Source organism: Mauremys reevesii, linkage group 5, assembly GCF_016161935.1.
Source record: "Mauremys reevesii isolate NIE-2019 linkage group 5, ASM1616193v1, whole genome shotgun sequence".
NCBI classification, from domain to species: Eukaryota; Metazoa; Chordata; order Testudines; family Geoemydidae; genus Mauremys; species Mauremys reevesii.
The window spans coordinates 5,268,093-6,419,620 of NC_052627.1; the positions used below are offsets into that span (position 1 = coordinate 5,268,093).

At 43.7% G+C, this 1,151,528-nt stretch overlaps 1 protein-coding gene and 4 long non-coding RNA genes across 22 annotated transcripts; 2 read left to right on the plus strand and 3 right to left on the minus strand.

The window, feature by feature from the left end:
• Positions 1–2,562: 2,562 nt before the first annotated feature.
• On the minus strand, positions 2,563–33,910 carry LOC120405567. The gene is made up of 3 exons (XR_005598678.1): positions 33,832–33,910; positions 20,031–20,120; positions 2,563–2,856 (listed from the first exon to the last, which is right to left on the minus strand). It is a non-coding gene; the product is annotated as an uncharacterized LOC120405567 (long non-coding RNA).
• Positions 33,911–91,814: 57,904 nt separating this feature from the next.
• Positions 91,815–934,595, plus strand: ADGRL3 (adhesion G protein-coupled receptor L3). Of its 13 annotated transcripts, XM_039540338.1 has the most exons (26): positions 91,815–92,138; positions 242,544–242,610; positions 386,469–386,723; positions 449,314–449,527; positions 551,924–552,033; positions 603,227–603,241; positions 605,320–606,120; positions 671,988–672,068; positions 739,186–739,488; positions 743,350–743,453; positions 753,557–753,742; positions 756,865–756,903; positions 781,922–782,105; positions 783,828–783,950; positions 788,300–788,508; positions 789,197–789,373; positions 808,810–809,019; positions 815,151–815,371; positions 828,381–828,447; positions 829,940–830,031; positions 854,793–854,961; positions 859,872–859,997; positions 865,171–865,267; positions 896,208–896,336; positions 900,031–900,048; positions 902,701–905,056. In XM_039540338.1, the coding sequence occupies exons 3-26, from the start codon at positions 386,669–386,671 to the stop codon at positions 903,501–903,503; spliced, it is 4,533 nt and encodes a 1,510-aa protein (XP_039396272.1). In that variant the 5' UTR covers positions 91,815–92,138; positions 242,544–242,610; positions 386,469–386,668; the 3' UTR covers positions 903,504–905,056. The 13 variants fall into 13 exon arrangements, with proteins under 13 accessions (XP_039396272.1, XP_039396269.1, XP_039396270.1 ...); XM_039540335.1 differs by lacking the exons at positions 896,208–896,336; positions 900,031–900,048; positions 902,701–905,056 and adding an exon at positions 932,321–934,595 and having other exon boundaries at positions 739,183–739,488; XM_039540336.1 differs by lacking the exons at positions 896,208–896,336; positions 900,031–900,048; positions 902,701–905,056 and adding an exon at positions 932,324–934,595 and having other exon boundaries at positions 739,183–739,488.
• Positions 524,904–566,207, minus strand: LOC120406077. Of its 3 annotated transcripts, XR_005599073.1 has the most exons (6): positions 566,175–566,184; positions 565,014–565,078; positions 554,928–555,018; positions 553,548–553,640; positions 552,168–552,225; positions 551,444–551,602 (listed from the first exon to the last, which is right to left on the minus strand). It is a non-coding gene; the product is annotated as an uncharacterized LOC120406077 (long non-coding RNA). The 3 variants fall into 3 exon arrangements; XR_005599072.1 differs by lacking the exons at positions 551,444–551,602; positions 552,168–552,225; positions 553,548–553,640; positions 554,928–555,018 and adding exons at positions 524,904–525,314; positions 526,444–526,612 and having other exon boundaries at positions 566,175–566,207; XR_005599074.1 differs by lacking the exons at positions 551,444–551,602; positions 552,168–552,225; positions 553,548–553,640; ... (1 more) ...; positions 565,014–565,078; positions 566,175–566,184 and adding exons at positions 524,904–525,314; positions 526,444–526,612; positions 540,513–540,537.
• On the minus strand, positions 899,817–907,666 carry LOC120406078. Its single transcript, XR_005599075.1, has 3 exons — positions 907,565–907,666; positions 906,124–906,176; positions 899,817–900,034 (listed from the first exon to the last, which is right to left on the minus strand). It is a non-coding gene; the product is annotated as an uncharacterized LOC120406078 (long non-coding RNA).
• A 127,104-nt stretch (positions 934,596–1,061,699) lies between the features above and the next one.
• LOC120406695 lies at positions 1,061,700–1,132,852 on the plus strand. 4 transcript variants are annotated; one of them, XR_005599488.1, is made up of 5 exons: positions 1,061,700–1,061,981; positions 1,063,911–1,064,076; positions 1,092,144–1,092,297; positions 1,096,157–1,096,262; positions 1,131,060–1,132,852. It is a non-coding gene; the product is annotated as an uncharacterized LOC120406695 (long non-coding RNA). The 4 variants fall into 4 exon arrangements; XR_005599486.1 differs by lacking the exon at positions 1,131,060–1,132,852 and adding an exon at positions 1,101,732–1,102,296; XR_005599487.1 differs by lacking the exon at positions 1,131,060–1,132,852 and adding an exon at positions 1,101,736–1,102,296.
• The last annotated feature ends 18,676 nt before the right edge of the window (positions 1,132,853–1,151,528 follow it).

The following is a 1,151,528-nucleotide window of genomic DNA, read 5'->3' on the forward strand; positions in this document are numbered from 1 at the left end:
TCTTTTTTATATATTCTAATGTCTAAAGAAAACAATAATGTATTCATGTATAAATAAAACATGATATTAGTCTATGGGAGCTTTAAAGCTCAACAATAAGATGAGATTTCCTGATGCAGATCCACACAGTAGCTGCTGGCAGGGCACGTCCTGTGTTTTGCCAGGCTGTTTGATTCTATCTCCCTTAGACATGTATGCCCTGAAGTCAAGGGCCATGTGGCTGCTAGTCCTTCCCAACCTGGGGCGTCCTGCTCCAGCACTTGGTGCTGATCTCTCCAGTGTCGGCATACAGGGTGTGCTGGAGCATGCATACTGATTACATTGGAGGGTTGAGGACACTGTCTTGCTGTTCTTCTCACTGACGCAATGAGAGCATGTCGTTAGTGACATTTTTTTACTCTAACCTTACAAAAACCACAGAAGCCAGAGCCTGCGGTAAGCTGCAGCCTGCTGCTGTTTATTCTTCCCCCTGCAGGCTGGAGCCTCGCCTTCCAAGATAGAGACTGGCAATTGGTCTCTGCAGCCACACCCACATCCTTATGCAAGGAGAGCTGCTCCACACACCTGAAGGGTGAGGAAAATCACTATCACTACTATATGGAAGGAGAGGTTCCACCTTGAAGCATATACAGATGTTGTGTCAGGAGGAGCCTTTGTGCAGGCTCGGCCGCACTGTCTTGAAAGCTTTGGCATAGAAGTCCTTATAACTAGCCTGTTTCCAGAACACGTTAATCGTCAGCTAGAGTTTACTTTTACGGGTGATGCACATCAGAGGAACATACGACTGTACAAGACCGCCTGGTCTCTGCTGTCTCGGGCAATTCCGTCATGCAATCCTGTTCATAACCTCATCAAACTCCATTTTAAGACTAGGTAGGTTGTCCCCTCTCTTCCTATAGGAATGTTGTTCCAAAACCTCACCCCTCTGATGGGGTAGAAGACTGGTCTCACCACTTGCGTACTGCCTCACGACTGGGTATGTATAGCACGGGGATGCCCAACCTATGGCCTGCGGGCCGGACACGATCCACCAGAGCATATCATAAGCCTGGGAGGCAGGGTGTGGGCTGTCAGCCCCAGGCAGCTCTTTATTTGTGATTTGGGAGAGGGTTGGGTGTTCTTTGCTGTTTTTCCCCTGATTTCTAGAATTCTGATACATGTTTTATGCACTGGTTTCTTCCTTTGTTTTTAAATAGACATACTATACAGAGAAATCACCTAACTTACAATATAAATCAATGCAGGTGACTTTAAATCTCATTAAAATATGTAGACTCTGTCTGGCCCAGAGAAAGTTGTGCTTAGGTTTATGTTGCCCTCTTGTGTAATAAGGTTGGGCACCCCCAGTGTAGCAAATTCTCCTCCTCTAGTCAGTGGTGGATTAATGATTTTGCCACCCCTAGGCCCTGAAATAATTGCCGACCCGCCCGCCCCAACCCCACCCTGACTCCATCTTTTCCCCGCCCCCATTCCAACCCCTTCCCCAAAGTCCCCGCCCCAACTCTGCCCCCTCCCTGCCCCTATTGGATCCCTTCCCCAAATCCCCGCCCTGGCCCCGCCTCTTCCCCCAGCGCACCGTGTTCCCCCTCCTCCCTGCCCCACGAAACAGCTGTTTTCGCGGCTCAAGCGCTGGGAGGGAGGGGAGAGAAACAGGCCGCAGTGGCACATTCGCAGAGGAGGCGAGCTGGAGCAGGGGAGCTTCTCCGTGGGTGCTCAAATTTGCTGACGTAGGCAATAATACGCCACTGCCTCTAGTGCTCTCTGCTGCCACCATGTTGCCCCTGTGGTAGTCTGCGTTGTCCCATTGCTCTGACCAGGTCCCCGCCCCGTCCGAGGTAACAGAGTCCAATAAACTCAACTCAGAACCACTCTTTGCCCTTATCTGAGCCCTTCCCTCCACAGACCAGTTCTTCTCTCCCTTGTGGCGGGGTGTCTCCGCCCCACCTTTCCCAGTGGACTGGTAAGGGAAGCCAGGCCCTTTCACTCCTCTGGGCTCCAGGCCAGCAACCCCATGATGAGCAGCTAAGCTCTGCTCACTCAGGCTCCTCCCTGGACTGTTCCTATCTTGGCCTTTCTTCAGGCCCTTTTCTGCAGCCCCTCCATAGGCTTACTGCACATCTGCCTGGCTCCAGGCCTCTCTCCCTGCCTCTCCCGCATTCATCCGGGCTTCCTCCCCTTATGCTCCCGCCTCTTCACTTGGGTCAGACCCATACTTCTGCTGCAGCCGGGAGCATTAATTGTTCCCTGTTTCTAGTTAACCCTTTCATGACCTGGGTGGAGGTACACACCCCATCCCAGCTGATTAGAAAGCTTCTTCCAATTTCCAGCCTAAATGCATTCATGGCCAGTTTATACCCATCTGGTCTTGTTCCCCCATTAGCATACTCTAATTGATGAGGCAGTTCATATATAATCACAGAAGTAGCCATGCCTATCATTTCTGTCTAAGAACGTGTATATGTTCTTCTCTATACACAGTGACCTGAACATATTATAAACAGTGGTTTACATGAAAAGAGTGATTTAATATGCTGCTTGTTACCTTTGTTTTTGCAGTGTGCTTTTCAAATGAGAGGATGAACTATGATCCCTGGTCTGTCCTTCCACTTGTTTCTAGACTTTTTTCCCTTAGTGGCAAGCTTGTTAAAGCCATGAACTGTCAGACTCAATTATTCACAATGCATCTTAATAGGCTTTGTAGTTTTTCTTAAAAGAGAAAAGAAACAAAAAAAAATCGCCACCGGGTCAATTGTCCTTTCTTGAAAATTGGTTTTGTGGAATTCATCTCCCCCCAGGAGATTTGAGGCACTCCTGGAACTGCTGAATAATTGACGAATGTTTTCTCTTGGGACAAGACTAAAATGAAAGAAAATAATGCTGTAATCCCTGCACGAAAACAAACTTCAGTCACCACCTTTGGTGTAAGAGGCTCATATGTCCTTTTAAGATCTATTTTGAGATCCTTTTCTCTCACGTCGCCATTTTGTGTTAGCGCTAAGAACTGGCTGCCGTCTCTCCAGAGCTCATGAACTAGGCAGGGATGGGTCAGCACTGGGCTGAGAAGCCTCCAAGAAAAGTCCCAGGTGATATAGAAAGTGATGCTTGTGGTTTACGAGCTGCTACTTTCCTCATGAAAGGTATGTCTACACTGCACATATCTTACAATGGCATGTAGAGTACATACACAGCTATAAAGTAGCACAGACACTTATGCGCTGCTTAGGCATGTATGGTAAAGACACACTGGAACCTTTGGAATATGTTATCTAGTCTACACCCTTCATCTGTGCCTCCTCCATCTACAGGACTGGTTTTAGCAGCACACTGTCCTGTTGCAGGAATCTTTCCCCACTGCTGGGAAAGGCTCTAGCAACAGGGAACTGCTCGAGCCTTTCCCCACTGCCTCCCTTGCCAGCATAGGTGCCAACTCTGTGAGTGCTCTGGGGCTGGAGCACCCACGGGGGAAAATGGTGGGTGCTCAGCACCCACCGGCAACCCCCCCCCCCCCCCATCAGCACCTCCCCGCCCCCCGGGCCTCCCGCAATCTCCTGTTTTGCAGCATGCAAGAGTCTGGGTGGGGAGGAGCAAGGACAGAGCACACTCAGGGAAGGGGGCGGAAAGAGGCAGGGCAGGGGTGTGGCATTGAGGAAAGGGGTGGACTGGGGGCAGGGCCTAAGGTCAAGCACCTGCCAGCACAATGAAAAGTCGGTGCATGTGCTTGGCAGAGTCTTTCACTGACGGGTGTTAGCAACCCACTACAGTGTGGATGCAGCCTGCTTTTCACTGCGACACATACCCTCCATGCCACTCCCAGTGATGTGCTATGTAAACGTAGCCTAAGCGTCTCTGGTATGAATGCACAGCATGGTACTATGTGCCACTGTGCTGACCGGAAAGCCACTTTTGGATGGCAGGTAGAACCAAGGTCCTGACGAAGACAGAGATGATTAACCTTACTGTAAAATCAATACTTTTTCAATGAAAAATGGCTTTTTGAACAAAAATGTATCTTTTTAATCTTTGAAATTTTTGACAAAGATTAAGTATCATTTTTGGGTTTTGGTCAAATTATTCTGCTATCAGTTTTGCTTTTTAGTTGAAAACTCATATTTTCCATAGAAGTTTAAAAAAAATCCCATATTTTTCATCTCTAGTGTGTGAACCCTATAGGCCCCAATCCCTCAACTGGATCTGTTAACCCAGACCAGCAGGGCTCCTCTAGGACACAGGAAGTCAAAGGCAGTCTGTATGGGCTCACCCTATCAATATCCAGCAGGTCTGATAAGATTAGGGTCTAACTAAGCAACAAGATAGCACAAGACTACTATCGTATTTAAAATGGAAGCACTGGTTTCTGAAATAGCATGGCTGAGTTGTTAAACTATTAGCCATGTGCTTCCGTATAAGGGCACCAAAACACTTGGTTTAACAAATTTAAACAGACACTATAAAGGTGACATTTATTTTATCAGCATAAAAACATCTCGTTCGAAAAATATTAGATTCTTAGAACAGGAATATACCACTGTTTTTTGTATTACAGTTTTCAGTAGAATAAGAGAAATGCTTATTTTTCATATCCACCAATGTACACTATATTGTAATTTTATCATGTCATATTGTACCAATTATGGAGACTCATTCAGTATTTCAAGTGAAGCCTCCACTGAAGTTAAGGGAAGCTCTGTCTGATATGTCAAGTATTAGAACTAGGTACGCAATGTTGTTGTAGATGTGTTGGTCCCAGGATATTAGAGAGACGACATGGGGGAGGTAATATTTTATTGGACCAGCTTCTGTTTGTGTAGCTCAAAAGCTTGTGTCTCTCACTGAGTTCTTCTTCAGGTCTAGGGCTTTGGCTACACTTGCATTTCAAAGCGCTGCCGCGGCAGCGCTTTGAAGTGCTAAGTGTAGTCAAAGCGCCAGCGCTGGGAGAGACCTCTCCCAGCACTGTCCGTACTCCACCTCCCTGTGGGGAATAACGTACAGCGCTGGGAGCCGCGCTCCCAGTGCTGGGGCTTTGACCACACTGGCGCTTTGCAGCGCCGCAATTTGCAGCGCTGGAGAGGGTGTGTTTTCACACCTTGCTGCAGCGCTGCAAATTTGCAAGTGTAGCCAAGGCCTAGGAAATGCACTCAGAGCCTCAAAGCTAAATACACATTGGAACAGATTATTTAGCATAACTAGTTAACACATTTTTCAAGGGACCATGCAAGGTGAAGTGCTCAATTAACACCTCTCCAGTCATAGGGGGAAAAGGAGAACAAGCAATCACTGTCTATCTAACTCAGTCCTCATCCTGAAAGGAAACCTACAAGAGACCAGCCTAGAAGTTTAAATTCATAACTTTGCTAGATACTAAAAACCATGGACTGAATAGACACACTTGGATTTATGGCTTATTTCAACAGTTCCCTGTCCCCTTTCGCCCTCTATGACTGAAGAGATGGGAACAGGTCAATTCACTTTGAATGGCCCCTTGAAATGTGTTAACTGCTTATGCTAAACAAACAATCTGTTCCACTTTGCATTGAGCTGTGACACTGAGTCCCTTTTCCAGACCTGAAACTAAGGCTTTGGCTACACTTACACTTCAAAGCGCTGCCGCGGCAGCGCTTTGAAGCGCTAAGTGTAGTCAAAGCGCCAGCGCTGAGAGAAAGCTCTCCCAGCGCTGTCCGTACTCCACCTCCGTGTGGGGAATAACGTACAGCGCTGGGAGCCGCGCTCCCAGCGCTGGGGCTTTGACCGCACTGGCGCTTTGCAGCGCTGCAATTTGCAGCGCTGGAGAGGGTGTGTTTTCACACCCTGCTGCAGCGCTGCAAATTTGTAAGTGTAGCCAAGCCCAGAGCTATGTAATCTCAAAAACTTGTCTTTCACCAACTGATGTTGGTCCAATAAAAGACATTGCCTCATTCACCTTGTTTCTGTACAACTAAGGCCTTGTCTACACTACAGTTTTGTTGACAAAAGTCAAGTTTCATCAACAAAACAGTGGAAGTGTACACACAACTATGCTCCTCCCACCAATTTAACTCTCATAGAATGATAGAATATCAGGGTTGGAAGGGACCTCAGGAGATCATCTAGTCCAACCCCCTGCTCAAAGCAGGACCGATCCCCAGACAGATTTTTTCCCCAGATCCCTAAATGGCTTCCTCAACTCACAACCCTGGGTTTAGCAGGCCAATGCTCAAACCACTAGAGATATCCCTCAGTGGTTTGAGCATTGGTCTGCTAAACCCAGGGTTGTGAGTTCAATCCTTGAGGGGGCCACTTAGGGATCTGGGGCAAAGTCAATACTTGTTAGTGAAGGCAGGGGGCTGGGCTCAATGACCTTCTAGGGTCCCTTCCAGTTCTATGTTTGCTCTCCGGCTACACCAACATAATAAAACCATCGACAAGCAGCACAGAGCTTTTCACAAGAACGTTAGAGAGACACAGTGTCAGTATAGACATTACGCTTGCTTATGTCACCCTAAGTAGCTTCCAGAAGGTGTCCCACAATGCCCATCATGACTGCTCTGGTCAGCAGTTTAAACTCCGCTGGCCTGCTGCCAAGTACACAGGCACACACCCTCCTTTAAAGCTCTGGGAATCTTTGAAATTCCATGGTCTGTTTGCTCACCTCACATCGCATCTTCCCAGCTGACCATGCTGTCTTTCTGCAGCAAACAGGCTCCCGTGTAGAGTACACTGGAGTTCCTGGATCTGTTGGGAAAGGAGGCTGTGCAGTAGCAGCTCCAATCCAGCCATAGGAATTTTCATACCTATGAGCAGATTGCTCATGCCATGGATGAGGAAGGGCATGAAAGGGACAGCCAGCCATGCCATGCTAAGATAAAGAAGCTGAGGCAGGTGTACCAGAAGGCAAGGGAGGCCAACTGTTGCTCTGGTGCAGCACCAAAAACATGCCGCTTCTACAAGGAGCTTCACATCATCCTCAGCAGTGACCCCACCTCCACTGCCAAGAGTCCCCTGGATACTTCAGTGGGACTGAAGGCAGCGGCCAGCTGAGTCAAACCCAAGGATGAAGTGGTGGACAAGGAGGTCAAACTGGAGGAGGGGGTGGGCCAAGCAACAGGCTCGGCTGGTGGCATGGCAAGCCAGGACCTCTTTTTGACTCCGGAGGGGTCTAGCCAGTCCCAGCAATCCAGCTCTGGCATGCCTGAACCAAGAGAAGAGAGCTCTGGTAAGCACTTATTTTGCTTTGTTACTGCACGGTTACATGAAGTAGAGGTGTCCTATAGTTTGTTACCTGGTACACATGGGAGAAGGGATTGAAATTAACAAGTAGGTAATGTTTGCATCTGCTTTGCATTCCCCTGTGCAGCTACGCAGTGTGGGCCCCGAGGAAAACTTTCTTAATGCACACCAAGATCTCCTGGAAATCCTCCACAGAGATCTCTAGAGAACTTTCCTGCAGAGACGCTGCAATTCTCTGCTGAAGGTTCCTTGGCAGAGATGCCTTGTTTCTTCCCCCATTGTAGGAAACTTTGCCATGCCAATCAGCAATTACTGCTGGAGGAACCAAATCAGCACACAAGCAAGCAGCATACAGACCGGCCTGAAGCTGCTCGCATGTGGGAAAGGTACACTTGCATCTTCGATTACCCTCAGTAGTGTGATTTCAGATTCAATTACACCCACCTGTGGAAACCGGTGCCAGTATTCAGAATATTTAGTCCCCATGCATTTATACTGGTATCCTTCTGAAACCATCCAGACTCTTCATCCCATCTTGCACCCTCTGCCCCTCCCCATGTTTAGTGCTCTGGCCACACTGTGTGCTTGCTCAGGGAAAGTGAGAAAGAAGTGTATGTAACTTTTATGATTCAAGACTGTGAGTGCACACACAATACTGACTCTGTGTATTGTTTCTTTTGCTTCTACAGATGTGCCCTTGAGGACCAGCTCCTACCCACCGACAGAGCGCCTCCATCAGATAAGGAGGACATGTTTTGGGAACTGCTGTATTCATCAGATCAGGCCGATAGCAAGCACAGAGCGTAGAGAGAGAGAGACAATAAATGAGAAACTACAAATGGATAGCCAGGAGAGGAGACAGGCTCAGGAGCAGATAATAAAGCTCATGGAGGACCAAACAGAGATTGGGCTGTAGGTGGAACATATGTGCACTTGACTCCCACTGCAGCCCATACAGAACCTCCTTCCTTGCCCTCCCCAAACTCCCCACACACATTCCTCTCACGTTCCTAGCCCATCGCAGTAGCCCTTGCACACCACATCTAGGAACATTTTCCATAATGACAGCTGGGCTTACACTCAGCTGTGAGATCCTCACTTCAGAGAGTGCTGCTCACTGTCATGTTCCTTGTAAGAAATGTTAATCTGTGTATTGCTGTTTAATAAAAATTGAGTCTTACAAAGACAGTGATTCTTTATTTGTGATCCACACAGGATGGTTGCAACAGAAATTCAGACAGTGGCAATCACCACATTTTTCAGACTATAATTAATGCTTAGCAGGAATCATTACAGGGGTCATTCAAGGTGGCGAGTAAACAATGCCTGGCTCAATTAAATACAGAAAGATGCATTACTGGGCTCATTGATTCAATGAGCCTTCCTGATTCAAAGAGCCCTCTGTTGAGCCTCTCTAATAGCCCTGGTATCTGGTTGCTCAAAGTCAGCCACCAAGCAATTCACCTCAATGTTCAATCCCTGGGGAAACTTTTCCCCCTTGGCTTCAAAAAATGTTATGCACAGCACAGCAGGCTGCTATGACGATGGGAATACTTTCCTCATTAAAATCCAACCTGCCAAAAAGGCAGCACTAGCGACCCTTTAATTTGCCAAATGCACATTCTATAGTCATTTTGCACTTGCTGAGCCTGTTGGTGAAGTGCTCATTGCTGCTGTCAAGGTTTCCAGTGTATGGCTTCATGAGCCACAGGAGTAAGGGGTAGATCTCCCAGGATCACTATGGGCATTTCCACATTCCTTATCAGAATCTTCTGGTCTGGAAAGAAAGTCCTGTATGCAGCTTTCTATACAGGCCAATGTTCCTGAAGATGTGTGCATTACGCACCTTACCTGATCACCACACGTTGATGTCAGTGAAACAACCCTGCAATACCATAAAGAAGTAGTCCTTTCTGTTGATGTACTCTGTTGCAAGATGGTCTGGGGCCAAAATTGGGATATGCGCAGAGGTGAAAGTAAGCCGGTACGGGCTGGTACGGAGGACCGGTAAGAAAAGGAGACTGCCTGAGGGAGGGAGAAGCCTGCCCCCTGCATAAGAATAGTTTAAACTCAGCTGTTCCCTGAGTGGTTCAACCCCCGGGGGTTAGGAGTGGTTTTTGGCATCCTTGTTAATTTCACTCACAGTATCTGGTGAGAGGAGGAAGGGTGTGTTTGACCATGGCAGGGGCAGTCCTTTTCTGCTCCTGGGATGAGGGGATCTCTCCAATACTAATATACACAACAAATACAAGCATTTGGCTGCACAGCTTAAATCCAGAGCTAATAAAAGCAGGTGGAAGGGGAAAAGTCACTGTCACATTGGTTTCTCGTCTCCTCCCTCCCCCTCCTCCAGCCAGGCTGCAGAAAAGGCTCTGCATTCCTCCTCCCCCCCAGCAGGGGTTCTCCTCTAGGCTCTAGCTTGCAGTAGGGAGACTGGCTGAAATGCCTGCTGCTGCTGCTGCCTGCATAAGAACAGTTTAAACTCAGCTGTTCCCTACACAGTTCAATCCCCAGGTTAGGAGCCATTTCTGGCATCCTTGTTAATTTCATTCCTAGTTGTTGTTGGTGCAGGGGGGGGATGACCATGGCAGGGGCAGTTCTTTTCTGCCCCCGGGGATGAGGGGGATCTCCCATATATAAAAAACACAATCAAAATCAGGAACCATTTCCAAGTTCAAATCTATCCCATTCCCTCCCCGGCAGAGGATCATGGTTGTGATGTCCAAACTGCTTGCAGATCCTCTTTGAAATGTTACTGAACTGTGCAGGGAACAGCTGAGTTTAATCTGTTCTTATGCAGGAGGCAGGCTTCTCCCTCCCTCAGCCAGTCTCCCTCCTGCAAGCTAGAGGGAAGCCCCTGCAGCTGCTGAGTGCCAGGCAGGGAGAAAGCACAGAGCCTAGTGTCGGCAGCCTGGCTGGAGGAGGAGGGAAGACACGGAGAAAAATGTGACAGTGAGTTTTCACTTTTTCAGGCTTATTCCAATAGTAAAGTTTTATTACAAACACTACTGGTGGTAGTAGTAATAGTAGCTTTATTTTCTCTATGTCATGCAATGGGAAGGATCCATGAAGTATGTAGGAGAGGTGGGTTGCTTGCGATTGGACCATATGGGTAAGAAATGTAAATTACTTTTGCCCCTGCCCAAACCCCAGGGCTCCCAGTCGCCTCTGCAGCTGCTAGCTCCGGGGGTGATTTAAAGGGCCCGGCTCCTAGCTTCAGACGAATCCCCAAGCCCTTTAAATCCTGATTTAAAAGCGCCAGGATTTAAAGGCCCCACCTCTTCTGATAGAGGCCACGCCTCTTCTGGTTGAGGCCCCTCCCCCTCCACAGGACTCTGGAGTACCAGTAAGTCCTTTAAGTTACTTTCACCCCTGGATATGCGTGCCATCTATCACCCGGTTGCAGTGAGGGAGTTCCATTACCACTAACATCCACTATTTCCCATACATTGCCCAAAGTCACAGTCCTTTGTGGCAGGAGGCGATTAATAGCCCTGCATACTTGAATCACTGCAACCTCAACAATGGACTTCCCAACTCCAAACTGATTCACAACTGACTGGTAGCCACTCACTTTTCCACTGTTAGGACAGTTCTCATTTTTGTGTCCTTGCGCCGCAAGGCGGGGGTGAGCTCAGCACACAGTTCCAGGAAGGTGGACTATAAGGTGGATAGAAAGCTGATTAGATCGTCGGGCTCAACAGGTAGCAATCAACAGCTCCATGTTAGGTTTCAAGCTGACTGCCAGCTGGTTTCAAGCGGAGTGCCCCAAGGGTCAGTACTGGGGCCAGTTTTGTTCAATATCTTCATCAATGATCTGGAGGATGGCATGGACTGCACTCTCAGCAAGTTTGCAGATGACACTCAACTGGGAGGAGTGGTAGATACGCTGGAGGGTAGGGATAGGATACAGAGGGACCTAGACAAATTAGAGGATTGGGCCAAAAGAAACCTGATGAGGTTCAACAAGGACAGGTGCAGAGTCCTGCACTTAGGACGGAAGAATCCCATTCACTCTTACAGACTAGGGACCGAATGGCTAGGCAGCAGTTCTGCAGAAAAGGACCTAGGGGTTACAGAGGATGAGAAGCTGGATATGAGTCAGTGTGCCCTTGTAGCCAAGAAGGCTAATGTCATTTTGGACTGTATAAGTAGGGGCATTGCCAGCAGATCGAGGGATGTGATCATTCCCCTCTATTTGACATTGGTGAGGCCTCATCTGGAGTACTGTGTCCAATTTTGGGCCCCACACTACAAGAAGGATGTGGAAAAATTGGAAAGAGTCCAGCGGAGGGCAACAAAAATGATTAAGGGGCTGGAGCACATGACCTCTGAGGAGAGGCTGAGGGAACTGGGATTGTTTAGTCTGCAGAAGAGAAGAATGAGGGGGGATTTGATAGCTGCTTTCAACTACCTGAAAGGGGGTTCCAAAGAGGATGGATCTAGATGGTTCTCAGTGGTACCTGATGACAGAACAAGGAGTAATAGTCTCAAGTTGCAGTGGGGAAGGTTTAGGTTGGATATTAGGAAAAACTTTTTCACTTGAAGAGTGGTGAAGCACTGGAATGGGTTACCTAGTAAGGTAGTGGAATCTCCTTCCTTAGAGGGTTTTAAGGTCAGGCTTGACAAAGCCCTGGCTGGGATGATTTAGTTGGGTTTGGTCCTGCTTTGAGCAGGGGATTGGACTAGTGACCTCCTGAGGTCCCTTCCAAACCTGATATTCTATGATTCTAAGGTTGCTTTGCACATCTGAAAGATCTGTAGCCACTCCTCATCATCCCTTACCTGCATCACAATCCAATCCCACACTTAGTGCTTGTTTCCTGAACCCAATTGTGACGATCCACCATGTGTAGCTGCTCCATGAATGCCAACATCAATCTTGAATTGTTTCTTTCCATGGCACACAGCAGGACAGGCAGAATGGATTACTGTTCAGATTCGCAGCTCATGAAATACTGCAGGATCAGTGCTCTTAATGGTCATCATGGTGAGTAGTGCAGGATCCATGCTTTCAGGCAGAGATAGCAGGAGCAAAGTTTACAGGGGTAGTTGAAAAATGGCATTTAATGCAGTCAGAAGCCCTTGGAATTATGTGATGAAGAAAACTGCACAATGGAGGGGGATCCCACACCCCTGATGCACTGTGATCCATTTCCAGCACTCCTAGCAGGAGAAAGTGGTGATTTGCACAGTGGGATAGCTACCCATTGTGCCAGGTGCTGTACAAACAGTCCTTGGCATGAATGTTGGCAGAAAATAAAATTACAAAGTTACATAGATGAGTATTTGCAACAACAAAAAAACCCACAGTTTTTACATTTGCATGTACCAGAATGCTGTCAGCTTACCCCTCAGGGAACAGAAACAGCATCATATGATTCAGCTAACCAATCACAATCGAGCCAGTAGACAATCCTGAACACACCCATTCCTGCATGCAGTCCAATTAGAGTCAAAGAACGTGCATGTGGCAGTATGTTCACAGGCTCAGCACCACCATAACTCAAACAGCAAATATGGAACACTCAGAACCACGTGAACAATCTACGGAGCTTTAAAAGCCATCAGCAATTTCATCAGAGGATCTCTCATGATGAATACATTTGAGGAAATCATCCTTGTAGATACTCCACAAGCATAAAGAGACTAAATACATCTAATATGTAATTGGTTGTGAATTATTTGCTTTTGTTCTAGCACTTATTTTCACTATATAATCTCTTATTCTCTTTCCTCTTATCTTTCCTTTAATGTTACTTGGTGTCTTCCATTTGTGTGCCTCTCTCATTGTTTTATGTTCATGGTAAATCAATACAAATATTCAGACACTTAAACACCTCATTAAAATCTGCTTGTAGTTTTCTCTACTCAGGCTCAATAACGCCAATCTGTTCAATAGCTCATAATATGAAAGCTTCATCAAACTTCTAACTATTGTTAACTCATTGCTGTGGACTCTGGTCCAGGCTCTGCTACATCGTTAGTGTCACGGGAGGGATTTTGCCCCACAGCTGAGACTAAGCAAGAGAAGATAAAACCCAGCAAGTGGCTTCCTTGGAAAGAAAAGCTGCCGCAGAGAGATCAGATCCTGTGGTAGGAGCTCCTGGCACAGGGGGAAGAGAAGAAGAATGGGAAAGACCTCTGGGCCCCTGCAGAAAAGCGAGCAGAATATGAATGTGGAATTGCATAGGACAGTTTTATTGTGTTTAAAGGAAAAAACATGCTCTGAAGGAAGGGCTAAAAAAGCCTTCAGGTGTGGTATTAATCTTTCCTGGGCTGGGGAGACAGGTCACCTGCCCTACATTTAGGTTAGGGAAGCAAAACGTACAATAGTACTCTCAATGCGGTCATACTATCACTTTAAATGTACTACCAATATCTGTGCTCTCAGTCACTGCCTGCGGTATGAAAAACGTTCTCTAGCCAGTGTTGTATATAGGACAGAGAGCTTCGTTGAGTCATCTGGAAAGAGAGCAATTTGGAGACAGCATTTACATGCTTATGAATGATTGTTTCATCTTGTTTGTGAGATATATACCCATTTCCTAGAATATTTATGACATCCATGTCCAATTTGTGACAATTATAATCACAGGGTGCCACAACCTTCACAGTGATTAAAAGGAATTTTTAAAAAAAAAAATTAAGCTATTGGAGCAGCTCATCTGAATGGGAGAAGGGTGGTGAATATGCACAACAGGATGAGGTTCACAGGGGAGGTCTTTAATGGATCCAGGGCCTATACCACTAAGCGCTTTGGGGGAGAATTTCCAAGGCACACAGTGGGGCTAGATGCCCAGCTCTAACTGTGAGCCCAAATTTGCCTTTGAAAAGCTGCCCTTTTAAAATAAGCCTGCCACTTCATAGCAACCATTTTAATGAATCCATAGCGAACACAGCAGGATGATCTCTCCTCGGAGCAAGTGATGTTAAGGAAGGTATTTGAAGGACTGATGGCAGTTGTGACTGCTCCATTGACAAGCAGAATGTCTTAATGGGACCCTCACAGAGCCTCTAGCTCCTGCTCTTGGGTTCTTGGTGACTCATCCTGGATTTTGTTTTCATCTCTGGAGGCCTAAGAGGTTGCGAACTTTCCTTGAGGACACAAATCTCAGCCAAGTCCTTCGTGAACAGCTCCTTTCCCATATGGCCATTTGTAGGATGGCCTGGTGCTACATGCCTATGCAGCACGGGGCAGCTTATGCCTGCGGTGGATCTGGTCAGCTGGAGCATTACAGCTGTGCTCCATGGCCTGGAGAGACCCTACAGTCGAATCATAAATTTATAGGTGATCCTGCCTTGGTGCTGGCGGGTCTCTGAGTATGTAACTTTCTCCCCCGTGACAGCTGTCTGAGTCCAAGTCTCCCCTCCTTCAAACAAACCTTAACGCTGCTCTTTAAAGGTTCCCCCCCCGACCCATGTATTACTATTGTTGCCATTCACATCAACTCTGTTCTCATGCAATAATTCCCTCTTCAGTTTATTCCTTTTATTTTAATTATTTCATTTTGTTTTGGGAAAGTTTCATTGTTATTTTGGTACAGACAACTGGACCGTTTATAGAGCTGCTGCTAATAGTAAATAAATAGTAATAAACATGTGGCACTATACAAGTGGAGCCAGAAGGAGAAGTGATGCAGTAGCAGGGCTAGACTGGGCATAGTGTCCACGGAGACCATAATGTGCTCAAGAATGCTAGCAGGAGAGCCCTCAATGACTCCCTCTTCCCTTGTTCTACAGAGATTGGCTGCTCTCTCCTCCGAGCTGTTCTCCAGCCTGCCGCAAAAAGGTCTAGTGCACAAGGAGTCAGGGCAACGGCCTCAAAAGCGGCTACACTAGCAATGCTAGCCATTCTCGTCCCTTGGAGCCCAGCCGTGCAACGTGTGGATACCCCCTGGCTGTACCTCTCCTAATTCCATATTTTGGCTTTTCCTGTGCAGAGCTAACATGAGAGTGCTGAGCACCTGCATGATCCTCTCTGAGCACAAGATGGCTCTACAGATACTTTAAGAGAAGCTGCTGCCGTCAATATGAACTGGTCACCGTCTCCGTTGAAGAACTAGTTGGTATGAGCTTCACTGGCACCATCTTGCATGCTCATGATAAGCTGCTACAATCTGGTTTGTATTATCATTTTATGTGTAAGAGTCAGCGTCTAAATACAAGGCTAAAGCAGCAGCGCTTGAGGCATGAATTAAACTCCCAAATGGAAATTTAGAGTCAAGGTTTTCACTCTGTCCTTAGTTAAACCTGCCGTTGTAAGGCACAGGCGAGTCTCCAGTCTGTGTGTTACAATGTTCTAGAAAGAAGGGAAGTGAGGGTGAGCCCAGTTGGCTTGACTCTGAGTTAATATCCTTGGTGTTACTTTAACGTTAGCCCTTGGGTATGTAATTTTAAAGAGCCATGAATACTGGTAATAGAATACAACTTTCTACACTATAATATTAAAGGAGATCCGCTACTGGATGTACAACGTTAGATTCCTATAGCCCTTCCAAAAATAGTGAGGGAAAAATACAGTGTGCTGTACTCAGGCTATTCCGTGTCTACAGAAGAGGTAACCCTATTTACCAGTGAGGACAATGGATGGTGGGAACTATATCTGGGGGTGCAGAGATACACCCATGTATCCTTCACCTAGGGGACAAGCTGGGGCTAGGCTTCCCCAAACCTCTGCTAACGCTCCCTGCCGCAACCCTGGAGCAGAGCCATGATGGAGCTCAGAGCTCCTCCGGCCGGCCTGAGGCTCAGGGCTGCTCCAGGCACCTCGCAGCTGGGCTGGGGCTCAGAGCTGCGCCAGGCACCGGCCAGGGTTCGGGGCTTCACTGGTGGGCCGGCTGGTGAGAACTGGGGGCTAGAAGGGGCAGAGTGGGGGCGGGGCCTCAGGCAGAAGAGGTGGGGCAGGTGAGCTAGCCTCCCCGAACAGGGGTTCCACGCACCACACTAGAGCAAGATGAAGCAGAAATGAAACAGCCAGTGGAACTCCACCCTTTCAAAGAGTAGTGGTGGTTCTGCTCCAGGGTACACCCTCACTCTAGTGACCCACTCCTCCACAAAGCATTGAGCTGTAGGTACTACCCTGCCTTTCAGCTCTCTGCCTTAGTTGTCCCATCTGCAACATGAGGTTGTTAGCAGCTGCCTGCCTCACAGGGATGCTATGCAGATTAGATCGTGTTTGTCAGATCCCTTTGAATGACTTAATGTGCTATGTAAGTGCTAAGTAGTATCATTATCCAACCAAAATGCCCTTACAAAGCATTAAAAGTGACTACCTACCACCTTACTCTTCTGTTTAAAAGAAATACTATTTTTGAATTGCTATCATCCCCAATTTTACAGTACTGGTTATGAGGTTTCTAAAAGCAAGTTTGCACAATTCCTTCTTTCTTAATGCAGCAGAGGAGAGAGTACTAACAGAAAATGTATTCCTTTCCTTCTTCCCTGTCCCATCCCTCTTCCAGATTTTCACTCAGAAAACATTTTGGTTCATAAACTCCATTATTCTCCTCAGCACACAGCCTCCCATGCAATTCACCAATCTGAAAACATTTTCACCAACAAGAATATCAGTGCACTTTACCTAATATTACATTCTTCCCACTTCCTTGATACAGAACAGTGAAACTACCCAATAAGATACAGTAACTTAAATCCTTGAGCTTCCTGAACACATTTTGGATAATGGAAACTCAGAACAAAGCTTCATATGCTGATTACTAGGTTTGCCTGAAGCTAAAGATTTTCCCTTCTATCCACCCAGTATAAATGAAAGTGTCTAGAAAACTTTGCTTAAGACCCTTCAAAAATGAAGAAAGCAATACACAGTGGACCAAACCATGACTTCAGTTAGAGCTTTACAACAGTGCTGTGGAAGGTGGTGGTGTTTCCTTGGTGTTAAGAAGGGCAGGTTTTGACCCAAGAGCGTGGCTATTTTCAGTTGTTCAAATGTCTTTACCAGTAGAGGTTGTATGTAGAGCACTTTCCCAATCATTCCCTACAGGTGAACCATGTGTTTTCTCTGAAGCACTTAGAGAGAGGACCCCACCAGTCCAAACATTTATTAAAAAAATCACTCCTCTCTAGAAGGTTAATGCATCAGTGACTTAGACAGGTTGAACAAGCAGAGATGAAATATTCCTTTCCTGACCATGTACACTTCAGATACTGCTAATATATCTGGACAGCCAGAGCTGCAGCCACTGTACATCACAGTAGTCCAACACTGAATTCTTGAAAGTCATCTTTTTTGCTAATATTTGCATGTTATTTATTTTAAAACCCCTTTGACAAATCTCTGCTTTGTTTAAATAAATGATTTCCCCATTTTCATTTTGAATGAGGACATATTATTTCATAGAATCATAGAAGATTAGGGTTGGAAGAGACCTCAAGAGATCCACTAGTCCAATCCCCTGCTCAAAGCAGGACCAACACCAACTAAATCATCCCAGCCAGGGCTTTGTCAAGCCTGACCTTAAAAACCTCTAAGGAAGGAGATTCCACCACCTCCCTAGGTAACCCATTCCAGTCTTTAATACCCTCCTAGTGAAATACTGTTTCTTAATAGCCAACCTAGATCCTCCCCCACTGCAATTTGAGACCAGTGCTGCTTCTTCTTAGGGGTCACCAAATGAAATTAATAGGCAGCAGGTTTAAAACAAATAAAAGGAAGTTCTTCTTCACGCAGCGCACAGTCAACTTGTGGAACTCCTTACCTGAGGAGGTTGTGAAGGCTAGGACTATAACAATGTTTAAAAGGGGACTGGATAAATTCATGGTGGCTAAGTCCATAAATGGCTATTAGCCAGGATGGGTAAGAATGGTGTCCCTAGCCTCTGTTCGTCAGAGGATGGAGATGGACGGCAGGAGAGAGATCACTTGATCATTGCCTGTTAGGTTCACTCCCTCAGGGGCACCTGGCATTGGCCACTGTCGGTAGACAGATACTGGGCTAGATGGACCTTTGGTCTGACCCGGTACGGCCTTTCTTATGTTCTTATGTTCTGTCATCAACCACCACTGAGAACAGCCAAGCTCCATCCTCTTTGGAACCCCCTTTCAGGTAGTTGAAGGCTGCTATCAAATCCCCCTTCAGTCTTCTCTTCTGCAGACTAAACAATCCCAGTTCCTTCAGCCTCTCCTCATAAGTCATGTGCCCCAGCTCCCTAATCATTTTCATTGCTCTCTGCTGGATTCTCTCCAAATTGTCCACATCCCTTCTGTAGTGGGGTGGACCAAAACTGGATGCAATACTCCAGGTGTGGTCTCACCAGTGTTGAATAGAGGGAAATAATCACTTCCCTCGATCTGCTGGCAATGCTCCTACTAATACAGCCCAATATGCAGTTTGCCTTCTTGGCAATGAGGGCACATTGCTGACTCATATCCAGCTTCTCATCCACTGTAATCCCCAGGTCCTTTTCTGCAGAACTGCTGCTTAGCCAGTTGGTCCCCAGCCTGTAGAAGTGCACGGGATTCTTTCTTCCTAAGTGCAGGACTCTGCACTTGTCCTTGTTGAACCTCATCAGATTTCTTTTGTTCCAATCCTCTAATTTGTCTAGGTCACTCTGGACCCTATCTCTACCCTCCAGCGTATCTACCTCTCCCTTCAGCTTAGTGTCATCTGAGACCTTGCTGAGGGTGCAATCCATCCCATCATCCAGATCATTAATAAAGATGCTGAACAAAACTGGTCCCAGGAGCGACCCTTTGGGCACTACACTTGATACCGGCTGCCAACTAGACATCGAGCCATTGGCTCTCTTGGTTTCAAAAGGAGGTAGATGAGGTTGATTTTGGTTCTAAGCAGGATTTTGAACCTTATTATATTTGGCTTTGTGTATTGGCCAAGAAACTTACTGATCAGAGGCACCAGTAATGGTGGTAACCGAATGCTGTTCCTACTAACGGGCTGAATTCTTTCTTTGTCAAGGTGGTGTGAGCACCTGCTAGTTTATACTAGTTTCATCCTAGATCAGAAAGCAAAAGGTCAAAGTGGAACAGAAAAGTAGATGAAGCATTGTCCGTGTTCCCAGGTAACATCATTTTCTGATTAAAATTCGTATACACTTGCCTTGCAAGAGCTTAGTCATGGCTGTGAAAGCCAGTCTAGGAGCTATGCTGTAATTAGTTCGGGAAAAAGATAAAAGCCATTAAATATATATTCAGCATGTTAGTTCATGCATTTACTAAATAGGATAAACAAAGATAGCATCATACTTTCCTGTAAAACAGCCTGGCCACCCAAACACAAGTCCAGTGAATGGTTCCAGTTACACTAATGCCAAAATCTTTAGAACTACTACAATTAGGAAACTATTGAACTTTAACAGGAGTTTTGGAATTTTCAGAGAGTTATCCAAACAAAGATGCATCTCTTGCCGAAGAGTATGTAACAGTAGGTTGAAAAAAAATGCTATCTGGCCATTTTTGAGCAAATCAAATTTTCATTTTCATGGAATTTCAGTTTTACAATGAAATAAAGAAATATTTGTTGTTATTGTTGTTGTTTTGGAGGTGGTTGTTGGAAAACTAATTTCAACCACAATGAACATTTCCCAGGAAAACTTTAATTCACATCACATCAATTTTTCAATGACAAATGGGTTTGATAAAAAAAAATTTCCACAGCTGTAATATGCAGCTAGAGATGGGAAGATTCCCATTTTCTTCAATAAGCTTTGGATCAGACCTCAAGAGGAGAAATTCTGGTCTTAGGTATAACCTGTGTAATTGCAGAGTAACTCCGTTAACTTCAATAGGAGCTGCTGAGTGCTCTGCATGTTTAGAATTCACGCCACAGAAGGAGCTAAATGTGGACTAACCTTAGGCTCTCGTTTTGAAAAATTCTTGGCCTAAATGACTACAGAAGATGCAAGGCAGTGGAGGAGAGTGGAGAATCAGGTCCAATGAGTCTAGGAGAAAAAAATCCATGTTTTTTATTTTCAAATCATCAATAATAATTCAGTCACCTTTATATTAATGGTACACAATTTATTAGCCCTGTACAAACTATTAAAATTGGAAAACAGTAACCAAGAGGAGTAAACCTACCATTTCAATGTTAACAATTGGAGGAAGTTTTTAACCAATGTTTTTTCTAAACAAAAAAAAATTAAAGCTTGAAAAAAATTTGAAATTGATATTTCCACACAAAAAATCAATTTCAATTAAACCCCATTTTCCTCACACAGACGGTTTAATTAGAAGTTTTCTGACTAGCTCTGCACACTGATATTTCTCTTTTTATATACAGCTTTTTTCAGCACAAAACACTCACTGGAATAAAAGTCCTTTCCAGTAGCCATACTCTTTGAGAACTGCACAACTATAATTTAAAAGGCTTCATATACACACATCAAAGGGGTTCTATGATTTACATGAGTGAAGCTGGGTTAGTTTGTTGTGTCATCTTAACCTCAGAAGCAAGAAGCAGCTTGGCAAGGTAAGCTGGGGCGGGGAAGCCAGGAGGGGACCAGGGAGGGGTGGTGCGGCCTAGCCCAGTCCTGCTCCGGCTGAGCGCCCCAGCTTCGGCCCGCGAGTGGCCAAGCGCCCCGGCTCCGGCCGAGCAGCTCCGTGCCCAGGCCCAGCCCAGCGCCTCCGTCTCCGGCCGCAAGCAGCTCCATCCCCGAGCGGCCCCGGCCCAGCGGTTCTGGCCCCGAGCGGCCCCGGCCCAGTCCTACTCCATCCGAGCGCCCCGGGCCTGGCCTGGCCTGGCCCAGATTCTGGCCGAGCGACTCCAGCCTCGGGCCGGGGCCAGAGCCACTCAGCCAGAGCCTGGGCTGCTCAACCAGGACTGCGCTAGGCTGTCGCAGGGCTGGGCTGGGCCGCACCGCACCTCCCTGGAGCCCTCCTCGCTCCCCCGCCCCATCTTAGCTTGCCAAGCCTGGCTCCGGCCAAGCGGCTCCCCCCAGGCCTGGTCCCTGCCAAGCGGCTTTGGGTCAGCCCCAGCATGGTCCAGCGCCCCCGGCTCAGCCTCCAGCATGGTAAGGGAGCAGGGAGGGGGTGTTGGAAGAGGGCAGGAGAGTTTGGGGGGGAAGGGTGGATAGGGGTCAGGGCAGTCAGAGGGCAGGGAACAGGGGGATTGAATGAGGGCAAGGGTCCCGGGGGGCAGTCAGGAAGGATCAGAGGTTGGATGGGGTGGTGGGGGCCAGTCAGGGGCAGGGGTTCCACTTCCAGGGGTAGTCGGGGACAGAGCGAAGGGGTGGTTGGATAGGGCAGGGGTCCCAGGGGGCCATCAGGAATGAGAGGAGGGAATGGATGGGGTAGGGATCCGGGGGGGTGGGGCGTCAAAACATGTGGGGGGTTGGATGGGGCAGGAGTCCCAGGGCAGGCACGACCCCTTCGTGGGGTGAGGAGGAGGGAACCGGTTGTTAATTTTTTGGCAGTTCATCACTGATCATATCCCCCCTTTGTCAACTCTTTTCCAAGCTAAAAAGTCCCAGTCTTATTAATCTCTCTCCATACGGAAGCTGTTCCATACCCCTAATCATTTTTGTAAAATTTTACAGCCTGTAAGTCCATTCAGTCCTACTTCTTGTTCAGCCTATTGCTCAGACAATTTCACCTGAAAGTGAGAACAAACACTCTCATGGCACTGTTGTAGCTGGCATTGCAAGATATTTATGAGCCAGATGTGCTAAAGATTTGTATGTCTCTTCATGCTTCAACCAACATTCCAGGGGACACGTGTCCATGCTAATGACAGGTTCTGCTCAATAACAATCCAAAGCAGCGTGGACCGACATGTTCATTTTCACTATCTGAGTCAGATTTCACCAGCAGAAGGTTGATTATTTTTTTTAAGTGGTTCAGGTTCTGTAGTTTCCGCATCATAGTGTTGCTCTTTTAAGACTTCTGAAAGCATGCTCCACACCTCATCCCTCTCAGATTTTGGATGGCACTTCTCAGATTCTTAAATCTTGGGTTGAGTGCTGTAGCTATCTTTAGAAATCTCACATTGGTACCTTCTTTGCGTTTTATGGAATCTGCAGTGAAAGTGTTCTTAAAATGAACAACATGTGCTGGGTCATCATCTGAGACTGCTATAACATGAAATACATGGCAGAATAAGGGTAAAATAGAGCAGGGGACATACAATTCTCCTCCTAAGGAGTTCAGTGATAAATTTAATTAACACCTTATTTTTTTAAATGAGCATCATCAGCATGAAAGCATGTCCTCTGGAATGGTGGCCGAAGCATGAAGGGGCATATGAAAGTTTAGCATACCTGACATGTAAATGCCTTGCAATGCCAGCTATGGAAGTGTCATGCAAATGCCTGGTCTCACTTTCTGGTGACGTAAATAAGAAGACAGCAGCATTATCGCTTGTAAATGTAAACAAGCTTGTTTGTCTTTAGCGATTGGCTGAACAAGAAGTAGGACTGAGTAGACTTGTAGGCTCTAGAGTTTTACATTGTTTTGGTTTTTTTAGAGTGCAGTTATGTAACAAAAACAAATGTACATTTCTAAGTTGCACTTTCACAATGAAGAGATTGCACTACAGTACTTGTATGAGGTGAATTGAAAAATACTGTTTCTTTTGCTTATCATTTTTTACAGTGCAAATATTTGTAATAAAAATAATGTACTTTGATTTCAGTCACAACACAGAATAAAATATCTATGAAAATGTAGAAACACATCCAAAATATTTAATAAATTTCCATTTGTATTCTATTAACAGTGCAATTAAAACTTTGATTAATAGCGATTAATTTTTTAATCGCAATTAATTTGTTAGTCATGTGAGTTAACTGTGATTGACAGCCCTTCATATATATCTATACACACACACACACACACCCTTTGTTATATATTGGATGGATCACCTAACCATTAAAAAAAAGTGTTTTGAAAATAAAACCCTTTATAAAATGTCTATATTTCAGAGCTCTACCCTCATGATTTTTTTTTGGGGGGGGGGCGGGGGTCGAGAAAGGTGGAGACACAATCCGCTTTCCTGTTAAAGCTTTTAAAATGTATTTATTTCAGAGGACAGTTCTGCCATGGCTTAGTATCCACTCGTGATCCTGAGCAGGTCACTTAGCCTTCTGTGCACCTCACTCTCCCCCATCTGTAAAACAGGGATAGTGTTTCCCTGCCGGTGTAAAACACTTTGAGGTCTACAGCTATAGGGTGCAGTAAAGGTGCAACCTAAGAATCTCATGATGCCAACAGAGGGGTTACAGAAATCTCATGAGCCTGGTGTGTACATTCTAGCTCAAAGAATACTACGTGAAGTCTCAAATGTAAACCAGTTTCACGCTGAGCATTAATATCATTGTAAAATATATGTACAGACAAGAAGTAAGGAGTAACACATACACACTGAAAATATGGTTTGGTTTTTTTAAATCTGAATCAACCAAATTCACCACCAAAGGTGAAAAAGAGGATTTCCTACAGACGGGAGATAAGAAATGGGTTTCTGTCAGGACATAAATTAAGCATTGTAAGCTAACAGAATGTATGCCCATTGTAACCGGGTGCAGACTCACCCAGCAGCACCCCCTGCTGGTCATCTTGGGGAATTAGCTTCCAGCCTCTGGCGCGCCCCCTGTCGGCTAGTGCCACGCTACCACTGGCCCCTGTGTCCCTCCCGGACCCCAGGTGACCCTTTCAGTGGGTGCTGCCCCCTGGCAGTACCCCCACTATTTCTCCAGGTCTCCCCACTCAGGGGAATCCCCAGCCACTACTCCCACCTCACCTCAGTCGTAGGCTACTGCCACTCACCAACCCACCCCTGCATCCTGGGCAGACTGCAGTGTCAGCCACTCATCATAGGCAAGGTTGGGTCTAGACCTGCTGCCTCTACCTATTGCTCAACCCCAGTACTTGTCTTAGGCCCTCAGCTAGGCCCACAGCCTGGGGGTTTTCCAGACTGGAGCTCCCCAGCTCCTCTAGCCTTCCCCCAGCCCTGCTCCACTCCCAGTACCCTGCTCAGCTCCCTGCAGCCAGGCCCTTCTCCCACTATTAGCAGCCTCTTATAGGGACCAGCTGGGCCTGATTGGGGTGTGGCCCCAGCTGTTACTGCCTTCCCCAATCAGCCCAGGCTTTCCTTCCCAGCCTCAGCCCCCTCCCAGGGCTGGCTTTAACCCTTCCAGGGCTGGAGCAGGTGACCGCCCAGCTACACCCATTTATATACAAAGTCAAATGGTAACAAAGGTGTAAAATCAACAGGAATTGAATCCACAGGAAAAAACAAGCCCTGGGAGTTATCCTGTCTCTAAATAAAGACAATGTCCTGTGGAGGTATTGCTATGAGGCAAAGAAGACAGCCTCGTATCCTGCACCTAAGACGTTAATGGACAGCGCATGTACGTTCATGAAAACAGGACCTCAACCAGCTGTGGTTGAAAATGTTGTAGAGGACTTTGGGCGAGAAGCTTCTTCAGACAGGAGGTTGGCGGTTAAGTTTAATCTCCAGCAAGCGTGTTACATTTTTGTTTTGCATGTAACCATTCGTTTCTAAAATGTTCTTACTCACTATCACTTGAATCTTGGCTATCAAATTTATTCTTGTTTTCACAATAAATATATTGAAGTGCTGTGATGTTCAGCATGGTGCGGATCCTGCGTTGACTCTTACAAGCTGGTGTGTTCTGTTCCTTTGGGAACAGCAAACCTGATAGTTCTGAGAGAAGCCAGTGTCAGGGGCTGATATCAGAGGGGGGAATGCTTCAGAGGGTTTCAGGGTGTAGTGAGCACCTATTTTTAACCTGCAGGCAAAGTAAGGGCTGGCATAGCCAAGAGAGGGCTTGGGTACACACCTAAGCACCAGCAAGACTCCCTCATGCTAGAGGCAGAGGGTAACAAGGTGCCTCACAGTCCTGGGTACCCCAAGAACCATCAGAAATGGTGTTCTTATTAATATTTATCCTGGCTGGTTGCAGTGTAACACCGCAGGTGACTTAGCCAACCAGAAGAATTTATGTTAGTTCTCTTGTATAGCACAATCTAAGGTACCGGTCCTGCAATGACTTACACCAGGATTATGCAAAGTTGCTGAAGCTGATGAGGCTACTCACAATGTGTAAAGTTAAGCAGGTGTGTAAGTCTTTGCAGAATTGGGTCCCTACTGTTTTAAAGTAACAGTGGTGTGGGCACTTTCTTACACTTAAAAATATTTCCTGCCCATCGTGTCACAGCCATTCTATTATCTGCCTGTATCAGTGTGAAATCGAAGTATCTGGAGGTGGGATTGTAGCTGTGTGAGTTCTGCAGTGCTGTACATACAGCAAAGTGAAACAATTAAAGGGCCTATCCAATGCCCACTGAAGTAAACGGACAGGCTCCTGATGATTTCAATGGGCATTGGAGCAGACCCTAAGTGCTAGAAGAACACGTTCTCATGCTTGTGGCAACAGACACCTGTTATTGACACAATTTGGAAATCCTAACTGCAGCAAAAAGCCATCCAAACCCAAGCCCCAGCCTCCCGCTGTGCTCCCACAGTGGCTTCAGACCAGTACTAAATCACTGCAGAGCACAGACATCTCAAAGAGAGTCAGAGAATACACATGGTAGTAAAAGACTTTGCGGAGGCATTACATAATGATAATCAGTTCAGGAAGCCTATGCTTTCAGCATTGAAAACTAAATGAAATTTTAAAGCCACAAAGCAAAGCAGAAAGAAATAGAAGAATGAAGGCTCTGGAAAAGTAAATGGCAAATGATGTAATTCAACTTCAATTTGTGGTGGGGTATTTGGCAAAAAGAGTAACATAAATGGAGAAAGAGAAATACAGTCTGTAAACAGATTTCTGTATTCATGTCCTTGGGTGCTAGCACTGGGCCAGATCGTTCCACTGAATTCCGTGCACAGATGTGCCCGTTCTACAGCACTGCCTTCCCTGAGTGGGTAGGGGATATGAACAGCAAGACACGAAAACAGGGCTTAAAAGATGAGCACGGTCCCCCTCCCCTTGTCATCCTGATTTGCAGCCAGAAGCAACATCCACTCTTCTGCACCATCCCTCTGTGCTGGTGCTAGAGTCCAGGGAAAGTATTATCCTGGAAGCAGGGATCCAGTGGGATAATAATACTATATAGCTCCCGTATAGCACTTTTCATCCATCGCTCAGTAGCACTGCCAGGGAGCTAGCATGAGCAGTGGGGTGTGGAACAGATGCAGAGGCATAGAGCTCTGCATGGATTCTGGGAGCTGAGCCGGCTGCTCAGCCAGTGGGCCCCACATAGGACCCATCCCCAACAGAGCAGAAGCAAACACACACAAGTGCCTCTCTAGATGGGGATAACAGGGCCCTGGCTTGTTGAGTCCAAAAGATTTTTAAATCCTGGATCGCACGTTAGACAGGCTAGAAGACAGATCATTGAAAACATTCCCTTCCTCCTCTAGTTAGAAATATTTTTTTAACTTAACTGAAGGATTAGATATCAGCACCCAGGTTTGTGATGCATTGTGTCATCGACATAATGAATCCCTCATTTCCCTCTTTTCCACTTCAGTCAAGCTCTATCAAATGCTCTCAAACCATTACGGTAACAGTGTGATGACAGTTTAATTAGATCAAGACTTTGCAAGAGGAAGAATACTGGAAACAGAGACAGTTACGGATTACAGTCTGAGCCTTCGCTACCTACCCCTCTTCCAGCCCACCTACATCCAGTGCTACCTCAGGAATGCCAGGAGAGAAAGACATTTCCCCCCTCCCCCACACACAGATAATGTATCCCATTTGAGGGTTATCAGTTAATCTAAATGACAGGGGTTACAGTGTCAGCCATTCTTTCTGTCTCCATATTTCTGAGAAGCAGAATACTGCTTTTGGCATTCCAGGAAGGCATTCGCAGAATGAACAGTCAAGAATGGTAATGCAGAGACACCTAAGGTGAAATTCTGACCCCAGGGAAGTCAATGGCAAAACTCCCAGTAACTTCAGTGAGGCCAGGAGTTCAGCCCTGGGATTTTCATAAAGAACAGAAGAACACATTAGATGGGGAGGCCACTATTTTAAGAATATTTATAACTAATAAGCCTGTAGTGCCACTCAGCTGAGTGTCTCAAAGAACCTGACCATCATTCACAGACTCCAAGGCCAGAAGGGACTGTTACGATCAGGTAGTCTGACCTCCTGTATAACACAGGACAGACAACTTCCCCCATCAAAATTCCTAGAGTAGATATTTTAGAAAAAACATCCAATCTTGATTGAAAAATTGCTAATGATGGAGAATCCACCATGAGCCTTGGTAAATTTTTCCAATTGTCCATCGATTAATTCAGGCTTGCAGCACTACCACTGAAGGAGCTATCATGTCCATTTTACAGGTATGTAAATTAAAGTACAAAGGATGGAATTCACAAGGGGAGGACTTAGTAGTTGCAATGTTGAGCACTGTAGTCCTTAACTTTTATATGCCTGTGACACAGCCTTGGCAAAAGATCCCCTGTTCTTTGCAAACATTTCTTATTTAGACCTTAGGAACTCACTATACCAAACATGTCTAGCAGGGTATTTATCTATAAAAGGTAACATGCATGGTATACAAGCAGCTCATAACTTGTCAAGATTCATGAACTTTGTGAGATGCATGTACAGGTAATATTTAAGGAATAGTGTATTTATACTGAAAGTATGCTCTATGGACCTGGAGTAGAAACTGGTCACCAGGAGATAGTATATCTGAGTAATGGCCTGTTTGGGTAAGAGGGGGACTTGTCATGCCAACCTGTTTGCAATGCAGGCCTCAATTGTTTAGCCTTGCACAGTACTAAGACTTTGAATGGGAAACCATCAGAGGCAATGACAAACAATCAAAACCACTTAACAGCAAAGAAGAAATTTAAGATGGGGGTTTGCCCTATCTGTGAATAGAAACAAAATGTCGTTTCAATATAACAGACTAGGGAGAAGCACTCTTTATCCTTTCAGTGAGGAAACCTGTTGCAAACATTTTCCTGGATCCTGGTTCTTGTGAACTAGCTAGCTCAGCAACTGACAACTTTGGGCAGGAAACCTATTTTCTTAGATAGAAAACTATTAATAGTAACTATTAATAAAGTGTAGACCCAGGTTCATGTTTTATGATTTTGGTTTTGGTTGTTACCGTTTGTTTTCATCACTCTCTTGTTTCTGGCTCAATCTTTATTCTCTGTTAACTAAATCTACCTTTGTTTTACTATAAGTGGTCACAAGTGCTGTGCAGTTTAAGGTAAAACTGGTAAACTGAGGCACACTACACTTCTGGGGGAAGAGAAGCTGGATTCTGAGACTAGCCAGTTCAGGGGCTGGCAATCACGATGGAATGATTCAAAGTGCACCTGTTGTTAACCTGCAAGGCAGAGGAAAGAGTTTGAGTGGCAGAAGGGCTGGCAGCATCAGAGAGCTGACACCCAGCCACCACTGGAGGCAGGGTGTAATAAGGTGACCCACAATCCTGGGTCAAAGTGCCCTGCCACCAAGTGGGATTCATGATCTGGAGTTAGCCGTTCAGACTCCCTATACAATGCATGGGGAGAGATAGGTGCCTAAAAGTAGGATTCACAAAAACCTGCAATCTGAGCAGGGAGCCACTTAACCTAGCCAATAGGAAGTGCCAATGAGAGCGGTAGACCTGGTGTCCCACCCCGGAAGAAGAGAGACAGGCGTTTCTCTCTGCTTGGTATCCCCAGCCATGACTCCTTTCCTGAAGTTAGGCACCTAAGCCAGAGCAATTGAGGTGCTGCTGTCTCCCCACCCCAATAACTTTTAGCCCGCTGATTAGAGCACTCATTCAGGATGGAGGAGACCCAGGTTCAAATCCCCTCTTTGCCTGATGTGCAGACGAGATTGAATGTGGGAGTTGTCTCTCCACAAGAAGACCCCAATGGTGGATCAGGCACATATACAGGACTTTCTAGTACTCTGCGGCTGTGAAGGCAGATGAGGGCGGCAGCAGGAAGGAGGCCCCTGGTTGTCTTGGATCTCCTTGCCACTGGTCAGGGTTTTCCTCCTGTCAAGTTTTGTGGGGTTACTACCTGCGCACCGGTTTCCCCATGTTAAAATATTTCACGCGCAGGCCTCTCTCTCCTAGGAGGGTGCCCTAACCCCCAGGCTATGGCAGAGCTCTTTCCATCTCTCCTGTCGAAGCCGTTCCACTTTGTACAACTCCTTAAATATGAATTAGATCAGAGAGAGAGAGCGAGACCGGCTCTATGTGCTGGTGGGTAGCGCAATCACCCAGGAGGCAGGAGACTCAGGGATCAGTCCTCCTCTGCCTGTGGATATTACTTATTTATATGCAGTGGAATGGCTTCAACAGGGGAAGTTGAAACAGCCCTGCCTCAGGGTACCCCCTCACCCAGGGCACTCCTTAGGAGAGGGGAGACCCAAATTCAGTCTCTTCTCCAAGGCAGCCAGAGGGGGGAATTTAACCTGGGTATCCCATATCTTGGGTGAGGGCCCCTAACCACAGGGCTAAGGTTTATTAGCCGGGGAAGGGAACCATCACCACCACCTCCTCTGGCCATTCTGCATGGGATTAGATGTTCTCTTAGCACATTGATCAGCTTAGGCCCCAAAGGCTAGCTAGGTGTGGGAATGTCTCATCTGAGAATCCTGCCATGATTTAGGAGCTCATCTCCCGGGTGGTGTCAGGACCGAGGCAGCTGTGTGCACGCCCAGTCACCAAATTTTAAGTTTCCATGATTAAAGTCCCTGAAAGGCACATAGTTGCTAAGCTAGGGGGAGGGGGGGAGCGTGGTGAACACCAGCGATGCCTAAATGTTGGACTTAGGGGCCTAGCTTCCACGTTAGGCACTTAGGGCTGCCTTGTGAATCTCACCCAGGGAGGAACTGGTTTGCTCCATTTAGTGGCAGAGAACAGAGCTTAGGGATTTTGACCCATCATAGACCTCACTGCAAAAAAATAACCAGTCGCAAATAAATGTTACCTTTGGCACTAGTTTCTGTGGGACAGCACACTATTCAGTCAGTAGAATTCAGAAACCCAGAGCTAGTATGTTTTGCAGATCTTGTGCCAGCATCTTATTGCTGAGAACCGTTCTACAGTATAACTGGGTAGTTAAATAACTGCTTTTCAAGTGCATATTTAATCAGCACTTCTCCCTCCCACCAGTTATTTGATGCTCTTAATGTCATACATTTTCTGCAGTATTCCCGGTTCCTTTACATTTCACGTCTGCTGACTCACAGAAAGTCACATTGGCATTGCTCAGTGAGTTTAGATGCAGGGCTGTAAGATTAAAGGCATTTGCTGTTCTACTGCTACTATTTCCTACCTAGTTTCTAAACTAATCTGCACTCATATGTTGTTAGATGTTGGGAAAATGCCTGCTCCGACCTCTGCAAGTACATTAGAAGGGAAACTGTCTCTTCCTCACATGCTATTCCCCATCTAGCACTATCAGGGCTCTGTTACTGTAGTAATGGAGTATCTCACAGTCTTTAATGTATTTATCCTCCCCACACCCCTGTGAGGTCGGGCAGCACTATTAACCCCTTTGCACAGCCATGGAGCTGAGACACAAGTGACTTGACCAAGGTCACATAGGAAAGTCTGTGGCAAAGCTAGAGATTGAACCTGGGTCTCTCAACACCCAGCCTACTGCCCTAATCAGACCTTGCTTCCTTTTGACACAGCACATAACAGCTAGCAAACAACCTCACCACAAGGGCCCTGCTCCTCCCTCACCTGGCAGTCAGCAGCAGGCACATGTGACTCCTTTTCTGGAGCAGCAGGAAGGTGTGGTTTCAAGGCCCATGCTCCCCACTTGCTTCGGGTCAGCCTGCTCAGCACACCAGAGGCTGCTCCATTCCAGCCACCATAAGACTGTGCCATAGGCCTTGATCCAGAGGCCACTGAAATCAATAGGAATCTCTCCATTGACTCAGCAGGGCCAGGATTTCACATACAGGTTGAAGTGATGCAAAAGACAATCAGGTGTATCCTTTCCCCATCCATTAAACCTAAGCTACAACTACAGGGTCAAATGCTGGAGTCTTTAGGCTTCATTCTCCATTCACCTACAGTGTTGTAAGTTCTGAGTAACTCCACCGAGCTATAGCTGGATAACAATAGTCTAAGGAAAAGGGAAGTGAGCACCTTGTGAAATCCTGATGCAGGAACGTCTCCTGTTGGAGACACTGATGTTTTGCCTGAGCCCATTACTGTGATTCTTGTACTTTCTCCACTAACATTTCCCTGTAAGTAACTGATTGTTAATTGCTTACAAGACAGATACTTTGTATTGCATGTTGAACATTACTGTCACTAGGGTCAGGTGACATGGTGTCATAAACAGTTAGTTAAGGTTTTTGTCTACCTGTAAAGGGTTAACAAGCAGTACCTGTGGACACCTGACCAGAGGACCAATGAGGAACAAGATTAATTAAGAGGGTCAGACATCTTGTATATTGCTCCATCTTGGGGACAGAGATGACACATGGCTTTTCACTTAATTATCAACCTATCCTGCCTCGGGGAGAGCCATCAGTACCACACTATGGCCATGTTAACAATATCTGAACCAAACTCTCTTCTTATCTAAACCAAAGTAAGTCCAGAGTAACTTCATTGACTCCTGTGCATCACACTTACTCCAGGGGGACTATGGCTATGTCTACGCTACACTGAAAGAAAGCGTTTCTGCTGGTGCTGGAATGACATTAGCTATGCTGACAGAAGCACTCTTCCAGCAGTAGAGCTGCATCTGCACTGGGTGAGTTTTTGACATGGCTATGTGATTAGGGGAGTGGTTTTTCACACTACTAGCCAACAGAGCTATGCTGGTATAAGTTAGAAGTGTAGCCCACACCCGAAAGCACAATTTGGTTTTCTGTGTTACTGTGCTTGATGTTTCCTGTCCTCATGGAACTCATTTTGAATAAAAGTACTCATGTCCTCTCAGCTTTAAGAGCTTCATTTTTAAATTTTAATGAACATCACACGAGAGGAAAAAACCACACACATAGCCGCTATTCAAAATTAGCTTTTTTGGGGTGCTTTGGAGAAGAATTTCACTTCTCTATAGCCCAACTGGGACTGAAAGCCATCCAGATTAGCAGCATATACTGAAAAGCTTATCATGTAACTCCCAGCTCTGAAAGAAAGCTTTTTACCTTTTGTCTTCTGCTAGGCTTTTCTTTTGAATGTATAGCACATTAATGGGAATGCACTATTGAACTACCTTGCATAATACAAAGGATCGTTGCTTAAATTATACTTAAATTACTAGTAAAGAAGCTGAAGGGGTCTCACCTCCTAGGCTTTTATGAGCTCATCATAAATAAGGCTGCGATTATTTCACTGAGGTTGCAATAGTCACGGATTCTGTGACTTTCCATGTATCTTCGTAACTGCTGTAGTGGCTAGTGCCGCTGATGTCAGGGCCACCCGATCTGCTGATCCCAGGGCCAGCTGCTTGGGCGCCCAATGGCCAGCTGGCTGGCCACAGGCAGTTGGCCCCAGGGACTGCGCGAGCAGGGGCAGGTACAACTGGTCCCAGGGACTGCCCAAGCAGCAGTCCTGGGGGCCACCCCGGGGCCAGCCGCACTGCCTGCTGCTTGGGTAACCCCGGGCAGCTGGCTCCAGGGACTACCATAACAGCAGTCAGTGTGGCTGACTCTGAGGAGTGCCTGAGCAGCAGTCCTGGGGGTGCCCTGGGGACCGCCCGAGGAGGAGCAGCCCCAGGATCACCCAGAGGCTGTCTGGAGAGCGGTCCCTGGGAGTAGCGGCTGTGGGGAAGTCAACTCCCAGCACTGGAGCAGGCTCCTCCCAGAGCAGCAGGGCCCCAAAAGTAGAGATTTAGTCAGGGGTATTTTTGGTAAGTCATGGACAAGTCACCACCTGTGATTTTTTTATTTATTGTCCCTGACCTGTCCATGACTTTTACCAAAAATACCTGTAACTAATTCTTAGCCTTACTAATAAAGCTATGGTTTTTCTCAAGTATTTGTTCGTTCCCCCATTTAACATATACCTTGCTTGCTTCTGTGCAGAAATACTGTAGATAGGGTGACCCACCATTGGACCACCCCTAACAAGTCTGGGCATAACAATGCTTTTGTCTCTAGCACCCCCTGCTGACTGTCACTCCTTTCTTGCAACTCAGCTTCTGGACAGATCACTTTTAGTTCCACCTCTTCCAGAGTAACAAGAGGTCTGACAAATATTAGTCCCAATCCTTATATCTGGTCTTTGGCCTTCAACTCCAGGCCCCTTCACTCAGGGCTTTCAGTAGTTTTTATTCCCTTCTCAGAGGCCACATACCCTCTCACCTGTGGTAGTACAGGAACCAAGACCATACACCCAGTAGCCAAGGTCTGCTTCATCAGATTCCTTGCTGTTGCCTCCCTAGACTCCTTCCTACTATAGCCTGTTTTCAGGCCTTCTTCCCAGCTCCTTGTCAGATCCTTGTAATGAGTTACACATTCCAGGGCTGTGTTCTGGGGCCACCACAACCCTCACATCAAGCAGGGTTCCACTCCCCAGGCCTCCCTGCCTATGAGTCCTATCCTTGCAGGGCTCTTCCTGCTCCTGGGACCAGCCTCTGCCTGGGTGAGCCAGTTCTTCCCCTTTACCTCAGGGCCCTGCACAAGCCTCCGACCCAGCAGGATATCCCATCTCTGGCCAGTTCCATCACAATCTTTTCTGTACCTGTTCCTGCTGCTTCTTCCCTTTCCTCTGCTGTCTACCACCATACAGTGGCTGCAGAGTTCTCACTGACCTGTGTTCCTTCCATGACAAAGAACCAACTCCTTCCCAGCTGGGTTTGATCACCAATTATGGCCAACACCCCGCCAGGTGCCACACAGTGAGGTAATTGGACTTAGGCTCCTGCCAACCCGTGGCTAACCAGTGTAGGGTTTACTCAGAAGGCTCCTCTTCTCCCTCTTCCAGTGCTGAGTGTTCTCTATATGAGATTCACATTCTGATCCAAACTCAAGCGTGTGGCTGAACTACAGGCATTGAAAGTCCTCCAGGCACAGGGTCATAATGTCAGTGTACATGGTGTGTGGCAGTTGTCCATAGAAATACCAAGATGCAATGGGATACATTAAGGAGAAGATTTTAGTCCTAGGAACACAAGCAAGAAGCTCTGGGGGATGGATAGCTCAGTGGGTTGAGCATTGGCCTGCTAACCTTAAGGTTTTTGAGTTCACTCCTTGAGGGGGCTGTTTTGGGGAGAAAATCTGTCAGGGATGGTACTTGGTCCTGCTGTAAAGGCAGGGGACTAGACTCAATGATCTTTCAAGGTCCCTTCCAGTTCTATGAGATAGGTATAGCTCTAATTAAAAAAACAAAAAATTGAGGTAGCCTGACTCCAGAGAAAGGTTCTTTCTGACCCCAATTAGTTAGAAGTTGATTTATGCCCTGAAGCTTGAGGGTTTAAGTCACTTCCAAAACTCTAGTTTTTTATTATTGTTTTGGTCTTAAAGTGGTTTTATTTATTATCCAATCCTCTTTGAATCTTTTGGCCTCAATGATATCCTGTGGCAATGAGTTCCAAAGGCTAATTGTGCATTATGTGAACAAGTATTTCCTTGTATTAGTTATGAATTTCCTGCCTTTCAATTTCTTCAATTGCCCCCTTGTCTCTGTTTTACAAGGCTGTGACTAGAGGACTGGAACCACCTCCTCTGTAACATTCTCCACCTTGTCTCCAGACTGATTGTCCAGGGTGTGGAACATGGAGAGCCCCTTATAGCAACACAATGGCCCAGACCGTTCCGCTCCATTCATGGGGGTGGAAATCCATGCTGGGGCTGTGGAAGGAAGAAGAGTGAGCAGAGCATAGTCCCCTGTTGAGTCTGAGGGATTGCATGCAGAAAGCCCACTGGGCATTGTTGCTTGAAGCAGGGTTAACTCAGAGATCCAGCGGAGTAGCACATGGGGGCAGCTTTCCATTCAGGATGACTCTGACCTCTGAAGTCTGCAGGTGCCAGAGCGTTGGGAAGCCATTTCTGTCTAAGCCAAAGCAGCCCCCTCGGGCTTCCCTTCCCCCAGAATCTTTGCAGTACTGCATGCCCACCTCGCCAGACCCCAGCCCTGACCCCGGCTTGTCCCCTGTGCCAGGGTTTGGGAGGCAGGCCTCGGAGGGCAGTCTTACAGCTGTCTACTACAGCGCCTGCCCCAGGGAAGTTGTCCTCCAGCTGAATACAGGGCTTTGATGGCCACTTTACAGTATTGCAGCCCTTTTAACATGGCATAAAGAGGCCAGTGGGGGGTTAAGTATCTCACTCTATAAATTCGCCAATGCCTTCTAATGAATGGAATATATTAAATGTGGTTGGGTGTGACAATTTGCCCTCTAGTGGCTGCAAACGCAAAAGAATAAACCCCCTATGCAGGATGGACCAAATTCATCCCTGTTGTAATGACACTGATGTCAATGGAAGTTACAGCAGAGATTAAACTTGCCCCGAGGATCACTCAGTGCCTTAAATCCATTAATGAGTTAAGTTTCATAACATGCCAACGAAGTAAGCATGCATTACTATTCCCTTTTTACAGACCAGGGAGAGCAATGCCTGGGAAAGGAGGACGCTGGAAGCGTGTGATCTGAGTGTCACTGATTTCCAGATCAAGATTGGTTCAGATTACAAGTTAAAAAAAAGTGTGTGTTTGTTTTTTAAATATCCCTAAACTCTGACAATTCACCTCCAGGTCTGACAGTGAGATCAGGTTCTTCCTTGCTTCTGCATCATTACCAGGAATGAAGGTTTCACAAGGCAAATTCTGCCTTTATTTACAGCTGTGCAACTCCTTGGTCATCAGTGGGGTTGCAAAGATATATGTGAGGGTGTAATTTGGCCCACAGTTTCTAATCAATCCTGTGTACATACCTAAATCCTAATAGATGACCATGCAACTTTTAAATGAAATGTAAGCCATCCTGGTCAGTATTAGAGAGAGTTAAAAATTTGGGTGTGTTTTGATGTTTGTTTTTTCAAAACTGCAAAATTCTGAAGGAGCAGTAAGAAATTCAAAAGGCATTTGTGACTTTTCTTTATCATGCTTATCTGGCCCCCTACCACACCTCTGCAAGGTAGGGAAATGCCGACAGAGTCTAAGTGACTTGCTAGAAAGCTTTTGGCAGAATATGGAATCAAACCCCAGTCTCCCAAATCCTAGATCACTGGACCATCCTTCTCCTCTTTTTTAAGTATCTCTACTTAATACTTTTCTGGGTCATGTCATGGATGCATGCAGAAGCCAGAGACGCCTGTGTGTTTACAAGCCGGATAAAAGTGTTGTTAGTAATAAGGCCCTAAAATTGCACAGGGCAGCGCCCCCTGTGGGTGCAGTGAGAGGTACAGCGATTACCTTTTTATTTCCCTCGCAGTACAGTTTTCATTAACAGCAGAATTTAGTTAGCCCCCATCATTAAATCAGAAGTGTGTGGTTGTTACCCTAGGAAAGCTAGCAGAGGTCCGTGCGGATGTAGTTCCTGCCTGATATGTTAATCGGCATGCATGGGTGGGGAAAAGGTACCTGCAACGTTCTCCATGGTGCAGGTAGCAGAAAATGATCCCAATTAAGTCATTGGGTGGGGCAGCATTGCAGAGACTGGGGACGTGATACTCCGGGGTCATGGCCTCCAACCATCCGCAAGGGCCCTTCACCTCTGCTGTCTTCAGTGGGGGGTTGGTGGTCTGCTCCACTGCTGCTCCTCCTAGAGGCTGTCACCTTATCTCCTTGTTTCTTGGGGCACCAGGTGTCACTCCTTCAAACAGGCCCTTATGGTGGCCCAGTGTGGGCACTTCCACCGCTGTCAATGGGCTCTTGTGAGGAGACAGCAAGTGCCTGGAGCCCAGGGGAGTGGCAGCTGAGGAGCCATCCCACTTGCTGAGGAAAGTGAAAAGATATCCCCTCCCCACAGTTGCTAGGATAACCACTGAGTGCCCCTAGAAACCATGAGCTAGGAGGGATTATCAGGCATCTCCTCCCCATCAGACGTTTGTTAGGGAACCATAGGCGGTTCTCTAGTTACCATGCCGGGGGTTCTGCGGTGTGTCTGGCCGCGGCTCAGACACCAGCAGTGGGACAGGTCCCTCGCTGCCCCAGAAGACCCTTCTGTATTGGAAGAGGCAGTACCAAGTGGCTTCCATACTCGAGTCTGTAGCAAGGGCACCAGCCTCCTGTCTGCTCTTGCTCCTTAAAAAAGCCTGTGATGCAATTTGCACGAAACTGGTATAATCCCAGGTCAGTCAAAACAAAGCTCATGCACCTCCCAGCTCCCCCAGTCCAACCATTATCTCCTTCCAGTGCGTCAGTTATCACACTTACACCTAACCCACCACTGTCCCAAGATCTGGGGAAACCAAGGCTTCCAGGCAGACAGCCCTGTGCTTCTGCACTGCCTCCTGTAACCCCCTCCCTCGACTCCCATGGCAATACAACTCCTGCAGGGTCCATGCTCCCAGGGGCTCCCCTGAACCCACCTCAGGAATGGAAGTCACTATGTGGTGTCCACACTGCACAAGATAATGTCACCATGGTTTTGCCCCACTGTATGGCTGGGAGAACAAACACTGAGAGCAATCATCCCTCGGTACATACAAAGCCCTGTCCACCTGATGTAGCCATAGGGGAGTTTCTGCAGGGTTAGGTGAAAGGGGACAATTCCAGAGTCACGGCCCCACTTCTTCTACAATGACCCTGTCCTGCCCCAGAGTCCCCGCCACTCAAAGTGAAGGGGACAATCCAGCTGCTGATGTTCCACGCCAAAGCTAACATGGACACACTGTACAGATGTTCATTCAGTTTCAATTCAGAGTCCACTTCGGTGGGTATTATCTGAGCAGCTGGACCAAGTTTACATCAATATGGGAACCTTAGCATTCAATTTTTGTGATTTACATGCATTTAAATTCTGAGCCTCACTCTACTGCACTAATGTTGTCATTGGCATTTCATGTCATTCATTCCACTAAGCTGAACAAGCCGGCCACTTTCTAAACTCTTAGCAGTGTCAGTAGTTTCACTACCTCTTGCTTAAACATAAAGAAAAGCCAAGAGGTTGCCTGCCTTTAAAAGCACAGGTTTAACTCTTGAAATGGGTGGTGGTAAAGCATTGAAAGAATGCGCATGCTTTTGTGCCTCATCATATGTTGTGCTCCTATTATCAAGAGGATAATACAAAAATAATCTATTACAAAATTAAAATTCCCATTGAAGCACAAATGTGCACAAGACCTGTTATCACTAGAGACATCAGGAACATCCCAGTTGTCATCCAAGATTCTCTAGATTTTTAAGTGAAATTATTTTTTAAATGATTTTTAAAATATCAAGGAAATATACTGTTAGGAATTGAAATATTATTGATATGATAACATGAGAATTCAAATGATCCTAGACTTGGAGAGATTCTAATGTCTTTATTCGTGCAGAGTGGCACCTTACTCCTTGAATAGTCTTGCTGATTTCAGCAGATCTACTCACATGCTTAAAGTTAAGCACATGCTTAAGCATTTTTCTGGATCAAGGCCAGAGTGCTCAGCAGCTAGCATGATTAAGCCTCTAGTGCCCAATTGTGCAACACTTACTATACTGTGAGTTGCCACAGAGACTTCAGTAGAATTATATGTGTCAGTAACTGACCACCAATATCAGTAATGATTGCACAATCAGGATCAAAGGAAGGAATCTTAAGAGTGGAAGCATTTAATTTTACAATATATCAGTAGCTACCACTGGGCAAAAAAAAAAATTAACAAAAAGATTTTTAAATGAAAAAATCCATTTTTAAAGACAATGAAATATTTCTTGAAAAATAGTTGATATTGTCAATTATTCTCTGAACTATTTTTAGGATTTTTTTAAATTAAAAAATAATGTTAAATTTTTGGTTTAACGAAAAGCCTAGTTTTGGTAAACAACCTTTTTATAACCATTTTCAATAATATTTTTGTTTTTAAATAAAAAACAAAATCCAAAAACCTAAAGGTGTGTCCATTTCACAAGGAAACTACCAAGTTTGGGAAAATTGAATGAAATTAGTTATTTTATTTTGCTTTTTAAAACAGTAGTAACATTTTTTGTTTACCAAAAATGGTTTTGGTAAATGAAAATTTGATAATGTTTTCAATAATTTGATTTTAAAATTAATTTTATCTGGGGAAAAAAGAAAAATGGGTCTCTTGTTCATGAAAACAACTTCAAAGATTCAGAATTGGTCATGAAACTAGTTTTGTATTTGACTAGTATTAATAATAAACTGTCTTATTACATGCAAAGATGAGTTACTTTTAACATTGTTACTCTTGCAACTTTTAAAACTTCCACAGCAAAGAGAATGACATAGAGGTGTAAAATGGAAAAAGATGAAAGATGCTGCACAAGGGAATTTCAAACCTGATAGCCTGAGGGTTAAGCATAGACTGTTAAAAGAAGAATCCAATTAAACTTTAAAACAAGGATGTACCAAATTGCCCAACTGTAATAAATTCATTCTGTACGGATAAATTAAAACAACAATCCATAATAAACACATGTGCTTCTTAAGCACATCAAATTAATTTAAGTGGATTGTTTTATTTAGAGTTTAAGAAAAGTTCTCTCATTTGGGTGGTGGCCGTAGCTGTGTCTGAGTATCTAGGCCGCTACCTGAGGATGCAGAGACATGCAATATGCAACAACTCAGAGAGGATCACTTCATAAAAAAATAAAACTTCTGTATAAAAAATAATAGAGCACTGCGTGGCTACAAAAAGGTGTATCTACATCCAATCCGCGATTCACAAAACTTGTCTGCAGATATCTGCAGATTTGCAGGGCTCTAGACAGCTCCACAGGTCACCGCACAGCAGTGATGCAGGACTGTGTCAAGCCCCCAACCTCCCCCCAGCCCCACTTCTCCCCAGATACCTCCTGCCCTGCCGCCCACTCCTCCTTCCCCACTCTGGGCAGAGAGACTACAACTCTGAGCCTTTCTATGAAGCAGATACTCCTGGATTTGCAGGGCTTTTGTAATAAAACCATGGATCGAAAGCACACCTCATTATTAGACTTCAAAGCCCAGACCTGGAGCTGTGTTTATCAGATGATTTCGATAATACTCTAATGTTTTATTAAACTTCTGGTTGGTCACCAGCATCTGGTGAAATACAGGCCACCCCGGGACCAGACTTGCTAATGAGCTCAGCTTCCATTAGGTACCCAAATGAAGTAGCCAGATTTCCAAAAGGAAGCACCCTTCAGCTCTCCTAAGAGCAATGGAAACAGCTGGGTACCGGGAACTTTGGAAAATCCAGACACTTATTTGGGTGTCTAAGTGAGAGCAGCTGAGTGCTGAGCTCACTGGAAAATCGGGCTAAATATGTGGAGTGAAAAACCTCTTAAAGTCATTTTTCCTTGTAAGTCAAGGCTCACTATGGCCGCAATGCAGCAACGTGCTTACCCAGTAGCTTAATTTTAAGCACAAGAACAGTCCCAGTGAAGTCAATGAGACTACTCATGCTTCAAGTTAAGTAAGCAGTTCTGGTCTCCCATGTTTAAGAAAGATGAATTCAAACTGGGACAGATGAAGAGAAGGACTACGAGCATAGGTGGGGGTTCCACAACCACCATTCCCAAGAGAAGGAGACGGGTGGTGGTGGTTGGGGATTCCCTCCTATAGGGCACGGAGTCATCCATCTGCCGTCCAGACCAGGAAACTCAAAGTGTGCTGCTTGCTAGGAACTAGAATTCAGGATGTGACAAAGTGTCTGCCAAGACTGATCAAGCCCTCGGACTGCTACCCCTTCCTAAGAAGCAGCAAAGAATCCTGTGGCACCTTATAGACTAACAGACGTTTTGCAGCATGAGCTTTCGTGGGTGAATACCCACTTCGTCGGATGCATGTAGTGGAAATTTCCAGGGGCAGGTATATATAAGCAAGCAAGAAGCAAGCTAGAGATAACGAGGTTAGATCAATCAGGGAGGATGAGGCCCTGTTCTAGCAGTTGAGGTGTGAAAACCAAGGGAGGAAAAACTGGTTCTGTAGTTGGCAAGCCATTCACAGTCTTTGTTTAATCCTGAGCTGATGGTGTCAAATTTGCAGATGAACTGGAGCTCAGCAGTTTCTCTTTGAAGTCTGGTTCTAAAGTTTTTTTTGCTGCAGGATGGCCACCTTAAGATCTGCTATTGTGTGGCCAGGGAGGTTGAAGTGTTCTCCTACAGGTTTTTGTATATTTCCATTCCTAATGTCTGATTTGTGTCCATTTCTCCTTTTCCTTAGAGACTGTCCAGTTTGGCCGATATACATAGCAGAGGGGCATTGCTGGCATATGATGGCATATATTACATTGGTGGACGTGCAGGTGAATGAACCGGTGATGGTGTGGCTGATCTGGTTAGGTCCTGTGATGGTGTCGCTGGTGTAGATATGTGGGCAGAGTTGGCATCGAGGTTTGTTGCATGGATTGGTTCCTGAGCTAGAGTTACTATGGTGCGGTGTGCAGTTGCTGGTGAGAATATGCTTCAGCTTGGCAGGTTGTCTGTGGGCGAGGACTGGCCTGCCACCCAAGGCCTGTGAAAATAGGAACTATGTTAGCAATTCTGCAGTCATACAGTACAACCCCTGAGTTTACCGATTCATTAAAAATTCTTGCTAATGAGCTTGCAATTTCATGTGCCAGCTCCTTTAATATTCTTGGCCCTCTGATTTTGTCCCATTAAGCTGTTCGAGTTTGGCTTCTACCTCAGATGTGGTAATATCTACCTCCATATCCTCATCATAGAATCATAGAATCTCAGGGTTGGAAGGGACCTCAGGAGGTCATCTAGTCCAACCCCCTGCTCAAAGCAGGACCAAACCCAACTAAATCATCCCAGCCAGGGCTTTGTCAAGCCTGACCTTAAAAACCTCTAAGGAAGGAGATTCCACTACCTCCCTAGGTAACCCATTCCAGTTCTTCACCACCCTACTACTGAAAAAGTTTTTCCTAATATCCAACCTAAACCTCCCCCTCTGCAACTTGAGACCATTACTCCTTGTTCTGTCATCTTCTACCACTGAGAACAGTCTAGATCCATCCTCTTTGGAACCCTCTTTCAGGTAGTTGAAAGCAGCTATCAAATCCCCCCTCATTCTTCTCTTCTGCAGACTAAACAATCCCAGTTCCCTCAGCCTCTCCTCATAAGTCATGTGCTCCAGCCCCCTAATCATTTTTGTTGCCCTCCGCTGGACTCTCTCCAATTTATCCACATCCTTCTTGTAGTGTGGGGCCCAAAACTGGACACAGTACTCCAAATGAGGCCTCACCAGTGCTGAGTAGAGGGGAATGATCACATCCCTTGATCTGCTGGAAATGCCCCTACTTATACAACCCAAAATGCCATTAGCCTTCTTGGCAACAAGGGCACACTGTTGACTCATATTCAGCTTTTCGTCCACCGTAACCCCTAGGTCCTTTTCTGCAGAACTGCTACCCAGCCATTCGGTCCCTAGTCTGTAGCAGTGCATGGGATTCTTCCATCCTAAGTGCAGGACTCTGCACTTGTCCTTGTTGAACCTCATCATATTTCTTTTGGCCCAATCCTCTAATTTGTCTAGGTCCCTCTGTATCCTATCCCTACCCTCCAGCGTATCAACCACTCCTCCCAGTTTAGTGTCATCTGCAAACTTGCTAAGGGTGCAGTCCACACCATCCTCCAGATCATTAATGAAGATATTGAACAAAACCGGCCCCATTTGTCATCCTTCCATCATCCCTAAGCTCCTCATTAGCCTTATTAAAGACTGAGGCAAAGTATTTATTTAGATATTGAGCCATGCCTAAATTATCTTTAACCTCCATTCCATCCTCAGTGTTTAACGGTCCCATCACTTCTTTCTTTGTTTTCTTCTTATTTATATGGCTATAGAACCTTTTACTATTGGTTTTAATTCCCTTTGCAAGGTCCAACTCTACATGGCTTTTAGCCTCTCTCACTTCATCCCTACATGTTCTGACGTCAATAAGGTAGCTTTCCTTGCTAATCCCACCCATCTTCCACTCCTTGTAGGCTTTCTGCTTTTTCTTAATCACCTCTCTGAGATGCTTGCTCATCCTGCTTGGTCTACAACTCCTGCCTATGATTTTTTTCCCCTTTCTTGGGATGCAGGCTTCTGATAGTTTCTGCAACTTTGACTTGAAGTAATTCCAGGCCTCCTCTGCCTTTAGATCTACAAGTTCTTCAGTCCAATCCACTTCCCTAACTAATTTCCTTAATTCTTTAAAGTTAGCCCTTTTGAAATCAAAAACCCTAGTCCCAGATCTATTTTTGTTTATCCTTCCATCTAGTTTGAACTGAATTAGCTCATGATCACTCAAACCAAGGTTGTCCCCTACAACCATTTCTTCTATGAGGTCCTCACTACTCACCAAAACCAAATCTAAAATGGCATCCCCTCTTGTTGGTTCTTCAACTACTTGGTGAAGAAATCCATCAGCTATCACATCCAGAAAAATCTGAGCCCTATTATTATTACTAGCACTTGTCCTCCAGTCTATATCTGGGAAGTTAAAGTCTCCCATGATCACACAATTCTCATTAGTGTTTACTTCATTAAAAACTCACAGGTGAGTGAAATGATTCCTGTACAAACTTTGTAAAGCTTTTTGGATTCTTAAGGATAAAAGTAGCTAAAAGAAATTAAGCTTTTTGTTATTGCTTGAAAAACAAAACATTGTTTGCTTTTGCTATTGAAATCTGACAAAAATGTGAATTTCTATTTTAATCATCAATGGTTATTACTATTTGAACATCAAACTGCATAAGTATTAATAGACATAGAACTGTCCTAAGGCCTAAAAAAGAACTACATGATCTGCTGTAGGAGCCGAGAGATTGCGTTAATTACTTAAAGCCACTTCCCTTCTTTGTGTAGTAAAAGCCTGATAAATATTTAATTGTTTACCAAAAATATTCAAGGAGGGCTTAGAGTTCACGGAATCACTGTGGGAGTAGAGATGTGTGGAGCCACCCACTTTAAGTAAGGACATGTGACCAGGTATATACACCCGTCACTGGCCACGAGGGGGTTAAGGCAGTGATGAGCTGGAGCCGGTTCTCACCGGTTCGCAGGAACCGGTTGTTAAATTTAGAAACCCTTTTAGAACCGGTTGTCCCAGGACAACCGGTTCTAAAAGGGCCGCCCTGCCCCCGGCCCCAGCTCACCTCTGCTTCCTGGGCTCCTCCCCTGAAGGCTCTGCCCCTCCCTTCTCCTCCCCCTCCCCTGCTTCCCATGAATCAGATGTTAGCGCGGGAAGCCTGGGACTGGGGAGGGCTCAGAAGCAAGAAGCAGCTTGGCAAGGTAAGCTGGGGCGGGGAAGCCAGGAGGGGACCAGGGAGGGGTGGTGCAGCCTAGCCCAGTCCTGCTCCAGCTGAGCGCCCCGGCTCTGGCCCGCGAGTGGCTCCGCCTCTGGCTCTGGCGGCTCCGGCCCAGTCCTGCTCCGGCTGAGTGCCCCGGGCCTGGCCTGGCCCGGGCCTGGTTGAGCAGTGCCGGCCCCAGCCCCGGCCGAGAGGCTCTGGCCCAGGATCTGGCCGAGCGACTCCAGCCTCGGGCCGGGGCCAGAGCCACTCAGCCGGAGCCGCGGCCGGGGCTGCTCAACCAGGCCTGGGCCAGGCGAGGCCCGGGGCGCTAGGCTGGAGCAGGACTGGGCTGGGCCGCACCACACCTCCCTGGAGCCCTCCTTGCTCCCCCACCCCATCTTAGCTTGCCAAGCCTGGCTCCGGCCAAGTGGCTCCCCCCGGGCCTGGTCCCTGCCAAGCGGCTCTGGGTCAGCCCCAGCCTGGTCCAGCGCCCCCGGCCTGGCCTCCAGCATGGTAAGGGAGCAGGGAGGGGGTGTTGGAAGAGGGCAGGGGAGTTTGGGGGGGGAGGTGAATAGGGGTCAGGGCAGTCAGAGGGCAGGGAACAGGGGGACTGAAGGAGGGCAAGGGTCCCGGGGGGCAGTCAGGAAGGATCAGAGGTTGGATGGGGCGGTGGGGGCCAGTCAGGGGCAGGGGTTCCACTTCCAGGGGCAGTCGGGGACAGAGCGAAGGGGTGATTGGATAGGGCAGGGGTTCCAGGGGGCCATCAGGAATGAGAGGAGGGGTTGGATAGGGTAGGGATCCGGGGGGGAGGGGTCAAAGAATGTGGGGGGTTGGATGGGGCAGGAATCTGGGGGGGGTGCATGACCCCCTCGTGGGGTGAGGAGGAAGGAACCAGTTGTTAATTTTTTGGCAGCTCATCACTGGGTTAAGGAACAGTTACGGGCTAAGCAGGCCCCACCCTCTGCCCTTGCTGAGAATGCTCAGGTTGGAGGCACCGGAGGTTAAAAGTCAGCCAGGCAGCTCAGTCTGTGGTTGGCAAGCCAGGAAGAGGAAGTACCCTGAGAGCTCCCCAGGAGGACTGCATTGAGCCAGTGAGCAGGGGAGACACAGCACCCGTTCGCTGGGACGAGGGCTGGAAGCCCAGAAGGTGACGTTCTCCAGAGTTGGGAGGTGGCCAAATGGGACACAGGTATATCTCCATATATTATTATTTATTTATTAATCTAGTCTATCTCATAGAACTGGAAGGGACCCTGAAAGGTCATTGAGTCCAGCCCCCTGCCTTCACTAGCAGGACCAAGTACTGATTTTACCCCAGATCCCTAAGGGGCCCCCTCACGGATTGAATTCACAACCCTGGGTTTAGCAGGCCAATGCTCAAACCACTGAGCTATCCCTCCCAGGAAGAGGCCTGGGGAAGCTGACTGGAGGCTGACACTCTCCAGAGACAGGTGAGCAGTCAAACCAGCCTTACAGGACTCTGGGTTGGAAGCCGGTGGAGTAGGATGGGCCCGGGGTCCCCTACGCTGCCTGCACTGTGGCCAATGGGAGGGGCTGCCACCTTGTTAAATGGTAGCTGCTGGTTGGGAGTCCCGTACACCACCACCCCCTGATCATAGGGCAGGAAAAAAAGAAGCATCCTCTGACTGATGGGCATCTCTGATTTTTTTTCTTTACATTTGTTTGATTGCTTCATGGCTGCTGCCCACATGTCTCTCTTGCCCTGCATTTACCTCTTCATTTGCTGGTGGAGGGCAGCACTAGCTAGCGGCATGGGTAGGTATCCTTGGAGTAACAGATCTCCCGCATGCTTACCGCATCCTTGGAAATATACAGAGGGCCTCCACAAGAACACAGAGAGACAAATTTCAGGAGAGGAATGTTGACAGAGTTGCTGTTCTCCATGACATTCTCTTCAGGATCCTGCAGAAACGTAAGCTGGAAATCCTGCAGCATTCACGGTCACCTGACACAGCCCTCTCAGGTGGAAAATAGGATAGTGCATAGCCATCGGGAGAGTAGCAATGGTAGGGAAAGCTCCCTAGGGATGGAGAAGAAAGCTATTCCCAGTGATAGCTTGATGCTTCCTGGGTTGAGGTCTGCTTCCCACCCTGCCAATATGGAACTTGCAGCTCTTACCCCTCTCACAGTTTAGAGCTCCTAATGGAACTGACTGAAGAATGCAGTGTTGTAGCTGTGCCAGTCCCAAGATATTAGAGAGAGAGAAGGAGGATGAGGCAATATCTTTTATTGGACCAACTTCTGTTGGTGAGTGAGAGAAGCTTTTGAGCTCACGCAGAGCAATTCTTCAGGGCTGGATGGTAATAGCATTGTAATTTTCTTTCAAATATTAAAATAGCAAAACTGTTCTATATTTTAAAAGAGCTTTTGTTGTAAATAGCTTTCCACCCTGTCTTTTCCCACACACCACCATTCTTTGTTTCCTCCTTTCAGAGGAATGCCCTCTGTTCTGTAAAATTTCACAGCTCAGTAGCCCAATTTGCTTGTTATTCTACTTTTTCAAAGTAGCTCCCAATCTCTGTTAATTCCTTTTTTCTGTAACTCCGAATACCTGAAGAAGAGCTCTGCATAAGCTCAAAAGCTTCTCTCTCAGCACCAGAAGTTGGTCCAGTAAAAGATGTTACCTGACACACTTTGTCTCTCTGATTGAAGAATGGCATTTCTGACCCACACAAAATGCCAATATTTCAACATTTGTTTTCATCCCAAATCAAGCTGGAAAGTCAAAATATTGAAACTTTTCACAGACTCTCATGATGCACTGTGGCAGTGCAGCAGCAGGCAGAGACCACTGTGCATTGTGGGAGATGTAATCCACCTACAAAGCAGGGCCCACAGTGGAGAAGAATCATAGGGAGGGCTGGAAGGGAGGGCTGGACTAAGTAAACCTAGACCATCTCTGACCATCCAATGACAGGGATTTCACAATGTCCCTTGAGTAACAATGCGGCTTCTGGTGGGACACAACTGAGAGTATCAATTCAGGACAAATTGTTTAGAGTACGGCAGTTACAGCCCAAAGCTGGAATTCCTTTACGCACACCAACCCAGCCAAAAAGAGAAGACTTTGGTTTTACCTCACTGGCTAACCAGAAGTCATACAAGCAAGTCCCTCAGATACTACAGTTCCCTTGTATCACCACCAGCACCACTCCTTATGGGGACGAATGGTTATGAAAACCAATACCCCAGTAAAAGAAAAAAGGTTCTCCCAATCCCAAAGGACCAAGCCCCAGACCCAGGTCAATATATACCAGTTAGATCTCTTACCCACAAATCACGCTCTTGCCAATCCTTTAGAATCTAAAATCTAAAGGTTTATTAATAAAAAGAAAGAAATATAGATGAGAGCTAAAACTGGTTAAAGGAATCAATTACGTACAGAGCTGGCAAAGTTCTTGATTCAGGCTTGTAGCAGTGATGGAATTAACTGCAGGCTCAAATCGAGTCTCTGGAGTATATCCACAGCTTGGATGGGTCAGTCAGTCCTTTGTTCAGAGATTCAGTGTAGCAAAGTTCCTCCAGAGGTAAGAAGCAGGATTGAAGACCAGATGGAGGAGATCCAGCAGCCTTTTATAATTGCTTGCCATGCAGCCTGTGCTTCCTTTGTTCCAAAAACAAGCTACACAGCACATGGCATGGAGAAACCTTAGGGTTCTGTCCATAGGCATGTCCCTGCATACCTTGCTGAGTCACAAGGCATATCTGCCTTCTCTCAGTGGGTCAGCTGTATAGCTGATGGTCCTTAATGGGCCATCAAGCAGGCTAGGCAGTGCTGATGCCAAATTCTCTGGGGTGTTACCCAGAAGCATAGCACAACTTTGAAATACAGACAGTATAGAGCCTATACTTATAACTTTAAATACAAAAATGATACATGCATACAGAGAGCATAATCATAGCCACAAATCATAACCTTGTCATAGACACCTTACTTAACCTCCTTTGTACAAGATTTGGTGCCACTACATGACTTTGGTTGCAACAATGCTCTACACGGTCACAGTTCATGTCAATAACATCACCCCTTGGAAACCTGTTCTAGAGCTTTACTACCCTGACAATTAGAAAGTTTTTCCTAATATCTAACCTTGATCTCCCTTGTTGCATAGTAAGCCAATGGGAGGACCTGGAACTACAACTCCCATGAGATACCACAAGAGCTCTGGAAGATGCAAGAGGCTAATTTTGACCCAAAAGGAGACATTGTTTTGATTTTTCCAGTGGAAAATCCTGGCAAAATTGATCTTTCCCAAGGAAAAATATCAAGTTTTAACAAAACCCCATTTTCCATTAAAAAATATTTTCTCTGAAATTTTCCAACCAGACGAATCTGCCAACCACCAGTCTTAGAGGAGGCAGTAGCTAAAACTCCACACGCTCTGCAGTGCAGCTTTAACGGGGTTGTTTGTCTCCCTCCAGGGTTTCTTCCATGGAGGTCCTCTGAGCACTGAAAGTCTGGGGAGAAAATACACTGTCCATAGAAAACACCATGTTGCCTACTGGAGGGCTAGACAGGCGTGCAGAAGAAAGGACATTGTTTATTACTAGAAATACTGCCACTCAACACTAAATTTCCTAAGCAACTTTGACATTATACAAGAGAGACTCCTTTAGTCTGTACAATATAACAAGTGTCGTCACAGAACAGCCAGAGAAACAGATTCCAAATTCAGGAGTTCCATAGATTCCAGTGCCAGAAGGGACTATTCTGATCATCCACTCTGACCTCCTGCATAACACAGGCCAGAGAGCCTCACCCAGTGATGCCTGCATCACACCCAGTAACTTCTGGTTGAGCTAGAGTATTATCCAGGTGTTGAAAAGAGTACAGCTCTGGTGATCAGGTCTCCTTATTACCTTACTGTATTGAGACAAGGCACTGTAGCCAGCACTTGTAGACCCCCAATCCTAGAAGCTTTTAGAGAGATGGAAATCCTAGATGAGCACATACATCTAAGCCATTGAAAAAGACTTCCCTTAAAAAACAAGTGACTAGCTCAATGGAGCAGAGTCTTTTCCAGGAGCTTTTAAGTATCGACTTGTTATGGCTGTTCTTACAAAATCATGCTTGTGCTGGAGCCTCAGACATGCACACTTCTCATTTATGAGAGCTAGTCAACAAAGACCTGCAATCCCGGGAGTGATGACTATTATTAACATGAGTCGATATTTTTGAGACACCAGACGAAAGGCTTTCTCTGAGGCATCAAGGAATGAAAGCCCATTAGCAGGTTTGCCAAGTTTCCTTTCCCTCTCCAATTTTAGGAGCTGGCTTTTCAAGGATATGGCTGTAAATGACTAGGCCAGTGGGATGTAGACCCAGAAATGTAAATGAGCAGGGCAAAAAAACCCTCAATACAAGTATCAGAGGGGTAGCCGCGTTAGTCTGGATCTGTAAAAGCAGCAAAGAGTCCTGTGGCACCTTATAGACTAACAGACGTATTGGAGCATGAGCTTTCATGGGTGAATACCCACTTCGTCAGTTGCATGTAGTGGAATGCATCCGACGAAGTGGGTATTCACCCACGAAAGCTCATGCTCCAATACGTCTGTTAGTCTATAAGGTGCCACAGGACTCTTTGCTGCTGTTAAATACAAGTGACCCAGAAAACCAGTGTTTCTACTGGAAAAGATAGGAGCCTACTCTTCATTCACAAAGAGGCTTCAGCTTGATCAAAATAATGTTTAAGGACCGGCGTTGAGTTTTACGGCTGCTATGCATGATGGCTGAGGTCTTACAAAGGAAATAATGTGTCACGGTCTTATGCATATTCTTATGGGAGAAATCTTGAGTTGGTATTATCTAAAACAGCAGTTTTCAACTAATGGACTACAGCACCCTGGGCGTGGGGTGGGGAGGAAGATGGTCATGAAAGGCAACTGGATGGAAGCAAAGCACTGAAAGTTTCATTTCAGTGTAAAGCAAAGAATTTCATTCCCCATACCCCCTTCCCTTTTGAGGATCAAGGACACTGTCAGACCCCCAAAACATGTGCACACACATGAATTATACATGCTTATCCTTATCATGGTGAACAAGGAACCATCTACAAAATGACGCAGCTTATCAGTGGTAAACAGCAGACACCAACAAACACTCTCATCAGGAACAAACAAGGACACCTACTAACAACCGAAAAACAACAAGAAATGTGCTGGGCAGAGCATTTCAAAGAATTGCTGAACAGGGAGCCACCTAAAGAGGAAGCAAACATCCAGGAAGCAGAAGAAGATCTTGGTATCAACACAGACACCCCAACTAAGGAAGAGATCAAATCCATCAAGCCATCAAATCCTTAAATAATGGGAAAGCTCCTGGCAAGGATAACTTGAATGTAGAATTGTTCAAAGTAAATCCTAAGTTAGCAGCATCTATCCTGGCCCCCCTATTTACATCAGTCTGGGAAAGGGAAAAAGTGCCAGATGAGTGGACCAATGGGTCTATAGTGAAGATACTAAAGAAAGGAACTCTCAGTGATTGTAATAACTGGTGTAGCATCACACTTTTATCTGTGCCAAGCAAAGTATTGTGTAAGATCATAGTCCAGCGTATAGCAGAGGCAGTTGATAGCATTCTCAGAAAAGAGCAAGCCGGTTTTCAGAAAGCGCGTGGATGCACAGACAAGATCTTCACTCTACGAAACATAATAGAACAATGTGTAGAATGGCAACAGCTGCTCTACATAAACTTCATAGACTTTTTGAGAAAGCTTTTGATAGCATTCACAAGACCAGCGTATGGTGCATTGTGCAGGCATATGGAATCCCCTTCCGTATAATCAACATAATCAAAAGCTTTTATTTCAACTTTACATGCAGTGTTGATCACAGTGAGCTCAGTTTTGAAGTCAGAACAGGAGTATGTCAGGGTGTCTCATGTCTGCAATCTTCTTCAAGATTGCCATCGACTAGGTAATGCAGCATACAACAGAAGACATGCCAGGAGGCATTAAATGGACACCCTTTGTGGGAATAGAATGTGAGATGCTGAGATTGTTTAGGCTTCTGGGCTGGGAATTGTGTGTGAAGGGCTGGCCTTGGGCTCGTTCTCATTGGCCAGCTAATTGTGAACAGGATGATATGATAATTACCCTATGGGTTACAGCTGTGGCTGTGTGGGTTTAATTAATTAATTAGCAATTGTGATTGCTTACCATATTGTATATAAGAGCATGCTGGGAATGAATAAACGGATATGCATACACACACACGCTCTCTCTCTCTGCTTGGGATCACATTATATGCTGAACTTTGTTCCTGCTCTTCTGCGATGCAACAACCCTTCTCATCCCTTAAAGATCTGGCCTTCTCAGAGGATCTCGCTCTCCTATCACATACCCAACACCATATACAAGAAAAAACAACTCGACTCAACCCATTCAGCCAGCAAATTGGACTGAAAATCAACTACAATAAGACCGGGATCATGATCTGCAATATTGCCTCACCATCACCAGTATGGAGAGAGGATCACGTTCTCACCAACATAGAAACATTCACACACTTGGGCACCACCATCAGCCAGAAGGTGGAACAAGCCAGGACATCCAGAACAAAATCAGTAAAGCCAGGAACACCTTCAGGAGCTTAAGTACAGTCTGGAAATCATCAGCATACAACACCAAAACCAAGCTCAAGATTTATCAGAGCTGCATACTTTCAACATTACTTTAAAGTGCAGAATGCTGGGGACTGATTAAGTATGACATGTCCAAACTGTCTTCATTCCATACAATCTGCCTCAGAAAAATCCTCCGTATCTTTTGGCCCAGAACAGTCTCAGACCAAGATCTATTGACACAGTGCAGCCAAGAAGATATGAACACCATCATTGCCAGGAGCCGTTGGAGATGGATTGGCCATGTGCTTCAGAAGGAAACTGATTCCATCACCAGAGTAGAAATAAGATGGACACCTGAAGGCAAGCAAAAACAAGGCTGCCCAAAAACAACATGGCGAAGAGCTGTGGAAGCCAAGCTGAAAAACCTGGGGCAGAGCTGGGGGACCATTGAAAGACTTGCCAGAAACAGACAGGAGTGGAGGAGCTTTGTCACTGCCCTAAATGCCAGAGACATAATATGAACATGATGATGATGATGATCCTTAGTACATTTGTATTCTTACTTTTATTGTGAAGGGGGCCTTGAAAGCTTTTGGACTTCAACGAAAGGGTCATCAGTCTAACAAAGTTGAGATACTTGCCTACAGGCAAGGAAACTTCTTTCTGATAGTGCACAGATAGTGATGTTCACCATCAGTCACTGAAGGAAAAGCCCCAGAGAGAGCATAAGTAGGGGGAAGTCGGAGATCAGGATGGGGGGCCTAGTGGTTGCAGCAAAAGTCACAAGTCTGGAACCAAAGCTGAGGGTCAGAGCCTGAAGCCAGCTACCAGAGCTGAAGTCAGAGGTTAGGAATCAGAGCTAATAGTCAAAAACAGGTTACCTGGAGTGAGGCCCAGCTAGATCCAAAGCGGGACCCTAAGACTAGCACAAGACAGGCACTATCACAGGCAGGGTGAACGTTCCAAGTATCCGTGAACTGCTGCTGGGCTTACGAGCAAGCCGGCTGGCTTCCTCAGGCAAGGAATTGTATCTGGTGCAGCCCAGCTGTGCTTGTCAGGCTACCAGGAGACTGAGCTTGTCTAGCTGCAGGGCCTTATTCCTACCAGTGGGTAGGTGAGGTTATGTGAAAATGGTCCCTCAGCCTCAAGGAAATAGCATCTGACACCACCACCCACACACATACAATTACCAATAGCATCTTACATCTGCTTTGCACAAAAGTAACACAAGGGGCAAGGCTGTGGACAAGCAGGCTCCATACATAGACATGTGTTGTCAGCAAAGCAGGAAAAACCATCCAAAATCCCCAGGGTGTGTTAACCTCCAAGACATGCTGCAAAGCTCGTCTTTTCAGGGGAGCTATTGTAGAGGGAGATGGGGCACAAAGGGGGAGTGCTCAGCATGATGAGATATTTCCTTTTATCGGTGCTGTGTGGCCCGTCTGTTTAGCTATTCTCATACTTTGTGGGGTTGCCACTGGTTCCTTCTCGTTATATCATCTGTGAGTGGGATTTTTCAGAAGAGTTCAGCCTTGAGCTAACTCTGCTTCCATATAAGCCATTGGGAGTTCTACCTTCGTCTTCAATGGGACAAGAGTTCTCTCAATACTGGGCGCATTTGAGAATCCCATCCTGTGTTTTTACATGACTGTCACCATTATTGGTGCCTAGAGCAGGAAACAGGTCCCTTTTTGTCACTACTGTTACTAATAGTACAATGATTCGGTTTCATTGTGGAGTCGATTTGACTCAGCGACAGCCTTTGCTCAGGAGAGACCTGGATCATTATTAGGGTGCATTGGGGGAAGCTTTCACTGCATCCGTCTGCAATCTGATGTGTTTGTCTGAGTGCTAGTCCCTGTTTGTTTGAAGACAGAAAGTGGACTTCTGGCTTGTGAAAGCTATTGGAAAGTTCCCTCTTTAGCCTCAGATCAGGTGTCGCTTGGTCAGTACTACGAACTTCCCACTCCTCATTGTACTCTAATACCTGGCTCCCGCACTTAGCAGGAGGCTCCCACTCCAGATAGCAGGGCAGTGAGATTTCTAGATCATTCAGTCCGTGTGCTTTCCAATGAGCATGCCAGCGAGCCTGTCGATTACTGCTAATGGAGGGGATACTTTCCACAGCGGGATACCTGTCATCCAGGAACTGGAAAGAGACCAACTCATGTGACTTAGGCCACAAATGGTCATGATTTTCAGTTACTTTCCATGAGCTTATATTAAAATAAAGATCACACAGGGCCCAAGACCATCATGGATACAGCGCTAGGTCCTCAGCTGGATTTCGATCAATGAGGCTGTGATAAGTAGCAATAAAAGAGAGTCTTCAAAACCTTGAGTCTGTAAGTGTTCCATTCAGTTGGCTAGAGTGTGCATCTGAAATGCAGGAGACCTCTGTTCACAGATCTTCTTCCTTGCTGGAGGACAGGGGTGAATTGAACCTGGTCTCCAGAATCCTAGCTGAGCACACTAACTACAGGGCACCACAACCCTACCACTACCTCCTCCAGCCATTTTATGTGGAACAAGGCAGGGGCCTAACTCATTCCATCAGGAAATGCCTGCTGTGCCTAAACTGCCTGACTCCAGGTGACAGGTTCCAGTTTGTGGATCGCTAAGCTGCCTCCTGGCAGCCTGGACATTGGCACTTATCTCTGAGAGCGGGGCAGGGCTTAGCGCACTCACTGTCAGGGACCAAGGCCCAAGCTGAGCCAGTCTCCAGGCAACCTAATGAGCACACCTGGCCTGTAGCAAGCTGCCTGATTGGCTGCACTGCCTGATTGGGGGAAGAGTCAGCTATAGCTTTGACAGCACCTGTGTCTGCCTTGGATTTGCCTTCCCCTCGCTTCAGGTAAGCTGGCTCTGAGCTCAGCCCTGGTTCCTGACTTTGGCTCTGGTCTCTGACCTTGGACCCCCTTTCCTGGCTGCTGATTCCTGCTCCAGCTACTAGGCAGGAGCCCCTGCATTCTGGTCCTTGAAACTCTCCTCTTGTCAGTATCTCCCATTGACCAGCTGAGGTGGCTCCCCACTTAGCATGCTGGCTTCTGTGGATCATGTCTGTAGGCACCTCTTTGTCCAAGGCCCTGTATAGGAAGCCTAGGTGCCTACCTTGGCTTTGAAGTTTGCAGTGCTGTTCCTGGATTTTCTAGGTGCCTAAAATTTAGGACCTGTGGTTTTCCACCAGGAGCCTTCCATTTTGATGCATGAGGCTTTTGCTCTTAGGCAATCTCTCTGCACATACTTTCCTTTCAACTCTAGTGGCATTCATTAAATCCCCAAATTAAGAAAATAAAATATTAATAGCTCTTCAGAAAGCTGCTCTGTGCTACCCAATGCTCCTTAGAAAAGATAAGTACTCAGAGCAAACCCTTAAAGGGACAGAGTGGGGTTTTCAAAAGTAGCTATGGGAGTTAGGATCAAAATCTAACTGAAAATCACTGGGATTTGTGCTCCTGAATCACTAATATGCTTTTGAAAATTCTGCTCAGAATGTTCATTCAAAACACACATTTGTCTCACAGTTTTTCATTTACTCATATTAACACTCTTTAAGGATAACTAAAACCAGAAGAGAAGAGCACAAAAACCCCTTGTCTCTTCCTGCAGCACATGTGCACCTGACAGCACGTGAGTGTCACCGGGGATGCTGCTGCTTGGGGGCACTTTGGGAAATCTGACCCGTTATACGTAGGGCCCTACCAATTTCAGAGCCATGAAAAATGTGTCACAAACCATGAAATTAGTCCTTCCCTGTGCTATCGGATCTGGGATTGCCTCAGCCAGGGGACTCCTAGCTGCAAGTCCCCTCCGGACTGTTCTTACGAGAGGGGGGAGATCAGACCCACCTCCGAGTTCCTTCCCCCTGCTGCAGGAAGCTCTGGGGCTGGGTAGCAGCCCCAGAGGTTCCTGCAGCTGGAGGAAGCTTGTGGAGGCAAGTCCAATCTCCCTCTGCTGCTGGGAGCACCTCACCTGGGCTCCTAGCTGTGAGTACCCGCCGGGCTGGGGAGGGACAGGACTTGTCCTCCCCTGTAGGGCTGCTGGGGGGTGCGGAGATCAGCCCCACATCAGGTACCTTTTGGGCTGGGACCCCCACAGTTACAGCACCATGAAATTTCAGATGTAAACAGCTGAAAATGTGAAATTGACCAGCTTTAAAACCCTCTGGCCGTGAAATTGATCAAAATGGACCATGATTTGGTAGGGCCCTAGTTATAGATGATGAGTTCTTATCTTGTCCCGTTGTTTATAGTCAGTTTTACATCTGTCAATAGTCAGTTTCATTTCCTTTCACTTTGGTCACTGCGTGAACAAACTGGTCTAATATGTGCATTGCTGAAACAGGTGCTCACACGCTTGCTCTTCCTAACAGGCCATGGAAGGTTTAATGGGAGCTGCTTACATTTCTGGAGTTAGCCGGATGCTGCCAGTTAATTATCGTATCATTTTGTTGTAGATGTTGTATGGGCCAGATCCTCGGCCTGTGAAAAATATCAGCTCCATTGACTTCCATGCAGCTATGATATTTTAGCTGAAGATGATTTAGTTGGGAATTGGTCCTGCTTTGAGCAGGGGGTTGGACTAGATGACCTCCTGAGGTCCCTTCCAACCCTGAGATTCTATGATCTAACACTAAGTACTTAATTTCTAAATCCTCATTTTTTAGGAAGAGTCATAGAATATTTATATAACCCACAAGAGCCAAGCCTGATAGGAGGGTTCAGTAAGCCAGAGAAGCGGAGTCTTTCCCACCATGACCCTCACCCAGACAGTATCTCCTGACATGGCAGGAGGGAGCAGTGGTATTGGAATGACCCTCAATATCTGGTGGAAGCAGAGGGTGACTGGGGGAATTCAGGACCCATCCACTGGATCAGCAAAGCAGTGGTGGGTGCTGTTGTGTGTATGAAACATTAAGAATATGAGGAAACAACAGGGAAAGAGCTGGGTTTCAAATAATGTTTTTCACTAACTATATACAAACATACAAGGCCTAGCTACTAGAGCTGGTTGGCAAAATGTTGTCAAAATATTTTGACAAACAATGTGTTTTTCATCAAAATCAAAACATGCCAATTTCAATGAGCTTTTTTTTTGAAAAACTGCAAAATGAAGCATCTCTATAATGTCAAAATGTCCCGTACAGACACTTTTTGAATGAGACATTTCAATTTTTCTTTTCAAAATGGATTTTATTTATTTATTTATTTATTACAAAAAGGTTTTAAATGATCAAAATCGGAACAAAATGTTTGGGTTTTAGTGGTACAAAACACTTTGACCTGATTTTTTTTTCTGAATTTCATTTTGTGAGAAGTCTGAACAATTTGGTTTTGTTCTGGTTTGGAATTTACCAAAAAAAAAAGGGGGGGAGGAAATGGCAGAATTTCTTGCAAAATGGAAAATCTGGTTCCTGCCCAGCTCTACTAGATAAGAGCAGCAGTGTATTTAGTTAGGTCCCTGCGACATCTGCAGTAGAAGACAGGAAGGCTTGTAGGGGACTATCAAACTACTTAAAGGGATGCTACCCCACACGCTACAAGAAGAGATGGTAGAGGTGTTTCAGGATTCTTCTGCTGAAAGAACAGCAGCGAGACATGATTTGTATTGGAACTGCAGGGCTAGCATGGTGCCTGCTTCTGGAAAAGTCCGTTCATGTTTGGGGAGGAAATAGTTCTTAGCACTGAGAGGATCTCACCAGTAACATCCCTTCCAGTGTTCAGAGAGATTCTGCAGAAAGGCTGGAGGTTCTAATTCTTGCAAATGTTCCAAAACACTTTTGTATACTTTTCTCTCTTTTCCTCCAGTGTGGCCCCCTCTAGCTATTCCCCCGGAATGTAAGGAAGCCACTAATGATTACAAAATTTAAAGATTATTAATTAAAGCTAACTTACATCCTAACTCCAGGGCCTGGCCAGCCTGCCTGATATTCTTTAATGCAGCTAATGTGCTGCACACACTGAAATGACTCCCCTGTTACTTGTCTGTGTATTTAAGCAAATAAGATAATAATGTCTTGGAATTTCTTATTCAGAGCAGAAATGAAAAGAGGCGTCTTTCTTTTGCTGCTTTTGTTTCTCACTAGACATTCTACAGAGCCTTTTCTTTGCTTTCAGTTTCCTCAAGTACATGAACACCTGCCTAAGGAGGTGCTCTGCCACATGTCATTTTCAGTAGGAGACAAGACGGGCTCTGGAACTGGTGATAGGATTCAAACATGGTGACACTCTTAACCCATAAATGAAGCTTTGGGGTCACTCTGGGGTTTTGTTTCACTTTGGACCAGATTCTCATACCCTTACTCATGCTGAATAGTACCTTCTCGGTGAGTAATCCCATTGAACTCAATAGGGCCACACTGGAGTAAGGAATGGGTACAACATGAGGAAGGGTTTTGCACCTTGTCTACTCAAGAAATTATTCTGGAATAGCTACTCCTCATTAACTATTCCTGCCTAACTCCATGTGTGGACCCTTATTCCAGAATAAGAGTGTCCACACATTGAGTTAATGTGCTTCAAATTCCCCCTTACTTTATTCTGGATTAACTTTTTTATGTGTATCCAAGCCCTAAGACTCTGATCCTTCGAGTTAGTCTGAGCTTTCACATGGAGCCCAGTGTAATGGGTGGCACATAACTGCACCCCTTGACCCCAAAAAATCAGATCCTGAAAGCAATTGTGCCTGAGACACACTTGGCAGAGGTGTGATCTAAACTTCAGATTTACCAGCATTTTTGTGTCCATTACGAGTTATTTGATTTTTTTTCCCCTCCCAACATACAGTTGTGCAAATAAAGCTCCAGTGTAGCTGTAGTTATACCAGTTTAACTGTGCTTATATCAGTATAGCTTATACTGATTGGGGGAACGCAAAGCACTACTGTACTGATATAACCATGTCTAGATTGGGGGGGTAGCTCAGTGGTTTGAGCCTTGCTCTACTAAACCCAAGGTTGGGAGTTCAATCCTTAAGGAGGCCATCTAGGAGAAAAAATCTGTCTGGGGATTGGTCCTGCTTTGAGCAAGGGGTTGGACTAGATGACCTCCTAAGGTCTTTTCTAACCCTGACATTCTATGATTACAGGCAAGTCTCATCTTACACACATTTAACATGCACAAATTCAGCTTTGCATGGTCAACAAAAAAAAAGAGAAAAATAACAATTGAAATACTGTACCTGTAGTGCAGGCAATTCTGCCCATCATTACACTCAATGTAATTTTGACTATACACAGTTTTCACTTTACGCACTGACAGAAGAACGTACCCCAGTGTAAGATAAGACTCACCTGTACTGGGTTTTTCTGGTATAACTATACTATCAAAACCCTCCTAGCTCAGACATAGGCTAAGGATCAGTCCCTCTGGAGTTCCTCACTTCCCTGCGGCACAGGGAATACGCCCATTGTCAGATGCAGTGTGCTCCCCACACTATATATGCCAGCTGGTGTGGTGTGCGGGAGCACTGGTTCTTCCTATTCCTTAGCCTATCTGCTTCTGAAGGGGGGGGCCTTTGGCGAGAAGACTTTGTTCCCCCTTCTACCCAGACCCAAGAACTGGCAGCTCCTAAACCATGGGGACAGGCCAGGACCCAGCCATCGTCTTGCTCACAGCAAGAAACTAGTGTTTGCCTGCAAGCCTGACCTCAAATGGAGTCCCAGCATGGCTTGCTGTAGGACTTTTTTGAGCCACTTCCAACATCTCTGCAAACATTTTCCTTCAGCAGCAGCCCAGCAGGCCATTGGGTTCTATTTGCATTACTGTACAAATACTTTCTGCTGTGAACAATGTAAGAAATCATTGCCTATTGTGTCTGAGCTCCCGTAGTGTCTTCTTGAAAGAGAACCAATTCTGATATAGTAAAACATTGTGCAGGAAACCTAGTTCTATTTCATTTTTTATTTTCTTCTTCTGTGATCTAGTGACACAGAGTAATTGACACTGTATGCTGACCTCTTGCACAAATATTACTGTTTCTGAGTCATCTGAAATGGAATTTCCTCACTTTAATACCACACCGAGTTTTCTGTAATATGCTGAAGAGGAAATTGGTGAAGAACCTCTTAGGCAGCCACTAGTTCCATCAGCAGGCAATGACAAGGTGACCACTCATAAGCATTTCACTTAGCTGCAGGAAGGCACCTTGCTCACATGGTCCCCTAACACTGGGTTATCAAATTAACCAGCTTCTGCCCACTGAGAACACTGCGCATTTATGTAGCCACTCAGATCCCAAAGGACCCTACATCTCTTTGCAAATATGTCTGTCTCTTCACTGAAGGAAATGACTTCCATTGACATGCAGTTGCTGGGGTGACATGTAGCAGCTCCATAACAGTACATAGCAACACTAAACACAGAACAGTAACAGAAAATAATTTATCAGACTGAAAATAGAGAGGGAATCTAGATATACAGCACATAATGTAGTTGGAATTTAAGCCTGGTGTAAACATGGTTTTTGAAGCCATATAACTATATTGGTTGGGGGGGGATGTTTTTTACCAATATAGTTACGATGATACAATCCCTAATGTGAACACGATTAGTTATACTGCTGCATATCTCACACTTATGCCTTTCTAGTCCATGTACGTCACGGGGCAGTTAATGGGGAGTTCAGACTGCTCCATCTGGGGTAACTGACTGTGGCAGGGGCTGATTCAACAAGCACCTGGGCCTAATAAAGGCCAGTTAATGGGAAACTCCTGTAGAGTGGAGCTCCCGTGAGAGGCCTGAGTCAGAAGACTGAGTAGGGAGCCTAGAGAGGAATCTCTCTGGGGAGCCTGTAAGAGGCGCTCTTAAAGAGGAGAAGCTCCTAGCTGGAAGGCTGCTGTTGGCAGGCACCCAAAAGGTTCTGGTCTTAGCCATGGGTCTCCCAGTCACTGGCTGGAAGCCCGGCCTGGCAAGGATCACCCCTGTCCTTGGAGCAGAATCACAGGGAATGGACCTCCCTGACTCCAGAGAAGGATCCTTCTCTAGTAGAGGCAAAAGGCCTACCAGCAGGGGAAGAGAGCAGTACCGAGACACCCCCTGGGGAAAAGCCCAATTAGAGGCAAGCACTGGACTCAGGTGGGGGACAGATGAACTAAAAATGACTCTGGTCACCCAGCTGAGATGTTGGGATGAAGGCTTGGTTCATATTCTGTGTTGGCTTTTCTGTTAATCAATGAAACCCTCCACAGGGGGCATGTTCTTTAGCATCTAACAATCTGTCTGGACTTGTTGATACCCTGGGTGAGGGAAAAATCAACTAAGGGCCTGCCCTAAAGGGGGTGAGCTGGGTCATCCTGGAATGATGACAATGCAGAACACAGGGCCTTCCACACTGCCTTCTGTCTTGGCCAGTCTCCTGCTGCAGTCCTACCTCTTTCCCATGGCATTTTGATAGCTTTCAGTTCTACTTCTATTGTGCGTTTCCATGTCATCCTTGGTCCATCTCATCACCTCTTGCCCTGGAGGTTCCAGTCCAACACCTGCCTCATTATTCAGGTCTGTCCTCCATGTATGTCTTTGCCATCTCCATTTTTGTTCTGTAATCTCCAGTCTTATGGGTTTCCTTTCCCCTCCTCCAGCAGAGCTATAAGCTATATGGATAGAAACACCTTTAGGTTGATATAACTACATCCACACCAGGGTGGGAGGAGAAAGTACCATTTTAACTATCCCAGTATAGTGTCAGGTACAACATTTGTGTGCAGACAAAGCCTAAGAAATGTCATGATGGTGGTGATGATTTAGTTTACTTTATTAATTCAACTCCAAGAAATAGGCAGTGTTCTTTACAGAACATGGACTAAGGCAAGTGCAGGGCTGGCCTTACCATGAGGCGAACTGAGGTGGCCGCCTTAGGTACCAGACTGCGGGAGGCGCCACTAGGACCCAGAGTGTAGAAAATTGTGTCTGCTGCTGGTGCATATGTATTCTGTCTGCTCTAGATGCACAGAGATGGTGGAGTGCTGTGCTGGAGGAAGGAGGGCACAAGAGACATAACAGACAGGCAAGAGAAAAGGTGAGAGGAATAACAGAAAGCAGCAGGAGCTGCAGGGAGAGAGAGGAGGAGGAGCCTCTTATGTACTTCTCTAGCACCCCCAGGAGCCTGGACTGATTAACACCAGCTTCTCAGGGAGCGTCCTGTTTCCTGCTGCTTCCCTCAATCCACTTGAGGAGAACAGGCAGTCAACTGAAGTAGTAGGAGCCAGTTAGGCCCTTAAGATGCTGATATCTTCCCTCACTCAGACTCTGCTACCAGCCTGCTTATTTGTCCCCTTCAATTGACTGTTGAGAGCCACTGTAGCTGGCACAGAACAGCAATCATGAGTGAAAGAAGAAAACGCCCCTCTGGGGCAGCATTCAGAAAAAGAAAGAAACCAAAGGAACCTTTTATATCTAAGCAGGAAGGAGCTCTCCTGAGATACATAGACACAAATGTTCACGCTGAGCCTTCCGGCCCCAATGAGGATGTGAGTGGTGAGGAGATGCCTGATCTTCCAGTTAGTCAGAGTGCAGATGACCTGCCAGCTACTGCAGCATCCATATCTCCATCTCAAATGGATGTAACCGTGCACATTCCTGAAGAAAAGTGTAGATCAGAGAAGAGTGTGGTGGAGGCACAAGAAACAGCTGCTGATGAGTTTAGTTCCTTAAGTCTAGATGATCCAGGACTGTGGACCCACTTGAGCAGTAGCCTGAGGGACTTCCTTGTACTGCATGGGCCACAGCAAGTGAAAAACTTCATGTTCCCCAAAGACAATAAAAATAGAAGTTTCCATCCAACACATTACTGGTGTGAAATCCCCAAGGGTGACAAAGTGGAGAGGTGACAAAGAGGCTTATGTACTCAAAAACCCAGAAAGCTGCATACTGGTTTTGTTGCAGACTCTTCCAGTCTAATGTTCCAGCCACATTGGGTTCTACAGGAACAAAGGACTGGAAAAATCTGGCTAGAAATCTGGCATGCCATGAGAAGGCAGCAAATCACCAGAGAGCATTCCATAGGTGGAAAGAGCTTGAGATGAGACTAAGGTTAAAGGCCACCACAGATGATCAGCATCAAGAGAAGATTGCATCAGAGTCTCTTTACTGACAAAATGTTCTGAAAAGGCTCATTCCCATTGTGAGAATGCTTGCTACCCAAAACCTAGCACTGCATGGCACTTCAGATCACCTGTATGTGCCAAACAATGGAAACTTCCTTAAAATTGTGGAGCTGATGGCTGAGTTTGATGCTGTACTCCATGGGCATCTAAGAAGAGTCAACACCCAAGAAATTTACACACACCACTACCTTGGAAAAACAATTCAAAATGAGATCATACAGTTACTGGCAACAAAAGTCAAACAGAAGATTGTGGCTGATCTGAAGTCAGCAAGATATTACTCTGTTATTCTGGACTGCACACCTGACATCAGCCATATGGAACAAATGACTTTAATGGTGCGTTTTGTAACAACAACAGAACCTAGTGAAAATGTCCCTGCAATGGTGACTGTCAGAGAGCATTTTCTAGAATTTATTGACATTGATGATACTACAGGAGCTGGTATGATGAATGTGCTTCTTAAAAAGCTGGAAGATATGGGAATTACAATAGCTGACATGAGAGGTCAGGGCTACGATACTGGTGCCAACATGAGAGGAAATAACATAGGAGTGCAGACATGGATCTGAGAGTTAAACCCTCAAGCTTTTTTTGTCCCATGCAGTTCTCATTCATTGAACTTGGTGGTCAGTGATGCAGCATCAGCTTCTAGTGAGGCTGCTGAATTTTTTAATGTAATTCAAAGCATCTATGTATTTTTCTCTGCATCAACTCATCAATGGCAAATTTTGAAGCAACATCTGGGAACATCCTCTCTGACACTGAAACCACTGAGTGCCACACAATGGGAAAGTCAAGTGGAGGCGATTAAAGCCTATCAAACACCAAATTGGGAAGATGATGCCATAGTTGCCATTATGGAGGATAATGCTATGACAGAAACTGTTCATGGGAGAACAGTGGCAGAGGGAAATGGAATCAGAAACATACATAACTTCAAATTTCTGTGTGGCTTAGTGTTGTGGCATGACATATTGTTTGAAATAAATGTTGTCAGCAAGAGACTCCAAGGTGTTGACCTTGATATATCTGGAGCAATGGAACAACTGGACAAAGCAAAGTCATACCTACAGTCTTACCGGTCAGATGAGGGATTTCAAAGCGTTCTGAAGAGTGCACAGAAGTTGGCAGAGGAACTTCACACTGAAGCTATTTTCCCATCCATTCAAGAATACAAGAGTCACCAAAGAAGAAGACGACATTTTGATTACGATGAACGGGATAATCCCATAAGAGACCCCAAACAACAATTCAAAGTTGAATTCTTTAACCAGGTGCAAGATTGTGCAATACAGTCAGCTGAAGAACATTTCATGCAGCTCAAGGAACACAGCAGTATATTTGGGATGTTGTATGATATTCCAAAACTCCTCAGTATACCTGAAGAAGACCTACACCAGCAATGCAGGGCACTAGAGACAGTGTTGACACATGATGACATGTGTGATATTGATGCGAGTGATTTAGGTGATGAATTGAGAGCCTTTTCAAGATGCATCTCAGCAGCAACTCCAAAGGCTGTTCTGGAATATATGTGCACAAATAAGATGGCACCCTCTTTCCAAGTGCTTTTGTTGCTCTGCGCATACTTCTAACACTTCCTGTAACAGTTGCAGTGGAGAACGCAGCTTCTCCAAGCTGAAGTTCATAAAAATACATCTACGCTCCACAATGACACAGGAGAGGCTGGTGGGCCTTGCAACCATCTCAGTAGAGCATGAGCTCGTCCAGATTGTGGACCTTCAGGAAGCAGTTCAAATCTTTGCAACAAGGCATGGAAAACACCATTTTGATTATTCAAACAGATTAAAATGCCAGTGTTTACTATGCAGACAAGAAAAGTTACATTTGCTGTTCAGGCGTTTGAAAGTTAAGTGTGACTTAACATTTTTGAACCAAGGCATTTTAAGTTGTCAGTTCTCCTTTATCGGGGTATGTAGCAGAGCAGTACCATGAGAGGAGTAGAACAGGAAGAAGGCAGAAGTGAGACCTTTCAAAATTTTGGCCCAAGCGAGGGGGCGTCACTTGAGCTCCCACCTCAGGTGCTAAAATGTTGTGGGCCAGCCCTGGGCAAGTCCGTGGCCTCAAGAGTTCTGAATATAAGGCAAGAATTTTCAAAGGCCCCTAAGGGATCAAGGCACCCAGCTCAATGACATTCAGTTGTCCAACTCCCTTCAACTCCTCTGAAAATCTCATCATAAAAATAGCCAACACACAAAGGAGGGGGAAAAGACTACATTTGGGGGACATGCCCATTTGCCCTTAATTTTAGTCCTGCTCAGCCCTTAACTGTCACTTGCTAGATATATATTCCTTTCTTCCTTTTCTGACCCAAGCCCTCATCACTTACCCATGCATTAGCTCCTACTCGGAGTCTGTTTTTGAGGTTCACCTTCTCCTTTGCCCCTCTCTCTCCATTCTTTTTTTCCTGGCCTCTTGTCACAGCTCACAGCGGTTTTTGGAATGTTAAGTCAGCTGATGTCAATAAACTCTCGGTGTGTGAAGGTGTTTGGTTCATGCACCCTGCCTTATAGCTCTGCATCTTCTTCTCCAGGCATCTGGGATTCACCTGTGGCTGATGGATGTAGCTTTCTCTATTGCACATCAGTGCAGGCATCTGGTAAGATACCAGATCTTGCAAAAACTTCCATGGGATCTTTAATGATCCCAGGTTCGCCAGATTTCAGACAACACCTCTGTTGAAGGGTGCCTGGCCCCTTTAAGGGAAAATGGCACAAGCTCTACCTGTGGCACAACTAATTAGTAGATTCCCAACCTGAAGGGGGTGGGGAACTACAGGGTCCAGTGATAGCTTAATGGACACCTAGACCTCAAAAAGGGATGTGAAAGATCAGTCAGGGTTGTGGAACTACAGGGAGCAAGCTGGGTTGCTGCACAAGGCCCTGAAGGATGTGAAGGGACTTCAGGGAATCAGACTGTGAGAAACCAGGGGACGGCCAGCAGAGCAGCAGAACAGTTGGTTTCTCTGAGCCAGAGAGAAACTAAGAGCAGGGGAGTGAGTGGATAGACATAAGGGAGCTGAGAAAGTGTGCAGAAGAGGAACCCAAGGGGGAAGAAAGAGCTTTTTGTTTGTTTGGATATTTGTCCAAAGTGGTCTGGACCAGATGTGAGACTGACTTAGCCAGAGGGCTAAGTTGTGGACAGAAACAGGCCACGGCAGGGCCAAGGAGGTCAAAGCCCCTGTAATGCCGTGCTCTGATGCCAGGGAGTGCTACAGCAGTGGGTGCAACTGCCTACAATCTCCTAGATATAGTCTGATCTCAGAGTGAAAAGTGCCTGCTCTATACAGTAATAGGAGGTAACTTACAGAGATAGAGTAAAAAGGGAAGATTGGAGCCAGAGAGCATAAACTACTGAATGAGTTCAGAGTGCAGCAATACTAGGAAATCAGTTTTCATGGGAAAAAATGTGGGGATTAAGAAGCCTAGTGAATAAGGTGCAAGATTTGGAAAATGTGAACATATACCAATTATTTGGTCCAGATGATACACATCTCAGGGTATTAATGCAATCAACTACAAAATGTAATGTTAAAGCTGGTGGGAAAAGGATTTCTTTAGCTGAAAATTTCAATTTCTTTTGGCAACCAAAACCCAATTTCTGGCTGGACTTGCCAGAAACTGAAAAAATCAGTTTTTGATTAAAAATACAAACATTTAAAGGAAAATAGACACTCTGTGAAAACTGTCATTTCACCAAAAACTCAATTTTCCATCAAAAGTTTCAACCACAATTTTTTCAACCAGCCCTATTTACTCTGTCACGGATTACTTCTGAAAACTCACACACAACTTGTGAGCTATCAAAAGATTTACTCCTGGAGGAATTCTGCACCACTGTGCATGCACAGAATTTATGTCCCCTACAGATTCATTTGTTTCCCTGCAGAAAAATGACTTTCTGACAGGGAAGCAAAGGGAAGCCAAAAGAGCAGTCATGCAACCCTCCTCAGCAGTATGTTTCAGGTGCCCCGGGCAGCCAGCAGAGAGGTAAATCACTGAGTGGCAAGAGGCAGGACAGGGGAAGACCCAGCTGGTGACTCCTACCCTGCGCCAGGCTCAGCTGCTAGTCCTGGCTGGGCTGGGATGGATGGAACTTCCTCTCCCCTTGCACGGCATCCAGGGCTGGGTCAGACACACCCCCAGATTTCTCCCCCAGCTGCAGGAAGCTCTGCAAACTCCTCCTCTCCTTCCCCTGCTTCCTGCACCTATGGCTCCTCAGCAGCAGGGGAAGGGATCCTTGTACAGGAGCTGCTCCCCCATTTACCCAGCCCCTGTGCATCTAGACTCCCTCATACCCAGAACCTCTCGCCAAGTGTCACCACCCTCACTCAGAACCCCCCATGTGCTGGGGGGAAGCTGCACAGTGATCTCCCACCTCTGTGCAGCCCCATGGCCAGAGCTCCCCAGGGCCAGGCTGGAGACTCAACATTTATTTGACAAATAAAATTTGCAGAACTTTGCAGAATTTTAAAATATTGTGCACAAAATTTTTAATTTTTTGGTGCTGAATGCCCTCGGGAGTAAAGAAATGAACGTAGTACAGATTTTCAAAAAAGAAAAGGAAATCTGCTACCCTTGCAATCATCATCCCTGATTAAATAAATTCAGACTAAAGAAACAAATATTAAAAGAATAGTTGAACACCTAAAGATAAAAATGTGGACTCTATGCAACATGGTTTATAAAAAAAAAATCTTATCAGACAAAGTTAATTTCTTTTTCTTAACAGAATTACAAAAATCAGTGGACGAACGTGTGTGATATATTTAGATTTTACTACAGCATCGGCTATTGTTTCTTACAATATCTCTTTAAGAAAAAGGGTAAACTAACCCAGAAAAAAGAATCTAAAAATAGTCTGTGTAAATACTGCAGGAAGGTGGATGAAATCATGCACTTGTGCAAATGTATATCCAGCTAAATAGTCATGTCAAAATGATCATGTGGACATCTTTAAACATCCTTGAGTTCCCTCTTTTTGTTTAGAAAATTTCACTCATCATATCAGGAAGCAGAAACAATGTCACGTGACTTAAGTAACCAATCACATACCAAAAATAATGGGTAGTGAATGCTTAAAGACATAATCAAAGCAACATCCCACAGACTGAGTTATGTTTACAGAGTGTTTCTTGAATTTTACTGGTTTGTTATTTTGAATTTTTTTCAAAGACGTTGTAAATAATTCATTAAAAGAAAAAAGGGCCAAATGCATTCATAATTTAGTCACCAGCTCTTTTCAAGTGGATTGAAAGCTGGTTAAAAAGGCCAGAAAGGGGTAAAGCTAAACAACAGTACATAAAATTGAGAGAAGTTACTTGATCGCATAACAAACATTAGTGCTAGGTCCAGTCTTAACATCCTCATTAATGATCTGGAATTAGGAATAAACAGAAAATGAATGAAATTTTCAGGTGATACTAAATTGGGAGGAATGGGAGGAATTGTGAACATCCACCACAAAGAAAGCAGAATAATACAAAGGAACCTAACCACATGGACAGAAAATAACAATGATATTGAACTGGTAAATTCAAAGGTAATATGGTAAGGAAAAATTATCTACATTCATACTTAATAGAGGAGAAATATAAGAAGCAGTAATGAGGAAAAGGCCTCAGGCTGAGAATAGACAGAAAGTTAGACAATGTTGGTTGAGCCTCAGTTTGTGTAAAGCAGAATATCTCAACTGAGCTGTTGGTGAAGAAGTTAGTAGAGTCAAATAAGCCCACGTACACCAGCTGAGGATCTGGCCTTCAATTTGCAATGTGATAAGGTAGCAAAAAAAAAAAGCCAGTGCAGTTTGGTGTTGCATATTCAGATGCACAACATCACAATGCAGGGAAGTGAAAGTTCTTCCAAATTTGCCTACAATAAATGGTGATGTTCTTTAAGGTGCCTAACCCAAATTAAGGTGTATGCATTATAACATCAGTACCTTTTAATCCTGCATAAATCTGTGAAATTACTCTTTGAAATACCTCAGGAGCAGAGCTAATACCAAAAGGTATTCCTTACACCATTTGTAAACTATATGTTTGTTATAAATCAATAAACTAGAGCTTGACTCACTCACCTTTACTTGCCAGATTGTGTGTTCCACACCTAATACTGAGAAATTTTGCTGCTGAGAGCTCAGATGTCACTTTGGCAGTTTTCACCAGATAACATTCACATCTTTTGGGCTTTACTTAAATAGCATGAATCAATGCATATCCTTGGTTTATTTATCTTTTTTAATTCCAGCCATAGAATTAACTGAGTCTATAGGTTGTATTCCTTTTTCAATAAGTCCCTGCTTTTCCATATTGTCAGCATCACAGTTTACTATACCTGTGAGAGAATGAGATTTTTTTTCTTGCTGAATTAATAACCAGAGTTACAGACGTGTTTATCTGGAATTCTTCCAGCTATCATAGGCCTTGGAAGGTATCTGAGAAATCATGTGTCTTTCTGCAGTCCTGAATAGGACTGGGCTTAAGTATTTCCTGAATTGGGGCCAAAGTGAATATGTGATACTGGTTTTTAATACATGTTGTAATAGTTACTTACCCTTGTACTGTTCGTCTCTCTTCAATTTAAATTTGGCCAATTACAAAGACACACACTCACACAATAAAAAGGGGGTGAAAACACCTGAGAACAGAAGAATTGAAATGAAAACCTAAAAATAATAATTTTTAGTTGACCAAAACATTAATTGAAAAATAAACAAATGAAAAGTCATTTTGAATCAACCTGAAATGTTTCAGTCAATTCAATATAATTTATTTTATTTTTTTAGTTTTTTGTTTTGACAAAAAATATTTTTTGGTTCAAATCCAGCCAGATTTTTTAAACTGAATATTCCATTATCCATTCAGTTCTACTCAACACATCCCAAGACCAAGACCGAAGTCTGTGGACATTCTTATCACATCCTCCTGATAACAATCAGCTCAGAACTGTGAGTTAATGGGCAGTGGGACTTGAGGGCCCTCTACATCCGGTTGGTTGTGCTGAACACCTCCCCTGTTGTTAGTTATTCCTTAACATTATCATGAAACTTTGGACTTCATTGATTCAATTGAATGTGGCTCTTGTGAAAGGTGTCAGATTTCCAGCCCTGGAGACTGCAATAAATTATTATCTGTTGTTATTATTTATACATATTTATACCCATATAGAGTAATGCATAGCATTTATAGAGTTCCTTATATGTTAAAGCACTGAGTAGCAATGCAAGCATCCGTCTTACTCTCTCTCACCCATCCACTTTCCCTCAACAGTATTCTGGCAGGATCACCTCTAGAGCTGAGAACACAATTCAATATCCATGGTCATTCATGTGCAATCACATCCATTCAGCCCTCTGCTAAAACTACCAGCAAAGGTGGCAATTGGGATGGTAACATTATGAGGTGAGCTTCTGTTCACTACAAATTAGATTTGGGAGCTTTCTGTTCCACACCGGGTGTAAGAAATAACTATACTTTGCTTTAGGACAGAAAAAGTGCCCCAGGGTCTAGATAGCCATGGATGCTTCAAATCATAACAAGATAACTCAGCACTCTACAGGTGTTTATCCATTGATTCAATTTGCAACATCTGTCGCATGCATGTCAGTCAATGGAAAGGCAGCAAACATCTGGAGGCACAAGGGCTATAAAATCTCTTAACAATAAAACTTCCACTCTCTTGGAAAAAGGCAAAAACCAAGCCTTGGGTGGCTAAGAGAACGAGGCTTTAGTGGGTCACCTATTCTATACATGCTTAGAGCTAGTAGAATCCCACCAGCACAAGCCTAGATAAAAGAACTAATGGACCTTCTGCAACACTAGTGTGAATGGCTGGTATGCAGCACAGCTGACAACGCAGGAAATGGTGGCCATAAAAAGAGCATGTTGGAATTCAGTCGTATTTATAGACTTGGAATAGAAACATTACAGAGCTCAGTGGAATGATGTTGCCATCCAATTGTTCATAAATCTCCTGCTAGCAGCTGAGTCCTCACTCCCCTTTCACACGCAGACACATGCCACCCACATGCACATATGCATACTCACAGATACACACACACTTTTCTGCATTCTTTCTCAAAGAAGAAGGCTGTTCTACAGCTTTAGGAAGCTTTGCACGGAAGAGTAGGGCATGATCTAGAGGAAGCTTATGGTGGGCATCCAAGATACTTGGACGAGTGATTAAAAAGATAGAATTTGTGCCAATCGCAGCATATTTGACAAAGTTTGCCTGCCAACTCTGTGGTATCCAGCTCCTTTCAAATGTCATTAGCAAACATGTAGCACTGTGTAGTAAACATTGTGGGGAAATAGCCATACTGCAGTTCGTGCATAGCTTGTAGTAGCAATTTGGAATTGTGGCATGCGTTGGAGGCAAATGGCCACATTCTCCTCTGGTATAATTCAGCATATCCCAGTTGAAGTCAGTAGAGCTATTCCAATATACACCAGCTGAGAATCTGTCCCATTGTTGCATTATTTCTGGGGGAAAACTCAGCTGCCGATCTGTCCTTGCATCCTAACACTGGTGGGATGTTTGAAAGGAAAGAACAAGCCAACAGCAAAATGCTTGATTCATGTGCCATAGTCAAAATTAATACTATCTCCACCTCATATAGAGCTAAACTTTTGGATAGATACTGAAACACAAAGGCTGAATTCAAAGAACTTCCCATTACTCAAGTTTTCAGGTACAATATAATTAAACATTATCTGGAATATTGAAGAACACAGAAGATGAACAGTACTGTGTTTGGGGAATCAGACTTGAAGCTTCCATTAGTGTTAATAGAAGTTGTTGGTCTTGACACAAAAGTGTCTAGTGATTTTGGATGCCTCAGTTCATGGGTAAACTTGAGACAGCGTAAAAGGGCTTATTCTGAAAATGCTGAGTTTCTATACTCTTTGAGTATTAGTCCCTTCTAAGGTATTTCAAACTCGGCACCAAAACAGTTTTGAAAAGTATTTCAAATGCTTTGGAAAATCATGGTCCTAATTCTCTGTCCATTGCACTACTCATATATTCAATGTATAGGTGTTCTTCCTCTTTCTTGCCACTTTCCTATTTGAAGTCAGTAACTTTTATAGCCTTCTTCCAAAACTCATGATTGTATGCCTGGCTGTCATGCAAATTGGTCTCTCTAAGGTCCACTGATGTCCAGTCCATGTTCAGAGTCTTTGGCTTTCCCATTGGTTGTTTTCCATCCATGATGATTGCAAGGATCATCCCACTAATATAACTCTCAGGTCTCCACTGGACATGTTCGTATTAATATAGCTAAGCCTCCCTCTACTTGTTTTCAGTTGGGGCAACCCAGAGCAGGACCCTCACAACCTCATTTTCTTTTTTTATCATCGAGTGTCCAATCATTTGACAATCTCAACTTCTCCATTTCTGTGGTTGAGAGTATACTGATTTCTTTTCTTGTGGCTGGCCAAGTCTCAGTTCTGTACATTACGATGGCTTGAATTACAGTTTTATACACTCTATCATTTAACTTTATTGGTATCCTTTTATCAGAGAGAAATGGGATCAGCTCCCACCATTTGCACCAATCAACTTTGGTACAAGACCGTGCCATCACTCAGAAAGGCACCATTGTCAGCAATCATTAGATCCTTTGTATTTAAATGCTTTCATTCTTTTAAGCTCTCTGCCTGTAATACCCTTTATAGTGGGTCCTCCTCCCTCAGTTATCAAAGCTCCAGTCTTACCAATGTTCACTATAAGTCCCACCTGCTCAAAACTGCGTTGACACTGGTTTGCAGGATCTCACAATCTTCTGCACATATCACTAAGGCCTGAGCTACACTAGCAGGTGGGGTTGAACTAAGATATGCAACTTCAGCTATGCTATTCATGTAGCTGACGTTGAAGTATCTTAGTTTGACTTACCTGGCCGTCCTCACGGTGGCGAGTCGACTGCCGCAGCTCACCCATTGACTCCACTTACTTCTCCTGCTGAGATGGAGAACGGGTGTCAATTCGTGGATCGATTTATCGCGTCCAGACGAGACACAATAAATCGATCCCCAATACATCGAACACTTCTCACCGATCCAGTGAGTAGTATAGATGTACCCTAAATTAACAGCTAACAGCATATTCTAAGGGGGTACCTTTCATATATTCTCACTTTTCACACCCCGATGTAGAATAAATACACCTCTACCCCGATATAACGCGACCCAATATAACATGAATTCAGATATAACGCAGTAAAGCAGCGCTCCAGGAGGGTGGGGCTGCTCGCTCCAGTGGATCAAAGCAAGTTTGATATAACGCGGTTTCACCTATAACATGGTAAGATTTTTTGGCTCCCGAGGACAGCGTTATATCGGGGTAGAGGTGTATAAAATCAGAGAATTAAAGTTAGTTTACATTTGGTTAAAGAAATAGGTGTTGTAAAAAAATCCCTGAAAATGGTGAGTTATAAGGTCAGAAGGAATGATATAAGGAGGCTGTCTGGCTCAAAGAATAACTAATGAGATAAGGGGAAGTCTATAGAAAGAAGGCCTCTGACCATCAGGGGTGACTGCAGATGGTTTTAAATAAGACAAAGAGAATCTATCTTAAAAAGAGCCCACATGCAAATGTTCTCTCTAAAATTAGGGCCTACCTGAACCCAGGTGTAAAGAAAAAGTTATTGGTCAGCAAGAAGGAGGGGAAGAGATAGTGAGGAAAGGCCTTGGGGAGAAATGAGGTTGTAAACCTTACCTGGATGAAGACTGGAAATAAGGGTGAACTGTCTCAAATAGATTTGTAGCTGAAGTCAGTAACTGGCAATAACATCACTTGTTTGTTAATGGGTATAAAAAGTAAACTCTTAAAGAGTTCATTGCTAATACCTGCCTGACCATGTTCAAGCCAACTAATATGGGTCTAAGCAGGGCCGGCTCTGGCTTTTTTGCCACCCCAAAAAAGCAAAAAAAAAAAAAAGAAAACACGGCGCAGCGGGGGAGGGGGAAACAAAACAAAAATGGCGCAGCTGGAGCGGCAAAGCAGGGGTGGGGGGGGAGAAACAACGGCGCGGCCAGCAAAGCAGGGGAAAAAACAAAACAAAAAAACCCTACACGGTGGCCAGAGCCACGGTGCAGAGGGACTCCCTGTGCTGCAGAGTGCGCGCCCAGTTTAATGGGGAGGGGGAGGGAGCGGGGGGGGGAGAGAGAAGGGGAGCGGCCAGCGCTTCAGCGGGGAGCTCGCCATGCAGCCCCGACTGCCGCGCCGCCTACTGGGAGGGCTCTGCGCCACTCCAGTCGGCGGGGAGGGAAGGACGTGGGCTGCCCTGCCGAGTTTGCTGCAGGGCGCTCCCCTCCTCCGCCCCCTACAGGGCGGCCAGAGCAGCGAACAAAAGAAAGAAAGCAAGAAAGCAAGCAAGCGGCCGTGCCACCCTAGGAATGGACGGGATGCCGCCCTGTAGAATCTGCCGCCCCAAGCACAAGCTTGCTCAGCTAGTGCCTGGAGCTGGACCTGGGTCTAAGCACCTCTGGGATTATCCCATTTGTAAGTTTCATGAGCTAATGCTTATAAATGTTTTGCTACTGTTTGGATGTAGTAAATGGCTTGGTTTTTTAGGATTTTTAGGCATGTATAGAGCAATTGTATAAATACAATTTAGTCTTTGGATTTAATAAAGGAATTTATGGTTAAATTAGTGTTCTGGTATTATCCTGCAGAAATAATAATAATTCCAGCGTATGACAACTGCAAACAAAAAACGGCTCAATGCTGCCTCCTGATGCAGGCCAATGTTTATTGGAAATTCTCTGATGTAGCCGCATTTGGCTTTGACTATGGTAGTCACTCCATCATACATAACCTGGATTAGATGGACAGATCCTTCTGGCACGCCTCTCCATTACAAACTTCACCAAATTGTTTTGGTACATGATCACACACCTTCTCCAAGCCCACAAAGACCATACCCAGTTGCCATCTCTTTTCTCTGTACATCTCCATGAGGATTTGTAGAGCAAACATGGTGTCAATTGTACTCCATCCTGGCATAAATCCATGCTGACCATTAGAATCATAGATTATTAGGGTTGGAAGGGACCTCAGGCAATCATCTAGTCCAACCCCCTGCTCAAAGCAGGACCAATCCCCAAATGGCCCCCTCAAGGATTGAACTCATCAACCCTGGGTTTAACAGGCCAATGCTCAAACCACTGAGCTAGACCATTCTAAATTTCAACTGTTCCATGCAGATGCTACTCAACAATCTTCTCCCATACTTTTATAGCATGTGACATCAGCTTAACTTAGGGTGACCAGACAGCAAATGTGAAAAATCGGGATGGGGGGGTAATAGGAGCCCAGATAAGAAAAAGACCCCAAAATCGGGTCTGTCCCTATAAAATCGGGACATCTGGTCACCCTAGCTTAACTGGGCGATAATTAGCACACAGTGTAATATCTCCTTTATGTTTAAAAATGGGCAACAAAGAGCTTTCATGACATTCATCTGGAATTTTCTCTTTCTTAGAATACCATTGAACAGACATAAAATATGCGACACTTTCCCTTCCCAGATTCGTTAGCACATCCACTGATACTTCGTCATGTGCTTCTACAACCTCTTCCTCCCGTACGCAATCTGTTATGTCTGGTTTGGCTTATGTGTTCTTTGTTCCTCCCTTGGAGTCTCCTCATTCATCACTCTTCAATAAAATCACTCCAGACATCATAGATTGAGTCACCATTCATTTTCAGTATGCCACGTTCATTTCTAATATAAGCAAACTCGTTTGCATCCCTCTTCGTTTTCTTTCTTGCCTTAGCAAGTTTGTAGATGGGCTTTTCTCCATCATATCCTCCTAATTGATTGTATAGCTCATCACAGGCCAAATTTTTAGCTGTCACAACATTCCTTTTGACCTCTTTTTTTGCCTCCATATACACTGCTCAAGCCACTGGCCTGCCATTTTTTAAGTTACCTTTTTCTTCTCAATGAATTCTTTAACTTGAGGATTCTGCCACCAAATATCCCTTTGTATCCTTTTCAGTTTCATCAATCCTAAGAAGTCATGTGCCATTTCCAGCTACATTAACTTTAGTTTGTACCAGTTGTCCTCCACATACCCCTGTGTGTAGTCAGGAAATATATGCATTACTTCTTGTTTAAAGATTTTTTTCATTCCCATCTTTAAGTTTCTACCACTTAGGCCTTTGTGGTGCCTAGGGGGTTCAGCTGTTTCCAAGCTTCTCTGCATTCTGATGTCCATAAGAAGTCTGCATTATATCACAATGTAGTTGCTGGATATTACTTTACAATTGATTATTCATGATCACTTCTTTTAAAAAGAAATTCATTTTGGACTCGTGTCCTCCACTGGCTTAGGTTATGAGGTTTTCCCTCTTCTGAAAGTGTGTGTTTGCAGTCACCAGTGCCAGACAAGTCTGTAGGGCCATTTCCTTCTCCAAATTTCTGGTTCCAAGGCTGAGCCCTCCATAGACTGTTTCATATCCAGTCTTTGCAGTTCCATGTGCGTTTAGATGTGCTCCCATAATTATCTTCTCACTGGATGGTATGTTTCCAATTAAGGCACAACTCATCAAAAGACTCCTTTTTTTACCTTTGATCATCTCCTAACTGTGATGCACACCCCTTTACTATACGGAGAGTTACCTCTTCCCAACACAGTTTACTTCTCATCAGTTGGTCCGAACTTCTGGTAACCTCTGTTACGTACCTCTGCCTGGTTTCATCCAGAATAACTCCAATACTATTTCAGGAGGTTGAAATCCCTGAATAGTAGATTTTTGTAACCCTTCACTAGTATCTTCGCTTTACAACCTTTCCATTTAGTCTCTTGTACACATCCCATATTTACTCTTCCCATCTTTAAGATCTCATACAGCTCCAGGCTTCTTCCCGTCAGCATTCTTACGTTCCATCTTGCATACCTTCGCTTACTCCACTTGCTCACTCACTTCTTTAACTTTAGCAGCCCTTGCCCAGTTACAGCGATCAGGCCAGGTGATTCTACGTCGCTTGTGAGGAACGCTCTAGCCCTCTGAGGGACAATTGACATGGACACCAGTTCACATAAGCATATCTATTAGACAAGCTTTACAGGTCAGGCATCCAAGCCTAACCTCCTTAGTTTGCAGTCGGAGTTTCCCTTCTCCTGCATGAGCTGCCTACCGAGGCTACCGAACCCAACCTGCCCCAGCAAGATTTATTTTAAGGCAGTTTTTATTCACCTTGATGTCCTCGTCATAGGGCCGATGTGGCAATTTATTTCAGTAGCCACATTACCAGCTACATCACACCCTGCTGAGAGATGCCACCACTTGGTCTGTGACTGCTTGTTGGATATTCACAACTGTCCTCCATCTGCAGAACGTTCTTCTATCTACCGCCTGGGAAAAATTCTCATTCTGATTGACAAAAGTCACTTTTCTAGCCTCTTCCTGATTTTTCCCACAGCTTAGTATATACTCAGATGCACCTTGTGGTACATGTGACACACAGAGGAATCTGGCTTAATCTGGAAAACTTCCTGGAATACAGAGCTGAGCCATTTATCTCATACCTCAGAAGAAGACACTAGGTAGGGATGATTTGAGTGGGATGGATTTTTAAAAAACTGAAACTGTCAGTGAATTCCTTTACCCAAATCAGACTACTGGTTAGCACATAAGTGCAAGCTCAAAGACATACCAGAAACGCACAAATGTATATGGGTTACTGTTGGTCAATCTGCAACCCATGCTACATGCCAGTTATTTCACTTAATATGCATAGAAGCTATAGCCATAAGAACAGAGATAAATGGAGGAGGTTTTCAAAAGTGCTGAAGGGATTTAGGAGCCCTGTTCCCATTGACTTTCAATGGGATTAATGCTCCAAAAATCCCATAGGGGCTTCTGAAAATCTTCCCCAGTTATAGACCAACATCTCTGGCTCATTTGGCTGGCAGTCTGGGCTAAGCTAGTATTCTAAATGGCTAATATGTGACCCTTTCTTTGTGTTGGTTGCTAACACTACATATGGCATCTTATTTTCCTTTATGTAACATTTTTAGCTACATCCTGCTCATTTTTCTTTACCTTACACAATTGTATTCCTCTTATATATTAGAAATCTCTTCTTAATCCCCCCTTTTTTGGAGTACAAAACTAACTGGGTTAACCTATAGCCCTCTTTATAAACATTTAAGACTATCCCGCATTCCAGCTGCCGTCTTTGCACATCTGTCATCTTGTCAATAGCCTGTAATATGGCACCCAGCATTTTCCACAGTCCTTCAGGTGTGATGGTTTCTGGAGCCCTTTGTATATTTCTATAATCTCTTCTGATTTGTTCTGTGCCTTTGATACATCTCAGGGTTTTGTTTACTTTCTTTATTGCTGCCAGACACTGCGCTGACTATTTTAAGATTACATCTCCCATCAATCTCAGATCCTTTTCCTGAGAACCTTTCAGAGGGAGTTTGAAAAGATTTACAAAATGAATGTGAGACAAGAGTGTGCGGGTCCATTTTACAGAAAAGGGTGCAATATTCCTTTGAGAACTGGTATAATATGAGGGGCAGTAGGAAAACAAAAGCTAACTTTTTTTTTTTAAATAATTTCACTGATTTCTGAAATGAAGCCCCGGAGGTAGAAAGATCATAGAATCATAGAATCTCAGGGTTGGAAGGGACCTCAGGAGGTCATCTAGTCCAACCCCCTGCTCAAAGCAGGACCAAACCCAACTAAATCATCCCAGCCAGGGCTTTGTCAAGCCTGACCTTAAAAACCTCTAAGATGCCACAAAGGATTCAGAAGATAGACTACATGTCTGTATACAATAATCCATTGTTTAAAGCCATGATTTTCAGCATTATCCCTTTGGCTATGTTTTGACCCAGTCTTATTTGATGTATGTTTCTTCATGTTAAACTGCATGCACCACTAATCTGGCTGAGATCTTCCTTTATCTGTGTTTCTTTGAATGGAGTCTCCTTATTTGGTACAAACAAGTCTACTCAATTTTATTATTTGCAAACCTGTATGCCTTGCAGCATGTACTTTGCTCCAGGTGAATGTGTGTAATCTGCAAAGGATAGGGAAAAAGCAGAATGTCATGCTGATTGGTGGTGGTGGTTTCTTCCTTGCATCCATCCATCCATCTATCCTAATTCACCCATAACTATCGCATTTAGTACTTAAAATGATCAGAATCAATTTAACATCACAGTGTGACCTTCAGAAAGGAAGTTAATTTCCTATTAAGTTTAGAATTTCACCGTTAATACAGAACATACTAAATTTATATCATCATGGTTAAAGTCCTTGGGGAGGACAGCTTATAATGTTGACTTCTTTCCCCTGAGAATTTGTGACTCTTGTTTCACAAATGGCTTAAAACCTCCTAATGGTGTCAATGTAAGACTACCACTTTTCCTACTTTTCTGGTCTTACTGTTGCTTGCGGGGAGATAGCTAAGATAAGTGGTTACAGCTGATGCTAGTATTGTAGATACTGCTAGCTAAGGATACTGAAAAAGCAATATGTCCACATTCCTTAAAGGGTAATGCAATATTTCTTCCATGAGCTCAGCTTTCATTCAAGCCTAGCATGCAATCTGAACTGGAAACTTCTTCTGGACATCAGCTTAATGCATATTGTATGTTAATTCTGCAACATATGCCTGAGAGATTTCCTCCCTTCCTTCAGCTAATATTTTGGAGTTTATCATAACATGTACAAGTTCCTAATCCACTAGAAATGGGTATTCTTTGATGGGATGGTTGACTATACCATACACAACTTGAAGACCAAGGCATATACTTTGATTTTATGAATCTTGAGAGCCTGGAGCAGCCCCTAATATATTCATTAAGGGCTGTTCCAGACTCTTGATGTATATTTTTACAGTTGCCTCTTCTGATCTAAGTAGCTGGCCAACATACAGGTCCTCCCAGAGTTGTTCCTGTTAGGAGGAGAAATTGATGATACCAAGTCAGGCCTATTCATTTGTGCAACCCTGTTTATTTACAAAGAATGTCCTGATCAAGGGATGCCCAATCATGAGTTGGACCCCCCAAATCAGGAGATTACTTAAAACAAATTACATCGTGTGTTTTTTCCCTCTGTTTTTGATCTTTGAATGCCACCTGCCCATCCCGCATGTGTGGGTGACAATTAGTGTTGCCAGCTCTCCCTTATCAGGTAAGGGGATTTTGGCCTCCACTGTAGGATCTCACCCCCACATCTGCCCAGCAGTTAATTCTGCCCCCCAATCTCAAATCCTATCCAGCTCCTCAGCCTGACCTCTGCTCTTCCTGGGGTTCTTCACCCCCATCGCAGGGCTGGGGGGTGCTTATAGTAGGGAACCATTCTTCCCAGGCTGGATGGGCAGCTCCAGGGCCACATGCACATACACGGTGCAACCTCTTTATTTTGTATGTGCAAGGCAGCGCATTCCCCCAAAACTGACAGCCCCTTGTTTTTAAATACAGAAGGAACTTTTTGAGAATTGACAAATGAATCCATGATTTGGTTCATTAAAGGACATAGTTTTTAATCAATTTTAAGGTGTTCAGCATCTAGTCAGTCTTTTTTGTCCCACGTGGTCTCAGGAATGGAACAATGCAGACACCTTACACGTTCCATATAGTTAAAAATTAATTGAAATCTAGTGGATGGGCTATAGTTGAAGGAAATAGGTTGTAATGAACGGAAGTTATTAATTATTGTTGTCTCTAATTGCTATGATTATGCAGACTACAGAAAGACTCGAGCTAACAGCTCCAGTTAATTCTGAAGTGGGGCCATTGTGAGATCAGTGGTAATTCAACCAGTCACTGCCTTTCCTCCCCAGCTAATTTACAGGCAACATTTCTCCTGGCTGTAATAAGTCAGTGGTGTGAGAGCATCTGAATACCTGTGTCAAGAGCTCTGATTGTTCGATTGCTTGGTCCAACTGACCCTGTTTTTAAAACAGCATGCAAGCTTGGTCATCCGTGCCTGAAAGCCTCCCTGTGACGCTGCTGACTAAGTTCCACTGTGCACTGAGGCAACACATCCTCCTCCTGAGGCAGGAGTGCACTGGGAGCACCTTAACTACAGAGACACTGGGACTCGGGGGCTGTCCCTCACTCCATATAACAGCCAGAGTCACTAACATAAGCCCTTTGAACAAATAAGTCAGTTGCAAAATTAAGGGCTAGTACTCTTTGTCCACTTCATGCTGATCTCGCAATGCAAAGGGGGGTTACCTGGCTGGTGTGCTTTGGCTGAATCTGCCCTTTAAAATTAAAAGAAATAAAAGTTTATATACTATATATTCAATTCTTAGAAATACTGCATGTAGCTTCCTCTTTGGGTTTCTTGTTCAGCCTTTGTGTACTCAGGGCCGGCTCCAGCATTTTTGCCACCCTGGAGAGTTTACAATCTGAAGCACTGACCTAGAGAAGATGGGATGAACTAAAATCAGCAGAGATGGTTGAATCAGAATTTTGTTGATTGTCCCCAGTTAATTTGGGGGAGAGAGAGAGAATGTGTCTGATATGAGCTAGTTTTGTGGGTAGTCCTGGGTAAAATTAGTCTTTAAAAGGGAATTTAAATAGGAAGAGGGCAGAGAGCTGGGATGAGAGCCGCACCCTCCACTCCGGCCCTTGTACACTGGATAAAGCAGTGCAAAGGAGCTCTATAGGTGAAAAGTTCCAGTTGTGGGAGAATTGCCCCAGTGCCGGCACTGAGGGAGACAGCTCCAGGGACCCCCACTGATGACTTGGCATGTGGGGCATACTAGAGCTGAGCACAGGTGCAGGAGGGGGCATGTCAGGAGCGAAGCTGCAGCATGCCGTGCTCTTGCGATTTCAGGTAGTGCTGCAGCTGCTGCAATGTAGACACAGGGCCGGCTCCAGGCACCAGCAGAGCAAGCAGGTGCTTGGGGTGGCCAATACAAAGGGGCGGCACGTCCGGGTCTTTGGCAGCAATTCGGTGGCAGGTCCCTCTCTCGGAGTGAAGGACCTGCTGCCAAAGAATGAAGCGGTGGCGGTAGAGCTGCCGCCGAAGTACCGCCGATTGCGGCTTTTTCCCCCCCCCCCGCCACTTGGGGCAGCAAAAACACTGGAGCCGGCCCTGTGTAGACAGGCCCCCAGGACTGTCTAAATTATGGCTGGGGCAGACCTGGATCAGGAGAAGAGTGCAAAGGTGACTTAAAGGCACAGGACAGAATCTCAGGCTGGTGTACTAGGACTGAGTGATGGCTCAGTGCATAGAGGCAGCAGGGAAGAAGGCATGTGGGCCTTGATTCAGCAAAGCACTTAATTTTTAAGCATGTGTTTAAGTCCCACTTAAGGTAATAGGACCTAAGCATGCACTTAAAGCTAAGATTGTGCTTAGTGCTCTATTGGATAAGGATGGATTTATTCATAGATTTATAGACTCTGCGGACAAAAGGAACCATTGTGATCAAGACTAGCTGTATAACGCAGGCCAGAGAGCGTCTCCAAAATAATTCCTAGAGCAGATCTTTACAAAAAACATCTAATCTTGTTTTAAAAATTGCCAGACACTGAGGATCCACCATAAAGCTTGGTAAGCTGTTCCAGGGGTTACTCCCACCGTTAAAAATGTAGGTTTTATTTCCAGTCTGGATTTGTCTACTTTCATCTTCCAGCCATTGGATCGTTTTATCTCTGTCTCTGCTAGATTGAAGAGGCCATTATTAAATATTTGCTCCCCATGTAAGTACTTACAGACTGTATACAAGCCACCCTTTAACCTTACCTTTGTTAAGCTAAATAGACTGAGCTCCTTGAAAACAATGAGGAGTCCGGTGGCACCAGACTCCTCATTGTTTTTGTGGATACAGACTAACATGGCTACCCCTCTGATACTGAGCCCCTTGAGTCTATCACTATTAGACATGTTTTTAATCATTCTTGTGGCTCTTTTCTGACCCTCTCCAACTTACCAACCTCCTTCTTGAATTGTGGGCACCAGAACTGGACACAATATTCAAGCAGCAGTCACACTGTTGCCAAAGCCACAGGTAAAATAATCTCTCTCCTACTTGAGATTCCCCTCTTTATTCAATCAAGGATTGCATTCACCCTTTTGGCCACAGCCTTGCGGCATATTCAACTGATTATCCACCCAACCCTCTGACTTAAAGGTAAGCATGTGCTTAAGTGCTTTGCTGAATCAGGGCCAAAAACAAGAGTAGGAGAAAGAAACAAAGACGATGCCAAAGCTGACTTTGGATCAGTCTCCCAAACTCAAAAAGAGTCTTTTAATGTGCGTTGGATCAGGCCCTGGTGTAATGAAGCTGATATGGAGATATGTGATATGAAATGAGAGCCATGTTGTAGGTCTGGGTCCAGTTGTGTGGGATCTGGAAGGAAATGTATGCTATGTATTTCTAAAATCATTTGATAGTATTGACATGTTATAGGTGTTAAATTTTAAAAGAAAAATATAGGCAAGGAGTTCTGAACAATGATGAAGTAATGAAAACTTTGTGAAAGATGCTATTCATAAAGAGTAGGGGAGGCAATACTTAGCAAATGTGAACCTATACCAATCAGCTGATCCAGGTGACGTGTATCACAATGTTAGGGAAATTGGTAGCTGAACCTTACAGCCACAAATATTTCTGAAACATTACAACAATATCAGGAGGTACTAGAGAATGGCAGAAAGCAAATGTGGTACCAATCTTCAGAAAAGAAAAACACATTAATCTTGGCAGTTACAGTCTGCTAAATCTAATTTTAATCCATAGTAAATTAATGGAACAATTATTAAAGATCTACAGGTACTTACCTAAAGGAAATGGAATCATAAGCGAAAAACAGACTGTGTTTGTACAGGCACTCAGATGCCATGGTGAGGTGTGTCACAGTTAGACAGACAGAGAGCCAATGGTGCCAGACAAGCTTGATTGCTTTGTTTGACAGAATTACAAAATTAGTGGATGAAGGAAACTTGACACGCTTACTAGATCTGGAGTTTAGTAAAGCATGTGATAGCCTCTTATGGAATGAAACCTGACTCTAACAATTAACTCAGATTGGCTTGGATATAAAAAACTGTCACATGGATCAGGAACTGGTTGCTATCCATGTGGCAGCATTCATACCTAAGGATATCTACTTGTGGGATACTGCAGTGATGTGTATCTTATTTAAGATCTTCATTAATGATCTTGAAGGAATATGTAAAAGGAACGTTAATTACATTTGCAGAGGATACTAAAATGGGTGGGTGTTGCAAACACTCACGTGGAAAGAAATAACACAAAAAAACCCTAGAGAAATTAGAAGTATGAGCAGAAAACAGCAAAATCATATTCAAATAAATCATTTGGGGAACATAATCTGAAGCACTGATTTGCTGTGGGAGACAGAATTCTGGCAAGCAATAATGCTGAAAAAGCATTTGGACTGACATGCCTATATAGTTTGTTCAGTAAAGTACTGAATTTTTAATCTGAAGGCCCAGGATTCAAGCACCTGTGTAGACAAAAACATCCGGATGCTAGGACAATGAGTGTAGTAAAAGAATCTGAATAGTCATGAAATTATAGAACTGTTTTGATGCCAGGCCATTTTTTAAACTTGTCACTGTGACTTGGGAGCATCACATCATTTAGCACCAAAGAACAATATCTCTTTATATGTATTTGTGGATAATCTAAGCACTATACCCAGATGCACAGACACTCTTTTCTTAACCTGTGTATTACATAATGTTTAACATTCTCTTTAATCACATGTCGAGGTGTTACTTAATATTGCATAGCAGAGTTCTATTTGAAAATGAAACTCTCAGGATAGATCTTATATAACTCTTAAAATCTAGTTTTGTTTCCCTACTGAAATTTGTCCTATTCCTTGGCTCAAATACTTCTGTTTTGCTCTTCCAGGTGCTAGAATATAGGCTCTGATAATATTATCAAGAAAGCAAAGCATTAACTTGTTCTTTTTTGTGCGTTCGCTCCTCTTTTCTGCTCATAGCACACTAATAATGACTTGAGGACCCTGATTTATCAAAGTAGTCTAACTGGGGTGAACCATAAGTACAGGAAAACTTCTGTACTCAGGATAATACTTAAGCATGTGCTTAATTTTAAGCAGAAGCTTAAGTGCTGCCCTGAGTAGCAATGGAGTTAAGCATATGCTTAAGTGCTTTCCTGAATCAGGGACCAAGTTAGGCAAGCAGGATTTATCCCATTGTCCCATAAACAATATTGGGAGTACAAGGACTGTGCAGATGTGTCTGGTGACTGGGATATAATTTGGTATACTATTCATTGTTATATTCATGGCATACGGAAAGAGAAGTTAGACAGAAATACAAAATGCTCTCGCTAGAAGGTTGCAATGTAACGCTACTTAATTTCTTAGGATTCAGAGCAAGAACACACAAGAACCAAAAAACAGAGAGAAAACTGGCTGCTCCCTAAAACACAAGCACAACTCACCTCACCTTACTCTAAGCTGCTGGCTACAGGCTGACTCCTGTCATTCCCATGCTTCCCTACAGAGCCCCCTGGCTTGTAAGCAGGACCAGGAAGCCCAACTCTTAAAGTGGTAGCTTGAAATCCTAACACAGTCCTCACTACACCACTCTCATATATGAACAGGTACAGTGGTGCTATGTACCTTTATATTCCTGATTTGGTTCTCTAGAGGGGAGTCTGCTGACTAAGGGATGCTTACCCTGCAGTTCATGAAGTCACTGGGGATCTTGGGTGAGGAAAGACTGCAAAGATGTAGCCCTGGGTGCTTTGTAGAATCAAGTTTACTACTTTTTAAAAACACCCCAGAAGCACTTGTGTTCTATACATGTGACAAGTTTACCTCTATATAGTTTTTCTGCCTTTTCTTATAGAAAACATTTCAATTTTACATCATTTGCACAAAACAAACAAAAAAATCTCAAGAAAAATATTAATAATTTCAGCAAGCACTTTCCAGCCCCAGGCCCTTTACAAACATCTAAAATATAGTAAAGTATAAACTAACAATAACAAGATTATACTATTTGTTATTACTTACAGCTGCATAGTTATAATTACCAGAAGGGTGGAGGCACACAGCCCCCCACCTTAAGCTTTCAACGTGGAGAGAGACAGCTGTGTTTTTGTCCTTCTCCCCATCGGCGTATAATTTTTGGTGGTGTCCAGAACGGATCCAAGCAGAGCTGTCCTGTCCATAGGACAGACCAGGGCAACTGCCCCAAGCCCCGCGCTTTGGGGGGCCCCCGGCTTCAGGGGGACGCAGCGTCCAGGACCGCCTGGGGGTTTAGCCGGGGGCCTGGCACCAGCAGCAGCGAGCAACCTGGCCCCAGCCCACTCCGCTCCGCCCCACTGGCTCCCGGTGTCACTCGGGGGAGGGGGTGGAAGCTGGAAAGAGGCGGGGTGGGCGGTTGGCAAAGGGGTGGAATGGGGGCAGGGAGGGGTTGAGCAGGGGCGGTAAGAGGCAAAGTGAAGTGGGGTGAGCTGGGGCTGGGTCTCTCGCTGCTGCCGGCACCAGACTCCTCGCTCCCCCATGCCATCCTGGACCCCACATCCCCCTGAAGTGCGGGGCCCGGGGCGGTTGTCTCAGTCCGTCATAAGGATGGGATGGATCTGAAAATATCAGCCCAAACATTGGCAGAGGCAGGCCCATGTTCCTGAATATTGGTGGCGCACGGGCACCAAGGGCTCATATAACTCGCCACCTATGCTTCTCCCAACTCGAATCTAGCTAACCCACACACCCTTCTCACCTGCACTGCCAGTCTGCTTCCTCTCCTGCAAGGACTGCAGGGGGAACTCCTGGAGGGCAGGTATTGGAGGGGACAGAAGGCAGACCTAGGAGGATGGGGTAGGGTAGGGTGGGGTGGAGGTGTGGAAGCAGGAAGTGTGGGAGTGGAAGAGAGACATAGATTGGGAGGATGAAAGTTGAGTACGGGGGTGGGGAGTAAGAGACTAGGGGGAAGGCATGGAAAATGGGGTAGGCGGGGACTGAAAGGGATGTAAGTGGGCACTGGGGGAGAAGTTAGGTACAAGGTTGGAAGCTGATGGGAAGCACAGGCAAAGATGACACAAGGGGAACCCATGGGATAAGGTAGAGAGGTGGGGATCTCGGGCAAAGATGGGGATTTGTTGGAAAGCTGTGGGGAGGCAGCTGAAGCAGAAAGAGGAGAGCAGTCAGGAAGAAGAAGCAGTGGAAAGAGACAGAAAGCTGGAGGGGGTAGAAGGTGTTACTGGAGGCTTTTTAATATGTGCATATGTGTAGATAGGTGAGTTATGCAGGTAGTTAACAGAAAGTGCATCATTTACTGGCGTACAAAGATATGTTACATTGTTTATGAATTTGTCATAGCAATGAAGTTAGTGTTGCACACTGCAAATAGCTCCCAGATTGCAAAGCTCTTAAAATGATGTGAGCTGCTGGAACGGTTTTAAAGCGACTTGTTGCTGAGTGTCCTGACACCATCCAGCATCTTTACAGTATTGCTAACCCTCCAAATTCAAAACCCGGTAGTCAGACCCCCAAAAGTCAAGAGATTGGCCTCCAAGGCAAGAGATTTATTTTAAAAAGCCCAAAGAATTATACTGTTTTTTTTTGCTCTGTCTTGATTTTTGAACTCCCCTTATCCACCATGTCTGTGCGTGTATGACTTAGTGTTGCCAGTTCTCCCAAATGCATAGCATGGTGCTGGCCCCCACTACTGGCTATCTGATGGTGTGACAGTCCCAGTGTCTCCCCCAAAAATCTAATTAATTGTGTTTTCCCCCATCCCTACATCTACCCACCCCCTAGACCATCAAGTAAATATGCAGCTCCCCAAACCTCAGTGCTGCCACCATATCAGTACTGCCCTCCACCTCTGTCCTCCAGCAGTTGCAGAAGTTCTTCACCCTCCTCTCCCTACCAGTCCTGGCACTGCAGGAACATAAGAGCGGCCATACAGGGTCAGACCAAAGGTCCATCTAGCCCAGTATCCTGTCTTCCGACAGTGGCCAATGCCAGGTGCCCCAGAGGGAGTGGACCTAACAGGTAATCATCAAGTGATCCATCTCCTGTTGTCCACTGCCAGCTTCTGGCAGTCAGAGGTTTAGGGACAGCCAGAGTATGGGGTTGCATCCCTGACCATCTTTGGATAATAGCCATCGATGGACCTATCCTCCATGAACTTATCTAGTTATTTTCTGAATCCCATTATAGTTTTGCCCTTTACAACATCCCCTGGCAACAAGGTCCACAGGTTGATTGTGTGTTGTGTGAAGTACTTCCTTTTGTTTGCCTATTAATTTCATTGGATGGCCACTGGTTGGTTATGTGGAGAAGTAAATAACACTTCCTTGTTCACTTTCTGCACACCATACATGATTCTATAGATCTCTATCTATCTTGGTCATCTCTTTCCCAAGTCCTAGTCTTTTTATTCTTTCCTCATACGAAAGCTATTCCATACCCCTAATCATTTTGTTGCCCTTCTCCGTAGAGGGTGACCAGATGTTCCATTTTGGCCAGGATAGTCTCTTTTTAAAGCTCTGACCTGGCTGTCTCGACTTTTTTTGGCAAAAGTGAGCATTGATCTCATTTGCTCTTGCCAATTTGATCAGTTGGCAAGAGGAAATGGGACAAATGCTCACTTCTGTCAAAAAGTGGGGTGTGGAGGAACATGTAGGGGGAGCGAGTGGCGATGCCAGCCCCACGCAGAGGGGGAGGCAGGGCTTGGGTGGGGGACAAGCAGGGCTCTACCAAGCAGTGACGCCAGCTCCAGCCTCCCATGGGGGGGGGAGGAGGGGAGGGCTAGCCCAACAGAGTGTCCAGAATGACATGCAGTATTCAAGGTGCGGACGAACCATGAATTTATTTAGTGGCATTATGATGTTTTCTGACTTCTCATCTATCCTTTTCCTAATGGTTCATAACATTCTGTTTGCTTTTTTGACTGCCGCTGCATATTGAGTGGATGTCAGGGAACTATTGACAATGACTCCGAGATCTCCTTCTTGAGTGGTAACAGCTAATTCAGACCCCATCATTTTGTATGTATCACTAGGATTATGTTTTCCAATGTGCATTACTTTGCATTTATCAACATTGAATTTCATCTGCCATTTTGTTGCCCAGTCACCCAGTTTTGTGAGATCCTTTTGTAGCTCTGCACAGTAAGTAATTTTGTATGGAGAGGGGAGAGGAGAAGAGCAGAGAACTGACTGATTCATTGTATGAACTGCTGGGCTCTTTCTGCTCCCTCTCCCTGCTTCCTCTCAGTAGCCAGAGTTTTGTGGGATGGGGATGAGGGGAGAGCTTTGCCTGACTCCTGCAGCCACCCTGATTGGCTGCTCTTCCCTTAGGAGGCAGGGCAATGGGGAAAGCAGCCAATTAGAAGGGTGTTTCCTCTTGAGCATGGCTGAACATCCCACCTGAGTGGGAGCTTCTTAGACTGGTTCCCTCAGGGGCTAAGATCTAGTTACTAGTAATAACCCTCCTGTCAGAAGAGCTGGAAGAGGAAGTCCAAGGAGAGGCAGGGTAGGGAGGGAAGAGAGAAATATGCAGCCTGGGGTGGGAGAGAGGGAAGAGGATGGAATCTGAGACCCCTTTTGTGCAGAGGGAGAGGAAGCTAAGGGAAGCTGAGAGGTTGAATGGAGGGGTAGGCGAGGCAAATAGAGCTATGGTCAGGGTACCAGGAGAGAAGTGGGGAGAACTAGGAGGTTTTGGATGGTAGGAGCAATGGAGAGAGGAGTGAGACAGGAAAGGTATGGAAAGCTTTAGGGACAAGGTGGAGAGCATGGGCATCAGCTTCAGATTGCAGCTGAGGAAGCCTGGAGGTGCATGGTGTTGTAGGAGCAGCAGTGATCTGTATGCTATGTATAACCTGTATGTTCAAAAGGTCTGTTACGCCTCCCCCCCTCCTTTGTCTCCTCTCCCTCTTTGAATACCTGTGAAGTGGCTTTCCCTTTTCCCCTTGCTCCTGGAATTAGGTTGACCAGACAGCAAATGTGAAAAATCGGTATGGGGGTGGAGGGTAATAGGAGCCTATATAAGAAAAAAATAAAAAATTAGGACTGTCCCTATAAAGTCGGGACATCTGGTCACCTTACCTGGAATGCTTGTGGAATGAATGGGCTGGTTCAACAGCTGGAAGATCAGAAGAGCTCCCAGGTAGACAAGGTATCTGGGACTCTAATTAGGCAGCACTCACACGCCCAGTGCATGGGCATTTCACTGACACGGCCCAAGGTGGAGTGTGACCAACCAGACACGGCCAAGTCATCTCTAGTCGTAGGCCATGAGGAGCAGGTCCGTAAAAGGGGAAGGGGCCATGTGCTCGGCAGTGCACTCACAAGATTGTACCTCCTGTGAAGGCCCTTTGCCCAGACTGCCTGGCCAGTGGTTCCCCGCGTTACATTCCATCCTGCCTCAGGAAAACTTACCTTCGTCGCACCATCCATGGCTGCTCTGTGGGACACTTACCTTGAAGGATCCTGACATCTCCAGTGCTGTGCCTGTCCTGGGAGCATGAGTATGTGAGTGTGACCCCTCCCCTTCTTTTGAGTTTATCTATCAATATAATAAACGTGTTGCTTTCTGCCAAACTCTGGTGGGTCATTAGTGCACCCTAAGCTTACTAACTGGCCCAATTTTGGGTAACACATGCTGCTCCAGGAGCATGGCCAAAAGGCAGTGCTGAAGTTCAGGAGTGCTTGGGTGGAGAGGGAGGAAGAGTGGGGTGACCATGGGGGCATTGTGCTGTTGTGCAGGATAGGGAGGGGGGCTTTCCCTTCCCCTCACTTTATTAATAATAATGAATATGTGTATTCTTTGCATTAGAGATCCCCCTCAGAACAGGGTCCAGTTGTACTCTCCCATACACATGGTAATAGACAGCCCCTTCCTCAAAGGTCTTACAACTTCACCTGCTGGGGTGCCACAGGAAAGGGACTCCTCCTGTCTGTGCCTCAGTTTCCCCTGCCCCCCCCCTTTGTGTGCTTCGGGGGCTAAGCTGGTAAGCTCTGTGGGGGCAGGGTCTGGCTCCGGGTGTGGGCATATACAGCGCCTAGCACCGCGGGGCTGCAGTGGGCGCTAAGGTGCTACACCCCAATACTCCGCCCCTAAGCCCGGGGGGGGGGCTCAGGGCGCCCCGGGCGAGGGTTAGCCGCCAGCGCAGCCCCCCGCCTGCCCCCTCAGTGCGCGTGCCGCGCGGTAGGTGGAGCCCGCGTCCGCGCAGCCAGCACTGGGCTCCGGAGCCGGGTTTTGCGTGCGGCCGCCTGGCTCAGGGCTCCGCGCCGCCTCCCGCATCCCCAGCCCGGCTCGCTGCTCGCTCGCTCGCTGCTCCGGGGCTGCAGGCGGCGGCTGGTTGCCGGGCTCCCGGCGATGAGGAGGAGGCTCCCGCCCGCCCGCAGCTGCCCGGCTCGCTAAGCGAGCCCCGCTTGGCGCACGCCGCCCCGGCAGGGGTGGGCTCTGCCGGCAGGGGAGGGCAGGAGAGGGGAGGGGGCGGCAGCGCAGCCCCCCAGCGCGGGCGGGGGGCCCGGCAGCCCCCTGCAGAGCCAGGCGGCCGCGCGGCGGGGAAGGGGGCTCTGAAGCGCAGCTGGTGCCGCCGGCGGAGGAGGTGGAGAAGGAAGGCGCGGGGGGAGGGGGGATGGTTTTCTCTCCTGGTCTCTCTTCAGCGGCGTCTTTGCTCGGCGAGCAGCGGCAGCCCGGGGAATGACTCTGCCGCAGCCGCAGCCGAGCCGCCGCTCTGCTCCCGGGGGTGCGCGGGGCCGCCGGCCGCTGCCCTAACCGCGCTGCGAAGTCGGGCCAGGAGCGGGGAGGCGGCGCCGCCGGGGGCTGAGGGAGCGGCAGGAGCAGGCGGCGAAGCAGCGACTCCGGGTTCCTGCCCCCCGGGGCTGTGACACAGCGGCCAGCCCGCGCCCCGCGCCCATGGCCGGCTCCTGCAGGCAGCTCGCCGCCCCCGCCGCCGCCGCGGCAGGTTGCTGAGGAACTGATGGGGACTGAGCGCTCCGGACCCGGCGAGGACTGAAGGTAACTGCTGCTGCGGGCCCCGCCACCGCCTGCCCCCGGGGCGCCGAGCGGTGCTGGTTCCCCGGGATACTTTCCTCCGGGAGCCGCGAGCGTGTGTTGTCCTGGAAATCGCGCTGCGCGCATCCCGGGCTGTGCCGCGCCGCGCCGCGCCGTACCGCGGGCAGCGCCTGGTGCCCGGCCGGCGGGGAGCGGTGCAGGTGATGGCTCTGGGCTGCAGGGAGGGGTGGCTCGGGTTCGGGAGGGGGGATAAAGGAGCCCCGATGGGGTTTTTATTCCCCCCCCCCAGGCTTCCGAGGCAAGGCACCGCGCCTGGCTGCTGGGTTTGTGGGTGTTCTCCTGCGAAACGCCGGCTGTGCAAACCCGCCCGTGGCTGGCTGCAGGCAGGGATGCAGGGAAGGGTGGCCCCGATAAACCACCACTTCCCTGGGCGGCGTGCGAGGAGGGGGCGCCAGCGGGGCTATGGGGCATGCTGCTGAGCTGGGGGGGAAGAGGTTTTCATCCTACCTTCCCCAGCCTCTCCGAGCACCTCCGCACCCGGCAACGGGGAGAGACCCGGCTGAGGTAGACCACAAAGGATTTTAAGAGCCATCCAAGCGTGTCCCCCCTCCTTCCTTGGAGAGCAGCCCCCTTGCCTGCTAGAGGAGTAGGGCTGGCGTACAGCAGAGCCAGAGGGGCCGGCACAGAAGGGTGGAGAATGAAAATTACATCCCTTTCTTGAGCGCTCGCTTTATTTGCCCATTTAATTATTTATTTGCCTTTCCTTTGCAATCATCCTGTGACTGTTTAACTTGGAAATCTGGTTGCACGGCTGCTGATTGGTACAGGCGGTGAGCCCGGTACAGGAACCCGTCTCCATAGTCTAGTCTAACAAAGCTCGGCGCATTTAGTGCTCAGGAGGATGTGAGGTGCAGCGCCCCAAAATCTGCACTGTGTCCCTGGGATTTCGTCTTCGAGGGCTGGAGCTCATTAACAGACTTAAGTACAGTGTCGCCAATGGCAACAATATAGTCCAGGATCAGTTGTTTTGTTCATCCCCCACCCTCCCCATAGATGCACAGATGTTTATATTTTTTTGCGAGAGAGACTGGGAGCTAGCTAGAAAGGGAACCTCTCGAATGGGCTTCGCATGTGATTTTTCTCTGCGGTAGTTAAAACAATTTGTAAACAGCCGAAAAAATGAATCGCTGTGTATCGCTGCAACTATCGTAGCTACAGCCAAAACAACCGATGTCTGTTGTATTTACTTTCCCATTCACATTACTCGTTAGGAAGTATTAGACTTCTTGCACTCCGGGTTTGGATTCCAGGCAGCCAGCTGCTTAGGAAATGTGGAGATGGCTAGAGCCAGGGCAAGGGGGAAATGCCTTCTGTGTCTTTATAAGACAGATAGGCAGCCTGCTAGTTATAATTGCTTTCTGTATTGTTGCACCGGTTATTCCAAAGCATTAGATCAAGATTTTCAAAACCAAGCCAAGAAAAAAAAATCATTCTTCAATGAAGTCTTTTGAAGGCTTCTCCATTATCATTTTGAAATGCTCTCTAGTAAGAGAGGTAGGCAATACTAGCTGTTCAATATTGAGAAATAGTGTGGGTTTTGTGGAGCCAATATATCATCATTTCCAGGGTTTGGGGTACAAAAATGCTTCCACTGTGTATTCATTTTGGAAAAATTCTTCTATAGTTTTATGGGCTATATAAGGTGTACAAGTTAAAGGAACTGCTGTCCAAAAAAAGAGAAAAATCTATGCTGTCCTTATTTAATAGCAAGAAGAGAGAAAAATCCATGTATCGGTGCCAATGTTGGTTACAAACTTAAGGTTAATGCTCTATTATGACTTGTTTTTCTTAAGGTAGAAAAACTCACCTCATATTGCAGTAGCCGCAATATTAATAGTGGTGATACAATCCCTTTGTTGTGATTCAAACTGCTGCTGTTTTGGTGTTTGTTATAAGCCTGGTTTCCTTATTTAGCGTAGAGCACTAAAGGTAACTGTATTGTCTCCTGTTACTACACCAAACCAAAACAACAACTGAATGAACACAGATGCAAATCCTTTGTATATCCATTTCCAAATGTGCTGAGGTTCTTAAAAGGAAAACATTGAATTTTGACTCACCCTTCACTTAGTTTAATATGTAGTTTATCTTTTGGAATGCATGGGGGAAAGGAAACATTTAATATTACTATAAAGCGTGTTTAATTGCAATGCAAGTTAGCCAAAGAAGAACAGTGAACTGTAATTTTTGAATATATAAGCAATTTAATACTGTTTAGCAAGCGTAAGGTTACCAAGTCTCCCTTCAGCTATTTTGCTCCACAAGACAGGAGTTGGTTGTTGAGGGAACATGGAATGATTTGTTTCTCAATCTAGAAAATTCATCCTAAGTGTCTCCAAGGCTGTACATTTGAAGATTTGGTATCATCAATGTCCTTTGTTTCCTAGCAGTATGTGTTCCATAGTATTCATACATTCCACAGGTTGTGATGTCATCAGAGTTGTGTCCATCTCTATTGTAGGGTTTAGCCGAAGGTGATGTGGTAGGAGTGCTTGAGTTTTATTTCCCAGCTGCTCTTGTTAATTAAAGAATACAGCACACACCCTGTTGCTTCCCTGAGATACAGTTGGTTGTATTGTCTGCAGACGATAAAAGAAGTGATTGCTTCGTTAGGTATATGTAACATGTGAGCAGAGTTTAGGTGAAGATGTAAGACCTCCCGTTGAATCTACTGACTGGACAGTGGTACATTTTGCATGTGTTACAACATAGTAAATTACAAAGCTCCTCAAGGTATTTCACAGCCTTGTGAGAGAAACCAGGTTATTCTTTCCATGAAGCATAAATTGGAAGATCTTTAAAAATACTTGTGCTAGGTGAAGCCTGTTATATTTAATGGGGTTTGGGGGTGTGTGTGCTTTTTTCAATCTCCTTTTTGGCGAGTTTATAAATGTGTGGCATGAACCTCTTTAGCCAACACTGTTGTTTTATTAGACGTAATTTCTGGTGATCTGAGAAGATTAAAGAACATTAAAATAGATTTGTTTCCATTATTTTCTAATTCCTTTAGGATTTATGGGAGTGGATAACCTACAAAACAATTAAGAATTAAGGATGGGCAAACTATATTAGTATTTGACATTTGTATAGCATGTCTGACTTATACACTTGGTCAGTGTGTTCAACCAAGAATATTTTCCCTGCCTTGAGGCTTTTTCGTGTTGGAAGCACGAACAAGTACAGTGACAATAAAAACAAGTATGAGATATAGAGAAGAGTGTGGTCATTGGAACAGGAATGGGGACATTAGAACTGGGGACATTTCAGGAACTTTTGATCTAAGTGCATGTGGGTAGAGGGGAGGGCCGGTGTGTATTTACTAGAGGATTATTTTACACTGTCCATACCTGAAATAAGGTGCAAAGACAGGTGAAGGAGGTGGGGCTGAGAGAGCAGGAAGGGGTTATAGGAAGATATAGGGTGTGTAGACTAGCATGGAGTTTTGGCCAGAAAGGTTACCTGGACTGCAATCTGTTCATTTAAGTTTCACATGAGTGCTGGCTCTGTATTTCTCCCGGAAAAAATTAAGTTGCATAGTAGATGTGAGAGGGTCTATGCTAGGATCTAGGGTGATTCTGGCTAGAAAAATCATTCTGTTGGTATGCTGCTATCTAGGGAAAATCCAGAAATAATGCTAAAAATTTTGATCTCAGAGATGCTCAGGTCATGCTGAGTGCAGGGTCTCATAATCTTAGTAGATTATTGGGGAGAATTCTGGGGCTGTTGGATAGCATAGAGATGCACAGAGACCTGCCACTCTTTTGCTGTTGTCATTGGTTGGGCTGCTTGTTGTAATGGGATTAAGAGGCACTTACTACATGTGTAAGAACTCAAATGACCTCACTCCAGTTCCTTGAACTTCTAGCTGTTCTCTGCTGCTGTCTTTTTCCTCCTACAGCTACCCAGTTGCTATAGCAAGAATACTGAAAATGCACTGTAGCTATATCTATATATAAAAATGTAAATATTTATAGTGTGAAGAACCGTGTTCTGGCTTTGTTTGTAGCCATTTACTCTCCTATGGGATATTTATAGAACACTGGGACATTCTGTGTCACTCTTAAGTATGGCCATGCCAACCTCTGGTAGAAAGTTTTCACAACCGCTGTTTGGCAAGCTTTTCAAGGTACAGCTCCTAACTCCTTATGTAGACACCTATGCAAGTTTTCTAATTTTCACAGGCACTGAGCATCCAGCAGTAAACCATTGATTTTTGAAGACTCTCAGAGCTTCTGTGTACTCAGTACATCTGAAAATCAGGCCATCTACTTTAGGTGCCTAAACAGAGCTGTAGAAGCCTGACCATAGGCACCCACTTTTAAAGTCTTGGCTATTTATCTCTAGATAAACTGACTTAAACTCAAATCTTTGTGATTCCTTACATCCTAAAATTGTATTCCATTGTCCATACTGTAGCTCTGAGTTAGCTGTAGTTGGAGTAATGCACAAGATACCTAGTTTAAAACACTTGTCATTTGTCATATTCCTGTATGCTGGCCACGGTGCTTTAAAGTTGGTTTGTGCGGGGACCAACCCCGATCTTAAGTTTGGTTGTCCCCAATGAATACTGGCTTCTAGCTACAAATTCCTCATTAATGTCAGCAAGAAGCAATTTCATTCCAGATGTGTTCGTGCTCCCCCTAAAGTCACCAGTGGCAAAATTTCCATTGAATTTAATGGGAGAAGGTTGAAGCCTGTAATTAAGTATCTATGTCAGTATAGGGCCAACTGGCAGAGGTGAGGCAGAAAAGAAATGTGATAAATTGATGGGCCCATTGTGCAAATTATGAGTTCCTTCATTTAGTGGTGTATATGAGGAAGCTGAAGCATGAAGCCAGCTTCCATTTTCAGCTGCAGGATGGATCTGTTGGTCATTCAGTGCACCAAAGGTTTGTTTATGGTAGGGTAGAAGCTTGCCTGGCAAGCAATAAAAAGTTCAGTTTCTCTTTTCTGGGCTACTTTTGTGATTGTACAACAGCACTGTCCAATGGGATATATCCTAACTGATTGAAACCACCATTCATTTCCTCTAGGAGAGACTGGGATAACTTGGTGTACATAGACTAAAACAAAACACATTTTAAAATGTCTTTGTTGCGGATCATGGTATGGTACAAATTAATACAATACAATATTGCAATTCTGCCACCAGTTAATCAGAATTTCATTGCCACATTTTTTCATTTATACTTCAAACAATTTGCATACCCTTCCAAGGGAATACTACTGAGTTCAGCAAGAGTTGGATTGGCCCTGAGGGGTTGGAAGGCGGGTACATGTGTATAATATATATGTATGCGCGTGAGTATATATTTGAACATATAAGCCAACAGATCATTTTGTTGAAAACTTGAGCTGTTGGAAAATATTGTGACTTCTACCACATCATCTGTAGTTAAACACTTCAGTACAGAAGTGCACAACATCTGACAGCATAGTCTGTAGAATATATTGTGTGCAATTGAAACAAATTCAGCTAGGAAACCTAACACAGATCAAGTCTTCGGTTTCTGGTTTTTTGGAACCACTTAGAATGAACAGTCAAGATGGAGAAAAGAATATCTATTGATCAAAATTGAAAATGACTGACACTCAAAGGAGACCTAGCTACAGTATTGTTTCAAATGTATTTCTGTGTATTTTCAGCATCACTGTTCTAGCAGTTGATATAATATCCTTGTAAGAAGCAATATTTCAGTCTTAATGAACCAGTATAAATAATTGAGAACTTGAAGTCTGCTCTGTGTATTTTTAAAACTATAGTGAGAACATATAAATGAAAATCAAGATAGGTTGCATTTCATGGGTCATGAAAGGAATCTTGCTCGGAGGAGAGTAAAGCTGTATTTAGAAGCTGTCACAGTTTGATATTAAATTACGCATATTATTTAAATGCCTAATTGTCATTAAGTTTACCTAGCATCTGTTAAGATATAGCATAACCACGTCAATTTTATGAAATGATACCTTTTATTTGGTAAATACTACAGTTAACATTTCAGTGATTAAGCAGGAGGAATTCTAGTAATTATGAACTGAATACTTCAAATCTAACTCCCATTGCAGTCAACAGCAAAACTTTGACTTCGGTGGATATAAGTTTGGGCCCTTGGTTTAATTTTTCTCACTACATTTGCTTTAAGGAGATTAAGTCAGATCCTCAACTGGCATACATTAGCATATGCTGATTACACCATCTGAGAATCTGACCCACTGTATCTGAACACAGCTATGGGAATTGAATGTTTCTGAAACTTAAGTCAAACATCAAGACTAAAGGGCCTGATTCTACAAAAGAATCTCCATGATTGTGATTTTATGACCATGCGGAGTCACACTGAAGTCACTGGGACAGTGTATGGGCATAAGGATCTTTGGAGGATTACTGACTTAAAGTGTGTGCATATAAGTGGCTCTGTTATAATTAGGTCCCTCATAAGGAGTTGAAATGTTTGATTCCAGTGCCCCAAAAGCTGATTTCTCCTGTTCTGAAGACTGACCTAAAGGAGGTGAAGCTCTGAGCAATTTGTAAATCTCCCATAAACTACTTATGTTTTTAATAATCCATATATACATACACACATTATATAATATCTTTTTAAAATATGTCAGTCTTCTCCCTCATGACCCTTTCAGCCATCCCCCCCACTTACCAGCCAAGTAGCTAGTTATAGATGTAAATCTACTATTTGAACTTTTGAAGGGGACCCTCTGCTCAAAATTAGAGGGATAGGAACGTTTGGCAAATCCAGTGATTTCTGTTAGACATGAGGTAACATTGTGTGGAGAGAAAATGTTGTTTTGCTTTTTAGTTTTTCCTTTGTTCCTTCCCTTATGTGTTAAAGGTGTAGGTATGAAGAAAAGAAAATCTTGGGTCAAAATGCTCAAATATGTCTGCTTGAAGTTAAACAACAGCATTTAGGCACCTAAATAAAAGTGGCTCAATTTTCCGAAGCACTGAGGAGCCACAGATTTAGTTGAAGTCTGTGTTGGCCCTTGTTTATGTATTCCTGCAGCCTCTTCCCACTCTGAAGTGATTGGACCCAGTCCATCTTCCATTGTGGTCACTGGGAATTTTTCAGCTAGCTTCAACTGGAATGGGATTGGAACTGTAATCTCATCATGAATGTACATTTCACAACTAGCAATGGTGGCATCCGAGGATTGACTTCAACTGAGGGATACATTGCAAAGAGCCATTAATCTTACGGAAAACTTTGGGGGGGAAAAACTATTTAAAAAATGGACGGTGACGCATCATTTTGCCAGTACCAGGACTTTTATGTTTTGTTTTCAAGTTTATCACCAGCTTTTTAAGCTTTGTATTAGTGGAGTTAACTGGAAATGAGCAAAAACAACAACAAAAAAACCATGATTTGAGGGATTTCTTCAGTGGATGGCACTCATACCCCCCAAAAGTTTGCTTACGGCACTGTTGTAAAACAAGATGAGACCTTGCATCTCAGATTCCAAAGTTGATTTAAATCAGAAAGCTCATTTTGTGCAGAAATGAATAACATTTTTTAAAAGCTGGGGATAAAACATTTAAATTAAACAGCTGTATCCGTATATGTGTGGGTCTGCTTTCCCATTGGAATGAGGGAAAGGCTGTACGTTAAGGGATACTAACACATGAAGCTCTGGAGCAGTTGACCTTTTTTAATGTACCAGTTTTGTTGTGCTAGAGTATGCCACAAGAAAAGGGAAACATGAAGTAGAAACTTTACCCCCGTTCTATTTGATCGGCTTGTATTGCTGTTTACAAGTCCTGCAGAGGCAGTGTGTGTTGCTATTCAGTACAGCTCCAGAAACTGAGCATTAGCTTAAGCCTGTGAGAATAGGGGAGGGACCAAAGCCCAGTTTTTGATGTTCTGCATGGGTGGGTATCCTGAATACTAAAATGCATTCCATTGACAGCTGACCCCGTAAGGAGATTTTTCAATGGCTCCCTGTTTTTTTCCACCTTCCTTCCCTCAAAGCTATTCCAAAGGCTGGTGGGGGCAGGAGGGGGGGAGAGTCCTCATAGTCATCTTTATGAATAGATTTCACCGCTGGGTAGAAGTGAAGAGGGTTTCAAAGATTGTGTTTAACTCCTTTGCTTTCACAGAATTTTTGCCAGTATTTGTGCCACAGTCTGACACTTTGTCAGTTCAAAATGATGCAAATTCCTGTCAATTACTTCAGGGAGGATGGCTTTTTTTTTTTTTTTAATGAGCTTTAAATACTACAATTTTTATACCAAAAATGTCTGCCATATAACTTAAAACCCTTGGTTGCTGTTTTATATATGTATGTATTTGTTTATTTTATTTAGTTGCATCTGTATTTTTCAATAATAATAGGGTATTGGGGACTATGCCAAATGGATAGCTGAGTTAGGCTTGGCTTTGATGTATTTACTCACATCGAGTAGTACCTTACTCCTCATGTAGCCCCATTGATAGGACAGTTTGTGATGTAAGGTGGTATTCAGTGTGAGTGAGGATGTCACCATGTGGGCCTTGAATCATTAGAAAGAATACAGTATGTACTCCATTTTCTTCCAGAGGAAGTGAATAGTGTGAGCGTGATACATCATTGATGTTTCATAGTGTAAAGCTGCTGCAGTGGGAGGTCATTTCTATCTATTATCTTTAATGGATACCATTTTTCTTTTTTTTGAGGGAGGGGTAAGAAATATTAAAAATTAAATATTGTTTTTTTAAACCTTGGTTCCAAAGTGATGTATGCATTCTTATGCCAAATTCAGTCTGATAGGTGTTTTAAATAGCTCTCAGCTTGTTTTATGGAGAGGTAAATTGTTACTATACACAAGTAATCAACAGTTAGTACTGTAGCGTACTTGGTGGATCATTAGAAATGGATTGACCAATCAGGACCTGCCTATAAATAGTACGGATGTATAACAAACACAGTGTGAAAGATGGCCCTTCCACGTAGAACAGTGTTAATTTTGGAACCTTGGACTTCACGCATAAAAATAGAGTGGTGTTCTAGCAGTCCTAATTTGCCAAGAAATGCCGGTGTACATCCCCTATCCATCAAGGGCTCGATCCTGCTGTTCTTTCTTCAGGGTCAGACTCTGTTTCCCTGAAGCTGAGTAGAACACCTTAGTCTCAACAATCCCATTGATTTCAGCGGGAGTATACTTGAGGAGTAAGATAACACTTGGTGTGAGACAGGATCTGGCCCTCAGTTTTTACTCGGGCCTTATTAGGCACAGCTCTAATGACTTCATCAGCAGTTTACCTGAGTCAGACCAGAGGGTCTGACTGTCCCTTCCCGTGGGAAAACCTGGGTCTCCAGCAAGTGTCCTGTTGCAATATGGTTCCCTTGGAGAATGTGTGACGGGGCTCCTGCACCAGACACTTCGTGGCCCTGTGTGCACTGTTACGGCGGCTCCCCATTGCAGGGGAAGAGAATACAGTTTGGGTCTGTATTATCCTTCCATCCTGATCTTTGGAGGGGGTCAGTTTGTTTTCCCCCCATAAACCTGGCCCTGCCCACTCCGCCCCTTCCACCACGTGGATCCCAGTACCCATAGAACATCTTCCTGAGAAATTTGTGTGGGAGGGAGAGCTCTGGGTATGGAGAATTGCACAGATGTAGGGGCTGCAATTTGGCCAGGAGTAAGGATGTCCAGGTTTGCCCCAGAAGTCATGTAGTTTTGAGGCAAAGCAGATCTGTCTCTGTAGCATTGCTCGAAACATGAAAAATTAGATCATAGACTTAGCCTGTATATCATGCAGACTTCTGTCAGTGGCTACTTTATCTCCATCACATCACATAGTGGGAATTTGGGCTGGCTGGTACAAATCATAATGTCCAGAATTCTTGGGCTGATTCCTGCTGTTCTTAGGGGATAGTCTTGCTGCAGTCAAAATAAATGGCAAGCTCACATTGTGTGTTCTGGCCACGATTCCTTACTTAACCCAAACTCCAGCTTACTGCAACAGGAGCAGTAGCCAAATAATGAGTGGACGATCAAGAAAGGAGAGCTCTTTTTTGTAACTTACCTATATGTTATAACATCTACGCAGCCATTGATGTTGGTGGTTCCTTATTAACTACTGAGGTTGTTAATTCTGTCATCAATCTACACACAATATATTGATTTAGCAGTGGTGGTGTTAATACAAATGAATTATATCACAATGCCTAAGAGCCTCGATCATGGATTAGGACCCCATTGTGTTATGCCTTTATGTCAATCATACTTGGATAGAATGTGTGCAGCTGTTTCATTTAAAATGAAGGACTGCCACAATTTTGGGCAAAACTATGGTTAAGTGGCTGGAGTAGACAGGTCCGGAGAGTAGCCAGCACTTACCAGAAACCCTAATTAGTAGAAATCCCATGTACGCTTGACCTTGGCTATTGAGTCAACCCTCAAAGAAGAAAGAATGCTAAAAATTAGTATGCCGTCAACACTGCACTTTTATTATTTGACGTTATTAAGCAAACTTGGTGTGTATTTCTTTTTTGAAGCGTTTGATTAAATGTGTGATCTTATCTTGCTGAAATAGCCCGCTGGGCTGCAGACACTGGTGTTCAGAAATGAAATTTGTTTAGAGCCTCTGAACAGACATTTATTCAATGAGACCTTTCTTGAATAATAGATGACAGTGAGATAGCTGTGCAACGACGGGTTTTTTCCTGCATAGAGAGGGTGATGAGAGAGAGAGAGAGAATGAACAGATAACACAAGTGCACAAGAGCAAATAGGCTGTATGCACGGGAAAATCAGTCTACCATACTTTGTAGCAGAAATGTGAAACCTTACAAAGGTTGTTGTTTACCTCTTAGGACCTGATCCTGTAGAGTCATATAGGTGCTTAATTTTATGGACTGTATGTCAGTGTATCATGAAGCATATGTAATCCTTTGCACACGTATTTGGTTGTATATAATAAACATTTTTGCTTAATTGACATTTACAGCCTGGGGCCAGATTCAGCTACCATTGCTCACAATGAGTAATACTTTGAGTAGACCCATCAGAACCACTTGTGGAGTAGGGTACCAGTACAGGTGACATAATCTGGCCCTTAGTATTTACATGTTATGTTAGATCTGATGTTGCTTAAATATGGACTCTAGATAAATGTTCTCTTCAACTTCTCCAGGTTCTTGTAGATTCCAGTAATATACAATCATAGTGCTTCCTTATGAAATCACAGTTACTATGGCACTTCCAATCTAAGTATGGTAAATATACTCATTCCTGTAAAGTAGTTCATGGTATGTTATCTGATGTATGCAACATATGTTTTTTTCCCCACCAACACACTTCATTGTAATTTTCTGTGTAACTCCTAGGTTCACAGGGATGAGATTTCATTGAGTGTTTGGCGTGCATAGGATTTCCAACTGCTGACACATGGTTATGTTCCTTACTTTTCCTTGTATGTGGGGCTGACAATGAACATAAAATACCTGGCAGTATTTTTACATAGTTGAAATGGAAATGGAACAGCTTCATCAGGAGAGACTGAGGCAGCCCCACATCAGAGTATCCCAGAGCCCAGTGGTTAGAGCAACCTCCTGAGAGATGTGGGAGACCCTAGTTCAAATCCTTTCTCCTCCTTTGGCAAGCTGGGGGCATTGAACTTCGGTCTGCCATATCCCTGGTGAGTGCTCGAACCACTGGGCTAAAGGTGGGCCCCTCCTCCTGCTGTTGTGGGTGGGGTGAGGTAGGTACCTAACTCATTCTCACAAGGAAAAATGTAGGCGCCCAAAGAGCCTGACTCCGGCAGAGGCGTTCCTGGCTGTGGATCACAAGCAGAGACAGGCACTTTCCTACAGCTTGGATTTAGGCACCTGTCTCTGAAGCAGGGCTGGGCCTCTCCCGTTGGCTAGCATATGGGGTTTTTCTTGGTTTTTCTGGGGCATCTACCTTTCCCCATGCGTTAGATCGGAAGCCTAGGTGCCTAACTCAGGCTTTGGGGATCACATTATTCCTGTCACTTTTTAAAAGTTACATGTTGTGTGAGCATCCCAACACCTAAGTCTCTTTGTGGATCTGGACCTTTATTACTTTCAATCACACAGAAATTCTTCTTTTCTCAGCATAACTAATCCCAATGGATGTGAAATATTTTCCTGGAGATTCAGTAGGTTTAATGTAAAATACAGGAATTTGTGCGTCTGGGAGCCCAGTGCATTCTGCTGTGACTTTTGATTGGCCTTGCTAGGAGATTACTTCTCACTATCAGGCTACTGGGACAGTGAGTTGCATTGTCTCCTAGTGTATGGGAAAGAGAATCATTGATAAGTATGTGGCATATAGGAAGCTTTCCCCAAGCATGGTTTTGAGGCACTTGTCCACAAATCTGCAACTAGATATCATAGGAGCAGTTTTTTCCACTATAGGAAGAGTGTGGGAGTTAGAGATGGGGAACACCAGAATGAGCTCTTGACTCATATAACCTCAAATGGCTAATTTTACAGAGGTTAATTTTATAGAATAACAAGGGCCATCAAAATCATCATCCCTGAATTCCTGGATGGTGTCATTTGGGCGTAGTCTGGTGTTGATGGCCGGGTGGAGCTGTGCCGTGTTGGGCGAGCTCAGGAAAGGATTCCCCGTGGTTGCTCTGCAGGAACATGATCTCTAATACAGCTCTTTTCAGAGCTAGGGTGACCAGACAGCAAATGTGAAAAACTGGGATGGGGTGGGGGGTAATAGGAGCCTATATAAGAAAAAGACCCCAAAATTGGGACTGTCCCTATAAAATCGGAACATCTGGTCACCCTATCCAGGGCACAGCTCCCTGGCCTAGGTGCTGATTCCATGGGTGCTCCGGGGCTGGGGAAAAAAGAGTGGGTGTTCAGCACCTACCAGCGGGCCCCGCTGATCGGTTCCTCCCCCTTCCCCCAGCGCCTCCTGCCTGCTGCTGAGCAGCTGTTCAGTGGCGGACAGGAGGCGCTGGGGGGGAGGGGAGGAGCAGAGGAGGGAAGAGGGTGCGCTCAGTGGAGGGGGTGGAATGGGGCGAAGCAGGGGTGGTGCCTTGGGGGAAGGGGTGGAATGATGGTGGGGCCTGGGGTGGAGCACCCGCAGGGAAATCAGATAGTCGGCGCCTGTTCTCCCTGGTCATATGCCCACTCTCATTCACTCCACTGGGAACTGGAAGGGGCCCTATGCACCCGTGAGTGAGGATGGAAGGAGCAGTTCCTGTGCTCACTGGAGTGTAGGGGCTGCAGATGGGCCTGTCTATTACGTGCACTGTGTAAGAGGCAAGGGAAAGGACTCTTCTGTCCTCTCCACTCACCTGCCTGAGGGGTAGGCCCTAAGGCGAGACCCTGCATATGGATGTATTTTTACCTTAGAGCCTTTTTCTCACCTTCAGGGAAGTTTATGGTCCTATTCCACTGTACTATTGAAATTGGAAGTCACTAGATAAAATGAAGCTGGAAACTTGGCCAGATTAAACCCTATTTGCCATTTAATTTTCTCTAGAAATACACGGCCTAATTAGGTTCTCAGATAGTGGCCCTATAGGAAAATTGCAAAGCTGAGCCTCTGTAAAAATCCTGGTAATGTGTTTCTGAAATTTTAATGATCATTTGAAATAAAATGCACATCTTCATTTTTCCTCTTTAGGTGAGACACTTCAGAACAGCAACATTAAAAAGAAGTATTAATACTTAACATTGTAGCTACTAAAAGGATTGTAAAGTTAAAAGGTCCACTGCAGACAGATTTCAAGAGTGGCTTAAAAAAAAAAAAAGAGTAAATTTTATCTGGCATCCATTGAAGTTTAACGGAAGTTAAGTTTTAATTAAAAAGGAAGAGTGCAGCATGGTGGTGATTGGGTTATGTGCCTGTGGTGTAAGTCTGTGTGCACATGCAAGTCCTGGCTCGCAGCCGGAGACTGCAGATTGCATTGCAGCTGCCCCTTCCCCTTTTCCGGTGCTGTCCGAGAATTGGTTGCTCTGGCTGCTTGTTGCTCTGTCTCGCTCCTGCTACTGAGAGGCAGATACCTAGGCTGCACTCCTTATCTTTCTTGTGCTGGGTGGAGGGAAGGACGGAGGGATGGCTCCTGTTGGGCCGGGTGAGGTGAGCAGACAAAGGAGCCTGGATTTAAGAAGGGAACTGGTTGTGGTGGAATTGGGATGCCCACTGGGTAGTGAAGACGGGGGCTTCAGTTTGGTTCCACACTTTGCACTGCCACTAAATTCATGCAATTAAAATAATAATAAATTCATAATAAGGGTGTCAAAATCTGTCCCTACTGTGAGCTGCCCCTCTTTCCAGATGTGGACCCATTGACTTCACTGCGGGCTACTGATGGAGTTAAGTATTGTTCAGCACAAGTAAGGGACTTGGATTCTGTCCCGTAGTGAGCGCTCACAGCACAGAATAGTCAATAGCACAGGGCCAGGTTCTGCCACCCTTCCCGAGACTGAATAGCACTTGATGAGAAGTCTTGTTGATTCTAGTGAGGCTGCTCACAGACTAAGTTGCTACTCAGCGTAATGACAGCAGAGTCAGGCCCACATTTATTGACAGTTGTTCACTTTGGAAGGCCTTGCAGAGTCTCTGTGTTTCTGTTACAAGATGCTAGGAGAGTATTATACTCAGGCTTCTGGAGCCTTGTGTGTGCAGGAGGTCAGCGTGCTGCCGATACCTGAATGTCATGCCACTATGGCCTCTGCTTTCACAGGCGTTTGCAAACAAACAAAGAACCCCCATCCTCCAAACACCTGAATTATTGGTGAAAGTCTGTTTGAAAAAAGACCACGGGCTGGATCTTCAGCTGACAAACCACCCCCTTTGTTTTAAGGCCGTAAGACTGAAGCTGAGGATTCTGACTGTGGCAGTGCCTTTTTAAAGGGTTTGTTTCCTCAGCCTGCTCCAGTGCAAGGTAAAAGAGTCATGGTCCCCGTACTACAGTAAAAGCTAGTGCAGAATAAAGCAGCACACTTGATAGGTGGCGCATCTTGCTGTGACCATGTTCAAATGGTGCTTTGTGATCTGCTTTTGGGCTTTTGAGTGCAGAGTAAAGGGTTGGTATTGATGCATAAAGCCCTAAGGTCCAGATCCCCCAAGGTAATTAGGCTCCTTACTTCCTCTGAGTACATTTGAGGATCTGGGGCTAAATGACCAATGGCCTGCCTACCTGAGAGATACTGCCTCGCTCCCTATGCTATAGTGCTGCAGTTTAGTTTGAGTGTCTGTGCAGACCTTGACATGCATTTCCCCCCTCCCCCCAATCTCAGAAGGAATTGTTCAGAAGGAATTGCTGTCAGGAAGTTCTTGGGGGGGGGGGGGCTTTTCTTGTGGAATGCACTCTATTCCCCCCTCCCCCAGCCACCTTGTGCACAAGGTCTCAAAGCTGTTGACTTTCAGTGAGCACTCCTGCAAAGCTCTCCTTCTTTAAGAGCTGTGGAGGAAGTCAGTGCTACACAAAGGGTGACAGGCAGGCAAAGTGAGGAATTTATTATTATTTATTTCTAGTATTGCGGTAGCCCCTAGAGGCCAGGGCCCACTGCAGTAGCCCTGCACAAACATAAAAGAGAGGGATGGTACTTGCCCTGCAGTCAGAACAAACGAAGTAATTTATTAAGCTTGTGCAGCTTGGCTATTTGCTTACCCTGTTTTTGAGGTTGCTGCTTGATTTATGTGCATATTGCTTACATTGAATCATTGTTTCTTAAGTTAGTATAGCTGCCTAGGGTGCAAATTAGGCACCTGTTGTCATTTATTAAATACATCCTCTATAGACTTTGGACTCCTATCTGTGGCTGACAGGAGAGGCTATCTAGTCTCTGTTTAATCAACTGTTTCTAAGACATCTATCACCTTGGTATTTATGGCCCACTTTTGCATGTTTCTAACTTTTTTTTTTTTTTTTTTTTTGGTCTCTTGGTAGAATGGGAGCAGTTAAAGATGTACATGTTTGCAGGGTAGGCATTGAAGGTTGAGCTGCTTCCACGTTAAACTCTGTACCCTGCTCACTGGTGTCTTGTTAGTGATTGGGGAGGGAAGTTGAAGATCCCATTGGTCTCAAAAACTGTGTCCTGGCCAGCGTTCCCCTTTCAGTAAAACAGGTTTGAACTTCCCAAGTGCCTTTGCCAGTCTCCAGGTATGCAGTGACTACTCTGTTTTCTTTCACTCCCTGCACCACCGTTCTCTAACTCATTACACAAAGTGCTTTTCGAGATCCAGAGTATGAAAAGGTGATATATAAAGACTTATACCACTATAATGTGGTGAAAATATTTAAATTAAGGAAGAGGACATCTTTCGTCAATAGGGGCACATAGAATAACAATCAGTAGGAGTGCCACTTTGTGTAACATAGACCAGTGCTTTCTGTAACCAGCCTTCAGCAGCTGGAGAGGCACTTCATCATTTGATGGAGATGCTGGGAGCCACAAATTAATCACATCATGATGTCTTGATGTTTCTTTGCAATATTCGTGTTGTGCTGTTCAGCAATATGGAGTGATGTTGCATGGTAGAAACAAGACATCCGCATGGATTGATGCAAAAAGATAAATGAACATCCTTGCATCTCTTTCCATTTTATGACTACTGCAAAAGTGGGAAGGGAGGAAGCCTTGTTTTCCTTTTTATCTATTGCCCTGAGAGAACCGTATGGTGACTTGCCTGCCTGGTGCGAAGGTTGCGGATCTCTCGAGGCATCTAGATAGACTTATGTGTAGTGCTGGGGAGGAGCCGGTGGTCGTGGTACATGTAGGTACCAATGACATAGGGAAGGGTAGGAGAGATGTCCTGGAAGCCAAATTTAGGCTGCTAGGGAAGAGACTGAAATCCAGGACCTCTATGGTGGCATTTTCAGAAATGCTCCCAGTTCCACGCGCAGGGCCAGGTAGGCAGGCAGAGCTTCAGAGTCTCAATGCGTGGATGAGACGATGGTGTAGAGAGGAGGGGTTCACGTTCATTAGGAACTGGGGAAACTTCTGGGATGGGAGGGGCCTATACAGGAGAGATGGGCTCCACCTAAACCAAAGTGGAACCAGACTGCTGGCACTAAACATTAAAAAGGTTGTAGAGCAGTTTTTAAACTAGGAGATGGGGGAAAGCCGACTGCTGCAGAGGAGTGTGTGGATCGGACACAGACTTCTCTTAGGGGAGAGTCTGATGATAGAGAATCTCCAGGTTATAGTCAGGAGCAGAGGAATGAGAAGTATAATGTAAGGGCCGGATCAGATGATAAACAGTCACATAAAAAAGAATCTGGCACATCAGAAAAAGGCAGGCTAAAAACAGGGACAAGTTTTTAAAGTGCTTGTACACAAATGCCAGAAGTCTAAATAATAAGATGGGTGAACTAGAGTGCCTTGTGATAAAGGAGGATATAGATATAATAGGCATCACAGAAACCTGGTGGACTGAGAGCAATCAATGGGATACAATCATTCCGGGGTACAAAATATATCGGAAGGACAGGACAGGCCGTGCAGGGGGAGGAGTGGCACTATATGTTAAAGAAAGTGTAGATTCAAATGAAGTAAAAATCTTAAGCGAATCCACAGGTTCCATAGAGTCTCTATGGATAGAAATTTCATGCTCTAGTAAAAATATAACAGTAGGGATCTGTTATCGACCACCTGACCAGGACAGTAATAGTGATGATGAAATGCTAAGGGAAATTAGAGAGGCTATCAAAATTAAGAACCCAATAATAGTGGGGGATTTCAATTATCCCCATATTGACTGGGAACATTTCACTTCAGGACGAAATGCAGAGATAAAATTTCTCGATACTTTAAATGACTGCTTCATGGAGCAGCTGGTACGGGAACCCACAAGGGGAGAGGCGACTCTAGATTTAATCCTGAGTGGAGCGTGGGAGCTGGTCCAAGAGGTAACTATAGCAGGACCGCTTGGAAATAGTGACCATAATACAATAGCATTCAACATCCCTGTGGTGGGAAGAACATCTCAACTGCCCAACACTGTGGCCTTTAATTTCAAAAGGGGAACTATACAAAAATGAGGGGTTAGTTAGACAAAAGTTACAAGGTACAGTGACTAAAGTGAAATCCCTGCAAGTTGCGTGGGCCCTTTTTAAAGACACCATAATAGAGGCCCAACTTCAATGTATACCCCAAATTAAGAAAAACAGTAAAAGAACTAAAAAAGAGCCACCGTGGCTTAACAACCATGTAAAAGAAGCAGTGAGAGATAAAAAGACTTCCTTTAAAAAGTGGAAGTCAAATCCTAGTGAGGCAAATAGAAAGGAGCACAAACACTGCCAACTTAAGTGCAAGAGTGTAATAAGAAAAGCCAAAGAGGAGTTTGAAGAACGGCTAGCCAAAAACTCCAAAGGTAATAACAAAATGTTTTTTAAGTACATCAGAAGCAGGAAGCCTGCTAAACAACCAGTGGGGCCCTTGACGATGAAAATACAAAAGGAGCGCTTAAAGACGATAAAGTCATTGCGGAGAAACTAAATGGATTCTTTGCTTCAGTCTTCACGGCTGAGGATGTTAGGGAGATTCCCAAACCTGAGCTGGCTTTTGTAGGTGACAAATCTGAGGAACTGTCACAGATTGAAGTATCACTAGAGGAGGTTTTGGAATTAATTGATAAACTCAACATTAACAAGTCACGGGACCAGATGGCATTCACCCAAGAGTTCTGAAAGAACTCAAATGTGAAGTTGCGGAACTATTAACCAAGGTTTGTAACCTGTCCTTTAAATCGGCTTCGGTACCCAATGACTGGAAGTTAGCTAATGTAACGCCAATATTTAAAAAGGGCTCTAGGGGTGATCCCGGCAATTACAGACTGGTAAGTCTAACGTCGGTACCGGGCAAATTAGTTGAAACAATAGTAAAGAATAAAATTGTCAGACACATAGAAAAACATAAACTCTTGAGCAATAGTCAACATGGTTTCTGTAAAGGGAAATCGTGTCTTACTAATCTATTAGAGTTCTTTGAAGGGGTCAACAAACATGTGGACAAGGGGATCCGTGGACATAGTGTACTTAGATTTCCAGAAAGCCTTTGACAAGGTCCCTCACCAAAGGCTCTTACGTAAATTAAGCTGTCATGGGATAAAAGGAAAGGTCCTTTCATGGATTGAGAACTGGTTAAAGGACAGGGAACAAAGGGTAGGAATTAATGGTAAATTCTCAGAATGGAGAGGGGTAACTAATGGTGTTCCCCAAGGGTCAGTCCTGGGACCAATCCTATTAAATTTATTCATAAATGATCTGGAGAAAGGGGTAAACAGTGAGGTGGCAAAGTTTGCAGATGATACTAAACTACTCAAGATAGTTAAGACCAAAGCAGATTGTGAAGAACTTCAAAAAGATCTCACAAAACTAAGTGATTGGGCAACAAAATGGCAAATGAAATTTAATGTGGATAAATGTAAAGTAATGCACATTGGAAAAAATAACCCCAACTATACATACAACATGATGGGGGCAAATTTAGCTACAACGAGTCAGGAAAAAGATCTTGGAGTTATCTGAAGATGTCCACGCAGTGTGCAGAGGCGGTCAAAAAAGCAAACAGGATGTTAGGAATCATTAAAAAGGGGATAGAGAATAAGACTGAGAATATATTATTGCCCTTATATAAATCCATGGTACGCCCACATCTCGAATACTGTGTACAGATGTGGTCTCCTCACCTCAAAAAAGATATTCTAGCACTAGAAAAGGTTCAGAAAAGAGCAACTAAAATGATTAGGGGTTTAGAGAGGGTCCCATATGAGGAAAGACTAAAGAGGCTAGGACTCTTCAGTTTGGAAAAGAGAAGACTAAGGGGGGACATGATAGAGGTATATAAAATCATGAGTTATGTTGAGAAAGTGGATAAGGAAAAGTTATTTACTTATTCCCATAATACAAGAAGTAGGGGTCACCAAATGAAATTAATAGGCAGCAGGTTTAAAACAAATAAAAGGAAGTTCTTCTTCACGCAGCGCACAGTCAACTTGTGGAACTCCTTACCTGAGGAGGTTGTGAAGGCTAGGACTATAACAATGTTTAAAAGGGGACTGGATAAATTCATGGTGGCTAAGTCCATAAATGGCTATTAGCCAGGATGGGTAAGAATGGTGTCCCTAGCCTCTGTTCGTCAGAGGATGGAGATGGATGGCAGGAGAGAGATCACTTGATCATTGCCTGTTAGGTTCACTCCCTCAGGGGCATAGGCGGCAGGTTTGTATAATTTTTGGTGGGGCCCAAAATGGTGGTGCCCCCCCCCCACTCCCGCCCTGTAAGCCAATATAAAATGAAGCTACAACGCGTCAGTGCCACAAGATTACACGGTTGGAGATGGGGTTGGGGGTTCCTGGGGCCAGTCACGGGACACGGAGCTGGGGGGGTTGGATGGGGCAGAGGTTCGGAGGGGCAGTCAGGGGACAGGCAGCAATTGGATAGGCATGGGAGTCCAGGAGGTTTATCAGGGGACTGGTTGGAGGGGCCTGGGGGTATGTTGGGTGGGGTCTCTGGAGGGGGCTGTTGGGGACAAGGAGAAGGGAGGCTTAGATAGGGGCTGGGGTCCCAAGAGGCAGTTAGGGGCAGGGGTCTCGGGAGTGGGTAACGGGGGACAAGGACCAGTGGTGCTTAGATAGGGGGTAGGGGTCCTGGGGGGCAGTTGGGGCAGGGGTCTGGGGAGGGGGCAATCAGCGGCCAGGGGCTGGGATTCAAAGGGCTCTGAGCTGCTGGCAGCCGCTGGGAGCCCTGAGCCCTTTAAATCCCAGCCGCCGCGGCTGGGATTCAAAGGGCTCTGGGCTCTCTGCCCCTGCGGGCAGCCCAGAGCCCTCCGATTCCCAGCCGCGGCTGAGATTTAAAGGGCTCTGGGCTCCCCGCGGTTGCAGGCAGCCCAGAGCCCTCTGATTCCCGGCCGCGGCTGGGATTTAAAAGGCTCTGGGCTCCCCGCCGCTGCCGGCAGCCCAGAGCCCTCTGATTCCCGGCCGCGGCTGGGATTTAAAAGGCTCTGGGCTCCCCGCCGCAGCGGGCAGCCCAGAGCCCTCTGATTCCTGGCCGCGGCTGGGATTTAAAGGGCTCTGGGCTCCCCGCGGTTGCAGGCAGCCCAGAGCCCTCTGATTCCCAGCCGCGGCTGGGATTTAAAGGGCTCTGGGCTCCCCGCGGTTGCAGGCAGCCCAGAGCCCTCTGATTCCCAGCCGCGGCTGGGATTTAAAAGGCTCTGGGATCCCCGCAGCAGCGGGCAGCCCAGAGCCCTCTGATTCCCAGCCGCGGCTGGGATTTAAAGGGCTCTGGGCTCCCCGCGGTTGCAGGCAGCCCAGAGCCCTCTGATTCCCAGCCGCGGCTGGGATTTAAAGGGCTCTGGGCTCCCCGCGGTTGCAGGCAGCCCAGAGCCCTCTGATTCCCGGCCGCGGCTGGAATTTAAAGGGGGAAACCTAGCTCCAAATATTGGTGGAGCAGAGCCCCTGATTTTGAATATTCCCGGGGCTTTAGCTCCACGAGCCCATATAAGTTGGCGCCCATGCTCAGGGGCACCTGGCATTGGCCACTGTCAGTAGACAGATACTGGGCTACATGGACCTTTGGTCTGACCCGGTACGGCCTTTCTTATGTTCTTATGAATATAGGTCCCTGTTTCATTTATATTTTGGAAGAAGTCATCATTGGGAAATGGATCTCATCTTTCCTATTGCTAGGTCTATTTGCTTGGTGCTTCTTGCTCATGTATTATGGAGAGACAGTTTCCTTTTTCTAATTAAGGTGAAACATGCTTCCCCTTATAATCCCGATTTTGACTATTTCTCCAAAATCTTCAAAAAGGTCCTTTCCGCTTCATATTTTTTATGTTTGGTCTCTAGCCAGCAGAGAATATTTTTTGCCAAAATTTTGCAGTGATTCAGATGAGTCATTTTTGAGATGGAGTTTGGACTTAGTAAAATAGGTCTTAATCAAGTTTAGAAAATTCTAATCCCCCGATGCACAACATTTTACCTCAAAAGTGACTTTGCCTAGAAACTTCAAATGAAGTTAATGTAGTGCATTTAATTTTGAATTGACTATGGGCATACCTGAGAAATAATTCAGTGGTGATTCAGGAATGTTAGAATAGTCTGTGGAATGCTGGGCTTCTATGATTTCATTTTTCAGAATGTGTACTCTAGCCATTTTCCTAACAAACAGACAGCGTTCAAATGTATACCATATTTGCTGCAGATTGAAGTCAGCAAAGTTCAAAATTGGAAATAAGGCACAATTTTTTAAAGAGGGTAATTAACTATTGGAACTGATTACCAAGGAAGTGGTAAATGTTCAATTTGCTGGGATCTTTAAACCAAGAATTCTAAAACGAATGTGCTAGTTAAGAAGTTGAGTTTCATGCAAGAATCACTAGGTGAAATTCTGTGTTCTGTGCTGGAGTTGAAATTAGATGATCACAATGGTTCCTTCTGGCCTTAGAAATCTATGAATATGTAAAGTAAACCCAAACAGAACCCCAGAGTCAACTCATCCCAGCCCCCGTCATGATTTGTGCTCTTGCTAGTGAATAGTGCAAAAATGTTCTGTGGATATTCAGTTGAACTTTTACATGAATTTACTTCAGCCGTGTTTACACTCCTGTTTTGTTTGCTTTTTGTGAATATTTGAATTATCACATTTTGCTGGTGTGTATTGTTTATGGAAAGCAAATTTCAAAGTTGCACTGTGAGTAGTTGTGTGGGAATTGTTTGCCTATTTGTCTGCCCAGGGACCAGAAACAGTATCCTGTGACTTCCCAATCAAATAGCGAGCATACTGTCAGAGAAAAGTTTGCAGTCAAGTCATAGAATTTAAAACATTTGCAGAAGAATCTGTTGAGTGGTTGTGAACTGGAGATGTTGATCTGCTCACTGATCCTCCATGAATGAAAGAAGAGGTAAAAGTACTCTGATGAATTATTAGTTACGAATTATTAATTTATCTCTACAAGCAGCAAGAGCACCTAACTCAGGAACGTACTTCTGGCATCTTGTGCCCCCACTGCACCCTACCAAAAGGAACTGTGTAATAAGGAGAATATATATATGATCCTGCAGAGGTTCGCCTTAATCCTTCCTGGGGAAGTGAAGTCCCACTGAGTTGAATGTATTGTGAAGTCATTTCTGAGATCTAAGGAGTTAATTAAGATACCAAGTGGCAACAGTTATACAAGTGTCTTTGGACACAGTTAATGGTTCAATATATACTCCTGGGGGAATTCTGTGCCACTTCACAGTACAGAATTTTGCAGAAATTAATATTTTTTGTGCAGAACTTTCTTTCTCCCCACAGAAATGGGCTGCAGTGCTGCTGGCTGCCAGTAGGGGCTGCTGGACCAGGTAGAGCCCAGCTCGCACATAGAAGATTGTGCCAGGGGGAGGGAATGAGGGATGGCACGCAGGAAGATCCACACAAGTCTGAGACTGAGCCAGACTGTTCCTTTATCTGGATTTCTGGACTCTGGGAGGGGGGCATCTGGGCTGGGAGGGCCATCCAGCTGAACTCTGGGAGGGTGCAGGTATCTGGGCTGCGGGGGGTAGGGGGGCATAGCTAGGCTCTTGGGAGTAGGGAATTTGGGTGTATTGGCTGGGTGGGAGGGCTACAGCTGGGCTCTGGAGGGGAGGGGTTGTGGGTGTCTTGCCCCCCAGCTAGGCTCGAGGGGGGGGGGAGGAGGGACAGAGAAACAAGAACTGGGCTGTCATAGGAGTTGCTTTAACTTTCTACTCCTGGGGGGATTTTTGTGTGTCTGAATTATTACAGACATACTTGCTGACAGGTATTTTGAAATAAATTACCAGAATAATTGAAACTGGCATGATTATGTACTGTTATGTTTGACAAAATTTTGCAGAATTTTAAAATATCACGTGCAGAATTTTTATTTTTTGGGGCAGAATTCCTCCAAGAGTAAATATACACAAACTACCTACACCAGAGTACGAAACTAATCTACATGCTTTGTCTGCATGCTAACCAGGATGGATAAAAGTCGATGAGATAAAAAATAAAAATAAAATGTATTGGATTTTTATCAGATTTGTTATTTAATTTTTAAATTAAATACAAGTTTAACAACTAAAAGTATTAAAATTAAATTTGAAATTGACAATCTATATTAAGGCCTAAACTTACTATAATATATTAAAATTAATTAAAACAAAATATAATATTACGCAGTGCATGTTTGCTGTCAAATTTTAAAGAAAATCAATTCACTGAACTGGTGGAAGTCACTGGCTAAGCAGCTGGAACCATAGTTTGTTGATGTGTTAGAACAGCTTCTGACAGCAGTAGCCTCTTCTGCAGATACAGAGAGAATATTTTCTTTGTTTCAAATGGATTCAATTTCTTCAGTTCAATAAGTAGTTTATTGAAAGTTAATAAACCAAGTGGGAATTGAAAAAGCAGGAAAGCTTGTTTTTTTCTTCCACACTGAATAAAAAACTAGGTGTGAGAGGGTGAGATCTACTAGTTCTAAAATCTTGAAGACATGGTGACCAGAAACAACAAGTTCAATTCACTAACCCCAGCACACTAACTGTTTAATAAATCAGTTAGTTTTAAATGCAAAACACGGATTGATAAACTTTTGTGTCCAGCACTTCTAAGATAGTTTTATTTAATTAAAAATGCTGTTTGTGTGCATTTTTAATTGAATTTGAATTTCCATGCAAATAGAGTTTGACACACATCACAAATAAAAAATTAATCATCTTGTAAATAACGAGCACATCCTTTGCCATTTTCTAACATAATAAAAATGTAAAAAAATAAGAATCTGAATAAATGTTAAGCTATATAATTGTTTACATAAATATGTATATCTGTAGTGTGTCCTCCTGGTTAGCACAAAGAAACACCAAATTTAGTGTAAAGGATGTATTTAGTTGCAAATCAACATATTTTAAGGGCTGCTAACTAATGAGAATCAACCTTTCTTTAGAAAAATAGATAACAACTACAAATGCAAAACACAATTAAAATTGATTATTTAAATCAAGGTTTTCTGCTTGCTGATTTAAATTGCTTTGATTTAAACCAACCCACCTTGACAATAACCTTTTGTTATTTCATGAATTGCACTTGCTTTTGGGAAGGTTTGTGAATGAAACCAATTATTTAATCACATTTCGATTCGCCACTTAAAAGGCGGATACATAAAGTGGCTTCCTGAATCGTATGATGTGCACAATGGGCCAATGGCTGCAGATTTATGAAAGACCTTAGAAGAGTTATTTTTGGATCCAAGAACATCTCTTACATACTGGACAAGAAAGGAAGAAGGAAAGGAAGGGAAGTTGAGAGGTTGCTGTTAATGCAGGGGCAGAGTTACGTTATTTGGGTGCCTTATCCTTATATTTCCATATGTACAAATGCTTGGGGTATTTTTTGCATTTATCCATGGCTCTGAATTTCCTGGCTTCCAATGGTTGCTTTTCCATGGTTGCAGTGGTCTTATAAGCTTGCATGTTTGTTTTTTGCTTAACCCTTAAATTACTGAACAAAGTTCTTTGAGGGTATCAAGGAACTTGGAAAGCTTTCCAGGAACCAGTGGTCTGTGTACTTTGCCTGGTGTGCAGGCTAAGGAATTGAAGTACCAATTGGTAAGAGAACCTAGCTTGGGCATCCACTACAACCTGCCAAAATGGACTATGTCATAAGCACCAACTGCAATGCCAGTTAGACTGATGGAGCCCAGAAGTGCCGTGGCTAGGGCCCTAAAGAGCCACATACTATACAGACAGAGAGCCATGGGCTGAGGTTCATTTGTGCAGACGGAGAGTCTGTAGAACATGAAAGTGGTTAGCACACATTGATTTTAAAAGGCTTTTGTGTCGATGCTGGAATTCGATGCATAGGACATGGGTATACTTCTGCCTTGTCTGTTTATGCCACAGGTATCTCCTTAAGTAGGTATTTCTATTGTACTACCGCATTTTCTGTGATAGAAATGGAATTTTTTTAATAGCAGAAGAAATAGAAAACCAATCTCTAGGGCCTAGAAATTCATTTCCAATTTTAAATTTAATCTGTGTGGCAAACTTGTACCTAATGCTACAGTGTCAATCCAGCGAATGGCTGAAAGTTTATTCAAATACATTGAAATAACATATGGTCCTTAAGGGCCCTGGACCCTTGAAAAAAACTCTCCATTACTCCCAAGGGCTGGTGGCTGATGTTGAATTAGCATAGGCACATACCTTGGATGCTGCAGAAATAAACAAAAGCACAGTGGAATCTGAATGACTGGCAATTTTCCCTCTGTTGTTTTTAGCCACTTGTAAACAATTAATCTGTGCTCTACATATTGTGAATATATAGCTTGTGAAACCCATTTATGTGTTTTTTCTACTCTCCTTTTCTTTTTTCATAGTAACCTTTCCACGTAGAGACACTGTACCACCAGTCATAAAGATTAAAAATGTAATTAAAAGCAATTCTAAAGAGATGTTAAAAAGGCAAAGGATTAGTTAATACATCACGATATGCATTGACTTCAGTAGGAGTTACCATTATTATCTGTGTAACAGTAGTGCCAGCTAAGATCAGGTTCTTTTGTGCTAGGACTGTGCAAACACATAGTGGGTATGTGTATGCTGCAATCTGGAGGCCTTATTAACATCTTTTTCTTTATAGAGGTTGTAAACTAAGGGCAAAACTATGTCTTGGGGATGGGCACATGAGGAGAGAAGAACAGAGGCAGCTGAACAGCAGTGGTTCCTTGAGTCAGTCAGCCTGCAGTAAAGATTCACACATTCTCATGCTAGAAGGGACCATTGTGATCATCTAGGGAACTTGCCCAAAATAACGCCTAGAGCAGGTCTCGCAGGAAAACATCCCTCCTTGATTTAGAAATGGTCAGTGATGGAGTATCCACCATGACTGTTGGTAAGTTTCCAGTGGTTTACTCTCACTGTTAAAAACGTATGCCTTATTTCCAGCCTGAATTTGTCTAGCTTCAGTGTCCAGCCATTGGATCATGTTAGACCTTTCTCTGCTAAGTTGCAGAGCCCATTATTAAATGTTTGTTCCCCATATAGGTGCTAATAGACTGTGATTAAGCCACCTTTTAACCTTCTCATTGTTGAGCTAAATAGATTGAGCTCCTTGAGTCTATCACTATAAGGCAGGTCTTCTAATCCTTTAATCATTATTGTGGCTCTTTTCTGAACTGTCTCCAATCAGTCAACATTCTTCTTGATGAAGATGAAGGCTGGGGGCCTCCAACGTGCACTCAAGGTCTACATGGCCCTTCAGTGCTGCTTCCAAAAGGAGCAGAATGTGTTCCCCTCCATAATGTCTGCTGTGGATGACAGAATAGGTACATGAGGGTTGGGGCTATCTCCATGCTCCTGCGATCAATGGAGAGATCCCACTGGCCTGGTTTTCTGAGGGCTCCCAGGTCCACCCTCATTCTAGCGGGAACTGCAGCTGACTAGCCCCTTTGAAAATCAGACCCCTGCCATGTTAGTTGGGCTCTGTGCCCAGAGCTCCAGAGACTGCTAGATCAATATATCTTGCCCTGCTTCTGCAAGGTTATATTCCTTCTTCCCAATTCTGGCATACTCATATAAGGCAGGGTAACATTTTTCCTTTACTTTGTGTAGAGTCATTATGAAACTCACGCAGAACTACAGAAATCTGAGACTTAACATGAGGGAAACTGTAATTCCAGTGCCTTACACAGAGTCCTTTGTGTACACAGCTCACAGCACCAGCCTATCAGTATTGCAAACGTGATGCGCTAAACATACTGTCCCAGTTTCTAACTACTTCATGCTGGTTTTCTGCCTGGGCTGTTAGTTTTATTTTTTAAGCAGGTGACTACACTCTTAAGCTGCCATTTCTCTTGAATTAGACATAGGAATATGCTTATGTGGAGGAATTTATTTGTACTAACATAAAAATACATGCTGCAGCAGAATAAGCGAACAAAGGAACATGCTCTGCTCCTTTTATTTGACTCATGAGATCCTTGCACTTCAAAGGTGCTTACTTAATGTCATGCCAGTATTTATGGACTCTCTAGTAGCTGTTGCATTCAATTAAGAGCTAGTGACCTCAGTATTCTACATTACAGTATGTAAAGCAGATACATTTGTAAGCCACCTTCTACTATAGAAACTGTGTTTTTTTTAGGCTTTGCCAAGAAAAGAAAATCACATGTATACTGACAATATGTTTTGTGTAATACTATTGTTTGTGTCTGCTTTTATGTGACTAACACAAGCTTATTTTGTGTAAATGTAACATGTACATCTTTTTGTGTGGCTAAAAGGAAATTAAACAGAAGCAGTTAAATACTGCATACTGGATAGTTATGAAGGAATGTTTAAAACTCCTTGTGTTCCAGATAATTTTTAACTGAAAATGTCATTGAGTTTTCACTTAATTGTAGTTTTCAAATTCACTTTTTCATTTTACATGTAGTTGTAAATGTCCGATTGGAACAATGAATCAAATCGAGCCAGTGTAGTCTTGAAGGAAAAAAAACCCCATGTTTAATTTTTTAGCTTTGTTGTTGAAAATAAGTATTTATAGTGCAGATGTTTTACTATATTCTGTTATTACTAAGAAGGCCTTTGGCTTCCTCGTTTTGCCAACCATGTTTCAAAATAAAATCCCTGAAATGGACAATTAATATATATCTTGCCCTCTAACGCCTCCATATTATGATTCAACATATATGTTTCATTGCAATTGTTTTAATTCAGTGACACTCTATATTGCTCTTATCAACATGGGTTAAATGTGATATATCCTCATTTAGGTGTTTTGTTTTGTTTTTAAATTTTGTGTCTATTACTTAGCAAAGCTGGCATTAGCCCCAGTCCCTTGTGGCCAAACAAAATGCTATGCACAGATCTGCCTGCTTGGATTAAACAAAAACCCATAGGTATATCTCCTTATATTTTCTATCTCATAGAGCTGGAAGGGACCCTGAAAGGTCATCGAGTCCAGCCCCGTGCCTTCACTAGCAGGACTAAGGCTACGTCTACACTACCCGCCGTATCGGCGGGTAGCGATCGATTTTTCAGGGATCGATATATCGCGTCTCATCTAGACGCGATATATCGATCCCCGAACGCGCTTCTATCGATTCCGGAACTCCACCGCCCCGAACGGCGGTGGCGTCGTCGATATGGAGAGCCCCGGACATCGATCCCGCGCCGTGAGGACGGGTAAGTTATCGATATAAGATACTTCGACTTCAGCTACGTTATTCACGTAGCTGAAGTTGCGTATCTTATATCGATTTTTCCCCTTAGTGTAGACCAGCCCTAAGTACTGATTTTGCCCTGGATCCCTAGGTGGCCCCCTCAAGGATTGAACTCACAACTCTGGGTTTAGCAGGCCAATGCTCAAACCACTGAGCTATCCCTCCCCAAAGTGTATATAATTTGAAACATGCATCAGAGAGGTCCTGATTTGTGAATGCACTTATGCATGATTTTTTCTATCCATTACTTTCCAGGACAGCACCTACACATATGGCCAAGTCCCATGGGATTTAAACACTTGCTTAAATTTAAGCATCAACCTTTATTACTGGTATATCTCTCTTTTTTAGAATGTGTTTATTTTTTCAGATTTAGCAAATTCTGAAAAAAAAACCAAGATAAAATATAAACAAATCCTAATTGTAATAAAGAAAATACTTCCGGTTGGATCCTGAAGGTAAATCAGGATCCAAGTTAATAGAGCTTTACTATTTGTATCTAAAAAATAAATTGGTTGCGTTTGGGGCAGCATATTAACACTGTTTTTAAGTTAAGGACACAGTTGAATAGTGTCAGCTAAAATTTGATTTGTTTTAAAACTATAATGTAGGGAGCATTTTCCTCCCAGATTCTCAACCACAATCTTCATTTTTGCATATTTTCTACTCTTGTTGTGAGAAACTTAAAAATTAATTAGTTTAATGTGGGCTTGTGTTCCCTCTGGTTTTGCAGCATCTGTTAACACAAACTGTTCCTAGAACTGTCCTGACTTCTGTGAGGTTGATTTTTCAAGGTTTTTTTTATGTTAATTTCAAGCTCCATTAGAAAAATCGGGGCATGGGGAATGCTTGACATACGTATGTAAAAGGACAACAGTTGCAAAGAACAAACTTATTCTCAAGCTTATTCTCTTTTAACAATGAGAAGTTAAAAGTAACACATAATAATTTGATTTTTTAAAAACCAAAATGTTTAATAAGTGTAGATTGTTTTCAGTTCATCAATGCCACTCTGCTGCCGCTCCTTATATTTAAGTAATGTGTTAAAACTGGAGTCAAATGACAACCGTAATTTTTAGCGGTCTGTGTAAAAGACAGTGTAACGGCGCGGGACTCACTCCTGTGACACCTCCTGCTGGTTGTCTCTGGGAATTAGCTTGTCCAGCTTCCAGAGCGCCCTCTGCAGGCTGGTGTTCTGCTGCCGCTTAGTCCCCATGTCCCTCCCAGACCTGGTGCCCCGGTGACATCTGGAGTGCTGCCCCCTGGCAATACCCCCATGCTCTGCCTCTGGGCTACTGCCAGGCATCACCAAGCCCCTGCTCCCTGGGGCGGACTGCAGTGTAAAAGCCACTCATCATAGGCAAGGGGGTTTTGGACCTTCTGTCTCTGCCTGCCTCCTAGTACCTCTATGGGCCTTGGACCAGGCCCTACAGCCTGGGGGGTTGCTGGCCTGGAGCTCCCCGGCTTCACTCCAGTACCCTTTAGGACTCAGGCAGCCAGGTCCAACTCCCTCCTCAGCTAGAGGGAGCCTGCCTGCTCCTGGCCCACTGCCCTCTTATAAGGGCCATCTGGGCCCTTATTAAGCCAGCTACAGCTGTGGCTGCTTCCCCAACCAGCCTGGCTTTCAGAGCTGCAGCCCTCCCCAGGGCTGCTTGTACCCTTCCAGGGCCGGAGCAGGGTGACCACCCCGCTGCAGACAGTCATGGGTGCAAGTATATGTAGACCAGGGGTTCTCAAACGGGGGGTCGGGACCCCTCAGGGTCGCAAGGTTATTACATGGGGGGGTCGCGAGCTGTCAAGCTCCACCCAAACCCCGGGTTGCCTCCAGCATTTATAATGGTGTTATATAAAAATGTGTTTTTAATTTATATTTAAGCGAGGGTCACACTCAGAGTCTTGCTGTGTGAAAGGGGTCACCAGTACAAAAGTTTGAGAACCACTGATGTAGAATCTCTGGAGAAAATTCCACAGGTAGCAGAAAGCTACTATGTATTACTCGGAAGCTGTAGCAGTTAACCAAGCTGGCAAGTATTATCTGTGTGTGGATTTTGCCCAACTAAATGATAAATTCAGTAAAGTATGTGCCAGTAGTTCCCGTGGCTAGTATTTTCCGTGTCTCTCTCCCACCAGCCTGCCCTTAATCATTGAAGAGACCTGTTCCTTGGAGATAGGTGAAAGATCAGGAAACTTGATGGACCGTAGATCTTTATTAGGAATTCAAGCACTATGTATTTAGTTCCTTTCACCTCTTTCACAGGAGGCAGGCGGACTCTTTCTCTATGGTATGAAAAGGTATGAGGGGTGGCTGGGACATACCCTCTTACCATCAAGCTTTCAGATTCCATACCTTTTCTGACTATTTAACATTTTTCACAGAGCTAGAGTGGCAAGACCCCTCATTCCATTTCAGCCCAATCTCAGCTTCTAGAGGTCTTTATGGCATTGCATCATTGGCTAACCATTTGTGTATCTCTAAGCTACTAAGACATTTCTTGAGGCAATGACTATCCAGGGAACATGTCCCTTAGCAACGGAAAGGGGGGTGTGCCTTGGTATAGAGAGTTGTGGAACATGGGAAGTAGAAAGTCCATTTAGACGACAACTTCTTTAAGTTGTTTAACAGCTCTCTTTCATGAAGGGCCTTTCTTAAAATGTAGGACCCTCTTCAGCAGGCTGAATTAATTAGCTTTGCCTTCTGCAGCTTGTTTCCAATGGAAGGAAGTGGATGAATACTTCTGGATTGTTTCTTGTGTGGCCATTTTAGATATTCAGTTGAGAGAAGGTATGTAGTCAAACAATATCCATAAGGGTAAAATTTGTCAAGCAACTTTCCGGGGTTAATATTTTTTCTGCATTACTCATTGCTAAGGGGAAACCGGTCTCTTCATAAGGTAATGTTTTTTTCTGGTAGGTTTTCTCTAATAGTAGCATTTTTTTTCATGTGAAATGTTTGGGACATACAATTTGTAGGTATTTATGCTGTGAGCATAACTTGAAAGAATGTTTGTCATTTTAGCTCCATTCCCGATGTTGCTGCAGCTTACATTTTTTGTAAATAATAAAATATGTGTATTGACATTTAGTGAATGACATTTAGTTATCCTCTTCATGTAATCACTCTTTCTGTTTAAAAGAAAATCGAAGATTAATAAGCAGTAATTGTTGCATTCAATCAACATTGGTGGTGTTTGAAAGCCAGAATTACAAATGCTGTAGGATTTGTTCTTTTCATTGGTCACTAGGTATTGTGTGATCTGTTGGTTGACTGGAGAGAAACTGAAGTAGGGTCCTGATTCAGCAAAGCATTTAAGCATGTGTGATAATGTGATTAAAATTTCCCTTAAAATAAAGTATGAGTGTGAGCTTAAATGTGTTGCTGAATTGGGCCCAAGAGTCTGACACTGCAAGACATGGACTTTTATTTCAAGTTGAGGTGGCTCAGCACCACACAGGAGGTGCTCAGTGTGCTGCAGTAATGGGTCCAAATACAGCAGGAGGAACTGGTGAATATTGCATGTTGAGCAAAGTAGAACTTAAACAGTTTCTCTTTGCTTGCAGGTGGTAAAGAAAGTCAGACAGCTTTGCTTTGGTTTAAGGTTGCTTTAGAATGCATCCCTTCTTAACAAACTCAGACATTTACTGAAGGTATTTCTCCTGTTTTAGGTGAGATGAACTTTTAAAACTATTACAGTAAATTGGAGACTAGTAAATTCTGTTTCAGGATGGGACAAATGGAAAGTACTCCACTTAGGAAGGAACAATCAGTTGCACACATACAAAGTGGGAAATGACTGCCTAGGAAGGAGTACTGCGAAAAGGGATCTGGGGGTCATACTGGATCACAAGGTAAATATGAGCCAACAGTGTAACACCGTTAAAAAAGCAAACATAATTCTGGGATGTATTAGCAGGAGTATTGTAAGCAAGACATGAGAAGTAATTTTTCTGCTCTACTCCATGCGGATTAGTCCTCCACTGGAGTATTGTGTCTGGTTCTGGGCACCACGTTTCAGGAAAGATGTGGACAAATTGGAGAAAGTCCAGAGAAGAGCAACAAAAATGATTAAAGGGCTAGAAAACATGACGTATGAGGGAAGATTGAAACAATTGGGTTTGTTTAGTCTGGAAAAGAGAAGACTGAGAGGGGACATAACAGTTTTCAAGTACATAAAAGGTTGTTACAAGGAGAAGGGAGAACAATTGTTCTCGTTAACCTCTGATGATAGAACAAGCAGCAATGGGCTTAAATTGAAGCAAGGATGGTTTAGGTTGGACATTAGCAAAAACTTCCTAACTGTCAGGGTGGTTAAGCACTGGAATAAATTGCCTAGGAAGGTTGTGGAATCTTCATCATTGGAGATTTTTAAGAGCAGGTTAGAAAAACACCTGTCAAGGATGGTTTAGATAATACGTAGTCCTGCCATGAGTGAAGGGAACTGGACTAGATGACTTCTTAAGGTCACTTCCAGTCCTATGATTCTATGGAATATAAAGTGAGATATTTGTAATCTCTTGCACTGCACTGATCTTTGATATATTCATTGTGGCAATTTTTATGGAGTCATTATTGATGCTATGTGGAGGTGCACTGGGGTGAAACAATTGCTTCTGGAAGAACGGGGATGCTAGGTCTGCTATTTCTAAGGGGTCTGTTGCCTACCTGGATTTTCATATCCTAAATCCCATTGGATGAGACATATAAGGTAATATATGAGTGTTATTCAGAGTCATATAAACATTGATCAGATCCAAGAAGGTGTTAATCTCTGATTTATACCTGTGCTTGATTTTTTTTCTTGGTTATAGCAGAAATTTCAGTAAAATAATATTTAATCAAATTTCATTATTTCTCCTATTTTTGTTGGAAAATGTTAGCTATTGGAGCAAGTTACTGATGTAAACTAGTCTGATGTTAGTTTTATACAAACTAAGGTCAAATTGATATACTTGAACATAGCTTCCAGTAACTTAAACAGAGCCATGGCCTATTTATACCTCCAGAAGACCTGGGCTTTGCTGTTAGATTTTGTATCTTTCACAAAGAGAGTGTATGTTATGTGAACTCTTTACAATCCAAAGTAATAAAAAAGATAAAAATTGTCACCATGTCTTCCTTATCTCATCACAAGACTGTTTCCCGAGTAAAGTATGCACACAGACTTTAGTCCAGTGAAATATGCAGATATAATTTAATTTGCATACATTAAAAAACTTAGCTTAATTAATGATTTAAGATTTTTTTTTTCCAGCTGGAAGCCTCTTTCACATTTTTCCTGATTTGAATTGCCTATTCTATTTAAATCAAGCTTTGATAGTGTTTCTTGTGCATTACAAAATTATACTAGTAACTTTGTTACACCTTTTATCAACATGACTAATTCATAACTGGTTTCAGTGTATTATTAGCTGTAGATGTATTGTAGAGTACCACTTTTCCCAAAGTAGAAATTGTAAAGTGCCTGTATGATGCAGTTTCTTTAAAAGAGTGTCCAGGGATAGCCCTATAGAGTATAGAGATACATATGGTAGATGAAGATAAGAAATACACCACGTGTGAAAAGAACATTTTAATATTAACATGGAGAAAAATGCAGTATGCCTGGCTTGTGATTTCCTTAGAAATACGAATATAAACCAGCACACCCAAGGCAAGGTTCTGTTTGTTGCATGTGTTAGTAAAGCAACACACAGGAAACGTTTTAAGATAGCTCAGTGCTAAATAATTTAAGTACCTTATTTTATTACTGTCCTAACATGAATTTTAAATTTTGCTATTTTCAGTGTGGGTTTCTTATTTTTCTTGTGGGGAGATAAGAAAATTGGACGTTATTTGATATGTGACTACTTGCCGTGTCCCATATTCCATCAATAGATATCCTTCTGGAGTATAGTAAGTGTTATGGCATACCATAGCGTTCCATATTCACTGCAGTCAGAATTTCCAATTTCTGGTCATCAGCAATTTCTTCAGAGAAGCAAACCTGAAACCTCCTTGAAAAGCACAATAGTCCATCTGGTCCTCAAAAAGCCAACAGTGGATGAAGATATTCTGTTAAATATCATCCCATCTCCAACCATCCCTCTACTGCCTCCCAGCCTATTTGCATTGTGAGTTCAAGGCCTTAGGTCCAGATCCTCAAAGGTATTTAGGCCTTAGTCCTGAGCTTCAAGGCTGTCAGTAGGGTCAAGACACAGCTACCTCAGCAACTGCACTTTCTCCTTCACCTGCCAAGACAACTTTGTTCCTCCAGGGTAGCGCAATCCAGGAGAACCAGAGGCGTCGTTCTCAGTTAAATAGGTCTGGCTATGAAATCAGATTCTAGAGGGGTCTGGCTGCTTTCAGGGCATGCTGCGGAAACTCCTTCCTTAATGAGACATTACCACCATATCCAAAGTAATAAGGGAGAGAGTTTAGGGGGAGCAGGAGAAAGCCGCAAAGACATGCACACAGAACCCTGTCCGTCCTGGGAAGGTACAGTGCTAAACAGTGCTCAAGTCTGTACAACCCTCACTGATCCGTGAAACACCCACTACCATAATATCACAGTGGTCTGGGAAACCCAAAGGTAGAAATGACCAATTTGCTTTGCCTGTCTAGGCTTTGTTCACCCACTCTGCTGGTGCACGGACCTCTGTGCCCCAGGGCTGGGTGTTGGTGCTGCTGTGGTATCCAGCACAATGCTGCACTGTGTGTATGTGGTGTCCATACATTTCATCCTGTGTGATACTGCCATGTGCAGAACTGAGGAGGGTGACAGAGGAGGATGATTAGTCCCTCTCTGCCTCTAGGATATGCAACCTCAGACAATGGGGCTTCTGTAGTTCAGGCAGTGTAGTGTTACTGCTGGAGAAGCTGAGACTCAGAGGGGTTAAGTGTCTTGCCTGGGGAGGGCTGTGGCCTCACAGATTAAGTGTGGCCCTGAGAGTGGGAATAATCATTTAAAGGTTTACAATTTTCATGGCAACTGATCTGATTTTATTTATTATATTTATGTTTATGCCAGCAGGAGCACCGTGTCCAGGGCAGAGGGACACCAGGCAGCTCAGCAGCATGTCTGGAGCAGGAGTGGGGAGAAAGAACCCTGCAGCAGGAAATTACATGCAGGGCACGGATAGGACCAGGAAGAGATGATTGTGCTGCTGTGAGGGAAGAAGGGGTGCTGTAGATGGGAGGGCAGATGAATGAAGAGCAAAAAGAGAACGTGGGATTAATTTTTTTTCCAAAAGGTGTAACTCCCTCCCTCCCCTACACTTTTCATAATGAAAACTGCTGAAAACGCTCACCCACTTCACATGTAAGAATTTGCTACCAGGGTGTTACGCAGTTGTGGAGGCACCTCTTTTAAGAGGTGGTCACACTATAGAAAAAGCTGGAGAACCCCTGCTCTAGATAAACTCACTGATTGTTTCTTTCAATCATTCTTCACATTATACCCCAGCTCTCTCTTCTCTGTGTAATGCACCTGGCTAAACATGCAGAGATTCCGAGACACCATTTACTGCAAGCAGTTAGGTGATAGAATGTAAACCAAGTTGTTACAGTTACCAACCTTGGCTCAAATCCTGCAAACACTTATGTGTGTGCTTAACTTTTTAGCATGCAGATAATCTCATTGACTTAAATGGGGTTACTTGGGAGTTTAAAATTAAGCATGTTCCACAAGTGTTTGCAGAATTTTAGGGTAAGGTTCTTTTCAAATATCAGTAGTGTTGCAGTTCCAAACAGAGAGGGAGGCTAAAGAAGAAACAAGTGGGATGAGAAGAAAAAGTTAACACGACTCGCTGAGAACAGACAAAATAATGCATTGCTGAAAAATCTTGTTTTCACTGAAACATACACCTCTACTCCGATATAACGCGACCTGATATAACACGAATTCGGATATAACGCGGTAAAATTGTGCTGGGGGGGGCGGGGCTGCGCGCTCCGGCGGATCAAAGCAAGTTCGATACAACGCGGTTTCACCTATAACGTGGTAAGATTTTTTGTCTCCTGAGGACAGCGTTATATCGGGGTAGAGGTGTATTTGCAAAAACATACAAATGCCGACATTTGCTCTTGATCACTCTCAGTGTTGCACTTTGGTATTAATTGAACAAAGAGGCTAAAATTCCTACTTTCAGTGGATTCATTTTGTTTTTTGAATTTTGCAAATTGATTAATATTTTCATTTGAAAAGTGATGCTGACTCAGCAGAGGATGTGATCTTCTAATTAGCACGTCAGGATTAGCATTAGCCTTGAGTTGTAATTAGCATATGTACACATAGCAAAAGACCTAGTCTAAGCTTGGCAGCAAGTACAATAAAATTATAGGTAGTGCTCTAACTTGGCTCTTCCCAGCCCTGTGTCTGGACGTTTTGGGAGAAAAGCACAGTGCACAAATGTTACGTTGGGCAACACGTGAATTCTAGTGGATTAATTTCCAAAAGAAGAATTACATACAAATGATTGGCATGTGTTATGCATGTTAAATAACCACTTTTATGGGCCTGTTGGAAATTAATATAGGTAATTGTCACACACTGACACTCTTAAGCTTAAGGCATTGCAGCGGCAATAGTTTCTTGGCTAGATCTGCTAGGGCTGATGCATACAGATTAATGTTTCTGAATGTAAAAATAGGGTGCATCTCTAGGTCATTCTAGTCCAATTTTGATTAACTTGAAGTCCTTTTTGTGAAAAGCATGATCTCACACTGCACGTTTCTCATCGGAGATTATTTTTGCAGTGAACATTCATCGCATAGATGGTATGTAACTTTAGTGTCCGAAACACTTCATTACATACTGGCACCTGGGCACTGGAGCACAATATTCCCCCCCCCCCAAAAAAAAAAAACCCCAAAAACCCAACCCATTGTAATAAATCTGTACACACCCTTCAAGCTCAGTGCATAACTTAGGAATTACTCCAATTGTGGGTAATGGAGAGCAATAATATCTAACTCTTGTACAGTATTTTTCATCAGTAAATATCAGAGTACTTCGCAATTTTTAATGTGTTTATCCGCACAACAGCCCTGTGAGGTAGAGAGAGATTATCCCCACTTTACAGCGTATTGTGTCTGCTGGTGATGCCAGCTAGTTCCACTCAAGCAAGCAAGAAAAAGCAAGAGATTTGGAACATGACTGAGCACTTATCACTCTTCGGACATACTCTGAGAGGTTTATAGGGATTCTAACATAGAAGGTAGTGGAATCTGAATGGGAATGGAGAGCAGGCTTTTCCTCCAATGGTGGTGATAAACCAGCTTAATTCAAAATAGATGGAAAGTAGACATAAGTGCTTGGTGTTGGAAGTAAGAGCTGTTTGTCATTGAGATAGTGGGGAGGGGGAGTATATCAAATCGTGTTTTATCCATGCAATTAGGTCAATGTAATTGAAGCCAGTGGTGATTTTAGTGAACATTTATCTAACAAGTTTAATTCACTTCAGTGCATCTAAGTTTTAAACATTAAGGGGAAAAAAGCAACTCAAACAGGATTTTTTTAGAGAGAGAGAGAGAGAGAGAGTGTGTGTGTGAGAGACCTGGGTTCTAGTCTCAGCTCTGCCACTGTTTTGATGGGTGACCTGGGGCAAGTCACAGCCCTGCTCTGTGCCTCAGTTTCCCCAATTGTGAAATGGGGGGTAATGCTACTGACCTCCTTAGTAAAGTGCTTTGAGATCTGCTGATGGAAAAACACTAGGTAAGAGCTAGGGATTAGCATTGGTTCTGAACTAGACCACCTGAGCAATTTATTCCCCTTCAGTTTGCCTCTTGCTGATCCCTGTTTGAAGGAACTCTCCGTGTTATGGACCCAACATGTCTTTTTGGATGGAGCCGCTAAGAAGAAAGAGGACAGCATGGACCTGACTTAGAAATGCTTTCTTGAGTGTTTGCTACTGTTGCTTATTTGCAAGGAAGCTGGCCTGTGGATTCAGAGACGCATTAAGAAACATCCCTTTTCCTGAGCTGCTAATGTGGTCTGAAAGTGAGAGCACGGGTTTGGCAATCCAAAGTCTGGGAGTCTGTTCCCAGCTCTATCACAGAGGTTGTAGGCAAAGCTTCACAGCTCTCTGCCTCAGTTCGCTGGTCTGTAGAATGGGGGTATTTGCAGTGACTCATTAAAACACATAAGCATATGCTTCACTTTAAACTGTTCCTCCTTGTTCAGCCCAGTTTTCAGTTCACTTGCCCTAATCCTTCCCTTTCTGCCACCTCCCCACTTTTGTAACATACTGTTGACTTTGTGAAATGGAATCAAAGGTCAGTAAAATTTACCTTTCTGGAATTAAATGGGGTGTCTGGACTGCATTTTAAAAGCCTGACTAACATGAGCTCTTTGTAGATCGGTGGTTTTTGCAGCAGGCATTCATTTTTCATGAATAGCACAGCCAGTAATGCAGAATATGCATAGAAATTCCCAGTGCACAAGTTATTATTAATGCCTCAAGGCTGTTAGCATATAGTTTGTCCAAAATTGTTTAGGAAGATTTTCCTATCTGTTGTGTAAATATAGAACTGTGCATGTAATTTTTGTCTTCTGAGGTTAACACTTAGCCACTTATAGATATATTATACGTCCCTGAGATGTTTCAAAGACAAGTGTCTTAGTCATAGTCAACTGGCCCAATGAGAACAGATGAATTTCAAGATATGCCAAGTTAAAAGTGGTATAAATTGCCTGATGTAGAAGGGAAAGAAAATTAATCTCTTTAAGATTGTTTAATTTCTCCAACAAGACCCTTTTTAAAACACACTTTTGACTTCCCTATTTGACTGTTTCTGAAGGCAAAAAGAAATGGTTTCAAAGACCAAATCCTTTCAAGTTGTTGACCTTTCTTTGAAAGGTCATGTTACACTTTATAGTAGTGCAAACCTTGAGAGATCATTCAATAAAATAACATTAAAAGCTATCATATATCTGATTTTCAAATGAAGAACTAGCACATCTTACCTTCCAGCTGAACAAATAAAACCTATAGTAGTTTTATTCTGTGATCATAACATAATTGAAATGATATTATTTCAATGTGCAATTCAATAAAACTAACCACAGTAGTGGGGTTATTGATTTAAATTCAGTTAAAGCAGTTGAAATATTCAGTTCAAAATATTCTGATTAATATCAGCTCTGGTAATATGATTTTCCGCATTCAGGAGCAGAAAATAAATTATCAGTCTGAAATATCTGATACAACCTTGAGGAAAGGCTTGCTTTTGTACAGTTGGCCTGATTGGTGTAAGCTTTTAACTTTTGATAGCATTCTCTTTTATATTGCCTGTGTTTCAGGTAAATACTTGTTGCATGTTAACAATTGATCATTTAATTACACTTGGCCAGATTCCACAAATACTTTGTTTGAACCAGTTGCTTGTAGGCATGATATTTTGTCATGTAAACTTGAATGCTCTTCTGAACCAAAGGGAAGATTCTCTGGTAATTACTTGGTATTTCCAAGTGTAATTAGCAAGTTATCTGCAGTGAAGTCCAAGTACAACATATATAGTCATCATGCAAGTAAATAAGAGCTTTCATGGTGTTTTGTGAATTGTAAAATAGTGTTGTCCTTTTAAAATGCTAATTGTAATACCCCAGGACAGTCTTAACTTTCCAGGCTAGTTCCAAAAGGTCATTTATACTCTAGGAAGCTATGGAGTAGAACAGGGGTCAGCAACCTTTCAGAAGTGGTGTGCCGAGTCTTCATTTATTCACTCTGATTTAAGGTATCGCGTGCCAGTCATACATTTTAATGTTTTTAGAAGGTCTCTTTCTATAAGTCTATAATATATAACTAAACTATTGTTGTATGTAAAGTAAATAAGGTTTTTAAAATGTTGAAGAAGCTTCATTTAAAACTAAATTTAAAATGCAGATCCCTCAGATGACAGTGTGAGTGCTACTGAAAATCAGCTCGCGTGCCGCCTTCGGCACCCGTGCCATAGGTTGCCTACCCCTGGAGTAGAACATTTCACATGGGGAGATATGAAAAAATGTACTCTGCCTATCTTTGTATATTGCCTCTTACTCTGTGCTCCTTACCGTAGTATTTAAGCACCTTCCAGTAGTGCATTAAGCAACATAACTAATGTCTGTCAGGTGTTGTTGGTTCTCTCATCCTCTCCCCAGAGGGAGAAGTGTGTGCAGTGGAGTGATGACTTATTTCAGTAGGTTGGGGTTGGGAAATAATCTAGTCCTGGGAGGCTGAAGTGCCCTTTCCCCTATTTTTACCCCACTCCCAGGAAGACCCTAGATTATGGCCATTGTCCCTGTGTCTGATGTTATTCAGTCATCACCACCCCTTAACCAGCTATAGAGGGATCATGACTAAATGACATGGTGACACACACAGAGGCCAGTGCCTAGAAAATCTTGAATACTGGTGCTCTCTTACAGATTATATGTGAAACCTCTCCAAGACAAAATGGATCCAATGGTTGTTTCATAAGTATTCTTTACATCCCACCCACGTTAGGGGACTCGGGGTGGGGGGACAGGGAACCATCTGGAAACAAGGAAAGGAAGTGATGCTGTGCACTTGTAAAGCTAAACTGACTTACAAAACTGAAGGACACATTTCAGTTCAATCTTTGTGCTGCTCTAGCAAAGAGACACAGGTGCTGGCTTTTTCCTTTGTCTGGGGGTGTTCAACCCGCATTCAGCCCCAGGCCCCACTCCCACTTCATCCCTTCCCCCAAGGCCCCACCCGGCCCCACTTTTTCCTGCCCCACTCCGCCACAGGCCCTGCCCACTCTACCCTTTCCCCCAAGGCCCAACCCCCACCTCCTCTCGCCCCAGGCCCCACTCCACTCTGCCTCTTCCCGCCCAGTTCCGCCCCTCCCCTGAGCACACCCCATTCCCGCTCCTCCCCCCAGCGCCTCCTGCATGCCACGGAACAGCTGATCGCGGCGGGTGGGAGGTTGGGAGGGAGGGGGAGGAATTGATTGGCAGGGCCACCGGCAGACCGGAGACACAGAAGGGGAGGAGGGGAGTTGGCTGCCAGTGGGTGCTAAGCAAAGTTGACGGCTGTGCAAAGCGATAAAAGACCAGGTTAGGGTCAGACCTTGGCCTCCTGCACTGAGCCCAGGAAAGCAAGGTTTGCACAGGGGACCTTTGTGCAGGCTGGGGGAATGCAATCCTCACTCACAGTCCAGCTGCAGGGTGTGAAGCAGCAGAGCTGAGCTCCACTCCCAAGGAATGGGGTCACTTCCAGGCCTCCTGCAGTCGTTCCCAGCAGAGCGCACCAGAACAGGGAGAAAGGATACCGGGACAACTTTCAAAGTTACTTTTGGTTCACAAGATTTGAAATGGACGCATTCAAACCCCCCACCCCCATTCTGTGATTTTAATGGAATTTTTTGCATGTCAAAATCCAGTTTGCACTGGAATCCAGTGCAGTTTTTGGTAAATGGAAAACTCTTGATAATGATTTAGGTAAACCTTTTTATTAAAAAATTGTAGGAAAAAATGGAAAATGCTGATAATATTGACACACGTTTGCAAAATATTTAGTTTTGTTTTTGGGGTGTGTGTTTTGATGCACTTTATCACACAGAAATTTTTTTTATCAGTTCTACCCCCCGCCATGCAGTCATGGCTCCAGTGATCCCACCTCCCATATCCCTCGCTCCCCTCATTGCTGTGAACCCTTGTTTTCTGCCATGCGAGCAGTGTACAGATTCCATGTCTATCTTGCACCTATTGTCCTCCTCACACCTCCATGAAGCTGCAGCAGTTCTGCTGCTTTTCAGGCCTTGACCTCCTGATCCTAAGGGTACAGTTTTTGCCCGTAAGGTCACTTTTCTATAGATGTATAGATTTCAAAGAAAAGGCTTCTCTCTCTTCTTGCGTTACTAGTGAAATGCTTCTTAATTCACAAAGTTCCATGTACCTATGGTTATTTTCAATTAGATGGATGAGGTCAGAATGGCTGTTTATCTGATGCTTTCATCAAAGTGATAGAGCTAAGGTTGGATTTGCGGAAGCACTCAGCATTGTACTAACTCAGCTCCCACGGACGTCACTGGCAGAGTTAGACAACTCTGAGTGCTTTTGAAAATCTCACCCTTGACTTTCGCAGCTTTTACCTATGAGCAATATAAAATATACACATTCTTTTTCATTCCCTATTTTAGCAGATCTATTGTATACACTGTGGCTCCTTTTACTTTTGTATAACTTGATTGCAGCAGCATTTTGCTGAGCCATTGTACTCAGGATAAATGAGCTACATTAAATGTATGAAGCTGGCTTTAAATCTTTGACCTGGTCTATTAAGTTTTACTTCTTCCCAGTGAACATGTATTCCAAGATTTGTTTCATAACATGTGCAATATGGCGGTGATGAAATAGTTAATAACCAAAAGCATGTGGACAAAATCTTAAATGAATTTAAAATTAGATTCCTTGCATTTTTCTAAAATGCTTTTATATTCTTAGAGACATAAGCCAATTTTTCTTTCAGCAGCACATCTAATCAATTTCAAAGTGAGGAAAAAATAAAACTAGAGCCAGTGGTAAAAATGATTCCTCCTTGAAATGTTCGGAGTGCTGGAATTTTATTTTATAATTCCAGCTAAGGAGGACTGTGCCCTAAAAAGCAGAGACTGAATAGTGTCTAAATCTGCTTTAGGAGAGAGCTTGTTCATCAGACTATACCTCACTTTCTTTTATCTGTCACTCCGTAAATAATAGGGAGAGTTCCTTGGTTGGTTGTACCCAACATGTACCGAATATAGCTTATAATCAACCAGCTGTAGCTGTTCTCATTCAACCACAAAATATCTTTCTCCTGGCAGATCTGTTCTATGTTTTTTTATCATATGAGCCGGGCAGAACTGTATAGTTTGTACAGTAACTTTATTAAACTTCAAACCAAATAGGGACATATGGAATACATTTTCCAAAGACTATTTTTGCACCTGCAGATTAGAATACTTGAACGCATAACTGTGCACATCAGTGGCACAGCTTGTTTAAGCGCTGACCAACAGGCATATACGCTGCATAATCGTGTTTTGGAGGATTTGCACATATAGATAGTTAGGTGTGCTAGATTTGCACCCACAATTCCGTTGCAAGTTGGAAAAAGTGAAAGGGCTGATTTTGTAGTTGCAAAAAGGGAGGACAGGTCTCAGCCTCATGGAAAATGTGACCTCTGTCATGCACTGGAAATTATATGCATATTTATATTATATGCATATGCACATGCTGTATTTTACAAACTCATTGGAGGTTGAGTTAATAAAATCAAAAAGCTCATAAAATGGAACATCTCAGAATCACAGCCGGTATGGCGCATAAGTTGCAGAGTGCTGCATTGAACCACTATCTTCTTGTCCTTCAAACCCTTGCAGAGTGATTTCAAATACACAGAAGGTATTTGAATGTGAAGGGCTGTTGACCTGTTCTTCATTGACATCACTTCGGTTATGTGATACTTTTCCACTGAGAAAATGGCTCTTTTGACTGGTCATTTTAAAGACTGGTATAGAGATTGGTTCTGCTGTAACTTGTTTGCTCCATGTGTGGCAACTTACATTGTAAAGGACCCTATTCTGCATACTTGCTCACCTGCATCTGGGAATCAAAAGTTCATGAGTTTTAGGTCTAAGAGTTTCCCTGGCATTTTCATTGAGGAGGTGGGTAGGGAAGAAGCCAGAGATTCTACCAGTCTCAAACCTACAGATTCCTGAGATAAGCATGGGGCTTCTGGGTAGCTCTCAGTCCTGTGTATGTTCTGGAGAAGGAAAATTCCTTTCACCAGACCCAGCATTTCCCAGAAACATTTGGAAATGGCTCCTGATTGACTCAGAATAATTCAGAGGCAGAGTCAAATGTGTGTCTGTTAGCCATGCATGTAAATGCATTGAAGTCTACTTTCTCTTGTTATATTGCTGAGAAATCGTACCAGGCATGCACAAAATGTGGATTATTTTCCCCCCCAAAGGCCCATAACTGGGTTGAATAAAAACCAGTTTTCACTGGACAACTCAGACACTTCTCAATGAGCGATATGTCCATATTAAATTTCAGCTCTTCCCTAACCCTTGGCTTTGCCACACAAGTCTAGCTTCAAAAAAAGTCACAAGAATATTTTCCATACTCTTCCCAGTGCTAGTGACTTAACAGCATTTGCAGATGCTCTTCTAAAAAGTGACCTTTGGGAAGAGAGCCAGCCTGGAGAATTTCATCCTGAAAGATGAACATTTTGGAAAATTAATAGTAATTGAAAATGAGTTTAGAACAGATAGTTTGCGTAAATCTGTCAACCATTTCAAAGAGCAGAAGTGCAAACCTGAGTCTAGTTGTTAATTACATTTCTGATGAGGCTGTTTTGAAACAGAAATTATGATTTCACATTCTGTCACCGTAAACATAAGGCTATCATCACAAATTCATATTTTTGCTACTTGCTCTTTATAAATCCTAATTTTCTGTTTTAAAGTTAAACAGTTGCAGATAAAAGCACTTTTGAATGATGATGGTGTAAACTTATGCAGCGCCATTGAAGTTAGGGGAGCTATATTGATTTACACCAGATGAGGTTCTGGTAGTAAATGTCAGCTTCTTTTAAATGAGAAAATGTGTGAATATCTGATTAGTGTAAGAGAACACAACATATATGTATTGTTTTAAAGAACTGAAGTCACAAAGTTTTTGATGTCTGGTGTAAGAGGGTTAAATTGTTTTCTCTAAAGAGTGAAGGTTGATACTTTGTCAAGGTACCTTATGAAATATAGTAGCCTAAATACACTCTACAGAGTTGGTGATGTATTAGAAGCTCTCGGTGTTTTCCAGAAACTACTGATTAAAACTCCATCATCAAATAGAAGGGAAGGCTCTGGTGGCTTCCCGGCTGCCATGGAGACTTGTCAGACATTCCTATCAAACAACTGAGTCCTGGAGCTCATAAAAATATTTCCGGACAATGGGCTAGATCTTTGGCTGAAGTATATCAGTGCAGCTCCCTTGAAGTAAACAGGGTTATGATGATTTACACTAGCTGAGTATCTGTCCCATTGACTTTCACAGATCTATGCCAGTTTACACCTGCTGAGGATGGGGCACAATATTTTTGCAGTGGAAAATATTGAATAGAAGTAGAATCTATGATTCTATGAAATACTCCAGATTGCATCGAGTCAGATATTTTCAAAGTAAATTCCCAGGGAAAGGAATCTGACTCACCCTCTGCCCACTACAGTGTCTTACCCACAATCCATTTCAAAAGTCACATGTTGAAGTCCATCAATAGACTCTATATATTGTTTCAGGAATGGGCTGTAAACGTATCCAGTGAACCACACTAGTTGATGTTGCCTGTTTCCTTGCTTGTGGCTTGAAGAAACTGGGTTTGTTTGAATGGAAGGAAAAAACAGATTCCTTTCTCCCTTTACTCTGTAAGCACATGCACTGCTAAGACAGAAGCTTTATCACAAACTCAGGGAGATAATTTCTGCAGAGCTGTTTTGTGGAATTGCTGGTAGCAATTTGCAGAGTCCTACTGGCTGAGCTACAAAGTTACAGATGATTAACACACATGTTCACTTCTGCGCTAGATGTTGACCGAGTTTCCTGGAGCATGAGTTATTTGCTGTCACATTGTTCAAAGTTTTAGAAAGATTTGTGTTTTTGTTATTAGGTTTAGATTTTAAAAGGAGATGTTGATTCGATCATGTCTGCTTGACCTTGACAGTCACCCAAGTTGCAGAATAAGCAAGATTACAGGATAGTCTGTGTCTAAGAGTTCCCCTAGAGTTTTCTCATGCAGTCTTGCCATAGTGTGGCCTATTAAAGTGATAGAAAACAGAGTCTCATTAATAAAAATGAAAGCCAATGCTTTTGTAATCACTCCAATTTTTGGCTTCAGTTCATATCGCACAGCACCATGCCATTCAGTGAATGCGCTCGTAGCATTCTGCACAGTTCCATGGGATCTGTGGTATACTCGAATCCTTTAGATCCTGCTGAAGAGCTAAGGGAATCTGAATGTTATCATTTGGAGATATTCAGAGGCCGGATCCCTCTATGGGCCCAATCATCTCACACTGAAGGCAACAGGACTTCCATTGACTTAAGTGAGGGCTGGATTAGGCCACTCCTTTCTTTACTGGGTATTGAAAAACCAGCTTGCCTGGAAGTTGGCTCCTTCTCTGGCTAGAAAAGGTGGAGATAGGGAGCAGAGCAAAGGTGCAAAGCAGATCAGGTGCTGTTTCTTTAAGAGAAGAGAGGGTGGAACTGGGTCAAGGTGCACAGTTGGGGGGAGGGGGCAGTGGGCCTTTTGCCTACCCAGGAAGGCAGCAAAAAAAGTCCTGCCCAGAGGTGGTGGTGGTCAGAGTGGGGAATGATTTGTTTGGGAGGGTTATCAAAGTGAGTGCGGGAGCAGGAGAATTAATTTATGGGGGGGCACAGGAAGGGCTGGAATTGGATTTTATAGTGGTGGACATGAAGCTTTGCTAATATGAATTTAAAAAGGCCCGCAAGGAGGCATGCAGGGTTGGTGATTCAGCTATTTTTGCCTGGGGCTAAGACTAATACTTGCTTGAGAATGTGTCCCAGTAAATTTTCAAGCCCTGAGTATTGTGTGCATGCATGGACATAAGTATAATTCAGAATGCCAGGGTATATTCCTACCCTGAGCCTCTTGTACCAATTACTTAAGGGAGACTTTATTGGTAGTTAGCCCCTGAGCCTTCTGTTACCTGTTGCTCATTAAAGGAGCAACTGTCCAAACGGAGTGCCTCCCTCTGCCCTGGAAGGAAATGCCAAAATGTTTTTGTCTTGTTTCTTCCACCTTGGTTATAGAGCTCATCCGTTTGCACCATGTATGAATTGTTAACAGGTTAGCATTTTTTTTCAGGGTAGCACCAAACGATTGATTATAATGTTGTACAAAATTAATTGAAACACAATGTAATCCCTGTTAAGGAATGTTACTGAAATGAGCTTAAAATAGACCCCAGAAGAAATAGTTGAAATTTCTCAATAGAAAAGGTTGGCAAATTTCCTGTGCCAGTCCTCCGAGATGCTTTCTTTTGCCATTAAAATATGTTCAGTTTGCTGTGTTCTCTCTCAAAATGCCTGCCATGCATGGGGAAGGAAAAGCATCTTCACTATCATGTTCATATCTGCCAATGTTTTGTGCTCCTCTGTGCAGATAATTGGGGTCAGAGCCAAACACTAACTGATAGGGGATGAGTTATCCCATCATTGTTCATTACCAGGATCCTTGCACCTTCCTCTAAGGGCTTGGCTACACTTACAAATTTGCAGCGCTGCGGCAGGGTGTGAAAACACACCCTCTGCAGCGCTGCAAATTGCGGCGCTACAAAGCGCCAGTGTAGTCAAAGCCCCAGCGCTGGCTGTCCGTTATTCCCCATAGGGAGGTGGAGTACGGACAGCGCTGGGAGAGTTTTCTCCCAGCGCTGGCGCTTTGACTACACTTAGCGCTTCAAAGTGCTGCCGCGGCAGCGCTTTGAAATGCAAGTGTAGCCAAAGCCTTAGGCATCTGGTGCTGGCTACTGTCAGCGATGGGATACAAGACTAAATGGGCCTTGGGTGTAATCCAGTCTGGCAATTCCTGTGTTTTTATCATGGATCTAAGACTGAGAAGCTTTACCCTTTTGAGTTCCTGCCAGGCACACAGTCTCCATAACAGAGTATAGATGGCAGTTCATTTCTCATATGCATCTTGTATGATGCTTAAGGAAATCTCTTTTTAAAAAAAAAAAAAGAGAGAGAAGCAAGTTGTATCTGTGGTGTGGTTCCATTCCTAAAGCTCTCATTGCTGCATTTGGACAGCTCAGAATTGTTTTATTAGCATTCCTTTCAAGCTGTGTTTTGGGGGCTCCTTGTTGGCGAGAGTCACTGCACACTTTCCTGCGTGAGATGGGGAAGCTGAACAAGGCCGTCTCACTCCAAATCTGAAAACCACTCTAAATACGTGGTATCTCTTCAACCCCGCATTGAGGGGTGGTTATTGTGCACCCTTCCCAGGTGAGGAGGCTGCAGTGCAGGCGCGTTTTGGAATCTGCAGAAGGCAAGAGCTGCAGTTCACCTGCCTGTCCTGTCTATTCCTGGTTTGCAGTCTGCTGCAGCACACCCCAGAGGGATACCACTTACCTTTTTACAGCACTTTAATCATCTGTTCATTAAAGGGCACCTAGACCTTCCATTTCTCCACTCAGCACTGTCTCATTCATTCACTTCAGTTCTCCAAGCTTTCTGTTAGAGCTGGTGCAAAGCATTCAGTTCTTAGTGCATACTAAACACATGTGAAACAGTACAAGCAAAATTAGTGGAAAGACAAGCACCCCAGTTTCACACCAGGTTCAGGTACAGCCCTACTCCACAGTCCTTGCTATTTTCAGGCTTAGTGGCCATGCCTGTCAGTTATCCCTACATTGTTCATTTTTTTTCTGCTTTCAGGGATCTTTTAAAGAAAAGCAGGTAATTTTGAGGTTGAAGTCAGACCAAAGTTTTCTCTGGTAATATGAGTCTCATTTTAGAGAGTTGGCCGTTAATGTTAGGCCTCGTCTGCACGAGAAAGCTGCACCGGTTTCACTTAAATTGGTTTTTAAAACTGTTTTGCTAAACCACTGCCACATCCCATGTGGACACTTTCATTTTGGGTAAATAGTGGATTGTTTTGTTTAGCTTAAGCCTCTTCCTATGCGACTGAAGCGAAACCCAAATAAGCCATCCTGAAAGCAAAGTGTCTGCACAGAGTTTGTTCTTGTTTGCTAAATTGGTTTAAAATCACACTGTTATCTAAACCAGTGAAACTTTCTCATGTAGACAAGGCCTTAGGCACCTGTTTGCATTTAGGTAGTTTCAACAGTGATTAGATGTATAGCTTTATGCAGCCAAGTTCAAAAATTGGGTTCTAGGGCAAAAATATTGAGCAAATATAGGGGTGGACAGACCTCTCATTTCTTACTTGTGCCCATGGCTTTACTTTTCATGAAAATGTTGGGCCATGTGGTTGCATTTGAAAGTTACAACTCATGTAGAAGTGACTTCAGGACAATTGGGTTGTAGCCCGACCTTGTTGGTGTCTTGTGGGTGGGAACACTTGCCATCTGGATTGAGTCTGATCCTTTTTTTAAGTAATGTCTACCACATTTTAAAAAGTAAATTGCTATTTGGAAAGTTAAAACCACATCTTACTGACAAAGTGGAACTCAATGTGGACAGAGCAAGCTTCTGGCAGCCTGAACACGAAGTACAGTGACCTTTTTCAGGCTCTGGTTCCTGTTTCAGCTTTGGGAAGTCCTTTTCTCTGACTGCAGATAAATAGCCTTCCAATCAGAGGCTAGATGACTGAGATCAGAACACAACTAGAAGAGCTGCTGTGTTGCCCCATGCTATGATTCTTCTCCTGACTGGAACCATTTTTTTCCAATTTACCAGAAGGGTGGCTTGGAAACATGCATCTCCAAGAGGGCAACATCTCTCAAAGAAAATCCTTTGGATATCAAACCTGGGTGAAAAATGACTGTTTCCATGGAAGTATATAGTTCTGAAGAGCTGAGACCAGCCTTTTAAAGCAGCATCTGTTAACAGGCGCTCATGGAAGTGCGTTTCAGTAGTGCTGAGGAACAACTGTGTAAAGATATAATTATCTACCTTTGTGAAAAGTTGACCTAGGCTGTGATGAATCTCTTTGCTTCATTTTGAGGTTACCGCTGCTATTCAGCTCTGGCCTTGTCTTCACTGCTAGGAAAGGTATATTTTTGACCACATAATGTATTGGGTAACCAAGAATTGGGCCTCATCTGCTAAAAGTTGTAAAATGCTATAAAATGGGATTTATTTTATTGTGCTTATTTATGTAGGATTTATACATCAAGCCATGAAAGGCTTTAAAGTCAGTAATTGTAGTGAGTGCCATTCACAATACTATCTGTTAGGGTAAGCATTACATTTGATAAAGTCTGACTGTCACCTTTGTGCGAGGTGAGGACAACGCCCCGGCAGAAAGAATGAACTAATGTTTGACTAGATTTCTAAGACTCAACCCGGTTTTTGTATGTTAAGGCACAGAGGGCCCTTTCTGCTTTTCAGTGTGGGTACTGTGAAATGGGCACAGACCCGTGCCATCCAGAATTGGCCTGTCAGGGTGGAAGTAGAGTGAGATTCAGTGACATCAGTACCCCACCTGAACCTGGGAAACCTTTCTACATCAGTAGTGTACAGTTGGCGTGGAGAGAGGGCAGAGAATCGTCAGTTTGGAAGGTTTTTTCTTTGAGGGACAAGAAGTTAAGAACTGAGAAGGCTCAGGTGTGCATGGCAATAAAGTCTCCCTTAACTACCTGGTCTGAGAGATGCAGGGTGGGAACGTCCCTGTTTCAGGATGGAGGATGGTAGGTGTAGCAAGGGCATGGCTGTTCTACATGTTATCATTCGCCTAAGGAGGGCCCAGTGGAATTTTCCGTAGACACAAATGCTGAAGCTGTCAGCATGAACATATGTAACAGCCTGCTCTCTACGCTCTGCCCTTGGAAGGGGCTCATGTAGCACCAGTTTGGGTGAGAACACTGCTCCCAACAAAGTTATGCTGCCATGTGGGGAGAAGGCTGGTGCAGAGGGGCCCCTGCTCCATACAGATATCCTAGATGTATGTACTTGGAAATTCCAGTGGTTCTTGCGATGTTTGTGGAATTGGAGGGCCATGTCCCGTTCCCCATGAGAAGGCCAAGTGAGATTGTCCTCCTTGTAGCATGATGCCTCAGCAGCTCCATGGCTTCACTGTTTTCTGAGTTGCTTCTGAGTTTTTCTGCCCCAGGGGGTTGATATGTAAAAATCCAACAGTTTGCGGCATCAGGACCTTACTCTGTAGTAATGAAAGACTTACACATGTGCTTAGGGACCAAAGAGGAATGTGGTTAGCAGCATACCTATTCCATTTTATTGGAGAGAATGGACAGGCCCAACTTTAAACCATGTAAAATGCATCCTTGTGAAATGGTGATGAATGTCCTAAAAATGCCTGCAATGCTAATGAATAATAAATACCTGACCCCGTTTCACACAGAGCTGGAGCATGTTTTAATATGAGGAGTAAATGCTTTTGTACTCAGTGGCTGGGTGACGGCAAATGTATTTCTGAGATAAGGGCACCAGAAAGAGTCTGGCATGCCGCTAGCATCTAATAAAAGTTGTCGTTAAATGTGGTGAGAGTATTACTCTGTGTTACTGTGTCAGTTCCAGCTGCAGGGACACTAACAATGGCCATTCAGTTTCTAAAATAAAAAAGGTCAGGGTATGGGGTGCCAATGAAAGGGAAGTAGCTGAATACCAAGGTGTTCCTAGGAGTGAAGTAGCACATGCTAAATTATGAATGGACAGCAAAGCTATTGTACTTGCAAACAGGCTGGTGTTTCTTTATTTATAACCAATTAGAGCAGATTTGGTCCAGGTTAATTGCTTGGCTTTCCTCTTACAATAAAAAAACTGTAAGCAGTAGAGAAAAGGCTATATGATGTTTTGGGGGAAATGGTGAGGAATGGGGACATGAGGACCTGCCTGAGAGTGCATAACTGTGTGGATTCAGACACAAGATGGCAAGTGTTGAAGATTATTGCTGCAAAGGCAATGGTAGCTGGTTGCTAACTCTGAATTTATTCAGTCTAGTGACAAGTACTACTCTGGAGAATTGTTAACGGTTGCAGACTCTGATTTCATTCAGTTAAGCTGGTGGTAACCTTTTTAAAGAACTGCTTGGGACAAAGCCAGTAATTCTAGTCGACTGGATTTTAGAGGAATTAAATAGGAATTGCTACAGCCCAGAAAATGCACCAGCTTGCTTTTTATGTTATTTTTTTCCCTTTCAGGCAAGAGCTCTGCTTCTCCTCTGCGAAAAGGGAGCGTGGTCTCTTAGCTGCAGCAGAATGGGAGTGTTGCAATCCTGTTGCACAGGACGGTGCTGTCTGTTGCATGTGACTACAGCTCTACATTCTGCTCTGGGATAGCACACTACGCTTGCACCAGTGTTAATTGGTGTAGAGGGTCCAGGCCCTCAGAGCTATGTCTGTTCTAATTAAGGGCTCAGTGGGGTTGCATAGGTGTGGCTCCAGGAACTGTCTCAGTGAGTGTAATTGCCTCCAGGAGCTCCAGCATGATTGATGCAGTGATGTGTGTCTGGTGTCACCCCCTTTCCGGAGGTCAGCACACACTTCCTTCGGTGGCTAACCAGCGCAGCAGGCTGGTGGAGGGGGACACCATAGTCTTATCTCCTCCCCACTCCCTTGTAAGGCGCTACAGGACTAGAACTTGGGAGCTTCTAGGCTGCTGACACTTCCACGCTGCCATTGGAAGCTCAGGCTGGGTTTTTGTTGGAGGACCATGTGAAGCTAAATGCTGCAGGACCTACCACCCAGCGTGGCCTGAGTAATGGCCCCCCGCAGCTGACTGATTGGCTCGTGCTGGTATATGAATGCATGCGGAGCTGTCAGAGCAGTGATGCAGACTGCTTGCTTCCGCTTCAGACCTTGCCTTTCTGTGGACCCTAGACTCCAGCTTCTGACCGTGGTTCGGCCCCAACTCTGCTGCTTGCCTTGTGTCGCTAACCTGGTGCCTGACTCTGACTCCTTGGTATCCTGACCTACTTTGACCCTGTCCCTGCGACGTGTCTCCTGACTGCCACTTGGTAACAGAGCGACACACACAAGTCACCTTGCCTGGCCTGGCATCCTCTCTGCCCCCCTTTCTGCAGGACGCACGTTGCTGTCCTTCTGCTGTCCTTGAGTTCACATGGACGCAAGGAGCACAAAGATGGCCAGTCATGTGCAGGGGGCAGCTTACAAAGTGAACTGGGCTTCTGTCAGTGATGCCAGCTCCAAGCCTTCAAAAATCATGAGTCAAGTCCCCCAAAGTCATGAGATTTTAAAGAAATGATAAATGTTGGGTTCTTTTTATTTGCCTTCTGAGCTGTTTGCCTTGAGGGGTCATGCGTACAAGCTTTTCTCTGCAGTGATGAGGTAGGGCTTTAACAGAAGCATCCGGTATTGCAAGACATGCCCATGATAAAATGGCAAGGGTTTGCAGCACTGTGGGTGCAATGAGTCTCTCGTATCGTTTCATTTGTCACGCCCACCAAGGATCCGATCTCGGTGTCAAAAATAAGGTGGAAATAAAAGGAAAATTAGTTATTTTCAAAGCTTGTACCCCGAGAGGATGGCCCAGTGGTCAGAGGGAAGGGACAGCTATGTTTGTACAATGGAGTCCTGGTCCATGACTGGACTCCTGGGTGCTATGATAATACAAACAGTAAATAATAATAGCCTGGGACTTGGGAAACCCAGGTTGAATTCCCTGCAATGCCACAGACTTCCTGTGTGACCTTGGGCAAGTCACTTGGCCTCATTGAGCCTCAGTTCCCATCTGTAATATGGGGATAACAGCACTTCCAGGTGTTGTGAAGATGAATTCATTAAAGATTGTGAGGTGCTCAGAAACTACATTCATCAGGGGGTGGGGTACCTAAGTACCTTAGACAGACTGTGTCATTAGAAGATATTTGTTTTGTGCATTTACTTCATGATGTAGGCTATGTCTCCACTTACGGTGGCGTGTAGAGTACAGGCACTACATGTGTAGCTATGCGCCGCAGCGAAAGGCAGGCTACGTCCACAATGGTCTCTGCTGTGTGTGGCTGCTTCTGGCAGAGAGAGACTCCGGCAGCGGGGAGGTAGTGGGATGCTACATTGCTGAAAATAGCAGTGTAGACGGGGAATCACTGCTTGGGCATGCAGAGAGCCATGAACGGTATGTACCGTGGGGGTTCAGGAGTGTAGGGAACTGTCCTCTGCTCTCCTAAGTAGTGCCTCACTGCTACACTGCTGTTTATACCCAGGATGGGGTGTGTGTGCAGCGTCAGTACTCTACGCGGTGCCACGAGTGTAGACATGGCTTTTATTTTTAATTCACTCAGAGATTTAAAACAAATTCGAACCCCCCTTAAATCTGAGTCCTTCTGTTGTTTTGGTAAATAGAGACTGTTTCAAAAGTGTATGCCATATAAACTATGGGCCAAGGTGGGTCCCAAGTGAGGGAGTGTGATGCAAGATACAATCATACAATCATAGAATATCAGGGTTGGAAGGGACCTCGGGAGGTCATCTAGTCCAACCCCCTGCTCAGAGCAGGACCAATTCCCAACTAAATCATCCCAGCCAGGGCTTTGTCAAGCTTGACCTTATAAACCTCTAAGGAAGGAGATTCCACCACCTCCCTAGGGAACCCATTCCAGTGTTGCAGCAATCTCCTAGTGAAAAAGGTTTTCCTAATATCCAATCTAAACCTCCCCCATTGCAACTTGGGACCATTACTCCTTGTTCTGTCATCAGGTACCACTGAGAACAGTCTAGATCATCCTCTTTAGAACCCCCTTTCAAATAGTTGAAAGCAGCTATCAAATCCCCCCTCATTCTTCTCTTCTGAAGACTAAACAATCCCAGTTCCCTCAGCCTCTCCTCATAAATCATGTGTCCCAGACCCCTAATAATTTTTGTTGAGCCTTAAATGTTCCCATGCAGCGATAAAGGCCCAGATCCTCGAAGATATTTAGGCAGGAAGTTAGGCATCTGCCTACCTTTAGGGATCTGAGCCAGAGTGCTTAGGGGGTGCAGTATGTCATGTGACATATCCATCTTCCCGTAAAACCAGCAGCATACCATACACAGTCTGGAGAGTGGAATGGGGAGGAAGCTAGCGGAACAGTGGGATGGGGTCAGCTGGGAAACCATTTGCGATGGATGCTTCCCAAGCTAAAGGCACTGAAAGTTATTGTTGCCAGAGGTGCAGCCTGTGGTGTGCTGGCAACCTAGATAGTTGACAGGCAATTTATTGTAACAATTCCCTCGAGCTGCTGACAGTTTACCAAGTACAATATCAGGAAAGGTCATTTACTGCCCACGGAGATGCTAGGCCCGAGGAGATATTGAGGGGCTTTTTTCCTGGCTTCCACAGATTCCCTATGGTGGTGTCTGTCTGTGTGTGAAGTTGGGTGGTGGGTCTTTATCAGTGTTACTCTGCCCTGCTGCTTTTTGTATTGCCAAGGGCTGAGCTGGAGGGTGTTTGTCTCCATGTGCCCCACTCCTTCTGACATGTACACTTGTGCATGAACAATGGCCTGCTGCATTTCAAGTTGCTCACCTGGTTTTTGGTCACTCTGCTCACGCCATCTCATTCCTTTTTCTAGAGGAGACCATTCAGCCCTAATGGTATGTTTGGTAAATGTGTCATTTTAGGGAGTGTTACTGAAAGCAGCGTCAAGTAGTAATGGCTCCTAAGGTAAATTGGAAAATCTCTCATGGGAGACTTTATCCTTTTGATTCACTAATGAGAGCATCACACGTCCACGTGGACACCTGAAAATTGCAGGTGAAACTACTCTGCTAGATTTAATGCACGGATCCAGTGAAACTATTATTTTACAAAATTAAAAAAGCCCCCCCCCCATAAATAAATACAAAAGTAGGCTCAGAGGGCCTAGTTCTAAACCCATTAATGTCAGCAGGAAACTTTCCTTTGACTTTCATAAGCTTTGAATCAGTCCCTGAAAAAGCATACTATTGTTTTGTTGCAATTGTGTTGCAAGTGACAAACAAAGAGTTCTGTGTAAATGGTGTTTTTAAAACCATTGCCTCCAGGTTGAGGCTTTGAAAAGACAGATTCTTTTCTCCATAGTCTTGCATGGTGACTCACATGGGTGAGAAGCACTGACATTCCACTCTAGTAGTTTTTTATACCTGCTTCTCACAGGTATAAATCACAGGGTGATTTGACTACTGGGTAACTGAGAATCAGCCCCATGTGCCCTAAGTTTCTGTGCAAGTTTTAAAAATGCTATAAAGTAGGATCTGTTTTATTGTGTATTTAGGATTTATATAAAAATAAATAGACACACCTATCCTAAGTGCTAGGCGCCTCTGACACAAGTTACAAGCACAATAAAAATTAAAGAGCAGCTTTACCCTCCTTTCTGACAGCCAACAGAGCTTTGCTTTATCAAAGGTAATGCTAACCCTTAAAGATAGTATTGTGAGTGGTGCTCATTATGGTTATTGATTTAACCAATCTTCTATGCACTGGTATGCCACAAGCACATCTTTCATCTACAGTACTATTATTTATTTGTACTACAGAGCTTCCAACCAGGATCAGGGCTCCCTGCGGATACATAGTAAAAGAAAAGCTCTCCGAAAAGCTTACAAACTTTTACTGTGTAGCCGCATTTTTTTTAATCCTGTGTAACTCTGGGATAGAGTGTGTGAATGATGCTACAGGCTACAGATGAAGGCTTCAGCTTGCACTGCTGATCAAGGTGAAATTTCCAATGTTCCCAACTCTCTGAATTTCTGTTGTAAGCTTTCAGTATTTGGTATTTTTCTTAAAGCCCCGGCTCCCAGATTCATGTGTGTTAACAAGAGAATCTCAGCTTTCATTTAAAATGTAAGTTTCTAGCCCTCATAGTTGCAGAGAAAAGTTTGAAAATATGAACCGTATAGACTATGACATCAATAAAAAGATCCCCAAAATTGTTGTTTTATAAAAATCTCATGACTTTAAAGCCAGTCTCGTGATTTTTGAATATATCAGGTTGGCAATATTGAATTCCCTATAAGACATTGGCTACAACAAATGCAGTGAATTTGGGCAGGACAGCAAGTTTGTTAGTTTCTCTTTCATCTTGATTTTTGCTCTCTTCCTATGGCCAATCACAATAACTGCAAAAGAAGGGTAATTATTTAAGTGGTTGCATTGCTCTTCTAAATACTTTCTTGGGACCTTTATTTTGTCTGTTGAGTAAAATGAGAGTTTAAATTAAAAGCTCCAGTTTGTGAACTATATGTGACTCAAACTATGATAAATTACTAAATATACTGGATTCCATGGTCTTTTGAACAAGGAAATATAGCTCATTGCAGAGCAAAGTCAGTTTCCAGTAAATGGAGTATAGTGACAGTGAATAAGAAGACATGAGAAACTACTTTCAGTCTAAAACATTTGGCCTTCTTCACTTTATTACGACGCTAAATGAGATTTATTTATTTGATGTATTTATTATTTCTTAAAGTGTCCATCCCCTGATGGATTATCTGGAATGCAGTACCAGATATTTAAAAGAAAGTTGTGCAGCCAGCACAGACACAACAGACCAACAGAACTGGGCAAGGCAGATGGTAGGAATCCAAAATGGAGGGCTGGAGACAAAAGGATGGTAAAAAGGGAGATAGACTTGACTTCGCTGGGTCAGCATCAGAACCCTACTTGGGGAAGGATGGGGTCCAGGAGCTGAGACGGTCCACTTTTGGTGGTGAAGACATGGCCTAACGAGGGTGGAAGTTCAAATATTTTAACCTTTCTCCTGCTTTCAGCGAATCGATGAAAATATCAGTGAGTTCAGTAGGAGAAGGATTATATTCTATTTGCAAGACAATGAGCCCCATTTTGGTTGTATGGATAGATGTGGCCCCTTGCTTTAAACAACGACAACTTGAGATAAAAGCTTATGGAGAAAATGATGAATGCAGTAATTTTGGATTAGAATTTACCCTTCCTGCCATGCCCACATCAAGTGTAGACAAGTAAATTTTCATAGTCCTTTTAAAATATTCTGTTCTTTAAATCCATGGCTTAGGTGTGAGATGATTGCTGACATTTCAGCTCTGTCTTCGTACTATATATTTTTAATCAGGAGCTAGTGCCTGACTTTAAATAAACACAGATGAGTCAACTCAGCTGACTCCAGTAAGTAATAATGAGGATTGCGGGTTTTATTCTTTTCAGTATAATTAATAGCATAGTATATGAAGGACCTTTGCAAAGTAACTTTTCTGTAAACTCATTATGGTGCATTCTTCTATAAATTGGTATGCAGAATACAGCTGACTACATCCAGGATCTTGCATAACCAACATCATCATGTTTACACTTGACAGGAATCTTATATTTTCCTGAACAGACTTTCACCCTCTGCAGTTATACGGTTATTGTTTTTTACCAAAAGCAAGACTGTTAGGCAGAGCAGGGCTTCAAAAGAGGGGTGGTATTATATCAGAATACTAATAAATGACATATTCCTATCTTCCCTACTCCACTCCCAACTGATTTGTAACAAACCTTTTAACAGGCCACAAAATATGCAGGCCAATTGCAGAAATGTGTTTAGCTTCATTTTATAGTATTTTTTGCAACACAATGACAGAATAAATGTCCCACATAGCTAATTACAAATATGCAGCACAAACAAACATGCAAAGTGGTATATAAACAATGTTTTTGTTTATATACCAATGGTCTCAAGTTGCAGAGGGGGAGGTTTAGGTTGGACATTAGGAAAAACTTTTTCACTAGTAGGGTGGTGAAGAACTGGAATGGGTTACCTAGGGAGGTAGTGGAATCTCCTTCCTTAGAGTTTTTTAAGGTCAGTCTTGACAAAGCCCTGGCTGGGATGATTTAGTTGGGTTTGGTCCTGCTTTGAGCAGGGGGTTGGACTAGATGACCTCCTGAGGTCCCTTCCAACCCTGAGATTCTATGATTCTATGATTTTTATAAATATAATGCTGTGAATTCCACAGCTATAAATAGCATGGATAGAAGGAGTGGGTGCATGAAGGAATTAAGATTATATATACACAAACTACATAACCTATATGCTAGATATTGTATATTACTGTATCATATTCATGCAACTGCTGACTGCAGTATTTCTCTGTCTTAATTATATACCAGGGAATCTTCAGAACATGAAGTGGTAAACATTCTATTAAAGTAGGAATCCTGGGCATGATACAAATGATGATCAGGAGAGCTAATTACTAAAACTTAACTAAAAATAAGTGGTTGCCTAGCTCACCTTCTGAAAATCCATCAACCCTTTGTTTTACTCCCAAGCTACCATTTCTATAGGTAAAAATACATATGGATCAGCCATATAGAAATAATTATTAAATCCCTTCTAAATCACTTGAAGTTTATCTGGAGAAGCTGCTCATATAGAGGGAAAGTGAGCCTTTATGGTCCACAAAAAAAACAGGAGTACTTGTGGCACCTTAAAGACCAACACATTTATTTAAGCATGAGCTTTCGTGAGCTACAGCTCACTTCTTCGGATGCATAGAATGGAACACACAGACGGGATATTTATACATACAGAGAACATGAAAAGGTGGAAGTATGCATATCAACAGGCAGAGTCTAATCAATTGAGATGAGCTATCGTTAGCAGGAGGAAAAAAAACTTTTTGAAGTGATAATTAAGATGGCCCATAGAAGGTGGGTCCAGTTCTGCAAAATATGGACCTGCTACTGTGTGCAGGATCCATTTCCCACTCCGTCCCTCTCCATCCACAGACCAGAGGCTGGAATTGGCTACCAGTTGCTGTGATGCTGTTCAGAGGAAATCCAACCCCCCAGCTCCCAGATGCACCTGGATAGCTCAGGCAATCATTCATAAGTTGTCAAAACAGTGCTGCAAAGAAAAATGTGCCTCTGAGCTGTGTAGAGCATGCATGCACTGAGCTGCAGCCTTCTGCATCCTTGTTATCCCTCTGTTTCACTGAAACAGTACTTCGTAATTGGAATACTTCAGCTCCATCAGTGCTTCTGTTGTGTGGTGACTGTTACTTCAGCTGTAAAGCTGGAACATTTCATCACTGTGATAGGCTTAATGCACAGCGCTTTGGGCCCGCACAGAATGCGAGTCACTGCCCTGATGTTCCCCCACCTAATATACCCACTTTTAAGCCTGTACGGGGGTAGAATCTTCCATTGTTTTAGCCCGAGCGAGGTACAAACCACTTTGCACGCTGGTGCTCCTGTGCATGTTGCCTGCTGCTGGGATGCAGAGGCAGTAGTACTGTCAATTCCTGTAAAGAATTTGCCCTAAGAGAGAACATTTTTGAAGTCAGGCTTGTGTTTCTTAGGTTACATTTGGGATTGTGTGACTGCGTTCATTCCCAAGGCCTTTTTTCCCTCCCTTCCCCATCTCATATCATATAACACAATAATATCTGTCTGCATGAAATAAAAACCACAATAATGAAGCTATACTTTCCTTCTTGGATCAGACCTAATTAAGTTTTGTTTTTTTCCCCCAGTAGTCTTATGAACACCCAGGTGCCGGCTTGGAATCAGGTATAACTTACATGCTGCTTTAGGCATCAGGATGTTTTGCTGGCAGGTAGAATATTGGCAGCATTCTCTAGCAAACTTTCCTGAAATAGAGCTTTAACTTCAAGAGAGAAGTCACCTTGGCGTAACGTGTCTGAAGAACGGACGCTTTAGTGGCTTACCGTTTTCTAACAGTGTGCTGCAGAGTCAGTATTGACAGCGAGGTCAGGCCTCAGCGGGAGGCACTGCAGTCAACACGGGGGCCAGAGACAACAGTTGCTGCCATCTGAGCCATCCTGCCACCTGTCCCACTGGTGTTGGTCATTGATCAAGATCTGGCATTTACAGAACTGATCTGATATCCTGTGCATTAAGCTTGTATCTATACTTGAGAAATGAGATGTGTCCCATGCTATTCAGAGAGTAACTTTTCAGTCTAAATTACTTGTTCAGTCAGAAAAATGGATCTTTATTGATACGCCAGTGCAAATACTCAATACCGCAGATCTAGATTTTAGCCTCCAGTGGCTTACACTGATGATCATCCCTGCCCTACTTCTGTGGCTTGTGTTTTGGTCCAAGGGCTTCCTGCTTGCAGGCTCAAGCTCTGTTCCGTGAGCCTATGTGTGTGTTGGTTTTTTAAACAAAACCTAGGTGCAGTTGAAACTCTCAAATGCAATGTCATCCCAATTTATTTGCTTTATGAACTGTTTTTCTGGTTGTGCAAAAATCACAATTGGTAACTTTAACCCTGATTTTAGAGGAGTTTGTGTCTTGCATGTTTTTACATTGGGTCAGTTTTTCAGTATTGTGTACATTACCTTTTAGCATGCCGGCATAGTATCTGTTCTGGGCAGGTGATATTTTTTAATTGGAATATGTTTACTTTTTTTTGCCAAGTTCTTCCTTAATTTATAGCTTCATCTTAACTTAGTTACATTTATTTTGTGTGTTTGTTTTTCTTTAAATCTTATAAAAGTATAAAAAACAGGTGGTTGGGGTTTGTTTTGGGTTTTTTTGGATCTCCAGTTCTGTCCAATCTTTAGTTAATTTCATCAAGCAGTAACCTGGTGGGTTGGTTTTTTTCAGAGCCTGCTGACTGTTTGAAACACTGTATCCAGAAGCATGGCTAGATTCTTCTTTCTTACAATCAGCAGACATGCTACAGACCACCTTTCTCCTCCCTGGGTCTGAGGCTAAACTGATATTAATAGGTTTAAAGATTATTTCAGAGTTAATAAGAAAAATGTTCAGTTATTTGTATCACTCCTGACAGATTATGCAAATATTGCCTTTATTGTAACATCTTGTACACTTCAGATATTAGATGTCCTTTGATAATTTTACAAGCTGTGTTTTGCCTAATTATTTGATTCCTAATTAATTCAGGTTACATTTCACATCAGGACAATACTCTGTGCAGTTCTATCTGATGTGCCATAGATGCTTAGGAAGGAATTTCCGGCAAGTATGGATTCCTAGGCTTGTATGGGCTAGCAGGCTGCTTGTGGCAATAGATTTCTCTCACACCAATTAAAATAGCAGGTGGATGACTTTGCTGTCAAGAACCTGGCATTTGATTCACAAGGTTAGCGCAAGATATGTGTTAGCGTTTCAGTGGGAAACTAGACTCTGGGTTGCCAACTCGCGTGATTTTATTGTGAGTTTTGCAATATTAAGTGTTTTTTCTTAAAGCCCCTCAACTTCTGGAGTCCTGCGAGAAGCTCAGCTTTCATTTAACCTCCCCAACCCCCAAGTTTCTAGCTCTGTTGGTTGTGGAGAAAACCTTGAAAATCAGACCCCTAACAGCTCAACAGGTAGAAAGCCAATAGGAAGACTCCCAAACATGTTCGATTTTTAAACCAGTCTCATTTTGGGGAGCTTGACTTGTGATTTCTGAGCACTTGGGCTTGGCAATCCTGCATTAGCTGGCAATAGCAAGGGGTAGTCAGAGCGGCCCCTACCAAACACTTTGGGGGAAAGAGACTGAGGCGGCAAGGCCCATGTGCTCACTTTCCTCACCATTTTCCACTCAAATGGGTCAGCAGTGATCTGCTTGGCCAAGGATCAGTCCATGAAAGGCCTCAGTACTGCTCGAGCCAACAGCAGCAGGGGACGGGGCAAGAACTAGGAAGGGCCATCTCTCCCCCTCATACACAAACTCTGCCCTTGGAGAGAGACGCTGATGAGGGAAGTGTGGTCTGAGTTACTGCTGCCATTAACTACATGGAGCTGTATCCCTGCCCATCCCTCGGAAAGGTCGCAGATCTCTCTAAAAGGCAAAAGCAACTGAGCGCTGGCAGGTACTTGTGGTTCATCCCCAGTGTTTAACTGTGGATGGTTTGTTTAAAGGGGACTTAACTTCCTGGGGAGAAAATGGCTGTGACTGGACCAAAGGCGGCAGAAAAAGTGACTAGCAGAGGTCTGAGTCTATTAGGGTTGTTGTTTGGATTTTATTTTTTTGAAGTTATGAAATAGAAAAGGTTAATAGAAAAGGGTTAATATATATATAAATACATTTGGGATTAAACAGAGTCGGGGGGTTATTAAAAAACCCAAACCAATGACCACCCCACCACACACCACAGAAGGAGGCGAAGATTTAAAAATAATTGGAATTAGACAAAAGTAGATGGGCGAGGGGGAGGGAATAAATTCATAAAACTAGGAAAAGAAGGGGGATATTTTTGTGTAAAAAAAAAAAAAAAAAAAAAAAAAAAGAAAGAGGTTAAAATGAGGAAAAATTGAAATAGGCTCCTGCTCACATGACTGCCATTACCACAGTCTGTTTAACTGATTTATCTCCACAACACCCTTTGATTATCCCCCTGATACAGGCTGGAAACTGGGGTACAGAGAGACCAGCTGATTCACCGAAGGTCATGCAGGAAGTCTGTGGTGGAACAGGGAATGGAACCCAGGTTTGCCATGTCCCATAACTGTGGACCATTCTTCTGTGGGTCATACACAACTCATGCTCTAGCAACCCAGGATCTCCCCTCTGTAACTGTTGTCGTTCCCCTTTGTGTGTGTTATACCCACTCATTGCATCTCATCATAAAATTAGATTGTAAGCTTGTGGGGGCAGGGGACCATTTCTTTCAGAAGCTCCAACTCTGCCCAGACTTTTTGCATGTGCTAGCATTGCTCCGTAGGAATAATCCCATTGAAAGCAATGGTACCGTTCAGCTTCACTTGCTGTAAGTCTCTGCAGGGTTAGAGGCTATGCTAGTATACTGCTTATTAACACAATGGGGTGCTATTGTGAGTGAGGCTCTGAGTGCTGCTGTCACTGTGATTTTAGGAACAATAGGATCACTCATGGCACCAGTTTTGTTTTGGGTTTTTTAGCAGTACCATGCTGACTTAGCAGAATAGTTTTGCAGGACAGTCCTAGAAGCTCTTTCTAAACCCCTATTTGGGTGCTTGGCAGGAATCTGCACATTTCCTAACGTGTGTGTATAAAAGTGGCCTTTCTAGTTGCTGTTCCGTCTTCCAGGAGTATAAGTGCCTGGGGAAGGTGAGCCATCCCGAAGCCTCTTCCTAGGATCAGCAGCAAAGCCAGCTCTGAAAATCAGTTCTGCCTTTTGTTGGAATCAAAGCCTCGCTCTCCTAATTTTATCTGTGTCCATGTCATCTCGAAGAGGTCCAGCTGCACACCTTTGATGTCAAACAGGCAATTAAATATTACCAGAGCAGGACTGAGAGTTTCAGGAAATGACCTGCCTTATTTGTACTGTGTGGAAATCATAAACTGGGATCTAAAGCAACTGTTTTCAGGTGGGGGGAACCTACAACTGATGGAACCCTCTGAATTTCAGCAGGATTCTCCGTGGACCCTGAGATCAACGAGGCCCCTTGGACAGATAGAGCCCAGACTAGTGCAGCATGGCTTTTGGATAGGATATGTGACATGTTACTGCAGCTGATGCTGTTGCCAGCTTTTGCGTCCTTCATGCATTATTTAATAACTTTTGCTCATGTGGGGGGTTTGTTTGCGATTTTAAATTTCTCTCCCTTATGTGGGATTCTTTCTGTGATTATTTATTAATCACCGAGCAGCCCCAGTCATGGACCAGACCCGCAGGGTGCTAGGCACTGTACAAACACACAACAAAAAGATGGCCCCTGCCCCAGTGAGCCTTCTGCATTCTATGGATGCATGTTGGTGGCTAAGAAGGGGGGGGGCTGTTTTCCCACGGCTGTACACGGGGGTTCTCAGTATTCAGGGCTTCCGACAGAGGTAATTGTGTTTTCCCCTTTTGCTTTCTCTCTCTCTCGAACTCCTGAGCTGCCGCACTGGATTTAATGTTTTAAATCTGCAGAAGTCAGTGTGTCGAGGCTGAAAGATACATTTGGCTTGGCAAATAAAGCTTTTGCTCCCGGCTGGTGGGTGGGCTGTGCTTGAAGAGTGCCTCTCAAATTTATGGGTATCAAAGCCATTGTGTGTGAATGTTATTTTACAAATAGGGAAAATTGTCCTGATCACTTATCAACCTTGTTATGTTTGTTCAATCTCGAGTACTTGGTATCTTTTTAAAAAGACCAAAATTACTCAAAATAACTGGATTTGCAGTAGTGAAAGTCTGCTGTGAAGTAATTTTGCAATCATGTTGTTGACTGAGACTGCTGTATGTTATATTTCTGTTCCAGCTGTCTCCTAAGACTTTCTGGAAATGAGATCTTCTACCTCATGAGCGTGTCAAAGTGACTGCATTTTAATCCAAATGTGAAGAGATCAGTCAATTTAATTTTCTTGGTGATCAGCCCAGCCCTAGTGGCTTTCACAGAGCGTTCAGTTAACTTTGCTGTAGGATTTCTCTGTAATCTGTGCTGACTAAATTAATGTGGGACAGTCAGATTTTTTCTGTTTGGGGACAGTAATTTTGCTGTTCATGCCCATCTTTCTATTCCGGGCCATGGGGAAGGTTTCATTCTCCATGCTGAGTACTTTGACTTTGGATAGAAACACAAGGTCGATATGGGGAGATATAGCCACACTTCAACCTTCTGCTCAGTCTGTCATTTCTTCCCAATGGGACATATTCATGCCTCAATTGCACATACTCTATCATCAGTGGTTCAGGAGCGTCCGAAGTCAGAATTTTGCCCACTAAACCCAACTTCCACATTTCCCAAGTATTGGTAGCTGCACTGCAGCAAATTCCTCTTTAGTAGATCTAGATTGGGGGGGGTTAGAAAATCACTGGAGTCTACTCCATCCTCTGAAGGTTTAGTGGCATGCTTTCTGAAGTGTGCCCAGCTCTACAGTTAGAATACGGCATGCTATTTTTCTCTAAATGCTGAGTGTGAGAATGTAAGGTGTTACCCATCAAGCTGTTGTGCCATGCTTACTTATCAGTCCAGCAGTTCATGTGTTGCCTGTCCTAATGGCAGATAAGCATTGTTTTTTTGCAAACCAGCTGTGGTTTATGCAAGAGAGAAGTGAAGTTAAAGCAGTAGTTCTATCCAACACACTCTCCTTTCCAAGAAAAAGGTTTCCAACAGATAATTCTGTGCATTGCTTATGCAACAATAATCTATGGGTGAATGAATGGAAATGTTGTCACTGATCAGTTCTTTGCAGAGGCTGATATTGGTGAGCTCTTGAACAGCTATGTGTTTCCATTTAGGAAATGGTTTGACGCTAAAAAGAGATTAGAAAAGTCTACCCTTGATATAAGGTCAGTAAAACTACAAAGAATAGCAGCTCCTCCTCTGAAAGTAAAACATGAGTGGAAAGTAGAAAATGTTAGTAAAGCAATGACATTTGACCTTAGGCAACAGGGGTTGAGTGGTAAATATTTCATAAGAGAAAATCTTTTCCCCTCTTCATTTTAACAGGGCAAAACACGCTCAATTTCTGTCTCCATTCTAAACCACCCAAAGTGATTATTCTGTTTGACTCTTGCAGAACTTAGATAATTTGACATTACACTACTAAGGCCTGGTCTACACCTAAATATTAGATCAGCCCAACTGGATCGCTCAGGGCTGTGAAGAATTTTGCACCTTAGTCAACCTAATCCTTAAGGTAGATGTGGCAAGGTTGACCGAAGAATTTTTCCACCAACCTACCAGTAGTTACTGCCTCTCGGAGAGTTGAATTGATGAGAGGAAAACCTAGAGTTGCCAATTTTGGTTGTACATTTTCCTGGAGTTTTCATCACATGACATAATTAATTTTTAATTATAGATCTTTAATTTCCTGGACACTCCAGGACAATCCTGGAGGGTTGGCAACCCAAAAACCCTTCTGTTGATTTAAGAAGCTTCTGTACTATACTATAGCATTACAGTGGTATAGCTGATGGGAGTTATAAATCTGTAGCCGCTGTAGTGTAGACATGGCCTTAGATACACTAAAAAATATACTGTGATTACAATCAAAGTCAGTGTTCAGAGAGAATTTGATTTTTGGGCTGCGGGTGAAGTCCTTTTGATCTCTGATGATTGTACTACTTCATGCTGTATTTTAAAACCAGTGATTTTCAGCATGAAAGAAATAATGAGAAACACAGGATAACTGCTTAGCCTGTATTTCTAGTAGAGCTTTTTTGAATAAAAAGATGTTTGTCGTAAAATGGCCTTTTTTACAAAATCAGAATTTTTCAATAAAAATTACTGGCAGTGCAAAATAAAATTGTGCCTATTTTTCATTTTTTTCAATTTTTGTATGAAAATGTTGAAATTTTAAATTTTGATAACATTTTGATGCAATTGTTAATGCCAATAAAACTATTAAAAAACCCCAAATTGGAAAAAGGTCCATTTTGAACATTTCAAAATTAAAATTTTGAAAATTTTCACAAAAAATGTTTTCATTTTCTGACAATCTCTTCTTTCTGGAGACCTCTGAACTGTTATGGAGAACTACACTGAATAATCAAATACCCTGCAGACCTTTGCTTTTCATTTCAGATGTTTACTTGCAATGAGAAATAAAAGGATGTCTACTTGACAAGGTATGCTTCCATATGTGCTAAATCTGGGCTTTTACTAGTGGGGGAGAAACAGTTTTTACAAGTTTAGTATTGGAAAGAGCAATGATGCATCAAAAAGGCATATTCCACTCAGAATTTAAAAACAGGCAAAATATATTCAGTTGTAGCATTTACTATTGCCATTAGAAAACACAGAGCATTTATTCTTCAGGGATCAATTTTGAGTCACTGCAACAACAACCACTGAACTGGGTTTTGGGGAATTAAAAGGTTTATGTTTAATTTGTTAGCTGCTGAACTATTAACTTATTAATGTAACCCATCATAAACCAAGATTTTCAAAGAAGTGAACCTAAGGAAATTCAGTAGCAGGGTGGGTGGTAGTAGAGCTGATTGAATAATTGTATTTCTCTTTCAAGGCTGAATAGAAAATGCGTCCTGCTCCCCTTGACCCCCCAAAAAGAGAAGTTCAGTTCAGTTTGAACCAAAATTGAATGTTTCGGTTTTTTCACACTGAAGTGAAAATGCTTGTTCAACCCAGTAAGAAACTTTTTTGAATAATTTGATGTAAAACAATATTTTTCCTTTTTTGTTTAGTTTGGGGTCATTTTGGGGTGCTTTTTCACCCTTTTACTTTTTTTAAAGCTAACTTTTGGTGGGAAAACAACCATTTTCAAACAAAAAGCTGAAGTGTTCTGTTTCAAAAGAATACACATTTCAAAATTGTTGAAATGAAATATTCAATTAGAAATGGCCAAAATGAACCATTTTGACTTTTTTGAGATTTTTTTCATTTTTTTTTCAACTGAAATGATTTGCCGAATTTGACGTGAATTCACGAATAGTTTCGGTAACCAAAAAAATCATTTCTTTGGTGAATTTACTATTCACTGAAAAAAATATACCCTGCTGTACATGCTAATTTCACCAGTGCTGGGAATCCTAACCCTAAAGTGTATGTTGTGTCGCATAGGCTACTGAGGGCTTATAGACACTTTGAGCAAGGATATTATATTCTGAAATCTTGGTGCCCATCTCTCTTTTTAAAATCATAATATAATCTTAAAGTTGAAAACACCTTTAACAAGTGAACATTCTTTCATTCATGGTAATGAAGCAGGATGTTTCAACCGGATTCTTTCCGCAACTGCTCTATCTCTTAATGAGATGTCTTGCTTCTGAGTGAGAAACCGCCAAGACTGTGTAAGTGAAAAATGTGACAGAAAGTAATAAAATTAGATATTTGACACACAATCATGATGAGCTGCTTTCATTATTATGACAATCCTTATTTATTTTCTGTCATCATGTTGTTTTCACTGTTGTTATGAAAATCAGTCACCCAAAGGGAATTGTTTCTAGAGACATGGAAAAATATTCCCCCCACTACTAAGTGATAGGAGGTAAAATGATCAATATTTGCTGTGATGAGTATGGAGAGGGACATTTTGAAAACCCCTTCAGTGACTTAGGCACCTAAGTACACAACTTTCAAAAGTGACTTAGGCCCAGATCTTTGAAGGAATTTAGGCACCCAAACCCCATTAATGTCAATGGGAGTTAGAGCCACAAAAGTATTTGTGTCTGGGCCTAAGGAGGCTAAACGCTTCTCTACACTGTGTGTTAGTCCACACTAGAGGGGTAAATTCTTCAGGTGTAAATAGCTCAGTTGTTTGAGCATTAGCAGGCTGAATCCAGGGTTGTGAGTTCTAATCCTTAAGGGGGCTGCTTAGGGGTCTGGGGCAAGAAAATCAGTCCTTGGTCCTGCTAGTGAAGGCAGGTGGCTGGATTCAATGACCTTTCAGGGTCCCTTCCAGTTTTGTGAGAGAGGTATGTCTGTCTATCTATCTATATATATTCTAGTGCTCATTAGCATGTTACTAACTGCCCCTCTGTGCACATTAATGTAATACTGTTTGAAATGGGCTACATTCATGTACTCTAGGGAACTGTTAGTGAACACCAGGAGGGGACCCATGGGCCAGTCAGTGTGCAACACCCTGTGTGCATTAGAATTTCCACCCCTTTAGTGTGGACTAATGCGCACAGTGCAGACAAGTCCTAGGACTCATTGCGTGTCAGTGGAATTTAGGCTCTGAAGTCAATACAGTGCTTGTGAAAAATGTTATCTAAGGCTTTAGGAGTGCAAGTCCCACTGAAAGCCCCTGGGATTTGTGCCTCAAAGTCCCTTAAGCACTTGACAATCTACCCCCAAATGATTGTGAGTTTATTTCCTTGACTGAAACCAGACTGGCCTCTCTGTGACCAAAGGTCATTCTTCACCATAGCTGCCCATCGTCTTTCATTCAGAAAGTTGAAGCTGCCCAACCGTTCATGTGTGAGCATTAGCCAGGGGACGAGACGCTACTTTTCCCTAAAGTAATGTCAACATTTTAATTATGGAGATTTAGGAAAAGAGAAGCATTTTTCCAGATAATACGGAATGTATTATCGCTCCTTAGACAGGCTGGGAAATCAGTTCTTATGTTTTTTGCAAAATAAATTGGCAGGCAAATGGATCTAACATTGAGCTGCACACAGGGAAATACTGAGGGGAAATTGAGCTGCACAGAGGGAAATACATGAGCTTGCTGCTGGCCACACTGATGTGAAAAAGAGCCCACTGAGCTTCTGCAGGGCTTTCACAACTCACCTCCCGCAAAGGCTAATCTGGTGCCTAAATCTGCTATTAAAATGTGCAGTTGAGATTGTTGGAGCTGTGAGGCAAGGCCCGGGTCTGTAGAAATCCCCATGTGTGGAAAAAATCTCTGGTTTCTGATGAGTTGGGAATTTAACAGATTTTTCTCTTGATTTTTTTTTATTTTTTATTAACCTTTACAGTTTGACTGGTTCCCAAGTACCAGGTAGTGTGATAGAATGAAAGAGGAGAGTCCAGAGAAGAGGTGACTCCACCAACCTCCTTCGTTAATCACATGTGGTAGGATACAATAAAGTGATATGCAGACTTTATGAAATCTAAAAGGATCATCATGAAAAACAACTAGGGCCAGATTTTCAAAAGCACTCAGCACCCAGAGGTTTCTGTTTTTCCTTATGCCTATGAGCTGTTTGGAAAATCTGACCTTTAGGGTGAGCACTTTTGAAAATACAACCGAATTAGCATACCAGTGAGATCCAGACTGTGGGTTTATTCATAGTGCTCACAGATGTATGTTTGGAACTTCTTGATGTTTTGTGTTAAAATAATGTTACACACTAAATAATGATGTAAGCTTGAAAACAATGCAAACATAATGCTTTGCTCCAGAGATTCTTTGGTTATTAGGATAATTAAGGCACTTGTTAATATCCTTCAATTTAGGATAAAAAATGGTGTTTGCTGTGTAGTGCTGTTGGCTAAAACGGTTTGGATTCTTGTAGGGTAGCTTAATTATTTATTTATCAAATTTAACCCTGCATCTGTAAAATCATTTCACTTTAATCATCTCTCTCATGCTTCTGAATGGCACTCTTATGGGATAGCTAGTCTTACCATAGAAGAATAGGACCACATAGAATAATAATATAACCCCATTTCCCATTCACCAACACAGCTTACAGAAATTTTTAGATCTGTCTTGTTCCTATCTCAGGCTTCTTCAAAGCAAAACTACAGAAGTAAGTAAATACTTTCTTTAAAAATATTTCTAAAGACAGCAAGTTATGGAGCAAAGCCCAGATTTTACAAGAATATGTCAGCCTGGTGTGGGAGCCTGTGAACTGCTGGTGAAAAGAAACCCAAAGTGTCTTCATCACCATGCTATAGTACAGTAAATGGAAGGGACCCAGCAACCCCTGCTGGAGTGGCAGTGGGTCTCTGCCTGCCCTACGCAGATCAGCATGGAGGGCAGCATAGGGGTGAACATGCAGCTTGTTGGCAAGGTCCCACTGGATGTGTATTTCCCTGCATAAGTGGTGCGTTGGTGTTATTCCAGTCCATAGGCTCTGAGTAGCAGCTGTTTGGTCCTAGCACACTGGTTTCTGTGTAGAGGTTGGATTTTGTGCCTCTCTGCTGGCACTTCACTCATTACGGATAGTGTCATTCTCTTTTTAACGATTTAGAAGTTTTAGATAAATGTTCAATGAGCAATTTTCATTGCGCTTCTGGTTTCTCTTCCAAGCTCTCTCTTTTCATCCATTTGATTGCAGAGAATTCATGAGTAATATTACAAATGTATTTCAAAGCAGCAAACTGCCATTGACTTCCAGCGGAATGTAAGCTGTATTGTGGAAGGCTAAATTACATCATGAGTTTTGAAAACAGAGCAGATATCTACTCAAACAGGAGCTGATGCTCGGCTCTAATAAATCCTCAAAGCTGGCTCCGTTTTTTGTTACGCTGGATGGCATGTTCATGTATCATTTTTCTCTTCATAGGACCAAAGTGAACGTTTTTAAGTGCATGTCGAGTTTGATTCAGGTAGACAAGTGTCCAGAACAAGGCTCTCCTGTAACACAGTGTAGGAAGGTTGGCTTGTAGTTTCCATGCAAAGCTTTGAGTTAATAAGCTATAAATGTCTCGTGGGCTCCAATCCTTTAGTGCAACACTCCCCAATTAAAGTTTTACAAACCTTACGACCTAAAAATCTATCTTTGCGGTCTATTATCTTCCTGTCTAGAATTCTGCTTAAAAATTAGACAGTCAAATGTGAAGATTTTTAGCTCACTTTTATGCAGCAGAGCCTGGAATTTTTAGAATAATTATTTTGCTAAACATGCACACAAATCCCTTTTAAACAGCTTGGGTAAAATCCTGCCCCCACTGACATTAATGTGAAGACTTCAACTGACATCAGCAAGGCCAGAATTTCACCCCTTGCATGTAATTATAATCTTTAGTTGGTCATGCTTCTTCCATAGCTCTTTAAGGCCCTGCTCCAGCACACTGTGTTAAACCATTTTCTGCCATGTGGATGTATTACCAAGAAGCCAGTTCATTACAGAATCCACTCATATTCTGGTCAGATTTCCCTTAAATCTCTAGATATTCCTTTTAAATCCACAAACTGGCTCAAAGTTAGGGTTGAGGGAACAAGTTCAGATAAAATCAGAACTGCCCTGAACTGTTAAAATGTTTCTGAAGAGCCAGAGGCTGTGCTAAACTATTAAAACAAAATTCCTTTCCTTGGCCACTCTGCACTATCCATATCTAGTCAGGACCAGAAGCTAAGTGCTAAGATAGTGTCAGGGAAGTTGTTTCCATGATATTCCTCCCAGTCCTGCAAATACACGCAACCTTCCACAAGTCATCACACTAAAGTCAATGGGCTACTCGCGTGCATGAAGTTTCTCCTTTGTGTAAGTGTTTGCAGGGTTGGGGCCACAGACCTTTCACGGTCGCTGCTTTGGAAAGGCCCTTTCTCAACACTAGGGCTCTTCCTTCAGCCCCACCCACATGTGTTTGGTTTGTATGCAAAGCCTTGGCCCCTCTCCAAACAGCGCTCATCCAAGAGTGGAGCAGGCGTTGGCGCAAGCTGCTCTAGCTCTGCAGGATCCAGCTGAACTGTGCTGCAGAGCAGGATTCCCCACTCGGGGTTGCCTCAAGAACTGTGGGGAACAGCAGAAAAAGCACATGCTTCCTGCTGCCATATGCTGCGTTGAATCCTTGCCCCCTGAATCTCTGGTGACTGCAGTCCTGGCTCGCCAACCAGTATGGAGCACTGTTCGTCGTCGAGGATGACTGGCCGTATAGTCATGGAGGAATTGCCTCCCAGCTTATAGAGCAGTTTGGTACATTCTTCAAAGCAGCTACAAGAAGCTGTTCTAGTTGCAGAGGAGAGAGAAGATGCTTAAAAGTTCTGTTATGAGGGCCAGCACAGCATCCATCCTGTTTCACTGGAGAGCTCGCCACCTCTCTCCCCTTCAGCACTTTCTGCTTTTCCTGGAGAACCTGAGAGTTGTAAAATCTCAGCAAGCTATTGACTGTCTCATTGACTATTGGAATGAAATAGCTCACGGAGAACAAAAAATGGTCCTATCATAGAGCTACATCTTCTCTGGAGAGAGAAGCAGATGGGGACTTTGAAACTGATGCTTGGCTGTAGCCAGTGCCATTATTCACTAGCTTTCATGAGCAATACAAAAATCCATTCTACAAAAACAGAGAGTCTCTGTCTTCTGACCTTGGTGTAAAAAAGAAAGGAGGAAAATGACTTGCAGCAGAAGGCATAATATTTAATTAGGAAGTTAAACTTCACTCTCAGACAACTATGTCCAGATGTCTCACATGAGAACTTTTCCAGGGCCTGAGTACCATTAGCTGAGCTGCATGTAGCTAAGAAGCTTCCTGGGAAACTAGGTAGGTCGTTAACAGGTGTGGGGAAGAGAGCAGGAGCTGTAAGTATTCTATTGATCCCTCTAGACCTGCAGACGGATAGACTCTTTCCCTTTGATTTCTTTTCTAGGACTGTAAGTCCTCAGGGGGACCTTTTGACGAGAACATTTTTCAGTAATCGGTACAGTTACATTTTAGCCCTAGTTATGTTTGCTGACCTTGTCCAGTGTTGGTGGCTGTTCGTGTCAGATTCCACCTGCAGCGGGATCTCTCCCCTGTCAATTGACTGAGCTGTAAGAATGGTTTGGAGATCTTTTAGCTGATGCGTTAGCCGTGAACAGCTTAGCTGAGGGAATTTTTCATGTACAGCAAAGTTGTCAGCAAAATTGCAAGACAAACTACCATCAGCTATCTCCCTTATCGACTCTGGGCTGCTTAATTTCAGTTTCACTCTGCTAAGCTAACTATGTTGTGGACTGCATGTAGTTGTATTGTATAATTCTGTAACCACATTGTCCAATATTATTGTTATTGTGTTAGCTGATTCTGAAATGTCATTATTTACCAGTAGTACTATAGCGGGTGCAAATGCATAGACAGGAACGGTGATGCTACTTCTCTGCCACAGTCTCCCTCTCTGGCCTTGGGCAAGTCACTTTGTCTCTCTGTACGATAGTTCACCATCTGTAAAAATGGGGATAATAGCACTGTCCCAGTGCACAGGGGTGTTGTGCTGGTAAATGCCATATATCTAATCATGAGACGCTTGGATAAAACAGTGATGGAGCCAGAAAAGTACCATAGATAGGTTCCAAGTAGCACCTCTTCCAGTTGGGGATGGATTTCAGCTTCCACTTTACAGTAACGTTTTTCATTCCTTATAATATACTTAAATTCCCAATGTATTTTTTTTATGGGGGATCTCTGCCTAGAAGGGAATATGAAGAGAAAAGATGAGAACAAAATTCAAATGTTATGGTGATAAGCCCCATAGAAATGCCCATAACTAAATATTTATTGATATTGGCAAAACTGTCAAAAATGATGAATGATTCTGGGTACCTCGGTTCATGGGTAACTTGAGGTACTTGAAAGGGGCCTGATTTCAGAGAGTGGTGGCATCTGCCTGCCAAAAAGCAGCTCTCTTTGAGATGTGTCCAGCTGGGCACCTAAGAATGAAGGCATTCAACAAAGTAACTTGCCCGTTTCTTTTAGAAGACAAACAGCGTATGGTAATAAAACACAACCACCTTGATCACTTTTAGCTGATGACTGTATTTGAACCAAAGTGCTATAATATTTTGTAATGACAATAATTATATAAGCCATTGAGTTATTTGACCATTAAGAGAGTTAGCCTCAATGCAAAACATATGGAAATATTACACTGTATTTTATGGTTCAGATTAATAAGAAATGCTTACACACACAGTAAGCACTCTTTTATAGATTACTCAAACACAAGCTTGATGATGCATTGTACACAAGTTTTAGAAAACTGTGGACCTAAGCAAAGATTTACTGTATCAGCATATGAGTGAGGGGAGCAGAGCAGAGTGCAAATAAAGTAGAAAGATGGAATTGAAAAGGCAGTTTGGGCAAATATCTGATCATGTCCATATGGTGGAGGAAGTATGGTTGGTGAAGTGACGGGGCCATTATCTCCTCAGTCCACTAGGACAAGTTAATGACAACCAGGAAAATCGTTTGAAAGGTCAGATGCAATCTCACTGGATAGTGCTTGAGTCACTGATGGCAAATACCTGCACTTCAAACTTCAGAGCTAAATTCCTCCTGTCTGCAGAAACTTTAGTCTAATGGAGAGAAATGTCCTCAGCCAGGCTCCAATTCAGCAAAGCATTTAAGGGCACGCTTACGCACGTCCCTAGGCAGGAAAGCACGTAAGCACATACTTAACTTTTAAGAATGACCCTGTTCCAGTGGCTAGGGCACTCACCCGAGAGGCGTGAAATGCCTGTTCAACTCCCTTCTCCTCATCAGATGGGGGAGGGAGGTTTAACCTGGATCTCCCACATCCTGGGTGAGATCCCTAACTGCTGGGTTAAAGGTTATAAGGTAGGCAGCCTCCTCCTCTCACTCACCTCCCTTGGCTGTTTATGTGGAATTAGATGTGCCCCATCCCAGTCTTGCAAGAAATGGCATAAGCACGTGGCTCCTGGAGAGAAGTTCCCAGCTGTGGATTGCAAGCTGAGATAGGCACCTCCCTCCGGCCTGGACGTAGGTGCCTAATTTCCAGAGCGGGGCAGGGCTTAGCACACACCCCTGGCGCTGGCATCTGCTGTTGTCTACTTTCCGTGACACTCTACCTTGCATATTGACTTGTCTGGATTCCTGTCTCTCCCCATGCATTGTATAGGGAGCTAGATGCCAGCCCCTGGCTCTGAGCACTGCAATGCCTGAATCCCTTTGTGGATCTGGGCTCTTCACCTGTGGACAACTTAGCTGCAGCTGCAGTTACTGTTCACCAGTTCACACCTAAAGCTTTTCAGAGCCTCATGATGTTCCAAACTGCTAGAGCTTTGAATAGAGCTGCAAATGCAAATTAAAAAAGTTTCAATGTGCTGGCTTTAAACGTTCCTAACTGTAAAGTACTGAATCATTATAGCTCAAATATGGCTTGGGGTTTTTTTTACGAGTCTGAATAAGATCTATGAAAGAAAACCAAAGCTGAGAAACAGTGGTTTGGTAGCTGTAAAGGTCTGATGTTTTAAATTCAGCAAATGTATCCTTTGCTGAGACATCCTTAACAAATGAATCCTAAGAGGGTTTCACAACACTGGACAGAGGAATTGTCAGCCTCCTATATTAACACATGAAACGCTCCAAAGTTTTAAACTACTGAATTAATTTCCTTCAAGGTTGTTTGATTTTCTAAAGTCTCATGACCTCCACTGAACAAGCTTGGCTTGTGGCTTCTACCTCTGTTTTTGACCTATACGTGGGGCAGACCATGTGCAAAAACTGTTTTCTTTTCCTAAGTGTGTAACTCAAACACATGTGAACTGACTGCCTCCCAATAATTATAAATGCATTACAGTTCCTATGAAAGGTAGCACTCTCTTCCCCCTAGTCGTCTGGTTTCTTAGAGTGACGTTGATTGATTCCTTTTGCACTGGATGTAACTCTCACATAGTTGTTGGTGGATAGCCTTGTTTAAACAGGTGTGTCTAGCAAGATGCTTTGCAGGAAGTGAGATATGAGCTCCTTCTCCAATGCGTTCTGTACCAAGAGCATTCTTGGAGGGAGCATTACAAAATGACATCTGGGGTCCAACAGGCAAAGAGTCATGGTGGTCCATGGGGTGGGCTACATAGCAAGAGCTGATTCCTGAGGTCATTGGGCACTAGCCCATTGAAGAGGAGGGCCTTGAATGGCACGTTCAGTTTGACTGGCAGTGAATGAGGCATGTGCCATTTTCAGTTTAGAACAAACTCAGTCTAGTCACATGCCCAGAATTAAAATTTCTCATTAACTCATGGCTAGCTGTTTGCTGTTCTGAAAAGAACATTGTACTGTAGAACAAGACACACCTTTTACAGGAATTTGGCGTGTCCACTTCTGACATTCAAATGGAATTTAATTTTTCCCTCTGCCAGGTCAGAGAGAGGCTTCTGTTGAGATCTTTTATTTTATTTTATTTTTCTCAAGGGAAATTTTGTTTTAAATGCCTCATCCCTTTTAATCTTCTGGAGAATTGTGGTTCACGCTTGTGGTCACTAAACCACTCACCATTCTTTGAGTTGACTAGCAAAAGGATAATGCAGATTTCTTACTCCCAATATCAATACAAAAAGCCAAATTAGCTATTTCCAGATTTTACTTTTCCTGAGCCCCAATGTTAATAGCTCTTGAAAAGTGGTTGTTCCAGTTGATAGTAATAATCATCGCACTGTGTGCTCGCGTGTCACCGGGCCAGCTAGAGGAGAAGCTTTTAGTAACATACAGGTAAGGTTACAATCATATTCCATCTTGTGGTCATTGCCTTCTGCGGTATAAATGATCTTGTTAAATGTGATACATTCCATTTCACTATATTGACATTTCCATTTTTGTGCGATATACCTGTCTGGTAAGCCTACCTTTAATGTCTACCACAAGCATAAAAATCATCATGGGAAAAGGAAAGCAGCCCACTTGAAGAAATGATAGGTAATTGAGTGTAGTATTACTTCTGGGAAAGTTTTATGCTTGAACAAATGTTGCCGTTTCTCAGAGCCTGTATAAACCTTGGAATGTGTTCTGTAACCAACCTAATAAAATGGTGGCCACGCCGTGAGAAAAGATGCCACGCTACCCATGGGGAACGTCATTCCTTTTTATTAGTTTAAGCTATGGCTCTTTTAAAGGAGACATAGTCACAAGGAGCTGAGACTACGTTATGCTGGGCCCTCCTCTTAGCACCTGAATTTAAGTCTTTATTAAGCTAGTTTGGAGATGCATTCAGAGCCTTTTGGGAACAGTGCTCCACCTCAGAAGATCATACTGTCTTAAACAATGAGGCACCTTTTAAGAAGCTGCAGTGCAAGAGATGGCAGAATTTAAAATGCAGTCATTGCTATAATTACCAGTCTGCCCTATGGGAGCATGCTGCCAGTGAATGGGATATACCGTGGTGACAGCGTGCAGGTTATAGGCTATCACTATGAGTTGCAAGGGGTTTTCGGGTCCTGGGCTTGCCGGGTAGGAGCTTTGTAGGATAGTGTGTGATCTGGGTCTGGGAACAGTTAGTATGCAGAGAGCTGGCTGAGAGTATATTGGGGTAAGTTGTGCCCCTCTGCCTGAGGGAGCAGCCTGCTTGGGGTGTCTCTGCTTTTGTATTTTGTGTATTGGGGTTCTGGATTCTAAGAAAGAAAGTAGTGTTACGTTGCAGCCTCCCAGAAGGAGTATTCTATGTTTTTATCCAACTTTTGTGTATGTGCCATGATCCTAACGTGAGGTCAGGGGCAGCTCCAGGGTTTTTGCCGCCCCAAGCAGCAAAAAAAAAAAAAAAAAAAAAGCCACGATCGCGATCTGCAGCTCTACCGCCACCGCTTCAGTCTTCGGCGGCAATTCAGCGGCTGGTCCTTCGCTCCGAGAGGGAATGAGGGACCCGCCGCCGAATACCCAGATGTGCCGCCCCTCACCTTTGGCTGCCCCAAGCAGCTGCTTGCTCAGCTGGTGTCTGGAGCCGGCCCTGCACAAGGTAAGTAGACTACTGTACTCTTGTGTAAGTTACAGTTGGTGGTAAGTTCCATGGTTCCTCTCCCATTAAATGCGAAAGAAGAGGTACAAGAAGAGAAAAGGAGGACTCGTTAGTTTGTTTGCAATTGTCCCTCTCTGCTGCGGGGTGCACTACCATGCTGTGATGCACTATCACTCCGAGTTCTACTGCTTCCTAGAGGTTTGCACACCCAGCTCCCATTTATTTTAATGAAATCCAAATCCCTGGGGACTCTAACCCTCCCCCTTCCCAGATAGCCAGTAGCGCCAGGCTAAGCCTGATGACATTTTTGCCTCTGGCTTCTGTAGGGTTTCTCTCTGGGGAACTCCCAAGGAGCACTTGCCCCTGTGGCTCAAAGGAAAAGGTTCAATTGCTGGAGCTGGCAGGCAGGGGAGGGTGCAAATGCCCTAAGGATAGTGGCTTCATAGACACTTACAATAAACTGTTGAATTCATTCCTATCCTGATTTCTAGGGAGCACCCCAGTAGGGTGATGCACAGCTAGGCTTGTCCCAGGGGGCTCCTCTAAAGTGCCTGGGATCCTTTCCTTTATTAGAGAACAAGTAATTATCATCCACCAGGATTCTTCCTGTTCTCTCATCTCGTCCTCCCTCTGTGTTTGTTTGCCCCCTCTTTCTTTGTCCAGTGAGGAGCCTGCTGCCACAGCTGCCTCCCAGCGCTCTGCTCCTGGCCTGTCACCCATCCCCGCTGCCAGCTACCCAAACGTCCCCTGTGCAGCCAGCTCCAGGCTGTGCCTGCTGCTCCTGGCTCTTTCCCAGTCCCCACTCCCCTTTGCCTTCCAGGTGTGGTGGCCTTTTCCCCCTCTCCAGATGTCATGGGGGCCTCTGCTGACTAGGCAATGAATTGGATCACACAGTGGGCCACTCCCTGCAGGCAAGTCAGGTGGGAGCAGGTACCCACTCATGAGCTAGCAGGTACTCTAAACTTGCTGTCATGTTTCATCATCATTTGAGACCTCTCCTTCCTGCTTTCTTCGTAAGTCACTTCCTGTCAGACTGTGGTAAGATCTAAAGGCCTGTTTAGACACTACACTATATCATACACGTTATGCTATGCCAGTTGTTGCAACTAACCACTAGAACAGGGGTAGGCAACCTCTGGCACGTGTGCCAAAGGTGGCACGTGAGCTGATTTTCAGTGGCACTCACATTGCCCAGGTCCTGGCCACCGGTCTGGGGGGGCTCTGCATTTTAATTTAATTTTAAATGAAGCTTCTTAAACATTTTAAAAACCTTATTTACTTTACATACAACAATAGTTTAGTTATATATTATAGACTTATAGAAATAGACCTTCTAAAAATGTTAAAATGTATTACTGGCACGCGGAATCTTAAATTAGAGTGAATAAATGAAGACTTGGCACACCACTTCTGAAAGGTTGCTGACCCCGGCACTAGAACCTTGTGATTAAGCTTTTATCATGTATGTGTCTAGATGTAGGTACTTATCTGTCCCCCGTCACCACAGTATCTGGGCACCTCACAGTCTGTAATGCATTTATCCTTCCAGCATCCTGTGACGTAGGGCAGTGCTATTATCCCCATTGTACAGATGGGGAAAGTGAGGCACAAGTGACTTCCCTAAGGTAGAGCAGAGACCTGAAGCCCAGTCTCTCGAGTCCGAGGCTGCTGCCCTAGATCTTCCTCCCTGCCTCCTTACTAGCTAAAACTGACATTTGGAACACAAAGTGGTCACAGAACTTGATCTTGCCTCTGCTTACTTCAAAGCCAAACTGGGGTTTGTCCGAGTAAAGAGAACTGGATCTGGGTCAATAACCCTTGAACAGGTTGGGTGAAAAAGTATGAAAATTTAAATTAAAAAAAAAAGTCACAGAAAGGTGAAGGCTCAGGGGCCATCTCCTGTGATTGATGTCCAGCTGGTCCCTTGTGAAATCAGCTGGATGGACTCTGACCCTTGTGTGACATTAGTGCATGCATAGGCAAAAATGAAAATGCTCCTCTCTTTCTCATCTGGAACCGTCCCACCTGCTGCTGCTAGTCTCCCCTAATGTCCTCCTGACCAAACCTTTGTCTGTGTCCCCTTCCCACCCTGCGCTCCCTGCTGAGCCTCCAGGGGAAGGAAGCAAGATGCTGGAATAGTTCCTCCACTTCTTCTCAAAAACTCCCACACTTTCACAGGCCTTGGGTGGCAGGCCAGTCCTCGCCCACAGACAACCTGCCAACCTGAAGCATATTCTCACCAGCAACTGCACACCGCACCATAGTAACTCTAGCTCAGGAACCAACCCATGCAACAAACCTCGATGCCAACTCTGCCCACATATCTACACCAGCGACACCATCACAGGACCTAACCAGATCAGCCACACCATCACCGGTTCATTCACCTGCACGTCCACCAATGTAATATATGCCATCATATGCCAGCAATGCCCCTCTGCTATGTACATCGGCCAAACTGGACAGTCTCTAAGGAAAAGGAGAAATGGACACAAATCAGACATTAGGAATGGCAATATACAAAAACCTGTAGGAGAACACTTCAACCTCCCTGGCCACACAATAGCAGATCTTAAGGTGGCCATCCTGCAGCAAAAAAACGTCAGGACCAGACTTCAAAGAGAAACTGCTGAGCTCCAGATCATCTGCAAATTTAACACCATCAGCTCAGGACTAAACAAAGACTGTGAATGGCTTGCCAATTACAGAACCAGTTTCTCCTCCCTTGGTTTTCACACCTCAACTGCTGGAACAGGGCCTCATTCTCCCTGATTGATCTAACCTTGTTATCTCTAGCTTGCTTCTTGCTTGCTTATATATACACCTGCCCCTGGAAATTTCCACTGCTTGCATCCGAAGAAGTGGGTATTCACCCACGAAAGCTCATGCTGCAAAACGTCTGTTAGTCTATAAGGTGCTACAGGATTCTTTGCTACTTCTCAAAAACTGTTTCCTACCTTGAACACTGAGGTGACACTGAGGGAGGTGGGGACACCAGAAAGGTAAGGGAGGGCATAGAGGGAGAGAGAATGATAAACTAAGAGTGTGCACGGAAAAAAGAACAAATTCCAGTGTGTGTGAAGAGACTTGGACAGAGCAAGGAGATTTGGGGGTGCAGGGGCAGGGCAGTGTGCATGTAGGTCTGGTTTGATCGGGGAGAGGGAAGTGCAGTACTGGGTGTGTAATTTTGCAGGGAGAAGGTAGTGTATATGTGGGAGGGATTCGGTGGCTGGCTTCTAATTCAGCTGTAACATTTTAGGGGGGAAGAGAAAAAATTGAGACTTCCTCCCCTCCTCCCCGTATAGTGCCCCTGAAAAGTCTGCACAACGTTCTAGTTTGCAGTATAGAGGTCTAGTTAGCAACACAAACTTTAATCGGTTGTTAGCACATAAGGTAAAATATCATCTCTGGGTGTTGTGAAATAATAAAGTCAAGCTGCCAGCTTGTTCCTTTATGACAGACATCTATATTTCCGCCAATGCCTGCTCCCGGAGGGCACTGTTTGTGCAGCGTAGTATGCAGATTAAACTGAGCCTTGCTCAAAAAAATAAATAAAAAAAAAGTATACATCTTCCAACAGAGCCCTGACAAATAGAATTGATAACTTCTGTATATGAAAACATAGGCTGAGCAGGAAGCAGCTGTTATCGATTATTAGGAGTAAATACGAATTGACAGGGTAGACAGGAACGGCTCTGAATCAGCAGTTCTGTTCCATTGTGTCTTGCTGATTAAAGGTCATTTAGAGGGCAGAGGGACATGCTGGTTGGGCCTATTGTGTCCGTCTGCACATTAATGACCACTGAGATCACAGGCAGTTGGAAAAACACAGGGCTGAATTCTGTTCTCAAATCCAACTGGGTAAATGCAGAGTGACTCTACTAAAGCCAATGGAACTACCCTGGGTTTGCCCCTGGGTAACTGAATATATGCCCCCCCCACCCCCCTTTTAATAAAATCCTGGGCTTGGTTCACTCCTGCTGACAGGTAGAATTGCCTGTCCCTGAACCAAAATTGACCGCTTGGCCCTGTGGAGGGATTTGTCCCTGGGGAAGGCTGTGGCATCTGGTTGGGAGGGAGGTCTTATGTGACAGTTCCATATTGGCCGCAGGTTATCTGCCATTTGCCCTGGCAGCAGTTGGGGATATAGATGGGTAGGGCAGTAGCCTTTCCCTGACTTGAACCATGTCGCTCTGTCATAATTGGCTCATGGTTGAGCCTCCTGTCACTGATGGCAGTGGAAGTAGGTGGCAGTATTGGAATGTTTGTATCTAGTCCCCGAGGTTCCAAGAATCTATGCAAAACGTCTTATGCTAAAGATGAAAATGTCAGTGTTCTTTCTAGCTGGACAGCATTGCATGGCATGTTCTTGGCACCTGCCCTGGCTCATATGTTCTTGTTTCTTAACATGGTACAAAACGCGTTACTGGTGTATAACTTGCTGTTTTGTCTCACTCCAAACAGGCTTGATAAATATAGTAGCCTCGTGTTTTCATTGGCAGCTTCCCACACTGGCTGGCAGCACAGGCTGACCTGAAGAAGCAAGGTGTCGTGTAGGGTATGTCTACACTGCACAACTCTTAGGACGTCATGTGGATAACACATGTAACTAGCCCTGCCAGCACACATATAAATAGCAATGTAGACAGTGAGGTTCTGCTTAGGTGAGTAAAGACATTCCAGAACCTTAGGGTAAGTACCTTGCATGCTCTCTACTCACCCAAGCAGTACCTCCGCCGTCTACACTGCTTGCTTTTTTTTTTTAGCAGTGTAATGTTCTGCTGCCAGAGCCTTTCCTAACTGCAGGGAAAGGCTCAGTGCTGCTGGAGTCTTTCCCTACTGCTTTCCAGAGCCTTTGCCGCCAGTGGTGTGCAGTGTGGACATATCTCTAGTTTTACCATGGGTATGAGAGCTAGATATTCCTCTAGTCCAATCCCAGCTGTGCCACTGATTTATCCTTTGGCCTTGGACAAGTCACTTTATAATACTCTGCACTGACATAGCACCTCCTGTTTGAAGATCTCAAGTTGCTCTGTAAACATTAATGAATTAAAGTTCACAGCATCCCGATAGGTGAAGTATTATTGTTCTCATTTTCATAGCTGGAAGGATTCAGGGACTGTCTACATGAGGGATTTTTGTTCTGGTGTGGCTGCTGTGATGTAGTTAGGCTATGCAAAACCCTAGGATAGATGTAGTGCATCAGTACAAAGCAGGGATTGTAGTGGTGGGTGCAATTTAACTCTGAGGCTAAGCTACACCAGAGCAAAAATCCCTTGTATAGACAGACCCTGAGGGGCATAGAAAAAATATGCTGATTTGCCCAAAGTGTCATGGCAAACGTGTAGCAATGCAGGGAGCAAAAATCCACATTTTCAGGGGCATGGTTCTGTGTGTTTTAGTCACCTCACCATCCTCCTGCACTTAAGTCTATACTGCAATTAAACACCCATGGCTGGTTGTGTGAACTGACTTGGGCTCAAGGGGCTCCGGCTCAGGGACTCCAGGAGGGGGGAGGGTCCCAGAGACCAGGCTGTAGCCCAAGCCTGAACATCTACACTGCAGTTTTTAGCCTTGTCAGACCGTCAGCTGCAGTAATGCTGCATGTCTTTTATTCCAGTGGAGATGTACCGTTAGAGTCTCTGTTCCTTGTCGGTGCAAGGAGGATTTATTTCCTTACCCACCTCACTGTGGCATTGGGAAGGTTGATTAGTTAATATTTGTAAAGTGCTTTGAAGATGGAAAGCACTATGTAAATGCAAAGTGCCTGATTTTCCCCTCGCAGTGTGAAATAGGTGTGATGTGTCAGATTCATATTATAAGGCCAGAATGGACCATTGTGATCATCTAGCTTGACCTCCTGTACCACACAGGGCACAGAACAACCCTGAATTAATTCCTGTAATGTCACTGATTTCAGCGCTGTTATTCCTAACTCTAAAGGGAGAGGAGATATTAGAAATACAAGTTGAACATTTTTATTCTCTGAAACTAAATGCTTATTTTATATATGTGTGTGTGTGTGTGTGTGTGTGTGTGTGTGTATTTTTCACTTTTACACCCAAAATATTATCAAGTATAACAAGATTCACCCTGCCCCAATAAAAATAAATAGGTTTGTGTTTAATGCAAATATTTTAGTTCTTGTTCAGCTTTGGGAGGCCGCACGTGAGGGGGTAACACAACTTAGCATTGTGTTGGAAAGCAATGATGAAAAATCAGAACCAGATCACTACTAGCTGAGAGGCACAGGAAATGAAACAGAAGGTAGAATGACCCCTTTGCCAAGGAACAGGTCTTTCAGGTTGATGGAATGTCAGGAGAGAGGAACAAAAGCAAATGCTTTACTTGCGCTGAGTAAATATCTTGCAAAAGTAGGAGTAAGGAAACCTTTCAGAACTCCATATGCCTTTCAGCAGACCTGCAGATTTCAATACACATGAGAAATGGAAATCAACAGCTAGACTAGAGACACTGCCATGCCTTATATTTTGAAACATAAATTACCGTTGCTGTAGACTAAAGGATAAAATGGGGTTGACAGTGGGGATAATAGGTCTTGGACTGGAATTAAGAGTTTTCTTTTAGACAGTAAACTAAGATTACTGCATGTCAAAACACAAAGTGCTGAGCAAATGTAAATAACAGAAGGCTTTACTTTGAAACCTTAGGGTTGGTGAACTATGACTGTGGTGTTTCCATAGTTTAATATCAGTATCAGACATGATATTGTGTGATTATAGCTAAGGCTAGAAAAGTAAGCATTCAAACAGACATGCCATGCAGCAGAATTAAAAACAGGTGTTAAACCGCATTTCAAAGACATTATAACTGGAAAATGTATTTTTTTAAACTGTCCAAACCTCTATTGTTTTACATGCCTTTTCTCTATGCTGTGTATGACTATTTGATACCCAGCTTCTGAATCTATTACCCTTTGGGCAAATTCTCAGCGTTGCTAACTCTTGTGATTTTTGTCATGAGTCACATCATTTTTAGTGTTTTTCTTAAAGCTCCAGCTGCTGGAATCACGGGCTTGCAATGAGAATCTCAGCTTTCATTTAAAAAACAAAAGGAATAACTTTATTGTCCTCATAACTGCAGAGAAAGACTATGAAAATGTGAAGTGAGTGTACCCTAAGGCTCAAAAGCCAGGAGATAGATAAAAAGAATCCAATATTTATTTTAAAAAAAAAAGCCTCCTGATTTTTCAAGCCAATCTCCTGATTTTGGGGAGGGGCAGACTTGTGATTTTTGAACATTTGGGGTTGGCGATTCTGATTTCTGCTCCTGCCTTTCCCATTGCAATTCAGGGAGGTGGAGCACGTTTGTCTGAGGGTATGTCTACACTACCTGCCGGATCGGTGGGTAGTGATTGATCTATCGGGGATCGATGTATTGCATCTTGTCTAGACGTGATAAATGGTCCCTGAACGCACTCCCCATCGACTCCACCAGGGTGAGAGGCGGAAGCGGAGTTGACGGGGGAGCGGCGGCCGTTGATCTAAGTCGATCTAAGATACGTTGACTTCAGCTACGCTATTCTCGTAGCTGAAGTTGCGTATCTTAGATCGATCCCCCCCCCAGGGTAGACTAGGCCTGAGAGTGGGATATGGGCTATTGCATGCCAGAATTAGACACCTTCTACGGAGTAGTCAGGGCACACAAACCCAGTGAAGGCCCATCAAAGGCCTAACCCTAACACTAACCATCACTCCTCGTGGTGCTGTTATCCCTAGGGCCTGCTGGCACAGGCCGCAGTGAAGGATTTTGGTGCAGGGGGAACACAGGGTGGATCTAAAGATGCTTTTTGCCTAGGTAATGCTGCACATTTTGAGCAACCAGGTCTGTTCTAACTTGTCGTCCTTCTACTGCTCTGTTTTGTTAGAGGAAATTAATAATTATAATCTTCAGGATATAGGATCAAGTCTAGCTTAAATCGATGAGGCTCACTTTGAAGTTAGGGGAAATGTACTTTCTTACACCAAGGCTGAATCTTGCCCCAAGAATGAAATCCTGGCCCCTTTGAAGTGAATGGCAAAATTGACTTGAAGGGGGCCAGGAGTTTACCTTTAGCACTTTTGCAGCATTTACAGTTAATGAGTTTTCTGTATCATGGCAAACTGTGAAGTATAAACCAAAGGCAACATGGGCCTGAGCCATTGCTAATTGCAGTGGGGAGCACATGATAGCTACGTGGGTTTGAAACATTTTGACTGTATTTTCCCTATTAAGTCCTGATACAAAACCAGTTGAAATCAGTAGGAGTCTTCCCATTGTGTTCAATGGGCTTTGGAGCAGGATCTTAGCATAGAGCATCATGAGGCAGGTTGTTTTGTTGCTTTGTTCTTATATAAAGATTTGTTTCTAAAGCCTAGAGGGGAAATATAGCTAGGTCTGAATCCACAAAACAACTCCAAGTTTTCAAATTAATCCCCTGTGCTACAGAAGATAATGCGGTATAATTGTTTCAGGCGTAACTGTAGAAGACAAGCCATGCTGGGTCAAAGCACTCCGCACCCACAAATGAAGCCAGAGTTTCAGAGGAGGGTCATTTTGAGAACAATGGAATCTGCTGGGTGCTGAGGCCTTTTGAGAACACAGTCGTTTCCCTCAGGTGCCTTAATGGCATAGCAGGAGAGCTGAGCTTTAAATCAAGAGTTGAGGCCTGCAGTAACTCAGCCTATTATGGGAGTGGCTGGGTGATCAGGGGTGGGCAAACTTTTTGGCCCGAGGGCCACATTGCAGTTGCAAAACGGTATGGAGGGCCTTCCCAAACAGCCTGCCCCCCCCATCCGCCCCCTCCCACTTCCTGCTCCCGGACTGCCCCCCTCAGAACCCCCGACCCATCCAACCCCCCTGCTCCCTGTCCCCTGACTGCCCTGACCCCATCCACACCCCCGCCCCCAGACAGCTCCCCCTGAGATTTCCCCCCCATCCAACCGCCCTCTGCTCCTCGTTCCCTGACAACCCCCTCCCAGGACCCCCTGCCCCTAACTGCCCCCCGGGATTCCACTCCCTTATCCAACCCCCTCACTCTGTCCCCTGACTGCCCTCCTGACCCCTATCCACATCCCCGACCCCTGACCCCGGGACTCCCACTCCCACTCCCAACCCTCCCTGTTCCCCATCCCCTGACCGCTGCCCCAGAACCTCCATCCCATCCAACCGCCCCCTCCTCCCTGACTGTCCCCTAGGATCCCCTGCTCCCTTACCCAACCCCCCCACTCCCCGCCCCCTTACCAGCAGCAGGAGCTTGCAGCTGCGACACCCAGCCAGAGCCAGCTGTGTTCCCCAAGCTGCCCAGAGGGAGCGGCAGGCCAGAGCGCGGCCCACGCAGCAGCATGGCTGCCGGGGAGAGGGAGCAGCAGGGGAGGGGCAGGACGGTCCCACGGGCCGGATGTGGCCCGCGGGCTGTAGTTTGCCCATGTCTGGACTAGATGATTGTGCTGGCCCCTTCTGGTCTTGAAGTCTGTGGGTAAGTCTACACTGCAATAAAGAACCCCATGGCTGGCCCGTGCTTGCGAAGGTGACCAACTGTCCTGACTTTATAGGGACAATCCCGATTTTTGGGTCTTTTTCTTATATAGGTACCTATTACCCCCCACCCCTGTCCTGATTTTTCACATTTGCTGACTGGTCACCCTAGTGCCTGCAGACTCTGTGGGGCTCTAAAATTGCAGTGTAAACATTCAGTCTCAAGCGGGAGCACAAACATCTACACTGCAGTTTTATAACCCTGCAGCCCAAGACCCACAAACCCGAGTCAGCTGACCAGGGTCCGCTGTGCGTGTTTTATTGCGGTGTAGACATGCCGTATGAATCTTTGAGCGCATGAAAAACTGGTCCTAATAGTGTTTTGGTGTCCTCCCCCTGCACCAAACCTCTTTTTAATGCACGTCTCCTGATTTAGGATGTCCAATTCTGATGCTAAACCAAAAATGTTTTTGGCTGGTGTTTAATTTCTCATGCTTGACAGCTTTCACAATAAGAAGTCTTTCCCGTTCTTTGCACCCCAGCACGTCTTCGTTTACTGCTCACATGACAGAGTTTTTTAATTTGAGTTTCTGTTTATTTGGGTAGCAGTTGTGAGTACGGAATGACACTGTAACAAGTTTACATCTTTTGCTGAGTTACTGCGTACTCCTGCAATGAGCTACCTGAAACAAAGGTGCTTGTTTCTTGTCATGGTCAAATGCAAGCTCCTTGGGGGCAGGGACCGTCAGTTCTGTGTGTGTACGACACCAGGCTCACTGGGCTACGGTCCATGACTGGGGCTGCTAGGTGCTATTGCAATAAAACAATACATGTGATTGATCACAGTGTGTTTAAAATCTGTTTGTTTAATGTTAAATCTCAATTAATTTTTAAGGAGGAAAATAACTGCATGTTAATTGTTATGTTCCAGAAGAATCTAAGCAAACCAATGTCCTTACCTATGGGAAGATGTTTAAATGTTCTCTTCCTTGTAGATACTATTTTTTCATGAAGGACCAAATTCCCCTTTGTAAGTAAGCAGGCATGACTCCCCTTGTAGTCAAATGCCCCCTTTTACACCAGGGCTGAATTTTGTCTGAGACCCCTCTGGACCTTGAGAATTACTTACATGGGAAATCCTGTAACAGTGTCAGAATTGGAATAAAAGCAACAGAAGCATAGTAATTCTGCTTACAATATGTTAACCAGAATACATTCACAATTCTTTCTACTTAGGGACACAATCTGCTTGCTGTATTATGCCAGTAGAGATAACCCTTAATTCCTCTCCTATCCGGTTTTTGAATCATTTTGTTAAACAAAGGCCTTTGAGTCTTCCTTTGTTGCTGAGAACAAATGGTGAGATTTTCGGAACTGTAGCTACTTTTGTTATTCACAAATTCCAGAGCCTTTCAAAATTCATCATCATTCACATTCTCAGCTCCACCACACAATCAGTCATTATGTCAGCAGCTGCCCGGGGAGTCTCACTTCGGCTCATTCAGCCAAATAATAAGCATCAGGACAACCACTTCTGCATTTAATAATAATAAATAATTATTAATAAATAAATAATTCAATAAATGATTCATAAAATAAGGTCCTTACAAGCACAGAGCCATGTTGCTGTCTTTTGCTTTTTGACACATCTTTGCCTAAAAGTCAGTTCTATGTTTGCGGCACAACTCCTCACTCTGTTTTATGCGTATATTAAAGTAAATATGTGCATTTCAGGAAATTAACTGATTTTGTCTGAGCGATGCTTCAGTAATGCAAAAGCTTCTAAAGGCTTTGCTTTCCAAACAAATTATAAGACTCATTCTGCAGTTGTGACATAGGGAAAACACCCTCTTAGTGTCAGCAGGAGTTGGAATTCTGCCCAATTTCAGGATGTATTTGTATGGCATTATTTTACACTAGCGAAACTTCTTGGAAGTTCTTATGCGTTTTAGCTTGCTCACATGTTCTACTATACACAGCTCCACTGCACCTTTACTGATATGTTAATGTATGTTTGGGCTATGTATTTAATACATCCCATCAAGTAATATGATGATGCTTGAATCATAGAATATCAGGGTTGGAAGAGACCTCAGGAGGTCATCTAGCCCAATCCCCTGCTCAAAGCAGGACCAATCCCCATTTAAATCCCCTCTCCCCCCTCACCGATTGAATTCACAGCCCTGGGTTTAGCACGCCCATGCTCAAACCACTGAGCTATCCCTCCCCTCAAAATAAAGATTTTTGCCCCAGATCCCTAAATGGCCCCCTCAAGGATTGAACTCACAGCCCTGGGTTTAGCAGGCTAATGCTCAAACCACTGAGCTATCCCTCTCCCTCCTAAGGAGTGTAAATGGGTAAAAAGTCACTGATCTGGCTTTATGTGATTAGGTTTTTTATTAAGTATGTGTAGGAAGCAGTGCAGAGCTAACTAAAACATCACCAGCATGTTAGTGTGATGCTTCCCTGCTCCTCCTTCCTCATGATGAGGAATGTAATTTTCAAAGTGAAGCAGGATTATTCTTTCCAGTTTGTAGTGGCCTCCTGTACAGATGTATGTAAGTGTGAAACAGAAGTGGAGTCCAAATTGTGGTTGCTGTAATCTGCACGGTACTTGACTAATCCCAACTAGATTGATCCAGATGTCTTGCTAGCCAGAAGTCTTAAGCGATAGCCAGTGTTACACCATGTGTGTGCCATTGCCTCGTTCATCTAAATAAAAATTGGATTTAAACACTGATGTAAATGAACAAGGTAAAGCTGCAGTTTGCTTTTCAGTTACGGATGGATTTGGATGAATCAGCCAAGAAGTGATAGAAATAATGTTAAAAGGTCTTTGATTTCTCCTTTGTTTCTCATAACAGCAGGGGAATGTCTTACATTCTAGAGGGTTTTTTGCATTTGTCCACCCTGAGAAGCTGTTACCATTTTTAACTGTATATTTTAATGCAGGAGCAACCCTTCTGAACAATCTTGATTAGACTCTTCTGTTTAAACCTGAGTGTACGGTCCATATGAGACTTTCTAATCTAACCCATTCTTGGTCCCGTTAACTTATTGGAGAAAAAAAAAGAAAATGTAACTTAATTGTATTTTTGGCTTATTCTTTTGAGTAAGGCATGGAGAGCGTGTTTATAACAATTACATTATTTTATTTAAACATTGCATAACATAGCAACAACAGCCGCCTGTAAACTGCTGCCTGCCACAGTCTGTCCTGCCCCCTGCAGGCAGGAGCTCAGAGTTGGCATCCACTCGTCTGCGAGAGAGGGTGGGAATTGCAGCCTATGATGTAGATGGTTTGCAATGTCTCATGACTGAATAGGCCAGACAGGAGCTCTACCTTCCAAAAAGCAAGGTGACCTTTGGGCTTTGCAGCCACACCTCCATCATTACATAATAATCACAGCCGCTCCACACAGTGGATGCTGTTAAATTTTACCTTCAGACATGTTAACTTTCTTTTTTCTAGCTTGCGTCTGAAAGTGAGAATGCATTGCTTTCAAATCACATTGAACTAGTGATTTGCTCTCAAATTGTATTATTTTATGTATGGTCTGTGTGCGTTCAGATGTCTACATGTTAGATTGTAAACTGTTTGTTTGTAGCCGGTGCCATATCTTTCTTTTCTGCTTGTATAGCAAGTTATCCATGGGGGTCCTTACTCTGAGTGGAGGGTCTATTGCAACAGAAATAATAGTTGTGTTTCTTCTTGCAATCTGAGGCCCTGATCTTGTAAAGCACATGTATGGCTTCAACAGGACAGCTCCTGTGCTTAAAATTGTACATGTTTCTAAGCATGATGCTGGCTCAGGGCCAGAATGCAGTAAATGATTAGGACCTGTACTTTGGACCAAACTAATGGTGTATCAGCACACAGTGTGTTTATAAGCAGGTTACACAGTGTAAATTTTCTGTGTTCTTCATCTGTATAAACTACAGAGTTGTACATGTCAATACAGGCCTCCCTTGGCCTGAGATGCATGGAAGAGGCCATGCGTACATAAGCCAAAATATAATAGAGACTGAAAAAGATGGAATGAGACTGGGAACTATGCTGAGTGTATAGATCACGCTTGTTAGACACCCTTACCTGTGACAGCGTTGCAAAGCTAGGTGCCTGCGGATGAAATTAGTATGCTTGGTGAAAAAATTGTTCTAACGCACAAGAATGATTTTTCTTTAACATCAGGCATATGTGGTGACCTGTTATCATTTTTTAATCTTGAATAGTTGTGTTTATCAAGGCTTTAATGGAGCACAGTTGGTGGGCAAATCATTTCCTAGTGATTCTGAGCTGTGTGGTGAGGAAAGATGAAGAATCATAGATTAGAGAAGGCTTTATTCTTCTCCACAAGTAATTGGTGAAACATTTCCCCCGTGAAACACTGATTTACCTGTGTGGCTTGTCAGCAGCAGGGATTTCATCTGGGATTTCTGGTTCTTAATGCAGGTGCCACCAATACCTGAGCTTTAAGATCCAGCTTTGTTAACCAAAATGTAGCAGGCTTGTCAAACTCTTGCTGGCCTAGCCACCACCAGGGCAGATGGAGTGCTACCTGCCCACCAAGTGGCACAGCTTATACTAATTTTCTCACTCTCTTATGTCTGCTTGGAGTCCCACTCATCCATGAGTGTCTTGTCTCCCCACTCCTCCTGTTTTCCCCTTTTGCCTGAAAAGCTTCAGGGCATGATACAAGGTACATCTTTCCCCCCAGGTTTTTGAAAATGATGAAGGGAGAATGTGGTGAGGAGTTGTTGGAGAGGCAGGGCTGATGATGGGTTCTACATTGAACAGAATTGCTGCATTTTAGTTTTACTGGAGTGTTGTTCTTGAGTTACGTCAAGGGCTCCAAGACTCTATGGATAGTTGGTCTTTCTTAGAATTTGTATAATCCTGTTGCCCAGAATGTGCAATTGCATCAAGAAAAGGGACGGGGACAGGGCAGAGATATTTCATTTGCACGTCTCCTGGAGCAGGCACTGTTTGAAAAGTACCAAATGTTTTTCTCATATTTTTTTTTATAATGTCCCATTAATTTTTTCATTTTTTTAAATGAAAAACTGAAAACCATTTTTTTTTTCAGTTTTAGGTGAAAACAATTTAAAACTGAAAAATGTTGAATGAAAACTAAAACTTCTTTGGGAAGAAAAAATTCATTTTGGTCAAAAAGCCTTTTTGTGTGTGTGTCAAAAAATAGTCTGACTTAGGCATGGTTGCAAATACTGTGGGGCAGGAGTAGTCAATAGGTGGCCCCTGGGCAAAATCTGGACTGCCAGATGCTTTTAAACGGACCCCCAAATCTTTTTATTTACTTACTATTGGTTATTTATTATTTTCTCTAAAGTCTCTGGTTGACTAGACCTTGACCAAGAAATTTGGACCTTGACAAAAAATCGCCCTGCCCCCCCGCCATAGGGCATGTAAGGCCAGCATGAGTCTGTCCCTATGGGGGGCTGCTAGACACTGAGGTAACGCACCCTGCACCCTATCAGAGGGTAGTGAGTTTCCCACTGGCCTACACTCCTCCAGAACCCTCATAGGCGTCCCACAATGCCTTTGGAGCCTCCCACTGGAGCCCAGTGCCTACCTGCCCACCTGCTAATGGTGACTGTCTTTGTAAAAGCAACACTGTTGCCCAGGCCTAGTAGCACAGTGGATTTTTGGGTGTGATATTTAAAAAAAAAAAATTCATAAAGAAACAATAAAGATACAAAAAGGTAAATGATGTACAGCTTGTAACTGAATACTGCATATTTAACAGGCTAGCCAATAAAATTATATATTTACACGACTTTACAACTTGTCAGTGTTACAAGGCTAGACAATACAAACGTAGACAATATAACACAGTCATAACATGTTGGGGGGTAACCAGAAAAGAAATGACATATATAAGTAGGCAAAAAAGGCTAGCGTGTGAAGGAGGGAAAGAGTGTAGTGGTCAGCTAGAATAGAAGTCCGACATTATTTCAGCCGTCTCAGCATTTTTCATCTAAATGTATCAAGAAATGGAGTCCAAATTTTGTCAAATTTATAGAATTGCTCTCTAGTCAACAAGCTATTCTTTCTTTTCCTGCTAAGTCAGACAGGTCCAAATACCGCTCTGTTCTGGGCAGAAGCCTCTCCTCCATGTTTGTAAGATCATGCGCTTGGTGATCATTGCAGCCCTCAAGTACCAAAGTCTTCATAATGGAGTTAAACCTACTGTAGCAGGTACCTCACCTATGATATAATTTTCAGCTGATGTTTGGTTGTTGAAGCCAAACACTGTTTTCACTCTCGTTTCCTTAGCCTCTTCCCACAGCTGCCTGGCTGTTGTACAGTCCCATAGCATATATACCAAGTTTTCTTTTTCTTTATTACAGCTCCAACAAATATCAGAGGACAAAACCCCATTTTGCACAGCCTCTGCAATGTCCAATACATTTTGATTAGAATCTTTTGCTGTCAGGCATAGTCTGAGATCCACAGAGAAGGATTTTTATGTAGCCTGTGGATTAAACCTAAAACCTAGAGGCTGATAGGAAAGATGAAGTGCGTGGGGGAGGAACCCTGCCGGAGAGGTCAAAGGTCCTGGTTCCCACTCACAGATGCTGGGAAGGGGAGCTTGCCTGGACTCCTACCAGGATGCTTTTCCTGGACCCTGCTCAGCCCTGCATGTTTCATATTAGCCTCTAGAGTTTAAGTGTGTGATTCATTTGCAGTTCCCTTTAGCCTTCCCTGCAGCTAGAAAGGAGAAAGGGTTGTCCTCTTCTTTTCCCCACCCCATCCTAGTTAGCATGGAAATGGGTCCACAAATCTCCCCCTTTTTGGTGAGTTGGCTGCTGCGATTTTACCCCACTTCCAGCCTCTGGATCCTTCTCCCCAGGAATGGTACCAGCAGTGCCTTCCCCTGCATCTATCTAACAAGCAACAGCAGACTGAAACTGAGCCTTGTCAGATTCATTGCTGTCCGCCATGTTTTGAATAGCATGGAGGAGTTGCTTGGCAAAGTTCTGTGTGTCAGTAGAGATGGGAGAGCTGTCTGCTTGCAGAGTTAGGAACATAGCACTGCCTCGGTTCCCATCTTCAGGGCTGCGTTTGCAAATATAAGAGCTGAAAACTTGAGGCCTGGTTCCCTTCTCATTTGCATCAGTTTCAGGCTTCTTGCTCTGTTGACTTCAGTGGAGTTACCACTGCCTTATGCTGGTGTGAGTAGGATCAGAGCGAGTTCTTTGGTCCTCTAAAAGCTAGAAGCTGAAATTCTGCAGAAACTGATGAATCAGACTCTCCACTTGCTGGCAAATGTTTACTACTTGTCGCTGGTGAGTGGGAGGGAAGAAAACTTGAAGCTCTCCTTTGAGAATGTTGCTTTTTGCTGATGAGGTGTCAGTTTAAAGCTGAAATCACCCTGGGATTGTGCACTACAAATTTATTCTTCCTGGGACACCCTGATAGCTGTCTCTTTGAGTTGTGGAATTGATGTTCTTTCTGTGACTGTGGTCCAGATCCTGCAGTCTTGGCTTAGCCTTGACTTTGATGGAAATGTCACCTGTAGGATTTGGCCAGAGATTAATGCCTGGAAGATGTTCAGTTAGTTGACCCAAGAGTGAGGAGTGTCCTCATTGCTTTCAGGTCTCTGTAAGTCAAGAGGCCTCTCATTTCAGACAAATATTTACCTCTACCCAGGTGGATCTGATATGAACCGACCTTTTTATTGCTGTAATTTACTGACATAAAAAATGTTGTATCATGAAACTGTGATTAGGGAATTCTCTGTGACAGATCTGAGCCTTATAACACACAAAGCTTCCCCTGCATTTCTGTCCATTAGCTTGAGTCTCTATTAGACGCTTTGAGGGCAGGTGTTGCACTGTTAGGCGATGAGGATTTAAATCTCTGGCGATGTTATTGGCAGATGATGTGAAGCTTTATAGGCATCAGATACGTGTGGGCTGCAGTAGTTTTTCCATGGAGTTAACTAGCTTTATGAATGGCAGTTAACTAGCTTTATGAATGGCTTTAAAAGCATGTATGTTAAATTATTAGAAACCATACTTGGTCCTTTTAAATTTACTGTGAGTAGAGAAACCAACTAGCGTATCTGCTGTTATTAGAATGAATAGGCCATGGGAATGCATAAAATATATTTTTAAAAGGTATTAAAGTATTAAAAACTGTGTGGGTACCGTGTTATAATGAATGAAACACTGGTAATTGGCTACATTACAGTAAATTGGAAGCTGCTGTACATATGGCTGAATTTTGTGTAGGAGTTGCTTGTAATGCGTATCGTGTTTTTCAAGGGTGAGAGCATCTTTTCCTGGCGAAGGTAGCAGCTGTGACTGCTGTGCACAGATGTGAAAAAACACTCCAGGTAAATGAGAGATGCAGTGTTGTTTGAAGAGCAGCTGCTGTTAATTGTAGAATATTTGTGCAGGATCCCTCCTACTTTGTTTTGTAGACACCCTGGCGGTGAAGGTTGCTTCTCTCTGAAGAGTGTTGTATTTTAATTAACCAATTGTTTCCTTGTTTGTTGCTGGGATTCTTGGGGGGTAGAGGCAAGGGTAGTAATGTGCAGCTATGTATATGTGTATTTTATTTTAATCAGATAGAGATGTAGCTCTCCAGGGAATATTTCTGGCACTTTGTGAAACATTCCCTCTGACAAGCCTGGGTACAGTGCAGTCCATTTGCTTTTTGTTGTTGCTACCTCTGATATAGCGATTAATGCCACACCCAGTAATGCAGGTTGTGCTGCAGGAAAAACAAGCACCAAATTAGTCGCAGCTAGTGATGTAAACTAGCGCTTTGCCTCTCACCTGAGACGTGATGCTTTAACGGGAACAGTTAAATGCTCCAGGAGTATTTCTGATCCTGGAATGTTTATTGGGTTTTGTCTATTTGCCTCTTTCTAAAATTAAATCCTTTTCAGCAGTAATTGATTTTTGGGAAGGAAGGGAAAGTGTTTTGGTTGAGGTTCATAAATGGGGGTTTTGCTCACCACATTTGGAATGGGAGTTTTTCCATTGGGATTCATGGCTCTTCTCTCTCTCCTTTTTAGATTACCGCATTCCAATTCTAAGCAGCGTAGCTGCTGCTAATAGAATAGAAGGTGTTTGCAAAGCCATGAGTGTACCAAACCTCAGAAGGGAAGGGTTGAAAGTTTCTCCTGCAGGCAGAGAAAATGAGGGGCCCCAGACAATCTGGTGGATGAATCAAGTCAGATGGTGAGAAGCCTGCTTCCAGCTCCTCTGTCACTGGATACTGGTGCTTGTGGCTTAGTCAAAGAAAGCAGAGCCCCAGGCCTCAGTCACAATTGATTAACGTGGAAGGCTGGACGAGGTATGCGTTCTTTTTACAGTGTCAAAGAGACATTGTATTTGTTGTCAGTCATGATTTTTTTCTTTTAACAAATTATTTTGGTACATATTTATAGCAGTAGGGTGCATGCAGCATGGCAGGTAGGCATATCTCCATGAGTTGTCCTTTCCACTTGCCTTTAATGTTATACTTTTCTATGACTCTTAAAACATCCTAGAAATGTAAGTTATTCCATGAACAAAGTGAAAGTTTATGCACTGCAAACCACTCTAGGATAGTAGTATCTAAGGGCTTGGCTACACTGGCGCTTTACAGCGCTGCAACTTTCTCGCTCAGGGGTGTGAAAAAACTCCCCCCTGAGTGCAGCAAGTTACAGCGCTGCAAAGCACCAGTGTAAACAGTGCCCCAGCGCTGGGAGTGCGGCTCCCAGCGCTGTAAGCTAATCCCCACGGGGAGGTGGAGTACCTGCAGCGCTGGGAGAGCTCTCTCCCAGCGCTGGCGCTGCGACCACACTCGCACTTCAAAGCGCTGCCGCGGGAGCGCTCCCGCGGCAGCGCTGTGCAGCTCTAAGTGTAGCCATACCCATATATAGTCTCATCTCTGTTTGCCAGAAGCTGGGAATGGACGACAGGGGATGGATCACTTGATGATTCCCTGTTCTGTTCATTCCCTCTGGGGCACCTGTCATTGGCCACTGTCAGTAGACAGGATACTGGGCTAGATGGACCGTTGGTCTGACCCAGTATGGCCGTTCTTATGTTCATCGCCCCCAGCTGACCTTCTCTATGCTATTTATTATATTGTATGCTTCTGGTCTCTTCCTTCTCTAATTAAACATCCTTTCAATCATTCCTCCTATAGAAGCTTTTCCAGGCATTTCTGATCATTCTTTTTTTCTGTCTCCAGACCCCTTCTATTTCTGCTGTAGCTTTTTTGAGACAGGGTTAGCAGAACTGAACATCGTCTTCCAGATGACCTTCTATGCAATGTCCTTATCCTCTTTAATTGCTCCTTTAACACCCTGGTAGTCCAGCTGATTCCCAGTTCTCTCTGATTCACTGCTTCTGATATACTTAGAAAAAATTGTGGCATATATTTTTCAGCTGTTGGTTCTGCAGGTTCACTCTTACCTCTCCTAATTTTTATCTCACATTTTATCTGCCATAATTTATGGCCCTTTCTGCTGCCTTCATTTGAGCTGCATTTCCATTGGCTAAAAGATACTTGTTTGTCTCAGACTCAGATAACTTCGTAATCTTGCCATTTAACCATGCTATGTGTATTTCCTCTTGCCTTCCTGCTTCTGTTTTTACTTTAGAGGTATGCATACCTTCTGTGAGTCAATTGTGCCATGCTTAAGGAGCCTCCATTCTGGGTCTATGGAGTTCACTTTCCTCATTTTTTACTTCCTCATTGTTTGGGAAAAAAACAACCTTTTTTAATTTTAGTGTAACTGGTTTTGGTAACTTTCCTTTCTCGAGGATATTGAGGGTAATGATACTGTGGTCACTATTATAAGTGTTTCAGTTATAGTTACTTTGGGTTAAGTTGAGAATAGCCTCTCATCGGATGTATGCTGGAGCTAGCTATTTACAAGAAGCAGTCCTTTAAGCTATCAGTAAATTACTTCTCTAAATCACATCTCAGTGTGGCATTTGATCCATTTAGATACAGGTATTTGAAGTCACGCGTTATTACTGTTTTTCAGAGTCTCTTTGATTCTCCACATTGTACACTCAATATCTTTTTCCTGTTCAGAAGGTTACGTTTAGAGTTGATGGAAATTTTTCAGATGAAAGGGGTATTTTTGTTGAAAAATGGCCTCATTTTGAAATCAAACATTTTGTAAAAAATCATCAGCATTATCGATATTTTTCATTAAGCACAAACTGTTTCACAATTTTTTAAAATGTTGTTGAAATGTTTATTCTTCTTCGAGTGAATGCTCATGTGTATCCCACAGTAGGTGTGCATGCTCGCCATGTGCACCGGTGCTGGAAGTTTTTCCCTTAGCAGTACCCGTACTGGGGGAACACCGCTGCGACCCCTGGAGTGGCACCTCTATATCGTGCTATAAGGGGAGCCGCGTGCTCCCCCCACCCTCAGTTCCTTCTTGCCGCTGGTGAAGGTAGTCGGAACGTCTTGCTCCAGCCTTGCTGCAGCTTCTCTAGTGACCTTAGTGGTACAATTACTTTTAGTAGTTTTTCAAGTAGTTAGAGTGGGCTCAGGGCATGCCCCAGGCTTCAAGTCGTGCAACTCCTGTCGCCATTATATGCCCAGAAGTGATCTGCATGCTGAGTGTCTCTGCTGCTTGGGCGAAACTCACGTGAGTTAGTGCTGCAAGATCTGCAGGTCATTCAAGCCGCAGACTAAGAAGGAGAGGGACATCAGGCTTCGTGCTCTCCTGATGGAATTGGCACTGGCCCCTACCCCGGCACGCCGAATGGACTCGGCGCCCGGCGCCGCGGCTTCAGTGCATAGCGAAGTCTCCTCCACTAGCCGGCACCGCTCCCCTTCCAAGAAGCAAGGGAAGACTTCTGTCTTACAGCGGCACCAAGAAAAGGAGAGGGGTGAGGCTTGTCCCGAGCTGGGCAGCCCTAGGTCCCCCCCGGACCCTAGGCCTCCGACTTGTGTTCAGCACAGCAGCCCAGTTCCGTCTGCATGTGCCTCCCCTGCGGAAAGGATGCCATTGATGCCGGAGGCTGCATAGGCTGCGTGAGACATATTGAGCTTATCGATACCTGGGGCACTGCCGGTGTCAGGCCCTGAGTCCGGAGAGAAGCTGCCACTGGGCGCTCATCCTCCCTGGCACGGCGCAGCTCCTGCTCCGAGGACCGCTACTTATCTCGTTCCACACGGTCTTCTCGTGGCTCATGCCAGCCCTCTACCCCAGTCAGGTTGACTGGCTCACCTCTCGAAAGGGAGTCTCGAGGCCCTTCCATGCAGCACGGCGACAGTCGCAGGCACCGTGACAGGCACCGCAGATGCTCTTCTTCGCGCCACAGCTACCGCAGCCTGTCCCAAATCCATCAACGTTGACGGTCCCGCTCGATTTCCTGCTCTGCCAGGCATCGCACTCGGGACTCCTCTCGCAATTCACTGGCACAGGAACATTGTAGCTCCCGGCGCCGGGGCGAGTACCGGAGCAGCACTTCCGACAGGTACCAGTCCTTGATGTCAAGGTCCTGGTCCCGTGGAAGGCACCGTCATAGGCGCCATTGCTCTCGCTGCTCCTATGAGACTGTGCGCTCGATGGTGACCTCAGCATCGGCACCTAGCCGCCCATCACCAGGTTGTGCGGCTCAGCCGGAACAGACGGCACCACCAGGCCCCCCAGTCGGTCAGTGGCAAGGGGCACCGTGGCAAGGACAGTGGTGTCAGTGGGCACCGTGGCTGCAGATGCCCGTCCAGATGGGAACCTGCTCGATGGCTAGAGCATCCCAGGTGCCTTCAGCCTCCCCTTCTCGGCAGAGGGACAAGTCAACAGGTCCCGAGTCGGTGGCCCCGCCCCCAGACTCCAACCTCGGTACCGCCCTAGACTCTCGGCTCCGCACCAGCCCCCTCTCTGGCACCTCTTAGCGGTTGGCTGACCAAGAAGGAGAACTGAGTGGACTTGTAGGCTCTAAAGTTTTACATTGTTTTGTTGTTAAGTGCAGTTATGTAATTAAAAATAATCTATATTTGTAAATTGCACTTTCACAATAAAGATTGTACTACAGTACTATTATGAGGTGAATTGAAAAATACTATTTTTTTGTTTATCACTTTTACATTGCAAATACTTGTAATAAAAATAATGTAAAGTGATCACAGTATACTTTGTATTCTGTGTTTGTTATTGAAATAAATATATTTGAAAATGTAGACAAACACGCAAAAATACTTACGTTCCAATTGGTATTCTGTTGTTTAACAGTGCAATTAAAACTGCAATTAACCATGAATAATTTTTTTGAGTTAATCTTGTGAGTTAACTGCAGTTAATCAGCAGCCCTAATTATGGCCCTGAAGTCCTTTACCTACCTGGCCCCACATGTAGGAGTAGCAGCAGAATCATTTCATAGAAATAGAAAAATATACCTATTTCTTTTTCTTTTAAAGTGATTTTTTTTTTGAGGGCCGAGGGAGGTTGGTTTAGCAGCTCCAAAGGGATTAACCCTGCTCTTGCAATCCAGGGGAATTAACCCACTTCCCTTTAACCTGCAGATTTGATTGGTAACTCTTTGTTCAATCAGGATTTCTCTGTATTAAATATTACCCTAATGTGATAACAAGGGCAGGGAGTAGACATTAGCAACCACCCAAGCACTGTACAATGACTAACAAAGAACTTTTCACTTAAGGCTTGTTTACACTTACTGGAGGATACACGAACAGTGATTGATGCATTGGCGGTTGATTTAACAGTTTAACAGTCAATTTAATCGATCACAGATTGTTCTCCCATCGACTCCTGTACTCCACCGGATCGAGACTAGTAGGGGGAGTCAACGGGAGAGTGTCTCCCGTTGACAGTGCATAGTGTGGACCCCACAGTAACTTTGTCTAAGCTACGTCGATTTGAGCTACGCTATTCACGTAACTCAAATTGCATAGCTTAGATTAACTTTTCCCTTTAGTGTAGACAAGCCTTAGGTTTTGAAGTGGTGCTTTGGGGCTGAAACCCTGGGGTGTGGTCAAGCCAGGATGGGGCTATGTGTTGAACGTGCACCATGAAAGAAACGGGATGTGCAACATGGCTGAGAGCCACAACTTTTTCATTCTTGGACTTCTGAATATTGAAAATGACAGGGTGGGGTTTTCTAAAGCACTTGCTGGTGGCCTAACTCTGCTCTTATTAAAGAATATGCATGAAATCGTGGCCCCACTGATGTCAGTGGCAAAACTTCCATTGAGTTCAGCGGAGTCAGGATTTCATCCAGTGATGGGAGCTCTGCTGCTGACTCTAGTGGACGCAGAGTTAGGCCAGCATTGGCTTCTATTGCAAATCCCACCCTTATCCTATGAACATAAGTCTTTTGTGTTTGATAATCAGGTGTCCTTTTACCAATGAGACACACTTTGGAAGTAAGCATATTACGTAGATAATTATTTCCTCTGCTTATTTATTATTTTCTAAATAGTTGATGATGTACTGTTATACTAGAACTCTTACACTGTGACTCTGTATCCAGGTGAGAAAATCTGTGTTTTACTTGTGCTGTTTATTGCTTGGAAGATGATACACAGGCTATTTGCATTCAGATATCCAAAACGACTTTCAACTATTTGGTTAAAGCAGAAAGAAGTTGTTCATAACAGACTGAGATTTTAATAATTTAAACTAGCCTTCCACTTAGGAAAAACTATTAACAATATGTATGAAAGGGAACTGACTTTTGTGTAGGATAACATTTCAAAACATAACTACTTTTCATAGATTTTCTTAGAGTCTTTGGACTTCTCTAGTATCAGATTTTCTTCATGTAGCTGGCTTTTTTCCTGTGGTCTCAATACAACTGGAGTTTTTCTGAGTTGAGTGACGTGCAAATGTTTGCATATGAATAAATTCATCTTTTTTAAATTTCCCAGTGGGACTCTTAACTATGCTTAGTCTGTTTATCCACTCAAATCGGCTGTTAGTGTTTTAAAACTTGAAATCATAACTGCATCTAAATTTCACCATGAAATAAAATATAAGTGAGGACACATGTTAGTAATCAAAACAAGTTATTTAAAAGAAGCTCTTGTGTTGCAGAAAGAGAAATCTTTTGCAGAAAAGTATTGACAGGCTTTGATCAGTAAAGTGTTAGGGCAACATTTTCAAATGCGGGTACCTAAATCTGCATTTAAGCACTTAACTAATTTGACCTGGTTTCCAGAGGTGCTCAGCAAGCTGAAAATCAAGTCAAATTATTTAGGTTTTTAAATGTGGATTTAGATACCTAACCTTAGCCAGCTGGGTTTGATCATTTTGGCATAAAGCATATAGTTGTGTGGTTGGAACTGCAAAGCTGTTCATGAGTCTGCTAGAATTCTACATCTTACGTTATCTGAGGCCCTTCTCATAATTAGAAGTGCCCAATGAAGAGAGTGTACTTATGCCACTTTCTGCTGGATCCTTTCATTCCACCAAAGGAAGTAAGTGTCAAAAAGAAGTTTCCTTCCTGAGTCAGTCCTCCTCTCCTGCCCCTTTTCACTTGAATATGCAGTTTGTGGGGCTAAGGAGTAGGTCCATTCAGTAAGCAAATGGAGCAGTGATGCTGCAGAAATGAGAATTCTCACCTGTTCATTTTATTTCTCAATTCTGCAACACCAGCTCAGGACAACCCTTCCTGAAGCTCAGAGACAATTCAGTAAAGTTAGGAAGTATGGCCAAGACTTTCAAGTGACAGGTGATTTTGGGTGCCTGAGTTATTGGAACCCAACTTGAACCACTATAAAGAGACCTGATTCTCAAAGAGTGAGTGCTCAGCTCCCTCTGACAATCAGGTCCCAGTACGGAGTCATGAGTTGTACACCATGATCACCAGTCTCTTTTGAAAATCTTGGCCATACTTCCTAACTATACTCCTGCATGTATTCCCCTCTAGCTATGGGGATTAAACAGCCAGGTGTTGGTTAGATGTTCTAAAGAATTGTAAGTTACAGTATATTACAATACTGTGGTGGCCATAGGAAAGATACGGGGACATATTGTTGGGGATTGGGAGTAGAGGAGATAGAAACGGACTGTTGCTATCACTTGAGAAAGGAGGATGAGCTCATCTGTTCTGCTTTGGTGTAAAAGGTTGCAGAAACCTAACAATAAGAATTTAATACCTTCGGTGCTAAATAGGATTTTTGTGCTTTGCAAGCCTCGGGCTTATTTCTACTTCTAAGCCACTCTGAAGTTACTGAATTCATTTGGTGTATTTTTCCCACCTGCATATGTTAGCACAATAATAAAAAAGGATACCTGTGATCCTGTTGAATGTGTGCACACAGTGCTGCTGTATGGTAGCCTGCATTTTCTAATGACTCTTACTTTTTTTAATCAGTACATTGAAACTTTACCGGCTCTGCCACCCAGCTGTATTTTCCAGCAACTGGTTCTCACTGCAGGAACCATCCCTTGTTTTAAACCAAGATGAATTTTTGCCTTACTGTGTCTGGTTATTTTCTCACTTCAGTGTTTTTAGATGTGTGTACATTGGGAATTCAGAAATGACAGCAAATGTTGTTTAGATTGAAGAATTTACCCTCCCATTTTAAGCTTTCATTGCTAATTTTACCTTGCTTATTTTATTCTGGGACTTTGTCCTATATTTGCTTTTTAGCGGGTTGAAAGATAAGCAGCAGCATGAAAATGGCATGCTCTGGCAACTTGCATTTTTAAATGCTGTTAGTAGTTCTCGTGCTTGCTGTCAGGTTTGTGCAGGGTCATTTTGCTTATTTTAGTTTCCTGGATTACAAAGCTTTACTGCTTTTACTGTTACCTTCCAACTGGCTCCCACGTGATCTTTTTGATGTATGAGATGCAGAAAATGAGAGAGAGTGAGGGAGACTGAGAAAAGCACAGTTGCAGTTGGAAGAAGAGATTATAAATGATAGGACTCAACAAGTCTATAAGCAGAAGGAATTCAGGAAAAAAACAATAGAGCTAGTTAAAGCAAATAAAGAGAAATAGAAAAACGTTAGATTCAAGCATATGCTAACATATACCTCTTTATAAATTGGTGCGGTTTATATGCAAATACAGTAGAAGAAATCCTGGCCCCATTGAAGACTATGGCAAAAGTTCCATTGTTTTCAGTGGGGTCAGTATTTCACCTATTAATGCTTTTTGTGGACACCTTGATTATTGTTTATATTAATATGGTAGAATAGTTAGAGTGTGAGATGGGAGGCAAGTGTTTCACAGTCTCTAGTGTCTTGCCATACTGCAGTCATTGGAACCAACGAGGAATAATATTCTATTTCCCTGTAAAATGAGGTGCACTTTTCCAGCATTCACTATAAGTAAGTTTCATTTTAGCTGAGCTAGAAATAAAAATAGTATAGTAATTATCAGCTCTAGTGCTAGTTTTCGGGATTGGTTTGTAGTGAAACATTTTACTCTTATTGTTTAAACTTGGTGGGAAGTTCTAAATGTGTTTTGTGAAAACTCTCTTGTGACCTTTTTCTTTATTGTATATAAAATCTTTGTTGAGCATGTATTTAAGGTGTCTAAATTTGGGCACCCAAAAATTGCCAATGAAAGTTCACCATTAGAAGTGGTGCTATTAACTGCTTAGCTGTGAAGCGTTGCCTTGAGTAGTTACTGTAAAGCGAACTCTAAGGTTGCTGTTGAACTTTGTGTTCTGAGAGGCAGGATGGTCCAGTGGTTAGGACAGTAACCTATGATCAGAAAGAAGTGGGTTCCAGCCCCTCTTTTCCTTTCTGAAATGGGGTAAGTCACCAAGTTGCTCTGTGCCTCAGTTTCCCATCTGTAAAATGGGGACAATAGCACTTCTCTGCTTCACAGGGATCTTCTAAGGATTAAAGATTGTGAGGTCCTTGGACGCTATGATAATGCGAGGCCATATAGGGACTGAAGACAGATGGAGCCAATGCTTTCTGTCTGGAAGAATTTCTAGAACAAACTTAGTTAACAAGCTTATTTTGAAATGTTTTGTCAGAGAAGTTGAGAGGGTCATGAGGGCTCTAGGGAGGTGCTGCATGGGAGTTCACTCGGCCTCCGTTTATCTTCTCTTTTAATGATCATGCAGCTAGTGATTTATACATGGCTGGTTCTAGGGATGGGCAGGCAAGGCGATTGCTCTGGGTGCCAACTTCCAACAGGTGCTGAACTGGCTGCTTTTTCCTTTTGCTCCACTGATTTTGTGCATGCTTAGCCACTCCAGGGAGCACTGAAAACTCTATCCGTCTTGCCAGCAAAACGCCTGGGGACAGCCCAGGATTTCTAAGTCAAAATGAATTGGATCTTGTGTGGTGTTCTCCTCTTCCTGAATGTGGAGAGCCTGCCAAGGCACCTAAAATCCAAACAAATATTGCAAAGGGCATTTCTAGCTGGTGGGATCAGTGTCAGAGAATGAAAGATGTGTGTTGGATCTCCTTGGAAGTCAGCCTCAGTAACAGGTTTTCTCCCTGTTAGACATATTTTTAAAATATCTCTGTTATGTTGGTCAGAAAGAGTGATGCTTAAAACAAGCATCTGGATCGCCTCCTGGAAGCCATGAGTAGCATACATAATACACCTCTACCTCAACATAACGCTGTCTTCGGGAGCCAAAAAAAATCTTACCACGTTATAGGTGAAACCGCGTGATATTGAACCTGCTTTGATCCGCCAGAGTGCACAGCCCCGCCCCCTGGAGCACTGCTTTACCACGTTATATCCAAATTCGTGTTATATCGGATTGCGTTATATCGGGGTAGAGGTGTACTTTTGAAAGCTGGGGGAGCCAAGTCATAGTCTTAGAGACAACTCAGGAACTGCAGGAAAATCTCAGGAACGGTTGATGTGGGAGTGCTAGAATAATGCCATGCCTGTGGGTGGGTTGCCTGATTGTGGATTGAACCTGGGACCTCTGGATATAAAACCCTAAGCCCTGTTGGTTGGGCTGAAAGACCCCTCCCTCAGTCAAGGCTTTAGCAAGCTCATCATCTTTTGTGTGGCCCAGTCACCACTACAAGAGAAGGAGCACCACCCTGAGAGGGTGCGGGTTACTTTGTGAGAAGGGAAGCTGTGTAAGTACTTCATGCATGTTGGGTCTACGCCGCTACAGGATTCCCCTGTGCAAGGCCACTTTGTCAGCGGGACACTTAAACCAATTGTACATCTGCTTCGTGGTGCAGGAGCAATGTGAAGCAGCGTCAATGGGTGGTCCAGTGCGGGCCACACCTGCAGTTAAGCTGATGTTGTTCCATTGACTTGAGTGGAACTGCGCTGATGTACAGCAGCTGGGTCTCTGGCTCCCTTGACACCTGGTTCACTACGGCTGGCTTACAGCAGCTGGGAATCTGGACTTCTGAAATAAATAATTAAATAATGCACTTCGTGTACATCTGGCTGTGGCTAAACCTTCCTTCCTTCGTTAATTAGCTGTCTGATTACCTGTAGGCATGCTGAAAGTATTCCTTTTGAGGCGATGCTGGCAGCTCCTCCGTGTCTGCAGAGTATTCCTGAGAGTTGTCATTTACTCTGGCCCTGGCTGTCGTATACCCAGGGCTGGCTCTAGACCCCAGCGTGCCAAGCGCGCGCTTGGGGCGGCATTTTGCCGGGAGGGCGGCAGGCGGCTCTGGCGGACCTTCCGCAGTCATGCCTGCGGATGCTCCACCGGAGCTGCGGGACCAGCGGACCATCCGCAAGCACGTCTGCAAGAGGTCCCCCGGAGCCGCGGGACCGGCGTGCTTGGGGCGGCCAAATTCCTAGAGCCGCCCCTGCGTATACCTGTGAAGATGTGCTGGTTTACTGTACTGGGGCATGGGCTGTGGCCTTTAGGACGATGTCTGGCTCAAGTATCCATTGTCTTCACCTGCCAGGGCTGCCATTAACTTGACTGGGAGCAGAATCTGGCTCTGAACTTGACCACTGCTGAGGCCAGGAACCAAGGAGGGGACACTTGCCATTTGACACATAAGATGGCCCAGCTGTCACGACCTTATTGTTCTGAATTTATCAGGGTAACACCCGGCATCATCTGAAACTGGGTGAGGACATGCTAGACCTGTCCATACCCTCATTTCAGAGCTCATATAACAATGAGCTTCTGTTCCTCGTCTCACCTACACCCAAGCCTGCCGCTGTGCCCAAACTGGGCAATCGGCAGATTTCACATCGGGCCAGCATGCTTCTTCTGATCCCGCCTCTGCTGGCACGGGGTGATGGGTTGACATGCTCTTGTTCAAGAGGGAGGCTGTATCGCCTACTTCCCAACTGGCACTTGGATTCCACAACAGCGTCTCTCAAGAAGGATGGTGTGCCACTGGCTGACAAGTGCTGCAACCACACTAAACGCCTCTCCTGGTAGATAGCACCAGCAGTTAGAACTAGTGCCCTGTTCTGTGCAGACATCGTAGGGAATCTGTGAACAAGAAAGGCCGCCAATACAGCATATACATACGGTAATATCTAGACCCACAGGGAGTGAGGTAGGAATAGGAATATCTTCTACCATATTTCCTTGCTTTTGGAGGATTCACTTAGTCTCATGGGCGTAAATTTTCAGCACAGTGTGTGTTGTGATTGAGCTGTGCAACTCTTATTGGCCTTAATGGAAATCTCTTGGCTCAATCCCCACACTCTGTGTTGAAAATGTACCCCCTAATGCTGCCATACTTTTAGACTATCAGAGACGCTAAACCAACACTATTACAGTCTGTGGTATAAATACATAGTTAGACAGATTTGAAAACATTTACTCAGCAGACAGAGAAGACAGCAGTTATATAGGTCTCCAAATTAGTGCTCTGCAGTGTACAGATCTGTAGTTTGTGCGGCAGCTCTTACACAGTATGAGGGAGAGAGAGCTGATACGTTTCACTTTGCTCACTGTGCTCAACAGAAGCCGCTCTGGGAAGAACAGAGCCTGGGTCCTGTGCATGTGTTAAAACCGTGCTGCATGTTTTGTGAAGTGCTTTGAGCAGCTCTCAGTCCAAATTCATGCCTAGTTTGCAAACTTGGGGGCTCAACTCCCCTATAGATCTGAGCCAAACAGAGGACACGTGACGAGGGGCATGAGCATAAGTGCATGAGCCCATGGTCTCCATATACCCCACCCCCTTGTCCTGTGGTGCGCTGTGCCGAATCAACACCTCCCTCTTGGGGAGATCAGCGGGTGTTTGCAGTCATATTTGGAGAGTCCTCCTGGTCCAAGCAGCAGTAATTCTTGGTTGGATTTCTGATCAGAATTGTGCTAGACCAGAGGGAAGCAGCCCATGCAGAGAGATAGTTCACCTGTGACCCTCTCATCCACCGTCCCAGAACCCACCCTCCCTGCCACTGAATTCCATGGTGTCTGGGGGGAACAATGGAGAATGCCCTTGTTGTCATGTCACTTTGGCTTCCCTCCACTTCTCCTCCAGGTCGGTACGCGGCACACTGCAAGTGGAGAGCAGCACGCAGGACTGTGGAACCAAGTGCCCTATCATAGGTGCCCATGTCTGACAACTGGGCATTGTGTTTTGTCTTTCATTGACCTAAGCATTGTCCTACTTTCAATGGTTTAACACCTGTGATTTCAAATGTATGTTTTATTCCATTATACTAAAGCTGTTTCCTCCTAAGACCCAGAATGGTTAGAAATAAATAGTAACCTATCGTGGCAAGTGGCAGGTCTACAAAGAACATGCCATCACTAGTCATTTTCCTTTTACAAAGGTAGCACCAGTATGGGCTGGTATTGTGTTGTGAGAGCCAGAATCTGTGAAATACGTGGGGGGAAAGAAATCATATGCATGCGGAGCAAATCTGAGAATTTTAATTAATGGAAGATGGGAGCATAGGATCAGCAATTCATGCAAAGTCTCTCTTTAATACAAAGCTCTTTCCCTTAAAGAAATAGGGAGTGGAGGGAAATCTAACTTCAGTTGGATAGCTTGAATGATACAGCAAAAAATGATGATGAAGTACATGCTTTAAAATGTAGGGGATATTTTCATTATAGAACCCACCTTTAAAAAACATGTTCTGGGATAAAAAAAAATAGTGGCCTCTTTGTGTGCAGGCTTTTATTTGCCATGGTTGGGTAGGCTATTGAATCCCAGTCCTGCCTGAGCTTCACTGTGTACTTGATGTTCTCCAGAGTACCTCAAGCTGAAAATCGATTTCCAGTCAATACTGTGCAATGATTCGACCCGCTCCATAATCAGCCCCACTCTGTGAATGAAACTCATCAGGGGAGGCCTGATTATTGTCTCTGTTAGGGTTGACCTGACTGAAAGGGCTATCTTGCTCTCTGAAATTCGGACACTTGGGATGTTTCCTATCAGGAATTATCTGTGCTCGCAGAAAGGCCTAAATTGAGCAGACATGAAGTGGCTGGTGCTTTACTGATTTATTTATTTTTTTTCCCCACAAGTGGGTAGAGCAGGGGCAGATACCACCTTAGCTCCTGTGTGCCGAGCATTTGAGTAACACCGCTCTAGTACACATGCAGCTTTCTCTGATCCTGGTTCTAGTTAACTTTGGCGCACACCGAAGGATTTCTATATGAGCTTTTTATTTTTATTTTTTTTAAAGAAAGCTCATTTCAGATTATGCTAAGTCCACAGAGGAGTTTGTTTACCTATTTAGGGCTAGATCACGCCTTTCAGGCCATTTGTACACACAGGAGTTGCACTGATAAACTAAAATTACTTTCAAAACCAATTTAGTTAAGCCCGCCTGAACACTCTTTTGTATTGGTGTCAGACTTGGTCCACTTTCGCTCCCATCTGTACACTAATGACACAAGCTAAACTCCTGTAAGCCAGGCTGAAATCATTTTAAGAAGGTCCAGACAGGAGTCTGCACCAGTTTAATGATATCAGTTTAAAAGCACATAGTTATTCCGGTGGAACTGTGTGTACAGAAGAGGCTTTAGACACAGTTCTGTGCTGTGGATGGCAGCACAGGGGGTAACCCCACGGGTACTACCTCCCAGGAATGCTACTGTCACTGTTTCCCATTTGGTCAGGGAGGCCTGGGCCACAGGACATCACAACAGCTCTGTATCAGGTTCTGTGCCCTCTCCCTATGAGTGATGGAGCTAAAGCCATGGCCTCATCTATACCCCCCTACTCCCCAACCTCTTTTTGGATAGTTGCTCCCCGAAAGGAAGAACTCAGCCGCTGTTCCTGAGCTGCCCTGAACGCAAGGGCTATGATTCTGCTTTGAGCAACTATGGACCAGAAATGGTGTGTGTGTGTGTGTGTGTCCCCTCCTGTGCCCTTACAGAACTATGTTACGTAGGAACCTAACAGACTGGCCCTGAATAAATACATGGGAGCCCTGAAATGTCCACAGAGCAGCAGGAATGATTAGGAACAGTTGTCAGTCTATGGACAGTGCAAAACACAAGACAAATCCTTCTACTCCCCAGCTACAGCATGTGACCATCATTTAAAGTACACCACCCTGGGAGATACGCTAATCATGTAGTATGGAATGTATTTTAAGTTCTACTGCCCGCAGGACATTTTGTGCCAGCACAGTAAAGGGCCCGTTAGTGTTTTTGCAATGAAATGGTGCCATGTGTTGCTCATTTTTAAATACTTCTTTTCTTACATGACCATAAATTTGCCCTCTTTCTTCGACCCTTACACAGGACCATTGGAGATCCTAAACACACAAGACCCTGGCAGTTTACCCTCTCCCCTCCCACTAGTATACGGATTTCAGCTGGGCTGATAATATATGTATTGACAAAGTCCAGTGTCCCCTGACATGAGTATATGGCACTGACTTGTTAGACTTTATTCAGAAGCATCTCTTTAACAGACTCAAGTGGTACTATTTTTAAAAGTACTCAAACCTGTGTTTGTGTGCTAGCAGTGTGGGAATATTTTTAAAAGTCAGGAAGGGCGCAGGGGTATCAGAAGTGTGCGTTTCTGTTTTGCTCATTCCCAGCCCATGCAAGTTTTGCTGGCAGTGCCACGCCAGAAAACGTTGCCTTAATGAAGAGCAATATAGTTAATCAATAGTTGGGCCAGTCTAGTTTGTGGCACCAGACTGGAAAAAATCCATCTTTATGGACAGCTGTACCGCCACTGACTTGACAGAGCAGGGATGAAATCCTGGTCCTGTTGAAATCAGTGGCAAAACTCCCCTTGGCTTTAGTGGGGCTAAGATTTCACCCCACCGTTCTGTTAAATTTAGGCACTGGAGGCTTTAATATGTTGAAACCAGTGGCTCTTCAACCAGACTGTCTACCCGTTCCTTATGTGCTAAGCTGATAACACTGATGTAGAATTACCGTATGTTGTTAGGACCCCTTGTCCTGCCCTCATGGAAGCCAAATGGCAGTTTTTCCCTTGGCTTCAAAGGATGCAGAATCAGGCACTTAGTGCACAATATCGGGTATAAGCATTTAAATAGCTTTTTTTTGTAGGGGCTCCTTTAGCACATTGCATATGGAAACCTGCTTCTTGCTTGGGGCGAGCATTGTCAGTGGGAGTTTCTGTCAGGACTAGAACCTAGGTCTGAGAGGACAGTGGCTGCCACTGCCATACTGCCACCTAGCAGCTGTGAAGGGCTTCTATGCATTATCACTGACCCTGTGGAGATAAACACCACGTCGGAAGGCCGGACTGGCAGCTTACCTTGAGGCCCTTGATTGGTCCAGGTGCCCCATGTAAGCTCAGGAGGTGTCTGTGCAGGAGGGGATTCTTCTGCCAGCTGTAGCAGTGGACCTGTCTCTTGGCTCGCTCATGTGCTCCTGGCTCTGACCTTCAGCGCTGTTCCTGGCCTCTGACCATTGATGCTCTGGCCGTTAGGCCTGACAGCTCAAGCCCTGATTGTGATGGTCGGATGTTTTCCGGGGAACACAGAGGAGGAGGTCAGCCATGATCATCTTTGTTCTCAGACCCCACAGGGTACTGGGGCCTGTGGGCAGGAGGAGGAGACACTAGATGAAGAGAAGGGCATACATCAGACCCTCCCCCCTTTCCAGGCCCTGCAGGGAACATCGATCAGCCCAGCCTGAGGCTGCACCCACTTTCCCGTGGGACGTTTTCCACACTGTGGCGCAATAGCAGGGCAATTGCCTGGTAGGCAGTTCTTACACTCACAATGGAACTGTGCTGCAGGGGAGATGGAGGGGCCCTGGAGCTCCTGCAGAGGCATGGAAACATCCCTGTCAGCCCACCTCTGCACATCCCCTAAGATCCGTGGGCTGTGAATGAAGCCCCTTGCGCCTTCTTTGGAATGACAAAACCACACTCTGACTGAGGAGATCTGGGGAATGCCTGCCTGGCCACAGCTCACCCCACTGTAATGGACAGACTTCTCAGTCTATTCGCTTTCAAGTGGAATCTGTTGACTGTGGGTCAGATGCTCAGCTGGTGTAATTTGGCGTAGAGTTATTGACATCGGGGTGCTACTACACCGATTCACACCAGCTGTGACTCTGGCCTGGCATCTACTGATGTTCCTGTATTAAATATTTTCTCCTTCTATGGCGGCACTTCTTGCTCAGAAATTCAGAAGTAGTGTGAGCAGATAAGTGATTTTGATGGTTCAGGCAACAGAAAGAATTATGTGATCTGTTATGTTGAGGATATAGAATTTATAGCCTTATGAAAGGTTCCAGGATTGGGTGCTGGTTTATGAGGGGGAGAGAGCACTCAGTGGTTTGAGCATTGGCCTGCTAAACCCAGAGTCATGAATTCAATCCTTGAGGGGGCCATTTAGTGATTTGGGGCAAAAATCTGTCTGGGGATTAGTCCTGCTTTGAGCAGGGGGTTGGACTAGATGACCTCCTGAGGTCCCTTCCAACCCTGATGTTCTGTGATTCCATATATATGTATGTATACTCCATAGAATAACAACTGTCTGCCATTAATGGTCAAACTCTTAATCTGTGTGATAAATATTATGATTGACAAAGATGTAAATGACAGGATTTATTCCCTCCACTATTGACCCCAAGAAGCTAGAGTTCATCTTTGCTGCCTTGGTCAAGAAATCCATTTGGTAGAACAAAATATACTAAAATATTGCACAGCAAACTCAGCACGTGGCTATAAAAATGCCATTGAATATCACATTTGAAGTGAATTATGCTCAGAACAACTGTTGAACTTAGCTAACCTTTTTGAAAACTTCCAGAGACAATGTAAGGGCTAACCTCCTCCCAGTGCTGGTATAACTAATGTTGAATGTGTTAAGAGGTGCAAAAATGTGGATGTGTTAAGTGGATATGAAGACATACCCCTCACAGTACATTAGCATTTAAGAAGAGACACCTAGGAATTTTACTCTTTGCTCATGCAAGCCTTCCTAGTGAATTCCATGGGATAACTCACTAGGAAGCACCATGAGGTGTTCCTTCCCAAGCCTGGATGTGCGCCCCCAGTAGACTCTCAACAAGGACTCTCTGCATCTGCTGGTTTCCCCCCAACCAGAGGGTCATGCCCACCTCCCTAATGCCCTGGTACAGATAACAAGCTACAACTGCCGCAATTAGTCAGCAGGAATTTTATTTGGGTTTTTAACTCCCTTTAACAGCATGGCAGGGTCAGCTGGGGAGTTCTGCAACCTTATGTAGAAGTGCATCTGTGACATGCATCCGACGAAGTGGGTATTCACCCACGAATGCTCATGCTGCAATACGTCTGTTAGTCTATAAGGTGCCACAGGATTCTTTGCTGCTTTTACAGATCCAGACTAACACAGCTACCCCTCTGATACTTATGTGGGATTGTATATCCTGCTGTGCTGGCACAGGAACACATGCCAAACTGGTATTTTCACCACCAACCAATTCCAGGTAATATAGGTAAAGAATGTTTCTTCCTGGAAAGGTACATAAAATGTCTTTACAGAAGAAAACCGTTGGTTTAATATCACTCATTTAGGATTCAAAGAGGAAGGATGGTCTTGTGGTTAAGTCGCTAAACAGGGAATCAGGAGATCTGTTTTCATTTCCTGGCTCTGGCATAGGTTTTCTGTGTGACCTTGAGCAAGTCAGATACGCCCAAACTTTCAGAAGTGACTATTGACATTGGATGCCTCAGATTATGGGGCCCAATTCGAAGCATCTCACAAGGACTTGATTTTGAGAGGGTGGGTTTTCAACACCTTCTGAAAATCAGGCCACTTCAAGGTGTGTCTCGTTGGATGAGCTGACCCAAAATCTCTAGTTCTTTCTGAAAATTTAGGCCATAAACTCTTTGTCTCATTTCCCCATCTGTGAAACAGGGGTAATGATACTTCTTTTGTCTGTGCCTGCTCTGAGTGGTCTAGATTGCGTAGCCCTCCGTTCCGCGACCATCTTTTACTCAGTGTGTCTACAGTACAATGGGGCCCTGATCTTGATTGAGGTTCCTAACTGCTACCATAATACAAACGATAAATGGGAGGAAACCCAAGTTCCCTCTAAGCTGCGCAGCTGCTCAGCAGGCTATCAAATGCCGCGCACTTCGATGCTTCCCCCCCCCACCCACCCACCCACTGCTGCGCTGCTCCCGGGAGTCTCCTGCTTGCTATGCAGAGTGGGGAGGGGAGGGCGGGCACTGATGTCAGCGCCTCCCGCCCCCCTGCCTGCCGATACCCCATCTCTGCAGAGCAGGGGCATAGGATGTGACAGAGCTCAGGAGTGGGGTGGAGGAAGCTTGCTGGTGGCTGCTGCAGTCTGCTTTGAGTGCCGGTCTACCTATAAGGGCAACATACTTAAAGGGGCAAACACGTCTCTCTCTCTCATACACACAGTCTCTCATACACACTCACACTGTGTGAGTCTCTCTCTCTCTCACACACACACACACACTTTTTCACACTCACCTCTCAACACATACTTGTGGTGTTGTTACTTCTTGGTACTTCCTGCAATGCACATATATTCTCAGTAATTTTATTCTTTCAAAGTGCTGTTATTTGAGTTTTTTGACTGGTCTATTCATTTCATAATTTTTATTTCTCTCTTACGCTTAAATTTAATTCCTTGAGTAGTGAGTTCAAAAATGCTTAACCTGTCCTGGCTGGAGTAATTATCCCTATGGTAACTTTTAAAAAATGTATGTACACCGGACCCTCGCTAGAACGTGCGTCTATATAGCGTGAATTCGCATATAATGTGGTCACAGCCATGGATCCCAAATTTAATTACTTTAATTGCAATTCATTTTAACGCGGTCCCCGCCTTAACGCAGTACCGCGCATGGATCCCAAATCCCGCGTTCTAGTGTATTGTATCTAGGGTTTTTGTTTCTACTGGGGGTGCACATCCACACATTACCTTGATAATTTGGTGCACATAAAAAAATTCATTCCACACATGGATGGAAAAATATTAGAGGGAACATTGGAGGAAACCATGGTGCATGTTGTTATCTCTCATAACCAGTGTAACATCTTGTGCCTAAAAGGCTACCATATCAGTGGCAAATTGGTCTCAGGCAATCATGAGTCAGTGTAGCAATTAATAGGTGATATGTAGATTGTCCAAACTTTCACAGTTTTCTTTTAGTGCCAGTTCTGGATATCCCAATCTACATAATCTCATTACCTGCTGAAGCTTTTTATATTTTCATTTAATCAGTTTAGTGGTGCAGCATAGTTCCAGCAAGACAGGCTGAAGAAAATAAAATTGACATGCAAAAGCCCTTGAGGTGTTCAAGGTGCTATACTAAAATAAAGAATTGCTATTGAAATTTTTGTAAAGTTGATCACATCATTGCTTGAGTTACTGAATCAAAACCTTGAATTCTTGTTCTAAGATCCATATTTAGTCTTAATTTTGTTTTGTGGCTTTCTTTTGTTCTTACAAATGTGTACTGAAAGAACCACATTCAAAGTTATAACACATTTTAGCCAAGTGGCTTTAGACCCATTTTTTAAAGCAAATTTGAGCAAAATGGGCTAGAATTAGTCCCAAGAATTGATCACTTAAAAGTTTAGAGGTAGAATTTTCTTTTGATAGGCAAAATATACATCTGTGTTAAAATAGTTTGGCAGTAAAAGGATGTATATATTTTAGATGCACAGGGGAGTCTCACTCTACTGTAAAATTGAGCATACTGGTATTTCTGGACTGCTCTTCAACAGCTATTGAGTAGTTAACTTGACAAGTTCAGTGTAAGGGCTGGGACACAAAGCAGCATTCCTAGGAAACTTAATACAGTACTTAGCACATAATGCTGAAATGCTTCCACTCAAAATAGTGGGAATAGTCAGATTTCAGTTGCAACAGGCAACTGAAAAGTTTTTATACCAGTGATCTTCTGTGCCATCCTTGTGTTGTAACTACTCTGATGAAGGTGAGCTTGGATCCTGCAGTTTAATTGAATGAGGAGCCCTTTAATTTCAGGTTCTGGGTAAAGTGCTCCTTTCCTGCACATATAGAAAAGGGATACTTCTCTTATGGCTGTATTCGATTTTCACTTACAACTCTTTCTTGCCTACATCACATCCCTAGTAACTGTTGCTTACATCTGAAATGGGTTATCCTGTATTTGTGCTGTTATAAATACATGGGATGCTACAAAACTGAGCTAGTCTCACATATGTCCTTTTTGTTTCCATTTGTCCTAAGAGGTTGATTTGTTTGCGGTGTTTGATGGAACAGTTTGAAAAGTCCCATTATATATCTGGTGGAGGATGAGTACACCCGTTAGATCCAGTGAACTTGCTTGGCTCAAGTGCTTTTAGGCTCATAGGGGAAAGTCTGAAAAACGGTGTTTTTAAGCACAACAGCCTCTTTTTATTTTCTGAGACGATATTCCCACTCCTCTTTCTTCTGGAATTAGGAAGGTCTTTGTCACTCCTGATTAAGTTTATTCCAGTAATGAAGAATCACAACATGAATTTTTAAATGGTTCCACTTCATGCTTTATTTATTTTCTAGAGTGATTATAAATGCATGAGAAAATGTATGGTTACTCAGGACAAATTTATCATTAGGCAATGATTTTTATGTTCTAAAGTTTACTTATACATCTACATGCCAACATGTTGAATGGTGTGCATTTTGGACCTGCATGTCCCTTCCACTTTTGGCTGCAGGGAGCAGTTGCAATTTATACAAGGCACAGAAGCAGAGATGGTTTATAAGACATAGGAACAGCAGCTTGACTGATGAAAAAGACAACAAATGGATGTCTCTCTATTTCATGCTTTAATAATTGAATTTAGCCTCCAAATTTAGCCCAATAACTCTTAAGGGCACAATTGGATTTTCTGCAGTGTTTGATTGTTAGACTATTTACTAGCTTTCACAGAGAACCTTGAAATATCATTTTAAAATGTGTTCCCCGAGAATCTGATTCATCTTGCATCCTTGTAGCAATCCTGTCAAACTCCAAACTTCTCTCTCTCTCGCACACACAAAGCACACAGACAGTTCTTCCCATTATAACTGGACTTAGCTCTGCACAGAAAAGTAAAAAAAAGGCCAGATCCACTAGGAATGTCTCTTCTCTGATGCTATCTCCCTGACCAGTGGGAATGGAGAAGTAGCTGGCTTGTGCCCTGAAACATTACGGTTTCTATCCTTTCTAAGTGTGTCTTAACATCCTATTTAATACACTTGTGGATGCTCTCATTATCCATACAAATGTCTGACCATCTTATGAAACCTGCTAAGCCCTTGACCCCAGCAATGTCTTGTGACATTGAGTTCCGTAAGTTAATTATGTGCTGTGCCATGGGGTGGGGGGGAAGAGAGAGAGAGTGTGAACAAACAAAACAAACCCCTCTAATCAGTCCCACATTTGCTACCTTTCTGTTTCACTGACTATTCCCTTGGTCTCATATTTGATAAAGGATAGATTGGAGCGCCTGTTTTACCATTTGAATACTATTAATTATTTTGCGTACCTTTCTTGTGTACCCTTTTATTTCTATTCACTCTGTGCTAAGCTGTCCCAATATTTTTAGTCTCTCTTCATCCAGAAGTCTCTTCGGGCAGCATCTGAACCCTCGACTGTATTTGCTTTGAGGCACGGTGACCAGAATTCCATTGATACGAGGGGATTACAAAATTGCCTGTCTCATTCTCTGTCCCATTCCTTATGCATCTTACTATGAGTGAGGGAGGGTAGTCCAGTGGTTAGGGTACTAGCCTGGGACTCTAGAAAGAGGAGTTAAGTTACCTGTTTTACCACAAGCTTCCTGTCTGACCTGCAGCCAGTTGTTTGGTCAGTGGACGTCTTCCCATTGTCCTCAGTGGACTATGGCTAAGGCCCCGAATGCATAATTGTAGCTGTGATGCAATACTCATGTACAAACAACAGTATCTTAATCCATCTGGGTTAGGGCTGTGCGTTTGTGAATGTCAGGCCAAGCTGGTGTGCATGTGGTTGGATAGACACTAGAATGTATTGAAAGTTGTTGGGGGAAACTGAGGCATCTGAGAGTGTTTTGTATTGATGATGAAACGGCAGGAGAAGTATATTTTGTTGGGCTGCATGTAAACATAGACTTGACTGGTGATTTCCTAGATTTTTGGGGGGAGAGTTTCAAAAGGGCCCAAGAGATTTAGGACCAGAAGTCCCAGGTACTTTTGAAAATCTCCTTCCTGAGCAACCTTAACTTACGATTCCTAAGTATTGTATGAATCCATGTGTGTATGAATCCATATCTTATATACATCCACGTCGCAAAGCACTTTATGGCAGAGTGGCTAACTTAGTCCCAGCATCCTGACCAAATTCCACTGAGTAATTACTTTCTACTTCCTCAAAATTTCCCTACAGTTTTGACGCACTATGGCATTCTAATTCACTTCCCACTCAGAACTGTTGTATAATGTTGCTGTTCAGACTTTGATTCAGCAAAATAGTTAAGTACCCGCCTACCTTTAATTATCTGCTTATGTGCCTGGTTGAATTAGGGCCTTAGTGCTGAGGTGGCTGCTTTTCAGTGATGGGCAAAATGATCTTATAAAATCTGTAAAACACTTTAGGGAATCCTTGGCCGAAAGTTGCAATATAAGTATCTGTCATCATTACTATTATTGTTTTATTATTCTCTGGACTTTCCCCCTACGCTAGGATAAGATGGACCACACTAATCTCAATTCTTATCTGGTGTTCTTTTCATTAAGATCAGGATAGAAAACTCTACCCTATGAAATGGTTGGTTAGCTATGAGATGATACTTTAGAGTTTATTTTTCATAGTGCACTAAGTATATCCTTGCCTTAGGCAGTACAAGACATTGTCATGCTGTCAGAGTACAGAGGTACCAATTTAAAAAAGTTTCATGTTCCAGCCTTAAATTCAGTGAGATGGCAAATGAATCTGGTGGAAACCTTTAGGCATTCGACACCTTTGTAAATAATACAGAAAAAAACGTAATTTAGCAAGAATGCTGATTATGCACAGTGTCCCTCTGCTGTGCTGTCACCCACACCCTCAACCTTATAAAAACAGCTGTTAGAAAGAGGATCTGTGTGCTGTAAATGGAACACCATCAACTTTAAAATCACCTACCTGCTTAACTTCTTTTAACCTGCTGTTACAAGTAACACCTAAAATGACTATGATTGAGAGAGGAAAAGAATCTTTCTTATTCTGTTCAGTTTCTTCACTTCACAGTTTTGCAGCACTTTGCAAAGAGTCATTTCCCCTGTTTCTTCTCTATATTTAGACCATTTCCACCATTGTTTTTGTGTGTGTGTTTTCACACAGGAACAGGGAAGAAAAGAACACTTTTAGAAATAGGAAAATGACACTAAAATGGCAAAACTGGTAAATGTGTAGTACCTGAAACTATCTTTAATTCTTTTTTCTCTAATTAGAATATATTTCAAGTTGGTCATGTCCTTTTAAGCATGAATTATATATCCAGGTCCTAAGCAAACTGGATGCCAGGTGTGCTATTTATATATGCAACCACTACAAAATTTGAATAAACGATTTACAAGGTCCTTAACTTGTGATCACATCACAGCGCTAAGGTGTACTGTACCTCTTTGCTCATTGCTTGCTCTCTTGTAAACATGCCAGGCACCTCTGCGATGCTATTTGATCTTTAAGTGATCCAATGACTTTCCTGACAGCTGCATACTGTGTACTCACTTAGCTGTCCTTCATGAGTACGGAACATCCATTATGCACAGGCGAGGCAGGAAAAAGGGGCGGACATAGAAGTGGAAAATAAACACATGGGGATAATGTTTTCAAATGTCTTTTGAGGGGGAGGGGCGTTCCCCTTGTCTGTCTTGTTCCGGGCCCCACTGCTAAGGATGGAGATGTAGTCTGGTCCTTCTCCTTATTGCTTGCTTGGGAAGGGTGTAGCTTTAAAGGGATTATTGTCTCAGCAGATCCACTTTGCTCCCTGAATAATGCATGGTTGGCACTGTGCTGGCACAAGGGGTCAGTTGTGACCCTACATTTCCCCCTGGCCATTTCGTGCAGAGGTGGTCTGAACAAGCTGGTACAGCCCATGATCGGGCAAAACTTCCCATTAGAGACAGCGGGAAATTTCCTGCAGCAGTCTGAGAGGAAGGAGGGTCCAATGGTTAGAGCTGAGACCAGGTTCAGTTCTTCTCTCTGTCACAGACTTCCTGCACTCTGTGCCTTAGCTCTCCCCAGTAGAGTGGGGTAACGACATTGCCCTACCTCACAGGAGTGCTGTAGTGATTGTGAGGCGCTCAGACATGTCAGTAATGTGGGGCTGATAAGCATGACAGACAGATGCTTTGCCTTGTCTCTTGGCTGTCTCTTTGTTTCCTTTCAGGCAGTAAGTTAGTTTTTCCTTACAGACCCTGTTAGGGCACCCAGACCTCAGAGCATTCCTATTAGGGTCCTTTCCCCTAAAACACCTTGAGCAGAAAGGGTGAAGAGCTTGTGTGTGGCTTGGTGGGCCACCTCCTGTGCTGTGTGGAGAGAGGTGATGAAAATAGCCTGAGGGACAGCTACAAACCAATGGGCAGGGGCTTTTCTTTGGGTTGTCAAATATCTTGGAGCCCGGAAAGAGGGAGTTTAGGAGGCGGAAAGTACTGAACGGAGCCATTGATCCAATGTCAGAATAGATCCAATGTGGTGTAGGAGATGATCTCTGCTGTGCTGCTCACTCCTCTCTGCTGTGGTGGATGAGCTCTCTGTGACATGCACCTTCCTTTTCCTTCCCCATCCGTGAAGAGTTAGCATTGGAGCATGCTCAGTAAGGGTTGACAATTGTTCCTTTCCAAGTGGAAATAACGGGGTTCCCTTTAGAAGTGGGAATGATTGATGAGATGACCAACCTGAGGAAAGAGAAACTTTCTAGCTGCAAACTAGTTCAGTCCAAAATCTCACATAGCCATGACCCTCTGAAGCTTGGATGTTGGAACTTGCCTGAGGTTCTAGGGGGGATGTGGAATGATGCTGCAGAGTTGGTGCTCCCTTCTTCTGAAGCCTCTCCAGCTAGTTCTCGTCCCTTCTTCACTCCTACAACAAGAGGGGATGATCTGGCCCTTCATGATACACAACTTCAGATAACCAACACCCCTGGTTGCCTGAAGGTCTGTTTGTTCTGACAGCAATAAACACTACAGTTTCCTGCCCTTCTGAGAAACTGATTGCTGTGACCGATTTGGATGTGTCCAGAAACATCTAGATGACTGTATTTCTAAGGTATTCTAACCTTACTTATGTTTTCCATAGCAAACAATATCTTGTACTGACAGCTGCAATATAGGCTAGCTGAAGAAGCTTGAATTCTTTTTCTTTTAGCTGAGAATGGTAAACTAAGCTTAGTCTCTGAGAAGTCAGTTCTGTTTCCTAACCTTTTTCTCTTTAGCAAACAGGCATCTTTTCTTTCAGGTGGTGCAAGCATATACCCAGCCCTGTAACTAACACACGTGCAGTGTATATTGATATTACACATGCAAAATCTATGTTACAAATCAAGAGCTCAAAATTTAGGAAATGCCAGAATTAAAGCTGCCCGTTGGTGCTACTAGCTCACTTATATAATTAGTTGGCAAAGCTGGCCCTCTAGATTGATAGCAATTATGCATGATGAAATACAGGAGACGTCTGGGACCATTCCTGGCTCTCTTGCTGCCTGGGTTTGTGGATTCAGGTGCACGGCATGAGGATTTCCTACCAGCTGACTCCTTCTCCGAGAAGGAAGCTCACGTGCATCCGGGAGAAGGCAGCAGAATTCAGCAAGGAGAGGAAAATGAGGATACGTGTTTCTTAAATAGGAGGGTTGGGATCATCAGGACGTCTTTTGTTAGGTTGGCTGCAGGTCTGAGGAAAAGCCATGCGCAGATGGCTGAAGGGCGCGCCATTGCATGGATGTGTGCATGTTTATGCTGGCTGCCATACTGTAAAACTATGAGAGAAAGAAATAAGCTGCCAATGTGTCTTCTTGTAGAGTCTGTGTTTCAGCACAGAGTATGCCCGTGGCAGATAAAAATATCTGACCATATAAGCAGTGTGGCAGCATTCACTCCATACCATTCCTGAAGGGGTTCAGGGAGCTAGATGGGCCAATTAACCACACTGGCAGCACCTGGAGGAGAGCCAGGGCTCAACAGTACTTAATGAAGGCTGAAGCTCACATGGACAGCAACAGGCAAGGCTTCTATAAAGCCGAGGCTGAGAACCGAAGGGGGTTGCAGGGGCAAACAGTCTGCTATCGCTTCCTGACGGGAAGGAGGTGTTTTGGAGATTACAGGGTCTGGCAGGTACCCAAAAGGGGAAGCAGCCATGGGGAGTGGAGGGAGCTTGGACAGATGGTACGCTTAGAGGTGCCAGAGGATAGGAGGAGGAAGTAGGACAGAACCCAGGGAAGCAGCAATCCGGTCTGGGAGTAAGTAGACCCTAGTTGTGGAGCACAGGGTCCCTGAGCTGGAAAGCAGAGCAGAGGGTGGCTGGGCCTAGATTCCCCGATCAGCCCCTGGGGAAGTGGCACAGCCTTGGGCGTAGGACTGCCTGGAAGGGTAGAGGGACAGCTTGTGCAGAGAGACATTCACAGACCCTGGAAGGGGGCGACTAGAGTGAGCTGGCCAGAGGGCCAAGTCACGAATTGGGACAGCCAAGCCACAAAGAAGAGGACTGCCCTGAGTCCTGGAGAGTACGCTTGAGACACTGAGGGCCTGCAGGGAGGGGTGTCTGAGCATGGCGAGCTAATCCCCAGAGGAGCCAGGAGGGAGGTGTGCCAGCTGTGAGTAGTGACCCCTGTCACAAGCAGGACAAGGTGGAGTGTGTGTATTTTGGTAAGGTAGGGTCTCAGAGTGTTGTTTCAAAGCAGAGTCTGACATAAAATACACAGTGGAGCATAGATGTCTGTCCTGCAGAGTGGGAAAAATACCTTTCATCCTTTCCCCCAAAGGGTATGGGTGTCCGGCTGTTCAGCTTCTGGCCATATAGGTTATTTTAAACATGTCTAGGGGCCTTCAAGGCAGATTCTCTATCCTGTTCTGCTCCCTTTGCGCCACTCAGGCAATGCAAAGGGAGTGGAAACCACCTGAACACTACTACTAGGGGTTCACCTGGCAGCAGGGCAGTTGCCCATGGGCATAGGCAATGTTGGAGAGTGCTACATCAGCTCTGCCCCAAAGGCCCCTGCTGCTAGGGGTGTGCTGAAGGCAGAGAAGGGGGCTGTCACAGTTCCGGGCAGCTCCCTTGCATATCCCCTCTCTGTTCAGCAAGGGCACCCGCTCTAGACTCCTGGCTTCTCAGCTGTCAGCTCACTTGCATCTCTTTCTGAGGCTGTACGATCCCCTGACTGTACTGTGATATCCCCCAGCAAAAGACAGACTGCCTAAGTTAAGCCTGCTTCAGCTCTCTTCTCAGAGGCTATAAACAGCATAATTGCCCAAAGTTAAGATACCACACAGTTCTTTCTGAGCAGTCACATTTATTCTCAAGGAAAAGCCACTTCAGAGAAAACGTATTAAAAACAATAAAAGAACCTACATCCATGCTAATTAGTTTACCAGAGATTACCCCTTCATGCCAACCAGGGCTTGGGTTGGTGATTGGTCCTGCAATCCCCACACAGGGATTTTTCTGTGGTTACAAGTTCATCACAGCTTCAGCGTAGAACGAGCACCCAGCCTAGGACAAGTCCTTCCAGCAATTCCCTAAGGGGAGTCACTTTGTGACAATTTGGAATAAATAGGCAAGGAGCACAGTTGGGGCAGTCTACAAATGAGATACCTCTAACTATTTGTCTTAATCATAACGAAGCAAGTGTTTGGGCTCCAATCCTAGAAAGAGTTGTCTGTCAAACTCATCGCAGCAAGGGCCAAGATCTGAACAACGGACAGCCCTGTTTGTCAGGGACAGAGAGAGGAGACTTCTCTTTGAGGGAGGTATTGGTCAAAGGTTTTCTAGAGGGGAGCTTCTGCTATGATATCCCTGGTTACATTCGAGTTCCGTCATGAGACAAAATAAATAGGGTGAGTCAGCAAGAGGAGGATTCACTTAATAGGTTCTGAACAAGGCAGGAGATTTCCATCGCCATTCAGCAGTGAAAACCTGCCGCCATCAGAAAACAATTTAAAATCCTGGAAAATGATTGGGGCGGGGGGGGTTTCAAAGCCACCTAAAGGATCTGAACACCCAACTGCCATTAGAAATGTATGAAAATTGGGCATCCCAGGACCTGTGGCTGTTTTAAAAATCATACCCAAGATGTAAATCCATCTCTTTAGGGCCTACCTGTCAAGGGTACCGTATGGGGAGGGATGTCAGAAGTTACCTATGTTCCATAGAATGTGGTGTCTCGTCACTCGTTTTAAAAATAATTATTTAAAAGAATCCCCCAAACTGGTTTTCGATGGAGTTATTTCGGCTAAAGGAAAGAACACCACCTCAGTGGTTTAGTATGCCAAGGGCTGTGAAACTTTGGTCTAATTGTGGTTGGGGGCTTGGCTTATTGGTGGCTGGGTGGTGTTGGTGACATGTGATATGCAGGAGGTCAGATCAGATGAGCTGGTGGGCCCTTCTAGCTTTATATACTATGACTGTATGACATCATTTTAAGTTTCCTTCATGAATAGTTTCGGGTCTTGGGAGTCCCATGTTTAGGCCTTGGCACGTTGAGAATTATGGTATTTCTTCATACAATGCACAGTCAATCTGTGGAACTCATTGCCAGGGGATGTTGTGAAGGCCAAAACTATAAGAGGGTTAAAAAACACATTAGGTAAATTCATGGAGGTTAGTTCCATCAATTGCTATGAGCCAGGATGGACAGGGATGCAACCCCATGCTCTGAGTATTCCTAATTTCTGATTGCCAGAAGCTGGGAGTGGACAATAGGTGATGGATCACTTGCTTGTTCTGTTAGTTCCCTCTGAAGCACCTGCCATTGGCCACTGTCAGAAGACAGGATACTGGGCTAGATGGACCACTGGTCTGACCCAATATGGCTGTTCTTATGTTTGGATTGTAGAAATCTGAAGAAAGTCCTAATGGTGACACCAGCCTTCATCACCCACTTGTTAAATTGGGGTGAAGCAGAGATTCTGCCTCACAGGCTAGACAGGGTACAATAATGCACACTTGACTTAAGACTGTATTTCTGTGCCCATTATAAACCACTTTCCCGGTAGCTCGTAACTTTTAGAAAACTTGTTTCATTTTAAAACAGATACCCACATGCTTCTCCCATGCTGCCTCTCCCACTTCAGAGGATTTTGCCATAAACACCACATTACTCTCCTTAAAACTCTCCTTTGCTCTCATGCCTACAAAAAACATGGCATGACATGAGACTGCAGCCTATCATGCTGCCCAAAATTGTCTCATTGTTTCCCTGCGTACCTTGTCTGTCTCCACCTGTTGTCCACTGTCTTATATTTTAACTGTATGTCCTTTGAGGCAGGGACTGTCTCTTTGTTCTGTGTTTGAACAGCACCTAGCAGAATGAGGCACTGGTCCATTACTAGGGCTCCTAGATGCTACCGCAGTGCAAATATGGTTCTCCGATAGAATGGTGATACAGGCAACATAAGAAGCTATTTAGAATATATGGATAATTATTAATAATAATACCACATTAGCTGTAGATGTATGTTCTCCTCTTGAACCATCCATGGCATTGTCTTGACATTAATGTAAATTCTGCCAGGTGTCGAACAGTCTATAGCTCATAGGCTGATTCCAAGAGCGTTCATTGTATTGTAGCCCTTGCATGAAGCTTTCTTGTTACTAGATAGCAAAGAGTATGCACACGTTCCTTTTTCTTTTCTCAGTTGTATAGCTGGACATATCCCTGTTGATATGGTCAAAGATGCACAGAATAATCCAGACTATTTACTCTCCTAATTGCTACATTAAAAGATAGAGATGTGTTCTGTAAATCTTCAAGGATGAACATTAGAAGTTCTCTGATGTTCTGGAAAATAGACACTGTTAAAATGGATCCAAAAGGTCTTATCTGCAAAGACTTTTCCTTCTTTTCTTTTTTCGTCTCTTTTATTTCGTTGATTAATATATCATTTTACGAGCTGCATTCACCACATCCTGCCTGCTAGATGACTCAGACTTGGAAATTTTCATGACAGTTGAGATGATGCAAAGCAAAATTTTTGCACAGTGCCTATGGCTCTCTCAATCTTAAAATAGTCTCAGCCTTCCAGACCTCAGATATTGGTTAGGTACCTGACTGAATTGTTGAGGTCACAAATCAGGTTGAAACATCAAGCCCAATAATAATAATAATAATAAATAATTAAAAAATCCTTAAGAAAATGAGTGTAATATAGATTCTCAGGAGTTAGGGAACCACAGAGTTCCCATATATGCAGCACCACATGTAATTCATTAGTTTGTATTTATGCTTTGAAGATGAAGAGCACTATATAAATGCAAAGTTTTACATTCCTATTTAGTAGAGCTGGTGGAAATATTTTTTGTTGAAACGTTTTCTTTTTGACAAAAAAAGACTTTACACTGAGAACAAACATTTTAATTTTGGTTCCAGTTTTTACTAGATTGTCAATTAAAAAATTGTGGAAAATTTATGGGGGAAATTAAAAAAATATTTCCCAGCAAAACGCAATTGGCATTTTTGGACAAGTTATGATATTTATCATAATTTGATCACAGCTCTGTATTCTGGATGTTTTCATTTCCCCCATTGGGGCCACACCACCTGTCACCATTCCTAGTTCCCTATGATTGGAGTAAACCATCTGTATGTCTCCAGGATAGAAAGGGAGAATGTTCCTAGCAGGTGTATGTCTTCCAGCCTCCTGAATGTCAGGATACTTGTGGTAGAGCAGATGGCCTCTGGTCGTCCATTAGCTGTGTCTGTCCGCAGTTACTGGGCTCAATGCAGAAGAACCTGTGTTATAGAGGACATCAGACTACATGTTTAATGGTCCCTTCTGGCCCTAGAATCTATTAATCCAGTGGTTCTCAATCTATTTACCATTGTGAGCTGCATATGCAGCTCTCAGTGTTATGTGGGCTGCATCCACACAGTAAATATATTACCTGTATGGCCTTGAGGATGTCACCTGGGCCACAGCTGTGTGCTAATTGGGCCAGGGGTTGAGAACCACTGATCTAATCTGTTTATCCAGGCCTTCCCCTCCCCCGAAATGAGTGTCTCAGATAGGCATGATGTCAATATGATGATATGTGGAACAGAGCACTATTCCAGTATAGGGTGGCAGAATCTGGCCTTTATTGACCACTTACCTGATGCTTTAATATCTATAGGGGTCTGTGTCAAAGTGTTGCAAATAAGCCTCCATTTTTCTTTCTACCAGAACATCTTTGGCCCTGTTGCTTCAAAGCTCATGTGAATGCGCCTTATTTAGACAGGTAGCCCTGTTGTTTTCAGTTAGTATAGACTACTCACCTGATCCAGGGTTGTAACACCAGAGCCTTTCTGAACATGCCACTGCTGAAAAGATATGTGAGGAGGGCTTTGTTCCTCTAAAAATTCTAGGGTGAGAGTGTCATCCCTGCTACTGTCCCTGTACATTGCTTGTAAAAGCCCTGCAGAGCCGGGGGAAGAATTCCATCCCCTGCCTGGTACAGGCGCCATCTAGGGTGTTTAACTTTGTAAGGGGGCAGGAAGAAGGGTGTCAGGGTTGGTCAGTGCTGAGGACATTTTAGGCTGCACTGCTACTGACAGAAAGCCCAGGTCAGGTTGTGGTAACTTAGACCAGCCCACTCTGAGTATCTAATTTATATGGGGGCCTTTCCATCTTCTGGGGTAAGCCAGAAATTGGGAGAGTGTAAACGTGTCTCCCCCGCCTCACCCAATCCAGGGGCTGTGATCTCGGTGCTTTGTCCCCAGGCAGTGCAGCACTGAATATCAGCTCTTAATGTTTTTCACCTTTTCAATCCCAAGCATATATTAAAACAGAGAATATGAGTCATCTGGTATATTTAAGAGCAAACCTTCAGAGAAGAGATCTCTTAAATTGTCGTTTCCACTGGAAGTAGATAAGCTTATTAAATATGCAAAAGCGAACGTGTATATCAGGCAAAGCCGACGTATGACCAAGCAGAGGAGACCAGTCTGAAATATAAAATATATGTAACAGTGAATTTAAATACCATACTAAATCATTGCCGTGCCATTTTATTGGACATTGTTTCATAAACTGTGAAAGCTTTAGCTATCATATAAATCTGTCTCTTAATAGGCGGTGGTTACATTTCTTTATAATTTATTTCTCTGATATGGCTCAGCAGAAATGTGCCTTCCATGCAACTTCATTGATATTCCACATTTTGTTGATTACAGCAGCTCAGTTTTTTTGCCATTCCATCTCCACTGGTTCCATATGAGGAGTATTGTCTTGGTGGTGATGGAAGAGGAGTCGAGCTATGGGAATGCATGTGAGGGTCCCAGCCTTGTTGACCGCGGGCAGGGAAGCGGTAGACTTTTTGCTAGTAGACTGTGGGGAGTACTGAGGTTTTGTAATTAAAATGGACTTCCAGGGACCATTGTGCATTAAGAGTGGCTCCAGTAAAAATGTATACCAGTGCAACTGAGATCAGAATTTGGCTTGTGTCTCATTAACATATATTTTAATAGTAGAGTTGAAATGCATTTGATGATGGGTCTTGCACTAGTGTGATGTGTTTAAACGGGAAACTCTGGGACATTATGGGGTGGCTTTCATTTCAATGCAGTCTAATTTTAAACCCTGTAATGTAATTTTAATGCCCCATTTTGCTGTTCAGAGTAACTTTAACCACGCCATGTTTTTCATGTATATAAACAGAAGTTGCTCTAACCGCCATTGAGACCGTGCACTGTCATGATGTAGCTCATGCTACTATTTTGAGTGCTTAGCAAAGTCACTTGCTATGAACATGGAAATAGTGGTGGGTTTCTTCAAAAAAATATTTAAAAGATCCTGATTTACTTGAATCCAGTTGGTCAAAGTTTAGTGGTATTGTACAGTATCAGTGATGGAGAATGCTAGACAACTTTGCACTCCACGTGGCTTTAGAGATGTTTCAGCTAGAATGGCCTCTTCATAGCTGTTTGGTCTGTAAAGACTGATAGTATTCTAGGGAATGAAGCCTCCATCCTGCTGTCACTGAAGTGAGTTAGTGTTTTACCATTGATTGCAATTGGGGCAGGATCTTTACAAGCTTGCTAGCCAGTTCCTTTTTTACGTTTGTTTCATCCGGTGGCTACGCACAGGCTATGGAATTGAAGATTTAAAGCTTTTATGGGGATTAAGATGCGCTATAGTGCAGACTGATGATGATACAGTCCTAATTTTTACTGATTGCAGACCTGTGTTTAAACTGTGTGACTGCTATTCTAAATTTGCATATGATCTGCTCACTAGTAATGACTGAAAATTTGAGCCGTTGATACATAATATGCATGAAAATAGATTACTTTTTTAGGGTTTTCTTTTATTTGTGTGCATAATTCTACATAAAACCAAATAAAAGGCTTTATCCACAGTAGAAATATTGCTGATAATACAAAATACTTGATGAGAACATATTGCCACGCAATATTCTGTTAAATGACGACCACTGTTTTTTCATAAAAGCAGCAAAGAGTCCTGTGGCACCTTGTAGACTAACAGACCTATTGGAGCATGAGCTTTCGTGGGTGAATACCCACTTCATCGGATGCATGTTTTTTCATGCCGTTCAAAGGATCATGTTCTTCCTTTTCAGTTGTCTGATGTTTTTTCAGCCAACATTCTTTCTTTGGTGAAATGTTTTGAATGTCTGTGGAGAAGTACTAGTGTGAATAGCTCTGAGCAGAGATTTCTCCATGTTTACCACAGTTGACACATTTTGGCTAAACTATGTCTGTAATGAGTCATGAGAATAAGAGGGAAAATGGAGCTGCCAGAGGTTTTATTTTCTTATTTTGGGTCAGATTATCCGTGAAACAAATTTATTTTCTTGGTCTTCCAGTGGTCCCACGTCTTCTACCCATAGTGACGTTGAGTAGTGCCTACTCCTTGGAATCACCTGGGGCCACTCAAGAACAAAGGTACTGCCCACCATGGGTAGCAGTTTTGTATGCATATCACATGGTTTAATAGCCATTTTATTTTCATGGTATTTTCTTGCTGTAATCCATAAAGCTCTGGAACTCTTACCCCTAGTAAGACAAGACCTGCTGCCTCTCGATTTACTTTCTGGATTAAGTTCTGGTAATGGAATGTCTGTTTGTGTCTTGCATTCTAGGAGCTGGCAGGCACCACGCCCAGTCCCAGAGCCATTCATCCTGTGGGGCACAGAAGCAGGCAGAATGTGTGTTTAGGCAGAGGAAAATGCTCAGAGGTTACCTCTGCTTTTTCCTCCACAGTCATTCTAAAGCTTGATACTTAGACTGTAAACAGTTTGGGGGGGCAGGGGACTGTCTTTTGTTCTTTCTGTACAGCCCCTAGCACAGCAGGGTCCTGGTTCATAACTGGGGGTACTACCTCAATACAAACAATAAATAGTAATGTTCTATCACCAGCTGGTGTCCCATTTGGAGTACCTACTGGAAGCATTCATAATCCCCTCATCCTTGCTTTAGCCCAGCCATAATGTTGCATTTTTAGAATCCTTGTATTTCACCTACCTTAAGGGTCATGAGCTTATTTCACCTACCTGAAGGAGACCACTTTTCTTTCTGTCATTAAAGGCGCTGACGCTGGCTCCATGCTACAATTGTACAGCTCTTAGAACTTGGCGCAGAGAGTTTGACAGGCAGCTGTGTCTTTGATTTTTACCCCCAAACACTTTTTTTAAGGTTTAATATTTCATTAAAAGTGTACCTCGGTTTTGCATATTCAGAGTGCAGTACCAGTGTGTGACTGAGACTCATCCCTAGATAGCAAGACATCTCAATGGCCAACAACTACCTTTTGTGTCATTTCTGGACTCCTTTCGTGATGTTTGCATGTTCTTCCCTAGTCTCTGTTCTGCCTCCTCATTTCACGTTTCAGCATCACCGTCATTTGGCTTTTGTTTTATTATTTTTCCTTTCTACTCTTTTCCTTCTCTAAAACCCTTGAAGTAAACTGGAGTCTTTCCATTCACTTAGGTAGGCCGTGAATCAAACCCTAAACTCTGTCAAGCCTTAATGTCTGTACCTAATGGGACAACCCCATAACTAAAAGCAAAAGACTGTTTATATCTAGGGATGACTGTTTCTCTACTACTGGGTAACCCATATTTCCGGAAAGATGTTGGGTGTGAGTTGCTTATCCCATGTATGAAAAGCTTTGAAAATGCTCAAATGTAAAACAATGAAAATTGTTTTTAAAATCAAACTTGGCTTGATATTTATTTCCTACAGAAATCTAAAAAATAAGCCCAAACTGAATAACATTACTGCAACTACTGAGATATGCTTATGCGAAATTTTGAATATGAACATATTGATAAAGTGAACTTTTTTTTTTTGAGCAGACTGAGTTCAAACATGGCTGATTCAGTTTGCCTAACTTTCTCAAAACAACAGCAATAAAACCAAGAACCCTACATCTGGGACGTGGCCAAATATGGAAAATATCAGCCCCAAATGAATTTGATTTCCTAAAACTTAGAAGCTGCAGGAAATGTGGGCTTGAGTACAGAAATTCAGTCTTATCTAGTGTGCACCGCTACATGTGTTATATGCTAGACCATGGGGCAGAATCTGTGCTTCACCCTGTTCTGGTGTCTCTGTCAGCAAAGGTTGGCTTTGTGCAATATATTTTTGATTACAAGAGGGGAAGGTATATGTAGCTATTTGTGATTATAGAATCTATCAATTTCAAATCTAAAACTGAAGCCAATCTAGTTTTTGGGAGAGGATGGCTCATCCAGTGGTTAGGGCACTAGTCTAGGGTTTGGAAGATCCTGGGTTGGTTCCCTGCTCTGCTACGTATTTCCTGCATGATCTTAGACAGGTCACTTAGCCTCTCTGTGTCTCAGTTCCCCATCTGTTAAAGGGAGATAATAGCACTGCCCTACTTTATAGGTATGTTGTGAGGATAAATTCATTAAAGATTATAAAGCACTCTGAGATCTGCTGATGACAAGTAGAATGTAGATTCCAACCATCCCATCCAGAGTGTTTACAGAATGTAAATATGTGTGTAATTTAGCATATACATTTTAGAAGAGGATGAAAGGGAGCTAAATTATTACCTGAAGCAAATGTGTAAGAACATGTATTTTTACTTGCTTATGCATGTTTTCTTATAAATATGACAGGCTACTAATGATAATACATAATTAAATGAATATTAGATTAAAGGATTTGTAACAAATGCAAATCTAATTGGTTAATCCAGTTATGTTTGTGGGGGGAGGATAGCTCGGTGGTTTGCATGTTGGCCTGCTAAACCCAGGGTTATGAGCTCAATCCTTGAGAGGCACCATTTAGGGATCAGGGCAAAAATCTGTCTGGGGATTGGTCTTGCTTTAAGCAGGGGGTTGGACTACATGACCTCCTGAGGTCCTTTCTAATCCTGGTATTCTATGATCTAATGTGACCAGTATTTTGTTGGAAAAAATACAATTAGGGCCCAGACTAGGAAAGCACATTCTTAACTTTAAGCACATCACTAGTGTAATTGCAGCCAGAGACTGCTCACATGCGTAAAGTTAAATGTGTGCTTAAGAGCTTCGCTAGAGGGGACTTAATGCTGTGTTTTAAACTCTGGTTCAGGATGGCACTTAAGCATAGGCTTAGGTCCCATTGAATTCAGTAGGATTTAAGCACATGCTTAAAGTTAAACATGTTTAAGTGCTTTCCTGAATTCCCTTAAGTGGTAAATGCATCTGTAAGTTAAATGACAGATGTGTGTTAGCCACTGGCTTGAGATGATAACCCACCCTATTTGAAATGCAAAGAGAAAAGGAAAGCTGTATTTTTGTTATTTGGTCAGGTGTGTCTAATGAAAACTGCAGCTCCCAACTACAGAACTCTTTGGTCACGGATATTTAAGAAAGTTATTATAACACTTATTCTTGTCCTTTCCCTGAAAAAGTATGGTCAAGATTTGCAAGATGCTTTGTTTATGCTGACTGACTGCAAGCAAAACTTTATAATTTATTTATTTATTTTTAAATTTAGGATGTAACCAAGCAAATAAATTTAAAAGGCAAACACTAAGACTGTTTAGAAGCAGTGACCTTGTCAAATACACAGAGAAAATGTGTTAGCCAGAATGGTGTATGATCTACTTCTGTGTACCAATACAGGTGGTAATTAGAATATAGTTGATTTCTCTGGAATGAGAAATGGAATTGATTTGCTTCTTGGTGGCTTTTTATATTTCACAACTTGGAAGTTTGTTGCCTTTGTTTTTCCTCCAGAAGAAGCAGCAGCTTTACTCTAAAAGCCCCTGGGAATATTCAGTGTGTTTAGCTTTGTGTTCAGTGTATTATTAGCACACCGACAAGTTGTCTATTTTGTTACTGGCTTACACCGATCACAGTAGATCCGTCCGTATGGGATTCCACACTTCAGTGGGAGATACAGTTCAAGGCCAAAACTTTGATCCTTAGATGTCCAAATCCTTATTAAGGCATACTATAATTATTACTTTCAGTAATCTGAAGAAGTGAGGTTTTTTACGCACGAAGGCTTATGCTCAAATAAATCTGTTAGTTTTTAAGGTGCCACTGGACTCCTTGTTTTTGTGGATACAGACTAACACAGCTACCCCCTGATACTTGATATAATTATTATTATTTATTATGTTATGATATATGTGTACTATCATAGCGCCTAGGAGACCCTATCAATGACTGGACCCCATTGTGCTTGCTGGTGTACAAACACAAATGGCCTAATTTCCAGGTGTCTTGAGCACCTGTAGCTGCCATTGGCTTTAATGGGAGTTGTGGGCATTCAGCAGCTATGAAAATCAGGCAACTGTTATGTAGATGCCTCATTGTGGATTTAGGTGCCTAACGCTGAGGCACCCACATTCAAAAAGGTTGGCCAAGCTCTTTTAAGAGTGCTTGCTCCCTTGTGGTTAAGATACATATGTCACTTCACTGTAGATTTAACAGCAGTATGGGCAATTGCTCCAATAATTTTCCCATAAATCAGCCTGTTTGCAGTTTTAAGGTGTAACATCTCATGAAGCACAAGGGCTTCATACTGTACAAATGTTATATGAGTAACTGGAAAGCACGCAGCCCCTGTTCTGAAATGAGATAAAGCGGTGTGTTTTGGTACCTCGCAGTTAGAAATTCAGATCCTTAGAGTTCTCACTAGTTTGGATTAGGGTGTATTGAGTTTTGTTTTTAGTCTCTGCTGTCACTTTTGGGGATGAAGAAAATATTTTTGTTTGAAAAAAGACATATCAAAAAGGTACAGCTGTTTGAAAGTTACTCAGACATATGGTGTATTAGAAATAGAGCCAGCTGAGATGGATTAGCAGGCTGAGTTCAAGTGAGGAGGTCAAATATGCAAACTGAATGCAATTTATCTTATGGTACTGCAGTTCATCACATAGCTGTAGAAATAAAGAAATAACACACACAATAATTTAAGAGTAACTGGAAAAAAAGGTGAAAACAATAAAAGGCTTCTGATGACATCACATCACACAAGTGACTTTCATAACACCTGTACCCAGCGATGTCTTTATGTGTATATAATATATTTCTGTGTTCTTTTAGAATTCACAGGTCAGAATAAAATGATTGCCCACTACTCCTGTATATTAGTGTGATGTACATTCCTACTAGGGAAGTATTTCCAATAGTTTCCTCTGGTTGAATTTTTACAACTGAAGTGACTTTTAAATGGCTTTAATTTTTTTTTTACACAGCTTTAAAAGCTTGTGGGTTTGCCTGCTCCCACAAAAACCTCAGGGGAGCAGATGATGGTTAGGTGAACACTGTTAAATTTCCTTTACCGAGTTTCCTCTGAATTCTTCAAGCAGCGGTTCCCCAGCATGGAAGAAGCAGGAGTTGTGGTCCCAAAGGCTATCAGTTCCCTCAAGAGCTTTAGAGATTTTAGGGGTTCCGTGAAGGCACAGGGCCATCTGCACAGAAACTTTGTGCATCCACACTGGCTTCAGAGCCCTGAGTCCCATTACAGATACCATTAAAACAGTTAATGTTGATAATTGCTTTGTTATCAGGAGGTTTCAGAGTTCCCATTCTGTTTAGATGAATGGGGAAATGGTATCTTTCCTAGAGTTTCTCTGCAGGCTATCCGCAAATTCAGAAATACAGCATTTTTATGGGTTGTGATTGTCAGGGTATCCTCACAAAAAATAGAAAATGGTTGGTTTTTTTCATAAAAGTTTGAATTCCACATAATACTTGAAATTATTGAAAATCTTCAGAGCCTTAATCCATGCTATAGGGCAGAATTTCTGATGCATGTGCTTCCAGTGATCCTGCTTTTGCACTTGTCATGGTGACCCTCCATCATATCAGGATTTCTTAAATACATTGCAAGGACTGGGGCATCCACTGTAAAAATGAAATCATAGACTACCAGGGTTGGAAGGGAGGTCATCTAGTCCAACCCCCTGCTCAAAGCAGGCTCAATCCCCAGACAGACTTTTGCCCTGATTCCTCCATGGCCCCCTCAAGGATTGAACTCACACCCCTGGGTTTAGCAGGCCAATGCTCAAACCACTAAGCTATCCCTCATGGTCATGGCACACATAAAAATACAGACCTGCTGGTAGACCCAGGCCGGGCTATATTGTTTTGCGATGTAACAACTTTTTTATTTTGTTAGCTGACAGTCGGATATGGGCACATCTGTTTTAGTGTGTGTGATTAAATCAGTCTATTGCCAGGGAAAAATCTGTCCTTCAACAGGATATTTATGTATCCCTGGCTCAGCACTTGCTGAGTTTGCTAATGTCACAAACATGGCCGCTCACATGAAGGAAGAATTGTGACTGCTAGAGCATGAGGAATAAAAGATCAAGATAATTTTACATTTCAGTCACATTTGATACTAATTTTTAATGATAAACTACATTTTCAGAAGTCTGCTTAGGTGGCATACATTTCAGTTAAGCATATTGGTGTCACGTTAATAATAAAAAAGTACGACAGGCCTATACCGAGATGTATACGATGTAGAGAATCAGAGCTAAACATAAATTACGAGATGAGTTTTCATATAGTGCAGCCTTGTCACCAGTGGGGAATCATTGACTAAGTGGAGTGAACCACTTTCTCCCCTGGAGCCACTGTGATGAAATGGACCATGGTGGCACTCTTCTAAGTGAACATCAGCACTTATAGCCCTGATCAAATGCCTGTGGAAGTCAAGGAAAGGCAGCTACTGACATCAATGAGCTTTGCGTCAGACTCTTAAACAGGGCTGTAACAGAGTCATGGGGCAACATGGGAGGTACATTTTGCCCCCATGCCGCTGATATGTTAGCCCTGAAGATGGGAGGCATTATGAACAAACCGGCTTTTCTTTCTTCTTGTGATTTCACTTTAACTGGTTTGGTGAGGAGCATTGGCAACATCAGAGACTTGCTTATGTCAAAGTTATTTTGAGACATGATCCTTGCATGACCCCTTGAGTTTGCATGTCAGTAACTTTTCCTTACCTCAGCTAGGAAATATTAACTAGAACAGGTGACCCCCCCAGGTTGCATATTTCCCAATGCCTCCACAACACCTGCTCGGTTTCCTGTTATGGTATAGTGAGCTTGGTGCCTGTGAAGGGTGCTGAGGAGTGGATCCTTTGGTCAATAAAACTGGGTAGCAGCCCTTTGAACATTCCCAGGCATCACTTCCACTGTGCCTTAGTTGTTCAATCTTTGGACTGGGTGCTCACTCTTCCAAGAAGGATGTTCGTTAATATCAGTTGTGTGGCTGCTTTTTGTGATTTGAAATCCTGTGTAACGAAGTTGGGATTTTCAAAGGGGCCAAAGGGAATTAGGCACTTAGGCCCATCACCTCAAGGGTATTTTGGCATCTTATTCCTAATGAAATCAACAGCAGTGAGGTGCCTAAATATTTGTAGGGACCTGGTCCTGAAACCCTGTTGCAACTCAGTATTTGCAATTCACGTTAGTAATCTCAGTCATCCATGTGATTAAACAGCTGTCAAAGTAAAATTTTTGGTCACTGCTAACTAGAGTTAAATTAGAACCATCAATTAATCTGGGCAGGGCTCTTCCATTATGAAATCCTTGAGACACCTCGTTCGCACAGTTCATCTTTTGCTAATACACAGTTGGGCTCAGAGATGTTATAAAAGCTCGAGATCTAAATCATAAAGATGCCCAGTGTGTGTGAAAGAGCAAACATGGAAATAAATATGACTTTGTACTGAAGGACAAGTGCAGTACCGGGTTTGTAGTAATTATCTGTGTGAGCAACAAAGAATCCTGTGGCACCGTATAGACTAACAGACGTTTTGCAGCATGAGCTTTCGTGGGTGAATACCCACTTCTTCGGATGCAAGAAGAAGTGGGTATTCACCCACGAAAGCTCATGCTGCAAAACGTCTGTTAGTCTATAAGGTGCCACAGGATTCTTTGTTGCTTTTACAGATCCAGACTAACAGGGCTACCCCTCTGATACTTATCTGTGTGAGGACATTAGCATTTAAAAAAACACTAGGCAGGCGTGAAGAAACAGAGATGCTATTTTTAGTTTAGGGTGCAGGTGCTTGTTTGGGTGTTCTGTGGTAGGTTTACTGTTTTTTGTAGGAATTGAGGGGTCTAGATTTTTATCATGCTACATGCTTTATGGCACATTTAAATGTCTATAATATAAATAGCTTTGCCATCAACAGGCATAAATGTCAGGCTATTGACACATTATAAAGGTACAAATGGAATGTAATCTGGCATGCTGGTTCTGGTGTTGAGACTTAATAGTCCATCTGTATCATTTATCCCAGTGGGAAATAACACAGGATGTTGCCTTGTAATTTTTTACTACTGTATAATAAAATGTAACCGTAATAAATGGTGTCTAAGCAAATAACATAGCAGATTCTGGCTTGTATCCAGTTTGTCTTCACCACTTAACTTAGTTCAAGTTTTTCCTTGAAGCAGCTGTGTATTCTAAAGGTTCTGACTGGATACGGTTTGCATTTGGCTTTCTTTGTAATGTAGTAGATAGCAGAGGAGGAGACTGATACCAAGCCAGATCAATCCCTTATCCACCGTAGGTAGAGTCCCTGGAGTGAGACAGGCGAGAGATTCGTCCCTCCATTTTTTTCATTTACAGACTAAATCCAGGGTCTCTGCCCTGTATTTCTGTCATTATGCCTACTCTAGAACTTTAACTCCTGTGCCACATGTCCATGCAGTGGCACTTTGATAGCTTTGTTATAAGAAATGGGTTAAGGGCTTTCTTCTGCAGTGAGAAGAAATTGCATATGTCCCCTAACTCATGTGGAATAGACAACACTATGCAAATGAATATAGAGACAGGGCTTTGGTGAAGTCTTGGTTAAATTTCACTCCTCGAGTGTTGCCATTCCAATGACACCACTAGGAATATGGACTGTTTTCCACTTTCTAGCCTTCACTAACATTTTACATCATCAGGTTAAAATGCCAATCTCCTTTTTCCCTCTAATGGGTTTGGGGCAAAGTTGGATTGGTTGGGTCACCGGCCAGAAAGCAGTGCTGCACGCCGAAGTCATACCCAATCTGCCTGTGTACCTCTGTAAACCTTGCCCTTCTCCCCTGTCCCACACTGATCCATAGACAACAGCCTCTCCAGAACCATCGTCTGCTCCCTGTTTCCCATTGAGAGAATGCTTCGCATCCCAAACTGGGTTTTGCTGCACCTAGGAGTCAACCTGCCCTGCCCTGCCCCTGGCCTGCTGGTAGAGACATACCCTACTCTGCTTCCTCTCTACCCCACTGTGAGAGAGACAGCCCACCTTTGCTTTACTTGTTAGCTTCTCCCGCCTGTCCTGTCTGCCTCTCTGACGCAGCTGGCTGGCTTTGCAGGGTTGATTTTTTTTCAGGGGAACTGTTGCTCCGGGGGTGTGTGTGTGTTGCTGATGACACTCCTGGTGTTGCTTGGTTTGTATTTCTCCGGTGGAGGACAGTAAGGCGACAGGTCACTGCTCAGGTCGGGTTGCCTCATTGCTGGCCATATGTGGCCGGGCTTCTCTGTATCTCCCAGAGTCACTGGAATAGGCCTCCCTTTGAGATGCAGTTGCATGCTCTCCAGCCTATGGATTTTGGTACATTCCTTCCTTTGCTGCACTTCAAAATGGAGGCAGCCACTAGGGAAACAATTTTTGCAGAAAATTCCTAGATGTAACACAATACTGACTCGGAGGAGCAGCCCAAGGACACTCTCTGCCTAATGTGAAGACAGCGAACCCTTTAAGGGCAGTATATTGGGTGAAGCACAGTGCTCAAAGCAGCACTCTCTGGGATGGTGTGTGCCTCAATGCTGGTCCCTGCCATTTGCCGTGGTTTTAAGATACCAAATGAGCCCTTAGTGTTAGAGGTTAGAAAGTGCTCAGCACCCGTTTTGGCACCTGAGCAAATCTGGATGCTGAGCAGTTTCTAACATCTGGCCCTTAATATTGCAAGTGTAGAAAAATACAAAACCATTATTCTGTGTGTATTCGAGTATTGCAGATTTGTATAAAGGGACAATTAACATTGAAATGAAAGAGGCTTTTGAGTCATCAAGTAGATGCAACAGACTGTATCATTTTCTTGATTTTCATTTTAATGAGGATTAATCATTTTTATCTCCTAAATACTTCACCAGGAATTTACACGAAGCAGAAGAGTTTGGAGAGTGTTGTGCCAACATAATATCCAGTGCTTGAAGAGCTGTTAAAATATATTGCTGGGAAAGTGCTGTTAACTTAGCTGTAAATATTGCGTAGTTCCAAACTGTGGATCAAATTCTGCTCTCCTAGATGTATGAACAGTCCCCATGGGCTGCAGTAGGTGTCAATCTCGGGTGAAATCCTGGCCCCACTGAAGTTAGTATTCACTGCATGTATTTTTCAGAAGGCAGAATTTCACTTTGAAATCTACCCTGCTTACAGTGATGGTGTGTCTTTTTCTCTGGTTGGCTTTCTGTGCTTTATAATATGCAACAAAGAGTCTTGCTATGGGAAGAAAAACTGCTGTGTGGACTGGAGGTGAAAATTCTGCCCTGTAATTTGATCTTTTAAAAAATGAGTAATTTTCTTAAACAGTAGAAATTGTAAATATTTCCTGCTAACTCTAGCAGAACCAAAATTGATCTGCAATGGGCCCAAAGGGATGTGTCATGGGTAGGTTCTAAGCTTGTAGTACATTCACATAATGAGTTTGAAAATCATTAGGCATTAGAGCAAGGAGGAGAGAGAGAGAGAGACAGACAGACAGCAAAAATTGCTGAAGAGGAAATTGTTCGGGAAACGTACCAAGTTATCCTTGGGTTAGGGAAATGAGCTGCTCCGTTCTTTACCGCAGAAGTGTTAAAATGAGAGCCAGCATCCCCTCTGCTTCAAATCATTACTCTGTTATGTCTGTGCTGTATTTAGATTGCTAGACTGAATCCTCTTCTGGCCACTATGGGTCTGCGTCTGTTCCAGGTGAAGTTAATGGGAGTTTACCATTCATTTAATTGACAGCAGGATTGGTGTTACTGTAATGCACCATGTTACAGAGGATAATGTACAGTGTTGTGATACACAGCCATAGGGGTAGGCTCTAACATATTTTAAATGGTAAACCAAAGTAATCCATAATATGAGCTACAGCCAATTGCCTCTGATTCTTACTGAAGATTAATTTAGCATTGCTATTAATATTTTATGTGCTAATATTGTTTGCGAAGGCTAAAAGCTTTATTCATTTTGCACACTTTTACTTTTTCCATCCTTTCTTTGTGAAATGCAAAATTCTCTCTCCTTTTCAGATTAATTGTATAGAAGGAAGTTTAATAAAATTCCAGCTACACTGTCTTGGAAGGACTTCGCTAGTAATCTGCGGAAAATATATCACATTTATTTTGACATTAGTATGTTAGATTTTCAGGAGAAAGATAGTTAGAAATGTAACCTTTGTAATATCACCGGTTACATATTAATATTTGAAGTATCTAAACACTTACATATGAGGGACTCGAGTTTCTGACTTGCAAATGTTACTGTAGATTTACAGTACATAATCCTATTAAAATTTAAGAGCATGAGATAAAATGGCCCATTTACCTTGATATTTGTGCATATCTAGTTAGACCATTTCTTAAAAGTTGTAAACATGAGGTCGAGAAGAATGTGTGAGCATCAGCCTCTCTGTGGAAAGTGGCAATTGAAGAAGAAAGAGCTAACGAGATCGATATGTCTCTAATGTACCCAGCAAGTGTGAAACCATTCCTTTGGAAGATAAAAGAAAAGTGTAGGGGTAGCGGTGTCCATGTGGAGAGAGGAGTCATTGTTTCTCTATGGAGCGTTGCACAAATTCATGCATAAGAAGTGTGAGAAGTAGACTTGCTGACGCCAGCACAGCATCCTGTCTTAGCACTTGACCCGGCTTGTATTGGCAGGGCTGAATTGAGGACATCTGTGGCCCTACACACACCCACCCTATGTGGGGACCCGGGCTAGTCCCACCTAAATGGGAGCTGAGCTCTGGTGTAAGTCGAGCCTCACAAATGGCAGCTGAGCACTCTTGAAAATTTGCCCCTTGGTGTAACTGTGTCAACCATGTTTCATTTGTGTGGCTGCATATGACAGCTAGGTACAGTATGAATTGTCTGAGCTGCACTTTTCATTTGATAAATCAAGTTGGTTAGTAGTTGACCGGCTTATTACTGGAGAGGCAGCATGACCTACTGGCTAGGAAGCTGCACTGGGAGATCGGAGAGCTGTTTTATTCCTGCTGTGTGAGCTTTAGCAAGTGCAACCCCCTCTCCATGCATTTATTTCCCCTCCCACCTTTTGCACACCTTGTCTATTTAGATTGTAAGCTCATTGAGGGTGGTTTGGTTTGGTTTGTTTATTTGTTTTTAATAGACCAAAAGGGCTCTGAATTCCGTTGAAGCTTCTAGGGGCTAGTGTAATGCTGCTAATAATTGTTAACTTTAATAGCGATCATCAAAATAGTTCTGTAGTGGAGGATGGTAATATTTGTGGTTTAAAAAGCGTGTTGCATGTTTGTTAATGTAGTTCTAGTAGGCTGAAGTTGATATCGTGATCCACAGGACTGGTACAGCAAGGGCAGTGACAATGGAAACTTCCCTACGCTATCCCATGATTGGTTTTTGCCATGACCAGGATCTAGGAGTTCTTCAGATTGGGTGGCTGTTTGTTTCTCTCTGCTGAGACTTAGGGTACGTCTTCACTACCCGCCGGATTGGCGGGTAGCAATCGATTTCTCGGAGTTCGATATATCGCGTCTCATCTAGACGCGATATATCAAACCCCGAACGCGCTCCCGTGGACTCTGGAACTCCACCGGAGCGAGTGGCAGTAGCGGAGTCGACGGGGGAGCCGCGGACATCGATCCCTCACCTTGAGAACGGGTAAGTAATTCGAGCTAAGGTACTTCGACTTCAGCTACGCTATTCACGTAGCTGAAGTTGCGTACCTTAGATCGACCCTCCCCCCCAGTGTAGACCAGGCCTTAGTGATAACAGCCGTGGTTTTTGTGTTGTGGGCAGCAATCTGCCATATGTAGGACCAACTCTAAATATTTGTAACGCCTCGCCAGTTAAAACTGAACTGCACGCACCAAGTAACTGAACCAAATGCATTTTGTAGAACAAAATGCTCCTCATTCACTGAGTTCACTTACTAATTTACAAAACTCACAACAACCTCAATTTTGAAAAGTGATTTTTTTGGGGTGTCTAATTTGTCGCACCTTAAGGGACCCTGATTATTAGAGATTGGATGCTTGGCACCTTTTAAGGTGTCTAAAGTTGGGCACCCAAAATTGAGACTCACTTTTGGAAGTTTAGGCCAGTGGGTCTCCCAGCATTAGTGTGAATGTTCAGTAGTCTTCTGTTTTGCAGCATTGGTTGAGTAAAACAACCTATGCTTACATCATGTCTATCTTGTTGAATTGGTAGAGTAGATGGCATTTATCATTGCTTTTTCTAATACTACCATCTGGGGTGGTGTGAAAGTCAGGAAGACACAATAGTTTAGATTAATTGTCTTCATCTTGGCACATGTAGAGACTGAGTGGTGCCCTTGCTCCGTCTACACAAATGCATTAGTCTCAGTAGCAGAGGATATGGAGACATGAACCTTTAGAGCACCAGCAGGGCCATTAGCAGGAGTTGACTGCATTGATGCAGCTGTGCTATCCATTTAGCAGTAATCTTGGCAGTTGTGGCCTGAGTGTAGATTATTTAGATTATTCCCCCACCGTGTGATGTGGGATGGAGTGAGAGGGACAGGATTCCCCACTTAACATGGCTCTTCATCAAAGAGTCCTGGGTGATGCCACTTGTCAAAGTTGCAAGATGCACCTGAAATCTGTTGTGTCAGGCTGCAAACAACTGAGTTAGAAACAATAAATGGTTTTTGAGAACACATTGGACAAGTGCAGAGAGTGGGGGACTAAGGCCATGGCTACACTTGCAAATTTGCAGCGCTGCAGCAGGGTGTGAAAACACACCCTCTCCAGCGCTGCAAATTGCGGCGCTGCAAAGCACCAGTGTGGTCAAAGCCCCAGCGCTGGGAGCGCGGCTCCCAGCGCTGTACGGTATTCTCCACAGGGAGGTGGAGTATGGACAGCGCTGGGAGAGCTCTCTCCCAGCGCTGGCACTTTGACTACACTTAGCGCTTCAAAGCGCTGCCGCGGGAGCGCTTTGAAGTGCAAGTGTAGCCATAGCCTAAGACTTGGGGAGTGGCTAGCTTGAGTGGGAGCGGGGAAGAGGGAACTTCTGGTCTGTGTGGGGAATTAACTGTAACTCCTCTTAATGTTAACAAGAGTCAGAGTTAAAACTACACCCGCTGTATTTAAACTATCCTGGGGAGAAGAGGATGGGATACCACATACTTTCCATGAGTTAGGGCATCAGATGACTTTGAATCCGAGCAGTTCCTCTGCCCTGCCAAATACTTTGCAAAGTCTGTCCAGCACACATCCATTTTGTTGGTTCCTTGTGTGATTAAAATAACAAAAGGAATCCCCAAACTACCTTTGAAATCAGCACGTGAATACTGTGCAAAGGCCAGCTCAGGGTTATGCATCTGGAATTTGTGGGGAAGAATATTCTGTAGCCAGCATTCTAGCCTTATAAGAGAAGATGCCTGGGGGTGAGGGGAAACATGCACTGAATGGGAACCTGACACAAGAGAGCCATAAACCACTGTACATTGTGCTACCTGTACAGTTTTATATACAGGGAAATGTGAAATCAGGGGTGTTGTAAATGAAATTAAGAGCCTGTTGTTTGAATTTTATTTGAAAAATTGTTGCCAGGTAATTGGGAGGCAAACTAATATTAACTTCTTGAGACTATTATGGCAAACCATTGTTTCTGCCATATAGTGCTGCAGTCAGATAAAAGTTATTCTCCAGTGGTTTTTTAAAGCATAGTGTAGTGGCTGCTATAATATATAACTGCTGTAGTCCAACCAAATCACACTGTTTCTAGAAATAAAAGCATGTTGGATGTTCCTCTTGAGGAGTTGCATAGTCAGTTCTGCACTTGTAAAACCGTATTTCCATCTCAAAATCATCCACTTTGAATCAGATTCCAAGACTGGAAGCAGTTAGCATCTGGTTCTTTCATGGGCAGGGTAAAATGACAGCTAACCTTACCTTGAGCCCAAGTGCACAATTCTTTCTTTTTGCTGAATAAAGACAGCAGGATCAGACCCCTTATAGAAGTTCACATTAATTGTTCCTTCTCGGGTGTACTTGTACGCTATGGACAAACGGCAGCCTGAAGGTTAGTGTCATGGGGCAGCTGCCCTGCGTGGGGCGTTAGGGCTCAGTCTTCCCGTGACTGTCTTACGAAGGTCCCATCTGGGGGTAACTGATTGTCCCAGGTGGCTGATTAGTCAATGCGCATCTGGACCTCGTAAAGGTTCCCCAAGCTCAGTGGGGCACTCCTAAGGGAGGGAAGACGCTCCTGTGGAGAGGAGCTCCCAGGAGAGGCCTTAGCCAGAGGGCTGAGCCGGGAGCCCAGAGGGTGAGCTCTCTGGGGAACCCACCAGAATGGGGAGTGTGTAAGTTGAGAGCCTCCTAAATGGGTGGCAGCAGTTGGCAGATATCCAAGCAGGGCCAGATTTCCAGTTAGGTACAGTAGGCACGTGCCTAGGAGTGCCTTACCTCTCTAAAATTGTATACAACATGAAGGACAGCTGTAGGCGGGAGGGAGGGGGCACTAAAGATGCTGTGCTTGGGGCAGGGGCGGCTCTAGGCACCAGCGGGCCAAGCGCCCGCTTGGGGCGGCATCCTGGGGAGGGCGTCATTTGGCTCCGGTGGAGCTCCCGCCGGCATGCCTGCGGGAGCTCAACCGGAGCCGCGGGAAGACGGGACCCGCCGCAGGCATGACTGCGGCAGGTCCGCTTGTCCCGGGCTCCGGTGGACCTGCCGCAGGCATGCCGGCGGGAGCTCCACCGGAGCCAAATGACGCCCTCCCCAGGATGCCGGAGCCGCGGGAAGAGGGGACCCGCCGCGGGACTGGGGAAGGGCGGCGCAGCGCTCCGCGCTGCTTGGGGCAGCCTACTTTGTAGAGCCGCCCCTGGCTTGGGGCCTGTAACTGTAGCCCTGGTCTCAGCCACTGACTGGAAGCCTGGCCTGGCAAGGGTCATCCCTGTCCCTGGAGTAGAGTCGCAGGGGATGGACCTCCCTAGACCCCTGACTCCTGAGAAGGATCCTACTCTGGCAGATGCAAGAGGCCTACCAGCAGAGGCAGAGAGCAATACCGAGAGATCTCCTGAGGAAGAGTGTGGTTAGAGGCGAGCAATGGACTCAGGTGTGGGACAGATGGGCTAAGATCGACCTGGTCACCCAGCTGAGATGTTGGGGTGAAAGCTTGGTTCATGTTCTGCATTGGCTTTTCTGTTATGAAATGAGACCGACCATAAGGGAGTGTTCTTTAGCATCTAGCGATCTGTCTGGACTTGGTGAAACCCTGAGTGAGGGAAAAGTCAAGTAAGGGCTCATCTGCCTACAAGGGTGAGTGCCTGGTCAGCCATGAACCATGACCTATAGGCTGCAAAGTCCACACTTAGGTTCCTAGATAAATTTGCCTGATTTTCAAAAGTCTTGATCATCTTCAGCTACAGTTGACTGCTCTTTGGCATTGCTGTACATCTAACCAGATAAGATAGCGTAAGAATCCTAGGCTAACCACAAGACCAACCTTCCTTTCACAGTGCCAAAAGAGCAGAAGAATATGAAGAATTGGGTTGAAATCCTGGCTTTGCTGAAGTCAAGGACACAGCTCCCATTGGCTTCAGTAGGGCTAGGATTTCACCCATGTCACCTTATATAGCTCCATTAACTGACCAAGGTTCAACATTGTTGTGCTGAAATTTGCTATCATTTTATTCAGTGGGGTCCTCACTTGTGGACGGATATCCCTATTCAGAATAAGGCTCATTGGGCATCACTTCAAAGGAAAAGAGCCTCTAATTCCTGGATATATCTCACTCCAGTGGTGAAATCTTGACCCAGGGAAGTCAGTGGGGCCGGAATTCCACTATAGGTTGATAGTTCTGAACCCCTGCCTTACCTCTCACACCCCCGACCCGCTCCTTGGTGGTCGGGTAGGGCAAACCCCCGTGTACTCAACCCCGCTCCCCACCAGTGGGTGGAGGAAGACCGCATTCCCCTGGACCCCGTCCCTGGCAGAAGCTGGCAGGTGGCAGGGGAAGCCCCAGCACCGGGACCCCCTGGGACTGGAGGAGCTCTCGCTACCTGCCACAGCCTCAGGGCTGGGAAGCTGTTACTCCTTCTACAGCCTAAGGCTGTGGCAGGGGGATAGAGTCTTGGGGCTGTAGTGGGTGAGGGGGGGACCCTGGGTGGAACTGGGGCGAGGCTTTGTGGAAGTGGCAGAAAAGGGTGGGGCCATGGGCAGGGTCACATGCAGAGGGTGCAGGAGCACAGGTGGAAGGGGTGGGGAGGGGCCTTCCACTTGTTCTGGCTCAGGGCCCCAAGAAACCTTAATCCACCTCTGCTTGGACCACCTCTGGTTTGAGATCTGACAGTGTGTAGAATGAAATTTCTTGATAAGCACATAGCAGAGAACTTGGAGTCTGGTAGAGGAGATGACACAGAAGAAATCTCTTTCCAATGAAATAGTCCATAGTATGAAAGATTTAGAAAAAAACGCTGCTTTAGGTGATTCCTTGGCAATGACTAGACTTCATTAACACTGGATTCCACCTTACTGGGACTTAATGGCTTTTAATTTCTTTTTTGTCATTTTAATATGTGACTCATAAATGAAACAAGTCATTGTCCCCTCCCTGTACATTATAGAAATGTAGTAGATGTGTAAATAAGTTTGGAAAGAAAACTAAGGCATAAGAACTCGTTCTGCACCTCTTGAATGGAATAGTTGATATAAAATGGAAGCAGGCTTGCACCTTAGAATTATATAAATACACAAATGTTTCTGATATGTAACAGAAGTACATAGCCATTTCTTTGCCAATGTTCTTTTCTCTTCTTTTCTTTCTAATTGGCATTGAGAGCTGTCAGTATTTTCTTTAATCTGGGGGAGGTATGCACCATTGTTTCTTTCTGTAAAAAGATATGCTATGTAAATATTCACATTAAAAATTCACATAGTCCTTAATAAACCAGATCTATATATTCCGGAAGCACTGTGCTCATCGGTGTATGTTGGGAACATGTATCAGAAAAACATTTTCATAGCTGTGTAATAAGTCCTCAGAGGCAAGTGTAAATAAGCCTAATTTTTTTCTTTTTTTTTTCTTCCAGAAATGCTGATTTCAGTAATTTGCAAAAAATAGCGTATGGATTTTTAGCAACTGAAGAACAAGATAAGGTAATTATTAGTTCACAGAGTCTAGCCTTCTTTGTTAGCTGTTGCAAAATGTTTGAAACACTGGTATAGATAACTGTTCAATGTGTCACACTGTGCAAATCTATAGCAATACTGTCATTGCTTATGGTATTAGAAAATTTCATTTAATAGGCACAGTCATTTCTTTACAGTGCTCCTTTTCCATAAGAGCAATATGGGAATAAAAGTAACAAAACAAGATGTTGATGAAATAAAAAGACGCAGACTATCACACTGTGAAATGATACAGTATGCATATGGGTTAAAGAGGTGAAAGAGAAAAACAGGTGTTCATACGCTCCAGTGAAAAAGGCTGCGCAATCATCTACTTTTGCTTTGTTCACCTGGTATAGCTATTTAGTATTCTTGTATAGCTTTGGGCAAGTGTGGAGGTCACTGTTTCAATCTCTAGCATGAAACAAAATGGTGGTCATCGCTCTTGCATGAGCCATACTGCTCAGGGCAGCTCCTGACTGAAGGGATTGCAAACAGCAGAAGGGGAAGCCATGTACGTTACTACAGCCTCAATCTCTAGTTTCTTTGCCAAGCTGCTCTGCAAGGAAAGAGCCTGCGGAAACATTTAAGGGATTCTTATGAGACATTATTTCACTGCTCTCTTTTGAAAAATGCAGTGGAGTGATGACTTAAATTGTCTACCTCTACATTGCTGCATCCTTGATAAATTAGCACAGCACACTTCAGTAGTGATCAATAAGCAAAGACAGCAAAAATAAATAGACTAGAATATTACAAGGATATCTTTTGTTATGTAGGCATGTGTAGGCTTTAGAAATGTATATATTTCTTGTCTAGAAGTAGATCTAGCTCCTCATTCATCAGGAAAGGCTGGTAGGGGGAAGTATGCTGTGAGAGCAGCAGAGCCTTTGATCACAGCAGAGTCCTGAATAGTGGATGGGGCTTCCATGATTAGGGGACCTATAAAGAAGCCATCCAACAAACAGAGCTGTAAACAGGAGAGTTTGAGAGGGAGTTTGTAAGGGGAATTTCTGGAAGGGGGTGTGTGGTGTTGTGGTTTTGTTTTGCGTATGGGTTGGTTTTTCTCTTGCCAGGAGTTTAGGCGGGAAAACTATGACAGATACAGAGGCAGCAGTGGTTGTGACCCAAGGAATGGAAGAGACAATGAAGATAACTGGATGTGGAAGCTATGGGATGTACATTATCCTGGGGCAGGGACCCGAAAAGAGCTTTGTTTGTTTGTATGAAGTGCTTATGGAAGAGAAGATCCAAGGTCTGGAGATGCAGGTGGAAACTATGGACTGGAGAACTGTGACGGGAGACTGCTGGGTGGGGAATGTGGCCAATGGAAGTATGTGACTGGAAGAACCAGGCAGAGGTCAGGACCGGCTAATGAAGGAGAAATAGCTGAGTTACAGGTTTGCTGAGTTGGATAATGAAGGCGTGCAGCAGGCAGTTACAGAGGTGGGAGAGAAAGGAAGAAGAGAAGAGAAGAGTAGATGGTCCTACAGGAAGAGGGGATGAAGCAGTAGAGATAGCCAGAGTTCAGAGCCTCAGAGGAGAGAAGATGACTCGCAGAAGATTGCAAGGAAGAACAAAAAGAGAAGAGGACTGGGAGCCAGAAAGAACAGGAGGAGGAAGGCCAGAGAATCACACCAACCCCAGGAAGAGGCAAGTCTACATCACTGAGGACTCCCTACTAAGAAGAACGGACAGGCCTATCACCAGAGCTGATCTGGATAACAGAAGGGTGTGCTGTCTGCTGGGAGCTTAAGGTACAGGACGTGGATCTGAGTTTGAAGTGGATCCTAATGATAGCAGGAAGAAAGCCAATTATTGTCCTTCACATAGGAACAAATGGTACTGCTAGATTTCTGCTGGAACACATCAGGGGAGATTGTACCAGGCTGGGGAAGACGCTTAAGGAATTGGAGGCCTGGGTGATCTTCAGTGGAATTTTACCTGTCCCTGCAGGAGAAGAATGAAGGCGAGACAAGATTATGATGATCAACAGATGGCTCAGGCAGTGATGCTATAAGGCGGGCTTTGGGATGTTTGACCACTGGGAGGCATTCATGGACAGAGGACTGGCACAACTGATTAAAAGAACTTTAAACTAGGAGTTCAGGGGATACAGAGGGGAAATCAAGAAAGATTGATGCAGCAATGGAGAAAGGAACAGTAGAGGGTAGGAGAATGGACATTGAGAGGAAAGATTGTGCCAGTACCGATAATGCTAACAGGTAGGACAACCTTGGTTCAGATGATCATGAGCTAGTTCAGTCTAAATTAAATGGAAGGATAAACAAAAATAAGTCTGCAACAAGGGTCTTTGATTTGAAAAAGGCAAACAACAAATCAGGGAATTAGGGGGATGGATTGGACTGAAGAACTCAAGGATCTGAATGTGGAGGAGGTTTGAAATTACTTTGTCAGAGTTCCTGAAGCCTGCATCCCAAGCAAGGGGGGGAAAAATTGTAGGGGAGGGTTGCAGACCAGCCTGAATGAGCAAGCATCTGTGACATACCAGGGCACAATCAAGAGTATTGAGTCACTGTGTTACCCCTGCCCTGTAGCCTGGGGGCCCTTTATAATGTCTTGCTGCTCATAAACAGCCTCCAGCATGCAAGTCACTCCCAGCAATGTCTGTGTGTGTGCTACAGCCAGCCAGCCACCCTTTGGCTCTCACCAGCTTTACAGATTATCACAGGGTGACCCCAGCACACTCCCAGTCCCACGTGTTCTCCCAGAGACGCATGTCCTGTACTGCCCAGCCCTCTCCTGGATAGTGCAAATACACTGAGTGTGTTATTTCTTTCAGGGAATAATATGCATACAACTTGCTACCCTACATGGCGTTACCAGACACTTCAGCTTGAGCACGCTGGTTTAGAGAAAACAACTTTATTAACTACAGAGAGAGAGAGAGAATACAAGTAATGAGGCATAAAAGTCAGAAATGGTTACTTGAAAACTGGACTAATAGAAGTGGGATGAAATTTAACAGTGCAAAGTGCAAGGTCATGCACTTATCAGCTAACAAGAAGAATTTTTGCCAAAAGCTGGGGATGTATCAGTTGGAAGCCACAGAGGAAGAGAAGGACCTGATGTATTGGTTGATCACAGGATGACTATGAGCCGCCAATGTGATATAGCTGTGAAACAGGCTAATGCAATCCATGGATGCATCAGGCAAGGTATTTACTGTAGAGATAGGGAAGTGTTAGTACCATTATACAAGGAACTGGTGAGACCTCATCTGGAATACTGTGTGCAGTTTTGGTCTCCCATCTTTAAGAAAGATGAATTAAAACTGGAACAGGTGCAGAGAAGAGCTATTAGCATGACCAGAGGAAACCTACCTTATGAGAGGAGGCTCAAAGAGCTTGGCTTGTTTAGCCTACCAAATGAAGGCTGAGAGGAGATATGATTGTTCTCTATACATACACCAGAGGGATAAATACCAGGGAGGGAGATGAGTTATTTAAGTTAGAGACCAATGTAGACACAAGCACAAATGGATATAAACTGGCCAGCAACAAGTTTAGGATTGAAATTAGATGAAGGTTTGGAAGAGCCTTCCAAGGGGAGCAGTGGGGGCAAACAGCCGAACTAGTTTCAAGACCGAGCTTGATAAGTTTATTGGGGGGGAGGGGGGTGGTATGATGAAACTGCCTACAATGGCATGTGACCCAACTGTGACTGCCAGTAGGATATATCTCCAGCAGCCAGTGATGGGACACTAGATGGGGAGGGCTCTGAATTACTACAGGGAATTATTTCTCATGTGCCTTGCTGATGGGACTTGCGCTCAGGGTTCCCTGATCACCATATTTGGATCAGGATGGAATTTTTTCCCAGAGCAGATTGGCTGAGACCTGGGGGGGGCAGGGTGTGTGTGTTTGCCTTCCTCTACAGCATGGGTCACAGGTTGCCTGCAGGTTTAAACTAGAGTAAGTGGTGGATTGTCTGTAACTTGAAGTCTTTAAATCATGATTTGAGGATAACTCAGTAACTGAGCCAAAGGCTAGGGGTCTGTTACAGGAGTGGGTGGGTGAAGTTCTGTGGCCTGCAATGTGCAGAAAGTCAGACTAAACCCAGACGTGACCATCATGATCACCTAAAATCTGAGTCTATGAAACATACGGCTGCTTCAGGTCCTTTTATAGGGCTGTACTGTGTTTGCAGTTTAATACCAAATACATACCTGGCAAGAATACATGCACGGGAAATGTATGGACCAAATGTTTAGCCTCCAAAAAGCATTTAAATATAACTGTATTGGTCTTTTTACAGAAATATCACCCTCTGTAGTTTCTGCTCTTACAGATTTCAATTGCCTTGCTAATGATGATGGGTGAAATTCTTTTAGCAAGTAATTGCATTAGGAATTATAATGCTGTTTAAAGCTCCATGAGAACTTCTGTCTTTGAGATCTCCCTGTCATCCAGCCTAGCTTGCTTTTTTTCTCTCCACCTGAAATGATAATTCAGAGACAAGTTATCTGTAAATGGTAATTGGGGATAGTTGTCTATTAGGATTTGAACACTCATTGTTCTGAGTTCATGCTGTATTATGCATGTCAAAAAGAGAGAATCACAATCTGATTTTTTCTAAAATCATGTAAGTCCCTGAATTTTAAAAAAGGGAACAATAAAAAGGTATTAATGGCCCCTGTAGAATTATATTCTAGATATCCTGCAGGTTACAATAACATGCTATATGTTGGCAAAGAGAACGATTATGCTGCACTATTGTATTTTACTTGACATTTTGATTACTTGGTGCTCTGTTATAGGAAAGTGAAATATTAGTCCCTAACATAGCTGAGAAATTTAAAATAATTTCAGTGAAACCATTCATTTTTATTTATTATGTTTTTGGAGTGCTTACAGTTGTAAATCAGATTTTAAATTCTATTGCTGTTTTCAGAAAAATAAGAAACTAAAAAATGCCGCAAAAATAGAGCATGGCTAAATGCTTTCCAAGGACTTGGAAAGTAACCCTGTATGCTGTAATCCTCAAATATCTGAATTATTCCCATTGCTTTTCTGAAATGCAGTAGACACTCTTGATTTAGAATGTTAGTAGGAGCAGCGCAGTATTGTAAGAAAATAAGACTATGCATGGTGCAAACAAATAGTAATTGGTATTTATTGTCATATTTGTCTATTTGATGAATATGTAACATTTATTAGCCTCTCTCATTCTCTCTGAGATGAGGCAGTAAGTAGTGAGCAGTTCATTTTAGCTGTGTAAGGATTCCTGGCTAGTCATTTGGCTGGATAAACCTATAGGTGTAGGTCAGCCGTGCATACAGTATGTACTAAGTTTAACAGGGTTTTTTACATTTTGTGCAATGTGGCACTAGGTAACGGAAGCTCTGGTTGAAGTATGTTTTGTACATTTACGTTGTTCTCCATCACGTTGAGCAAATCCCAACTGGTGTGTGTGAGTTCTTCTAGGATAGTATTTTCTGCATCTGTCATGATGGACCACTTGGGCTGAATCCCCAACCATATGAAATAGGAGTCTGACTCTTGAAGCTTCATACATTTGGCATAAGAGTCCCTTATAACCTCAGAAACCAGGATTACTCAGAGATACTGAATTCTAGAAACCTGGCTATGTTTTATTCTCTGCATGACCAGGCCAAAGTAAGAATTTCCAGGGCTCAAGGGCATTAATACCACTCCCATCTCATTTTGTATTCAGTGCCTTTTTTTAACTGGTTGGCCATGACATTAAGATTTCTAATTAATTTAGAAACCACAGGCAGTTGAAGAGAGTGAACAATGTAATAACTGGGCCATCGGGCAGAGTAAAAGCACATCAATTATTCAGGCAGTCTTTCCTGCTCATTCCATTCCTGTAGATGTGCTTGCTGTCAGTGTGTGTCAGCCATCCAGCAAATGCCCTTCAGAATCTACATGCATAAACACTGGCCTTTTGAAATCTGCATGAAGACAACTTTAGCATTTGGAACGATAGCTGCCAGTGCAATGAGGACAATGTGAACTGTCTGGCTGCTGCTTAGTGCCTTAAACAACATTTTGAGTTTCCAGTCAAAACTGACTGTATAGCAGGAACCTCTGGAAGGAATAACTAGCTCCTCAAAGAGGTTAGCCATATCCTAATCATTGGAAAGTAATAGAACAATATTACTCTAAAATGCTATGCGTGTTTGAATGTATTTTTCTCTGAACAGATGAAGACCAATATCTTTTAGAAAATATCAGCCTCTCGTCTTATTTCTCTGAAATTCCCAAAGTGCATAGTACATGGATTCCACAGATAGTTCCCTGGGAAATTACCTTGGCTGGAACAGACACAACTACTGTATTCAGATGACTCTTAGTAAGTAAAGCAGTGTTCCCACCAAATGCAGTCCTTTCTGCTTTTTCTCAGTCACAACCATCGCTTTAAGCAGAACGTTACCCCATGTGATTCAGCTTAGAAGCGTGAAAGTTTGAAAACTAAGATGTTTTTCTTCATGTGACTTACTAGCTTTTAAGGAAGCATTATGATCATATAGCGAGTCTGACCTCTAGCATCGCACAGGCCAGAGAATTCTACCTGTGATTCCTGCATTCGGCCTGATGACTTGCGGCTGGGCTAGAACATGACTTTTAGAAATGCACACATTCTTGATGTAAAGATTTCGTATAATGGATAATCCACCCGAGTGGTGAAATGGAACTGCAAATAAGGGGCCAGTCCTTCTGAAGTGAGGTTTTGACACTGACTTCATTGGGAGTGTGAGGTTCTGTTCTGAATTACAACTGGCACTGTCCTGTCTAAGCCTGTTGTTGGGGGCAGCCATATTGCTTTAAAAAAGTGAGGTGGTTTGTGACAGCACCAGTACTGTATTGATGTTACTAATGATATAACTTGCTGGCAAAATAGTCACTTCCAGCTGCAGGTTTGGACATGCTAGTTGTAATTAATAGTGGAAATTTAATTCTCTGATCTATGTGACCATTTAAGAATCAGTTCTTCCCATGGAAACTCTTTCAAATCTGTCTCACTGTTTGCCTGAGCAAAACAGAAAAAAAAGTTTTGCCTTAATAGACTTGGCTGTAACTTAAACACTTGAAATGATATTAGACATCCTTTCTCCATTAGCATTGCACGTTGATCCTGACCATATACCAGTTGAGCCTAACACAGGCTCAGTGTTCATTAAATTAAAGGAACTAAACTCTGTTGACAAATGCTTTGGCTAAATGGTGCCTTCAGTGTACCGAGAACAAGAATGCAATTAGCTGAAATGTATGTTTACAAAATTTTAATTCCTGGGGAGTATCTTCTCAAATTGCCTGTTACAGTTGTTTGGCTGGCGAGCTTTCCAAGGATTGTAATTTGACAGATTTTGTAAAGCTTGGTTGTAACACATGTACAATGGAGTATTTAACTGACCTATTATATATCTGAATAAAACTAAAGAATATCAACTCTGTAGACAGACTGTATGGCTACATGCCCCTTCACTGTCTCCAAAAGTAAATGCACGAGCCTTCTGACTTGTAAAATTATTCCAACAACAGGCTTTATGGATTCATTTTTCTAATTTCCCTCACATCACAATTCTTACTGGATTTGATCTTCAATCCTTAAAGGTGTCTTGGTCTCACAGTGCCAAAGTCCTTGCAAGGAGTGGATTTGCGTTTTGCACGCAGAGATAGCGCAGAGGCCTGTATAGTTCGCTGTAACTGGAAACAGGAGGCCTTACTGGGCTAGAAAGTCTAAAATTTGGACTGCATTTTCAAAACCATCTGAGTTACTCAGGAATGCAGATCTCATTGAAAGTCAATGGGACTATTGTGCTTCTAAGCCACTCAGGTGCTTTTGCAAGCTCCACTCTTCGGCCTATGTTTTCTAAAGTGACTGGTGATTCTGGATTCCTTGTTTTTTTGGGGTATCCAGCTTGAGTCCCGGGCATGGTTAGGGGTGAGGGGTCCCAGGAGGGGGTGATCAGGGGACAAGGAGCAGTGGGGGTTGGATGTGTCACAGGTTCTGAGGGGGGCAGTCAGGGGTGAGAAGTGGGAGGGGGCGGATGGGGGTGGGGGCCAGGCTGTTTGGGGAGGCACAGCCTTCCCTACCCGGCCCTCCATACAGTTTTGTAACCACAATGTGGCCCTCGGGCCAAAAAGTTTGCCCACCCCTGCCTTAAACTCATCCTTTTCATTACTCAGTATTTTAAAGACTGTATACTCCTAAGTGACACTTAAGGTAACTAGAACTGCTTCCTCACACCCCTTCAGTTTGTTTACATGGTCATTTGACAGCACTCTGTAGGAAGTCCATTGTACTTCTGTGTGGAAGGGCAATTCTACTAGCATAATAATGAGATCACACCCCTGCATTATTCTGGGTGGAGCTGCAGAGCTTTCTGAGTTGGGCTGAGTGTGACACTCCGTAAACGAGATTAATAATTAATACTCTTATTTCTCAGTAGTAAATTGATAGGTTGCAAAGAGGCTAGCAGTGGGGTGGGGGGGTGGGAGGGGCAGGAATTCCGTCTTTCTCTAGAGCCCTACATGGAGGCAGAGAGAATCATATGCTCTGCTAAGCATCCAGGACTCTTGCAGGAGTCAGGGAGGGGAAGAGCAAAGAGGTTAGAAAGATGTCCCTCTTCCTAAGACCAAAGTACAGAATTAGGGAGGGCCTCATTCATCACAGGGACCAGCAAGATCCCAGAGCCTGAAGGAGAGGGCATGTGGGATACAACTGAGTCACTGGGCTCTTCCCTGGGTTTTGGCACTCTCAGGGATTGGAAGCTACCCCAAGGGAAGCAGCAGAGCATAAGTTGTTCCATGAAGATGAACAGCTTTCTAAAAGCATTGCAGCAGCTGCATTTCGCCTGGAGTCGTTGTACCTACTCGCTGGGGCATTGCACCTCTGCACAATCTCCAGGATCAGACCAATGATGGAAAAGCCACAAGCTGGTCCCACAGGTTGATTCAGTGCTTAGGCCTAGCTCCTCAAAGGTATTCAAGGTATTACAGTAGAGTCTCAGAGGTACGAACACCAGAGTTACGAATTGACCAGTCAACCACATATCTATTTGGAACCGGAAGTACGCAATCAGGCAGCAGCAGAGACCAAAAAAAAAAAAAAAAAAAGGCAAATACAGTACAGTGCTGTGTTAAACGTAAACTACTAAAAATATAAAGGGAAAGTTTTAAAAAAATGATTTGACATAGTAAAGAAACGTTCTGTGTTTGTTTCATTTAAATTAAGATGGTTAAAAGCAGCATTTTTCTTCTGCATAGTAAAGTTTCAAAGCTGTATTAAGTCAGTGTTCGGTTGTAAACTTTTGAAACAACAACCATAATGTTTTGAACAGAGTTATGAACAACCACCATTCCCACCGTGTTTGTAACTCTGAGGTTTTACTATAACTTGAAAGTTAGGAAATCTTTGTATCTCACAAGTCTGTCATGTAGTTGAAAGATTATAGTAAGGCCAGAGAGAGGGGAGGGAAAATAGCAGATAAGAAAATGTTGTAGGCAAAACTAAAATACTTCATGTTGCTTTTAATTTTCATGGTCCTGAATATTGATTTTGATCTCACCTTGTACTGTGTAGAGTTTATGGTGTGGAAAGAATAAGGCATTTTGAATGTGCATAGAAAAAACCAAAATGGTACATATTAACTTCAAGCATTACTAAAATGTTACTTTGTGTGCTAAGAAGCATTGTATCAGTATTTATTAGTTCATTTTCTTCTTACTGTAAGCTAGAACACAGATTTCTTTGCAGCTGTTTTTTGTGGTTTCCATTCAGATGAATAGTGTGTTTTCGACTTATTGGGCAAGTAAGCATTTCATGGGCTTGAATGTCTGGTGACAAACATTAAACAGTTACCAGAATAATGTAATTTGCTTCCTACTTACTGATTGCAGGATATAAATGGAATACTCTGTATAATCTGTTTGGCAATAGCTTATAGACATGTTGAATGATGGAGAATGGACTAATAAAGACCAAGCTCTTGATGGAGTTTGGGCTACAATTTATCAGCCCCACAGCAATTGGAATAACACATGGCTTCGGTTTTCTGATTCAGTGTTTCAGATACCAGGGACTGGTTTGCTGCCTTCCTAAATTGTGTCAGGGAGATCTCAGGGACCAGTGTCGGTCCATGGACCGGTAGCTGAGAAACACTGCTCTAATTCACATGATGGCAGGAGGTGTGAGGCTTCAGAGCAGTGCTGCAGTGTAATGTCGAAGCATAAAATGCATGGAATGTAATAGGCTTGTAAAGATGGTTGCGAGTACAGTGCTGCTGTTGCCTGTGCTGGAAGCCATACTTACTGGGCCATATTCAGTTCTTGGTGCCAATGTGTTTAGTTGGCAGGGCACTAGACTGCGATTCAAGGGACCTGGGTTCTGTTCCTGACTCTGTCACTGATGTGCTGTGTGACCCTGGGCAAGTCACTCCATCTCTCTGTGACTCTTTCGCCTCCCACCTTTTGTCTGTCCTGTCCACTTCAGTGCTTTGGAGCAGGGACTGTCTCCTACTATCTGTTTCTGCAGTGCCTATCACAGTGGGGTCCCAATATCAGGTGATGCCCTAAGGGGCTACTGTATGACAGATAATAATAAAGTATTAATTCTCAACAGCGTAACTGGGGGGGGGGATTTGGCAGAGATTATTCAGTTATGAACAATGGACCAACTCTCACAGCCCTTACAAAGGTCCCACTTGGGCCTTTTGATCATCTCACGGAGGGTCCTCTTAGTGTGTGGATCTCATTTCCTCCTGTGCTCATGGAAAGCGGGGGTAACCTGTTTCCCAGCAACATTTCCCCTTTCCCGGGACACTGCAGAGGGTGCTCCATGAGACCAGGAATTCATGTGGGGGAGGGATGGACTAATGGACGAGTGAGTGAACTAGGGTGACTCCAGGCAGGACACATGGGGCCTGGTTTTTAAAAGTCTTTAAGTGTCTAAAGATGCAGATAATGTCCTGTTTTCTTTCCTTCCTCCTCCTCTCCCCCACAAGTCCACATCCAGGTGGGACTTCCGTAGAAAGCTAATACAGCCAGCCTTTGTGTTCCTTACCAGATCCCCCAGTACAGGACACCTCTCAGGACAGCCACCAGGTTTGTGGGTCCAACCCTTGATTTTTCTCACAGGTTGTGGAAGGAAAGCGGGGAGACAAACCCCATCTCCCCAATAGAAGGCAGAGGGAATGCCACAAGAGGACCCTTACTCTGGCCCTGATTCAGCAACGCACTTGACTTCACTGGGAGCTAAATGTTTTCTTAAGTGCTCTGCTGGATCTGGGTTATCGGTGTGTTAACACCGAGAGGTATGATCAGGACCTCCCTATTCACACAGTGCCTACCCAGGCAAACAACCAGTGTCTCCATTAGGACTAAATTTTTCTGGGCGAGGGACTGTGTAAAAACTCAGTAAGACCTTTGGGATTTGGTCCCAGTCCAACATTTTTTAAAACATTGTTATTTTTTTAAAATTTATTTTAAATATTGAAAATGACCAATGTTTTCTGTTCTAACTTGCAAGTAAAGTTTTCTGGGAATATGTAGATCTCACAGAGATCATATTCCCCAGACAATACGCGGATATATCTCAGATGACAGGTAATTGCATTATTAGGAGGATGGCCCTATAAATGAATAAGGTGCATTTATTTGGGATGTAAGAAGATTTCTGCTGAGATGGTGGAAATCCTCCCTTGTCTCAGATTTTACTTAAATCTTTGCCTCCCAAGTGTGAAAACTGTTCCTGAAAGAGAAGATACCTGCTCAGATCAAGACACAGAACTATAACTGAAGACAAGAAAGGACTTATGTTCTTATGTTTATGTTCTGATGGAAATGAAAGGGGGTGGAATTCTCAGTGCGGATGGCTTGAGGTTTAGTTTTTCACACGGCATGTGATATTCATTAGGAAACGACATGGCCGACTGCGTCACCTACAGTTACTCGGTAGGAAGGTTAGCTGAGTGGAAGTGCAACATTTTCCTGTATTCTCATTCCCATCTCTCCCCCGCACTCCCCACCAAGGGCTCAATTGTGGCTTTGCCGCAAGTAAGGGCAGCAATTTGTTGTGCTGCGCCAGACCTGGGGAATGTATTGTGACTCAGTCTGGTTCCCTGCCTTACTCTGGGGTGAGGTGATGGAGGGGGATTTATCTTTTCCAGCCCTACGACTGGCCCAGTTACTTCCCTGGGTGTGTCAGCTCAGCTGCACTGGTTGATGCGTGGAGCTCTCCGACCCTGTTGGCCTACTTCCCACCCACATGCAGACATTAAATCTTCTCTTGCCCCCCTGTGGTGCAGGTAGTCTGTGCAAGGGAGTGCTTTACCCCTCCTGAGCCCTGTTCGTGCGTGCATAACTCCATTCACGTCTGAGTCTTAAGGTCTCAGAATGTAGCAATTTGATTAAAGTCTAAATCAGAAAAAGTCTTAAAACCGTGTGTCCTTCCATGCAAACTAAATTGAAGGGTTTAAATGCACTCAGTTTGGCTTAGTCATTTCCCTGCGGTTCATGACTGTATTTTTATATTTAGGCTGTGTACTTTGTGAAACAAACTGAATTGACCTGATGATTGGTTTCACAGAAGTTGTACGGCCTGAGGATGAAGTTTGAAGGGTTTAGTACAGTGTAGAAATGGCAGTGCCAATAGAACTGCAAGGGCCTGCTCCTGCTCCCATCGAAGTCAGTAGAAAGACTGAATTGAATCAAGGTGCAGATATGTAGTTTGTACTACAGGGGAGTGAATAGCAATGCCCACCAAAGCGCTGCGGTGTAACTCCTCTGTGTGGATGCACGAACGAAAAGGTTCCCACTTTGCATTAATGTTGTCCTGCTTGAAGAGAACTATGTGAATATGAACTTAACAATCTTTTTGTTCATGCCGCAGTGTCCACATCAGGGTGGTATGGTGGAGCACCGTGGGCCCAGGTGAGAACATGCCCTAAATGAGAAGGAGCAAAAATTCCTCCGTGCAGTGGCATCCCTTACAGCATAGCAAAGTGACGTTACCGTGTGTATGTTTCTTTACTGCAGAACAGAGAGGGCCAGCTAAAGGCAAGCCAAAGTGAAGGGACCCTTCTGAAAATGTAGGCTCCACATTAACAGGCCCTACTTCTAGATTCCTAAAAATACGAGAGAAAAGAGTCAATCTGATTATATTAATATAAAGATATTTTAAATTTAATAGCTTTGGGTACATTTTTTTTACAATAAATATATCCCAAAGGAATAATTCTATTTTTAAGAGGAGTTTAGTATTATGATGATATGAAAGTGTATAATTTATTATTCCAATTGGAGGTGAAGGAATTTAACATGTCAGATTCTCTATTCATTACTCCAGCAGTCAGGACTAACAGGCTGTTCCTTCACATATGCTGTCAATCATTTAGATAGACCAATTATAGATTCAGGTTTGGGTTTTTTAAGTTTTAAAAGAAAAAATTACAGAGGAATAAAGTACAATACATGAATGGGAAAAAGACCTGAGACAGGAACGATCATCGCCATTTTTATAAGCTTATGGCCGCAAGTCTAATGTTGCATTGAACCTCATCACTATAGATTGTTAGCTTGATGTCAGAGATGATTCTCCTGTGGCTCTGTGTAGAAGGCAAAAGCTGTTATGCCAATTAGAAGTATATCCAAAAAACAACAACGTTGACCAGGATTTTCAAAATGGAAGGCCTAAAGTTAGGCTCCTAAATCCATATTTAAGTTCTGCTCCTGCAAAAAACTTACATGCCTACTCCTCTTTCCATATTGTAAGCAGTACGATTGGCTTCAGTAACACTAGTCACAGCATGTGAGGTTAAGTGTATTTGTAAGTCTTTGCAGGATTGGGGTTGTAGGCTCCTAATAAGGCCCTATTCCTGCACCATTGAAGTCAATGGGAACAGGATCAAATCCTAAATTACCTGGTTTTGAAAAGTGCTGTGTAGCCAGCCCACTGACTTGGATGGGAGCTGATGGGTGCTCACTACTTTTGTAAATCAGGTCCATTACTTAGGAGTGTAAGTGTGGAGTTAGAGTCTACAAATCTCATCTTAAAATTGAATGAGTGCTTAAGGGTATATTTAAAACTAGAATACTTGTGGTGTGTATTTTGGTCAACATAGTTTAATTGGTTGGGAGCAGAGATAGGCCCGCTCTAAGTGCTTTAGAAAATCTCACCCTGGATTTCTAGGGGTGAAGGCCCAGAGCCTCATCTTGTTATGCCACATCATTCTGGGGAGGAAGAAGGGATATATTTTTCTAATTAGAGAAATTTCAAGTGAGACACAGAATAGGAAACAAACTGGAGGAGGACGATCTGCACTCACGTTAGCAAATATCCAGCTTTGTCCAATCTCCCAAACCGAAAGGCTGATGCCCTAAATTTAATAGATTCAACTGTGCCTTCAGCTTTTCCGCATCACGCACGACTGGTGTGTAACAACGGGCACCCTGTCTTTTAGACGATGTGTTACTGTGTTATGGTGATGCCATCATATCTGAAGTGCGGCAGCATCGCTCCACGTGCCAGGACTTCAGGTCAGAGCCTTCAAATTGACAGCCATAAATTTCTTTTTGGTTTTGACTTCTCTGAAACAAGGGCATGAAGAAATTCTGTGGCTCTTGGAATCATTGAAATCTCTTACACTGGGAACCAGTTTCCTTTTTTCCATTTGGTATTTAAAATGTGCAGCACGGGCCATATGCTGCCGAACAACTTGAGTCTCTCTCTCTCAAATGTCCAAAAAGACTGAAGGTCACTCGTGGTCTTTATATGGTGAGAACTCCATGAGAATAATTTATTTAAACTTTTTATAAAAGCAGCTTTTTTCATGGCCTCAGTCCAGTAAACACTTATATGCTTACGTATCTTAAAGCATATGAGTAGGTCTGTTGACTTTCATAGGTTTAATCATATGCTTAAAGTTAAGTATGTGTGTATGTTTCTGCAGGATTGCGGCCCATGTTTGCAGTTTTCTTGTATGGTACAAATGTGGCTTGCAATATTTGTCTACATATATTGGCAACTTGTAGAGGAAAAATAAAGTAGGAGTGAATGAGATGCCCTTTCTGTTGTATGATAATTCCTTCAGGCAGAAACATCCATTTCAATATACAATGTTAAGACACTATAAAAGTGTCTAGTAATTATTATTTGAGTATGTGCTTAGTGTGTATCCCACCATAGTGCATGTGTGCCCAAGGTATTAGATTGTTTTTGGAATACCCATGTCTGTTCAGGCCATGCATGCCATGCATGGGCATACAGGGCAGAGCAGTTGTCACCCTCTCTCACTTCCTTCTTATTACCCATGGCAGAGAGATGGAAGCTGGTGAGGGTCTAAACTAATTTTTGTGAAGAAATCCTTCTTCACATTTTTTAATTTGTTTATTTTTTGGTGGCCATTTAAATACAAATAAAAGGCCTACAGGGTACCGCCTGGACACTGCTCCCTGTACAGTGGGGTTAGGCACCCAGTGCCAACCACCACAGTGGACTCTAACGATTCAGGGTTTAATCCCTGCCTGACCTGTAGCAGACTCATCCCCCTGGTTTGTGGGTACAGACAATATCTTTTCTGTCTGAGGGAAGGTACATCCCCCTTGCTGCATAAATCCTTCTTGTTGAGGACTCACAATTTGAGGGGCATGCGGCTAAAACTTTACCTGCCCGAGCAATCGCCACATGTTGCCTCAGACCTGGCGGAGACATCTACCTCAGCAAGTGCCTCTCTCTCAGCTGGCACCGCACTCTGGTCCTGCATCGAGCAGAAGACAGGGAGGAAAACCCTATCAGAATTGGCTTGGGGCTCATCAACACCAATTGTTCTGGCAGTGGGGCTGCCAAGGCAGCCGATGCCGACACTTCCTTCTGTCACCAACAGATCCAGAGCTGACCTCGGCAGCAGTGAAGTCCTCTTGAGAGCTGACACCAAGAGGTAGGACCAAGTGGAGACCAGCTGTGGCTCCAAACACAGAAACGCTGCCCATAGAAAGGAACAAAGACATCGCTGCTCCTGGGACAAGGCGTCTAAATGCACTGCCCGAGGAGTGGTGTTAAGCTAGATGACACTGCCAGCACTGGTACCAGCAGTGGCACTGGCACCAATTACGGGCCTGAGGTGCACACACCCACACCGAACTGTCATTTGTCCTTATGTGGCAGTGGGGCCAGAGTTGAGAACATCACCCCTCAGCACCACCACTCTCGGAATATTTCTCTTCATCACCCCTGCTCGATCACACAGTCCCACTGGTGTCAAGCGGGGATGCCTCTGCGCTGTGCTTTGAAAGTGGCTTTTGAGTTGGTACAGGAGACCTCCCTCCAGGGCACTGACCCAGCAGAGACATGAATGCCAATGGGCTGATCCGCCAAACCCAGGCCAGTACCCAATCAATGTGCCACCTTGGCCATACTGGCCCTAGTGGGGACCATCATGCCACATGTCCCATAGCAGGCCCCCTTCCTGCTGATCCAGGAAGCTCGGGGGTCAGGCCTACCATTGCTGCCTAGACTATCAGTGCTGATAAGGTAGTCCAACCAGCCCCTGGATACCCTGACTCATCATGGAGACCCTGGATATGGAAATGATGGTCATATTGGAGAGATCCCCCAAACTCTTTGACATCCTAACTGCATCAGATCCTGCTAGGATCACCCTGGCCTATCAATGAAGGCGTGCTGAAGCTGGCTAAGAGCTCCTGGGGAACCCTGACCACAATTCAGCCAATGTACAAGGAGGTGCAGAAATGCTACCAAGCACCCCTAAAATGTTCAAGCAACAAAGAATCCTGTGGCACCTTATAGACTAACAGACGTTTTGCAGCATGAGCTTTCGTGGGTGAATACCCACTTCTTCGGATGCATCTTCACTTGCATCCGAAGAAGTGGGTATTCACCCACGAAAGCTCATGCTGCAAAACGTCTGTTAGTCTATAAGGTGCCACAGGATTCTTTGTTGCTTTTACAGATCCAGACTAACACGGCTACCCCTCTGATAAAATGTTCAAGTACTTTTACTTCTCCATCCAAACCCGGCGTTGTTAGTAGTTGCAGAAGCACCCATTGGTCTGGAGTGGCGAACTGCAGCCAGTGGGAGCCGCGATCGTCCGAACCTGCGGATGCAGCAGGTAAACAAACTGGCCCGGCCCGCCAGGGGCTTTCCCTGAACAAGCGGCAGCCCTAGTTTGAGAACCACTGGTCTAGAGCTTGGAGCCATCAGACTGGCCTGTATGGTACATCTGCCTGCTCTCCAAAACTCAATAGTATAGAACTTCACAGACAGCATGACAGCCATGATTACATGAACAAGCAAGGGGGTACCCACTTCTCCCCACTCTGCCTGGAAGACATTGACTTTGGGAATTGGTGCCATTGGAACGAGGTAACACTGATGGTCCTTCACCTCCTGGCAGTGACTTAGCAGACTTCCTGAGCCAGAAGTTAGTGACCAACCAGGAAAGGTTCTTGCACGGATCAGGCACAGAAGCAGCCTTCCATCAATGGGGATTCACCACAATTGACGTATTTGCCATGAAGGATAACACACAGGGTCAGAACTTCTGCTCAAGAGGAGGCCTGAATCCAGGGTCGCTCTCAGATGCTTTCCTCCTGCTGTGGAACAGTGGTTGGCTGTATACCTGCCCACCAATCCCCCTGATTTTCAGAGCAATCTCCAAGATGAAGAGACAAAACCACAATCATTCTGTGGCTCTATCATGGATGAATCTGTTTCAGCTTCCAGATGTCCATTCCATGCAGGAATGTCTCATCTAGTCTGGATCTGCACCATGGATGGGTATTCTACCCAAACCTGAACTTACTGCAGCTGATACCTTGGCTGGCTCTGAGCACCATGGACAGAGACTGCTCCCTACAGGTCCAGGAGACCCTGATACAGAGCAGGAAAACCTTTGCTGGAAGAATGGATTCTTTAAAATGTCAGAGAGGTTCTCAATATGGGCAGCTCAGAAAGGCCTGGGCCAGGCTTCGATACTGCACATTCTTGACTACTTACTACATGTCAAGGAGACTGGTCTTTTGCTCAGCAAAATTAGAGTCCATCTCACAGTGATTTCAGCTCATCACCACCTATAAATTGTGCTCAGTTTTCTCTCATCCCACAGTATATTAAAGTTTCTTAAAGAGCTACTACACACTTACCCACCTGTCAGAGAACCCTCTCCTGCCTGGGATCTCAAAATAGTCCTCCAGAGAGTGGAGAGCCTCTATTTGAGTCTCTTTCTGAACGCTCCTTGCACCACCTCGCTCTGAAGATGATCTGACTCTCCTGGCTGAAGTGATAGTGACTAGGTGTGATGGGCTCCCTGGGGTGCAGTCTGGACTGTGGGACCGCTGAGCCCTCTGTCCCACCAATTTGGGCTTCCTCTCACACTGTGATGCTGAAGTCAAGTTACAAGTCTCTGGCAAGCCCTGCACTTACACAGACACCCAAAGGCAGGGACACTCCCAACTGAGTTACATGAATGATCTCCCTGCCACTCATGAATCATCGATAGAGAGGTTCCAGCCAATTTCCCCAGCTCCTCAGCCTTGCACCCCAGAAATATACCATTTTGCACTGCTCAAGGTTCCTTCGGACAGTGCAAACTCATTAATAAGTTTACCACTTCTTCATAGGAAATTGGACATGCACCAATTTGAAGATACACAGTTACTGTAGGGTAAGGAACTGTTCTTTAATGCTTACTCAATGGGCCTGAACCTGATCTCACTTACACAGGCTTTAATTTGGCATAACCCCACTGACTTTGATACATTTACTCCTGACTTTACTCTGCTAACAGGGAGACTAGATCAGGCCCGCTGTCTAGAAGCTGTTCACTAGAAAATCATTCTACTTATTACGAAGGAATAAATGCACTAGGAAGCTACAGTGTGTTTCCAGTTTAGCATGATAACGTGCTTCCCTTTATCATAAGCATGCACAAATGCAGCCCCATGGTCTCTGATTCTTCTTCTCTCTTTGCATGCCAGGCTTATCCAAGAGAAAAAAACAATCAAATTGGAAGGCACTTTATGCTGCTGAAGAACCTCCCTTTGGCATATGTTCAGAGGATGAAGGTGCTTCTCCTTCTGTAAGCCAGGGATTCCTGGTGTGAGATGGATGCAAGCTGCTTGTGTCTCTTCTCCTTCCAGGAGCAGCTGTGTTATCGTAAGCCCCCTGAGGAAGGCAAGCCTGCCAGTCTCTATAATATTTAAAGAGTCACTTTGTCTCTCTTTATAACTACTTTAGTTTAGTCAAGTAATGGTTTCCTCTGCAAATCAGTCTTTCTTTTAAGCCACGTGTTCACAATTTTAAGGTTTTAAAAAATCCTGCATAAACATTTTTATTCTTTAAAATAATCTGCAAAAGTGCAGTCTCTTTTATAAGTGCACGTGGTTGTATACCACATTAGAGTGCACAAATTAAACCTCTTCAATCGCTTTATATGCTTATGAGTTTTATGTACCCTCACACCCACCAAGTAGATCTAGTCTATACATGTAATTGACAAGTGTCTTCAAAATATTTCACCTGGGATACAATCTTGGTATTAGACTTCAGAGTATTGTAGCTGTAACCTTATACAGACTCTGCCGAAGAACAAAGGTCATTATTTCGGTGTATTTGTGTGCTCGCCACTGTACGTACATGTAATGAAAAGACAGTCCCTGTCCCCAAACACCTTACAATCCAAACGTAAGATGAGAGACAACAATGAACAGATCGGGCAGCACAAAGCATGAGCGAGATGATGATGGTAAGTGTACCATGCCACGATCGCAGCAAACCAGCTGCCTAGTCAGGGCCAAGTCATTTGTAGGCATCACAGCAGAGGTGAGTTTTAAGGAGAGGTTTGAAGGAGAATAAAGTACTGTCATGGCTCTGCAGCTTTTCCCATGCATAAGGGGGTGCATAAGAGAAAGCATGAAGGTTATTACTTTAATATAACCCTGTGTTATTTATTTATACATAATCTTGATAGTAAGGCAAAATAATAATGAGCCATATCCTCTGCTACAAGTGGAACTATGCCAATTTACACCAGCTGAGGATCTGGCCCAGCATTTAGCACTCACTCAGTACTTTTTATCTTCAGACTGCTTCCAAACATTAACTAATTAACCCTGCTGGGGAGCATACAAGTAAGTATTATTATAATCATCTTGTAGATTGAGAAATGGGGGAAAGCGAGTGAGGTGGCAAGGATATTTTCTTGCTAGCAAGGCCTGTAGTTGGGTAGGCGTTGCTTTTCAAGGGATAGGGTGTGAACTCTGCCTCTGGGCCAATTGCCTCTGGCAGAACCAGGCTACTGGGATTTCCCTGGCTGCCGGCACCCTAGAGACCATGGGCTAGATTCACCAAAACAACAACAAAAAAAGGATGTAAGCATCTAACTGCCACCTTAGGCACCTCAAAACCCCAGGATCAGGCCCCACAGGGATTCACAAAGCCCAGCACAGCTGCCCCCAAACCCTGTAGGTGCCTAAATTTGCTTGGCGCCTAAATGTTTGTATGAGGGGAAGTAGGGATTTGAACTTGGATCTACCATGACTTTTGTGAGTCTCTAAGCCACTGGGCTATGGGATATGCTGGGGTGGGGTTCCCTCATCTCGCCTATTGAAGCTGTTCCACTGTGGCTCAATAGTTAATAAAAGTCATTGGAGCAGGAGGACTGGCCCTGGGTCTCCCACTGCCCAGATGAATGCTCTAACCACCAGGATATGGAGTCATTCCCGTGACTGTCCCCCCTCTGGCCCCATTAATCTTTCATTACTGATTGAACTTGGAACAGATTCAGTAGGTGAGACTGAGAGACCCCGCCCGCTGCCACACACACATCAGAATATCCCATAGCCCTGGACCCTCACCTGAGAGATGGTGGAGTCTCTTTCAAATCCCTTTTCCCCCTCAGCTGGAGTGGGGACTTGAACCATGGGTCTCCTATGTCCCAGGTAAGGACCCTGGTGCCTGGGTTAAAGTTATCAGGGAGAGGGGCCTTCTTGCAAAAATGGTGTAGGCGCCTAGCCCCCAAGAGAGTTCACTGCAGAGAATCCCAAGCAGGAGGCACCTCCCTGCAGCCTAGACATAGGCCCATATCTCCATGAGAGGGGCAGGGCATAGCACACACCCCTTGTCTTGGCATCTCCCATGGGCTAGCTGAGGCAAGGAGCTGCCTAGCATGTGGATGTTGTGAATCCCATTCTCAGGTGCCCATCTCTCCCCATCCATTGTATAAGAGTCCAAGGCTCCAAAAGCAGGTTTTGTGAATCCCAGTGATTTTCAAGGAGCCTAAAAGTTAGGCGCTGAACCGATCAGTCTCATCATGCCTAAGTTTCTTTGCTCATGTATATAGTGACTGAGTAAAATTATGCTAGTGCATCAGGGTTGGCAGGATCTGGCCTTATACTATTAAAATATCATGGCAGTTTATTATGTATGTTCATCATGAGTCAAGAAATAAAAGTAGTTGTAATTATTTCCTGGTTTACTTTATGTGTGTTGCTGTGGAACACCAGACAAAGTGCTAAATGCAACCTATTGAATGTGAACACTGAGGCCTAGTAAGGATGCTCTGAAACATTGCTTTTCATTTGAGAAAGGTGTTACATCTGCTGTGTTTATATTAGATGTACAATACCACATCAGCTGAATCAGTGACTGTATTCTTGAAAAGAACCTCTAGAAGATGACATTTAACAGTGTGAAATAACTATTAGTTAACTGTGAAATGTCAGTGTAATTTGACTGAAGTTGAATGAGTCAGCTTGAGGCTGGGGTGGACTCTCTGCTTCCTGACCTCCCCCGTCTTTGCTGTGTGTTAGGAAGTGAAGCAGTGTTTTGTTGCTTTCAGGATTACAGAATTTCAAACACTATGAAGATGCTGTTCTTGGCCCTGCTCCTGCTCCCAGTTAAGTAACTGGGAGTTTTACAATTGGCTTCAGCAGGAGCAGAGTCAAACCCACAGTGTCAAATCCTCAACTATTACGGAGGACCATTTGCATTTTCCCCCAGTCCTGGCACTGCTCTGCCCCAGCAGTCCCTTTTGTGAAGGTTGCTCGCAATGTTCTGCCAATGGCCACAAGAGGCATCACTGTAGATAGGGCACATGGGAGAGTCCTACCTAGAGCCATAGGAATTGTCAAATGGGATCAGATCCACAGTCCATCTTGCCCAGTATCCTGTCACTGACGGTGACCAGCACCAGTTGTTTCAGAGGAAGATGCAAGCAATCCTGCAGGACGTAACTGGGATACACTGTCCCAGGCAAGTTTTGTTTTAAACCCCATTAGTTGGCTTATGCCTGAAGCACATGGACTTATATCCCTTCCAGACCTCGTGTTTATTAATGTTCACTGGCCATGCCTCCTATTCTACTGGTTGGGAGGTAGGGGTCACTCAGGAGCTGCTCTGCAAGAATACCTGTGTAGTCAGGAGCTATTGGTTCTTCTGACATAATTTATGTTGGGGTGAGGCTGTCCTGAGAAGCTTTTATAAGACCCCGCAGTGAAAGTGGCAAGGGTTCTCATTTGCCTGGCATGTCCAAACACAGACAGCTGCTAGTGGTGTTCCCTTCGGTGTTGTTCCTCTCTCCTCATGCCACTTTTTGGTATTTTAAATCTTAGATTTGGAAAATGGATGTGAGTGAAAAGACATGGGAGAGCTTCATTTCAGAGAGTAGTGGGACTGTAAAGAGATTCCTCTGGATGGAAATCTGCAGTGGATTGAATCCTAATCCCTGCTTTGGCCTAAAAACTGTCTTCAAGATGCTTTATAAAATTGGATTTTAATATATCCTCTCCCATCCCATGCCCCTGGCATACTCAGTGGAGATTACTCTGATGTGGCAGATAAAGTCAGTGTATCAACAGTTATATTAATGTAATTTGATTGGAGAAACACCCTAGGACTTCTGAGTTGGCTTGAATGGGAATGGAAGACAGCACCACACAGAATCAAGCCCATAGCGCATTATAGGATTTGGGCTTGACTCTGCAGACTATATTCAGATGAGTAATCCCATGGAAGCTAATGAGACTCCTTGCATGTGTCAGGTTTAGTAGTAGTTAGAATAATCAGAACTTCTTAAAATGAAAGGCAAATGCATTTACAACAACATATTTTAGACTTATTTGGAGAGGCATCTTGCTGGAAAGCTCCTGGCTCTGGTACAGTGTACTGAAATGTTTTGCGTATAGATCTAAAAGGGCTGTCTTCTGAATTTTATTTCTAAAGTGCACAATAATTACATTATTTTGTAAGAGATTGTAAGAGTTTATGTAACACCATTTATATTGTTCTATACATATAAAAAATCCCAAGACTGCTGTTTTCCCTGCTTTTAATTTCCTACCCTTTATATGACTTCAACACATGTCTGAGTGCCTGAATCTTTCTTTCTAGCCTTGAGACAGCGCCATTGCTAAGTTTTCAAATGGGTGATGTTAGGCTCTCTTGAGGCTGCAATCAGATATGTTTATATTACATTTTAGTGTTTCGTCACTTCTTGCCATCTCAAGAGTGAAAAAATATACGTAATGGGCCTAGATCAAGTGGATTTTTGTTACAGTCCCAAAGCAGAGAGAGGGTTTGTAGATCTCTAATTTAGTTGCATGTTTCTAATTTTATAGGCTCCTCTTGTTAAACAATTTTTAGTGTAACTAAGAGTTGTATTAAACAAATGGCCTGATGATTCATGAAGAGGGTCCTTAACGGGAGTTAGAAATTTAGTCTCCAGCTGGTTTCAGTATAATCTGTGGTAATATACCCAAGGTCAGAGAACAGCTTCATCTTCAGATAACAATCCAGTGGCCAGAACCTCCCCACTACACCCAGGAGTTCTGGGAAAAACCTGGTTAGTGGCTTCTCCACCTGAGTGGAGAAACAAGTTGATCTGAGTAGCATAAACCCTAAAAAAAATCCATCCCCTTTGTGAGAGTCGTGTGAGCCTATATTGTGGAGACGATACTAATGATTAGAGGCTGCTTCACTCCTACCCTCGTTGTTCTCAGGTAAAGGATAGAAAATGTAGCATGTTCCCATGTGCAGTGTTTGGTTTGCGTGATTCCCCACTGTTCAGAAATGGTGGAAGGTTTGGCAGTCCCAAGCCAGCAGAACATGGGGAAGCATGGCAGTGTCTCTGAGCAGGCCCCTGTGACTCTCGGCTCCTCCCAGAAGGCCTGACTTTGGACCCCTGAAAGCTGTTAGATGCTCAGCCTAGATTTTATGCTGGCTGTTTCAGTGCGTAGGCTACTTCCTTCAAATAGAAGTTACCAGAGGATTACCCCTCCCTGGTGTGGTGTTTTGATTATCTAGGGAAGAACTCAACTGGAGACAGCCGGAACAGGCTTCCCAAAATCTTATTTCTTGCCTTTGTCTCACAGCCAAGCATAGGGTAAGAAATCAGTCAGTCAATACAGATGCATCAGAGTATCAGGAATAATATAATAATAATTGGAGATATACCTATCTCCTAGAATTGGAAGGGACCTTGAAAAGTCATTGAGTCCAGCCCCCTGCCTTCACTAGCAGGACCAAATACTGATTTTTGCCCCAGATCCCTAAGTGGCTCCCTCAAGGAATGAACTTATAACCCTGGGTTTAGCAGGCCAATGCTCAAACAACTGAGCTATCCCTCCCCCCTCTATCAGGAATAATCTTTTCCCAGAAAATTACCTGCTTTATAGTGCACAGAGCTGGGGTGATGAATATCTTCCCTCACCCCCACCCTTCTGCAAGGTTACCACTGAATTAACTCATGACCTGCCTTGGGATTTGCAGTCTACACCTACCAACTAGGCCTGCTCATGGATGTCTACACTGCAGACTAGTGCTAGTGGGGTTTGAGCTAGTGTGCTAAAAATAGCAGTGTGGACATTTGCTGCTTGGGCTAGCCGCCTGATCCTCTAGGTGTGAGGCTCAGCTCCAGCATCCACACTATTTTTAGCACACTAGCTTGAGCCCGGCCAGTGTGAGTTTGTCTACTAGCTGGGAGGCTTGCTGCTAGCTGCAGTGTCGCCGTGTTCCCCTGCCTTGAAATGGGCCGTGCACAGCATACCAAGCCAAGCGCGTGTCTAGAGTGTCACTTCAGAAACTACCAAGGATTGTAAGCACTGAAATGCTTGTGGAAAAATCCGCCAGAATACTGAAAGGAAGGAACTTCATTTCAGACTGCTGGTTAATGATGATTGGTTTCTATTGTTTAGTCATTGTGCATTCCCACTAAATATGGGTAGCTGGGCCGTAAGTCCATCCTCAAGCTGATTGCTTGTTTGAATCTGAAAAGCCTCCCATAGTTCCTTGCCCCAATAGTGATGCCACCTTTTATTATTATCTGTTTGTGTGTTGCTTTGCCTTAGCTTACTGTGTGAAAGCTAGTGGCCTGCTGGCTATGCAAATTGCTCTGAGAGCTTTGTTTGTTTGTGAGCTTTATGCAGATTAACTTATTTGACAGTAAAACATTATCTTGGCTAAACATGGAAATTCTGCTTCTGGCCTGTGAAAAGTCACTTTATTTAAATAAGAAATTTGCATAATATGTTCTTGAATGAATTACTGGAGAAACAACTCCTGGAGTTTACATTTTGGCTCAGTTTCATCTCAAGTTTGAGCTGTAGCAGATTTTGGTCACTTCTGTGTTGTGCAGGTTAGAGCTGTGATCATCCACACAAAACATCATCAGGGCCAGATTGTGCCCTTGAGAGTGTGCAGCCCACATGGCCCAGGGGGAGCTTTGGAAGCAGTGACTCACAGGCAATGATGTAGCAAAGCTCTGAAGCAGGTGCTTAGCTTTAGGAATTTCAGCAGTCCCACTGAAATCAGCAGAACTACTCCCATACTTAGATGCTATGCTTAAAGTTCAGCATGTGCATAAAGACTTTGTTGAATCGGGGCCATAATGCCAGACGTTGCAGTATGCCATGTGAGCATGCTTGCTGCACCACCCCTTAGAAGAGTGCTCTGCACGCTGCCTTCGCAGCGGGGCAGTGCAGAAGAGGTAGGGGATGACATGATCTTGCCTTCTCTTTGGATCACCTGGCACCAGCCACTGGGCTAGATCAGTCATTGGTCTGCCCTGCTATGACCATTCTTCCATCCCTGGGCAGGGAGGGCAATGGTAGGAGAAAGTACAGGGGCACAAGCAAAGAACAAGGGCAAGCCACAATCCAGTTGAACATAATGGGGGTGGGGGGGGGGGACCACAGGAATCCATTCAGACTCAGTAAAATAACTCATCCCTTGCAATAGAGATGTTCTTTAAATGTCCCAGGGAGAAAGCTTAAAATCACTTAATCAGCAATATGTGCACAGACCTGATTAACAAGGGGCGGGGGTGAAAAGAGAGAAAAGAAAATCCAAGGTCTAATTTTAAAAATTATTTAATCTACTTAAGTGGCGTTAAAAACATGCAATTAGTAGAGTATGCAAATGATTACACAAGCAGAAATTTAGTATATAATTGTAAATTATATAGACAGCTGCAGGATATCAGTAGACATATGGCAGAAATGTAAATAGTTTGCTCACACTTCAGTGACATCCTACAAAGCTGTATGTAAACTTTCCTAAGTGAAGATAGAAAAGATGATTTACTAGGAGAGAGAATTTCCAAGAGAAAGAATCACTAATATAATAATCTGAACCTCATGCAATATAAAAAAAGCTCCTTTTTGCAACATTTTAAAATGCAGCCTTTAATTATACTGCATTTTCACATAGTTTATGTACACCAAGCAAAGAATCAGATGCCTTTAGAAGGTATTGATTATCCTATTGCTGAAACAGTTGTAGATCACAGCTAGCTACTTCTCCATGGGATTTGTATGCTTTCTTCAGTAGAAATTTATGGCAAATGCTTCATTTGTTAAGGCTTAGCAGAAATTATGAAGCGGGGTCTAAAGGGAGAGTAATTCAACAGTGAGAGTTAAATTCCTGAGTGTATATTCATATACCATTGGCCAAATCATATATTTCATACTCCAGCAGAACTCCCATCAAAGTGAATGGGGGATATGACTGTGGACCAGCTGAAGGGGCTGGTGTTGCACACATCAAAATGTAAGGCTCTAAGGCCAGGTCCTAGAAAATATTTAGGAGCTGTGACGGGGTGGGACTCGCCACCTTGGCACCTCCTGCTGGCCGTGCTGGGAATTAGCTCTTGGTTGCTGGTGCGCCTTCCTCTAGTGGTGTCTCACCGCCTTCGCTTCTCTGCTCCACCTCTAAGACCTGCGTCACTCCCTGGACCACGGCATCCTCTTCTGGGCATGGCGCTCCAGTTGTGCCCCTTCGGGGGGAACCGGCTGTCTCTAGTCCATTTACTTGCTGCTGTGGCTTACTGCAGCCCTCGGTCTAGCCCCTCACCTCCAGGGGTAAACTGCAGTCTGAATATTGGCCACCTCCTCTGTGGCAAGCAGGGGAAAGGGGGGAGGGGGCAAGCCCGCTCACTACTCCGGGCCCTGACCCAGTGGCCACGTGCTGCTGCTCCTCTAACTCCCACTGTCTATTTCCCTAACTTCCCCATAGCCCTAACCCCTTCCCAGCCCTTTGTATCAGGGGCCTCAGCCTGGCCATCCTCAGGCTGGTGCTCCCTATGGTTTCCCTGACCCTGCCCAGCACTGCTCTATCTAAGGGACTCCTCTAAGGCAGCCAGTGCTTCTCTCTTGCACTCCAAGGAGACACTGCTTCTGCTTTGTTGAGCAGCCCTTCTTATATGGCCATTAACGGTCTGGAGGATGGTGTGGACTGCACCCTTAGCAAGTTTGCAGATGACACTAAACTGGGAGGAGTGGTTGATACGCTGGAGGGTAGGGATAGGATACAGAGGGACCTAGACAAATTAGAGGATTGGGCCAAAAGAAACCTGATGAGGTTCAACAAGGACAAGTGCAGAGTCCTGCACTTAGGACGGAAGAATCCCATGCACTGCTGCAGACTAGGGACTGAATGGCTGGGCAGCAGTTCTGCAGAAAGGGACCTAGGGGTTAAAATGGACGAAAAGCTGAATATGAGTCAACAGTGTGCCCTTGTTGCCAAGAAGGCTAATGGCATTTTGGGTTGTATAAGTAGGGGCATTTCCAGCAGATCGAGGGATGTGATCATTCCCCTCTATTCAGCACTGGTGAGGCCTCATTTGGAGTATGTGTCCAGTTTTGGGCCCCACACTACAAGAAGGATGTGGATAAATTGGAGAGAGTCCAGCAGAGGGCAACAAAAATGATTCGGGGGCTGGAGCACATGACTTATGAGGAGAGGCTGAGGGAACTGGGATTGTTTAGCCTGCAGAAGAGAAGAATGAGGGGGGGATTTGATAGCTGCTTTCAACTACCTGAAAGGGGGTTCCAAAGAGGATGGATCTAGACTGTTCACAGTGGTAGAAGATGACAGAACAAGGAGTAATGGTCTCAAGTTGCAGAGGGGGAGGTTTAGGTTGGATATTAGGAAAAACTTTTTCACTAGGAGGGTGGTGAAGCACTGGAATGGGTTACCTAGGGAGGTGGTGGACTCTCCTTCCTTAGAGGTTTTATAAAGTCTGTCTTGACAAAGCCCTGGCTGGGATGATTTAGTTGGGGATTGGTCCTGCTTTGAGCAGGGGGTTGGACTAGATACCTCCTGAGGTCCCTTCCAACCCTGAGATTCTATGATTCTATGATCCCTGGCCCTGATAGGCTGCTCCAACAAACCTTCCCCTGATTGGCTCTATACAGGCCCTCCTCCCATTGGTTGGGTTTTGCGCAGCCTTTGTGAGGGCTGCTTTAATCCTCCATCTTCCCGTGTGGGGCAGCCGCCCCACCACAGGGGCCTATCTCCCAATGAGGATTGGGGCCTCAGTATTTAAGTGGAGTGCAGTGATATTAGCTATTGGATTACACTGGAAATCAACCAAACTGTCAAAACATTTAGCATTGTTTTGTTAGGGGCTGCCCTCCCTGTGCTTTTTGATTCATCAGGGCAATAAACAATTTGCCACTCCACAGCTATTGAACAGAGAGAGGGTTTCCATCTTATAGATTTTGACTAGTTGTCATGCAAGAGTAGATGATATATGGTACACTTCTTAACTTGAGTTCTGCATAGATTTCTGTTCCCTCCTTTTGTAGTCAGTACCAAAATTTTCAAGGTTCAGAAAACTCATTATTTCTGCTTCGCTGGTAAAGTTCAGTGGTTTAATTCTTGTAAATGATCAGCTTTCTTATCGTGTTTAATTTTTTTTAAGGATACAGAGATTTTTTTTCTGGAATAGAAACACTAAAGAGAGGAAAATCAAAAAAATCCAGACCTCAAGTAATGTTTTAAAAGTACATTTCACTAGGGAGTTTTCCTTAACGATCTTTCAAAAATGACATGATGGAAAATTTGGGTCATTAATCACTGATGCTATCTCTTTGTTGGTCTTATGAACATTTTTTTTTAAATTAAGATTAGCATCTGGTTCAGGCTACAAAGTATTTCCAGAATTGTAAAACTTTCAGTAACCATGAATTACTTAACAAAATGTGTGCAGAGTTAATATTAAGAAAAAGGAAAAACACTACTAGCATTGTTCTTTAATAGGTGAGCTTATCTGCTGTAATTGCTACATTATGTCACTGGTATTTCCTTAGGCTAATAACTGCAAAACATGATGCACAAATCATTCCTTGAAATCAGCAGTCATAGAAATATACTATAAGGTTTTATATTACAACTGAGATTGAAAGCAACAAAACTGATCTTTAACAGAAAAATTACTTGAGAATGATCTGAGTGCCTTGCATTGAATTGGCGGGTTTGAAATGCTATGAGTCAAGCTGTTCTGAGGCGTTAGCAGTAGGTCACTGTAATTCCACTTTTATTTGTAAAGACCTAATTTCTAATAGAAATTATCCCCAGTGCTTCTAAATAAGAAATTGGACGATTTTGAATATTTAACCCTCTGCTTTGCACTCATGAAGTGTAACAGGAATGGATCTCAACGTGGGCCTGTTGGGTCTGTTTCCCTCCAAGTCAGGGTGATGTTCTCTGCCAAAGAGCTGTCTCTCTTTCCCCCTGCTCTCCCAAAATATCTCAAGCTGGTGTTCCTATTTCCAGCATCTGTTTTCACAACTCTGCTTGGACAGGGACTGTCCTAAGAAAAAATTTCTCAGTGCTCTGCGTTATAGGTCAGATTTCTGGTTTTGTCCATTTACAGAACCAATCTTTTACCGTGTCCTTTCTGTACCAAAACTTCCTGAATGTCAGTTTGCCCCAGATGCATCATAACTTTCCAGAAAGGGAAAACACAATAGGAAGAGAGATGTAGCAAACAGCAGCTGGTTGTTATAAAATGGGCCTTTAAGGAATGCAGCTATAGTTTTGTCTCCCAAATATAAAGGGCCAATCTCAGCTTGACATGATGGGAGAGTGGGAGAATTCCTAGAAGATGGTAAACCTGAACTGCAGAGAATTAGTGGGGACCAAGAAGTCATAAATGAAGGTGCCTTGGTGTTTGCTCTATATCACAGGGCCTTTCCAGTTCAATGTGGAACAAGTTTGTTTCCTGTAATATCCAGATTGAGTGGGCTGTCCTCTTGCGTGTAGTCAAGTGAGCTTCTGGATCATTGTCTTGCCACAGTCCAGCAACTCTGGGATCTTTCTAGATGTGGGTAGAGCAGACATCACAGCCACAGGCGGGTGCTCAGTTACCCATCAGGGCTGATTCTCTCTCTGGTACGCTTGTGGTACCCATGGCTCAGAGTGTTACAGATCCCGCTCTGTGCCCGATTGTAACGGGGTCACACTCTCCTCTCGTGAGTGCCCCCTGCTAGGTGTGTGTGCCTGTACTCTTAGTCTGCAGTGATTTCTGGTGGTGGTTTCTCTGGCAGGTTTTCAACGACACAGCCCTCCAGCCGAGTCACACACAGTCTGTTTGTGAAACAAACAAAGCCCTTCCAAGGTTAACAGTCCAATAGGGGCCTATTCTAGTGCCCTTCTGTTGGTATCTCTGTAGCCCTCCCTGGGCTAAGTCTTTAAATAGTCCCAGCCCTGGTATGGGGCTATGCCCCCACGGCTTCCTTCCTGGAGACACTGTCTTCGCCTGCTCTGGGCCTTTCTGATCCTAGCTGGGCCATTAAACAATAAGTGAAAACACCAAGGCACCTTCCTTTATGACTTCTTGGTCCCCACTAATTTTCTGCAGTTATATAGAGTTATAGAGTGATATAGAGTTATCTATCTGTAGATAGAGTTATCTATATCACTGCAACTCTCTATCTCTGCAGTTCAGGTTTGCCTTCTTCGGGGCTAATGCTATTTCCCTAGTGGCTAATGTGTGTGTGTGGGGGGGAAGGGCAGGTCCGCCCACTACTCAGAGTCCCAGCCTAGGGACCTTATGAATAGCAGCCACATGCTGCTGTGCCCCCTTTAAGCACCTTCACAAATGTTTCACCCTTACAGTAGGGCTGAAGTCTTTTACTCAGTCCCAGCAGCCAGCTAAATGCTCCTTCTTGATCCCCTAGTCCCTGCCAGCAACTGCCTTGGGCTCAGTGCCAGCAGCGCTCCAGCAGCTCCTTTTTGTGCCCCTGGTCTCTGCCAGCAACTGATCTGTCAGTGGTCCTGCTGCTCCTCAGCCAGCAAGGAACACAGGTCTCACTCCTTCAGCTCTAGGCATCAACTGACTGTCTCTAGCTCGTTTCTTTTATATGGTCCTCCTGGACCCTGATTGGCTGCTCCTTGCAGTTTCTCTCATTGGCTGCTTCCCCTATAGCCACTCTAGGGAGCTTGGAGGACTTCTCTACTGCTCCTTTCTAGGACAAGGTGTGGTAGGACCATGAGGCCTCCAGCCAGGGGCCACTGGGCCTAAAACACCTTGTCACACCAATTCACAGAGTTTATGGGCACTCTGGCTCCTAAGATCAAGATGCAGTGACTCATATTCTCAGTCCTTGCGACTTGTTAGACTTGTGCTACAGGCTACCATGGTGTCCTGGAGCAGTAGGAGAAGGAGACCTGTTTCCCAGGAGCAGAGACAGGCTCCCAGGGAAGGGGTGTGAGTGTTTTGAATAAGGGAGGACCAAGCTGGGTGGTTACATTATTCGTGAGGCGAAGGGAGTGGAGCAGACCATGAACCATTGGTCTCTGAACAGGCTGGTCCTTCCTTTCCCCTATGAGAAATACACCAGCCAAGCCGGCTGCTCTGCCCTCTGGGAATCAGAGCTGGAGGGAAAGAGCATCTGGGAACCAGAGCAGCAGTGGAGCCTTGTAGCGGGTAGAGCCAGGTCTTCATTAAGTGTATGGTGGAGGGGTGGGAGGCATTAACTGGGGGGGTGTGAGGGAGGGGAACTGGATAAACTGCACTGGGGCTGAAGGACCAAGCCCCCTTCCTTCTAGTTGTTACCCAAGGGCAAAAGGGCACATGGGGTACAGGGATTCCCTGGGTTCACCAAAAGAATGTCAGGTAAGGTCTTTGCTGAAAGCCTGTTTCACACTGGTCTTCATAATGAGTGTGAGATGTCTGTATGGAGAGAGACTATGTGAGGAGTTATGTCTGTGTGCTGGAAATCATGTTGTCTAGGTCTTGTAGTGAAAGGCAGGCACTCAGAAGTAGTGTGTCTTGAGACAAACTTCTCCACTTCTCTCCCTGGTGGATCATTGTATGTCTGACAATAGAAGTCTATTCCCATACTAAGGCAAATGCTAATGAAGAGTTGGTGGTACCTTCAGAAGGAAATTAATAGGAAGAAGTAAACAGCTGAGAGGCGGGGGCATTGAAGATCAGCGGTCTGGTCTGGGATATCTGGTGGTGCAGAGGGACGCCTGGGCATTGTTTGGTATGGGAAGACAAGCTGTTCATGGGCTTGATCTTATGAAAGAGGAATCTCAGCCATCCTGGTTGAAAACACTGGGAGAAGGACTTGGTGTAGCTATTCTGTAGGAGACGGGAACGTCTTGTGAGTTAAGTTTGGGCTCTAGAAAGCATGTTATGATTCTCTTTTATGTGTAACCATGTGTTTCCAATGGTTTTGCTTACTCTCATTTGAATAAGCTTCTATTTGTAGTGAAAACAAGAATATATATGTTGTGTGCGTGAAGCGGGGTGGGAATCCTGAGTTGGATCTAGGAAGCTGGTGTGCGCTGTTCCTTTGGGAGCAGAGAATCAGTGTGCAGTGAGCTGAGCGGATCAGGGGGTGGGTGCTCCAAAGGGAGGGCGCTGGAGTTGGTGTGAGCCGATCACTAACCTGCACCAAGAGAGCGGGGTCTGCGGGGGCCTGGCAGGCCGGGCTTGTGTTGCCAGAGGCAGGGAACTGATCCCCGGCAAGTCCAGACCAGGCTCCCTCATACTAACGGGAGGTGATAGTGAGGTGCCTCAGAACCCTTGGAATCCCTGGGAAGGGCCTCACAAGTGCCCCATGAGAAACCCAGAGTTCTCTGAGCAAACCCCACAGTATCCAAGCATCCCAGTACTCCTCCATCATTGATAAAACTGGTGTATTTTACTCACAGTGAGGAAGCCGCCTTAAAACAGACGTTATCATTTACAAAACTTTAAAAAAAATTCCATTATCTATAAATTGTGGTAAGATGCCAGACTAAGTATTCTTGGCCATTTGTCACATGGGTTACCACTGGTCAGTTTGAAGGCTGAGGGATATGAGGAGGAGTTCTGATGATCAGGACCGATTCACCAAAAATCATGACTTTCCAGCAGTTTCTGTGTCCTCTTTCTCTTCTAGCTTCTTGTTCATAATTTGCCTTTCTCCTTTCAGCTCTTCAAATTCATACTTCTTTGGCCCAATGGACTTAGGCAAGGGGTGAAATTAACCCATGTCTAGAAGTATATTCCTAGATTTTTTCCTTGACTAGATTTGTCTTCTCTCCTTCCCTTGCCTAGATTTAAAGCCTGCCAACCATTGCTCACCCTGACCCCTTGAAATGCCAACTGACCACTTGGCTGACTGAGTTCAACACCCCAAGAAAAAAGGAGACTATGTCACATAAATTTTAAATTATTTACTATCAAAAATGCATCTGGCAAAACTGAATAACTTTATAAAAACTATCAGAAACCTGGCAAGTTTAAGGTAGTTACTAGAACAGATCCTTCTATTTGTGTGAGACGGATAAGAAAGTCTTTTCTGCGGGAACACTGAATATTTTTCTGGTTGCTTAGGAAGAATTTTAAAATGTCTGCTTCTCCTTAGATGCAAGGATTTTGTCTGTGACAAATTAGAATTAGAATGAAAGGATTGTAAGGGACTTTCTATAGGTGTGTGAAGGAAAAGTTTTGCTTTGAAACTGTATTTTTCCTAAATAAAAGCACAAATAAAACAGACTGTATTGCAGTTACCACTCCTGTAAGAATTATCACATACATTTTTGAACACTATAAACTAAGCTACTGAAATAAAAAAAAAAAAACCAACAACAACAAACCGCTGAACCTGTTATTTGTTCATTACCTTTGGTTGCCAAAGAAATACAAAGAATACATCAGATGCCAAAATATGCGCATGGAATTACTAGGTGCTGCAAAATCAAGATGCAGCCTGCATTGTTTCCTGAGAAAGTTGCGATAAGCTGCAGACACAGGTCAGCAGAAAAGAAAAGGTGTTGTTTTTTCATTGTGAATAGACCCCACATTCCTTGCTTTTTGTTCTTCTGATATGACAGTTCCTTTGTTATTCCTTCCACCTAAAGTCTATCATGTCATTCGGAACAATGGTGCCTTTTTGTAGCAGATGACAGATGTAGCATTCTTTGCCACAGGACTGGGAGCATCTTGCTGCTTTGTTCCTTCATTAGCCTGTCGTGTCTTGTAATCAAAGTATAAAGATGCTTTTAGTCATACGTATTTCTAAAGTACGGGTTGTATACAATATGAGCTGTGTGTTTTAAATGAAGCTCACTTTCTAGGCGGAAGTGAATCCCTTTTGGTAAACAGTATATTACAGTTCAAGGCCTTGTGAAATCCTAACTTCCTTTAGCAGTCTGGGCTTTTTGCTGGCTTATTCTAAATGCTGTATCCCACTGATTGTGCCAAGAAGCTCAATAAACATTGGCCCCATCCCCCCTCCAACTTTTATCTCTGCAGACACAGATCATCATTTTAGTTACAGCGGTGCCCATTTTTCAGTCCAACTGGTGTCTCTGTTTGCCTAAGCAATGCAACAGAAGTGGTTTGTGGCAGGAGGTCCCAGGCGGACCCATAAAATAGACTGAATTATTTTGAAGACACCTAAGGGACCTCAGCAGGAGTCAGACTTATGCCACACTCAAGATCTGATTCTTGATACGCTGTAGAAATATCCTTTGTAGGAACAGTATTCAGCCGCCACCTTTGAGTTGATGTGGGAGGGCAAACTAAAAGATGGTCTGGGTAAAAAGAACTTGATGCTATCAGACTAAGTAAAGTATAGTGAATATCTTTATTCTTCTAATGCATGATCCAGCACTGATTGGATTAGATTCGGCATTGGTCAAGGCCCCATAAGAACACTTAGAAATGAATTCCTGAAATATTAAAACATATTTGTTAGCTTCTCCCAGTGAAAGTGCAGGTGGTACGTATATAGTGTTGTTAGCAGCACAGCCATCACCCCCTTCTTCTTTCCTTCCAACCCGAAGTTTCTGTTCTGCTGTCCTGCTGTCCTGTTCTCTATAGGTTCATACAACAGTGTCATCAGCATCCTATCTGAGTGCTTTCCAGTAGTGCATTAAGCAGTGTGACCAACATCTGTTGTGTTTGGGATTCAGGGGGGATTATTTGAATACTATTTTTGAATACTATTTTTTTCCATGGTGGAGCTACCATGAAATTGTAGATTAAAAGCAGTGCATATCTGCAATTTATTTTTGTTTAAATGACTACCTTCCTATATTTCTATTCCTTTTCCTCCTCCCTTCCATTTTCACTTGGTATCCACCACATACTTATCTTCTCTCTTTGAAGGAGTCTCTTTTCTCCTTCCTGGGCGTGGCTTCTGTCCCTCTTCCCTTCTCTGCTGGCCCTTCTCTTCTTCTCCGTCCTCCACCTGGTGGTGGCTGCAGTGCAAACTAGCCTGCCTTGGCACAGTCTGCACTCGGGGGGGATGAGGAGCTGTGCAGATTCAGGGCCGTGCTTACACAGGCCTCAGCAGCCACAGTCTGTACCAGCCTGTGGGATAAGTAGTTGACTGGGAGATGGAAGGAAAGGAGCTAGGAGCGTCTCTAAGGCATTGTGAGGAAACCTTGGGTTTTTGGACAACTTTTTACTGTTGTTGTTTTTTTTGCGGGGGCGGGGGGGCAGTTGATAATAAGTTGAAATTTTCTGTGGAAAATTTTTGATACAAATGTTTTTTTTTTTGTTTTGTTTTCCTAGAAAGTACATTGCTATTTTCTCATTAGCTCTACTCCTGACCTTAGGGAGACCACGGTCAGGGAGGGGAAGAGATGCCTCTGAGCCAGCACTGGTCCGTCCTGGCAAGGGATCCACAGGCATTGGTACCCCTCTTGAGGGGATGATTTGTGCCTTGAAGATTAAGGGCAGATTTTTGAAGGGTATCAGCATCCAGTAACTCCCATTGTTCTGAGTGATGTTCTCAATGGGAGCTGCTAGGTGCTGAGAACTTGGAAAATCCAGGCCCTATTATGGAGCACTAAATCCCTCTGAAAATCTATCCTCAAATGATTCCATCTTAATCCAAGTAAAGCAATACCTTGCTCTGCTGGAAAGAAATATTACTAATGAATCTTGGAACCTACTTGTTGATAGAAATGGCAATTTCCTGCAATATCTTGGGCAAACCTTAATGAATTAAGTTTAAGTGTCTTAGAAGCTCATTGTATTATAAATGCAAATGTTTGTGTGTTGTTGTGGTGTTGCATGTAACTTTTCTAGGATCCATGACTAATGTAAACTTTGGGAAGTGTGACGAGCTTCAAAAGTCTCTTCGAAACAATGTGCTAGACAAAGTTAAGTGGGATTTCTGGGAAATACTTGGGAGGAGAGGAAGGCAACTTCTCACCTTCAGACCTATCTTTGGAGTTGTGCCCTGAGGAGAAACCTGTTGTCTGCTGATCACCTGTTACATGAAGATCAGACCAGAGATCCAAACTGGTTAAAAGAGTGAGTCTCAGATTCACGAGTATGCTTGTTCTGAGCTAAGAGCTGTTATGAACTTGTGACCACAAACACCCCTTGGTAACGCTTGAAAACACCTTTATTGGAATCAGGAGGTGAGCTCTGATGAGCTTATTAGCATGTGTGTAGGTTCTCTTATTTTTTAAATATACAAATTTTCTCTGTAGTACGTTTACCTTAAGAATAAATGTACTTGTTTAGAAAGCTCTGTGGTACCTTAACTGTGGGTAATTATACTGTTTGTAGCCTCAGAGGAGTAAGCAAAGCAGGCCTGCTGAGGAAGTCTGTATTATTGGTTTTTTTTCCAGCTTCTACTTGTTGATTGCCTTGACAACCTACCATCTGGGCTCATATATGTGGAATTTGCATATAAATTACACTATTTACTAATGCATAATTTTTTTCCATTGTTTTGGGCTGACATATTTCACTGTGTGTAGAATTTGTGTGTTTTGTCATCTCTCAGAGAAAACTCAAAAGAGCTTATTCATATGTACCAGGCATTTTAAAATGCTCTTGTCGTGTCTATATTCAGAAAAGTTTGGGAACAGGGTAGTCTGTCATCCAATGTGTACTTTGTACTAAGTTTGCATTTTGCGTTTGTGTATAACTTACACGTGAAGGACAAATTATGTATGTTCAGTTTTCAGCAAGCTAATGTAGTTTGGTTAGAGCTGCATACAATTATGTAATGAATTCTTCAGTGTAAAAGTTACAGCCTGGAGGTTTCAAAGTGGAATGTTGATAAAAGATTTCTAAAAGATTTGTGGCTGAGTCCACTTATAAAAATAAATCTTTATCCATTTTTGGCATAAAAGAACCATTTTGATACAAACAATAAAATATTTAAAGACTCTCAGAACTATTTTCATTCTCGTTTACATAACTGCCCATAGATCAAGAGGAAAAATTATTTCACCAGTGAAAGCTCATTTTCATTTTAATAACAAAACTGTAATGTCCATTTTTATTAATTTAAAAACATTGTTCTGTCTGCATCTGATGGCTTTTATTTTGCCAAGGTATTTCCTGACCCTAAGCTTGACTTTTGTAAATAGTCTGCTGAAGCCTGGCTTACCGATATAAAATGTGGCTAGCTAGTGAACTTATAGAACTGCAAGCAAACAGCTTCGACTCTCCCTAAGGTACAGGTAGTTTCAGCTATGTTTGTGACACTGGTTTCTTTTAATAGATGTTTTTGGTTTGCTTTCTTGTGGTTTCTTGACCTGTTCTTTTTCTTCTGCTTCTGATATTAAAGAATCTCAGGACAGTGACTGCTGATTTGTACCATATATACATCAATATCTGTGTTTAACAAGGTTTCATTAAGGGTATACATTCATTTTTTGGGCTGAATTTCCTGTCTTTCACTGGTTCAAGAGACTTGTAATGTTTTTTGCACCGTAAAGTAAGTGTTTTCCTTTTGGATATGAAGCCTTTTAAAATAATTGCGAGTTCGGTATTCTTCTCTAGCATTAGCTAATGGGCTTTTGAATCAATGATTCTATGACTGTTATGTTTCTGATGTTCCAGAGAAAATAAAACAAAAGTTTAGTCTTTTTAACTCCATCTTATGTTCATAGCCAAGATTTTTCAAAAAGAGACGTGTAAAATAAGAAACTTGGTTTTTAAAAGGGCTAGGTACCCAGAAGCTCCTATTGGCTTCTGTATGAGTTGTTAGGCACTCAGCAATTTTAGAAATCAGATTGCTTCTGTAAAATTTTCAGAGGTACCTAAGTGACTTAGGCGACTCTGTCCCTATTGGCGTTTAATGAAAATTAGATCCAGATCCTCGAAGGGTTTAGGCACTTAGCTTCCACTAATTTCAATAAGAGTTAGGGACTTAAATACCTTTTAGGATCTAGCCTTGAGTCTGCTTGGTTATCTGGTCACTTTTGAAAATTTTGCCCTCGGAGCCTAAAGTTAGACTTCTGTTATTGAAGGTCTTGGCTATGGAGAATCAAACAAAAAAGTAATAGGTGACCTTTGAAAAGCAACTAAAGGATTCAAGTCATTTTTGAAAAATTCTGTCTGGTCCTCCAAGGGTGAAATCTTGGCCCTATTGATGCCAATGGGAGTCTTGCCATTGGCTTAAATAGCCAAGGATTTCACTGAATAGGATTAAAGGGGCCATGTGCCCTGATACAGTTTAAGGTTACAGAGTGAATAAAAACTTCCTACAAAGGCAGCCTTAAAAGTCTGAGCCAGAACCTCCTACTTGGTATGAAGTCATCCCTCCTGGCAATTCCAAGAGAGTCCCATGGAAGAGATACTGAAAAGATCAACAAAAAGCATAAATGGGGGCATGAGCTATGGAAGCATGAGTGTAGCCAGGGAAAAGTCACATTACGCTGTATTCCTTCTCTCTTTCTAGGGTAACTTACTACTGAAAATACAAAGCAAGTTGTTGCTTGTCTGTCCAGCAGCAACTTGCTGTTGGCAGAAAGCCACACCTTGGACTGGGATGAAAGCACGCAGGGCCATCTGCAAACCTAGAGTGTGTATGGACTGTACCTTTCACTGCTAAGGACTGAGATACTGCTGATTACAGGCTTCCTGAGCTCTTAATCTAAATGCTGCCATATGGGCTGTGGTGGTTCTTCAAGGAGGTTTTATCTATATTTTTGGCTATTTTCAGGGGATGGGTGGGTGATTCTGAGCAGGACGCTTATTATAAACGTTATTTACATGATCATCAAGGGTCTAATTCTGCAAACACCTGTGCACATGCAGCACTTTACTTGTGTGGGTAGTGACAGATCAGTAAAGTGATGCATGTGCTCATTGGTGGGGGAGGGATAGCTCAGTGGTTTGAGCATTAGCCTGCTAAACATAGGGTTGTGAGTTCAATCCTTGAGGGGGGCATTTAGGGAACCAGGGTAAAAATCTGTCTGGAGATTGGTCTTGCTTTGAGCAGGGAGTTGGATTAGATGACCTCCTAAGGTCACTTCCAACCCTTATATTCTATAATTTGTAGGAGCCCTGTTCTTTAATAGATTTGAATCAACTGCTGCCCAAATTTATTAGTAGCACTTCCTAGCATACACTATATGAGACTTGGCTAGTCCCTACTGTGTAGCTGTGGACAGAAAATGATAGGATTCTCCTGCACAGTGAGGATGATGGCTTCCTGTTTACAAAATAGTGACCATTAGGGGATCCCAGATTCAGGAAGTAATGAGCTATAATTGGCCAAAGTGTGTTGTTCCTATATCCTACCCAGAGGGGAGGTAGCATGATAGAGCCTGTTTTAATCAACTTTAATTAGCTCATTTCTTTATTTTGCCTTTTGTGGTGACAGAAGTCCAGTTTTATCATATATGATCAAAGTTATCTTGGACAAGACAGCTATTCCATAAGCCTGATCTTATTCATATTACATTTTGTACCAAGTGATGTCCAACTCAGCATGTCAGAATGGAGATTACAGCTGTTTGATGTCCACATTAGCAGCTTTGCTTAAACCATACAACTGGGCAAAGGGATCTTTGAATAAATGCTTCTTTGACATCAAAAGCAAAACACAATTAAGCCAAGTTGTGTAGTTTCTATAAATTCACTTCACCCACCCTCTCTGCGAGGCAGAACTTGATGTGGTTTTAAGTGCAAATTGAAGATGAGATAATAATTAGCATGTTGATCATTTGTCACCTTAAGAGAGGAGAGGTCAAGTGTAGTCTGCATGAGAACTAGTTTGCCTTGCGTTTCCCCCTTGTAGTATTTAATTAGCTTTTCCCATGCACTGTTGGGGGGAAAAAAAGAGATGGTATTTTGAATGAGGAAGTTTGAATAACTGGTTTGAATAACTCATCTGTATGACAATTTTTTCTCCTTCAGAACATATTTTGTATTGGTTAACAGGCTTACTCCATCCCTTTGCTCCTCTTCTGCTTCAGACATGTTTGTAACTTGCCTGTAAAGGTAAGGAGTTTGAAATAGTTACTGCTTTTTTAACAGAAATATGCAGCTGTTACTAGTTTTGATAAGTAAGGGACTTACTCAGTAATTTAAAAATGACTGCACAGAATAGTAAGAGTCTGCATGTTAGAGGAAATACCCAAAACAGAAGGCTTGCAGCTTCCACATTGTTCTCCAGGAATACTTGTACATATTTACATAAGCAGTTCTTTTAAATTGATGAATTATTCCTCGGTTTGTGCTGGTAATATTTTTGTTTTGTTTGGGCACATTGTTCAGCTTTTATCCAAATGAAAAACACTAGATAACCAAAATTGTATATGTTACTTAATAACAGTGATCTATTTTCAAACTCTAAGATAGCTGTGTAAATATGTATACATATCAAGTATCAGAGGGGTAGCCGTGTTAGTCTGGTTCTGTAGAAGCAGCAAAGAATCCTGTGGCACCTTATAGACTAACAGACGTTTTGCAGCATGAGCTTTCGTGGGTGAATACCCACTTCTTCGGATGCAAGTATTCACCCACGAAAGCTCATGCTGCAAAACGTCTGTTAGTCTATAAGGTGCCACAGGATTCTTTGCTGCTTCTTATGTATACATATGCCATTAAATGTGCTGCTTTCATTCAGCTGAAAATCTTTCCTTCCAGACTTACCAGATAGCTGATGATGGCAAAGCCAAGTCAGATCTGTTCTTACCTGACTGTCTACATCTGATTTATGCTGCCTGGTGCTCAAAACAGCCATGATGCAGACTATTCTAAATGAAGCTAAATTGGCTGAATCCCAAGCATTTGATGTACGCCCACTTGTCCATTTATCCTCCCCCTTAAACCAGTGTATCAATATAGTTTTAATTCCTATACCTGGTTGCTTTCTTTGCCTGCCATCCTCTCATATCCTGGAAACAGCTTCTATTATGAGTAACAAGGAACTACAGTGCTGGAGCCTTAAATTTCCAGATGCCTTGTAGGAACAGAGTATAGTTTTATTTTTTACAGGAGCTCTGTGATATTCAATGGAACTGACCCCACAGGGCAATGGATCCTTTGTGGGAGGGTTGGAACTGTAAGGCTCCAGTCTGGAACATCATGACACTTTTTTAAAGTAATACTATTTAATAATACAAGATGGCATTGGAACAGTCTTAGGTAAGTCACTAACAAATCAAAATGCAAACTGAGGTTCTGTTGGTTACATGGCATGACATACCTTAAACATTTATCTCTCCTGTTCATTACACATCTTCTAATGCTTCACAATTATATAATATTTTCTTTAAAGCAACTATGATTTTTTTTATAAGAGATCGTTATGTGCAGCTAGTAGGGTAAGTAACTTATTAGGTTATTTTTGTTCCAGAATACAATTTACATATCTGCATTTTCAGGTATATACACGTATATGCAGATGTGTGTGTGTGTGTGTGTGTATGTGTGTAATATAGCATAATGTAATGGAGAACATTTCAGTAACTTGTTGGTAACATGAGTGTTAAATTGTTACATTAATTAACTTATTGGACTCTGAACTATTGTTTAGACTTCACAAATTATGGGGAAAGATGAGCCCTCTGCTGTGCAGGTTTGCAAGAGGGGGGAATGAGGAACAGCATTGGGATGTGATGCTAAATCCTTCATCCATTAAACCAAAGACAAAATTCTCAGCAACTTCAATGGGTGCAGGATGGTAGCCGTAATCATCCACTGATCATTAACCCATAAACTTGCTAATACCCCAGCTCATGTACCTCTATACCTAGTGCTGCTGTTGTCTGCAAGTTTGGCCAGCCAGAACTCGCTGTGCATATGCTGTAGCAATGATATGCACTAGAGGGGAGTGACAATGGCTTTTTTTGGGGGGGGCGGCGGCGGCGGGAAGCATCAGTAAGCTGTGCTCCCTAGTGCATCCCCCAGTACACTCACAAAATAAACCATCATGCTCTGAGCTGACCTGCTTTGTCAGGCTGGCTCAGTCCAAAGCGAAGCTGTTTCCACTGCATTTACCCACACCCGTAGGTGGATATGTATGGTGAGGCCAAGATTTGTGTTTGCAGTTTACACATGTGATGCTGCAAAACTAAAGAACAGGATCACTTTTCCCATACATACATACTTTAAGAGTAATGCCAAAGTTAAAATTGCTTCTAATTCCTTTCTTTTTGTCATCTTTATTTTATCCAATAATGCAAAGATCTCTGAGAGGATTGCGCAACCTGAAAATGTTAATGTTTAAAGTTCAGTGAGTTTTGAGTTACATGTGAACTAAAACATCATCTTAACATTTTCCTGCCCAAAGGAAAATAATTATTTTTCATTTGCATATAATTCAAAAACTCCTGAAGAAATTTTGCTCACATTTTCCAGAACAGTTCACCTCTGGGCTAAGACTAAACATGGAAACTTTCTGTCCACAAAGGGAATTTTTCAGAAGGTTCTGAACATGTGAAAACAGGCAGTTATAATGAAAGCCCCAATGGAGCCTAAGCAGAGCAAGTTCTGCCAGTCTCTTGCTAAATTACTATTCTGTCTTCACAAAAAATAATGTGCAGTTTAAGTTCTATTCTGTGACTGAATGTTGAGGAATTGGAGATTGAGGGACAGATTTTCAAGAGATCAGCATGCTGCAGCTCCCATTTTTTTTAACATAGGCTTCTTGGTGGGGAGCCTTTTTTGAAAATCGGGGCAAACATGGGCAAAACAAAATGGGAAGATTTTGCTAAAAGCATGTGCAGCTGCATGCTGTCCTGTTCTCTTACTCCCAGGGTACATCACTGGGAAGAGCCTGCTGATGGGGGCAGGGAGCCAGCTATACCCTTTCATAGAATAACAGGGCTGTAAGGGATCTCAGGAGGTCAACTAGTCCAACCCCCTCCTCAAAGCAGGATCAATCCCCAGACAGATTTTTACCCCAGATTCCTAAGTGGTCCCCTCAAGGATTGAACTCATAATCCTGGCTTTAGTAAGCTAATACTCAAACCACTGAGCTATCCCTCCCTTGAGGGGGCCATTTACGGATCTGGGGCAAAAATCTGTGTGGGGATTGGTCCTACTTTGAGCAAGGGGTTGGACTAGATACCTCCTGAGGTCCCTTCTAACCCTGATATTCTGTCGCCCTTTGAACTGCTGAACAATAATACTGTTCTGTCGGGTAACGTCTGGGATGCACCACAAGTGTCAAGCTACTGGTGAAATCCCCAGTTTGCACTAAAATGCTCCTACGGGTAGAGGGCTGGGTCATACCTTCTTGAAATTAAAGTCACTGTGCCTCTTCCCTTTGAGTCCTGCTGACAGCTGTGCTTGTGTCCCAGAGATGTTTCCACTGATCATTTTCTTTTGGCCCCAAACTCAGTTTCATCAGGGATTTCTTATATGCCTGCTGACCTGCATTAATCTCTAGAATAATATACTGGATACAGGTTGCAATAATTGAGTTGGTGTCCATCATACAATTGATTCTGTTACCTTTACACTCCTTTCCCACCTTTGTAAAGGGATCGTCTTTGTTCTGGTCTTTCTGCCATTGCTGCGTGGCCTGTAATAGACAGTTCTCTCACATATTTTCCCATTTTGGCCTACTGCGTGAAGAGCAGAAATTGGGAGATGTAACCTAGGCATGTCTTGGAGTCTGGAGAACGTTGAGTTCTCTCTTTCTCTCTCTTTTATTCCACTCGATTTGATATTCCTAGGCCTCATCTCTGCTCTACAGTGCTGTTGATACACCCAACCATATTCTCCTGGGGAACAAAACTGCTTTAGTTATTCAGCAGAGACTTGTAATAATTAGCCAGCACTTACATAGTGCTTTGAGCCTCCATGCACTTAGCAATGTTAACTGGTTAATGTTCACAGTACCCCATTGCTGGGGATAAGCAAGTATTATCCCCATATTAGAGAGGAATAGATACCGTGGCTGAATTACTGGGGGAAATTCCCTTTCACTTACACAGGGGTCTGCTGTCACCAGGTCGACACAAGACTATTAATGCCTCCATCTTCAAGGTATCTTCACTCTTTAATATTTGAAATTACTTGTAATAAACAAGTTGCCTTTGCTACAGTTAATACAAAGTGTTTTTTAAAAAATTAATTCTTCACCCCCCTTGCAGTTTGTACATTACGATTGGAACCTCTTTGTTCTCTGTGTGTGTACAGTGCCTAGCGCAGTGAAATCCTGGTCTGTGACTGGGACTCATAGGTGCTACTGCAGTACAACTAATTAATATTAATAATGGCCATTTCCTGTTTACAGTTACAACTGATGCAGTTAGCTTAAAGTATTCCTATTGCTGATGAATACAAGAGATGTTCTCTCGGTTACATGGCCTCATTTATTTTGTTCAGGAGTAAAGCTTGTGTATTTACCATAGCAACTCGCATCGCATGAGACCTAAAGCAAGCTGTGATTTAGGACGTGCCTCGTCAAAGCAGTTTTTCATCCATCTACAATGTGTACGATGTTCCCTTTATATGTTGCTTTAAGTAAAAGAGATGTTCTAGTCGTTTTAAAATAAACTTTAATTTTAAGAACAGGAGTACTTGTGGCACCTTCGAGACTAAAATTTATTTGAGCATAAGCTTTCGTGGGCTACAGCCCACTTCATTGGATGCATGCAGTGGAAAAATGCATGGAGTGGAAAATATAGTAGGAATATCTTCCTACTGTATTTTCCATTGCGTGCATCCAACGAAGTGGGTTTTAGCCCACGAAAGCTTATGCTCAAATACATTTGTTAGTCTCTAAGGTGCCACAAGTTCTCCTGTTCTTTTTGCCGATACAGACTAACATGGCTGCTACTCTGAAACCTTTAATTTTAAGGTGTGTTATGTGAGTTTTCTTCTTCCTATCTAAAGAGGGAGATCAGGGTGTGAGGAACTATATCATAGAACTGTGATGCATTGACACTTCACTACTGTGATGTCTTCATGATTTCAGTCAGAGCACCCTGGCTGTAATGAGACACCTGTGTGGAGTCTAGGTCCACATCTTCCTTAGAAGCTTGCCATGAAACCTCATTCTTTTTTGGTTGACAGCTGTCCCCAGGATGGTGATTAGTTTAGTTCATTTTGCATGTTAGTTTCAGTCAGTTTAAAATGTGCAAATTAATAGCACAGACTGAGGGCAGGATTCTGATGCAGTACATTGAAAGTACAGCTGTAATTCAATTCTGATTTATTAATTAAACCCCACCCCAGCACTAGAGGCTGCATTATGTGTGTTGGTTGCCAACTCCCTGCAGTATAAATGCCATCAGATGCATAAAGTTACAAATTGCTTTCATAACTTTCACAACTAATTGGTAATCACCCTGCAGTTAATGGAACAGGGAAAACACCTCTTGCTAAATGCATTGTCTTCATTTCCTCCTGCATAATTTCCAGTATGGAGAGATCATATTCTACACTGGCCAATAATAGCAACACTACAAGAAAGGGCAGATGGTAAATTTCAACCATATTCTTGCTTGTGTTTCTCTCTTTGAGTTCAAACATAAATATGCTAGTCAGTTCTCTAATGTCCTTTGTCTGGTGTTGCTTTGTGCATAGCCTTAGCGCTTTACTGCCAGTTAGTTTCCAGTAAACCTTCCCAGCTAAATTTAAGTGATGTTGCAGACAAGTTTGCCAGAGGCAGTCCTGCTAAAGAGTGGGCTCTGTGCACTCACACAGATGGAGGATTATTTTCTGAACTATAGTCACCTATAATTTTTAATTGAATAACTCTCCCCTAAAAGTGCAATTAACCCAAACATTCAGAGCACCTTTATAAAACTAGTTGAGTTGGAGAATTACAGCTTGTGATAGCATAATTGTAAAAGTCTCCTCCCATCCCCCAAATTGGGAAAGCTACAAGAACTTGCCTCAGGAAAAGTTCCATAAAATTGTATCAGCATTTAAGAATTAAATTAGTGGCCAGCAGTTGACAGCAAAAGAATTAAGTCTATGGCACTGGACGATGTGACACACTTTACCTCTATCTATTGATAGATTTCACAGGCACTAATGTTCCCTAATAAACATCTGAAGGTAATTTCAAAGCGTGGGAGAGGTTAGCGGAGAGAACAGAATGGTGGTTTGTAGTTAAGATTGCCCATATATTAGATAGCTCTGACAGAGCGTGTAATTAACTTTTTAAGTGTTTATACTAAAGAATAAATAACTAGTAATACATAAGGCTTGTTATAAATGTTTCAAATAAACTCTGCTTGTGCAGGATTTAATACAGCAACTTGAGATTTTCCAAATTATTATTGTTTTTAAGAGAAGAGATTTAGGCACAATCAGTAGCTTTGTTCTGTCAATCTACAGAGAAATTTTCAAAGGTATTTAATGCCCATTGAGGCACCTAAATGGATTGGCCTGATTTCGGGAAGGTCACAGCATGGAGGCTCCAACTGGGCATGTGCTTAAGCAGTCTGTGGAATTGGGCTCCAGCAGTTCCTGTTCTCAGTAGGAGTTGTTGGGTGTGGAGTCCTCTGAAAATTTGGCCAGTTCACATGGGTGCCTAACTGGGAGCTGAGCTCTCTTGAAATAATGACCCTAACTCTTCTACGATCTATGATTTTATAGGCAGTGTGTCAGAATAATAGAGCAGATTCCTACACACAAACACAAAGCAACAAAGAGGAAAAACTTCTAATATAAACATTGGTACTGTCTATTTGTTATGTTCAGAAATGTTATTGTTGCACAGACTAATTCAAATATTTATAGCTAGTATTTCAGCCAGCACTTGGCTTGCAGCAGTTGCCTTCTTTCAAGTCTCAATTGAGTCATTTTTAGTTTTACGCTGAGTATTTCTTTCTGTGCTCTGTGTAACCTTCTTATACAATGAAAGGCAAGCAAGCAGGTGGGTGTTTGGGATGTGCTGAAAAATTGGGAGCCAGACCCCTGCTGATGTAAATTGAAGTCAGTGGAGCTGCTGCAGCAGCAGGGCATTTGGTCCTTATTTCATTACTGGTGCAGTTTATACAGATGCAAAAGGCCATAAGGCCCAGTGCCCCAGTTAAGACAGTGCTGAGGGCAGAGGTGGTGGGAGATTGGAGTAGAGGTGGAGGAGGTAATCTGATGTTACATAGATACTCTGCACTCTTCCCCATGGGACATGCACCCTCCACTGGGCTTGCTAGGGCTGAGAAGATTACTCCAGGGTTGCCCATGACCAGCAAATGTGGTTTTAAACACCACTGCCTTTGTCTGCACTAGATGCTAACCGGTGTTTAAAAATGTGTTAATTATACCTCATCCCAAATGCAGCTGGTGGCAGACTTGCTCATTGTCTTTGTTGGAATAGTCTCTTTCAAGCAGCTTAGTTGCCACTCTGGGGCCATGTGGAAAGCATTTCTTCTCACTTACCCTGTATGGTGGAATCTTTGAGTTGGGTAATGGGATCTGGATTTGCCTTTCACTGTAGGACTTAAATGGTAGATGTAGGACCTTGTGCTCCTCCTCTACCCCGGGGGGATTTAACCCTCGCTTAGGAGAATGCACATATAGGCATTTGAACATTTTACATGTTTTCTTTTACTCAGTGCTGTTGTAGCCATATTGGTACCAGGATATTGGAGACACAAGGTGGGTGAGGGGATATCTTTTATTGAACCAACTTGTTGCTTCTTGTTCAAGCTTGTCTCTCTCACCACACAAGTTGGTCCAACAAAAGATATTCCCTCACCCCCTTGTCTGTCTTTTACTCTGAATTTAAATTCCTTGTGATCTAGTGGAGAGATAAAGAAGCAATAACATTGTCAACATTGAGGAGCGTGGTATATATTAAAAGGCGATAGTTTCCATTGAGCAGTCAGAAGATGATGGCATGAAGTTATTGTAATTATTGTGATGAGAATTGTGCTTTCAAAGACTCTTCAATTATTGCAAACTGCACTTCTGGGATATGTATGGGAAGCAGCCATTTTAATTAGGAAGATACGCTTGGAAATGAAAAGTCATGTTTAACGGTAATTTCCTTTGTGAATGTTTTACTGACCACTAGAATTTATTTATCACACAGTCCTCACAGTAAAATAGGTATTTATAGGTTAGTTTTCAGTTAGAATCATGACTTGTAGAATTGAAGTGATTAATGGTTTTATCTGTATATTGGTTGGGGTAGTCCTAGGGAATGATAGGCCAATTAACTACTTCAAGGGGGTCCTGACTGAATATTTTGTCTTTCTAATAATATAATATAAGTCAAAAATAAAATGGCAACTGTGCTCTGATTTAGAAGAGGAAAATTAAGAGGTATGTTTTCTATAGTACTTTAGCAAATCTGAAGCATGGATGACTGAAGATGTTTTAACAAATTTAGATTTAAAGAACCAAGTACATTTTTGCCTGTCAAATGCCATTGAAGTTCTTTATAAATAATTAATTTTTAAAAAAAACCCATGATGTGACTCCGTGATTCTGAATGGAATTTGGAAGGAGTCAACCAGTGGTGACAGATTTATGATATAAGTATGTGTGACACCAGACTGGCTGTTGAGATGGCTGGGCAGATGCATAAGGAACATCATTCCACAAGGGAACACTGATTTACAAGAAGCTAATTTTTAGAAGAGTGGTAGGGAATAGAGATTAAAAGAATCAACACCGCTAGCTTAAATTATTGCAGTAGACGTCAGTTGGGAGTTTGGGGAATATATTCTTATTCTGTTGCCCAGAGATTTATGCATATAACGCCGATTAGTTTTATTAAGTTCCTTACTGAGTTCTTTGTTCCCATCTGCCTCAAGAGATTTTTACCCTATTAGCATTTGAAAATGCACTGCGATATACATTTTAACAGTTTCCGAGAAACTGCCTGACCTAAAGTCCGTAACATTTTAATACTGGAAAGAATTGGACTTAAACATCTGTCTGGATATGAAATTGACAGAGAGGAGATAAGAGCTAGTGGTAGCATTGTCTGGAAAAGCTGTAAAATGTCACAATAGATGCACTAATAAAAGTATTTTTGATGCAGAGTTTTAAGAAGCTAGTGTTGCGATAAGATTCTTCTTTTTATTGAACCGTCTTGCCAGAAGTATTTATGCACAGTCAGTATTCTAAGGTGGGTGGGTAAATCCAGTAGGAAATGTGTGTGTGCACGCATGCGTGCTGTTCGGCAAGCTAAATATTTGACTGACAAATACTAATCCCTATGCAAGGTGACCAGGAACCCTGCAGCTGGTAGCATACCCCCTGGTGACCCAGGTGCACCTGTAAGTCCTGAACACGGGTCTTTTGCTCTGAGCTGCATAAAACGGGGGGTGGGGAGGAGGGGGGAGAAATCCTGATAAACCCACTCCCCTGTCTTGAGTCAGCAGAGAGAACAGACATCTTGTCAGGCTCCCGACACCCTCACTTTCTTGTATTCAGTTGTCTTCAGGCACGTGTCAGGAAATTGGCTGGCTTCCCCCACTCTAACTAGAGCTTTACAGGGGTGATGCCTGAGTCATTCCTTCCACTCAGATTTTCATATAATGGACGCCTGGCTGCTCCTGCATCCTGTGTTTTTAGGGACCCGGAATGTAGGCCTACTCCCTCTACCAAAGCCATCTTGTCTGCCCCATTCTACAGCAGCTGTGGCCAACACATCACTCCTGCTTCTCCTTCAGGTCCCATAGAGACACCCCAGAGTTCACGGATTTAGTGCACGCATCCCAAAGACTTGAATGGGCCTGAGGGAGTTGCAATTGAAGACCCTTACAAGTATAGAAGTGTATGTGCGCTCTAATGGGCCTGCGCTGTCGGACATTCAGTTCAGGAAGAGTGGGAGAGACGGCAGATTCCCCCCTCACCACCACCACCTGCAACAAGTCTCTATCCAGAGAGGGGTTAGGTCAGACACACATTTATATTTGGAAGTCTGAATACAAACATCTTGTGGATCCAAATGATGGGCTATTGCTAGTCGCTTCCTTCTAAAAATATTCTACATGTTTTTCACTTTGAAAATATTTAATTATCCTTAAAAGAATCTACAATATTTTTACTTTTCCAGGTCCATAGGAACCCCCCGCCAGTGATGAAAAGGGCTGACATTCTGATTCTCAGGTTTTGTTTCTGTAATAGAGAATAGGGGGATAATGGACACACACAGAGTAGTTTTTTTCAATCTTCTCATCATGGCAAGCTTTATTATTGCTCTGAATCCCACTGGCTTTTATTAAATTGTGCTACTGTTTGAGTTTGTAATATCAGTGCTTCAAGAACAGCCCTCTGCAGCAGTTTTTAATAGTCTACATGTTCATTGTTCACCAAGTGATCTTGAAAATGAACCAAACTTTTAATTGATCCAGCAAAGTTGCTAAGTTTGCTACTAAGCCTGATATAATATATATCAAATCACACAGATTTGAGATCATCCTTGATAATGTACAGAGGGGTGAAACAAAGTGCCTATAACATCACTCTTGGATTTTCTTAACAAAATGGACTTTGGAAATTCAGCTTCAATTCAAGTTGCATTTGTAACATAAAAGTGTCATGCTGTATGGTCCAGTGGGAAATTTCCATGGCATTCGGGTTCTTTCAGAAGTGTTAATCAAATATTCAGGTGCGTGCACACATAGTTTCCAGCTTTAAGTAGATAGCACTTTGGTTCAGTTTGGTATGAAAGTAACATACTGTTGTTACTGGTACCTTGAAGAAATACAATCATTGGACTATGGAAATATTAAGCTATTTTGAACTGATGCTTAATGATGTGACAAGTAGTTTTTAATTTAGTTTCTCTCTCTCTTCTCTAAAACTTGATGTGGCGATCAGCAAATCATTACGAGGTGGGTTTGTCTTGACCTGTTTGTGGTTCTGTGCAGTACAGGTGACCTTTTCAAAACTGCCTAAGGGATTATGACACCATTACATCTAAGGGGAATTGGGCATCTCAGCCCTGTAGGTAGCTGTGAATATCTCAGCCTACATTTGTCCTCTATTTTTCCTTCCTTTTTTAAAGCACAAAATGTAAGGGCCAGATCCAGGGATTCAGCATGCAACCCAAAGATTAAGCTTTCTGCTGGGTATCCCCATGAGGAACCAGAGGAACAGATCTTCTTCTTTCAGGATGCTATGGTGCTGCTCCAGATGCCACTTTGACTTGGTGCCCATATAGTACTTGATGTTCAAAACGTGACCCTGATATTGGAAAGTTTTGGCAATGGACCCACTATCCCGCCCCCCCATCCCTCCCCCAAGCACTAAGTTCCAGTGGAGCTGCTGCCATGTAGAAGTTGCCCAATCCCTTGAGTCTGACAGGACATCAAGTGCCCGCATTACTTCTGCCAGAGGGAGCCCAGAAGTTTCTGTGCATATAATGTTATTTTATTGATTTTCAATATGAGAACCACAAACTCAACAGACCCTCACCCCGACTGCCTTTTGTGATGAGTTTTCTGGTGCTTCGTCTCTATGAAGAAACTTCTCATTTGTAAAAATGTTATAAATATTCCCCCAACACACAATTGAGCTGCGTCTACACTAACACTTCTGTTGGTCAGGAGCGTGGGAAAAAAACACACCCCTGACCAACATAAGTTGCACCGACAAAAGCACTGGTGTGGACAGTGCTATGTTGGTGAGAGACACTTTTCTGCTGACATAGCTATCTCCAATCATTAGGGATGCTTTACTTATACCGACAGGATTGCTCTCTCCTGTCGGTGTAGAGCGGCTACATGGGAGACCTTATTGCGGTGCAGCCGCAACGGTACAACTGTGCCATTGTAAGGTCTGTAGTGTAGACAGAGCCTTAGCCTGTGGAATTCATTGCCACAAGACTGTTCTGTTCTGCAAAGATTCCTGTACACTGAACATCATAATAGAATCATAGAAGACTATGATTGGAAGAGACCTCAGGAGGTCATCTAGTCCAACCCCCTGCTCAAAGCAGGTCCAATCCCCAACTCAATTATCCCAGCCAGGGCTTTGTCAAGCCTGACCTTAAAAACCTCTAAGGAAGGAGATTCTACCACCTCCCTAGTATGTGCATTCCAGTGCTTCACCACCCTCTTAGAGAAACAGAGTTTCCTAATATCCAACCTAGACCTCCCCCACTGCAACTTGAGACCATTACTCCTTGCATCCGATGAAGTGGGCATTCACCCATGAAAGCTCATGCTGCAAAACGTCTGTTAGTGTATAAGGTGCCACAGGATTCTTTGCTGCCATTACTCCTTGTTCTGTCATCTGGTACCACTGAGAACAGTCTAGATCCACCCTTTTTGGAACCTCCTTTCAGGTAGTTGAAGGCTGCTATCAAATCCCCCCTCACTCTGCTTTTCTGCAGACTAAATAAGCCCAGTTCTCTCAGCCTCTCCTCATAAGTCATGTGCCACAGCCCCCTAATCATTTTCCTTGCCCTCCACTGGACTCTCTCCAATTTGTCTACATCCTTTCTATAGTGGGGGGGGGGGGCCAAAATTGAATATAATACTCCAGATGTGGCCTCACCAGTGCCAAATAGAGGGGAATAATCACTTCCCTCAGTCTGCTGGCAGTGCTCCTTCTAATGCAGCCCAATATGCTGTTAGTATCTGACAGAACTGAAGGAAAGTGTTTAGCAGGATTTGGTGGCCTGTTCTATGCTGGGGTGTCTCTCTGAGGCTTGTGGGGGCCACTATATGGCAGGTCAGCCGCGGGGGTCCTAATTGCTATGTTCTCAGCACCACACCACCCTTGCTGCCTGGACAGACAACAGCTGCAGTGCTCTGGACTGGAACTGAGGTCAGAGCTAGACAGGGTGTGGGGCTGGGCTGATTCCATGGAATGGGGGACTGAGCGCCAGGCAGCAGCTGTTTCTCTCTCTTGAACTCAGCTTCCTGTCTGTCCTGGACACGTAGTAATTAGGAGCCACTGCCCGCCCCACAGCGGCCCATGCAGGCCCACAAGAGACACTGCAGCATAAAACCAAGCACAGAGTCCCTCTGCACTAGATCCTTGCAATCCAAACTGAAGGGACCCGACTACAAGTGTTGGGTTCAGGTGTGGCAGGAAAACAACTTGATGCGCTCAGGTCTGGTTCGGGTTGGCTGTGGTCTGACTGGGTTCGGGTCAGGTTTTAAAATTAGGCCTTAACAGACCTTGTCTTGTCACTGTCAGCAACGGGATACTGAGCTAAATGCACCACTGGTCAGATCCACTATGGCCATACCACGTTCCTGTCCTTTCAACCATATTGCATTATCAGAAAGTGAAGAACAAATGTTTTTGTTGCCAAAAACCAAAAATTGCATTAGGATAACATGAACCTGTCTGTTGTTTCAAGTCACACACTTGGCTTGTGTGCTGTCCTGAATGAGGGCTGGCCATGAGAGGAAGAGTGCTTACTGGCCATTCACAGCGTAAGGGCCTGATCCGCAGTCCTTTCCTTGACTTCAGTGGGTTTCGGATTAGGCCCTAGGTTGTTTTCCTTAACTTCTCGTATATATCCTTATGAGTGATGTGCGCTGAGACGCCACACGTACAATTTTAATTGAAAAGCTGTTGGGGGAAGAGGGATGGTGTGTTCTTTATTCATCAGCTGGAGAGCCTATTTGGTGAAAGAAGTAGTTCGGGACTATTTAGAAAAGCTGAACGAGCACAAGTCCATGGGGCTGGATGCACTGCATCCGAGGGTGCTAAAAGAGTTGGCCGATGAGATTGCAGAGCCATTGACCATTATCTTTGAATAACCATGGTGATCGGGGGAGGTCCCGGACGACTAGAAAAAAGCGAATGTAATGCCCATCTTTAAAAAAGGGAAGAAGGAAGATCCAGGGAACTACAGGCCAGTCAGTCTCACCTCAGTCCCTGGAAAAATCATGGAACAGGTCCTCAAGGAATCAATTCTGAACCACTTAAAGGAGGGGAAAGTGATCAGGAACAGTCAGCATGGATTCACCAAGGGCAAGTCATGCCTGACTAACCTAATTGCCTTCTATGATGAGATAACCGGCTCTGTGGATGAGGGGAAAGCAGTGGATGTGCTATTTCTGGACTTTAGCAAAGCTTTTGATACAGTCTCCCACAGTATTCTTGCCAGCAAGTTAAAGAAGTCTGGGCTGGATGAATGGACGGTAAGGTGGATAGAAAACTGGCTAGATGGTCGGGTTCAACGGGTAGTGATCAATGGTTCCATGTCTAGTTGGCAGCCGGTATCAAGTGCAGTGCCCCAAGGGTCGGTGCTGGGGCCGGTTTTGTTCAATATCTTCATTAACGATCTGGAGGATGGTGTGGACTACACCCTTAGCAAGTTTGCAGGTGACACTAAACTGGGAGGAGTGGTTGATACGCTGGAGGGTAGGGATAGGTTACAGAAGGACCTAGACAAATTAGAGGATTGGGCCAAAAGAAATATGATGAGGTTCAACAAGGACAAGTGCAGAGTCCTGCACTTAGGATGGAAGAATCCCATGCACTGCTACAGACTAGGGACCGAATGGCTGGGCAGCAGTTCTGCAGAAAAGGACCTAGGGGTTACGGTGGACGAAAAGCTGAATATGAGTCAACAGTGTGCCCTTGTTGCCAAGAAGGCTAATGGCATTTTGGGTTGTATAAGTAGGGGCATTTCCAGCAGATCGAGGGATGTGATCATTCCCCTCTATTCAGCACTAGTGAGGCCTCATTTGGAGTACTGTGTCCAGTTTTGGGCCCCACACTACAAGAAGGATGTGGATAAATTGGAGAGAGTCCAGCAGAGGGCAACAAAAATGATTAGGGGGCTGGAGCACATGACTTATGAGGAGAGGCTGAGGGAACTGAGATTGTTTAGCCTGCAGAAGAGAAGAATGAGGGGGGATTTGATAGCTGCTTTCAACTACCTGTAAGGGGGTTCCAAAGAGGATGGATCTAGACTGTTCTCAGTGGTAGAAGATGACAGAACAAGGAGTAATGGTCTCAAGTTGTAATGGGGGAGGTCTAGGCTGGATATTAGGGAAAACTATTTCACTAGGAGGGTGGTGAAGCACTGGAATGGGTTACCTAGGGAGGTGATGGAATCTCCTTCCTTAGAGGTTTTTAAGGCCCATCTTGACAAAGCCCTGGCTGGGATTTAGTTGGGTTTGGTCCTGCTTTGAGCAGGGGGTTGGACTAGATGACCTCCTGAGGTCCCTTTCAACCCTGAGATTCTATGATTCTATGATTCTATTTTACAGCCAGTGTGTGTACGGTAAATATGGTTTTCATTAAAAAGGAAGCATTGATCTTATCACATCGATGATAGCTCAGGAGTAGAAAATATTGGCACTTATTGCAATAAAGTCAATGTTGTGATAAGTTCTTCCTTTTTAATAGAAACCTTTGCACTATGCTTTCTAAAAAACATAGGATTTTGGGATTGGCTTGATCTGAGCCCAGTATGTTGGCCCCACCGCCCCATTATAACCCTTGTTAACTTGTCAAGTACATAGTGGCTTATAAAATTTTAAAGCTAATAGGATGCTCTCTAGGGATCACAGCAATATAGTAGATGTTTGAGTGCTTCCTAAGATAAATAAGTCATGAAGTCATGGAAAGTTGCAATTAAAGGAGCAAAATCTGTATTTTTGAAATACCGTGCTTGGTCTCATCTGGCTTTAACAGATAATCAGGGCTGGATGATGTCCATACTTAAACTGGAGGTATCCAAAGGAAAAGGGAGTCTGTGGAACACGTCTCTCTTTTTGGGCATCAGACTGATATTTACAGATCTCAAAAAGGATTATTGTTGATAGAGCAGATTCTCCTTCAGCTCAATAGATAGACATGTTGCTTTTGGATACCAAAGTCCCTGATTCAATTTCTTGCTGGAATGGCTTCCTCATAAATAAGGATAATCCTTCATTTGATGTTTACTCAGTTGGTGACCTTCTTGTATTCTGCAGAATTCACATAAGACATTGCAGGTTATGTTTCTTTCCAGAATGCACTTTTGCATTAGCTGTTGTGATTCAGATGGAGCTTTCATCCCCAGTCCCTATTTTCAGGGATTTATAACTTTCACAAACCATTAGTTTTGGGAGCAAAATTTCTCAGATCTGGTCTCAGCAGTGAATTTGTTTTTCTGGCGGAGTGAGCAAAAATTCCAGCCAGCCATATTTGAGGATTGAACATTCCCATGAAAAGCTCGATTCTGAGCTCATGAAGTCAATGGAAACTTAGACATTAACATCAATGGGATCACAGCCGGACTCTGAGGCTTTAACTGTAAATACCTGAGTAGTCCCATTGACTTCAGAAGCACTACTCAGGTGTTGAAAGTAGAAACATATGGAAATGTTTGCAGGAATGGGGCCCCCCTTAGGTATGTTGTTTGGTGCTTGTTGTAATACATTATTTCTTGTTTTTCTTTAATTTCTCCTTTTTTGTCTTTGAAAAAACAATAAAAATGCAAAACACATTCAATATTAAAGCAGAGGTTTAACTGCAGACAAGTCAGGACATTTTATAATCAATGTTTCTGCAACAACATTCCATCTCCGTTGTACGTGTACACTATAATAAGGTATTTTACTATGTGGTTACATAGACACACACAACACAGAGATAAAGATGTCTAAACACGGGCAGTTTAAACTGAACACAGACATACAGAATTATGTTTACTTAATTGGGTTGGGTCAGATGTGCTGTGTTTTTATGTGTGACTGCTTCTCTTTGAGTTCTAGTCTTACACAATGCTCATCGCTGTACTATCTGAGCGCTTCTCAATAGTGCATTAAATAACGTGACTAATCTCTGCCCCATGTTGTTCCCTCATCCCCTCCCCATGGGGAGAAATAGTGCTGTGGAGTGTCTTGCACAGGCAAGCTTTACCCTTCTTCTAGAGAGTTCCATTGTGCCACAGGAGCAGAGTTGTTGGCCATGGTCTTCAGGCTCTTTTTTGGTAGCCTAGTGCCAGACCATTGAACACTTTGAAGATATGGAGCAAGAACTTGCTTCACTTTTTTGTGGAAAGCCAGTGTAGGTCGTGGATGACAGGTCTGATGAGTTCCTGAGGAGACGTGCTGCTGCTGTGCTTGTGTTGCACAAACCGCAATTACGTTCCAGTGGGCCCCATCCTGCACCCTGATGAACACACATTGAGAACCCTTTGGGTAGAGATCACAACCCTTCCACGCAGCAGCATAGCTCAGCCAAATCTCTGGCCCCCATTCCCTACCTTTGTGGTGTCGAGGACCTGACACCTCTACCTTTAATGACTCTGTTTCTAAGCCATTGCTGTTAAAACAAACAAAAACTGATGCTGTTGAAACTGCTCTTTAAGGATTTGAGGATGCTAGTGAAATAAAGGCATGTGTGCTTTGGCATAAATCTTTTTGAAGAAAGAAGAAGTGGGGGACGGGGGGGGGAGTGTCTTGCTTTTGTCAATTCACTTCAAATTTACACGGAAGTGACATGCAAGGATGAGATTCTTGTTAAAGCACCACCACAACTATCCCCTGTGGAAGCAGTAACTACTTGTCCATTTCCATGTCTGCTCCTCAGCTACATTTTTCAGTAGCTCAGTTCATTGTGCTGCAGTCAATAATAGTGAGCTTGCTTTAACCAACTGCACTAAAGCTTAATGTTTGGCTGTGCTAATTGGTGGAGTTTAGCGATGAGTGACTTGGCAAAGGTATGAAAGAATTACAAGGGATTTCCTTTGTATTTGTATTAACAAGGAGCCCTAATATATACGCGTCTATTTTGTTTTTGTTAATACTTATCACTCTATGTTTAAAGAGACAGAGCAGTCTGACCTCATGTACACAGACCAAACTTCAGAACTCACCAGTCAAAAATTACAGCTCAAACTTCTATATGTTGACTAGCCGACTTTTCATTCTCTGGACTACTCCATAATAAAGCTTCTCATTAGCTACCTTCCTTCCATGGACCAGTGATGGTCTACAAACTGCATCTGGAGAAGAGCTTTTAGATGAGATAGCAGCATCAACAGAGATTCATCATGAGGGTCAGTTGCAGTTCACATTCGTTTATACTCTTTGTGGACAAAAGATTTGCAATGCCAAATGTCAACCACTGAACAGGCTAGTCAAGATGCAAGTTTTAGAAGAATAATGAAAATGAATACGCAGTATTGGGTAAGTGCTAACAATTCAAGAGTTATCCCTGTCTGTGTAATATTTTCAAAGGAGCCTAAGGGAGTTAGGCACCTGAATCCCATTCAGTCTAACCTTTAAGTTGATAGATCTCAAATATAGGCAGCGATTTCCCTGGCACAGAGAAAATGCCCCTTAACCACATCTGTCCTCTCCACCAATTACTCCATGTTGCTGCCAAAATCACTCATGTTCCCTGCTACCACCCACAATCCCTTGCTCCAAACCCCACCTATCCCACATTCCCCCACTCCCTGCTGCCCTGCCCATCTCAGCCAACAACCTCTCCCCAGCTAGCAACCCTCTGCTACCCCCATGCGAACCACCCTGTCAGCCCCTCCCAACTGCCTCTCCATAAACGGCTGCCTCCCCTGAGCCTGTGCATTCCCCATCCATTGCTCTTCTGCTGCTGTCTTCCCAAGGACCACTGCTGCTTAGTGCTGCCTTCTCTAGACACAGTTCTCCTAAGCCCCATGCCTATCACTGCCCAGTGTGCGACCCACTAACCAGCCCTTGCTGCCCTCTCTGTCTCACTCATGTCTTCCCCTGAACTCCTAATCAGCACCTTCTCAGGGGTGCAGATCTTCTGTCCAAATGATTTGGGGAGATGTAGTTGGATGAGGGAGCCTGGCCTATAGAGGACGGCGGGAGCATGAGGCACACAAATTACAACTACCATGAGGCAAAATGGCCCCTTTTGGGCCAAAATGTTTTTTGAACTTCTGCCCAAAATAGCTATTTTCTGCTGAGGAAAGCCCCATTTTTTGACCAGCTCTAATTTTAAACTAGTGATTATGCTCAAACTGACATATTACCATTCTTTTTAGAAAAAGCTTTAAAGGGGTTAAGGTTCCATTTAAAAAACCCAATCAACCAACCGAGCATACAAAACTAGGCCATTGTGAATCTTACAGGACCACAAGTGAGGTCACTCAGAGAACTTTAACTCTGGCCCTCTAGGACTGTTGCACTTCTGTCTTAGGTTATAACTTTAAATCTGGAGAAGGTACTGAAGTTTTATGGTGTGTGGGCGGATTATGGAAGATGTGACCTATGAAGGATCAATTTTAGAAATGGTTTCAGACAGAGATGCTTCTGATACAGTGAGCTTTGGGTTTTCTGTGTAAGGGCCATAACATCATGACGGCGCTTGTTTGAAAATGTTACAAGTAGGTGAAGAAGGGCAGCATTTGTGGCAGGGCGGAAGCGGGGGATGACATCTCTGTAGCACAGCAGAGAAGACAGATAGCGTGGGGATAGGCTGTGAAGGGCCTTAAAGGTGAAGACAACAAGTTTCTGTTTGTTGCCATACCAGAGAGAGAGAGAGAGAAGGGGGAGCCAGCGAAGAAATACAAAGCGGGGTGACATGGTCAAACAACACACTAGAAAAAGGATCTTTGCAATAGCATTTTGCATGGGTGAGCATGGGGCAAGAGACTCGAATGTTGCATTGGCCAAGATGGTGAGAACCTGGATGAGTGTCTTAGCTGCATGAATGGTGAGGAAAGACTTTATCTTAGTGATGGAACTTAAGTGGTGCCAGAGGCCTTCAATCTCATGCAGACAGTGTAACTTTAGCTTTCAAATAGTTCTATTGAGTTCCATGGGCTTGAATGTCCCTTGGGATGTGCAGGTATGCAGGGGCATAAAGGAGGGGGGTAAGAATCCCCCTTAAACACCTGTGTAGCCTTCCTGGACATTAGTTCTGGGTGTTCAGAAGTAATGGGATGTTGCATGCCTGCCACTCCACCCTGGGGAGGTGGGTAGAACAAGCTCATAAGGAGTGGCAGTTTGCTTCTAGCATGGACCAACAGCAAATTATTAGAGCAAGAGGAAAAAGGGGAGGGAATTGTGCACTGCTCCTGGGTAGCTCGTCGTGCTCTGCCTCTCACACAATGGGACTACTGCAGTTGTAAAGTGTCTCTCAGCTGTAGGGCGAGTCACAGAATGGGGCTGCCCGAGTATGGAGAAAGGTCATCTGGTCACTTGTGCAATGAACCTTTGTGACAGATAATTGTGTCACAGAGCATCTCTTTTTCCGTGGCCATGTTACGGTTGTTTGGAGCCCTCACTTGTGGCTTATCATGGTTCATACTTTTTCCTCTTTGTTATTTTTGTTTTTAAGTGAAACCTTAAGTTATTGGTTGAGCGTGTTTTTTTCAAAAGCAAGAGTTAAATGGCCAACACCCATCAAAAGTCAGTAGAAGATGGGCACTTAACTGCCTTAGTTGGCTTTTAGAAATAGCATCTTAAAAGTTTGTGTCTAAGTTTTGTTTTGTTTTTTTAAACTGCTTTTAAGGCTTTTTCTGAAAGGACTGACGGAACATCTGTTCAACCTTAACTCCAAGGTAATGGTATTTCTTGGGTGGCTGTTGTACTCATGATTTTATAGATTTTGTTTTTTAAGGCTGAAAGGAACAATTCAGATTAACTAGTCTGACTCCTTGCATAATACAGGCCATAGAATTCCATCTAGTTCCTGCATCAGGCAATATATAGTGTATACACCAACATGCAGTAAATCACGGTTCCTTCTGACTAATTTCTCCCATTGTTTTCAGGAATATTTAGATCCATTTTGTGCTATGTGAAACTCTGATGGAACTTCCTCAGAGACACAAGCAATGAGAGGAAAGGTGACATGAAAATCAGACCCAAATATAAAGTGTCTGACACAATGCTGAGATTTGCTAGTGGAAAGTCATTGTAAGAATGCTTAATTGGTTCTACAGAGTAAATTAGTATGTAAATGTTTGTAGTTCTGGGCTGCTCGGAGAAATTTCATTAAGAGGAATATGACTATGAGAATTAATTTTACTTACATATAATCAACACTCAGAGCTGACAGGCACCGAATAAAGAGCGTGAAGCACCATGTGATGGGGTCTGCTTACCCCGCACTAGCCCAGAGTTAAGCCCATGTTATTGACAGTGGAAGTCCCGCCTCCCTGGCAAGACTGGGCATGCTCCAAGTGCTCTAGTAGTATAAAGGGAGGGAGACCAACTCATTCTGGGGTGGAGGCTGCAGGGGAAGGACCTGCCTGGGACGCTCCTGCGGAGGGCCAGCCACAGCCTCTGACTGCACTGGGAATCGAAGCTGTCCACGGCCTGCCTGCACCCTGGTCACTTTAGGAACCCCTGGAGATGACTGGCCCTGCTGAACGCAGAGGACCCAACATCTCATGGGAAACCCCAACACAGACTCTGGTAGGAAGTGACCCAGGGAGGGTGACGGAGTGGTACCTCTCACCAGGGGAAACTCAGTGTGTTTTGGTAGGACCCCCTCCCACTGAGTCAGCGGCAAGCCGCTACGCCACTGTTAGGGGCCTGGTGGAGTCGGATGGGCCTGGGCCCCCCTACTGGGTTTGCCCCACCCCAAAAGGGGTGCCCCAATGCTTTGTAGACTCTGGCCGCGAGGCCGCGCTGTCCTGCGCCCAAGGGCGGCGCTGTAGACTCTGGCCGCGAGGCCGCGCTGTCCTGTGCCCAAGGGCGGCGCTGTAGACTCTGGCCGCGAGGCCGCGCTGTCCTGCGCCCAAGGGCGGCGCTGTAGACTCTGGCTGCGAGGCCGCGCTGTCTTGTGCCCAAGGGCGGCGCTGTAGACTCTGGCTGCGAGGCCGCGCTGTCCTGCGCCCAAGGGCGGCGCTGTAGACTCTGGCCGCGAGGCTGCGCTGTCCTGTGCCCAAGGGCGGCGCTGTAGACTCTGGCTGCGAGGCTGCGCTGTCCTGTGCCCAAGGGCGGCGCTGTAGACTCTGGCTGCGAGGCCGCGCTGTCCTGTGCCCAAGGGCGGCGCTGTAGACTCTGGCTGCGAGGCCGCGCTGTCCTGCACCCAAGGGCGGCGCTGTAGACTCTGGCTGCGAGGCCGCGCTGTCCTGCACCCAAGGGCGGCGCTGTAGACTGTGACGGATAGGCCATGTGGTCCTGACCCTAGGGGCGTGGACCGTCACACACCACAAGGGCATTTGTTGCTGCATTACCTTCCTTTTTTGTATTGCATATCTGTGAATATATTTCATGAGACTAACCTTCTCTCACTTATCATGAATTCCTATGTAATTGTGCCCACGAGGTGGCCAAGTGTAGCAGTGCATTGGTACATTGAGTATAGATAAGCATTACTGGCCTGCATCTGTGCCAGTAATGACCAATTAATGACCACTGACGTAGGCTAATGAGAAGCCAGGGGTGCTTAATGCTTTAACGAGTTATTGCCTGACCAACAAAGAACTATGGGTGGGGTGGTGTTATTATTTCTGTGGTGGTTTTTAATGGATATTTCAGATGAGTCCAAAACGGACTGCACAGGTTGGTGGATTGTAATCACCTTGTACATCCAGTCTGTGTGTGTTCTTTGCAGCAACAAATGTGCAAAAATCCCAGCTCTGATGGGAAATGATGAGCGATCATTAAGCAGCCATTCAGCGCGGTGGGCGGTCACTCTAAGGACAGTGGGTGGGAGTTTTTGAAAGTGTTTAGAGCTGGTGTAACTTGTCTCCTGTTGAAACCAATGGGAGCAGCTTGGGTGATTAGGAAAGTCAGGACACTTTTGGGGCCTAAATATGGATCTAGGGATCTCATTTTCCATTTTGAGAATCTTGGCTTATTTTGTTATTTGTGGTTCCCTGATGTTAATATACATGTCAGTTTTATTTTGTACTTTGTGTACTTGATTCTCCTGTGATGTTGAATGATGTAAATCAGGAATAGCTGCATTGAAGTTAATGGAAATTACTGTGAGAATATAAACAGGCCCTGTAATAATAATATACAATTTCATAAACTGCTGCCTGAGAAATTAGGGAGACCACTTGCCAGCCTGTAGGGCCAAGAGTGAGCTCAGTTCTGCCCCAGTGACACTCGTTCAGCCCCATTGACATCATTAAGGTTGCACCGATGTAACTGAGGGCAGAATTTGTACTGCAATCTTGCCAAGTACTTAAATAGGTGCTTATCTGTTCTCTGCCTGTGGCATACAATAGTCTAGTCTCCTGAGGGCTGGAATACTTTGGTCTAATTCTGGTTGTCAGGTTTAGCATGTGGGTGCTGGGTGGCCTGTCGTGCACCACGGGTCAGACTGGATGATCTGGTGAGTCCTTCTGGCCATAAAGTCTATGACACTGTGAGGTGAGTTGTACCATTAAAGTCAATGAGTCTAACCACATCTTAAAAGGATACACATGCTCTGTGGGATTGCCGACATAGCTGGAGCATAGTGTTGAAACAAAAGAGGAAGAGCAGGTGAGAAACAGAGGTAATGTAATCCTAAATGTAGGAAGCTAGGGACTCGATCTTGCTCTCATTGACTTCAGTGGGAACAAGCTCCAGCCTTAGTTTAAACGAGACTGTGATACTCCACCCATAAGTGGTTTTCACAGAGACTGTGGATCTGACAGTGCCTCCTTCACTCTGACCTGTGGGGACCATCCAGAATGTTTCCTGTATGAGCGCATTCACCGTGGGTGTGGGAATTGCTTGGTCACCCTGTATGTCTCTCAGCAGCTAGTTAAAGTCAGTAAGGGGAGAACACTCTTTCCTCATACCTGCTAAGACATAGCGAGAGACAGGGGGGAAATACTCCATCCTTTGCAGCAGCCAGGCTAAGAGATGAGAAAATGAAAGAATAATGGGAGATCCCTTCTAGCAGCCAGGGGAGGGCATAAAGAAGAGAGACTCCCTCCTTTCCCAGAAGTTAGAACCCCAAAGGGCTAATCAGAGGAGGGAAACAGACTACTGCAAGCATGTTTCTAGCATAGCTCCTCATTGGGCCACTCTTGGTGCTTTGTTACATCTCCTCAAATCACTGTACGTAAACAGCTAATCAGAAGCACAGGAGAAACGTATGTTTTCCATTGCATGAGACGACGACAAATTAAAATGAGTTCATTGCTGTGTTGACCAGAAGACACTGTACAAGGCTTCAGAAATAAGCCAGTGTGGCTAAACTCATAATGTTGCTGATGTGTTCTCCTTTGACCATTGCTTAGTTTTCTTGTATGATTGGAACCCTTACACATCAGGGGTGAAATCTTGGCCCTATTGAAGTCAATGGCAAAACTCTCATTGACTTCAGTAGGGTAAAGATTTCACTCCATATTTATACCATCATATGATTACTATGACTGGATTTTCTAAAGAGCCTAGGAATTAGATGCTCAAATCCCACTGACTTTCAATGGAAGTTGGGTGCCAAATTGCCTTTGGTTCTTCTGGAAATGTCCTCCTATGTATTTTTTAAGATATAAATTACTCTCAAGTGATGTATAAGTGAAACAGATATTCTATCTGTTGACGTGATTTGTAATGTACAATACCAATAAATGGGACTATTTAGAGTGATAGTTCAGCTAGAGAAACAAGGGGACTTTATACTGTTAAAAGAACTTGGGCATTGGGAAGCTGAAGGCTATGGCACTTACTACGGCTGCTAAAAAAGGTGATTCAGAGAGGCTAACTGGGAAGCACCATCTGCTGACTCCAGGTGTTACTGTGACACGACAGCTAGCAGTGGACTCTGTTTAGTTAGGGGGAAAGTATTGCTGAGATTGAGTGACACAATGAGACTTGTTACAAAACTAAGAAGTGCAAGTGAAAGAAGGAGATGACACCACGGCTGAATAGGGGATGATCAAAGTAGATTTTGCTCACCACAGACTCAAACTGTTATTTTGTCCTGTTCTGAAATGGGAAGGCTCAGATGTAGCAGTTCAAAAGTTATGGTCATGTTTATTTTAGCAATTTTAAATCTGTAATCTTCATTGCCCAATTCTGCTTTCAGTTACCCCGCCTCAGGGATCCTAGTTTTCTGTGATTTAACCCCCCCCCAATTCTCCAATAAAAAACATAAAGATTTGTGGTTTTCTGTGTTTAAAATGAAATGCTGAACTTTAGTTTCAGTAGCTATATCTATATCTATATCTATCTATCTATATATATATATAAATGAACACAGTGTTTTATTGACACAGTGGAACCCCATTTATCTGATCTAATTGGGACTGGGGCCAGATGAGATAATAAAAAATGTGATTAATCCAGCGAGCTTCAGCCCTGGGTGGCAGGGTTCAGGATTCAGCGGGAGCCCCAGCTTGGCTAGTATGGAGAGCTGGATAATGGAGGCTCGGATAAATGGGGTTGTACTGTATGTTTTTATTTTTTCACAAAATGTAAAAACTAAAGATTCAGTGTAAAAACACAAATTCTACATTTTTCTGCGGCAAACAGATTTCCAGGATCCCTGCTCAGCTCTAATTCCTATTGACTTTAATACAGTCTTTGAAACACAGTTGAAAAATGTATGAGTATCAGCCTCATAGATGCTAATGGCCCCTCTCTGCTCTGAGAGACCCCGCCGTGAATCAGGATCTCTGTAAGAGGCAGAAGCGGTGCTCAGGATTCGTGCTAGTGTAAATGAGAGCAGAACTTGGCACAATCCCTGTATGTACAGTTGCAGTCATTCCTTGACATCCACTGAGGTTTTCTTTAGTTTTCCAGGATGTTAGACATTGGGAAGGTGTCACATACTGTCAGTTAAGCTTCAGATATGCTCCTGCTTACACTTATTTCCTGTGCAAAATCAGGGATAGTTCTGCCACCTTTAGTCACATTGACTAGTGCCTTACTGCCCAAATAGACTTGCTGATTTCGGTGGGATTATTCACTAGACGATACTAGTGAACTGAATAATGGTGGCAGAATCTGCCCCTTGGAGACATTTAGATAAAACATATTATGTATAATATAATGCCCACTGAAGATCGTATTTTGAAACCAAAGAGTAGTGGGGGAAATGATCGGCTAAAAGCTCCCATCTGTTTTCTTTGACAATAATGGACCCTGACTCTGCTCTCTCTCAGGTTTAAATCTGGAGTAACTCCACTGAGGTCGTTGTAATCGCACCTGTGTAAACTAATGTAAGTGAGAGCACAATAACCTAATCCAAGGTCGTTTGGCCTAAATTAGCTGCAGCTGGGTTGAGATTTCATTTAAACTAAGATCTTGTGACCCTCACCAGTGACAGAGCTGTAGATATAACAATAAGGGTGATGAGTTTGGATAAATATAAGGGAAACATATTTTGAACTTTAACAATTTCTGTTCTTCATATTCACTTTCAAATTTAAATCTTACTTAAATGTAGTTGGGGAGAACTCCTGAGGTCCTTGAGGATATTATTCCTGCTATTTTTGCATTTTTCTTAATATTTTTGTATTCTGCAGTGTTTGGCAAAACGTGTCAAAGTTAAGAAATATCCCATGCTTAGTGCTGCATTGTGGGCACAAATTATATTGTCTCAAATAAGGAAAGTTGCCTGACACTGAGCTGCATAAGCACAGACCTGGCTCCACGGAAGTTAATGGAAGTTTTGTCATTGGCTTCAGTGGGCCCAGGATTTCACCTCTTATGTTGAGGGGTTCTGTATCCTAGGTCACAGGGTGATGTGAGCTTGTCTCAAGGCTAGATCCTTCCTGATTTATGCTAAGAAAAGCTATTGGACAGCTAGGAATACAATAGTGCAGGGGTCGGCAACCTTTCAGAAGTGGTGTGCCGAGTCTTCATTTATTCACTCTAAAGTAAGGTTTCATGTGCCAGCAATACATTTTAACATTTTTAGAAGGTCTCTTTCTATAAGTCTATAATATATAACTAAACTACTGTTGTATGTAAAGTAAATAAGGTTTTTAAAATGTTAAAGAAGCTTAATTTAAAATTAATTAAAATGCAGCGCCCCCTGGACTGGTGGTCAGGACCCAGGCAGTGTGAGTGCTGCTGAAAATCAGCTCGCGTGCTGCCTTCGGCACACGTGCCATAGGTTGCCAACCCCTGCCATAGTGGGAAAAAAATTGGTTTTGGTCAGAGGATACTGTTTAAGCCATTTACAGTGCTGGCCATTCTAAAGGTTCATATTTTTTTTAATGTTTGGTCTAAGGATTTATTTCTTTTATCTAGATGCAAGAGTCAGTTTCCTAGCTTTTGGCTTTAAATGGCAATGTGTATCAGCTCGCTGGTCGGGAGGGTACATTGCATTGCTCTATGGGACACACAAAGGTTCTGTTTCCAAAGCAAATCATGTTGTTATTAAGGTGACGGCACATCGGTGAAGAGCTGCATTTTTGCCTGGAATAACCATTATGGAAACAGAGTAGTAAATCCTGTGGCAGCCCACACACCTAGAAAGAAGTAGCAGCAGCCATACCTCATGCATGTTGAGGGGTGTTCCAGGGGACAAGGTACTAGCCTGGAAATCAAGAGGGGCCGGTTTCTATTCCCAGCTCTGTCACTGACCTTGGGCAACTCTCTTTCCCTTCCCATCCTTTGTGTGTCTTGCCTAGTTATGCGTCTGCCTGGTGCCCAGCAGCATGGGGCCTTAATCACGGTTGGATACTCTAGGCACTACTGTCAAAGAAATGAATAACTACATCAGGCGGCAGGGATAAAGCACAAGCCAAAGAAAACCTCTGGGTAGCTGTGAATTTTCTGAAAATTGATATCCTCTTTGTAGGCCAGCTGGTTCTTACCGTCCAGTAATAATAATGCATACGTAGCACTTTTCACCCAGAGATAGCCAGTCTCATCACAAAGATGAGTAACTATCCAGACCCCTGTTCTTACAGATGGGAATACTGAGTCGAGAAGAGATTAGTGACACGGTGAGTGGAAGAGCTGGGAATAAGAGTTCTCATTACCAGTCCCATGTTCCAGTCACCCTGCTGTCTCCCAAGACAGCTGTAGATATTAGAACCTACTGCCTTCACACTGTGTTAATGGGAGTCAGGCGCGTGCATAGACTAATACAATTGTGTGATGATCCTAGGCTTTGTAATATTGGCTTCTTTGCCTGTATCTTTATGATGTTTATTAATGAACTTTTACATGTTATTTGGGCTGTACCGAGTACCAGGAAACATAGATGAGTGGTTTTTTTGAATTGCCAGACAGCAAAAAGAACATGTTATAATAACAAAACGAGACAAATGGGGGAACTCTTGTAAATACATGATTTGAAAGCAAATGTATTTATATTCAAGGCTAAAGAAGAAGAAAACAATTATGTGAACAGCCCACCCCCAGTTGCTTTGGCCATAGAATGCTGGGCGTGCACTGTGTGGCTGAGAATATAGAGGTTCTGAGAATGCTCAACAACTTCTCCTAAGGGAAAGGTTAAAAGGTTGATGTGCTTCCCACTGGGATAGGTGGGATGAGATCCTTATAACTGTTGTTACACAGCACTGCAGAGTGTTGGTTATGTGAGATCCTGCGGGATCTTTTGTTTGATTGGAGTATGTTTTCTGGTAACCCAAAACCAGATTGTGGTTCTACCACAAACCCGGAATAAGGAGCAAGCAGCTGTGTAGCACTCCAGGGACCATATTGTAACTTAGCTGGAATATGGCTGCTGGTTCCTTACTTGCCCCAAGGAGCAAGTAATTTCCACCAGCTGTATATTGGGGTACATTGCTACATCCTCCACACTTGCCAATATGAGCTGACGGGCATGCTGGGGACCACAATCAAGTCCAGCAGAGGATGGGGAGGACAGTCGCATGGAAGCTGTTGTTCCCCCGTCCTGCTAGCTGTGATACAGGTACCCTTGTGCCTCTTTGTGCAGGTGTGTTATGCAGGTCACAGTTGTGCCCCAAATATGTTGTTAATATTTAAAATTAATGATCACTAATGTCCTCAGTAATGTCATTGAATCTGGGTGTGAAACAAGAAATTGAAGATGAAGGTAACATTGTGCAGCAAATAATCCTGTTGCTCTTTGAAAGGGTTTATAGTGCTTTGACTATCCAGGGAGAAGCAGAGGCAAGAAACAACGAGGTTGCAGATAGCTTCACATCTCCAACCTCCTTTTTTCATTATTATGCAGTGCAAGTGCCTGTTGGCACAAGGACAAATTCCACTGTAAATTATGCGTGATTTACATGAGAAGCTCATTAATTCTCTCACACCAGACTTAGGTAGTTCCATTTGTAAAAGGTGTCATTTTAAACACTGCCCAAATATATTTCCTTCTATCTGCTGACTCAGTGTGTGCTAAAAGATGATAAAACAACAAAGCGGGTGTATTTTTTTTTAAGTAGATTTACCTTTCAGTTTGGAGGTCAGGTTTGCTACACACTATTGGATGCAGTGCTGTTGTAGTCCTGTTGGTCCCAGGATATTAGAGAGACAAGGTGAGAGAGGTAGTATCTTCAGCCCTGAAGAATAGCTTGCTGTAGCTTGGAAGCTTGTCTTTCTCACCATGAGAAGTTGGTCCAATAAAAGATATTCTCTCCCGCACCTTGTCTCTCACACAAATTGAGTCAATGTATGTTAATTTTAACAGTCTCAGGGCAGGTCCATACTCACCTCACGGGTTGACGCGGTGAGTTCGACTTCTCGGAGTTCGAACTATTGCGTCTAATCAAGACGCGATAGTTCGAACTCCCCGCGCACTCCGGTCGACTCCGGAACTCCACCACCACGAACGGCGGTGGCGGAGTTGACCTTGGAGCCGCGGAGTTCGACCCCGCCGTGTCTGAACGGGTAAGTCAGTCGAACTAGGGTACTTCGAGTTCAGCTACGCTATTCGCATAGCTGAACTTGCGTACCCTAGTTCGACCCCCCCGCCCTTAGTGTAGACCAGGCCTCAGAATGTACTCACAGAGCTGGTCCTAATATTCCTTGTTAGCACCTCCGATTTTTTCCTTCTCCTGCCTGACACCAGCGTTTGTTATGACTGTACATCCATAAACCAAACGTCACACACTGGAAAAATAAACAAGTGTTGCCAGCAGCAAGATTCCACAAGTGCAAATTAAGCAGTGAGATGTGGCTATGATATCCATAGTGTCTAAATTACAAGCGGCAATCCCGTTGCATTGAAACGTGTGTGTGTATGTTCTATAGAGGTGTGTTGCCAGCTGAAATTAACACATTATCTCTTTCATGATGTGACAGCACTTATAGATTTGGAATCCTTTTGTGCAAAGGCAAAATCATTTAGTACAATTTGTGTTCATTTCAGGTGTCATTGCTGTATGCGGGCCAGTGTCTGCTCCCAGCGACACCCAAGTGAAGGTGAAGTAACAAACAGCCTGAATACTCTTAACAGTGGGATTTTCAAAAGCAGTCATTGGCCCAACTCTGTTAATGCTGAAACTGCCATTGGCTTCAGTGGGATTAGAACCAGGCCAGGGCTGAGTGCTTTTCAGAATCCCACTCGTATTTGTGCTGCATATATAACATTTGCATGACAGAACAATGCAAAAATCCTACTTAGAATGATTTTCATCACCAATTATTTTCATAGGCAATGCCACACAAACAGGCGTTCTAAGTGCATTCACCACCCACGGGTCTTTTCCATCTAATAGCCTGAGCCCGTTACAAAAGTAATGTTGAGCTCAAAAAAAGCAAGAGCAGGCCTGAAACTAGCATTGTGGTTTTATAGGCAAGCAAGTCTCTGCAAACCAAGACGTGTTGGGGAGGGGGGGGGGTGCGTAGGGATAGGGCAAATAAGGAAGTCAGACATGTTTTTTTGCAAAGGAAAAAAAAAAGCACGCTTTTGCTTCTCACCTATACTGGGTGTATAAATTTGACTGCATGGGAGGTGTTCATAGCGGTTAAGCCATGTGTGGCCAACTGGCATACAAAAGAAGTCTGCAGTGGAATCTATACCTGCCCTTGATATTTCTCCTGGAAAGATAGTTTACAACCCTGACAATCAAAGGAAATGTCTGAGACTCGAACAACGAGTTAATACAGTCCATAACTCTCATTTAACCAAACTGCAGCATTAGCAGTATGAACATTTCACATAAGCTGAAAGAACTATATGCTCATTTGCAGTTTTTATTTATTGTTTTAATCCAGCATCTGGATTCAATTGTTTTCTGATGTAGAGCTGGCACTGAAAATCAGATGATGGCATAAGTGTTCTATCATAGATTCACATGCGGCATGGTTTCAAATTGCTAACAATAATTATTTAAAATGGGCAGTTATTCTTAAAAATGTTCAGGCTGATTCAAGCAAAAAGAGCGGGACAAGCTGCCAGACTCACCTTTGAAGTCTCTGGCCTAAGGAAACTGTTCCTTGACATCTCATTACTTTTCTCCTGTTATTAAAAACAAATGTAGACCTCCTGCACGTAGATTAAATGCGGCACAAATTTAACACAATTGAGTTACAGCAGTTCAGAAGAAGAAAATAGGCTGCATTGTTGTTAAGCTTTGTTTGCTAAGATATCATTCTGAATATTTTATGTTTTCTAAAGTAGCAACACAGGACAAGAATTATTTTTTCTGTAACTGTAAATCCACTGTGATATCCATACAATTATATACATATTGAAACAGTGTCACTGAGGGAGAAAACTACACCCACTATCCCTTTCTAGCCCAAACATCTTCAGGTGGTGTTCTTCATACTTGTTTATAGTGAATGGGTTTGGCTGAGGAGCAGAGTGGAGGTTGTGTGTGTGGGGGGCAGGAATTCATTAATCCCTAATTTATAAGTAGTCCACAGCAGACCTTCTATGACCTCTGTTCTGCCCCATGGCTGGAAGAGTTGCATCACTTGTATCGGCTTTATGGCCACTGATTCCATGTAATCGCACACACAGCTGGCCTTTTTTTTCCTGACAGAAAAGTTTTTTTTTTTCCGAAAAGAAAATTTCCACCAGAAAATGTTTTGGTTTTTAAAAAACAAAACAAAACAAAACAACAACAACAAAAAGAGCAAACATTTGCAAAACAAAACTGAACTTTTTTTTTTTTTTTACAGAAAAAAATGTTTGGGTTTTGGTTTAAAAAATGTTTTTCACTGAAAGACTGCAAGACATTCACAGGAAATTTAAAACCATTTTCTTCAAAATCCCCTACAAAAAAATAGACCAGCTGCATCTCAAACCCAATAGCCACCCCTCCTCCATTTCCTCGGACTGTCTCCAACTCACCTTATGTCAGAGCCCAAGGAGAGTGGAATAGGGTAGAATGGTGGGCTGATGTGGTGGTGGAGCAAAGACCTTGCAGAGTGCCATCTCTGAGATCACCACCACTAGCAATAGTGCAATGACATTTAGAGGCGTCCTGACAGAGCTCATGGCAGAATGAGACTGCACAGTGATTAATGATCTGGAAAAGGAAGTGAAAGGTGAAGTAGCAAAATTTACAGATGATACAAAATTATTCAAGACTGTCCAAAGCTGACTGCAAAGAGTTACAGGGGGATCTCACACAACTGGGTGACTGGTTAACAAAATGGCAGATGAAATTCAGTTGATAAATACAAAGTAATGCCCATTGGAAAACATAATCCAAACCACACATATATAATGTTGGGGTCTAAATGAGCTGTTACCACTCAAAAAAGAGATCTTGGAGTCACTGTGGATAGTTCTCTGAAAACCACTCAACATGCAGCAGCAGTCAAAAAGGCTAATGGAATGTTAAGAACCATTAGGAAAAGGATAGAAAATAAGACGGAAAATATCATGTCACTATTGGTAGTATGGCCACACCTTAATTATTGTATCCAGTTCTGGCTGCCCCATCTCAAAAAGAATAGAGTGGAACTGGAAGAGGTTCAGAGATGCGTGACAAAAGTATAACTGGGTTCACAACAGAACTAGATAAGTTCATGGAAGATAGGTACATTGATTGCTATTAGTCAAGATGGTCAGGGATGGACCCCCATGCTCAGGGCAACCCTAAATTTCTGAGTACCAAAAACTGGGAGGAGCACACAGGGGTGGATCTGTCCAAAGTTGCCCTGTGCTGTAGTTCTGTTGCCCTGAAGCTCTGGTACTGGTCACTGTTGGAAACAGGATACTGGGCTAGACAGAACATTGGTCTGACCCAGTACAGCAGTTCTTATGGTCCTGTGATTATGCTGCATTGGGGCTTTTTACAGCACATACTCAATGAGTGACTTCCACCCTATTAGCTGGTCACTACGTAAACTCAGTGTAAGCAGGCTGGGTTTTACTATATGAACTGAAGAACATTTTCCTATAGAACCTTTTTTTCACAACCCCAGCACTCACACAGCTATAGCACGCAGTAATTTATATTAATTGGTTTATATTGGCTGTACATTAGATTTGGCAAAGCGTTTTAAAATTATTTCATGTTCTTCCTGAGAAAACTCTCTGAAAATTTTTTCTGTAATTTATTTTGAAACTGTCCCAAATAATGACATGAGGGCTACCCTCTGAAAATGGATAAATCCTAAAGATAGATTTAAAACATGACATTCCCTTGGACGGGCTGAAGGCCAGATCCTCCTCTTGTGCAAATCAATGACACTCCAACAAAGTAAATGGACCTGTGCCAATTTACACCAACCGTGGGTCTATCTTGGGTGCATAATATCATGTGAGTTACCATGGCTCCTCGGGGTCATGTTGTAACACAGTGTCATTTCCCAAAGAAGTCAAACGCCTTTGAGATCCCTCCCCCACCTTTAATATACAATATTCAGTGAAACTTTTTTACTTTTAATTGAGGGTAGATATGTATTTGTTTGTGACTTTTTCATCTGATGTAGCTATTGTTTGTATATTATTTCTATTAGAGTAGTCCTTAGGGGGCCCCCATGCAAGGTGCATAGTTAGACAGTCCCTGTCCGGCAAAATGTACACTCTATACAGACAAGACAGACAAAGGGTGGAAGAAGGGAAGGACTATTTGCCTTATTGTACAAATGAACAGCTGAGGCAGCCTAGAGATTTTTAAGGTCCCAATTCGGCGAAGACTTATATACGTGTATTACTTTACACATGCGAGCAGTCCCATGTGGAGAAATAAAATGGAAAATCTGTCACAGTTTGTACTTAAGTTTATGTGGGATTTACGCTATATGATAGTTGAGGCAATGTATTTGGTAAAGTAAAATAAATAAAACCTATAATGTTTCTTGAGAAATACTCTTCTGTATAGAGAGAACATTTAGGTGTCTGTTCATCTGTTAATATGAAAAAAGAACTCCCACATTGATAGGAGGTGAGAGCCTAAACCTTGTCTCTTTGTGATTGTGCAGCTGAGAAAGAGAAGAGACAAGAAACCTCCCTAGACGTTTTAAATGTGGCATTCCTATGTAGTGAGTCATGCATTTTTATTTCTTAATGTTACTATATAATATACATTGGCAACGTATGTAGGTCATTTCATCAAAAGCAAATCACTGAAGATTATCTGTAGTTAATATTGTGTAAAATGAGAGGGGGAAAGGGTATGACCTGTAATATGACAAGGTATTAAATTTTTACGTCAAAGAAATAATCTGGACTGCTGTCCGGCTCTCGATTGTTTTGCCAAATAGATTTCAGCTAAGTGAGGCAAATGTTGATAGCATAAAATTAACGTTGCAGGCACTTCACTTTAGTATGTTGAGAGACAGCATCTTGTTTTAGGCACTGATTCAAGAAAGCACTTAAGCACCTGTTTAAATTTAAGCACATGCTTTTAAATCCCTTTGGCTTCGGAACTTTAAACATGTGCTTAAAGTTAAGCACATGCTTCAATTAGAGCGGGGAGGGAAACTGTTTTATGAGATTTCAGAAATGTTCCCTTTCTGCACTGGGATGAACGTGAGTCGTTCTGAAGCTTTTAATGAAAAAACAAGACAGAAATGACACCCACCCCATACTAGACAAAGTCCTGGTGATCAGCTCACTTATCTGGAGTGTGGGAGACATAGGTTCAAATCCCTGCCCTGCCTGATTTGGAATACAGACATGAGCTCAAGTCTTCCCCAGACTAGGTGGGGATCCCCTAATCTCCAGTCCATTGGCTAGTCTGGGATGGATCATTCTCTCTCAAGTTTTGACCAGAAATTCAACCTTGGACTAGAGAACCCTTCATGACACGCGTTTAGTGGAATCTAACCCTTTCCTGTGAAAAGTTTTGGTTTGGATGAATTGGCATTGTCCAATGAAAACCTCTTGTGTTGAAAAATTCTTGATCAGTTCTAGCTTAAATGCTTTCATGAAGAGTGATATTTTCCTGAACCAGGGCTGTAATGCTGAAGTACAGTCTGGAAAAAAAAAACAGAATAACTAAACCTTGTGGTCTGTTTCTCTTCTGTTACGCTGGTTTTCTGCCAGTGTAACTCCATTGATGTAGCAGAGTGACACTAGTTTAATGGATTGGAGAATCAGGCTCTGGGGTTTTGTTTATTTTTAAATAGTCCTTGTTTCAATGCCATTTTTTACATTTTCCTTGCTAACTGTTAAAAACATCACTGTAAAATCCATGGAATATGAGACTGCTCTTTTTCTGACATGGTGTTCATTTAATTGAGTAATTGCACCATCATATATCTCAAGTATCATCGGCCCAATTTACTGGAGGAGCCCTGGGCCACTGAGAGCTTTGTGTAGTCCACTTTTGTAACTGTGTGGTGATTTACAAAGCAGAGCATCAGACCACTGCGCAGCGGAGCTGGCGTTCCAGATAATGGAGATATTAATAAAGAGAATGAGAAACAGTTGCTTAAAGCATCTGAACCTGTAAGTACAAACAGACCAGAGGAGACTCAAAGCAACAGGAGATTGACATCTTTGTGACAATGCCCACACTAGACTTGGGTTTATAAGTTCTTAGGTGGGTAAATCATATAATCTACCCACCCCTTATGTATGGGAGTGTGTCCCAATCCTGGTATGATAAGCCGCTGCCACCTTCTGAAGTCTTGTGCAATGTCTACAAGGAGTGACTTCATATATTTTTTTAAGTTAATGGATTTCTCCAAGATTGCTTCAATTTTTCGAGGTTTTCTAGTGGGTTATGTCTAAGCAGTATTTGTCTTTAAAACCATAGTCCTGACAGCGCTAGGGCTTCTGTTCAACTTTCATCCCATGAGTAGTCCCACGGAAGTCAAGACCAGACTAAGAACTATTTGGGAGAAGCATACTAGTTCCTAAAATGGCTAGACAGGTCTTTCATTCTTCTGCATTTTGTAAATCTTTGTCTCTGGTTAACAAGAGTTCTTTAATCAAAGTAATATGAAACAATAGTGAGATATGAAACTGTGGGTAAAATTCTGTTCTCAGTTACATGGGTGCCATTTTCTCTAATAACCAAATACATTTTTAAACATGACTTCCCAAAGAGGTGGTGGGGGCTGGGCACTAGCTGTGGTCAATCCCAAATGGATAACATCAGATTGAGGCAGAGCAGAGCTATCGACAGAGCCCAAGATGTGCCCCAAAATCCGTTATATAAACTGTAAAATTTGGATGCCTCGATGTCTTAGGGGACTTGTATCTGAGGATTTACTGTAAATTTGAAGCACAAACCTTGCTCCAGCCCTGAGTGATGAACAGCAATTTTTCAAGGCAGTCTGGTGCAGCATGTGGCTGTCAGAACACTTGGAAAAATCAGATGATAAACAATAAACTGGCCTCAGCCTTAAGTATTGGTATAGTCCCGCTGTAACTTCTATACCCTGTGCTCCTCACCATCATGTCTGAGGTCCTACGTTGAATTAGAAGGGAAGATGTGCAACGGAGAGCAGAAGTTGGCCCAAAATGCTTCAGTCATGAAGTGCAGAGATAAATGTTCATACAGCGCTGACTGAACTCTCAGCATCTTGTCGCTGTTCACTGGGGTCAGTGGGAAAAAAATGGGGTGGATTTTCCTGCGGGCAGTCTCTCCTTTGACTTTTCCGAAGTCTTGGTCATGAGTCTGGCTGAGGTAGTTCCGAAGACTACATTTTGTAACGGAGAAACAGACGAGTGCTTCCCATCCACTACAATAATAGTGTCTAATATTAAATAAGAGAAGCCATTAAGGGAGAATCTCACATGTCATGGAGGCTAGGCACTGTTATGAGTACGTTCCCCCTGCTTAGTCTGCCTGCTGAATTCATTACACGCTATCGCAATGGATAAAGATTAGAACCTTGTTTATATTTCTAGGAACATTTTTGCTGAAAGACAGATAAGTTCAATATAACTATTTTTCCTACTTCTTATTTGGTTTCTGGGGCTCAGACAGACAATGGAGGCAGTAATTTCAAAGTCATGCAGTGTAGAAAGGATTTACTGTCACTTTCAATACTATTCAGGAAACAATGTGCATGCAGCCTAGATAGCTCATGATAACTTATTTGTGTTTGAAAATGGCATATTGAATAGGCGTAGAAGAAAACTGCAGTTCTAAAACATGGGGTTTCCATCTTCTCTAGGATAAGAGATGTGTTTATAACACATGCCAGCTAGCCAGTGTTGTGATCCCAGTGTAGTCAGGAGAATATGTATTGGCACATGTGCAGTATGGTACGGATTGGATCAATCCCTAGGAGCTAACACATGCTAAAATATGAACTGCCCTGCCTACTCTAGGGTTTGTTAGTTAGCACATGTTAAAAACACATCTTTTATCCCAGTGAAGAGAAACCTTCCTGAAGTGGGAACCCTTATAAATTGGGGGAAGTTCTGAGCCTGGTTCTCTACTACAACTAGCAGTCATAGAATCATAGAATTCAAGATCAGAAGGGACCATTATGATCATCTAGTCTGACCTCCTGCAAGATGCAGGCCACATAAGCCGATCCACCCACTCCTGAACTAATTCACTCCCTTGACTCTGCTGTTGAATGCTCCAAATCATGATTTAAAGACTTCAAGTAGCAGATAATCCACCAGCAAGTGACCCCTGCCCCATGCTTCGGAGGAAGGCGAAAAACCTCCAGGGCCACTGCCAATCTACCCTGGAGGAAAATTCCTTCCCGACCCCAAATATGGCGATCAGCTGAACCCCGAGCATGTGGGCAAGACTCTCCAGCCAGACCCTCTGGAAAAGGCTAACAATATCCCAACATTGACTCTTCGTACTAATTACCAGTATGGCACGTTATTGACCTATTGACTAAACCCGTTATCCTATCATACCATCCCCTCCATAAATTTATCCAGCTTAATCTTAAAGTCATGGAGGTCCTTCGCCCCCACTGTTTCCCTCGGTAGGCTGTTCCAGAATTGCACTCCTCTGATGGTTAGAAACCTTAGTCTAATTTCAAGCCTAAATTTCCTGACTGACAATTTATATCCGTTTGTCCTCGTGTCCACATTAGCACTGAGCTGAAATAATTCCTCTCCTTCCCTGGTATTTATCCCTCTGATATATTTAAAGAGTGCAATCATATCTCCTCTTATCCTTCTTTTGGTTAAGGAAAACAAACCGAGCTCCTCAAGTCTCCTTTCATACGACAGGCTTTCCATTCCTCGGATCATTCTAGTGGCCCTTCTTTGTACCCGTTCCAGTTTGAATTCATCCTTCTTAAACATGGGAGACCAAAACTGCACACAATACTCCAAATGAGGTCTCACCAACGCCTTATATAACGGGACTAGCACCTCCTTATCTCTACTAGAAATACCTCGCCTAATGCATCCCAAGACTGCATTAGCTTTTTTAACGGCCACATCACATTGCCTACTCATAGTCATCCTGCGATCAACCAGGACTCCTAGGTCCTTCTCCTCCTCCGTTACTTCCAACTGGTGTGTCCCCAGCTTATAACTAAAATTCTTGTTAGTCATCCCTAAATGCATAACCTTACACTTCTCATTATTGAATTTCATCCTGTTACTAATACTCCAGTTTACAAGGTCATCCAAATCTCCCTGGAGGATATCCCGATCCTTTTCTGAATTGGCAATACCTCCCAACTTGGTGTCATCCGCAAACTTTATCAGCCCACTCCTACTTTTGGTTCCGAGGTCAGCGATAAATAGATTAAATAAAATCGGACCCAAAACCGAACCTTGAGGAACTCCACTGGTAACCCCCCTCCAACCCGACAGATCACCCTTCAATACGACCCTCTGCAGTCTCCCCTTTAACCAGCTCCTTATCCACCTCTGGATTTTCATTTCGATCCCCATCTTTTCTAATTTAACCAGTAATTCCTCATGCGGTACCGTATCAAACGCCTTACTGAAATCCAGATATATTAGATCCACCGCATTTCCCTTGTCTAAAAAATCTGTTACTTTCTCAAAGAAGGAGATCAGGTTGGTTTGGCACGATCTACCTTTCGTAAAACCATGCTGTAATTTGTCCCAGTTGCCATCGGCCTCAAGGTCCGTAACCACTCTCTCCTTTAAAAATTTTTCCATGACTTTGCATACTACAGATGTTAAACTAACAGGCCTGTAGTTACCCGGGTCACTTTTTTTCCCCTTCTTGAATATAGGAACTATATTAGCTAATCTCCAGTCAAACGGTAGAACCCCCGAGTTTAGAGATTTATTAAAAATCATCGCTAACGGGCTTGCAATTTCACTCGCCAATTCCCTTAATATTCTAGGATGAAGATTATCCGGGCCCCCAGATTTACTTCCGTTAAGCTGTTCAAGTTTGGCTTCTACTTCAGATACCGTAATGTCTACCCCCATATCTTCATTCCCGTCAGTCCCTCTACCACTATTCCTTAGCCCTTCATTAGCCTCATTAAAGACCGAGGCAAAATATTCATTTAGATATTGTGCCATGCCAAGATTATCCCTAATCTCCACTCCGTTTAAAGTTTTAAGCGGTCCCACTTCTTCCTTCTTGGTTTTCTTCCTATTTATATGGCTAAAAAACCTTTTGCTATTGGTTTTAATCCCCTTCGCTAGGTCCATCTCCACCCGGCTCTTTGCCTTTCTCACTGCTTCCCTACACCCTCTGACCTCAATAAGGTAGGTTTCTTTGCTGATCCCTCCCATTTTCCAGTCCTTGTACGCTTTCTGTTTTTTCTTAATCACCCCTCTGAGACGCTTGCTCATCCAGCTCGGTCTAAAACTGCTACCTATGAACTGTTTTCCCTTTCTCGGGATACAGGCCTCTGACAGCTCCTGCAACTTCAACCTGAAGTAACCCCAGGCGTCTTCCGCCTTTAGATCCCTAAATATGTTAGTCCAATCCACTTCCCTAACTAGTCGACTTAATTTAGTAAAGTTAGCCCTTTTGAAATCATAAACCTTAGTCTCAGATGCAATTTTGTTTATCCTTCCATTTATTTTGAAACGAATTAGCTCATGATCACTCGAGCCAAGGTTGTCCCCTACAACTATTTCCTCAACAAGGTCCTCGTTACTCACCAAAATCAGATCTAAAATGGCATCCCCCCTCGTCGGTTCAGCAACTACTTGATGAAGGAATTCATCAGCTATCACGTCTAGGAAAAGCTGAGCCCTATTATTATTACTAGCATTTGTTTCCCAATCTATATCCGGGAAGTTAAAGTCTCCCATGATCATAGAGTTCCTATTAGTATTTACCTCCTTAAAAACATTAAAGAGCTCTCTATCCATATCCAGGCTAGATCCCGGCGGTCTATAGCACACCCCAATCACTATCCCAGGGGACGCTCTAGTAGTTTTCTTCCCCAATGTCCTTGTGCAAAATGTGTGTAAAAATTGATGTAAAATGCAAACAAATCAGAATGGCAGCACTTCATACCCACTTTGCACTCGTTCTGAGCAAGCATAAACAAGCTGCAGTGCAGCAGAAATTCTGGCCCTTTGTGTGTAGTGACTTACGCTGCCTTCCCTTGCTTTTGTGGGGAGAGGGAAGCATTGTGTGCAACTTGCCTGACTCCTCTTCCTTCTGTCCCTAGCCTGCCCTTCCTCCCTGCCTCCCGCAACACCATGAAGCTTCAAGCTGATGGAACAGTCATGCTATGAAGTGGCACTCTTCCCATTTCCAATCCTAAGTGTAGATCCTTGGGTGCAAGCTACACTCCATTAAAAGAAATGGAGGGGAGCGCTGGGGTTGGACTGCAAATCTGAATGCATATGGGGTATAGTCCCTAGGATACTGTAACTGTATGCCACTGATCACATCTGTTATGCCATATTCATTCAGCAAAAATGTAATTGCCTGGAGGTGCACACACATATGGAATGGTTAACATACCCTCATGCCATCAGTTTCCTTTAATTTCATTTTTTCTCTATAAAATGGTTAGAGCGGCTTATGGGGGAAAAAAACAATAAAAAGAATAATACTTTAGCCGAGCATTAGCTACAGTATGCTATATTTGACAGTGTTATGCTTTAAAACTAGGATGTATTGACTCCTTTTTTTCATTAGATGCCATCAATTTGGACATCTTCTGCTTTTGCTCCTTTTGATCAGGTTGAAGGACCAGTCAGGATGTATCCAATTTTGATGCTTCCGTCTTTGTCAGTTGTTTTGCCCTCCAGTTTTCTTTTATGCAGACGGACATGGAGAAGCTGGGAAATGTAGCAAAGTGAGCAGGAAATACAGATGAACTTCATGCTGTTACTGGCGTAACTGTCTTTCTGTAGAGGAGAATGGAAAATGTAGAATATGCCAGTGAAGCTTATATTATCATTTTGAGTCTCTGTGCTGGAGGGAAGGGGATTCTGTCCCTGAGTACTTTGCAGGGATGAATCTGAATGTTTTACATGGTAGCTAATATATTGATATTGAAACTGGGTAGCGGTGGAGGGCGGGAAGTTCCCAGAGCTTTTTTCTTCAACTGTACATTTACCTTCAGAAGATGGTCAAATGGTGCAGACAGTGGGAGCTGTCCTGGAGAATTACTTAGTACATATTGTCTTCAAACAGAGCTATATTAGTGCGAACTCGGGACTTCGTTAGTACCTGCAGCATCCGCCTGGGGGAGTTGCAGCACAGCGCTTTGATGTGCACTGCTATTCCCGCCACTGTAGTTGAAACTGTGGGGCTGTGTAAGTAGGCATTTTGATTGTAAGGTCTTTGGTGCAGGGACCTATGGAATCAAAATACATCTCCAAGGCAATGGTGAAAGAACAATGGGATCTCTTCTTCGAAAGACAGACTGGAAGTCAGAGGTTTGGGCACTGCTTTTTGCAGGCTCTTAGTCTTTAGCTTTATAGCGCGTCTAATAATAAACTTTCTTTTTCTGTATGCTGCTCATTAGTCTAAGGTAAAATGTTACTGTAGGACGAGAAGATTTCTGCTATTACTGCCCTCAAGATACACGGCTTGCGTCAGGAAGCTTGGTCCTGAGCTATATTAAAAAGAAAATATTTTGAACACCTTTTCCACTTTCCTTTTGATATCAAAACCACCACAATTCCCTTACTACAGTGAGCTTTTGGATCTCCACAAAGATAATATTTTATTTTCTGGTAATTTTTCAGTTAGAGATCAAGATCCATCTGCTGTGAGTAAAATAATCTGAGTGATGTTCATCCTGGGATTCTTATTTTCCCAGTCTTTCTCATATGACACACTATGGAAGGAAATCTTTAATGAGTTTAACAGACGTTTTGCAGCATGAGCTTTCGTAGGTGAATACCCACTTCGTCGGATGCATCCGAAGAAGTGGGTATTCACCCACGAAAGCTCATGCTGCAAAACCTCTGTTAGTCTATAAGGTGCCACAGGATTCTTTGCTGCTTCTACAGAACCAGACTAACACGGCTACCCCTCTGATACTTTAATGAGTTTAATGTTTACCGTTTGAGAAATGAGTGCATCTGAACTGATCATGCACAGGGCTAAGCTACATGTGGACTTTGACGGGAAATATTGGTATTACTTTCATGCAGATGATGCCAGCTGAGCTTGAGAAAGAGAGAGCTCCCAGGAATTAATTTTTAAATGAAGAAGGGGAGATTTGTTAAATGGATTGTTTATCTGTAGGCAAACCACAATGGATATAGAGCTAAAAAACAAAGCATTAAAGATGGAAGAAACTTACTAGATTATCTAGTCCACTCCATACATTTTTTCTAGCATAATATATATATTTACTGTTCTGATCGGTTCAATTTTAACTGACTCAGGTGATTTTCCATCCCTTCCCATGGATGACTATTCCAGAATCTATCAGAGTGATGGCAAATACTGTAACATTCCTGCTTCTGTTAGTTGCACAAGTTGTGCACGTATAGAAGTCAATGAAGTCTCTTCTTAAATAAGAGGAAACTAAGTACATGCACCCACATATGCAAAATGAAACGTGTGTAGGTTTTACTTGTAGTCTGATAAATGCCTAAGGGGGAGGGAAATTACATTTGTATGGGTAGAATTGTTGAATTATTTTAAAACAAACAGTATATAAGGAAATACAGAAGGAAAAGCTAATGATATAAGGGAAAACAATGGATTTTATGTGCTATTTCTAAATCCTGATAATCAGCATGGAAGTGGAGGGAAGCTGAGAATAATCAATATGCAGCTCTTTGGCTGTTAAATGTAGATATGTAGCTGAAATCACTTTAACTGCAATAGATCCTATTCCTGACGTTCACTTCACTCTCTAGAAATCAAGAGTTTAGGAATGGCCCCCTCTTAATTAAATCACTGTGCATATGGCTATAACCAAACACATTATTACATATGTTTCAAAGTAGCAGCCATGTTAGTCTGCATGTAATTATTACATAGTTTTTTTTAGCATTACCAGTGATGGGCATGCTCTGTAGTGTCTTTAGAGCAAGGAGTCTGGGAGCCAGGTTTCCTAGATTCTGCTGTTGATTGAGTTACCTGCTTGATCTTGGGCAAGTCACCAAGAATATATCTCCACTGCATTGCCACCTGGGTCTGTGCGACCTGGGCTTCTGAACTTAGTGTTTTTTCCAAGCTCACGCTTGAGCATCCACACTGCATTATAAACCTGGGTTTACAGTTCCTGGGCCTGGGTCTCACAGAATGTGTCCATTCTGCACTACGCAGACTTTCTGATTCAGGTCTGCAGCTTGAGCTGTGTCCACACTGCAAAATGGCAGGCCTTGGAACTGAGTCTGTTAGCAGGACTCAGGCTGTAACTACCCTCCTAGCAGGATCCTAGGACCTGGGTCCTGAGTGCTTACTGAGCAGAGTCGGACTGAGCTGTGTGGGTGGGGAAGGGGACACTTTGGCTCAAACCTGAGTCTGAGCCCAGGCTTATGTAGTATAGACATACCCCTTGTGTGCTAAATTTTCCCATCTGTAAAATGGGGATTAGAATGGTTATAATGGTCCTGCTGATAACAGGTCATCTTAATTAATTAGCCTCTTAGAGCTGGTATGGCATCTTCTCTGTATGTATGTGTATGTGTGTGTATATATATATGTGTATATATATATATATATAATATACACACACACACACACACTCTTCGTATATGTTCTATTCTATGCATCCGATGAAGTGGGCTGTAGCCCACGAAAGCTTATGCTCAAATACATTTGTTAGTCTCTAAGGTGCCACAAGTACTCCTGTTCTTTTAATGGTTATGCAGTTTTGTAAAGTGCTTTGAGATATTCAGATGAATACGTATCTCTGTAAGTGATAAATATTTTGGTCTCAATCCTGAAACTGTGCCCATAGATTTGCAGGACTGGGGCCTAAAAAAAGGCTAATCCCATAGCTATTGCAAATGTCGGTTTGTACAGTAAGACTGCATCTTGTAATGTTAATTATTGCAGAAACCATTACTAGACTTGAGCAAAATACAGCTTTTAATGGTCACTATTTTCCATGCATCATCACCATTTAACCTCATTTATGAAGAAGTTAATGCTAGAATAAGAGAGACCTCTTGCTGTGCATTGTACAAAGATGTCTAGCTCAATTATTTCATCTTCTTAAAAGTCCTGTGTTCATCTCTTCACCAAACAAGAGCTCTTTCTCTCTGACCAGCCCTACCACTCAACTTGGCAAGATTCAGCTTTGGAGCTTCCATTGTAGCGCTCTGAGTTTAATTTTTTAATAAAAGTTTCAAACTCTACAGGAAAAGAAATTTTATGAATGTTCTAATTCACCCTCCCCCCCCGCCGCCATTCCCCACGAATGTCCCCAATTAGTTACTAGGGCCTGAATGCACAAAAGAAGTTGGGTGTTGGGACACTCTCACAATGCCTAATTTTTAAGCATCTAGAAAATCCCTGCTTCACAAAGCCTGAACCTGGCGCCTAGGCTCCCTGTGAGATGAATAGGGCGAGAGATGTGCTGAAGAACAGGAGTCACAAAAGCCAGCATGCTAGGCGGCTTCCCACCTAAGCTAGCCAACGGGAGATGCCAGCTAGAGAGTTGGTGTTAAGCCCTGCCCTTCTCACGGACCTAGACACCTATCTGCTTGTGAATCTCAGCTGTGAACCCTCACCTGGAGTTAGGTGCCTGTGCTTTTTCAGCAGGAGAAGGACTAATGGCTGTTTAAATATTTATCCACCGTGGAACAGTCACTGGGGCAGAGAGACAGAGTGTGGGAATGCCGCTAGTCGAGTGGTTGGGGCACCCGCCTGGGAGGTTGGGACCCTCTGGGTCCTGTTGTCAGTGCTATGGCAACACTGCTCTATGCTGCTGTTCTCGGAGTGCCGACGTCAGCTGCGCTAGCAGGGAGTGCAGCTTGCCCATTCAGCAGACCTGAATGTTGTTCATACTGAGAAACCACAGGCTCAGTTCGGTGGTGAAGGAGCACGGCCAGGTTTATTGTCCACAAAGCACAGTACCAGCACCCGGCTCCATGGTTCCAGGTACGCTAACTTGTGTGCCTGTGACAAGGTACCTGCTCAGTCAGCACACCAGGATGCTGTCCGCTTGGCGAGTAGTTCTCATTTTATACATTGATTCAGACAAAGTACTCATTGCGCTCCAGATGTTGTTTGTTACCACCCTTACCCTTAAACCTGATAGTTTGAGCAAAACATCCTTACCCCTTATCCTGCCATCCCACATGTCACGGGGTGCACCGCTGGGCTGGCACCTCCTCCTGGTACTCTGGGGATTAGTCCAGGCCAACACACACACCCCCAATCCACGGTTGGCACATAGTCACTTCGTCTCGGCTGTTCACCAGCAGTCCCAGGAACTGCAGCACCCTCCTCATGGCTCAGCCACTATCTGTGTCCCCCTCAGTAGCCCTAAGCAGTCTTCCCCGCTCGCTGCCATTCGCCCAGTGGCTGGTCGGGAAACCTGCCCTCTTCTCCGGGTTCCAGCCCAGGGACCCCAGCTCAGCAGTCTGCACCTTCTCCCTCTGGCCTCACTGCTCTGTTCCTGGGCTGCTTCCTATCACTGCTTCCCCATTTTTTTCCTGGGCCTGCCAGTTCCAAAAGCCTCTTCCCAGGGAGTGATTGCAGCCTGCAGTCTCCACTCATTCCTCCCTTTCTCCTGGGAGTGTCTGCCTTTTTCCAGTAGCCTCTCCTCCTTTCAGCTCCTGGGATTTATAGCAGCCCCCACCCCAATTCCTGCCCAGCTGAGCCTCCTTAATGAGCAGCCTAAGTGATTATTTCGCCCATCTGGCCTCTGTGAAACCCTGCAGGGTGAGTGTGGGGTAGTCACCCCATCACACCAGCCTTATTTTACTCAGGGTCGGTGTGTTCCTGTTCTGTCTCCTAGGAATGTTTTTACACCATTACCTGAGAACTCTGGGTGTTCCCATACCATTCTCTCAGGTCAGGAATGGGCTTACTTGGTATGAGCTAATACCTGGTGCATTGCCATTGAGCCAAGGCCAGGCCTACTCTGGTTCACAGCCTTTGGTTCACACTTTTAGTTATGCCTAGGGCTCCAACCAGGTCCAACCACTCTTTCATTGGTTATCAACTGCAGAATAGCCCAGAGCGCAGCAATAAAAAGTCTTGTCTGGGTTGGGGGAGACCCAGGTTCAGCCCCCCTTCCCCCCGCCACAGCAGGGGAAAAGATCTGAACAGGGAGTCTCCCCCTCTTAGGGGAGTTATAAGGTGGGCACCAGAACCACCACCTCTGTTTCTGCCTGGATTTTGAATATGGCCCAATCCGGTAGGTGGCCTGTGAGCAGGTCTACCTGATTGGGCTCCCCAGGTAACTTAGGTGGACAAATCCCTGTCTTACCCTGGTTTGTGAATTGCTCTGGGGCTTAAGCAAGAGATAGGCCTAGAGGGCCTGCTCAGAGGCAGAAACATAAGTACCTAGGGAACTTTTACCCTGACATCTTAGGTGCCGAGTGAGTTTAGGTGCCTATAAGGGTTAAGTGGGAGTTTTATGCATCACAGTGGGCCCGAAACTGGGACTTAGGTACCTAACTCCTTTTGTGCATTCAGGCCAAAGTCACTTTTTTCTTAAGAAGCAGAATTTCTGCAATAAGTAGAGCAACTCTCCAAATTCTGTATATATGTTAGGAGAGCTCGGGCTGAGAGTTTGCCCAGTGGGAGAAACTGTTGTGTCATGATAGTGTATCATCATGGTGCAATGCAGTGTCATGATGTTACATTGCAGTTGCTGATGTAACTCAAACACATGGTATGTGAATGTAGTGCTTCGGAGTCCCTGAAAGTTTTTTTTCAGGATTTATAAGCATCCTGTAAAATAGGCTTTCAGGATGTGGTAATCAAATTGATTATAAGGGGGAAAGGGAGAAAGCAAACAGAAATTAATGCTAAGAAATTCCAAGTTAAGCTGAATCTGCACTCTTATCTCATGGCTTTGTGGGGGGAGGAATTGCAAGAACATGTAAATGACAGATTGCCTCCATTAACATTCAATTCCTGACATTGGGGTGGGGGGATTAAAAAGATTTGCGAGTATAAGAGTGTTTCTTTGATTATTTTTTAGTATTTAATTTCCCTGTTTTTTTTCTTTAATGGGAAGACATTAAGAAGCAGCCTTCCTTTATGGGAAGTTTGAAAGCCTTGAGTTATTTTTTCTTGGCCTTATATAATAAGTAAAATATAACTTTTAATTAGACATTTTTTCCTTGCCTTAAAAACAATTTCCAAAACTTTGTCTAAGAGTGCAGAATTAAAGCTTTTCTTTATTTGCATTCTTTATTGTGGCTCTTTGAGAGATGTCAAATAAATAAATAATGCATGTATATTTTATTGATTTATTTACAGAGACTAGAACAACTCTAGCATTACATGCTCCATTTTAAGACCTGTTCTACAGTGTCAGTAATAAAAAGGTATTTTGAAAAGTTTACTAGTCAAGAGTTTCAAAAAAATGGGCCTAACTAGTTGTTAAATCCATATTTAGGCATCTAAATAACGATCATATATAAAAGTGCTGTGCACATGGACTGTCCAGTTATCAAACTCCCCCCCTCCCAGCATATCTCAAAAATATCTCAATCTAAAAGCTTCCAATCTGCTTTAAATGTAATACCTTGATGAGCATCCATGCAAACGGAACTTGCTAGGTACTAAGGTTTGTATTCCATGGAGGTCTCTGTGAACATTTTTAAATCCATGGGAGATCCTGCAGATACTACATGAATTGTGAGAGTGGCTGGCTAGTTATAAGTTATGTAGGACCAATAATTAGGGAAGACTGTGAGAGGATTTGCATTTTAAAGCTAATTTTAACTATCTCATTCTCAAAACAAGAGACACCCCCCTGTCCCCCGAAATCTCCTTTCCCTCTGAAATTTGCCATGAAATTTTTTTTGGAAGAGGAGGAAATAGTTAGGGAAAGGGTGATATTAATCTGACACAATGTCTAGAGAGAGAAAAGCGTGATAACAGGTTTGTCATTATTCGAAAAGTCTTTTAATGTTCACCGGAACATTCTACCTCAAAGATGGCTCGGACTAGAAACTCCACGTAATTTCTCATTCATGTGTCCTCAATGAGATCTAGTGCACAACACTATTTTTAGAAAATTGGGGGTGGGTGGGTGGGCAGATTTTCCAATGAACTCAGCAGCTCCTAAGAAGAACAAAGGGAGCTGAGCTTTTCTGAAAATCTAACCATGATGGTCTTCAGGTATTGACCAAGAAGATTACAGGTTTTTTGAGTGCAGTTTGTTCTTTATAGGGTAGCACATACGGAATTTATAGATTTAACATAGAATCACAGAAGTGTCGGACTGGAAGGGACTTCAGTAAGTCATCTAGTCCAGTCCCCTGCACTTAAGGAAGGACTAACTAATAAACATGAAGCCACAGACTCAAAAATATACTTCTAAGGAGCTTGCAAGGTCCACAGGCATTGCCTATGGAGCTTACAAACTTAATAGGTTTTTCCTGCTGCTGATATAAGGTGTGCAGGCTTTAAATTCTGTTCTGATTACTGCGAACCCCTTGCAACATTTGCAAGACAAGCACTTCAGAGACTGTGATGGCCTGACTGCATCTATGCACCTTATAATCTCTACAGCCATCACCTCTAGTGCAAATTAAAATACTCCCTGAGCCCTTCATTTCAGGTTTTATTGAGCTGACAAACTCCTCTGGCAAAATGATACGTTATGTAATCTTCATGAGTTAGTCATTCATTTCAGGGCTCATGAAATTTAAAAGCCCGTCAGGCCAACCAGAAGTACTCGTAAAGTCTGAATCTTTCCTTTCCAGTCCAGAGATTTTAAAAACTCCAACAACGAGCTGATGGCCATTATATGGGTTATATATACATTGTATGGGTTCCTTCATGAAAGGGTTTGCAGAGTTGACAAATCCTCTGGTAAACTAGTGGGCTAATGTTACCTAGCACCCAGTTTCTTCTGGGACTCCGTTAAGATTTATAACAGCCCTGAATCCATCCTTTTAGGAAGTTTACCAGTTCCATGGGGAAACTCACCAATGTTTATAACTCTCCTCCACTCTGCATTGCTGTGGATTTTCTTCCTGTGAGTGGCACCCGTCTCTTCCACTTGAGACCAGCCAGCTTCCACCTGCAAACAGACAATTTTGGAAACATTGACTACAAGTGAAAATGTAACACATTGTACAGTACAGATAGTGACTTGCCTTTGTCCTCCATGGTACATAAGTGACCTAATCTGCAACTGTATGTTTTGTGTGAATTGGATAAAGGTGTATATGTGCTCTTTGTCTAGTGGGTGGAGTTTAACACTGACATAAGTGAATATGAAATTTATAGTTGAGATTTCCAGTCCAAATGGAGTGGATAGAGTTGGGAGGAAGGTTAGGCTTTCTGAGCATAGGGGAATAGAGCATGGTGTGATTTCTAGACTGGAGGTGGACACGAAAGTACAATATGCTGTGGTTTCTTGACCACAAGAGGTGTTGGGATAGGGAGTTAGGGTGGATGTGTACTCTGTGAGGTGAGCGTGTGCGTATATAGATAGGCCCCATTTCTAGGACTGAAACAGTTTGGAAGTGCTTTGCTGAATATGGGCCATACTGGGGTAGGGTTCATGAGTTATGTGAAAGGCTGTCTGTAGACAAAGGCTGGCTGGAGCCATTGGGGCTGGATGAGAATTTCTTCACTTTCAGAAGTTTTGTTTCATAATGCCAGTGCTCTAACAACACTGGGACGGTGGATATTTATTACGAACAAATCTCTACTGTGATTAAATGCTTTATCTGAGATTTTCATTAGCATCAGTCAGAATATGCTCTTATTTTGACTACTGCTGGAAAAGTTTAGAGTCACATTGGGGCCCGGATTTAAGAGACACGTTGACTTCTCTGACATTTTGTGTATCTTCAAAAACTTACCTTGCAAATTACCACCAGCATTTTGACTTAAATGTAAAAGGACCCCTTTTAACTATCTGTTGGTTTTCTTAACACAACCTGCACATCTCATGCTTGTGTGTCCTATTTGGTATTAATGAAGTGTCAGAAAATATTTTCACAGCTGGGGTAGTGCTTAATGAAAGGGTTAGATGTCGGTAAAAGTTTGGTGATGGAGTGGCTTGTCTGGAGAAGCACAGGAGTGGTTAAGTCAGGGTCTGGTTGGATGAATAAGTGGCATCTGCTAGTAGGAGGCGGCGTTTTCTTTTTCTAGATGCTATCACTGCTGAACTCTCTGGGCATGGCCAGTTAGGTGAATGGAGAACTGTATGCCCATGAGGTATAGAGGAGAAGTTCAGTGTGGCAAATACATTTCATTTACCTGCCAAGCTATTAAGGAGCAAGGGGTAAGATCTGCCCCTGCCCCTGTAGGCATGGAGCAGAACTGGTGCAGTTCCAGCACATGAGGAGAGCACACACTGATTCATGCACGATGCGTGCCGCAGAGATCTGCTGTATAGAAGCACTTTGCACTGCAATGCACAGGTGATGTGGCGTAGTTGGGCTGGGGAAAGGGCAGGGATGAGCAGGGCGGGGTTCATAACAGTTCTTGCTGTTCCTTGTGCATCTACCCAGCACATAACATGCAACTCAGGCTGTATCCTGAGCTCAGGATTTATCCCTCAGCATTAATTGCTTTTTAAAGTCACAGGGCCAGATCTTTGCTTGCTGTAAATGGGCGTAGCCCCATTGCATCCAGTCGAGCTAAACTGATTTATACCAGCTGGGGACTGGGCCCATAATTCCTAAAGCTACTGCCTGACTTCTTGCATGTTTGATTCCCTTAAACTCTCTTTTTAGGACATTGCTCAGATAACACACAACACGGACAAAAGATTTTTCAGTTTAAATTTTACTTTGCGGGGGAGATTTATTTGGGGGGGGGGATGTAGTTAGGATGTTATTGTTTGAAAGCTGTGATGCAGTGGTACAGGGTATTAGAGCATGGAGAGCTTGATTTATAACCCTGAATAGTTAATGGGACTAAGTCATAAATTACAACATTAGGCTTGCTGCAGGTTTGATTTCTGCTGTATCTGGTGCAAGACAGTGGAAAGCAGGCTAAGCAAGCAGCCTGGTTTTCTTTATTCACCCCCCAGCTTTTTATACACAGAGTTAACATCATTCTGAGAGGCCAAAAAGAAACATTTTAATTTCAAAATTACTGAAATTGAGAAGAATAGACTTCTTTCCTGTTTTTTTTGTATTTGCCAGCAGCCCAACTCCCCATGTATGCGTGACCACTGCACTATGGCTCCAACTCTGAGTCATTAATCAATGCCAACATTAGTACAGAGATAAGGTTAGGAAGTAGTAGGAGTGACCGGCAGGATAAATTGCCTACAGACAAACTTGAACACAGAGATGCTCTAATATTAAAGAACTGTTGGGAAAGTAGGATATAGGATGTTACTGCAGCAAACACTGGGTATGTGTATTGCTCTGCAATGCTGTGATTACAGTGGCTTCACTAAGATGCACCCAAAGGCATTCAGGCTCATATCTTCACAAGCATTTAAGTGCATAGCTCCCACTGAAGTCAAGAGTTAGGTGCCTAAATACCTTTTGAGGATCATAGAATATCAGGGTTGGAAGGGACCTCAGGAGGTATCTAGTCCAACCCCCTGCTCAGAGCAGGACCAATCCCCAGACAGATTTTTGCCCTAGATCCCTAAGTGTCCCCCTCAAGGATTGAGCTCATAATCCTGGGTTTAGCAGGCCAATGCTCAAATCACTGAGCTATCCCTCCCCCCGAGCTGGAGCTGGGCCTCGGCCTCAGCCCCCTAAAATTTGTTTGACTACCTACTGTGGCCATAATTCAGATCCTACGAATGGGAGGGCTGGTATTTTCTGTACTTGTAGCCTCAGATCTTTGAAAATGTCTCCATATTTTCATAGAAACACTAATGCAGAGCCCCAGTGGGGAAATGAGAATTGCTGCCATGGTGTGCTGGGTAAAGGCTGTGCCTGCTGAATGAATGACGCCCTGCATCAGAATAACCTGCAGACAGTCTTGTCTGTCCACGTGCCAGCCGTTTCCATGGGTTGCTTCCCCTTCAGCTGAATTCAAAGTGTTTGTATTAAATAGAGAAAGGAAATAGTCAGTGGGACTCCTCATGTACCTGAAATGTAGCACGTGTGTAAATTAGTGGAGGAGGAAGAGCTCAGTGGTTTGAGCATTGGCCTGCTCAACCCAGGGTTGTGAGTTTAATTCTTGAGGTGGCCATTTGGGGATTTAGTTGGGGTTGGTCCTGCTTTGAGCAGGGGGTTGGACTAGATGGCCTCCTGAGGTCCCTTCCAACCCTGAGATTCTATGAATCTCTGAAAGTTAAGAATGACAAGGTGGGAGAGGTAATATCTTTTAGCTTTGATCTGGAGGGGGAGGGCTTGCAAGGCTAGGGAGAGCATAAAGGCAATGGAGTATTTAAAGCGAGAAATTAGGGCACAACAATTGTTGATAATATACATATACTTGATCTTCCAGCCAAAAGTAGGGATGTTGGTCTAGTGGACAGGGCACCCTATGTGGGCTCAAGAGACTTGGGTTTAATTCCTGGTTTAGCCTCAATTCCTTACCTGTAAATAAGGTGAGAACTTGCCTGCCTCAGAGGATGGGGTGACAATACAGTGCATTAATGATCGGAAGGCCCTTGAGTATTAAGGTAACGAGCCATATACTGAGAGAGAGAGAGAGAGAGGGTACTTCAGTAATTGTTTGAAGGATAAATTAGTAACTTGTAATAAGGAAGTCACAAAAAAACCTACCCACCCTCTAATGGCAAAGTGTAGCAGTTATAGATTTGGGGCACAGTCGGTGCTGGTTGGTATTAGAGGGATGCTAACAATTGCTCTAGGTATCGTGTTGGCTCATTGTATCCCCTCCCAACTTTAGTTAAAGAGTAGCAGCCGCCCTCTGTCAAAACAATGCTTGGAGGTGGGCGAGGGGGTTTACACCCTTTTGGCAATAATTTACTTCCTCACCTGGCTTCTTAGTCAGTTTTCTCCCAGACTGGAAAGTAAGGGCTGTTAAGTGCTTCTCTGATGCTAAGTTAATTGTCTGAAAATAAGTGCCTGAGGGTGGATCAAGTATTGTCTCATCAGTATTCCGTGCCAGAAAACAAAAAGCGCGAAAAGAAACACCAGGAACACAGGAAGACAAGTAGAAGAGTAAGAGGAAATATGACACTGCTGTGCAACTCCCCCATAACCCACTCTGAGTATAAGCAGCCAGCAAAGTGTTCCTCATACCCTCCTCCTTGTTTCTCCTTGCTGCATGGGACAACTGTCATGAGGTTGCTTCTCTTCAGTGCAGTGCAGCGGGATTTATCTTTTTTCCCTTGAGCAAATCTGGAGTGAAATCTTTAACCTATTTATTGTTCCTGTTTTCAGATATTGCAAATCCTTAAAATGCTACTGCTGATATTGTTTCCTTTCCCTATTTCTTTGACTTACGGAGATGCTAACCAGGTGTTCCTGGGTTTCCCTTTAGCGATTCACGGGCATCCTTTGACTACTTCACAGGATGACTTTTAGTTAATTTTTAGACAGAGGCCTAGTTGTGGTAGCAGCCATGAAGTGTTGATGCAAACATATTAATTACAGGACGGCATCTTACATCCCAGAGATTGGAAAACCCCAGTTAGATCATAAGCATCCATCCATGTGCAGATATGTAATATAGTGTCCAGCTGGAGGAATAGTCATATTTGAAAACAATACATCTTATAATTTTTCTTTTCTCTCTGTCACATGAAAAAGAAACCAAGAACTATAGCCAAGCTCTGTAATGAGAGCATGTTTGTTTGAAACTCAGGGATGGATTTTCATAGAGTACAGCACCCAACAGCTCCCATCGAGGCAGGTAAATGAAATGGCCAGATTTTCAAAGGGACTCAGAGAAGAACAGGCGCAGCGGAGCCATTTTTGAAAGGTTGTTTTGTTAGGTGGTGAAATGGCAGCTGAGTTATACTCAGGGCCGGCTCCAGTGTTTTTGCTGCCCCAAGTGGTGGGGGAAAAAAAAAAGCCACGATCGGCGGCACTTCGATTGCAGCTCTACCGCCGCCGCTTCATTATTCTTCAGCGGCAGGTCGTTCCCTCCAAGAGGGACTGAGGGTCTTGCCGCCGAAGAGCCGGCTGGGCCATCCCTCTCCGTTGGCCACCCCAAGCACTTGCTTGCTGTGCTGGTGCCTGGAGCTGGCCCTGGTTCTACTGAAAAATCCAGGGCTTTGGAGCAGAGCGCGGAGCAGCTCCGGAGCAGTGGAGCTGCAGGTTTTTGTCTGGAGCTGGAGCGGAGCCGGAGCACAGCTCCAAAGCCCGGGAAAAATCCATTGCCAGCTGTGAGTGCTGGGCATCAGCCTGGTCCCGCCTTATTAATAGATTTGGTTCCAGTGTGTAAACGGATTCATGCCCGCTTGCTTTACTGACTGAAGTAAATTTGTACTCCCTTCTTTGCTCCTATTAGAATAGCAGAGCCAATACAGTTTCATATATAAAACCCTTATCACTTGTGATGTCTGCACTAGAAGGTACTTGCCTGACTTTCATATCCCAATTGCAGGACTGGTGGGTAGAAATACAATCCATGTACTAGTAAATTGAGGAAATCAGATATAAACATGAAAATATACTCAGCAATTTTTAGTCACTTTGGAAAATGTGCATGCACTTCAAAAGCCCCTTCTAATTTTCAACACTGATCTCTAAGCCAGTAAAGTTACTCTCCTTTGCTTGACTAGTAAGCAATGAAAATAAATAGAATATGGTTGGAAAGCATTTGAAAATCATTGCCGTTTCCTTAATAAATGCTCGCAATCTACATTTAATGTCTCTCATGCACAATCCTTGACTTATGCCAAACCTCCACATTTCTCTACTATCCATCTCTGAATGTTACCTTTCACTCAGTTATTACATGCATTTCAAAGGTGCCCAACACCTTAATGTCTGTGCATCTGTCCTGTAACTCATTCATCAGGCAATTTCAGGCTCATAACGAATAGCAGAGAGTCTGAACAGCCAATACACTACACCAAGCTTAAGACTTAAAGAAGTACATTTGGACTCATATGTTCACCAATATTCAGCCAGTAGGCTTTCATTTATGCCTTTGCCAATGCTCACACAATAACACAAATTTAATAACATCCCTGAAGAAAAGTAAATACATTTAACATTGGTAATAATTTGACTATTGTTGCTGGCAGCAAAGAATGAGTTTTCGAGGCAGCCCAGTTGTCATATCCCAGGAGGAACAATGATGATGAAAGAAGCATTGCAGCATTCTCCAGCACACATTTGATCCATCAATCATCCAGACAAAGTGTGAACTCCAAAACCGTTAAAGTGTGAAATCCTCTCCTTTACTTAGACCTTTGAGTTTACTGGCTTTAAAGAAAACAAGTGAGTCAATTAAGAACAAAACTGAAAGTGGAGAGAGAAAAAAAGTATTACAAATATTAACTTGACATATTCAGGTTTGTTTGATAAGGTAACAGACTGCTAATATTTAATTTTAAAAGCCTGGCCACTCTTCAAAGCAAACTTATGAATAACATAAGTCATATTAAAGCAAGCTTTCATTAGGCAACAGCTTTCTCATAATTAGTTTCAGCAGAAGAATCTGCTCTTAAAGAAATTACAGCATTACTGTTCTTTGGTAACAGAACTTTTTGATAAAGATCTTTTTTTCATAGGGTAACTCCAGAGAATCTTGGCATTTCATGGTGAGATAAAGTGGGACTTACACATGCTCGGCAAAATTCAGACCGGGGACCAACTCTGTGTTGAGTTACATCCCATGAGATTCCATGGACTTGAATGTCATGATAGAATTTAGACTCTCCATTCAGCGAGCAGGTGTGGTTTCTGGGGAAGTCACGTTCTTTAGTGATGGAAATGCTGGTGTTAGTTACCCATTGAATGACTTGTCAGAAAAAAAGGTGTGTGTGTGATGGGGTAGCTTTGATCTGGAATTCATTAGGTGTGTGTGAAAGGAGTGTAATTTACATGCCAAGGCGGAGGAATGGGGGATAGTAGGAACAGCAGCTAAGAGGAGGAAGTCAGAGGAGGCAGCCTCCCTACCTGATATCACACCCATTGCACGCCCAGATCGGTACAAATTGTACTACTCTCCTGCTCATACACATTGTCTGATCAATTTAAATCCAGTGTATGACTTACAACACTCTTTACCTTGCCAGAGAATCGGACTCGTTGTGTTTACTTTTCCCTTGGTATTTCCTTCTCTCCTAAATTTCATTAAGAAAATGGTTGTTGGCTGTTGGAAAAATAAATGGCTATAAAGATGGGATTTTCAAAAGAGGCCAATGGAGTTAGAAAGTCTGATGTAACCAAGTTATTATTTCTAACCCTGTGTAATCTCCTAACATGTTAAGTATTTGACACGGGGGAGTAATCATCCCTAGTTCTCTGTAATGATGGAAGAGTAGTGCATATTGTATTAATCTTTGGAACACATTTATTTTAAGTGTCTGCACGCTGGAATTCACATCTGTATTTTACCAGAGTTTGTATATCCTGGGTGAAATGAACAAAGTGTGGAAAGAAAAGAGTTCAGAGGTAATATTAGAAAGAAGCAGTAGAGACGTACCATATCATAAAAACATAAGAATGGCCATACTGGGTCAGACCAAAGGTCCATCCAGCCCAGTATCCTGTCTTCCGACAATGGCCAATGCCCTGTGCCCCAGAGGGAGTGAACCTAACAGGTAATGATCAAGTGATCTCTGTCCTGCCATCCATCTCCACCCTCTGACAAAGAGAGGCTAGGGACACCATTCCTTACCTATCCTGGCTAATAGCCATTAATAGACTTAACCTCCATGAATTTATCTAGTTCTCTTTTAAACTCTGTTATAGTCCTAGCCTTCACAACTTCCTCAGGCAAGGAGTTCCACAGGTTGACTGCGCTGTGTGAAGAAGAACTTCCTTTTATTTGTTTTAAACCTGCTGCCCATTAATTTCATTTGGTGGCTCCTAGTTCTTATATTATGGGAACAAGTAAATAACTTTTCCTTATTCACTTTCTCCACACCACTCATGATTTTATATACCTCTATCATATCCCCCGCTTTGTCTCCTCTTTTCCAAGCTGAAAAGTCCTAGCCTCTTTAATCTCTCCTCATATGGGACCTGTTCCAAACCCCTAATCATTTTAGTTGCTCTTCGCTGAACCTTTTCTAATGCCATTATATCCTTTTTGAGATGAGGAGACCACATCTGTAGGCAGTATTCAAGATGTGGGCGTACCGTGGATTTATATAAGGGCAATAAGATATTCTCCATCTTATTCTCTATCCCTTTTTTAAATGATTCCTAACATCCTGCTTGCTTTTTTGACTGCCGCTGCACACCGTGTGGACATCTTCAGAGAACTATACACAATGACTCCAAGATCTCTTTCCTGATTAGTTGTAGCTAAATTAGCCCCCATCATATTGTATGTATAGTTGGGGTTATTTTTTCCAATGTGCATTACTTTACATTTATCCACATTAAATTTCATTTTGTTGCCCAATCACTTAGTTTTGTGAGATCTTTTTGAAGTTCTTCACAGGCTGCTTTGGTCTTAATTATTTTGACCAGTTTAGTATCATCTGCAAACTTTGCCACCTCACTGTTTACCCCTTTCTCCAAATCATTTATGAATAAATTGAATAGGATTGGTCCTAGGTCTGACCCTTGGGGAACACCACTAGTTACCCCCTCTCCATTCTGAAAAATTACCATTTATTCCTACTCTTTGTTCCCTGTCTTTTAACCAGTTCTCAATCCATGAAAAGATCTTCCCTCTTATCCCATGACAGCTTAATTTATGTAGGAGCCTTTGGTGAGGGACCTTGTCAAAGGCTTTCTGGAAATCTAAGTATACTATGTCCACTGGATTCCCCCTTGTCTACATGTTTGTTGACCCCTTCAAAGAACTCTAACAGATTAGTAAGACACGATTCCTCTTTACAGAAACCATGTTGACTTTTGCCCAACAAGTTATGTTCTTCTATATGTCTGACAATTTTATTCTTTACTATTGTTCAAAATCTCCACATCCATTTCCAGCAGGCAAGAGAGTTCACCTTCTTGACAGCTTTCCCTTCAAGGTCCTTAGTTCAGCTGTTAATTGGTATGCTCATTAACAGATCCACTATGAGGAAGTGGAGCCAAATTTATATTCTGTCAGCACTTCCCGGGAGGAGCATGCTAAACAAATAAGTTTTTCACTATCTCTCCCTGCTTCCTCATGATGGCTCAGGTTTGCAGGCCTGCTATAAACCCCAATAAATATAACAGCCATTTAATAACTGATTGCCCCAAGGGATTTATGTAATCTCAGGATTACAAATGCTAATTCCTTTCTCCAGTCATGTTTCTGTATTTATTGATTGGTGAACTGGCTGTAAAACTGATTTAAGCTAATGGCAGCACACACCCTGGTGGGTGGAATGCCTGTTTGATGACAAAACACTGGTTGGGCGGGGTGATGCTGAGCCAGTATTTGAAACATTTGAAAGGGAAGGGGCTGGGAATCAGAAGTAGTTACTGTCGTTAGTACAATTTCTCTGATAATTACAGTTGCCCTTTTTATTGTGCTGCTTCTGCAGTAAAACCGTTCTAGCACAGCATATCTCTCTTCCTCCCGCCTACACTCGCAGGAAACGTGCACCCCATTGCAAATGTTTCTCTTTCTTGAATGTTAATCTACTGCATCATAACCTTCCTCACAGGGCCACTAGACCATTTGGATTTGCGGGCCCGAGACTGGATTTAAGTGGTGGTCAAATATGCAGCAGAGGCAGTGAAACACAATGGTGCCTTTCTCCTGGAAGGGCTTGTGTTCTACATGCAGATGGGTCTTCTTTAATATTAAGCCAAGGCACAGGGCATGTGGGCTGCCCTCTGGATCAATGACAGGGAGAGGAGCAATGGCTAATCTGGAAATTCCAAGGATGACAACCACCACCCTGAAGAACCAGAGGAACAGCCGTGCTTCTCCTGCATTCTGACTGAAAAGGTGGAGAGGGAAATTATACGGGTCACTGCCCAGTTGCATTGACGTTAGGGAAGAGGAGGCAGGGAGCTTTATATCCCACAAAGGAGGCTGTCGTAATGTAGCTGCCTGTGGTCTCCTTGAGCTGAAAAGGAAGGCACCTTTGATGCCAGCCCCTCACACCCAGTGGCTTGTGGGTGGCGCAGAACCCTGGCACCCTGCACAAAAGGTAGCTGCAGAAGGTTGGCACTGGGAGGAGTGAGCTCTCTGCCCTTTGAAAAAAAGTGCATCAGTGGCCACTGATGAGCTCGCTTCCCCAGTGACTGCGGGGGGCATGATGCCTGTCTTTGTATTACAGGGCATAATGCCTCCAGCCGGTGCTGATTGGTGTCCTCAGCCCCTGTGCACCACAGCTTTAAGGCAAACATGTCTCTATATAATATAATATCCTGCAAACACAAGTACATAGTAAGATTCCAGAACTGTCACTCTGTGTGTCACTCTGAAGCCTAGAATGTCTGTTGAGTCAGAGCAAAGCAATGGCAGCAGCTACAAACATGGTGGCGAGCTCTTTTTGTTCAGAAAATCCTGCTTTTGTGGTCTGCTACCATCCAATGTTTAAGTTTTTAGTCATTTTGACTTTATGAATTACACCCACGCAGTGTTCAGCTCAGGAAAGCATGTATCTACGCCATACTATGATTCTTCGACCACTGTGATAGCAGAGGTAACACAACCAAGCACCATCCTTACTCTGCAGTTTCTTTGCATGTAACAATTTCATTGGTTGCATGAGGGAGACTGCACGTATGGTGGAATTCTTGGCCCAACTGCCAGAGGTCTTCAGAACCACCCATGCAACAATACAACTAGGACACACAATAACCCCAAACACATGCAACTCCTCACTGCAGCACACACTCCTCAGTCACTACCCACACAAATCAACACAAATATTCCAGGATTGTCACTCTGTCTGTCTGTGTCACTCTGAAGCCGAGATATTCTAAACAGAAAGTACCCTCAACCATGCTTGGAAACAGGATTGGGGCCTCAGAGACATTAACTGAGCCCTGAAAGGGTGAAACTCAAAGCAGTGCAAGGAAGTGCGAGGGAATGTGCTGTAAGAGTTAAGGAGTGGAAGTGCTCTGCTGATTTACAAGGAAGCCCCAGGTAGCCTGTTAAGCCAGTTTTCCATCAGCTTCCTGCTGCCGGAGTGCCATAACCAAACCAACTGCCAGGGTGACTTGGGGCTGCATGTTCTCAAAACTCTTACTGAAGACCTGAGAGTTATATGGCATGGCAGCTTATTCCGTGAAGGGAAAAGAATCAAGTATGTGTATGAGTTTAATCATTAAATAATTCTTGTAAATTTTGGGAAAAAAAAACTGTAGAGAATCTTATTTATGCTGGGCCTGAGTTTCAGAAGAGCCGGGGCGGCTCTATGTTTTTTGCCGCCCCAAGCACGGCACTCAGGCGGCCTTTGGTGGCGTTTCTGCGGGAGGTCCGCCGGTCACACGGATTCAGCGGCGGTTCTGTGGGTGATCTCCTGGTCCTGCGCCTTCAGCGTGCCCCCCGCCGAATTGCCGCTGAAGCCACGGGACTGGCGGACCTCCCGCAGGAATGCCGCCGAAGGCTCCCTGACTCCTGCCCTCACGGCGACCGGCAGGCTGCCGCCCCCGGCTTGCCGCCCCAGGCATGCGCTTGGTGCACTGGTGCCTGGAGCTGCCTCTGGTCTGCGCTCAGCACCCTTTGAAAGCAATGAATGGGCTGAGCACTTGTGAAAATATGGCCCGCCATGTCTTAATGCGTTATAAACTCAAAGGCACAGCATCACACTTTTTTCATCCCCCTGTTTAGCTCCCCTCAAAAACAATAATATAAAGGCAGAGCTGCTTTACAACAAGAGTATCAGTTTAACAACAAGGAGCGTTTCAAATACACCTAAGAGATGTGCTCCCATGTGGAGCTCCTCAAATGGCAATGGGACTTGTGCTCCTAAATTCCTTAAGCTATTTTCCCTCTCTCTTTAAGCTGAGTCCGCTAACTGGCCAATTGCTTGGTCATTAGGTCAGAGTGGCAGTATATAGAGCACTCTTTAAACCCGAAAAATGACTTCATTTCCAAAGGCAGCAGTGAAATAAATCCCTGATGTGGGGGTTGCTCAGTTTGTTATATTGTGGATATTTTAGTATTACCAATTTAGAATTAATGAACATGGCGGAAGTGCTGTAAATGGTGATTCATAATTTACTGTATGGTATTGCTTACTTTTTTTGATTTGTGACTAGCTACTAAAGAAACATAACTCAAGTTACAGCTATAAGATGTAGACAGATGAAAATGTATGTAGGCTAGTCTATATTTAAAGCAGTCTGTGAAGAGCACATCTAATAAGCCATCTTTTTTCTTAAAATAAATGAAATGAAGTTGAACAAACGCAGACTAGAAAACATGAGACATCAATGAGCTACAGTCAGTGTTTGTAATGAAAAATGTGCACTTAATTCCCAGAGCAGAGAATGCAGGTGGTAGAGTGTGTGGAATGCCTTTGAAAGTGTTGCATGCCAGCTACATCTGAAAGATATCAAAACCAAATCTCCTCGACAACGCTGGAACTCCCATCAGCTCTGTCAGAGAAATCCTCTCAAAGTGGCTGCTGGAGAACAGCAGACAGTAAGCAGAGTTGAAATGTGTTTCATCCTAATTTCAGAGCTGAACATTCCCCCACAACTTTATTTGAGAACCAACATTTACAATGTAGCCTTTGTGATTTAAAAGATTGAGCCACCCAAGCCCGTCACTTCCCCTTTCTCTATAACAAGCTGCAGCAGGTGACCTCTTGGAAAGGGTGCAGATGTCTACAAGCAATGGCCACTTTCCCATGCATCTTCTCCACTGGAGATACCCCCGCCAGCAAAGCAGAATGGCCAGGGGCAAGTGGCTGCAAGTTTTCAGGCTCTCTGCGCTACTGGCCTGCCTACCACACGTGCAGTCTCTCATCTGTGGGGTCTCCAAGCCAGAAGAATGTTCCAGCAGTAACTTACTGTGGAGCATTTTCATCATATGGAATGTTGCCCTGAAAGCGAGACCAGGCCTCTTAGACAGCTATTCCCAGTCACCTCACCGGGTGGGCCCGTCACCCTTTATGGGCGCTCAGTTCATACATATTCTGCAGCCACAGAAGGGCAACAAAGGGCCATGTTTCTTCAGAGAATCCCACCCCATTTCCAAAGAATTCTGAGACTTACTGGCCCTTGCTTTGGTGCTCACCTCTCCACAGAGTTGAGTACAGAAGCAGAATGGAGGCATTAGTAGTTATTCCCAAATATATTAACATATGCTGAATTTTCTTTTCATTTGGCTTTCTTAGTAGCAGCTCAGAGCTTCCTGATTTGGAACCAGCAAACGGGCTCGTTCTTTCAGGACAACAGGAGTGGGCAGTGGACACTGGATAAAGACATTGTCCTCGTCTGCTTTTATTGCAAATATACAGTTTCGGCAGATGGAGCTGAATGCCAACATGCACATACGGGCTAGATGCTGCTCGGGGGCCTGAGGCTGATCACTACTCAGGACCAGGGGTTTTGCCACCCCAAGCAGCCAAAACAAAACAAACAAACAAAAAAAACCACACACACAAAAAGAAAAAAAAAGCCGTGATCGCGATCTGCGGCAATTCAGCGGGAGGTCCTTTGCTCCGACCGGGAGTGAGGGACCCTCCGCCGAATTGCTGCCGAATAGCTGGACCTGCCGCCCCTTTCCGGAGGAGCCGCCCCAAGCACCTGCTTGCTAAGCTGGTGCCTGGAGCCGGCCCTGTCACTACTGCTGCTGTCCGGGTTGCAGTTCCCAGCGGTCGTTTTTCCCGTCTGATTTAAGGTTGAGTTGTGCCTTGAGGGCACAGCCCTATGGTGAGAGTAGCGTGGAGGGCAGCACTGTCTCAGGGACACAAGATGTCTCCCAAGCCCTGTGCTGCACAGAGGGAGCATGCCTGCTGTTGCATGACTTTACTGCCCTTATACACTGGTTGCACTCTGTGGGCTGGTGCAATGAGTGGTGGAAAGGGTCAGCATCATGCCTCCCTTTGGAGTCCTGGATGCCCCCAGGGCTGCACAGAGGGATGGCAGAGGTACTTGGTCCTTTCACAGCCTTGGCCCATCATGGTACCTTGGAAAGGGCCAAGAGCAACCAGCTCATCAGACAGATCATTAGATTTGAGTGTCCCTGCATTTAGCTGTAGAAGCCTTGCCAGGGTAACTGGCTGACTCCAAACTTAATTTTGTGCCAGGGTCTCAGTTCTCAGTCTGAACTGCTCTTGAGCCCCAAGCTTAACTAATGGAACGGAAAGCGACTCGCACGCGTGACTTAAAACCGGCTCATCAGAGGGACCAGATTCAGTATGATGGATTGGGGGGAGGGATGAGCAATAATTACACTTTAAAACAAAATGATTATCAGAAGATAATTAATCGTGAACATTAAGATTATCCGATTAATCTTTGCCGCCCGGCTGAGTCTCAAAGGCTGCCAACATCAAAACGGAAGTAGCGTCTAAAAGGCAGCGGTTGGGGTGGGGGAGGCAGCAGGAGGTGCAGTGTTGCAGGTGTGAGCAGAGATAAAGGGGTGGGGCTGGAGGGGGGGGGGTCCAAAGCACTCGGTGTTGCTCTGATTATGCACCGGTGGGAGTTTTACCACTGACTTCCGGAGGAACAGAGGTGAGCACTTTGAAAATCCTCCTAACAAGACAGATGGGTGTTTTAACCATAAATATGTAAGTAGCAAATTACGTCACATTATCGGAGTGCCTGAAGCGATGCTGCTGGTGCAGCCTGGAGAGAGAGGACAGAGATGCAGGGTCACATTTTCAGAAGTGTCTCCAGGCTTGTCTCCAGGCTGGGGTGTGAATCTACCCCACACAGGCTGACGTCACTAACTGTCCATGTGGACCACGCTGTGCTCGTTAACTCATTAGTGTGCTTTGACGTCGAGGGCCCCATCAGAGCGCACGGATGAGCAGTTAATGCATGTCACAGTTAGTGTGTGGCAGGCTAGTGTGCGGTAGATTCACACCCCAGCTTGTCATGGACTAAATGTTCATGTAGACAAGCCCTAAGTCACTTAGGAGCTTAAGTTCCCTTTTCAGAAATGATGTAGACACTTGAAAGTCAATGGGACTTAGGCTACTAAGTCACTTGGGTGCTCTTGAAAATATTACTCAAAGTCTAGGAAATTAAACAATTAACAGACCATACATATTTTTCTTTACAAGCTGGTGAAACTGACTATTATTCCAATGCATGAGCCCAATACTAAATTTGCTGACATCAGTGGGCATTTTGCTGCTGACTTCAATGGGAGCAGGTCCGAGTCCCTCGTTTGGGATTGGAAAAAGGCGTTACAGAAAACTAAAGGCCTATACAGTATTACGCCTTTTCATCCTGGCCTCTCTTCACATACATTTAATAGCTCTTGCTCATTATGCTATTTACTGCCGTATACAAGTTAGCATTGCCGTCATTGTTTTAAACATGTGCGTGGGACTTGTCCCGCCCCACAGTAGGCACCTCACAGACTTTATCTCTGTCTCCTCCACTCCCCGTTGTGTGCACCTCCCTTTTCTCCTTCCACGCAATCTCCTCACTGCTGGAACAGCTAGGGCAGCATTCCTGTGTTTCTCCAGTTCTCCTGTCTCTTCTCCCTGGCCCCTACCTCTTAATTTCCCCTTCCTTTGCTGTTCAGTGGGGTTTTTTTGTTTGTTTTTTTGTTTTTTTTTCCTGTAATTGTGCTACTTCAGTCATCACAGTGCACTGAGGATACAGTTTGTATGAGAGATGCTGTACCAAATATAAATATATTGGATCATGTCCCTTTGGCAGGCCTTGTGCTTCAACTGAGTGCGCAGTGCATGTCGTTGTTTATGTCAGGCTAACGGATCTGTGGTTCACTTTGTCCCATGATGTGAGGCTCCTGTCAGTACGTAATGTGCTACGTATTCTCCAGTTAAATATATTTTGACAACTCTGAGTGGCCATGATGTGTGTGCAAGGCATGTGTTGCACCTTTTGTTCAGCCACAGTCGCTTTCCCATTCATCGCGCTCTGATCTGGGCCCAAAACTGCCGGCAGCTCTGAGAGCCATGTGGTGCCTATGTGCCTCCCCAGAAGAAATGCCATTTTGCGCTGCTAGGCAGGTTACTCCGTTAAGTCTACCCACCATCAGGTTTCCCTTCTTTTGACCCTGTGACCGCACTCCTATCTCTGTTATTTCATTAGTTGTCCCCCGAAATCAGTTGGTTTCCAGGTCCTGTAGATCCTCCCCTTTGGCTGGGGGGGATCCTTTAGCAGTGGCCGGGCTTCCGCCCCCCCACTTCCTGGAACCCAATAGGATTAGCTTAACTTGTTTCGCAACCCCCTTTGTCCTGCTGCCTTTCTACATTTACTCCACAGTGAGATCAGGGTGTAGTGGAGGTGTTGCAGATGTGCCTCATCCTTACGGGGTCTCTTATGTTACTTTGGACTCGGTTTTACAATTTATTTTGTAAATTAATGCAGAGGAGGATGAATTACAAAAAAATGAAATGCTTTGTAGCTTACTCTGTCTTAGAAAAGTACTGCTTTCAGCACTCTCAAAGTGTTCTGCCAGCTGATCTCTCTGAGGCCACAAGCTTAGACGTTTTTGTGGGTAACAAAAATATACAGATTTATCAAAGTCCATACTTAAAAAAAACAAATGAGGAGTTGTGGATTTCAGGAGATTCGGTAGGCCCTTGGGGGTAGCTGTAAGAGGAGAACGGCAATCACGGGGAGTGTTGCTCTAAGAGGATTCAAAAGAACATTTTGACAACCATGCATTTCAGAGGTACCTGCAGAACCACCAGACAATGAACAACTCTCCAATCCATTTGGCAAAGATTTGGAGTCAGCCAGACTCCACTTAAGATACATGATGGCATTTCAGTGAGTGATGTCATATTAAGGCTCAGCACAGACACAGCTGGGCCCCAAATTCAGCATCCAGATGAGGAAAGCAGGAAGGTCAGTGACTGGTTAGTAGGTAGTATGGCAGGGAGGTCTCGAGAAGATGTCTACAGACTGTCAGCTACTTCCACACTAAGACCTTGATTCAGCAAAACATTTAACTTTGTCAGTGGGACTTAAGCACAGTCTTAACATTAAACATGTATTGAAGTGTTTTGTTGTATTGGGCCCAAAGTCCCTTTCAGAATGACAGCTCATCTCCAATCCTATCTATTAATTTAGTCCCCCACCCCCAGGGGACATTTGGGGCCAGATTCTGCAACCCTTAGTTTTCTTAAGAAGCTCTTACTACTTCAAGCAGCCCTGTGGATTTCATTGGGAACTATTGTATGATATGCACCATTCAGTGAGTGTGAGTGGGTGGCAGAATCTGTCTCATTATCTTGTGTGCTGTATTAAAACTTTGTAATTAAAAGGGAAAAAATAGTTTCAAGGCATTATTTTTTCATATAATTTCTCTCAACAAATGTATCTTTCTGAAAGAAGTCGTCAGCACTGAGTTTATCTCTGCACAGAAGGAGAAACAAACACTGGGTATGACATCAACTTCATTCTTTCTCAGGCTTGGGAGATAACAATATAAAACATGACATTTAACATCAGGCTTTTCTAAAGGCTTCCTGATAATTGTGAAGGATCCCTTTGTTTGAACCAGTCACTTTCACAGCTCTCCTGCAAAAACTTTGAAGGGGAAGATGGAGAGAGACGACCCCTCCCACCTGGTTTGGCAAATTGCAGAATGGGGTCAGTTTAGCATTGTGCCTTGCCTTGACAGTGACATGTTGGTAGGAGGAATGGTTTATGCTGCTCCAGTCCTTGTTCTTTTCCCCCATCAGAACCAGAAATGAGCAGGTTCATTATCACAAACACACAAACTTGTGCTAAGATTTATGGTTGCCTCAGATTAAGTGGGCAATTTCATGGTTTTGAGAAACAACATAGGGTGCTTATTACCATCGCTTACCATGCTGAGGAATATTGTCTCATTGTCACCTTGAGCTCTCCCTGCCTGTTTGCTGTGTCCACGTGTTGTATCTTAGATTGTGAGCTCTTCAGAACAAGGTCTGTGTGCTTTTGTTAGGTGTGTACAACATGCAGCGCAGTGGGGCCCAGATCTATGATTGTGGCTCCTAAAGGCCACATAATTAACCATAATTAGCCTGGGGGAAACATTTTGATTCAGTGTGGGGTGCCACATGAACTACAGATGTACCAGCAGCACTGTCAGGCAGCCCCATGTGACAAGGTTTCCCTTTGGTGGCAATGTATATTGGGCCCTCCATGCATTGCCAGGCTTGTTTGTCAGCGTAAGGGCATGAAGTCAATGTAGGAGTTTTCTTCAAATTAAAATAAAAGTTCTCTTAGTTAAAGCAGGGCTTTATTTCAACCCTACAATGAATGGCAGCTATTATTTATGCGATACTAGGTGCTAGATGCCTCATTGTTCTAGGTGCTGTAGGTACATATGGTGAAAGACAGTCTCTGCCCCCTAAAACTTTTGATCTAAATAGGACAGCTACAAGGTGGGAGGGGAAATGAAGGCACAGAAAGGAGACGTGACTAGACCAATGTCAAAATAGCAAGCCAGTGGCAGAAAGAGAAATTGAATGGAGGTCTCCTGAGTCCGAGGCCAGTGCCCTACCCACAGGACCACTCTCCAATAGTAGCACACAACAAAATAATGCACTAGGCAAGAAGAACCCTTGCAGTTTCAGGGAATTAGACCAGGAGTAGGATTTGGAATATAGTGTAACTTGTATTGGAGGGAGTTTGGAGTCCCCTCGCCCCCTTAAGGATCATTTTGAATTCTTAGGGTACGTCCATACTACCCACCGGATCGGCGGGTAGTGTTCGATGTATCGGGGAGTGATTTATCACGTCTTGTCTGGACGCGATAAATCAGTCTGCTAATCAACGCCCATACTCCACCTCGGCAGGAGGAGTAAGCGCATTCGACGGGGGAGCTGCGGCAGTCAACTCGCCGCCGTGAGGACGGCCAGGTAAGTCAAACTAAGATACTTCGACTTCAGCTACGCAAATAGCATAGCTGAAGTTGTGTATCTTAGTTCGGACCCCCTCCACCCCACCCCAGTGTAGACCAGCCCTTAGATTCAAATGTAAAAATGCAAAGTGAAACTCAGGTTTCAGGTTGACCCCATGCAAAGTTGTCTATTTACATGTGGTTTCAAGTCAAAACTATAAACCCAGAAAAGGATCTTGTAGGTTATATTGCATCACAAATTGAATGAGTCAACAGTGTGATGCTGTTGCAAAGAAAGAACCATGCCAAATCAACCTGATTTCCTTCTTTGACAGGGTTACTTGCCTGGTGGACATGGGATAAGCAGTTCATGTGACATACCTTGATTTTTGTAAGGCTTTTGACACAGTCCCATGTGACAGTCTCATAGGCAAACTAGGGAAATGTGGTCTAGATCAGTGGTTCTCAAAGCCGGTTCGCCGGTTGTTCAGGGAAAGCCCCTGGCGGGCCAGGCCGGTTTGCTTACCTGCTGCGTCTGCAGGTTCAGCCGATCGTGGCTCCCACTGGCCGCGGTTCACTGGTCCAGGCCAATGGGGGCTGCTGGAAGCGGTGGCCAGCACATCCCTCGGCCCATGCTGCTTCCTGCAGCCCCCATTGGCCTGGAGCGGCCAACCGTGGCCACTGGGAGCCGCGATCGGCCGAACCTGCGGATGCAGCCGGTAAACAAACTGGCCTGGCCTGCCAGGGTGCTTACCCTGAACAACCGGCGGACCGGCTTTGAGAACCACTGGTCTAGATGAAATTATAAAGTGGATGCAAAATTGATTGAAAGACTATACTCAAAGTGCTGTCAAACTGGGAGGATGTATCTAGAGGGGTCCTGCAAGGGTCAGTCCTGGGTCCAGTATTATTCGATATTGTCATTAATGGATTGTTGAGTGTGCTTATAATATTTGTAGGTGACACCAGGCTGGGAGTGATTGCAAGTACTTTGGAGGAGAGGATTAGAATTCAAAATGACCATGACAAATTGGAGAATTGGTGTGAAATCAACAAGATGCAATTCAATAAAGACAAGTGCAAAGTACTACATTTAGGAATGAAAAATCAAATGCACAACTACAACCTGGGGAATAACTGGCTAAGTGGTAGTAATGCGGAAAAGAATCTGGGTGTTATAATCGATCACAAACTGAATGAGTCAACAATGTGATGCAGTTGCAAAAAATGGTAATATCATTCTGGGCTGTATTCATAGGAATGTTGTATGCAAGACACAGGAGGTAATTGCCCTGCTCTCCTCAGTGCTGGTGAGACCTCAGCTGGAGTACTGTGTCCAGTTGTGGGCACCCCACTTTAAGAATAATGCAGAAAAATTGGAGAGAACCCAGAGGAGAGCAATGCAAATGAGTGGAGATTTAGAAGACCTGGCCTGTGACGAAAGGTTGAAAGAAATGGGCATGTTTAGTCTAGAGAAGAGAAGGTTAAGGTGGGAGCTGCCAACTTTTCAAATGTGTAAATGATTGTTATAAAGAGGACAGGGGTCAATTGTTCTCCATGTTCACCAAGAGTAGGACAAAAATAGTAGAGTCGTAGAAGTAGGACAAATAGTTAGCAACAAGGGTGATTTACGTTAGAGATCGGAGAAAACTTTCTACCTCTTAGGATAGGTCAGTAATGGAGCAGGTTACTAGGGAGGTTGTGGATTCCCCTCACGGGAGGTTTTAAGAATGGATTAGACCAACAGCTGTCGGGGATGATCTAGGGATACTTAATCCTGTCTCAGCATGTGAGTGGGCGGGGGGAATAACTTGCTGAAGTCCCTTCCATCCCTGCTTTTCTATGATCCCACCTTGGCACCGATGAGGAAGCCAGGGCTATCTGAGTTTATGGCCCTCGCTTGAGAGATGGGAGAACCTCGGTGTGACATTATCCAGGGTACAATCTGGACTGATCCCCTCTCTTCTCCAACCTGGGGTGCCTTTTACACTGCTTTGCTGTGAGAGCAACCACTCCTGGTCTGCTCACACACAGCCTCCAGAATGTAAATGACACCCAGAGTGCTACAACCATCCATCCTTGAATTACACTGCAGAACAACACCAGTAAATTCCCGGTCCCAGACTTTTCCCCCAGCAATGTGCATCTTGTACTGCCCAGCACTCTCCTGGACAGTACAAGCTGATCTTATTAGTAGAAAACAATATGCACAAACCCTGTATCCCAAATGGAGTTTCCCAAACAATTCAGTGTTTGGTGTCTAGATAAAACAATAAAAGAAGTTTATTAACTACAAAAGATGTATTTTAAGTGATTACAAGTAATGAGGCATAAAAGTCAGAATTAGTTACAAGAAAATAAAAGTGAATCGCAACTAATGCCTAACTTAACAAGCTAGAATGAATTTAAAGCAAAGGTCTCCCTCACCACATGTTTTAGCAGTCTTACTGGCTGAACCTTTCAGTCAGGATCTCTCTGTGACGTTACACTCCATATTCTTTATGGAAATATGCTTAAGATATGGATATGGCAGAACTGAGATATACTTTATGCAAGATGGCTCATCTAAGATATCATTGGAAAGGTTATGATTTACTGAATGTGATTATCCAATTTGTATGCCTGTATCATTTCTGTATCTGAAGTTAGGAATATTGACCACATCTGTATTTCAAATGTGCTACTTTGGGTGTTACCCACAATTAGCCCTTTAGGTACAACAATGGAAATGTGAGACAGAGCTCATGGGCCATTAGAAAAGACAATGGGACTATGAAAGAGCTTAGTCTTCCTGTGGATGCTCCAAACAGCCTGCAAGGATTCGCTGCTATGACCCTGCAGAGACATGGGTCTGAGTCACCTAGTGCTGGACCCCACCCCCTAGAATGCCGGGGTTTTTCCACTGGAAGACAAAAGGGTTCCTGCCATACACAAAAACTATACAAGGCAGGGGAGTGACATCATCGAGGTTCTCCTCTGCTTCCCTGCCCAAAGAGACACTGGGAAACAGCTGGAAGCAAGAACTGAACTGGGGGTGTGGGGGAAGAGTTGAGCCCAGGCTGGAAGGGTGTCTAGCCTGTGAGTAATAATACCTGATGTTTCAAGCTGCAGACCAGTGCAGATGGGTTTCAAGACTCTGTAATCTGCCTGTGACAATACACCTCTACCCTGATATAATGTGACCCGATATAACACAAATTCGGATATAATGCAGTAAAGCAGTGCTCCGGAGGGGGTGGGGGGGGCGAGGCTGCGCACTCCGGCGGATCAAAGCAAGTTCGATATAACGCGGTTTCACCTATAACGCGGTAAGATTTTTTGGCTCCTGAGGACAGCGTTATATCGAGGTAGAGGTGTATTTGGGGTGAGAAATTACTAGTTGTAACCAGTTTCTTTAATGAATCAAGCTTAGTTTGCATGTTTTGTTTTATTTGCTTAGTAATGTGCTTTGTTCTGTTTGCTATTCCTTTAACCCCTTAAAATCTGCCTTCTATAGTTAATAAAATTTCTTTTGTTGATTATTAAACCAAGTTTGTGCAATTTCTAACGGGGGGAGGGGCAAGGAAGCATGCATATCTCTCTCCACGTTGAGGAAGAGGGGGAATTTTATGAGCTTGCGCTGTGCAGATTTTTCTATACAGTGCAAGACAGTATTATTTTGGGTTTATCTCCCAAAAGGGGTGTGCATGTGAGGGCTGGCTGAGTCCTCTCACACAGAGCTGACTTCAGTCTGTGTCTGCAGCTGGGTGTGGCCCTACCTATGTGTGTGTGTGTGTGTGCTGCAAGAGGCTGGAGAGCCTAATTCAGTGAAACAGGGAGAGGAAATCCAGGCTGGTGGAGCAGGAGAGGCTCAGTGAAACCCCAGTACATCAGGTGGTATCCCAGACGCAGGGGACGGGGTGGTGTCCAACATGTCACACCCTCCCACAGTCCAAAGCTGTTTCCTTTGTTCTTCATGTGTTGTGGATGCCGTGGAGAGAGAGAAAGGGAGGAAAACTTTGGGACATCTCCTCTCTTACAGTCTGTTCTCTTATTAGAGAAAAATCTGTATCTGAGGTTCAGGAGACAGAAAGTCTGTGTGGATGGGAACCCCCAGCTCTTTCTTTGTCATCATGTAGATTTTCACCCACATCCTCTTTCTTGCCAAGGAATGGCCATTTAACCAGACAATAGCCCGTTTGATTTTGTTGACACCTCGCTAAGGCGTCGGCTAACCTTTTGTTTCTGTGGAACTGGTTTGTGACTCTTCCGTATGTCTTTAGTAATATCATATAGTAGAATCCTATGACTTTACATATGATGTTGCCACGCATATTTTACCAGGACAATAATGATCAGTAAATCATGAGTTTTCAAGTATCTCACCAGGAATACTTTGGATGAAATTTATCATAGTCTTGTAAAAGGGGTGAACATATAGGCTGTTACATTCAATGAACCTTTCAGTGGCTGAGTTTTAGATTTTAGTTGAATCCTGAAAGCAGGTCAGTTTAGTGCAAATTTTTGTAACAAAAACACACACACTATTTATAATCCTTTAATTTTCACTTTGGACTGTAGAGCTCTCCTGAGGCTGGAATAAATAGTGACCATAAATCAACCCCCAGAAATGAGCCAAACTCAACAGGTCACTCTTTTTCATAACTACCCAGTCCAAATTAAATGATCCTGTTGACCTGTCTCTTTCTCTCAGAGAGACCTTTATGATGTTGCACACATATAAGCAGCACTTATAACAACCCAAGATGAAGAAAGAAATCAATGAGAGTTAATGCTTTTTTCTCCTTTCTTTTGGAGACTTCTACCACCTTCACTGTCCTAGTCTTCCCCCGCGTTTAGGTCTGGATTCTGCCAACATTGCTCTCGTTGAGTGGTATCTTGCTCCACAATGGGTTCCTTCATAATCAATAAGGGCTACTTGCAGTGTAAGATGGTTAGGGCCTGGCAGAGCTTAGCCCGGAGGTAGTACAGGTGCATGGTAGAAATAATAACAGAGGGGTCTCATTGGACCAAAGCTGCAAGGAAAGTGACCACTGGTAAAAGCCGCTGTACACTAGTGGATTAACTGGGAACCAGGAACTGCTGAATTCAAATCCAAGCACTGACACTGATTTCCTGGGCAGCCTTGTGTATATTTCCTAACTTCTCTGTCTGTTTCCCCACCTTTAAAATAAGTATAATTACATACATTATAGGGGAGTTGTGAGAATGACTTGGCGGATAAATGTTTGTACAGCACTACAGAGACTCAGAGTCTAAGGCCAGACAGGGCCATTAGATTATCTAGTCTGAGCTCCTGCATGACATGGGCTGGAGAATTTCATCCAGCTGCTCCTGTTTTGAGCCCAATAACTTGTGTTTCAAAGATGTACAACAGAAATGCTATTTATTATTGTTAATTATTATCAATATTATAACCAATACTAGTATCCATAAATCATCTTAGTTAATCTTTGTGTCATGCTAGCATCTTGAGGTCCCCAATCAAGGATTGTCCTCATTGTACTAGGTGCTGTACACATACATAGTGAATGATAATCTCTGCCCCGAAGAGGTTAGAATAGACTCATAGACTTTAAGGTCAGAAGGGGCCATTATGATCATCTAGTCTGACCTCCTGCACAATGCAGGCCACAGAATCTCACCCATCCTCTTCTATAACAAACCCCTAACCTCTGTCTGAGTTATTGAAGTCCTCAAATTGTGGTTTGAAGACCTCAAGCTGCAGAGAATCCTCCAGCAAGTGACCCATGCTCCACGCTGCAGAGGAAGGCGAAAAACCTCCAGGACCTCTGCCAATCTGCCCTGGAGGAAAATTCCTTCCCGACCCCAAATATGGCGATCAGTTAAACCCTGAGCATGTGGGCAAGACTCACCAGCCAGCACCCAGGAAAGAATTCTCTGTAGTAACTCAGATCCCAACCCGTCTAACATCCCATCACAGACCACTGGGCATACTTACCTGCTGATAATCAAAGATCAATTGCTAAATTAATTGCCAAAATTAGGCTATCCCATCATACCATCCCCTCCATAAACTTATCAAGCTTAGTCTTAAAGCCAGATAGGTCTTTTGCCCCCACTACTCCCCTTGTTAGGCTGTTCCAGAACTTCACTCCTCTAATGGTTAGAAACCTTCGTCTAATTTCAAGTCTAAACTTCCTAGTGTCCAGTTTATATCCATTTGTTCTTGTGTCCTCATTGGTACTAAGGTTAAATAATTCCTTTCTCTCCCTAATATTTATCCCTCTGATATATTTATAAAGAGCAATCATATCCCCCCCCCCAGCCTTCTTTTGGTTAGGCTAAACAAGCTAAGTTCTTTGAGTCTCCTTTCATAAGCCAGGTTTTCCATTCCTCGGATCATCCTAGTAGCCCTTCTCTGTACCTGTTCCAGTTTGAATTCATCCTTCTTAAACATGGGAGACCAGAACTGCACACAGTATTCCAGATGAGGTCTCACCAGTGCCTTGTATAACGGTACTAACACCTCCTTATCTTTGCTGGAAATACCTCGCCTGATGCATCCTAAAACTCCATTAGCTTTTTTTAACGGCTGTATCACATTGGCGACTCATAGTCATTCTGTGATCAACCAATATTCTGAGGTCCTTCTCCTCCTCTGTTACTTCCAGCTGATGTGTTCCCAATTTATAACTAAAATTCTTGTTATTACTCCCTAAATGCATGACCTTGCACTTTTCACTATTAAATTTCATCCTATTACTATTACTCCAGTTTACAAGGTCATCCAGATCTTCCTGTATGATATCCCATTCCTTCTCTGTGTTAGCAATACCTCCCAGCTTTGTGTCATCTGCAAACTTGAAGTGTACGACATGGGACAGCAAGTGGATACAATTTGTGGACAGGGGGCATACAAGCTAATAGTGAGATTATTATAAGTAGTGTGACTAGTTGTGGTCACAACACCCCAATAGTCTAAAACTACTTCCTCAATGTCTTTCTTTAACATAGTCAGTGCCCCTGAAAATCAAGTTTTTTGTACACCCAGCACAACATCCAAGTTTGCTGTAAGTATAAAAGGTTCCATTTGTCATCACAGTATGAAATGCCATGCTAGATCTCAGTGCTAGTGTCCGGGTTTATGATCTGCCTGGTCCTCACCACTGTCATCTACTTCCCTAGTTAGCTTTGTGCATGGGGAGGACCCCAGTACCTGATATTCCTGGCAGAGTGGTGCATTGGGGAGGGGGATGACAGGGCAATTTCCTTCAATAACCTTGGAAAATCTCATTGAATTAGATTCAGGTATCTTTGGAGTCCATTTCATTAAATAAGAACAGCCCTACTGGGTCAGACCAAAGGTTCATCTAGCCCAGTATCCGGTCTTCCAACAGTGGCCAATGCCAGGTACTTCAGAGGGAGGTTGCAAAGTTTCATGTGTTATTGTAGGCTCTGGGAGATGTTATGAACTTCAAAGGGTTGTACTGAACATGGCCGACAAGAAGGGACTTTTGGACAGACAGTACCAAGTGCTTTGCTTGGGGGATCTCTAGTGGGAGGTGAATGCACCAGTTTTGGTTATGCAGAAACTCCGCGTCTTGGAGCTATGTCCTGAGGATGGAGCCATTGTCGATGGTTTATCCCTTTCTGGAATCTGAAGCTCAACGGGCCACACTATGTAAAAGAGAGACTGAAAAGCATGGGGCTGCTTGTTCTGAGCTGAGGCTGTTATGAACTTGTAACCACAGGAAAAAGCTTGGGTGGGATTTGAAGGACTGATGCCTACTGGACTCCTGTTGGGTTTGGGGTTGATTTCTGGTGTGTACCAGAACCATGTAGTCAACACTGAAACCTAGGATCTTCGGGCAATGTCTTGGGACAGCCCCTCTGGATTCTAGATCAGGACTTCAAGATAACAAAAGAAGAGTCTGCTGCCAGAAAAGCCACCCCAGGGTCTACCTTGAGCACAGTACATGGAGACCACATATTGAGTGAGTGGTGTGTGAAACTGGTATAGTTCAGACATGTGCCATGAAGCTCAACCCAAACTATCAGGATGGTAGTGCCTTTATTTAAAGAGTTCCTGGTAACTGGTGAAAGGACACACCTTGGTAGCATAGTCACTCCCAACAATACATCAGGAGAGCTACTGCCCAGAAGGGGTAAGTATTTTGGACACTAGATATGTCTAGTTCTGAGCTGATGATCACCCAAAATCCTATTGTTGTCCAGGCCTTCTAATTTATGTTTGTAAAGTGTTTGCATTTCACTGTGCGCTCTCAAGGGCGGCTCTAGGGATTTTGCCACCTCAAGCATGGCAGGCAGGCTGGCTCCGGTGGTTTGCCTGCGCACGGTCCGCTGGTCCCGCGGCTTCTGGGAGGTGCCTGCGGGAGGTCCTCTGAAGCCGCGGGACCAGCGGACCCTCCGCAGGCACGCCTGCGGGAGGTCCACCAAAGCCGCGGGATCAGAGGACCCTCCACAGGCAAGCCGCCGAGGGCAGCCTGCCTGCCGCCCTCACGGCGCTTGGTGTGCTGGGGCCTGGAGCCGCCCCGTGCGCTCCACAGGGTAAGGAAGAGGGTAAGACCTAGGAAGGCAATTGCTTCCTCAGTTAGAATTAAATGTATGTCTAGCCTTAGGAACTATGTTTTTTTTAATAGAAACTCTTCTGATTTTTAAAATAAGAAAAGGATAAGGGGGAGACAGATATTTAGAACCAACTCTTGGTGGTCTATAGGTCCAGAGGCATTGAGGAGTTCAGCAGCTCTGAAAATCAATCTCTTGTTAAAATTTAGCTTTATGATTAAAAGCTCTTTGCTTTATTCCATACAAAATTAATGTTATTAATTTGCACATCTAGGGATTGCGTCCACATATATTGATTGTATATTGATATTTTTATTCTGTGATTAAAATAGCTCTGCCTCTTTATACTACTTTGGCATAATTAAATAGTTAGCTATCCTGTACAGCATTTGGTAATTCATCCCCTTACCTAAGCTTTACGATCTTTCTTTTTAATTAATTAGGGGTGAAGCCTGCTCGCCTTGAAATCAGTGAGAGTTCTGCCATTGACTTGGATGGAACTAGGACTTGGGACTTACCATTGACTTCAGTGGGCTCTGGCTCGGGCCCTCCTAGGGTGCTTTGAAATTAGGAAGTGCTATATCCATGGCAGGATCAGTATTATTATGGGTAGACAGCCTCGTGCTAGCCCTGTTTGAGCTAATGCACTCAAAGGAGCAGAGTGGAGGTTGCAGCTTGGGCAGCAGCTCAGGCTCTGAAGCCCAGCCTACCCCCTTGGATTGATCTCGGAGGGCTGCCCCGAGTCTCTGCCGGAGCCACAACAGCCACCCTGCTATTTGCAATGTGCTAGCTCAAGCGAAGGTCTTTCGACGCAGCTGAGAGGCTTGCTGCGAGCTGCAGTGTAGACAATACCCTCTATGTGCTGCTTTGGCAGTGCAAATCAGCCCTCAACCCAGTTTAAAGACTCCTAGGAGTACTTCCCTGGAGCAGGGGATTCCTCTGGTGCTGAGGGAACACTGTAGCATTCCCTCTTTTTTTCAGGTGCTGCGGCTAGGGCTGGTGGTACGGCTAGATGCTGGAGCAACTCCTTGGAAGCTCAGGGGAATAGGTGCAAAGTGGACTGAAGTGTTGCCTACTCTTTCAATTTTATCATAAGTTGTGTTATTTGGTGTTTTCCTTAAAGCCCCAACTTCTGGAATCAAGTGATTACATGAGACTCTCCACTTAAAATACACACATGTGCATGCACACACACACACACACACATTAAAGACAAACATCCCAGAATGTGTTGTTGTTTTAAAAATCTAATGTTTTTTGAGGCCAGACTAGTACTTTTTGAATGCTCAGGGTTGAGAATACTGAGAGCAGCTTTCAGGCTGCTCTACGTTATATGGTGGGGTGTGGCTCAGAGACCAAGGACTGGAGGAGAGTGAAGTTGTCATAAAACCACCTTTGCACTACTCCTTCTTGATCTGCATTAGGTGCAAAAGGCTGGACCTGAGAACTGGACCCTTAATTATTCCAAACTTTGTGCGTTTCTGATTTGTGTGCATCTGCCATTCTATTCTGAGAAATTAAAACCAAATAAATGATTGGCTTAGATAGCTTAGGAAATATAACACCTTTCCAAAATAATCAGAGAAGCTAGTTATTAAACTCACCCCTTTATCCATGGCTTTAAGATTGTTACCTTAATTAAGATAGGAGAGGTGTATGGTTCAATCCAGATATTCATGAACTATGTACGTGGTTTTGTAGGGTTTCATGAGAAGCAATATAACTTAAAAAAAAAAAAACAACCCAACAACACTGTTTACTGGTGGTCAGTCCACCCATGGGTGATAGGTTTCATCATTATCTGCTGGCAGAGAATTTAAAACCAACAGATCTATTCCTTGTGGAGATAAAGCTCTTGCAAGCAGCTAATTATCAACTCATCTGTTTTGATGTTAACATCCTCTTGGCCTCTGAGAAGCAACTATTTTAAAACACTCTTGTGTCAAGAACTTGGGACTATATCCCTCTGCTTGTTTACTGGCTTGGCAGGCTTGCAGTCAGGGGATGATAGAAAGGTGCAGATGTTTTACAAAGTTAGCCCACATGTCAGCGGACATATTTATTTCACTATTTATAGAGTTGGATTTCCATGCTGAAGGACTATTACCTCCTCCTGTACAAACACAGGTCACCCTTGCAACTCTGCCCATTAGAGCATCGTGTTAGTTGCAGAGAAATAAGAGAGGAGGATTTGCACACTTTACCTCCTTTCCACTTGCACTACTGGGTCTTGCATTGGGGTGGGAAATGGGAATAAACTGTGGTTCTGTGCCGAAATAAGGTTTTGCGTGCTTGGCCTGCATTGCAGTGGTGTTTGACAGATAGCCTGCAGTGTGGGGTCTGCTGTGCATTTGCAGTGCTGCCATGACATTAAGAAAGAGAGGCGGAGATGTGAGTTTTGGTGGAACAAAGGCCAGTAGTTTTATCAGACACCAGAACAATCAGATGGCATAGGCATGTAATCCATGTTCTATTCTGAGAGCTACAGAGCTTCTCATCCTCCTAACTGTACATACAGTTTGCAGGTGGTACTACCCCTAGTACTTACATTTGCTGATGCTAAACTCTTTAGAGAAAGGGCTCTGCTTTCTTCTATGACTTGCTCAGTTCCAAACACACTGTTGGCACTTGAGAAAAAAATTATCTGCTATGAAGAGGACTCAAAAGGTCACGTCCTCTCCCTACCAGCCTACCTGGCCTGCAGAGAGGTCTCTTGCCATCAAAACATGAGTGGGTGGAAGATGTTAGATAGGTGCTTTCCCAGTGGGGCAATGATAGGTGATACCCCCATTCCTCCAAAAATGTCGCCAGCAGTGTCACCACCTGCCACATCTCTCTCTGACCCAGTTTCTGAGATCTCGCAGTTGCAAAAGGCATTGAGAGCTTCCCTTCAAACCCAGCCCGGAATGGCTGCTGGCCATGGAAAAAAAATATTTTATAGCTTCTCCCAGACCTCAGTAATGCTACCTCTGTTCGATTCATGAAGTGTTTACCTCCCTCAAGATACAGTAGCATCTGGCCAGCCTCTTTTGTACTTCAAGTTAAGTGGAGCTGGATGAGGCCAGCGCCTTTCCAATGACAGGCTTTTTGGGCTCCATGCCCAGCTGAAAGCTGCAGTCCCACTTGGACTCTCTCTTTCCAGCCCCAGGCACAATTCTGAGGCTGCAGCTCCACATTGCTAGTGGCCACCTGACTCCTGGGAAGGGATAATAATGCCAAGGCAAAAACAGACACATGGCATGAAACCGAGTGAACAAGGAGCTCCTCAGAAGATGCACAATACCATCCCCCCACCATTTGTGTCTCCCAAACTTCCCTAGCCACTTAACATTGTTACCCGAATCCAACAGGGATGGGTTCCAAACTGATTGGGGGGAATCAAAAGGAAACTATGGCTGTATGAAACGCCATGGAGAAATGATACCTTGTGATGAACTGTTCACCCTCTTTGTACGGTGCAGAGCCTGACATCCGAGGGAGAGTGTATAAACCAGGGGCTGGCCAGCTACACCAGAATTCACACATCCCATTAGTCAGTCTCTGAAAAACACAGTAGTTTCACTTGTATCCTCTCGTCATTAAATTTTGTCCAACCATATCCTTGTGCTAGATTCCCTGCCAAACAGAGCAACCACATGTGCTTCATATATGTGATAAACTTCATCTTCTCTTCCACTATCCCCACATCTTCTCCTTGTTCTCTTCCTCCTTGTGTGTCATGTCTAATCTTAGCTATTTCCGGCTAAGGACATTTCCTCTGCAAGCAAAGCAGCTTGTGCGTTTTGAGAGCTGTATAATAAAGAATTATTAGTCGTGTCCCTCCCACTCTAAAAGCTGCAAAGAAAGTAAAAATAAACACTGAATGGAACAAAAGATAATCAAATCTTGATGAACAAACCCACAAGCAGTTAGCAGAGTAACTATAATGTCTCCAGACATCTGTCCTCTCTCCTCTGCCAACTCTCCATATGGCTTATCGTTTGTATGCTGAAAGCGAAGAGGAAATCCCCCATGAAATGTATTGCTTTGTTTGATGGGTCCATGCTCTGCCTAATCATTGCCATGATAAAACCCTGAAATTGGCCTCCTCATGCTTAGAGTGATGGAACACTTCATCAAACCAAAACCCGTCACAGGCGAAGAGCCCAGAAGGTATCTGGTATCGCAGCAGGGTCCAAGCCTGTGCAGGGGATGGAGCAGTCAGTGAGCACAACTTTGTTTGTAGGGAAATTTACCACCCATAGAAAAACCCAGATGGTTGGAATCAACTGGGGATACAGGTAACAGCCAGAATATAGACTTCATATTGCAGATATCCATCATTGTCTTTTCCCAGCCAGAGAGTCCAAAGACTGACGTGATCTGCTACTCCTCCAGCCTTCCCCTCCTGCAAAAGCAGGTCAGTGTAAGGTACTATTTGTGTTTTAAGACTCCCAAGTTCTACTGCACAGAACTAGCCACAGCAACAAGAAGGAAGTATAAAAACAATAGCTGGCTAGAAAGAGAGACATTTTTAGTTTCTTCAAAAAAAGTGACTGTTTTTATCGGAATATCTAGAAATGTGAACATTTTTGACCAGTTATACTGCAAACTCTATGTGATACAGTGACACACATAGTCTATGATTCTATCAGGGTTAGAAGGGACCTCAGGAGGTCATCTAGTCCAACCCCCTGCTCAAAGCAGGACCAATCTCCAGACAGATTTTTGCCCTAGAACCCTAAATGGCCCCCTCAAGGATTGAACTCACAACCCTGAGTTTAGCAGGCCAATGCTCAAGCCACTGAGCTCTCCCTCCCTTCTGATTATGTCTTGCACTGTAGTTTATCCTGTTCTGTTAGACCTTTAAAAACATAGGAATTGCCAGACTGGGTCAGGCCACTGGTCCATTTTTTCCAAAGTCCTCCCTCCAGTAGTGACCAGCACCCCCAGCATCAGAGAAAGAAGCCAAGCACTGGGCTGATATGGGATAACCTGCCTCCAGGGGATGTTTCCTCTCAATATCTCAGTTTCTGCTATAAATCTCTAATTTATTTAGACATTTATAAAATTTAAAATACTGTGATGCTCTTGGCCTTGTAGAAGTCTTGTGACAATGAGTTCCACAGTCTAATTGTGATCTGTCTGAGAAAAGTAATTCCTTTTAGCAGTTTTGCATTTACCCTGTTTAAAATTCATTGCATGCTCCCTTGATCTTTTCTTATGACACTATGACTAACAGTTCCACTTCTACCTTCTCTACACCATTCACTATTTTGTATACTTTTATCACGCCTTTTAACATTGTTTTAAATGCACTGTTTGTTCCATGAGTTTACAATGAGCTATGTGCTGCAGTAGTACATTTTGCTTATTAGAAAAGGCATCTATAACTCACTCATGCTTTGACAGTCATTAATTACTGGCTCCCTTTTGGGCCTGTCGGATAAATAGATTTCACTCTTACTTCTATTTTCCACAAGCAGTGATGTTCTTCAGGTCTGTCATTCCCCTCCCCTCGCCCTTGAGGAATATAAAATTGCTTGTTAAATTAAACAAACTGCTAGCTACATGCCCATTAAATCTTAACTAACCAATCAAACAATGCAACATTTGTGATGCTAAAAATGTGTATATATAGATACACTTACTGTAAGAATTGTGTATATATACATACAATTCTTACAGTAAGAAAAGAAAATGTTTATGTCCTGAGAAAGAAAGTAAAGCATTCTAGAAAATAGAAAAAAAAATGAAGTAAATGTCTTTGGCTGCGCTATAATTGCAAATTCTGACTGAGTTTGCCATACACCAAGGCATGTCTGGTGTTCCTTCATATGTCATTGAGTAGGGCTGCAGCATTTATTATGGGTCACGGTCCAAAAGATTATGGTATTCTGCTCATGAAGAAATTCATTTGAATCATGGGATTTTAAGCACAGATCATTTGTGCAGAAAGGGGATAAAATAAATTGGGGGAGCCATTAACAACAATGATTAAAATTTATTGCAGAAGTACTATAATTGGTACCTCAACTGAGAGAGAAGTGAAGTACTCCAAGCTAGTTGTATTAAATGTTAATTTCTAAGAGGCTGACAAAGATTTATGGCTTCTTTTCTGTAAGTCCCATTTAGTCCCTCGTGGCACTACATCTTTCCTGATGCATATAAGAAACAGTTAGTGTTAATGGCAAGACAGTTTCTGTCAAGGATACCTTTAACATTTGAATTTTTTGGGGGGGAAAGTAAGCAAGTCTTAAACCACTTTCTTTTTTAAATGATGAATGATGTCTGCAAAGTGTGCCGTAGGTGTCCATTAACACTCATTAAACCCACAACCTAGGTCGTCTTCATTTGGGGAAAAATGCCTATCTAATTACAAACTCTTCTGATGATGCTGGTGTCTTTGGACCCTTCAGGAATTTAAGTCTCAGACAAATCTAAGATATTAAATCTGGAGCCATGAGGCTTCTGCCTACCATTATTATAGCCTTCCTGCACATGTGGGACTTCCTGTGCTAAAAGGCATAGGTGTGATGTTGTCATCTTTGAAGTGTATTTAATACCTCTTATAACTAGATATAAAAGAACACAGAGGCCTTAATTCTCCTCTCGCTCATACCGGTGTAAAACAGGAGCATCTCCTCCATTGATTTAAATGCAATTACATGAGTGTAAAGCCAATGTGATGGGAGAAGAGACAGGCCCAGCTTAGGACCTTGTGTAGCTTTATATACTTGGGCAAAGTGGATGAACAACAGGGCTTTCTTTTCTTCAAAAATGGATGTTGCAGATTGGGGTCCTGCTCTTGTCAAGTTACAAACAGCTCAGAGTTCGTCTTCTGGTAAGCACCTTGTGTTGTTTATTTCACAGTGTCCTCCCCACCACTTTTAGGGAGGCATGCAGCCCTGTGTTTACAATAACACATACTCCTTAGCTTCTCTGGCCAAGGAGGAAGAAGATCCCTCTAGGCTCTGACTCTGAAATCCTCCCTCTCTCTTTCTCTGTCTTCTCTTTGCACTTCCTTCCTGGGTCTTTTCTACCTTCTGCCTAATAGGCTAATTAGCCTCTTAGTTCTTCTCAGCCCATCCCAATCCATCGATTAGTGACAGCTCCTCTGAGTCAGGCCTCCTCTAGAGCCATTGATGAGAGCTGCAGTGACCAGAGTGCAGGCTCAGCCACGAATGCCCAGTTCTCTGCCACAATGGGCTCAAAACAAAATGTTGGTCCCACCGCCATCATCCTGCCTTTATTTTTTTTTCCTTTTGGAAAAGGAAGGGGAAGGAGGGAAAAGTTGGGGGAAGAAGAAACTAAACAAAAATCTTGTTCTGATTCTATTTGATGGTAACTGAAAATTTTTCATTAAAAAAATGGAAAATTTTGAGCGATCTAAAAAAAAAATGGTGACAATGTTTGAATAGTACAAAAAGGCATTTTTTGTCAAAAAGGAACACAACTTTTTGGCCATCCCCAGTGTGAAACACTGCCAGATCATAATGGTGGCATTGCACACCTGCCGTGCACTGCCTGAGTCGCTGCCCAAGCCAGTGGAGAATCAGTGTATTATTCTCTACAATAATCCTTCACATTCTGGTTCTTTCTGTTAGCCTCCTGGGACTCATGTTCATAGTTCAGAAGTAACAGAATCTGCTCACACCAGCCAAGAAATTCTGCAGTTCTGTGCTGATCTTTTTGCTCAATCTTTTCTGACGTTGGTAGTTACGTAGCTGGTATTTATTGTTTTAGCAATGCGCTTATAACCTAGCTCTTTTCTCACCACAAGCCTGGTTTCAATGCATGCAACCATCAACGGTGTGCAGGGGGAGGGGTCAGCACAGTTTCAAGAATGGCCGAGCTCACTGGAGATGAGAAGACCAAAATGGCTGAAAGGTATACAGCCCCTTACTGGGGTATTCTGTGGTCAGCTAATGCTTGTTTATATCTCCTTGTGTGGACTTAAAGTATTTAATAATCTGACCTCTCAGTGTCATGTAGCAATTTATCCATTGTACACAATTCTAGCTATCTAATATATCCTGAATGTGCCTATGGTAATTTACGGGTTAAGGTTACCACCCCATAGCTTTTGGGACTAAATTATTTGATATTTTGGAGTTAAAAACCTGTTCTGAAATAAGATGGAGATGTATTTTTCTATTGACTGGATAAGCAAAAGCTACATTAATAAACAGGAGAACAGTCCAGCAGAGTTCAGTAAATCAGACCTTAATTACTGATATTTGAGGAATGCATTGATGCCTTGATTTAAATGTTGTTTAAGACATGTTTTGCTATTTTGTTTTGTATACACTACCATGTTGTCAGCAAGAACAATTATCTGCCAATCAAAGTCAGGGCATACCAGTACACTGCTAAAGATCACCTTGTTCCGTTATCTCAGATTGTCATAATAAAGTTTTCATCCTGATAATGCTGTAGAAGAATCAATTAAAACCTGTTTTATTCTCACCATACAGTATTTTGACACACATGACAAGCAGCAATGTTCAGATGAGGTTTCTGTGCAGTTTTCTAAGTGATACATGATTTCAGTGTTTTTAAAACTATTAAAATTAGTAGTGTTCGTCTCCACTTCAATTTTTTTTATAAGGGGAAAAAACTCAGAAACTGGAGAGAATAAGGTGGAAATGTAATACATTCTAGAAGTAAAAATGGGTTAGAACTGCTACAGAATGAGTAGATTCTTACATCACAGGTCCCTTGGTTAGAGGGTTATCAATATTGGTGCTGAACAATATTGATTTTGCTTTTCTCTATCACTATAACATAGGTCTGCTTTATACCAAGGAAATAGAATTCATATGTCTTCAATCCACAGTGATTTTCAAATGGATTCCCCTTGGAATTGCAAAGACCTATGTACAGAGTTGTTGGATTTGTACAGATGAGCTCTTGCTACTCTGGTCATCCTTAAAGACTTTTCAATTTTGCCTTTGCTAACTAGAAAACGTGATCATGGTATTTATGATGTTCCCTATTTGTCCCTATACTGTGTTAACATTAGTTACAATGACAGTGGAATTTCTTTAAGGGTGGCCACTGTATTTGATATAAACTACATCAATTTAAAGCACACCTAAGAGACATACGAAAATGTGAGCGGCGTTAAGGAAGGCTCAATTCCAATACAGTCTTGTAGTGTATTGTGGTTATTCCGTGAAACTATACATGTGGCACTGGCTTCATTGGATCGGGTGAACCAGTCTGAGTGACGTTCCATCTGACACTGGATAAAGTCACACTGCTAAGTGGGTGCTGATAGTCTGTAGGTGCTGGGTCCCTGCTGAGTAAAGCACTCTGGGGAGTAAGGAAGGCAGTTACACTGATCACAAGTTATTCAGGAATCATGTTTTTAAGGGACAAATCAGTGATAGCAGCTTTAATAGCAGTTACCCTGACATGAGCTTTTGGGGCTAGAGTGCTCACCTGGACAACAGAGCGGGGCTGTTCTAAGGGATTGCACAGCATCAGTCCCTTGGAAAGCAGCGTGGACAGACTCGATTGAAAGAACACGTCAGTCTCACCCCTACCTTTGAAAAGTGAACATGAGTGAGTGTGTTTCAATGCAGGTAGAAGGTAATGTACAGAGAGAGTGGTGTAACACAGAGAGCCTCACAGAGAAGAGTACTTGAATTGATTGTGTGCCTCTTGATAGTTGCATTATTGGGATACTGATCTGCTTCTTGATCTTTTTCCTCTTTTGTTTAAGTAGCTCTGACGTTAGGAGGGATGGACAGAAAAGGGTTCTCAGCCCATTCTTGGCTGTTTGCAATGAGGGAGTTTTCTGCCTCTGAGCAGGTTGGTGAGAGCTAAGCCAGGTGACAGCGGGAAGTGAATGTTTCATTCAATAGCACAATGGCCTTGTGGCTGAATGTGTTGTCTTTTCCCGGGATAATTCCCAGTCACTTATTAAATGTGCAGATTGTTCCTGAGAGGGCTGTGTGCTGGGCGTCTTGTCCTGGACTTTTCTCCACCCACCTCCATAAAACCATCTGCTGCTTCTTGCTGGGACCCCAGTCCTTGGTTGTCTGCAAGGGTTTATGGGAATGGGATTATGGGAAGAAACGGTGATGCAGGTTGGAGTGGGGGTGCTGGGCAGTGGTTGTTAGGTTTGAGGGGCTATGTTGGGGAATGGTGCTGTGGGGGTCGGAGGCTGAGTGCGGGGTACTTAGTAACAGGGCACTGTGTGGGCATTGGCTCTGGAGGCTGTAGCAAGAGGGGGCTGGTGGCAGAGGAGAGAATATTCCCTTCCCTCCTTGCAGGGGGTTCAGCTCCAGGGAAGGCACTTCCGAAGGAAGGCGTAGAGCCGCTTGGGCAATCCAGCGGATGGAGCCTGTCTCCAAACCTTCCCCAAGAGGCCGTTGCTGGTAGTACTGTGAGTGGAGGGGAGGTGCAGGCAGCAGTAGGGGCGTGAAGTGTACTTCTCTGCTCCTCCTCGTCTCTCCTCTCAGATCTGAGTTACCACGTGCGAAGAAGCAGGCTGATACTGGTATAGAGAGGGGTGTTGGGCATGACTCTCACTAAGGGTCCAAAGTTAGCGGTTTTGGTTAAGGCTGAAAAATGTTTATTTTTTCCCTCCATGTCCCTCTCAGCATAACTGACTCCTGCTCACTATAATCACCCAGAGCCCTCGCCCAGCCCCGGGGTCATGGGGACGGTCAGCAATGGGATTCTCTAGGATATACTCCAAACCTAACTCACATACTAAACCTGGGGTCAGGGGCAGCATGGTTCCTCCCTCTGCCTCTAGCTACAGAGGTGGGGTCTCAGCTGCTTCTTCCCTCCTGCTTCAGTGGGCTTACCTTGGTTTATACATGGGGGTAGATTTTGGAGGTTGTCTTTGGAAGGGAAGGGGCTAATGACTGACTTTGCAGAACCAGGCTCTGTACACCTCAAGACCTCCTAGGTGGGAGAGGGCTATTGGGAGCCCTTCAACAAAATCCAGCCATGCCTCTGAAGGGAAAGATGGGGTGATTTGTACCTCTGCCCCTACACCCCCCTTGCCAGAGATGACTTGATTTTATCCCTCAGGCTCATACTTCTGAAGACCGAATGTTTTGCCTTTTGAATGGATCAGATTGCTCCAAATGAAGAGGCATTTTTAGAAGGTGGGGGGGGGAAAGAAGAAGAAAAATTACAACAGGAGAGGAGATACCTAAAAGGTTCCCATCCCTGTTCCTTGTCAAATGCACACGCTGCACACTCTGGTGCATGAAGAATAGTTTCTCATGGATAAATAATAAATACTTGCCCTTAGTATAAAGCTGCTTGCCAAGCAGAGCTGTCCAACTCCCTGCAAGCATTTATGCCTGTGTTATCTCCACCCGTCACTCCTCTGCACTCTGGCCTATGCACACCCTTGGCATAGATTTTGTTGTTGTTGTTGTTGTAATCACAGACTCAGAAGACAAATGACTCTGGAAACTCCTTGTTAAAATATGGGCACCATGTTGCTTACCCTCCACACCCTCTCCCATCCAGCTTGGGTCTTCAGCCCCCTAGAATTGAGATCTGCTGAGATTTAGTGCATTGGCTTTACATCTCTGCATTTGTCACCAAACTGACAGGCTGCTCCTGCCGCTTGAATCCACTTGATAAAGGCTGGCGGCTGTTTTTGTCCAGGTAGGGGGCGATCTTTGGCTGGGTTTTTGCCATCCTGATTCATGTATAGTATAATCATGAATCCGAATAACCAAAACTGTATTCAATATATCCTGTACTCCCAATGGAAATAAAGGTCGAGAGAGAGGGAGCACTGAGTAATGAACAACTAGATTGGGAGAGGGATTGAACCAAAAAACGAATAGCCCTACTGAGTGAGTGAGTGAGTAGAACTGGAAGAAGGGGTGGGCAAGCTGAGCCGGAGAATGTTCCTTGATAGAAAATGAATGTTAGGAATCGTCTTTTCTTTTGTTGTTGGCAAAGTTAGATCAGTTAGAGGTCTCGACCTTCCTTTAATTGAAAGAGACTCTTCTTTTTCAATTCATTTATAACTTGTTTTGGGTCTCTTCATGTATCGTCATGCTAGAGAGAGACTGCTATAAATGTAAGGTAAGTGTTGGGTGAAAGGGCTGTGATGGCAGACTTTTAGCCATCAGTTGGCTCTGTTAGACAGATTTCCCATCACAGCCTATCTGTGTTCTCTCTTGCTCAATTCCTGGCTGGAGCCAAGTGCTAAAGAATGACACAATATATCTTTCTGCACAATTTGCCAATTGTGGTTACTTTTGAAGCCCGGTGCTCTATGTGAATCTCCCTTCTAAAGGGGAGAGTGCAGACAAAGGGGTGATTGCTTTAACAAAACATTAGAAGCTTTTCTTTTTCTTTTAAAGTAGACACTCCTAGTAGTTACAACAATTATCAGTTATTGTCTGTCCTGAATGGCTTTTCAAATTATTGGACGAAATATTACTTTTATAACCATTCCTTTTGCAGCCATGATCATAAAGTACAGGGACAAAGCTTCATAGCCACTATACTTAGGGTGAGATTTTCAAAAGAACGGAGTGTTGTCCTAAGTCTGCTTATTGATCAATGGGAGTTTTACCATTAACAGGAGCAGAGGTAGGCCGGTACTGAGTGTTTTCGAAATTTCCACCTGTGGGGTGTCTGAAACATGAACTTACTCTGTTCTCCATAAAAGGGGATTCTCCCCTCCTACCCATTGATCTCACACAATAGTCTAATGCGTGGAACAAAATTTGGCTACCTACAGAGCTGTCTTGCAAAACACAGCAGCTGACACTTCCATGCACCAGACAATTTATCTTACTGTACAGGTGACACAGATGCTTATTTACTTCTCTAGAATCAAACATAGTATCCAAAAGTAACCATTTTTTCCAGACCGGTGTGACATTTTACCTCTGCTTAATTATGCCACTGGACTGTGGATAAAATCAGAAGCTTGGTTTTCCTTGTAATAATCCACATAATCCAGTAATTCTCTAAATGTATTAAGGCAGAAGATAAAAAGTCCTATTCATGGAAGGGCAAAATATCCAAACAGCTTTCTAAAGAGCCATTCTAACTATGCATTTAATTTCATTCTCATACTTTGTGTTATTACCAGAGCCTAATTGAATGATATCTTAGCATTAGATGCCTGACTAGCTGCTATTTTGAAATTTGACTCTATATCTCTCTCTATGTGTGTGTGTGTGTGTGTGTGTGTATAACATTTGTTTATTTTCATAGATATTGTTATGTTAATTTTTTTTTAAAGTTGCAAAGTGTCACTGAAAGGTTTCAAACTTTTGTAAAATTCCTTCAGTTTTGTAAACTGCAGTTGAGATTCCTAATGTAAGTAAAATCGCTCACAATGGCCCCCATCTGACAAGGACTTGCATACTTGCTTAATTTCATGCACTGTGAATTTCAATGGGAGATGGATGGCTAACTCCCATAGGCTCCTTTGAAAATCCAAGTTTATGATTCATCCCATTGACTTCAGTGGGACAACTCTTAGTGCACAGATGTATGCACACCCTTAATTTTTGGAGGACCACACTGTACAGAAGACCAGTAAAGGATGGTGAGAATAGCATATTAAACTAATTAGTTTTATAAACATATACTTTTTTGAAAACTCAGCACTGGAAAAGTTTCTGCAGAAAATATTCCAACTTTGCTTTAAAAAAAACAACAAAGAAAAATATAAAAAGAAAACCTGATCTTGGTGTTCATGGTATCCAGGCAATCTGTCTCTCTTCATATATGTAGTCAGTAGAACTATCCATAATACATATGGAAACTAAATAAATAGAAAGTGTGGAAGAAAGATATACTTGTTTTGTCTTCTGTAAAGTCTCTCTTTAAAATGTTAGAGCAGAAATATTGCATCATCTGCTTGGAACCTTAGATAACCTCCCTCGGTAGGAACAGCCTTCAATTCCCCTTGGAACTTTTAGTGACTGATACTCTATAATGGGCCATTAAGGAATGTGTTTAATTTGAGGCTTATTCAGGCAAGCACATCTTAGATTGGCTAATTTCAAAATAGGTGTGTTTTCTCTTTTGGCTGCTTAATGCCCGTACTCTGCCTATGAGGCATGAAAAAGAGGGAAAGCATATCACATTCCTTATTCAGCCACCCAAAACCAGTTCTCTTCTTTAAAAGCATGCTTGTCCTGATTGTCCTAGCAATTAATTTCTGCAAGAAAGCACTCAAGGAATTAATTATATTTCAGCCTTTCGCCCACCTAAACGTTTTATTGTTTAGAAATTTTATAGTACCCTTTAAAATGGGCACTTGCTTAAAATGGTTTGTTTTTCTTTGAAAGAAAAGGTGCTTTCTATTTAAAAATCAGATTTTGGAGGGTTAATCATTCACCTAAAGCCCCAGCTTATGCTTGTTAAAAATGCCATAGCATGTTTTGCAAGAATAGGGGTTTTAACCTAGAGTTTGTGGTGAAATTCTAGTTGGTTAATGAGTTCTATGTATCTAAATTCCTCCTGTAGATTCAGTTGGAAATGCTGGACTTCACTTACTTTTTTTTAAGTGTAGTATTTCTGGTACATAATGTCTGCCTTGTTACACCCAGAGAATAGCAGCTATTTCATTGTGGGGCAGTGGATCCTAGGACTGTCAAGTGCTTTGGCATCCTTCCCAAGGGAAGGTACCATAGGATTATAAGGTATTCTTTATTAACGGCAAAGAAGGTGTAGTTGGTGACCTACATTCTGATCTTGAGACCAGTGGACTGATCCTGGATTTATACTAGTGTAACAACTCAGAAACTGGCACCAATTTAGTCATTTGGACATATTGCTCAGAAGGTGGTTGTGCAGTGTTAGCCAAATTCTCTAGTGTCCTCCTAGCTACTGAAGGTGATGGGGAGGTGGCATCCGAAGGCGTCAGTGGGAGCATTGCTAGTGGGTTCAGTGTCATCCAGGTTGACCTATAGAATTCAGCCCGGTGGTGGTAATCTTGGAAGAGTTGTAGGGGAGTGATAACTTGAAGCACTCTTGCTAGTGATAGCTGTTGGGTCTCCGTGACAGTGTGAGTAGCTAAAGCTGACACACCACTCTGTGCACTTTAGAATTGGGGTAGATTGATGAGGTGATAGTTTAAGTACCAAGTGATTAACTAATTAGCTGGCTAATTCAGATGGAAACACTTAAAAGAGAGACAGGTGGGGGGAGCCCAGAAGGAAGGGCTGGAGTATCCCAATAGCTCAGAAAGATGAGATCTTGGCTCCCTTATGTCCTATGCCGTGGTAGTAGGAAAAGCCTGGTGGAAGGGCCTTGTGCTGGGGGGAAGAAACATTTGTAGAGCACATTGTAAATAAAGCACTGGGTGTTGACCTTGCCACTGGTGTGCGTTAAGGACTGCACTGTTTGCAGTGAGGATCCAGGGTGAGAGAACCCTATCCCGTCACAGTCTCTTTAGACATGACCACGGTTTCTTACAATAATTGTAAAGAAAACAGATCGGTACCTAAGAGAGGAAAGATGGTCTTGTGTGTAAGGTAACGAAGTGGGGATTCAGTTCTGGATTCAGTTCTCATCCTTGGTGTGGACTGTTCTGTGTGGCTTTGAGGAAGTGACCAAAGGACAAAGGTGGCTAAAGTTTGGCTTCTCAGCCCATATTTAGGTACTGAAATAAACGGGCTGATTTTCGATCAGGCTGAGGCCAGCTGAAAAGCAACACACTTGAGTGCCTAAATTTCAAGGTTAACTTTAGACACCCAAGTTTGAAAATTGTAGCCTTAATCTCACTGAACCACTGTTCCTCTTCTGCAAAATAGGGGTAAAATTATCTTTCGCCCACCCTTTGCGTATCTTGTCCATTTGTATTGTAAGCTTTTTGGGACAGGAACTCTCTCTTATTATGGATACATACAGCACCTAGCACCATGGGGCCTTGGGCTGGGCTGTGGCCTCTAGACACTACTACTGGGATGCAAATAGTAAATGTGCCGACACAGGAAAAAAATGCAGTAGGTAAATATTTGTTGTTTCCAAAATCAAAGGAACCATACTTCATATCAGTTATAACATGAGGAAAATAGTGTGTTTAATGTGGAAAATAACCTTTTTCTTTTTCTTTTTAGTACCACACTTGTTTTTGCTTTAGGGAGCTACGTGTGTGTACGTGTCATAGCAACCTTTATTCTTATTTCTGCTGCTTATTTAATTTTGTGGACCTATCACATCTACTATTTAGATTTAATAGTTCTTGGTCTCCATATTTATGTTTTTCCCTCACCCAGAAATTTCTTGCTGCATTACTGCCCTTATCTCTCTATTTAACTCTGTAATGACATTGCTTTACTCAGCTGCTTCTCCAAGTCAGACTGCATGAACATGCTTTGTATGTTTTTCTCACTAGATCCCTTCCCTACCACACATGCCCTCCTCTTGGGCTCGTCCACTGACTTTGGGAATTGTGTGTCAAGGACCCAAGATGAGTCATCCTTCTAATATGGAGAACATTCATCCTGGCCACTTGTGTTAAGACGTGAACTCAGATTTCTAAAACTTGGTATTTCTCACTTATTCATCCCTGTTTTTTGAGAACATCCACAAAAGAGCTGATAAGATACGCTCAACCAGGCAAGGTCAGGAATGGTTTGAGTTTTATTCCTATCAATACCATTCTTAATTTGTATCATTTGGTTGAATAATATAACCCTCCTAATGTTTTCCAAGCCAGTTACACTTAAGTAATCACATATACTTATCTTCAGCATAGACCTAATTGATATTATTTCTCACTGAAAACATCAGTGATGGCAAATCTGGTCCTATTGGCTTGCAGTCTATTAGAAATAAAATTATATTAAATGTCTTGTGGGGTGTGAAGAAGTTAACTCAAGGAGAGTTTGCAAGAAAATCATCCTGGTGTAAAACATAAATCTGTTTTAGATTTAAACTACATGTCACCTTCCAGCCAAAAATAGCAATGATAATTAAAACCCAATTTGCTACTAAACATTAATAGACATTTATTATATCACAACAGATTGGAAAGACAATTAAACTTACCTTTTTCATATAGAACTTTCTCCTTAAAAATTGTTACCCACATGGAGTTTGTTGCTATCTCATTTGCCAGTAATGTTTATTCACACACACATTTTCACTAGTTTAAAACTGCTTGATCATTGATCTGATTGTCAGCATTTTTTTTAATCAAAACCAATCTTGGGTAAACTATTCTTTAATTACAAAGCAAAAAAATAAAGAGTGGGCACAATTACATATTCTTGGTTTGAAGAAACACGTATCTGAGTTATTTATTGTCCATTTGAGAAGGAAATGGTGACTATAAGCACAGCTCAAAAATGCGCTGATGTGACTGGTGTCCTGCATTTATGCAAAAAGGTCAGTGTAGCTGACGAGCCAGGTTCTGGTCCTGTAAAACAAACAGAAAAATATTAATGAAGGGTATGAATGGAGATACAAAATAATTAGGCAAGTCTGATCTGAGGTCACAGCAAGGTAAGGAAATCCAGAATTAAAGATAATCTTCTAGCCATGGCGAATGCCATTATAGCCAAAGTATTGTATTCACCTGTTCCTGTCTGTCAGAGGGCTAGAGCCATTGGGCCCCTGAACCTAATGATCATATAGACTGCAGTGTCTGAAGTCCACACTCAGGGAGGTCCAGATTGCCTCAGCTATTAATTTATTTCTTTTTTTTGTAGTCTATTGTTAATATACTAAGAGCATACTGTGTCTGGCCCATGCCTGTTGTGTTGGGCAGGGGGATGGGTAAGTAAGGGCACCCCCCACTCCCACCCCCCGGCATGATGCATAGAAGGGTTGATCACAATATTTTCCTGTGAGCAAAGTCTCCTTGGTGCTTCCTCCCTTTGGGGAAGAAATAGCTCAGACAGGGGTAGGGAGGAGACTGTGCCATAGGCCCTCTCACTCCATCTTGCTGGCAGACCTGGGCAGATGGGCTGAAGGGCGCAATCTGTACCATCCTGATGAATGGCACAGTGTATGCTCATGCACCTGTGCACGACAGACAGCCCTCTTGGTGCTGTGGGGCTCTGCGCAACCCCATACTCGAGTCAACTGCAAATTGCTCAGTCGATCCCTGTGTCTGTTCCAAGGCCCTTTGCTTTCTGTGATTCTGGGTGGAACTTGGGGCTAGCTGTAGAAATGAAGCTGAGGACAATCAACGGTGTTCAACTCTGCTCTCCATTCTTACATTGGCAGCCTTTGGTCAGCATGGGTTAAGGAGCGCCTTTGTAATGAGGGAGAGGTTGAGGGACACAGGGCCGAGAGGGAAGGCAAGAAGGAAAAGGAGATTAATGATGCTACGGAATGATTTAAACAAATTAAAACCATTTCATTTAATCAGTAAGCCTAGAGACACTTAGTTGAAGACATTTTTCCTAACTATCAAACTTAGAGGCAGCCACTTGATCTTTCATTTGTTCCCCATACTTTTCCTTACCATACTTACTCCAACAGAGTCTCTCTCTTTATTTCTGAATTGAAAGTGAGACCTAATGCAGAATCTATGATATCACAGTTATACCTGACAAAACACTTGAGTTTAGGGAGGACAAACTGGACCTGTGTGAGAGAGATTGACAATGCTAGCAAAAGGAAGTTAGAATTGCACTTTCTGAGCATATATCTCTGTAGACATGCACATGTGTGCATCTGCCCACACCAGTACATTTAGTTTTTCACAAAATAATTGTAAGGGATGCTTTGCATGTATGTGTGAATAAGCAGCATTGCCAATCCCAAGTGTTTAAATATTATGAGCCGGGCCCCAAGGAACCACGAGATTGGCTTACAAATAGGGCTTTCAAACAATTTAAAAAAAAATAATCATGATTAACTGTTAAAGAATAACAGAATACCAATTTAAATTTTTTATAAATATATTTGGATGTTTTTCTACTCTACAGTGTAAAGTGCTCACTTTATATTATTACTTTTTATTACGAATATTTGCACTGTAAAAAAAAGATAAACAGAAGTGCAATCTACAGATCAAAGCATGAAGAGGCATACAAATGATTAGCATATCTGCCACATAAATTCCTTGCAACACCAGCTACAACAGTGCCATGCAAACACCTCTTCTCACTTTCAGGTGACATTGTAAATAAATAGTGGGCAGCATTATCTCCCATAAATGGAAACAAACTTGTTTGTCTTAGCAATTGGCTGAACAAGACGTAGGACTGAGTGGACTTGTAGGCTCTAAAGTATTACATTGTTTTGTTTTTGAGTGTAGTTCTGTAAAAAAAAATCTGCATTTGTAAGTTGTGCTTTCATGATAAAGAGATTGCACTACAGTATTTGTATGAGGTGAATTGAAAAATACTATTTCTTTTGTTTATCATTTTTACAGTGCAAATATTTGTAACAAAACATAATATAAAGTGATCACTGTACACTGTATTCTGTGTTGCAATTGAAATCAATATATTTGAAAATTTAGAAAAATATCCAAAATATATATAATAAATTTAAATTGTATTCTATTATTGTAGAATCTGTGCAATTAAAACTGCCATTAATCACAATTATTTTTTTTAATTGAGTTAATCATTTGACTTAACTGTGATTAATTGATAGCCCTAAAAGTCACAAGATTTATAAATGACAGGTTTCAGAGTAGCAGCCGTGTAAGTCTGTATCCGGAAAAAGAACAGGAGTACTTGTGGCACCTTAAAGACTAACAAATTTATTTGAGCCTAAGCTTTTGTGGGCTACAGCCCACTTCATGGGATGCAAACATACATTTGGGGTTGTATATTATTTGCCTTCTGTTTCTTGAGTCCCTATTGGTTACATTTGGGTCACATTTTCCAGCTTTTCCCTGTAAGCATGAAGGCTAGAAACTTCCGTTAAAAAAAAAAGAAAGTTGAGATTCTCACGATTCCAGGAAAATACCCAATATCATGAGACTTTCGATACAATCGTGAGATTTGGCACCACTGGTGCAATGCTAGAGAACTGTGGCATTTCCTCTTTGTACAGTAGAAAAACTACAACTGGATAGGTGCTAGAAGTTTTGTGATATTTTAAAATCAGCGATAAGTCTCCAAAGAGAGAGTGTCTGTAAAGCCAAATAGAACCTAGGTTAGAACGTGACTGTGAGAACTGTTCCATATTATGCTGAAATGGGATTGCCCCAGACAGCTAGAGGCCTGGGGTGCTGTGAAACTTCTGATGCAGAACTGGACTCTTTTCCCCAATTGTATATTTCCCTGAACTTTAATTTGTTGACAGTGTCTGATTTGCTTGATTACTGTGAATTTATTTCCTGACAACTGGGAGACCCTCTACTTAATTTTTGCAACTCCAGCTTATCCAAATGCAGTAATGTCATATAAATATTTTCATCCCTTACAACATTCTCAAACTAGCCCCCTCCAGTAAATTGAAGTACAGTTGCAAGAAGATGTTGATGGAAAAGTAGCTGGTAGTACCATACCTAGTTTAGTTATCAGTTGAACCTCGAAAATATCAAAAGGAAATGAACAGGAGTACTTGTGGCACCTTAGAGACTAACAAATGTATTTGGAAATTTAAAAGGAAATGGAGACTGACCAGCCATTGATAATGTATTTCATACTGGTACTTCTAGAAAAACTGGGTATAATATCTTAAGATCATGCATTGGAAAGTCAAAATCATCCCCACCTTGTGCTCCCCTCCTCCTGGCAACACCTCCTACAAATCTACAAGTGTTTCCTTTCTGATATCAGAAAGCAACTTGAAAAATTCCGCTCTAGGAAGATCTCATGGCATATTTCATTCTGAGATTGATGAAAGGGGAAATCAGGGAAATGTGAACTTAAAAAAAAAAAAGAGAGAGAGAGAGAGAGAAGAAGAGAAATATTTGATTTAAAAACAAAAGAGAGAAGAAATATTGTGGTGATTTCTTATGACGAACTCTGTGACCAAATCCAGACTCCAGTCTAACTTGAGAGAACTCAGGGAAATGGAAAATGTCTCTGACTCAATTGGGGTAAGTCTACACAACAGCTCGAGGTGTGATCCCTGGCTCGGGTAGACACAGGTGTTACCTCTATTCACCCTGGCACCTAAAAATAGCAGTGCAGCCACAGCAGCATGCGTGGCAGCTGAGGCCAGCCACCCCAGTACAGTCCCACCTGACCTTCCGCTTACGTCCTGGGGCAGCTAGCCAGTGCGCTACTCGAGTACAGCTAGGGTGTGTGTGTCCACGCGAGCTGGGAACTACACTTCCCAGCTCAGCAGTGTAGACGTACACTTGGAGCCAAAACAGTTTCTAATGCACACAGCTCACTCTCTAATTTCATATGAAACCGCCGAGCTCTGAGTCGTGAACCTGGAGTCAGGGAATAAATAAACCGTAGATTGCTTAAGTTTCCCTTTGACCTTAAGAAAGGGCCAAAAAAGGATATGTAGCCTACAGGGGGAAAAAACAGTAGACTTGGCTGGTCTGCATTTGTGTTTGCTTGTCAAGGGCTTGCTAAATCTGAACTGAATTAACTCTGTTAACATTTGACAGTGACCTTGCATGTTGTTTTGCTGTAAAGCTATTACTACTTCCAAAGGATTCGTTGCCGTTTTAAATTATAGGTTAAACAGGTGGTGCATGGGACTATATTTGATTCAAGAACAGTCCCAAGCTGTTCGGGCTGCTCATCGCAGGGGAATGTAAATAGCATTGTTGTGATATTTGAGAAGCTCTGATAAACTGGTATTTATGAGAGGTTGCCACTGTTTTTGCTTACTGGACACCTTTGAAAATATTTATCAAGAGAAGCTGCACAGATGGTACGTAGAGGAGGAGTAAAGGGATGGATTTAGTGTAGTTAAATAACATACTGTATAACAAGTGAGTGGCACCCAAACTTTCGGAGCGAGTGTTCTGCTTCACTGCAGGAAGACCTGGGCTATTTGCTGCCTCCCATTTAGGGATGTAGGTGTGAACATGCAGTGGACAATTAGGGCATGTCTACATGGGGCACTAGTGAGCCGTAAGCCAGGGTGCAAATGTACAACGCCCTAGCTTGTCATGCAGTAATGTCCCATGTGGACACTTCTCCAGGGCAGTAGAAGTATCGTAGTGCACTTTGAAGTTTTGCTGTTGAAATAAAAGGACATCAAAAGCGTGCTACAGGAGTTTTAGTGTGCTGTAGGGGTGTTCAGGTGGGATGTTCCTGTGCAGCAAGCGAGTGCACTGTAGTCACATCCTGCTTGGGGTGCACTCATGTGCCATGTAGGGAAGCCCACAGCTATTTAAAACCCTGTTCTTGCAGTGTAGAGACTGGGGTTTGGAGCAGTCCAAACTCTCTTAAGGGTTAGTGAATGAATAATGAAATAAGCAGGCAACTGTTGTGCTTACAGGCCCAAGGGAGCAGAATTGGGATCCACAGTAGAAAAGGGGAACTGTCTAGCTGAGCAGATGGAAAAGTTGTGTTAGTAAGACAAGTAATTTAAAAAAAAAAAACGTGAATGTTTCTTTTTACTTTACATTAATATTGTTGGTAATTTAGGCTTTTTTTTTTCAGAAGGTATATTTTTTCCATTTTGTTGCATTACCCCTCCTACCTCTCCCCCATACTGAGTGAAATTATGAAAACATTTCCTGAAGTAGCTTCTTGTTAAACGACAGATGTTGAAAATGGAGACCTGCATTCATCATGGGGCTAGATTTTCCCATAATCACTAGCATCAAAGGGTTAATTACTTGCAGGCATTTTCTCTTGCAAACAGTGAATTTAATCAATATCTGTGTAAAGCATTCAGCTTATTTTCCACTAAGTAAGCAACTTTTACAAAAGACAGAGATAAGAAATTCAGCACTGTTTTTCTATTAAAGAATACAAAGCTGTGATGCTTTGTTTGTTTAAAACTATTAGGCAAGTCGTGTCTTGCTGGCTGTCTGGCTGACTAACTTTAGTGCTACTGAAGATCTAAAGAAAAAACTAACAAATCACGTTATTATTGGGTCCTTCCAAAGCTGTTTGCTCTTGTGCTTAATTTCAGTATGTTTCTTCCATAGCTATTAAATTATATCCATGCATACTTAACAGGGATAAAATCTCATCTATGTTAAATTGGATATTAAATTCACTTTTTTTTTTTTTTTTAATTTTAGTGATTGATAATGGGGCTGATTCTTGCACTTTGTGTGGTCTTTTACCCCTGTGCACTATGAACACCTGTTTGGTTATGTAACAGTTCCAAATCAGAGTGCTGGTATTTTACACCCACTTTGTACCACTGTAAATCATCTCACATGGTTCAAGGCATTGGCACATCCAGTGACTCAATGAGGTTTGAACACATTTTATTTGTGCTGCTGTAATTCCGCTTTGAGGTCAGCACATCTAGCCATTGACTAGATCTTGTCAATTTCCTTATTTCTTTTTCCTCCCTTAGACTAATGTCATTAAAGTAACACAAGGACTCCTTGGTGTGCTGGTTGACATAAAGCACTGAAGAATGAACTCGTTAGGTGTTGTATCCATCAGTATATCCATAATGCCTTTTAAAGAACGGTCATCTTGAACAACTATCACTCAGTACATTTTTAGTTCCTAATGCCTTAGTTTCCTTTGGCTCTCCGCTTTTCAGTCAGTTCTGTTCTGAAGAGTTGTGTTTTTGTAGCTGCTAGTGTGTAAATCACTTTAGTGTGATGCTTGACAGCAGATCAGGATGTGATGCTGATGGTGGCATCACTGCAGCCAGAAAGGTCAGTGTTCAGCAGAACCTTCTTGTAAATTAATGCAGCATGTCTTTGCTTGGTGGTTCAAATCCAGACCCCTGTAGGGCAAATGTAACTTTTAATTTGTTTGCCTTGGAGGTGTATCCCTTGCTTGCTATCGATAAATTGAATGTTCTGCGCTGGACAATTCAGAGCTGCTCTCTCTTATTGTCTTTGGCCAAATATTACCTCCAGAGAACCCAGTAGATGGGATTTGTTTTATTTTGCGAGCCTCTTTCTATTTCTTGTAATGCTTCTTTTGAGTGTGTTCCTCTAAACCCCCCACCCCATCATCAAAAGGCTTGACCCCTAATGATTTCATTTTTACCCTACAAACCCAAACAAAGCCTGAAAACTTGCATAATGCTGAGGTCTGATCTGAGCAGAGATCATCACTAGCAGTGTGACCATAAACAAGTCACTTGACTACCCACTAAGCTTGGGCTTCCAGTCATCCCAGCTGCAAAGCTGGGTAAAAGCTTTGAAAAACAAGTGCCACCATTCAGGTGAGTGAGCAAATGACAGCAGGGAGAAAAAATAGCTCAGACTAAACTGTGTACAAGCAAATATTTTTTGTTGGAAGCAATGATACTTGATTATACAGAGTATAAATCAGAACAATGTGGGGTTTGATTTAGCAGGGACTGAAGGGCAAAACAAAGGAAACACTGTTATTTCCAAGCTTCAGAAATATACCCAGATAGCAGTGGCATGCAACAAGCTTTTTCATATGCTTTTTGGCTCACACTGGGTTTTGTGTAAGAACCAAAGTTGGCAAAAACAGCAAGCATTGCTCATACAAGAATAGCCTATGCTGATTACAGATTTTGGTGAGATTTTTAATTGGGCCAGTGCTGTGAAGGCTACAGAGTCTTGGGACTTCAAAACAAAGCTGTCAAATATTTTACAATTGATCATATTTTAAAAATCGGTTTTAAGCAGAAATCACCACTGCAGTCAACAGGGAATTTAAGCTTAAAATTGGTGGCATGATTTAACTCTATAGTTGTTTTCTTCAAGGTTTGGTTCACTATATCCTTCAATCCTTCTCTATGAACCACAAAAAATGGTGGCTAGTCAGAATCTTTCTTGCGAAGGGCTGTCCCTTTGGTGGGGTCACAAGGAGAAATAGACAAACCCACCCATCCCCCACAAAAAAGCCTTTGCAAGCCAAACATCTCAAGAAGGAGGCCTGTGGTGCATGTGGCAGGGTACATCTGTGACCATGCATGGGGCTGCTCTGGCTGACGTACCTGTGGCTGGGACTCTGTGTCAGCACAGGAGAGCAAGGGGAAGGAAGAACTCCCCTTACTCCTCGCTGAGGGCTCCATACTCCCTATTCCCTGCTTTGCAAAGCTGAGCTGGCATTGGGTGTGTTGTGATTTGCTGCTGCTGTGGGACAGCAGGAAGTTCCCACCCACCTAGAGTAAAGGGGGAAGCAGAGAGGGCTGGTGCCTCAGAGACGCGTCGGAGTCACAGCGCCTTCTGGGGCTACTCTTGGGACAGGGCAGTTTATGCTCCGCTCCTTGCTCAGGGCTGTGCTGAAAGGCACGGTCGAGCCCAAGTGCCTCACTGGACTCTCACATGTGCAGTCACTTGATGTGCACATACAACCACAAGTGCATGCTCTCCTGAATGTATTGGTGCCTATGCTTTGGGTCTGTATGTCAGGCATTGGAGCAGGAAAGTGGGTTACTGGGGTTAAAATTCACTGCTGTGCAGAAGGCTTCCATGAGGTCTGGCCACCACATAAAGCCATTGAAGCCCTTCTTTGAAAGAGTAAGTGGGACATAAGTGATGAACAGACTCGAGTGCTGGCCCTCTGCACAGGGGTACATTGTGTGTTCCTACCAAACAGCTAAGAAAGGCCTGTGAGGGGAGTGGTTCTCAACCTTTTTCATTTGTGGACCCCTAAAATATCTCGAACGGAGGTGTGGACTCCTTTGGAAATCTGTTGTCTGTGTATATAGTTGAATTCTGTTCAGTCAGTTTTCAGTCTGTCTTTCGCAGACCCTCTAGACATAGTCTGTGGATCACAGATTGTGTTAAGGGAGCCAGTTTGTGCTTAAACCTGCTGTCTTGATTGCCATGCACTAATCACCTGGTTTTGTTACTGACCTCGCTCTTTCTCTTTTGTTTGTAGGTTTCGATTCTGGATATTGGTTGTGGGTTTTTTTTTTAATTTTTATGATTATTATTTTTGGTTGGCTTTTTTCCCCTTCCCCTGTGGATGTGAACTGAAGACCTACGGAGGAGCTCTGGACGAGGGAACAGGAGGACGCTTACTTCATTTTATTTGGAAACACTCGTTGCCGCGGTACCTTCAAGTTATATTCCACAGTCATGTGGTCATCACAGCTGCTGTTCTTCACAATGCTCTTAGCACCAGCAGTGCATGGTAAGAGAGAGGTGGAAGGAGTTGGTGGGGTGCTTAGGTTTTTTGCCTATATAATCTGTGTGAAATTGTTTTTTCTAGGCCAAGGGGACCTAAGGCAGTGAGGAAGCCAAATCCCATTGAAACTCAGTAGAGTTTGGCACCAAACTCCTTTACACCTCTTTGCAAAGCCCAGCCTATATTATTGCAAAATAGGCCTGCAGTAAAAAAACATTATTTGGCCTTAGGTAAAAAAGCTGTTTATGAACTAAACTGCTTGATGCATGTGAGGTCACTTTGGAGATTTATATTAGACAGTCTATGCAGTACCTTATAGCTGAGCTTCTGCCCTGCGCTCAGGACCAGCACCCAGGGTAGGCACCACTTAGTCACACCTTCTACTGGGCCTGTGCATGGGGGTTGAATGCCACTCTGTGACTAGATATCTCTGAGATACATTGTACAGCGTAACCTACCCTAACCACAGCTGTAGAGAGGATGGGATCTCACTAAATTACCATCACTGATGCCTACATATTAATGTGCCACGGTGGTCATCCTATTTTGTATTCTCTTCAGCAAGTAATTATAATCTATTGTTCATCACAGATTAAGGAAAAGTGAAAATGGATCCATCTCACTATGTGGACAGGGCTTATAGGGCAATGTTTGTAACAATAGGAACCCAAAGTTAAGCGCCTAAAATAATTGGCCTGATTTCTAAATTGCTGAGTGCCTAGAAGAACATGCTGTTGGGAGGTGAGGGAGGGGGTCAGCATTTCTGAAAATCTGGCAACTCCATTTGGGGGCCTTAAGGGGAGCTGAGCTCTTTTGAAATTCTGGCCTTAATGTCAGGTCATTGGGAGCACCCTGGACAATCCAAGCCATTGACTTAGGTGTAGGCTTTAGGCTCCTATGTTTGAAAATCTTGGCGAGAACTCCACATCCACTCTTTGCATGTGGCAGTTTCCCAGAGCTAAGCCTTTAGAGTTAGACTTTTAGTGGGGAAGGAAAAACAACAAAAATACATAGTGCATCAAGTCTACTGGCATCGCTTTTACCACCTTTATGCCCTAGAGCGCGCACGTGCTCTCTCTCTCTCTCTCTCTCTCTCTCTCTCTCTCTCTCTCTCTCGTGTTTAAGCAGACTTCCCCACTGATTTCAGAATTTTAATTTATAATTAAATGGTGTCAAAAAAAATTGTGGCTGGAAAAAAACCCAAGCTATTATGGAAGGAGCTGTTGGTTCTACTCAGGAAGTTAAATGGTAAATGTTGTTTTGCAAATCTTTATAATTAAACAATATTAATAGTTAAAGCAATTAACAATTTAAATGCCCCTCTGGCAGTTTTGGTTTTAGTCAGAATGCCAGTGTAGCCTGAGAGCTTGCTTGCTAGTTTTGCTGAATGAAAATGCCAGAAGAATACTAGGAACCAAGTTGCCTCACAAATGAGCAGACACTGAAGATGCAAAAAACGGGGGCCTGATTTTTCCCACAGATCTGCTCTTTGGAGAGTCATTTACTCCTATGCAAACTGAGTGGAAAGCATAGCTGGTGTCAGTGGCTCCACAAGGGGCTTATGAGTCTGTTACAACTGCAGCACCTGGCTTTTTGGTTCAAGAGGTATGAGCTGTGGTTCAATCCCTGCTGGTGGCCAAGTCAGCAGCCATCCCACCAGAGCCTGGCCCCAGTGCCGTTCATGGTGTTTCTGCTAGGAGGTGGGTAACAAAAGTAATTTGTGAGTATTCATTTAGCCTAGTGTAGGGGGAAGGGTGCACCCACTAAAAGGTGAATTACACAGAAGGTCAGAGTAGATGATCTAATTGTCCCTTTGGGTATCAAAATCTACAAAGCTCAATACCTGCTGCCCTTTCTGGCCCTATCCCGCACCATTCGCACAGCAGTGTCTCCATGAGTGGGGTGGAGGAAGCAGATTCAGTGTGGAATTTTCTGCTCTCCAGCCTGAGGATCATTCTGGAGAGTTTGTAAGTGCCACACAGCAGCCAGAATTCAGCCGTGTGCTAAATATGAAATTAGTCTGGTTAAGATCTTCTCATTCTTGTCTCCTAAGAGATCTCTTTAATGTAGACAGAAAGTTTGCCTGGGAAGCTGTAAGACCGTATCAAAATTTAATGCTTTGGATTCTATTGTTACAAACTGTGAAAATATCTGGTGATCTGGATAATTCTAGGGATGTGTATTAACTGGTGAGGTTTTATTTGTATTGGGGTATTTTTGAGTCCTATTTTTAGGGTACTCTGATTGCCCATTCTTCCATATGCAGCTTGTAAATTACAGTTTGTTCTTGTATGTTGGGACAATGGAAGGATCGCTGCTTTTATACATATATATATTTAATCTAGGCATGGCCAGTTCTGCCATACATTTGTTTTTGTGGCTACATTTTCCCACCTCCGATAAATGTGTAAGGTTCAAAGTGACACCGTTGTGTAAGAAGACGTGCCAGGCATACCATTTCTGGGTGCATATTGTGTGCTTAAGGTTGTGATGTCAGGTGTGGGGTCAGAGGACCCTTGACTGCACTGCTGTGTGAGACGAAACAACCCCCTAGAGTTGCTGCCTGAGTGGGATGCTTTCATGTTGCTGTTCAGCAGAAATGATATAGGGAAAAAACCTCAATTGCTGCATTTCCTTGGTGATATTGTCATGGTTGCTGCACTATAAACATCCTAGGGTGACAGGATGTCCCGATTTCATAGGGACGGTCCCGATTTTTGGGTCTTTTTCTTGTATAGGCTTCTATTACCCTCCACCCCCATCCCGATTTTTCACATTTGCCGTCTGGGCACCCTAAAACACTCAGACACAGATCTCCTTTTGTCCAGCGCTGCTTCATGCCTCACATACCAGTGAAATTCTCCCTGCCCATAGGCCTGTCTACCCATTTGGGCGGCAGTGGGACTGAAGTGCTGCACAGGACTTGTGCTGGCCCCCGTACCTCTGCGCAAGACCATAATCTGCTACTTTATTCAGTAGGAAACTCCCCCACTGCAGACCTGTTTGAAAGATGCTGCTGCTGCCCTAATGAAGCCTGTCAGCCCAAGAGCTGACCCTTTGCTGTGTTAGCTGCACCCAGTACACAAAGTTCTAGAGTTAGCGGAAGTGGAAAACAGCAACGTTAAAAGAAAAACTAACTTTGGAGGGCTCTGGAATGAGGGGAAGTTGCCGCTGAGCTTGCTAGGGTTCATAGGAGCCATGCAGTATCTGTGGGAGATGCGCATTTCAGGCCAGACTGCAGCCCAAAGCCATTGGCTCTGCACTGCATTTGGGGAGGGGATGACAAGGGGTCTGCTGCACTTCCTCTTGGGGGCTCTGCAGCACATGGCACCCAGCTGGATCTGCCACTCTTCGAAAGGTGATGAGTGGAGAAGGGAGTGTAAGACCATGGCCCTGCACCCACCGCTGCTGGCCCCCTTCATTGTCCAGGGAGCACAAGGTCCAGACTTGTGTCTGGCCTTTGAACAGGACTTTCAGGGAGCAATGTGCACCTGAGCAAGCCCACGTGCAAGCTGTCCCTTAGCCTGTTCTGGAAGAAGCATGTTTATCGTCATCAGAGAATGACCTTCTCAGATGTTACAGCCCCTCCTCCCCAACCCCACCAAGTAACCTGCCCTCCCCCCAACCAGGTGGATTTCTTTCTGTCTTAAAATGGGTGAACAGACAGAGACTCCATGAACCCCATTTGCTCTAATGCCAGTCTAATGTGGAAAACACTCAGACACTGATGATGGGCAGCAAACCCCTAGGCTGCCCTGGCGTCTTATTTAAACCCAAATGTATTGCTAAAGGTGTGTTTAGATGTAAAGCTTCTCAGTGCATTGTATAAAAACAAAATTCAGACTTCTGCATCACTAACCAGCAGGTGCAACGCAGGTGTGTGTGGTCTGAAATTACACTGATCTCTAACCAGATAATGATCTCTCACTTTGAACCTCTTAATAGCTCTGAAAAAGTGATGCAAACCTCTGCAGCCCCGAGAGATCTATACACTGAATGTCTTGTCACATGATTATTTTTGGTCCCATTTTGGATTTCCAGAAACCAGGATGCCCAAGAGGATTTGTACTCCAGCCAGATCTAGCGCAGTCATTTTCAGCTGACCTCTGTATATTTAGGACATGGGCTACCTTGGCTTTCTGTTTCAGAGAACTAGTCTAAGCTGGGCCTGAAGTACTGTCACTGTTTGCAAGCGGAAAAGCAATTTGCAACCCTGTCCAGTCCTGCATTGCAGCAGCTGGGAGAAGAGAGTCCCACCTGCTGTTCTGTTCCCAGCCTTCCTAAGGCCTTTGTACCATTTTACTGCCATTTTTGGTGGGCAGCCATGGTGGGGGTGGTGGGGCGGGGGGAGGTCTCTTCTTTGTAAAGAGATGGCATTCACAGGACAAGCTGATTTCTCACTGCATTAGCAGGTCAGGGTACAGGGCCAGGTTCTGTGTTGTTTTTGGTGGGAGCCTTGGAAATATTTATTACTCAACAGCACTGGAAGTTGTCTGGTGACAATGATTCTGTTAAAGCAATCAGCATTATTTTCTTGGGGAAATACGTGATGCTAGCAAGCTGGTCCTTGGTGATAGAGAGCTGCTTAATGTGAGCTGAATGTTTGCTTTCTTACTTTTGGAAAACTGCAAGCACTGCCACCTTTTAAAATACATACTATGTTTCTTTTATACTTGTACAAGTGTTATGTTAGCTTGTGAATGGTGGGTAATTGCCTTTTGTATGCTACTCTTTATATAGTCACAATGAAATACAAGAGACATGTTTTATTAGTTGTGAAATAGCCAAGTTGACATCCAGGCTTCTGCCTAACTTCATTGTTTTAAAAGATTAATCATCCTTGAAATATTTATAATATTTGCTAGGCCAGGCAGTTGGTATTACTGCAGCAAAGCCACCATTTTTATAGGAGACGGGGTGATGAAAGAAAAGCTTTTCCTGGTAAAAGGGCTGACCACAGATGTATACCACAGTGTTTTTATTAGCAGCACAGTACTAAATTCAGGAGTATTAAATTCTCCAGCTGATGGCGGTCTGATCTATAAGCCAGTAGAGGGTGAAATTCAACCCTGCAAAGGTCCTATGCACCACTTAATTCTCACTTAAGCCATTAAGTGGTGCAAAGGGCAGTGTGCAGGGCCCTCTCTACACAGGGGTGAATTTCACACAGAGTAAATAGGGGAATTTCTGGGTTTTTTTTAATCCTTCTTCAGTGTTCTGCAAACGTGCCTGCTCAAAGAGTTCATACACACCAATGCATTATGGAGGCTGAAAGCAAGCAAAATCTTTTTTCACTTGCAATCCACAATGTTCGCTAGGCACATACACATTTTTCATGAATTTCCCAGATCTCTCACACGTAGAAAACTAGATAGTAGCTATGAGTTGGCAAAGCATTCTGGCTATGAACATGCAAATAAATGTATCAAGGGATTACCACCTCCCTTTGCATTTCAAATATGTATGTTACATAGATCCAGAACACATGGGGTTTTTTGTTCTGGACCAAAGCATTGTACAACACTGATTTAGATTAGTCTACTTGCTCTCACTATTATAGAAGGAAAGTGGGATTCTTAGTGAATAATCTGTATGCCACTACCCATGATATGTGACCAGCTTGTAGCTGTTACATGGCAAGCCTGGTGCCTGAGACCTGGCAGTCAACTCAGTGTGTGTGCTCTGAGTTCATAGTGGTAATTAAGCCATACAATATGACAGCATGTGAATTACAGTGTGGTAATTCACCCCCAGAGCATTTAGGCACAAAGGATGGAGGCCAAATGGCCTTTGTGTATCGAAGTGTGAATTATTGTACCACAATTTACTCCCCATCACATTTGACTGCAATTTTAAAATGTTTTTGTTTTAATTTTTTCCAAAGTTATAAAATGCCCCAAAATATAGTATTGAGAAGTCTAACACACTTTCACAGGAGAAATTTTGCTGGGAGAAAATGATTGGAAAATGCCTTAAAACCTTACATCTAAAATGTGTTCTGTTCTGCAGGAAAGGGTTGTCTTAATGATAAAAATGCAGTGTTGTTCATTGGAATTCATTCTGTAGGTCAATAAATCCTTTCTGGGACAGGTAGTCATGGGTTGCTAACATCACTGCTTCATGTGCTCATAGCCATGTAGATAAGTTTTTTTTAAAATCAAACAAACCTGTGATACACAGGGTATGAGAGTAGGTGATCTAAGTGTCCCACCTGGCCTGAAACACCATGAAATTACAGAACACCATTTTATTGTAGAGTAATTCATCTGCCATTCAAACAATATTAACATTTTTGTCGGTTATGGGTGGAGCACCTGTAGCTAAGATTGCCTAAGTCTTCCCGTTATAACCCTCTTTTCTCAGTGTCTTTTTAAATAAAATTAACAAGAGACCATTGCATGTTTGATATTTTATACACTCTGACTACAGATTGTGAGCTCCTGGAGCGTGGAACTGTTTTCTTTGCTTCTTGTCCATATGGCATCTGGCACAATGGGGCCCTGATCCTCAATTAGGTTCCTCGGTACTACAATAATACAAATAATGGATAATAACTGCCAATATTTACCTTTATGAGAGAGGTGTCCCTGTTCATTCCTGTTCTTTCCCTCCCTTCTAAGGTATTCCTTTCTGGATTTGTTACAGTATTTATACCTCTGTCTGTCTTTCTTTCTTTCTTTCTTTCTTATAATGTTCTTAATGCTGAAATGTGTAGCTGAAGGAAGGCAACCCATTAGTGGCTAGCCTGGCCCTTGCCTGCTACGCAGTGTACATGAGGAGCCTCATCCCACCATAAGGGCTGGCTTGCAGTCAGTGCACATGGGAAATGCAGGAACTGTGTGTTACCTGCCTCTCTGGACATGCATGGCATTCCGAAGGGGTTGGAGCCATGCCAAGGGAGATCAGTACAGCAAGGGGAGGGAGGAGTAGGCTGCATCCCATCTGCATGCTTGGGAACTAAGAGGACATTTGTCTTCCAATTCCTCCCCAAATCCCATCAGGTCCACCTGGGATGCTGTGTTCCACACTGGCCTTATTGTTGTGCTTTGCCTATATAGCAGAATTGAGCCATAACTGTCTGAGCAGTTGTCTAATAGTTTGTCATATTACTGCATATTCTAAAGCTACTCTTCAAAAGGTGGCAGTAGCATCCATAATAGAAATGACATTTGAAAGTGCTTTAACTTCTGGAAACGTGCTGAGCAATGAGATTCTGTGTGGCACCCCATGGGATAGGGATGGCTGATGGCTCCTCCTGATCTGGAGGCTGGAGAGACGCTCCCTGGCATAATTTAGATTGTCCCAATGGCCTGTCTAACTTAGAGCAGCCTGGGCTCCTACTCTCAGTCTCTGCTAGGGTGGTGTTTCTGAAAGGGTGCAGTACTCAGTCCCCTCTGAGCCTGGAGAGCTCTGTCATCGTCCTCCTCCCTGCTCACGTGGAGAGTCCAGTGCTGGCGGTGGCACTAACTGCTCGGGGAGCACACGAAGCACTGTGTGCCCAGCCCTGGCTCAGATGGGGTAATTGCCTTGCCCTTTCTCAGAAACAAGCACATCTTGCCTTCAGTCATTTGCTTTTTTGGAGCCCAACACATTGCACGGGGGTGGGAGGAAGAAGTTCAGACCACGATTGGTGAGGATAATGTATTTGCTGCTCTGTCATGCATTGCTGCTCACCTTCAACCTGTTCTAGAAGTAAGTAGCTACTGCTCCAATTAGACTGGGATTGTTCTTCTCTTATTACAGCTTAAAAATTGGTGATGGTCATTTATTAATGTTTAATTTTATTATTCTAAAACTGGAGGTTGCAAAGGGCATGATTTAGTAATGAGAGTGGATCCCAAATACACCGTCTGCATCCTGTCTTGTGTGGTGCACTCTCTCAGGAGAATGCTATGCAGTAGTTTATAAGCAGGCCCTTTAGGCTGGCTACAATAGTGCAGAACAGTTGAAATGGCCCTGGTAGCTCAGCAGCTTTGTAAATTACAGGCTGCTGTGAACCTTGCTGCATGGCAGAATCTCTACAGGCAGATAAAACTAGTGTGTCATTATAAAAAATAGAAGGCTGATAATAATCACACAGGATGTATACCACATATATCACCTAACACATCATCTCTGTTCCTTTTAATGTGTGGCCCCTCTGCTAGGAAAGAGGATTCAGGCATTAAGGCTGACAAAATCTCATGTGGAAAGAAGTCCTGTTATTCCACTGGCTGAGACACAGATTTGCTTTGCAAGACAGAAGTCGGCCATTAAAATAACAAGATGGATTTATGGCCAAAACCTGTTTATCACTGAAATAATATTTTGCCAACTTATTTGCCCACATAGCAGTGTGTAATTGGCAGCATGTTTCATGTGAGAATGTTCTTTTTTAATAGCTGAATCCCATCCTCCATCTAAATCCAGGTCACTGAATATTAAAAACCAAGCAAAAATCTAAACTTTTACACAGGTGAGTCATCTAAAATGTGAATAATGGAAGGGTTCTATTTTTAACACTTCCATTTCACTGACATGAATTGAAATCTGTCCTGTCATTGCCGTCTGTGATCTTACAGGCATGTTTAATTTAAAAATTTACTATAAGTTATCATTGTGAGGGATTCTGGGGACTCAAAATTAATGTTTGGTTGTTTTACTTCATTTGATTGAAAAAAGAAATTGGCCTGTTGGTCAGAAGCCAAATACATAATAAATTTATATAATCAGTAGACACCTTCCAGCCTGCATGCACCGCTGACAGAACTGCTTGGAAGTCATATATTATAATATCAGACAGCCATAAAAATAAATAAACTTTAGTTGCTTGTTTCTGTGCACAGCGAAGAGAGCACGCTGAGCTGGCGTGGCACGGATACTGACTTTGCGAGCTGATAAACGCTAATTGGTAAGTGAATATTCTGACAGGGTCTTAACTCTTTAATCCTTTCTACTGCTGCCAGACGTGGAACGATCACCTTGATACACTCCAGTCCTCTCTTCTATTTAGGCTGGAGTACTCAGCGGAGCTTTAGGGAGTTGGGCACACAACTTCTGCTGGAATCCAACTGGATTTGGGCGCCAGACCTAATTAATTAGGAATTCAGTTGTCCAAGACATACTGTTGATAGGATTTACCATTAAAACTGCTAAAACAATGGAACGAGAGCACTCTTATAGCAAGTAAAACAACTGTCACCTTTCAATGTGGATTGCTTTCACCTATACTTTGATGCGTCTGTCGTGTTCAGTTGAATAATCATGATGCCCCTTACCATGCTGAAGTCACAAGTTGAGCATACAGATTTCATAGTTCCAATGAGCGGAAGGGGGCATAACATCCTATTTAGATACCTATCTGCCCTTCTTGGCTTAGCACCTTACAGTCTATTAATGTGTATATCCTCATAACACCTGTGTGAGGCAGAGAAGTGGTGTTATCCCCATTGTATAGATGGGGAAATGAGAGACGGGATAGAAAAAGTGACTTGGAACCTTTGGCAGAGCTGGGAACTGAAGTGAAGTCTTGCTTCTGACTTCCATACATTATATGGTCTTTGTGCATCTAGAGAACTGGATACTGGTGAAGGTAGAAATCCTGTTGGGAAAAACACAAATTATTTAGATTAATCCTGTGTGCATCAAGAGTTGATTCATCAAAAGTAATCATGTCCTAGCAGATTGCAAACCTTGTGGAAAAATATGGTGTCCCATGGATCAAACCTCTTGATAAACGTTGCGGTAGATGGATAAGAATAAGGGCAGAGTGGCACATAATCAGGTCACCTAGTAACGTTGTAATGATATAAAATAATTACAGATAAAAATGTCCTATTAAAATTATAATGCTGTTCACAAACTTGAAGAGGTTTTATGCATCCTTTTTTGGCTACAATTATTGCAGACTTATTCAGGTGTATTTTATAGATAGTCAAGTGCTTATTTTATTCCTGACATTTTTTTCCCCTGGTGGAATCTTAGTCTGAGGTTATTCTTTAAATATGCAAGCAGACAGTAATGCAATAAAAAATATTTGCAAGTCAATTTGCAAATGTTCATGCTGGGAATAAACAGCCCAAGTACCAAAAAACCCACCAGTAACCCTTTGGTAACGTTAACAGGGCAATAGAATCGCTGTATGGAATCCATGGTTTGGCTTGCTGACCTCATTCCTCTGCTCTGCCAAATATGTAAGAGATCGTCTGCCTCAGTGTGGGGATGGACTGGATGAGCTTTTGAGGTCTTTTCCAGCCCTACAGTCCTATGAGTCTGTATAGTCCCTCTTTAGCCAATCTTTTCTATTTTCCTTAGAGTTTAAAATCTCTAGGGGCTGCATGGCGATACCTTTTGGCCATACTCCAAAAGTAGTGTGGTTATTGCATGGGTGACCTTTCTAATCTCAGGGTTAAGTATGCACTGAGACTCAGAAACCAGCGCTGTGGGGGCAGAGGAGGTATCTTTTGTTTTAATACAATCCCCTTTTTTGGATACTACATTTACAACGTGCATAAAATACTTGGCCCCCGTGTTCCTCCCTGGACCCTGTGCCCTTTTAACTGGGGTGCTCCGGGGAGGTGCTGGCATGTCGAGCTGTATCATCCCTTGTTGGCCAGTTGATCGAATGGAGCCGAATATAACATTTAAGCAGGTCCTGTGTATTCATTATTGCTCTGGAATGCCATTGTGGTGAGAAGTTTAAAGTAAGGCAACCTTAGGGACATAAGGAAACTGAGACAATGAGATGGGAATGGCAGCAGTCATCAAACCATAGTATTGCTGTTTTGTTTTTTTTAATGCATTAATTGTATAGAAGTCAGTCTGTAGGGTGTGTGCATCTATAGAAACTGGGCTTCTGAATAAAAGTGGTCTGAGTATAGATTGTTTTGGCTTCTTCCTCCACTCCCGCTTAAAAATACATACACATCGAGCTCCGATTAGAAATTGTATGATTTACATTCCCCTTAATCTGCATATCTTGATGTGATTTTCACTCTGGAGCTGCTGCTACTTCCTCCATTATTTTATTTGTATATATAGTCACTGATTGATAGTGTTTATGTTAGCACAACATTATTTGTGCATAATGATATTAATTTAAAATAATAGTAACCAATCAGGTAATCTGGAAATATTTCAAAAGCTAGTTAGAGCTGTGTAGAAGCATTGTAACAAATTATATGCTTTCTATAGACGTTTGATTTTTTCATTAAAAATGAAAACCCTAAAGCTGAAATATTTCAGCTAAACATTTAAATATTTTTATACGGAAATGTTGCTGTGGTGATTCATGGCACCTGTAGTTCCTATTGCCACATGTCCCCTGTAGACAAGCAGACTCACCCCTGCAGCGCTGCCTGCTGGTGACTTTGGGGAATTAGCTCGATTCAGCTCTGGAGCGCCCTCTGCAGGCTAGTGTTCCACCTGTCCTCTGGCCCCCATGTCCCTCCCTGGACCCCGTGCCCTTTTAACTGGGGTGCTGCCCCCTGGCAGTACCCGCACAGTTCTGGGTCTCCCCATCCCAGGGGAACCCCCAACCCACTATCCCCATCTCACCTCAGTATATGGCTACTGCTAGTCATTGTCTAGCCCCACACCCTGGGGCAGACTGCAGTATCAGCCTTCTCATTACTGGCAAGGTTGGGTTTGGACCTGCTGCCTTGGCCTGCCCCTGGGCTGCCCCCTGCAACCCACAGTACCTGTTAGCCCAATGCTAGGCTGCAGCCTGGGGCTTTCCAGGCTGGAGCTCCCCAGCTCCTCTGCCTTTCCCCAGCCCTGCTCCACTCAGGCACTTTGTCTGTAGCTCCCTGCAGCCAGGCCCATCTCCCTCTACAGCTAGAGAGAGAATCCTGTTTGCCCCAGGGGCAGCCACTTTCCCCAATCAGCCCAGCCTAAAAGCTGCTTTCTCCAGCCACAGTCCCCTCCCAGGGCTGTTTTTACCCCTTCAGGGCAGGAGCGGGGGTTCACCCCGCTACATCCCCATTCTCCTCTGTGGGCTGGGTTCCCCATCCAGACCACATTTTCCATGAGCCATCATGGCCAGGGAATGCCATGATTCACCACCTCCCTTTTCTAAAAGGTGAAATTGTGGTGCATTATGGGAGATGAAGTCCTACCAGGGCTATCTAGAGAGAAGAATGTGGCCATGAGGCACCTAAACTACAGCTCCCATGACACACTGGGGCAGTATTTTCAAATCAAAAGTAATTTTTGGGGTGAAATTTTCAGTATTCAGATTTCTGCTGAAAAAAAAAAATCTGACAAAAATCCCATGTTTTGACCAGTCCGACAAACCCTGAACTTCACCAAAAGCTTGATTGACATTTGCTAGTAAGCATCCATATGCAATTGTAGTTGTAAACTATTTTCAACTCAGTAATTTGTTATTTTTTGCATGGTTTCATCCTTGACCTGTGGGGAGGGATAGGTCAGTTGTTTGAGCATTGGCCTGCTAAACCCAGGGTTGTGAGTTCAATCCTTGAGGGGCCATTTAGGGATCTGGGGCAAAAATCTGTCTGGGGATTGGTCCTGCTTTGAGCAGGGGGTTGGACTAGATGACCTCCTGAGGTCCCTCCCAGCCCTATGATTCTATATTTTAAAAAATTCTTGGTGTTTTCTTCTATGTTCTGCCATCAGGGGTGGCTTTCCTCTACTGTTTGACTTTATCCAAATCTAAAATTCAAAGCTAAATTTGGAGCCCCCCCCCAAAAGAATAAAAATAAACAAGCTCACACATATACCTGTGAACGATACACCTTTAATGCTAATACAATTTAATTGTCTCATATGCTGTGGGGGAGGGGTGTACAATGCAATATCCTACTAAAAGGGCAGTTAAAAACCAAACAACCCCCCGCCCCCAACCATAGGTCTTATTGGCTGATGACAGTTATAACATTCTGGCAGTCTGTGTAGTTAGATACTACTATGTATCCAGTATAGCTTCATGTTTGAGATCTCATCAGGGGTGTTATCCTTTAAAGTTTGTCCTGTGCGACAAGTCGAGTCCCAGTGCGGCATAGGCCTTGAAGGTATTTCCGTATTGGCTTGAACCCTTCGTAATGCACCGTCAACACTGGAACTCTCCTAGGCATAACGTGATACATGGCAACAATATATTTTTTAGGGCAAATATAACCACTGATGCGTAAAAGCAAAGACAGTTAAAGATATGGTGACCAGACAGCAAGTGTGAGAAATTGGGACAGGGAGTGGGGGGTAATAGGAGCCTATATAAGAAAAAGACCCAAAAATCGGGACTGTCCCTATACAATCGGGACATCTGGTCACCCTAGTTAAAGAAGCTGCTTAGTCTTTAGCATCAATCCTCACAAAGTCCTGGAAGAAAACGGGTGCCTGCTGTAATTGCACACCAGCATTCGCACATGCTGGTGCTGACTCAACTTCCTGTTGGCTTGCAGAGCAATTGTATGACGAGAACAACCCCTGTATTCTCACAGCCAACCAGTGTAAGGATGTGGTACAGTATTTACATAGAGGCAAGGGTGGGTGTAATGCAAATGTTATGATGCCAATGAGGATATATGATACTGCCATTGAAATGAAATGCTATAGGGCACAATTAGAGACAGGGTTTGATTTTCACAAATTTCCTGGACTTGACACTAGTTTCCTTAATGTGACATCTCTTTGTTCATACAGAATATCAAAATGGCACTTAAATTACCCTTTGAGTAGAGAAGGTAATAATAACCACGCATTATAATATGTTTAAAACACAGTGTTGCTTCAGTCAGGGTTTTAGATTTAACTTTCAAATGCTTTTCATCTGCAGATTGCAAATTTGACAGACACTTTTTATTGATTTTAGCCTGCAAAGACTATTTAAACTTCCTAAACGGAACAGTGTTTATTTGCATTTGGCAGGAGTTTGTAGCACAGTGAATTAGCAGTAAACTGATACTTAAGTTCTGATGTATATAGAAATTAATTCTCACGGGTTTTGATTGTCCGCTTTTCTCTATGCCATCGTGTGTTTACACAAAATGTATTTCTTTAGAGCAGGGAATCCTTTTTTTCTGTTCAGGAGCTTGAATCAGACTTTGCACTGAATAATTGGCACAACTCAACAAAGCCGTGTATTAAATAAAAATATAATAATATTGAATGAGAGTGCTTTAGTGCACCAAGCAGATCATCTTGTGTGCCCTTAGATTCCATATAAGTAGAACAGATCAATGTTGATCTATAGTATATATTGTCTGGATGTGCCTAGTACAGAATGGCTATGCTAAATATTATATATGAAATTAAAAATCCCACTGTTAACACAGCATTGAGTCTGTGGAGTAAGTAATCAGAAATTAAGAAATGTAAAAATCCAGGTTCCATCAGCAAGGCTAAGTTGGCCATATTGCACCTGCTATCTAATGTAATATAGTGGGAATCTGTCGTCATCACACTTATGCTGTAAACTCTTAGGAGCAGGGGCTGTCTCTCTTTATCTTTCCACAACACTTAGGAAAATGCAGCCCTGAACTCTAGGCGCTACCATAACAGTCATGGTGAGCTCTTACCATTCCCTACTCCCTCCACCCAGTTGTGCATTTTAATTAGGGCAGTCGATTAATCACAGTTAACTCATGCGATTAACAGAAAAAAATAATCACAATTTAAAAAAAAATCATGATTAATTGCACTTATAACAATAGAATACCAATTGAAATGTATTAAATATTCTTGGATGTTTTTCTACATTTTCAATATTGATTTCAGTTACAACACAGAATACAAAGTGCACAGTGCTCACTTTATATTATTTTTTATTACAAATATATGCACTGTAAAATGACAAAAGAAATAGTATTTTTTCAGTTCACCTCATACAAGTATGGAAGTGCAATCTCTTTATCGTGAACATGTAATTTACAAATGCAGATTTTTTTTTGGTTAAATAACTGCACTCAAAAGCAAAACAGTGTAAAACTTTAGAGCCTACATGTCCACTCAGTCCTACTTCTTATTCTGCCAATTGCTAAGACAAACAAGTTTGTTTACATTGATGGGAGATAATGCTGCCTGCTTCTTATTTACAGTGTCACCTGAAAGTGAGAACAGGTGTTTGCATGACAGTTTTGTAGCCGGCGTTGCAAGGTATGTACATGCCAGATACGCTAAACATTTGTATGCCCCTTCGTGCTTTGGTCACCATTCCTGAGGACATGCTTCCATGCTAATGAGGCTTGTTAAAAAAATAATGCGTCAATTAAGTTTCTGACTGTCCTCCTTGAGGGAAGAATTGTATGTCTCCTGCTCTGTTTTACAACATTCTGCCATATATTTCATGTTATAGCAGTCTCGGATGATGACCCAGCACATGTTCATTTTAAGAACACTTTCATAACAGATTTAACAAAACGCAAAGAAGGTACCAATGTGATATTTTTAAAAATAGCTACAGCGCTCAACTCAAGGTTTAAGAATCTGAAGTGGCATCCAAAATCTGAGGAATGAGGTGCAGAGCATGCTTTCAGAAGTCTTAAAAGAGCAACACTCTGATGGGGAAACTACAGAATCCAAACCTCCAAAAAAGAAAATCAACCTTCTGCAGGTGGCATCTGACTCAGATTATGAAAATGAACATGCGTCAGTCTGCACTGCTTTGGATTGTTATCAAGCAGAACTGGTCATCAGCATGGATGCATGCCCTCTGGAATGGTGGTTGAAGCGTGAAGGGACATATGAATCTTTAGCGCATCTGGCATATAAATATCTTGCAACGCTGGCTACAACAGTGCCATGTGAATGCCTGGTCTTACTTTCAGGTGACATTGTAAACAAGAGGAAGGCAGCATTATCTCCTTCAAATTGTAACCAACCTTCTTTGTCTGAGTGATTGGCTGACAAAGAAGTAGGACTGAGTGGACTTGTAGGCGCTAAAGTTTTATATTGTTTTATTTTTGAATGCAGTGCTTTTAGTACATAAGTCTACATTTGTAACTTCAACTTTCATGATAAGGAGATTGCACGACAGTACTTGTATGAGGTGAATTGAAAAATGGTTTGTTTGTTTTTTAAGTGAAAATATTTGTAATAAAAATAAATAAAAGTGAGCATTGTACACTTTGTATTGTGTTGTCATTGAAAATAATATACTTGAAAATGCGGTAAACATCAAAAAATATTTAAAATAAATGGTATTCTATTGTTGTTTAATAGCGCGATTAATCACACGATTAATTGTGATTAATTTTTTAATTGCTTGACAGCCCTAAATTTAATTATTTTTAATCAAAATGGGCTCCATGCCCTCTCTCCCCATCAGTCATTGGCTGGTGCTCAATTGAGGACTGGGGCTCTGCCAGAGCTTGTTTTTAGACTTTGGTTTTGAGGTGCCCTGGGCGATACCTTTTGGCCATACTCCAAAAGTAGTGTGGTTATTGTAAGGTTGTTATAAACGAAATAACAACTGCTCTTTGTGTGTGTGTAGGGGGCGGGAGATGCGGGAGCAGGGAAATGGGGGTATCTAGAATATTCTCCCCCCAGCAACTGTGTTTAGGGGGAAAACAAAACCAACCCCCCCCAAACACTACCGATCCTATTTATTTGCTGTATCCTGGTGTATACTAAAGCTTTACATTTTTAAGGCCAGATTTTATGAAGTGCTCGGCACCTACCAGCTCCCATTGAGAACAGTGGGGAATTCCCCACTACTTCTGTCCCCCTGACAGCAATGGGAGCTGTTGGAAGCTGTTTGAAAACCTGGTTCGAAGTCGCTTTCCAAGAGTACTAATGCTCTAGGGATAAGAGTCAGTTGAGGCAGGGACTGGATGAAGGGTGACTTCCACCAAAGGCAGAGAAATGACCCCCATGCACCCACTGCACAGCCATGTGAACCCTGGGCATTACCATCTTTACCTTCATTCTTCCGGCACCTTCAGTGTTTGACTTTTTCTTGAATAATTATAAATATTTCACTTCCTCAACTTGCTGCTTTTGCTTTCCCTTCTCTTCCTTTCCTGTTCTTTCACCCCCTCTTTCCATCCTTTCTGTTGCATGTCTAGTATCTCTCCCTTTGTCCATTTTTGTTTCCTTCCGTCTCCTTTTCCTGCATTGCATTTTCTCCCTTCTTTCAGCCATGGGCTTTCAGTCACTCCCCACTCCTCTTGACCTCTGCTTGCTGTTATTGCTCATTCCCCCATCTCTTGTCATTTCCAAAGCACCACAGACTATGATTATAGAAAAGCTTTCCTTTTGGTAAACGATGACCAGGAGTTTGTTAGCGATATAGCTATATTTTTTCTGGACTGGCTATATTGATGGCAATCTGGGGCAGCATCACTGCATTAGATACAGTGCCTGCACTGATGATTTCTATGCAGCTTCTAACCTTACTGTGATGCAAATAACTTGTGCCTTTAATGTCAATAGCTATGTCCTGTGGAAATGCTGGGAACGTACACAGAGGGAACAGTTCATTGGATTCATGAGGTTTAGAAAAAAAGTTTTCCTATTTAAAGTGTTGACATTTTCCTTCTGCAGCATCCGAGCCAGCTGTCAGATGAGTTTGGCTGGAACCATACCGTATGTGCTGGTGGGAGTCAAATCTTTATCATGCTTACAACTTCTGAAGACCCATTAAGCATCATTGTCCCTTGTTGGCCAGTTGGAAGCAGGGGCTTAGCAATAACACAGTTTTGCCAACTCTTGTGATTTTTATCACAAATCTTGGAGTATTTGGTTAAAGCCCCAGCTCCTGGAGTCAGGTGACTAAATGAAACTCTCGACTTTCATTTAAAAATGAAATGAGTTTCTGGTCCCCAGGTCTGTGAAGAAAAGCTTGAAAGCACAACCCCTAAAAGCTCAGAATATGTCTACATGGTAGCTGCAGGGGTAACTTGCAACTCAGCTTGAGAGATGTACCAGTGATAGTTCGATCAGAGATACGGTGCCAAAAATAGGACTTAGCCATGGAGGCTGTGAGTGGCAAGAGGGGATAGCCACCCCCAGTATGATCCTATCTGAGATCTTAGGTACATATTCAGGTCAGCTAGCCCCTCCCGCTGCTTGTGCTGATGTGGCCACGCTCCTATTTATAGCACACTAGCTCAGTCAGAGCTAGCACCGGTATGTTTGAGTTGGAAATTACACCTGCAGCTACAGTGTAGACATATCCTCAAACACCAACAGGCAAATAACAAGGAACCCAACCTATATAATTTTTAAAAGTCTCATGAGTTTTAAGCCAGTCTTACGATCTTTGGGGACTCACGATTTTCAAATGCTTTGGGTAAGCAATATTGTTACCGTTTGAGCGGGCCTTCTGAATTCATTACCTGGTGCTTATGCTTCTAATTGAGTGCAAGAAAAGGTTCAAACAAGGGGAAAAGGTCACACTGTAGGCTCAAAAGGGAGGGCAGAACTTCCTGTACACAGCATGGGAAATAAGCGGAAAAATTGTGAGGCCGCCCCAGTTCTCCCACTATCCTTGTGTGCCATGTGGCTGGTTGGTTTATGTTCTGCAAAAGCAAACCTAAAATGGCCTAGGATAGTAACCAGCCCTGGAAACACACAACCTCATCAATGATGGAGAAGAAGTACATCCCCATTCCTTCAGTCCCAGCCAAGGAGCCATGTGGAGTCCAGTAAGACCTGTAACCCAGTCACAGCTCCCCATTACCTGGCATAGGTGCTGGCACACAGACATACGCTGTGGGGAGGTTATGCAAGGGGAATATCAGTGAGAGAAATCAGACAACACAGCAGCACGAAGAAGAGCAGCTGATGTAGTACAATCCCCAGAACAATATGCAGAGATCTTGTGCAATATAGTTATAGCAGTGAGCTTGTCCAGTCACTTCCTTCTGTAGAGTCCTGGCTGCAGGATACCTGCGTCTATGGATGTGGTTTATAATAGTGCATTTGGGGCCTTTGCAGTTAAATATCGTTTTCTTCATTTGGTTGTGGAAACAACAAAAAACCAAAAACTTGAGGTGATATCATGATGCTATTGAAGTCAATGGGAATTTTGCCCCCAGTGTTAGACACTGTACCCGCGTATAAGAAAAAGAATATGTCTGCCTTGAAGAGTTTATATGGGGAGATTTTCAAAGGCACAAAGAAGAGCAGGTGCCGTTCTCCCGCAGTCTGAGTAAAGAGTCTAAGTAAGATAAAGAGTGAAACAAGAGACAATTGTAAGGGAAGGGGAAAGGGCTATAAATATGGCCCTCATTCTGCAAAGATTTACTTCTGTGGTCCTTACTGCTGCCCAGGCTGCCTGTGTATGGCATCATGAGCCACTGGAGCAAGGGGTAGGCTGGGTCTCTCAGGATCACGATTGGCATTTTAACATCACCAATGGTTATTTTGCAGTCTGGAAAGAAAGTCCCTGCTTGCAGCTTTCTGAACAGACCTGTGTTCCTAAAGATGTGCACGTCATGCACCTTTCCTGACCGTCCCACGTTGATGTTGGTGAAACGGTTCCTGTGATCTACCAGCGCTTGCAACACCACTGAGAAGTACCCCTTTCAGTTTATGTACTCTTTGGCAAGGTGGTCTGGTGCCAAGATAGGGATATGCATTCTCTCGCCCCACCGCAGTTAGGGAATCCCATTGTGTCAAAACCAGCCACTATGTCCTGCGCCTTGCACAGAGTCATTACCCTTTTTTTGCAGAAGTCTGTTAATGGCCCTGCAAACTTGGATCACAACAGATCCCACGGCAGATTTACCCACTCCAAATTGATGCCCCACTGACTGGCATTCCAAGCTTCCACGGAGCTATCGCCACTTGCTTCTCCACTGTCAGAGCAGCTCTCATTTTAGTATTGCTTTGGTTCAGGGCTGGGGAAAGCTCTTCACACAGTTCCTGGAAAGTGGCCTTATGCATTCAAAAGTTCTACATCCACTGCTCATCATCCCATAGCCACATAATAATGCGGTCCCACCAATCAGTGCTTGTTTCCTGGGCCCAGAAATGGCACTCAGCCATGTCAAGGTGATGCGTGACTGTTGCCAGCAACTGTGAATTGCTCCGTTCTACGTCTTCCAGCAGGGCCGCTTGCATGGCATCACATTGTTCCGCGAGGCGGCTCCTGTATCTGCTGTGTAAATACTGCAGGATAAGGTGCGAGGTGTTTGTAATGCTCACAAAAACAGTGTACAGCTAAGTGGGATCCATGCTATGGCATCTGCATGGGTAACCCAGGCTTACGAAAAAGGGTGTGGAAAAGGCTCGGTTTGTTTGCCGTTGATTTCAGGGAGGGAGTCAGGGAGGTAAGTGCATCATGGGAGGCAAACACCATGTCCCCATAAGCACTCACACCAATGCTTTGGTCCCATAATGCATCACAAGCCCCACCCAAAATTCCACTCGTCTACGTGCACTGTGGGATAGCTACCCACAGTGCAGCGCTGCGTGTGTTGATGCAAGCCCTGCTAGTGAGGATGTGCTCCGCCGGCATACTGAGCATAGTGTGGACACACAAGATTGACTTGCTTAAATCAGAGGCTCGATGTCGATTTACATAAAGTCGACTTAACTTTGTAGTGCTTCACATTTTAGGAGATTTAACCCATCTTGTTGACTTGCAGTTCTCATGTTATCCCTATCTTGTGTCTTTTGTAAGCCAAGATTGCTAATAGTGGCTTTGTGGGATGAACTAATAGGGAGTAGAGTGAGACCTCAAATTGATTTTCTGATCTGCAGTGTGAAAGATCTCGGTGTGTACATTCTTCCATTTCACCACTTTTTCCATTCATTATTACTTTACTTTAGTTGGATCAAGCATGTATTTTTTAGCAGCCACTGATTTGTAAGTAAACAGTTAGCGGAAAGTCTGTAAGAATGGAGAGGTACGAATCTCTAAAGATTCATTTCTTCTTTCAATTCTTATTTTTTACTTTGTCTGTTCAAGACACATTACATTAGACTGCCTGTTGTGATGCATTTTAAATGTATGTCTGGCTAGGAATGCAAAATAATATCATTCTACCAAACACACAAGAAGAGGTAGTTCAATGAGAAGTTATAACACACTCCTGGTGCCATGTCACTTGGAAAGGAAAGGTCATATACATACCTTGGTGGTACATCAGTAATGAATGGAGGTACCAAAAATGCAAAGTAAAGGTTATGCATTTGTATTTGTCGACATAGCTGTCTCCAGAAGTCTATCATTAATTAGAGAAATATTCCACTACAAATTATGAAAATTAGCAGGAGACTGATTTCAGTTACTCTCATTTGCTCTCATTAACACTTTAGCATAATGCACACTGCAGTCAAATAAAAAATGGAACCTTTATTTGTGTCTTTTGAGAGTGCCTCAAAAAAGCGCCTTGATTTACACTCTACTTTTTAGTCTAATTAAAACTGATGATTAAAACATGCAAGTCCCATAAGATGACTCTGCTAAAGTGATTTTTTAAAATAAATTAAATAATGTTAAATGTTCAGGGTTATACAGTCTAACTAAAGAATGCTATCACTGTAGCTCATTACACTGTGTGTTCAAACTCCAGTAATTATCACCAACACCTCAGCTGGTGGTGAATATTACTTTATTGAAGAACATTGCACAAACTTGCTAAAAAGACCCAAACAAGTATTCATGTTCAGAAAGTCGTGACCTTAGGCTTTGATCCTTCAGTATTGGAAAATTGATTGGCTTATATTTTCTCAGATGCGGCCTGTGGTGCAAAATAAATGAACAAAAATTTTGTTGTGGTATTTCTTCTGCTTCCCCTGTGTTATTAATATTCATGCTTTTGCTAAGGCCGTTTTAAAATATATTCTTGCTTTTGTTGCTTTTCGCTGTAAATGGTGTTTCCATGTGTGTACTGTTCAGTGCTTCTACCAAAGGTACGGAGATGTTCACGCTGTCACAGTGCAGAATCAGCTGTATAATTTGCTTTGCAGACTCAGGAGGGCTTCACCTTTCACAGTGCCTCCTGCTGAGCTGAGATGCTGGCAGTAGCAAGAGAGATCAGCACATCAAGAAAAACACTGTATGCAGATCTTACCCTTTTCCACGGCACTGCTCCCACTTCCATAGACTGTACAGTGAGCTCTCCAGGGAGCTAGAAGTAAAACTGGGTGAATTTTTTGGGCCTATACTTTTTTGGGGGGGAGAAATGCAGATTCAGTGACCCTGAAACATTTTGCAAATGTTTGTTGCTTTTGCCAAACTGCTCTTGTCAAAAAGCAAACAAAAACTGTATTTATTTTTCTTAATAATGAGATGTTTGACTTTTAAAAAGAGATTTCCTTTGCTTTTATGGGATGGGGAGCACTCAAGCTAAACAAAATATGTTAATCCTGAAATGAAATGTGTGAATTAAAAAAAATGTTCTGGTTTTGGGTCAACCCGAAACTAAGTAGTTTTCCAGTTTTTCAGAGTTGCCAGTGATCTGAAAAATCATTTATTTGCACAGCTCTCATTCTGAGGCTGTGAGGATAAGTAGTCAGATCAGGAAGGAATGGATGCATATCCCTCCCAGCTGGTCCCATGAAGTTCAAGGTGAAAATGTATTACGTCCTGTATTACTTTTCCATAACTCTCTTTCTCTCTCTCTCTCTCTGTGGCGCGGAGCCCATTTTTCAGAGGGGGTCATGGGGCATAGGAGTCAGTCTGTTAGAGGATGGAATGAGGAGAGACCCAGATCCAGTGCATTCAGATATCCCAAGCAAGCTGCAGACCCCCAGGGATTTGTGTGTTTGATGGCTGGTTCTTGACAGAATGATTCAAGAGGAGACTCTGCAAAGAGAATAAAGCTTGCAGAGATTTCCTACCTCATCCTGTGTGTGTGCTCCGCCCTATAGCACCTCACAGGAGCTTTCAAGACGGAGCCTTCAATCACGTGAATGCAGCCTGTCTTGTTCCAGTATAATACAATTTGTCCTTTAAAATGCTGTGTGAGCTCTCCTGCTTTTATGTGGTACTATAGCATCACTCTAGGTTAAGAGTTGTGTTCTGCTGTCGTATTAATGGTGCATAAGTTGGGTTTGATTTCATATTATATTTTTGGTGAGTGATTTGGACAAGCCACACAATTTGGTTTATATTCAAGATATATCAGCCTGTGAAATGTTGTGGAAGACCCTTTGCTGAGTACCTTCCAGGCCCATTGACTTATATGGGAGCTGAGACCATGCACCGTTTCTGGTCACGTTACCTGTACATGATGGGGAGGTAGAATGTGTCCTTTGTGAAGGGGAAAAAAATTGAGCTGAAAAGACTACTACTAATGGCCAAGACTAGTAGCCAAAAACTCTTGTCTGATAACAAAACAGTTAACAGTGTAAAGGCCGAAGTGTGTGCTGTAAAGTGTTAGAGGGCTCAGTATCCAAAATGTTTCCAGTGGCTGGTCCCCTGAGCCTCACTCCTGCCCCCCCCTTCAAGAAACCACACAGCTAGTTCCTGGGAAGGACCTTGAGGTTTGTACTCCCTCTGAGGGTATGGCTACACTTGCAGCTGTACAGCGCTGTGAGTTAAACCTGTCTTCGTATAGCTGAGTAGGGAAAGTGCTGCAGTCTGTCCACACTGACAGCTACCAGCGCACTGTCGTGGCCACATTTGCAGCATTTGCAGTGGCATTGGGAGAGGTGCATTATGGGCAGCTATCCCAGCATTCAAGTGGCTGCAACGTGCTTTTCAAAAGGGGGGGGTGGTGGAGTGTGACAGGGAGCGTGGCGGGAGAGAGAGTGGGTTTTTGGAGCCGACGCTGTGTCAGCTCCCTGCCTTGCAAGTTCTGACCCTCCCTCACCCCTCTCTCACTCAATGAAAGCAAACAACAGCTGTTTGTTTTTTACTCACAGACCAGATAAGCAGCGGATCCCCGAAATGGACTTCAAAATGCAGACGTGTAGCAAGGGAGATTTGCTGATGGACTGGTTTAAAGCTTGTAATGTCACTATTAAATATCAGGTGCTATCATTTGTTGTGATTGTGTAAGAATATTGAGCAGGTTGTAAAATACCAGTGGTAAAATATTTTCATAGAGACATCAACTGCCTTTTTTCACATCATTCTATTTTGAAAAGTAGAGAGTTTTAATCCAGTGTGCTTAAAAAGGATTCAAGAAACTACAGAAACAGATATCAAGGTAAACTGAATATTTAATTTTGCTTGTTTTGAAATCAGTGTCCTTGAAATGAATTTTGAGTGCACTCTATTTTACATCTGAAATAAAATAATAATCCCTCATAAATGTATCTACGGTGTATGTTCCCATTTGTCTCAACTACTCACTATTCTTTCAGAGAAAATCTTATTGATTCTGCTTAGATTTCCACTCTTAGTTGTGGCGTAAGTATGCTTTTTCATGTCAGACTGGCACACAGGTCTAGATGAGGGCAGTCAAGTGAGTAAAAAAGCTAATAGTGATTAATCGCATGACTAAAAAATTAATCGTGATTAATTGCATGATTAAAACAGTTAATCGTGATTAATCGCATGATTAATCACACTGTTAAACAATAATAGAATACCATTTATTTAATTTTTTTTATTTTTCTACATTTTCAAATATATTGATTTCAATTACAACAGAACACAAAGTGTACAGTGCTCACTTTATTTTTGATTCCAAATATTTGTGCTATAAAAACAAAAGAAATATTTTTCAATTCACCTTATACAAATACTGTAATACAGTCTCTTTATTGTGAAAGTTGAACTCACAAATGTAGAATTATGTTGAAAAAAAAAGCATTCAAAAATAAAACAATATAAAACTTAAGAGCCTACAAGTCCACTCAGTCCTACTTTTTGTTAAGTCACTCAGACAAGTTTGTTTACATTTGCAGGAAATAATGCTGCCCACTTCTTCTTTACATTGTCACCTGAAAGTGAGAACAGGTGTTGTAGCTGGCGTTGCAAGATATTTACATGCCAGATGTGTTTAAGATTCATATGTCCCTTCATGCTTCAGTCACCATTATAGAGGACATGTCCATGCTAATGAAGGGTTCTGCTTGATAATGATCCAAAGCAGTGTAGACTGACGCATGTTCACTTTCCTCACCTGAGTCAGATGCCACCAGCAGAAAGTTGATTTTCTTTTTTGGTGGCTCAGGTTCTGTAGTTTCCACATCGGAGAGTTGCTCTTTTAAGACTTCTGAAAGCATGCTCCACACCTCATCCCTCTCAGATTTTGGAAGACATTTTGGATTCTTAAACCTTGGGTAGAGTGCTGTAGCTGTCTTTAGACGTCTCACATCGGTACCTTCTTTGCATTTTGTCGTATCTGCAGTGAAAGTGTTCTTAAAATGAACAACATGTGCTGGGTCATCATCTGAGGCTGCTATAACATGAAATGTATGGCAGAATGTGGTAAAACAGAGCAGGAGACATACAGTTCCCCCCACAAAGAGTTCAGTCATGAATTTAATTAATGCATTTTTTTTTTAATGAGCGTCATCAGCATGGAAGCATGTCCTCTGGAATGGTGGCCGAAGCATGAAGGGGCATACGAGTATTTAGCATATGTGGCACGTAAATACCTTGCCATGCCAGCTACAAAAGTGCCATGCGAACGCCTGGCCTCACTTTCAGGTGACATTCTAAATAAGAAGTGGGCAGCATTATCTCCCGTAAATGTAAACAAACTTGTTTGTCTTAGTGATTGGCTGAACAAGAAGTAGGACTGAGTGGAATTGCAGGTTCTAAAGTTTTACATTGCTTTGTTTTTGAATGCATTTATATAATAAAAAAAATCTGCATTTGTAAATTGCACTTTCACAAAGACATTGCACTGCGGTACTTGTATGAGGTGAATTGAAAAATACTATTTCTTTTGTTTATCATTTTTGCAGTACAAATATTTATAATAAAAATAATATAAACGGAGCACCGTACACTTTGTATCCTGTGTTTTAACTGAAATCAACATATTTGAAAATGTAGTAAAACATCCAAAATATTTAATAAATTTCAATTGGTATTCGATTGTTTAGCAGTGCGATTAAAACTGCAATTATTTTTTTAAATCACGGTAATTATTTTGAGTTAATTGTGTGAGTTAACTGATTAATCAACTGCCCTAGTCTAGACAGAATTGTTCTGTAAGTTCAGTTATCGAGGCACACTTTGAATGGGTGTAAATAGTGACCGAGACCCGCTGTGCATCTAGCTCCTTAATGGAAAGTCTGGAGAATTGGAAAATATACTCTTAAAATTCACAATTTCTCTTGGCCTCACGGTAGTGAAAAATGAATTGTCCATATGCTTTTGGTGTTTTGTCACATGCTGAGCATGGTTGTTGGTTAGCTGGAACCCTTTTCGCTGACAAAGAATGTCGCGGAGCTAGAGAAAAGCCAGAATGAGACACACTTCGCACAGGTCACCGATGTCTTTGTCTCTTTCTTCAGAGTACTTGGTCCAGTTATCCACAGATTGCAGTACTGGGCTAAACCCTCCATTGGTGTAAATCCATTGTTGATCTATGCCAGTTTGCACCAGCTGAGGTTCTGGCCTGCTGTATAGTCTAAGAATTGTGCATACACTGGGCGTGTAGCAGCATCCAATTTTCTGTCTGTTGCCTCTGTTCTAATTTATGCCGGAAATGAGCCTTTGTCAGCAGGTGAGCCTCTGCATTCCTTCCTCATCTTAAAGATGCATACACAGAAGAAAGACACCTGTTAGGACACCTATCTCTAATTAGCAATTTAGGACCCCAGTCAGCTCCACAGAAGTCCATGGAAAGACTCTCATTGACCACTGTGGGGATTTGGATCAGGCGATTCTAACGGCTCTCATCACCATGGTATCTGAGTGCCTTGCTGTCCCCCAGAAAGCCCTAATTATGTGATATGTCACTTTGGACCATGACTGTTTGTAGTTGTATTCCCTGGGGACTGGCCTTCCATGGAAAGGGTGATCCGGTGATTCGGGTGCTAGTCTCGGGCCTGAGACACAGACTCAGTTCCCTGCTCAGCTATGTCCTGGGGATGTGCCCTATGTAGATGGAGGGTGATTTTTTCATTGATGTAGTTAATCCAACTCTCTGAGATGCCGTGACTAGATTGATTGAGGAATTTTTCTGCCTATCTAGATGTGAGTTCTGTTGAGAAGGGGGCTTATGTTGATCTAAAGGCTTCACCCAGGTCGTGACGTTTTTTACAACCCTGAGCGATGTAGCTAGGTTGACCTAAGTTTTAGATGTAGACCAGGCCTTAGTCTCTCTGTACTGAAACTACCCATCTATACATGGGGATAATGCAAAAAAAAGCAAATATCATTCTGGGATGTATTAGCAGGAGTTGTAAGCAAGACACGAGAAGTAATTCTTCTGCTCTACTCTGTGCTGATTAGGCCTCAACTGGAGTATTGTGTCCTGTTTGGGCACCACATTTTAGGAAAGATGTGGACAAACTGGAGAAAATCCAGAGAATAGCAACAAAAAATATCAAAGGTCTAGAAAACATGACCTGTGCGGAAAGATTGAAAAAAAAATGGGGTTGTTTAGAAGATTGAGAGGGGACATGTTTTCAAGTTCATAAAAAGGTTGTTACAAGGAGGAGGGAGAAAAAATTGTTCTCGTTAACCTCTGAGGATGGGACAAGAAGCAATGGGCTTAAATTGCAGCATGGGCTGTTTGGACATTAAGAAAAACTTCCTAACTGTCAGGGTGGTTAAGCACTGGAATAAATTGCCTAGGGAGGTTGTGGAATCTCTGTCATTCAACATTTTTAAGAGCAGGTTAGACAAACCCTTGTCAGGGATGGTCTAGATAATACTTAGTCGTGGCAGTAGTGCAGGAGACTGGACTAGATGACCTCTTGAGGGCCCTTCCAGTCCTACGATTCTATGATTCTATAACAACACTGCCTATCTCACAAGGGTGTGGATTAAAAATTGTGAGGTGCTCACTTATTGGCATTACTCAGGTACTGGGAGCCATATAGGATATATAGAGTTAATTTAAAAACGTGTTAAATATTTACATTTATTCCCATAATAATTTTACTGAGTGTTTTTTGGACTGTATTAGTGCAGCATTCCTAGGTATGGAGGCAAATATCAGATGACATATAACCATTTATTTTCTTTCCTATTGAAGGCTAATGATTTCCATATGCATTTTTAATTTTTCTTTCACTGTTACCAAACAAGGCATGCAGATAATTTAGAAGTTTTGCTTCCTTATTGGAGGAAGTCTCCAGTTTAGCAAAATTAGGTCTGTTTTAAGATCTCATTCTCATAATAAAAGGAATGTGAAAGGAGTTTCACTGAGTTAATGAAAAAGAGTTTTATTATAATAGCTACTAAAGGTGAATTTTAAAATTTATTTTTTAATGAAGCCATGGAAGGCATGGGCAATATTAACTGTGTGCTTAGATCTCCTTTTTAAATGAAAAATACATCTGCTGGTGTCATTTTTGTTAATGTATTTAGTAAATAATTTGAAAAGTGAAGAGCTTCAGGAAGGAGGCATGGAATTAATAAGCAGAGAGACAAAACAATAGGTTTAAATTGCATGGTTCCAGTGAAAGATTGTAATTGTCTTTTAACTGTACAGAGCTCACGGACCCTTCAACAAGTGTTTAATCTTCCAAACTGTCATAAATTCGCTGTGTGGGGAGCTGAAAATGAAAGGGGCAGTCCAAAAATGGCTAGTGGTTTGGTTAAGCTCCGCAAGTTTGCATTCAAGGAGTTTCTTTCACATCTGTTCTATTGTGGGGGGCAGAATGTGTCCTTTCTACTCCATCACCTACTGCCTAAATCTGTGTTCGTGCCTTGAGCCACATTTCACCTTGGCTATTACAGCTTTTTTTCTGTGTCCTCCTGCTGACGTCCTAGCTCTCCCCAGTCCATCCATTACAGTGCAGTCCCACTGATCACAGCACTTGCCCCCTCCCATGAATCCCTTCACTGACTTCCCTGTCTCTTTCTGCATCATGTTCAAGCTGGGCAACTGCACCTTCGTAGCTATTAGAGAGACAAGGTGGGTGAGGTAATATATTTTATTGGACTCATGTCTCTTGGTGGGAGAGACAAGCTTTTTTTGCTACAGGAAATGTGATCTAAGGTAGCCAGTCCAATACAAGATATTACCTCACCCACCTTGTCTCTCTAATATCCTGGGACCAACACGGATATAACAACACTGCAAACCTTCATAACTATGCTGTTCCCCCTAATGTATATCTCAGTCAGTCCTGTCTCCTTACTTTTCCCTCTGTCTTTCCCCCCATTCATGGCTTCACACCTTTTCCATGCCCTTCTGCATTCAGAGGCGCCTCCTCCTTAAAATCCTTTTCTTCTGCAGCTCCTCACTCACCTGATCTTGCCTGCACACCTTCTCACACCTGACTGTCGCTCTCTGTTTTGGTCAGTGTCAGATATTAAGGTCATCTTCTTTGCTTGATAAGGTGCCATGTACATTTATGGCCCTACAGACATAAATTATAATAACAGGGAGAGCAATATAGCAAGGTGGATCTGGGAGGAAAATTTGTGCTTGAAGGGTTGAGAGTTTATAACTGTTCCTTATGAAACTTTGTCCCTTGTACTGTTTTGACAAACTCTGTCACTTTGGGAAGGGAGATTTGAGGTCATGAAACAATTCATAAATCACTTCTCCCCATATCCCTGCTTAAAGTGAGCTGATCCCGTTGGCACTAAGAGACCAGCAGGATGCTGCAGTGCCACATTAATGTCAAAAGCATTGAGATAAATGACAGCTACATTAATTGAGTAGGCATTTGGGCTCAATTTGAGATTCTAACGTTTTTATAGGTGCACCGAGGGGTAGCAGGGAGAAGTGTGTTGAAATGTATTGGCAGTTGATATTAGCTGCTAGGAACATTAATGTAAACACAGATGCTGTATCTGTAAGTCATGAAACAAAGGTGATGATCTTGTGTGTTGCAACACGCCCATCTTGGAAGGCTACAACTGTGTGTTGCAACTGTGCCCATCTGTTTCTTTAGCTACTGTGAAGTTTAACAAGAGCAAGAGGATACAAGCAAATGATGATAATATCTAGCTCCTATATAGAGGTTTTCCTCAGGAGATCTCAAAGCCCGGCACATAGGAGATCATTATCCCTGTTTTACATATGGGGAAACTGTGGCATAGAACAGCAAGTGATTTGTATAATTTCACCCAGCAGCTGAGCTGGAAATGTAACCCAGCCCCCCGACTAGTGTTTTATCCACTAGGCCAGACTATCTCCTGCAATAAATCTACATGTCCAGTAGCTTTTGAATAAAGTATAAAATCTGTTTCTTAAAGTCCTTACTTGCATGACCTATTACAATTAGCAAATGCAAGTTGTTTTTTAGCCTTACTCTTCTACCCTACTCACAACTGATATAACGCATCTGAACTTTGGCCCAACCCCATTTCAAACCAAGGTGGGTCTTTCCAGTACATGAATCAAAGCTTAACTCAATGGGTGGTTTCACTCCCCTGAGTGGATCGCTGCTTTGTCTTTTCTCCCCACTGTAAATAGGAGGGTCCCTAGTTCAGAGAATTCAGCAAGCCCCAAAAATCAAATACTTGGCACAGCTGTTGGCCTCTCTTCATGGTAGATTCTCAGAGTCAGAGGGAATAAATATGGAGGTCACCAGTGGAGATAATAAACCATTAAAAAAAATGACTTGGTTATTGTACTCATAGTGTGAATGACACTAACTATGCTTTAAAGACATGGTAGAAGTGATTATCACTGTGTGGGGGTGGGAGTTTATCATCAGGATCATTAATAACCTGGGACCCAGGTTCTCAAATTACAATTGGCTCCTCAACAGCTGTGACCTTCATGATTTGCTCATTATTGTTGATCTCACTAGTTCACTCCCATACCATACCTCTCTTCAGAAATAGTTCCTCTGACAGCGCTGACCCCAAGGGTCCCAGTGAGAAATTAGTCTTCAAACAGTCATTGTTACTTCTGCCTATAAAGTGTAACACTTTCCTGTATTAAAAATGCAGTAAATTGTTAATACAGCCATTGTAAATCCAGCTGTTCAGTCAGATCCCAATTAGCGTGATGGCTGTTAGACTTCTGGATACTCCTGGGAGCAGTTTATAACTGACTAAGCTTCTAAACAGTTGCACACTCGCTCATAATACTGAACTACAGTCTGCCCTGTGTTGAAACTGTTCAATTGGGTTGTACTTCTCAAGTGAGTTATCGACCGAGAGAAGAATTTAGATCATCAGGTTTTATTCGTCTGAAAAAAATCTTCACCAAAAAAACCAAAAACGAAACCCAAACGCACCACAGGAGTGTGCCAGAAGTGTAACCTCCTTCCCTTCTCATGCTGTCTTCTTGGGAAAAGACACTTGGTTCCAAAATGACATTGAATTGGGGCCTTGGTCACTCACACCCAAGTATGCTCCGTAGAGCTGGGGGGACAGCATTCTGTGGCAGCTGGTGGAGAGGGAAGTTGTCATTTGTTTCCAGCGCCTCAGAGCTGCATGTGAGGTGAAAGTACCAGTCCTAATTAGCTCTCAGGAAAGCTTTACTGTTGTCTTTACTGAGAGTCCTGCTGCTATAGATGTCTCCAGACTTGAATCCTGCTGCACTTGCTGCCTGAGATGGCTTTGGACTGTCTTGCTGCTGGTGGTGATTTAGAAATCTTTGGAGCTCTTTTTACTTACCCAGCCAGCCTCAAGGACTGAGGGTTAGTGTAGACATTTGGAACAGCTTATTGTTTTTATTACCCCCATGATATTCCACTTGCTAAGAACTGGAGCATATGATAAGCTTTGTTTTGTTTTATATTGTGTCATTTATATTTAATATAAAGATGTTATGTAGCATTCATAATTCTTGTTCATTATTCTTATTTGTCACAGAAGTTTAAAGGCAGAATGTAGCCAGTCTGGATAGTAAAGGAACTGAGCATGGCCCTTCTGCTGTAACAACACAATTACCCTACTTAAGAAATAGCTATGGGTAGGAAATGGTCTTAGAATCATAGGGTTTGAAGGGATATTTCAAGACTAATTTTGATAATGTGGCTTCTTATAATTGGTTTGTATTGTGTTGCACCTGTGCATTTAATTTCCTGATTGCTCACACTGCTTTTTACACCAATAAAAGAAGAATACCAAAATATACATTAACCACATCTGAGAGAACTAGCAAACCAGGTTTCCTTAGTTAGCAAGAATTCAGCTTATTAGTTTGTTGTGTTGGGTGGGTATGTTTCACAACAGGCCAAATTTAGTTGCTCTTCACAAATGACTGTTATCGTACTTGAAACTGAAATAATAATGGGGCAATATGGCCATGGCTTATTTGCTTTCTGAAGTCAACTACCAAGTTAATCAGAGTAAAAATAGCATGTATGATCTGAAAACCATATTTTGTTTACCTGACTTCAAGTCACAAACTGCCATTTCCTTAATTTTTAGGAGAGGTGGATATTATAATAATCCTCTTTTAATAAAGCTCTTCTCATGCTTTTCATCAGTAAATCTCAAAATGTTTTACAAAGGAGGTTGGTACAATTGTCTCCATTTTACAGATGGGGAAACCAAGGCACAGGAGCGTGAGGTGACTTACCCACAGTCACACGTGAAGCTGCAAGTAGAATCCAGCTTGCTTGAGTCCAGTGCTTTGTCCAGGAGGCCATGCTGCCTTTCTCAAGGTTGGCCAAGTGGTTAGAATGCTAGCCTGGGAATTGGGAGACACTGGTTCAATTCCTCGTTCTACTACAGACTTTCTGTGTGACCTTGGGCAAGTCACTTAGCAGCATAGGGCCTTGTCTGTACAATGGGGATATTAGCACTACCCTGCCTGGTGGGGCTGTTGTGAGGATAGTATGTTAAAGACTGTGAGCGAGGGGGGCCATGCAAGTACCATAGATAGGTGTCCTGCAGATGGAGGCATTTCTGATTAGGCTGTAACTTGTTCAATACAAAGGAAATGTGGAGATTCTCTAATACAGAGCTGTTGGTCACTGGCATGATTATTCTTTGCCTTCAAGGCCTAGCTCAGCTGTTGGCAACCTATGGCATGTGTGATTTTTAATGGCACACTGCTGCCTGCTGGAGTCCTGGCAGGCAGCAGCATGCAATTAAAAATCCTGCCCAGCCCGGCCCGCTCTTCTCTGCCCTCCACTCCCCCTGTGGGGGCAGGGAGCAGAAGCATAGGCATGCACACGGGGTGGGTAAATGGCCCCACTGTCCCAGACCAGAGCGCTGGGCCGAGTGCAGCAAGCCGCCGGCCCTTCCCCCTCTTTCCCCCCTCCCCTGGAGTCATGTCACCGCACACGCAGCGCTCTGAGGGGTGGGGCTGCGCGCTCCTGTGGGGCAGTGTTTGGCTCTGCGCAGAGTAGAACGTGCTGCTAGGAGCCTCATGGTAAGGAGTCCGGGGCCAGCAGGGTTGAATAAGGGGTGGGGGCAGTCAGGAGACAGGGAGCAGGGTGGGTTGGATGGGGGGTGGGATCCTGGGGGGGGGGTGGTTAGGGGAGGGTGGTCTCTGCAGGGGGCAGGCAGGGAGCAGCGGGGGTTGGATGGGTCAGGAGTTCTGGGGGTCCTGTTAGGGGGCGGGGAGCGGTTAGATAGGCATGGGAGTCCCTTGGTGTGTGGATAACGGTTGGGGCAGTCAGGGGACAGGTACGGGGTAGGGTCCTAGGAGGGCAGTCAGGGGACAAGGAACAGGGAGGCTTAGATAGGGGGTGCGATCCTGGGGGGCAGTTAGAGGCAGGGGTCCCAGGAGGCAGTAATAAGGGGACAAGGAGTGGGGGGTTGGGGATTCTGAGGGGGGCAGTCACCCAGCCCTCTGCCCTGAGCCCCGACCCCCCACACACACACCCAGCCCTCTGCCCTGTTCCCCGCACCCCCGGACACCCCCCAGGCCCCTGCCCTGAGCCCTGTACCTCCCTCATGCACACCCAGCCCTCTGCTTGACTCCTTCACCCCTCCGACCCCAGCCCTGACTCTTGCACCCCCCCACATACCCAGACTCCCCACACCTCATGCACCCCCCACATCCTGACTTTTGCACCCCCCAATCACCACCCCCACCCTGAGCACCAAACGGGAGGTCCTGCACCCCCACTCACATTCCCACCTGCACCCCTCACACCAAATGGGAGCTGCCCAGGTAAGTGCCCCCACACCCAAACCTCCTGCCCCAACCCTGAGCCCCCTCCCTCATTCTAGCTCCTGGGCAGACCCTTCACCCCTAACCCTGTGCTCGGTCCACTCCCACCCTCAGCTCAGTGCAGAGAGAGGAAGAGAATGGGCCAGAACCAGGGAGAAGGTAGGTACTCACTGTATATGGGCAGGGCCGGGACCCCAGACCGGCAGCGGGGTGAGTGGGTCCGGCAGCCGGGATCCCAGCTGGCAGGAGCCGGCAGATGGAACCACTGAGTGGCAGTGCGCTGAGCTGCTCAGCCTGCTGCTGGACTGGGGTTCCGGCTGCCGGCCGCGCACAGCCCGCTGCCCGTCTGGGGTTCTGTCTGCCGGACCCTTGCCAGCCGGGGTCCTGGCTGCAGGCCCTGCTCAGCCCGCTGCCGGCCTAGGTGAACAGAACCCCAGACCAGCAGCGGGTGAGTGGGCCGGCAGCGTAAGATCAACATTTTAATTTAATTTTAAATGAAGCTTCTTAAACATTTTGAAAACCTTGTTTATTTTACAATACAACACTAGTTTAGTTATATAATATATAGACTTAGAGAGAGAGACCTAAAAAACGTTAAAATGTATTACCAGCACATGAACCCTTAAATTAAAGTGACTAAATGAAGACTCGGCACACCACTTCTGAAAGGTTGCCGACCCCTGGCCTAGCTGTTCTTCCTATCAGTTATCCCATCCAGAAGTGCTTTCAACTGTGGAAGGTGACTGCTTTCTTCAAGTCCACAAAGGGACATTCTAACCTAACAAGCAGTATTAGTCACTTAAATTGAGGATTTCTTGAGAGACTGCTGTAAACAATCTGGAAGATACATATCAAGTTTTGTTTGAGGCATGAGAACACATATTGTAGGTCACTACTTCTTGAAAAAGCCCCTTGTGAACATGATTTTATTTTTAGTATTATAGGAAATCAGTGTGAAAATGTGTTCAGGATGTTGCTAATGTCAGTAAATTTCCAATCTTCTTATCGATCTTGTCAGTGTCTTGCTCTTTCTCCATCAGTACAACAAAATACAAACTAGTTTGACTGTTGTCCAGTGTGCAGACATCTTTCATTTTGACCCACGGTAAACTAGTCCCAGCGCTTCCTGGACTGCAGTGACAAGTGCCACCCATAGAGTACTGACGTGGATTTACTGGGGGTGGATATACTGATATTTTCAATTGTCGGTATCCGACACTTGATCAGACATATTGTGAAATGGTGCAGTAGGAAACCATTATAATAATTAAGACAAGACATTTTTTCTCATAATCCGAATATGTGGAACTGTCTCTGAGATTTGAGCTGATTCCATATGCTTTGGTGTGCTCCATCCTGCACACATTGCTAGTTTTAATAATCCATGGAACAACTGACTAGTTTGCAGCCTTCAGAGCCAAAATGCTCTGAATGGAATGCTGTTTCCTCTTAAATCAGCATCAAAACTTCCATGGTCTTCAGTGTGGCCAGGATTTCACTCCCTGGGTCAGATTCAGCCACTATTATACACACCAAGATATGTGTAATCCCATGGATTTCAGTGAGTCAGGGGTGTAAGCAGGCTAAAATCTGTTCTCCGATCTGTAAGGTTGCCTGATGAAACCAGACATCACAGGAAATTCAGCCCCCGACACCAATTCAAGTTTTTTAGCACACACCCAATTTAGGCATGCAAGATGTCCTGCTGAATTCAGTGAGATTATCAGTGTACTTGAAGTTACACACATGCATAAGTGCCTTGAGAATTGAAGCATCTGTGGTTATAGGCTTTGTAAAGTACAGTGGCATAGAAATGAAACGCACTATAGCCATATTTTGCTTTCCCATGCCAGATTGTGTAAATCAGCTGTGTTCACACCATTCCATGAGTAGGTTTGCATTCTTTGTAGGATGCTATCCTGTTCTGTGGGGCTTTTTACTTTTGTTTGTTTGTTGGTTTTATCCTTGCCTAACTAACCGTAAAGCACATATTACTCAAATTCCTAAAATATAACAATTTAGAAAGCTCTCTCAAACAATCTGAGACATTAAGATCTCAGTGTAATTACAGCACTCATTATAATTTGCAGGGGAGGTGGGGCGGGGGCAAAGAAAGACAGTCAGAAGTAATTCAGGGGCCAGTTGCTATTAAGCCATAGATATAGCTTTTTAGCTGGAGAGCTGCTTATATCGTGCAAAGTATGTAAATGCCCTTACACAAAAAATATTATCCTTTTGGCCTTATTTGTTTGCTGCTGTGGAGACTCTGTGACCCTGTAATGTATCATTTCCAGGAACTTGCTTTCTGTATTTCATGATTGATTGTAAAAATTGAGGGCCTCTGTAGCTTGTTTCTGAAATGACACTCCAGTTGTGTTTGTAGTCCGTGACTGCTTTCGTGTTACAGCACTCACATGCAGTTTCACATACCATGGTAAGAACTCTAGAGTGGGAGGTTTAACTTGCGGTTGGTAAACCCATAATTGCAATGTTTTGTGGACAAAGATCACATCATGTACAGTTTACACAACATATACATTCAATTAAAGTTTGGTAAGTTTTTGCCTCCAGTGCTTGGGACAAGAAGGGAATCCAGCCTGAATTATTGCATGGATCCCATATGAACCTTGTTGGAGAGGAAGCAGCAAAAGCTGAGTGATTTGTGTTAATAAAATCCATGCTAGAGATCACGGGGAAATGTTTTATCATCATCCAGAACTACTGTATCTTTGTTATGGTGATTTAAAATGGCAAGAACAAAATGAAGCCTCGAAATTAATTTGACTGTTAAAATGTAAAATTGCCTTGATCTTAAAATAGGGCCACGGAGCCCAATTAATTCTTTTTATACATCGATATAACCGTGTGACAGCTGCACCTTCCTGTCGGTTATAGGATGTGTTGCATTTGATGAATAGTTATTGCATAATTAGGCCTCCAGGATGGTGGCCGAGCCCCAGGAAGATAACTAGAAACTTGCTGCTCTAAGGCTTGGGAGTTGGGTTTGGTAGAAGTTGTGAATCCATGGGCTGGAGGGGGTGTCCAGTAGAGGGGGGAAAGGGCAGGGCAGGACTCCTGTCTAGAGTGAATCCTTGTTGTAGGCCAGAACTCCTCCCTGCCCCTTGCACATGGGCTTCTAGCCAACCCTACTGCCAACAGCTGGTTCCTGGGCCAACTGACAGAGTGGGGAGCAGAAGCAGGGAGTCGGAGGGTGAACCCAGCAGGTTGTGTGAGGGCTGCAGTGTGGAAGGGGAAGGAAGAACCCAGCTATAGAGGCACAAATTAAACACTGTGATTCTTGTATTGAGGAAACAGGCAGCAAAGTTGAGGCAAGTTGTGGGAAGACTAGAATTACAGTGTATTTCTTTCTTTTTCCCTTCATGGTGCCAACACCGAGAAGGGCATTATCAGGTCTATTTCACAGGAGTGTTGTGAGTGTGAATAAATCAGTCTTGATGAGGCACCGTGAGTTCCCTGGAAGGAAGATAAGATACACTACAAGAATGAATTCCTCACCAGTAATTATCTCTGTCAGGATACCCACTTCCCCTATTCCGCTTCCACCTGGCTCCCTTGCTGTCTGTATATATGATAGCTGCTGCTGAAGGACACTTCTTTAGGGAAGGAGGGAAGTGTCTGGCAATATGCACCCACCCAGAGTCTCTCTTGCCTCCTGGATTTCTGGTCAGTGATGGTACACCCCACTCCGCACAGACTGCATGGGGAGCTGCAAGTGCTCAGCACATCTGGAAAGGAGGCTGCTTGTTGATGGTTGATTTAAGTGCCTAATTTTGGACACACAAGTTTGAAAAAAATGTGCTCAAAGTCTATAACGTAAGAGTGTTTTCGAAATATGGTCCTCTGCGTGACCTCTCTTTCTGCTCCTCCTGTCTGGCCATGCCCATGATTACATTTGGTCTTAGTGTTTGAGGTAACAGGACAAACATTAAAGGAAAACTTTGGAGCAAAAGCAAATGGGGGGAGGGGGTGCGCTGCAATTATTTAAATGGTTAAAATAAGAGATTACCTGGGAAACTGGAGGTGTGTGATTTTGTGTAATCACTGGTGGTTATTTTCTGGTCTCCCTTAGGCCCTGTGCCACCCCATCCTAACAATGTTAGGGGGAGAGGTGACTGTGTTTTTATCAAATAGATTAGCCTCTCTGGACGCTGGTGATTTGAGTCTGCTCTGATTCACGTTTGCGTTTTTGTTCTTTCTTTCTCCTTTCTCCCTCCCCTATCATTTTAAATAAGTCTGAAGACCCCTTGGGAAAGATAGAGAAAGCCAGTACCCAGTGGGCTGGCTGCCTTTGCTGTTCATGGACAGTGTTCTCAGTCCCTCTGACAATACAAGCTATTTTGACCTTTGTTGTCTAACCATTATACCCACTTTGTATCATGAATATTACATGTGTGGCAGGGAAGTTTTGTAGATTGCATCTGAGATGAAATGATTGGCCTGGTGTGCAGTAGAGACAGCAAGCTGATGTGGGGCAGTGGGGGAAGGATGGAAAGCTAAAGTCATTCCCTTCTTTCACGTCCCTCATCCTAAAGGGAAAACAGCAAAAAAGATGGAGCTGGTAACCATTCAGGCCATATCTGCACTACAGCTGTACCCCTATTTTTGTATCCAGGTTGTGACACATTTCTTTTTACAAGGTTGCAGCAAACCCCATTGAGATGTGTCCACAGTACAGCTTTCTTTTCTTTTTCCCACCATGTGCGTCACCCGTGACTGTGTCCCAGCTGCTACCACAGCCATCTTTGGATGAGTGAGTTCTGGGACAATCTGGACAGACGTAGAGTAGCCAGGAGCTTAGCTTTCTTTCTCAGCTGCACTCTGTGTGTGAAGGTAGGATGCAGCAGTGTTCCACTCCAACGCCGGGAGTCCCAGAGGGGTCTTTTGAGTGATAAGCTATTTGCTGTGCTTGAGGACTCTGTATGTGGAGTTGCACTGCTCAGCTGAGGCTGGGTTCTCTCTCTATCCTGTCGTGAGTTAGGATTTACAGTAAAACTAAAGGACCAAAATGCAGAATCTTTCCCACTAATGTCTTATGAGTTCACAGCAGGTGATTTACTAATTGGGACCAACTGACTTCTTCATGGCCATGCCAATCATCTTTCTTGCAGCAGTATTGTCTGTCTGTTGGTCACACATGCCCACACCATTCCCTCTGTCTTCTTGCTTCACTCCTAGCAGGTGTGCTGCTCATGCTGGTTGGCCAGTGTTCTGAGAAGCCCCTGAAGGGAATGGAAGAGCAGCTCCTGGACATGCATTTTAATGGGTCACTCACTCCAAAGTGGGACCCTTGAACAGCTGGATAGAGCCTAATGATCCCATTGGCATTGGCAGGAAATCTGGGCCACTTGTGAGGAATGTGTTTATTTGTGCATGGGATAATTTACTTCTGTGTTTGCTGCTTCCGACCCTTTTCTTCAGTGCTTTGAGTTTCTTGTGAGCAATTCCCTGTCTTATGGAGCAATTTCCTCCATGCTGACTGAATTTTCCATTGTGTGGGTGTAGGTAACTGGGAGGGAGAGATGCTAAACCTTTTCACAAATTGGGACTGGCCTGCTAACCCCATAGTGGCAGGCCAAAGCAATGCCAGAAGGGGGCTATCACTAATGAAGACACATAGTTTACAATGTTTTCCTCATGTGAGGGCATTCTGTTATTGCTCTTCGTTAGCCAACGTTACTATTCCACACTGAGTGGTGGAGGGAAAGCAGACAGGGCTGCCGGTGGAGTGACTCTCTCCCAGGCATAACTTAGAGACATGGCCCCAGGTGGCTTCTGAGCCGGGGCAGAGTCAGCACTGGACCTTTGGAGAGGCACGTCTAATGGGAAGGTGCAAAGGTGGGTTTTGTGCTGCCTGGATTGTTGACAATTGTAGGGGCCACAGTGGTGCCTGAGGTGAGTTAGAGCAGCCCCGGGGGCACTCTGAATTGCGGCAGCCCCCCATGGCTGCCTGGGGCTTGTGCAGTCCAGGCTCCCCAAAGCACTGGGTGCTGTGGGCACACCCTTCTTGCCCTGGTCCATCTCCAGCCCTGCCCCAGCAGCGTGGCCTGCAAGGAGGTGCAGGATGTGTAGGATCACCTGTGCTGTCCCTGTGCCGTCAGAATTCTTCCCTGGCCTATCGAGGGCCCTTCCATGGCATGTGGAGGCCACAGCAGGGTCCAGGATTGAGCACGGCACTCCTGCATGCAGCCTCCCATCCTGTGTGCCTGTAGCGTAGCCAGAGCTAGCTTCTCAGTGGGCGGGCAGGTTGTGCTGGCTGCAGATCAGCCTAGACTCTGTGGGGCCTACTAAGCAGGGGCTGCTCCCTACTTCCCTTGCTGTTCCCAGCCGCAGCGGAGAGGGAAGGCGTGTGTGTGTGTGTGTGTGTGTGTGTGTGTGTGTGCGCGCGCGCGTGGGGGGTGGGGGGGGGGGATTTGGCAACCTCAGTGTCCCGCAGGCAGGGTCGGTGAGGGTCTGTGGGACAGGGCAGGGGAGAAAGGGGGAACAGACGGAGCAGGATCTGTTGTGGAGAGCAGGGGCTAACATGGAAATGGAATGGGGGGGAGGTAGGGGCCATGCGACCTGAGGGAACCCTTCCTCCAGCTTCACTCCCACCCAGCAACCACAGCAATCCCTGGGGGTGGTAGTGGTGTGCATTATCACAACGCCCAGGAGCCCTGGCATGGACCAGGCCCCCATTGTGTTAGGTGCTGTACAAACTCAGCATTCATCTAGCTCCCCTCCTTTGGCTTCCTACGTGATCCCCCACCCCCATCTCTTCTGAGAGGTGTAGATGGAAGGTAGGCCTGCCTCCCGTTGCTCGGGGCAGCCCTGGGAGGGAAAGGCAGTGTCAGTCCCACACCTCCCAGCAGCACCAGACCTGGAAGGCTATCTCAAAACTGAGATGTGGATTGTTGGCAAATTAGCTCTTTTGCATCATCTGGGCTGGGGAACACACTGCAACCGTGCACTTCCCCAAAGCAAGGCCTCACCTGCCACTGGCCACTGCTTCAGAGGAGACGTGAGCAGGCTTCTCTCAGTGGCAGAGCTGGAGGCCAGAGTACTGCTGAGTCAGTCCCAGCATTTAACATAATTGAAAAATCAGTTTGAGGTAGGAGGGAGGGGAATTAAAGCCCCTATGAAAACCTGACCTATGGGTCTGTGGAGGTGAGAACTTGGCAGTGTATCAGGAATAGGAAGGATGAAAAAAAATAAGTGGAATATTCGCTGTCAGACAGAGAGGATGTATCAAGTGGAGTCTTGTTCTGAGTCCCAAACTATTCAACATGTTCACTAATGACTGGGAGGATGGACTGGAGAGTGTGCTTGTAAAATTTGCAGATGATATTAAGCTGGTGCGTGTGTGTGAGCACTTTGGAGGACAGGATTAGATTTCAAAATGATCTAGATAAATTGGACAATTGGTCTGATATAAAAAAATGAAATTCAATAAAGACAAGTGCAAAGTATTGCACTTAGGAAGGAAAAATCAAATGCATAAATAAAACATGTGGAATAAGTGGCTAGGCAGCAGTACTGCAGGAAAGGTTCTGTGGGTTATAATGAGTCACAAATTGAATCAGTAAAACGTGATACAGTTGTGAGAAAGACAAATGTCATTCTGGGATGTATTAACAGGAGTGTCGTATGTAAGAGACAGGAGGTATTTGTCCCATTTTTCTTGGCCGTGGTGAGGCCTCAGCTGGAGTACTGTGTTCAGTTTTGGGTGCCACACTTTTGGGAAGATGCGAGCAAATTGGAGAGAGTCCAGAGGAGATCAGTAAAAATGACAGGATATTTAGAAAACCTGACCTATGAGAAAAAATTGAAAGAATTTGAGTGTGTTTAATCAAGAGAAGAGAGGGCTGAGGGGAGACGTTAACAGCCTTCAAATATGTTAAAGGCTGTTACAAAGCAGACAGTGATCAATTGTTCTCCATGTCCACTGAAGGTAGGACAAGAAGTAATTGGCTTAGTTCGCAGCAAGGGAGATTCAGGTTAGATTTTAGGAAAAAACTTTCCAACTATAAGGGTCGCTCAGCACTGGAGCAGAATATGGAGGAAGGTTGTGGAATCCCCATTACCGGAATTTTTTAACAGCAGGTTAGATAACCTCCTGTCAGGGCTGGTCTAGGGCTACTTAATCTTTCCTCGGGGAGGGGGACAAAACGACCTCTTGAGATACCACTCTGCGCTACATTTCCATGACCGTGATTAAGGTGAAAAAAGGTGCTTGTGTTTGAAACATTTTATTTCATTTTAGATCAGTTCTTTTAACTTAACTTTCCTTTTAACCTACTCTAACACCTTTTTAAGGTTGCCAGGTGTCTGGTTTTTTATAGGAATGCCTGGTCGAAAAGGGACTCTGGTGGCTCCGGTCAGCACCACTAAAAGTCTGGTCGGCAGTGCAATGGGGCTAAGGCAGGCTCCCTGCCTGGCTCCCGGAAGTGGCCAGCATGTCCGTCTCCTAGGCACAGGGTAGTCATGGGGGCACCATGCACCCTGGCCATGCCTCCTCCCAGGGGCCGACATGCCAGTCACTTCTGGGAGCAGCCAGCCAGAGCCTGCACCCCGAAACTCCTACGCACCCCAACCCCCTGCCCCAGCCCTGAGCCCCCTCCCACACCCCAACCCCCTGTCCCAGCCCGGTGGCAGAGAGTGAGGGTGGAGGAGAGGGAGGGGGAGTGGAGTGAGCAGAATCATGGCCTCAGAGAAGGGGTGGGGCAGGGACGGGGCAGGAGGGTGGGGCAAGGGTGTTCAGTTTTGTGTGATTAGAAAGTTAGCAGTCCTACTCCTTTTGCACGCAAAATTGATACAATTTTTGCATTGCTGTAATATTTGCACAGGGCCATTTTCTAATTATAATTATTTATGGAACATCACAGGAGTACATGGCACCTTACAGACAGAAGTGAAAGGGCCTGATTCTCTATTGCCATGCACCTTGTGTAATCATTTACTCCTCTGCAAAGTGGGTGTAAAACACTCCCATTCTAGTGTTTTGCACCCATTTACTCCCAAATGACTATACAAGATGAATAGCATAGGCCCATAGTCCCTGCTCAAAGAGTTCATATTCAGAGCCAGATACTGATCTCTCTTACACGGTTACAAATCAAATAATCCATCACTGTGGATTTACACCAGAGTAACTGGTTTTAGAATGTGCTGCAGAGTAATCACATTCAGCTGCTCAGGGTGCGTGATGTTTGGGCTATCACATTGCTGTGCTCAGCATTTGGCGTAATGCCGAATTTACCCCCGGCATGATGATATCCCAGCAAGACACAGACCCGCTGCAGTGTTTTATTGCCTAAATCTATACATTAACTATAGAATATTATTGTTGCAGAGTCACTGGATCCCTCAACCCTCATTGCATACAGTATCTGTTACACCAAGTAAACATATTTCAGAGTAGATTGTGTGACAATATTAACAACAGATTTACCCTCCTTCTGAAGTCTTCGTTTGGTCAACTGCAGTGATATGTTCTGGGTTCTTAGCGGCTTGTCTTTTATAGCACAGGAATCTGATCATCTTCTCCCTGTCTAGCATTACTAGAGGCAAGCTGTTTGGTTCTCTTTCTCACGGGCAACTGCAGGAATCAATCACAGCTCCCTGATGTGCAGAGTAACAAAGGCTATGAAGCCCTGTTCATTGATTCAAAGCCAAAGTGTATACTTTGATTTCAGAGAAACCACACCCTATGAGAGATTTACAAGGTTAGTTTTGAGTGCTCTTACTAGTTGTGACTCTTGAGATCTGGAGCACTTTGGCATTAGAGAAAAGTGAAAGAGAAGTAGTCAGGCCTGATTTAATTTTACATTAATAATGACTTTTAAATGCCACTATAAGGCAACTGTATCACTAGAATGTTTGCTGTGTTGTTGTAGCTGTGTTGGTTCCAGAATATTAGAGAGACAAGATGGGTGAGATATCTTTTACTGGACCAACTTGTGTTGGTGCGAAAAACAAGCTTTCGAGCTGCATAGAGCTCTTCTTCAGGTCTGTGTAGTGGCAAAGCGTGTCTCTTTCATCAACGGAGGTTGGTCCAGCAAAAGATATTACCTCACCCACACTGTCCCTCTTCTAGAATGGTAAGACTGCCATTTTAAAATTGTAACTCTGGATAGGGTATACATTGGTAATTAATGGGTTATCAACCTTTACTGATATTTTGATTAAATCATGGAATATCAGGGTTGGAAGGGACCTCAGAAGGTCATCTAGTCCAACCCCCTGCTCAGAGCAGGACCAATCCCCAGACAGATTTTTACCCTAGTTTCCTAAATGGCCCCCTCAAGGATTGAACTCAAAGCCTTGGGTTTAGCGGGTCAGTGCTCAAACCACTGAGCTATTCCTCCCCCCCACTCCATTTTGGATTGAAGGACTCCAACAAATCCTGGTGCCAGAGGTTGTAATGTATTGTGTGAGTCAGGAACGTATTAGTAATACAAACAACCAAACCATGCATCCATTAAGGACTCATAATAGAAATTTGTTTTGGGTTGCATGCTCTGTACATGGATTCATGCTAATTAAAGATGAAGTATGTCTTTCAAGCAGTGTGTGTCTATGGGAGCACGTATATACACAACCTGTATCTTTAAACACATCTATTTTTAACTTAAAGGTGAACTGAAATACAAATATAAACAGCTCCTTTAAAGTCCAAAACATTAACAGAACGTGAGCCTGCTGCAAAGCCACAAATATACACATGCTGAAGGTGAAATCTATCTCTGTGGACTAATCACGGTAATGAGCAATACATATGGCAATACGTGCTTGCGGCATGCAGGCCTTAAATAACTTCGACTTGGCTCCATGTTCAAGTGCATGAGCCTGGGTTTGAACTCATTCTGATTATACAGTCTAAGGGAAATGAAGAGACAGGTAAGAGAAGGCAGGGAAAGGGATTGGTAGAGGAATAGAGGACAGATCTGATGATCTATAAACATTTCCCTCTTTATTTTATATTGCACGAGTCTCACATCAAAGGTTAAGTAACCTAACATAAATTAAGAGGTTAGCTAACAGACTTTGCATTATCGTAGCTCATTAGCTAACCCTATTAGAGAGCAAAACTACTGATAAATAGCTGTGAATAAACTGGGCTTCCTTTCAACAAGCTTCCGTCCCTATTGGTGCCTGTCACTGCGAATTCAGTGCATCTTCAATAAGGAAGAGCTACTGTATGTGATAAACAGTCGGTGAGAAACAATTCACATGCTAAAGCCATTCTCTGTATATCACACAACAACAAATTAAAAATCTTTTGAATTATGCAGAGCATTGCTCATTACTAAAACAGAACTCTGACCTGAATCTCTCTCTTGATTTGCCCTCAACAATTTCTTCCCTCTCCCCAAGCTGTCTGTGTTAGGCCCACATAGATTTTAAAAAGCTACCCCTGTACTTCTTTGCCAACTCAGAAAAAGTACGTAAAGCTTATATATAAACCTTCAGTGCATGGACTGGCTTCTGAAAAGCTCTCTGGAGACCTCTCCTGGGTGCCTTTTCAGACTCATGGAAATTTTAAATGTTCCACCTTAGATATTTCACGCATTCTTAGGAAAGAAAAGTCTGTTTCAAGACTCCATCGTCTCATTAAGAATTGATCATGTTGCAACCTTTTCCTATTCACTCCTTCCACCAGCATGTGAGTCAGAACATCAGACACTTTTTTCATTGAACTTGGGAGCACAAAACCTTCCTCTTTGTATAGTATCTGCATCCATGTGTCGCTGTGTGGTCATCTACAGCACCAGGCTGGAACATTTCTATGTCACAAAGACCTATTAACCTCCTGATTATTGTCGTAAGTGGGTAGGACCACTCCTGTGCTTGCAGTGAAGTACGTGCTCAGATACCTTGCTGAACTGGGACCTAAAAGCAGGATCTAAAGTTGTATGTTGGGGGTTCCATCCAAAGTATCTTTGGTTTGTGATTTAACTACTAAGCTGGATCTGACTTTAATGATGTTTAAGGCCCCAATCTAGAAAAACACTTAGGCATATGCCTGGCTTTAAGCACACGAGCAGTGTAGTTTATTTAAATGGGACTCAGTTGAGCATGTGCTTAAACGCTTTTCTGGACCAGAGCCTAAGGCTGGATGTTTGTTGCAACCACAATTATGGTGACCAAAAAACTAGTGAAAAGCCACCTTGTTGTCCTCCTTCAAATCCGTCCTTGAACCTTTCCTATGCTGTGATGCCTGTAAAAACTCAACCCCGGCTATTTCGCTGGTGTGCTGTAACCATTTCTTTCCTTGTCACACATCCGAGCAGGCACCCCTTCTTGGCCACTCACTAGGACTGCTGTAGGGGGAATCCAGGCCTCTGGGCTCTGCACCCCTGGTGTGTTTCAAGCTCCTGAAGCTTGAGTGGAGTCAAGCCACTGCCCCAGTCTCGGGGTTCCTACACATGCGGGGGTGCAGATCTATCTGTCATCACTCTCTGAGAGCTGGAACCCACTGTCCAGCCGCCTGAACCCAGATAAGGGATCATCGGTGTCCAGGCAGGCAGGGTCCTCCATTCCTTTGCCTCCCTTACCCCTGCAGCAGCCTCCCTCATCTTAATTTGGTGCAAAATAGCTCTTTCCCTGCCTGAGTCCCGTTATAGTCTCCTGCTGAGGTCACCTGCTCCTTTTGTTCTGCTTCTTGGTAACTTCCCATTACTCTCAAGCCCCTGTCCTTTCAGACAGGAGGAGGAAGTGTCTGTTCCCTAGCAGAGCAAACCTATTGCCCCCAAGATGTTTTACGCCGAATGGATGATCGCTGAGTGCGGATCACTCACCATTGTCTCTGGCCTGGCAGACTGACTGGCTAACTGAGGATGGATCCACATACATGTAGACCAGGGGTAGGCAACCTATGGCACGTGTGCTGAAGGCGGCACGCAAGCTGATTTTCTCACACTCACACTGCCCAGGTCCTGGCCACCGGTCTGGAGGGCTCCGCATTTTAATTTAATTTTAAATGAAGCTTCTTAAACATTTTAAAAACCTTATTTACTTTACATATGACAATAGTTTAGTTATAGATTATAAACTTATAGAAAGAGACCTTCTAAAAACGTTAAAATGTATTACTGGCACGTGAAACCTTAAATTAGAGTCAATAAATGAAGACTCGACACACCACTTCTGAAAGGTTGCCGACCCCTGGTGTAGACTTTCCCTCACATAGTCATTTCCTTGTGCAACTCCATCAGTCATCGACAATTCAGAAGTGGAACAGAGAGAACCTCCAGGTAGTCACACTGACCATCACCATCTCATTGTTTCCTTGTGCTCACTCTTGTCTCTTTGTTGTCTTGTTCGTATGCTGTCAGGTTTGCAGGGCAGGGACTGTCTTTTTGTTCAGTGTGTGTACAACGCCTAGCAAAATGGGTCCCTGGTTGGGGTTCCAATGTGCTATGTTAATACAAATCACTGGTGATGATTGTAGGGATTTTTATAAAACATTATGGTCTTTTTACCCAGTTAATGTTATTTTATAGGCTTTTAAACTACAACCCGCAGCTTTTGTCACGGAAAAAAGAATGAAAATATCGCATGTTGTGATGTTTCTTGTTTATTTTAAATGCAAATTATGACTTTTGGGGTGGATGGGGGATTCTATCATGATGAAGCCACTATGGCTTTTCCCACTTTTTTGACATGACAGCCAGCCTTAATGATATTGCGCTGAGATGGTGTGTCACCCTGCCCTGTGCTCCAGAGGTTGAAAATGAATAGCAAGCGCTGATGGAGCTATGGATTTTTGAGGCTGCATCATGATGAGATGTCATTATACAAATGTCTTCATGTTTGCGTCCAATCAGTCTGCCAATAGGTCGTGGTTGGACCCATGTGAATACATGGAGTTCAGAAACATTCTTACGGTTTGTGGAACTTTTCACCCAATTCTGGTGAATCTATATTTCATAGATTCATAGATTCTAGGACTGGAAGGGACCTCGAGAGGTCATCGAGTCCAGTCCCCTGCCCTCACGTCTAGACCATCCCTGATAGACATTTATCTAACCTACTCTTAAATATCGCCAGAGATGGAGATTCCACAACCTCCCTAGGCAATGTATTCCAGTGTTTAACCACCCTGACAGTTAGGAACTTTTTCCTAATGTCCAACCTAAACCTCCCTTGCTGCAGTTTAAGCCCGTTGCTTTTTGTTCTATCCTTAGAGGGGAAGGTGAACAAGTTTTCTCCCTCCTCCTGATGACACCCTTTTAGATACCTGAAAACTGCTATCATGTCCCCTCTCAGTCTTCTCTTTTCCAAACTAAACAAACCCAATTCTTTCAGCCTTCCTTCATAAGTCATGTTCTCAAGACCTTTAATCATTCTGTGAAGAGTCTCTTTTCTGAAGTCTACAGATGAATTATCTAATACTTTACATTAGGGCTGTCAAGCAATTAAAAAGATTAATCACGGGATTAAAAAATAATCTCAATTAATTGTGTGATTAATCACACTGTTAATAATAGAATACTATTTATTTAAATATTTTTGGATGTTTTCTACATTTTCAAATATGTTGATTTCAAATACAACATAGAATACAAAGTGTACACTGCTCACTTTATATTTATTTTAGATTACAAATATTTGCACTGTAAAAAACAAAACATTTTTCAGTTCACCTAATACAAGTACAGATATACAGTCTCTTTATCATTAAAGTTGAATATACAAACATAGAATTATGTACAAAAAAATCTGCATTAAAAAACAAAACAATGTAAATCTTAAGAGCCTACAAGTCCACTCAGTACTACTTCTTGTTCAGCCAGTCGCTCAAACAAACAAGTTTATTTACATTTGCAGGAGATAATGCTGCCCATTTCTTGTTTACAGTGTCAACTGAAAGTGAGAACAGGCATTCTCATGGCACTGTTGTAGTGGGCATCGTAAGATATTTATGTGCCAGATGGGTTTAAGATTCATGTGTCCCTTCATGCTTCAACCACCATTCCAGGGGACATGTATCCATGTTGATGACGGGTTCTGCTTGATAACGATCCAAAACAGTGTGGACTGGCACATGTTCATTTTCATTATCTGAGTCAGATGCCACCTGCAGAAGGTTGATTTTCTTTTTTGGTGATTTGGGTTCTATAGTTTCCACATCAGAGTGTTACTCTTTTAAGACTTCTGAAAGCATGTTCCACACCTCATCTCTCTCAGATTTTGGAAGGCACTTCAGATTCTTAAACCTTGGGTCAAGTGCTGTAGCTATCTTTAGACATTTCACATTGCTGCCTTCTTTGTGTTTTGTTATATCTGCAGTGAAAGTGTACTTAAAGCAAACAACATGTGCTGGGTCATCATCCAAGACTGCTATAACATGAAATATATGGCAGAATGCGGGTAAAACAGAACAGGAGACATACAATTCTCCCCCAAGGAGTTCAGTTGCTAAGTAATTATTGCATTATTTTTTTTAATGAGCATCATTAGCATGGAAGCATGTCCTCTGGAATGGTGGCTGAACATGAAGGGGCATACAAATGTTTAGTGTATCTGGCATGTAAATACCTTGCAACGCCAGCTACAAAAATGCCATGCGAACGCCAGTTCTTACTTTCAGGTGACATTGTAAATAAGAAGCAGGCACCAGTATCTCTTATAAATGTAAACAAACTTGTTTGTCTTAGTGATTGGCTGAACAAGAAGTAGGACTGAGTGGACTTGTAGGCTCTAGAGTTTTACATTTTGTTTTTAAGTTCAATTATGTAACAAAAAAAATCTACATTACTCATTTGCACCTTCACAATAAAGAGATTGCATTACAGTACTTGTATGAGATGAAATGAAAAATACTATTTCTTTTGTTTATCATTTTTACAGTTAAAATTTTTGTAAAAAAAAGAATACAAAGTGAGCAGTGTACACTTTGTATTCTATGTTGTAATTGAAATCAATATATTTAAAAATGCAGAAAAAATCCAAAAATATTTAATATATTTCAATTGATATTCTACTGTTTAACTGTGCAATTAAAACTGCGATTAATCATGATTAATTTTATTGAGTTAATCGCTTGAGTTAACTGTGATTAATTGACAGCCCTGCTTTCCATGCTTTTAGCTGCCAGGCCTCATCTAACGATGGATTTTACTGTATGCCTAGTGTGAGCTGTGCTGGACCAGGCTACTGAACTTTGAACAAGGGAAAGGATTTCATCATGGATAGAGCTGTGTGGGAAATAAACAAAAATTGCAACACACATGCACACAAAACCGGGGGGGCGGGAATCCAGCAGTTTCCTGATAAGTGAAACATTGTGCAGCTTCCCATCAAAGGCTTTACCATTTTCTGCTAAAGTGGGTGATGTCTGCAGGCAGAAGACTGCCATTTCCCTAAAGAGCTGCCTGTTTTCTCTGTGCTGACTGTGATTTTATTTTTAACCCAGGGCAAATGTGTGAAATTTTCAGTTTAGTCCCAGGCTTTAATTCCACTTCTATTTTTTAATCAATGAAACTCCCATTGGTGGAAATGGCGAAATTTTGTTATTGGCCAGATTCACAAATAGTTGCATATATTTCTGCATTTCTGAGGCGATAGTTAGAATCATAGACATTTTTTGGGTGAAATTCTGACCCCATTGAAGTTAGTGGGAGTTTTGTCATTGACTTTGGTTGTGCCAGGAATTCACTTTTGGCCTGGGTGTTTAGCCTAAACCAGTTTAAAGGATTACAAGTAGTGGCTTGACATGGGTATGTTGGGTTTCCATTGTCAGGTGAATATCACGGAGATACTGTTAATTTATCTGCTTCTGAGTGTCTGACAATAGACTAACCGATACTGTGCATTGGACTGTGGAGACGCTAGTTAACAAGTTCAGGCCTGCACAGAGCAGAGACGGAGGGATCCACTGATAAGCACCCAACTTCAGAAAAGCAGGTGGCTTCAAGGTCTCAAGTTGAGCACCCCAGGTCCCTAGGAACCGTTGGAAATTTGAACCTTTGGGTTTTGCCAGTTTTCCACCCCAAGCCATGCAAATCTCTACCAGTTTCAGGTTTCTTTATTAAAGGTTCACACTGTTATAGCTAGTGGAAAGAACACATTTTCTGTAGTTATTTATGGCAGAGACTCAGAGAAACGGCGATGTCTAAAGCACCAAAACAAATCCATTTGTTATTTTAATGATCTACAGTTAAACTATACGACTAACTGAATCTGGCTAGGTTTCAACATCTGGATAATTTTCAGTAAAATGAAGTAAGACGGACTGAATCTTGTTCTCCTGACTCCTGTGAGTGGTGCTTTTGGTTTTGGCCCCCAGACACCTATCAGTTTTTTTTGGAACTCCAAGAAGTGTCTAATATGGATGGCTAGATTCTTCTTTTTCTTTGTCTCTGGACAATTGTTCAGATTTCATACAGCTCCTCTTTCTGGGCAATGATATAAGAATAGATTTAATGCAATAGTAAACAAGTCCATAAACAGTACAAAGCAATCCTTATCTCACCATTCATCATTTCTTTATAATGCAAATATTTTTACAGGAGCTTTAACGTTTCCCTTTAGGGACTACTCAAGGGACCACAAATCCAGATTAAACTTTAACTTTGAAGCGATTTTAGGAATACATTACTTTAAATCATTTTATGCTTCAGTAAACTCCAGATGCACCCAGCTGGTCTGACTCTCATCTCTTTTACAGAGTTCTCCATACTTTTGTGGTTCCCTTGACTTAACTGGGGCAGCTCCTGATTTACACCATAGTGAGAGAAGAATCAGACCTTGCTCTGTTGCATTGTACTATTTCCTGTCACAGACTGATTCTAACGTAGACCACTAAGGGATCTTATTCTCCTCACACTTACACCATTTCTGCAGTATAACTCCATTGATTTTGTTGGGGCTGCTCCTGATTTATGATGGTGTAAATGAGAGGAGAATCAGGTCCTTAAAATTTGTATTTTTCCAGCTCAGGACCTTTGACTTGGGATTGCCACACCCAGATAGTGAGCCAGATTTCAATGCTGGTTACAGATTCTGATGTCAGTTACACCAGTGTATGTCTAAAAAACTCCATTGGCATCAGCGCTCCAGAGTTACACCAGTTTAACAGAGATCAGAAATTGGTCCATTGTTTTAAAGTTGACATAATCATAAAGAAAAGTCTAATATCAAGTATATAATAATATTTACTTATAATAAGTAAATAATATATGATTCAATATAAACTATAATTGGGACTAATGAGGAGAATTATTACTTTTTTCTCTTTAAAAGCTTGTTCTCTTACAATTAAACCCTGGGCACCAGTCTGTTTAAATGCCTTTATGATTATGAATACTGTGATGGTATAGAAAAGTTTTATCTAAGCAAAAAAAACAAATCCCAAAACCCATCCTACTGAAGACTTCTATAAAGAGCTACAGTAGAGTCATTTAAATTGTAGGTGTATTTTGTTATTGCTGGAATTGTACTTGCTTCACCACATTAATTTGTCGCATGAAATTTGAGGCTTCAAGGTTGTGCAGCAATGTCAAAGCCAAAGGCATGCTACCTTTTGAAGAGGCAGTTGTGTGTCTATCCAGATCTTCTGGACTTAGCCCCAAGTAACTCTGACTTGGATGCAATACTATATAACTGTTCATGTTAGAGTAGTGCCTGGAAGTCACAGCAAAGGCCAGGGCCCCTTTGTGGTAGTACCATATGGACACATAATAAGAGGCAGTCCCTGTTGCTATGAATTTACAATTCAAGGGAAGTCTTAATGTCTGCATTTTATGGATGAAGAATCAAGGCCGTACAAGTTTGTGACACAGGCTCACATAGCAAGTCTGTGCCAGAATTAAACCCCACTCTCCTCAGTGTAAGGATCTAGGGATTAGAACCCATGTCTGAAGAGCCTGGGATAGCTGATGTTCCCACAGTGCCATCAGGAAGCAGTGCAAAGGCACAGCCAGGGAGCTCTGTAGAGAATAGGCACCGCAGAAAGTACCACCCAAGAGACCCATAGTGACTGCACCCCGAACCTCTCTGATTGGCGAAGTGCCCTATTTAACCCTGGAGGGTGCCCCATGAAGTTGTGTGAGCCTGCTGGGACTCCAGACCTTATCTTGTCTCCTGAGCTCTGGCCTCCGACCCCAGCCTGACTTCGCTCCCGACTCTTGCTTATTGAACCCAGCACCAGCAGTTTCTCTAACTCCTGTTCACTGACTGTTGTCCCTGACATGTGGACCACAGCTCAGCTGTGACCACTAGGCCAGACCGCCCATACCCTTACACAGAGTCTCATTCCAGGGCCTCCAGTACCAGATCATTCCCTGATACTAAGGGGTTGTCCAAACTGGGAATTTAATTTGGATTAAGGTAGGGAGTGAATTTAAAGCACAGTAGCTATTCCTAATTAATTCCACATGTGGACATTCTTATTCAGGAATAATAGTGTCCACAGACAGGACTATGCAGCAATAGTTATTTTAGAATTGTTATTCCTGTGTAGATATTCCAGGATAACTCCATGTGTAGACTAACCCAAAACATCAGTGGTGCTTGCCTGGCCTGCAGATACCCCTGGGAAACTATATGTTGTGTGTCCAATTTCCTTCCTTCTACGGTAACTCCTCACCTAAAGTCATCCTGGTTAACGTTGTTTCGTTGTTATGTTGCTGATCAATTAGGGAACATGCTCATTTAAAGTTGTGCAATGCTTTCTGATAACGTTGTTTGGCAGCCGCCTGCTTTGTCCACTGCTTGCAGGAAGAGCAGGCCGTTGCAGCTTGCTGGTGGGGGCTTGGAACCAGGGTGGGCCGACAGCCCCCCATTGGCTCACCGCTCCCCTAAGTTCCCTGTGCAGCAGCTGCCCAACAGGCTATCAATTGCCGGGAGTTCAGCTGTCCCTCCCCCCACTGCCATGTGCTGCTCCTGCCCTCTGCCTTGGAGCTGCTCCCCAAGACTCCTGCTTGCTGTGCAGGGGAAGGAGGAAGAGGGAGGCTAATGTCAGGGTGTCCCCCTCCCCGCTACTCCTCCTGCCCTGCGCTTACCCCTTCTCCATATAGAGCAGGGTGGGGACAGGACTGGGCTCAGGACAGAGGGAGCTTGCTGGCCACAGCTGCTGTCTCAACTGCCTGATCTTTTTAAAGGCAGTGTACTTAGAGTGGGGTCAGCGTACTTAAAGGGGCAATGAGCATCTCTCTCTCTCCAACACACACTGTGTGTGTCTCTGTCTCTGTCTGCTAGGCTGTCTCCCCTCCCTCCATTCGTGTTGCCTTGTAGAGTGTGAGGCCACATTAACAACGTGTTAACCCTTGAGGGCTCAGCCGAATTCTAGTTCATAATTTAGCAGTAAGGCATTCCCTGGGAAATATCCCTCCCTCTTCCACCCTCTGACTCCACCACCTCAACCAAGCTTCACAATCATCATTGCTGTGTACAGTATTAAATTATTTGTTTAAAACTTATACGCTGTGAGTGTGTGTGTATATATATAATAATATAGTATTTTTTGTCTGGTGAAAAAAAAATTCCCTGGAACCTAACCCCCCCATTTACATTAATTCCTATGGGGAAATTGTGTGTTTGTGTTTACTGCGCTCTGCTCATTTGCCCCTTCTCCAACATAAGGGAACTGCATAGTTCAGACGCTCCAGCGTGGCCATGCAGGGACATTTATTATTTCCCACTCACATAGTCTGGGAGTGAATCCCCAGTGAGGGTCACTTGAGTTTTCTAGTGGGATAGATGAAGCAGCTAATGGCACCATAGTCTATATGGAAGGAACATAGATGGAAGTTGATGTTAGAACTACGGTCCTTGTAGCTGTTTCTTGTTTGGCGTACAGCAGGAAGCTCCAGCTGGCCAGGTTACGGTTAGGGCTGCAAAGGATAGTGGGGTTAGGGATGTAAAAGAGTAGGGCTCTCGGGGCTAGTTTAGAGTCCCCAGCCAGACTCGAATAGGGACCTTTTAACTCCAGTAGCACAGCAGGAAAGCCAATATCACCTCAGACTACTGCGGCTCAATCACCGAGAACAGAACGTGGTTGTTTGACAGAAACAGGGAAGCAGCCTGGGTCCATTTTAGCAGGGCACAGAAACACTAGCTGAGTTTCACATGATTTACATTCCAGTAACAGCTGGGACTGAACATTGCACTGGTCCCAAGTCCAGGGCATGGTACCAGTGCACACAGACACTCCTGGACAAAATTCTGCTATCCGAGGAGCCAATGACAACTCTAAGGTCTGTTGTCCCATGAACAGACTTTGAACCCTTTTAATACCATTATTTATATTACACTGAGATCGGGGCCCTGTTGTGCCAGGTGCTGTATATATACATTGTAAGTTCTTCTTACTATCTAAGGGCCCGATTCAGGAAAGCATATAAGCACGTTTACTTTTAACCATAAGTGGCTTATGTCCCTTTGAAGTAATTTTCTGAAACGGGATAGACTTAAGCATGTGCTTAAGAGTTTTCCTGAGTCAGGGCCTAAATAGACAAGGCAGGCAAAGGGAAGGAAAAAGGAAGTATTATTATTTCCATTTTACAGAAAGGGAACCAAGGCACAGAGAGATTAATTGACTTATCCAAGATCATCCAGGAAACCTGAGATAGAGTGGGAATCAAATCTAGATCTCCTTTCTGAATCTTGCAATTTTACCCCAAGTTTTCTCCTGTTTGGTGTTTTACTTAAATCCCCAGCACCTGGAGGCAAGTGATTAGGTGACAATCTCAGTGTCAATTAACCCCCCCCCGCGCAACATTTCCAGCCCTGAAAAGCCCAAAAATATCACCTGAGTGAAACATAAAGGTTCAGAAATCAGATAATAAATAAAACCCTTTGGGGTTTCTAACCTCATGATTTTTAAGTCAATCTCATGATTTGTGAGGGGCTGACATAATGGCACTGCTGAAATCAAGTGCCTTCACCACAGGACCATCCAACCTCCCCTAGTGCACATTCACTGCATCCCAGTGCTATACAACATTCATTCTTAGCTCCAGGGGCGGCTCTAGCTTTTTTGTCATCCCAAGCACGGCAGGCAGGCTGCCTTCCGCGGCGTGTCTTCGGGGGGTCCCTGTCCCGTGGCCTCGGCGTACTCGCTGCCGTATTGTCACTGAATCCGCGGGACCGGGGACCTCCCTCAGGCGCGCCACCGAAGGCTGCCTGACTGCCGCCCTCACAGGGACCACCAGGCCACCCCCTGTGGCTTGCTGCCCCAGGCATGTGCTTGGAGCGCGTGCTCGTGCCTGGAGCCGCCGCTGGTTAGCCCTGGTGGCACCTGAGACAACAGACTTTAGAAACGCATCCTTCAGATCACTATCTCATTACAGACTTGGACTTGAATATCTCAGAGCTTCTATCAGCCTCTATCTTGTGAGCTACTAGAGTTAAAGATAAATGTAGGGGCCTGATTTACTACTTTGTTACTCTGGTTTTATGCCAGCGTAGCTCCAACATTGGAACCAAACCAGTGTTAAATTAGACTAATGCCATGGTGAATCATGGCCTTTATACAGAAATTCCACACCCTGATCATGATATTGCTGGCTGGTGTGGCAGAGGCAGGACAGGATCAGCCTGGGATCTTTAACCCTTCCTGTTCTGGGAACAGTGTAGTTTGGTTTTTTTCCCTACCCCACAGCAGTAACATAAGCAGAAAGGGATGCACAATTAAAGGGGATTTGGAAAGGGAAGAATCCTTTTCAGATAAATAAACATTTGCGGTAATAGTCTTTAAATGAATTTTCACTTTCCACTAATATTCTTCTTGATGACAAAGGCCAGAGGGGAAAAAGAAGCATTTAGAAGTATGTTTATATACTGCAAATTAGGGCACTAGTAATACTTTATTTTAAATAGAAAGAGCCAAGTATTCTAAACAAGGCCTCAATTCAGTAACGTGCTTAAGCCTACGCTTAACTTGAAGTAAGTGCTTAGGGCCCAATGACTTCAGTGATTTAAAGTTAAGCACATACTTAAGCAGTCTTCCTGAATAGATTTTTTTTTCTGAATGAAGACCTGACATGGGGATGTCAGCTAGTGAGTAATTGCAAACACAAAAACATTTCCCTGAATTTGTAGGAGGAAAATGATGCATTGCACTTGAATTTGGGAGCAGTACGTTATTTAACTGGGCAGGTCCCATATTTTTACCTCGATAGAATTACAGAAAATAATTATTTATTTGCATATTCATTTTTCTGCATCATTGCCCCAACATGTACACTTAAAATGCACTCTGAAAATCTGGCTGCATTGTTTTTTCAGGGAAAATTTGAATTCTAATTAAAAACATCAACCCACAATTTCTTTGAAAGTACATCTGCTGCCATCATGCTTCTAACTGTAATGAAGCTCAGCAAGTCTGTAGCAACCGAGAATACATGTAATTTAAAGGATATTTTAACATTTGATTAAGTGGAGCAGTAATAACTACAAGCCGATGCCCTGCAGGCATGACAAGAGGCAATTATGTTTTGAGGTCAAAAGTGAAAGGGTCAGGAGGAAAGCGAAAGATTTTGATGACTTGTTTAATTTTCCAACTCTAGAAATTAACAAAGAAGAAATTCTGTATTGCCTAGATAAATCTTGTCATTACCTGTTGCCATCTCACCCTCAGTTACTGCTTGGCCCTGTGTAATTTCAGCAGCACAAGGTTCCATCGTAGGTTGTCCTGGATGTCGTTACAAAAGTTAAATTGTCACCACATCTGCCTTCAGCGGTGTTGAGTAAAACACCGTGCTGCAATTCTTACTGAGCGCTAGCCAATAAGCAAGGTCACTGAAATTAACCAGAGGATGGATAATAGGACAGTTCTAACATTCGGATGTGAAGAGACACTAGCCTCTTATTTTCACACCTCATATCCTTTAGGTCAAGATTTTAAAAAAGAAGAGATTCCTGCATCTGCATTTAGGCTCCTGAATAAGGCACTCGATCTGAATATCTGAATAAGGCGCTTGATTTCAATAGGAGCAGTTGGGTACTGAGCTATTTTGAAAATCAGTGTGGCAGGAGGCATTTCAGAGTCTTTGGAAGTTCTCACAACATCCAGGAGTCATGCTGAGTCTGTGTCATTCCTGATTTTGTCTGAAATAGAGCACTTTACCCCGCTCAGACGATGTGTGCCCCTGGATGCTCCCCACTCCTGTCTGCCCTACAAATGGACAATCAGGTCACTTATTTAGGAACCTCAATAAGGATCTGTGTGTGAGATGGAGATTGTAAAGATGGGTGGGGGAGGCATTGTTTTGAAATTGCCTGGCTCACAGGTGGTAGGTTGTACTAACTGCTGCTGAACTCTGAGGGTATATTTTTAAAGTTATATCAAAGGAGCCTATAATATATGGATAGGCAGCTTATTTTTTTAAAGAAAAAGCATTTCTGTAAATCAGACTATGGGATGCTTGTAATGAGTTTTATCCTTCTTGTTTGGATTTCGACATACGTGATTTCATAGCAGAAATCTTTGCAATTCATAGAGAAATCAAGGGAAATTGCTTAAGTGAGGTTATTATATAGGACCAAAACATTAAATAATAATAATAGTTTTGCTTGAAAGGATCTCAAAATATCAAACACTTGAAATATTTACTGCAGCCATCATGAAAGATGAACATGATATGTGCTACACTAATATTTGGAGGAAGCAGGAAAGGGCAATCAATAGTGGTTTCCATAAAACATAGCAGCCTTTGGTTATCACACTGTGGTATCTGAGATACTTAATTATTTCCTCTCTCTGTTGAAAAGAAAAGGTATTTATGGTGCCTGAGCTATTTCCTCACACTAGACCTAGAACATAACTATAGTTGCACAGCACATGTGGGATCTCTATGTTAATGTTGTCTTTTTGAGGACCAGCACTCATGTCCCTGGGAAGTTATTGTTTGAGTAGCCTAGGTCAGAATACTGTTTTCCAGTACATTATAAATAATGTCTGGTCATGTTTGAGTCTGGCACAACATGTGCTAGGGCAGCGTTCGCTATTGTTGTCCCTTAATGGGAAGTAAACCATAAATGTTTCTTTGGAAGCGCTATATTTGGGGATTAACTTTGAGTGTTCGGCAGATCAATGCCGTGCAGACTCCATCTTCCTTGTGTGTCTTACACTAGAGGTAAGAAACTGAAATGTACTCTCACACTTAATTGAAAAACATGCATACTGCTTTTATTAATCCTCTGTACATTCATGGTAATTGCAAAATCAAATTCTGCAGCATCATGAGCCCAAATATCAAACTGTTACTGTCTGTAAAGTCAACTTCTGTAGCGTCAATTTGAGATTAGAGCAATAGGCTCAGACTGAAATCTCTCAGTTAAACATATATTCTAACAAAACCATGTTATTAGTAATAACTCCCCATCTTCAATTTTCACCTGTTGTGATACGAATGAGGTGCAAGTTTGCAATTCGACAAATGTGTTAGATTTGTAAACATGAACACCAGATTGGTTAATTTCTATTTGTTTAGGTTTGGTATTCTCTAGCAGCTTCATTTTGAACTCCAATTTAATTTAACAGCATAGATTTGTTTAAATAAATAAAACAACCCAACAACTTGGAGGGGAGGGATAGCTCAGTGGTTTGAGCATTGGCCTGCTAAACACAGGGTTGTGAGTTCAATCCTTGAGGGGGCCGTTTAGGGATTGGTCCTGCTTTGAACAGGGGGTTGGACTAGATGATCTCCTGAGGTCCCTTCCAACCCTGATATTCTATGATTCTATGAACTCTGATCAAGTATAGAAATCAGAAACCTACTTTGGAAAGTATTTGATTTAGAGCTCATGTATATTGAGATGGCTACAGGGGGTGGAAGACATACTTAGACCATGTCTCTCAAGCTGCTGAGACATGGTCTAAGTACCTCCTTGTGCCCCAAACCCCCAAAGTGGGGCAAACAATGACCAAAAAGTCCCTCTTCATTGCAACTTTCCTCTTCATTGTGTGTAAAACACAGATTGCTACTGTCTGCCCTAAGAGAAAATCAAGATTGCCAGAGGAGCCAGCCAACAAACAACGCTCCAAAACTCATCCAAAAACAGCAGACGTTGGTTGGACTCTTCATCTTGCCACTATCTCTGGCAGCTAATAAGACTTGGCTGAGGACTTGGCACTAGGAGGGGATGAAGTCAGCCCTATCTCTGTGCTAAAATCCACCATTCTGTTCAAAAAGTCAGTGATAGGTATAAAAATTGCTTCAGTGAGAACTTGCACAGCTCTTCCCCAAAAGCTGGCTGCCTTTGAGAGGGGCCAACACCAAAGAAAATGTGTGCAAACAAGAATACTTCCCTGACCACTTTTTAGCCCAGTGTTCCACAAAGCAGGGTGAACTTTCAGACCTTGTACCTTTGCAATTGGAGCTGTGCAAACCCTTCCAAATGTACTTTAAAATGGAGTTGCACGTTTTTTTTGTGTGCGAGAACCACCTGGGTTGGCAGGCACTGATGTTTCAACATGTTCACATTTAAGCAAACATGGTTCCCATCCCTCCTGCCCTCTATGGTTGAGTTGAACTCTCTGGTGAAGCTAGGGTTGCCATCACATGACATAATCTTTAATGAAAGATTAATTTTGAATTCCTGGAGTCTCCAGGACAATCTTGGCAGGTTGGCAACCATAGGGGCAACAGAAACATCAAGAAAACAATAGAATTCTGATCTCTGGGAAAGACTGTTCCTTGTGTAAAACTGGGATACATTTATTTTATGAGCTAAAACATGAGTTAATACTAAGTCAGATAATTAGAGGAGGAGTGCACAGCCCTCTTTCTGGAGTTCACAAGGATTAGACCACAGCTCTGATACAACAACAGAACTCTGATCTCAGGGTAATCCTTACCAACGTCTAAATGCCAGAATATATTTACTGGAGCCAAAGTACAAATGCATGACAAGGTAGTGTGCACTGATAGAACACTGTACAGAAATGAATATAATATCCTGGGATGCTGCTTGCCAGTCAGTCACTCAGACACAGAGGTGAGGACAGGAAGAAAATATATTTTCCTTGGCTGGATCAGAGGACCCTTCTCTTACTTAAAGACAGAAGAAATGGCTTCTGCTAAACAGGGTCCTGATCATATGGGAAAAACTCAGTCAGATCAAGAACACAGGAGAAATTCAATGTGACTTGATGCAAAGAGTGTGTCATGTGATGTATCCCAGTGGACCAAGATCAAAGATGAAGTATACCACAGATTGCATTCCCATACATTTCATAGTTATCCACATATAAAATTTACTCAGATTTCTAGGAACATTTGAAGGACCTGGGCAAAATTCAGATATTCACAGATGCAGTTCCGGGGCTGATTTTGAGTGCTTTGTTGATGGGATTTTGAAAAATACTCAGCATTGGCCTAACTCTGCTTCCATTGAAACCACTGGAAAAACTGAGGGAGGTCATTAGGGAAATGTTATCTACGGACACTGGCAAAGCCATGTTCCCTCACAAAGAGTGCCATGCAAGAGAGACAGAGCACACAGAATCCTGGCATTTAAAGCCTCATCCAAAAGATAATTTCCTCAGTTAATCAAGAGCAATAAAGAGACGTGGAACTTGGTAACTCTGTGAACCTTTTCACATAGGGATGTGATCATTCCCCTCTATTCAGCACTGGTGAGGCCTCATTTGGAGTACTGTGTCCAGTTTTGGGCCCCACACTACAAGAAGGATGTGGATAAATTGGAGAGAGTCCAGCGGAGGGCAACAAAAATGATGAGGGGGCTGGAGCACATGACTTATGAGGAGAGGCTGAGGGAACTGAGATTGTTTAACCTGCAGAAGAGAAGAATGAGGGGGGATTTGATAGCTGCTTTCAACTACCTGAAAGGGGGTTCCAAAGAGGATGGATCTAGACTGTTCTCAGTGGTAGAAGATGACAGAACAAGGAGTAATGGTCTCAAGTTGCAGAGGGGGAGGTTTAGGTTGGACATTAGGAAAAACCTTTTCATTAGTAGGGTGGTGAAGAACTGGAATGGGTTACCTAGGGAGGTGGTGCAATCTCCTTCCTTAGAGGTTTTTAAGGTCAGGCTTGACAAAGCCCTGGCTGGGATGATTTAGTTGGGTTTGGTCCTGCTTTGAGCAGGGGGTTGGACTAGATGACCTCCTGAGGTCCCTTCGAACCCTGAGATTCTATGATTCTATGATTCTATAGGACGCAATAATAAAATAATTTTATGCTTAAAGTTCTTGTAACTTGTGACGGCTATTTGTTTAAAAACAAAACAGAATGTCCTCATGGTGTAATACTGAAGGAAATAATATATCTAGCTCTTTTGTAGCACTTTTCAATCAGTAGACCTCAGAGCACTTACAGAGGAGGTCAGTTTCATCACCCCCTTTTTACAGTTGGGGAAACTGAGGTACAGAGTGATGAAGTGACTTGTCCATGGTCACCCAGCAAGTCTGTGGTAGAGTCAGGAATAGCACCGAGGTCTCCTCAGTCCCTGTCCAGTGCTCTCTCCACACTGCAAGGGTAGTCAAGTATGAGTATCACCCCGTGCCAAACCCTTTAGAAAAGGTCTTACTATACAGTACAAAAATAATAAAAAAGACAGTGTTCCTTCTCTTAATCCTATTCTCCATGATGAAGATAAATGCTTTGTTTTATCCTCTCTAGCTTTCAGTCGTGCCCCCGTTCCTATGGCCGTGGTCCGACGGGAACTGTCCTGTGAGAGCTATCCAATAGAACTTCGCTGCCCGGGAACAGATGTCATCATGATTGAAAGTGCCAACTATGGTAGGACCGATGATAAAATCTGTGACTCTGATCCTGCTCAGATGGAGAATATCCGCTGTTATCTGCCAGATGCCTATAAGATTATGACTCAAAGGTACGGTATTTAACATTCTTTGCTTGTTGGATGTTTGATTTAATCCAGTATGTATTTATGCATTGCTGTGGTGTTGCATGAGATTATACAGGTACTGGGAGTTTGTGTGTGTGGGTACAGTGTAATAGTCATAAGCTGTGAAATGAGCACATTTCATAGTATGCTAACATAAAAAGAGACATGCTATAGCTAATATTTGTGACTATTGGTAGGTCACTCTGATTCTGTCTCTTCCTGTGCCTTGATTTTGTGTCCCAAATGCATGAATATTGAGGCATTTATTATCTAACAGGAATCCTTTTCTCTTGTGCTCCTTTCCCTTTTCTTGTGCTGTTGTCATACAGAAGGTTGTAAAGCTGATTTAAGCAATACACGCTGTTGATTACTTGCAGTTTGCTATGGTCATTAGATTGATACAGAAGCTAAGATCCCATGCAAGATGACTTGATTTATGCTTTTATGGAAACCTTTCTAAGATAGGAGTCACGTGTACTGTATCAGCTAAGCTGTAAGTGCCAATCCTGAGTTTGTACCATTTCACTCGGAGGTGTCCACCTACATGGAGTTTATTGTAGGAGTTTATTTGCAGGACCTGGGTCCAAAAATTTAATCCAACATGATTGTGAAAAGCAATTGTTAAATGCTAAATATTTCAGGATATTTTCTGGCACTCAAAATGTTTGCGAAGGATTCACAAACTCTTGTTCCTGTTCAGTTAATCACATTCAATGTGTTTCTCTTTGTAACTACACACAGAATTTTTAAATACAGTTTATTATTGATTAAGAAGTAATAAAATCTGCATTGTGTGGTATTAACAATATCAACTTAGGCAAAGTATGCTCACTGAAGTCATGACAACATTTATGATTAATGATTAAGGTAATGTTATGTTTTGGTGTAGTGTAATACACTTCTGCCCTTCTCTTCTACTGAATGAAGCCACACGAAAAAAAGTAGTTTTCATTTGTATTTGACACATTAATGTGGGTTTTTTTTTAGCTTTACTTAGAATGGTTCAACATTGGGGGTATAAAGTTGAAAATACCAACTGAGTGGTCTTGCTTGACAACTGTTATTGTTGTTGCATATGGAAAGTAAGCCCTTTTGACTCAGAATTTCTGTGTGTTTAAATCAAACCCTTAAGTGCAGATTTTTATTGGGGCTATCTGTGGGAATTTGTTCATTACATTTCTTCTTAAAATAAAGAGCAATGGCAACAACATCAAAGCAGCTGGTTGCTTGGTTGTGGTGGGATTGTAGTGGAGTTACGATAATTCTCTTGTTGAGGACCTTCATGGCTTCAAATAGAAGCCGTTAATCCATTGAATGCAGGCAGCATAAAAAAAGTTCTGCCCCCATAGGGCCAGAAGCAGATATATTTTTTTATCAGAGAGGTAGCCGTGTTAGTCTGGTTCTGTAAAAGCAGCAAAGAATCCTTGCATCTGACGAAGTGGGCATTCACCCACGAAAGCTCATGCTGCAAAACGTCTGTTAGTCTATAAGGTGCCACAGGATTCTTTGCTGATATTTTTTTTTTTATCTGTTGGTGTCCACCATGTCCCAGCTTTTTTCTCAAAAATATATGAAGAAGGCCTAGTGGCTGCCCAGCATGCTGCAAATCTGAATGAAGTGTTAGCGGTGAGAGTCAGTGCCAGGACCTTGAAAGATAATGGTGTGTCTGTGGGCTTTAAGAAAACCCTATTTTGATTATTAATCTCTAGCTGTTGTTGCCTCTGCCTGATCCAAGTTGCTTAGCAAAAACTCATTGGGTTAGCAGAAGACTTTTGCTCATCCCCTATCCTTCTCAATAGTGCAGGTGATGATGTAGTCATTATAGGTAGGGTACTTTGGTTAGAGTGGGGAAGGTAAAATGGATACAGGGAACCCTATTAAATAACAGTGTCCATGGGATCTGGCCAAAGCCCATTGAAGAGAATGGGAGACTGTATAAAGCATAGCCACTTAGTCCATTTGAACAGATGGACAATTGTAATGGACTTTTTGTTAAGACGTACAAAGTCACAGTATTAACTAGACACCTCTGAATTTCACAAAAATAACCGAAACATAGTTTTCATTGTAGGAGCAGAAAAAATGGTTGGCATTTTTATACCATTTAAAAAAAAATCTCTATTAATTCAAACAGCTGAAACAATGTTACATGACAGAACTAACGCATTCCCAGTACACCGGTTTTCAGCCCAGAATAGATGTTTACAGCTGAACCTCAGAGAAGAGTTGTTTGCACCAGATGAGCTGACAGAATGGGAAATGCAGCAGCTCTAACATTGCCATTTTGTCCTAAAAAGCATCTATATGTTGGTAGGTTATTGCTTATGACCAGTGCCCCAAATGCAAAATTCATCGGTTCAGCAGTTTTTATCCTGGATTCACAAATGAATGTAGATTTTAATTCCATGAGTTTGGCTTTATTAGTAATAATAATATTAACAACAACAATAATAACAAAAGGACTGGAAACCAAACTCCTCGTGACAGTGAATCCCATGCAATGCAATCTGCGCGTGAAAAGGAAATCAACACACATGACATACACCTCATTCACATGTTGATTAAGTACTGAATTAATAAATACACAGTCCCACTGTAGGTTTGGTAGGAGCTCTATGACTGTAGTCAGTTCTTAATCAGCATCTCTGTGTCCCCAGTTTCATATGTATTATGTTATTTCTGTGGGTTGGTTGTGAAAGCAAGGAAGTGTGTGTGACAGAAGTGTAAGTGTGTGAAACAGCATGTGAGTGATCAGATTTATGGTAGATATTAAAAAAATACTAAAAAACCATCCAAGTGAGTCTGTTCCTTTCTTCTCTGTTTATTTAAATTAATTTTGTAGCTGGAAAGATGGGGTTATTTGGGAAGGGACCACCATAAATCTGCGGGTGTGTTCGTGGAATCTCCTGGGCAGGGAGAACACAGGCAGTGCTTATTGGAAGTGTTGCAGTACAAATCTCAAAAATCTTCAGAGTATTGGTCTAGCTAAGGAAAGTTTAAACAGCTTGTGGGGAGCTATTTTATAGGAAATTAAATCTCTATGGCCTCTCCATTCCGTTTCTACACTTGCCAGCTCTTCCTTCCAGCATTAAAGCAGCAGATGCCCATAAAAGCCCAGAAAGTCCATTTTGGATTGAAGTTTGTCTGGTATAATTAGAGAAAATTGTATTTCATAGAATGTTTGCTTTGGAGAAATGACTTTCTGAGGACTATAACAAATGATTGAATCCAAACCGTGTCCATTATAAATGGAGTGCAGTGTACCATGGGAGATTGTACTGTTCTCCCTCGAGCAACTGTGCCACAAAATTAACATATCATCCATCCAAGCAGTTGGGAAGAGTTAGGCAGAATTGGAAAAAAACTGTCATAATTTCATTTAAAAAAATAATCTTTGACTTTATGGCATTAACATTGCAAATGATTTTATTTTTTTTTAAAAAGCAGAAAAGTCCTTTGATTTGTTTCTCTTGAGTTTCCCCTTTGGGTACTTTGTCCCTGTAAGAGCCCAGATCCAGCAGTGCATCTAAGCCTGTGCTTAACCTTAAGGATGTGAGTAGCCCCCATTGAAGTCAGTGAGGCTGTTTGGATACTTGAAGTCACACACATGCTTACGGCACCTATTCAGTAAAGCATTTAAGCCCGTGTGAAGTCTGTCCTTATTCAGCAAAGCACTGAAGCACGTGCTTAATGTTAAGCATGTTCCTAAGTGCTTTGCTGAATAGAGCGGGGCTACTGAACCAGAGACTGCCTAAGTATATTGTTGGACCAAAGCCAATGGAAAGAAGGGAATGCCAAGGAAATGCTCATTCTAGGGTTTTGCAAAATATGTATATATTGGGGTTTTCCTCACTGTATTTTAATGCTTAACGTTAAACAAATCAGTTCACTTGTGGTAGCCTTTCCATTGGGCTTTGACCTTATGTGTTTTAATCAAAGGGAGGGGGAGGAGGAGGAGCAGTGAAGTTAAGAAAATACAGAGGAATATTGATTTTTTTTTAACGGTAAAGGTAAGCTCAGTATTTTCCAATTTTCTCAAAATATCAGGGCCGCTGGGATCCTCCTCCATTTGAACCACCATGTGCGGTCAGCGGGTTGGCTTATAACCAGACTATACCAATAGGTGGAACAAAAGATCAAGGGGGAAGCGTTCATAGGCCTGAACAGCTGTTTTAGAATCAAAGCAAAACTGCTTATGCCTTCTGGAGGCCCAGCGTATTGATAGCCATTATATGGGAGTGCCCTTCTCTTCCCTACATTGCAAAGAACCCCGTTTGTGTGTGTGTGTGTGTGTGTGTTTTTTTTTTTTTTTTCTCCTCCTTCCTCCCTGTCCCTCTGCCCCCACCCCACCATGGGACAGAATGGCCTGGAGTAAGAGACAAGTCAATGGGAATATCAGTTTTTTCATGTTGTATTGACTTCCAGGCACATGCTGGTTGTAGCAGAGTTTGATTCTACGAGATGTGGAGTGCCCTCAACTCGCCCTGTCACCTGAAGGAGTTGAGGGCACTCATTACCTTATAGCATGGGTAGATAACGAGGAAGCTGTCTGACACAGCCAGAAAGACATGGCTGAGTTTTACCATCTCCCGAAGACTTGATTGTTAATATGTTTTGGTTGGTTTCTGTGGAAAAAAAAATCAGTCTAAAAATAATGTGATTGATGATGATTGTTAGCAGCAGCATCATCATGTGCATTTTGCGGCAGGTTCTGTCTGAAAATTTAAAAAAACACTTTTTCAGCTCTTGGTACAACTTACCAAGGGTTCTGGTGGATTCTCCATTGTCTCGATGACCACTTAGAAAAGATCTGCTCTAAGAGGAATTACTTTGGGGAAGTTTTTTGCCCTATATTCTACAGGAGGTCAGACTAGATGGAATAATGGTCCCTTCTGGCCTTGGAATCTATGAAAATAGACTAAGCTCCCCTTATGCAATAGAAGAGGATTGTTACCTTATTGTACAGGGGGGACTGATGTGCAGTGAGGTTAAGGCCAACAATTTGTACAAGTGGCTACTAATTTGGAATGTCTCTGTTTTGGGGTGCCCCGTTGGCACCTTTGAATCAAGTGATGTGCTGTAGGCCCCATGGGAAGTGTGTGGAAGGGACACAGATCACCACACACCTTGTTTTATGCCTTAAAGAAAAGACCATGCTTCCACTAGGATTGAATTAGAAGACTTCAGCTAAGTTGTAGCACAGTTGTGTCATGCTCTACAAAATTAATGACACATTTATCAGAAAACAAAATGGAATGTTGTTGCACACCTCTGTCACAGGGATGTCGTAAGACTTAATGCACTTGTGTATGAGCCACAGATGGAAGGCAGGATAGATAGAAAAACTATTATTATTGATAACTGAAGCATTTCCAGTAATTGGTAGGAATTGTAGATTTTACCCAAGAGAGAATAGAGAATATTGAGATTCACACGGCCCTAATTCTGATCTTTGAACCTCAAACAAAACCTTAACAGAATTCTGGTTAGTCTGTTATATGTGTCTTGCAGAAAAACACTTTAAAACAAGGCACAAAGTATTTATTTGAGGAGCCTCTATCCCAAGCTTTAGCAATCTGTATGTTGTAATTAAAAAAAAAATCCATAGACAGTTCTAATGGAGCAATATGCATGAAACTTCCAAACCGTCATGCCTACTCCAGCCCTCCAGCACATCAGAAAAATACTCTCAGCAAGGAAGAGAGCTAGTACCGGACTGTCAGCCTGAGCACCTCCGCTGTTTGCAGTTGCCATGGTAACAGATATGTAGCGGGGGTGGTTTTTAAAGTACTGCAGTTAGGTTCCAAACCATGTGAAGCTTTATATATACAAAATAATACCCAAGACTGCTCTAGTTGCCAGTGCAGATGAAAGTACTCATCTTAATAAGCAGGCCAGCCATGCACATTCCTGACTGTCTTAAACATGTTACTGCTCCCATGCACAACTCTTCGCCATGATCTGGTTTTAATGTGACAAAGGCACAAACAGCTGACATGGTCCACTTCCAAAAGGAAAGCTCTCAGGCTTCTTGAGAAGCACAGATGGAAAAGAAGTGATCTTGGCTACTGCTGTTGCCTGAATGTTTAGGAATAAAAAAGGATCCAACATGACACCCAGGCTGTAATCCTGAGTAATAAATGTCAGACAAAGCTCCCTCTTTTGAGGGACCTGATGTCATCTCTTCCAACTCTAACTATTGCTTTCTCCATCTTGACAGCATTCCTTCGGTCTTCTCTTAATTGAGCCTTAGCCAGCTAGCTCTCGCCCATAATCCAGCTCAATCTCTGAGCCAGGTCTGGAAACATGTTGATGGAGATCAAAAAGCATAAGGACTTGAGGTAATGTTGGAATGGCCTCTTCTACCATCTCAATGATCATTGCCCTGAAATGAGAGACAAAATAAGGGATTATTGGTAGGATTGGCTATACCCAAAGACAGATTGTGGAGTAAGCACTCAACTATTGTTTCTTTGCAAGAAGCTACTTCAGTCCAAAACAACTGCAAAAACCCAAACCACAAAGAACAAATGAACAAATCCATGCCAGAGTAAAAATAACACAGGCAGCAGCTGACCAGCAGAGTGGGGGTTATCCAATTTATCATATCACATCACATGCAGCATGTTTGATTACTTTGTGGTCAGGCGGCATATGTGTGCATTTGGTGCAAGCAATTCATGGTTCTCTGAGAATGAGTATGGACTCTTGGGACCAGAGTGGCTGAACTGGGAGACCTAAGGGAGACAGAGAAGTACATAGATGAGACTGTTAGAGATGCAGTAGAGCAGTTCCACCGGCAGTTTGACAGTCTCTGGCTGTTGAAGAGTGTGAAAATCTTGGGGAAGGAGAACATCAAGCAGGAGTGCAGGTAAACAATCCTATAGTTGCAACCTTCCTTGCAGATGATGTCATGGTATTCTCTTGCACTGAGTATACTCCTCTTGAAGAGAGGACTCCTGTTGTTAGGAAGAGACAGGTAATAGTAAAGAGGGATTTGATTATTAGAAATGTAGATAGCTGGAATTGTTATGACCAGGAGAACCTCACGGTGAATTGCTTATGGTGTGAAGGTTGCAGACCTCTCAAGACATCCAGATAGACTTATGTGCAGTGCTGGGAAGGAGCCTGTGGTCGTGGTACATGTAGGTATCAGTGAGATAGGGAAAGATACAAGAGAGAGATCCTGGAAAACAAAGTTAGGCTGCTAGGCAAGAGATTAAAGTCCAGAACCTCCATTCTTTGGAATGCTTCCAGTTCCATGCACAGGGCCAGTTGGACAGGCAGAACTGCAGGATCTCACTGCATGGATGAGACTTCGGTGCTGGGAGGAGGGATTTAGGTTTATTAGGAACTGGGGAACCTTTTGGGAAAGGAGGAGACTATAGAAGAACGATGGGCTCCACCTAAACCAAAACAGAACCATGTAAAATGGAAGAGGTTGTAGAGAAGTTTTTAAAGTAAGGACTGGGGGAAAGTCGACATGGTTTGGACAAAGACATCCCTGAGAGAGGATTTATTAAAGAGGATATTCTATATCCTAGTAAAGAGCAAGAGATAGAAGTTGATAAAGTACAGATGGGAACTGAAGAGAAATGAAAAAGAGTCCCATTCAATTACATCACATGAAGGCAGACAGCTAAAAAGTGACATGTATAAGTGCTTGTATACAAATGCTGCAAGTCTAAATATTAAGATGGATGAACTTGAGTGCCTGGTATTAATTGGGTATATTGACATAATAGATCTCACAGAATCTTGGTGGAATGAGGATAATCAGTGGGACACGATAATATCAGGATGCAAAATATATCGGAATGACAGAGTAGGTTGTGCTGTTGGGGGAGTGGGCACTATATGTGAAAGAAAGCACAGAGTCAATTAGAGTAAAATCGTAAATGAATCAATCTGTACCACAGAATCTCTCTGGATAGAAATTCCAAGCTAATAATAAGAGTACAGTAAGAGAAATATACAACTGACCACCTGACCAGGATGGTGATGGTGATTGTGAAAAGCTCAGGGAGAGGCTACAAAAACAGAAAATCCAGTAATAATGGGGAATTTAAACTATCCCCAAGTTGCCTGGGAGCATATCACCTCAAGACAGGATGCAAAGATTAAATTTCTATTCACCATGAATGACTGCTTCTGGGAACAGCTAGTCCTAGAACGCACCAGGGGAGATTCAATTCTTGATTTAGTCCTAAGTGGCACACAGGATCTAGTCCAAGAGGTGAATATAGTTGAAATTCTCTGGAATAGCAATCACAATGCAATTAAATGTAACATCTGTGTGGGGGGAGGGGGAGGCAGGAACAAAGAGACCCACTACAGTAGCATTTAACATAAAAAAGGGGAACCACACAAAAATGAGGAAGCTAGTTACATGGAAATTAAAAAGGAACAGTCACAAAGGTGAAATGCCTGCAAGCTGCGTGAAATCTCGGGAGGGGGCAATCGGGGGACAAGGAGCAGCGGCATTTAGATAGGGGGTGGGGTGCCAGGGGGCAGTTAGAGGCAGGGGTCCCGGGAGAGGGGTATCAGGGGACAAGGACAGCGGTCCTTAGATAGGGGGTGGGGATCCTGAGGGGCAGTTGGGGCAGGGGTCCGGGGAGGGGTCGATCAGCGGCCGTGGGCCGGGATTCAAAGGGCTCTGGGCTGCCCTGAGCCCTTTAAATCCCAGCCGCAGCCAGGAATCTCTGCGGGCAGCCCAGAGCCCTCTGACTCCCGGCTGCGGCTAGGATTTAAAGGGCTCTGGGCTCCCCGCCACTGCGGGCAGCACAGAGCCCTTTGATTCCCGGCCGCGGCCAGGATTCAAAGGGCTCTGGGCTGCCCGCAGAGCGCTGTGTTCAGGGGATTTAGAATCCCCCCCGCGGGCCGCACAGTGAGGCTCCGCGGGCTGCATGCGGCCTGCGGGCCGTATGTTGTGCAGGCCTGTTCTAAACAAATTAATCAATAAGAGGACCAAAAAAAAAATGCCACCAAAACAGCTGAGTAAAAAAGGTCGTTAGAAGCCAAAAGACATCCTTTACACATTTGAAGTGAAATCCTAATGAAGAAAATAGAAAGGAACATAAACTTTAGCAAGTGACGTGTAAAATTATAATTAGGCTGAAAAATAATTTGAAGACCAACTAGCAACCCCCCCCAAAAAACCTAAGAGTAATTTTCTTTAATTACGTCAGAAGCACGAAGCCTGCCATACAATCAGTGGGGCCACTGGACAATTGAAGTGCTAAAGCAGCACTCGATGAAAACAATCCTATTGTAGAGAAGCTAAATGAATCTTTGCATCAGTCTTCATTGCAGAGGTTGTGAGGGAGATTTCCAAACCAGTGCCGTTCTTTCTGGGTGACAGATCTGAGGAACTGTCCCAGATTGAGGTGTTAGTAGAGAAGGTTGGAGAACAAAATAATACATTAAACGGTAATAATTCAGCAGTTCCAGATGGTATTCACCCAAGAGTTCTGAAGGAACTCAACAATGAAATTGCAGAACTATTAACTGTGGTATGTAACCTATCGCTTAAATCAGCTCCTGTACCATATGACTGGAGGATAGCTAATGTGAGTCTGATTTTTAAAAAAGGCTCCTGTGGAGATCCAGGCAATTACAGGGCGGTAAGCCTAACTGTAGTACCAGGCAAATTGGTTAAAACTATAGTAAAGAACAGAATTATCAGACACGTAGATGACCACAACATGTTGCACAATTCCCCGAGGAATAGTACATAGATGAGTATGCTAGGGACCTCTACTGGGACCATATTTATAAATGATCTGGAAAAAGGGGTAAATAGTAAGGTGGCAAGGTTTGCAGACAATGCAAAATTATTAAGGATGGATAAGTCCAAAGCTGACTGTTAAGAGTTCTAGAGGAATCTTCCAAAACTGGGTGTCTCGGCAAGAAAATGGCAGGTGAAATTCAGTGTTAATAAATGCAAAGTAATGCATATCAGAAAACATTATTCTGAGTCTACCTATAAAAAAGATGGGGTCTAAATTAGCTGTTACCACTCAAGAAAAAGATCTTGGAGTCATTGGGGATAGTTCTCTGAAAACATTTGTTCAATGGTAAAGCAGCAGTAGTCAAAAAGGGTAACAGAATGTTAGGAACCATTAGGAAAAGGATAGATAATCGAACATAAATGTCATAATGCCACTATATAAATCCATGGTACGCTCACACCTTGAATAATACATGCAGTTCTGGTTGCCCCACTCAGAAAAGATATATTAGAATTGGAAAAAGTACAGAGAAGGGCAACAAAAATGATTAGGGACATTGAACAGCTTCCATATGAGGAGAGATAACAAGACTGGACCCCTTCAGTTTAGAAAAGAGTCAACTAAGGGGTGATATGATAAAGGTCTATAATATGAATGATGTGGCTAAAGTGAATAAGGAAGTGTTCTTCACATAATACAAGTAGCAGGGCCACCAATGAAATTAATAGGCAGCAGGTTTAGAATAAACATAAGGAAGTATTTCTTCACAGTCAACCTGTGGAAGGCCAAATGTATAAGTGGGTTCAAAAATGAATGAGAGACGTTCATGGAGGATAGGTCCATCAGTGGTGATTAGCTAAGATGGTCAGGGATGCAACCCCAAGCTCAGGATATTTCTAAGCCTCTGACTCCCAGAAGCTGGGACTGAACAACAGAGGTTGGACCACTCGGTAATTGCCTTGTTCTGTTCATTCCCTCTAAAGCATTTGGCACCGGCCCCTGTTGGAAGTCAGGTTGGTGGGCTAGAAGGACCATTGGTTTGACTGGATGTGGCCATTCTTCTATTCCTGCCTTCCTGGAAAAGAGCTGCTGATCATTCCCCCAATAATGAACAGACTAACTTTCCCATTGGCCTTCAACATCCAAAAAAGACATCAGATGGTGTTGTAGGTCGGCCATGGGCTGAAGCTGACTCAAGAACTCAGCACACAGGACTGGCTGAAATTTAAGCAGAGAAAACTCCCAGTTTGTCCTTTTAGCCATGTCTGCTGCCATAGAAGCTGATAGCTCTGACTCTTCAAAACAAAGGAACCAGGTAATCCCTCTCATCACACAGTGTGTGTATCTGTTACTGTGCAGAGATCACCCCAGATCAGCAGACTGTCCACCACTGGGAATAGGTTTCCTGATGAGTGCCTGGCACACACTCTAGTAGTGGAAGTGAGAATTAAGCCTCCTTTACCTCTTGCCAAGTCTCCATAGAAGATTTTGATATGAGTTGGTACCTCCTTTTTAAAATGTGTTCCTATTCCTTTTCTGCTGTATGGTTTCACATGAAGATATCCTCCAGTGATAAGTGAAATAACACTAAGTTTGTTGGGGGTAAATGTAAATGTGCGTTTGAGGGGCAGATGGGAGGGCTTGTATGCTACTGTGTCAGGATTGGGCTAGAAATGTCCTCTGCATCCTGAAAGCCTGTCCTGCAGTGGCTGAGTGAGCAAGGTGCTTGACTACTATTCTGAACATCGTGGGCTCAAGTCTCATTCCATCTCATGCTGAAAGGCCACATTCACTTCACCCAGCTGCAAAATGGGTACCTGATCCATTGGGTTAGAGCAGTCAAAGGCAGTTGGATGTGAAGTCAGCCACCAGGGCCGGCACCAGCGGAAGAAGCATGGGCCTGAGGCAGCACATGCTAAGGGGTGGCATTCTGTCCATTCTTGGGGTGGCATAGTCCAGCTGGTTTTCTTTTTTTTTTTTCCTCGGGGCGGCAAAAATGGTAGAGCTGGCCCTGTTGGCCACATCGCTCTCTTGTGTACCATTGACTGTGAAACTGGTGTGCCTTTACTGCATCAGCCTGATGAGCCATTGGCATGGGGGAACTCTGACTTCCATGGTGGGTTGTTTCATGAGTGGATGAGCACTTGAAAAATGGTGTGGTGGGAGCATGGTGGGAAGATGCTCCTGTTAAAATTTTCTCCTGAGTGTTTGAGGCTTCTTGAGAACATCAGCTACTAATTAATACCTGTGCAGGAAGAGTTCGGCACAGAGGGAAACATTGCTGAGATTGTAGCATGCCAGCTGAAGAAGGTGTGCTGCATTTTTGTTATTACCTTGGAGCATATGTGTGCAAAAGCACAGAGCAGGCATTCCGTTAAGTGCAAATGAGGGATGAAAAAGATTAAATCTGAAGAGCTTGGATGAGTGTCTTACATGACCCCCTCTCCCCAATGCACAGTAGGATTTTCTGACCATTACTTGTAGTGGAAAATGTCCCAGTCAATCTATGTAACTAAAACAGGGTGCTAGCTTAATAAGGGCCAGACGGGTGTGTTTGTTTATATGGGGACATCCAAGAAAATTAACCCAAATTTAGTAAAGGTATGAATTTGACGTGGATTAGTTAAACCACATTAAACTCCTGTGTGAAAATCCTCATTCAGAATTAAAGTAGCCTTAACTGGGTTTAGTTTAATTAACTTTCAAATTGAATTAAGCTAAAAAAGGGCACTTTAATTTTGAATAACAGCATCCTCACAGGGATTTAATGTGATTTAATTAATCCACTTCAAATTCACACCTTTTGTTAATTCAAATTAATTTTCCTGGTTGTACTCATGTAGCTGAGTCCTGGCTACCTTTCTCCATGCTGACTAGTACCCCGTTCCTTGGCTAATGCCATTGAGATTGGTGGGTACGGTATTACTCAACATGAGGATTGCAGTCCAGCCCTGCAGCTATTCTTCTCCACAGTTTCTGAAATACATGCTGTATTATCCAATGCATCCCCTAAGGTTTTCAAAAGCAGGAGAATGAAGTTAGGCGTTCATATCCATATTCATAGATTTAAGCAAGTGGTCTGATTTTTCAGAAGTTCTGAGCACCCAGCAGCCTCCATTGGATCAGCCTGCATCCTCTTCCCTTGTCCCACTGCAGTCACCCAGGGCAGAATGGCCCCCTGAATGTCCCATAGTGTATGTAACACACATCCCTGGTGACCCAACAGTTGAGGTGGGATTTCTGATTGTCAGTAATACATTGATCTGAAGCATTGTGTGCTAGGCACACATGAGTCATATTGATTTATATAGTCTAAAAATAACAAAGAACCCGGTGTGTGTATATTGCTAAGGATGAGTACAAAATAATAGGAAGGCAAATAGGAACAAAATAAAAAAACCTGAGGCATTAAATGAGTTACACCTAGCAAGGGCGTAAAAGGAAATAAGAAAAGGTTCTATAAATACATTAAGAGCTAGAGAAAGTCTCGGTCTTTTTAGTCAGAAGGAAAGCTAACAACAGATGGCATTAAAAAGGCTGAGGTGTTCAATGCCTATCTTTCTTACGTCTTCACTAAAAATGTGACCAGATACCGAACACTATTAATATTAACAACAACGGGGAAGGAATACAAGCTCAAATAGGGAAATAACTGGTTCAAGAAGGTTTAGATAAGTTAGATGTATTCAAGTTAGCAAGCAGGGACTGATGGAATTCATTCTAGGGTACTTAAGAAACTAACTGAAGCAATCTTGGAACCATTAATTATTATTTTTGATAACTCATGGAGGATGGGTAAGGTCAAAGAAGATGGCAGAAAGGCAAACATAGTACCTATTTTTTTTTTAAGAAAGTGGAAAAAAGCAGACCTGGGGATTTACAGACAAGTCAGCCTCATTTTGATACCTGGAAAGGTATTGGAACAAAGAATGAAATAATACACTTGTAAGTGTCTAGAGGATAATAGGATTTTAAATAATAGCCAACATGGATTTGTCACGAACAAGTTATGCCAAACCAACTTAATTTTGTTCTTTGACAGGGTTACTGGCCTCATCGATGGGCGGGGGAAAGCAGTAGCTATAATTTATCTTGGCTTTACTAAAGCTTTTGACACATTCTCACATGACATTCTCATAAGCAAACTAAGGAAATGTGATCTAGATGAAATTTCATTGTAAGGTGGGGGCACAGCTGGTGGAGAACCCATCCTCAGAGTCGTTATCAATGGTTCACTGTCAAACTGGGAGGACATGTCTGATGGGGTCCCGCACGGGTCTGTCCTGGGTCTGGTACTAGTCAATATTTTCCTTTATGACTTGGATATGGAGTGGAGGGCATGCTTATAACATTTGTGGATGACACCAAGCTGGGAGAGGTTGCTAGCACTTTGGAGGACAGGATTAGAATTCTGAATGACCTTGACAAATTAGAGGATCAGTCTGAAATCTACAAGATGAAAATCAATAAAGACAAGTGGAAACTTATACATTTAGGAAGGACAAATCAAATATCCAACTACAAAACGGGGACTAACTGGGTAGGTAGTAATACTTCCGGAAAGGATCTGGGGGTAATAGTGGGTCACAAATTGAACGTGAGTCAACAATGTGATGTAACTGTTAAAAATTGTTGTATGTTTGTATACCACAGGAGGTAGCAGTCCCACTCTGTTAAGCACTGGTGAAGCCTCAGCTGAAGTACTCTGTCCAGTTTTGCGTGCATTAAGACAGTAAGAAAGATGTGGACAAATTGAAAGCAGTCCAGAAGAGAGCAATAAAAAAAAAAAAGATTTTGAAAACCTTTGACCTCTGAAAGAAGGTTAAAGAAACTCTCCATGTTTAGTCCTCAGAAAAGAAGACTGGGGTGGGACCTGAGAGCAGTCTTCAAATATGTTAAGAGTTGTTATAAAGAGGACTGTGATCAGGTGTGGCCCGTGTCCACTGAAGGAAGTACAAGAAGTAATGAGCTTAATCTGCAGTTAGGTAGATTTAGGTTAGATATGAGGAAAAACTTTCTAAGGATAGTTAAATATTGGAACAGGCTTCCAAGGGAGATTGTGGAATCCCCGTCACTGGAGGTTTTTAAGTACATGTTGGACAAACACCTGTCAGAGATGGTCTAGGAAGTATAGTTGGTCCTGTAGCCCTACATTTCTGTGATTGTGTATGTGAATGTGTGTGTGCTGTGTTAGCCCTCTACTTCATTGTCTGTCTTGGAATAATTACGAAAGTGCCCGTGAGGTAAGGGCGAGACAAGCTGGGTGAGGTAACATCTTTTATTGGACCAGCTTCTGTTGGTGAAAGGAACAAGCTTCCAAACTACACAGAGCTGTTCTGCAGGTCTGTGAAAGGTACTCAGCGTCACAGCTAAATATGAGCTGGGGCAGATGGGTTAGCATAAGTAGTTAACAAATGTTCTAAGGGACCATCGTGACTGACAGTAGTATTTCTGTTTCAGTGTATTTTCTTTTGTACATATGAGCTTAGTTGGTTTGTGCCTGAGGTCACAGAAGGGTTTTTACACAGAGGATAGTGTATTCTCCAGGATATTTCAAAGCTTTCATTCAGTGGATTTGATGACATCATTATTCATTGAACCATTGGGGTTTTACTGTATATCCATTTGTAAAATCCACACTGGCCATACCTGCATGGGGAGATGAGAGGGGTGTGTGTGTGTGTGTGTGTGTGTGTGTGCATAGAGAGAGAGAGAGAGAGATCTATATGTCTGTATCATAGAAACCTGGAAATATATCTATAGATACCTGGTGCATGCGTACATTTATGCACACTTGCAGCTCGACAGCCATTTTGGCTTTGTGTTTTTGCAACCACGCAGCTAGTTTTAAATATTTTTTTCAACTTTAACTTTTTGCCAAAATATCTAAACGCCATGTGATGGCAAACTCAAAGAGGATAAAACGCAAGAGGGTAACAGTGGGTCTAGAACTGCAAATCATTTTCTTCCAATGTCAAAAATTAAAATAAATGACACATGTAATCATAATTGACCCTCGGTTCAACATGATTTTGAAATTAAAGGATAAATTTTGCCAGCAACATAAATTATTGTTTATTTCAGTCTCTCAGGAATGCGGGGAGGCAGGGAGTGGTCTGAAAAGATTTTACATTAAATCAGTGACTAAGGAAAAGGTTTACTCTTGTTCTGATTTGGGAGGAGTATTTTATTCATTGGTAAGTGGAGAGAATGCTGTGTGCATGAGGTTCCTGCCAGAATCTATGATCTGGAAAAAGGCAGATTATGGGATTTATGATCAGAACCATGCTCTATGCACTATACACAGAATAATACATTGGTGTTAGTTATATACGGTGGAAGGTTTAATTCAATTGAGGAGTCCTGCTGACATCATAAACTGAGAGACAGCAAGTAGTTTATGAGCAGCAGTAGAACCTTAGGACTGAATTATGGTCTTGGTATTCGGTCTGCTACTGGCTATTGCAATTTGTATTACACAGTATATTATACAGTTTTACTCAGTGTAGACCCAGTGACAAAGAAGAGGAAAGTTTATTGCCCAGACAGTGCAAGGGGTAGAATTTGCTAATATAAAATATACTGTACTGCAAAGTTAACATAAGGGGAAGGAATTTAGTGTAAGAAAGTAGAGTTGACTTGGAGCAAAGGTGTTGGAACAAGAAATTCTCAGCATAACTCTAGTGGTCCATAGAGGCCAGTATCCTGTCTCTGGCAGTGCTCAGTACCAGATGCTGCAGAGGAAGGTATAAGAACCCAGCAGTAGTAGATGGTGGGATAATCTCCCACATTAAATCTCATTCTGATCTCTAATGGTTTGAGGTTGGGTTAAACCCTGAAGCATATCCATTTCAGATTGTTCATGATCATGAATTATGATAACTCTGAATAGTCTTGATAACCGTATAAATATCTAGAACCTTTTGGAATCCCCTTAAATTCTTGGCCTCAACAGCCACCTGTGGCAATGAGATCCACAGTTTTGCTGTGTGAAAATGTGTTTCCTTTTGTCAGGTTTAAATTTCCTACCTTTAATTCCATTGTCTGTCCCCTGGTTCTTAGTTACGAGACAAGGAGAACAAAAGCTCCTGATCTAGCATCTTTGTGACATTAATTCTTTTACACGCTTTTATCATGTCCCTGCCTATTCATTTCCTTTGTAAGGTAAACAGTCCCAAACTTTTCAGTATCTCCTGCTATGAGACTGATTTCCAGGCTTTGATCATTCTTGATGTTCTTCTCTGAACCCCCTGTAGTTGTGAAGTGTCTTTCTGAGATGGATTGATCAGAACAGTATACACTATTCTACCTCATTTATTTATGTAAAGGTGTTATAGTAGTTGTAATAGTCAACATCCCATTCCTTACGCATCAGAATATTTTGTTTGCTTTTCTGACCACAGCTGCACATTGAGCAGAGGTCTCCATTCAGATATCTACAGTAATCAGCTAATTATATCAGAGACATATATTATTTAATCCAAATACTTTTAAAAATGGGACTTTGGCTCCTAAGTCACTTAAATGTTTTTTGACCATGTTACCTGTGATCTAATTTGGAGCTTAAATACACCATTTTGGAACAGCCTGCCTGAGATCAAGACCGATGCCCTGAGTTTTTTAACTCATGTGTTTTAATAAGAGTGATTTACGGTAGTTTTGAAGCAGTCTTCACTTAAAGCTAATCCATGTGTGGGAAATTAATAACCATTGGAGGGAGGAAGTAGCAGCAAGAATGAAGCAGAAAAGAGGGAGTGCCAGAAACCATGTCAGTCGTTGGCTCTGTTGTCTGTCAGTCTTCAGTGAGAAGACAAACCTATCATTACCAAATTAATATACTAAGGGTGAAGAAATATAATTGAGATTAAAAAAAAATCCCCCGTCTTCAGGTTTTTACTTACATTCACATTCACTATCTGCCTGTGTATGTGTACATATACATACATACACACACAAATATATTGACCATTATTTAATTTTCACGGCTCTAAAAAAGCCATGTGCTGGGACAGAATACTCTTTTCATGTCTGCTTGAATAATCAGGAATAATTTACAAAGTGGAGCATGGCCACTAAAATGAATGAATAAATAAGTGAGTTTATGGAAAAGTCCTGCCAAGTCTATTTGGAGGCTCTTCTCCATAAAATAATTAATTCATGTTTTTAATCATGTTAGTTCTTTCAGTGTTTCTTTGCAGTTGGGTGTCTAAATAGCTTCACCATGAATTTCATTTCCTCGGTGTCAGTATGGGAAATCCTGATTGTGTAACCTGTTTTGCCCTGAGGTTACATCTTAATCCCTTTACCCCAGGGAACACCCTTGGATTTGGCAAGTACTGTGAGATTTTTAAATGTGTAACATATTGATAACATGTATATGCAATTAGGGCCCTTCAGGTTCCTATTTGAATTCTGAGCATGTAGGACATTTTTGTTCTTTCAGGGGAGAAACTTCTCCATCAAGTTTTTATGCATAATTTCATTCAAGGAAGAATAAGACAACTCTGGCATAGAAACATGGACTAAGAATCCATCACTTATTTTATGCTCACAAATGTTGTTAAAGGTTTTATAGAAAAAAATAGGACATGTATCAGACCAGCAACGCTCAATTCCAGCATTTCTTGGTGAGAACTGAACTGAAACAGAAATAACTTAATGTTAAACAACTTAAATCCACATCTGGTATGATGGTAGGAGGGAACCATTTTTTTATTTATTTATTTTAAGGTGTTGGAGTGTGAGATGTCAGAGATGATGGTCATTAACAGCAATAGGTCGCCCTGAATTGATCTTGAAAATGGTTGTGAACTGCTGGTGTAGATGGAGCTAAAACATTTTCAATCCCACTACAGAAAACGTGATTTGAAACATCATGGCATTAAGTGTCAAGAATGACCTGACTAATGTTGCTGAAAATGGGTCTGCCCCATCGAGGCTAGCAGTTAAGTGCTTTTCAGAAATAATTCAGATGCATTCTTTGATGACAAGAGTAGTCAGTGAAAAGCTGGTTTCCTAATGTATCTATCTGGCTGTATGCTAAGCTTTCTGCGGTACCAGTTACTGTGCAGTATTTACAGAGCAATAGGAAATAAATTATAGGTTAGTTAGATTAAGAATTTGAGTTGTCTGTATAAAAGCTTTTTTTCCTCCTAATTCCCATTGCATAAGAAAACTGTATAAATATATTCTGTAAGTAAATGTGTACATATAAATATACAAGGGGTGTGTGTGTGTGTGTGTATCTATATGAGAGAGAAATGTACAGCAAAATGCATACAAAGAAACAAAAATAAATTACATACTCAACAGTTTTCTAAAAAAAGGCACTTCAGTGCTAACACCTATTGCATCCTTGGAGAGTTCTCCACCAAGCAGAATAGATCTAACATTGAAAGGGAAAAGAGTATATCGAGTAGGAAGCTATAGCAGTGCACCAAAACTTAGCAAGGAGATAATGAAATGACTATGCTAGCTATGCCACGAGGAGCTGAAAAATGTGTTTATTTTACATTATGTACATTATTCATCTTTTAACATGTCCGTATTTTACTGTGATGATTATAGGTTTATTTTCAAACTGTGAAAGAAAGAAAACTCCACCAGTCCAAATTTTCATTAGAATTGTTCTGCTTCAAAACTTAATTTTAAGAGGCATTTGCATACTGCTGCTCTTATTTTGCACATAAATATCATGGACACTTGAGCTCCGCACCTCCAAACCATTCTGAGTCTTAAACGTCCGCTGCACACAGTGAGATAGTATTTTGAAGAGCCAAGTTAATTTGCTAATGACAGCCTCTCTTTGGCCAATGGAACTTGCCTCACAGGAGAATTTAGCCATTGGATTATATCTGCCAAAATCCCCCTGGTACACCTCATAGATTATTCTATTAAATTTAATATCCACTCGCTGTTAAGTAGTGGTAAATGCTTCTGATTTTGCTTCAACATTTTCCATTTCCTCTTCATGTTAGATCCACTCTGCTTTGCAGAGGACTCCCCGGCTTTGCAATAGGTATTAACCTCCAAATCCTTTTCTTTTAGAACAATTCCAGGAAACCACCACATCTCACTGTGAACTGTGAAACCAAGAAAATTGTCTGTGTAATTCCAAATGGCTGAAACATCCTTGTAATTTAGCTGCTGGGTGGCACAGACATATTTTGGTTGTCTACATTAAAAAAAATGTCCAGATCCTCAACAACTATAAATCACGCTAACTCCATTGAGTTGAATGAGACTGCATTGATCTACAACAGATGTGTATCTGGCCCTGTAAACTGTAGATTTCATGCAGCTATAGTAGGTGTCTTCTGCTTCCAGAAAGCCTCAGAGATATTGCCACCAGTTGGCATAATTAGTGCCGATTCTTTTTTCAGTGGATTCCTGTGATTAGTTAATTAAGTTATAAATGCAGCAAGATGTGAGCAGACATGCACACACGGACACCTCTTTGAAGTCAGTGGAACTTGTGAGTACGTGTCTGATTGCCAAGTCTGGCATCAAGGCACTGCCGGCAATATGCTTTGAGGCAAACATGAGAGAGAGAGACGGACGAACATCTTGAGGCAGTGGAAGATGTGATACAAACAGTAATTAGTCAACTGCAAAAGGTTTGTATTTCCAATTGGTTTGAGACAAACATCTCAGAGTCTGGACAGTTACTGTGATTGTAAAAACATGTTAGCAGGCCTTTCTGCTGTCCTTGTGCCCACCTCCCTCCCTCTTATCAGTAGTTCCCAGATTCTCCCACTTTGTGTGTTTTCCTCTTAGGGGTTGGCTAGACTAGCAGTCTTCCTTTAGCATGTCTCCTCTTCACAAGATTGGGCTCTGCCATTCAGCGCACTGTGACCCTAACAGCATCTTAATGCTAGAGGGTGAAGGACTTACTGATATCGGGTAAAAAAAAGATAGTGCTTTGTGGCTTAAAAGATTTTTTTTTTTTTTTTGAGTAGCTAAAGCTCACTCTTCTTCATTAAGAAGAGAGCTTAAAGAGCTCAAAAGCTCACAAAAAAAAAAAAAAAATAAATTAATTAGTTAGTAGTGCTGTTTTTTTTTTTTTTTTTTTAAGACTAACAAATCTGATATCGGGTAGTGAGTTTTATCTGGCCTGGCCAGTTCAGTGTACCCCAACTCTCCGATGCCATAGCTGTATCCAGGTATGATGTAATGTATCAATAGAATGCTAATAACAGGCTGATCTTTAGTATTATTGTGTGGTGTATGTATGGAGGACAAATGTAAAATTACAAACATATTGGGAATTATGTTCTTAAAGTGTGTCTGCCAGGCAGGGCTGAAGTTACTCCACCCTAGACAAAGGAATGTGGCTTTGCCATCTTGAGGGTACTTCCAAGGTAGTTTGAGACAAAGGTAAACAGAACCATCAAGCCAATAAGAGGAGGAGATAACCACTCAGCATCACAGCACAGGGGGGCGGGGGAGATTTCAGGAACAGATCAATTTGCATTTTAGCAAACACCAGCAGGGGAAGAAACCAGCATGGAACTTCCTTCATCCCCAGACTCCACAGCTCCTTCCTCACAACCTGAATTAATTTTACTGGGAGCGTAACATACAGCAGAATCCATTTCAAAGGTTCACTGGACTATAAAAGAGAGGGGCAAAGAATCCCAAGTTATCTTTCACTGAAGATCTTGACCAAGGCAGTGGTCAGTCATTTTTCTGGAAGTGTGGTAAGAATCTGACCTTGAACCAAGACTGTAGTTGTGTTAAGTCTAGTCTCTAGAAAGTATTTTTCACTTTTATTTCTTTGTAATCATTACTAACTCGGTCCTTTGTACTTGAACTCCCTTAAAATCCCATCTCCTCTTGTTAATGAAGTTGTTTTATTTTTAATTTAAACCGACCCTGTGCTGTGTTTGAAATGAAGTGTATGTTAACTCCAATGAATGTGATAATTTGTGCAGTTAGTCTCTTAAGAGATGTAGTCTAACCTTATTATTTCTCTGACTGGTCCAGGAAAGGGCTGGACTTTGCAGAGCACATGGGTTTTGAGAAAAGCCAGAACTGAGGGTTTGGGGTCATCTTACCAGGTGGAAGCAAGGATGGTGGATACCAGAGCATGGCTGGGGTATAACAAGCAGGCTGCTGGATCAGCGCTCTGAGCCACAGCTGCTTAACACACACACACACACACACTCAGTGCTTGCTTGTCCACTGGCTGGCTCTATGCAGGCTCTGAGCCACAGCAGCAGAACATTTAGTGCATCCAGGGTTACAGGGCAGGCAGTGACACAACCTCTCATTGGGCTGGACAGCACTCCAGCATGTGACACCTCCTACAGTGTTTTCTTCTCAGCTCTTGTACTCATAGAATCATAGAATTCAAGATCAGAAGGGACCATTATGATCATCTAGTCTGACCTCCTGCAAGATGCAGGCCACATAAGCCGATCCACCCACTCCTTTAGCTAGCGACCCCCTGCCCCATGCTTCGGAGGAAGGCGAAAAACCTCCAGGGCCACTGCCAATCTTCCCTGGAGGCCAATTCCTTCCCGAATTGTACTGTCCTTCCTCCTTTTCTATTCGGGAGGGTCCTGATGCTTTGGGACACTCTCACTAGCCCTTGTGTTGTGCCTGCTGATCAGGCACTTTTCAAGTTTACGTTGTTAGCCCTTCAAGACACTGACTGTCTCTCACTATGAACGTGTACAGTGCCAATCACAATGAGGCCCTGATCTCCAGTTGCTATTGTAGTGCAAATTATACTAATGTTTAAATAATTTCACACACTGCCTCAGACTGCATTGTGGAATAGTAATACCCCTGAGCATATGGGAGCCTCCCCCCTTTCAACTATATTTCAAATGGACATTCATGCTTCACGGAAGCTCCAGATATGCAGGACTGGCCAAATTCTGTTGCAGGTTGCAAGGCACACACTTACATGAACTGGCTGCAAGTACTGCTCAGTCCTTAGCCTGGTCAACTTTTGTAAAGATGTTTACTACTCTTTGGAGCAAAAACACTGAGGCTATGTCTACACTGGAAACCCTGTGCTGGCATAGCTGTGTCGGCATGGCTGTGCTGGCATAGCTCCCTAGTGTAGATGCAGTGTGTGCCAGCAGAAGTTTTTCTGCCAGACTAGGACATCATTTTCCTAAGGACATGATTTATGTTGACAGAAGGGTATTTTTACTGAACTCAAAGGGATTATTCATGTGAAAATAGTTAGTCTTGTGTGGAAGGATTTGCAGAATCTGGCCCACTGATTTCTAGTGTCTCATGCTGCTGATCTCATGAGACCATGAAGGAAAGAAAGAGAGAAGGAAGATAAAAGTGCAGGGAACCAATAACAGAGGTAGCTTTAAAGCAAATCCTTCGTTTTAAAAATGGTTCTTTTCATAATGTAGTAAATTCATTAGTTCTGCACAGTGAAGAAGGAAGTTGATTTATGACTGTAACCATATTGAATTGACAAACAAAGCTTCCTGAAATGTAGTGGCCAAAATTAAGGCCTCTACAGGCATCAGTAGATTAGAACACTTAAAACAATGTAATCATTTATATGTTACAAATGGGAGAAGATACTTCTAGAGCGATATGTATTACTTCAAACATATTTTAATATACAAATGTTTGCCCTTGTACAGATGATTGTAACAGTTGACTACTGATAAATGACCAAATAAATGGCCAAGGGTGACAGATTAAAATTAGGGTCACATGTAACAGATGTGGGAGCCTCCTTAATCCAATTAAACTTCTAGAAAGTCCAGCAATTCAATCCAGGTTGGAAGAATGGCTAGTATTCTTCCTATGCTTCCTATTTGTCTCTGCTGTAAGACATAATTAAAAAACGGAAAGGGAAGGTGTTGAGTAGCACTATGTAAACTAGGCTTAAAATATTGTGAAACATGCATGTTGTTATTATTTATCATTTATATTGCTGTAGCACCCAAATCAAGTGAGGCCGTATTACACTAGGCACTGGACAAACATAATTCCCACCCTGAAGAGCTTACAGGGTTAATATTTGTTACAAACTATCACATCACATTGTCTAGGCATTAACCTCTTAAATGGAAGTGGCTTTGGTTTAGATTCTTCTCTTTAAATTGGGTGCTATCCCAAAAGGCCAGGAAAAACAAAGGCAATTTAAATTGTTTAATACAATCTGATAAAGAGAGGCAGAAGGGATGGCTCGGTCACTTGAGTGTTAAATTAAACTTGTTTTTGTTGTTCTTGATGGATTATCTGTTTTAATTTTATTATAATTTTTTTTTATTTTGTTAAGAGGGGGAAAAAAAGGAAACGAGAAATCCATGATTGGAAGAATTTAAATAATAAGTTGTTGCTCATACATACAATCATTATACAAGATTATTTTATTGCTTATTTTTGCTACATTTATAAATGTATTGTAAGATTCCTCCTTTTTGCACGGAGAGAGAGTGCATGAGAGAGCGAGAGAGAGCGCATTGGAGTCAGGAAGCTTCGGGGAACAAAGGGTTTGAATTCTGTGACTCTGGTCTGTAGGTAAAATGAAGGTGTTGTGCATTCCTAAAGAAAAGAGGGCTAATCTTGCATGGGCATATCTCAGACTATATTAATTACACACATCTTTGAGGGGCCGATGCTGATGAATGTATGGGAAAGCTCTTTACTTTACTTCAAGCAGCCTCAGGAGCTTTAGTAGTGTAGCTGAGGTGTCTATAAAGGAAGATTCCAGTTGCATTATAGTGAGGGAACAAAGGACTCTTTTATTTAAAAAACAAACACTGATGGTTGATCGGGGCCTGATCAAGCCTCTTATGAAGATCTGCACAACATATTGTGAATTGGAGTCTGTGCTGGGAGTGGAGCCACTTCTCAACTTTCTCTAGGTCTGACTCCTGCCAGAGTGAATTCATTATTTTTGCGGTTACTCTTACACCCACAGTACATGCCAACATCTAGTCATGCACCACAAGTTTTAATAACTATGGGTAGCAGCCAAGATTTTTCCAAAGTGCTGAGCATCCAGTAGCACCAGTTGACTTCACTGACTCATAGAAATATAGAGTTTGCCACACTAGATCAGGACACTGGTCCACGTAGTCTCTAGCAGCAGGCAGCACCACTCGTTTCACAGGAAGGTGCAAGAAGCCCTGCAGCTGGAAGTAATGAGAAAACCTCCCCTCTGGGAAAGTTTCTTCCTAACCCCTGTTAGTTAGAGATTGGCTTGGGTTTTAAAACATTTACTGCTGTATATCTGGATATTCTTGTTGTGCAAATACATTTCTAATAATTTTATGAATCCTTCTAAACAGTTGGCTTCAATTTTATCCTGTGACAGTGAAGCCCACAAGTTAATTGTGCAAAAAATGACCTTCCCAACACCTTTGCCAGGCATTTTACCTATGCAGACGACATCTGTCTGGCAGTACAGGACCAGGATTTCAGTCATCTGGAAGAAATCCTGCATGCTGATGTGAAAGAGACGGCCCACTGTTGCAAAAGATGGAAACTTCAACCTAAAAGACAGTTTCCAGCAACTTCCGTCTCTACAGTCCATCTATACTTCCTGAGTGGGCACAGGCTGATCATGACCCAACGCCTGGGTATCTGGTGTTACACGGGACTGTACCTTGACTTGCAAGGAATGCTTTACCAAGACCTCACTGAAAATAAAGACAGGAAACAACCTGATCAGCAAACTAGAGGGTCCTACTTGGGGAGAAAATGCACACACACTAAAACTCTGTAGCAGAGTATTGCTCTCTAATGTGATTCAGGTGTCCCCCCCCGCTCCCCAGTGCTAATAGACACTCAGCTGAATGAAACCATGTGTATAGTGACAGGTACCAAGAGACCAGCCACCCTGGCCTGACTGCTGGGGCTGTCCAGCGTTGTCCATCCAGACATCAGGCAACAAGTCGCTGTGCAGAATTGCTCCTTAAAGTGCAAGACATGCCACATCTGCCCCTGTTTTAAAGATGTGTTTAATCCATTGAGACGCCATTTTAGCTCCAGGCACCCCATTTGGGTGGTTGCCCCTAAGGATCCTCAATATCCTCTCCAGCTGGCATACTAGGTGGCAAGGACAAAATATACCCTAATATAAACCTATTATAATAAATCAAATAATCAAACCTATCAGAAAATAAGAAACATATAAGAAAAGATCTATCTATCAGCAAGCAGGCTAGCCTTAAATGTATCTCATGTACCTGTTATGTATGTCAATTCATTGCCAGGACACTTCTGTGATTGAAGTATTTACCTGTAGTCAGAACTTCCCCTTAAACTCTATTTTGAGTATACTTGCGGTTTTTCCGTTGCGCCCTTTATCTGTTCAAAGATCATAGGTCTCAAACCGTATGCGAACTTTGCTGAAGCTAATGTCTTACATGATACAAGCCTGTATGTTTCTTGCATTACTGCTTAATATAATGCAAACCAATAAATATAATGAAGGCAAACTAGCCCATTGGGCTACAGTTGTTGAGAAGGTAAGATCCCTGCTCTGAAGCAAACACACTGTTAACATGTCAGGCTGTGAGGACAAAGCAATGTGAACTTCCCAAACTCGCTGCTCCTGGAGACTCAGCCCCGAAATTGCATCAAGAAGAAGGAAAACTTTAAGGGGTTGATACATTGTTGTTGTGGTTCTTTTGCTATGTATAATAGACCTACTGCTCGGAATAAGAGTTGGAGTCATTCACAACACTCCATTGCCATGTGACAAACCACCATCACTGCCTGTCTTTGTAACAAAAAAACTTCAAAGAAGTGGTAGTCGGTAAGTATAGTTGAAGCCTCTTAGGCATTCAGCATTCCAGAGACCATCCTGATAATGGCCATCTGTGCACTTACCTCAAGGCTAGTGATGGCCTCTCTCCAAACTGTACAGCAGCAGGCATTTTCTGAAATGGAATGATCATACGAAACAGTGCCATGCAACCGCGACTGTTTGTGAGGCAAGGGCGGCTGATATATGTGATCGCTATGTAATCAGTGTACTCGTCCCCAGGCTGTGACCACTATGTCAGAAGGGGTGAAAAGGAGACGTGTGTGATTGTGTTAGGTAGAACGTGGCTGTTAACGTCAGTGCAGTAGGAGGCTGGGGAGTGCTTTTGTTCAGCAGCACCAATTTCATGGCTAATGTACACAGTGTAAAAAATGAACACCTAGGAAGGACAAGGTCCCTTCCCAGATGAGAGATGTCAAAGAGAGTGAGGAAAACATTGTACTAAGTCATCCCAAAAAGGCAAACAAAAGCACGACAGCAACCTATCAACTGAGACAGTCCAGCTGCAGCCTCTGTCCTACCCGCATTCTGACAGTTTCAGTGGCAGTGTCTTGCAGGAGAGTGGGAGGAACATTCTGTTATCCCGATAGCAAACTCAGCTGCTGTTCAGGAGTACATAGTGTGCGTTTAGTCGATAGGCTTAGCTTCATGGTCAAACAGCGGGGCAGCACTGAAACCGCGTAGGGATGGAAGCTCATCATGAAAGGAATCGGCTGAAAACATATGTGAGTTTGTATGACAGATGCCAATGCCCTGTTTAATCAGCCTTCTTTTTCTGAAATTTAAGGTCACCAGGTTTTTGACCCTAGGCAGTGGAAGCTATTGAGCAGTTCAATGAGCAAAGTAACAGAAGAGAGATTCCTTCTGTGTGAGGCAATACATGTGTGCTTTGGATTAATAGAGAACAACAACAACAACAAAAAATGGCACCACAAAAATCATGGAGACACTGAGACTGTGCCTCAATGTCAGGTGTAAATTTGTCTCTTGACTCCCCACAAGCCATGTTGATGCTGAAAGATAATTTTTCAGCTAATGGCAAAGTTGTGCTAACTGTCCCCATTCAAATTACTACCCCAAACTTCCCATGCTGCAGTCTCATTTTGATCAGTCTTGTGAACGGAGAGAATTCCCTCTGATGACCGCTGAAATGGTTACTGGTATTAACTTGCCATTTTTCATTCTATTTCCTGCTTAGTGGCAGTTTGAAATAATTAGCATGGGAGATATGTGTATTTTAACATTTATTTGTACAGGACAGATTTCTTGGGAACATTAAATAAAACTCTATGGCCCAGGACAATGAGGCAAATGTAGTAGAAAATTCAATATTTGCAATATTTCTTTGTAATATAGATGATCGTATCAAGAGATGTGAAAATTCTTATAATCTATTTTGTGATGCTTCAGACATTAGAATGGTATCATGGAGGAGGTACTGGTCTTTCTATTGCCAGCTTTTGATTCTAAGCTCAGGTTTTGACTCTGTCTATTGCTCAATAAAAGGTGTTTTGCCCTTGAAATTTGGTAAGGGATTTGGCCAGAGAAAAACATTTTGGCCAGCTCTGAGGTTCCTGCCACACTTCACCTGTGTGTGGTTCTGTGTCACCATCTAGGAAATAAGGATAATGGCATTTCAGTTGCCTTGCAGATGGGCTGTTAGGGTTGCAGCACAGTGCTTGAGAATGCAAAGTACTTTACCGTCGTCCTTGTTATTAGCTGTTATATGGGCATGGTCATCAACCTCACAGTTCGTACATGTGTTAGAGCACTAAGAATGTCCTCAGGCGGATAGCTTAGTACACTTCCAAAGTGCACTCCGCTAATGCGCACAATGGCATTCCTAGTGCGCAGTAGGAGTGTCCACACAGGGAGTTAGTGCACAGGAGCTGGGGTACACCAGCTACTGTGAGCATTTTCCCCATGCAGACTATCACTTAGCCAGCCAGTCGGCCTCCTTTCCCCCCGTCAGAGGGAACTCTCTGTCTCCCAACCGCTGTCTTTGGCTGGTCCCTGGTCCCTCCAGGGGTTCTGTCCGCCAGTTCCTCCATGTCATGTCTTGTTGATGTGGCTGTGAGGAGGGCCAGCTCTCCCTCCCCCAGCAAGTCCCCAGGGCTGACAGGAAGCACCTTGAATCCCATCCCACAGGGCTGTCAGTGAGAGAAACTCCCACAGCACTTAAGCCTGGGGGGAAGCAGCATTTCAGAAGGCCTCCTGCAGTAGGGAGGGAATCCTTTCTGGTTGCCTAGCAATCACACTCAAGCATTTACTGGGCTTCACTTCTTGGAGTGGGACTCCACAACCTCCCTAGGTAAGTTCTTCCTGCGTTTAACTATCTTTGGGTTGGAAAAATTCTTCCCTAATATCTAACCTTAATCTCCCTTGCTACAAACTAAGCTGATGACCTCAGTGGATTTGGAGAACATTTGATCACCATCCTCTTTGAAACAACCTTTTACATATTTGAAGACTGTTATGTCCCCTCTCAGCCTTCTCCAGACTAAACATGCCCAATTCTTTCAACCTTACCTAGTAGGTCAGGTTTTCTAAACCTTTTTCATTTTTGTTGTTCTCCTGTGGACTCTCCAATTTGTTCACAACTTTTCTTAAAGTGTGGTGCCCAGAACTGGGCACGCTACTCCAGCTGAGGCCTCACCAGTGTTTAGCAAATAGGAACCGTTACCGCCTGTGTCTTACAATGCTCTTGCTAACGCATCCTGGACTGAAATCCCCCCACCCCTTTAATTGTTGACTTGTATTCAACCCCCAGATCCTTTTCAGCAGTACTACTGCCTGGTCAGTTATTCCCCATTTTGTAGCTGTGCATTGGATTTTTCCCTCCCCGGTGTAGTACCTTGCATTTGTCTTCATTGAGTTTCATTGTATTGAATTAGCGATTTCAGGCCCTGAGGCATAGTGCAGTAGCATACTGAGTTCAGGTAGTAGCAGGTGGACAGTGCACATGGTGGGCCCAGCACTGAGGCACAGTCAGGATTAAGCTTATTCTGATCTATGGTTTCTGAGAGGCCAAAGGATTAATCTAAACGGCAGCAACAAGTATGGCTGCCTACCTGAGGATTGTGAGATGTTGGGGATGAAGGGACATTTGGGAGAGGAGAGGAGCTGAGGAAGAGGAGGAGGAAGGCATGTGGGATTAAGGTAAGGGGGGGATGTCTGTTGGAGTTAAGCAGAGAGGAACTATCTCTTTGTGAGAGGTCAAACCTGTTGGAGGATCTATACCCCAGTCAATCTCAGTCTCCCTGGCTGTGGGAGAGGAGGCAAGCCTTTTGTGTTAGCACCTTTACAGTTCAAAATGAGATTGCTCCCATAAAGTGAGATGTAATTTAATTCTCTCTGAGAGCCTCGATTCAGGCAGGGCTGAGACATTAGAGCTGCTTTACAAACAGTCCGATGACTTCACTCTGCATTCATTATCCTTGCCCATTCTCTTGTCACTCCTTCCATTTTCCAGTTGATAAGAGCCTTCTACCTTTCCATTTGGCCAATTAGATGCTGTAAATTCAGCGACAAGGGCAGCATTAAATTTCTAGGACGTGTGACTTATCATGGAGCTCCTTCCATGTTGCTAACAGTATTTGATTCATACTGAAGGAAAATTGATGAGCTGAATCCTCCTCACATAACAGCTTCATTGTTAACATCTCTTGTTCTCTCTCACCCCCTTTTTTCCCTCCCATTCAATTTGTCAAGCACACTTTAGGCAATCAAAGGCCAGAAAATCACTTTCATTCTTGAGGAAGATATTCTGTGTCATTTTATCTAGATCCAGAACTACTAATTCTCTGAAGAAAAGCTAATAGAAACAGGGACTTAGTGCAAGAGTTGCAGTTTCACGGTGTCTCGCAAGTCATGTTAATGTGGAACTGCAGAGATGACAACCCTCCATTCAAGATTAAAGAAAACTCCCTTGCACGCTTGAGAGGCTGTGGGTACAATTACCTTTCCGCTTGTGTTAGTGTTTGATGCACAAAGGCACAGAGCCAGCTCTGACATGTAGTAGACTGGTAGGAAAGCAGCTTTCAAAGTGTGTAGTTTACATGCTGTGGAATGTGCACATGTGGATGTAAAAGAAAAGAGAACTATAAGGCGTCAAAATGAGCTTTTAACAAATTCTAGACTGGCTGTAGCATCAGCATGAACTGAAACGTGCTCTCACAACATAGGGAAGGCAGAATTCCAAAAGTGTGTGTTGTGTGTATGTTAACACTGTGTTTGTGGATTGGAAGACAGGTCGAGCTCCTCAAAGCTATGTAGGCACCTAACTCTCGCTGACATAAATGGAAGTTAGAAGCCTAAATACCTTTCAGAATCTGGGCCCCAGTCCCCACTATGGAATGATGTGTTAGTAACTAATTCTATCAGGGATGCTGGAACAATTTGTATAGTGCAGGTGCTGAGAGCCATTGAACCAAACAGTAAACCCTGTATATAATGGAACCCACTTCAAGTCAGGGGGTGCTGCCCCCCCCCCACACACACTCCTAGTCCCAGCACCTATGAATTCTATTGCAGTGATATTACTAGTACCCATTTTAACTCTCTCTTAGCAGAACATGAAACCAGTAATGATTATCTATTAATCATATAGGCGCAGGCCTAGGTCAAGAAGAGCACTTAAACTCTTAAGGTCCCAGAAAACACCTGTACACATGCTTAATCTCGCTGGTGTCAATGGGACTTAAGCATGTGCTTAAAGTTAAGGTGGGTTTTTAGCAATTCTGGTCTGTATGCAAGAATGGATGGGAATATTAGTAATTATAATATTACACAGTTATGTCAATAACAAGTTGCATTTGATGATGTTAGTGGTTTTGCAAAGGATAATTTCTGTAACTGACCTGTTTTGCAGGTTGTAGTGGGTATAGCCATTGGTCCATATGGAAACCACTTTATAGACATACTTCATGGACATACACTTTACATCCCCAATAGACTCCTATGGCACATATGACTTCAAGGCAACATGCCTATCACATAAATGGAATCCAACTTGAATAACGTATATCACATGACATGTAATGAAACATGATGGAAAATCTAAATGTCCCTGTTTCTGCTCCAGTTGAACTGAGAATTTTGCTCTTGGCTACAATGTGAGCGGGAAGAGGCCCAAAGAAACTTTGGGATAGATCCTTAGCTTGTATAAGTGGTCATTGCGCCTCTGATTTACACTAGCTGAGGATCTGTACTTTAGAGTGGTGTTCTGCCCATTTTCTTGGGACATCTTAAAGTTCCACATTGTAGCACTATCTGTCCATTTATTTATAATGTGTCACTGCATCCATAAATGGTACTAGGAATATTCAGCCATTTCTTTTCTCAGTTTCTCTGCTATCTTCAGTGGATTTACAGAGATAAATATCAGGCCCCTGATGTACTTTTACTAAAGGAAGTAAATTAAATTATTTCATATACATAGTAATCTGGCTTCCCCCCTCTTCCTCACATTATCCCTGCCCTGGCCACCACCTGTCCAGGAACATTACAAAAGAAGGAAAGAGGAAAAAGAAGAAAACTGCTGCCATAATTTAAATCAGCTGAATGGGTATATGTTTTCTACTTATATTTCTTAATATGTCTCTTGTTTTAGCGGTTGTAACCTGTCAAGGTTCTCTCTGTGGAAGGAGGTGTCTTTATAAGGCTGGCAAAAGTATGGATTCAGGGGCGGTCCTAGACTAGCTGCCAGCAACTGGTGCTCCAGGCGAACCATACAATCGGCGCCCCCACCCCCAAGCCCCAAGGGTTGATCTAGGCTGAGGTTTTTGGTAAACTGGGAAACATTTTGCCCCTTTTTTCCTTTTAATGCTTTTTATGCGTGGTTTTTTTTTTAAACCGAGGCTTAATTATTCGGTTTGTCCGTCTGTCCAACCAGTGTTTCTGAGATCAGATAAAATAGAAACACAACATTTTCAAAATAGATTTGTACACAACAGCTAGATGATATTTCAGTCTGATTTCAAATAAAAATGCATTAAACATGTTAATTATAATTTTTATTATTACAAATCCAAAACTGTCCATTACTCTATCTTGCTTTAACTGCCATTACCACCACATCCAATATAGAAAGAAATAAGAAAACTCTTCAATGAACTTTAAACCTGTATGTACAAAACACTCTGAATAAAAAAAAAACACTCTGTGTTCTTAAAACTTGACTTTTCTTGCTTGAAGTTTTGAAAATTCAGTCACTAATTCTTTTACATCCAGTTTTCCAGCTATTTCATGCTTTATTGACATTGTGGCAAGTCCAACAACTCTCTCTTGCACCATTGTTGAACGCAGATATATTTTTATCAATTTTAACTTTGAGAAGCTACGTTCCCCACTAGCTACGGAAACTGGCAATGTTAAAAGAATGTGTAGAGCTATAAAAATGTTTGGAAAACTGTCTGTGAGTTTATTTTCACAAACAAACTTCAGAACTTCTTCAGGAGTGTAATGTTTCTTAAGTTGTCTTGAAAAAGCCTGAAGCTCACTACACAAATCTGTAGCATCAATGTCTTTTGAATTTTCATGAGTCAATACCGACTCCAGTTTAATACAAAATTCTCTTATCTGTTTTGCTGTTTTCTTTTGCAAGCTGTGGATATCATAAAGAAAGTCAAATACTGACTCTAGCTTCTGCATCTGTTGACATCTTTCATCAACCGAGTGAATGACTGCGAAGTAGAAATTCACTTTGAACCTTTGTTTTGGATTCTGAATGGGTGTGTCTCATCCTTCATATGAAAGCTGCTGTTTCTTTTGCCGAATGAGAAATGGCTCTGGTTCAAATTCTGTCGGAAAGTCTGTTTCTTCAGCAAGCTCGAGAGAATCTACCTGTGTTCTTTCGAACCCTTCATCATTTCTGAATTCCTCCAGAATATTTTTAGTTTGCTGCAGTTTTTGAATAGCAGAATGTGTGTTCAAGTTCTTTTCCTGAAGCTGCTTACTAGTGAGGTTAATTTCAAAAAGGATATTATGCTACAAAATGAGTGAAGTCACAAATTTGAACTTGGAAAGGTCATTTGCAAGAGCTTCTGCATCTGAATGTGCCATATTGCCAGATGATCCAGTAAAGGTAGTATCATCAGAAATTTCAAGTAGGGCATCATAAATGTTTCCAAGTTCATAGCGAAGAGGCTTCAAAGCATCAATGCGACTCTTCCATCTTGTCTGACTAAGTGGTTTCACAGTTAGAGAATTCACATGGCGAGTCAGAATCTCCCAACGGCATGGTGAGCCTGAGAAAAACACATAAACACGTTGCACCAGGTCAAAGAAACTGCTTGCCTCCAAACAGCATCTAGCAGCATTATTGACAACCAAATTCAGAGAATGTGCACTGCAAGGAACGAAAAAGGCCCTAGGATTGAGTTCCATCATTCTCCTTTGCACAGCTTTTACAATTTTCTTTTTAATGGCATTTGCTAGGATTTGAATCAGTTCATTCTGCATATTTTTTCCTAAGCAATGAACCTGTATTTCATGATCAGTTATTTTACGTAGATGCTCCTTCATGACTGGATCAAACAAAGCTAGGTATTCAGCAAATTTTAAAAAGTTTCCATTTCCTGGAGTGTATAATTTTTCATTTCTACTGCAGCAGCGGAATGCTAAATTTTGCCCACTGAGAAGATATGTTTTTCCAGTCCTTTGAACCATTTTCAGTAAGTGATGCACCAGTTGCTTGATTTCTAAACAACTTGCAGCAAAAGCTAAACACAGAGTCCTTTGACACTGAATATGGTAACCAGTTTCAATGCATTTATTTCCCATTAATGAGTTTCCTCTTGTAATGCTGAGCAGAGAATTTTCTTTTATCTCCATCCTTTGGGAAGGGAAATCCATGAACTTGTTGAGGTCCATGTTCCACGAGAATTTGCCACACGCTGTCATCACATCTGGGCCATGAAGCTGGGTCCTCTACTGTAACTTGTTTGTAATGTCCTCATCCTTTCTTCCTTCTACTTCATTTACTTCAATTTCTGTACGTGAATAAATTTTCTCCACTTCCATATCAGTCTGATGCTGTGAGCTGCCTTCATCTAGAAGTAAGTTTCCAACATCTTGAGTTTCCAAACTGCTTTTTAATGGATGTGAGCTACCCTCATCTCGAAGTAATATACCTTCATCTGGATGCTGTGAACTGCTTCCATCTTTATTTAGATTAAAGAGAAGATATTTCAGGAAGGATCCCTGCTGTTTTGCTTGGTCCTTTTCCTTCTCAGCCTTTTGTTTGCGATACTCAGCTCCTGACAATTTTCTTTTTCCTCTTTCTGCCATGGGGCATTTGAATATTGTTATGTAATGTGCTCCTGACTACAAGCATTTTAGCGTTAAGGATGGCTGACACACCACATGGTTGGAGGTTTAAACCACATTGCAGCCATCCCAACACATCTTTTCACTGCTTAAAGGTTCAATGATTAGTAACATACACTCACTTACCTATTAAAACAGTTAGTTACAGCGTTTACACGGAAACAAAATGGCCTTTTTCGACATTATAACCCCACACCAGTTGTTTGGAAAGTAATCCCCTTCCTCACAGTTACCCGCTTGTCGTGTGATGTCATGACTTTCATAGTCTGTTAAGCGTTAACGCTGTTACTTTTCTTTTATGGACCTTATTTATTACATGTGAACCAGTTATAACAAAGAAAATTCATAATTATACAGCCCGATAATAATGCTAAGGTTTAATAACGCTTAAAGATGCTCACATTTTGGATTTATAATGCTGAAACACAATTTTCCACAGTATTGGCTCGATTATTAACCATCTACCTGTGACGTGTGTTAAAATGACGGTTTGACTTGCGATATCTCTGCTCTACATGAATTTCTGGCTATGCGACTTTGATGTATATTCGAGTAGGTGTCACTGGCATTGCAGCTCTTGCTGCTGGTGGAAGTGTTTCATTGTGGCTGAGTTATTGCTTATCAAAATTGCAGAGTGGGTCATCTTGACCCTATGTCACAAACTGAAAAAAAAAATCGCTAAAATATTATTTATTTTTGCAATAAATAAAAGATTTGACATATTAATTAATTCTCAGAAATGTAGAGAATTGAATTATAATTCATATTCCCTCCGTACATGCAAGGGATTTGAAGTAATGACATCTTCATTATTTCATTTGTATTTTTCTTTTCTTTTCTTAAAATTTGATTTTTTTTTCGTCGAATTTGGTGCTCCATTTAACTTGGCACCCTAGGTATCTGCCTAGTTCACCTATATGGACAGACTCCATTTGGAATTTTTTTCCTGTAGTCCAGACTCACAGTCCTGTAAAGCAGTTGCTTAGTTTGAGAAGAATTTTATAGTTAATAATTCTGGGTTCCACCATTTTTGCTCCCGTTCTGCTGCAGTGACCTGTGTTCCAGCCCTGTATTCTCTCTCTCTCGTTTACTCACTCAAACTGCAACAGAACATCTGAATTACAAACACCTCAGGACTGGAGTATCAGAGAGGTAGCCATGTTAGTCTGGATCTGTAAAAGCGGCAAAGAGTTCTGTGGCACCTTATAGACCCATAATGTTTTGGTCAGAGTTATGAACATTTCAGAGTTATGAACAACCTCCAGTCCCGAAGAGTTCTGTGGCACCTTATAGACTAAGAAACGTATTGGAGCATGAGCTTTCGTGGGGGACGACGAAGTGGGTATTCCCCCTCGAAAGCTCATGCTCCAATACGTTTGTTAGTCTATAAGGTGCCACAGAACTTTTCGGGACTGGAGGTTGTTATGAACATTTCAGAGTTATGAACTCTGACCAAAACATTATGGGTGTTCTTTCAAAAGTTTACAGCTGACGATTGACTTAATACAGCTTTGAAACTTTACTATGCAGAAGAAAAATGCTGCTTTTAACTGTCTTAATTTAAATGAAACAAGCTCAGAAAGTTTCCATACCTATTAAATCTTTTTTTTAAACCTTCCCCCTTTTTTTTAGTATTTTACGTTTAACACCATACTCTACTGCATTATTTTTTAAATCTCTGATGCTGCCTGATTGCATACTTCCAGTTATAAATGAGGTGTGTGGTTGACTGGTCAGTTTGTAACTCTGGTGTTTGTAACTCTGAGGTTCTACAGTGCTTGATTCATAATATATTTTAAAAACTTGAGTAAACTGAGGCATAAAGGGCATAGTGAACGGATAACAAATTGGGTTATTGTGTTTGCCAGATGTGATCTTGGGGCTTTTTATTTGGGGGTTTATTTAGAATTGTTAAATATTGTTAAATGTTGTTTGCTTGTTTGCTTGTTTTGGGTATCAAAAATGCATGAATGCAATCATTCTGAGATGCTAATTCTATTCGAGTAAAAAAAATATAGAGAGAAGTTGAATTGTCAGTCATGTGCACTTATTATGGATGTTGTCTTAGCTTTCAGACCTGTAGATTCTGTTGTGTTTTTAATTTAGATAATTGGATTTGGAGTTTTTTGAGTGTTTAGGTAATATTTTCACCCTGGCTGTCTTCTGGTACTCACAGCAGCATTTGTTTTCTCCATCAGGGACTTTTTTTTTCTTTACACCTTCTCTCTAATGTTCTTTGTGTTACAGTAGAACTCTCTGCAGAATATCCTTGGCTCCAGGCACCGATCCAGCCCTGGTGTTAGCTCGGTGGTACTGATTTGCTTTAATCCCTTCACACAGCTAATTTATTTTTTACTTACTGTCTTCGGGAGATCAGAGCTAATTATTTTGACTGCAGCTGTGTGTGTGTCTGAGAGAGAGAGAGAGAGAGAGAGAGCAAGCATTTAAAATTGCAGTGCAAAAATTCTTTGTTGCTTGCATTAACTGTTTGCATTTCCACAGATTCATGGGCTCTGTTACACTTCTGGGTTCGTATTTAAGTTTGGGGCAAAGATACTTCCCTTACACATCCCAATATGCTGTATATGTGTCGTTTTCTATTATGCAAGCCATGTAACCAAGCTGCTGTGTAAGTTTTTTTTATAAAGGAACCACCTACTGTACCTATCAGCTGGCAGTGGCGAATTTATCTTCACTCCAGTGTGGCTTTCACTGATCCCTTTCCTGAAAGTTTACAGACATTATGGTTCAGGCATGCAGCCAACGGAGAGGATTTGTGCTGGTGTTTCTTTATTTCAGTGCCAAAGTAGGATTAGCTTGCCCTGAAAAGAGGAAAGAGGTGAGCTAGAAATGCTTGACCTGGTCTTTACCAGTTAGTTATTCTCTATTTATTTTTGAGCATTCCATAAGCCTTTCTTTACTCACGTTGGGTGCGAATAGGTTGAAATCCATGAAGACCTGCTAAAGCCATACAAATCTCCTTGCCAACTTTATTAAACCCTATCTGCCACCTCTCAGAAAAGGAAGGTGCCATGCCATTTTCTCCATGAGACTTTGAGATTGGTTTTAGAGCTTGTTTGTGGATAATTCACGTTCTGTGAGCAACATGTAGGAAGAGACAAATTACCATAATTCATTAGCCCACTTTTCTAACTGCATCCTGATGACTTCCCGTGACTTTGCACTGTGTTTAAAGATCTCCTTGTTTGCTTTTGACTGTGTTTGGGTGAGAGCTGTAAATTCTCTGTAACCTACTGTGGCATGAGCATAGAAAACAGGGACAACTCTTTGATCTCTGACATGATATCAGCAGGGGAGAAAATAAAAAAGCACTTTAGATTCAAGTTGGATTAAATTAGTTGAAATGTAAATTGACCGAGATTTGGCAGCAGATGTACAGTATAAAATCACTAACCCTTTGAATCAAGTATGAGTGTTTTCTAGTGATGGAAACAAATTTGCCCTAAAGCTTTTGTCTAAGAAAACTGGCTGCAATTCCAGGCAGAGAACATAACATTTGCATGCCAAAACTAAGGATTTCTAGTACTATGAATGCATTAAAATAATCATAATAAAAATAATAATAAGGTGACTTAATACATCTTGTGAGAAGCACTTTATTTTCATTTGGAACTCATAATATTTATTTTATCTGCATTTCCTATTAATAGGTTATTGGGCTATTTTGAACCAGAAACAATTTGTGCCTTTCTCGTTGTATGACAATTTGGTCTGTTTGTTGATTCCTTCCCTAGATTGCGTACTAAACAAAAATAGGGTAGTTCATTTAACAACTGAAATATTGCAAGATGTAAATCCATAATATGGACTAGCACAGTAAATCTTTAAATCTTCGCAGTGTGTTTGATTAGAATATGCAGAGTATGAACAGTTGCATTGACACAACTAAAGCCACTCTGGGGTCTCACTGTTTCAATGATCAGTGAACTAAGCATGTGCCCGGCACTAGGCTTTAGGCCATACTTTGAAGGAATGCACATCCCGCCAAGGGGTTCAGCTTAGCAGACCACAATGTAAAAGTCAATACATACATTTCTATACCCAGTAAACACTATGCAAGCTTCTTAAATATTGGTGCAAGTACAGAAGCAAGGAGCCTTTAAGGCCTTTCGCGTTACCTGCTATAAACCTTCCTGGAGAGATTTGTACCGGAGCCTGTCTATAAGAATTTCTCACATGGTAGAATTGACACATATTCTAAACTGTTTGTGTGCAGATCATTTGTGTGAGAAAACCAAAAACAGCTTTTCAGAGAGACTAAAGATGCTGGTTGACGTCAGAGTGGAATGAGGATATGGAGGTAGAAATTACCACTTTCATGGTGGAAGTCAAACTCAGACAGCTTGATAGGACTAAATCAGGGGTGGGGAGGTGTGGGTGGGGGTGCCAATACAGAGGACTATCTCACAAGAGGATCTGGACTACGTTGAAAACTGGAGTAATAGAATTAGGATGAAATTTAATAATCCAATGTATAAGGTCGTACACTGAAGAACTAACAACAAGAGTTTTTTGTTATAAGCTGGCGTATCAGTTGGAAGTGATAGAGGAGAATAAATACCTGGGTGTATTGGTTTATACAGGACAGTGTGGGCCCCTTAATGAATGAGGGAGGCAACCTAGTGACAGAGGATGTGGAAAAAGCTAATGTACTCAATGCTTTTTTTGCCTCTGTCTTCACGAACAAGGTCAGCTCCCAGACTATTACACTGGGCAGCACAGCGTGGGGAGGAGGTGACCAGCCCTCTGTGGAGAAAGAAGTGGTTCGAGACTATTTAGAAAAGCTGGACAAGCACAAGTCCATGGGGCTGGATGTGCTGCAGAGCCATTGGCCATTATCTATGAAAACTCATGGTGATCCAGGGAGGTCCTAGATGACTGGAAAAAGGCTAACGTAGTGCCCATCTTTAAAAAAGGGAAGAAGGAGGATCTGGGGAACTATAGGTCAGTCAGCCTCACCTCAGTCCCTGGGAAAACCCTGGAGCAGGTCCTGAAGGAATCAATTCTGAAGCACTTAGAAGAGAGGAAAATGATCAGGAACAGTCAGCATGGATTCACCAAGGGCAAGTCATGCCTGACTAATCTAATTGCCTTCTATGAGGAGATAACTGGGTCTGTGGATGAGGGGAAAGCAGTGGATATGTTATTCCTTGACTTTAGCAAAGCTATTGATACGGTCTCCCACAGTATTCTTGCCAGCAAGTTAAAGAAGTTTGGGCTGGATGAATGGACTATAAGGTGGATAGAAAGCTGACTAGATCGTCGGTCTCAATGGGTAGTGATCAATGGCTCCATGTCTAGTTGGCAGCCAGTATCAAGCAAAGTGCCCCAAGGGTCGGTCCTGAGGCCGATTTTGTTCAATATCTTCATTAATGATCTGGAGGATGGCGTGGACTGCACTCTCAGCAAGTTTGCAGATGACACTAAACTGGAAGGAGTGGTAGATACGCTGGAGGGTAGGGATAGGATACAGAGGGACCTAGACAAATTAATGGATTGGGCCAAAAGAAATCTGATGAGGTTCAACAAGGACAAGTGCAGAGTCCTTCACGTAGGACAGAAGAATCCCATGCACTGCTACAGACTAATGACTGAATGGCTAGGCAGCAGTTCTGCAGAAAAGGACCTAGGGGTTACAGTGGATGAGACGCTGGATATGAGTCAACAGTGTGCCGTTGTTGCCAAGAAGGCTAATGGCATTTTGGGCTGTATAAATAGGGTATGGCCAGAAGATTGAGGGACGTGATCATTCCCCTCTATTCAACATTGGTGAGGCCTTATGTGAAGTACTGTGTTCAGTTTTGGGCCCCACACTACAAGAAGGATGTGGAAAAATTGGAAAGAGACCAGCGGAGGGCAACAAAAATTATTAGGGGTCTGGGACACATGATTTATGGGGAGAGGCTGAGGGAACTGGGATTGTTTAGTCTTCAGAAGAGAAGAATGAGGGAGAATTTGATAGCTGCTTTCAATTATTTGAAAGGGGGTTCTAAAGAGGATGGATCTAGACTGTTCGCAGTGGTATCAGATGACAGAACAAGGAGTAATAGTCCCAAGTTGCAATGGGCGAGGTTTAGATTGGATATTAGGAAAAACTTTTTCACTAGGAGGTTGCTGCAACACTGGAACGGGTTACCTAGGGAGGTGGTGGAATCTCCTTCCTTAGAGGTTTATAAGGTCAAGCTTGACAAAGCCCTGGCTGGGATTATTTAGTTGGGAATTGGTCCTGCTTTGAGCAAGGGGTTGGACTAGATGACCTCCCGAGGTCCCTTCCAACCCTGATAATCTATGATTCTATGATCACAGGATGACTATGAGCCACCGATGTCATGTGGCCGTGAAAAAGGCTAATGCAATCCTAGGATGCATCAGGTGAGCTATTTCCAGCAGAGATAGGGAAGTGTTAATACCATTATACAAGGCAGTGATGAGACTTCATCTGGAATACTGTGTGCAGTTCTGGTCTCCCATGTTTAAGAAAGATTAATTCAAACTAGAACCAGTGCAGAGAAGGGCTACTAGGATGATCAGAGAACTGGAAAACCTGCCTTATGAGAGGAGACTCAAAGAGCTTGGCTTGTTTAGCCTAACCAAAAGAAGGCTGAGGGGAGATATGATTGCGCTCTATAAATACATCTGAGGGATAAATAGCAGGGAGGGAGAGGAGTTGTTTAAGTTAAGCACCAATGTAGACACAAGCACAAATGGATCTAAACTGGTGAACAACAAGTTTAGGCTTGAAATTAGATGAAGGTTTCTAACCATCAGAGGAGTGAAGTTCTGGAACAGCCTTCCAAGGGAAGCAGTGGGGGCAAAAAACCTATCTGGCTTCAAGACTGAGCTTGATAAGTTTATGGAGGGGATGATATGATGAGACTGCCTACAATGGCATGTGGCTTATCTGTGACTGCTAGCAGCGAATATCTTCCAACAGCTGGTGATGGGACACTAGAAGGAGAGGGCTCTGAATTACTACAGATAATTCTTTCCAAACTGTCTGGGTGGTGAGTCTTGTCCACATGCTCAGGATCTAACTGATTGTCATATTTTGGGTCAGGAAGGAATTTCCCCCCAGTTCAAATTGGCAGAGACCCTGGAAGGGTGGAGGGTGGGGGAGGGGGTTTGCCTTCTTCTGCAGTATGGGGCTTGGGTCATTTTCAGGTTTAAACAAGTATAAATGATGGATTCTGTGTAAATCCTGTTTACATCACAATTTGAGGAATTCCATAACCCAGCCAGAGGGTATGGGTCTATTGCAGGAGTGAGTGAGTGAGGCTGTATGACCTGCAAAGTGCAGGAGGTCAAACTAGATGATCATGATGGTCCTTTCTGTCCTTAAAGTCTAGGAGTCTATTGTAAGGAAACATATATGATATTTAGGCTTGAAGAGCAAGATTTTCAAAATTGGAAGCCTAACTGTATAGCTCCTAAGGTGAGATTTTGCGAAGTCCTTAGTGTTGGCCTAACTCTGCTTACATTGACATGAGTGGGAGCGGAAAATCTCACCATTAAGGGTACGCCTGTGACAGCATCTCGAGTAGGCATCGCTGAGCTAGCTTTAATCTAGCTAGCTGGGATACTGGAGCAATGAAGCCATGGTAGTGCAGGCTTTCCCTGTAAGTAATTACCCTGGGTTCCAGGAAATGCACAAGTCTGCTCTGAAGCCCGTATAGCCATGGCTTCACAGCTCCGGTACCTGAGCAACCTAGATTAAAGCACGCTTGGGTACACCTAGCTACTCAAGCTGCAGTCACACCTTGTGATGGCAGTGTAGACATACCCTTAATCTCTACTGAGGTATCTTAACTAAATAGCCTGGTTTTCAAAAGTGTTGTGCACCCAGCAGCTCTCACTATCGCCTGAACCCTTTGGGTGTGTGTGTGTGTGTGTGTGTGTGTGCGCGCGCGCGTGTGGTGTTCACATCATAGTGGAGGGAAACGATATACATCAATGCTGATGGAGTCACCATCAGTTTAGGTCAGGAATTCTGCCGGCGTTGAGGGTGCTCGTGACCGAGGACACAATGCCAGGTAAATCAGTCATTATACACCCATCCCACCTCGCCCTTTCTCTAACTAACAAGCCGGATTCCTACTTGGGTACGTCGCTGAGGTTGGAGGAAGTACAATATATTGCAGAATTAGCACCCCTCTGTCCCCTTGTAGCCCTCCTATCTTTTTCTGTACCCAGCCCTCCCTCTGGATAGGCAGCCTTTGGGTCGCCTTTACCAGGGAAGTTTGACTGTGCAACCTTACCCCAATCTGTCCATGTTTACGTCATTGCCAAGGATGTCTCTACTTTAAACAATGCCTAACTGAATTATTAAACTGCAGCCTATCCTGTATTTCCAGATAGTCTGATTTAGAACCCAAGCATCTGTATAATTTAAATTTGTGATCATTTGCCCCAATAGCTATCATAACTGCTAACAATAAATTACAGGCCCGGCTTGCAAAGCATAAGAATATCTAGCTTGCTTGCGTATCTGCCAACAGCTTCCTTTATACCCATGCATGTGGAAGCTGGGATGATTTAGCTAGTTCAATCAATAGAACAGAAAGAGAAGCACTATTCACTTCAACTCATGCCTTCTGATCCTGCAAACACACGCAAGGTACTTCCGTCCATTCGTGTTTGCTGGATCAGGAACCGTAGTTTGCTTTCTTGAAGCTTTCAGGATGAAACCTTAGCCACACTGAAATCAGTGGGAGCTTTGCCATTGAGGCTATTAGAATCAGGGCTCCACCCTCGCTCTGTAGAAGAAGTACTGGTTTTCAGACCTAGTAGTGGCAGCTTTTGTATGTGAAAGACTCAGCTTGCCTTTAAAACAAGTACGTTTCTCGCCCTTGTTGCAGAACAAAGCTTGAAAATGTGATCCCTAAAAGTTCAAAAATCAGAAGGCAAGTAAAAAGAACTGTTAAGCCAATTGCATGATTGGGGGTTGGTGGGCTGGCTCATGATTTTTGAATGCTTGGGATTGGTGATATTATGAAGTTGTCCCTAACAGCAAGTTTTAGCCAGATCTAATTCTGTTAGATAACTTTTAAATTTGGACCTTTTTACATGATTGGCTATAATCAGCGGACTGTAAAATGACAAACAGAAAACAAAAAGCTTCTCACTGACTAATTATGAAATGCATTTGTCTCACTCCACAATAAAGCACTGTACTAAAGAAACACTGATATTACACTGTGAAAATAGCTATTATAACAAGTACATCTGTATCCAGTTTATAATTTCACATAGTTTTGGTGGTTTTTACTGTCGTATTAGCCATGAAAATTGTGCAGAACTCAGTAACCATAAATATAATCTAGGTTTTCAATTAAACGTCTCCACTTACAGATCAAAGTTTTAAGAAATGGATTTGACTGCAGCCATGTATTTTGTTTTCTTACAAGATATTACGTTAAGGTATGGGCTGGGAGGGTGAAAACCCTTTAACAGTTTGCATTGAGCAATTAATCATTCTTTGTCCTCCAGACACGGTATAATAATAATCTCAGCAAATGCAGCAGTGCTGTTGCTGTGTTCCATCTTCTTCATTCTTTTGTCTTGCAACTATATCCAGTATGATCAAATAGCTCACACTGTCATTCCTATTACACAATGCCTGAACAAGGTGGCAAATGCTTTTTTTTAAACTATGCCAAAGTGAGTCAAAATTCATTGAAAATTGTTTTCTTCAAGCATTCATTTAAAGGGACAGAGTTTTCTTCTACCTGATCCTTGGGGGTGTATCCCCTGACAGATATATATTGCCTTCTGGGGACCTTGGAGTAGTGAACCAATTTTTCTCCCCAGGGAAAACTACAAAAAACAACAAAAATAGAACCTGTTCTGTTTCATATGTAAAGGTTGTGATGACATCAGTGTTCTTTTAAAACTAAGTCATATGTAATGCCATTCTCATGTACACAGTTGTTTAAACAACTAGATCACAAGAGCTCATTATGGTAAACTTGGTGTATTAAAGTTTTCTGTCTCAGGTGTTTCTAGGTTATAAGTATAACCTTTATCATGAAAGCTCACTGATAACGCAAATTCATGATAGTTGGGAGCCTGTCCTATCCCACCAGTTAAGTCAGCTCATCATTCTTTACTAGCTAGGGAGGGAAGTCAAAGTGGTGGTGGACATTCAGTGTCACATTTTCTTGGGAGTCACTACTGAGCCAGTTCCTCAGCATGGTGCTAAAGGGCACTGGGCAAGTGTATTTGGAAGAGCTATAGAACGGGGGTGCTGACTGCACTGAGCTTTTAAATGTCTGTGGCATGTTTTACTAATTAGGCAATTGTATTTTGTCTATTTAAATTCACCCTACAATTTCAGCTGGAAGCAGTGTTCTTCACTTCCTGCCCTAATCTGTTACGTATTGTTGCTGTGCACTGTTTAGCACCTGCCACATTCCTCCCCAGTTTGAGATGTACCTAACTGATGAGTGAAGTAATTCCTATACATAGACTTGGCAGAATCTGATGATTTTTTAAATATTTTGATGGATAATATCAATGTTTATTTGTAAACATTTTTTTTTTCAATGTTTATTTGACTTTTCAGAGTTGTGAAAAATTATGGGTGGGTCAGATTGTAGGGGGTCAGACAATAATTTACTGACAGTAGGCATTGAGATTCAAGAGGTTGAAGCTTTACAACCATTAAAACATAAATTGCCAACACCACATGTCAAAGTATACGAGGTAAATATCCTGACATCAAACACTAAGTTCTCAAGGAGCATTTTTCTTTCTTTGACTATCTGTAAAGGTTGATTATTATTGATGGAAATATTTATTTGTCTATATCTGTATGTACGGTGAAAACTGACACTCACTGACAAAAATCTAATCCTTCTAAGTCTACCTATAGGTGTTCTAGTCTGAGGTTCATTCCAGTTGAGAAGCACAACAGAAAGTTATGGATTATTAGTATCAACTTCCTTGTTGTTTTTATTTGGCAGCGGTGGTTGTGGGATATGTGTGTGCGTGTGCGTGCGCGTGCGCATGCACAGGGTGGGGGGAAGAACTGATTCTTGACTGTATAATCGTGTTGGTCCATTGTGAACAATGGCTTATATCATCACCCCTGGTGACCGTGATGTCACTTGCCTCATATGCTTGTACCGTTAAATGCTGTACAATTCTATTTGATATTACTGAGTTATGCGCCTATCTTACTAGCTCACAGAGTAAATAGATGTTCTGTACTTTGGATGCAATTGATTTGGTCACATCCAAACAAGCATAGTTCAAGCTGCCAAAAGTTGGATCACTTGCATTGGACATGTGTCCTAATTGTATCAGTGTTTTGGCATGGTATTCTGTAGAGACTAATTTCAAATTAGTCATATTTCAAATGCTGTCTAAACATACTAGATTTTCCATCAATTACTATGCTAAATCTTTGACAGACTCTCTGCCCATCTTTGGGTAAATGCCACCTCGTACTTCCATTTGAACAGCCAAATGGAGACGGGCAAAATGAGAACTACATTAACTTCCCAGGGTGTAGTGAATGTGAAGCATGGGTAATTTCAAAGTACAAGTATGTTTGAGGTCTCTGAGCTTTGTTGGCATTCTGGTATTGTACAATACAATAGCCCTTGATTGTGACAGAGTCTCTTTAAATGCTTTGCCATCAGTTCTTTCTTCTCCAGTTCCAGGTGCTAGCACTCACTGTGGTGTATAGTGAAGTTTAAATAATGATATAATAAGGGCATTTTTGGATTGGATACAGACAGACAGAAAAATTATTTTATTGCAAAACAAAAAAAAAAAAATCTTTGCTTAGCTTACTATTACATCCATCCTGAACACTTAGATTTAACGGTTTTATTTTTTTTTATTTTTTTTATCTTTATACAGTTGAGTTCACTACTAAACTTTCTTCTTTTCTTCATCTGTGTCCAGTGATGATGTTTTTTTTTTTTCTTTTAAAAAAAAAAAAAATATAAGAAAAATAAAAAAAAATTTACTTTAATTTACTATTGAATGTATTTTCCCTTTTTTCCTTTTAAGCCTGGTTTGTGTTTCAGGTTTCTTTTGATTTTTGATATGTAGGTAGTTAATATAATTATAATTATATATGTGGAAATGAATAAAAAAGTAATTTCCAAGTCAGTTCAAGATGTTATGGGATTGGTGAAAACCTGCTGAAGTCAACAGAGTTTTTAAACAGGCAGGAGTTTTCCCCACATACTTACATGGTAATGAAGATTAAAGAAAAAAAATATGTCTGATCAATGGATGATAAATATGTCGAATCGACAAATAATAAATAAAAAAAAAAAAAAAATTAAAAAAAAATTAAAAAAAAAAATATGATTTCCATTCCAGGGTTCATGATTTCTTGTTCCAGGGTTTAAATTTCTTTTCAATATTTTTTTAAGTGGTTAGATATTAAAGAGTATTAAAGAGTGGAGGGATTTTAATTGGTGGAGGCATAGTTGATTTACCACAATTGGTTCTTATTGCTATTTTGGATACAATGTTATATTAAATAGAATGTAACTTTGCAAATGCAACAGTTTATAATAGTTTATAAGAAGATTTCTGACTAGATTTGATTCAGATGAAGGTTCTGAAAGGGATTTCCTGAAAATTAAAATCAAAAAAAAAATTTTTAATTTTTAAAATATAAATATTTTTAAAGGAAATCAAGGACATTTTTGGATTTAGGATTATACATCGATAGGTATACCAGAATACTTGTCTATACTAGAAAAGTGCAATGGTAAATAGCCAATTTATGCTAAACTGACAAAAAAAGCAAAAAATCTAAAAAGTCATCAGTCTTAATCTATCAGTTTTTATCATCTCAGTTTAAATAGTTTTTTTAGATATGTAGAATAAATGGTAATGAAATCAAGAGATCAAGGGGGGGAAAAGAAAGGACACAGGGGGAGGGAGTCCCACCACCTCACAGGACCACCAGGACCAGTTTCTTTTTTTTTTTTTTTTTTTTTTTTTTTTTTTTTTTTTTAAATATGGAGATATGCCTATCTGTTTTTCTTTGAAGGGGATTGAGTCTCTGGAGGAAGATTGACCCCCAGATGCCTAAACCCCTCCTCCCTAAGATTTCCCCAACCCATTTTTTTTGCCCCCCCTGGGTTTAGGAGGCCAATGCACAAACCACTGAGCTATCCCCCCAATCGATAAGGGGTCACATTTTCAAAAAAAGTGCCTAAGGGTATGTCTACACTGTACAATTAACAGGCTTTACTCTTGATTTTAGCCCAAATTCCCCTACCATCCCCCCCCAAACCTCTGACCCAGGTTTGGAGGTGCTTTAAGGCCAGACTAGCTTACAGGACTTGGAATATAGGTTAGAACCAGGTTTCCCCTTGTAATTTGGCCTAGAACCCACCCATTATGCAGTGAGGACATGGGCTAAAGCACTCAAGTGCTGATAGTCCTCCAGTTTCCCACAGTTCCTCCCAAAGGAGAGGCCAGACAATTACACATTTGACTGGGAAAGAACCCTAGAGTGTCTCAGAACAAAGAAGCGCGGAATATGCCCCCAAACACACCCAGGCAATTGCAGAGACAGTGAGGACACAGTAGTGAGATTAGAGGCTTTGCAGTATTGCTGTTCACACCTGGTCTAGTCTAACCTGGGTGCTCAGAGCTGAGTTCCAATCATCCCGGTTAACTATCTAATGAGGAACAGACTGTTAGTGACTTAGCCACATAATTCCCAAGACTTTCATTGGAATTTAGGCTAAGTCACTTAGATGCTTTTGACAGTATGACCCAAGGAGGGAGATAGACTTCTAAGAACGCTTTTGTAAATGACAAGTGATTATTTTACTTTATTTTCAGTAATTGAAATTGCCATTTCTTGGCATGATTTTTTCAGTGGAGACCTCCCTCTCTTCGCCTCCCCCCTCCTGCCCTTTATTTTTAAAGAGAACTGTTTATTAGCTTTACTTGAGGATAGTGATCCATCCGTGCCATCCCCTGTCATCCAATCCCAGCTTCTGGCAAACAGAGGCCAGGGACACCATTCTTGCCCTAGTGTAGTATAGTGTACTAGTTATTCTTAAGCAAAATGTATTTATTATGTGGCAGTCACATAGAATTAACATAGAATGAGAGAGTTGCTTTTTAACCCCTAAACAGGTCTGAACAGCAAAGAAGCGTGTTCATTCAAGACATAGTGAAAATAGAAGGCTATATTGTTTAAGAATGACTGAAGGAAGCTGCAGTCTGTATTACTCTTTCCACCTTTCTTTACCCCAAAATGACCATCTTAGGAGGAGCCTTCATTCACTCTTTAGATGTGTTCTTTTTCATTGGGCCTGCTTTGAGGGGGATGGGGGGAAAGAAACATTGTTGAATGGCCCCATATGAGGACTGGTCCTTGTTGTGGCAGTCAGGTTAACGCATGACACACACACAGAGCTACAGTTCTTCCAAAATAAGAAATGTATCAACCCAAACAAGCAGTGACATCAGTTAAACAGGATTGGTTACAATAAAGGTTTGGGGGATGAACTTGAATGTACAACATACTCTGAAATCGGAGGCTCTGACACTGCAATCACATCCATGCAAGCAGATCCCACTGGGCTTTGTCAGGGTTCAGTGAGTGTGCCCACATAGATCCCCATGGAAGACTGGGGCTGAAATTATCCTTGTCTCAGATAGATATAGTGTTCTCAGACCTTCAAGAGAGCATCCATCACTATACTGGTGACACCAGGCCACGAGTTCTCATACCTTGTGTATTTGGCAGTAGAGTAAAGGATTAAATGGAAATTAAAATCCACCTGGAAAGGATTTCTATCATCCACTATGGATTTGGAGTCAATAAGGTATTTGATTAATGCAGTTAATACAAACTTTTATCATACCCTACTGAAAATGATTAGCTATGGTGGCTAGAAGGTCAGAGAGCGATGGTGAGGTTAAAATCGCTGATTCAATTCTGGAATATTTTGCTTTGAATTAAGTAGCATTTGAGTGTGGCATTTCAGCACTTTTAATTGGAACTAGCTGCTTAGTACCACACTTCCTTTATTTTTCAATTTCGGAAAATACATCTCATGTCACGTTCTGTCCCAGTCACAGTTTGCCCCCGTTTCTCACTCTTGCGTTATAAGTTTAGCAATTTCTGTTAAAACAACTATTACCTTTGTGTGTTTTGCCTCCATGCATTATAATCAAGCGATTCCACCAGCATCATGCCATTAGGCAATTCATCTGAAAGAATCCAGATCTCCCTAGACTGGCTGTGAAATTTCTGTGACTCAGTTGCAGCAGGAGACCAAGGTACTTTATTTTTCTTTACAAAATAACCATTTGAGGTTTGTTTGGCCTTTTTCTTGCTAGCCTAATACAGGCAGGCCTGTGGTACTCCATTTGAGAGCAGTATTATCAAGTAGTGAGTTTTTAAATGGAAGTTTTATTCATTTCATTTATAACTAACTGATTCCCTCCCATCTCGTTAGACCCACTCTTCCATCCTTCTCGGTCACTTCCTGGCTCACTACTTATGCTCTCTATCGCTGCTGTTATAAGCCACTTCTCTCTATCTCCACTGGATCTTTCCATGTCTGGCTCCAAATTGCTCTCAGTGCCTCTTCATACCCTGATTTTTGACCCTGTCTCACTCTTTACTCATCAGCCTTTCTTTCCTTAGCCCATATTCAGGAAAAGGTGGTCTTTCCTTGTCCCTCTGGCCTGCCCATTCCTGTGCAATCTACTCTGCTGCTTTGATCTGGCTTTTGACTCTATCACAGTAGTGCTGTTATTAATCTCTGGCCTGGTCTACACTATGCGTTTAAACCAGTTTTAGGAGCGTTAAACCGATTTAACGCCACACCCGTCCACACTAAGAGGCCCCTTATATCGATTTTAATGGCTCTTTAAATCGGTTTCTGTACTCCTCCCCGACGAGAGGAGCAGCGCTAATATTGGGATTAACATATCGGAATAGGGTTAGTGTGGCCACAAATCGACGGTATTGGCCTCCGGGCGGTATCCCACAGTGCACCACTGTGACTGCTCTGGACAGCATTCTGAACTCTGATGCACTGGCCAGATAAACAGGAAAAGCCCCGCGAAGTTTTGAAATTCATTTCCTGCTTCCCCAGCGTGGAGAGCTCATCAGCACAGGTGACCACGCACAGCTCATCTGCACAGGTAACAATGCAGTCTCCTGAGAATCGAAAAAGAGGCCCAGCATGGACTGCACGGGAGGTATTGGATCTGATCGCTATCTGGGGAGAGGATTCAGTGCTAACAGAACTGCGTTCAAAAAGACGAAATGAAAAAGTATTTGAAAGAATTGCAAGGTCTATGACGGATAAAGGCCACACCAGGGACTCACTGCAGTGCAGAGTGAAAGTCAAGGAGCTCAGACAAGCCTACCAGAAAACCAAAGAAGCAAACGGAAGGTCCGGGGCAGGGCCAAAAACATGCCGCTTCTATGCTGAGCTGCATGCTATTTTAGGGGGCTGCGCCACAAGTACCCCACTCCTGTCCGTGGATTCCGAGGTGGGGGTTGTAATCTCTGCCATAGCTGAGGATTATGTGGACGGGGAAGATGACGATGAAGGTGAGGAGGACGACCTTGCAGAGAGCACACAGCACTCCGTGAGCCCCAGCAGCCAGGAGCTTTTTCTCACCCTGACGGAATTACCCTCCCAACCCACTACCCCAGACAATGAAGCCATGGAAGGGACCTCTGGTGAGTGTACCTTTGCAAATATCAAAGATTGTTTTTTAAGCAAGCGTTTTTTAATGATTGATTTGCCCTGAGGACTTGGGATGCATTCGCTGACAGTATAGTTAATTAGAAAAGTTTGTTAACATGTCTGGGGATTGAGCGGAAATCCTCCAGGGACATCTCAATGAAGCGCTCCTGGAGGTACACCAGAAGCCTTTGCAGAAGGTTTCTGGACAAGGCAGCCTTGTTCCGTCCACCATGGTAGGACACTTTACCACGCCATGCATGTAGCAAGTAATCAGGTATCATAGCATGGCAAAGCATAGCTGCATATAGTTCCGGTGATTGCTGGCATTCAAGAAGCATCCGTTCTTTGTCTCGCTGTGTTATCCTCAGCAAAGTGATATCGTTCAGGGTAACCTGGTTGAAAATCAGGAATTTAAGTAAGGGGGATGGCCATTTTCCTACTGGGTTCGTGGACTGCAGCAGCCTAAAAGAAAACCCTTTCCTGCACGTAGCCAAGCGGGGGGAGGGGAGGAGTGAAATGCCGATGATCTTTTTCGTGTTTGGTCAGCAGGGATCTTCCCCAAGCTACCAGACAGGCAGTGGTGGGGGGGGGAGGTGTTGATTAGCAGGGAGCTAGCATGGTATTAGCCATGCATTGGGGGGAGGAGTAAATCACTGCAGAAGCCGAAAGACAGTGGCTTACCATGGCCGCATGCAAGCTGAATTCTGATGCCCGGACCTGTGTCTGTGAGATCTGTAACCCCAGAGCTGCAGGCACTCAGTATTAAGATGAAAAATGCGACCTTGTAGGGAAATCACATGTGCTATGTAAGGTGAATAGTGCTGTTCACTGTGAAAGAGTATAACCATTGTTCTGTAAAATGTATCTTTTTAAATACTTCTCTCCCTCATGCAGCTGCAAATTTTTCAAGCCTCCCTACTCCATCCCAAAGGCTAGCCCAAATAAGGCGGAGGAAAAAGAAGACGCGAGATGAAATGTTCTCGGATATTATGGAAGTTACACGCAAGGAAAGAGCTCATCTGAATGAGTGGAAGGACGTGGTATCAAATTACAGGAAAGATGCCAGTGAATGTGAGGACAGGAGAGACACCTGAGATGAGAGGTGGCGGCCAGAAGACCGGCAGGAAAATCAGAGGTGGCGGCAGGAAGATCAGCGGTGGCGGGATGCAACTCTGGGGCTGCTGCGTGATCAAACTGACATGCTCCGGCGTCTGGTGGAGCTTCAGGAATGGCAGCAGGACCACAGAGTGCCGCTGCAGCCCCTGTATAACCACCCTCAACCCTCACCATGTTCCACATTCTCCTCACCCAGACGTGTAAGAACGCATGGGGGGAGGCTCCGTGCACCCGCCCACTCCACCCCCGTGGACAGCCCAACCAGAAGGCTGTCATTAATGTGAAATTTTTTTACTGCCCTTCTCCATCCCTCCTATCCTCCTCCCAAACTACACCCTTACTTCTCTCCCTCTTTTTATAATGAATTAATAAATAAATCATGATTTTTAAAATATAGTGCCTTTATTTGCATAAGTAAGCTGTACTCGAAAGGGGAGGGGGAGTTGCTTACAGGGAATGAGTCAATCAAGGGGGGTGGGTGTTCATCAACAAACACAGCAGTCACACTGTACCCTGGCCACTGATGAAGCTCGTTTTCAAAGCTTCTCTGATGCGCACCGCTTTCTGGTGTGCTCTTCTAATCTCCCTGGTGTCTGGCTGCGCATAATCAGCGGCCAGGTGATTTGCCTCAGCCTCCCACTCCGCCATAAAGGTCTCACCCTTACTCTCACAGAGATTGTGGAGAATACAGCAAGCAGCAATAACATAGAGGACATTGGTTTGGCTGAGGTCTGAGCGAGTCAGTAATGTGCGCCAGCGCGCCTTTAAACGGCCAAATGCACATTCCACCACCATTCTGCACTTGCTCAGCCTGTAATTGAACAGATCCTGACCACTGTCCAGGCTACCTGTGTATGGCTTCATGAGCCATGGCATCAAGGGGTAGGCTGGGTCCCCCAGGATAACAACGGGCATTTCAACATCCCCAACTGTTAATTTCTGGTCTGGGAAGTAATTCCCTTGCTGCAGCCGTTTAAACAGAGTAGTGCTTCTGAATACGCGAGCGTCATGAACCCTCCCTGGCCATCCCACGTGGATGTTGGTGAAACGTCCCTTGTGATCCACCAGTGCTTGCAGCACCATTGAAAAGTACCCCTTGCAGTTTATGTAGTGGGTGCCCCGGTGCTCCGGTGCCAAGATAGGGATATGGGTTCCATCTATCGCCCCCCCACAGTTAGGGAATCCCAGTGCAGCAAAGCCATCCACTATGGCCTGCACATTTCCCAGAGTCACAACCTTTCGTAGCAGCAGCTTAGTGATTGCTTTGGCTACTTGCATCACAGCAGCCCCCCCAGTAGATTTTCCAACTCCAAATTGATTCCCGACTGACTGGTAGCTGTCTGGCGTTGCAAGCTTCCACAGGGCTATCGCCACTCGCTTCTCTACTGTGAGGGCTGCTCTCATCTTGGTATTATGGCGTTTCAGGGCAGGGGCAAGCAAGTCACAAAGTTCCATGAAAGTGCCCTTCCGCATGCGAAAGTTTCGCAGCCACTGGGAATCGTCCCACACCTGCAACACAATGCGGTCCCACCAGTCAGTGCTTGTTTCCCGGGCCCAAAATCGGCGTTCAATGGATAGAATCTGCCCCATTACCATCAGGATCTCCAAAGCGCAGGGGCCCGCGGTTTGAGAGAATTCTGTGTCTACGTCCTCATCACTGTCATCGCCGCGCTGCCGTATCCGCCTCCTCCTCGCCTCGGTTTGAAGGTCCCGGTTCAGCATATACTGCACGAGAGTGCGCGAGGTGTTTAAAACATCCACGATTGCGGTATTGAGCTGAGCAGGGTCCATGCTTGCTGTGTTATGGCGTCTGCACAGTTCACCAAGCAAAAAAGGCGCGAAACGGTTGTCTGCTGCTTTCAGGGAGGGAGGGGTGAGGCTGTACCCAGAACCACCCGCGACAATGATTTTTGCCCCATCAGGCACTGGGATCTCAACCCGGAAATTCCAAGGGGCGGGGGAGGCTGCGGGAACTATGGGATAGCTACGGGATAGCTACCCACAGTGCAACGCTCCAGAAATTGACGCTAGCCTCGGACCGTGGACGCACACCACCGATTTAATATGTTTAGTGTGGCCGCGCACACTCGATTTTATACAATCTGTTTTGCTAAACCGGTTTATGTAAAATCGGAATAATCCCGTAGTGTAGACGTACCCTCTGATACGCAAACCAGTTAGCTGTTCCCTCTGATCACAGTTGCCTCTGTTTACCTATCCTCCTTTTTCTTATTGCAGTTTTCAATACTATCGATCACCTTCTGCATCCTGAGAGCCTTCAGGAAGAAGTCAATGTCTCATTTTCTCTCCTTCTTGGAATCCTACTTTTCTGACTGCTCCCTTTTCATTTCTGGTGGAAGCTCTACATCTTCCTTTTGCATCTCCCGTACTCCAAGACTCTGTCTTTGCTCCCTCCTCACACCCCATCCACCCAGTACCCTATCTCTAGTATGTTACTTTGCTAGCCTTCAGCCTTAGACTCTACTTTTCTGGAAACAACACCTAATTGTACATCTCTGCCAATGCATTCACAAAGCCCTGTCTGCTTCCCAGCACATGGGCATCTTATGCTTCCTACCACCTAATCCTTCAAAGAAAGAAAGTCCTCCTCTTATTGGGTATAAAAGCCCAATCCTACTCCCCTGGAGTCCTATTTGTATCTGACTTCACTCTCAGTTGAATTCAGACATTAGAGCTGGTCAAAAAAATGTTCTGTTCTCTGAAAAAAAAAAAACAAAATGGAACTTTTTGAGAAAATATCTGTGTGATCCAAAAAACCCAACCCGTTTTGTTTGGAATAAAATTTGATGACATTCTAACTTCACTGCCCCACAAGGCCAGACGTCTTTGCCTTACCTTGGATCCCCAAAGCGCTTGAACCTCTCCGAAGTCTTTTCTCGTGTAGTAATGTTGTAAAGCTATCATCCACTGTACAATACGGGCATTGCCAAAATGCCCCCACTTTGATCCTGCCTCTGCTCTAATCCTCCTCCAGGCATGAGTTAGTTCCAGTTTTGATTATTCATAGATTCTAAGGCCAGAAGGGACCATTATGGTGAATATCACAGGCCACAGAACTTTTCCAAAATAAGTGGCAGTTAGTGGTTGTTTATATGTACGACTGATAGCATATGTTACACCCTATATGTAGGTTATTCTTGAGCTTGGAAAGATTATATTTTCATCAGTAAATGTTGGTAAACATTGATTTCACTGTATACACAGAAACCAATGGAATTTTTTCCCATTTGTAATAATTGAAATTTACAGTTAGGCTAAGTCAGAAAAATGTTGCCTGAGACCTTATGAGAGTGTGATGTGAGGATATTTATTTTGTATATTTAACATGTAATGTTGACAATTTGTGTTTTAATGGTTATAAAGCTTTAACATTTTGAATCTCAGTGTCTATCAAATGATTGTTTGTCGCCAGTTATTATCTGACCTCCCCATAATTCCCCACAACTGAGAAAATTAAAATCAATAAACATTGAAAAAATGCTTAAAATACACATTGATATTGTCAGTCAAAATGATAAGAAAATAAAACTTGAATTCTGCCAAGCTTAGTTAGTCTTAAGCAAACGTTGGAAATGTTAATACAATTAACAATTAAGAGAGGCAGCGTGGCCTAGTGGGTATGACACTGGTGTGGGAATGTGGGTTCAATCCTTATCTTTGCCACTTGTTTTGCTGGTCGATATTGACTTCAAATATTTATGTCACAGTTTCCCCATCTGTGAAATGGGGATAATTATATTGACCTCCTTTGTAAAGCACTTCGAGATCTACTGATCAAAAAACACTATGTAAGAGCTAAGTATTGTTGGTATCCCTCAGTATTATATCATGACAATGTTTTTGTTTGTTTTTAAACAAATAACCTTCACAACATACAAGATCTTTAAACCTTACAAAGAGGAATGGTACTGTTTAAAATTTATCCCAAGAGTCACCAATAAATCCTGACCATGAACCAACTCTGCAGGTTTGAGTAATCAGGAGTTCTGTTAAACCCTTTGCAGAATTTCTGCATTTTAGATGCTCAAATGCACTCCTTTATTTTCCTTAAAATTCAGACCTGTAGAGATCCCTCCAACTGCTCCAACAATGGCTGGGATCTTCTTTGTTTTAGTTTTCCATTGTTCCACTTTGTGTCAGAGTTCTTCATTCTTCGCCATCTTTTCTTGTTCCTTTTTGGTGTTTCTGTCTGCTGCTCTGGCAATATCAATTAACATGGGCTTGTTTATCGTCTTTTCTACAACAGCTGTGTCCAACCTGTTTGCCTGCACAATTCGGCTGTGACAGTTGCAAGATCCCATAAAATCTTAGCCTCTTCTGTCTCTAGAGCACTTTCAATTTGGTGGGCGTAATACTGCATGGTGCTTTTACGTCCGTACTTGCAACAGAGGCTCCAATGCAGACACTTGGCGACCTCATTGTGTCTGTTCCTATGTTCTTAACCAGCCAGGCTCCTGCAGGCACTCAGCACATGCTCCATTATCTTCCTTTTTGGAACACATTCTGCAGTTCAGGGAGCAGTTCTGTCGGTCAGTTTTGTTCGGAATGTGATTAAGCCGTAAGGACTGCTTCTGTGCACTCAGCATGAGGCTCCGGGTCTCTTCTGAGGTATTCTTCTGCAAGACATAATGTTGTTAATCTTCTATCACTAATGGCTTCAATCTCTCTCCACCACTGTCTATGCATTGATTTCTGTGTAAATCTTTTGAGTCTTTCTTTGGTGATTTGCTTTCTCCTTTCTTTTATGCTTTCTCGGCTGAGTGTGTATCCCAGCCCATCACTTATTGTTGCAACCAGATGATCTTTTACTCTGGTTGACGTATACATTTTGATGTTATATTTTTCATTTCCAATTGTTTCCTTCACAGATAGTAGACTCTTTCCTCCATCACATCATTGGATGTATGTCCTGTCTGTGCCTTGATTGGTATTCATTGCTCTATGCATCATTAGGAGTTTTCTTGTTTTGGATGTCATTTTTTTTTCTTCTCTTCTTGATTCCACTTGATCATTCCAACAGTTCATCGCCCACATAATTCTTTGAGTTGAGTTTTGTCCTCAGAGAATTTACCATTTGTTTGTATATTATTTCCTTACTTCTTCTTTGACTTCCTTATGTTGTAACTCCAGCAGTTCCCTGATTCCAAGCTATTTGTAAGGGACGTGTTGAGAGATATCTTGGGCAGTACCGTTGTTACCTTGCATGCCATCTGATTGTACCAGTTTGCCCCTCTTTACTGATGCAGATGCACATTTAGCCAAACCAACCCACAGCTTTATATCTTCACCAGACGTTTCAGCATGTGTCATCAGTTTCTGTATCGCCTTTTTTGGCTGTCCATATAGTTTCAGATCATCCATGTGTAACAAATAATTAATTGGTGGTGGTTGTTTGCTGATATGAAAACCACTCTTTATTTCATGGAACATCCATATCAAAGGCAACATTGCTACCACAAACAACACTGGGGATAAGGAATCTCCTTGAAAGAGATTCCTCTTTTAATTCAGACCTTATCAATGATAGTCCCTTTCAGGTAAACTTGAATGTTCTAGTTAACCATAGATGGCTGCAGAAAAGAAATGATCTTTGGATGAATCTGGTGCATTTTCAGTTTCTCTGTCTGCGAATGTGGGATACTGCTTGCATCCGAAGAAGTGGGTATTCACCCACGAAAGCTCATGCTGCAAAACATCTGTTAGTCTATAAGGTGCCACAGGATTCTTTGCTGCTTCTACAGAACCAGACTAACACGGCTACCCCTCTGATACTTGTCATATGCTGGTAGTCTATCCACACCAGCTCGAATTTGTTGTCGTCTTTTTGTATTGTTTTGCACTTTCTGTGATCCTTTTGTTCAGCCTGAGGTGGTTTTTTGTCCCTTTCATGTTTGTTGTGCAGCCTTTTTGCTCAGGAGGCAGCATTCCATTGCGAGCTAGCTGTCCGGATCTTCTTTGCCAGAATTGCTGTTACAGGTTTCCAATTTGTTGGTATACGTGTAATTTGGCCTATAATTCATAGTATCACTGGGGCTGCCTTTCTTTTTCTGTGTAAGGACAGTTCTCCTTGTCACCACGCATCTTGGGCATCCATTCTTCAAATATTTATGTTGTTGTTGTTGTTAGGGGTGAGTGCTCAATTATTTTCTAGTGACTACATGGTGTTTCTGTATCAAGGTTTCAAGGATTAAGCTTTATGGATATATAGTCACAAACTTTAATTTTGTTGCAGTATTTATAGCCTCTTTGAAAAGACATTCTGCAAGCCCACAGTCTCACATGTCAAAGCTAAAAAACACTTTTGCCCCTTTGTCCATGTATTAACCATAGCTAACAGTCTTCCAATATCTTTCATTTATTTAGGGCCTGCACTCTGCTTACTTTGAAGTTGATGGGAGCTGGATCGGACTCATAAACACTCTGTCAGGACTGTCATTAGCTAATTAGTATTGCCTTTTGTGGTCAAGCTTTCTTTTATGAGTGTTAATTAATCATGAAGACCTCTCTTATTTGGAGAAATAGGACTGCTATGGTGAGATAAGATCTTGTGACTTCTTTGCCAGGTCTGCTACAGTCTTGGACTCTCTTCCTCCTGCATACCAATCAGCAGTGAGAGAGTTGGCAAATCACCCTTTGGGTGAGAAACTGAGCAAGCCATTTCACAGTTTGGAAAAAAATGCTGCCTACTAACCCCCCGTCCACACTCATTTTATCCTGTCTTTTCTTGCAGGGTGCTGTCAGTATTTGACTGATTCCATATAAAGTCCTCTGTGATCAGTTGACATAATACATATTGTTCAACAGGGTCATTCTGAGGAAAGTGCACAGGTCTGAGTTCTCATCCTGGCTTTGCTGCTGACACATTCTGTGGTATTGAGCCTGTCATTTCAAAAATGGGAGTAGCCATATTTACCTGATAGCTCAGTTAGGTTGTGAGATTTTATTAGTCTGTGTCTGTACAGTGCTTTCAAGTGCTGTACAAACAACTATTATTAATATTAGTCTCATTGAGTTTTGTTCTCCAGTCCGAGTGGGAGCTTAAAGTGATTTCCTAGGAGCAATTTTATTTCGTACTTTATTTCTAATATTACTGTTCATATTTTTCTTGAGTGATGTCTTGATGCAGATTTGTATTGTGTATGTGCAGATGGCCATTAAAAGATGATAGCTATACATCCCCCTACTCCTGGACCCAACTATTTTGCTTCCCCACTCTTGGCTTCCCTAATGTTTCCCCTGCTTTAGGAATCACTCTCTGTTTACTCCTTTGTTTCAGGAGTAAAACTTTACTTACTTTGTTTCAGGAGTAAAACAAAGCTTCCCTCAGCTGGACGGAGATTGCCTAAATGTGGATTAGTCTGAAGGCATTTTTTCCAAGTATCTCGCTCTTACAATCAAGGGGTTTCTCACATGTGTTAGCCGTGCATTTTGAATCTCACTCAAGTTCAGACTGTCACAGCTTGACCACCCCGCTTCAAGACATGGCTACTTTTCCCTTTATTAATTTCACCTCATATTAAAGCCTTCTTTTCCATATGAATGATCCTTAAAACATTGTATAATATTGGGCACTGTATGAAGGGCACTAGGCAAAAATTTATCTTTGCCGAGTTCACATGTAGCATGCTGTTCATTAAGCTGGAGTCAAAGCAGGGCCAGTGCAACCATTTAGGGGACCTAGGCAGTCCCTAGGGCACTAGGATTTGGGGGGGCGCCATTTGCTTCGGCAGCAACTGCAGCAGCCTGATCTTCGGCCGCCATGGTCGCTGCCGGCATTTAGGCGGAGGGAGCTGGGGCAGAGGGGCACGGGGAGGGCCGCCTGCAGCAAGTAAGGGGGGGGCACACGCAGGGGAACTCCCCACCCCAGCTCACCCCTGCTCCGCCTCCTCCCCGAGCACGCCGTTGCTGCTTCACTTCTCCCGCCTCCCAGGCTTGCGGCGCCAATCAGCTTAGGCGTTGCAAGCCTGGGAGGCGGGAGAAGTGAAGTAGCGACGGCGTGCTCGGGGTGCTCGTGCGTGGAGCAGGGGTGAGCTGGGGTGGGGGGGTGCCTCAGGACGGAGGGTGGGGGTAGGGAGCTGCCACGCGGGGGCACCTCAGGGCGGAGGAGGAACTGCCACGGGAGGAGGAGCGCCTCAGGGTGGAGGGGGGGAGCTGCCGCGGGGGGGGGCGCCTCAGGACGCGGGTGCAGGGGGGAGGAGGGCGCAAGGCTTAAGCCATGAAACATCCTTGCTCCGGCCCTGAGTCAAAGGATTAGAAGAAATTGTGTATATGTGTGCATGTGTGTAAAACATGCATGCATTTATATTGTGTGTGTAGATCCTCAGATATAAAATAGTTAAGTTCTTACACTGCCCATAAAAATTCTCCAAAAAAAAAACGAACATCAAAGTGAATTAAGTTCTATTGAAATAATCTTTCTTACTGTATGTGGTTTAAGTCCCAGCTGAATCCTCTGAAAAGCCAATGCAGGGGGTGAGAAGGAGAGAGAGGGGCCCTTATTTATATGAAGCCTGTACCTCTGTTTGACTTTCTGCTGCCAGAAACAGAAAGAAAGGCTTCCATAGTGTGTCCAAGCTTCTGGTGAATAGCTTCTTTGGGTGCGGAAGTGAGATCCACAGATCCTTTCAGATGAATAGAACATTTAATGAGTGGTTCTCTGTTCTGCACTGCTGGAATGAGACACATCCCTCTTTCTAGGTCACTAAGTTAATCAAGTCAAGGATTTCTGCCCATTGTCCCCCTTATCAGCCACAGCTGCATTTGCATTAGGACGCTTTCTGTTTCTTTAAGCTTTATTCATGGACTGATTAAATCCTCTTTCACGTTTGCAAAAGTAAATGCCTAATGCACTATATAGCCATCTCCCAACTCAAATAAAAACATATAGTAGAATATATTCTGAACAAATAAGAGGGGGGAAATTCATGTCTCAATTTATCTGATGCCGAGCTCTTGGACCTAGGAAGAAAGTAAGTTGTAGCTTGAGTGTTTGTTTAATATTTTGTGATTTTTAACTTGCCTGTGTGGTTGTTGCATTGCCCTGACACTGATGCCACACGATATACAAGGTGGGCTGCAAAACTGCAGCTCTACGATGTCTGTGAAAATAATATGTTGCATAGTTTAGTCAATTTTAAAAATTTCAATTGTTGTTGCAATTGATTAAGTAAAAAATTGGTCTTAGCAGCGAGGTTTTACTTCCCTGTGATGATGAAAGGAAAAAGTAAGAGGAAGAAAGCTATTATTGTTGCAAAAAAGCTGCAGTTAAAGATTTCCATGTGCTGGGGGAGTGATGTAAAAGCTGACCATCAATGTCGAGTGGAGATCTTTTCTTTTCTTTACATTCACTCAATCTCTCATCATTAAGAGATCTACCTCTCACCATCAGGATGTGGTCATGTCTCAGTTTCCCCACTGATTCGTAGTCTCCCTCTTGCTGGTTGGGTACTTTGGCCCTACAACTAAACTAGAGAGACTCCATCGTGTTTGGGTAAACAAAAGTCCAAACAAAATCAATAGGCTTCTGAGCCCCCTCTGCAAGGCTGTGCCACCTTCTCCTCTCGAATCAGAGGGGTTTACAAGTGTAGGGGTATAATTTCACTACCTGTAGGTGGCTCTGCTGAGTCATAGGGAACTAATGACCTCCATGTCCCACACCACCAGCCTCTGGCCCTAGACTGTAAACAACTATCCACTCCCAAAACAACCCTGTCCATATTGTACCTTCCTCAGGGCTGCTACTTACGTTTCCTGGTTTCTGTGGATGCTGCAGGAAAAGCCCCTCTGTGAGCAGCCCCACCAGCATCACCCGGGGATTCCCCTCGTCCTCCTCCCCATGGTTCCTTGCCCTTCCTCTTGTGCCCCCTTTGGAGACTTTCAGGGAAAGCTTCTCCTCTCTACTGCAGCCTGGGCTTTTCCACACTCCCTCAGCAGGCAGAGCATCCACAGGCCCTCATCTCTCCTTTACAGGGCAAAAGGAAACTCTTCTACCTTTGTGCCCTGTTTCCCAGCATGCATTGCTGCCAAGTCTGCAGCTCCCAGCAGACAACTCACAACCCCCCTACATCAGCTTTGCGACCCCCGCACAACCCCGCTTTGGGTCGGGAACCCCACAGTTACACCACCGTGACATTTTGAAATTGACCAATTTTAAAACCCTCTGGCCATGAAATTGGTCAAAATGGACTGAATTTGGTCAGATCCTAGTGATGTGATACTGACAAACGTCACTGCTAGCTATTGTAAGACCTGCATAGACATTTTGTTCTTCACTATGACACCCGATGGTCGTATTGCATTGTAACTGGGTGCCCAGCAATACTTCTGCAGTCTTCTTCGAGAGAAAAATCATTTGTAAAAGGCTCTGCTCATTAGTTCCTTTTTAGAGTGTGAAATTATCAGAGTTGAGTGTAAATTTGTATAACAAATCCCCAAGTCAGACAGGTTTTTTTCATGTTTCCCTGCACTTGGGTCAGACTGGCAGTTTCTTCCTTCTCACTGAGCCACCTCATCCTAAACACAGGGTCTGCCTCCTGCCCGCCATCTACCCCACCATTCCCTATTAGCCAGGTGTTCTCTCCAGGCCATCAATTTACCTCATTTAGTCTGTGATGTCTACATATGTACTCAGTCACTTCCCCACCCTGTGAAATACTGTAACCAGCCACATTTGGAGAGGGAGCAAGTATCTCCCTAGGACCAAGGGAGGGAGGGCCAAAGTGAGGAGAATGCACTGGGAAAGGCCAAGGAAGAAAGAAATTGTGGAGCTAAAAAATTTGTATTACTGGGGAAAGATTAGGACATTGAGGCAAAAAGGTGTGTGGGAATTGGAATTTCCATTTTATGGCATATTCTGCCATTCTGAATCAGAACGAATCTAAAGAATTTTGAAGTTGCCTGAGAAATTGAATGTGTGATTTTTTTTAAATAGAAATGTGTTGACTTTAAAAACACATATTCTAATATAAAATATAAATGTAACATTAAATCAAATGCATTTCAAACAAAGTCATTCCACCAAGAAAAATGGAAACGATTTATTTTTACACACACACACACACACACACACACACACACACACACCATTTCCTTGCAATCAACACATACCTGCAGAAAGTTTCAATTTCTACAAATCAGCATTTTCTGACAGAAAAGCATACAGTTGGAAAGTTTTTGACTACTTCTAGTAAGTATGTGTATTAAACTACAAAGCTCTATTGATGGGAAACAGATGCATGTGTGGATTCATGTCAACTTCCACCAAAACAAGGAGACTTGTGTCGGGTTTGAATGTAGACCAGGCCAAGAGACGATGGGCCAAATCCTCAGCTGGTGTCAATTGTTGTAAATCATTGGAGCTTCACTGATTTACACCCTGTGAGGCTCTGACCCAGTAAATATAGAAGATAAAACTGTCTCAAACTCCTATAATGTATAGAGTGGCAGATGACAGCTAAGCTAGTGATTTGAGTTGCTTAACAATTCTTATATTTTGCTGATGTTAACATTTGGTTTCAGGAACTGCATTGTGATTAAACTTCTTTAATTACAAATCTTTATTGACATAAAGAATGCTCCTTGCATGCCCCTAAAGTGCAATACGAAATTAGCTCCCATTTACTATTTAGTGTTGTCTGCTGATTCCTCTCCCACCCAAAGCTGTAGTTCAGCTAGTTAGCTGCTGCAGTGCTGATCTACATAGCCTTTGTAGCAGTATTTTTCTCATTAAAAATGTAGCAGCTGTAATTGATGGAGACGGAGGGGAAAATGAAGTTTCTTAGTTGCTTTAGTAGTCAATTGGAATTTTTAAGTGGAGAAACAGTGATGGATATTACACTAAACCCTTCAGAACAGTGCTTAACATTCGCAATAGAAGTCAACCATGGGTCTAGGCTGTACAGATGCAAGTATTCAATGTCTGAATGATCAACTTCAACTTATTTAGAATAAAAAACTCATGACATTAGAGAGGCCCCATTTGGATAAAGAGGCTTTGATGACCATGGAGAAAGTCTATAAGAAGGAACAACTAGAATGACAAAGGATTTAAGGCAAATGGTTAGGGAGACTCAGGCTTTTGCCTGTGTAATTCCATTGGGGTTAATGGAGTTACATTGGTGTAATTGAAGTAACACAGTCTAGAGTCTGTGTGACCTTTTGTGGATCATCCAGACCAGTACGGGGTTCTGTCACTGCTTGGCTTGTAACTTTGGGTATCTTAATGCCATGCTGCTCTGGCTCAGAGCTATGACACCAGTAGCCAGCCTACATTCGTAAAGATCTCGCCTTGGCTTCCACCCACCTAGTTCCTCCTTGAAGGATGACCCCAACAGCCTTTCTGGTACTGAATCTCCCCAGGTCCACCCCCAGTGTCTTAGCTATCAGACACTTGGACTTTTTCCCTTCTGGTTCGTCACCCTTGAAGATGTGAAACCTACCCCCAGTTACAAGACCGCTCCACCCAGATTAAACTTGCTTGGGGTAAAAATAAAGAAAATGTGTATCTAATGGGAAAGTCACAGCTTAAAAAATGAAATAGTAAGAAAAAAAACAAACACATGCAAGTTAGGCAGAAAATAACCAGAGAGACACACCTCAGGCATCTATAAATTCTGTGAGACTGGGGTTTTCTTTTCAGTTTCAGTGTTTCCCCATTAACTTTAATGGTCCACCGTTGTCTTTTCCTTGGTTGTACAATGCTAGGTGCTTGGCGTTAGTTTCCAACTAGCCTGGGCGGTGCCCCTGCCGGATTGCTTCCCCACACTGCTGGGAGGTGATGCTTCAGTTGCACCTCAGTAACAATGGCAATTTTCTACATATGCCTGCATTCATAACAGTAACCTGGATACAGATATCCTAATGACTGTCCAGTTCAGAACATTGCAAGCTTTCCTAAAAGACCTTCCTTAACGTATATTTTACTCCTGAGGGCATTCTGTGCCAAAAAATTAAAAATTCCGCGTAGTTTTTTTAAATTCTGCAAGTTTTATTTGTCAATAAATAAATGCAGAGGCTCTAGCATGGCAGCGGGGAGCACAGGCCGCTAGGTGCATGAAGGTGGAAGATCACCCTGCAGCCCCCCCACTCTCAGGACATGGATTCAGCGGTGTGGCTGCACCTGACCCTGACACAGGACAAGACTGTCTCAGAAATATCGTGAGGCAATGCCCCTCTGCACCTGGTGCACCAGGTGGGAGGTAAGTAGTCTCAACCAGACAGGATCCAAGTGTGGAGGGGCTCAGTGGGAGAGGGGGCGGAGGGATCCAGGTGTGGGGTAAGAGCTCTGTGTGGGACAATCTGGGTGCAGGCAACTCAGTGCAGGGTTTAGGTGTGCGGGATCTGGCTGCACAGAGGCTCGTTGGGGGGTGGGGGTGGGGTTCCAGTGCAGGGACAATGGAACTCTGCAGGGGTTTCCAGGTGAAGGAGGTTGGGGCTCAGTGGAGGGGTCTGGGTGTGGAGGTTTTGAGGGGGGGGAGGTGTCTGGGTGCTGGGGGAGTAAGTCTTGGTGGGGTGGGGGTCTGGATGCAGCTAATTGGGGGCCTGGATGTGGTGGCTCAGGGTGGGGGTTTGAGTGGGGGGAGCTCAGTGGGTGGTGTTCTAGGTGCAGTGGTGGGGGTACGGAGGCAGGGGGTCTAGGTGCAGGGGGGCTCCAGATGCAGGGGTTGAGGTTCAGTGGGGTTTGGGTATGGCGGGCTAGGGGGTTCTGGGTGAACGGGGTCAGGCTTGGTGGGGGTGTCTGGGTATGGGAGGTCCGGATGCACAGGGGTTGGTCGAATAGAGGAGCAGCTCCCTGTACAGTGCCCTCTCCACCCACAGTTGAGGAGCGATGGGGGCAGGAAGCAGAGGAGGATGCTGAGCTTCCTGCAGCTGGGGGAGGTTTCTGGCAGTAGGTCTGACCAGCCCCAGCCACTCCTTGCAGGGGAAGAGGAAGTCTTGTCTTCTCCTGCCACCAGCCCAACTGGGACTAGCAGCTGATTCCAGCTCAGGGTAGGAGCCACTGGCTGGGGTGTCCCCAGATCTGTGGTGATTTACCTCTCTGCCAGCTGCTCTGGGTGCCTGAAACGATGTACCTGCGCAGCTAGGGAGTGGTGTGTGACTGCTCTTGTAGCTTCCCTGTCAGAAAGTCATTTTTCTGCAGGCAAGCAAAGAAATCCATGGGGGACATGAATTCTTTGTGCACTATGTGGCACAGAATTCCCCCAGGAGTAATATTTACACAAAACATTGGATATACCCAGTTGATTCAATTGCTTACTCTTTGGGGTTCAGACCCCTGTTCTCCCCTGGGGGTGCTTGGACCCTGATTGTCAGTCAGCACCTCAGCACCAGAGTTTTGAGAGTATTTAGGCACATGTAGGTGTCTAGTGGGATTTTCAAAAGTGCTTAAGCATCTAACACCCATTGGAAGTAGATGCCAAGGCACCTTTGAAAATATCCCACTAGATGCTCTCTGCAGCTTTGTCTCCATTAGAAAATTTTACCACTGTAGCTAAATCTGTTTGGAGTGTGTGTGTGTTGCTGGGAAGAAATAACTCCTCTAACTGATATAGCTATGCCGGCAAAGGTCCTAGTGTAGAGGCAGCTACATAAGCAAACAAGCTAATTCGGTGGTACAGTTTATTTGGTTTGGGTAACTGGTTTAAGCTTATATCGGCAAAAGGACTCTTGTTGACCTTATAGGTTGGAAGGTTTGGGGGTTTCTGCCTTACAGCTCTATTGGATGTCTGTACCAGCAAACTCTTTTAAGTGTAGACAAGACCTGCATCTTTACATGTCTAAATACCCTTATGAATCTGGCCCTAAGTCTATTCTTTGGAGAAAACAGGTGCTGTAGCAATATTCCGTATTCTCATCTTGATGTCCAAGAAGATGCATATTGAGATCTGCTAATTGAAATCCTTTAATGGGGACAATATCAAGGTGAAAACTTCAGTTTAAGTTGATTTTCAGTGTGAAGTAGTTTAACTTCCGGGTTTGTTTTAACTCTGTTTGTTTTAATTAATTGCTGTTATGCAGTGGCTAGGCAGGTGGCCAACAGGGACTACGGATCTCATTAATCCCCCTTCTCTTTTACACCAGAAAATCAACAGCCAACCAATCCACTCAATGCCTATAGTCTGCACACAGCTACTTTGGGTAACCACACGTTCCCCTCACCGTTGCTTGCATCCTCCTTCCTTCCCATCATCTGTGTATTACACCCACCCATTGCATTTTTTCCCTCGTGGACCCAGCAACTGCACGGAGCTCACTGCAGGATCTGAGCCCTAGATGGATGTAAGCTCTTCAGATCAGAGGCTATCTCTGACTCTGTTTGTACAGATAGGGGACGTTTTACCAAGCTGTCATCTTGCTATGAGTTCGTATCAGTTATTCCATTTGGTGTAACAAGTTCCAGGTGGACAGTCAAAATTGCTTTCACTCCTAACGTGTGTGTGGGTTTGTTTGTTTGTTAAATACAAGCTGGTTTTACTCTTACATCATCACGTGAAAGGGCTGAACATTTATCACACTCAGGAGTGACCCCTTCCAAACAAACATGTTACTTAGCTATGGGTATCATCATACTCTCCATCACAAATAGGATAAACCAGTAGCCTGATTCACTGCTACATTACTCCACTTTTCCACTGAGGTAACTCAGCTGAAATCAGTGCAGTTACACCACTGTAAACCTGGAGTGACCCACAGGTGAATTGAGCTTGGTATTTCCTTTCCTGGAAATGAACTGAGAGCGGGACTGTACACAGATGTATATGTCGTAGTCCCATTGATTCTAGTTATGGGGGGTGGGATAGCTCAGTAGTTTGAGCATTAGCTTGCTAAACCCAGGGGTGTAAATTCAATCCTTGAGGAGGCCATTTAGGGATCTGGGGCAAAATTCTCTCTGGGGATTGGTGCTGCCCTAAGCAGGGAGTTGGACTAGATGACCTCCTGAGGTCCCTTCTAACCCTGATATTCTATGATTACTCATGTGAGTAAGTGTTCATCAGTGGGAGTAGTGGACCTACAATCTGACCCTGGAGAAATTTATTCTTAATGCTTGGCTGTATGGGAAAGTTGTGCCGGCATATCCTTCCTGTTTTCCAGCAGAAGTTGGCTGTTCACAAATCATCTTATGTCAGTTTAGGTTACCACTTAAATCACCATAATGAAACTGGTTTGGAATAGATGCTGTGGGTGGTTTTTGTTGTTTGTTTTTGTTTTTTTTTCCAGCATTGCTGAAGAACAGACTAATTCTTTACTGTTGCATGGATCATGATATTTTAGCTCCTTGTTTGGAATAATAGGTAAGAGATCAGCATAATTAGCTTGAAAAAAGGAAAGAACTAAATGTATTGTGCTTTGTTTAGATGTAAGTACAGGTTGGATTCCAAGGACCCAGCTGCAGTTTTGAAAGTGGATAAAAGAGAAATATGCAGGGAGGGTGGGAGAGAAATAAAAATAAAAAATACAGGGGAAGGAGTAAAGTTAAAAGCACAAAGAGTTTCAGCTAGCAGCTTTGTTGGCAGGCCCAGCACAGGGGAAGAACTGAAGAGCTAGGGGAAACTTTAATCATTGTACCCCTAAGTTATGTCTACACTGCAATTAAACACCCGTCAGCTGACTCGGGCTCAGGCTGCAGGGCTGTACATTTGCAGTGTATATGTTTGGGTTAGGCAGAAGCCCAGGCTCTGGGACCCTCCTCTTTCACGGGGTCCCAGAGCCCTGATTCCCGCCTGAGCCCGAATGTGAACACTGCAATTAAACAGCCCTTTGTGCCTGAGTCAGTTGTCACGGGTCTGCCGTGGGTGTGTAATTGCAGCATGGACATACCCCAGTAGTAGGTCGTGCAGCTTGGTTTGAGAAGCTTTGGTGGAGCAGCAGTGAGATGTATGCATCCTTGCTACCAGTGTTGTACCATTTCAGTTGGTTCTTTTTTCCAGTTATATCAATTTGTGGCAGAACAATGGGTCCTTAGGGCCCATCACTGCAGGCTGTGCTAGTCACTGCTTTGGGAATGGGAAGGAGATTGGTCAAGGTTGGTTGGGTTTTTTCTCCTTCCTTGCAGCTCAATCTAGGGGTTGGATTCTGGGCAACTGGAGGTCTGGAATTCTCTCCATTCTGGGGGTCACAGTTTGGACCTACGTGAGAGTCGTTTAGTTGTCACAACTTTTGGCAGGTGCCCGGTGCATGAACTCGTTGCTTTATGCTCCAAATCCAACAAGGTAACATAGTGGGCATCCTGGGAGCATCTCCTTGTGAGATGGGGGCATTGTCTCTAACTCCCTTGGGGCACATGCGAACCAGGGGCTGAGGCATTACCCTGGAGAGGAGAGAACTGCCTTGCTAATGCACTTGATGGAAGTGCTGGCTGGGGGCAAGGTCCCCTCTTGCCTCAACCCCCAAAGGGGGAATGATGCTAGTGGGCAAGTAGAGGCATCCAGAAACCCTCCTTGTGTGATGATTGGCTCCCCCTTCTGTGGGAGCCCCCACGTTGACTAATCAAGTTGTGGCCTGGTTAAAATACATATGACATGTCTTTGCCTTCCTCTGTGTGGTGAGCACACCAACAGAGACCTTGGTCTCAAATTCTCTGGGGTACTAGATATTCCGAATGCATGGAAAGGATGGTGCCTCAAGTTGAATAGCCTTGGTCCATCCAATTGAGAAGTGGCAGCTGTAGGCTCTGAGGTGAATTCTAGCTAGTTCTGTGTGCACCAGATTGGTCGAATGGAAGCGACAGTCATGTGATCTGGAGGGAAAAGGTATCGAGTGGAGTAGAATGCCAGGATCCTGACAGCTATGACAAAGTTGGAGAAGTGTCCTGGGATGGGGAAAAAGGGCAAAGCTATGGTCTTTTTCATGTTCTGGCCAGTCCTACTGGTTCAACTGAAGGTGTGGTTTTAAACCCATTTAGTTTCACCAGCACAAACCTGTGTGTGGACACTCTTATTTTGGCTTAAGGGAGACTTATTTTGGTTTATCTGAAACTGACTAGAAACAAATTTTATCTAAATTGGTATGAGCCACTCTTACATATACATAAGAGTATACACACAGGGATTTGCACTGTCTTAACAAACCCAGTTTAATTAAATCAGTGCAGATAAGGCCTAAGATTTCTCCATATTGCCTTTACTTAACAGACGTTTTCCAAGAAGGGCCCCTGACAAGTGTTTGGGGGTGGGTGCCCGCAAGCGCGCAATAAGCTAGCTAGCTTTGCCCATATTTATCTAAGGTTATTTCTACACTTAAACCACTGCAGTAGTAAGACCAGCCTTAAGCATTTATAAGGTGCCAGTGACCTTGGTATCCTGCTAATGTAGAGATTTATATCTGCCCACAAATTCAGTTCTTGCCTTGGCATCTCTGCTGGCAGACCAGTAAACAGTTTCTATGCAGAATGTGATTTTCTAGTTTAGGAATAGAACCATTCAGATTAGAACTCGGCGTTTTAGTGAGAAATGTCTAAAACGTTTACATAACCTATTTACATATGAATGCAAACATTGCAGACTTTATATTAACAGCCCTTGTTGTTGCTCATTACTATGCATAGAAAAAGACATCACAATTTCCAGCAGTGTCTACAAAATTATAAATATGTGATAGAGTAATTACTGATTTGGAAATCCAAATTATATTAAAATGATTGTAGCATCTGTGTCTCCAAAAAACCTCTCCATTTGTCAATTCCAATCTTTTATTGCTCAGGCAGTAAACATGGTTCTGATGTCTGTTTACATAGTTCTTTATTAATCCCCTATTTTTAAAGACTTGATGCCCAAGTATTGGAAATCAGCCTTTCGTCCCCACAACAACAATGAAGGGAGAGGGGAGAGAAATAACAACAGTCCTTGTGGGATTATTTTTATGGGCACTTTTCTATGTGTGGGTTAGTCCCATTGCATTCAGTAGCTGGATGCAATTCAAGTCTTCCCGACTTGTGTATGCAAGGTAAAAATTGAGGGCCGTATTCTGATGGCCTTACGTTGAGTAGTATCTTACTTCCAACAAAGTCCAAATGGAGTTATTGGGGATATTTATGGAGTAAGGAGCTAGTCCATATGAGTAAGAGTATCAAAATCTGGCCTTCAGGAAGTAAATAATAATGATACGTAGATCTTATGCAGCGCGTTTCATCCGTAGATCTCAAAGCGCTTTACAAAGGAGGTCAGTAGGGTTGCCAACTTTCTGATTGCAGAAAACCGAGCACCTGTGCCCTGCCCCAGCCCTGCTCCTTCTCCAAGGTCCTGCCCCTGCACTGTCCCTTCTCTTAGGCCTCACTCCCACTCACTCCACTCCCCCTTCCTCCATCGCTCACTCTCCCGCACCCTCGCTCGCTCATGTTCACCGAGCTGGGGCAGGGGGTTGGGGTGAAGGAGGAGGTGAGGGCTCTGGCTGGGGCTGTGGGCTCCAGGGTGGGATCAGAAATGAGGGTTCCAGGGTGCGGGGAGGGGACTCAGGGCTAAGGTTGAGAGGGTTGGTGTGTGGGAAGGTATGCGGGCTCTGGGAGGGAGTCAGGGCTGGGGCAGAGGGTTGGGGAGTGGGAAGGGGCTCAGAGCTGTGGCAGGAGATTGGGGCATGGGATCTGGGCGGCACTTACATCAGGCGGCTCCTGGAAGTGGCTGGCATGTCTCTGTGGCTCCTAGGCACGGGGCAGCCAGGGAGGCTCCACTCGCTGCCTGACCTCGCCCACAGGCACCACCCCCACTGTTCTCGTTGGCCCTGGTTCCCGGCCAATGGGAGCTGCAGAGCCGTGTGGAGCCAGGGCGGGTAGGGAGCCTGCCTTAGTCCACTGCGCTGGCCCTTCAGCGGTGCTGATCAGAGCTTCCAGGGTCCCTTTTCAACCGGGCATTCCGGTTGAAAACTGGATGCCTGCCCACCGTAGAGGTCAGTATTATTATCCCTATTTTACAGCTGGGGAAACTGAGGCCTGGGGAGATATGTGACTTGCCCAAGGTCCATGGCTGAGCTGGGGATAGAACCCAGGTCTCCAGAGTTCCAGCCCAGTGTTCTATCCACTAGGCAGCACTGTCTAGAGGAATTTATTTACTGCCCACTGTAATTCCTCCATTAGCACCCAATTTATGACAGCAGCAAGTTCCAAACTGTCCTGCTGGGGGTGACTGGGCTCCTGCGAAGTCTGTGGGAAGACTCCCATTGACTTCAATGGGACAGGATTTCACTCCTGTTTTTGAAAAGAACGCTGTTTGTGCTCCAGACTACTTGAAAGTCCTTATTTCTTTTTCCTCCCTTGCCCGCTCCTTCTGCTAAGAGCTACCACTTTAGCCACAGTCTTGCCTCTCTGGGTGCTAGAGCCTTTGCCCCTTTGGCATCGCCTGCTGAGAACATCTTACCACTGCTTGCACCTCCATCACTATTCAAATCTCCCCTAAAAACCTGCCCCCGCATTGCTAGTCTCTTCATTTCTTTTTACCTATTACACTAGTTGCATTGCGTACCCCCTTAACTATATTGTCTGTTAGCTGAATGGGTCATGTAGCTTGTATACAAAGCTGTAATTCTCTGATTTCTGTAACCTGTTTTGAGATGCGTGAGCATGAAGGACACTATATACAGAATTTATAATAATCATATTACTAAGCAAACAGCTTCCATTCCAGCCTTTCTCCAAAGGTCATGTATGCTGTTGGACTGATCATAACCGGCTAAGCATGGATGTCCAAGGTGGGGACAATTAACATACACAATGAGCCTTCTACTGACCATCATACTGTCCCTGGGAATGGTCAGCCATGGCTCATATGGGACTCACAAGCACTGTGCTAGGCTAGAGATGGCATTGGCAATGACCTCCTCAAAGGCGTGCAATGAGAACAGAGCCACGTGTCCACTTCCAAGTGGACAATCAAGCAGAGCTGTGAAAGACCGTGCTGCTACTGCAACGTGCACCCTCAGAGCTTCAGATGGAGTTGTGGCTGAGTCAGCCAGAATGCCTCCATTGGCTCCCGTTCTGGCCCAGCCCTCATTCCATCCTTTTTCACAATGCAGCCAGAGGTCAGAGCCCTATATTAGCATTGAAATGTTTCTGGAAGCCAAAATGATGTCATGAGAATAAAGCATTTAGCACACCTGTGGAGACATTTGAATAACATTCAGCATAGTTTTTAGTGCATGAGCGATGAAAGATCAGAATTGACAAATGCTGTGTGTGCCACAGATAAAGAGCATTATTTATTTACTCAGCAAAGTTGGAATATGGCTCTCTCTGTTTTTTGAGAAAGATGGCACAATATTTGTGAAGGCTGGGGACCCCACGGCCGGTTTTAGCCATAACTCTCTAGATCCAATTTTTCTGCAACTGCCTGGTGGGTCGGCAGTCTTTAGTTAGGAACTGGTTCAAGTGAATTTACAGATATGAACTTCCATTTGTATTGTAGGGATTATTTGAATTAGTCAATATTTTAGCCTTTCTCTGTGAATCTGTTTACACTACACTGTTTCTGAGCAGCATCCGTGTGCGCATACTGGCCAAGTCAGTATAATGAAAGGCACTGATTTTATAAATATAGAGTATTTGGGAACATGAACAATGCTTTAAGGAGCATTTACTGCATAAAAATCCTTTTCATCTTCCCAGCAATTGAGCAATGTTGAACTTCCAGGGAACTGCTGAAAAATGGATGGGAGTTAATTGGGTGCTATATGTGGCTGAATGTCCCCTTTGACTTATGGGACAAGCACTATTTGCACTAATAGAGGAAATACAATGCCTTCGTTTACTGCCCTTGGACTTAGAGTGACTCAGTCTTGTCCACCAAGTCTAAATGGTATGTTATCTTTAGTGCATTCTGTTCAATATGTTTTTTCTGTGTGGGGGGCATGGTTTACCATCTTATTTTTTCCTATCCATATTGGTTTTTTTAAAATATTAAATGCAATATTTGAAGTCATGTAAACCTGAATGTGATAATGCAGAGTCGGGTGAATAATGCAAAAGAAAATTCTACCAATAATTTGAAATCTTGCATGTTTTTTCCCTAGGAGAGTGCTAGCTTTTTGTGTTTGCTTTCTGTGATCTCATGGGGAATTAAGTTTTAAGAATAAAAATCTTTGAACAAAGTGAATTACAAAGTTGCTTGTATGAGTAGTCATGGAAAACAACATTTAAACACACCTGCACAAGTATTTCCACCAGAATTCCTTACAAGTGTATGTAGTCCTGGAATAACAACACCACAATGCAATGTGTTTGTGTGGTTACGCACTGGACTAGTTTGCAGGAGATTTGGGGCCTGGCTCTCGTAGGTCCATTGCAGATATTCACCGTGGCCTTACGCAAGTGAATAGTCTTGGTGAAGTTATTGTTATTCCTTTTTTGATCTGAGTGGCCAATCACAGTTCGGGGCTGTGGGGATTTTCCATTGGGAAGCAGAAACGAATGATGAAGTCTGGTATTTCCTTTGATGCAGTCTAATTTATTTACTCATTTATTTATTAATTCCACCCATCACAAGGTTTAACCCAGCTCATAATACCAGTCATCAATGTATTCATGTACGTGAGCTGTTTAGCTGCTACTGGAATGAACAATATATAGAAAAATCTATAAACAAACAAGAATGAATTAATCAGATCAGCCACAATTAGTTTAGACCGCTTCAGATATCTTTAATCAATGCATAAAAATTGAAAAGATATCAAATTAATCAAATTACAAAAAACTACCCCACTTTGAAACTAGTTTGAGTCTCACTGTTGCAAATCACATTTAACAGGGTACATCACGTGTGTGTTAGGGGTTTACACAGATCTGTTTCCATCAGCGTAACTATACCAGTGCAAAAAAAAAAAATCAAACCCAATATAGATAAGCCCTTGGTAATAAACAGGAGTGAGAAGTCCAGTGGGGGCTTCTTCAAATCTTCCTGGACTTCATTTCTTGTTCCCTTTGCTGAGGCTCCACCTGCTTAGTTTTAATGGTTTCTGCAGTGTACCTCTGGGCTGGGCTGGCAAGAGAGTGGTATCCCTCAATGTGACGCAAGTGCACCTCTATAATTAGACATCAGGGAATGCTACAGAAGGAAATAGTCAGCCCTGTCCTTGCCCCGGAGACTGTCTGTCACCTCTGCACCACAGCCTTCACCTGCCTGAGAGAGCAAGGGATTGATAAATATAAATGTAAACATGCACACACGGAATTGGATACGGTAAAAAGCCCAGTGACAACTAGCAAAGGCGGTGGTGTCCGCTGAGGGCTGTGATGTCATTTGAGGCACAGTATTTCACTGGAGCAAAAAAACCACAGCCCTGAAGTCCACACTGCCCACAAGTCCATATTTCCTGGCATTCTCAAGTGTGGACCTGCGGGCTGTTAAAGTGCTGCAGAGAACTGGCTCCTCACACACTGTTTGTGACTGCCATCTTGGACTTGCTTCTCATTGGGTAGAAATCCCTGTAGTCATCACTGAAACTTTTACAGCTTGATTTTATGTATGTTTAGTACACGAAACCTGACTGTCCAGTGAATCTAAGCCGTTGGCTCTGAGTGTGTGTTTGCAGCTGCTTTGAACACTTTACATTTCTGAAAGGCTAAGGACTAGATTGCTTCCCTAAACTAGCTCCTTCACCCCACTAAAGTGAAACGGAGGCGATAGAGGAGCGAGTTATGGCATTGAGGGCAGCAGAATACAAGGGTGTGGACAAGGTTTTTAGCCAGTGGGGTGAAGAAGCAATATATTTCCGATCTGTTATAGATAATGTAGAGGCAGCCTGGATGCATGCATTGGAAATGGGTGGAAATGACCCTGAGGAAGGAAAGATGGTGGCACTGTGTATGCCAATACAGAGAGGAGAGGGAGGAGAGGCTTTAGCAAGAAGAGGATTTAGGGATTCTTAGTGATCTCACAAACTATTATTTATTATTAATCATGTTTATTCTGGTAGTGCCTAAGAACCAACAAAGAATCGGTCTCCACAGCGCTAGGTGCTGTACAGACATGGAGTAGTAGACGGACCCTGCCACAAATACTTACACCTAGACAAGACAGACACAGGGTGAACTACTCTCCTGTGATGGTCATGAGGACCCTTCAATATACACTCAGTTATACTTCAGTTACCCAAGTAATATCTTTCTTACCAGCCTGGTCCAGCTCCTATTCAAGACAGTGGGAGTCATTGCACTGACTTGACGGGCAGTTAGTATCAAGCTATCCATTCACAGATGATACATTAGCAACATAACATTTACGCAGGGCCAGATTGTAAACCACTTACTTACACTGATGGGCGCTTGCTTCCCTGAGTAGTCCTGGGTGAATAGTGCGTTCTTACCCATGTGAATAAGGCATTTACAAGGTAGCACATACCATGGCGTCCATCCTCATAATGTTGCTGGGAAAATGAGCAAGTAGGTTGTTCTCAGTCTAATGCAATTTGAAGGAATCTGTGGCATGAGGGAGAAAGCATTTTGGGGGGTGAAATCCCACTGAAAGATTTTTTTTAAACCCCTCAAATTCTGCATCGGCATAGCAGTGCAGTTCTGTCGTAAACCAGAGGGGGTCATTTAATTTTATTATTTGCTTTTGTTAAGTAACAGAAGCTTAATTAAGTTCATTCTGAATGTAATAAAGCAGTAGAGCCAAATGTGGGTCAGTCCCAAGTAATCGTTTCATTGTGTTGGCAGCTGTTTAACTGATGCTCAAGTGTTAAATAAAAATACTGGGTTCTAAAAAAAATCTAAGTGGTCTTTTTCGTAGATTCCAGGGCCGGAAGGGACCATTATGATCATTGAGTCTGACCCTGTCTATAACACAAGCCAGAGAACTTCCCCAAAACAATCCCTAGAGCAGACCTTTTTAGGGAAAAAAAAAACACAATCTAATCTTGATTTTAAAATGGTCACTGATGGAGAATCCACCCATGGGCCTTGGTAAGTTGTTCTAAAGGTTAATTACTCTCACCCTTAAACATGTACTCCTTATTTCCAGTCTATCTCCAACTTCCAGCTTGTATTATACCTTTTTCTTCTAGATTAAAGAGCACATTGTTAAATATTTGATTCCCATGTAGGTACTTATAGACTGTGATCAAGTCACCCCTTAAAATTCTCTTTAAGCTAAATAGATTGAGCTCCTTTAGTCTGTCACACTAAGGCAGGTTTTCTAATCTTTTAATCAGTCTCATGGCTCTTCTCTGAACCCGTCTCCAATTTATCAACATCCTTCCTGAATTGTGGGCACCAGAACTGGACACAATATTCCAGGAGCATTGCCACTTTTGAACCTAGTTACTTAACAGTGAGGTTCTGAGATTGCTGGATGTCCAGTGGTCTTTAATTACTCACTTGTGGAATCACTTGTTTTGTTTGACCGGCTAGTATTAAATTTTTTCAGTAATAAGTCTCTGCTTTTGTTTCTGAATAACTCCTAAGACAGAGGAATGTGTTGTACTTTCTCTCCTCTCACTACCCATAATTTCTGAAAACAGGACTCTGATAAATTGTTGTGAACACTGTCGGAGCCAAATTGATCTTTCACAATACATTTCCCTCCTTTCTCCAGGATTGATGCTGAAGCTGTGATGTCAGTAAGATTCACAGGACTGCATGCTTGACAAAAAGGATGGCATTAGCTGTTATTATAACACAAGAATTCTCCAGATATCTTGTTATCACTCTCTTTCATTAAATGTGAAAGTTAGAGACAGAAACTTTAATGATTTTGGTAAAATACTATACATTGCTCCAGGACTGCTTCTGACATTCCAGAGCTCAGTCTACCTATCAAGCACCCAACATTCTTCTCAAAAAACCATTTCCTTCTTTCTCTGAAGTGTGGAATTTCCCCCCAAAGTTATAGGGTCTGTAAGGCAGGACCAGATGAGTTTCGGTCATGCACCAGTGACAGGCTTCAGATCCAGTGTCCTGCATTATGGCCAGAGATAGGAATTTGATAGCACTGGAGGAGAGTTGTGAGTTCCCACTTGGTCTTTCTTCTAGCACTGGTAGATGGGTGTGAGAAATTGGCCTCCAAAGTGCTTGACAATAACGTGTAGAGAGGTCATTTTTCAAAGTTTCCAAAATGAATATATAACTGCTCTCGCTCCATATTGGACCCACTGCTCCAAAGCACCTAAACATTTCAAATGCATTTAACCAAAACCAAAAAAACGCACATATGTGAAAGACGATGATTTGTGGAGTTATGTGATTAATTTATCATGTGCCTTTGCCCTCTAATCCAACTCCGTAGGACTCATGTTAGTAGGCCTGAGCGGCTTCCACCAGTTAACATTTTAGAAAGTCAACCTGCCACAGAAATGTTCTGTCCCCTCCAATTTAGAATTCCCAGTTCCTGCCCCAGTCGCATCTGTCTAAGGCTCGGGATGAGTGAGATTCAGTATTGATCCAGTGACAGCTTTTTCTTTCCATAAACATATCAGGGCTGGATTAACAGAAGAGCTCAGCTTCCATTCAGGCACCTGAATGAAATGAGGAGGTTTGCAAAAAAACAGTCACTGCCCAGGAGCTCTCGTATGGGAACTCCTGTGTACTGAGTCCTCTTGAAAAGCTACTTTATTTAGGTGCCTAAATGTGAGCTGAACCCTATTGAAAGTCCAGGCCCAGTTGTGGGAGATGAGCTTTTCTGAAAACGTGGACTTTAAGGTCTGGTCTACACTGGTGGGAGGGCAGGTGTCAATCTAAGGGTATGTCTACACTATGAAATTAGGTCGAATTTATAGAAGTCGTTTTTTTATAAATTGTTTTTATACAGTTGGTTGTGTGTGTCCCCACACAAAATGCTCTAAGTGCATTAAGTTGGCGGACTGCGTCCTCAGTACCAAGGCTAGCGTCGACTTCCGGAGCGTTGCACTGTGGGTAGCTGTGGGTAGCTATCCCACAGTTTCCGCAGTCTCTGCTGCCCATTGGGATTCTGGGTTGAGATCCCAATGCCTGATGGGGCAAAAACAGTGTTGTTAGTGGTTCTGGGTACATGTCGTCAGGCCCCCCTCTCCCTTCCTCGCTCCCTCCGTGAAAGCAACGACAGACAATTGTTTCACGCCTTTTTTCTGGGGTTACCTGAGCAGACGCCATACCACAGCAAGCATGGAGCCCGCTCAGCTCACCGTCACTGTACGTCTCCTGGGTGCTGGCAGACGTGGGACTGCATTGCTACACAGCAGCAGCTCATTGCCTTTTGGCAGTAGACGGTGCATTACGATTAGTAGCCATCATTGTCATATTCCTGGGGGCTCTTTTCACCGACCTCGGTGAGATCAGTCAGGGGTGCCTGGGCAGACATGGGAGTGACTCAGCCAGGTCATTCCCACCTTCTGCCAAGCACCCACTGCACCATCTTCTGGCGATGGCTTGCAGTTGTACTGCACCGTCTGCTGCCAGCCTAAGATGGAAAAGATATATGAATCAAAACAAGAAATTGTCCCAATTTGTTTTGTAAAATCACCGGCCTGCTAAACCCAGGGTTTTGAGTTCAATTCTTGAGGGGGCCATTCTGTGTGACAGTTGTTTGTGTTTCTCCTTGATGCAAAGCCACCCCCTTTGTTGATTTTAATTCCCTGTAAGCCATGTCATCAGTTGGAGCAATGGCAGACAATTTTCCTGTCTACCTGGCCAGTGCATCCGAGTTGAGTGCGCTGTCCAGAGTGGTCACAATGGAGCACTCTGGGATAGCTCCCGGAGGCCAATACCATCAAATTGTGTCACACTATCCCAAATTCGACCCAGCAAGGCCGATTTCAGCGCTAATCCCCTCATCGGAGGTGGAGTAAAGAAATCGATTTAAAGAGCCCTTTAAGTCGAAAAAAAAGGTTCCTTGTGTGGATGGGTCCAGGGTTAATTCGAGGTAACGCTGCTAAATTCGACCTAAAGTCGTAGTGTAGACCAGGCCTAAGATATGCAACTTCAACTACGAGAATAGCGTAGCTAAAGTCGACGTATCTTAGATTGACTTAGAATCACTTACTTTGCGTCCTCGCGGTGCGGGATCGATGGCTGCTACTCCCCCGTTGACTTTGCTTCCACCTCTCGCCAAACTGGAGTTCAGCAGTTGACAGGAGAGCAATCGGGGATCGATTTATCACATCTACACTACACGCGATAAATCGATCCCCGATAGATCGATCGCTACCCACCAATCTGGCGGGTAGTGTAGACGTACCCTAACATTTCATTTTCCCAAGGACAATTTAACTTTGCATGTATAGGATAGTATTTAATTATGTCTAGCATTTAGAATATTTTTGCAAAACTCAGCCAACTAAAGAGAAAACATCCTTGATGTTTCCCAAACCCTCCAAGGTTTTATTGTTCCTAGTTAGTATTATCTCACAAAGGTTCAGTTCAAAAGTCCCCTTATCTATCAGATTGTTCTCACCAGAGCATGTCTGTCTGTCTGTCTCTCTATTTTACCCTCTATGCAGAGAGTTGCACTGTGTGGAACAAGCCTGCCCTTACTGGAGGGGTGAACAGGTAGGGTGAGGAGATGGCCATCCAAGTATGGTCCAAAAGGCATCCTAGGGCAGGCTAGGCCCAGGCACACTAGGGGAGGGCTCTCTGGTGGGCGGTCACAGTGAGTAGGCATGTGTGATGCCTGGCTTCTCTCAGTGTTCTATTGAGTGCCGCAGAGGAAAGCTGCTTTGTTGCTGCTGGGCAGAGGCTCTCGAAAAAGAGGCTCCCAAGCTGTCGCATGCATGCTCAGAAGATTCTGCCTGTGGGCACCAAAGTAGATGACTACGTTTTAGACAGTGATAGTTTCAAATAACTCTACTAAGGTTAAAGATAATCTACTCTTCACTTATCCAAATCTTTTGATGTGGCTGAACTGAGATGGAAAGCCCATGTGCACATCCACATAGACACAGGCCATTCTTTATTTAACAACTGTAGTGCCACACAGATGTCTTCTCTTTGCTCCTAAATTTCTTAGGGGGTTACCTAGCTTTGCCTTTCTGGACTATGGGCTGTGTTTGTTTATACTCCATCTACTCATTCAGTTATTGTATCAAGTTTGAGATGGCGTTCAATACAAATGAGTTTAGCCTAAAGCATACTTTAACCTGGCAATCTAGGGGTCGAAGGTTAGTACATTAAACCCGCTCACACAATGCTCATAGCACACTTGGATACTATGTTTTCAACCCAGAAATGCCCTTTAATGTTTCTCTGTCCTTTTCCAGTCTTTGCTGATTGAAAGGAGGACACACATGACTGGTGACCAATTACAGTGTGATAAAAAAATGGCAATAGAGCTGCCAGTAATTAATTGTGGCCAGGCTATTTTTTAAACCTTAAGTCCCCAAAGTGACACATTAATCCACAGAAATGCAGTGGAAAGAGTGTCTGTCTTTCTCCCTTTTGTTAACGATATTACTGAGAGAATATCGCCTTTTATGAATGATCCTTTGAAAATCTCACGTTCACTGTTACTTTTAATTAAATTAAAGTATAATTAACTTTCACTGATGAAAGAGGGGAGGAAAAAAAAACCCAGTAGCCTTCCCTTGAGAGTGACAACAAAGGAAAATTGAGTCCTTTATGTATCCCTCGTTACGGACAGAGTGGAATGCTTACCATAACTAGCCCTTTCTGTCCACACAAGCACACTTAAGAAATGGCTGGAAACTCAGGAATGAGAAAACATGAGATAAAATGTTTGAGTTGCCATGATGGAGAACCATTGAACGAGGTGCAAAGTTCATGTGGACTCCAGCACCATGCTGCCCCCTCCTCCCAGTGTATTTACGTACTTTTAAATTCATGGCCAGCTCTTAGACAAATGTGAGGTGCTCCCTGCAGACAAGGTCGGTGCTCATTAGGAAGTGCCTTTACTGTCACTTGAGTCAATATAAGATGGATCAACTAGTGGAGTCTTTTGGTTCTTAAATCCTCAGCTGTAGAAGCTGGGTCTTTCCAGCTGTGAGTGGCGTGTTCATTATCTCAGGATATGTGGGATAGAACGAATGCTATTGTACCTCTCTATCAAGTGACCGATAGCTCAACATACGCTCCAGATTAGAGGTTGCTGCCCACTCAGCAGATACAGTGGGAGTTATGTTAGTGGTGGGGTTGGGGTTTGAAAGTAAAAAGAGAATCTTTGTAGGGAAAACAATGCTCTGAAAGGCTTGTTATCTCAGCTCTGGGACTGTACTGTGAATATGTGTAAAGTATATATATTTTTTATCTGGGTGCTACTGAAGTTGACAGTGTGGGAATGAGAGAGCTAGTTAGCTTGATACATAGATATGTGAAAAGCTAGGGTGCGCTTTAAAAAAATAGGCAAACTCAATAGTCTTGTTGCAGGTCACTGAGCAAAAATCTTTCATTCAATGGTGCCCTGTTTCTTTGAAAAATCCAATGTTGCACTATTTAAAAATAAATGTTCCTTGTGCCAAAATCCTGCTCAGCTTATCTGGGCATGGGGAGCAAGGGGGCATAACCCTATACTGTCATACAAAGCAGCCATGCTCTGGGGCTCCATGAAGATGGTTGTTCTGGTCTGCAGGAAGGTGGAACAGAGGAGACGAACTTGCATGGGGACAGCAGTGTTGGAGCTGCTCGGGGTGATGGTGGCAAGCTCATGGAAACAAATTCCCTGTTCCCCTAACTGCCTAATACTGACCCTGGTGCTGGCTGTCACCCAGCTGTGGAGCCCTGGAATCACAGCAGACCATGGTCTGTGTAGCTCCAGCGGATCAGGTGGGGGAGGAAAAGAGAGGGAATGGAGCAGGATGCCTCTGTTGTGCTGGGAATTTGGTTGGCCACTAGGGGTGGGATCTTCTCCTCTTTCCCTTTCCAGTTATCAGGCATGTGCCTGTCTCTGGCTTGGTGGGCCCCATCTAAGATCATGGTCTCACATCCCATTTAGAGCCATCGCTCCATGATGTTCTCCTTGAGAATTTGACCCAGTCTCTGCCTCTTACTGCCCAGTGGCATGTAGGGCAGTCAGGCTGGGTGGCCATGGACTCCACCACGCAGAGCTGCTGGAGAGGGAGCAGGATGCATCTGTCATTGGCTTGATTGTGAGGGGATGCTGTCACAGAACCTGTGAGAGATTGGGGGTCGGGTATGAGGCAGGAGAGAATGAGTCAGTGGGAAGGAGGGGGTGTGAGGCATTTTGCTGGGGGAGGCAGGAGAGTGTGTGAGAGAGGATGAAGGTGCAGAGAGCACAGAGAGTTTGGAAAGGAATGATGGAGGAAGAGAGAGGAGAGTGAAAATGTGAGTGGAGGCGGAAGAGAACACAACAGAGGGAAAGCAAGATGGTGGAGAAGAGAAGGAAAGAGAAAACAATTATTACACAACATAGGAAAACCATGCTGAGGGGGAAAGAGTTTGTGAAAAAGAGGAAAAGAGATAATAAGATCCATGGCAGAGGAAAAGTGGGCATGGGCGAGTGAAATGCAAAGAGAGAGGTAAAAGAAGTGCAACAGTGACAAAGGATATTAAGCATGTTTTACTTAGTAGAAAGGGTAGATGCAAAATGATGCAATACCTCGCCAAATTTAAGTTTGTTTTTGTTTCTAAATGAATGGGATCAAATGTGCTTTGAAAGTGGATTAAGCTAAACAGGATCAAGGCACTCTTATTCCAGAATAAGAGTGTTCACACATGGAGTTAATCAGGAACAACACCATCTGTAGACAAGCCTTATTTAGTTCAGTTCCAATGGAAATACTCATCCAGAGGTATTTTGTTACAGAGTCTGGAGTCTGGATCACTTGTGGCTTGGGCTGGTTCTCTCTCTTTCTCTCTCTCTCTCTCTCTCTTTTAATTATATATATATTTTTTAAGTTTCTTGTAACAAACTAGGGCTGAAGGTAGATGAAGGAAAAACTTGCTCAAGTAAACCCAACAAGACTTAACAGCAATCAAAATAATGCATAATTGTGATTCTTTCATTAGGACCGGAATTTTTGTTTTTGGCATATTTCTACAGAGAGCCTTGAACAGGCTGCAGTTAGTTCACTTTGATCCTGTAAGAAGAGGGCTATCCAAAAGCGCTAGGCACCCTGATAGATAATTAAACCTGTCAATAACAAAACAACAAAATGCAGCAGGTAGCGAGACTCTTGTGCAAACATTGTACGTGCCTGATCGTTCTACCTCAGGAAAGGTCAGAAAGTCAGCTTTTCTGTGCTGAGAAAGATCAATATAAAAGGACCATTCATAATGAAGAAAATGTTAGAGAATATAATCTCCCTGTCACCACCCCCTACCCTTCAAGCATTTGGGGGGGGGGCGGGGGGAACATTTCTGCTTAGGGATTCTTTGTTTCCGAAAGCTAAACACAAACAGAGACTTTACATTTGCTTTTGCGCAGCACAATATTGAAAGGAAATGTGGTGAGCCAAAGACTTTTCTCCTCACTTGTGTGTCCCCGCACACACGCTCCCCCATTTGCAGACCATCATTTGAACTCTATTTAGACACCTATTTTGAGTGAAATTTCTCTTTGCTTCCTATTTACTTTCTCCAGGCTATTATTTTCTCCCCCTCGGTCCTCCCTAAAGGGTTGATTTGGAAATATCACATATTGACAGGGGAGAACACACTCCTAGCTGACTTATTGACTGTGACAGCTTCTTTGCTAAGGCAGCCATCCAGAGAGGAGATGTTGTGTTTCAGAGAGGGAAAAGGATATCTTGCAGCGTTGCCATGAAGGATAATGAATTAAGTCTGTCTCTTACTGTAAAACCATTAGAAAAGTAGAATAGGCCTCGAGAAACAGGCTTGGATATTGATGTCTCAGCTATATTTGTGTGTCTGGTCATGTGGAGCCCGCCCTGCCTTTGCAGAAATATGAAGTTTTCTGGGATTTGCAATAATGAATGCAGACATGCTTTCCTGGCAAGCACACACAGACATTAAAGAGCTCTCCTGTTATAAACATCAGTAAATAGAAGATACCCAAAATTACAAATGGAGCTGGTAGTGACACCTATGGTTAGAATTGCCAAACATTTTTAGTATAAACCTCTGTTTTCAGTCACTTAGAACTTGGCTGAATTTTAACCATTTGGGCTGAACTTCTCCATGCTGGGTCTGTGTCTCAAACTGATTTTAATTTGAAAGATCTGGCAAAAATAGTTCAGCTACATGGGAGAGCAAAGTTGGAAAAAAAATATATTTTTGGCTATGTTAAAAAAAATCCTACAATTTCTTTGAGGAGGTTTAGCAGCTCCAGGATTTGGCATAGGAACTTGAAATTTGGCAGAGGAATGGTAGTGGGGACATGTAATTTTTTTGTCTTCCCCCATGAAAATTCCCCCAGATTAAGCTAAATTATAAACCTCTGAAATTGCTATATTCAATGGGGTTTGGTAGAGACTTACTGCTAAAACCTCTGAACACTCCACAGGCACTGAGTATGCTCCATTGCTGGAGACTCCTTTAATTTACAGGACTATTAACTTGCTGCTGATAGGATTCTCTACAGTTCTGAACTGCTGAAGCATTCTGTTCTCTGGCCACCTGCTCTCTCACTTCTGGCATGCACCCATGTGAAGGGCTGGTAAAGGCAGGTTCCAAGGTCTTTTAGAATCATAGGGTTGGAAGGGAACTCAGGTTCCCTTCCAACCCCCTGCTCAAAGCAGGACCAATCCCTAGACAGACTTTTGCCCAAGATCCTTATATGGCCCTTCTCAAGGATTGAACTCATGATCCTGGGTTTAGCAGGCTAATGTGCAAACCACTGAGCTATCCTTCCCCCCTGTAGGTCATCATAGCTTAAAACCTTACATTCTGTGTGGATTGACAGAAAATACCATCTCAAAAATAAATAGCTCTCCTTGCACACTTTGTGAACCACACCCCTGTCAGAGTGAGCACATGAGCCCACCTCCAGGGAAAGGGGTGGGGGCATAATGCGTACCAGAATCTACGGGTTTTGCATAGTCTCTGCGTAGATTTCTGGGCATGTTTTTCAGGCCTTCCATGCTGCAGCATGTCACACGTAACTGACAAAGGAATGCTGTACTGCTTTACCTGCCTTCCTCCCTCTGTTGCTGCTGTCAATTTCGGCCAAAGGGTGCATCAAGGCTGTCTGCTGTCAGACCAGCTGTACGCTCTGGCCATCAAGCCCTTCCTCCATCACCCCCGCAGGAAGTTGGCAGGGTGGATGAGCAGCTGTGGAGATGGATAGGACTGTTCTGGTGCCTCTCCCTGTGGGGGAGGGCATTGGTGCGCAATCAGCTAGTCCTGTCTATGCTCTGGCGGCAGCTCAATATCCTGAGTCTGGCCCACCTCCAGAATTTAGAATTTAGTTCTGGAGTTCCATTGGTTCTGGAGTTGATCTGCCCCTGGAGGAAAGAGAACAGGGCCTGATTTGCCTTCACACTCAGGTCAATGTCTTCTGCCTCCAGGCCCCACAGAGACTTCTTTATAGTGCATGTAGTCCAGCATGGAGCATGTTGTCACATGCCTTCCTCCGCCACCTCTGAGGGCGCTGATATCACCATCAGCTCCTTTATCTCCAACTGAGAGGTCTCTCGCGAGGCTTTTACTAGGACCTCCTCCGGACCTGGAATCTGGTATCAGCAACCAGGTCCATAGTCGCCACCCAAGGAGGTAGATCTTCTCGTGGAGCCCCTGCTACACAGTCCCCAACTTGGTGCGCCAGAGGTTGTTCCTGGCAGGAGTTACCAGAATCGGAGTCGTCCTGGACAATGACTGGGGAGGCAGGATGGATCCCCTGGCGCGCAGTCTGCGCATGGGACCCTCCACTCTTCGAGCTCCCCAGCGTTTACTTCATAGGGTTGCCAACATTCTAATAGCAGAAAAATGAGCACCCTTGTCCCGCCCCTACCCTGCCCCTTCCCTGAGGCCCCACCCCTTCTTTGAGGGGGGCCCCCACTCACTCCATCCCCCCTCCATTGCTCATGGTCACCCACCCTCACTCACTCGCTCATTTTCAACAGGGGTTGGGAATCCGGAAGGGGTGAGGGCTCCGCTGGGGGTGCAGGCTCTAGGGTGGGGCCTGGGATGAGGAATTTGAGGTGTAGGAGGGGGGCTCTGGGCTGGGGGTGGTGTTGGGGTGTGGGAGGGTATATGGGCTCTGGGTTGGGACTGCGGACTCCGGGGTGGGGCTAGAAATGCGGGGTTTGGACTGTGGGAGGGGGCTTCCCGTGGGGGCAGGGGAGTTGGGGTGTGGGGGTGTCAGGGCTCTGGCTGAGGGTCTGCGTTCTGATGTGGGGCTGGGGATGAGGGGTTTGGAATGCAGCAGGGGGCTTGGCAGCGCATGGAGCCACTTGACCACCCCTGCGCCTGGGAACCACTGGACATATTGCCACTTCCTGGAAATGAGGGCAGCCTTATCGCCCGTCTCCTGGGTTTACCTCGAGCAAGTTCCGCAGGAGGGTGTTCCCCACCCACCCCTCACCCCGGGCTCTCCGGACCTTTTCACTGGGCTCCTGCCTCGTAAGCACCACCAGCCGACCCACCTGCACACCTTGAGCCGGCTGCGCAACCTGTAGCCAGTTCGCTTCTGAACCGTTCCAAGGACACATCTGGACACACTCATGCTCAATACTCTCCTCATGTCCCACCCGGACACTAAGTGGCAGGACCTTTTGCCACCTATTGAGGGTGAGGAACCCTGGTGGGCCAGCCTGTATTCTGCTGGGGATATTAGTTGGTGGCTCCTTCATGGAGCCGTAGCCACGGGTGTGTACCTGGTGTGGTTCGCCTCTATCCCTGATGCCTATTTCTTTTGCGGCGTGAGGGAGTCCCTGGCACATGCCTATCCTGAGTGCCCCAGGCTGCAGCCCCTTTTCCGGATCCTTCTGGGACCCATGTTTGCGTTTTTGGCTGCACTTCTCCCCCCACCTTCTGGTATATGCACACTCCATCCGCGGCCCCACCAAGCTGTGAGAGATCCTCGTCAGCCTACTCTTAGCGCTGGCCAAAGTGGCCATCTATAACATCTGGGAGAGGAGGTTGGCTGAGGGGATCTCTACGACTGTGGGGCCTCTTTCCGTTCACGTATCCAGGCAGCGTTCCTCTGGGCGGCGTCCGCTGTTTCCCTTGACACGTTTGAGGAGCAGTGGGCGCTGCCCAGGGTTCTCCACTCAGTTTCCCCTTCAGGTTTCCTACTTTTGACCCTTTGACCCTCACACTTGTCCTTGTTATTTTTTCTGTTGTCCCCTGTATTCATTTGAGTCCTGGGCTCAGTGGCTCCTCCCCTTAGGCTGGGGGAGGGGCCTTTAGCTCCCGGAACCCAATAGGTCTCTCTGCTGCTGCATATATTTCACAGCCACTTTTCTTTCCTTCTGTGTCTTTTCTGCAGTGATTGTGGCAATTCAGTTCAGCTGGACAGGCAACCAGTGCGGTTAATGGTTTTGAGTCTAAAATGATTAATTCTGAAAAGCCACACTTTATGATTGATCTTCTATTTTATGCCATCTTTGCATTTCTGTAGTAACAAATATATTGCCTCAAACTTGGTTAACCTCCCACTAATATTGAGCCAATGCTACTAATGCCTTGTGTTCCTGCAAAGACTTAAAATAAACATTACCTTGAAGAATATCCTTTTTTTTAATGTCTACAAAGTCAATACTGTGTTTCTTCCCCATCTCCACCAAAAGATGACCTTGTCACTTAAAAAGCATAAGCATGTTCGTAAAGAAAAGCCATGCAAATGCAGCCAAGGGAGATGGTGCTTTTTAAAGCCTGAATCAGGGGAAACAAACTGAGTTGAGCCCTGCAGCTAGTTCGGAATCTGACTGAACTGAAATGCTTCCTTCAGTCCCACTGCTTACAGCACAAGCAAACACCAAATTTATATGCAATGTTTCATGTTAACAGCCTACAAAGGTTTTTTGAAGTGGAACAAGGAACTGTTCTACTGTACGGTTTATAGTTAGTGCATTTGTTATGTTAGATCAGCACAACTCTTTTGGGGTAAATATTTGTCCACATTTTGAAGAACATTAATGGATACACTGAGAGATTGGGGTGCGGGGAGTAGCTGGAGTGAAGTGGTACCAAAGAATGGGATTTCTTATAACTCAGGAAAGGACTCCATTTTTTTTTGAAAGTATGCATTAATTATGGGTGATTCCTGTTTTGGATGCTCAACTGAAGGCCTGATTTTCAGAAGAGCTTTGAGTGCACTGCTGCCTTGAAAATCAGGGCCCAGCTGTCTCAAATTGGGTTGCCACTTTAGCAAGCTCAGGCCGCTCAGATTTTACCTTGTACTTTCCCAGCTCTGAGGTGAAAACCAGAGAGCAAATTGGTTCTATGATGACTGACTTCTAGGGTCCGATGAAGAGCACTTTTGTACTAGAATCTGGATACTAGGATCTAACTGCCCCAGCCTCACCTCTTCTGTAGGTATTCATCCCTGGGCAAAGTGGGTGCAACACTCTAGAATTCTAATCTGGAATCATTTTACCCTCCCTGCACAGATATAAATGACTGCACAAGGCCAAGGCAATGGAGAATCAGGCATTAGATTTCTTGCAAAATGGAAAAGTAATGGTGTCTGAAACTCCCCTGCCCTTCGAACTTGTGTACATATAGAGTTATTCCTGATTAACTATCTCTGAGTAACTGCACGTTGGGAATCTTTTATTCCAGAATAAGTGTGTCCCCATATGGAGTTACTCAGGGATAGTTAATCAGGAATAACTCCACATGTAGACAAGTCCTAAATCACAGCACTGATAAAGTGTGTGGTGTTCCCAGTGAAGGGGTGAGACTGGCATTTTCTCGGCTGAGTGAGACAAGCCCCCCCACCCCCTTCACCTTACCCTGTCCATCCTAGGGAGTTAAAGTGGGAGAAAAATGTCTGCAGGTAGAAATATGTTTTTTTGGGGGTGGGAAAGATGACTTAATAAAAGATTACAGCGCCCTGTCAGATCTCATAGCAAATGGAAATAAAGAAAGCTAAAAGCACCTTAAGTACTCCTTTGATGCTCACAAGTCTTTAAACTCGGTTTGTAAAATGCTGTGACTTAGCAGCTAACAAAATGGGTGTTGTTTATCTACACTAGTGAAATCGTCTGTCCAGCTTGGCAAATCCACTCTGATCCCCTTCCCTGCTCATTCTCGGCTTGCATGGTGTTAGAACAATTGAAGAGGGGGGGAAAAATGTAAGCTTCCCCCCCTGTGCAAATATTTCTTTGGAGGAGCCAGACGAGGTTATTTAGTCTGGGAGAGCCGCCATGTTCGGAAATGTATTCTTTTGACCTGTTTTCTATAACAGCTTAGCTCAGACGTGTTGTGGACTTGGATATGAACAGCTTGAGAGCAGGGTCAAAAGAGTGGCTAGTTTGCGATATGCACTCATATTGTTGGCTAATTCTAATTGGAAAGAGTCCTTTTCTACCTGTCCTCCAGATGAGAGATTGTCAAAACCACAGAGCCATCTGCTGTGCTGCTAGGTCATTCTGGTCAGAACCAGCTGGAGCAAGAGAGAAGATCCTATGATCAGACATATAGAGCTGAAAAGCAGAGCATCCCAGACTTTTCCAGCTTAGGGTCAGGCGGGCACTTGGAGAAGATCAGGCACACATGAACAAGCAGGAATCAGTCACTGGGGCAGATCCAAAGCAGGGTAGAAGGACAATTACTGTGAATAGAAGAAGGAAACCACAAGAACAGAAGGAGAAGTTATGGGGATAGAAAGAGAACCAGAACATTTTCAAAGGATGTTTTCTTAAATAAGTCTGGGGGCACTAGAGGTTTTTATCCCACCCCTGGTGAGGTTTAGGTGATTTTGTCTCTCTCTCACCTTCTAAACAAATAATCTAGAATTCTCCAGAATGCCAACACGTGTCCATCATCTGGGAGCCCAGGTGGAATGGTTCCTGGCAAAGTGTTTTACAAGTCACTAAGAATGCAGTGGAGCTAGAGAATGAAAGCAAGGGAGGGAAGTTGAGGTGGGGTGGGGGAAGAGAGAGAAGGAGAAGGGAAGGGGAATAAGTTTAGAAAGAGGGAGAGAACTTTGCAGGGCAGAGAACAGGGAGGCGAGCGCTAGGAATCACGTATTGAGGAAGGATGGGCCGGTGCTTAGGGCCCTAGCCTGAGAATCAGAGACCGAAGTTCCATTCTGTTCTCCGCCACTGTGTCGCTCTGTGGTCTGTACAATGGGGACGTAGCACTTGCCTACTTCTCAGGTGTACTGAGGGGAGTAAACATTGTAAAGTGATCAGATAGTATCGAAATGGGGCCATATAAGTACCGTGTAAGTGTGTGTGTGGTGGGAGGGGGATCAGAACTTGAAAGTAAGACATACAGAAAGACGATAAAAGGAGAGAGAGAATGTATGGGAAACAGGTGAGCAGCAGGGCCTAGGTTTTCAAAGGTATTTAGGCACCTAGTTCCCATTTAAATCTGGTGACCAGGACACAGCTTGCCCAGGTGCAGGCTGGGTGCAGACTGGGGGCTCCCTCCCACCCTCACACTTTTGAATCCATCAGGATTGGGTAGGATTCTGTGGCCTGCGTTGTGCAGGAGGTCAGACTAGATGATCATAATGGTCCCTTCTGACCTTAGAGTCTATGAGGATGTGGAATAGCAATTTTGGTAACTATTAAATAACCTAAATAGCATGTGTGTGGATTGGCTGCATAGCACAGACTGACACATCGGATCTGTTCTGCAGCGGACAGTAGCTAGTAAAGTTCTGCCCTCAAGGAGTACAGGAGTATTCTTGGTGTGTTGACTGGGAAATGCCCAGAGGTGAACAGTTTGCTTCATGGTTTCTGGGACTTCACAGCTGATATTATTCGCTCTGGCAGAGGCATCGGAACGCTGGGTGTGACGCCTGTTCTTCCCATATGCAAAGGAAGCTCTTCTTCAGAGCTAAACCTTGTTATAGAAACACTCCAGCATCATATATTGCCTCTTGGCACGAGAGACACAGTCTGGCATGTCTGGAGTGTGCGTGTATCCGAAGAAGTGGGTATTCACCCACGAAAGCTCATGCTGCAAAACGTCTGTTAGTCTATAAGGTGCCACAGGATTCTTTGCTGCTTCTACAGAACCAGACTAACACGGCTACCCCTCTGATACGTGTATACAGAGACGACATTGCTCGTGATATAGGAACGTCCGGGCATGTACCTTTTGGCTGGCTAGGGAGGGGGGAGTGTGAAGATCTCTCCCCCAACTGGCCACTGATCAGTTCTTTGGCTCAATGGGTAGGAGGCTGCTGCAGCCCCTTGCATCTAGGGAACCAATAAATTCTTCACTGTGTACAAGCAGGAGGCTGCATCCGGCTCAGCTCCTTGCATGACTGGGCCCCTTCCCCTGGGAGTGTGCAGGGCAGGTGCCAGGCTGTGGACAGAGCAGCAGCAGATTCTCCTCCCTTCATAGAATAGCTGGTGGGGGGCAGGAACACTGAGGGAGGAGAGACTGCAGGATTTGGGCACAGAAGTTGGACATGGGTGGGAGGAGAGAATAAGACTGATTTGCAAAGAGGAGACAGGGAATGAGGGGGGTTTCAGATGTGTTATTTTAAGGCAATGGGAAGAAAATAACTTGTGCTGGACCCTTTTTCTGATGGGGGTGGGAGAGTGGTGTTGGGGTAGATCGCTTTCCCCAAACCAGCTCTGCTGTGAATGGCTGTACTGACATAGTCCTCTAGGATCCTATCCACCACTGGGGAGAGTGGGCTCATCTACGCTGGACACAGCACGGTATTAGAACATGATGCTGAAGCTCATCCTGTACAGGGAGGGTCACATCTGACATGGTGTTTGCTGGACAAGGTGAACCCCAGACCGAGGGTGATGCCTCCTCCAAAGTGAATATGAGTGAGCCCTCAGGTTCACCGCAGCCAGCTGGCACAGTGTGATGTGAGATGGTCCCTGTCTGCACTGGGAGGGGAAGCCCCACCCTCTGCCCCATGGCGCTAGGTACACAGGCTGGAGCAGATCAAAGGTGTCCAAAAGCCTGGGTTCCAGCTGGATGAGTGCCTTGGTGTAGGCACTTCAGAACACACCTAGAGGGCTGCCGTCTGAGGGCCCCATCATGGGCCCTGCCATAGGGGTGCGACTGGGGCCAGGCGGGTCGCCAGCACAGGGCAGCCTGCAGAGATCCCGGGCCAGGGACAGTCCCAGAACGCTGTCTGAGCCTCTCCTGCCCCAAGAGCAGCCCAGGATTGGGAGGAGGCTGAGGTGGATGTGATGCCCCCCGGGGGCACCCAGAACCATGAGACATCTCGCCACCACCTTAGTGTGAGGAAGCTTTTTCTGTGCCTGCCATAGGTCAGGTCCCTGACTGCACCGGCCGTGGGAAGCTCAAGCTATCTGCAGGTAAGCAGTAGGCATACCCCGTTTCCTCTGTGCCTCTCCCTGCAGATCCCAGCCCTGCTCCATGGGCCACCCACAGGATTCAGAGATCTGCTGTTCCCAAAGGAGTAGTTATCCCCCTCTCCCCAGCTTATCAGTTATGCCACGGGACCACTGTTCTCCTCAACTCTCAGCACTTTGATTTCTTTATGGAGAAAACAAGGATAAGTTTATTCAACAAAGAACAGTGATTCAAATCATAGCAGGTAGGTAGAAGTATTGGTAACAATTGGTTACATGCAAAATAAAATCATAATGCACATTCTATAGGCTAGACTTCACTAACAAGACACTTGCCTGGTCTAGTGAAGGTTGGCTCACCCCAAGTTTTTCTCCCAGTGGTTAACAACCAGCCTGGCTGTCACCCTCCGTTCATAAGAGAAGCACGATGGCAGTTTGTCCCCTAGGTGAAGGATACTGGGTGTCTCTCTGCATTTGTATCATACCAGACTAATCCTTTAAATTTAGTTAAACAGGACAACCCCTACTGTGTCTTTCTTCCTGTAGATGTTGTATTCACTTGTCAACTTTGCATTCTTGATTAGCTAGTGGCTTCATATGCCTAGACTTGCATTATAAGATGCACAATACACAATGGCCAGCCAGAGAGAGATAAGGTCTGCTATGCCCTGCTTGAAGATAACCTGCTTATCACCTTCGGGTGGCCTGTCTTAAGTTACAGACTTTAAGAACATAGTTTTCATTATAGGTACATAACTCCTTAAATGTCATCCATCCATCTCACTATGATTAAGATGACCAGTGTGTATCTATATCTCATTCCAATCGCTTGAGTCATCCAGTCCCTGGTCTCTGTTTGCCTTAATGCATCTCACTCAGTCTGCTTTGCAATCAGTGCCAACAAATCACAGGATTCAGCACATAATCTTATGATTTACAAAGAAGAACTCAATCACGTAGCTGCTGCTCCTCGCGAGCTGGTTTGTTGGCGCTGGTGTAAGCCATGATTCCCCACTCCTTCCTTCTGGAGACTACAAACACATTTCCATTGCTATGTCACTGTCTGTCAGAAGGGACTTTAATCTGCCTCGTGAAACACCACCGAGCTCAGGGGGTTCCAAAGTGGTGGTGTCAGTGGAAAAAGTGAGAGTGAAAGTACTGAAAACAGAGCAGTAACTATGAGCAGTTATTCTTTCATTCATTCATTCATTCATGCCCGTCACCCCAACCGGGGTATGGGCCGCCAACAACAGATCTTCTTTGCCTCCCCCTTTAAAAATGTAATAGCCTGACTTATGACAGGAACAACTAAGCCACTGATATCAGGATTTTCCAATTGCCTTTCTCTTTAAGTTTGTTAGAGTGAACACCTGAGTGGTTTATGTTGGCAGAGTAAAAAGAAACTAAACTGCCAAATACAGGATAAGTTTTTGCTACAAATATGAAATGTGCTGGAATCTGTATGGAAAAGAGATGATGCTCTTTGTATCAACAGTGCTGCATACTCTTGTAGTTTTATCATGAGTCTCTCAACAATGGGTGGTTCCCCCTCCACCTAACCCTCCGACTCCCGGAGTCAGGTGATTCATGATAATTTCAACTCTTTTATTTTTAAAGTAAGTTTCTAGCTCTGATGATTGTAGAGAAAAACTTCAAAATGTGGCCCCTCAAGGCTCCAAAACTCCTCACACAGAACACAAATAAAGAGAATGCAGAATGTATCTTTAAAAGAAAAAACCAACCCACAGCTCATGATTTTTAAGCCAATATCATGACTATTTAGGGTGTGAATCCTCATTTTTGAATGCCTGGGATTGGCAAAAATTGAATCAACTAATGTTGATTCACAAATCAACTTCTTCCCTGCAAAGGAGCTGGGCTATGCAAGGAGGAAAGGTTGCAGGAATTGTTGGTGCTGGGAGTGGGCAGACCCATGTTGGGTTGGTGCAAGGCTAATGGGGCATCCACCATTTCTCCCTTGGCCTGTGGAGATGACTTTACCTACCGAGGTCCTCCCCACAGCAAGGATGGGAGTTGCATCCAATGAGATGCCCTGCCAAAGCAGAAGGAGCACCTACGCTGTGGAGCTGTTATGGAAATGCAGCGTCTCAGTACAGGTGGCTCTGTCCTCCTGTGTATCACTTTGGAGGACAGAGCCTTTTGCAGCAGGCTGAGGTGTAGAGCAGACCCTACTCCCATGGACTGATATGGGAGAAATTCTGCAAAGAAAATCTCTCTCTAGTCCTGTTCTGTGTTATTGTGGAGAGGGGAGATCCCACCCTCTACCCTGAGAGGCTCCTCCCTCTGAGGTCAGGGAGAGTTATGCACAAGTATCTGAGAGAAGCTTGTGGCCCTTCAATTCTAGTAGGGTCTGATTAAATAACCCTGAATAAATAGTGGTAGAAGTCTAAATACTAAGATGGGTGAACCTGAGTGCCTCGTATTAAATGAGGATATTGATAGAAAGGCATTACAGAAACTCGGTGGAATGAGGATAATCAATGGGACCCAGTAATAACAGGGTACAAAATATATCGGAAGGACAGAACAGGTTGTGCTGGTGGGGGAATGGCACTGTGTGTGAAAGAAAGTGTAGAGTCAAATGAAGTAAAACTCTTAAATGAACGAAACTTTACCCTAGAATCTCTATGTATAGTAATTCCATGATTTAATAAGAACATAGCAGTAGGGATATATTACCAACCACCTTACCAGGATGGTTAAAGTGACTTAGAAATGCTTAGGGAGATTAGAGAGGCTATAAAAATTTTAAAAAAATCAATAACAATGGGGGATTTCAACTATCCCCATATTGATTGGGTACATGTCACGTCAGGACGGGATGCAGAGATAAAGTTTCTGGACACCTTAAATGACTGCTTCTTGAAGCAGCTTGTCCTGGAACCCACAAGAGGAGAGGCAATTTTTGATTTAGTCCTAAGTGGAGCACAGGACCTGGTCCAAGAAATGAATATAGCTCAATTGCTTGGTAATAGTGACCGTAACATAATAAAATTTCACATCCCTGTGGTGGGAGGAGGGGACACCAAACAAATCCACCATTGTAGCATTTAATTTCAGAAACGGGGGGGTACACAAACATGAGGAAGTTAGTTAAAGAGAAATTAAAAGGCCAAACGTGAAATCCTTGCAAGCTGCATGGAAACTTTTTAAAGACACCATAATAGAGGCTCAATTTAAATGTAAACGCCAAATTAAAAAAAAAACAACAGTAAGAGAACCAAAAAAGTGCCACCGTGGCTAAACAACAAAGTAAAAAAGGAGTTAGAAGCAAAAAGGCATCCTTTAGAATGTGGAAGTTAAATGAAGAATTTTTTTAATGGCCGGTAAGCCTAACTTCAGTATCAGGCAAACTGGTTGAAGCTATAGCAAAGAACAGAATTATCAGACACAAACACAATTTGTTGGGGAAGAATCAACATGTTTTTTGTAAAGGGAAATCATGTCTCACCAATCTACTAGAATTCTTTGGGGGGGTCAACAAGCATGTGGACAAGGGTGATCCAGTGGATATAATGTAGATTCTCAGAAAGTTTTGGATGAGATCCCTCACCAAAGGCTCTTAAGCAAAGTAAGCTGGCATGGAATAAGATGGAAGGTTCTCTTCTGGATCAGTAACTGGTTAAAAGACAGGAAACAAAGGGTAGCAATAAATGGTCAGTTTTCAGAATGGAGAGAGGTAAATAGTGGTGTCCCCCGGGGGCCTGTACTGGGACAAGTACTGTTCAACATATTCATAAATGATCTGGAGAAAGGGGTAAACAGTGAGGTGGCAAAATTTGCAGATGATACAAAACTACTCAAGATAGTTAAGTCCAAAGCAGACTGCAAAGGTTTACAAAGGGACCTCACAAAACTGGATGACTGAGGAACAAAGTGGCAGATGAAACTCAGTGTTGATAAATGCCAAGTAATGCACATTGGAAAACATAATCCCAACTATTCAATACTATATCAATAGGCAGAAGGTTTAAAACAAACAAAAGGAGGTACTTCTTCACACAGTGCACAATCAACCTGTGGAACTCCTTGCCAGAGGACGTTATGAAGGCCAAGACTATAACACGGTTAAAAAAAAAACTAGATAAGTTCATGGAGGATAGGTCCACCAATGACTGTTAGCTAGGATGGGCAGGGATGCAACCCCATGCTCTGAAGTGCCCCTAGCCTCAGTTTGCCAGAAGCTGGGAATGGGTGATAGCGGGATAGGTCACTTGATGATTACCTATTTGGCTCATTCCCTTTGAAGCACCTGATAACAGAAAAAGGAGTAACGGTCTCAAGTTGCAGTGGGGGTGGTTTAGGTTGGATATTAGGAAAAACTTTTTCACTAGGAGGGTGGTGAAGCACTGGAATGGGTTACCTAGGCAGGTGGTGGAATCTCCTTCCTTAGAGGTTTTTAAGGTCAGGCTTGACAAAGCCCTGGCTGGGATGATTTAGTTGGGTTTGGTCCTGCTTTGAGCAGGGGGTTGGACTAGATGACCTCCTGAGGTCCCTTCCAACCCTGAGATTCTATGATTCTATGATTGATGCTGGGCTAGATGGACAATTGATCTGACCCAGTATGGCTGTTCTTAAGTTCTTAATTTGGTGGGTGACCCAGTGCTCCCAACCAACCTTTGCACTTTGCGAACTAACTAGTAGTTATTGCTGGTAATTTATAAGCTACTGTCACACCCCTCCCTCCCTTAATGCTTGATCCTTTTGGTCTGTTTGGTGGTGTAGAGGTGCGGACTCACCCCTGCGGCGCCTCCTGCTGGCATATTCCGGGAATTAGCTCATTCCAGCTCCGGAGCGCCCTCTGCAGGCCGGTGATCCGCCTGTCCTCTGGCCCCTGTGTCCCTCCCTGGACTCGGTGCCCTTTTAGCTGGGACGCTGCCCTCCCCCCAGTAACCCCTTTCTCTCAGGGTCTCCCCTCCCTGGGAAACCCCCACCCACTGTCCCACCTCACCTCAGTATAAGGCTACTGCCAGTCATTGTCTAGCCTCACACCCTGGGGCAGACTGCAGTACCAGCCAACTCATCACTGGCAAGGAGGGTTTGGACCTGCTGCCTTTGCCTACCCCTGGGCTGCCCCCTGCAACCCCCAGTACCTGTTAGCCCAATGCTAGGCCGCAGCCTGGGACTTTCCAGGCTGGAGCTCCCCAGCTCCTCTGCCTTTCCCCAGCCCTGCTCCACTCAAGTACCCGGTCTAGCTTCCTGCAGCCAGGCCCATCTCCCTCTACAAACAGAGAGAGACTGACCAGGCTCCTGGCTCACTGCCTCTTTATATAGGACAGCTGTGGCCTGATTGGGGCATGGCCCACAGCTGAGCCACTTCCCCCAATCAACCCAGGTTTCTTGCCCCAGCCTCAGCCCTCTTCCTGGCTGTTTTAAGCCCTTCAGGGCAGGAGCGGGTGTCCACCCCGCTACAGGTGGTGCCCCCCCCCCGAAATCAGTTGGGTTCTTGAGGTCCAGTAGATCCTCCCCTTAGGCTGGGGGGAGGGGGGGATCCTTTAGCAGTGGGCGGGCAGAAGCCTGCCCACTTCCCGGAACCCAATAGGTACAGGTGGTGTCCCAGATCACACACTGTTCTGGAAGAGAGTGAAAGATTTGCGTTCGAATTCAGGACCTACGCTGAGAATGTGTGTTTAGAAAGTTGCTGTGTCCAGGATTGCCAACTCTTGTGATTTTATTGCAATTCCCACAATATTTGTATGTGTGTGTATGTGTGTGGGGGGGGTGTTGGTGATGGTTTTTTTTTTTTTTTAAAGCATCAGCACCTTGGTTCATTTGCTAACATGAGAAGCTGAGCTTTCACTTACAAAACAAAACAAAAGCAAATTTCTTGCTGGCATGGCTACAGAGAAAAACTTTAAAATATGAAGCGAGTGCATCCCTCAAGGCTACAGAAATAAGAAAGTAAATAAAAAGAACTCACAATTTATTTATTTATTTACATGTCATGATTTTGAAGCCAACCTCATGATTTTTTTTTGAGCCTGACTCATGATTTCGAAGCATACCTTTTAGATGCATTATTGTTATTCAATGTAACATGGCGGGGACTGTCCATGGAGCCATAGACACTATGGATTAGTCCAACACTATTGCATTTTGAAAGGCACATTGAGCTCAATAAAAGCTTTTTGTTGGAAGTGAAATTTTGGATTATGTTCAAAGTCTCTGCTTGGAAGCCTGCCTGCACACACTGTCCTAACTATCTGTATATCCTTGCCAAGCCACCTGTCTCACAGTAGCAAGGGTGAGGACAACAAAATTAGCCCTCAAGTTAATACATTTATTCCTCCATTTATATGATAAAAGTAGTCTCTTGTCTGTGACAACCATCGGCTGGCATAAATCTCAGTCAGCAAACGTTAGAACATTCCAGCCCTCTGGATTATCTGTTATCCCGCTAAATTGCCTGATGAGTAGGGTATCAGGTTTTATTAATCTTTCTGTAATTTTTTTTTAAATATTGAGCTTAAGGCACTCACTAATGAATCTGTTTTAATTTATGGGCTAAAATAAAATCCTCATTAAGGCTGACAAACTGTAGCCTCAGGTAAACACAAAACATTTCTACTCCAGAGCTAAATGAGTTCTACTCTGGATGCTGGTGCTTCTGCCAATAGAAAGGTGGGGTCAGAGGTCCAATGTCATATCAGAGGAAGAAGCATTTTATTGAAAGTAACTGCAATGCTCTATCCCCAAGGAATTCTATATCCAGTATGGAAAGGGATGAAAATGAAGGAGTATATTGTCATTTTTCCCCCGAACAAACACTTCAGGAATTTTCTGTTTAGAACTACTGTTTGCTAAATGAGTCTGTATCCGAAACACATTAATCAAATATTCCAATAGCTCCTTTAAGAAGATACCCAGTGCAAATGTATACTTTGAACTCTGGATGCACACACAAATTTTTCAGTAACACTAAGGGGAGTCAAGCATGTGTGTCAAATGGAGGACATATTTCTGCACTCAATAGTGCAACCATTTATACATGCAAATAACTTCACTTACATGATTAGCCCTGCTAACATCAAAGAGATTATTTGCCTGAGTAATGTAGCTTTTGCCTCAATGTGTCTGTAGAATCGGCTCTCCAGTGAGAACAAGCTTACTTTTGGAAATATGTAATATCTGAGTCACATGCATTGCAGCTCTGTATGACAAATATAAATGTACTGTGCATTTGGGTGTAAAATACCATTCTTTAAAGCAGGACAGCTCTGTTCTTTAGACAGTTTACTTGATGACCCATTGTATCTTTCCTGTTTGTCACTGTTTCCAGTCACCTTTTTGAATTATACGTCATTATTCTATAGAATGCTATTTAAAGGGGCACTGTTGATATGAATATCATATTCTTGTTCATTTAAAAGTATGTGTTTAGTTACAACCAATACTAAATCTGACATATGTTGGTTTACTCTTTGTACTTTGTCTTGAACAGTGCAACTTAAAGTTACATTAGAATTCTGTTCCCATTCATTGTAGCACAATGCAGTTTAGATTTCCAACATTGACAGAGAGTGGTTTTAAAAAATACAACTCCTGTTTCCACTGAAATAAAAACATTAAAACATTTACAAGCAAAGAAAAGCCACAAAATTTTGGGTTTAAACTATGTCAGCATTTTTTCAATTAATGGGTGCAATCATTTATAATCAAGTCACTGACACAGTTAATGCAGTTAACTTTGTTTAGATTTTAAAGATTGATTATTGTTTTACTGACTATGAATAATCTAGTTTCAAATGTTGGGCCCAGTTGTGCAACTTCTAATCCTGCTAGTCATCCTTGAAAGGGTTGTGGAATCAGGTCTCTTGTCTTTTGAACAAGTGTCTCCATAGTGACATATCTGTGACCATTTAGTATAATTTAAGGCCCTGATCCCACAATCACTAAAAGACGTGCAAAAGTGTCTGCAGGATTAGGGCCTAAATAAATTAATCTGTCAAGGCTCATATTTTTATCAATAATCTTGTGGACTTCAGTGGGAGCCCCTTCGGGTATGAGAGTCTGATTGCGTAGGTCGCTTTGTAGGATCAGGACCTCAGTGGATATTTCAGCTGCATGCTACATGCTTTAAATTTGTTGCTGATGTCCTGGGTACACTGAATGGATACACTTCAGATATTCTCTTGTATAACTGTCATACAAAAAACAATAAAAAGTAAGTCAATTCTTAAAAAAAGAAATCCCAAACTACTTAAAATTATTAGCTCTCAGTAGCTTAGATGGAACTAAAATTATAAATAATGGGTAAAAAAGCAGTTGAGTGACATAAGAGCCTGTGCCCCATTTTCAAAAGGGATGTACTCCCACGCTCCACTGAAAGTCAGTGAGACTGAGGCAGGGAAATCACGTTTGAAAATGGGACTTAGATGCCTAAGTAACTTGGACACTTATGAACATTTTACCCAACATCTTCTCCATCTGTATTTTGATTGTCATTCTCTTTGCCTTTCAGATGCAGTAATCGTACACAGTGTGCAGTGGTAGCAGGCCCTGATGTGTTTCCAGACCCTTGCCCGGGAACGTACAAATACCTGGAAGTGCAGTATGAATGTGTCCCTTACAGTATGTATATTAATATATTTTCACTTCTCATTGATAGAGATCTCATTTTGCTTACAGATTAGGCCTTCAACCCATGGGGGGTGGGGGGGAAACAAACCACCACTCAATGACAAAATTGGCAAAAGTGTACGCACCACACTAGATTCAGTTGATGAGGGTTTGAAAATCTCACTCATTGTGTGATGGATGCTCCTGTTAAATGAAACACTACTATTAATTAGGGTGGGTTTTTTTATTGCTCACTATACAGTTTTCTGATTGTAATTTGTATATCAAAGTTTTTTTTAGACTGATCTATGTTATTTTAATTAGTGCCATTTTATCGTTACCTTTTAAGTCCCATATTGCATCTCCTCGCAGGGACAAGCAAATAGGAAGCTAATTGATGAAAGCATAATGTTGATGGTAGGAATTATGAAACTGTAAGTTTCTGAAATGATTAAGGGAAGTTACGTGCAGGCCCTGAAAGCCTTAATTTTTTTTCTAGGTTTAGGAAAAACTTTCATCTGTGGTTGTAGTGTTATATTTTTAATAGAGCAAAATCAGCGTTACCAAAAAGTAAAGCATGCTTCAGAATTTGCTTTTCATAGCAGCAGGACTCATTTACAATTCTGCTATCAAAAAAATTGTATATCGCAAAGAGGTATATAAATATTTGGTTAGCAGTACTAAAGAATAAAGTCATGCAAAACTAAATCATTTCTGGGTTTCTTACCCTGGATTTCTTAAAGCTCTCAAATCGTGCACCTCGAGGAACAAATTAGGCAAAACTAAAATCACCCCTGGTCTTCCCTAATTAGTTTAATATGTGTGGGATTGAGTAGTGAGAGCCAGCCAGAAAACATTTTATTCTTCTGAAGCACGGCACTTGACCCGTGGAAGAAGATAGCTGGGATCATAAACAAATAGGCTCATGCTTGGATGTCAAGCCACCGGAGAAGGAATGTGTCTTGGAAGTGACAAGCATGATCTCCTCAGGGAAAGTTATGAGCTTCCTTGCTCATGCTTACAGTCCCTCAAACTGTACACACCTCTCACCGAGGAACTGGCTGCTCGTCTGCTGTGGGGACTGAAAGGGTTGAAAGGTCATGTGGCTGTTGAGAAATGGCTGGGAACTGAAAAGTGAGGGATGCAATTAAAACAAAAGCACTCACTGCCCTTGTCCCTGAACAAAAGTGACGTACTCCGCCAAGGGACCCTTAGTCTGTCTCAGCCAATTGAGGAAAACAGGGCTCAACATTAGGACTATGTCCATGTCTGAGTATTAAAAACAAAAACCATGAAGCTTCTAGATGCAACAACTGATGTCTTACATTGGGGCTGATTCAAAATCCATTGAAAGCAATGAAAAGATCGACATCAGTGTGCTTTGGATATGACCCATAGAGCTTTATACAAAATTACTAGCTTGCAGGTGACCTACTAGCAAGGCCGTGTTTCATTTCATTACCAAAAAAAACAACAAAAAAAAAGGTGTCTAGGGGGGAGAGTGGGGGGGAGGAGGTTGTACTTACCATAAGTCGTATTTCTTACGATTTGCAATTTACATGACATGTATTATTTCCTCCTGAGATCATTCTGGTAAAGAACTAGTCATTACCAATAGCCTTTGTTGCATAGAAAACAAAGAAGAATAGTGGTGCATTGTGAGGAAGGTAATATGTGAATATTATGCCCTGAGGTGCTAATCGGTCTTATGTGCAAGATGTAAAATAACTCTTGTGGTAGGCTGTTCAGTACCAAATGTACAGTAGGGATTGAATGTTTTTAATGATCCAAATGTGAAAAATGATGCCTTTAAAATCAGGTTAGGGTGTTGTATGGCTGTGGGTTTTTTAATACCTACTGGAGTAATCTTTGTACAAGGCTGGAGGCGGAGATAATCATTGTGGTGAATTCTGACTTTTCCTAGTTCTGATTTGCAAAAATTGCAGCATTTGTGATTAACATTATGGGCCAGATCCTCAGCTGGTGTATAGCTCCATTAATTACAGAGAGCTACACCACCATACCCCAGCGAAGGACCTGGCACATTGTGCGGGAATGTCCATGTCCATGTGTCCCTGTCCCGCCAAAGGCAAGTGAGCACAGGGCTTTCACACCAGAATTTCTCTATTCTGTTCTTGCCAGTGCCTGGCGTTGGCAAGGTGTTACACTTCTGTAGTGGTTTGCAAACACTATTTAGTTATGCCCCACAACATCCCCACCGCATGAGGCAGGGAACAATCATCCTGTGGCTTTCACGGTGAAAGTGGTTCACTCAGCAAGAGAGTGTCGAGAGCAACATTACAATCCAGGAGTGAAATCCTACCTCAGTGATGTCAATGACAAAACGGCCTTTGGCTTTAATGGGACCAGGATTGAACCCCACAACCTGTGCTTACTCCACTGAGCTGCACTGCCCCTAGGGAATCCATGTGAGTTTTGCAGTGTCTGTTTCCTCTGAAATAGGGATGGTAACACTTTATTTACCTGCTTATCTACCACATGGCTTTCTTGCAGACTGTGAAGCTGTCACACCATTTACTAGCAGTCTCGTTTGCTGACTTGTAGCAGTGTATGAGGGAGGGGTTTATCCTCTGAGAAGACAAACAGGCCAGTCATCTGACCACCCATTCTCTTCATGTGAGAGCACTGTCTGGGTCACCTTCGGGGAGGAACTCAGCTGAGGAGATACAGTGAGACCAATTCTGCAGCCACAGCCATCTGTAGGGCATGCTGTGCACATGCAGTTTGCAGCACTCATCGGCTGGGGCAAGTGATATATGAATGGCTGAGTGGAACCTCTCTCTTCATTCTGGTCTACACTACGGGGTGGCGGGGGATGATCAAAGTTATGCAACTTCAGCTATGTGAATAACGTAGCTAAAGTCAACATATTTAGATCTACTTACCATGGTGTCTTCACTGTGCTGTGTCAACGGGAGACGCTCTTCTGTCGATTCCCCTTGTGCTTCTCATTGAGGTGGAGTACCGGAGTCGATGCTAGAGCAATTGGCAGTTGATTTATCATGTCTTTATTAGACACAACAAGTGGACTCCCGCGAGATCGATCACTGCCCGTCAATCAGGCTGGTAGTGTAGACAAGCCCTTCCTTGCATTTGTGACTTCAGATCATATTAGTGCCAACACACTGTGTGCAGTGAAGGTTTCCATCTTTTGGCCAGTCAAACACAGATGTTATCTCTACTTATGGGTATGTTCCAGTTTCTTCCAACAAGACCTACCTAGTCACTCCTGCTTTGGGTTTAGTCTAGACGGTGAGGTTTAGGATGTCTTTTGAGTGCCTTACAAGTTAAAAGTGGCTTGCACAGCACCACTGAGTAAACCTGAATTCCTTCTTGTCTATTTGCCAAGGTAAAATGGACTATGTTTTTTTGGGCAATTTCCTGCCTCCATTGCAGATTTTCTGTGGCATAGTGGAGCTATTCTCAGGAAACCTAGTGCCCTGTTACCTTTTTGAATTAAGCTTTGCAATGTGCTATTCTCCTGAAGAAGTGCATCAGCTTTTGTAATTAAGGCATTAATGTTTCATCACACGTTCCATTAGAATGTAATCTCAGCCTGCCATGTCTAAGTTGTCGATTTACTCCGTAAGGTTTCAAATCATGGGCTATATATGTTGCCATAGCATTAATGGAAATATTTGCTGAACAGCAAAGGAAAGTTGAGTATATGTTCCAGTAGAGCAGCATGAGGGAATTGTCTGTAGTTTGATGAGATAGCTGACCTTGAACACTGATGCTCAATAGAACACTGTTGTGCCTGTTCCCTCAGAGAAAAAATATGGAATATTTTAATCTCTCTCTTGGTTCCCCCGTCCTGCTTTGCATTGTTTTGTTTTTCTTTTCTCCTGTTTCTCTAATTTTCCATAACTTCCATCAGTTGCAGGAAGACTTGCTGGTGACAGTGCATTGTTCACCGAAAGCCTCGCCATTTCTTTCTGAAAAATGTATCCTCTTATGACTTTACCAGCCCATGTTCTCTTTTGAAAATGGCTGCTGTATTATATATCCCTAGTCCTCCCTTCCGCCAGCCTCACTCACTCTTGGAATTATTTGCTTTAAGAAAAAAAAATGGATCTGGCTTCTGACAAGGGATAGATTGTCCTGACTTCTCTCCCCTCTGGCTGAATGGGGTTAGTCAATATCAACAGGTGACCAACTCTCTCTCATCCTTAGAATAGTCCCCTATATTTTTAAATGCTGACAAGGTGATGGAGGTGGGGTGGGGGGCGGGGAGCAACACTTAACTATCATTCATCTCTTTGTTAAAGACTGGTTTAAAAAAATCATATATGTTGAATTCACATTTCCCTGTTGTGGTATTGATAGAAAAAAGGGTAATTTCTTTGCTAGAAATACTCTTCTTATTGCTGACAGAAGAGTGGGTTGGCTCACATATCAATAAAAGTGAAGGATGTTAAGTGTGATGTGGGAACAGAATTCAATAAAGTTTTATTGTATCACAAGTGGACAGAAGTGCGTTTAAAAACATTAAATGAAAGCTCACAATATCTCCTCCGCTGGACCTTAGGGCCAGTGAATAGACAGATAATTGAATAATGACATTTTTAAGAGAATCCAAGCACTAGAAAGCAATCTGATACTTTTATTGCTTTAAGATTGGTGAGGGGAGAGAGAAGATGAGAGAAAATTGCAACCTGAAAACAATGTAATGAAACCACTTCTCCCAAGAATACTGTTCTTAATTATTTTTCAGTGCCATATGATTTTTGAATCCTGTATCCTCACCTCCCTTGCCTTTCTTTGTGGGGGTTTCCTTTCTGCAATTCTTAACCACTGATGGCTGAGAAACAATGTTTTCAAGCTCTCACAGCAATGCATTGCTGGCTGCCAGTTTTTATTACATAAATGGTGCTGTGGTTCCTTCAGATTCCATCCCTCTGGGTTATTCCCTTCCCAGGGGGCAGGCTATCCCTCCATGCTCTCCCCACATGCCCCAAGAGAAAATAACAAGTGTTCCTAAGGAGTTAAACATGGCTGTGTACACTCTGGTTTGGTTATGAAAGCATCCCTGCTAAAGCAAAGCTTCCCGTGTTCCACTTAGTTAAATGAATGACTTGCGTGCGTGGGCTGGGGACCATAAAAATACTAACCTAACCACCCATTATGGTTATTTCTGATTCTGAGCAAAGAATCTTTACTTTGTATCCTGCTGACAAACTGCCTTTCTTCCAAGGCATACAATTTCATAGGCATTGCAGCCAAACAAACAAACGAAATCAAAACAAAACAAAAAAATCAGTTTTGTATTCATTGGAATTCCCAGATTCCCTTATTAGTTCTTTTTCTTCCTCGGAGTCAGAAACAAAGGGCGCATTACTTACCCCACCAATCTCCTTTCACTATATCACTGGTGGGGAGAGTGCACATTTACAAGTGCCAACAGAAATGTGCCCTTAATTGAAATCATCTAATACGGTGTGGATTTTGCAAATCAGCAGTCTCTTAGCCTGCAGGTTTAGAGATCAGCACAGACGCGCACACGGTTTTCAAGAATGAAATAAAAACTGATGCTGGTGCTCAGGAAGAATAAATATTTTAGATGAATCAAGAAACTTAGGAGATTGAAATTTAAAATGAAATATTGAGAGACACTCTGGGAAACAGATTCACAGATAAGAAAGGGTATTTTTCCTTCCTAGGTTTGATTTTAAACTTGAAGGCCCAATTTAAAGGAACTAAGCCTTTTTAGCAGGTGTTAGTGGGCATAATTTATACACACATGTCAGAGGCCTGCTGAAAGCAATGGAGGTGTTAGAGCTTCTCAAAAAAGAAAGGTTGAAAAGATCTGTTGTAATGGGTTGATATGCAACCTAAATATTAGGGTTGCTACCAGCTCCCCCTGTAACTTTCAGTATGCTCCTAACAAAGGCCCCTTTAAGCAGCTCAAAGCTGTGTGTTTTTTTTAAAATTTCTTTCTAATATGTATCAATCTGCATTAAGCATTGCCCAACCAAGGAGCCCAGTAGGTCTCATAGAGAAGAGGTGAGTGGGGCAGTCTCTTTCAGGGAAGGTAAGTCTGTATTCACTATCTAAAGATCCAGGGCCTAGAGCTGCAGGTAGAAACCCTGATAGAGAATAGACGGGGGTTTGAGAGGCTGATGGAGCAATGGCAAGCAGTACCTGAAGGGGAACGGGGGGGGGGGGGGGGGGGGGGGGGGGGGGCAGGGGGAAGGGGGACCACCAGAGGAGGATGGGCAGTGGAGCATGTGACCGTGAGAAGTGAGCCGAGGGAAGGAGAGCCAGTGAGGGGGAGGGAGAGTGAAAAAGGAACAGATTTGAAGGTTTGAGGAGAGAGGGGGGGTACAAGGGGTGGTAGCTGACAGTGGCCTAAGAAAAAGAGGCGAGCGGCCAGTCCATAGAAAAAGAAGGAAGAGGGTGGGTAGCACCAAGTTTGGGGCAAGGGAGGATACAGGAGATGGGGAGGGGGGAGGGATAGGAGATGAAGGAAAGGAAGGGGAGGGAAGGGAGGGGGGATAGGGGGGGGGTTAGAGGGGGCCCCAGAGAAGGGGCGTCTGTCCCAGGGATTGGGGATTGGGAAGGTTGGACTTGGACAGGGACAGGGGCCGACCAGGGGGCCGAGAGGAAGGAAGGTGTGCTGTCTACTAAGGCTAAAAAAATACGGGATGTGGGAGGAAGGATGGAAAGGGGCGGGTAGAACCAGGATCTTTCCTCCTTTGATCATCCAATGAGAATGAATGAGCTAGATTAATTCTAGAGAGAGACAAGGCCAGGAGGGGTGAGGCTAAGGTTGGGTGGAGGGGACGGTCAGGGTTCAGTGGAGTTCTCTACCTGTTCCTGGGATTCTGGCGCCGGGGGTGAGGGTGAGAGGATCGTGAGGAGGAGGGAGGGGGCTGAGGGGCAAGGGAGGAGGAGGGGGTTGGGGGCTATGGGGGGGTGGGACTGGGGGGGGGACAGACAACTCTTCTCAAGGGATGGCAAGGGGGGGAGGGAGGGAGGAGGAGGACTGCTGAGAGGGATGCTGGAGGAAAGAGCTGGAGAGACTGAGGAGAGGAGGAGAGGTGGGGAGAGGAGGGAGAAATTTTTGAGGAGGAGTCACATTGGGAGAGATATAGCAGGAGAGGAACAGACAGCAGCCAGAGCAGAGGGGGAGGGGGAGAGAGGACGAGAGGGAGACAGATACTGGATGTACAGGGTCTACAAGTACTGTGTGAAAGGAGTGAAAGAGAAGTGAAAAAGAGAAAAAGGAAAGATGGGAGCATGTGGAAAATTAGGATGGTGAAAAAACAGATGGAAAAATGGGAGGAAACAAAAGAAGGAGGAAACGAGTGATGAAGGAATCGGAAAATAACGGAAATGAGGTAATAACAGGTATGTGGTGGTGGTGGCTGGGTAAAAGGTGGATGCAAAGGTAAAGGTGGGAGTAGCACTGTAAATGGGGGGAGGGTAATAAATATATCATGCACTAATGAGAAAGATGGAATGATATGGAGCAATGGTGCATGGGCACACTGGGGGATACAAACTCTGGGGGGGCAAATGGACAGTGATAGTGAAAGAAGGGAGACCGCCAGACCCGATAGTGATTGGAGTAGGATCTAGAATAGGATTAAGAGCTGAGAGAGGAATAATTAATAATTTTAAAATGGGAGGAGGACTGAACTAACTGAATAGATGGAACACTTGGATATAGTAATATAGATAAAACATGGGAAATAAATAATAGAGATAATAATAGGGAATAGCTCTTCAAGTGGGTATTCCTTCATTGAATTTGATTTTAGTGATTTGATTTTGATTTTGGTTTTATTTTTTTTTGAGGATTTTGTTGAGATGACATACACTTGATGAGGACAAATGAGCTAGAAATAAATTGGAGTGATCCTGAGTGAAATAATCCAGAGGAAAATAAGGATAAATAATGAGACAATAGGGTGTATTTTGCATAAGCTTTAAAAGGTTTAAATTATCTAACTAGAAATAGGTGGCGGGAAGGAAGTGACTAGGAGGTAAGGGGGGGCAGGCAGCAGAGGGAGAGATGGCTTTTGCTGGGCAGGAGTGAGAGCAGGCAGAGGAATCCAGGAGGGAAGAAGCAAAAGAGGGTAGCAAGAGAGCGAGCTGCTGAGAGGAGCGAGAGGGGAGATGAGAAAAAAGCGAAAAAGCAAAGGAGGGAAAAGGGAAAGAGGAAGGGTGGAAAAGGGAAAAAGAGGGGCAGGAGCAGCAAACAAAAAAGAGTGCAAAAGAAAGTGGAGAAAAGAGGGAGATTTAAGAAGGAAGAATTTTAAAAGTAAAGAATAAATAAAAAAAAGAGGAAGAAATTAGAAAAGAAGAAAAGAGAAGGAAAACAGGAAGAAGAAGTGGAAGTGTTTAACTTTTTTAATGATCTGGAAATGGGAGATATAGGAAAAAAATAATGGGGCTAAGGAATATAAGGGGAATGGGAGAAGGGGGAAATGAATATGGGGAGATAATAGTGAAGAATTGGGGGGGGTAGAAGGACATGTTGAACAACAATGAGAACATCTGGAATAATTAGCATCGAAGAAAACTAATGAATATTAAGGGGGGAATATTCAATAGGAATATAATTATTAATAAATCGATAAATTTTAATAAAGCCAAAATGGGGGGATTAGTGAAATTAGTTCCTATATTATGAGGTAGTAAAAAAGTTGAAGAGAAAGTAAGTTATAAATTATCTATTAAAGTGTCTAAAAAAGTGAGTATAAAAAGTCTAAAAAAAAGAGTAATGTCTGTAGTGAGGAAAAAGAGAGAAAAATGATAAAGGGAGATGTTTTGATAGATGGAAGATCTAACAATCTAGACAGATTTGAATTGATCAAATCTTAAGAGAGATCGTGGAAAACTTGATTGCTTCTTTATAGATGATCTCAGTATGGATTTCAGTAAGTGGATTATATAGAAGGGATGGAAAAATTACTGGTTAAATTGGAAAAGATGAAAATCTAAAGAATTAAAGGGGAGGATTAAAGGAGAGAAGGGGGAGAAGGAATGGAAAGGAACTGTGTTAGGGGAGGGTTAAAGGGAGGGAAAATTAAGGAGTAGTAATGGGAGGGGATTTGTCCTAAGGGAGGGGGTTGGGGGTATTGAATTTATTTATTTGTTAGCTGAGTTGGGTTTGCCATGACCCAAGTTGGGAGGACCTGGGAATTCGGAAGAGGATAGGGCTGATAAGAGATATTTAGATGAAGATGAGGAGGGGGCTGATAACTTGAGGATTAGTAACAGGTTTAAATTACAGGTTGAGAATGAAGTGTAAGATGATGAAGTGTAAGGTTAAGTAGGAGGGAGGAAGTAAAGGGATGAGGAGTGATGAGGATGAAGTGTGGAGAGTCCTGGTTGATAGTGGAGGAGGAGGATGATGTGGAAGTAAAGGAGAGAGAGCAGGCTGAGGTAAGGCAAAAGCTAGGGCTAGTAGGTGTGGGGTAGCAAGGTGCTAGTCCCTATATAAAAGAGCTGGGTAGTCTTATATAAGTATTGTGGCGTTTTGTTTCTAGTAGGAGTTTTTGTAGGTTGAATTCATAATTTGAAGGAGAAAGAGAACATAGAGGAAGAAGGTAAAACAAGGAAGAGATTGTTTGTAAAAAGAAGGAGAGGAGAATTGAGTGAGGAGTTTTGTTTCCTTCTTAGGAGAAAGGATGATAGAGAGGCATTCTTTAAATATAGAGGAAAAATATATATAGGGGAGGAGAAGAATTATTGAAGAGAAAGAGTTAAAGAGCTCAGTGCTAATGTGGATATAGAAAACGGATATAAAAAATTCAGGAGAAAATATTTAAAGTGAAATTAGACGAAAGGTTTCGGAATGGGACAGAGTACTGAGGAAAACAGTACCGAGGGGACCATGAGGGAAAGTGGTAAGAGGGACTTGCAGGCTAGATAAGTTTATGGGGGGGGAGAGGGAGATAGAATAAGGGGCTGGAAGAATAGACTTTAAAATTAAGCTAGACAGTTTAGTAACAGTGGATAATGGTATGATATTGGGCTGATTTCCAGGTCAGGCTGGGGAGATGAGCTGCCAGTGGAGAGGCAGCCTGAATTTGGGCCTTTATGAGTCGGGATGGGATTTCCTCCAGGCTGGAAGTCAATGGCCCTTCCTCCTTTCTTCACCCAGCAGGGGGGGAAGGAGGTTTCCTGCTGGGAGTGGATCAATGGCAGGCGGAGGTTTTTCTGGTTCTGTGATCACTGCATGGCCTTGGTCTCTTGAATTTGATGATTTCTTGATTTCTATGATACTTATTTGGCTCCCCTTATTGTAGTATTTGAGCACTGCATATCTATTTAGCCTCATAACACTCCTTTCAGGTAGAAAGTCCTATTATCCCCCTTTAACAGATGGGAGATTGAGGCACAGGCAGGCCAACTGATTTGCCCCATAAAGGAAGTCTGTAGTAAGTAAAAGATTTGAACCCAGATCTCCCAAATCCTAAACTAGGGCCCTAGACACTAAACCATCCTTCCTCCCCATATGTTGCACTTAAATGCCCCTCTTGGTTAGCTGCAGAAATGGCAACAACATCTCAAATGAGCTGTGCACGCTTCATGGCAGTAAGGACACGGCAGCATTCTCTCATTGTGGGTACAGCTGTACTTAGGGAGTGTGTGCTGAGCAAAAATCCCACACCTAGCTGCCTTCTGGTCCACCCATTGCAAACGTCAGAAAAGAAATATGGGAAAGAGAGCTGGGATCTCCATGAGCCTGTCAACTGATCTCTGATTGGAGAGCTTTTATTGCACAGTGGTGATGTGTCAAGGGCAGTAAGAACACAGCTTGTTGGACATGTATTAACACTCAGAAAAAAAATCTTATGGCTTGTAAAGTGAACCGATTTACTATGGAAGAGTCATGGAGAAGGAGTATAAACCCAACCACTTCTTTTTATTTATTTTTTTAACAGAATCACTTCTCAGACTATCACCAGCCCTTTAAACTGACTTCCTGATTTATACAGATTGATCAATTTTAGACCAATCATAGACCGGACTTTGATCTGCACATCCTCACCATTCAGAGGTGGTCAAGGTTTTGGGTCGGGTGCATTTCCAAGCTAAAATCATAAGACCATAAGAACGGCTATACTGGGTCAGACCAAAGGTCCATCAAGCCCAGTATCCTGTCTACTGACAGTGGTCAATGGCAGATGCCCCAAAGGGAATGAACAGACAGGTTATCAGCAAGTGATCCATGCCCTGTCACCCAATCCCAGTTTCTAGCAAACAGAGGCTAGGGACACCTAGCCATTGATGGTCCTATCTTTCATGAATCTGTCTAGCTCCCTTTTGAACCCCATTATAATATTGGCCTTCACAACACCCTCTGGCAATGAATTCCAGAGGTTGACAGTGCGTTATATGAAAAAATACTTTCTTGTGTTTGCTTTAAACCTGCTACCTATTAATTTCATTTGGTGGCCCCTTGTTCTTGTATTATGAGGAGTAAACAGCACTTCCTTATTTACTTTCTCTATACCACTCATGAATTTATAGACCTCTATCATGTCCCGCCTTAGTTGTCTCTTTTCTAAGCTGAAAAGTCCCAGTCTTATTAATCTCTCCTCATACGGAAGCTGTTCTATACCCCTAATCATTTTTGTTGCCCTTTTCTGAACCTTTCCCAATTCCAATATATCTTTTTTTTAGATGGGGCGACCGCATCTGCACGCAGTATTCAAGGTGTGAGTGTACCATGGATTTATATAGAGGCAATATGATATTTTCTGTCTTATTATCTGTCCCTTTCTTGATGATTCCCAATATTTTGTTTGCTTTTTGACTGCCGCTGCACATAGAGTGGATGATTTCAGAGAACTATCCACAGTGACTCCAAGATCTCTTTCTTGAGTGGTAACAACTAATTTAGAACCCATTGTTGTATATGTATAGTTAGGATTATGTTTTCCAATGTGCATTACTTGGCATTTATCAACATTAAATTTCATCTGCCATTTTGTTGCACAGTCACCCAGTTTTGCGAGATCCTTTTGTAGCTCTTCACAGTCTGCCTGAGACTTAACTATCTTGAGTAGTTTTGTATCATCTGCAAATGTTGCCACCTCACTGTTTACCCCTTTTTCCAGATCGTTTATGAATATGTTAAATAGGCCTGGGCCCAGTACAGATCCCTGGGGGTCACCACTACTTACCTCTCTCCATTCTGAAAACTAAGAAATGGTTTGGTGGAAGAGGTAGGGCATGACCAGGGCAAGTTTTACATATTCTTGAAGTACTACTGTATTATGAGCTTAAGGTTTGTGAGAATCATGGATAATGGAGAGATCACACAGGCTGGGTGGAATGTTACCAAGAGTGCTCCCAAAGCTAAGCATTGCCTAGAAAAAATGAACAGTTGATCTTGAAGACTATTTTTGCTGAATTTGTCCCAGAATGTTCAAATGGATGATAAATAGCTTCAACATTCTAACCTCACTTGAGAGAGGGAAATCTATGTGGCTGGGTTGTTCTCTAACTGGAAAATTATATTTAGGCTTAGAGGGATTAGTTTTTTTATCGGTAAATGTCAGTAAACATCAATTTCACTGTACACACAGAAATTGATGAAAAAATATATCCATCGATGGTAATCAAAATGTACAGATAGGTAAAGTAAGAAACAAGCTGCTTGAGAACTTATTAGAATTTGGTATACGGATATTTGTGTGTTTTAATTGTTATAAAACTTCAACTTTTCAGAATCTCTACACCTACCATTATTAAATATTTATTTCCCCCCCCATTGTGTAACCCCCATAATATCCCACAACTGTGAAAATTTAAATTGATTTTAGAAAATGCTTAGAGCCCATAATTTTGCACAATTTTGAGATCTTAAATGCTTATAAATCTGCAAAAAATGCTTTAAAATAAACACGAATACTGTCTATTGAAACTAAACAAAAAAAATTGCCAGACCTAATTATATTGCATTGTTATCACCAGAACTTTTAAAAATCATACACAGGAATAGTACTTACTTTAAGTGTGCGTACAATTCAGATTCTATTGCTGCTTTGGGTACTTGCGCTCAGTTGGGCTATTTCTAGGCAGTAAAGAATATACTTTAGTTAGGATTCAAAATACAGTGACATCTATTTTTCCCTAGTAGGCATCAGTGGGACTACTCAGATGGCAAAGCTTGGTACCTTGCTGGATCAGAACCTATTTTTTTCCCTTTTGATACATACTATAAGCAAATAATTTAAGCAAACAGAATTTATTGTATACATTTATTAAGACAATATTGTCTTGTTGTTAGGAAGAGCACAGTCTTTGTTTCCTAATGAACTTGATCACCAGGGCCATATCATTGTTTCAAAATGCTGAAGTACCATGACTATGTATTGTAGACAAAGTCAGCAACTGAATACCTTTCAGGTTCCTGCGTTTATTTGTTGTTTGCTATCTATCAGAATATGTATATAGCTTTTCTGTTTAAAAATGGCTTATCTATTGTTTCAAATGGAATAAATTAAAATACATCCTGGTGTATTGTGTAGTTATGTCTAATTTAAATGATGTCTTAAGACTGAAAAGGGTATCAGACTTATTGAAGATGTTTCCGTTTGAGTTCACACTACCCTTTTGACTCAAAGACTAGCCCAGCCCCAGCCCACTAAAGTCAATGGGAGTCTTTCCATTGACTTTAGAGGACTGTGGATCAAACCCTTAGTTGCTAGGGTTAGCATTCTGGCCCAACTGAAGTCAGTGAGAGTTTTGCCATTAACTTGAATGAGGCCAGGATTTCACTCTTGGAGTTATAAATTGAGGAATTTGTGGCATGATGGTAAGACTGGAAGGAGAAATTCCCTTCCAAATACAGAGTATAAGTTTTTTCTACAGGTTGGTTGCTCTCTCCTCCCCTTTCCCCCAAGTGGCACAATTACCAGTTGATAGAGTTAGCAAAGTGTCAGAAGCAGGTTCAGAAAACCAGCAACCATTTCAGCGTGTTACTTTATACTACGAGAGGAGGGGAAAATGCTGCTGGTGTGGTGTATTTCTGCATTTGGGCATCTTTCTTGACCTCCAGTCAGCCACTCCACACACTGCCGCAAACATCTAGCAGGGCATGCTTGTTCTTAGCAGTCTGATGGAAAAAGGGACCAGATGATATTCATTTTGTCTGGGATGATACTCACCTAAGTTAAGCATGCTGTCTGTGATGACTCAATAAACCAGGCTTCTAGAACAGTATGTACATGAGAGAAGACAGTTGGTTGTCATGATATAATGTATGGAAGGAAAAGCTCCCGGGAATTGCTTACAACACTTCATCATACACACACTGATACTCATGTTAAATGGCTTTTCACAGTCAAACTCAGCCCAAATCTCATTAATTGTGAATGGCTGTTGTGTGACAGATGGTATGTTATACTATTTTTAAGAATGAGTGATAAGTGTAAAACGAGAAACACATGTTGCTCGACAGCTTTAGCTAACATGTATCGAAGAGAACCAACTTTCCCCCCTGTTGGACAGCATCCTGTTTTAAGAACCGTAAGCTGGAGATCATGAAATATACTGGGGTAGGAAACATTGGACAAACATAGACTCTGCTGTAAGAGGATGCAGCTCTGACTGAGCTCACTCAGGGTTTCACCTATTTGTGCCAGGGCTGCAATTGGCCTTTCTAGTACTGATCAGACACGTGGTTTTACTAAGGGTCCTTAGCCTTTGGAGATACACAAGTTTAAACAATGTGTCTTGAAGGGAATGAATAGCTTAGGTCAGTGCTTTAGCCAATGGTTGACATACACAACATTTATAGTATTCCTTAAATAGTCTGATTTCCTTCTAAACATGTTTCTATAGTGTTACTTTCTTCATGAAATAGGTTTCAGAAACTCTGTACATGCACAATAATGGGGGGGGAGTATAAACAATTATTTTAATTAGATATAGATAATAGGCTTCTGAATACTGATTTTTATTTTGCTGATCTGCAGCCAGATAATTGTCACAATCAAGCCTGACCATTTCTTGCAAGATGAGGGCCTAACACAGTAGCAAGAGCACAGTAGTTACAAAGTCTTTATTACTTTTACAAAACATATTGCATGAACTTAACTATTGTAATGTGAAACATCATAACATTAAGCTGCATGTGGTCAGAATAAATGGATCAAATATATTTGGTGATCCAGTAGTAGCCTTTAAAAAATAAAATCATGTTGATTTGCTTGCTTGCTTGTAAAGTGAGTTTGCAATGTGTAGTAAGTGTAAACTAGTGACATTTCTATGGCATGTGCTTTTCTCTTATGGCTGAAATAGGAACTGAAAAGCACACATATACTTCATTTTGCTTTTTTGTATTCAAGCTTAACATTCATAATACAGCAAAATATTATGTTTGCTTCTTAAAATCAATTGTATTAGTTATTCCCTTGTTGAATTTGGTTCTTATTCAAATACACTAACTGCTGTCCTTGAAAAGAAATTCTGGCTCAATTTCTTTAGAAGTCAGCCTTTCTTTAGTGCCTTGATAACAGTGTTATCTTATTCCATAATGCTTCACCATACAGAGTAATCTAAAACCCAGGGAAGCATGCCAAAAGATGCTAGAAAAAAAGGCCTTTACAAAAGGCTGGACTTTTCCCTCTAACATTGCAGAGTTTACACTGCTCTCTCTTATTCAAAGAAAATGAATAATTCAAAATAAATTTGGAAAGTAAACAGAGCCAGATTTGTTTTTGGAAAAGTGCATTAAATTTGATAACGTATTTTAGTGGGTAAAAGTTCTTTCCTTTTCAGTTTTGTCAGATAAAATTGGATTGCACTACTCTTTACTAGCCAAGGTGTGTGTGTGGGGGGAAATTACTGCACCTTGTCCTTAGTCCCATCTGACTGAGGCTATAATAGCCTCTTGAGGACATGCCCTACTACCGTGTTATGGCAGGTTTCTCCAGTCTAAAACCTCCCCTCCTCACCCTGAGCCATGGTAGCTGAGCTTGGTGCAGTGAGCTTGTGTGGAGGCTAAAGAAACTCTCCTCCATAGGCTTCAAAATTACAACAGACAGTCTTGGTCACAGGTACCCAACCCTGGAGGCTGGCATTATCCCTACCACTCAGCTTTCCCGTGGAGGCACAAAGCACCCCTGCTTCCCCCATAACCCACTCCTCCCAACCGCCAAATCCAGCTGCAGGAGGATACATGAGGGGACAAATACCTTGTATCTGAGGTCCTCCGTCATCAAAGGGGGGATCATTAGGGGTTGCCCCACAATAAGGAACCGTCATCAACCATAACATATACACAAGGAGCAAGAACCCTATTCTACCCTTGAGAGACTTCCAGAGTGAAGTAATCCATCTCCTTGCTGACCTATCAAAAAGAAACAGTGTCTGTCATGAGAAGACCCCCTGTACTCAGGGTGAGAGTCACCCTCCACCTTACGAATGTCCCTCTGCAGCCTTTCCACGCTATATAAGAACTGTCCATGTCAGGCTAATCTACTTGCGCATGCTGCTGCAGCCACCATCCCAGTGCCTCTTAGAGCAGATTCACTGCCTTCCCAGTGCCCTGAAATGGACACTATGGCAGGCAAGTGCCGGCTGGCGATGGCTGGGGCTGAAGAGACAGATGTACCTTTGGGATCTGTTGGAATAAAGCCTCTCTGCTCCAGAACAGCAAAATGACATGGTACCACTGCCAGAGCCGATCCAGAGGGAAATAACCACCTAGGCCTTCTCTTTCCTCAGGTCAGTCTTTTTCACTCACTGTGTGTCCAGATGGCCTGTTGACTGAGCAGTCTATTCCACAGGGAAGGTGTTGTCCCTCAGGTTTTGTCTCCAAGACAGTAAAGCTGGCTCCCCCTATGCATACATTTTCCACAGATTGAGAGAGCAGACTTCAAGGCCTCCTTGTTATATCTTTTTCCCCTCCTGATGGTTAACTATAGCCCAAGTCTGGCACTTCAGGCCAGTGGTTGGAAACGACCTGATCTAAATCCTTGTCTTCAAGATGGATCATTAACTTTTTCTGCCCTGGCCTGGTGTGGGAGTGGTGTACATTCCATCGCATTGGCTTTCCCCACTTCATAAGAACATAGGAACGGTCATTCTGGGTCAGATCAATGATCCATCTAGACCAGCATCCTCTCTCTGACAGTGGCCAGAGCCTACTGCTTCAAAAGGAATGATCAGGTCATTATAGAGTGATCCATCCCTTCTCACCCAGTCCCAGCTTACAGCAGTCAGAGGTTTATGGACACCCAGATCATGAGGTTGCATCCCTGACCATGTTGGCTAATCACTGTTGATGGATCTGTCCTCCAAGAACTTATCTAATTCCTTTTTGAACCCATCTGGTCTCCTCTCTTGACACCTCAATCTGGGATGGTTCCTCAGATTTGTCCCCTAAAAAGAATGGTTCATGTGTGAGAATTTCCCTCACATCCTCTGTAATGAAGCCTGATGCCAAGAATTAATTTAGCTTCTCTACAATGGCCTTGTATTCCTTGAGTTCTCCTTTAGAACCTCAGTTGTCCCAGGGCCCCACTGGCTGTTTGGTAGGCTTCCCGCTTCTATGTATTTAAAAGAATACAGTTCGTTTTTGTGTTTTTAGCTAGTTGCTATTTAAATTCTTTTTTGCCCTGCCTAATTATACTTTTACACTTGACTTGCCAGAGTTTATGTTCCTTTCAATTTTCCTCATTAGGATTTCACTTCCAATTTGTAAAAGATGCCTCTAGCCACCTCTTTTATTCTGCTGTATACATGATATTTTTTTTGTTCTCTTACTGGTTAGCTTATTTAGGGTATATATTTTGTTTGAGCCTCTATGGTGTTATTAAATAGCTTCCATGCAGCTTGCAGGCATTTCACCTTTGTGACTGTTCTTTTTAATTTTCATTTAACTAGCGTCATTTTGTGCACTTCCCATTTTTGATGTTAAATGATACTGTGGTGGGTTTCTTTGGTATGTTTTCCCCCGAAAGGATGCCCAGTTGAATTATGTTATGGTTTCTATAACCGAGAAGCTCATCTATATTCTATTATTGGACCAGATCCTTTGTGACACTGAGGACTAAATCAAGAATTACCTCTCTCCTTGTGGGTTCCAGGACCAGCTGCTCCAAGAAGCAATAATTAATGGTGTCTAGAAATTTTATATCTGTATCCCATCCTGAGGTGATGTGCATCTAGTCAGTAAGGGGATAGTTGAAATCCCCCATTATTGCTGAGTTTTCTGTTTTTGTAGCCTCTCTAATCTCCCTGAGCATTTCACAGTCTCCGTCTCCATCACCATCCGGGCCAAGTGGTCAGTAGTAAATCCCTACTGCTGTACTCTTATTATTCAATTATAAAATTTTTATCCAGAGAGATTCTGTGATACAATTTGATTAATTTAAGATTGTTACTATATTTAACTCTCTGCTTTCTTTCACATATAGAGCCACTCCTCCACCAGCACAACCTACTCTGTCATTCCTGTAGATTTTGTACCCTGGTATTACCATGTCCCATTGATTATCATTGTTCTGCCAAGTTTCCATGATTCCTATTATATCAGTATGTTCATTTAATACCAGGCCATTTGCCCATCTTAGTATTTAGCCTTCTTGTGTTTGTATACAAACACTTATAGAATTTGCTAATATATAGTTGTGTCTTCAGATGATATAATGGAACAGGACTCTTTTGTTTGACTGTTTCTCTTCAGTTCCCATCTGTACTTTATCAACTTCTCTTCTCTGCTCTTTACTAGGATATAGAGCAGTGGTTCCCAAACTTTAACAACCTTTGAACCCTTTCACTAAAATGTCAAGTCTCACAACCCCCCTCCTAAAAATGAATATTTCCAGGGATTTTCTCCTTTACCTAAGTATAAATGATAAAAGCCGTGATCTTGGAAATATAAAATTAGTTCTTATGACATGCTTATTACACACTATTTATTATTATTTATCATTACAGTATTTTTATTACATTATGAAAATGGCAACACGCTTCCAGGATCTCACTTTCATAGCTTGTATCACTTTGAATAAACCTGTTATAAGACAAGGCTCGTTTGTTTAATCAAGGAGTATCAGATATGAAACAGCATGAAGGTATTTAAGAAGCCAACTCAGAGTTCCTCCTACACAAGCATTCAGGTCTGGAGCAATCATAGAATCTCAGGGTTGGAAGGGACCTCAGGAGGTCATCTAGTCCAACCCCCTGCTCAAAGCAGGACCAAACCCAACTAAATCATCCCAGCCAGGGCTTTGTCAAGCCTGACCTTAAAAACCTCTAAGGAAGGAGATTCCACCACCTCCCTAGGTAACCCATTCCAGTTCTTCACCACCCTACTAGTGAAAAAGTTTTTCCTAATGTCCAACCTAAACCTCCCCCTCTGCAACTTGAGACCATTACTCCTTGTTCTGTCATCTTCTACCACTGAGAACAGTCTAGATCCATCCTCTTTGGAACCCCCTTTCAGGTAGTTGAAAACAGCTATCAAATCCCCCCTCATTCTTCTCTTCTGCAGACTAAACAATCCCAGTTCCCTCAGCCTCTTCTCATAAGTCATGTGCTCCAGCCCCCTAATCATTTTTGTTGCCCTCCGCTGGACTCTCTCCAATTTATCCACATCCTTCTTGTAGTGTGGGGCCCAAAACTGGACACAGTAATCCAGGCAAACAACGCACATTACAACAAAGCTTAAAGTTGTTCTTCATAATAATTTAAAAAACAATATTAGCTGCCTATTTAATTTTTAAAACAGCAAAAAATATCCACCTCCCTTTCCATTTCTTATAAGGAGTCTTGAAGTTTAAATCTCCTCAGTGTGATAGATATGCTTGCTTTTGATCTGCTTAGCTCTTGGAAGTCCAGGGGCTTCAGGCTGCTGGCCCCGTGCCGGGGTCCCTAGGGACTTCTCTGTCCGCCATTAGGGAATTTTTCCCGAGAACCCCCTGTAACATGAACCCCAGTTTGGGAACCACTGATATAGAGTATCTCCTTTAATAAATCCTCCCTTAGGGATGTCTCTGTTCAAACCATGTACTCCTTGGCACCTGTCGGCTTTCCCCTAGCCCTTAATTTTACATGCCAACAATCTGGTTCTGTTTTGGTTTAGGTGGAGCTCATCCAGTCCTGAATGAACTGTTCCCCAGTTCATAATAAACCTAAATCCTCCCTCCCAACACCATTGTTTCATCCATGAAGTGAGCTCTTGCCGTTCTGCGAGTGTGACAGGCCATGTGTATGGAACGGAAGCATTTCAGAGGATGCTACTGTGGAAGACCTGGACTGTAATCTCTTACCTAGCAGTGTAATTTTGGCCTCCAGGATCTCTCTTGCCTTTTCCTGTCATTGGTATCTACATGTACCAAGACCACAGGCTCCTCCCCAGCACTAAACCACAATCTATCTGGATGTCTCAAGAGGTCTGCATCCTTCACAGCCGGCAGGCAATTCACCAGGCAGTTCTCGTGGTCATCACAAATCCAGCTATCTGTATTTCTAATAATCAAATCTCCCTTTACCATTATCTGTCTCTTCCTAATAAAAAGGGTCCTTCCCCCAGAAAGGTATCCTCGGTGCGAGAGAATACCATGAAATCATCTGGAGGGAGTGTCGCAGTTATGGGATCCTTTCCTCTGCTCAAGTTTGATGTACTTTCCGTAGGGGCTTTTCTCCACTTATTAGTGGATCAGCGCTCTGGCGATCGATCCACCGGGGGTCGATTTAGCGGGTCTAGTGAAGACCCACTAAATCAACTGCCGATTGCTCTCCCATCGACTCCGGTACTCCACCGGAACAAGAAGCATAAGGTAAGCTGATGGGAGAGTTTCTTCCGTTGACCCAGCGCGGTGTAGACCTAAGGTACGTCGATTCCAGCTATGTTATTCACGTAGCTGGAGTTGCATAATTTAGGTCGACTTAGTCCCGTAGTGTAGACCTGCCCTGTGTCCGTTCTACTGTGTCCCTGAAAGTCTCCTCTATGTGTTTGCCTGTCTCCCTCAGCTCCTCCAGTTCAGGGACTATGGTCTCAAGAGTCCATACGCGGTCTCTGAGGGCCAGGAGCTGCTTGCACTGAATATACTCATATGCCTCCTGCTCACAAGGCAGGTAGCTATATGTGCTGCATTCAGTGCGATAAACTGGGTAGCCCCCACTCTGCTTCTGGACAGCTGCCTGTATTACTTTAACTCTGGCAGGGTTTTTACAATTATTTTTGGGGGAGGTGTTGTTGGCTTAAATTTAGCGTATGTTTGTTAGGCCTCTCACACTCTGTCTCTAAACTTCCCTGTTTGCTTCTCCTGTTTGCTAGCTCCTCTGGTTGCTTAAAAGCTCACTTTTTAACCCCCTGTTCTCCCTGAGTTTTCCCTGCCCCTTTGTCAAGGGATCCTAAAGAGCTTACAAATCAAAGGAGAGCACATTAGAACCCCCTTGGTAAGCTCCCACCCTAGCCTAGCAGGCCGCTTAGCTCAGCACACAACCCCCAGAACAGACCACACTATAACCTTCAAGCAATAAGTAAGCAGAGGACAAACAATCTAACTGACAACCCCACCTCAATGCCCCCCTCCCCGCCATTCCTTTTCTGCAAAAAATGCTTCTGCAACCACTTTGTTCTTATCTTAATTAAGAAAGACTCAGTGATGACTGTATCTGCATTTCTATTTAATACAAAGTCAGTGTCCTGCATCGTGTCCTGCAGCCTGCAGCCCCTGCGAATGAAACCCCATTGACACACACATTCTAAAAGCATCGTCATGGGGAGGAGACCCAGCTATCCAAGGCTAGCTAGCTGTCTGGCTACTTAAAATTTAGATCCAAGGGCGCCGGAATGGGAGGGTCAGGGGGTCATGACCCTCTCACTTTTTGAAAGTGCACAGGTCTGGCCCCATCCAATTTTCACCATGGGCCTCCCTGCCCCTCCTCTTCCTCCCAAGGCCACACCCTTCTGGCTAGCCCAGCAGCTGGAGCGCTGCACCACAGACCCTCCACCTACCCAGGGCGGGGGGGCCGAGAGCAGCCCTCGGCTCATGTCCCCATCCCCCGGGCTCCCTGCCCACAGCAGGTGGAGGGTCTGTGCCAGGGATCCAAACTGCTGCCGAGCCATGGTCGGGCTGCGGCTCCGAGGCCCTGTCCCCCAGAGCTGCGCTGGCAGCTGTTGGGAGCCGTGGACCCTCCACCTTCCCTAGGTGGGGGGGTACAAGGGGCAGGGACATGGGCTGTGGGCTGCACTTTGCCCCCCACACTGGGCAGGTGGAGGGTCTGTGGGTCCTGACCCTCTCCGGCTTCCAGCTTGGCTGGGGGCGGGGCCTTGGGTGGAAGGGGCCACGGAGGGGGCAGTGGCCCCTGCCCCCCCCCCCTTTTGGGAAGGCTCCCACACCCCTGTTTAAATCACACCCACCTGCATGGTATCTGAGCATTTTACAGCACTGATGTAGTCCATGTAAGAGATCTACACGAAGGCCAGGTTTTCCACTTCTCTCACTCTGAGCAGGGGCAGAAAGGGTTCTTTAGACCTCATCTCTCTCTTCCTGCCCTTCTATTCTTATTCTCCTTTGCTCTTCTGTTTCTCCCCTGTCCTGCCACAAAGAAACAAATCCTGCTGGCGATGGCTTAAATATCTTGAAAAGTCTAACTCCAAATGTCATTTTTAAATCTACCCTCCTGCATAAGTAGCAAAGCCTCTCATGGCAAACCAGATTCTGGAATAATGTCAGCCTTTCCACTTGTAGGATGCTGGATCTGCAATTTATCAGTCAGCTCAGAAGTTCTGCAAGTTGTTTCTTACCACTCGCCTTTGTGAACAGTCCTAAAAAAGCTACACCGCCTCCAAGATGCAGAGTTAACCCGGCTTGATGCCTGTATGGCTTCTGGGGTATTGATATTCTGTTTTAGTTTGGTCAGTCAATAAGGTCAAGGGGTTTAAAGTTTATCTAGTTTTCATTGGTGTTTGCCTGAAGTAAAATAGGTATCCAATTAAATTTTCCAATATTGAACAAGCATGGAATGGTAGCATCAGCTCTTTTACAAATGGATATTAAATTACATCCTGTAAAAGTGGCTGAAGACAATACCCAGCAATAACATGACCTAGTTATGTGTTTATCGAATCTACAAGACAATGAGATCCAATTTCTTTGCCAGCTGCATGGTAGCTAATGGTCAGTAAGAGAGCCTCAAAATGAGAAGATCTTATGTTCTATATGGTGGACTCAAAGCTGAGTTTCAATCCTTCCCCACCTGAATTGTGTATATGCCGTGGTTCCAATGATAAGGAAAAGCATGCGTCATGTAAGACTAACAATACGTTGGCCAGTGTCAAATGATTCCATTTTCATAAGGAGAAGCAATGTGCAGTGATGAGGAGCCTATTTCTATACTGATGTGACTCCTTGGACTTCGGTTATGTCACTCCTGATGTACGCCAGCGTGAAAGAGTGGGGAATAAGGCCTGGGAAGACAGATGCAGAAGCCTAAAATGGTGCTTCCTCTTCAAACTGACATTTGCATTGCAATCACCAGTCTTAGCCACATCATGCAAGCTCTTTAGCAAAGTGGTCTGTCCAGCTTGGTATTCTAAGAACTCATTATGGTAACCAGCAGGATGGAAATTCTGTGTATTATATTAAGTATTCAGTGACACATTATTTCAGAAAACAAAGAAGTCAATTAGATCTTTCTTTCAGAGCCTGAAGAGGGTTTTCTTTCAAATGAAATAGTACTGATTGTTTTCAGTCAATTCAAAAGTAGGCATTGACATTCCAAAGAGTGATATTTACCAGAAAATTTAAATTGGAGGCACAACATGAAAATTAATGTTTTATAATAAAACTTTCTTTGGTTGCCGTTTTCAAAGTGAGTGGGCTGAGAGTTTAGCCCTGTTTAACATAAATACTAATACTGTGTATTTCGGTAGCACATTTCGTTTGAGGATCCCTAATTTCTTTCACACGCGTTGATTAATTGAGTCTAACAACTGTGGGGTAGGTGCATAAGCCACATTTCACCTGCTACTGAAATGAAGACATTGCTGAGGTGCAAAGTGGCATCTATATAAGTGTGCACAGCAAAAGTATGTAACTGTTTAGGACTATAAGTGAAGAATATGCCATGCAATTGTTCTAGTACTGAAGGGCGATGATATATTGACCTTAAATCCGGGCTGGAAGTTTCCCATCCTGGGCCTTAGGCTAGTTTAAGGTTAGAGGAAACAACAAAGACACATTTCTCCAGCAGGGTGATTTAAAAGGGGCTTTTTGAAGCAGCTCAGAGGTTTGAAATGTTAGAAGTAATCCTGAGAGGCAGGTGGTGTGCGTAGGCTATATGTACACACACACACACACACAAACACACGTGTGTTTGTGCATATGTTTATGAGTATTTGCATATAAAATTAAAAAGAGCAATTGCTTCACCTGCCACTGAATTTTGATCATATTAGGGTAAAGGAAAGCAGCCAGGTAGACAACTGTGAAATGTCTAGTCTATAAATAGGGAACATAGTGGATACTTCAAGCCTGGGGTGATGTTCTGTGCTGTGCATCTAAGAGAACTTGCAGGCCAGGGGGAGAGAGGGCACTAGGGTGACACCTTCCCAATCCTGGGCTGGAGAGGCCCCCTGGCATCACTTAAATAGCACCGGGGACCTGTCTAAGTTATAGCAGCTTCCTGGGGCTCCCCTGCTGCCTGGAGTCTCCACCGCACTTCATGCTGACACCCTGCCCCTGCCTCGCTCTTCCTTTGGCCAGCACCACCCCAGTACACTCTCTATGCTAGAGCTTGCAAGGTGATCCTCAGAGAGCCGCCTTACACCTGTCTACTGCAGTGCCAACCCTGAGGCAATTGGCACCCAGCTGCAAAAGGGGCTTTTAGGGCCTCTTTACGCCTCTCCGGGCCTTTTACATAGCATAAAAAGAGTGGAGTGGGGGAGAGGATCTCACCCCAATGCTTAAACCGCTAAGCCATTCCCCCCATCTCAGTTCAAACCAAAGACTTTTCTTTCCAAATAAGATAAATACGAACTGGAGGGAACCTTCAGTCCTTTACACAGGCAAAACTTCCATCATGCCCAGTAGCTATTTGCGCTGTACAAAGGTCCAGATCCAAAACCAATCTGAACTTTACTGGAAAGGCCCCGATTGACTTCAGTTTTGAATCAGGCCCAGTGTCTGCCAATCCAAGCCCATAATTTCCACAGATACCCTATAAATTACCACCACAGAGCTATATATTTATAGCTAGGAAATTTAAACAAGGCTTTGTTAATCTACTGGCTGCCGCTCTTTTCCACTCCAGGGTAAAGTATTTCAAGAAGGGCTATAGGCAGGTGAATTCCATGTTGACTCTCCCTAGTCTAGGACTGGATTCAAATATTTAGAACATTTTGAGACAGGCTTGCAGGGTAAAACAAGGCATTTTTCAAGTTGGCTCATGTTTCAGTTAGGTTTAAATTACAAGTGATGATTGATGTATCCTTGTTTGATGGTTATCATGCTAAAGGTGCTTTGCAATGGACATCTCGTACTGTCTGTTCTATTTCTGGCTGCACAGGGAGCTAATTGTAAAAGTACAAGTGAGAAAAACAGTGAGCTTGACAGGAGAGCTTGACAAGTGAAATCAGAGTCTGTATACTTCTTTCATAAAGTAAAGCACCATCTTTATTTAAAATTCTTGGATTCCCTTTCTCCTTGGCCCTAAGCTCTAATCATTGACAATCTCTCTGTTAGAAGAGTGACATTTTAAAATGTCATTTCTATTTACTTAAGATGGAATTTTGCCAGCAGTATTGATGTAATGATTTAATGGTCTTTAAGCAAATTGACCAAATAAAATAATAATAATAAATAGAGTCCATTGACTATGGATTCATGTATCTTTTATCATAAGCCTATAAACTTGTAGGCAGATTCCCAGCTTCTTGCTATAAATTTCTTTTTGAGAATTGTAGTGGTAGTAAGAAAAATAGATAACTCAAAGGAATCTTATTCCTGTTGTTCCCTGATGTATCTTTATTTTTCACCATTGGTCTGGGTTTCTGTTCGGTTTGCAAAAGCTCGCAGTTAACCGTTGGTGACTTGAAGGCACTGATGGCACTTGCATCCTTCATTGAAATGAATGGGATCAGCATTTCTGGAAATCAGACTATTACTCTAATTCATGGATGTTACTGTAGAACCACTGGGGTGAGTTCATTCCCTGGGTTCCTCCAGCTTCTGGGGGCAGGCCCCAGGCTGCAGGTTACAAGCTGTGGAAAATCTGCCTGGAGCAATGCCACAGGGCCAGCAACGCACTACTCCATCAGGGGGCTTAGAAGCAGCTGGTGCAGCCCAAAAGAGGGTAGGCTGGTTTGGCAGGGGGCCAGGGCATGTGGGACATTGTTCAGAGCACCTCTGGAGGCTCCCCTGCAGGTTTCTTCTACAATATGCGGACACCGTCAGGGTTCAAAGCAGCCCTCCCCTGATGAACCCAGGGGTGGAGTCTGTGATCATGGAGGTGAATCAAGCCTGATATCTACCCACATTTTTATACTCTAAATAACAATGGGTAACATGGCAGGCAGCGCAGAACTGGAAGATACGTAGCTGGCAGGGGTTGCTTGCTGGTCTGGCGTAGTCCTGCCCAAAGGTGTGGGCTTTCTGCCAAGTGGTGCATAAGACTAGCAGATATTGGCATTTAGTGGGGCGTAGGGACACCTTGGCTATGCCATGTACCGTGGCCCAGCTGGGGAGGTAGTACAGAACCCACTTCCGCTCTGCTGCCACTTCTCCTGAACATTCCTCCATGCCGAGAGGATTCTCAAGGGGCCAGATCTACTGGCTTTCCAGCCTTCCTGTGCTATCACAATGGGGACCTGGATTTGATCCATAAAGTGCTATGTTGGAGCTACATGTCTGTGTAATTGGTTAGGTACAAACAACTGCCCCTCCACCTCCTCTTTTCATAGCATATTAATTGTAGAAAGGTTGTAGAAATTCTAACTTATGTGCCATTTGGTTACAAAATAGCTTTATTACATTGTTTTTTTTTTCTAAAAATGTGCTCAAAATAAGTTTTTAAATCTGAAATATTAAGGTAACGTACAGTGGGGAATGCTGTTTTTTTCCGCAATGTATTGAATTGCTTATGGACAAATTGAGTGGATGATCTGGGCATCAGCTTTAATTCTGAAATCAATTTATAACATATTGTGGTACTGCAGGGAATTTGCATTGAAGTTTACAATTCCTAAGGGTATGTCTATATTACAAACTGAAGTCGAACTATATCAGGTTACTTACAGCCACCACAGTAACTACACTACCTTCCTTGGGTTGCTGGTGCACATCCTCACCAGGAGCGCTTCTGCCACCTAAGATGTACAGTGTGGGGAGCTGAGAGCCCGCTCTCAGCTCCGCTGGCAGCTTCCTGTCAGGAGCCTGGCTGCATGGTTCCCAGTGGGCCTGCCCCACTCTTCGTCCCCTGTTCCCTACCGAGAGTGGGGAGAAGCCACCCAGGGCTTCTGGCCCCCCATTCTTTGCTGGACATGGAGGGAAGACACCCAGGGCTTCTCACCCACAGGGAGTGGGGTTTATCTGCCCTGACTTCTTGCCCTGTCCGCTTCCCACTGGGCAGCCTTGTCAATTTCATAGCTCAGTGAACCGTGAAATTGACAAGACAGTGGATGTAAGTAAGGCAGTGTCTACACAGACACTGTGTAGCCCTAACTTAAGCTTTTATGCCTTTTGTGGCGGGAAAGTTGTTATGCTGGTGTAATAGGGCACTTACATCCGGGGGTGGAAGGCTGTAGTGTAGACACTGACATAATTAGGTTGATGTAAACTGTTTTATGTCTCCCTAAGTGTGTAGTGTAGACCAGCCCTCAGTGGGTGAGGTGGAGGTGGTCAGGGGTTGGTTCTGCGTTATACTGAATGAAAACATAGTGTGCTGTTTATAAAGATACTTGATTTTAAAGCTGTCCATTGATGTTTTAGATACCCACCTTAGTCCTGAGTCTGAGTGTATGAAATGCTGACAGTTTCATTCTGTTGTCCTGGAGAACATGTGTACTGAAAAGTGCTGAATGGCACTCTTGGTATGGAAACTATGTTGTACAGGAGACAGAATGTGTAACAGTGTTGAAAATCTAATCAGGAATGCTTCATGGGGCTGCAAAATCATTGCTGGCTAAAACATTTTCACAGGAAAGTGAAGCTCTAATTGCCCAAGGTCATGATTGCAAATGCTGTGTTACTGTGCAGCCTCCTGGACCAAAAGGAATATAACTGTACTGTCGGCTAACATTTACATTCCCGTTTTCCCTCTTGCAATGTAGCCATTACATGGCTAAAGGTTAGAGGACTGAGCAGAAATTCGGATTACAGTCAACACGATCAGCATTCTCCACACTCAGATCCCTAGCATGATAACATTGTGTGTGTAACTGCACTTTTCTGTACTGGCTGTGTAAGCAGGACCCTTTCCCAACCTGCTCAGTCCATGTAGTCTCTACTATATGTAAAGCCCAAACTCACCCTCTTCCTGGTGTGCAGTTTTATTAACAAAGAAAGCAACAGTAAGACAGCATGAAGGTCAATTACAAGACTGCTCAGTCTAGGCCCTCTTCCCGCTGAGTCCCTTGCTTGTGAGTGGGATAATGAGTCACCCACCTCAGTGAGTCAACAAACCGAATGGAACCCTTTCCCAGCTGCAATTCGTTACCCGTCCAGGAACCTGTTTTTGAGTTGTTGTTTTTTTAAACCTTGGGTTTAGTAGAACAAATACGCAAAAATAATCTCAAATATAGTCTAGCAGGCCGAATGTTGAGGTCCTTAGTCAATTTTCATTCAGCCTTACTCAAGCAAAACTCCTCTTAAATTAATAAAAGGGTGTGTGAGTAAAATTGATTTTAGGATTTGTTCCACCATTGAACACTGCACACAAAATTCTGAATCTTCGCAGTTGTTGTTAAGGCTGAGATGGCAAACCACTCAAAGTTAGGAAATTCAGAGCCAAAGACTCCACGGCTTCCTGAACTGACCCTTTTTGTATATGTCCCAGCACACGTTCCAATTTGTAAAACCATTCTTTGTTCTGAGACCCCTGGTAGGACAACCATACGTACTGCAGTAAACATAGCAGGGCAGAATTAAGGACACTCTAACAAGCTTCACTCCATGTGTTCTGTTTGTATCGGTGGGCTTCAGTATGTATTTTCCTGATGCTTTTGGTTGTTTCATTTCTCTTCTCTCAGGCTAATACTAGAGCCCTGTCGTCTTGTTGCCTTGCCGTGTTCCTGATGTCCTGTTCTCACTGTGCCTTTTCAGCCCTTGTAATGGTGAGGGGTCTGTGTCCTTCCAAGGTGCCATCACTATAGTGCCTCACTGCTACTGGGCAGGAGTTATAGCTCAGTGGTTTGAGCACTGGCTTGCCTAAACTCAGGGTTGTAAGCTCCATTCTTGAGGGGGCCATTTAGGGAGCTGGGGCAAAATCAGTACTTGGTCCTGCTAGTGAAGGCAGAGGGCTGCACTCAATGACCTTTCAGCTCCATGAGATACATACATCTCCATAAATTTTATATTACCCTTTGCATTATTAAGAAGGAAAATATCATGAGCCAGAGCCTCAGCTGGTGTGAACCAGCGTTATTGAAGCTCTACCAATTTACCCAAGTTGAGGATCTGACCCTCCATTTTTCCTAAGTCAATACTTTATACTGTGAATTCTCCAACAGCAACCAAACTAGCACCATAAAGAAGAGCAGCCTGGTGAGATTACCAGGCAAGAGTCTAATTGCCAAGAAGATTTCAATAACCTCCAGTTAATCAGAAGCCCGGCCACAGAAATGCTTCAATGACAAAGTATGGGGCAGACTGGGGCTGGGTCTCTGTGACAGTGTGAGTGAAGTCCAAGCCAAAGCTGGCTTTGCAGGAGGGGGACAGCAGCCAGCCCTGTCTGCGGTAGCACCTGGCATCAGCGGGGCAGGCTTCTCAAAAACATGCCTTCCAGCAGCACTGACTGCAGCTTGGGCAGTGTCCCTCTTGCCCTTCACCAGTTGGCTCAGAGCTTTATGCTCACTAATTGTTCCTACATGATGCTAGGTTTAGCCTGGAGGGATTCCTAGCAGCACTGAGTGCCAGAGGTGAGGGCCAGTTCTCAGCTCTGCTCTTTTGCCATTTCCAGATGGCTGTGACTGCCAAGGAGTGCCCTGAAAACACGACTGCTGGGACAATGGGGTGCGGAAGACAGACTCACTCCTAAGCCATTTCAAGTGTTTTAGTGATTGGTGGCTTGACTTGCACCCGGAAGTGAATTGGATTGGCAGTCTGTACAGAGCATGGAACGCAGGTCCTCTCTCTATTGATCTACCTGATCTAAATGATGGGCAGCTCTTCTTTGCATTAACCCATTATAGCAGACTAGTCTTACAGTGACAAAGATAACAATAAGCATGGCAAAGCCCACATGTGAAGGGAAAGGACGAGGTATCTTGACGAGCTGAAGAGGGAAGGAGTTTCTGACCCTCGTGGCTTTCTGGGAATCTAGCAGCACCAAGTCCAAAAAGACCACGACATTGCAAACCACATTAATAGTTGGCAGGTGAACTCCCTAGTGGAGGCTAAAATGATAACCCCTCAGTACCTGAAAATGCCTCCCCCGCCAGCAAGCATCACCTCAGTCTAATCCAGACCAAGCCCCTGCCAGCAGACTCCCAGCCAAGGCCTGTCCCAGCCACACACCGGGAGTGCAAGAAGATATCTCTGTTTGCAGTCAGAGGAAAGTGTCAGAGAGCTGAATGACAATACCCTGTGCCACAGCACTATATGACATCCCCCAGTGGCTAACTGCATGTGCTGAACCAGAGAATTGCCAGGACTGAACCCTGTGGGACTCATAGGAGGCGTGAAATTACCCATCCTACGTGTCAGGGATCTCTGAAAGGAAATTACCATGAAGTGACTCCATCCACCCTTACAAGGTCCAGCAGGGGAGTTATTGCCACCTCAGGTTCAGTATTTGCTCTCCCTGGCCAAATGGCTATCCATTATCATCATGAATGACTGTGAACGGTCACTGTGAATGACAGTGGCCAATCACTGGGCAGAAGGATAGTGAGACTGAGTCTACAGTCTGGTCCCTAGGGTTCTCAGGTATGGTGTTGGAGACCCATCCTCAAATCCCTGCTCCAACAGCTCTTGAGGAGGACTGAATCCAGGGGTGAGGTTGAGAAAGCTCCATACCAGAATATCCCAGAGCTCAGTGGTTAGGGTACTTGTAATGTGGAAGACCCAAGTTCAGATCATTTTTCCACCTCAAGCAGAGAGGGGAATTCTGTATCCCAGAGGAGCACCTTACTCACTGGAATAAAGCTTTAAAAGGAGGCGCACCCTCTTCTGGACATTTTGTGAATCCCTTGCTTTGGTCAAAATGCCTAAAAGGTTAAATGGTTTGTTTCAACATTACCCAAATATTTGGACTCACATTTTTTGTCTTAGAAATGTTGAAACATTTTGATTCATTTCAACTTGAAATTTTTTGTTTTCAATTTCTGATTTTTTTAAGTGCCATTTTTGGTTCAACCCAAACACTTTTTAAAATTTATTTTTATTTTGCAATTTGCCAGTGAACTGGAAATTCCATTCTGGACCCAACTTTACTCCTGAATTCTAATCCCAGCTGGGCAGTGGCCTCATGCTAGAATTTGGTCAGTCGCAGCAATGTGTGTTACAGTTTCCTCCACTGTAAAATGGGCATGATACGTACCTCGCTAGGATTTGGGGGGCATTATTTAGGCAATGTATGTTCAGTGCATTGAACGTGCAGAGTGCTACATAGTGTTGTAACAGTACAAGAGTTGTCCTTTAATAGCATATTTTGCAAACTCCCCAAGACATTGGCGTAAACAGTCCCCAGTGGTCGGATAAGCAGTCCATTTCCAGTTTTTAGCTTTCACCCATTTGTCATGACACAGCCTGCCCCTAAAGTTCCCAGAGGCTTAGAAACAGAGGCATCTGCTGGGGTTATGAACTGGTTAGTGGCTCAGCTCAGCAGCAGGGGATCCTGTAAACTGATCAGATCTGTCTTTACCTATAGGTTTCACAGCTGTCATGGGGAATGCTGTGTTTGCTGTACAACTTCAGGGGTGGTAGACTTAAATATTTATTTGGATGATATTGTGTCACAGGACTGGAGCAGAAGATGATCAGAAAGTCAGATTTGGTTGGTTGCTTGGTTTTCAGCTGGAGTATGTTCAATTTTGGAAATGTTCTAAGAAAAGAGGGTGATTATTTTTTTCTTTGCCTCCCTTGAATTTAGTATGAAGTGACTGTAGAGACAAAGCTGAGAGGTTTGTGCCATATTTTACTTTCCATTCCACTGGCATATTCTGACAGCAAATGTTCTCCCAATTATACCCATGTATATGACATATGTTTTAAATCATATTTGTCTGTCACAAACAAACCTTTTCCCACCCTCTTTCTGTATCCCACCTGACATCTTGTGCAGTGTTCCTGTTATCTGTGACATGGGCCAGCGTGCAACCTCATTCCTTTCCATCCACACCTCCCTCAGCCATGGATACTACATGTTGCTAAGAGTTAGGGAGCTGCAGTATTTGCAGTCATTTCTGGTAGCCTTTCTTCTGCTTGCAGTCAGGGACTGATGCCTACACGTGCCTTTCTCAGGCGCTAGGTTGCTTTTGCGCCTGATAGAGTCCTTGCCACTGTAATAGTGAGTCGTTTTGGGGAACCTCTGAGTTGTTGGAAGTTCTCTTCCACCTCAGAGACGGAGAACAGATGTTGATGGTGAAAAGATGAGGGATTTTGGCTGTGTTTAGGTGTGGGGGGGGGGCAGGGGGAGCTCTGAAATGGTAAGAATACCACCCCCACAGAAGCCCTTAATGTCATAGTGACAAATTGACTGTTGCCCTGCACCTGACCTGGTGATTTACCTCAGTGCAGAGTGTGTATAAAGCACCTCCATTCTGATCTGGATGTACTTCTGGTCTGGCAGTGGAGATTCAGGCCCACAGTGTCCAGTAACTGATGGGAGAAAGGGCTGGCTCAAAACCAACCTGTCCTGGAAAAGAAAGCAGCATGAGTGTTAGAAATTGTGTATTGTCCTGGCAGGGACTCCACAGCTGATGTGCACACCTGCACTCCTAACCATATGATGGGGCATCCAAAGCCAGGCTTGGGCCGGTGGCATCACACTGTTGAACCGCACTCAAACAAAAAGATCCCTCTACTCGAAGACACACATCCCCATGTCAGCTGTATCTCCCAGCTGCTTATGAACACATAGTGTATGAGCTGAACCAGTTAGCATTTTTTTCCCTTCCTCCATTTCAGAGTTTGACACAAGAATCGGCAGCACCAGCTGTGATGAGTCTTTTTTGTTGTATTTCTTTCTGCTGCTGTCAAAGAAATCAGTATGTTGCCTTTCTGTGTAACCTATCGACTTTAGCTCTCTCTCCTACCTTTCTTTTTCTTGAACCATTAACTTAACCTGGAGTGATCAGGGAGTGCATTGGAGTTTCAGCGTACTACTATGTGAAAAAGGCAGTCGTCTCAGACGCCAAAGTAGACTTGTTGGACCTGATTCTCTGCACCATTATAATGGATGGCGAAACTCCACTGAGGCTAACAGAGTTATAGCAGTGCAAACCCAGTGTAACAGAGTGGCAATCAGTTCCAATGACTTTAGAGTAATAGCATGCAATCACATCATTAACAAATGCAAAATGGGATTACTGTATGGAAAAGAATGAGGCTAAGAAAACACTGTATGTTTTGGTGCTGCCGTATATTTTAAGGAATGCATTTTCAATTATGAAATATGTTCTATATTTAATTCATGTGGTCTAGATATATGTGGTTAATTGGCTGCATAGCAGACTAAATATTGACCTACATTGTTGAAAGTGCCTAGTGCAAAATTTGCAGGTGTCCAACTTGAGACAACTTACATTTTCAGAAAGTGCTGAGCACCCGCCCTCTGGGAATCAGGCCCCTTTTTAAAGGCATCTCCCAGGCATCTGATTATTGTGGCACCCAAAATCACTAGGCATTTTTGACAATTGAGGACAGCGTCTCTAAAGCTGTGAATCAGATCTGCCACCTTCATAAATTTGTCACAGGGGAGAACAACAATAATTATTTTCCTGTTTTGTTTATTGTTATTTCCACGTTTTGTATGTTAACAAGATGAGAACAGTATAAAAGAGCCCAAAGGCAAGAGAGCTTTAAAGGGAGACAGTCAACTTAAACTGGTTCAAAAGTTACACGTTGTGTAAACAAGCTGTTGATGAAAGCTAGAGCCAATAGGGAAGTTTGCACATTTATTTTTCCCATTCCCAGGCTGGTTTGTTTGTTTTTTTAAACACAAATAAGCATCTTCCAACTGTGTTTAAAACCCAAATACTGAAGCACTAACAACCACAAAGTGAAACAAGATTAATAGATTATAAGGTGACAAGGGACATTGTCATCATCTAGTCTGACCTCCTGTGTAACAGAAAGCTGATTTTCTTAGCCCAGCTGAGAAAAATGCAAATAATAAAAACACAGTAAAATAAACAAAGGTCATAATATCATCAGGATTTTTGTTTTGGTTCGTTTGAACTTATTTCATATTTTTGCAAAGAAATATATTTGTGTAATCCACACCCACTCAGCTTGGTGCACTGTTGTCCCCTAGTGGTAGCTGGGTTATGGGTAGAAGTTGATGAGACTGTTTGACAGAGGTAGATCTTTTAGTTCAAGTCTCAGAGGCTCATGCTTTAAGATCCAGAGGTCTGATGTTTGATCCCCACTTCCAGTGATCCTGCAGACCTCCCAATTCCAGACAAGTGGTGTTCCATTCATGTTTTAAGTTTAAGTTAAGAGAGTCTCTCCATGTATTTTTTCTGAAATGACCAAGGGAATTTGAATTTGTTAGGAACATATCTACAACAACATGCACATCCTGCTGGCATTATGATAGCCCTCCATACTGTCGAGTCACAATATGGGGATCTTGGGCTCAATCCCTTTACTCTCTGAGTAATCCTTACGCCTGCAAATAGGCCTAATGATTCATATGATTGGGGCTCTGAAGGACCATGCCCCTTCACGTGGCATTTTTAAGGCTGGGGTTGGAAGGAAAGTATATCTATATTTTGCCATCACTGGAGTTGTTTAGGAACAGGTTGGACAAACACTTCGGGGTTGGTCTAAGTATACTTAGCCCTGTCTTGGTGCAGGGGGCTGGACTTGATGACCTCTCAAGGAATCTTCCAGCCCAATGTTTCTGTGATTCTCCCTGTATTTTGTTATATTATTTTATTTGCTATTTTGTTACTCTATAGAAATCATGTTCTACCACAGAGACGTGCATGGGGAAAGAGCAGGTTGGATTAACCATAAGCATCAACTGTGACAGCTGCCTGCCGAGCCAAGTGGTGTCCCTTGGCCACAAAATTGTGAATTTTGCAAACTGTGTCAGTTTTCTTCACTTTGGACTGGGAAAAAATCATATATTTTTCTCCACAAACATAGCACGCACTTCCCCACCCCAGCCATCCCCCTTCTCCTCCCACCACCAGCCATACCACTTTCTCCCATTCTCCTCACTGTGCTTTTGTTTGACTGCTGTCAGAAGCACCACCTTTTCTCAACGCAGTTATACAGTGGGTTTGACTTAGGGGATACATTCAGGCACTCTCGTAGTTTCAAAAGGTAATTTACAAACAAAAGAACCCAGGTGATAGCGCAACTGTAGAAATGATCTCAAACTCATTTATTACAGCGCCAGACATACTGCATTGTAGTTGTACAGAAGAAACAAAACAAAAACTACCTCTTCAAGGTGCCCAGCAGGGCCGGTGCAACCATTTAGGCGACCTAGGCAGTCGCCTAGGGCACTAGGATTTGGGGGGTGCCATTTTCTTCGGCAGCGACCGCGGCGGCCAGATCTTCGGCCACCCCGGTCGCTGCCGGCATTTTGACAGAGGGAGCTGGGGCAGGGGAGCGCGGGGAGGGCCGCCTGCAGCAAGTAAGTGGGGGGCAGCCTCCTTTACAAGGGGGCAGCATGTGCTCCCACCAGTGCCCGCCTGGCAGGGAGGGGGGGCATGGTTGGAGTATGTAATGCTGCCCTCAGAGAGTGAAAATAGTTACATTTTGGCTGCCCCCCAGTCAGGTGTGCAAAGGTGGGAAAACTCTACATCCTACACATGTGTACCCCACGTCACACCCAGCCATTTGTGTATAGGTGTTACATACACTGCTATGGGGTCTTTCCTTTAACCATCCCCACTGTTCATATCCTTCTATAAAACATCTCTCAGCTGCAGCTTTGGGTCTAGCCCATGGCTGAAGCAGTCATAGGGGCATCATTTTTCATGACATTTTAATAGGCGGTTTTGTCCTGGCAGTGCCCATCTCCGGTGAGGGGACAGAGAATCAAACCCGGGGCTCCAAGGATTTAGACCAGTGCCTCAACCACTGGATTGTCTTTCCTCTTTGACTTAGTGGCTATGAGTTACAAAAGCTAAAGCTAGTTGGTATAAGTTGTAAGATAAAGTGAAGTTTCTTAAACAGTTTTCTGCGATGGTTCCATTGGCATATGGTGGATGAGATGCTCACATTTCTGTATGGCAGCCCTCAGGATCGCATGGAGTGCTTTCTGAATGGGACCAAAGAACAAGTTCTATCAGTGTCATTACCTTTGTGTCACACATTGCTTAAATATATCGCTTTCTAGTAAATTATCTTAATTAAAAACATAGGAGGTCACACCTTTGCTTTGGTGGTAACTGTGTTCAGAACAGTCACCTTTTATGTGTATTGTTACAATTTGTTAGATTGTTAAATCTGGTCCCAAAAGACCAGTCCTTTAAAGAGTAATGTGTCCAGTTACACCATTCCCTACACTTCGCTTAATCTCCAAAATGAGTCATGACCAAACATCCCTCACATCCTTCACTCTGTATTTGGCTGCCTCCCCAAACCGTTAGAGGGGAGGAGAAAAAGAGAGAAAGAAAAGTTTCCCGAAGACCATTTTGTTTTATTTGGTTAACACCTTTTGTGGATCATTAAAAAATCCCTTTATTATTGTGTTGTGTTATGGCTAATGTAGATACTATTGAGAAAGGCACATCATGCTACACCCCTCTTTTCAGCCCTTTTTAAAGTGGTGTTAGACCTACTGAGAATTATTAAAGGGAAATGCAGCCATAGGTGCTGATGTCAGCACCATGCCGTGTGATCGAACAAAAAATATGGTAGATACTTTTAACTCACAAAGACATGAGATACCAGCCAAGGCTTACATTACTGCAGAGCTGAGAGCTTTTCAAAAATATTTTCTCTGAGGAGAATCATACTTTTCTCAGCACAGACATGCCTGAGCAATGATTATTAGCTTCTTTTTGGACCTATGCAATCCATTATTATACAGCTGGTCTTTTAGCTGGCAATATGACAAACAGTTCATTCTTCTTCTTGATGGAAATATTATCAAAACACATGGAACCTTGATTTAGCTCGCCCCCAAAGCAACAACATATCCTGTGATTTTGAAGACTTTTTTTCACCTCCTCATTCTTTAGGGTGAGATACTTCCTGAGTGCTATGAGAGTCTGTTGGCATCCCCAAATTCACCTCATGACTGGATGATGACAAATCTTAATGAACGTTGGGGTTTTATCCCTTTTGAACTCAAATAATAAGTCATTAACATCAATCTAGCCAGGACGATACATGCAAATTATTTCTAACTAGGTGCAGTCCTTGGGATCCTGCCATATTGCCAACTTAGTCTTTAATGCAATAGATGTTGGACATTCCTGGAGTAGGATGTATTCTGGATATATGGTTATTAGGATGAAAATATTTGCATTACATAATCATAGATTAGGATCAGAATTTCATGAATGGCCACACTGAATATACAAGTGACAGACTGAAGCACATCTACAAGTGGGATCTATAAAGTTATCCTCAAAATGGGGAAGCATATTTCTGAGACCACTGCTTTTCACCATTTTATCTTCTAGTATTTTTAAGATTTAGTTCATTTTCTTTTTTATGGAGGAGTCATGTTTAATTGTGGTGCGATCTAATAGGGCCCCACTTTTCAGCTGTCACATTGGAAACAATAACAATTCCGTTGCCAATAAAGTTTTGCAGGATAAATGGAACACATAATTCAGTTTCATACAGCATTGAACAGACTGCCTGAAACAGTCTTACATTAATTCATCTTGCTGCTTATTTTTAATAGTCACTATAGATTAAGAAGTTACTGCTATTTGTCTTATCGTGAGTTAATAGCATTGCAGACTATTTTACGCAATCCGATCATATGTGCAAATGATGCAGTTTTGTTCAGTAAAAATTATTCACCTCTGATGAGCCAATCAGACAGCATATGGAAATATTTTTCCTGAATGGCTTATCAGCGATGAATAGGTTTTTAGACTTCATCTGCTATTCAGAAAGTTATTTTAAATTTGCAAGGGGCCTGCTTCACTTTCGAGATTCATGGCCATAAGAAAATATTTCCAACTAAGTCTATTAGATATGTACTAAATATATAACATCACTTGCTTTGTTTTGTTTTGTTTTCCACTGAGGTAGATATTGACACTTATTGTCCCTTTTAGTGAAATATCTTGACTGAGGAAAAAAAAATCCTCTTGGCTAAATTAAATGTAGGTGTTCAGAATTCAACAGAATTCAATATCTGCTTAATGAAATGTTCATCAGGAAATTCACTCACTGTGACTAGGATGAGAGGTATAAATTATTAAAAATCCACAATATGTATTACTGGACAAATAGCGTTTGGAGAAGTCTGAACACAGAGTGTTTCTGCAACTTGCTTGGGGCCAGTAGAGTTGCGCAAAATTTTTCAGAGGAATTGTTTATTCTCCAAAAAGTGAAGTTTGAGTTGACCTGAAACTGGTCATGAATTTGACATATATGGTTTCAGTCCTTCAAAAAATGGCTGGAGAAGGTGGTGATGGTGGACCCCTGCTGTGCTCCCCTCCCCCCCAAAACAAACAAATGAAAAACCCTCACAGCTTTAACTAGATGTCTAGGGCACTAGCCTGCAATGTAGCACATCCAACTTCAAATCTGCAACAGACACAAAATGGACTTTTTCATTTGGCCAAACGTTCTGTACAGCTTCAGATTTGGTTCCACCCAAATCAATCTCCCCACCCCCGATTTATTTATTTATTTTGGAATGGCTGCCAAACTGAAAAATCAGCATTTGCCTCGCTCTAGAGTGGCCATCTAAATGGGATTGTATGTTCATTGAAGTTGCTACAGGATCTTCAGCACTTGCATAATTGGGCCTATAACATATTTTTTTGTTTGCTTTTTGTTGTTATTGATTTTAACATAGGCCTTCAGAATCGTAAGGTTGAATTGAGATTCAAAATAACATTTTCCCCTAGTAAATAAAAGGACCCATTTTTAAACTTCTGTATGCCTAAAGCTTTGCAATTAAGTACATATTTTTAATGATTCTGAATGGAATAATAGAACACCAGGGGAAAACACTCCTTATTTATTTGAATTGTGGTATTAATCAAGAGGCGCTAATCAGGGATTAGGACCCCATTATGCTGGGTGTTATGCAAACATATGACAAAAAGATGATGGCCCCTTCCCCAAAGAGCTTAAAATTAAGGTCAGGTCTATACTAAAAAGTTAGGTTGTCCCAGCTACGTTGGTCAGAGGTTTGAAAAATCCACACTGCTGTGCCATGTAGTGAAGCCGACCTAACTCCAGTGTACACAGCATTAGATCAGTGGAACAGTTCTTCCATCAATTTAGCTACCATCTATTGGTGGGTGGATATACTATAGTGATGGGAGAACCGTTCCCGTCGCTGTAGTGAGTGTCTACACTGAAACGCTTCAGCGGCACTCCTACAGCATTTCTAGTTTTTAATAAAAAAAATACTAGGTAACTTGTGAGCAAAATGTAACTGTTATTATCGCGCAGGTGTTGTCCTAAAGAATCTCTAGTGGACAGCAGATAGTGCTCAACAGTGGCATTCTAGTTCCTGATTAACTAAATACTATATAGAGTTTACTTTTGATATTACTAAGTAAAAAAACAACAACACTGTGTACTCTTATGTTTAGTGTTACGTTCAGAAGAGCAGACTAAGATCACTGTTTACATGTGAAGGACCACGTTAATAGTGTGGAAAGTTTGACAAATCAATCAGATGAACAGAAAGCTAATAGAAAACACCTATGAAAAAAGCATTGGTTTCTACACCATCCTTAGATACCACATTTAAGAGTTTAATTTCGAATATGTCTGGTAAAAGCATTTCTGGATTATTGACATTTTCAGTCGGCCCACTTCACAGTGAAATTCGTGAGGAGGTGATAATTTTGGAATCACATTATAGGAAGCCATTATAATATGAGGTGCTTGAGCGGCACTTTCATTCACTGGTGCATGGGTATTATTTGAAAAACATAATTTAAAAACTGAGCCACTGAGATTACGCCTGCCTCTTATTAAATGAAGGATTAGCAGCACTTCATTTGCCCAGAGAGACAGATGGCTGTCAGGCATTTTTGCTGTATAATACATAAAGATTTTAATGAAGACCATATTGAGGGTGGAGATATAGATTGTGTTTGTTTACTGAAGCACTTTTATATATTCATGGCAATATGCACATTTGAAGCTAAACGTGCCCCACAAGAGGTCTTGCCCTATTGCATCCTACAATGGGTGCTTTTGGGGGACATATACAAACAGGAGGGAAATCCTGTCCTTCAGTGGAAGCAGGCAGCACATGGAGGATGAGCAGGGTTGCTGCTCAGTGTCTCCACTGCAGCAGGAATCTGCCTGGTGATGGGCAGGAGGCCTTCAGACTGTGAGCACAGTGCACTGCTTGTGCCGCTACTATGACCAGAAGCAAAGTGCACGCTGGCCATCTGCTAGCTAGAGCTTGCTGCCGATGTAAGAAGAATTGCTGGCAGACTGCAGTGTTGTGTGTGTCCATATTCCAGCTACAGGGCATGGGGAGCCCCTGGGCCCATTGTCTGGTGCACTCACGTCCAGCAGTGTACTGTCCTGAGCTGCTGAATACACAGAAGTAGCAACTCCTTAGGTTTTCTTCCCCCCTGGCTCTTGCATCGGTGTGGGATTGGGCAGGATTTAACCTTGGCGGTGTGGTTTTAATTATGCGTTGGGAAAGTACAACAAAGCAGAGATTCAGACACACTGAGGGTTTCAAGCATTTCAAGTTTTTTTTTGCCAAAATAGTTTGTGCCGTCTATATGTTGTGCTGCCTTTTTCTGTGGTTTTTTTGGTAAGCTTCTGTGGTTTTTAACTGCAGCTAAGAAGGAATCGATTATGTGCACTACCAGGGCTTATGTCTGTTTATTGAAAATCCGCTGTGGAAAACTTGTGCTACTTTCCCTCCAGCCTCCACAGTCATCTCAAAACCTCCCAGTGAAACCCCCGTGTTCCAGCACAGGTTTGGGGCCAATATTAGTATTAACGATCATATCTAAACAGATCTTCCCGGGCAGAGTAGGGGTCATGAGGAGGGTCCTGTATGGATGTCTTAGCCCCACACCCTTCTTCCTGTCAGACCCTTTCCCTACTGCAGGGTTTCTTAGGCACCTGGTGCAGGCCACTAGCAGAGACTTGACTAGATGATCTATCAGTCTAATAGTGGTACAGCTGTTAGTGTATTCCACACTACCGAGACTCTGCCTAGCTATGGTAACTTCTCAGAAGGCATTGGCTACTGGGTACGCTTTGGTCTCTTGGATTTAAATGGATGATTTACTGCAGAGTGGCCAAGCACCTAGGCTTCTTTCTGTTTGGGCTAGAGAGTTGAGATCAGTGGGGAAGAAGTTTCTGGTCTTCACCTCCACAGTCAGAATCCAACAGCTGGTATCAGTATTGCAAACGAATAACAATATCAGTCTTCCATGCAGACCCCAGTGCCACTCTGTGTGTGCTGTGGTGTGACGTGCTCATTTGGTACTCACTTGCACACTCCGCATCATATGTTTCCCTTACATGTAAAAACCCACAGAAGGGAGGGGGGAATCAGCAAGATTTATCACATACTCCCACCCTGCCTCTTTGTGATGTGGGGTTGGCTGTGGATTCTTAGTTGCCATGTAATGGAGCATGAGAAACCTGGGGCCTGGGATCTATGGGAAAATGAAAAGCCTGTGGGTCTCTGGCCATCCTTGTGTAGCAGCTCTGACTCCATTCCCCTTCCAGCATCCTCTCCAAAGCACTGTCAGAACAGCTGATGTGATGCTATTGGATGGACAAAGTCTGCAACCTTGTAGTGGGGACAGTATAACCTCAATAGCGGTCATAGGGACAATATTTCTCCATGCAGCAGCATCTTACGCAACTGAGACTAGCGTAATTTACTCAGCTACCAGAGGAGAATGAGTCATAAAGAGCAACATGCTATCCAGCACTTTCCCCTTTCTGTCCAGCCATATCCCTTTTCCCAGTAGGCATCACAGAACATGTGTTGTTGGCATTAGTGCTGATTAGGTTATGTACACGAAGAGCAATGTACGACATAGTAGTGTTTCACTTCTGCATGATAGTGGATCAACTCATTTTCTCTCCCCTACATGCATGAAGCAGAGCCTAATATGGGAGCCCAAAATTGCATCCAGCTCAGTACAGTGGACAGTACAGTCCCTAACATCAAATGAAGAATCTTCACACAAATTATCTAATGATGTGTTTTTTGTGAAGGACGCTAACAGCGTTTTTTGGATTGTTACTGTCTGATGTGGGAAATAAGCTAACATGACAGGCGAAGTCTAATACAGAAACCAAAATGTGCATCTGTGATACTTCTCGGTGTCCAGGGAATTGCTACATCTGCTTACAGCGTGACAGAGCCTCCTCTGGGCCCACTGGCAGAAATCCTCTGCTCACCACTGACAGCACAAGAGCTCTGTTCTGGGCTCTGCCTGCCCCACTCTTTCTCTCTGCAAGCTAGAGATGGACACAGCCCACTTCCTTACAGTCTGCACTCAAGTGCTCAGCCCCTTGTCTTCTGCACATATTTAGCAAACCCGGGGTGAAAGTAACTTAAAGGACTTACCGGTATGCTGGAGTCCTGAGCAGGAGGCGTGGCCTCAACCAGAAGGGGTGGGGCCTCAACCGGGAGGGGCAGGGCCTTTAAATCCCCAGCCCCTTTAAATCGAGGGGTTCCATCCACCAGCTCCTGCCAGCTGGGATCCTGGCCACTGGCCCCCCTCAGCCCGCTACCAGCCTGGGGTTCTGCTCACTGGCGGAGGGCAGGAGGCGCAGGAGGCCTGGGGAGGGGACCCCTGGACCCAAAAGCCCGGAGCCCAGCCCGGCAGCCGGCTGCTGCTGCGCAGCAGCCCAGCACCCAGACTGGCAACGGACTGAGGCGCTCAGCCCCCCGCTGGCCCCACTCACCCCCCCCCCACCAGCCCCGCTCAGCTCACTGCCGGCTGAGTGAATGGAACCCCAGACCGGCAGCGGGCTGAGTGCTGCCAGCACCCCAGACTGGCAACAGACTGAGGCGCTCAGCCCCCAGCTGGCCTCACTTGCCCCGCTCAGCTCACTGCCGGCTGAGTGAATGGAACCCCAGACCGGCAGCGGGCTGAGTGCTGCCGGCACCAGACACTGGGAATGGACTGAGGCGCTCAGCCCCCTGCCGGCCCCACTCACCCCCCCCCGCCCGGCCCCGCTCAGCTCACTGCCGGCTGCGTGAATGGAACCCCAGACCGGCAGCGGGCTGAGCAGGGCCAGCGGCTGGACCCCAGACCGGCAGTGGGCTGAGCGGGGCTGGTGGCTGAAACCCCAGACAAGGATCCCAGGCAAGGATCACACTAAATTGATACAATCTGCAATTTAATTTTATTTTAAATGAAGCTTCTTAAATATTTTAAAACCCTTATTTATTTTAAATACAACACTAGTTTATTTATATAATATAGACATAGAGAGAGACCTCCTACAAACGTTAAAATGTATTACTGGCACACAAAACCTTAAATTACAGTGAACTTGGCACACCACTTCTGAAAGGTTGCCAACCCCTGATCTAGAACATCCCTGACAGGAGTGTTTCTAACCTGCTTTTAAAAATCTCCAATGATGGAGATTCCACTGCCTCCCTAGGGAATTTGTTCCAGTGCTTAACCACCCTGACAGTTAGGAAGTTTTTCCTAATGTCCAACCTAAACCTCCCTTGCTGCAATTTAAACCCATTGCTTCTTGTCCTAGCCTCAGAGGTTAAGAAGAACAATTTTTCTCCCTCCTTCTTGTAACAACCTTTAGTGTACTTGAAAACTGTTATCTCCCCCTCAGTCTTCTCTTTTCCAGACTAAACAAACCCATTTTTTTTTTCAATCTTTCCTTGTAGGTCATGTTTTCTAGACCTTTGATCATTTAGATTTATTTTTAAAAAATCTCATTTTTTATGATGGAATAAACACAGACTGGATGATCTGTTCTTGATAGCATTTTGTCACTAAATAAAATCCTTAACTTGGGTTAAACAAAGGGATGGATAAATAGATAGATAGATAGTTGGGGGATGGATGGACGGATTGATAGCTGGATAGCTAGATGTAAATTTTTAACTCTTCTTGAGGGGAGATGGAAATGGAGCCATCCTCTCTTAATATACTATCTGGTGTGACACCTTTTATAAAAGCTGGAAAATCACGGGACACAATTCTTTAGTTTTAAACCTTCCCCCACCTGCTGTATTCTCCTTAAACAATTTATCCTTGAGTTGTTTGCTCCTGTTGTGTGTTTGAACGTGTAGCAAAGTCTCACTTTTCCAGTCCAAGGACAGTTATAAAACTGGAGTGTTATTAAATATTCAAACCCAAACGAACACAGCTGGCACAAGCCCCATTGCTGCTATGTCCTTTCAGAGAATACCACACCCTGCTCTCCAGAACTGCCCTTATCTTCAGCTGAGCTCAAATGGAGCAAGAGGAGGGTCCTAAGAACCTGGGCTAAGGTATAAATTGATGAAATGGGAGAGTGAGGGACCAATCAGCTCCCCCACCTACCCTGGATGACCAATGAGTGGATAGAGTCTCCAGAGGAGGAGGGGCCATCTTTGCATTCCCCAGGTATGTGCTCCCCTCTCTCTTCTACTGGGGCTCTCTCAATCACTTCAAGACCCATTGGGGCAGGTACCTACACCCCTGTTATTCCCTTGTGCGTGCTACCAAAGTGGAGAGTCCCATGCAGGAATGTACATGTGACACAGTGGTGGTTGTCTCCTAAGTGTGCCTTATGGATGGCTGAGCAGAACTAGCCTTGCTTCTAATTATATATTAATGTTGTATTCTGCTCAAGTGGGTTAATTGTGCTGGAGACTATTAAGAGGCAGTTTTCAGAGAGATGGCCATTCAGTGCCATCAACATTTTGTTTTGTTAATGGGGATCCTGGGTGTCATCATGGAATCTGTGTATTTATTGTGGCAATAGGGTGACCAGATGTCCTGATTTTATAGGGACAGTCCTAATGTTTGGGTCTTTTTTCTTATATAGGCTCCTATTACCCCCCACCCCCATCTGGGTCACCCTATGTGGCAACTATGGAGATCAGATATTGTCCTTGTGAGGAAGATATGTGAACTATACTAGTAAGATATAACAGTGCTTCAGTAACAAGATAGGTGTAGCAGGACTTGTTGTAAGAGAAATAAGCATGTCTATATTTGCTTAAGTTGTGATGAAGTGTTAGGACAACCTGAGCGATATATGCAGCGTGTGAATTTTGTAAACTAAAATCATTATCGTTAAAGTACTGTAGCCCATTCGGACATTGCAACTATGATGCAGACTTCTCTGTAATTAATGCTTTCTGACCAAATTGTTAAATTCTTTGAGTGGCAGTGCTGATAGTGTTTAAATGTCATTCCATAGTACACTATGAAGGAATCAGAGATACAGTGAAAACTGCTCAGTATGTTTAATTCTTTTCTTATTATTATATGATACGAGAACCAAGGGACACTCAATGGCTTAAATCCTCCAGGCTTCCAAGATACCTCAGTGCAACTCCTTTAAAGCAATATGGAGTTACCCCAGTATAATCAAGAGGAGAATTTGGCCCATTGAAATTCCAGAGCAGTAAATTTAGATCCAATAGAAAGACATACTTATTTGCTTTACCTATGGAAATCACCAAGCAGGAGGTGGTCATCTACTGTGGCTGGCATTTAAAAGGATTGGATACTGTTACAACCACTAATAATCGATAAAGAGTCCTGTGGCACCTTATAGATTAACAGATGTTTTGGAGCATAAGCTTTCGTGGGTGAATACTCACTTCATCAGATGCATGTAGTGGAAATTTCCAGAGGCAGGTATAAATATGCAGGCAAGAACCTGCCTCTGGAAATTTCCACTACATGCATCTGACGAAGTGAGTATTCACCCACGAAAGCTTATGCTCCAAAACATCTGTTAATCTATAAGGTGCCACAGGACTCTTTGTCGCTTTTTACAGATCCAGACTAACACGGCTCCCCCTCTGGTACTTAACCACTAATAATGTGTAATTCAGCAAGATAAGGGTAATGAATTCTTCACAATGCTCACCTGGCCATGAGTAAATTCTCTCCTCCAGCCTGTTTCGCCCTACCTATAGCATTGCACAATTGTTTCAGTGCATTATAAAAGGATTTTGCCCATCCTCTGAAGCATAAATTCCTATCTACTACACTGCCAGCAGTACAGTAGGAAAGATGGATCAGTAACAATTCCTATGGGGCTAGAAGCTTTGAGACACATCACCAATGTCTTTAAAAAAAACAAACCCTCATTTTTCAAGAAAATGAATTATGGCCAGCTACAGCCAGGTGTAGTGTTGGCAGGTGCTGTGCAAGTTTCTCTGTAACTGCTGGGTCCACTTAGTTTTAATCCTGACTAGTCACATCACTGCTTTTGCGGTGCTAGTGTCACCCTCTCTCCTGCAGAATCAGCCATGTAGCTAAGTCCACTGAGGCCTTGACTGCGGACAGCTCGAGTCATTTCACTTTTCACCTCAACCTGTTTTAAGTTAGAGATGAGTCTGAACCAAGGCCCCACATCCAGAGACCGCTGAACTTTGGAGAAATTTGCAGCAGGATCTGACCCCTATGGGTGGCTCATGCTTCTTTCCCCATCAGGAGCTGTAGATTGAAACACCATATATAGAAAAATAGATATAGATAATGTTTAAAGCCTGTTCCTGAAATTTTTCTCTTTGAACTTGGAGAGCTGGCAGGATCAGTCTCACAGAGGAGCCACAGCCTGGAAATGCCTGTTGTGAATTCTTGGAAGGCAAAAACCAAATACATGTATCTTCCTCTGTGGTATTGTCCCTTGTCCTTAGAAGTGTCTCTCTCTGTTCTCTGAACCTCACCGTGATGCCAGTAAATGTTCACTTCTCTCAGAAACAAGTGACATCTCTCAGTGATAATCTATGGGGTTTGTGTCCCCTCCACCTCCAGTGGATGAGGCACCAAGAGCCCAGCAGAACAGAATTTGAGGAGCACGTAAACTATTTCCAGCCTATGGCCCTAGATAGATGTGTTTTTCTTTTTCTTTTCTGTGAAACACCCTGCACATTGCTATATAAAATATGATTGTTAGCAGTAACAGTAGTGTTTAGTCTACTTCTGATCATGATGCAGATGTCCAAGATTAAGACTGGTGCATCTTTACCTATGAATACAGAAATCACATTATCTACAACAGAATCATTGACACGTCATAATTTGTCAACTCTTCTCATACAGTTACCATAGGTATCTCCCAATTCTAAGTGCAGGGAGGAACTGTTAATTTCAGATGTCTCTGAGGCTTTCAGTGGTGCTGTAAAATGTTGAATTTTTAATGGTGAGCCATTTGGTGTGTCTTCTGTTGACTGGACTATGGCCTGTTCCCTGCACAATTAGCTATAGCTCCCATTCAGAGCGAATTCATGCAAAGTGTTCCTCTCGCCTCTCTTGTTGCCATCAGTTTTAAGATGTGTTGTCTGTTTTGTTTCTGTTGTGTTAGATGGATCACAACTTCTTTCTTAAACTTTGATACTGCAGCAGCTGACTTTGTGTGTCTCTTCTTTTCTCTGGTGGGGTGGTAGAAGGTGTTGGTTGTTTACCAGGGCTGTTTGTTGTCATCAGTGTGCTTTCCTTCCCATGAAGGAGTGATTTTCAACAGATACAAGCATGCTAGCAGTGTCATATAAGCTACACAACTAAAGCATGCATTACCATGCACCAGTGACTTGGTTCAGATTGACTGCACAGCTAGTGACCTCATACAGTGCAAGATCGTGACACAAGCAGGAGGGCAGACAGGAAATAGGTCAATGTCTCATCTACTGTAGGAACATCAAGTTTACCTGATGACAACAGCAGTTTGAGAGCTGATTGTTAAAACCACTGCCTGTACTGTGGTCTTAAGGAGAGGAAAGGGGCCCGCTCTCTGCTGATTCTGTGCAAGGGGGACTGTGACCGGAGTCCCTTGGGAGTCAACTGAGGTCACTCAATTAGGGTGAACTGCAAAGAATTGGGCAGACAATCCCCAGGCTGGTGGATATTCCAATATGTAGATTTACCAAGCCAGCACCAAACAGCTTCTTTATTACCTCACTGATTGCCCAGAAGCAAACAACAGTTCCCTTAAAGTAACCCAGCCTCAGGCCTCAACCCAGACACCCATGTCAACTATGATGAAGATTACTGAAAATTTTATTCATCATTTTAAAAAGTTCTACCAATCCCAAAGGATCTGACACATTACCTCCCAGGTTAATGAATATTCCGGATCTTACCCAAATACTCACTTACAGCCAATTCTTATTAACTAAACTAAAATTTATTGAAAAAGAAAAGAGAGAGAGAGAGTATGGTTAAAAGATTAGTATACATACAGACATGAGTACAACTTGAAATTCAGATTCATAGCAGAGATGGTGAGCTTTGTAGCTGGAAAAGAGTTCTTTTAGAATTTAGTCCATAGGTTATAGTCCAGTGTCCAATATCATATTCAGGGTGTTCCAGCTTAGGACTGGGATCTCAATCTTGCGACTCAAACTTCCCCCGATGAAGCTTAAGTAGATCTGAGATTAAAAAGTATAGGAACCCAAGGGTCATTTATACAGTTTTCTAGCAGCCACTTGACCATACAGTCCTGGTTGAACAATAGGCTTTTGATGTAACCTTCTGTTTCCTCAACCTCACCGGTAATTAAGTATGAATTAACATAAGATAATTTATCCAGTAAGCAGTTTGTGATAAACTTTAAAGATACATTTAGACAATGACATTATTGCACCCAAGATTCATCTAAACGTTAATATTCCCTTTTGATATCTGAATCAATAGATATAGTAACAGACAGGAACTGTCTGTTTACATGGCCAGCATCAATAAGGAAACACATACAATTAGTATCACCTCTAATTTTCTAACAATACAGGTTTGCATTTCAAAGTTCTAGCCTATTTATCATTGAATGGCCCTAATTACCACTTGCATACTTTCTAACATGTTGGCTTTGGGTTAGTTAGCCTGCAAGCTGTTTAACCCTTTATGGCCATGTGTTCTACTTTGTATAAGATTCGTTGTAATTATATAACAGTGGTAGCAATAATTATTTTCATGGTAATATTTTAATTAGACAACATCACATTTAGGAATGGTGCATACAAAATGGAGCAGTGCAGTGCAGTGGAAGGGAAAGTGTAGGGCATCCATCTCTTCTAAGACTCCACACAAGGCTTCTGGGTGAAAAGTCTATATCTGCTCTGCAAACATGGGCGGCGGGTGAACAAGCTGTTGGGGAAGGCTAGCTCCCGGCCCCTTCCCCTCTGTCCAAGGCCTCTCCCTCCCCCACCCGGTCTGTCCCCGTCCCCTGCCAGAGCCCAGAGTACCCCCTCCTGGCCCCCTGCGAAGCCCCAGTCCTAGCCCCGGAGTACCAGGTGGGTAGTGCAGCTGGAGTGCCCCCAGCCCCAGCGCACTCGGTGGGCGGTGCGGCCGGCGTGCCCCTAGCCCCACCTCTGGAGCTCTGGGGGGGGGGGGGGACGACACAGGCCCAGCACCTCCAGTGCCGGGCAGACAGCGTGCCCCAGCCCCAGGCCGTGTCAGCACTGGCACCAGCCTGCCTGCCCCAGCCTCTCTGTCCTGGAAGAGCGGGAAGGGAACTGGGAGTGGGCAGAGCATGGGCGGGGCCATGTCAGGCTGTTTGGGGAGGCACAGCCTCCCCCGGCCTATGATACCCACCGCCTGTGTCTGCAAGGGCCTGATCCAAAGGTGATTGAGTTGATGGGAGTCTTTCCATTGACTTCAGTGGGTTTGGCTCAGGCCGTAAATGCTTCTTGGGGTAGGCTGTAAGCTTGTGGCACCAAAGCCTTTCAGCAGTGCAGACATGTGCTGAATAGGTTTGTTCCAGCAGTGAGGGGATCAGGTCTGCTAAAGAGGATGAACCTGATTGAAAACACTGTAGTGCCTGATAAACAAAATAGATGTACATTGCAGGATAGGGACTTTTTGGTAGCACGTTAATATTAGTAACATGTTAATATTGTAACAGCCATAAATATTTCATATTTACAAATAGTGGTGTACTTAAATCCTTCCCATTGTTTTGTTGTTAATGAGGGAGGCCATCATGATAATAATGTTTTTGTAAGTGCTGAGAGCATGCTTGGTTCTGTACAAGACCTAGACCCAAAATCTGTGAACACTTAGGTACCTGTGTGACTTTACTCACATGAGCAGTGCACTCAGGGCCAGTGGAAATACTCTCCTAGGTAAAATTGTGCAGGTTCATTTGGGTTTTTCAGGATTTGGGCCATAGATACCAAGACAGTCCCTATCCTGAATAGTTTATTCTATCTAGAAATCTGTTTCAACCCTATTTCAATTAATAAAAATCTTATTTTATGCTCTGGGCATGATCTAAAGGCAATGGAAAGATCCTTGATTGAGTTCAGTGGACTTTGGATCAGGCCCTGATTGCTTTTAAGATTGCAGTACAGCTAAGTCATGTGCCTGTATTTTATCTAGTGTACATCAGAGGAAACAATGTTTTACATATTTATATATATATATATATAAGAGTCACAAAATATAGCAATAACTGAAGTAAATTAATAATACTTCCTTTCATTTGGAAGAGGTATAGAAAAGTACCTGGCCAATACAGTACCATTAATCTATTCTCTTTTCTCCTTTCTCTCTTTACTTCTCTCTCTACAATAGAAGTGGAACAAAAAGGTAATTAAATACCTTTCAAATTATATATATTACTTATTTATAGGCTAAGTTATTTAACAGTTTAACGTTTAGTTGAAATACCTTTGTCATTAATTCTCACTTTTTTTTTTGTTAAAGTTTATTTAGTTTCTCTGCTGCTCAACTTCACAAGATAATATCTATTTTTTGCTGAAAAGATTTTACTGGTATAGTTTTCTTTCTCAATCGTCTACTCTAAAAGCATGATTTTTGTAAAGACCCTGTAGACACAGTGCCCCATACATTAGCTACTGTAAAACAGTGTCACAGCTTCATTGGCTCCACTGGGGCTCTATCAGTTTATACTAGCTGAGGATGTGGCCCAAAATTTCATGTATCACTTGAATTTGTGATTTTTCCCATGTTCTATCTTTTTTCAGGGGGCTCAATCAACTTCTGCACTGTTGAAAACAATTGGTTGACTTCTAAGCAAGAAGTAATAATTCAACTGCCCTGTATACCAGCCCCATGCTAATAGAAATGTTTAATGGGACAGTTGTGCCTGGCCAGTTGTTATGTTTCAGGTCATCTTCATACCGCAATAACACACACAAAAACATTGACTCAATTATAATATGTGATGAGCCCCCTCCAACTCACACTGACATCAACTCCCATTGACCTCACTGAGAGTTCGGTCAACCCCCTTGGTATTGTGCCCAGAACTCACGTAGCTTTAAGTCATTCTTCCATGTCAGTCTGCAGCAGCACAAGGGTCCACCACTGGATCAGTTGCAGGATTAGGACCTCGGTGTGCACTTGAAATTTACTTAGTCTCCATCAATTTGTTGTTTATATTGTAATATTCCGTAGCACTCCCTGTATGCCAACACACAGTATATTCTTCCCTTAATACAGATGCATAACTCCAGTGAATGAGAGTTAAACAGGGCATCAAAGGGAGAATGTAAACTAGACTGCACTTCAGTTTGCTGTCACATGCTGCAATCATTTCACTGCTTGCCAGGTTGTGCTCTGGCCCACTCTGTGTGTACTGCCCTGTAGCACATAGTTCTCCTTCAGCTTATCAGTCAAAGATAAGATTTAAGTGTTACTTTAATTCTTACATTGGCAGGGCACATGTGCTGTGCCTTCTCCTAACCTCTGTCCATGCAATGTATCACCCTAAAATCAAACTGAGCCAGCTGAGTCCTGTCCCATTTCCATTCTGAAGTCTGAGCAGCAAAGCACAGCTAGCCAAACCGTTCCTGTATGCTCCTCTCATGTAACCATAGAAGGTATATGTTTTAAGTTTGAATACTACTGTGTTTAACAGGACATTTTTAACTGATTAAAATCTAGACTTGGGTTCCTCTCCAGTGAACTTTATTCTTTTCCTTCCTTTCTTCCTTCCTTGCTTCCTGTCGTTTCTTTCTCCTCTCAGTATTCATCCATTGTTCATTTTTAATTGTGTGGACTGCATGTTCTGTGTGTTCTGTAGCAGCTTCAAAAATCGTACTGCAAGTTATGGCCCATACTAGGGTATTTTTGTCTTCCTGTTTGCTTTCAGTGTTCCTTTGAGTTGCCGAGGGATTTGCCTCTGTTTTGTTATGGTACCTTTAAAATATTTAATTCCACCTGGGCTGTAAGGATGAGATTTTTTTTTTAAATTTCCATTTATAGGGCAATCTTCAGCAGACTGTTCAAACTAAATATGTGGAACAATTCCCCAGAAATTGACCCCTTCACCTAGCAGGTATAGATATAGTGTAGAATATAATCTGAAAATACAAACCCATAAATCCCTTGGGAATACATATTCATTTCAGAGTTTAGAAAGGTGAATAGTCCAAGTAAGTATGCCAGTAAAAATAGATTCCAAAAGCAGTAAGGAAATGAACTGATGTTGATTGAAAAGGCAGCAAAAATCAATATGGAGGAACACGTCCTGTCCTAGACCACTCACTGCCCGTGGTGAAGGTAATCTGCAAATAGACTACATTTGTTGTGGGCTGATCGTACTCTGCTGCAGAGCTATAAACGATTAGAAGTTAATGCCAAACCATCAGAACTCTTTTTAACTTTCTTTTTTTGTGTTTAACTCTTTTCCCCTCCAACAGTTTTTCTTTGTCCTGGCCTACTAAAAGGTGTATACCAGAGTGAACATTTATTTGAGTCAGACCATCAATCTGGGGCCTGGTGCAAGGATCCTCTACAGGCTTCTGACAAGATTTACTACATGCCTTGGACCCCGTACAGAACTGACACCCTGACGGAGTATTCTTCCAAGGATGATTTCATAGCTGGGAGACCAACGACCACCTATAAGCTCCCTCACCGGGTAGATGGCACCGGATTTGTAGTGTACGATGGGGCTTTGTTCTTCAACAAGGAGCGAACCAGGAATATAGTCAAGTTTGACTTGAGGACAAGAATAAAAAGCGGGGAGGCTATCATAGCAAATGCCAATTACCATGACACCTCTCCTTATAGGTGGGGAGGCAAGTCCGACATAGACCTGGCAGTGGATGAGAACGGGCTATGGGTAATCTATGCAACAGAACAAAACAATGGCAAAATTGTCATTAGCCAGTTAAACCCTTACACCTTAAGGATCGAAGGGACGTGGGATACAGCCTATGACAAAAGGTCAGCTTCCAACGCTTTCATGATCTGTGGGATTTTATATGTGGTGAAGTCGGTGTATGAAGATGACGACAATGAAGCCACAGGAAATAAGATAGACTATATTTACAACACTGACCAAAGCAAGGATAGTCTGGTGGATGTTCCCTTTCCAAACTCGTACCAGTACATCGCTGCTGTGGATTATAACCCCAGGGACAACCTCCTTTATGTATGGAACAACTATCATGTGGTGAAATATTCTTTGGATTTTGGACCACTGGACAGCAGATCAGGTAAGGTTCTGTGCTAAGTTTTGCTTTTGGCTTCCATTATCTATAATCTGAAGCTGTTTTTTTTTTTCTGTGAAGTTATAGTATATTTCTCTTTGATTGCATGTGTGTGTGCATGACTTAAGGCCTAGTTCTCCTCACCCTTAATGCTTAGCTGCTTCAAAGAGACACTTTACTGTTTACAGAACATTTTCTTTATAGCTTACTTTGAAAATAAATGGAAATGGGAATAAATTGTCAGTGATAAGCCTGAGCCAATCTCCAAATGTCCAAGTTCAGATAATCAGAATCACCAGTGGAGAAGCCTGTTTCATTGTATTTATTCTATCCATGAATCCCCTTGCTTTTATGACTATGCCAGAACATTACTTTTGTGAAACATAGCTCAGATGTTGCTCTCTTTGTAAATACCATGTGACAGATCCTCAGCTGGTTTAAATCAGTGTAGCTACAATGAAGTCAATTAAATGTTGAAGAATGACATGAGCTGAGAATCTGAGCCCAGATATGTGTGTGCATATGTGCGCACGCGCACACACGTTTTGTTTGTTGTCCTGTGTATTCGTGATTACTTTCAGAGTAGGAAACATGATCCAGACCAGTTTTCTTGCTTCTCTGGGTCATTCATATTGCTGTTCTGTTAAAAAATAGTTTGGGCAGTCATATCGTTTAAATCTTAATAGAAGGAAATTATATTCCATCACTAAGTAAAGACTGGAATCCGAAAGAAATCCAACTTCCAGTAGATTTCCTTCAGACATCATCACCGTAATTATATTTGGCTGAATTTTTCATTAATTTGGATCAAATTCTTCCTTGTTACATAAGTGTAAATCCAGAGTTACTCCATTGTCAATGAATTCACTAAATCATGCAGAAGTCTTAATTATTTTCTTTTAGATTGTAAAGTGTTTACTCCTATACATACTATATGCAATAATGATTTAAATTCAGTTTATCTATGATCGATTATATCTTTCCTGAATGCTGAGCAGGTAACAGGAAAAGCAGAATTCATATAATTTAGAAGGTGATTCATTTAGTTATTAATGTGTTATTTTTTTCTCCTAAAATGTTACCATTCTGTTAAATATGATGACAAAGAAAAGACTATGGGCATGTCTGCACAAACACGTTAGTTGGCAGAAAGCTGGGGTATGAATCTACCTTGCACTAGACTGAGGCATGCTCACTGTCTCTGTGGACCCTGATACCACACTGTAAACGTTCCCTAAGCACTTTGGTCAGTTCCCGTGTCCAAGCTGGGTAGATCAAAGTGCACCACAGCAGGGTCCACATGGACGCTCAGGACTTGTCTATGCTGCAGGCAGTTCAGACTACAGGCATCTGAATAGTATGTGTACCAAAATGCTGTGTTGTAACTCCTTGTGTGGATGCTGCAGGCGCAAACTAAAAGGTTCCCAGTTCACATTAATGTAGTCGTCTTCTAGGAGGACTAAATGAATGCAAAGTAGGAACCTAACTGTAGGACAGTGTAAGACATGCCCTTCGTGGACGGAAGGCTAATGCGGGGTAGATTTACACCCCAGCTTGCTGTAAACTTAAGTGGTTCCTATAGACAAGTCCCGAAGAAGTCGTTCAAGGTCTTTAGCTTGGATCCATCCATTTCTCTGTAATCAGGCTGTGATTAGTGTGCACAACAATACTTTTAGATAAAGAGATTTTAAAGGAAATTGTGAGTTCGCAAATCTGGGAATGAGCAGAAGTGAAAATAAGTTCCAGCCCTACAGCAAAATGCAGGGAAATTAGGAGAAACATGAGACAAAAGACCCAGAGTTGGTACTGTGAGAAGGAAGAACAGGGTGAATTTAAGGATATTGATCTATGAAGGATTTCAGATGGGGAGAAAAAATTAAAAGGATTGCTTCACTCCACAAGTTAATGATGAGCACGTACTTTGTGAGTGGTAGAGTGAAACGGAACAATATGTGAGTTATTGGTCATCCGAAAGGAGCAAAAATCAATTGCATTCTTTTCTTATTCTAGTTTATTTTATCCTTTTTGAGAAATCTTTTCCATATACTTCAACGGAGTCTCTGCTGTCCCCTTTTCAGATGGTGGCTGTGGACAGTAATTGAATTTGTTACAAAAAAATTAATCTCGCCTTCAGTGAAAAATGAGGTGGTTGCAGGTTTGTGAACAAGAGAAATATTTTTGTTGTTTTTTCCTTTCTGAGCTCAGAAGTTCAGTGAGAGCTGAGCAATCTTTGGGGCTATTTGGATGCTGTGCTTAGTGTTGCTTCATTATAGACAGAAGGGCTATTCGTGACATTTTGATCTGGATTTGAAGTTCCCCTCATTTTAGAAGAGTTTGGGTAAAAATTAAATATTGGATGAAAATTAAAATTGCAAGTAGAAAACATTTCACTGGGGGAAAATATTTGTTTTGGAAAATGGCAAGAATTGTCTGAGATTCACTTCAGGTAATTTTGCAGTTGCAACAGGGGATTGACTGTCATCAGCTTTAGGCCTTCCTCTTCCTTCCCCCTTCCCCCCTCCGGGGAAAAAGAACCCCTCCTGTTTGCAGTTGTTCCAAAGCATGGAATTTAACCCTGTTTGAATGTCCTTTGTGAAACATTAAACTAAGCAATGATACATAGCCTTTGATCTCCCCCACCAGGGTGTAGGGGTGGCCAGATTTCTTGCCTTTCTCAACCTGTATTCTTTTTAAACGCTGTGGAAAATCTCTGTCACTTCCTGTTTGACAGAAAACATCATCCTGTGATGTCACAGGTCCCCAGGGTTGCGTGGGACTTTTGAGGTCATTGAGCCTAAAAAATTATGTGTTCTCAAACAGAGACCCAGGATGGGCCAAGGGCCCTTCACAAAGACAAATAAGTGAACTTGGCTGCAAAATTCCCCACACAGCCCCATTGGTGGGGTCATTATTTTACTTCCAAATCCAACACACTCACTCATTTCTGAGTGAGTGGGTGAGTCGACATTTACTAGACGTGTACATTTGGATGTGTTTGTGGATAAGGGAGAGAGAATCTTCAAAACCTTGACAAAGCCCTGGCTGGGATGATTTAGTTGGGAATTGGTCCTGCTTTGAGCAGAGGGTTGGACTAGATGACCTCCTGAGGTCCCTTCCAACCCTGAGATTCTATGATTCTGTGATTCTATGTAGAGAATGTCTGTGGTTCTTTCCTTCTCTCATGAGTTAAGGCCCACTATACTGCACTTTGAAGTCAATGGGAGTTGTTTATGTTGACATCAGTGGGTATTGGATCAGGCCCCAAAATGTCATCTTTAACAAGGACAGCACAACAGCTGAGGAAACGGACAGCAATACCAGCTGTAGCAGTCTGGTAAGCAGTGAAGGAATCTGATCTTTTTCTAAGAAAAAATCATGGATAGCTTAATATTTTTTTTCCTGTTTTTTTCCTGAGTTGTTCCTTTACAACCAATTGGTGTCTTTAGTTCAAGCATGAAACATTAAGTAGCACTTTCCTACAACATCACAATTTCAGAGTAGCAAAACATGTAAACAATATGTGTTTAATTAGAAAATAAAGAAAAGGATTGTAAAATTGATGGGGAGAATTGCCTGTTAAAATAAATTAGAAGAGAAGTTTAGAAACAAGGCCTTTGGAAAACAAAAGTTGCCTGCAACAAGAAAATTGATTTATCACGCAATCTAAATAACTAGTAACATATGGGAAATACATTTTAATAAAAACTCCAAACATACAAACATAAAAACAAACAAACAGGTGCTTGAGTCTTTGTTTTCCTTGAGATAATCATTCTTTTTACCTTCTCTCAAAACAATCTAGAGGAATAAGTCTTTGTCCCCCCCCCACCAATTAATACTTTTTTGTGGACTTTAATTGAACGGTGCATCTCCAAATGTAGCTTTTATACACATTGGAGAGCATTCCTATAAAAATGTTTTCTACATGCGATTGCTGAAATGAAACTGTCATGGGATCTCACCCCCACTTTGAGCTTGTGGGTTCAAAGGTGGGGACCCGCAGGTATTCTCCCCCCACCCTAACCCTTAGGGTAGGATTTCTTCTCGCTGCCACCAGTCAGGTTAACGTGTCTGACGACGGCCTGTCCCCAAGCTTCCCTGGGGAACCAGATTCAAATCCCTTGAATCTCTACACACAGGAAGCAGCCCACTTCCCCTCCTCTCCTGCTCTCTCTGCTTGGAGACAACTCTTGTCTCCACAGAGTGGCGCCTAGCTTCCTTCCCCTGAATCCACAGGTAAGGAACTTAACCAAGTCCTGAACTTAAAAGAGTTTATTAAAAGAATAAAAGAAAGAAGAGAAAAAATACACAATCTCTATGAATCCAAGATAGACATTCATAGGGTCTAATCTTATTAATCCCTGGAGAAATTTCTCCCTTTTCCTCAGTACAAACAATACAGGCAAAATTATGAATAATCAATGCAAACACACAGAATTGCAGACACAAGATTCTTATATGCAATTACCCAGTTCTTCTAATACTCACTAGCTTGACTAGAAGAAATTAGTTCAGAAAGATGAGCAGACTTGGTTAAGCGTCTGGTCTGCTGTAGGTCCAGACGGCTAAGAACTCAGAACAAAGAACACAGAGACCCAAGTTCCCGCTCTCTGGGATTTTCAAATTCTCTTCCCTGATTGGTCCTTTGGTCAGGTGTTTCACCAGGTCTGTGTTAACCCTTTACAGGTAGACCTTAACCCTTAACTAACTACTGATGACCCCAAATCACCAACAGTGGGAGCACTTGATTTCCTCCTAAACTGCAAAACCAACAGAGTAACAAACACATGCACTATTACATATACTACTAAGCATATAACATGTAAAGAACACTTTTTAGCCACTAGATTCTGGGAAACTGTCACGAGAGAGTGCATCAGCAACTTTGTTGGAAGCTCCTGAAATGTGTTGAATGTCAAAGTCAAAGTCTTGGAGAGCTAAACTCCAGCGGAGAAGTTTCTTGTTGTTTCCCTTGTTGGTGTGCAGCCACTTTAGCGCAGCATGGTCAGTTTGTAGTTGGAACTGCCGTCCCCAAAGGTATGGGCGTAGCTTTTCCAAGGCATACACAATGGCGTAACACTCTTTTTCACTGACGGACCAGTGGCTTTCCCTCTCAGACAGCTTCTTGCTGAGAAACACGACAGGATGGAAGTTGTGATCCGGTCCTTCCTGCATTAGTACAGATGCATCAGTGGTAACTAGGAAGGGTTTGTCAAAGTCCGGGGCCCTTAATACAGGGTCAGACATGAGCATCGCCTTAAGCTGGATAAAGGCTTCCTGACACTCATCAGTCCACTTAACTGCATTTGGCTGGGTTTTCCTGGTCAGATCAGTTAGTGGAGCAGCGATTTGGCTGTAGTGTGGTACAAATCGCCTGTAATATCCGGCCAAACCTAAGAAGGATTGGACCTGTTTCTTTGACCTTGGGACAGGCCACTGTTGGATAGCCTCCACCTTGGCCTGTAGGGGGTTGATGGTTCCTTGACCCACCTGGTGTCCTAGGTAAGTCACTCTGTTTTGGCCTATTTGACACTTTTTGGCCTTAACAGTTAGTCCTGCCTGCCTGATGCGCTCAAAACCATTTTCAAATGTTCTAGGTGTTCAGGCCATGAATCAGAGAAAATGGCCACATCATCGAGGTATGCAACTGCACAGTCTTCCAATCCTGCTAGTAGACCATCCACCAGCCTTTGGAAGGTGGCAGGTGCATTCCGCAGTCCGAATGGAAGCACAGTAAACTCATACACCCCTGCATGGGTGATGAAGGCAGATTTTTCCCTGGCGGGTTCATCTAGTGGTACCTGCCAGTATCCCTTGGTTAAATCAATGGTAGAGATGAACTGGGCACGTCCCAACTTTTCCAATAGCTCATCAGTGCGTGGCATTGGATAGTTGTCTGGACGAGTTACAGCATTGAGCTTACGGTAGTCCACACAAAGCGTATTTCATCTGGTTTGGGAACCAGAACCACTGGAGATGCCCATGCACTGGTAGAAGGGCGGATGATACCCATCTCCAACATGTTGTCAATCTCCTGTTTAATAGCAACTTTGGCATGAGGTGACACCCTGTAGGGTGGTGTTCTAATTGGGTGAGCATTACCTGTGTCAATGGAGTGGCAGGTTTGCTGAGTCCGTCCTGGGTTGGCTGAGAACAAGTGAGTGCACAGCTCCTTGATCTGTTGCCGCTGCAGACGTTGCAGGGTTGTGGAGAGGGTCACCTCTTCCACACCACCATTTCTTTTACCTTCGTAGTAGACACCTTCAGGCCACTCGGTGTCATCTCCTTCCTGAACTGTAAAGTGACAGACCTGTAATTCTCTGGGATAAAAGGGCTTTAGAGAGTTAACATGAAACACTTTAGGCTTTAAAGAGGAATCAGGGAATGTTATGAGGTAGTTAACAGCTCCCAGGCGCTCCTGGACCACGTATGGTCCTTCCCAGGACGCCCATCTTATGGGCCTGTTGCGCCTTCAAGACCATGACCTGGTCTCCTACCTTGAAGGACCGCTCCTTGGCATGTCGATCATACCAGACCTTTTGCTCCGCTTGAGCATCTCTTAAGTTCTCTCGAGCAAGGGCCCAAGAGTCTCGGAGGGTGTTTTGAAGGTTGCTTACAAAGTCCAGAATGTTAGTCCCTGGAGGAGGTGTAAGCCCTCCCATTGCTGCTTTACCAGCTGTAATGGCCCCTTAACCTCATGGCCATATACCAGCTCAAATGGTGAGAATCCTAAACTGGGATGTGGAACAGCCCTGTAGGCAAACAGCAACTGTTGCAACACTAGATCCCAATTATTGGAGTGTTCATTGGATCATGGTCCCCAATGTTCCATTAAACCTTTCCACTAGGCCATTAGTTTGGTGGTGGTGGGTGGCAACCAAATGATGCACCCCATGAGTTTCCCACAGGTCTTTCATGGTCCCTGATAGGAAATTTGTTCCCGAATCTGTAAGAATTTCAGAGGGCCAACCCACCCTGGTAAAATGTCAGTTAAGGCCTGGCACACCGTTTGAGCCCTGGTGTTGCCTAGAGCTACTGCTTCCGGCCATCTGGTAGCAAAGTCCACAAAAGTCAGTATGTACTGCTTTCCTCTGGGGGTCTTTTTGGGAAAGGACCCATAATATCCACAGCTACTCGCTGAAATGGGACCTCAATTATGGGAAGTGGCTGGAGAGGGCCTTGACCTGGTCTTGAGGTTTTCCTACCTTTTGGCATACCTCACAAGACCGGACATACTTGGCAACGCCCTTGCCCATCCTCCCAGTCGAAGGACCTTCCCAACCTGTCTTTGCTTGGTTCACCCCAGCATGGCCACTGGGATGATCATGGGCTGCTTAAGAGCTTTTACTAGCAACCGTTTTTGAGGATGCCAGCCCTCCTGGTGTCCACCATAAAGACTTTCATTGTATAAAAGTCCTTGGTCCACAACGAACCGGGATCGGTTAGTGGAGATGAGAGGCGGTGGGTTGCTGCGTGCCGCCCATGCTTTCTTGAGGCTGTCATCGGCTTCCTGCTCTGTCTGGAACTGTTCCCTTGAGGCGGGAGACACCAGTTCCTCTGGAAGTGATGTAGGTGATGAGATTGTTTCTGTTGACTGTGAACCGCTCTCCGCTGGTCCACGAGGTGTTATTTCAGGCTCCGGCTGAGCCTCTAGGGTAGGGTTGTCTGCTGGTTTTTCCAGTTCAGGCCCGTTGTCGCCCTCTGGCGGTGGAGTTGTAATAGCTGGCGCCGGTGCTGGCGCTGGGTGCCCTTCCAGTTCCGGTTCTGGGACTGGATGAACTATGGCTGCTGTCGGTGTTGGCCTGGGATCCGGTTCCACCACATCTGTCTGGGTCTCTGGTAACACAGACGGGGTCTTGGTGGATGGCTCAGGAACAGGTATGGGTGCAGCAGCTCGTCTGGCTTGGCTGCGTGTAACCACTCCCTCTGTTTCTGGCGGCTCAACGTGATGGGCCAAGTGGTTGCCCAGTATCATGGGGACAGAATAATTGTCATAGACAGCAAGTCCACGTCCTGACCAGCCCTTGTACTGGACAGGTAAACGCACTGTAGGTAATGTTACAGGTTTTGACATGAAGGGGCGAACTGTCACTTTGGTTTTCGGGTTGATGAATTTGGGGTCCACGAAGTGGTGGATAGCTGACACATGTGCTGCAGTGTCTCTCCATGCGATAACTTCCTTTCCGTCCACTCTCAAAGTTTCCCTAAAGCATACGGGTATTTGAGAGATATCTAATTCGGGTTTCCTTGGTGTGCAGGTGCAAGGAGTTGGACCCGGTTCAGGTTCTTTGGGCATTTGGCTTTGATATGCCCCAGTTCATTGCATCCAAAACATCGCCCACTTGATGGGTCACGGGTTGTGTTGGTTTACTGGAAACTGGTGAGGTAGAAGAAGAGGTAGGTGTGACTGTGCTTGGGTTGTAGGTGTGGGCTTGATTGGTCCTCGATGGTAAGGTTTAGTCTCGGTGGGTACCTTGTGTGATTCGCTCCCTATGGCAGTAGCTTTCGTGTTGTCTACCGATGCCATCCATCTGGCTCCAATCTCTCCTGCCTCAGTGAGAGTTTTGGTTGACCATCTTGGATGTAGCGTCTAATGTTCTCAGGAACACCATCTAGGAACTGCTCCATCATCATCAGGAGGTGTAGGTCGTCTAGCTCCTTAACCTTGGATCCTGATATCCATGAGAAATAGTGTTTTTCCAGGTAAGCAGCGTGCTCTGGAAATGACATCTCTGGTTTCCATTTCTGGGCTCTGAAACGCTGACGGGCGTGATCAGGGGTGATGCCCATTCTGAGTCTGGCCTTGGTTAGGAACAGTGGAAAGTCGTCCATCTGGTCTCTAGGCATTTCAGCTGCCACAAGGGATAATTGTCCGCTGAGCTGTGACCTCAGCTCCATCATGTATTGGTCTTTAGGAAGACGGTATCCAATACAGGCCCTCTCAAAGTTTTCTAAAAAGGCCTCAACATCATCCCCTGCCTTGTAGGCGGGAAATTTTTTCCAAAAAATTTGATCAGTAGGTGGATGGGGTGGTGGATTATGCTGCTTAGCCTGTTCTACTTCCAGAGCCTGCCTCTGGATTTCCAGATCTTTCTCTCTTAATTCCATTTGTCTGATGTGGTCTGCCTCTCTGGCTTTCTGGTCTGCCTCTATGGCTGCCATGGCCATCTGGTGTTCTCTCTCTTTGGCTTCCAGGATTTTTATTTGCAATCGTGCAAGCTCTAGTTGGTCACTTGTTTCCGTCATATCTGTGCCTTGGGGTGCTGGACACCCTCCTGTTTATGATAACTTGAGTAGAGAAAGGGTAATTAATCCTATGTATAGCAAATTGTGTGTTGCAACTCTCTATTGTTCTGTACTGAGCAATAGGGAAAATCTAAAAAACTCTCTGTCTCTCTGCGAGAAAAGACTAGTGAAAATCTCAGTGGCTTCCTGGCTTCTGCATTTCAAAAGTCACAGGAAAAAAAAACTGGCTTCAGGAGCTTTCTCTCCTCGCCAAACCTGTTTTCCCTGTTGGACGGGATGAGCTCGGAGGAGCACTCCCCCCACCCAAGGAATCCTGATCACACAAAGGAGGGACACACCTCCTTGCAACCAGAGCTAAAAACCTCTGGCTTGAGAATCCTTATCTGCCCAGCAAACCTGTGAGGGCACTTCCCCCCACCTAAGGAATGCACACACTTGCTTTTCCTCCAAGGTGCTTTTCTATGCCACCCAAAAGAAAACTGCTTTTTCCTCAAGCTGCCTGTCCAAGCAACCCAAAAGAAAAACTGCTTCCAACAAAGCCTGCTGGAAACTCAATTCCCTCCAGCCAAACTGCTGAACCTGCTTCTAACAATACCACTTAGAAACAGAAGACTAGTAAACTCAACTCTTCTCTCAGGTTGCTTTCCTGCTCTAGAAGAAGAGAATAGCTTCCTTCAGTGTAGCCCAGCTGAAAAAACTCCTTCTAACAATGGGTTCGAAACTCCGCTGCCACCATGTCATGGGATCTCACCCCCACTTTGAGCTTGTGGGTTCAAAGGTGGGGACCATTCTCCCCACCCTAACCCTTAGGGTAGAATTCCTTCTCGCTGCCACCAGTCAGGTTAATGTGTCTGACGCAGGCCTGTCCCCCAAGCTCAGATTCAAATCCCTTGAATCTCTACACACAGGAAGCAGCCCACTTCCCTCCCTCTCCTGCTCTCTCTGCTTGGAGACAACTCTTGTCTCCACAGAGTGGCGCCTAGCTTCCTTCCCTGAATCCACAGGTAAGGAACTTAACCAAGTCCTGAACTTAAAAGAGTTTATTAAAAGAATAAAAGAAAGAAGAGAAAAAATACACAATCTCTATGAATCCAAGATAGACATTCATAGGGTCTAATCTTATTAATCCCTGGAGAAATTTCTCCCTTTTCCTCAGTACAAACAATACAGGCAAAATTACGAATAATCAATGCAAACACACAGAATTGCAGACACAAGATTCTTATATGCAATTACCCAGTTCTTCTAATACTCACTAGCTTGACTAGAAGAAATTAGTTCAGAAAGATGAGCAGACTTGGTTAAGCGTCTGGTCTGCTGTAGGTCCAGACGGCTAAGAACTCAGAACAAAGAACACAGAGACCCAAGTTCCCGCTCTCTGGGATTTTCAAATTCTCTTCCCTGATTGGTCCTGGTGTTTCACCAGGTCTGTGTTAACCCTTTACAGGTAGACCTTAACCCTTAACTAACTACTTATGACAGAAACAATAGGCAGGAACAATAGTTCCTTGCAGGGGATCAATGGCAAAGGATCATGGGAATTCAGCAGCTTGGCCTCTCTAGTGATTTAAAGAAGTAGACAAGGGGGCACGTTGAAATCTTAGATCTGTAGCAAAGTCAAGTGAAATTCAATTGAGCTGGAGACAGCCAATTCAGTGCTTTTTACAGAGTGAAACCAAATATTGATTTTTTTCTCAAAAACTGCTAATTAAATGCTGCATTTTAAGGAGTTTCCTCCCTTTGTTATTTTATTGGGAGCTGGATTCAATTACTGTAAAGGAATCTTTTGAAGAAAGGTCTGTTTAGGGTCCACAAAACCTATGAAGCTGATTGTTAACCCATATCTCCAGGAGGTGATACTGGGTAGAAGGAAATGATCTATCCCTCCTGTTCTTCAGTCTCGACAGTAGCCATTTGCTTCATGGATGCCTTCTTATATCGAGCTTCTGCTAGTCTGTTTCCTTGCCTGTTGGGTGGAAGTAACATTGAAAATGACTCTTCACTTCCGTCAGTATTCTCCATAACAAATGCTCCAAGAACTTCAACTAAAATAATAGTGTTGATGTTCTGGTCTACTGCTTGCAACATTATGCTCCAGAATTGAGCTGAGGACAAAATTGTGAGTGGCACACATGCAGTGAAGACCCTTTCCTGTATATCTTTTATGATCCTAACATTAACCCAAGATATTCATTCTGATTATCCCCATCTGGTGACCCAGCTGGCATAAATAATCTGAAAAACCTCACCCTTGTCTCCTACTGTACTACTGAAGTAAAACAAGGGTGGCGTTTGGACAGTCACACCCACTGGTGGGATGCTGCTTATCCTCCCCAGCAGCAGTGCTGTCCCTGCCTCCTCACCGGGGAGCAGTCCTTGAGAGCTCTACTCCTTATGTGAGGTCCTTCGCTCTGCTCTGTACCCCTGTAAGAGACAGGTACAGTCTGGCCTGCTGACATTTGAGGCTGTAAGTGTAAGTAAATGCTACTCAGCATGACTGAGACCTGCAGAATTGATCCCTGAAGCCCCAGCCCATCCCATAACAAAATGCTGGGATTAAAAATAATTAATGTTGCTTGTCAGGATTCAAGGCCATGCATCAAATTCCACTCTGTTACCGCAGTGGGAAGCCAGAGTAATCTCACTGGTTTCAGCAGAGTTATTCTGGATTTACAGCAGTGTCAGTGGGAGCAGAATGATTTTACCAGAGCAATCTGTCCAAAAACACGTGTTCAATTTTCGGTTGTATTTTAGGTGCAATTCATGCTGGGACATACATATGTAGGGCTCAGGGTCTAGTCTAATGCAGTCCTTTTTGACGCAGATGGACTTCTGCCACTGGTGAAAGGGGTGTCTGTGTGTGTGTGTGTGGGGGGGGTGACATAGTTTCTCCTGACTTGTACACTCTTGCAGTAAGGAGTGTAGGGCTCTCAGGTGCTGTATTATTGCAGGGAGTTGGTTACATGTGACACTGTGCGGGACACGGTGTTAATTTTGAACAGCTACAGTCGAACCAATGAATTCTTGAATCCATTTCTCAAGACATGTCCAGTTTCTGTTTTCTGGGCAGGTGAAACAGTATAACACAGATTCTGGTTACCTCTTCCTTGGCAGAGCTGAAACCTAGTTGGTTTGAGCTATGTCATCACTGCAGCTAACTGGAGATAGCTACACTTCAGTTAGCCTAGCTTGAGTCAGAGCAGCCATGCTGCAAACTAACTCTCTTTGAGCTGATTGGAGCAGTTGCTGATTTGTGCTCACTCAGGCTGTCGCTAGACCCCTGCTGAGCCAGCAGGCTTGAATTTAAAGTGCCATCACACTCCAGCTAAAGATTCTTGCCTGTGTGTGGGGGTTAGGTTAGGTTAGGGGCAGCACTTGAGTTAAGTCTGCAATGAAGACAAGCCCTTAAGCTCACCCTGGGTACAATGGTGGTGACATTTGTTGGCAGGGCAAACATTTTGAGGAAGTGTCAGTTGCTGTGGGTGCACCCTTAGTTGTGAGGGCATTAGCTCTCCGGGTGTTAAAATACTTTGCTTTCTCAAGCTCTTACTGGGCTCATCTGCTGCTCCTAGCGCTTCAAGAAACAGAGGTGGATGGAAATGCCCACAGTTGGTTGGAGATTGCCTCCTTTACTCATGGCAGTGGCGGCCCATACCTTTGTCAGTCAACAGCCAAGCTTCTGTGAGGTGTTCTGAAGGCCCTTGAGCAGCGTGAGCTATTATTGAATGAGGCTGCCTGGCCTTTTAGATAGGATAGAGGCCACCAAGAGCATGTTACAACTATGCTGCCTAATCCACACTGGTTGCAGAGCCTTTCTCTGGTGTTGATTACTATCTACAAACTCTAAATGGTCTAGCTCCGAGTTACCTTAAAGATAACTCATAAGCCCTGATGTGACACCTGAAACCTGCCGTCCTTAGGGTGAAACCTCCCGGAGCAAGATTGGCTGGCATGTAGAATTATCTCCTGCTGGAAATCTCTCTGAGTCTATGCATATCTATTTTTAGAACATGATGCAAGATTCACATTTTCATTCAGCCTTTTTTTTAGTAACTGTGAGTGTTGGAATTTCCTTGGCAGTCAGTTTCCTAGCTGGAAACCCTCCACTCTGATTCTGGTCTGTTCAGGACAGCTGATTAGCTTGCTTTAGTGGGCTTAGAAATATATGCTTCCTGTTTTGGAGGAAATGTGTTATTCTCTTGATCTAAGTTATGTCCAGGAGCCCATCCATTACAGTGTTGTGTACCTGACAAACGTGAAATTAATAAATAGTTATGCCCATCTGGTAACATGTAGCATTCATATAATGCCTACATGTGTGTTGGAGACTTCTGTATATTGTATATTACCATTGTGTTTTACCAGGCATGTAGTGAAATGTGCTAGTAAACTACTGTACCTACCTTTGACATTTAAAAAAAATGCAGAGAATGCATTTAAAACTTGTATCCCCCAGGTTTGTGTTTAATATTGGAGTATGCACTCTTGACGTGATGGCAACCATTTAATTCAGTAAATTCTCCTGCTTCTTCTTTCTCTTCTTTTTTTTGAAGCAGTTTTACAATGCAGATAAGGTGAACCCTCTGTCCTTAAAATATGCTAATTAAGTGCATTTGCGTCTCAGTTAAAAGATGTGGCAGTGTAGTGATGAATAAGAACTTTAAACACATATGACACCTCGTTAAAATGTAATTTTCACATCATAACTCTGAGCCCTTTACTTTGACAGCTGAGTAATGTGAATGGTGAGCAGAGAATCTTGAACATTTTCAAAGCAGTCATGTGCTAATAGGTAGCTGAAAGCAGCTTCCTGCATTGTTCAGTTTGGCCCATCCTTGGGGGGAGGGATAGCTCAGTGCTTTGAGCATTGATCTGCTAAACCCAGGGTTGTGAGTTCAATTCTTGAGGGGGCCACTTACAGATCTGGGGCAAAAATTGGTCCTGCTAGTGAAGGCAGGGGGCTGGACTTGATAACCTTTCAGTTCTAGGAGATTGGTATATTTCCAATTATAAATAAATTGCCAAGGAAATACATCAAGAGAGCTGTAGGATTTTAAAGCATGCTTGTGTACAGGATATGAATTGCTACAGTTTCAAGATCTCAGGGTGATAAGACACATTTCCTGTCTCTGAAATTTAATCCAGGCTGAATTTCAAAATCCACACTGAACCTTGCTGTTGTACAGCTCCTTATGCTGGATGATGGCAATATTTCAGGGGGCTGCTAGTTGTTAATTGCAGATGATTCTGTATTTTTATTTTCCAGTTGCTTTCCTCTGAGCATCCCTAGCTCTCCTCTCCAGCTCTTCTTCACCGCTTGCAGCGGTGGCTGCCGGCTTACATACATTGTTGCTGGAGTCGTTATAGGAAGTCCAGCCATTGCTTACAGTAGCAGTCACATGCGTGTTTATGATGAACGAAATTGTTGGCGTATAGTCTTTGATCTCTCCCTTTATGTGACTGTGTCCCAGGAATTGAAGGTTCCCCTTTAAATAAATCGTGTTCCTTTCTGCCAGAAGGGTATGTCAGTCCAGGCAAGGGCAAGAATTCGGTTCAACTGACTCACTGTGTTTGGAATGACACTGGCACTTTAGTGTTAATTTGTTGGTCTAGCTACTTATTTAAAAGAATCAAGCTAATGCGATAAGGCCCAAAGACCAGTCAATACATTTATTGGACGTTATGGCGCATCTGTCTTTTCTTCTTTTACTCATTAAAAACAGTGCTTGTTAAAAATGATAATGTAGTACTATTGGCAGCTCTTATAATGGTCATCCTGCCATTCAGCAACTGAAGCTGGAGTGGGAACTTTCTTCTGTTCTGCCTCCTCATGGGAACTCTCAGATTCCTGCAGTGCGAGAGCCCCAGTATTCCAAATGCTCCTTTTGTGGAGCTGCTCAGACATTTCACTAGAGCTTGGCTTGCACACAGTGAGCGTCTTCTTGGCCTGTCCAGTAAAAACACATGTGGCTTCTTGCTCCCCCAAAGTAAAATCATCCTTCTATAAATGGGACTGCAGAATGGGAAATAGCTTTGCCGAGGGGAGAGGGTTCATAGTAGTCCCTCAGTCACTACTCTTCTCACTGCACCTATTCACATCGTCCTGAAGCAAATGTCACAGCAGCCCAGCCAGTGGGAGAGCTGGATATACACCTCTATCCCGATATAACGCCACCCAATATAATAAGAACTCGGATATAACACAGTAAAGCAGTGCTCCGGGGGGGGAGGGGGGCGGGGCTGCGCACTCTGGCAGATCAGATCAAGTTCGATATAACGTGGTTTTACCTATAACGCGGTAAGATTTTTTGGCTACTGAGGACAGCGTTATATCGAGGTAGAGGTGTATATTTTCCTGCTTCGAAGATCCAGCTGTATCTCTCTGGGGTTTAAATACCACCATTGTAAAGAAATGTAAATTCACGATCTAAAAACGACAACAAATAGATAAATGTGTTTTCTTGTCACCATTTACTTATGATCATTTGTGTATATCCACATGCTACACCTCCCGAGTATAGTATGTTTCAGTGAGGGCTGAGGTTTGATGATCTTTTATTTTCTCCCAGAATAACTTTTTCGTATCAGATCCAAACAGGGTGGATTTGATTTAAATCATGATTTAAATCACTAGTCAGGAAGCCTCCATTTAATCATGGATTTCTACATAAAAGTGCATTCTTTTGGTTGTTATAACCCTAATACATATTCTTCACAACTCAGAGATAGATGTAGGTTTCATTTTTCGAAGGTACAAACTATACATTTTAAAGTGATTTATTTTGAAAACTTTTCAGATTAGTTTTACAGCTATATCAGAAAATGAATGATTGGTTGGTTATTTCATTTACCAAAGGTAATTGAAGCAGATATTTATGAAGTCATTGGGAGGTGAACTATCTCCAATTCAACAAGTTAATCATTAATATTTGCAGGATTTTCTTGCCATGCTGTATTAGGAGGAGAACCGGAAGGGGGGAGGGATAGCTCAGTAGTTTGCACATTGGCCTGTTAAACTCAGGGTTGTGAGTTCGGCCTGGTCTACAGTATGAGTTTATCTCAAATTTAGCAGCGTTAAGTTGAATTAACCCTGCACCCATCCACACAACAAAGCACTTTACTTCGATATAAAGGGCTCTTAAAATCGATTTCTGTACTCCTCCCCGACAAGGGGAGTATCGCTGAAATCGACATTGCCATTTCAAATTAGGGTTAGTGTGGCCGTAATTCGACGGTATTGGCCTCCGGGAGCTATCCCACAGTGCACCATTGTGACTGCTCTGGACAGCAGTCTGAACTCGGATGCACTGGCCAGGTAGACAGGAAAAGCCCCGCGAACTTTTGAATTTTATTTCCTGTTTGCCCAGTGTGGAGCTCCGATCAGCACATGCAGTCCCAGAACCAAAAAAGAGCTCCAACATGGACCATATGGGAGATACTGAATCTGATCTCTGTATGAGGAGATGAATCTGTTCTATCAGAACTCCGTTCCAAAAGACGAAATGTCAAAACATTTGAAAAAATCACAAGGCCATGATGGACAGAGGCCACAACAGGGACTCAACACAGTGCTGCGTGAAACTTAAGGAGCTGAGACAAGCGTACCAGAAAGCCAAAGAATCAAATGGATGCTCACGATAGGAGGAGCGACTGATGACTGTAGCTATTCCACAGTTCCTGCACTCTCCGAAAATCATTTGAATTCTGGGCTGAGCTCCCAAAGCCTGAAGGGTCAAAAAACATTGTCACAGGTGGTTCAGGGTATATGTTGTCCCCGTCCCCCCGTCCCCCCCCCGTGACAGCAAAGAGAAAAAAATTGTTTCTCGCCTTTTTTCACTGTCACCATATGTCTACTGGATGCTGCTGGCAGACGCGGTGCTGCTGCTCTACACAGCAGCATCCCCTTGCCTTGCCTTGTGGACGGCAGACGGTACAGTAGGACTGGTATCCGTCATTGTCATCCCGTGGGTGCTCCTGGCTGGCCTCGGTGAGGTCTGCCAAGGGCGCCTGGGCAAAAATGGGAATGACTCCAGGTCATTTTCTTCTTTAAGTTTTGTCTAATGGAGATTCAGGCCTGCCTGGAATATCATGGCAGCTGGAGGCTTCTGCCTCAGGCTGCTCTCCCAGTCAGCAGCACCACGCGGTCGTGCCTACCCCAGCCTACTCCTTGCTACCAGGGCTCACAATCAGATACTTAGACCTCTACATTTTGCTGCAAATAAAAAAATTAAGCTGCCGTTTAGAACTGTCCCCCAACATACATATGCTGGGGCATTTTGTATTTTACCAGTGTCAGCCAAAGGCCCACACACAAATGGAGATTCAGTCCTGCCTGTGCTTCTATCCTAGTGCTTGTCACAGATTCCCATTTTCAGCTATAGGCTGAGCAAGTGCAGAATGGTGGTTCACTCTACTTGGCTGTAAGCCAACTGCCCTCCCCTCCCCTCCCCCTCCTTTGATCTCTGCTTGCAGAGGCAATAAAGTCAGTGTTGTTTCTTATTCCTGCATTCTTTATTACTTCATCACACAAATGAGGGGATAACTGCCACGGTAGCCCAGGTGGGGTGGGGGAGGAGGGAAGCAACGGGTGGGGTTGTTGCAGGGGCACCCCCTAGAATGGCATGCAGCTCATCATTTCTGCGGGATATCTGGGGCTCTGACCCGGAGCGGCCGTTTGCCTCTCTGGTTCTTTAGTAGGTTTGCCTGATGTTCTAAGCAGGACTGACTCTCCATTAGACAAACCTAAAGAAGAGAATAACCTGGGGAGTCATTCCCATTTTTGTCCAGGTGCCCTTGACCGACCTCACTGAGGCCGGCCAGGAGCACCCATGACAGCAGCAAATGGTACAGTATGACTGGTAACCGTCTTTGTCAACTTGCAAAGCAGCAGACGGTACAGTATGGCTGGTAACCGTCTTTGCTAACTTGCAAAGGCAAGGGGATGCTGCTGTGTAGCACTGCAGCACCGCGTCTGTCAGCAGCATCCAGTAGACATATGGTGACAGTGAAAAAAGGCTGAATGGGCTCCATGGTTGCCATGCTGTATCGTCTGCCCGGGCAATCCAGGGAAAAGGGCACGAAATGATTGTCTGCTGTTGCTTTCACGGAGGGAGGATTTTTACCCATAACCACCTGCGACATTGTTTTTGCCCCATCATGCTTTGGGCTCTCAACTCAGAATTCTAAGGGGCGGGGGAGACTGCGGGAACTATGGGATAGCTATGGGATAGCTACCCACAGTGCAACGCTCCGGAAATCGACGCTAGCCTCGGTACATGGACGCACACCGCTGAATTAATGTGCTTAGTGTGGCCGCGTGCACTCGACTTTATACAATCTGTTTCCAAAAATTGATTTCTGTAAAATCGGAAGAATCCTGTAGTGTAGACATACCCTTCAACCCTTGAGGGGACCATTTAGGGATCTGGTGGTGGGGGGGAAAAAGAAGGGAAGAAAAAAAAAACTGTCAGGGACATTACTCGATCCTGCTAGTGAAGGCAGGGGACTGGACTCAATGACCTTTCAAGGTCCTTTCCAGTTCTATGAGATAGGTATATCACCAGACAGGCATATACATTATTTTATTTAACTAAAACAACATTAATATTGTGGATTTTTTTCTTCAACAGCAAACATATAGTATTTTAACAAAACAAGCATATGAATTTTTTAATTTAGTTGAACATTCAATTTTTTTTTTTAATCAGGTTTGTTCTTGCAGTGACTTTCTTTAAAACATCATCAGCAAACATACATTTCTTGAATGGTTCACCCTTAACTCTGAAGTATATTATAGTTGGCATTATGGAGGGATGATTGCTGGATGTCCATGTCATAGCCAACTCCTCTTCTTCAACAGTTAAGGTTTGACCCTGGTAGTGAGTATTGAGAATATTTGCAAGAAAATGAGCTGGATATAGTGCTTGTCCCATTCATTTTTTTTAATGCTTGTAATTTAACTCTGTTATTGCATATTTCTCTTTTTAAGATCTTATTCAGTTCCTTCCAAATTTCAACAGCGTCAGCAATAAAACAGCTATTTCCCTGCATTTTGTTCAAGGCTACAGAAATAGGCTTCAGGGTACTCAGCATGTGTTCAACATTTCTCTTAAGCCCAATGTTGAGAACTTGGGCGGTGACAGTGCCATCTATTTTTTCATGATTTTTTTCACAAACTGTCATCGGATTAGGCCAGTGCTTGATATAGCGCTCAAATCAGTCCACTACTGAGTTCCATCGCACGTCTTGTGGGAGAGTTAGCTTGGTTCCTTCCACTTTTTTCAGAGCAGCTGCTGCAAAGTGGTTGTTATGGAAGTATTTTGCAGTTTCAACAACGTTGGCCTTTATTTCTGGAACATTGAAGTCTTTGCCTAGGAGGTGCATCAAATGACCACTGCAACCGTATGTTGTTAGCTTGGGACCCTCTTCACTCCCTTCTAAATAATTTCTTCTCATCTTGGATACATTTGCAGCATTGTCTGTGACCAAGCTGGATACTAGACATTTGAAATTATTGTCATAGTTTGTTATAGCTTTTACTGCTACTTCTTGTAAGTATTCTGCTGTGTGTGCACTTCCTGATGTATCAATGGTTTCTGTAAGGAAGACATTCCTTTCTTCTGTTATCAAACAAGCACATACAACAGGATCATTGTGGACATTGCTCCACCCATCAAAACTCAGGTTAAGAATTTCACCCTCTAGACCTTTTGCACACTGCTTGATTTCTCTTCCATACACTTTATCCAGCAATTTGCCTGCAACATCTGCTCTGTTGGGTGGACTGTATCCTGGTCTTAATGACTGAACCATGTTAATGAAGTGTGTGTTTTCAATCATACGGAAAGGAGAGTTTGTTGCATAAACAAACCAGGCAGTTTTTTTCATCAATTACCTCTTTTTGTAATCTACTGGTTCTTATCACAATTTTTTCTACGGTTGTTTCTGGATGATGGAGATTTTTTTTTCTTATTGCTACAGTTGATATACTGTGGCTATATGACATACATGATGTGACTGAAACACTATCATTGGCAGATAACTCTGAAACTATAGAAAATGATGGTGATCTTGAAGGTGGATAGTCTTCAGAATCCTGTATGTTGAGGATGTATTCTCCTAAACAAAATAAGTCAATGCAGTTATTTAATTATTATTACCATACTGCTCATTTAGTATTCCTCATTGCATTCCCTGGCACTCAGTACTACTTTAAAGGTGTAATTATAAAAGGAAGATCTGCCTATTTTAGCTATTTATTTTTATCACAATTGCATCTAAAATGATAGTACCATAGAGTAACAACTATATTTTGTGTTCAAACATGAAAATTCAAGACTAGTCCAGAAGAAAGACAGGCAGTCCTTAAGAAAGAAGTATGAAATAAAAAAGTTTACCAACCTGAAGACCCTTCATGTTCAGACATGTTCCTTTCATCATCTTCAACACAGCTTCCTCCTGAGAAGCAACACTTCTCATGATGTTGTTTCATTTGGGCAACCTGGCCTTGCATTTCTTTGTTGCACTGTTTGCATTTTGCACACATGCCTGTCTTACCCACAGGTAGAGGAACGTCATTAAAATATTCCCAAACTGGGTCTGTTTTACGGCCTGCTGCTGTTATAGGTTTTCCCTTCTAGTGAGAGAATGGTCTGGTAGATCTCAAATCAATGAAGGCTACACTCAGAAAGACCTCAAGACTTCTGGAATATGCTGCTCAAAAAGATTCACTTTTGTTTCTACTGCCTGTCCCTCCCTTCTCATATTTCTTTCCAGACTTCTTCTCCTTGTCCAGATCTATTCTGCCCCCACCAATCTTCAATTCATTGAACTTTTTTAAACTTTGCACTTTTAGAGAGAGGTAAGGGATTGACTCTGTGTACACAAACTTGCAGAGGGACAATAGGGTTGAGGTCTCTTATTTCTCACCTCTATATTTTATTTATTTATTTTAAAACATGTTTGTTGTTAACAAGCATGTTACATCTGGAGACACAAATCCACAGTTTGGGAACTGCAAAACTAAGCATCTCTGATGATATCTTCTAGACTGAGCACTGAGTCCCATTGGGTAGATAGAAAGATTAACCTAAATAATCTATACAGAAGCCCCTGGAACCCCATAAGATTGGGTCCCTAATCCATGAACTATTGGAACTCATTTACAAAACTTTACTTAAACATTACATGAATATATTGTCTCATACTGTAGAATTAGAATTTTTAATCCCTATTCCATGATGAGATATCTTTGAGCTATAATGTACCTTAATTAAAACTATCTTTAGGTAGCTTTTTTCCTCAAAAAGCATTTTATCAAAAAAATTGGATTTAAATTAAAAAAAAATCCATTCTTTAATTATTTTTTTTAAATCAATTATTTTTATCCACTTGGCTCCAAAGTTAGAGGAGAGGCCTAAGTCTTTTGGTTCTGCAGCACCTCCCAGCTAAGTCACTCAACCTCTTTCTGTCTAGTTAGCCTGCTCAGGAGATTGTGGCTAGTAATGTATTTCACCTTGATAGTGCTTTCTCATCCTTAGTGCTCAAAGCACTAACGTCTCGAAGTGTTATTATCCAGGATGGCATGATTTAAATCACAGATTTTAATCATGATTTAAATCAGCAAGCAGGAAACCTTACTTTTAATCTTTCTTTTTTATGTATATGTTTTAGGGTTTTTTTCCTAAAAAGGAGTTGATTCTCATTGGCTAGTAACCATTCAAATGTTGACTTGCAACTAAATACAGCCTTTACATTAAATCTGGGGCTTCTCCTTTGCTAACCAGTAGGATCTATACACAGTTATTTAATCAGTTATATAGTTTAACATACTTTTTTCTGTATCTTTGTTTTTACATTTTTAATTGTTAGAAAATGGTGAATGTTGCATTTCTTCTTTACTAGACAACTATTAATTGTTTACTTATGATTTGTGTGAAACTGCAGTTGGATTAAAATGGGAAATAAATTAAAATGCACAAAAACAGCTTCTTAAAAAGTATTCTTTATTATTTTTATTATTACTTAAAGAAAATTTGCTTAAATGTGCTGGGATAAATACGGAAAAAAGTAAATTATCAAAACCTGTTTTGCATTTAAAACTAACTGATTTATTAAACAAAGGAAGTATTAGCTGTAGTTTAAGAATTGAACTGATTGTTTGTGGTCACCATGTCCTTCAGAATTTTAGAAGTATTAGATCTCATCTGCCCGCATTTAATTTTTTTCATAGATTGGAAGAAGAAAACAAACTTTACTGCTTTTTCCCTCAGTGTCTCAGCTTTGAATGAACTAGTCATTGAACTTAATTAGTTGAATAAATTGAAATGAAGAAAATATTCTCTCTGCTCCTGACGAAGAGCCTACTGCTGTCTTAAGGCGAGTTAGCACTTCAGCAGACTCCTGTTCCAGGTGCTTAGACAGTGACTTCCATCAGTTCAGTGGTCTGACTTTCTTTAAACTTCAACGGCAAACATGTGCTGCTTGTTTTTTATTATTGTTTAGTTTAAATTGCTTTGATAAATCATAGTAAGTTTAGGCTGTAACATAGACTTTCAACATTCCAAATTCAATTTTGAATGGGTTTATTTTAAGGAGAAAAATATATTTAATTTAAATTTTAAAAATCCCTAATTTTTTTATCCACCCTGACATTATCCCACTTTTACAACTTGCCTTCCTAAGGATAGAGATTTAACATACTTTTTGGCAGAGGCACTGTGTTATAGTGGATAAATCCACCATCGCCTGGATGGGGTCTGTTACCAGTTCTGTTACAACCTACCTGTGTGACCTTTGCAAAGTCACTTAACTCTGTTACTCACTTGCTGATCTAGAAGATGGAGCTTCCTTGGCACATCCCCTCTTGGGCCGAGGAGGCATTTTGGGGGAAATTCAGGAAGTAAAGTAATAACGCGATTGAGGTCAGTGGGAGCTCTGATTTCACCCTTCATCCCTAAGTTTCCATTCACGCTCTGGCTGGTTCATAGAAAAACCCATTTTTGACCTACGCACCCCACTGTAACACTGCATTTAATCACACACACACACACACACAATTTAAAATGAACATAAACAAAGGCCATCTCCGGTGCCTAAAGAGACGAGAAGTAAAGAGATAACAATGCACTTTTAATAACAATGGCGATAGGTGTCTTATATGAGCCTAGGCAGAGAAATAGACAAAATATTTTTTTCTGTGTGTTTTCCTCCATTGGCTTCGAGGAGAAAGAATCCTAACTAATTGTTAAATCAAGTACATTTCTTAAATATTTTACTCTTGCTTCCCTTGAAAACTGGCTCTGGTATGAGACAGTGCCCAAAGCTGCCTATGTTTCAAGTTTTGTGACACAGGTGATTTTTGTTGGCCAGATCTAGAAATCTGAGACATTTTACAAATGATATCATAAAGGAGCCCATATTTCCACCTCCAAAAGTATTTACCCACTTCAGTCTGAATTTTCAGAAGATATTCTGGTTCTCAATGACACTTAACCCTAAAAAATAGAAATACGCATATTTATTTACTCACATTTTTATTGTTGCCAAGAGGGCTTAAAATCCTCTTTATAATTGGACTGTAGCCACAACTTTAGCTATGGAGAGGAGACCAACTATATATAATAAAACAGTACCACACACTTGAAGGCCCAGAACTATGAAATCTAAGGCCTCTAGGTCCAAAAAACCACAGGTCTCTATCCCTGGGCCTAAAGGTTGATGTCTGTCTGTTGTAGAAATAAACTTTTGTGTTTCCCCCCCAAGCTTCAGGCAACCAAGAGATGGCAGTTCACTTATGCACAGATAGTCCAAGATTCAGCAATGCAATTAAGCGCTTGGTTAAGTGCCTTGGTGAATCAGGGTGGTGATGGACAAACCTGCTTCTTCTGAAGTCATGGTAGAAAACTCCCATTACTGTCAATGGGAGCAGATTTGTGTCCCCAAACTATCCACTACAAAATTTGCAAATAGCCTGGCTAATTTAAAATTATTTTTCTCCAAATGTAGCTGACACACCAGCTGTCAGGGAGCTGCAGTTTTCACAAGAGCCTAAAAGAGTTAGGGGCCCAAATACCCATTGTAAATCAATGGGGTTTAGGCCACTAACTCCCTTAGACACTTATAAAAAGTGCCAACCATACTTACATGGGAAGTGTTTTAAAGTGGTAGTACCAAGATTGTTTTGAACTAGAAAGAGAAAAAGAAACTTTAGACCTTTTTGCTGCTCTGGCATTTTAAAGGGGACTGAAAGTGGGACTAAATTTACACTCAGTGTCTGGCACCTTCACACTGCCAGAAAAGTGGAAAAGGGGCTCAGTGTAAAAGATAATACGGTTCTCTACGTTTGTACAGGGCCTAGCACAATGGAGCCCCATTCTGGTTGAGGCCTCTAGATATCACAACTTCCATTGTTAAATAAAAGCAATAATGGAAGAGGTGGGAAATAAAGTGCATCAGACGTGACACAAAATGTGTTAAGTTAGAGGGAAAATGTGCACTCTTTCATTGCAGAACAAAGCTGTGTACCTGCACTTTCAGTGCACCTTCCCACCAGAAAATACATCTGTTTGCTACGGCTTTGGAATCCTCGTACACTGAGTTCCTTGACGTCCTGCAGGGGTCACTTCCAAACTTCTTTTTATATCCACTGTGTTTTTATCTCCTCAGTCCACCTTGCTGGATCTAACTTAATCATGAGAGTCTAAATAAAAAACCCCACATCTGTGATGACTCAAACCTTCTGTCATCTAACACAGAGTCTGTTCGAATGGGCTTACATCTTTTGCATTGGAATGATGTTCTCATCAACAACAAAATTGGAACTAGAATGTGAAGAATAAATGTCACCCCAGTTCATGCAAATAGAAGTGCCAGGCAGCGAACAACAATATGTAAACTTTGCAGAGTGAAAGTTTCATCTAAGTAAGAAAGAAACGTAGGTTAGGGAATCTGTTCAGTAATATTCAGCATACAGTAAATGTCCTAAAAATGGAGGGTGTTTTTTTTTTCTATCAGTATAGAAATATCTCTATAATTGCTAGTTAATTATATGCCCTTTCTTTGTACTCTGAAATTTCCTTTTCAAAGTAGCAAGCTTCTGATATTCTTTCTCAAAACGCAACAAAAAATATAGATTAACCAAAGGCTCCTGCAGAAGGTGACCTTCAAACCAGCGTGTGGCTCAAAGAAGCCAAATCGACCATCATGTTTGTACTCTCTCCCCGCTTCTTTCCCTGAATGTTTTCAAAATCTACTACAACTATGATGCCTTGAACTGATACTAACAGTCACATTGTCTCTTGTTAGTGAAGGAAAGCTCTGTCTTTGAAAAGTTGTATTTAATTAGATTTAACCTCCCCCACCCCAAATTCCTATATTAAAGAGATGCTAAGGATGCAGTGTTAAGCACTTTGAAGCCAGGGAATGCCAAATTTAAGGTTATACACTCACCCTTAGCCCCATTATAATACTTTCTTTGTCTGATTGTATGCCTCTTTTCCATACATACTGTGTTTCAACAACCTTAGATACACAGGAAGAAAATACCAGGTATGAAAGGTCTCTTTAATCTAGCAGAGGAAGGCAGAACAAGAACCAACAGCTGGAAGTTAGAGCCAAGCAAATTCAAATTAGAAATATGGCATATATTTTTAACAGGGAGGATGACTAACCACTGGAACAAACTGCCCAGAGGAGTGATGGAGTCTCCATCTCTTGGTGTCTTCAGATCAAGACTTGATGTCTTTCTGGACATCGCACCTCAGTAAAACACAAGCTAATAGGCTGAATACGGGAGAAACTGTATGAAATGTGTGGCCTGTGCTATGCAGGAGGCCAGATTAGACGTTCATAGAATCTCAGGGTTGGAAGGGACCTCAGGAGGTCATCTAGTCCAACGTTCTAATGGTCCCTTCTGTCCTGAACATCTAGGAGCAAGCTGTGGGTGCTGTTTAGTACTCTGTCCTTCTCTCTGTGCCAGGCTGGAAAAAGAGCTGTGTGTAGCTCAAAAGCTTGTTTCTTTCACTAATAGATGATTGGCCAAGAAAGGAGATTGCCTCACCCGCCTTGTCTGTCTAGAGGTGATTAGTCATTTATATGAAGAGACCACATTAAACCTTTCTCATTCAACATAATTTAATTGAGTGTGCAACACAGAGTAGAAGTGAAGATGTGCTGGCATTCACAGGCTACCAAAAGGCCTGATCCAATTCAAACTGAAGTCAGAGAGAGTCTTTTTTTCATCGACTTCAGTGGGAGGTTAAGTTTGCAACCAAGGAGTGGGTTCAGGAAGTAGATATGGCAGGTTCAGAGCCTTAAACATGCCAAGGAGGGAGCAGCAGTGGCAGGAGTCTTGTTAAGAGCGAGTGGTGGTGGGGTGGAACTGACTTATTGGTGGGAGAAGGAACGTGTGCCTCAGTAAATTAAATAAATATTCATCTTCCAGGGTATGGCTAAAGGGAGGAAGGGAGGGAATGAGGTCCAGTTATTTTTTCCTTCAGGCTACAAGGCTGAGTGTGTCTCAAGGACGCATTTCAATCCATGAAATCCTTTTCTAGGCTTTGAGTCATAAACAAAGTGCCAGAACTTTCCCAGCACCTACCTCTCTGCCCTCACTTGGTTCATGGGGACTTGTGCTCTGCCAGCTTTGGGTTCTGGTATCTGACTCGAGGTAGCGCTGTCATTCTCACTTTTAAGAGTCCATCACTTTCACCTTGGGGTTCTGATCAGTTGTTCCAAGAACATCCCTCAGATGGATAGTCAAAGTTAGGGAAAGAGTCAGTGAGATCAATTACATGTAACTAACACTCACTCTTGTAACAAGCAAATATGTGGCAGTTATTCATATTATTCAGTGGGGAAAGGGAAAGTGTAAGAGGAGAAGCCAAATATGTTCCTTTTTCTATAGCCATTAGTCACTGTTCATCCTGAGTTTAGGCCCCCTCCACCAGCTAGACACATTGCATTATCTCCCCCCCGCAAACCACACTCCCGCTTTTTCCTCCACAGCACCACTTACCTCTTCCAGCTTTTCCCTCATGAAATCGCACAGCCCTGTGTTCTCACAACAATATGAGCTAGTTGCTTGACTCAAAGGTACAGTGGTCTGACACACAGTGGGCACATCACCTGCGTTCTATCCGATCAGCCCTGGCAAACTAGAGAGCCATTCATGCATGCCTGGAATAGCTGCACTGGACTTACGCAATTAGATGGGCAATTGAATTGTAGTCAGCTATACAGTGCTTCAAAACAGCTCATCGTCAACTAGTGTTTGGGAAAGACACCAATAGACTTATAACTTCCTAGGGAGTGAAAAGCTCATAGAGGCTTTGCTCTTCTCCTAGCATATCTACAAATCTTTGCCCTTTAATTTCTCTCATTGTACCTTAAGGAATCTATTATTTTAAGTGAAGAACAGATTCTCGCATCCCAGGCTTGATTAGGGGAGACGCTGATTGTTGTTTCACAGGTTCATTGTTCAGGTTTTTTTGCTAAACCTACTGCAGCTGCTCAGTAAGGAGCAAATGATCACATCAGTCCTTGGTCTATTCCCAGTGTCTTTCCAAAACATAAGCAGATGAAGAGCTATTGTTTAGTCCTGTATAGCTGCCTAAAGCCCAATTGCTCCACTGACTGTGTTAATTTATTCCACCTATTCAAGCCAACTACTATGCCAACACCAATGGGCATGAAGGCAGGTGACTTGCCCATCTTGTGTCAAGGCCTCTGCCTAGCTTCTCTATTTTTCAGCTATGCTGCTTCTTTCCTTTTTTCTTTCCTTTTGAGTCACAAATAGCTGATAGCTTTGTGAGGATACAGAAAAAAAGCGACTCCCTAAAATGAAATACCCAGTTTGCTTATACAGTGCAAGTCTGTTTAAATTGAATCCCATGTTATAGTGAAATTGTCCTTAAGTCTCATTTCTGCTCAGTGTATTTTAATCAAGCAAAAATCCTGTTATATTGAAGAAATCCTGTTATTATGAGCAATCACTGGGTTGTTTTAATGGACACAACCCTTTAAACTAAGCCTTTGTCAAACTAAGCCTTTGCCCCTTAATCACAAATACGCAAGTCATTTCAACATAAAAAAGCAGGACAGATATTGCAAGTGACTTGAATTTGTATGGATATTTGTTGTCCATTCCAGCATGTATCATCATGTTTTGCTTTTCTGATGTCTTAGATTGTCCTCCGATGAAATTAAATTTGCTTCGTAGCAAACGGAAATTCACCGTGGACTCAGTCCTGAAGTGCTCAGGCAAAACTTCCACTAGCTTCAGAAAGTTTGCCTGAAGTGCTGAAGAGAAACTGTGCAATGACTTCAGTCTTCGGTCCTATAAGAGCGTTTCACTTTATTACTTTGCGTACATGCCCAGCTAACAGACCAACCATCCAATGTGCATGGACACATTATACCAATGTTTTACCAGTATTGTTTCACATCCCAAGTTCTTTGTTTTCACATAGCTGCCATGCCAAATAGATTAGGAAGGGGTGTTTTAGGTTGCCATGTGGACAGGAAGGGCAGTCTTTCCCTTTCAAACAGGTTATGGGGTCTTTGACAGTCATTTCAAGATCCTTTGCTAGGTGGTCCCACCTCTCTCTGAAGGCTTTAAAGTTGTCAGTAGAGGAGGAAGAATCAGCAGTCGTGGCACCTGCAGAGGCAGTAGTTGAAGGGGCAGTTTTTATGGTGACTAGAGCTTTTCTGTACCTCCTTGCATCTTTCTCTTTGTCACTTGGGAGGTCATTATTTAGACTGGTGCATCCCTAGGATGAGGAATAAGGAACTGACTCTCTCGCCTGGTTAGGATAAGTAGAGTGAGTTTTGGATCACTTGCTGTAGAAGGTGACCTCTTGGCAATACATCATGAGACCCTAATCCTATTCCAAATGCTATTCAGGTCAATCCCGGAGCCTGGATCCAAGTCAGGTGTCCTCAGAGGATAGCGAGTGGAGACCTGGGACCGCTTGTCCTGTGAAATCAGAACCTGAGAACTCTCTGTTCTAGTGACACAGGAAAATAGATCATTATATTCTTGAGCTCACTGTAAGAAACAAAACCTCCTCCAGATCCCATGGCCGCAGCAGAACTGGATGAGCAGTAGGAGACTCTGCATCAATCTCCAGATCTGAGGAAACCAAACCCAAGGATGCCACAGTTTGAGAAGCAGCAGGATTAAGAGACTTACTATTGCTGACAAATGCCCAGTCCTATGGCCCTTACGGAATTGCTTGGCCATGGCCTCTGTAGGTTCAGGCATGAAGACAGTGTTCACCTCTGTCTCTTTTTTCTTGAGTACCAAGGACAGTGGCACTGAGGGCATCCAACACAGGAGTGTTTTGTCTCCAAAGCAGCCCTGCATCTGCTGGGAGCTGGTACTTTGGAGGGTTACCTTTCTTCTGGGGATGTGAGGGTCTTTTGCAAACGTGAATGAAGTCCTGCAGCAGCCCTGCAAAGTAACTAAAGAAGCATTATTCCCATTTAACAGATGGGGTAAATGAGGTGTAAGGCATTGACTTGCCTAAGCTCAGACTGCAGGTCACTGGCAGAGTCAGGAATAGTATTCAGGAGGCCTGACTTCTGTGCCCTGCTTTACCCAAAAGAGAGGGCTATTCCAACCTAATTATTTACAGTCCTTGTGTTTCATTCATGGGAAGGAGTGCTGCTTGCTGACTCAGCCTGAAGTGCTCACTCATCCGCTGAGCTGTTTAACCAACAACCAGCTGCATCAGATGTTTATACTTCTTGACTTTGTTCATTAGTTTTAAAAAAAAAAAGCTTGCAAATCTGTGGTGCAGTGCTGCAGAATGCCGGTAGTAATGAAGATGTTAATTAACAATATTGAACAAGATTTCGAGAGATGAGTTTTAATAAGTAGTGCTAAAAATATTCATTCATTCAAAAGTATTCATCCCCAGAACGAACACAATGAGCACCAGACAAATGCGAACAATGCTCAAGGCCCACGAGCTGCTATGTTAGAGGCGTTTCATTTCTGAGTCACACAAGAAGCTGGAATTTCAGACTGGCTCATTTAAAAGATGTTTTGTAGAAGAGAAAGTAAAGAATCAGCATATCAACCAGGTGCCCTCGTCCTTTCATATCTCTGGCTAGTCCTGTCTTGCCCCAGCTAGCTCCAAGACCCTGGAGTGGGAAACGCAGACAGTGTATGTTGTCACAGACTGATTTTCTGTCACTGGCACCAACAACCTGGGGTCCTCCAAGAGAACCCCGGCAGTGAATAATCTCTCTTGTTGTCTGCCACAACGTGTGTATGTGTCAACCGTCCTCCTTGCCGGCCCTGAGCACACTTCCATCACCCATGGCAAGCAGGGCGAATCAAGAGGCAAGTGGCCTACGAAATGATTTGTCAAGCAGAGTTTCCTTTCACACAAGGTACTTATACCTAATGCTTCCACTGGATCACATGAAACAAAAGAGCATTGTGTACACCCACATTTACATACGGGTTCCAGTCTTTTGTAAGTGTGTGAATAGAGATATAGAAATCAATACTACATCAGTCAAATCTACAGACATTTCCACAGGACAACCTCCTTAGTCCTCTGTAGCCCAACAATCTGCAATCCCCTCTGTTGAAAACGGAAGCCCCCTCCCCACATTGGCAAATGGCAGCAGCTCAGGTCAGCGTTATCCCATTCTGTTCTGATCACCGAACTGCAAGCAGCTGTCAGAGAGCCTCCTGGGTTTGCAGCGGAGAGCGAACGGATCATGCCTTTTGCAAAACAATCTGCTTCCTGGTAGCATGCAGGGCAGGCAATAAAGTTTTCCCACAGTGCACCACGGTGCTAGGGCTAGAGCGGCCACATTTCAGGGCGGGGGCACTAGGGACTCTGGGGTACAGTTACTTTGACTCAGGTCTGCGCACTGCAGTGTGGACGCCAGAGCCCTAGGTTTGAGCGTGGGTTAGAAAAGTCTTAACATAGGGTCTAAATACAATGTAAATGCTCAGGCCCAGGACGCCCTAACACGGGTCAGCTGACTCGAGACCCACTAAACAGGGGCTTACATTGACGTGTAGACAGACCCTCTGTCTTGCCTATATCTATAGTAGTATGTATCTTTGTTACAACTACCCCAGGCTTTCAAACTTGTTCCTCCCAAGGACCTTTCATCCTACTAGTGTTGGACATAAAGTGCAACTATCACAATCCTCCTTTTCTTAGAGCTCCAGTCTCATGGCAAGCCCGAGCCTAGCAGTCAGCCTGTCACTGCTCCTCTGCTCCTTTAACCCTCTGCCTAGCCCATCCTTCTGGTCTAGAACTCTTCCATTCCAAAGGGCACAAGAATACAACCTGTCGCTTTCCACGGCAGTATCTGAGAGCAAGTCTAGAATGCGCTAGTCTGCCCACTACCACATGCTCCATACCCCTCGGACAGGGGGCATACTGATGAGGTGGTGTTGTCATCAATTATTGGCTGGCAGGACCCCTCCCTCAGTTCAGTCTTTCTTCATGCGGCGTTGCTGCTGTGAGCAGAGAGGAGTGGAGCAGAGAGGTAATTTCTGTTCCTATACCTTTCTCCCTTCCTTGAGGGTCATCTCCAGCTGGGGTTCAGGTGACACCCAGTCTGTTTACATGGGAGCCCCCAGCTGTTCCATTGCCAATGTCGTTTGCACCCTTCTTTCTGCCAAAGAATGGCCATTTAACTAGGTGAAAGTCCACTTGACTTTGACACCAGGCAGAGGTTTTGGCTAGCCCTTTGTCTCTGAAGAATTGATCTGTGCCTTTTTTCCTAAATTTTAGTAATGGTATACAGTAGAATATTATAACTGTACATGTAATGTTGCAGCACATATTTTACCAGGACAATAATGTTCAGCAGAGTGTGAGTTTTCAGATGATACCTCACAAGACATACTTTGTACAGAATTTATCATAGTTTTGTGAAAATAAGAATATAGCATGTCACAATATAAGATTTAATATAAATTTATGTAATAAAATTACATGATTAAATAATACTTAGAAATGTACATAGTACATCACAAAGTGACAAAATAAATTAGACACTATATCGGTGCTTTCATTTCTCCTGAAACATTTTAACATGTTTATTGTGGCAGTGTCTATGGGCCAACCAAGAATGGAGTCCCATTGTGCTAGGCACTGTACAAACACAGGTATCCCTGCCCATGGCAGATTACAATCTAAATAGACCAGAGGATGCAGGATGGGGGATGAGTCAGAACACATCAGCAGAATGACCGATGGGATGGCAGCAAACAGCATGTTAGTTCCACGGTGTTTTTTTTTGTTTTTGTTTTTTGTTGTTGGTTTTGGGGGGGGGATGGTTGTGGGACATAAAATAAATGGAAAGGGAAAGGAAAGGGTAAAGGGCACAGGGCAGGGAGAAGAGTGTAGGAAGGGCAGGTGTGGGGTGAAGCTGAGACTGTGAGGAGGGAGGAAGAGGGGAGGGTTCAAGCAAACAGCTAGTTAGCACAGGGCAGAGAACGGCCTGTCAGAACTGTAGAAAGGTCTCTGAATGTACAGAGGACCAGAGATCCCTGCTTCGACTGCTTCTGCCCCTGCTGCCTGGAGTCTGGCTGGCTCCTCTCTGGATTTTTCTCCCAAGCTTGCATTGTGGCAGGAAGGGGAGGCATCCCCTGGGTGCAAGTTCCTCCTGAGTAGGGAGGCTCTTCCATGCACATCTCAGGGTCCAGTGGAGTGCTAGGGGGAGGGGTGTCCCCAGCTGGGCCCCATTTTACCCCTTTCCTGCAGCACAACAGTCCCTGCTTTGGCTAATTTTGTCTCAGCAGCTGGAGTCTAAGAATATTTCTACAAAAGAAAATAAACCAATAATTGTGTTTCTCATGTGGGCTTTATATTAGAAGAAGGGGTGAGGTGGAGGGATCAGGTTTTACAGGGGCTTTTAATATGTATGACACAGTTATTCAGAGCCTAATTAATCATGAATTGAGCCATGAACTGTGCTGTGGCTTCTTGAAGGGAGAGCTCGATCCTCGTCAGAGCTTTTAGATGGAAGATCATTTTACAGTACGTGTTTCTACACCTAAGAGAGTCCCATATACCTCTCCACACAAGGTAATTGATGTGCCAACTTGGCCCTTACATCTCCAAATACACTTCATCCCTTACTGAGTAGAGAACCTAGATTTTACCTACTGCGTGCTGAGCATATGTCACTCTTCTAAGAGAAGAGTTTTACCATTGATTCTGCTATTGCGTACTTAACAATAAAAATGAGTGATGTTCCATTCCGAGCTCAGTCTCCACGGAATGCAACAGTTCTTCATTATAAGGGGAGAAAGTGTAATTAATTTTTAATTATTTTCCCTTTTGCCCAAATATCTTCACAAAGTGCAAATTAAATTATTTAACCTTGACAAGCACTTCTGCCAATTAGTCTCTGCAAAAAGTGTGTGTGTGTGTGTGTGTATAAACCTGTGGAAATCAAACGGAAATGGGAATGAAACTCAAAGCAGTAGTGGTCTATGTGCATAAACTAGTAAATATTTCACAACTGTCCTTGTGGTATTCTAAAGGATCCCCGTCCTTCCATCTTAATAGTTAAAGATTAATTGAATTTCAGTTATTGAATATTTCTGGTGGCCCTTATGTTGAAGTTAAAGATGGGCAATTTAACTTTGAATTGATTTTTCTTTAATTTGAGCTTTGTAGTATTTAAGCATTTACCTCAGCTGTGCTCAAGTTTCCTGAATTATAGACAAGAGTAGAAAGAAGTATTCATTAGACAAACACTTGTTTATTAAACAACATCAAGATTGGAAGAGCTTTATATTATCTTTAATGAGTGAAAAACTGAGCTAGTAGCAAAAAAATTATTAAAGACACTTCCAAAACACTCAGGAAATCTGTTTTTTTCTTTAATCACCACTTCTCAATCTGGCTCTTTGTCCATGACGATCTCAATGCCCACTGAAATCTACTGCACACTTTTTCAATCTATATTGGGTCAGGATCTAAGGTCCCAGTCTATGAAAGTCCTCAAGTATATGCTCTTTATACATAGAGTGACCAGATGTCCCGATTTTATAGGGACAGTCCCGATTTTTGGGTCTTTTTCTTATATAGGCTCCTATTACCCCCCACTCCGTCTCGATTTTTCTCACTTGCTGTCTGGTCACACCATTTAAACATATGAACGGTGCGGTTGAAGTTATTGGCCCTGATTCAGGGAAGTATCTCTGCTCAGGAAGGTTGCTTTAATTTCCTCTGAAGTTTGAGAGGAAAGTTCAAGAACACTTTTAACATTTGACTCAAGAATTCATTGTTGTGGACTGGTTTCCTTGTTTATATAAAAATAATGTTAGTGTAAAAAGATTTTTAGATTGTAAAGTCAGAGGGGACCATTGTGATCATTTAATGAGTATAGCGCAGCCCATAGGTACGGCCAGCTTTAGGCCAATTCGCCCGATTCCCCAGAATCAGGCCCTGTGCCTAAGAGGGCCCCTCGCCGGTGCCTAAGAGGGCCCCTCACTGGTGCCTTTTTAATTTTTAGTCACCTGGCGGCGCTCCGGGGGGTCTTTGGTGGCATTTCGGTGGCAGGCCCTTCAGTCGCTCTGGGTCTTTGTCAGCATTTCGGTGGCGAGTCCTTGAGTGCCGCTGAAGGCCTGAAGCACTGCTGGATGAGTACGAGTCATGCCCCACACTTGCTAAAGCCGGCCCTGGCCATAGGAGTTCCCTGAACTAAATCTTTTGCAAAAAAATATTACATCTTGATTCACTGTTAAAATGGTACTTTATTTCCCGTTTGAATTTGACTAGCTTCAATTTCCAGCCATTTGATCATATTAATACATTTGTCTGCTCGACTGAAGACCCTTCTGTTATCAAATTTCTATTCCCCATGTAGATATTTATAGATAGGCTTGGAGGGATTAGATTTTTATCAGTAAATGTCAGTAAGCATTGATTTAACCAAACACTCACAAGTCAAAAAGTAAATAACTAAAAATCCATCAATGATAATTGAATTTTACAGATAGGAAAAGTAAGAAAAATGCTGCTTGAGAACTTATTAGCTTATGATATAAGAATTTTTACTTTGTATATTTTGAGATGTTGATATTGACAATGTTTGTTTTGTCGGTTACTAAGTTTTAACTTTTTGAATTTCAGTGTCTGCTCTAATTAAATACGTGTCTGACCCTTCCCCCATAATTTTCAATTATATATCTATATCGATCTATATAGATATAAAACCAAATAGTGCCAAGCCTACTAATAGACTGTGATCAAATCACCCCTCAGCCTTGAAGCTCATGAGAGGATTGTATGCTAGGAAAAGGGTATAACTGAATCTCTGAAAAGTTTAATAGCAGACTTGTTCAGCATTGATAACTCATTTTTAACAGGTTAAATTAGACATTACTCTGCAATTTGTAAAATTGGAGGAACTGCGATCAACTAACAAGTTGTGGGAATTAATGTGTAAATATGCATTTGGAAAAATGGTCTTTGCAACTTAGGTCAGTTCCCATGGTGGTCCAACGTAATTTATTGTTATGGCAGATAAGTATCTACTTGGCAGCTTTACAGATGCAGTATTTTCTTTTTCCATGTATGAAAGATTCATACAGAATGTATCTATTATATTAGATACGAACATCATTCCTGCTATTTCCTGCCACCTCTGTGTTTAGATTGAGATAGGCCTGATGCTATTTTTTTGTTTGTTAGTTTGTTTCCTGGCATCCTTCCAGTCATATTATGGGACACGGATGCATTTCCACCTCTTCCTCCATCTCTGTTTTGTTTTGTAGGGTGGAGAGGCTCGGGCCTTGGCTTTGGCCCTGCTGCCCGGGGCAGCTGGGCTTGGGCGGGCTCAGGCTTCAGTCCCCTCTCCTGGGGTCATGAACTAATTTTTGTTGTCAGAAGGGGATCGTGGTGCAATCAAGTTTGAAAACTGCTGTGAAGTGGCAACATCAGAATAAACAGGTCCTAGTCCGCAGTTTTGCTGCATTTTGCAACAAAGCCAAGAAGCAATTCTAGTCTTGACATAGCAAGTCTGTTATTATCTTCATGCTTTAAGGCCACAGAGCCTCTTTCTCAAAGCCTGTTTACACTGCTCCAGGGCTGTCAATGAACCTTAAAGCAGGAACATGTTACATGTACACAAGACTGATTGAAAAAAAATGTGATGGCATTGATTTCTATCGGAAAATACTATTTTGTTGAAATCAAAGCATTTTACAGGCAGGTGTCCATTTCAACAAATTTTTGGATGGAAAAGAATATAAACGGAATTTTTTGACTTTCTTGTTTAGTTTTTGATGGTGTTGAAATACTTGGTTTCAACTTTATCATTTTGTTTTGACTTTTATATTAAAATTTAATATTTCATGTCTGTATTAGGCAATATTATATTTAATATTTTATATTGTAATGCCTCAACATTATTGAAATTGAATGTTTTGATGGTTCTAAATCTTTTTTTTTTTCAGGAATTTCCATAAGTAATTTTGACTTTTCATTCCAATTCTGAATGAAAACAAATGTTGAAATGTCAGAATGTCCCATGGGACAGAAATTCCTTTTTTCCAACCAGCCCTGATTTACACCCATTTTCTGGACCCTTTATGCTGCCAGAGAGGTATAAAATGGTCTCGATGTAGATGAGACTCAGGCCCTGTATCTTAAAAACAGTGTACACTTAGCACACATAGACAGGTGACATGATGTGGGGGAAAGAAACTTTCCTCCCACTCCCCCTCCAATTTTGCGATTTTCGTAACCTAGTAACCGATAACACTTGAGGTTTTAAATACTCCCTTAGCTCCTGAATTCTAATGTGTGGGGGGCAGTGACGGGTGGAGCTACCTAACAGCAAAACCACTTCCTGTGCTCTAATGCAGCCGTGCTGCATAGCACCTGGCGGGGGGTCCTCAGTATGTGCAAGGCGTGTACTGCCCTGTTAGGCCTCCCAAAATCTGTCCCCTCCCTTGCTCAGTCCTATGTGTGATGCTGTAACAGTCACGGTTAGATCAATGCGCCGTGCTGAGTAGCATGGCACTCCATGAGGTAGTTTCAGTTGGGCTAAGCAGAGAGGGGGGTATTACCCAGCATGAGTAAAGGTAGCAGGATGTGGCCCTATGCAGTTCGCTTTCCAGACTGATCAAGCAGAGCCTGAGTTTGCTGAGGATTAAGTCATAGTGCAAGATCCCACTCTTTTCTCTAGCTTTGACTTTGGGCAAGGGGAAGCAGGCACACAGGGTTAACTGGTGGGTATTCACCCTCCCACCCCCACTCCCAATCCTGGGAGACATGGCAGGAAGGAATCCCTGTTTTTATAAATCATGTGTTGTGCTTGTGCCCGGAGGTGAAGTGTTAGGCACATGTTATTAATGTAAAAACAAACCCGTTAGCTGTGTAGTGGGAACAGATCTTTTGTGTTTCACTCGGACCGTACTTGAAACCAAGTTAGCTAACCGTGATTGTCCAGACTTTATTTACAGCCTAATATAAAGCTGTGCTACATATGGCAGGCGTTTCACTTCATGCTCACATGGAAAGATTGGCATTCAACAGTAGATGCATCATGTGCCAGGTTTTGTGATGGCTGGGTGCATCACACTAGCAATTAACCAGCAAGGGGAGCGGACACACACATAATCAGAGAAGCTGCAGCTGAATATGTCAAATGCTGGGAAAGGAAGCGTGAGATATTGGTGGCCAGCGGAGCTAAATATAAATCATAAGCTTAACAGATTGTGACCTAGTCAATGTTTGGAGGAAAGACCTCCAAGGAACAGCCAAAGTGTTGCAGGAAGTCAGCCCAGTGAGCTGTTAGCCATTGCAGCCTGAGCTGGAGCAGGTACACGGACGGGTGTGCATTCAGGATTCTGATGTGATGTCCCACATCTTGATGCCAGGCCTATGACTTCCCAGGCAGCCATTGCATCCTGGCCTATACGCACTGTCTGCTGAAACCTGGTGGGCTGAGAAGCTAGTAGGATGACAGCCTCAGCCAAGGCACCGCCCACAGGAACCCTGACTGAATGATCATCTGGCTCCATCAATTGGTCCAACCAGGCTATTTACTGAGCATGTGCAAGCTGAGGTTTTTCAAAGGCTTATAACATTGACAAATTTGTGTAGATTTTCACAGGAAATGCAAAAGTCACATCGCTGAGACAATGGCCTCCCTCCTGACAAATTTCAAGTTCCTGCTGCAAAGCATGGGGGCACTAGAACGTCTCAATTCAACAATTGTAAGAATTATTTTAACACGGCAAAACCATGTGCTTTTCCCTCGCCTCATTCCCAGAAGTGGCAAAGCTGAAACTTCCAAAACAATTTCAGCCTCAGGCAGACATCCAGCGTGGAAAATTTCAGCCTAAATGGTCAAATTTTGGGAATGTAATAAGTAAATGCAAGCAAGGTCTTATAATGGGAAGTGCCAAGAAACCTTAATAATAGGCAGAGCTGCCAACTCCACTTATAATAAAGCAATTTTGATTACAACATTGAGAGACGATCAAAACAGATAAAAGGGAATTAGTGTAAAATCCAGTCTAATAAAGTGTCTGAGTGAGCATCCCACTAGTCCTTACAGTTGTTATGTCTCAGTCCTTCCAGCTTCTCTCTCTGAGTCTAATTCTGTCTCCCTTACTCTGGTAATATTCGTACTGAAATGAAATAAGGGGGCCCTTTGGTGGGATCACAGCCTCAGCTCCTCACGTGTCACTGAATTCTCTCTGTTATGCTGCTGTGTCACTTCACTGTTCAGATCTGAACCGTTTGCATTATCATTCTAGCCAAAATCTTGTATTTTGCATCCTCATAGGGGCAATGATATTTTTCTCATTTCACTCCACCTTATCGCCTGCTCCTTTCTGCCCATGTTACTACTGTATTGATTGTATTTTAAATTGAATTCCAGACCCCTGGTCTGCAACTGGGAGACAAGGCCTAGATGATCAAAAGGTGTGAACTGACGTCAGAATATTCCTATACAATTACTACTCGACAGTGGTTAGACATACATATCAGCACTGATGCTGCCAGTGCACTCACTCATATACAACAGTTTACTTGACTAAAATCTGATGAGTAGAACTACTGACCTCAGATGACCCATTTCTCTATGTCAGAGACCTCATACTTAGTAGGGGCCCATCCTGGAAGAAATTAATGTATTTTTTTTTATAAATGTTTCAACTCGTTACCTTTTGGTGACTGATACATTGTCTAATTTCTTCCCCCCCCTCTGTAATCAGTGATTCATAAGGAACAAATTTAAACAATTTTATTATTTTTGCTCAGAAAAGTATTTAAATGGATCAAATCCTATTTTAAAAAAAAAAGAAAGACTGCTAACCTTTGAAAGACCACAGGTTCACACTTGGATTTCCTCCGCTGAGCTTTATAACCTCCCCATTCACCCAGTACCCCATAATAAACTAGTGTACCAACTTCCAGGATTCTGGGTCAATCGTAACACAAAAGTGAATTGTTACAGTCAGTCACTGTGTTGCAAGCCTCTGTATTGTATTAGAAACCATTGTAAAGTGTCAGTTTGTGCATTCCCTACACAATGGTTTCTTCCCTGGTGAATACAGTTCATTACCATTTATATAGCTGTTCTTGTCCCAGGCTGGAGTGATAAGGGCAGATCCTCAGCTGGTGTAAATGGGTTCAGCTCAGCAGAAGTCAGTGAAGTTGCACCAATTTGCACCAGCTGAGCACCTGGCCCTTTGTCTTTCAGACTGGGCTATGTCATCTCCTCCTTAGTGTGAGAGCAACTTGCTTGTCACTTGTCTAATTGTCAGTAAATCAGAGTACGGTATACCAGCATGTTGAAGCTGCCCTTGCTATTTATTTGTATCATCTGTAATCTCTCTGTCTGAGTAACTCAGACGGTCACAACATTAGTATATGTGTAGTGTATACCATTAATAACTTATATTAATGGCATCTAGTATGTATATATTGTGCTAACTCAAATTAGCATAATTTCATTATATTCTGTATATTTTATGCATTATAAAAGGTTCAGACTTTATAGTATTTGTGATACTGTATCACGTTTGGAAATAAATTAACTATATTTTCTGACACTATATTATATATACATATAAGCTGAGTTGCATAATATCCCTAACCATTGTTCTGACCTGCCCAACTGTTGTGCAAGGGAGTTATATCTGACTTAGAGCTGGAGCCTGCAAGGTACTACCTGTCATCCACTCACTGTCAGTGAGCTTGCATAGCACACTGAAGGATAAAATCCCTCAGAACCCTCATATTTGGATTTATACCCTTAAAAAGAAGGCTATGCTAGTTTTTAAAAAAGACCTGGTTTAGAGGGGAGGTGAAGGCAGCTGTAACAAATATAACAAATGGAAGAAAGGGGAAGGTTGATAGTAGTGAATATAAATTAGAAGTTAGGAATTGTAGAAAATTGATACAGGAAGCCAAGGAATACAAGGAGAAATGAATGACTAGCAGAGCTTATTAAAAATGAGTTTTTAAAATATATTAGAAACAAAAATAATCCTGACAACAGTATTGGTCCATTATTAGATGGAAATGGGAGAATTATCAATAATAATGCAAAAAAGGCAGACATGTTAAACAAATACTTTTGTTCTGTCTTGGGGAGAAAAAATAGATGTAGTCTCATCCTATGATGAGAATGCTTTTTCCATTCCATTAGTATTTCTGGAGGATGTTAAAAAGAAGTTACTAACGTTAAATGGTATTAAATCAGTAGGTCCAGGTAACTTGCATCAAAGAGTTTTAAGAGTTCGCAGAGTACCTCACTGCACCATTAATGTTGATTTTCCACTATGTTTTGGTGCACTGGGGAAGTTGCAGAAGGCAGAAAGAAAACTAATGTGCCAATTTTTAAAAGGGGTAAGCAGGATGGCCCAGGAAATTATGGGCCTGTGAACCTGATGTTGATCAAAGACGAGAAGCTGGTACAGGAGTTGATTAATAAAGAACTAAAGGAGGGCAATGTTGTTAAGGCAATTCAGCCTTGGTTTATGGAAAATAGGTCCTGCCAAGCTAACTTGATATCTTTTTTTTATGAGATTGCATGATTCATTGATGAAGGTAATACTTCTGTAGGGCATTTGACTTGGTGCCACATGACATTTTGATTAAAGAACAGAAAAGGTGTAAAATTAACATGGCCCACATTAAATGGATTTAAAATTCACTAACTGATAAGTCTGAACATTTAACTGTAAATGGGGAATTGTCATCAAGCGGGTCTGTTCCCAGTGGGGTCCTGCAGGAATCGGTTCTTGGCTATGTTCTTTACCATTTTTAACAATGACCTGGAAGAAAACATCATCACTGATAAAGTTTGCAGATGACACAGTTTGTGGGAGTGGTAAATAATGAAGAGGACAGGTCACTGATCGAGAGTGAACTAAATCACCTGGTAAACTGGCTGCAAGCAAACAATATGTGTTTTAATACAGCTAAATTTAGGAACAAACAAATGTATAGCTGAAGGATGGGGAACTCTATCCTGGGAAGCAGTGACTATGAAAAAGATTTAGAAGGTCATGGTGGATACTCAGCTGAACATGAGCTCCCAGTACTAATGCACTCCTGGGATGCATAAACAAGGGAATCTTGACTAGAGCGGAGAGGTTATTTTACCTCTGTATTTGGCACTGGTGCGACCACTGCTGGAATATTGTGTGCTGTTCTGCAGCCCACAATTCAAGAAAGATGTTGACAAATTGGTGAGGGTTCAAACAAGAGCCATGAGAATGATTAAAGGATTAGAAGACCTGCCTAATAGTGCTAGACTCAAGGAGCTCAATGTATTTAGCTTAACAAAGAGACTGTTAAGAGGTGACTTGATCACATTCTATAAGTGCCTATATGGGGAACAAATATTTGATAATGGATTCTTCAGTCTAGCAGAGAAATGTCTCATGAAGCTAGAAGTTGAAGCTAGACAAATCCAGACTAGAAATAAGATGTAAGTATTTACTGGTGAGGGTAATTAACCAGTGGCCAATTTACCAAGGGCTGTGGTGGATTCTCCATGGCGCTCCCTTTGCAGGCACTTTGGTTCACAGTGAGACAGAGAGGACATTCAGTGCTGAGGTTTCCTTTAAAGGAAGGTTGCAGTAAATCATTGCAAGTACTCACCCAACAGCTGACCTATCTGTCCAACCCTTGAGGCTGCATAGGGCACCCCTTCCTGACTCCATATCCTTTTTGTGCTAAATAAACTACATGCTGGTGTGATTCTCCAGGATCAGGCATCTGAAAGGCTGCTTGGCTTTCTTCAGATGTTTGCTCCCCCGACAAAGTACTCATAGATGTGAGAACATCTCTGAATTCTGGACATTTAAGGTAAAACCAGTCAGTGTTGCCAACTCTCAGGATTCTTTTTTAAGTCTTGTGGTATTTGGTGTGTTTCTTAAAGCCTCAGCTCCTGGAATCCTATGATTATGTGAGAACCTCAGGTTTGTTTTTATTTTTATTTTTTAGTTTCTAATCCTGATGGTTACAGAGAAAACCTTGAAAATATGACCTCAAAAGCCTCAAACACCAGTCAGCAGATAAAAAGAAACCAACAATTATTAGTATTATTTTTAAATGTTTATGATTTTTAAGTCAATTTCATGATTTTAGGGGGTCTAATTCATGATTTATAAATGCTTGGAGTTGACAATACTAAAACTTACTATGTGCTGGCTATCAGAGTACTGTCATTTCAAGGCTCCTATGAACTCCTGCATTTAAACATACCGTTTGTGGTTGTTGTATGATACCAAAGTTCATACCATTAATATGCAATCATTTTAATCAGTCACAATGATTTGGGGTGGAACTCTGGCTTTTTTACCCATGAAGCCTATTAATGGATAACAGTCCTATAGACTCGGAGACTGAGCCATTTATCCCTAGCTCATGTGTTCTGTAGCCTTCCCCACTTCCCCCTCTGTGAGACCTCTCCCCTTTTCTGGTCTCTTGCACTAACAGAGTTCTGTGCTCATTGAAGCCTCTGTTTACCCTGAGCAGAAAGTACCAGTTGTTCCAAAAACCCTAGCTGCAGTCTTGAAGATGTAAAGCTTTTCCTTCATCCCCAGATGAAAGCCAAACCCCAGAATCACCTCTGTGGCTTTATTTTCCTTTCTTGTGTATATTCGATTTACCTGATGATAATAATTTAATGGTTCCTCAAATATGGCAATTTAAAAAGAAAAATCGATTTCTAATTAAGATGTGTCTGAAAGGAAACAAATGATGCTTGGCTTGTACACAAAGACATCCCCAGTGAAGAGTCCCTTAAACGCACTTGGAAAAGATTGACTGCCTCAGAGAATAGTGTAACCTTGCTACATAAGTGGTACTTTCAGGCATCTCAAGCAGTGGCGCATAAATGAGATAGACCTTTGGCTTGCCGCTCGCTGTGTGCTTTGTCATGTTTGCCCAAGGACTAATGACCGTTCTTAGCAAGGCCTATTTTCTGCAGATCCTAACTGCGTGTTATTTTAAAGAATACCACTTATTGCCACAGTGTGTTCACAACTAATTACTTCCACATGAATGGCTTTTTATCTCTTACCTCTATTTTTTTCTTAAGCTGCTTATGCAGCTGAAAGAATTCCTTCACAGTAAGTGCATTGTACATTAATCATTGTAATGTAGGCTCCTGAACACAAAATAGCAGGTTCTTCTGAGTCTCTTCTGTATGCCAAATCCTGTAGCAGAGATGGCCACCATAGCCAACTTCATCTAAATAAAGCTATGCTGCCTTGAAAAACAAGGCAAAGCTGAGGACTAGCTATTGTTATGATGCAAAGTTATAGTGATCAGAATTGTCAATGAGAGTCCTGGGATGGGGTGCATCTACCCTGTGGGGCCAGTAAGGAAGCCCCATCCTCCCCTACATGTCACTGAAGCCCATTAGCACTGCACTTACTAGAGAGATGGATAAGGGTCAGTAGGACCTAAGCAGAGTGATCGGAGTGGTAATGGACAGTCTGAAGAAGACTTTCTTCATTGGAAGTCTTCTCTGATGGTCTGCACTTCTATTGGTCAGGTTTAGGTATGAGAACCCCTCTCTTTCTTAGGTCTCCATCCTGGAAGGAGGTATCAGCCACGAGGATACATTCCTGCCCCAGCAATCTCTCCGGATAAGAAGAATCCCCAAGTCTCCATTGTAGTGCATGTCATAGAAGGCCAGCTTCCAAGTTTGTGATACACTTTGACACAGAGCATAAGAACATAAGAACGGCCATACTGGGTCAGACCAAGGGTCCATCTAGCCCAGTATCCTGTCTTCTGACAGTGGCCAATGCCAGGTGTCCCAGAGGGAATGAACAGAACAGGGAATCATCAAGTGATCCATCCCCTGTCGCTCATTCCCAGCTTCTGTCAAGCAGAGGCTAGGGACACCATCCCTACCCATCCTGGCTAATAGCCGTTGATGGTCCTATCCTCCATGAATTTTATCCAGTTCTTTTTTTAACCCTATTATGGTTTCTGGCAAGGAGTTCCACAGTTTGACTGTGCGTTATGTGAAGAAATACTTCCTTTTATTTGTTTTAAACCTGCTGCTTATTAATTTCATTTCTTGACCCCCTAGAGCATGGAATCACAGGTCAGCTCACACACAGCTTGCTTTCTGTGGACTCTGTAGCCTTTGCCTTCAAATATTTGCTCCATAATCCATCCATGAAGATAATTGTGCTTGGTTAAGTGACTTGGCTTTAAATGACTGAACAGTATGGGTTTTTTCTATACATCTTAATTTTTTACTCTGTGCTCTCCATTGTTCTTAATGTTTAAACACTGAGCATTGCTGCCTTTCCCTCTACTTTTATTCCTGCTCATGAAATACAGGGTGATGGGGTTCAACTTCATTTATTTGCTCCTGTCCCTGCATCGCTGGTGGTGATATCAACAGTGCTCTGGGAAACATATATGGTGGGCTTATATTTTTTTCCACAAAGAATCTTCATTACAAATGTGTGTTTTGTGTGGTGAGGGATTTAATAGTAACACTTAAAAATATTTTACTGCTGGGACTGGGGTATTTTCCTTCTGTTGTTTGATATTAGTGTTGATTAGCTGCTGTCATGGTGACATTTTCCCAGAACAGCCCATTAGAAAGAGGGAAATAGAGAAGTTACAGGTCTACCATAGACATGCATCACCTTTACAATGGACGACTGACTGCCTCTCTAGCTATACTGGGAAGTTTTGCTGTAGATTGCGCTGTGAATCAACAAGGGCCATCCCTCTTCATCTCCTGCAGTTCTATCAATGCAGAGTGAACCAATGGACAGGTCCTGGAGGAGCAAAGGAAGAGGTGTGGTTGGTGAAGTCCATCAGGTCTGGGTGCTGAGGTCTGAATGGCAATTCTGTGCCCCTCGTTTCCGTTGTGCTAGCTAGAGCAGTGTGAATTTATGGCCCTTGGTTTTGTGCTGCTCTGACATATTCCTGTTCCATAGAGGACAAGCCTGTATCTGTATGTAGCCTTAGCACCCCGATGACCAAGATGGAGTCTGCTCTGCCAGCAGCTCTGGCCAAGAGAAGGCGCGTGCAGGAATGCAGCAGGGAAAATCCCTTCAACCCCAGGGACACCTGTTCCAACTCCCCCCCCAGAATGAACACACACTGGAAAAGTACAATGAATATAGCAAAGGGAAATGTTTATTTACAGAGGAATGAAAGGAGAAAAACAACAGGGGGAGATATAAGGGGAGCGATAAAACAGGGTTGCATTCAACACAAGGTCCCACAGGCCTAGTGGTAGCACAGTCTGAAAGGGCAGTCACCGAGCAATGTGTCTACACACACAGTTCAGGAGTCCTGGGCAAAGTTCCAGTCCAGTGGTCAGTCTTGGGTGATTAAGAGGATAATGAAGAGGTCTGAATGCAAGATTAATCGTTAGCCTACTGGATAAAATGGCTTAAGATATGGCAGGGGTGGCTGGCATACCAATGTGTAAATATCTACATTAATTAAAACTACCAAGAGATTTTACTTTAAACAAATCCTGTTAATCCTGCGTGGAATTACTGGTTGATGCTGTTTCAGAGGTCATGTAACATGTAACTGAGGCTAATTTGTATATTAAGTCTACTACAAAAGGAAATATTCAGAACCAAAGCTCTCTCTGTATTCATTTTGCTGTGACATCTTCCTCTTGGAAGGACCAGGAGCCTGAGGCAAAGTGAGCTGAAGAATTATAAATTGGGCTGAAATGTACCCTCCTTTGGAGCGTACTCTGTAGACCCCTGAGGCCTTAATTTCATCATTCTCTATGTTTGCGCTCATCTTTTTCGGAACCAGACAGATGCACTACAAGCTGTACAATGTAATGGGTCTCATCAGCCTGGATCCATCCTTCTGGATCATAAGAGTCAGGAATTCTGACATTGCCTCTGACTCGTGTCTGATATTGGCTGTGCAGAACAGTGCGGTTGTAGCACCAGCACTTCGTCATGCAGATTACAAACAGCAACATGAGTGACACAATGCATAGGAAAACAACTTCTTATTATTTTATTTTATTTTATTATTATGCTAGCACCTGGAGGCACAAATGAAGAGACTCATTGTTTGAAGCACACTACGAAAAAGACAGTCCCTGCCCCAAAGAGTTTACAGTAATATCGTGGTGAATTTCTATTTATAAATATACAGATTGCAAGAGATTTGGGTCCCAAATTTAGAATTTCTGATATTAGGAAACTGCATTTGACAATCAGTGAAATTTCTTTGCACTGTTGTAGCCGTGTTGATCCCAGGATAGGACAGAGACAAGGTGGGGGAGGTGATATATTTTAATGGACCAAGGTCTGTTGGTGGAAGGGACAAGCTTTCGAGCTGCAACAGAGCTCTTCTTCAGGTCATCTGAAAAGATCTTAGATATTTCACTTATTAATGGATTAAGTTTAATATAAAGGGCTAAATTCTGCTCTCATTTACCAATGTGTAATTCCTTTGGGTTCATTATGGCTGCACAGGTGTGATCAAGGGCAGGATCAGGCCCAATGTATATTTGTCAGTCTCGTGACACATGGAAATGAACGAGCGCAGAACTGGAGCAAAAAGGAACAGATCATAAAACCTCCTGTATTATTCATTGATGAATGAAGTACTGAGAAAGGGCCCTGTGAAGTTTCTAAAGCCCACAGCTCCACCAAAAACCCAATTGTTACACTCTGGGTATTAAAGTTCTTTTGAGTTTTTAAATCCGCCACTAAGCCATGCTGATCCTTGTTCTTAAAAATGTTGGTCATACTGGCAAGGAGAGTGTGGGCTCCCCCTGCTGGCTTTGCAGCCTTTAAGGAAGGAAAAAAGGACAAGTCCCAGAGATTTGACAGTGATGTTGCCAGGTGCCACAAACATGCTGGCTTCCATCAGGTTAGAAAGCTCCAATGTTTGGCAAATGAAAAGATGGTCGATAGGTTTTAAAGGTGTATTGCGAGCCACAGGTGAGAAAAAGAACTGAAACAATTCAGCAATACTGGAGTATCTGTGAAAGTTGTGTTCAGGCTATTTGGTACCTGCTCATCTTGTTGGGAGTGGGGAAAACTTTGTACTGCACATTAGTGGATGATATAAGGAGGACTACAGATGCCCTCTCAGTGGTTATGACATGGACATGCCTAATTTTGTGATAAACCTTTATGGTACTTCCAGCATCTTAACATCAAACAGTTACATTAAAATTTGTCATTGATACAGTAAGTTTATAGTTGTTCTAATAATAATCATTGATACGCTAGCTTTACAGTTATACTTATTCATTGATGCAGTGGGTTTAGAGCTTTAATAATTAAGAACTTCCCAATGCTTTAATTTCATTTTCTCTGGGGTGGGAGAAGGGATTGATTTTCAACCTTTGAGAGGAGTCCAACAGAGTTTTCTTTGACCCAGTTAATGAGCGCTGTTATTGGCATCCCAAGTAAACTCAGAAATAAAAGATTCCCCTAGCATTTTTAACATCCCCCCAAAAAATGTTGAGTCACCCCACTTGATAAACATATTCTAGATATAATCTTTATTCCTCTGTATTGGTTGAAGCATCTGTTTTTATTCAAATCCTCACTCCATGTGTGGGACGTTGAGGAGGAAATAGCCTGAGATCTTTGAAACCTTGCTCTCTCTGTCTTGAAAAATTGTCCATATAGATAAGGCTATGATAAGCAGTGTCTCAGAGCTTAGTTAGTAAGTGGTTTCCTTCTCTTCCCCCCACCCTGCCCCCATCAAGCCTAAAATCCTGAGTCTTTAGAAGGCTTTTGATTGAGAGAGAAAATACGAAAGTGGTGTGCATGTCTGTCAGAGTTTGATCAATTTGCTCAAACAGTGCAGTTTTTCAGCTGACAGCATTTTAGTACTCAGAGGGGAGTTGTCAAAATTTCTCTACAGGCAGCCACGTCCTTCATGCTAAGGCAAACTTTATAGTGTCTTAAAAAAGATAAGGTGGCTTGAATCACCATTCTTTTTAGTTCATGGAGAAAGTGTCCATCCCCACCCCTGGCCCCATGTGACTTCTTTACTGCATAAATGTAATGTTCATAGCTTCTCTCTCTCGACTGCATCCTTTAGGCTAAAGTGTATCTCTCTTTATGCTAGGACTTTGAACCACAGAAAAGTTCACCCAGCTAACTGAAAATACTGCCAGGCATGCTGTATTGCCTGCTTCAGGACTGTGGAGAAGATCAAAAGAATTGATTAAAAGAAGTGAGGGTGCGGTGACCCAATTAGAAAAGAAATTACACATTTCTTCTTGCAGAGTAGTTCATAGAAATACCATAATTAAAAAGTCTCCTTTGACTTCTCATTATCCACAGTCCCATTTGTATTGCATCATCTCAACAACAATCTTGATGAGCTCACAGTCATGGAAAGTGTGAACTGCCCAGAGATAAACAGTGTACTGCAAGGATGTTTGCCCAGCCTTCTCAAGGAGACCACTTACATGCATTTTAGTGGATATACATTAATAAAAAATTGTGGCTTCTGGTTGTCTTGATTTGTTAAGTGTGACTGCTTTGCTTCATTGAGCCCTTTGACTGTTAACATGCTAGAAGTGCAAGTACACAACTGCAAGGAGCCTGGGGAACAGGAATGAAGAACTGGATGTGGTACATGAAGGACTGCAATTATGGTCCACTGGCAAAATGAATATCCTAAGTGGAATGCCAGTGCAGATGGGTTCAGTCTTCCTAGGAGGGACAGGAAAGGAAGGGCTGGTGGAAAGGGGCGCTATACATCACTAGTGTATACAATGGCCGTGAGGTACAGTTTGTAAATGAAGCCTGTTTGTTAAGACACATACAAAGCAAAACAAAAGTGAAATTAGAATGGACATCTGCTACAGGCCATGAAGTTGGGAAGAGAGTGAGAATGGCGAATTCCTGGACCAAATCTCAGTGTTTGAAACTACGGGACTCTTCCATTACCATTTCTGTGCTAATGACTCACAAAGCCACCTATCCACTCGTGATCTGTCTGTAGCCATCCGATACAGCCTGTCTCTCTGAGAACCCCTTCTGAATGGTTTGCCATTGCAATTTAAGCTTAACATGGTCAAAACTGACATCCTGATCTTTTCCTCCTGAGACCTGCTCCATCTGTGTTGACAATGACATCCTTGATAATAACGGGACTGTGGCCAGTGGTAGGTCTAAACAGGGCTGGATTTTTAGTGCTGAGAGGAGAAATGGGTGGATATACTGCAACTGGCTTTTTGTAACACATTTGGCTTAGTGTTATGAAAACAAAGGCCGCGTCTATACTCCAGATTTGTATCGGTTGCTCAGGGATGAGATAAATCCACACCCCATAGTGACATAGATACACTGACCTAACCCCCCGTGTTGTCAGCAGGAGAGCCTCTCCCATCGACATAGCTACCGCCTCTGGCGGAGGTGGATTACCTACGCCGACAGAGGGAGCTCTCCCATTGGCATAGGTGCATCTTCACTTAAGAGCTGCAGTGGCACAGCTGTGCCAGTATGGCGTTTTACGTGTAGACCTGCCCCTTACTCTCTAAATTAATTCAAACTGGCTTGGCAATGACCACTGGCAAGACTGAAGACTGACCCTAAACAAAGGATTGGTTAAGAGGGTGGTGGGTATTGGGGTATAACAGAGAGCCTTGTAAGCTCTGATTTTATTTAATATCTTAATTATTAATGTAGGAGAGGGAGTAACGGGTGTGTTAACAAAATTCACTGTCGATGCTCCATGGAGAGGAACTGTGAATGCCAATGAGAGGGGAGAAACGATGCAAAGGGTCCAAAAGGGGTAATGTTTGTGTGCAGAAAACCAACCATGTGAGATTTTGTTTGGACGGTGTGAGATAATGCACCTGGGACCAGATAATCCAAACCCCAGGTATTCGATAGTAGGGAGAGGCCTGGAGAACATAGGGATCCAGACGGTCACAAGCTAACAGTAGTCATGAATGTGCAGTGCTATATGGTAGCACAATAGACTAACTGGCTTGGGTTGAATAACACTGCAGGGCGGAGAGGTGATACTGTTCTTTCTCTCTGTGCCTCTTTACTACCACCCTTCCTCAGTAGTTGAAGGCAACAGGACTGTTCATTGAGTAAGTTACTATTCAAAATGAGTAGGTATGTGAGAATCTGGCCCCATGAGTAGTGTGAGAGTACACCAACAGTAACGCATGCAGTTCTGGACTGCAGACAGTGTTACATCAATAGAGGCAGTTCAAAGAAGAGCAACAGAAATGGTTAGGGGACCGTAGTGATTTTTTTGAAGAGAGATTAAAGAGTTACATACAGTGTAGCCAAGATAAGCCACAGTTAAGGGGGGTCTGTAACTACATGGAAATGTTACTGAGGGGTAAGCAGCAGAGACCGAGATTATTTATTTAGGCTGATACACAGTGGTGTAACTAGGAGAAATGGGATCTTATTAAGAAAGGAAAAGTGCAGGTGGAATATTATGGAAATCTTCCTGACAATGAGATCTATTGTATCGTGTCCCCAGGGAAGGAAGGGACGAACAATCATTTTGGACATTTTAGCTTAATTTGGGCAAAACACTACATGCACCAAAGGCAAAAGTCTTGCATCAGCAAGAGATGGACCAGATGCCACTGCATAGGGTTGGGTTTTTTCTGTCTCTAACCTGCACTGACCCAATCTTACAGTCCTGTCTGAAGCTAAACTCTCAGTGGAGCCTGACCCATAGCCCATTGAGTCCCAATGGACATTTAGATCAAGACCATTGTCCTGAGAAAGGGCTGCAGGCCGTGGTGCCATGATTGTCAGGTTAAGTTCAGTTTTTGAGGTTAGACAAGACAACATCCATCAGGCACCACGTGGCCTAGGGCCAGCTGCTGGCCTGCTTCCTAACTCACTGCTTGGCAACCAGTGAGCCCAACTGCTTTGGAAGTGACCGAGTGGCCACTGCCCCGGACTGGCTGCCAGGGCTTAGTAACCTTGTTTATAAGCCCGGCCTCTGCAGCGGATAGGTGGCTGCTCAACACTTACCACACCTGCAGCTGCTCCTACCCTTGTCCAGTCCCTGCTCCGGCTCTGCTGTGACCCCTGCTCTCCTCCAGCGTCAGACTTCTGGTTTCGATCACCGGCCCTGCCTCAGGCTAACAACTCTGGAATACACTCCCCCTTCGGTTCTGCCATTTGCCTTCTGCCCCTCTGGTATGCTCTCAGCTTGTCTCCTGGACTCTGCGCACCCGAGACCCAGCTGGAACCGGTAGGCCGGACTCTCACTTCCATCACTAGACCTGGCTTCCCATGGCCCTGACGGCTACAAGATCTCAGAGCAAGATGAACTTAAATTATCTTTCCCACCGCTGACCTTGCTCTGTGCCGTTCTTATTCACGAGTTCTCATCTCCTTCTGGGTTCAGATTGTTTTTGTTGCTCTCCAAATCCCACTCTCCTTTCATCTCCTCTGCACATACCACTTTTTTCTTTGTTTGTTTTCCCCAGCTAAAGCGATTGGGAAGTGATATTTCCGAGCATAGCAAGCACATCTGGGAGTGAAAGAATAATTTAATGTGTCGTGTTTCCTTTAGCATGCTGGGAAAGCTCTGGAAGCAGAACTTAGAAAACATAAAGCCCTGCAGGTCAGCGCTCTGGCTCACTGCTCTGGGGAAAGGCTGATGTAAAGAGACTGCTTTGTTCCACAAAGTGCAGCATATTCCTTGGTGCTGTGAGTCAGGTCAGGAGGACAAGATTGAAATATTCCAGCTCTGCAAGACCTAGAAGGATAATTTTCACCTGAGATTTAATTGCTAAAATAATGGGGGAAGGGTTTTCTAATAGGAGGCATTACCTATTAAGTTGTCATTATAATTAAACACCCCCCCACACATCTATCTATCTATCTATCTATCTAATCTGTTTTAGGAGTGCGTGTGTATATGTGTGTCATATACTAATATCATAGTAATTCTGCATTCCTAAAACCCATAGGCACCTGTGGAAATCCGCAGTTTCCACTAAAGTCATTGGGGACTGATTGCTCAGGAATTTTGAAAATGGGGCCTCTCGTATTTAGGCGACATAGGCTCCAGTCCTGCTCTCTGATCTGTACATTCGGACCCACTGCACCCTCATGGGGCTCCTTGGAAGACAGTGGTGCTCTGCATGAGTGCCAAGGTCCACCCAGGGAAATCCGATTGCACGGCCAAGGGCTAAAGGTGGAATGGAAATTCAGAATAGGAATGATGTGTTCTGAGAGCAGGTTAGCCCATTTTATTGTGCTGTCGGTTTCCAGATACTGGTGATATATTTCCATTTCGTTTTCAAAAATGAGAAGCTTGTGTTATGAGGGCTTAACTAATTATCTTCCTCTCTCATCTCTCTTCCTTGATTGTGCTTTCTTTCTCTGACCCAGCTCCTCCTTAGTGCCCAGCAATGCTCCAAGCCAGCCACTTGCTCTGATAGTGACCAATATCATAGTAATTCTGCATCTGCTTGGAAGGCCAGGGCTTGAAGCCAATCTTAGTTCTCTTCCCTAGATCATCAAACTGCCTTTCTAAAGAAATAAGGGACCTCTACCACCCTGGATCCCATAACCAAGGAATCTACATGACTTCTGTGAATAAAGACACTTTGTGTTTCAAATGTGTTTAGTTATACTCAACTTACGACAGCATTAAATGTAATACATAGCTACGCCAACATATTCAGTGCAGCGTTGCAGCTTTGTTCCTCTTTGCAATAGGCGTAATATCCACAGATAAGAAATGTTTGCTTCCTATGCCTGTCATAGCCTGGGAGGTTTTGGCATACCCATGTGAGATGAACTAGGACAGACCTGTAGTATTTCTTGTGAATAAGGTGCATGACTGTGTGTTGGTTTACTATGAGTTACCTTGTAAGGAGTTAGATCAAAATGAGGTTGCTAAGGGAGGAAAGATAAAACAATGACACAGAGAAGAGTTCTTGAGGAAATAATGGGGAAACCGTTTATTGGGGAATAACCCCTGCCTGACTCCAGCCAGGCTAAGAACAGTTAATTCTTCCCAAGACTAAGCCTACAATCAAAAGGCACACGGCACACTGTCGAGGAACCCAGGCCAAGTAAAGGGGTTGAGAGGTTGAGTGAGTGGCCCGAGGCAGCCCAGGGAGTGTCAGTGAGCGCTGGGAAGGAGAAACAGGTAGCAGCAGCAGTGAGCTTCTCGCAATGTGGTGATGGAGGTGAGTGGTCAGGCTGAAATGTACAAAAGCTTGCAAGGAAAGAATAAGGGTCAGGGAAAGGGAAATGCTTTACCCTTTGCTTTGCATGCTTTTTGTACCTGGGGGCAAATGAATAAATAATGCTTTGTTTCGAAGAAGGTGTTTTTGAGTCTCCTTAGCCACCCTCGCAGGTAATAGGTCCCCTGAGCGAAAGGGCTGACCTGTCAAACCGATTTGGGCCTGTTACATTAGCACAGGTGGGGCTGCATCCCACAGATCCAGTAGCAACGTGGTTGTCCCGCACGGTTCCAGCCAGAGTGAAGTGCGGGAAGCCAGGCCTGGTTACCTGAGGGGTACACTGAAGACAGACTGAAAGGCATCAAAGGCGCAGTTGGTCCTGTAAGCCTGACAACATGGTTTCTGGGTTTTCTGTACACTTGTTCCTTTGAGGCGACCTATTATATAAGTCCAGCATTACTAGACGTCTGGAGAGGGGCAGGACTCGTAATACACCTCTACCCCGATACAACGTGACCCAATATAACACGAATTCGGATATAATGTGGTAAAGCAGTGCTGGGGGGGGGAGGGGGGAGTGGCTGCGCACTCCGGTGGATCAAAGCAAGTTCGATATAAGGCGGTTTCACCTATAACGCGGTAAGATTTTTTGGGTCCCAAGGACAGCGTTATATCGAGGTAGAGGTGTACATGCAAATATAACTACTCAGAGATCTGGTCATCAGACTATACTGGAAGAGTGCAGAAGACAGTATCCTTTTCCTTTCAAACCTGTGTCTATCATCTACATAATGTACATGAGCTCTGTAGCCTCAGGGTGGGTTTAGTTGCTAATGTTGTACCTTTCCAGCCATACTGGTGTGTATTTTATACTTGCTGTCGTTCCCCACACAAAATGCAAGAGGTAAAATAGCAAAAGAACAGAAATATTGTATTATTAAATCCCCTCTTTAGATAGGTGGTATTCTTGGATTTCCTCTATAGGAGTCATTAACGACTTACAGGGGAAAAAATAAGCCCCCTGGGAGAAAAATTAAGAGTTCATGATAACCAAAGGAGATAAGGGGAAGAAGGCCTGTTTTCAGAAGAAAAAGGTAAATTAGGTAATAGTTGCATTAATACATGAAGAGGTGGACGAAATCAATGCAAACACTAAAATGACTTAATTAAATGCTTTATAAAGTCTATCTGTAAAAAGAAAGCTAAAGAAAAGAGCTTTGGCCAATAGGGAAGTGAAGGAAGTGTTTTCAAAATAGCCATTGATAAAAAGCCAGTAACAGTACTTGGAAGAATCTGAACATAGGTAGATGAACAGACCTGGAGGAAATTAATCCTATGGTGCATTAGGAGTATTTGTTAACAAACTTACAGCCCATTAATAATAATCCTTTTCTTGAAAAGTCCTGAAGAAGTGGGTGATTTCCAGATGACTGGTAAAAAAAGAAACATGGTGCTAACTTTCAGAGAAAAACTAATGATCCTGGCAATTACCATCCCGCAAAGCAAAATTAAATCACTGGTTACATAACAGATCAAATATTAACATAAAAATTGGTTAATATCTAAAGGATTACAAAACCATGACCAAAACCCAACATTCGTTTATAAAGAACAAATTATGCCAGACAAACTGGATTGCTTTTAAAAGTGGAAGGATTAAATTAGAAGATGAAGCAGACGTAGTAAATATAGTGCAATAGTAGATTTTAGTAAAGCATTTAATATAGTGTCTCAGGAAATCGTTCTCACAATTGATTCAAATTGGCTTGTCCAGGAGCATGTCACACGGACTGAAAACTAGTCATGTGGGCTGAAAACAAAGCCTCAGGGACAAGTGTTAGATTCAGTGCTATTTAACTTCTTATTAATGATCTGGGAGAGGTGGCAAACAGTCTAAATTAAATTCACAAATGATGCTAAATTGGGAGGTGTTGGAAACATCAGTGGGGAGTGAAGTAATACAAAAGAACTGAGAGTGGTTAGGAATATGAGCATGAAATTAAATAAAATTCCACTTTCAGAAATGCAAGCTAGCATATCTCAGAAAGTGAGACAAATACCATAGGTCAGGGGTAGACAACCTATGGCACACGTGCCAAAGACAGCACACAAGCTGATTTTCAGTGGCACTCACACTGCCCAGGTCCTGGCCACCAGTCCGGGAGGCTCTGCATAGAATCATAGACTTTAAGGTCAGAAGGGACCATTATGATCATCTAGTCTGACCTCCTGCACAAAGCAGGCAACAGAATCTCACCCACCCACTCCTGTATCAAAGCTGTGTCTGAGCCATTGAAGTCCTCAAATCATGGTTTAAAGACTTCAAGGTGCAGAGAACCTTCCAACAAGTGACCCATGCCCCACGCTGCAGAGGAAGGCGAAAAACCCCAGGGCCTCTGTCAATCTGCCCTGGAGGAAAATTCCTTCCCAACCCCAAATATGGAGATCAGCTAAACCATGAGCATGTGGGCAAGACTCACCAGCCAGATACCCAGGAAAGAATTCTCTGTAGTAACTCAGATCCCACACCATCTAACATCCCATCACAGACCACTGGGCATATTTACTGCTAATAGTTAAAGACCAATTAATTGCCAAAATTAGGCTATCCCATTATACCATCCCCTTTTAAAAACCTTATTTACTTTACATACAACAATAGTTTAGTTATATATTATAGACTTATAGAAAGAGACCTTCTAAAAATGTTAAAATGTATTACTGGCACGCAAAACTTTAAATCAGAGTGAATAAATGAAGACTCGGCACACCACTTCTGAAAGGTTGCCGACCCCTGCCATAGGTGATCAGTGGGAGGGTGAAATACAATGCCAAAAAAAGACCTAGATTCAACTAAACAAGAGTTTGCCATCTGATATGATGTCAACAAAGTGTGGTGCAATGCTCACCTAATATGTAGAGGCAACATTTAGCAGAATAAGAAATAAAATCTCTCCAGTCCAGTGGATAGAACACTGGACTTGGACTGAAAACCAGTGTTCAGTTTGTGGTTCTACCACAAGCTTCTTGTGTGACTTTGCCCACATTAATTAATCTACTCTGTGCCATCTGGAATTGGGAATAATGCTTTCCTACCTGCCATGGGTTGTGAGGATAGAATCTATTAATGACTGGTGGGCTTAGATACTGCAGTAATGAGGGATGGACAGATGACCTTAGATAGATAGATGAAAATTTCATAAGGAAAACACACTCGAAAAGCTTAGTTCTGGCTATCTCTTCTCTAGAAACTGGAGGGAATTCAGAGAAGAGTGACAGAGCAGAGTCTTCCTGACTGAAAACTGATAGATTCGGAAACAGTCTCCCAAGGGAATTCCCACCATTTGAAATATTTAAAGGGACACTATCAACTTGAAATAAATTTTTGTTTTCTTTGTTTAACAGTTAAAAGTAGTCTCTAATAACTACACCTGCTCTTAAATTACCTGCCCATTGTGTGTTTTTTTTTTCAATCACATTTTTTATGTTGCTCTGTGAAAGATTAAAGAGGCTAGGACTCTTCAGCTTGGAAAAGAGGAGACTAATGGGGGATATGATAGAGATATATAAAATCATGAGTGATGTGATGAAAGTGGATAAGGAAAAGTTATTTACTTATTCCCATAATACAAGAACTAGGGGTCACCAAATTAAATTAATAGGCAGCAGGTTTAAAACAAATAAAAGGAAGTTCTTCTTCACGCAGCGCACAGTCAACTTGTGGAACTCCTTACCTGAAGAGGTTGTGAAGGCTAGGACTATAACAGCGTTTAAAAGAGAACTGGATTAATTCATGGTGGCTAAGTCCATAAATGGCTATTAGCCAGGATGGGTAAGGAATGGTGTCCCTAGCCTCTGTTTGTCAGAGGGTGGAGATGGACGGCAGGAGAGAGATCACTTGATCATTGCCTGTTAGGTTCACTCCCTCTGGGGCACCTGGCATTGGCCACTGTCTGTAGATGGATACTGGGCTAGATGGACCTTTGGTCTGACCCGGTACAGCTGTTCTTATGTTCTTATGTTCTTACTCACACACACAAGAGGGGGAGAAGATGCCCATTCAGGGATAACAGTGAAACCGCTGTACATGGAATGATGCCACATGCTCAGAGTGAATGAAGGGGACAAAAATAGAGAACTGTATTTTTTTTGCTCCACTCTCTTTCAGCTATACTAACCGTATTGTCAAACCCAAGCATTCATAAATCATGAGCCAGGCCCTCTAAACCAAGAGGTTGGCTTTAAAAATCATACACTTTTTGAAAAAATAATTTGTTTTTGTTATTTGCCTCCTGGTTTTTGTTTTTGTTTTTTGTTTCTGTTTTATCCTTGAGACTTTGTTTTCCACCTTGTCTCTGCAACCATGCAGGCTAAAATCTTTTTTAAAAATCCTGAGTTTTCCTCATAGCCACATGATTCCAGAAGCCAAGGCTTTCCAAAAGGATGCCAAATATTTCCAACCCTGTGATGGAGTCATGGGAGTTGGCTACACTAACAGTGGGAAATAAGCATTGTCAGACTAATTGCATTATTTTTAGGTAGATTGTGTTTAACTAGGTAGGCTATATAAATTAATATTTGTTGTATCTGTAGTTTCTGTGACTGGTCCCTAAAATTGTCACTAGTGTTTTGTACCTTATGAAGCAGCCAACAGAGGAGAGTCTGGAGCTGGCCTATTGCATCACTTGACAAAATGGATGTCTTTTGGCAGTCTGATGTTTTTGTACAGTATTGGCTCTAAAATTCACTGCACAGCCACTGAGTTTATTTTTGATTTGTCAGACCTGAAAACAAACTGCACATGCTGTATTCTGTAGCGCGTGTGTACACACACACACACACATCCCATTTGTGCACCTGACCGCTTGCAATTCATCATGGCTCTAAAGCCTTCCTCTCATTCACTCTCCGTATTCATTGACATCATAAAGCCCAATTAGGCTTAATGAGTTACATTCTCCCAGCTTCTCTCAATGACCATCACTTTTCCCGCTACCCTTAAACAAAAGAAGGTTGGTTGGTGTGCCTCCCTCATTTTAATCTCTCCCCCTTTTCCTGTTGCCGTCAATGGGGAGAAGCCCATCAGTGACCTTTGAGCCGCAATCACTGACTTCATTTCCTGAGCAAGTGAAGCATGCAACCGCTTTGATGCTCCCTCAGACATTGCTAATGTGGCGGAGGAGAACAATGACAAATGAGACGAAGGGGGAGGGAGAGGGAAAAAGAAACCCGAATGAAGAGATTAGATACAAAATTGGCAACTTTATTATTCGGTTCCTCTGATGATTGCATTTGATTGCTGCTTACATTTTTACCTGAGAACCAGCTTCAGAAACACCAGATGGTTATAGACAGAATGGGATTTGAAGCAGGCAATGCAAGCTGTTATAATTCTAGGCATGCCCAACTTTTCATCAGCAAAAGAGACATCTTGACCTCTGGTATTCCATCAGTAGCAGAGACTTTACTTTTTGGATTTTTTTTTAAAGGAGAAATTGGGTCATTTGTTTAAAGAGGTTCAGCTATTTTATGAAATCTCAAAATACTTTGGAAAATGTCTGGCTTACTTCTCAAGCAGTGTTTTGCCTCACACAGCCATGATTCCCACTAGGGTTGCCAACTGTCTAATCACACAAACCCAAATACCTTTCCACTGTCCCTTCCCCAAGGCCCCACCCATGTCCTGCCCCTTCTCTGAGCCCTTCCCCTCCTCCCCCCGCTCCCTCCAAGGGCTCCAGGCTGAGCCTGGGGCAGGGGGATAGAGTGTGGGAGGGGGTGAGGGGTGTGGGCTCCAGGAAGGAGTTTGGTTGTGGAAGGGGGCTCAGGGCTGGGGTAGGGAGGTTGGGTGCAGAAGGGATTGTGGGCTCTTGGAGGGTGTTTGGGTGTGGGAGGAGGTTATGGTGACCCGGTGTCCAGTTTTCTACTGGAACTCCTGGTCAAAAAGGGACCCTGGTGACCCCGGTCACCACCGCCGACTGGACCATTAAAAGTATTCAGGTATTCCAGGTGAGGCTGGTATGCCAAGCTATGGTTGAGTTTTACTCCCAAGTATGTGCCAATTGGATGGAATAGCAGTAGCTATCTTTGGACATGGATCAAGATGGTTTAATTGGCAAGACAATTGATTAGGTAGAAAGTAGTTGTCATATTGAGAATTAGTCTCCATTGCTGGAAGTGGTCAAAGTAGCCGTGGTTCTCTTCAATCCTATAGAAGTTCTTTCCAGTGTCAACAATACCGACGTCAGCATAGCAATACTCTTTGGCCTGCATTTCCGGAAGGTTGTATGTGTATAAATTGAACAAAAGGGGGCGAAAACTGATGCTGGTGGAAGCCCATTGTGGAGTCATAAAAGATAACTGAATTTTTCCACGACTTACAAGATGACGCTTCAGTTGCTAATCATTCTATGGATGAACCACACCATTAGCCTACAAGAATAACTTGCATCAACATGGCACTCAGCCCAATATGCCACATGCTGCTGTAGGCTGCTGTCAGAGCAATGAGAACAGCACCAACTTTCTTCCCTGTTTCAGATGTGTTTTCTATCTCTTGAGTCAGACAAAGTACCTGATCTTGGGTGCATCGTCCCCTCCTGAATCCAGTCTGATCTTACGGCAGCTGGATATTGACTCCCTCGTTAATCCACATCAGGATTCAGCTATAGAATCATAGAATCATAGAATATCAGGGTTGGAAGGGACCTCAGGAGGTCATCTCCTTCTGCTCAAAGCAGGACCAACTCCAACTAAATCATCCCAGCCAGGGCTTTGTCAAGCCTGACCTTAAAAACCTCTAAGGAAGGAGATTCCACCACCTCCCTAGGTAACCCATTCCAGTGCTTCACCACCCTCCTAGTAAAAAAGGTTTTCCTAATATCCAACCTAAACCTCCCCCACTGCAACTTGAGACCATTACTCCTTGTTCTGTCATCTTCTACCACTGAGAACAGTCTAGATCCATCCTCTCTGGAACCCCCTTTCAGGTAGTTGAAAGCAGCTATCAAATCCCCCCTCGTTCTTCTCTTCTGCAGACTAAACAATCCCAGTTCCTCAGCCTCTCCTCATAAGTCATGTGCTCCAGCCCCCTAATCATTTTTGTTGCCCTCCACTGGACTCTTTCCAATTTTTCCACATCCTTTTTGTAGTGTGGGGCCCAAAACTGGACACAGTACTCCAGATGAGGCCTCACCAATGCCATATAGAGGGGAATGATCATGTCCCTCGATCTGCTGGCAATGCCCCTACTTGTACAGCCCAAAATGTCATTAGCCTTCTTGGCAACAAAGGCACACTGTCAACTCTTATCCAGCTTCTCGTCCACTGTAACCTTTTTCTGTAGAACTGCTGCCCAGCCATTCAATCCCTAGTCTGTAGCAGTGCATGGGATTCTTCTGTCCTAAGTGCAGGACTCTGCACTTGTCCTTGTTGAACTTCATCAGATTTCTTTTGGCCCAATCCTCTAATTTGTCTAGGTCCCTCTGTATCCTATTCCTACCCTCCAGCATATCTACCACTCCTCCCAGTTTAGTGTCATCTGCAAACTTGCTGAGGGTGCAGTCCGTGCCATCCTCCAGATCATTAATAAAGATATTGAACAAAACCGGCCCCAGGACCGACCTTTGGGGCACTCCGCTTGCTACCACTGCCAACTAGACATGGAGCCATTGATCACTACCTATCTGTCGGTTTATAGGTAACACTGTTTGGAGCTGTCAATAGTTTTCATGGCTTGGGGACAGCTTCAACTTCTGCTCCGCACCAGACTTTTGTGATGCTGCAATTCTGGGTGCCATGATTCAGAAACCTAAGCAACCAGCTTTGGTGATTGGCTCATAGTGAGAGACGATCTTGTGGATGTTATCTAGACCAGGAGCATTGTTAGGCTGCAGCTGTATAGCCAGTTCAAGCTCTTGATCAGTAAAAGGAACCATCAGGTTTATGTCCATGTTCTCAGCCACCATTTTAACTGCACGGCTGAAAACTGTCTCAACTAGGAGCTCTGCCGTGGGCTATCAGATGGGATGAAATGGCGTTTGCCGTGACTGCATGTTCCCTCTTGCCTAGACTGGAATCTCCATCCATTCTCTTAATGGTTTGCCAGGCTTTGGGTCTGAAATACGTGAAGTTCAGTTTGGAACTACCTCCCTCCCCAACCCCCATCTCTCCTGTCTGGTTTGATGTAGAAGGTGAAAAAGGTCACTGTTTTTATCAAAAACCTGCTAATCATTCTTGGTAGATTTAAATTCCTGTTATAGTCTGGTTGCATCACATGACCATCCATGAATTTATTGTGGATGAAATTCTCAAGGTATAGATTTCTTTGATGTGTCCACAACTTTATTGCAGAAAGCTTGGTAGATGGCACTGAGGTTGTTCTGAATATCTGATTTTGAGTCTTTATCCACAAGAGACTCCAAATGAGACTGGATCAGATCCCACCTTGATTTCAGAAATTCCACCAACATTTCTGGAGGCTATTTGTAGTTGAAATTTGCATCAGGATTAATTTGTCTAGACTCAAATTCCAGCCACTGGATCTTTTTAAAGCTCTTATAGTTTTTACTTCCTCTTCCAGTACTTCCCCAGGATTTGGGTACGTTGTGATCAGGGATGGCTGGTGCTGGGTTTGGGGAAACATATCCAGCATTTTACATTCCATGACAACCGGAGGATGTTGTCCAGTTGTAGAAAAGGCAACATCAGAGAAGAACCTGAGTCCATCCATCTTTTGCTATGGAAAGTGGATGGTTGCTTAGGATCATAGTTGACCATCAATGCCCACTCCTCTAGCCTTATTCCATCCACACACCATCAGTGAATCTCCAGTAGGAATGATGTGAATTAAAATTGTCACAGTAGACTGAAGGTCCTGAGAAAGTGATGACAGGAGTGGGCCAGATGGCTAGTGGAGGTTTGTAGATGTTTATAAAAGAGTTGGGTCCGTCACTTTTGTAGCCTGCCGTTCAATGACATCATTTGGACCTGATGGTGAGACTAGAGTGATGGAATGATTCCCTAATGTAGGATGCCATCCTGTGATAGAGAAGAGACACAGCAGCAAAGCCAGGAATTGATAGGTGTCAGCATTAGAGTGTGTTTCCTCAAGCAAGATGACATGTGCTTCATATTCTACAGCCAACTAGAGAAGGATACCCCTCTTGGCTACTGAGATTCCAATGCTACTGAGGGCAGCAGCTTGAGAGCCGACCCCAGTGGTAGGGTTTCTGATGCTGGCCATAAAAGGGACCACATTGGAGGATGATTCTTTTCAGCTGTATTTGTCTTTCACTTTTGACAATGAGAACTTGAACTCCAATTGCGTATTTTATCTACTTTTGTTTCTGTGTTTTGCTACTGATGGGGGGGTGCCACATGAAGGTAGTAGACTTGCTTGAAGTAAACACCGAATACTGCCAGTGTTACAATACTTGAAACAAACTTGTAGTACTTGCAATAAAATTGCAAAAGTTGGCAACACTGCATGAGGACTGAACTAACAAAACAATGGCATTATTGAAGACACCAGAAGTAGAAAATGACAGAGACCTCATAGATCTGAAAGGAGAAAACAGTTGAGAACAGCTGATGAATTAACTTTTAACTATATGTGTGTGTGTGTGTGTGTGTGTGTATACACACACACACACCGAGAGAGAGAGGACTGTTTTACTCATTTACAAAAAAAGTTGGGTCAGATCTTCGGCTAGTGTAAATCGGTATGACTCTGTGTAGCTCCATGAAGCAACATCAATTTACATCAGATGAAGATCTGGCCCAGTATATGGAAGATGAAGGGAATAAAATAGATTACAAGATATGAACATTCAGAGTGGAATCCTGGCCCGGTTTGAAGTGATGGGAGCTTTTCCCCTGACTTCAACTGGGTCAGCATATCACCCTTCAAATCTAGCATAAGACCATAGGGTGAAATCCTGGTTATAATGAAATCAATTCCCATACTCCTGTTTACTTCAATAGGGCCAGAAGGAAACATTGTGATTGTCTAGTCTGTTGTTGTACATAACACAAGCCAAATGACTTCCCTGAACTAATTCCTGTCTCAACTAGAGCATATCTTGTAGAAAAAAAATCCATTCTTGATTTAAAAATTGCTAGTGATGGAGAATCCACCACAATCCTTGATAAGTTGTTTCAGAAATTACCCTCACAGCTAAAAAATTGGGCCTTATTTCCACTGTGAATTTATCTAGCCTCAATTTCCAGCCATTGGATCTTTTAAAAGCTCTTATAAGTTTCACTTCCTGTTCCAGTACTGCGGTCCATGACCTCTGGCACTATAAGTGAGAGCCACACCTCTAAGCCATTAAGGTTTTGATACGGCAGTGGAGTTACACCAAACTAAAGGGAGACCAATGAATTAATTTCTATCACATGACTGAACAGTTATCAGATGGTGACTTCTGTTCACTATTAACATTGAGTGAGATATAAACATGCAACTGGGAAGTGAAAGGCCTCTTAATGTGTTATCAAACATGCATCTGCATGAAGCAAATTTCCCATGATAAAGCACTTAAAAGCAAATGTAGAGTTTATGACATGTCAATAGATTTTAAAGCTGAATAATATACAATTATTGCAGTGGCTGATAATGCAAATTATCTGAGTCAGTCTCAGTCCATAGCAGTAAATATATCCCGTTCCATGCAGGCACTCTTTTTTCTATTTAATGTTTTACACCCCTGACGAGATGTTTTCAGTATATTGCTTATACCAGCATGGTGCACTCTCCGTATTCTTGGATGTCATTATGGAGAACCCTGAAGACTGTACCAATTCTCCACTGTCTATGAGGCTTGCTTGAAAACTGCTTGGAGCAACAACAGCAAATGTCAACAGGGAGCCATATTAATTATTTGGAATGTGCCTCATAAGAGGAATCAACTGTTTTTATTACAGCATGAATATTACTTGAAACAGGAAGGTTATCCTAGCTGTTATCATAATCTATGTATCATTAACTTTCCTTGTTTAGAAAAAGAGATTAACAGCCCAGAAAATTGTTATAGTAAATAGATGAATTATAACGTTTTTATTATATATAAAAGTTTCTCAATATAAGCAGTTACCTAGTGATCCATTGGAGAAGAATGAAGTCTTTAACAACTAAAGAACTGCATTGTAAGGTTGATTATTGGCAGGATGGATAGTTCAGTGGTTTGAGCATTAGCCTACTAAACCCAGGGTTGTGAGCTCAATTGTTGAGGGGGCTGTTTAGGGATCTGGGGCAAAAATCTGTCTGGGGATTGGTCTTGCTTTGAGCAGGGGGTTGGACTAGATGACCTCTTGAGGTCCCTTCCAAACCTGACATTCTATGACTATTAAACAGCTTTCATTCATGTGAAAGTGACTATAATTCTGCACACCAAACTTTACATCTACTGCAGACCAAATGTCAAACCACTATTTGTGGTAATTTACGCCATACTTTCAGTAACAGCCCTTGTAGGCAACAAGTGCAAAGATTGCTATAATCTGGAACTGCTCATTTTCCATTTCGAGTCAGGTTAACAGAATGAATGTTCTTTTCCCCCCTCAAGTTTGAAATACAGAATCTGCAAACGAAACTGGATATGAGTCCCCATAAGAGAATGAAATGCAAAATGCATTATGAAACTGCAACTAGCCTTCTCTAAACCAGGTCATATTGGATCCCAGGAGAAATGTGGTGGTGAGCAAGCGTGTGGAGCCTTCGCTATGAGTGGCAATGGGAGATATGGCTAAATTTAAATATACAATAATATCTGTTTGGAGGAAGCAATATTTTTTTGATGTACATACTGAGAGGTGAAATATCCTCTATAAGGTTAATCTTCAACATACCTGATAAAGTAGAATGTGTTTGAACCTGTTGTTGGTCATGTTTTAAGTGTGTGGTGTGACATGTGTGTTGAACTGAAATCCTTACAGATCTGAATGTGAAACAGTAGACACTGAAACCCTCGATTTGTCCACAGGGCAGGCACACCATGGGCAGGTTTCCTACATTGCTCCACCAATTCATCTTGATTCGGACCCGGAGAGACCGCCTTCGAAGGGTGAGTCTGTGATGCAATCTGTGTCTGTGTGCATGGTCAGATAGCCATAGGCATGAATGTATTTAATTTGTTTGTGCAGAAGAGCCTCCATGAAGAGAGTTACAGTGTGCCATTCGGGGCACTCACTGGGGCAAATTAATTCCATTGTCTTAAATAGAGTTACACCAGCCATAGATTTGCTCATGCGCTCCATTCCTTGTGTAGATTTGAGATTACTGTATTATCTCAGGGCCATTTAGTTCTCCCCTGCAGTTCTATATGCATTTGTGTTGGAGAACTGTCACCCTTAATCCTTGCGCAATGCTATCTCGTTCCCTGATTCCACTGCATAGCCAGTATTGGTGGGGACTCTTTCTGCACTCTGATGCGGGCAGAGGTGGTAGAGGAACAGGGGGAGCTGATGGATCTGCAGCTACTCAAGGGAGGTGATTTGGAGAATTCTCCCCCCCCCCCCACCTCATCAACTGCTGCAAAGTACAGTACGTTTTTGGCCTTGGCTTGGGAAAGCAGATTTGCCCGTGAAAGATGTATTCAGATTGTTTACAGAGTTCTTAGATCTTTTCTGTGCTTGTTTTTACTTAGTCTGTATCTGTTCAGGTATGACAGTTCTAAGATACCAAGTCAACTGTATTTGACTGTATCATAGTAAGATGTATAAGTTAAAACCAAAGATGGATGTGGAGAAATCTCTTGCTCGCCCAGGGGAATGCATAGGAATATTTACTTTAAAAGTAGGGGGGTACATTTGGGGTGAGGCAATAACATTTCCTCAGGAAGCGAGTGATGATGATGATCTATAGACAAAAGAAGAAACTAAGGACACAATAATTGCCATCTAGAAAATTGTCTAGGAACTCCTTTAAATACATTTGAGTAGTTAAGAATTTTGTGGAGATGAATTTCTTTATACGCAGCTTATTCCATAACTACCTACTGCAGTATAATTGAGACAAGACATGGCACTCAATGGACCTCGGGTCTGATCCAGTATGTGAATTCCTGTCCTCCTCCTGTTACATAACTGTACAACGTGTGCAATTTCACATGCAGACGTGTGTTTCTCTGAGTGCACCATATTTAAAATGCAACATGCAAGTGCAAGGTTGAGTACACTAACGTGTGACACCATGTGGGTGGGACCCGTTCCTAAATTGCTTCAGCCAGTGCTCTCCATCAGCACAGAGGGGCATGCTAGATATTCAAAGGGATGGTTCAGCAGAAAGACACAAATGGCAGGCGGTTGCTGTGTCTCTACACTGACTCAGTTCGTTGATTACTATCACATCAGGACTTCCTTCTTCCCCGATCAGATTGTTCTTATCTGTTGGGGCTAAACAGTGTTTTTGGTGATTTAAAAACATGAGGGCAAATCAGTTCCTGCCTCCAAAAGCTCACACTCTAAGGCTGTGATCCTGCAACTAATGCAGCATGGGTGGACCCTGGGCCCATGTGGTGCCTTATTGTCGTCAGTGTCTGTGGGAGCTCAGTAAAGTCATAGGGCAGATTTGGATACTTGTACCCCAGCTGATTAGTATCTTACTGTGTGAGTAGTCCCATCAGTGCTACTCAGTGTGAGTAAGTATATCAGAATCTGACTCTAAAAGGCTTCCTTTGCCTTACCCATCCATTGCCCCCAGTGTTTGGAGATTGAGAAAGTCTCAGCATGTGCATAGGCACTGAAACATACCCTTGCTCCCCAAAGTAACCCCGGAACTTTGCAGCCTAAATTCCAGCATATTCTGTGTGCACTGCTGGCCCCATTGAAATCCATGGAAATGTTGCCATTCATATCAATGGGACCAGGGTTTCACCCTCGAAATGTAAGGCTTCTGCTGTCTTTCACTGTGAATGTGAGTGCATGCTTATGCAGTGCAGCAGTAAAGATCACGAACAATTGAATGAGTCTAACTATAAAGCAGTTTCTTTGTTTTTACTGCGTGGAGAATGCAGTTGCATTCCCAACAGGTGGGACATGATGGTCAGTGGCTTGTTCTCCATCTCTCGCCAAAAATGATCTTTCTCATGGAAGAAAGTGGACTGCTTCCAAAACGGGTGGTGCTGATCATCCAAAATCCCATAAGGCTTTAAACCCCAGTTCAGTCTCTTCCCAATCAGAGTTTGCCTTTAGTCCAGACTGTCTTTATAGTCTAGATCTTCAGGTGTTTCTCCACTGCCTCCAAACAGTGGGTGTAACTTTTAAGATCTCTCAAAATCTTGTTGTCAACTATGTGCCCTGTTTTAACAGAGGACTCCAGCAAGGCAGATGATGTCTCAGGCTGGGCGACCGAAACACCCAGCCTCTCATAACTTTCTCTGATATTAGCTGTGGTGATTCAGAACTTATATAGAATAGCTCCACTTAAATCATCCCCATTGCTTGCTGCAGAAGATCGCGGGGGGGGGGGGGGGGACTGGGTCAGCAGTAGCCAAAGATGATGCTGTCATGGGCTTAGCCACTGATGCAACAGCCCCCGGGCCTAGAATAATCCTCTGCAATTTGCCTTCAGGAGGGCATAACTCAGTCCCTTGGCCAGGTCCAGAGTGACACATCCACATGCTGACGAGAGTCAGATCAGCTGGAGAGACTGGTGAGAGCAGGAAGTGGTGCGCACCCAGCACGCTGCTGGCATCATGCCTCCCCGTCATGGCCTCTCCTGAGCCCCAGTAAAAAGGTTTTCAAGTAGTACTTGCTCAGAGAGCTGTGGTATATTATTTACTTGTATGGCACTTCTCATAGAACTGCCCAGTAACTCTGATTGCAAAGGTGATTAACACTGGTGGGGTTCAGTGGGGATGATTGCCCCTTGTGTTGTGCTGTCCAGGGCAGGGGTCTGCGAGGCTCCCCTGTATCGTTCTGTTATTGGGAGGGGGCTCAGAAACCCAGGAGATATGCACACTGTAGGAAGTTAGGCAGATGGGAATGAGGCTCTTCCCCCCCCCCCAAGAAGAGGCTGTGGTTCTTCCCACAGTCACCATTGTTGGGGTTCCCCGAGACCTCTTCCACACCGTTCCCCAAGATCTCGGTTTGGCTCCAGTCTCATGACTCAAGTTCCTTTATTTGGCAGAGAGCAAAGCTACGGTGAGTTGATCAGACTCAAGCGTAGGGGGCGGATACTGGGTATCCTACACATCCAAAGTTACCCAGCACACCTCTTCCTGTGTATACATTTACACATCCCATTGTATGTACGATACATTGTGTCACATGCTTTGGGGTTGGCTTCGGCACTTAGTAGCACCAATCCCTGTGCAGCATGCTCTGCCCATGCACTGTCCAGGTCTGACTTACTCTTTATCTAATCTTACATCCCAGGCTTATCTTCTCCACTGTTATCAATGGTTCACTGGGGGCTCCCCCTTCTCTGAACTAGTGCAGACATGCAGTTCCCAGCCTGCTGATCCATTTACTTCTCTCGTCCTGTCTCCCAAGGAACGAGGCCTTGCCCATGTCCCATTACTCATGTCAAGCCAGGCCTACATTGCACTGCTTTTGTTTTTCTTTTCTATATTAGCATATATTTCACTTGCGTCATATTCCTGTCCTTCTGTGCTTTCTTTTTTTAAGTTCACTGCCGAGCAACACATTCCCAAGACCACAGTAGTTGTAATCATTTGAATCACTGTTAATACTAGGCTCAAAGTACAAAATAGGGTGCAAGTTTACCTCTTCTGCTATAGCCCACCAGGGTGTAATCTCACGTGATAAAACTTGCTCTGCCTTTAAAACATCCTGTATTTTTTTTTTATTTTAATCACATTATTTAAAAAATAACTGGAACAAAATATAAAATCTTTTCATTTATCACCGCAGGAAATTTAGGTGTGGAACAGAACATAGGCCAATTACAATAACATTTGCTGGGTCCATACCAGAAGTGGGCCTCTTCGGCCACCGCATAATACAGTAAATCCTCACTTAAAATCGTCCTGGTTAACGTTGTTTCATTGTTACGTTGCTGATCAGTTAGGGATCATGCTAGTTTAAAGTTGTGCAATGCTCCCTTCTAACTTGGTTTGGCAGCTGCCTGCTTTGTCCACTGCTTGCAAGAAGAGCATCCCATTGCAGCTAGCTGGTGGGGGCTTGGAACCAGGGTGGACCAGCAGTCCCCTATCAGCTCCCCACACCCTTAAGTACCCTGTGCTGCAGCCGCCCAGCAGGCTACCAATTGCCGGCAATTCATCTGTCCCTCCCCCCACTGCCATGTGCTGCTCCTGCCCTCTGCTTTGGAGCTGCTCCCCAAGACTCCTGCTTGCTATGCGGGGTGGTGGGGGGAGAGAAGAGGGGCTAATGTCAGGATGGCCTCCTCCCCCCTGCTCCTGCACCCCGCTTACCCCTTCTCCATATAGAGCAGGGAGGGGACACGGACAGAGAGAGACAGAGAGCTTGGGGCAGCAGCTGCAGTCTCAACTTCCTGATCCACTTAAGAAGACAATGCACTTAAGAGTGGGTCAGCTTCCTTAAAGGGGCAGTGTGCATCTCTCTCTCTCCCAAACTCTGTCTGCCATGCTGTCTCCCCTCTCTCATGTTCATGCTGCTTTATGTGAGAGGACAACAATGTGTTAACACTTGAGGGCTCAGTCGAATGCTAGTTCATCATTTAGCAGTAAGGCATTCCCTGGGAAATATCCCTCCCTCTTCCACCCTCTAACTTCACCACCTCAACCAAGCTTCACAATCATCATAGCTGTGAACAGTATTAAATTGTTTGTTTAAAACATATACTGTGTGTATATCTATATAATATATAGTTTTTTGTCTGGGAAAAAATTTTCCCTGGAACCTAACATTAATTCTTATGGGGAAATTGGATTGGCTTAACATCGTTTTGCTTAAAGTCGCATTTTTCAGGAACAGAACCACAACGCTAAGTGAGGAGTTACTGTAATGGGTAGCAGCAGCTTAGGCTTTGAGATGATTCATAGAATCGTAAGTTTTAAGGCCAGAAGGGACCACTGTGGTCATCTAATCTGACCTCCTGAGAACTGCTCTGACTTACTGATAAAAAGGGCTGGATATTTTCACTATCACTTCCCTCTCTTCTCCTCCTCTTCCTCCTGCTCCCACCACACCATGTTTCTTTGACACCGTTCTTCCTTTTGGCCTCTGCTGCCTTTGCCTCCTGCTACTGTTTTGACGGCCTTAATTTCACCTTCATGTTACCCTAGCACTTAATTAACCACTGGGCACAGGTTGCTATTGCATTTAACTGCAGCAGAAAGAGCATTGTTGTCCACCTTGCACTTTTAACTTTAATCACGCTAATATTAAAGAAAGCTGGGCTACAAAAATAAAAGCCTTCCGATTTTGCATATGTAAGCAAAAATAAATTGTACGTTTTGAATGCTGTTGCTGCTGTGATTATATTCAGTTGCAACTTTCAGCTGATAGATTTATTTGTAACTATCTTTTTATTTTATTGTATCGCTGGTGACGTTTACCTATATTATTGATGTATGCAATGCATTTTTCCAACCCTTCACTTTACTGAATAGAGTGTAAACTCCGGTAGTTTACTAGCACATTAGTGTCACCATACATTACAAGGTAATTACCTTGAGCCACCGCTCTATATAGAAACATAGTAATGGCACTGTAAATCATGTCATAAAAATAAGGTCCTAGATCAGCATTCACTTTTAAAGTTATTTCTCCTTCCCCACCCCCCATTAATTAGAAAAAATGTTTTTAAATTAGTTTCATATATGAAGCACCCATAACCATTATTTTTACATCTACCTTTACTAAAACAAACAGGACTATGTTGCAGTGATTTTTATGTAATTGTTTATATTTGTTCATATGAAAATTAATTCCAAAGGTAGCTGAGGCAGTTTTCTCTATAGCTGAGTCCTAGAACTTCTGGAAATAAGTGCATTGCTCTATTGCTTCGGATGTAGTGTTCCAACAACTATGGCTTTGTCTTATTCTTTATGCATGGTCCTGAACTTGTTAACTGTCTGGACTGAGGGCTCATGCATAAAGATAAGGGAAACTCTATTTACTCTTTTGAGTTTTAGTTCCTGTCCTCGATAGATAGCTATTAGCCTTTCATATTTAAGAAGCCTCTTTTATTCGCTCAGACAGTTCCTTCGTTCTAAGCATTAAATGTTAATCACTAATTTGTGACATCAAACCTGTTCTGGATCCCCAGGTTGTGATCTCATAAACTAGGGATTATAACCTACATTACAAAAATGGTTTGCTTGTTTCTGACGATAGTAAAGAAGTTCAAAGATAAGTGGGACTCTAATGTCCTGGCTTCAAAGGAAGTTTTACAGAATTAACGTTTATAGCAATAACTGAAATGTAGTGTTTGGACTATAATTACTCCAGGCACTAAAATACAATGAACGAACTGAATTAAACTCACTGAATCCACATACTAAAGCTATTTATAAAGTTTTATAGAAGCAGATTTTGCTCTATACGTGGAATTATTTTAAGCATAAAATATATCCCTGGCTTTAAACCTAGGCAGACAAAGGCAATAACCTACATTGCTGAGATACTGTTCTGCAAAATGTTCCTTCAGGTGGAGCTTGTGGGGAAATGGGTGGCTCAGGGGGATTGTTAAAGTTGAACTGAAATTGTTTCAAGACATAGTAATATACAAGTCAAACTTATTTAAGAGCCCTGGCTTTACAAATGAATAATAGGTAAGTTAAATAGAGGGGGCATCCCCCTCTTTCTGTGAAGATTTCTCCAGGCAACTGTCCAGTTTAGACCTCCAGTCAGATCCTTGGTCTCTTCTTTGAGCCTTAATCTGTTTCTTTAAAAGTGGAAGATATAATGGAGCTTATAGAACTGCAAAGTATGAGGGGAGGGACAAACCAAGGTCGAAGGGGCTTGCCTCATAGCAGATGATGACCCTGGACATATGCACTTTTGGTCACAAGATGCTAAGAGATTCATTCCCCCTGTCACTCTCTGGTGTCTCCTCTGCCCCCACTCCATATTCCATTGCCCTGTGGTTAGAACCCCACAGGCTTTATTGTTGGCAGACAGATCACAACCATGTTTCCTACTTTTTTTTTCATTGTCCATGATTGAGCTGCACCACAATAGCCGCCTGCTTGGGAGAGCATGTTCCTTGTTCTTTAGGCTTTTCTTTTGTTTCTCTTTGGTGCCCTTCCTTTATCTTTCCTCCAGCCTCCCTTTAGTTAGTTATGGCCATAGCTTACTGACTGCCTCCTCTTAGCCATGTTATTTTCCTGGGAGGAGAGGTTAGTTAGGGGACTAACCAATTCCTGTTAAGCCATGTAATCAGCTTACAGAAACTCATCCAGTGAGGTGGGTTCTTGGGAGCTGAGAGCACCCTCAATGATTCCTCAATGATCTTTCAGTTCAGTTCAGTGAGGCTTTATTGGTGTGGCAAGCCTGACAAACTGATGGGGGGAAGTCAGACCCCCCAGGTATCTGTAAGAGGAGAGCGAGGTCTTGCCCACAGTAAGGCCATGTGCTGTGTGAGAAAGTGGGACCCTGCATCCATTTGTCAGTACTGTCCATTCCTGTGCTGGTTCCAGCTTGCTATGTAGTGCCAGACCATTTCTGCCATCTCTCTCTATCTCCCAGAATGAGGCACATTTTTTTCCTCTTTGCTGTTCGATGAGAAGTCTTTCACTTCCAGTGAGGAAGGCCAGCTTTGTAGTTGGTATGAGCATAGTGAGATCATGGGGAAAATCTTCACAGGTCAGAAGTGGTCCATGTCACAGTAACACATTCACTTAACGATGCGGGTGATTTATCATTCAAGACCTGAGATCAGTCCAGGGATGGTGCACAATAATAAACAACAGGGATGACAATCAGTGTTGTACACTATGGCTGAGAGATTTGGTTTCCAGTCCCCATCAAAATTAATGGGAGTTTGTCATCGAAACAGCTTGGACAATCACAGTGCACATGCATGTTGGGGCACAATGTTACAACTATTGATAACCCTTTAAGGTACCAACATATAATATTGTGAGCTACAGTCCACACCAGATGTAACACAAGCCTGATTTATTCACAAAAGGAGCTCTCAATGAAGCACCACAAAATCTAAGCCTAAGCCTTCTCCCCAAGCTTGGATGCTTCTAGGGTTTCTCTTTCATGATGCTCAGCCCACTTCCAAGGACCTCTCTTTCTCTCTTGACTCGCTCCCTTATAGCTGAATGGGACAATGAGAAACCTAAACCCAGCAAAAGTTGTTTAGCATTTTCCAATGGGAATACCCCTTGTGGCTTTCATGCAAACACTGCATGATCCGTACACCTAACAAATATTGCATACGTTAAATGCTATGTGGTTATTCACAATAATGTTATCATAGATGGATTAATGGTGTATAATAGGTATTGCTTCTGTAACGAAGTTCCCTTCAGCCAAATGTTTTTAACAATTACTGAGGCTTGAATTAGTGAAAATACCGCTCGACACATTTCAGAAATTACATATGGTCAATTTTCAGGTACTTCCTGAACTGGTTAGAGCTTTTAGTGTATACAGCAGAACCTCAGAGTTACTAAGATCTCCAGAATGGAGGTTGTTTGTAACTCTGAAATGTTTGTAATTCTGATCAAAACACTATGGTTGTTTTTTCAAAAGTTTACAGCTGAACGTTGACTTAATACAGCTTTGAGACTTTACCATGCAGAAGAAAAATGCTGCTTTTAACCATCTTAATTTAAGTGAAACGAGCACAGAAACAGTTTCCTTACCTTGTAAATATTTTTGTTTAAATTTTCCATTGTGTTATTTTAGTAGTTTACATTTAACACCGTGCTGTTGCCTGATTGCGTACTTCCAGTTCCCACCAAGGTGTGCGCTTGACCGGTCAGTTGGTAACTCTGAGGTTCTACTGTAGTTTGTTATTGTTACTGGTGGTGGTGATGGTTGTTTTATTGAACTTATCTCTTCGTCGCTATGGCCAGTGTTTTTTAAAGTGCTCAGCACCCACAATCAGACCCAGCTCTTCAAAATAGCTTAGCAGGTTGGGAGCTGAGCTCTTCTGAAAATGTGGTCATAAGTGGTACACAGGGTGCTTAGCCCTTTTGAAAACTCCGACCCTCGTGTAAGTGCCTAAATTGGAAGGGAACTCTTGTGAAAAATCTGTCTCCAAGTGTGGATGCTGAGCACTTGAAAATCTAGTCCTGAGCTTTTATGAAAATCTGGCTGTATGAGCCAAATTCTGCCCTGGTTGACACCCTACAAGCCCACACTGAAACCAGTAAGGTGGATGGCGGGGCTAAGTTTGGCCCATACCAGAATGTTTTATTTATTTTTAAAAATAAGCATAGCAAGTGAATATTAGGGACTTGGACTTGTATAAACAAATCTCCAGGAAGCATTTCAGGAAGCCTGCAGTGTTTAGGTTTGTTTTAATGAATGCAGCCCAGTCTACACCCTGTAACTACTGACAGTCACAAACTGTTAGTTGCGTGCCTTTCACTTTTTTTTTAAATGCTGTTGAACTGTTGCACTTACTTCCTGCGAATATGTGTTTCCATTTGAGAGGGGCACCGCAGGGCATTGCTGTTTATTTATAAGATAACAGTGTTCTCTCCAGCAGAAAGCACGAGCTAACCGAATTTCTCAAGCAGGCACGCTAAATCCAGCCTGCAGATGGAAAGTGGTGTAACCCAGTGTGTACACTTGAAAATACTGATGGAAGTAAGAAAAACATCATTTCACTTTGAGATTTTAACTCCTTTTAATCAGCATATTTTCGTATTGTCCTTACTGCTTAAAAGGGGATTTTTAAAATATATTTACACCAATTAATCTTTGCATTGTAAGGGAGTTCTCCCTCGGAGATCAGCATGTGGCCTAATTTTAAGATCCCTAGAAATGTTATTCGTTATAAGTTGCCTTGAGCTATAATATTATGTGCTAGGCTTAAAACAGACATAGACGTCTACCCCAGAGATTTTCTTTGCTGGAGTGCTTCATTTTACACTTTACCGAACTGTGCACTGTGACATCATTGGTGGAACTTTTCATTCTCCCACCTGACACTGGCAACAGCTGGAGATTGGAACCATTTATGATGGCATACACTCAAGCAGCACTAATCTAAAGTGAATGTCCTATTAAAAACCCAAACAAACAAAAAAACAAAAATCTGTTCACTGATCCGTTGTGGAAGAAGAATGCCATTCTACATACAACATGAGCCCCTTCTCAAACAACCCTATCACATCCCCCGCCCCCCAGACTAATTTTTTGGCCAAACTTTCTTCTGGAATATTTATAGGGCAAATAACTGTTTTAAATGAGCAGATGGGGGAGGCAGAAGTCAAGCTGTTAAATTAATAAACATGTGTGATACTTCATCAGTAAAGGAGTCCATTTTGGCATTTTTTCCAGATGATTTGTATGGCCTATCACCATTGCACCTGGTGCAGGGACAATAAATGGGCACTTAATAACCAAACAACGTGCAAACTCCTTCCATTATAACTTCATTATGTCAGAAATAATCGTCTATAACTAGATGTCAAATACATAATTTATGTCTGGCTCCCTTGTGGAATAGTGGCCACATGAATGAATGGCCCCATTAATGGAAAGGAGCTTTTACCGTAACTTTCTCTCTCCTAGTACCTGGTCCATTTTGTCATCTGGTATTAATTCTGAACCGATTCAGTGCGGCAAAAAAGGCCTGTTATGTTTATATTTGTGTAATCAGAGAAGAGGGCACATAAATCATACATGAGATCAAATTTCAGGTCCAATGATTTCCATGGCGCACATCTGTTTTAAAAAGAATAGTACAGGTCTGTGGTAATTTTATGGAGAAGCATAAATGGCCCTCCTTGTACCCCTTTTTGAGACATTAAAAGGGTTCCTGGCTTAGAATGTTAGTGAACACTTCCTTTGGGAGGCTTCTGATGTGATCAAAGAAGAGCTTAGCTACTGGAAAGGCTTCATCTGTCACAGCGACCATTTTAATCATCAGCCGCATTTTGCTTCTTTGCTTCTGTTATGTCAGGCTACACCTACTGGTAGAGGTGTCCAGTGACATGGGTGTTGACGTATGTTGTCAACACTGGAAAAATTAAGGGCTTTTTGTTGTTGTTCATTTAAAAGATCCCTTTGAATGTACATGCAAACACTGTTGGTAGGAGTTTAAGGGCCTGATTTTGCAAGCCTGGCTTATGTTAAGTATTATGTATTCACATGGGTGGGTAGCTCTAGTGGTTTCCTTCCAGTCAGCCTCCCACAAGGGACTGCGTTCCTGCCATGCTGTAGATTGTGAAGTGTTTAGGAGGTAAGTTGCTGTGTACCCTACATTTATTTCAGGGTTAAATGGGAGCTGTTGGATGCTGAACTCTTCTGAAATCTGACCAGTAAAGTAGTGATGTGAGCGTTGTTTGGCAAAGGTCTGGAGGTGCAGGTTGAGTCAATGGGCTATGTGCTGTCAGAGGAGATACTGTCACACGTCTTGACTATTTTTAGAACCCACATGCACAATATATTCTAATCAGAGTCCCTACACTCCAGAATTGCAGTCTTCCTTTCTGCTGCGCTGAATCAGCATCACCTGGGACAGGAGGCTACTCCCTGGGAGCTGTGCTGCTTTAAAAAATGCAATAGCCAATACAGTCCAATGTCGGACAGGCATCCCGGCAGCAGCAGGTAGGGAAGGGAGGGCGATAGGGAAAAGAGGAATTTGGCATTAAATCATTCTAACACATCTGCAGGTATCTGAGATTGGTGGTGAGCAGGCATGTGTTCTGCTTCCTTCTTGCCAGTTGAACTGAAGTGCTGAATTCCCTCCAGTTACTTGTGCCACTGTTCCACTGGTCTGTTGAATTAGCATCACAAGCAGCAGTCTTCTTCTCAGTGAGACAGGGAAGAAAGGTGGAGAAAGGGCTCTGCAGAGTGGCAGACATTCAGCAGTGGTGCTAAGAGAAACTTTTGTGTTAGTGAAAAGTTCTAGGCCTCATCCTGCTGCCCTTACTGAAGACATCTTTTGGCAAAATTCTCTTTGAAATCAATGGCAGTTTTGCCTGAGTAAGTCTGGAGCAAGGACTGCAGGATTTGGGCCTTTGGAGACCACAGAGTGCAGGAGAAGAAAGGAGACAAGAGATGAGGGTAGAGAAAAGAAAGGAGAGAGAGAGATGAGTAAATAAGTCACTCATTCCTCACTTCAGACCCCATCCCTCTACTGCTGTTCCTCCTTTCATTTTGCCGTCCTCTGCTAATTCCTTTCTTCTCAGAACTCACTCAGCCATCTGTGGAGGGAGATGTCTCCTCCTGGTCCTGCTTCATGCAGAGAAAAACTGGCTGCTCTTTTGGTATTTTGGGAGATTTTGCAATCTATACTGAAAGTGAGCGAGAACATTTTCAGATGCTATCTCTTTGTATTATTCTTTGTATACAACCAAAGCCCCATAAGCATTTAACCTTGACACAGAACTTTATTAACAGTTCATTTGGGCCTGTACATGGCAGTCACAAATCTGTGAGTAACCCATTGGCCAGTGTTTCTTGGGCTAACCATTGGTTTAGGTTGGGTTTAGTTATGACTGTCGGTTGTATGATCCTCACCTGTTGACTGCTTTATACAACTGCATTAGTCTCAGTCTCAGTGAAGGCCATTTGCTGTCTTGGACATGGAACAAGGAAGGAATCATGGATATCTGCTAATGGAACAGTGGCTAAAATATGAAACAATGAGGAAGGTCTAAGGCCCAGTCTAGATTATTTTTTTTTAAACTGGAATCTACGCTGTCCTTTGGGTTAGAACTTTAATGGTAGAGAGCATCCAGATCCCAGTTTGTGGGCAGAACTGCTGTACAGTGGAACCTCAGAGTTACGGACACCTCGGGAATGGTGGTTGTCGGTAACTCTGAAATGTTTGTAACTCTGAACAGAGCGCAGTTTGGGCTCCAGATCCAGCAGCTGACATTCCTGGCCAGGTTTCAGCAGCAGCTGAGCTCCCTACTCAGCGCCATGAGTTTGCAAGTTTGTCCCCCTGCTGGCAGGTAGGGGTGTGGTGTGTGTGTGTGTGAAAACAGCATGTCCCTCCGATGGGGAGGAAACCAGCATATCCCTCTCCTGGCAAGGGGAGGGGGAGAGGTAAAAGCTGCACAGACCCCAGCCCTGGTCCTGCTCTGCTGGCTCTGGAGTTGCCTTGGGCTGGCAGCCCCAGCATCTTGGAGGGTGGGGGTGGGGACAGGCAGCTCAGGTGTGCCTACCTGTAAGATGCAATACAGGCACATTACAGTATTTACTTTCTTTTCCTCTCTGCTGCTGCCTGATTGGTTACTTCCAGTGTCACATGATGTCCATTTGACCGATTAGTCCGTAACTTGGTGTTCGTATCTTTGAGGTTCTCCTGTACTTATTAATGACCTGCAGTTAAAAGAGCAGCAAACCTTCTTTTTCAAGGTTATTTTTTAACATGTTAATATAGCGGTTGGTTGTAGCTTACCTTGTAGGAAACAAGAAATCTGTTTGTACCTCTTTATGCCATAATGATTATAAGGCTAATAATTATTTTAGTCATCTCAATACAGTTTTTTTTAGTTGATGGATGAAAATAATATACAGTTAACAAGGACTGTAATGTCAGCTACCTTTCAACAAGCCTTGTAATGTCAGCTAACTTTTTAGCAGAGTTAATGAACATGTTTCCCACTGTCTCTGTGAAATGACTTTAGGATTAGCTCATGATTGAGATGTACATATTTAGCTAATGCAATATTAATGCCTTCTGAATCTTTGATTTATCATTCAGAATCCGTCATATGGCTCTTACGGTGGGAGAAATACTGCAGTCCTTTCTGTTTTGGGGATCTCCTCCTAGAAACATTTTGTTTGTACCTTTCCTCAGTTACAGCAATTATGGTGTGACTCAGGTAACAAGAAAAAGCTTGTTTTGGATAGACTTTCTTACTAATGCAGACCACTTCCTAGTAAAGAGAGTTTCCCCTAAAAAAAAGTTTTAAGAGGCTAAGCTCTTCAGAAAAGGGACTGTGTTTGTACAATGCCTAGCACAGTGGGGTCCTGCTCTATTCTTGGGGTTCCTAGGCACCACAATAATAAAAATCATAAATTCATCACTCGTTTAATTCCACTGAAGTCCAGGGATAAATTTGGCCCAGTAGCATTAATGAACTAATGTCTCCCTGGTATAAATAGTAGAAAAATAAGTGAACAAGTGACTCAGAATTACCATGTGCCTAGGTCATGCCAACTAGGTCACCGCTTAGTGAGTATCAAGCCTCATTGACGAGATGTCAGAGAGGTTAATAAAGTGCAGTGGCACTCTTTAGCATAGTCCATCTGTCTTTCTGTGCTTCATACAGTTTAGATGTATCTTAATGGTTGATGAGCTGGTTTAATGTGTTCTAATTGGAGCTCATCAGATTTAGCCATGATGTGACCACACACTGAAGAGTTATTAAAATCAACTTCCCATGTGCCTTTGCAAGAAAATGTGTGAGGCACACGTTTCTTGTTACTGCTGTCATCTGGTACTGTGCTGCATCGAAACAGAAAACGTGCTCATTAGGTGGCTCCTCAAGGAGCCTTCCCATGTGATTTAACTTTTCATCTGTGAGTAAATAGAGCTTTCAAGCCAGGCATCTGGTGTTTGTCTTGAATCAAATCAAAAAATGATTTGAGAGGAGAAGGACAGATATTCACCTGAGCATCAGGGAGACTTTGCCTCTCAAATGTTCCCTCTTTGAGGCCAACTCTTTGGCTGTTGAGGTTTTCACTCTTACCTTCACCTGTTGTTGAGGAGAGGGAAATTCTAGTTGTTTGGCATAATAGATTCAGGGGGAGAGTGCCTTTGGGGAGTAGAGTGCCTAACTGCCGTAGGCCCTTTTGAAAATCCCATCCTTAATAAATATGTATTCAATAAAGATAAATAGATTGGTCGATGTTATGGAACCTTGGTCATGGCTCCATAGTTAAGGCTGTTACCTGGTTCCCATCACAGACCAAGACACGGGTGGTCAGACCAGTGGGCAGCCAGTCCAACAGGTCAGAACTGGAGTCAGGAGCCAGGAGTTAGAGCCAAGGGCCAAACCTGAACTCTGGAACTGATCGGGGAGGAGGGCTGGGAACAAGACAGGCACAGGAGCAATTGCAGGTACAAGGTTACGTGTTGAGCACCCATTTGCCTAATATTGCTGCTGAGCTTAAGACCACGCAGGCTGGTTCTTCCACCCAACTGGCTGGTCTGGCCAATCAGGTGATTCTGCTGCAAGCCAGCTGTGATTCAGCTGTGGGTCCTCTGTTGCTCGCTAGGGAGGTGGAGCTAGCTGGTCCCAGGCTCAGCTGCCAGTCCTGATTGCTGACAGTTCCATTAGATGCGTCTCTTGTCATTTTGACTGGGAAAATTTGATTTGGCTTGATAATGACTGTATTTACTCAGAAGACACGTGAGTCCCTCTCACTCAGAAATGGCTTGTGAGTGCCTTCAGATTAGCCATGTAATTATATCTGCTTGAAAACCAGTGTGAGGGCTGCATTTGAAGAATCTGGTATGGTGCTCAACAGAGGTATTAGCAATGGTTGAATGTAATTGTAATGATTCTGTGCATGTAGGCATGTTGGAGTGTGACTGACAGTGTGAGTTTGGGTTGCAGAGTTCGCTGGGTTATGAAGAAACAATGGGAGGATGCTCTGCATGGAGAAGTCCTTGTCGTAAACCAACCTAAAAGGCTATTTGGGCTAGGGTGTGTGGAGAACTCAGGGCACAGTTCTGTCTACGGGCTTTGTGCTGTGTTTCTACAGCTGCAGAATGAACCAAAAACCCTAATTAGGGGCGATGAATTTTGGACAAGACCCTACTGTGTGATCGTTGGTGGCTGGGGAGTGATGTGGGGACTCCATCTGTTTGTAGAGAGCCATCGGATGGCTATCTGTGATGGAGAGAGAACATAAGGGTCTTTCTACAGCTGGTGGCTAATAGAGACCTTGAGCTTACTCAAGGGGTAGAGCCATATGCAACAGAGTTTACACACAAATGCAGACAAAGGGGGAGGGATAGCTCAGTGGTTTGAGCATTAGCCTGCTAAACCCAGAATTGTGAGTTCAATCCTTGAGAGGGCCATTTAGGGAGCTGGGGCAAAAATGTGTCTAGGGATTGGACCCCCTTTGAGTAGAGGGTTGGATTAGCTGACTTCCTGAGATTCCTTCTAACCCTATTGTTCCAATTCTCTGAAACATATCCTATAAAGGAATCAGATTGTTTCTCCTACAGGATGGGAAAGAAGGGAGAATGAGATAATAACAATTGTTTCTCTTATAAATAATATTTTTGAGGGATTCATATACTAAGGTGATGGGAGTCCAATATATATATAATCACAGATTGATTGTGGAATTTGTTTATTTGTACCAGTGGATCCCTGGCAGAATGGCACCCAGTTCTTATGAAGAAAAATGGTCAAACTGTGTTATTAAAAGTTGCTCTGATTATGGATTCTAGCAGTTTCATATCTTGGGTTTACAATCAGAATTCCACTGCAGGCCTGCTTTCATCTTTATTTCATTTTAAGTGCTGTTTTGCATAGGAAACGGTTTTTTAAAAAAAACATATATGTACACACATGCACTAACAGACATGAAGCAAAACACTGGTGTAACTGAGTAAACAGTACCGTGGCATTTTAGGAATAAATGAGAATGAGCATCATCAGGTCATTTTAAAATGAATATGTTTTGATTTGCGAATAAAACACATATATAGATTCTAAATTCATGAGGGCCCATTGTAGCAAACTCTACATACCACTGAAGTGTAACAAGCTTATTTATATTTTATGGTGCTTCTCTATCAAGCTGTATTATTATGGATTGTCCAGCCTCCATAACAGTTGCTAAGGAAAAGGGACATTATGTTAATATTGTGTAATAATGACTGCAAGCTGGGTTCTATCACACAGGACAAGTTTAGGAAAAAATGGTGAAGTTAATGCACCATTTTGATGAGAGACTTGATCGCCTGCAGCTTATATTTTAAGAGAGAAAGAAAGTTTGAAATCAAGAAGCCATACAGAAAATGAGAGCGAGAAAACAGAACTATTTAAAGAATTTATTGACAGCACTTTAAATTTACTTAACAGTAGGAATCTGGAATTGGCTTCACAAAGAAGAACTCTGGCAGGAGGAAACAAAAAACACTTACCAAACATTATAGGTAAAGAATTTGTCTCTCGTTAAGCATTCTCATGAATAGATGTGTTGAGCATATAATCAGTACCTTGGTCTTTAATTCTGCTGTTTCCTGTTTTGAGTGCTCTATGAATCATTTAATGTTAGAGTGGGTACAGTAACAAGTTACAATAAAATAATATGCTAACATGATAAAATTCCAATATATTCATGTAACTGTATAGAATTAAAGAACAAGTCAGCATCACAACAAGATCATGATTTCCATGGCAGATGATGTAAGTAAGATACATATGCTGTGTAGATAAGCACTATAGAAATGCCTATAAACAAAATAAATAAGGAAGGATGTTGGCATTCTTCTTAAAGGAAAGTTCTAAAATATGTCTTCAGTATCAGAACTGCCTTTGCATCAAACAGGTATGGGGAAAGTGGTTCAGATAAAATAAGAACTGTCCTGAACTTTCACTTAAGATCCAATCTATCCCTTATTACATTATGTGTGTTCTGTATAACTGATTGGGCTGTGATACTCTCAATATCACTAGCAAACAAGCAGGAGTTGCCATAACCTGACACCTGGAATTTCCCAGAATCACTAGTCTTGGGAACTTCAATAACAATAGGCGCTCACTGAGGGCAGAAATTCAAATATGCCGTCTTTAAACAAGATTTCTCCCAAGAGTAACTACTAAGGGCCAGAAACTGAAAGAATCCAAAGCTGAGTTCAGCACCTGGAGCAGCAAAGATCAGAACCAACCAGCATCATCTCCTCCTACACCTGTCCCCCAGTCTGGACTGAAGGAGCACAGTTTACCCAACTAGGACTAGCTCCGTTTTCCCATACGCTAGATCAGGAGCTGAGTTCACGAAAACACTGAGGGGCTTAGGGCTATTACATCTTAGTAAAATTTTGTTTACCATTAACTTCAGCTTGTGGTCACTCTATTCCATTATTGTTAGGGTCGTCTTACCTTTTAACTTGTTGGGTCTCTAGGACAAGGATTGTCTCTTTATAGGTATTTTTGCAGGGTCCAGCATGATGGGGCTTTTGATCCTTTGTGGCACCTTAGAGTACTACCATAATATTAATGGATAATAATACAAATATTGATAGCCTGCCATGGGTGTGTATACATGACTAATACAGTGTTAAAAGGACAAGTCCCTGGCCTGAGTGTTTTCCCTCTAATTTAGACAAAAACAAAATAAATAAATATAAATATCCATTAATACAATATGAGAAGAGATGAGATGGAAAAAAGCAGCAGTTGGCAATTGGATGGGTGTCGGCACTGGAACACTAAGTGAAACAAATGGGTGTGAAGGAGGGATTGAAAAAAGGAGAGGGAAATGTCTTGATGCGCAGGAAAGGGGATTGGGTGGGAGGAAACGGGAGCAGATATATAGGTGTGGGTTGGAATAGTCTGGAGAAGAGAAGCTTGGACTTAATGAGGAAAAGAAAGGAAGCTACTAAAGGAATCTGAGAAGGGACTAATAGGCTGAGAGCAGCAGGAAAGGTGAGCTGCATGGGGGAGATTGCAATGTTAGAGGTGACAGTGGATCAGTGGTTTAATACTTGAGGAAGAGATGGATTCTAGAGAAACACAATTATAAAGTAAGACATTACAAAATGTAAATAAAAGCCTGCAAGAAGAGGTCTGTTGCAAGGTTACAATTGCCCTGGCTGGCTAAGCCAGACTCTTATTAGACAGAAAGAAACACAGAAAGGTGCAGAAGAAAGACAAGGAGAAAGATGTTTGGTGGAAATTAACATACTCGGAAAGAAACCTCAGTCTCCCATCTCAGTAGCTGCTGAAAACTCTGCTATATGAGTGTTGGCATGAGCTGGTTTCCTCTCCCTGTCTGACCCAATCACAACATCTTTCGGGATCAGGAGAAAGGTCCAATGGATGTTTTAGTAAATCCCCATATACCAGCGTGTACTGGTGGGGTCGGGCTGAGGACAGTTGTGATAGTGAAACTGTCTGTCATGGTTTGCTACCAAATGTTTTGCAGAAAAGAAATGTCACATATGTGTAGCAGCATTGGCTCACCAAAATTACCCAATCAGAGCAAGTTTGCACTGGTCCATGCATGGCAACTTCCCTTCACATTTAAGCAGATTTTATTTTCTTTTATTAATAATTTTGCTACCTCTGACCCAGCAGCTTTTATGAACTCTTAGTCGGCAGTCCTGTTAGCTCAGACAAAGGCTATACACAAATTTGCTCTGATTTAATTTAACTTCAACCTGGTCCCAATCAACTTAAATTAAAACTGAAATAAAATCTGGTTTAAACTGACATAAAAAGCCTCCACACAGCAATGGATTAACTCAATCGTTTATTAAACCACACCTTAGTGAAACTGGTACAGCTCTTTCTGTAGGCAAGTTTACATCACTCCTTGAGTCCATTATCTGGGTGGGTTTTTAAATATCATGGAGAGAAGTGAAATGCCTTTCTTGCCCCCATTTACCCACCTTGCACAATTGAGGGTTTCAGTCCAGGGAAGACTTTAACACTACACCCAACAACTAATAAGGATCCCCAAAGCCCAGAGCAGAGCAGATTACTCATTGTCCTCCTGAGCTAAATCCATTGAATTATAATGAGCAGACTCAGCCTCAGAGTCTTCATTTGCAGTCCTTCCTTGTCAGGGCAGACCCTGATGACTGCACCTGGTGACTCATAAGGTCACAGTCGGACAATGGTGTACCAAGTCCAGGCTCAATCTTGGGACACTCCATTCGCGATAATCAACTGACAGTTTTAAAAGCATGTGTCCCCTTATGGCCTAAGTTTCATTCTTATCTTTGAAACACATTGCTGCTCTTCATTTTGTGGGTTGCATAACTACAATTTGGTGTTGATGCCCCGACTATAAGCACCAGGGCTGACACTATAGGTATTTTGCAATCATTCATTAAAGTAGCTGAAGCTCCTTGGGGAGAAGTCTATGAAATGGCATACTCCCAACATCTGCACTGGAGGGCTTATAATACAAAGAGTTTAAAATGCACAAGTGACTGAAAAAAACAACAAAAAAATCCCTCTTTTGATTAGTAGTGATGTAAATTACCCCAAGTATATAAAAAACAAATAACACAGGATGAAATAGTCTACAGGTAGGAAATTTAGAGGTAATTCTATGCAAGTGTCTTGCAAATTAATTTACTTTATTTCATTTTAATTTTCTTTCCTGTTTTTTTTTCCAAATAGATTTTTAGTCAAGCTTCTGTTTTGTTCTCAGATTAAACCTTTTTTAGCCTACAGATTTTATTTATTTATTGTATGTTTTTGGAATAAATGGAGACATGGCTGAAGGGCAGTAGGCACTGAACATAATTTTGTAGGTGAATTCTTGCTTTTGAGTTACAATTCAAGAGGCTACCTTACCACATGGTGTTTTAATATAGTTTGACCTCAAACTTCTCCTCCACTTGGCTTCACATATGCAACGACACAGCTGCTGACGGGGAGTCATTTCCTCCGGGAAAGCATGCCATGCCAGCAGTAATATGCAGTACTAATGACATATATAATAGTTTAAATAGTCTATTATTTTTATTTTACTTTTGAAATCATTAAGGGCAGCTGCTACTCATTACTGAGTGAGACAGGCTATCTTGTTTTCTAGATCAAAATGTCTTCTCTTTATATTGGAATGAAAGTTTGGCACTTTGATGCAAATAAGATTAAGAAATAATGTAAAAATAATTTTAAAAATACAAAAAATGAAAAAAATGCCATAAAGTAAAACTTGAAAGACATTTTTAGAATTCTCCAAAACGAAAATTTCCCAAATGATTTTTATTTTTATTTTGAAATATATTTTCCCACAGGAAAGTCCATTGTAATTGACAGTCTTTTTTTTTTAAAAGTTTCTATTTCAAGGAAGATGACATTTTTTATAAAAGAATGTTTTGAAAAATTTCCAGTCATCTCTAGGTCACTAGTCTGAAGCAAATGCCGGACTGTAGTGGGTGATTGGAAGCCATGATGCTTTTCAGAGGCACATGTTGGAAATAAGTTGGTCACAGACCTGTTAAAGACGTGGAAGTATTTACATCACAAAACTGTCCTCATAGTCATGGTTGATTGTCATCCTGGATTGTAGTCTTATCAGAGAGGCAATAGACTTGTATGTCTACGCTGCATAAAATGCCCGCGACTGGCCCGTGCCAGCTGACTCAACCAACCCGAGCTCCAACATCTACATCACAATTTTATAGTACTGCAGCCCGAGTCTCGTGAGACTGAGCCAGCTGACACGGTGTTTTACTGCAGTATAGACACACCCAACGGGTCCTGGAGTTTGAACTACTCATCTTTAAGCACAGTCCCTCTAAAGTGGGTTTGAGGTACAGTGTTTTAAAGGTATGAATGCAAACTTCCTCCATTCATGCTGTACCTGTGCTGGGAATGAAGAGCTTCATGACCCAATCCTGCAAATCCATCCCCTTTCAGGAGCACTTAATTAGCAAAACTATGGAAATACAAGTAAAATTCCAGGCCTAGGGAACATACAGAAATACCATTTTTTTCTGAACCAGTTCAGTCCACCTCTTGATTGCAAATAATAATAATAATAATAAATTAATCATTAAGAAACATTATTATGCACACTTCACCTTGAATGATCTCTTGCAAAATGTGTTAACGCCTTACGCTTAACCATCTGTTTCACCTTGAATTTAGCTGTGAGTCTCTGAGTACCTTTCCAGACCTGAAGAAGAGCTTGCTCTGGCTCAAAAGCTTGTCTCTGTCACCAACAGAAGTTGGTCCAATAAAGATGTTACCTCCCTCCACTTTGTCTCTCTAATAATATCTTGGGGCCAGCACACCTACACCAACATTACAAACAGTAATACATGATGACAGTCATCTCTAACGTCAGTTCCCTTGTGAATCTGTCAGCTGTTTATTAAAGAGGAGACATTTCTGTACATTATTAACCCTACTCTCTTGGCTGTCCAGTTTGCCGTTAATAGTGAAAGTGGGCATAATTAGCAGTGGGCAAAATTAGGAGGTTATAGCTTGTCGGACAGCCAACAGAAAGCCTAAGGAATTATAAGCAACATCACCTATCGTTATTTGTAGTCCTGATATGATTGAAGTCAGTCCAGGTTTCCCAACTCCGCCTACAAAACCATTTACAGATACTAAGTGTTATTAGTAAAAAGTCTCTTCCTGAAAACAAAAGGAAAAAATTGGCATAAACTAAAAGCTGTTCTCTGTCATTTAGAGACCAGATTTTATTATTTTGTTTTGTTGGTCTGAGTATATGATTAGTCATTTCATGCTGTCATGAATACGTCCAAGTTCCTTGGTAAGTGATTTTCAATTATGGCACACTATAACCTTCTGGTTATTTATTTGGCATACTTACTCTAGGTAATGGGAAATGTTCTCGTTGGAACTTTACAAGCTCTGGAGGGTTGCGAGGGGAAGGGGATCTAATAATCTCAGCTGGCCTCTTGTTTCTGACACAGCGTAATAAATGTAGGTGGTAGTTTCTAAAACAGAAAGACAATTTCTAGAAAGGCATGCTTTATTTTGCGCACATAACAGTGAAATAGGACATGTAATGCCTTTGTTGTATTTATTGAGCACCATTGTCATTTATCCACACACAGGAATGAGATATATATTTTTTTGCACTTCCTGTTGGAGTGTATGTTCAGAAAAAATTCCATAGAAAAATGGCACATGAGCAATTTGCTTTTGCAATCAATATCTGGAGATATTAGCATATTCCTTCTGCTTATTTGCACAGTTATAAATTAGACCCTGAAATATGCTCAGAGGGGTTTTAGAGAACACTGACACAGGGGTGTGGAACTATGTGAATAAAAAGCATTTCAGCAGTAGCCTGTGTAGCTGGCTCCAATGTAGAAGTCTTGCAGAAATTCAGTACAAAAGGAAAAGAAGAATAATGTGGGAGGAAAAGTAAAATACCAGAAAACAAAGAGTTGCATGAACCGCTAATTAGTGCAGATTCCATACAGCCACAAAGGAAAAAAGCTGGGAAGCAGCTGAGATGTTCTGCTGTTGGAACAGCTTCCCAGAGGTCATCGTGGATTCTCCATCACTGGCAATTTTAAACTAAAGTTTGGAAAAAAAATCTAAAAGCTATGTACTAGTTTGAACAAAAAATAATTCAAGGAAGTCTGATGGCTTGTTTTATACAGGAGGTCAAACTAGATAATCACAACAGTCCCTTCTGGCCTTATCATCTAGGAAACTGCAGAGATGCTCAAGTAGATTCATATACTGAAAACTGTAGGTTCCCCCCACTCTCAAAATATCTCTTTGAATGTTTCCTAACATGAAAGCTGATTCCCTGCTGTAACTGCTTGGTGGTGTTAGTTCTAGTAACATGGACAAGTGTTCCCATCATAAAGGGAACACCACCCCAGTTGGCACCATTTCACAGGCTTGAGTGGACAGTGCACAGACAGGGTCAGACAGGCCTACCTGAAAATCTCTCTCCCTCCTAGGATACTTCTGAGCAGTGGTGTCTATCTGAATCCTGCCTGGCAGGAGGTCTGGAGCCCAGCAGAACTTAGATGCCTAGAGAGTGAGGGAAGACTCTCCGTTAGGCATAGGAGGAGAGGGGCTAGCAGGAGGGAGGTTGGCCAAGGTTCCCTATGTTACCTCTTGTGTTTGCATTGAGTATGCTGCTGCATCGCATGTTATGAGGCGTGATCTGAGGCACCACATGGTAGCCTGCTAAATTCAGACATGAGAAGCAGCCAATGGCAGGAGGGCAGGGCCCACCGCAGAACAAAGGGTGAGACAGTGAGGAGAGAATCACAGCATGATGCCGTGGTAGCAATTCTGTCATCCCTCCTTTATCTTAAGGGGAAGGAGGCTCACCCCACTCACAACTCCTATCCTCTGTGGATTGGCACAGGGGGGCTGTTAACACACACTCCGCAGTGGCTTACACCTCCACTGCCTTTCACCCGGGCAGGGGGGCCTTTTGTCTCCCGTGCCTGGAGGCTCTCGCATCCCCACTCCAAGGCTGGCTCCCCAGTTCAGGTGGAAGTGCAGTGACAGGACTGTGTAATGGGTGCTTCCTGTGATGACTATTTCTGATGGATAAATAGAGGAACCCAGCCTCTAGCACTGCCAGCCTGGCACTTTCACAACCATATTACACTTACTGGATGGAAAGAGAGAAGAAGGAGGGCACGGGGAAGCAAACCTTCATGGCTGCCCCTGTCCCACAGGGCATGTCCAAGCAAAGGGCTTAATTTAGTAACAGCCTCAGGTCCTTCTCCACAGCCAACCCAGTTTGGTCGCTCTGGAATGGAGAAGTGTTATTCACTCATCTCTCTGAACACAGGTGCCGACTCCGTGGGTGCTCCAGGGCTGGAAAAAAAATGGTGGGTGCTGAGCATGCAATGGCAGCCCCCCTTCCCACTTCCTCTCCCTACCCCCAGCACCCCTCACCCACTGTGATCAGCTGGTCTGCAGCGTGCAGGAGGCTCTGGGGGGGGAAGAGGAGGAGCGAGGATGGGGCACGCTCGGGGGAGGGGGGTGAACAGGGTGGGAAGAGGGGGGCAGGGCAGGGTGGGAAGAGGCAGGATGGGGGTGGGGCCTTGGGGGAAGGGGCAAAGTGGGGGCAGGGCCTGGGGCAGAGTGTGGGGGGGGGTCAAGCACCCCCTGGAAGATTAGAAAGTTGGTGCCTCTGTTTCTGAACTGTTCCCTTCCTCACCCCCCGCCCCAACATGCTCCTTACATTGAGTCCCAGCCTGTGAGGCGGTGAGCACCACTTCCATGGTGAAGTCAATGGGAGGTTCAGCGATCAGGGGCACGGACATACACGTTCCTTGTCCTGAAGAACCTACTGTCTGTGGCCCTCTCTTGTCTCATACTTAGACTGTATGCTCCTTGGGGCAGACTTCATCTTTGTGTTTGTACCGTGCCTAGCACAATGGGGCCCAGGTCCATGAGTAAGGCTCCTCAGCACGACTTTAATAGAAATAAGTGATACTATTGATCTCAGGGCCGGATCGTCATCTTTCTCAGGCGTTTGCAGTGTCCTGCTGATTCCTAATGCAAACAAGGCATAAATAACAAATAGCTTTTCATATCTATAGCCACACTTGAATTAACTTGATGTCAGCATGCACCATCATGCCCACTACTCTGGGGTAATTACTTCAGACGCTGGCTTTACCTCCCAATGGTTTCTATGATGGCAAGCTTCTGAAGGCATAGCTCTCCTGGCATAAGTCTGAAAGAAGTTGGCAAGTAACCTCTGGAGGCTCCCCTGTGCCATGCCCCCAGCTGGGACTGCAAAACATCCAGCCACCTGCAGCTCTTTGATCTTCTCTTTGTTCTCAGCGAGGAAACACAAACTGCAATTTGCAAGCAGGTTTAAGATGTATGGCAGCCTGTGTTTCTGGTATCCTCATGGTTGTAGAGCAGCTATTGCATCTCCACACCTTGCCAGCTAACAGGAAAGAGGAGGAGGCAGGGTGTAAGTTTAATGTTCTGTGCAGTGGATTGTTCGTCTAACCCTGATTCTTGCATTTAAAGCCAAGTGACATGCATTCCATATGGTGGTTTTTCCCCAAGGCTGTTTCAGGCCAGCTGAGATGTGTTCTGAATGGGCACTCCATACACTGTTACATGTTAAGGGGATCAGAGTATGAGACTAGAGCTCAGAATCCGATCAGCAGGGAAAAGACATCCCCACCCACTGTCTAGTGACCTCAGGAGACAAGTCCAGAGTTTTGTAATACATATAGAGGATGGGATGAGCGAAGAGAGGAAAACGGAGGTCTCCCAAGGACTCCCCTGTGGAGATGGCCGCAGAAATGATTGAGTAATTGATCACTCCGTTTAGGAACAATGACAGTGTAGCAGAGCTGTTTAGGGAAGCTGACATTGCTAATTGGATAGCTGAGAGTATTCTGTACGGAGACAACGGAGGGCAGCTCTTGAAGCGACAGGTGGTTTGCCTTGTTCCAGCAGCAGTTTGAGATAAAGGGGAACCAAAGGTATTTCCAGTGGAGGTACTGAGCAAGACTTGGCTTGCCCTGAGTCTATAATCACCCTGACACTTGTTTTACGCTTCTGTTCCTGTTGGCAGCCAGTATTCCCAATGTATATGTGCTCTTGCGAAAAGCTGGGAGGTGGATTATTAGAGGGGAAATAATCTAGCGACGGGATTTAACCTGTACAGAAGAAGGGGGTTAAGCACATGATTTGCTTAAAATGATGAGGGCAGCTGAATGTCAGACTTCCAAGCTTTACACAGGGTACGTCTTCACTACCCGCCGTATCGGCGGGTAGCAATCGATTTCTTGGGGATCGATATATCATGTCTCATCTAGACGCGAAATATCGATCCCCGAATGAGCTCCTGTCGACTCCGGAACTCCACCAACCCGAACGGTGGTAGCGGAGTCGACATGGGGAGCCACGGACGTCGATCCCGCGCTGTGAGGACGGTAGGTAATTCAATCTAAGATACTTCGACTTCAGCTACGTTATTCACGTAGCTGAAGTTGGGTATCTTAGATCGATTTCCCCCCGTAGTGTAGACCAGCCCACAGAGTGCAGATTATAATACGCTGCAGCGAGCGTCTCCTTCATGAGTAGGGAGAAGAGAAAGCAGAGGAGAGTTTTCAGCCCACCTAAATGAAATCACTTAAGTGCTTGGGCTTTCCGTGTCAGTTTCCATTCTCTTTGAGTTCAGCCATGTCTGAGTAATGCCAGAGAGGATTTTTGTGTGAGTGAACCTAATTTTGTCCACAGAAAGAAGTCTATTGTTTGTAAATATGATGGAATTCCCAGGCAGGGTGATATGATCCTTTTTTCAAATCATACCTCCGATATGGATTCTTGGGGGGATTTTTATCCCCTGGCCTGTGAGGTAACAGGAAGTGGTAGAAATTGCTAGGTGGTATTTAGGAGGTGGGTTTAAATGGTTACAAGCTCCCCAGAGAGGTGGCTGTAAATTACTGCTTACTATTGGTTCTGAGGAAATCTGGTTGTTTGTTTGCTTGCTTTAACTGTACAGTATTCTGCTGTTTTCCTTCAATAAATGACTGAAAACTTCTGGGGAAAAGAGCACTATACAGCACTGTAAGGCCTGGTCCACACTAAAAAGGGGGTTCGAATTAGGGTACGCAAATTCAGCTACGGGAATAGCGTAGCTGAATTCGAAGTACCCTAATTCGAACTACTCACCCGTCCAGACGCGGCGGGGTCGAACTCCGCGGCTCCCCCGTCGACTCCACCACCGCCGTTTGCAGTGGTAGAGTACCGGAGTCGACCGCGGCTCTTCCGGAGTTCGAACTATCGCGTCTAGATCAGACGCGATAGTTCGAACTCCGAGAAGTCGAACTCACCGCGTCGACCCGCGCGGTGAGTATGGACCTGTCCTAAGACAGTCAGGGTCAGTCAAAACACATTGCAGTATTAGGTTTGAACTGCATGTTACGCTGGCACTGCTAGATGCAGATCAAGCTCCATCAAGGGTTAAAGCATTCAGATTTGGATGGAGATGGTGGGTGTTAGGTGATGCAGAGAAGGGCTTGGATTGGATGCAGTTGACTTGAAGGACTCACTAAGCCCTGAAATAAAATTCAGCTCACCTGCCAGCATCCCCTCAAAGAGCAGCGGAAGTACTACACTTTTACCTTAAGTACTATAACCATTGTCTCAGTCTTTTGAAAAATCAGTAGAACATTATTATACTTCATTGGTTGCCATGGCACTCAGCGCATTCCATGTGCAAAGTACAGAAGTAAATTTGTTTTACCTGGAAAAAGTAATTGAATATTATTTTTTGGTTTTAACAAAAAGGTGAACATTTTTGCCAGTTTGTACCTTACTTTCAGGTTCCTTCCTATGCATGCCCATGCTGTCCATATATCTGGATTTCAGTAAGGCGTTTGATACGGTACCGCATGAAGAATTACTGGTTAAATTGGAAAAGATGGAGATCGAAGTGAAAATCCAGAGGTGGATAAGGAGCTGGTTAAAGGGGAGACTGCAGAGGGTAGTATTGAAGGGGGAACTGTCCGGTTGGAGGGGGGTTACCAGTGGAGTTCCTCAAGGCTTTATTCAATCTATTTATTGCTGACCTGGGAACCAAGAGTAGGAGTGGGCTGATAAAGTTTGCGGATGACACCAAGTTGGGGGTATTGTCAATTCGGAAGAGGATCGGGATATTCTCCAGGGAGATTTGGATGACCTTGTAAACTGGAGTATTAGTAACAGGATGAAATTCAATAGTGAGAAGTGTAAGGTTATGCATTTAGGGATGTCTAACAAGAACTTTAGTTATAAGCTGGGGACGCACCAGTTGGAAGTAACGGAGGAGGAGAAGGACCTAGGAGTCCTGGTTGATAGATGACTATGAGTAGGCAATGTGATGTGGAAAGCTAATGCGGTCTTGGGTTGCATTAGGCGGTATTTCTAGTAGGGATAAGGAGGTGCTAGTCCCGTTATATAAGGCGCTGGTGAGACCTCATTTGGAGTATTGTGTGCAGTTTTGGTCTCCCATGTTTAAGAAGGATGAATTCAAACTAGAACAGGTACAAAGAAGGGCCACTAGAATGATCCGAGGAATGGAAGGCCTTTCGTATGAAAGGAGACTTGAGGAGCTCGGTTTGTTTTCCTTAACCAAAAGAAGGATGAGAGGAGATATGATTACACTCTTTAAATATATCAGAGGATAAATACCAGGAAGGAGAAGAATTATTTCAGCTCAGTGCTAATGTTGACACGCGGATATAAACTGTCAGTCAGGAAATTCAGGCTTGAAATTAGGGTTCCTAACCATCAGGGAGTGCAATACTGGAACAGTCTGAAACAGTAGGACCTCCACGACTTTAAGATTAAGCTAGATAAGTTTATGGAGGGGATGGTATGATAGGATAACGGGCTTAGTCAATAGGTCAATTATGTGCCTGGTATGATGTAACCTTTTCCAGAGGGTTTGGCTGGAGAGTCTTGCCCGCATGCTCGGGGTTCAGCTGACCGCCATATTTGGGGTCGGGAAGGAATTTTCCTCCAGGGAAGATTGGCTATGGCCCTGGAGGTTTTTCGCCTTCCTCCGAAGCATGGGGCAGGGTTCACTTGCTAAGGAGTGGGTGGATCGGCTTATGTGGCCTGCATCTTGCAGGAGGTCAGACTAGATGATCATAATGGTCCCTTCTGATCTTGAATTCTATGAGATAAGATCCTTAGCTGGTAAGATGACCAGCAGCAATCTGGTTAAAGATGTTGGCATTCATAGTTTATAATTATGGTGGCTAAAGTTAGCCCTCAGAGTTAGCACCTGTATATAATATCAGTGATGGATTTTCATTCTTCTTCTAGCACTTGTCTCTCAGCAGGCAGATTCCAGAAATCAGAACTGTCTCACAATATCACACACACCAGTGACTGAGCTCAATACCAGAGAAACTGAGTGAAGTTCTCTGGCCTATGTTATGCAGGAGATCAGACTAGATGATCTAATGCTTCCTTCTGGCCTTAAAAACTATGAATCTGCATAATCCAAAGACATCTCTTCTTTTTGCTAAGAGAGCGGTAGCATACTCTGATGTGGGTACTATAATGACATTTTGCCTGACTACATTCCCCCTCCAGTTTCTTTTGGATATGGTATTATTTATTTCCTCCCCAATGCTGTTGGTTAGTGCTTCCACATGTTATTAAACAGCTGCCATAGTCAGCACCAAAGTTGGCTGTGTTTCAGTGATGTGTGTCCTTCCGTGGTCTGTGAACGTTTTCTAGTTGCTCAGAGAGTTACTTCTCTAATACAAATACATAATAACAAAAATAATGTGCCAAGGGGCTGATTTTCTTTGGCGCTGCAGCACTGGTAGTCGTTCACACCACTGTTCTTATCCAGGAGCATTTTACACTGACTCTTCACTGCTTTGCACTGGCGTAAATGGCTACACCAGGTGCAGGACAGCAGAGTATGGGGCTTTTCCACATCAACTGATTTTCTGTTGTTCCAGTTTGTTATCGACAAGTGCAATGGAAGCCTTAGTGTTCAGTTCCAGGCAGCTGTTCATCCAATACCCACAGCAGTGTACTCTGCGGGTATTGGGTTATTTAAAAAAAACAACCCAGCTCCTCCCCTCTGTAGCAAGCTGGGGCTCACCGGTGCGGCGCCTCCTGCTGGTCATCGGGGAATTAGCTCGATTCCAGCCTCATAGCGCCTCCTGCTGGCCGGTGTCTCCCCTGCCCTTACCTGCCCCTCTTCAGTCCTTTTATCTCCATCACCTCTAGCCCCATGTCCCTCCCGGACCCCAGTGTCCCTTACCTTAGAGTGCTGCCCCACAGCACTGCCCCCACACTTTGGGTCTCCCCTCCCAGGGGAACCCCAACCCCCTATACCCACTTTGCCTCAATGGCTACTGCCAGTCATCATCTAGCCCCTTCTCTCAGGGGCAAACCGCAGTCTGAAATGGCCACTTATCACTGGCAAGGGTTGGACCTGCTGCCTTTCTAGCACAAGCTGCCTCCCTGCAGCCCTAGTACCTCCCCTGGCCTTTAGCAGGGCATCAGCCTGGGGACTCACCAGGCCAGAGCTCCTCAGCTCTGCCTGCCCTTCCCCAGCCCTGCTCTGCCCCAGGTTCCCTGCTTGCTCTCCCAGGCAGCCTGGTCCCCTCTACTCCCCAGCTGGAGCAAGAGTCTCTCCCACTCTCTCAGCCTGCCCTTTTATCAGGCCAGCTGTGCCCTAATTGGGTGCAACCACACCTATGGCTGCCTACCCAACCAGCCGCCCTTGGCTGCTTTTAACTCCTTTCTGACTGGAGCGGGGTGAGTGCCCTGCTACACCCTCTCCTCTCTTCCCACCTGATCCCCGGAGTCAAGCTAGTGCCATGCTGTATCTTCCCTGAAACTCCACGCTGATCACACGTCTAGCTTACAGCAAAGGTTCCTTACTGAAAATGTGGCTTCTACTGAGGTTTCCAGGCTCAATCTCTATATGATCTATTACATTCCAAGTACCCAGACCACTAGCCCCAAATGTTACCTTTGTGGGATATATTTTCAGTGAAGACTGACTTGGGAGTGGCTGGATCAACTTGCTGTGTCCATCCGGTAATATGCGCTAAAGAAAGAAACCAAATCTGTAACTTGGCAGTGGAAGAGCTTTGAACTTGGGAGGTGTTGGTGGCCTCCTGGTTAAAAGGGCACAGCATTGTATCCATCATTTATAGACATGAAGAATGGTGTGTTTTCTTTGATAGGAAATTGTCTGTCTCCTGTTGCATATTTACGAGTACAGGGGCGATAGCGAGGATTACTCAACCCTTCCTGGGAAATGATGGGGTTATGTAGGGAGAGTCCAATGTTAACTGGCAGTCAGTGATGAGAAGGGTCTGGGGAGAAGGGGGGAAGGCTGGCCCAGTGCTGGCTTGGGGAGGAGGGAAAGAAACAAGGCAAAAGCAAGCTAAAGAGGTAGAAACAACTGTAAGCCCAGGGCATGGTCCCACCTGTGCATGGTGTAAATGAAGAGCAGAGGGTGGGTGGGATATTCAGTATTGCTCTGCAGTTGTTGTAATGTTATAAAAAGACATTGGGCTGGATGCTGCTCCCATTCAAGTCCCCTACTGCCCTGCATTTCTATGATCCTCTGATCACTAAATCAGTGCTAGGAGTGAGCGTAGCAAACAGAAGCAGAGATTTTTAAGGGCCAAATGAAGAGGTGAGTCTATGGGACTCTTGGGTTGGTTTAGCCTCTTTCTGCCCCTTACAGAAAAAAATCCACCTATTTATATTCACCCTAACAAAGACTGAGTTAGTCCTTGTTTAATTAAACCGGTGCAAGTTAGTGTAAACTGGTTCCGTTAAAGCAATGCAAACCCCGGTGTGGGCTCTTTTACATCAGTTTAAGAGCTGTTTAAGCTTTTACATTGCAGTTTAGCTTAAAACTGTTCTTAATCAGCTTAAATTAATTGAAATAAGCCACTCTTAAACCGAATTAAGAGTGTTCCCACAGCCCTTTGCATGGGTTTAAGTAAATCTGCGTAAAAGCACATCATTCACATTCACTTTAATGTCCCTTATGCTGCCAGAGCCCTGCAAAGACATATTTATATAAATAAATATCTGGCTCTTGGATCCATATTTTGCTTAAGGGACATGTATACCTCCATGGAAACCTTGGAGAAACATTCTATTCTGAGGCAATTTGGCATTTGTCTTGTATCTCATAAGTTCCAGGTTTTCATCACTTGAAAGCAGGATCATTCTTCTCTAGAAAATCAGTTGCTCCTGCTGCGTATTCCCTCAGTGTTCTCTATGACATTGTAATCCTTGCCACCACCTGGTTCTTACATTGTCAAGAGAGGGTCATAGCTACAACTGGGGGATAAACAGCAGGAGCAGACAGACTTGTAAGTAGCAAAGATTCATTTTGCTTGTCCCTGGAGCAGCAAAAAAAAGATGAAAGATGGCGTATCAGTAGAATTGTTTGTGAATAAGATGGGTTTCAGAGTTTTCTGCAACATGTCAAAATCAACTTTCAAAGGTGTGGAGATGCATGATTTTAAATTCCCTCTATAGTTCCTCCTGTTGGGTCTATTTGTAGTATAGTGTGTATGTCGTATGTCACATGTGCAGCTTTCTGAATGAAGAACACTAGCAATCGGTGTTGGATGAAGAGTGGGGAATATTCTTCCTCTAATACTTTATTTTTAAAAATCGCCCCCTTTATCGGGTAGATGATTTGAATCTGATCTGAGCTGGCCTGATGGGAAATATGTGTGAGTTTGGCTTTCAGGGTTCAACACTCATGTTTCACCTGGTTTGCGTTTCTCTTCTCCTTTGACTGAAGCTAGGGTGAGCAGATGTCCCGATTTTATAGGGAGAGTCCCGGAATTTGGGCCTTTTTCTTATATAGGCTCCTATTACCCCCCCAGCCCCCGTCCCGATTTTTCACACTTGCTGTCTGGTCACCCTAACTGAAGCTTTCTTACCGGGTTAAAAAGGAAATGGGAAAAATTGGCTTCAAATACGCATTGCTGCAACGTGACGGAATGAAGTTTGCTCTGAAGGCCAGTCCATTATCGTTTCATAAATAACACCCCAGAGCTCTAATGTGGTGCCTTTCATCAATAGATCTCAAAGCACATTACAAAGGAGTTCAGTATCTTTGTTATCCCCATTTTACAGATGAGAAAATTGAAGCACAGAAAGGGGAAGTGACTTACCCACAGTCACCCAGCAAAGAGCCAGGGCTAGACCCCAAGTCTCCTGAGTCCCAGTCCCGCAGTCTGTCCACTAGGCAACACTGCCTCTCATAAAGGTCTTGGTGTTTCTGGATAATCACACAGGGCCAGATTGTGATTCTCTCACTCACTCATGTAGTATCTTACTCCATGTGGAATCCCACTGAAGTAAATGGAACTACTGGCCGAGTCCGGTACTACAAAATGTGGATGGGGTATTGGAATCTACAGTAATGGAAATTCCGACACATGGGATTATCATTATATTTTAGCCCATATCTACCTTGCTTATTTTCCTGTCTTTCTCTCTAACTGCTACTGCTGCTTAGTTTAACATGGGACAGCCTGTTCACAAATATCAACTCTACATGTATTTTAAAATAGGCCTAACTTCTTTATGATTTAGTATCTGTCCTGCAACTCTCTTAGCAGTAGTGTGTGAAAACAATCTAACCTTAAGTTGATTTTTTTTTCTATCAGAAGATTGGTGGAGTTTGTGTGAAAGATGATTAAATCTCATTTCACTCCTTGGTGAGACTGAATTTACTGACAGTGCAGACAGAGAGAGATCTACTTCATTTCAGCATTTGATCGTTGATATTTTGTTCTTGGATATATCTTCTCCTCCTACAAGAATATCTGCCCTGGAGGAGAGTATTAAAATACAGCCAGGGCTCAGTAGGGGCCCTCCTGGTAGAAGCTGTCCAGGAGAGGCACGGGATGAATGTGACACCTGGATGACCTGATGTTGCTAATTTTTGGTGCTACACTAGCTGTCTCTGTCTACACTGCATTGTAAACCCAGAGCTTGTGGGACTTGGTGTTTCCAAGCCTGTGCTTGAGCATCTGCACCACGCTGTACAAACCTGGGCTTACAAGTGTTCGACCTCACTTCACTAACATGTCCATACTGCTCTATACAGACCTTCTGACTCAGGTCTGTGGCTTGAGCTGAGTCCACACTGCAAAATAACAGGGCTTGGACTGAAGACTCAGCCGGACTTGGGCTCTGACTCACCCCGCTAGCAGGGTCCTACGACCCAGGTCCTCGGTGCTTGCTGATCTGCTTCATACTAATTTGTGTGCACAGAGTGGGGCTTGGGTTAAAATCTGAGTCAGTGCCCAAGCTTAGTGTGCAGTGTAGACACACCCTTTGTGTGGATAAGTGTTTGCAGCTTTGGCTTGAAGGACAAGAACCTGATTCCACAAATTGTTTAAGCTTGTGCTTAACTTTAAATATAGATTTTAATGCTTTGCTTAATTACAGATGCCACACTGAAGTGAAGCTGGAGTGTCATGATATTGACTGGACCATACAATAGCTAGTGCCTCTAGTTGTGTTAGCTATTGTTATTATTGTTTATTAATCCATAAACCTCCCAGGGAAAAAAGAAAGTAAATCTAAGCTCCTGAAAAGATGCCTCAAATCTTGTAAAGTTTTAGAACACCTGCAATGCTGTGCAAAGTCTATTACCTCCCCATTTAACATGGCACTTTCTCCCGGTTACCGGTTATACAATGCAGTCGGTTATTACATGGAAGAATAAACAAATGGCTCCATTAGTGGATTTTGTTACGAAGCTGGTCATAAAGGACACGTTACAGACAATAGAGACAAATGACTTGATGCTTTAATGCAACGTGGGAGGCAAAAAGTTGGAGGAGGCTGTTAGATGTCTTATTGCCAGAAGTTTGGGGAGAAATATGGCAGAATGCCATCTCTAGTTCTTCCAGAACAAGTCTTGAGCAGATATTCCTGGACATTGAAATACCTACTTAAGCAGATTTAGCTGACCATGGTAAATGCTAGCATGTGCTAACCGTGTCCAATGAATAGCAGAACATGGGCACTACATGTTGCAAAACACATAATATGCAGAAAATGGAAACTCAACCCATCTCCACTGCAGTCAGATTGTTGGACACAGCTAGTGCAGAAAATAATTGTATATGGGCAAGAAAATGGGGAAAATACACTAAAATGTGATGTCATTTAGAGGCACTAAACTGGTTCTGATCTAACGATAAGTAGTATTACACATAGGGTGTGATTATGAAAAGCAGCTGTGGGCAGGGTCACGCTCCGCTCCTGTCTCTGTCCAGACAAACAAACTATCTGGAGACCTTCTTCAGGCACAACAGCCAGTGATTGATTGTCAAAGGCTGTTCCCACCGTTCCTGAGACTAGCAGGGGAGAGACCTCCTGGGGCCCTGGCTCTACCCTGCTGCTCTCTCACTGTCTCTCTCCCCTCTTTAAACTGCCTTCATATGCCTTTGTGCCGTCCGAGTTCCTGTTAACTCTCCCCAGCCTGTCCTCAGTCGATCGGTCTGGCACATTTCCCATATTCATGTGGGCGTGGGGCAGGGACTTGAATTTGCAGTGATCAGCGTGCCGGAGAGCTCCTGTTGCCCAGGACTCTATCACAGTGATATTCTGTAAATTACCGGTGGGATTTTCCAAGGAAGTCTGAAGGTGTTGGGTGCCTCACTCCCTCAGGTGTTTTGAAAATGCCACCTCACATGTGTACACTGATCTGATGCTGTGCGGAGCCTTTCCTGTCTAAAGACAAAATATTGAGTGAGAGCAAGGTTTAGATTCCTAACCGAGTAACGTGATTTGCCAAAGGGTTGAGCACCCAGTTTGAAGTCAGTGGGGGTTGTTCAGCGCTTTTAGAAATCAAGTCATGTATTTGGAAGTCTAATTTCAAGTTCCTACTTTTTAAAATCTGGACAGAAATGTCTTGGGGTTTGTGTTGATTTTTTAAAAAATGTTTAATTAAAATTAATAGAAAGAAAGAAACTGTGCAGGGTCCTGGTTTGTTTAGTTGTCCGGGCATAGGGATGTAGGACTTCCAAACGGTGTTACAGGTACCAGGTGGACAACCTTGGTAAGTCTCAGACCTCAAGCTGTCACCTATTCCTGGTGGTCCCCAGGCTGCAGTCCCATGTGTAGCAACCCTGATTTATCTTAGCAGGTCTGACTTATGTCCAGACACTCAAATCTGTTCCCTGCATGGCAACAACAGTGGAAATTAGTGACCACACAGCCTCCTTAGAGCAAAGTATAATTTATTTAGAAAAAAAACATTTAAGAGAAAACACATCTCAAAACCAAACACATGCATATCTAGCTTACCAGGTGTCAAACCATCTTCCGCATAGGTACTCTGGTAGGACTAGCTCCCATGTATCAGACCCTGCTCTGATTTAGGCTGAAAAATCAAACCATTTCATTGTGGAAAAGTTAAAACAGTTCCTTTTGTTTTTGAAATGTCAGAATGATTCCTTTCAACATTTCACTGTTGTTTTCCCTTTGACTGAAAGTAATTCTCTGCAATTGACGTGAATTTGCCAAATGTTACAGCTGACCCAAATCTGCATTTTTCTGTGAAAAAAGTTTCACCCACCTCTAATCAAGACCTTTTCAACTGTTTCTAGCCTTTCCCAGACTGGTAAAACAATCGTGTCACTTTGGCTTATGGCCTGGAAGGATGCCATTGTCTTTCATGTGTGTGCTTGGGTATTCTTGTCTGGGAAGCCATTGCATCACCCTCCTTTACAGATGTCCTTGAATTGGAGCATTTTAGGTGTATAATAAACATTCCACTACCCCCAGTATAAGTTAGATCAGTGCATTCATACAGGAAAGTCTGATAGCCCCATTATCAAATTATTACGTCAGTATTCATTAAAACATCATTACATATCAGCACCATGTCTGTCACAGACAGCACTTAGTATTCTGTGGCAATTCACTGTCCATCACCTTGCTCAGGGAAAAGGACAATATGAAATGAATTTGTTTGAACGACTGAGATGAGTGTGACTTTCCCACAGGTACAGCTCAAACTGTGCTTAAGAGTTCTGATCCCCACTCTTCACATGAATCATAGAAGATTAGGGTTGGAAGAGACCTCAGGAGGTCATCTAGTCAAACCCCCTGCTCAAAGCAGGACCAAACTCAACTAAATCATCCCAGCCAGGGCTTTGTCAAGCTGGGCCTTAAAAACCTCTAAGGATGGAGATTCCACCACTTCCCTAGTTAACCCATTCCAGTGCTTCACCACCCTCCTAGTGAAATAGTGTTTCCTAATATCCAACCTAGACATCCCCCACTGCAACTTGAGACCATTGCTTCTTGTTCTGTGATCTGTCACCACAGAGAACAGCCGAGCTCTGTCCTCTTTGGAAACCCCCCACCCCCTTTCAGGTAGTTGAAGACAGTTATCAAATCCCACCTACCTCTTCTCTTCTGCAGACTAAATAAGCCCAGTTCCCTCAGCCTCTCCTCGTAAGTCATGTGCCCCAGCCTCCTAATCATTTCTGTTGCCCTCCGCTGGACTCTCTCCAATTTGTCCACATCCCTTCTGTAGTGGGGAGGCCAAAACTGGACGCAATACTCCAGATGTGGCTTCACCAGTGCTGAATAGAGGGAAATAATGACGTCCCTCGATCTGCTGGCAATGCTCCTACTAATGCAGCCCAATATGCCGTTGGCCTTCTTGGCAACAAAGACACACTGTTGACTCATATCCAGCGTCTTGTCCACTGTAATCCCCAGGTCCTTTTCTGCAGAACTGCTGCTTAGCCAGTTGGTCCCCAGCCTGTAACAGTGAATGGGATTCTTCCATCCTAAGGGCAGGACTCTGAACTTGTCCTTGTTGAACCTCATCAGATTTCTTTTGGCCCAATCCTCTAATTTGTCTAGGTCACTCTGGACCCTATCCCTACCCTCCAGTGTATCTACCACTCCCCCCAGCTTAGTGTCATCTGCGAATTTTCTCAGGGTGCAATCCATCCCATCATCCAGATGCTGAACAAAACTGGCCCCAAGACCGACCCTTGGGGCACTCTGCTTGATACCGGCTGCCAACTAGACATCGAACCGTTGATCACTACCCATTGAGCTTGACGTTCTAGCCAGCTTTCTATCCACCTTATAGTCCATTCATCCGATGCATACTTCTTTAACTTGCTGGCAAGGATACTGTGGGAGACAGTATCAAAAGCTTTGCTAAAGTCAAGGTATATCATGCCCACCGCTTTCCCCATATCCACAGAGCCAATTATCTCATCATAGAAGTCAATCAGGTTGGTCAGGCATGACTTGCCCTTGGTGAATCCATGCTGACTGTTCCTGATCACCTTCCTCTCCAAGTGCTTTAAAATGGATTATTTGAGGACCTGCTCCATGATTTTTCCAGGAAGTGAGGTGAGGCTGACCGGTTTGTAGTTCCCCAGATTCTCCTTCTTCCCTTTTTTAAAAGATGGGCACTATATTTGCCTTTTTCCAATCGTCCGAGACCTCCCCCGATTACCACAAGTTTTCAAAGATAATGGCCAATGGCTCTGCAATCACATCAGCCAACTCCCTCAGCACCTTTGGATGCATTTTATCTGGCCCCATGGACTTGTGCAAGTCCAGCTTTCCTAAATAGTCCTTAACCTGTTCTTTCACCACTGAGGGCTGCTCACCTCCTCCCCGTACTGTGCTGCCCAGTGAAGCAATCTGGGAGCTGACCCTGTCTGTGAAGACCGAGGCAAAATAAACACTGAGTACTTCAGCTTTTTCCACATCCCTCTGTCACTAGGTTGCCTTCCCCATTCAGTAAGGGTCCCACACTTTCCCTGACCTTTTTCTTGATGCTAACATATCTGTAGAAACCCTTCTTGTTACCCTTCACATCCCTTGCTAGCTGCAACTCCAGTTGTGCTTTGGCCTTCGTGATTACATCCCAGCATGCTCGAGCAATATTTTTATACTGCTCCCTAGTCATCTGTCTGAGTTTCCACTTCTTGTAAGCTTCCTTTTTGTGTTTAAGCTCACCAAAGATGGCAGTGTGATAGTGAAAGATAGGCAAGACTGGAAAGTTGTCCTGTGAAATCTATTATTATTAGTTAATATTATTATTTTAACATCCTTATTTTACAAAACACATTCTAGTCAATGAAAGATGCCCTTGGTCTAAGTTCAGTCTTTAGCAGATTTGACTATCTTGTAATTTAATTTTATTAATGTGCTCATTTGTGGTTGGCAAAGATAGGCACACAACCCCAGTTCTAACACTCAGTGCACGTTTGAAAGAGGCTGGAATCACAAAAGTAATGCTTTATAAATATTGGTTTTGTGCCAATGTATCCCCACAAAAGAAGTACCTTTAAAGGACACTACTTATATTGAACCAGGTGTTCCAAGTGTCAATCTGCCATTGCACCATTTTTCATGTGTGATTTGATCAGATGCAATTAACTGTAATCACATTCTGTTTTGTGTGGGAAGAAATAAAGAAGATACATGCAGCTCATAATTCTAACAACACGTTGTGTGGAAGCTTTGTCTTTGCCTTGCAATCAGCCTCGCACCACCATCGTAGTTTGGTCTCTGTGCAAAAAGGGATAAGAGGTAAAACGTGGCAAACGTTATCTTTGGGATGCGACAAAAGCAGCCAGGAAGAAATCTTTTCCCTAGATCCTATTGTGCAGGAGGCCACAGTGGGGGATTCTTCAGACAGAAATAAGATGATAAATGTGAACAAATGCTGCAATGTTGTGGGCTTTATCTGATCTCAATACCAGGATGCCTCGTGTGGTGAGCTCTCTTTAGTCCATTAGACCCCTACCCTGAGTATAAAACAAGGGGGTGCTGGCAACCTCAAAGCCGGCACTCAGGAGGATAGACTAGGCAATGTAAGAGACAAAGGCCTGTATGCTCCCCTCCTGCACAGAAACGCTTGGAGGGGAACAAAGTAATTTAAAAAACCCTGTGGCTCTGACAGACTAGCAGAGCCTGTGTAATTCCCTTGAGTTCAAAGGACAAGTAGAGATGTGAACTGACTGGAGTTTAGGGCGGAGAGTGAAACAGAATGCAAGAAGCCATGGCTTGGGGCTCACGGGTCCTGCAGAGATTCTCCCTCTGTGCTCTCCTGCCCTATCCTTGTCTATGGTGGGATGAGTTACTGGTCTACTACTGGCTGCAGGCCAATCTCTAGATTCTGGGGCCTCTCCAAGGGGAATCACAGAGTTGAAGTGGGAGGTGTGTCCTAGGTCTAGGTACTTGGATGGCCCCCATCTCCATAGCACCTGGCCAGCTGAGCTCCTAGCAGAGTTACATTTGAGCATTGTTTGGTGGATCTTTCGAAGTTCTTGGGATGGGGCATGTCTCTTCCTGAGCATGACCCCAGCTACTCGTCAAAGCTGAGGGTGCTTGTTCGACCCAACCCCTCCCCCCCTTTTTTTTTTCAATTTTTCAGAGCTGCCAGTGAACCCAAAAGTCATTTGTGAACCCATCTCTAGGGATAAGAGTCAGAACTGTTGTGTCTACACATACAGTGCAGCAGTGGCACAGCTGCAGTGCTTAGTGAAGATGCTAACTATGCTGATGGGAGATCTTCTCCTGTCAGTATAGGTACCCCACGTCCTCAAGAGGAGGTAGCTCTGTCGATGGGAGAAGCCACATCGGCAGGAGTTTGGTCAGTGTAACCGCGTCGCTCAGTGGGGTGGATCTGAAATGAAAACCAAGTTTTGGTCAGCTGCTGAAGGCAGTGCAGCATGCATTATCCACTGGGGGATTATCGAGGTCCCCTGTGGAGAAGGTATGCTGCTGCTACTGCTGCTCCCAAGAACATTTTCTCTTGTTGCTGGATGAGGCAGCACACAAGCTGGGCTGGGCTGCTTTCATATTCACAGTCTGGGCTTTAATATATTAAGTCACCAATGTGATGCACAAAGAGAAAAAAAGTGAATTGAGAAAGGGGAAAGTTTGTATTTATTAAATGAATAAGGAAAGCAAGTGTCATTAGGCTAATGTGCTGTCTAAACATTGCTTTGTTCTCATTTTACTTTTCCTCATCTCTATTCTTGACTCTCGCAGCACATCAACATCTCATTCACCACACTCCTATGCCTGGCTAGTCTGATTCTTCACATGGTTATTAAACAAATGACGTGTCTCAGCCTCACCTCAGCTGGATAAAAGTGGACACACAATGTTCTGTTATGTCATTAGCAGAGCCCTCCATGCTTCAGCTGACGACCGGGTTGTCAGGCATCCTTGGACACTATTTGTATAGTTGCAATAGAGACAATGAATATAATATCTGATTTTAGATTATGCTGCCTTTATTTTTTTATTTATTTGCTTGCAGTCTTTGTGGTCAACATTTGTTTTGCGTTAGAACACACGCAGCAAAATCTGACTCGTCAAATTTGGGACCCGTTGACCTCCTCACTCGCATTTAAAAGTCCGCTGGAACTGACAGCGCTTTATTTTTTTCCCCTTTGCTCAACACTTTCTGGCTCCCTGCCTGCTATCATGACAACGCCCTATCGAAAAAGCACACCGCACTTTAAAATATAAATCATCCCGGGGTTTGGTTCGGTTCTTAAATAGTTTCCAGTAGCACCAATCCCCTTTGTTGCAGGTTCCGTGGGATGATAGTGAACCTTTATGCCTGAGATCACTGGGTCAGCTTCACCGGTAGTACAGGCCAGCTTCATCGCTCCAAACCAAAGGAAGGAACCATGCTGCACAAAACAGCATATGTTTTAATGTTCCCACTGATCTTTGTTACAGAGACACTCCCAGTAGCCTGTTAGGAAAGAGTGAAGGGAAACAGGTTTCTATTCTCTCAGCTGCAGAGCAAAGAGTCACTTTCTCAGCTGATGAATAGCAAAAGGTCCCTTTTTCTTTGAGACTCTCCTTTCCCCTTTTTACATGGCCCTGCCTTGTTCCCTAGCTGGAAAAGTATTCCCACATCCAGGGCAAACACCAAAGGGTGTTAAGAAAAGTGCAGGAAGGATCTGCTCTTCCCTATCGGGCAACCAAGTGTGTTTGTTTTGGGACTCTAGTCTCCATGCCTGGCTGTGAATACACTCTCTGCTGGGTGGGAGAAGTTGCATTCAGTCACTGAGAGGAAAGGCTGTACCTTTCTCTTGCAAGCTCCATGGGAAGAATGTACAGCTGGTCACAGTGCTCTGGTAGATACCCTTGACTTAGGATATGTCTACACTGCAGTCCGAGGTGTGGTTGCAACACGGGTAGGCAAAGCCAAGCTAGCATGGCTAAAGATAGCAGTGTAGATGTGGGGTCATGGGCTTTAGCACAGGCTGGCAACACCAATACATATCTATGGTCCCCAGTGTGCTTACATAGGCAGTGCTTAAGCCTGAGCCACTGTGTCTATACACCTATTGTTAGCCATGCCGGTGTGGGCATGTTTACCCGAGCTGCAGCCATACCTCAGATTGCAGTGGAGACAAATCCCTAGACTTAGAGGTGACAGGTTCTACCCACTGGAACCTTGCTGAAGGAACTGAATTGACATGGATGTAGCAAAGGCAGAATCTGGCACAATGCCCATTGCAGTCCGTTATCTGTCACTGGAGCCAGTAGTGCGGAACAAATGCTGCCTCTTGATTACTTCTAGTATGTTCCTCTCTTGGAAACTGTTCCCAGGCATCTCAGTGTCTGAGTTTTCTGAGTATTGTGCCCTGGAAATTAGCTGCAGACTGTGTGTGTGTGTTGGTTTTAAGTGAATCAGTGTCCCTGCTTTCAAATAATGTGAGACTTAATAAAAGAAAATAACAGCTTAATTCAGCATAGTATCTTGTAGGTCAGAGGGCCTGGCCCTGTACAACTGACTGATGTCAAGAGGACTAAGTGGTCATATTGAGAAAGTGCATAGTAGGAACATAGGGATTGCCATAGTGGATCAGAGCCCTGGTCCATCTAGCCCAGTATCCTGCCTCTGACAGTGGCCAGCACCAGATGCTTCAGAAGAGTAGGGAAAAAAACCCTGCTGTAGCATTTATGGAATAACCCCATTAATTTAGAGGTTGTATCATGCCCGGAATTGGGGTTTAGATTCTTTGTAAAGCTCTTGTTTGTTCATATAATTAGTTACTATTATAGCTCTAGTATTCTGGTTGCTCATGTAAATGTCTAAATCTTTTTCTAAATCCTGCTAAGCTTTTGGCCTCGATGTCTTGTGCCAGTGAGTTCCACGTGCTAATTGTGTGAAAAAGTTTTTTCTTTAATCAGTTTTGAATTTGCTACGTTTCATTTTCATTGATTGTCTCCTCCTCCTTGCAGTATGAGACCGGATGAATAACCCCTTGTGGAATATGCTTCTGTCAAGTTACCAGCTTATTTTTAATGTTACTCTAATCCTCAATCAGAATATCTCTTGAATGTGTTTTTCAATTCTAATAATCCCTAAACTGAGTTGTAACCAGCAACAGAGCCTTTAGAGGAGAGGGTGAGTGTATAGTCCAGACATTAGCAATTTTTGTTTGCACCTATAGTGATTGCAATCCAAGATCTCGCATTTGCCAAGAAAAAATGCAGCTACCGGAGGGCTAGGTCACATATGAGCAATGTTATTTTCTGCCTAGATTGTCGAATGAAAATCCTGGTGCAAAGCAGGGGGATGATGCTGTGGAAAACAGCTCCTTCTCTGTTCAATCTCTACTGTGACCGATCCAGTACAGGATTCTTTCAGAGGGAAGGGTCAGTGGTGGCACATCCCCATTGACCAGGGGAAGAGGGCTAATTGCCACAGAGGCAACACTCTGCCTTCTTTCAACCTTTCCATGGGAAATTTGAAGATCTGGGCTACTGTTGTTTCCTGTCTCAAGAATAAGAGAAAAGGGTAGTATCCCAGGTACCTTTCAGTGGAATTTGTTGGCAAATGCTGGTTTCCTAACTGACCTCTTCCATTATATTGCTAATATCTGACATTTCCTGATCTTCCAAAGACGACAAAAAAAAAAAAAACAACCCTGTCTCTCACTCTAAATGTGTATTTACCTTTGGCTTTTTTAAATTAATTTTATGGTAGATGTACAGAATGAAAGAACAGCCCGAAAGACAGACCCCTGGGCCTGGCTTCCCGATGCTCATCTTTTTGAGACTTTGTGTGTGAGGACAGTTCGAGGTTGTTAGGCCAATAAAATTAGCCTGCTTTGACAAATGCTCAGCAAGGCCTTAGCCTCTGAAATCACACTTTACATTACAGGTCATAGAATCAGAGAATAGTAGGACTGGAAGGAACCTCGGGAGGTCATCTAGTCCAGTGCCCTGCACTCATGGCAGGACTAAGTATTATCTAGACCAGGAGTCCCCAATGCGGTACCCGCCGGGGTGTCTAAGTGTGCCCGCATACAGGCCAGTGGATGAGCATACGCCAAAATGCTGCCAAAATTTGGTGGCATTTCAGCGGCGACGCCTCTGGATGACACCGCTTGTTGGTGGCATTTCAGCAGATGCTCATCCGCCATCACGGTCCTCCGTGGCTCATTATCTGGCACCCGCCAGACGAAAAAGGTTGGGGACCACTGATCTAGACCATTCCTGAGAGGTGTTTGTCTAAAAAATCCTCAATGATGGAGATTCCGCAACCTCCCTAGGTAATTTATTCCAGTGCTTAACTACTCTGACAGTTAGCAAGTTTTTCTTAGGCCTGGTCCACACTGGGGGGCAGTGTCGAGGTAAGATACGCAACTTCAGCTACGGGAATACCGTAGCTGAAGTCAAAGTATCTTATCCCGACTTACCTCCCGTCCTCACCACTCGGGATCGACGTCCGCAGCTCCCCCGTCAACTCCGCTACCGCCACTCGCTCGGGTGGAGTTCCGGAGTCAACGGGAGCGCGTTCGGGGATCGATATATCGCGTCTAGATGAGATGCGATATATCGATCCCCGCAAAATCGATCGCTATCCGCCAATTCGGCGGGTAGTCTGGACGTACCCTAAATGTCCAACCTAAACCTCCCCTGCTGCATTGCTTCTTGTCCTAAACCCATTGCTTCTTGTAACCTTAGAGGTTGAGAACAATTTTTTCACGCCTCCTTGTAACAACCTTTTATTTATTTGAAAACTGTTATCATGTCCCTCCTCAGTTTTCTCTTTTCCAGACTAAACAAACCCATTTTTTTCAACCTTCCCTCATAGGTCATGTTTTCTAGATCTTTAATCATTTTGGTTGCTCATCCCTGGACTTTCTCCAATTTGTCCACATGTTTCCTGAAATCTGGTGCCCAGAACTGGACACAATACTCCAGTTGAGGCCCAATCAGCGCAGAGTAGAGCAGAAGAATTACTTCTTGTGTCTTGCTTACAACTCCTGCTAATACATCCCAGAATGATTTTTGCTTTTTTTGCAACAGTGTTATTACACTGTTGACTCATATTTAGCTTGTGATCCACTATGACCCCCCAGATCCCTTTCCGCAGTACTCCTTCCTAAGCAGTAATTTCCCATTTTCTATGTGTGTAAATGATTGTTCCTTCCTAAGAGGACTACTTGGAATTTGTCCTTACTGAATTGCATCCTATTTACTTCAGACCTTTTCTCCAGTTTGTCCAGATAATTTTGAATTTTAATCCTATCCTCCAAAGCACTTGCAACTCCTCCCAGCTTGGTATCAACCGCAAACTTTATAAGTGTACTCTCTATGGCATTATCTAAATCATTAATGGCGGATGGGGTGAGCATCTCTCTAGCAATTATTTACAACACAAATGAATTTCAATAGATTAGAAATTGAAGGGGAAGATATCAAAGTACGGCTTGCTATTATTTCCTTGTTTTGTTTTAATCATAAGAAATATAAAATTAGTCTTGGTCTATCTGTTAGAAACATAGAGTGCCTTTTTAGCAGTGTATTGAACCAGTAATTTTATCCTGCACTTATGCTAAAATCTGAACAAAGAGTCTCTGATGTCCTTTTTTGAAGCTGATCCAGATTGCATGCTTCTCTTGCTTTTTTTTTCTTCTGGCTTTCTAGTATATGTTCATATCTTGTGTCATTAATAAAAACATTTGAAATGTGTGCAAGTTTAGCCACCTAATAGATTTTTATAAAATGACAAGTTTGGTGCGTACCAGTTTACTGTGTATGTTTAGGAGACATTCCTTTTTTGATCAAACTGTCACTTTTGTTCCATACAGATGGCAGCTATTAGTTCTTATTAGAGTTACTGAGGGAGAATAAGATTAAACATTTGAAAACAACTCCAGAGGACTTTATTAACCTGATTACATTACTTCAACATCTTACGTTTTCTCCTTACTATATTGACGTTCAGTTTCTTCTCATTGTATTGATGTTCATTTCCCCATTACAAATATTGACGTCTCTCCTTTTTATGGGCCTGATTCAAAGCCAAGCAAAGTCAATAGAGCATCTTCCCATTTACTGCAAGATGAATTTTGAGCTTAAACTCCATGTACAGTGTCAGGTGTTTACCTCAACTAACTTTTGACAAAATAAAATTTAAAAAGAAGTCTGATTAGGTATTCATAGAATCATAGAATATCAGGGTTGGAAGGGACCTCAGGAGGTCATCTAGTCCAACCCCCTGCTCAAAGCAGGACCAAACCCAACTAAATCATCCCAGCCAGGGCTTTGTCAAGCCTGACCTTAAAAACCTCTAAGGAAGGAGATTCCACCACCTCCCTAGGTAACCCATTCCAGTTCTTCACCACCCTCCTAGTGAAAAAGTTTTTCCTAATGCCCAACCTAAACCTCCCCCTCTGCAACTTGAGACCATTACTCCTTGTTCTGTCATCTTCTACCACTGAGAACAGTCTAGATCCATCCTCTTTGGAACCCCCTTTCAGGTAGTTGAAAGCAGCTATCAAATCCCCCCTCATTCTTCTCTTCTGCAGGCTAAACAATCCCAGTTCCCTCAGCCTCTCCTCATAAGTCATGTGCTCCAGCCCCCTAATAATTTTTGTTGCCCACCGCTGGACTATCTCCAATTTATCCACATCCTTCTTGTAGTGTGGGGCCCAAAACTGGACACAGTACTCCAAATGAGGCCTCACCAGTGCTGAGTAGAGGGGAATGATCACATCCCTCGATCTGCTGGAAATGCCCCTACTTATACAACCCAAAATGCCATTAGCCTTCTTGGCAACAAGGGCACACTGTTGACTCATATTCAGCTTTTCGTCCACCGTAACCCCTAGGTCCTTTTCTGCAGAACTGCTGCCCAGCCATTCGGTCCCTAGTCTGTAACAGTGCATGGGATTCTTCCGTCCTAAGTGCAGGACTCTGCACTTGTCCTTGTTGAACCTCATCATATTTCTTTTGGCCCAATCCTCTAATTTGTCTAGGTCCCTCTATATCCTATCCCTACCCTCCAGCGTATCAACCACTCCTCCCAGTTTAGTGTCATCTGCAAACTTGCTAAGGGTGCAGTCCACACCATCCTCCAGATCGTTAATGAAGATATTGAACAAAACCGGCCTCAGCACCGATCCTTGGGGCACTCCACTTGATACCGGCTGCCAACTAGACATGGAACCATTGATCACTACCCCTTGAGCCCGACCATCTAGCCAGTTTTCTATCCACCTTACCGTCCATTCATCCAGCCCAGACTTCTTTAACTTGCTGGCAAGAATACTGTGGGAGACTGTATCAAAAGCTTTGCTAAAGTCCAGAAATAGCACATCCACTGCTTTCCCCTCATCCACAGAGCCGGTTATCTCCTCATAGAAGGCAATTAGGTTAGTCAGGCATGACTTGCCCTTGGTGAATCCATGCTGACTGTTCCTGATCACTTTCCCCTCCTTTAAGTGGTTCAGGATTGATTCCTTGAGGACCTGTTCCATGATTTTTCCAGGGACTGAGGTGAGACTGACTGGCCTGTAGTTCCCTGGCTCTTCCTTCTTCCCTTTTTTAAAGATGGGCATTACATTAGCTTTTTTCCAGTCATCCGGGACCTCCCCCGATCGCCATGATTTTTCAAAGATAATGGCCAATGGCTCTGCAATCTCATCGGCCAACTCCTTTAGCACCCTCGGATGCAGCGCATCCGGCCCCATGGACTTGTGCTCGTCCAGCTTTTCTAAATAGTCCCGAACTACTTCTTTCTCCACAGAGAGCTGGTCACCTCCTCCCCATACCATGCTGCAGAGTGCAGCTGTCTGGGAGCTGACCTTGTCTGTGAAGACAGAGGCAAAAAAAGCATTGAGTACACTAGCTTTCTCTACATCCTCTGTCACTAGGTTCCCTCCCTCATTCAGCAAGGGGCCCACACTTTCCTTGGGTTTTAAAATTAGAAATTAGCATTAGTGTTTTTCTCCATGTTCTTATTAACATTTGATTTTGAAATCAAGATTTTGGGTAACACTTTCAAAAGTGCTTATGTGACATCTCAGCCTGTGTCATGGAAAGTTAATGAGACATAGGCCCTTAAAGCACCAAAGTTAGATTTGGGGGAAAAAATTGGACTTGGGTTCATAAATCACTTAGGCCCAGAGCCTCAAAGTTAGGTGCCTGATTCCCAGTGAGGGTTAGGCTGAAGAGAGTCTACCACAATGTATGGGTTATATGGTAGGAAACCTGCAGCCTTTGAACTGGAATAAATTCAATGCCTGGCATAGGAGAGTGTGGGTGATGGGCAGGTAGCACCCCTCCTGACACTTACAATTCATCCATGGCTCTGTCTTCATTTCACTGCTTTGTCCACATCAAATGCCACCCCCATCTCAATGGGTGGAGAAACTTGATGGGGACAGTGGTGAAAATGGTGGCCTCAGCAGCGAGAGAAGGAGACATTCGCAGAAGGATACCTGGTAGCTCCTCCCGCCTGTTGGAGTCTCTGGCACTCATTGGCCAGCTGGGTTGGGGACGGGGTGTTGATTGGCCAACATTCCCCGGTTCCCAAGATTTCACTTGGGGTAGGAGCCATATGGAGCCTCTTTCAGCTCTGCTCTAGTAGTGCATCTAAATACCTTTGAGGATGTGGATGGAAGTTAGGTGTGCGGTGCCTTAGAGGATCTGGGCCATGGGCACTTTAGAAATTATTGCCCTTTGCCTTTTTTTGTTTGCTTTTTAATTCTATCTATCTATCTATCTATCTATCTATCTATCTATCTATCTATCTATCTATCTATCTATCTATCTATCTAAAAATACTGTATGTGTGTGTGTGTGTGTGTGTGTGTGTTAAAAATCTGCTACACTGCAGCAACGTTTGTTCACAGTGTTAATACCTCATTTGGTGTTAAAGCCCTGTGTACAATATCAGTCCTCCATAAAATCAATTTAGGCCTCAGTCCTGTAGTCAGAGGCATGAAAGCAGATCCCTGAAGATGAATAACAACAATACTGGACAGAGCTTTACACAATATTTAAATACATATGCAAAACAATAAAGCATACTGGAAGGGATCTAAACAGTGCTTTATGGTCTGTGAAGGAAAATGCTTCATTTTGAAAAAGATCTGAATATTGATGTTCTCAGAATAGACTCTCGTCAGCTTTTTGTAATGTGTTCACATGAGAGATTCGTTTTGTTTAATGCAAACATATTCCCTGCTCTTCTCTCCGCTTTCCCCCTGTCCCCAAAGGAGGAAGTTAAATCACAGGCGGGTTTGATGAAGTAACGTGAAGGGTATGAAATTATCCAAGCAATGAAATTCAGAATCAGAAGCGAATCAGAGTAGGAAGCCTTGTCCGCGCCAAGTTATGGGAGAGGTCTTAGGGCAGTGACAGCACTGCATGTCCAGTATTTGCCACAGCTGGGCACAAGAGGGTGAGCTTTGAGGGCGGGGAGAGGCTGCCTTTTCTCTGCATTTCCCTGCTTCTGGAGCTTTAAATCAGCAACTCTCTTTGTAATTTAATCTATTTACAACCCACGAAGGAGTACACACTAAAATAAATAAATAACAGCCACTACAAGCAGAGACTAGGCAGAGCACAGTGCCCTCTGGAGAAAAGCACTCAGCAGCATTCAGATTTGCCTTAGCAATGGGAATTTTTTATCTGTCTTGGAACACCGGTGGCCCTGCAACGCTAGGGAAAATGCATGGTTTTGGCGAGGGACATAAAGCAAACTTTGATGTGGTGTGTGTATGTGTGGGGGAGTATCACTTTTGTTGCTGTTTGACTAGGCAAAACCATTATTAGGGGATAATAGAAGGACAGTATCCATTCAACAGCTAATATGTAAACAAGAAGCCCCGCTTTCAGTGCTTTGTCTATTGCACTGTAGTGCAGTCTGATTTGCATCTTAATGTGGTTAATCCACACTTGGGTTGAAGGGGGAAAAAAGTTTAAGCCCTCTCCCTGTGGCAGTTTTGCTTTTTCTGACATTTTTCTCTCCCTCTCCCCTTTTTAATTTCAACTGGCTGACACAGCGGCAAAGCATGTTTGCTCAAATCCCTAGCCTGAGAGCACCTGGGAATCGAGAGAATCTGAAAATACTGTCATGGCAGATATGTAGTAAACAAGTTGCATGCGAAAAGCATTCTTTACAATATTAATCTCCTAAATCATCAGGCACAAGGAAGAAAGCCTCCACCGCCTGCTTCCATCCCACCCACCCACTCACCCACCCACGCTGTACATGCATGTACTGCAAAGGTTTGAAGCTGCATCTCTGTAGTTCCAGTGTAATTTTTTTTGTTTTGTTTTGTTGTGCCTGCTCTCTTTCTCAAGTGTAACAGCACAACACAATCAGTTTTTAAATATTAATATGAGATTTGCTGGAGTGCATCTTGGAAGCATTGAGTCACTGAGAATTGAAAAACATAATCTGTGCTTTTGAAAGCCATCCAATTCCGTTTTATTTACAGACTTTGAGCCATTTCACAAATTGAAAAGCAACCATCCAGCCATTCCGTGTTTAAATTATTATACGTTTAAAAGATCCCAAGACATTTCTCAGTGGGCAATAGCCCATTTCATTGAATACATCCAGATCAAAGACTATACGCGCAAGGATAAGCAGAGAAGTTCAAAAAATAGTTATTTTTCAGGAAAGTTATATTTATAGCCTGAATTGAAAAAGCAAATATAGTAGCCAGTAGTCAAAGCACAAGGGGATATTCTGTAGCTGAGATCTTGGGCTAATGGAAGGACTCATTGTGAGCTTCAGCTGCATTGATTAGGTCAGTCACTATCACCCCCTAAAGCCACTTGGTCATAACCCTTCAATTTTGTGGCACTCAGTCATGTTTCCATATGCTGAAAGGTAGCAAATACAGACACAGACTACTGCTGTCGAATGGCAAAAAAAAAAAAAAAAAAAAAGGATTTTGTGGCACTGACTGGATATAAAGTATGCAATTCAAAATACAGAGGAAAATACAAAAAAAATAGGTAAGATACAATAAAATTACAATTACTGAATAAAAATTACATCGATCGCTCTCCAAAACGGCCAAGAAAAAATAATTTTCTACATTCAATATAGTTTTACATTTGCTTTTTCTCTTGAGAAACTAAAAGCCACGTGTCCCCTTGTGGGTGTAATATAGTTAGTGTAATTAAAAAACAACAAGAACCCCTCCAAAAATCTTGACCTGCAGTAAATCTATTCAAGCTATTTGTGTGTGCGTGCATCTGCTAAAGTGGCTAGAATGAAAAACTGACAATATGTGTTGCTGAAATCAAAAGTGATTTCTACAACAATGAGGTATTAGGGAATTCCTGCTGGTTTTCTCTTTAATGGAGTTTGAGGTATGCAAATTGGAAGACAATGTTTCAGATCTGCAACCAAGGCTCTGATGGATGTGAATCACACTGGGGAACATAGATTGTTTAGGAGGTTAGACATTCCCTATATACTTTCAGTAATAATATGCAACTGTTGTACCCTGGGGGAGGGGAAAGGGTTGGGGGATATGATCTTCCTTTTTGAAATAACATGTGACATAAAAAAGGCAGATCTGATATTTTAAAATATATTAATTCAAAATAATGCAGCCACATACGACAGTGTTTGCATGTAAATGGAGCGATTTAAAGCTAGATCGCCTAAAAATAGCTCTTTGACTGAACTCTCAGATCTTAGATTAGTCCATTTATAATAAATCCTGATGCACTGTCTATTGGATCAGCTCCTCTGTAATGTTTCCCTGTTTACCAGGGCTCCATAGTTAATCTGCATTTCCAAAAGCATTACGACACGGTTGTGAAGAGACACTACCTTCCCCTGTACTGTAAATGATGGCCCAGTCTTAATTTCTGTCCAAATGTTCAGAACCAATTGTAAAAGGTGAGAGTAAAAGCTTGTGATGAACGTTCTTATTAGAAGGCTTCTGGAGAGTGAGAGAGATTCACAGAGACAGCCTGGGCATTGAATGAGAGAGATCAGGTAAGACTCTGGGTAAGGTCTTTATCTAGCCATGGCCTGATAAAAGTTGAGAAGGGTGATGATATGATATAGCACTTTCCTAACTACCTGGTGCCAAAGCCGGGGAAATTCTTAACATTTCCCTTTGTTAAATGTAATGTGCAGTAGTTAAATATTTAAATCTGGTTGTTGTAGCCCCAGAGTTGGGCCAGGAAACATGTCTTTTTTCGAATGGCTCGCTACAGGCTTACATTTTCAACTGAGGCATCAGGTCCTCTGACTTTTTGGAAAAGCTCAAAGGTGGCGGGTATTTTGGAATGAGACTGAACATTTATTTCTCAAATAAAAATTTAATGGGCCCAATAAGAGAGCTGCTGGGTGCTGAATAGTATGGATTGGAAAATGGATATTTTTCCCACAGAAAATTTTCACCTTATTATTTGTGGAGGGGAAGGGGGGCAGGAATTCAGCCCAAACCACAATGTTTTCAGAATTTGGCCAGAAGGTTTTTGACAAAAACTCAAAATTTTCCATGGAAGACAGAATTTTTGTATGTAAAGTTTACTTTAGTGAAGAACCTACATTTCCATTGCGAAACAGTTTTGATGGGAAAAATGTGACCAGCTGTAATGCTGAGCTGTTTGGACAGTCTCGTTCCGAATGCTTAGTGCTTGGAATATAATTAATCAAATCATTGAGGCAATGTGGTTTAGTGGTAGAGAAGGAGTCTAGCATCCTGCAGTAGAACACAGCCTTTTTTAGTTTTCACACCCTTGAATTTTATGGTCATTCTGTTTTTCAAATTAATTTAAAAAGCTCAAAGTGATGTTCTGATAAATCACAATGTTTTAAGTATCCGAGGGGTAGCCGTGTTAGTCTGGATCTGTAAAAAGCAACAAAGAGTCCTGTGGCACCTTAGAGACTAACAGATATATTGGAGCATAAGCTTTCGTGGGTGAATACCCACTTCGTCAGACGTTTTAACTGGCTTCAGGTTGAATCCAGTTAAAGCTATCGAGTTTGCATCAGATTTTGGGCCACAGCAATAAATCCTGCCCCGACATTCAGAATTCACCTAAAATTTCATCTGGATCCATGTGAGCCTCTTTCCATGTTTGTCAAAATGTTTGTGAATGTTTGGACCAACCTCCCAATCAGCTTGTTCCAGTGACTGCCCACTCATCTTAGATTTTCTGGCAGAGATGGAAGAACTGCTTGTCTTAAAGAATGTCTTTCAAGTTGACTTGGCTTGGTTTGGGTCCATATTTCCAAAGAGTTCAGTTATAGAAGACCTTGAGCAGACTGTTGAGACACATTGGGCTTTTGTCCATCCAATCCCATCTCTCAGGCATTTTCTTGTATGTATCCCTTCAGCAACCCCAGCTACTGAAAGAGTTCAAGAGAATCATATTTTACTCTTGTGTTCCTATATGTCTCTGGTTCAGATTCATCCATGATTGGCAAGAGAGCCCTTGTATAATGGACTGCAATCCATAGGTTTGGTATGAGAGACATTTGGCCTTCCTCTTTAGTAAACACAAGTAATTTTTCCTGTTCTATACAGTTAATTCTGTTTATTGAAATGGAGGGTAATCTGTTTTTGCAGCTTCCCTGTGCCATAACTACTCTGTGGTAGTAGAATACAGGAACCAATATTCAAATGGGTACAGAGATATACATCTAGCTAGCTAGACACACATACACAGTACATGGGACAGCACAGGATGGTGCTGCTCTTCGCCTCATGTACCAAAGACAATATGTCACTCAAGTGGTTAATCAACAAGCCATATTCCAAGGTATTTGCTCATATCATTGTTAATAATGCTGGTACACATGCAAGGCTTGACCCAAAGCTTATTGAAGTTGATGAGCATCTTGCCATTGATTTCAGTGGACTTTGGATCAAATCCATAAAGGAAGAAACAGAAACAGGATTGGTTTTTCAATTAAAAATATTGTTTCTACTAAGATTAAAAAAAATGCAGTGACAAGTGTTGGACAATGCCAGTAGGAAACTATTTCACTCAAGGAAGGTTTACAAGACAGTGGAAGAGAGAAAAACAGCTGTTTTGATTTTTTTAAAATGTTTTAAATCAGAATGTTTTTTCTTTCTTTCAAGAGGTATCTAAACCTTCCTGTTAAGCATGAAAATATATCTTGTTCGATTGTTTGATAGGAAAAGAAAGGAAAGGAATGAAATGCTCTAAGCAAAATAAGTATTTATCATATAGAAAAAGGACAAAATTAGGTTTTGAATTTCTAACATCCTTTCACAAACCGGCAATGCTGTGTTTTCTTAATACGTAAATAATTGTGAATGCAGACACAGAAGATTTGTATGAGAAAATAACTTGATTGCTCTAAATTTCAATGGAAGTTGAACTGTTCAATTGCATTCTGAATAGTTGCCCCAGTGTTTACAGTGGGAGACCTGTTCAGAGCATCCAAACTGATGAACATGCATTGTTTTTCGGGCTTCAACATCTGTTAAAATGCCATGCTTTCTCCAGGCTTGCTGTAAAGCCTTATAGAATCACTTAGTTTAGCTGGACATCCTGTGTGAAACTGCAAGCACTCCCTCACCCGCCACTGAAATGGCTCTGTGTGTGTGTTTATACTAGAACAAACCTTTACATTCACAGATTCATAGGTTTTAAGGTCAGAAGGGATCTTGATGATCATCTAGTCTGACATCCAGGGCATAGAACTTTATCCTGCAATTTCTATGTCACCTCTTTCCAGAAAGATATCCAGCCTTGATTTAACTTTTTTGCTGGGACCCCCTTTGAAAATATTTCAGGCAGTGACAACCCTCCTTCCCCCCAAGAAAGTGATAGCAAATTAGTGTACATACTCATAGATATCGCCATCCTTACTTCTGCACTGCTGCCAGTGGCAATACTGCCTTCAGAACTGGGTGGCCAGAGAGAGGCAGCTGCTGTATCGCCACTCCCCCTCCAACTCCCTCTTCCTCCCAGCAATATTTTTGTGATCTCGCGACCCCCATACAATAGCCTTGTGACCCGCTTTTGGGTCGGGACCCTCAGTTTGAGAAATGATTTAAAGGCTTCAAGAGATGGAAAATCCACCATGTCCCTAGGTAAGTTGTTCCAAAGATGAATTACCCAGGGTAATTTTCCTGATGCTTAGACACCCTCAAAGACTACCTGAGCAAATGAAGATCTGGTGATTACAGGCACTCTTGCCTAGAATCAAAGCTGTTTATATTGTAATATAAAAAGATCAGTCTTGCCGTTTTTAAATCAAGATGTGAGGACTTCAGTCACTCAGGCGGAGGTTATGGGCCTATCGCAGGCGTGGGCAGATGAGATTCTGTGGCCTGCGATGTGCAAGAGGCCAGGCTAGATCATGATGGTCCCTTCTGGTCTTAATGTCTGTGAGTCTAGTGTACGGCCACTGGTGAACACAGTCCGGTGTCTGACAATGCCACAAAGGAGTGAATAACCGAGTCTGAGATGACATGTGGGATTCTTCCTATGTCAGGAACCCACACAGTGATCTTAGCCCAACTGAATACAGCTGGGCTATCACTTTAGGCAATGAAGTAAAAAATAAAGGACATGGTTATTCCACGTGCTTGAAAACACTGCTTGTTTTGAGCATAGTCCTTACTTGGTCTTTACTCTGGCAAAATTCCCACTGAGCCTAATGGGAGTTTTGCCTGAGCATGGACCTTGAGGTTTGAACTCTGTGTGAAATTTGAGAAATAGAAAGAGCAAGGAAGCTGGGTCATATCTTTTCCTCATACAGTCAGCCCATTAGGTAGGGCTATATATTTCCTAGTGAGTTGCAGCGATCCTGCTGAGGACCTTAGAAAAGCCCTTTTGTCGCTGTCACTCTAGTCTGAGCATGTCTGGAAAAGCTAGTCTTGTATTATTGATGTAGACTTTCTGTATATGTATAGGACATGGGGAGAAAAAATAAAGTATCGCTTTGGGTTATCCAGGGAAGGGATGGCTGCCTAAACCAGGGCTCACACTTTCCCAGCAGCTCCATGGATTACGTTTAGCTCCAGAACGATGCTCCATAGAATCCAAGTGTAGAGTCTCACAAATGTTCTGCATCTAAAGCTTGTTATAAAAATCTAAATTTACCCTAAATCTAACCTTAAACTCTCAGAATGGCAAAGCATAATAAAACAAGCCGTAAAAATAAAATAACCATAAATATGCATTTCTAGTTATGATAAGGTTAATGATTTTTAAAGGTTACTGCTACTCTGTAAGAAAACATTGTATTATGAAGTAGTGTCTCCTATTAAAATGGCCCCATGCAACACTGATTTTCTTCAAGTTTAAAATTTACCATTTATTGGCAGTGTGGATAAATCTGGGTAGCTCATCTGTATTCTGTACTGTAGCACTTCAAGTAATTTTGCACAAGTTGCAGTCTATTCATGGTTTTACTTGGATTTAAGAGTTATTTATATGTAAATGATTCCAATCTCTTATTCTTTTCCAACTAACCAATTAAGTTGGTTTTAAAGTACATGGACGTGTGAGTGAAATCTACTGTGGGAGCTTTCTGTGTTCTGTAAAACTCACTGCTGTTAATATGGCAATCTTGTCTTTTGGAACTCATTATCACGGTGACTTGTTGAATAATTAGACCTTTGAACTGAATTCAGTAGTATCCCATCCATCTAATTCTGTTAGGTGACTTCAACCAGTTGTTTTATTCTTTCTTATCATTTGTCCTTTGTATGATGTGAAGCGGAATTCAGTGCTGAGATTGTTTTTATTTATTTATTTGTAAAGGTAACAGACAAGCACACACACACACAAAGGAAAGAGAAAAATACCCTTGAAACTGGTTCTTGCATCAATGCTCAGGGGTCTAGGCAGATAAAATAACTGCCGTTTTATGACTAAGGGAACATATTTGTAAATTCCCCATGCATAGCTGATCAAATAAACCTTCCAGAGCTGCAACCTAAAAACAATATAGTCCAAGATTTACAATAACTATTTCTAAAAGGCAGACTCAACATTTCAACCCTCTCGAGATTTCTGTTCAAGTCAATGGGAGCTGCTGAGCACTCGTCACTTTGAAAACCAGGTCATTTGTTGAGTTGCCTGAATATGGACTTACCCCCTAATTTTTGACACCCATTAATGAACATTTTGGCCATGTATACATAGGCATTAATTCTGGTATTGTTCTCAAATGACTACTTGAAAAACAATTTGTCTTTTACACCTACGCTCAGAAATGTTTGTAAAAATTGAGTGGTCACTCATAACTAGGTTGGATATTAGGAAAAACTTTTTCACTCAGAGAGTGGTGAAGCACTGGAATGGGTTACCTAGGGAGGTGGTGGACTCTCCTTCCTTAGAGGTTTTTAAGGTCAGGCTTGACAAAGCCCTGGCTGGGATGATTTAGTTGGGAATTGGTCCTGCTTTGAGCAGGGGTTGGACTAGATACCTCCTGATTCTATAACTAAGGTCAGTTTTGCCTTAGGTGTCTAATATAGACATGACCATCTCTATATACGCTCTACTTAGTATACCTTATTCTGCAAATTAAAAGTAATGTGTAGTTACCTAAGGCAACTGGAAACATCCTAATGGCAATTTTCTTTCTTTCTTTCTATCTATCTATCTATCTATCTATCTATCTATCTATCTATCTATCTATCTATCTATCTATCTATCTAATCATATTGTAAAGTAAAAGCAGGTGAAATTTGACTGTGCCATATTTGCTGAAGTTCACAAGATCCTTTTAGCCAGCGGTAATTTCAGATGGAGAGGATATGTAGCTTGGTGTTTTAGTGCAGCTTTGAACAGAAACAAGGGGAAACCTGGTGATTTCTGTGAAATTTTGCTTTGCCTTTTTTTGAGATTCATTCAAACCCAGAACACAGAGTGAAAATGAGTCAGTGTGAACATACTGGAAAATAAGATCAGCAGCCCTGTGGTAGATTAAACTTCCCTGATTTTCAAAGCTGCCTCCTGACAAACCCAGTTCTTGTATGCACATGTTTAGACCACAGTGTTTAAAGCTGGCAAGTTAGGGTCAGGAGGTTAATAATAAAGGGCCTGATCCCAAAAGGTGCGAAACACATACAACTGATGGTGAATGAAGAGCTCGCAGGGTTGGGCCCAGTATGATTGTCATTGAAGAAAGCCGTAAAGCAAGTACCTTGAACTAATAATGTAATCACGGAAACAGTGATTTCGTTTTAAAAAAATGTAAACAGCAAGAAATTGATAATGGAATCCTATAAAAATCTCCCCAATAAAAAGTTAAGCTTCATTCAAGAATATTTAGCTAGCTAGTCATAGTGTTCAATATAGAAGAGAGAGATTGTCCAGTGGTGAGGGCACTGGTCTGGGATGCTGAGAGATCTGGGTTTGAATTGTCAAAGTTAGACTCAGGACTCACAGTTTGTCAGACCACTCTGTTTTATTAGCACAGCGCTCTGCTAATAACACCCAGATAATGTGAGCACCATGCAAGACACAAACTATCTTATTTATACAGATAAAAGGGCAAGAACTTAACAAGATAACAAAGGAAGCAGAATTTGATAAGTTTACCTGGGCTAGACATGCATAGCTTACTAACTGTTACCAATCTTCTGTTAATGTTTCGCCATTAGCACCATTTTTTATGCCTGTTTCTTTTCCTGGCACCTGTATTTCAACATTTCTTATTTCTGCTTAAAGGTACATACAACATTTCTTTAATCCATTCTTATTTTTACAATATAATTCATTCTACTTTCACAGTCCCTCCTTTTGGTCAAGCTTATGCCATGACCAACGTTTTACTGGGCTCCACATATTAACCGTTCTTTATCTCTTTGTTCATCAGCAATATTCAAAATCATCATATTAGCTCTCTGTTTTGGAGCAGTCACCTGGGTGGCATGCCTTACACAATTTTGGATACAACAGGAGACTAACTGAAGACATACAAAAATCATTAGGATTCCAAACAGGATAGTCAGGGCTCCCTAAAACAACCAGTTTCCTATGACAGAGAAATTGAACAGGTTACTTAGCCACTTCCATAAAGGACTCGGCTCTTTATGGGGAAGTTATGTGATTTGTTCTAAGTGGCTAGCGTGATCTATGACCTCATTGGTGTTGTCAGGTATATAGACACATTCTTTTCCAATGACAGCACAGGTCCCTCCTTTTGGCCGCCAGCACAATGTCCAATGCCAGCCTGACGGTTTTGGAGGGCCACCTGTCGGATCGCCCCTGTTTCTTTGGCCAGGGCTCTTAAACTTTCTCCAGTTTTATTTGCCATTATTTTAACTACTGCTTGTAACCTCAGGAGCCTTTTTGCCCGGTGTATTACTCCCCCAAGTGGGATAAAGGAACTGCCAATAGCCTCTTCCCAGGTGTCATTACTGTTCCATATTGTGTTAAACGGACAAGGTCCTCCAGTGAGGTCTGGGGAATTGAGTGGGATAGCCAGGACAGGAACACCAGCTTGAGAGTGGGCTGGGATGTGGCTGCAGACCCAGCATTTAGAAATATTAAGGGTCTGAGCTATCCACACTTGCTGCTGGATAAAAGAATTGTCATTGTGAACTCCCCAGACCTTAAGACACCAGCAGCCGAGGAACAAGCGCCACCAGAGGCGCATGTTGGAGGCAGGGCCCTTCTGGTTCTGACAACCTCAACTGAGGAAACCGCAGTCACGGTTTTATGTCTACCAGGCAGCAGGCGCTAAGCTCGCTACTGCTTCTTCTTGGGCCTTGCTTTAGGTCGTCGTCTGCTTCTGGCAACCCTTATTAGAGCGTAGATTGTAAGGTATTGCAGGCTGTTCCTCTACGTCTTCTTCTGGAGTCAAAATTGACTCTGCGTGGTCCTGAGGTGATGATTGGTTTGCTGGGGGTGGTGCATTCTTACACTGCGAAGCATGTATCCACGCTGCGATGCCAGACAGTTTAACAGCCGTCTGGCTAGTAAGCAGTGCCTGATGATTCTTTGATGTTCTTTAAGTCTCTTTACTACTTCTTCCTTGACTCTGGCTATAACAATGGCCTTCACACCTTATCTTTTCCTGATGCATACATTCCTCGTTCACACAAACAGATTGAGAATACAAACAGTAGTATTTTATATCAAGCAAAAAGGCATTGCAAATTAAACCTTGCTAAGTTTTACAATCAATAACCAAGACAATTTACATTGAGACCCAGGCCTTTCTCTAATTGACTTAACATAGACACAATAGAGAATCCTGTATCTTACTAACTAAATCTTAAAACAAAAAGTTAAGAGAGGGCCCAATTTGTAATGCATATGGGAAAACGGAATCTTATAGTCCCAGAGGGTCATTTCTTTCTGCTATTCAAAAAGGGTGGCTAGCAGGATGAAATCAAATCATACATTAATTCTTATGGGACATTATAAAATCCATGGGACTTTATAAAATCCTGCTCCGACATATCCCCCTTTTGACATTAAGATTATTAATCGCCAGTGTCACTTCTTATTTAGTCCACGTAATAGAAAATACTGGGAGGTGATTTGGGCCTGTGGCTCTAGCTTTGCATACATTCATTTTATCCAACAGCACATTTTAAAAATTTCAATTAAACACATACACTTTAAAACCAAAAATAGTTAGGGGTAGTAACATTAGTATGCCACTAGTTGTGGGAGACCATCCAGAAAATATGCTATACCAATGGTAAGCTGTTATGTCTTTCTGCAGTGGCAATTCTTAACATGTCCCCATTTGCGTGTATAATATGAATGGTCCCGTTTCCCACATTGTTTTTTTTTCTAGGAACTGTTACCTTTTTACGTAGTTACCAATCATTTTAACAGATGATTGGTAACTGTTTGCCATTCAATGCCAAGACTGATAGAGAACTCAGCTAAATCAGGGCTTACAGTAAACTGAGACTTTTTTGTTGTTGTGGCAAATAGTAAATGTGATTATTGGTAAACACAGTACATTACATTACATTTACATTTGTCTTCTGGTGGGTTGCTAATACTTTTTAAACACTTTTCCCCAAGAATTAATACATACACATAGCCCATTATACAGTACTTTGGATTATCTGAAAGACAAAAATAACAGTTTTCTACCCCTTTTGGGGTGGCATTGATTATTGATTAAAGATTCCATTCTTTTACAAATACCCTTGCTGATTGCAGGCAAAACAGAGGAATTACCCCCATATTTTCCTGTGGTTTTTGTTTTGTTTTGTTTGGTTTGTTTTTATAGGCAGGCCAGGTTTTAATGGCTTCTACTTTTTAAGGGTTATGGGGAAATTATTCCACTGTTTAGTTATTAAATTCATGAGGTGGTGTACCTCAAGTTTTTCCTCTTATATAACAGACCAAGTTTGTAATGTTTTTCCTGCTGTGTTAAGCTTTAAGTTTATTCACAGGTAGTAGCTGAGAAGCATCATTACCATATTACCTTAAAGGATTTACCAAAAATCATACACACTATATGTTGTTACAGGGGTACTTACTAACATTACATTTATTTCAATGTTTAATATTAACAATAACATTAGCGTTAAACCTATTAAAGGTATCTTGTTATACCAGGCAATTTGTTTGCTGACCAGGTATGTTCTTTATTTTCAGCTTCTTTTGTGCTGGCAGTTCTCACCTTTCTTTATCAGTTAGGTAGTTTGCATCAACACAGGCTTGGCTTTTGGATTCAAAGCCATCAGCAGAGCTCAGAGACTCTGTCTTAACACATAGGGATCTGAAAAAGAAAACACAGCCTATTGTGGCTCTTTTTGGAGCCCTAATAGGATTTTAATTCAGTAGCACATTTCATTTGCATTTCTTTTCTACAATATACACTGCACATGTCCTAGGGAAAATGCTTCTATACTATAACTTTTTTAAAACATTAGCCATATCAATTTTTACATAAGGTGTAACTGTTTCTTTTGTTCTGACAGAGTTTTCATGTACCCTTATCAAAGTGACAGTCTGATTACACAGAGCCATTTTAAGGCTCAGTGTTTTTAACACTGCTTCTTTTTGTTTTGTGCACCTCACCTCTGCTGTTGCTTCAGAGGGTCACTGTTAATTTCTTATTCTTTCACTACAGCTCTTATCTGCTATTGTTACCACAAAAAAAAACAATCAACCAAACAAAAAGACTCCAGAATCTCTCCCTGTTCTCCTGATTTTGACTGCCCTATTGCAGCCATGACTTGGTCTTTATTTAAAAACATCTTAAATTTTGTAAAGAATCAAGTTACCCCTTAAGGGTTAAATGCTAAATCCCAAAGCCAAACAACACTAATTACCTGTGTCTTGCAAAAAGGTCTGTCAGTTTTGCAACTTTGAATTAAAGAGTTAAATGAATTTTTAGTGGCATTAAAAACAAAAACAAAACCAATTTATCTTACAGCTACAAAACAGGAGTTTTGCAAACCAGATGTGCTGGTTTAGATTTTAAAACTTTACATATTTTCACAGACAGATACATACACATTTTCTTTTCCTTAACATTCCTTTACACGGCTTTGTTTTTACATAGCTGTATATATATTTGGATTATTTACAGGCATTCTTCTGGAAAAGGGCCCATTTTCCCTTCAGAATGGCTGCAAAGAAACCAAGAATTTTCTCTCTTTAACATGGTCCTTTTTAACATTTTCACAAAGTTTAACGGCTTAATTCTCTCCAGCCTCTGTAGAGTTAACTTTTCACTCTTTCCTTAAATCACTTGTTTATCTCTCAAAATGACACCTTTATCACCTCAGATTTCACCATTTTAAGTATTGTTCCAGGGGTTCATGCTGGCACTTACTGCTTTTCTTACTCCTGACACTATGCCCTTAGGGCTTCCAACCTGTTTTTCAGTTTCTTTATCTGTTGCTTGCCTGCTTGTCTGGGCCCGATCCTGCTTTTTTCCAGTGAACCGTTTGTGAGTGATATTGTGGTCATTTCACAATTTTGAAAGAAATGTTTAAGGAAAGGGACCAGGAAGGGTGGGGGGCTAGTTGAGGAGCCCACCCTCCTTGCTGAATTGGTAGTGGAACACTAAAGAATCAGTTTCTGAGGCAGACAACAAAGGGGAACAGAACAAGGGGCTTTTTGTCCTTTTTACAATGAGATGGGAGTATGAAGGGAGTTGGATCGATCCAGGGTGGAGGTTTTTTGAGAACGGGGTAAAGGGGAGCGCTCGGTCTGGTGGTGGGAGAGGAGGCTTTTAATAAAGCTTTTAACTTATTATTTGAATATTTGAGAGAGGCCAATTTTGATTTTGTCCACCTATGATTTGCCTCTTCCCACCACTGCATGAAACAATTAACCTCTCCTTTAGCCAATTTAGTTTTAGGTTGGCCGAGTTTGTCCTTTAAGACGTCCTCTCGGTCTTTGTTCCAAAATTTTAACAGTGGCCACTGAGTTTTGGGATCCCCCTGAGTTAGCCTAGACCATTTTTCCAGACATTTACAGGAGTCCGGACCCTTCTTACAGGAGTCTGGACCCATCCTAAATACATAAATGAGCCGGCGTTCGTTTAGGGAACTGTCCCGACTTAGACGTCTGGTTACCCATACAGGAGGACTTCACACACCAATCGCACAAGAAGGAAATTCGGGTTCGTCAGAGCGATGCCCGGTGCAACACACAAAAGGAGCCCACAGGCTACTGCCTCAATCGCCCTTGCTTTCACACCAGGGGTTTTACCCAAAGTGTGGTGCGGCTGCGATTGTGCAGATTCCACTCACTCAGACCGCAGGGACAGGAACCCCTTGGTTGGCCGATCCCCGGACGGAGATGGCACCCAGACTCAAACACTCCACAGGAAGACGGATAGACACAGAGACAGGACAGTCCTCAGTCCGGACAAAACACAGAAATAATTACCTGACCAGATTCCTGATGTCAGATCCCGGGATCCCTACCAGAACAGAGTGGGAACCAACAGGTTTGATGGCGTAAGACTTCACTATGGTCGTGCACCTTTCTGTTCTGGTGAAGGACCGCTCGGGCCAAATGCCCAGGTGCCGGCTGCCACGGTCGTCCTACAAAAACGGTCAGGAATCACACAGCTCCAGTGAAGACAGTTGCCATCTCAGTGGGACCTCTGTTTTATTAGCACAGCGCTCTGCTAATAACACCCAGATAATGTGAGCACCATGCAAGACACAAACTATCTTATTTATATAGATAAAAGGGCAAGAACTTAACAAGATAACAAAGGAAGTGGAATCTGATAAGTTTACCTGGGCTAGACATGCATAGCTTACTAACTGTTATCGATCTTCTGTTAATGTTTCGCCATTAGCACCATTGCTTATGCCTAATGTTTCTTTTCCTGGCACCTGTATTTCAACATTTCTTATTTCTGCTTAAAGGTACATACAACATTTCTTTAATCCATTCTTATTTTTACAATATAATTCATTCTACTTTCACAGAATCCATGGGTTAGATTCCCCATGTCACTTTGCCTCAGTTTTCCACCTGTGTAATGGGGCGGATAGCCTGTCCATACCACGCAGGGTGCTGTGAGGATCAGTACATTAACAATGATGATGTGCTCAGACACTACATTCATAGACTCATAGAAATGTAGGACTGGAAAGGAACCTCAAGAGGTCATCTAGTCCAGTTCCCTGCACTCAGGGCAGGACTAAGTAAAGTGTTTGTCTCCAGGGCGTCAAGGGGTATATTTGCTTTTAAGGAGCAAAAGCCAACATATCTTTAAATAGTGTTGTGTAGTGTCATGGGCTGCAGTGACTCTCCTGCTGTGAAACTGGGCTTGTGTGGGACTCTTGTTCCTCTCCAAACGGGGTCACTTCGACAAGCCCTAGTTGCAAGAGAGGAGCAAAATGTTACGCTAAGCAAAAATCAGAAGGCCTCAGTCTCCTAGCAGAAGTGTATGATATACTGTCATGGGGGTGGGGCACGAATGTCCCTGCTCAGTGAGGAAATGTGCTGGAAAAGGCATCCATTCCTTCAATGGTGGGGATAACAGGAAGCCAGTTCTTCTCTACCCTTGTGCATTGTGTACTCATTGGAATGGTGGCACTTTAAATGAATGCACAAGATACAAGGCAGTAGGGATCCAGAACCCATAGCTCTGTCTCAGCCTGAAGTGCAAATTGTAATGAAGAACCTAATATGAGTGCTCTGTTTGGTCAGCTTTTCAAAAGTCCTAATCAGTGCCAACATGTGGGTCTAAATAGCAGGCAAAATAATGTAATTACAAGGGGACTGTCTCTCCATATTTTCACACACAATACTTAGCAGAGCAATTATGCAACACAGAGCAGGTTAATGTTGTTTTAAATTAGTTAACCTCTCATTGCTGCCGCGCCCCTCTTGTCAGCAACAGTTGTAATGGAACATCCTTTTAATGATTAAACCATCAAGGAATGTGTCTTCTGTGAGATGTTCCTTTAAGGCCACCGTACATGCTACATAGTGAGGGCGCCGGTATTACTGGTAGGATCAGGCATTAGCATGGGAGTTGTTACGGAATGTAAATGAGTTAGTTCCATAAACCACCTCTGGGCTAATCCCTGGGTGTGCGCTTGTGGCTGGAATGACTCCCCACAAGACAGTGCTGTTGTCAGGCACTGCAAGAGGGTGGTGTATACATGAAGGATGTTTCACTCAGTCATTACCGCAGTTCTGCACTCTGGGGCTGACATTGAGCGGGGTGCTGGGAATCTCTCTGAGCAGCAGTTCCTGGTGAAGGCTTTTCTAGTTCAGTCACAGTTAATACAACCGAGTGACATGAGCTTGCTTGGAAAGATCTACTCTATCCTGTTGCATTTTAGATACTTATACGTAGGTGTGGTAGAATTCAATTTTTATTTCTTGATCATTTTGACAGATCATATTGATGTTTATTTGTAAGAATCGTTTTAGATTTCTATCAATTTACATTTTCAGTTGTGCAAAATTATAGGTTTTAAGCATTTCCCCCCATTTTTATCAATTTAAATATCCATGGTTTTGGGGCGGGAGAAGGTCTGACAATTATTTAGACAGTAGATTTGAGATTCAAAAAGTTAAAGCTTTGTGAAACACAAATTGTCAACCTCACATGTCAAAATATTCGAAGTAAATATCTTTAAATCAACAGATCATGCCTGTTTTTACTATTCATTTGCTAGTCCATTTGTAATGATCCTCATTCAAAAGTGTAAATCTCTGGATTTTGACACTAATAAGTTCTCAAGAGGCATTTCTTTTATTTTACCTATCTATAAATTGTAATTATTATCAATGGAAATATTTTTTCATCGGTTTGTGTATGTAGGTGAAGTCAACATTGGCTGAGATTTAGCAATAAAAATCAAATTCATCCAAGCCTATTTATATAGCAGCCTCGCCTACAGTGGTCAGCAGCAGACGGTTTAATAAGGAGTTAATGTTTGATTGGAAGAAACCGAACACCTCCTATTTGTTTTGTACTGTAGTTGCACTCTGTGAGGAGAGTGTCTTTGCTATGCTTCAGGAAGGACTATGAAAGCCTACCTTTAGCAAAGCTGTAATTAATGAGTTGTTTGGTACTTGGACTCAGTTTTGATGCAGTCACTTCCTATGGTCCTTGCTAATTTTGTAGAGCAAACAGTGCATCATGAAATATTTATGTGTCCTCTATGTTAGAACATCTCAAAGCCAAAGAGATCAGCAATTGCACTTTTTTTTTTAACATACTTTTGCTTTGTTTCAGAAGTATCGACATCTGGGGCGCATGGCATGGGAAGCACCACCACCAGCACCCCTCTTCTCCTCACCGCCACGAGCACCGGGCGCACCACCACCACCTCAGCCGTGGGCAGAAGGAACAGGAGCACGAGCACACCCTCCCTGGTGGTGGATGTCCCCGATGAAATGACTACACCCCTTCCACCTGCCTCCTCCCAGCTCCCCGCTGTAGGGGCAGAGAGCTGTGAGGCTGTGGAAGCCCGTGAGATAATGTGGTTTAGGACCCGGCAAGGACAGATGGCAAAGCAGCCGTGCCCTATGGGGACAGTAGGTGAGCCCCATTGAAATGGCCTGAGCAAGTCATGTGCGGATGCTGGGTGGTGATGTTGGTTCCTTCTGGCCTTTAATGCTCTGCCTCTGTCTCTGTTTGTCTGGTTCTTTCAGTGACTTGGTCAGAGATCTGCTTGCTACTACCATTTATAACATACACACTGTCTCCTGGCAGGCAGGCCCGCATGGCCTGGCACCAGTGGAATAAGCTAATGGTTATTTAGGAAGTGTGGCAGGCAGCTGAGGAACTCCCAGCTGTATGAAGGACCAGCTCCTGAATATGCCTAGCACTCCCTGCAAGACCCTGAACACCTTCAACTCCCAGTGAAAACAATGGGAGGGGAAGGCTGCCCAGCATCTGGCAATATCAGGCCTTGGTGCTCCAAGGGAAATGTCCTGTTGAGTATATTATGCAATACACTTTATTGTCATTGTTCTGAGCAGTGCCTGGGCTGATTGCTGAGGTTTTAGTGGTTTGAAGTTTATCCTAAGTCTTATCGTTTGCCATGGTGTGATTTTGGCTGTTTCAATTGATACAGTTTTAAAGATTCTCAAACTGGGGTGCATAAAGTTGGGCTCCCTGATCCATAGGTAGGCACCTAACTGGAAGTGGCTGATTTGTCAGAACGACCACACAACTCCAGCACCCACTGAAGTTCCGGGGAAAGGAAAGGCAGAGTCCCCTGTCAAATACATACAGGAGAGCTGGCCAAAAATTGAGAATTTTTTTTATGAAAAGCAAAAGTTCAAAATGATTTTTTCTCTGACATGTCAAACAACTGGATTTTGTTTGTTTGTTTGTTTTGGGGTTTTTTTGCCAAAATTTTTAAGAAAAAATTGTCTGTTTTTTTGGTGAAAATATTCAGGAGATTTTTAGCCAGTTCTAGTCAGGGACGGATTAATCTTTTTTGGGCCCTTGCACCTGGACCATGGCCCCACCCCCACCCAAGGCCCCGCCCCTGCTCCACCCTGAGGTCCCACCCCTGCATGGCCTCTTTGCCCCAAGAACCTGCCGGTGCTCCTCCTCAAGGCCCTACTCCTGCTCAGAGAGGGAGCTGAGGGTTGTATCCCCAGTAGGCTAATGTCTAAGGCATAGCCTGCTATATTAGAGACTATGGGTTCAAATTCTGTCTGGGGGGAAAAGCTCTTCTCCCTTTTTGGAGGGAGTGAGCGCCAGGGGATGGGTCACTTGCTGATTCCCCGTTCTGTTCATTCCCTCTGGGGCAAGCTGGCATTGGCCACTCTCGGTAGACAGGATACTGGGCTAGATGGACCTTTGGTCTGACCCAGTAGGGCCATTCTTATTTTCTTCTTAGGGCTTGGCTACACTTGAGAGTTGCAGCGCTGGGAGTTACAGCACTGGTCGTACAGCTGTGTAGGGAAAGCGCTGGTGTGTGGCCACGCTCACAGCTATCAGCGCTGCAGTGTGGCCACATTTGCAGCATTTGCAGCGCTGTTGGGAGTGATGCATTATGGGCAGCTATCCCAGCGTTCAAGAGGCAGCAACGTGCTTCTCAAAAGAGGGGGGTGGGGTGGAGTGTGACAGGGACCAGGGGAGAGAGAGAGAGTGGATTTTTGGAGCCGACACTGTGTATCAGCTCCCTGCCTTGCAAAATCAGAAAATTTTCCCGACCCCTTACTCTTAACTGCAAACAGCCTGCAGACCAGATAAGCAGCTGCTCCAACGGACTCCCTTTCTCCCCCCTGCCCCCGCTGTTTCTATCCTCAAGCAAACACTCATCCCCCTGCCTGCCTCATTTACAGCAAGGTAGTGGGTTATCTCATTTGATTGTTCACAGTCAGTTACAGATTGATCACAGCAAACAGGAGCTGTGTTTGTTTTTTAGATAAGCAGCTCCCGGAGCCCCAAGTTCACAACAAAACAAAGAGAGGCAGCATAACAAAACAAAGAGAGTAATTTAGTTAAAAGCATTCTGGGATATCTCCTAATACCCTGGAGGCCAATAACAGCGCTGGTGTGTGGCCACACCTGACGAGCAGCGCTGCATCACCAGCGCTGCACTCGTTATACCCCAAGCAGACCAGGTGTACAGCCAGCGCTGCAGCCAGGGAGTTGCAGCGCTTGATGTGCCTTGCAGGTGTGCACAGTTACTAAGTTGCAGCACTGGAAAGCCTCCACCAGCGCTGCAACTCTCCAGTGTAGCCAAGCCCTTAGAGGAGCAAGCGGCGGGTGGGGAAGAGGCCGAATGGAGGTGGCGCGAGCAGGCAGGGCCTCTTTTGAGCATGGGCCCGGTGCCACAATTCCATTGGTGTAATTGTAAACCTGGTCCTGGTTCTAGTATCCAGTTTTGAGGACCTGTATGCCAATAAGATCTAAGGAAGGTGGAGGGAATGCACTAAAGAGCAACAAAAAATTAATACAGGGTTGGAAGAAGTGGAGAAAAGTTTAAAAGAGCAAAATATGTTAGGTCTTAGTTTTCCAGTGCCGGGCATCTTGTGTCATCATTTACATGTGTGCGCTGCTTCTCATCCTTCTTTCACACCAGGTGAGGTGAATAGAGTAAAATAGATATAAACCCTGTGTTTGTGAGAGGAGAATTGGACCCAGAGAGTGCAGAGTGGGTATAAAATAGTACTTTGGGTGCCTTTTAGAGGCACTTTATGCAGATGTAAATGATTACACAAAGTCTAGGTCACTGGAGGATCAGGCCCATTGCTCAGCTGTGTGACAACCAAGGGGAGAATAAAATAATCCTCTTTAAAGTCCTGTTCATAAAATGAAGGAAAGAAAGGAAGCAAAAGAAAAGTTAGGCTGAATATCAGGAGCCATCTCCTAACAGCGAGGTCTATGAGGCTGAGGAATAGCCTTTGTAGGGAATCTGTGTGCCCCATTGCATGAGTTATAGAAAACTAGATTGGGTGAAGTATTTTGGAATATGGAAAAATTCCCCACAGGCAGGGGATGGTCCAGAGCGGCCAGTAGGCCCTCCCTAGCTCTAATTTCTGTGATTCATTAAAGCTGCCATGTGTTGTCAGTGCACCTGTTCCTGCTCCCTTTGAAGACATCAGCAAAGCACTCCTTGACTTTAATGGGAGTAACCTCAGGCCCCACATCTCATTTACTTCCCTATTGAAAAGTTTGGCTCTTCAATGCAGAGCACCTTATGGGATGCAGGCTCTTTAATCCACATCTCTGCTTCCTTGCCTTCTAAAAATGTCTCGCTGAACCATTGAGACTGAGTTTCTCTTTGTCTGTAAGCTCCTGGTATATTTTGCTTTTTTTTTTTCAGGAGAGTGCTTAGGAAGTATTTGCTAAGCAGCTTCTCCCCTAAAGTCCCTTTTGTCACCAGGTGTGTAGTGGTGGGGATGGGGGGAGCGTGACCGTATTGCATCTTATTTGTAGCTATCAAACTTGGTGTGTTTCCATCCATGTGGTTCCAGGGCTTTACAGTGCAGCAGAATTTTCATAAAATGGCAGGGGAGAAGGATGGTGAGTCTCAGGGACTGATTTTGGAGTCACTTGGGGGGCAAAGCAAAGAGAAAGCCTTGCCTGTTGGTTAGGGCAGTAGCCTAGGACTTATGGGACCAAGGTTCACTTTCCTCATCTGTCATGGGCTCCCTGTGTGACCTTGGACAAGTCAGTGGAGATAATGGTACTTCCCTACTTCCCAGAGGCATTGTGAGGATAAATACATTAAAGATTGTCAGGTGCTTGGATACTATACTAATGTGGGCCAGGCATATCTTCCCATTGAGGTCCTCAAAACATAGCTTACATGGGTTGCAAATGTTGGGTACACTTTCTCTCATTATGAAATGTCTGAAGCCTGTGAAAATAAACCCAGGCTTATTAACGCATTTGCTAGCAGATAATAGAGTCCTTCCTGTGTTGTCTTTTTAGGTGTTTCAACTTTCCTGTGTCTCGCTCCTGATGGGATCTGGGACCCACAAGGGCCGGACCTCAGCAACTGCTCTTCTCCCTGGGTCAACCACATCACACAGAAGGTAAAGTTCTACTTTCAAAGAACCTTCATTGATCCTGTGTGCTGGGGTTTTGTCAATTATATTGCATCATATTAATATGGCATCTCTGATACCATCTCTGGTGACAAAGGAAATAATGCTTAAACCAAAAGATAACAATAACAGATGGGATGGCCATGCCAGCAACCTGTGATGCCCTGGGGCTATGGAATGGGGTGGAGCAGGAATTTTAAAGGCCTGGTGCCTGTAACACTGGGAGGATGAGGAGAGTTGGAAAATAAGATTTAAACTAATGTAGCCAATTAGAAAAGGGAAGGGAGAGGAGAGACCTTGAGTTTGAGGGGGGAAAGTGATACAAGAATGTTGAAATACGAGATTATCAAGAAAGGGATCTTTTTCCCTCGTGTGTCCTAACGTTTTTTCTGGTTCTTTGTCACCATAGAATAATCCTGTAATGAAATCTTTCCCAATGACACAATTGCACAGTACAATTGGGTTTCCATATTGAAGACTTGCTCGCTATTTTCAATTTCTCTTAAGGCATGAAAGCTTAGTCCCCGTGAACATTTCTGGTGCTCACATTTTGGCCTCCAGTGCAGTCAAACAATGGCTTTTGTTACTTTTCATCAGACTTTCCACAGCATGGAAAACTACAGAGAGAATAGTTAATGGGGATGTAAAACCTGCATTCCGGAGAAAAGGGAACTAGGGACCGGAGTATATTGGATTAGCCAATGGAAATAAAAACAACCTAACCCCCATCTTTTGACAAAGTTATATGATGAATGTTTTGAAGCTCTTCATCATTTATCAGTGTTAAAAGGACATTAACATGTGACAATAAAAGCTCTCCGACTCAGAAATGAACATGCCCAGTTTGGCTGCAATACACTGTACATTTTTTTTATCGGTGCTCAGTGGTGCTGTCAGCTGATTGCATTACAAATGGAGACCATATGTGTGTTTACACCACAGAGTCTGCGGGCTGAATCCTTCTTATAGCAATTGATGTGAATTTATTCACTCCTAATGACTAAGTAAAAGTGTCCTGGTATGACAAACTAGCTGTGCTGCTGCGTGTCTGAAGGATTGCTCTTCCGAGTAGGCCTTGCAAATGAACACTATGGGGAGACCCTGCAGGAAACAGCATTTCTCTTTTGTCTTTCTCTCTCTTGCTCTCCTTTTTTAACTACCTTGAGGCTCAGTAACCTAGCCAGACCATTAACACAGCCACCCCCCACAGGTGGCATGATAGATAAGCTGTATATATTTGTATTCCCTCCCTAAAACATGGCAGGATAATGATTAGCACCAGACTGCTCTGCACACTGCAAACATTGGGAGCCTGGTGCCCCTTGACTTTACTGCAGCACGGCCCAGACAGAAGGGTGGGTAACTCTCTCCTGATGTGATCAGACTTGCTGATTAATAAAGACTGTGCAGCTGTACGGTTTTTATTTTATTACCCACTGACTTATCCCGGAGGGGTTAATGTTACTCATGCTAGTCATAATTCATCTCTGCAGCTGGGAGACCTCTTGCAGCTTGCTGACGGGGGCTGGGCCACTAGCTGTTTGCAGGGGGGCAGTAATAACCTGGACTGATGAAATCCCCATCAAGATTAGGCTTATTTTATTTCACACCCCAGATGTCATTTGGGCAGTAGAGTTGTTCCGTTTCATTTGTGAGGCGCTTTCAAAACAGGCTGAAAATTAAGGGCCAGGTTTTCAAAAGCCCTCAGCACTGACAACCGGGCTTGGGTTTCCCAAAGCCATCTGCATCCAAGCAGCTCCACTCTTCTTCGTGGGAGTGTAGTGCTTTGGAAGACTTGGCGATTGTATTAGGTGCCTAAGTGGGAGCTGAGCTCTTTTGAAAATCCAGCCATGTCGGGCCCTGATCTGAAATCCACTGAGGTCAGTGGAAAAACTCCCATTGACTCCAAAGGGCGGTGGCCCTGGTTTAGGTGTCTAAGTGGGCACTGCTGGGCCCTTTTGCTAACCTGGCTGTGTAAAGGCCCAGGCACCTTGCTGCTCGGAATGCCTTATCCTCTTGGATAAACCTCGCCGTAGTTATTTGTGGCGTTGTGTGTGTGCGTGCGTGTGTGTGTGAGAGAGAGAGAGAGAGAATTCCAGGGGTAAAATCCAGAAGGGCTGTTGCTAGGTGTGAGGGGTGGATGGGGAGGAGCCACTGCCAGCTTTCTCCTGCACTTCTCCAAAGCTGCAGAAGGAGCCTTTCATCTCCAGAGGCCACTGAGGGCCTTCCCTTGCCTGCTTTCCAACACATCCTGCTGCCTGAGCTCCTTTCTAGGAGCCCAGGGATATGGGCAAGGGGAAGAGCAGGCCATGGGAACTGAAGCAAACTCTGCTGCAGTGACAGGGAGACGTTCACATTGCACAGCTGGCACACCTCTCTACGTTCACTGATTGATCTCCATGGTTCTGTTCTCCCCGCTACCGCTCATGCCAGAGACGTGGGGGGAGCAGCACTGCTTGGAGGAGGTGGCAGCATTGGGAGAAATACTCCTTTGGCAGAGAGGGGCTCCCTCTTCCCAGCCCCCATGCTCCTCTCCCATTAGAGTTCCTTCTACTGTTGTCTCCGGGATCCGGGCTGTAGCGGCAGAGGGTGGGAGTCCCCCATACAGCTTTCAGTGAAACCGTTAAGAGCTTTAGCCTCCTAATTTTGTGTCCCTAAAAATAGGCTGGCCCCCACACAATAAAAAAGCATCACTGACTCCTTATGCTTCTTTAGGAGCATTTGCTCTTACTATGCACCAGCCATTCACCCACACCAAGCATAGTATTAAAAGTTTTATTATCCTGTATTAGCTTCCATTACAGTCATTGTGCTTGATGGGGATTCGGAATGGACAGCCACCGCAGCAATTCATTGGCCTCCTGACGTTTACTTTAACTCTATTGTTGGTGCCTACAGTGCCCTCATAACACAGCAGGCGAATGAACTTGCCAAGTGTATTGAGTTATGCACTGCTACAGGTAGTAAGAGGCAGCAGAAAGGTCATCTTTGGATCCGCTGCATTGTCCTGATTTTGAGGCCATGTTATCAGCTTTATGCTGTTTGTTTTACCACTTGCTTTCATCAGTCACAGCCTTTCTTCCCAGTGTGTGATTTCCCCGAAGATGTCCCAGCGGCCGTTTTAGTTGTGGGTGCTGCCTGGGAGAACAACTGTCTCCTTATCTCATCTTCTAGCCTTGTGAAAAAACAGCCTCCTTTGCATCAGAATATTCAGGGCCATTTCTCTTAGATAGGAGCGGAAAGTAAACAAGCAGGAAACCAAAAAATGAATAAGTAAAATACATTTAAATACAATTAGTCCCCCCACCCAGGGTACACAGCTTGCTTGTTCACATTACTGTGTGCCAGATACGAAGACAGACAAAGATTTGTGTGTCACCTTAACAATGACACCATTGCAGAAGCCTGAGGTGACCTATGCAAGAAAGAGGCACTTTTCTGAGCAAGGGAGATCATGCAGGGACTGGGGGCAGGGCAGGAATTTGTGTGTGGCAGGAATTTGTTAACGGAGTGAGAAAAATGAGTTCCCTTTGCTCAGCCATCTCTCCCTCCTCAGCTTCCCTCACTCTTTTCCCTCTACCACCAGCTGTTTGGCTGAGGTGGCAGAAAACAGTAGCCATCTTTCTGTGCTCCCGTTTCTGTCTTCTCCAAGTCTTGGGCCCATTTGTAATGTTTGTATCGTGGTCACGCCTAAAGCCCCCAATCAGGATCAGGACCCAAATGTATCAGGCACAGGATCTACAAAAAACAGAACCAAACACATGGTTTTGTCAGCCTGACAGGGACAGCGGGAAAGCTACTTAGATGAGACGTGGTCACTGTTAAGGGACATGCTCCACAGGGCCAAATTGTGTAGTCTTTACTTTGTGCTTATTCAGTTATTGATACCAATGGGAGTTTTACAATGCATAAGGACTATAAGAGAGGGATTTTATACAAGAATTGCCTTTCTTTAGGAAAATAAACCTCACCCTTTAAGGTTTTTTTTCTTCCTTTGGTTTGTGGAACATAGCTTTCAAAATTCTGTTATGTTTCCCTAAGGAGTCTATGAGCAGAACTATGCCGTTGCTACTGCACAGCAGTTGCATAATGAGTGTTAAGTGCAAATTTGAATTAGATGGCTATCCAGTATGCGTATGGACCCCTGAATTTTAAAGATGATATTCTAGGAGTGCACGTTGTAATGAATGTGGCTCTATGCTTACGGTAGTGGGAAGGTGCATTGTGGGACGTGAAATTGTGTGCTAGTTATACAGGTATTGGGATGCAATGCCAATCTTCACAGCACAGTGGGTGGAATCTGTCTATCTGTGTAGGCATTTTTATTTGTCATATAATGTACTGAATACATTTCATAATTATACAAATTTCATGAAATTCTTTGCATAAAATATTTCAATATGTTTGTCATTGTTTCTTCACCTCTGGCCAGTCTAAAGTGTCTGTCAGTCTGTGGTATTTGTCTGTCTATCACTCAGTTTGTGTGTGTGTACACACAGACATAGGTGGATAGGTACACTATATCTATCATTATCTATGCAGGGGGTTGAAACTCATTTTTGGAGAAGGCCAAATTCCATTTTGTAAGCTGGTCCCTGGGCTGAGGTCTGAACTTGGGCACCTTTGCTACCCTTAGAGGATCTCCCATAGGTATCAAGAAGGGGTTGCACAAAGATAAAGAGTAGCTCATGGCCCTTGGAGAGGTTTTCAGAGTCACGTAAGTGATGGCGGAGCCCATGTCATACTAACTTTTAATCCCTTAGCTACTTTTGAAAATCCCTTAGTGTGGTAAATAAAGCCATGGAGGAGTCTGAAGTTGGCTCTTAAGTCCATGTTCAGGCATCTTGGCCAAAGTGCTGAGCAGCCAGTGGCTCTGAATAAAGTCGGTGGGTGTGGTGGGATGTTCAGTACTTTGTGAATGTTGTTACTGACTTAGGAGCCTAAGTGAAGATTTCCAAGTTCAACTTTAGGTTCCTAGTTTGGAAAATCCCGGCTAAACCTTTACTATCATCTTCATTATTAGGAGTTATGTCTATTCTCACCTTAAGACCACAGCTATTTCTGCCCTTTCTCTCTCTCCTTTCTCCATCCTCCTTTCTCTCTCTGTCCACCCCTCATCTCTTTGTTTGTCTCTCTTAATTTTCCTCCCTCTGCATCTCCTTCCCTGCAACTGCTCCCAGTACCCACCTGCATGGGCTTCTCACTCAGCCTGTTCCCCTGGCCAGCTGATAAAATGATTGGCGATTAAATGGTTAATGATAACCATGGAGAGTGTTGTCATTAGGTTTTAGAGTCAACACACACTCCAGTTATATGAACAAGGAGTGGGGGTGTCAGCATTCCCTCAGCTATTGCTTGACTATCTGCAGACTCAAGGGATATGTCTACACTGCAAAGAAAAACCCGCGGGATTGAGTCTCAGGGCCTGGGTCGATTGACTCGGGCTCATGAGACTAAAATCAGCAGTGTAGACGTTTCCACACAGGCTGGAGCCCAGGCTCTCAAATCCAGCAAGGGGGAAGGGCCTCAGAGCCCGGCCTCCAGCCCAAAGTGGGAATGTCTACGCCGTGATTTTTATCCCCACAGTCTAAGCCCTGCAAGTCCGAGTCAGTTGGCCTAGGCTCTGAGACTCGGTACCGTGGGTTTTGCTTTGCTGTGTAGAGGTACCCAAGAAGACAATCCTTGGTTCTATTTTGGAAGGTTAACTTCACGGTCATGAGGGCTAGAAACATATTTGAAATGAAAGCTCATGTAGGACACATGCGTGTATCAAACAGGCTAGGTGTTTGACACCTCTGATCAACGGTGTTTGTCTTGCTAAGTTATTTGTTTGTTCTGATTGTTATTGTGCAAGGCGGTGGGAGATGGCAGTAGTGGTCAATAGATGATCCTCTTCTGTAGAAACTGGACTTTGTGACTGCTCAGCATAATAGATAGCTTCAGGCTGCACCTAAGTGCAAGCCCTGGTTTCCCTGCTGTTAGATATATGTGAAGTAATCATTAGATAATGTAGTTGCTGATTACAGTTGTAAACAGAGGTGGATTCACTGAAGCATTTTAAAGACAGGTTTTGACTATATCTAACCCTTGTGAATGGAGACCCGAGTCATGCCAGGAAAGTGACCCTAATGTTAACTTCATCTGGTGCAGAGCCCTTATGTAGTTGTAATAGTTTCAAGTTCTTACCTGTGTGTGGTTCTAATTTTGATAGAGTCCTCGCACCGCTTGAAGATTATTGTGTGCTCTGGAAGAAAGTAAGTCATAAAAGACTCCTCTTCCGCATGAGAACGATAACAGCAAAGATGTGGTTGAGAAGTGTTTTATAGCCTGGAAGCTCAAGAGACGTTTGTGTGATATTTATTTTTGGCCCCTCTGACATATTTCCCCATTAGAAACAGGATGGCAGTGAGCTTTGGGGAAGGAAGTTTGCTGAGAGACGGTGAGCTAACCCTAAAAACAGCCATACGAATCTGCGAAGCAATGGAACAAGCCAAACTGCAGTCTTAAGCTTTCCATGACGAGGAAAGTCAAGGAAGCAACATGAGGGTATCGCTCAGAGGGGCACAAAGGATGGACATGAGAAGAAAACCCACGGGTCGCAGTCAGCACAAGGAAGAGCACAAAACCAGAAGGCAGGCTGATATCTGTGTAGGAACTGGAGAAGTGAATATGCACATACAGACTGCCTAGCATCTGGCCAAAAGTGCAGCATTTGTGAGTGCAACCAATTTGCAAACCCATGCAGGCAAAAGGAAAAGGTAAATGCTTTGAAGGAATACATTGATAACCTCAGTGGTGAAATGCTGTACAGCGATTCCATATAGCAATCACAATTGGCAAAGACTGGCCTATTACCCTTAAAGCCCAGGGGATGGAAATTGCATATAAAGTGGACGCAGGTACTGAAATCAAGGTGTTACCGGTGTGACTGTGACACATTCTGACTGAGATGCCAATTCATGAAATAAGCAAATATCCTGAGAACACACATTGCCCTGTTTCTGCAGCGGGAAGATGCCATATCACTCTGATATATGACAAACAGAGAAGTAAACGCTGAAATTGTTACAAGGGATGGAACACATATCTTGGGCCTGGAATCAGGCTAGCCATTGGGACTGATGTTTATTGTATAACAGGACTTGACTCAGAACATTATAACTTAAGTGGAAAAATGCTTAAAGGATTTAGGGATGTTAACAGTAACATGGCAAGTGGCCTTAAGTCTGTGCAGCCAGCATCATTCCTGTGGCTGTGAGGAGCAACTTACAGTGGAGGAACCTGGGTGCATTCTGCTGGCAGTGGTTGGAGAAAACTTTTGGGACTGAATATGCCAGCGTGAGGCAGGAGCTCTATCACATGCCAGCCAGACATGAAATCTGGGGGGAAATGGTAGGTGTCAAAGTCTTCACCCTTCTGGATGTATCGGATTAGTTTTGGCAAATGTTCCTAACTCAAGAGAGTTCTTGACGGCATTTTAATGTCTTTTGACAGGCACCATTTCCAACGCCTCTATTTTGGTGTTTGTTTAGCCTCTGTTATATTCTATAGAACGGTGCAGCAGTTCCTGGGCCGCATAGATGCTTTTATCGTTTGGGACAACACAGAACAAGAACCCAATGACAGGCCTGTATAAAACACCGTAGGTTGCCAGGGACAATGCACTGAAACTGAATAAAACCAAGTGCTGACTGCAAAGGAAGAGGACTCTTGGATTTGGCGGACTCATCTTCATTACAACCTGGAGACCTCTTTTAAACACAATGACCTGTGGCACCTGGAAGGATACAAACACATGAGGCCTAGAACTACTGGGCTCACTCATTAACAATATGATGGACGTACCAACACAAATGCAGGAAGCAGTGTTATTTCTGAAACCATCTACCAGGAACCACACACACACACACACACACACACACACACACACACACACACACACACACACACACACACACACACACACACACACACACACACACACACACACACACACACACACACACACACACACACACACACACGGCAGAAGAATAATTTTATAAGCCCCAGTGACTCATTGAAGGTCACCGGCTATTTTAGGAATTAGAGGAAATGAAAGAAAAAAGTTTAAAATGAATTGTTTTAGAACAAAAGGGAGGAATGTGTGGAATAGCTGTTGCCATTCTGGCAGTATCTGAAGAGGACAGGAGGTCAGCCACCATACTAGAATGCAGAGCTCTTTGACTGCTCATCAGAGCAGAGAGTGGCAGGCACCTTTTAAAAGTAGAATCTGGTCTCGGTGGTATGAGATGCATGAACAGTAAGGTTAAAATAATTTAATCCTTGAATATAAATTGTCATTGCTATAATGGAAAGAACAACACCTTATATCTCTCTTCAATTCTCTGAAGATGAGTATATGAGCATCTTCACTCTGGTTTCATTAAATCAGACAGTCGTTGCTGTTAAATTGATGGTAGTTATTCATTTATAAGACAGTTAATTGATTTACATGGAGACAAGCTCTACCTGCTATTTCTATGTTTCTACAATCCAGCATTTAAATAGGCACCCAAAATGGGTGAACAAGAGGAATACCTGATTTTATCTATTGGACGATAATTTGATAGTGGCCTTTTCACCCTGGAGGGAATTTGTAACTTCGGTTATACCCGCTTCTGTACAATTTCCCTTCAGCTCTAGTACAAAGCCAGCAAGGTAAAACAGCTCAAGGTAAGGATGAAAGCCCAAAAAGGAAACAGATGTGCCAGGGTAATGCCAGGTTCAGGTTTGGTTTAGGTGATATTGAGATTCAGGAGTCTGTTAATGATGCAGATATTAAAATCTCTAAACTCCAGTATAATCCAAATAGCCTATTTGCCGGTCCCTACTGGAGGCTCCTCTGTGGCGGCACAGGAAAGCTTGGTTCCTTGTTTGAAGTTGACACTCTTTCCCCATTGACTTTGGGTGTTTTCATGCTGCCTGTCAGAAGATGCAGTAAGCCATTAAATTCAAGCTTTAAGATTAAACAATAAAGTGATTGAGGTGAAGCACTCCCACTGTTTAATATGGCTCCCAAATTGCAGCAATGTATTAAACAGCTCTTCTTTTCAGCAGTGCCTTGAATGGCTGAATACACTTCTACTTATTAAATCAAAGTTATGAAAATTGCTGTTTGTTTCCTAGTTAATGTGGGCTCTAGCAGTCTCATTTTGTTCCTTTTTATGAGAAGTCAGTTTTGCTGTGGAGACCAGTAGCTGAAATGTAACTTCTTTCTTCATCATCAAGTAATCTGCTGGGTTTGAGAGATACTGTTAGTTTGATGATAAGCCCATGCATATTTACACGTTGATTGTGCTAGGGTAGGTATTGAGATGTTACGGTATGGCTGAAGAAAACAGGAATTCCATTGTGTAATTCCATTTAAGGCAGCTGCACCTACTTTCCCACCTCCACATCTTTATTTTTGTTACAATAATTGCTGGCAAATTTACAGTACAAAGGAATACCGTGCCCACAGATTCCAGTACCATGCAGTTATAGGGCCTGATTCTGATCTCACTACACTGGTGGAAATTGGGAAGTTACTCCACTGAAGTCAATGTAGTCACACTGGCAGGAAAGCAGTGTGTGTTTAATCAGATTCAGCTCCACTGATTTTAAATCATGAAATCTCTTGTGGTGTGTTTCCTGCTTGAACCTTCATTTTGCAAAACAGTTTGCTGTCTTAACTTTGTGTGTGTAGGAGGGACTGCAGAATGCTTAAAATAAAATACAAAGTTGTTGCATTGCTGCAGGAAAAAAATGCATAAAATTGTTAATCATTTGCATCACCTTTTAATTCTTCTGCTTTGCTCACTCTGACACACAGCTGTCTTTCACAAGACAATGAGTAATATAGGTCAGCATACTTGCAAACTGAGTCAGATTAAAATTTAGGGGTAATTGAAGATATTTACATTCACAGCAAAGATCCAGGCTGATGGTACAATGATCCTTATGCATGCATCTAAAAGGAGAAAATAGGATCCTTTTCCTTCTACGCTTTTTACCACTTAGCCAGGAACAGTGAAACATTTTTCCATTTTCTCCTGTCCTTCAACTCCTAGCTGAAGTCCGGGGAGACAGCTGCCAACGTTGCCAGAGAGCTTGCGGAGCAGACGAAAAATCACTTGAATGCTGGAGACATCACATATTCAGTCCGAGCCATGGACCAACTGGTGGGCTTGCTGGATGTGCAGCTCCGAAACCTGACTCCAGGTGGGAAAGACAGTGCTGCGCGCAGTTTAAACAAGGTAAGAAGCGAAGGCCTTGGGAGCGGTGAGGAGGGTAAGCAACAGTTGTGCTTTCTCCAGAGAGCTGTTAGAAGGCCTCACTATTGCCAGTGTTGGGATGTGATTCTTTCTAAGTAGATGGGAGCACATGGCCGTTTTCATTTGAGATGTATTTTTAGTCTGTCGAGTTGTGGAACAGTTGTTAATGCCAAGTGTGCTGTTGGAAAATGTCTGTACTCAAATGCTTAGCAGTATAAACTCCAGGAGGCTGATTTTGTTCCCAGCTACCATGCATGAGTGCAACTCGAGAGAAACTCTGTTGAGGCAATTGGAAATACTCTGGATTTACACCTATGTGACTGGTAGTGGAATTTTGCCCAGTGAGTCTATTGCTGAATCCACTTGTGAAATGACCCTCGCACTCTAAACCACAAAATGAGGGATCCTGGTTTATAAAAATCCTAGCCAATGAATTTACATTGATGGGAGGAGGGGAAAGGTATTTGAAATGGCAAAGTGAATGTGAATTAGTAAAACACTTTTATTTAAAATAGCACAACCTGGCAAGGTAACTTAACATTAGACAGTTCTTTTTATGTATAACTTTTTCCAGGGCTACCTTTTGAATCATATGATTACTGTGTAGTTCCTGTGATGTCTAGATGGAAAATATTGTTATCTTGGGAGCTGGGTGTAGATGGCAATTTAAATGTTAAAATCGGGAAGGGTTGATAGTTGAATTCTTAGCTGTGGAGTTTATACAAATACATTTGCTCCTTTAAGGTGAAATCTACTCCTGTGTAAAATGTCAGCCCAGGGCTTACGCATCACTTAAATATCAGTTTAGCCCACAAAATAGGCCCTATATGAAATTAAAGTGGTGGTTCATATAGACCAGAGTTTCTCAAACAGAGGTCGCCTCTTGTGTAGGGAAAGCCCCTGGCGGGCCGGGCCAGTGTGTTTACCTGCCCCGTCTGCAGGTCCAGCAAATCGCGGCTCCCACTGGCCGTGGATCACTGCTCTGGGCCAATGGGAGCCGCTGGAAGCAGCGGCCAGCACGTCCCTCGGCCCAAACCGCTTCCAGCAGCTCCCATTGGCCTGGAGCAGTGATCCGCGGCCAGTGGGAGCCACAATCGGCCGGACCTGTGGACGGGGCAGGTAAACACACCGGCGCAGCCCGCCAGGGGCTTTCCCTACACAAGCGGCGACCCCAGTTTGAGAAACCCTGATATAGACCTTGCATTGGCCCTTAAGACAAAGAATAGATCCCTCAGATTGACGTTCACAGTTATGTAGACTGTATTCTTAAAACAAAGTACCAAATTCTGCTTCGAGTGACACCATTGGCTTTAATGGCAGAGACATCTGTGTAACTACAAGCAGAACTTGGTTCCAAGGTTAGATTGAGTGTGGGTGGGGAGATGGAGGGGGATGGGATGGGGAATCACAGATACACCAGATATTTTCTGTGCTTACTGTATTTTGGGATGCAAACCCAAATAATTCTATGAAAAGCAAAGTTATTATTGTTGGTTTATGCTGTTTTAAGCACAAAGGATCTTTTGGATTGTTATATTTAAACATAAAAACAACTCTAGGAGTTAGAGTCCTGTGCATCCTGTGCTTTGCATGTGCTGTTGGCTGGGTTAACTTGATGCTATTAATTAATATTGCTTCACGCTCTCCTATAACAGTGTGGGCATTAACTGATACAGGGATATAACAATGTGTATTGCAGACCTATTGCAAAGCTTTTAGATATGAAATTATGTTGATATCTGACATTGGGTAAAACTGGCAATTACTGTCACATACTAACTGGTTACATGATTCTAATTTGCTGGCTACTTTGAATATTGCTTAGCTACATACAGCATCCAGTCACCTTTGCTTTGCAAAACATATGTTTTTAATGCTTGTCTACTTCACCTTCTGACATTTCTCCATTTCTATGAAAATGTGGTTGTAGCGAGAGGAGGGAAAGAACATAACAGTGTTTCTCACTCTGCCTTTCCTTCCTGTGGTCCCCTCTAGCAGTTTTCCCCCCTCGGGTTTCCATAGTCAACTAGTACAAATCAATTGTGCTGCACATTAAAATTCTGGAGTGTGTGGAGTCCTGCAAATCAGTGAAACGAGTCAGTGAGCCAAATGACAGGCTCAGTAATTTACTTGCTCTCATTCCCCACCTAATTCTTTAGAGGAGCAACTGCTCTGTGTTCATTTAAGAATGCCTGGCTTAAAGCTGGAAGTAGTATTAGGCAAACAATAGGCAGTAGAGTCACTGCTCCATTATCCCCTTTGCTGATCAAGGATAATGCACCGAAAAGAAAAGAAAAAGTAATTAGCAAAGACTTTGTGTTTTGTTCTGTTTAGTCAGAGAGAGCAAAAGAAAGCAAGCAACAGCCATCAAATATTCGGTTAATCTGTAGGAGAAATGTGTAAGTCCACAGAAAGGACTTCGCTCAGTACTTGGCCAGAAAACTGGGTTCTTATTTTTTTTTAATACAAGTTGATGTAAGATGAATTGAAATGAACTGGGGTGATAGTGGGGCATCGTTTTCTTTTGTTAAAATTTTAACTATGTTAGCATACACTAGGGAGATTTTAGTGTGTGCCAGCAGCAGCTTCATGGCCCGGTTAACTCACAACACCCAGCACTGTGTAGGCAAGGCCAAAGATAAAATAGCCTGAAATATTCAGCCTGATTCTCATTTAACTGTAATTGACACCTCTTTAACGGACCTTTACACTGCCAGAGCAATGTAAAGGAGTCTTGTGCAAATAAGAATAAGGCTCGAAATCTCTGACATTGTCTGACATGATGTGCAATGTATGATTTCAAATTTGCAAGGTAAATTTAGCTTACAGAATAGTTACAGTTTGCCTGGAGGTCTGCTGCCATAACTAACAGCTGCTGTGGCAGTTTCCAGTCTGTGCTTTCCTGAAAAGAACTAACCAACTGTTTCTAGAGCCAGTACTTACAGCATTCCACTGCTGCTTAGCTTGCATGTTCTCCTCGAAACTTATCAACAGAGAAATGATAGCTTTTGTGTAGATGTTTTCTTTATTTTTTCCCTTGTTTTCTTCTGTCACTAACTTGTTTTTTCTATTCCGTCTTTAATCTGCTGTCTTTATGGATTCAGCTTCAGAAAAGGGAGCGCTCTTGCAGGGCCTATGTCCAGGTATTTCTAGTGTTTTTATAAATCTGTCAAGTTGTTTGACTGAATGTCTGGTGCTGTTCTTGTGTCTGTGTATCTGATCACTCTAGCCTTTGGGGCAGCAAATTCTCTAGTTAAGGCTACAGGATAACATTATAATTCCGCTTTCCATTGCTTACAACTTTCAAGAATGGTTGGGGCAGAAACTCACTAGAAAATTGGGGGAAAGATTGGAGAAAATTATTTCAGCCATTTTTTGAGTTATCCAAATGGGGAAGGCAGTTTTTTGTATATATTATTAGTAGTATTGTTATTATTTATTAATCATGTTTATTACTATAGTACCTAAGGGCCAGCCAAGACTTGCACCCCATTGTGCGAGGTGCTGCATAAACTCAGGGTAGGTGATTGTCCCTTCCCTGAACAGCTTATGATATACATAGACAAGAGAAACACGAGGTAGAGGTAGAGGTAGCGGGGAGGGGAAGGATAGCTCAGTGGTTTGAGCATTGGCCTGCTAAACCTAGGGTTGTGACTTCAATCCTTGAGGAGGCCACTTAGTGATCTGGGGCAAAAATTGGTCCTGCTAGTGAAGGCAGGGGGCTGGACTCAATGACCTTTCAAGGTCCCTTCCAGTTCTAGGAGATTGGTATATCTCCAATTATTACCTTACACCAGCACCATGAATAATGAGATGGAGAGGTGGCAGGGAAGCACCACCTGGTTCCTGGTGCCCCCAGAGTGCAGGGGAGGAGTCTACTTTACAGAAATCTGGGTTGGGGGTGGGATTTGGGAGAGAGGTGGCTGCAACTGGGTCCCATTTTAGCCCCTCTTCCCTGTGGAGCAGTCCCTGCTTTGGCTGCACCGTTCCACCTGTGCACACGTATTTTTACTTTAGAAAAGAAAGGTAAAGCTTCTGTGCATATTGGTCACTCAAAAACAACTGAATGTCACATGCGGCTTATCCTCATTAAGGAATAATGCCGTGTGGGGGTAGCCTGTCCCCCTTGGTGTGGCTTAAGCCCACCCCCTTTTTCTCTTCTGGACATTTGCTTTTGCCAGTACTTGGAGCAGCTTCTCCTCTCTCCTCTCAAGGTTCGGGACTTGTGTTCCTTTCTGGCACCCGGTGCCTCCACACAGGGGATTCTCACTAAGCCAGATACCCAGGGGTGAGCTCCCTTGAGAAAGTCAATGCTGATGCTGCAAGCTGGCACGCAGTGTATAGTCCAGTCCCCAGGACCATACAAGTAAATAAACTTAACCCCAGTATAAGGGATTGGGGATTTACTGAGAACAGGAAGATGGGAGCTGAGGAAAGAAAGGGTTACGGTTAACTAATAATTACCAAATGTTTATAACTAAGCCACACCCCCACCTCCTAAATCTCCCAGACTCCTCCAAACCCAGCTCCGTGCCTGGCAACTGGCCAAAGCAGATGGCACAGGTGAGATGGTGTGCCCTGAGATGGAGTGCAGCTGTCTAGTGCAGTGGGCAATTCAGAAACAACTCCCTCTGTGAAATGTGCCTGCTTAAATCGAGCTGCTCCAAGTATTGGTAAGAGCAAATACCCAGAAGAGAAAAAGAAGGAGGGCTGAAGCCACGCTCTGGGGGAGGGGCTACACCCACTGGCATTATTCCTTAATAAGGATCACAAGCTAAATATGAGTCAGCAGTGCAACACTGTTGCAAAAAAAAGCAAACATCATTCTGGGATGTATTAGCAGGAATGTTGTAAACAAGACACGGGGAGTAATTCTTCCGCTCTACTCCGTGCTGATTAGGCCTCAGTTGGAGTTCTGTGTCCAGTTCCGGGGTCCATATTTCAGGAAAATGTGGAAAAATTGGAGAGAGCCCAGAGGAGGGCGACAACAATTATAAAAGGTCTAGAAAACATGACAAAAAATGGGTTTGTTTAGTCTGGAGAAGAGAAGACTGAGAGGGGACCTGAAAACAGTTTTCAAGTACATAAAAGGTTGTTACAAAGAGGAGGGAGAAACATTGTTCTTGTTAACTTCTGAGGATAGGACAAGAAGCAATCGGCTTAAATTGCAGCAAGGGAGGTTTAGGTTGGACATTAGGAAAAACTTCTGTCAGGGTAGTTAATCACTGGAACAAATTGCATATGGATGTTGTAGAATCTTTGTTATGGGGAGATTTTTCAGAGCAGGTTAGACTAACACCTGTCAGGGACGGTCTAGATAATACTTAGCCCTGCCTTGAGTGCAGGGGACTGGCCAAGGTGACCTCTTGAGGTCCTTTCCAGTCCTACACTTCTATGATTCTATCATTTCTTAATTTTAAAATATTTTTGTCCAACTCTCACAGCACCTATTTGTCATGGACGATTTGCCACAGGTGAAGTTTCAATTTTTTGGGACACATCCCTGTAAATCTCCTCATGTAGAGTATCCATGGACTTTAGTAGGAGCCTGCACAGAGAATATGCCAAATTGTGCCTTGGGAGTTCAGCTAACCTGGAGTTTCCGTATACAACCCCCAATCTTTAGAGTTCTCTTTTAAAGTGGAACAGTTATATTTTACCCTCCTCAGGTAACTCAGAAATAAGGACAGAGTTTTCTTCAAACTTTCCCCCAAATCCACCTGGTGGCTGTGATCAATCATGGAAAACTTCAGATGAAAGGGGACATTTGTCATAAAGTGATGACCAGTTGCAAGCTGTGGCCCTGATTCTGCAAAGACTTACAAGCCAGCTTAACTTTAGGCACTGCTAGTTGTCCTAGTTATTAGTGGATAGCTCACTGGACTGGGCTTCCGTTCCTGGCTCTACCACGAGCCTGCTGGGAGACGTTGGGTAAGTCACTCCCTCGCTATGTGCTTCAGTTTCTCCATCTGTAAAATGGGGATGTAAAGAGCTTTGAGATCTACTGCTGAAAAGCACTAGGTATTACCATTATTACTCACGGTCTTTGCAGGATCAGAATGATAGTGCAATTTGTCCTGTTACCTTGACTATAGATCCAGTGAATCTTATAGAGCAGTATGTGCAATGTGAATGAGTTAACTTTGCAATAAGGAACATTTTTTTATCTCCTGATTTTTATGTGTTTAATTTTGCAGTCTTAATGTTGCAGTAATGCAGGATTTGCCATTATTTATATGTATATAATACACACAGAGACATTAAAACAAAACACACATTTATGTTTAAGGTCCCCTCTGCACATCTGTGCACCTACAAACCATGACATCTTGTGCTATGATACGCTTTACTTTGCCAATGCACAGTGGTTCTCAAACTTTTGTACTGGTGACCCCTTTCACATAGCAAGCCCTTGAGTGCGACCCCCCTTTATAAATTAAGAACACTTTTTTATATATTTCACACCATTATAAATGCTGGAGGCAAAGCGGGGTTTGGGGTGGATGCTGACAGCTCACGACCCCCCATGTAATAACCTCGTGACCCCCTGAGGGGTCCCGACCCCCAGTTTGAGAATCCCTGCTCTAGCACCTGGGGTGAAAGTGCTTGGATTTCTATGTCTGTAAAATGTGTATAAAATGGCATTCTTCTTCATTACCCGGTCTGATCCCTTTGGGTATGGATATCCTGAGGTGTGTGAGAGTTGTATCTAGCCTTCCCCCCAGCTAACTGTCCTGGTCCACTGATTTGCTTTCATCAGTAAAGAGAAGTAAATGTTTTCCATTCCTCAGGCTGAGTACTCTTAACATTTCAGAGAGAGTAGCCAAACCCATTTCTCTTCTTCTTCTTCTTCTTCTTCGCTGTCTTTGAGATTTTGCTGTGTAAAAAAGAAAAAGCAAACTCTTATATTTTTTATTTTATTTTTTCCCTTGGCCAATAATGTATAGTGTATTTAACATACTTTTAAAGAAAAGTGGGAAGACTTAAGCATATGCTTAACTTTAAGCATGTGAGTATTTCCCTTTAACTCAGTGGGGCTATTCGTGTGTTTAAAGGTTAAGGATTGCCTTCCAAGGTGAATTAAACTAAATTGAATTAATGTTACTTTAATTCTGAATAAGAGCATCCACACAGGATCTTGGTGTTGTTTAACTAATCTACTTTAACCTTGCATATTGAGTTAATTTAGATTAACTATCCTGAGTGTCCTCCTGTAGACAAGCCCTTACACCGTACAAAGCTCTAATAAACCTTCTGAAGAGAACAACCATGGGATGCAGAATGGAATGGATGACCTAATTGTTCTTGTCCATCTCTGATATGGTCTGTACTTTGAATATGTTAACAGAAACATATGGGGGGAGGGATAGCTCAGTGGTTTGAGCATTGGCCTGCTAAACCCAGGGTTATGAGTTCAATCCTTGAGGGGGCCACTTGGGGGTCTGGGGCAAAAATTGGTCCTGCTAGTGAAGGCAGGGGGCTGGACTTGATGACCTTTCAAAATCCCTTCCAGTTCTAGGAGATTGGTATATCTCCAATTATAAAAGAATGTACCTTGTCACACCTTTATGTGCTATGTTGCAGAGTGTTTGGCATCAATATAGTCTTCAAACAATACATTTTCCCTTAGAAATTCATGTAATTGTAGTCACCGAAAAGTGTGGCTGCCATGCACAGGGAAGAGAATATGATCAGTAGAAATTAAAGAGGATTCCAGAAAATTCACTCTTCCAGCCAATAATTAAGAGAAATCTGTAGGCTGGCCGTGGCAGTTCATTAGACCCTTTGCAGCCCCTGAGTCAATCTTAGGTAATGTCCACGCTGGACCTGGAGGTATAATTTCCAGCTCAGGCAGATGTACCCACCCTAGAAGATTGAACTAGCATGCTAAAAATAGCAGGGAAGCCATGGAGTCATGGGAGGCAGGATGGGCCTAGCCACCCCAAGTATGTATCTAGGGTCTCAGACAGGATCATGGCTAACTGTCTTACCACTGTGTCTGCACTTACCCTCTATGCACCTGAGTTCTCCAGCTATACACTGCTATTTTTAGCACACTAGCTTGATCAAAGCTAACACAAGTATGTCTACCGACGTTGGTAATTACACCTCCAACTCCAGTGTAAACGTACCCTTAGAGTCGAGGGCTGAAATTCTGGCCTCGTTGAAGTCAGTGGGAGTTTTGCCATTGACTTCAGGAGAATCAGGATTCCACCCTTGTAACATGATTTTGTTACAGAGATGAATATTGCCATGAATTGGAACCTTATAGTTAAGTTTCTGTGCACAGTTTTGAAAATGTACCTTTTACTATTGATCTCTCTAAACAAGGGACAAACGCAATAGGAAGTTGATATGAAGGATGTCCAGTAAATGCAGAGCCAGCAATGAAAATAACTGGTATTTTAGGAGGTTTAATTTGGGATGGATGGATAAATTGATTAGAGTTTTGGTGGTTTCCTCATCATGGAGGACATAAATAAGTAATTTTTATAGACCTTTAGTGATGGGTAACTCTGTATAGCCAATACTTTAAGCTGATGGTGGTCTTGAGCAAAGATGTATATATAATTAAAAAATAAACCATATCAAATATGGATTCAAATATATTGCAGAGTTCTTCAAATAAATGTATCTGCAAATATGTTTGTGAGATTATTAGCCCATCCCTTTAGATAGTAGTATAGTGAAAACTAATATTGATCTGATAATTTGTTTGAAAAATGTCAAACCCTGTGATCTTTACTGTAAGTAGAGTTTGCTGCTTCACCTCCTTTCAGAAGTTGATGTGGTAACTGGTCTTTTTTTCTTCTTTCAAAAAGAAGAAAACAAAAATCACAACCCATCCAAATCCTCCACTCTACTGTAGTGGCAACTCAAGGCATCAGCATTGACACAACAAAGGTCATAGGTGAATAGACAGCTGCCCACGGATTTGGAAGTCAGAACTGATATAAGAGAAACTGTCACTCAGAATTCTATTGCATAATAATTACATGCAGTGAGAGAGGCCTAATCCACCAAAGGAGACTTACTTGATGGGGATCACTTGTTATCAGATAGTTCCATGCAGAAGATAACCATGTACCAGTTGAAGATGAGATGAAATTTCTGTATGCGGAACAAGGCTGTATTTTTATTACTCCTGCTTGTAAAATGGTCTGAAATCATCTTGTGAACACAGAAAACTTCCAGGACATAATTCATTCTCATTAGCTGATGTTGAACTGTATGTCCACATCTATTCATCATCATCATCATCATTATCATTGCTATTATTAATTTGTACACTTAGGAGCCCCTGTCATGAATCAGGACCCCGTTGTGCTAGGTGCTGTACAGACACGAAACAGAAAGATGATCCATGCCCTCCAAAAGCATACAATGTAAGAAAACATCCCATAGTTTCTCAAACCCAACCTCTTTATCATTCACTCCTCTTGGCAACCTATTTCAGATGTGCTGCAGAAGGAGTCATCATGATGGAGACTAGAGTAGAGAGTGTAATTCACAGTGAATAATGCATATAATTTGTTTAGAATTCATAGTTACTCGGTTTTATGGAGGGTTGTTTCCCACCCCTTTCTTCTTTCATGCTCTGGATTGATTGTGAGCAGCTTGCTTCAAGTATTTGATATTCAATATTTGACATTTGACCTGAGTTCATTGGTTGTGATGGGTCTCCTTAGCCGGCTTATGGCATTGTTTCTACTGCGGGGCTGGATGCGTGTAACTCCTCGAGTCAGGAGACTAGGCTGGGAGAGATCACTGGGGCTTTGAATCCATCAGGGAGAAGAAGCAGATAAGCAGGGCTAGGAAAGCTTAGAAAAAAATAAACCTTTGCCTTTCTTGGCCACAAAATTTATGCTCATGCACAAGGGATAGTCCAATGGCTTAGTGAGCCTAGGACTTGCAAGAGCTGCATTCATTTCCCTCTTCCCCCACCGGCTTCCTGTGCGATCTTGGGCCAGTCAGTTAAACTTGGATCCTGAAAGTTTTTTAGGCTCCTAACTTCCATTGAGATCAATGGACATTAGGCATCTCGATACCTCAGAGGATCTGGGCCTTACCCTCTGTGCACCTGAGTTCCCCATCTATACAATCGGGAATGATTATTATCATCCCTGTCTCTCGTGGGCGTGGTGACATAAATACACTAAAGGTTACAGGTATTCAGTTACTACAGTAAAGGGGGCCATATAAGCACTTTAGATACGTTAAAAAACAATTGGTCTCCTGCATCGTTATTGGCTGTGCGCAGAGTTTGAAATCAGGATCAAAGGGAGCCTTGCTGCATATGCCGAGTAACAGAGCCTGTAGATGTGCTGCCCCAGGAACAGAGCAGGGACTGGATTGTGACGCTGAGAGTTTCAATGGGGTCTCTCATTCATCCCCCTTTTGCTCCAGGCTGTATGTGGTCTTGCTCAGCCCTATCCCTGGGGCAAATCACTTCCCAGTTGCGGCTAGCCAATGCCCTCCCTTGCCTACCTGTGCAGGAGGCAGAATCCTGGCTCGGCTTGGCCTGTTCTCACCTTCCCTGCACGGCTACTGGCAATATGAGTGGTCTGTACAAGGAATTCAGGTAGCACCTGATACCTGCATATTGTGGGTGTGTAGTCAAGGTTTCAATTGCATGTGTGGGCCTCATTACAAGGAGTGAGATCGGATCCTTGTCTTGCTTGTGTAGTTTGTGCCACAGCTCTGGTGAATAGTGTGCATAACCTCAACTCTGTATCGTGCCACGCAGCGATCCCTTCATGTGTAAAATTAACCACTAAGAGGGAAAATGCTGAAAGGAGAGAGTGTCACCTTAGCCTCCCGCAAGTGCTTTTGTCAGTGAATCCTAACTGCTTTAACATTTATAGAAAGTGAACACAATGGCCAAAGCAAATGGTTTGAATCTGGGTGGGAAAAACCAGCCTTCACAGTATTTGTCTGGGTCTAGCTGAGACATTTTCCTTCTGCAGATTACCAGGATTTGGCCAGCACTCCATTCTTTACTTAGGGTCCATCTGCACAGCAGCAGGGAGGTGGAATTCCCAGCTCGGGTGGATGTATGCACGTTGGCTCTGCTCAGTCTAGCAGCATGGGCAGTGCCTCCAGCTAGCCACCCAAGGCCGTATCCAGGGCTCGGGCAGGATTGTACTCTGGCGACTAGTCTGTACCACTGTAGCCACACAGGTGTTTTTAGGTGCGAGCTTGAGCAGAGATAATGTGTGTGTATACCAGAGCTGGGAATTACGCCACCTATCTGCTGTGCAGACATACTAGGGTGACCAGACGTCCCGATAAAATCAGGACCGTCCCGATATTTAGGTCTTTGACCTGCGTCCCAACCAATCTTTGGTCAGGACGCAATTTGTCCCAATATTTCGTTCTGCCGCAGCACTCAGCTTTTTTTTTAGCTCCGCTGGCAGACCTCCCCCCCGCACCCTCCAAATGTGTCCCGATATTTTCTCCCTCTCATCTGGTCACCCTAAGACATACCCTCAGCGTATCTGGAAGAGTCTCCTTCTGTTATTCTAAGTCAGAACCATACTGTTGCCACACCCCAAAACTATAACTGCTTTTCACTCCTGCAAGTGCCATTTTCTTACCCGTTAGAAGCTGGATGAGGCTTTTACCTTTACCTTACCAGCGACGATAGTGGAAGTGTTCTGAAGGTACTACCCATGCAGTAAAGAACACAGGATCTTCCATGAAGCGAATAACTTCATTGCTAAGATTGTGGCCTGTGTACTTTCAGTTCTTGTCATCTCCAGTCTGTGAAGATTGCTATTGTTTTGATCAAAGCGGTCCTTTTAGTTCTGATCCTCAGGTATCACTCTCGTGTGTTTCTCCCTGAAGATATCAGCAGTCTGAATCATTGTAGTAAGCGAAAATGATCAACTTTTCTCAGCGGATCCAAGGAATTAAGTTCATGACTGAGTAAAGGAAGAGGTCTTTTTTGAAAACCTAATATCTCTTGGTAGATAAAAGATATGTCTGGGATTAGTCTGTTGATATCTAAAATGGCTTAATCCTGCCTGTCCCACTTCTTATTGATGCCTGCTTGTGTCTAAACCGAAGAAGAATCTTGCCCCTTCATGACAGAATGTAAATTGAATTATGCCACATTTACTTGTGTACTTGCAGTGCACGTGACAAGAGAGATTTTAACCTCCATTTATAGAGTGAGAAGCAAATTAATGAGGATTCTCAAGTCACTTAATTGGCTGTATGACAAAGAGCTCTGCGGTGCGTGTGTCAAACAACTTTTGGAGTCCTCTCGTGATTTGTGCTTTGCTTGACTCCTGATGCTGTTCTATGTGGCCTGTCAGGTTGGATATCCTTGTTAAAGTGGCTGGAATAAATTGGCTAGCAGTGTGCATACAATGCAGTATATTAACTATAGCAACAGGGAGTACTTTTAGCAGCTTTTCAAGAGATCTAGATGTTTGCCCATAAGCATCAAAGCGGCCCAAACTTTCATTTAATATAATTAAAAGGACATCTGAAAGTAGTTTGATTCGCAGCAGGATTTTGTGGTTTGGTAACCTTTGTTAAAACTCTGTGAACTTAATATATTTCACAGCATGAGCAAACTGCACTTGATTTGTGTCAGGAAGAGAGAAAATACCCTGCGTGTTTCTGCTGTGCTGAGCCTATTGTTAGGACAGAGCAAGATCAAAGAAACAGACTTCAGTTTATCTTTGGAGTCTAACCTTCTCTGCATAAATATGGACAAGGAACATGAGTACATACTTCTGTGACAGGGCAACATCTACACGCAGCATAGAGAGGTAATCTCCAGCTCCTGGAGACATACTCGTGCTAGCTCTCACGCTAAAAACAGCAGTGTAGTCAGGGGCAGCGGCGGCAGGGGCCAGCCCCCCTGAGTACGGACCCACAGGGTTCAGGCAGATTTGTACTAACCTGGGCTGCTGCTTCCCATGCTTTGCTGTGATGCTATTCATTTGAGCGCACTAGCTCAGATGAGCTGGGAATCCCAGACCTAGCTGATAGTGTTTGAGGTAGCCTAAATAATTATAACTAAACTGTACTGTCTGGAGAAATGTCCACAAGTAATTATAGCAAAACTGAAATACGCCCTGTTGTTATCTGGGATATTGGTTGGAGTCGGCCCTTAAATCTGTTGACACTGGGAAAAGTCTCAAGACAAACTGCCATAGATGCTACGGGGAGATGTCGCTTTTATTTGGACAGTTGGAAGTCTGCATGTCTCCGATTCCCTGGGAGTTCCCTCGAAGGATGTGGAAAATCTGTCAGAGAAACACATGTTGCGTGCAGGCATTTTCCTCTCTCTCTCTCTCTCTGCAGTTTTGCTTACTTCCCCTAAGTGAGGAGCTACCTGTTGTTTGTATGCTCTCAATTCCCAAATAGAGGAACAGCAAATAAATGCAATCCTCAGAAAGCTATTCCACATGGAAGACCTTATGAGATGAAATAGGTCATATGTTATGTATCAGAGGGGTAGCCGTGTTAGTCTGGATCTGTACATGCATCCGACGAAGTGGGTATTCACCCACGAAAGCTCATGCTCCAAAACGTCTGTTTTGGAGCATGCTCATATTTAGTCTGGGCTCCAAAATCCATAATTTAAGTATTGAAATAGAAGTGGCCTGGTTATCAGATGTGTTGAGTGCTCCAAGCTCACGTTAAAGTCAATGGGAGGGCTGAGATGTTAGTCTATAAGGTGCCACAGGACTTGTCATATGTTATCTCCTTCTTCCTAGTCAGTTCCTTTCATTTCAGCCCCACAGATGCCTGCTGACCTTAGAACATTTCTTTGCATGTGCTAACTGCAAAGCAAAAAACACAGTCTCCAATTTATAGCCTCCTTCTCTTTCATAAGTCTTCTAGTATTTTTCCCTTGAGAAAGACCATGCTTTTCCTAGACCCAAACTGCAGATCAACGTTGACGCCATCAATCGCCAGTCACATACTATAGCACTAAATGAAGACCAGTGCTTCATTCTTAGACCCACTTCTCAGATGGGTGTAGAGGGTGATGGGAGAAATTAGCTTCTACGTTTTAAGCAATTTTTTAGAAAAACAATTAATCACTCTTCAACCAAACTCAGACGAAGTGCCAGTGGCGTAGCCAGGTTTTAACAGCAGGGGGAGCAAGCAAACATAAAAAGGCGCCCCCCCATTGGCTCCTCCTCCGGCCACGCCCCCCGGCTCCTCCGGCCACGCCGTGCCCCCTCCCAACCTTGGCTGGCTCCTCCGGCCAGACTGCGGCCATGCTGCGTCCCCCCCTAGCCACGTCCCCCCCATGGCTGTACAGAGAGGCTGGCAGAGGACGGAGGTACGAGGGGAGGTGAAGTGGAGGGAAAGGCAGAGGCACGGGGTACATGGGAGGGGTACATGGGGTATGGAGCTTGGGGACGGGTTACCGGGGATGGGAGTGGCTGGAGTCCCTGGGGCTCTCTGTGCAGAGGGGGCTGGAGCTGCCCCCGGGACCGGGAGAGCCTGGGAGGGGCTCGCCGCGTGCAGCACCAGCCCAGCTCAGCGCTGGCCCTACCGCTTGGGGGGTGGGAAAAGAAGGCAGCGAGCCCCGCCAGGCACGGTCCGAGCGAGCTGCTTCCGCGCCGGCCTGCCGCAGCCGCCCGCCCCACGGCTCCTTTGGCCGTGTTGCTGGCAGTGCTGGCCGGCAGGCGCTGCTTCCGCCCTGCGATCAGCTATCTCCTTCCTGCTGGGAGACACAGCTGATCGGCGGGGGCGGGGTGGAAGCCGGGCAGGCTGTTCAGAGCAGAGCCCGTGAGGCGCCGCTTTTTAAAAAATGTGGAGAGGAGAAGCAGCTGCTTCTGATGCATCCCACTAGCTACGCTACTGCGAAGTGCATGTTATGCCATTTTACCGCATATTATGATGCATTGACAGCCTTGGAGATCAGGCTGGCCTCCCTTTGTGAAATTGTCTCTAGTGCAATATCTATGCTTTGACTAAAGAAAAGCTTTAATCTGGATTTAAAAGAGTAATTTACGAGGAAAGGAGTTGTGTAATAGTGAAGAACCTTATCAGATAGATTTGAAGGCAGCTCCCCGCCGAGAAACAGAATTCAATGACATCATTTAACTAAAATGACATTTCTCTTGTTTAACAATAGCTAAAAGAATAATATGCTTATCTATTTTAGATCTACTGTCCCAGCATAGGCTGATGACTGGTCCAGTTTGACTTGTGACCCTTTTATACAGATTACAATGTTCTCTTCATCTGATATTCCAAAGAGGCCAGACGTTTCCTAAGCTGGTCTGTTTCAGTGCAGTCACCTTTCCAGTACCATGTGTCCTTGTGCACCCAGATCCATGCTTTCAGTCTGCCCCCCTTGTATGGGTCGGATCACAGAACCCCTCTTGGGAGCTGCCACGCGATGTGCCAAGACTACCTCTGCTCCTGTTTTCCCTGCCAGCTCAGGACTCCAGCACCCTGTCTTGCTGAGCCAGGCACTCCCATCTGCTCCAACAAAGACCCAGGGTCTGAATTACTTGTCTCAAAGCTGCAGGTTTACCTGAAAACAGCTCACAGAAGTGTTCCTGTCGTTAACACTCAGATGCCCAACTCCCAGTGGGGTCCAAACCCCAAATAAATCCATTTTACCCTGTATAAAGCTTATGCAGGGTAAACTCATAAATTGTTCACCCTCTATAACATTTATAGAGATATGCACAGCTCTTTGCTCCCCCAGGTATTAATACATACTCTGGGTCAATTAATAAGTAAAAGTGATTTTATTAAATACAGAAAGTAGGATTTAAGTGGTTCCAAAGTAAGTCACCAAGCAAAATAAAATAAAATGTGCAAATTTCTGTCTAATCAAACTGAATATAGATAATCTCACCCTTAGAGATGCTTCAGTAAGTTTTTCTCAGACTGGACACCTTCCAGGCCTGGGCACAATTCTTTCCCCCGGTACAGCTCTTGTCCCAGCTCAGGTGGTAGCTAGGGGATTCTTCATGATGGCTCCTCTCCTTTGTTCTGTTCCACCCCTTCATATATCTTTTGCATAAGGCGGGAATCCTTTGTCCCTCTCTGGGCTCCCCTCCCCACCTTCTCAATGGAAAGACACCATGTTAAAGATGGATTCCAGTTCAGGTGACATGTTCACATGTCACTGCAAGACTTCATTGCACACTTGCCGGCACACACTTATACAGGAAGACTTACAGTTAAAACAGAGCCATCTACAATCAATTGTCCTCGTTAATGGGGCCATCAAGTTTCCAAACCACCATTAATGGCCCACACTTTGCATAATTACAATAGGCCCTTAGAGTTATATTTCATATTTCTAGTCCCAGATACAAGAATGATACATTCAGACAAATAGGATGATCACACTCAGTAGATTATAAGCTTTGTAACGATACCTTACAAGAGACCTTTTGCATGAAGCATATTCCAGTTACAGTATATTCACTCATTAGCATATTTTTATAAAACCATATAGACTGCAAAGTCACACCCTTTATCTATGAAGGCTATTCTATTCAAGTAGCACAACATATATTCATAGTTAATGGGAGTGCTCCTCCACTGATGGCACTCTTTATGCCCAGACGCAATGATCACACAACTTCCAGCAGAGCTTTCTAGCCGTGTCATTGATCCTAGCTTTTGCTCATTTTATTTGGGGGCCTTGCAAATACTGACGTGTTTTGGTTTGTTTTAAGAAGAGGTATGTTTTTTTCATCGCGTTTTTCAGAGCAATATAAATGATAATTGGAAATAACACATAATAGGAAATTCATAAGCAAGAGATTAAATTCAATAAAGACAAGTGCAAAGCACTTCCCTTAGGAAGGAAAAAGGAAATGCACAACTACGCCATGGGAAATAACTGGCTAGGCAGTACTGCTGAAAAGGATCTGGGGGTGATAGTGGATCACAAAATGAATATGAGTCAACAATGTGATATAGCTACTAAAAAGGCGAATAGCATTCTGGGGTTTATAAACAGGAGTGTTGTATATAAGACACAAGAGGTAATTGTTCCTCTCTACTCAGCACTGTTGAGGCCTCAGCTGATTAACTGTGTCTGGTTGGGAGCCACACTTTAGGAAAGCTGTGGACTACTTGGAGAGAGTCCAGAGAAGAGCGACAAAAATGGTTTAGATCAAAGGTTTAGAAAACATGACCTCTGAGGAAAGATTTAAAAACTGGGCTTGTTTAGTCTTGAGAAAGTCCCACCTGGCTATTTATCTTTAATCAATGAACACTACAAGAGCATAAATGTTGTGGGTTTGACTCACAGAACATTGTTTTTCTCTCTGAATTCCTTGAAGCATACCCAATTGTTGAGGGGGTTTTCTTTGGAGAAGGAACTTTTCCCATTACCAGTATTTGCCAGATGTTGTTAAACTCGGGCGGGGGGTTCTTTCAGAAATTTGCAAAAGAGCATCAAACTGCAAATCAAAAATGGGTTAATATTTATGTGCATGTTCCTAATAATAATAATAAATAATTAACGACCAGTGTGCCTCACAATAACACCAAGTAGCACCAATCAGATCAGGGCCCCACGATAGGCCCTCAACAAACATGTGGTGGGAGATAATTCCTGCTCTGAAGCACTTATCATTGAAACATACAAGTCAAACAAAAAATGGAAGGGAAAACACACGAGGTGACTTTCCCAAAGTCACCCAGAAGGTTAGTGACACAGCCAAGAATAAAACCCAGGCTTCCTGAATCCCTGGCCAGTGGGCCGTGCAGCCACCCACGGAGCAGAGAAACTCACCTCGCTGCTGTCTCTGTTGCTTGTGATCCCTGGAGACAGAGAGAACGTTGTCTCCCATAGCTGCTGTGCTACCACAACGCTCTAAATTCACGATTAATAAACAAAGAAACAAGGGCAAGTGCTGTTTGAGCAGCTGACCGTAATTAAACAACATTGTAAAGCTGATTATTCACCACATTGCTGCAGTGTACTTTCCTCCTTGAGCCAGCGGGCAGAAGAAAGCCAAGAGATTCATTATTCTCCCTTGTCTCGCCATTTACTTAAAATAAGTATTGCTGCAAGACAAACCCATCGGCTGTTTCCTGTTTAATTTGGTTTTCATCCGAAGCAGCCCTGCATGCACCTGATTCTGCTGCTGGTGGCCAGAGGAATCTGGACCTGGTTTTGAGCACAGTCATTTCTTCCGAGAGGGTTGTGTCTCTTCGAACAAGGACGGTAGCATCTGAATGGGCACCCTTTCTGGCTGATCGAGTCGGCAGTTGGTATGCATGCAACAGGAGGGCAGTGAAGATTTAGTTGTGTTGTGATGTATCCTCTTCCTCACCTACTTTGGGGTGGTGTGTGCCTTTGGGGTGCACTCCCTGTACTTCCCTGAGCCCCAGGAGTTCAACTGTCCCCTGCACAGAGGTGGGCTAGGAGTTCCTTGTGCCCATCGATTCCCTGGACCATGCCGAGCACAGGGACCAGACAATCTGGGTCTCAATGAGGAGGGGAGCAGAGAGAGAGATTGTGTGCATGTGCACGCGTGTGTGTGTTTTTACACACAAAGTCCCTATGGCCCAACTTGTCCATGAGTGCACTTTGATGAATCATTCTTTGTTTGCAGTGAGTTGTCTGGAGGTAGAGAATAAAATTGTCCTTAGCTGAAATTGGTTTTGTTGTCGGGACATAAGGGGTTAAATTTACCCTGTAAAAGCTGGTAAGCTACAGATATAAATATGGCACTGAGGACCGATTCTGTAGTCCTGACTCAGTCCTTAATGTTAAGCATGTGCTTAAGTGTTTTGCTGACTAAGGGCCTCAGGCCTGAGTGGGTGCCTGATCCTGCTGCTGTTTAAGACACTCAGCATATTTATCTAAATAATGACTCAGCACAAACTGGGAAATATTCTTGGGGTTTGTCCCTGGGGGAAGGTACTTGGACCTCTAGAATAACTTAACAAGAGCCAACAAAAAAAAATAATAATTAAACAATATGTGGGAATCTTTCCATTGGCTTGTGTGGGATTTGGAGATGGCCATTACATTGGGGGACTGGTGGAATCATCTTGCATTGTAGAGGTGTCAAGACCTATTGAAGCTATCCTAGGTTGTGTTTGCCTTGTTGCTCCCATTGTGTCCTGTACTGCTGCTAGTTCCTGATTGGTTAATACTGTAATGTGAGTTGTGTGATGTAATCCGCGTTCAGCCAAGGAATGTAATTGCTAATAATATGAAAGCGCGTTAGAAAAGTCAAAGTTCTGTGTTTATATATTTTCTAACCAGCAGGATCGTAACAAGAGAAGTATATTAAAGCCCCAGTTCCACCGTCCACACTCATGCAAAACTCCCAGGAAGTTAGGACTGCAACACAATTGTTGGTGGGTGTATACAATAGGAAGCTATCTGCATGATGTTTTCAGGTCTACCTTAAACATATGCTCTTTTGCAAGAGAGGCCAGTTTGAAATGTCCTGTAGAATTGGAAGAGTCAAAAGAGGAATTCAGACCTGTTTCCCGTAGAGCCCCTCTGACACTCACCACTTTGGTTTGGACCAAGGTTTTATCATTCACAGATGAGAAGATAGGAAGGATGCATCCCTTAGTAGTTGTGTTGGTTTTTTTCAGTTTTTCAGCTGATGGCCTGCTCTCAAGAGGCTAAAGTACATGTTTAAAGAGCTGAGAATTGTAAGAAGGTCACCAGTTTTCTGAGGTCAAGGTTGAAATGCGGTGGTACTGTGAGGCACACAATCTGCTCCCAGACTGCGCTGTAACAGGACCGGGGTGAATGGATTTTACAGCCATTAGTGTTTTCCACTGTCAATTCCCAGTTAAAGGCAGGGATTTTGAGTGTAGAAAAGACATTTGTTTTCAAAATGCAAAGTTTAAAGCTTTGGTGGAGTGATAGTAAGACTTATGTGGCACCAATATATATGCAGACTCCTAGATTTAAAACGGAATGACTGTCACTTAGCCAGAAACTCTCACTAGACATTTCTAAAAGGCGAGAAGATAAAAATAAACACACAAGCAAAATGCAATTTTACAGAACATAGCAACTGTCACAAAGGAAATCAACAGGATATGTAAAACCAATCTTTTCGTAATGTATAATTACTGTAAAGCTCCTAATTAGTTGTCTGTTGACAATAATGTATTTTAATATCAATTTGTAATTTATGAAAAGGAAGAATTATGTTTGGATGGATGGATTGATTGATTGATTGATTGTAATCCCAGGACAAAGCAAGGGAATGATGAGTTTGCCCTTGTTTGGGAAAGATTTCTCCTCTATCATTTGTTGTTGTTGTTACTGTATGTATTCCAGCAGTGCCTAGGAGTCACAGACCAGGACTCCCACTGTGTTAGGTGCTGTACAAATTCAGAACAAAGAGATGGTTCCTGCCCCAAGCGGTTTACAATCTCAGCATAAGAAAAGAGACAAGAGGTGGATACAGAGTGGGGAGCACAAGGAAACGAGACAATCGTCTTGGTCTCTGCATCAGTCACTGTCAGGGGTGACTGCAAGGTTACTGATATTTGCAAAGACACCTGGGCCGCAGCAACTTTCAGTGGCAGTTGTGCACCTGTCTGTCATGGGCATTTTCCAAAATCCCAACCACACGTCTATGAACTTGACCCAACACTACTGAAGTTAACTTCTATGGGAGCAGGAGCTATATTTGTTGCACTTGGCCTCACATAAAAAGATTTGCACCAAAGATAGTTCCCACTATCATAGCTCTCCTCTCTCTGTGTTTACACTCCTGGTATATTAGTTATCTTATATACACCCCAGGAACCTCGGGTTTACTCAATGCAGTGTTGTGGGCATGTAAAGATTCTGGGGGAGGCTGATTGTAGCTGTGGGAAGAACGGGATGAGACACCCACCTCCCCAGGTTCTGTTTTGAATAAGGACTCAGAAAAGGTATTTGGCCAATCCTGCTAATTTTTATACAGTTCTTATCAGATGAGCTGTATAGACTAGTGCTTAAAAGAGGATGTGGGAGGGAAATTTAAACGGAAAATGTTTAACTCACAGAATAATAGTAGGGACCAGTGGGAGTTTTGGTTTGTTTATTCATTTAAAGGAGCCTATGGGAGTTAGGAACCCTAATGGGAGTTGGGTGCCACCCTCTCTTAGGCATCTTTGAAAATCCCAGACTTTATCAGGATCATCAGTGTCTCTTGGGATACTCAGCCCCCTCCCCCCCTCCACAAACACACCCACCTTGCACCCATTTTTCATGTTTCAGTCCCTGTGTTGCGGCTCTCAGCCTTCTGGCTGAGGAGGGCTAGGAGTTGAATGTCTGGGTCTGGAGCTTGGCAATGCTCCCCTTCCCCCCGTACCATTGGACACTCACTGTGTTTGGAGGAACATTCTGCTTCTGCAGTTTTCCTTGCCCCTCAGGTTTGTCTACACTGCTGCTGGGAGCATGCCTTCCTGACCAGGTAACTAAACTCATCCTAGCTCTGCTCTAAAATGACCATGTGGTTGTTGCCGTGTGGATGACAATCCAGGCTAGCCACTTGAGTACCATCCTGCCTGACCCACTGGGTACCTGCTCAGGTGGCTACCTGGAGCTGCCACTTATGCCACAGCATCCACACATAAGAACATAATAAGGGCTTTACTGGGTCAGACCAAAGGTCCATCTAGCCCAGTATCCTGTCTACCGACAGTGGCCAATGCCAGGTGCCCCAGAGGGAGTGAACCTAACAGGCAGTGATCAAGTGATCTCTCTCCTGCCATCCATCTCCACCCTCTGACAAACAGACACTAGCCATTTTTAGCATGCTAGCTTGAGCAGAGCTAAAGCGAGTCTGTCTGTTTGGGGTTGGGAGACTCAACTGCCATGTAGACATACCCTGACTGACCGGGGGTGAGACAGACGGGGCAGGAATCAAAATGTATAATCCATGTATGGGCCAAACCTCTGCTGTTAAGCTAAAAGCCCAGCCGTTGGATCAGTGCTTAGACTAGCAGTCAGTTGTTCTGTTTACCCATATTTGTTCCATTGTCCTCTTCCTGCAAGCTCTAGCTCAGGAGAAGCTGTTCCTTTAACAGCTGTTTGGTTTCATTTAAACACCTACCTCAGCCCTTGTTCCAAACCCAAACATTTCATTAACGCTTAATCTCCATGGCCTTGCCTGCAATGCTATGCCATAATGAAGTGCTTTGCTCAAAAATGTAGTGCTAGGAAGGTTAGGTTAATGCACTAGACTGGGTGAGGGAGTGCTTCTTTGGGAAAAACAATGGGCCAAATTCAACCCTGGTGTAACTCCTGTGCAGGCAGTTTTACTGGGTATGTTCAAATCTGATTTAAAGCCCATTGAGGTCTGTGGGAATCTCTCTGTTGATCCTAATTCATCGGTGATATACATGCGCTGGCTTCAGCTATCCGATTTGACCGCTGAGTCCGCAAGAGAGTTTGTGTAATATCCAGTTAATGTTCTGTCTTTCACAGATGTGCCCGCACACAAAAATTCAAATACACATGAGAAAAAAATAGTTTTTTTAAGAGCAGAATGTTTGTATCAGATGTTGCACTACTACTAATGCAAGTATTTCAGCATGTTTCAAGTTTAGTCAAATATGCATTACTGTCTCACCCAAACCCAGGAGCTAGAGCTGCAGTTAAGACTAATTCTTCCTACCATTCAACTATTTTAAAAAATAAAATCCAACATGATGTTTTAGCAAAGATTTAAAGGGCCCATTAGTAGCGAGCTAGATGAAAGTAATGCAAATTGTGTTCTGAATAATAATGTTGAAGGTGGGTGTGGGGAATCATCATTTTCTGACTGGAGTGCCTAATTACTTTTCTTAAATATGGGATCTTTGCAAGAAAAACACAGCCACGTTGCATAGACATGCAAAGCAAAAGGGGCACGCCTTTGATCACTCAAAAATAATAACACTTCTCTTTGCTCTTTCGGAAGACAAAACTACTGATGTAAGCTACCAAAATGTATGAAACATTATTCAGATTGGGCTTTAAGATTTAAAAATACTGAAAAAAATACCTATCTCTGTGTAGTTTAATGAGTCTTTTTGACTGATACATTTATCATGTCACTTTAGATGCAGTTGCCAAACTTCCAAAGTTTTTATTATTAGTATTATTAGTAGTATTATTTTATTTTAAAAAATAGTTTAAAAGTCTAGAAGATAAATTTCTCGTTTGTGAACTCCAGACTGTTGGTGGTGGTAGTCCATCGCTGACGATGATGATGTTATTGTCTCAGTTCTCATCTATGGCTACGCATATGACTCTGAAGTCCAAACCCTGATGCACAGAGTTGGCCACACTGGGCATGGGAAGTCCGTATCTATGATGTTGGATGATGCAGCATTGTGGCGCCGTTCACATGCAGCCTGGAGATGATTACGTCGATCCTTCTCAAATCTGTTATGTTCTGATCTTGTCAGAGACTGTCAGCATTGCCTCAATGCTGGTTGTGTTTGCTTGCTCTCTCAAGGACCTTAATATTGGTCACTCTGTCCTGCCAGCGAATGCTCATTATTAAGCAGAGGGAGCACATGTGAAATTTTTAAGCTGTTTAATGTGCCGTCTATGAATCATAGAATCATAGAATCATAGAATTCAAGATCAGAAGGGAGTCCATGTCTCTGATCCATAAAGAAGAGATGATAGGACCACTGCACTGTAGATCTTCAATTTGGTGGTGAGACAAATGTTGTGTTGGTTAAGGACTTTTGTTGGGAGTTGGCCAAGAGCCTGGATGGCTTTACAAATTCTGGAGGCAATTTCCTTATCAAGGGAACCATTGCACAAGATGACGCTGCCCATATTTTTCAGCTGTGTGCCTTGGATGAAAATGGCTGTGTCATAACTAGAAAGGGAAGGGTAACAACCCTTCTGTGTACAATACTATAAAATCCCTCCTGGCCAGAGACACCAAAATCCTTTTACCTGTAAAGGGTTAAGAAGCTCAGGTAACCTGGCTGACACCTGACCCAAAGGACCAATAAGGGGACAAGATACTTTCAAATCTTGGGGCGGGGGAAGGCTTTTGTTTGGGCTCTTTGTTTTGGTGGTGTTCGCTCTTAGGACTAAGAGGGACCAGACATCAATCCATGTTCTCCAAATCTTTCTGCACAAGTCTCTCATATTTCAAACTTGTAAGTAACAGCCAGGCAAGGCGTGTTAGTTTATCTTTGTTTTCTCAACTTGTAATGTTCCTTTGCTAGAGGGAGGTTTATCCCTGTTTTGCTGTAACTTTGAAACTAAGGCTAGAGGGGTTCCTCTGGGCTCTGTGACTCTGATTACCCTGTAAAGTTATTTCCATCCTGATTTTACAGAGATAAACTTTACCTTTTCTTTTAATAAAATCCTTCTTTTAAGAACCCGATTGATTTTTCATTGTTTTAAGATCCAAGCGTTTTGGATCTGTGTTCACCAGGACTAATTGGTGAGGGTATATTCTCAAGCCTACCCAGGAAAAGGGGTGTAAGGACTTGGGGGGGAGGAATTAGTCTCAAATCTGCCCAGGAAAGGGGGGATTAGGGACTTGGGAAATATTTGGGGGAAGGTAGAGTTCCAAGTGGCTCTCCCCTAAGATTTGGAACACGCTTGGTGGTGGCAGCTTACTGTTAACCTAAGCTGGTAAATAAACTTAGGGGGTCTTTCATGCGGGTCCCCACATCTGTACCCTAAAGTTCAGAGTGGGGAAGGAACTCTGACAGGCTGGCACTGGGGCATTGGAATGAGGTGCTGGTTGGAACAAGACCTCTGTCTTCCCAAGACTGAGGGTGAGGGCAAAGAGCTGGGATGCTTCAGAAAACCTATCGACGATGACCTGAAGCTCATCATGTCTATGGGCCATCAAGGCGCAGTCATCTGCAAAAAGTGCCTTGAAGAGAAGTCTCCCCAGTGTCTTGGTCTTAGCACTGAGTCTTTGAAGATCCAAGAGGAAACCATTGAATTGGGAGTGGATGTATATCCCCTGATCCAAGTCCCTTGTGGCATGGCTGAGCACATAGGCAAAGAATAAATTGAACAGCACTGGAGCAAGTATGCAGCCTTGCGTCACTCCATTCGAGATTTTGAATGTGTCAGAAGAGTCACCATTGGAGAGCACTTGCACTAGCATGGGGTCATGGAGCAGATGGATGATTTGTATGAACCTTCTTGGGCAGCCCAGTTTATGTAGAATAGCCCATAGACCCTCTCTGTTGACCATATCAAAAGCTTTGCTCAATTTGATGAAAAGTGCATACAGGTCCCTGTTCTGCTCTAAACATTTTTCCTGGGCCTGCCTTACAAGAATCATATCCATAGTACTACGACCTGATCTGAAACCACACTGTCCTTCTGGCAGATTCTCTTCATATATTTGCAGTGAGTCTTTTCAGTAGAATATGAGCTAATATTTTCCCTGCTGTACAGAGGAGAGCAATGCCTCTGTAATTTGCGCAGTCAGCTTTTCTGCCCTTGTTTTTGAACAGTGATACAATAATAGCATATTTAAAGTCTTATGGCATTTCTTCTTCCTCCCAAATGCTACTCAAGATGTCATGAAACACCTCGATGGCCTTGGGGCCTGCTACTTTATACAGTTCTGCTGGAATACCATCCTTTCTGGATGCTCTGCCAGAGTTCAATTGTTTGATGGCTTTCATGACTTCTTCAACTGATGGAGGGAGGTTAAGTTCCGCTTTGATGGGTTTCTCAGGTAACTGATCAACGTCACGCCGATCGACCCTGGATGGCCTAATGAGTAGACTATTTAAGTGTTCAGCCCTTCTCTATAATTCCCTCTCTGTCTTTGATGAGGGCTATGCCATCTGCCAACTGCAGGAGCGTTGTGCCAGACGTAGATTATCTGTAGATTGCTTTGAGAGAGTCAAAGAACATCTTTGCATTGTCCGTAACCGTGTAATGCTGAACTTCTGCAACTTCTACCCATACTGTAAAAGCTGGGTTCAGGGCCTGGAATGTAAATGCTTGACACCAAGAAATAGATTTTGCTGCTCGAAAATCAACATATCTGGATAGCCTAGGTGTAATTCTAACTCCATTAAAATAATCGAGAATTTCGCCATTAACTTTAATGGGACAAGAGGTTCACCATCGTTTGTAAGTGGGGTGTAGGACAATGTCTATTGAATGTTTCTGGACTGATGTTCAAAAGCTTCAGTCAGCTATAAGAGGAGGACCTGGGTGCTCAGCCTTTTTGAAAATCAAGCCATTAATCTCAAGGGGAAAGGAGAAATATGGATTTCTGTGATATACTTTCTAAATGGCAGTGCAGGATAATGGGGTTCTGTGAAAGAAAATTCTGAAGAGTCAACTAATCCTCTGCTGATGAAAGTGATTGGTGACACCAGACTGCACTATGGACCCAAAGTGGTTATTAATATAATTGCATTATCTCATTAAAAGTGTCATTAGGACATATCCTCCTTCAAAACCCTCCTTAAAACTCTCTTTCGCCATGAACACTACAACAAATTTGACAATAGTTAGGTAGCTGGTGTGTTGAGAGCACAGCCTGTCATACTGACAGTAGTGTCTCATTGTTTCCTTGTACTCCCCCTTCTCTGTGTATCTGTCTGTTGTCTCTTGTCTTACACTCTTATTGTCAGCTCCTTGGGGCAGAGACTGTCTTTTTGTTCTGTTTATAAGACTCCCAGCACCGTGGGGTCCTGGGCCATGATATGATAAATAAATAATAATCCTGAGGTCTTTGCTTTTCCCTGGGCCTTACTGCAAGATAATCATGTCTGGAGCAATTCACCATAGCCTTGCATTGTCTATTTTTTTGGCCCAGTGCAAAATGGATGAGAAAGGATATCATTTGATCAGGTAGTATTTTATCCTACCTCTGCACAGGTGGACATGACAGCAGAAGGGGCAGGGCAGTGGTGAATACGGCCTCTAATGCCACATCCTTCTGGTCACGTCATTTTAGTACCAGGCCTCTAGATCACTTCCTAGAAAAAAGACTGTGCTATATCTCTTTGATAGTCATGTTGTAAACCTAGGTTTTGGGGGGAGACCCAGCAAAGACCTCTGAGTAGAGAGCTCCTTCAGGCTGCAATTTGCCGAAGTCATACAGGGTTGTCCTTGCAGCACAGAATAGCAGTAGATGTGGGTTTGATGCCAGGGCTTTCAGCACATGGAAAAACATCAAGAAAGGCAACTTTATCTCAAAAGGCAAATTAGTTGCTGAGGCTGGTGCTAATTGACAGGGGGGGTGTTTCATTATGAGGCAGGATTTTTTAGCAGCTAGTAACTAGTAACCATGAAAACACTAACTAGCAGAAGAAAACATTAGCTGTTTTTTTTTCTCCCCACAAGCAGTACATTTTGTTAACCAGTGCGCTGCTGGTTCCCATTTAAAAACATGCTAACTACACACACCTTGGGCTAGCTGTGGTTAGCAACTGAGCTGCTCTTTTTAGTCAAGTGAAATCTTCACAATCAATAGGGTCTGAGGACTGTAATTTACGAACCACAAGAATTGCTCAATTTAGTTTTCAGCCTAACGTGCATCCAGATTAATCCTTGGGAAGTTCACAATGGGAGTGCTCTGTTTTGCTTTGCAACCTAGGGCATAATGCACACGGCAGGAAGGATGTAAGTTGTTACTAGAGTGAAGATTGTTTACTGACTGGAGAGATTTGAAATGTGATGCCCTATGTAAATCTCTAACCGCACCTGCTGTGCCTTTGGATGCAGGCACACCAGAGAATTATAGGTACCATGCCCCCGCTGCTTAGCTGCCTTATGATAGAGAGCAGCACAGAGGTGGTGGTGATGGTGTGTTCTTTTAGAAACAGTAGCCCTGGTATGCATTAGACACTCTTCATGTTGGGTAAGCAATGTGGGCTGTGCAGCTAACTCTCACCTTATTAGGAACAGATCTGTTTGCTGTCCTGGGTCTAATTCTTAATTCTGGATCCAGTAGACACTGTAACTGCCAGGGATGTGTAGTTTCCTTTGTGTGTGTTCAGAGAAAAAAAATTCTCACTTGCTCTGAATTCAAAGCTATTGATGAGAAGAACCTTTTTGCTGACATTCCCTGGCCAAAGGGAAAAATAATGGGTAGCTCCACTGTAGATTGCCTGCAGGGATGAGGCGATGGGACAGTACTCTGCTTACCGGGGAGGATGAATTTGTAGATAGCTTGACAGCTCATGCAGCTTCACTGGAGCCCTTTCTCACTCTGCTTTTCTTCTTTGCAGGCCATGGTCGAGACAGTTAATAACCTCCTGCAGCCGCAGGCTCTGAACGCATGGAGAGACCTGACCGCGAGTGACCAGCTGCGTGCAGCCACCATGTTGCTGGACACAGTGGAGGAAAGTGCCTTTGTGCTGGCCGATAACCTCCTGAAGTCGGACATTGTCAGGGAGAACACTGACAATATCCGTAAGTGACCGGAGCTATTGGAAACACCAAAGGTGGCCAGGGAGAGGAAGAGAGATGGAAACAGGGTTGGAATCCTGGGTGAAGCCCCGGTCCCATTCACGCCAATGGGGGACCAGGATTTCACCCTCTAGCTCCAATGTAGTGCAGCTCACTTCATCTGAATTAAATTCAACCTCTCTTTCTCCATACGGGTTAAATAGGTGACTCTCCCTTTCCTGTTTGAGTGTCCCTCTGTCACCAACAACTGTGGAATAAAGCATGGGGGTTGAATGGTGTTGTCTGCTTCCCCTCGGGTGCGACTTTCAAAACCTTCCCTTCAGTAATGTAGATTCTTCCCTGTAGCTCTTCACTAATGGTAAAATCTAGGAGTTGCAGGCACTCAGCGCTTTCTCACGATTTGGCCTTATCAGAGGGATCCAGGCATTAATTAATTATTTGAAATGTTGTGCGTGGTATAACGGAATTGATGGCCCATAGACAAGGCTTCCCTTTTAGCCAGTAGGATTTAAAGATGTCAGTGTTGTAAGCAGTGGCAGAGCCATAGCTGGATGGACAGATTCAGCAGTGGAACCAATTGTGAACTCTGGTATGGCAGGACTCCATTGATAGTAAATTCTGGTATAGCCAGACTCCACTGATAGTGAACTCTTAGCTAGTGATTCATAGTGAAACAGAATGAAAGTTGCTGATTCGGTGCACTGCCCTGGAGAAATTACATTTCAGCAGGTACAGAACCCCTCTTTACAGCCAAAGCCTCAAGTCCTTTCCAAACAAAACTCCCTTTATTGTTATGAGTCATTATTTGCTAGGCTTCTGTGATGGCTGCATAACATTAAAAGACAGTCCCTAGATTTGGCTGACTAAGGTCTGAGTAAGAATTGCAGGTTTTGACTCCTAGTCACCCTATTCTGTGGGTTAGGTGTATTATGATTATCTATTACTTGTGTTTCACTGCTGCCTGCAGGCCAGGGGCCCACTGGGCTATATGCACAAACATGTAACAAAGAGACAGACTCTGCCCTAAAGAGCATGGACTACGTTTTTCAAAAGAACCTAATGGAGTTAGGCGCCCAACTCCCATTGCATTTCAGTGGGACTTGGACACTTCAATCCCTCTCTTTTGGAAATCCCAGCCAAAATCTACATCTGTTATATCAGTGAGAGCACCAGCTTACAAGGAGATGGTCCTTGATCTTACTTAATACAAATATATTCAATTGAATTCAAGTTTTTGTCTTTATTTAGCTGACGGTTGTTTTTAATTAAAAAACAAGCGAGATGGAAAATGCCAGGCCTCCAGCAGTGCTCACGTAAAATGAGACCAGCCTTTCTTTTCATTTCTTTGAATGCAGATGCCGAGTGTCGATAAAAGCTACAGAATGTACCAAGAGCCAGTGGCAAACTACCAACACTTTCAGATTTCCATGTTAATTGTTGTCTTTAATATTCTTGGGTGCTTGTTTACATGAACTCGTTGTCTTTGTCTACAACAGAGACTACATTTTATTTGCTATTTTTTTTAAATTATGTTGAAACCTTTGTCAGGGAAGAAATAAGTAGAAGTCCAAAGCAGAGTCTAGCATGAAACACTGTACATGGATTCTAGTGTTTCCATTTTATTTGGAAAACAGTTTTGTAACTTAGCTGGATATAATTATTTTAAAATAGTGATTTTTTACCTCTGTGTTACAATTGAGTAGCTCACTTCTCTCTTGCTAACAGAACTGGAAGTTGCCAGGCTAAGCACCGATGGGAATTTGGAAGACCTGAAATTTCCACAGAACCTGGGCCACGGAAGCGCCATCCAGCTGTCGGCAAATACATTGAAACAAAATGGTCGAAATGGTGGGTGCTGAATTTTGAGGCCTTTCACCTTTTGATTCGGGTCACCAATGGGTTACCCTTAAAAGTAGCCTCTAAAGTATAGAATAAGTAATGAATGACAGTTCTAAGCATGTTGCAGACATGAGCCTTAGAAGCTGTAGTCGTTATAAGCACATCCGTTGAAGGCGTTATAGAGAGTTATAATATCAGTAAAAGGTGTTATTGATGATGATTGATTGCAGTAGCACCTAGGAGCCCTAGTCATGGACCAGGACTCCATGGTGCTAGGCACTGTACAAACTCAGGTCAAAAAGACAATCTCTGCTCCAAAGAGCTTGTAGTGTAAGTAGAGCTGTAGCAAACGCCCTTTGTTCTGCGTTTGTACAGTCCCTGGTCCATGGCTAGGGCTTTAGGCATTCTGATAATACAAATAAATAAACTATCCTCGCAACAGTAATACGTAGCCTATTGACCTGTTGGAATCTATAACAAGTGATTAACTGCTTATTACGATATCTATTAAGCATTTGTTAACTATATAAACCCTTAATGAACATACCCTTGATGTAAAGTGTGACTTTATCTTACTTTGCTGAGATGCACATTTTTAAATCCCCCTTCTCTCCTGGCTCTATCTGAGGAAGGCAAAAAGCCTACAAAGCCAGATCCAATTTTTCTGAAGGTACATGCACACAGGAAGCAGCAGCAAGTCTCAGAGCCCGGGTCTACAAACTTGTGAGGCTCATACTAAATGGCACTAAAAATAACTGTATTGGCACTCAGGCAGGCGCTTGGGCGTTAAGCCCACCCCTGGCCCTAGCCTTCAGACCCTGAGCTGGAACCGCTACATGGCTATTTTTAGCACCGTAGCACTTGAGTCTGTAGACCCAGGCTCTGAGAGTCGCTGCTGTGGGTTGCTACTTGCCGTACAGATGTACCCTTAGTGGCCAGCCAGGCCTTACCAGATCCTGCTACATCTAGGTGTTTGAATTGCATGCAGAGATCTAGTGATTCATTCTGCAGCCCTCAGATTTGTTTCCCCTGCTTAGAAGCAATGCCAGCAAATCCTGTGCTGCAGCAGAAACAGGGGTGCCTCATGCACAAAACTGATCATGCCAGTCTAGTAGAACTGCACTTGTGTGGGTATATTGATAATCAGTCATTTGGAGTGCTTTCATAAGGTGCCTTGTAAATCTTGCTTTAGTGCATATGGATTAATGTTAAAATAGTAACTACATTTTCTTCCCAACTCTGTCATGTCCTAATACCTTACAGAGCTTTTCCATTACTTTGACTGGAGCTTCTAAAATAGTCAATGTTATGTATTTCTTTTTTACTTTTGAGCATCTATAAAACCTGTGGTGCACCAGACATGTTTAATATTAATTAACTGCCCCATGTCCTTGACTGCATGCTAAATCAGCTGATTGGAAATCTCTTTTACTGCCAAGTGACTGTCAATCTTTGCAAGTGTCAAGGCTCTGTAAATGTGCACTGGTTTTGTAAATCACGCTGCAAGTGGGTCAATGGGGAATGACGCTGAGCCTCAGTGGTTAGTTAGCATCTATTGCCTATGGTGAGAAACTTACAGAGGATAAAAGACTTATTTGAAAAACTGTTTTGAAGTACTGCACTGTACAAACATTTGAAAGATGGCGGGGGGTGAGGGAAGCCCAGCAAACGATAACGCGAAAAGCCAACACACCAAAAAGGGATGATTAAAAGTTATGAATCAAAATCCTCAGTGTCTCTATCTGTAAAGCTTATGAGCCTCTTGATATGCTATAAATTAAAGATGATGTTAGATGGGAACGATCTTTAAGCTGCCAAGTCGTTCATTTCTAGTTCAGTAATTTGAGCAGAAACATTTGTGGATCTATCTGTGTAGATCCACTGTAGCCCAAACCGTGAAGTGCCAGGCTCTGTTTGTACTATAGGGCTTGACAAATTTCTGTGGATGAGAGCCATTAAAGTAAAGACTCTGCTCATTTATTTTATTGTTCTGTAATGAGTGTGTATTCTGTGGGGGTTGCGTTTAAACATTAGCCTGCATGTGTGCTTGTAAATGCAACAGTACTTTGATCATTGGAAAATAGGCAAAATCTAAAGCAATGGGATAATATAAAGCTAGGTAACTGAGGTTAAACTATTAAGAATCCTGAAGACTCCGAGCCTTGGTCTTGCAGAGATCAATGGGAGTTTTCTACTTCAGTGGCATCTAAGTTTATCCCCGAAATTGTAGGATTAAAAGAGAGTATTTAATTGGGTGAAATCCTGGGCTTATTGAAGTCAATGGCCAAACTTCAATGGACTGCAGTGGGGCTAGTATTTCACCATGTGTGGTTGGACTTTAGAAATCTGTAGGGAAAGAGAAACTCTTTATAAAAGCTTTAGAAGACAGAGGAGAAATCCGCATTACATGCTGCTAAGCCTGGTGACCAGAATAGACTTGGACTCAGCTGCACTCAGATGTTACAGCCCAGGACTGTGATAACATTTTATATTCTTTCAGTAGACCAGATTTTCTCTTTAAACTACTTGGCTTTTTTTTCCCCCTGGCAAACAGGCGTAGCACCCCAAAAGGCAAAGTGACACTGTGCTTTGCTGTTGTGAAGACAGTGATCACTGTTGAGAAGGGTCATTGATACCACCAGCTGGTTTACCCGATGTGGCAGATATATCCGAATTTTGTCTGACGTTATTAGCTCCACTTTGGAAGTGGTAACAAAGGGATTCACCAAAAGACTAGATCCTTATCTGGTGTCAGTCGATATAGTTCTGTTGTTGTCAGTGGAAGTGCCTCAGTTTACCCCAGCTGAGGATCTGGCCTAAAGCTATGAAATAGATTTGGGAGCAGTAATATCAATCTCTCATATTTAGGCACTTCCGTTCACCCTGAAGTCTCCCCAGAACACAGGATATTAGAAAAATCACTAGACAATTAGTATAGAAGGGGCATTTCAATTTTTGTAAAGTTTACTTTAGTTACAGTAAATAATCTTCAAACAAGATCCCCATATTGTATTGCCATTTCAGGGCTACCTACCTTCTCCTCTGGCACAATCAGGTGCAAATACATTGACCTCATTGTTGTTACTGCATGGCCAAGTGGACAGATCACTGGACAGGGGCGTAGGGCACCTGGATTTTATTCTTGGCTCTTCCTGACCTTTAAAATGTGAATAATAACACTGACCTGCTTTGTGAAGTGCTTCGAGATCTACTGGTGAAAAATGCTGTATAAGTGCTGGGGAGTATTGTCCCACTGGGGAATTTTCTCTCAAGTCTTCAATCAGACTTTGTTCCCCATGGCAATTGCCATCCTCACATTATTAGGCCATTGTGATAGTCTGCCTTGAAATCACACGAGCTGGGAAATGTACCATCATAGCTGCCCAATCCAATAGTGGAAAGACTTTTTAAAAAAAATAATACTAATAATTATAAAGGAAAACTAACTCACTGCCTTCCTTGTTTTAAGATCTTTGCAATGATGGACCAAAAAAAGCAATAAAGCGGATTGCTTCAGTTAGGAACCAATTTGCTGGTAGTGTGGGTTTTATGCAACATCTCTAGCAATGGAATTAAATGGAAAGGGAGAAAACCTGGTTGAAAAATGTATTTCGTTATAACTAACATTTCACATTTTTTTCTTTTCTTTTTTTTCTCTTTTGTTGCTGATTGTTTATGGGTAATTTCTGACCCACTCCCGCCCCTCCTTCTCCCTCACCCTACAGGCTTGAATGGAAATAGTGTTAGGTTGTTCAAAAAGTTGCTCCCTGTGGCTTAGATTGTCACTTTACAGTGTGCCCCAGGGATGAGAGTGGCACTGCCCAAGGGGCAGAGCAGACAACAGAGGGTCCTTTGTAGACACCCAACTCCTCCCTGCTCCTTCTTGCTAAGAGAGGAGTAAGCTACTTCACCTCTTTTCCATGGAGCAGGTTATTCCCACGTGTGCCACAAGCTGGAGTCCCTCCCAATTCCCCATCTCCCTTCACCTTCCTGCCCACTTGCTCACAGAGAGAAGTATCGGCTACACAGCTCTCCCCTCCCTTGGACAACTTGATGGGCCACATGGAGTTCTGGTATTTGCAGTGACAGTGGGAGTTGAGTTTTCTGCGCCAGGCCTCAGTGCTTTTAACTCCTGACTTTTTGTTGCATTCACAGAGTGAGCCAATGATACATTATCCCTTCAGCAACACAGGCTGGACTGTTCCCAAAGTGCACACAGCTCTTTGTTTCGGCAGAGTAGACAAGATGGAGGAAGTCATAGCTAACAGAACGCTTTGCTTGGAAGGGACAGTTGTTATCTCTAACACAACTTCTGGGCTGGACTGGGCTGATCTCTAACTCCTCTCTGCACTTTGTAGGTGAAATCAGGGTGGCTTTTGTGCTGTATAACAACCTGGGCCACTATCTCTCCACGGAGAACGCCAGCATGAAGTTGGGAACAGAGGCCATGTCCACCAATCACTCCGTCATAGTCAACTCCCCCGTCATTACAGCAGCAATAAACAAAGAGTTCAGCAATAAGGTTTATCTAGCTGATCCTGTGGTGTTTACAGTCAAGCACATCAAGGTACGGGAGCGTGGGGGCATCAAGAAACCACACATTTAAAGAGATTTTAATTTTATTTCTAAAGCTAATGCAGCAAAAGTTCTGAAGTTTGGGCACCTGAAGCACTCACTAGCCTTGGATTAAATTTTGACTTACGTGTTTGTTACTTTGTGCCTAATGTTTTATAGATAATGTGTCTTTTACATTGTACTAATCAGGGTCTCTGTTGTGTGGAAGCCCCATCATTCAATTGCTAACTCATGTCACTCCATAATTAAAAGCTACCAATATATTAAAATGGTCCAAAATATTATTTTATCATGATGGCAGGGGATATTAGAGGGAACAGGATTTCAGTGAAAGAGGACAGTTAGCCCTCCATTAGCCAAGTACTGTAATTGCAAAAGTTGATTGCTTAAAGCAATTAATTTCTCTGCTGTGCAATGCAAATGAAGCAATCTGGTTCTGGAGAGTTGAATTTAGTCTGTGGCTGAAATTAATCAAGAACAAAGAACTAAGTTGGCAGTAACAAAGAGAGCAGCAACAATCTAACTTTCTCTGGCATGTACAATACTTGACATATAAACTGTTGCTGATTGTTTATATGAAATTAAAGGGTAAGAGTTACAAACTCTGGGAAAAGAGAGTGCATTTAGAAATCTCAGAAGCCATTAGAATTTTTATTGCATTTATTCATTTCTTTCTGCAGCAGTCAGAAGAAATTTTCAACCCTAACTGTTCATTCTGGAACTATTCAAAACACACGATGACAGGGTATTGGTCGAAACAAGGGTGTCGGCTCCTGACCACAAACAAGACACACACCACATGTTCCTGTAATCATCTCACCAACTTTGCAGTTTTGATGGCACATGTGGAAGTCAAGGTAGGCACTGCAAATCCCGGAGCTGCATGATTAGTACAATATTGCTTTGTTGCTGGGAAGAGATAAACATTTGGTGAGGTTGCTGTCTGAAGGCGATTCCAATCATAGAACCCGTAACTCTGCCCGGGTTGTTTGTATGTCTCTCCTGTTAACTTCAGCGGAAGCTGAGCACAAGTATCCCAGGGCTATGGCTGGCCCATAGTGTGACCAGCTGCCAAATGAGATGAAGAACAGGGAGCAGTGAACTTCAAAAGGCTGGCTGTGGGTTCTGCACCCAAACCATGAAGACAGAGAGCTGGAGGCCGCAGTCTTTGCTCATGTGGGGTCTGACTGTGCCCTGGAGACCCAGCTTGGCAGTGTGGCTGGTGGGGAGTAGCAGGAGGGATCTGCCTTGCTGGGTCTTCCTGCCTCCTAAAGATCCCTGTGATGCTGACTGAGCTCTTTGGGCTGTGTGGCTTACTGCCCCCTATGCAGCCAGTCAGCACCTCTGGCTAGTGCATTGGGGGCAGAACTATGCCTCCCTCCCTTGCCCGGTGGCAGCCTGCATGCTCCTGTAAGTCACTGCTTGGAATTCTGCCTGTCTCTGTTTCAGGCTGCGCAAGGAACGGGAAGTTCCTTTCACTCTTGGCCAGGTGGTCCATGGTTAGCCCCATTGACTTCAGTGGAGTCACTTGCTTTGAGCCGGATGGCGTAACTCTTACTCACGCCAATAGGGCTTTTACTCACATGAATCGTCCCGTTGATGATGGTAGAACTACCTGTGTCAGTAACTGCTCCTCAGTGTGCTCATGGCTTGTAAGGTGGAGACGTCCGCTTAGGGTTGATGCACGCACAGGCGAAAGGTTGAGTTGGTTCTTACATTATCTGAACAGGTTTGCCCATCTGTACTGGAGAAGGACTAGGTGTGCTATTTCTAACATTGTAGCTGAGCTTGTAAAACAAATTATTAGCCCAGTTTCGATTACTGTTCTTTAAAAGGGAATACCTCATTTTAGTCTCTCTCTCTATATGGATAAGTGAATCAAAGTTCAAAGATCGTTTTAGAGAAAAATCCAGTTTTTGTCTTTGTTTTACTTCTTGTGACTAAACATTTGCTCATATATTTTTTTTAAACGCATACATTCTGCGAGCTACAGGCAGGACAATGATGCATTTAGTAGGCCCGTATTAAACAATTCAGCCTCATTTTCAAGTCCGCTAGAGTGCATGTGCAGTAGCTACTTTTCACAACAGTTTTATTGAGCCACCAGCCCATAGTGATAATGTTACGATCGAATGGCACTGGTGCCTCTGGTACTGAATACTGTCCAAGTGACTAATGGATCCGGTATATTGCCAATGTAATGTATGAATCATAATGACGGCATTGACATTGTATTGGGTCTGAGGGAGTTTGTCACATCAAACAATTACATTGGATGATGATCTTTTTTTTTTCTTTTTTCAATGGTGGTATCTTTTATATTAACTAATCATTGCAATGCTATTGTGTATTGAGCATATTAGGCCCTGTTTCTGCAATTAGATGTATAGGGAGTCCCATTGGCTTCAGTGGAGCTCTGCATGGATGCCGGGTTCTGTCCACACAGGTCCAATTGCAGGGCTAGGGCTCTGTTTTGCAAACAGCATCTTCCATATGTCAAAGTTAGACTCAGGACTCACAGTTTGTCAGACCACTCTGTTTTATTAGCACAGCGCTCTGCTAATGACACCCAGATAATGTGAGCACCATGCAAGACACAAACTATCTTATTTATACAGATAAAAGGGTGAGAACTTAACAAGATAACAAAGGAGGCAGAATCAGATAAGTTTACCTGGGCTAGGCATGCATATCTTATTTCCTTACTAACTATTACCCATCTTCTGTTAATGTTTTGCCATTAGCACCATTGTTTATGCCTAATGTTTCTTTTCCTGGCACCTGTATTTCAACATTTCTTATTTCTGCTTAAAGGTACATACAACATTTCTTTAATCCATTCTTATTTTTACAATATAATTCATTCTACTTTCACACATACAAACTCTACGAAGAGAGTCAGATAACTCAGGACAGTTCAGAGCTGCTGCCATAACTACGGAGATGTAACCGCAAATGTATCCAAGGAACTTCTGAATATTTTTCCAACATTGCTCATTTGTATGCTTTTGTTTTTATGATTTTTCTAAAGAGAATTTAAAAGCACTGCATTCAAATATGCATTAAGGCTCTCTTCTGAATGACAGAAGCCATGCAAAATTGAAACAAGGAACAGGCAGCTCTTTTAACAGTCATGTAGCACACTTGTTGCGACAGGGTGCAACTGGGCAGAGCTGGATAGGTTGAGGATAAAGGGGGAGAGAGTGCTGCCAGTTACATGGATAAAGTTCCCATTGGCTTCCATGGGACTTGCTGCTGTGCAATGAAGAGCAGAATTTGGCTTTACATGACTTCAGTGACTGCCTGGGATTGGCCAGCTAAAGACAAATCGAAGGTCTGTTTTTAGCTTGAAGAATGAGAATATTCAATACAAGTGTTTTACAGATGAACACAGTTCTGCTGATCAAGTTTAGTTTTTTGTAGACTGTCTGGAATTGTTTGGAATTATCAAAAGAGGAGTTCAGGTCCTTCCTCTGCACAGACATCCCATGTGGCCATGGGCAAATCCCATCCCCATTCTGTCTCTCCATTCCTCATCTGTAACACGGGGATCATTACCTCACAGTGGTGTTACGAGGGTAAATACATTAAAGATGCTAAGGGGCTCAGATACCCCAATAATGGGGCCATATAAGTATAATGGAGCCTTAGATAATAATACCTAGCTCTTATGTAGAGTTTTTCTTCAATAAATCTCAAACTGCTTTACAAAGGAGGTCTGTAGCATTATCCACATGTTGCAGACAGGGAAACTGAGGCACAGAGAGTGCAAGTGATTTGCCCAAAATCACCCAATGGCCAAGTTGGGAATAGAATCCAGATCTCCTGAGTTCCAGTCCGGTGCCCTATCCACTAGGCAGCACCCCTTAGACTGATTCCCATTATGTTAGTCTTTCTTGTATGTTAACTAGTCTGTTTTTATGGCTGCAGAGTCATGTTCATTTTTTATTTGGCTATTGCCAAAACACCTCTGCTACCATGGTAAAGTCAGCTCTGTTTTGTTGACTCTAACCTAGAAGGGCAGCTTGCTGGCATCTCTCTGGTTCATAGATCATTACAGTCTAAGTTTAGCCTGCAATGTGGAAGGGAATTGGTCTGATGGCTTCACGTGATTCCAGAGAAGTAAGCCCAGTATGTTAAATAGGATGCAGGATAAAATACAAGGGAGCATTTGGTGCAGAATAATTTTGTGGGCAATGAATAACTTTTCAGAGCATGATCCTTCAGGATAGATGTTAAAGTAAAGGAGACAGCATAGGATTTGCTGTTGTGTCTGTCCAAGAAGCATGGACTTCAGGGATCCAAGTGCCAGTCAGGTAACAAAGGTCTCTGTTTTCAGCATAGCACTTGGGTTGTTGTTAACAGGTGTTCTCCTCCACCTGCACATCATGTGAATCAAAAGGGAAACAAGATTCTGTCTGGCTACCCTGTGCCTTTCAGGCACAGCCTCCAGTAAGGGAGTGGTCCGGAGAAGCATTGCCTCGGGGCAGTAGAATGTTCATGGAGAGCGCACACACTGCTGCGAGTACCCTTGTATGCAGCTTACTCCCCATACCATGGCCCAGGACGTTGGGGAGAGACGTGGCTCCCCTCCCACTACATGCGCTCGGGGTAATAGGACGAATGAGGTCCCAGATCTCCTGGAAGCACAGAGATTCAGCTTGGTCCTTATGGAGGAACACTAGGTTTGGCAGGTGTTATGTTCATGGCACACACAGAGAAAAGTTAGATTAAAACCAAAATGCACTTGCTGGAAGGTAACACTGCTTCATTTCTTAGAATTTAGAAAGTTAACACACAAGAACCTCAAACCAGAGAGAGACAATGCAGGCTGCTCTCTAAAAAACAAAAGAGAAAACTTACTCTACCTTACTTTAGGCTGGCCTTAGACAGCCTGACTCCTCTGATTCCACACTTCCCTGGAGAGCATCCTACCCTGCAAGCAGGACCAGGAAACTCCTTAGGATCTGAATTAGCATCTTATAATTTTTACAGTTTTCAGTATACCATCAATGTCTCCTTATATCCTCACCTGGCTACCTGAAATATCCTACCTAATGATAGAGAATACAGCATATCACGGGGAACAGACACCTGAGCCCCTCTTCTTAGTTTAAAGTCAACAGTACTACGATTTGACAAATGTCACTTCTGGCCATGAATTAGCTCCCTCCCTAGTATGATGGTAATGCTGTGTGTTCTTCCAAAGGAGAATCCTGCAGACATTCCATGAGTTATGGGCTGTGCTTTAATTATTAGCATACGGGGGGTGTGGGTGGGAGGTAGGGACTCTGATTCATTCAGCGAATGATTGATAGACTTCTGCTTCTCTATTCAGTCATAGCTATATGTCGGTGTCTTAAGGAAAAACAAATATCAATGGCTGACCTTTAGAGCTGTGATTTATCTGTGTGTCTTAAGACTGGGAGTTGATAGGATCAATTCCAGGCTTAACAGGACTCTACTCAATTAAGAAGAAAGTTTTTTTTAAAGATTCTATCTGCCTATTAGAGTTAGTTGAGCCTGGAGCTGACTTTATTCATCAAATTCAATGAGCTCCTTGCCAAGTTTACATGACTTTCCAAGATCCTAGGACTCTGGAAACAGCAGAGTCTCCCCAGATGCTCCCTCAATTTAAAAGGCACTGAGTTGGGTGCCCTTTCTCCCATACATAAGACTGAGGAATAACCCTGTGCCAGGCCATCTCCTCCAGGCCTCTGGAACATAATACATGGAGTAAGGATAATCACACAAGCTGACTTCATTCCCAGCAGGGTATCTTTTGACAGGCATGTCAGGCAGTCCCCCACGGCAATTGCACTTACAAGTCATGGTGTGAATGGAAATTCACAGGCTATTCCAGAAATGCATGCTGTAATGTAAGAAAACCCATGTCACAAAAGAGTTGGAAATATTGTGGTGTCTCTGCACAGAAGTACAAAATAATGATGTGCTAGTTATGAATGATCATTTATATGGTAGTATTACTGAGAGATCAGGGCCCCTTTGTGCTAGGTGCTGTACAAATATAATAAAGGACAGGCCCGGCCCCAAATAGCATACAGTCTAAAGAGACAAGACAGAGCCATGTTGGGAGGGGATACAGAGACACTCGGCACATTAGTGGCAGAACAGGAATAGAGTCTCTTGTGTTCCAATCCAGTACCCTATCTGCGGATCACATTGCCTGCTGTTACTCAGAGCTCTTCCACTGATTCATAATATCTTTGTCAGGTATAAAAATGATGTTTGCCATCCTTGGTTATCTAACTATTGTGCTCTCCATCTACATAACGTAGCATGCAGTCTATCTTATGGAACCAGAATATTTCCTGTCTTTCAGAGCATGTACCATTGAAAATTAAAATTTTCATTTCTCGTTTAGATGCGTTCAGACTTCCAAATAAATCAAACACCTTTCCGTCAGATTGCAAATAACTGGATGGTTTTATACAAAAATTATTGCAAGCAAATGCATGAATCTGTAAGATGTTATTATGACCCTTAGATGCAATAAGACTACAGTAGTTCTTACACCCTGGAAGAAAGCACATGGTTAAAGGACATAAGCCATTCTACCTGTGTAACAGCTACAGAATTATCCTTCAAAATTTGCAAGCTGATTTTCATAAAAGCAAGTACTTTTCATCGTAATGACCATAGCGGATGCATCTTAAATGTACCATGGGAAAAATATACAACCAAAAAACTAGTTAAATGCTGGTGGGAAAATCCATTAAAGAAAACCCAACTGTGTGAGTAAGAGTAGCTTAAGGTAGACAGATATTGCTCAGCAATGTGTACTGTGCTCTACAAGTCGCTATTCCAACAAGATGCTTTAAGTGCAGCAATTAATCTGAAGCTTTAAAATGTTATACTGTGCTACGCATAAATTACAGCATCATCATCATCAATTATTTTGGAAGTCAAGGAACCAGGAGAGTTGGGGAGAGAAATGAACAAACATTTATAAAGTCTAAGTGGAACGTATGAGTCTATTGCCTAAAACCAATTTCTGAATTTCAGATCTAAAGAACAGGCTAAACTCATCCCTCAGTCAGACATACATTAACATTAGTGGGGTTGATGGGCAGTATCAAAAAGCAGAATTAGGCCCAGGGTCTAGAACAGACAGCATGCAAGCTGATTTTCAGTGGCATTCACACTGCGCAGGTCCTGGTCACCGGTCTGGGGGGCTCTGCATTTTAATTTAATTTTAAATCATAGAATCATAGAATTCAAGATCAGAAGGGACCATTATGATCATCTAGTCTGACCTCCTGCAAGATGCAGGCCACATAAGCCGATCCACCCACTCCTTAGCAAGCGACCCCTGCCCCATGCTTCGGAGGAAGGCGAAAAACCTCCAGGGCCATGGCCAATCTTCCCTGGAGGAAAATTCCTTCCCGACCCCAAATATGGCGGTCAGCTGAACCCCGAGCATGCGGGCAAGACTCTCCAGCCAAACCCTCTGGAAAAGGTTACATCATACCATTGACCCATTGTACTATTTACCAGTGTGGCACTTAGTTGACCTATTGACTAAGCCCGTTATCCTATCATACCATCTCCTCCATAAACTTATCTAGCTTAATCTTAAAGTCATGGAGGTCCTTCGCCCCCACTGTTTCCTCGGTAGGCTGTTCCAGTATTGCACTCCCTGATGGTTAGAAACCTTCGTCTAATTTCAAGCCTGAATTTCCTGACTGACAATTTATATCCGTTTGTCCTCGTGTCCACATTAGCACTGAGCTGAAATAATTCCTCTCCTTCCTGGTATTTATCCTCTGATATATTTAAAGAGTGTAATCATATCTCCTCTTATCCTTCTTTTGGTTAAGGAAAACAAACCGAGCTCCTCAAGTCTCCTTTCATACGAAAGTCCTTCCATTCCACGGATCATTCTAGTGGCCCTTCTTTGTACCTGTTCTAGTTTGAATTCATCCTTTTTAAACATGGGAGACCAAAACTGCACACAATACTCCAAATGAGGTCTCACCAACGCCTTATATAACGGGACTAGCACCTCCTTCTCCCTACTAGAAATACCTCGCCTAATGCAACCCAAGACCGCATTAGCTTTTTTAACGGCCACATCACATTGCCTACTCATAGTCATCCTACGATCAACCAGGACTCCTAGGTCCTTCTCCTCCTCCGTTACTTCCAACTGGTGCGTCCCCAGCTTATAACTAAAGTTCTTGTTAGTCATCCCTAAATGCATAACCTTACACTTCTCACTATTGAATTTCATCCTGTTACTAATACTCCAGTTTACAAGGTCATCTAAATCTCCCTGGAGAATATCCCGATCCTCTTCCGAATTGGCAATACCCCCCAACTTGGTGTCATCCGCAAACTTTATCAGCCCACTCCTACTCTTGGTTCCCAGGTCAGCAATAAATAGATTGAATAAAATCGGACCCAAAACCGAGCCTTGAGGAACTCCACTGAATGAAGCTTCTTAAACATTTTAAAAACCTTATTTACTTTACATACAACAAGAGTTTAGTTATATATTATAGACTTGTAGAAAGAGACCTTCTAAAAATGTTAAAATGTATGACTGGCACACAAAACCTTAAATGAGAGTGAATAAATGAAGACTCGGCACATGACTTCTGAAAGGTTGCCGACCCCTGGTCTAGAACATGTTAAAATATCAGAGCTAAATTCTAAAGCTGCTGTATTGTACATTGAATAGGGCAAAGGGATTTTGCACCTGCTAAAGGGTTAAGTCTGTGCAGAAGAGTTTTATTATGCTGACTTATTCAAAAATGTGTTAAACAAGGAGTGTTTCAATTAAGCAGAAAAGTTATTAAATCAGCTTGTCTTCACTGGGTTTTTTAAATGAAAAATAAAAGACTATTTGAGCGTGTGTCAAGAACAGGAACCAGGGAACTTAATGGAATCAGCAAATTAAGAGATGTAAGAGACATATTCAGTAATCCATTACATCCCTTTGCCAGTGAAGAATTGTCACTTATAGAATATTGTGGGGTGATTTGTCTAGCTTCCCTTGGGAAAATTACTCAACCCTTATTGTTAAGAAAATACAGTCTACTCTCCTGACTAAATTTTCATGGAAGCACAGAAATTGCGGCTGGAAAAACTGAAATTGTCATGTAATCTGTCTCTACAGTGTCAAGACATAATTGTATGCAATAGCATATCCTGAGCATTAAATCACTCCAGATATAGTCCTTATAACAGTTCTCATGGGTACCCAATGTTCAGTCTGAAAGATCATACGGTTTCCAGATATACAGCCAAAATTTTTCTTTGTTCCTATTAGTCCTACTTCTATCTGACTGAACTGCTCGAAAGATCTCCTCTTCCTCCTGGGTGTTTGCACCATTTAGACCCCATGTCCCCACGCATAGTCACCTTTTGGGTGTCCAGCTGGGGACACTTCGGGCCTGATTTCAGAGGCTCTGAATCTGAGTCCTTCCCATGCTGCCAGATAATGCCTAAAGTATGAACAAGGCTCCACCATCCCTGTCTATCCTGGGTCACTATTTGCATGCCTTCTACATTGTTAAGAATCATAAGCTGTTGGGTGCTTTTTAAAAAAGATCAGCTCTAGGAATTGTTTGGGGAAAGTTCTCTGGCCTGTGTTCTACAGGAGGGCATCAAAGATGGTTACAGAAGCTACCCTTCTGGCCTTGCAATCTATGAATACATTTTCCTTCTCTGAGTAGTGTTCAATGGAGGGATTCGTTCAGTTGGCCCCCTTGTATGTCCCTTCAGCTGCCCAATAGTACAACTGCCATGGCAGATGATCTGGCTTCATTCTTCACACAGCTCCCAGATATTTCCATCTTCTTTTCTGGATAACTTCAGATATAAGGGGGTGTTGAACTCTGACAAGTGTCGGCACTTGGTATATATTTATTCATTATAATACCTAGTATTGTCCTGGAGCAGTTGCTGTCACAGGCATTTAGATATCATCTGTACCTTTGGCGGATTTCCAGCTTTCACATCCATATGCTAAGATGGAAATACTATTTGAATTAAAGAGTCATAGTTTGGGCTGCAAATTGTAGACTTCTGGTGACCAATCACTGTGTAAGCCGATGAATGCAGCTGCCACCTTGCCAGTTTGTGCCATTATTTTCTTCTGGACGGCCCCATGGGCTTGTGCTTTACTGACTTGGGCACTGCCAGGCTTCTCATTAGACTTGTTTTTTCATGACTGATTATGAATCCCATCTGTTTTGCAGTACTGGACAGTCTTTTGGTCTTTGCTTGAACTTTGGTTGAGCTGCCACTTAGAAAAGCTATGTCATCAGCAAAATCTAGATTTTACAGTGTATTGCTGTGAGCTATGCAATGACTGTGTTGTATCCTTCTACACTTTGTCTCCCAACGAAGTCAATGGCAATGCCAAACAGTGGAGGTAAAGAGAACCATCATCCTTGGAGACCAGTGTCTGTGTTGAACCATTCACTCAGGCCTGCATTTACTTTCACATGCTGCACCTTGATAGAAAGCCTCGATGCTGTTAACTATTTTCGTTGGCATATCACAATGCTTCAGGATGTTCCAGAGTGAATTGCAATGGTGCCAAGCTCCCACAATTCCAACGGAAGTAAAAGGAGATCTGCAATGGGCTCGTTCTTATGTTGGGCACCCAAAAATAGAGACAGCATCCTAAAATCAGTAGCCATTTTAGAACATGTCGACCACAGTGTTCAACTCTTTTAATCTTTCCTTATAGATCAGTCTTGCGGGCATTGCGTGTGTTGCCTTTCTCTGGACTCCTTGTTTGCACTCTTTTGAATACCAGAGTGCCCCAAAGAGCCTGAGGCAGTGTTCTAGCTGCACTCTGGCCTGTGCTCTAGAAAGAGTTGTTGTGGCTTATTGATAATTGGAGGATTATTATTATTTATTCCAACTGCAGCTGCACAAAGGAAGCAAGGCCTCTTGTGTACCCCCAACCTGTGAAGTGGTACTGTCCAATAGTACAATGACTTTCTGTGCTATTATATCACATTGCAAGCTCATATCTAATTACTTACTATGCACTCTCTCTCCCCTATGTCCTTTTCAGCAGAGCTATTTTGCATGTATATCCCTCTCACCTGCATCTCTGTTTCTGTGTAGTTTCTCCAGATGTCTTGGCTTGTATTTTTTCCAGGGAGAGCTCTGTTATTTCCTTTCCATATTTCTAACCTCTCTGTCCCTTTGTATTATTTATGCACTCTTCAGTACTGGAAACATTAGTCCCCGAGTCCTTCTCACACATGGATAGGCTCGGCAGAACTCAGCTTTTATTTTTTATGATGATGATATCAATGTTTACTTTACAATTTTTTTCCATTTTTTATCTATTTACATTTTCCCACTTGCACAACACTATTGTTTTTAAGCATGTTTTTCTATTTGTATCCATAGAAATGTTCACAGTTTGGGAAATTATGTGGGGAGGGGGGATGGTCAGACAATAATTATTTAATGACAGAAGACTCTGTGATTTCAAAAGTTAAAGCTTTATAGCCATCAAAACACAAATTGTCAAAATCTCATGTCCACATATACAAAATAAATATCCATAACTCAAATTCTAATAATTTCTCCAGCAGCACTTTTCATACTTTACCTAACTGTGGGTTTTGATTATTATTGATGGAAATATTTCTTCGTCGGTTTGGGTGTGCGGTGAAACCAACGTTTACCGGTGTTTACTAATAAAAATCTAATCCTCCCAAGTCTAAGTCTTGTAGATGTTAAATTAAACCAACGGTGACAGCATTTTGTTTGCAGCTGCTTCCTCTACCCCAAACCCAATAGATTATTTTGCTCATTGAATCATAGAATCATAGAATATCAGGGTTGGAAGGGACCTCAGGAGGTATCTAGTCCAACCCCCTGCTCAAAGCAGGACCAACACCAACTAAATCATCCCAGCCGTGGTTTTGTCAAGCCTGACTTTAAAAACCTCTAAGGAAGGAGATTCCACCACCTCCCTAGGTAACCCATTCCAGTGTTTCACCACCTTCCTAGTGAAAAAGTTTTTTCCTAATATCCAACACTTTTTTACAGCCAGTTCTCTGTGGAGAAAGCCACAGGAAGGGGCCAGAGGGGCAGGAACGCTTGGCACTCCTGGGTTCTGTGAAAACTTCCTTATTCCATAGAATTTAAATAGCACTAAGCTTCCCCCTATTGGTTACCTTCACAATCAACACCTTTCTCATGGGGAGAATGAGGTTCAGGGTGACTTCCTCTCTGATTAGATTCTGTACTCTCTGGAACATGCAGTTCTGCTGTGTGTAATTGGAGGAATCCCTTTGATTCACGTGTCCAAGATCAGTTTCATCCTGTTCCCTCCACTAAATAAAGAGATTGTTGTCCCTAGGAAGCGTGGAGGCAGAATTTCTCAGTCATGACATATTTTGACCTCTCAAAGTGGCAATAGGATGTCCTTTATAGATACCATTTTAATAAGAGTTGGATTCATAGCTTCCAAGGCCAGAAGGGACCATAGTGATTATCTAGCCTGACCTTCTGTGTAACACAGGCCAGAGAACTTCCCCAAAAGATGAGTGTTTGGAAGAAAATCATAGGGCAGGATTGTCCCTTGGCCCCCAGGTAGGTATGCAGAGCGGGCAAGCTAAGACAGGCCATAGCTGCCCAAAGGCTGGGCCCAATAGCTGGCAGCAATGTGAGCTGAGCACTAGGGCTGTATGAGGCTAGATCAGGTGCTGTAGCTAGTCTTTCCAAATAAAACAGAGACGGTGCTGTTCGTCGTCGCTCAATGATGAAACAAAGCCAGAATGAAGGAGCAAGAAAGATGCAATCACTGGACCTGAATTTCCTCTCACTCACACCTGTGTAGCACTCATTTTGCAGCAGCGAAGTGACACCTGTGTAAGTGAGACCAGAATGGGACTCCCCATAGTGTTCGCCACACACTGTATCCATGGTAACCTGCAGTTCAGCTTTTCACTTCGTAACATAGAGGAAGGTGACAACATTATATCCTCTTTACAGTTTAGTGTTTTGGCTGTTTATAATAAAGGACAGGACTGGCTGATTTTGGGGCAACTCCACGTCAGCAAATCCCCTCCACATCTCTCGTTACTGCTCCGAGATTGACTCCACTAACGTAGAGCGCCAAAGAGCACTTTCCATCCCGATATCCTCACTAGCTGTCCGGCCCGGCGAGATGCTGACTGCCCTCAGCGTCCGTTGACTTCAGCGAGAAGTGAGGATGCCCAGGATTTCACTAGATTGGGCCCTCTCTCATGATCTGTGAACTAGACCTCCTAAGCTCCCATCCCAACAACCAAACCAGGTGGTACAGATCACATCGGCCCTCTCACTAGGAGGCGTTAGGGCCCTGGTTCATCAAGGCACTAGATCATGTGCCTAACTTTAAGCTCATGACTAGACCTACTGAAGACGACCTTGCTGACCTGGGACACTGGAAAATATCTCTGGTATTTTGTGGCCCCTGCAGTGCTCAAGATTACCAAGAGCCTTGGGACCTTGAAATTAGTGATGCCAATGGGTTAGTAATTGTGCATCTCGACACATAGCAACCAAACTGCTTTGATACTTACGCCCTTTTCTTTCAAGATGGCTGGTTGACATCATGCCAGTAACTCTGGGGTGACAAGTCCTTGCATCTTTTGGCAGGTTTTTAAAAATGACTGTGGAAAAGACAGATGTGTCTTGGAGAAGGTTGTGTGTCAGCTACAGCAGGAGGGATCACGGGGAGACTCCATTTTAGGGGCTAGAACTTGCTGAATGACCTTCTGTAAAGAGGAGGGAAGCTTTAAGTGTGTGTCATAAGGAGACACCAAACCAGCTAGGAAGAAATGTCTCAGGGAAGTAGAGGCTGGATGAACCGGGTACCCTGAGGTGCATCTCCCATTGTGTACAAGTGATTTGGAGCCTGAAGCTGATTTCAGCCTGCTGTAAATCAGTCCATATCCCATGGCAGTCAGGAGGCATGAAGGGGCTGTGCACCTGCTGCCACTACTGCACCCCTTGTGGAGAGCAACTCACTCCCTGCCCTCTGTCATAGTCCGCCTCCCACCCCATCCTAGATGCCATGTGTACCGGGGGGCGCAGGTATAGAATAACCTGTGTGCTCCCTCTGAGTGCAGGGCTGGGGTCCTAACCAGTTCTTACCTGGGTCGTGCCAGGGGGAGGGGAAAGACCCCTTAATCCCTCCCCCAGCTACATGCCAGAATAGCCACATTTTTGGGAGTTGATCCTTAGCATTCAGCATAAACTTGCAGTTTTGTATATTCAACAAGAGTTTCCCTCTTTCCTAATACCAGTGTGGTTTGGTTCGGTAGATCTCGTCCATGGCTTTCCCATCACTTCAGATTCAGTTATTAGCGTGTCAGAGACCCGTGATCATCTAATCTGACCTCTTGTACATTGCAGGCCACAGAATCGCACCCACACACTCCTGTAATAGGCCCCTGCCTCTGGCTGAGTTAGTGAAGGCCTCAAATCTTGATTTAAAGACTGTCTGTAAAGCCCCCTGTGATCTCACCTTATCTGTGTAACATACCGTAGTGAGGAAATGCAACGTGGACATAAGGACGATGGGCTCTCGATAACACACTGTGATTGATAATAGTTATAAAAGGAGTGACGGGATTCCAGTCCATTCTGGGCAGCTACAAACCTCAGGAGCAGTGTAAAGTATCCACCACTGCCAGCTTAAATCTGGCCCACTTGGACCGAAGCCCAACCCATGCTGCTGCCTTCCAAGCCAGCTCCCACCGGTCGCACAACAGCCGTATTCCAGCAAGCCAGTGACACTTTCTGTAGTTACCATTTGTCATTCCTCCACCCACAAGCATGTTACTGTCTCCCTTCCTAAAGGCAAAGATTAGCTGAACAAAAGCACCCCCCGCAGCCAGCAGCTCGGTTTCAGCACCGTTTACCTCTACTGAGCTTTTTAAGAGGGAAAGAGAAAGGACCCTTCATTTAAGGGACAAGCCGTTCGATCATAAACTGACATTCGCTAGAGTTGGTTTTATTAACTCTGCTCTGGAGCACAGGTAGTGCACTGCTGGAACCGTCATTCATCGCTAACACATTTCACAGCCTGAGCAATTTCTGGGCTGCCTGCTCACTCTGCTGTGGGCTCGGCAGCCGTGTCTGTGACACACACACACACACAATGGTTTTCAAAGCCGCCGCGATCTGTTTCAGCCAGTCTGCGTCCCACCGACGCAACTTGGAGCCCAATTCAAAAGCTGGGAGTCAAGGGAAGTTTTTGCATGGACGAGGCTCTGGCCCCGAACTCCAACCCTAGATATAAAGCTTGTCACAAATACAAAAGTTGTTGGGTTTACTTTGAATTTCATCAAGCACTTTGTTTCTGTAAAATAAACCTTTCTAAAGGTCTGGAACCCAGAAAAGAACAGCTGCCAGATTTTGAGCGATATGGTGCCAGAGCCTGGAGAGCCAGCCACTGACCCAGCATGCTGGTCACTGAGGGTGTTCTACACTGCAGTGTAAACCCAGGGGTTGAACTCAGGCTCAAGCCTAATCCCCCCTTCCACCAACACATAAATTGTGCTAACCCAGGGCTCATACCCTGGGTCCCAGACCACACAGGGGTGGAGGGTCCAAGCCCAAGTCAAACTGAGGTCCAGGGTTCAAGTCCTGTTGCTTTGCAGTGTAGATACAACCCCACTAGACTCATGCTCTGGGAGACTGCCAAAAGTATCCCATGGGCCAATTTTCTTTGTCCTCTGGATGGTTGATTTTCCCACTTTGCCCCACAAGCACAGGGCTAGCGCAGCTCCATTTTGGGAGGGTGCTAGGAAATCTGGTTAGACTCAGGCCTGCAAAATGCAGTGTAGATACCAAAGTCCCAGTTTGGGACCTAGGGTGCAACAGTTCCTAACCTGGATGAGTGTAGATGCTCAAGCCCTAGGTTGACAAACTTGACTCGAGTTCTATCAACCCTGGTCTTATGCTGCAGTGTAGTCGTAGTTAGGCACTAACTATCGCCCCCACAGAATCCCAGAGAAGGTCGTTCAGAAGCTCAGGAAGTATGTGCAAAGGGACGGAGCAAGGGCTAGTGGAACTCAGGAGAAGCCAGGTCTCTGGCTGGTGAGATCACTTCCTCTTCCTCTCCTTCTCCCTCTTCTTCTCAGTGCTGAGGACTGAAGGACACTGCAGGTAGAAATGCCACACGGGGATTGTGCAGTGGCGTGGCGGAGATTACATCAATACAAACTCACAGAGGTGCTGACAATCAAGAGACATCCGAAACTGTTTTGGAGGGGCCCGAGGGTGGCTGCCCTGTTACAGGCTCTATGTGTGATATTTTATGCAAATTATTTAATGAGTTAATTTACATTTTTTGAAATAATTTATATATAACCATAAACTTCAGAGTAATAAATGTGCAGGTTTAGTGCTCTTGAAAGGCCAGTTTAACAGCCCTGGTCAATGAAGTCCTGGTTTAAAAGCTAGACAAGCTTCCCACATACGCTGCCTCACTACCAGGCATGAGCTTTGGTCTGGAGGCTTTTTGGGGACTTCCTCTCTAGGGATAACAGTCTCCATGGCCCATGCAGTTTTTGGCCTCTCTGCTGAGTCTGAGGGCTTGTCTACATTACCTGCTGGATCGACGGACAGCAATTGAACCAGCAGGGGTCAATTTATCGCGTCTAGTCACGACAAATCAACCGCAGAGCGCTCTCCCATCAACTCCGGGACTCCACCAGGTCGAGAGGCGGAGTCGATGGGAGAGCGTCAGCCATTGACTTACTGCAGTGAAGACACCGCGGTGAGTAGGTCTAAGTACGTCGACTTCAGCTACGTTATTCACGTAGCTGAAGTTGCATAACTTAGATTGACCGCCCCGCCCCCAGTGTAGACCTGGCCTGACAGTCAGTGCAAAGTGTGATGCTGAGTTTGTGCTGTGGGAGCTGGAACTGACACCCACAAACTGATCCCACATAGGGGCCATCAGGCCTCTGTTGGACAGGAGCTTGTAGTGGCCCACAGGTGAAAGGCTCTGTAGCAATGCACTGAGGTGTCCAGGCCCCCAGGAAGCGCCTGTGTCACACCTTTGAGAATGAGGCTTGCTGCCTGGAAAGATGCATTTATCATATCAAGTTCTGATCTTTCCTGGAGCCTGCACAGACAGAACCTTCCACTCCCTGGCACGAGGGCAAAATCTCCCACCTCTCAGTCTTCTACCATCAAGTGCCCCACCCAGTTCTTACAGGGACTGTTCCCATTAACCAAAATGACAGCAACAAAAACACAACAATAATACAAATATTAACACAACTTCCCAGCTCACTTCTACATTGCATGTTTGGCAATTTAAATTCATTCCAACAGTTACAATTATCCCAGGGCTCTCATCCTAACTTAAGAGGGTGTCGTATCTATGGTGCTATACAGTGGCACAGAAACACTGGCTGCAGTCAGTAGGAGTGGTGAGACTAGATCCCCTTGGTCTCCTGGCTCCCAACCCAGGGCATGCACCCATAAGTGTTTGCTGGCTGAGATGGTGGCTCTGCCCTCTCTCTTACAGCAAATCTGACTGTGCTAGAGCTTGGGCACTGGAAGGTGAGAGTGATGATCAATAGAAAGCAAAGTGGGCCAGTTTGGTCTCGGGGTGTGGTGGTGCCCAGCCTCCTTTGGCTTGCACTGAATGGGGGGAGGGTGGGCGGGCAGGTGCAAGGGGCCATGCCTCTGTTCAAGGACTGTGCACTGGAGATCACCAGCACAGCTTACTAATCCTCCTGTAGGTGTTAGCTGCCTGAGCAGGGCCGGCTCCAGACTCCAGCGCACCAAGCGCGTGCTTGGGGCGGCATTTTGCCAGCAGGGCGGCAGGCGGCTCCAGCAGACCTCCCGCAGGCATGACTGCAGAGGGTCCGCTGGTCCCGCGGCTCCGGTGGACCTCCCGCAGGCATGCCTGCAGATGCTTCACCGGAGCCGCGGGACCAGCGGACCCTCCGCAGGCACGTCTGCAAGAGGTCCCTCGGAGCCGCGGGACTGGCGACCACCAGCGCGCCCCCCGAGGCGTGCCGCCATGCTTGGGGCGGCCAAATTCCTAGAGCTGCCCCTGTGCCTGAGAGAAGAATTATCTTTTTCTCCTGCCCCAAACTACCCAACCCTTTCTCAGCTCAGTCCCAGTGTGGTCCAGAACCAGTGAAGGATAAGAGCTCTCTTCCCCCCGCCCCCTATACCAGCATTATATGTGGCCCTGGTGACAGAATCCCTCTGACCTCCTCTCCTGCATGGTCCTGGGGAGCTGTTGGACTGTTTTTCACCTCCTCCTCCCTATAGGGCAGCAGTGGGGAGTGTGCCTGAGGACCTGACTGGACAGCCTTTCATGCCCACTTTGCACTGGGAGGTGTAAATAACTCTGCAGGCGGCTGAGCAGTGGAGAAGCGAGACCTGGGGTTTTCATTTATTCCACACCTGCTTGGTGTGTGCATGGAGCCAAGCGTGTAAAAGGAACAGGCTGCGTCCTCGCTCATTCCACATGAAGCTGGGGTGCTCTGCTGTCAGACGAAGAAAAACTCCGGAAAGCTCCCCACGTACAAGGCTGACTTTTTGTCTGGAGTGTTACTGCGTTTGTGCTTTTAGCCTTGGGCGATCGAGCCACACGTTCCGAAGTTCACCTGATTGTCTCTCCCCTTTATCTGCCTGTACCAGCTGTGTACTTCCTGTGTCTGTCTCACAGCTCTCTGAAGCTCTGCCTAGCACTTCCTTCTAATCAGGCGAGCTGGCCTGCTTTGCAGCAGGACTGTTAGGGGAGATGTTATCCACTGCTTCCCAGCAGCTTCTTGCAAAGCAGAGCAAAGGCAAGGGTGGGAATTTGTATTAACATTTTTGCACCAAGTTAAGAGGAAAGTAACGAGTGTGGAATTACACAGAGATAAAACAATGCACCTCTGTTAGGAAAAGAATATGCGCTTTCTTCCTTGTGTGTGCAGTGGAGATAGAATAGACATAGAGTATCAGGGTTGGAAGTGACCTCAGGAGGTCATATAGTCCAACCCCCTGCTCAAAACCGGACCAAGCCCCAGACAGATTTTTGCCCCAGATCCCTAACTGGCCCCCTCAAGGATTGAACTCACAACCCTTTTTGTTGCTGTTGCAATAGACATATGTTAAATCTGTGCCCTTTGGCACCTTTGCAGTCATAGTCTCTTAAACCTTCCAAATTCCCAAGAAAAATGGCAGGAGTGCTGTGGGAATAACACCTCCCATAATCTCTGTCTAGACACAGAGTTGACTCTTTATAAACAGCCTCTAGGGGGGAGAAAAAAGTCACTCACTATCTTTCATTCTCGATGCCTATCAGTCGTGCCGATAAAGCCAAAGTGCTGAAAGGGTTTGAGTTGTTTTTGATGGGTGCTGACATAGCAGGAGTGTATATCAATAAATGCCTGACACTGATGTGGCTTTATCATTGGCAGAAAGGCAACAAAAAGAGTAAATGAATCAGCTTTCCCCTCCATCTGTCATGGACTTTTCCCCATAGCAAAACACCATGTCCTTCGCTTCCAAGATGAGTGCCAAGTGTCTGTGCTCTGGTTTGGGAAGCAAATGAACAGACAAACACAGAAATAGGTCCAGTGGCATTGTATTGGTGGACCCCAGCACCCTGCTTTGCACCGTAAGAGCCCCCTAAACCAGTCTTTGCTGCTGCTGTTCTTTGGGCACGTGGTAGCTTGAAAGGGGGAACATCCATGTGGACATTACTTCTGGGTAAGCAGAAACTAGACCACATCGCAAGGGAGAACACACAATTTCTGAGCCACATTAAAATCCTGGTTAAATGTGGATTTAAAAACAATATGGTCAATAAAAGGTCTCTGTTTATCCAGGATATTATTCTGATATTCATTTTGGGTTCTCAGCTGCAGGGTTTGATAAATCAATATTTTTTTCCCTTCCCTTGTGAAAAAAAGAAAGGAAAATAATCCGTGTGTTTGCCACAAGCTGGGCATGAGACATACATTATCTTAATGATCCCTGCGACCCAATCTTGGGATTTGAGTCTGTTCAGGTACCTTCCCCACTGCCTTACTGCTGTATTCACAAACAAACCCAAGCAAAGAGAAAGGAGGTTGTGTTTCAGGTTGTGGCTACATTAATGCAGAACTCCATTCTGGGTAGTTTTAGTCCTAATACCCTTCATTAGCTATCGGTCCCTTGTGCCAGTGCTTGGGAAGTGGATACAGGAGTCTATCAAAGGATCTCAGACAACCTGGCTTTTTTCAGTATTGATTAGCTGACGTGCAGCGTGTGACTGATTATTTTTCTGTTGTGTCTCCAGCACAGCGACACAGTCCACGACCTGCTCCTGGATGTTATCACGTGGGTCGGAATTCTGCTGTCACTCGTCTGCCTCCTGATCTGCATCTTCACCTTTTGCTTTTTCCGCGGGCTCCAGAGTGACAGGAACACAATTCACAAGAACTTGTGCATCAGCCTCTTTGTGGCCGAGCTCCTCTTCCTCATCGGGATCAATCGAACGGATCAGCCAGTAAGATATTTGGCACAGAAATATGGAAGCATCTCCTCCCACCTTCCAATGGAGGTAGCTGGGCGTGATCCTGGAGCAATATGAATGTGGATACACCCTACACTCATGCTCATCTTGTTGCAGGATTGGGGCCCTGTTTGGTAACCAAGGGTGAAATCCTAGTCCCTTATGCTCAGTAGCAAAAGCCCCATTGACATCAATAGGGCCAAGATTTCACCCCAGATGTCTGTTTAAAATGTATACACCAAAGGTGTGTGTTGTTTCATGTTTCCCCAGCAACAACACAGTAATTCTCAAGAAGATACTTTCTATTATACGCCCTCCTTTCTGATCCAAAGCTTATTGAAGTCAATAGGAAACTTTCTGTTTACTTCTATAGGCTTCCGATCATGCCCATATGATTTCCTGAACAAATTATCCTTGGGGGCTGAAATTCCTACCGTTTGTTCTCCGCTTGAATGTTTCTGAGTAGTGTGTTAAACTCCATCTGGCATTTTTCACAAGACTATTTCAGGTGCTCTGTTTGTGCTCACATTCATCAAAATGGCTCTTTTTAAAGAAAAAGCCTTCAAACTTGGCAAAGACTAAGAATTAGCACCTTTGACGTCTGTGAAGCAATTTGGTTTACAAATCTCTGGGTTCTAAGCTTTGAAATGAACAAATTCTGCACGTTCAGTCTGCTGTATTCTACTGACTAAAAAATGCCTGTGACACACTAGATAGCAGGGGAAACATACTCCATATACAAGCAGTGACCTGTGTGGAGCCCTGCAGACTGACAGAAATATTACTGCAGTGATTACACATTTGCCATTTTCATCCCCGCAGTCCCACTCAGGATGGCACCTTCATCGGAATAGCAGAGCCTACATGACAATGATATTCCAACAGCTGCTCCTGGGGCTCAATCCTCCTGGTTGCTGGGCTCCCCGTGATGTGTGCACTGCCCTCGGCTGCCATTGAAGTCAGTGGGTGTGGAGGGTGCTCAGCACCCATCAGGATGGCTCAGCACCTTGCATGATGATTGAGTTCTAAGAACATCTACTGGAACCTCAGCTCCCTTACTGAATGTGCCATTGTTCAGAGAAATACACAGAGGGACAGATCCTGTCCTCCCTCCATAGGCAGCTAAGGCCTGATATGTAGCAGAAATGATGCATTCCTGCGGAAGCCAGACCCAGGAAGAGCCAACCAGGGGATGCTTTAGCCCCTGTGCTCTGGAGCTCTGTACTGCAGCGGCTCTCTGCATTGCACCAAAGAAGAGAGGGCATTGCTGGCAGGAAGGGCAGGGGCGCGGGTGTGGGTTCCCAACGGGAAGGGAAGTGGTGGGGCTGTAGGTTCATGACAGGAGAGGTGGAGCCATAAGATCCCTACAGGAAGGGCAGAGTTGTGAGTTGCAGGCAGGAAAGGGTCAGGGCTGTGGGTTGGTGGCAGGAAGGGATCAGGGACGTGGGTTTCCAGCAGGAAGGGCAGGGGCTTGGTCTGTGGGTTGGTGGCAGGAAGGGGTCAGGGCCGTGAGTTGGTGGCAGGAAGGGCAGAGGGTGGGGCTGTGGGTTGGTGGCAGGAAGGGCAGAGGGTGGGGCTGTGGGTTAGTGGCAGGAAGGGCAGAGGATGGGGCTGTGGGTTGGTGGCAGGAAGGGTGGGGGTGGGGCTGTGGGTTGGTGGCAGGAAGGGGCGAGGGTGGGGCTGTGGGTTGGTGGCAGGAAGGGCAGAGGGTGGGGCTGTGGGTTGGTGGCAGGAAGGGCAGAGGGTGGGGCTGTGGGTTGGTGGCAGGAAGGGCAGCGGATGGGGCTGTGGGTTGGTGGCAGGAAGGGCAGAGGATGGGGCTGTGGGTTGGTGGCAGGAAGGGCAGAGGATGGGGCTGTGGGTTGGTGGCAGGAAGGGCAGGGGGTGGGGCTGTGGGTTGGTGGCAGGAAGGGCAGGGGGTGGGGCTGTGGGTGGGTGGCAGGAAGGGCAGGGGCAGGGCAGGGGTGGGGCTGTGGGTTGGTGGCAGGAAGGGCAGAGGTGGGGCTGTGGGTTGGCGGCAGGAAGGGCAGGGGGCAGAGCTGTGGGTTGGTGGCAGGAAGGGCAGAGGGTGGGGCTGTGGGTTGGTGGCAGGAAGGGCAGTGGGTGGTGCTGTGGGTTGGTGGCAGAAAGGGCAGAGGGTGGGGCTGTGGGTTGGTGGCAGGAAGGGCAGGGGGCGGGGCTGTGTGTTGGTGGCAGGAAGGGGTCAGGGCTGTGGGTTGCTGGCAGGAAGAGCAGGTGGTGGGGCTGTGGGTTGGTGGCAGGAAGGGGTCAGGACTGTGGGTTGGTGGCAGGCCGGGGGCAGGGACGTTGGTTGCTGGCAGGAAGAGCAGGGGGTGGGGCTGTGGGCTGGTGGCAGCAAGGGGTCAGGACTGTGGGTTGTCGGCAGGAAGAGCAGGGGTGGGGCTGTGGGTTCCCAACAGCCCATGAAGTTTTATTCCAGTCCGCGCAAGGCCCAGGGAAGTGATCTTTGTGCTGTGTACTCCACAGAGGCTGGACTTGGGATTCACACCCACACGCCATGGGCCGGCAGCAAAGCTGGAGCACAGTATTTCTCTGGCCATTAGGGACTGTATCAATAGTTGCTGCCCTTACGCACCTGCTAAGCAGAGAATTTTAATCACTTACCAAAGCCACCACCTAGCTCTTACACAGCACTTTTCATCAGCAGATCTCAGAGCGCTTTACAGATCTCCACACATCAAAATCTGGGACGGTCAGGCCCGATGGCGGCTGAACCAAAAGCCCTAACCGATTCAGTCACCTGCCATGCTTCCCACAGCTCTGCTGCTGGCGTGGCCAGTGGGAGAGGCAGGTTTTCCTTTCACTCCTCCAGAACCATCCATTAGCGTATAAAAGGGGAGGTGCTGACCTTGCTCTCTTGATCAGTGGCAAAATGAACATTTACCTTGACGGGAGCAAGACTGCCCTGATACTGGCTTTTCCAAGGTGCCTAAGGGAGTTAGGTGTCCAACTCCTATTGACCTTTAACATGGTTTGGGTGCCTTATTCCCTTAGGTTCCTTGGAAAGCCCCAGCACAAGTCATGTGTCAGTGCCCTTATTGGAGAATCATTTCAGTAATTCCATCTCCATGTGAAATAGACAAATGGCATGTTCTTTGTGTTTTTAAATTCCATGTACAAATGGTATGTTCATTGGCAAAAGCATCCCTGCCCCTTGGTGAGTGTCTCTAGAAATATGCTTTGTCGGGGTTCCAGGCTTCATTTTCCCCAAACAGCCACTGCATATACTCCATATTCAAAGCCAGGAGATCCTTCCCTAACATGGGGGCACTCCTTCAGTCCTGGCTAGTGTATTCTCATTATTACTGACACCTTTTTCACTAGCAACCTGTTGCAGCAGGGAGTTTTCACCTTTTCAGCATTTTTTTACTGGTATACCAATGTGTTCACTCTCTTTGTAGGAACATGGGCTGCCTCTAGCACACGGCCAGGTAAAATACAATAGAAATCCTGGGCTAGAGCCCCATGGCACTGGGGAGAAGCTGGAGATTGCAGAGATCACTGAGGTTCTTCGAGATGTGTTGCTCAAAGTCGATGGGCAAGCCTGCCTTCATCAGGCCACCTACCCTCCCACACCAGCACTGCACAGTTCAGGGTCGCCCGCCGCAGATGTTCGTTCCCCGTCACCGAGTCACGTCTCGCACCGCTTCCCATGTTGGTACCCATCAGGAGGTTGTCCAGGAGTTCGAGCACACAGGGACCCGCTTGTCCCCCCCCTCTTTTCTTCCCCCTCCCACGAGGCGGCGGGGGGAGGATATACCCCTCCTCTCCTCTCTAATCAAAAAAGCAACTGAAACCAAGATCTCCAAGCCTGGGCGTGTCTTCTGGCCCTTCAATGGCACAGGCCTGTTTTCTGACAGCTGCTGGCCTAGGCTGCTGAACCTAAAGGCAGCAGGTCACACTGCTCTCTCGCTCATGCACGCCGGTGATTCGCCCCAACCTCCGCCTTACCCTGCGCCTGGGCAAGGTCGGGACATGACCAGCGGGCGTGGCTTACAGGTCATGGCCACCATTCCGCACCCCAAAGAGCGCGTGAGGGTCCTTCTGACCACCCCACCAAAAAGCCTGCCCATCCCCCTCCCTCTCCTCCCCTCTCCCCTCTCGATTTCGGAGCTTACAGGAGGTACCCTAGGGGCTAATCCTTTCCCTAAGCGAATGGAGGGTCTCAGACCCCATCCTCCTGCAGGAACTCTCAACAAGTCACGTGCAGTTGTTTTCCACAGATTTCCTGAGGCTGTGGGTCGGCCCATCTGCGTCCGCTGTCCCTCCTCCCGCGCTCACGACGAGGTCCTCACCACCCGGTCGTATGATTCCGGCACCCTCACAGCACTCCTGCGTGGCTAAACCGATCCGAAAGTTACGTTTTCAAGCCTCTCTTCTGACATTCCAATCGCCCATTCGGTTCAAGTATCTAGCCAGTGGAAGCATTTCTCATACTGCTCGAAACGCGATGTTGTTTCGCCAAGATCCCCTCCATTTTTACAACTGCCCTATTCGGCCAATGTCAAACATGCTCCTTGAAATACTGTGTTCCTCAAGGACAAGGGCAGTTATATAACGCGACCTGCCTGCCTCTGCGGTGTGTCTGTATATATTATATAATATCTTATCTTCCTTCCGAAACAGCAACCCCCCTTTGACATCCGTAGGGCGCCTGCAATCTATATCTAGCAGGCAAGCCGCTTGTAACGCCCCAAAACCTTCATCACCTGTCTCCTCCTAGAGGATTTCATCTTCAATGATGTTGCATACGCACCTCCAGTTTTTGCCCATGTGTTCCATGCGCACCTGACTGCACCATTCTGCGACATCTACCTCCCGACCCCACCCTAGGTAGGGCTTGGAAATCACCTAACTGGGGCATTGGGAGCAATCACAAAAAGAAAGAAGAAAAGGTTCCTCTCACCTGTAGTAACTGTCTTTCTGATGTTTAGCGCCATGGCGCCGCACCTCCAGGGCGCCAGCCGGCTGCCGGGGGGAAAAAAAAAAAAAAGGCACGCCGCGCACACACGCGCACACCTGGATGGGAATGGATTGGAGCAACACATCTCGAAGAACAACAGTTACTACAGGTGAGTAACCGTCTTTTATGTTGTCCATCCCCTTGTCAGTGCAGGCTTGTTCCCAGCACTGTATTTGTTCAGGGCCAGTTGGATCTCAGTGGATGTCTGTGAAATAAGGCCTTGCACTGGAATCTCTATTTTCACATTCCTCTTCCCTGGCTTTTTTTTTTTTTTAAATTCCCTTATCTCATCCCCTCACTAAAACTACTGAGCAATGAAGCCCGCAGCATATGCCCGGCCCTGCTGACAGCACCCAAGAGCATTTACATGGCTTGTCAACATCTGGAAACTTGCCCACACAACAATAGTCAACAGAGGCATCAGAAATAGAAACATGGTCTTTATGATTCCTCAACACAAGCCCCTGATGTATTGAGGCAGTAAGCCATCGAATCCAAACACATGCATATATGTGTGTGTGTCTGTGTGTAAATAATATATGTGTCTATATATAACACTACATGTATAACACATATATTACACAAATCTACATTATATAGAGAATTATACACATGCACATGAATATAAATATATACATACATGTGTATATAATACATATGTATATACTATAGATATATATAACTTATAAATAATATACATTATCATACAAATATACATTACATTTTAAGTATAAAGATATTTAAAGTGATCTGAGTTTTTGTTCTCATATAATGTCTATTTATTAAACCAAGGCGTTAGAATATTTCTGTGTGTTAATCCTGTTTTATAAGAAGCAGGGAACAATTGCTTCAATGATTTGAATCTGAATATGTCCCCTACTAAGAATCCAGTTTGATATTGTGGGAGTGCAGGAGCTGGGTACAGGGGTTTCAGCCAATGATATGCTTAGCATAATGTGCATAGAACATAAGTTTCTTTGGGTAAGCTACAGCCACGTATGTATATTTATACACATACACAGAGAGATTCTAGGATTAGTATCGTGTAATAACCAAGGACATCAGTGGTTTTGTTACGATGATTGTAATAATTTTGTTTGGGAGCAAACCTCTGCCTCTGTTTTGTTTTGGACTCTCCCAGATCGCCTGTGCTGTGTTTGCTGCCCTCCTGCACTTCTTTTTCCTGGCGGCATTCACCTGGATGTTCCTGGAGGGGGTGCAGCTGTACATCATGCTGGTGGAGGTGTTTGAGAGTGAACACTCACGAAGGAAGTACTTCTATCTGGTTGGCTACGGGATGCCCGCACTCATCGTGGCCGTGTCAGCGGCGGTCGACTACAGGAGCTATGGCACAGATAAAGTGTGAGTTGAACTCTGCCACGCTTGGACCTGTGGAAGAGAAGCAATGGTTGTTTGTGGAACTTGTCTGGGGAAGGATCTGCTCAGTTTCTGTGGGTTCTGATGAGAACCAGACTGGGAAATTAAGGACCTGATCTGAAGATCATTGGAGTCAAAGGAAAGTCTCCCGTTGAATTCAGTGAGCTTTGGATCAGGCCCTCACTGTTATTAATTTGTTTTGTGCTTATCCCTTTACTAACTATGACCCACATCTGCTATAGCAATGGCTGTGTGCCAGAAGTAATTGTGCATTGGCAGTGGAGCCAATGGGATTGCTCGAGAATAACTCCTGGTTCCAACAGCCCTGCAGGTGTGAACAGGCTGAAAGTTAGGCCTGACAAGACCATATGCAAGGTCTAGGCAAGTGCAACACACATATCCCCAGGCCCTGTACTCACTGCACTGAGATTCTTATAAGGGCCCCAGCATGACATGCCGCTGAATGGTCACTGCACCCTTCACCCCAATTGCTGGCAGGCAAGAGAGTAGGTAAAGTGCTGCTCAGTTGGTGTCGGCTTTGTTGGGAAACACTGCAACCAAGAATATGGACCAAGTGCAATATAAAAAAACGTGACTAGCAGATTTTGAAAGGAAAACATTATACCAGACATTTCTCAGCTTAAGAGAAGATGGTCTGATTGGTCTTCCTTGGCACACGCAGAAGGAACTCTGGGAAACGATCATTGAATGATTTAACAGTTCAAAACCAGGAAACACTTGTACTGGCCATAACCATATCATAGAATCTCAGGGTTGGAAGGGAGCTCAGGAGGTCATCTAGTCCAACCCCCTATGGTCTGCTGTAACCTCTCTGGCATTTGTCCAGGGCTCATCTGCAACCTAAGGGCTGCCACGGAGGCCAGATCCCTGCTGGAAAAAACAGGAAAGAGCATGAATAGGTTTTTAATTGGCAGTGAGTGAAAGTGAGCAGATCCATTTACCATGCTAACCCCCACCCCCCAAACCCTAAACAAGCAAGCTCTCTAGCTTTCCTTTCCACATGTCCCTTATCTCCCTGAGCCCCTTGGAGATCTGTGCTTGACTGCTGTCCTGAGCCTGAAGGAGTCCCGATGACAGTACTGCTCCCTCTGGATGCTGGCCCAAACATATAGACTTTAAAGCCAGAAGGGACCATCATGATAATCTAGGCTTACCTCCTGCACATCGCAGGCCACAGAAACTCACCCACCCATTCCTGTAATAGACCCCTAGCCTCTGGCTGAGTTACTGGAGTCCTCAATCTTGTTTTAAAGACCTCAAGTTACAGAGACTCCACCATTTACACTAGTGTAAACCTGCAAGTGACCCGTGCCCCATGCCGCAGAAGAAGGTGAAAAAACACCCAGGGTCTCTGTGAATCTGACCTGGGGGAAAATTCCTCCCAGACTCCAAATATGGTGATCAGTTGGGCTCTGGTGGCAAGACCCACCAGGCACAGTGTAGTAACTCAGAGCCCTCCCCATCTAGGGTCCCATCACTGGCTGGTGGGGATATTTGTTAATAGCCGTCGTGGATGAGCCATATGCCATAGTAGGTAATGGCAGCATATCACCCACTCCATACATTTATCAAGCTCATTCTTACAACAAGTTAGGTTTTTTGGCCCCACCACTGCCCTTGGAAGGCTGTTCCAGAACTTCACTCCTCTGATGGTTAGAAACCTTCACCTAATTTCAAGCAAACATCTGTTAATGGGCAGTTTACATCCATCTGTTCCTGTGCCAACATTGGCCCTTAACTTAAATAACTCCTCTCCCTCCCTAGTGTTTGTCCCTCTGATATAGCTCAGAGAGGCCAACCAGCAGAGTGCCGCCTCCAGCCGCTGCTTCCAGTGCTTGGGAGAGTGAGATTCGACAGGAGCTCAGCCAGCTCCTCTGCCCAGCCTCCCGTGTGTCTGATGGGCAGGGAGTTTTCACACAGTCAGGAGGAAGAGGCAGCCTTCCTCCCACCATTTCTGGAGGCACCGGCTCCCCTCCACATTCAGATGAGAAAAAGAACGTGGCACCCAAATCTCAGACCTCTGTTTTAGGGACAAATGACCAGTTTTTCTACCTCTTCGGAAAATTTAAGTTGAAATGAATGTGTCGTGCCTCATTATCATGGAATAGCTGATCCCTGTGAGTAGATCAAGACCACTGGCCCCGTGTCACAGCAGCTGGGCCCGACGGAGTCAGTTAAAGGGAGCAGGGCTATCCCTGGGGCTCTAAAGGCCTTCAGAGGGCAGGAAGGGGAAGAGTGATTGGGACAGGCTGTGCAGGGGGAGAGAAACCACTAGGGAGTGGAGGGTCGCTGGAACAGGGGGCCTGCTGCTCAGAGAGGAAGCCTGGCGCTGGTGCTCCAGAAAGATAAGGGGGCTGGCTGGGAGTAGGGACACCAGAGATCCCTGGGAAGGGGAGACCATGAAACCCTAGGACTCAGGGTGAGCGAGGGACTGTTTTGTTGGTTTTTATTTGGATGGTAAACCTGCTTAAAGGAGACTGGGCATGGCAGGCTATTCTTGGAAGCTGGGGAGAAACCCTGCCATGTCACACTCTCTTATTATCTTTGTGTTTATTAGGCGAGCACCTGGAGGTCTCAGCTGTGCCAGGTCCCATTGTGCCAAGTGCTCTGCAAACATACAGTAAGAGCCAGGCCCTGCCCCAAAGAGCTTACAGTCTGCATAGTCAAGACAGACACATGGTGGGGGAAGGAAGGGTTGCAGATGAGGTATGGAAGCAGAGAGAGACAAAGTGACTTGCTCAAGAGCACCGGTCTCCTGAGTGTCGGTCCAGTACCTTCGCCACAAGACTTCTCTAAGGCCTGGTCTACACTGGGGGGGGCGGGTCGAACTAAGGTACACAAGTTCAGCTGCGAATAGCGTAGCTGAACTCGAACTACCTTAGTTCGAACTACTCACCCGTCCAGACAGCGCGGGATCGAAGTCTGCAGCTCCCCCGTCGACTCCGCCACCGCCGTTCGCGGTGGTGGAGTTCCGGAGTCTACGGGAGCGTGTTCGGAGTTCGATATATCGCGTCTAGATGAGACGCGATATATCGAACTCCGAGAAGTTGAACGCTACCCGCCGACCCGGGCAGGTAGTATAGACGTAGCCTAAGAAAAGAGTGTTTCTCATTTAAATGATGGACCACTGCATTTCTAAAAACAGTCTTCTGTACAATTACCAGGGCTGTCAAGCAAAAGAGGCAGTGACTGGCGAGTGTATTAGACTCTTTGCAAGTTGGGATAGTTACATCAGTTATAATTATGACCATTTTAAAATGTTTTCATCAGTACTGAAACTGGTATCAAAGCACAATTTAGATTATCATGCAACACTGTCTAATGGCAAACAAAAGGAAATTTCAGCCTTTGATTTTCTCTGCTGGCTCCCTTACAATGACAGTAGCAATGTATTTTATTATTATTTCAATTTCTTTTGTGAGGCCTATATTTTCCCATTCTTTTTGGCCAAGATGCAGGCACAAAGAGAAGGCAGACAAACCAGCGAGCCAGTGGGGCCGCGGAGCTCTCCGTGACAACAGCTCAAGGCACAGCCGCAGTGACAGCTAGTTCTGCATTAGTTCCATTTGCAAAATCTCCACTCAAAAACTATAGCAGCATAGATGGTTCTAGTTCTTTGCTGGAGTGACTCTGTAATCTAGCGGAGCTGCTTAGCTTATCAATATCGGGAGATGAACTTGGATTGCAGCTGAACATTTGCTTTGTGTGCAGTCAGCGGGTGTGAGTTCGGTTTTGAGAAAATATTCTTCTTTGAACGTTCAGAAATCATTTCAAACATATTTGTTGTAACAGAAGGGCTTGTGGAAGGCTTACCTGCCTTTATAGAAGGGTTACATTTGGGGAACTTTGAGTGGTACGCACAGCATCAGGTAGGGGAGAGTACATTTTCAAGAATTTGTCTATACATGCCAAGGTCCCTATCAAGCTAATCGAAGGAGTTTCACTATAGACCTGCCTTCAGGTCTAAAGAACAGAAGAGAAAATAAGCGTCTCAGGGTTGTCTTTGCAGTAAACCATATTCCTGAGCTCCCAAAGTGTATCAGCACCAGGATCCCTACTGCATGCCTCACAACGAGCACCACCGCCCTCTCGGATGTTTTTGCACCTTACAGATTTTGCCAGGGATAAGGTAAGGCAGGGGCTCAGCACAAGTGCATCCATTACCCCTTGTCATGGCACAGCTGGATTAGCCACATGCACATGGAACACACCTTTCCTTAGCTGTGCACAAATCTAGCAAAAATGCCAGCACAAAATGTGCAGAGCATGTATGGCAGGCAGGTCCCAAAGAGTCGTAACATGGAGGGAATTGAAAGGAAACAACAGCAGAACACTGCAACACTCTTCAGTGAGACTTATTTGCCCGCCAAAATTTAACTTTCTACCCACTTAGATTATCACAAGGACTTTGTTAATAATGCAAACCATTAATAATAATGTTCCAGAAAGTCATAATTCCTGTCCTCTGGTGCTCTGAGAATGACTGACCCATTTTTCTCCAACTTTAAACAAAATAAAAAGTCACCTTTGTATAGAGATGGCAGTTGGAAAATTTCAGAGCGATGAGCCGCAAAAACCATTGATTAGAATGGAAGCTGACAGGGGAGAATTTTAAAGCAACATATTCCATGTATGACATGGGTACAGGCCAGTTACAGCTGTTATTGTTACTACACCACACGTCAGTAACAAACACAAAAACCAAGGGGCTAGGAAACTTGTAACAAGTAGGAGCAGATTTTCATCTCAGTTACATTGTTACAAATGTGAAATAACCGTATTGGCTTCAGTGGATTTACTTCAGGTTTACACTGGTGTATACAACTGAGAATTTAGCTTGTATAATCCAGTAAAACTGTCATTTCAAACGCATGTCACCCATCCAAGATCACAAAAAGATTGTCTTCCATCTCTGCTTGAATCCTTAAAGGTGGAAAAATTGGCTGTTGATTTCCACCTTCATTTTTAGCACTTGCTTATTACCTTGATGGTTCTTTAAATATCAGACCTTAAAAATGTAACATTTTAGTACTATATATGGAAAATTGTAGAGATTTCTCAAGTGTATTAGTTATTATTTTGATTTCTCCCCCACACATGCACTAATATTGTCTGGCTTTACAGCTGAGATGATATGAAAATAGCAACAGTCACACTAATGAAAACCCCCTTTATGAGGACTAGTTGAAAAATTCTGTCCAAATTGCTTTTGTATTAGAGAATTGGGGTTTTGATAAAATGAATGTTTTCACAAAAACAGGCTGCTCAGAGTTTTTCATGAACAAACTTGAATGCCCCAAACCTGAAATATTTTGATTTGGATCTGCTGCTGCAGTGCCTCATGGGAGTTGTAGATCAGTTGACTCCTTTCTCCTCCCCCCATTCTCCTTTATGGACTAGATTCATCATCCTGACTACATCTCCCCTGCATCCTGAGTTGATATCATAGTGCATTGTGGGAAATATAGTCTGACCAAGGAGTTTGGACTATAGTGGAGAATGGGTGCATGAATCACCCAAACTACAACTCCCATAATACACCATGGTGGCATTTCAAAGTTGAAATATTTCAGTTTTGGACAAAAATATTTTGATATTCAAATTTTCACTGAAAAATAGAAATTTGTCCACAGGAAAAACTTTTCCCAACCATCTCTACTTACAATAATTTCTCTGTATCTGATGAGGCACATACAGAAAGTTTTATTGACCCTCAGCTGGGTTGAACTGCATAATTTTTCCACCTCTGAGTAATTCAGCCATTGTATATTCAAGCCAGAAAAACCTCCTTTCCTTGCTATACCATAATTTTGTCTCGCTATTTAATATACACACACATAAAATATTATGCAAACACTTATAAAGCATAAAGTATTTGTTTATAATCTGTAATTTCAGAGTGGGCAATTTTATCATATTCTAACAGTGGAAAATAAAAACATGCTAGATGTTTTGTATAACTAATATGCTGCATCTGGTTGATGGATGATGATGTATTTTACTGTATAATGTTATTAGAAGAGTAGAACTGATTAGAATTTGTGGTGAACTATATGCCAGGCATACATAATTTAATTGTGAGAAGTTGCTTGCTTTGTGAGACAATCTGCAGAATATATTTCTTGCATCCCCCTATTTGGTATTTGTTTTAAACAGAGCTTATAGAGTTTCTAGCATTATTTAGAAAATGTGTTTTTCTGTCTAGCATTTGGTCACAGTAATCATATGTCTCTGAATGATCAGCTTAGATGCCTAATGTAGGATTTTGTGGTTTGTTTGTTTTTTAATCTGCTGCTAGTATAACACATGCCTAGATTATACTGTCAGAAATGGTCATTTGCTCCTGCTTTATTCCCTTATTCATCATGTGTTGTTTATGGCTTTCCAGAGCATCCCATGCTCTGGTATTCATATTGACATCCTGTGGTAGCTGTTCAATAGTGATACTATTTTAACCTTAATTACATCAGGGGCTGGCATTGACTTTTTAGGAGTAGTTCACACCAGCCAGATTATGAGACCTGGGGCTAATTACTTTGGTTTATGATCTGCAACTAGGCAGCTGCATGTTGATTACCTTAAAAGATTTCCCCATTTGGGCCTGAACGGGGCTATCCATGACAGCCAGCTGAGCAGGATTTAGCCTTGTTTTACCCATCATCCCTAATACACGATATTTAACAGTGCACCTAGATTAACAAAAAAATGTGGGCGTCTCTCCCCTGACTCTGTGTTGTCTCGTATGTAAAGGTGAAATGGATAGAATCCCATTGCAGACAGTGGGTGTGTCTACACTACAGCGAGGAGTGAGCTTCCCAGCGTGGGTAGCCACTCACCCTAGCAGGATTTGCTCAGGGGTGCTAAAAAAAGCAGTGTGGAAGTTGTGGCTCTGGTGGGGACTCAGGCTAGCCACCCAAGTTCAAGCTGATGGGGTTGCAACATCTATACGGTTATTTCTAACGCTCTAGCTCACAGGCATGGTAGGTCATGAACAGTTAGTGCAGGCTAGGTCTCCTCCTTAGCACGGTGAGAAAATTGAAGCTCTTCCAGAGAATTGAAAGCAAACGTCATGAACAACAAACAAATCACCCCCCGGGACTGGTCTCTAGTCTAGCTGCAAAATAAGATCGAGTTTGATGCTGCTGCATCCTTTGTTTTGGCCTCTCTGATGGCCAAATCCTTCCTTCTAGTCCCCAGACCAAGTGTCAAGCTGTGTGCTGGGTGGATCTGTGAAAGGAAGGGGGAATGTTTAAACTGTTTTTTAAAAAACGTTGAAAATAACTTTTCCCTATAATGTAGTGTGAGCAAAATACCTGAGGGTATGCAGGTGGCAGAAAGGTTTGATTGACGCCCATTTTAGATGGTGGCCCCCATCCAGAAAAATATTAATGCATGTGCTTAACTTTGAGCATGTGAGTTGTCTTGTTGAATTCAATGGAATTACTTACATGCGTCAATTTAGGGAGATACTTAAATGTTTTGCTGGATCAGGGCCTTAACTGGCTCTCTTTTGGGACGACCTGCATAACTCACTTAAGTAATGTGGCTAGCCAAACCCAATAACAATGAACTGTCCTATCACCATAACCCCTCATGTATTCTATACTGATGCTCGTTACAGAGCTCACAGAAGAGGAATGAGACATTGAACATCTTAGTATTTTGTATTCAACATACTTGTAGGTAAACTCATCCTGTGGTGAGCCAAGTCCTTTCTGCATCATGCTAGGACTATATGTACCTTTTCTTTTGTTTTGGTTTTGGGATGCGATAAAGCTGGATATCAATTGACAATGATAAAACTATCATAAAGTCACAGCCTCTAGCTTAGTCCTTTTCAGCTTACAGCTACCTATATTTTATGCATCATCATATTGTTGAAAAATAACTGCGAACTACAGGGTATGCCTTTGATAAGGCAGTGCGCTCGGTATAGCTTCAGTTGTTACACTACATGCTCCCTGCTTGCTCAGGCCCCTGGGAGCAATGTGGACACTGAAATGTAGTAAAAAGAGAATGCATATTCCACCCTTCAAAGGCATGTATTCTACATACGTATCCAATTACTGCTACCACACACCGTGATGGAGGCTCTAGAGCTAGATGAAGCAAACTCCCAAACTCCCATGAAGGGTATGATCACTTAGATCTCTTCAAATGTTATGGTCCAATGGCAGCTAATGATTGTTTATTGGTTCCATTTAATGCACACTAGGGATACTTTAGTGTTTGATTTCTCTTCATGCAGAAAACAGAGCAAACCCTTTGTAGCCTTTATTACTTGCAAAAAAGCCTTGGTTGAATATAGCTAACTTGTCACTGTGCGAGGAAGGAAATTAAAAAGTGAAGAAAAGCAATGCCACACAGCACCTTAATAGCACAGCACTGAACGGGTCTGTTCATCTCTTTGGAGAAGAAGGGAATAGTTTTGTTGTTTGTAAAATGTATGGGGCATGCAGCATCCATGGAATGTCAGATCATATGATATGCATTGTGCTAAAAGCAGAAGCATCTCATTTGTTTAATGGCTGTTGGAATATAAACTTGCGTTTTTACAAGTCAGTGTTCAGATTGCAGCTGTGTACCAGGGTCAGAAGTAGTTCCGCAGCCTGAGATTAGCAACTTTTGGAGCTGAGTTGCCTGATTGCTTCCTTGTTTCAAGGAGTTCATTTATTCAGAGTTCATTTATTCAGTTCATTGTGTTTGTGCTTTTGTTTTTAAGGAAAGAAAAGCTCAGTGTGGTACTTGTCTGATTAGCGATTTCCATCTCTGTGAACGAACTGGCAGGATGCCCAAGTTTTGATGTTTTGTTCTTAATTTACATTTTTAATGAGGTCTGACTAAATGGGTTCAAAGTTACATCACTATAAAATGACCACAAAAAGATTGACTTTTTAACCCCCTTATGGATTAGTCATATTACTGCAGAGTTCCATCTTAGTCATTCAAGAGAGCGGCACTTGGTTTCTTAGAAAGAGACCTTTCCATTAGATCAACTGCAAAATTGCAACGCAACCTTTAAGGTTTGCATGGCAAAAAGAACCTTTGCTAACCTTGACAGTCTGCGCTCCAGTCTTGTCTGTGTGGCGTGTAAGCGTGTTAGGGTGGGCACCATCTCCTACTCTGTGTTTGTATATGTCTAGCACAATGGGACCATGGTTTGGCTAGGTGTTATCATAGTGCAAATAGTAAAAAAATATTACACGTGGATCTTGGCCATTCCACAGCCACAGAATTTGCCACAGAATCCACCCCATGATTTAGATTTGTGTGCTGGAATCTGTGCGCCAGATTTTCAAAAGAGCTCAACACTGCACACTTCCCATTGAGCCACTAACAACTTGGCTGCTCACAAAAGAAGTCACTCACTTTGTTCTTCCATTGAGTTCACAGGAACCGTTGTCCTCCTTTTGCAGTGTTGTATTTTTCCCTGTAATGTAAGACAGAGTGGGAAAGGTAAACAGGGGTAGCCTTCTAGCAGTGAAGGAGAAATATGTGCATCAACATGCTTTTCTGGATTATGCAGAATTCAATTGAAAGCCCTGTTTTCATTGCCTGATGGCAGTGCTGATAACTAGAGCTCAGCGAATACAGCAAAACACCACTCTCAAACATTCCTTCAGGTTCTAAACAGCTGTGGGAATCAGCCATCTTCATGCCCCTCATTGTTCACGATCCATGATTAGTCACAGTCCATTGAAGTCAATGGAGCTGTGCTAATTTACACCAGTGGAAAATCTGGCTCTGGGACTGTATCACAGTTTTGCAGGTGAGGCATATAAGCAGGCAGGATGCATGGTTTGCGGGGCTGCCAGTGGGTGGGAAAGGCACAATGCTGGCCTTGAGGAACAGTGTATAGGTCAGAGACCTATGATGAGAGAGTCTGTGGCCAAAAACAGCACCAGCAGCTGTGGCCATATGGCCATCAAGCTAAAAAAGGGAGTTTTGCCACCCTGCTCACCAAGAGCTAGTAAAACTCTTAAGTACTGAAGGAGGAACAATTTGCTTTGCAGTTGTAAATGTGCCATGCTCCCTCCACCTGCTTAGCAGGATTTGCAGAGGCAGTGAGATGTGGTCGTTTTGCCTGCTGACAGATGCTTTCCCTGTTAAATGTATGATACAGTTTGAAATACTTGGAGAATTTTTATTTTAAAATCACAAAAAATACCCTATCCTTAACTGACAATATTGTTATAAGGTACAGCATCAGTGATGGGTTTGGCAGATCCTGTGTTCCTGAGTGAATTTAGAGTCGCAGTGTTATTCTACACTTCCCCAAATAATTACCTGTCAACCAAAAAATGATCATGTAAAATGAACAAAGGGCCAGATCCTTGGCTGGCATAACTCCTTCGACTTCAGCGGGGCTATCTGGTGTAGTCTGACTGGATGGATCCAAAGCTTCTCAAGGTCTTCATCAGCACCCAGTACTTTCTGGTATAGGTTTGCTGTTGCTCCCTCTCCCATTGCCCGCCCCAGTGAAATATGCTTTGAAAGGAAGGATGCTGTTGAGGTTAAGATATTAGACAAGGATTCATGAGTTCAGTTCCTGCTTCTGCCAACACACCTGCTCTGAGACCTTGTACAAATCATTTTGTGTCTCTTTGCCTCAGTTCCCCATCTGTAAAATATGGGTAATAATACTAGCTTTGTCTGTCTAGTCAGTTTCGACTGTAAGGTCTCCAGAACTGGGTCTGCCTGTGTGTTTATACAGCACCTAGCATGGTGGGGCCTGATCTCTGCTAGAGGCTCTGGAAGCTACGGCAATACATGTAATAATACATTTTAAAACAAAAAGAGTTGGAAATCACTCGTACTCAGCTACTGCCAGACACACCTAAAGCAGTTTTAATGTCAACTAAGGCAGCAGAAACCCAGAACTCCTGTCTCAATATTAAGAAAGCCTTTTCAGTGTGTCTCTCACATTCAGATTTTGATGAATGGCTTCAGTTCCAATTCAGGAGTTAGATCCTAAGTAGCAACTCTTTTTTAATCTCTCCGCACTCTAGTTTCGGTTTTGCATAGCCATTCAGACCCCAAGGCCGCATCTGCACTACACACTGCTGGCAGTGTGTAGGGTATGTGTAGCTACCCGCCGCAGTGACAAGAGGCCTGTGTCCATGTTGCGACATGTAGCTACACATGCCACTGAAAGGCTCTGGCAGGGGGGAAGCAGTGGAAAAAGGCTTCAGCATCAGACTGCTGCCAGAGCCTTTCACTGCTTCCAGAGTCTTTCCCGGTAGAGGGGAAAGGTTCCAGGAGCAGGAGCTGGTGGAGTCTTTCCCCCACTGTCGGACCCTTTCCCTGTGCCAGAGACTTTTCCAGCTAGGCTCCACAGAGCAGAGGCAGCAGGACACTGCACTGCCAAAAATAGTAGTGTAGGAAGGGAGGCACTGCTTGGGTGAGTAGAGAGCCGTATAAAGTATGTACTTGTGGACATACCCTCCCTCTTCAGTCGTGCCTCACAGCCTGTGCTGCTATTTATACCCATGCTATGGAGCTACCCACATATGTACCCTGCATGCAGCCCAAAGAAGCCAGCAGCGGAGAGGTGCCGTAGGTTGGTAAAGTTGAGAACACACCTGAATTTTCTACAGTTTTGAAATTTGATGGTTTAATTTTTGATTTTGTGAATCCTACAGATCTTCAGTGTAGAAAGAGATGATTGTTTTCACCGTAGCATTTCAATTCTAGGCTTTGACTCCTTCTCTGGATCGGCTGGCACAGACCCCTGTGCTCATTGGCTTAATCTGCACAAGGGAGATTTAGGCTTGATAAAAGCTAACTATAGAAACGAAGGAAGTATTGGAAGACGTCACCAAGCGAAGTTGCGGAACAGGTTTTTAAAAGCAGATTAGACAAACACCTGTGAGGTATGGTCCAAGTTGACTTGGCCCTTCCTTGGTGCAAGATGATGGGTGAAATGACTTCTGGAGGTTCCTTGCAGTCCTATGTTTCTTGGATTCCTTGTGGAGTTCAGTTGAGTTGACTAGGACCCAACCAGACCCAAGGATCAGAACTGCTGTCTTACACTATATACTCTCAGGATAAATTGATATGCACAATTGTAGTCACTGTATTTAATTAGGAAATCCACTTAATTTCAAGGGTAAAAGTATTTTTTTACAATTTAGTAGTTTTCCCCTTATAAGCACAACTTTAATGAGTAACATCACAAACACGACAAGACATTATTATTTTAAACATCATATGTAGCTTCCTCAGAATTTATATTCATCCGTCTTGTAACTAGTCACTTCCATTTTATCTTCCTGTCATCTTGAATGAACTAGGAATGGAAATATAATTTCCCAGGGGCCTTAAAAATTGGGGAAGCATTAAGTGCAGCTGAAATTAAGTGATTAATAATTTAGTTTTAGGTCATGAATCAGCTTTATGTGATACTGAAGATCATTTGCAACCTTAGAAACACTAGTGGCAACAATGCACTCAGGAGGTTCAGGGCGGTAAAACCTCTAAGGTGAGGCTACTGAATCTAATCAATCTAATCGTCAATCCTCTAGTACCAAAATGTATTTCCTTTTTGCACCAAATTTCCTCAGATCTTCTTGACAGAAAAACGTCAGCTCGTTTGACAGTTGACTGGCAGGTTATGTTGCATCATAATTGGGGAGAAGCTAAGAGATTTAATGGCTGCTCATAGTTCCTCCTCCCCCCCACACACACTTTTTTTTTTAATATAAGGTTTTCTATGACAGATGCAAAAGGCCTTAGCAACTAGGCCCTGTGCCTTTCCCCCCTGCTTCCTCCAGAGGTAATTATCTTCCTCCATCAATAGCACTGTCAGAAATTGGTCACATAATTCAGCATTTAAATGAACAAGCAATGTAATATTTCCTGTCTCCCAGTGGAATGGTTTGCGGCTCACATTCTTCTCTGTCACTCGCTCACTCTTAATGTATGTCCTGCGCTCAGTCCTTGAATGCCTTCTATCCCCTGTGTTTCATTACAGATGTTGGCTCAGACTTGACACCTACTTCATTTGGAGCTTTATAGGACCGGCGACCTTGATAATTATGGTAAGAACTCCTAATTAACTACTCCATCTCCCAGGTCAAGAAATAAAACTTTCACTCTATATCTTGAATTTACATAGATTAATTTGGGAAAAGCATGTTCTTATCTGACCCCACCTAACACAAGCAATTAGACACTCATTATAAGAGACTCCTTGCATTCGGAAATACTTGATCAAAACCTGTTGGAGAAAGGAAAGTATGTTTCACTATGAACTTGTGCTGTGGAAACTTGTTCAGAATAGTCTCTTGCAAAGCTTGTTTTATGTTATCAGACGTTTAGAAGCGATGGTCTCTATTTTGACATCACTGTATGCTCATCTCTTTGAATTCCAGAGTGAAGCAATACATCATTTATGCACAAAGGGAAATCTGAAATAGGAGTGAAGTCAAAAATGGAAAAGATTTTTTTTCTCTCTCTTTAGAAGTTAAAACAAAATAAGCGTAACTTCATTCACAGTTAACACATTTTGTCACCATATCAGATAACATAGCAAGAAGGTAAAGAACCAAACTTTAGAGACAGCTGGAGTTTACTCATACTGAAATCACTGCAATAAGGCTTACATAAATCATGCTTTGTTTTAAATATAAAGTAGTTCAGCCAACAGAGCAAGGAATGAGCATACTCATTTCAATGCAGACGTTGTAGTTGGTTCTCATTTCAATCCAGAGTGTTTCATTAGCCATCCAGATTGAGGCCTGTGCTACTTGCTAAATCTATAGTGACTATCATATGTCAAACACAAAAACAGCCCAGTTGTGTGCAAATCAGGGGATCGTGCTGTTTGAAGGATGTAGTGGCTTGCGTGTGTTATACGTTTCTGTACAGAACCATTAATCTATATTTTTATTAAATACATTTATAAAAGGCCTCTCTCTCTGTGTGTGATTGCTGCCTCTAGTCTGGGTCTTTGGTAACTCATTTCCAGTCACTGGGAGCCTCTCTAGCATAGAGCTAGTGAATCACAATCTATCTTTTACAGCATAGACCAACCTCCTTTTCCCAGTCACTACTTGTAGTGTCTCTTTAACACTCGCTTGCCCATGCATCTCCCAAGTTACGCTGTATTTGAAAATGTATACTCACTCCTACCCTGGGTGAGGGCAGGCCTTGTGTTCCTTTCCATGGGAGCAGGTGAATGGTTTGTCATCAGTATGCACCGCATAGCCGCAGAAGAGCAGTTACAGCAAACATTTTTTTAATTTTCCATTACATCACTTGAAACACTGCTGTTGGTGTAAAGGCTGGCTTCATCCAGCACCACAGCTTTGTGGAAGGAACTCTATTGTATTGCTGCTCTCTCATTCGGCAAGCTGCCTTGCCTTTATAGAATACTAGGCAATCATCTATGATTTAGTCTCTATAAAACTGTAGTGAGAACTAATTTCCCAGAGCAACTCATCTGTTACAAAGAAAAGACTCACTTCCCTCTCCTCCAGTTCTGCCGTGTAACACAACCTTTTTTTTTCCCTTCTTTTTTTTTTATTCCAGCTTAATGTAATCTTCCTGGGGATTGCTCTCTATAAAATGTTCCATCATACTGCCATCCTGAAACCTGAATCTGGCTGTCTCGACAATATCAAGTAAGTGGCTTTTTCCCCCCTTCTCTCTCTCTTTTGCTGTTTATAGCTCCTTTACTCTTTGAACAGAGTATATTGTAACTAACCCTCCTGACAGAAATGACAAGAAGGGGTGATGCGTTGTCCTTATCTCATGTGATCCTGTTTTTGACTGCAGAAGTGGTTTATTATGAGCAGGAACAGGTGGATGAGGATGAAGGCCTGTCTTTAAAGGGTCCCGGTATTAGAGTGTATTTAAGATGAGTGGTGGCAGTTTTCATTCAGTTTTGCATAGCACAGTTGTGTGTGCCCGTACTGAAAAAGACAATGGCCAGGTTCTTTAAAGTAAGATGGAACTGCAGCTAATGTAAGAGGGAATTACAGTTTGGCAATTACCATTTTAGTACTGTGCAGAAAAGGAGTGGAAGTGTGGATTGCTATTACTTCTCCCTGCTTTGAGTGCCACGGCCTACTTCTGATTGGTTTCTCTCTGCAGTAGATTTATCGGCTCATATTCTGCCCTCAGTCCAAACCTAAAGTAACCCATATGGCTTTAGTGGCGCTGCTCCAGATTTACACTGGAGTTCCTAAGATCAAATTTTTGTGCTCTCTGCACAGCACATATATTGTTCTTTACTTTGGTGAGCATCCAAGGCACGGCATCATATGGTCTAGCTATTGATTGAATAGAATATTAATGCCTGGCAGTGCCTGCCTGTGACAATGCCTATGGCTTTAATTGCATGCTTTACAAATGCAAGTGAGATTTCAGGTGGCAGTGTGTGATAGGGTGTGGAGTCAGCTAATTAATAAGACCATCTAATGAACTTTGTGAGGAGGAAATGGTCAGCCTCAGCACTTTATTGTGCATAGAGCAAAGCAGAACAATATCTGACTCCGCTAAAGGGCTCTCTCATCCCCGCTTTGACAGGTGGGAGGAGGGAGAGGACAGGAAGGGAACTCATTATATAATGACTGAAGAGCACGTTTCTCCAAGAGGTTATTGTTGTTGTGGCTGTATCTGCTCTCGCAGATGGTGCTTTCCTTTAAACTAGGTCAGGCCTCGCCATGAAATTCTCAAGCTGGACAGGGGTTTGAAGTGCCCCAGCAGTGCCCCCAGCACAGCTTTCCGAGTCCAAAGACCGGCTCTTTGTAGCAGGGGCAGGCGTGGCGAAGGGCAGCGCCGAGAGCCGCTGGAAATTGCAGAAGGGGAGCGGAAGCTTTGCAGAGTGCTCCTCACCCTTCCCCACAAGCTGCCAGTGACCCCGGAGATGTAGGGGTTCCTGGTAATTCTGCAGGGGTGGTGCAATAGAGCAGCGACACTAGGCATTAACATCCAATCCGCAGAGGAGGGGAGTGGAGCGGAGCGGCGCTTCGCCATCGACCAAGTAGCATGGCCACAGAGGCATCTCTGCTGGGGAGTGAGGAGGGGGGAGCCTAGGCTGACAGATGAAGAGCAGGGCATTCCCCAGGGTTGAGTCTAAGGGCTTGTCGGAGCTACGTGTGCTTTGCCAGCATAGCTATACTGGTGTAAGGAGATCAGCGGTGCCGGGAGAAGGATTTTGTTTCTGGTGTCACTGTGCCTACACTAGGGCTTTTACTGGCATAGCCACGGCTGCTACTGTGTGCGATTTTTTTCACATTGCTAGCCGACAGCTATGTAGCGTAGACTAAGCCTAAGGTTCCCTGTGTTTTGTCTGGCTCTGTGCCGTTAATCCCCCAGTCCCTGCCCCTTTTCCCCCTCAACCAGCTCCCTTCCCCAAGGGAATAATAGGTTGGGTCTTGTATCCCTTCAACCTCACACTGTATTTTTTCTTGTCGTTTTTTCCTTTCAGTTTTTTCCCATGATGCCCCATCTCTCTTGTACATCACCTACCCATGCTGAACTTCATTTCAGGGTCAGCAGTACATGTCTCTCTGCTGGGTTTATTTCATTTTCTTTTAATACAGTTGGCGCTTCCTTAGATGTCCTGGGCAATTAGAATTATCTCTTTGAGCAAAGCCTATTTTTTTCCATATTCTCAGCCACTGCTTTCCAGCTCAGATGGAAAATCTCTGGAATAAGAGAAGAGTTTATTGGAAAAGGGAGCTTCCTTTGACAAAGCGTGGCAGCCTAAACATCACTTGTCCATAGAAGAGGTTGTGGGTGCGGGGAAATGGCTGAGCTCTCTAAGATCCCCCTTTCAGCCCCTTCTCATGAGCTCCTCAATGCAGGACAGTTCCCAATGGCTGGGGGAAGGTGGGAGCAGACTGTGGAGCTACCAGATCCACCAGTTTGGGCTCCTCTTTGCTTGCGAAAGCAGAGGAGTATATGGCGCCCCTGGCAAAGCGAGGTATTGTGGCATGGGGAACTTGGATGTACAGGTGATAACGCGACAAAGAAGCTTGCAAAGTTTGATTTTATGGGTGGTACCATGTTCAGTGACACTTTATTGGCACGACAAGTGTTGCCAAAGCCACTATAAGAGAGAGCCACTCTGTTCAGGTGTGTGACAAGTTACAACACACCTTCCCCACCCCCACCTCCCTGGAACATGGTTATATCCTGTGTTTCAGCTGTGATCCCTTTTGGCCGTGTGTCATTACTGTCCATTCTTGATCTGGTGGCAGGCTGCTAGGCAGCACAATGCCCCCGCTTCCGTCAGCAGTATTTCAGACTCTTGGCTATATTAGGTACTAGGAACAATCAGTCCACTTTAAGAGTGTAGATGATCCAAAGCTCAAGTCAGTGGCAGTCTTCCCATTCATTTCAGTGAGCTAGGGATCAGATCTTAAATCAACAATACATTTAATAACACTCAGGACTAGCAATTTTACTACTCATATTATATCAGCTGTGTAGACCTGCTGTCTGAGAAGAATTTTTTCAAGGTCACCTGGCCAGAAAGCTCAGAACTGTTCTAAATTAAAATAATAACAATAATAATAATAGTAATAATAATAAATTAATATCATAATTAAGGCAAAGATATCAGTAATCTACTGAGTTATCTTTGCTTGTGCTAATCTCTAATACCTTTGTTAAAATGCCAGGCATTTATATTACAGGTTATGTCAATTACAGTGTCATTGTGAAATATTTTATAGGTTCTTTGGCAGATGAGTGTCTATTCCTGATTTGACTAAATTAAAATGCTTTGAAAACACAAGCAATACAAATGTTTTAAAACACCTTACTAATATTTTTCCAAACCTGTTGCTTCATTACCAGTAACATTCTTTGTTTTAAAATATGTGAAAGACATAAACTCAATCTATTTAATTTACCAGAGAAAAGGTTAAGAGGTTACTTGATCATGTTCTGTAAGTACCTATCTGTAATTAGAAATTATATTCAGGCTAGAAATAGATGCAGATTTATAACACTGGAGGTAATTAACTATTGGAATATCTTATCTAGAGAGATGGTAGATTCTCCAACACTTGAAGTCTTTAAATCAAGTTTGGTTGTTTCTTTCTGAAAGATATGCTCTAGCTCTACTACAAAATATGTGCTTCATTCAGCAATCACTGAGTGAAATATTATGGCCTAAATTATACTGGAGCTAATCAGAATGGTCCTTTTTTGTCTTAAATCTATGAAAACAAGATCTATGAGGTTCCAAAAAATTCAGCTGACCTCTGTGAGCCCTTAGTGTGGTTCCAAAATGTTAAATCTCTGATGAGTATTATTTTTATTTTGTTTATTTTTTGTAAACAAACAAGACCTTTTGTATGAAGAGCTTGGCTGTGATACTTGTGTGACAGTTTTACAGCATTAGGGGAACTGAATGGAAGTTTGTTCTCCCACTTCATTTCCCGTTGCTGTTCTGCATTAAGCAATGGCGAAGTTCTCGCAACATAAATCCTCAGGCAACTTGACAACTACAAAATATTCAAATCCCTGTGGCGATGTAAAAATAAAAGCTGTGAAATATTTGAATAGGCAATTAATAAGCACCTTGGCAATCTGGTGCTTGCTTATGTCGCTTTAAGGTTGGAAATACATTATGAAACATAGAAAATGGATAGCCAAATAACTCCACTTAAACGAATCAACTTGATAAGCCCTGGGATGTCCCCAGGGGTACCATGAATTACTGTGCCAACAGAAGAGCCATTGAAAGGGCAGCGTCTGAGCCAGGTGCTGTATGGATGAAGGATTTCTGCAAAGTTGTAAAAATACATATCCTGAGCCTTAGACCATGAGGTACAGTCACTTTATTATTGGGCTAACGTGGCAGAATCTGAACGTCCAGCAGTTTAACACTCACCATCCATGAGTTATGCTCAAAGAGTCAAGGAAACACCTTGACATTTAGATGGATCAGAAGCTGCCTCATTCTCACCCGTGTTCCCTTTTCCAGGTTGACAGACAGTTTTCAGAAAGATAAATCTATGCTCTGTTAGTTTGTAGCTTTAGGTCTGTGTATAAAGCCTTCCCCTGATCTCTGTTCACTTGCTTGTTCTTCGACTGTGTTCGACTGTGTTCTCATTGGAACAGGGAGCGTGCTCCTTAAGTGTTAGGAAAGAGTCCAGCACAGAGTGTGTGCTACCAGTAATAAATAAGTCCAGCGTTCTATCTTGGCTCTTCAGGCACGTAGTTTAGTATGGAGAGGTAGCCGCCTTTCCATGGTCTAGACCAGACTTGATCTGCCCTGTAATTCCAAATAAAAAGTTTTCATCTTGTATGGGAAAATGTATGATCTCATGGAGAACCCATAAGCACTGCAGGGCAGGGCCAGGGTCTACTTCTGTGGGTGAAATCCTGACTCTGCTGATGTCCATGGCAGAACTCCTATTGACTTCGATAGAGCCAGGGTTCACCCTCCTAGCACAACAGGCCTTAGCTGAGCATCTGGGCACCATCATGATGTACGTATTAAATAATTATAACTAACAAGTTTGTAGCTGGGGTCTTTTGATAAAGCTGGCTTTAACTGCCTTTTCCCCTCCTCAGTAAGTTTAAAAAAAAAACAAACCCTCTTTGTGTTTTCAAATATTTAGGGTTCAGACTCAGTGAAAACTATGATTGTTTCTGAAGGTTTTAAATTAATGGAATATTATGAAATGTAATAAAGAAATAAAATGGCTCCATCTTGGAATCGTCTCACATCTATTTGTCTTTCATGAAATTCCAGCCAAGAATGGGTTTTGCCGACTAGCCCTCTTCACTGCAACATTCTCACTCTTGAAGTTATTTAAGCCATATGCAGTGCTGCCAGTAAGAACTACCATAACAAATGTTCTGTAGGTGCCGATCGCTAAATTATTAGGTAGAGCGGTAGGTAGATTAGACAGTTGTGGCCATAAACTTGTGCCCCCAAAATTACTGCCATTGAAAAGTATGCAGGAGTCGCAACAGGCAGAGGAAAGAAAAAGTCAGCTGAGAATGTCTCGACTAGTTCTGTCAGGGCGAAATTCACCTCTGTGCAATGGGCCTGTTTTGGGGGCTTAAGTGGGCTTGAGTAGTGCATAGACCTTGTGCATGAGAATTAAATTAATTCTCAGGGACCAAAGCAAAGGACCTAGCAATGGTGAATTGCTGGTATACACTGCTCTGTCATAGATGAGTGTCGGCCACCGCCTTTCCAAACTCACTGGGATAGTGTATTGCCTGTAGATGGATGGATCTTCCAGTCTGGGGATTGTGGCAGCATGAGGAGTGCCCAGCTGGTGAAAAGCCGATCTATCCTCCTCTTATGCCATGCCCACACTCCCACAGCCTCTAGCATGGAGAGTAGAGAGGATGGTCTGGAACAACATTGCATTCCAGAGATCTCCAGCTAGGAGATGATCCCTGGCAGGGAGGTATTACCAAATGGAACGCTTTAGAGCAGCTCTGACGCGACTCTAACGTCGATTGAACCAGTGCAGAGCCAGCCATGGAATCAGGGAGCCACAGTTAGCCCCTGAGCAGTTGTCCCATTATGCCCACTGGATGCTGGGCACAAGAGAAAATGTGGCCCAGATTTTCAGGGGCCTGGTACACATGTGTATTGTTTAATACTCACATGAATCCAGAATGCCTTATAGACCAAAGGACTGCATATTGTTGTGCAGTTAGGCCCTGATCCAGCAAGGTGCTTTAGCACATGGGTAGTCTCACTGATTTCAATGGAACCACCTAGAGTATTGGTATTTTACTGGACTGGGGCCTTGATGCATTCTCTTCTCTGCTGGCCTTTGCAAACACTGTAAACTGCCCAGGCTTGTTCAAGTTTTCAGACATTTTCCTATTTGTTTAATATCTGTTCTTTGTGAAAAAGTGTTACTGCAGAATCTTATTTCCTATGTTCCCCGCCCCCCAATGGCTGTATCACAATTACATTAGGTCGATAAGAGGCATGCTCCTTAATCAGAAACTATTTAAATAATGGTTATTCTGATCACAGGACTGTTAGAAGTGGAGGGTGCTTATGTTCTTCCCCTGGGATTGCTTTCCTCATCCTACTGCCATTTGAATTACTTTGTTTGCAGTCTAGTGTCATTGGGAATTATGTATGACATCATTTTGGGGCCGTTACAGTAACCAAAACTGATCCTATTATGAAAGAATTGGCTCCAGGGATGGAATGATTATTTGATTAATAAAAGGCAGATTTTGTAATTAGATTGAAAGAATTCCTCAATGGGATTGGACACCTGCTGTACCTAAAGTTATGCAGGAATCTAAATGTGCTTCCGAATGGCTGGAGGGGAGGGAGTGAAGCATGCTTCATCATACCAGAAAACGAGAGCCCATAAGTCATGCATTCTATTTCTTTTAAGCATTTTCTTTGAAATCTCAGTGTCCCCCCAGCACGCCCCCACACTTTTAATTGTCCTGCTCTCTATCTGTGGTTAGGTTTGCTAGCATTCCATTTAGCCAAACTGCTGTCACTGACATTTTTCCATGGTGCAGTATGTGGCTGTGAGTTTTATTTTATTTATTTTGGAAGGGGGAAATGTATTCTTTTATAGCCAAGTGCAATTACAAACCCATGAAAAACGAAGCCGTGTATTGGGAGTTTTCAATTTGTTTGAACTCTCCTTCCCTTTTTCCACACATTTTGCACCACTGTCATTTTATAGACATAGTATACAAAACCTGTCTCAATGTTTGCTTTAAAGTCAGCTGGATGCCCTTTAAAAGGTAATTAGAGTGGGCCTTCGCAAAGAATAATAAGTAGGACTGGAGAGTTGTGTTCAATGAAAATGTCCATCAAAGGAAATCTAGGCACATACAAAAAGCATCCTCCAAGGATTTTATTTTCCATTATGTTAGTTATTGGTACTCAAACTTTCCACTTGTTGGTTAGTTCAGTTTTTAAAAGGGACCTCAAGATAGTTTTATCCCAGCAATAAATCCTTTTACCTGCATTTTATTTTTGTTGTGGCTTGCTTGCTCTGTGTCAGCCTGCTAGCATCCCTCTTTCTTTAGCAATACAACAACCACTGAATTAACAAACTGAGGTTCCATTGGATCATTATTTATTCTATTTGTGCTATTTTCTAAGCGAGAAAGAATGATGTTAGTTCCTGAGGCCTCCATTCAGGAAAGCATATGCTTAAATCCCATTGAAATCAATACTTAAATGCTTCCCTGAATCGAGACCCTAAGGGCCTGAACCTACACAACAGTGAGCCCTCTTATAATAATCGGGCCTACAAATTTGTGATAATTGTAAAAAAATTAAGGAATCAAAATTGGTGTGTCAAATATTAGGCCTAATTGGTGGACAAAATAATGAAGGGTAGCCTGTTCCACCCACCATTCCCTTTGTGGGTCCTTCAAGAAAGAGCTTTTTTTGGAGGGAGGGGGAAATAAAAAAATAGGGAACAAAAGATGGATGCTACTGGTAAAGCAAGTTTCACCATCATGGCTGCTACCTTCATCATCTCCTGGGATCTCAGGCCTTCATCATCTTCATCCTAAAAAATGTCCTAACGAAACCAAGCCAAAGAAATGTACCTGAATAACATCGCCACTTCTCCCAGTCCAGCCAAATCCCAAATATCAACTAAGATCAAATCAAATCAGACTTCAACCACAGCTTCATCCCAGCTCAATTAATTTCTTTTCTTTTCCCCGAAAGGACAGTTGTTACTACTTTTGATGCCCTCTAAGAGACGATCAAAGAGGGGCTTTTCCTTCTAAAACTCTCTCCAGCTAAAGCGAAAAGAAACAAAAAAGTAGTTAAAATGAAAGTCTTATTTAATAACATTTCAAAGGTTTTAACTGTTTTTCCTTCTTTTCTTTTTCTTCCATACACTTTTTTTAAAACATTAATGATGTTTGCCATAGTACTAAGTAGGCTGAAGTCTCTATATATCAAACCCAGACCTTGTTTAACACTGTTTAGTGTTAAGCAGTAACTGAGTTAGGTTAACACCTTTGGCCCATTTATTCCATCCAAGTTAATACAACAGTGCATCCAATGAGATGATGAACATCATCAGTTCCCATTGAATTCCACAGGAGTTGAGGATGGATTGAGCACTAAAGTTTTACAGACAAAAAAAATAGTCCTTTAAATATTTAATTTAAGGGAAACCCATTTCTCTCAGCCACCTACAATAATTATTTTCACACTCTTTTGTCCCACAACGAAAAGCCATATTTCTCATCTCGGAATTGTCATTTGAAGAGACACGTCCGGCAGCCTGGTGAGCTGTAATAGATTCTGTCACATAAAACAAAATGTGATTGGCGGTTGGGGAGAGTGGCTGTTTGTCTGTTTCCATAGGAGGGTACCAAGAGCAATGTTAAACTCAGCCAACTTTCTAGGCTGTGGCACTCATTGCTTGGGAAGGAAAACCTGGCCCCCATATTCTCTGGTTTTTGGCACCCAGTTTTAGAAAACTCTGGCCTAATTTTCAGAAGTGCTGATAACCCACAACTCCAGCTGAAGCTCCTGGCAAATTTCACTCTTGTCAGCTTTCCTGGGATGTGTTGAGTCCTTGTGGTTTAATCAAGTGTCTCGCAATAGTTAATCTTTTTCTTAAAGCCCCAGCTCCTGGAGTCATGTGCTTATGTGGGAATTGCAATAATTCATTTAAAAATAAGTTTCTAGTCTCCCATATTTGCAGAAAATATGCTTGGAAATGTGGGTCCTAAAGGCTCAACGATAAGAGGCAAAGAAATGAACCACCATTTCTTATTGTTTAAAAAATCTCTTGATTTTTTTTAAAGCCTCTCCTTTGTCTTTTGCAGGGTCTGATTTATGATATTTTAACATTAGGGATAGTCCAGACTGTACTTCTGAAAATCACATTCTGGTGTGTAAATTTGGGCACTCAGAAACAAAGCCACTAAAAATGAGAAGCCGCTTTGAAAAAGTGCCCGTTTAACTTTGCTAGCCATTTTCATGTCCTGTTCTCCATTGATTGCCAAGGCAGCAACAGCTTGTGATTAACTCATGAGTCTGTAAATGGCACATCAATTCATATTACTACAGCCATGGGAAACAACTTCTTTTGAAATTAACTGATCCAACCAAAATACAGTAACCCAAATCCTGGAATGTGTTGAGCACCTGCAACTGCCATTGAAGTCAGCGCATTTCATCGATGCTGTATTATATATGGTGTAGGTGTAATATATGCTCATTTTCATATTTTAGTTATGCATCATATTTAAAGACGCAGTGTGAGTAGTTCAGTCCCCAAAATTAGGAGTTTTTTTGAAGTACCTAGAAAACCTTTAAAACATTGGTTTTATTAAATGAAATGAAATTGAAAAGAAAAATTAATGAAATTTAAAAAGAAAAATAAATATTCATCTACAGAAATGTTTAATAAAATCTATGCTCAGACACAGCATCATGCAAAACAGAAAGTGAAACTAACTGATCCAATCTGATTGAAATGCGAGAAAGTAAACAAATTGCTTTCAGAGCAGTGAAAAGTAAGTTAGATTTTAATAGTTTAAGATTCCTTCCACTTTAATCATAAGGAGATTAGGTCAGTAACGTTGGTAAGGATTTTTTTTAATGACTTTTATGTTGAGTGTCATTTTACCAAAGCCAGATTAATTTTTCAGTAGTATAGTTGTCGTTTTGAAATCAAATGAAAATACAAAGATAATAAAGATCACATTTTAGATCTGTATATTAAATCTTTGTTAATTTCTGTAGCAATTTGTATTATCATCTGAAGACACAATTTTTAGAAATGGTTAATGATGCTGCAGGCTCTGGAAGTACATATTGTACCAGCTTCAGATGGGGACTCATCTTGCAGAATAGAAACATTTTAATCCTTCATTACTTCTGCACTGACAGTTGCCTATAAACATGCAGTGATCGTGCTGAATAACTTGCTGCCTGAGGGCTCCATCGTACAGGCTGCTGAAGGCTGGGGAGAAAAGTGCAGAGAACCAAAGTATTCATGCTCAGAGTCTGCTCAGCCCAGCACCAGAGCTGATAGGCTTGGTTGTAAGGCCCAGTCCAGCAAGGTATTCAGCACCCCTCAATTCCTGTCAGTGGGGAGTCGCGGACGATCACTAAGGATCGGGCCCATTATTCCGAGACCTGTGCACAGTGCTAAATAATGGGAGATTTTGTGCGCCCACACTGAGCCCTGCTGAGCCTTCGGGAAGTGAGTGCGATGGGGATGATCCAGGGATTAGTGATGATGTGCAAGCCAGTGAATGGAAATGCAGTAGTAGAAGTGACTATTTCTATTGCCCTGAACCCCGAAGCCCTTCTGATGAATTCGTAATAATTTGTAATGAATTAACTCAAATAGTCAGAGGTATTGATAACAGTTATAGTTAGGATTTCCATTTACTTCTACTCACCAGGAGGAGAGGCTATTCGAGCACATCATTGAGAAGGAAGAGTGAGCGCAGGGCCAGCCACCGGCACAGCAGTGCTTCTAATTCTGTCCTTCCCAGACTGTGTAAGAGTCTAACCAGCCAGTTTGGACTAATTATCGTCCTTTTGAAACTACAGGTTCAAATCACATTTCCTCCAGTGCTTCCTTCCAAAGTAGATAGAGGCACATGAGAACCTACACTGGGGAAAGATATCTCATACTAAGGAACAAATACATACGAGAGCCATAACATAGCATAAGCTTCAGCTAGACCAATTCAGACTGGAAATAAAGTGGAAATGTTTAGCAGTGAGGGCAGTTAGCTAGTGGAGCAGCTTCCCAAGGGACATGGGGGATTCTGTGTCACTTCGAAATTTTACAGAAAGTTCCAGCTTCACTTGGAAAATGTTCCAGTGTCTAGGGGTACGTCCACATGGCAAAAAAAAACGAACCCACCCACAGCAGCGAGTCTCAGAGCCTGGACCTACAGACTTGGGCTCAGTGGCCATGTAGCTATAGATGTTCCAGCTCGTGCTGGAGCCTGGGATCTGAAATGTGTGTGTGGGGGAGGGGGAGTGTTTCACAGCTTGAGCTCAGCCCAAGGTGGAACACCTAAATGGCTATTTTTAGCGCCATAGCACAAGCCCGAGTCGTAAACTCAGGCTCTGAGACTCACCTTGGTTTTTGCCATGTAAACAGACCCTAAGTGATTTAACTGCTTTTGAAAATGGGTCTTAGCTCCTATGTCACTTACCCCTCATCAGGGGTGATATTATTCACTTAGTTTAACCACATACTGTTTGGCTAGATGATGAAGTTACTGGGTGAGGGTCTCTGGTCCGTATGGTGCAGGAGGTCAGACTGGGTGATCCTAACGTTTTCTTATGGCCCTATAATTTATAATGCATGTTGGCACAGTGCTCTCACAAGCTTAGCAGTCAGCTTACTACACATTTTTGAACCTTACCAAAAGCACCAAAGCACCATGCTCAACAGCCCTATGGATGGCTCAGTACTCCTGTCACGCAACCCACATCTGCATCCCCACACGATCACATTTCTAATACGCAAAACCCGAAGAAATACACTCATCTGCTGCACATACACAAAATTAAGTGCTTACAAGAGTCCTACCAAGCAAACATGCTACATATTCTATTTTGTAATCGTGTGCAGAGTTTGCAAACACCTTAAAGGAAAATTGCTAATATTTGATGTCATTGAAATGAAAAACCACCTGGGATTGCATTTTTATGTGCGTTTTTGTCCAGATGGTCACATTGATTGCAACATCATCTTTTGTCCATTCCCATTGGACACAGTTTTAGGTTTTTTATGGAATGTTTTTACTAATAATAGATTATCAGTTGTTGTTGTTTTTTGCTTGTTTAGCTATCATTTTCATGATGGCTTACATTAGTGTTGAATGGCAATAGGAAGTGCTAATCTTTTCACTGACAGGTGTCTTCCTTCCAGAATAAAAAACAATCAATAATTATCGATTGAGAGAGTGTCCTGGAAGATATTAAATACTCAAGGTTTTGCTATGAAATCATTCATCACGATTATTGTTTTAAAAATTCACAGATTTAGTATTTTATCTGCAAAGCCCTGCTTGAAAAATGCAAATGTGGACAAAGTCTTTATTAAATCTGCATCAAGTGGAAAAATCAGATACATGGTTATACTTTACTGTGTTTTGAATAATTATGGCACGTCTTTGCAAAGTTAGAAGGAAGGAAATAAACAGGGTAAGCAATTTTGAGGGCAATTAATTGCTTACAGAAATTAGATGATCTTAACAAAATTGCTCTTTTCAATTACAATAATTAAGAACAAATCTCAGAAAACAGGCCAGATCTTTCGCAACAACCTCCTGTTGAAACAAAAGGGAATAAGAGGTCTGATGTTATAAGATATAACCAGGCAAATGATGCAGAAATTCCAAGTCCTGTGCCTGAATGACCTAAGAAGGTGTCCTAGAGTGGTGGATATTAACTGGGTGAGATCTGCAGGACTGTGTAAGGGAGTTAGGAGTCCTACTCCCATTGAAAGTCAATGGGAATTGAGTGTATGATAACAACAGGCACTTTTGAGGAGCCTGCCCTCAAGTGACTTGATCCTGTTTGCGGCTCTGCACAGACATCTGCATGGGTTCAAATTACAGGTGGGCAAGCATAAAACGATTCTGATCAGCACTCAAAAGCTCATAGCTGTGTTTCCCCATTGTCCCACACCTTTGTGTCCTCACTGACACTAGTGTGACACAGCTCTCCCATTCTGATGTGGTCATGACATGCACCCACCTGGCGATCAGTGTGCACTGGTATAGGTGACTGCCTCAGGTGTGGAGGACTGATGAACTGGGCCCCAGATCCTTGCCCCGCATTTACCTGAATTATCCACAGCTTATTTTGCTCCTCCTGTAGGGCCACTCTCTCTTCCCCTCGCAGGCTCCTTGACCTCTCTTCCCTCCTACCTGAGATACATTCTTCACAGTGCAAGGAGCCTGCTACCCAATTTAAACATCTTCAATGACTGGGTAGATAGCCCACTCACCATTGTAGCGATTTGGCAGCAGCTGGCTAGCCTGTTGTATCTTCTGGGAACAAGGCTGATGGGCCAATTACCCCACAATATACCCAGAGGGATCTCTGAAAAGCAGGCAATCTAATTTTTCTCTTTTTCTTTTATGTGCAGTAGGATCTTGAACTCTCGTCTGGGCCTTCCTGCTGATTCTGGCTATGTTAATCCAGTAAAAGCTATTCCACAGAGGCAATGCTTAATTTGTGCCAGGGTTTGCCATAAATTACTGCATCAGTTACGAATGTAAAAAAAATTGCTTGAGCCCCGGCACCTCTTCCCTTCCAAATGTAGCATTGCAGAGATGTCACCCTAAGGGCAGCACCTGAGAACATGGATTTTGGCCTGGCTTCTTGCAGTTCAGTGGCAGCCAATGAGAGTTCTTTTAATCATCAGAATGGGGAAGCCGAGAAAGCATTAAGGGGCTAGGAGAAAACAGGGGAAAAGAGAGAAAATCTTGTTGATGATTGTGACAGTGTAGTAGCTGAAAAATGAGACTGGTGAAACTGTTTCATGAAAATCCAGGTGATGCATATTAGTGGTCTAAGAAATTTGATTAGAAAATGTGGCTTCATGCCAGCCAGTCATGTTGGATCTTTGTCACAAAATGTGAAGCCAAATCCTTTAAGTAGTCCCTTATTGCTGGCTATTGATTTTTCAGAATGAAGACACTCCTTCACTAATTAGCAATGAACACATTTGTTTTATGCCAGGAGCTACTTCAAGTCACTTATGGTAGCTTTTCAGAAGTTGGCTCAATCAATTATTGCTAACCCTAAAACTGAAGAAAAAAACCACACGCACCATATCCCATGGCAGATATGAATGGAAAAGAAGATCACATTGTGTTTTTAGTCCTTCTAGAGGAATTCCCATCTCCAGGGAAGATGAAGATGAAAATGAATTATGCACATTTATTTCAAATTATTTTTGAGGTGCACGTATAACCTCTCTTTTTTTCAGAGCATTGATCACCCATAGAAGCCAAGTAAGGTTCTGCTACTTTGGGCTCATTTCTGCCATATTTGCTCAGCAGACTACTTATGCTCATAGTGACTACCCATATGAGTAAGGATTTGGGTATCAGCACCCTTTGTCCACATGTTTATCAAGCCTGAACCTTTTATTGGTCTCAGGAATAAGAGGAAACACTTTGAAATGTCATAGGTATTTTTAATTAGTGGTACCTATGATTAAACCATCAAGTGTCTAGCTGCATGTTGTTGGTTATTTATGTCTTACTTTAATGGGCTGCTTTCAGTTCAGAGTTGGCTGAAAAGTTAGATTTTGTAAAAAAACAAAACAAAAAACTTACCTTATATCACATGAGGCCAACAGAAATAATTCCAATTTAAAAAAAAAATACAGACTTACTTCATTTGTTTTTGTCCCAGCTGCAAAAAATACAAGCAAACAGTATAAATAGTTAAAGTAATTGAATTTCAAAAGTTTGTTCAAATTTTAATATTCTAGGTTGCTAGTAGCACATACATGAGGAAGTTTGTTTGTCTACAGGATATTACTTTGAAGTTGTCGATGTCCCTTTGAAGTTTACGACCGTGCGGTTCACTTGCATGCTCACATTTCTGGTCATTCCGTCTAAAAAATACTGACTGTGATTTTAAAAAGAGCCTAAGTCAATATGGTTTGTGCTCCTAAGTTACATAAGTGCTTCAGGAAATCCCACATAGAGCAGAAATAGAAGGGGTCAGGCAACTGGAGATGAAAATGATTAGAACCATAGGCTCTAATTAGGAGGGAGGGATAGCTCAGTGGTTTGAGCATCTGCCTTTTAAACCCAGGATTGTGAGCTCAATCCCTGAGGGGGTCACTTAAAGATCTGGGGCAAAAATCAGTACCTGGTCTTGCTAGTGAAGGCAGGGGGCTGGACTCAATAACCTTTTGGGGTCCCTTCCAGTTCTATGGGATAGGTATATCTCCATATATTGATTTCTGAGTGAACTAGTGACTGGAAAGGTTGGCACTGTTTATTTAAGGGAGAGGATGAATGAGAGGATCCTCATCCACGGGGAGGGGCCCTAGGCACTATGGTAATACGTGACAAAGAGTCCTGTGGCACCTTATAGACTAACAGACGTATTGGAGCAGGAATTTTCGTGGACCCACTTCCTCAGACACATGTGGTGGAAATTTCCAGGGGCAGGTATAAATATGCAGGCAAGAATCAGTCTAAAGATAACGAACTCAATCAGGGAGGATGAGCCCTTCTTCTAGCAGTTGAGGTGTGACCACCAAGGGAGGAGAAACTGCTTTTGTAGTTGGCTAGCCATTCACAGGCTTTGTTTAATCCTGAGCTGATCGTGTCAAATTTGCAGATGAACTGAAGCTCAGCAGCTTCTCTTTGGAGTCTGGTCCTGAAGTTTTTTTGCTGCAGGGTGGCTACCTTTAAAAAATTTGACACCATCCGCTCAGGATTAAACAAAGACTGTGAATGGCTAGCCAGCTACAAAAGCAGTTTCTCCTCTCTTGGTGTTCACACCTCAACTGTTAGAAGAGGGCCTCATCCTCCCTATTGAACTAACCTCGTTATCTCCAGCCTGATTCTTGCCTGCATATTTATACCTGCCTCTGGAAATTTCCAGCTCATGCATCTGACGAAGTGGGTATTCACCCACAAAAGCTCATGCTCCAATACGTCTGTTAGTCTATAAGGTGCCACGGGAATCTTTGCTGCTTTCTAAAGAAGCTGCCCAAATGCCTTACTAAGACTACTTAAAATCAAACCAGCACACAGCCAATATTCATAACTTCGAATATAAAAATGATCCATGCATACAAATAGGATGAATAGATTCAATAGATCACAGCCTTTGCAGAGATATGTTACATGGCATATGTAGCATAAAACATATTCCAGTTATGTCAGATATACATTCACAAGCATATTTCCATAAAGCCTTATGGGGTGCAACGTCACACAGTGTGTGTGTGTGTGTGTGTGTGTGTAATAATATATATAATTAATAATAGGGGAGATGTTAGAAGTTGTGATGCTTTTCAGGGTACTCATGACTCAGTCACGTTTTTACTCTCCCCCTCCCCCCCCCGGCCTTCTGTGAGTGGCAAAATGCTTGTACTTAACTGGGTGTCAGTTCCCTGACACCATCAGCCCGTTACCCACCTAAGCAATCTCCTCTGGGTTATGCCAGCCCTTATGTTGCCTTGCAGGTTAACAGTTGGTGTGCCCCAGTCCCCAACCCCCTTTGAAGTATTCCTCTGTACCCAGCCCCTTCTCCGTTGCACACTCAGAGAGATACCAGGACTACTGTCCCCAGGAGAAGAGTGTGCACACCTGCTTATATGGTTCAACTCAGGAGCAGCACCTAGCTTAATCTCACAGCTCTGAGATATATTTACAGTGAAAACAACAATACATTTATTAGCAAAGGTTCAAGAGGCACGAAATGTTGAGAGAGGATAACGAAAACAAAAGGTTACATATAAAACAAAATCATAACATGATTTCTGGAGACTAAACGTAACAAGCTAACCTTCGGTCTAGAGAAGTTTACCTCCCTCAGATGTCTTCTGCAGCATTTTCAGCCAAGCCTGGTTGTGATCTCTTTTTCATGAATATAACTGCTCTGCCTGATTACTTCTTAAGGGAAGGATAAAGGGGTGTCTTCCTGGCCTTTTCCCTATATCCCCCAAAGTTCAGTGGTTGTACCCAGAGTCAGGATAACCTCCTGTAGCTTATTCTCCAGTGTGTTGCCTCCCTATTGACTTCACTCTCCCCTCCCCATTGACTTTGTGTGTAAATGAGGTTTCCACTGTGTTGGCTTAACAGCTTTTGTTTGGCAGAAAACCTTCTCTGTCAACTGTGCCTTAATACAGACTTTGGGAACACATTTTTAGTAGACATACATAACTGCTTGCATAGTATCTGTGCCTATATTTCACATTGCTATGAATGACCAATGTGATCCTGGCTTTCATTTAAGACCTCACACATGACATTCTCTGGTAAACCAGAATGTACAGACCGGAATCAGGATATTCTTGTAATCCCCTTGCCAGTTGGCATTGAGGGATTAGGGTCACAGAAGCGTATGCCAAGATTTTAAAAATCAGATGCCTATTTTATCCCTCGCCATCCCTTCTGTATCTGGAGAGCTGCCGGATGCTCTCTGCTTTGAAAACCAGGCCATTTAGTTAGCTGCCTAAATGGGGATGTAGGAGCCTAACTTTAGACACCGTTTGGTCCTGCAAACATTGCAGGGAATACAGGAGGTAACGTGGACACTTCTTTCTCACAATGTAAGAACAAGGGGACCCAATGAAATTGAAAGACATGTAACTTAAATCTGATTTTAAAAGATTTACACAACACATAGTTAATCTATAGAACTCATTGCCCCAAGCTACAGTTGAGGTTTTTCTTGGATTCAAAAATGGACTGGACATTTATATGGATAATAAGGCCATCCACCATTCTGTCAGATAGATGAAAAGAAATGTGGGGATTTAGATCCGCATGTCTCAGGGCATAAGCTACTCACTAGTTGCCAGGGGTTAGGAAAAAACATATGGAATTAGATGGGGGCACACAGAGTTTTAAATATGGACCCTCTACAGATTCTTTATACGTGTGTTACAGTTTTGGGGATAATTTATGTTCATTTCACCAAGACTTGGGGTCGATTTTTATTTGCTTGTATCGTATCTAAGTTTCATGCCAAAGCTTTATAGCTATCAGCTACATTTTCCCTCAGTCAGGGGCTGGTAATATATATAATTCCCAGGCTGTAGACCCTTTTCTGTAATTTCTTGTGTGCATTGCAGGCAGTAACACTACACTAGCAATCATAACAACATATAGCACCCCTGAACGTTACCAGGAAACAGGTTCTGCTCTGGTCAGTTTATGGGAACAAATATTTACATGTGAGCTAATCTTTGTAAAACTACTTTAGTTTTTAAATCAAAACAAAAAATAAAAATGTTGTAAGTGACTTAGGAGCCTACATCCCATGAGCCAGAAGTCTGAAACCAATGGGAGTTAGGCACTTAACCTTCTCAGGTTTTGAAAATCCACTAAGGGCCTATCTGCATCTTTAGGCACCTAAATACCTTTGACTATCTGGTCCATGGGACTTAGGCTCCTAAGTGTTACAGTCACTTTGGAAAATGTGTCTTAGGCTTGTAAGTCACTTAAATGTTTTGAAAATTTTACCCTTAGGCACTTTTGAAAACTTTAAGCTAAAAGGCAAATCCAATGATTTCACATTTTGTTTACACAAAGATAAAACAGCCCCTCCAGATACCTTGGAGAAAGGCCATTGCTACTCAGTCAAAAACTTCGAAAAGGCTGTGACAGCTGAAGCTAAGACACTAAGGCTATGTCTGTACCATACACCGCTGGCAGCAGCAGGTAGGGCATGCATAGCTACATGCCGCAATGAAAAGCCTGTTGCATCCAAACTGCGATGTGTCAGTGAAAGGCTTTGGCGGGGAGAAGACGCTGCTCCCCGTGCCGGAGCCTTTCACTGTCGAGAGAAAAGGCTGTGGCAGGGGGAGGCAGCGGGGAAACGCCCAGCTTCACACTGACTTACAAAATTCAGAAAACTAGTTATGAGGCCAAAGCTGCACGCTCTTCCCCTTCACTTCCCATGGCTTGTTGAGGAGGGGAGCAGACCTGTGGACAAAGCCATGCTGGGGACGTGTGGAGGGAAAAGGTAGCTGCCCTGGCTGCTTCTTGCTCTCCCTAGTCACTGCTCCACCTTCTGCAAAGTATCTGCATGGCCCCTATCGGTGAGGCCATTGGGACAGGGAGCAGCCAGGAAAAGCTGCATTGAGTGACATGCTCCTTTCCCCAGCTGCAAACTGGCCAGCTGAGCCGCTGAAGGAGACCACACAGAAGGACTGGTCCTGTCCCTTTTGCCCTTGCCTTGATTGCCTCTGCAGAGATACTTTTTGTGGCTCCTTTTCCTGGGTAGCTGGCTGAAGTGTGCTGCCTGCTGCTTTCCCCTCCCCCTGCCCTCTGCTAGGAGACACTGTGGTCTGCACAAGGGGTTGCTGTCAGCTGGGCAGTGGTGGGAGGGTGCCTGTCCTCTGCCTGGGTACCAAGGTTCCCAGCTGTAGCATCAACAGGCCATAGCAGGGGTCTGTGAGAGGGCTGGCTGCCCTGATGCTCTCGCAGCCCCTCGGAGGCAGAGATGGTGCAGTGCATGGAACCCCAGTTCAGCCTCTCCCCTAAGTTACAGTCAGAGCCCCTGCTCATGGAGGGAAACAGAAACCATCAGGCCCTCAGACCAAGGGCTCTCTCTCTGTAGACTCTTGGTACCAGTGGTAAGCTCCCTTTACTCTGCCCTCCAAACGGGAATCCTACCCCATTCCCAACTCCCACTCCTTTCCCCAGTGAATCAACCCACACCCCTCCGATAGCCTCCCTCATGGGCCCCAACCCAATGACCCTCAGGCTGATTCCTCCTCTCTGGCCTGTTCCCCACCACCACCCCACCTCGGAGATGAGAGCCTCGCATTGGTACTCACTACTTCCCTTCTGCACCCTTTGCTTCCGCTCCTGATGTGATCTGTCTCCCCCAGCAGCGAGGAGAGGAGCCATACCAAGAGCACAGGCTGGGGAGTGACACAGGTGTTTGCTGGCCTGGGAGGATGGTTCAGGGTGGAATTTGCTCCAGCTAGGAGTCCCAGCTCCCAGCAGTCAGAATCCTCCTCATCCTCTACCCCGAGCCTCCCTCCCCAGCCCCCACGGCTTCCCTGCTAGAAAAAAGTCCATATTATGAAGTCAGGTGTCATCCCCCTGGGAAGCTGTTAGATCGGCTTTGCCCCTGGATGGAAAGCTACCCCAAGCATCCGAACACAGCAGAGATCTGCATGTAACCATGACAATGGCTTCTTCCACCCCGGCCTGGGCCTGCATGCTGCCAAGCACCAGAGGCCACGTGTAGGGAAACTGGCCATCCTCTTGTAAGTGAGAGCGTGGCCGTAGTAGAGGGAGGCCAGCCCAGGGTGCACGAGATGGGAGGTGGTGGTCGGATGCTGGAGAAAAGCGATGGGGAGATGACAAAGCACCAACACCACTAGGCTGGTGGTAGCTCAAGCTGGAGGAGGAGGGGGTCTGCCAGCCCAATGGCGTTGGTGATGGTGCGGAGGCGGGAGTCAACTCTGGCATGGGGTGTTGTGCGGTGGAGTTAGCAGAGGTGTGAGTGAGTGCACAGGTAGCCTGGCTAGTGGGTTGGGCGGGGTTGCTGGACCGTGACTGGGGGCAGCTTTCCTACCTCACTCGGGGCCCAGTCCTGATCTCACACCCAGGTAACTCCAGTGACTTTCTGTCTTTTTGGTGGACAACATTGTTCCCGCTCCCCGCCCCCCATAAAATGGAAGTAAATAGGTCAGTACTTTCCTGTCTCCTTGCAATCAGCGGGGAGGGTTTTAGACAATTCTAATGCCATTATCTTTAAAAGAGGGTAATGTCGCCGTCTGACTCATAAATAGGCAACCTGGGAGTTACAATTATGAAAAAAACTAATAATAAAAAGATAAGGCTTCTATAGGACATCCTAATATATTGGACAAAGAATGCCTAAGGTACAGTGAAGCTTGCCATCTGAACATATCAAAGCGTTCCAGGTTGACTACATTAGATTTTCTCTATTAATGTTCCCCATAGACAGCAATGATTTTTTTAAAAATAGATTTCTAAGTCAATTGAAATTTTATAAGCAACAGAAGAAGACTGCGGCTGGGGAGCTACAGAACTCAGGGAATGATGGCTGCTTCCATAAGTGATGCCAGGATGCTGCTGTTATTTAGATCCTCTGATAAGTAAACCAGTCTGGTCAGTGTCTGGGGGACACACCTGAGGAGGAGGCTGTGGCATTGTTTTTGGTAGGCTGGGAATAAGCTTTGGTTATTTCTTACAAAATATTCTTTCTGGCATTATATTCTAATGTTGGTGTTCTTGTCTTTGTCTATGCATTCTTTAGCTATGAGGATAACAGACCCTTCATCAAGTAAGAATGACCTGAATGGCTGATAAATCCCATTTATCAGTGTGGTCTCATGAACCAGCTGGCAGATCAATATTGAAAAATCATTAAAGCTTCTGTCATTCACATTTGAGGCAGAAGAGCAAACTGTGCAGGAAAATGGCCAGGCATACAGCTTCTATGCAGAGTAAACATGCTGCATATGTATTGCCAAACAATTGTCACTTTATCTGCTTCACAATTCCCGATTGGACATCACCCGAATTCACTGCAAATGTTAAAGCAATCTTGTGTAGTACAGACTTGTTATACCAATAGCAGCTTTCTTGTTTCATTACGCTCTGTCGCTCTGTGCATCAACTGTGTTGTGTTGGTAAGGAAGGCTTTGGCTTGGAATTCTTAATGCAATTTAGGGGTAAATTTTCAAAGTGATGCATGGGTATTAATCCATATAACTCCGAAGCTAATGGGGGCTAAATCTCTGTGCAAGGCTTGGAAAAAATGTCTCCTTAAAGATGAGAATGCACAGTTGTCACAAATTGTCAATTTCAGGCTTCCAATCGTGCCAACGTTTGATGTTTTGTTTTTCCATTTCTTTAGAATTGAATTATAAAAAAAAGACTGTGAAAAACTTGTAACAGAAACACAAGTCTGTACAAAGAGCTAAAAACAAAAGGAAGCAAGAAACTTACAAATTATGCACTTTGTATCAACATTCCTTGTCCTGCAACCAAAAAAGAAAAAAAAAAGAGAAAAAGTAGTATAATGGAAGCATAACAACTTTGCAATAGACTTTCAGTTTGTTCTTCTGGTGAAGAGTCCTTTGTGTTCATTTTTTTTTCAGTACCATTGTCATATTCTCTTTCATTTTTCAGTTCTCTTTTCAAGGGTAGGGGATGGAGCAATTTTATGCAGTTTCCAGCCCCTCTTTACCTCCAGGTCTGTTTTCTACATCAGAACTTTGTATATTGCACAGGTTGTGCTGCGTGGCTCCTCTAACCCAAAGATTCCTTTCAGCTGCTAAGGTAGCATATTTCTGTTACTACCATATAAATGGTTCACTCCCTTCTATGCATCTCTGTAGTCTGCGGTGCTCTCCTTAGACTCAAGAACTGGCTGAAACTGGAGATAGGGTAATTTTCAATTACCATTTCAGTCATTTTTAAACAACCAAAATACACAAGTACACAAGAGAAAAATCTTTGTTTCTGCATTACTATTTTTTTTAAATAAAAATGACTTGATTTTGCAATTAAGATCATAATGTGGTCTCCTTGCTGGTGGAATCTTGGCAGGAAAAATATTTAAAACAGCCAAGCTATTAAACTTTATCAAGTGACCGCCTTTCAGAAGGATTATTGAGACTGCATTTTTAATTGCATAGTGCTAAATATTTATTCACAGAATTGACTGGAAATGCTTCAAAGGAGCTGGTTCTGGTTTGCTAGATATATAATAGGGATTTAAAAAAAACCTGTCTAAATAAGTAGTTACCTTAGTGGAGCTCTTCTGGTCACATGGATAAATACATGTTTTATGAACTTCAGTGGAAGATATAATACTGTATTTTCTTTCTGATATTTAAAGAAGAACAACGAGAAACATTGACGCAACAAGAGTGTGTTTCTGTTTAGGACAAACCCTTATAAAAGCACAGGAATTCAAAGTGAAGGCTGACATGTTGCCCTAGTGGCATGACTACAAGATCGGCATCCCCAGCTGCAAATGGCCTGGCTTTCTCACAGGATTTTTCTCTCTCTCACACACACACACACACACACACACACACACTCTCTCTCTCTCACTCTCTCTCTCCCTTAGCAGAATGCAAACCCAACTCCATTCTATCTCAAGCCAAGTGTTTTTTTCAAGCCTGCAATGTCTGAGGAGGTTGAAAATTAGGCAGAATTTGAGCTCACTCCTCCCTATCAGGACCTTGATCCTTCAAGTCCTTCTGCTGTTCCCAGCCGATAGCTCAAAGCTGTTGCACTCCAGGACTGATGTAAACAGAGGGCACAGATGAGGTGAAGCGTTATGGTGAAGGCCTCCTCACTCAGGGGAAGTCAATCCAAAGCCTCTCTCAAAGAAGAAGAGTTAGAAAGAGGAGAGGTGCGAGTGGAGAATGAGCATGTCTGGGCAGGCTTTCAGGTCTGAGTCCCCTCATACCTAAACCAGGTTTACATGCTATAATTCCATTCACTTTGCTAGAGTTACTCCTGATTTACACCAGTGTAAACTAGAGGGAAACCTGGCTCTTGGGCTTAAGCGGTCCTCAAATGAGGCTGCTTGCCCTGCATTCCCCACTTTGGCCACTAGGTGGAAGTTCACATGGTGCCTGCAGAGTAGCGCTCTCATTAAGGTCCGATCCAGCATTCACTGAAGTCTGTGTGATGACTCCTATTCATAGCAATGGATGCTGAAGCAGAGCCTAAGGCAGGACTGGGTTCCATTCTGTTCCTTGTCCTGCTCTTCACGCTTTGGCTTTTGGGTACCCCTATGGAGTAGGGTATCCACCCCTCCATGTGACTTAGCATTTAAAGTTTCAGTGTCGCTTGGGTTAGCTTTGCCCCTTCCTGGATGAGGCTTCGGGCTCTCCTTACACTGAGCTAACAGAAGTAAAACACGCCAGCTGACCTGTTTGTCCAAAGCTCAGAGTGCTTGCCTTAAGTAATCTTGGTTTTTCAAAAAGGAAAAGTCTGTGAACCAATGTCTGGAGTCATTTCTTACCCCTGCAGCCCATCCTAGCAACCCAAGTGAAATGCATTCTTGAGGGGAAGCAGCCACACATTGAGAATATTCCTCCCCCCACCATTAAACTTCAGAACAAAACTCTGAAGTAGAAGCACAGAGAGCTTTCCCCCACCTGACAGCAGGCAAACCAAGTCCCAGAGTCTGACCAGCCACGTGCAGTAGTTTTACCTTGTTTTAACTGGCAATGGTAAAGTTTACCAACAAATCAGAAACTAGGGGAAAAAACAGGAATAAAGGTGCCTTAGTGACTGTTAAATAGGGAACATTTAAAGAAGCTAATCCAACTTCACCAGTGAAACCCGTGGGGGCTAACAAAACAACTCCTTAAAAGGGTTTTGTTTTGTTTTTGTTTTGTTTTTTCTCAGCCATTTGCAGAAACTACATCTACATATCATTTACATATTCACTGCTACTGCATTACAAATGTTTATGGTACAAATCTGCTTTGGTTAAGATAAATTTCTGTCCTCATAACATTTTCATTTTTGTCTCTCTCCTCAAGCTCAAAGATTAGTAAAGTGCATGGAATTTGATAAGCGATTGTGTCAAAAAAAAAACCACACATCCTTGTAACTCTATCTGATTCTTTTTTCTTCTGCTAAAATGATAGTGGAATATAATCACTGCTAGTAGATGTGCTAATTCCTCTATGGATCAAAGATCAATTCCTTTCTGCATTTGTTTTCTTTCTCTCCACAGGTCATGGGTTATAGGTGCAATAGCCCTACTCTGCCTCTTAGGACTGACCTGGGCCTTTGGACTTATGTATATTAATGAAAGCACAGTCATCATGGCATATCTCTTCACCATTTTCAATTCTCTGCAGGGAATGTTTATATTCATTTTCCATTGTGTCCTCCAGAAAAAGGTAAGACAGATTATTCCGCGCTTCATAATAGTGATACAGGGTATTTCGTTGCCTAACAACCACACTATAACGTTACCAATGTGCCTTGCATTTTTATTGAACAGACTTGTTTCTGTTTACATAATAAGGGCTGTATTTAGATTGGAAATTGGAGAGATGCATGAGAATGAGATACCGAATGAGATGTATGGCTGTGGCATAGCAACAATCAGGATGTTGAAGATCACATTATCAAATGCAATACAAAATGGTAGCATGTAGTTTTGAGGGAGGATGTAATACCCATGAGAGTTGTTTGCATTTTAGAGGCCTGATTCTCCATTCACTTACTCCAGTGTTACACTGAGATAACTTCATTGGCATCAATGGAGACATCAGTAACATCAATGAATTTCCTTCGGATTTGCATGGGTATAAATGCGAGAAGAATGGGGTTGTGTATCTTGGCTTAATTTAAATTTAATTTAAATGCAAGAAGGCACTTGGGAATTGCCTGTCTATATCGATGTACATATTAGGTGTTAATAGGAACTGCTTCATTTATTTTTTTTTAAGGGGAAGATTTTCAAATATTTTGAGGTGCACAGGTCCTATAGCACTGCAAGGTATATGTAATAACTGTTCCAAAAAGTCATGGAGAGGTTTTTAAAATCCATTTTGTACAGCATGGAAATTCAGGAGTATGAAAGCTCTTTAAAAAAATTAATTTCTTCTACCGATGTTAAATGTACTTCTGGAATAATAAGGCCAATTTCTCTTTTCAGCTTACAACAGAAAAGAATGTAAGCGCTTGTAAATGTAGGCTCTGATCCTGCCTTGTGACCTGTGTGGCTGGAGAATAACAATGTAGGATTGGGCTCTTGCTGAAATTTGATCCTGTTCTCCACCTACGGGCCACATCCAAAGCCCATTGAAGTCACTGGAAAGACTCCCATTGACTTTAGTGCACCAGGCTGTAGGGGCTTGACCTTGCACCATTCGGGTGAATGGGTATCCTCCCTTTGACTTGAATGGGAGCAGGAACAAGCCCTTGATGAGCCTCAGGGTACTGCATTGCAACTAGTAGGTTGACAAGTAAAGCCTTGGCCAGCAAGTTGTTTGGAAGCAGTTGAGAACCAACTTGCTAAATCATCATGCTTTAAAACTGGAGAAAGAAACTTGGAGTCAGATTTTTGCTCCATGTCATTTCATCTCAAGAGTGATCATCATAAGAGACTTGAATGCTTTAGTTCAAATCCAAATCTGTGATAATGATTCTAAAACTTTTTAACTTCCATGCATAATAATAAAAACGTAGGAAGATGCTGACTACCTTAAAGAGACAAGTCAGCTGAACAGAGCAAATACTGTCAGAAACATCTTTAGGCACCTACAGTATCTGCAGTTGCCCAAGGAGCCATAAGAGTTCTGAGGATTGCCACCTTACTTTAGGCTATTGTTTATGAAAATCTTGACCTAAAAGTTTAGAGCTGCTATTTAGTATCTCAGGTAGCACAATGCAGCATCATTGACTGCACAGTACAGATTGGTTTCAAGCATTTCTTGAAGGTAAGAAACTAAGCAGACCTATATATGTATCTATATTCATACACCAAGCATTTACTGATGTATTGGCATCGGGTGCATGATGTGTTCTTACTGTTTTAATGATAATGACCCAATTCAGCAAAACATGTCAGCACAAACCTTATTTTAAGTACCTGAGTAGCTCCAAGGAAATCATGAGGATTACTTATATGCTTAAAGTTAAGTGCATGCCTAAATGCTTTGCTGGCATATACTCAGTAAGAGCAATGTAGTTACTTAGTCACTTTTAAGCAGCCATATTGCTACAACCTAAGTTAAAAAAAAAAAGAAGAAAACACCAGAATTCTCCACCAAATCCACTGGGGTTTAGAGGAGAAAAGAAAACTCTGCTTGTAAATGAACCGATGGCATTTTCACTTAAATGTGGAGAAAATTATAGAGCTTCTGAGCCTTCAGGAGAGCCAATTCTTCTTTATTACAGCATGTATGTGGAAATGTTAATTTGACCTTTTAATAAATGAATCATTAAGGGCTAGATTGTGATTCCCTTATTCACGTTGAGTAGCATCTTACTCTGCAGGCAGTCGCATTGTCGTGGGGCATCAGGCACCACTCAGCATGAGTAAGGAGAATTCGTCTGTCCCATATTAGGCTTTGTAAATTCTGCCATCTATATACATGATATATAAAATAGAAGGGAATCCTGCTAATCTCAGTCAAAAAGAGCAAACAAGGGTGGCACGAGCATGCCCTTGAAACAATTCTCTGCTGAATACGCTGTTCAAAAAGCATTTGCATTGGATCTGTGCATCTGTTTCAGTGTTAAGTGCAGTATCCTCTAAGCTGGTTAACGATGACAAGAGAATGCAGTTATACCCTGAGTACCTATACACCTCCAGTGTCTCCTGAGTCAAAGGCCTGCCTGCCTTTCCAGCACTGACTCTGAGAGGGCATCTGATAGATATGCAAGTCTTGTTGTGTGTTACTGCTGCTCTGTATTTCTAACAATTTACTAGTCTATATATAGCACAGATTAGGAAAGAGGAAGGCACTTAAACACATGCTCAGGTCCCATTGGGTGTGTCTACACTGCCTTGTAAATCCAGATCTGTGGGACATGGGCTAGTGGACTCAGCGTTTCCAAGCTAACGCCTCGGTATCCACATGCATTATAAATCTGAGTTATGGTTGCTGGACCCAGGTTTAGTGGTGCTGGAATTAGGGGTGCTGCAGGTTCTGCCACACCCCCGACTTGAAGCAGTAATAACAAACACCAAATACATGGTTTCCATGGCTACCATCATCAGCGCCGTCACTATAAAAATTGTCCCAGCACCCCTGCCCAGGTCTCAGAGCAGTGCTAGCGCAGCCATACTGCAGTGCACAGACCTTCTGCGGCTTGAGCTGCGTCCACACTGCAGAACGACAGGGCTTTGACCCGAGTCTCAGCAGGACTTGGGCTCGGATCCACCCCCCAAACCTGAGTCATACCCCAACCTTGGTGTGCAGTGTAGACATACCCATTGACAGCTTTACATGCAGTCCTAAATAGGGATTCTTTTGTGAGCCTAGGCCCCAATGCTTATTCTGGAGATTCTGACGCCCTTACCCCAGTCCAGTAGCACTTATTCCATGCCTAGTGCCATTGACTTCAGTGGATCTGCCTGTAGCGTATTCAACAGAAGGCCCATGTCAGATTCTGGCCCGTTAAGTGCTAATTTCAGCAGCTGCTGCTGAGGTGTGGGTTGTGCTCTTCTGGTGTTTGTATATTTCTGGGGAGATGGGGGCTTCATTTCTCCATTAAACCTGTTTCAGCTGTCAGTGGTTTGGGTTTGCTCTGCTCTCTGACTCCTTAATGATTCTAGTCAGATGTACAGTGTTTCCTTTTATGAAGAAGTTGGATTTCTTTCAAGTCTGTGTTTCCTGTACACCCTGTTGCTCTAACTCTCAGCCCTCTTGCAAATGTTTGTTTTCTAGCACAGCACCTCTTAATGGCATTATAGCATTCTGGCCATTCCAGCACCGGATGCCTATTTTACACTCTTTGGCCAGAATCTCTCCTCTCTCGTGCCAGTTTTACGACAGTGTTCTGGCGTTGATTTCAGTGGGATACTGCTGATTTACGCCAAGGTAGGGGAGAGGAGAATCCAGTCCAGCCCCTGGATTTTGGGTATCTCTTTCCCTGAACCAAGGGGTTGGGAGAGGGATTATTTGGGGGGGGGGCATTTTCTTTCTCTCATGGACTGGAAAATCAGCACATAGCTGTGGTGGGAAGCAGTCGGTGGCTAATTAAAGGAATTGAATTATTTTCTCTCAGCAAAGGACTGATTAGGCACTCGAGAGCACATTGGGCACTCATGGTATTGTGTTTGTCTCAAGCTTTTATGGAAAGGCCTAATAAAAAACCCCTGTAATCTGCTATTTAAATAATCGTTTCGCAGATAGGTTTCTGAAATGCCCACAGGAACAGTGGAGAGAGATTTAATCAGAGAGCAGTGAGCACAGTGTGCTCACAGACTAACCTCTGCTGGTCTCCTACTGCATTTACATTTCACGTGGCGAAGTAAAGTGGCCTTTTTTCACATTTGTGGCACAGCCTGAGATCACCCAGCTCAGCAGATGACCCATTTTCACTCTGACCTCTCCCTGGTCTCCATGCATGTGCAGTCTAAATTATACACACACTCCAAACTTTTGCAGTGCCTAGGGCCTCAGTTGGGGGGATGTCAGTGTAGTTCCATTGAAGTCAGGGGAACGACATCAATTTCTGCCAGCTGAGGATCTGGCTCATTTTGTGTGCTAGAGAAATTACCCCATAAACTCCTCAGTCTTGTCTGCCATATTATAGGGCTTTATGAGGGCGTTTGCACCATTCCCACCAGTTCTACACACAGAAGTCTTCATTTCAAAGACTGTCAGTTTCACAGTTTTCTGGAGTTTGAATATATATATGAAATCAATTCCTCTTATACGTTTCTTTTTTTGTAATTTTCTTCCTAGTCCCCTGCCAGAAGCAATAACTTGTAGCACCATGATGAGCTGATATGCCAGTTCATACCAAATCTATGAAGATATCATTTTTGGGCATAAATAGAATGTCTCTAGTTTCTCTCGTGCTGCTTTGATGTGCCTCAGAGGTAGCTAAATTCTACTGATATCAGTGAACTGCTTTCCTACATAAAAGCAGTCCCTTATGACATCATAAATGTAGAGCTAATGTGTTAGGAGAACACTGTTGAAAGGTGTAATGGAATTCTTCTAAATGCACAGAAACAGCTATAATTTTAATGAATCACAGAGGAGGAAAAAAACTGTTGAAAATCTTAAGTCTCAGGCTGGAGGGGGAGTTGCCCACTAATGGAAATTACTGTTTAATTGGCTAGGTACGTAAAGAATATGGAAAATGCCTGCGCACACATTGCTGTAGTGGGAAAAGTACAGAGAGCTCCATCGGCTCAGGAAAAACATCTGGGTCACGGACTCCTGGACGATATTCCACAGGCTCACAGGTAAACCGTGTATGTTCACCAGAAAGGGATGCTTCTTACCTCCCTGCTAATATAGTTATTTGCATCGGGTGATCTGTAGGCAAAGGATTCATTTCTGGAAATGAGACATCCCCTTGGACAGGTACATCACTTTGTGCAGTAACAATCCATCAGTCAAGGAGGCTTCATTTGCTTGTAAAACTGATGGGGGAATAAGTTGATTATAAAACTGATTTGATAAATGGGCAGCTCAAAGTCTTCCTGTTTGGTATCATTCTTTCACTTCTGAACGTCATGGGTCACACTCTGCTCTTTGTTATAGGGGTGTAATCTGTAGCAGTTCCATTAGAAGTCAAAGGAGCTGCTTCAGAGTTTCGCCAGTGTGATGCAAAACAGAATTTGGCCCCATGCTTTCAGATGTGACATCCCTGAATTGAGCATAGTTTGGTGACCTTAGGTTGTAATTACCATTAGCATCCCTTAAGCAGTCCTTAAATGAGTTGAGGTGAAAACAAAGGTGTTTTTCTCCAAGGCTAAGGAATGTATGTTTTATATGACCAGGTTACTGTGCTATCCCGACAAAATATTTATGCTGATAAACAACAGCAGCTAAAAATCTTGTATAGGCTGGGTGCTGAGGCCTATCACTTTCTGGCAGTAGTTGTTTTAATTTGTTTGTTGGTTTACTCAGTTTCCATAGTTTATGGATCTCTGCAAAGAATCAACTGAGATTCAAATAATATTATTTATTTTCTAAACTTTATTATGCTCTGGTCAACCAAAAATTCTATTTTTATTTTGTTTAGGAGTTTGGCATTTTACTCCCTAACTTATGTAAGGATGCTGATTTATGAAGAACAGTTCATATAAAATGAAGTAGCTGACTCCTTAATCAAGAGAAACCAAACACACACTTATTCTGCATTACTAAAGGATCTAATTATATTTGCCAATTCACCTATTAAATTATGAAAGAAACATGCGGTGAATAACAGGTTATAACCTGTCAGGAAAACATAATTTGTGATTTATGTTGTCTTGGAAGTAAATTGTTATTTATTTTAAGTTTTCCAAGGTGTCATTCAAGAGTTGTATTCTGACATCTGCTAGGGACTGCACACACTCAGCACATATAGGAATGGAACATTGAGCCTTTCACTTCTTGGTCAAAAGTGTCTCTGTGGCTGGCCATCCTGCGCTTCTCACAAGCATTACAACACACAAATAAAATTACAGCAGAAAATGGATGATGCTCCTACTGGGTTATAGAGAGTATCTAATGCCATTTATTTAACATTTGTGCACATTGACTCAGAGTGTTTTACAGAGAAATGGCATGAGTTTGCTTTGCAGCATTCTATTAAGCATTTAGGGGAGGTATAGCTCAGTGGTTTGAGCATTGGTTTACTAAACCCAGTGTTGTGAGTTCAATCCTTGAGGGGGCCATTTGGGGATTGGTCCTGCTTTGAGCAGCAGGTTGGACTACCTGATCTCCTGCAGTCCTTTTCCAACCCTAATAATCTATGATTATTTTATAGCAAAATACAAGCTGCAGGGGAAGATAAACCACATAAAATATTTTTCCCTGTAAAGATACTCCAAAACATCATAATTAATAATCAGGAACAATTACGCCAAAGAAATTAAACAAGCTTCTCCACCATTAGTAATTACATATTTAAAAGGGTCATGCTTTACATTAAAGTTCCATTCATAAAAATGTTTATAATGGATTAATAAGTGATTAATAGATGATTTAATACTGAGTAAATCAATTGTCATAGAGTCCAATGGATACTTACACAGTTTTCCCATTCCATGAGAATTTGATTTTTTTTCTGATCTAAATCTCACAAATTTTCAAAAACCAAAAATCAATTTATAAAAAAAAATCAGTTCCGTTCAATCAAATAATTTCATTTTGATAATTCCAAAATGTTTTGTTTCCATTTCAAGGTTTTTTTAACCTTTTGTTAGCGTACATGTATGAACATTTCGAAACAAGAAGTCTGTTTTATTCAAAACACTGAAACGTTCCTGTTCAACAATCTGAAAACTTTATTAACTAAAAATGTTTCGATTCAGGTGTTTCATAAAAACCATCACTGTTTTGCGAACAGTTTCTGTTTTTCCCACAAACTGGCATTTTCCAATGAAAAAACGTTTAATTGGAAAATTCCCAACCAGCTCTGTTCATAACCATCTGTTGCACCTTCTGCTGAAACGTTTATAACTATAACACACACTGCTCATGTCTATAACCTGCTTATGACGTCTATTAACACTTTATAAATCATTTGTAAATGGAATCTTAATATACAGTGTGACCAAAATGGGTTATTGTGGAGTTTTCAGCTAGGGTTGTCAAGAACCCTAAGGGTGGTGGACACCTGCCTAACTCCTTTAAAATTCCTCAGCCGTCCCAGGCTTCACATTTCCATAGTGCAGAACAATGCTTCCTCTCCCGTGTGCCGTCTCACCCATGTCATAGGTGAGGGCTGAGCAGGTATCTCCCTTGGGCTCATCCCTGGGTTTCTCAGTGTCCTTGGAGGTATGTGGATGTTTTCCCCCATGTGGTGGAATTATTGACTCACAGTGTCATAGAATCATAGAATATCAGGGTTGGAAGGGACCTCAGGAGGTCATCTAGTCCAACCCCCTGCTCAAAGCAGGACCAACACCAACTAAATCATCCCAGCCAGGGCTTTGTCAAGCCTGACCTTAAAAACCTCTAAGGAAGGAGATTCCACCCCCTCCCTAGGTAACCCATTCCAGTGCTTCACCACTCTCTGAGTGAAAAAGTTTTTCCTAATATCCAACTTAAACCTCCCCCACTGCAACTTGAGACCATTGCTCCTTGTTCTGTCATCAGGTACCACTGAGAACAGTCTAGATCCATCCTCTTTGGAACCCCCTTTCAAGTAGTTGAAAGCAGCTATCATATCCCCCCTCATTCTTCTCTTCTGCAGACTAAACAATCCCAGTTCCCTCAGCCTCTCCTCATAAGTCATGTGCTCCAGCCCCCTAATCATTTTTGTTGCCCTCCGCTGGACTCTTTCCAATTTTTCCACAGCCTTCTTGTAGTGTGGTGCCAAAACTGGACACAGTACTCCAGATGAGGCCTCACCAATGCTGAATAGAGGGGAATTACCACATCCTTCTATCTGCTGGCAATGCTCCTACTTATACAGCCCCAAATGCCGTTAGCCTTCTCAGCAACAAGGGCACACTGTTGACTCATATCCAGCTTCTTGTCCACTGTAATCCCCAGGTCCTTTTCTGCAGAACTGCCGCTTAGCCAGTTGGTCCCCAGCCTGTAGCAGTGCATGGGATTCTTCCGTCCTAAGTGCAGGACTCTGCACTTGTCCTTGTTGAACCTCATCAGATTTCTTTTGGCCCAATCCTCTAATTTGTCTAGGTTCCTCTGTACTCCCCATCAACCCCAATGATGTTCTGCATAGGGGAAAAGGAGAGGTTGCCCTGCATCCTTTGTACCTGAGCAATACCTTTGATTGCATAGGATTCTGTTAAAGATCGAGGCTGATAATAAAACCATCTGCTTTCCATTCGCTGCCAGCATATGGGGATAAGTAGCTCAGTACAGCAGTTTGCAGGCATGAAGCACAGCCACACACACACACCAACACTGCACACATTTCCCCTGCCTAATCCATCTCTTTGGGCGGGGGGATCATGTCCCAAACTCCTTGTATGTGGCTGTTCTCTAAGCCTGCTCTGCTGGGTCTGTCCAAACTCAACAAAGTGCAGGACACCTTCCATGTTCGGCTACGTGGAAAAGCACAATGCTTACTGCTCTGGGAACACTCCCAGGGCTCAGCTCTCATGCACTGAGGAGCACGGACTCTTTGACACACAAACTAGGAAAGATGAGGCTGCCCATGGTGACACTACAGTGCAAGCCATGTGTACCTCAGACTTCATTCTCCCACTGCCATATACCCCAATGTGATGCTGGTGTGACTCCTTCAGGCCCCTTATTATTATTATTGTAGTAGCATTTTTATACTGTAGCTTGAAGCTAGTTCATCCGGAATCGTTCTCCCTGCGTCAGGAGACAAGGAGAGATGACGGAAGCCACAACCCCAGACTGGGTTTCCCCACAGCAAAGGCGGATCATGTGTGCAAGCCCATGACAGTCCCAGTTGTACAGCATTGCAGCAAGTTCAATTGGCCACCTCTCATCCTGACATTCAGCAATGCAGCTGGGAAATATATCTCTTTGGACCCTTCCTCCAGATAATGGGGAGAAAATCAACCAGCAATCAGGAGCCAGATTTTCAAAAGAGCTCAGCACCCAACACCTCCCATTTAGGCATCTAAATAAGTGACTGGGTTTTCCAAAGGGGATCAGCTTCCATCTTCAGGCACCTAAAAGAAAGGATCAGATTTTCAAAGAACAACAGGTGCTACTCAGAAATGAGTTGGTCTGAAAAACTGCCCCTGCTCGCAGCTGCTTAGCCAATTGGAAATGTGTCAGTAGATTTTCCAAAGCACAGGCTTGGGGATGAGGCGGTGTGGTGTGAGTGACAAAGGTAAATGCCCCATGACCCATCTGAAAGACAAAACAGAAGACCGCTAAATCTGGGATAACACAACAAGACCTCTTCAATAAATGCTATACCATAAATGTCAGAATCTTCACTGTTTTTCATTAGGGGAATATAACGTCTCTTGTTTTGTGGCTGTATTTATTTCTCACATTCCCCACAGTGGATAATAAACCTCTAGAAAACTTGAGCACATCCAAAGATGCCTAGACATAAACAACTATTCCAGTATACTTGAAAAAAAAACAGATACAAATCAATATACAACAAGGGAATTTTAGAAGCATTCATGCTATTTTTTGTGAGTTAGTTTCAGTCATTCAACACTACATGGCTGGAACAATATCTTGCATGGAGGTTATTTTGTGCACGGTCTGTTCTGCTTGTTTATTAATATTTAGAAACTATATGGTATCCTGCGATGGAGATACAAATTCATGTTCTGAAGCCAGGCAGCAAGTGTCTGGTATGCAATAGGCGGGTGATAGCCAATCAGAAACTGCTTACTTATACCTGGATAGGAAGATGTCTCTAGACATGCCAGTAAGCCATCTTTAGTGAGGCAGAAAGAAATCTATCTGCAGCTGCTAAAAATTCATTACCTGTGTGGTTCAATCCCTCTTCAGAGCCGGATCCGTAGAATGTGGAATGACACAGTTCGAAAGCAGTCCGAGTCTTCCTTTATTACCGGAGATATAAACAGTTCAGCTTCACTCAACAGAGGTAATTATAGACTGGTTTTCTTATCTACAACTTTTATGATTATTTTTAAGTAGTCTGAAATTTATTCCCCTTCCTTCTCCCCAAACCTCAAATTGTGCCGGACCTTATTCACTGTGACAAGACTGTTACATCACAGAATGAAATGCAGTTGGAGTGCAGTGTATTCCAGTGTCCATTAACTGGGAAGGGTTTTTTGTTGGGGGTGAGGTGTTGTTTGGTTGGTTGGTTTTTTTTTCCTTGTTTTAACATATGCATTTTCAAGAATATAATTTCCAAAAAAGTTAAGAAATTTAAAAAAACCTTTTGTCCTACGGTCGACAGCTACAGCTATCAGCTGGTAAGCCATCAGGCCTCATTGCTAGCAGTAAAAATGGGCAGTGATGTGGCTGTACAATCCGTTAAGCCACATTGTCCCAGGTATAAAGCAATTTCATAGTATTTGTAGAAGTAACAAGATACTGCAGAACACACACTTAGACAAACCTGCACACTTGGAACAAAATAATTGTTAGTGATCTTAATATCTATGAGTGCCTGACTTATGTGAGCTGTTCAGAGCTCTGGGAGGGAAACATTATTGGAAACGTGTAGCAATGGAGTAATGGTAAACAAAATACAACACCTATTGCAATGTGAAATCTTGGCATATTTTAAAAGGTTTCCCGTTGAGTTTTTTCCAGGAAAAAGGATTGTATGGAATTATTGGATCTCCTAAGCCTCCCAAGCTGCCCTGTTCGCCTCTAGTTAAATTATTTTGATGGCTAACTCTGGGCCGAATCCTAAGGGCTGTACTTGCTGCCAAATTCTGCTCCCTGTTTTACAACAAAAATCCACCAGATAAATACTGGTGAAAACAGAGGACAAGATTCGGCCCTCAGGGTCTGATCCACCTCTCATGTATACCAATGTAAGTCTGAAGTAATCCCACTAAAATCCATGGAGTTGTTTCCATGTAAAGATGCTATGACAAGAGACTCGGGATATTGGTGCTTATTTGGTCCTTATTCAGGCAAAATTCCCGTTGACTTCACTTTGAGTTTTGCCTAAGTAAGACCAGGCAGGGAGAGCGTGAAGATTTTGAATCTCTAATTAGTGATGAGTCACTACAGTGCTCTGGGAGATCAAGAAGGTTGGACTGAGTTCAGATACATTCCCCGTAACCTTTTGAAGGAGAGAGTAGGTTACTAATCCTTTGTGTGTTGCTGTCCCATTACACCCACTTGTCATCAATTGTTTTGACTTGTTAATATAATTGTTTGCAGTTAATTCATTGAAGCAAAGGGTAGATTCAGTCTTATAAAGGGCACCCCCATCACAGAAACTTCCTTTAAATTTGTTTGGTCCAAACAGGTTGCCATTTTCACCTCTTTCCATCCCTCACAGAGAAGAGAGAGGGCAGTATGGCTTTTGTGGTGCTAATTAGGAGGGTTTTGATTTGCAGCATGAGGGAGTTTGCAGTCGACTTGCCCTCACATTCAGGTAGAGTGCAAACAATGCTTTTGCAAGCAGGATGTTTTGGGTTCATGAAGGGAGGCAGGGCACCTCTGTCAGCTCAGTCAGTTTTGTTCCAGAATGAAAATCTCTTCTTAAACTGAGAAAATCGGGATATGGCTCCAAAGTGGTCACCTTCTGCAACTTCCTCCCAGATCTGGCAGGACAACGTTGAGAGATTCCCACCCCAGCAATATTATTAAGCCCTGATTATGCAGCCCTGATTGTTCTGCCTTTGGTTAGCACCTACCAGTGGAGTTGGATACCATATTCCACATTTTCTTTTGTGTTGATACAAGTATCTGTAGAAATGGGGACTACAAAACTACCTTGGGAGTTAACACCTTCGAAGAAGCACGTGACCTCTTGTTACAAAGGGCAGTAGGCAAGAACATCATGTCTGAAATTAACACAACTCTTTGAGCCTGTCTGTGAGTTCATTATTAGGCAGCCCGTTTATAAAAGGTACCCATTGACTTGAACTTCATTCCTGTGGATTTGGAAGGGATGTCCCCTCTCACACTTTTTGACCAAGTCTTAGCAATGTTGTTTAACTCTATTTGTATAAGTTGTATTTCCTTTGTAATTAACCACATTCTGTTCATTGGTGTCCTTCTTCATACCCCCCAAATTGAATTCTGCCAAGCCTAATTGTAGCTCATGTGCTCTCTTTAATCTCAGTTCTGCTGCCAATCATCGCATCACATCCTTCTCAAACCAGGCGCCTTGCTCACTTCGTTTCAATTCTGCCTCCATGCTTGTCCCTTTATTGTGATTAGCAATGGACATTGGTTCACCATTTGAGTTGTCCACCTGCCAGTCTTATTAGTCCCCTTCTTTTCTCTCTTCTGTCTTCCAGTGGGTCTCTGGTTTGGGATCCGCCTGAGGCATCCCATCTGCACTAATGCATCCCCCTCTGCAGATATAACCATGTCTTCATTTTCTGCCAGGAAATACTTGCTCTGTCATTACTTCTTCCAGCTCTGTATATCCAAACTGATATTCCACTCACTGGTGAAAGAGCCCTGTCAACTATAATGTCACCCCTTCACCTCCTCTGTTATTCTAGTCTACTTATCCTGTCACAAACTTAAGGCTTGGCCCAAACTCCCTCCCTGGCCTCTCTGTGTGCCACATTTTCTAACTGAAAATCTGCTGACTTTCCCCTCCGAAATAGTGTCGTCACTAAGAATCATCCTGATCATTTCTTGGTGGCAACTTAGTTATAGATTAGTCCAAAATACACCAGGCCTGGTTCTCCTTTCACTTCTGCCTGCTTTACTCCAGTGTAGGTTATGGTGGCATTGTACCACTGTAACTCGGGAGGAAGTGAGTGGAGAATCTGACCTGTTGTCTCTCCTCCAGTTCCAAAAGCAAGAGCACATAACTGTCATAATCAGAAATCCCTTCTTGTTTCAGGATCCAAGTTGACAGCATCTTCCTAGTATTCAATCTCCACATCTTTCTCTCCCCTTTTTCTACCACAAATCTGACTTCTTCTCTTTCTATCCCCGATTCTTCTCTCTCCACTCTGAGAATCTCCATCCAGCAATCAAACCTCTTATTGATGTGACTGTTTCCATTTTGCAGTTTCAAAATTGTCTCCCCTGTAACTCCAACGCTTTCTGCAGTAAAACCATCAGATCTTAGTTCTGGAGCCTTTCAAAGTCCCCATAATGATGCCTCTTCTTTAGTCTTGTCGTCTCTTCCTTGTGCATTCCTACTCTGTAATATCTTTCCTGCATGACACAGTAACTTGCACACAATGCTTTACCTCTATCAGCCAGGAGTCAGCTGTAATCTGCCCTGGATCATTCTGTGTGAAAGGTGCTGTGTGAGTGTATTGTGTTGTACTCCTCCTCTGTCTTGGAATCAGTGCTATTGTGGTGTAGATGCCTTTGCGTATAGTGGGCTGCGCTGTCCCAGGTCTGAGAGGTGACAACGATGAGAGTCAAACTGAAAAAAGTGTCCTTAGTAAGAGCATGAGCTGAGGAACGAGTCTCTCTTTATCTGCATGACGGTCATGGGGCAAAAGGTTCTAAAGTTCTTGATTTACAGGTGTAACACTGACAGAGCATGGTTGTTAGCAAGCAGGATCAAACCTGGGACCTCTGGAGTTTAGTGTATGATCCTCTACTGCTTGAGCTAAAAGCGATATGGTCCTTAGCTAAGGCTGTAGGGCAGACTCATTGATAGCTCTCTAAGTGGTCTTGGTGCCACTAGATGGGACAGAACATCACACCCCGGAGGTGTGTGGGTTACACAAGGCTAACATGTTGAGCATCTTTTTCGGTGATAACTGTGCCAAGAGCCTACAAGTGCAAGGTAGAGTGTCACAGCAACGGCAGGTGTGTTATATGGACTGTGAAATCAATGTGTAACCACCTGCTTGTGTCCCCTTCCCATAGCCATCCCTTTGACTGAACAGTCTCCCAAGTCAGCCCCTCTTGTGTATGTGTCCCCTTTTAGCCTGCCGACACAGCTGTGCATGAAGTGTTGTTATTCATAAACTGCAACTGAACTTCAGTAATGGGATGCAGAGGGATGTACTGACGTGTGGGAGCCCCTCTTCTTCTGGAAGGTGGGAGATACGGAAGAATTGCCAGCGGAAGAGCTCTGCAGTGTGGTTGTCTCATGCATGGGCCTTGTAGAGCGGGTAACTGTTTAGGAGCTGCTCTCTTGTAATAGCCTGTCACATGGTACAGAAATAGGGAAGCTCACGTTGCTATTAATTATTATTTGTATTGCAGTAACACCTAGGGGCCACAGTGAGGTTTCAGCGCCCCGATGTGCAAACGGGCCTTACCTCAAAGACCTTCCAATCTCCATCTCAGCTTTGAGTTAGATTGCTTGAAAGTAGCAGTTATTGATTTATGCTTTGCAAATTGCCAGCGTGACAGAGACCTCATTTGTGGGTCTGCTGGTTCTGCAGAAAACTTTTGAGTAGATCCCGAAAAATGGGTTCAGAGTAACAGGGGACTTGCTTAGAGAAATTTGAACCTTCCTTGTGCTGCAATCAAAGTGCAGATGAGATTTCTCTCCTCTTCCTCCCTTACAGATAAGTGATATGGCACAGAGAGAGCCATGTTGCCTTTCCCTGTTTATTCCCACTTAGCAGTGACTAATCTGAACATCCCTGTCTTTTCAACTTTTCTGGTGTCCTACGCAGCCTTTGAGAGAGCTCTCCATGAGAACGCTGGTGCAGTTCTGACAGCCTCCCCCAATAACCAGTCATGTAGCAAAGCAGCGATGTGGCTCCAATCCATTTTTCACTCATGTCTTGTCAGAGCCATTATTGTCTCTCTCAGGGTATCAGACTGTCAGAGTAGAAGAAATTTCGTAATAAATCGTATGGCACCTTATTTGAATTCACGTTTCCAACCATATTTTAGGGATGTTTTTTTTTAATATAGTTTTGGAGGAAAATGCAATTGGAAAAAAATGTAAATGGCGGTTGTCTGCTGTTGATGGGTTATACAAATGAATGTTCTTTCTTTTGGAAAGGCAGCTCAGTCACCGAGGAAAAGGCTTGTGCAGTACAGTTTGTTATTGTCACCACATGCTATTTTGTTAACATGGAGTGCGTCGAAGGTGCTGCGCGTGTCCATAAGAGTGGTCACATTAGGGGAACTATCAGTTCACTGATTGCAAATGTTAATCATGTCTTAATATATTTTACCCTTTTGGAAAATAGTGGGATAGAGATGATACCACTAGAGTTCTATGGAATTTAAATAGGGGTCTGAAGAAATGAACTCTAAAAGCCTGTAAAGTTGAATAGAGAACTATATCCCTGCTCTAGAATTCCATGCTTGGCGTAAAAATGCTACAGAAAGGTTATTATTCCACTTCTATAGGAATTCTCTTCTTGCCTGATTCCCTGTATATGTGAGCTGACTTGCAAATCCATGTCAGGCCCCAGTCCTGCCATTAGATCCATGCAGGTGTGTGCCCTTGTGACAGTCTGAGGTTTTAAGGCCAGAAGTTACCATTATGATAATCTAGTCCAGCCTCCTGCATAACACCGGCCAGAGAATGTCACTCACTGATGCCTGCATCATAATTTCCAGTTGAACTACAGCACATTTTTAGAAGGACAGAAAGAGATCTTCACTTTCACATTTACCGAGAGGACTTGGGCAGCATGTGAACCCAGGACCTCTCACAACCTAGGCAAGAGTCTTAACTTTAGGCAACAAACCCCCGAAGTGCCATTTGTATAAAAGTGCCAGGCATGGGCATCCATCCAAACAGATTCAGTTGCAGGATTGGGGCCTAAATGTGTAGGGACGCTGTGTGAGGGGACAGAAGCGGCGATTGTTAGGGGCATGGTGCTGCTGTGAGGTAGGGAATGTTTAAATATGGAGACTGTGCATAGATGTGTACATGTGGGCATGCACATGGAGGACAGGTCAAGAGTTAGGGCCAGAATTGCCACATATTAAACCATGATCATTGTGAAGTCCAGAGGCCGCATGATGCCAAGTTGCTGGTGATTGTGATTGGAAAGGAAAGATTCTCTTCCTCATTAGAAACCAGAGAGCCACATTCAACCCCCCGTCACCCCTATGTAAAACTACTGAAGTATGGTTTGTAGCCATGTAAACAAGGGCAGAATTTGCCCAGTTCTTAAGAACCCCATCCATTACATAAATGTTTTGTTTCTCTCTGCCTTATTATTTCTGCTCTGTATTTTTATGTCAGCCACAAAGATATAATCTCAAGTGTACACGGGAAAAGGGGGAATGATTGCTACTGTTTTCCGAGATAATCAGTTTAATGTCAAATTCATGCACATTCCATCATAATGAACAGAACAAACTGAGCTCAAATTCAAACAGTGGGAATCTGACTCAGAGAGAAAATTAAAATGAGTAACGTTAATATCCTGATTTCTAACCCAAGTGAGACCTGATCATTCTCAGAACTAAATCTTCTGTCAAATCCCTCCTACCCACCCCAAAATATAATTAAGTTGTGATTTCCATTCTGAAACAGTATCTGTGCGGTGAACTCAGCAGGGACTGCTGTCGGTGTATGTCGAGGTGGGTGAGTGAAATTTAACATTCTGTCCAGGTGGCCATGTTATGCTGAGTTTTTAGGTAGCAGGCTTTCAGAAAATGCACTGAAACTTTACGTTCTCCATGCAGCAGAAGTCTGATGTGGGACTTTGCCCCCGGTGTCAGTGCTTGCACCAGTGCCCTAGCATGGTAGTAAGGGGGCACTGTTAAATTCCTGGTACTCCAAATACTGCTACTTCCAGTTCTTGCCATAACCAGAATTTCCAAGCACTTACCAAGGACAGAGATGGGTTCTGTTCAGATTTTCGGCAAAGCTTCAGCTTGCACCTTCATTTCACCTGAACTCAGGTGCGCGCACACCCACACACGGATGTCACTTGTCACATACACAGTGGCAGCTGCGAAATGTCACATGAAAGCAGCTCAGGACTCCAACTTGAAGTGGTTTCTATGGGGCCTGGTGTGGTGGGACCCTGATCCTTGATGCTACCATAATACAAATAATAAATAGCCATCAAACTGATGCTTCCTGCGAGATTCAGGCAGGTCCAAGAAGACACCTGCCCATCTGCTCCTACACCCTGAAATATGCAGACCATTCAGTGGCAGCCATGTTGTTTCACAATGCAAGCAGGGATAGCTCTTTCCATTTTTACCTGCTTTTTATGTATGCAAGGCGAAGAAACAACCAGCACTTTAGAAGATTTACCGCAGAGGGACGGAGAAGGTGCAGAATTCTAAAGGAGTGGGGGAGGCATTGAAATACACTGAGTGGGAAGGCCCGTGGAGTAGCATCACGCCATTGTCATGCAGGTGAACCTACTTTGTGTCCCCATCTCTCTTCTCCCCAGGCTGACAGAGGCTGCGATTGCTGTGGAGACAGCATGCCCAATCACCGGAAGTGTCTGATGTGACTCACCAACAAACCTCTCTGTTGAATTAATAGAGATAATATGAATGTTCTTGGAACACATCTTTCCTGAGTCAGAATTTCTCAAGGCTCCGTCTCAAAATTAATATGGCATCCAACACACCAACAACTATCCTATGACCTTTAAGAACGTGGGAACTGCCATAATGGGTCAGACCTGTGATCCATCTAGCCCAGTATCCTGTCTCTGACTGTGCCCAGTACCAGAGCATCTGGGGGAGTGTACAGATCAAGTTATACTTTTGGCCATCACAACATTGCAGTGCAATGAGTTACACAGGTTGATGGTATGTTGTGTGAAAAATACTTCCTGGTGTTTGTATTAAACCTGCTGACTATAAATTGAACTGGGTTACTCCTGAAGTTTTGTATTGTGGAAAGGGTAAATAACATTTCTCTGGTCCTTTCCACACCATTCATGATTTTTATAGATCTCTCTCTCATCCTCCCTTAATCATCTCCTCTCTAAACTGGACCAGCCCTAATCTTTTTAGTCTCTCCTCATGTGGAAGCTGTTTCATACCCTGGTTCATGTTTTTTGCCCTTCTCTGAACCTTTCCAATTCCAATCTTTTTGGGGGATGGGATGACCAAAACAGGACACAGTTTCAAAGTATCAGCACACCATGGATTTATATAGTGGCATTATGATATTTTCTGCCCTATTTTCTATCCCTTTACTAATAGTTCTTAACAGTCTCTTAGCCTTTTTGACCACTGCTGTGTGCTAAGATGAAGTGTTCAGAGAACTATCCAGAGGTAATAGCTAATTTAGAATCCATCACTATATAGTTTTAGTTGAGATTATTTTTTCCAGTGTGCATTTAGCATTTTAGCATTTATCAGTGCTGAATTTCTTCTGCCATTTTGTTGCCCCACCACCCAGTTGTGTGAGATCCCCCTGTAACTCTTTGCAGTCAGCTTTGGACTTAACTATTTTGAATTATTTTGTATTATCTGCAAACTTTGCCACTTCCCTGTTCACTTCCTCTCTCAGATCATTAATAAATATGTTGAACAGCACAAGTCCCAGTACAGATCCTTAGAGAACCTTGCTGTTTTCCTCTCTCCATTGTGAAAACGGACCATTTATTCCTACCCCATTTTCAGCTTTGTGAAATTGGCCATATTAATTGAAATGTAGCACTAATGCTCACTATTTAACATACTTTTGTCAAACAAAAGAGTAGCTTTGGCTGGCTCCAAAAGGCACCCCAGCCATTCTTTTTTCCCGTAGGCATGGTGGTGGCAATGCATGGCCTTGTAGGAATTTCCACTGCTAAACTGAAAAGCAGAGATTAGCCAACATTGCAGTGCTCAGCTCTGTATTTGGTTCAGGCTGGGACTGGATTTAAGTTGGAGGCAGAAGGAAGGCTAGGATTTGGATTTAGCAACACTGAAATATTGCCAGCTGATGGTCAGATGATCTTGTGAGATTTTCTGCTCCCTTGAGCAGGTTCTCATGAGATTTGGATGGCCTCCAAACCACAAAATAAACCCACGCCCACCACACACATCCTTTGGATGTGACCTGGACCCAAGTGTGAAAGTGAGTCTGAGTATTCAGATCCAACCTCCGCACCCTCCATTTTGAAGGGCTTCAAATTCAAGATTTTCTCTTCTGAGTCATCTCTCTTAAAAGTGCTACTTTATAGCTATAGCATAAGATTTTACACAAATTCTAACCATTATACTTAGTAATAGAATCAGAGTGAATAAAAATGGAACTGATGATTAACTGACTCTTATAGTCCATAGACAGACTAGTCACACACAAGCTATAAACATCTAATCACACTGTTGATATTCAGTGTAATTTACAGCAATTATTAAACGTGCTGGGATAGAATTAAGTAGCTTTTTAACCAGTTTATTAAACAAGAAAATGTGCTTCAGCATATACAGAAAGGAGAGTTACTACTCAAAGGTGTACCTGCAGGTAAACAAAGTCATGGAAAGGGATCAATAAACCTGAGCTGCATGGGTTTATCATGCATTTCCCACACCCATTAAAAGGCACTGTGCCAGCAATGCACAGTAAGCAGACATCTTTGGGATTGCTATGAGATCATGTAAGATTTCTCATGACATTGTGTGATAATTTCACATTCCTCCCTCAAGCAAAACTGTGTTATCACAGTATATCAGGATTCATGATAAGTCTAGCAAGAGCTTATGTGTTAAATGGAAGTTTCCGTTCTGAATCCAAAAATGTGTACAGTGCTTGTATGTGAACTTCTGGAGGGGCTGGTGTCAGACCTACTGTAGTAGCATCCTGGCTGTCTCCTTCCAACCTCTGAGCAGGCCTTGATATGGTATTGCCCAGTGAAGTGTTCTTCTGCACAATTACCCCTCTGCCTCGGCAGAGTTTCTGGTGTGGCCTAGCACCCAAGTGAGTAGTGGCTGCTGCTGCTTTCATATTTACGTTCTCTGGCTCTGTGCACCCAGTGGCTGTGGGCCCAAGATTTGATTTCAGTAGGACTCCAGGCACAGAACCAAGACTGGCTGAGCTACTGAATCTTCTGTTCTTCAAAGGAGGTGCCGGGGTGCCTGCTGGCAAAGGAGAGGACATATAGTCCCTTTGGTAGGGAAGAAGAACCGAGGACCTGTTGCAGATCCACAGAGAAGTAAAGGGAGTAAAGGAGAAGTGAGGAGGGTAGGGGGATCTCAACATTTGTGAACTTGTTTGCACCTGAATAAATGCTTGAGTTCAGTTCAGGAACTGTGGATTGATTGGGCTGACTCCATTATTACTGAACTGCTTCATCCATCTCTAGTAGTGTCTGTGAAATGACTGCCTGCCATCACTGTATCAAAGGTAAATAAGAAGAACTCCAGAAATGCCTCAGTCTGGCATGTGTTTTCCTAAGGTTATAGCGTGTGTAAATTCTAGGCAAGATCTGAACCAGTTCTGGCTCTCATCTCTAATCAGGTTTCCAGTCTGCATCCCCAACTCCCAATTACTTAAATGGGAGCTAGCGGTACTCAGTGCAGCTTAAGGGAATGCTCCACCTTTCAGAAGTGGGCCTTATATGAGCTGTAAAAAAGCATTCTCATAAAAGGGGTTGCAGTTTTCCAAAACATAATACCAGTAGAATAGAACATATCAAATAAAAATGATTTGCACATTCATCTGTGGCCTAACTGCAGTGACTCATAACCAGAACAGAATTAATATAGCTTCCATCTGTCTCTACAAGACCTTTCAGAAACCACAAGTCAACTATTGTTGCTAAGTAGGTGGCACCAACTTGTGGCTCTTTGCTTCCTTGCCATAAACAGCACAATGTTTTCAAATGCATTAAAACCCAAAGAGCAGGCGAAAGGGAAAGTAATGTAATCAGGAAAGCAAATTGCAAATGCTGAGAATTAAAGCCCCTGTATAGCAAAGCACTTAAGCAAGTGAGGAGGCCCACTGCAGTCACTGGGCCAGATTCTCAGCTGGTATAGATCAGCATCAATCTTCCAATCAAAGAGCTTTGCTGATTGACACCAACTGATTGACAAGGGTTACTTGCGCATGAAGTGTTTAAGAGTTTTGCTGGTTCAGTGATTAAGTCTGTAATAATAATAATAATAGGATTCAGCAGTTCTGCAGGAAAGTAACTAGGGGTTACAGTGGACGAGAAGCTGTATATGAGTCAATAGGGGAGGGATAGCTCAGTGGTTTGAGTATTGGCCTACTAAGTCCCGCGTTGTGAGTTCAGCCCTTGAGGGGGCCACTTAGGGATCTGGGGCAAAAATCAGTACTTGGTCCTGCTAGTGAAGGCAGGGGGCTGGACTTGATGACCTTTCGAGATCCCTTCTAGTTCTAGGAGATTGGTATATCTCGATTGATTAGATTAGTGTGCCCTTGTTGCCAAGAAGGCTAACGGCATTCCTCATCTGAAGTACTGTGACCAGTTCTGGCACCACACTACAAGAAGGATTTGGAAAGAGTCCAGCGGAGGGCAACAAAAATGATTAGGAGGCTGAGGTAACTGGGATGGTTTAGTCTGCGGAAGAGAAGAATGAGGGGGGATTTGATAGCTGCTTTCAACTACCTGAAAGGGGGTTCCAAAGAGAGTGGATCTAGACTGTTCTCAGTGATTCCAGATGACAGAACAAGGAGCAATGGTCTCAAGTTGCAGTGGGGGAGGTTTAGGTTGGATATTAGGAAAAACTGTTTCACTAGGAGGGTGGTGAAGCACTGGAATGGGTTCCCTAGGGAGGTGGTGGAATCTCCTTCCTTAGAGGTTTTTAAGGTCAGGCTTGACAAAGCCCTGGCTGGGATGATTTAGTTGGGAATTGGCTCTGCTTTGAGCAGAGGGTTGGACTAGATGACCTCCTGAGGTCCCTTCCAACCCTGATATTCTATGATTCTATTATTGACATACCTAATTCCTAATGCGCAGCATTAAAAATGCTTATTCTGGTTATTGTGACACCATGGATGTGCGTGGCACATTATGCCAATTACCAAACACAGAGCCAAAAGTCAGACAAGGGAACACGTGCCTTGAAGAGCTTTCAGGATTCCGGTGTGATCTTGGGCAAGTCCTTTAGATCTCTCTGTGCCTCAGTTCCCCATCTGTACAATGGGGACAGTCGCCTTGCCCTGCTTCACAGAGTGTTATGCAAATAAACACATTAAAGTCTGTGATGTGCTCCCATAGGATGATGATGGGGGGCAGGTGAGTAAAAAAGCTGCAAATAAGCTGAGCAATGGTGGGTTAACACAGACTGGCTTTGTGGTGGGGATGGGTTCAGAAAAGATTAAAGGAAGAGTGTGAGGTTGTCAGAGTTATGAGTGAGTGAATGAAGGGAACGGTCGGGAGGGAAAGTGTGTTGAAGGTCTAGATACCCAGACAGGGTGTGTGAGGGAAGGTGGGGCATGAACTGCAGCTCTAGTGTGGGCATACACTGTGCCGTGCAGGTGGGGGAAAAGGCACATTTGACGAGCTCGTCATGCGTTTGCCAGGACAGCTGGTGACTCTCTCTCCTATGGGAGCCTGTCCCTGTGCTGTGTCATTAGTACAGCTCTGCTGTATAGCAGGGGCAGGCTGTGGAGAGCCAGTACACCGCATCTATGGATCTTCCACATCAGAGTTAATAAAGTCTCCTTGCAGCCACCCTACTGTGGGCTGAGGGATTGCATAGGCCAAGGGATCCTCCCCGGAGGTGTGGATGGAGAAGGGCACCTGAGGCTGCAACATGCGGGGAGAGGATTCTATCTCCAGCTCCCTCCGTGAATCTCCCCAGCACATGGCCCATTTTCTGGGGCTCTGCACTGGCAAGCAAATTTGTCCTTTCCCCATGAAGAGCAGATAAAGTGTGCACAGTGTTACCACTTGCCAGCTGTCCAACATTGGCTGCCCCTGCCCTGGGTTCTTAAATCTGGTACTCCTGGGCACTGTGTGTCCCTTCAGTGGCCACAGAGAGAACTAATGAAAATGAAATATTGGCCTCCTACCAGCAGCAGCCACTGCAGAGAGCTGGCAGGAGGCCTCTTCTGCCTGAGCTCCTCTGCTGTCCTCTGGCGGTTCTGAGATCTAGCCACAGAGCAGAAGAACCAACAGAGAAAGCAGCGAGGCAGCCTGGCTCCTCTCAGTGGTGTAATTTTCCTCCATCACAGTTACGAGGAGCTGATTTTCACACTGGAAAACCAGAACCAGTGCAGGGGATGATTTGGGGGTGAGGGGACTCTCTGAAGAGGCGGGTGTGAGTAATTGTACTAGGGAGTGCTTGAGACGTCAGGCTGGGGAATGAGGGCTCACTGCATGACCCTGTGGGACAAGGGAGAAAGTGCAGCGTGGCACCATATAGCTCTGAAGAACTGGACCGTAAAGGGCATGTGCCATGCAAGTGTCAGCTGGCGAGGCGGATGTATCAGCGGATTTCCCAACTGACTGCTTTGTGCTGGGCAACCCCTCCCACTGTGACATGGAAGTGGGTGTCTGGTGGGTTCCTCTACAGCAGGGGTGCTGGCAGGGCCGGCTCCGGACCCCAGCGCGCCAAGCGCACACTTGGGGCGGCGTCCCACGGGAGGGCGGCAGGCAGCTCCGGTGGACCTCCCGCAGGCATGCCTGCGGAGGGTCCGCTGGTCCCGCGGTTCCGGTGGACCTCCCGCAGACGTGCCTGTGGAGGGTCCGCTGGTCCCGTGGCTCCGGTGGAGCATCTGCAGGCGCATCTGTGGGAGGTCCACCGCAGCCGCGGGACCGGCGACCGCCAGAGCGCCCCCCGCGGCGTGCCGCCGTGCTTGGGGTAGCGGAAATCCTAGAGCCGCCCCTGGGTGCTGGGCCTTGCGCATGTAAACCCAGGGGGAAAAGTGATGAGCAAGACCGGGTGCCAGGGAACCCAAGCTGTCTGAATGAGAGCGTTACTGTGCAACTGCCAGCAGTTGTGAGGCCTGAGAAGAAATCCATGGCTAAGTAGCTCATTTGCATGACAATACTTGCACTTCAGCTGACATCCCATCAGACCCACCCATTCTGTGAGACCATGTTTGGTCTTGAGAAAAGAAGACTGAGGACATCAAGTCTTTTTAAGGGATGTTATAAAGAAGACAGTGATCAACTGTTTTGCTTGTTCCCTGAAGGTAGAACAAGAAGCAATGGGCTTACTCTGCAGCAAGGGAGATGTAAGTTAGATATTAGGAAAACTTTCTAGCTGTCAGGGTAGCTAAGCACTGGAATCCCCAGCCTTAGAGATTTTAAAGAACAGGTTGGACAAACACCTTTCAGAGATGGTCTAGGTTTATTTGGTCCAGCTGCAGCCCATTGGGCTAGATTTGCTTCCAGCCCTACTTTTTTATTATTCTATGATGATTATTGTTATTCCAGTATTGCCCAACCAAGATCGAGACCCCAGTTGTGCCAAGCATGGTGCAGAGTACAAGTCAGGTCCTGCACTGAATAGTTTGCAAATGTCCCTTTTTTATCTAGCGAAGTAGATGCACTGGGGACATGAGCTGGATATCACTCAGTAAGGAGGACTGCACCTCGCACTTAACCTTAGATGTGCCTCTCACACCTTGTAGAGACTTTCAAGTGCAAAGGCCACAGAATCCCTTGATTATTTGGGTCTTTGAAGATCTTGTTGACCTGGGCGAGGGATCAGATGAGTTTTTCTGTTTCTCTTTGGTGTTTGTTTTTGGTCTTCCCCATTTTGGCCTTTTCCTTTGAGTGTTTTTTGAGAAGTTGGCTAGGTATTTATTTGTTCTTTCTGCCCATCGCTGTGGTTATGTGGACGCTAGACAAAGTTGGGTCATTAACATTTCCAGTTAAGAGAAGCAAACCCACTAGGCTCCCCTTCAGTCCCCAGCATTAGAAATAGACCAGTCCAGTCAGCTAAGTGCCCAGTGTTTAATTTCTGTACAATTACTGCACAACTGAGGCAAAGAGATGGGGCTTGCAACGCTCTCAAAATGGATTGCAGATGCTGCAGGATTTTCCATTGTTATGAATTTCTAAATAGTGTTTTGTTTGCTAGTCCCAGGATAAGAGATATTACCTCACCTTCCATGTCTCTCTTTGTGGTGTTTTGTCATGAAAGGTGATTCTTTTTGCAGAGCTCTGTAAGACAGTGCAGGAAGTGGTCATGTCATGGTTCAGCTAGTCTGGTGATCTGTTTCAGACAGTGCTCAGTGCTTGACATGTCAGAGGAAGGACTCAGAGTGGTCCTATTTGTGCACTGCTCCATGAGGGGAGGGGATTTATGGTCTGAGGCCAGAAGATGAACAATGAATACTCTGAAGCATGAGGGTTGATGACCCTTCTCCATTTTATCTTAGGTAGTTGAAAGAAAAACCCTCCTCATGAAAAAAAAAACACCCCTTTCTCAGAAATTTTAACAACAAAAAAAAAAAAAATCACATTAAATGAAAAAAACTGTACCAAATGAAAAAAAAACAATCAATCAGCAAAAGAAAAAAAAAAAAAAAAAAAAAAAAAAATGAAGCCCAGTAGGCAGGAAGGATGTTCTGACAGTTGGGTCACGGGCCTAAGACTGAGGAAACCTGGGTTCAAATCCTTCCTCTACAACCAGACTTCATTGGTGACCTTGGGCAAGTCACTTGGGTCCAGATCCACAAAGTTATTTAGGCTTCTAACTTCCACTGAAATTGATTTATTGGCCCAACTTCTGTCCAGGAGAGAGACAGGCTTTCAGAAGAAGAAAAAGAGCTTGATGTAAGTGCAAAACCTTTTATACCTCAGTTTCCCATCTGTAAAATGGGGATAATAGCACTTCCCTATCTTACGGGGAGGGTTGTGAGGTGCTATAGTCTGAGAGCCGTGTAAGCAGATAGCACCAAAGCCAGTCAGACACCGGGCAGTAGAAAGCCACTCCTAGGCATGTGTAGGAACATAGGCCCATATTAAACCTGAGTGAACTATGGGTTCAAATTGAGTTTGGATATTAGCATGAGCAGTAGGCCCAAAGCATGTGACCAAAAAGAGTAAGATAATGAAAAAGAGGAATTGTTTGTGTTCAAATTGTAGTGACCCTTGAAAACCAGTGTTACCTTATTTAAGGTTTGAGCTAAATAATAGACATGAAGAAAACTTGGTTAGTTGGGTACCAGGTGCAGTAAATAATTAGCTTGTTTAGAAAGGAGTGCTTAGTCCAATATAGGGTTACCATACGTCCATATTTTCCCAGACATGTCCAGCTTTTTAGTTCTTAAATCGCCATCCAGGAGGAATTTTTAAATATCTAAAAAGGTCTGGGAAAATACGGACGTATGGCAACCCTAGTCCAATAGCTAGGAAAAAAATACAGCAAGGTAAGATAAGAAGACAACTTTGAAGATAATTCAGCCATTAACTGTTTCATCAGGCTTTAGCTAAGGTCTAATAACCAGCAATGACATCACTTGTTTGTTATAGTGTATTCTAGGGGTTCTTTGTCAGAGCTTTTCCTTACCCCTCTGGAGTCATGCCATGATAGGAAGGTGTCTCCTGGACCTGATCCTGTTGTAAGTATTTTGGCCAATGCTTATAACTGTATTGTTGCCCGGGTATAGTGTATAGATGTATACATTTATATTGTATTTTGGATGTAACCAACAGCCAGTGGCCTTTGAGACTAATAAAGGAATGCGTGTGCGGAAACTGAGTCATGGTGAATCTTGATGAACTTATTAGGAAAATGATTTCCAACAACACAGGAGATCTTGTGGTTTGGCTTACAAAGCCACTAGAGAGGGTGCAAAGGATGCAGGTGCCCTAAACCAAATTTGTTAATCTGAAGCATCCAGCTAGTCCTATGCACTCATGCAAGTGGACTGGGTCTGTTGTGATTTTAGACAGTCAAAATTGCACATGTCCTCCTTGAGTTTTCAGAAATTAAGATGTTTAATGTCACATTTTTATCAGTTTTTGGCATTCGGGTCCAAATACAATTAGCTGGAGTTTGTACTTTGTTGTATAAAACAGTAAATGTGCACAGAAATGAATACTGGTTATGTACGTTCTGCAAAATGCTGCAGAGATGAGCTAAGCAAGAATCAACAGGAATAGAGGAGCAGGTATTTCTAGCCCCACAAACTAGAACTAGCATGTGAGAGCCAGTCTCTTGGTATGTCTCTCGTGAGCATTCTCGAAGTGCTACAGGAGAGTCAGACATGACATTGCACGTGGTGAACCAGCATGCGCAGGATTTTTTAATGGCATTTTGTGGAGGAAGCTGCAAGAGCAGGGCTGTCAGTTCTGAAGAGTTTGTAAAGCACAGTGGTTTTGTGGTCCGTGACTTCGGCTCCTGTCCATTACTGTAATACAAATAATAAATTATAAGAACAAGACGAAAGCAAGAGAGTTTAAAAAAAACACAGTGGAGGGCAGAAAATAGAGTTAAAAAGAAAATCATTTTGATACTAGTCAAGTCTAAGAGCCAGTATTCTTGGGATCACCTCTCAGAGACATATGGGGCACATTAGTTCTTAATGCTTAATAGAAATTGGTGGGTGCTGCCTAAATGGAGCTGAGTTCATTTGCAGCGCTGGCCCTTTCAAGTGCTACTATAGGGATGTATCAAGCTCCTAAGCCGTATCCCACTGAATATATTTATCTGGCCACCATAACAACCTGAGATTCTGCTGAATTCACCTTGTATTTTAAAAAAAATAACAGTGCAGCTCTGAGAGAGGTGTGAACTGATTCGCTCATCTCAATAGGGCGTTAAAAGAACACCATCAACTTAAATATCACAAGTCTGTCTGAACGTGTTTTACCTGCTTTACAAGTGACACCAAAGGGTATTATTGTGGCTGAAAACTATCAGAGAAAAAATATTTTCAGGTTTGTTTTCAATTTGTTTCCCAAGTGCAATTGTCAGCAAACAATATCATCACTGTTTCTCCTGGAACAGCCAGTTAGGTCATCAGACTCCTCCATTGTGTCCCTTCCACACAGCAAGCAACAGTTGAGAACAAATTTCTAATAGGAAAATATGATTGGAAGACCAAAAAAAAAAAAAAAAAGACAGACAGACTCACTGGCAGTTGTAATCCTGAATTTATTTCTAACTTAAAGTTTTAAACGGATCATATTTCAAACTCATGATGCCCCTTTGACTCTGGAACCTAATGATGGCATTTGAAAAACTAGCTTTCCTAAATTAGGCTTCCAGAATACACATGCTAAAGAACACACAGTTACATGTCAAATTTATGTACATAATTGCACAGAGAGGAGATGGAATGCTTGATGCAATATTCGAGATGCAGTCACACCGGACTCCCCTAAGAAGGGGTTATCATCTCCAGGCTCTGTGATATGAAGCCCATATCTCTGCAACCCATATAAATTATGGAACAGCCATCGGGTGGTGCTGTCTGTCAACGTGGGCTGAATTTTAGCTGCTGACTTAACAATGAGGGACTTACATTTTAACCATGTATTCCTGTAACAAGTGGTAGGAAGGAATTCTGGTGGATGGGACTAAATAAGTTGTTACCTGTTTATTTTCACTTGTGAAGGAAAGTCTGTTTGTAAAACATAGATCCCCCTTGAACTAACAATTGCCTCTGCACTTTTTACCAGACATACTTTCATCCCAGAAAAATTATGATTTCTAGCATCGAGGGTAAAGACTTGGGGAATTTACAGTTATTCATTTTTCTAGTGATGTGCAAAATGAATCCCAGTACCGATTGTCTTCTAGTTTATTTGCCCTCTCTGCTGCCTGAAGCTATGTGAGCCAAGATTTGTTGCAGAGATTTCAATGAATGATGTGACATTCTACCTTTGGGAGATCCTAGGGGCTGCTGTGATTTTAGGATTGACAGCCGTATAATTGGAAGTTGGTCATTAGGTGGATCAAATTTAAAGAAGAAAATGGAGGGCAAGGCAGTTTCTGAAAGCAGAGCAGGCTTTGGGGAGTATTAGACCCAGTGCTGTGTTATTGCAGAGCAGTCTGAAGGTAGTGACTTTGGAGGAGGAATGAACTGTGATCTGTAATCTGGCTGTGCACTAGGGAGAGCTGCAGATGTCAAGGGGATGGAATCTTTTCCCATAGCCTAGAAGAGTAGCAGAGCTGCTCCATGGCGACTGCTGCAGACCCAAGGGAGTAGTCGAGAACAAGAACAGATTGGAAACACGGCATAACTTTTAATGGCGAGAGTAATTAACCACTGGAACAATTTACCCAGGGGTGTGGTGTATCCTCCATCACTGACAATTTTTAAAGCAAGATTGGATTTTTTGTTAAGATATCTGCTCTAGGAATTATTCTGGGGGCAGTTCTCTGTCCTGTGCTATATAGGGAGTCAGATGAGATGCTCACAATGGTTTCTTCTGGTCTTGGTACTCTGGACAGAAACCAACCCTATGCAGTGGGATCTTACCTGCTCCGAGCATGCCTCCAAAGCAGGGTGCAGGGACCTCCTCCCCCACTGCTGTGATTGGAGACACACAGATGGTGCAAGGCACCCTGCATGGCAGAACGACCCCACTGTTCTGCACTCGGAGCCTGTGGAGGGGTGGGGGGCTGTGTCCCTAAGAAATAAATGCAACGAGAAGGGATCTGAGGTGACATGAAAGCACATGGTACCAGTATATGATGGGCGTACACATTCAGGAGGTATGGTGATGGTATGGCTGTGTCTTGGGGACACACACACCCTCCCGCCTAGCCCTCCAGGGTCCCAGCCAGAACTGTGGAAGAAGCAAAGAGAAGAGCATCCCTTCCCAGGCTTGGCAGAGTTCAGCACATGCTGGGTCACAAGCTGGAGAGCACCATGTGAATAATGTCACATGCCGTATATAGAGTTTATGGGGCAGGTTTTCAAAAGCTGTCAGGGACCATTTTGCAAGGGCTCAGCACCCATTTTTGCAACATTTCAAAGGGCTCCTCCTTCAACATATTGAGCTCTTCTGAAAAGCTGGCCACTCACTTTGGTGCCTGACTGGGCGATGGGCCCTTGGAAGTCGGACTTCAGATTGGGTTGCTGAGCAATTTTGAAAATCTGACTTTCTGTGTGTCTTCCGATCCAGTCACAGAGTTTCAGTGAAAGGGAGTCCCAGACACTGGGATCTCAGCAGGGATAAGGAAAAGGAAATGTAAACAATAAACATGTAGGGTGAATATCAGAGGAAAGTCCAGATTGCAATGGTGGAAGCTCCAGTATTTGCCAGTTAAACTCGAATGGCCAAATGCTTGAAATACGAACTGCAAGTTACAATCCTGGACAGGACTCTGGTCTTAAAATATCAGATGCAAATATGTGTGCGTGTGCAGATATATCTCTTATTTCTGCATTAACGCATGAAATGTTTAATTTCAGACAAAGATGGCCTAGAGCTTTAGAACCTCATTTGCTGAAACTCTATTTCACTGCAGTCAGTATTAATAGCTTCTCCATGAATAGATTAGATGCTGCAAGTGACAACAAACCTATTTGAGAGAAATTTAATAGGCAGGTTTATTGAAGTTTATTAGCTCAGGCTTGTTGGCTATTAGAAGAACAGAGCCTGATAAATCTAAATGTCAAAGCGTTTGTTTGTGGGTACCAGCAAAATGCTGGAATACCTGTCCTGCCGCCCCCTCACCCAGTGAACGTGTCTCATTTGACTCTTCATCATTGCATTAACTGTTTGAGTAAGAACTTGAATAAGAGAATCATTTACATAGTTGGAAATTCTGCCTGTGAAGGACATTACTGATAAGGAAAGCTCCAGTCAGAGCATTAGGTCTGGCTCAGACAAGCTTTCTTTCCCGCACTGTGTGTAGGCAAATAAAGAATATTTAATTTCAGACAATTTGCAGAGAATGTAGATAAATACATTTATACCAGAATTAATAAAAACTGGCTAGAATTCACACACTTCAATCAGCACAGCCCAGCAGAATTAGAAAGCTGAATTCTCTTCTAGCCTTTAGCCTTAGGGAGTTGGAATAAGAAATCCTCTCAAATCAGTCATCTGTATTGTGAACCTGTGGTTCTCAACTCATTCACCAGTGTCCAAAAATGAATGAGAATTTCCTACCTCAAGGCCATGCTCAAATAACATTAGTGAGTGAAATCTTTCAATGAGAGACCCAGGACTGTGGTTGGTCTAGTTCAGGGCTGGGCAAACGTTTTGGCCTGAGGGCCACATCAGGTTTCCAAAACTGTATGGAGGGCGGGTGTAGTGTATTAAATTGCTCCCCATAGGAATGTGCTACTTATGGTGTACTACTTACAGCTGCCAGTCCTGGTGCTCTGAGCAGCATGGTAAGGGGGCAGGGAGCGGGGGGTTGGATAAGGGGCAGTGGGTTCCAGGGGCAGTCAGGGGACAAGGAGCAGGGGCATTTGGATGGGGCATAGGTTCTGGCGGGGTGGTGGTCAGGGGACAGGGAGTGGGGGGGTTGGATAGGCATGGGAGTCCTGGGTGGGGTTGTGGATAGGGGTCAGGGGACAGGGAGCAGGGGGGGGCTGGATGGGTGTGGGGTCCCCAGGGGGCAGTTAGGGGCAGGGGGTCCCGGGAGGGGGTGGTCGGGGACAAGGAGCAGTGGGGTTGGATGGGTCGGGGTTCTGAGGGGACATCAGGGGCAGATAGGGGGTGGGGGCCAGGCTGTTTGGGGAGGCACAGCCTTCCCTACCGGGTGTAGTGTATTAAATTGCTCCCCATAGGCCTGTGCTACTTACGAAGCACCAGAACTGGCAGCCGTAAGTACAGAAACTCCTCACTTAAAGTTGTCCTGGTTAACGTTGTTTCGTTGTTATGTTGCTGATCAATTAGGGAACATGCTCATTTAAAGTTGTGCAATGCTCCCTTCTAATGTTGTTTGGCAGCCGCCTGCTTTGTCCACTGCTTGCAGGAAAAGCAGCCCGTTGCAGCTAGCTGGTGGGGGCTTGGAACCAGGGTGGGCCGACAGCTCCCCACTGGCTCCCCGCTTCCCTAAGTTCCCTGCGCTGCAGCCGCCCAGTAGGCTAGCAAATGCCGGCAGTTCAGCTGCAGGGGGATTTGATAGCTGCTTTCAACTACCTGAAAGGGGGTTCCAAAGAGGATGGATCTAGACTGTTCTCAGTGGTACCTGATGACAGAACAAGGAGTAATGGTCTCAAGTTGCAGTGAGGGAGGTTTAGGTTGGATATTAGGAAAAACTTTTTTCACTAGTAGGGTGGTGAAGCACTGGAATGGGTTTCCTAGGGAGGTGGTGGAATCTCCTTCCTTAGAGGTTTTTAAGGTCAGGCTTGACAAAGCCCTGGCTGGGATGATTTAGTTGGGTTTGGTCCTGCTTTGAGCAGGGGGTTGGACTAGATGACCTCCTGAGGTCCCTTTGAACCCTGAGATTCTATGATTCCCCCCACTGCCATGTGCTACTCCTGCCCTCTGCCTTGGAGCTGCTCCCAGAGACTCCTGCTTGCTGTGCATGGGGGAGGGGAGAGAGAGGGAGGCAAATGTCAGAGTGTTCCCCTCCCCCCTGCTCCTGCACCCTGCTTACTCCATCTTCCATGGAATAGGGGGAACACCCCCGGGCTCAGGACAAAGGGAGCTTGCTGGCAGCAGCTGCAGTCTCAGCAAGCTGATCTAATTAACAAGGCAGTCCACTTAAAGGGACAATGCACATCTCTCTCTCACACACACACGGTGTATGTCTCTGCAATGCTGTCTCCCCCGCTCCATTCCTGCTGCCTTGTAGAGTGTGAGAGTTAACCCTTGAGGGCTCAGCCAATTGCTAGTTCATCATTTAGTCGTAAGGCATTCCCTGGGAAATAGCCCTCCCTTTGACTCCACCACCTCAACCAAGCTTCACAATTATCATCACTGTGTACCAGTATTAAATTATTTGTTTAAAACTTATACTGTATATATATATATATATATATATATACAGACATATAAAATGTATAGAGTCTTTTGTCTGGTGAAAAAAAATTCCCTGATACCTAACCCCCTCATTTACATTAATTCTTATGGGGAAGCTTATGAGGAAATTGGATTCACTTAACATCGTTTCGCTTAAAGTCGCATTTGTCAGGAACATAACTACAACGTTAAGGGAGGAGATCCTGTAGTACACTGTAAATAGCGCATTCCTACAGGGAGCAATTTAATACACTGCACCTGGCAGCTCACACAGCCACACTGCCTGGCAGGAACTCGCTGCCCTGCCACCCAGAGCGCTGGCGGCACAGCGAGCTGAGGCTGTGGGGGAGGGGCCAGGGGCTAGCATCCCCGGCCGGGAGTTCAAGGGCCAGGCAGGACAGGACTAACCCTAACCCTAAGCAATAGTTTGCCCACCTCTGGTCTAGTTCAATCTCATTAACCCCAGCGGAGGAAAGGAGGGTCCGGTGGTCAGGGTACCAGGCTGTATTCCCTGCTCTGACTCAAATTTCTTGTGTGACCCCACGCGAGCCACATGGGGTTAGATCCATAAAAGGGATTTAGGTGCCTAATTGCCACTTCAGGTACCTGAATCCAAAATGTAGATCCCAAATTCCCCACTCAGCTGTCGGCCTCTGAAGTCACTAGGCACCTCGCTGTCTGCTGGCAAAGTCCCCGAGTTGCCTGATTTGAGTCAGGAGCTTGAACCCAGGTCTTCCAGGAGAGTGTACTAACCACCAGGCTATCTGGTCATTCTCTCTCTCTGGCCCAATGCCTGTTAAAGTATTTCATGTCAAGTGGAACAGCTTCAACAGGAGAGATGGAGACTCACCCCAGAATCCTCCAGAGCGCAGTGGTCAGGGCACTGAGGGTGGAGGGCTGGATTCCAGCTCTGAATCAGACTGAGTGAGGTCTCCCCCATCTCAGCGAGAGCTCTAACCTCTGGGCCATTGGGCATAGGGGCGGGGGAGGCACTGCCACCTTCTCCTCTCTGTGTTGTGGTTGTTTTTTTCCTGAGAAAAGGCTGACTTGACTTAGGGGCCTCACTCCAGTAGAGGGTTCCCGGCTGAGAATCAAGACCAGAGCCCGGTGCCTAAGACCCTTTGAACCCTCTCCTGGAGCTAGGTGCCTAAGCCTCCCCTCAGCATTTCCTATTGGCTAGTTAAGGCAGCTCCCTGCTCAGCATGCTGGCTTCTGTGAATCGCAGTCTTAGGTGCCTAATTCTCCCCAGGCACTGCAGTGGGGAGCCTGAGCAGGGGCTGTGGATTTTACTGGGCAGCAGGGGGGGCCTATCACTAGATGTTGCAACGGAAACCCTAAGTCCCCTTCGTGGATCTTGCCTGTAGTCTGGGTCTTAGTTCTGCAGCTGTACAGTGGTACTTCCTACCTCACAGGGGTGTTGGGCAGATAAATACCTTTAAGATTGTGAGGCTCAGGGATACTGTGGTCATGTAGGCCATATAAATATCATCGAAAGATACACTGGCCAGTGCCAGCTGCTGCAGGGAGTAGGTACTTAATTGTACAATACTATAGCATAGTGGGGTGGGAAGGGGGTTGAGGTTTCTTCTTTTTGAAGGGCATGCTGGCTAAGGCCTGGACAATTTTAGACGGGAACGGAGAAGGGTTGAAGCCAGGCATAACAGACTGGCTCCATTTCCCTCAAACTAGGTATGTAAGTATGTTATTAATTGCACAGGCATGTGATTCTAGAGAAAGGCACATCTCTTGCGTAACTTTGTTAATTGCTTTTGAAAGGTGATGCTTTTTCACCAAGTATGAAGAAGCACGTGAATGCATTTCCTTTCTGGTGCCCACTGGGTAGACCAGGCAGACGATTCAAGTTCATTTAAAGGCCTTCCGCACTGCTTTGTCAGCCAGCTGTCAGCAAGAAGTTATTTGAATTGTGGTCCTGAATAATATAGTATAGACTCGAGTGACATCCACCTGTCAGCTTCCCTTTCATTCTTTGCTTTCATTGAATGTTTAAAAACATACATATAGTTCATGGATGTGCAGTTCTCTATTAAACTCTCCCAAAATTATTTCTTCATTCAATATCTTCCTGCATCAAGGATGTGAATTTCTGTCTAGCAAAGGGGGAAATAAGGTACAATTCACGTTGGACACTATAGTTAAAATGGTATCTACTTTCATATACACACAGAGTAGATAAACTTAACAATTTAAAGCCTTTATGGGCAGTTATAGTCAGAAGAGTGACTGTAAAAACTGGCATCATGTGGTTTGTTGTTTGTTCTCCCTCGACTTCTGTATCGGATTTGCTGAGTTTACATTCAAGAGATGATTTTTCGAACTAACAGCCCGGCTGCCTGGGATCTAAAAATCATTCCTCTTAAACCTCCACCAATAATAAAGATTCTGGTTCAGAACTTAGTTTAGTAAAAACTATGCATGGAGAAGACTAGAACTTGTTTCCCGCTTTAGTGGCTGTGTTGGTTCTTCATTGCTCACAACAGTCCAAGTTGGCTTTGTCAGTAAAATAAGCAGCTATGACTCAAAGATGCCCATGGAGTTGGTGTATTGAGTACAGCTGAGCGAGTATGGCAAACGAATAACATAAAAAACGGGGGGAGGGCACAAAACTATTTGGATTATAGGAGAATTCACTTGGACTCTGCACCTCTTTTTTATTTGCTTTTGGTGCATATTCTAGCAGATGACTTTCCTAACAGGAACTTTTGCCAAGGCAGCAAATGTAAGCAGAATATTTGTGAAATGCAGATTTCAGATTCATCATGTTGACTTTTCATTGAGGAAACCTTATTCTAACGACCAGATGCAGATGACAGTTGCTCACATTAAATAATAAACTTGCCTCTGAAGTGGTCCCACTGAAATCAGTGGGACTACTCCCCAAGCAAAGGTCTACTGTGAGTAAGGGTATCGGAATCTGGCCGTACAAGTGACACTCATCCAGTCCAGCAACAAAAAGAGATCTCGTGACAAATCCAAAAAGCCCATCTTTAAAATACCAAACTCTCTCACAGACCAAGAATAAATCACTGAATATATCCAGCAAGTAATTCTGAATAACAAATCTGAGAAAATTGTGATCTGTCTGCTGACAATTCATGAACAGAAAAAGAGGTGAAATGAGTTGAAACAGTTATTTGCTACAAATTATTCACCCAACTCTGGTGCTGAGTAAGAAAGTACCATTCTCACAAGGTAAATCTCTGTTTATAATCACAGTGTATAAATGCCTTATTGGAGATAATCCCATACCAGCAACCGGTAACTGAGTATCTATGAACTTTGAAGGTGCTTAGAATCTCAGCCAGGATCTAGATCGGAATTGCACAGCTGCCTCTTTAGCTATATATTGGATTGAACCAAATCCTAGATCAGAACTTTTGCGTTGTTGAAATAGAAATCTGAGTATTGCTGTTTCTTTGTGTTATGTTGTTCAGAGGTACAACTTCTGATCGTTGTATGCTCTGGTTACTAACGTTTGGCTACTGGCTCCGTTTTTGGTTGGCTCCGCTCATTAGACAAGGACACCCCAAGATGTGTGTCTGGGATGACCCTTGATTCTTTCTGACTTCATGGCCACACGCTTACAAGCATGCAGAGTGCAACAATGTTTTGGAAAGCAAAATTAAGGTGCTATCGATAGCATCTCTTCAACTTACAGAACCCTGGGAATTTCCACTCACAGAAGCTGACAACCGGCCACATGTAACTAAACAAATAAATGATTTGTTTGCCAGATATGCATAATATGCAAGTGCCATGAGAAACTGAGCAGAGAGGTTTTGTGCAAGGAAGGCTATCACTAAATTCTAACTACATGAAGAAGATATTGGGGGCATATCCTCAGCTTGTGTAAATTGGCATTGCTCCATTGACAGCAATAGAGCTTAGGATCCAGCTATAAGTGAATAAATAAATAAATACAAACTATGAACCAGATGCTTCTGGCTGAGGATATTGGGCAGACAGCCAGGGATAAGTCAGACAGCACATAGCAAGAAAGGCTCCTCACACTGAGTGGAATCAGACCAGTCAGTTCACGTACACAGCCTGCTTCCTTCTACTTTGAAACTCACACACCCTGGCCTTGGCTAGCAACTTTCAAAGCACCTTTCCTTTCCAACCTGTCACCCCACTCCACACACTTCCCTAGCATCGAAGTCCTCCCTCTGTTGCCATACCGTCTCTCACAGGCTCTGTTGCTAAGTGCCCTAGTTTGTCTGGTACGCTGTTTCTTTGGGGAAATAATACACTCGTCTCTCGCTCCTTTTGCTTCCCCGCCACTTGTTACAGAGGAGCTGGAGTCTTATAGAAACCTTTGATATTTTTAGAAATCCTGCTGCTCGGTTCACATGTTTTCTATATTTGGCTTTGCTCATTATTTATTACCAAGGACATTTTCATGAAACAGGAGGGTTGTTTGTGAGTTCACCTGCCCCCGCTGCTCATTCCTCATCTGAAATCCTAATCCTGTTTCTAGTAGCCCTGGTGGTTGCCATGGTGACGTTGAAGTGTCACAAAGAAAGCAGGATCGGAACTCAGAAGTGTGGCTAGTGTCAGGGGCTGGATTTTTTTATTACTGACCCTCCCTTTTGAAAAGAGAGCTCGTCTTTTTTAGTATTATTTTTTTAATTAAAGCTTTCATTATCGGTCATTTGGAGCCCCCACCCCGACCGTCACTGTAGCTGGGAAGATTGTGCTTCTGAGATTGATTAATAATAATACCCATCTCTTATATAGCACTTTTCATCCACAGGCTTGAAAGCGCTTTACAAAGGAGGCCAGAAGCAGAAGGGAGGGTCTTGAGGGCAAAGTTAGGAGCTGGATCCAAACACTTTACAAGAAAATAAAACATAATGGTATTATTAAAGACCAAGGTTCTGTTTGCTTTGACCCTCCCATTTTTGAAAGAAGCAAGATCCATGATCCCAGCCTTCTTTTACGGTGGGGAAACAAGCAAGGCCAATTTCTGTGCTCAGTTACATTATAAATCCAGATTAAACCCTCTGACTTCAGCAGAGTTTGCTACTCCAGATTGGCACTGCCGTAACCAAGAGCAGAATTTGGTCCCACCAGTGAAATGAAATCACTTTTAATGGAAATGACCTCAGTAAGAAAGAGGAAGACAGAAAATAAGCTGCTATTAATCTTGTTTAGTATATTTATAGGCAGTATGTGTGAGGTCAGTTTCTGTCCCTCTCGCATTGGAGGGATATTATTCATTAAGAGTCAGATTTGCAAAGTCTGACCAACTATGTATTTTTTTCAAGTTTCCCATCAGAGGCCAGGTGTTCATTTAAATGAAATGCTGTGAGTAGACCCTAATGTGCACAGCCTGGTAGTTCACTTTGTGTTGCATTGAGGCTTGGTTTTTCAGGAAATCCACCTGCATGGTAAAAACAATGAGGAGTTGATACAGACTAACGCGGCTACCCCTCTGAAACCTGTCACCTCCATGGTAGTGTCCTAAGGTTGTTACTGGCTGCTGTGTATCCTATGTGAGATGTGTGAGGGGGCGGGGTTCAGTCCAGTCCCCTGTGGGCAAGCGCCAGCATCACAAAATCACCATTACACCTCAACAGAGAGGCCAGCCCATAGAGCCTGGTTGTGCTTGTCATCAGTGAGGTGGTTCCTTCTGGGGTTGGTGAGGTGCATTGGTGGTGAGGCCTCAGGAAGACCTGCCCTGCCTTCGAAGTGCTCTAAGATAGAGAGAGAGTCTCCAGGATCCTCAAACTAGCCCCTTCTATCAGCAGTAAATCCACTCCAGGCAACACGTCCCCAAAGGGGCAAGGCCAGAGCCATGGGCATCCCTGCCCCCCAACCAGCAAAGGAGGTAACGTTACACTTCCTGAAGGGCAGAATTCCTCCTCCTGTGGGATGGCAGAGCTCTGCACTGCACCACACCCGGGGCTGGGCCTCCAGGGCTTGGGCAGCATGTGCTGTACAGATGGAACCATTGGAAGGGCCTGTGTTAAGCTGGAAGCAGGAGTTTCAGTGGATAACCGTAGGCAGTTTCCAGCTCTTTGTAACAGAGTGAAATATACAAATAACCTCGGCACGTAATGACATGGAGCCACCTCCTGGGCCAACAGCACCACGTGACACATGGACCCTCCTGTCCCGGGTCTGCGTGAGCTGTGCCCCAAAATGGCTGCCACCCTCTCCCCCTCTCACGTATGTTCTTTGTAACCCCTTCTGTTCTGTCATTTTTCCCCTTTTGTTGCTAAGTCATGTTCTGCTTCCTGTCCCCCAGTGACTCTCCCTTGCCCTCCAAACTCCCTTTCCCTCTCACCCTCACCACAGGCCTTCATATTGTTGCGACTGGGGGGTCCCTTGGCATGCCCCACGGATGACCTGAACACCTCAGGAGCGGAGCGGAGGCGGCTGCCTGTATTGGGTGCCAGGGCCGCCCAGAGGGGGGAGGGGGGAAGAGGGGCAATTTGCCCCGGGTCCCGCAGGGGCCCCCACGAGTGTTTTTCGGGGCTCCTGGAGTGGGGTCCTTCACTCACTCCAGGGGGCCCGGAAAACTCTTCCGCTCCCGGTCTTCGCCAGCGGGGGGTCGTTCCGCTCCGGGGTGGAAGGACCCCCCACCGGTGAATTACCGCCGAAGCGGGACCCGCCGCCGAAGTGCAGCTCAGTCTTCGGCGGTAATTCGGCGGCGGGGGGCCCTTCCGTTCCGGAACCCACCGCCGAAGTGCCCCGAAGACCCGCGGCGGGGACCCCCGCCACCGAATCACCGCCGAAGAGGCAGCTGCACTTCGGCTGCGGGTCCCACTTCGGCGGTAATTCGGCGGCGGGGGGGCCGCCGCCGCGGGTCTTCGGGGCACTTCGGCGGCGGGTCCCGGAACGGAAGGGCCCCCCGCTGCCGAAGACCCCGGGCCCCCGGAATCCTCTGGGTGGTCCTGTTGGGTGCTGCAGTGGACGCAAGGAGGGCAGGCTGGTGCCTTTTGAAGAGCAATCTACACCCAGGGCTGCACCTTCGCAGCAGGTTGTTGAAGCAGAGGTGTCATTCTGTTTTCTTCACCCCTACTGCTCTTCTCCACTGTCCTGCAAGCCCCCTCTTGCCTGCTGTAGCACCTCTTGGCCTGGCAGGGCCTGCTGACTGGGCAGGGAAGTGTGACAGACCAGGTTAGGCCAGGAAGTAAAGAATATGTATGTGCTTGACACGTCTGGCCAGTGACCGAGGGAACGTCCCTTCTCCCTGCTCCTAGTCTGAGGGTTGGTCTTTGGCAACGATGCCGTGATCCATGTCAGATTTTCAACTGCCCCTTCACATAGATGTGTATTCCTGCTGCGAATTGGCTAAGGCAGGGGAGGGAAGTCACTGCCACAAGAACCAACTTCCTTCCCTTAGGCACAAGGTAGGTGTCTCTCTGGTCACATGCTGAAGAGCAAAAATCCAGCAGCTCAGCCTCCTGAAGTCTAACATAAAGAACAGGCAGAGTTGTGGCCCCTCAGCTTCCTCTAGGTTGTAGTTTCCAAAATGACAGCCAACGAGGATGTGAGTGAAAAATTGTATTTGCAAAGGCAACGTAGAGCCCTGGAATAGCAAGACCTCCATGGGCTGCTCTAGTCCCATCTGTAGGAACTCTTGAAAGAACTACGATGCTCATGCTTGTGAGGGCACGTTGTTGTTGCACAATAAGCTGTTACCGCGTAGATTTAAAGCACAGTGGATAGAATTGTACTTGCCCTATTATACGTAAATAGCTGCTCCTGGAATAAGAGCTCTCATAAGTGCCCAAAATCATATGGAAGCCAACATTTTCCATCCTTCCTTTTTTATATATGTTCCGAGTGACCAGTAAATAAACCCTAGTCAACAGTGAGAGTTAAATGTATTTTCATGTGAGTCATTATTATTGTTTGGTTCATTTGGCACTTTCTGGAGATGATCCCATCCCCCCATTGTGTAGACTGTCACCTTTTGTCATATCCTTGCTTATACTCTGAGCAACTAGGGAAACCGCCATAAATGTGGGTTATCAGCATTCCAATCCATTTTCTTTCACATCGACTTGGATTTGTGCATTGTCAGAAACATCTGTGCTGCTTTAGTGGCATATAGTTTTCAAGTCTAATTAGCTGGCTGCTTGTAATCAGGACTATTTCAACTGTTGTCATTCTGAATGTTCTTTTTTCCTTTTTTTTTATACCATATTTGCCTGATTGACCTTTTTTTTTCTCTGTCTTTCTATCGGGCTGCTCCAGGAGCCATGGCTAATCACCTTATAACCAATGCTCTGCTTCGTCCTCATGGCACTAACAACCCTTATAATACATTGCTCGGGGAATCGGCGGTCTATAACAACCCTTCTGTCAGCATGTACAACACACAAGGTGTGCAGGAGTTTCTCTCTAATTTTTCTAGCGAGGGTCCCATTTTATGTGGCTTATATAGGCCCATTTTTTCTTTTTTCCCTTCGTTCCCCCCCCCTGTTTTTTTTGGAACCAGGTATAAATAATCTCTCCTCTCATCTCAGTACATTTTTCCATTTTCCTTAGGTTTTTTCTCACTAGCCCTACCAAATGACCAGCTTCAGTTTAATAGCCACTCATCAGAGCCATTCAAATATGTGTGGTGGTTTTGATTCTTTTGGTTTTGTATTGTTTTAGTCATCGGTGTGTGTTTTGTCCGCTGTATCCATTTATCGCTTTGTTGTCAGTTCGTTTCTTTGTTAAACCATTCATTTTAGAAAGAGGAGCACCTTTCAAGGTAAGTGAGGTCAAAATGGCCTTTGATACCAAAGCTACTCTTGCTTTTGGAATAGCATCTAGAAAAATAAGTTGTCAATAGCTCATCAATGTATCTGTCAGAGATTATGCATTAAAAAAAAACACCCTTGAGCTCTAAGAGGGATATGGAATGAGAAATCTAGACTGATTCCGAAGAGAGCAGATTTTAGAGTGGGGTAATTAATGTATTGTCATGTAAATAAATGCAAACTACATGTGCTTTAAGGAGACCAAATAAGAGCTCCAGGAAACTAGAAACTGGAATCAAATAGCTGCAAAGAGTCAGCTGGACCTACTCTATAAGATTCTACTGCAAAAATCATTTCCTGTGACCTATATGTTTGTCTTCTGTATTTGCTCTGGTTGCATGAGTAGACCATGTTTGTAAATGAACGTCACGATGCTTTTTGTTATAGATCGGTCTATTTACAGATGATTTGTGGAATAAATCTGGTATTTGGACGCTTGATCAGGTTGCATCTGTTAAGTTTGATAGTTCAGCCTTTTATCCTTTTTTTCCCCCATAGACAACTGAATCATTGGAGAGTAACTCTGCTTTCAAACACAAATACTTTCCAAAATGTCAGCTCTCTTTATTTGCTCCTCTTCTAATTAAGGTGTCCCTTTGCAGTAAGAGGTCTCATAAAGAAAGTAAATAAATAACGGCAACAGTGCAAGCAATAAAGATATGTTGTAATATGCAGCATTGTTTATGGTAAAATTATATATTGACTTGTATCATTAGGGTCTTTTAATTCCAACCACGAAAGGGAAAGCATATGCATTTGACCTTTTCTCTGTTCATAAATTTCTGGAACCATACTAACTTCTCACAATAAATTAGATTGCACTAATTCTTGTTAAAGGAACTAACATTAAGTGTGAATTGTTCTGAATTTTAAGAGTTTGCTATATCACAACTGTTGAAGCAAATTTTGATAATCTGCACAGTTTGGGTATGTAAATATTTATATTTTCTTGCTGCAGAAGTGTTACGGTTGTTACTGTTAAAAAGAGGCTGTGCTTTAAGATTAACATCATTTTACATCTGCTTTCAAAACTAGCCCAGGGAAGTTTTAAACTGGGTTATAGAAGTACTGGCTGGATGGCAGCAGGAAATGTGGAGTCAGCATTTGGCTTATTGTAATCTCCAATTTTCTTGGCTGTGTGTCTCAGCTCTACAAATGTGCTCAGGGCTGAAATATGACAAAAAGTTTCTGCTAGAAAGTGCATTTTAAAAAATGGTCATCTAATTTTAAGGCCCAGCTGCTAATTCTGTTATTTGCACTGAGTAGAACCTCATTCCACAAATAGTCCCTTTGATTTTAAGATGCTACTCAATACAAGGGAGCAGAACTGGGGCCAGAGAGGTTATAAGTATGCTAAAAGCAGACCTGTTCAGGGTTCAGTCAATAGAAATTAAAGAGAACTCCACGAGTACTGATGCCAGTTAAGCCACTGGATATTTACCATTGACTTCAGTGGGAGCAGAATTGAAGTCAGTATTTCTGGGAGACTACGAGTTTATTGATAGCCATAAATATATCACGGGAAGTAAGAAGTGTAATAGATATTGCCTTCGAAACTAGGTGATTGTCTCTGGGCAGGAATTTCTTTGCAGTGTTTGAGGTACGTCCCTATGAATTTTAGAGGAGTCCATATTGCAGTCCCAAGTTAGTAAATACAGATTCCACAAAAGCCTTATGAATCCTCTGGGATTCATGCATACTGACCCCATAGCCAAACTAACGGAGCCATTGTGATAATCTATTGAGTTGATAACACATTATAAATATCCATTCGGTGCCACTTTAGCATGGCTTCTGTGCGCTTCCCACGCACTACAAATTGTCACCGCATTTGGGTTTGTCTTGACTAGGATTTAATGGTTACAGAACATCTTCTATATAACATGTTCTAAAACTCTAACGTAGACAAGGTGGTAGTTTCTTGCACCTCCCTCTGAAACATCTGGTATTGGCCATTGTCAGAGACAAGGCACTGGGCTGAATGAACCTGAGGTCTGAAACAGGGCAGCAATTTCTGTGTTCCAGTGTATGTTAGTGCTGTTCACGGTGAAGCTACCTTCTCTGCTCTAGACTTTTATAATGTGCTAGCTAAAACATTCTAGCCAAATGACACTAAATCTTAATCAAGACAAGCCCTTTGGATCTGTTATTTCTGGGCAGGGAATCTGCAGCTGCTCTCCCTTGCAAAAGCAGAGTTGAGCACTGCTTGCGGGAATCTGTTTTCACAAGTATTTGACTTCAGGGGGAGCTTGTGTAGCACACTTGCAGACCACATGCCCATCTAGCACTCTGTACTGCGGCACAGTTTTGTCTGAGAACAGGTGTTTGCCATTAGGATCCAAAGCCCATTGAAACCAATGGAAAGACCCTTCAGGTCAGGCCTTAGAAGTCAGTGGTGACACTCTCAATTCCTTCGATGGGATGGGTTTGGCCATAAAGGAGTGAATAAGGTAATAGTTGAGAAATTGAGGGGTTTGCTGAACCATAGAGGTTGCCACAAGTTGGACCTGAGAGAGGAGGTGTTTTCACTGGATAGACTGAAATCAGTTTGAGTCTTGGATAAATGATGGGTGTTTTACAACAGCTTTCGTGAAAGATCATTTTAAGAGAAGAAGGAAATAAGATAACGTAAATGAGGTGTGCCACAAACTAATACAAAATGGGAAATTGAAAGTTAACACTTCATCCTCATCTTTGGTGTGTTTGGTTTAAAAGCAAAAGCAAACAAATAAATCTTCATTGCAAAAGGTTTTAAAATGCCAACACCCCCTGGATGAGCAAAATCACATGGTAACAAAACTGTGTGTGCAAAAGATGGAAGACACCACAGTATAGCAAGGAAATGCATTTCAATTTCAACTGCCGGGGTGGTTATAACTAACAGTAAGTAAAGACATTCATTCTGATGGCATTAAAGGTGTCTGTCTTTCTGAGTGGGGATTGCCAGTTTAAACTTTACATTTCCAGATGTTTATTCTTGATTTGTATTGCACCCTAAAAATGTAAACTGAGATGGAAAAGCTTTCAAAAAGAGATCTTTTTTAAAAGTCACGTTTATTATTGTGCTCAAAACATTTTTTGTCTAAAATGTCAGTATTTTAACCTGCAACAAACCATGTAACAGATTCATGTATTCTGGGCAGTGGAAATGATTTCTGTTAACTCTTTTTTCTGCATATCATCAATTTGCTTTTTACTCATGTTTCTCCTACTGTCGCTGTAAGCTTACTTGTTGTTTTTTCTTTCCTTTTCTTCATGCTGTCGTTTAGAGCCCTACAGAGAGACAAGTATGGGAGTAAAGCTAAACATTGCATATCAAATGTAATTTTTTTAGTTCACTTTTATTGCATCACATATAGATGATGTAGTTATTAAAAATGGTTCATCTCTCACAATTCTAAAAACAAAAGAATAAAAACCATATGGATTAATATATATAGTTATATTATATATATTGATACAGATTAGATGCTTTTGTTGTCTATTTTCTTTTTTGTGTCATTTACCCAACATAGGTTCTCAGTCTCATGTAATTGTGTGTGTGTGTATGTGTGTGTGTGTGTTACATTGTTTTAAATTAAACATTTTTATTTGCAAAGTCATAAACCTTTTGTCAATTTATATGGCATATTTCATTATGAAACTTACACTATTTCAAATGCAATCCATCCACTTTATTTTCCTACAGAATCTTCCAGCCTCCAATTCTATGCATTGGCAGCAGAAATAACAAGCAGTGTCTCGATGCATAAGTTACTCAGCCATGACCATCAAGCAGACACTGTAGCAACAATCACTCATTACACACAGTCCTTTAAAAATATTTGCTTTTTATTTTCCTTAAACGTTGTGGATCATTTATGGAGACCTTCTAACATGAAAATAAATGGCTTTGTTCTATGTCTGTGATGGCTAGTTTATTTTATGCATAACTTTCCTTGTTTATTTGGAAATACATGATACAACAATATACCGTATGCACCAGAAATCCAAAATAGGGATGACATATTTGGGACATTTCACTCAAAGAAAGAACAAAGTCTGTAGTAGCACTTTTCAGTCTTAGCTAGATATACTGAAAGTACTGCATCACAGATATAGACTGAATCCTATATTTTCAGAAGGTACACTAGCAGTGTATTAAGAGTTTTTCTTGCTGATGTGAATGACCATTAATCTTTGTTGTCAACACAGAGCTACTCTAATCCACCACTGCTGGTTCAGTGTTGTCTGTGATTTTTGGCAGCATCTGAATGCACTAACTGAAAAAACGCATGGAAAGTTTCATACAGTCTCATGTTGGGTGTTCATTCTAGTGATCACAATAGTCATTAGTAACATGCCAGGACCTGATTCTCCTCTCACTTAAACTGGATTTACTCCACTGGCTTCAAAGCAGTTACTCTTTATCTACAGTGGTGTAAGTGAGTGAAGATCAGGGGCGGCTCCAGGCACCAGCACCCAAGCACGTGCCTGGGGCGGCAAGCCATGGGGTCGCCGCGAGGGCGGCAGGCAGGTTGCCTTCGGTGGCTTGCCTGCGGAGGGTCCGCTGGTCCCGCAGCTTCGGCGGACCTCCCGCAGGCGTGCCGCTGAATCCTCAGGACCAAGGACCTCCTGCAGGCAAGCCACCAAAAGCAGCCTGCCTGCCGTGTTTGGGGCGGCAAAATACCTAGAGCTGCCCTTGGTGAAGATTCAAGCCCCTGCTTTTTATTTACAGTGTTAGTAGGCTTATGGAAATTTATATAGTTCCTTAAATAGTTTCATCAAAACCAACTGATTCCCAGAAGGCACAGGCCTAGTTTCTGCAGTTATATATGTATTTTTTCCTGTTGTAGGTCAGAAGTCCTAACGTTAGAGGGTTACATTTTCAAAATGGCAGGCAAGCTTATAACTGGCTGACTCATGCAAATGGGAATTATGTGACTAAATACCCAAGCAGCCCTGATGAAAATGCACCCCATCAAATCTACAGTGCCCATAATCCTTACAGCATGCACTGTCCCTGCAATTGAACAAAGCAACCTAATGAAAAACTGAAACTCAGAAACAGCTTTTGAAAGAATATAGTATATGGAGCTTAGCAATAACGACACGCACAGAACTGTAATCCCTAGCATATGACTATGATATAAAATTCACAGCACAGCATCATGCAAATAATTTTGGTCATGTCCTTGTAACAGAAGGAATGTGATATATAATTTCTTTGCAAATATGTCTCAAAGATAGAAAATGATTTAAAAAAATCAAACACAGATACACAAGCTAGTCACCATGAAGCAAAAATTATAAATTATATCCATGCAACTCCATTGCATCAAGTGGAGTCACATTAAGTGTAAGGAAGATAAGAATTTTTTCCCCAAGATCTCACGTATGCTGTCAGTTTACTAAACCATGTTTTGGGAATGGGATAGCTATGCTACAAATACAGGTCCGCCGCTTATGTAACTTGTCATCGTTTCGTTGAAATCAGTGGTGCTAGGACAATTTATACCAGCTGAACATCTGCCCCATAGATTTCTTAGTTTTAAGGAACATATAAAAGAAGCTGAGATTTGGGAGCAGCTATGTGTGATATGAACAGGAGCTATTTGGAAGGCTGTTCCTTCTTATAAGCTACTGACAAATCAAGTGCAATACCTGATACCAGATATCATTTTCAGTGGAAAAACCTTAATCTTATTAGCTAGAGCTCTTGTTCCCATGTAAAAGATTATTAAGCTTTTTTGTTTTTTCTATGATGCTACTATTGTTATCAAACCAAATCTATTTTTTTAAATTTTTAATTTTGTTTGATATCAATTTTTACACAGCTGCTGTGTTAACATAGCAACACAGTGCAGCATTGATTGATTAAGAAAGTGTGATGTTTGTACGAGTCCTGTGCGAATGTCCTGTTTTGCCCAAGTCACCCTCTCTTGTGTGATGTTTTTCAGAGGGGCTTCTGAACAATGCCAGGGATACAAGTGTCATGGATACTCTACCACTGAATGGTAACCACGGCAACAGCTACAGCATCGCCAGCGGCGAGTACCTGAGCAACTGTGTGCAAATCATTGACCGTGGGTATAATAACCACACCGAGACTGCCCTAGAGAAAAAGATCCTGAAGGAACTCACCTCCAACTACATCCCTTCCTATCTGAACAACCACGAGCGCTCCAGCGAACAGAACAGGAACCTGGTGAACAAACTCGTCAACAACATCGGCAGTGCGACCGAGGACGACGCCATCGTCCTCGATGATGCCACCTCCTTCAATCACGAGGAGAGCCTGGGCCTGGAACTCATCCACGAAGAGTCCGACGCCCCCTTGCTGCCGCCAAGGGTTTATTCCGCTGAGAACCACCAGCCACACCACTACACCAGAAGACGGATCCCGCAAGATAACAGCGAGAGCTTTTTCCCCTTGCTAACCAACGAGCACACAGAAGACCACCAGTCGCCCAACAGGGATTCTCTGTATACCAGCATGCCCACGCTGGCTGGCATGCCCGTCACAGAAAGCGTTACCACCAGCACCCAGACCGACCCCCTCACGGCCAAAAGTGGTGATGCCGACGATGTGTACTACAAAAGCATGCCAAATCTAGGCTCCAGGAACCACGTCCATCAGCTACACACTTACTACCAGCTGGGGCGAGGCAGCAGTGATGGTTTTATAGTCCCACCGAGCAAAGACGGGACTTCCCCCGAAGGGAGTTCCAAAGGACCTGCTCACTTGGTCACTAGTCTATAGAAGATTAAGCAAAAATGTAAAACAACCAACATCCCCTCCCTCTCCTCTCTAACACCTGGTTTACTGTTCTGAGTTAATACAAGCAGTGGTAATATTGTGCGTACTCCTAAATCTTCGTGCTGTTCTAAAAAACAAACAAACGGTCAGACTTTTTTTTTACTGGAATTTTTAGGCCAGCCCGGGGAGAATAATAACAGATGAAATTCCACCCCTTTCCTCCCCTCCCTCTCTCAGACAGACTTCATTATGTTAATGAAAGAGATACAACAGATAATGGCACACTTCGTGGCCTTCTCGAGTTATGCTGTGTTTGTTTAAACATCCTTGATGCTCTGTTGCTATTATTACTGAGGACCTGATTTAAAAAGAAAAAAAAAAAAGGCCAAAACGTGCATTTGAAACTAGTAGCGATGATGCATCTCGGTGGGAGTGCTGCACAAAGAACAAACAACAACAAAAAATAGCAAAACTGTTTATTATGAATCTGTATCACATAATGGTTTTTGGTCACTCACAACTTGATTTAACTGCAGCGCGCTTAGCTGTGGGAGCAAACAAAACAAAATCTAATGAAACGGAAGGGAATTCTAGAATTATATATGCTACACGCATATTTTATGTTTTGCTGTATTAACTGACGATAAAAAAAAACTAATGGCAGAAAAAAAATTGAACAATTTCTATGTAATGTACAGATACTAGCATTGCACATATAGTCTGCTTTTTGTTCCTCCAGAACTTGCGTCCCTGTTAATGTAGTGGAAAAAAAATAACTTTTTCTGTTGTGCTGGTCTTGCAAATTTGTCTACCAGTAGGAGCAAGGTTTTTCATAAATCCTTTTTTGCCATTGTTTTCCTTAAAAATTTCACTGGGCAAAAAAACCCCAAAACAAAACAAAACAAAAAAAAGTCACTTTCTAAGGCTCATATTCTAGTAATACAATCACAAATTCTTTCCAACCAATGGAATTTTCTTTTTCTCATGCTTTCTCTTTCTTCAGTCGGTGTATTGCCAACAAAAATTTCGCAGATTAGAGCAGGGCAAACTTTATGTTTACAGTGCACAACCGATAATAATAATAATAATTAATATGAAGCGTATTTGGCAAGCCGTCCCTCACCCAGGCAGTAGGCACGGTACTAGAAGCCAAGAGATCTCTTATAGTTATAGCTGGGCTTCTGCATGTGAAAACAATATCCCTGTAGGAGTTAAGAGTCTTCAGGCCTCAGTCTGGTTCCCAATCTAGGCACTTGTACTGCAGTGGTTAAAAAAAAAAGAAATTTGACTGTCTTATAACAAGAATTTGAAAACCAACTATTTTGAAGTGATTAAAAAAATCCTCTGTTCATTATTTTCCTAACAGGAAATTTATTTATTTGATAGGATTTGAAGTAATGTAGGCTTTCCGGAGGTAAATTAGCAGCACAGATTATAATTTTTTTTTTAATTTATGATCCATTTTGTATGGTCTCAAAGTTGAATGACCTCATTACTAATATTTGTTGTAAAAGTGAAACTTGTTTGCCAACCAATAAACAACTGATTAAGATTTAGAAGATACTGTATGTACTGTACGACTAAACTTTCTCTTCATTTTTCTCTCCCTTCCTGTCTTCAATACAAGAGTTTTGATTCCTTTAGGCCACAGGTGAGCAGAGCCAAGGAAAGGAGCCCTAGATGAATAACTTAAGCACAAAAATGATATAGCTATGGCTGACTGGAAGGATATAGAAAATCAAGCTAGGTGTACTTTGTCTTGGGGTAGGGATGAGATGAAGTGAACCTGCTTTTTAGCAGGTTACTGCATAGGTCTAGTGGGTTTCTACTGTATAAAGTAGCCTAGGACATGAAGATAATTTGAGTACAGTATTTCATGTGTTGTACCTTTTTAGCACTGCAATATCCATTATATCTTTTTGGTACTTTGGTTCTTCTGATGTTACAATCTGTTGGTAGTGTGGCAAACAGTAAAAAAATGGTCTCCCTAGCTACCATTTGTGGTCTTTATATTTTAATGGTGTGGACCAATGAGAAACAAGTTTTCTAAAAAAGAACCACTGGATCCTCCCAACTATTCCGTGGTCAATTTCATCCACTTTACAAAGACCTCCAGTTTCTAACAGGAGCTTGATGGTCCCTCCAAGTATTTAGCCGGGAAGACATATATAAATTACTTCCCCAATCTGGGGTGTCTCCTCTATTGTGTTGCTTGCCAGTGTATTGCCATACCAAACTCTCCTCCAACTCACCTTGAAATTAATTTTTGAATAGATTACAATTATATAACTTTCCCAAAGACAAAATATGTAATTTAGAAAAGTCAACACAATAGAACAGAAAGATTGACAACAAAAATAAGTGCTTCAGGGCACACCCAGCACTGACTATAAAGTGACTCAGATGCTAATTCTCATAGAGCTGTTGTGCATTGCTCTGTCGAGGTCTGGTCCTGCTTCCATGCAAGTCAGTGGCAAAACTCCAATTAACTTCAGTGAGAGAAGAAGGACTTGGGGTGGGTAGGTGATGTCTCCATTATTGCATGCTTTCCCTGTTTGATGAATAAAATCTGTTGGCTACACAGTTACAGACTATAGGCCACATTCTGTTATCCTTTACTCACCCTGAGTAGTACTTATTCTGCAAGCTGCTGTACTGACTTCAGTGGCATTACTCCTGAAATAAAGTAGTAATCAACGTAATTATTTAAGGGTATTAGACTCTGGCCCTGAGAAATCCCAAACAACACAACACCACACATTACTAGTTATCTGGGTGGCTTCTGCTAGCCACTTATTCAGATTGGAAATATGTGCTGAAGGGAACCCCATTTTTGAGTGTAGGAGGTAACCCCAGAGAGCTGGCTGCAGACGCTAGAGTTTACTCTCAACAACAAGCAGCATTCTACTTCAATGCCGAGCAGCTGGGAACAGTTGTCTTTGTAACACGGTGGGAACCATCTACAACCCAGTCTTCCCTCTTTGTCTTGATGCTGCCAGCCTGATGGCCTAAAACTTGCTGCTCTTTTTATTATTATTATGGGGTCAGTGTGATTGAGACAAATGGCAAGCTGTAAATTTACACGTGCAAAGGTAAAGACAATTTCAGCTTCTCCATGGACGTAACTTCAGTGCAGCAAGTCAAGTGGACACTGTTGATGATCTACTACGCTTGAATTATATATATTTCTGAGAAGGATAAAACCTTCAACAGCAGCAGACTCCCAAAATGCTTGTAGAGGGACATGGCAGAATTAAATTAATGCAGAGGGTAAGATCTTTCACAGTGATTGTTGTCATAATAAAAGGCCAGTGGTTAATAAAGGTGGCGTTTACTGGTGTGTCTGATGGAGAACAAGAACTCGTTTATGGTTGATACATTGCTGAATCAATGTATCCTAGTTAAAATGTTATCCTTGTGATGTTGGCAAGGTCATGGTCTCCCTATGGTATTCATTCCACTTCCCCTTTATTGAGGACTCAACAGTCTTCCTTCTCCTCATCTCTCTTATTTTCCCTCCATTTGTCAATCCATGCTCTCTCCTCTAACTTCTCTCACTTCACAACTCTCTGGGTACAGAAAACACTTCATTTCACACCTGTCTATATTCATCCCATGCCAGCCTTGCATTACAGTATCCATTCTTCTGGATGGCTTACAGACATCGAAAAGGTTGACTCACAAAACAGAGGGGATAAAATACTATTTATGGTAATTAAATTAATCCAACATAGTTTTCACAGAGTCACAGAAACGTAGGGCTGGAAGGGGACCTTAATTCCCCCAGCACTGAGGCAGGACTAAGTAAACCTAGACCATCCCTGGTGAGTGTTTGTCCAAACTGTTCTTAAAAACCTCCATTGATGGGGATTCCACAACCTCCCTTGGAAGCCTGTTCCAGAGCTTAACTCCCTGAGAGTTAGCAAGTTTTTCCTAATATCTAATCTGAATGTCTCGTGCTGCAGATTAAACCCATTACATCCAGTCCTACTGCCAATGGACATGGAGAACAATTGATCACCATCCTCTTTATAACAGCCCTTAATATAGTTGAAGACTCTTACCCCTCAGACTTCTTTTCTCAGGACTGAACGTGCCCAGTTTTAAGCCTTTGTTGCTTCGTTTTATTTCTTGCCCTTTACTTTAAGGCGTGGTCCCATGTTATGTCAACCATTTGGACACTGGCGTGGTGAAGGCTACTGTATGCTGACCTATCGTCGCAGCACCGTGGACTATCCCGTGTCAATGAGTACCCATTTTAACTGAGCTACAATGTGTTGATGTCATCTACATAATCTGCAGTACGTAAAATTGAACTCTGAAGTTCATGAATTCAGTCCTTGGAGTCTGAAAAAGTAGGAGTGAGAACGTTAAAGCGGCTAAGCACTTTCCAAGTATAAGAATATTTTGAATACAAAAAACATTTGGAAAGCACAGCAGATAAGAATAACTGAAGAGTGTGTTTAGGTGTGTGTGTGCACACGGGCATGCCTGTGAGAGAGACACAACAGTCAGCAGCAGTGAATGCTATCGTTATGGCTATCCATTAGTTTATATTTTAACATGTTCAGAACTTTCCAAAACAGAAAGCTTTTGGGCTGAATTTGTATGCTTTGCCTATAATAAAAGGAATTTTGTTTCCCAAGGCTCTGAAAAATTTCATCTGCCTTTTTGAGTTATGAAAAAAGAAATACATAGAATCATAGACTCTCAGGGTTGGAAGGGACCTCAGGAGGTCATCTAGTCCAATCCCCTGCTCAAAGCAGGACCAAATCCAACTAAATCATCCCAGCCAGGGCTTTGTCAAGCCTGACCTTAAAAACCTCTAAGGAAGGAGATTCCACCACCTCCCTAGGTAACCCATTCCAGTTCACCACCACCCTACTAGTGAAAAAGTTTTTCCTAATGTCCAACCTAAACCTCCCCCTCTGCAACTTGAGACCATTACTCCTTGTTCTGTCATCTTCTACCACTGAGAACAGTCTAGATCCATCCTCTTTGGAACACCCTTTCAGGTAGTTGAAAGCAGCTATCAAATCCCCCCTCATTCTTCTCTTCTGCAGACTAAACAATCCCAGTTCCCTCAGCCTCTCCTCATAAGTCATACATCTTTCCAGCCTAAAAATATCTTGATCACACTTAAAGAAAACAAAAGGAGGGGGTCAGGCTTCAACAAAAAATGGATAAATGGATGAACGCTCCCACTTTTTGAAAATTTTGGTCTGAAGTTAGGTTCCTAAATCCCCTTTTAGGTATCTGAATAAGTGGCCTGATTTTCAACAGTGACTGAATTCAGTGGAGCTGCTGATGGCTTTGCACCTTTGAAAACTAGGCCTCTTATTTAGGCGCCTAACTTCAGACATCCCTTTTGGAAAACTCTTGTTCACAATCCTTACCTGGAGTGCTTACTTTGCTGGGATTTGGGGAAGAATGAAAAGCATTATATGATGTCTACTTTGTGATTTTAGACAGCCCTGAGCAACAGGCAGTGAGTAAGCTGCATTCCCCAGGAATAGCCCTGGGAGGTTCTGTGATGCAGGGATCCTTGTAATTTGCTGCTGCGCTGCATATTAGAGAACCAAACTGACTCCACCCATTTCCCATCCCTCCCAACCAACCTTCTCTGATGGGGAAGCAGTGTGTAGATAGTGATGACTTCCCCGTAGTTCTTTGTGTGGACATGTAGCAGAGTAAGCTATAGGTAATTGACGTGACAGCTCGCTGGCACTCACTAAGATTTCAGCCCCTCTGTCTACAGGCTGACTGCAGATTGTGTCTGTCCAGCCTGTTTGGCATCAAGGCTGCTGCAGGGATAATTTGCATTAGAGAAATCGTGAAAATCTGGAACTCTAGAGAAAAAATTAAAAGAAGGCGGTCAAGAGCTTTTATAAATATTTTACTTTCCATTCTCCTCCTCTCCTGCCAGGGCTGTATCTCAATAACATCTGCAGCACTGGCTTCTAAATGTCTCTTCTGCAGCTGGGGATCAGTAGTACACAGCAGTAGTATGGCTACATCCCCTCTTCCTGTCAGAGCACCCCAAAACTGCAGCCATGAAGGGGCAGAGGTGTAGGATTTACTATGCTGGGCCTATGCCACCAGGCAAAACCCCAGGCGGCTGCCTAAACTGGCTTCCAGTAGTCCAAAGCAGGAGGGCTGGGGGCCAGGATCTGGCCCAAACTAACTTAATGTATAGCTGCTTATGTAAAAATAGCGCGGCTATGTAATGTTACTGGAAACTGAATTGCACTGCCAAGCTTTGCAATTCTAATAGTGCATCCTTAACGTAGCAGTCGCACTGGTTTTTTGCATCTCACACACCTGCGCAGAACAGCATACACAAAACAGAATACCCTGCAGACTTCCACAAGCAACAGGAATGAAAAGATACCTTTCCCTTCTAAAACCTGGCTATGGAGACCCTAAGAGCACACAAGCTTGAACAGCGATCACTGCTAGTGTCCCTCCTCCATGAAAAATAACTGAAAAGGGGGCAAGCTCCTATTTATTTTTAGCTATTTAACCTCACTCGATGCTGATTTTGGTTAGTGACTATTGCAGGGGTGAAATGTTGTAAGATATTAATAAGCATAGACGTGTAATGCAGTCTCGGGGTCTTCTTTATGGTGTAGAATTCTGAACATCCAAGGTCACAACACTGAAATCAGATAATCTTGTTTTGTTAAGCACTGATTTTTATTTCCTCTGTATTGTTGTTTTGAGTCTTTGAAGTGGAGATCAGCAGAGACAAAATTAACAATGGCTCTGTGATGGGGAAGCTGTTGACCATTCATGACACCTCACTGAAGTTAGGTCAATTTACACTATTTTCATCTGTAAGAGCAGTTGGTCTGGGATCAAAACAACTAGAGTTTTGCATATTCCCGCAGCAGTCAGTGAGCCAGATCCCTAGCTGATATAGTCAACCTAAAACCACTGAAATCAGTGTATGTCACATTGATTGACACTAGCTGGTTATCTTTCAAAACTGCTCCACTCCAAAGATTTGGACAAAATTTGATGCACTCTGAGTACACTGTAGGCCTTCTCAGACAGTAATCACTACACATGTGGATATCCCTGTGACGACCTCAGGAGTTCTGGTGTGCAGTCATTACAGGATTGGAATCAGAAGGAGTGCTCTCAAATGGCTTTGTGTAATTGTGTGTCAGATGGAAAAGGGTAAAAATCACTGAAAGCAACTTCCTAGCACCTAGGAAAGGTGCTTTTCTAAGCTGCCTGACAGAAGCATCACTCCATGCATATAACATTTTATGTGTAGGATAAGGAAAATCTGGAACGATAGAGAAAAAATTAAAAGAACGCTGTCAAGAGCTTTTATAAATATTTTACTTTCCATTCTCCTCCTCTCCCTTGTCCCTCCTCCCTTCCTCCCTCCCACCAATACCAGCAGAGGAGTTTAAAACAGTATTTGTTTCCCTGCATGTTTCGTCATCATTCATTTGGTTCTTCTTTCTAATATAGCCCAATAGAGCAGCATGCATCTCTAGTCTTCCTCTTGTCTTCGCCCCAAATGTACACCAGAAAGTAGCAAGCCAGCTAGAAGGCAAACCCAAGTGAGAATGCAATGTAAGTGTAGAATAATACGTGTAATGTGCACAGCTCAGAAGATGTTGCACAAAGCGTATGGCTAGAGCCAATGCCACAATAAGCAGCTATTAGGGTTGGTTCAGATACATCTGGGACCTCTTCCAAAACCATTCACTTGTTCCCACAGCCTGGCAACAAGGTGGGGTAATTCCCTCCTCCTCGCTGCCCTGAATTTGCTCTGCAATGCCAGCTGTGGGGGGGGGAGGGGGGACAGGGAGAGAATGGGTGATGCATGTGTGTGTGTTTGGAGAGTAGCTAGGGGTACGGTGGATGATGTTCACCTGTTAAAAAGGAAGAGGAGGACCCATGATTTGTCCCAGGTGGTGCTGTGATAAAGGGGAGACCACATGGTCCCCAGAGGGTTTGAGTTACAAACCCAGAGGCCTCAGTCAGTTGAAAGCAGCTCATATGCCTTACAGTGCAGCACCCGTGCCTGAGCAGTAACCATCACTCTAGGATTTCAGCCCTTTCCTGCTGTGCTAAGGCCATCCAGTGTGGCAGCCCTATTCAGCTGGAGGTTTGGTACCTGTGTCTGAACATCCCCTGGTGCCAGACCCAGACGTCCATGGAGATTTAGTCTCCCTGAGGAGGGACAATAAACAGCTTGACGTTCAGTCAACAAAACTTGAACCCAGTGTGTGCGCTGTTACGTACATTCTGAGCATTCGCCTCAGAAATTCCGTGGTTGGAAAATGCTGCACAATAGCCATGGGTTAATAAAGGGAAATAGCTTTTCTTTCAAACATGTGCACTAAACGGGAAAAGATGACTGAAGTTCAGAAAAAAAGAACCACCAAGTCACTTCTAAGAAGGAGCCAATCAGAAGGAACTTTGCATCTGCCTTCTAATTGGTTCATCAAAGTGAATAATTGTTTTCTCTACTCAGTTAGAATGAGTCAATATAGACTAACTTACATATACAATCTTATTGGTTAACGTTACTCCCATACTGCTGATCTCTGGTCAGGCAAAAAATTGGAGCTATAGACTTGCCAAGTGAATGTTTTTAACTAATCAAGAGTCAGAACTTCCTGCTTTTATGTAACAAAATCTTATGGGTTTCTCCACAACTGGAGACTGATACAGAAAGCAGGAAGGAAAAAGGTACCGGTATCTATAGAAGCTGCTCATTTTTGGCAAGTTGTAAGAACATATGGATGATAAATGAAACAATATGTATACGATGTCCTAGGAGATATATTCTATTTAACATGGAAACATTGTAGACTAGCCTAGTTAGTTTTAATTTGGAAACCTTTTGTTTCCAAACTGAAATAGCTATTACAGGTGCCTGCTAGTTATCAATCATATAATTCATGTACACATTTCAGCTGGTGATACTCTTACCCAAAAACATGCCAACAAAACATTTTCTTAACTACTAGCAGTTTGCTTGGTTTCCTTTTCCTCTGTGTATATTCTTTTCTGTGTCTATTCCTTAAATGCTCTGTACAATCACATGTAAAACACCCAAGCTAAAAACCTCAATAAAAAACTCCATAAAGATGAAGCAGCAGGACAGTGCAGTTATTATGAGCTGGAAGCAAAGGGTTGATATTTTGATAGAGCTTTTTAAAAAAGGAAAACAGAAAACTCACGAAGCAGCCATCATGCTCAATTGATATGCAGGCTAACTCCTCAGTTGGTGCAAATCTGAATAGGCCCATTCAAATCACTGAGTTACAGATCTGGCTGACAACATCCTTCTTGAAAGCCAAGTCGCTAGTAAAAAGGCCTGTTATTTCCCCAGCACAAATTAATCTGCCTTTGCTTGATGATCTGCTACTTGGTCTAACAGAAGACCCCCCTACAAAGAAGCTTGCCCTGGTAAGCAGAATAGAAGAGACAGGAATTTCATCTTTATGCTGTGTAGTATTTATGTCTTCTTTGTGATGCTATATGTGGTGGTTGTAACACTAGCTTTCTTCATGTCCATGTCCAGTGGGTGTAATGTATTATTATATGCAGTTGTCTGGCCATGAGAAAAGCTGAGGAATGCCAAGAAAGTAACATTATGCTGCCCTTCACATATATAGATGACCCAATATCGTAGTGTGCCAATTGTAATTGACTGCATGTTACCCTACAACTCTGAAAAGGTTATTACCAGCAGCAGGACACTCCATGGGTAAATTACGGCTGTAATAAAACTGTTTTCGACCTGTCTCCCGTCACTTACCTTTGAGGCATTTACTTCAGCATTTAATTTGGATCCCAGTGGCAGAAAATCTAAAAGTCTGCTTCCAAATGCAGCAAGATGTTAACACACTCTGAAGACCTTGTATAATAGTTACAACAAAGATAGCTGTGAAACACCATTGTTTTCACTGGAGAAAGTTTTTGGGGAGAGCGTCAAGAGATGATAACCAGACCATTAATCAATTGAGCCAAAAAAAGACTAATGGGAATTTTGAACAAATCCCCTACACAATAATAATAATCCTGACACATCAGTTAAAACTTAGAGTAGGGGGGGAAATAAGTCATTTGACCGTAGCTGATTCTTGCTGTGCTTATTACTTTGTCTGGCTTGAATGTGCCAAGAACATTGTTGCTGGCGCCTTCAGTTTCACATCCCTGTCAGTCACCTTCGATGGCCAGCTATAGAGAAGTGAGTGCGCACTCGGGGCTATCCTGCCAGAACTAACAAGATGATGCTTTATGAGCCAGCACCAAACTCAAATCAGCATTTGAAATAAAATGGGATGGGATACGAACTCTTGTGCCCTGCGTTCCACCACCTTTGCAGCAGGAGAATAGTGGCTCAGCGCTGTCTGCTGGAGTCCATGCACATGAGGCCTCTGGAGGGAAAAAAGTCAGGGACGAGGTCTCAGTGAATTATTTTTAGCAAATAGTAAATTGACAAATTCATTTTTGGGCCATTGAAACTAACCATGAATTGAGTGAATTAAAGTGAATTAAGTGAATAGTTTTGGCCCAAAGAAATGATTTTTTTAAAGTCAAAGTGGTTCATTTTGACCATATTTCAAAATGACATTTTGTTTTGAAATTTAGCTACATTTATTTATCAGATCGAAACACAAACAAAAAGGGCTAAAAAAATTCCACAAATGAAACAAAAAATGTTTTGCGGTTAAACAAAACATTTTATTTGACCTGAAACAAAAAATATTTTTTTGTTTTTCATTTTGGTGAGAAAATCCCAAAAATTCAATTTCAGTTTGAATTTTCAAATTCTTTTTCCAGATTTTTTGGTGCTGCCCCACCCACCCAAACAAACAAACAAAAAAACCCACACAATTATTTGCTCAACTCTTACAGTGCTATTTGTTCCACATGTTGGATGCTCTTACCATAATAAAGTGGGCAATGAAATCTGAGATGAGCCTGGCCATTGGAAGGATTCCCCCTCCCCCACAAGAGGGAGGTCCCACTGTAGCAGGGAATGCAGGTCCCACATGCATGTTCTGCATGGAGATATCCTTGTAAAAAGGAGTTAAGCAGCTAAAAAGCAAACTGCTGTTAGCTTTTCCCTTCCAGTTTCCATGCTCCATTGTGAAATTATTATGGGGTTACACTGCCAACACGTGTTGTCACACAGGGGTTTGAGACACACAGTATTTCCATATGGTTGGACTAGGAAATAATTGTGCTCTCAGAGCCTGTGCTGTGGAAACACTTGTCAAATGCTGAGTTTTTAAATGGTTAATAAAGAAACACGTAAATTAAATGAAACGTAGTGACCACAGTGAATTCTTAGTTGAATTCACAAACAGTTCTTTACATGTTAATAATTTTATACAAATACCAGCAATTACATAAAGCCTTTCCCCTGATGAACTCCAAGCATATTACATATGTTCAGGAATTCAGCATTCCCTCGGAACACTGATGCACTGAAAATAGTGACCCTCCCAAGTTCATAGCATGTCAACGGCAGATCCGGGAGTCCTCTGCCCTAACCTCTACACCAATGCACCCTCCTTGTTAGCTTTACTGATAATGGATCAATTGGATCTGATTTTCAAAAGATTCCAGCACCACGGTTGAAAACAACAAGAAATTTTCCCCATGTCCAGAAAGACTTATGATGCACTGTCCTTGCTCCTTTGGCCAAGGATCGCTAATGGGACTCTCTTTGACGCCCAATAACTCTTCAGTGACACATCTGTGCTAGTGCGGTGCATACTGATGAAAGGCGCGTTCTTCCTTGAGTCTGAGTATGCCTCACTCGCTTCACCTGCTCCCAGAGGTCATCATCCTACCAGGTTTTGTTTTCTCCAGTTGTCTCTTTTTAGGTTGGTGATGTCCACAACAGACCCCAATGGAGACCTAGCCAGTACTGAGTAGGGTTTGTATGTGACAATGTTACACTGCTAAACCAATCAGTTTACCTTCTAATTCCCCAGACCATCCTTTGGGATTCAGCTTCCCTACCTGTGTTCTCCACCTTCTGTTTGTGCATTTGATTACTCCATTATCTTTGTCCTTACTGAATCTCCTTTTATACAGGTCAGACTATTCCCCAGCTATGCAAACCCATGCTACATTGTTTTGGAGACTTGCAGTAATATAAAGTATGAACTTGATTGCCTGCAGAAATGGTCTGAAACTTACCAAATGAGATTCTTATAAGGACAAAGGTAAAGTGGTTCCACATAAGTTAATTAGTGAAGTCTGTATAGCTTTAGATTCAGATACTGAATATGTAATCTCTGACCTTTTTTAGTAGCCATATTACAAGCAATCTATCTAATCTGTGTTTCTCTAGTTTCCCTAAGAGAATGCCTCAAGGAACTAAATTAAATGTCATATAATGATATACTATGCCCACTGCATTTCTTTTAGCCAGTCATCTTATTATCCTAGCTAAGAAAAATAATTCAAGTTAATTCACCATAATTTGTTATTGACAAACCCATTTAATCCGTTATGTCACCTTCTTTTTCCAGAAATGCTTACAATGTGACTTCTGTATTAAAGACCCAATACCGCAGCACTGACTTCAATGGAAAGACTCAGTTGCATCTGTGGGTGTTGGATTAGGCTCTAATTGTGCTAGAAATGTACTGAGTATTGATGCTAAGCAGAAATGAGAGCAGTTCACTAGTTCTGTACTTCCTCTCTCTCTCTGTCTCTCTCTCTCTCTCAAAAAAAGGCTCCGTGTTTTCCCTTTTCTGGCCTTCTGGGGACCTCATCTCTCCTCTATGAGAGCCAGTGTTTCCATATTCATTCTGTTGGGCCCTTTAGCACTCTAGGCTGAACTTCACTGGCTGCCTGATGAGCTGAATATTTTCCAGTAGTTCGTCTTTAGCCTATTTACTGCCTCGTAACCTCTCTGTTTCCTCATTAACTACGATTGCATTAAGCTGTGAGTTACTCTTATGCTTCTTAAGTGAAGTATGCAGCAAAGTAGCTATGAGCCATTTCATCTGTCACCCTGACATCCATTATTTGCTCTTCCTGCCTGTTAAATACACAACCTAAATTTTATTTAGTCATCTCCACGGCCTCTGATGTACCTGTACACTTCCTTGTTCCCTTGTACGGCCTTTGCTCCTACAGGTCCTTAATATCTCCTTATACATCCTCCTCGTTCCCCTGGTAATTTCCCCTTCTTCCCATATTACCGATTAGCTCTTTTTGCTCTAAATAATTTCAGTGTCTGCTTTGCTAATTGCTCTAGCAATTGACTGGGTGTAGAAATGAAACATACTAGCCTGTAATTCCTTCATGTTTCCCTTTTACCCTGCCAAAGATGGATAACCCCAATTAATACTTCAGTTCAGTATGGTTAAAGAGGATGACCCAGTGGCTTATTAGAACACTTATTTCTGATTTTCTAATGATGGTCCTATAATTAAACAGGATAAAAATAAAAGAAATCAATAAAGATATTTATCAAATGGAGAATCACTATATCAATTCTTATCTTGATGCTTGCAGATGGAAGGAATTATGGATTCACTAAAGCAATGCTCTCAACACCTCTTTAGTGCTAAAGAGATGTTTCATTTAGTGCACATCAGTAAGAGAACAGCAGCGTATTAGGAACCCACAACCTAGTCATCCAGGTAGCTTAGTCTACAGTCAGCTTTACCTAGGAATTTGCCTTTGTTATGTTCATGCTATACACACAGAGAAGCTAGATGAAAACATCTGATATGCTTGCTGGAAGGTTGCACCATAACACTGCTTTATATCCTTAGAATCCAGAATTAAAATACTCGGTCATCAAAACACAGAGAGAGACAAAGCAGGCTGCTCCCTAAGGCAGAGAGCACAAGTAACTCCACCTTGTTTTAGCCTGGCTTTTTCCAAATTGCCTCTGAATGAACCCTTCATTACAATGCCCCTTAGTCTGTGTGAGGGACCAGGAATCCCTGCTCTTAAAGCAATAACTTGCAATTCCAACACAATCCTCAATACACCTTGCTGGGTCAAAAGTCTTCCTTTGAGTTTGGACCATTTGGTAGCATCAAGCTTTCCAGCCCGGTTGGACAGAATCCTGGCATTATTCTTTGTAAGATTTGTGGCCCAATCTGCAAAACCTTATTCATGTAAGTAATGCCATTGACATCAATGGGATACTGATGTAAGTAAGGCCTTCCTGCATAACCAGTGGTTTGAAGGATCATCCTTCAGTTTTCTGTGCGAGCCAAACATGCAGGTTCTCAGGTTTCCAGTTGCCTCCCCAGTCTGGTTTTAGACAATACCTGTATTCTGTTTTTTTAAAAAATACATTTATTTTCACTGGTTCCACATCACAACTGATTTATTTTAGCGCTATCCCTCTTGTTTGCTTTAGACAGCGAACTATCAGAGAATTATATCACTTCCTTTCTCGTGTTCCCTCCCTCTCCTGTATTTAATAGTAGATCTAGCTTATTAACCACTTCTGTCAGCTTCAATACTACTTTTACTGCCATTGGTCTTCCTGTCTGCTTTGGTAGACTCGGAGATTGATGGCAAAAAGGCAGTGCTTCCCAGAAGGAAGATAGTCTAGGACATGTGACTGCATGGGGTCCCAACCTAAGTGGTTGGAAATGCTGGCCGTGGAGACTGCTGACATATGGCGTGAGTCATGTGTACTCTGTCCTAGGAATTAAGAAAAAATAAATAAAACTAGACAGGAAAAACAATCACCTCTCAGGGACACTAGTGTAAAGCTAGAATAACTCCACTGAACTCCATTGGAGTTCCTTTGGATGTGCGTGATAAAAACACAAAGCAGAAGCTGGGTCAAAGTGTTGAACACTGAGCTGTTCTGAGTCATCTAGGCAAAGAATCACAAGACTGGGTGCCTGAAGTGAGGCTTCTAAGTCCACACTGAGGCACTTAAATGGGCTTATTTTCAAAAGTGCTGAGCCCCCAGAAGCTTCCATTGGCTTCAAAGGGAGCTGCTGGGTGCGCATCTGAAAAAAAAAATCACGCCATTTAGTTAGGTGCTGAAAGTGGCCATAGAAGCCTAGTTGTGGGCACCCATTTGTGAAAATCTTGGTCCTAGTAGCGTTTCGCAAATCCAGGATCCAACTCTCTTCCCATGTGAGAAACTATAAAAACAAACACACTCGGAAGTCAAGTCAGCACTAGCTGAACATTCATTTGTCAAAGCGAGAAGAGATTCCAGGTAAGCAGCATTTTTGTTTGATCTTGTGACAGGGCGCACTTGCCCCTCACTGATCCTGCAGGGGTTAACTCCACCCTATGGGCTGAGGAGGCCACACCCCCTCAGCCCTGCTGGGCATGCTCCAGCTGGAAACCAGGTATAAAAAGGAACAGTCTGGCTCAGTTGGGACTAAACACCAGGGAGGCAGGACATATGTTGCAAGCTCCAGCCTAGACTGCAGGAGCCAGGGTTGCAGAGACACTGGCGAATATCCAGGTACCTGCAGACACCTGAGAAAGGTCAGAGTCACTGGCAGCAGCACAGGCCAAAGGACCCAGAGGTGCCCAGATATCTACTTTGGGAGATACAGCAGGAAGTGGCCTAGGGAAACTAGACAGTGGACCAATTATAGAACTGGCCATTAAGTCAGTGTGTTTCGGTCAGATCCCCACTGACTCAGTGGTGAGTACACTCACCACTGACAGGGCCCTAGGCTGGGACCCGGTGAAGTAGGGAGGGCCCAGGTCCCCCAATCCAGTTACCCTGACTGGCCACTACACCACACAGCCCTCGGAAAGAGGGAAGCCTTATTGACTCTGGCCATTAGGCCACACAGCCCTGGGAGAGGGCAGCCACATTGTCTGTGGCCCCTAGGCTACACTACCCCGAGACAAAAGGGCAATTGCGCAGACTTAGTCATGTGGCTATAACAACCCTTACCTTGCCACATGACAGACTTCAAAAATTCTTCCCAAATGTATTGGTTTTACTTCTTAGTGTCACATATATTCCATAGAACGTGCATTTTTGAGCATAAGTATTTCAAGGCTGCATATGCTTTTACACTTATTTGTCTAAATCAGGGGTCAGCAACCTTTCAGAAATGCTGTGCCAAGTCTTCATTTATTCACTCTCATTTAAGGTTTCACATGCCAGTAATACATTTTAACGTTTTTAGAAGGTCTCTTTCTATAAGTCTAGAATATATATAACTAAACTATTGTTGTATGTAAAGTAAATAAGGTTATTAAAATGTTTAAGAAACTTCATTTAAAATTAAATTAAAATGCAGAGCCCCCCGGACCAGTGGCCAGGACCTGGGCAGTGTGAGTGCCACTGAAAATCAGCTCGCATGCCGCCTTCACGTACCATAGGATGCCTACCCCTGGTCTAAATTTTGGATGGTTTATGCACATCAGTGTTCACAAATTGTTGGCCATTGGTATTATTAATTGGCTTTTTTTTTTTTTTTTTTGCTGCCAAATTATCAGTCATAATCACTGGCTTCAATACCAACCAGCATTTATCTGTGAAGACATTAAAATATGTAAAATATATTGGCTGCTCCAGTTCAGCTAATGAGATTTACCCCTTTTGAGTGAAATCAAGTAGATCAAAGTAAAACCTCAGTCCCTTAGAAATAAAATACAGTCTTTCCTATTCTAGCATCATAAAAAGGTTTTCAGCATGTGACTTCCCATAACACTTGATCATTCTGTTACAGTCACAGTTTGTTCAGTGAAGAGACTGAGTTCACAACCTAGGGTTTCACGTCACGCACGCACTGAGCCCAAACTAGCCCAGTTTTCAGACCCGTATCCTAAATGTCAGACATTTAGCTACTGTCTTGGCTTGCAGGGACTCTGAATCATTACAACACTGCTTAAGTAGTTAGCATTTCAAATTTTGAAGCAAGCATATCTCAAAGGCTGCATAATAGCATGGAAAAATAATTAAAACCAATGAGACCATGAGTGGTCTTGAACAAAATTACTTTCCCCGGAAGATAAAAAGGTAGTAATCATACTGTTTCTTTATCATGATGCGCAGTGACTATGCAGGCATGTTGGCAATGTAAAATAGCTGCAAGTGTGGCCCAATGGAAACACATTGCTACGATTCATCTATTTATATAAAAGGGTCATTCCTTAAGTGGCTGTTGATACCAGCTGGAGACAATGTGTCATCCTAAAGAGTGTTGACTTTTTGCACCGAGGCATTTTAGCTGACAACAGTTCAGGGCTATCATTGGCCTTGACAAGCATGGCCTACAAGGAGGCACAATACAACCTGCAGTGCTAGAGGAGGGGGAAATACATGAGAACATGCATCCCACTGTTATAAAAAGAAATCCTAAGACTGCACATGTGTGCCGTGCAGCTAAATGGGGAAGCATGGCTCCACAGGTAGCAACAAGGTGCTATCTACCTTCCTAAAACTAGATGCAACACCCTTATACTGCTGTATGTTTAACTCTCTGAGAGCTCCGGGTTTGCCAGCAGCCAGAAGGTGGGAGAGGAGCTAGGGTGTTGTGTGCAGTGATTTTTATGTGTCTCTTGCCTGGTTCTGTCCTCATGCCCCTGGGGAAGTGAGATATGTTACTGAGGTTCTCTGCCATGGAGAACTCTGAGGAAACTTCAAGGAAGGCTCGGAAGGAGGGAAGGGAAAAGGGGGTCAGTCCTTTCCCCAAAGCCTGGGGATGCCCCAAGATCTGGATGGATCTTGAGGGCTCTGCCAGACGTAGGGGTGAAGGACTTGTGTCACTCACCTCAGCTTCAGTCATTAGACAGGGGACAAAGACTCTCTCTTGAAGTACCACTAGCCCATCCGAGACCTCCAACAGTGAAACTTCCCTCCTACCACTGCATCATGCATCCGACGAAGTGGGGATTCACCCACGAAAGCTCATGCTCCAAAACGTCTGTTAGTCTACAAGGTGCCACAGGACTCTTTGCTGCTCCTACCACTGTAAAGCTCAACCCACCCTTCCCAAACACTGCTCCCTTGTCCCACAACCCCCCCATCTTGCCCTCTCCCGCCCCACCCCTCACTTCACAAACAACCCCTCCCTCATCCTTCATCACCCACTCTGCCCTTGCCTCCAGCCCATTCTCCTCTGTCCTCCTGTGAAATCACTGCAACGGTCCCCCTGTCTTTTCTCCCTTCTCCCATACCTCCCACTCCTAGAGGGGCAGCGTTCAAACCTAGGGTTTCAGGTCAGGCACCCAGTGAACCAAAACTAGCCCTGTTCTGGTCTCTATACTAAATTCCAGTCATTTACCGACTGTCTTGTCTTGCAAGGGTATTGAATCGTTTCAATACAGTACTGCTTACAGCCTCCTCTTCCCTCTATGCCCCATGCCTCTCTATCCCCTCCCCAGCTCCCCTCCCCCAACACCCTGTGCCTCCTGCCTCCACCCAAAGCCCCTCCCCCCCGACACCTTGTGCCTCTCCGATAGGGTTGCCAGGTGTCCGTTTTTTTACCAGAACGCCAGGCCGAAAAGGGACCCTGGCGGCTCTGGTCAGCACTGCTGACCTGGCCTTTAAAAGTCCAGTCAGCAGTGCAGAGGGGCTAAGAATATAGAATAAAATATCAGGGTTGGAAGAGACCCTGGGAGGTCATCTAGTCCAATCCCCTGCTCAAAGCAGGACCAACACCAACACCTTGGCTCCGCGCAGCTCCCAGAAGCATCAGCATGTCCCCCTCCAGCTTCTGCACATAGGGGCAACCAAGGGGCTCTGCGCACTGCCCCCGCCCCAAGCTCCAGCTTCGCAGTGGCCAATGGGAACTGTGGGGGCAGCGCCTGTGGGCAGGGCAGCTCACAGAGCATAGGAGCAGGAGGGTCACATGCTGCTGCTGCTTCTGGGAGCTGCCTGAGGTAAGTGCAGCCTGGAGCCTGAATCCCTGACCCTCTCCTGCACCCCAGCCCAGATCCCCTTCCCACCCTCTGAACCCCTAGATCTCAGCCCAAAGCCCCCTCCTACACCCCAAACCCCTCATCCTCAGCCCCCAACTGGAGCCCTCACCCCCCCACACATCCCAGCCCCCTGGCCCAGCCCTGATCCCCCTCCCACCCTCCAAACCCCTAGGTCCCAGCCCAGAGCACCCTCCTACACCCCAAACCTCTCATCCCTAGCCGCATGGCAGAGTCTGCACCCCCAGCCAGAGCCCTCACACACTCCCACACTCCAACCCCCTGCCCTAGCCCAGAGCCCCCTCCTACACTCCCAACCCCTCAGCCCTAGCCTGGAGCCCTCTCCTGCACCCCAAATCCCTCATCCCCAGCCCCACACCAGAGCCCTCACCCCCATGCACCCAAACCCCCTGCCCAGAGCCTCCTCCCACACCCTGAACCCCTCATTTCTGGCCCCACCATGGAACCCACACCCCCAGCCCAGAACCCATACCCCCACACACACACCCCAACCCCCTGCCTCAGCCCGGAGCCCCCTTCCATACTCCAAATCCCTTGGCTCCACCCCCAGCCCAGAGGCCCTTCTTGCACCCCAAATCCTTCATCCCATTAAAGAGAAAGAGAGAGCTGGGTTTTTCAGATTTTCATTTGTGCCCCTCTCTAATTACTTTGTAATAGCAATTAAATGGAGTGCACAGTTGAACAAAGGCTGGAAGTATACAGAGCACAGGAAGCTGCTCTAACACATAGGCATCCTTCTAAATGCAGTAGCTAATGGGACCGGGAGAAACTTTAAATGCTCTACTCAGCTGCATCTTGCACAGACAGACTGTACAAGCAGCAAGACCTTCTTGATCAGTGCAGGGGGAAGCATGCTGCCATGGGAGCCTTGTGCTCTGATTGTCAGAACTGATTGTAGCATCAGCCGCTTATCCACAGCACTACGTTAAATTGCTACGAACCCAGCTCCTGTAGCTACCCCTGAGGCTGAGAAGAGCCTCTCCTTTCAGAGGAGTTTTGTTTTGGTGGGTTCTCTGGGCTGAAGCGGCTTTGGTTGCCAAGTCAATTTAGGGCCCAATTCCGCTATCTTTGCTGACAGTGAATAGCGTCTTCTCCTACAGGCAATCCCATTGAACTCACCGGGCCTACTCAAGGGGTACAGAAGGAAGGGTGGCAGACTGCGTGCTTTCTGATTCGCTCTCTCGGCCTTTCATACTCAGTGCTTATCAGGTATTTATTCAGTAGATATGGAATACTTGATTGCTGGTTTCTTCTGAGGTTGCTTGACCACCATCCTGATGGTAATGGATGCAGTGCCACTCCCTCAGTACAAGCATCCAAGCACCCACAGAAGGGACCCAGCATCCTGGCTGGCCACAGGACTCCCACAGCAAGCAATTAAGGCAGAAAATAGCATGTGAATAGGCTTTGCTGGCTCACCGATTCCAAGGCCAGAAGGGCCCATGGTGACACCAGCCAGAGAACTTCCCCAAAATAATGCCTAGAGCAGATCTTTTAGAAAAAACATCCAATCATGACTGAAAATTGTCAGTGATGGAAATTTACCACAACTCTTGGGAAATTGTGCCAGCGGTTAATTACTCTCACTGTTAAAAATATATGCCTTATTTTCAGTATGAATTTGTCAACCTTCAACTTCCAACCATTGGATCATTATATACTGTTCTCTGCTAGACTGAGGAGCCCATTACCAAATATTTGTTCCTCATGTAGGTACTTATAGACTGTAATCAAGTCATCCCTTAACCTTCTCTGTGTTAAACTAAATAGATTGAGTTCCTTGAGGCTATTACTGTAAGGCAGGTTTTTTAATCCTTTATTCATTCTCATGGCTCTTCTCTGAACCCTCTCCAATTTGTCAACATCCTTCTTAAATTGTAGACACCAGAACTGGGCACTGTATTCCAGCAGCAGTCACACCAGTGCCATCTACGCAAGTAAAAAAACCTCTCTGCTCCTACTCAAGATTCTTTTGACTATGCACCAAAGCGTTCATTAGCTTGTTGCCTGAACTTTAGATAAGTAATCAATATAATTAATTACATAAAGAATCCCCAGGTATCACTTTGAGGGTTGACAGGTTCTTGCCCCAAGATCAGGCCAGTATTATTTAAATTATTATGTAGTTGGGAACCCTGATGTGTACAGTTGCAACACTCACACTATAGGAACTCTTATATGTACAAATATGGTTTATTAACACATTTAGCACAGTCACAAACACCCCAACTTTCTATGACAGATAGCGATACTACAAAATGTACATCTACACACCTATATACTCACACCATCCCTTGTAGAACAACCTGAAATGTTAGCCATCATCTTCCTCATCACCATCACCTTCCCCGTCATTACCAGCGGCCATCATTCTGGCACCTCCCAAGGACTACATCTCTCTCTCCTACCGCCCCTGGGCTGGGATGCTACTTTTATAATATGTTACACTGATGCAACTATGTTTGAGGCATATTCAGTAGGGGATTTTTTCCCCTTTTTCCTTATTTGTATTTTCTCACCTTACTAATGTTGAAGTGGTTTTTTTTCCTATAGGTTAGTATATTAATGATCTGAACTTATTATCATATATGTCAATTCGTTACCATGGCCTCTTTGTTATTTCTGTCCTAACTAATTATTTCGGTTCGTTCTGAGTTGTGGGGTACCTGTTAAGTTTAAAAGGGTATAAACTTAGGAAAGCCCCTATGCCAACCTGCTTTAACACATCCTTTATGTTAAAGGTTGCAGCTATACACGGACTTTATGCTTTAGCTCATCAACTCTATCTAGGTGAAAGGTCCCAAACATATGTATGCTAACTTTTCCTTATCTCACCATACAGGATGTGGCCTGCAAGTCCCTTGTGCTACTGCCAAAATATACTCTAATATAAACCTATAAACCTATTATAATAAAAAATAAGCAAACCTATCAGAAAATAAGAAACTTACAAGAAACTATAGATAGGCAAGCAAGTCGGCTAGCCTTAGGTGTATCTCATGTACCTGATATGTATGTCAGTTCGTTGCCAGGACACTTCTGTGGTTGACTCATGTACCTGTGGTGAGACCTTCCCCTTAAACTCTATTTTCAGCTCCCCAAATACTTGGGGTTTTCCATTGGGCCATTTATCTGCGCAAAGTTTATCTGTTCAAAGTTTATAAGCATTAAGCTTTATGCTAACTTGCTGAACCTAATGTCTTACAGAATACAGATCTGTAGGTTTCTTGCATTACTGCTGAATATAATGCAAAGCAGAATATAATGCAAATCAGTAAATATAGTGAAGGCGAGCTAGCCCACTGGGCTACAAGCTCTTTTGGCCACAGTGTCACAGTGGGGGCTCATGTTCAGCTCATTATCTGCCATGACCCCCCTCCCAAATCTTTTTCAGAGTCACTGCTTCTCAGGATCAATCCTCCATCCTATAAGTATGGCCTGCATTCTTTGTTCCTAGAGGCAGACATTTTTCAATTAACCGTGGTAAAACATATTGTCTGCTTGTGCCCACCTTACCAAGTGATCCAGATTCAATGACCTGTCCTCTTCATTATTTGCCACTCTCCAATTTATGTGTCATCTACAAACTTTATCAGGGATGATTTTATTTTTTCCTCCAGGTCATTAATAAAAAGGTTAACTAATGTATGGCCAGGAACTGATCCTTACAGAAGAGCACTGAAAACTCTCCTGCTCAATGACGATTCCCCATTTACAATGTCACATAGCCAGCTTTGAATCCCTTTTAATGTGTGCCATGTTGACGTTATAGCTTTCTAAACAAAATGCCATGCAGTACCAAGTCAAATGCTTTACAGAAGTCTATTACATCAACATTAGTACCTTTATCAACCAAACATGTAATCTAATCTCAAAAAATATATCATTAGTTTAATTCTTTATTCCCATATAGTACATCCCATATACTAGCTTTATTCCCATATATTACATCCCATTATCCATTATCCATTATCCATTATCTTGTCCAGAATTGATGTCAAACAGTCCTATCATTTATTGGGCAGCCTGTTTACCCTTTTTAAATATTGGCACAACATTAGCTTTCTTCCAGGCTTGTGGAATTTTCCCAGTGCTCCAAGACGTATTGAAAAGTTGTCATTCATGGTCCAGCAAGCTCCTCAGCTAGCTCTTTTAAAATTGTTGGATGCAGGTTGTCCACACTTGCTGATATAAAAATGTCTGATACTAGTGGTTGATTAGCAAGACTAGACGGGTGAAGTAATATCTTTTATTGGACCAACTTCTACTGGTGAAGGAGACAAGCTTTTGAGATACAAAGAGCTCTTCTTCTGGTCTGAAAAGGTATTTAGAGCATCACAGTTAAACACAAGGTGGAACTGATTGTTTAGCGTAAGTAGTTAACACATAGTCTAAGAGACCAGTCAAGGTGAAGTAGCCCATTAACACCTCTGCAATCATAGGCCAAAAGAGGGCAGTGGTTAGTAGTCTACAGATTGTTGTAAAAAGCCATAATTCCAGTGTCTTTATTGAGACCATGATTTTTAGTGTCTAACAAAGATATGAATTTTAGCTTGCCTTTTGAAGGTATTTGTGCAGGTTTCCTTTGAGGACAAGGACTGAGAGGTCAGATATGCAGTGATTGTTTTGTGAAAAGTGTTTGCCCACAGTTGATAGGGTATTCTTTTCTTTTATTATTTTTCTGTGTGAATTCTTCGAGAATGTAGTGATTGTCTGGTTTCACCCACATAGTTTTTACTGGGGCATTTAGTGCACTGGATAAGGTACACCAAATGTTGTGCTAGGCATGTGTAGGTCTCATGGATCTTGAAAGGTGTGTTGTGGGGGTGTATTGATCATTGTAGCAATAGAGATGTCTTCAGATTTTGCATCTGTTCTGGCAGGGTCTGGTGGTGCTTTGAGTTGGTGTGTATTGGTTTGTGGGGAGCTTGCTTCTGATGATGCACTTGGTGAGATTGGGGGTTATTTGAAAGGCAGAAGAGTGGGGGGTTGGGAAAGATTTCTTTCAGGTTGGTGTCCCCATTGATATGGGTGTGATGTTCCCCTCTGGTGTTATGTGGACCTATGAGCTGCTAGATCACTCCAATCCTTGACTCTGGGATCCAGCCTTACCCTGCTCTGCTGTGAGAGCCCCAAACTCCTGGGCTGTTCACACAGCCTCTGGCATGTAAACTGCTCCCACCTACTTGCAACTGAATGGTACTAGCCAATATCTCCGCTCCCAGACACAACTCCAGGAACCTCTGTCTTGCAGTGTCCAGTTATGCCCACTGGACGCTGCAAGCTTATACGAGTTTATCAGTTTAACAAAGAAATTGATATGTATCAGGCTTGTTATCCCAAACCAATCACACTGCTTCAGGTCAAATAAATAAACAGATTTATTAACTATAAAGATAGATTTTAAGTGATTATAAGTCGAAGCATAACAAGTCGGAGCGGTTACCAAAATAAAAAAAATTTAAGCACACAGTCTAAACTCTCAACCATATTAGACTGGGCAGCAACTAGATTAAGCAGTTTTTCTCACCCCACTGGATATTGCAGTCTTTAATATACTGGTTTGTTCCTTAAACCTGGGCCAATCTCCTGTGTTGGAGTCTTGTCTTCTTCTCAGTGTCTTGGTTGCTTGCAGCATAGGTGGGGGCAGGAGAAGGGCCCAATATGTGTCCACTCTGTCTGTTTTATACTCTCAGTCCATATGCTTGGGGAGCACAAGTCCAAGCATGTCTGTGTGGCATTACTGAGTCTCTCCAAGCAAGGTTGAGCAATTCCCCTGGTGTGGCCTCATGCAGGTGAGTCATCGCATTGTAGCTCCCTTGCTGGACAATGGCTATTGATGGCTGTTTGACACCCCACCCGGGCACTGGTTACTTTCCTTGCTGTTGCCTCTAGGGAGCTAGTATCTGGCTGATTCCCCCAACTTACAGCATGTTTTAGTGACAACCATAGTACACAATTCTCAGAACTTCATATGCATTAATGATATACATATATAGATAGAGAAATGACTTTCAGCAGATCATAACCTTTCCCCGATACCCTACAATGCATGCTTTATATGTAAGATCACGATTATATGAAAATGAAGAATATGTGGGTTACAGCACTCTCTCCCAAGGTATAGAATGTCACAATGGGTTGTAGTTATTTAATGGGATGGTAGGTGGCAACCAGATGTGTGCAGTTGAAGGGTTGTTTTTTCCCCCTATATTGAAGCAGGTTCTCTCAGGGCATTTAGGTGGCCTGTTTCATGATGCAATCTATTTTTCTGGTGGTATCCTAGTTTTGTGAAGGTGGTATTAAAGTGTACATCCTAGACTTTCTCCTCAGAACATACTCCATGGTAGCTGAGTGTCTGGCTGTAGATAACAGTTTTCCTACTATGTTTGGGGTAGTTACTGGATCTGTGAAGGTAAATGTGGTGATCTGTGGGTTTCTTGTACATAGTTGTCTGTAGGGGTCCATTGTTGAAGCTGATTGTGGTGTCCAGGAAGGTGATGCTGGTGTGGGAGTGTTTTAGAGAGAGTTTGAATGGATGGGTGGTGAGTGTGGAAGCTGTGGTGGAAACTTGTGAGGGAATTTAGGTCATCTGTCCAGAGCATGAATATATCATTGATGTAGCTCAGGTATATTACTAATTTCATGGTGCTTTTGTCCAGAAATGCTTCATTGAGATGGCCGATGAATAGATTGGCATATTGAGGACCCTGCCAAGTATCCATGGCTGTTCATTTGAAAAAAATGTTCATTGTTGAATATAGAATTGTTATGGCTGAGGATCAAATGGATGACTTTGGTGATGTGTTTGTGATGGATATCTGAGTGTTGTCCATTGTCTTATAGATATTTGAGGCAGGCAGCAATGCTGCCTTTGTGAGGGATTTTGATGTATAGGGAAGTGGTATCCAAGGTGGCCAGGATAGTGTTCTGAGGGGGATTGTTAATGTTGAATAGTTTCTGGAGGAAGTTGGTTGAGTCATGGAGGAAATTGCCCCTTTGTGAGGTGAGTGGTTTGAGGATGGTTACTGTGAGTCCTGATTTTCCTTCACGTCCAGATATGATGGATCTGCTTGGTTTCCCTTGTTTTTGTATCTTGGGAAGCATGTAGAAGGTCCCTGAGGTGGGCTCATGGGCGATGAGGCTGTAGACTTTCTCGTGGAGTTGGTTGGGGAATTATTTGACGATATCCTTAAATTTCTGGGTGAATTGTGAATTGTGGAGTGTGGTCTTCTTTGAGTTCTTTATATAAGTGCTGTCAGAGAGTTGTCAGTTGGCCTTGTTGACATAGTCATCACAGTTGAAAACTATTATGCCTCCCACGTTATCTGTTGGTTTGATCACTATCTGATGGTTTGATTTCAGGTACTGTATAACTGTCCTCTTGGTGGCAATGAGATTGTAATGGATGTTCCATTTGTTAACGATTTCACAGTCAATTATTTTCCTGAAGCAATCAATGTAATGTTTTAAGAGTGTGGTTTTGTCCACTGTGGGGTATCCAGTCAGATGATACTTTTTTCTTATGACTGTTGGTGGGGATGTGGTAGTTGTGGGTGGTGTCGTCATTGTCCTGAAAAAAATTATTTGAGGCAGAGTCAGCAAAAGATTTCTTCAGTTCTCCACAAGCCTGTATGGTATCGGGTTCTGTGGTGGGGCTGAAGTCCAGTCCCTTGGAACGTACAAATAATTCAGTTCCAGTTAGGGGTAGTCTTGATAAATTGATGATGTTAGTGTGTCGTGTAGTGTCCATGTGGTGGGTCCTCGTGCCATGGTTACTCCCAAAGGTGGTGTGCTAGGGGCTGTGCAGTTGTTGTAGTTGGTTCCACTTTTTGTTTTTTTTGTTGAATGGCTAGTGTCAAGTTTTTAGAATAGTTGTTTTTGGTTTCTTGTGTGCTCTTCTGGTAGGTTTCCTGATCTTTTCCCTTCCAGTATGAGATGATGTGATGATGTCTTGTTTGAGGTGATCCCTTCTGGACCTTCTAGTAGCTGCTGCTTAATGTCCTCCGGAAATACTAGGGGAATGGAAAGAATGTTACCACATGATATGACCTACATCACTCCTTCCACTTGGCTTCCTCATTTTGGCCAGGTGGGAGATAGCACAAGGAAAGCTATTCTCATGCTATTTCCTACCCAGTGATAGATAGTAAGACAGGTCCTCTGGCCTGTAGGGATGTGGGGAAATTAAGTTAACTAATGTAAACCTTAAGAATGCGTCCAAGACAGTCTAATTCTCCCTGACTTGGTTCTACCTTTCCTAAACTCTTCTTGAATGTCAGATTAGTCATAAAAAACCTACATATATCATTTTGCCACTAACACACCATGACTCCCTAGTTCCCAACCTGCATCTATAAAAAGCAATGCTTTCCTCTCAAGGTTGCAATTATTATAAAAACAGCTGTAAAATACAGCACTTAGAGAAAAGTCTGTGAAGCACCCTTCAGTTAATACCTGATATCAAAACAAATCTGTTTATTTTGCAATGATTTATACAAATGGTCTATTTATAATAAAACTTGCTTAAACAAACCCCAGATTAGATGGGGATAGTAAACTGTGCATGACGGTCTTACCGGGAAGTGTTCCATAGTAAAATAAACAGAGGCTGTAGTAAAGCATGTTCATCCAGTTAAGCATTATAGGGGTTTCCCAATGGAGAAGAAAGCTGCAGCTCAAATGACAGGTAGAGGATGTAACTAAAGCACAAAGGAATTATTGTGTCCATTAAAATCAGTGTCTGGACGTACTCCTGACTCTGTGTGCAGAAGGAATGTCATGTATGCACAAGGTACACGCCTCCCCTTTATAACTCGGGTCATGTTTCACTTAATTCTCATTTCTCTGCCATTGCAGGAGTCTTGGGCATTGGTGCACCTCAGTCCCTCCTGTTCTCTATCTGTAGCACATACCAGTTTAGTTTCCTACAGGCTGTAATGCTCGGGTCTAATTGCAGTTGTTGGACTTGGTGTTGAGGTGGCCTGTGATGTGCTGGATGTCAGACTGGACGATCTGGATTTAATCTCTATGACGGTGTGATACTAGGCTCTCTGGGCAAACGTCGCCTCAGGGCAGAGGCCTGTGCACCACTTAAACTCTCTAAAACTGGGCTTAAGTGGATCTTCAGTACTACTTGGACCTTATACCGCTACTGCTTTTCACCTCTTAGGGCTTGTCTTCCCTAACTCAAGTCCCATTGAATGCAACTTGTCAGCTGTTAACACAACCACCTTCTCATGTGGAGGCAAGTTATCCCCACTTGAGTGCTGTGAGTCCTCTAACACCTTCCCACAATCCCCCTCATGTCCAGAGAGGACAGGCAAGTTCTCCCACAATTCACTGGGAAGGAATTCCTAGAGTGGCTCAATGCACTGCAGCACAAAGAACTATGGGATGTGTCCCTGGGAGACTTAGCACCACACCACGAGTGAGTGCAGTGCCAGTGCGGACACAGCAGATTGAGTGCTATTTCACAGTGTGGCCACTCTCACTCGAGAGGAGTAACTTGGAGTGTAGATCCCCTGAGTTAACTCTGCTGGGAGGACATGCACTTAGCGCAGCAGTCACCACTAGGGCATAGTCCAAATCCACAAAGAGAGTTAGGCCTCACTTGTAGCCCAGTGACTAGGGCACCTGACCATGCTGTGGAGAATCCTGATTCAATTCTGCCTGCAGATGGTCCACACACTCTGACAAAGCAGGATTGTGGGAGGAGGCAGGTGGTGGTTCTGCTAGCCCTTAGGAGCTAGCAGGAGCTCCCAACCAGCCTCTCCTTCACCGGCCAAAGCAGACTCTCACTGCCTCATTTGAGCTGAATTACAGTCAATTCTTTAAAAAAATAGCTATTTAATTTCTGCAGAGTTTGAAAGTGCTGTTGGTTTTGTTTGGTCTGGGTTTACTTTCTCTGATCTTGTTTTTAGCAGAAGGTGGAGGAACACGAGAGCAGGAGCCACGCTTTAGAAGAGTCCCAATGGAAGACAGTGTCATCTAGCAACAACAGGAAGTGCCCAAGGACTCCCGGGTTCTATACCTGGCTTCAGGGCTTAATTTGTAATGAAAGAGGTGCCGGGTCTCAAGCAATTTTTTTTACTTTCATAAATGATGCAGCAAGCCCAGAGGTGCCGGGGCTATCAACGGCCAAGCCTAGTGGTGCCGGGATTCAGCCATGGCAAACTCTGGCAAGCCCTGGCAGAAATTAAGCACTACCTGGCTTGTTTACACATTTGCTCAGAGTTAACTTCTCTGTGCCTCAGTTCGCCCTCGCTAAATGAGACAGTAAATCGTAGTTTGCAGGGAGCATTGTGAGGCCCAGTCAGTTAATGTCTGCAAAGCACTTGGGGATCCTGGAGTCTCTAAGTAGCTCTGTTGAGACGTATTTTTAGAAGGGCTTTGTCGTTGAGCTATCTAGCCCGGCAGTCCCATAACGTACAACACATCCCTGGGAAGTTATATTTTTAGTGGCCGCTAATGGATTACGTTTTCAAGAGTGGCTAGAGATTTTGGGTGGCCTGAGATTCGGGTTCCCAACTTGAGATGACTTGTAGAAACACCCACCTCTGAAAGTTACGGCTCATTAAGGAGTCTCCAGTTGGGCACGATAAAATCGGGGCACACAGCATCCCCGGTCGCTATTGTAAATATTGCTCAGTGTGTAAAAAGACCTAATATGGGGGGGAAAGAAATATCCCTTATTGTTCCAAAATGAGCTAAACTGTCACCACAGTACTTTAGTGTGTAATTGTCACTTGTAAATAGAAAACATTTAACATCAACTTCTCTGACAGCTCAGTAAACAGAGCACTTCTGAGTGAAAGCTGATCAGATTTCCTTCTCCTATGTAAATACAGCTGGTTTTTTTACAAGTGAGCCTTATTCTCCTGAGGGCAATGATCACAGCTGTGTGAAATGTTTTAGCCAAAACTTTTTCTGGTGGAAAAAATGCAGCTTCAGTCACACCAGACTAGCACGGCTACCCCTCTGATACCGAAACAATTGTTTTGTTACTTTTCAAAATGGCCAATGAACTGAAAAATCTGTTAGTCACCCACTTTGAGTACTGCTGCCCCTTTCTATTTAGTGTTGTGAAATGAACCTGGAACCCCACTAATTATCCGGGCCCCTTCATATGGCACCAGGCGGGTTCTCAGACTCAAAGTCCACGTAAGCATCATGTAGCTGAGCTTTCTCACACAGAGCTTATATGAACCTGCAGCAATTACCGTGAACTGTGAAAGAGCCTGGATAGACAAGAAGCCACTTGCAGTTAATTCTGTTGACATCTCTTTTTCATTGCTTAATAGAATTGAATTTGTGGGGCCAGATTCTCAGGCTATGTCCACTTTTAAAGAACTACACAGCTGTGCTGCTGTAGCACTTCAGTGTAGACACTTGCTACAGCAACAGGAGGGGTCCTTTCATCGTTGTAATTAATCCACCTCTTAGACAGATGGTAGCTAGGGTGACAGAGGAATTCTTCCGTCGACCTTGTGCTGTCTACACTGGGGGTTAGGTCAGGGTGGGGGTGGATTTTTCACACGCTGGAGTGTTACTTGATTCAAGTTTTCAGTGTAGAACAGCTCTTAGCTGGTATAAACAGTCAATGGAGGTATGCTGATTTATACCCTCTCAGCATTTGGCCCATGATGTTCACACGGGTATGGCACAATCCTATGTGAAGAAGGAAAGACGAATGTCATCTTTCTCGTCTGTCAACATAAAATTTAAAGCCTTAAAACATCAATTCTAAACAAACCTCAAAGCTGTCTGTTTGTGTCTAGCCAACTCGGGTTAGATGGATAGACAGAGACATGCCCCTGTGTGTGTGTGTGTATGAGTGAAAGAGAACATGAGACCCTATGCCGTGTGTGTGAAAGGGAGAGAGACTTGTCTGAGGGAGAATAGGACTATATATTATACTCACCTCTCTCTATATGGCAATATATAATAACAGAGAGAGCATATGTCATGATGTAGAATCAAGTTTTTGTCAGCAGACGTTTGGAATGATTGCCATACGGCTCAAGAGGGAAAGTCACTAGTGAGATCTGCAGGCAACTAACAAATGCAAACTAAGGAAATCTTTGCTCCACACCACATCATCATTTATTCTACATATGCCACATATTTAACAACAAAAATAATTCAAAATGATTTTGGCCCCAGTCCTGCAAATATGCACATGCTTAACTGAGCAGAGGTTGCATTCAGGCATAAGTGTTTGCAGGACTGGGGCCACAGAGCATTAATTAACATTTTCTTTTTAATTATTCTTTCCTAATTAAAGCCAGACTTCCTTATTAACTGTGAGTCCCACTGTACAGACTCTTGCAGAAGAAGAAAATTAAATTATCTAGAATAACTTTTTCTATATATGAAAATAGCTCAGTCCTATAGCCTGGAATCTCAGCGTGAGCACAAAGCATGTGCTGTGTGCCCTACTGGAAAGCCAGAAATCTCTTTTTTCCAGGGGTCTAAAGTTGTCATTTCTAGCTCTGATGTGCCATGAGGTGTCATAGAATCTCAGGGTTGGAAGGGACCTCAGGAGGTCATCTAGTCCAACCCCCAACGCCAATGCTGAGCGTTGTGTCAGTGTAATTTTTGGGGTGAAGTCCTACCTGTGGAAAAAGACGGAAACATTTCTTTGGTAGGTTGATTAACTGAAACTGGCCATTGTCTGAAGCTGCTCAGACGTTTAGAATTCTGGAAGGCGATAGCCAAGTGAAAAAGTGCAGCACCATGTGATGAATTTATCTATCATTTCTTCAAGTGCCTTACCTGCCCCCTAATCGATCTCTGCAGGAACAATTCTAACTTTCGGACTTCAAAACAGCCACTTAAAAGTCTAATTCCAACAGAAAATGTTTCCTATTACCCACCATATGTGGAAGTCCCTGCCTCCTTTGTGTTGCCAGTTCTCATGATTATTTCACAAGTCTCGCAATGTTAGATGCTTTTCTGGAAGGTGCAGTTCCTGGGGCTGTGTGATTACATGAACATCTCAGCTTTAATTAGGAAATAAAAAAGAGCTTCTACTCCTCTTGGTTGTGCAGAAAAGGTTCAAAAACATGCCCAATTGTACCCGAAAGGCTCAAAAACCAGATAGTAAATAAAACCAACCCCAAATATGTACTTTTTTTTTAATAATCTCCTGAGTTTTGGGGGCCTGACTCATGATCGTGGATCCATGATGTTGGCAATAGTGAACACCATACACAGGCGTTAATCAGTCATGGACCGATAGGTTTAAGGTCCGATATCGGATGAAATATCAGGTATATAAATGGGAGCATTATTCCACTGAAAAGCAGACAGTCCCCAGTTTTTCATTGCAACACACAGCATTTGTTTCTATTCCTGGAACTTCCCATCATATTGACCCTTAAGCTCTGAATGTTATGTCTAGAAGAGTTATTGTTTCAGGCATTTATAATTTATTCTTTATAATGCTCTTCATTCAGCCCTGTAGAATTGGCTGCCTGGTAACTGTGAGGGCACCTGCTTTAAAGACAAACCAAACTCAAAAGACTCCTGATAAAAAGTGTAAGTCCTGTCCAGTGCATGTGTGTTGAATACGTGGCATGCACAGGTTACATGATGGGGTGGTGCAGTTTCAGCACTCATTTGGGGAGACGTGCATAACTCATGCGTGGCTTCTGTACTCACAAATAATGAAGCTGTCTTAAAAACATGCTGATAAAGTGTGTGTGTCCGTCCGTCCAAGGCCCAGACTTTCAAAAGAGTTCAGTTCCCAGCAGCCCCCATGGCGAACAGTTGGAATTGTTGGGTATTGAGCACTTTCGAAAACCTGGCCGTAGTAAGTCAATGGGACCAGATGCCTTTCAGCCTCAAGGCCTCGATCCTCCTCTTGGATCAGCGTGGGCACTGAAGGCCCAGAGCTGAAGTCTCCAGCTCAGATCTGTTCTCATGCCTTTACCTATTTTTGTTGAGCCTGCGTCATGTGCCCAGTGCGGTGACAGTGTTACTCAAGCAGATATTATCCACTAGAAAATTGACTGAAAACTGCCACTTCATTGCACCAGGGCCTCAGAACAGCCTTCAGACAATCAAGACACCCAGCCAATACTGAACTGATCCAAAATTTTAATTGGCAAAAGGCTCTGTATCCCATTAGTGAATCCCTGAGCCATCCAGTCCCCCCAGGCAGAATTCTTATTTAATCCAGCTCGAAGTCAATAGTGATTTACGTTTCATTTACTTAAACCATCTTAACTGAACTTCCACACTCCTCAGGCATGGAGTGAATCTTAATACATTGTAATTACTGTACTCCAATTGATGCAATGCTATGAAAAGCTATCACAGAGAGTATTAATAAAATGTAAATTATAAAAAAAAACCCTTGGTATTGCCTGAAATTAATAATGCACTAGATTTTCCCTTACATGCTGCTCATTACAGACCTGCCTTTGCATTCTCTATTAAAGTGAGTTATTTAAACTATTTGTACAGTTGTGCTCAGTATGGAGTTATATACTGTATGTTTATATTGCAGTTAGATGCACTGCATGGGAATTTTATTAATCTGTTATTTCTTTCAAGCATTGATTTTAGTGGCAATGCTGTAATGCTCATATGTCAAACATGAACAGATTGATTCCACACGTATGGATTAGTTTTCTTAAGAGTTTAGGGTAGGTAGGTTTATCTTGCACTGTAACAATAGAATTCATCATTGTATTATTTACAAGAGCCACGGGTGTCTGAGTTACTATGTAGACGTACCCTAGGAGGCCTGGTGAGAAGGGGCTGCTGGGGAGTCAGAGCAGGAGATGCGAGCTGTCACAGAGACAAGCCGGTTCCTGGGAGAGGCCTGCAGACCAGAGAGCAGCAAGGGTTTTGCTTGCTGGCAGCACCAAGGCTGGAGAGGGCTGGAGGCAGGAGGAGCAGCAGCAGAGGGCGATGCTGGCTGGCCCTAAGCTAGAGAGCCAGTGCTCAGGGCCAGAAAGAGTGGAAGGAAGTGGCGCAGCAGAGGGCTTACCTGCTGGGGTCACCTTGCTGGAGAGCTGGGTCCCAGAGGAACCAGGAACGGCTCCTAGATGAGAGCATTCCCACTGGGAGGAGTGGGGTTGTGCCCCACACTGACGGGCTGGGGTGGCGGTCCCAGAGGAGGGCCAGACGAGGCCTGCTGACGAGTCCAGGTGTGGTGGAAGACACCAAAATGGTGAGAACAGAGCAAGGCCACCCGGGGAGGGGCAATTTGCCCCAGGCCCCCACAAGAATGTCGGAGGCTCCCCTCCCCCCACCTCTGCCTTTGCCTTCTCCCATCCCCTGGCGCCTCAGCGTGCCGCGTCCAGGAGTGGCCCTGGACAGCACTGCAGCGGCATGGCTTGGGCAGGGGCCTGAGCTCCTCCCCACTCGGAGCCGCGTGGTAAGGGGGTGGGGCTGCGAGCTCCTCCCCGCTCAGAGCCGCGTGGTAAGGGGGTGGGGCCTGAGCTCCTCCCCACTTGGAGCTGTGTGGTAAGGGGGTGGGGCTGCGAGCTCCTCCCTGCTCGGAACCGCGTGGTAAGGGGGTGGGGCTGCGAGCTCCTCCCCGTTTGGAGCTGTGTGGTAAGGGGGCGGGGCTGCGAGCTCCACGGCCGAGCGGCAGGAGCTCCTGGACGCGGCTTGCTGAGGCTCTGGGAGAGGAGGTAAGTGGCATTGTAAGCCCATCTGAGCCGGGCATCCCCCCGACCCCCAGTTCCAAGCCCAGCCCCTCTGAGCCGGGCACCCTCTCAACCCCATCCCCCCGCAGCCCTGACCCCCAGCTCCGAGCCCAGTCCCTCTGAGCTGAGCACCCCCCGACCCAGAGCCCAGCTCCCCACCCAGCCCTGGGCAACAGCAGCACCACCCCCAGGCAGCGACAGCCCATTGGCACCAACCATCACCATAGCCCAGCGACAGCCCATTATGTAATCGCAAATGTAGACATACCATTAAAGCATTTAATGTTTTTTAATAACGTATTTTGTGTATTTTCAAATTATTAAAAAATATTTTTTGAATGTATTTCACTGGTTATTTTTTACATTTCCAAATACATGTTACTTTAGTAGTGCAACTTTTTTTATGGAAGGGCCCCCGAAATTGCTTTGCCCCAAGCCCCCTGAATCCTCTGGGTGGCCCTGGAACAGAGCTGACTACGTGCAGAGGGTTGACGTGGACTATGCTGTGGGGGTTTGGGGCTTTTGGACTTTGTTTTGCTTGGCGGGGGCGGGGGAGGGAAGGACCAGGTGTCATGTGGCATAGAGCACAGTGTCTGCAAGAAGACCCAAGGTGGCAGTAATGACGGGGGCACCTATTCCACAGACATGTTTGGTAGTGGGTTGAAAGGAACCAGAGGGGAGGAAGGCTCCCAGAGAGAGAAACTGGATGGATACAGGGATGGATGCAGAAGCTAAGCAGACCACAGTGGGTATGCACACCCTGACTCAAAGGGTGCAGGGGATGCAGAGGCAGAAGCAGAAGATAAAGGTAAGGAGAAGGTAAAGGCTGCAGAGCAGGGCTGTCATGCTGCTTTGCAGCACCAAGAGTTTCTGCGGGAGAGGCACCTGGACACTGCTGAAGGGAAGGCTGACTGCCGATCATGGAGGGTGAGCATGAAGCGGAGTGAGACAATCTGCGGGCCCAGCTCTGTGGCAGAAGGCATCTCTACCCATGGTCTTGAGGCGGAGGGTATGTGATCCGCTGTGCAACTCCCACAGGAACTGAAGGGGGGCCTGAGAGGCCAATTAACATACCAGGCAGCACCTGCCAGAGAGAGGGAACAAGCCAGACTTCACTGACAATGAAGCCCAGCTGGGAAGGGGCTGTTTGGTGATTATAAAGCCATGAAGTTTGCAGCAGGAAGATGCTGACTGGGGAGCTGGCTAAGATGGGCTGGGCTGGAGGGAAGTGGCTGGGCTAGGGGTTATTAGGCTGCTGGCTGGCTGAGCCTTTGGCTGACAAGCCAGGCAGAGTGAGACCAGAGAGATAATAAATGAAACTGAAAGCAGGCTGGACAAGGAGGCTAGGGAAAGCACTGAGGAAAACAGGATACAAACAAGGAAAAGAAAAGGGTGGATTCTTTGGAACCAGAAGAAGGCCCAAGAAATAGGAGGCCAGGAAAGGGAAATGGTAAAAATTACATAGTAGTCAAATCCCTAGGTGAGGATATAGACAGGTGATATCAATGCACTGAGGAATGCAGAGTGGATTTAACAAATGCTGGAGCTATAGTAAGAGGTATGAAACTACTTGGCAAAGACTTGTTAGTGGAATGTAAAAACCAAAGAACGGATAGGGAAGCTCCTTAGGACAAAAGTGTGAGGTAAAATAAAGATAAATTGTCAACTGCCCAAATTCCTCACAGAAATGAGAGGGGCAGCATATGGTGCATCCATTGAAATAAAACAAGGAATAGATGAAGATAAGGTGATAACTGCTAAGAGGCTAATTAGCACAGGAGGATGTGATAGCAAACCCTCAACAGTTGTGCTGGGCACATTTAAGGACAGAATTCTATCAGAGTAACTTTAGGGTATCAGATATTCTGGACTAAGGCCTATATTCCTCCTCCTGTGAGGTGCCAAAGATTTGGTCATGTAGCAAATAATTGCCAAGGGACAATACAGTTCAGTAAGTGTGGAGGTGAATATTCATACGATAATTGTGAGGAAGGGACAGAACAAAAATATGGCGATTGTGGAGGAAAATACTTAAAACACTGTACTGCTTCAGTATAGGCACTACCAATGCCGGTGGGAGGGCTTCTCCTATTGGCCTAGGTAACCCACCTTCCTGAGAGGTGGCAGTGAGATCAACAGAAAGTCTTCCGTTGACCTAGCATTGTCCACCCCAGGTGTTAGGTTGGTATAGCTACATCTCTGAGGGGGCATGGATTATTCACACCCCTGAGGCCTGGTCTACACTAGGCGCGTAAATTTAGGTTTATATAAAACCGATTAACGCCAAAAAAACACACCACACTAGGAGGCACCTTATATGATTTTTAATTTTATTTAACGGTTTTCTGTACCTCCCTAACGAGAGCTAAGTAACGTATTAAGTATTAACATATCGGATTAGGGGTAGGGTTGGTGTGGGCGCTGCGGGTGGCTCCTCGCAGTGATCCACAGTGCAGTGACGTGCGCGGACTGCGCAATGAACTGAACGGGTGGAGTGGTCAAGGTAAACAAGAAAACAAAAAGCGAACTTTGAATTATTTCCTTTTGCCCCAAGCGGGAGCTGATCAACACGGGTTGGCGTGCAATCGAAATCAAAAAAAAAAAAAGCTCCTCCGCATGGACCATGCGGATCGTCTGCAAAGGGCAGCAGAAATCCGCCATCATCGTTTACAGAAGAGAAAATTCAGAATCGATTTTTTTAAAAATCTCCAGAGGAGCGCCATAGCAGGGACTCAGCGCACGCAAGCGCAGCGCAGCGTAACGGAAGCAGCAGAAGTCAAATGGATGCGCACTGGGAGTTCTGACTGAAGCCTACCCACAGTTCCTGCAGCCTCGAAAATTATTGCATTCCTTTGGCAAGCCTCAAATGCTTCTAGGGTCCAAAACACAGGGTCATCGTCAGGGGGCATCACGGCAATCTACACACCCCACCCCCACCACCCCCACAAAGGTAGGTCTGACTCTCCTCACTCTCTTTTATATCATTACACTGGTGTGCAGATGCAATGCTGCAGAAGCACGATGGTTGCTCATCCTTCCCATCATATCCCATCCCCATGCCATACAATGACATGCAAATCATCTGGCAATCAGCCTCATCTGATCGATAAGCTGAAAATCAATCCTCATCTCATCATCATCATCTGGCTACCTTTTGGGTGGGGGATGGTTGGTCTGGCAATATGATGGTGCAATCATCTCATAGCAACATCCTGGCATCTCCCACTCAATCAGCCCCAAAGCCATGTGCACCCCTGGACTCAGTTGCCTGATTCAGTTGCCTCTGATGCTTGGCTGGGATGCTGGGCTCATCTCCTGGACTATGACTGGACTAGCATGGCAGCTGGAGGACAATCACCTCACTAACAAGTAAGTGTCTTTCATTCTTATTTCCTGCATTCTCATCACACACATCACTGGAAAGAAACAGTGGAATGCCAAGAAAAGAAAGAATGGAATCAACAGATGGGCAGGGGGAGTACCACTGTGAATATAATACAGATAGCACACTCTGCAGGCATAGCAGCAGAGCAGTGTGCTTCTCTAGTGGTTCTTCTACAGTGGTTCTCTACTTTCACTTGCTATTCTTTTTTTTCCTGATTCTATCGAGGGATACCAAAAAGGAGTCATGACTCATTTTTCATTCCCCCAGGCTGGCTGTTCACTGGCTGCACTTATAAGCACAGCACTATAACAGCTAATGGTACAGGAAGATGGAATACAAATATAAAAATGGCTTATGATCTTATCTTGGGCCTAGCCAGGGCACTAGGGGGCAATGGCAAACAAAGGTACAAAAAGGACTGGTACATGATCATCCTCCAGTTCAATTTATGGAAGGGGGTTTGGCTGGCAACCATCTCTGCTGTAATGTCATCTGCTGTCATGCAGCTGTAAAGCATGCTAGCTGCTGAAGCGCTCTGTGCTGGCATCTGCCGCTGCATCTAGTACACAAACACATCAAACTGCAAAACTGCAACACATGAAACAGAACAATCCATGCCACACTGAATCCAGGCCAATCCAATGGAAAACGTGAATGAAGGCTTAGCCGTTGCTTTCTTGCTTTCACAGAGGACAGCCCTGCGAATTAAACCCCAGACCCACCGATTTTGCCTTTTCAGGCACTGGGGGAGCTAAGTTCCAAGGGGGAAGGAGGCTGCGGGAACTATGGGACAGCTAGATGTGAATATATACCCACAGTGCTCACAGTAGAAAATGCTGTTAAGCCACGGACCATGGCGCACACCCATTTTTTGTGTTGTGTTTTCGCCCTGAGACACAGCTCTACCAATGTAAGTTTGTACAGTAGACCAGGACTGAGGCAAAGCGAGCTAGGGAAATAAAAAAAACAAAACTACATTACCAATAACATCTCACATGCAGAAACTGCTAGGAGGGATCTAAAAGGGGAAAAAAAGAGTGGGGGAAAAAAGGAAAGCTGATATGGGGAAAGGGAATAGCCAGCAACAAATTAATGAGAAGGAAGTAGTGAGTGACACTGGAATAAAAGGAGCTGACATATTACTTACAGAAATGGAGAGATTTGTTGCATTTATGATTGAAGTAATCAATTGTACATCTCCAACAGGAAAGAAAACAGAGAAAATGAGAATTATAATTAAAGCTACTGCTAAGTACCTATGGGCCAGCAACCTGCCAGTGGAGCCACTTCACACTTTCCTAAGTGAAGGAAATACTGACGGTTAAAAGAATGGTGGTGACTCTTTAAAGCTGAAATGCACATAGCCCAATGAGCATGGGCAGGAATGAAAGAAAAATATTACTGACATGACGACAAAGCCTGATACAATATGCATACTAGAGACTGGGTTAATAGAAAAAGTAGACTATAAAATCTCAGCATATGGCTTATAGAAACATGACAGAGAAATAGGAGCGTGTGGAGGTGTCTGCACCTTCATTAAGGAGAACCTGAACTGCCTTGAAGTAGAGGTTAAAAAGCTAAATATTGAATATAATGCTATTGAGATAGCAGTACAAAGCAATTCTGCATCTCTAAGATTTATAACGTCTATAACCCATGCAGGAAACTAGAGGCTATGGACCTGAAAGCATTAATTGTGGATGTCGCGTGCCTATTCATTATCTGTGGTGGTCTCAATAGTCACAACAGATTGTGGTGAAGTAAGAAAAATATTACAATGAAAAATGTTTAGAGCAATCCTTTGGAAAGAATAATTTAGTAATATTAAATGATGGAGCACCTGCCAGGTTCAATATAGCTGATGGAAACTTCACATGCCTAGATCTGGAATAGCTTCAAGCACCATAGCAAGTAAACGCAGGTGGTAAATTCACAAAGAACAGGGAATGCATAGGGATCACTTCCCCACATTAATTACATATCAGGGAAAAAGAAATACTGAAGACGAAGATAAGATCCCCACTTGAAATTTAAAAAACAAAAACAAATTGGAAACTCTTTTTAGAAGCAAAAGTGAGGAACATGTGAATGAGCAATGTGTAAATGAAGATCCTGGAATTCTGTAGTCATGTTACCAAGGGACTCAAAGGCATCCAGCCTAGCTATTCCTAGGATACCAACACTACTTAAAGATAGGGAAAGTGTTCCCTGGTGAATCAAGGAATGTGAAATGGTAATTAGGGAAAGGAATAAGGCATATAAGACAGCAAAAGATTCCTTAAATAACGAGGACTTAAACATAAACATAAAAACAGCAAGGCAGTTGCACAAAGGTCTATAAAAAGAGCAAACAGAGAAAGCTGGAGAACATGCTGCGGGAAAGTAGATAAAGCTAACAATATAGCAGAGGTATATACACAAATTAGGAATTAGAATGAAACAACAAGTAAGTGCCACATAACGCCAAGCCTTGCAATTGCAGGGCATGGAGTAACAAGCTCCAACAAAGAAAAAGTGGAAATTTTTGCCACCATATTTCAAGATATCAGTAATGATAAGAAACAGAGGCTAGAAATCAGGGCGAGGAAAAGAACATTCATTAAGGATAATTACAAGGTGATGAAGAGGTGGGAGGAGGATGTGGATATTATTTTAAGTGAAATCGTTAGTCTGAGAGAACTCCAGAAAGTGCTAATAAGGAGCAAAAGTACCTTACCAGGCAAGGACAAAATAAGCTTTGAAATACTTAAAGTGAAGGAAGATTGAGGATGATACTAAAATTGTATAATAACATATGGTGAAAAGGTGAAATACCTAAGGACTGGAAATGTGTGATTATTGTCCAAGTGAGGAAACCCAGCAAGTTTCACTCAGGGCCCGAGGCATACAGATGAATTGCCCTCACAGCATGTTTAGGTAAAACCATAGAAAGAATGGTAACGGAGAGATTAATAGCACACCTAGAAAGAAATAGCTTCATAGATGGAATGTGAAGTGGATTCAGAAGATGTAGGAGTGCGATTGACCACACTGTAAGGCTAGAGATAGAAGTACAAAAAACAAAAACAAACCAAAAAACCCAAACCATGAGAACCAAAGAATTCATGATACTAAGCTTCCTGGACACAGAAAAAGCCTACAATGTCCTATGGAGAGAGGGGCTACTTCATAAGGTAGCCTCTATGGGTATTAGAGGAAAAATGTACAAATAGATAAGGGACTTCTTAAGCAAAAGAACTATAGAAGTCCAACCAGGGAGTGCTTTTTCCAGTGTATATTCATTGCAAATGGAACTCCACAGGGTGGGGAGGGGTGTAATTATCCCAACCCTCTTTAATATCATGATGAATGACCTCCATAAGCAGGTGAGCACAGGACTAGATGTTACACTATTTGCTGACGACTGTGCCTTGTGGCCCAAAAGCAGAAACCTGGAAAGTGCCACCAAAAGAATCAATAATGCACTTAAAAGGAGTGCAGAATGGGGACACAGATGGGGCTTCTAATTATCCACAGAAAAAATGAAGGGAATGATCTTCACATCAAGGAGAATCCAAAAAGATGTGAAGTTATATCGATATGGCCAACAGCTAAATGTAGGGAAGAATTACAGAGTCTTAGGTGTGATCTTTGATAACAAGCTCACATGGAGTATCATATTGAAAATATTAAAAATAAATGCACAGGCCGAAATAACTAACTTCAAAGTCTCTCTGGAACATCCTGGAGAGCGGATAAGAAGATGGTGGTAATACTATAAAGAGTGCTCATTAGACCAATTCTTGAGTATGGAGGCCAGGCCTTTGGATCAGCACTGAACACAAAGCTGAGAACTAGACTGTAGCCAAGCACAAGCATTGCACATAGGTGCCAACTTTTCCCGGCGCCGGTGGGTGCTCAAGCCCCCCCTCACCTCCGGCCCCACCCCGACGCCACCCCTGCCCCGGCCCCTACCACCCCCATTCCAACCCCTTCCCCAAAGTCCCCGCCCCAACTCCAGCCCCTCCCTGCCTCTATTGGACCCCTACCCCCAAATCCCCACCCTGGCCCCACCTCTTCCGCGAGCGTGCCGCGTTCCCCCTCCTCCCCTCTCCCTCCCAGCCACGCAAAACAGCTGTTTCATGGCAGCAAGCGCAGAGAGCTAGGGGGAGAAGCGGTGCGCTCAGGGGAGGAGGCGGAGGCAGAGCAGAGGTGAGCTGGGGCGGGGAGCTGCAGAGCATCCAGCACATTTTCCCTGTGGGTGCTCTAGCCCCGGATCACCCATGGAGTCAGTGTCTGTGGCATTGCACATCACATGTGGTGCCTTTATTACTACGCCTCTTGTGTACTACAGCCAGTGAAATGCCTAGCAGTGTTCGAATGAAGCTCCTAGACTTAACCTCTTGGGCCACAGTACTAGGTACTAGCAAAGATGACAGCACAAAGCTAATATATAATGATCACCGGGAATTAAGTGGAGGCCAAGTAGGACAACAAAATCAAAATTCCCCATGTAAGTAGGGTACAGAAGTAGATAAGGGATCTTAATGAAAAGAGAGGATTGAAAAAGACCAAAATCTATAGCTATGGGAAAATGCTCTATCACTAGAAACTGCCTCCCCTCCCCGACATAGACACGGAATTATACAATGACATAAATAAAAGGAGGAGACTGATAAATATACAAGATATAGCAAATCAATATATTTGTGATAAGTGGGAAGGCTATTGCCAGATATATACAGACAGCTCCAAAGAGGAAGGAACAGGAAGAGTGGGAACAGTTTTCTGCATGCCCTCCCTCAGATTCAAGAAATCTATAAGACCAACTAACTTTGTATCTGTCTTTACAGCTGAGCTAACAGGGATTATGCTAGCACTAAACTGGGCTTTAGATATGTGGCCAGCTGCCATGACCATCCTGTCTGACTCCTTATCAGGGCTGCAGGCAATTTACAGTGGTAAATCTGACAGCCGAAAACGATAGGCTTAATGAAATATTACTGCTAACAACTGAACTGGTGCAATTGGATCTATCCATAGTAATAGTGTGGCTCCTGGCACATGTAGGAATTGCAGGCAACAAATTGGTGGACAAACAGGCAAAAAGTGCTATTAATCATGAATGAGTCGACCTAGCGATCCCCTTAAGCAGATTGGAATTTAAACACCTCATCAAACATGTGCTAAGGAAGGAATGGTAAGGGCTGTGGGCAAACAAAACAAAGGGAAAATATTCCAAGTATGCCCGACAGGTAGAAATGTTGATGTAATGCGAGGCCCTGACAGGAAGAGTGAAGCGGCTCCATTTAGAATTCTAACTGGACATTGTGGATTAAATAGTAATTTGTTTCTAATTATCATGCACAAAGTTGGATTATGCATCACATGTAAGGTCCAGGAAAAGATAGATCCTATCTTTTGGGATTGTAAAGACTGTATGTAACAGGTGGGTCCGGGGCTCAACCCTCTGAGGGGAGGAGGGGAGCCACACCGGCCCGCTGGTCTCACGGGGGCTCTGTCCTGTCCCTTTAAGGCTAGGTGACAAAGACAGAGTCAGTTGGGGCTCAGGCCTTTTGCTGCAAGGCTGAGCTGCAAACAGTACCAACAGTCTAGAGAAGGCCCAGGCCCTCTGGTGCAGGGGCTGGGCGGCAAACAGTCTAGAGAAGGCCCAGGCCCTCCGGTGCAGGGGCTAGGCTGCAAACAGTCTAGAGAAGGCCCAGGCCCTCCGGTGCAGGGGCTGGGCTGCAAACAGTACAAGGAGAGCTCAGGCCTCTTGTAGCAGGCTGAGCAGCAAACAGTACAGGGGCTCAGGCCTCTTGTAGCAGGCTGAGCAGTCTGGTGAGGGGGATAACTGCCACCCGTGAGTGGGGTGGCAGGGGGGACACAGGCCCACCCACTCCACTGTGTCCCGGCCCGGGGCCCTAAGCAGAGGTCATTACCGCTGACGGTCAGTGGGGATCCTGACCACAACACACTGACATGGGTATTGTCTGATCAGTAGCCTGACTGAGGTCGGCTGCCCCCGGGCCACTTCCAATATCCCCCTCTGGTCCTACCTGGTCCACGGCGTCTGGTCCCGGGAAGTCCCACTGCATGGGCTCCTCACCCCCCGGGCTGGGGGGTAGATCTGGTAGGTCCTCGGGGAAGTCTGGCCAACTCTGCTCCGGGGGTTCCTCAGGGTAGCAGCACGGTGGTGGGGAGGTTCCTAGCGGCTCCTCGTCGTAGGTGGCGCGGGGAAGCTCCGGCAGGTCTTCCCAGTAGCAGGTCAGGGGTATCTCCGGCCAGTCCGGGCAAGGGCTCTGGGCTCCAGCGGCTTCCCCGTCAGGAGCTCCCTCAGGCAGGTCTGTTCCCCATGGTGGCTGGGGCCTGACTGAGCTGGATGGGCTGGCTTTTATCCTTCCGGGTCGCCGCCTGACCCTTTGAGGGGCGGGCTCACCACTCTGTAACCCCGCCTCTTCCTGTGTCCGGGGCTCAACCCTCCCTGGGGAGGAGGGGAGCCACACCGGCCCGCTACACTGTATCAGTGACAGGAAGTATTTCTATAGGAAACTGAGAGGCCTTAAAGTAACAAATTTTTCCTTGCAATATCTATCAAGGATGAAAGGAAAATGGGACCCAATTAAAAAAAAAAGCTCCTCTGCAATTCTTTAAGAAGGCTGGGACAGGTCTAAGTCTCTAAGTCACAAGCAAGATACAAAACACAGTGCATGGTGGTCACAGACAGAGCAAGCAAATCTGCTATGCTACAAAATCGAAGAGGAGGAAGAAGAACAAAAAGACTGGAGGGCGAGAGTCTGCAGTCAGTCTCTGGGGATTAACGATAGCAAGCGGCCCAGGGAGGCAGCAAGGATTCTGAGGGAGCAGACCTTGGCTGCCAGCTATGGGATCCCTGGGCTGGAACCCAGACTAGAGGGAGGGCCTGGGTTCTCCAACCAGCCAAAGAGGAAGGTGAGTGAAACCCTCTGAGGTAATGGTCATAAGGAGCACAGACTCCAGAGCCAGGTGGAAGACTTGCTGTAAGGTCATTGGAATACAGCTTGGTTGGACTGTTTCTCACCTTGGAAGGAGTGGACTGAAGTGTGACCTGGCCCAAGGGCCATGCTGCAGGAAGAGAGACCATTGGCAATGGACGCCTTATAGAGAGACTGGCGCTACGCTGTGCCTGGCCGGGAGGAGGAGCTCCTGTGGTAAGTGAACCCCGACACTGGTGCTGTACAAGCAAAACAAAACGACAATCTCTGCCCCATGGAGTTTACAATCGAAGTATAAGACAAGAGACAATTGTCATGCTGTACGGAGTGACTCGCAACTGTGAGTGGCTACCTCAGGGCAGACTGACAGACATAGGGCAGACACCCCAAGCTTGTAGTGTGTTCTAGAATTAGGTTTCATCAATCCAGTAACCAATTTGAACTCCTGGATCACTGTAACACTCTTACCATGGAGTCACAGGCAGTCCACTTAGACACTCCATCCAGCCTATCTTCCTGCCCAGACAAACTGGATTTTGTGATAGTCACATACATCAAAAACCACAGAACATCAGTTTGCTCCCAGTCCTGAGACCAGTCACTTACCCCAGATCAATTGGTACTTCAGGTCTTGCACCAGAGACAACCCTGGCTGCCAATTTTATGAATAAACTAACTAAATGCTTATTAGCTAAGAAGGCAATGAGTTATTGAGAGGTTAGAGCTGGTAAAATTTATGTACAGGTGAGTCAGTTTGTAATTCCAAATGGTGGCAGTGAGGTAATAAACTGCCAGTTTCCCAAAAGTCTTTTCAGGGTACCCAGGTTGTCTCTAGGGATCTCCGCATTGCATCCGGTACACATCCCTGTAAGAGTCCAGAGATGAAGAATCTTTCCTTGAATCTACATCGGGGTGGGCAAACTACGGCCCACGGGCCACATCCGGCCCGCGGGACTGTCCTGCCCGGCCCCCGAGCTCCTGACCGAGGAGGCTCACCCTTGGCCCCTCCCTTGCTATCCCCCATCCCCCGCAGCCTCAGCTCGCTCGCTCCGCCGCTGGCGCAATGCTCTGGGCGGCAGGGCTGCGAGCTCCTGGGGCAGCGAGCTGCGGAGCCCGGCCTGACCCAGTCTCTGTGCTGCACGGTGGCGGCGGCTGCGTGGCTGTAGCGCCGCCAGCCAGCGGTGCTCCAGGCAGCGTGGTAAGGGGGCAGGGGACAGGGGGGGTTGGATAGAGGGCAGAAGAGTTCGGGGTGGTGGTCAGAGGGCGGGGGTGTGGATAGGGCCGAGGTGGGCAAATTACGGACCGCGAGCCACATCTGGCCTGCGGGGCCATCCTGCCCAGCCCCTGAGCTCCCAGCTGGCCCCGGCCCCTCCCCGGCTGTCCTTCCTCCCCCGCAGCCTCAGCTTGCTGTGCTGGCAGCGCGGCATCCTGGCTGGCTCCGGGGCTGGGCGGCGCGGTGCAGGGGCAGATTTACAAGTGAACACAGGGTGCCCTGGCAAAGGCCCCCCAACAACAGGGGGACCCAGGCCGGGGCAATCGGGCAACTCAACACTGGCTGCACTGAAATCATACGCAGGCAGGCGGTGCAGATGGTGGGAGCGCAGGGAACACAGGCGGAGGACTCAGGGGGAGCATTGGGAGGCCACGCAGCCGGCCAGAGAGAAGCGGCCCTTTGAAGGGGAAACCGCCGCTTCTCTCTGGCTGTGCGGCTGCCCCTGCTCCTGTTGAGTCCTCCGCCCATGTTTGCGGGGCCACATTCCGAAAGGGGCTGGGGGGGGGGAAGATGGATAAGGGGTAGGGTCCTGGAAGGGGGAGGTCAGGGGCAGGGGGTCCTGGAAGGGGGTGGTCAGGGGGTGGGGGGGTGGATGGAGGGGGTCGGTTGGGGACAAGGAGCAGAGGGGTTGGATGGGTTTGGAGGTTCTTAGGGGCAGTCAGGGGCAGGAAGTGGGAGGGGGTGGATAAGGGGTGGGGGGCAGGCTGTTTGGGAGGGGGCACAGTCTTCCCTACCTGGCCCTCCATACTGTTTTGCAACCCCAATGTGGCCCTTGGGCCAAAAAGTTTGCCCACCCCGATCTACATTCATAGCGTCTTCTGATAGTGTCTCTATCCACGTGGGCTTTGCCTTTGATGACAGTGAGTGAGGAATGTACTCTGAGTCCTTGGCCTCCAGTCATCACACAGAAAATGGCCACTTGCTTTGAAATGAGCATTTTTCTGTTAAATTTCTTCATTTGCATTTCACAAGGCTTTTTTCTTGTCTGAGGAGTTATTTAGCTACAGGGTTATTTACAATGTAAATGTTTGCTGCTACATTATAATGGATACAGATATGTAAAAATAATGCATATAACATCTCATCAGTTTTCATGAACTTTAAACATCAAATACGCTCTTCTACACCTAACAATTACATTAAACACTAATACACAAGTGAGTTAACCTTAGTACACTCTGGCATGGCCTGATCTGCCAGTGTCACAACAACAGGTTGGTATAGCCTGATAGATGGGAGAACACCAGGAATCCTTTGAGGGACTCAACAAAATGGTGGACAAAGGAGAACCAATAGATGCAATTTATCAGAGGCTATTTGGATGCCCAAATAAGTTGTCTTCACAAGAGGTGACTCAAAGAAACTAAGTTGTCACAGAGTGAGAGGTATCCCTTAGTGGTAGAAAGTGATTGTAATGATTGATGGATTTCAGCATGTGAGGAGGTTCCATATTGGGTGTCCCAAGAAGTAACACTAGAACTAGTGTTTAATAGATTTGTTAGTGATCTGGGAAAGAGGGTGAACACAAGGTAGCAAAGTTTGTGAAGGACAGAAAATTATTTAGGTTAGGACTAGAGAAAACAGGAATTGCAGGAAGGTGTAACAAAGGTGAACAATTGCACAATGCAGGACAGATACAATTCAGGGTAGACAAGTACAAGGCAGTGTGCATACTTGCACGTCTCTACTCTTTACAGAACATGAAGAATATGAGGGAACCACAGGACACAACTGGGATCCAAATAATGCAGTTTACTAATGATATAGAAACATGCAAGGCCTAGCTACATATATACACCCCTGCTCCTTTAGGTTCTGGTGGTTTCTGAAATAGAAGACAGGGAGATCCACTAGAGGGGTCACAAACTATTAAAAGGGACACTAACCAATTCCAGATAGGGGAATGCACACAGGTCAATTTTTTTGTTCCAATCACCTATAGACTGATTGTGCATTCTACATTAGCTGCAGCAACTCAAGAGAGACCTAGACATCATTTTGAAGAGCTCAGCAAAAAACATCTGCTCATTGTGCAGCAGAGGTCAAAAAGCAAATGGATGTTGGGCTGTTTTAGGAGAACAAGACTCAAAATATGATTGAGTCATAATCTAAATTTATGATACAACTTCACTTTGAATGCTGTATTAAATTCTGGTCCTCCTGTCCCAAAAATGATACAGGAATGGGAAGGGCAAAGGGCACAATGAAATGGATGAAAAGACATCTGTAACAGGAGAAGTTTAGGAATATTAAGTTTAATGTGCAGACAAGGGGCAAAATGACAGAAGTATACAAAACAAGAAATGACATAGAACAGGTGAATTGAATGTTCCAGTACACCGACTCGGATAATACAAGATATGAGGGTACTCAGTGAAATGAAAATGCAGCAAGTATAAAAGCCATTAAAGGAAATACATTTTTACACAGCACATAATTAACCCAGGGAATTCACTGCCACAAGACACCAATGAGGTAGTATTTAGTAAGATTTAAAAGAAATAGCTCATATTTATATGGGTAACTAGAACATCCAGTAACACTAACTAGGATAAAAGTGTCAATGTACATGTACACTCTCTTGCTTCAGGGCTTAAAGTGGCTAATAGCTGTCTAGTGTTAGGAAGAAGCATTCTCTGCTGCTATCTTAGCGCGTTTTTGTTCACTATGGGGTTTCTTGCACCTGCCTTTGAACTAACTACTGGTCATTGCAGGAGACATTTAGATATCTCACTAATAAGGTTTTTTTGTGTGTTTTTTTTTGTTAAGTTTGGTTTAAATCCTCCGTCTCTATTTTACATATATAGGCACACACATACAAACATTTAATCCACCTAAAAAATAGGTTAATGTTAGATTTGCATGGGAAAGCACTTAACAGTCAGGAAGTGCCAAAGGTAAGGCTGCAAAAGCTGAGCCCCACCCACTTGTTGGTATGCATCCTGCGATGCATCCTCTGGAGCAGAGGTGGGAAAACTATGGCCCGCAGGCTGGATCCGGCCCATGGGATTGTCCCCTATGGCACCGTGGGCCCCACGCCGCTCTCAGCCGTGGCCGGCCCAACATCCCTGTGGCCCCTGGGCCCTTGCTTCCAGGCACCGCCCCCCGCAGCTCCCATTGGCCGCAGTTAGAGTGCTCACTGGAGAGATGGAGGACTCAGAAGGGGACTTGCGTTAGGGGTCTCCCACATCCCAGGTGAGTGCCCCTACTGCTGGATTAACTGTTCTGAGGGAGGGCCCCTTCGCCCAGCCACCCCACAGTGTTTTGTTTAAGCTTCTCCATAAGGGCCTTGTTAGAGGGTTTTCCCTTCACCCCCTCCCCTGGTTCTCGCCATGCAGACACAAAGCAGAAGGCCAGAAGTCCGAAGTGCAGGCAATGCGATGTTTATCGGGGTTAGTTCCAAGCAAACCTATCCAGAGCGCTGAGTCTGAGCCGGCTGAGTCTGTTACCCGGTGTCTCCCTTCCCAGCTCTGACGCCGCAGGGCCTTGCCTGTGTTCTCATTCCCCCCTCCCCATTCCCATTTCCCAACTCCTCCTCCTCCTCCTCAGCAGGCTCAAATATACTGCAGTGCATGCCCTCGGTCCCACCCCTTACAAGTCATGGTCATGCTCTGTTCTGGGGGGTCGTGAGTCTAGGGTCTTTGTCCCACCTCTTTTGTACCCCATGGGCGGGGTAAGGAGTGAGGTTGTGTACTGGCCAAGGCCAGGCCTTTGGCCTCTTAGTGTTTCTTATGCCTCCCCCTTACTCCTCCCAACTGCCTGCTTAACCGTGGCTTGAGAGAGGAGCCAGGCAGCCTTTCGGTGTATGCTCATATATTACACTCCCACCATGCCCTGTAACACTTTAACTGCTCTTATTTGTTCCCACTATACTAACAAACCCACCTGGCTTTGGCAAAAGCAATATACACAGTGTCTGGCTTTGTTCTTAGTAAGGATCCCTTTGTTCACCCATATGAGTAAAAATTTGTATATATATAAAAAATGAAACAGGCAAGCAAAACTGAAAATACTATCTCAGGCAAAAATGTAGGCCTGGCTCTTACATTGACACTAGCACTCCTAACAGGCCTGATCCGGTAGGTGAGCTGAGCAGGTTGAGCCTCAGCAGGCAATTTACTAAATTACTACATAGGTGTTTGTCTGCCTAAATTCAATCTTCTCCAGGTCTGTGCATTGCTCTGGGGCTTAGGACTCCGGATGCCTGGCTTGGGGCTGCACTGCACATGATCAGAGGCAGAAACATAGGTACCCAACGAATTTTTACTGCAAAAATTTAGGCACCAAGTAAGTTTAGGCATCTATAGGTTTTGGTGGCAGCTGAGTGGCATTTCTATGAATTCCAGTGGGGCCTGATTTGGGGATTTAGATGCCTAAAGTGGCAGGTGCCTAACTCCCTTTGTGAACTAGATCCTAATGCTTTTGAAATTCTGACTAGACACCTATCTGCATCTTCCCGCACCTAGATACCTAAAAATCTAGCCATTAAACATATTAAAAATCTACCCTCTAGAGCCTTCAATAGGCATCATTTTTATCATGCTAAATAAATAACAATGATATACCAGTGCACATGCAGCTAGCTACATGGTCTTATAATGAAAGCTGTAGTCCCAGCCCTCAATGCAGCATTGCTATGTCTCAATGTTATACATAAAGTGAGTTCACAGAGCGGTAGAGTGGAATAATTTCCACACGTTTGGGATGAATATACAAGCCACTTTGGCATCTCTAAGTGGAGCCACTTGTGAACTGCATTGCTATCAATCATCCCAAATGAACAAAGAATCAATGGGTAATCCCACTCCTTACCATTCCACTTATCTTCATAACTGCTGCCCTGCTGGTCCCACTGGGGTATCATGAAGTGCCTTCATGCACTGTTTGGTCCATGGCAAGTATGCCTCCCCTGTGGTGCCTGGCTTTTAGAATGGCCCTCATGGTAAACAATAGCACTTTATAACCTCAGCAGATGCAGGTAGGGGAGCGATTATAAATATATTAAAAAGCATCAACCAGTGTTAAGCACTCACTGATGTTTTATGATACATGGATATCAAAGGCTGTGTTCAGACTGGTTGCTACACTGAACAGAGGAATAGCTCACCACACTGGCCAGTCAACCCCTCTCCTGCTGCCCAGGCCAGAAGAAGTAAGTATGGAGAAGGCTAACACTTTGGTTCTCCAAGCCAGACCACAGAGACATAGGAAATGTGCCTCAATTCCTGAGAGATTTTTAGTTATATAAATTATATTGAAAAATGTCCCTCCCCGGCATGTTGCAGCACTACAGTGCCCTTGTCAGTGCTAGACAAGAGAACCTTTCTTAAATGTTGCCCAGAATGTGTTGGGGACTTGCAGTAAAAATTAGTCACCCAGGGGTAATATGTCTTGGTAATGACCCATTCAAGCAAGAGGGAGTTGTCACCCCTCTCTAGTCAGCTGTCTATCCTTGCCCCATCCAGAGCAGTCAATGGAAAATCATCAAAGACAATTGCAATGATTGAAACTCCTTGGAGGTGAAAAGGACCATGACAGGAGGCGGGAGAGTGCCCTGGCTATGAAGAAAGACCAAAGACTGTTTCACTATTACACAGTGTAGGGGCTTGTACATGCTACTACATATGTCAGTATAAATTATGTCACTCAGGGGTGTGAATAAGTCACCCCACCCGAGCGACATAAGTTGCACTGACCTAAGCACTGGTGTGGACAGCGCTATGTTAATGGAGAGCTTCTCCCACCAGCATAGCTACTGCCTCTCACAAAAGTGGTTTTATTATGCCGATGGGAGAGTTCTCTCCTGTGGGCATAGAGTGTCTTCAGCATCGGTACAGCCATGTCTCTATAATGTAAACTAGCACTAAGGAAAGGCCGTCTGCATCCAATCGCTGGTTTCTGTTTTATGGTTTTGTTTCATGTTGCAAGCAGTTGTTTCCATCACTTTCTCTTGGTTCTTTATTCTCTCATAACTAAACCTTTTGTTTTACTACAAATGCTGCAAGTGCTGTGTGGTTTACATGAGCGGTGGTTTAAGGTAAAACTGGTAAACGGAGATACTCTGCTCCTTTGGGTGCAGAGGCTCTGGAATTTCTGTGAGTAGCCAGTTCCAGGGGCTAGACATCATAGGTGATTCAGGGATTGAGATGCACCTATGGTTACCCTTCAAGGCAGAGTTAGGGCTAGCCTAGCCCGGAGGAGAGTGTTTGAGTGGCCTGAAGTAGTATTGAGGAGCTGACCCCCAGCTACCACAAGAAAGACCCCCTCTCACTGGAGGCTGGGGCTAAAGAGATGACTGACCATCCTGGATGCCTTGAGCACTGTCACAGTCACTCAATAGGCTGATGACAGAGTGATGAATAGAACCCAACTCTCTTGGACTACTAGATCCCACTGTCCCGTACAAAAAGCCTGTTAGTCAAAGCATTGCTCCATTACTCAGTACCTGTGTTCGGCTGCGCAAATAGTGGCAGAGAAAAATGGGTCAACTGCTTTTCATTCACATCAGAGGGAAGATAGTAACATTTAAACAACCCTACTTATAGGCAAAGCAAAATGATGTATTTTAAAGTTTCTGTGGCCACAATTAGCTTTTCAAGTGTATTGTCTAGTGGCACATCATGTCAATGCTGGACAAAAGTGAAGAAGAGTTGAAAGGATTTTGATCCACCAAGACCTGAGATTATAGCGCAGTGTTTCACCTGAAGCAATTGGCAGCATCGCTAGGAATTCAAACCATCAGAGTCTGCCCCGTTCAGTCTGGCCTGCATTACAAAATGCTGCTGTGTCTCCACACGCCAAAAGGGATCAGATTAGGAGACATGATTTGTCCTCGTCGACACTAATGGTTAAATTGTGCTTAGTAGCACGTCATCCAATTCTATTGTTGGCTGCTGTGCTCAGACAGGTAAGTTTTTTAGCAAAGGCACGGCCTAACTCTATTGAGAGGAGATGTCGTCCACTCTTCCAGGGGTCACACAAAGAAGCCAGAACTCAGTCCAAGAGAGGAATGGAGTTTCACAGTGTGCTCATTTGGATTCTGTTATGGTACTGGAAAAAGTTACCCAGGGAGATTGTGAAATCCTGTCACCAGGTAGACAACCACCTGTCAGGGATGGTCTAGGTTTACTTAGTCTTGCCCCCGTGTGAGAGGAAGGACTACATGTCCTCCTGAGGCCCCTTCCAGCCCTACTTTCATATGCTGATATGCTGCCTAATGCAGAGAGCACACACTAGGCCACCCTGGTCATTTACATCCCACATTTGCCCTTTTGCTTTGTTTTTTTGGCGAGGGGGACAAAGGCAAAGAAAAACAGCCTCAGAAGAGACTCACTTCCTTGGGGTGCATAGTCCCCTCCCATAACTCCTTTCCAGGTCATCATGCACCAGTTATTCAGGCTTTTCCTGGGGTAAGCAAGTATCACTCTTCTTGGTGTAGCATCATTCTTATTTTTTTAATAGTTGTTTCACCTCTAAGGGCCAAGCAGTAATTTCTATTCCAATCACCCAATGACCTACATTTTGGAGTGCATTGCTTGTTGGCTTGTGGTTTGTTGTGTGTGTGTGTGTGTGTGTTTTAAAGGATCTGTTCTGACTCAGACATAAGGAAAGGAAGGATGGTCTTGTGTCTAAGGAAAGGTTGGATTTTCCGGCTACTTTACCCCGTGTACAAAATTCAGAAGGATTTGGGGTCCTGTAAAATTAAGGGGGCTGATTCTGCTCTTTTTATTGGTCTGACACCAGACTCGCTCTACTTCAGTAACGCTCATGAAAAAATTGGTGTGACAAGCCCAAAATTAGTGCTGATTCCATATTGGGAGCTAATCTCATTGATTAACATGCTGTAAATTTTTTTCACAACGTGGAATTTTTTTTGTTATGAATTCTAATTCTATTATTACTTGCTGTGTATACACGCTAATACAGTTAAAAGAAGCAATGACACCCTTATATAAATACAGCTTTCCGCTACTTTTAATATAAACGTAAAGAAACCCACAAAGCAAAATCTCTCTTACAAGCCAGATTTTTCAATAGAGCTCAGCTCCCATTTAGGTCCTTAAAAGCCAGATTTTCAAAAGGGGCTCAGCACCAACTGAGAACAATGCAAAGGCTGCATGACAAATTGCAACCAACAAAATCTCTATATAGCTAAGGAATAAACTGTAAAGGAAAACTGCAGTGACATTAGACAGTTTGTGATGGAGAAAGCTGCCATAGGCAATGTTGGAACTCCAAGGGTAGATCTATCTTTTTTTAAAAAAAAGAGTGTTAATGGTATTAAACAACTCTATTGGAGTTATAAAATCCCTTATTAAATTAACCCTTTCCTGCACAAATTCTCAAAAGGAAGATACAGACGGCAAATCCAATTGCAAGGTGCACACTGCAGAGTTGGCTTCTAATTGCCTTGATCTTAGAGAGGAGCATTCCTACCTCAAGGCAATGTTTTTACCAGGGTTTTATATGGAACCAAGAAACCCACAGAACTGGAGGCTTCAGGACTCCATTTTGGTCAAATGAACTTAGGTGGAACTTGTAAGTGCTGCTATTTATACCTTTAAAAGCATCATCTGCTGTTAGGAAAGTGGCATTGCAAAGGTGACATTTTTTGGCTGAAAAATACAGGTGAGGCTGACCGAAACGTTTTGTGAAATTGGTGTCCAATTTGCTGAATCATTACAATAAAAAAAATCCAAGTTGTGTTTCAACATTTTCAAAGCAAAACATTGAGTTTTGAAATTTTACTTAATTTTAAAATATTTTCAAAAAACCTCAAAGCTGAAATGGAATGTTTTGGTTTGGGTGGAATGAAATGTGGTGTTTGCCTTGACATTTTTTCAACTGTTTTTTTGCTGAAAACTTTGAAAAAAATGTGTTTCGGGTCAACCCAAAACCCATTTTTGTTGTTAGTAAAGTCAGTTACTTGCACAGCTCTATGCGCAGTAGCTTCCCATTGACAAGTAGGAAATTGGTAGTGCGTGTTTCTAATCCTAATTCCTTTGTCACATGGGTGGTTTGCTAGTGGTGGGCCATTTACTTTCTTCTGGGAAGAGGAGGTGAGGTGGAAAGCTTTGCATTTTCCATATAACAATGAAAAACTACATGCCCGGAAATGGGGAGCAAGGAGGTTGTCAGGAACATCAGATGGAGGGCTCCAATTGTCTAAAATTGACAGGGCCAGGCAAAACGATTACAAAACTAATTCCCAATAGCCAGGAGGTCAATCTAGTCCTTTTATACTGAAGCATTAAGGAGTCACTCAGATGCTGGCTTGCCATTAAAGTGGAGTTTATGGAGAGATGATCTTTTTACTGGAACTCTGCAAGTCAAATTAATAATGTGCCTTTTATGGCATCTTAAAATAAAACCTCTTCTGTTGGAGTTTACAGTGGGCTCATAACCTGCTTCTGCTTTTCCTTTTCCTGCTGTTTCTGCAGGCCAACTCTCCACTGCTACAACTGCAGTGGGACCCAGTTTAACAAAGATTTCCGGCAGGCACTCTTGCTGTTTTTCCTATGCAGCCAAAGGGGAACTGCAACCCCACGGTCCTATTCTACACCATGATGGCGGTTTTAAAATAAAGATTGCCCCGTAATGTCTGTGGGGATTTAGACTTCAGTGTACTAAGACCACGTTAAGTAACTTATATCTTCATTAATATGACAGGTGACAATTGTTAAAAGCAAAAACACAGCACTAGAGTCAGGATCTTAATGAAGGGGGATTGGATTGATTCAATCAGAGGAAAAGGCAGCATTTGTATCAGGGACATCTGCCCTCACAGTGAAATTGATGTGGGTAAAAACCTCCCAGAGGAAGGTGATTGTGCCCACAAAGTTGGGTTTGGGATAAAGGTCTGGCCCTGCTCCCCCCATGAGTTTCTGAGACATGTAAGTCCCCTCCTGCCAATTCGCTCCTCCCCCCTCACTGCTTTCAGACTGGGAGAGCCAGCTGGGAAGCATGTGAAAGCGCCAGTTTCAGCCTCTGTCCTGCTCATCAAGGAGTCATAGCAGCTCTGGCCAGGTGGGTGGCTTCCCTGCAGCCAGGCCCTCTCAGAGGTCCAGATAGGCCCAGGCCACTTCCAGCTTTTGAGGCCCCAGCCGTAATAAAAATAAAAAATGACGACACATGAAAACAAAATAAGGCACCAAAAAAAGAGTGAGAGATAATCTGAATATTTTTGTATTTAACAAATGTTTTTCTAGCCTTTTTCTGTGCAAGTGCACTAATTATTGAGGATAAATCTAGCTTTCATGCAATGTCACAGTTGATATTAAGCATGGCGAGCCCATTCAATTGTCCCATAGCTGAGTGGTGATAGTTCTATACCTGCTTCAACATATTGAAGGTGCATTCACCTGAAGCCACTGATGCAGGCAAACTGACAAAAATATGCAATGAAATTTTGATATTAGGAAACACTCCAGAGAGTCCAAGTTCGAGTATTTATTGAAGCAATTCCTTTGGCTTGCAATCCAATTTAAAGTTTGTGGAATATATTTGTTTGAGGAAGATGACCTCGTCACTGAGATCTTTTGAGATTTCTTTGTACTATTGCTGAAATTGTTCAGCTGCAGAAAGTAGATCTTCATTACTCAGTCTGTTGAACTGACAAAGAAACCCCAAAAGGGTACAAATTAGTCACAGTGACTCAAATCGACGTGTAAGACCTCTTTGAATAGAGTCAATCATGAAAAGGAAGACATTGACCCTATAATGCTGCTCGGCATTGGATTTAGTAGGTAAGTTTCGATTGGTGGAGAACTCAGATGAAATGCCAATATTCTTTGCTACTAATTTGGTCTCAGTCAGGATCTCATCCCATTGTTCATGAATCTGTTGAATGTCATTGATAAGACTTTCAATGTTATCCCTCTCAACATCAAGTGTAGCATTGCGTGCTTCAGTTACCAGATTAGTTTGGTAGATCATTGTAAGTAGCTTCATCCACAAAGATGACATCAGAATGCATTCAAATTTGCACATGTGCTTCTGAACAGACTGAAGTTCAGTTCAAGCCTCTGCAGTGAGATTGAGAAATTCAAGTTCATTTAAAGCCTTTCCCACTGAATTTAAATGCCGTGCAGCTGGTTGAACACCATCAATCCGTGCAGTCTATGTAGTTTTGGACATCCCATGCAGTGAAACAGGGAGATATTGCCTCAGATTCCCCACCTTTGTGGACTGCTACTGACGAGATTGTACATTTGCTGAACAGTTCCAAAGTATGGGTATGTCCATACTACCCGCCCGGGTCGGCGGGTAGCGATCGACTTCTCGGAGTTCGATATATCGCGTCTCATCTAGACGCGATATATCGAACTCCGAACGCGCTCCCGTCGACTCCGGAACTCCACCACCGCAAACGGCGGTGGCGGAGTCGACGGGGGAGCCGCGGACTTCGATCCCGCGCCGTCAGGACGGGTAAGTAGTTCGAACTAAGGTAGTTCGAGTTCAGCTACACTATTCGCGTAGCTGAACTTGCGTACCTTAGTTCGAACCCCCCCCCCCCCAGTGTAGACCAGGCCTAAGTAATTGCCTCCTTGCATGATTCAGCTCAGTCAACATCTACAAGGTTTAGTGTGTAGTTTCCACAGCTGGAGAAAATACAGTTTGAATTATGCTCAAGCAGAACTGCTTGTGCACCTTTGAACTTCCCAGCCATATTAGATCCACTATCATAGGCTTGACCAATGCAGACTTGAAAATCTAACTTCAAACCTTCTAGAATTGCTAGTACTCAAGCAGCAATTTCTTTTCCAGTTTTTCTTGTGAAATTATCAAACAAAATAAACCTTTCTTCAGTTGAAAACATTGAGCTGTCTACAATCATAACAATAGAATATGAAGAAGGAACCTTAGGAGGTCATCTAGTCCAACCCTCTGCTCAAAGCAAGACTAATCCCCAGACAGATTTTTGCCCCAGATCCCTAAATGGCTGCCTCAAGGATTGAACTCACAACCCTGACTTTAAGCAGGCCAATGCACAAACCACTGAGCTATCCCTTCCCTTCCCATAGTAGTCTATTCCTTGTGAGAACAATCTGGAGTGGCATCAACAATGATTGAAAAATACTTGGCATTTCAAATCTCATCAAGAATTGTTGTTTGTACCACTGACCCACATAGCTCAATAAACTCGTTTTGTATGCGGGTGGAGAGATAATGGGCTTGCATGCATGCACTTTTGACTCTCTTGAGATTCTCAAACACATTTAACATGCTCTGATAAAACTAGGTCAGATTTGCTGAGGAGCTCAACTATACCAAAAAAGTTTCCATTTGCATGATCACCAATATGTTGACTGGAACCAAAAAAAACCAATCCCCGCTCAGAAAGAAAAGGGATGACATTCAGGATGCACTCCAGAAGTTTTTTCCAGTTATTAGTTTCTGTAGAGATTTCAGTCAAGAGTAAATTCTCAACTGAACTTTCAGCTGATGCTGCCCTACTGGCTGATTTCCATGCAACATCATTTTGTTTGTGTGATGTTGAACTCCCATGTGACGGTATTCGGTCTTTCAGCTTCCTCCAACCTCTGTTGATGCTCCATCCTGATTGATCAGAGAGAACTGATGCCTTTGCAGCACTTTTGTTCAAAATCAAGGGATGCCACTGGACTCCTCATTGTTTTTGTTCAAAATGAAGGAGGGTGCACAGCACAGAGATTGTTTTTCCGTACTCCAGCATAACCAGTCTCTTGTGCAGGTCTTGCCATTTGGAAGAGGTTTTTGTCAGCAGACGAGTCAGGAAAGCATTATTATCAGCATCTCATAGAATGTTACTTAGAATTTCAAAACAACTAATTTGAAGAAAAGATTGCATTTGGGCAGCATTGCTCTTGTCAATAATTCCAATGTCAGTCACAAGTCAGACCTGTAGTACTCATGAATTGCTCTTGCTGCATAAGATCTACATCTTCCTGTTGACTTTCTTGATCATACACAGGATCTTCTGAATCTGTTACTGTTGGCAGATTTCCTTCTTGACTACTGTCCTCATGTTCAGGTATTGGCATTGAAACATCACCTGGTGCAGTTACGGAGTTTTCATTATCTGTAGCATTGTTTGTTGGGTAAGGTGTATTTTCCAGTGCTTTGAGAAATGAAGTTATTGGCTTTGAGCTCTTAGCTGCTGCTTCACTCAGTTGTTTTCGCCGTCTCTTGCTTGGAGCACTTTCAAATCTCCTCTTCATAGTGATCTATCTGGTCAATATGTAGCCTATCCACACTTGAAATATTCAGCTGTAAATTAGTAGCTTAGCTACACTTGAAATCTTCTACTGTAAACATGTACACAAATGCTGAAAAAACTTAAAATGAAGGAATACTAATTAAGAACACAAAATGAAAGAGTCAGACAGGTTATTATCCTTATCACTGAATCAAAACTCAAGCATGCAAGTTATAATATAACAGGCTGAGATGAAGACAAAGGGATGACACATATATTTCAAACATGTGTCCTCACAAAACTCACTGTACAAGATTGTCCTCACAAATTTTCACCTTGAATCTGGGCCTATAGACTATGAAAGCCCATGATGATGGCCAAGCTACCAAGCTAGGGCTCAAACAACCAGTCACCTCTTTTAGCTCCCATATGAAGATAATAATGAAGAATTCTCACACATAAATAATTCCTTAGTCAACTAGATGCAAAACTATAAAGATACTATTATAATATGGAGATATACCTATCTCATAGAACTGGAAGGGACCCTGAAGGGTCATTGAGTCCAGCCCCCTGCCTTCACTAGCAGGCCCAAGTACTGATTTTGCCCCAGCTCCCTAAGTGGCCCCTCTCAAGAATTGAATGCATAACACTGGGTTTAGCAGGCCAATGCTCAAACCACTGAGCTATCCCTCCCCTATAGAGTTAACAGTTCTCTATCTTTCAGCACACATTTGAGATCCAGCACCAGCCACCTGTTTATATAATCTGCTGATCTGAGAGGACACATTCATCATGGTCTAAACTTGTGCCATCAGAACCGATGTATTTTTATTAATATTTATGAATATTTTTAACTCTTTAATATGACAATTTCTATATCCATTAACAAAAAAATTGTCTTTTACCAAATCACCTCTCTTATTTGCTAAAATTTGCAGCTCTAAGCTGAGAGAGTGTGTCACATTTTGGTCCAGTAAGGATGTGCATAAAAACAAATTGCAAAACTTATCAAATGCCAAAAAATTTACACATGTAAATTTGAGCTTGAGGCCCAGGCCAAATGGCCCTCCTGGTCCCCCCTCTGATTGGCCTTGCCTGAAGCTGCTTCCTTACAGTTGAGATGATAGGCTGTTTAGTAGCCAGCAGGGCAAGAAGTTTGGTGAGGGTGCTACAGCTGGTGTAAGAGGCAGTGCTGTGCAACCCCTTCTCTGCTGCCCCAGTCCATCCCTTCCAGGTGGCTGCAAATTACTGGGGAGGGAGAGAATACAATATCGGTTTATTTCATCCAGGATAAAAGATTAGGGGTCGGGATTAGGTTTGTAGGAATCACCACACCAGCACAGATCACACCCGGTATCCATCTAGCTCTGTATATTGGAACCAACAGCAGCCAGCACCAGCTGCTTCAGAGGAAGGTACAAGAAACCTTAGTTATAAGCTGACCTGCTTCCTGAGAAAATTTCTTCCTCAACCCCATTAGTTTGAGGCTGGCTTATGCACCAGAGCATGAGAGCTTATATTCCCTACCAATACTCTTGGGATACCCCTTAGGCAATGAGAAAACAATGGAGCTGTGCCATTTTATATCAGTGGCAATCTGGCCTTAGCTTTTATTTGATGTTGTATCTCAAGGTGTTTTTGTTATCCATTTAGAATTTATGCAATTCGTTTTTGAATCTTGCGGTAGTGAGTTCCACAAGCTTATAATGTCTGGTGTGAAAAAAAAAACACATTTCCTTGATTGGTTTTAAATTTTGCTGCCTTTCAAATTTCATTGACTATCTTCCTGCTCTTGTGTTAAAAGAAAGTAAATAGTAGTTCCCAGTCCAAGTTTGTTATGACAGACATTATTCTGTACACTTTTATCATGTCCCAACTCATTTCCCCCCCTAAAGTTAACAGACCTTTTCCAGATGGCCTATGGGTCACTTCTGGCCAAAAATTATTATTCTTATTCTAACGCTCTAAAAGATTATGGAAATTCAGCAGATATTTTACTAATGACAACTTATGGTGATATTAAGCAGATTTGCAAGTGACATCAGGGTCTCTGTCCCTCCCTGGATGGCTTCTCCTCCCTCTCTTGGATTACATGACAGCTCTTGAAAATGCCTCCAGGAGACAAGGAAATGCAAAAGGTAAATATAGGAATAGCATAATGGTCAAAATACTTAATGTGAAACAAAGAAAAATTTGTTAGAGCTAATGCTCAGGAAAACATCCTTACCCTACAGAGCAGGGTCTGGAGAGCTAGCTCCTCACACTTCATTGAAAGGACCATGTTATGATATTTATCACTGTTTTTAAAATCCATATTTCCTGCTTCCCGCTTGTAATACCCATTTGGAAACATGAGATTGAACTATTTCCTCAAGGCAAAATCCTGCTCTTAGATCCACTTGGTAGATCGCCACTAGACTGTACTGTTCTACTGCCATGTTCACAACAGCCGTGTAGATTTGGCCATGAACTTGTCTGGCTTTTTTTGTTTGTTTTTTTCTCCAGTGGTTTAAATGAGTTATACAAAATTAAACGTAATCCTACCATTCTTCTCTCGGGTTCGCCCAGACTTCCCCATAGGTCCCCATGGGAGTCTGCCACAGCAATCTATGGCAAGCAGCATGGTCCATAGCTCAGAGTTCTGGTGTGGGGCTCAGGAGACCCGGCTTGTTTTGCCTGGTCACTTGCTGTGTGAAAGGAACTTCACCTCTCGGTGCCTGTTTGTGCGGTGCCTCACCCAATGGGGTCCTGATCCACGGCTGGGGCTCCTTAGGCACTTTGGTAATACAAATCATAATAACATATAGACAGAAACAATGGGGAGTCTGGTGGCACTTTAAAGACTAATGGATTTATTTGGGCATAAGTTTTCATAGGTTAAAAACCCCACATCTTCATATCACTTGAACATATCCATTGCAGGGACCTAAGCTGATCTCCATCTTGGAAGAGAAGATTCAAGGTCTGGAGAAATGAATAACAACCCTGCGTTCCATAAAAGAAAATGAGGATTTCCTGGATAGAAGTCAGGATCAGCTCCAGCGGGCACAATGTTCTGAAGATTCAGAGCAGGCTACGCAGCAGGGACAGAAGGCCAGGGAGGATAATTGGCGGCATGTGACTTCCAGAAGGGGAAAGAGTACCAGAAACATCCATGTACCAGAAACACAGATGCAGGTGAGCAACCGTTTTCATGTTCTCTCCGCAGGTACTAGTGCAGAGAGTGGAGTGGATGATACACCTGAGGGAACAGAGCAGAAGGAGAGTCCACTGATTGGAAGGCATGAGATGCACCGTCCTAGGGATGGGGGTTCCACGACCACCACTCCCAAGAGGAGGAGGAGGAGGGTGGTGGTGGTCGGGGACTCTCTCCTCAGGGGGACTGAGTCATCTATCTGCCGCCCTGACCAGGAAAACCGAGAGGTGTGCTGCTTGCCAGGGGCTAGGATTCACGATGTGACGGAGAGACTGCTGAGACTCATCAAGCCCTCAGATTGCTACCCCTTCCTGCTTCTCCATGTGGGCACCAATGATACTGCCAAGAATGACCTTGAGCGTATCACTGCAGACTACGTGGCTCTGGGAAGAAGGATAAAGGAGTTTGAGGCGCAAGTGGTGTTCTCGTCTATCCTCCCTGTGGCAGGAAAAGGCCAGGGTAGAGACCGTCGAATCGTGGAAATCAACGAATGGCTACGCAGATGGTGTCGGAGAGAAGGGTTTGGATTCTTTGACCATGGGATGGTCTTCCAAGAAGAAGGATTGCTAGGCAGAGACGGGCTCCACCTCACGAAGAGAGGGAAGAGCATCTTTGCAAGCAGGCTGGCTAACCTAGTGAGGAGGGCTTTAAACTAGGTTCACTGGGGGAAGGAGACCAAAGCCCCGAGGTAAGTGGGGAAGTGGGATTCCGGGAGGAAGCACAAGCAGGAGACTGCAAGAGGGGAGGACTCCTGTCTCAGACCGAGAAAGTGGGACAATCAGCGAGTTATCTTAAGTGCCTATACACAAATGCAAGAAGCCTGGGGAACAAGCAGGGAGAACTAGAAGTCCTGGCACAGTCAAGGAATTATGATGTAATTGGAATAACAGAGACTTGGTGGGATAACTCACATGATTGGAGTACTGTCATGGATGGATATAAACTGTTCAGGAAGGATAGGCAGGGCAGAAAAGGTGGGGGAGTTGCGTTGTATGTAAGGGAGCAGTATGACTGCTCAGAGCTCCAGTATGAAACTGCAGAAAAACCTGAGAATCTCTGGATTAAATTTAGAAGTATGAACAACAAGGGTAATGTCGTGGTGGGAGTCTGCTACAGACACCAGACCAGGGCGATGAGGTGGACGAGGCTTTCTTCCAGCAACTAACAGAAGTTGCTGGATCACAGGTCCTGGTTCTCATGGGTGACTTTAATCACCCCGATATCTGCTGGGAGAGCAATACAGCAGTGCACAGACAATCCAGGAAGTTTCTGAAAAGTGTAGGGGACAATTTCCTGGTGCAAGTGCTGGAGGAACCAACTAGGGGAAAAGCTCTTCTTGACCTGCTGCTCACAAACAGGGAAGAAATAGTAAAGGAAGCAATAGTGGATGGGAACCTGGGAGGCAGTGACCATGAGATGGTTGAGTTCAGGATCCTGATACAAGGAAGAAAGGAGAGAAGTAGAACAGAGACCCTGGACTTCAGAAAAGCAGACTTCGACTCCCTCAGGGAACTGATGGGCAAGGTCCCCAGGGAGAATAACATGACGGGGAAAGGAGTCGAGGAAAGCTAGCTGTATTTTAAAGAAATCTTATTGAAGTTGCAGGAACAAACCATCCCGATGTGTAGGAAGAAAAGTAAATATGGCAGGCGACCAGCGTGGCTTAACAGTGAAATCCTTGCTCGTCTTAAACACAAAAAAACAGCTTATAAGAAGTGGAAGATTGGACAAATAACCAGGGAGGAGTATAAAAGTATTGCTCAGGCATGCAGGAGTGAAATTAGGAAGGCCAAATCACACTTGGAGTTGCAGCTAGCCGGAGATGTTAGGAGTAACAAGAACGGTTTCTTCAGGTATGTTAGCAACAAGAAGAAAGTCAAGGAAAGTGTGGGCCCCTTGCTGAATGAGGGAGGGAACCTAGTGACAGAGGATGTGGAGAAAACTAGTGTACTCAATGCTTTTTTTGCCTCTGTCTTTACAGACAAGGTCAGCTCCCAGACAGCTGCACTCTGCAGCACGGTATGGGGAGGAGGTGACCAGTTCTCTGTGGAGAAAGAAGTGGTTCGGGGCTATTTAGGAAAGCTGGACGAGCACAAGTCCATGGGGCCGGATGCACTGCATCCGAGGGTGCTAAAGGAGTTGGCCGATGAGATTGCAGAGCGATTGGCCATTATCTTTGAAAAATCATGGCGATCGGGGGAGGTCCCGGATGACTGGAAAAAGGCTAATGTAGTGCCCATCTTTAAAAAAGGGAAGAAGGAAGATCCAGGGAACTACAGGCCAGTCAGTCTCACCTCAGTCCCTGGAAAAATCATGGAACAGGTCCTCAAGGAATCAATTCTGAACCACTTAAAGGAGGGGAAAGTGATCAGGAACAGTCAGCATGGATTCACCAAGGGCAAGTCATGCCTGACTAATCTAATTGCCTTCTATGATGAGATAACCGGCTCTGTGGATGAGGGGAAAGCAGTGGATGTGCTATTTCTGGACTTTAGCAAAGCTTTTGATACAGTCTCCCACAGTATTCTTGCCAGCAAGTTAAAGAAGTCTGGGCTGGATGAATGGACGGTAAGGTGGATAGAAAACTGGCTAGATGGTCGGGCTCAACGGGTAGTGATCAATGGTTCCATGTCTAGTTGGCAGCCGGTATCAAGTGGAGTGCCCCAAGGGTCGGTTCTGGGGCTGGTTTTATTCAATATCTTCATTAACGATCTGGAGGATGGTGTGGACTGCACCCTTAGCAAGTTTGCAGATGACACTAAACTGGGAGGAGTGGTTGATACGCTGGAGGGTAGGGATAGGATACAGAGGGACCTAGACAAATTAGAGGATTGGGCCAAAAGAAATATGATGAGGTTCAACAAGGACAAGTGCAGAGTCCTGCACTTAGGACGGAAGAATCCCATGCATTGCTACAGACTAGGGACCGAATGGCTGGGCAGCAGTTCTGCAGAAAAGGAGACTAGGGGTTACGGTGGACGAAAAGCTGAATATGAGTCAACAGTGTGCCCTTGTTGCCAAGAAGGCTAATGGCATTTTGGGTTGTATAAGTAGGGGCATTTCCAGCAGATCGAGGGATGTGATCATTCCCCTCTACTCAGCACTGGTGAGGCCTCATTTGGAGTATGTGTCCAGTTTTGGGCCCCACACTACAAGAAGGATGTGGATAAATTGGAAAGAGTCCAGCGGAGGGCAACAAAAATGATTAGGGGGCTGGAGCACATGACTTATGAGGAGAGGCTGAGGGAACTGCGATTGTTTAGTCTGCAGAAGAGAAGAATGAGGGGGGATTTGATAGCTGCTTTCAACTACCTGAAAGGGGGTTCCAAAAAGGATGGATCTAGACTGTTCTCAGTGGTAGAAGATGACAGAACAAGGAGTAATGGTCTCAAGTTGCAGAGGGGGAGGTTTAGGTTGGACATTAGGAAAAACTTTTTCACTAGTAGGGTGGTGAAGAACTGGAATGGGTTACCTAGGGAGGTGGTGGAATCTCCTTCCTTAGAGGTTTTTAAGGTCAGGCTTGACAAAGCCCTGGCTGGGATGAATTAGTTGGTGTTGGTCCTGCTTTGAGCAGGGGGTTGGACTAGATGACCTCCTGAGGTCCCTTCCAACCCTGAGATTCTATGATTCTATGAAGCACTGATTCAGGCACCAAAATCAGCCCTTAGGCTCAGCAAATGGGTATTTAGGCTCCTAACTTCGAAAGCTGGACCTGTTACATTTTTTTATAACATTTTGCTAATGTAGACGCACCTCTCAACCCTGTCCACACTGAGCTCAAAGGGAGTTTTGCCATTGGCCACAGGACTGGGCTTAAGATTGGATTTTCTAAACATATAGCTTATTTCATGTTAAAGTACGAAATGGTGCAGTGCACTTCGAGGACTCTACCTCTCAAGGACCATTTTATTTTTACTATTGAGATGAACAAAGTGTGGTGCAAAAAGCAGCAAATACACTAAGCAAAACCTGTTACCAGGACAAGAAGTAATTTCCGAACAACCAAGTTCTCAACTAAAGCATCCCATGAAATAAAAATGATATAGCAAGTTTGCTCCCAATGTCATTGGAGATGGGTAAAACATTAACTCTTGTCTGGCACTTTTTTTACCAAATAAATCTGCTTGGAGGGAACTATGGCTGCTAAATCCAAAACGTCAAATCACAGGAAAGTCACTAAATATCTGTTCTAGTAACCTATAAATCGAACACTTAGCTTGTCTGTATCTTTTTCTGTAACTGTAACCCACTTAGCTCTGCCCTGTTGTGCATATTTACATATTTCTTTGATCTTACATGCATATTTCTTGATGATTTTAAGGAAGCTTCCAGATCCAGCTCTCTCCTGCTGCTCCTTGTCCATCCTGACTGCTCTCATGATATACAGAGCCCTAATTCTGTCTACTTCTAGACTCACAGGAAACCCTCCTCTAGGAGAAGCTTATTTGGTCAGTCCTCTAGTTTGGATTTTAAATCTTAACAAAAAAGCTCTGGAGAAGAGAGAGGAACCAGAAGTAGGTGGGCTTTTAAGCCAAAAGGAAAAGAAAGGCAAAGAGATTGTGGATGCTACCTTCTCTGAAATGAGAAAGGGAATGGGGAAAAAGGGGAAGGAACACAATATTTACTGCAAACTTGCTATTATGTGGACTAGGGATTACATGTTTCCTTATTACATATATGTGCTATATGTATTTGCCAGGTTTCTACTGAAGCTACTACTTGATTTTTTCATCTATATTAAATTAATATTGTATTAAATTGACCTACTATTAAGGTCAAGAGTGCCTGTCTTTGGCATGGTTCTGCAATAATCAGATGTACAATAGGTCTGTGGGTCATCCTGATATGCATCCTCCTCTCCCCTGGTGATGTCACATAGGTGAACAGATTAACTATTTCCAGATAGTTTAGTTCCAGATTAACTATAATATAAAATGATAATTTTATAATGTGAGCAGGGCCGGATTATGACATTCTGAGGCCCTAAACTATGTCAAGTGTAAGAGCCCTCATACCATAAACAAATCAATTGATTATTTTCACAGAAAGGCCATTAAATATATAAACATGAAAGCTTTATATTTGCATGTACACAAAGGCTAAGTTGTAAAAATAGAATAATAATCTAACTAAAACACATGTCTTGCAATATGCCTGTTTGCATTATAAAATCCTTTCAAATTAACCTATTTTCATCTATGATTTCTTAATTAGTAGATATGGAAACTTTATATCTACAGCAGGAGTTACACAGACCAGCTTACTTAATAGAAGCAGGACAACCTGCGGTATGTCTGTTTGCACATCACATTCATTTTAACACTGACATTTAAAACATTTTCTCTTTTGATATTTGGAGAGCAAAGACATTGATGATGTCCTCAAATGATAAGCTATGGAGTTTGTCGCTTTCAATGCATAGAATGCTTAGGGCAGATGTCTGCTTAGAAAATGCTGCAAGAAAAGCTATCTCTTTGCATTTGCTTGTCTATCCTCTGTCTCCTCCAGGACCACTAATTAATCTCGAGTAAACACCTCAGACACACAGAGTGACAACAAGCTATGTGTGTAAAAGAGAAAGAAAAAATTTACCAGAAAAAAGACTGGTAATCTCTAGCCAGGCATTGAGAAAGTGAGAAAAACTAGCCTATAGTCAAGCAAATATAATGAATATTATAGGCTTTAATAGCCTATAAATCATATATGAACATAGCTTGAAATAACTTGCTCACCCAGTACTCAGAATATTTTGTTATATACACCTCTACCCCCATATAACGCCACCCGATATAACATGAATTCGGATATAACGCGGTAAAGCACTGCTCCGGGGGGGCGGCGCTGCACACTCCGGCAAATCAAAGCAAGATCAATATAACACGGTTTCACCTATAATGCGGTAAGATTTTTTGGCTCCCAAGGAAAGCGTTATATTGAGGTAGAGGTGTATGTATATCTTCCTTCACTTCTCTCAAAACCCTCTATTTATCCTTTCCTCAGCACTCTCTTATATTTACTGTGAAGGTTCCTGAAACTGATAGAGGGAAGCCAAACACATGTATCCTCCTCAAGATCCACCCAACCCAAGTCCATAAGAGGATCGCTTGCAAACTCAATCATGTGAAGCATGGATAGCGCATGAAGCAGAAAGCAGCGTGCACACTAAAATACACAGCTGTATGTATGTACATATCGAAAAAAGAAAGAACACACTAACACTTAAGAAAATGAAGAAAAACAGGAGCGAAGGCACTATATGACTGAGTGTGCTGGACCATAAATAAAAGCTGGTGGTCTTCCGGCTATTACCACATCACCTTTATTTATCAACCAATTTTGATAAAATTTGAGGAGTCATTTTTTTTTCTTTTTTAGAGACCCCTCTTATTGCGAGGCCCTAAACTGTAGCTTAGTTAGTTTATGCCTTAATCCAGCCCTGAGTGTGTGCCATGGGAGTGAGTCCTTGGCGTGGCACTTTCTAGTCTCATTGTAATCGGTGTCATGAAAAGGAGACATTAATGTTTGTAATGCCCAGTGGTGGTGCTTATGGAACTTATCAGTTGAACTTCTTAAATCATCTGAATTTGGATTGGAGAGCCACCGGCAGCGCTTTCTCACAGGCTGCCGAAGGTGTGGAGATGGGGAATAGGAACACGTTTCTAATCTCAGTAAAGTACCTTGGGGAAAGGTCAAACCCTTGCAGGGTAGTTTTGCCTGTCACCTGGCATACTGGGAGCCCAAGCACCTTGGGTTTGTAACCCAGATTGAGTTTGTTGTGCACAAAGTAACCGCGTGGCTCCTTTCTCCTGACAGGAATTGATATTACCATAGGGAGGGGGAAATTAACCCACTGTGTTTAATCTAGAGGAAAGACTCTGCCAGCCCATACTCATTTTGAGTTAGTAGCTTACTATGCATTTCCTCCCACTCCTTTCAATAGGACTAATTGCAGAGGGTGTTTAATTGGAGTCAGGGTTAAACTACCTTTAGTTCTGCATGGTCCGTCCCTGACTCCTCACAGCTGCAGCCCCACTGAAGTCAATGACTTGAGAAACTGCCTCTCTCCCCTGTCACATTGAGATATCAGAGCTTTACAGCAGCTTCTCTGAGTTCTGCCTTCAGCCACCTCCTTCACGTTGCACCCTGTTGTGGGTGGGATTTTCAAAAGCACTCAGCATTGCCCTAACTCGGCTCCGATTAAAGCCACTGGATGTTCTCCCTGTGACTGCAGTGGGAGCAGGCTGAGACCAATGCCGAGTGCTTTTGAAAATCACAGCCTAGATTATATTACTAGGCACATGAGTAGCCCTCTGGGTCCAGTTTATGGCTCACTGTAATAAAGAGTGTCACATTCTTAGCAGATGTACACAGTGGTAACTGCACACACAGTCTCACTGCATTAGTAATGGCGCTAAGGCTCGGCGGGCTGGTGGGATAACCGGAATACTCAGGTTTGGGGAGTGCAGAGACCAGGTCAGATGCTGAAAGGCCATGTAACCAGAATGAGTAACGCGTACATTGTATTTTAAGAAAAAAACACTTGTTAAATCCGACCTGCAACACGTGCCATTGTTATATGGGCAGTTACTCCTTTGCTGCAGCTGCCACGAAACTTCTTTGGGAGCCCCATTGCGAGGCTGGAAAAGCATCACACCAAATATATCACATCTGGCGGCCCAGCATAACGATCACTGAAATGAGCTTCGATTTACCCCTGCGTTAACCAATGTAAAAGGGGCAGGGTGTGTGTATAATGTATATATCTTCAACAATCTGAGCAAATGCTGCCAAAACCCACCTATTCCCAGGGACTACAGAACAAGAACACATGAGTGAGTGGCTTCTTGTGGGGTCTGGTGGCACCTTAAAGACTAACAGATTTATTTGGACATAAGCTTTCGTGGTTTAAAAACCTCACCTCTTCAGATGCAAGAAGTGAGGGTTTTTTACCCATGAAAGCTTATGCCCAAATAAATCTGTTAGTCTTTAAGGTGCCACCGGACTCCTTGTTGTTTTTTATGGCTATAGTCTTGACTTGTGTTTTCATTAAAAAAAATGTCAAGACTATAGCCACTTGGTTATTCTTCAACATGCATGTTACTAGATTCAGTTTAGAACTGACTGGCTACACCTGAAAACCAAGTGAATGTGTTTCACTCATATATTGTACCCTCTGAGAGTCTGGGGTTTATGCCATAACTAAGCAAGTGGGAAAATCTCCATGATGCCGCTTTTAAATTCCTTGGTTGCCGGGTAAATTATAGCTCGTTTGTGTAATAACTATGCTGTGCCATCAGATGTAATTTTTTTTGTCTTCTGTTGATTATTTACTCTTGTTGAATACTAATGGATAATAATTTACCATTAGTGGAGATAGACTGCCATGAAAATGATCCAGACTACAGATCATGTGTCATGGTACTGCAATGGATTTTGCACTCCCTCTTTCCCCCTTTCCAAAAAAACCCATTATATCATTTTCAGATTTTAAGACCCTGCTTTTGAGCTAGGTTTCAAACTAGCCTTACTTTTACAGGTGCAAGTACACCCATTTAGATGCCTCACTCCCTGACGGCACAGATCCGTCAAGCTAGTCCATAGCATCATTCTTTTTGACCACTTAAAGGTGTGTCATTTCGATGCCAAAGCCTTGCGAAGCATTCAGACTCCCAGCATATTCCGAAACACAAGACGAATGGTGGGCAAGGAAAATCCAATCCTACCGTGCTCTGTTGTACCAAGAGAAACCAGTAAAATATGGGCGATGAATACAAACAGAGTCTATCAAACAATTAACAAAATCTTTCTGCGTGGAAGCTCCCAGATGCCGCTGTGTTTGGGTGCCCCCAAGTACGTCATAAAGACAAAAGGCAGGCAGCATCTGGTGGCTTTTTTAAATAAAATCTATAATTGTGTTCTAGGCCTTGTTGTCTGTGCATGATGGTAATGGGCCTGCTAGGCATAATTAGCTGACAACTGACAAAAGAGGCCACTGTAGCTAAGAGGAGGCTGGGTGCCAGGGTCATTAGCTGGATTGGGCAGCGGCCATGAGAACTTGCCGCTATGTGACTGACGCATGAGACCCAGGAAGGTGGAGTTTGCTCCATTCTGTCTGAATGCCGTGGGTACTGGGAAACGGAAGCAGGGTACAATAGAAGCAAATTAAACAGGGCTGGCCATTTTGCAATTCATCTTAGTCCTGTTGCTTGGATTTAAAGGTTATACCAATTCTTAATAGGCACACAGGGCCAATCCCCCGCTTTTCTTATTCAAATGTTGATAGTCCCTTTGAAATCAGTGGGCCTGTTTGTGCCAATAAGACAAACAGGATTTTTCCCTGAATTTAGTGCCCAGTGGTATGGAGTGAGATTTTGAGTGGCCTAACTCTTTCCCTACTGTCGTCAATGGTCAAATTCCCCCTGACTTCAGCATGAATAGAGGTAGGTCACCACTGCGTGTTTCTGAAACTCCCACCTGTGCTGTATCGTTTAACTAAGAGTGTGGCCTTCGGGGATGTTAAGGGACTGAGATGATTGTAACTATTGAAAGCAAGAGTCGGTCCTCTGTGCTCCCTGGTCTCGATCCAGCAAACCACTTAAGTGTTGGCTTAACTCTAAGCCTGTGAGTAGTCCCCTTGCTTTCAACAGGCTTCAACACAGCAGCCAACTTTTGTGTATCATTTATGCAAATTTCTTAATTGGATAATTTGAATATTTATACATTTGCATACACAAATCAGCTTACAGCCAACACGCCCTAGCCCAAGCAGTGCTGGAGACAGGGCATGGACCTCCACAAAACCTGGCAGGGGTGGATTGGGGAAAGCTGGTGTCTGTTTGGGGTTGTTGGGTAGCGGGGTGGCAATGAAGTGCCTGGAGTTGCTGGGGGAGGGGTGTTGGCTTCCTGGGACTGTTTGTTGGGGTAGGCAGAGTGGGGACAAGGCCTTTGGAAAGGCTCCACAGCCAGGAAAAACTGAACTGAGTTAATCCTCCAAGGTGGGCACTTGAAACAGCCTTACTGACTGCAGCTGTGCTCGTTTCTCTGCTTCATCCTTCCAGCAACTCACATGGGAATCTCTCCCTCATCCCCAGCTACCATTTCAGGTGGCTGGTCTGATCCTGCCTTCCTGTAAAAGAGACAACACCTTGTAATCCACCCTAACAGAGTCACAGCCTGAGAAACCGCCCTGCACAAAACAGTGGCAAAATCCTTCTGGCCTGAATCGCATTGGGCCAGCACCTTGGCCCTGGCTCCGGCTGCTTTGGGCTGCATGTGGCAGCCATACAAAACTGCTGGGAAGCTGCTCTAAAGGAGTGTCATGACCCCAGGTTTCCTACTCCTTAACTTGGTTACCTGCGGCCACCACCAAGCTTTATGCTCGGAAATTTTATATTGTCACCCTCGCTCTGCGCTCTTGTTCAAAGGGCCCTGTCCCCAGGAGCGGGGCACTGGCTGGTAGATATGTTAGGTGCTCCTTGAAGGCCAGGAAAACCCAGTCACCACAGCTCCACTCCAGCTTCAATGCACAAACTCTTACTTCATTACTTCACCGACAGGGAAAACACTCTGGTCAACATTTGGCATATTAGCAAAACCACGGTGGCCATCTTTTAAGGAAGCATTCTTTTCTAATGTCTGTACTTTTCATGCAGAGCCCCCTTTACTTGAATTGTTTGAGTAAAAAGAGGGCTAGATAATTGGGAGAGTACCTGGGTGTGTGATCCACCATGCCAGAAAATGCACCAGGTTCAGATAAAAGGGAATTTTCCATTAAAGGGAATTGGAATAATGGATTTCTACTGTCAAATTACAATATAACTGTACTCAGGGAGGGCCAAACAGGTTTTTATTTTATTATAAATTTCAATATAACTGTACAGCTCTTATTATCTGGCCCTTAAGAGATAAATGAGAGGAGAATGTTTGAAGCTCAATAGAGAATCTAGATTTTGTATTTTTTAGATCCAATTTATTTTCCTATGAGTGTGAGGGGGTTGCAAACCACTCTGTGCCAGAACACAGTTCTCAGCTACACAACCAATGCACATGGAGATGCAACTCAGTGGAGCTCCTGGAAAATTTTCCATCCAAATATATTTCCAACAGAAAGTGGATTCTCAATTAAATGGAAATTTTAATTTTGTTAAAAGAATCTGTGTTCATAGAAAACTTTCAGTTTTTTCTATTGTTTAGTAGCATTTTGTGGAGGAAGCTGTAGGAGGACAGCTGGCTGCTTGTGTAGTACAGCACCTAACATGATGGGGTCATGATCCATGACGAGGGCTCCTAGGTGCTTCCACAATGGAAATAATCATAATGATAAAGGCCTGGGTATGAATTTTTTTTATAAAACAGTTAAGTAATAATAGGAGATATACCAATCTCCTAGAACTGGAAGGGACCTTGAAAGGTCATTGAGTCCAGCCCCCTGCCTTCACTAGCAGGACCAATTTTTTGCCCCAGAACCTTAAGTGACCCTCTCAAGGATTGAACTCACAACCGTGGCTTTAGCAGGCCAATGCTCAAACCACTGAGCTATCCCTCCCCTTCTCTCCACAGCAACCTTCTCTCTCACCACTTCACCAACATGAATTACTTTACCTCTGTGAGGTAGGACAGGGTTGTTCCTGTGTGGCAAATGAGGAATTTGGAGTACATTGAAATTAAGGTCCACATTTCCAATAGTGACCTCTAACTTCGGGTGCCTCCATTTCTGGGTGAAGGGAATGGAGTTGTGTTGGTGTAGAACTGGATTGAGATAAGACTCGAGCTCTTTCCATCTTAGAGATGGACCAATTCTAGGCCGTAGCCCTATACTGTAATTCAGCATGTGTGTGTGAGTGTATAAGAGAGGACTTCTCTTTTCTTCTGTCTACGAGGGCTTCCTGCATAGCAGGGCACAGATGGACTGGTGGGAGGAGTGAAGCCAGAGGGTTAACTACTCTTCAGAGCTACAGATTGTCTCATCCCCCCCTAGCTCGATGACATGGAGGGTGTGTAGGGAGCACATGGCCTGCCTGGAGCACCCTCTTCAAAGTGGCTCCGCAGCCACTTGGTGCCTTTGGGGAGTGAGTCCTTAGGTCCAGCCCACTTTGTGCATCTGTGAAGCCCTGAGACTCTGGCTGAGCACCATGCTCCAAAGTGATCCCCTCCACTGCCCTAAGTAATTGTGACTGGTTCCCTTCTCAAGCACCTCATTATATGCCAGCCAGTGCCACTGGCTCCTCTAGGCATGGAACTGAGCAGGCACGTGGGCCCAGATCCAGGGAAGTTTGGAGCTTAAATACCTTGGCAGGTGTGGGTCTAGGTGAGCCTGGTGAGACTATCATTGGGGTGTCATTAGGGCTCTGTCAAGGCTGGCCTGGCCTTGCTTGGGTCAAGTCAACGCCTCCCAGTGGCAGGGGGACCATAAACTCAAATACCGTTTGCCGTTTCCTCCTGAAATCTCCAAGTGAATTATTCCCTGCGGAGGACCAGCCTCACAGCCCTGAAGATAGCCACATTCGCATGTCCCCAGTCTGTCACCGTTACCTTAGTCATTTCATCTCTTTTTAAAAAAACAGCATGAAGAGGCATTTTTAGCTTCATGAATGGCTGATTAGCGTACAATTACTTGGAGGAATTAGATTGTTTGCATTATCTTGGCCCTTCTTTCTTTTTTTCATTCAGATAATACTCACAAAGCAGCTCTCACTAACAGGCATATCCAAGCACAGAGCATTGTGGGTACATTGTCATGCTGGCCTGCTCATATTCTTTCCCAGAACTCAGCGCAAGGTTCCACCATTGAGCCACTAACTGAATTTGAGGAGGGGAAGGGGCCTCTAAGACACATGGTGCCTGAGTCCTTCCTTCACTTTCTAAGAGCACGGGAAGAGTGCACGCAGCAGTAACGGCAGCTGCAACCTTTTACAGAGGGAATTTCAGTGCTTCCCCCTGTGCCATCTCAGATCCACCGGCTGGTGCAGAGTGGTGGGGAGATTATGGTCTCGTGATCCGCCACGATGGGGAATGTAACATACCATTGATAGACTCCCTGGACATTGTGCACCAAAGACCCAGTTGTTCCCTTTGGAAGTCAATGGAAAAAGTTCCCAGTGGGAGTTTCACTGAGTCCCAGAAGCACAGAGACCAGGATTGTGACTGGACACCAAGCAGGGATGGGCCCAGTCTCCCTTCCCTCTTACATACCCAAACATGGTTAGGCACAATAGAGCCAGGAATTCAGCTTTACTGGCCGCAACCACAGCTGGTGTAAATCGCCATCACTCACTTGAAATCAATGGAGCTTTGTGGATTTACAGCAGTGGAGAATCTATCCCTGCAGTCAGGTGGTTGCATCTGAAATAGGAGTGGCACAATAGGAGTGGCACAAATAAATACCTGCTTTGTGGCTTTGGTTTCCAAAGTTCCTGAGATGAAGTGCAATTGGAGAAACACAAAAAAGAAAGAAACGGCGCAAGCACAGCATCAGTAAGTATTGTCATTCTGAAGGCACAAGGCAAGCTGTACATAACCTCTTTATTGAGCAGGGGCTGCAGTGTGTAATCTCTGGATGAGATGACTTTGGGGGATAGAACAATAAGGTCAGAGAATGGGATCCAGTTATTTTCTTAGGGATGGTAAATTCCTCACCGCGAACCTTCCACTGCAATCAGTGCTGGAAAGGAGAGGAAGGCTCAGCAGTACTGGGTGAGTAAGGACATACAACCTTGATAGCACAGAAGGGAAGTGAAGATGGGTGTTACAAAACCCTACTATCGAATTTAAAACTGGTGGCTGTAACTTTTGTTTCCCTATGTATTTAATATTTCTCTCCCGCCTCCTATGGCTGTGCTGTGCAGGCATGATTGGACAGGGAGGATTCTCATTTACATGGATACACAGTTACACTAGGATAAATAGGAACAGCTCCACTCAAGTCAATGGGTTATCCCAGTGTAAAACTGGTGTGAGGAGAATCAGGCCTAGGCCCAGGGCACCCTGGCTGTATTTTAAAGAATCCTTATTGAGGTGGCAGGAACAAACCATCCCAGTGTGTAGGAAGAAAAGTAAATATGGCAGGCGACCAGCTTGGCTTAACAGTGAAATCCTTGCTCATCTTAAACACAAAAAAACAGCTTACAAGAAGTGGAAGATTGGACAAATAACCAGGGAGAAGTATAAAAGTATTGCTCAGGCATGCAGGAGTGAAATTAGGAAGGCCAAATCACACTTGGAGTTGCAGCTAGCTGGAGATGTTAGGAGTAACAAGAAGGGTTTCTTCAGATATGTTAGCAACAAGAAGAAAGTCAAGGAAAGTGTGGGCCCCTTGCTGAATGAGGGAGGGAACCTAGTGACAGAGGATGTGGAGAAAGCTAGTGCACAGGAGGCAGCAAACAGGGCTTGCCATTGGAGGAGCAGGTGAGTGTCTTTGCGTCTGTTTGTGGGTGTTTGTATACAAGGAGGGCTTTGGGATGTATGGGCACTGGGAGGCTTTTGGGGACAGACACTGTTTCTCAAGGATGGGGCTCCACCTAAGTAGGAGGAAGTAGACTTCTTAGAGGAGGCTGCTCTCTCTGATTAGCTTTAAACTACCGGATATCGTAGGAATAACAGAAACATGGGGTGGAGTAGCCATGATTGGAGTACACAGGTGGAAGGGTATGTGCTGTTTTTAAAGACCGATGCAAAGGTAAAGGTGGGGAGTAAATGGTACTGTATAATAATAATAATAAATGTAATGAGATAACTAGCGCTGCAATGGACAATACAGAGTGGTCTGTTTGGGCAATCATCATGGGGGAAAAAAACTACAGAGCCTCATCATGATTGATGGTGTGGTGGGGTGTGCTATAGACCTATCTTAGAGAGAGATGGAGAGAGAGCTCTTTAATGTTTTTAGGAGGTAAACACTAAATAGGACTGCTTGATCATGGGGACTTTTCCCGATATAGGATGGAAGGAAAATGCTTGGCTAATAATAATATAGGCTCTTTAGCTTTTAGGCGTAGCTAATAAATGATTTCCATCAAGTGGTTGCTGAACCGACGGGGGGGATGGGGATGATTTTTTTTTTTTTTTTTTTTGAGATGTTGAGGACATTGTTGGCAGATACTTTGCCTCGGTCTTTAATGAGGCTAATGAGGAGGAACAAGAATAGTGATAGAGGACGATGGGAATGAAGAGATATGGGGGACATTATTACGGTATCTGAGGTAACTTGAAACTTGAACAGCTTAAATAACGTAAATCCCGGATAATCATCTATATTCAAGAAGGAAAAAAAGTGACCGGGAATTATAGGCCTAGTCTAACACATCTAGTATGCAAGTAGTCATGGAAAAAAAAAAAAAAAGAGTTCAGTAAGGCCTTTGATCTGGTGCGCGCGAAAGAATTTACTGGTTAAATTGGAAAAGATGGGGATCGAAATGAAAAGAGGAGGTGGATAAGGAGCTGGTTAAAGGGGAGGAGGAGAGGTATGTCGGTTTGACCTGGGAACCAAGAGTAGGAGGGGCTGATAAGTTTTGCGATGACACCCAAGTTGGGGTATTGTCAATTCGGAAGAGGATCGGGATATTCTCCAGGGATTTTAGATGATGACCTTACTGGAGTATTAGTAACAGGATGAAAAAATTCAATGAAGTGTAGGTTATACTTATATGGATGTGGGGATGTCACTACTTTATAGCTAAAGCTAATGCGGTCTTGGGTTGCATTAGCGAGGTATTTTCTAGTAGGATGGAGGGGGCTAGTCCCGTATATATAGGCGTTGGTGAGACCTCATTTGGTTTTGTGTGTGCAGTGTTTTTCTGGTCTCCAAAAGGATGAAGGACCTCCATGACTTTAAGATTAAGCTAGATAAGTTTATGGAGGATGGTATGATAGGATATAGGGCTTAGTCAATGTCAATCAATTATTGCCTGGTAGGATATATACTTATCCAGAGAGGTGGCTGGAGAGGAGAGCCTTGCCTCGGGGTTCAGCCCTGAGCGCCATATTTTACTCAATGCTTTTTGCCTCTGTCTTCACAGACAAGGTCAGCTCCCAGACAGCTGCACTCTGCAGCACGGTATGGGGAGGAGGTGACCAGCTCTCTGTGGGGAAAGAAGTAGTTCGGGACTATTTAGAAAAGCTGGACGAGCACAAGTCCATGGGGCCAGATGCGCTGCATCCGAGGGTGCTAAAGGAGTTGGCCGATGAGATTGCAGAGCCATTGGCCATTATCTTTGAAAAATCATGGTGATCGGGGGAGGTCCCGGATGACTGGAAAAAAGCTAATGTAGTGCCCATCTTTAAAAAAGGGAAGAAGGAAGATCCAGGGAACTACAGGCCAGTCAGTCTCACCTCAGTCCCTGGAAAAATCATGGAACAGGTCCTCAAGGAATCAATTCTGAACCACTTAAAGGAGGGGAAAGTGATCAGGAAGAGTCAGCATGGATTCACCAAGGGCAAGTCATGCCTGACTAACCTAATTGCCTTCTATGATGAGATAACCAGCTCTGTGGATGAGGGGAAAGCAGTGGATGTGCTATTTCTGGACTTTAGCAAAGCTTTTGATACAGTCTCCCATAGTATTCTTGCCAGCAAGTTAAAGAAGTCTGGGATGGATGAATGGACGGTAAGGTGGATAGAAAACTGGCTAGATGGTCGGGCTCAATGGGTAGTGATCAATGGTTCCATGTCTAGTTGGCAGCCAGTATCAAGTGGAGTGCCCCAAGGGTCGGTGCTGGGGCCGGTTTTGTTCAATATCTTCATTAACGATCTGGAGGATGGTGTAGACTGCACCCTTAGCAAGTTTGCAGATGACACTAAACTGGGAGGAGTGGTTGATACACTGGAGGGTAGGGATAGGATACAGAGGGACCTAGACAAATTAGAGGATTGGGCCAAAAGAAATATGATGAGGTTCAACAAGGACAAGTGCAGAGTCCTGCATGTAGGACGGAAGAATCCCATGCACTGCTACAGACTAGGGACCGAATGACTGGGTAGCAGTTCTGCAGAAAAGGACCTAGGGGTTACGGTGGACGAAAAGCTGAATATGAGTCAACAGTGTGCCCTTGTTGCCAAGAAGGCTAATGGCATTTTGGGTTGTATAAGTAGGGGCATTTCCAGCAGATCAAGGGATGTGATCATTCCGGTCTATTCAACACTGGTGAGGCCTCATTTGGAGTACTGTGTCCAGTTTTGGGCCCCACACTACAAGAAGGATGTGGATAAATTGGAGAGAGTCCAGCGGAGGGCAACAAAAATGATTAGAGGGCTGGAGCACATGACTTACGAGGAGAGCCTGAGGGAACTGGGATTGTTTAGTCTGCAGAAGAGAAGAATGAGGGGGATTTGATAGCTGCTTTCAACTACCTGAAAGGGGGTTCCAAAGAGGATGGATTTAGACTGTTCTCAGTGGTAGAAGATGACAAAACACAGAGTAATGGTCTCAAGTTGCAGAGGGGGAGGTTTAGGTTGGACATTAGGAAAAACGTTTTCACTAGTATGGTGGTGAAGAACTGGAATGGGTTACCTAGGGAGGTGGTGGAATCTCCTTCCTTAGAGGTTTTTAAGGTCAGGCTTGACAAAGCCCTGGCTGGGATGATTTAGTTGGGTTTGGTCCTGCTTTGAGCAGGGGGTTGGACTAGATGACCTCCTGAGGTCCCTTCCAACCCTGAGATTCTATGATTCTATGAAATGAACATTTTGGGCTTAAAATGGTGCTGAACTTAAAACTGCATCCAACATTTTGAAAAGCAGGAGCCTAAAGTTCAGTCGCTAAGCTCGTATATAGGCACCTAAATATATGACCATATTTTCAAACTGTTGAGCATCCTGCAGCTGCCACCAAATTCAATCAAGCTTCAGTGGGAGCTGCTGGATGCTCAGCACTATTGACAATAAGGCCACTTACTTACGGATCTGGTCCAAAGCCCATTAAAATCAATGGAAAGATTCTATTGACTTCACTGGGCTTTGGATAAGGCCCGGGTGCCTAAATTAGGCTCCCGCATTTGAGAATCTTGCCTTTCAGAGCTCAGGGAGAAAAGCAGAGCTCCTGTCTCCTCAGTGAAGCAGAACTTGAGCTGAATTTATTTTAAGTCTGCAAGATTGTAAAGAAAAAGCGATTCCATCTCCACACACACAACCCCCAAACATTCCTCCAAAACTTATTTTAGTTTATTCCCCCTGAACAAAATAAATGACATTTAGTGAAGCTCCCTTCACCTACGTCACCACTGAAATTATAGGACAGTCAGAAGAGAATTGGAAGGAGTGCTGGTAGATTGACTGAGGTGGATGGAACACACTGATATCGTTATAAAAAGAAAAAACTTTGTTTTGCTTTTTAAAAGCAAAACTTTCCAAGCTGCTTGACTCCCTCTAATCCCCTGTTCCTTTGCTTCTAAAAGAAAATACCCTGTTTATTTTTGTTTGCATTTCACATAAAATAAAACTGAAGTGCAGAATATTTTACTTTTGTTTTTAAGATCACAGAGAAAGAAGCCCCATCATCTTTTATAGTTCCTGCATGATCTCGGCTTAAAATGAAATGCCTAGATAATGATTATTTTAAAATAAAAACCCTACCCTAAATAAAGGGAAAATTATTCTAGCACTGTATATATGTATGTATAAATGAAAACCAATTACTGAATACAAATAAGAGCGGTAAGAAATATTTTTCCCAAAGCAGTTTTCTATTCCCTAACCAAGTCATGAAAAGTGTTGTCTCTCCACCCCTAGTTTTATATTGCTTCTTTAACCAAAACAAAGAGAAGAGAGATGAAAAGACTGAGGGGGAAATGGTAAGTTATTCTTGAAGGTAATGCTATCAGGGCTGTTATCACATCACTGGCAGGGCAACAAGAGCTATCAATGTGCATTAGTTGTGCTCTGAGTGACATTTGGTGCCTTAAAAAAGCTGAACAAAGTTTGTCCTAAATTAACAGCCACATTAATGATAATTGAATACACTGTGTGATCTCCTGTAATCAGGCAGAATTCTTTGCAGGAAATTATAGACACACCCTTCCGACACCCCTACACTAAATAACCCCTACTCTGGGAACAGCCCCATAGAGTTTAATGGGCCTCCTGATGGAACAAGGTGCTACTCAAATTGAGTAAAAGTATCAGAATCTGGACCATACGAACTGGTCTGTATGTGCTGAGCCCAGTGATGGCCACAAATATGCCAATGGAACATCCATATACATGAATAGGAGCTAGGCACGTGCCTATCTGTGGGCAGAATTGATACCTTTGAATACTGAATATGAACATGGTCCTTAATGCCCTAAACAGGTACTTGCAGAGAACTCCATGTTTTGTGAGCACGATGGCTCGTTTGCACTCTGCATGCACATTTCACAGGCATATTTTAGCTCTGAAAACTTTGCCCTAAATAGTTCTTTTTACTCTCACACTATGTTTTGCAGCTGTGAACACGGGAAATGTCACATATAAGAAAAAATTGTTCTGCACAAATGTGTTTACATGTGAGACATTATTTTCACATCGTTCTAATCTGTTTTGCTCTCTCCCAATAATATTATTGTTTAGCACAGACTGTAACACTTCTTGGCATTTATTTAAGGAGTGATACTACAAGAGAGTAGGTATGTTTTAGCCACAGGGGCCAAAATTTATAATCTCACTTTCCTCTGCTTTTTCAAAGTGCATGCACACTTCTGCATGTGTTTGACTTGCATATATGCAAATAGTGGCCCTGATTCAGGACTGCATTTAAGCATGTCCCATTGAAACCAATGGAGCTTAAGCACATATTTAAAGTTAACTACATGCTCAAATGCTTTCCTGAACTGGGGTAATTGGTTTCTGAGACACGCATAACAACATGTATATATGAATCCAGATTTGCTCTTTGGGGGCTACAGACATTGTGGACATATACACATGTGTTGGCTGCTCTCTTAACTGACACCCAGGGGATTGGACAGGGCACTTCCACAGCTAAAAAGCGCAAGCTGCTACAGCTTGCGCTAAGGAGCCAAGCTTCTGTAGTGAGAGGCAACAGCAACTCATATCATCTGTGGAGCAGCAGAGATGAGGCCATGTAACACAGTTACCAGTAGCAAGCTTACTCATGCACTCCTCGAAATCTGACCCTCAAGGTCTATTGCCCCCTGCCACGGTGCGTGTAACTTCAGTTAAAGTCGATACCAGCCAGGTGTGCGTAGGGAGAGTAAAATGCACACACCACTAATTCATTGAATCCGTAACAATATTCAATAAGTGTTCTCTCTCAGTCGTTCAGAACCAAAGGCAGTAGCCAGGACCACATTAAACATCCTTGGCCATTTATACCTGGCAGAGAAATGGCACCCCGTAGGATTCCGATTTAGCCATTCTAGGCATTCATTGCATCCAGGCTTGATTGTTGCAACTCTCTGAACAGAAGTAAGAAACCACCAGTGTGAGAAAAGCGACCGTTGGTTCAGAACACAGAGGGCCAGACCACTGAGACCCTGTTACCCCAGACTCCCCGTTGAAGACCGAACTAATTCCAGATTTTGATCCCCATAATTTAAACCTTCTATGAGAGTGACCAAGTCACCTGAAAGGCTGCCCTCCCTGTGTGTGCTAATGCCCTTTCCCTCCCTTCCCCATCCCCAAGAGACAGTGACAACAGAATCGTCAGCTCCAAGATTGAAATGCGTGTGCACAAGAGACAGCTCTCTCAGAAACCAGGCTGCACCCCAGTGTGTCCCACCTATCGCATGGCGTTAGCACTGGGAGCCCCAAAATACCAGGGTCGATGTTTTCATGCAGTGAATAGTGACTTTGGATTTTTCCATTGTGAGTACCCAACTCAAGACACGCTTAAAGGAACCTGCCTTTCTGAGGCTGGTGCTCAGGACTTGCTGAAAGTCCAGGCAACAGGAAGGTGTTTCAAGGGGAGCAAAGTAACAGCCTCACCATGCAAAGAAGAGCACACAGCATGCTTGGACAGTGATTGGGATTAAGCCTCCTTCCAACTGGGATTCTCTGCTGAGGTCCCTCTCTTGGCATGAGCCACCTGCTGGTGAGTGGGGGAGCTCCCTTAAAACTTTTATCCCAGTGGTTAGGGTACTTGCCTGGGATGTGGGAGACGCCTAGTTCCCTCTACCACCTCAGAGGGAGAAGGGATTTGAACTGAGCATTGCTGCCTTTCAGGTGAGTGCCCAGATATGGGCTATTCTGAGGCAGGGCTCCCTCATCTCTCCTACTGAAACTTTTCCACTGCGGATAAATAATTAAAAAGAGTCATTGGAGCAGTGGGACTGGAGCCTGGGTCTTCTACCGTGGGAGCCACCAGGCTGCAGAGTCATGTGCATGGTCACTCCCTTTCTTTCTGAGCCCATGATTCTGGGATTTAGGTGCCTGAAGTGGCAGTTACGTATTTAAATCCTGTTGTGAATACAGCCCCGGGTTATGAAAACCTTGGCCATCATTTTTAGGTAATTCATAGTAAACAGAAGGGGGGAAAACAGATAGTGAAGATTTCAGTCTGAATCCAGACTCCCATTGATGATAGGTTACTGGGATAGATAACTGGCAATGGTAACTGGGCTAGTCTGGCAATGCCTATGAAGCTAATGAGGGTTTTGCCTCATAAAGGGCGTCTCCTTGCTGCTCTTCTTCTCTAAAGGGACACTGCCAAAGATTTTAGACTCAAAATGTGACCAAATGTCACTTTACATCTCATGTTAGTGCCTTTCATCTGAGGTGATGAAAGCACTTTACAAACAGTCGGTAAGGTTTACATGATCTCTTTGACTTAGGAATGAACGGATGCTTTTTATAGATGAGCACGGGTGTGTGGTGACTAGGGTGTGTACAGGGGCAGCTCCAGGCCCCAGCACGCCAAGCGCATGCTTGGGGCGGCATGCCGCGGGGGGCGCTCTGCCGGTCGCCGGGAGGGCGGCAGGCAGGCAGCCTTCGGCGGCATGTCTGCGGAGGGTCCGCTGGTCCTGCGGCTTCGGTGGAGCCACGGGAACAGCGGACCCTCCGCAGGCACGCCTGCGGGAGGTCCACCAGAGCCACGGGACCAGCGACTGGCAGAGCGCCCCCTGCGGCATGCCGCCGTGCTTGGGGTGGCAAAATGTCTAGAGCCGCCCCTGGGTGTGTATGCTCCCCATTCGTGTTTTCTATTCCTGGTTCCTGCTCCCTAAACTCAGTGTTCTTGTTGCTGTTTAAGGCTGTGTGTTGTGCATAGCATTGGTGTGTGCAGTTACTCTGGGCTCATTGCTACATAAAGTATCAGGGTTGGAAGGGACCTCAGGAGGTCATCAGGTCCAACCCCCTGCTCAAAGCAGGACCAATGCCCAGACAGTTTTTTACCCCAGTTCCCTAAATGGCCCCCTCAAGGATTGAACTCACAACGCTGGAGTTAGCAGGCAAATGTGCAAACCGTTGAACTACCCCTCCCCTGGCCTACTGTTTGGATGGTCATGTTCTGTTCAAACTGTTGCTGACCTAACTGGTTCATGGTTATTACATGGTTTGATTGGCTTCTGACCTGCATGTCTTGCTTTGTTTTGGGTTTTTTTTTTGTGGTTTTGGATTGCTGTTCTGTAGTGCATCCGAGTGCAACATTATTGCAATGAGTGCTTCTATCTCACAACCCATGCCGCATGCACTTCGTTTGGCTGTCTGGTGGTACTGTATTTGGAATTTTTGGAACTATTTGCAGATCATGCACCTCTCCAGTGCTGCTACGATACCCTCACTGCAGAATTGCTTAGGCTGTCATGGCCTTGATATTTATGATGGACTCCCAGAGTTCAAGTCCTCCTTTGATGTGGCTGTGCAACACCTAAACAAGTATTTCGGCACTGGAGAATCTGTTCTGTTAAAACATGTTTTTGAGCTCGCCAACAACCCAATGAAACCACATGTGAGTTTGCATGTGCTCTGTGGCCATTGGCTCAGGACTGTGAATTTGGGGACGTTATGATAATCGTGCTCAGGGATATTTTTATGATTGGTGTAGCGGATGACTGACTGGACAAACTGTTACTGCTGAAGATACTAGAATGCTAACTTCTGATGCTGCGGTGGCTAAGAGTGATGCATTTGGAAGGGCTCAGGCTGAAAGAGGTTCTTTATCTCAAACTGTTGCTACCTTTGTGTCTACACTTAAACTGTCAGCTGTGTCTCCTACTTCTGTCACCCAGAGTCATATGACACTATTTATTCCTGTCCCATGGCCACAGCAGCCAAAGGTGCCAGCTCCTCACTGTTTCCAGTGTAGTAGTACAGGTCACTTGACCAATTCCTCTGCCTGCTCAGCTAGGGTGGCTATGTGCTGTTAGAGAACTAGTTAAGAACTAGATAAGTTCATGGATAAGTTCATGGCTATTAGCCAGGATGGGCAGGGATGGTGTTTGCCAGAAGCTGGGAATGGGCGACAGGGGATGGATCACTTGATGATTTACCTGCTCTGTAAATCCCTCTGGGGCACCTGGCATTGGCCACTGTTGGAAGACAGGATGCTGGGCTAGATGGACCTTTGGTCTGACTCAGTATGGCCATTCTTATGTTCTTATGCTGGGCTTGTGAGAAGGAAGAACACTTTACGTTAGCGTGCCGTGGTGCAACAGTTCACAAAGCTGAGAGGCCTGAAGTGCATACTGTGAAAATGGAGCCGTGTGAGCCCACCTTTACCAGGGACCTGATATTTCCTTTAGCATGATCTTCTCATGTGTCAAGAAGCTGGAGCTAGGCTTCTGTGTTGTGGAAATTCATGGTACACCACTGAAGTGCATGGTGGATACAGGAGCTGAAGTTAATTTTTTCCTCTTTGGGTTAGTTCACAGTCTGGACATTTGTCTGACTACAGTGGTTATAAAAGCTTGGAATTTGTAAACCTTGCAAACAGCAGGTGAAGAAGCTCTGTGCTCTACAAAGGCAGAGCCTTGACTGCAAACTTTTGCATTATTAAAGGTGTGACTGCAAATGCTTTTCCATCATTGTCCTATGACCTGTGCCTACAGCTTTATATTATGCATAAACTCACATAGGACACCTCAGGTGCGGGTATGCCAGCTAGACTAGAAGGGGATATCCAAAGTATCATTCAGAAACAGCATGATTTATTTAATGGTGTCTGTGTTCTGCCCTTGAGATATGCATATGGATTTGAATGCCACGCCCTTTGCACTGCCTACATATCATGTACCTCCTACACTTGTGGACAAGATCTGAGCAGAACTGCAGCACATGAAAGATAATGGTATCATCTGAGAAGTGGAAGGACCTATAGACTGCAACTCATTGTGATTGTATACAGAAAGAATGGAAATATTTGATTGTTCACATAATACCTACATAGAGGGGAAGTAATTTGATTTACTTATGAATTCTGTGCTACAGAACTCTACCTGATTTAAAATATATGCACAGACCATGAATTCGTATCCTTGCGAGAGACTATAGCTGGATTTCCTATAGAAACCTTCTAAATACTAAAAGGGGAAATTATAATAGGATTCACTTTGTTTCTCTTCTTAGGAATCCAGTATCAGTCTTTACCATAAGACAGACAGACAGAGAGACACACACTTAGCAATTTCCATTTTTTTTTACCGGAGTAACACTCCAAAGATAAACCATTACAGCACAGGTGTTCCCAGGGGCCCTAGCTAGACTAACATCATGAATTAGAGATTTGGTATTTTCCTTTAAAATGAATAACATAACACAGGACCTAAAATATGCCTTTATACCTTATCAAATAAACAGAGGGATAGGGAATTCTGACAACTGGAGATCTACTTTCACGTAGACTTACCCTGAGTATTATATTGATAAATATACAAAACATTTGGCTGTACCATATAACCAGCTGTTTCAGCATCTGCAATACTGAGCACTCCCACAACTTCAAATAAGAAAAAATGGACAATTATTGTAGCTGTTAGGCTCACACACTGTCTTTGGTTCAGTGCCATAATACAGCTCACAAAGACATTTGACCTCCAGTCTACGATTCCTCCTTTTGGTGTTTTCCCTATCTCAATCCCACTGACTTCTGTAAAACTACAGAAAGGGGAATTGAGATACAACCCACAGATCCAGTCTGGGTTACCTCTGGCCATACTACCGTCTCTGGCAGGGCTGGGTTGGATCTGACTGATGCTCAAAATGGCTATTAGTTTTGTACCTTTGACAGAACTCGCTATGATTAGCCAGGAGCTTCCAGCTTGTAATGAAGCGGCTACATGTGTACAGGCAGGAATGTTTGCTGCTAATGAAGCCTTCAACACCAGCTTCGAAACCTTGACTGAGCACGGTTCACAATGTTTTCCTCTCTCTAGTGTGTTGAAATAGCAGCTGTTTGTTTGCGGTCACTCAAGACCCTTTACTGGGAATATTTCCATATCCACTCAGAACAAGTAGAAACAGCAGCTATAATTACAGCAATAAGGTTTGTTGTTGTTCCCCCTGCCCCAAGCACAAAAGAAAAGAAAAGGAGGTTAAACACAGATTTTATTACTCTTAATATGTATGTAAAACATGAGCAGTTTCAATTGCCAACCTTCGAGGAAGTGATTTTCCGTATAAATGGATCCTGGATTTTCTCTTTGGTGGATTACCAATCCGGTTATTGGCAAATATGTGTAGCTGAAAGTTTGCAGCTTTTATTGACTGGCAGCACAACATTTGGGAGGTACTGTATCAACGACCCCTTTTTGGCTTAGTCTCTGCTCCTAAGATATTTCAGAAAGTGATCTCGCAACTCTTGGATAATATCCAGGGTGCATGTTGCTATTTGGATGACATTCTGGTCTTTGCTAAGACCGTTCCTAAGCATAATGCTATTCTGGACCAGTTACTAATCTGACTGCAACAGGCTGGCATAAAGTTGAACGCAGCCAAGTGCAGTTTTGCAAAAAGATGCTGCAGAGTTGTCAGGCATTCTCTGTCTGCTGATGGGGTGAAATCGACACTTGAATGGCTACAAAGTGGTGCTTTGCAAGGGTACCCACAAATTGTAGTCGTCTTTTTCGCTCCTTGGCCTAGCTCAATATATAGGTGGCTATGCCCTGCCCCATTTTAGTACCCTTGCCAAGCCATTTTGGGATGTAACTCAGGGTGAGGGACAGTTAGGCTGGACCAGGAATCTCAAACACGCGGCCCCCGTGGCGTTATTTCCTGCGGCCCGCCATAGGCACCGACTCCGTGGGTGCTCTGAGGTTGGAGCACCCATAGGGAAAAATTAGTGGGTGTTCTGCACCCACTGGTAGTCAAACTCCCTTCCCCCCACTCCCCTTCTCCACCCCAGTGTGCCATGTCTCTGCTCCTCCGCCTATCTCCCAGCACTTCCTGCCACCAAACAGCTGTTTGGCGGTATTTAGGACTTTCCAGGAGGGAGGGGGGAGGAGTGGGGATGCTGCACTCAGGGGAGGAGGCAGAGAAGAGGTGGAACCGGGACGGGCATTTGGGGAAAGGGTTGGAATAGGGGCAGGGAGGGGGCAAAGTTGGAGTGGGGACTTTGGGGAAGGGGTTGGAATGGGGGCGGGGAAGAGGTGGGGTGGGGCAGGGCCTCATGGAAGGGGTGGCGTGAGGGTGGGACCAGGGCAAAGGAGGGGACATTTATGCTCTCATTATAACAGAAGAAGGTGCTTGTTTGACAGCAGAGTTGGGTGAACTATTCAGTCATTATAGCCTTCTTCCTGTTTGTGAATTGTCTGCAAACATACTAAGATTTTTATTAATTGAACTTAAATTTATGCATTGGCTTAACTTCAGCGTCTTAAATAAGGTTCAAATTCAGGCACTCTATTGTACATACACCTCTACCCTGGTATAATGTGACCCGATATAACGCGAATTTGGATATAACGCGGTAAAGCAGTGCTCTGGGGGGTGGGGCTGTTTTACCCCATTATATCCAGCAGTGGGGCTTGGGCAGAGATTTTAAGGGCTGGGGCTTCCCGCAGCAGCCGGAACCCAGGGGTCGTTAAATCACTGTCAGAGCCCTGCCGCCGCTACCCCGATATAACGCGGTTTCACCTATAATGCAGTAAGACTTTTTGGCTCCCGAGGACCACGTTATATCGGGCTAGAGGTGTATTTAAATAGAAATCCTATAGGCTATAAAGGTCTTCTAGTTGTTGTTTTATGTTGTTTTTCTTAAATTCTGACCATATATCAAATCCCGAGATTCAGGATTTTTAAAAAAGATTCCGGAGTTTTAAAAAAGTTAATACATTGACTTTTAATAGTATACTATATTACTCTTCATTTTTTTCATTTTTGACTATACTTTTGTATCGTTGTATGAAAAGGTTTGATCCCTGGTGTGGACTAAAGAAGCAAAGCAGGCTTTTGAAACCCTGTGTCAAGCCCTTTGTTGGATCCAGTCCCATGCTTTGATCCATGGAATCCTGTAGCAATTCAGACTGACGTGTGCAATTGGGGTCTGGCACAGTTCTGCTCCAGGAGAGATGGCTGGTTATATTTGCATCCTGTACTCTCACCCCGAAGAAAGTGAAGTTTTCTAAGGTAGAGCTAGAGTTCTTTGCAATGATTTCTGCTATTATATGCTTCAAGTTCTACTGAGTGAGAAGACATTTCACCTTAGAAGTGGAGCCCTTGCCTATTCTGGGCATCTGTTACAAAGCCATTAATCTGCTGAGTATGAGGCTGCAGGAGTGGGTTATTCAGTTATAGAAATGTGTCTTTGATTTGGTGCATTTCAAAGGAAGATATAATTTACTTGCGGATGCTCTTCTGAGAAATTCTGCTGGGTTGGCTCCCTCCTATGCAGAACCAGCACAGTACACTATCCACTTTTTACTGAAATATATGCCAATTGATTTAGGGCGGACCGCTGACTCCACTCTTCGAGATGCTGAGTCTTTTCTACCTCACCAAAAGGCTTTGTTTCATTTTTTTAAAAATGCAATTTCATGAAAATTGAGACAGTGCTGCAGAATGTTTCTATTTCCATGAATTGGAACATTCCAGCAGAACATTTTCAACCCACTTTAGCTGATAGGGTTGGACTGGGCCAAGGCAGGACCCTTAAACCAGCTCTGTCCCAGGTAGGATGTTTCCTGCATGGGGCGGGGGAGGGATATCATGGCCCTTTCCCACTCTCTTTAGGCTGCCAGAATGGCATAAAAAAGCCTTAGCAGAGTTGAGAATCAGCCCCAATGCTCCCAGACCTAGGTTGACGTGAACTGACAAGGCTCATGTCCAAAGATGTTTTCCCATCGCTGACAGGGTGTTAGGTTGCTTGGCATTTAAGTCAAAACAGCCATTTTCATTCCATCCTTCTTTCAAATACATGTTAACCCCCTCTCCCCTGTGTTTGCTGAGTGAAAAGAAAAATAAAGGCCCCTCAGTGTCTAATATTTCCAAGTGACTGATTCCCACAAAGTGTGCAAAATAATTAAACTATAAACCATTATTTGCCACTGTCCTTTTAACATAATGAATGGCATTGGCTCCTGCTAAATATTTCCACCCAGAATATTGCCAGCTGTTCCCTGAGAACCGGGAGTTTAGGACCATGCTCTGTGTGCTCCGTCTCCGTTACAGAGTTCAGCCCTGGTGTTTAGGATTAGCGCTTTAGCGTTATGTAAGTCTGCTGGTCAATGGCAGAAGTGGCTTTGGAATAAGACTGGTGGAACAGCTGTTTAATACAGTATTGCCTTCCTGGTGCTAGAGAGGCAAATCTCAGTTGTGCTAGATGGAAAAAGTAGTTCATATAGTTCCTAGGCGAGCTTTCTTGTGGAAACACAGCCCCGAGTCATTACAAGCCCATTGCCAGAACTCCAGCCGAAGCAGAGAAGCCTGTGAATAATTATCTGGTCCATCTCTGACAGGTGTCAGTTTGAAGATGAAAATCTATTGTGAATTCCAAAGATTGCAGCGAGATGATCTAATCAGACAAAAGAAAGCCAATGTGTACAAATATCCCTTTGTAACCCCGTCACTTCCCTCGCTTAAGGGCTGATTCTGACACGTGGGGGCTTGTGACAAATTCTGCCATTTGGCTGAAGTGAGAGTGACTTGCCCATTTTAATTAAAAATGTGATTTTTTTTAAAAAAATAGAGCAGAGGGTTTGTATTAACAATTGGGAAGGAATACTGTTTAATTGAGAAACGGATCCTGCTTGAAACTGATTCTTGAGTATGGTATTTAATACTTCCTGCCACAATAAAAAAGAAAATTAATAGACTCAGTGGGAAATCTAGATGACATTTAGCTCTGAGTCAGACTATTATTTTACTCTTGGCATTGATATGAGTCAAAATGAGGCCACAACCGTGAGACATTCTCAGCTCCTTGCAAGTGCCGATTCCCTTTTTATTCCCATGATCCTTGCTTAGAGGCTTCCATTACTCCAGCACTCAATCACAGCAGCAGCAAACTGAGGTAATAAATTGTGAATCCACTTCAGGCCAAACGTGGGTAAAAAATTCATGCAGTTCCTCTATATTTAAATGCACGCCTATTGCTCATATAGAGAAAGTGTAGTTGGCAGGTTATATACCATACAGAAATTGGGCCAGATTGCTTATTAAATGCATTTTTTAAATTAAATATACATTTGTAGGCTAAATCTGCTGCTTATCATACAAGCATCTATTCTATGGAATATGGAGGATGGCCAATTTTGCATTATTTTGAGTGTTGCAACATACTCGACAGGTAAGGGATGGATGAAATACATGAGAGAAAATAAGAACTGACTTGTACCACTTTGCAGCTCAAAATGATCAAATATTTTAGGATTATTTAAAGGGAAGAGAAATAATAGAATAATTATTTATCCATAATATTAAAAAAAGAAAGACAAGGATATGAATGGAAGATGTTTAGGAGAAAAATACAGCATGGGGCTAACTTAACCAGTGTTGTACATGGACACATCTCCATTGATTTCAGTGCCAGTGGTGAATCTTGTCTACAGACTACAGTCAAGGGGAAAATCATAAAATTGTCCCTCCTCAAGGTAAAGCAATACAAGGTTGCAATCCATGTGCCTAGGATTCTGGTAAGAACTGTAAGTGCTACAATAGCATGAGGAAGGATATTATCCTGAGGTTTAGGCCCTCGTCAAAGCACTTAAGCAATCAAACTAAAGTCAACGGGACCACTCGTATGCATAAAGTTGATCACATGCTTAAGCATTCTGATGAATCGGGGCCTTACAAACTAAGGGTCAGTCCTTAGCGTGTCAGTGAAACATTTGCCATCAAGATTTAGAGCATCCAAGTGGTTATAAATTTACCCGGTAAGCTGTTCCAATGGTCAATATCCCGCACTGTTAAAAAGCCCCACCTTTATTTCCAAGCTGAATGTTTCTAACTTCAACTTCCAGCCATTCGGTCTTGTTATGCCTTTGCCAGCTGAAGAAGAAAGAATTGCAAAAGAAGAAATCCTTGTCAAGGGGGCTGGTTATTGACTAGGAGTGTGGCTGGTGAGACAGAATTCTTGAAATGGGTCGGAGTAATTCAGGAGTAAATATGGCCTGAATTGATGTAAAAAAAAAAAAAAAAGTGAGTCCCCAAATCTACTCTACTTCTATGAGTGCTTTACAATTTGGGGATCCCGTGGAAAAGTGGCCTCAGCTGGGTGATCCATTCAATCTTATCTCAAACCACCACTGTGTGTATTGTTTCTGGATATAAGTTGGATTGGTTAGAATCTCTGGCACTGTTGTGAAGTCCCAGGTACGGGGCTGGTTTACCATATAATAAGAATTATTGTCCTGCATGTGGCATTATATAGGAGTTTACACTTCCAAACCATTTATAGCCATGATCTGATTATCCTCACAATACTCCTGGGAAGTGTGTAGATAAGTAAGATTAGCTCCAGTTTACAGTGAGGCAACTTGTGCAAGGTCATGCAGCAAGGCAGTAGCGGAGTCAGGATTGTGACGAGAGAGTGTCCCTGACTCCCAATCCTGTCTTCCTTTCTCTAGACCCCCTCTGCAGTACGTTGGCTGAGCCACCCAATGGAATCCACATCCCTGGAGAACAGGATCCACAAAGCCAGCACACTAGGTGGGAAGCCCCCTCAGGTAGCCAATAGCAGATGCCAAGGAGAAGGGTGTGTCTGAAGCCCTGCCCCGCTCAGGAAGTTAGGCAGCTATGTCCTTTTGTGGATTTGGGCACAAGTCCAAATGAGACTGGTTGTGCCATGTAGGGAGTTTGCTATATGAGCAATGCCACAATAAGAGTATAAAACAATGTTCTGGAACACAGATTGTGTAGCATTGTACTAGCTTTATAGCTATGGTGGAAATTCATTTTTTAACATTTATATCACTCTTGTTTGGTCAATTTTTATTTGTAGCCATCAAGTTGTTTGAGTAGGTAGCCCAGATCAAGCTTCCTGTAGCTGCAGAAACTAGAGGACTATCCCTAGGAAATGGACCAGGAAACTCAATTCTGAAGGTCCAGCTGGAGAAATATAATTTGAATCTGGGGGGCGGGGAAGGGGAACATACAACATCAGCGGCAAAAGGGCTTTTTTTTACTAACTGGGCTATTTCATTACAGAGCCTATTTTTTCTTTCATTTTCTTTCTTAAATAGATATCCAGCGACAATGCTGAGAAAGATTCCAAAAAGCTAGGAGGTTGTTCGTTTTTTGTTTTTTGTTTAACCCTTGACGCACAGCAGAGAATATTTCAGAGCAGCTCTCTGAGCTGACTTGGCATTTTCAGGCTGTGGAAACCTCATCTGACTGCCAGGAAGAACATCTCAGTTATAGGGCTTGTGTAACACCTGGCATGTTTCACTCTGCTGAGGGGAAGGTCTCCTGTTTCAGAAGTCAGTCACATTTAGCAGAGGCTTGAGCTCAGTTTTGCAAAGAAGAGAGCTTTTGTCCCAGCAATCTTCTCTCTGAGGCGACCTTTATAATCTGATAGTCTCTGAGGTTTGCTAATCTGGGGTTTCGTCAGTAGTAGATATCATGTGTCAGCAATCCTAGAATTGTGCAGCCCCAATTTAAAATAATTGTGCTGAAGAAAAGATAAGCAATTGTCTCCCACTGTAGGGTTTTAATAAAACTGGTGTATGATAGGGCAAGTATCCAAACCAATTACAACCTAATTGACCCTCTTAAGAGTTCCTTCTTATCTCAAAGCTCATTCTTCGGCAGTCAGGCTCATGATATCTTGTGGCTTGGAAAGCATAGTTCTTAATGACCCATTATCTATAGCATTCCTGATCCAGATAAATAAATGCAAGCCCACACCTCTTAATGGATGATGGATTAGAGTTACATTGGGCAAAATTGGCTGGCAAGGTGGAATCAATCCGTTAAAGCTTAGTGAAATGAGTAAGTTAGAGGGAATCTGAGTATATTCCCTTGACATGGGAAACAATTTAGACAAGAGGAATCCATTGTTACCAATTTAATACTTCTTGGAGTATGAAAAAGCTTTCAAGAAATAATTATTCTCTCTGTATTCTGTAGTAACAAGGAAACAGTAAGTCACTGGCAAGCTGAAGTCACCATTTTCTATTAAGTATAAATGGTTCATTCAGTGTTAATGGCTGCAGGAAATAGAGCTGAGAGTAATGGGAGTTCTATGCTAATCTGCTCAGGGAGCGATTGGTGTCATGCCACTCTTAGCACACCCTCTGCTGGTCAATCCAGGAGGAGACAGTGTCAGCTTCAATGGAATCTGGTTTAGTCACCGTCTCATATGAGAGCAGGATCATAGCCAGCAGTGATAGGTAAGGACTCTGGTAAATAGGAAATACACACACAGGCACTGTTTACTTTCAAAGCGTAATGATGAAGGCTATTGTATAATAGCCTGGGCTGAGAGAGAATTGGACAGTGAGTATTGGAAACAGGTAGATTAATCTATCCAAACAGCATGTGGTAGTTTAGCTGGCAATGTGTTTTGAATTCAAAAGAGATTTTACCTTTTGCTCCTGGGAAAAAAAACAATAATCTATTTTTCTACAGGTAATGATGCCTCCTACTCCTAAAGGCTAAGATGAGATCCAGCATATCATAGCATCAAAAGCAGAGATGGATGGGCTCATCAAAATGTCTGGGTTCATGGAGCATTTCTGAGTACCTTTCTCCAGACTGAATCTATTTTTAGGTTCAGGATTGCTTCATTTGGGAAGCCATCTTCCTCAGTCAGGCCTTGTGCTGTGTTGTTCAGGTATGGAGATCTTGCATTTAATAATTACATTATTTTTATTAAAACATCAAGAAGAGTCAACTAGCTACTGTCTTTTCTGCCCCTGCAGTCCAGAACCCAGTCTTCCAAACTGGAGGCTGACAACTGGTTTCTGCAGCTGCACCCCACATCTTTACATATCAATAGCAGCTTCACATATTCCCCTGCCTTTCTTTTCGTGACCTTTCCTCCAACCAGCTGAAACTGGTCTATCTCTTCAACTCTCTTCACAATCCTTAGATAGTTCTCTCTGACAGCCAGCCGGGCTTCTGTCTCTTCTGATTGTGACTCTCCATCAGGGCTCTACCCTCTTCCCTCACCGAGGGCTGCCAGGTGTCCAGTTTTTGACCAGAACGCCCGGTTGAAAAGGGACCCTGGCAGCTCCAGTTGGCGGTGCTGTGGGTCTAAGGCAGGCTAGTCTCTACCTGTCCTGGAAGCGGCCAGCGGGTCTGACACCTAGGCAGGAGGTCAGCAGGTCTGGCACCTAGTTCTGCACACCGCAGCCAATGGGGGTGGCGGGAGGGGGGTGGCGCAGACTGCGGGTGAGAGCAGCGTGTGGAGCCTCCTGGGCCTGAGCCTAGGAGCCAGACCTGCTGGCCGCTTCTGGGGCGCAGCATAGTGCCAGGACAGGCAGGAAGCCTGCCTTAGCTCCACTGTGCCACTGACCAGGAGCCACCCCGAGTCCCAACCCCCTGCCCCAGTCCTGAGCTCCCCAAACCCCAAGCCAGCCCCACCCCAGAGCCTGCACCCCCAGCCAGAGCCCTCATCCCCCCTGCACCCCTACTCCAGCCGAGAGCCCCATCCCACACCCGAACCCCTCATCCCTGGCCCCACCCCAAAGCCTGCAGCCTCAGCCCAGAGTCCATACCCACTCCTGCACCCCAACCCCCTTCCTCAACCCACAGCCCCCTCCTGAACCCTGAATCTCTTGGCCCCACCCTGGAGCCCCTCCTACACCCCAAACCCCTCATCCCCGGCCCCACCCAGAACCCGCACCCCCAGCTGGAGCCCTCACCCCCTCCTGCACCCCAACTCCCTGCCCCAGCCCAGAGCCCCTTCCCACACCCTGAACCCCTAATTTCTGGCCCCACCCTGGAGCCCATACCCCCAGTTAGAGCCCTCACCTCCTCCCTCACCCCAACCCCCTGCCCCAGCCCAGTGAAAGTGAGTGAGGGTGGGGGAGAGCATGTCACTGAGGGAGGGGGAATGTAGTGAGTGGGGGGTGGGGTCTCAGGGAAGGGGTGGGGCAGGGGGCGGTGCCTCGGGGAAGGGGCAGGGCTAGGATGTTTGGTTTTGTGCGATTCGAAAGTTGGCAGCCCAACCCTCACCTTTTAAAGATCCTTTGAGCTGTGTGGGAAGTGGCTTTTCCATCTTGTGAATATTTTTGAGAGTTCAAAACATTTTCCTGTCTCAAATTGGGATGGGTAACAACAACAGTGTAACAAACCTGGCATAGACCGTGGGTACTCGGACGGCTAGTCTGTGCCACCACGTCTACAGTGCTGTAGTTACCCATGCTAGCTAGATTAAAGCCAGAGTGGGTACGCCTGCCTGTACTACAATCACCTCTTCCTTTACAGTATAGGCATCCCTTCAATGCTCATGTAATTCTAATAATCTGGATTACACTCCTTCCCTGAACTCCCCATGGGCAGAGTGTCTCAGCGCTTTCTGTTATTCAGGCCTGTGGCTAAATGTCTCACTTTGGCCCTATATTTCTTGCCTGGCTGACTCTTGCATAAGATGGAACACATTAAGCCTCTGCCTTGTCTTCCATTAGCGACGGTATTGTTTCCAGTTCAGTAACAGCCTTAAATACGTAGTCTCTTTGTTAGCCAGTATATAACGCCCCAGTGGATAACACTGGGGGATAGGGAGTTTCAAAGGTTCGGGTGCTTTCAAGGGTTGATTGAGAAGCATCCATCTATTTGCTGCTAGGTATGTGAGGAAGCTTGTAATACTACGTTTGCTTTTCAGTCATTACCTACCACAAAATTACAAGCTTTCCACTTCCTGACAGGTTATGTCATATGGCACCTGCACTGTTATTGCTTGGCTTGTCTACAATTGCTTTTTGCACTTCTCTCTTGTCCCAACACTTCCAATTCCAAATGGGTCACGTATCGTCTCCTGCTCGGTGTTATTTGGACAGGAGAGCTACTGCCTTGGGGCCTTGAAGTCAGAGAGGTGACTCTGGGGCCATCACCTGCAATATTTAACTGTAGCCAGCTGCAGTTTAGAATGAAAGCCCTTCCCTCTCCAAACTCCCAAAGGCAACCCTCAAAGTACGGTACTTCTCCAAAGCGCATGAAAGAGCTCCACAGGGAATAAACCCTCATCACTTTGCACCTCCAAGCACATCTCTGGGTGTTTTTAATGTTATCATTCCTTTCCCGTAAAGGTTGACCTCTGGCTGTTAAAGCTGTCAGAATCACGCTTGGCAGGCCTTCACTTTGCAGGCATTGTTAGCAGAATCCCACACTCATGGCTTCTGGGAATCCTTAATGGACTTAATGGCAAAGAAGAAAAGGGATTAGGACGCAGATGAGTCACCACTGTGTCTAATCAGTCATGAATTTGGCTGGCATTTTCAAAAGAGCCTAAGGGGTTTAGGTACCCTACCTCCTCCGAAGAAAGTGTGTTGCTCTGTTAGCCAATTTTTTTTTTGCTCACTTGACATTGGATTCCAACTTCATACAAACATGCCTTGCAACGCAGCTCGTATGTACATTTCCTTCATCGTAGAAACATGTGTTCACCCCTGTATTTTTCAAGACAATTCTTCATTTGAAATTTAGGAGTGGGCCCTTCTGGGTGCCTGTAACGGCACCTAGCCCAATAGGGCCTTGACTCTGATTGAGGCCGGGGTGCTGCTGTGATCTACAACACAATCATGAGGATTTTGTTCATTTATTAATGAGGCCCCTTGTATAGTATGACTATGACTTATAAATATTCCAGAGTGGGATTGTCAACATTTGAGTAGTTGGGTGCTTAGTTCCTCTCACCCTACATTTCTCCAAGAGGAACTATAGTCTCAGTGAGGAACACATTTGGTTCTCTAGCTCTATGGGTATGTTTCACATGACGAGGGATTTGGCCTTTGTGCTGGACTGGGTGCAAGATCAAGCAGTGTAATGGATAAGTTGATTACCCATCAAGGAAATGGGGCATTCTGATGCCTGGCGATAACAGAGCCATGTGGAGCCCCTCCTCTAAGGGTGCCTCAGGTCTCCTCCCTTGTGCTTGCTAATTGGAGTGGCTTCTCCCCTGATCTCAGCATCGGGTGTCTCTAGTCTAGCTCAGGTGACTCCTCTCTGTGCCTGGGACACAAGGGGCACTGTCCTTGGAGAAAATAACTAATCCTACTACTTTCTGTTAACAAGGAGTAAGATGCAGCACACAAACAATAAATTGTACCAACACAAACCCCTACAAATGAAATGCCACACTCAGAACTAACAATATAATGCAGGGAACTTTACTGGGGACAGGAAACAAAGGCTCTAGGGAAGGAAAGGATTAAGATGAACTAAAATACTAAAAGATCAACAAACTAACAAATCCCCCACCTCCCTGCTTTCCCCAAGGCATGCAACCCTACCAACACCTTCCCTAGCACCTTTCCAGGCAGATGGCACAGCCCTGTGATGAATGCTGCAGAACTGTGAAGGTTGGCTGGCTTCCACAGAAAGAAAGGCGTTCCCTTATGGTGTATTCACTTTGGAGTGAGGTGGGGTCCTCTCCTGGCTCCCTGGTCTGGAGTCCTGGAGAGGTCTTGGCTGGCTGGGTTGATTCTCTGCCCCCCTGATCGCTGGTCTCCACAGAGCTGGCACTCCTTGCTCACATGCTAAATCCCCCCATAGTTCAAAGTGTCCGAAGTCCCTTTGTGTGGGGTTTAGAATTTGCCACCTTTCAATTTCATTTAATGTCCTTTTGCTCTTTATGTGAGACAGGGAGACCAGAAGCTCCTGATCTACTGTCTCTCGACCATTCATGGCAATTAGAACTGCCTGACAGTTGTACTTCCTATTACCAAATCTCCAGGCTGACCTCAGCTCAGAAAATTCTGGGCTGGTGCAGGATATGAGAGGCACCATACAATGACAAGACTGTTGCTGGCTACTCCTCAGATAATGTTTGATAAGTGACTATGTAATCCAGTCATTTCTGCCTAACAAGGAAGTCCTGCTGTCATTGAGAACCAAGAAAACTCCTGACTTGATTGAATGAACTTATGTTTTTGTGGTTTTGCAAGAATATCATAAATTGAGCAGTTTGCCTTTGACCAGGTTTGCTTCTTCAGCACCCCCTTTGGGTTCATAAGGATACAACTTACCCAGGCATGGGGTCTTTGCTGGTTGGCCACTACCTCTCCTGCGGTCCAGTGGTAGCAGTGCTTTAGCCTTCCACCAAGGCACAGTTCAGTCCCACTCCTCCCTGGTGTTAAAGTCCCCAAAATCAGGCAAAACCACACTAAGAACAGAGTCATCCAGCAAACCTTCTCTTCAGGACCCTTCTGTCAATCACCTGTACTTGACCCAGGGTCTGGCTAGGCTCGCCCAACCAAGAAGCAGGTCTAGTAATGGGGCCATTTGGGTCCACAGGTTCTCATGAACTCTCTTCTTGCCACTCTGGGGCCTGTCTGCCCCATCACAGTACAAGTATACCTACCATCTACAACTCAAGAATTGCTTTACAATCAATAAGGAAGAACTTCCCCATTTATCACATTCTGTTTGCATTAGCTCCAGAATGTATAGCACGGGCAACAGGCGAAAATGTTGGCATTCATGATGGATAAGGACGAAAGGAAAAATGTGTTGGTGTTATTTATTTTGTATTAGATTAGCAGTGGCCAGAGGCCCCTCCACCCCAACTGAGATCACAAGTCTGGTGCTAGGTACTGTAACATAGCAAGAGCCAGCTGCTTCCCCCAAAAAACTTAGTCTAAATGGACAGGCCAGACAAAAGATGGGAGAAAGGAAGTGTTGTGATCCCCATGTTGCAGATGGGAAACTGAGGCAGCAGAGATTGATTAAAGGCCAGATTTTCAAAAGGTTCCTGTTGTTCTCAGGGGGAGATACACACTTTGAAATTCTGGCTTTCACTGACTAGCCCAAGGTCACAGGGAGTTCCCTCTGGCAGTACCAGAAATTAAACCTAGATTGCCTGACTCTCCACTGAGTGCTGGGACAATCCTTCCTCTAAAGGACTAGAGTTCTGTAAAACACTAGTCTGAACTGGTTCTGTGCAGCTGAATGAACAGGCCAGTTCTCTAGCCTTCTTGTGCTGCTGAATTTACCTTCTTAATCAATCACTGATTTTCCTCTGGGATCATTAATCATTTTTTTCCATACTCAATGAATTCTTTTTTGAATTTCCAGCAAAGACATATATCGTCTAGGTTCATCTACATTCAGTAAAGGACAACTAAAATGATTAGGGGTTTGGAACAGGCCCCATATGAGGAGAGATTAAAGAGGCTAGGACTCTTCAGCTTGGAAAAGAGGAGACTAAGGGGGGATATGATAGAGGTATAGAAAATCATGAGTGATGTGGAGAAAGTGGATAAGGAAAAGTTATTTCCTTATTCCCATAATACAAGAACTAGGGATCACCAAATGAAATTAATAGGCAGCAGGTTTAAAACAAATAAAAGGAAGTTCTTCTTCACGCAGCGCACAGTCAGCTTGTGGAACTCCTTACCTGAGGAGGTTGTGAAGGCTAGGACTATAACAGCGTTTAAAAGAGAACTGGATAAATTCATGGTGGTGAAGTCCATTAATGGCTATTAGCCAGGATGGGTGAGGAATGGTGTCCCTAGCCTCTGTTTGTCAGAGGGTGGAGCTGGATGGCAGGAGAGAGATCACTTGATCATTACCTGTTAGGTCCACTCCCTTTGGGGCACCTGGCATTGGCCACTGTCGGTAGACAGGATACTGGGCTAGATGGACCTTTGGTCTGACCCGGTACGGCCGTTCTTATGTTCTTATGTCCCCATTCTTTCCTTTGGTAGATTCCAATTGGATTAGCGCATATTGTGGTAATAAAGTCAAGTATTCTGGCAGTGAATAAAAACCACTGTTGCACAGGAAGTCACTGGAACAGCAGACTTAGGCTCCTCTTCCTTTCCTTAATAACTTTGGGACCCTGTGCACTACATTTGCTTATTTCCCTGGTGGGTTCTGAACTCCATTCATCTGTATATGTTCTAACCCAGAGCCCAACATCCATTGCTGGTGGGAACTAATGCAGATTAATGAGAGATGATAGATGCTGGCTGATAGTCAAGTAGTAAACTGAGATAATTGGCGAAAAATGTTGGGAGCCAGTGTTGTAAGGGACACAATTAAGCATTCTGCATGGACAACTCTTGATCTAGGCTGGTATCCTCAAAGAGTTAAAACCTAATCTACGCTTATTTTCTCTGATCGACAGACAATTTTCAAAAGGTGCAGTTTGTCAAGAAGTCATTCCTTTCTTCTTCTGTCTTTGAAACCAGCACAGGCAATTTCCTGCCTGCGATGGCATTCGAGACAGGAGATACCCTTGTCTCTGACAGCAAAGGACATTTGTTTCATCCAAGCTTTTCCCTTATCACTGACAACAATAAAATTGTCAAGAGTGTGATTTGAAACATCAAATTCAGTATGAACTTTTGTGTAAGCAAGGGACATTCGACATAATAACTTTTTCTCCATTCTGCACTGATATATAGGACATATGGATAGACAAATGGCTATATAGACTGATATGTGTCTATATTAACTTATGTACAGACTACAAGCTCATTGCTGGATTTGTGCATTAGGAACCAAGAAGGTTATAATGAAGAGATCTTCTGAATCTAATAATAAATTTCTTTCTGTCAGCAAAGGTTTGAGCTAATAACCTGAAGATTCTTGGAAGGGATAAAAAAATGAAGACAAAGGAATAGAGATGCGGCACAAAGAAAAATCTCTTCTTTTCTTGGCAAATCTTGAAATAATGGCTAGCAAATTCTATTAAGAATTTAAAAAAAACAGAGAAGTTGAATCTGTTTTAATCTGATCCAAAAAAATCAAAACAAGATCTCTAAACTCATCATGGACAGGTGATTTTCAAAAGTGACTAGTGATTTGGAGTGCCTTAATTTTGGACAGTCCAACCTGAGAGACCTTAAAATGGCCTGATTTTTCAGAGGGTGGGCACTTAACGCATTCGGAAAACACGGCCCCTTTACAGTGTCCCAGATTGGACCCAGGCACCCAAAATTATTGGCCATTTTGGAAGATGTTGGCCTAGAGAGCTGGAACAAATGGTTTTAGCTAGTTTGCTGGGTAGAAAAATGAATCTGGCACATGAACCATGATATAAGCTCAGAAGACATCACTCTATCTTACAGAGCACCTCAGCATAATAATACTGGACGCAGGCATTGTGGCCAAGAAAAAGCTAACACTAAGTTTTTCTATCTGGTTGTTTCAGTGGTTTGAGTCTGAAGAAGGTTGCAGTGTCTTGTGTTCTTCAAGCTCTGAATTGCATGGACAGTGGCAAAGCCACCATTTCCAGGATTGCCTCAGGATATAAAATAAGAAATCCCAATAGCAGAAAAGGAAAAAAATAAAGGCTGAAGAAAGCGACTGTGACAAAACCTCTAATGAAAAAATTCCACTTGAGAAAACTTCCAGTGTGTGCTGGGAAATTATTTTAATCCACTCTCAGGCTGTGTTAACTACAAACACTGCTGCTGAGAGCAAGCTGGGTCGGCATCACACAGGTCAATATTCAATACAGAGGACAGCATGTTACATTGCAGAGTTGTCAAACTGTGTGGTTTTATCATGAGGCAGGCGCCCCACCAAAGATCATGAGACTGAGATTAAAAAGCCACAATTATTTTTTATTTGCTTTCTGGCACTGAATACTGCAGAGGTCATGTTTTCTCCACTACCGTAGGGGCTAGGAACTAACTTTTTCTCTTTTAAATGAAAGCTGAGATCCTCACCTAAGCACATGAATGGAGCTTTAATCAAAAAACCCACAAAGTATTGTGAGACTCATGATAAAATCATGAGTTAACAACCCTGAGCAAGGCCTTTGGGATCCTGTTGTGTCACAGGCTGAGATGGCTCTGAATTTGCTGGCATGATGCAAGGACAGGATGGAGAAAGGATCTTTATATGGATCTTTCATCAAGGAGCCCCCACATAGGGGCAGGGACCACAGTTGCAGCTCATATGCCAGAATAATGGCTTTGCAGCAGCCATGTATCTTGTGCCTGGATTGATACCTTCTATAGCACAGACATATATAAAGACCAAGTATTTGGGCATTTTGCGGCAGTAGCAGATTTCACCCATAAAGTTTAAAGCAATTCTCTATTATGGCATCTAAAAGAGCATTTATTATCATCTGAACTATGGTAGGATCCAGAGCCCCCAACTGAGATCAGGGCCCTGTTTTGTTAGGCACTGTCTGGCTGCAATGAAGAACTCACAATCTGACTAGGTGAGCTAGACAAATACAGTGGGAAGTGACTTACCCAAGCTCACAGAGCAGAACCAGGAATAGGACCCAGGGTCTCTGCCTGTTTGTGCTAGTCACCACAATTAGACCGTACGGTGACATAACATATGCAGCCAGACCCCACTCAACATGCTCAGACTCCCCAGCAGGGGGCAGTAGGCAGCACCACCTTCAAAAAGAATGCTTGATCTAGCTTTCCATTCTCCCAATCTCTCTCGTAGCACAAGTGCCAGTGGAAGAAGGGGGCAAAACACACAGCAATGTGATTCTCCTGTTGCAGGAGTATCTGAAAACTTGGGCCCTTGGGCCCACCAGTCGTGAATTTGTGACATTTTAAGTGGAATTGCAGATAAAACTGAAATTTAGAAGGTTATTTTATTTTTTATATCACAAAAATTTTATCCAACAGTAAAATGATAGTTTCTATCATTAGAACTGTGACAGTTAGAATAAAAGTTTCAACAATACTATGGTCTGTTGATTTAAAACTGCAGTAAATGTCAGGAAAGCTAGTCACAGTATAAGAACTATAATATTGTTGTAAAACCTATTGATATACTTTTTCTTTACGCCATTGGTAGGAGAGCTATATTTCAGTTCAGTAATCACAATTTGGCTGCATTTTTTTTTATTTTATACAAGCATAGATTTACCATGCCACTTCTCTTACTTTGCATGATTCCCCAAATGCAACATACTGCCAGGAAAAAAAATTGCTTTGAGGAATAAAATAAGTGAAGTGAATGCGTTATTAGATTTGCTTTTCTCAAAATGTAGATATATACTTCAGGAGTAGAGCTGGCTTAAGTATTAGCGAACAATTTGTCTGTCAATTTAGGGCCCGAGCCAATGCCCACTGAAGACAATGGGCGTCTTTCTATAGATTTCAGTGGGCATCAGACGAAGCCTTTACAGCAGACGTTTAAAGGCATTTAGGTGCCTAAGGATGCAGACAGACACCCACTGGAATTTATAAAAGCTCCTTCGCATTATGGCCCAGACCCTCAAAGGTATTTAAGCATCTAACTTGATCAGAGTCGATTTGAGTTAGGTGCCTAAATATCTTTGAGAATGTGGGCCTATACCTTGAAAAAACTGGTGCCTTGGTGCCTTTTTCTGTTTCCTAAATACCTGTTAACAGATTTTGATTTTTACTAATTTGTTCAGTTATTCAACGGAAGATTCATGTGAACGTATTTCAGCCCATTTGCGAGTTAGCTCGCAAATGGTCACCTGTGACTGCTTTGAGCGTGTGCTGTTTGCAATTTGCTGTCTGGGCTTGTTGTGGGGTCTGTGTACCCCCTGCTAGCCTGGTAACCAAAGGGTTGAATACAGCATCTGCCCACAGGCCCAGCCAGAGCTGATTGGCAGCTTCACTGCAACTGAGGAGAAAAGAGCTACAGGGCAGGCAGGGCAGCTACCAGACAGCCTGAGGGCCAGTGAGGGGACCCCTCCAACAGGCTGAGGAGAAGTCACCAAGTGTGGCAGCGCCTGGAAGAGGGAGAAGCTGAGGAAGATTGCAAAGGGAGGCAGTAGCTCAGGCAACTGTGGAGGATTGGTTGCTGTCTGTTCCCCAGCTGGAGCCCCGTGGAGTGGGTGGGACTGGGTTCCTCTACTTTCCCCCAGCCAGAGAAGAAAGCTCCAAAGCCCAGGAGAATTAAGGCTGATTAACCCCTGATGAACCTGGAACGTGCACTTCCCTAGGGCCTCAAAGGGGAGCAGAGACTCCTGAGCACTAAGCGCAGCAGGGCCCGCTCCTTGACAAGGACTTGACAAAGCAGAGCTGGGCGTGACAGCATGGGGAGGATGGGCTGAGCTGGTGTCACTCACTCTGTGGAGTGCTGACAGCTAAAGATCCCCTGTCCCGTTATCGGGCTGCACAGTCTCCCTGAGGTGCCCAGGAGCCTCGAGGAGAAGGCAGGAGATGGGGGCTAATTGCAATGTCTGCAGGTCAGGGCAACTAAAGAACTCCGGCTCTCCTGGTATCAGGCAGGTGGAGTGCACCGCGGGAGCTGTGTTTACACTCTGCTTGGCAGGCTGGGGCGTGCCGGTTTGGTAGGGCGCCCCTGGCAATGTGCAGCCCTGCACAGCTGCATAAACCTGATGGGCCTCAGATGCAGGAGAATCAGACACTACAAAAATCTATTTCCCTTATAAAGAGGACTTCATTAATGCCACTGCTTGGCCAATAGGGAGCTGGAAAACTGCTATTTCCTCGCTATCTCCGCCATTCGTGATGCCTTGTGCCACAGTCAACACTGGGGACAGATCCTCAGCTATTGTAAATTGTCACAACTGGATTGAAGGCAAAGGAGCAGTGACAAATTACACCAGCTCATGAGGTGCCCTTGAATGACTCAGTGACTGCATAACTGGTCATCTTTGCCTCTGGAATATGTTCCTCAGTTCTAATGCACATGCCGAATGCCTTGCAACTCGTGTGCTCCACTCCACTTCACTCTAAGGATATGTCTACACAGCCAGTCTCAGAGCCCAGATCTCCAGACTCGGGCTTGTGCTAGGACACTAAAAATGGCTGGGTAGATGTTCAGGCTTGGGCTTTGAAGTCTCGGGAGAGGGGTGGGCTTCAGAGCCTGAGCCCAAACATCTACACAGCTATTTTTAGCACCGTAGCATGAGTCTGAGCCTGTAGATGTGGGCTCTGAGTCTCACTGCTGGGGGATCCTGCTTGCTGTGTAGACATACAGTAGACATACAGATTAGGCTATTGAGGGTAAGTTGCAGCCGTTTACTAGAAAAATGGCAGGAAGCTGGAACATGGAGCAGCATTCCAAGGAATATGGTGCAAACATTGCCAAAGGTTTGAAGTGGTATGGAGGGGGTCTAGGTTTCCAATGTGAGTCATCTTAAAAGGGCCTGATTTTCAGAGGGTGGGTGCTTGGTACTTTCGGAAAATCGTGCCCCTTGAAGGAATGTAAAATTGGACACCCCAAAATTGAGCAGCACTCTTTAAAATTCATGGCTTTTGCCCACTAGTAGCATGTTATGCCTTCTGAACTCTGCATCAGAAGGTGTTCTCGGTTGCCTTTTAAAGCACACACATTGGCTTGCGGGGAAAAATCCCATTAGCAAGGTAGATTGTGAGCCCAGGGGAAGAGGTCTTAATCGGTGCATGGTAGCCTGCTATAACAAAGCCCCGAGGGGACTGAATGCCCACGACAGTGGCTGAACTGCTAACGCTTCGTGCTGCAAGGGTGTTATGTTTAATCAAAACAATTTTATTTTTATTTTTGCTTGCTGCAAGTGCACACAATGCTAACAGAACCAGGCTATTTATTGCTAACGTTGGTCTGGCCTGCAGAAAACACTTCACAATGAGTAATAATTGTAATGCTACACCCCTCGGTGCATCATCAACACTGGGGCTCAAACCTGGGATCTCTAGATCTAAAAGCACTAGTCTACTGTCCGAGCTAAGAGAGCCAGCTCTGATAGCTGAGCCTGTAGCAGGTTCATCAATCTGAACCTGTGTCCTAGCCACCACCAGAGCTAGACACCAAGCTGGTGTGACTTACATGAGGATTAATATAACTTGCACTTGTATAGCAGCATATTTCACCCAGAAAGATCTCAGAGTGCCTCCCAAATGCTATGGTTCTGTTGGAAAAGACCTTCCTGAATGCAGGCATGGGGATTTGAACTATAGCGGGGAGGTCTGTTGCAGGGAGACCTCTAATGGCTTTAATTCCCTACTCTTGTCTTGAAGATTTGGTGATTGGGGCATAAAACAATGCCAAATGTCAGTTTCACATACACACTCTTTGTCTGATTTCCTCTTCCCTCCGCTGAAGGGCAATACAAAAAGATGGGCTCAAATTGTGAAGGTCAGATCCAGCCAGAATGTTCCCTAAGTTCAGTGAGGTTCAGCTTTGGGGTTCTGCTCCAGGATGATCTTTTACAGCAAGCATCAGACCCACAACTGAAATGGATGGATGGACGACAGGAGCATGCTGTGTTTCAGTGTGGGAAGGGGATATTTTGGCCAAGAACCTTGGCCTATGAAAAGTGTCATGGAATCAAGAGTTCAGAAACCAACTGTGAAGTTGTGCAGTCTATATGGGTTTATAAAAATATGGTAATAAGTGAATATAATGTAACTGAAATATGCTTCATGCAAAAGGTCTCTTGTAAGGTATCATTACAAAGCTTATAATCTACTGAGTGTGATCATCCTATATGTGTAAATGTACCACTCTTGTATCTGGGACTAGAAATATGAAATATAACTCTGAGGGCCTATTGTAATTATGCAAAGTGTGGGCCAGTAATGGTGGTTTGGAAACTTAATGGCTCCCATCAACAAGGACAACTGACTGGGGCTCTGTTTGCAAGCAAGGCTTCCTGTGAGTCAGGCTGGGGGCAATGAAAGCTTGGGGTCTTACAATGACATGTGATCATGTCACATGAACTGGAATCCATCTTTAACCTGGTGCTTTTCCAGTGGGGGGTGGTGGAAACCCAGAGAGAGACAAAGGATTCCCGCCTTATGGAAAAGATATATAAAGAGGTGGAACAGAACAAAGGGAGAAGAGGAGCCATCATGAAGAATCCCCTAGCTACCACCTGAGCTGGAACAAGAGCTGTACCAGGGGAAAGAATTGTGCCCAGGCCTGGAAGGTGTCCAGTCTCTGAGGGTGAGATTATCTGTATTCAGTTTGATTAGACAGAGATTTGCGCATTTTATTTTATTTTGCTTGGTGACGTACTTTGTTCTGTCTGTTACTACTTGGAACCACTTAAATCCTACTTTCTGTATTTAATAAAATCACTTTTTACTTATTAATTAACTCAGAGTCTGTATTAATACCTGGGGGAGCAAACAGCTGTGCATATCTCTCTATCAGTGTTATAGAGGGTGAACAATTTATGAGTTTACCCTGCATAAGCTTATTTGGGTTTAGACCCCATTGGGATTTGGGCATCTGAGTGTTAAAGACAGGAACACTTCTGTGAGCTGTTTTCAGGTAACCTGCAGCCTTGGGGCAGGTAATTCAGACCCTGGGTCTGTGTTGGAGCAGACGGGAGTGTCTGGCTCAGCAAGACAGGGTGCTGGAGTCCTGGGCTGGCAGGGAAAACAGGAGCAGAGGTAGTCTTGGCACATCAGTTGGCAGCTCCCAGGGGGGTTTCTGTGATCCAACCCGTCACACCAACCATCTCCATTCGTCTCAGTGGGTGGTGCTGGGTGCTCAGCCCTTTCTGAAAATGTGGTTCCTCCAGTTAGAAAGCTCTGAATTGGGAGCTGAGCAACTCTGAAAATCTGGCTTCTCTTGTGGGCATCAAGGTCTTTCCTGAAAATCTGGAGCCTAGTGTTCAGGACAGGCAGAGGGGACTTCATTTAAGATCTTGTCCAAAAGATCACACATAGTCAACTTCAAATCTATTTCTGTATGTGTCTGTCACCCAAAATGTTAGAGAACAGGACTGAGCTTTTAGTCAATAACCATTTGGCTTCAAAATGTTGCCAGGCAGCAGTGCTACATTACCTTAATGTTATCTGATTAGCACAAAGGGCACAACAGAGGACGTAAAATGGGAGAGGAGAGATCTGACCAAAGTTATGCCGAGTAGCATAGGATACTCCGGATTTTTCTTAGAGTATTGTTTACATAACCAACCAGAGCCATGGGAAATAGTCCACAGTAAAAGGTGTGAAAGTGGGGCATTAGATGAGTTATAACGGTGGTGGTGGTGAGAATGAAAGTAACTGAGGGGATTGTCTATAGAACAACCATTTTTGCTGTTCCACGTCTGCATTTTACATGGGACCAAGTGCAGCATAACCAGGAAGGTTCTGCAAGCCCTTTAGGTCTGTTGTCTCCATGGCCTACATAATGTAAATGGACCATCACTCTCTCCTGAATCAGATTCTGTTGGATTTTTAAAGGCTTGTTTCAACTTCCTTATTTGGAGTTGCTTTGTGCATTATGAAAGCTTGCAAAGCTCTGTTGCTCTGAAGGAAACTTGCATCTTCAGAATGACCAGATGAGGCTAAATGATGATAAAAGTTACTCAGTTGAGGCTAATGCAGCCTTTTGCATTTGGCAAGCACATGAGTGTAAATGATTACAATGAAACTGGAGAGGGGCAGAGGACTGTCTGCACTTTCCAAAGGACCAGAGAAAGATCTCTCTCTTGTACTCAATGATGTGATGGGAGAGAGACTTCACACGTCTTTGGCAAATATTGGGCAGAGTTCAATTGGTGCAATGAGACCACTTCGCATCTGTGTATCTTGGACTGTGACTTCATTCTAGCTGACACTTCGCATTAATGGGCTGTGATGGCCAGAGGCTGGGTTTTTTAAACCCAAATTCACACACTCTTTATTTCTTCTGTAGTTCAGCACGCAGAAATGCTGGCAAGGCCGCAGCTGAGGTTGGCCCTATTGTGTTAGGTGCTGTACACACAAACAGTAAGACTATCCCTGCTCTGACTTAAAATCTAAATAGACAAGACAGACAAAAGTTAGAAGGGGCACAGAGACGGGGACACGACTTGCCCCAGGGCACATATCAAGCTGCCAGGAAGAGAACTTGAGGGAGCTGAGTTCTAGTTCAGTGCCTTGCACACTGGATCACCAGTTAAGATTGTGCATCATGGCATAATGTTATTTTTTCTGTTTCCTGGTTGGGTGAACTTCCAGTGGGGATATTTGTACACGCAAACTCAATTCACTTTCCACAAGCCTCTCTGCGGGTTGGAACAACTTGGGGGATCTGTGTGCAGCTTATGAATGGTTGTGTTTGATCCGGGGGACTCTGTATATATCTGTCACATGGCAGACTCCACTTCTAATATAGGGCTTGTTTGCTTTCTTTTTTTTTTTTTTTTTGGCTTTTCTGTTGAGCTAAAACCCATGTGGATGATTATTGACAGTTAACACAGGAGGGTCCTAAAACTTCAGTCACCCACTGAGTGGAGTGGAGCACCGTTGGATGAGGAAATGACTACCTCCCAGGGTAATTCCGCTCTTCAAGGCTGAACCCCAGGGAGTGGTAACTCAGCCATGTACCACCACTTGGAGAGCGTCCGATCACCCGATGAGACTGGGAGTCACAAGAGAAAGGGGCCTGAAGGCAACAAAGGAAAAGGTCTCATCTCAGCCATTAGAAAGCACGAGAAGAGATAGTCTGTGTTCTGGAGAAGAAGCCGTGAGCGGGAGAGAGGAAGTATCCTGGACCACCTGACCTAATAGCATACGCTGCTTGAGTGGTGAGGAAACTGAGGCAGGAAAGGGTGTTTGTTTCACTATTTCACCTAGCATTTCTTCTGCTATCTAAAGCGAAAAGCATTTGGTTTTGGAAGCTTTTGCAAAGACTCTGCTTATGTGCTCCATGGCTCACGTGTCTCTGGAGAAGCCAACGCTCTGAGTGCCCACAAGTCTGGCTCTCTGGGAAAGGGTGTGATTAAACAAGTGTGTGAGAGCAAGTGTGTGTGCACGCCCTAGTCCTGGGTGCCTAGAAGCGTGCCAAAGAGAGACCGAGGCTGAAACCTAGTTTGAAAGCACAGGGGCCCCAATATGGGACCCAGACACAGCAGCCTGGTCAATGCCCAGCAGGGGGCGTCTTACCACAGCAGTGATGCTGCTAATTCGATTAAATGTCTGCAGAAAGCACATACACGTTCATGAATATAGTAAATATTTTTGCATGGAGTTCAGATGCAGAATATGAGGTATTTGGACTAACAGAGTGAAAACCAGTCCTAAGGAGAGAGGAGTGAAATATCTTGGGGGAAATAAGGTGACCTGTGGCTCTCCCCTATTTCAGGGATCAAACCTAGGGTTGCCAGCACCGTTAAAAATCCGGTTGTTGGTGGATAGAGGGGGCTGGATCCCAGCAGCCCCTTGGCACATGAGCGGCCACAGAGGCTCTGTGTGCTGCCTGCGCCCCAAGTGCTGACTAAGCAGCTCCCATTGGCTGGGAACCGCAACCAACGGGAGCTGCAGGGGCGGCGTCTGCAGACACGAGGGCAGCATGGGGAGCCTCACTGGCCACCCATGCACCGCTGGGCCACTTCCTGTGAGCTGTGATAAGCACCGCCGGGACCCTGCACCCCAACCCCTACCCCAGTATGGAGTCCCCTCCCACACCCAAACTCCCTCCTGGAGCCCGCACCCCAAACCCCTCATTCCCAGCCCCACCCCAGAGCCCACACCCCCAGCTGGAGCCTTCATCCCTCTCACCAACCCTGTGCCCCAGTGCAGAGCCCTCTCCCGCATGCTGAACCCCTCATTTCTGGCCCCATGTGGCATGCTAACCCTCATGTGGTCCCTCTTGTTATGCCTGTGCCTACACAGACACACACATGCACGTGCTTTTCACACAATGCCTGGGATTACAACCACGCTTTCTTTTAGGCTGGCATCAAGCATGGTTAGCCAATGGGTTGCTCTCTACCATGCTTCATCGCTGCGGTGCCAGTGTGGCTGGAGATCGCTGCTGTAATAGCCCCAGCAGTGTAAGCCGTTCTCCTAACCATGCCATGGCCCAGCAGTCACTGCCGAGGAAGTATGTTCCGGGCTACGCTGCAGAGGAGTCGAGTTGGTATAAGTCACTTCCCTCTCTGTAGTACTGCACACATGGAACGGTTGTGGCATAATGAAACAGATAAAATCTGGATCTAGACTGTTCTCAGTGGTAGAAGATGACAGAACAAGGAGTAATGGTCTCAAGTTGCAGAGAGGGAGGTTTAGGTTGGACATTAGGAAAAAAAATTCACTAGTAGGGTGGTGAAGAACTGGAATGGGTTACCTAGGGAGGTGGTGGAATCTCCTTCCTTAGAGGTGTTTAAGGTCCGGCTTGACAAAGCCCTGTCTGGGATGATTTAGTTGGGTTTGATCCTGCTTTGAGCAGGGGGTTGGACTAGATGACCTCCCGAGGTCCCTTCCAACCCTGAGATTCTATGATTCTATGATTCTAGGAAAATGAAAAGGCCTATGAAGAATCCTCATGCTGAGAAGCAGCGTGATGTAGACCTGAGTTCCCTTTCTGACTCTGGCTCTGCCACTGACTTGCTGTGTGACCGTAGGGCAGTCACGTCACCTTGCTGTGCTTCCTTCCCCATCCTCCCACCCTGTGTCAGTCCTGTCATTTCAGCCTCTAAGCTCCTTGTGGCAGGTGCTGTCTCCTGAAAAGTGTCTGTCCAGCACTTGGCACAAGGAAGCCCTGAGTTTTGTTTGGCACCTTTAGGTGCTACTATAATATAAAGAATTAAGAATGATTTGAAAATCAGCAGGATCTCTCTCTCATATGAGAGGGGCATAGCCACAACTAGATTTATCGACCAGATCAGACCTTTTCCCGAGCGTGCAGAGGCGCTAACGATTGCAACAGGCAGCACAGAGAGGCAGAAGGGACCAGTGAGTAGGGCTGAGACTCGAATGCTGAATCCTACTTCTAGCTCTGCTGCTGGGCTGGGCTGCAGCCACTTTACCGGTTTCCTCCCCGGCTGTTGGCTGTTCAGGACCAGGGTACGAATGCTTCACGGGACGAGACCCGCTCTGGCTTCCTTGGGTCTAACTCCTCAATTAACGTGAGCAATGGGCTCACAAGCTGCCCTTAGGCTGCAAGCCCTTTGGGGCAGGGACTCTCTTACTCGGTGCATGTAGAATGTCAAGCACAGTGGGGCTAGGGCAGAGCTGACCCTAGTATATGGGAAATTGTGGTGACTGCTTTGGGCCCCGCGGGCTGGCGCAACTGGTCCTGGAAGTGCCGGGTCGGTCCCAGAAGTGGCAGATTTGTCACTTCCTCCCTAGGCCCTGCACCCGCCTAGGGACAGCCCTGGTTGGGTTTGGGTTTCCAGGTGCTACCGTAATGCAAATGTCACTACCAAAGGAATGCAGCCTTTGCCATTGGCTCATAAGAGAGTGAGTTTGTACCTGCTGTCTATCCTGCACGATGAGTTAATCACTGTGCTGTAGAGCAGCGGTTCTCAAACTTTAGCAACTCGAGGACCCCCAAGCCAGCTTCTAATTTTCCCTGGGAGTGCTCAGCCCCAGCCCCCCCCTTCCTGCCCTCACTCCACCCGTGCCCCTCCTCTTCCCCACCTCTTCCTGCCCCCTCCCCTGAGCACACCCTGTCCCTGCTCCTCCCCCTCCCTCCCAGTGCCTCCGGGGCGCACCACTGAACAGCTGTTCCACAGTGTGCAGGAAGCAATGGGCGGGAGGGGGAGGAGTTGATCAGTGGGGCCAGCAGCCCCGGACATGACTCGCAGATCCCCTGGATCCAGACATGACTTGAGGACCCCCTGGAGTACCCTCACGGACCCCAGTTTGACAACTGCTGCTGTAGAGTCATCCACACAGGCAATGTCTTGCATTGTGCCCTGTCACAGGTTGGCTGGGCCTTTCCGGAGAGTGAACTCAGCCTTTCCTGTGAGGTAGAAATTATCCCCCAGCTGATCTGACTCTGGTGACTTAATCACAGCTATTGATCCCAGCTATGGGAGGGCCAGGACAGACAACATGGAGAGGGAAGAAAACTTGGGCCTGGATCCTCAAAAGTATTTAGGCTCCTAACATCCAATGAAATCAGCTGAAGTTTGGAGCCTAAATACTTGTGGGCCGCAGTCAGAGCAGGGTGACCCAGGAGAGAAGAGCAAGGGAATAGCCCTCTCTGGGAAGGGCTGGGTCACAGCAGGCTGAAAAAGGCCCACATGGAGTAGGCTTGGCTCCTGTGGGAGGGCCAGTGAGAATCAGGGAGGTCCCTGGGAGAAATAGCCAGAGTCCTGGGGAAGGGGAGGTACTGGATACCTGCTGGGGAGAAGTCTTGGGAGGCAATGCTCAGCCAGCAGAGCATAGAAAAGCTCTGCAGGGCCTGGGAACAGGAGTGCAGAGCAGGGAAATTTGGAGGTCAGAAAGACTGTCCATCTGTTTGTCTGGACTTTTGGTACCCCAGGAGGAGACTGAACTTAAAAGGTGACCTGGACACAGGGCTGAGCCATGGAAGATGTAGACAGAGACAGGCCACTGGGGGGCAAAAAATGGTCAACTGGGGCTCTACAGACAAATATCTCTGCAATGGCACATTCTGACAGCAGGGGGTGCCATGGCAGCCAGTGGAACTGCTTACACCCCCCCTCCCCACACACACACATTTTGTGTGTGGCAAGGGGAGGGAGGGACATAAAACAAATGTATCTAGCAGTCAGCAACCGCTGCAAAAAAACAACAACTCCAGACCACCCCATGCTCCCCCGCAGTCAATGAGCTGAACTGTGGAGAACTAGAGTAGGTTAAAAATACTTTGAAACCTCTCCAGTGTTAAAAGGAAGTGCTAACCTGTTGTGCAAACCTTTGAGGAAACTGAAGTAACACAAGTGCCTTCTACCCACCATGCCCAAGGATTCCTTCCAGCATATCTGTGGTTTTGATTTGTTAGCGTGTTGCTCGTGAAAGGTGTGCACATAACGAAGGACTAGAGAGAAACTGGAACCACACTGTGACTTAGATTTTGAGTGATATAAATACTGTTACAGGCGCTGAAACAAGTGTAAACACTTCAAATTAGCACCCGCTTTGTTTGCTGCCAAGAAGAAGCATATTATAGTTGGCAGAAGAATTAAGCAACATTGTAGCGTTAACACCCAAAGCCAATGCAAGACAAAAGCTATAAGTAAAACCTCCACCTAGGAATGCAATAATGTTCCTTTAGGATATATCTAACTATCGGGCTATCCCCCTGAAATGCACTCGGTAACTCTGGTAGGTACTTGCGTATTATGATGATGGATGTGGGAGAAGGTAGCACCATAAAATACAATGTAGAACTGAGGATGGCCAATCATAGTAAGATCTGTCTGACATTGGAATAACCAGAACCTTATTTTGCCTGTGTTTGTGGGGTGCATATTCTGTGCCCTCTCATTATTGGAGGCTAACCTATAGGTCTCTTGGAAGCCTTTTAGGATTAAGTTATGAGAGCATCACTCCGCTGCATTTGGCATTTGCCAATTAGCACAAATCAAAACAGAACGGAGGGGAGGACAAGACAATTGTGTGTGTGTGTGTGGGGGGGGTGATTGTGAATGAGCTTTGGATTCTTTAAGGTATTGGTTCAGATCTGGCCCAATTACGCTGGTGGTAACCAAATAGGATTACTGCTGTCTGATGACTGTTCAGTGGCTTACTCTATTTGAAATAATATGGTGGTCTTGGACCACTTCCTAGGAGTTGCATCATAAAACCACTGTCACCTTGATCTCTCTGCTGAAAATACCCACCAGAGGTCTAAGATCAGCTGGACACAGTAAATGAACCAGGTCTCATGGATGATCCTTCAGATCAAGGCTGAGGACCTCTTAGGGGGGCAGGGTACCTCTGACCCACCTTCTGTTAGCACAAGGAAGAACTCTGCCTAAAGCTGCTAAGTTAATTGTGCTGGCACATGTGGCTTGTTAACTACCATAAGGGTATGAGAGAGATGAGCATGTCCCTTTGAACGGAGGCAATTGGAGGGGCAGAGACAGGGAAATCCTGAATAGAGTCCTATGAAGAACCAGACTTGGGAGAAAGCAGAGTCTGAGGTAGTTCTGTGAGTACTGTAGGAATTACCACTAAAGCCAAACCCAAGGAGAAGAACTGATAAACATTGCTTGTAGCAGGGTGGTAATGTCACCTGCTAACAAGATGATTAACTGAAACACGGCTGCTTATAGAACAATGGGATCTCTGATATGTTCCTGCTATATTTACTATTGTTTAACCAGACTTCCTTTCAACAGGCTTCAGAAATTCAGTCTTTGTGGATCTGAGGCAATGAGCACTGAAGGCACCCAGAGACTTTCCATTTTCTTCAGGGGGTGTTGGATCAGATGCTGTATGCTAAGGAACAGAGGAGCGTGGCGGGTTTTGTACATTCTCAGCAGTAGTCCCCACTGTCACTGAGCTCTGGTCACCTAGGACAGACAGGTCATATAGTTTATACTCCTGCTATGGATTCTGGAGGAGATTTCAAGTATGTCTTCAGGATTTAGGCACCCAAGTCCCATTGACCTTCAGTGAAAATCAGTGGGTCTTGGGCTCCTCCGTCCCTTAGTCTTTCAAATCATCTTGTGTGTGTAGTTTTAAGATTTTTATTCATAGCAGGCTAAAACCTGAGAAGTGCCAAATATCTGCAGAGCCTTTTGAAGAAAATAGGCCAAATCATGACTTCTTTCTTACATTTTTCACTCCTTTCATTACTTGAACAAACTCCTATTGGCTGTGGAAGGACCTGAAGACTTGATCCAGTGAGATGTGTGGCTGACAAGCAGGTGCTCAGTGCCTGATGGGATCTGGCTGTGTATTTGTGTTGGCTGAAAGTGGGGTAAGAGCTGCCAACACTGGGGATTGAACCGGGGCTTCCAGAGCTAAAAGCAAGAGTCTTGACTGCTTGAGCTGAAGAGTCACATGCTGTTGTGCTCACTTACCCTCTGGTCAGCTACAGACAAGGGCATATAATGTCATAGTCAATAGTTTACGTAAGACTGTTGGACAGAAAATGTTCCCCCTAAGCAGCTGAGGCCCACAGCAGTTCAAATCTCAATTTATATGGCTGACATGAGGCACTGAACTGGAAACTTCCAGGGCTGGAAGCAGAAGCCTGTACAGCTTGAATCATACAGATGGGATGTTGTGCCAAAAGCTGTAACAGACCCATATCCTCTGTGGATCGGACACAGACACATAGGACATTCTGCCCAGTGGGTTACAGATGCAGATTACTTAGTATATAGTTCTACCATCATTGATCAGGATGTGTAATGTATGTAGGATTCTGGATATTTAAGTGATGTGTACATTCTTTGACAGGGTAACCAGCATTGTAGATGGGGGGAAGTGGTAGTTGATGTATATCTTGACTTGAGAAAGGTTTTTGATACTGTTTTGCATGACCTTTTCCTAAACAAATTGGGGAAATATAGCCTAGATGGAGCTACTATATAAGGTGGGTGCATAACTGGTTGGAAAACTGTTCCCAGAGAGTAATTATCCATGGTTCACAGTCAAGCTGGAAGGGCATATAGAGTGAGGTCCCACAGGGATTGTTCCTGGCGTCCAGTTTAATATCATCAATGATTTAGATAATGGCATAGAGAGTACACTTAAAGTTTGTGGACAAAACCAAGCTGGGAGGGCTTTCAAGTGCTTTGGAGTCAAGGATTAATATTCAAAATGCTCTGGACAAACCAGAGAAATGGTCTGAAATAAATAGGATGAAATTCAATAAGGACAAATGCAAAGTCCTCCAATTAGGAAGGAACGATCTCTTGCATGCATGCAAAATGGGAAATGACTGCCTAGGAAGGAGTGCTGCGGAAAGGGATCTGGGGGTTATAGTGGACCACAAGCTAAATACGAGTCAACAGTTGCAAAAAGAGCAATAATTCTGGGATGTATTAGCAGGAGCATTGTAAGCAAGACACAAGAAGTCATTCCTCAGCTCTACTCCATACTGACTAGGCCTCAGCTGGAGTATTGTGTCCAGTTCTGGGTGCCATATTTCAGGCAAAATGTGGACACATTGGGGAAAGTCCAGAGGAGAGCAAGAAAAATGATGAAAGTTGTAGCTAGGCCTAAATTCTGGCTAAGTAAACTGTATGTATGGCCTAGAGCAGGGGTAGGCAACCTACGGCATGCGTGCCGAAGGCAGCACACAAGCTGATTTTCAGTGGCACTCATGCTGCCCGGGTCCTGGCCACCGGTCCGGGGGCCTCTGCAGTTTAATTTAATTTTAAATGAAGCTTCTTAAACATTTTAAAAACCTTATTTACTTTACATACAACAATAGTTTAGTGATATATTATAGACTTATAGAAAGAGATCTTCCAAAAAGGTTAAAATGTATGACTGGCACGTGAAACCTTAAATTAGAGTGAATAAATGAAGACTCGGCACAGCACTTCTGAAAGGTTGCTGACCCCTGGCCTAGAGGCAGGAGGGAGGGGGAGGAGGCAAAAGGAGAAGAATGGAAAGAAACTAAAAAAGCATAACTAACCGTTCGTAACAGTTTATGATTAATTGCTGCTCAGTGGCAGAGCAAGAAACTGCAAAGGGCAAAACTAAGAAAACCAGGAAAAGCTTGCTTTGCTTTATCCCTTATATGGATGTAAAATTTTAAGGAAATATATGTAATTTTTGTGGTTTTATCCTATATAAGCTCTCGTATTTTATCCATGGGGGGGGGGGCGGTTTTCAGCTGCCTTGGCTGACTCCCCCATGCATGCATGTTTGATTAGTCAATAAAGAAGCCTCAGGCTGATCTGATCCAAAATCACTCATGTGGTCGATTTTCCACAACAATTTGGGGACTTGTCCGGGATCCACAGAAGACTTCACCAGACTCGAGGACCATGGGCAATCTCCCACCAGATCCAGGGCCCTTTTGAAATCTCTGTCGTGGGTTTCTGGTGGAGGATTTGCCCATAGGCTCAGGGTTGGGTGAGTTGCACGCTGTATCTGAAACCTTTGCTGACAGACATGCCTGACGCCCTTCTGTTTTTTTGTCTAGTTCTGTTCATTCTGTTTTGTCTGGTTCTGGTTCCCCGGAAAGAGCCACTCAGTGTGGCTGGGTAGGTCATGGATAGACCTCTGTTTCTGTGTGCCAGTGTGAAAGAGAAGGTCGATTGACCAGTGTGAATGACGGTCATCCTGAGTCCTCTGTGAAGCCTTGGTGCTTGTGACCAGAGGTGTCTCGAACGCAAGCCCTGTGACCGCACCTTAGTGGGTCGGTAAAAGGCCCTGACCTGGGTAAGGCTTCTTCTGCATGGCATGACCGGCGAGGGGCCTGTCTGGGTCTAGAATTGTGTGACCCTGTCCTCTACCGTCTGTGAACAGTCTGGTTTCCTCACCCTCTTTCCCTCTGGTTTCCCCGTCCTCCGCCAGTAAAAGGTGGTCTGAAGAGCCACTGACGGGTCCGAACACCCCACCAAAAGCAACAGAGTAAGCGGTGCCATTCTCTCTGAGACTAGCCGACGCTCTTTGCTGGACGGGTGTGTAGGCAGTCGTGGATGTATTTAAACAAGCCCTTCCTGTGAGAAAGACCTGTGTGAAAGTACCAGGTCCTGGGGTGGTGGGCTCAATGGGAGCACCACCCCATTAGGAAAGTCAGGATACTGGGGGCCGGAGGATCTAAGGTAATCCTCGACTTGCCGGGAAAGCTGTAGAAAAAGGGGGCGGGTGTGGGATCACCATCTCGCCAAAGGGGCACACCTGGTTCTGGTTTGGTTTGTGCTTTGTCTGTCTGTGTTTGTTTGTGCATAAACTGTCTATAAATTATGGGGGAGTCAAAAGGAATCACCATCCCACTGAAGGGCACACCCGCATTCTATATGTATATCAACTATAGCCCTTTTACTTATAAGTTCCTAAACAAATGGAATTGGTATATCAGAGACAGTCCAAAATCCAAAATTGCGGTTTCCCTTGGAGGGAAGCTTTGAATTTGATAGGATTGTGCACCTCAGAGCTGCACTTTTGGTTAACAAAGTTGATCAAGGTCAGTTCGATGCCTATTTCGATTGGTACGAGGAGACAGAAAATTGGCGCCGTGAATCTCAAATGAGGGGTCTCAGGCCTGGTCTACACTAGGGGGCAGGGTCGATGTAAGATACTCAACTTCAGCTACGTGAATAACGTAGCTGAAGTCAAAGTATCTTATTTCGACTTACCTCCCATCCTCACGGCGCGGGATCGACGGCCGTGGCTCCCCCTGTCGACTCCGCTACCGCCGCTCGTTCTGATGGAGTTCTGGAGTCGACGGGAGCACGTTCCGGGATTGATATATCGCGTCTAGATGAGACACGATATATCAATCCCCGATAAACCGATTGCTACCCGCCGATCTGGTGGGTAGTGTAGACATACCCTCAAGGACTCCCAGGAGAAACTTACCACACAATTAAGAGATAAAAAGGGAATTGGCAAAGGATTTAAATTCAACTAAGTCGGCAAGAAATATTAAGCAACAAAAGCCCCTTATGTTCACCCATCAGACAGTGTCTCCCTGTACTGAGGAAATGTTTCCCTTGTGCCAATTCCCGGGCATTGGCACTTTGGGTCAGGAGACTGTGGCATCCGTGCATGCACCTTGGTCTCCCACGGAATTGTATAATTTAATTAAAAAAAAATTCTGAAAATAAAAACCCTGTTAAATTCCAAGGAGAATTAAAAACTGTCATGCACTGATACAACCCTACTTGGGCAGACTTAAACCAACTCCTGAAGGGAGTCCTGCCCAGGAAAACATTAAATTGCCTTTATCAGGCAGCCCATGGAAGACCCAGGCCATGACCAGGATGCAATAAATAGGATCAGAAACAGGCTGTGGGAAGCAGTTCTCACAGTCTGCCCAAAGAAAGCAAATTGGGCCAAAATTAGCACCTGTAAACAAAGTAAAAATAAGAATTTGAATAAAATCCAAGACTCTCACCACCACCTTAAACCTATGTTAATGACCTTCCAGCTCCAGGACATGCAGGGACCCCGCAATAGCCGCCCATTGCAGGGGAGAGGGGAAAGGCCAAACCAAGGTCCCCACTGTCCACTTCCCCAGGGGCCCAGTGATGGCGCGTGTCACTACTGCAAACAGATGGGCCGCTGGAAAAGGGAATGTCCCTACCGCCCTGGCCACTCCACAAGCGGTAGGGGTGGGCAAGGTTCTTGTGCCCCACCCCGTCTCTTCACCTCTGACCGTTTCTGTCGGTCCTCTATCTAACTATCATCTTTTCCTCCTCAGTCCTTGTTCACCAGTTAACCTTTTGGGGAAAGACTTGCTGTGTAAATTAAATTGTATAATCTGCTTTATCCCAGATGGTGTGTATCTGGATGTGCCTGGTCCCACTCACAATGAGGTCCTAGCAGTTTACAGGAGAAGACCGACCTCAGCCCTTCCTTGTTGCAACAGGAACTGCTGGTTAAGGTCTCTCCCTCCTTGTGGGCCTTGTGAGCCGATCATGCCAACCAGATTGGGTGCATTGGGTCTGCCCAACCTATTATGATTGGCCTAAACCCAGCAAGACCCTGTCCCAAGGTGCAGCAGTATCCTCTATCAAAACAGGCCAAGGAAAAATCCAACCTATTACCTCCTGCATTCAGCAAGGAGTCATTATTCCTATGGTCAGTAAGTGTAACTCCCCCATTTTACAGTGCAGCTGTTCTCCCTATCTTTCCTGTTGTCCCTAGCCCTGCTGTTATCTTTTGTTATAATGCACTGGTGCTGAGGGGTTGTTAATTAAATAAGATGCATCTAGATGTAATGTGTGTATGTAAATAGGTGTGTATACGTAAGTAAAAGGGGGGTTAGTCAAAAGGCCCACCCTCCTTGCTAAATTGGTAGTGAAACAATGCTTGTGCCCATGTAAGGAAATAATGCTGTAAGAAAGAAGGAGCGGTCCCAAACAAGCAGGCAACCGCAGTTTGAGGAAGTTAAAAGAAAGAAAGTGAGAAGTTAACTCTGTAGTTACTGGAGGGAATTAAGCAGTGAAACTATGTACAAATGTTAAAAGAAAGTGTTATGAAAAGAAAAAATCTTGGTTTCTGTGCAGACATTCCCAAAGGAATGTCTGTAAATAATCCAGGCAAGAGGTTATTTAAGTGAAATCATTCGACTATGAAAAAGTTAGTCAAATTTGCTAAACAACCCTCCTGGTGTGTACAATCTTTGTTTTATAAGTTTTAAATAAATTGGTGTTATTTTGGGGTTGTAAAACTGAGAAATACTTTTGCCAAACAAAATAAACTAGTGTTGTTTAATTCTGGTATTTAGCATTTAATCCTTAAGGTAACTTAATGCGTTACAAGATTTAAATTGTTGGGTTTTTTTTAATAACCCCCTCCCCCGCCCAAGTTGTGGCTGCAGTAGGACAGTCAAGACCAGGAGAATGGTAAAAGATTTTAAATCTGTTTTGGTAACAAATAGCAAATAAAAGCTGTAATCAGTGCTCCACATTAAGCCTTAAGGTGACTCTGTGTAATCAACAGTCATGGTGTCAAAGGGGAGCCAAATTGGGTTGTGTTTTCCTTTTCAAATCAACGTGTGTTTAAAAGCAGAAGTTAAAAGATAGAAGCCATTAAAACCTGACCTGCCTATAAAACAAATACAGGAAAATATGGGGAGTAATTTGAGTAATTCCTCAGTTTTTCCTGCAATCAGCAAGGGTATTTGTAAAGAAAGGAATATTTTAAGCAATAATCTGCCAATCCCAAAAAAATAGGAAAAGCTGATACCAACTGAAAAGCCGCAAATTGTTCTTGAAGTGTTGCTGGTCTGATCACCTTTGGTGCTCCCCTGATGGTTGCGCCTCAGGTGCTCTGGCCCTATTTGCTCGCATGCATCACCGGATGGCACACGTGAGCAAAGGGGGGCTTGATTGCTGCAGTTAAATAAGACTTTTCCTCTGTGGCTCAGCACTATTGCCAGCAACATAATGTTGGAAGCTGTCAAGGTTAGGCAGGCAGCACTTTCCCCTCTCTGGGGACCTTTTATAAATATTCAAATTTATTTTATTTAAATCTTTAAATGTTATAATTGTAAGTATGTGTTAGTTTTAGTAAAGTATTTCCTTGTAAAAAGGCAGATGCCAAAACTGTTGTTAAACTTTTGCTTAAGGATTTTGTATCACAATATGGCATATCTGGACTGATTATAAAAGTGTTATGTGTAGCTTCACAGATTAGAAAAAGTGACTGGTCTTATTACTGGAGCACAGGTTCAGGCTAAAGTTGGTGAACTGCATGTTATTTCCACCCTTAGTTCAATAACCCAGAAGTTGCTAACAGAGATGGTATTGAATATCACCGGTGCTGGGAAGGCATTGCAGTGGGACTTGGCATGTACAGAAGTTCAGGATTTCCTGAATGACCAACTAATGGCCCAGACACCTCAGGGGTACCATCTAATCTGTGCCCATGGAGGCATACTTAGAGATTTTCTGGGTGGAGGTGTGGACAGTCACAGTGCTCCTTCCAGGCATATGGACCAATTAGAGGGATGTGGGCTCCCACGTACCTAATCCTGCCGGGTCCATGGGGAGGATGCATGTGGGATTGGGTAATTCACTGAGACATTTGGGAAATCAAGCCACCTGGTATGCCCAGCCGATTCATAGTCAGTGCTCCTGAAATAACACACAATATTTGGATTGGGATAGGAAACCAATGGACACCCACAGCTTCAATGCATACGTAAATTCAAGCCAGGGGAAATTGTCACTGTCCATGACAATGTTTGTTGGGAGGGTATGGGACTAGGAAACCTCCTGACAGGAGACATGCTCTTCTAGGCTAATGACAGTTGTGTATTTGTTAAGGCCCATATCATACATGACGGCCATTTTAACCTCACTATGACTGCAGGCAGCCATATTATCTATTGGCCTGTGGATAAAAATTTGCAATCAACTCTCAGGTATAAAATGCCCTTTAACTGGACGATCCTGGTGCCCGACTGTTTCCAAAACCTGCTTTCATTGTTACCAGAGGTCCAAAAAATTTCTGATTTATAGGGGCAAATTCATATCCTTGAAAATATATATCAGGTAGAAAAGGGTGCCTTTCAGACAACCTATAGCCTGTCTTCTTTGTGTACTAGTCGAGATGTGTTGTGTGCAGTAACCAAAATTATGCGCGAACCCCATCGTATTGTTACAATGGGTGGGCTAACACTTGTGGTGGTGTTACTTGGTTTGGGATTGTGCCTTTGTTATTGCTGTTCTAAGGAACATTGCTGTGCTTGTAATTTTTTTGCCAGGCCCAGTGCAAGGAAGCAAGTGGCATTAATGATTGTTAATGAAATTTTTGATAAAAGTTGGGATGAGAGAAGGGAAAGGGAAAGGAAGGAAATTGATGGGCTCATGAATGTGGAAGTTTAGGCCAAAGATGGAGCCAAAGAGGCGCTAAAGGGGGGAATTTTGGAGGAAAATGGTCAAAGGCCATTTTTAGCTAGGCCTAAACTTTGGCTAAGTAAACTGTATGTATGGCCTAGAGGCAGGAGGGAGGGGGAGGAGGCAAAAGGAGAAGAATGAAAAGAAACTAAAGAAGCAGAACTAACCGTTTGTAACAATTTATGATTAATAGCTGCCCGGTGGCAGAGCAAGAAACCACAAAGGGCAAAACTAAGAAAACCAGGAAAAGCTTGCTTTGCTTTATCCCTTCTACGGATGTAAAATTTTAAGGAAATATATGTAATTTTTGTGGTTTTATCCTATATAAGCTCTCGTATTTTATCCATCGAGGGGGAGTTCAGCTGTCTTGGCTGACTCTTCCATGCATGCATGTTTGATTAGTCAATAGAGGAGCCTCAGGCTGAGCTGATCCAAAATCAATCGTGTGGTGGATTTTCCACAACAGAAACATGACCCATGAGGAAAGATGGGAGTGGGGGAGCAATGGATTTGTTTAGTCTGGGGAAGGGAAGCCTGAGGAGGGAACATAACTTTTTTCAAGTACATAAAAGGTTGTTACAAGAAGTAGGGAGGCTAATTAATCTTGGAGGATAGGACAAGAAGCAATGGACTTAAATTGCAGCAAGGGAAGTTTAGGCTGGACATTGGGAAAAGCTTCCTAACTGTCAGATTGGTTAAGCACTAGAACAAATTCCCTAGTGTGGTTGTGGAATCGCCATCATTGGAAGTTTTAGGAACAGGTTGGACAAACACCTGTTAGGGATGGGCTAGTTCAGTGGTTCTCAAGCTTTAGCAACCCAAGGACCCCTGTTTTGATTTTAAAACTTTTTGGCCGACCCCCAAGCTGGCTTCTGATTTTCCCTGAGGGTGCTCAACCCCTGCTCAGCCCCAAACCCCACCCCCACTCCACCCCTTCCCTCAAGGCCCTACCACTTCTCTACCTCTTCTTGACCCCGCTCCATCCCTACACCTCCTCTTCCCCACCTCTTTCCACCCCCACCCCCCGAGCGTGCCTGGTCCCTGCTCCTTCCCCCCCTCTACCAGCACATCCTGCACACCACTGAACAGCTGTTCCCTGGCATGCAGGAGGCCCTTGAAGGGAGCGGGAGGAGTTGATCAGTGGGGCCAGCGGCCCCAGACATGATGCACGGACCCTCTGGAGTACCCTCTCGGATCTTAGTTTGAAAACCACTGGCCTAGTTGATACTTAGTCCTGCCTTGAGTGCAGGGGACTGGACTAGATGACCTCTTGATGTCCCTTCCAGTCCTATAGTTCTATGATTCTATAATTCTAGAAATGTTGAACATTAAGTTAACTTCTAATTAGCAGCTGGACTTAGTCAGTTTCTTAGTTTGAACAGCTTTTGGCGTGATTCATTGTTAATATGTTCATTTTCTTTGGATGGAAGGAAGAGTGCTATTGTCTTTGTTTTAGTAGACTTGTTTTAGATGTGTTAGTTTTTGTCTCCGATTTGTATCAATTTTGCAAATTGGTTCTTGCGGAGAGTGCTTTTCTGAATGTATTGTGCTTCCCCTTTAAGCTTGTAATAATGTCACTGAGTTTCTTTTGAAGTTATTCATTAAAAAGAAAAAATGCTGCCTATGGATTTTTATCATGATGTCATCTGAGTCCACTGTCTCTCTTGCTGGTAGCTATCTGATTTGACTTACACCCATGACAGACAGTGTTTAAAAATAAGTTGCGGCACTTGTTTCATTTCTGGACTGATGAGAATGGTAATAAGGAGGCTCAAGTACATGTGCCCTGATAGCTGCATGCAAAACAGCCACGCTGACTCTGTATACTATCACTTTCATGCATTGTATAGGCCATTAACATAGACCCTAAAATAATTAGTGATGAGAAACCTTCAAAGGGCTTTGAGCTTCCATTCAGCCAAGCATCCAAACGCTCAGCTCCATATCCAAGCATGACAAATTATCTGAATCTACATTGAGAACAGCCTTCTTGGCCCTGTTTAGGTATCTTTGAGTCTGTCTGGAATTTGGAAGCATAAAGGGGCATGGCCTTTTTTTAATGACCTACCATCCCAAGTTAAACAGTTTCCAAACTCCCCAAAAGTTTGGAGGTCTTTATTTATTTTTACGGTGAGGAGGGACAATAAGGGTTTATCATTCTATTTTTATCAGAACTATTTTACCAATACAGTATCTAGATAAGGAATTTTGTTCTGTTGTCTATACCACATCTCTAAACAAACCAACATGCAAAAGAATATAAAAAAAATACCTTTTGAATTCTCAGGGTATTGCCTGAATTTTTCCAAATGACCTCTGGAATAAGCAGCCCTGCAGAAGAGACATGCTAGTATTGAGACATTGCTGGTGACTTCATAGCTAAGGCTGAATTGAGCCTTTCACTAAAAGCAGGATTAAAATTCCTCTATTTCACACTTCAGTGAATTTAGTCTAGAAATGTAACAAAATTACTGTTCAGCAGATAATTGAATTTCCCTTGACACATTGGGGATAAATTCATAACTAAGTTTTCATGAGAAAACAATTACAAATCATTCACTTTTAAAAACTGCGTTGATCAAATCTCATATGTGTTGGCTTCCCTCTAGCTGAAGTAGAGTGATGTAGACTCTACTTCATCACTTTACCTCTTAGGGGCAGGGACAGATGCCGTGCCCTCCGGCTCTGCCTAGACTTGGAAAAATGAGGCTTTTAAAAGTGAAGTAAGTTAACATGACCTGAGCCCCGCCCCTTAACACCAAGTGTAGCCACATCTTAGCACCATTACCATCAACACAATGGTCATGTTGCTGAGGTACAATGGAGAGCCAAGGTGTTAACATGCAAACAGGCAGCTGAGACAAACAACTCCTTAGGCAGCAACAGCATATCCTCCCCGTAACACGGGCCTCTCATCGCTCACTGACCTAGGCCTGTAGCTCTTGGGACTGGTTTGTCCTTCCTCCTCCCCTTGTTCGTAGGGAGAGGGTGTTTCTTCTCTTCTCTCCCACACCATTCACAGCTTCGGGGGGGTGGGGGGGAAAGAAGGGACCAGCAGAGCTTGGGAAATGAGGAATGTGCCAAAACTGGGATCACAAATGAAGCAGCTTCTGGAGTCCCTATGAGCTTTCTCACTCTTCAGCAGATTCCTGCTGCTCACCTTTGACCTCCCTGACCTTATCTGCACTGTGGTGTCAGCAGTAGGTGGGATACACTCCCTTGGGTTTCTCCATGAGAAGGGCATCCAGAGCCACCATTGTCTATACAAATAACAAAATGGGTTCGGTGGGAGGAGGGGAGAAATGGCTGAGGCAGATGCTTGCATGCCGGAAAAGTGACCAAGATCAGAAAGGTTTTGCAGGGTACATTTGCTTTGCAATATGATTCTGAGGGACTGGATAGGTACTGTGTGCTGGGTTATGCATTGGAATGGAAAGAGAATTTGTTATGAATTGTAGGGACCTTTGGACATTTTCTTTAAATGTTTGGGTGGTAAGATGTGAATTGAGATAGATGAGGACATAAATTTCGGCATAACTGGCAATTCCTCTGCTTTTTCATGATTGGAAGAGAGTGACCTTGATTGTAAGCTAACAAGTCCTTTGTGTGGGGTGTATCCTGCTACTTTACTGATTGATGACTTCACTGTAGGTAATAAAACTATAGTTGACACAAGCAAGCAGTTACAGGTCCCATGTTGTAATAGGAAGAGGGAAAGGAAGTAAAAATCTATAAGCACTTCCACAAAAGAAGTGCCTAATCTTGCAGGAGTGTCTCTGCAAGCATAGCATATGTCGATCTAAAATTAAAAGCAGAAGAGTGTTGATCTGCCTATATTTAGCCTGACAAACTTGTTTAGCTGCTTCTTATCAGAGAGATTTGAAAAAGCAAAGCAGGTTGCCTGATATACCTCTCATATACTGCTTCATTGCATTTCAGTTAATTGGATTAGATATGATTGTATGTGCAGCAGTAATTTAGATCCTATCCTACCATCCTAAATGTTTAGTGTGATGAGTTACATTACGTTATAAAATGACTAAACTGTCTGTCAAGAAAAAGAAGGGGTGACATAAATAAGTGGTGTGAGAATCACTTAAAATAATGTACATTGCACAACTCTGAATGATGCATAGAAATGTTGCTGACACTACACAATAAACTATTTCTTCCCAGAAACCTGTACTGAGTGCATAATTAGCCATGTGCTTTAGTGACTGTTCTACTAAGGAACAGTAAAAGCCATTTACAAGGTGAGAAAAGAAACCCAGTGAAACGGCAGTCAATCCCTCTGAAGCTTTAAAGACAATTTAAATAGAACAAAACCTTTACTGGATCCAAATGATCTATTAAGTTGTTCCAGCAAAATCTCTCAAACTCGCTTTATTTCAAGGCCTCTAGGAAGGCTTTTTGCATGGAAAGTTGTAAACATTCGTATGTATTTTTTTTTTTAAATCATGAATTATTTTCTAAGCAGGCCACTTGCCCCTTTTGCAGGGAGCAAACATCTGGCTTTACTTTCAATGATGCTTGGATAGTGATCAAACAAAAAGGCTGCCAATTAACCCTCGGTGATCTTTGCCATGTGCATTTGATTCCATTGTTTTTCCGTTTGATTTATTTCATTCGAGCTTGATATCAAATCCCTTACCAAATTCAGATCTACCCATAGCTTTCCCCAGTGCTCTGACAGCACTTCAAACTGCCAGAGGACCTAGACAGTTGAATTCCTCACTGTTTGAGTCTGCAGTGAACTGATCTGAGAGATGTATATCTGGTATTTGGAATAAAAGGAATACACAATAGTAGTACTGTGCATGGGGACTCTGTGAAAAGTAAAACAGGGAATCAGCTCAGATTAGAGCTAAATCTCTGCAAGAAATACTGTACAGTAAGTGTGAGTTACTTACAGCAGTGACCTGTTCTATAGCTCATTGCTAGGATGCAAGTAGCAATAAATCTAGTGTAACAGTATAACTTCAATATATACTTGGTGGTACTGGAATACATGGTTAGTAATGTTTATATACTGGTTGTTAGTGCTACTAATATATTAGTCAAGAGGTTTGGAAATGTAATGTGCAAACACTAAGGGCTTGTCTACACTTACCGGGGGATTGACACACGGCGATCGATGCATTGGCAGTCGATTTAGAGTGTCTAGTGAAGACCTGCTAAATCGACCGCAGATCGGTCTTCCATCGACTCCTGTACTCCACCTGAACGAGAAGCGCAAGCGGAGTCGACGGGAGAGCGTCTCCAGTCAACATCACGTAGTGTGGACCCAGCGGTAAGTAGATCTAAGTACGTCGACTTCAGCTACGTTATTCACATAGCTGAAGTTGCGTAATTTAGACAAGGCCTCCATCTGTCTTGTTACCATTATTTATTTGGGAAACATATGCAAACATTTTCACCAAGCTCAGATATTACCAAGGGTAGGCATTGCTGTAGAAAACTTGGGGGAGGGGGGAGAATCGTGGGTTTTCTTTAAAAAGAGGTGTGAATTTAACCCTTATGGAATGAGAGCCTGTGGCCTTGTCTAAACACACAAGTTGTACTGGTTTCATATATATCACTCTAGTTAAAGCAGGACAACCATGCCTAGTGGAAATACAGTGTTCCAGATATAAATGTGCTTGTCACTTTAACTTATTCCCATATGGGAAGGGAAGAAGCTACAGTGATATGTAGCACTTTGATACTGGTATAACTGCCTCCCCACTAGGGGCTGTAATGTAACAATTTGGGTAAAAATCACACCCCTAACCAAAATAGCTATGGTGGTACAAAATCTGGGTGTAAATCTGGTCCCAGAGACTTAAGTCCTCTCTCTAGCCACAGAATAAGTACAGCTTGGGTGGAAGGCATTTCTCATGAGCCTTCTCCAGGACTTTCTGTTCTGGCACAACCAGGAGGCCTGAGGGAATAACAGAGCTCCATTTCTGTGTGAGAAGAAATGAGCAGATGGTGGGAGCAGTAGTCTGTTGGGGAGACAAGCTTGTATATAGATATTGAGTGAATGGGAAAACTCAGATGGGGGAGGTTGCAAGGGCTGCTGGGAATTTTCCATAATAACACTCCCTGAACCATGCTGTATTTAATGGCAAACTGCATCAAATGCCACCATTTTAGAATGCAAGCTCATACAAACAAGTGAGGGAGCCCAGTATAAAGGGGAGATGGGAAGGGAATCAATATAGAGCCAGTTAGGTCATTCTAAAAAAACCCTTTAAGCTGAATAAAAGTTTTAAGCAGAGTGAGAAGACATTAGGTGAATGCTGACATCAGGTGTGGTGTGAGGTATCTGTCAGTACAGTGCTTGCAGAGCCATCAAACTTGCTATCAAGAAGGGACAAAATGAAACCATAGGTTAGAGTCTGATCTCATTCACTCCTGGGTAAATCTGGAGTAAGTTCCCCATAGCCACGCCAGATTTACAGAGCGCTTTGGGGCAGAGACTGTCTCTGTTTTGTTTGTATAGTGCCAGTAGAATGGGGTCCTGGTCTGTGACTGGGGTGCTGAGATGCCACCATAACCAGATAATGAAACAGAGGTAGTTGAGATCAGAGTTTAGTCTCCTGTTTTGCTGTAATATCTTGGATTTTTGAGATTTTGTTACATGCTCAGATATGAGTGCAGTACAGGGCTTTGATTCAACAAAACATTTAAGCACATGCTTAACTATAAACATGTAAGTTGTTCATCAAAGCATTTAAGCATGTGCCTGTGATTTCAGTGGTCCTATCCATGAGCTTAATGTGACTACTCACATGTTTAAATTCAAGTGTGTGCTTTAGTGCTTTGCTACTCTGGGCCTTTGGATAAACAGATTTCAAATAGCTAGGGCCAACGAGATTAAGGGCTTAAAAATACCGGGTTTGGTTAATTTGGATAAGGTTTGGGTAGGAGTCCAAATGATATGAAATCCAAAGCTTTTCATGTTCAGCCATTCCCAATAAATACCCCATAAGAGTTCATTAGCTTGAGAGAAACGAATTGATGGTCTTAGTACAGCTGCTCATAGACTGATGTCTGGCAACACATGACACCTTCTCAGTCAGTTCAGCAGAAAGGCCAGACATTGAGTGGGCATGGAGAGACCAACTTACTCTAATGCTGAGAGTTGGTCCCCAGAGGAGAAGATGTTGTGGGCCAATTACAGTGAGCAGTGGGGAGACACTTATTGCCACTGCCCATGATACATCTGTTCTAGAGGTAACTCCCTAGTTTCCAGGCATTATATTTAAATTATGGTAGCATCTAGAGGCTCCAACCAAGGTCAAGCTCATTGTGCTAGGCAGAGTCCCTGCTCAAGTCCAGCAGATATTTTTAGAGATTCTGAGTCTTCTGACATTTGAATTCGTGTTTCTGACATTCTTTTCCCCGATACCTGTTCTTACCCAATGTCAGCAAAACTATTCTGGCTCTTTCTGATGGAGGAGCATATGAAACATTCTATGTCTTCTCAAGAGACATTATTCAAACATTTGGCTATTTATATCTCTTGTCTGTTGTTCGCCATGTTAACTCATGTCTAACTACTCCCCACCCCATCAATCCACAGCCTCATTCTTTTGTAGCACTTTCTCCTCTCCTTGTTTTTTAAAGCTCAAGACAGCTGGAAAATATTTTCCAAGTTTCCATTTTTAAAAAAAAGTTTCTGTGATGGGTTGGACTCCCCATCCGGGATGCCACCTGATATGCTGGGATCCCACTGATTCTGCCCGTTCCACCAGCCTGGGTTTCCTCACCCTGTCCTAGCCATGCCAGGCCCTCAAGCCTTCTCCAGCACACACACACACAGCTGAAAATGGACACAGACACACTGAGATTAGCTCTGTGTGGGAGGAATCAGCTTGGGGATTTGTCCAGCACTCACATGCACATCTCCTTTGGGGTATAAGCTCAAAATAATAGTGTGCTATATAGAAAGATCTGCACAGTGCAAGCTCATAAAAATTCACCCTCTCCCTCAATGTGGCGAGACAGATGCACAGCTTTTTGCCCCCGTCCCCACAGATATGAATTGCACAAACTGCATTTTGAAATACACAAGAAATAAGTTTATTAACTATAAAAGATACATTTTAAGTGATTATAAGGGATAGAAAACAGAACAAAGCAGATCACTGAGCAAATAAAACAAAACACGCAAATGAAACTTAATACACTCAAGAAACAGGTTACAAAATGTAATTCCCCCCCCAAATGTTGTTTTAGGCAAGTTGCAGAGTTTCTGTAGCTTAGAGTTCCAGTTATTTCTCTTTACAAACTGGACCCCTGTCTCAGCCTGGACTCAACCTCTGCCTTTCCCTTCAGGTGTTTTTAGCAATCTCCTTCTTAGGCAATATAGAAGAATGCTGACTGATTTACTCCCCAGCTGTAAATAGAATAAACATAAGGAAGGAACCCTTTGTCTCCAGTGGAAAAATACTAGCAGTGTTCAAGGTGGTACTCTGTACCAGGTGACATTATCAGATGACTCTGCAATGTCTCAGCAACAACCCAGGAAGCTCCTCATAATGGTGGGAGATTAGTATCTTCAAAGATCTATTGTCCTTCTTAAATGGCTCATTCAGGCTGATTGCCTACTGTCTGGTGGGCATTACCCCAAATACACACACAGTTGTAATTGTTACATAGGCAATATTCTTAATCTCAGCTACAGAAATGATACATGCATACTAACTGGATAATCACATTCAGCAAATTGTAACTTTTTTCAATGACCCATCTTGCATAACACATATCTTAGTTATGCCATATTCCTATCATAACAATATTTCTATGAAGAATATGGGGTATGACATCAGTTTCCTTCTATGGGGGCTCAGTTTATGATGAATAAATCGATCAAGAGTTATTGGTGTTTTGTGATCAACCTCTTTTATACAAATGTGTGTAAGATGGATCCTGCAGGTTTGATGTGTTATGAGCATAATGAAATAGGGTATTTATCATGGCATAAACCCTGAGCTAGGTACGTCTATATATTGGGTAAACAAAGCTATCAAACTACCAACTTGGGGAGGAGATAGCATAACATCTTTGCCCCAGCAGAAGAGTGAAGCTTGGTCTGGGCTTGGCTTTTCAAGGAATACAATGCAAATGTTTGCTGGACTATAAAGATGGGATGTGTGTGTAAACCTCAAGTGATAAGCAATTACATAAGAACGGCCATAATGGGTCAGACCAATGGTCCATTTAGCCCAGTATCCTGTCTTCCAACAGTGGCCATTGCCAGGTGCTTCAGAGGGAATGAAGAGAACAGGTAATCAAGTGATCCATCCACTCCCAGTTACTGGCAGAGACTAGGGATACCCAGAGTATGGGGTTTCATCTCTCACTAAATTGGCTAATAGTCGCTGATGGATCTATTCTCCATGAACTTATCACATTCTCTTTTCAACACATTTTAGTTTCGGCCTTCATGACATCCTCTGGCAAACGATTCCATAGGTTGTCTGTGCGTTGTTGTGTGTACCTCTCTGCTGCCTAGTAATTTCATTGGGTGCCTCTGTTTCTTGTCTTGTGTAAAGGAGTAAATGATGCTTCCTTATTGATTCTTACAGACTTCTATCATATCCCTGTTTAGTTGTCTCTTTTTCCAAGCTGAAAAGTCCTAGTCTTTTAAATCTCTCCTCCTATGGAAGCTGTTCCATACCCTTAATCATTTTTGTTGCCCTTCTCTGTATCTTTTTTCGTTTCTAAAGTATCTTTTTTTGAGATGGGGCGAACAGAACTGCATGCAGTATTCAAGGAATTGTCATGCCATAGATTTATATACTGGCATTATGAAATTTTCGGTCTTACCTATCCATTATTGATGGTTCCTAATATTCTGTTTGCTTTTTTGGCTGCTGCTGCACATTGAGCAGATGTTTTCAGAGAACTATGCACCATGACTTCACAATCTCTTTCTTGAGTGGTAACAGTTAATTTAGACTCCATCATTTTGTAGGTATAGTTGAGATTGTTTTCCAGCGTGCATTACTTTGCATTTACCAACACTGAATTTCATCTGCCATTTTGTTGCCCAGTTTTGTGAGATCTCTTTGTAACTCTTCACAGTCTGCTTTGGACTTAACTATCTTGAGTAGTTTTGTATTGTCTGCAGATTTTGCCACCTCACTCTTTACTCCTTTTCCCAGATCACTTATGAATATGTTAAATAGGACTGGGCCCAGCACAGACCCCTTGGGGACACCACTATTTACCTCTCTCCATTCTGAAAACTGACCATTTATTCCTACCCTCTATTTCCTATCAACGAGTTACTGATCCATGAGAGAACCTTCACTCTTATCCCATGACTGCTTACTTTGCTGAAGAGCCTTTGGTGTGGGACCTTGTCGAAAGCTTTCTGAAAATCTAAGTAGTCCTTATCCACTGTATCAATCTTGTCCACATGTGTATTGATCTCCTCAGAGAACTCTAGTAGATTGGTGAGGCATGATTTCCCTTTACAAAAGCCATGTTGACTCTTCCCCAACATATTGAGTTCATCTATGTGTCTGATAATTCTGTCCTTTACTAAAGTTTTAATCAATTTGTCAGGTACTGCAGCTGGGCTTACTGGCCTGTAATTGCCAGGATTGCCTCTGGAGCCTTTTTAAAAAATGGGTGTCACATTAGCTATCCTCTGGTCATTTGGTACAGAGGCTGATTTAAATGGAAGGTTACTTGCCACAGTTAGTAGTTCTGAAATTTCATATTTGGATTCCTTCAGAACTCTTGGGTGAATACCACCTAGTCCTCGTGACTACTACTGTTTTATTTTTATTGAATCAACTTAGTGTATACAATATTGTTCTATTATAAAAGTGTATAGATTTGTTTTATGAAAGCCTATGACACACTGCAATTAATAAAATAAAATGTATGCTATATAAGGAATTATGAACACTCATTAATATGATGCTTTACAGTCTGATCAGAAAGAGGAACCAGTCTCCCAGAAAGGAGGAAACATCGAATCTATTTATCTGTCTCCTATGTAAATTAAGCATGGTGTAATCAAAATTATGAACACCCTATTTGCATACAGGGGGATGGGAAGCCCACAGAAAAGGAAAAGCAGCATCCTGCTTTTTGAAACAAGGTCACTGAACTTTAGGATATCTCAGCAAAGACAGATGCCATTTTTGGCACTCATCACTAGATGGACACAAGGGAACAAGGCTTTCTTAAGCTGAGAAACTTGCCGGTTGGCATCTCTGGAAACTGAATCTAGGGTGAGAAACCTTCTTAGGCAAAGATCTTTCACTAAGGGAAACCAGCCCCTTTCACTTCTCTGGAATGTCCTGACTGAATGGAAGTCAGCCATGGAAGAAGGAATGGAAGAAGGAAGTTTGGTGAAAGAAACTGTCTTGAACAAAGTCTGTACCTTGCCAGATTAAGTTTCAGACTTTTAGAAAAAGTAATAAAAAAAAATACCCACCTATCTTCATTCCTTATGCTTCAACTCACTTAATCCTACGTATATTTTAATAAATTGGTTTTATTTTACTGGAAAACTTTCCTAAAGTGTCAGCCAGGGATTTCGGCAGTGTACAGGAGTCACCTTGCGTGATAAGCGACCAAGAGTCCTGTGGCACCTTATAGACTATCAGACATATTGGAGCATGAGTCTATAAGGTGCCACAGGACTCTTGGTCGCTTTTTACAGCTCCAGGCTAACACGGCTTCCCCTCTGATCCTTGACACCTTGGGTGCTGTGAAGCTGATCTCATTGGCTCAGTGTCGCCCACTCTGCCCACCTGTGTGTAGGCAAGGAGGGTCAGGAGTGGGCAGAACGGTCCTGTGGGACAGCTCCACGTGGCGTAGGCTATAGCAACCTTTAGGCAGCTCTGTTATCCCAGCAGCAGAGAGTCCTGTGGCACCTTATAGACTAACAGACGTTTTGCAGCATGAGCTTTCGTGGGTGAATACCCACTTCTTCGGATAACTTCTTCTGTTATCCCAGTGTCCAGTTTGAATGGAGGATGGAGTAAAGTTAGAGCAGTTAGGCTTTTAGTCCATGATGCTTCACGGGTGGAAATAGAAACTGAATTTGGCCCCATAAATAGCTTCAGTTATAGGAATCTATACTTACAAAGATGTAGGGGAAGAGGTGTTACATGTCTGGAATGATAGGAGATCAGCTTAACAGGGAAAAGTTTTTGTTGTTGTTTTTTATATCAAGTGTCTTTAAGAACACCGGGACTGAAGCTCAATATTCAAATTTGGATGCCTAAAATTAGGCCCTTAACTCAGGAATTAAGCATCTACACGTTGATTTTAAAGTCTAGACAAGTATTTGCGTGCCTAAGACTGGTATTTAGCCAAATCTGTGTTTAGGTGCCTGAATTTAAGCACTGCAGTCTGAAAACTAGTCCCCAGTGGCTGTGGGTTTGTATGCCTGTGGGGTGCTTTTCTGAACTGACACTGGGGAATCAGCTGAACATAACCTGGCAGGAAACAAGTAATAAGACAGTGAGCTACTTAGTAATAGGCTGTGGAGCCTATAATAACTGTCAGACCATGGCAGATGGAGGCATATGTTTGCTGTGTGGGAGGGCAGGAGGAATAGCTCCATATTTTTAGTCTTCTCCATGTGAGAAGCAAACCCATCACTTAACAGAATCTTCCACAAGTCTGACCCAAAGAGTTGTGCTTCTTGTCTCCTAGGGTATGGGCAGCCTGTTGAAAGGCTCTAACATACTGCATATGCTCTCTGCGGGAATGATTCAAAAGGCTCCGTGCAGCAGTTGACTGAATAGAGGCAGAGAGAAAAAAGCCAAGCTGAAGGATGAGACAGTGGAAGCTTCAGGGCAAATGTGACTTATCAGCTTTCTCCTAATAACAGGACTGGTGCCTATAACTTCTAGCTTGTTTTTCAAGATTCCCTAGGAGATGTGCTAGGCTTGATTTCCCATCCGGCTGACACATGAATGTTGTAGGCAGTGCACATTGCAGAAGCAGGGCACTTTTGCCGTATTCAACCTAAAACCACAAATAAAGGCTGGCTGCTTGTCAGCAGTGCTACTATCCCCTGGAACATGTCTAGGACAGCCAGGGTGTACAAAGAATCAGTTCCAAGCAGCTAAAGGAAGGTCAGGTTCTTGCAGAAATGCAGGCAGATACTGAGAGAAAGAGCAACCCTCTTTGTTTTTCAGATCGGTTTCTATTGCTCCCTTCCATAAAGCTTTGGATGAAAGGGCATGAGCATGCGCCTGTGCATGCAGCTTACCTCTCAGAGGTGGCAAGAAGAGCCATGTCCTGCAAATGGCCAGCTCCGCGCCCTTGTATCTCTCAAGCAAATGTCTGAGAATGGAGTTGGCCTGGTCCCCGGCCCTGGAAGGTCAATAAACCAGGTTCTCTCAGGCCACCAGGGAGAGCAAGTTCTACAGGTAAGACTCCACCACCATTGGCTCTGTCATCATCCCCCTCATGTTTAAATCTGGGGCTTTTTATTTAAATGTCTCGGCTGACCTCAGTTGTCATCAAAGGGAGAAACGTTGCCTTCTAAGCAGCCGGGGCCCAAGTCCCATAGATCTGTGTAGCTCAAATCAACGCTTTGAATTGCAATTGGAATTGACTAGGAACCCGGTACAGTGGCTGAGGAATTACTATATCTTCCAACCCCATCTAGCAGGCAGACAGCTGCACGGGCTGCCACTTCCAAGCTCTCTGCAAATGGAGTCCCACGTAGGAGTACATCATGGGCAACACACTGTCTGGTCTGGAGGTTATGGAGGCAGGGATTGCTGGGCTGAGATCTGAATCGGGGGGACACTGCTCCAAGGACTCGGCTGTGGTGTGGATGAATATAGGCACCTTGGACACTGTTGCTCCTTGGCTGATGCCAGAAGCTAGAGAGAGCCAAGAGGAACTTTTCTGCCAAACCCTTTAGCAAGCACCCACAGAAGTGGGGAAAGGAGTGACCTGCCACACTCTCAGGGCCTCTCCCTAGCCTAGGGGCTTTTCTTTCATCTTCAGCCATCTCACTCTCATTCAAGTCTCCCTCTCGGCTAGACACAAGAAATCCAACATGCCGCAGCAGTCAGGTGTGCTGACAACAAGCCATAAAGCTGGCATGTCCGTTGCATGTGGACGTCCAGGTTACTTCGCAAAATCCTGTAGCAGCCTCGAAGACCCTGAGCAGTCGGATAAGAGCCTTTCAGGACACCACATGGGAGATCACACCCTTTGGAGACTCAGCCAGAAATGGCTGGAGCCAATCTAAAGTGACATTGTCTAACACAACAGCAAACGCGAGGGAGTTAACAAAATCCTGTGGTGAACTGCATGGGCATCTGCTGTCCTATGTAAATAAGCCAGCACAGCTGCCTAACCAGATGCATGTGGAAATTGTCAGGGGCAAGGGAGAAATCACACTGCCTTTTGATATTCTCCAGTCCAGGCCCATTAACAAGGGCATTCTGCAAAGAGCAAAGGACCAATTCCCTGCTTCTGAACCTTCCTCTTCCAAGACAATTAGCAGATCCGGCAGAAGGTATTAGAGGCTATTGATGCACACCCAGTTTCCAGGCAATCTCATTGTCCCTGTAGCCCATATGAGGTCAAAGCAGTCTGTCCTCACTCTACTTCAAAGGAGAAGGAGGTAAATATCTGGATCTTTTGGACAGGAAGTCATATCCATCAGCTGCCAAGTGAATGTGTATGGCTAGCAGAGTCTGGTAGTTAGCTAATGTGACTTCGGTTTCATTGAGCAGCCTGTTACTCTTGCATTGAGAGGGGTAAATAGGAGCTTTCCATGTATCATCTCTGTGCCATTCATTATATCTCCCCTGTGTTCTGTTTCTCCCAGATGTTTCTACTCTCAGTTCTGGTTGGCTTTATAAACAGGGATGAGTGATTCTGGCATGAATAATGAATATCCAAGAGCTAGGTGAACAAAGGCTTGCTCCTAGCACACAAAGGGGCTATGAACATGGCCAGCCGGAAAGTGAGTCAGAACTGGCACAAAATCCCATTATTGGTATTGCAGTGATGCTAAGAGGCCCTGACCAAAACCAAGGCTCCATTGTGCTCGGTACCATTACATACACATAGTGAGAGACTGTCTCTGCCTCAATGCGCTTACAGCCTAACAGACAAAGGGGTAGGAGGGGAAACACAGAAGTGAAATGACTCACCCAAAGTCATGCACCAGGGCAGTAGCATTACTGGGATTAGAACCAGGCTCTCCTGACTCAAAGTTCCATGCACACTCCCTTTCTTGCTTTATCTTTCCCCTAATTCTGAACCTCGGTGGAGTGGGGACCCCTGTGTCCAGGCTGATGGTGCAACTCTGGAATGGATCCATCAAAAAGTTAATGATAGTGTTGTTAAATTTTTAAAAACAAATACATCCATTCCTACTGTGCGTTAACATTCCCCTCTAGATAAATAACGCAGGCTTTCTACATAGACAGCCGCAGTCATTAACCCCAGTGCTATTTGTTTACAGAACCACAGTTTTAAAAGAACAAATGCAATTTATTCCCTGGAGTCTGCCAAGCATCTGTTAGACCTTAGATGAGTCAAGCCCTACAACTCCCATTGTCCTCATGTGCCAGTATTTGGAAGGTTTATGCATGATCATATGATTTCTTTTCTGAAGCCATAGAGAAATTTCTGCAGACCATAGGGGAGACTCTAGCTTGAATTTAGAGGGGGGGATAGTTCTGAAATGAAAACAGGGATCAGTTAGATCCTGAACTCGGAATTGGATCTGCACAGGTTGATCCTTGGTGCCTGGCCACAGCCTCATTCACTGTTCACAAAGGCAGATCCCATTGCAGGAGCCATGCTCAAGATAGCTAATGTCAATAGTGCAGCAAATCAGAGATTGCTTAGGGCTTCTCTACACTTACAGCCATGCCCGGGTGCAGCTGCGCCATTGTAGCACTTAGTGAAGATCTTACCTATGCTGACAGGACAGCTTCTCCCATCAGCGTCGGTACTCCACCTCCCCAAGAGGTGGTAGCTTTGTGGACATTCCTTTGATGGAGTGCTGTGTACACTGTGGGGATTAAGCTGGTATAACTACATCACTCAGGAGTGCTCTGGGGCTGGTTTTGTTCAACATCTTTATCAATGATCTGGATGATGGGATTAATTGCACCCTCAGCAAGTTCGCGGATGACACTAAGCTGGGGGGAGAGGTAGATATGCTGGAGGGTAGGAATAGGGTGCAGAGTGACCTAGACAAATTGGAGGATTGGGCCAAAAGAAATCTGATGAGTTTCAACAAGGACAAGTGTGGAGTCCTGCACTTAGGAAGGAAGAATGCCATGCACTGCTACAGGCTGGGGGCCGACTGACTAAGCAGCAAGTCTGCAGAAAAGGACCTGGGGATTACTGTGGACAAGAAGCTGAATATGAGCCAGCAGTGTGCCCTTGTTGCCAAGAAGGCCAACAGCATGTTGGGCTGTATTAGTAGGAGCATTGCCAGCAGATCGAGGGAAGTGATTATTCCCCTCTATTCAGCACTGCTGAGGCCACATCTGGAGTATTGCATCCAGTTTTGGTCCCCCCACTACAGAAGGAATGCAGACAAATTGGAGAAAGTCCAGCGGAGGGCACCAAAAATGATTAGGGTCTGGGGCACATCATTTATGAGGAGAGGCTGAGGGAACCGGGCTTATTTAGTCTGCAGAAGAGAAGATTGTGTGTGGGAGGATAGCAGCCTTCAACTACCTGAAAGGGGATTCCAAAGAGGACGGAGCTAGGCTGTTGTCAGTGGTGACAGATGACAAAACAAGGAGCAGTGGTCTCAAGTTGCAGTGGGGGAGGTCTAGGTTGGATATTAGGAAACACTATTTCACTAGGAGGGTGGTGAAGCACTGAAATGGGTTATCTAGGGAGGTGGTGGAATCTCCTTCCTTAGAGGTTTTTAAGGTCAGGCTTGACAAAGCCCTGGCTGGGATGATTTAGTTGGGTTTGGTCCTACTTTGAGCAGGAGATTGGACTAGATGACCTCCTGAGGTCTCTTCCAACCCTAATATTCTACGATCTTGGACTACAAGGGGTAGCAATATAACTAACCGGGCATATGTAGTATGGCCTGGTTTCTTAAATCTTGTGCATGCTGAATTTAAGCTTGCCAGCTCCGTAAATATGCATTTTTGCAACCTCTTAAACATTTTCAATAAATCAAGGAAAGCGGTCTGCAATCCATCTAACTTTTGAGGCTGTATAGATCTTTAAAACAGTTACCGTAGCAGTTATTGCAGTTTTATGCCATTCAGAAGATTTTTTTTCTTATCCTAACTTATTTATTGATTTATTTTGCTGCCTGTTCTCTGTATAATGGGGAATTATGTCATCTTTAAAGCAAGATATATTTTCTATTAAATTGGAACTTGTCATATGCTGATTCAAAACAGACATTGAGCGTTTACGATACCCTATAGTGCTCAAGGCAACTTATGTATGGCATATAGTCAAACCATCTTGATGAAGCATTTATGTAGTATATCTAGCCTCAGGGGCATGGGATAAGAGTCCCCTAAACGGGAAGCAAACTGTTTGCTCTGTCCAATTAGAGAGATAAAGAAAGATCTGTATTTGAGAAAGATCTTTTTTGTTTTTTTAAATGAGAGGCTGGATTGATATAACTGTAGGGATTTAAGAGGAACTTTTCCTTGATTGTAGCTCTGGAAGGGACAATTATAATGATCTTGTCTGACCTCTGGCATAAGGCAGGCCAGAGAATTCTACCCAGTGATTCCTGCATCAAGCCCATACCTTGTGTTTTCAAAACACCTAAGGGGTTTAGGAGCACAAGTCTTGTTAAATGTCTGGACCTTACTCCCTTAGGCATCTTTGAAAATCCCACCATTCTTCACTTGGCTCCTAACAGCCAGAACAACTCTGATCCCAGGCCCTAAATGCTTTTACCCTCAATTAACAAGACAGGCCTACAATCGCTAAACCAAAACAAAATGGCATAGCGTTTGTACACCCAACCCTCTCCCCTATGCACACAACCACCAAGCAGCAAACACATTACAAATCAAAATCCCTTCCCCACTCAAGTTTCCTGCATAACCATCACCAGCAATCACCTCAACCCTCCCCAAATACTTGCTGAAAAAGTTAGAGTGAGCATTGCTGTGTTTATCCATCTGCAAAGAGCAACTGTGTACTTCCAACCTGATCGACTTTTAGTTCAGTGTCAGAAAATAAAACCGAGCAAGAAAGAACAAAAGTAAAGTATGTGCATGAGAGAGAGAGCCTGATGTCTCCTCTATACCAAGCTGTGTCATTCAGCTTCACATAACAGCACATTCTCCAGCAGAGTCTTAAAGGTGCAGTGCAGCAAAAGCAAAACTGTTCCATAGATAACTATGCATAACCAATATAGAATATCATTGACCCAAAGCAAAAACATCCTCCTTTAGGATAACAAACCCCAAAGAGCCCTAATAAGATTTTTAAAACCCAGAAATCCTAGGAATATATCCAATATATCTTAGGAAAATTGGTTGAACGAATTTGAAAAATAGCCTGAACGAAAGGCTTTTATTGAGCTGGTATGAGCTCTGGATTGACTTTGAAGTGCATTTTATCCACTCTTGCTATGACAAACTTTTAATTATTCTTAATTTAATCGGGAAGAAACATAGTGGAGTGCAAGCAAGTAAAATGAGAGTATCAGGACTGACTTATGCCTGCCTTGGAGTAGGGGATGTTGGGGAGTCGTGGCTGGAGGACTTGTAATATGAAATATTAAGCAAAGTGATTGATTAATTATTATTACTAATGAAATGTACTATGAAATTGGGATTTTATTGTGTCATAAATCTCCTCTCTGGCTTTTCTATGTAAATATTAAAGCCACCTCTTGCTGAGAGGGCTTTCAGCTATGAAAGGCTCGGCTGGACTCTGTCATAGGGCCTAATCTATCAAAGGGATAAGTGACTCTGGCCGTGCTCTCAGTTCCTACCTTGGGGTCTGATTCGCCACGGCCTTGCCCTGGTGCAGTCTCTTACCCCACTGGAAAGTAGGTGGAAGATGCCCCCAAATTGAGAATGGTGTGTGGGCCTGATACCAAAGCCCAGTGGAAAGGCTCCCCTTGACTTCAGTGGGCTCTGGATCAGGCCCTAAATGACTACTCAGGAGTGGGAATCAGGACTATTGACTTCAATGGGCGCTGAAAGTGTTCAGCAAACTTCAGCAGGTGGTTTGTCCCTTGCTCGATCTGACCCATTAGCAGATGGCCTATACAGAAGAACCTTTCTGACATTAGGCCTGATACCAAGCCCAGTGAAGTCAATGGGACCCTTTCTATTGATTTCGAGGGGTGTAGTCTCTCTGTGCCTCAGTTCTCCATCTGTACAACAGGGATAATTCTTCCTTTCTCCTACCTGTTGTCTTGTCTATTTAGATTGTAAGCTCATTGGGGCAGGGAGCATGTCTGTACGTACAGCGCCTAGCACACAATCAGGCCCTGATCTTGGTTGGGGTTTCTCAGTATTATTAATCCTAATACTGGCCCCTTGACAACTTGAAATGAACTAGATCAAGCCTTTTTGAATAATGGAAGTGTGCAGTATGTGTGAGAGTGATTTCAGATCCTCTCTTCTCTACTCTTTCCCTCTCCACCTCTATAGGGTTCTCAACCTGTGTTTTGGCATTTTCCCCTTAGGATATAGGTTTGGGAGGATTTTTTTTCCATTGGAAATAAATGGGTACACTTTGGAATATTTAGAAACTGACCTGATAAGGAAAAAAAAATAGCTGACTGACATGCTGGCTCATTTCCACTTGTAGAATGACTCGGTGAAAGGTAGAGAATATTCAGTGCGCAGTAGATAGAATTGTGTTTTACCAAGTGAAAATGAATGAAAAGCATCTCTCTATTTTTTTATTTCATAACTGTCTCCTGTGGAAAGTACTGGAACCTTCTCCAGAAGGGCAAGATACAAACCAAGCATGTGACTTAGTTTTCCTGCAGGTCTTTCTCTTATGCTTGTCTCTCTCTCATTTAAACAGTGATTGCTTTGATGATTAAATTCTAGGAAAGCCGCTCACTAGCTAAAGCACCCCTTGTGGCCGGGCACACCATCAATATACTCCAAGGACAGAAGGTACCATTGTTTTGATCTTCTAGTCCAGGGGTTGGCAGCCTTTCAGAAGTGCTGTGCCAAATCTTCATTTATTCACTCTAATTTAAGGTTCCACATGCCAGTCACACATTTTAACATTTTTAGAAGGTCTCTGTCTATAATATATAACTAAACTATTGTTGTATGTAAAGTAAAGTAAATAAGGTTTTTAAAATGTTTAAGATGCTTCATTTAAAATTAAATTAAAATGCAGAGCCCCCCGGTGGCCAGGACCCGGGCAGTGTGAGTGCCACTGAAAATCAGCTTGCGTGCTGCCTTCGGCACGTGTGCCATAGGTTGCCTACCCCTGATCTCGTCTGACCTCCTGTATTACACAGGCCAGAGAACTTCTCCAAAATAATTCTTTTGGAAGAACATCCAATCTGGATTTAAAAATTGCCCTAATTACTCTTCCTGTTTAATAAGTTGCACCTTGTTTTCCACTCTGAATTTGTCCAGCTTCAGTGTCCAGCCACTGGATCATGTTAGACCTTTGTCTGCTAGACTGAAGAGCTCATTACTAAATATTTGTTCCACATATAGATATTTAGACTCATCAAGTCACCTCTTAACCTTCTCTTTGTTAAGGTAAATGTTTTTGCAGGGCCTTCTCCACTGCCCCACCAAACACCATTCAGGCCTGCTAGTGCTCCACTTTGTCTTATGACTTGGACCACTGGCCTGGTCACATTCTGTTCTACCCCTTCTGAGTTATCCAAAGTCCAAACTTAATGCAAAGGGGGACACACTCTTCCACCCTTCCTGTCCCAGGCCTTAGAAAACTCTGCCACCATCCCATGCTCTGCAGTATTCTTTCCTGCTCTAATACAGTGGGCTGCTTCCCAGGGCTTTCTCCTTGGAGGCCCAGTGCTCCTCAGACTCCTGCCCTGCAGTCTATCTTCTCGGTGCTTCAGGAATTACCTTCTCTAGTCAAGGCCAATCCCAGGGCACCAACTCCCTCCCTCGGCTCCTCCCATTACATCAGCCTCCCTCTCGTCTCATCTAATTAAGGATGAAACCCAGATGAAACTTCCTTAATTAAGCCTCCAGGTGCCATCGGGGACACTGACTGTGCTCACTGGCTTCCCTTAACCCTCGCCAGTGTGAGGTTCATACACCCCATGCTTCACTAGATAGAAATAATTCCCAAGCAGGCTGTTACAGGCGTACCCAGAAACCTCAGCTGAGACTGGGACTTCATTGGCAGGTATTGTACAAGCACAAAGTAGGAGACCATCTTTGCCCTTCAGAGTTTCCAATCACAATAGACAAGACAGACAAAGGTCACACAGAAGGTCAGAAGCAGAGTCCTAGACTAACTCCTGCCTGCCAGACTGGTACACTGCCTCTCATCATATGCTTTATTAGTTTAAAAGACACTAGTGGGTGGTCTCTAAGCCCAAGGGCTAGGAAAAGATCAGGGCAAATGCAGAGGGAATGGAACATAAATTGTGCCCTAGAGAAATCAGCTGAAAGACCTATGAGATGGAGCTTCTGTGCCAGCTAAACAACTTGTAGAGTTGTAGGACTTGTAGACAAGCGGGACTTGTAGAGGTCAGCCTCGTGGGTTACATACGGAGGGTGAGTGTGGAAGATGGTGGAGATATGAGTGGAAGAAGGGAACAAAAGGGAATCAAAGCTGGCCTCATTGGTGGAGGAAGGTCTATCTTTGAAAATCTTGGCTAGAATCTTTTTTTTGAGGTGAGAGTTTAGCAAAGGAAAGAGGTAGGAGGTGGGATTTTCAAAGGTGTCTTAGGGAGTTAGGCACCCAACTCATTGGAACTCCAAGGAAGTTGGGCACTCAACTTCCATAGGCATCTTCCAGAATCCCAGGCAGAACCTCAACAGGCTGGTTGGGGCTAGCTTTGGATGTGTAAGGGCTGCAGGAATGGAGGAGGGATAATTTTCCCCAGGGGAAAAAGGGGTGTTTTGAAGAGGCTTACTGAAAATACTGCAGGGATGCCTTGTAACAAGTGAACCTAGCAGTAGCCTGGCATGTTGTGTCCTCAGAGGTGGCTCAGTGCCACTGTCCCACACTAACATCATACATGCATTGTGCCACCCCCCGCTCTGACATAGGATAGCTGTTGTGCTTTTCTGAAATGCTGAACAGAACGCGAACCTGAAGAACAAAACACAGCCTGATACTAGTGAGGAATGTGTTACGTGAGAGCTCTCTGAAACTCACAGGTTTCTCAGGGACATGTTTTGCTGGACAACAAAGGTAACTGGAATAGTAGAAGATGAAACTAGGCTTTCTGTTCAAACATATGGCCCTGGTTGGAACTGAAATCTGGTGCTATTGCCTGTCTCAATCGCTAAGATTTAGCAGGTAACATGATCTGCTCACACCACATGTTCTTCAGATGCCTAGAGTTTGACACTTCCACTCCTTGTGCCTTAAATTAAAGCTGCAGTCACCCCATCCCTTTGTAGCTAGAGAGCATCAGAACAAAGCTTTATTCTGAACACTCCTCAATGTATAAGAACCTCTCTCAGCCTAACGGCAGCTACTGGCTACCTGGAGGGAGATTAAAGTGACAGTGCAATAAATGTCTACCCCTTGAACCTGGCTGGTGAGCATGGGCCTGATCCTAAACTAATGGATGGTAAGATTAATCCCCTACATGGGGGAAATCTGTATGGGGCAGAGTTTCTGCAAGAGGAACCTTGCGTGTTTTCACTGGGTCATTCCTACAGCTGGGCCAAGAGCTCATTTGGTTGATTTGCTGGCAGTTCTGAAAAACAAAAAGTATTTGGGGCTCGGTTCAACCACAGAGGGAAATTCCAAAGAAGTCAGTGAATTGAAAAAGTTAACACAACTTGTTTTGGTCGAAAGAATCACTTTGCTTCTGGGCAGTTTTAAAATAAAAGTGAAGGGCTAGACTGCCGGAGGAACCTCAGCCTGGGGCCCAGAAATTAGGGCATTCAGCTGGGCTGCGGAAGTCCTGGCTTCTGTTCTCTTCTCTGCCTGGTGTGGAGAACAGATTTCAACTTGGCTTTCCCTGCTCTCGCGTGAATGACCTAACTACCAGGCTGCAGCGTTAGTCTCCCATTTGCTCACTCTGGCTCACTGACTATTCAAGCAGCTTCAACGGGGGACAGCGAGAGAGCAAGCATCAGTTAAGGATAGCCAATAGGCTGGTGGTTAGGGCATGCTGCTGGGAGGTAGGAGACCCAATTTCAAATCCCTTTTCCCTGCCAGGCAGAGGGGGAATTGAATCTGTGTCTTTTACATCCCAGGTGAGCTCTCCATGAGGCTAAAGATTATAAGAGGCAGTATTCCCTCTTCCTCCAGCCACTTGTGAGGGACCCTAAGTCTTGGCCTTTTTTTCTGGCCAAAATGATTGTGACTTTGTGTCAAATGCACCAATAGTTTCAGGTTGACCCAAACTCCATAAGGGGAGGCATCGCAGGCCAATTGCAGGGGTAAGGATGGATCAAAGTGCGTTAGAACTTCAGAATTTAGCAATGCATCCTTAGCTTTGTTAAATGCAACATCACAGGCTTCAGTCCACTTCCAGGCCTTATTCTGCCCAAGGAGCTCATGAAGTGGTTTTAGCAGTGTGGCTAACTGTGAGATGAACTTCCCATAATAGTTCAGTAGTCCTAGAAATGAGTGCAGCTGGCTTACATTTCGAGGTGGGGGAGCCTCCACAATAGCTTTAACTTTTGCAGGGGCCTTATGAAGACCTGCAGAATCAATGATGTGTCCCAAATATTCAACAGAGGGCTTGAAGAATTCACACTTGTCTTTGCGAACTCGTAGGCCATACTCTTCCAGTCTTTGTAGGTTAGCCTCTAAATTCTTTAAGTGATCCTCTTCATTTCTTCCAGTGACCAGGATATCATCCAGATAGCACTGAACTCCTGACAGCCACACAAGATCTGGTCCATAGCCCTCTGGAACAGGGCGGGAGCCGATGTGATTCCGAAGGGTAGGCGACAGTATCGATAAAGCCCCTTATGAGTCACAATAGTCAACAGCTCTTGGGACTTTTCATTGACGTGCATCTGTAAATATGCTTGACTCAGATCAATCTTACTGAAATTTTGTCCCCCAGCCAGGCCTGCTAAGAGGTCATCGATGCGGGGAAGCGGGTATTGCTCTGCACACAACACTGGGTTGACAGTGACTTTAAAATCACCGCAAATCTGGAGAGAGCCATCTTTCTTCACTATTGGAACGATAGGAGTGGCCCATGAGCTATGAGTAACTGGTATTAGGACTCCATTGGTGACCAGGCGCTCCAGGTCCGCTTTGACTTTCGGCCTGATGGCATATGGCACAGTTCGGGCTTTCAGATATTTTGGTGGACTGTCAGGTTTAATGTTCAATGTCACAGTGATTCCCTTCATAATTCCCAAATCATCTCCAAAAACAGCAGCATGTTTCCTTAGTATAGGGGTTAGACTGGTTTCTTCTTTAGTCATCCAGTGCACTTCTGCCCAGTTCAGTTGAATCTTCCCAAGCCAAGCCCTACCCATTAAGGCTGGGTAGTTACCTCTCACCACAAACAGTGGCAATTTAGCCGCCTGTCCATTGAGCTCCACCTTAACATCAATAGTGCCCAACATGGGCACAGCTTCTCCCGTATACATCTTCAGAACAATTTTTGTTGCCTTAAGTGGAAGACGCTGTAGCTTTTCTTTATACACAGTCTCGGAGACCAGAGAGACGGCTGCACCGGTGTCCACTTCCATGCGTATAGGTTTGCCATCCAACAGCGGGGTTACCCAGTATTCATGTGAGCCCATTGCCAAAGACAAAACATGCAGTGGCACTTCTTCTTGCGATGAGGTGTCACTTTGATCATCCTGGGTCTGCTCTAGGGTATACAGGGTTCCTCTTTTTGTCGGCCAGACCACAGGCCTCTTTTTCTTTTGTTTACAGGCACACTCAATGTGTCCCTTTTTGCCACAGTGTCGCCACACCAGGGCCTTACACCAGCATTCTGATGCCTGGTGACCCGGCTTACCACAGCGGTAACATTCTTGACTCTGCATAGTTTTGTGGGTCAGTTCTTGTGACACTTTTTTGCACCCTAGGGAATGCACCGATGTATTGCGCCTCCCTTGTAGCCAGTTCCATGGATACAGCAATATCAACAGCCTTCTGTAATGTAAGCTGAGCCTCTGTCAGTAGGCGCTTCCGTATAGCTTCACTGTAGAGGCCACACACTTACCTGTCACACAAGGCATCATTTAACATCTCCTTAAATTCACAGTGTTCTGCTAGCTTTTTTAAAATTGCTACAAATTGTACAACTGTTTCATCTTCCTTTTGGTCTCTTTTGTGGAACCTATATCTTTCAGCAATTACCAGTGGTTTTGGGGGAAAATGGGACCCCAGGATTTCCACAATGTCACTGTAAGATTTAGTCGCTGGCTTAACAGGGTGTAGTAAGCTGCGTAGCAGGGAGTAGGTTTTAGCCCCTACAACACTTAAGAATATTGGCACCTTCTTCGCTTCTGTAATGTCATTTGCAATAACAAAAAGCTGAAAACGCTCAGTATACACATGCCACTGCTCTATATTCTCATCAAAAGGTTCCAGTGGCCTGGTCAGAGTAGCCATGATTTTTAGTTTCACTTTCACAGTCAGTGCAAACAAGCAGCTTTTTTGTTTTTTTGTTTTTTCTTTACCTTGACTTCTACTTCCTTCTGTTACTGGAGCAGCACCGGAATCCCATCCTCGTCACCACTTGTTATATCCTTGGGGGCAGCTGGTTTAGGAAGAAATCACTTGAGGCCAGACAGCAGACACCTAACAAAACTACCATTTTATTTACAGACACAGAGCTCACCCAACTGGCCGAAACCGGCTGGGCTATCCCCTAATAATCTAACTCAGTTGCCATAGGAACAAAAACCATGACAACCAAATACACAACACCCTTCCCAGCTGCAGATCCCAATTCCTCACATAGCCCCAGAGGGTCTTCTGCAGGGCCTGGATCAGGAGAACAAGGCAACAAAAGAAACATTCCTCATTTTGTGCCTCAGTTCCCCTGGGGTTTGGAATTGGCCAGGTTTTCAGTCCTTTCCCCTGTCAAAGGAGGATGGGGATCAATGATTTGGCTCAAAGGTGACTAGAGGAAATAGTCCAGTGAACAGAATGGGAGCTGACTGGGTAAATTTCATCAGCTTTGAGAATCGCAACCTGGGGCCTTACTATGTGCACAGGTATAACTCCAATAGAAGTCAATAGGATTTCTGCTTCTGTAAGGAGCTCTGCAGATGAGGGCTGCACACTCTTTGATCAGGGGTTATAAACCAGTGCTCGGTCTCTTGTTACAATCAGAATCTCAAGATTAAAAGGATTTTTCTTTTGGGACTTGACCAGAGAAAGATCATAGGAAATTGTAGGCCATTCTTGCTGCTCTGTGCTCCAGATGCTCGTACTTTATACATGCTCACCTCAGGACAATGTTTTTTTTTATTATGAAATTAAAACCATCTGTCCCTCTCTTCTGGGGAGGGGGAGCTTTTTGTGGCTTAGGGGTAGCTATGGGCCCTTTCAGTGGGAGTTATGACAAGCAAATAACAGGAATCAACCCAAGGAAAAAATACCTATAGAATGGGGGGAAGGGAAACATACAATTGTCCACTCACTGTTAAATCCAATGACTGCAAATAATAAGTGCTGCTTCCCCAGGAGCAGAGGATCCAGGCGTGGGGAGGAAACGATGCTGCACACCGTGGTAATGGGTAATGTGGGTTCTTGCACATTGTTTTCAGGGGGAGAATTTTCCTCTCCTGCTAGGCTGTAGCTGAAAGAGGCTTCAGGTGACGCAGGTAGTTACTGTTTCCCATCTAAATGTCATGCAGTGCATATAAATAACAAGTTGATGCCTCTGTACCTGCAATTCAGTTGATCGCTTTCCTAATTATATGTCATATATCTAGGTGGGCAAAAACATACTAAAATAGCCACTTAATTGGAAACTTGTTATATTTGTGTGACTAGGGTTTCTAATCAGTCTCATGTTTGTTCCAGCACCTTTTTGTTCTGAAGGGGTCCAAAGTGCTTTTAAAACCATGAGCCTGGTTCTCTTCTCTTTACACCAGTGCAAATCAGGAACAACTCCAGTCAGTGGAAAATAGAAAACAGAACCTGTTCATCCAGAACTCAGTTGCAGTGACCCTATGGGTGAAATGCGGTAGCTGTCTTAACAGCATGCGTTTAGGCAATGAAGAGGAATGCCGTCTCCAATTGAAAGTGGAGGGGGAATTTGAGGTAATCACAGTGCAACTATTCCAGCTGGAATTTGGCCAGAAAACAAGGCCTAGCATCCCCGCTCCTGCAAAAGTTGCGACGTGCTCCTTAACAAATGTAAGTGGAAAGGGCCTTGGTTTTACCCCCTTGCAGCACAGTTCCCCTCCCGTCATGCTGGAGCACTTGTTCAGCACTGAGCTTGCGCTACACTTAAATCTGGTTAATGGGGCTAGGTCGGTCTAGCGAGTGTGTGTGTGTGTGAGTGGGGGGGGGGGGAAATACCCCTGACTATGCTGCCCTAACCCCTGTGTAGACACAGCTCTGTTGATGGAAGAACACTCCATTGAATAACAAATTTATTGTAGCATGAGCTTTCGTGATGCATCCGAAGAAGTGAGCTGTAGCTCACGAAAGCTCATGCTACAATAAATTTGTTAGTCTTTAAGGTGCCACAAGTACTCCTGTTCTTTTTGCGGATACAGACTAACGCGGCTGCTACTCTGAAACTCCATTGAATGTAGCTAGCTTTGTTCAAGTAGGTAATGTTCCCAATACCGATGACAAAAACTTGTATCAGTGAAGGCTGTATCTATACTATGGGGTAATGATGGTATAACTATGCTGACATAGCTACACCAGTATAATCTCCATAGTACAGACACAGCCTGACGCTGAGAGAGAGAGAGAGACTGCCACTTCCTCTGGCTGCAGCATGACTTTCTGTAGTATTCTAGGTATACCCCGAGACTAAGACTCACCTTATTTGGCTTGTGAGATCTGACAAAAAGCACAATTCAAGGTGAGAATGTCGAGGTTCTTATGCAAAATGCTTTAAAATGCTTGTACATCAGTAAGCAGAACTAGATCAGCTGCCTTCCTTTATGATCCATGGAAATAAGATTAACAATAAGACACAAATGCAGCCCTCTGCTATCTGTTGCTTCCAACAACTGCAAACAAACATGCAAAACAGGGAAGGATGAACTATCCCAGACGTATGAAAATCATCTTCTAAAGCACCTTTGTTCTTGCTGAAGTGCAGCTTGTACAATGGATTGCTATCCTTTCCAACTGAATAGATGAGGAAAAGAAACTATTAAAAAAAAACCTGCAGGCAGGGAGGGAAGCGAGACAGATCCTGCAGCTGGGATTAATCAAACTAGCCTGCGAATCATTTAGGAAAAAACATTTCCGCAAAGATTTCTACATGTCCATTCATCCATGTTGCTTGCATTGCCTTACAGCTGCTTAGGAATCATCTTCTTACACATACTTTTATTTTCTTGGACAGCCATGCAGTCTGTGCTAGCCTCTAGCACTGGATGATTGCTTACTGGAATAGAGGCAGCTAGGTATGAAAAGAACAAACTGTATGAGCAGCTTTTCCCCCTTGCTTGCTGTTTTTAATAGTTGTCGCCTTTACATTTCGAACTGGGCTTAGGGATCCTCCTTCCCCCGTATTGTCCCATTAAAAAAGGACATGTGGCACGGAGTCACCGGGGGATGCTTGTGTCACGGAGTCACTGGGGGATGCTCTGGAACTGCTCCCCACAAAGCCAGTCAGGACTCTGGGGGAGCCTCCTCTCTCTGAGCAGACTGTCTCCAGGGCAAGAAGCTTCCACAGCTTCGACCTTCCTGGGTCTGACCTCGGAGCATTCAGCATCCCCTTCCACACTGTATGCTTCCTGCAGCGAGTCCATCCAGGCGGGGCTCCTGGGGAAGCCAGAGGGCCCTGCCCCCCAACTCCGCAGTCAGATGTGACTTTCAACCAGCCAGTAAAACAGAAGGTTTATTTGTTGACAGGAACACAACGTAGAACAGAACTTGTTAGCACAGAAATCAGTGACTTCCTGCCAAGTCCATCTTGGGGGAGCGGGGAAGAGAGCCCAGAGCCAGGGCTCTGCCCCCTTCGTGCCCCAAGCCAGCAGAGACTAACTCGCTTCCAGCTGCCTGGCTCCTGCCCTGTCCATTGCTCCTCCTCCGGCCTTTGTCTCGCTTCCCAAGCCAAGAGTCACCTGGTTGCACCCCCCTCCTGGGTCTCAGGTTGCGAAGAGGCGGCCATAGCATCTCTGCAGGCAGTTGGAGCAGCCCCCACAAAAGTCACACATGCTTATTCCCACCACCTAGACATTGGTGCAATACAAAGGGAAACTGAGGCACGCACAGCATTCATGCAAAACAGCAAGACTCACATACAACATAACAAGGGAAAATCTCCACTTCGTCACACCTTGAAAGAAAGCGTCATCCATTTTGAAATGGCTCTTTTGAAATAACTGACCGAGAAGTAGATGGATGCTAAAAGAAGATCTGTTTTTTTTAAAAGGTACACTGGAGATAACAAATTAACAGACTATTCACATAGGGAAGCCAGTAGTGACATAGACTGATGTGCAGAAGAGTTTTGATTTACGTAACTTCTAGGAACACTTGTGATGAAGGGATCCTGTCCCAGCCTTCTCTAAGAACATATTTTTGACCAAAGACTGATGTCTTTCACAATCTAAGGTTGCTGCTGGCTTACACGCTGTGACCTGGCTCTTTGGAGTTAGATAGAACTGGTGCTTGGAAGATCAATACAAGGAAAAGAGACATGATACAAAAGGAAGGATTATTTTACAGCAGAATTCCAAAACTGTTACCAAGTTTTCTCCTCTTAAAATATGCCTGGAGAGAAACTTTTAGCAGTAATCTTTCAAGATGGTATTAACTGCCATTGACTTTATTACACTGAGCCAACATGAGACGTACATATTTTAATCACAATGTTTTAAGAAACTACTCCAAGGCAGTGAAATAATTATTAATCACTTCCTTGCAATTGCAGGGACCTCAGATGCTGGTTCACCTTGGTCCCTTCTATTCTCTGCCGGTGGCACATAATAAATCTAGTTTTGAGTGTGCTGTAATATTTTAGTCTCATTCCAGTTGTTGGGTTTAGTGTGCAGGTGTTGGGTAGTGTGGGTGGCTTTTGCTATACAGGAGGTCAGAGCAGATGCTAGAGTGATTCCCTTGTGGCCCCATCTCTGACTAGTTACTGAATCAAAAGGTGGGACAGTAGAAACACAGATGATCCAGAATCAGGGTATGATATAGTCTTTCACAGCATGACAGACTTGGGTAAGGAAGGACCCTGTGATGTGTACTGCCCCTCAAACCTAGGACCGATTTTATATCCCCTCCTGGCCCAACTAAGGGAGATAAGAGTCATCCTAGGTTGTGCTATAGTTCCTACGGCCCCAAGCAGCCACTTTGGGAACTGCGGCACTCTCCCTAGGAACTGCAAGGCGGTAGGGCAAGACACTGGCGTTACGCTAAGTGAGGATTCACCTTATGCTGAAGGAATTCCTAGTTAGCTGGTTAATCCAGCTTTATGATCCTCTTGGTCCACCAGAGCAGCATGACAGGGCCATAGTAAGGGATAAGAGCTAGTCCTTTGCATTCATACTTTGGAGAGGAATTATTGCAAGCAACTGGGACTGTGAATTGCTCAGAGGTCACTGTTGCGCTGCATGTGTCCTTATTGCCCAGTAAAGATCCATGTTTTGTGTGCAGTGCTCCTGGGGAGGAAGGGTGGTCACTGGCCTAGTTTGCTGAGGAGCTAGGCTGGGACTCAGAAGTCAACAATTCCTTGCTTGACCATAGACTTCTTGTGTGAGCTTGGGCAAGTCGCTTAGGCCAGATCCTCAAACAGATTTGGGTACCTGACTCCCTTTGAAATCAAGAGAAGTTAGGCTCCTTAGTACTTTCCAGGATCTGGGTCTTGTTCAGTCTGTGCCCCAATTGCCCATCTGCAACATGGGGCTAATAGCACTTCCTTTCCTCACAGTGGTGTTTTGAGAATAAGCATGTTAACGACAGAGGTGCTCCGACACCACAGGAATGGAGACCGCAGGGGTGCCCTTGATGACATATCAGCATGGCTCCTTGGCCATCGCTCTGACGTCTAGGTGGGTTCAAGTCTGTGCTTGGGAGGGGCAAACTGGTTTGGCTCAAATGACAATTGACTCCAGCTGTTGTTCAAAACTCAGATTTGAACCTGTTTGGAGGACTGAAAAATGGTGGGTTTTTTACATGCAAGTGTTAACATTTTGAATGCACTTTCAGGTGGCAATTCTCATTACTACTGACCTGCCAAAGTCATGAAGCACCGCACCTCCTGCCTCTCCTAACACAAATATTTGTACTGTTCTTTAAACCTGATAGCAAAACCAAGCAGAGAGCCAGCTCCAACTCACAGCATGTCTCTCTCAGAAGTTCTCTTCTGCATGTCATCACCAGCTGAAACTGGAAAACCTTCCAATTTTCCTTCCCTTCTCTCTTGCTTGGCTTGAGAGGAGACACTGATGGAGGGAGGACTCCAGCCATTGCACAAGGCATTCCAGGCAGTCTCAGCCCCTTTCAGAAGCCAGTGAGCTAGAGCCAGCCCTCTTACTGAACTTGAGGGGCACACCTGTGCCCAGCTCGGGGCCAGGCCTTCCCCAGAGAAAGGTACCCAGAACCAGAGGGGTAGCCGTGTTAGTCTGGTTCTGTAGAAGCAGCAAAGAATCCTGTGGCACCTTATAGACTAACAGACTTTTTGCAGCATGAGCTTTCGTGGGTGAATACCCACTTCTTCAGATGCAAGAGGTGGAAATTTCCAGGGGCAGGTATATATAAGCAAGCAAGAAGCAAGCTAGAGATAACAAGGTTAGATCAATCAGGGAGGATGAGGCCCTGTTCTAGCAGTTGAGGTGTGAAAACCAAGGGAGGAGAAACTGGTTCTGTAGTTGGCAAGCCATTCACAGTCTTTGTTTAATCCTGAGCTGATGGTGTCAAATTTGCAGATGAACTGGAGCTCAGCAGTTTCTCTTTGAAGTCTGGTCCTAAAGATTTTGCTGCAGGATGGCCACCTTAAGATCTGCTATTGTGTGGCCAGGGAGGTTGAAGTGTTCTCCTACAGGTTTTTGTATATTGCCATTCCTAATGTCTGATTTGTGTCCATTTATCCTTTTCCTTAGAGACTGTCCAGTTTGGCCGATGTACATAGCAGAGGGGCATTGCTGGCATATGATGGCATATATTACATTGGTGGACGTGCAGGTGAATGAACCGGTGATGGTGTGGCTGATCTGGTTAGGTCCTGTGATGGTGTTGCTGGTGTAGATATGTGGGCAGAGTTGGCATCGAGGTTTGTTGCATGGATTGGTTCCTGAGCTAGAGTTACTATGGTGCGGTGTGCAGTTGCTGGTGAGAATATGCTTCAGGTTGGCAGGTTGTCTGTGGGCGAGGACTGGCCTGCCACCCAAGGCCTGTGAAAGTGTGGGATCATTGTCCAGGATGGGTTGTAGATCCCTGATGATGCGCTGGAGGGGTTTTAGCTGGGGACTGTATGTGATGGCCAGTGGAGTCCTGTTGGTTTCTTTCTTGGGTTTGTCTTGCAGTAGGAGGCTTCTGGGTACACGTCTGGCTCTGTTGATCTGTTTCTTTATTTCCTCGTGTGGGTACTGTAGTCTTGAGAATGCTTGGTGGAGATTTTCTAGGTGTTGGTCTCTGTCTGCGGGGTTAGAGCAGATATGGTTGTTTACAACCTCGTTATCTCTAGCTTGTTTCTTGCTTGCTTATATATACCTGCCCCTGGAAATTTCCACCACTTGCATCCAAAGAAGTGGGAATTCACCCACGAAAGCTCATGCTGCAAAACGTCTGTTAGTCTATAAGGTGCCACAGGATTCTTTGCTGCGTACCCAGAACATTCCTCTAGGTTGCCTTGGAGATGTGTACTGGTCGGGCTATGACATCACATGCAGCTCCGCACAGTTGAGGGCTTAGATATATTGTTGATGGGAGTTTTTCCTTCCCTCAGAAGCATCAAGGATAGGCCACTCGCAGAGGCCAATCTTGGACTTGATGCAGTCCGGAATCAAATCCGACAGAGCCTGTAGGATACACAAACCAACTGGAACGCCAGGGGAGCGACAGTTATGCCTGATGCCCAGGGCTTGATTCTCAGTTTGCTTAAGCTAGTTTGACACCAGCTGTTTTGCTCCATTGACGTCAGCGGTGCTGCTCCTGATGTAGACCAGGGTAACTAAGAGGAGAATCTGCTTCTCTCTTTGGTGTTAGCTGCATATTCTTCCAGCAGGGACCTGGCCCCACACTCGCCCAACAGTGGCAGCTCCTCTCCCATGTTTCCTGCCGCAAAGCATTGCAGCGCCATTCACTCCCATTTGGCCTGGCTCCCCCTCCATCCCCAGAGAGGATAGCTGAGCCCAGCCCCACGGGACAGGAGCTGCTGCTGCAGGGTGACTGCAAGGCAGGTATGCTCTGCAACACTCCCCATGTGGTCCTCCCCTCCCTTCCAGCCCCAGTATCTCCACCCCAAGTAGATAAAATGAAGACCACAAAATTCCTGGAAAAAAATCAAACAAATTATATATACCCACCCCCTCCATCTTGCTCCATGAAGCAACTAACTCATCTTGTTAGGAGTTTCAACTAAGCAGTTGAATTTAGCTGTTAATAAACATATTTTGTGACTGTTCTAATTGCACTGTAGAGTCTTCACTGGGAGGAGTGGTTGATACGCTGGAGGGTAGGGATAGGATACAGAGGGACCTAGACAAATTAGAGGATTGGGCCAAAAGAAATATGATGAGGTTCAACAAGGACAAGTGCAGAGTCCTGCACTTAGGATGGAAGAATCCCATGCACTGCTACAGACTAGGGACCGAATGGCTGGGCAGCAGTTCTGCAGAAAAGGACCTAGGGGTTACGGTGGACGAAAAGCTGAATATGATTCAACAGTGTGCCCTTGTTGCCAAGAAGGCTAATGGCATTTTGGGTTGTATAAGTAGGGGCATTTCAAGCAGATCGAGGGATGTGATCATTCCCCTCTACTCAGCACTGGTGAGGCCTCATTTGGAGTATTGTGTCCAGTTTTGGGCCCCACACTACAAGAAGGATGTGGATAAATTGGAGATAGTCCAGCGGAGGGCAACACAAATGATTAGGGGGCTGGAGCACATGACTTATGAGGAGAGGCTGAGGGAACTGGGATTGTTTAGCCTGCAGAAGAGAAGAATGAAGGGGGATTTGATAGCTGCTTTCAGCTACCTGAAAGGGGGGTTCCAAAGAGGATGGATCTAGACTGTTCTCAGTGGTAGAAGATGACAGAACAAGGAGTAACCGTCTCAAGTTGCAGAGGGGGAGGTTTAGGTTGGACATTAGGAAAAACTTTTTCACTAGGAGGGTGGTGAAGCACTGGAATGGGTTACCTAGGGAGGTGGTGGAATCTCCTTCCTTAGAGGTTTTTAAGGTCAGGCTTGACAAAGCCCTGGCTGGGATGATTTAGTTGGGTTTGGTCCCGCTTTGAGCAGGCGGTTGGACTAGATGACTTCCTGAGGTCCCTTCCAACCCTGAGATTCTATGATTCTATGATTCTATGATTCAGTAACTTCTACTCCATAGATTGTATAAAATCCTCTATATAAGAAACGTTTCATTTATGTCGGTACGCTACAGCCATATTTGCGCAGAACAAAGTGATCATACATGGCCTAAACCAAGCTGTTATGATTTGGGAAATACGCTCAGTTAATTAAACCAAGGGCAAAAGACATCTGCAAAGCACTTTGGCAAAATCTGTAGGGATTTCCAACCTCCTCCCGCCAAATCTGTAGGCTTCCTAAAGCAGGGATGATGCTTTTCATTTTCTATTCTATTTGCCTTTATTCATATTTTAATGCTAGGTAATACCATACGAGACAAGCAGGATAACTGAAAAATATTCATTGGCTTATTAAAGTGAATTGCCTTAGCTACTGCACAAGTTTAAGAGAAACTTTTATGCAAACTTTACTGTTGGCTCAACTCAAAGCCCATTAAAGTCGATGGAAAGACTCAAATTAACTTGATTGGCTTTGGATCAGGGATGAGAGTAACATTTTGTGTTTGTTTGGTTTTTTTTTTTAAGCTGGCATCCTGATAATCCTTCCTTTTATTCTAATTTTCAAGAGAGAAGCAAACTCCTCATTCATCACCATAACCCAAATGCTATTTTCGTAGTCCGGACGTGTGGGGTGAATTGTAACAGCCCATCCTTTATCCGAGGATTCACAGCCAAGCAGGCTAAAGCGGCACAGTAGCTGGATGTTCTGGTGCAGTGGTTGGTACTGAAAAGGTTAAGAGTGTTGCCCCTTAAATGTTCATAATTAAGATTGAAAATCTTGCAGACCACTCTGGTGGGGGGGAGGTTTTCTTTTCTCTTGGTGTGATTATTTCAGCCTCCCTGCAGACTCAGAAAGTCAGCAATTTACACTACGATAGTTATTTTCACAGCCAGAAAATGTTTTCTTAAGTGAAAGCTTAGAGGCTGTAGAAAACAGGAAATCCCTGGGGAGACCCTAATTTCTTAGAATTTGCAGACTTTTTGCAGCTGCAGATTTTTGTGGTGCCTAGGCATGACCTTTTGAAATATCTGTAAAGCTGCAATAGTCTAATCATAACAATAATTAATAATGCTTTACTTATAGTGTGTAATTTGTTTATATCTTACATCTGGGCTCTCGAAGGACTTTACAGACCTTCATTAATTAACTCTTCCAGCCCCTAGTGAGGTGTGTAAGGGCTATAATGCCAGTTTTACAGATGGTCAAACAGAAGTAAATTGACTCCTGAAATCACCCACTAACTCCACCCTTAACCCTCTCCAGCCTGCTTAGTAACTGGTAGAGAGAGCATTAGGAAAGGACGCCCTAGCCCTATCAATTGTTTCTCTGCTGTCTTAGCAATGTCTCACTTACTGTGTCCCTCAATCAAGAGATGAGTTGAGTTCCTGAAGCCTTTGAAGGGTGTAGCTTACTCTCTCACCTCAGACCTGGTTAGCAACTGTGGCAGGTGGGTCGGAGGGATAGAGCGAAGGCCAACTTGCTCCCGGGGGAAGGTATCTAGAGAAGCAAGGACACACCAGACCCAGATGGAAGATCAAGCAGTGGGTGCAGGACTTCATGTCCCTTTACCACCTGGCTTGGTTAAGTGAGGCACTAGTCTAGCCCTAACGCTCGACTGCCATTGAATTGGGTAAGGGATCGGGCCCTACGAATTACCGTGAGTTTATTGATTCAGACAATCCACTAGATCGTTCTGCGGCCATTTGCTTTATCATTTCTACAGCTGGTCATAACTATTCCTTTGGAATTAGGGATTTAAAAAAAATGAAAAATAGCCTTTTTCTAAAGGAGAATTTGCCACAGAAAATTTGCACTGCCTAGACATGTGGTATGTTTTGATTGAAAAAAGGAAAACCCTGAAAAATGTTCAAAACTCAAGAGCAATGCACCAACAGTTTCTCTGAGACCCCCCACCCTAAAACTCCCATGAAAGAGTTTGAAAAAGCTGAAAAATCTTTTTTTCACAGAATTTGACATAAACTACTTACCACTTTCTAACCACCTGAAAATAACGAACATCTTCATGCATCTATTATTCATTATCGTTTGTATTGCCATAGTGCCAAGAGCCCTAATAGTGAACTAGGACCCTAGTGTGCTAGGTGCTGTACAAACACAGAACAACAAATGGTCTCTGCTCCAAAGAGTTTGCAATCAAAATTTCTAGCCCTAGTCTTGTTTATTATCTTGATCACTGCTGCATATTTCACAATGCTGTAACATTATTGCATTCCTGCCATCAAGAGAGTTCTATAGTTGTCAAGATTCCTTTCAAAATACTGTATTAATTGCTAATATGTTTTTCTTGCCAGCTACAGAATGTCTGTAATCTGCTTCTTACAAATGACTGCTCCCGGGGGCGCGGGGGGAGAATAAATCATATATATTTTTTGGAACCACTGTTGAGTCAATACTTAAAAAATGCATTGGTGGTAATATTGGCTATAATTCTCTTGAGATGGATTAATTATAAACATGTAGCGAGGCAATCAGGAATCTGTTCTTGCTGTGACATTGAACAAAGAATACCAAAGAGAAGGGAAGGGTGGCTTGAATTCAAACTAAGGCATATAGTACTTCCAGAGGCCAGATGGCATACAAAACAGTGTTAAGGCCCCATTGTTGCAACCCGGGAGGGGTGTTGGCTTGAACAAATAAGAAATTAGAGCATTATGCTCCAGGGCCTGCTAGACCATCCCTTTTCCTAATCATGACACACTATAAATGCTGCATCAAAACAAACAATAGCATCACCCAAGCCTAAGGAAGCAATCAGCTAGGGGGAGTGGCTACAATACAGCTTCTTTTGTGATAGTGAGAGGAACAGGAGGCAGAAGTGCCATGGAATTACTGCAGGTCCTTTTAGTTTATTAGTTGCCTGTAGGGGTTGGAGGAGGGGAAGCTGAAAGAACAAGTATATAGAGATTAAGACCCGCATTTTCAGAAGTGGCCACTACTTCTAGCAGAGGCAACACATGGGGGGGGGGGTTATGTGCCCCCCCATCCCCCGATTTCTTGCTTGGCTTGTACTGAGCATGTGCACATGGACTGCGCATGCTCAGTAAAACTGCCAAAGCCGGCTGCCCTCACTCTGTCCCCCTCTCCCCCCCACTATCAGCAGCCACAGGTTGCCTCTGGCTTCTAGGAAATATGTCTACACAGCAAAAACCCCTGTGGCACCAACCTCTCCGAGCTCTCACCTGACTCAGGCTTGTGCTGCAGGGCTACAAGAGCTATGTAGCCATTCTGGCTCAGGCTGGAGCCAGGGCTCTGAAACCTGGCAAGGCAGGGAGAGGGTTGAAATGTGGGTTCCGGCCCAAGCCCGAATGTCTGCACCAAGAGAGCCACAGGAGTCCAAGTCAGTTGACCCAGGGTGAGACTTGCTGCTGCTGGTTTGTGGCTTTTTGCTGTGTAGACATACTCCAAGAGCCTTCATTTCTGGTTGTTTGAAATTTGTTTTTCGCATGGACTTTGGGTCACAAATGGGGGTCACAGAAAGTGACGGGCTACTTCTGGGGAGGTGGATGTAGTTGGTTTTGGGCTAGTGCATGTCATGAATGCAGAAGAGAAGGTGGCCATGTGCACATGCTAACTTCAGTTGGGGGATAACAGAGTTAATGGGCACAATAAGTGGTGTCACGTACGCCTATGGCATGTGATTGGGTAGCTGTGATTACACAGCACATGTTTTTTCTTTGTGTTGTTTTATCTGTCTCTAGCACCTCCTGGACCTCCAGCCTCTTCCACTTCCCCCCGCTTTTTGTCTTTTTCCACTAAAGGTTTTTTTCCCCCCTCCTTAAATCTGTTGTAGTTGAAGGGCTGAATTCTGCTCTGATTTCAATGAAATCATGTGAAGTGCAATTCTACCTGTAAAATGAATACAACTCCTCTTGTTTAGAAAAACATCTTGGCACTTTGTTTTCAGAAAGAAACATGCTGGTGTGACTTTTGTGGCAGAAATTCCACATTTTGGGAGGCTAGAATGCAATATTTATCTGGTGTATTCTAGCTGGCTATTATTTTTTTTTTTTTAATGTCAGCTGCCGCTGTTCAGAGGTTTGGAATATTAGATATAGTCCCAGGTGAACTGAATTAATGGGCAGAGTGCAGGTTTGGTGGCTAAAGGTGCAGGAGACATGCAGCTTATTCTATGGCTCTGCAGTTTATCATGTAATTTCACTCCACACATCTAGCAATATCCCTGAACTCTGTTTGGGGGCATTGATTCATTACTGCCTCTGATGGGGAGAAGTTCAATTAGTGAATCACAAGCATGGATCATGCACAGTGGAAATCAGAGGACTCAGATGGAATCTTGTGGGTTAACCAGCAATTGTTGCTGCAGTGAAAGAGAACAGTTACAGAAGCTGGCTAACCACATCAGAGAGGCATATGCTGAGCTGCCGGGCACCACAGGAGTCTGCCCAGAAGGAGATGTACTCTTTAATATTCAAGATCTGATTAAATCATTGGAAAGATTCCAATATGCAAGCAGCAAAAACTTTCAACTGTGTTGTTTATTAGGAGCAATGAAACTAATGGGGATATCACTTACCCCAATAGACTGCAAGTGATGTTTTGAGAATGCCATTTGGAATTTGAGGAATGAAATTGACTCATTAAGGAGCCTGATCCAAAGCCCATTGAAATCAATGGGAAAAACTCCTATTGAATTCACTGGGCTTTGGATCAGGCCTTAGGTCACTGCAAAAATGGTATTTAGGCAACAACAAATCACAAATGCCTTTTAATATTGAGCTTCTGATAATTTCTGCAATTTCCCTGAGCTGTTTTCTCCACCATTTGGGATGGTTTTGAACAACTCTGAAGACCTTTCGGTTAGAAGACCAGGTGCTCTTTGTATGTCCTCTTTGGTTATTTCTACTGCTTTGTCTTTGCCTGTTTTTTGCTTCTCTCCTTTCCACCTACCCTTTTGCTAAATATAGGTATTTTAAATATGCAGGCGAAAGAAAGGCAGTTAAAAAAGAGGCAACGAATACTGAAATCAAGATACTGCATGTACCTTGCAAGCAATTACAGCATTGCCACTTTTCTCAGGAGATTCAAGCCAAAGCCTTGATCTTGCAAAGACATGTGCATCTTTTCGACTTCACAAAGTAGTCCCATTGATATCATTCTTCTTACTCCTTCTCAGTGTTCCTGTGTTGCTTTCAAGTACATCACTGTCCATTGGAAAAGTCATCTCAGCTGGGGTGGTAAAGAAAAGTTTCTCGTTTCTCCAGTGGATGGTGACTTTAGGTGCATAAGTGATCTCTGAGCTCAGTTCTCCTTCTGAAAATGCTTTACGTCATGGAAGTTCAGGGCTGAAGCTTTGGAAGAAATAAATCTTGCTATTGTTGAATTTGAGCTTTCCAAGATGATAGAATCATAGGGCTGGAAGGGACCTCGCGAGATCATCTAGTCCAGTCCCCTGTACTCATTGCAGGACTAAGTATTATTTAGACCATCCCTGACAGGTGTTTGTCTAACCTGCTCTTAAAAATCTCCAGTGATGGAGATTCCACAACATCCCTAGGCAATTTATTCCAGGGCTTAACCACCCTGACAGTTAGGAAGTTTTTCCTACTAGCCAACCTAAACCTCCCTTGCTGCAATTTAAGACCATTCCTTCTTGTCCTATCCTCAGAGGTTAAGAAAAACAATTTTTCTCCCTCCTTGTAACAACCTTTTACATACTTGAAAACTGTTGTCTCCCCTCTGTCTTCTCTTTTCCAGACTAAACAAACCCAGTTTTTTCAATCTTCCCTCATAATTAAAGTTTTCTAGACCTTTAGTCATTTTTGATGCTCTTCTCTGGATTCTTTCCAGTTTGTCCACATCCTTCCTGAAATGTGGCACCTAGAACGGGACACAATACTCCAGTTGAGGCCTAATCAGTGTGAGAAGAGCGGAAGAAGTACTTCTCATGTCTTGCTTACAACACTCCTGCTAATACATCCCAAAATGATGTTAGCTTTTTTTGCAACAGTGTTACACTGTTGACTAATATTTAGCTTGTGATCCGCTATGACCCCCAGATCTCTTTCTGCAGTCGTCCTTCCTATGCAGTCTCTTCCCATTGTATATGTGTGCAACTGATTGTTCCTTCCTAAGTGGAACACTTTGCATGTGTCGTTATTGAATTTCATCCTACTTACTTCAGACCATTTCTCCAGTTTGTCCAGATCATTTTGAATTTTAATCCTATCCTCCAAAGCACTTGGAACCCCTCCCAGCTTGTTATCATCTGCAAACTTTATAAGTGTTCTCTCTATGCCATTATCTAAATAATGGATGAAGATATTGAACAGAACTGGACCCAGAACCGATCCTTGCAGGACCCCACTTGTTATGTCTTCCAGCATGACTGACAACTACTCCCTGGGAATGGTTTTCCAACCAGTTTTGCACCCAGCTTATAGTAGCTCCATCTAGGTTGCATTTCCCTAGTTTGTTTATGAGAAGGCCATGCGAGACAGTATCAAAAGCTTTATTAAAGTAAAGATATACCACGTCTACCACTTCCCCCTATCCATAAGGCTTGTTACCCTGTCAAAGAAAACAATCAGGCTGGTTTGACATGATTTGTTCTTGACAAATCCATGCTGACTGTTATTTATCACCTTACCTTCTAGATGTTTGCAAATTGATTGCTTAATTATTTGCTCCATTATTTTTCCTGGTACAGAAGTAAAACTGACTGGTCTGTAATTCCCCAGGTTGTCCTTATTTAACCTTTTTATAGATTGGCACTATATTTTCCCTTTTCCAGTGTTCTGGAATTTCTCCAGTCTTCCATGACTTTTCAAAGATAATCGCTAATGGGTCAGATATCTCCTCAGTCAGTTCCTTGAGTATTCTAGGATACATTTCATCAGGCCCTGGTGACTTGGAGACATTTAATTTGTCAAAGTAATTTTTAACTTGTTCTTTCCCAATTTTAGCCTCTTCTGATCCTACCTCATTTTCACTGGTATTCACTAGGTTAGACATCCAATCTCCACCAACCTTCTTGGTGAAAATCGAAAGAAAGAAGTCATCAAGCACCTCTACCATTTCCTCTTGTTATTCCCCTCCTTCATTGAGTAATGGGCCTACCCTGTCCTTGGTCTTCCTGTTGCTTCTAATGTAGTTGTAGAATGTTTTCTTGTTACTCTTTATGTCTTTAGCTAGTTTGATCTTGTTTTATGCCTTGGCCTTTCTAATTTTGTCCCTACAGACTTGTGTTAGTTGTTTATATTCATCCTTGGTAATTTAACCTAGTTTCCACTTTTTGTAGGACTCTTTTTTGAGTTTTAGATCATTGGAGTTCTCCTGGTTAAGCCAAGGTGGTCTCTTCCCATTCTTCCTGTCTTTCCTATGCAGTGGGATAGTTTGCTCTTTTGCCCTTAATAATGTCTCTTTGAAAAATTGCCAACTGTCTTGAAATGTTTTTCCACTTAGACTTACTTCCCATGGGATCTTACCTACCAACTCCCTGAGTTTGCTAAAGTCTGTCTTCCTGAAATCCATTGTCTTTATTTTGCTGTTCTCCCTCCTACCATTCCTTAGAATCATGAACTCTACCATTTCATGATCACTTTCCCCCAAGCTGCCTTCCACTTTCAAATTCTCAACCAGTTCCTCCCTATTTTTCAAAATCAAATCTAGAACAGCCTCTCCCCAGTAGATTTCTCCACCTTCTGAAATAAAAAAAAATGTGTCCAACTATATTCCAAGATAATCTGTGCCCTGCCATGTTATTTTCCCAACAGATGGCTGAGTAGTTGAAGTTCCCCATCACCACCAACTCCTGTGCTTTGGATGATTTTGTTAGTTTTTTTAAAAAAATCCTGATTCACCTCTTCTTCCTGTTTAGGCGGTCTGTAGTAGACCCCTACCATGACATCCTTGTTTTTTACCCTTTTATCCTTACCCAGAGACTTTCAACAAGTCTGTCTCCTATTTCCATCTCAACCTCAGTCCAAGTGTATACATTTTTAATATATAAGGCAATAGCGCCTCCCTTTTTTCCCTGCCTGTCCTCCCTGAGCAAGCTGTACCCTTCTATACCAATATTCCAGTCATGTGTATTATCCCACCAGGTCTCTGCAACGCCAACTATGTCATAGTTGTGTTTATTTACTAGCATTTTGAGTTCTTCCTGCTTATTCCCCATACTTCTCACATTAGTATACGGACATCTGATTCTCTCCCTGTAACAGGGCGGTACTCACCCCTGCGGCGCCTCCTACTGGTTATTCCGGGAATTAGCTCTTCTTCCAGTCCGGAGTGCCCTGTGCAGGCTGGTGATCCACCTGTTTTGCTCTCGGCCCCTTTAACTATAACTGGGTCTCCTCCTCCCAGGGGAGCCCCCATCCTACTATCCCCACTTTGCCTCAGTAGTGGCCACTGACAGTCATGGTCTAGCCCCACACCCTGGGGCAGACTGCAGCATCGGCCCACTCATCACAGGCAAAAAGGGGTTTGGACCTGCTGCTTTACCTACTCCTGGGTTGTCCCTTGCAACCCCCCAGTACCTCTTGCCCTTTCCCAGGAAAGCCTGGAGCTTCCCTAGCTCCTCAGCCCTTCCCCAGCCCTGCTTCACCATAGGTACCTTTTCAACCTCTAAGCAGCCAGGCCCATCTCTCTCTGGAAGCAGAGAGAGACTGACTGCTCCTGGCTTCCCTGCCTTCTTATAAGCCCTGTTCAGTGTGGGGCGTGGCCTCCAGCTGCAGCCACTTCCCCAATCAGCCCAGCCAAAAAGCCCCTTCCCAGGGCTGTTTTAAAGCCCCAAAGGGCAGGAGCGGGTAGCCACCCCGCTACACTCCCCAACCCAGATCTGTCTTCTCTCTCTCCTTTTTCCATGCTACAACAGCCCATGGGTCTATGATGGGTTTTTCTTGTCAAAGACCAGTAATTTGGCCAACATAGAGGTTAGCTGCTCTTGGGTCCAACAGGTGCCCAATGGGGTCATGTTCCACAGAAGCAGAGGAACTAAGGCCCTAGTTCAAATTATAATTCTTAAAAGATTTCCCACTGATGTTTTCAGGTTCTCAGCCTTGACACACTACTTATTCCATAGTGCATCTTCCTCAATGATTTTCTGCATCAATGATTCTGTAATGTGCAGTTCATAGGTGGCAAGGCCTTCCCAGTGGTCTTGAAAAGGGTAGTGAGATCCATGTTGCCAACATCAAGGAGATCCTTATAGTGAAAGGTACTAGATGAGAGCTCTGGACTTTTATTCACTGACTCTGGTGCGGCTTTATCTTGGACACCCGTTGGAACAAATGTGGGGATGGGGTGGGGAGAGCTGGCCCTTTAAGGTTGACCTCCACTGGGTAGCTGGAGCCTAGATTCTAGAGAGTCTAATCTTGGCCCTGACAAAAGCTGCTATATTTTCAGAGAGAAGGCAGCGTTGACTGCCTGACTCTCACTCGTTAACCTTTGGGGATCACTTCCAGACACTACTCCCTGTTGGCAGTTGGGTTGTGAGGTGGTCTCGGCTCTGAGGTGCACACAGTAGATGGTCTTGCATCCGAAGAAGTGGGTATTCACCCACGAAAGCTCATGCTGCAAAACGTCTGTTAGTCTATAAGGTGCCACAGGATTCTTTGTTGCTTTTACAGATCCAGACTAACACGGCTACCCCTCTGATACTTGACAGTAGATGGTGTTGCTCCTGCTGCTTTTCCTGTGGAAAAGGTTTCTAAATATGTTGCTTGTTCTGAAACGATCTCTGATTGCCCACAGCCATCTTGGGGAGGGAGTTAAATGATCTACCACTGGGGGACCTTTACCTACTTGCTTCTAACACTCGAAGAGCTTCTCTAGTGAAGAGTAGAGTCGGAAGCTATATCTACACTACAGCTCATGTCGGCATAACATGTCGCTCAGGGGTGTGAATAAACCACACCCCTGAGCGACATAAGTGCTGGTGTGGACATTGCTACGTCGGTGGGAGAGATTCTCCCACCAACACACCTGCAGCGGCTCGTGGAAGTGATTTTATTATGCCCATGGGCAAGCTCTCTCCCATCGGCATAGAGAGTCTTCACCAGATGCGCTGCATCACTATATGTATAGACAAGTCCTGATTTATCAAAAATGGTGAAACTTTGGGTTCTTAAACCATATGTCCTCATGCTGTAAACTTTATTTAACTGTTGTGGTGACTGTCATGTGCATTTTCATTTGCTACATACATTGAATTCCCCTGAGGCTTTCTGCTGCTCCGTGCAATTGCAGAATGTCTCTTCCACTGTTAAAGGTTGAGTGTCACTCGTCCACAGGATCATTCGCTGTCCCAGACGTCTCTCTGATAACAAAGCACAGATGCACCAAAATCCCATCAAGCAATTTGCCTGCCTTCTTTGCTTTAGCTCGTTAGAAACAGAAGGCTGCATTCTGCCACCAGCCTTAGTGTTGTTCTAACCCAAGTTAGTTTGCTAAGAGGTGTCTGTGAGTGTAACATGGAGATGCAAGTCTGTGCATGGGGACTGGAGAATGCCAGGGAACCGGAGCTGCCAGAACGCCTATGAGTTCATTATTATTAGTTCTGTATCCCCACAAGTCTACTCCCCATGAATATTTGATAAAGCCCGAGAAGGTCACTACAGCTTGTTTACTCTACATATGGCATTTCTGCATTTCCCTGCTCTGTGTGCATGTGTGATTTTTGTAAAAATCTTTTAACCATGGCACCCAGCCAGCTCCTCGTCTCTCTTCCGCCCCCTCCCTCCTCCCGCCCCCTTGTTAATTCTGAAAACAGAAAAACAGGAGGATTTTATTATTCATTACAGGTGAAGAGCTGCATGTATTATGAGAAATTCTGACTCTGAACCCATCTCATGTTTTGTTGGTGTGTGTTTGGATCATTATGGAAACAAGTTAGGCCGTAACAATTTTTGATGGTTGTTACTATCTTAGATGGCTCTAACCGTGATACTGGCGTGTGGGCTTACACTGGGGTAGGAGAATTATAATTCTTTTAGACTACAACAAATACTTTGCAGTTAGGTTTCACCTTTTATCCATGGATCCCAGTGCTTTACGCATAGCCCAAGGTCCACTGTGCTCCAGCAGTGGGAACTACACATTCTGGCTTCCTAATTGCTGCACACTGGGAGAACTTCCTGGGGTTCCTGCCAGCTGGTCCCCTCCGACCTCCCAGCAGGAGGTTTCAGCACTGACTGAATCTGGGAGCATGGGGCAAGCAAGCTGAGAGGAGGCGGCTGGAGTGTCATCCATACAATGTTGCTTCTGGTGGGGTGGGTGGGTGGGTCTGGTCTGAGGGGAACACACACTGACATACAATGCAGAGCAATTTGAGGAGCCCAGTTTCCCAAAGTTGTGTAAAAAAAGCTCCAATGCAGACTTACTCTGTCCTGCACAACCTCATACTGGGCTGGTGAACTGGAGCAGCAGAGGGTTACACAGGCATGAATGAAATCTCACCACAGCCGTAGGAGGGAGGGAAGCATTATTTTTACCCTCAGTGCACAATGGAGGAAACTGAGGCATGGAGAGAGGCAATCACCCAAGACGGTGCACAAAATGGAAGAGCTGAATGTATCCAAGAGGGTGGCTTCCCAGTCCTCTGCCATTAGGAATGCTTCTTTTAGCCAGCTGAAGGGCACAATGCAAGCACACTACTGCTGCTGTTTGCAGCTGAAATAGCCTTTCAAAACCAAACTTTTTGAAAGCCTCCCCAAACACAGTTCCTGTCTGTTGCACTTCAAGGTGGGCACACTGCACCATGGCATGTTGCCTGAGATAGCTTCACCAGTGAACTGATTGCCCCAGTGAGTATCGCTCCATAGTCCTGCAGACAAACTTCCCTGGGAAGTGACAGCAGAAGCTGGGAGCACGGGAATGCCTTATGTGGGGAGCCCAGAGGAAGTGGAAATCAGTAATGGGGAGTATTAGGGAGAGAGAGAATAACTGACTGGAAACAGTGAGGCTCAGAAAAGGGCCCGGGTAAATGAGAGAGGAGTGGGGAAAATGGACGCAGACAGAATGGCTGAGGGATATGGCCCTGCAAAGCTGTCTCAGGCAAGGGGCCAATGGGACTTGCTGTCCTGCCTTCTCTTGTTCTGTTGGTATCAATGTTAACCTGCAGCATGGGGACTTATGAAGCCAGATTGCCCAGATTCCTGACTTCTTCCTGTGAGGACATTGCAGTTGTACGCCACTGCTCTGATTTCAGATGCTGAGGGCAGGTCCTCTGTGTTTTAGCTGTTCTTTAGCTGGCATAATGCGAAGCAGTTGGCTGTTCATTTGTCAGATGTACCTATTAAGTTCAATAGCATTATTGTTGGCAGATAAAGAAGGGAACGTCGTCTTCACAGGAGAACTGGTATCTTTGGTGGCAGGGGCTGTGCCTTTAAGGGCTGAGCTTCCCAGACAAAGAGTCTGGACAGGGCATGGTGAAGCTCTTACTCTGCACAGCCAGTTGGAGCCAGACACCAAATAAAGCAGAGCTCTTATCTTGCAAGCACTGAACACTACCCGGTCCACCTAGACAATGTCTACATGAAATGTTTTGTTTAGAACTGGTGTTTAGTTAAATTTTGAAGTGAATGTTAAAAGTATAACTTCTCCCCCCCTCCCCCAAATACTCCTACCAAAACAAAACCAAACAAAAAAATTTCATTTTGGGTCAAACATGTTTCATCCAACTCCAGATGATTCCCTCCCCACCCCTGCTTGGTTTTTCATTTTGGCATGAAACAAACTCAGCTTAGTTGAAACCAGATTTTTTTTTCTAAAAAATCCATTATTCACTCAGCTCGAAATAAGCTTAGGACTGGGCCCTAATGTGCTGCATAACAGAACTAAACCAAGGATGTTGTTGGATCCTGTGCTCCCGTATATACTGACATAAATTGTCAGTATCATACAAACTGGCCCTTTATTGACTGACCATGAGATACTCGGATGTGGTTAGTGTTGGTCTGACTCTGCTCCCTTTGAATTTGGTGAAGGTTCATCATTGATTTCAGTGGGGGCAGAATTTGACCCACACTGAATGCTTTTGAAAATCCTCCCCTTGATGCTGTCATGTGAAAGATGTGCCTCTGGAGTCCGCTTTACAAGGGATGCTGAGATTGGGGAGTGCAGATCCAGCATTACGGGGACTTCTGGAGGTTGGGGTTTTACTTTGGTAACAGACTGCACAATTATTCATTTCAAATGGTCCAATGAATTACATTCCCTTTTCATCAAAAGTTCATGCTTTTAATATTGAATCAAATGAAAAAAAATCAATTAAATACCAGATCACTGTGACAAAGCTAAATTTCTCTTGCCAATATTTGAACATAGGGAAGAATTGTTTAAGGAAAGAATTATTCATTTCCAAAATGTCCTCATTTCCATGAGAGCTCATTTCTAGTATTTAATTAAGCGATGTTGTGAATGATATCATATCCTTATGGCAGAATGAAAAAGCCTCCACACCCCGCCTCATTGTTTTGAATATTTCAGCTAATTAGAGAAACAACACTTTTATGTAGGAAGTATTATCTAACATTGTAGAACCTAATTCCCATTTTATTTCAGGGAGAGGAGAAGAAGAGAGGCTAATGGAGGAAGAAATGTTCAAATAAACAGCTTAGAATAAGTACAGATGCTCAAATGAGTCTTTTTATTCATGAGGCAGAGGTTCATCCCACGATGGAGCCTAGATTTTCTCTCTCTTACTATCCTCCTTTGGATTGTTGGAGCATAGCGGAGCTATGATTGAACACGTTTTCTAGCATATGAATGGCAGATTACACATGGGCTGCAGAACAGTACTGAATAATCCAATGGCCGTGCCACTGGCTGGAAAGTACAAGCTAGTAAATTTCAAAGAGGGCCAAGATCATCCTCTTTCATGCAAAAAAGCCCTCAAGGAACAAGATAGGCACAAAAAAATGGTGCTGAGGGCTAGGTGCGATGTTACCCAGTGGCACTACGTAATAGGGTGTTTGAAGGGCCAGGCAGCCTAGTGGTTAATGCACCTGGCCTCTGGCCCCTTGCCTCTCTGTCTGAGCAGTACAGGTGCCTCTATGCTTTGGGCCTTAGGGGAATGTGGTAGGGAGACTGGGGCTTTCCCTCTCCACTAGGTCTCAGCCCAGGGCTCTATGGGAAGCAATATGGGCAGACCTTCCCTGCCGAGAGTCTAAATGTGCTGTTCTGGGCTACTTCCTACCTATATGTCCCTTCAGTTTGGGCCATGGCCCCTGTCTCCAAACGAACAATCGCTTAACAAAAAGCGTCCACAGGATCAGGGACCTGTGGGACCTGCTGGTGCTCAAAGAGAATGGTGGTTGGAGAAGGAGTTGCCTGTGGCAGGGCTGGGGTAAACCCCTCAAATGCCCTGCTAAAATGCTGGCTAAGCCCTGCTTTCTGGTAGGGAGGCCGGGGCAGGGGCCCAGCAGTCAGCAGAGAGCCCTGCTGCCAGCCCTAATGAGGGCTGGCTCACTGCTATGAGTTGAGTTAAGTAGCGACAGCTGGGCTGAGGAGGAGGAGGGCTATAAAAGCCCAGAGGAAAGCTCAGTGAGGAGGCTAGCCGGGGAGGGGCTAGGAGGGTTACATATCTCTTCCCCTCACCAAGGGAAAAGAGCCTCACGGGCCAGGAGACCCTGGGAAGGGGCTGACTGGGGATAGCTTTTGGGGGGGAAAAAGGGACAACACGGTTGCACTGTAAACAAAGACACAAGGGTGAGGCACTGAAGAAGGCGTGGGGACTCTTTTTTTTAACCAGCCAGTACAGGCACGAGAGAGGAGAAACCTGTGCGGACCCTGTGACAAGGCCTTACCTGCTTGATGGTCCCTTCTCAGGCTGTATGGCCTGAAAAAGGGATTCTCCATCTTGCAGCCTGTCCACCACCTTTTGCCTGGGCTTCTGAGCCCCTTCTAACCCACTCCTCCAGGGATAGCATGCTCAGCAGGCCTGGAGGCACGGGGTACCCGCGCCCAGTATTGCCTCCCACACCCTTCAGGCCTGGTGTGGGGTCTGTGTACTCTGTCAGGCACCACTGCACAAGCTACAAAGGAGTTGTGGGAAGGTCTAATGCCAACCCGGTGACACACACTGGTGCACTGCCCCTCCCAGTAGCCTCCAGGACAAGGACAAGCTTGGTGGAGGTGTGGGGAGAGTCAGTGCTGGAGAGGATGGGAGCAGGTGCAGTCAGACTGGCTCTGTGCCCTGGCATTAGAGTTAGAGCAGCCCTCAGGAGTGCCATAGCCATCAGTATGGGCCATCCAGTATGGGCCACCCAACGCACCCCAATCACAGTGAGAGCACAAGCTGCAACCCCTCACTTCCTGAGCTGGGCTGACGAGGGGAGAAACATGCCCCAAAGCTGGAGAGCGCGATGCATGCTCTGTGCCCTGGCCCAGTGGGAGCGGTTATGTCCAGCGGCAGGTGAGGAGCGGTGTCAGAACTGCCTTCGCGTCGCTTCATTGATTGCACTTGCCAGGATCTCCTTCACTCGTGGGAGATACCGGGCAGGATACAGCCGTGCTTAGGGACCTCTCACTTGCCCGTAGCAAGCCTACTGATGCCAACAGCCCAGAGTGGGCAGTGGATGGTGTGGCAACACTGTGCAGGCCACGGGGTGCAGTAGATGGTGCCTGTTGCAATATAGAGCCAGGGACTCCACTGTAGGTGACACTTCTGAACAGGCTGGTGTAACCAGAGTCCCTGCTGCCAGCACATTGAATCGCCAGCTAATGGGGCTGCTGCCGGTGCTGGAGGGCTGCAGGAATGCTCAGCAGTGCACTGCAGCTATGGGTGCTATTTCCCAGCAGCGTTCTGATTTCCAGCATTACGAGCTGGGCAGACATGGGTGCTCCCGGCCAAAATGCCATTTTGAGTTGCCTAGACCAAGGCCCCATTGTGTTCCTCTAGCAGCTGGAGACCAAGACCAGCTTTCAGTGAGAGAGGTTCAGTCTAATGGTCTGTACACAGGACTAGGCTCTTGTCCTGGCTCTAACACGGCGGCCACTCCATGCCAGGGATCCCAGGATCTGGGGAATGCAAAGGCGGTTTGTTTGGCCTGCATCCATAGCACACTAATCTTGCCAACACGTAAAGCCCCACCCTTTCATGAGGATATATGCCCATGTTTGAGGGTTTGTGTACATGGCAAAGCTTAACCAGTTACCCTGGTTAAATTATACAGGGTATAGTTACACCTCTCTCATGAGACCTCTATAACTCCCATGTGGACATGCTTATTCCAGTACAGAGTGGCTTTTTTCAGTTTATCTTCAATTATCTCGCACACAACATAAGTTAAACCAGAAAAATACACTCTTATACCAGAGTAAGTGTGTCCACATGGCGAGTTAGGCAGGTATAATTATAGCAGTTTAATAATTTAGCTACTACTGGTATAACGTTTCCATAGACAAGCCCTTGGTCTGGCTGCAGCATACTTTTCCAGTGAACTCAAAGTATCAGTTAAAATCTGCCACTCCCTTCTCCCTCTGCCATGGTGTGACAGTGTTCCCTCCACCCCCCCCCCCCCAGAAAAAAAGCACTTTACAAAGCCAAACGAACAGAAGCAAGTATGGCATGTGGCAAGCTAGAGAGCAGAGGAGGGAGAGTCTAGGGGCAGAGGGCTGTGAGAATGACTTCCCCTACCTTTGAACTGAGCCAACGAGTCATTCCTTATTCTGTCCTTGAAAAATAGCAATGCCATTCTCAGGAAGGTTGTTTAGAAAACATGAGATCATCAAATGGAAGAGTCATGTGTGTGTGTGTGTGTGTGTGGGAGTGGCCAGGCAATTTTCCACTGTTTTTCTCTGGCGGTTAGACTGCTTTATGTAGCCTTAAAAATGGACTCTGATGCAAAGAGCTGAGCCTACTTAGCTAGGGTGACCAGATGTCCCAATTTTATAGGGACAGTCCTGATTTTGGGTTTTTTTTCTTATATAGGCACCTGTTACCCGCCACCCCCGGCCCGATTTTTTACCCTTGCTATCTGGCCACCCTATATTTAGCTGACTTCTTTTAAGAGCAGGTTATCCCACAAACGTCCGCCACAGGGTGCTTTGCACATTGCTCTGACCCAACTGGCTCTGGCCACTGTTGGAAACAGGCCTGACCCGGCCTGGCAATCTCTGTGTTCCCCTCTGTGTTCAAAGGTGACACGGTATGGAGTGCAAGCTTATTACAGCCAACCTAATGGATCCTCAGTCACACTTCGTATTGAGGTTCCATTTATACAGAATTAATACACGTTGAACAGATGTTTTAATAGATGGTTAATGTTAATCAATAGGTCAATAGGTTGCTTGCAACTCTGGCTTATCACCATCTGTAAGACATGCTGCCATTATGTTTCCAGCCATCTATAACACCTAGATATTATAGTGCTCAAGTCGGTAAGATGCCTATCAATCATATTAACCCATTATAAACCATTCATATATGGAACTTTAATACAAAGTGTGACCAGATTCTATGTGCAGGCAGGACAGAGTAATTATTTTAAAAGCCTCATTTGTGTGGCCTTTAATAACTCAGGATCCTTATGCTAAAGGAGCTCTAATGAGGGATGCTGTCAGAACACCTTGAAAGCAGCAGATCCAGAACTCAACTGATAAGTGGGAAGGCTCAGAGCCGGCAAGTGAGGACACGGGTGAGAGACAGAGGCACAATCTGGAGCCGTGATTGGGTGTCGACAATGGGGACATTTTCTTAAATGTAATTGGGGGGAATTGCAACCCAAATGAAGATGATTTCCTCTCTGGGAGCCAGCGAGGCTGGTTATTGGAGGAGCAGGAGCGCTTGGTGATAGATGTGGCAGAGCTGTTCTCTACCGCTCAGTGTAATCACCCAAGCCAGCCTCCTGAATGCAACTCTGAAATTCCATTTGACCTGATTACAGCAGCGAATGGTTCCAGCCCAGATTGGCTACCCAAGGAGAGGGTTCTCCTCACATGCTCCCCACATACATTTACCCGATCCTCAATTTTTCTTTAATCAGCAAAACATTTTCCTGTAAATGCCCCATGGTCAGACTGAGATTTATCTTTGTGAACAATCTGTGAGAGCTCCTGGGAAGTGGCTGGTTCCCCTCCTCATCTCCCCACCCCCATTAGCCTGGCAGGAAGACAGGCTGGTGAGGATGTTTCCTCTGAAGATTCTTGTCCCCGGACTGGAGGGGGGAGGGACGGGACCAGAAGACTCCTGCCATCAAATGGTAGAAGAGGGATGGGTGGCCTCCCATTGTAAAACCCTGCTGCTTGGTTGGGGGACCCATTTGTTCCACTCTGAGTTGCAGAAGGGAGAGGAATATGTGTCTGTCCCGAATATTCAGAGGCAGAGACAAATGCGAGGCTTTCTCTCGCCTTTCTTCCTTTGTCCGGGGCTCATCCCCAGGTTGTCCTGAAGAGCCATGATTCCCCCAGGAGCTGGGAAAGGGCACAACGACCAGTTCCTCAAAGGTGGGGTAGTATGAAGAGAGAGCCTGGGACAGGAGGCTAGTGAGCGAGGCTCTGTATTTCGGGTTGGCAGGGATCAAGGAAAGGGATAGGGAGCTGCTAGAGGGTAATGGTGAGGTACAAGGCTTGACAGAGATGGCGGCAAGGCCTGAAAAAATTCAGCTATTTTAGATCAACTGCGCCAAAAAATCAAGATTTTGCCCTGTTGAGGTCACTGAAAGCTTTGAACTAGGGCTGGGTTAAAATCACAATCCTCAGATGATGCAGAAAGTCAGCCTCTGAGGGGAACGTTGTGGTCCCAACCCTCTCTGCTCTAAATCTCGCGGGATTCCAGCCAGCTGTTCCAATACAGGGTGGAAAATACGCCACTGAAGTCCCACAAAGTCTGTGTTAGTGAAGTTCTCCTCACACCTTCTATGGGTCATCTCAATTATCACTTCAAAGGTTTTTTTTTTTCTCCTGCTGAGGATAGCTCATCTCAATTGATTGGACTCTTCCAGTTGGTATGCATACTTTCACCTTTTCATGTTCTCTGTATGTATAACTATCTCCTGTCTGTGTGTTCCATTCTATGCATCCGAAGAAGTGGGCTGTAGCCCATGAAAGCTTATGCTGAAATAAATTTGTTAGTCTCTAAGGTGCCACAAGTACTCCTGTTCCTTTTGTGTTAGTGAAGTTCCACTTAAAGCCACTGTGATGCACAGACCTTGCACTGGCTGTTTGAATGGGTGAAATTCAGCCCTGTGCAGAGTGTAAAGAAAGAATTGGGTGAAGACCTTTTCTTTTTGGATTTCTGTCTAGCGGGAAAGAACTATGGGGATTTGTAACTTGCATTGCTCCCATGACTGGTGCTAGAGTGTTGTAAAGAAGTGTTGATGCGCAGGTTGATTTCTGCGCTCTGCCCCCCTTTGAACCTACCATCTTCTCTTTTAAAATGTGTACTAAGGGCACCCAGCACTTCAGATGGGTATTCTCAGGTGTGGAGACTGCATCAGACTGGCCCCTGAAAAAGTAATAATGAATGAAATATGCAGACACTAAAGTTCTGCAGCCAAACTCTCAGAAACTTTCCCCTTCAATATAGGATTAGGATTTTATTTTTAATTGATTTTTTTTTTAAAAAATGCTAAACAGCTGCTGCACTGTAATGAGAGGAAACAGAAGTGGAAAGCTAAGAGAATGTTACTTAAACAAATGAACAGATGCAGAGAGTGGAAACGCAGCAAACCAAACAAATGAATACTTGGAGTAAACAACCTAAATGCAAATGGAAAGAAAAGGAAGGCTCTTAACATTCTACAGTTAGGCTAAAGCAAATCCCCACACATTCACATATTTTTACACTCATGCTCACAATGATGAACCTCTTGTGAGGGTCTGAAATCTAGATGTCTGAATTCCCACAAGCTTTATAGTCCTTGTTATATTAGTTCATTTTGCCTCATACTGCCCTTGCGAGACAGATATTATCCCCATTTCACATATGAGGAAGCTGAGGCACAGAAAAGCAAAATGACTTGCTCAAGGTCCCTCGGTGAGTCAATAGCAGAAAGAGGAACTCTCAAGTCCCAAACCACGCAACCTTTCCTTAACATGATTAAAGACAAAAACACTCCATCACCTGTGGGCAAATGCTTTTCACAGAGCAATCGCTTCGTATCAGAAGTATCAGTCCTCATCCTCAAAGGAAACCTGCGCGACACCTTGAAAAGAGGAGCCTGGGAATTTAAATTCATAATTCTTCTAGACACTAAAAATCATGATTCCAGCAGACCACACTGGTTTTATGGCTCATTATATCAATTTGTAACCTACAGACCCTTTGTCCTATCACTGAGGAAATGTTAATTGCTCACTTCATTTTAAATGATTTCTTACAACCTGTGTTAACCCCTTATGCATAACAAGCTGTCTCACCTCGTATTTAGCTGTGACACTCTAGTTACCTTGCCCAGACCTGAAGAAGAGCTCTGTGAAGCTTGTCTCTTCCTCCAACAGAATATCTGTCCTCAGCCACCTTGTCTTTTTCACAACCTTTCCTTAAGCACAAGAACCGAGACACTGTGAGGAAAATCTGCTCCTGCAGCAGTTCCTGGTGGAAGTGTGCATACCTGCACTGCTGCCGACATTCCACCCTGTTCTGCAGATGCGAAAGGCTGGTTTCATTTGGATATACTGCCTTTGGTTATGCATTTAAGCCTAGCCAAACTTTTAAAAAATTCATCCATCGCTAAAATAGCCACCCAGAATTTAAAGATCCAGTCTTGGATTTCTCCCCTCTATGCCATGCAGGATATCCTAGCTCCTCCTAGTTTTATTCGCTAAACACCACCCCAGCTTAGCTCTTTGGTTTCTTATATTCAAGTAGCACCTAGACACCTCAACCAAGAGAAGATTCCTTTTGTGCTAGGTGTTGTAGAGACACATGTTTGATGGTTCTCAGGACATCCATGACTGTCTCCAGCATGCGAAACTCTTGCTTGTACCTGGCTGGACATCAGCGTCCTAACACCAGCCTCTGCTTTAGGTTATGCAGCCCCACTCCACCTTTCAGGCTAACAGTAAGCACGACCCCAGTCCTTCTGAAGCATTCCCTGGTGCTGTGCAGCCCTTGATGCTGGTTTCTCAGAGAAATCCCAGATCCTCTGCACTCAAAGGGGCAGTGTACCCCATTTTAGCTGAAACCACCACTCTTGTAAACCACACAGCACTGGGATAAGGCAGAAGTAAGTTTATTTAAGAAAGAACATAAGAACATAAGAATGGCCGTACCTGGTCAGACCAAAGGTCCATCTAGCCCAGTATCTGTCTACCGACAGTGGCCAATGCCAGGAGCCCCAGAGGGAGTGAACCTAACAGGCAATGATCAAGTGATCTCTCTCCTGCCATCCATCTCCATCCTCTGACGAACAGAGGCTAGGGACACCATTCTTACCCATCCTGGCTAATAGCCATTTATGGACTTAACCACCATGAATTTATCCAGTTCTCTTTTAAACATTGTTATAGTCCTAGCCTTCACAACCTCCTCAGGTAAAGAGTTCCACAAGTTGACTGTGCACTGCATGAAGAAGAACTTCCTTTTATTTGTTTTAAACATGCTGCCTATTAATTTCATTTGGTGACCCCTAGTTCTTGTATTATGGGAATAAGTAAATAACTTTTCCTTATCCACTTTCTCCACATCTCTCATGATTTTATATACTTCTATCATATCCCCCCTTAGTCTCCTCTTTTCCAAGCTGAAGAGTCCTAGCCTCTTTAATCTTTCCTCGTATGGGACCCTCTCTAACCCCCTAATCATTTTAGTTGCCCTTTTCTGAACCTTTTCTAGTGCTAGAATATCTTTTTTGAGGGGAGGAGACCACATCTGTACACAGTATTCGAGATGTGGGTGTACCATGGATTTATATAAGGGCAATAATATATTCTCAGTCTTATTTTCTATCCCCTTTTTAATGATTCCTAACATCCTGTTTGCTTTTTTGACCGCCTCTGCACACTGCGTGGACATCTTCAGAGAACTATCCACGATGACTCCAAGATCTTTTTCCTGACTCGTTGTAGCTAAATTAGCCCCCATCATGTTGTATGTATACTTGGGGTTATTTTTTCCAATGTGCATTACTTTACATTTATCCACATTAAATTTCATTTGCCATTTTGTTGCCCAATCACTTAGTTTTGTGAAATCTTTTTGAAGTTCTTCACAGTCTGCTTTGGTCTTAACTATCTTGAGAAGTTTAGTATCATCTGCAAACTTTGCCACCTCACTGTTTACCCCTTTCTCCAGATCATTTATGAATAAATTGAATAGGATTGGTCCTAGGACTGACCCTTGGGGAACACCACTAGTTACCCCTCTCCATTCTGAGAATTTACCATTAATTCCTACCCTTTGTTCCCTGTCCTTTAACCAGTTCTCAATCCATGAAAGGACCTTCCCTTTTATCCCATGACAGCTTAATTTACATAAGAGCCTTTGATGAGGGACCTTGTCAAAGGCTTTCTGGAAATCTAAGTACACTATGTCCACCGGATCCCTCTTGTCCACATGTTTGTTGACCCCTTCAAAGAACTCTAATAGATTAGTAAGACACGATTTCCCTTTACAGAAACCATGTTGACTATTGCTCAACAGTTTATGTTTTTCTATGTGTCTGACAATTTTATTCTTAACTATTGTTTCAACTAATTTGCCCGGTACCGACATTAGACTTACCGGTCTGTAATTGCCGGGATCACCCCTAGAGCCCTTTTTAAATATTGGCGTTACATTAGCTAACTTCCAGTCATTGGGTACCGAAGCCGATTTAAAGGACAGGTTACAAACCTTAGTTTGTTAATTAATTAGTTAATTAAGATTAAACTAGAAGTGAGAGAAAGCAATGGAAATAACTGGCTACAACACAACACAAAGTCATAACATGTGAACCTGGGTCTACATTTACCAATAGTCACCTTTCCCGTCCCAAAGTAGGGTTCCCCCTAAAGTTCAGTCTGTTGCAGAGCTGGCTGGCTCACAAGAATCAGGGATCCAAATATTCACCAGAGCCCTTAAGATGTCCCCACAGTGAATGGAGAGAATGCTTCTCTGTCCTCTGTGTTACGCTGAAACAGCCTTTCAATTCTATTCACAGATAGGGCAAACTGCTGTCTTGTTGTAAAGTTTCTTTTTTACCTTTAAGTGGTTTTGCCTGTTTCTCGTTGCCTCTGATGGATTCCCATTGAAAGTCTTAATATTGGTCAAGACTGAACAGTGGAGCATGGCATTGCATCACTGGCCAAGCAGGGCAGGGTGACACCTTCCCCTTGCTCGAATGGGCCATTACCGAGATGTCCTGGTGACTAATAGTTACTTTTTACACCACTCCCCTAAAGCATACTTTCAATATAGATACATTATTCCTTAAATATTACCTTTACATGCATCTCGCAATGATTATGGCTCTTGACAAGTTACAAGCTGTCTTTAGAAACCTTACATGTTACTCTAAATATCCTGAAAGACACATCTGGTGTAGTGAGTTTGTCAGGTCTGAGGAGAGAGTTTTTTGCAAAGAACAGGGGACCCTTTGTCAAGGGTCACTACCAGTAAGAGCTCAGTGTGTAGGGACACAGGACAGACAGTGGGTGGACGGGGAAGCAGAGACACAAAGGAGGGCAATGGCTTTCCCAGGTTACACAGTAACTCAATGGCAGAGCCAGGCCTGGAAGCAAGGGGTGAAACCCTGACTCTGTTGAAGTCAGAAGGAGTTTTGCTATTTAACCCACACTTGTGTTTGTCAGCTGCTGGTACTCTGGGCTGAGCCTCTAGCGCGGTCCTACCTCATGCATGACACCAATAATGCCCACCTGAGCCTGCTGGCCCCATTTCCCAGCATGCTTGGAGTCAGGGGTGGGCACATAATGGACTAGAAACCCCTGCTGTGGCTAATGGGGAGTTTCTGCATGGGGGATCTGGACAAGCAGTTTCCTGGGCCAATGATAAACCAGGGCAGTGGAAGAGGACAGCCTGACACAGAGACAGGGTATGTCTACACTAGAAACGCTACAGTGGCACAGCTGCAGCTGCGCCGCTGTCGCGTAGACACTTAATCCTCCTCTCCAAGAGATGGTAGCTAGGTCGAGGGAAGAATTCTCCCATCAACCCAGCAGCATCTACACTGGGTCAGTCTAATTACATCGCACAGGGCATGACATTTTTCACTGCCTTGAGTGAGAGACTAGTGTTAGTTTTGGTTTTGAGATGGGGAGCTTAGAGAGAAGCCAAACAGCTCAGGGAGTCCCGGATTAACTCCCACTCCCCACAAAGGGAGTCTGAGAACTGCTGTGGGATCTAGTGCCTGGGTCAGACAGTTCTGGCCCTGTGGAGTGGGAGGGATCCCACCCTGTGCCAGCTACTGAGAGCCCTCTGAGACCTCCACAGGACTCTGGGCCCAGACCCCAAAGGGGACCCTTTTTTGTTTAAGCCGGTTAACATTCGCAGTGCTACAGCACTTGTCTCTGGACTCGTTCTCAGTGTCCCATCTGCCTGGGAAGAGCTGGGGGCTGGGAACAACTGTGAGTGTTGGCAAGTGGGGAATTAGTTGAATTGTTGATGCTTAGTGCTTACTACTTAAACCTAAACCTTTCCTTCCTCAGATCCTATTTCCCTGCCCCCAGGAAAGCCCTCACTGTTGTTTTGGGGTGTGTCTCTTTTTTGCTGGGGTTCATAGAATCATAGAATCTCAGCGTTGGAAGGGACCTCAGGAGGTCATCTAGTCCAACCCCCTGCTCAAAGCAGGACCAAATCCAACTAAATCATCCCAGCCAGGGCTTTGTCAAGCCTGACCTTAAAAACCTCTAAGGAAGGAGATTCCACTACCTCCCTAGGTAACCCATTCCAGTTCTTCACCACCCTACTAGTGAAAAAGTTTTTCCTAATATCCAACCTAAACCTCCCCCTCTGCAACTTGAGACCATTACTCCTTGTTCTGTCATCTTCTACCACTGAGAACAGTTTAGATCCATCCTCTTTGGAACCCCCTTTCAGGTAGTTGAAAGCAGCTATCAAATCCCCCCTCATTCTTCTCTTCTGCAGACTAAACAGTCCCAGTTCCCTCAGCCTCTCCTCAGAAGTCATGTGCTCCAGCCCCCTAAGCATTTTTGTTGCCCTCCGCAGGACTCTCTCCAATTTATCCACATCCTTCTTGTAGTGTGGGACCCAAAACTGGACACAGTACTCCAGATGAGGCCTCATGAGGGTTTGTGTTGAAGTCTTTATTGTTTTGTGTGTGGTGGCCTTTATACAATGTAAGCAGTGGTAGCCTTAATCACTTTCCCTATGGACAGCATCCCATGTGTCCAGGGCACAGTGAGGAACCACCTTGGGTGGAGGTACCAGGTGTCACAAACAAGAGCCTAGAAGTTACTGAAATGAGAAAATGGTTTGATCAACCCTCAATATCATGCCACAATGCTGCCTTCTCCACAGTCACTGACAGGGAAAGTTGCTGCCAGCTCACTGTTCTCTTTGTCTTCAGAAAGCTGACATTGTCCATTTCCCAACTGAGCAGACTACACTCTAGCATTGCTCTGTGTCACATCCTCCCTGGGCTGGTAACTGTGGTATCCGTAAATATAGCGTAAGGAAGGGAGAGAGAGCTCAGTGGTTTGAGCATTGGCCTGCTAAACCCAGGGTTGTGAGTTTAGTCCTTGATGGGTCATTTAGGGATTTGGGGTAAAAATCTGTCTGGGGATGGGTCCTGCTTTGAGCAGGGTGTTGGACTAGATATCTCCTGAGGTCCCTTCCAACCCTGATGTTCTACAAAGTGGAAAACTGTAATCCACAACAATGCATACAGCTGCCTGTTCACTAAACTGATGGCTGTATGACCTCTTCTGATAGAGGCACAAGAAAATTCCTGAGTAAAGAGCAAATGTAAGTCATTGATGAATTCTACAGCTTGACATTTTGGTCATAAGAGAAGACTAGCAGTATTTGACTTTTGTAAGGCATTTAGACAATTTCATGTGCTGTTATCTCTGTTTTTTAACTCAGTGTCTCACCTTGCATACTTTTAAGATTTAACCACTTTATTTTTAAAGTTTCCCTTTCCCTACCTTGCCATCACTTACGCCTTTAAATTAAACAAACAGCTCCAATTAAAATATCACACATATTCCATACAAAATATGCCTACGGCAATCCGAATTGCTTCATTAAAATTGGGGCAGCTGACCCATGGCTTACAGGAGATTGGAACAGAAAGTGTCATTTAAAAGTGGGGAGAGATTCATTTAGATTGTAAACTCTTTAGGGCACTAACTATTTTTTTTTGGTTCTATGTGTCTACAATGCACATTGGGGGGCTCTGACCCTTGATTGGTGGCCTCTTTGTGATGCTCCAATTAAAAATCAGTAACTGAGGTGGGTGTTTAGAGACTAAATCCCCCTGGAGAGTTAAGGCATGATGGTAGAACTCCAGAAATGGAGAGTGGTGTGTTAATTTCAAGTTCACTGTAGAAGCCAAGTTCTACTCTTGGATGTGGGCATGTGAACACAAAGAAGGAGTGTTACTAATGATCAGTTACTAGAGTCCAGGACCACCGGGTCCTAGTCTTGGCTTAGGCACTAATTCACTTTGTGACCTTGGGCAAGTCAAATCTTTGTTTCTGACTTCTCATGATGTTCATACAGCAACACTTACCCGCCACAGAGGGATGTTGTGACCCTTATTTATTTATTAATTATAATTATCATCAATAATTTGTGTTCTGGTCCTGCCTACGAGCACCAGTCATGGACAGGGCCCTATGTGCAGCACCTACCACAAATCACAGCACAAAATGGCAGACTCTGTCCCAAAGAGCTTGTGAAGCTCTGAAGGAATGAAAGGCCTCATATATAAATGTAAAGTCAGCTCCGTGGCAGCTGAAGGCCCCGTAAAATAACTGAATTTTGCCCAGCATTTGGCTACCAGTGGGCAGCCACAGCTACATCTCTCGCTTTCTAGTGGGTTTTTATACCGTGCCTGTCACAGTGCTATCTGGGTGCCTTTACTCAGACATCTAGCTGGGAGGCCCCTAATTTCAAGTGAAGCTCAGTCCCTGATTTGTTTTGAAGTCACAGGCCAGGAAAGTGGGGGACAAGGGGAGAACCTCTATCCAAACAGGCTGCTCTTACTTCGGCCAACAAATGGAGGCAGGCATAAACTGTAGGGCTGCATTCCTTGTTTAATACCAACTTATCAGTGGAAATCTAAAACTATATAATTACTTTTTAAAACTGCAGGTGCATTTAATCTGATGCACACGCCTCCAGGGGCTCCAGGAGTGTTAAACCAAGGTCAGGGGGAGCTTTTCAATAGAGTGGCTGAGATTCTATCTCGACTCCAGTTTGTTAACAGCAATTTGTGCAGCTGATGGCCTGCCACTGTTGCTTTTATTCCCTCCGATGGTCTCCCTCTGGTCCGCAGCTTTCTTGTTTAGCAAGCAGCATTATTGTTTCTGCAAAACGAAGAGAGCAGAATGAATCGGGCAGCTTGCACACAAGACGGGCCAAAAAGCTGTTGTTAAAAAACATATTACAGTCGCTGACATCAGTGTTGTGTTCATTTTCTAAACCACGCACACAACAGCAAGCGCCTAGTAGCTTAGAACTCAGGGTTCATTGAGCAGGTGGCCAAGGCGTTGTTTGAGTGAGGCTCAAGAAAGCGCCCCTGTTTGGCCAAGCACTTTATGTGCTGAAAGTTAACTATATGCTGAAGCCTCACTGAAGTCAATGGGACTTTAGCACATGCACTTAAGTGTTTTGCTGCATAGGGATGGATTGATTTGAAGCAAATGCTTAAGTGATTTCCTGCATTCAAATCTGACTGTGTATTGCAAGACAGGCTGCAGAGGATGTCTACACTGCAAAGAAAAACCTGCGGCACCAAGTCTCAGAATCCAAGTCAATTAACTTAAGCTTGTAGGGCTCGGGCTGTGTGACTAAAACTAGCAATGCAAGTGTTTGAACTGTAGCTGGAATCCAGGCCCTGAAACCCAGCAAGGGGTAAAGCCTCAGAGTCCAGCTCTAACCTGAACCTGAGTGTCTACGCTCCAATTTCACTGTAGCATATTTTGGGGTGACCTGCCCTGCTGGGGGTGGATGAAGACTCTTGTCCCAACAGGGTGGGAAAGAGTTTTGCCAGGTGGGTGGGAACTGATGTACTTGGGACTGAGCTGCTGCACTCAATTACACGTGTTAAGTGTCTAGAGAGACCGCCAACAGCCTGGGCTGGGGAGGGTCTGGGAAGCTGGTGGAGGTGCAGGGTGGCCCAGTAGCTAATTGCTGGATGCATCAGGGAAGGTCAATTCTCAAGTTCATCTTTCAAGTTAGGGGTGGGTGAAGATGGCGTACACCTACATTTCCACTAGCGGAGGATTTTGTAACAGACAAAGGTATTGATGTTGATTTTCAATAAGTCTGGAACACTGGGGAAGTTCCAGGAGATTGAAAGAAAGCTAATGTGCTAATATTTAAAAAAGGCTAAATGGGATGACCCAGGTAATTATAGGCAAGTCAGCTGACATTGATCCTGGGGCAAGATAATGGAGTGGCACATAGGGGACTTGATTAACGAGGAATTAAAGTTGGGCAATGCAATTAATGCCAATCAACATGAGTTTACAGGGAATAGATCCCGTCAAATTAGCTTGATACCTTTTTGGGGGAGATCACAAGGCTTCTGTAAGGAATTTGACTTGGTACCACATGGCATTTTGAGTAAATAACCAGGAAGATGAAAAATTAACATGGCCCACATTAAATGGATTAAAATCTGGCTGACTGATAAGTCTTCAAATGTAATTGATTCATGGGTGTGTTTCTAATTGGGTCCTGCAGGATTTGCTTCTCGGCTGGATGCTATTTAATATTTAGTGATCTAGAAGAAAACATAAAATCATCGCTGATAAAGTTTGCAGATGATGCAAAAATTGGGGGAGTGGTAAATAATGAAGAGGACAAGTGGCTGATCCTGAGTGATCTGGATCCGTAGGTAAGCTGGGTGCAAGCAAGCAATATGTGTTTTAATATGGCTAAATGTATACATCTAGGAACAAAGAATGAAGGCAGTACTTACAGGGAGGGAGTCTCTATCTTGGGAAGCAGGGCCTCTGAAAAAGATTTTGGGGTCATGGTGGACAATCAGCCGGACGTGAGCTCCTACTGCGACACTGTTGCCAGAAGGGCTAAAGCAGTCTTTGGGTGTATAAATGGGAATCTACAGTAGGAGTAGAGAGCTTATTTTGCCTCTATATTTGACACTGGTGTGACAGCAGCTGCAATGCTGTGTCCAGTTCTGGTGTCCACAATTCAAGAAGGATGTTGATAAATTGCAGAGGGTTCAGAGAAGAGCCACAAGAATGATAGAAAGATTAGAAAACCTGCTTTACAATGATACGCTCAAAAAATTAGCTCCTTAAGCTTAACACAGACAAGGTTAAACGGTGACTTAATTACAGTCTTTAACAAATAGGGAACAAATATTGAATAACGGGTACTTTAATCTAGCAGAGAAAGGTCTAACATGCTCCAGTGGCTGGATGTTGAAGCTAGACAAATTCAGCCTGGAAATAAGGTGTACACGTTTAACAACAGCCAGCTGAAAGAAAAGCAGAAGCCACTCCTATAGTTTACACTTTTGGCCATCAGATGTCTTCAGCAGAGATTCCAACAATCCAACTCTTCTCTTGCATCCTCCCGCACTGCCATCTCTACTGTATACATGCTTCTCCCAGATAAAACTCTGCACTAAACGTATTGCATTCACTAATTAGAATAGCAGTTACTACTTAAGTTTAAATTCCAATGTACCAATCAAATTTTATTTCCTAATTGGGCTACATTATCACTAATTAGAATAGCAGTTTTTACTTAATGGATTATATTTAAATTAAGATGCTTCCATCCAATGTTTTTTCCTACTTACATTTTAACTAATTGGCACAGCAATTATTAAGTTAGGTTTAAATTGAAATATATCAGTCTGTTAGGGACTCATATGATAGCACGCCTACAGTCTGTGTAAGACTAAGCAGAATGATTAAGATACAGTCCAGGTAATTAGTTTTGGAATCAAAATAATTTCCTAAGTGTTTGAATAAAAAATTGAGCGTATCACACTCCCTTGGCATGCTACCGAGGAGGAGCTTATTATGGGCTCAATATGAATGTAATATGGATATTATTACTAATCCATGCAGAGAGACTGTGGCCAGTTTTTCAAACAAGAACATTTAGGCCCCAGTTCAGGAAAACATTTCAGACTCATTGAATTAAGGAATAGGATTTAAGCATTTTCAGCTCACGCGTGTACCTTTGGAAAGCTCCCCCACTGACATCAATGGGATGTAAGCATGTGCTTAAGTGCTTGCCTGAATCAGAATGCTTCCTGAATCAAGTTTTCATAGAAAGCCTGTTCCGTGCCCATCTACACTCTCATAGAATCATAGAATATCAGGGTTGGAAGGGACCTCAGGAGGTCATCTAGTCCAACCCCCTGCTCAAGGCAGGACCAACCCCAACTAAATCATCCCAGCCAGGGCTTTGTCAAGCCAGGCCTTAAAAACCTCTAAGGAGGGAGATTCCACCACCTCCCTAGGTGACCCATTCCAGTGCTTCACCATCCTCCTAGTGAAATTTATATTAAAATGTATATTTCTTCTTCATTTATTTACTAACGCCTTAAACCTTTCACCTCTCCGTTACATTTCTACTCGAGTCGGCTGTGACCTCATCGCAGCAGATGCTGTTGCCGTGGCCTTTGCTGTGATGCTACACATAGAGAGCGCTGATGTCACTTCACTGCCAAATGACTTTGCAAAGTGAGAACCTTGTTTAAACAACAGTTTTAGCTAAGAGAGCTACTCTGGGCTTTACAGCCCTGCAGAGGGGGCAGATGGAGCTGCCCCACCCCGGGAAGAGCTTGTGGAGCTGCAGCGCCACTCACACACAGTGAGAGCAGTGATGCTGCAGCTGCACTTAAAGGGTTTCTTGTGCCCTCTCTTCTGCTGCTGCCCAGATGGGCCCAACAGGATCAGGGGACCTTACACCGGACCCTTGCTAGAACGTGCGTCTATTGAGCTCAAATTCACATATAACGGAGTCATGGCCATGGATCCCAAATTTAATTACTTTAATTGCAATTCATTTTAACGCAGTCCAGTGCATGGATCCCAAATCCCATGTTCAAGTGAGGGTCCAGTGTATTACAATCATCTGACCGATAATGTAACCCAAAGGCTACTGCCAATCAGAGTAGAGAGATTAGCATGATTACTTTGGGCCCAGTTCTGCCACTCTTCCTGGGAATTGTTGAGAATTAACTTTGACCCCTAAACACTTTCAGCCAATCAGAGAGCATCAGTGAGAACTAAGCATTGCTCTGGGTTAGCCACAGTACTGCATCCCTGCACATGGATTGGCTGAGGTTCTGTTTCCATAGAACCATTACTGTGTGCTCATACTACAGATCTCACACATGCTCATGCAGGAACACGTGTATAGATTAGCGACACGGACACTTCCATGTAATCAGTTTTGCATATACACCGGGGTGAGCTAATATCTTCCCTGTAATCCAGATCAGGCTCGGTCACATTCTCAGGAGCTGTAGGAGGTTCCTATGGAAACCATGGCTGTTTACTGTAAGTCAATGTGTCTGTATTAATCAGGTTGGAATGAGAGCCATGAGTCAGAATTCGAACACCACTAAGAGGGGAGCAAACACCTAACACCAGGGAAAAGGATTATTATTATTATAATAATCAAATTATAATATTACCAAGCAGCTGAGGTGAGATAGAATGATCAAATATAGGACTGTGCCACGTTAGCTGCCGTCCCTGACATCAGGTGTTGTTTAAAAGAAACCAGCAACAAATACACTGCACAAATTGATCCAAAAACTAAAGTGGAAAAAACAAAAACACTTCACAGAATACGAACCTGCTGAGGAACCTGTAAAAGGGGAGGTGGAAGGTAAACTTTAAAAAAAAAAGCCCCTTAAAGCAGAGAGAGATTTTTAGAAGAACTCAGACCCCAACAGTTTCTATTTAAGCACCTACATGAGTCTGCAGGATGTCAAAAGAGCTCAGCACCCAGTGACTCCCATTTGTCATGAGCTGTTGGGTGCTGGGTCCTTTTGAAAACCTGGCCACTTCACTTGGACGCGGTCCTTTATGTAGGGTCCAGTGCACCTGCTGTCCAGCTGGGTTTATGGGAAGGCAGCCGGGCCTTATAAAGCAGGAGGCTATCCACTGACCTCTGTCAGTCCAGGGAGGTCAGGGTGCTGCTAAAAGAAGCTGTGCAGAGAGCAGGAGACCCTCATGAACCAGAGGGGGTTTTGTCAGCTGACCTCCCTGAGCCTGAGAGCGTGCAAGTGAGATGAAGAAGGTCGAGATCCATCTAGGAAGGGCAGGGAGTGGATGCTGGGAGAAGACTGGGACAAGCAGAGCTCCAGGCCTGGCTGAGGGCACCAGAGCTATGTATGAGCTTTTGTTTTGTGGTGACGGACTTTGAGGATTGTTTTGAACTGTTTGGTATCAAACCAGACCCAAGCTGGGGTGGTGTGAGCCATGAGGAAGCTGGGCTGGAGTTTATTCAGGAGCCCTGAGAGAAGGGGAAACTGAAACAGGTCATGCAGAGCCATCCCTGGTCATGAAGAGGGATTCAGGAGGGTATGCACCCCACTACAGGTGCTTACATGGGAGCTGAGATCTCTTGAAAATCTAGCTCCAATTGTGCATGCTGCTCAAAACTGAGCCCTCTCTGCAGTGTTTAATAATACATGTCAAAGCAAAGAGATTTTGAAAATGAGTTTTTCCCTCTCATACTGACCAAGATCTTAATGTTAGGATTCCACAGCGGTTGGTGTAATCAAACGCTCCAAAGGGGAGAGGAAAGAAAGGGAAAAGTCAACAGCAAAGCACGTTAACCGAGTGAGAAGGATCAGCTTGAGAGGTAGGAGGTGATAAGCCACTCTAGAAATGAACGATTTGAAAGATTGAGCATGTCCTTCATTGTAATGCTGCTATAGACGAGATGGCAGATTGCTGTGTGATTATTCTTAACGTTGAACTATGAGAAGATTTTATCTATTTTCATTCCAATTTACTCTGACTTTGCAAAATAGCTTTTCCCTGAAGTGCATGTTCCCTTTTGCAGCATGATAAGAATTTTAGAGTATAAATAAGTATAAAGAAAGGTTAAAAGTCCAAATTGTAATATTTTCCACCTCTTGTATAACTTCTTGGATCCTTCAAGATTTGGTTTATTTTTGTTTGTTTTTTATAGCTGTTGGCTAAAAGGTTTGGGCCCGCTCTATATTTCATGCACAGGCAAAATTCCCAGGATTGGATCCATAAATTTTTCAAATGCATAACCTTAAAAAAAAAAAGGAAATGAGTATGTGTTTTAATGCCTAGATAGCTGCACATAATATCAGAAGCACCTCTGCACATATCTACGTTCCATCTTCTGGCTTAGTAAGCAATAACAAGATTGGACATCTTGGGGTGGACTCACAGCTGATATAAATCCGTGGAGTTACATTGATTTGAAGCAGCTGAGTCCCTGGACCGCACATTCTGTCCTGGAGGTGACTGCATTTTATTTGTGGATCCCTAAACAAAGTCTAGTCTGTAATTCAGTCAAATTCCCTGATGCTGGCAAGAAGTACTTTTGATAAAATACTGTAACGATACTACAGCTAGTTGGAACATTTCCAATTGACTGACATTTCACTGAAATAGGCTCTTTGGCCACAACTGAAACGTTTCATGTAGAAGTGTTGGGTCTGAAGACATTCTCATCGGGAAGGCTTTTTAAGAGGCAAAAGTCATACTCTGTAGCCTGGTGATTAGGATGCTGGTCTGGGAGGTGGCGGACCCTGATTCAAAGTGAGTGGAATTCAAAAATCTTGCCTCTGAATCAGGCAGTGTCGGGACTTGAACCAGAGTTCTCTATGCCCCAGGCAGTGCCTGGATGAGTAGGTATTACATACAAAGCTCCAGTTTCAATCCAGCACCAGACATTTTTATGTGATTCCATTTTCATAAAAATGCTTAGAAGGTTTTGGTTTCATGCCACTGTAGAACAAAACCAAATTTTGAAATCTTGAAAGTTGCAGTGAAACCAAATTGTGATCTTCCGGCCATCTCCAAATCGTATACTGTACATAAATGGACAGGAAAGCTATGCACGTTTAAAGAGATGGGGGAGTGTAGCTAGGTATAGTTGTGCATTGGTATTAAAGCCATAGGCTTACTCATGGAGTAAACCTCTACTCAGCATCAGTATGGGTGGGAGCATCTATCCTTTAAAGTATTATTTCTGTTCCTTGAAAACTTGAAATGAAAACTAATAAGCAAAGTGTTATTTGCAGCGTATGTTACAAGCAGTTTTAACAAAGCTCTGAAATTTGTTAGCTTAAACACTGTGATCTTGGGCAGAGTTTTGTTTAAACCTGATTCTGCTGGAGAAATAGCCATTTCCCCTTCTGAAACTTCCTCAGTGGAATTCCCCCTCCCCCTTCACTGCATGGAGACTTGACCACAAAGCTCTGTGGGCAATCTCTCCTTTGGAGGTAGTATAATGCAGCCATTTCCTTAGGAATAAGATAGGTAGTTGGACAATCTTCCTGGTAAAGTTAAACATGGGAGGTGTGCAGGGTAAGATTTAGCAAATGAAACTTCAACTTTCACATTTAAATAGCAGTATAGCCATTTTGAATTCTCCTTACCATTGTATCTGTGTGTGCCATCACACATGAGTTTGTCTCTCATTGCCCCTGAAAGGCAGAGATGCGTACCCACATTTTGCAGGTAGGGCACAGAGAGATTAAGCCACTTGCCCAAAGTCAGGGAGCGTGTGGCAGAAGCTGGAATTGAACCCAGGTGGTTAGGGCATGCATAGGGGCCCTTTCTGCTACATCATGCCCATTTTTTAAAGCTTGGGAGGAACCCAGGTAGAGCAAAGAGAGCACATACAGGAAATGTACCACCTGTCCTGGGAGAGAAAAGGTCAGGTTTCAGAAGGGATCTAGTTTCATTGATATCAGGGAGTTTTTAAATGTGAGTGGAGTCCAGACTGCTAGCTCTCAAACGCTGGAGCCCCAATGCTGGCCACTCAGCCTTTGTTCCCAAGATCTCCTTTCTACAACTCTGCCTGCCTGGCGCATCACCCATTGCTAATGAAACAGCACCCGTATACAAGGTCACCTGAAACCGAGAGAGAGGCTATTTTGCAAGCTTTTTGCAATAAGAGCTGGAGGGACTCTCGCCAGCAGGAGCTATAGATGAATGGTGCAGCCTGCATATTTTTGCTGGGATGCTTTCCGCCCTAGCAGTGGACACTATGGGCAACCACTTCCACAGATCATTTATGCTGCTGTGAGGAATAATCTGCTTGTGTGAGATTGTTTAGGGTCGGGCTGGGCTACAGATATACAATAGTGGCACCATGGCCGCGTAATGGGGGCCTTTCTTTGTGGAGTCAGAATTTAGCTTCTAGCTTCCATCCTCTGTGCTCTTGGCAAACAAGCCAGGCATGAGGTAAATCCTCTTTTAGGTTCAGCACCTGGTGTGTGGCATGACGAATGCGGCGAGCAGACGGTCTCTGAGGCACGAACCGTCTCTGTGTTCTGTGTTTGTCCAGGGCCTAGCCCGGCAGGGTCCTGATCAAACAACAGAGCTCCTGGGTGCTACAGGGGCACAATCAGTATCGTGTGCTAAAATGCGAAACAGGCCAATCACCAGCCACCGTACTAAAGATTGGTCAATGATCTGATTCCACCTGAACTGGAACCATGGTCAAAGAGCACTATTAATGTACCGTAAGGATCTCTCAAAATGCAGAGCAACAGCACTGTAGATGTATCTGTTGGATGCTTATAACTGGCCAAACTCTTCGAATCCAGCAGTGCAAAGGGGACAGACAGATGGCTCAGTCAGCTAGGGACTCCCCTTGCACGGGGACCTGGCTCCGTATCACCTGCTCATAGTGCCGCAGGGATCCAGCGCCAGGGATCCCGCTCTGGCAGACTGGGCCTCTGGCAGGCCCCTCCAGCTGGGTTTGGTTGTGTTTTCCATTCACAAGTGGAGCTCAGCACTTTCAGTCTTGCAGATGGAGAGAAAAACACCGTGAAAAGGACAGAAGTGAGAGCAGCCGTGTGCATCTCTGCTCGAACAGGCTCACCCTGCTGAACACACAATAGCTGCCTCTGTGCAGATGCCAGAGTCTTTAGAGACTTAATGGGGTGGCAGAAAGATACCAAATACATAGCTATACACCGGGGCGGGAGGGGAGCACCTCACTGACCCTCCGAGCCACATACAACCAACTTCAGAAGTTCTGCCGGGGCTAAAGCCCCAAGTCTCCGCTCCCTGCTGGGTAGAAGCTAGAGGTGACGTGTAGGGAGGCCCAGGCCACCCCAGATTTTTGCCCTGCTCTGCACAGGCGCCGGCTTCTAAATTTCTCTGGGGGTGCTCAGCCCCAGGCCCCATGCCCATTCTACCCCTTCCTCCAACCTCTCACCCCTGCCCCCCCTCTTCCTGCCCCCATTCCCCCCCATGCCACCCCTACCCCAAGACCCCACCTCTTCCCACCCCACCTATTCCCACCCGTCCTCTTTCCGTCCCCTCCCCCAAGCGTGCCCTGTCCCCGCTCCTCCCACTCCCTCCCAGCGCCTCCTGCACGCCATTGAACATCTGTTCAGCTGGGACCATGGGGAGAGGCAATGGCAAACATCTGGCAAGAGCCGCTGCTTTTGCTGCTGCCTCTTCCCATGGAGGTAAAGCAGCGGCTCCTCTGTGCAGCTCCCAGCTGTTTGCTGCTGCCTCTCCATGCGGCGCTAACACCTGGCAGCTGCAGGGAGGGACCACTAAGGGTAAGAGGGGAGGCACGCTTGGTGGGGCATGACTCAAGCTCTTGGGGGGAACCTTTAAATTGTGCCCGCCCCACTCTCAGCAGGCACCAGTTATCTCTGGCAGAAGCCCCTAGCCCAGGGGTGGGCAAACTACGGCCCGTGGGCCGGATATGGCCCATCAGGGCTTTGGATCCAGCCCGTGGGACTGCCATCCCCATGGCGCCGTGGGCCCTGCGCTGCTCCCAGAAGCAGCCGGCACCATGTCCCTGCAGCCCCTGCGGGGGAGAGGGCTCTGCATGCTACCCTTGCCTGTGAGTACCTTCCCCCGCAGCTCCCATTGGCCAGGAACGGGAAACCACAGCCAATGGGAGCTGCGGGGAAGGTACTCACAGGCGAGGGCAGCACGTGCAACCCTCTTCCACCACCCCCCCAGGGGCCACAGGGATGTAGTGCCGGCTGCTTTCGGGCCCACGCTGCTGCCACCCCGAAGCCGCTCCAGGTAAGCGGGGCCAGGCCGGATCCCGCACCCCAAACCCCTCCTGCACCCCACACCCCAACGACCTGCCCTGAGCCCCCGCCACACCCCTCCTGCACCCCTGCCCTGAGCCCCTTCCTGGACACTGCACCCCATCCCACACCCTGCACTCCCTCGCACACCCCAACCCCTGCCCCAGCCCTACATTCATGGCCCTGCGTGCAATTTCCCCACCCAGATGTGGCCCTTGGACCAAAAAGTTTGCCCACCCCTGCCCTAGCCCCACAACCCTGCTGCAGCGCAGAAGCCCTGAGCTCCCCACTCCCAGTCTGGTACGCAGAGAATGGTGGGGTGGGGGCATGGGGAGCTCCGTGAGCCACCCTTTAACTGTAAAAGAGCCGCGTGGGGCTCGGCCATTCCTGCTCTACACGCTGAACGTTCTCCTCTAATCCCGCTGCTCCTTGTGATCTGTTACTGCAAACGGCTTGTCTGGATAGAAACCAATGCCTCCTATAGCGAGTAAGACAGCAGTGGGGTCTGTGTCTCTCAGTAAGTCGCCGTGGCTGCACAAGGTACTGCATGGTGCAGTGTGTCTGGATGCCAGGAAGGTACGTGCTAGAGGAGGAGAGAGCGAGAGCAACACGTGTGGAAAGGCGTTGGAGGAGCTAACGAATGCATGGCGGGGTTTCAAAAATCTTTTAGCTACAAGCAAAATGGCCAATGAGCCCTTTTCTGACACCACTTCTGGGTGACCCTCACAATTGAGACTTTAAACCGCAGTTCCTTCTTTGGTAAGATTTAAGGGAGGGGAGGAGGTTGTCACAGGAGCCTAAGGCAGTTAGGAGCCAAAATTCAATAGCATTAGGCACCTACTCCCTTTTAGCTCCTTTGAACATTCCAGACTAAAATCCAATTCAGCTGCCAATTGTCTTCAATTGGGGGAGGGGGAGAGACTCAAGCCTGTGCTAAAGGAAGAGAACAGACATGTCCATACAATAATCATATTATTTTAATTGCTCTGATATACATGATAGTTTTTGCTATTGGTTTTGTTCTTTTTCATGGTTTCTGCCTGATCTTTTCTTTAAAGCCAGATTTCCAAGTGGTATCTACGAAAACAAAAGTACTCAAGACCAGGTGCAAGCTGCGATTACTTAGAACAAAAAAACCAACACAATCCCAATTTTGCTGAAGCTAAGAGAAATATAACTTTTGTACGAGAAAGCAGCCCAAGGCAAACATCAGCCAACTCCCAGTCTGAGCAGCAGGTCATAAAGCAAACCCAGAATCTGCACAACTGCAGAAAAACAGAGGGGAATACAACATTCGAACGAGAGATGGGGGGGAAATAACTTTTATACATGTATGACAAGAAAACCACTGAATAAAACAAATTCAACATCACTGCCAGCATGGCTTGTTGCCCAGCAAAATACAAAACAGTGCATGTAGAATGAAAGCAAAGAAAGCCACTGATTTCCAGAACTGGAAGAAATGCAAGATACAGAACAGGTGCAGGGGAGCATCTTGGGGATTTTACCAAACAGCGCTCAGGAAAGGAAAGAAAGTCAGACAGAGAACTTGTGGGAACATGATCAAGCAGAATCAAGTCAGGAAAATAAAAGTAACAACTGCACAATCCCTTCCACCGATAAAGCCCATGGGTCCACAGACCCAACATAAAGCTCGTTTTTTCTCTGTGCTCTGCAAATAGTGGTTGCACGGTATTAAAAGGGGAAAACATTGCTTGAGTCTTTGTCAGCTTTTAAAATAGGCTTATGCACTAATTTCTCTTTCCCACTTGGCTCCTCTTTTATGTATTGTTTTGTCGGTGTTTATTTTAAATCTATACACATTTATAAACATGCATCCTCCTCCCAAAGGAAACAGAAAATGGGTTATTTATATATTGCACAGAAGCCATAGTTTCTGCAGAGCTTTCTTTGCAGGGCGTTGAGCTGTGTCTTGCAATCACATAGCACCCGGATCCTGCAAATATTTACACACATGCTTAACTTGGTGCACTGGGGACAGTTCCAAGCGTTACACACGTGAGCAGCTGTTTGCAAGATCAGGGCTGAGTTATGAAGTTACAATGCTATATAATAATGTCTTCAGGAATCCTTGCTAATTTGAATGAGATTCTTCATATTGAGTAATGATCTGGAACGACAGAGCTCCCAGTGGAAAGACTGTGTGTGCAATTCTGGTCATTAAATCCCAGGTGCTGTTTTGGAGAAGCGGCACAGCATGACAAAAGGATTTGGGGGATTTCAGATGAGAGAGTATATGCTAATTGATTGCAGGGTGAAGTATCTCATTTCTATAGGAGTGATTGTAGAACTGGTTCACATGTTTTTTTTAAATGCCAAAATAATTTTCACTCCATGGGTTTGAAAAGAGAAAGATTTTTCATGTATTTGATTTTTTTTGGCAAGCATTTGTATAGAAAATGTTCGTTGTGGGGGGGGTTTATTTAGACCCCACCCAGCTTTTCTTCCTATCTCCTTAGTTTTGTTTTGCCACTGAAAAGTGAATGTTTCATTGTGGAGGTTTGTGGGTGATGGGGGGCGGGAAATCCTGAATGTTTTGGTTTTTTTGTCGCCCTCCCCCCCCTTTTTTTGGGGGGGGGGGAGAAAAAAATGCTTTGTTTGAAAGGTCTTCGGTATTCTAAATGATTTGTATTAGGAGCGCTTCTGGGGAGTTCCTCTTGGCTTGGTCTTATTAATAATAACCTATAGGTATTATATAGCACGCTTCATCAGCAGATCATAGAATCATAGAATCATAGAATCTCAGGGTTGGAAGGGACCTCAGGAGGTCATCTAGTCCAACCCCCTGCTCAAAGCAGGACAAACCCTAACTAAATCATCCCAGCCAGGGCTTTGTCAAGCCTGACCTTAAAAACCTCTAAGGAAGGAGATTCCACCACCTCCCTAGGTAACCCATTCCAGTTCTTCACCACCCTACTAGTGAAAAAGTTTTTCCTAATATCCAACCTAAACCTCCCCTTCTGCAACTTGAGACCATTACTCCTTGTTCTGTCATCTTCTACCACTGAGAACAGTCTAGATCCATCCTCTTTGGAACCCCCTTTCAGGTAGTTGAAAGCAGCTATCAAATCCCCCCTCATTCTTCTCTTCTGCAGACTAAACAATCCCAGTTCCCTCAGCCTCTCCTCATAAGTCATGTGCTCCAGACCCCTAATCATTTTTGTTGCCCTCCGCTGGACTTTCTCCAATTTATCCATATCCTTCTTGTAGTGTGGGGCCCAAAACTGGACACAGTACTCCAGATAAGGCCTCACCAGTGCTGAGTAGAGGGGAATGATCACATCCCTCGATCTGCTAGAAATGACCCAAAATGCCATTAGCCTTCTTGGCAACAAGGGCACACTGTTGACTCATATTCAGCTTTTCGTCCTCCGTAACCCCTAGGTCCTTTTCTGCAGAACTGCTGCCCAGCCATTCGGTCCCTAGTCTGTAGCAGTGCATGGGATTCTTCCGTCCTAAGTGCAGGACTCTGCACTTGTCCTTGTTGAACCTCATCATATTTCTTTTGGTCCAATCCTCTAATTTGTCTAGGTCCCTCTGTATCCTATCCCTACCCTCCAGCGTATCAACCACTCCTCCCAGTTTAGTGTCATCTGCAAACTTGCTAAGGGTGCAGTCCACACCATCCTCCAGATGGTTAATGAAGATATTGAATAAAACCGGCCCCAGCACCGACCCTTGGGGCACTCCACTTGATACCGGCTGCCAACTAGACATGGAACCATTGATCACTACCCGTTGAGCCCGACCATCTAGCCAGTTTTCTATCCACCTTACCGTCCATTCATTCAGCCCATACTTATTTAACTTGCTGGCAAGAATATTGTGGGAAACTGTATCAAAAGATTTGCTAAAGTCCAGAAATAACACATCCACTGCTTTCCCCTCATCCACAGAGCCGGTTATCTCATCATAGAAGGCAATTAGGTTAGTCAGGCATGACTTGCCCTTGGTGAATCCATGCTGACTGTTCCTGATCACTTTCCCCTCCTTTAAGTGGTTCAGGATTGATTCCTTGAGGACCTGTTCCATGATTTTTCCAGGGACTGAGGTGAGACTGACTGGCCTGTAGTTCCCTGGATCTTCCTTCTTCCCTTTTTTAAAGATGGGCACTACATTAGCCTTTTTCCAGTCATCCGGGACCTCCCCCGATCGCCATGATTTTTCAAAGATAATGGCCAATGGCTCTGCAGTCTCATCGGCCAACTCCTTTAGCACCCTCGGATGCAGTGCTCAACAGTGAAATCCATGGACTTGTGCTCGTCCAGCTTTTCTAAATAGTCCTGAACTACTTCTTTCCCCACAGAGAGCTGGTCACCTCCTCCCCATACCGTGCTGCAGAGTGCAGCTGTCTGGGAGCTGACCTTGTCTGTGAAGACAGAGGCAAAAAAAGCATTGAGTACACTAGCTTTCTCCACATCCTCTGTCACTAGGTTCCCTCCCTCATTCAGCAAGGGGCCCACACTTTCCTTGACTTTCTTCTTGTTGCTAACATACCTGAAGAAACCCTTCTTGCTACTCCTAACATCTCCGGCTAGCTGCAACTCCAAGTGTGATTTGGCCTTCCTAATTTCACTCCTGCATGCCTGAGCAATACTTTTATACTCCTCCCTGGTTATTTGTTCAATCTTCCACTTCTTGTAAGCTGTTTTTTTGTGTTTAAGACGAGCAAGGATTTCACTGTTGAGCCAAGCTGGTCGCCTGCCATATTTACTCAAAGCACTTTAGAGTGGGGGGGTGTTCAGGATCATTATCCCCATTTTACAGATGGGAAAACTGAGGAACAGGGAGGTGCAGTGACTTGAGTTGCCTGAAAACACCCAGCAGGCCAGGGGCTAGAACCTACATCTTCTGCACCCTGTGTGCTAAACCACTCTGCCTCTCATAAATTCTCTGTCCGGTTAGTACTAATACTATATGTAAAGAAGAGTAACTGTGAAACATTTTGCAATGAGGAACTAAGTCCTGAATGGCACTGATGCTGCAAACAGATCTGTGTACATACTGCAGGCAGATGTTCATATCTGGGCCATATTTTTAACTGAAATAAAACCATATTTGGTCCAGCGCAGATATTTCCTCCGAGCTCCATAGGGCCAAAAATTGATGCAGGGTGGGTTTTTTTAACGCTCTCAGGACTAGTCTAACATCTCTCCCATTGGACTCAAGGATAAAACTCCTGGCAACTTCAGTGGGAGACGAATCAGTCTTATGATGAATGCTCTTGAAAATCCCTCCCCCTCAAAAAAAATTAGGGGTTTTAGGACAATGCAAACCTCCCAGAGGTGGGCTGGAGATTTCTTTATCTAAAACACCCCACTGCACAGTGCCAGTCATGCACACTTGTTAGCATAGTCATGAAAGATTTCAAATCAAAGAAGAATGGTTCCTTGAAACCCCCAGAATAACAGCTATGTCTACATTCTCCAAATTTGCCACCAACAGGCTTTCTCACTTTTTGACCAGCACGAATCGATAGTTTCATTGATTTAATGGATTTCTTACAGTAGCACTCCAAAGCCCCATTAAGGACGGCGTCCCATTGTGCGAGGTGCTGTACAAACACTGAGTTGTAGGTGGTCCCTCCCCTGAAGAGCTTACAATCCGAATAGACCCGACGGACACAGGGTGAAGAAGGGGTAGAATACACAAGCAGAATGCACGCTGGCCTGGCAGCAAACGGCAGGTTAGTTCCATGATTTTGGATGGGTTTAGTTAGAATAGGATCAGCTAAATGGAAAGAAAAGGGGAGGGAGACAGGGCAGGGGGGAAGAAGGGCGAGAAGCGGTGGTGAATTGGCTGTGGCCATGTCCACACTACGAGCTGGGAGCGTGAATCCTAGCTCATGTGCACATACTCGCCCTGACTCAATAAGAGCTAGCGGGAGTATGACTAATGCTGTTGTTAAGGGGAGTGGCAGCAGAGGCCGCGTCTAGTATGTACCCAGAGGGTCCAGCGGTTGCCAGGCGTACGCTACTATTTGTACTCGGTCTCACTGAGCTAGTGCGAGTAGGTGTACATGATCTGGGAATGGTGCCCCTAGCTCCGAGCCCAGCCGTAGCCTCTGAGCAATGGGAGCGGGAGAGTTCGAGCAAACAGCCAATCAGCCCAGGGTGGGGCAAGTCCCGTCACCACTGTGGAAAGGTCACCCAGGGTATGTCTACACTGCGTTAAAAACCAAGGCTCGCTCACGTCAGCTGTGTCAGGTTTGCGGGCCTTGGGCTGAGGGGCTGTTTAATTGCAGTGGGGTGTGTGTGTGCCTGAGCTTGGGCTGCAGCCCGAGCCAGAACATCTACACAGCAATTAAACAGCCCCTTAGCCCGAGTCTGCTGGTACAGGCCAGCCATGGGTGTCTAATTGCAATGTAGACATAGCCGCAATGTCCAGAAGTCCTGGCTTTGACTGCTTCTCTCCCAAGTGGCTGGAGTCTTTGGACGCAGGTCTGTCTCTATTTTAACCTGTGGTTTCTTGAAACATGATGCAACCAGAGTTCTGTGATGATGGTGAGCAATTTATGTAACTGATTTAGCCCCTCTTTGTCATTTATTCCTGATCAAATTTTGATTGTTCCAAATGTGTTGATTTTTCAAAACTGTTGGTCATCAAATGTGTCCTGTGAATATATTTCAGTCTGTTGACTGCCCAGAAACTTTCTGCTGTGACTAGTAGTTCAAATCGTCACTGTTCATGTTGTGTGATTGGTCAGCTGACATTGTGCAGTTTCTGTTTGCTATGGGAATGGGCACACGGTACCATTTCTGCTCCTTTACTGGATCACAGTACCATGACATTTCAAGCGCCGCTACTCCTGTAACATTTCCATGTTTGTTTATGGTATTTTCTCTTTCTGCAAACATTCTTGTGAACAAAAATTCTCTTGCATTAAATTTCAGGGAGAGAGTAAGTTGGGACGTGCATAGTGTGAAAGCAAATGAATGGGGTTTTATTCCAACAAACTTCTGGCCATTCTTTTTTTATCAGTACTTGCCCGGCTCAAATAACAGCTATCCAAGATTAAGCAGGCTTTTTAAAAATAATTAAAAGTTTCTGCTTTTGCATGACTTTTATTGACATCATGCCTGCATGTGCGTGGTGGAAAGCGGCTCCAAGCCAATTACGAAGAGAGGAATATCGTACAAATCCCTTCTTTCATTGTGACCTTTTGCCCAAGAAGGTATGGTATTGATGAAATTCGTTTCTCCCTAATCTGCTTGTAGGCAGCCTGATAGCTCCATGTTCAGAGGCTTTCTGCTTCAGTACCCTGACCCTGCTTTTGGGGGCAGCAAGTTCAAATCATGGCTGCAGAATCCAGCTTATTAGAGGGTGGTGAACGCATGGCTCTCTTCTCGACTGTCTGTCGGTTGGTGCCAGTGAGTTAGAGGAGCCCTCTCCGTAGGTGAGAGGAAAACAGCAAAGCATTATAACCCACAAATTAAGGCAGATGCAAACACCTAGCCAGTGAGAACTTACAGTTATTGTGTTCCAGTGCTGTCTGGCTAGGACAACAGGGATGTCCATGCTCACACTCCTACGGGTTATTGGGATGTATCAGGTTGGGGTGGGGAAGAGATGACACTCTTCCCAGCCCCATTCATGAGTTTGTATTGATATTCACGCTATTCTTGTGAGTGCTCTCTGGGCTTCGCTTCCCATAGTGGGGCTTGTTCATGGGTTTTGCCAATCTCCTCTTTGATTGGGAAAGGAGATGAGTGGTGGTATTTCCTCAGTGCCACCAAAATGAGATTCACTCACGGTAAATAGCGTGGCTTTGTGACTCTTCCTCTCTTGCATGAGGAATGAAATAGTTAGCAATGGTGACATTTAAATGATTATCGCTGGGCAGCTGGGTGGATAGAGCTGGTGATCACACCTCTCCCAGCCACTGGCCCAGGCTCATCTCTGTATCTGTTACGCTTAGGTCACATAGTGAAGTTCCTGCCACAAGCATAGACAGAAACTTGAGAAGTGACATTCTGGAGAGCAAGATGGCCGTGTCAGAGAGTGCCGGGACAGTGTCGGGGCATGTGCTGGCTCTTCCCAGGGCAGGTCTAAGAGGGCATCAGTCAGCGTGGTGGGAGGGGAGGGTAATAATAGCAACACCTCGCTTTTATATAGAGTTTTTCATCAGCAGATCTCAAAGCACTTTACAAAGGAGCATCATCCCCATTTCACAGATGGGTAAGAGGGTGGCTTTGGCTCCTGTACATATCCCATTTAATAGAGCTTTGTGTGAGCCTGTAAATGATGGATGGAAGAAGAGGTACCTAATAAAGCAAAACCTGTTCTATACAAGATCATATGAAGAGGGCTCTGCCTTGGCTCAAGTCACCTCATTGCAGCTCACCAACAGGCAAATGATAGTGAACATAAGACCAACCAGAATAGGTCAGACCAGGGGTCTGCAACCCGCGGCTCCGGAGCCGCATGCGGCTCTTCAGCCTCCTTGTTGTGGCTCCCTTCGGCCTTGACAAAAGAAAAAAAAAAGAAAAAAAAAGAATAACGGTTATTTATTAATTTAATTTTTATTTATATATTATTTTATTTTTGTTTATTTTGTTGCACAGTTATCTTGGAGTTCGAGGTGATACTTTAACATCAAATTTTTAAAAAGTTTTTATAATTTGTCAATTCAAATATGCGTCACATCCACGTCTATAGATCTCGCCTTTACCTGCAGGCGGCTTCTTGAGTGTGCGACCCCCGCGGTAAGCTAACCATGAATACATCCCAAAAAAGAAAAATCTCAGAAGAAAATAGAGAGTTTAATTCTGCATGGACAGATTCCTTTGCCTTCACTGCCAACGACGCTGGCTTACCTGTGTGCTTGATATGTGGCGAGAAATTAGCAAACAACAAAAAATGTAACATTGAAAGACATTTTCAAAACAAGCACTCAGCATTTTCTGAAAAGTACCCAACTGAAGATGGGTGAAAGAGAGCGATTTCGGAACTACTACGGAAAGTTGAGCAGAGCAAACATACTTTCAAGAAGTGGATCAACTCTCCAAACTCAACTACAGCTGCTAGTTTTGTGGCAGCTCATGAGATCGTAAGGAGGGGGAAGCCGTTCACAGACGGAGAATACATGAAAGAATCGTTCATAAAAATATCAGAGCATCTATTCTCCGAATTCAAAAACAAACAGGAAATTATTCAGAAAATTAAAGAAATGCCTCTCTCTGCAAAGACCGTGAAGGATAGGACCATTAAAATGGCAACAAACATCACCAGTAAGCAAATTGATGACATCAATTCAGCTCAAGCATATTTAATTGCCTGTGATGAGTCAAGTGATGTAAACGATATTGAGCAGACAGCACTGTTATGCAGATATGTGAACTCTGATGGGCCGCAGGAAGAACTGATTGAACTCATACTGCTAAAGGGCCAAACACGGGGACAGGACATTTGTGAGGCTGTTTTGAGTTGTCTAAAAGCCAAAGGGGGGAGGGATAGCTCAGTGGTTTGACTTCCAGTTCTAGAAGATTGGTATATCTCCAATTATTACCTTTATTACCACTCACCTGGTGTCAGTGTCTACTGATGGTGCACCCAGTATGAGAGGAGCACAGAAGGGCTTTGTGAATTTACTTCAAAAGTCGCTGGATCGAGAGCTGATGACGTTTCACTGCATCTTGCACCAAGAAGCACTGTGCGCTCAAACATTCCCCCCTGAATGTGTGGAAGTGATGAACCTCGTTATTAAGATAGTGAACAAAATAATTGCAAATGGGTTAAACCACCGACAGTTTTGTTCATGGTTAGATGAAGTCGAGAGCGCATATTTGGATCTCCTGCTGCACAACAGAGTTCGGTGGCTGTCAAGGGGAGACGTGCTGAAACGCTTCGCTGCTTGTCTGGAACATGTGAAAACCTTCTTGGAAAGCAAAGGCCTCAGCTATCCCGAACTGGGAGACCTTGATTGGCTGGAAAAGTTTTATTTCATGGTGGATATGACAAGTCACTTAAACACGCTGAATAAAAATCTCCAGGGAAAGGGAAGCACGGCCCTGCAGTTGCTGGAGGATGTTCTGGCATTTGAGCGCAAGATGACAGTGTTTGCCAGAGATGTACAGAGAGGTACGCTCTCTCACTTCCCCTCCCTGAGAGAGTTCAAAGAAGAGAACAATCACATAAATTGTGATTATTTACACCGTGCAATTATGGCAATTTAAGCTGCATTCGGAGAAAGATTCAGTGAGTTCAGAAAGGAAAAAAAACACTCTGTCCTTCCCTGTCACACCGCTGGACATCGACCCATCCCTGCTGAACATATCCGCATTCACAGGGATAAGTCAGCCCGATCTTGAAATTGAACTGGCCGACATAGCGGATAAAGACTTATGGGTGTCCAAGTTCAAAAGCCTGACAGCGGATCTCGAAGAAGTCGCCGGTCAGAAGGCCACTCTCGCTAAAGAGCACAAATGGAATGATATTGAAAACCTCCCCAAACCCGACAAACTTGTTTTTGAAACATGGAGTGCCATTCCCGACACGTATATGAACATGAAAAAGTATGCCTTTGGAGTCCTGTCCATCTTTGGCTCAACATACTTATGCGAGCAAGTTTTCTCGAGCATGAACTTCATAAAGTCCAAATATCGCTCCCGCCTCACAAATGAGAGCCTACAGTCCTGTGTGAAGATCAAAGTCACATCTTACAGCCCCGATATAGGGAAGATCAGCATCACGCTTCAGAAACAGAAGTCACATTAAACAGGTGAGAACACTAGCATTTAATAGGCTATTATTATTCAGAAAAAAACATTTATTTCAGACCCGGAGCTGATGTAGTTTTTTATTGTATGTTCAGGTGCTTCGGTTGATTGCTGGCCGAGAAAGAAACCCAAAGAGGATGAGATCACACTGAAATGGACTTGTCAAAAAACGTTCCTAATTTTATGTTTACTTTTTAAAAACTGCTAAGCTGCAACTATATGTTTGTTTATATTAAAGTGGGCTACATTTTATTTTAATTTTACACAAATACGGGAAGGACTCAAAAAGGCCTGCATAGTTCAGTGTTTAATTTATTTCAAAGTAGGCCTACACATGCACACTGCACTTCTGTTTGTTGTATTCTGTTGTTGTAACAGGTAAAATTAAAAAAAGATTAAAACTTTTAAAAGTTTATAAGCAGTGTTATGTTTTGCGGCTCCAGACTATTTTTCTTTAGTGGAAGAGGGGGCAAAATGGCTCTTTTGATAGTAAAGGTTGCCGACCCCTGGGTCAGACCAAAGGTCCATCTAGCCCTGCATCCTGTCTTCCAACAGTGGCCAATGCCAGGTGCCCCAGAGGGAATGAACAGAACAAGCAATGATCAAGTGATCCATCCCCTGTTGTCCACTGCCAGCTTCTGGCAAACAGAGACTAGGAACACTCAGAGCATGAGGTTGTGCCCCTGACCATGGCTAATAGCCATTCATGGACCTATCCTTCACGAATTTACCTAGTTCGTTTTTGAACCCCCTTATACTTTTGGCCTTACCCCTGGCAACGAGTTCCACAGGTTGACTGAGTTGTGTTAAGAAGTTTGTTTTAAACTGGCTGCCTGTTAATTTCATTGGGTGACCCCTGCCCGGTTCTTGCATTATATGAAGGAGTAAATAGCACTTCCTTATTTGCTTTCTCTACACCAGTCATGATTTTATAAACCTCTATCATATCCCCCTTAATCATCTCTTTTCCGAGCTATGAGACCCAGTCTTTTTAATCTCTCCTCATAGGGAAGATGTTCCATACCTTTAATAATGTTTGTTGCTCTTCTCTGAACCTTTCCAATTCTCATATATCATTTTTGAGACAGTGTGACCGGATTTGCATGCAGTTATCAAGCGGTGAGCATACCGGCTATTTGTATAGTGGCATTATGATATTTTCGGTATGATTATTGATCCCATTCCTAATGATTCCTAACATTCTGCTAGCTTTTTTTACTTCTGCCACACGTGGAGCAGATGTTTTCAGAGAACTCCCCACAATGACTCCAAGATCTCTTTCTTGAGTGGCAACAGCTAATATAGACCCCATCATTTTGTATGCATAACTGGGATTATGTTTTCCAGTGTGCATTGAATTTCATCTGCCATTTTGTTGCCCAGTCACCCAGTTTTGTGAGATCTCTCGATTTAACTATATTGAGTAATTTTGTATCATGCAAATTTTGTTCATTCTCTGTTTACCCTTTTTTTCAAGATCATATTTGAATATCTTGAACAGCACTTATCCTAGTACAGACCTCTGGGGGACACCACTATTTACCTTTCTCCATTCTGAAAACTGGACATTTATTCCTACCCTTTGTTTTCAAGTACTTTGCCTGGTACTGCAGTTAGACTTACCAGCCTGCAATTGCCAGGATTGCCTCTGGAGCCTTTAAAAAAAATGTTGTCACGTCCAGTCATCTGGTACAGAAGCTGATTTAAATGACAGGTTTCATACCTCAGTTAGTCGTTCTGCAATTTCACATTTGAGCTCTTTCTGAACTTTTGGGTGATGCCATCTGGTTGTGGGGACTTTATTACTGTTTAATTTACAAATTTATTCCTAAACCTCTTCTATTGACACCTCAATCTGGGACAGTTCCTCAGATCTGTCAACTAAAAAAAATGACTCAGATGTGGGAATCTCCCTCACATCCTCTGCAGTGAAGACTGATGCAAAATATTAATTTAGCTTCTCTGCAATGGCCTTATCTTCCTTGAGTGCTCCTTTAGCATCTCAATCATCCAGTGACCCCACTGATTGTCTGGCAGGCTTCCTGCTTCTGATGTACTTAAAAAAAATTGCTGTTAGTTTTGAGTCTTTGGCTAGCTGCTCTTCAACTTCTTTTTTTGTCCTTCCTAATTATTAAATTACACTTGACTTGCCAGAGTTTATGCTCCTTTCTATTTTCCTCAGTAGGATTTAACTTCCAATTTTTAAAGGATGCTTTTTTGCTTCTGTCTCGTTTACTCTGTTGTTTTGCCATGGTGGCACTTTTCTGGTCCTCTTACTATGTTTTTTAATTTCCGAAAGCTTAGGCTCAAATACATTTGTTAGGCTCTAAGGTGCCACAAGTACTCCTGTTCTTTTTGCGGATACAGACTAACACGGCTGCTACTCTGAAACCATATTTAATCTGAGGCTCTATTATGCTGTTTTTAAAAAGTTCCCATGCAGTTTACAGGCATTTTCACTTTTAATTTCTATTTAACTAGCATCCTCATTTTTATATAGTTCCCCTTTCTGAAATGTTAATGATACTCTTGTGCGCTTCTTCGGTGTACCTTCTCCCTAGTGAGGATGTTAAATTTAATTACAATATGGTCACTACTACTGAGCAATTCAGATATATTCACTTCTTGGACCAGGTCCTAGTCTCCATTTTTAGGATTAAATCAAGAATTGCCTTTTTCCTTGTCAGTTTCAGGACTAGCTGCTCCAAGAAGCAGTCATTCATGGTGTCAAGAAACTTTATCTCTGTATCCGGCCCTGAGGTGACATGTACCCAGCCAATATGGGGATAGTTGACAACCCCCCTCCCCATTATTATTGAGTTTTCTAATTTTATAGCCTCTCTGATGTTCCTGAGAATGTCACAATCACCATCACCATCCTAGTCAGGTGGTCGGCAGTATATCCCTACTGCTATATTCTTATTATTAGCACATGGAATTACTATCCATAGAGATTCTATGGTACAATTTGATTCATTTTACTTCTACCATATCTGACTCCGTGTTTTCTTTCACATTTAGTGCCACTCCTCCATCAGCATGACCTACTCTTTTATTCCTATATATTTTGTACCCTGGTATTACCGTATCCCATTGATTATCATTGTTCCACCAAGTTGCTGTGATGCCTGTCGTATTAATATCCTCATTTAATACCAGGCACTCAAGTTCATCCATCTTAGTATTTAGACTTCTAGCACTTGTGTACAAGCACTTATAAAAGTTGTCATCTGTTAGCTGACTGCCATTATGTGATCTATGAATGGGACTCTTTTGTATTTGACTTTTTTACTTCAGTTCCTATCTTTGCTTTATCAACTTCCATCCTCTCCTCCTTACAAGGACATAGAGAATCCCTGCTAATAGAGCCTTCCGTAAGGGCACATGGTTTGGACAGGGAGACATACAAGTGCCAAGCCATGACTTGAAGATATAGAGGTGCTGTGAGGTACCCAATGGGAGGAAATGTGCAGTAGTTTCACCAGGGCCCCAACCGGACACATGACAAGGAGAAGAGTTTGCATCTGTGCTTCAACATTTGTTAAAATGAATGGGAGACTGGCCTGTAACATAGTCCAAACTGCTGAACCACTGAGACAGTGAAATACCCTTTCCACCTCATAGAGTAATCCCAAATTCATCAGTGTGCCAGCGTCTGAGAAATGCTGATGTTGTACAGGGAAGGACATATCCATTGAAGTCAATGGAGCTGTGCCTGCTTCAGTCATGGGTGAATGGTTGCAAATATTTGAATAAATGATAGGAATGTAATTATTATTACTATTTGATCAAATTGACAAAGCAATGATAATTCTGCACAGAGGTAAGACATATTCATTGTCCTAAAGAGGCCCCAGTCGAGATCAGGTCCCACTGCGCTAGGTGCGGTACAAACTCATAGCAAGATACAATCCATGCACCAAACTGCTTACAATAGAAATAAAAGCTGAGAGGAGAAACAAAGGCACAGAGAGGTGAAGAGACTTTCATAAGGTCACACAGGTTGATTGTAGAACTGACTCATATTCAAGTGCCATAACCACTATAGCACGCTCTTTATTATTATTTACCTAAGAGAAGATATTGGGCGACAAGACCAAACAAATATTGCTATGTTTTAATTTTCCTTTTTATGCGAAAGCTTCCTCAAATACTTTATGTGTAGGCACAATTTAATTTTTATAATTTCAACGGATAATATTGAAGTTCAGTCTGAGCATTTTGCTCAACTGATATTGATTTAAATTTTCACAGTTGCACAAAATTAAGGATTTTAAGCTTTTATTTTTATTGATCAAAATTTGCACAGTTTTGGATAATTATGGGGGGGATTAGACTATTAGGGGTTAGGCAATATTGATTTAATGACTATAGACACCACATTTCTAAAAAATAAAGCTTTATAGACTATTAAAACACAAAACCAGCACATGTCAAAATATACAAAGTAAATATCCTTAAATCAAACTCTAATAAGTCCTCAAGCCGCATTTTTCTTATTTGGAAATTGGCAGCTAGGCAATATTATCAATGGAAATATTTTTTGTTGGTTTGAGAGTGAATAGGGAAATTGACACTTGCCAGAAGACCTGCTCTTTCCAACTCTGTTTAGAAAATATGGGCCAAATGGTAAGAGGTGTGGGCCACCAGCAACTTCCATGCAGAGGTTCACTTTGGTGGGAGTTGCATGTTCTTGGCGTCTATACGTACTACCATTGATAAATCAACTGCACGGGATTCCTACATTTCATCAAATTGCCAGTAGCGGTAGATTATAGATCTGGGGATTAGACCTACCAGCTGAGTAGGAACTGGGCCTTCCTGCATTCTAATCATGTGGTACTGACTTGCGGTGTGACCTTGGCCAGTTTACTTGACCTCCTTTTGTTAAGTCAACACAGATAGAAAGGTGGGCAACAAGCAGAGACCTCACTGAAATCCAGGTGCTACGCCTAATCCGAGTGTTCCTGTGTATATAAACTGTAACTCAAATGAGACTAATAAATTGGCATGCCACTTGAAGCAATTTCCATTGAAGGAGGGGACTTGGCTAAAGTAACTTCATAAACCTAGATCCCTTTACACACAGGAGTAACTTTCTGCATGTTGGTACTTCCACTGAGTTCAACGGGACTACTCAAGTCCATAAAGTTACTCTCATGTGTTTTCAGGATGGGTGGGGACCCTAGTTTTGATGACATTTGAGACCTTTCGTGAATCCTAATGACTTACCGTATATACTCGTTCATAAGCCGAATTTTTTTAGTAAAAAAGGGAAGCACCAGAGATGGGGGTCGGCTTATGAACGGGTATAGAGAGGGAGAGGTGGGACACAGCCCCTCCCCCCAACAAAGGGAGCAGGGAGAGGCAGAACAGCCAGCAGAGCCAGAAGGGAAGAGGTGGGGCCAGAGTCTCCGCTTCTGGCCATGCTGCTCTCCCCCCAGGCTCTGAAGCAGTTGCAGCTCCGGGGCTGGCAGGCTGCAACCGGGCCTCTTGGCCCCACCCCCTAGAGCAGGCTGTGGCTGCGCCACCTGGTCTGCTGGAGCATGCTGCAGCCGCCCCGCCTGGCCCGGCCCAGCCCGGCCCAGCCCGGCCCGCTGGAACATGCTGCGGCTGCCCCGCCCAGCCCGGCCCGCTGGAACATGCTGCGGCTGCCCCGCCCAGCCCGGCCCGGCCCGCTGGAGCACGCTGCAGCCGCCCCGCCCAGCCCGGACCGGCCCGCTGGAACATGCTGCGGCCACGCTGCCTGGTCTGCCGGAGCACACTGCGGCTGTGCCGCCCGACCCAGCCCGCTGGAACATGCTGCGGCCACACTGCCCAGCCGCCAGAGCAGCTCCAGCCAGGCCAGAGACATCCTCCTCTGGCTCTCCCCAGATAAGGTGGGAAGGGATGGGATGGGGAGAGTGGGGGGGTCCCGGGCTAGGGGTGGAGGGGGGGTCACAGGCAGGGCCCACTCCAGGCACCAGCTAAAGAAGCAGGTTCTTGGGGCGGCCAATACCAAGGAGCAGCCCTCTGGCCGCTATTGGGGCAGCACGCCGGGGTCTTTGGCAGCAATTTGGTGGCGGGTCCCTCAGTCCCTTTCGGAGCAAAGGACCCGCTGCCGAATTGCTGCCAATTGTGCTACTGTGGCTTTTTTTTTTTTTTGCCACTTGGGGCAGCAGAAAACCTGGAGCTGGCCCTGGTCAGAGGGGTTACTCCTCTGACTCCCAGCTTCTCCCCCTCCCAAAATTTCCCCACCAGTTGCTGTCCTGGCCCGTCAGGGTAAGCAGTTGGTGTGCCGGGACACTTTGTTTACTTAGGTTTACCTCCCTGCCTGCGGACAAACCATCTCGGCCCACCAGCAGCTTATCTTGATGGCCCGGGAGCCAGAGTTTGCTGATCTCTGAATTATAGGGTAGGCTTATGAACGGGTTATAAAAATTTTCCGTTTTTATTTATCCATCTTGGGGGGTGGGGGTTGGCTTATAAGAAAAACCGGCTTATGATCAAGTATGTACAGTAATTTGCCAGTCTCTGTGTTCAATCTATATTTACTTTTCTTGAGCAAAATTTAGGGAACTAGGCCAAGTATGCAATGGTTCTGGATGTGGACCATAAGCCACTATGAATGAAGTCAGCCAGCCCAAATCAGAACACTTTGGAGTTCTTGTTATCAGGCAATGATTATTTGGGGGTAGGAAGGGGGAAAGGGAGGGGGTGTCTCTAGACAGGGTTGCATTCAGGATCCCTAAGGTGAAAGAGGAATGATTGCTCCCCCGTCCCTGCCATTTTAATGTCCTGAATGACAGCCTGTCAGTTAAAATACACAACTAGAGGTAAGAACGCCTCCTTCTCTGAACAGAAGAGAATGTTGACAACTGTAAATCCACAGATATCTGCTTTATATCTGCAGATATCCACATCTGCAGATGCAGATATCTGCGGACCATTTTTGCAGATCGCGTATGGGTGCGGATCCACATTTCATATTTAAAGCCCTGCAAATCTGCGATATTCTCAGATCTTTTTGTGGATCATGGATTGGCTACGGATACAAATTCTGTATCCATGTAGGGCTCTACATGAGAGGGGAAAGCAATTTGAATAAATGGAAAAAAACACAACAGTGCAACAAAAATTGTTCTGTTCACAGAAAACTACAGGGGAGCTTCCAATACCTACACAATTGAATTAGAAACAGCCCAAGTGCATCACAAGGGAGTAAAATTCTGGATCTAAGTGACTGATGGAAGTTAAAGTACTGAAATCACTCTGCACTGAATTTCCAATTCCCAGGGTATTTTAATATCTCCAAAGTGATTTAGGTTTGAAATGCTATAATGCATTAAGGATTTGGCTATCCTAGTAAAGGATGTTTTGCCATATCTTTGTAAACAAAGCACCTTGAACCACATGATAATAACTGCTCCGATTCACTTTATCTAATCACATCTCGGGTAATGCTTTGGAAATAGTGGGACAAGAAGATGTTTTCTTTTTTCAGATCAGTTCTGTGTGGCTCAAGCTCTGTGCAGCTCAAAAAACGTGTCTCTCACCAACAAAAGTTGGCCCAATAAAAGATATCACCTCCCCCACCTTGTCTCTCTAATTTCCTGGGACCAACATGGCTACAACTACATTTCATACATCTTTGAGGCAGGGGTATAAAGTGAATGAAAAGACATGTTAATACAATAACAATAATGGATAAATGTAGATGGAATGTATTCATGGGTATTTACCCGAAATTTCAAAGAATAACAGCAACCAGATCTTTTTATCAGGACGGTGTCATTCAAAGTTAATTGGAAGGAGAGAAGGATATCACGGAATCTCATCCAAAGAACTTAGAGATGTCAGTCTGAGTTTCTAAACTTCCCGTGAATTTGGCACCTCATTTTTTCACTTAGTCGTCTGGAGTCTCAGGCTAATAGAAAGGGAATAATGGAATGGATAGGATAATTTAGGAAGAAATTGTGTTTGAAACCATATTATCAAATAGATCACCCTCTACAGGAGAAAACAACAGAAGGGGAGTGTGACTTTAACAATTGGGTAAAGATGAGTATTCAGAATGAGACAACTAAGGCTCGGGAAGATAATAGCTTGTCCATCGGGGCAATGTTGCCAATTAATGTTAATAGAACCACACAGAATTCTACTATATCGTCACTGGGCATGCTGAGACTATTCACATCAGTATGCCCATCCGTTATTAAAGAGTGGACAGGGAAAGGGGAATAAAGAGCGAGAGAGAACCAGGATCGAGGGCTTCCTGAAAATGACAGGCCTTTTATTTTTTAATTAAGCAGCATTTTTTCAGAAGCCGGCAGCCCGGCAACCGAACAAATGTTGTTTACATTTATTTGTCAAGCACGTTCCCAGTAGGGAGCCTACACATTTCAAGGCAGGGTCATAATGAGTCCTTGGCTCCTCCTCTGTCAGGAAAGTGACACCACCATTACTTACTTTTTTTTTGCCCCGGTTGTTAATTTTATTACCACATATTCCTCCCAAGTGTCTATACCCATTGAATTAAAAATGGAACCCTGTTCTTCTGAGTCGGAGTTTTTTATTCTGGATAAGAATCGACAATTACAGTATGGGGGTTCTGAGAGATAGAAAGCTCATCATTATCTTGTGGGTTTATCTATATGTGACCAAGACCAAACATCATAGTGCCACTTGTAGGTATGGGACAGCTCTGTAAAGGATATAAGGATTAATAAGTACTGATTCCTTCTGACCTTCAAACATCAGAAGAGCTCTCTGCTTCTGTTTATCTCCAATTAGGATCCATGTGAGAAGTAAAAACAATAAGAAAATGGTTCACATCTTATAAGACACGTTGTCTAGACACTTTGTCTAAGCACCCACAGATCAGGCAGGGTCTGGAGTTTTCCCCAATAACAGAAACTAAAATGGCTAAGTGAGAGTATTGTTAATTACCTACTCAAGAATCTCTCATAATCTGCATAAGGGTAAAAGGTTTTTCTATCTCTCAACCTATCTGAAAAGAACTCCCAGTTGTTACATAAGGTCACACCCTGCTTTTATGTGCAAAGTGGCCCACTGTACATTGGGAGTGGATCAAGAGATAGGTGGGCAAGCCAAAAATTAAGCAAACTAGAAATGTCTGGCTGTAAAATTGAAGGTCAATTTGGGCAAACTGCCTGTAACTCCCAAGAAATCTAAACCACATGTTTTCACCCGAATTATAAACTATACATTGTTTTCCTTAAAAATCAAATATACCAGAGATAATTTGTTTTCCACCCCAGATTAGAAGCTGCACCTGTTTTTGCCTTGTGAGTCAGATCTACATCCTTCTGTATGTGGAAAATGTCTCTTGTCCTGTTGTAAGCCTTAAGTAACAGAAAATGCCTATGTACAGCCAAAGACTGTCTGTAGGATGTCCTCCAAACTTAGAACATTTGTAAGGGAATTTGTTAATGTTCACTGTAAACAATTGTGGCGCTCTAGATGTAATAGGAATTGTCTGGCACGGGGAAGGAGGGATGTTGAAAGATATAAACCAGGGTATGACTCTGGAACATTAAGAGAAATAGCTTAAAAGGGGGGGGTCCCAAATGACAGTATGGGCTAATAATAAAATGCAATCCTTAAAATGAATCAAACATAAAAAGCCTCCGTTAAGAAAAGGATTGAAGAAATTTGGTATACACCATTGCCTTCTAGTGGACACCGATGGAAGCAGCAGAGAAATGGATCAAGCTGAAATCTGTGTTCTCTCTTCGAATGTGTCCAAAAGGAAGCTCTGAAACTAGGGTACACAAAACTGAAGTCACCCTGTGTTCAAGAGAGTTGACTGAACCCAAGAAGAAGCTCCAGAATCCTAAGTGTGACTGACACCCACACCAGCCATGTGGAAAGGGCTCTCCCCCATCCCAGGCTTAAAAGGCTGAGAAGTGGTGAAATTTCATTGAGGAGATTGTATTTCCTCTTCTATTTCTTTAATATAAATACCTGTAGGTTATCTCGCTAAGGGTACACTCTGTAGTGAAACCTCGACTAACCATATTTTAGATTTTAACTCCTTTATAAATCCAAGCAAATTGGTCTAAGAGAGACTTAAAACAATAACTTTAAACAATTGCTTTTAATATTCTAAACTTGTCCCTACCCATTCAAACTGTACTAACCGCACTCTTCAAAGGGCCTTAAAGATGAATTCATCCTTGAAAGTTTGATAAAGGTGTTCGGTACTAAAGAATTGAGAAGCGATGATCGTAAGTAAATGTAAGAAATCTTGATAATTTCCATTGTTTCTTAATATAACTGCTGTGCCTCAACTCTAGTCTTTGATAACTGCTTACAAGACTGTATTGTGTGAAGTACAAACATAGAATATTGGTTGTGTCTACACTTGAGTAATGAACTGTTGATTGAGGGGAGGGATAGCTCAAGGGTTTGAGTGTTGGTTTGCTAAACCCAGCGTTGTGAGCCCAATTCTTAAGGGGGCCATTTACAGATCTGGGGCAAATATATATATAGTTGGGGATGGGTTCTGCTTTGAGCAGTGGGCTAGACTAGATGACCTCCTAAGGTCCATTCTAACCCTGATATTCTAGCTGAATTAATAAATTGTTTCTTAAGAATAAGTAAATGTCCTGATCTGAGAAATACTTTTCAAGTTAAAAGTTGGCATGGAAAGAACCCATTGTTAAAATTAGTAAGCTAACGCTCCTTGGATTCAATAACAAGGGGTTATACTATTAAATTCCATTCTGTATTGACTATAACACATATCCAATTAACAAACCTTGTATATGAGATTTCAGTTTTAAAATCTAACTGTCCCCTTGGCAAATTCATAAAAATTGACCCCCTTTCAGCTTACAGCTATTCCCAAAGCCAGATACTAGAGGTGGTTGAAAAAAGGATTTTTTTCTCTGAGACAATTTTTATTTTTCAGAGTAAATTGAAATACTGAAATATTTTGGCTAAAACCTGAAATATTTCAATTTAGAAATGCTGGTGCAGTGATTCATGGGAGTTGTGCATGCATCATGCTTCCAGTCTCCTCTGTAGGCCAAGACCTCTGATGAACCATGGTCTCACCTCATGGTGAGGGGAAGTAGTTGCATCATGGGAGATGTAGTCTGGACAGGAAATCCAGCCCAGAGAGGAAAATGGGGACATGAATCAACTAAACTACAGGTCCCAGGAGGCACTGCAGCAATATAGTGAAATTGAAAGATTTCTGATTAAGACCCAAATATTTTGTCTTTTGGGTGTTCAGTTTTTTGATGAAAAATTGAAAATTTCTGTGATATACAGATACTTTCTGTGGGAAATAGTTTATTTGGAAGTCCAATTTTCTGTTGAACAACAGTTTTGATGGAAAATTTTTGACCAGCCCTACTTGTTTGCCCTTGTCTATACAAGGACATTTCTTATTTCTTTTTCAGCAGTTGTGTAGCTACACTGCAACTACCAGTGATATAAACTGAGTGTTCACATGTCTCAGTATTTTTGTTATTGTATTATCTGATCCTGGTAAGAATGAACCCAGACTATAGGACAACTTGTGCCATTGGTAGCACTGGTGCATCTGTAATGTTGCTGTGAAACAGATAAGGAGTTTCTTACTGTACTGTAGATGCAACCTTTATGCTGATAACCTGTGTTAACAAATAATGCCCTCTTGGCTGTGATGACAGCTTTCTCCCAAAGGTAACTCAGAAACCATTATTTATGTGGTCATGAACAGGCAGAGTGTCTGAAGTGCAGATCCTCAGAAATATTTTGACTCCTAACATCCACTGATTTTTTTCAATGGAAACTGAAGGGTTTGGGCCTGAGGGCTTACAGGGTATTGTACAGGGTGGGCACAGCATTGGTTAGTGCTCTTTTAACTCTCCCTAAAGCTAGACAGAGATAGTGTTGGATGGACCAGTTGTGGTGTTTAGATGTTGCTTGAAATTATTAGAACCGGGAGCACTGGCTGTTGGGAGTCTGAAAGGACAGGAAACAGGAAGGATGGGGAAGGAGTTGAGGAGGCAGAGTGAGAGTTACAGAGGGTGCAGCAGCAGCTTGGTAAAGAGGTTTCCACTTTAAAAATAAAGTCCTGTTGAAGTTTGTTAGTACCTTGCCTGCTTGATACAAGACCAGTGCGGTCAACTGCAGATTGCACTGCCCGCTAAAAGTGCCCCAGAGTGTTTTAGTTGGAAGTACTTTTGCTTGGGATAAAAAGTCAGGGTCACAAGATAATTGCTCTGAATCATGTTATTTGAGGATTTGGCCCAGGATATTACCAGTGTCATGATCTTTGCCATTTGCATGCAGGTCAATTCACACCCCTAATGTGTACTGCAATAATGGACGAACAAAGTTGCCTAGTTAGACTTCAAGTCATCACTCAGATCTCTTTTAGGTAGGTAGCAGTCTATAAATCCCTGTTGGTGTTGCTGTTAAACCATCCTGAATCTCGTTTCCCAATCCCAATCCACGAACAGAAATTGCATTGTGCCGAAACGGATAAAACCATGGGTGTGACACAAGTCTTTAAATGCTTGTTCTGTTGGTAGCATAACAAACAGTTAATTTAAAAATATTAATTCCAATAAATCAAATAACTATTAAAAATGCAGCATTGAATACTGGGCTGCGCCTTAGAGAAATACATCTCACAGGGTAAATATTATGCAGGCAACTACCATAACCCCCGCATCCGCAGTGCAATAAGAAACAAACAGCACATGCAAAACTGGCGCACCTTGTCCCAACCCCAGTCCTGAAAACACTTATGCACATGCTTAATTTTAAGCATTCATGGGACTTCCTTAGGATGCAGGAAGAAAAGCAGCTGTTGGTAAAGGCAGAGAAGGAGAGCTGGATAAGGAGGGGGAAATTTGGTTGTGCAAGAGATAAAATTATTTAGCAAAACCAAAAATCTTTCCTCCTATTTATAGGAGGAAAGTTTTGTTTTTGTTGGAGTGCTGAGATCCCATCTATGCACCATTGTGAGTTGATGCACATTTCTGACATCATCAAAAAGTCCCAATCAGCCAATCAGAATACCACTCTGGACAATCTCTGCCCTGTTAAACATCTGTTGTGTCCCACTCCAGAGATGACTGCATTTCACAGGAAGGTAAAGGTTCTTATTTCTTCTAAAAGATGGTTGCATACCTGACTGGCTCCAAAGACTTTTCCTACCTTAAGAGAGATAATGGTTCAAGGCATTCCAATCATATCGGCTATCTGGGGAAAAAAAGATGCTAGGCTTCTTGTAGATAGTACCAGAGACTTCTGCTGTGAAGGGAAAGGACTGGAGAAGTCAGAATAAACTCTGTACAGAGATGGGGACAGAAAGGTTAGCAGGAGATGGGAGAGGGAATTGAGTCAGGTCCAGCACTTGGGAGTGGAGTGGAGTGCAGGATGAGAGGGAATGCCATGGCAAGGACATGGCACTATGTTGGGAACCAACCAAAAAGAACTGTTTGTAATGGTAATGAAAATGGCCCATTCCCAGCAATTGACAAGGAGATGTGAGGAACTGTGTGTGTGTGTGTGGGCGGGGGGAAATAAACATGGGGAAATAGTTTTACTTTGTGTAATGGCCCATCCGCTCCTAGTCTTTATTCAAGCTTAATTTGATGGTGTCCAATTTGCAAATTAATTCCAATTCAGCAGTCTCTCATTGGAGTCTGTTTTTGAAGTTTTTTTGTTGTAATATCGCGACTTTTAGGTCCAATGCACATTGGAAAAAATATCCCCAACTATACATACAACATGATGGGGGCTAATTTAGCTACAACGAGTCAGGAAAAAGATCTTGGAGTCATTGTGAATAGTTCTCTGAAGATGTCCACGCAGTGTGCAGAGGCGGTCAAAAAAGCAAACAGGATGTTAGGAATAATTAAAAAGGGGATAGAGAATAAGACTGAGAATATATTATTGCCCTTATATAAATCCATGGTACACCCACATCTCGAATACTGTGTACAGATGTGGTCTCCTCCCTTCAAAAAAGATATTCTAGCACTAGAAAAGGTTCAGAAAAGGGCAACTAAAATGATTAGGGGTTTAGAGAGGGTCCCATACGAGGAAAGATTAAAGAGGCTAGGACTCTTCAGCTTGGAAAAGAGAAGACTAAGGGGGGATATGATAGAGGTATATAAAATCATGAGTGATGTTGAGAAAGTGGATAAGGAAAAGTTATTTACTTATTCCCATAATACAAGAACTAGGGGTCACCAAATGAAATTGATAGGCAGCAGGTTTAAAACAAATAAAAGGAAGTTCTTCATGCAGCGCACAGTCAACTTGTGGAAATCCTTACCTGAGGAGGTTGTGAAGGCTAGGACTATAACATTGTTTAAAAGGGGTCTGGATAAATTCATGGTGGCTAAGTCCATAAATGGCTATTAGCTAGGATGGGTAAGAATGGTGTTCCTAGCCTCTGTTTGTCAGAGGATGGAGATGGATGGCAGGAGAGAGATCACTTGATCATTGCCTGTTAGGTTCACTTCCTCTGGGGCACCTGGCATTGGCCACTGTCGGTAGACAGATACTGGGCTAGATGGACCTTTGGTCTGACCCGGTACGGCCATTCTTATGTTCTTATGTAATCGAGTGGCCAGGGAGATTGAAGTGTTCTCCAACTTGTTTTTGAATGTTATAATTCTTGACGTCTGATTTGTGTCCATTTATTCTTTTATGTAGAGACTGTCCGGTTTGGCCAATGTACATGGCAGAGGGGCATTGCTGGCACATGATGGCATATATCACATTGGTAGATGTGCAGGTGAACGAGCCCCTCCTGGTGTGGCTGATGTGATTATATCCTATGATGGTATCCCCTGAATAGATATGTGGACAGAGCTGGCAACGGGCTTTGTTGCAAGGATAGGTTCCTGGGTTAGTGTTTTTGTTGTGTGGTGTGTGGTTGCTGGTGAGTATTTGCTTCAGGTTTGGGGGTTGTCTGCAAGGACTGGCCTGTCTCCCAAGATCTGTGAGAGTGATGGATTGTCCTTCAGGATAGGTTGTAGATCCTTGATGATGCGCTGGAGAGGTTTTAGTTGGGAGCTGTAGGTGATGGCTAGTGGCGTTCTGTTACTTTCTTTGTTGGGCCTGTCCTATAGTAGGTGACTTCTGGGTACTCTTCTGGCTCTGTCAATCTGTTTCTTCACTTCAGCAGGTGGGTTTTGTAGTTGTAAGAACGCTTGATAGAGATCTTGTAGGTGTTTGTCTCTGTCTGAGGGATTGGAGCAAATGAGATTGTATCGTAGAGCTTGGCAGTAGATTTGGAGAAACACTGAAAAACCACAGAGATGGAGTGAGCCTTGACAAAAGGGCAGGACCCAGATGCCTAGAGACAGGCCAAGTCAGAAGAAGTCGAGGAAAACAGGAAGGAGTCTGAGCGAATAAACCCAAGTAGTGTAACCCCCCCCTGAAATAGTGGTAGAGGGCTATTGGAAACCCAGAGACAATGGGTGTAAGGGCTGCAGGGCCCAGAGTCAGGGGCTGAAGACCTGATGCAAGGTCACTGGGACTCTCTGTTACCCTTGAAGGAGAGGGGGAGCGTAAGCTGAAGGGCACAGTCATGAGAAGCAGCAGATTACAGCACAGCCAGAGCCCAGCCATGGTGAGGTTTTCCAGCTGGTGAGTTTCAACTCCATTCTGGCTGCCAGTTCTGTCCAACATCACCCCTCCTGACATCAGGCAACATGTAGAATCTTCTCCTTAAGGTGCAAGACATGCACCTGTTTAAAGATGTGTTTACTCCACTGAGCCGCTGTCACAGCACAAGACACCTGGTTTGGTCAGTTCATTTAAGGAACATCAATGTCACCTCCAGGTGGTGTGCTAGGTGGGAAGAATATTCTTCAGTCATAGCTAATGCCTATCTTGTGATCGATCCAACAGTCTAGCCCCATGGTTTTGACCTTCCATGCCCATCACTGGCTAATGCTCAGTCACTTCAGATGTGGAGTGATGAGATGTGGTGCTAATGACTATAGATGGGATCTTTGTAACTCCCTGCTTTGCTGACGCGAAGAGTTAGAAGATGTAGGCCACATGTTTGGAGGGTGCACCCATTAGCAAGGGCTGCTTGGTTCCCTTGTGGATTGCACAATGCCCTCTCCTCAGCTGTTGACTCAGACCAGGGGTCGGCAACCTACAGCATGCGTGCCGCCTTTGGCACACGAGCAGCTCAGCCCACCGCCGCTCTGGGGTTCCTGCTGCTGGCCCCTTGCCAGCTGGGGTCCCACTCAGCACCCGCTGCTGGCCTGGGGGAAGGAATCCCAGGCTGGCAGTAGGCTGAGCCCCCAGCTGGCAGGAGCCGGCAGCCGAAACCCCAGACCAGTGGCAGGCTGGGCCACTCAGCCCGCTGTCGCTCTGGGGTTCTGGCTGCTGGCCTCTTGCCAGCGGGGTCCCCTCCGCAGCCCCACTCACCTTGCTTCCAGTTGGAGTTCCAGCGCAGGCCCCCTGCCAGCCAGGGTCCAGGCTTCGCCCTGCTCAGCCCTAACAGCCGCCAGCTCCACTCACCTCAGCTGCCGATCTGGGGTTCCAGCCGGTTATCAACTGATCACTCAGAAGCCTGTGTGCAGCTTAAAGTATCTAAATAGGTGACACCAGACTTTGGAAAACTCAGCAAGGAAAAGCCAGGGCAAAGATCACACTAAACTAATAAGATCTGCATTTTAATTTAATTTTAAATAAAGCTTCTGAAACATTTTGAAAACCTTGTTTACTTTACATATAACAGTAGTTTGGTTATATATTATAGACTTATAGCGAGACCTTCTAAAAAAAGTTCAAATGTATTACCGGCACGTGAAGCCTTCAATTAGAGTATATACATGAAGACTCGGCACACCACTGCTGAAAGGTTGCCGACCCCTGAGTTAGACTAACATGCATGACTTCACGGCCTATGTAAATGCAATTGCAATATAGATATATATATATTCAAATGTTGAAAGCAAAATAAAAAATAATACACAGTATGACAAAGTTTGGGTTACTTATAAAATGTTTCCAGAACAGTTTGTCCCTGTAGAATATTCTTAGAGGTTAAAGACAGGAGTAGAATGGGCCAGAACAGCAGCTGGTGTAAATCAATACAGTTCAGTGGATTTACACCAGCTAAAGACTTGGTCCAATATTTCAGATGTTGTCAGGAGTTGTTGTAGGTGCTGTTAGGGGACTGATTAGTTAGAAATGAATGGATCAGATTTTTAAAGGCTTTTTAGTTTTCTGGAAGTACTATAGTTTTGTCTTCATGTGATGGGTTTGCTTCTCATCTTACATATTTTACATACAGTAAATGGCTGCCTGGGGAGAGAATTTGCCTGTGTGTGAGATAAATTTACTTTCCCCTTAATATAAATTAAGTAAAAAAGAAGAAACATTTATTTTGTTTTCATAAGATCTCTTGTTTTGAATGAAATTCACCCTGCCATGATTCCTGTGCTACACTTAAGTTTAGAGCTGGGTGAAATTTCTCCCCTGGACCTTTATTCACTGAAAAAGGAAGATTCCACACTCTGAAATATTTCGTAGACTTGTGTCAATTTTGCTGAACTGTTCTGGTGCAGAAAACCTGAAAACCAAAAATTCCGAAAAAAATCGAAATGTTTTATTCTCACATTTTTTGCACAAAACATTTTGATAGTTGATTCAAGAGGACTTTTTGTTTGGAAATATACTTCAGTGTTATTGAAAAGATTTTTTAAAAGTTAAAAAACCTTGAAAACAAAACACAACATTTTGTCTGACCCAAAATAAATTTTCTTTTCTTTTCTTTTCTTTTTTTTTGGTTTACTGAAATTTTTTTTAAATGGTTTTGGTCGACCAGAAAAGATTTCTTTTCCAATTATTCAGGATGCTCCTTGAAATGAAAAAGTGAGTTATTGGCACAGCTCTCTGTAAGTGGTGCGTAGGCCTTTTGTTGTCTCTCTGCCCTGGGTGAATTTCATCCTCCTTCGAAGCTGAATTGTCTGTGTCTGTGCAGCACACTGTTCTGCCAGCATCAAGAAGTTACTGTGTTCGCTGCAGCAGCGGCTCCAGGCACCAGCGCTCCAAGTGCATGCCTGGGGTGGCAAGCCGCGAGGGATGCCCTGCCAGTCCCTGTGAGGGTGGCAGTCAGGCAGCCTTCGGTGGCTTGCCTTTGGGAGGTCCACCGGTGCCGCAGATTCGGTGGCAATTCGGCGGCAGGTAAGCCACTGAATCCACAGGACTGGGGACCTCTCGCAGGCAAGCCGCCGAAGGCAGCCTGCCTGCCGTGCTTGGAGCAGCAAAAAAGCTAGAGCCGCCCCTGGTTTGCTGAACCAAACCTATCCCTGCTGTAACTCCATTGAAGTACACGGAGTTCCACCAGAGCTGAATTTAGCTTGCTGTCCATATTCTCTGGGCAGCGGGCTGGGTGTTTTCATTTCATACATCATTCCCGCTCTGCTGTAGTGAGTCTACAAAGCCCAGTTGTTCTTCCTCTCAGCACCAACTGAACCAAATAAATGAGTTTTTGTTTCTTTCTAAAGTGAGAAGTGATCTGAATGGAGATCTGGGTGCATCAATAGGTGTGTTTCATCTCTCTTGTGGGTTCTTTCTATGGGGAGTACTATGTGTGTGGCTCTGAACAGCGGGTTGAGGAGGGATTTGCTTATTTTACAATAGTAATGTCTGAATACACCATTATGCTATTATGATGATCACATAACAAGGATATTGCTGCATATTGAAGGCCAGATTTGAGCCCAGTGTTAGGAGTTTGTGGAGGCTATTTTTATAGTCACTTACACAGTAGCTGAGATACGTGGCATGAAAGAGGGAGATTTTCAGGGGACTTAGAAGCACAAGCCTCACTGAATGTCAGTGGTATTTGTGGGTGCGGTTTTCAAAAACACTGAAGTGACTCAGAGCACAAAGCCCACCTTTGTTCTCCATGGAACTTGTGCTCCTGAAGCTCTTAGGTGCTTTGAAAAATCTCCTACTGAATGAAGAGAGAATTTCAGACCAAAGTGCAGGAAAGGTTAACATAAAATGTAATAAATAAATAAATCTAGGATCCTTAAGGTTATTGGGGTGGGGGGACGGGGGGCAGTGAGTAACTTGCACAGCTTGCTGTAGCTAAATGGATTTCTTCATTGTCGATAAATATGCCAGTGACACTTTCGATATAAACAAGGACTTCAGAATCTCCTAAATTCTACGATGAGAAGGAGATGATAGGTTCTACCCCTGAATTTAAATTAAACTTACCAACCACTGTACTAGGTGATCATTTCAAAACCTTGCTGATCCGTCATTTTTGTGGCTTATTTATTTTTAATTTCTGCAGATATTTGAGGGGATTGATTGCTATTAAGAAGCTTCATTGCATTATTTTAGGAGCAGCCTCATTAGCTTCAGAAGCAGGCATAATTCAAAATCTGTGCATGAAGGAAAAAGGTGACCTTACTTCCCGAATGACAAAGAAATAGTGAAGGAACTAAATCTCACAGCATCAACAATTCAACGTAGTTTGATGATAACAGTCTCTGCTAAAAACAAAACAAAACAAAAGTACCCATAGCATAGTCTGTATGGACATCTGGGTACCATAGGTTTTCAAGTGATCATGTATTAAATTCAGTTATGTTTTCATTGATTGAAAGACACCTTGTGTTTTCATTGGCATTTTCTTTGCATTTGTAGGAACTACAGAAGTGGTAAATGCAACAAAACGCTGAAGTGACTGTGATGTTTCTTAGTACAGAATAAGAGCCTGATTCATCGGAGTGCTCAAGAAATAGATGAATAGACTTTAAAGTCAGAAAGGACCACTATTTCATCCATGGAATTTCATGGATGGAATTATTCTTCTCTGCTGCCTAAGTGGAAGAAAGCAGGACTAAATATCTGGAAGCATGGTACCTTTACTGCTCCTCTGATACAAACCCTTCAACTGTGAACAGTTTGGTGGGCCAAGTTTACCTATGCCTGTGTAAATAATGGCACATGTAAGTTGCAAATGTGAGCATTCATGTTCACATTTCTGTCTGGCAAGAGAACAAAAGACAGTTCCTCTCACCAGATTATTTCTGTTGGAAGCAGGATAAATCTACATGGGCGAAGGCCCTTGGGCCAGTGCATCACCATAAGGAGTATATGAAGAACATAGGACCCTGAGTTTGGAAATTGAAAAGTGGCCAACTCCTTACAAGGCAACCCTTACAGGAGTGAAAGAAATTTTGTTTGCAAACCATGCATCCCATCTCCATCTCACTGGGGCTGCCTCTCTCTGGCTCCACCTCTGTTCTTGTTGGCTTGAGCATTGTCAATGCTATGAGCACTATAGCAGCATACCTACGTTGCCATAGCCAGGCCAGAAAAGCCCTATAGTGTAGACGCAGCCTACTGCAACAGAAGGGTCTTTTCCATGTCTGTAGGAACAGTACCTCCCTGAGTGATGGTAGCTAGGTCGACAGAAACACTCTTCCATTGACCTACGTGTGTCTACACTTGAGGTTAGGTTTGCATAGGTACCATGTTCAGGGGTGTGGATTTTTCATACACTTGAGCCCTGTAGTTATGTCGACCTGAATTTTAAGTGCAGATGAGGCCTTTGTCTGCATCTGTTCTTCAGGCCTGCCATTGGCTTCCAATAGAGCTGGCTGAAATGTTTTCATTGAAAATAAGGGAGTGAAGGATTTGCAGGCAGCTCTGCTGGTTGTAATAGGGCTGTAGGCTGCTGGTCATATACTTCATTCTTGTCTAGGATTCATCAGCAGGCATGCTCCACCTGCGTAACCGGAAACGCCTGCAGGGGATGTCATGTTCCTTGGTGCCCTGTCTGAAATGGAGGTGTTATGCACTGACTACAGCATAGGGCTAAAATACACAACAGAGCGCTGGACTGCAGAAGGGATTGGATCTTGAGTCCCTTCCCAAAAACCAGAGCCATCCAATCCTCCAAAGAATCCATTTGTTAAAATAGCATGAGAACAACTAACTAGCTAAAAGTTCCATTGTTGCACGTAGTGTAGTTGTAGCTATGTTGGTCCCAGGATATTAGAGAGACAAGGTGGGTGAAGTAATATCTTTTGGTCCAATAAAAAATATTACCTCAGCCACTTTGTCTAGCTAAAATTTCCTCTGCCATAGACTTGTTCTTGACCAGGTCTGCTATTTGCACTTACTTTGTATTGATAAGATGGTTAGGTAGTCATTGCTTTAAGTAAGAATTCTCTTGAAAAATGTGGTTTTGTTCTATCAGCTGGAAAGGATTAAATCATGAACTGTGTTGGGAATTAACCTCCAAGGAAAGGACAAATCCATTAGGAATGTAACCAGATGGAAATAAATTAATGCCAGTCAAATTTACAAGGATTACGTTACCGGCAACCAGGTCTGAGTCCACTGAAATGACCAGTTTCTTTTTTCTGTTTTGGGGTTGAGTTAAGAGCTCTCACTTCTCTGCCACTGGGCTTGTAAAATCTAAAATCCCTGCCCAGTAAAACTGCATGGGTTTTATGGCCTTCCCAGCATTGCTGTGTAAAAGAACTGGGGCAGAGATGCGGGAAGAAAGAGAAAACTTACGAAAAAGGAAGAGGCTAATTACAGAAAATAGACTTAATTTAGAAGCCACAGGTGCCTCTTTTATAAGCTTTTGGTGAGCTTTTGCCCACAGTAAATTTATACAACCTTGAATAAACTGTAGATCTGTTTGCTGTGGCCTGCTCTAAATAGGGAGCTTACAACACTATTCTGTTTACAGCGAGGAGTCTATATGATGTCATAAAACTAACAAGCCCCATGAAATTCCATTTCTGCTGTGAAAAACTATTGCTTCGGATTCATTGTTTTTCTAGATCTGTATAAAATGGTAATTACAGGTTTGCCAAGATCCTTTGTGGCTCCATCGCTTTAGTTTTAAGAAGGCATGTGAGGAGGTTTAAATCTTTCAGCTTTACACTGCCTTCTTTCTTTCCAGTCGTGTATTTCAGGTCTCATTCAAAGGCTGACACTCATTATCATGATTTCTTTTCAAAGGCCCTGGCCAAACCTATTCCAGGAAGATGATTTCATTGAAGTGAATGAGGTGGTGATCAAACTGAGCAGTCTAAATTGAATGAAGGGTGACCCATTTACCCCTGCTGGTTGAAAGGGAGTCACTTACCTCTCCTTTGCCTCAATGAGCATTTTAAAAAAAAAAATCAAAGCAAAACACCAGAGCAGGAATTCAGACAATGGGCTCTAGAAATAAGAACTGATTGTATTTGATGGAGATGACGAACAGCATGTGAGCAATGTGGTGTCACATTTAGAACAGTGAAATGGTAGTCAAGACGTCTATATATTCTGTTCCAGCTTCTGCCACTGACTCACATTTGTGACCCTGAGAAAATCACTGAGGCCTAAGTTTTCAAAAATTTCCACTCATTTTGGGTGCAGTAGTGTACAAGTGTCCATCTTGAGACAACTAGGGCTTGATTTTTCAGAGGTGAGAAATACCCAGAGCTCCCAATTTAGTTCAGTTGGAGTCACATGTGTTTATTGTCACCAGCAGTTCAGTGTGCAGTATGTGTCAACATCTCTGCCAAGCCCACAGAGGATATGGTCTGCTAAAGCTCTTCGCTTGTGAGCCTGGCTGTTCAGCTCATACCAGTAGCTCTAGAGATCCTCAATTTAATCCCCAGCATTGATGGTTGTCTCATTAACCACTTTGTGGTTCAAGCCCATCTCTAATGATTAATAATCTATTGCCATGTGTAGCGGGGTGACGACTCACCCTGCGGCGCCTCCCGCTGGTCGTCCAAGGAATTAGCTCTCCAGGCTTTGGAGCGCCCTCTGCAGGCCTGAGTCTCGTCTGTCATAGACTCATAGACTTTAAGGTCAGAAGGGACCATTATGATCATCTAGTCTGACCTCCTGCACAATGCAGGCCACAAAATCTCACCCACACACTCCTGTATCAAACCTGTGTCTGAGCCATTGAAGTCCTCAAATCATGGTTTAAAGACTTCAAGGTGCAGAGACTCTTCCAGCAAGTGACCCGTGCCCCACGCTGCAGAGGAAGACGAAAAACCTCTAGGGCCTCTGCCAATCTGCCCTGGAGGAAAATTCCTTCCCGACCCCAAATATGGTGATCAGCTAAACCCTGAGCATGTGGGCAAGACTCACCAGCCAGACACCCAGGAAAGAATTCTCTGTAGTAACTCAGATCCCACCCCACCCTGTCGCTGGCCCTGTGTCCCTCTCGGACCCTGGTGCCCCTATCCTCACCTCACCTCAGTCTTGGGCTACTGCCAGTCACCATCTTGCCCCTGCTCCCTGGGGCAGACTGCAGTGTACAAGCCACTCATCATTGGAAGGAGGGTTTGGACCTGCTGCCTCTGCCTACCCTTGGGCTGCACCTCTGCAACCCCAGTACCCCTTCCGTCCTTTGTCAAGGCCTGCAGCCTGGGGCTTTCCAGGTGGGAGCTCCCCGGCTCCTCTGGCCTTTACCCAGCCCTGCTCCACTCCAGGTGCCCGCCTCAGCTCCCAGTGGCCAGGCCCGTCTCTCTCTACTGCTAGAGAAAGACTTTCTGAGTTCCATCCTAGCAGCCCCTTTAGAGGGCCAGCTGTGGCCTGATTGGAGCGTGGCCCAGCTGTGGCTGCTTCCCCAGTCAGCCCAGGCTTACTGGTTCCTCGCCACAGCCCTCTTGCAGGGCTGTTTTAAGCCCTTCAGGGCAGGAGCGGGTGACCACCCTGCTATACCATGACTATTGCTTGGCTGGATCAAGAGCAGGCAGAGACAGTTCCCAGGCACTATTATGCATCTGAAGAACATCCTTCAGCATGGTGATAAGAGCTCCTCCCAACTCCCCATTAGCTTGCTAGCAGTACTATAGCTAGTGTATAGCTAGCTCCAGTGTATCATGAAGGTTTTGCATGCAGGAAGGTTGTTCCCATAGATAGCCCAGGTGATGGTGACTAACATCTCTCACACGTGGGCACCCAAGAACTGAGGGACTCATAATCAGTGGATGTTTTGAAAATGTGCATCTTAACCTCTGTGTCTCAGTTTAACCACCTGCAAAGTGGGGATAGCAACACCTGCATAGCATGGGTGTTCTGAGCCTTCCTTTAATTAATCCTTGAGATTCCTGAGTGCAAGGTTCTGTACAAGTTTCAATGCAAATACAAGGAGTATGGGAAATAAACAAGAAGAACTGGAAGTATTAGTACATAAACTAAAGTATGACTTCACTGGCATCACAGAGGCTTGGTGGGATAAGTCTCATGACTGGAATTTTGGTACAATGTTCAGGAATGATTGGCAGTAAAGAGAGTTCAGAAGTTGCACTGTATACACACACTTGTTCTGAGGTCCAGAAGGAGGTGAGAGGCAGATCAGTTGAAAGTCTGTGTGAAGAAGAAAGGGGGAAAAATATGGGTGATGTCATGGTAGGGTCTACTATATACCACCAAATCAGGAAGAGGTGGAAGATGAGACATTTCTAGAAATAACAGCTAGATCCAAAACACAAGACCTTGTAATGATGGGGGACTTTAACTACTCAGACATCTGTTGGAAAAGCAATACAGCAAAACACAGTATTTCTAATAAGTTCTTGCAACGTATTGGGGACAGCTGTCTGTTTCAGAAAGTGGAGGTAATAAACTGGGAGACAGCCATTTTAGGCTTGATTCTGATCAACAGGGAGGAATTGGTAACGAATCGGAAGGTGAAAGGCAGTTTGGGTGAAAGCGGTCATGAAATGATCACTTTCATGATTCCTAAGGAAAGGAAGGAGCGAGAGCAGCAGAATAAAGACAAATGATGTGAAAAAAGTAAACTTTAATTCCAAGAACTGGTAAGTAAGGTCCCATGGGAAGAAAATCTAAGGGAAAAAGTAGTTCAGGAGAGCTGGCAGTTTCCCAGGGAGAAAATATTAAAGACCCAGCACCAAACTTTCCAATATGAAGGAAAGATCGACCTCTTACTATTAATCTTATAAAAGCAGCAAAGAGTCCTGTGGCACCTTATAGACTAACAGACATAATGGAGCATGAGCTTTCGTAGGTGAATACCCACTTCGTTGGATGCACGCAGGACTCTTTGCTGCTTTTACAGATCCAGACTAACACGGCTTCCCCTCTGATATTAATCCTATATGGCTCTTGAATAACCTGAAAATCAAAAAGGAATTCTACAAAACGTGGAAACAGCAAAATTGCTAAAGATGAGTACAAAACAGTACCACAAGCATGTAGGGACAAAATCAGAAAGGCTAAGGCACAAAATGCTTTGCACCTAGCAAGGGACATAATAGGCAAGAAGAAGATCTTTAAATACATTAGCAGCAAGAGAAAGATGAAGGAAAGTGTAGGTCTACTTTGTGGGGAAGGAGAGCTAATAACTGATGACCTCAAGAAAACTGAGGTGTTTAATGCAAGCCAAAATAAGGAAAGAGCGGGTTAAAGAATATTTAGAAAAGTTAGGTGTATTCAAGTCAGCAGGGCCTGATGACATTCATTCTAAAGTACTTAAGGAACTAGCTGAAGCAATCTTGGAACAGTTAGCAATTATCTTTGAGAACTCCTGGAGGATGACTGAGCTCCCAGAGGACTGGGGAAGGGCAAACATAGTATCTATCTTCTAAAAGGGGAATGAAAAGGAAATTATAGCCTAACTTTGATACCTAGAAAGATATTGGAACAAACAATCCATTTAATTGTAATAAGAAAAGCCAAAGAGGAGTTTGAAGAAACGGCGCCTAAAAAAAAACTCAAAAAAAATAAAAAATTTTTTTTACATCAGAAGAAGCAAAGCCTGCTAAACATGGGGCAGTGGCCCTTGATGAAAAAAAAAAAAAAAGGAAAAAAAGATGATGATCATTGCGGAGAAAAAACTAAATGGATTCTTTGCTTCAGTCTTCACGAGGGATGATAGGAGATTCCCCAAACTGAGCTGGCTTTTTTTTTTTGAAAAATCTGAGGTGGAGAACTGTCACAGAAGTGTCAAGGAGGAGGAGGTTTTTGGATTTTTACTCAAACAACACAAACACAGTCACCCAGGACCACCAGATGGCATTCCAGAGAGAAAAAAAGAACTCAAATGTGAAACTATTACTATTAAATTAAAAGTGTAACCTGTCCTCTAAATCGCTTCAAGACCCAATGACTACTGGAAGTGCTAATATAAAAATAAAAAAAAAAAAAGGGCTCTAGGGGACCACAGACCGGTAAGTCTAACGGGTCTAAGGTAAGGGGCAAATTAGTAAAAAAAAAATAATAAATAAAATATTAAAAAAACAAAAAAACACAAAAACTTGAAACATAGTCAAATAGTGGTCATGGTTAAATTTCTATTATTAGTCTTCTTTGAGAGAGTCAGTCAACAAGGAGAACAAACACAATGGACAAGGGGATCCGAGATAGTAGAGATAGTGAGAGACAGTTGATGACAAGCTTCTCAAGGGCCTCACCAAAGGCTTATAAAAGGAAGGTCCTTTCATGGATTGAGAACTGGTTAAAGGACAGGGAACAAAGGTAGGAATTAATGGTAAATTCTCAGAATGAGGAGGGGTAACTAGTGGTGTTCCCCAGGTCAGTCCCTACCAATCCTATTTTCAATTTATTTAATAAATGATCTGAGAAGGTAAACAGTAGTGTGTGAGGCAAAGTTTGCAGATGACAACTCTCAAGAAGAAGAAAGAGAAGAGAGATTGTGAAAGAAAAAAGAAAGAAACAAAACTAAGTGATTATTAAACAAAAACAAAATGAAAAATGAAATTTAATGTGGAAAAATGTAAAAGTAATGCAAAAAAAAAAAAAAAATAACACAAACTACACATATGATGATGGGCTAATTTAGCTAGAAAAGGAAAAGAAAAAAAAGGGGCGGGTTTTATATAGATCTGAAGATGTGAAGTCAGTGTGCAGTGAGAAAAAAAAAAAAAAAAAAGGATGTTAGGGATAAAGGAAAAAGATAAGAATAGAAGATATATATATATTATTTTATAATATAACCCATGCCAACATCACATCTCGAAACTGTGTGTGTACAGATGTGGTCTCCTCAAAAAAAAAAAAAAGAAAGCAAAGTTGAAAAAAGAAAAACTAAAAAAATGATTAAATGTAGAGAGGGTAGAGGGTGAGGTAGGAGAGAAGAGAGAGAAGACTCTTCAGTTTGGAAAGAGGAGAGGAGAGAGAGGGGACATAGGAGATATATATATAATCATGAGTGATGTTGAGAAAAGAAAAGAAGATAGGAAAAGTTATTTACTTCAAGATAATGAAAGACTAGGGGTCACCAAATGAAAATTAATAGGCAGCAGGTTTAAAAAAATAAAAGGAAGTTCTCTTCCTTCCGCACGCACAACTTGTGGAACTCTCTACCTGAGGAGGGGGGTTGGTAAATAAAGGACTAAAACAAAAGGGAAAAGACTGGATAAATTCATGGTGGCTATTAGCCAGGATGGGGATGTGGGATGGATCTAGCTGGAGTCAGGAGAGGATGGATGGAGATGAGATGAGGGGCAGGAATCATCATTGCCATTTGTTACTTCTCTTCACAGCTCCTGGGCAGCTGGCATCATTGGGCAGTAGACAGACAGGATGGACCTTTGATCTGACCCGGACCTTTTTGACCTTTCTTCTTATGTTCTTATGTTTATAAGTACCATAGATTAATAAGAAATAGCCAGTATTGATTTGTCAAGAACAAGTCATACCTAACCAACCTAATTTCCTTCTTTGACAGGGTTATTCATCTAGTGAATGGGGGTGGGAGCAGTAATCATGATGTATCTTGATTTTCGTAAGGCTTTTGACACAGATTCACATGACATTCTCATAAGCAAACTAGGGGAATGCGCTCTAGATAAAATTATGACAAGGTGAATGCACAGCTGGTTGAAAGACCATGCTCAGAGTAGTTATCAATGAGGGGAGGGTCTATCTAGTAGGTTCCTATGGGATCAGTCCTGGGTCAGATACTATTCAATATTTCCATTAATGACATGGGTAGTACAATGGAGAGTGCGCTTAAAAATTTGCGGACGACACCAAGGTGGGAGGGATTGCAAGCACTTTGGAGGAGAGGGTTAGAATTCAAAAAAACCTTGACAAATTGGAGAATTGATCTGAAATCAACAAGAAGAAATTCAATAAAGACAAGTGCAAAGTACTTCACTGAAGGAGGAAAAATCAAATGCACAACTACAAAATGGGGAATAACTGGCTAAGTGGCAGGACTGCTGGAAAAGATCAGGAGATATAGCGGATCACAAAATGAATATGAGCCACCAATGTGATGCCGCTGTGAAAAAGGCTAATCTCATTATGGGGTGTATTAACAGGAGTGTTGTATGTAGCATATGGGAGGTAATTGTTCCATTCTATTTGGTACTGGTGAGGCCTCGGTTGGCGTACTGTGTCCAGTTCCCCAGGTGACACATTTTAAAAAAAGATGTGGACAAACTGGAGAGAGCCCAGAGGAGAGCAACAAAAATGATAAAACATTTAGAAAACCTGACCTATGAGGAAAGGTTAAAAAAACTGGACATGTTTAGTCTTGAGAAAAGAAGACTAAAGGGGGACCTGATAGTCTTCAAATATAATAATGGCTGATTTAGAGAGGACTGACAGCAGTTGTTCTCCATGTCCACTGAAGGTAGGATAAAAAGTAATGGTCTTAATCTGCAGCAAGGAAAATTTAGGTTAGATATTTGGAAACCCTCTTTAACCATCAGGGTATTTAAGCTCTGGAATTGGCTTCCAAGGGAGGTTGTGGAACTTCCATCATTGGAGGTTTTCAAAAATGTGTTGGACAAACACCTGTCAGGGATGGTCTAGATTTATTTGCTCCTGCCACAGCACCGGGGGCTGCACTTTATGATGATGTCTCAAGGTCCCTTTCAGGCCTGCATTTCTGATTCTCTGAAATTTGTTATGACTTCTAATACACCTGCTGGGGCTATGGGAATGGCAAAAAAACAAAAACAAAAAACAGGCAGAGGATGATGAGGACAAACCAGCCCAGCTCTCCCCTTCAAAGAATCTTCTGGAACTCCAGTGAAAGAGTGGATACCTGTCTTCTGATTGTAATGTTGAATTGTTAAACTTTGCAATACTAGTGTCTGATTGCTTTGTGGAGTGGTCAGGCTCCACTAGCTCCCAGTCAGCTTCCAAGGCGAGCTGAAGGTCTTGGTCTAATTGCCAAGGCAATTAAATGGATCAAGCCCTGGCTACCTCAGAGACCAAATTTCGATCCATGAATCCCTGGGGCAGCTGCACTCCTCTGGAACAGAGCAGGTCAGAACGCTGAGAATGGAGCACATGTGAGCTGGGGACCAAACATTCTCTATCTAAGGGATCCAGCTACAGAACCATCTGCCAGAGGAGAGCAGGCAAATCCTGAGTCTGACCATCTACTTCCTCTTGACATGAGGGTTCGATTTTTAGAGGTGAGAAACACCTCTGCCTCCCACCGACTTCAACTGGAGTTGTGAGTGCATAGTGTAGCCTGATGATGATGTTCGCAATTCGAGCAACCCTTCTATTTCCTACATCCTGAAGACATAAGGGGGTCAGAAGGGTTACAGGGATCCCCTGGGTCTGGTATCTACATCTGAGTTTGCCAAAGAATGTCATGTAAGATCTCTAATGTAAGCCTGTGTCACACTGGTCATCATAATGATTGTGAGATGTACATATGGCGATCACAACTGTGCTCTCTAGGTCTGTGACAGCAGGGCCGGCTCTGGCTTTTTTGCCGCCCCAAGCAAAAAAAAAAAAAGGTGGGGGCAGGGCCGCCGTTGCGGCAAAGCAGGGGAAAAAACAAAAACAAAACCACAGCGGCCAGAGCGGCAAAGCGGGGTAGGGGTGGGGGGGGCAAAAAAACGGCGCGGCTGGAATGGCAAAGGGGAAACTGAAGCACAGCCGGAGCAGCAAAGCAGGGGGAAAAAACAACAACAACAACATAAAACCACGGTGGGGCTGGAGCGGTAAAGGGGGGGGAACAGGGCGCTGGAGCGGCAAAGCAGGTGAAGAAAAAAAAAGAAAAATAAAACACGGCACAGCCAGAGCGGCAAAGCAGGGTTGGCGGGGGGACAAAAAACCGGCGCAGCTGGAATGGCAAAGCAGGGAAGGAAAAAAAACCCTGCAGCAGAGCCGGAGCGGTAAAGCAGGTGGGGGAAAACAAAAAAAACTGCATGGCTGGAGCGGCAAAGCAGGTGAAAAAAACCCAACCTGTGGCACGGCTGGAGCGGCAAAGCGGGGGTGGGGGAATGGCACGGCCGGCAAAGCAGGGGAAAAACAAGACAAAAAACCCTACAGGGCGGCTGGAGCCAGGGGATTCCCTGTGCTGCAGAGTGCGCACCCTTAATGGGGGGAAGAGGAGGGAGCGAGGGGGGAGAGAGAGAAGGGGGGCGCTCACCACCTCCGCGCCGCCTGCCTGGAGAGCTCCGAGCTGCTCCGGTCGGCGGGGAGGGAAGGACACGGGCTGCCCTGCCAAATTTGCTGCAGGGCGCTCCCCTCCTCTGCTCCCTACAGGGCGTCCAGAGCAGCAAAAAAAAAAAAGTGTCAGTGCCGCCCTAGGAGTGGGCAGAAGCCGCCCCCTAGAATCTGCCGCCCCAAGCACCAGCTTGCTCAGCTGGTGCCTGGAGCCGGCCCTGTGTGACAGATCACTAAAAGGTGATCCACATACTTTTGCTAGGAAGCGAGGGGAGAGACACCACTCTGGCCAGTCATGTGCAAACTGAGGATTGTATGGTTCACAATGGATGCCCATTTACAGTCGGAGCAAAATGCTAATCAATAGATTGTGGGTCCTGCAGGAAAAAAACCAAAACCATCAGGAGGAACCTGTTTCTGAGTAAAGACACTGAGCTTTTGGAAGCAGTAAACTGTGGTATCCTGTTTCTTTGGGAACAGCAGGCCTGTGCCTGTCCAGTGGAGCGGGGCTGACACTACAGGGGAGGCTTGGGGGACTTGCAGGTTGGAATATGCCTATTGTTAATCAGAAAAGAGAGAGCAAGGCCGGTGGAGGCCTGTCAGGCCATGCCCTTGTTGCGGGCAGCCAGTGTTGTCAGGGAGCTGATCCACAGCAAGAACAGACAAAGCTCCCTCATGCTAAGGGCAGGTTGGAGCGAAGTGCCTCACAGCCCTGGGACGCCCAAGGAGCATCACAGACATGTCAAGAGACATACCCCAGCCGAGGAGTGGAATGGAGAAGGATTTGTTGGAGACAATGGTAAAACTAGAGCTGGCTCTTTTTCCATTTTTAATTTTGAAGGAATTTTTTTTGGGTCACAAATTAAAATTTCAAGTAAAAAAACTTGGTAAATTTTCAAAATAAGTAATTGATTTCCTCCCTGCTTTTTCTAGACCGTCATTGAGTTTGGTCCAATTGTTGACATTTCAAAAAACCTTTGTAAAAATGTGTACATGTTTTTTTTTAATCTTCTCGAGGTGAACCCAGGCTGAGAAATGACAAATGACCATCAATCCAGGGAATGCTGCCTCTTTAACAAAATGAGTGAAAGAACAGCTACAGGGGCAATGAGCAACACAGAGTCTTTCTTAGTAGCTCCCAATGTGAAGAAAAGATAAGGTGGGAGTGAAGCACTGTCTTATTCCTTTGTAACATATAATTAATACTTTCTGTGATCCCTGGATATAAACAACGATTTCTAATCCCTATAGCTTTGGTCTGGTCAGTGACCATTGTGCCTAATTTTAACTGGGATTTTTTAACGAAAACTTTAAATTGCTTTTGCTTCTGTAATAATTTATTATCTGTTTTGACTTGTCCAATTGCTTTGCCAAAATCACAGTGTCATTTGTCATCCTTTGATTGTGTCCCATATCTGGTGATGGAGCACTGGTATGTCTGTTGTGTTGAAGAACTGCCAGTGAGTTTGCACACTGCAGTAATGTAGCTCTTTAGCTGGGCAGTGCTAAATATGGATCTTCTCCTTTACCCTTTGCTTTCCTTAATTCTAAATTTGGTGTAAAATGGCATGTGAAAATTCTGCATTTGAGTGGATAAGAGCTGAGGCAAAACCTAAGCTCAGCCCCCAGAGGTCAGACCCAGGATCTCAGCTCCTGGAGTCATGTGAGTATATCAGACTCTCTGCTTTCATTTAAAAAACAATATGCTTCTAGCTCTCATGGACATGAAGAAAAGCTTGAAAGCGTGTCCCAAGTGTAATGAATACAAAGATGTCTGCCTGGCTCTGTAGACCGCCTGACACAATAGCTCTAAGAACAGAAACTGCCCCTGTCTGTTGGTGGAAGCACTCTGCAAACCCTTCAGTTGCACCTACCTGCATCCATAGTTACTTAATTACCTTTAAAATATGCCCCCTAGTGCAGCCTTTATGGAACTGGTTGCAAACCCTTTATTTGAAGGTATCATAATGTCTAAGATCAGGATTATTATTTTAAGTGTCAGAAGGAACTGATATAGGAAGTATCTTTGACTCTTTTTGCTTTTATTTTGAATTTGTGAGGTTCTTCTTTTCTTACACCAATTTGGTAACACGGTCTGTGATACCACCAGCCCTGAGCATTCAAAGCTCATGAGTCAGACCAGATTGTTTTAAAACAATTGATTTTGGGTTATTTTTAATTGTCTTCTGATGTCTAAACCTTCTAGAGTGTGCACTTGGGTCACATTTTCCAGCTTTTCTCTGCAACCATGAGGGCTCGGAACTTACTGTTTAAAAAAAATGATAGGTGTGTGTCATAAACAGGTAAGGGTTAAAGTCTCTTTTACCTGTAAAGGGTTAACAAGCTCAGTAACCTGATGAACACCTGACCAGAGGACCAATCAAGGGACAGGATAATTTCAAATCTCTGTGGAGGGAAGGCTTTGTCTGTGTTCTTTGTTTGAGTTGTGTGCTCTCTTTGGATCTAAGAGAGGCCAGACATGTCTCCAAGTTCTCCTGGAGTATTTCCTACTATTCAGTCTAGTGAGTATTAGAAAGGCGTACTAGTATTATAAGTTTATTTCTACATTTGCAATTGTGTGTTTTGCTGAAGGAATCTCTTTATTTCTATTGCTGCTACTTTGCTTTTACTGAGAAAGAAAGGGGGAGGGGGAATTCTCTCCAGGTTTATAGGTTAGACTCTGTGTATTGTTCCATCCTGGTAATACAGAGATAGTGTACTTTTTTTTCTTTCTTTAATAAAATCTTTTCTTTTTTAGAACTTGATTGATTTCTTCCCTTGTTTGGATTTTCAGGGGAAGGGGAGGGGGAAAAGTGAATCCCTCTTTGTTTGATTCAAGGAGTTTGAATCAAGGTATCTCTCCTAAGTACTAGGAGAGGGGAGGAGGGAAATGGATTATTTCCCTTTGTGTTGAGATTCAAGGTGTTTGGATCTGTGTTCCCCAGGGGAAGTTTTTGGGGGAACAGGGAGTGTGTCAGACACTTAAAACTTGACTGGTGGCAGCGAGAACCAGATCTAAACTAGGATTTTTAGTTTAGAGGAGTCCATGCAGGTCCCCATCTTGGAACCCAAAAGCTTCAAGTGGGGGAGAAGACCTATGACAGTGTGTTTCTCATCTCTTCACCTGATTCCGGGAGCTGTGACTTTAAGAAAAACACCAAATATCAGAAGACTCACAATAAAATTGAGAGAGCTGGCAACACTGTGTCTGGAAGCATCAGACTGTCTGGATTCAATACCAACAAGAGACTGAGCAGCTGAAGCTTCATTTTTAGTGTAACAGCTCAGCAAGAGGAAAGGAAACTCCTGGGCATCTAAATGTGTTTGAGCAGTGCTGGCAGAATCAGTTCTTCTGCCCATTTGACAGCTCAGGAGACAGTTTATCTGCATGTTCTGGGGGACAGTTCTCTTTGGTTATCATGGGACTGACTGAGTTAAGATCTTTGGAATCTAGAGAGAGCTGCTGCTTCTGGTCACAAGTATTTGGTAGCTGGGAAGGAATCAAGAATGAGGAGATTGCAAAAATTGGTTTGTGCATGTTTAACAGCCAACAAGGAGCCGGTATTAGGGGTGAGTAATCAGCCGTCCTTCCTGTGCATGATGATGGTAAAATGTGGAAATCCATAAGCAAGTGAGTACAAGTAAAGCTAAATATCAGGAGGGCTATGAACTGACTTGAGCCTTCAGGCCAGACTCCCTCACTAGTGGGAGATGCTGTGGTGGTGGCCAGCTCTTCGAAATATTTCCACCTCCTTACTGTCTTCGCCTCTTTCTTGTCTGAGTCTAGCTTCAGCTTTTCAGCCACTTGCTGATCTTGGCTGGGCAATGAGCTAGTTGGCTCAAACTCCATTAAGCCCTGCCAGTGAGTCAGCTACACAGCTGGGTGCTATCTGCATAGTGTTGACATTTGAGACCACAAAGTCTTGTTCCCCTCCACTTTCCTCCCCCATTGGCTTCAGATAGATGCCGAACAGTACTGAATGCCAGAGAAAAATTCACACATCCTAAAAACCTGTGTCAGAACCTAAATAGAATAGATAAATAGAGCTAGTAATACGAGTATAGATATCCTTCTCCAACCTCTGGAGAAGAGGAGGTTATCCGTTAACATGATGAGTGCCAAACCCATTCCATATACTGGCTTGAAGCTTGACTGCCGGAGTCAGCTGTCTCCTCTCTTAGTATTCTGTGACCAACCACCCAGGTTCTTTTTTCCATCCCAGGAAAGGTATCCTTTATTTCTCAATGTTTTCAGCAGTGCAGCACTGACTAAGGTGGAGAAAACAGAAATTGTGGGATCCTGGCTACTGCTTAATTAAAAGGATTACTGAGGGCAGAGGTTTCCAGCAAGAAATTTCAAATCTTAATTGAAAAATCAAATGTAGTGGCTGAGGGAAGCTTTATTTTTTTTATCATAAAACTAATAGCTGCTCACTAGCTTTACATGACATCTCTCTTCTGCCTTCAAAGATAATTGTGATGTTCTACAAAGACGTGCAGGGGTGGTTTCACTGCCTAGCAAAAAGGCACAGACTGCCATGAGGATTCGCTAAGCATTCTGTAATATGAAAGAGCAGAAGCAGAGTCCTATTGATCATGTACAGTAAATCAATTATTTTTCCTCCAACCAAGAGTGGAAAATAATTACTCAGAGAGGTTACACTGTGACCTCAAAGCGCATGGTAATATTGCAGCATTTGGCACTTGGTTCTCTATTTCATTTTTGGTCAAACTGCTCCCCCTGAGGTCAAAATCATTCGCTCTTGATTTACAAGGCACAATTATTTGCTCACTTTGGTTGTTTAACACATCATCTTTTAGCTAGAGGTATGGAGAGAGCTTTAAAGCATGTGGTTCAGCATTACCCCGCCTTTAAACATTACAGGCTAGAGTCTAACAAACAAAAGTCATTTTAGCTTGGTGTTTCCCATAGAGATTGGCTTGCCTCAAAATTCTCGATTTCAGTACAGTTGCGTTTGATATTGTCAAAACTTCTAAGGAGTTGGCTTGTTGAAATCCTCCAGCTGGCTTTGAAAAATCTCAGGTTTGAATTTTATAAGGAGACTTCAGATCTGAATCCAGGACAAGGTTTTAGAGTTGCTTCTCGCTCCAAACGAAGACCCTAGATGTAATGTAATGCTGTTATCTTGGTCATCATGAGGGTTTGAACCAGGGAGATCCTGAGCTGAAAACCCCAGTCTCTTCAGTTCAAGCTAAAGGGATAGGATTTTAGACTGACACGTGTAACAGATCCATAGCCTCTGGATTGGTCCCAGGGAATTTTACTTAACACACACTGAATGGTGGGTTACACCAACATCTCGAAACTTCACAGTATGCAAAGTGCAGAGGAGGGGCCAGGCTCCTGAGGTTCTGCTGGATCTGAGGGCCATTTCTAGTTTTGATCTGTATAGCTAGCTCTGTGTATGTGGCTCACACCTAGACAGCAAAAGCAGTGATGGAAAATATTGTGTAGTGGATTTTGCGTAGCTAGCAGCGCTGTCTGACAATCTGGTTTTACATCACAGAGATTCAGGAAGGTCCACACCTTATTTTTTCCAGAGTCCGACAGCCATTCAGAGATGCTGGTAGCTGCTGCCCTTTGGAGGAAGCCTTGACACCATCAATGGCTGGACTAAAACGAATAAATACGGATCAAATCAATCAATCAATCCATGAAGAACTTAAAATAAACAAACAACATAAACAAAACTAAAATCATTAAATAAAAGAGAGGGGGGAAGAAAAATGAACCCTCCTTCCCACTCCACGTCCCAATGGGCTCAGGCGTATGTTTGGGGCCTCCTAGATGTTACTGTTAGTATGGAGGCTCCAGCAGTGGCTAACGCTTGAGTTCTTGTTTTTGTTTTTTGTCCTAAAAGCAGAGATCTGACCACTCTGCTATGCATGAAAAATAGTGTATCCTTCCCAAATTGACAATTCTGTGTGTTCCACACAGTCAGCTAACGTCCCTGAGCGCACTGAGATACAGCGAGGGATGTTTTTGTTGTCAGGGAGGATAAGTTTGTATAGAAGCTCAATGCTTTATATCTACCAGTTTCACTCCTTGGCAGAAAAGTATGTATCTGATGCTCTCAGTTATTAATTTCAATCAGCGTTGGTGAAATACCATTTTTAATGTGATCTCTGAATCCTGGTGTACTTGCTTTATCTTTATTCCCTACCAGATTGCCTGATCCCTATTTCTTACTCTTATTGGATTATATACTGGATGCAACTAAGCCCATCCCTTTGGTTTAGCAAAATAATTTGCAGACCTCGAAGTACTTTAGAACTATTTACTAAGTCTCACAATATCCCTGTGTAGTAGGTAAATCTTATCCCATCATTTTATAGAGGAGAACCGGAGGCACAGAGAAGTCATATGACTTACTGAGGTCATATAAGTGTCTGGGCGCAGCCTAATGCTCTAACTAGAGCTGGGTGAAACTTTTGATCTGAAACTTGTTTGGCAAAAAATGTAGACTTGGCAACACCAAAACATCTTACGAATTTGTGCCAGTTTCATCACATTGTGCATTTGAGAGTAAGACACATTTTGACAAAAGCAACATGTTTTGTTTTGCGTTTTCGAGATGAAACAATTTGATTTTTTTGGTTTGAAATGACTTTTTGTTTCAAAACTGACATTATTTTTTCTTTGAAATGCAAAAAAGTTAAATGCAAGAAATCAAAATGAAATGTTTCAATTTTGTCAAAAAAGTGTTTAGTTTGATCAGAAATTAATTTCCTTTTAACTTCGAAATTACCAACAAACTGAAAAGTCTGTTGTTCACCAACCCCTAGCCTTAACCACCTTAAATTACTTCCTTACGGTTGTATGGCAGATTAGTGGCAGGGCTGTAAACAGAAACCAGGAGTCATGATGTCCATTCACCCATGCTACCTGTTGGGCACACGTTGCTGCCTTTGGCGGTCTGTTTAGTGAGCATCCCACATTTACCTATGGGTTTACTAAAAAGCTGCTTTCAGCAGATATATAAGCAGGTAGCTTTCTGTTCCATTGTACAGCTAATCTGTGTTAGTTTCTGCTCTTACAGACAGTCAAAATCCTATCTCTAATTAGGTCATTTCTCCAAACACGTGCTGCTGGGTAGTGTAGTATCTTTGGCCATTAACATTAGGAACCTCTCCCCCACTCTCTTGTGCTGAGACAGGTATAGAATGCCTCTGGGGTCTCTGTGCTGCAGTCTAGCTAAAAGGATCAGAATCACACTTACTGTTACCAACAGAACCTTTTCCTGATTGCAAATTAGCCATCTTAAAGCCTTCAAGCCGCCTGTCGATGTAGGTCTAAGGGATGCCCAAGTAGTATCCCCCTGCAGTCTTTCAGAGGTCAGCTATCCCTGGTTAACCACTGTTGGCCTTTGGCAGAAGGAAGCTGAGGACTTGCTGGGTAGGAAAAGATGTTGTGAGGAGTCTGCAGATTGCACTGTTAATTTCTTTAGCTGAACTGCTGTCTAACGGCAATGCAGGCAATCTTTCAGCCTTTACAATTCTTGAACACCTGCCCTGGGCTCCTTAATTCTCAGTTTTACAAGTGATTGGGACCGCAAAGTTGATTTCTATACAAACAAGACAAACATAAAACTAGACCAATCTTATCCACATTTCCCTCTGGCAGAAATCCACGTATTCAGTTCAAGGAGCTGCTAGACTTAATGAACATGAATGGAGCAGATTTTTAGAAGGACTTTCTTACAAGGGTACAATTCCCATCAGTATTTTTATGCCAGTATATACAAGTAATGATGGTGGAAATCTAAATAGTTGTGTTAGAGTCATGTCCAAAGATCCCAATGGAGATCAGAGCCCCCTGGCATGAGGCCCTGTACAAACACATAGTAAGAGACAGTCTCTGCTCTGAAGAGTTCACCCTCAGAACAGAGAAGGCAGACAAAGGGTGGAAGGGGAAATGAAAAGGTGGACTGATTTGCCTGGAGATGCGCCACAAGTCTGTGGTTGCACTAGGAATAGATTCCATGTCACGTGAGTTCCAATGTGTGGATGGACCTACTAGATCACACTGCCTCCTGTTTCCAAAATCTGGCTTATCATGGTGGCCCTTCCAAATTAACCCCTTGGCTGCAACCTCCAAGGGCTTCACTATGACCTCTACTAGCTAAGTCAAATGCCATTTTTGCCTTTCAGATGTCACCAGCCTCCATTGTTTCCTGCCCAGGCCCTGGTCTTGCCAGCAATTGGCTTTGCAACCTTCTCCTCACTCTAGGCCAATCTACCAATCTCCTAGAACTGGAAGGGACCTTGAAAGGTCATCTAGTCCAGCCCCTGCCTTCACTAGCAGGACCAATTTTTTCCCCCAGATCCCTAAGTGGCCCCCTCAAGGATTGAGCTCACAACCCTGGGTTTAGCAGGCCAATGCTCAAACCACTGAGCTATCCCTCCCCCCTTCTGCCTCTGTTGCTATGATAACAATGGCCCTCCCAAGTCATCCAGCAGACCCCACTCCATGGCCCTTCCTCCTGCACCCACCATGAAACGTGGCACCCTATGCATCCTGCCCACTCTAAGGCTGTCTCTGACTAACCCACACTGTGAGTTCTTGTTATTTTATGAGCTCTAAATTCACACATGCACCCAGGAGGGATAGCTCAGTGGTTTGAGCATTGGCCTCCTAAACCCAGAATTGTAAGCTCAGTCCTTGAGGGGGCCATTTAGGGAACTGGGGCAAAAATCTGCCTGGGGATTGGCCCTGCTGTGAGCAGGGGGTTGGACTAGATGACCTCCTGAGGTCCCTTCCAACCCTGAGATTCTATGCCCACTCCCCAAAAGAAATGAAATCTGACTGGGCTTTCCCTGCAGGAGCTTTTCCTAGAGTTTCTTCTGTGGCCTTCACCTCCACGCAAAGCACGCATTGGGGGTGCTAATGGAGTATGTAATGTTTTCATTTGCTGCTGCTACGCTGAATTCCAACCTTCCCATTTCTCTATTGAAATGTGACTTCTGCTACTGCGTCCATCCTCCTGCAAGCCAAATCAGGCTGTCGTGTTATCTCACCCCTCCTTTCAGCATCCTTACAATGGCTACCAGTAACTTATCAGTATTCTGCCTTGACATTTAAAGTTATTTGTGTCTCGGGCCCTGGCTGTATTTCTGATTTGTTGACTCATTTTTCTTTACAAGCTTTATGATCAAGTGATTAAGGGGCACTAGCTGCTCTAGCCTTTATCTCACAAGGTTTGTTTGTTTTTCTTCAGTGGGAGGGGATGTTTCTGTGCTGTGAAAAAGGGCTGATACACTGAGCTTCCGCTCCATTTAGTGTTGCTTTTATCATGATTAACTTTAAGTCAGTTGAACCATTTTTCATAGTGTGGCTGTGCCATTGTTGGTTTCCTGCGCTTATCTGCAGTGTCAAAAGGGAAACAAGGTATTTGGACTCAGCAAACATTGCAGTCAAACTGCCCCCTCCCTGTTGTGGATGTGACAGCATTGCCTGGGAAAGCCTTGATAGCTGGGAAAGCTTGGGATATTGTGGGTTAATGCAAGCTATCCAGAGCCAGAGACCTAACAGGGAGGCAGCATGGGCTAGCACAGGGGTCTCAAACATGTGGCCTGCAGGGTTATTTCCTGCCGCTGCCAAGCTCCCCGCCCCCCAGGGCACCACATCCCCACTCCTCTGCCTACCTCCAGGTGCTTCCGGCCACTAAACAGCTGTTTGGCGGCACTTAGCACTTTCCAGGAGGGAGGGGGAGGAGTGGG

Excerpts from the sequence above, each read along its gene's own strand:
- ADGRL3 (XM_039540338.1), top strand. The coding sequence starts at position 386,669 with ATGTGGTCATCACAGCTGCTGTTCTTCACAATGCTCTTAGCACCAGCA. Across the intron at positions 753,743-756,864 it reads CTGCGCGCAGTTTAAACAAG|CTTCAGAAAAGGGAGCGCTC; the intron begins GTAAGAAGCGAA and ends TTATGGATTCAG. Across the intron at positions 782,106-783,827 it reads GGAGAACACTGACAATATCC|AACTGGAAGTTGCCAGGCTA; the intron begins GTAAGTGACCGG and ends TCTTGCTAACAG.